Source organism: Typopeltis vanoorti, chromosome 6 (genome assembly GCF_054136105.1).
Source record: "Typopeltis vanoorti isolate ZY-2024b chromosome 6, IOZ_Tvanoo_1.0, whole genome shotgun sequence".
Taxonomy (NCBI): Eukaryota; Metazoa; Arthropoda; class Arachnida; order Uropygi; family Thelyphonidae; genus Typopeltis; species Typopeltis vanoorti.
The window spans coordinates 21,391,363-22,544,795 of record NC_143554.1 but is presented as its reverse complement, the minus strand read 5'-3'; the positions used below and the strand labels follow the sequence as shown (position 1 = coordinate 22,544,795).

General features: G+C 35.9%; 4 protein-coding genes and 1 non-coding gene across 10 annotated transcripts; 4 read left to right on the top strand and 1 right to left on the bottom strand.

Annotated features, from left to right (window-relative positions):
- Positions 1-60,788: 60,788 nt before the first annotated feature.
- On the top strand, positions 60,789-372,655 carry LOC150105334 (tyrosine decarboxylase-like). Its single transcript, XM_090393931.1, has 15 exons — positions 60,789-60,989; positions 124,044-124,157; positions 152,399-152,450; positions 182,342-182,412; positions 218,669-218,803; positions 227,062-227,172; positions 233,031-233,063; positions 256,781-256,942; positions 273,908-273,975; positions 286,823-286,893; positions 301,469-301,488; positions 312,687-312,785; positions 331,977-332,078; positions 359,251-359,436; positions 372,440-372,655. Exons 1-15 carry the CDS (start codon positions 60,789-60,791, stop codon positions 372,653-372,655), a joined length of 1,641 nt encoding a protein of 546 aa, XP_090250057.1.
- A 22,215-nt stretch (positions 372,656-394,870) lies between these two features.
- Positions 394,871-646,618, bottom strand: beta-PheRS (phenylalanine--tRNA ligase beta subunit). 4 transcript variants are annotated; one of them, XR_016548477.1, is made up of 18 exons: positions 646,411-646,618; positions 631,678-631,733; positions 611,368-611,465; positions 601,181-601,237; positions 600,997-601,066; positions 586,142-586,257; positions 562,241-562,391; positions 550,739-550,847; positions 530,909-531,041; positions 518,956-519,007; positions 510,760-510,821; positions 496,424-496,637; positions 490,724-490,804; positions 475,224-475,316; positions 460,001-460,121; positions 434,930-434,991; positions 410,479-410,640; positions 394,871-395,094 (listed from the first exon to the last, which is right to left on the bottom strand). XR_016548477.1 is itself a non-coding variant. In XM_090394711.1 (18 exons), exons 1-18 carry the CDS (start codon positions 646,466-646,468, stop codon positions 394,943-394,945), a joined length of 1,869 nt encoding a protein of 622 aa, XP_090250837.1. In that variant the 5' UTR covers positions 646,469-646,618; the 3' UTR covers positions 394,871-394,942. The 4 variants fall into 4 exon arrangements, 3 of the variants coding, with proteins under 3 accessions (XP_090250837.1, XP_090250838.1, XP_090250839.1); XM_090394711.1 differs by having other exon boundaries at positions 434,930-435,013; XM_090394712.1 differs by having other exon boundaries at positions 434,930-435,013; positions 631,681-631,733.
- A 272-nt stretch (positions 646,619-646,890) lies between these two features.
- On the top strand, positions 646,891-898,644 carry Rrp6 (exosome component Rrp6). Its single transcript, XM_090393930.1, has 21 exons — positions 646,891-647,040; positions 661,425-661,561; positions 686,841-686,952; positions 690,880-690,975; positions 704,734-704,924; positions 708,787-708,859; positions 710,395-710,505; positions 721,358-721,501; positions 731,570-731,760; positions 762,835-762,991; positions 777,548-777,696; positions 786,797-786,847; positions 807,209-807,320; positions 816,752-816,881; positions 833,814-833,908; positions 838,846-838,935; positions 857,488-857,577; positions 862,512-862,685; positions 868,102-868,279; positions 891,423-891,478; positions 898,426-898,644. Exons 1-21 carry the CDS (start codon positions 646,891-646,893, stop codon positions 898,525-898,527), a joined length of 2,589 nt encoding a protein of 862 aa, XP_090250056.1. The 3' UTR covers positions 898,528-898,644.
- Positions 898,645-906,101: 7,457 nt separating this feature from the next.
- Positions 906,102-906,168, top strand: LOC150105331 (small nucleolar RNA SNORD36). The gene has a single exon (XR_016548501.1). It is a non-coding gene; the product is annotated as a small nucleolar RNA SNORD36 (small nucleolar RNA).
- A 78,042-nt stretch (positions 906,169-984,210) lies between these two features.
- On the top strand, positions 984,211-1,148,617 carry LOC150105330 (ribosome biogenesis protein BRX1 homolog). 3 transcript variants are annotated; one of them, XR_016548475.1, is made up of 12 exons: positions 984,211-984,349; positions 995,895-996,006; positions 1,007,907-1,007,950; positions 1,009,678-1,009,745; positions 1,015,060-1,015,109; positions 1,020,851-1,020,924; positions 1,026,690-1,026,740; positions 1,032,169-1,032,304; positions 1,041,903-1,041,997; positions 1,133,271-1,133,344; positions 1,142,906-1,142,956; positions 1,148,533-1,148,617. XR_016548475.1 is itself a non-coding variant. In XM_090394709.1 (11 exons), exons 1-11 carry the CDS (start codon positions 984,329-984,331, stop codon positions 1,050,557-1,050,559), a joined length of 864 nt encoding a protein of 287 aa, XP_090250835.1. In that variant the 5' UTR covers positions 984,211-984,328; the 3' UTR covers positions 1,050,560-1,050,725. The 3 variants fall into 3 exon arrangements, 2 of the variants coding, with proteins under 2 accessions (XP_090250835.1, XP_090250836.1); XM_090394709.1 differs by lacking the exons at positions 1,133,271-1,133,344; positions 1,142,906-1,142,956; positions 1,148,533-1,148,617 and adding exons at positions 1,045,278-1,045,442; positions 1,050,512-1,050,725; XM_090394710.1 differs by lacking the exons at positions 1,133,271-1,133,344; positions 1,142,906-1,142,956; positions 1,148,533-1,148,617 and adding an exon at positions 1,050,512-1,050,725.
- Positions 1,148,618-1,153,433: the final 4,816 nt, after the last annotated feature.

Genomic DNA, 1,153,433 nt, shown 5'->3' with positions numbered 1-1,153,433 from the left:
AACACGGAACGAGCGCTCGTAATTTGGATTGAAGAATTAACTCAAAGAAGAATTCCTATAAGTGGTTATTTAATTAAACAAAAAGCTCTTCGTTTTATGAACAGATAAAGCAATTGGAGCCGTCTACTTCCGCTTCCCAGGCTGATAAAGAATTTTCGGCTAGCAAAGAATGGTAAACTGGGTTTTTAAAAAGGAATGCACTTCATCATGTGAAGATTACAGGCGAGGTTGCAGCAGATGAAGAAGCAGCCAAAAATTTTCTAGAGAAGTTAGCCAAAATTGTTGAAGATGGTGGATATTGTCCCGATCAAGTGTTTAATGCTTTCGAAACACGATTGTTTTGAAATAAAAACTTACAACGCAAAGTTTGAGAAAAAAAAAAGTATGAGGATTTAAGGAAAGCAAAGATCGAGTAACGTTGTTACTTTGTAGCAGTGCATCAGGAGATCGAATGTTGAAACCGCCTCCTAGTAAATGACCACTTACTCTAAAAGGCAAAGATCTAAAACAGCTGTGATACATTGGAAGGCTAATACAAAGGCCTGGGTAACAACTGCTGTATTTACTGAATGTTTCAATAATTGCTTTGTACCAGAAGTGGAAACATACATGAAGCAAAAAGCTCTGGATTTTAAAGTTTTATTAACTGTTGATAATGCACCAAGTCATTCGCATTTAGAACATCCAAATGTACAGGTCGTGTTTTTTCCACCCAATACAACAAGCATTATTCAGCCATTAGATCAAGGCATAATTGCTACTTTTAAAAAATATTACGTTAAGCACACTTTTCAATTTATATTGGATAAACTAGAAAATGAATCATTAATGAATGAAATGAATGAAAATGAATCATTAGTGACGTTTGGAAAAAATTTTCTATTTTGGACTGCTTAAATCATGGTTGCATCTGCTATCTCTGAAATAAGGCCACAAACTTTAAATGCTTGCTGGAAAGCAGCTTGGCCTGGATGTGTTGCAAACAGTGTAACCATTCAAACATCTACATTATCAGCTGAAATCATTACTTTGGCACATGAAACTGGTGGAGAAGGTTTTGATACATTTAGCCAGAACGATGTAGATGAACTGCTCGTGGATAATGCCTTAAGTGACGATGATATTATTGGATATCGATTAAACTTTGGATATCGTTGAAGACCCAGAAAACGATAGTGGAGCGGAAGAAAAACTTGTTCCCCCCTCACTGCAAATATAATTCGAGAAGGTCTTGAACTGTGCAATAAATTGGAAAATCATTTTCTTGTTAATGACACAGATTCTGAACGTGCCTTTAAATTCCAACGTGAGCTGAAGAACTGTATGTCTGGATATCGCGAGCTGTATAAAAAATTAGTGAAATCATCATCGCAAAGTTTAATCACTGATTACATTGTCAGAAGAAAAAAATCAGCACAGAACGAGGGTGAAGCTAATTAAATTCTGTTTGCGAAGAACCATTGCCTTTACTATACAGATCTGATGTGCTGACTATCTCTTCTGGTGATGAAAGTGATTTTGCACCAGTTCGCAAACGTTGCCGAATATTGTCTTATAGCGATGATAATTCTGACGACAAAAGGTTACTTTTCAATAAAATTAAATGAATAAAGCTTTAAAACAAACTTAGGCATTCTTATTTTCCTGAATTTTCATAAACTTTTTTTTATGCGATTTTAGGTTTATTTTAATTCATTGGTTCGGTTTTATGCGGTTTTAGAAAATTATGGAACGTATCCCTGATTTTTCAACGTAAGTTAGGTTTTTTGTGCGATTTTTTATATGTGGTTTTCTGTGGAACGTATCTACCGCATAAAAAGAGACCCGACTGTATCTGAAAACCCAGATCTGAGACCAAATATGGAACTTTTTCAATCCACTTAAGGCCTCCAGTAAAATGATGATCTCATACTAAGCCATGACATTCACTATCATCCTAAGATATTAACAAACATCCCTGGTCGCAGTAAGATTCGAACTTAGACCTATTGATTAGGAAATCGTAATAGTAATTGGTAGGTTGTATTCGAATTACTGATGCAGCTAAGGCTAGTGTGCAGCTAAGCCTTCAATTGCTTGTTTTTTTTCTTGCTGGATTTTCTCTTTTGCTGGCGAAGAACCCGATTTTCCGGAATGAAATCCTTGCCAACTCTATGAGACCGACTAACTCACCTTCAGACGAACAAACCTTAATAAGATTCTCGTGAAAGCACTGTTCATTTGGTTGACTAGACTGGATCGGATCGCTTTAACAGTTCATTATTACTGCTTGCAAGAATGAAGGTTAAGATGGCACAATTCTGTCTTATCAGTCACTTCGATTAGCGGAATAAATACTTTGCTAGCCTTATAGATCTTTGCAAGTCAAACCACAATGATTCTAAGTGAAAACGCGCAGGCAGACAGCGTTATGACATCCCTTCCGGTGGTGATGACGTCAGTGGGAGAGACCATAGAACACCATAAATTGAAATACAGAAACCACACCAGAAAGTATTCTTCCTTTTAATTCTATCCTTACTAATGCTACACGCTCTGTTACAAAGATTCTACGCACACGCATCAATACATAAATTACAATAGCCGTTACCAAAATTACTAAAAACTTGCTAACACCTTTTACAAAAACGAACATCTCAAAGCAGCATACTGGTACTTCTAACATTAGCCAGAAGAACAAACATCTTCCTACAAAGGTGCTATAAAAATGCTAATATCAACTACCCAAAACATAAAAAAAACTTTATTTGCATATTAGAACAATTAATTAAATATAAACGAATATTAAAGCAAACATATGCTAATATAACGAATAATATAACTACAACAGAGAAAGTATCGTATTTTCTCGTTTTGAGAAATCGCAATATAACCAGTATCATCACTTCCTGCAATATCATTCCTGTGACTATCACGTGATTTTGATGAAAACTAGATTATCGGAAGCAAGTAAGTTAGCTGTTAATAACATTTTTTTGTGCTTAATTATATACAGTGTACACCAATTAAGTACATCAATGTATATTTTATATGAGTAAAACATGTTAATGTACATGTAAGTCATTTAAATGAAGAGATATACTTTAAAAGATTAAAACGTAGCCGACCGCACGCTATATGGTTATGAGTTGGACAGCTATAGTATGTAATGTGGCTAAAGGAATGATTACAATCATTCCTTTAGCCATTTATTCGTTAGAACGAAGCAGCACTACATTCAGCATATTTTGAACTCGAAAACATTGGGCTTAGAGCTGTTTGGAATTTGTCCATGTTTTATTAGCCATTAATTCGGCACTCGCATCTCGACAACTGAACGCTGCACTTGCATTTCCTATTAGTAAAAAATACATTTTGTAGCCAACTATTTAGGATACGTTATTGTAATACAGTAGCTTATCTCAATTTACTTTTCATTTTTGAAAGCATTGTTTAAATTTCGCCTATTCAAAGATGAAGCGAATTTACTAACCGCGGATCTAATTAAGTCTGTGTTAAATGCAAGTTGATCATTATAGAGGCCTTAGCTGTAGGAAAAACCTGCGTGTTTTTAGGCAATTTCCTTATTTTCAGCTTTATTTTCGTGCCGTACAATAAAGGGGAGGCAAAAGTTAACGATTTTAAGGGGAGGAGTGGAACCACCCCCTAGTCATCTGTATGCTTTGTGCGACGTTATTCATAAGCTAATAGGGTAAGAGTTCGAAGCAATAATGGACTACGCCATCATACCGCGAATGTCTGTTCGTACGAAGTTAGTAAAACTCACACGCCTGCTTGTTCGTCGGATGATTTTGGGGTCGGATATTGAAAGCGGTAAGTTGGAAGGTCACTGGTGATTTATATGTAATCGTATGATCGATTTTTAGCAAAACTCTTTAGGTTAGTGTTTAATCAAATTAATTTCATTCGTAATTAAGATGGGTAAGATTTTAGTTTCTCAACAGTACGAGGCGACTGCCTGGAATCCGTCCGTCCTAATATTTATCGTTCCAGGATATGGCATAGTTCGCGTTTAATATAGTTTTCAGAGTAATTATTACATGACGTTATTTGCCCTAGTGCTTCCATTAAAGAGCTGAATTGTCTGCTGAGTTACCTCACTCTCTGTTTACAACATCGCCTGTGAGCTTTGCCTTTTTTTTCCCCCAATTTTTTTTTTTTTTTATCTTCTGTTCCTTCCGATTTTATTATAGCACGATACTCTTGTGCCGGTTTCATAGAAGACGGTAGGAAGTCGTTCATCTTTCTGGCCACTTGTCTTTGTGATTCCCGCCTACGTCCACCAGTTGTGCGCAACACATTCCCTCATATCGCTGAACGACAGAACCAATCAGAAAGAGGCCTGCAATAATTTTCCGTCTTTGCCATCGCTCTCGATTCCAAATAAAAAGGTGGCGGTCTTAAGAACGTGCATCTGACCACCCTTCTGGTACAAGTCATAGTCAGCTGTCATAGTTTTGCCAGCTCTTCACCACATACCGTATTTCGGAAGAGGTGAGTTTGCGTTTTATTCTTCCTGCTCTGTTAAACTCCATAATTCAACTGCTATACATCATCGACGTAAAATTCGCTCGTCTTAATTCGAATTATTTTTAACACAACCTCTGTAGTCGTAACAAAATACCGCGACTTAATAGAACTACGATGTAACTAATATAACTAAACTTTCCTTAGTTTTAATGGTGGTGTGGTCCACTTTTGTTTTCCAGATCATTTCTAACTTAAATACAAATTTTAGATGAACCTGCGATGTGGTGACCTGTAATAAATCAACTGCTGATGAAGGTTTTTCTAAGTGTACCCTTTTATAGTTCTCTAAAAGAGCAGGCTTCATTTTTGGATGCGTTTCCCGTAATCAAGTGTAGGATTAAATATCTTAATCCTTTTCTGCAAACTAGGGAATCTCTCTATTTCGTAAAAAAATACTTTTATTCAGATTCTGCGCTGTCATTTTCTAATGCTTGATAAAATTATAAGCTGCCGTACTCATTTAGTGTTCTAGTGCTTGTTAAAAGTGGAGAGGAATTCATTTTCAGATTTGCATCCTATGCACTCGTAACTAAATGGGCATTTTCTTTTTTATGTGGCAATATGAGGATCTTGCAAAAATGGTGAGGGGGTGGGGAATGCATGAGATCAAGACCTTAAGCTAATTTACTATGCATCCTTTTGGATCTTTAGAAGACAGCTAAGAATCAATCGTCATGAGCATTTTCGATAGCTTTTACTCCTTTTATTGCCATTGTTCTTCTGGTTTCTTGATTTTTCCTTCCGTAGATGTAATAACCGTGACTGTAAATCGCTTGATTGCTATTGTTTGATTAATCTTCTTTGTACAAATACTAGCAATTTAAATCTAATGAAGTATCAGAAAATGCAACTTTGACGGATTCGAAATCATCTTACCTCTACGCCATCAAATTTTATGGGATGGATAAATCCTAGTTAATTTCGGCTAGGATTTCAGCATTTATTTTAAGTATTCGTTTGAGATGTTTTTTTCCTTAAAAAATTAGCATTTTTTTTTTTTTTTTTTAAGGAAGACAATGTGTTCGTGTAATGAATTGTTGTCGTACGCGTGTACGACAACACATCTGTTTGGATGTTCGATCTCTAGTTTTGCATCTTTCCCCGAACAGGCGTCAAAGATGTTTTTGTAGCAGCCTATTTGATTGAGGTCATTAGGATCAAAACGTAAATGGTATCAGAGTAAAATTTCAGAATAAACGCCGTTTGGAAGTATTCTTTAATTACAAGAAATATTCCTTCGCTTATTTCTGCTTAATTTATCCGATGTTAAACACTTATTTTCGTCAGTTCAGTTTCGACATTTGTTAGTTCTCAGATTTTCTTTACCGCCTCGTTTCCAATCATTTTTTTTTTTCTAGCCAGTACACGAGCTTTTGCGTATTTTTCCGTCTACCCCTCCCTCCCCTCCAAATTGCCTTTTAGCTTATTGAGGTTCTTTAGTTGTGCCTTATTTTACTTATCGAGCTTTCTTTCGGGATCAAGTGACATTTCTTTTTCATCCCGTTAACTTCCATTCACGATGTTCGTTATCTGCTTGACACGCCAGTTTTTATTTTAAATGCCCTTTAGTTCGACGTTTTTTCATTATCATTATAAAATTCTTTTCTGAAAATGTTTTGCAAGATGTTTAAATACCTCCAGTAATACGCTACAACTTGTTTTCTATGTATTTGCTAAGTATTCTCCAAACCCTTCCTTGTTTCCAAGTCTCGCTATACTAAAAAAAAAAAAAAAAAAAAAAAAAAATCGACGAGAACGAAGGATCAAAGAGTTTCTCATGGGATTCTATTTTCCGTCTGTATAACAGCAATTTACTGTTGTACAGACTGTTATATTAAATGCACTAAGGAAAGTGAATCAGGTGGATGATGATGAATAGACCGTACCCTTTCTCGATGTAAAGGAACTGATAGCAAATTTATATTTTCACATGCTTGTTAAAGATTCAGGGAGATGCAAATACCAAAGTAACTACAATCCTGGAGCACCGTTTTGTCATTAAGTTTTCACTGCTTTATTAGTTCGTAACAAGTAACATGTCAAGCAAGCTTTCTTCATACCGTTTCAGTGACTCATTCCTTCCTAGCTATCTGCTAAGTTTTTTCCTCATTCTTCCTGTACAAATGTTGCTTCTATTCCAGCCTTTACCCTACTTAACAACTTAATCATTCACGAAGCTGGAGAGAGAAATGTGCATTCTCCCCCAGTTTCAACTCTAACTATGAATACTTATACGTGTTACTTCTAATGTCCATTTTTTATTTTATTTATTTTTTTGGATGATTAAATTTTTAACCTATCATTAATGTTCGATCCATATTTCGCTAAATATTTTTTGCGCTTAACAGAATCTTATTCAATATAAAATTTTAACCGTTTTTGGACTGTTTCTACAATGGCATTTTGATTTTTGATTAACAGTGAAACCTGGATATTTATAAGCAAGGAATATTATGAAACAGTATAAAAGATCTTCTCCAATGTTCAAATTTCTCAAGTTTACACACACGACTATTATTTTCAACTGTACTGTTACTATCGAAGTCGAAATGTAATTTACAATTATCCATCGCAATTCCAGGAAGAGTTAAAATTCTTTTGGACACTTTCCTATATGAATGCGGCAACCTTATAGTTTTCGTAAGAAGAAAAGCTTAATTTTCGGTTTCTGTGGTTTTTCACATTATCCTCCTCCTTATAGAAAGAAGAAAATAATCATTAGACATAACAATAATCCTCCAGAAAGACCGAACTCAAGAACATTAAGATCTTAATTAAGCGAGGCAGCTGGACTCGTATGTAGTCGGAAAATATTTTTGGACTCCGAGAACACAAATTAAAGGATCCACCCACTAGTGGCGTTCCACTGCAGATAGCTTTCGTTCAGACAACAAATTTATAGATTATTCACCACATGATGTTTTGTGTGTGGATTTACTTTGCTCATCTCAAGCATCAGTCTATGCAGGTGTCGCATACAGTGGCGGACTTTGGGGGCCCCTATTCCAACAATCTTTGGCGGCCTATCCATTTAACCAAAATTAACTCAAGTTTGGGTTAGTTGTGGCAGCTCATTTATCATTCTGTCGAAAAACTGTTTTTTTTAATCCTCTTTTAATAGAAAAAATTATTGGCAACAGACATTGAAGAACTTTATTATTTTATTTGATGCACTTGGATATACAAATTTTTATGTACAGTTATAATGAAAAAAGGTTTTGTATACATAACAAACATAAATAAAATATCTTAGGTATTACTTTTAGTAACGAACAAAAAAACGAAACAACAAATTCTCACAAATAATACTTATTCTTAAAAATAAAATAAAACATTCCAGGAGTTATATAATGTAAGTTTTTTTAATACATTAAAGAGACATTTAAAGAGTAACTCTAATGCATTTTTGCGCTGCAAATTCTTTTATTTGATCATCACATTGTAATTCTTTGGTTAAATCACCGTTTATGGAAAGAATTGATAAATAATTTAATCTTTCATTCGTCATTGTTGCCTTTCATTTGTTTTCTATATAGGACAACCTGGAGAAGGATCGCTTCGCCTCACAGCTGGTGATTGGCAAGGCCAAAAATTTTTTTAAGATTGTATAGCAATTCGGAAAAACATCGACAAGTTTCTTTTCATAAATTAGCTTGAATATATCACCGCATGAGTCATATGAGTCTGGCTTAGTCTGTAAGTAGGATTTTAACTGAATGCATTCATTGACTAAATGTTCGTCTTTATATCATCCGAATAATAATCAATAACATTACGTGCACTTTCCAAGTCAATATTTTCGATATTAATGTCTTGCAAATCCATTAAAAATTTGAATATTTTGCTACATTCCCTGTAGATGTGGCCGCTTCTGTTTAAATCCATAATCAACTTATCTAATGCAACGTATAGCGTATCCCGTTTAAATTTTTCTGCTTCATTTAGCGAAACTTTCTCTGTAGATTTTTCCGGAAATTTTGAAGTAATACGTCTCTTTTTTAAATCACTGTATTCGTTTTCCACACTAGTGCTTAATTTTTTGGCTGTCTCCTCGTATTCATTTAGTTTCTGATCTGATTGTTCTCGTAAGTTGCTCACGAACACTTCTAACGGCGTAATCAATTTCTCACCTTCACATATGTCTAAGCCTAGGGTCTGAACGTTTTTGTTAACTAAATTGAATCTCTAAAATTTCTTCCCAAAAAACAGTTTAAATCGCAGTTTCAAGTTTCGCCAAATCATTATATAATTTCTGTGCCTCTCTTCGAAAATCAAGTTTCTCATCTATATTGTCACTAAACGTTTTTAATAAGTTAATGATATCACCGTAACTGTTTTTTAAAGCTCTAACAGCATCATAGTGACAAGACCATCTAGTCTGGTTTAAACCTTTTATCGAAAATTTTAGTTTTGTTTCACGATTTAGAAGCACCCACCTATGGGTAGATGCCGAAAAGAAAACATATATTTCTTGCACTATTCCAAAAAAGTTCAATTTGAGTTGCAACTTTAATCGCTTCTCCAACTAGATTTAGGGAATGCGCAGCACACGGCACATAATCAGCGTATTTATTTATTTTTTGTTTGAGATGTGCTTGCACACCATTGTATCGGCAGGACATTTTGCCGCGCTGTCAAAAGACTGTCCTCTACAATTATCCAATGGCAGTTCATTTTTTTTCTAGAAATTCTTGTGAGGAATTGAATAAAGATAGGCCAATGTGACTACAAATTTTGATGAAAGATACACATCTTTCATACACTTTTCCCTCAAAACAATATCGTACTATAATAGCTAGTTGGTCGTATGTGACAAATCTTGTGTCGAGTCCATCACAATTGAGTAGTACTTTGCATCGTCACTATTTATTTCAGCTATGATTCTTTTTATTACTTGTTTTCCCATAATCTCTATTATTTGTTCATAAACTATTTTTGATAAGTACGAAGTGAAAGGCTTTGGTCGCAGTTCTCGCTGTTGGATATGTTTGCGCATGAATGGATCGAACTCTGCTAGTAATTCCAGAGCCCCCATAAAATTACCATTGTGCGGAGAGACAAATATTTCCTCGTGACATCTGAATGCTAAGCCTTCTTACACTTAAATATTTTACAACTGCAACAACACGTTTTAGGACATTGTGGTAATATTCCGTATCTTTGCTTAGTTGCGCCTGCAACTGTGTCAATAACAGACTTATTTTCTTTGTCTTAACCATACTAACAATGATTTCCTATGTTCATTAGAATTTACGTGACTTTCTAAACATGTCCTATATGTTTCCAGTCAGAGAATCCGGTTGTGTATTGAGAAGGGATTTCAGAGAAAAGTTTGTACGCTAGACAAACATTCCCCATACTGGTAGAATAGCACAACCGAGACCTTTCGGGTAATTGACCATTTTTAATATTTTTCGCAAAGAACTTATTTGAAAATGATCTATTTTGTTCTTTGTAATACCTTGTTAAAACTGCATATATATTTTTTGGATCTTTATTTTGGAAACAAGTCATTTCAGGTAAGAGACAGTGATTAATAAAATTATCATTTAGCTGTGTAGGCCACACACCTACGTCAACATATTTAGCAAGCAACTCTGCATTTTTTAAAGCCTCTTCTGCCTCTTTATCACTATCTTCTTGCAAAACAGCAACAGAGACTTCAAAGAGCTGGTTATCGTCTAGGTCTTATATATTTTTATCTGATACTGAATGTCCGTCAACGTCAACATTGTTTCTAGAGGTTCTCGTTTGTGATTTTAGTCCTAGTAATTCTTCGTTATTGTTATATACATTTTGTTGTTTTTTCTGTTTCTCTTCGGTTAAGTTATTCTCTCTTTCGCTTATTACTGCACCTATATCGTTTAGATTTTCATTTTTATTTTCCGATACAAAAAAAAAAATTTAATTTTTGGCAAATTTACTTCTTTCTTTTTCTCTATTTAATTGTATTTTTCGTTTTTCAGCTCTGCTTTTATATTTTCTACCAGACATTTTTTAGGTATTTAATCTGAAAAGAAATAAAAAAGCCTAAAAAAAATCCACCACCATATTAGGTTGTTTAACGTTTAATGCATATTTATTTAGTAAACTTTGCCGATACTTACCAGTGAAGAAACGAAACACCTGAACAGTACACTTCACTAAACAAATGACTATTTAATATTCAACTATACTGTACTATACACAACTACGCTAAGTTAACAAGCTTTGGATGAGCTAGACTTGCACTCCCATTCCGACGTTGCTATATTATTTGCATAATTGACAAAGTATATTTTGATACTACCGACAGAGGCGATAGAAGACAGAGCCGTATTTACTGTCATTTAAAACATTGATATTTAATTCAAATCCAATGTTGCAAATTAACGATTTTAACGTTATCTAGGTACGAAAAAATTGTATTTATTTTTTCTTAAATTTGTAATTTAAATTATTTTTATTTTTTTGACCGCGAAGGGGCCCTTTGATTGAACGGGACCCTGGGCTGAAGCCCATAAAGCCCATACCTAAGTTTGCCCCTGGTCGCATAGCTAATTCATGCAGGTAAAATATCAAATCCAGCAGTCTTATTAAAAATTGATTTTTTCAGATGTATATTAAAGTAAATTATTTTGCACTAGTTCACCTCAAGAACGTTTACGTGGAAACTCATCTTTCGTTAAATATTCCGATAACTGTAATCGTAATTCCCCCAACCCCATGTTATGACTTTTCAAATGGGAGGGAGGAATAGCAGGAATCGGTTTACTTAATTATCTCCATATAATTTGGAACGCTGATTAATTTAACCAAGCGCTTGCTAAGCTTTAGGATTACAATGAGATGGATTGCAATTTTTATCATAGCAGCTACTTCGTAATTTAATTCTTTCGTTTACTTATCCGAAAATGAAACTGGAGAAAAGTTGTACATGCTTAAAACAACGGGGAATTATCCTATATTATTAACTATTAAATCCAACTGTCATTCATAACCAACTTGTCAGCTATATTTGTTTCGACATGAACGGAAGTTCAGTTGAAATGCGGTTTTTTTTTGTTTTTGTTTCCTTCCTAGTTACGAAGAGAAGAAAACTATGAAACGAGCTTTATTCCATTTCTAAATTTCCTTCTTTCATAACGTGAACAACTTTTTTTGATTTTCGGAGGAAACACGGTTTCATCGAGTTAACGTTTAGTTGCACTTGCATTAAAGCATGACACTTTTCAGTGATTCACATGGGGATCAATTAACGACAGAATTCTTGTCAAGTATCCTACAGGAAACAACGCTTATACTGAACTCAAGCATTTTTCTGTGACGCATGCAGAGGCAATTGCCATTTTATAGTGGCGCAGGTCTTATAGCAGAAAAACATACATGTGACTAGAATCGGAGCCAGATTTTCACGTTTAGTGCTTGTTGGAAGAACCATGTTTCAATGCCTAATTTTCTTGTTCAGAAACAAGCATACAATTTATCGCCCTAACCATCCTTAAATCATAACTATGACACGTATACGCAACAGCTTAAGGTAGCCGATGTGTATACATTTCAGTAAGTAGAAGTTGGATATATCAACTATTCTTTCTTTCAAAGAACGCCGTAAAATGGATAACCTTTAGAAATATTTTAAAAAAAGTCTCAAACTTCAAATTTAATCCAACACTGCCGATTTTGAATATTGTAAAATACTTTATATACAAAACAAAAGTACTTTATGAAGAAAACAGTTTGGTTAAATTTAAATAAAGAAATCAACCCCCCCCCCACTCTTTGGTCTGCAGTTTCTGAATGTTTCTTTGCGATATTTAGCAAAAATAATTTGCTTTTGTATTTTGTATGCAACAAGAAGTTGCAAAAGATATGCAGTTTAAAAATGTTTACATCGTTATTTATGAGCACAAATGTTAAAGAAAGATTTCAAGTCGAAGTCGCATAATTATGAATTGTAGTTTCAGATGTGATTAACTATTTTCCCACTTAAAAGAACTTAAACCTTGATTGATTATCATACAAAAAAATATACAAAGTCAAGTCAAAGAGGAATTAAATCGCAGATATTACTCTTCAGCAACAATTAAGATGGTTTGGATACCTCCTGAGAATGCCCTCTGAGACTACCAAACATCGCCTTGAATGGAATCATTGGAGGAAGATGATCAACAGAGACAAAGAATTTGGCCCTAGTCACTGAAGGAAGTCCACAATTTATCCGTTTTAAGAAGGATGTCAGAAATAAAATAGCGACGATTTGTTCATAGGTTCAGCCCGTCATCTGACGGATCAGAAAGAGAAATTATGGATATAACTATCGTGTGTGAGTAATGGAGCGGTAATTAGATGGGAGATGAATTTCATTGCCTTGTGTGAGACCACCGTCCCGCTTACTTGGAGGCCTGAAGTGGCATGAAAAAGTTCCATGTTTGTTGTCTAGATCTGATTTTTTCCGTAATATGTAAAAACAAATAAAAATTATGAAAGTGATTAAAAATGGGGGAAAATTCTTACCTTATCCACGGTACAAGCTCTATAATCTTTCGTGGGCGGGAACCAAATTAAAAAAAAAAAAAACTTTAAAATAACTACTCGAAGTTTCCTTTTTATATTAAGATGATCAGAAATAATTATAAATTCCTGATCATATTTATATAATATAAAAACGCACAGAGGGTCTGAGCTACATAATGATTCTGTAGATTACTACTACTTTGGTCAACGGTCTTCCCTAGCCTGACTTCATGCGATGGACAGAAGAATAAAAAAAAATCCGTAGATAAAATTCCTTTTCATATATATATATATATATGAGTGCATACGTTGAAGTGTGTCAGTAGCTGTCGGTTGGAGCTAATTTTTTCTTTCTATCTGCATATGTGTAGTTTCCAAGTACTGATTGATATTTATATTTTTAAATCTATATGTACATATTCCGACCTTTACATCCACATTTGTATTTTTATATTTACACTATATAATTCACACTATCAGTAATTTGTTACATTACAACGGCTGGAAGTTTGATCTCATTGGCAAAATGAATTCTGTGTAATACTTTCGTTTGTCTGTTTTTATACTGGTCACTTGTCTCCAGAAGTAATGACGTGTTGTATTAGGGCCTCCGGATCGAGTCCACTAGTTGACAGTCTTCAAGTATGTGATCGACAGTCTGTTGAAGGTGCGGAAAACAAATGCATGATAGAATTCTGGGTATTTGCGTAGATAGTGTCTTAATTTTCCATGTTCCGTTAGTAACGTGGTTAAACCTGGAGAGATGGCGTGTATTTTCAGCTGGAGTCTGCTTCTGATACTTCCCAAGAATTCTTTTAGTGTTGATCCGTTTTTTAATGCTTTCCATTCTTCTTCTTCCCACAAGTCTAAGCTTCTGCAAGTGTTTTTAACAGCAGATTTCGAGTGTTTTTGGTAACTTGTTTCTATCCTTTTTTTTTAATAGCCACTTCTTTAGCCAGCTGATCCGTTCTCTCATTTCTTGCTACTCTAGAAAGTATTTTTAACTTGGGTATAATTCTGTTAAAGATACCAAGCAATTTTAAACCTGGTTTTACTCCATTTCCCAAGTGAGCAAACAGACAAAATGTCATTGTCTGTTTGATCCCACAGATAGTGCAAGACCGAGGCAACTCGTGATAAAGGTGGAGCAAGCTCTGATCACTAATCTTAATAAGTTGCCTCGGTCTTGCACTCTCTGTGGGATCAGCTAGTCTTGCATCAATTGCAGGCGCAAACTTGACATTTTGTCTGTTTGCTCACTTGGGAAATTCTTGCTACTCTAGTATACGCCTTCACCTAGCAGAACTTGCCCCCATCCCTCTTGAACATCGGTTCCCAACCGGTGGTACGCGTACCCCCGTGAGTACGTGCTGGGACGTTCAGGGGCACACGAAAAATAATCGGTAATGGCGGAAAAGCAAATGAAGTAAACTCTTTTGCATTAAGATAGGCACTGAACAAAAGTGTCAGTATTTAAAAACAGCTATTTTAAAAACAAAGGGTTCAATTTATAAAAATGGGTTTAAAAGGGGTACGCAAGTGGAAAAAAGTTGAGAACCACTGCTGTAGAGCGATTTCAAAACCAAATTTCTTGTCTATTCTATTAACGCTATATGGTTGTGCTGGTTTTTTATGCCGTCTATAGTGTTTCTACTCTCACTGTAAATTGTTGCTGTCTTTTGATGAGGTGTTGAATTCTGATTCCCTGAGATATGCAAGTGAATGAACTATAGCAAGTTTTGCTTGTTTGGAACAGAGGGATGCAGTCTAGAGCAGCGTTCTTGTATGATGGACTGCCTGTTATATGCAATGAAAAAAAAACAACCGACGTTCCCTTCGGTTTTGCTTCCGTTAGTGCATATATGGAAATCGTCACTTTCAGAGCCTTCCTTCTCGACATGTTTTCTTTGTCGGGTGAGGCCACCTACTGCAGTGAAGCTGACGTTCGTAGCAATTTGGACCCATGTTGGAATTTTAGTTATCTTCCCGTGACGTCATATATAAGAGAAAATTCTTCCATTTTCAGGCAGATCGGTGTTAGACCAACAATAATGCATGCTGCCTCGAAAGATATTGTCCTGTATACCATAATCATTCCTATTGCGCTATAAGGCGTTGAACTCTGTTTAGCTTTTGTTGGCTTTTCTTTTATTTTAGTGCATGTTTCCAGGCAGGTGCAGCATAAGATATCAATGGTGGTATAACTCCGGTGTGTGTGTCTTGGATAATAAAAAATGAAACTTTATAGCCCAATAATTCCAGAATGTCAAACATAAAGTAACCAAATTATTGGAGACAAAAACCGGTACGAATAGAGCCATAGATCAATACTACAATTCCTTTATAAACACCTCTTTATTTATTTTCTTAATATTCAGTTAAATGAACAGCTATATTTTATGTATACAGAAAGACTACTTAATTTAAGTATTCGACAGAAATTAGTTAAAATCCTTTCCGAAACGCTGCTTAAAGCAATACAATTTAAAAACCAGCTGTCTCATATTGGAGACTGAGAACGCTCCTGCTTTGAAAGATAGAGATAGACGACTACCATACCATATGTTAGTTTTATTTCGAGTCGTAAGGAAGACTTTAGCTAGTTTAAACGAGAAGTCATAATGTATTTAAATCTGTGAATCCTTCGAATTATGCTAGTAAAACTAGTCCCCGATTTTAAGTCAATCACATTCTTAAATTCCTATCTAAACCCCGTGCGGGGGGAAAAAAATCAATTTTATTTATTTAGCGTATGATGTACAGGTCTCAGAATAAAACATACAAATTACATAAAGCAGCATAAAAATAATTGTAAAAATCATATTAAAAGGGGTACACTAGGTTGAAATGATTAAACATCAAAATTAAGAATCAGGAGTCAGAGCTTAATCCTTAAATCCCGGATCCAATCCAGGGATTCTGGGGTCAGTTTAAAAAAGTTTTCTTTAGAACCCGAGAATGAGTAGATAGGGCACTTAAGCACAATGTGATTGATAGTCTGGATCCCTCTTCCGCATTCAAAGTTTGGAGTTTCGGACCAGTTCCATTTATGCAAGAGATGCTTACATCTCCCACGTTCTGTTCTGATCCGATTTAAAGTGGTCCATACATGTCTAGAGAGATTGAAGCCCTCCAGGCGAGATGTCGGATTTGAGATGGGTATTTGAAAATTGGAGGTATGTTGAAAACAATATTCTCCTCATGACTCGCATAGGTCGAAGTTCTGGTCGTTTATTTGTATTGCACTCCTCCAGGCAGGGTGCCTGGATTTCAGTCTTTGTGAAGTATGGAAGGAAATGTCTTGATGGATAGGCAAGGAACTGTTATCCATTATTTTTGTTCATAGTTGCTGAAGGCTTGGGTCCTGCGGAGCGAGGGAGGGGCTATATTACTAAGAGTTGGGAGCCAGTAGCCAGGAGTAGATCTTAAAGCTCTAGAGGTTATCCTCATGGTTTGATCTAGCTGGACATTGACTAAAGAAGCGTGTGCGTTGTTCAGCCACACAGGAGCACAATGCTCTGCTGTGAAATAGACCAAAGACAGTGCGGTAGTACGCAGTGTGTTGGCATCAGCACCCCAAGAAGTACTAACAAGTTTATGCATTATATTATTTCGAGTTTTTAATTTCCCTGCAATATTTTCTAGATGATATTTAAATGTCAAACTTCTGTCTAGGGTAACTCCTAGGTATTTTGGATGATTGTTAAATTTCACCTGTTTATTTCTGAAGTAAACGTTTGGGATATTGTTGACCTGGATGTTACTTAAATGAAAGGATGCTACTTCAGTTTTGTTCAGGTTAGGTTGTAATCGCCATCGTCTAAAGTATTTATCAAGTACAGCCAGATCTTCAGTTAAGGTGTTCTGAGCTTTTTGGAATGTTGAGTTGCAATGGCAATATCGTCAGCATACATGAATCTCCGTGATGCTGTCTCTGGGATATCACTAATATATAAGTTAAAGAGCAATGGGGAAAGAACTGACCCTTGAGATAGGCCGTTTTTAATCTTAAAGAATTTACTTTGGGATTCATTGAGAGATACTTATATCCATTTGTCTGCTAGTATTTGATTAATTAGGTTGGCTAGTTTTGGTGATGGGATAGTTTCTAGGAATTTTAAGATAAGAACCAACCTCTCTCCACACTGTGTCATAGGCAGCAGAGAGGTCCACGAATACTGCTATTGTTTTTCATAACCGTTCTCTATAAAGGTTGTCAAGGCCAGTACTTGATCGCAACAACTTCTGTTGGGTTTGAAGCCAGCCTGTTCCTGTGGAGTTCTGTTATGTATACCTGAAGAAATTCTGTTGTATGCCATTCTTTCGAGAAGTTTCAGGCAGATACTTAACAAGGCAATAGGACGGTAGTTGGAAGCAATTGTAGGGTCTTTGCCAGGTTTTAAGACAGCAATGATTTTTAGATCTTTTAAAAATTGATGGAAGTATGCCAGAGTCCAGTATATTATTGTACATAGTAGTAAGCCATTGAATAGTTTTTGGTCCACAGTTCTTAATGAATTTAGGGTAGATGTTATCGAGTCCAGCTGCCTTCCCAGTCCTCAATGAGTTAACTGCCTGGGTAAGTGAAAGCCTGAGATAGTGATGATGGTGGAAGATCTGTTTTGAGATTTTTTAGTTTTTGTTTCACCTCTCTTGTAGCTACTTTATCTTGAGGATATTTAATCATTGAGACTATATGCTTTGCAGTGTGTTTCAGATCTATGCCCGGCAGTTTACCAGAAGTCCTTGTATTGGGGTCAAGCTTTTTGGATGGAATGAGTAAAATTGTTCATTGTTTTAATCCATTTTATCTTTTCTAGCATTGTCAAGAGACTTCACTGGCTACTGTAGGTTATTATTAGTAGAGAATTCTTTATACAGTTTTTCACTGTCACTATTCCAGCTTGGGATATATTCTCTCCTAAAACCGCTTGGAATGGTTCGTTTGGCAGCACCAATAACAATGCCAACAAATCTACTGTAATTATTTACAGTGGGCTTTATGAATCTTATTACAGTGTCAACCTGTTTCTTAAAAGAGAATCCCAGTCAGCTTTGAGAAAGTTCCACCTAGGTTTTAATATTGTTCTTATGATTGGAATATTTAGGCCTACTTTATAGATTATAGGTCGCTATTTGGAAAACTGTCGAATACTTTCCTAGAGATGGGAATTTGGGATATAGTTGCAGTACAGAAGTACAAATCAGGGTTATATCCTCTTTCCCATCTAGGGAAGAGAAAGCTCAGGTTATCTTTGGCATCAAAGATTAGATAGAGGTTTTGATTTTCCATCCAGTTCTCTAGTAGGGTACCATTTAGGTCATCCTTTCTATAGCCCCAAAGGGAGTGATGATTATTAAAATCTCCCAGGATTATGCTTGGATGTTGTTGCTGGGACAGTACTTGATCAGGCCATTTAGCTAAGGGAGGCTTACACTCGTTGGTTATAGTATAACCAGATATTATAATAGATACACTATATATGTCCTTGCTGGTATTTGGTTCACAGATCTTATAATTAGAGATGACATTTTTTTATATATGTTGCCACACCATTTTTGGGATGTTTTATGCAGTTAATCATCATGTAACCATACATTTTCCCTCTCGTTAGTAGATCTAGATCGTCCTTTGTGTGAGTTTCCTGTACTACATCTATTTGATGGTAATTCAGGATCTTAGTAAGAACTTCGCATTTAGCCCTACTTATGCCTTCTATGTTTAACTGGCATATTTTTAAGAGTGAGCTGATAATCTTGATTCTCAAATCCTCGGTAGGTTTGTGTCGGTTATCTGAGAGCCAGCGTCCGTGAGTCCTGCTAGGAGAGTACGGAATTATATAGAGAGTATGGAATTGAATAATACAACAATGTATGTCTAGTTTTCTGAAATAAGATAAACTTGCTATGTGTGTATTTCTAAATTTTGCGGTTTGAAAATACGAACACATTCACTGTATTATGCAAACAGTAAATCGTAGTACAAAACGATCGGAAAGAGCATAACTTTTTTTTTAATCCACATGATTGATAGTTCTGCGCTTTGACGAGTGGAAAAAAATTATAAAAAAAATTGTTTCCAATAGTAAACTTGCGCTATCTACATCTCCGAATTATAAGATGACTATTTGGGAAACTACACTTTTCCCAATTAGGATTTAACTCCTTGCGGTTATCATAATGAATAATTATAAGAAATTTTTATGTAATTTTTTATAATAATTTAGCACGCGAGACATGTTCTGGTGTCAGCCTCCTGATATTCTAACAAGGCTTAAAATCTTTTTAGGAAGAGATTTTTGAATATAATTTGTGATTCGAATAACAGCGATACTTCAAAATGGATAAAAGTTGTCAATTGTATTTTCACAGTGAACATAATGTCTCGAAACAGCTGTTTAGGGAAAATTCCTTCCTCACTCACTCCCATTCTGCTACTGAAATGCTTCAGTATAAGTCTCAATAGCCTTTCAGAATTAGTGCGACACCTAAATAATTTCCGTAACCATTCAGTCTGAATGCAGTTTTTTTTTTTTTAATTCAGTTTTTAAACTGCAATTTAACTTTTGTTTCAACAGTGTTTAAACGTTACTCTCAGTTTCTAGCCTTGAGGAAAGATCGGTCTATAAGCTGAAAGCCTTCTCCTCTAAACTGTTTTTACTATGGGCATCTAGACGATCTTATGGAAGTAGGCAGATGCGAAAACCCAGATTTCCTCTCTAGGAAATCCGGGTCTTTATACCTCAAAACACAGTGGCCGCATAACGTGGCTTAGAAATGGCTTCATGACCATCTTCAGCTGCAATTATAATTAAAAAAAAAAAACTTGAACGACAGTTCTCACATCAGAAATGTATAGACGTATGAGAACTTATTTTAAATTACGAAAATCGTCAAAAAGTTATTCATGGTATGAATTGAATATTGTGAAAAATCGGAAGTGGAAGAAATCTTCTAAGTGGGAATTATGCTTTGTGGAATTGCGAGTTAATAGTTGAATTAAAAAAGCACAGCGATCTTTTATTAACAAATCACAAGATGGATACTTGCCTATCGTAAGACGTTGCTCCTATTTGCTATTGAATATTCAGGCTTGGTTAGCAAGAGTCGGTACTCTTAAACTTTTTTACGACCGACCGAGTTCGAATACCGCCGTCATGGCCTACTTTCTTGATTTCAGACACCCCTGTTTTGATAGGCACAAGAAGTCACACTGAAAAACAGCGTCATGACGCAGAACAGAATTTTCCAGGTTATGTAACCTTCGGTCCTACACAGCAACTTTCAAATTGACAAACTTTTTTGTGTTACTGGGATGAACTACGGCTAGGAAGCCAGTGTGTATTTCTGCATCTGGTTTCCGGCTCTAGGAAACTAGTTCAAAAGAGAATTTCGTCGCCATCAGCATGTGAGACAGATCCGTCAGTTGAAAAATCTTGAGTTTTTGTATCGTAGATAATTAGTGAACCGTTTTTTTTTTTTTTTTCCAAACCAAAAGGTATTGTAATACTAGATGAAATAAGAAGTCTCCGATTTTCATATACAGGGCAGCCCATAAGTCATGAAGGGGTTTAAAATAAGTTATTTTCATAACTAATAAAAAAAACTGTCTGTATTTCATTATAACAAAAAAAAATTAATAAATGAATTAAATGTTTAAACCCTTCGAGATTTATGGACCACTCTGTAAATTTGGTATCCGAAACTATCTTTTCCTCTTCACGAAATAGAACGATAAAGGCAAAATTCTCATGCTACGTCAGATACTATCTTACTATATAACATTGCCTTGCAATTACTTTTGCTCATTTAGAGAACACAAGTTCATTTTGCGTATCACAACGATGCTTCCGATCTGTATTTACTAAAATAATCCGTTTGTATAACGATGGAATTATCATTTGAGTAAACTATTCACTTTTTTTTTTTTGTCAACTGTGTGAAAATAGTCCCCCCCCCCAAACACAAAATTTTACAAGTTCTTCGAGCCCACTTTGGACTCGTCGAAGATGCAAACAGTGGTACTCGTTTATTACTGAGCTAATAAAATAGGAATATTGAAATAGAAATATTACGTTATATCCGATTCGCTTATACGATTACTTAAAGATGCACAACAGTTAACGCTTCTTGCACTGACCCTGGCGGCAGTGGCTTTAATATCAGTATATCGAGTGCAAACACCGTACTACGCACAGTTTTTACCATGGGAAAGCAGTCGTGCTAAATTAGATTAACACGGTCAAATGTGGTATCAAACTAAGCTTATTTGTGGATCATTTAGTTCTGCACTCAATTAATGTGAGCTTCGTATGATGTAATTAAAGGGTTGTCAGTATTCAAAACTCTTTAACCAATTTCAGAATCATAGCATATGCACAGTGTTCTCTATCCCTCCATAGTATACACTACTTAAAGACATTGCACAGAAACATTTTTAGTTATTATAATTTTGAAGTAGGACGCAAAGTATTGCCCCGATTGTAGGTGGCAAGGATGAGTCGTATGTGAATTTTCTTACAGATACGTTTTGTAATGGATTCCCGATTTATCATAACACTCCAACTCAAATTATTGGGTTTTGATAGAACATTTTTTGATATTTTAAAAAAACACACTTGCTCTGCCGTGAATTCACAAGATATGCATGTCAGTCCTAGACAGAAAATTCTTCAAGATGGTATTGAATATTTTTTATTGGGACGGGGGCGAGGAGGCTCTCTTCAAAACAAAATCTCATAACTCAAATGTCTCGGTTTTCAAAATTCGTGGGTTAACTAATAATCGCTTAGTGAGAAATTATTTTTATATTCATGTGAGACTTAATAGAAATTCATTTGTAATGATAAAGTTCGTACGAAACATAACGGTACATACGAGGTCGTATGTACCGTTATTCTACAAAAAATACATAGCGTCTACTTTCTGTAGTCGATACAATTAGTTACCGTAGCAGGCTGTTATTGTAACTGTTGCTTGACGTCGTGAATGCTCGCCGGAAGCATGTGACGTGCTGCCATCTAAGTGGCATTGTGAAAACTAAGATTGTGAAACGGGATTAATAATACGTCCATATGCGTCTTGCAATCAGTGTTGTACTTGTTTCTCAATCCCAGTAGTATTTAAGCCAAACCGTTATTTCAGTACTCAGACGTTTTCAATTTTACACTAGCACACGTTATTTTCCAGCATTTCAACGATATATTCAATTTCTGACGACGCAAAAATATTTGGTAATTTGTTACATTTTCTTATCTCCAAAAAATTCTGAGAAGTGAGTTCGCTGTTTATTCATTGTAACCTTTAAAATTGAATATTTAATCCCTTTTCTTCCAATTTTTTTTTGATTATAGAAATGAAAATGTCGAAAGTGCAGTGATTCACTGGTTTTTTGCTTTTTAAGTGATTTTTCTCCCCCTACGGCAGTCTCGTCTGCCTAAGATTAGAAACACTGTAGTATTGCAAGTGGGCTGAAGGAGTCGATAATTCGGGTACACCCTTGCAAACACAACTCAATATGGCAATCCGTAGGATTATGGTTTCACATTCAACTCAATATGGCTATCTGCAGGATATGGTTTCACATTGATAGACCGTTTACTGTCTGAGCTCATAAATATCCATATAGCAAAATTCAAACCACACGAATGAAAATCGGAGATACTGCCACCAGGCTACAAATATCTACACGCGTAGTCCATCTGTATATGCAAATTCACTGCTTTAAAGTCATGACAGGTACTCATTATGTTAATGAAAATTTAAAATTTTAGTTCAATTAAGCATAGTTAAGGGAATATGATAAATCGACTAGCCATGCATGTAGCGTTACATCATTGTAGATAGCCATTCCATAGTTAACTTCCTTAAACTTGGTTTAAATGTTTTATAGGGGAATAAATGATATTGAGTAGCCTCCGTCTGTTATTGATTTTTTCCGTTTCAGTGTAAACAGTAGTATACAACCGTAGGTGACTTTGTAGGCGTTGTCCACAAAGTATTCCTAGTGAGATTTTTTACAGGGTGGTTCACCATGGCTTCCCCCCCCCCCTATTTTATCCGCTCGGGACCGGCATATGGCTGGGATGTATTCATGACTGCAATTTATGCATGTTCATTGGGGTCGGTTTACCTGTTCTGGTGGGACGAAATCCCCCCCCCCATCTCCGTATTAGACCAGCTAACTCGCCTTTGGTCTAGAGACCTGATAAAGGTCCCTCACGTCTTGGACAGGAACCGAACCCAGGTCTTTCCGACCAAAGGGCTTCGTCTATGCTGACTGAGCCACGGAAACTTCTCCGTCTCTTGACTCATAGCTAATCAGCCATCAGAAAAATACCAAAGACATAAAATTGCATGAAAAAAAAAAGTTTAAACATAATTTCGGTAATAACACCAGGAAATAATCAATATAGGGATTTTGCCTCTCCCACACGAACTCAAGATCGTGCTGTAAAGCAATGCCACAACTCAGTTTATTCATTGCAATTACCATGTCTTATTTTGAAAGGCCAAGCGTCAGTTTTTATAGTAACAATTCCATAATTGCCGGCCGGCCTTTTGAGTGGATAACTTCGCGCTGGGTAACTTTGACCAATATAGTGGGACCAAACCTTTTGGAGATGTAGTTCGAATAAATGTGAGACATGTTTGCAAATTTCTTTTACTGATATGAAATTCTTATCTTAGGCCTGAAGTGGCTTGAGAAATTTTATTTAATTTATCAAGAGCTGGATGCTAGGATGTAACTGTTATTTACACTCTGTAGATAGTGGACAATAATCAATCTTTACAATTCACAGTTGTTAAAGTGTTGATTTCTTGTCTTTCAATTGATTCCTTAAACTTTTTGATCCGGTACTTGAAACATTTTTCCAACAAGTGGATTGGTTGGCGTGAGAGACGGCACCTACTGCTATTGCACTAATCAGTAAACAATTTCGGAGAGGAAGAGAGAACAATAATTAGTTGGTCTGTATTCGTTTTGCAATTCTACACACCTGTTTTTAATATAGAACTTAATAAGATGTATTCATACCATTAAATCAATGTAAGATATGAGTCGAGTACTTACTTCCTGGTCGCATTATCTACCGTCGAGGGTTGAATATGTTCAGCTACTCACTTAGCCTTATTGTAAACCTTTAAAAAAAAGTGTATGAATATACAGTATAAAAAGAATTTCGAACTTCGGTACGTTCCCGAAGCTAAATTTTGTTTGTTAGATCGGGCATACTCTTTGAGTGTAAAGATAGGACCACATTCTTCCTGGGAAGGTGTGGTGATGTCCCCCCCAAAAAAAGAAAAAGAAAAAAATAATCCATTACTTCTTTTAAATTGAAAAAGGAGGATAAATGTCAATACATTAAACTTTGGACAAATTTTTTTAGAAACTTTGGCCATATTTTTGAACTTTTTTTGTTTCTTGAATTCACATTCAACGAATTCATGAAATCCTCCGTTATAATTTTGCCTTTTTTTTTTTCTCGTCATTTCCTCCGTTTTTATTACGTGAGTTGATAGCAAACAAGCCCATTCCCTCTTAACGAATGGATCTTTTTGTGACCGGTGGTTGCTCCTGCCAATCCACCACGAGTTTTTTAATGTTCTATTTCTCTTCTCTTAAAATCACAAAAATCATTAATTATGGTTGAAATATTACCATCGTAGTTGTAATTACTTTTAGCGGCCTTTTAGGGGTACATTTACACTTGACATGATACGTTGGTTTGGAACAACCTGGATTTGATTCTCATCATAGTGAGAGGACCCTTACTTGACTGAAAAAAATATGTAAAGTTAGCCTTGCAACTTCCTTATAAAATTGGCATCAATCTGCAAAACTGCAAACCAGCCGAAGAACAAAGGCATGAACAGAAAAAATATGTTGGCGATGTAGTTTGCAGGCTTACGCAATCAACATATCCCGAGAGTAGGTTTCATGTATTAGTATCGTGTCAAATTTCCGGGTGTTAAAAAAAATTCATAAATCGGCGCTAAGCTCGGTAGAATTTACCAAGCCGAATCTTGCAACCTAAACAGCGAACTCATTCCTTTCCCCGCAAATGCGACCCTCCTTAGCGCAGGGAATAAGGACGTTGTCATTGATTAGTTTGATTACCAGTTTCATAGGAAATTCACTTGGTTTTCACTCCTGAAATTTTCATCCCACTGAACCACTCAGGAGGAATAGCAGACAAGCTTTAGTTGCTTCTGTCGTAATTCCAAACAGAGCAACTAGATTATAGGATTCTGCAAACTGGTTTCAAAGAATTCATGCAAATGACCAACACAATGCTTTTAATTATCGACTGTCGATAATTCAAAACCTCTGTAAAACGCTGGCTCAGAGATACAAACTCGCTGTTATGTCTTCAATTGCACCTCACTGGTGTTGTACGAATGAATTGTTATACCATGAGCAATATGAAGTATGAGGGAAAATCCGTAACACTGATTAGCCGAATGGCTACATTTCAGACTGATTCGGTCAACCATGGAAAAAAAACAAATTTATCACACAACAGTTCAATTTATATTGTTTTTATTATTTAGTAGAAAACTTCAGTTATCAGCATTCTGTTGCTTTCTCGTTAGTAATTTTGAATTTAAAAACAAGCTACATTTTCGCTACCTTTCTGAACGGCGTCTCTCATCACACCCAGGGAAGGAATGTAAATAGCAGCCTAAGATATGTGGATAATATCGACGATTAACTTACTTTGGCGACAGCCAGTCGCCAGGAAGACTGAGAATCCTTGCTGTGCTGAGTAAATTGCAGTTAATACTCTGTAATAAAATTCACTTGCTGTTGAACTATTTTGTAATCTGACCTGGGGGAGGGAGAGAAGTAGGTAAGAGTTATCTACTACTTGCCATTTCTGATCATGTAGATGTCTTTATCATCTGTTGATAACGTTAATCTTGTTCATAGGTACTCATAATCTAATGCAAGACATAACATGTTGCCACCGACTCTGTTTTCAAGATGTACTTCAGCAATAACATCGCCAAATTCGGTGTTCAAAATTTAAAACTTCTTCGATTTCACTGTTTTATAAAAATAGGGCAATTATATGCTTCGTACTTCTTTCTCCCACATGCATCAGAACATTTTTGAATGCAGATAACTTCAGCTGAAGTGTATATAAATATACTGAAATGGATAATTTTAATTGTAAAGCTTGACTTAGGAACTTAAGTCAAAACAATTACGTTTCACAATGAACCGAAACTACAGTTGAATCTTCAATGTTTCTTTAAACATGCCTCGATGTATCTTTCAGATTTCCTAGAGAAATGTTATCTGCTGATTTTAATCCTATGGCGCAATTCACCGTTACTAAATTGTCTTGCTTAGCCGCGACAACATTTATATTAACTACATAAAACCAGTATCGAAATAATATAGCAGTAGCTCAGTAGGTAAAAATCGCTTTGTTTACTACAAAAGCTGTGGGTTCGAACCCCGAAGTATGGACAACTCTGGATGAGCTTATATAACTTTTTGAGAAATTACTAGTTAATTCTGTTATGTAGGTTTATTGACCGTCACTTTCTTTTTTACCAGACTTCCATTCAACCGAGAGAGGTGCTGCAGCTTCACTGTTTCGATGCCTCGCAATGATCGCATTCTACACAAAGAAAAATCAATTCCTCACTTCCTTATTGGTGACGCGTAAATACAAATTTCCATGTTTGTCACCGCCTGATCCAATTTCTCAGTGATTTGTATATTAATCATTCAACCCTTCGACCAGAACTTGATTATCGCCGAAATCAAACAATCGAATCTGTGCATAATCCAAGCCGGCAAGTTTTAACCTCCAGGCCATGAGAGGGTGGAAGGGAATTTCTCTTTATAGAACCTTTTTTTTACTCATTCTAAAAATGCGTTCGATGAATAAAGTACCCAAAGGGAGTAGGTGAAAATTTTAGCCCAGTCTTTTTGAACACAGTGATAGTTCTTCATGCCTTTTACCGATGGTGAGGTAAATAGAAGCATTTCAGGAGACACTACGGCAGTCAACTGCGACATCTCATGACTGTAAACCCCTGAAGTCGTTCGTAGCGAACGCTCATTCATGTCAAGTAACTAGCTTGCCGGACAGCAGTTTACTGTATGACCTTCGATAAGACAAAAGATGGTAACCAGTCATCTGCACTTTTCGTTTCTAAATGAATGTTTAATGAAGTAAAATGTAATGAAGCAACTGCTTGCTTCTTTTGTTGACTTTTCGTTGACGGAATTTCTGTCATCTCTGCTAATACGCAAGGTCTGAAGGGTAAAAAGCCAAGGAGTTGTTATTAATCGGCGATTGCGTTACCAACTCTGCTGATATAATACAGGTTTTAACAATTCCAATATTTAAAACGAACAAAACTTGAAACTTTCGCATCGCACTTCTGTCCAAACCGCTATTATCATTCTGACTATGCATTACATCAACACTATCACTAATAATTTTTTTTTCTTCATCGTGTTAATTTCTCCTTCTCTCCCCCCCCCCCGTATGCAGATTTTGATATGCTTCAAAGAAATGTTTTCTATCCAATCCAGTACTTAATCAGGCTAAACGACAGCAGTTTTAATACCGAATTGTAACGTAAACATCGGTCAAATCTTTTGCTAAATGCAAAAATATCATATGTAATTTTTTACACTATTTATAAAAACACATTAGTTTTACACCTAATGACCACACACATTTCAGTGTGTGGTCATTAGGTCTACTCCTGAATAAACTACTCTCTGATCTTCCATCAGCCACCTAAAAAGTCATGTCAGCAGAACCCAGGGTTCCCTAGTGGTCACTCTTCAAAGTACTAATTTAGATCAGGTTTGCTTGGCTTCAGTAATCAGATGTGAACTGGTGCTTTCAAATTGATTTAACCGCAGACTTTTTTTTTTTAACTTGACACTTGTAATATCAACCCAAACCGACAAAAAAACAAAAATAAAATAAATAAATGATCCCCTTTCCCATCTCAGGCAATTTGATTTATTTAACGATGCTAATCTTAAGTACTGTACAGGATCCATACTCTGGAACTTGAACCATCCAGTCCTTCTTTCTTAACAATCTTTACCTTCCTGATTTTAAAACGCCCATCTGACTTTATCAACAAAGTAATATTCCATTTTACCACACAAATGTCCATTTAACAGTTTCTCGTTCAACAGTCTTTTCAGACATGTATCCAGAGTTTTTTCCCCAACGTATTCTTGATATATTGTTCTACTTTCTCCGTTATCCTATTGGAACACCGATCATTTTTACTACCTACCATCTCCATCGTTCTTCGCTAATGTTTTATACGATCTGTACTATCTCTCAGGTCAATAGTTTTTATTTCAGACATAACAATTACATTTTTTCATTTCACAACTTCTGATGTTCTGTTTGATTGACAAAGATCTTTTTGGTGCATCTCGAAATACCAAACGTTACTTTTTTCTTTTTTTTCCCCATTAAACAACCCTTTTACTTTGTACGTATTCCAAGTCGTTCATCTACCACGCCCTCGTTTAATCATTTGCCGTTCTGCCAACTGGGAGCATCATCAATTTCGTTCTATCTTGCGCATCATCCATATTTTGCTCCATGCCCTCCCCCACAGTCTAATTTATTTGCATTTAAAATCTCATCGTAACGTATTAGTGAATAACACTTCTGTGCTAGATATTAGCGAGAACCAGGGTGTAACTGTTCGGATGCAAATATTGTTGTAGTTTTAATTCATTTCAGCCGATATACCACGGTTTTAACCTTAATCGTCTCCTCCTCTCTCTTTCTCGTGATGCTCTCTGCCACTAGGTGTCGCGTATTTTGAAAGGTAAGATTCCATTTTCCAGCTTATTGAAGTTAGAATGCAATCCGTTTCCGGTAAATAAATTAGTAATTAAGGTGAGTAATTATCTCATTTTTAAATATGTAGATTTGTCTTTTGAAAGAGTTGAACGTCAATTTAAATTTTATTATTCATAAATATTTCCAAATGCCCGAAATGAAAATGCAGCGATTCGCGTGTTGGCTTCGCTTACATTTACTTAGGAAAAACACTTAAACTGCATTCTTTATTTAAAATTGCCGTTAATGTTCAACTTAACTGAATTAATCCAGCCGATTAATTTGAGCTCAATCGATAGCTAGCGCACTGCCAGTGTTATCTTGCCGCCATTGCTAATAGGTAACATCGAAAAACGAGCAGCGAACTTATTGTAAGAGATGTGTAGGAGATTTGTTTTATTGTTTAATTTTTTTATATTTAAATTTTATTGAATGTTTAAAATGCCATTTCTTTGTGGGCAGCAACTATTAATCTGCTTTTTAGAGAGAAAAGGATGAATATCAGTTGATATAATACAATGGACTCGTTCATCGGTTATGTTTTGTTTAATTTGATTTGTATTAAAAAAATGAACATAAATGGATGGAACACGTTCAAAGAATGAAAACGGAAAGATTAACTAAACAAGTCTTAAAAGTACAAGCCAATAGGAAAAAGAAAACCAGGACGTCCTCTTAAAAGATTCAACGATGACTTGTAAGGCCGGAACAGGCCACGCTAGTCCTAAATCCTTGATATGCATGATGATTCTCAATGCAACTTGCGCTTCTGACAAATGTCTGCAAATAATAAGTTGAAGCCTCCAAAAGTATTAAGTAAACTACATTTCTTGATTAGTTATTTTCCCCTTCAAAGTCAGAACAAAGTATAACTGAGGTTTTTTCTGATATGTCATTTTATTTTTTTTTATAGTTGATATCGTTTTGGGGTGTTTTAAATAATTGTATTTACTACTGAGATTTTTAATTCTACTTCGCTTAGAACATGAAAAATTGCCATCTTTTATTCTAAATATTCATTGTGTGTATTGGGAGTAAATGTTTTTAGTGTCATTTTATGGAAACTGGCGAGCTGCAATTGAACTGTGTCGTTCGGGTCATTGTAACGTAGGAATATTAGTACAGCACCGCGTCAGACTTTTTTGACGAATTAAAAAAAAACGTATAGAGAAGAACATGTCATATATATGACAATTATTATATAATTGTCATATTCATGAGCACTAAATATTTAGAAAAATGAACAGTCCAATAATTTGAAAATGTTATCTTTTGACTTCATTTGTATTGAGTAGGGTGTTATAATTAAAGTAATTATCCCGAAATGTCATCGGAAATTATATATTGAGGACAAAGCATATTGCATATGCAAATCATCTACTATTCCCCAATAATTCTGATCATAATGTTCTTCTCCTTCATGTAGTGCACATGAAATTCTCGATGGGGAAGAAATGAGTATTAAATTGACTTTTCCCTCATTTGTGGTAGTAGAAGCTCATGGCTACTCCCCATCACTACACTTGGTATTCTCGATTTAGCATTATATGAATGGCAAACTTATGTTTTGTGATGTAAAGTGATTATAGGTACTCGTATATACTTAATTTCATTTGAATGTTTTAATCAAATTTCAGGTTTTCCAACTGAATTTCATAAGTCAAACGTCATAATTAGCTTTCGTCAAAATATAAGCTTTCCGTTTCCTCAATGTAGCTAAAAGTAAGCTATCTTTAATTAGCTAAAATAGAAATAATTCTGGATCTAATATCCACTTTGCTTTATGTGATCATTATTTTTTTTTTCTACAATGCCTCTTTGATTTCTCAGAAAGGTCAAAGAATCTTGAGCAAGGTAGTTTTTCTGGGATCTGTTCCTAATGACATTTCTCGAATTCTTCCACTAACTTATGCTTAAGTTTCTATTCCTGTTCTACTGGCGTATCGCTATAGTTAGGAAATTAGTTCATACCTTCACTCTTTACTGGCAAGATACGACCTGTTACCGTCACCTCAATTCTTTCTTAAATAGAAAGCTGCCGCCTACTCAACTTCTGCACTACGGGCACATGACTTGATGACTGCTGCTGTTTTTCCTCGGATGTGATTCATTTTTAGACAAATTAAATCGAAAAGAATAAACATGTTCAGGTGACTTGTATTTTAAGATGTTTGATAAAAGGTTGAAGTGCGCCCTCCTCTCATGGTCTGTCTTGAAATTGAGTTCTATGAGGATAACTATCTGCCCATCATCCAGACTTCGCAGTAAATGCCAGCATACCTTAGCTTTGACGCTGACTGATCACACATTCAGTTAGTTTTGCTGACATGCATGTATTGTATTACTTATTTGACAGTCGTCTATTACGAAAATATTCCCAGTGCCTCTACAGTGCCAAATATTGATCTTCCAGATTGGACATTTTAACCCAGTTGAATCACAATTTCAATCAACCATGTTGTCTTTTTTTTTCTGTCTCCATGCCCTTAACTTCGATGATTTTCAAATCATATATGACATTCCTCTCCTTGAAATCTTTCTTTTTTTCTTAACAAGCCTCTAGAATCATCTACGTTATATTTTACTTTGGAAATTTAGCTTTTGTGTTTTTTATAATATGTGTTATTGTAATAGGCATTATATGCATCACTGATATAATGCACTTACTTCGTCCCGTGCATTTAATTTCAAATAGTCTAATCTTGTCTTTAGTGTCAGGTGTTATTTAATCTCCGAACGATTACTATTCCTTAGATACTAGCCTCGCTTGTGTAATTTAACTTTTTAAAGCATCTTAAATTGCATAAACGTAAATGATATGTTTCATTGGTAACATATCTCATGCTGCTTAATTCAAGATTCTCTACTGCTATTCTTGGCAAACTCTTTGCGTTTCCTGGTTAGTCAACATTATGAATATTAATCATTTTGCCGTTAGCATTACCCTAATACTCTAGAGTGACGTTTCCAACAAGAGAATTCGTTCATTGTATAATAATTCTGATTTTATTTGATTGTATTTTCGCTTATGCATGTATGCTTGTGCCGGTGCCAATTTGTACAAATATACCTTATTTCAAAATGAGAAAATACCATTTATTTGGAGAGACTTTAGATTTCAAGGATTCAGAATAGTTTGTTTACATTTTTGTTGAACTTAATTTTTCTTTTCGAGGTCACCTGAAGATAATTTGCTACAATTCAGTAAGAGTTGAGGTAGGGTGTGTATATTTTTTATTAGGTATCGTATAATAGTGTTATCGTGGTTCTTAGTTACAAACATCCTTCAGTACTTGCCATTTTGCAATAGTAAATCAAATAACTATTCTATTCCCAATTAATATTCCAAATATTGATTGGGTAGCAGTAAAATCTCATGAGAAGAATGAAACTGAATTTATTGACCTGTTGCGAGACTACTTCCTCAAGCAGCATGTGAGAAAAGAAAATAGAGGTCAAAGTGTTAGATTTGATTATAGTATCGGAGGGTGTTTCAGTTAAAGATGTAACTATTCTGCCTCCAGTTTGTCACAGTGATCATGCAGTACTCACTTGGGAAGTGCCTGAGTTTATGAATGTTCCATTCAGAAAAGGATACATCCTGAATTACAAAGCAGGAAATTATGACCAACTGAGTTCAATGGAATGGGATCGATTGCTAGATGGGAATGTCGACAGTGGGATGCATTTAAACAATACTTGAATGATATCATAGTGTTCGTTTACATTTTTGTTTGGAGAGACTTTAGATTTCAAGGATTCTGAATAGAGTTTGTTTTACATTTTTGTTGAACCTATCTATTCTTCGAACCCTGCTATCCTATTTATTCTTCGAATAAATAGGATAGGAGGGGTCGAAGAATAAATAGGATATGAGCCGAATATTCTTCGATACAATAGGATTCGAATATTCTTCGAATAAATAGGATAGGAGCCACATGGATGTGTCATCTTATTAAGGAAGATATTCGTAAGAAAAGAATGATGTGGAAGGGATACTGTGTGCATAAGGATGTGCATTATGAAAATTATAAGCTGCAGGCTAGAATAGTTAAGACTGTTGTATGGAAAGCAAAGTGTCTGAGTATGAAAAGAAACATTGCCTCTGCAAACTAAAAACAACCAAAAAGAATTCTGTTGATATTCTGCAAGTCAAGTAAAAGAATGAATAATTCTGCTGAATGCAGAAAGTGTGAGATGCAGAAGAGGTTGTTCAACGAATGAGTGCCCATTTTGCTAAAAGCTATCAGCCTGGTGTATGCAACATTGAGGTCACTGCTACCTCTTCACTGGATGAAGAAACTCAGGTGTATGAGGATGAAGTATTAGAGCTGTTACACAAACTGAATAATAATTCAGTAATAGGGACTGATGGGATGTCAGCACATGTGCTAAGAGTGTTCAGCTGAACTATTCCTTTGACCTTGCTGTTTAATGAGTGTCAGAATAAGGAAGATTCCGCAGGAATGTAACCATACATTCTTTACATACAAGTGTGGCGCAAAAATCGATGTATTCAGCTATCGACCAATCAGTATCACAGGAGTGGTGAAGATTTTTGAAAAATTGAATCTCTACTTTGCAATGAACCACATGGGTTTACTAAGGGAAGGTCACATTTCAGCAACTTGCTCACATTCTATAATAATTTTACCACTGAACTAGATAAAGGGAATGGATACACCAGGATACTTTTGGATTTTGCTAAAGCTTTTGACATCAAGGAAGACTATTGCATAAATTGGAGAAAATGGGTTTGGATTATAAAATCTTAGCGTGGATAAGAGGATGCTGACTGACAGATATCAAAAATTGGTATACAGGGGATGGGAGTCTGCAAGATTTAAGATGACTTTTGCATACCCAAGGATCAGTCCTTGGTCCACTGTTATTCAATCTGTATATTGATATTGGGAAGGATTTGACAGGCGAAATACAACTGATGATTTGCTGGTGATGCAAAGGTAGGTAGGGTAATCAGGATTGCTGCTGATCTGCAGTACTTGCAGAATGATTTGAATAGGCTGGAATTGTGGGCATGAGAAAATGGATGTTAGTTGCACTTTGGCATGATTAGATACTCAATGTCGTATTATACTGGTGGGATTATGCTAGAAGAAACTGATCGGGTTACTCATTTTAGAGTGCTGGTAGATAACAAGTTGAAGTTCAGAGGTCATGAGGGCAAAGATTGCAAATGAAACTCAAAGATAATCGCAATATTGAAACGAACTTTCACATGTAAAGATAAGGATATCATTTTTGACTCTTTACAAGGCATTCATAAGACCGCATTTGGATTATAGTGCGCAGGTGTAGTCTCCTGGTTTCCGTTGTGATTCTGATATAGTGGAGAGAGTTAAAATGATATCAGGATTGTGGAATACTGATTACGAATATAGAGTGAGAATTTGTAGATTGCAAACACTAGCAAAGAGGTGATATGATTGAGACTTATAAACTTCTGAAAGGGTCATACTGGATTTCAGTTGATGGAAGTTTTCATTTTATGGAGGTAGGGAAAGGACAAGAGGGAATCCTTGGAAGCTGGAGGGAGAAGAAGGTGATGGCCATATTTTTCTCTCATATGGTGATGCGTGATTGGAATGGATTGCCATTGGATGTTGTATGTGTGAAAGCAGTGTAAATGAATTCAAGAACAAGTATAATAGCTGGTGCGTGTAGTAGGTGGCCTCCCTCGATGAGTCCCAGACACCCTGGAGAAATTTTAATAATAAACGATCATTATTTATTCAAGAAATTGTGTAAATCTTTGAATGAATCCTTTTTTATTTTACTTCAATTAACCATATATAATTAAATGCATAGATATGAAAATAGTGCTGTAGGTAATATGAAAATTAATGCCCATACCAAGGTCTCATAAATTTCGTTTAGTCCTTGGATTTATTATTCTCATTTTATCTTCGCTTGTAACCTTGAACCACTTAAGTTCGCATTGCAGTACTGTTCACATTCCTGCTTTTTTGGTTCTAGCGAGTAGATAATTCCATATTCAATAATCGAGTATGCTTTTGGGAAAACATTCAGTAAACAAAAAAGTAGCTGATTGCTCATTCAGTACTAAAGTTCCTTGCTATTAGAAAACCGTTCCCACACTTTCAATCGCTTATTTAGTTAAAGTTAAAGACTGATTACTCTCTAACACAACCCACTATGCTTCTAAATATTATTCCCCAATTCAACTAAAATGAACTTGAAACAACATGATCAACATTCCTGTAGAATTAAGCTTTTCTCCGACTGACATTATCACATTCTCTGAACAATTCCATCTTCAGTGTTCAAGGATTAGTCTACAGTTATTAAAATTAAATGTCAACAAGTTTTTTCATTTTCATCTTTTGGCACAATTAGAGACGTACTGTTCAGTAATTTCTACTCTGCTTCTTTCATGATTACTTTTTCCTAAATTTGAACGTGCTCTGTTAGAATTCTTGAAGAAGAAACCTTTTCCACAGTTCCACGCTAATTTCCTGCTTATTAATCAATTTTCCCTTCCTAAACTAAAAAAGATGAAATCGCAAGCGAAGTAAGAATAGCGACGACGTTCACTTTCTTGCTTTTTTTCAAACATATAAACACCAAAAACAGAATTTGACGCATACATTAACTTTAAGACACTGATACCTGAAGACAGAGCAGACCTGGATCAATTTTCTCTCGTGCACTGAGGACAATTTCATCTGCCATATGAAAAATAGCATTGCTTGCTAGTTCAATCTCTCTCCGGAAATATAAAGGGGATGGGATACGTTTCATGATTCTGATTTATCCCCCGCACACACACACACATGCACTCAACTGCATTAAAAATGTATTCCAATCAGCTATCTTTCTGTTCATATTATTCTGGTATATATCTGCTTTCTAAACACAAGAAAACTGTGTTTAAAGGTTTTAATATATTATTAAATGCATAAATATAGTACAGTACTCTTTGCTTCTCAGTTCAACTGAAATGAACTTGAAACAGTGGTCACCATTCGGAATTTGCAAGTCTTGGCGTTATTCCATTGTTCGCAAAATTTTCACTTTAATGTTATCAGAAGGTTAAGTTTTCAGACAGGGTACTATGTTCGTTTGTGATTTACGCTGAGCTGGTTGGTCGACTGCATAGCCTCGTTGCTTGCCAACCGACTATTTGTGCGTCTTGTTTCAACTACCATCTGGGTGAATCGAAAAAGCACTTAAGGTTAAAGGCAAGATATCCACCTGCAGTGCTGTGGGTTTATAACCTTCTTTGGATAGGCTTATCATCCACAGTTTGGTGGATAGCAAGTTTTAGGTTCTTCAGTTCGTGTCTGTTACCTAGTATCATACGTACCTTGTAGAGCCACGAATGGGCTAGTTACCATTGTAGATCTGCACTGCGGCTAACTGGCTGCGAGTATAATTTCCACTGTGTGACGTTGTGTATATCTTTAAGTAGTGAATTTCATACATCGCTGAGATCACTCGGCTTGAACGTCAGCTTGCTAATATAAGGGTGCCTGGTTATTTAATCCGTGCACAATATTGGTGTCCTCTAGTACACAACTTTTTGTGGAGTAGAGGGATTCGCATAAAAAAGTATGCGAATTTATAAATGTTATAACGATGTCAGACAGCATTAACGGAAGAGATGGAACGATTTCTAAATTCCATTCCATGGTAAAGTCTGTCTGGGAAGAGGAAATTTGCGATATTCATAATAAAATATTATGATCACTCGTGTTCCCGTAGTTTTAACTGAAGCTTCTTAGTCCTCTAAGCGAAGAGTAATCATAACATAAAAAGAAATTTTGGTTTGCTTGAATTTGTTCGCAGAAATGGAAAAAGTTGTGCCGTAACCAGACAAAGAAAATAGAAATTATCCCATCGAGTTTGTTATTCGATCTTTGAAGTACACTTAAGAGAGGTAAATGTGTTAAAACAAAGCATTGTGTTGACGGTGAGATTTCATTACGAAAACTATTTTCTGTAAACTCATAATTTCGTGAAAAATCAGTTGTTTTCTCCAATATACAACAATAAAAAACAAAGAAATCGACCCCCCCGGTTTCGAAGTTGACTAATAAGATCATCATCATCATACGTATCAAGGATTTAGGCCTAGTATGGCCTGTTCCGGCCTTAGAAGTCATCGTTGAATCGTTTAAGAGGACGTCCTGGTTTTCTTTTTCCTAATGGCTTGTACTTTAAGGCTTGTTTTGGTAATCTTTCTGTTTTTATTCTTTGAACGTGTTCCATCCATTTACGTTTATATTTTTTAATTTTTTCAATTACTGGTTCTTGGTTTAATTCTTTCATAATATCTTTGTTTCTTTTGTGATCAAATAGGGTATACTTTGCAGTTTTTCTCATAGACTTCATTTCTGCTGTTGTTAATCCTTGTTTGTCTTTTTGTTTTATTGTCCAGATTTCGCTTCCATACATTAAGACCGGTAGGGCTAATGTATTGTATACTTTTAGCCTGGTTTGTTTTTGAACTAGGTTTGGTTTAAATATAGAGTTAATTACTCCTGTTAATTTTAAATATTTTGCAGTTTTTATGTTTATATCTTCTTCATTTTCATAAGTGATCATACATCCTAGGTAGTTAAATGAATTCACCTGTTCTAAGATCTTGTTATCTAATACTATTTTAGTTCTTGCTGGATCTTGTCCTTTAAAGGCCATAGTTTTTGATTTTTTCATACCATAATCTTTGGATATCTCATTTAGATTTAAAATAGCTTTCTGTAAGTTATCTTCAGAATTTGTAATTATTATTTGGTCGTCTGCAAAGAGGAGAGTGTTTAAGTTAACTGTAGGTGAAAGTTTAATTCCTTGATGTAAATTTTTACTCCATTTTATTATTTCATTTAAGTAGATATTAAAAAGAGTTGCTGAGAGGGGACATCCCTGTCGGACCCCTTGGTTTATCTCTCTTGTATATGATAGCTCGTGATTTAATCTTATTTGTATTTGATTATTTTCATATATACTTGTGACAGCTTTTAGGATATTATTTGGTATTTGTCTTTCTTTTAATATGTTAAATAATGTTTCTTTGTCAAATGCTTTTACAAAGTCAATAAATGCAATATGTGTTTCTAAATTATATTTAGAAACAAGACTAACAAGATGATAAACGGTATACGGGATACATGTTTGTCGATTATGACTGGTATGAATTTTGAGTTTTTTAAACATTTTATATTATCCGTGTTTTTATTGGTAAGCCTACTTTTTGTTGCGAAGCCAAAATAGTTAAAATGACAACTTGACTAACTAGAAAAAAATATACAGTTAATAATTATCATTTTGGGAAATGAAAATGAATTTATATATTAATAATATTTGGGAAATATATATATTTTAATGATAGTTCAGAAATTTCGTGTTTCATTTACTGTGGGTAATATTTCTAATGCTGTGGAATTGGGAACCCGTAATTTTTGGAATACTTTTCTCACCGATACGTTTTTGAGTTTGATGAGCAATTCTAGATATGACGGGAGCCTGAAGTCATACCTGTAAATACCGTTATGAGTCTCAAACTAATACACAATTGTGCCTCTGAGAAGCCAAACTGACAAATTCCATGAAATTTAAAAAAAAAAAAAAAAACATGCTATCAACATTGTCCTTTAAAATTTAACTTGAAATATACGAAAACAAAAATATTATATAGTGAATTATTTAAGATGTAGGGTTTCATTTGATGTAGTTATTTGGTTTTTGAAAAGTTAAGCGCTAACAATTTACTAAAATTCGAAAAATTTAGTGGAGTTGATCAGTTTGGATTATGAGAGGTGCAATTGTCGTGTTCACCGTAGCGAGGTGAAGGAAATTTTCCGTAACTTGTTCAGCAGTCAGTCATTAGGACCCTGCCTGATGCAGGAGATGACTCAACAGGTTTTTGCCTGGACGCAGTAGCAAAGCGCAAGATAGAATCGCTACCGTTAAAGAACAAACTAGAAAGTTTGTCTTTTAGTAACCAATCGTAATGAGGTGAGGAATTAAGTGCCAACAAATAACCAGACTAGCCGGAAATACTTGAGATTAGCAGAGAAGGAATGATGATCGAAATGGAATGGAGCAATGACTATCAGCACCAGTTTCTCGTTCAAGTATTATGTTGGAGTATATTCACCTACACAGGTTTAAGTGACCTAGACCTTTTCCTGGAACTCGCTTCACTTTTCACAAACTAACATTACCCCAATCTCAATAAATGTGGTTACATCAAGCTGCCTCTCATCTTGAAAAGTCATCCAAATAGGGCGGCTTTTTAGGATTTAGGTTTCTTTTCTTAATCAATCATACTGTATGTAGTTCACTTGTCTAAATGTTTTCTCTAATAATAATTAGGTAGTCTCCAGAAACTCCACTAGAAGTATAAATTGTGCCCATCTTTAAGAAAGTTGCACGATGTATAAATTTGAAGGGAATCAACCTGGTGTCATGGTTCTGCATTGTTATACTCAACAGGATAAAGGATTAGTTGACAAGCAAGTTGATGAGCAAAGTGGAATTCAGAAAGGGAAGACTCGACACAGAATAAATACTTTCGCCGAGGCAGATTACGAAGAAATACTTGATTTCAGAAACCTACGATCATTTTTTTATTTTTTACTTCAAAAAGCCTTGGTTCAATTCTGCAAATTTATGAAGGATTGAAAGAGTTTATGGAATTTATAACAAGCTCACTAGTGAGTGCTTTATATTAACACTGAGGATTGTATTAAAGACGATAAAGCATATAGCGAATGGTTTTACATAACGAGAGTAAGACAGGGAATCCCTTGTCACCTTTTCTGGTTAGTTATGTAATTGATTTTGTCAGGAACAAGACTGCAAGGGAAAGACTCGGTGATTTAGACTGGGCTAAGAATTTTAGATTAAGTGATCTGGATTTATGCTTATTACACTTTATTCATAATGTGGGAGAAATGAACCCCTTTTATTGATGTATTTGATTCTGGAAGTCAACTAGGTGTTTGATTATGAATATTGAGAAGACAAGGCAGTGAAAATTGGCGATAAAGATGAGTCTTCTCTATCTTAAAGGATGTGCTACTATAGTGCGTCTACTTAATTTACAATGGTAGCTGTCTAACTGATGAGGTGAGAAATGAAGAGGAGTAGATTAGGTTTGACTTCAGGCGTATTCAAAATTTACGGAAGGATCGGAAAGACATTGGAATATAAATAAAAACAGCTGATTTACAATAGTGGGGTTCTTTCTGTTTTGCGTTATGGAGCGGAGACATTAACATCGTGTAAGGGTGATAATCGGAGACTTCATGACTTTGATCGACAGTATTAAAGGAGTATTTGGAAGATAATTTGACTTCGTGATAATAAGACATTTCGGAGGAGTGGTCAGCCATCTCTCGGCACTGTTCTGCATAAGGAAGGACTACGATGGTTTCGACACGTTATCAGTACAGGACATTCGCTAGAGCAGTTTTCTCAAACTTCAGATATCCGTGTACCCTTTCTTAAATTTTCATTACCAAGTATCCCCTTATCAAAATAAAGTAAGAAATAAATAAAATAAAGTATATTTCATTGTAAATGTCTTTTATTTGAATTTAGATGTACATCTAAACAAATTTATTTTTAATAGAACAAAATTTATAAAGATACTATAAATTTTTACTTAATTAAAATAATTTATCATCAATGAGAGGAATGAAATTTGCTTATGGTGGGGTAAAATTTTAGCAAAATTTGACTATAGTTAATTTCAATTTCAAATGCTTGACATCTATAATGCGGTTCCTCTTCTTCCTCTTAATATCTAACAGGGCCGAAATTTCTACTTTGCACAGATATGAACTTGGAAATCGAAAAATGAATCCTTAGAGTTTTATCTGTTAATTCAGGAGATTCATTCTGTAGTTCTAGCCAAAATGCTGATACTGTACTATCGTTGTATTTATTTACCCTTTCGGATGGTTTCCTAAACCATCAGAAGCTATTTCTAAAAGTTGTTCCACTGGCGACAGATTCTTTGGCATAGATTTGTTGATATTGAAAGGGTATCTTATCCACCCATGGAGAATTTGACGCGTTTTCATCTCTTCATGAATTTCTCACAAGTTCAATTTGTTCATTTGAACTTGTGAGCAATTCATAAAGAAATGAAAACGCGTCAAATTCTGCATTACCAACCCGGTTTTGCCATAACTTCATCTTTGCCAATGTGGCGTTCATTTTATCTTGGACATGAAATATAGAAATTTCCTTGCCTTATAAAGACAAATGAAGATTTATTTAATATGGTAAATATATCTGCCAAGGTATGCTAATTGACTGAGCCATTTCCAATTATGTAGATATTTTTCAGTTCAATATTTTCATCAAGAAAATATTGAACTATCGTAGTTCATTCCGAAGTTCAAATAAACGAGTAAGGACTTTTCCATAAAAAAGCCAACCAACATCGGTATGGAAAAGTTGTGTATGATTACTTTCCATTTCTTCGCAAAGTTGAGAGAAAAGTCTGGCATTTATAGGACTGCCTTTAATATAATTTATTATTTTTTTACAGCCTCATCCAGAACTTTTCCTAGTTGCATATGGTGTCTGTAGACACCATATGTGTATGCAGCAGTGTATGTCGACTTTGCATTTGGTGCAACAGTTTGAATCCTTTGAAACAAGTCCTTTTTAGATCCGACCATGGATTTCGCTCTGTCCATGTTTATTCCAACACAACGTTTCCAATCAAGCGTGTTTTGATGCATAAATGAATCTGTATTTTTGAATATTTCTTCTTTTGTGTGTTCTGGCAAGGATTGGCAAAATACAAGGTCATGAAGTTTTTGTTTGATTTTTTTTTTTTTTTTTTCCCTACCTAACGAATGCTAGAAGATTTGTAATATCGGTGGATTCATCGACCTGCAACGCATAATAACAATGTTTGTTTTATATTTTCAGCCATTTCAGTGATTCTTCGATTAACTGTATGAAAGGCAAATCCAATCAAAAGACCTTTTTGCATTATCTCCGATCATAATTTCGGCTATTATTTTTTTGCTGCATGCTTAACCAAAGTTTACCAATTTTCCGCTGCACCACTTTTTGTTATTAATAGCGACACACGATGCGAAACTTCTAAAGCCTTCTTATTTTCACCTCCTGACACGATCGAAATCATTTTTTTTTAGATTCTTTAAAAATTTTTTTTTAGTTTATTTTGAAAAAATCTTACAGGTTTGCCTTGTATTCGTTATGTTTCGATTCAAAATGGCAATTTAAATTAGATGGTTTCATGCTTTAATTTTTTAAAGTTTCACCTCAAATGACACAACGGAATAGGTTCTTCATTTCCCGTCCAGGAAAATCCACATTTCAAGTAATTCATATCGTACTTAAGAAGTTTTTTCATCTTCTACCTGGTATCCGGAGAGCTCATCGAAAATGCAATTCATTGAAAAAACATTTCACCGAAAATTTTAACATTTTTCGAAAATTTTATGATAAAAGTGATCCATTTAGAACAAATACTGAACCGTGCAGAGTGAGAAAGCAATGCTACTTTAATAGGGAATAATTTTAGAACAATATGGTTTCTTACTGTTTTTCTTGTCCGATAACTGTTGCATGTCTGTTCATGGACTGATTTGCCTGTTTCCGGGAGCTCCATTATTATTGTTACTAGTAGTAATATTGCGATTTCAATACAGCAATTATTGTGGAATGAATTTTATTCATCCCAGAATAATTCGAATAGAATTATTATCGGATGAATAAAAGTTTCAAATAGCGAATCTGAATCAGATTCGCTATTTGAAACTTTTACAAGAAAATGTCGAACTGTTCCAGTTTTCCGTTCAGCTATATTCGGGCAACAAAGAAATCACGTGTTCAAATTATGTATTACATTAACTCTCTGACTTGGCGGAATTAGTGGAAGTTGTCGGTACAAGAAGCTGTCTCTGCACGGTTCACTTTTTGTTCTAAGTGGATCACTTTTATTATAACATTTTCGAAAAAAAGTTTCGAAATGATAGCAATTCCGCTTTGGTTGGATTAATTCAATGAAGTATCACAATTTGAGTAGAAGTAATATATAATGTATTGAGGAATATACATTTAAAATCATTTTTCTTAATGATTCCATGCGGTAATGAGGCATAGCTGAAAATTGCCAAATAACCCCAGAAGATCTTTCACGTACCCTCGGGGCAGTGGCGCACTCAGGATTTAATCTTGTGGGGGCCGATTTGAGAATACAGACTACACATTGCATACTACCTATGACTGAGCATCTGCAGTGATCGCTAATACATGATACGCGTGATCTACTCTGGGGCGGCTCGGGCAAACGAAGTAGCGCTCGGTCCTCCCGAGCACTACTTCGTTCGCCTTGGCTTCACCGCGGCCGTGATTCCCGAGAGCTATAAGGTATTCAACTTATGTGATCTCTAATGCATAAGTGGTATAGAAATAGAAGACACGACACAACATAAATAAATAAAAAAAATGAATTTTAATTAGGAAAAGAATTTTGGAAGTATTTTTTTTCTAGTGTTTTTTTCCTTTTTCTTTTTTGGGGGGAACAGAACCCCTTCCCCCCCGGTGCGCCACTGCTCAGGGATAAGCGTACCACATTTTGAGAAACACTGCGCTAGAGCAAGATAAGATTTAGCTATCCAGTAGTTGCTAGGAAATTCGACCCTTCTCCCTCCCACATGAGAGCGATCGACAACAGCTTAATAGAATTAGGACAGGCAACTGGCGTACGAAGTTGTTAAAAATTTGATCTCCGTTCCGTTAACCTGTTTGAAATGTGAAATAGCAAATCGTTCAAGGAAGGAAAGAGGATGAAAGTGTGGGAGGAAAAGAAGCCAGTATTATAAAGTACTGACTTCTTTTGACTTTAATGTACCTTTTTATAATGACTACCTGCGATAATGAATGTGTGCAAGACGGCAGTCTTGTTTACATGTAATGTGATGCACCGCTTAGAAGTCAACTGACACCATAGTGTAAGGAACAAACAGCCATGGCACCCACATTAGATGTAGAACCTCCTTTCGCTGCGATCACTGCAGCAATCCTACGCGGCATACTTTCTACAAGCGTACGATAGTGATTAATTGAAATTTTGGACCATTCTTCACGTAGGCATATAATTGAGATCCTGGACTGTTGCGTGACGGGTGTCCGTTCACCTCACACGACGCTCCAGTTCATCCCATAGAGGCTCTGTTGAGACTATTTAAGTGTGGTGACGTTAATGTCCACAAACCACGCAGTTACAGCAGCCTTATGATATGGTGGCATTGTCTAGCTGAACGAGACGATGGTCAGTTCCGTAGAAATTCCATAAGTAAGGAGCATTGCATTGTCCAGAATGTTCAGATACCTTTCGGAGTTTAGTGTTCATTGCACCACAACCAGAGGTTCGAGGTTAAGCTAAGGAAAAAAAAAAAAAAACATACCATCACACGGCCCCCGAATTTCATTGGGGTTACTGTGGTACGAGACGTTCACCGGGTATCTGCTCGGTAGAAGGTGTAGCGCGATTCGTCGCTCCACAATACAACTTTCCAAGCCTCCACGTCTCACTGTACACGTTCTATGTACCACTAAAGATGACGCTGTGTGTTTGGCTCGGGAAACGTGGGGCTTGCATATAAATAAAAACCCATGTTGTTGATACTCGGTTCTGAATGTCTTTGGGCAGATTCGTGTTCCAGTTGATGCCCGGAACACCATATTGAACGTGTCGTCCGACGAATGGCGGTTATCCTTCGTAGTACTCTACGGTCAGTTTCGGTGAGTGTGTTGAGTTGTCCACTGCCGGTAGCACTTGCAGTTGACTCCTTGTGCTTCCATCTCAGTATGGTATCACTGATTGTTGACATGGAATGGCCCAAGTTTTCAGCAATTTTCTGAACAGATAGGCATGCAACATGGCATCCTATCACAATTCCTATTTCAAACTCCGTCAATTCCCTTCTTGTTCTAGTGCTAAATGATACGCACTACTGCCTTCTTATTCTTCTCATATTTGCATTGCTATGTTCTGCTCAATTGTTTTAGTACCGGATAATATTACCTTCTTATTTTTGTCACCTGTGCTTTACTCTTGTTCGCCTGCCTTGCTTTCCCTGTATATGGTAACTTCAAATTATCGTGTGGATAGATTCTGTGCCGTTTATTTTCGAGCTGGCCTACCCTAACTGAAAGTGACTGGCGCCTGGGTGATCGGTCACGACTATATTTCACCTCCTCGGATACTGCATAATATCGGGGGATATACTGTTTTCTTGAACTTATCTTCCCCTGTTGTACCTCTTTCTATGTGTAGAAATTTCGATACCGAGCAATAAAATATTCTCACTATTATGGTGACAGCCAGGTTAATGTTGGCATCTCTATGGAAAACCTGGCTTTTTTTTTCTCTCTCTCTCTCTCTAGGACTTTCCATATATATGCAACTTAAACTCGTTTATTGTGAATATTCTAATTCTATCTGCCTTGCTTACAAGTTTGGGGAATTGCAGATGTAATACTTTTATCAGTGCTAGGAACTTGTTTCTCTCACAGAACTTCCAAAACTTGGCCCAAGGGACATGTGAAAAAGGCATGTTTCACGGTGTCTGAATTTTGGACATTCCTCAAAATAGAGGTAGTCTTAGCCATTGTATCCATCATCAAATTCTTGGGCAGATTTCCTTGAGCTATTCTCCATGCCAAATCTCTTCTGACAGGTAGAAAATCTATCGAATCATTCCGGTTTTGTGACAACATTTTATTAAAAAAAAGACTGTTTGTTTTTTAAAACTAAACAAATACTGAAAAACAAACCCGACAAGTTTCGTTAGTCGTCAGACTAAGATCTTCAGGGGTAAAGATAACTAACAGTTTAAAGCACGAACTATAAGAAATTACGAAAAAAAACAAGTTCATTTATTGGTATTATGAACATCAAAAAAGTTCGTTAAAAAACCGAATAACAGATCTATACAACCGATAATACGTGTTAGCTGGAAACAATGCTATTTGATGTCACGTTCTGTAGATAACTTTCACTCTGTCCGAGGTCTGAACTGGGTAAATTTTTAATAAACGCTCACCAAACTTGATTTAAAATGAAGCCCTCATTTTTGTTGCATTGTGTAAGCATTTTAATCATATTTGCTGCCTCTTTGAATTTTCTTGTGAAACAGTTTTTCTCAATGTAGGACATGTTTGTTCTGTCCCAGAATACATCATGACCAGTAGAAGCTGTGTGAAATTCCAAGCCAGACTTATTTTCTCTCCGTCTGGCCTACGTAGCAGATGCCACAGGAACAGTGAATATTGTAAACTCCTGGTTTTTTCATTGGGTGATGTGGAGGTTTCGGAGAATGAAGAGATTTTGATATTTTTTCAAGTGGCTTTCAAGTGGAAGATCGAACTTCTTAACCACAGAAACCTCCGCATGAAGGTAGAAATTCTGCTTTGATTTCCTTATTCTCTGCGGTATTAAAGAGTCGAAAGTCTTCTGTTTTCACAACGTATCTTTCTGTTTGTCTTTAGTTAGATTTGAGAATAGGATGGCGTTGTCTACTCCTGTGATTGTTCTTTGCGTACGAGATCAAAGATTGCTTCGTACCCTTCCCTCTTTGTGATTATATTTATGATGTTTGTGCTCGATTACTTAAGCAGGCTTAAGATTTGACGGATGTCACTACAATGACAGGTAGAAATTCTGCTTTGGTTTCCTTATTAAAGAGTCGAAAGTTATAACTAAGAAGTACTTGACTAGATATGCACCCAAGTGATCTAATTGTAGCAGTTTTCTGATTGCAAATTGTGCTGCTCATGATTTGAATCGGAGGACCAGCAGATCATAACTTTTTTTTTAGGTAACTATAGTTACTCTACCTCTTTAACTATGACTCCGAAATTATTTCGGCGGCTGTGGGCGTACAGCTGTTATTCTTCAGTTTCTGAGATACCTCTTATATTAGTTACATATTGGAGGACTGGAAAAATTAACGTTTTCATAACTAGTGTTTTTTGACGACGGGTTTAGTGGGGCAACAGTGCTTTCGCCATTAATGATTACTTCGGTCTTGTCCGTAACTCTATGATTAGCAAAAGAGAACGTATACAAAAGTACCTCGGAACCGGAAAGATTTAGTTAATGAGATTGCGGGGGTATCTCTTCAAACTTCCAATTCCCTACTTTTGCAGCTTGATTTTAGCAGGGTTGACGCCGAGTTACGCTAACTGTGGGAAAACTACTCTAAGATGGCTTGAAATATATTGATGGAATCGTTGTCTTCAAGGATCCCTAAGACTTTTTCAACAATCTACAAACATTTTCATCACCTTCCTGCTATTTATCTTCTATATTATCAATCGTCCTTAGTGGTTTGTTTAGCTCCTTATACGCCACTAAACTTTCCTAGGTTTTTCTCTGTAATAGAAGGTAAAGTTCCTGGAAAAGGAGGCAGGGGTAGACCATCAATGAGATGGATGGATGGTGTGTGTGTGGAGTGACTGATCTTCAGAGAGTTGAGGCTGCCAGAAGAGCAAACAACAGGACTACATGGCGAGGCCTAGTGTGGAACATCATCGAGCATTGGAGTGACCATACAGCATCTGTAGATGCCCAGTGAACACAGAGTTGCAGCGCATGTTTTTTACTTACTAGAAACTTGGATGCGCTCCCTTTTCTGTGAATACTGCCTGACTCCACCATGAAGTCCTGATTTTTTTATTCTTACAAACATCACCATTTCCTTTCTGGAGGAAAAAATCGATGTTTTCTTCAGTATGCAAATGAATTCAAGAGTTTTGTTTTTTTCAAACTCCATTGTTCTTTTATCTTGAATATATGTGGGTCTACACTTCACCTCTAAAAGCTACTACAATTTTATTTTAAACGCTTGTATTCATTTTTAGCCTGCTCAAAACTAAATTGGTGATACCTTCCTATTTCAAATCCACTATATACTCTTGTGTCCTGAAACAGCCTTAAGATGTTGCTATCAACAGTAACGTAGTCAAGTATTTTATTTCTTGTCAGCATGGAAACATATTTCTGTTGGAATACTATATTAATGGATAGTCCTCGTCCTGGACAGAAATCTAGCAGAAACTTCTATTATAACTTGTAGTTATTTATTCGGTCTTGCTCTACATATGTAATGTGTACTACTTCAAGTGCAGTAAGTTAGTATTTAATTGAGACGAACACGGATGATTGGCCCATCTTCTCACAAATTATATTATTCCTAAACGCGCGATTGTCTTATCGGTAGATCTGAACAAAGGGAAAAAAAAGGAATTATGACCGTACTATTAAATGCTAAAAATACCACTAAATGAGAATCATATAATTAAAAGAAAAACCAGTACATTTATCCGCAAAAATTCAAACTCAAAATAACTAGCATCCAAAACACAATTCAATTCGAAGTCTTATATTTTTCCGAAAGATATAGATGGACTGGAACCATTCACAATTCCCCCCCCCCCCAAAAAAAAAAATCGATGATAAACAAAACCAGATGCTGAACTGGTCCATCAAACAAATAACTGAAACTACTACTTACAAGTAGAATTATTGCAGATTGTCACAAAACATATTTAGCAAAGCCCTCTTGCAGAAAAAAAAATATGCCAGCTTTCTTTAATCTGCAAGAGACCTATTTAAAACTTGGTTAAGATATTACGTTGCCATATATCATTGCCATCTGTTTTTCTCATGAAATTGCAATCTTCGTGTACAACCATTCCAATAAGTCCAGCTCGAATTACTAAGACAGGTGGCATTCGCCTCTCAGGACCACTTATTATAGTTCTGTAATGCTATCTGGTACAAATATTCAAGGATGGCCTTTTATCCCGTGTGGTTGCCATCCCACACACACACTTGTAAAGGAAATGTGGCCTAAATACTTTAGAATACAAGGAAATCGACTGCAATGCTCATATTATTTCAGACAATAAATCCTGTTAGGGTTAGGCACCAAGAGATGGCAGCGCTTGTTTGCTGGTCGCTTCATCAGTAGCCGCCTATAATTAGTGATAGAGATGGGCCAGCTATTTCTGATTGGCTACCGGTGGAGATTAAACTGACCACTCAGTCTCCAAAAGCTAGATAGGGTATAAAGGCCTCGTCTACTCCCTATTAGGGAATAAAAGGCGTTAGCTGATTTATTTTTTATATCAGAAGATTGTGCTCATGCTTGAAGTATCGTTCATATCTGATGAGAGAGTATACATGCATTTTTGTTTCACTACAAACGCGTACAATGAAAGTTTGATATAATCTAATTAGTATTACTGTTTCACCAATCATGTACTAATGTTGCTTTTTACATTTACGTATATTTATTTACATAGTTTGCTTTTTCCTACAAACTTGTATACTAATTATCACATGGATGTGTGTGCTCTGCTGTGCTACAGTATGAATCTAAGGGATCAAATGATCTGTCCAAGATTCATGTGTTGTATATGTACTGACATATTTAACACCTGAAGTGACAACTTTCCATGTACCCGCCCGAGCATTTTATGTTTTGAGTTAACTTGTTCACCACTCCTCTTTTCACTTTACCGAAGAGTTAAAATGACATCTATAGAAGTCGTTTTATGTGATATTCACTCCTCCATGGGCAACACTCAGTCATACTTATCAGGATGGATGGAAAGTAGAGCAAACTGACAAACATATCTGTTAATTCTGCGAGAATTAAATCTGCTGTGGTTCCCTTATCAGTGGATAATGATGTATTATAATAGCCGCTACAACTGCATTGCCATAAACAGTATATTTATGCTTAGCCCTAAAATGTGGTGAAATTTAGTGTACAGCAGCCAAGAAGCCCAAAACAAAAACTTCGTATTATCTCCAAATATCCCTACTACACAAAACTAAATTTTTATTTCTGCCTTCAGAGGCTAAAAAAAAATCTCATGGATTTGACTCGCGTCTTTTATCAACAGCAAAGTTGGAAAATTAAGGGCATATATACCAAACGCCCTTGTTCGATCCTGCAACGGAATGGATACACGATTGCATATACTCTCAATAAGAGTTTTGTCAAAGCCTTGGAGGTATCATCTAACTCTCTCGAAGAACATCAAATTATTCTCTTCAAACAGTCTGAAAATTTACAAGCAGCCATACAAAAAAACTGTTTCGTAGCTTGAATTTTTACCAAATGATATAGGACCACGTGACCTCCATTATGAGATGGTCACGTTTGTCGCTATCTTCAATGAATCAAATTTCAACAGAATTTTCTGTAATCAGAAATTTCTACATTATTTTTGACTCTCACTGGCGAAAGTTTGTAAGGCTATAGTATATTAATACCGTGAAAGAAAGCGGATCGTAATTTCCCCCCATCCCTTTTTTTTCTTTTTTTTTAAGAGACAGGAAACTGCTTTAGAGACAAACATGAAACTTTAAGGCACTTAAGTAAAGCAGTATTCTATCATCGGTAATGTAAATGAATCAACTGCTGTATTCAAACCCTGCAACTTTATTGGCTGGAGAGTAGATAAGCTGACTACTCGGCCAACCAGATAATGACAGTTGTGGCCTTTCCAAAGCAAAGTAATGATCTTAAAGCAACAAATTGCCTTCTGATGATGATTAGCTGCCTGTGCAAGGTCTTGAAGTAAATGATTAACTAGACTCTCCAGGTGTCTGGATCTAGACAGGAGTAGCAGCATTTTCTACCAAAGATAATCTTCCCTAAGTAATAACTCGTTAATAGAATAACATGCCAACTATGTAATATCTCGTATATGGATTACTTGCTATCTTTTGTAATTCGTGCAATATTAGAGTTACAGCAATCGATTGATTCTTTCAAAACTAGGCGTTGTCTGACAGGTTGGCTCAGGTTTTCCTCACGGATGACTTTACATAGACTTTTGCCACCAAGAACTAACACGAGGACAAATGATTATCTCAGCTGCGACCAGGACAAATTATTTGGGACTTGTATTCGATAACTTTGCCAAATGTCAGTTACGTGATAGCATACTAAGCAGAGAACTTCCTTCGTATTCAGTCTGTCCTCCATCTCAGGGTGAGGTTTCTATATCGAAGCAAATGAATCACTTTCATTCCGACATTAGCAGGTTGTCTTTGCAATGTATAGTCAAAATTGCTTCCACACCACCCTATATGGACAAGTGTTTATAGAAAAAGTTGTCTAATACTCATCAGCCTGTCATATATGTCCCCTTTTTGGTTTGTGTATTAAAAATCTTGAAAAGATGTAGACAGTACCGCTTGGGTGCCACGAAACACCAACTTGGCTTCGCTTTTCTAACCAATCTAGAGATTCATTAAATGATAATTATCTCCCCCCCCCCAAGAGATATTAAAAATACATGCTGCATACAAGTCCCAAAAATACAGAGCAGAATACTCAAGTTCTTACAAACTCGCCGGTCCATACAATCTCGTCAAAATCAAGCTTTAGTAGTCTGCCGCTATATTACCTGGCAGCAAAATGTCTAATCAGATCCTATTAAATTGTAGCGAACTGCATGCAATAAAGCTTACACTAATATGAAATTTGGAACTATTCTAGAAGGCGCGTCTATACCGATACATTAAGTTTTTTTATTAAACTCTAGTATGCCCTCCACATGCAATGCTGCTCTCTCATCCAATATATATCACGTGAATGCCCACTCGGAGCCTCACTTATGTTTGGATCCAAATCTGTATTTGATCAACGAAAACCAAGTTGCAGCTATGTCCGCTCGTTCGTTAAAACAGTCTGTTTTCATTATACCAGATTATAAGACAAATCAATATATTTGTGGCACGCATCATGGTCTCTACCAGATTAATCCTGAAATTAAGGCAGCGGGCAGGGACCGCAAAGAGGAAGTTGTTCATGTTCTACACAATTCAGTCATCTTATCCGCATCGTCCCTATGATGTACTTTTACTTTTGTTCACCTCTTTTAGCAATCAGTTAGGGCAATATACTCAAAATTTGCGATGTCACTTGCATTAACCCACTTACCAGAGGTCACAAAACCTATAACACATCAGTGCCGTGTGTGGTTGGGAACGGGACATTGGTTAAGGAAAAAAATATATTGACATATTTCTTGCAAAAGACTTCCTGTGGAGTTTCATTTTATATGATTAGCAGGAAGCGGAGACATACTTTGTGCCGTCAATGAAAGTATCATTAAAACGTATGATTTGGAAACGGAGCTCCTATGAGAAAGTGACTGGAGGAAGGATCATCTCTTGAGTCGATTGCGCTCTTCCGTATACAAATCGAAAATTCTTAGGGAGGGGTTTGGTGCAGCGCCTTTGATGTAAGAACAATATTCTAAGGTCGATCGGATTTGAAATTTATAAAGTGTTGGGAGTTGATCAGGAAAGAAGTAACTTGTTATGAACGAAAAAAAAAATTAGATTCAATGCAAATGATAACATATACTAGGATAATCTAGATGTGAAAGTTGAACCAAGAAGTGGACATAATCTTAATAGAGATTAAATCTTGCTTATTACCTGAAGAAGTGCAGTCTTTCTTCCGAGTAGTAAAGGACCGTCTTGAAACATTTAATTTCACTAAATTATCTTTACCCCACTTGAGAAAGGTGAGGAAATCCAAAGGAGAGTAATATCCAACTATGCAACTATGAAGTTTTTAGCACAGGGGGAAGGATAGAATTATATACCTGGAGACGTCAATCCCTCATTCTTACTGTTACGATCTTATGGGCGTCTAGCGAAAGATAAAGGGAGGCATGCTGTGAGCAATAGTTGGTATAGTAGGAGGTGATTTGTCTTTTTCAGAGTTAAAAAGCCTGATTCAGATAGAATAGGATAGAATTATATACCTGGAGACGTCAATCCCTCATTCTTACTGTTACGATCTTATGGGCGTCTAGCGAAAGATAAAGGGAGGCATGCTGTGAGCAATAGTTGGTATAGTAGGAGGTGATTTGTCTTTTTCAGAGTTGAAAAGCCTGATTCAGAGATCAGGCAGATTTCTTGGAATGATGCATTGGGATGCCGAGTTCTGGAAACAAGGGCAGAAGTTATGCCTAATAGTCTTAACGGAGTAACCAGAAAGCTTAACTTCCATTTGAGCACGTAGTAAGCTCATTGTATTTGCTTCTTACGAAGTCTACTTTTTTTTTTTTTTTTCAGTTGTTTTGGGCTGTAATGTCTTCTGAGTAAGAAGCACTTTTTTTGATTTCAGCCATTGAATTTGTGCCGTGTTTTTATTTTGACTGCAATAACACTTCTTTAAGAGTATCTTGGCTTCGATAGAAATCAGATTTGCAGAGAAGTGGGAAAGGACTGTCCTACTAATTATTTCTATTATTTGGGTTTGGGTAGAGCATGTGTTGTGTGTGTGGTGGTGGTGGGGGGGGGGGAGCAGTGACCAGAACTATGGAAGAAAGAAGCTTGGAAATTTCAGAAATCATACCAACTGGCAATGTTCTTTCCTTACGGCACGAGACAGATTGGCTGCTAGGAGATCAATCTGTAGGAAACGAAATGTAGGTAATTTATTTGACACCTCCAGGGAGTCCAAAGACTCATCGAGGGAGAGTGTGCCAACAGCATCGAACGATTGTACTCCTTCCAACTACTAACCGCGCTCAAACTTACTTAACCGAGCCATTAGTAGCAGAGGCTCTAACAATTTTCATCGTTAATTGTCAAGAGGAGAGCTAATATAGGCTGTCACAGGTGAGGAAAAGTTGAAAGATTATCTGGTTCCCGGGATTTGCAGGTTAACAGCTTCAATTAATCTTAACATTAAGCAGATCATTCGACTTCCCTTCTAGTTTCATCCGTGAAGATAGAGAAGGAACTAATTTAAATTAGGAACATGATTATCCTACGAAGATTATGTTTGGATAATTACTGTATGAAATCGACTTTCAGGGAAAATCGTGTTATTCATGAAATCATAAGCTTCTGAATTAGGAGAGCATATAGGCAGCAAACGAAAGCTATGAAGCGAAGCAAGGAAATCTTAAGCAAGGAATTAGCGGGGATTCCAAGTTTAATAACCTTTTGGTTAGGAATGTCTGCTTGACGAAATAACATGTTCTTCTCCATGTTACGGATGGCTTCAGATGTGATGTAGGCGGAATAGCTACGCGAATTGTAGTCGCAGAAGATGCCAGCTGGGGTTTAGTTAGTAATAGCAGCTTGCTTTGGTTGCTTGTAAGCGGTAATGCATGTCACCAAATAGATGCACCGAACGTTGCTGGTAAAAGTTTCTGAATTGTATCAATATTTGGTGTTAATTTGACTTTTGGGGAGTGGTATATTTCTCTTTTGCAATTTTTTGTCGTATTTTGTGAGAGATTTCATAACATGATCTGTTCATGATTCAATTATTACTGAAAATTAGAGCAGGAATATTCTGCAAAGCTGAAAGACTTGTGCACTTAATGTCTACACAAGGAGTGCCCCAACTCCTTCCACCCACTACCTGATAAAGTAAGCAGCAGAATTATTTGGCAGCCGATCGCGAATATTTTCTGATTTATTATCACCAAGTTCGGTCTTGTATACTACCTGGCTGCCGGCTTGCTGTAACCGAGTTCACTTTGTACTCAAGTAGAGGAAGTGATTTTTTTCGATTATTTGGTCAATAACATTTAATAGTGTGATCATGCTCGTCAATACAATCATCTGCGCTTCATGGAGAGAGAGAGAGAGGGGGGGGGGAAGAAACGCCACGTTTACTGTAACCACTTCATGCGTCCAATAAGCAGGGCAGTGATGTTTCAGTGGGTGGTGAGAAATCCATGATCTAGAATTCTGGTTTAAATTTTCTCTAGCTCAAAGATATGCTTATACTTACATTACCCTCCGAGTCCGGAACACCAATCATATCCTCTCCATCCAAAAAACAGCGGCTTGTATCGCCTTCATTGACCGTCAGGATATGCTTATAAAACCGCAATACTCATCACGCATGAGAAAAGAGGCCATAACATTGAAAGATCGAGTTGACTTCACCGGGAGAGGCTGTGTGTTGTGCATCCAGCTCCGTTAGTTGCTCGTCAATGCATTTCATCTTCAGTTTTTAATTTTTTTTTTATAGCTTAGACTCTTTCCACCGATGTGCGGCAGACAGGTGGAATTTGTCCCCATTCCCCCTCCCCCCATCAAAGCAGCACTGAGTTCAGACGAATTGAAGCGGCGATTGAGGTCCAGCAGAGCAGCACGTACGACAGGTATTTGATGGGATTGAGTTCAAGATTTTGAACAGGCTAGGGGAATCGTTCAACACCCATCTCTTCATCTATTCCATAACAGCTGCTGCTTTGTGGCATGGGGCATTGTGGTCTTGATAGTAACACGGTTTCATTCCATAAAACTCCACAGTGTAGGCAGCACCAGAATATCAAGGTACTGAGCTGCCTTCAGGGAACCACGGACAACGACCAGTGGTCGCACTCCAAACCAGCTGAATGCGCACCCTACAACATTACTTCACCACCACCACCAAACTTTACTGTGGGTACAACACTGGTAACAAGCGTTCACCAGACTGCCTCCACACCCTGCCATCAGACTGGAAACAGGTGAACCTTGATTCATTGCTACAAAGTAATGTTTTCCACTGGTCAGTTGTCCAGTTCAAAAGGCACAAGGCCAGACTAGCCGCCTTGTTCGTTGTTGTGATCTTCGCTTGTGTGCTGCTGTTCTTCCGTGGAAATCCAGTAAATGGAGTTCTTTTCGTACAATATTAAAGTGCTCTCCATGGTGTTACCAGTGCTCTGGAACTCATCACGGATGGTCTGTGCCAATTGTAGCCGGTTTTTGCGTGCCAACCGTTTTAACACCCTCGTGTCCTGTCAGTCATTTTCCGCGGCCGCCTTGGGTGTTTTCCTGCGTTAGTGATGCCAGAACGTCTCCATTTGTTGATCACATCGCCAACCATTGAATTTGGATGCTCCAGTTGAACGGCACCGGCACGTATGAACATGCCACCAATGTGGCTGTCCACGATGACATCTCTCTAAGTCACTGAGTTCACGTCGTGTTTTCATACCACCTGCTACGATGAAAAACTGCTTGCTACTATCTGTACACCGGTTTTTTATGTTGTTAACGAACCTGGAATGTTCCATAACGTCAAATAAGGATGGCCGGGCAATTATTGGTAGATTGTGTATGTGTGTTGTGTTATTGGACTTTGTGCATTATGACCATAGTTGCTTATGTGTGATGAAATACATAACCAGATTTTAATACATGTATTCAAATCCTGCCTAGGATACGGAGAATTGTTTCATATATACACGCTTCGGTTTTTCAATTACTGAGTTAGCATTTCTCAGCGGTGACTTTAATTTTTGATTTCACTGCAACAAGCGAACCAGAGAAAATGCAATTACTGCAACCCAACTGAGATAAAACTGCCACCGAGTTATTAAATTATCCATGCTGTCAGTTTGGTGCGTCAATAATTGCAATAGATATACAATATGGATAGTTTAATAACTCGGTGGCACTTTTCTGCATGCTGTGGAATATCATGATTACAACTTTCCGTGATTATTTTTTAATTGAGCAAAACCTTGCTATATGATTTGAGTGTTGTGTGTTCTTCTGTTACAGTGATGAGAGCAGCTTAAGTAAAAATGTTTCGCCTCATTAGAACATAGAACTATTGAAACGATGTTTAATGATAATAGTACTCAGATCGCTACTGTGATCTTGAAGTACTGGAGATCAAAGTTGATGCCATACGAAGTGTTTTTATTTCTTTGGCCTCAGATTTAGTTGTTTCAAGTTAATGTATTACGAGTATCAAACACAAATGTTCTTTTATGTGCAGATTTCCTCGTGTTTTTTGGAGTTAAAACCAGCTTCCGGGAGGAAGTACGGTGTCGGTTAATTCTCTTAAATCCCTAAAAATGTTCTTTGCGGCTTAGATTTGATTTCAACTCTAGGTTTTTACAGCCAATGGGTATCGTTGATACAAACAGAGCTACGAAGGCTCAGATTGACCTTGTACAATTCACACCCAGAGCTCGTTGGAGAACGGATACGTTCTCCAAGTTCAGTGATGAAATGAACCCGTTCAAAAACAACTTGTGTTGCTGTTAATCACTGGAGACTGGAGAATTTATTGCTTACCTGCTTTTGAGGAAGTAACCCGATCGTTTGTAATATTTATTATCGAGACGCGGCTAAAAGGCTTTGAATATGGGTCTCAAATTGTATACACCCCTCTACAGAAGATTTTTTTTCCCTAATTGTTTTCAAATAAGTCGCCGATCTGAAATAGTCAAGCTACATATTTCACAGTACAGTTAACTGTTCAATACAGTTGAAAGAAACAGGACTGAGAAAGGAAATTTAGCCACGTTGACGAGATAACTTGCGCGCTCGAAAAACAACCCCTGCAGGTAAACGAATTTTCTTCATATTTGAGTTATAAGAAAAATTATAGGGCAGTTACATTTTGGCAAAACGCGTCCCTTTTTTAAGTGAAGATGAAAATACATTTTTATTGCACCGATGACGCACCTTGTGGAATTTCCCTTAGACGCTGGTGATTTTTAATGCTCTCGCGCGAGTTATTAATTTTCACTAGGTTCCAGTAATTTCGCGCTTCTGATAATCAACATCCTAACAGTATTTTTGCTAAAATATTGTTGGTATGCTCCCTCATTCATTGCCACCCTCCTACTCTCGGCGACTATGTATCTCCTATTAATTCAGTTACGCTGATGCAGCTTAATGAAATCTTGCATTCTTAATCTAGTTCTTCATCAAGAGTTTGCTTACCCTTCTGATCGAACTCGATGAAGTCTAGCCAAGGAATTCTTTGTCCTTGAATTCGCACGAAATCTTCGCTTGGTAGGTACATCTAACGAATTATGTAACTCTTAGTCCATCTACGTTACTAATACGGTACGTTATCAGCCTTCCTAAGGAGAGATTAAAATATTACTGGTACCTTTCTTTAATCATTTAAGTTTTTATTTAAGGAAGATCATCTTGGGTGTCTTTTAAATGACTCATATTACATCATTCATATTGTGTAATGGAGTTCTTTTCTTGTGATACGCTTCACTTTTCAAATTGTGGACGAGCTGTGAAGTGTAGCACAATTATTAAAATGAAGTTGAATTAAATGCTAATTTTCAAAATTTTATTCAGTTAAAATCTAGTTTTCTGATATTGCCTAGTTAAAAAAAAAAAAGCCTATGTTTATTAATACAATAGTTTATGTTCGATAATTATTTGTTAGATCAAAAGTGGAGATGCCTTCTCAGCGTAATGATTTACAGTAAATTAGAATAAGCAAATTGCACTCACTAAATGCTTTCGTAATTTGTCATAAGTAGCGCTAATGTCTGGAGCCGCAGTAGTACAAATACAGGAAAGATAGTCAGTAAATCCTCATGTTCGAATACTACAGAAAATAGATGATACTTAGCATTTATTTCTTGATTTAAAATGATTAAGAAATTGACAAACATTATTAATAATCAAAGATCAGCATTTTTTTTAAACAATGGCTGTTAAAAGCAGCCTTATGGGGCACCTGTTTAAAACAACATTGTCGTTTACGTAATGCCTGCGCTCACACTGACGAACGTGCTTAAATGTGGAAGCCTCTTTTATTTATATTTATTTCTTTTAAACCGGTACTTAATTTATCCTAATCTACTGCACCCTCGTTTTTTTGCTTGAAAATCTTTATAATAGCTGCAGAACAATTTGCATTCACTCTTCTCTGCAGTATGGGCAGTGCAGGTATGTAGGTAATCCATTACCACCCGACATACCAGGGCCACGGGTGACGAGATGAAAGGCGATATATATATATGTGTGTATATGACTTCGCGCGGTATAAACATCTCCCCGCTCTCCAGCATCGGATGATTTCGGGGTGACAGCATTCTTTGATTTTATAAAAGAGCTGCCCAGTGAATAGCTCTCAGGAACACGCTCAGAGCCCAGACCCTCTGACAAGCCTGACCGACCGTTAATTGAAAAGAGAGGCCCGTTCATAATGGTTTTAATTATATCGGTTGCCATGGTAATAGGTGTCAGTGGAAGACGCTAGATGACGAGCCTGATGTTGATCGGGGTATTGGTTCCCTAGGAACGCAGAACTGCGTGAAATGTTCCCAGCGGCAGCCTAAAGCCTGTATTTTCTCGCCTTTTCCCTTAGCTGTTATTTCCTCCCCCTGCCCCCATTACCACCGCCAACCACTTCGCTTGCCTTGTACATCGAAATTGTGTGCACCTTGAGATTTGGCATATGACAAATGAGTCTTTATATACACAGTACGCTTTGTCTGGATATGATTACTTTACCATAATAATCACAGGACTGTTTTAATTATTTCATTTTTTTTTTAGTAAGGTTGCTAGTAAGGTGGTCTTAGAATGTAAGACTACCGAAAAAATTTAGCGGCCATATCTTTATTTCATAATTTACTATATTTTATGTGAATCCACTTTCATTCACGAACTCTTTGAAAAACTAAACAGTCTATGAGTCGAGGCTTAAATAAGACAGGAAAGTCAAAAGGTTTTTGGACCAAATGAATCTATCTTTAAATAAGATGGCGGTGGTGTTACACCAGACGATGAAAAAATTATCGCATTCTCTTTTATTGACAATTCTGATAAATCTTCAAAGCTGGAAATAGTTTTTGCAAACATCTGTGTCCCAGCGCAATTGGAACCAATCTGTCTTTGGTGAAACAAGAATCGGGGAGCCGTTGCAGTATCCTTAAAACCAGTCTATGAGAAAATTTTAGGGGAATGGCACAACTCCCCGACTCTTAAGTTAGCTGATTTTCCGCAAATGCTTTTTATTATTTTTTATGAAGAATAACGCTATCATGCATGTAAAATGCATGATAGTGTTATATATAACATCCATGTAAAATCTATCATGATAACATCCATGTAAAATGTGAATCTTTTCTATACGATAACTGCTATTTATAAAGACCCTTTTCTTTGAGAAATATATAAATTAAAATAACTTGGCTTTCATTGCAGTTTTTTTGCAAAGGTGGATAATCGTGAAATTTTCCGCAATGATTGACTATTGTATCGTATTCTCTATCTTATCACCAGACCTTGAGCTTTTTATCAGTTCCAGATTTTCTAAGGAAAACATTTTAATAAGGGGGAAAAAAAAACGTATCCTACCCACTCAAGGTATTTAATATAGGATAGGCTTATATTCACATGGGTAATTTTTTTCCCAGGATAACTTGCAGATTTACTAGTTAGTTTTTATAAAAATCATGATTCAAGTGACTGACTTAACCGTGAATATTTTTCATTAGTGGAAAACAGTCTGTCAGCTTCGTTTGGTTGAAATCACGGACTTCTGGGAGGTATTAACATACCATCAATGTAGGCAATTGTAAGCATGAACATTCTCCTACGATTCTTTATACAAAGGAATTGAGTAGTAACGGATCAAGTTGGAATGTAATCCTAAGTGACAAGATTAGCTTCTGTCAAGAAGCTACAGTAATCTTGTGTGTGTGTACATCGTGAACGGCATGAGTCAGACGAATTGTGCCATCTGATGAAGATTCAGGCTTCATGGTACTTACTTCAACCGAATAATACGCCCCTCTGAAATAATGTGGACTTTGAAGACCCCCGAATCTCTCCCCCAGTCAAAAGGCTTGCCTTAAGTGCATAAGTTGAAGCAAAGAGGTGTGTGGGGGAGGGGGGGGAGTTACTCACTGTTAGGTGCCAAATAAAAAACTGTTTATCATGTAGCATTTTAAAAGTACTCATTCAAAACCCTTAATTTAGATTCCTTCGTTAACTTTTTTTACGTTTTTATTTCAGGAGTGAAGTGATCAAATTGGGGGACCAGTTCACTGGTTCCAGTCCCCTTTCAAGTTACATTTTGCAAGAAATTTCGTCTAGTTATGGACTTGTACGAATTTCGCAAGCGGGGTCGCGAGATGGTGGATTACATCGCAGACTATCTGGAAACAATCTCGCAGAGGCGTGTAACTCCGAACATAGAGCCAGGATACTTGCGTCATCTCCTTCCTTACGCTGCCCCAATGAAGGGAGAAGCCTGGGAAACGATCATGAAAGATGTGGAACGGTATATTATGCCAGGGGTAAGTAATAACTGAATTTTCTTTGCATTATTGCATTATATTAATTGCTGAAGTCAAATTGGAATGAATTTTTGAGTTAGGAAAATAGTGCCATTTAATTAAAGTGGCTTGATTTTTTTTTTCTCTTCAGAACATGGTTTTGGGGATATAATAACCCTTATCCTATCCATGAACATAAGTACCCAATCTTCATGCGTGAAGTTATCGTACAAGGAAGAATATGAGTAGTGAGGGCTGATGCATAATAGTTTGCGGTTATCATCTTTGTTTTCCAGACTTCTTTCAAACTTGAATAATACTTTTTTCCATCAATCATTGTTTGCATTCTCACGATGGATTATGAAAATAAGATTATTTTCATGTAGAAAAACAGTTCCACTAGGAATTTATGGCTTAACTGAATTGCCATTTTATCTTGAGTTAGCGTCTCATAGACGTATTATTTCCCCCCAAGAGCGCTTTGCATTTTAACTCCATTGTGCAGTTATGTCAGTAGTTTTTCAAGGGGACAAACGTTTCAGAAAAAGTCCAGAGAAGAGTGCCTAAGTAGCGTCATTGCTCTCGAATGTTGGGTATGAGGAAATATTGCCATCTGCAGAGCTTTGTTGATGCTAAGCGATATGATTGAGATCAAATTGGTAAGGAGCCTGATTAATACAGAAGAGACTATTTGATTTAAGTTGTATAAGCCTAGAGATAAGAGTGCAGCAGATTTTTTACTGAGGTGTGATGAAATGAGAGGAATCCTGAGAACCAACTATTGTCCCCCCCCCCCAAGTCTTTTGAACACTGAATTTTTAATCTCGGGAGTTTGGCTGTTTTCACCGTCATAAGTGGTGATGATCGCACATTACCAGAACGGAAAATTACCTTTTAAAATTATCTTCAAAAATTGTTGCAACTTATATAAAATCTTTTTTGCAGTATTAAATTACTCGGATTTTAAAATTTTTTTTAAATTAATGTAATATCAATGAATTTGACATTATGATTTAACTGTTATTGGAATTCTCGTTTTATTTTGAGTTAGCGTCTCATAGACGCGTAATTTTCTCCCGTGAACTCGTTTTATTCCTGCAAAACTAATTTAAAGCATTAATTTTATTATATTAATTTTGCACAACAAATGAATTTTCTACCTACAGAACATTAGTACACGTATTGGATGGAAAAATGCTTATCAGCATTCGAAAACCCAACGATAGTAGAGTGTAACTATTTTGAAATCCGATGACTGATTCGCCTTCAGTTGAAAGGACCTAATAAAATTTTCTGGCCTAATTGGAGTTTGAACTAATTTATTTCCCAGCCGAAGAACAAATATTGCAGTCGTTCCACGGCTGTGTTACGGAGGTTCCAAACAGAAAACTTCGATGACAGCTGGTAGATTTCTTTCTTTCTAAGGAGGCCTAAATACTTCTTTGGAGAACAAAGCTTTAGATAATGGTAGAGAACTTAATGTGAAATGAGGAATAGCGTACTTGAATCAGAAAACGAAAATGATGCAACCAAAGAAATAATAAAACTTAGAAATTCTATCTAGAATTGTTAAATGCAGACGGCGAGGACTAAATATACAACTGAATAGTTGCTTCATGTTGGTGGAGGGGGGGGGGGGGAGGATCCAAGCTACTTTTTGATCCGAACTGTTCAGAGAAAATCCAGCGTATTAAAAGATCATTAAAAAAAACTGATGTGATTCAGACCGTCCGGCATTCCTTGAAGTCTTGTAAACAATTTGTGCGAGATCGATGATGGCTGTAGATGCCTTAGCATCAGCCGCCATCATCGATCTCGCACAAATCTTAGCATCTGTCTGATGGATCCGGGCTTTTGTAAAGGGAAGCAGTTGGGGTTTGTGAAAATATTAAAATCTCAGATAATTGTTTCCATATTAATAAAGTGTGGCTGGAGAAAATTGAAATGCGAAGAATGGCGTTTGTTATTAGTTTTGGCATTAAAGTGAAATGGAATGAGGAGAGATTTTTAGCAGAAGAGAATCCAACCTTCATAGCTCATTTGCAAGACATTTCTCGATGTTTGCGCTTCGACTTGAAATAGCAGTATTCCAAATGATTTCGTCCAAGATGCGAGTAACTTTTGAAGGACTCGTAAACCACCGATGAGTTAGCCAGTCCATTAGGAGGTAGTACTTCACCCTCCCCCCCCCTCCCAGAAACTCGGTTTTTCCTAAACCGCACGGAATATGCGGGTATGTACACTCGCTCGCAAATCGCAGTAAACGTGCGCAGATGCCATATTTTTAGATGATAAGAGTCGAACGTGTAATTGAACATTGGAAGCAGAAAGGAAAATTAAGTTTCGAAAATGGGCTCAATCGAGGTTTAATTATTATTTTTTCCCCGGTTGTGGCGTGTCATTTCGGTAACTCAACATAATTATTTTATTAAAGTAATTTGAAATTAGTAAGAACACGGAGAGTGTATAGCAATGGGAACTATGCCATGCCATAGTATATCGTCGAAAATGTCTAAGGCTGTCTGTCATCTAGGCCAGTGTTTCTCAAACTTCAGATATCCACGTACCCTTTCTTAAATTTTCATTATTACCAAGTACCCCTAAATAATTAATTAAAAATAAATTAATTAATAAATTAATTTAAAATATTAATTAAAATTATATATATATATTTTATATGAATTTATATGTTCATGTAAACAAAAAAATGATTTATTTTTAAATTTTGGTTCTCTAGAGGTGTCAGACGACACACTCATCAATTTCATTTGATCCAGATGCAATATCAACGTTTTCTTGTTGCTTACAGTATTAAGAGAGCAATATTTGCTATATTGCTCTCTTTTGGGGGTTTTATAAATCCAATCTTTAACCAATGATCCATATGCAAGAATTTGAAAGCTAAAAAAAAATACTGTATTTACTCGAATATAATTAACTTTTTTCCCAAAATTAAAGCTAAAAAATCGTGTTGCGAGATACGTGCGGGAATTTTCTGAAACTAAAGTTTTCAGAAAAAAACCTGAAAATGGTGCGGCTTACTAAGAAGCTCCTACTCGCTATCACTACTTTTGGCATTGGGAACAGTTTCTTTGTGCGCATCGTCAAAGTCATCTACCCAAATAGTGTCATCTTCTTTTCCATTATTTCAAGCAAAAATTACCAGTAATATACAAGACTTGAGATACGAACAGCAGCGAGGTACTGCATATGATTGGTGCGGTATTAACAAAAGATCGCGCGAATCAAAGACAAATTATCATTTTAACAGTTGAGTTGAAATGCTAATTTAATTCCCTTCAACCGAATTCCATAATATCTGAAACATTTGCTATATATTTCTTAATTTTAACACGTTAACAACGGGGGGGGTGTCGAGCAAAACCATATGTTCCGCCGGCAACATATGGTTTTGCTTGGTCTATACAGCAGTTTCTGTTGGAGAGGGGATGTGATTTGTTAGTTAGTGCCGTTTTATCCCGGTTGTCTCTAATTGCACTGTTTGTTAAAAAAAAATATAAGACTCCTTTAATTATGCATAGCCGAAAATTGTCGCGTACCCCCGGGGGTACGCGTACCACACTTTGAGAAATACTGGTCTAGGCAGTGCGCTTCAGGTACACAAGGAAAATAATGTCAGCAAAATTCTTCATTTCTTAGAGGGCCTGGTAAAGTTAGCATTGATTTAGTGTGTTTAACAGTTTTTGGTCTGTCCTGATCTTAAAACTGCTCTCGAAAAGAAATGTGGATCTGCAGGTCCGACATAACTCAAAACGTAATTCGTACTACATATTGAAAGGAAAAAAAAAGAAAAGAAAAAACACCACGTTTGCTTTAACACTAGTTGGTTTTTCGTTACTTAATGGTCGACGAAATTTATCTGCTTCCTAGAGGCGTAAACACCATCTTCAATCGGTCTTCTGTTTGGTTTATTTCATCCTAATGGCTGATTGCTTTTGCTGGAGGATATATTAAAGACGACCAAGAGACTAGCAAATTTGGAAGGCAGATTTTGTTGTGGTAATCAGTCAAATTTTATTGATTGGTCATAGGCCACTTCGCAGTTTCCTAAGCATTCCTTTCTTGAGAAAATTTGACATAAACTGGGTTTTATATTGGCCAAAGGATTTTATTTGATACTAAGTAAGAAATACCAACAATTTTCGCGAACTTAGCTGTTTGGTTTCTTCAGGGTGAATAAAAGAGAATACAAAACAACTTAAACTGTGCATGAAGGATAGACTGCAAGGTTGATATGTCCATCCATCGCAAACCAACCAACACAGGTCGATACTTGCGCTTCACATCTTCGCACCACGTTTCTCAAAAACTAAGCATCGTACACGTGCTAAAAAATAGGGCATCTCGCATCACTACAGATGATAAAGATCTCAAAGATGAACTATCTCACATATCAAAAACCCTGATAGACAATGGTTATCCAAAAAAATTGATCCATAAGATACTTTTTTGCGTTTCCTCAGATTGTTGCTGTGGGGGGTCAAATACAATTATTTTTACAATACAATTGTTTTTTTACAATTGTATTTGTAAAAAAAAAAATACAATCGTAAATCCACCATCGCCATTCCTTATGCTGGGACAGTTTCTAAAAAGATTGCTACACTCCTCAAGCCACATGAAATACGAGTGACTTTTAAACCTTCAAAGACAATCCGCCATTTTTTAAGATCTCCGAAAGACAGTCGTGCCTTCTTGAAATATGCCAGTGTCTGTAACATCCCCTGTCATGTGGATTAAATTACATTGGTTAGATCTCAAGTAGTTTGGAAATTTGAAAAATGTATGCGATGTAAACAATAACAGAAGACGATTCTGGGTCAGCCCTTCATTTCTCGAGGACAAACCATACCATCGAATGGGACAAAGGCTCCATGCCCGATTTGGAGGAAGATTTCCGCTCCCGATACATAAAAGAAGCCATAACAGTCATCCGTTCTAAACACAACCTCAATAGAAACCAAGGATTAATTCTTTTTTAAATAACGAAACCTGTGGTGCGTTCATAATTAGAAGAAACACACACATAAACCACAGTGAAAATTATTTCATTGTAAATATTTCATCCTAAGTATCTTAGGACATCATCAGTACAGTATTTAAACAAAAATTAGGAATAACATACAGTTAGGGCGCATGATTACAATAGAATCTCATGAAAACGTGCATAACGTGCTAAAGTAGTACAAAAAAAAAAACAACGTTAATTATTTAACACAGTTTTGTATGATAATTTCCCATACTTTAGGAATAGTAAGAACGTCGTTGCGATTTAGGTTTGGTCTGTGTAGTAGGGCTTCAGAACTTTCTTTGTATAAACGTTCATCTTTAAATAAAGATCTATGTAAAAGTTTAGCCTTTTCCCAATGGATCCTATGGTTTGGATTTTCAATTCCGTGTTGAGAGAGGCCAGATTTCTGCGGTTTAAGAAGACGAATGTGGTCTTGATGTTCCGAGATGCGTTTCTGAACAGACCTACCTGTCTGTCCAAAGTAAGATAATTTGCATGAGCATGGAATCTCATAAACACCAGGTAACATCAAGGGTGAGAATTTGTCCTTAGGAGAAGGTAATAAGTTGTAAATTTGGTTGATAGGTTTGAAAGTAGTGGCAAAATTGTATTTCTTCATAATTTTAGAAGACGTTCTGAGATGCCTTTTTAACGTAAGGTATGGGAATCCTATGCACTTCTTCCTGTCTGGTTTGATGTATGCAGAAGTGACTGATGATTTTTTGAGTTGTTTTGGGATTATATCCATTTAGGATGGCTGTATTTTTGATAACTTCTAATTCCTGGTTTAAAGATTCTTCAGAGGAGCAGAATTTGTGTGCTCTGGCAACTAGTGATTTAATAATGCCAGATTTCTGAGATGGATGATGAGCAGAAGAATTGTGAATGTAGCGACCTGAGAATGTAGGCTTGCGAAAGACGGAAGTGGCGATGGAACCGTCTTCTTTTCTTTTGATGTGTAAATCCAAAAATTTGTTTCTAGAACACCTTGAGGAAAAAATATTCACTTTTGAACCCAAACCAAAAATTTGGCTAAGATATGTCGATGACGTATTTACGGTATGGAATCATCCCGAGCCTGAATTACAACTGTTTCTAGATAAAATTAACCTTCTTCATCATCGCATCAACTTTACGTTAGAAAAAGAATCTCCACAGGGTATCTCTTTTTTGGATTTACACATCAAAAGAAAAGAAGACGGTTCCATCGCCACATCCATCTCAGAAATCTGGCATTATTAAATCACTAGTTTCCAGAGCACACAAATTCTGCTCCTCTGAAGAATCTTTAAACCAGGAATTAGAAGTCATCAAAAATACAGCCATAGCCCTACTACACAGACGAAACTTAAACCGCAACGACGTTCTTACTATTCCTAAAGTATGGGAAATTATCGTACAAAACTGTGTTAAATAATTAACGTTTTTTGTTGTTGTTGTACTACTTTAGCACGTTATGCACGTTTTCATGAGATTCTATTGTAATCATGCGCTCTAACTGTATGTTATTCCTAATTTTTGTTTAAATACTGTACTGATGATGTCCTAAGATACTTAAAAGATGGCGTCTCGCATAGTAGTCTCGCATGACGGTTGTTGTTGTGAAGAATGTTTTTTGATATCAGTGGTGATTAGTGAGTTTTAGATATTGTGAATCTGCTTTGTTTACAGAATAAAAGGTAAGAATTTAACTTTTGATACAATTTTCTGGCCCTAGCCCGTTCTATACGCCATCATACCTTTCCGAAATATATCTTAATATTTCGTACACAAGAATGGAGAATGTAAACGATATCAAGGACGCCATTCAACAGCTAAACAAAGATATGTCACTTGACATTCTCAAATTCATCCTTAAGAAATTTGATACAGACTACCCTGGCTGCTTGAATCTCTTTACTCAAGTAAATGACACTGAAGATGATGATTTAGACATAGAAGAGGACATTACACCTGTTCTACCTACAAAGTCTCCCCGACAGCTCGATTGTTCTCATGAGGAACAATCTAATAAAAGACGAAGAACATCGGGAGGTGAACTGGAAGATAATGTATCAACTCAACAAAATCAGATCTCCCAAGACAGAAAAGAAAAGGTCCCTCCAGTTATCCTTCGAGACAAAAACAAATGGACCTCAGTCTCAAGATCCCTAGGAGATCATAATATCAATTTTTCCTGGGCAAGAAATACGGAAGAGGGTGTAAAGATCCACCCTACCACTGTCACCGATTATCGCTTGATGACCAAATTGTTTGACAACTCCAAACTGCCCTTCCACACCTTTGCGCTAGCAAGCGAGAAGAACTTAAAGGTAGTTCTAAGAGGAGTGGCTGAAGGCATCTCAACTGATGAGATTACAGCTGACCTCATCAATCAAGGACTGACTCCAACCAAAGTCACTAGAATGTTGAGATCAGATAAAACACCAATGCCACTGGTGTTGGTCGAAATCTCTAATACACAAAAAAGCATCTATGAATTAACGGACATCTGTAAGCTTAAAATCACAACCGAACCTCTAAGGAAGAAGGCATCGGCAGGGCAGTGCCACAGATGCCAGAGGTTCGGGCATGCCCAAAAACTGTGCAGAGCTGCATATAGATGCCTAAAATGCGGTGAGGGTCATCAAACCAACTCCTGCACCAAACCCAGGTCAACACCTGCCTGTTGTGCCAACTGTAGAGGACCACACCCCTCTAATTACAAGGGTTGCCTTTTCCATCCAAAAAACCGTGGATCATTAAGAAGTAACCACGCTCCTCCAAGAAATGACACAATGCACATCCAAGAAGTCCGCCCTCCAGAACATATTACCTCACATTCAACATCACAGGAAGGCACTAGACCATCAACCATGTCCAAATCATATGCAGAAGCGGTAAGAACCCAGACTTCTTCATCACAAGAGCGAACAAGCTCTAATCTCACTTCAGCTTTAACCTCGTCACTTGCAACAATGCTGCATGAATTCAGCAAAGCAAGCACCTCACCATCCTCCAGAAAAAGATTCTACCTAGAAACCCAATCCATACTAACAGCTCTCTATAATGTTTAAAAAATTTAAACCAAATTCTCTCATGATAACAGCATGGAATGCCAATGGCTTAACAAACAAAATTCTCGAGCTGCAAGAATTTGCAAAAAGATACAATCCAGACATAATCCTGATCAGTGAATCCCACCTCAGACCATCAAACAATCCAAAACTAAGAGGTTATATTTTATACAGGACAGACAGACTTAACTCTAGTGGAGGTGGAACAGCTATCTTTATCAAAAATTATTTAAGCCACAACTCGCTGACCAACCCCCAAACTCTAAACCTTGAGGTGACGGGTGTGGAGGTGCACACAAATAACGCTGGCAAACTCAAAATCTACGCAGCGTACAATCCTCCCAGTATTCCACTATTGACAGCAGACTTAGACTCCATCCTCGGCTCCACAGATTCCATAATCATAGCTGGAGACCTTAACTCTAAACATACGGCTTGGTTCAGTTCGTCAATCAACACCAAAGGACGTACCTTATACAACTACACATTACTCAACTCATCAATAGTAGCTGGACCCACTGACCCCACCCACTACAGCCCATCAGGAAGTTCTGATGTATTAGACATAGTTATCCTCAGAAACATCAAATATCAATACCAGCTGGAGACAGTAGAAGAGCTTAACTCAGATCATAATCCCATCCTACTCAGGTTAGGACTTCAAGACCAACTCTCTCCCCATCATTCTTTCATACCATGGGACAAGCTCTCTAAGGTTCTTCCAATCCACATCGGTCCTCCCCCTGTCATTCGTAAAAAAGAAGAAATAGATCAAGCTGTAAACAACTTAACTAGGCAAATCAACACAGCAATAGCATCAGTCACTCAAACCACTGTCTTCCACGCTTCCAAGATCCCAGAAGAGATAATGGACCTGATTAGAGCCAAAAACAAGGCCAGAAAGCGATATCACAACACCAGAGCCCCGCAGGACAAAGCAACCTTAAACACTTTGAACAGACAGGTTCGAGAAGCCCTCCAGGTCCACAGAAACTCCAAATGGGAAACCAAACTGAAAGAAATCAACCCAGAAGATAACTCCATGTGGAAGTTTGTAAAATCTCTTCGTACCAAAAGACAACCACTTCCCCCTTTAAAGACCAATCTTGGAGTTGCACACACAGATGAAGAAAAAGCAGAAGCCCTAATTGACAATCTGGAAAATCAATGCAGCCCATCTTATGCAAACTTAAATATCAATCTTATTTACAAAGTCCATCGTAAAGTTAGAAATGCACTAAGTCAGCTTAAGGATGATTCAGAAACCATCATCCCCACATCTCCAACAGAAATAATAAATATCATTTCCCATCTGAAGAATAAAAAGGCCCCCGGCCCTGACGGCATTACCAATAGAATAATAAAGCTACTCCCACGGAAAGCCATAATTCATCTAGTTAATATTACCAATTCCATCTTAAGATTCCAATACTTTCCCTCTGATTGGAAAGTCGCGGACATTATACCTCTGAAAAAACCTGGTCATAACCCACAACTTCCCCAAAGCTACAGGCCCATCAGTCTTCTTTCCTGTCTTGGCAAAGTGACAGAAAAGATCATCCTATCAAGACTGCAAACAGCAGTGGACCAACAGAAAATAATCCCAAATGAACAATTTGGGTTTCGCAAAGCTCACAACACGGTGCAACAAATTCACCGACTAACAGAACATATCACTCATGGTTTTAACTGGCACCTTCATACTGCTGCTGTATTTTTGGATGTTGCCAAGGCTTTTGATAAGGTCTGGCATCAAGGCCTTATCTTCAAACTAATTGAAAACAATATCCCAATTAAACTAGTGAAACTCATATATTCATATATCAATGAAAGATACATGCAAGTAAAACTCAACGGAATTGTTTCTTCAAGGCGCAGAATCCAGGCGGGAGTACCTCAAGGTTCTCTTCTGGCCCCAATACTTTTCACAACTTACATGGCAGATGTTCCTCTCAACCCAAAAACTACTACGGCTCTTTATGCCGACGATACCGCTATTCTGGCCAGATCGCTCAGCCCTCACCTAGCAATCACTAGACTCCAAGGAAGTATCAATGAGCTAGCAAACTGGTTCACCAACTGGAGAATTCAAGTAAACCCCCTCAAAAGCTCAGCCATGATGTTTTCAAGAAGAAAGATCTGCAACAAAGAAGACATCCTGCTCTCTGGTCAAAAGATCCCATGGCATTCAGAGACCAAATATCTTGGAGTATTGATGGATAAGAAACTCCTTTTCAACAAACACATCAATCTCGTTTGTTCCAAATCTTCCAAAGTCATAGCTCAGCTCTACCCATTGATCAACCGCAAGAGCAAATTGAACCTACATAATAAATTGCTTCTTTACCGGATGGTAATACGTCCAGTCATCACCTACGCCTCACCAGCATGGAGTCACACTTCAAGATCAAACATTTCAAAATTGCAGAGAATCCAAAATAAATGCCTTAGGATGATCCTGGATGCACCGTGGTTCGTCAGAAATTCACAGATTCACCGAGAAACCGGCATTCCATACATCTCCTCCCTTCTTCGTGATCTTGCAGAAAAATTCTTCGTGAAGTCAAGTTCACATTCAAACCCACTAATCGTGCAAGCTGTCAATTACAATGAGACTGATTACTACAAACACAAAAGACCGAAGGCTATTCTTCTCTCAACTGATCATAGCTAACACTACTGCCCTCAGAGGGCGAGCTTAATTGCTCACAAATCTCCCATTCCCAAATAACTCTCATTACAGATAAAGGGGAATATGAAAAGCACTTGTGCTTCACCCATCCTGTCAGTAACGTCAATGGTCAATGGTCCTAAGATACTTAGGATGAAATATTTACAATGAAATAATTTTCACTGTGGTTTATATGTGTGTTTCTTCTAATAAGGATTGATTCTAGCTGATATTTCGAAGACCCTCATGCACGCCCGAATTAAATTTCTGCTAATTACAGAACGTTTCCTGCTCAATTGTTGTTATGCAGGAAACGTTATGTAATTTGACATAATCGTACACCAAACGCATGGAGCGTGTATGAATGCGTTCTTCTGTATTTGTAAAAAAAAATAAAATTGTATTGGTTCATTCCTTCATGAAGTGTTTAAATCGTTATGTATCTTTTTTATTCACCCTGAAGAAGCCAAACAGCTAAGTTGGCGAAACTAGTTGGTGTTTCTTGCTTAGTACCGATTAAAATCCTTCGGCCAATATAAAACCCAGTTTATGTCAATTTTCTCACGTTTAGATGGTCGAAAATAACGTAGAATCATCATAAACATCCTTTTCATCCTTTTATGAACTCAGAAGGTTTAAGCCCACATTTGATATGGACTAAAGCTTTCGTTTCAGTTGTTTTGCTGTAGATATCGATTTCATACATTGTTTTGAATTAGCTGCTGAATCTTCATTTAGCCCACTTGCTTCGTGGTGGGCCTTCTGTATTTTTCAAAGCAATTCGATTTTAGAAACGTAGGCGTACAATAACCGAAGAGGTGTTTTTACTGCCTTGTGAAATCAGTTTTGGAATGTTTTCTGGTGTTTTAGAGAGTATTCCACATGGGTATGATCCGCGTAGACATCTAGAAACATTATTTACATTACTTCTTCCGACTCGTCATACGCCTCTTAGTCTTTATAATAAAACTAGCTGAAAAGCATATAAAGTATATTGCAAGAGATGAAGACAGTAAACTACCCATCGCTAGTTACTTTATATTGATTTATCAATGTATAAACCTGTTGATGTACTTTGTTTTTGGCATGTCAAGTTTATAGGACTTGTGACACTAAGATACTAGCTTTTTCTTTGAATGATAGTGTTCTTGGTCATATTCTCTCGCGAAGAGAAATCTCAACCATACTCCCAATTTAGGATTAGAAGGCAGTTCCCTTCTTGGATAGGTCTTCAGCTTTTCGTCCTTTGCAAAATTAGTTTTTGATGTGATCGATTTTTATAATAGGCATGGAGAATTCGTTGAGGCGGTTCAAGCAAACAGATCGGAAACTAAGGTTTCCAGTTTGTTCTGATAATTTCCCAAATCGGAAACTTGGGTTTGGATAATTGGCATGGATTTTAAAATTTTTTTTTTTATGTAACTTGATCATTACAGAAAGAATCACTTTGGTGACCCGCTTGAAATGGTTAGTGTTCTTAACACACACAGATTACTTAAGTTACCCATTATAATTGACTCAATGCATTCTAAGTAATGCTCAGAATTCCTTGGACCAGCTCAGAACAAGTTTTTGAGGTCAAAAGCAGTAGTTTGACCATGGAAAGGAAGAAAATCCTGAAGACGATTCTAAATTCCACAGAATGAGTTCTTCGGAAGAGCAAATTTGCACTAGACGGTCTGAGTTACCAAAAGGGAAGGCAATCTCTACATATCAAAGGTTAATACAGAATGAAATTTAGATTTATGGCGAACTGTGGTTGAGGCTGACATTTTTAAGTTTGATCAGAAATAGGTCTTAGATTTCTGTAAATGATAATGCATATGTTTATGCAGCCAATGTAGGTGGAGGTGGGAAAGAGTGTTGTTTGTGCTTATTTGTAGCTTTTCGATTAAGTTTTTTTTTTTAATTGCAGCGACAGTTTTTTATCATGTTCATAATTGATTTTGGTGAGTACTTCGAATAACATAGGGACATGCATTGGGTAGAAATGCTTCCGAGCATCCAACCATGTCAAGTACCCAAATCTCATTGCATTATGGCTACACGATCCGTTACATACTATTGCTATACAGGTAACCCTCGTATGATGCGGATGTTTGGTAACGCAGAAATGTCGCGTTATGCGAGACTCAGACACATAGAAGTAGTTATCTTCCGAAATCGTTTTTTTTTTTAAATTATATATATATATATATATAAAACAATGACATGCCCAAAAAAATATTTTTATTTAATCAGGTAATTCATTTAAGTTTAGAAAACATATATAAACTATGAAACAAATACACAGTATAAAATTAAAAATTTTATTTATAGGTAAACTTTATTGCACAAATATTTTAGGCAATATAAAATAAAGTGCATATTTTAATCGTAATCGCTGTCTTCAAAACTAACATTTCGTAGATGTTCTTTATTTATGAGTGGCCAGACGTCGTCATCACTTGAAATCTCTTGGACACTATTATTACTACCCAAGACCGTATGGAGTCAAAGATTCATCATTTATATAATTCTCATTGCATACTTCGGCTGGTTTAATTATCAAGAAGTCGGTAATAAAACCTTACTTACCACTATATTGCAATTTTTTTATTAAGTTCACAATACGGAGCTCAACAAATATCCAATTATCTTGTGAATTTTCTGGAGCGCTCCATTAAGGGATCATTATTCATAACATAACTTCCTAACTTTCTTGCTAAGTACAATCCATCTGCTAATTTATTTAAACTGAATTCTTTAACGGATTCATCACAATCAGAATGTTCGGAAGAACTTTCCTCATTTCGACGTCATCAATTAATTCTACCGGTTCCTCCTCATTTAAGTCTATTTTCCCATCAATTAATTTATTAATTTCGTTTGCAACCATATCGCAAAAGCTCTAAGTGGCCATTACTATAAAAATAAATTTTTTACAAAAGAAAAAAAAATAAACATTGTATGTAACTCATCAGAAAATAAAGTGCTCAGTTTGAGATTAACGCCCCTAAGATTTTTAATGCGCTTTCCTTTCAGAAAACAAAGACAATTTCAATTGACGTACATGTGTGCTGAAGGGTATTTTCCCCTAATATAAATTCTCTACTTATAACTACATGCGCGATACAGGCAGACGCAAATTTAACGAAGATAAAATTTGATTTTTAAGTTGCGCAGTGAAAAATTTATGAAAAGATAAAGGGTAACTAATTTGCAGATCCCGGTTTCGATTTATATTGCAACCGCGTTGAACAAGGGTTACTACAATTTGTCGACGGCGTTATATCGAAACCGCGTTCTATAAGTACGGCGTTATACGAGGGTTACCTGTATACAGGCCTGCGGAACCCCTCGAATGGAGGTTTGGGACTCCACAGTATAGTTTGTTTTGGCATGCAAAAACATATTGCACTCGAATTGCATACAAAATAGAGGAGTACAGATAGCAGAACTCTTGCTCTGAATACCAAATAACATTAGCCACTTTTACGCCTCCGATAAGCAAAGTGGTGGTCATGTTTCTGCTGGCACTAATCATATGCCATTAATACGTTTTTCATTCCCTCAACCAGGAAAGTGTTCCTTTTGGAAATTACTAGCGAAATTCTTCACTGCTTGTGCAACTGGGCTAATTCCATGAGCCAAAATAACATTGATATTAGCGCTGTTTTGTCCTTGACCTGTCCCACTCGTGGAGAGCTGTCGGTTGCAGAATATTTGACGAGAGGATAATTTATGAGAATTGTTTTGATTCAATAAACTTTAATTTTAAAATGTGATGTATTAGTATGATATTTAGCTTAATGTATTGTTACATCCAGCGAATAGTACGCTACATTCACGCATAGTGAAATTATCAATTGTTACAGTCGCACCTGCATACGCCTGATTAGGTTACTTAGGTTAGATTTTTTTTTTAACGAAACCCTGAGGGCAGTTGTATTAATTATAATAATCGTGTGTATCCATCTGGTCGAGTTTGTTTTCTTTCTATTCTTGATAGTGTAAGAATCAACTATATTCGCCCTTAACTACATTATCAAGAACTGCTGCCAGTGTTCTTGGGCGATGTTAGTAGCAGCAATAGTACTGCTGAAGAAAAACAAAAGGGCCAAGTTTTGCCCATTATCCAGAGCTGTACTAAAATTAGAAGGCTTGATGGCTATTTGAGCAGGAAGCAAACTTTATACATTGGTCATTTCAGAATCGGATTCACTGTGGATTCAATATTTTTGTTTCTCATTCAGATGATGGATAAGAAATTACAGACGGGAAAGCAGTTAGTTACGAACATTGAAATACTCTAAGAAAATACCAGCGTTTTGTGTATCTGGATTACATCAAGCTTCAGAGGTGATGACTCTGTCATTATTAGAATTCGGAGAGCGATATGTACAATGAATGAGTACAACAACAAAGCTTGATAAGGATAATATTTTGATCCAGAGCAGATGATAAAAAGACTTTTAATTTGTCATTGTGTAATTTTTGGTGAGGTCTAAAATTTGACGAATGCACATGTATCCCATGACTGAATGTATTATGCAAAGTGTTGAGTAATTCAAGTAGCCAGTTGTTGAGGCTGCCAATAAGAGGCCTCGTTTTAGATGACCGGAAGGGAAGGTGTTAAGGGTTCAAATATTTGAAGTGTATGTGGTATTTTTCTTTGCATGGATTTGTTTTCTGTCTTCTTGATTATATTTTTCATTTTGTTTTTGCAATTCTTGACCATTTTATTCAGTTTTTTTCCCTCTTCTCTCTCTTGAAGTTTCACTGTATTCTTTAATGGTGTCTTTCTTCTTAATCAAAATATATAATATCCAAACCCATGTAGCCACCGAAACTCATGAACATTTCTTCCACACGGCGACTACGTAGTTTACTATCCATGCTTGGATTCGGTAGTTGGCCGGTCTCATATGGATGTAGCCAGTGGTGTAGCTAGAGCCGTTGCCGCCCCTCTCAATACACACCAAAAATACTACAAAAAGTCAAATCGACGTATAGGGAAATAAATTAAAACACTGTTTATTTTTAAGTAAAATTTTAATTCCAAATTCAGAAATGTTATTTTTCTTAAGTTTTAGTTAGCAAAATCGTCGATTACATTGTCGAAGTCTATTTCATCACTCAATTACGGTTCTATAGACAGTATGGCAAAGTGCCGCTCGGGACGGACGCCCCCCACCCCCAAGCTACGCCACTGGATGTACCAGGACTTTACCTGCCATAAGACAAACCGGGCATGCGATTAAAACAATACACAGACCTCGTACCGTAAGTTACTACAGCAGTAATTTTAAACAAGCATCGGTAATCCCTGCTGCTTACCTCTATACTCAGAATTCTTCCTACTGTAGTCGGGCAGTGTGCTAGCAGGATTGCTTTCTAGCTGGTTGAGAAGCTTCCTCATTACCATCGGATTCTCTCTTGTCTGCTATTTAGCGGCTGGCCTGCAGTGTCTCATTTACGCCTCCACTGCGTATAAGCGAGAAGAGAGAAAAGAGATATTAATGGGTAAGCCAACATGTCAACAGTAGCTTCTGATCTCCTGAATAAGCAAGGTTTGGTGTCCAGGGGCATTTCTATAGGCGATTCCAAGTCATCGACAAACTAGAAACATAATTGGTACATAGGTTCTAGATAACCTTACAGAAGACGACTAAACAGTATATTTGTTAATTTCATGTGAGGGTTGGTCAACCTATAGTACGTTAGAATGGATAGGAAGTTGAGGGAAAAAAAAACTTGTCCGCGTTTGATTGGAAGACGTATTCTTTCGGAAACAAAGGGGAAGGGCAGCAGTAGAAGGAATGAACGTGGAGGGAAGAGAACTTTGCTTTGCGAGTTTGGAATTGAACTGCACAGGAGGTTAAGTAGCCGCTGCACACGTTTCAGTGAATTTAGTAAAGGTGGGTCATTGATGTTAGTTTGGATAAACCATGGAAGTATTTATCTAAAGAAAATGCCTGCATAGAAACTACTTTCTTATGAAAGTTAGTGCAGGGAAATTGTGAAAAGTATTTTTAGGGAGCTTTAGAGACTCCTTAATGCTCCCAAATGAACCTTAGGATACCGAGATCCCGGTCATTTTATCTTCCGGCGTATTCAAATACCAGTATTGATGCAAAATACCGGATTTCGGTACTAATTTAAAAAAAATATTTATTCATATGAAGATTATGAAATCAATGAAATGAATTTGCAACTGAGGGATTGTTATACGCAATACAAATGTAAATGTATAGTAAACTCCTTATTTAGTAGACATTTCCTTGCACACAAAAGAACCTAAATATTGCATAATTAATGAATGATTTCAGAATATGTTGTATTACAAAAATCTAAAAATATTTTTGTGAGGTGTTTTAGAATAGTGTGACAGCGAGTCATACACTATCAAAAATATCCGGACACCTCTTCGTAGTAGTAAATATGGCTATGTTATATAAGAACATGGCTCATAAAAGTAAAAAGGAAGCGCACGGTCTTGCAATCATCATAGACAGACAAATATTAACAGTAACATTGAATCGCTCGGGTGACTTTCGACGTGGCAGTATCATAGAATGCTACCTTTTGTAATCATTCATTTCTGGAAATTTCTACCCTGATCAACTCTAGGAACAACAGCACAATCGCGACCTGGTAACCCACATGAAATCGCATATTAAGGTCGCCGAAGTCCGTGGCGTGAAAAAAAAAAATCTCATGTTCTTGGTTGAAACGCCCACTACCGAGTTCCGAAATGGCTCTGCAAACAACACCAGCCACAACGGTCGTTCACAGGTGAAGAACGCAGATTTCTATGTCCGCGCTACTGCGGAGTGGCGTAAAGCTTGCCCCCATTGGACTCTGAAGCAGTGGAAACGCGTTCTCTGTACTGGTGAATCGTATTTCAGTATATCTGGTAGTCTGAAAGATGCCAGGAGAATGCTTCTTGCCCGAATCCGTTATTCCAACTGTCAAGTTAGGTGAAGAGATCTCATGGTCTGCGGCTGTTTTTCATGGTTCAGACTGGGAGAGTCATACACTTGTCTAGCCTGAACTTAATTGCAATAAGTTGAATACTGTTATAGTACTCGTATAGCAGCGAAAAGTGGACCGACGCTACATTAATTACTTCCATTATTAGTAAGGATGAGCAGGCAGCCGGATATTTTTGCTGAGTAGTGTATTTATTACCAAGATAAACATCAAATTGACTACATAAGTTTTAATGGTTATTGGCAATCCAAACAGCCAACAACCATTCAAAATGATACCGAATTAGAGAAATTATATTCGAAAAAAAAGGCAATAAAGTAGATGAAAAAGTTAAACTTAAATCGGAAGGTAAAAGATTTAGTGTTACTTTTGATGAGTGGATGTCAGTACCTAATAGACGATATTTATATATTCAGTATGTGGAAATTTTGTGGGTTGGCTCGTATGGTTATATGCCACCATAGAATTGCTTAGAACGGGGAGACGAAATAGGTGAATACGGTCTTGTCTTTTTAAAGACGTAATTTGCGTAACAACTGATGGTTCATCAGTTTACCAAATTTGGTAAACTAATCGATGCCGAACAGCAGCAATGTTCGGTCCATGGCATATACTTAGCAGTAATAGACATATTTTATAAATCAAGTAAATGAAGTAAAATTAACAATTTTGTAGAATCTGATGGAAAAATGATAATGAGGATGGTGTAATTAGAGAAGCCTTACATGTACTCTGTTCAAGAAGAGCATTTAGAATTTTTAGCAACTGACCAACCAGAAATCATGAATATATTGCAGCAGAATTTGGAGGGAAATGCCTTACAATTAGATTCTAAGACTGATTGAAAACGTTTACTGTCCTTAGGTGAAAGTTTTTGAGTTGAGATATTGTGTGCGGAAGCTTAATTTGATTTAGATTCAAGTATTAATTCCTGAGAGGATGAGTTTGTCTGCGATAATATACATGCCAGTGCCGATAAAGTTAGTCATGAATGCGTATCGCCACAAAGAAGCAAGTCTTGATTTTTAGAAACGCCATCAAATTTGAATGGAACTCGGCATTAAACTTTTGAAATAGCTGGAGAACTATTTCAAAACAATTTTGTGAACTTTGAGATAAACAGATTTATCACGTGTTCTACGTTATTTTGTAAGATGGTAGCGAATTAATTTCCATACTCAATGACTATGCTATAGTGAAAATTATACTTCATTAATAAAATGTTTCTCCTTCAGAAAATGAACAAATTCCACCACAGAAGACCGATATGAAGCAGTACATCAGTTTTTCGTAAATTCTCTTCAAAATAAGAAATTATCTGTGATGCGATACTGTCATTAAAAGAAATTGAGTCGGCAGGTAATTTGAAAGACTTAACTGTTCCTTCCCAAAATATTCAAAGTCCAGAAAATGTTAGTCTAAAACGGCCTGCCTTTACTCCCTTTGAAGAATAAAAGATGTTGGCGGATTTATTTTTATTTATTTATGAAATGAGATTCTTTTTTTGAAGATGAGGAAATCATGGTAGGAGGATATACCCGTTTATGATCATCTCAGTATAATGTAATCCTGAAAGAGCGTTTTCTATTGCTAATCACATATGTTACAAAACGTAAATCCAGTAGCTCTCTTCATTTGAATGTGTGTCGTGTGGATGCTAAAACATAACTGCAGTTTTCATTATCAATATGTGTATTTTTTGTTTCTAGAATAACCTTAAATAACAGTTTATTCTATATTCTGACAAGATATTCAAATATAATATTTTATCGTAATAAGTTTAATTTAAAACATGAATTTAAGTAAATTACTTATTACCTACTTTACTGCCCCTAATTTTCATCAAAATATTATTGAGAAATGGTTTTCTAATATTTTCAATATTAGAAAACAGTAATACAAGTAAGTTACTGTTTTCAAGAGAATGCACAAGAAAAACACGTTTTTAAAACTATCCTGATGGACTGCGTGATGCGCAACTTTGGCCGTAACTTCTACTTGACGGTGTGTATTTTCAGGAACAAACGGCTCTGAGTATTATAGCGGGTTATCATCCCTAACGGGAAGAGATTCTCTCTAGATTACTATGTGGTACTGCAGGTGTTTTTATCGCCCTGCAAAACGTCATCGGCTTTCGCTTAATGGATGCCTCAAGTTCCCATTTCCATGTTGAGTGATCTCAGATCAAGGTTTCCAGTTTTTCCTTCCTCAATGTAGTGTGCCTAATACGGACTCTTCATTCGAGTGGACAACAGTAACATTTCCTCAGGCAGACCGCTGGATAGTAGTTCACTGCGTTAGAAGTAAATGTTGAGTGAAAGACATGGCCTACTCATATAGCAGACCAAATGCACCCTTATTTTTGTGTAAACAATAGAAACACATTCGATGGAAAATGTCAAATTTCCAAAGACATGAGTTGTCAATGAGTCATTGTGCATTATTTTATTGTGCTATAATGCTATACCGCCAAAAGAAGGGAACCATTTTAAGTTGGATTCTAGTCCCTTTACACCGGTTTACAGTCCATCTTAAAGCTCACCGAAATTATTTCATTGCATCCCCCTTTATCCCATCTACTTCTGTCATTTGGAATAGTCTTCTCCGCTGTGCCTTCCTCAAATATTATAACCTTAATCTGTTCAAGCAAAATGTGAACAGACTCCTCCTTTCTTCTATTACTCTTGCCCACACACGACGCTAATGTGCTATAGGTCTAGTGACCTTTCGTGTGTGTGGATCAGATATATATATATATATATATATATATATATATATACACACACACACACACATACATAAAAAAAAAATAGTCGGTGATGGATGAACTTTTCTAAAGCTTCTTAAAGCTGGTTCCCTTACTTGATCTTTGGTGCAGACAAGTAGATATTTTTCCTTGAGTCACCCAGCTTTTAATCCCGCATCTAGAAGACTGTGTAGACCTCGCATTGCTTGACAGTGATCCAGTATTAGCTTAGGATAACGAGGTGGGAACAGTTGTCTTTATTGCCTTTTTGTTTCTAAAATCAACGGCTATGGGCTCTCGGTTTTCAGTTATGGCTAAGAGTGGATACGGGCTACCCTTCGGTTTTCAGAAATATGTTAGGGCGCAGAGTTCTGCCTGTTCCCTTTTGAAGACTAAAAGGATTTTGACTTGTAATTATTTCTCTAGTTCTATCACTGTTATTTTATTTTCAGTAAAATTATCACTTGAATGAAAGAAAACAAAACGCACCATTTCAAATACAGAAACCATCCATGAACTGCATTCTTCTCAGGAAAGAGCAGTGTGCATCGTATTACAAGACGCTGAAATAAATAATTCGATTTACAGTAAGCCCGCTGTATTGGTTATCTACATGTAGGCTTCAACTATTTCTTTTAAGTTTGCCAATATATTTTTCTTTAATATAATTTTAAAAATAAAAATCGAAATAACTCGTATCACGACAGCCGTCGTGTTAAGTTGCAAAGTTTGACATTTACGAATAGTCCTTTCTCTCTCAGGCACAAAATTTCTTGTGCATATGAATTTGAGATAAAAGATGGATACTATATTTTAAATGATGTAACAAAATTTTTAAGCACGTCGAGGTTTCAGTTTCGTTGTCAACCCAAATTATTCTTTGAGGAATTTTTAACAAGACTTCACTAATACCAATCCTTATATTATACTTGAATATGCAGAGAAAGTATTGCCATTAACCCCGACCACTTACTGAACGCGATGCTCTTTAAGATAGACGAATTTCGTCAATAATTTCTCCTAGAAACGGAAAAAGATTGCTTATTCCAATGCCCTGATCAGTCGTGCTCCCGATGGGAAACAAATGACTTTGTTAAAAACCCAACCATAATGGACGGTAGATTCTCAAACTTTCCTTGCAGTAAAAAAGAACACGTGACCATCCAAAATCATGATTTTATTACAAGAACTAACTGATCTGTTAGATGTATCTGTCAATATCAGTTACTTTCGGGACGATATAGACACGACGTTTATGATTTTTGCCTTTGTTTTCCAAGACAATCTCCCAAGTTAACATTTCTGAACGCATTGCCAAAATTTTTAATCAAATTTGACCTATACTTTCATCTGGTAAAAGCTAATTTTTTCTTTTAATCCATGCCAGTAGAAAATGCTCTTCCTCATTTACTTGATGAAAGTTGCCCTTTTTATTATATTTAGTCAGCTTTGTGTGGAAAGATGCTTTTTTTTTTTTTTTTTTTTATAAATACGGATCTGAATTTCAAGAGTAATATGAAAAAATGAACGAATGACTGTATCCCACAAATTTTGGAAAAATGCACTGTATCACATTGCCCTATGTTGCTGCATCATTTTCCTAACTTAGAAAATAATATGGATTTAATTTCTCTAATTTAATGTTTAAAATTGTTTCAGAACTCAAGTGAAACTTGTTTGCCATATTTCCTTTTTCAGATAATGATAGCAATCAAATAATATTCCACTTCTATTAGCTCAGTTAGCTGTGTGTTTTCCTGAGACCTATAATTTAGAGTTCCAAAGTCAAGTTTCCCATATCAATTACTGAAAATTCTTATCATCCTCTTCCTATATGTTTAACTGCTTGCTAGCGTAAGTAGTAACAATTTTTGAATCTCTAGGCGATATGGACTATTTTATATTTATCCGATTCGTCTAGCTTTTATGAATACTCTATAAATTCTTTTAAAAGTATTACTCTTTGAAATGCCCACTAATCACTAGTTTTGAACCCATACTAGTGATAAGTTAACGGGTGCTGACTATTACTTATTGGGAAAGGAAGGTTAGAGAATTCATTCAGGAAGCAGTTAAAACCGTTGTTTATTCATTCACAAAACAAGCATTCGGTAACTTAACTATTTCTTGAGCTGTTGTCACTTGCACACTATCCACATTCACTAGTTTTGTTTTGTATTTTTCAAAGCGTGAAAACAATCAATTTGCCGTTTTAATCATACACTGAGGAGAGAATTTAATCGGGTATTGCTTTAACATAGGATGTTTTAATAGATCGAACTTTCAACTATTAACTATATGTACATACATACAGTAAGACGCCGTTTGACGTTATCCCGATTAACGATGATTCGCTATAACGCGGTTCTACATGAAGCCTAAAAAAGCGCTTAAGTTACGCTGATTCAATTTTTCGCCGTATTTCTCTTGATTTGCAAATAATATAATTATTCCCGAACCAATCAGCGAAAGATTAAAACAAAGCAAAATTGATAAGACTGTAAACGATTTAAAAAAAAAAAAAAAGACAAATTTAAGTCTTGAGCAACCACAACGTCTAATGCAACGAAGGTAATCCTATCCAGAAGCAAGACTTTAGAGGAAATGGAGAAAGGTGTTTCCATTTGGATTGGTGATAAAACCGAACCGCAACATGCTATTGTCACATTATCATGGAAAAGGCCAGAAGTATTTTTAATCATATTCAAAAACAAAGATACGAGCGCAGACTTTGCAGCTAGCAGAGGTTGGTTCGCTAGATTAAAGAAAAGAAAAAAAAAGCAACCTCTACAACATTTGAATCACCGGAGAAGCGAAAAGTGCAGATATTGAAGCTGCTTCAGCCTTTCCATCAACTTGAAGAGCTATAATTGAAAGAGGAAATTATCCTCCCCAACTAATTTTTAATGTTGATGAAATGGGACTTCTGGAAGAGAATGCCAAAGTTCACATTTATATTGCGCGAACAAAAGTGAGCACCAGGATTCAAAGCTGCAAAAGACCGTTTAACCCTTCTTCTGGGTAACGCCAATGGCGATTTCAAATTAAAACCGTTGCTTGTGTATCATTCCAAAACACCAAGAGCCATAAAAAGAAAGGTAATATAAAAATAACTTAAAGTAAAACTTGTTTATTGTTGGTCGCATGTTCCCCTAACAGGGGATATGGACTATTTTATATTTATCCGATTCGTCTAACTTTTATGAATACTCTATAAATTCTTATAAAGGTATTACTCTTTGAAATGCCCACTAATCACTAGTTTTGAACCCATACTAGTGATAAGTTAACTGGGTGCTGCCTATTACTTATTGGGAAATGAAGGTTGGTCGCATGTACCCCTAACTCTGTTTACTATGTGTTAAAATGACTCCTTTTAACGCTGCTTCGTTCAGTCAGCGCTTTGTGTTTTAAGAACGCATCCTGAGCGTTAATCGAGGTATTACTGTATATATATATTTAATTCTTTCGTTTTTTTTTAATCCCATAAAGCTATCTTATTTTCTGCAGCACGACCCAAATGCATCCAGCGAAATAAACTTAGCACAACTGAAAGATTTATTATCGGAGTAAGCAGGAGTGAGTGGTTCATATGACAAAAGAACAGTTGACTCCTCCCTATGTACTTCGGATATTCAGTCGTCTGTTAGCATTTCAGTTGAGGTGGATATTTCAGGATGAAATAGAAACTGCTCGAGAGGCTTGCTGGGTAGGACCTTGACTATTTAGTAAACCTCCAAAGGTTTTATAAATATCAGCGGGAATTGATAATACCCGTCATTTGATTAAGTTTTACTCATTTTAAGTTAAGAAGGTAGTTTTTATTATTATTATTTCTGTTTAAGTCCTGGACTATTGTAATGCAATTTTCTGCCAATTTTTTAACATTATAGTGATCTAAAGATAATTATTTCAGTTGGTTTGTCTCAATCACATCCATCCTACTATTCACGATGTCTTACAAATTGTACTCCCTCAGTCTGCCTTCACTTTCCAGAAACCAATACCTTCATTTCATCTTCTCCGGAATATTTCCGATATCCTCATTCCCATGAAAAGCAGATGATCAAATCTGGACACAATAATTCATAGAGGCCTTATCAAAGCTTTATACATTACATGCAATGCAGAAATAAAGAGTAATATCTTTATTTCTGCATGTCGAGGTCCTCCGAATAATTACCATAATCCAATGTGATGATTTCATGATTTGTTAACCCTTAACTTCAGTCCTTGTCCACCATCATTTCCAGATCTCATGTCCTCTACCACCATCAACATCTTCCCTAAAGGTAGACTTCAAATCTCATCGATGGCTACCGAATTTCACAATCTTACGCTTTGCAACACTGAACTAACTGGTTGTTCCACTCATACAGTCTATTAAAATCTCCGTGTAAAGCCACATTTGACTCATCGTCGTTCTCCCCAATTTTGTATTATCTGCAAACATTTGCATATATCCAGTTAAACGAGTCCAAGTATAATTAAATAAAAGTTTAAAAATTAAATAGTCCTAAAACATACCCTATACACAACTTGCAGATGTTTATCTGACAGTCAGTAACATATCCAGCTCACTTATGGTATCCAGTCCCATCCGTTCCAGTTTAGTTAATAACTTGTGCGATAGAAGCCTTTTGCAGAATCTAAGTATATTACTGTGTACTTAGATTCTGCAAATTGTAGACGCATTTGTCACCTTGTTATAGTATATTAATACACTGGTAAAATATGACCTCTACTTAACATACTTAAGTGTAACCTTAGTTTCATCATCACTTTTGTTAAGTGGAGCAATTTTACCCCCCCCCCCCCAATACGGGCTTACTGTTGCAAGACTTGTTAAACAAGTACAGTCATCCCTCGCTTTACGGCGGGGTTCCGTCCATCCGGCAGGACGTAAGCCGATACAATAAATCAACAGTTATAGAGATCAGGGACTTAACAGTAATAAGTATACTGTACTGTTATTTTAATTATTAAACCTTATAAAACCATACTGTGCGTTACTGTCACTATAAAGCGGGAGAATAATCACCCGAATCTTCCTCCACAATCACATCTTCATTACCTTCCCTATGTGAAGGACCAGGCTGCTGTTCTTATGGTGTAACCTTTGTTTTTTGATGAAAATGTCCGATGTGCTTTGCTTATTACTCTTCTTTTCATCATAAATTTGTTTATAGCAAGCAAACGCAATGTACTTTTCTTTCTATTAATAAGTAGCGTTCGACATTAGGGTCCATGTCTTCAACCATTTTGAGAACATCGCTAATTACAGAGAACATTTCTGCAAGACCCTTCACTGTCAATTGTTTAACCACCTCTCCATGTTTTTTTCACCTTTTACCCCCGCCCCAATATGGGCTTTTTTTTTTTTACTCTCTCCCTTTTCTCGTTCTTGCTCTTCTGCAAGACGATGTTCCTCCAGTTCGACCAGTTCTTGGTCAACTCTTCAGGAACACTTTCTGTGAGATGAACTATGTCGTCATTCACTTCGAGATTCAGATTGTTTGCTAGGCCCACTGTTTCTTCACTCAGTTTACAAAGGTCTTCATTTTTGTTTTTCGACACTCCCAAAATCGTGCACAAACCTTTTTTAATGTCTTTCCATATGCCACTCATACATTGAAAGATCCGTTCGTCCCAAGCCACAGCAATATTTTTAATAGCATGATAAATATTGAATGCTTACCAGAATTGCATGAGTGTGGTCGTTTCCTTCAGTAGCAAAAATGGCTTGTGAAAAAGTTCTCCGTAAATAATATGCCTTAAATACTACAAGAATTCCCTGATCCATCGGTTGGATCAGTGAAGTAGTGTTTGGAGGGAGAAACATGACCGTTAACTTGGTGAAGATCACCTATATAAGACGGATGACCTGGAGAATTATCTAGAATTAACTGATTTGGTTTTGAGAGTTGATTAAGGCATCCGCGAACACTTTTTTTGAGTCATCCACGACTTCTTATATGTCTGCTAATGAACTGGAAGAGTATCCTTCCTAATGGATTCTCACTGTGCCATATCACAAATGGTTTCAGTTTATATCCAGCCACATTACCCCTAATAGAATCGTAACACGGTCTTTAAGAGCTTTTAATCCAGGCATAGATTTTAGCTTTTTGTGGATGAATTGTCCGTTCGGGCATTTTTTTTTTCCCGAAACAAGGTCTCATCCATATTAAATATTTATTGTAGCAAATAATTTTCTTCCGTAATAATTTTATCCACTTTCTCCACAAAATCTTTGGTAGCCTTCTCATCGGAACTTGCAGATTCACCATACATTTTCACATTATATAGTGCAAAACGCTGCTTGAATCTCATGAACCAACCGGAAGAAGCATTGAATTTGTAGTCCTAATCGGGTTCTGCTGTCTCCTTCAACATGTTGAAGAGACTTAGTGCCTTAGCGGTTATGGTCAATAGTGCTAAGAGGTATGCGCTTTTGGTTCAGGTCCTCTATGCATGATGGAAGTAGCTTTTCTAATCGCCGATATGACCTTGTCGTTGCTTCGTTTCAAGATCAATTGCTCGCCTCATTTTCTGTGATTCTTCACTAGATTTTTTAATTGGATGTATAGAGCCATGTTGCATAAAATATCGCGAAATATTCAACGATAAATACACAAATAACCTATTTTTCAAACACAAAATCAACAGAGGAACTGTTGAAGCCACGTACCAACTGCGAGAGAGAGGTTGCCGCTGAATGCATTGTTGCTAAATTAAAACCTTTTTACTTTACGCTCGCTTGCGTCTTGTTTTAAAGTATAATCGAAAGTGTTATTTATTCCATTATGGGATCACGGACGTATCTTCGAAAGGACCTATGTCGAGGGATAACTGTATACCAAAGCTGACATTAGTTCCCTGGAATATTCTCTTAAAGTGGTTCTCAAAACTGTGCGCCGCTGGGCTCCGGGGCGTTTTTGTTTTTTTTCCCCCAAACGGCTGCTAAGGTTTTAGGGCACAAGTACTTGGTGGTTTGATCCCAGCTACTTAATAAACGGAACTGTTACATATACCTCTTGCTCACCAGTAAGCCATCTTCTCCCACTCCATTTGTTTCTTGTGATTTCACACTGAACAGGAAACACCATGATGAATTTCTCAATGAATACTTCGGCTATGTCCTTTGTAGCAGTTACTAATTTGCCATTTTCATTCATTAATATCTGGAAATAATCATCATTTCTTCTATTTGCTGCATATCGAAACATCTGTAGGATTGTTTTCTTGGAATGAATTACTAATTTCTGTTGATGCACTTTTGCTGTCCTTATCAATGTTCGCCTTCCCGGCCTGCACATTATACCCCACGTGTAACTGATTTGTTATCATTATTAATCTTGTACTGCCTGTACGGTGCCTTCTTCCAGATTTCATGCTTTATCTCTTCATTCGCCCACAATACCCACTATATTCAGTCTTTTGACCTTGTAAATACATTCACACATCGATGCTTATAAATATTGGTTAGTTCTCAAGCAGCATGTCTCTTCCTCCAGCTTAACTCCTCATTCCACTATAACTATCAACTATATCCTAAGCTTTTCATAATTACCGGCCTTGTAGTTACAAATGCATACTTTCCTCACAGGAATATTCATATGGCCAGTCACCACCCAAACGATCAATTCATGATCATTCCCAACTGGCGGGATATGCGACATCCCACTCAGTCGCATACTTGGATGAAATGATTAGATGTAAATCCCTCGATTGATCTCTTTATACTGCCTAAGATAGTTCTCTCAAGAAATTAATTTTCCTTATTCTCAAATGCTATCTTCTTTCCATCTGTATTACAATAATCATGGTGATGCAGAAATTAATATTTATTCATTCCTTCATCACCATCCTCCACATTTTCTGACCTATAGCAACATCTAATCAAATCTTTCTTTCAACTTCCATCCCATTACTATCCTGCCTCAAAACCGCTGCCCTATATCCCTCTTGCACGTTCACCTTAAGCGGATATAATTCCCAGGCCGCCGTCATTATCAGCACTGACCTCCCGTATTGTCCTTTATATCCTCATGAAAAATATCTACTCTTCCATTTCTATTCTGGTCAGCATATTATTCCCATCCTACTATGTTTAACTTATTCCAACAAATTTTGGAAAAATAAATTCAATCGCTGAAATAATTTTCCCTCCCTTATTTCAGATACTTCTAGCATTCGTAAATAAACACAGCAATTTACTTTCAGTTTATAACCAGCCCTACTCATGCCACCTGCTAGTTATTTCATCACAATTTTTCATGCTCAACTGCATTTCACTACTTATCCCATTCATTCATTTCATTTCGTATGATGATTCAACGACCTTGAGTCCCTTTTACGGGGAGGTACAGCACCACCTCAATCCCCCTTATTTTTATACGGGCTCGGGACCTGCGTAGCTGACAGTTCAGACCTATGGCTGGAGGGGGTTGTTTTAAGTATTCCTGACTGTATCCGTGGGTCTTCACGGAGCCAGTTTGCCTGCTTGCGGGATGAAAATCCCCAGATAAACTGGGGAAAAAACCCCGCTGTCCAAGACCGGCTAACTTGGCAATGGCTGAGGAAGATCCTTAAGCTCCTCACGTCGTAAACGGGAATCGAACCTAGGACACTCCTTCGGGTGATCTGCATGCTTTAAGCATGCAGATCACCCGAAATACAGTAGAGAAGCCATTTAATGATCGAGATGGAGCGTCTCCTATCACTCTGGATTGATGATTATAACCAAAAAAAGGATACCTCTTAGTACAGAGAATATTCAGGCAAAAGCTATCAAGCCAGCAAAGGTTGGTCGATTGATAGAGCCTCTGCTACTAATGGCTCACGCAAAAGTTAAGTTTTGAGCGCGGTTAGTAGTTGGAAGGAGATCAATCGTTCGATGCTGTTGGCACACTCTCCCTCGATGAGTCTTTGGACTCCCTGGAGGTGCCAAATAATAATATTTTTACCTCATTGAAAGAGATCAAATTTCAAGAGGAATGTGAAAGCTGATATTAGTTATCAATCACGACAGGATCCCATCTTCCTTATAACATTGTTTCATGATGCTTATCACTTTTCAAACTTTTTTTTTGGTGAATGTTAAAAGCGCATGCGTATGCAAGAATTGCAAAGGATAATTGAGGAGGGTGCTTATGAGAATCAGCAAATATTCGACGTCGACGAAATTGGTCTCTTTTGGAAGTGTATGCCAACAAAAACTTGCCTAGCTAAGACTGAAGCATCTCAACCCTGATACAAAGTATCTAAATATCGTCTTACGCTTTTATTAGGAGGCAATGCAGAAGGCGACTTTAAACTTTAGCTTATGTTAGTTTATCATGCGTAAAATCCAAGATCTAACATTATTGAAGAAATCGGCACAATTTGGAAGAGAACTTGGATTTAATGAATGGATAATGAAGATGTGAGAAACTTGCTCGATTCCCATTCAGAACATTTAAGCGAGAATAATCTCCTTCAACTAGATGAACAGCGTACATATGAAGAAGATAAGGAGTACGGACAAGAAGAGTATGTTACGACTAAGAAGCTAACTACAAAAGAACTTGAGCTAGTTTTCAATCACATTGAGTATGCTAAGGAAATTTTGTTTGATGCTGATTCTAATATGGAACGAAGCTTCGAAATCTTGATAAAGCAATTGCAAATCGCATGACAAGATGAAAAAGTCGAGCACGATTCAAACATCTTTACTTAATTTTTTTGTAAAAAAAAGTAGCTTAATCAAATGTTTAGAAATTTAATGAAAACTTCAGTAACCCATTTTTATTTACTTGAATGATTTTATCCTCTAATATAGTTTATACTGTAATTTTTTTTCCATATTTACGCTAGCTGATGGATGAATATAATTAATGCTATTGTTTATTGCATTCGCTTAACGCGCATTAAATTTAATTATATTTAATTGTATTTAATTATATTAGATGGTCTCTTAAATTCTGTTATGTCGTCCATAATTTTCTTAAATATGGGCTTAAAGAATATGCTTGTCTTTTTTTTTTTTCTTGCAGGGATTTCTGCATATTTATTATTTTATTATGCGTTTATTTTTCCGCTGTGTATTTCTGTGTCTCATTGCTTTAATTTGATGTAGTATTTTTTTTACTTAAAAAAAATAATCTGTAATTTGATTCTATAATACGACTTACTGGATTTGTTTTAGAAGAGGTATCTGTATATGATATCCCTAAATTGTTTATAAATTTAATTATGATTTTTATGCATATATTCCTCATGTTCCCGGTCACAGCTTTACTTTATTTTATTTCATTATAAATCCATAAAATCCAGCTGTTAATTTTGAAATCATTTCAATTTCTGTTGCCAGTTTTATCTTAAATATCTAATTTCATTATTTTTTTCCCCTTCGTATATATTTGCAGTTTTCTTTTTTTTTTTCTGTTTGTATAACTGCGCATGTGCGCTCACTATGATGAAAATTTTTGAATTATTTACCATATGTTTCTGAGCTCCGTAGTCATCCCAGTGGTTTAGAATAAGAATGTTTGTATTTATTATTATTTTTTTTCATTGTCTCTGTTATGTTTTATATTTGACTTTATCTGTGTTCATGTTTACATTTTATTTATTCTTTCTAAATGGTTTTCTTTTGTATACCAAGATATTCACGTGTTTTACATTTTCTGCTTGGCCCAATGTTTCCTGTTTATTTTGTCCAGTCTCTTAAAGGAGATTTTTACTGCTTGTTTTAATATTTACCTAGCGTTTCGTCGATCTTTTCTGTATGTTTTATCTACATCAGACGTTTTGAAGTCTCGCTAACGAGAATCTTGGCATCCATATTGTCGATATTTGCTTTTGCTCCTTTATAGTCTTTTGGTTAATACATTCTCATTGTAACGAACTCACCTTTAAATTCATTTCCCTACTTTTCTTTCTTACTTTTTTTTCTTTCCTTTAGTTGTTGGAGGTTAATTTCCTATAAATAGACCTCCAATTTCTAGTACTGCAGATTTAGAACTAGCAACCATTTTCACATACTTTCACCTGTTCTATTTGATTATCAAATCATACTCTAGATCAGGGTTTCTCAAATTGTGTTCCGCTGAAGGTGAATAGATGTTCCGCGAGAAGTTCTGAAATTTGTCATTTTAGTTTTCTAAGCATTTTTCATGAATAAATATTTTATAGTAAAAAATATTCTGAGAAGAATAATATTCGTGAATATGTCGAAAAGCTCAGACTCAGAACACCTAATAACATCTGTGTATCGTTAATTTTCACACATCGAAACCTTTCAACCTTTGGGAGAGGGAATGCTGCTGTTTATGACGGGTCATAAAAATTGCCTGCAAGCCCATTACAACAATTGGTGTCATATCTTCTGTTCTCAAAACCGAAGGAAATGACATCTGTGTAGCAAATATCAGTGACCAAGCAGCATATTTTTAAACATGGAAGTATTCATGAATTATAGTTAATTTTCACACACTTTTCACACACTTCAACAATCTGGAAAGAGAATACCGCCGTTTATGACCGATCATAAAAATTGCCTGCAAGCCGATTACAACAATGGGCGGCGTGTTCTCAAAACTGAACAAAATAACATCTGCATTGCAAATATCAGTGACCAATCAGCAAGGAAGTATAAAGAAAAATTTTCCACTGAAATTGAAGATCAAGGTAGTATGTATCCGGTTCTCAAATCTGTTACTACTGAATACTTTCTTCGCAAGTTCGTATTGCAGTGTGTAAGTGTTTGTTCTGAAACCGGAATGCCTTGATTTTTTTTTAAAAGTAATAGGAATACAGAGTTAAAATCTGATATGAATAAGAGACAAGGCACTTTGTTTAATTTTGGCATTAAGAAATCTCTTATTGAAGGTGTTTGTGACAGAACAGATAGTGAGTCATCCACCTGAAGCGCCTACAAAGATCTCCAGGATGTACAAAAGGAGGGGAAAACTACCAGCACACAGGACAAAAAGTCTGCATTCACTCGTAAGTACTTATAATAATATTATAAATATATTTCGTGATCAGAATGGGATATGTAAATGAAAGTCAGCACAAATTAATTTAAATATTGTTTGCCTGAATAAACTACATGCTACAACATTTCATTAGTCCAGTGATTGATAACTAATTTAAATGTAATTTATATTTGTCAACATGCCACACCGTATGCATAAGTGTACTAATACTCTTTATGATTATGCCATAATTAATTATTAATACTTATGTTAATGTATGAACTTTAAAAAAAATTAGGAAAGGTATTTACGAGTAAATTTGTTGGGACCGGGCCCTCGGAAAAAAAAAAAAAAAATCAGCTAACGCTTTTTTATTCCCGTATATAGGGAGCAGGCGAGGCGACTTTAAAAAAAAAAAAATTCTTCTTACTCTTTTAACTAATTTTTATAATTAATATCTGATTTATTTCGAACTGTTTAATTTTTGTTATTGAACATTTTATCAAATCATTCTTATTACAATTGCTTTTACATTATTTGATACGGTTTAGTACTTTTCTTACAAGTATTGTTACAATGCATAGTTGCAGTCTTTTTTTTTTACTATTTTGCATTATTCATTTACTATTATATTATTCGACATTTCTTATTTATAATCTTATTGTTTTTCATACTAAAGTTACCTTTACAACACAATTCTATTTGTTTTTATTAATTATAGCTCTGACAAATATTGGAATTTGAATATTATTGAAAAAATACCCATGGAATCTTGTTTAAAGACAGGAACTTTAACATAAGTAGGAGCAAGAACTTCTGCTGATACATCTACTCGTATGATTGGAGAAGATATGGAATTGCAAACTGTGGTTTCTTCAAAAGCTAATATTAAAGAACACGTCATCTAAGAACAGACCAAAACGGACGTACCATGAAAGTTATTTAAATTATGGGTTTACGTGTCTTTGAAATACACATGCTCTTGATGTTTTATGTAATAAAATACTAGTAAACAGTTCTTTGGCTCCAGCTAAATTTCGTAGGCACTTCGAAACGAAACACACTGGTTACAAAAGAAAAGATAAATTTTTTTAAGAGACGACGTGACTCGCCAGAAAAATCTAAACTTCAAATGGCTACAATTGCTTCAACTGAAAATGCAACAGAGGCGTCTTTTCGCGTGAGTTACCGCATTGCACCACTTCATGGTGAAGCTCATACAATTGGTGAGACGCTCATTAAATCTTGTGTGAAAGACATTGTGTCATGCATGTTAAACGAACAGGTTGCTAAAAAAAAAAAAATAGATGCAGTACAATTATCAAATGATGCTGTTTCACACCGCATCAAATATCTTTCTGCGGACATAGAAATTTTTCTCACAATTGCTGTAAGTGTTGCTAGTTGTGAGAGGAGTTTTTCTAAATAAAATTTGATTAAGAATTACCTACATTACTATGAAGTAGACTTCGCCAATGTCATCGACGATTTTGCTAACAGAAAAACAAGAAAAATAACATTTTAGAATGTTGAAATTAAAGTTTTACTTAAAAAATAAACAGTGTTTTAATTTATTTCCCTATACGTCGTTTTGACTTTTTGTAATATTTCTGGTGTGTATTGAGAGGGGCGGCAAACTCAGGGACCGCCACCGGGGGCAACAGCTCTAGCTACGCCACTGGGGTACGCTTATGTCTTTGGGAATACGAGGCCCTTTTTATAAATTTTGATTACCGTGTTTTATATATTTCTGTCGCAGTTAAGTGCAAGTCTGTTCTATAATTAAGTTAAAAAAATAACTAACTAAAAAAATCAAGTTGTGGCACTTCAGTGTACAAACCTTGCGGTGCGAACTTTGAATGAAAAAAGTTTTTACATTAAAATAGTTCGAACAATGGCGTCCGAACTCTACTAATCCGAATCATTCGTGCCTTTAACCTCGGCGATGTTTCCTCACCCGTGCGTGCTTGCTTCTATGCATGTATAATCGTGTTTTTTTCACAAATTATGACGACCGTATAATGTTATACGTGGTGGATAATACTCTTACTTGTTGGAAAGTGTTGCTGGTTATTAAGAAATCTTGACTTACTAAAGGTTTTGGCAAGGCTGTTTAATTACTACCCAAAAGCATTACTGTGCACCCATTACAAACTTTTATCCTCTCCAGGATTTAGACCTGGCAGAAACTGCTGTGACCAGACCCTAGCTATGTAGAAACTGGATATTAAAAGGGTTTAAAAATGGGTACTGCCTTCATAGACTGAACATCAGCTTGTGATACCATATGGAAGAAAGGTTCAGTAGCCAACTCAAAAAACTCTAAAATTACTAGAACTAATGCTCTCCAATAGGAAAATAAAGGTTCATCTGAGTTCACAAAATCCCCAGAACATTTATCCTGTGAGATGGATTGCGACAAGGATCTACCCTCATCCCAGCTTTATTCAACCTATACACAAGCACCATTCCTCTAACATCTAGTCACAAGTTCATCTCTGCTGATGGCATGGCTCTCGCCACCCAAGACAGTACCTTTCAACGCCTTGAAGAAACACTGATCAAAGCTCACTACAAAATAACTATAAAAAATCTCCTAGTCCCAGGAAAACTTTTCTACTTTTCACCTAAATAACCACGAGGCTTATAGAAAACTAAATTTCTGCAACAGGACTCTAATCCATGTAAGTAACCCTTATTACCTTTTGTGTTACACTTGACCATAGTGTAAGTTACCGAAAACATCTCTCAAAAATTAAAGATATCTGCCAGGAACATTATCATCAGCAAGCTGACAGGGCACAACTTGGTGCTTTAATGCCTTGACTCTTTTAACAGCAGCCCTGGCTCTAGTTTCCCTTGTTGCAGAGTAATGTTCACCAGTTTAGAGCTAACATCACCACACGACTCTCTGGATACGCAGCTTGACAGTGAAAACCATCTTTAGTACCTTAAGATCTACTCCTCATGCATTGTTACCAGTTTTTTCCCACATCGTTCCTCCATGCTTCAGAAGACAAGCTACCATTAAAGAAATAGAGAAAATCAGAAATGACATGTACCTTCCTATACATCAAGATATCTCTCCAGATCTCCCATATGGTTAGTGGAAGTACTAGATGATGGTTCCCAGGACTGGTGGAGAAGACTCTGGAATTGCCAACAAGCACCTGATTACAGATCCAACTATCAAACTCATGATTCAATCTATTTCTACACTTCTGGAACTGCTGAAACAGATTTAGGACTGGACAAGGTGTGTTATATTCCCCACAGATGTAAAACATCTGTAGGGAATTTCAGTCATGCTTTTGTGTGTGGTGCTGACTGTTTCATATCATTGATGACCAAGACCTCAGGAATTTGCATTTACTCACAGATATTGCATTTACTTCCGTTGATTAGTTAACTGAATTCTGTCTGTATATAGTTTTTGAAAGTTTATTTTTAACTTGGTTAGACTATAATAAATTTAGTTTAATCCTTTATCCAAGTGTGAGAAACAAAGTTTGCACCTGAAATTATGTTGGAGGTTTAATGGATTTTTTTACAACACTCAAAAAGAATTAAATTAGAATTTAATGCTTCCTATATTTCGTCCTAGTCACTAGGACATCTACAGGGATTACATAAACAATTAATGTAACATGCACACAAAAACTTACAATACTAAGCCCAACCACGTGGGTGACACTAAAGTCCTATCTAGGTGGAGCGCCCTCTAAGGGCGGTAGTAGGTGGCCTGGAATGTAAGGTGGGACCTCTGGTGATGAGTGTTTCCCAAATCTTCGGAAGCTTAATGCAACCATATTTGTTAAGATTTGGTTGGTTTCTGAGAGCTGCTGCTGCTTCTAAGAAAAGTCTCTTTCTTGAATTTGCTGTGGTGGAGCATGGTGGTTTTCTTCCATGATACTCTGTGGGTGGTGTCCAAAACATGGTCAGCCAAGCCTGAATGGCTATAGTTGTGTTTAACGATGTACGACTTGTGTTCCTCCAGGCGGATGGATGCTGATCTGCCTGTCTGTCCAAAGTACGCAAGCTTACAGGAACAGGGTACTTTGTAAACTCCAGGCATAGAGAGAGGAGGGAGCTGATCTTTCGTAGAACGGATAAGGGTAGCAAGTTTGCGGTAGGGCTTATATGCTGTGTGTAGGTTATACTTTTTTAGTATCTTGGCTATTTTTTCCCGAGGTGCCTCGGATGTAGGGTATGATGGCATTTTTAAAATCTTGTTGACGAGAGGGACGGAGAATGGGGGAGGAATTGATTTTTTTTTTTTGCTCCTGTGTTCGCTGTAGCCATTGGAGAGGAAAGTTCTGTGTATGTGGTTAAGCTCAATAGTGAGGGCGGTTCCACTGGAACAAAGATTGTGGGCTCTCTTGGTAAGGGTTTTAATGATGCCATATTGTTGTGAGGGATGGTGGTGGGAGAGTTTGAATGTATCTGCCTGTGTGTGTGAGTTTTCTGTATACAGTGAAGGCAAGTGTATCATTAGGCAGGCGCGTGACTAGGGTGTCTAGGAAGGGTAAACAATTGTTCTTTTGCTTTTCCATAGTAAACTGGATTCTTGGATGTAGGCTATTGAGATGACAGAGGAAGGAGTCTAACGTGTCTGGGCCATGAGGCCAAATGGAGAACACATCATCTACATATCTTAGCCAGATAGAAGGTTTGAGTGGGGCTGAGTCTATGGCTCGTTTTTCAAAATCTTCCATATAGAAATTGGCAAGGGGGGGTGAGAGGGGTGAACCCATGGCGGTTCCTTCCATCTGCTTGTAGATTTTGTTATTCCAAGAGAAATACCTAGAGTTGATGGCAAAGGAAAAGAGATCTAAGATGTCAGAGGGGAAAACGTCTTCTAAGAGAAATAAAGTGTCAGTTAAGGGAAAATTGGTAAACAAAGAGGAGATATCAAAGCTTACTAATATGTCTATATTGTTCAAGGTTAAATTTTCTGTGAGGGCTTTAAAGTGGGTCGAGTTTTTTATATAGGAAGCCGAATTTCCGGTGAGGGGAGATAGAGTTGGCCAGCTGTTTAGACAGTCTGTAACAAGGTGCATTGGTGGCATCTGCTATAGGTCTAAGTGGGGAATTGGGTTTGTGGATTTTTGGTAAACCATATGGCCCAGACACGTTAGACTCCCTTCCTGAGTCATCTCAACAGCCTACATCCAAGAATCCAGTTTACTATGGAAAAGGAAAAGAACAATTGTTTACCCTTCCTAGACATCTTAGTTACACACCTGCCTAATGGTACACTTGCCTTCACTGTATACAGAAAACCCACACACACACACAGGCAGATACATTCACAAACTCTCCCACCACTACCCCTCTCAACAATATGGCATTATTAAAACTCTTACCAAGAGAGCCCACAATCTCTGTTCCAGTGGAACTGCCCTCACTACTGAGCTTAACAGTATCAAAAAAATAATCAGTTTCTCCCCCATTCCCTGTCCTTCTTGGCAACAAGAGTTTAAAAATGCCATCACCATACCCTGCACCCATGGCACATCCAAAAAAATAGCCAAGATTCTAAAAAAGTACAACCTACACACAACATATAAGCCCCACTGCAAACTTGCTACCCTTATCCGTTCTACTAAAGATCAGCTCCCTCCTCTCTCTCTGCCTGGAGTTTACAAAGTACCCTGTTTCTGTAAGCTGGCATACTTTGGACAGACAGGCAGATCAGCATCCATCCGCCTGGAGGAACACAAGTCTTACATCTGTAAACACAACTATGGTCAGTCAGGCTTGGCTGACCATGTCTTGGACACCACCCACAGGGTCTCTTGGAAGAAAACCACCATGCTCCACCACAGCAAATTCAAGAAAGAGAGATTATTCTTAGAAGCAGCAGCTCTCAGAAATCAACCAAATCTCAATAAATACGGTTGCATTAAGCTTCTGAAGATTTGGGAAACACTCGTCACCAGAGGTCCCACCTAACATTCCAGGCCACCTACAACTGCCCTTAGAGGGCACTCCACCTAGATAGGACTTTAGCGTCACCCACGTGGTTGGGCTTAGTATTGTATAATATTTGTGTTTGTTACATTAGTTGTTTTTGTAATCCCCGACGATGTCCTAGTGACTAGGACGAAATATAGGAAGTATTAAACCTCCCTTTCTGAGTGCTGAGTGCTCATGTTGGAGGCTTAATTCCATTAAGCCTCCAACATGAGATCCAGAGTAGTCAGTGTTTGGAACATGTTCTCCTCCTGCACCTCTAAACCTCGAACATGCCTTATCCCTCTAGTATTAAAATTTACTCCTCCAGGATGAAATACACCAATAAAGTGTTCATTGAACAATTCCACTATGTCCTCTGCATCAGTCACCCTATTCCTATTTTTATCCCACGATGTCATTCTTCCACAATCATTTCTCCTCCTACTGGCCACATAGCTAAAAAATTCCCTAGGAATTTTTTTTTTGTATCTTAGGGCCAATCTCTTCTCATATTCCAGTTTCGCCTTCTTTACCATACTAGTCGCTCTCCTGGCCTGTGTCTTATATTCTTCATGCATCTGCTCTTCACTTGTTTCTTTATATCTCTTCCATAGCCTCTTTTTCACATGCAGTTCCTGTTTAATATTGTTTGTCATCCACTTTACACCAAATACTTGGGGAATACAGCTTACTATTGCTGCTAACAAACATTTCTTCACAATTTCCCAAGCACTAATAATATCCTGGCCTTCCAATTCCTCCCTCCATGAAACTTCACCAAGTTGATGTCTAAGACTATTGTAATCACTTACTTCATGATTCCACATATATTCGCCTCTCTTTGATACTCCTGCATGTCTTCATCTTCCAAGTCAAAACCACATGGTCACTCTCTCCAACTGGTGGAAGAGATGTCATCTCACTTATTATCAGCTCTTCTGATGCTGTGACTAAATTCAAAACTCTTGAACCTCTTGTTCCCTCTATTACATGTTGTATAAGATATTTGTCCCTGAAGAATTCTAGAAATTCCAGTCCCTTATTTCTACATGCATCTTCCTCTCCCCAAGTTATACTGCTGTAGTTAAAATCTTCCGTAACAATCGTTCTTCTTGCACTTGCCAAGCTCAACTGTCTAAACATTTCCTGGTCCCCACCCTCTGTGCTCCTTAGTTTGTAACAACACCCCACTAATATATACATTAAACAACAATGCTCCCAGGACTGATCCTTCAAGCACACAACTGGTCACCCTAAATCTAGCAGATCCACACACCTCACATACTGCTTGAATCTATCTACCCCCAACAAACCAATAGTTTATATTTCGCTCTCATATTCTCCAGTTTATGCAACAGCCTTTCATGGTTTATTTTATCAAATTTCTTAGCAAAGTCCAGTAGTATTATAGTGTATTCATTCCCTTTATCCAACTCGGCCGTGACATTATTATAAAATGAGCAAATTGTTTGGATATAGCCTACCTTTAGTAAACCCAATGCTGTTTCTTATGAAGTGTAGCTTGTTTGTCTACCCATTTCTGTGAGTTCTGACCAACTTCTTTAAAGCTTTCAGTCACTCCAGTGATACTGATAGGTCGACAGTTAGATGCATCAGTCTTTGTACCCCCTTTGTGCAATAGAATTATCAAATTATTTTACATTCTTTCCATTCATGTGGAATCCTTCCTGAGACAAGACCTGAAATTATATAAACATGTCAAGAACTTAGTCAGTTCAGCTCTACCTACTCACTGATGAGACCTCAATAAAGGTTGAACCCGGTCTGGATAGTGACCTTCTCTCATAATGTAGAATAGTAATGCAGCTCCCAGGAGCTGGGTTTCACATTGAGTAAATACCAAGAACAGTGATCGGAGCTTGCTCCACCCTTACTATGAGTTGCCCCATGTTGCACCACCTTATGAACTATCCAGGTATTTGCTTACGCTTGGACTCGCTGAACTTTATATAGTTTCTATATTCGGCATGAAACTCTTTGAGTTTCTTATTCGGTTATGAAACAATATGGGATGTAATATCCCTTAACTTAAATAATTTCACGTCACCGAATTGAAGCCTTTGGCTCTTCATATAATTAGTAATGCTTTTAGCACATATGCTGATTTGCAGGTACAATGATTCTGATATCAGTTGTAATGTCTTGTCAATTTGAAATTGTTTCCATCTGGTGTGCAATATATACTTTCAACATGTTGGACCCATTTTGTTTCAGTAAATGGCAGACTGAAAAAATATTGCTGTGACCTACAAATTTTTATAAGAATTTCAAACATTGACTTAAAAGTTTTGAAGCTGGATAATGGCAAAATATAGACTGGGATGATGAGATAGCAAGTGGAAGTAAAGATAGAATTTCTCTAATTTTTGAGGGACGACTACCTCAGGCAGTATGTAATAGAGGGCACACACAAGGATTGAGGGTCTTGGATTTGATAATCTCATCAGAAGATGTTATTATAAATGAGGTGTCAAATCACCCTCCAGTTATTGAGAGTGACCATGAAGTGATTATCTGGGTGGTTTACAACAATGCAAGGACCTCTGTGAGAAGGTTATGAAAAGCTCAGGAGACAGCTTGCAGGTGTAGCATGGAATGAAGAGTTGATTGGAAAGGAGATCATTGCTTCTTGGGTATTATTCAAGAACTATCTAGTAAAAGCAATGACTAAATGTATGAGGGGTGTTCAAAAAAAAAGACCGAACTTTTTAAATAGCACACCAACTTGCACACTGTGGCTACTGAGTGCGCCTAGCAGCAAGTTTTGACAACAAACTGCCATTTGGTCTGTTCTGTTATCAGCATTAGTCATAGAGTTACATCCCTGAAGTGAGCACGTGCACAAGCCATTCATTAGATTAGTGACAAAGTGACACAATGACACCTTGAAGAACAAGGGGTGTGTGTGTGTGTGTGTGTGTGTGTGTGTGTGTGTGTGTGACACATTTTGCTGTAAAACTGGTAAACATTTTAGAGACATTTCAGTTACTTAACCAAGCATATGGGGAGGATTGTATGAGCCAAACGCAGTGCTATGAGTGGTTTAAGCATTTTAAAAAGGGCAGAGTGTCAGTCAGTGAAGATCCCAGGCCTGGCCGACCTTCCACATCAACAGATAACAACCATGGCGAGAGAGTTCATGCTGTGATACGTGGAAATAATCGTTTAACTGTCCGAGAAGTTTAAGCATAGGATCTTGCCATCAAATTTTTACTGAAAAACTTCAGATGCGTTATGTCGGTGCAAAATTAGTACTGCGTTTTGTTGACTTACAATCAGAAAGAGAACTGTGTTGAAATCAGTCAGGAACTGCTTGCCAATGCAAATGGTAATGAAAACTTTCTTAAGAACATAACAGGATGTAACTTGGGTTTTAGCTATAATGTTGAAACCAAGATGCAAGAGAACTGCATGCCATCAAATTAAGTGCATTCCAGGAAGCATTCCAACAATGGAAGAAACGTTCAGAACGATGTATTGCCAGTAGAGGGGATTGTTTTGAAGGGGAATAGTGCTTAAAATGTTGTAAAATGAGCAATAAAGTATTTGTAGCAAAAGTTTTGTTTTTTTTATTTAACACAGCTTCTATTCCAAGGGTCAGAAGAATAAGGTAGGTGTGAAACAGATGAAGAGATTTAGCATGTGATGGAGGAAAAAGGCATTATTGATGCCTTTTTCCATAATGCCTTATCAACATATAAAAGGAGTGGTAATCATCAATTCCATGAGGATTACTAAGAAAACAGGCAAGGAGGGAAAGTCAGCAGATAAGGGGTAGCAAAAGTGAAGTTTCAATAGCAGTTAACTAATGAAAAAGAATCCCAGGGAGTTCTTTTGATATGTAGTCAGCCAAAAAATGAACGCACACACTTAGGACTACCGAGCACGTCCCCTGGGTGACGAATAGGGGAAACACTGACTACTAACTGTTGGATTCAGGGCAGCTCTGCATACATTGAATAAAGAGCTGTCGACCAGTGGTTTTGGGACTGGCGATTCAATGTGAAAATATTGCCATTCACCAACCCACACTTGGCCAACATGGTGAATTTATGGCCTAGCCTTTCAAGATGAATCTGACAGAAATAAAATTGCCCTCATTCCCAGGAGGCCAGATTGTTACCACCTCTGGCATCAGGCAGTTAAACATGAAGACAGAGTCTACTAAGAATCCCCAGGTAACCAGATTATCATTATTATTCAGGCCTCCATGGAGTCAAAAGACTTGTCGTGGGAGGTCTTTCCTAAGAAACACAGTCTATCATATCACTCCTTAAATTCATTGACCGTTCTCGCTCTCACCACTCCATCAGGCAATGCATTCCATGGTTCAACCACCCTCCATGCAAAGAAACCACTCCTCACCCTCTTGCTCACAGATTCCTTTCGTAACTTCCATGGATGGCCTCTTGTCATCACTCCTTCCTGCTGTTCAACCAAGCGAAAGAACTCCCCAGTGTCAGCCCTGTAACCACCTTTCAACAGTTTAAAAGTCTCAATCATATCACTTCTCCTTCTATTTACTAAAATCTGCAGTCCACATTCCCTCAGCCAATCATCATAACTATCATTGTACAGTCCTGAAACCATCTTTGTCATCTGCCTTTGTACCCTTTCCACAGTTAATTTATCTCCTTCAAATCCTGGGGACCAAATCTGAGAACAATAGTCCAAGTGTGGTCTGATCAGGGTCTTATGCAACGGAATGATAACTGTTTTATCTCTGCAGGTCAGCATCCTTCTCATTATTGCAGCAATCCTCTGTGTTATCTTCACCACCTTTGCAATATGTCCCCTAAATTTCAGGTTTCTATCAATCATCAACCCCAGACCTCTTGCCACCCCTACTTCTTCCAGTTTTGCTCCTCCAATAGAGTATGCAGCATCCCATTGATGTGTCCCAAACTTCAAGACCTTATATTTTGCTGTATTAAACTGACATCCCCATTCATTTGCCAATCTATCTAGCTTATTCAAATCCTCTTGCAGGGCTGCGCATCTGCAGTATTACTAATAATCCTTCCCAGCTTCGCATCATCTGCAAACAACTGAATATCCTCTTGCAATCCACTGACAATATCATTGATATAAAGGTTAAACAATATAGGTCCCAGTACTGAGCCCTGTGGGACCCCACTTGTAACCCTCTGCTTCCTTGAAATAGCCCCACCATACACAACTCTCTGATACCTATCAGACAGTCAATCATGAATCCAGTTGACCAATCTGACATCCAGACCCCATGTGCTGCAACTTGAATATTAATGCTGCCATTGGAAACTAGACCTTAGAACATTAAACTGTAGGACTCTGAGCAGTGAAGCATGGCTAACTGAAGAGCTAAAGCGACTAAATTGGGACATTCTTGGACTGTTCGAAGTTAGACGTAATGGTGAAGAAATTCTTCAATTAAAAAATGGAGACATATTATAGAAGCCAAGATAAGGAAAGAATTGGTGGAGTTGAATTCTTGATTAACAAAAAACTGAAGAACAACATAATAGAATTTGACAGTATATCCAATCGAACAGCAAGTATTGTTGTTAAAATCTCGAAAAGATACTCTTAACATCATTCAAGTCTATGCACCAACAATAAGTCATACTGACGAAGAAATTAAAGCCTTTTCTCATGATGTATCCCAATTTTACAATAAAGGAAAACATCATTTCAGAATTGTAATGGGAGCCTTTAATGCTAGAATTGGTATTCAACATTCAGATGAAAGCTCAATGGGAAATTTTGGATATGGCATGAGAGATGACAGAGGAGCAAGGTTGATAGAATTTGCAGAAAAAGAAAACCTGTATATCATGAATTCCTTTTTCCAGAAAAAAAACACACAGAAAGTGGACATGGAAAAGTCCAAATGGAAAAACTAGTGAAACTGACTTTATCATCATCACTTCCTGGGCCTTTGTTTGGTTTGATTTGATATGTCACAGAGAGAAGTTCTGCTTCTTTTATGGTTGGGAACCATAATGTCTGTTTTGATTGTGGTCCAAGTGGAGGATCATGTTTTGTGATTAGAGGAATATTTCTATGCAGTTCCTGGATGGCATCTGCAAAGTATTGGTTAAAGTCATTTGTTAGTTGTTGGATAGATTTTTCATCAGAAGCGGTGGTATTGGGAGCACAATCTAATATCTCGTTGATCAGATGCCAGGTTTGTTTCATATTATTTTGTGCAGAGATTAATTTGTCTCTGTAGCAATTTCTTTTTGCATTTCTTATTTGTAAGGCGATTCCTTGTTATCTTATATTCGGTTTTTAAATCTGCATTATTTGGATATCACTTTAATTGTTTCCATAAAATATCCTTTATGGATTCGAGTGGTGTATTTCTCGGATTAAGTTTTGTTATCCAAGGAATAAGTTTTGTGATCCAAAAAAGATGTCAGTGAAATTAAAATTTTGACATATGTATTATATGCTTAGAAAGTAAGAATGTTGGAAAAAGAATGATTGTTATAAGAGATTTAACTAATGCTGTATAAATTGGGAAGAGGAAACTACATATAGTAGTAAAGGAATGGAATTTTTGGAATTAAGGGACATTATGTCTTAGGAAATGTAATAGAAGGAACATGAGGTTCAAGAATTTTGGATCTTCTCATAGCATCAGAAGATCTTATAACTGAGATGGCATTTCTGCCTCTTGTTGTTGGAGGGAGTCACCATGTGGTTCTGTCTTGGAAGATGAATATTCATACAGGAGTATCAGAGAGAAAGGAATATATGTGGAATTATAAGGCAGGTGATTATGATACTGTTCGAAATCAGCTTGGGGCAGTTCTGTAGATGGAGGAATTGGAAGGGCAAGATATCATCAGTGCTTGGGAACTGGTATAGGAATATTTATTAGCAGCAATGATAAGTTGTATACTCAGAGTGAAGAAAAGAACACAATTTGGTGTAAAGTGCATGACAATATCAAACAGGAACTGCAGGTGAAAAAGAGGTTATGGAAGGGAGAGAAAGATGGAGAGTAGATGCGTGAAAAATATAAAACAGACCAGGACAGTGACTAGTATGGTAAGGAAGGCAAAACTGGAATATGAGAAGAGATTGGCTCTGAGATCCAAAGAAAATCCTCACGAATTCTTTCATTATGTGACCGATAAGAGAAGGAATGATTGTGGAAGAATGACATTGTTGGATAAAAATGAGTAGCTTATGCAAAGAACATAGTGGAGTAGTTCAATGAACAATTTATTGGGGTCTTCATTATAGAGAAGAGAAGTCGGTTTTAATACTAGAAGGATGAGGAAGGTTCGAGATTTACATGTGCAAGAGGAGTGTTTCAAATACTGGGTACTCTGGATGTCAAAGCACTGGGACTGGATGGGATTTTGCCATGGGTTTTGAGAGAATGTGCTAAAGAACTGAGAGCTCCATTGATGTGGTTTTTCAATGAGTCCAGACTTAGGAAAGGTGTCAACGAGTGGAAGGAGGAGGATAAGATTGTGCTGTTGTATAAGGATGATAGTAGAATTGAAGTGTCGAACTAAAGACCAGTTTGTCTTTCATCAGGAGTTACGATTTTGGAGAAACGAATAATGAGGGATCATTTACAACATTGGGTAGATGAGAGTTGTGTTATCTGTGAGAGTCAGCATGGAATTGTTAAGGGGCACTCTTGTTTTAGTAATCTGATTACCTTTATTATTATTATTGTCATCCTAAGACCCCATGGAGTCAGACTCATCAAGGATTCCCCTTCTGTCATACACAAAGCTCATCATACTGCACCTTAAACACATTCAAATTCTCTGCAGACATGACACGCTCAGGCAATGCATTCCAATCACTCAATTTCTCCATGCAAAAAAAAAAAAAAAAAAGTATCTCCTTAGCACAATTGGAAGAATGATGGTATGTTGCACCCAATAATTGAAAAATGCATAAGTTTGATTCTCTTCATGATAACAGGAAAACTTTTTTCTCAATTGAAGGTGAGTTAGGTAATCTTATATGGATGTAGCATGTTTGGGGTTTTTATCCTACATGCAATTTACAGACAAAAATACTACTAGTGGTGGGCAGTAGATGCTGTTGATGTAGATAATGATGGTAGTGACAGTTTGCTGTAGTTGATGGATTAAGTTATGGAGATAGCTGTAGAGTAGGTGCCCTCCCTCAATGAGTCTTTGGATTCCGTTGACCTTGCTCACACTCCCTTATACAGTTTCCAGGGATGACCTTTTCTCTCCCAATCTCCCACCATTTTACGAAAAACCTTTTCAATGTTAATCCTATAACTCCTTACTAACTTGTACATCTATATCATATCACCTGTCTTTTTCCTAGACTGCAAAATGCATCATCTCAACCTTTCTTCATATTCAACATTCCAGAGCTCAAACTGTTTTGGTCAATCACCTGTGGACCCTCTCCTACATTGTTTTACTTTTGAAAACCACTAAACCGAAAACCGCTAACCACTTGGCCAGCCAGGCTGGCCGAATGGTTAGCGTATCCGCTCTCCAGCCAAAAGGCTGCGGATTCGAATCTCGCCGTGGGCATGGATATTTGTGTTGTCTGTGGAAATACTAGTGGCGGTGGTTGGCAATAGATGGCATTGGTGTAGTTGTGGTCAGTTGGTGGATTGAGTGGTAGAGCAAGTTCCCTCCCTCGAAGAGTCCTTGGACTCCCTGGAGGTGTCAAATAATAAAAAAAAATAATAAAATAATAAAAAACAAGATGTCCAAATCAGTGCACACAGCAGTCCATATGTTGCCTAATCAAGGTCTTGTACAATGGAACCAAAATTTCCTTACTTGTACAAGTCAGTGTCCTCCACATTACCAGAATTCATTGTGTTGTCCTCAGTTTTTTGGCATATGTCCTCTAAATTTTATATCCTTATCCACCATTATCCTGAAATGTCTTATTTTCTCCACCTACAACTATATATTCCCACCAACAGTAAATTCTACATACCATCATTGTTTTTAAAATAAAATTTGGAAAACAGATTTGGAAATGATTTTAAAATTTGTTTCCAAATTTTTAAACGTAACATTTTGCAACATTGAACTGTAATCTTCACTCTAGAGCCCATTCAGTCTATTCAAGTCTTTTTGTAAGGCCACATCTACCCTACTTTTCATAATTCTTCCCAACTTTGCATCATCTGCAAATAACTAAATATCCCCATTCAAATCCTCCCAAATATAATTAACATACAGGTTAAACACAGTGATCCTAAAACAGACCTTTAAAGCACTACTAGTACCTTTCCTCTTATTGAATATTGCTCCCCCATACACAGCTTGCTGATACCTATCATATCTGATCTCCAGTCCAAGGCACTAGTCTAATATGCAACCCCATCCACTTTAGTTTGACTATGAAGTTGTACTCTGTCAAAATATAATATACCATAAAATCTTTGCAAAATTTACCACTGTGTATCCATCTCCCATGTACAGTGTAGGTGTCACCTTATAAGTAATTACTAAAACATGACCTCCCTTTAACAAATGTGCTGTCCATCCTGTTGTCACCCAGTTCTAGATCCTGTTTCTCAATAGCTGCTCATCATTTTAACCACAATATCTTACACACAGATGGGCATACAATTTCATGTTAGAGTTCTGTCGCCTCCATTAAGAAGCGTTATTTTCCTTATTTTCCTTCCTCTCACTTTGGAACTTGACCCAGTTATAAGACTCATAATAAACTAATATGCCAAAGCAGTTGTCAACTCTCTGGCACATTCCTTCAATCATCTACTGCTCTCAAACTTTCCATGATATCACATTCATAAGGATGAAAGAACTTCATTAATTGCTCATTAAAGATCTCAACTATATTCTCTGTAGTAGTTGTCCTTTTTCTATTTTCACTTTCTTCAATTTCTGCCATCCTACCATAATCTTCTTGTGCTGGCTACACTTCAAAAGAATTCCCTGGGATATATTTTGGCTTTATTAGTTAAGTGCTACTCGTACTAAATGTTTGCCACCCTTATCAACTGAGTCACTCTCCTTGCCTGTTCTTTGTATTCCTCATGGAATTGATTATTGTCACTCCACTTACGTTGCCTCCATAAAGCCTTTTTTCTCTGTATTGCAAGTTGTCTTTTCATTCATTCATTTCATGCCTACCCTATTTAACCTTCTGACCTTAGGAATACATTTGGACATTGCTTGTACTAGATAGTTCTTGAATGTGACTCAGCATTGATCTCCTTTCACCCATCTTCTCATTCCATGCAACAGATACAAGCTGTCTAAGTTTCTCATAATCACCATCCTCACACTGGTGGCAACCACCCAGGTAATCATTTCATTGTCATTCTCACTAACTGGAGAGAAATTTGACACCTCATTTATAACATCTTCTGATTCAATGATCAAATCGAAGACCATGAATATTCGTGTCCCCTCTATTGCATACTGCCTGAGGTAGTTGTCCCACAAAAACTCATTGATTTGCCTTACTTCCAGTTGCTGTCTCCATCCCAATCTGTATTGCCATAATTAAAATCACTGATAACAATCACCCCTTTTCCCCATTTGCTTCACTAATTTTCTTACACATTTTCTGGTCACTACTCTCCACATTACCAGGTCTATAGTAACATCCAATGAAGTATTTTATTCTATTCACCTCTGTCTCTCACCATACTGCCTCAAAATCATTACCACTATTTTCCTGAATGGACATAACTCTTTATTTATCATCAGTAGCACTCCAACTTCCCTTTTCTTATCTTCACAAAATACGTCATACTCTTCATCTCTGTTCCTGTCAGGATGTCATCCTCATCTAACCATGCCTCACTTATTCTAACAATTTTTGGGATGAAGGAACTCGATCAATGCAACCATTTTATTTCCCTTGTTTCTGATACTTGTAGCATTCATATATAAATATAGAAGCCCATTCCCAGATCTATAACAAGTTTCACTGATACCACTTATTAGATGCGACTTCTCCATAATTTCCTCGACCCATTTCTTTTTCTCCTTCATCATCACAGAAACTTCTTTAAATCCAACTGTTTTCCCTACATCCTAGGTCATCTCCTCCCCTTTTTGTCTATGTATGCACAAATGTCCTCTTGTAGCATCAGCCCTTCTCATGCTGTGTTCCTCTATCCATTCTGAGTTTTCCTATTTCCCTGTTTTGTATTTGCACTCTCATTCTTTCCACTCATGCTAATAAAGTTGATAAGATTGGTCGATGAGGGTGTAAAAATAATCATGATTTACAATTATGAATCTTTTTACAATTGTTTATCCATGTTAGTGTATAGTAGTTTTGCTTTCATAACACATGATCGGCACTTGCGATGTGCCTGATATTGATATGTTAAAATGGAATGTAAAGCATTTTAAATTGATGTACTTACTAGATTCTGATAGTTGTAATGATTTCAGTCATCTTTATTGTAATTCAAAATTGTTAAGTGCTAATATTTGTTGTTCTTTGTAAAGATGTTCTCTTTTTCGCTAACAACTCCAATGTATCTGTAATTTGCATGAAGCTTGCATGCTCACTGAGGATTATTAATGGGTGTTAAAATGTGGTTATACTATAAATTAAAAATGCCAAGAAATTATATTCTTAGCTTCATCCTTTATTCAAGTTGTAAGCAAACAAATAGTGCATGTGAAGTACCTTTGCAACTGGACTACTTGTTTATAGAGGCCAATGACTTCACATCCATTGTCTGAGTATCCCATAATGCAGTACGCATCTTTACAGACATGTATAATACTATGCATTATAGGAAGGGCCACTACTCAGACCAGTTTCAGCCTTTATTGAGGTCTCATCAGTGGGATAGCTGATAGTGAGAGTGTTCAGCACTGTGGTAACAAGAAAAGAAGAAAAAAATGAAGTTTGAGAAATTCTTTGACCAGAGAATTTTGGTTTTTAGGAAGTTTTTAAGAATACATTATAGTTGGGATGATGATGATAATAATAATAGAAGAATTCAAAAATGAATCCTAGCTTTGTGAATCTTTAAACTTGAAGAGCTGTCAACAAGTGATTAGCAAATAAAAGAAGATATCTGAGTAGACGTTCTAATTCAACGTTCGAAAAATTATTATTACTATTATTACCACCCCAAGACCTCATGGAGTCGAAGACTCATCCGGGAGGTCCTTTTATCTCTCTCACACACACACACACACACACACACACAGCTCATCATACCGTGTTTTAAACACATTCAAACTCTTTGCAGACACCACATTCTCAGGCAAGGCATTCCAATCATTCACAACTCTGCACGAAAAAAACTTGCCTCTCACTCCCCTACTCACACTCTCTTTATACAGTTTCCAGAGATGATCTCTGGTTCTCCCCTGATCTCTCACTATTCTCTGTAAAAACGTCTCCAACATTGATCCTATAACAATCCGTTACCAACTTGTAGGTCTCTATCATATCTTCCCTCTTGCTCTCTGCCTCATTTCACCACAGCCATACCTAGGCAACATGCTATCTACCCTTCCTGTCACACTATTCTTTTATCCTTCTAAGCAGCCTCCTGATATCCATTCTGACACACTCTTTGTCCTCGCTCTTCATACTGATTAATACTATTAACTCTTTTGCTCGCTCCTGCCTCATATCCAATGCCTCAATCACTCTACTCATTTTAGCACCTGGAAAACATACCTTGTGTATCCTATCCTCTGGCACACCTTTAATAATGGAGTCGCCATGCAATGCACTCGCTCATCTTTTGTTAACTCATTCATGCCATCATTATTCATTTTAATAGTTTTTACCTGAATTTTCGTAATTTAATTCCGCACCTATTTCATTTCTTGTCTCATCAAATTCGACTTTCTCTCTATCATTCAATCTTTCTAACTCTCAACCCCCTTCTTTTCACTTTCACTCTCATTCATCCTTCTTTGTTTCCATACTTTCGGTCCAACATGCATCGAACTTTTGCTATCATTCATTCTTTTTTCGCTATCATTTATTTTTTTGATTTTTTTCACTTTCAATTTCTGCATCATGCCATTTCTAGTTTCATTCGTTCTCTCAATTTCATTTCCTTCCGCCACTCTCACCTCACTTTCATCCCTTTTTAACATCCATTATGGTTTTCAAATCGCTCTTTAACATTTTTTCGTTTCTTGCTTGCCATCCTTCTCTTTCAAACGTGCACTCATACTAACACTTTCTGTCATCAATTTCATATTTGCATTCATCAATTCCTCGTTCAGGTCGCACTTCGCACACACCCTCCTTCCATCCTCACCAAATATCCACAAATCATTTATGTAATTGAAAGAATACATACAACAGACCTCACACTTAATGAAACGACTGAAATCTAAATTAAAGTCATGGAATGACAATGGCATCACCATTTTTTGCAGGTTACTAAGTCTAATAATAACTATTTCGTAATTAAGTTTTGGCAAAAAAAATCCCCCCCATACTAAGAAAACTGGTAGCATGCAACGTTTACAGCCTCTCTTACTCAAATAGTTATGCATATATATTTAATTATTCCTAGAAAACCTATCCCAATCAGGAGCTCTTCTTATACATATCACTGCGCTTGACTCACGAATGCCCATTTTTAATGGAAGAATTCTAATGGAAAGTTTAATCTTTTGTCTAAAGGATACTGGATCTATTTATTATTCTGTTGGAAAAAGGGACTGAATTAATGAAAATCTGAAACTGTCAAATGACTTAATATGAAGAGCTCAATACTTTGATACCTTCATTTATGAAATAGTAAAAGAAATTTTTTTTTCTCCAATAAAAAAAATTGGTGATTTGTGCATCATATCGAACTGTGTGAAGTAAGATTTAATATATTCCAGTGAAACAGGAGGATGATTGAAAAAATAATGTATGCCAAATACACTTAGACTATTGTTCTCAGATTTGGTCCCCAGGATTTGAAGGGGATAAATTAACTGTGGAAAGGATACAAAGACAGATGACAAAGATGGTTTCAGGACTGTACAAGGATAGTTATGAGGATCGGCTGAGGGAATGTGGACTGCAGAGTTTGGTGGATAAAAGGAGAGGTGATATGATTGAGATTTTTGAACTGTTGAGAGGTGGTTACAGGATTGACACTGGGAAGTTCTTTTGCTTGGTTGAACAGTGGGAAGGAGTGATGACAAGAGGCCATCCCTGGAAGTTACGAAAGGAAATTGTGAGCAAGAGGGTGAGGAGTGGTTTCTTTGCGTGGAGGGTGGTTGAACCGTGGAATGCATTGCCTGATGGAGTGGTGAGAGCGAGAACGGTCAATGAGTTTAAGGAGTGGTATGATAGACTTTGTGTTTCTTAAGGGGGACCTCTCCCTCGATGAATCTTGACAGACTTTATGTTCTTAGGAAGGACCTCCCACCATGAGTCTCGACTCCATGGAGGCCTGAATAATAATAATAAAAAAATATTCCTAGGAAGTGAAATAGTAGTTCTGTATTTTCAGAAAGGCTTACCAAAGAAACCGACTCTAATGAGCACTTGTTTGTAGAAATTTGTTGCAAAAATAAAATGTTCAGTCTGATAGAATGATTAAGTATATGTTTAAACACCCAGTAATAGAATGAGTTAATGAGTGAATGATTTTTTTTTGCTTTTAAGGTAAAGAAATCTCTAGATTTATTTTAAGCCTTTGATCCATTCGATTTTGTAATTTTATTTAAAATATATAGCATTCGTTTAAATGTATATATTTTTTATTTGGTCTTGACTGAATAATTTTCCGGATTCTAAAAGAAATAGTTAAGTCATTGCACCAATTGGGTTGAACTCTTGTGCAATTATATAACATTCAGTATAGAAACCGATCTCTTCACAGAGATAACATAAATGGTGCAGTTGCCATGACATAATAAGGAAAAGGCAACTTTTTTTTGGATTTTACAGAGGCATTTGATAGGGTGTCTCATAAGTGTATATTAAAGTTACAGCACATAGATTTGGATGTCATATTAGTGAATTGTATTGGGGACTGAGTGTGATAGGTATCAGTTGTGTATGAGGGGGTGGAGGTGTATCAAGGAGGCAGAAGGTTACAAGTGGGGGCCCCACATGGCTCAGTACTGTGACCTGTATTGTTTAACATTTATATCTGTTACATTGTCAGTGGATTGCATAGGTGATATTAAATTGTTTGCAGATGTGCGAAACTGGTAAAGGTTATAGGTAATAGTGCAGATGTGGTAGTCTTTCAAGAGGATTTGAATAAAATGGACAAATGAATGGGGTCCAACATGGCTCAATAATGCAACCTGTAATGTATAACCTTTATATCAATGGTTGTCAGTGGATGGCAGAAGGAATATTCAGTTGTTTGCAGATGATGTGAAGTTGGAAGGGTTATTGGTAATAGGAGGGGAGACTGAAAAGTTCTGATAAACACTTCAAATAAAAATTATATTAAAGCAACTGATATAACCACAACAATGAATATATCTTAAAATCTTTTAACCCCAATGTTTCATCAAATTGAAATAATTTGTTCTTTTTCTATTAGGATATATAAGAAGACGTGTCAGAGGTTTTGAAGAAATTCAAAGAGACAGAGGTGTGGGCTGTCAAGTTTTTTGTGCTGCAAGAAAAGTCCACAACTAAAATGAACCCAACTTTGTGTGAGACTTTAGGGGACTATACACTAGCATATCCCATAGTTGCCAGATGGGTGACCAAGTTTAAGATTGAGACAACAGATGTCCCCAGGTCAGGAAGACCTTCTGCTGCGATCACACCTTAAACATAGATGCAGTGCATGCCATGATCCTTAATGATAGACAAATGCCAGCCTATAACATTGCAAAAACTATGGGGATATCCAGAGAATGAGTTGGGGTTATTATCCACCAACATCTGGACATGTAGCAGCTTTCAGTGAAGTGGGTCCTCAAATGTTTGAATGCCAACCAAAAAAGAGAATGTTTGTTGTCATCTCAAGGGATTTTAGGTCACTTTGAGAAATCAGGTACAAATTTTTTAGCTTGTAATGTGACTGTTGATGAAACATGGTTTCATCACTATGACTCAGAGAAAAAACAACAGTCATTGGAGTGGAGATACAAAGGGGGTCTCCATAGCCAAAGAAGTTCTGAACCCAGAAGTCAGCAGGAAAGGTTATTGCTATTGTCTTTTGTGATATAGATGGTGTAATCCTACCAAGTACCTCAAAAAAGATTAAATTGTTACAGAAACGGTCTATTCAACAGCTCTGAAGCAATTGAAGTAGGTACTAAACAAAAAATGCCACAGGAAACTGAGCAGAGGCATGTTGCTTTAGCAAGACAATGCACTTGTTCGTACTGCTCATGAAATCCAACAGACAATACACAACTTATGCTTTTAATGTCTGCCTCACTCACTGTATTCACCAGACCTAGCCCCACCTGACTATTTCCTATTCCATAATTTAAAGGAACAATTTATCACAGATGAAGTCATATCTGCAACTAGGGACTGGTTTGTGTAACAAGGGAAAGGCTTTTTTTTCTTCAAAGGATTGCAAATGATGTAGCGCCATCATAATGAGTGTATAACACTTCATGAGGGATATATAGAATGTGCATGTTACATGGTTCTACCTCAATTCCTTCATAGTTATTATCACAACTTTTCAGTGCACACACCCACCCTTACAGTGGAGATTTGGTAGCCCTTAAAGAGGAATTGAATAAACTGGACAAATGGGCAAACGATTAGGGGATGTCAGTTTAATTCAGCTAAATGTAAAGACTTGAAGCTTTGAATACATCCCTGGGAGGCTGCATACTCTGTTGGAGTAACTGTACTACAGGAAGTGGAGGAGGCAAAGGATCTGGGGGGCGATGATTGATTGAAACCCGAAATTCAAGGCACATATTGCAAATATTGTTTATTTTTTAACGGTATATATTAGAACACAGAAAAAGTGAATAATTAATTTATTAACTTATTGCTAATATTTCACTGGTGTTATAACCAGCATCTTCAGAGCACAAAAACACAGTTTGTCACACGAGACTATAACAACATGGTGTAATCAATGGACTAAAAAGCTCAGAGTTAATAGTAAGCTTTGATATCACCTCACTATTCACAAATGTACCACTAATAGAAACTCTCAATCAACTGAAGTCACACTTCCCCCCTGATATATTTGAACTATTCAAATTCACAATACATTATTATTATTCAGACTACATGCAGGATATTTCACATGGAAAGGGAAAATATACAAAAAAGGTCAACTTTTACATAGAACACCTGGAAAAACTAGCAATCAATACAGCCACTCTCAAACCAACACTTTGTCAACGCTATATTGATGATGTGCTTGCTATTTGGCCACATGGCCCAGAGACATTGAAAACATTCTTAGCATATTTAAATGGCCAACATCCAAAAATCCACTTTACAATGGAACTGGAAGCTAATAACTGTCTGCTCTTCCTAGATAGACTTATCACATGTCTTCCAGATGGTTCCCTATCATTTTCAGTTTTTAGAAAACCCACACATACAGGGAGATATTTTCACAAACAATCACACCATCACCCTTCTCAACAATATGGCATTTTAAAAACGCTAACCCACAGAACAAAAGCAATTTGTTCTGATGACAACACTCTTGCTGCTGAACTGGCTCACCTACGCCACACCTTCTTGGCCAATGGCTATAATCCCCATAAGATAAACAAAATACTAAACACTCCTAAGAAGCCCTTCCCACTATCCACCACAGAGAACTACAACAAAACAGTCACCATCCCATACATTAAAGGCACATCCGAAAAGATTTCAAGAATTCTTAATAAACATGAACTACGCACCACATTCAGACCATGGAGCAAATTAGCAGCCCTTATCTGCTCACCCAAGGACAGCATTCCCCCTTTATCATATCCAGGAGTCTACGAAGTACCCTGCTCATGTAATCAAGCCTACTACGGTCAAACAGGAGGAACAGTGAACATCTGCATCAACGAACACAAAACATACATCTGGCATTATCACTATGGCAAGTCGGGCCTAGCAGACCATATTCTGGATACCCCTGCACACAGGATCAACTGGAAGAACACAAAAGTACTGCACAGAAGCTCTTACAAGTTGGAGAGATTGTTCTTAGAGGCAATAGAAGCCCTGAAACACACTCCAAATCTCAACAAATATGGCTGTATAAATTTGCCTAAAATCTGGGAGACAGTCATCTTAAGAAAAAACTAGTACCGGTTTTTTCTTTTTTTCTCTCTTTAGGACTCTAGTCTTATGTTATAGCTGCATTTTTTTTTCCCCAGATAGAGGGTGCCAAAATCATGACTCTAGTCTTTGTGTTGCTGCTACAATTTTGTTTAACTAGTCCTTTGATTACACCATGTTGTTATAGTCTCACGTATTGTGACAAACTGTTTTTGTGCTCTGAACATGCTGGTTATAACACCAGCGAAATATTAGTAATAAGTTAATAAATTAATTATTCACTTATTTTTCTATGTTCTAATATATACCATTAAAAAATAAACATGTACGACGAACACAAGTCTGTCCACACGTTTATATTGCAAATATGGTGAAAGTAACCCAAACAATTGCTACAATACTGAAGACACTGACCAGAAGAGATAAGTTGTCGTTCCATTATATAAAGCCCTGATCATACTACATATGGGCTGTTGTACTCAAATTTGGTCCCAAGGATTTGAAAAGATATTATCAACCTTGGAAAGAGTGCAGAAGCAGGTAACAAAGATATCATGACTACAATTTTAATAATGAGGATAGACTGAAGGAATGGAGATTGCAAAGTTTGGTAAATAGGAGAGGTGATATGATTGCGATATTTAATCTGTTGAGAGGTAGTTATAGGGTTGCCAGTGGGGAGCTCTTACATTTGGAATGAGGGGAAGGAGCAAGGATAATGTCCCATCCCTGTAAGTTTCAAAAGTATGTTGTGTGCAATAGAGTGAGGACTGGTTTACTTGTAGAATGCATTGCCTGATAGTGTTTTGAGTATGAATGATGAATGAGTTTCAAGGAGGCATATGGTAGACTTGGCATTTTCTAGGATGGGTCTCTCAAGATGAGTCTTGTGAGTCCGTGGAACTCCTGAATCATAATATTTTCTTCACTGCATAACAATATTTTTAAAGCAATCTATAGTAAAATTTTTGTTTTTTGGAAACACTTTCTCACTAATACTTTTACCTTTTTATCATTTAAAAAATGTATTCCCAAATGTATTTAGTTCAGGAAATATCCAGAATTCCAATAAAGCCAAATCCAAACTAGGGAGGATCTTCCACAATGAAATCTTCTATCTCTGCATTGAAATGAATGTATTTATATGTGGCATGCAAGTCACTATTCTTTTTCATGAACATGATTTGTTTCAGATTTATTCATCCCTTTCACCTGTTCTAGTAAATGACACTTTTGTTGTTCCAGAAGACACTGTGCACTTTCCTCCAGAGGTTGGGTTTTAACTTTTTTGGCCCCTTGGTGAGGTAAGGTGGTGATGATATTCCATACATTAGAAAGAGTAAATTTTCACTCATATTCATAAGAATTAAGAATAATTGTTATTATTTAAAATATTTAGGCCAGAAATGAACAGGCCATCATCAGTACATCAGAATAATCACAAGATGAAGCTAGAAAAATGAATGTTTATCCTATTTACAGAGCTGAGCCACATGTTGGAATGTCATCATGGGTGGTAGCAAAATAAAATTAGATCTCAATTAAAGTTAAAATAAATTATTTGAAATAAAAAAATTAACAAAATTTAGATAAATAAAATGACTGAATGATGTAGCATATATTAAAAAAGAAAAAAAGCACACTATTGCTTGTCATTGCCATTTATGAGGATGACTCTCCCAGATCTTGGTAATGGATAGACAGTGATCCATATTTAATTTTGGACAGTGTAGAAGTGTTTCGACACTTTTAGTAACTGCTCAAACCTAAGCAGACAATGTGAAAAGTGAGTATTAGACTAGAGGATATCATGATCAATGTGGAGCAATGCTGAATAAAGCTAGACTTTTCAGGTTTATTGTTGTTGATATAAGATAGGTGTTCTTGTAATAGTTTTTTTGACTGATTATCCTGTTGCTCGTCCAAGGTATGAGAAAACACTCGTACTGAATCTGGTAAACATTTTGGGAATAAAGGCAGTTTCTTTCCTGGATGGTAACTAGGAGGGGATCTTGTTGATTGAGAAGAATGTAAGGAGTAAACTCTTTTCAGGATCTTTGCAGTTGCCTCAGAATCCTGCAATGCATGGGATAGGAACTTACTATACAGGTTGAGTTGTTGGGGTTAGGTTTGTTTGTGTCTAAGATGGATTTAAACTTCCTTGAGATGAAGCCATTCTGTAGTATGGTGCATTAGATGTTGCTCAGTTCAAAAATAATTAAAAATGTGAAACTTGTAAAACAGTGGTAGTTATCAGCAAACATGTACCAGCTATTTGACATGAATTGGGACTGAGGGAGAAACTATGCAACTGTTTTGCTGGACTACAGTAATAGTATATGGATCACCTGCTGCTGTTTGGTTTGCCATTTACAGTATTAACTGACAATGAAAAATACCATTGGAAGAGATCAAAGGTGAGGAGTAAGTAGTAAATCATGAGTTTTTTTTTTTTTTTTAGACCATTGCTCTTCATTAACTTGGCATTGTAGAAGTAGAAGTGGGACTGCAAGATTTTCATGCAAATGATACTCAGTATACTACAAGGCTTTGTCAACAACCACTTCAGTCCAAATTATGTACTTTGTCTTCCATGAATTCCTACTCAGTAAAAAAAACTGAGTAGGTATTTAGGAGAAAGAATGGTAGGAGTCAGAAATAGAACCATCAAGAATCATATTTTCACTAAATCAGTACAATGCTGAAGATTACACTGATTTTTGGTGATGGTTTGCTGCCTGAGTGGCAGCGTGCTGTTAGTGAATGAGTTTACTGGTAGTTGTGCGAGTCAAGGGCTTTGCCTCTGATGGGACAATCCTTTGCTGTAATGGACAGGGAGTGGAATGAGGGCAAGATTGTGCCACTTCATAAAGGAGGTGATCGACCTCAAGTATCAAACTATAAACCTATGTTTGTGTGTCAGGTGTTGTGGTTAAGTTGTTGGAGAAGCTTGTGAGAACTAGGATCTAGAGTTGGGTTGACTACAATGGTATTATCTTTGATGGACAGCATGGATTTGCTAAAAGGAGGTCATGTTTTAGTAATCTACTTATTACAATAAAGTGACTGCTTCCTTGGACAGAGAAGAAGGATACACAGTAATATACTTAGATTTCGCAAAAGCTTTTGATAGATTACCTCATGATAAATTGATAGTCAAACTAGAGCAGATGGGATTGGATATTAGATTAGTGCACTGAATTGGAGACTGGCTATCTGATAGGTATCAACAAGTTTTGTATGGGGGTGCAATTTCCAGGAAAAGGAAAGTCTCTAGTGGAGTGCCTCGGGGGTCTGTTTTGGGGCCATTAGTGTTTAACTTGTATATCAATGATATAGGTGAAGATTTCGATAGAGATATTCAGTTGTTTCCAGATGATGCAAAGTTGGGATGAACCATGAAGAGTAATGAAGATGTTGTGGCCTTACAAGAAGACTTGAATAAATTGAATGATTGGGCACGGAAATGGAGATGAGAGTTCAATGTTGCAAAATGTAAGGTTTTAAAATTTGGAAAACAAAGATGGGAAGCAGAATTTATGCTTGGTGAGGATATATTGTTGGAGGTGGAAGAAATAAGAGATCTGGGGGTGATAGTGGATAAGGATCTGAAATTTAGGGGGACATAGCCAAAATTGTGAAGACAACACAAAGGCTTCTGGGAATGATGCAGAGGACACTGACGTGTAGAAGTAGGGAGATTCTTGTTCCATTGTTTAAGGCTTTGATTAGACCACACATGGATTATTGTGCCCAGATTTGGTCACCGGGTTTTCAGAAGGATGAAGAGATGTTGGAAAGGGTTCAAAGGTGACTGATTAAGGTAGTTTCTGACCTCTGGAATGTTGAGTATGAGGAAAGATTGAAAAGATGTAATTTGCAGAGCTGGTGGACAGAGGAAGATGGGAGATATGATAAAGACCTACAAGTTGGTAAGGGATTGTTATAGGATCAATGGTGGAGAAGTTCTACAGAAAATAGTGGGAGATCGGGGGAGAACCAGAGGTCATCCTTGGAAACTGTATAAAGAGGATGTGAGTAGAGGAGTGAGAGGCAGGGTTTTTTTTTGTGCAGAGTTGTGAATGATTGGAATGCCTTGCCTGAGAGTGTGGTGTCTACAAGGAGTTTGAATGTGTTCAAGGCAAGGTATAATGAGCTGTGTGTGAGATAAAAGGATTCCCAGATGAGTCTTTGACTCCATGAGGTTTTGGGGTAATAATACATAACACATGATTGCAAGTCTTCTGTATTATTTTCATGACAGTTGGCTTTAAATTCATTTATCATCCATAGATACTTTGCTTTTTCTGCTTAAAATGTTCATATACAGTATAATGGGAGAGGATAGTAGAAGCTAAATGAGTAGCTCAACATCTCAGAAACCATTACCTTGCGAGATAAAGTACATCAGTGTCTTGGACTTACCATGATTGGTGTGATAAGAAAAAACTTCAATTGGACATGATACTGCAAACTAGTAGATTTAACAGTGTATGATTTAAACCATTGACTGTGAAGGGATGTGTGTGTGAATGCCAGACATTATCCTAAATGCAGTATAATGGCACATTTGATATTTTCCTTTCAAGCATGATACCAGTGAATAAAGTACTCAGTGGTTTGGTGAATGGTCTGCATCTGAGGAACAGTTTTGACAGAATGTAATGTGTCACAAAATGTCATTGAAAAATTGTTATGTGAATATAACTTAATGAATCAATCTTGTCACTTGATTTATCCTCCCCATTTCCAAAATTGATAAATGATGTCTCTCTACCACATTGTAAAGATGTGTGTCAGGATCTATTGAAAGCAAACCTCAGATGGCAAGAATTCATGTCTGCATAGTATAGGATACATTTCAATGTTATTCTGATCTCTGTCAATTTCCAGGCATTCTTAACTGTTTTGATTGATACTGATCGAACACACAATTTTATCTATATATTGGCTGGTGAGGTATTTCCACTCCTTCAGGATCTCTTGAAGGAACACTACATCGATATGATGCCTAACTCCCAATTTCACAAATGGGAAGTTGGGAATAATTGTAACTAAAATATATGCTTCTCACCAACCTTTACTGTGACTGTTTCTGCATATATGATACATCTGTTAATTTTTTTATGTAGCTCCCACCCAGTTGAGTCTCAATCATATCGTCCCTCTTTCTCCTGTTTGCTAGTGTCTGCAGTCTACATATTCTCAATCTGTCATCATAATCAGCATTCCACAATCCTGATACCATTTTTAATTTTCCTTTGCACTCTCTCCACTGTATCAGAATCGCAATGGAAATCAGAAAACCAGATCTGTGCACAATAGTCTGTGAGGATGTTTTGTTTCAGCATTGCAGTTATCTTTTGAGTTGTATTTACAATCTTTGCTACATGGCCCCTGCATTCAACTTCCTTTCTGCTAAAATTCCAAGATCACTAGCCTGATAATTTTTTTCTAGCATAATCCCACCAATATAATAAGACATTGGATATCTAATCATGCCAAAGTTCATTGTTGTCATTTATTGACATTGAACTGACATCCATTTTCCCATGCCTACTTTCCCATTCCCAGCCTATTCAAATCATTCTGCATATCAGTGGCATTCCTGATTATCCTACCTATCCTTGCATCATCAGCAGATAGCTGTATGTTGCTTGTCAAACCCTTCCCAATTTCATTAATGTGCATCAGTATCTTTATAAAAATTGTTAATTCCTTTTATTCCTCAGAGGGATTTGCAAGGCCATTTTAGCCATATCTAGCCATTGGAGACTGAGATGGCTATCTTTCTCCACCTGAGGTAGGTGGCCATAACTATCAACAATTTCAAATGGCATCTGGTGAAGAGTTCAGCATTCAACTGCCATTGTGCCATGCTCCCTAATGTATATTATCTGAAATAGTATGGTTCTACAGTAAATTTTCTTGAGTTGCAGGATTAAAAACCCAAGTTTCCAGGAGGAAAAACCCTACTTGTTCATGCTAGAGATAGACTAACTTCAAACCAGTTGGAGGAAAGGCTTAATGTTCTAGTCTGACTAGAACTGAGTTCAGAGTACTCTTTTTTTTTTTTGGGTGGCCTAGAATTATGGAAGCAAATGGAATTTCCACAGTGCTGTATATGTATCCCTCATTCAAGTAATCCAACACCTGACTCTTTGAGGTCAGATGTTAGTTGAATTTTCTGGAGAGAAAAGTGCCTATTCAGGGAATTTCAAATGGATTCTGGTTAATAATTACTTAGACACACCGCTTTTTATCTTGAGGTAAGCCATTTAAATGCTTCATAGAAATTTTTCCATTATTAAGTATTGGTTAATTCTTTACTTCCAATAAAAATAAACTACCATATTATAAGTGTGTTCTAAATACATGTTCAGACATGTTTCTTAGTTTGATTCTAGTGTGTGTTTTTTTTTTCTCAACTTTCCTATAATGGCAGTTCAATCATCCAAATTTATCTTTTTTTGTTTTCGTTTTGTTTTGTTTTTCAGGTTACTCATTGGCAACATCCACGTTTTCATGCTTATTTTCCTGCAGGTAATTCTTATCCTTCAATTCTAGCTGATATGTTGTCTGATGCAATAGGCTGTGTTGGATTCTCTTGGGTAATTATATTTAATTTGTTTCTTATGGTATAATAAGATTACTTTGCAATATGGTTAATCACACAGTATCTAGACATTCATTAGCAGCCTAGTACAGGCAGCCCTCAGTTTAAGACAGTTCAATTTACAGTGATTCACAATAACTCTGGATGCCAGTGCATGCTTTCTTACTGTAGTGTGGTCTGACTGAGAAACGACACTAGCAGGCATGCTAGAGTTTGAGTGTTTACCAAGCTACTACGACGTATATGTATCAAACCTAGTTTTACTGTTGAACTACCTAATTGTTCTATTTAATTTTTTTTACACACATACGTATTTAAATTGATAAAGTACGTAATTACATACCATGTCTGATAAAAGAAGTGCAGAAAAGTTAGCAGAACTTGGTGTTAAGAAGGTGCGGATATCAATCGCACTTGAAAAGAAGGAGGTGATTCGAAGAATGGAAGATGGGCAGACATGTGCTAATATCTGTAGAAGTATGAACTTACCTCCATCAACTGTTACTACAATTATGAAAAATGCAGAGAGAATAAAACAGTCTGTGCAACAATCTACGGCAGTACTAAATACAAAACATGTAAGTTATAGCAGAGGTAAACTTCATGAAAAATGGAAAAATTATCATTATGGGTGGATGACTTGAATCAGAAAAACATTCCTCTGATGCAGGCTATTATAACTGAGAAAGCAAAAACAATTTTGAAGGATCTTAAAAATACAGATGGAGGCGAAGAAACATTTTTAGGAAGCAAAGGTTGGTTCATGACATTTAAGTCTCAAAGAAAGTGCCATAGTGTCAAATTATGTGGTGAGGCAACAAGTGCAGATGTTGTAGCTGCTTTTCCTAAAGAATTTCAAGACTGTGCAGAACAAGGAAGTTATCCTCCTGATCTCCTTTTTAATGTTGATGAGACTGGGCTCTACTGGAAAAAATTGCCATCACACACCTTCATTTCCTGTGAAGAACATTCCGCTCCATATTTTAAAGCTGCAAAAGATACTTATGCTTTTGTTGGGTGCAACAAACTTCGGAACTTCAAAGCTTAAACCAATGTTGGTATACCATTCACAGACACCACGTGCCTTCAAGGGTCTAAAAGCCATGATGTCAGTCTATTGGAAATGGAACAAGAAAGCTTGGGTTATACAAGACATTTTTATAGATTGGTACACAAATTATTTTTGTCCCACTGTGCTTTGCTTCTGTAAAGAAAATGATCTGCCAGCCAAGGCATTGCTTCTCTTGAATAATGCCCCTGGATATCCTCAAAACCTTGCTGAAATAAGAACACCAGTGGATGTCAAGGTTGTTTACATGCCTCCAAACACAACATTGTTTTTGCAACTGATGGATCAGGGGATTATATCAATCTTCAAAGCCTATTACCTCCATATAATGTTTATGGAAATGGTAAGAGTCCTGGACACTTCAGGAAAAATTATTAAAGACTATTGGCAGTCATTCGATATTTTGAAGGGCATTAACAACATCAAGGCAGCTCAGAACGAAGTGTCAGCAAAGTGTTTAAAAGGAGCATGGCAAAACCTTCTTCCAGCATTTATGCACGACTTCGAGGAATTAGAGCAACAGGAGAATATTATTGAAGACGTTACCAAGCTTACGTGACAGGTGCGATTGGACAATATTACAGCTGAAGATGTGACAAAGTCTTAGAGAGCCATGATAAACCACTTTCCAATGAAGATTTAAAAGAATTAGCTGAACAATTAAGTCAACATCAAAAGGAGGAGAAGGAAAATGAAGGTCCTCTGAGAGATATAAAAACGGGCGATTTACAGCATATCCTTACAAGCATAGAGACATTGACTGATGTATTCTACAAAATGGACCAAGATTGGGAACGACATGCGAACGTAAAAAAAGGAGTGTAATCGCATCTATTCGACTTTACGCTGAACTCCTTAAAGAAAGAAAAAGAAAATCTAGGCAGTAACACTGGATACTTTTTCAAAAAAAAAAAAAAGTGCAGGTGATCCAAAACCAGGAACTTCAACATAGAAATATGTAATATCTTTTCGAAGTTTTATATTTTTGTATATAATTTTGTTTTGTTTTTATTAATAATTTTATTTTAACAAATTTGTATTATCAAAGATTTAAATATAATAATGTTACATGTACTTCATGGGTATATTTTTTGACTGCGTGGAACATAACTGTGTACCTCCCATTAAAATTGGGTTCATTTTATACCGATTTGGTTTACACCTGTTTTTTTTAGGGACTGAATTGAGGCATAAACTGAGGGCTGCTTGTATTTGAACTACCTGGTCACAAATGTAAGCTGAAGATATGAATTTCTGGTACAAGTAAAGAAAAGTGAAAATAAAAATTTTGAGCCTTTCACTGTATGACAGGCAAGCTAAGATAGCTATAGTTACAAATGAAAGAGTATGCAAGTTGTGCAGAAGAAATGGTGTAGAGTTTGCCGATGTGTCGAGAAGTGACTGGTGGATGGAAGGACTTATATAAGGTGGAGTGTTTGTATTTGAATTAATTTTGCATTAGGTGTCATAAAATATTCAGTAAGAGTTTGGAAGTGCAGTGTCAGTGAAACCATTTTTTTTTTTTTTTTTTTTTTTTTTTTTTTTTTTTTTTGGTAGGAAGGCCACAAATGAGTGTGGTCTTAGCCAACCTTGAGACTTGATTGATGGCAGATGATATAGGCATAGAACTTAAGGGATACAGTATTTTATCTGGTGTGTGAGAGAGACATGTTTCATCAGGATGAAACATGCTTGCTGCTATAGCCAGAGGGTATAAAGGATAAAGTAAGCAGCAATCATTGGAAAATTAGCACAATAAGTGCAGGTCAAGTATTTATGTGGGACTTCAAGTATGGGATGCAAATTAGGAGGAATGATCACAGTGAGGGAAGGCAATGGAATTAATACAGGTACTAAGAGATAACTACCCAGGACAACATCTGATAGAGAGGTCACTGTTAGTGTGGGAGGATCTGATCATAGTATACAATCTAACCAATGTAGCTACATGGCCTTAGCTTGGGGAAAGTAATCTTGACCTTGGAGATTGTCAGATATGTAGAATTTTCTTTTAATGAGGAGTATATGTGAAATTACCAAGCAGGTAATTATGACTTACTAAAGAGTCAGTGTGGAGAAGTGCCATGTCATATGAATTTGGAGAAGAGAGATATTAGCTGTGTATGAGAAATGGTTGAGGAGTATTTGAAGAAAGCAGAATCAAATATATACCCAAAGTCAGGAGCATAAATCAGAAAAAACTGATTTCTTCTCCTGTGAAACAACACACACATAATCATTCGCATCCACTCATGTGGCATTACAAGAAAGCCAGGTGGAATGATCTACATAACTACTATGGCACATTTCCTTGGATTGAATATTGCTTTGAGCATCTGACCCAAACCTATGTGCTGAATGTATCCCTGAAATAATTTGTATTGGCATGGAAACATTTGTCCTCCATGCTACCCTAATTTCCTGTCTCCTGTCTAAGCCTTGGTACTCCCACAGGTGTGCCAAAGCTGTACAAGCGAAGAAACCAGTTATCCGTCCACCTATACCAAAGCCCAGAATAGTTGCAACAAATCTCATGAACTGTACTCTCATTGCCCAGTGTGTCATTTTGCCAAAAAAGAGATCAATAGAATTTTGCTCAAATTGGATACCAAAAAGTCTCCTGGCTCTGACAACTGGAAGGAATGCCATCAGAGCCAGGAGACTTTTTGGTATCCAATTTGAGCAAAATTCTATTGATCTCTTTTTTGGCAAAATGACATGCTGAGCACTGAGTGTACGGTTCATGAGATGGTTGGGAGACATTTACCCAAATTAGTAGCACAAGACTGGAGAAGTGGGAAGCTAGGAAATGGACTTTTTCTGTGGATGGTGATGCACAAAGCCATCAGGATGCAGCAGTGGTGGGAGCACTGTTGAACAGAAGTTGACCAATGGCTTTGGGTCAACAGGATGCAGATTTCCTGCTTTTTTTATATTCTACCCTGCAGTATGAAAATTAGCTCATATTCAATCTATCCTTGAAAAGGGAGACAAATCAATACCCTCAAACTACTGTCCAATTTCTCTTACTCCAGTTTTTTCTAAAGTAATGGAAAGTGCTATCAACACCCAACTGATGCCATCTCAAAGACTCTCAGTAAATAAATGACCACCAGTATGGGTTCTGTCGCTGTCGGTCAACAGGTGATCTACTTATGTCACCCACATCTAGACAAATATCATGGAAGAGTTAGGTGAATCCCAAGTGGTTGCCCTTGATATCTCCAAGGCCTTCAACTGAATCTGGCACAAAGATCTGCTTTCTGACTGGATGCTCATTTCAGATAAAGGACAGTCACTTATCTTCTAAGTATACAAACAATGCTGTGGTTCCCACAAGGCTCAGCTCTCTCAGCCATCCAATTCCTTCTACATACAGTATGGTGCAAAAAAAGAAGTACTGAATAACTACGATATATGTTATGGAATAAATGTGTTTTATAATTGGTGTAATCTTGGTCAAATAAAGCATTAATAATGGTAGATTACATTCTCTAAATTGGCACATTATCTTTCAAGATAGGTTTTGTAGTGCATGCATAGATTCTGTCATCTTGGAGAACATGAGTTGGGACCTCTGCTGGACATATGTAACTTTATCCCTTAGTTCATCAAGATTTGAAGGTAGGCCATGGTGGAATATGCATTCCTTCAGCATACCCCCAAATGAAGGCATCAAGTGATGTGAGATCAGGAGAATGTTAAGGGTATGAAATTTCTGTGAACTTCTAAATGAGCCTCGCAGAGAAGTGTTCTGATAAATAGGCTATAGAACCACATGATATGTGACAGGTTGCTCAATCCTGTTGGAAAACCTATGCACAAAAATGGAATGTGTTTTGCACAACACATCCTGTAGAAATCCTGGATGAATGAATCCAACACATTCTTGATGTAGCATTCTCTATTCAAGGTCATGGTTACATTATCCTCTTCGGTGAAGTAGGCCCAGTTATGCCATGGTTGGAAACCACATACCATGTGGTGATCTTGCTGTCAAGTGGTTTCTCTTGGACAAATTCAGGTCTTATGAAATCTGTAGGTTTGTTTATTTACATGACTGCTTAGATGGAAATGCACTTTGTCTAGGAACCAGACATTTTGGAGGAAGGATAAATCTTCATAGACATTGACTAGCACACATGCACAGTATTCTAGTCATGCAACATAATCCGTTGCTCTTAAGCACTGACCCACCTGAATGATATACAGAAAGGCACCCAGCTGCTTAAAGATTTCCTGTAGTGACTGCCTCGGTATCCCAAATTTTATGCAATGATAGCACTATTGCTTGGGACGAGCTTACAGAAACGATGAACAAACTGCTCATAAATTGTCCTGGTTGGCCGAGTGGTCAGCATATCTGCTCTCCAGCCAAAAGACTGTGGCTTTGAATCATCCTGCCATGGGCATAGATGTTTGTGATTGTCTGTGAAAATACTAGTGGTGTTAGTCACATCTACACCATTGGCATCTAATGATGGTAATTGTGGTTTGTCATAGTTGGTGGAGACAGAGAATTATAGAGTAGGTGCCCTCCCTCGATGAGTCTTTGGACTCCTTGTGTTATTTAATAATAATAAACATGTTGTAGGCTTGGACCATTTGCTCTACCAACTCTGTATGAATGAGAATAATGCTCAACAATAAACGTCTTTTCTTCCAACGTCAATACCATTTCTTCAGCTAAATGTAATGGTATAGACTCAACACATGCCCTTCTATTAATGTGCATGAAGTCGAAAGGCATATCTCAAAGTGCATGTACTGAAGGGGATGTTGGAGTTCAGTTGTTTTTTTTGCACTGTATACCGAATAAATGACTTATTCCAGCAGACTACCAATCCAATCCGTAGATTTGCTGATGACAGTACATTGCATTCCTCCTTTTTCATTTGAAACGCCCATCAGTGCATAAATTATCACAATCTCCAGAGTCCTAACCACTATCAACTTAAATACAGATCTCCAAAACGTTCATCCATGGGGTTTGGATAATCTGGTCAATTTCAACACAAGCAAAACGCATTTGTCTTATATCACACAAAGCCCTTCTCTTTCAGCTTAGTTTTGACACTCAAATCCCATGCATGATGAGATTTATCTTATCATGTATGGGGATTTGATTCACCTGAAATCTCTCTTGGCACAAACATTTTACAAATATTTCCTTCTCCTGATTTGAAAAAATTAGGTTTACTTTTGCAGTCGAATAACTTTAACTCCTAACTTCATACGAATCACAAATCTATTTGACCATTGAATATTGCTCCCATATCCGAGGTGGTGCTCCAAGAGCTTCCTAAAAGTACTTGACTCTGTACATACAAGGGCAGTCAGACCGATCAATGATCCTCAACTCACTGATATTAGCATTAATAATATCCTGATTCTCTGTTGAATCAGTTACTGAACTGATTGGACAGATTCGATAACCAACACTCCCTCCCTCACAGTGTTATTAGGCACATCTCCAAAATCACAGAACAGATTTCTCCTCTTCCACTTGGTCAATTTCAATCCAAGAAAAAAACTATCTTATAGTAAGCATTCAGTTGGATGCTCTGTCTGGCATTTTAAATGTTTCCCATGGAATACAATCCACAGCTTTACAAGATGAATGTCAACAAGTTCCTTCTTTGCTATCCATGATACTAGCATTATTATTATTATAGGTTGACCAATCTCTCGTGGATGCATTCCCCATAAAAAAAAATTAAATAAATACAATTAATTAAACACATTTAATCACTCCTATATTTCATCTGGGTCATTGAAAAATTGCCAGGAAGACTATATTAAAATTACAAAAACACAAATTTGTACAGAACAAAGTTAAAACTGAAAGCCTAAAGTCCTCTGAGGGATGCCTTTTATGTGTGTTATTTTCTAGCCTTGGATGTGTTGGGTGAGAGGCCTAAGAATTAGTTTCCCAAATATTGGTAAGTTTAATGCAACTGTATTTATTAAGATTAGCAGATTTTTAAAAAAAAAAATTGCTGATTCTAAAACAAGTTTTTCAAATTTGCATTTTTTTCTGCTGAAGCATAGTAGTTTTCTCCCGCTTGATTTTACGTCTCCAAGGCATGGTGAGCAAGTCCATACTGACCATACTTATGGTAACATGTATTTTTTTTTTATGTTATTCTAGGTCGATGTTAGCAGGTTTCCCATTCTAGCCATAATGTGTTATATTGCAAAACAAGGAACATTGTAAACATCTGGAACACAGATGGTGAGAGATGAGGGGAGAGAAAGAGAGAGTGGTAGAGGATCCTTGGGAGATCAGAGGAGGGCAGCCAGCTTCAGATGAAGTTTGAATGCATTAAAGAGATTGTACCTTTCTAGAATTCTAGGGTTTTTTTTTTTTTTTTTTTCTTGAGGTGCCCAAGATATAAGAAACAATGGTAGCATTACTATAGTCTGCATATTGAGACAGATATGAGGAGGAAGGAGGAACAATTAATTTGTTGGTCTTTTTGGCATTGTACCTATTGGACAGGAGAGACTGGTGAATGGATAAGAGTTCAGCTGTAAGTTCAGCCTTGGAAGAACAGATTTGAGACTATTAAGGGTTTTGAGAACACCATATTATAGAGAAGTGAGGCAGGGGTGATGGGAAAGTTTAGTATATATCAACCTGTGTGGGTGGGTTTCCTGTAATCAGTCCAACCTATTATGTGGCTCTTGAAGAACAATCTTGAATAATAACCACCTTATGCCTGCTCATCAGTGTTTTCTTTAAGGCTTTAATAAGAAAAAGAAATTTTTTTTTTTCTTATTATGACTAGATATCTTTGTGCTGATAATTCTCAGTTTATGGTGAAGAAAACTTGAAAGCGTATTCTTAGCCATCCAGGGTACAATGTACTATAGGTTTGCAAATAACCTTTCGTGGGTGGAAGTGACAAAACACACACACACACACACACACACACACACACACACACACACACACACACACACACACACACACACACACACACACACACACACACACAGAGAGAGAGAGAGAGATTATTTAGGCATCCATGCATTCAGATTCGGTGCCTGTATGTTTAAAAATTACACATTTTTCATTATGTTCGGTGACAAACAAATCTAGCCTTGACATTATTTTCTAATCATACTTTCTCTCAACGTAGAGGGATAATCTTGTTCTTCAGCTGTGTATTTACAAATTTTCATCTATGGGATTCAGGAAACTTCCATGGTAAGCTATTTAATTATATAATATCCCTGTTTTTTTTTACTTATCAGCCAAGTACATTAATCCAATCTTCATTTCAATCTTTTCTTACAGGAAGAAACTGTCATCTTAGTTACCTGCTGATAGAAATCTCTCCTCCACTTCTGGTAATCAAATGCCTGGTGTTCAGATGAGATTATCAGTCTTATAGAGGGATTAATACTTTCATTATCTCTACTTGTCAGTGTGTTTTTCTGCATCTATGTAATACGATGTGCTGTCCCTTTCTGCAAAATTAGCTCCCTTAACTTCATTTCCTCATTAACCATTCCTGGTCTTAACGCTGCAGTGTTATCAATTTTATGCACATTTGGTCATCTTGTCATCTCCAAGTACATAATTTACACTTGCTGCCTTGAATTAGCAATAGTTATCCTTTGATCATGCTGGTGTGGTCTGTTCAGATCACCTTGTAGGAAGGAGGAGGGTATCTATCTTTTATTTACCTTTTCATACCACTATCAGCTGTTGACACTGGATATTCCTTCAAATCATCCTTGGTATGATTAATGTAAAATTTTACACAACAGGTCCAAATTGGTGTACAAAGCTCTATTATATAGGACTCCATAATACAACTGGTCATCTCCATAATTTAATTCCACATTATATACTCTTTATCTGTCTATCAGCAATCTTATGCATGTCATCAGCTTCATATTTATCTCTATTTCCTCTAATTTATGCAATTTTCTTAGTTTCCTGTGAAGTGCCTTTTGCAAATCCCAGAAATATCATGGTGTAACCATTCTCAATACTCAACTCATATCGTTTTCTATAATTATTTTTATTATGATGATGATGATTCAGGCCTCTATAGAGTCAAGACTCATTGTGGGAAGCGTATTCTGGAAAATACAGTACCATACCACTTGTTGAACTCATTGATCATTCGTGCTCCCCCCCCCCACTATCAGACAATGCATTCCACAGTTCAACCATCCTCCATTCAAAGAAACCACTCCTCATCCCCTTGCTCACAGCTTCCTTTCTCGTAACTTTCAGGGATGGCCCCCTTGTCTTCGCTCTTCCCTCTGCTCCACCAAGTGCAAGAACTTCCCTGCATCAACCATGTAACCACCTCTCACAAGTCTGCAGTACACTTTCCCTCAGTCTGTCTTCATAATGTACCATCTTTGTTTGTTACCTCTGCACCCTTCAAATCCTATGGACCAAATGTGAGAACAATAGTCTAAGTGTGGTCTGATTAGTACTTTATACAATGGAATTACAACTATTATCTCTGCAGGTTAGCATCGTTCTCAGTATTGCAGCAATCTTCTAGGTTACCTACAACACCTATGCAATATGTTCCCTGAATTTCAGGTTTCTATCAGTCATCAACCCCAAATTCTTTGCCTTCCCTATTTCCTCCAGTAAAGTTCCTCCAACAGAGTATGCAGCCTCCCATTGATGTATCTCAAACTTCAAGACTTTACATTGAGATAAGGTTTCGACCTCTACTTTTACCATGAGTTGCCTTGGTCTTGCACTATGTGCAGGGTCAGCTAGACTTGCAACACTTGCAGGCGCAAACTTGACTTGTTTGTCTGTTTGCTTACTTGGGAATTGGAGTAAAACCAGGTTTAAAATAGCTTGGTAATTTTAACGTGTGTGTGTGTGGCTGTGTGTGGCTGTCACTAGGTACGATAACAGTACTGCAATCATAATGAGTGTATATTGAATTTCTATACATATGTAAATGAGTGTTTAGTTTGTTCTGAGTTGCTTTTTTTTTCTTTTTATCCATGATAGATAGAAAAAACGCATTTGACTGAAAACTGTAGAACCAGATTGATAGTTTGGAGTACCTGTCATAAGCATTTGCAAAGAATCTGATGTGAGAAAGCAAACTGTCAGGTTGCAAAGCTGAAAATTAGTTCTAAAAAAATGTGGTTGTTAGAGCTCCAAATAACCCAAGAAAAATATGAAAATGCCACAAGAATATTTACAGGAGTTCCTACATATAGGAATGGTATTTGCAACAACCATCTTGCAGTGCTTAATGTATAAGAACTAAGTTGAAATCACTAGCAAAACATATGAAATAGTCTGATGGCAGTGATGAGTGACTTGGGTGATTTTTAATTGGGAAGGAATTATTTAACTTACTGAGAAACAATGTGTCCCAGTGGAGAAAATAGCCATTTGGATGAAAATTATCAACTGATAACATTTTGAAGTTTTTCATCTACATTATAGATTTGAGTTTTTTGCAAGTTGCAGAAAACACCCAATCCTTTAAGTAAATATTGTATGAGTATAGAAAGAGATATATATAGAGGTATGAGTATAGAAAATGAGACAATAGGTGTGCAAGAGGAGCAGGGAAACGAGGAGGCTCAGGGTGGACGGGTACACAGTGTGAGAAAGGTGGATGCCCCAAGAGGAGGTGAGAGCATGTGTAGGCAGGAAAGAAATGGGATGACCAGGGATCAAGACGAAACAGATGACATTGAAAAAGGTTCTAAAATGAAGAAGCAAAAAGGGTAATGGCCCCAGTCCAGCATGGAGAGATCACATCGAGTGAGTGGTATCAGTGGAACTAGCTGTAGATCCAGAAATGAGCTGTTGTGTTTGTATACCAATGCTAGAAGTATAAGAAACAAGGCGGATGAAATGGTTGCACTAATTGCATCTGTTCACCCAAATATTGTCGGAATAAGTGAGACATGGTTAGATGAGGACGACATCCTGACAGGAATAGAGATGGAAGGGTATGATATGTTTCGTGAGGATAGAAGGGGTAAAAAGGGAGGGGGGGAGTACTATTGATGATAGAGAAAGAGTTATGTCCATACAAGGTAGAGATGCAAGAGGGAAATAGGGCCAGTGGTTTTGAGGCAGTATGGTGTGAGATATAGGTGAATAGAATCAAATACTTGGTGGGATGTTGTTATAGACCTGGTAATGTGGATGGTGGTGATAGTGAAACGTATAGTCAAATAAGCCAAGCAAATAAGAAAAGGGCGATTTTAATTATGGCAATATAGACTGGAATGAAGAGAGAGCAACTGGAAGTAAAGAAAATGAGTTTCTTGAGTTTTTTAGGGATAACTACCTCAGACAGTATGTAACAGAGGGCAAACAAGGATTAAGGGTCTTGGATTTGGTCATCTCATCAGAGAATGTAACTGGTAATTAGTTTAAGGAATTAACAACGCATATAAAGTATATTAATTAAAGGTAACTTTCATGAATAACTTCTATATTTCGGCAACGTCACATTGCCATCTTCAGGAACAAAGATATGGTATGTGCACACAGGCACTAACAAAAGCAAATGAGGAAGAAAGCAAGAAACTAATATTGTTCCTAAAGTCCTAATGGTGCCCTCTGGCGGGCTAATTTGGTTGTCTTAGCAGTTGGGCTGAAGTTCTCATAATGTAAGTCTCCCAAATTTGGGGTAGTTTCATGCACCCAAATTTGTTGAGGTTAGGAACGTTTTAGAGCTGCTGAAGATTCCTTGAATAATCTTTCGTATTTAAACTTGCTGTGGTGTATTATTTTTGTTTTCTTCCAACGAATTCTATGGTGGGTATCTAAGGCATGGTCTGCCAGCCCAGAGCTGCTGTACTGGTGAAACCAGATGTAGTCTTGGTGTTCTGAAATCCTGATATTTGTTGTTCTGCCTGTTTGTCCAAAGTAGGATAATTTGCAGCTGCAAGGGACCTGGTATACACCAGGTAGGTCTAGGGTAAATGGTTGGTCTTTGGTAGAGCAGATAAGGGATGCCAACTTTTTATATGGTCTGTAACAGGAAGTAAGGTCATATTTTTTGAGGATATTGGTTATTTTCTCAGAGGTGCCCTGGATGTAGGGGATGGTGATAGATTTGGTGTAATCTTTCTTGTGGAGGGGGAGAGGGGGGGGTTGTGGTTTACTGGTTTTAGTATTTTTTGGATTTTTTTGGGGTTATAGCCATTGGCTAAGAAAGTGTTGAGGATGTGGTTTAGTTCAGTAGTTAGGGCCTTTTCATCTGAGCAGATTAATTTTGCCCTGTTATATAGTGTTTTTATAACCCCATATTGTTGTGAGGGGGGGGAATTGCTGGTGAATGTATCTGCCAGTATGGGTGGGTTTTCTGTAAACAGAGAAAACCAAAGATCCATCAAGCTGGCGAGTGATTAAAGTGTCTAGGAAGGGGAGGGTGTTGTTTTCCTCTATTTCTAAGGTGAACTGGACTCTGGGGTGTTGGTTGTTTAAGTGTATTAGGAAGGAGTGGAATGAGTCTGAGCCATGTGGCCAAATAGCAAACACATCATCCACGTAATGAAGCCAAATAGTGGGTTTTTGTGGGCGGAGTTTAAGGCTTTTTCTTCAAAGGTCTCCATAAAGAAATTGACCCAGGGTGAGGAAAGTGGTGAACCCATGGCTCTCCCCTCTATCTGTTTGTAGAACTTTCCTTGCCAAGTGAAATAGCCTGAGTTCATTGTGAAGTGAAAGAGGGCTGAGATATCGGGAGGAAACTTGGCTTGGATGAGCTCTAGGGTTTCTTTGAGTGGGACATTAGTGAATAGGGAGGAGACGTCAAAACTGACCATTATGTCAGTGTGTTGGAGCGAGAGGTTTTCTATACTGGCTTTAAAGTGGGCTGAGTTTTTTATGTGTGTGATGGTGTGTTTTCAGTATAGTGTGTGAGCGTTTTGGCTAATTTATATGTGGGGGAATCAATGGCATCCACTATATGGGACGTAATGGCACATTTTATGTATTTTTGGGAGTCCATATAATCGGGGGGGGGGGTCTAGAGTTATAAGGTTTTAGTTTGTTAGTGACTTCCACAGGCCAAGAAGTGACTTTCTTAAGGGGTCTGTGGAGAGTTCTAATCTGAGAGCTGGTAGGATTATATTCAATAGGGAGGTAAGTAGTACGGTCTAGTACTAAAGCATTAAGCTTACCTTTGTAGTCCTTTTGATTTAGCACCACAGTGGCGTTTCCCTTATCCGCTTTGGTGATTACTATTTTTTTGTTATTCTTCATTTCTTGTAGGGCTGCATATTCGTCTTTGGATAAGTTGGTTTTAGGAGGTTTGGCTTTAGTGAGAACACTGACTACATCCAGTCTGACGTTGTTGGCGATATGGTTAGGAAGGTTGCGAATTCCATGTTCTATTTGGATCATGATTTCCTCAGCAGGTATTCTTTTAGGAGCTAGGGCGAAATTGTACTATGTGCAAGTGCTGTGAGTGCTTCAGGCTTTAAAACTACCGACGAGAGGTTGACTACAGCGTTGAGTGGTGGCTGTGGTAAGGAAGTAGAATTCTTTATCAGGTTTTCGTATTTTTTCAAGTGCCGACTTCGTATTTTTTCGAATTCTTTTCTTGCCGATGCGCATGAGACGTCATGAAGTATCATCCAAAGATCATGGCCGAGTGTATTCGAAAGCTCTTCCTCTAGCACCCATAAGGTTTATTTTTGTCGGCAAGGAGAACACGCATCGCGGTAATTTGTTCTCTTAATAGGGCGAAGCTAGTGCGATTATAAATGCGCAGAGCTTTCTGTGAAGTAAAACGGTGCTTCAATTTAACACAATTAGGGATTACCTTGTTATCCCGGCAGTGTTTTAGGAACGTCGGACGATTTAGTTGTCTGGATATCTTCAACCACATTTTGCCATATTGACGGGCCTTTCGTGCGATGGAATCTCCGTGGATGATCATAATTCTAGTAGCAAGGCTTATACGTTGGTCATACATAACTGATAATTAGTTTATGGAATTAACAACACTATATAAAAACACTATATAACAGGGCAAAATTAATCTGCTCAGAGGAAAAGGCCCTAACTACTGCGCTAAACCACATCCTCAACACTTTCTTAGCCAATGGCTATAACCTCCAAAAAATACTAAGACGAGTAAACCACAACCCCCCCCTCTCCCCCTCCACAAGACAGATTACACCAAATCTATCACCATCCCCTACATCCAGGGCACCTCTGAGAAAATAACCAATATCCTCAAAAAATATGACCTTACTTCCTGTTACAGACCATATAAAAAGTTGGCATCCCTTATCCGCTCTACCAAAGACCAACCATTTACCCTAGACCTACCTGGTGTATATCAGGTCCCTTGCAGCTGCAAATTGTAATACTTTGGCCAAACAGGCAGAACAACAAATATCAGGATTTCAGAACAAGACTACATCCGGTTTCACCAGTACAGCCGCTCTGGGCTGGCAGACCATGCCTTAGATACCCACCATAGAATTCGTTGGAAGAAAACAAAAATAATACACCACAGCAAGTTTAAATAAGAAAGATTATTCAAGGAATCTTCAGCAGCTCTAAAAACGTTACTAACCTCAACAAATTTGGGTGCATGAAACTACCCCAAATTTGGGAGACTTACATTATGAGAACTTCAGCCCAACTGCCAAGACAACCAAATTAGCCTGCCAGAGGGCACCATTAGGACTTTAGGAACAATATTAGTTTCTTGCTTTCTTCCTCATTTGCTTTTGTTAGTGCCTGTGTGCACATACCATATCTTTGTTCCTGAAGATGGCAATGTGACGTTGCCGAAATATAGAAGTTATTCATTAAAGTTACCTTTAATTAATATACTTTATATTACTATTACTATTATTGAATGATATAATCACGTAATCACAAGAAAGATATTTATTTAACCAAATATTTCGGTCTGGAAATAGCAGACCATCGTCGGTGGTATTACAAGAACAGTTTAAAAAATATACAAGCTAGAATACTAACAATAGATCGTTGAAATTAGAACATGCCGCGTGATGTTATATCACTAAGTATGAAACGAAATATTTTGAAGTAGAAACATGATTGAATTTGCTATTAAAAAAAAAAAAAAAAAAAAAAAAAAATTAATGAGTAATCTTGATTAGGCTTTCCCAGATTTTTGATATAGATATGCAGTCATTACGATTCAGGTTGGGATGATGGAGCAAGGCCTCCACGCTTTCCTTGAACAAACGTTCGAACCTATAATGGGATCTATGTAAGAGGCGCGTTTTGGACCAAAGGATGCTGTGGTCAGTTTCAATCCCGTGTTGAGCCAAACCAGACTTTTCAGGTTTATTGTGAAGAATGGATGATTGATGTTCTTGGATTCTTTTTTCAAGAGAACGTCCAGTCTGTCCAAAGTAAGAGAGATCACAGTTGCAAGGAATTTGATATTTGGTTAAATAAATATCTTTCTTGTGATTACTTGATTATATCATTCAGTCTTATGTCGCAAGTATCCTTAAAACAACATATTACTATTATTACGGGCAACTCCAGGGAGTCATTAGACTCATCGAGGGAGGCCCCAAATCATATTCATCACAACTATCTGACATTCATACAGTATCTATCATACCTCGCCTTAAACTCGTTCACTGTCACAGCATCCACTACAGACTCAGGGAGCGCATTCCACTCATTCACTACTCTAAAAGTAAAGAACCCAGCTCTAACACCTTTACTAACCACACTTTTACCCAGTTTCCATGGATGTACCCTAGTCCTCCCACAACCAGCCCTGTTCTCAAAAATATCTTCTGAATTAATTTTATAGAAACCCTTCAGTAATTTGAATGTCTCAATCATATCTCCCCTCCTCCGCCTATCAACCAATTTTTGCAACCCACAAATCCTCAACCTGTTCTCATACGGTTCATTCCACAGACCTGCTATCATCTTGGTCACTCGCCTCAGGATCCTCTCCACCTCCTCCCCATCAAGAAGAAACCTAGGTGACCAAATCTGAGCACAGTAGTCTAGATGGGGTCTTATCAAGGCTCGATAGAGAGGAACAATAACCTGCTTGTCTCTGCTTGTCAACGTATTCTTCAGCAACCAAGTGATTTGGTGAGCTATTTTGGTCACTTTTGCAATGTGTCCCCTAAATTTCAATTCCTTATCCACCAACACTCCTAAATCTCGTGCCTCATCAATTTCCTGGAGCAGGGTTCCACCAATGCAGTAAACTGCCGCCAATCTTTTCATCCCAAAATGCATAACCTTACATTTTGCCACATTAAACTGACATCCATTCTCCTTAGCCCAGACCTCCAATCTATCCAAATCATCCTGCAAAATTTTGACGTCATCTGCATTCACTATTGCCCTACCCAACTTCGCATCATCCGCAAACAAATGTACTGTTCCTCTCAGATCATTTCCTATATCATTTATGAACAAATTAAACAGCAGTGGTCCAAGAACAGATCCTTGTGGCACACCACTAGTCACAGGCCGTCTTGTGGACTCTACTCCCGAGTAAACCACTCTATGATATCTCTCCGTCAACCACCCTCCTATCCATCTCACCAACCCTATGTCCATTCCCATATGCTGCAATTTACTGATTAGAATTCCATGTGGAATCCTGTCAAAGGCCTTGGCAAGGTCCAGTAGAATCACCGTAAACCCATTACCCTTATCCAGTTCAGCCGTCACTGTGTTATAATACGTGAGCAAGTTACTGAGGCATGACCTACCCTTCACAAAACCATGCTGTCCCCGATACAGTATCCCATTTTCTTCTATCCAATCTTGTATTTTCCTCTTGACTATTTTCTCTAAGACCTTGACAATGATTCCTGATATGCTAATCGGTCGGTAATTTACTACAGCAGTCTTGGAACCACCTTTATGCAGTGGAACTATTTTACCCTCTTTCCACCCGCTCGGGACTAACCCAGACCTGAGACTCAAATTAAACAAAATGGTCAAGGATACTGACAATTCTTTAGCTGCTTCTCGTACAACACGAGCTGGTATACCATCCAATCCCACAGATGTATTGACATTGAGGTTATGCAATAGACTACTCGCCTCCACTTCATTAACCACAATTCCCGTATAATCTACTGGTTTATTCGTTTCTGCAATGTCACCACCTGGATGATATACTTTTGCAAAGTGCTCACTCAGTAACTCAACTATCTCAACTGATTCAGTTACCTCCCTACCATCGGCATTCTTTAAAATCAATCTGCCATGTACATTTTTTCTTTTACTTGCTACATATCTAAAAAACTGTTTAGGATTCTCTTTAGCCTGCATGGCCAATGTTCTTTCGTAATCTTTTTTGCTTTTCTTACCACACTTGTCACCCTTCTGGCCTGCGCTTTATACCGTTCATGTGCCTGCCGGTCACCCTTCTCCTTAAATTCCTTCCATAGTTGTTTCTTTTTTTGCAACTCAAGCTTAATGGTGTTATTCATCCATTTAACCCCTACTTGATTTATTATTCGGACTCTAGGTATACAGTCAGCCATTGCTTCATGCAAGCACTTCTTAACTACCTCCCATGCACTATCAACTTCTAGTCCTTGCAGTTGTACATGCCATGGCACTGAACCAATCAAACTCCTAAGCTTGTCATACTTTCCCGCCCGATAATTCCACATGTACCCTGTCTTAATTGAAAATTCTACACCTTTAGCCACTTCCCAAGTTAAGACCCTATGATCACTCTCACCGATTGGTGGCAATGTGGTCATATTTGTTACAGCCAAATCCTCAGATGTAATTACTAGGTCAAGCACTCTCTGACCCCTAGTATTTTCCATTACATGCTGTCGCAGATAGTTATCCCTTAATAACCGCATAAAATCCAGTTCCTTCCTCCCGTGTGTCCTCTCCTCACTCCAATCAATGCGACCATAGTTGAAATCTCCCATAATAATCACCCTCCTTCCACCCATTTCTTCTATTTGTTTGTGCATACTGTCACCACCATCTTTTCCATCACCTGGTCTATAGCAGCACCCAATTGTATATTTAGTTCTGCTAGCCACAATCTCACACCAAATGGCCTCAAATGTGCTCTTTTCTCTATCCTGCAATTCAACTTCTATTCTCCTTGGCTGGAGCTCATCAGCTATCATCAACAATACTCCTCCCCCCATTTTATTCTCTCTGTCATTCCTGAACACACTATACCCATCACATTCAATCCCACTAGTTATATCATCTACAGTCAGCCATGTTTCACTAATACCTATAACCTGTGGTCTGGAAGTGCCAACCATGGCCAAAAACTCTTCCTTCTTGTTCCTAATACTCCTAGTATTAGTGTACATGAATTTAAGATCCCCATTAGCCCCTACCCCACCTTGATGCCTTATATTAACTATCCCACTCAGATTTGTTGTCCTTATTTGCTCTGGCATATTATGTTCATTCTTACATTCAACTGCCTCCCTAAGGACTGTATATCTACTCCCCCCCCCCCTTAACAAATCTAGTTTCCCTGAATTGGCACATCCACTACATTCAGCAACACTTTCTCAAGTCTTCTTACACCATAACCATTCAAATGCAAGCCATCCATCTTATATAGATCCTTTCGCCCATCAAACTCACTCCACACGTCCACAAATTCCACACCACTCGTCATACATAACCCACGCATAAAGTCATTTGCAATTATAGCCCTCCTTTTAAACATTTCACTGTCATACCGTGGCAAAAGACTAATCATTCTAATTCTCTCACTCTTTTCTTTTGCTACCTCAAACAATTCATTCAGGTCTTCTATCATTTCCATTTTATCTCCTTTCAAATCATTCGTACCTGCCACAACAATCATTTCTTTCACCCTTTCCTTTTGCTCTCTAATAGACGCAGTTACGTCCTTTATGGTCGCACCAGGTTGGTACGATTTTGTCAAATCCTCTACTAACACACCTCGTACTAACGAGTCTCCATACAGCACTCTATCCTTCATTTTGTTCATGTTCACATTCATACGTCTATTTTTCCTGTCATACCTTTTATTATTGCTTGGTTCATTCAGTCTACTTTTGTTCATGCACTCTAGCTGCTGTTTTGCTCTTTCTATCGCACTATTCAACAACGCGATCTCACTCAATGCATCTATCTCATCTTTTTTGTTCTCTGAGAAACCATTTATACTATCATTCACACTTTCTACATTCACACTCTCACAATTTTCATGTACAACCTTGCCGTTTCTTGTCATATCCCTATTTCTTTCATTTTGAAGGTTGACAAAAATATCACACTCACGATCCGAAATACACTTCAATTCCGCATTCTCCCTACATTTTCTACACACATTCAAACCTTTATCATCATCTAACCACACTCCGACCGCACTCCGCAAAGCGTACATTTCACAGCTAGTACACTGACTCATTTCTTTTATGTTACCGTTCTTTGATAACGATGGCGAACCTTCATTACTGGCCGCCATTTTCCTACGCACAGGTGCCATATTTATCTGTAACGTGTTTTGTCAAATTAAACGTTATAACACACCAAAAATAGACGCACTAAAATACGCAAGGCAAACAAAACAAAACTACACAATATTAAGTAATTTGTATCGATAACTGAAAATGATACTTATCTTATCTGGAGCTTGCACGAACACTACTCATTACGAATTCATCTAGCGGCGACTTCCGACATAGATTATGTTATAAAACACTTTAGTACACTAACCACGTTAATAAAGCTCTAATAATATACCAAAATTAAACACTTAAGTCCATTAAATTGAATCCAAAACACCAATAAATCAACATAAAACACAAATCTCTCAGGAGCTCTCCGATAGCACGACCGTTCACCAGCTAGCCTCGACACCAGTCCCAAAATTGTTAATTCCGTAAACTAATTACCAGTTATGTATGACCAACATATAAGACTTGCTACTAGCATCAGAGGATGTAATTATAAATGAGGTGTCAAATCATCCACCAATTGGTGAAAGTGACCATAAGGATTACCTGGGTGGTTGCCAGCAGTGCAAGGACCACTGTGAAAAAAAAGGTATATGTGGAACTACAAGGGGGGTGATTATGAAGAGCTCAGGAGACAGCTTGTGGGTGTAGCATGGAATAAGGAGTTAGCTGGAAAAGAGATCAATGCAGCTTAGAGGAATTTCAAAAACTATTTAGTAGATGCAATGTCTAAATGTATTCCAAGGGTGAGAAGGTTGAATAAAGTAGGTGTGAGATGGATGAATAAAGAGATTAAGCATGTAATACAGAGAAAAAGGGCATTGTGGAGGCAGCATAACAGAAGTGGAAGTAACCAATTTCATGAGGTCTACAAAGACAATGCAAGGAGGGTGACTTGGTTGGTGAGAGTAGCTAAATAGAGGTATGAACAGCAGTTAGCTAATGAAGCCAAAAAGAATCCTAGGGATTTCTTTCGATATGTAGCCAGCAAAAGAAAGAATGATTATGGAAGGATGACATTGATAGGAGGAAATGGTATAAAGACAGCTGTTGCAGAATGTTTGGTGGAGATACTAATGAGCAGCTCATAAAGATCTTTCAATCTTGTGAATGTGACTTCATGGAGAGATTGAGAGCAGTTGATGATGGGTATGAGAGACTGACTGTAAGTGAGAAAGAGTTGTTTGGGGAGTTGAGTAAACTAGATATAAGGCTCTGGGACTGAAGGAATGTGCCAGAGAGTTGACACCTGCCTTTACATATTTTTTTTAATGAGTCTTGCACTTGGTCAAGTTCCTAAAGAGTGGAAGGAGGGCAAGATTGTGCCACTTCATAAAGGAGGTGATCGAACTCAAGCATCAAACTATAGGCCTATCTCTGTGTCAGGTGTTGTGGTTAAGTTGTTGGAGAAGCTTGTGAGAACTAGGATCCAGAGTTGGGTTGACAACAATGGTATAATCTTTGATGGACAGCATGGATTTGCTAAAGGGAGGTCATTTTTTAGTAATCCACTTACTTATTACAATAAAGTGACTGCTTCCTTGGACAGAAGAGAAGAATACATAGTAATATACTTGGATTTCGCAAAAGCTTTTGATAGAGTACTTCAAGATAAGTTGACAGTCAAACTAGAGCAGATGGAGTTGGATATTAGATTAGTGCATTGGATTGGAGACTGGCTATCTGATAGGTATCAACGAGTTGTGTATGGGGGTGCGATATCCAGGAAAAGGAAAGTCACTAGTGGAGTGCCTCAGGGATCTGTTTTAGGGCCATTACTGTTTAACTTGTATATTAATGATATTGGCAAAGATTTGGATGGAGATATTCAGTTGTTTGCAGATGATGCAAAGTTGGGACAAACTATAAAGAGTAGTGAAGATGTTGTGGCCTTGCAAGAAGACTTGAATAAATTGAGTGATTGGGCAAGCAAATGGGATTGTGAGTTCAATGTTGCAAAATGTAAGGTTTTAATTATTAGATATATGAAGAGCCAAAGGCTTTAATTCGGCGACATATGACTTGTTTAAGTTAAGAGATTTTACATCCCATATCGTTTCTTAGCCGAATAAGAAACTCGGAGTTTCATGCCGAATATAGTAGAAACTATATAAAGTTCGGCGATTCCAAGCATAAGCAAATACCTTGATACTGCAGCAACTGACCCTAAAGGTAGTGCGAGCTGAGGCAACTCATGTTAAAGGTGGAGCAACCTCCGATCACTATTCTTGATATTTACCCATAATGTGAACTTAGCTCCTAGGAGCTGTATTACTGTTCAACATTATGAGAGACGATCACTACCCAGACCGGTTTCAACCTTTATTGAGGTCTCATCAGTGAGTAGGTAGACTAGACCTAGTTAATACCAAGTTTGTAGCGAACAGCACTTACAACCCTTCTATGAGTATTGCCGAGAGGTGTCCTAATAAATTATTAGATATATGAAGAGTCAAAGGCTTCAATTCGGCGACATATGACTTGTTTAAGTTAAGGGATTTTACATCCCATATCGTTTCTTAGCTGAATAAAAACTCAAAGATATCAAGAATAGTGATCGGAACTTGCTCCACCTTTGACATGAGGCAACTCATGTCAAAGGTGGAGTGGTAGGGTCAGTTGCTGCAGTATCCAGGTATTTGCTTACGCTTGGAATTGCCAAACTTTATATAGTTTCTACTATATTTGGCATGAAACTCTTTGAGTTTCTTATTCGGCTAAGAAACGATATGGGATGTAAAATCCCTTAACTTAAACAAGTCATATGTCGCCGAATTGAAGCCTTTGGCTCTTCATATATCTAATAATTTATTAGGACACCTCTCGGCAATAATCATCGAAGGGTTGTAAGTTCTGTTTGGTACAAACTTAGTATTAACTAGGTCTACCTACTTACTGATAAGACCTCAATAATGGTTGAAACCGGTCTGGGTAGTGACCTTCTCTCATAATGTTGAACAGTAATACAGATCCTATGAGCTAAGTTCACATTATGGGTAAATATCAAGAATAGTGATTGGAGCTTGCGCCACCTTTGACATGAGTTTCCTCAGCTTGCACTACTACCTTTAGGGTCAGTTGCTGCAGTATCCAGGTATTTGCTTACGCTTGGAATCGCCAAACTTTATATAGTTTCTACTATATTCGGCATGAAACTCTTTGAGTTTCTTATTCGGCTAAGAAACGGTAAGGTTTTAAAATTTGGAAAACAAAGATGAGATGCAGAATTTATGCTTGGTGAGAATATATTGTTGGAGGTAGAGGAAATAAGAGATCTAGGGGTGATAGTGGATAAGGATCTAAAATTTAGGGGACACATTGCTAAAATTGTGAAGACAACACAAAGACTTCTGGGAATGATGCGGAGGACACTGATGTGTAGAAGTAGGGAGATTCTTGTTACATTGTATAAGGCTTTGATTAGGCCACACATGGACTATTGTGCCCAGATTTGGTCACCGGGTTTTCAGAAGGATGAAGAGATGTTGGAAAGGGTCCAAAGGCAACTGACTAAGGTAGTTTCTGACCTCTGGAATGTGGAGTATGAGGAAAGATTGAGAAGATGTAATTGCATAGTCTGGTGGAGAGAAGGAAGAGGGGGAGATATGATAGAGACCTACAAGTTGGTAAGGGGTTGTTATAAGATCAATGGTGGAGAAGTTCTACAGAGAATAGTGGGAGATCAGGGGAAGAACCAGAGGTCATCCCTTGAAACTGTATAAAGAGGGTGTGAGTAGGGGAGTGAGAGGCAGGTTTTTTTTTCATGCAGAGTTGTGAATGATTGGAATGCCTTGCCCGAGAATGTGGTGTCTGCAAGGAGTTTGAGTGTGTTTAAGACACGGTATGATGAGATGTGTGTGTGTGATAAAAGGACCTCCCAGATGAGTCTTTGACTCCATGAGGTCTTGGGAAATAATAATAATAATATATTAATTCCTACAATAAAAATTAGATTTTGGTACCACTTTGATACTAACTTGTGGAAATGCTGATAGTTCACATCAATTAACTCTAAGATTGAGGGCAAGTTATGTTGCCTAAGAGGCCTGAAAGATTATATGAGTTGGCTATGCTTATAACTTAATGCATGGTTTATGTCTGAAAATTTTTGACTTTATGGAAAGGTGTTTGTATCCATATTACTAGAGGAAGTTTTTCTAACCCTTACTTTGAGTTTGCAAATATATCTCTGACTTTGGCATGTATGGTTTTCCCCTTCATGGAAACTCAAATTTTTGATCTTATGAGTCAAGAAAATACTTGGGAACCCACTGATAATAAATGCATGTTTATTATCAGTCATGGTTGAGGACCATGAAATTAATTATTACTATTATATGACATCTCCAATTAGTCCAAAGACTCATCGAGGGAGGGCACTTACTCTACACCTCTCCATCTCCACGACTCAATCCACTAACTACAGCAAACTGCAATTACTATCATAATCTACACCAATGCCATCTACTGCCCACCACCAATAATATTTTCACAGACAATCGCAAACGTCAATGCCCATGGTTGGATTTGAACTGGTGCTTTAACTTCTTGTGTCCACTACAGTGTGCTTATTTTTCTATCCTTGCAAACAACTTTGCCACATGCCTCCTTGCTGAGTCAATGTTTTCCTCAGAGTTTGCCACTGAGACTACACAGTTCGGTTCTTGTTTTCAATTTGTTTCATTTTTTTCTTCTATAATATTTGTATAGTTGAGTCTACAATTTACTTGTAAAAGCTACTAAACTTTAATTCTTTTTAAAACTTTCTTGCATACTGTTAATTTCAATCTGATATCCATTTTTATCCTGCTTAGTACTCAGTAATGATCATATCAGTTTCAAATACTCTGTACCCTCTTGTATCCTGAATGAGCATGAAGATGTCATTATCAAGAATGGTGTAGTCAACGAGGCTTTTCTTATTTCTTGTGTCTTCTCTCCATGTGAACTTGTGCACATCTTTATGTTGAAACAGGGTGTTAGTAATGGCTAGTCAGTGTCCTGAGCAGAAGTCCAGTAAATACTTACCATTATTATCAGCTCTTTCTCTAAATTTTCCTAAAATGTTGCTATTTGCCTAGTGGGATTTATTTCCTACTCTGCTGTTCAGATCTCCAATAAGGACTACTTTTTCCATTTTCTTTGTCAGCTGCCTTTTCTAATGACTCAGAAAATTCTTTCACTTCTTCCTCGTAAAGACCTTCTATGGGACTACAGACACAAATAAGTTTTATTGTCCATGTCTGCATTTTGAAGTTTGCCCATATAACTCTACTTGAAACTGCTTTCCAATCAAGGAGTTTATCATCATGTGTGGTGTTGATTGCTATTGCTTTCCTTGATCAGTATTGTGGGGAAATTACATCCTATATTTATTATTTAGCAAGATCTCAACTGTTTTGGTCTTTTTTGTCTCAGTAATGCCAAATATGTTCACATAGTACTTTTCCAGTTCTTCTGGAAACATTATTCCACTTCACAAGGGGGGGGGGGGGATAAAAACTAAGGCAACAAATTATAGGCCAATCTGAGTGTCTGGGGTTGTTAAGGTATTAGAGAAGTTGGTGAGGACTAAGATTCAGCAGTGGGTTGATAATAGCAGTATTTTTTATGATGGTCAGCATGGGCTTGTTATGGGTAAAGTCATGTTTCAGCAATATGCTCATGTATTACAACAAGGTAACAAACTTACTCGATAAAGGAGATGCACAAATGGTGGCATAGTTTGATTTTACAAAGGCCTTTAATAAATTGCCACATGACAAGTTGGTAGCTAAACTGAAACAGATGGGATTAGATAAGACTAGTGAGTTGGATAACTGATTCTGTTGAACAGGTATCAGCAGGTTGTATATGGAAGAATGGTATCTCAAAGGTCAATGTGATATCCATTATCATATCCAAAAACAGATAGAGATCTGTTTTTGGACCACTATTGTTTAATTTGTATGTTAGACATTGAGACTGGCTTAACTGGAGATTTACAGCTATTTGCCTATGTTGCAAATTTGGGAAGGACCGTGGGAAGTAGAGCAGATGTTGTGGCCTTGTAGGAGGATCTGAATAGACTGTGTAAGTAAATGATTGGAGTTATCAATTTAATGTTGCAAAGTGCTGCAAGATCTTGAAATTTTATTTCATTAGCCAAGGTTGGGATGCAGAGTATACAATTAATGGAGAAATTTTGAATAAGGTGGAGGAGATGAAAGATCTGGGAGTGATAGTGAACAGAGACTTGAAGTTTTAGGAGGCACATTGCTAATATTGTAAGAACATTCCAACAGATTATGACAATAATGAAGAGGACATTGCCATGCAGAGGACATTGCCATGCAGAGGCAAAGAGGTTATTGGTTTCTCTTTTCCATGACTGCTTGGAAAAGAGGAACCATTAACCTCAATTATACAGTTTGTATAATTGAGTTTACAGTCTACCTGTAAAAGTCACTCCACTTTATAAATCATGTGGATATTAAATCCAGCATTATTTCAAATCTGAATACAGAAACTACGAAAGTTTCATATGAAATTTGACGAGAGACCTTATGGGAATACACTTGCCAGCATTTACTAGTTGCCCTAGTGCAGACCTTATATTCGCCTCCTTATCAAAATGGATAAGGTTTCAAACTGGTTGGTTCTTCTCAGAGACCAGGTAGAAACCTTAAGAAAGGAAAAACTCTCATTCAGTACTAAGAAACTCGAAGTGTCGGAGAGGTGTATTTTTTGTAAGCAAACTTAGTACTGAATGAGAGTTTTCCTCTCTTCGGTTGGTGCCTAAAGTATTTAAAATAAAAAGCCAAAAGGCTTCATTTGGCGATTCAAGACTATATAAATCAAGTGGATATTGAGTCTAGCATTTCTCCACTTCTTCCTTAGAACCCTCTGTTGGGGGGGGGGGGCCTTACGCACAAATGTGTTTCATTGTCCATTTTGAAGTTTGACCACTTGACTATTTGAAACCCTTCTAGTCAAGAAGTTCTAGAACTTGCTATCATTACTTGATCCTTTCCTTGATTGTTATTGCCCAAATGTAACATCCTATACTTATTATTTAGCAAGATCTTGTCTGTTTTTGTCTTCTTTGTCTCGGGCATGCCAATTGATTTTCCACACTTGTTTTTATTTAACTGCATTGTTTTCTTGTGTTGTCTGTATTTTATTTAGGTTTCAAAAATCACAGCTTGTGATTTTTGAAATCTGAATTTCAAAATGGCAGGGTACTCAACATAACTTGCTGTCTCCACTATTTAATTCTCCATCTACACACAATAGCACTGATCTCAGTGTATGTGAAGGTATGAGTGATGGGAGAAAGAACTAATGTTGGAGATTTAAAGGATTAAAAACACTAATTCTTCATCTCATTCAAAGAGACATGTTTAGGGAGTACAATATGAACTTAATGATCACATATACAAATCAAGGAATTAGTTTATTTTTTTTTAATCCCATGTAGTATACAAGTATTACTCTTTCTCTCACACACATACACAAACACGTGGACAAAGGACTAGTCCTAACTAGATTCAATGCTCTGCAGATATCTGTTGGAAGCCTCAGTTGTTATCTGGTATCTGAGAATTTGTTATATTTTGGAAAGTTTTATGCATCTGCTATTTATTCAGATTAGGCTGATTTTTGAGGGCAGTTGCAGATTATAAATAAATATTTAACTTGGTGTGATGGAGCCTGGTTGTTTTTTGTAATTGAGTCTATGTGTGATTAAAACATAGTTATGATTGCTGATGTTTTTTATGTTCTTCTATGCAGATGGTGGCTAATCCTCCTGTCTGTCCATAGTAAGCTAACTTGCAGGAACAGTGAACTCCACACACACACACACCAGAAACTAAGAGCAGAAGGAATTGGTCCTTAGAGAAATTGATAAGGGTAGCCAGTTTCAAACAAGACATGAAGGTTAAAATCCTTCTGAAGAGGACATTCACTAGGGGAAAAAAGTCATAACTGTAGCCATTAGATTAAGTAGGTGTGGCATTCTGCAAGAGATTAGTCCTTTGTCCACATGTTTTGCTTAGCTATGTTTTTTTTTTAGTGTGTTGTACTCCCTGAAGATTACTGATTCAAATGAAATGTTTATTGGAAGAATGTGATCTTCATCCTTGTCTATTACTGTTTGACTCCATTAAGCTTTCCTCACATAGGCTGATTTGCCTATATGTGCGATGAAAAAAATCGGTTATCAGGGACGGTAAAAACTATCTCTGTAAATTGGCTAAACTCACCTTCAACTGAAAAAGCCCATATTATTTTAATAGAAATATATCTAGATATAACAGTGAAGCTAGTTGGGAGGTCTCAATTAGAATCCCATCTAAGATAAACTGTTAACTGCATGCTTCTTTGACTGAGAAACCAGTCAAAGAAGCATACAGTTAACAGACACATCTTGGCCTATAGTTTCTGCCTTAATTCTGTGTAGAATTCTATATACTGCATAACAATGAAGCAACTACTTGCTACAAACTGGAATTGACAGCATGTGTGAATGCAAGGAAACCCTGAAAGCTTAAGATCGTTTAAATAATTTATTGGTTCTTCACTATCAGTAAGTTCACATCATTGTAACTTTGATATGTTTTAAGGTTTGTAGTTTGCAGTAATTGGATATTAAGAATGTTACATCTGCTTTCAAAATGTATAGCATATTCTACCTCCCCCCCCCCACTCAAATTTTGAAGTTAGCTGTCTGAAAGTTTTGAATTATTTATTTTTAGGCTGCAGGTCCAGCATGTACAGAATTAGAAACAATAGTTTTGGATTGGCTAGGTAAGCAGGTTTTAACAAGTGCTCTTTGTGTATGATGATCTTGGTTGTTGTAAATGCATGTTGAAAATTTTCAATACATTGAGGTTTTAAATAGCAATTTGAAATACACACTCACAAGTATTAGTAAATCTCTTATCAGTTTTTCTGTTATTTCACATACAACTTGCTATACCTTCATGTGAGTACTGTTAGTGTTATTTAATTAACTGCTTTGATTAGTTTCTCACTTATTTTGAAATCGCCCTTAATTATCAGAAAATATGGATATTATGTAGCATCGATAGATGCTATATCCAAGAATAATTTGCATGCATGGAACTTAGCTGAGGATAATATACAGACAAGAATTGAAATCTAATGGAGTCTTGCAGGAATAAATATAATTGCTCTGTTAATTATAGAGGAATTACCGTATTTTTCTGTGTATAAGATAGTTTTTTCTAAAATTTTTAGACCAAAAATTGGGGGTCATCTTATTCATGGGGGGTAACCAGTTGAGAAACATTGCCATGGTGAAACTGCTGGTACCTTGTCTCTGCAAACAGGCTTCCACCAATCACTAGCCTTTTTTAACTCTGTTGATTGACATTATTAACTGCTGAGTCTGAATAAACCAATCAGAACTTTTGAAAGCATTCATATGTCTGCAACTCGTTGGCAGGCTAAGTTAATGCATTAACAATATTTTGAGCACTAGCCCATAAAAATGTCTGGAAAAAAAAAATGATTGTCATATTCTTCAAAATTCAAGTTAAAAGTCATCAATTACGCAAAAGAACATTCAAATAAAGAGACAGTTTGGACCTCCTCCCACTGAGTGCATGATTAGACAGTGGAGAAAATAGGAAAAACAACTACTTAAGTTGCCAAAAAAGAAGAGGGCCTTAAGAGGAAAACCAGCAGTCAAACTTGGAGCAGAAGCTTAAGACTTGGATTATGGAGCAGCGTCAGAGTGGGATATGTGTATCAACCAAGCATATTCAGTATGAGGCAAAAAGGCTTGCAAGAGAAATGAACATTGTTGATTTCACAGGAAAGGCAAAATGGTGCTTCAACTTCATGAGGAGAAAAGGGTTGCTCATGAGAACATGAACCAAGTTAGCCCAGAAAATGCCAACAGCTTATGAGGATAAAATTCAAGTTTTACTTATAAAAATCAGCTAACTTTTTTTATTCCCATATAGGGAGTAGGCGAGGCCATTTTAGCCCTATCTAACTTTTGGAGACTGAGTGGACAGTTCAATCTGCACTAATGCCCAATCAGAGATAGCTGGCTCAACGCTATCACTAAAGTGACGAGAGACTGCTCAGCAAGTGCCGCCATCTCGTGGTCCCTAACACAATATATTTAATGTCTGAAATAATGTGGGTTCTACGGTTGATTTTCTTGAGTTGACAGGACGAAAAATCTGAGTTTCCAAGAGAAAAAAATCCACTTATCCGTGCCAGAGATCGACTAACTCGGGAACTGGTCGAAAAAAGGCTAGAAAAATTTCCTCTATTCGCTGACTAGATCTAGATTTCAAAGCAAGTCTTCATGTGGTTGAGCACTGTGGTGTGCAAATGCCACATTTACTCCTATGTCATAAAACTTCAGAAAAAATATGCTTTTGAACCAAGTCATATTGCAAACATGGATGAGGTGCCTCTCAATTTTGATGTGCCTTCCAACAGAACTGTTAATGTGAAAGGGGTCAAAACAGTGGCAATCAAAACGAGTGGTCATGAAAAGACACACTATACTGCTGTCCTTTCATGCTGTGCAGATGGTACCAAACTGCCTCCTATGCTCATTTTTAAGAGGGAAAACATATCCTAACGAGAGCATAATACCTGGTGTTCTTGTCCAAGTTCATGAGAATGGCTGAATGAATGAAGAGATCATGGCTATTTGGTTTGTAAAGATTTGGTCCAGAAGACCTGGACCAAATCTTTGGGTTCTCAAAGAGGCCAGCTCTGCTCGTGTTTGATCAGTTCCGAGCACATTTAACAGAAAAGACAAAGGATTGCAGCAAATTTGTGAACACAGCTACTAGTTATTCCTGTTGGACTTACAGGTCAGCTACAGCCATTAGATATTTCTATCAGCAAGCTCTTCAAAGCTCTGATGAAAGAATGGAATAAATGGATGCAAAAAACAGGTAATAACTTGACACCAACAGGAAGAATGAAAAAACTAACCATTACTGAGGTATGCAAATGTGTCCTAAACTCATGGGATGGAGTCAAGCAAGAGGTGGTTGTGAAGTTCTTTAAGAAATGTGGAATCAGCAATGTCATGGATGGAACTGGGGATTATCTCATATATATAGACAGTGACTCAGAAGACATTAGTAATGCAGTAGAGGTTGAAGAAAGTGATGTCTGAAACTAATAGTGATGAAGAAAATGATATACCTGGAACTGAGAGTGATGCATAATTTCTTAGTATGCATCTTAAAAATATTACCTAATTACTAAATATACTTTGAATATTTAAAAAAATATCATCAAATGTGTTCTGTTTTATGTTTAAAATATTGATTTCTTAATTTAGGGTTTGAAAAAGTAGGGTTCGTCTTATACATGGGGTGTCTTATGCACGGAAAAATACGGTATATCTACTAGAGGTGAAATTAAAAGAAAGTGTAACAGCACTATGTTTGGATATAGAACTGCAAGCAAAAGATGAATAGTACATAAGAATTGTTTCTTTCAGATGTTTTAAATTGCACAAGATCTAATGTAAGTTAGAGAAAGGGATGAACAGCATAATTAAGTAGGAAAAATGAAAACATTGATATGTATGCTCAGCACCGGTGCCTAGTATTTTTCTTGTGTGCGCGATTAATGTTCAGCGCCTTTCCAAAAAAAGTTTTTTTGAATAAAGTGTGAATAAAACGAACAGGAAATGAAAAACAAATGAAAACTGCTTTACAGTATAATGTTACCTACGGATTAGTCCTGCTTATACAGATATTTTTTACGTGGAATCAACAATTAATCATAAGTTGATTTATGATACATCAAAAAATAAAGAATTATTATTTTAGGTATATTTTCGTAAATTTTAATCAAAAATTACAGTGATATAATCGGGTCCAGGATACAATTTCAGAATTTTTCTTCATTTCCGGGAAGATCTGAAGGGGCCTGAATGGAAGACGATGTACATTCATAATTATATGTACCATTCTATACCATTCATAGTTTGTTTAAACTCTTTATCTCATATTTTTTTTGACATCTTTTAGGTGCCTTTTCTTCTGCGGTGCCTGTGTATATTGCATTCGCACATGCCACCAACTGGGCATGTGTACGACAGTTGCATTTCTTCATATTTGTGAAGAGGACCAAATGCGGGCTAGCAATCTGACCAGCATGACTAATTGCATTAGGAAGCAAGGGATTCATTAGGCTAACTGACAATGGAATTCTTTTGATAGTGTACAAAGTTTCTGAGGAGAAAGAAAAAATATTAATAACTGGAAATAAATTGATGGTTATCCAGGGGATTGAGTGGTTCTGTGTATTGCTCCCAGAAATGTGTGAAGAGAAAGGAGTGCAGTTTGTTAATGTGTGAAATAAGTTTGAAGAAGAATACAAGTGTATAAGAGTGAACTGCATTTGAATGGTTTTGGTATGGGTCATTTGGAGAGACTGCTGCTGGAAGGAAGAGTAGTGAGTTCAGAGAATGAATCTGAGTAAGAAAAAAGCAAGAGAATGAGGAAGGAGAGATTGAAGTGGTGACACTAATAGTTTTGAAAGCATATGTGTGGTAGAGGTGGTCAAGACAGGATATTCAGTGGGGTGTTGCTACAGGCCAAGGAGTACAGAGGGTGGTGAGCAGGAGATGTTTAGGCAGGTGAGCTTGGCAAGTGCAAGAAGAATGAATGTTGTGTTACATTTTAACTACAGCAGCATAAGCTGAGAAGAGAATGGACCATCTAGAGTTCTTGGGGGACAAATGTCTTAGGCAACATGTAACAGAGGGAACAAGAGGTTCAAGAGTTTTGGATTTGGTCATAGCATCAGAACAGCTGATAATAACTGAGATTATATCCCCCCCCCCCAGTTGGAGAGTGACTATGTGGTTTTGACGTGGAAGATGAATAGACATGCAGGAGTATCAAAGAAAAGGGAACGAACATATGCGGAATTATAAGGTGGGTAATTATAATAGTTTTTCATATCAACTTCAGCAGTTCCATGGAGAGCGGAATTGGAAGGCCAGGATATCATTGGTGCTTGGAAAATTTTGAAGGAATATTTGTTAGCAGCAATAGTAAGCTGTATTCCACGAGTGAAGAAGACACAATTTGATGTAAAGTGGATGACAAAGAATATCAGATAGGAACTTCAGGTGAAAGAGATTATGGAAGAGATATAAGGAGACAAGTAAAGAGCAGATGCATGAAGAATATAAGACACACGCCAGGAGAGTGACTAGTATGGTAAGGAAGGCGAAACTGGAATATGAGAAGAGATTGGCACTAAGATCCAAAGAAAATCCTAGGAAATTTTTTAGCTATGTAGCCAGTAGGAGGAGGAGAAATAATTGTGGAAGAATGACACTGTGGGATAAAAATGGGAATAGAGTGACTGATAGAGAGGAGTTGTTCAATGAGCAGTTATTGGAGTATTTCATCCTGGAGAAAGTTTTAATACTAGAGGGAGAGGGCAGGTGCAAGAGGAGAGTGTGTTCCAAATACCAAGTACTCTGGATGTCAGTAAGGCAGTGGGACTGGATGATATTTCACCATGGGTTTTGAGAGAATGTACTAAAGAACTGACAGCTCTTTTCACCTGGCTTTTCAATGAAAGTCTGGCTATGGGAAAGTTACACAAGGAAGGTAAGATAGTTCTATTGCATAATGGTGGTAGAAGACTGGAAGGGTCTAATTATAGGCCAGTTTGTGTCATCAGTAGTTAAGGTTCTGCAGAAATTAGTGCAGGACTATATACAGCTTTGGGCAGATGAGTTCAATGTTATATGTGAGAATCAGCATGGATTTGTTAAGGGGCACTCTTGCTTAAGTAATATCATTGCCTTTTATAAAGTGACAAGAGCAGTTGATGAGGGAAAAGCATACACTGCCACTTTGGAAAATGGTAATTTTCCGAAATGATAAGCTGCCAAGTGATAAGCTGATATATAAGTTACAGCACATGGGTTTAGATGTTGGGTTAGTCAACTGGATTTAGGATTGGCTGTCTGATAGATATCAGAGAATTATGTATGGTGGGGCAATATCAAGGAAGCAGAAGGTTACAAGTGGGGTTCCACAGGGCTCAGTACTGGGACCTGTATTGTTTAACCTTTATATCAATGATATTGTCAATGGATTGCAAGGGGATATTCAGTTATTTGCAGATGATGTGAAGCTGGGAAGGGTTATTAGTACAGATGTGGCAGTCCTGTGAGAGTATTTGAATAAACTAGATAGATGGGCAAATGAATGGGGTTTTCGGTTTAATGCAGCAAAATGTACTGTCTTGAAGTTTGGGATACATTAATGAGAGACTGCATACTGGATTCGAGGAGCTGTACTGGAGGAAGTAGGGGAGACAAGATCTGGGGGTGATGATTGATAGAAAACTGAAATTCAATGGGAATATTGCAAAGCTGGTGAAGGTAACCCAGAGGATTGCTGCAATACTGAAAAGGACGCTGACTTGCAGAGACAGAAGAGTTATCGTTCTGTTGTATAAGACCCTGATCAGATCACACTTAGACTCTTGTTCTCAAATTTGGTTCCCAGGATTTGAAGGGAATAAATTAACTATGGAAGAGTGAAGAGGTGGATAACAAAGATGGTTTCAGGATTGTATAATGTTAATTATGAGGGTTGGCTGAGGGAATGTGGACTGCAGAGTTTGGTAGATAGGAGAGGTGATATGATCGAGACTTTTAAACTGTTGAGAGGCAGTTACAGGGTGGACAATGGGGAGTTCTTTCACTTGGTGGAGTAGCAGGAAGGAACAATGACAAGGGGGCCATCCGTGGAAGTTACGAAAGGAAGCTGTGAGCATAGATGGTGAAGAGTGGCTTCTATGCTTTGAGAGTGGTGGAACTATGGAATGTATTGCCTGATAGCTTGGTGAGAGCAAGAAAATGGTCAGTGAGTTCAAGGAGTGGTCTGATAGACTTTGTGTTTCCTAGGAAGGTCCTCCTGCGATGAGTCCCTTGATTCCATGGAGGCCTGAATAATAATAATTATAATGGAAAAAAGTGTGTAACCTGAGACTAAAGAATGAGAGAACAAGTGTGCAAGACAAACAGGGAAATGGGGAGACTCAGGATGGACAGGAACACAGTGTGAGAAAGGTTGATGCTCTAAGGGGATGTGAATGTGTGTAGACAAAAAGGGAAGGCGATGAACTGAGAAAACAGCTGGATTTGATGATTAAGGAGAAAAAGAAATAGCCCAAGGAAAGTATGAGAAAGTCACATCTAATAAGTGGTTACAAGGAAAGAGTTCCAGCAGCTGGATGGTTATTCTTATGTTTGTATGCAAGTGCTAGAAATATGAGAAACAACGAAAATTAAATGGTTGCGTTGATCGAGTTCCTTCATCCCAAAAATTGTTGGAAAAGTTAGACATGGTTAGATGAGGATGACTTTCTGACAGGAATAGAGGTTGAAGAGTGAGATTTATTTCATGAAGATGGAAAAAGGAAGTTGAAGTGCTAATCATGATAAGAGTTATGTTCACACAAGGTAGAGAGATTGAAGGGGAAATAGCAGTAGTGATTTTGAGGCAATATGGTGAGAGATGACAGAGGTGAATAGAATAAAATACTTCAGTGGATGTTACTATAGACCTGTAATGTGGAGAGTAGTAACTAGAAAATGTGTAATATAGATTGGGATGATGAGATAGCAACTGGAAATAAAGAAAATGAATGAGTTTTTATGGGACAACTCCTCATGCAGTATGTAACAGAGGATTAATGATCTTTTGATTTGATCATCTCATCATAGGATGTAAAAATGCAGTGTTCAAATTTCCTTCCAGTTGGTGAGAGTGACCATAAAGATAACCTGCATGGTTGCCAGCCATGTGAGGACTACTATAAGGAAAAGATATATGTAGAACTACAAGGCTGGTGATCATGAGAAGCTGAGGAGACAACTTGGAATGAGGAGTTGGGTGGGAAGGAGATCACTGCTGCTTGGATGTGATTTCCAAGAACTATCTAGTAGAAGCAATGTCTAAATGTATTCCAAAGGTCAGAAGGTTAAATATGGTAGGCATAAAATGGATGAATGAAGAGATTATGCTTGCAGTACAGAGAAAAAAAGGCATTATGGAGCAACATAAGTGGAGTAGTAATAATAAATTTCATGAGGAATACAAAGAACAGGCAAGGAGAATGAGTCAGTTGATAAGGGCAGCAAAAGATCAGCAGTTAGCCAATGAAACAGTTAAGATGTAGTTGATTTTTAATGAGCAGTTCATAAAGGTCTTTAATCTTTGTGAATATAACATAATGGAGAGTTTGAGCGCTGTGGATGAGGAGGATAGACTGGCTGTGAGTGAAGAAGAGGTACTTGGGGAATTAATCAAACTGGATGTCAATAAGGACTTGATCATATATCACCACTTGCTTTGAAGGAATATGCCAGGGAGTTGGCATCTACCTTGACATATTTCTTTAGTATGAATCTTATGTTGGGTCAAGTTCCAAAGGAGTGGAAGGAAGGCAAGATATCATGAAAGAAGGTGACAGAATTCAAGTATCAAATTATATGCAGATCTGTGTGTCAGGTTGACAACAATGGTATTATCTTTGATGGACAGCATGGATTTGTTAAATGGAGGTCATATTTTAGTAATCTACTTACTTAGAATAAGATATAAGAATAATGTGGGAGATGGATACACAGTAGTATACTTAGACTTTGCAAAAGCTTTTGATAAATTACTGCATGATAAGTGAATAATCAAACTAGAGCAGATGGGGTTGGATATTAGGAGCAAGGACAAGGGATCGTCCCTTGTCCTTACTCTCCCCCCCCCCCCATTCTGCTCTATGAAATTCTCCTTGGTGCTAATATGATAACCTTTCAATAGCTTAATTGTCTCAATCATGTTCCCCCCCCCCCCCCCCCACACACACTTTGTCTTAAATCCACAAAACTATGCAGTCTGCATGCCCTCAGTCTGTCCTCATAATCAACAGTCCTGATATCAATTTTGTTATCTGCACCCACTGCAAAGTTGCTTTATCACCTTTTAAATCCTGGTGACCACGTCTGACCATAGAAATCCAGATGTGGTCTGATTAAAGATTTATATTATATAAGACCAACTTATTTACCTTTTGCAGTCAATGTCCTCCTCAACATTGTAGCAATTCTTTGAGATGTTTTCACAGCTATTTCCTCAGAACTTCAAATCTCTATCCATATTCACTTGCTTCCTCCATCTCTTCTGATATAACTGACAAAGTGAGTAGCTCATCTGTGGATTCCAAATTTTAAATCCTTACATTTAGTTGCATTAAACTGACATCCCCATCCATTTGATGACCACCTTTCCAACCTATTCAAATCCTCTTCAAGCACCAAAACATAAGCTCTATTACTAATAACCCACCTTACCTTCACATCTACAAACAGCTGTACATCTCCTTATTACTCCTGTGACAATATCATTGACATAAAGATTGAACGGTAATAGTCCCAGCACTGAACTGTGTGGAACTCCACTTGTAACCTTCCTCCTCCCTGATGATTCTCCCCCATATACAACTCATCTATCAGAGACGGTTACAAATCCAGTCCACTAACCTGATATCCATACCCATGTTATGCAACTTAAAAATCATCTTGACATATGGCACCTTGTCAGATGCCTTGAAAAAAATAAATGAAAGTGTCTGCCTTATCCTCATTCATTGCTCTTGTTATTCTATTTTAAACAGTAAACCAGATTACTAAAACAAGTATGCCTTTTAACTAATTCATGCTGGCCTGCATAAATAATATTGCCCTCATCTACTCATAATGAGCTCTTACCAATTTCTTCACAATCTTAATAATTATAGAAGAAATACAAACAGACCTAGAGTTTGATATCCCCATTCTATCATTCTTATGCAATGGTACTATCTTACCAACGGGATAGGTTTCCAGGAACCTATCCCGTTGTGCAACACTTTCATTAAACACCAAACTAATGGCATAATCAGTTCCATGGCACATTCCCATAAAACAATTGTGGAATTCCATCTAGTCCACTTGCCTTATTAACATTTAGCGTGCTTAGTGTTAGGAATACATCCTCTTCATTCACTTCATCACTCATTATCCTTCTGGGAATATAGCTTGCTGTACGAAGATGAAACACTTTAATAAAGTGATCACTAAATAGCTCAACTTCCTCATCTACTCTGGTCATCCAGTTCCTGTCTCCATTCACCAAGGTAATCTGTAGGCTATCATTTTTCCTCCTACTCACTACACACGCAAAAAAACTCCTTAGGATTCTCCTTGTATTACAGCACTAGTGTCCTCTCATATTATAATTTTTCTCTCCTTACAATGCGAATCACTTTCCTAGCCTGAGCACTGTATTTCTCATTCAACTGTTCTTTACCTCTCTTTGTCCTCCATATCTCTTTCTTTTCCAATTCCCCATTTATTTCCATTGTCATCCATTTGACTCCAAATTGCTTTATCTTCTTCACTCAAGGTATATGATCTGCATTGCTGTCATCTTTTTCTTAAGTATCTCCCATGCACTACTGACTCCTGTTCCTTCAAATTCTTTCATCCATTGCACTGCTTCAAACTGGTTTCTAAGTCTGTGATAGTTGCCTACCTTACAATTCCACATAAATTCTTTTGTTTTGATACCTTCATTGGTGAGAGTGATAATGTAGACAGCTAATGAGAGTGAGCAAACAGACATCTCAGTCACAATCAGATCTTCTGATGCTATTACCAAATCCAAAACTCTCGATCCTCATGTTCCCTCCACTACATGCAACCCAAGACAGTTGTCCCTCAAGAAATCTGAAAATCCAGTTCCCTTTTTGCTGCATGCTGTCTCCTCAGCCAAGTTTATATTACTATAGTTGAAGTCTCCCATAATGAACACTTGCCAGACTAATTTGCCTATACATTCCCTGTTCATTGCCAATTATATTCCCTGATCTGTAACAACATCCCTTTAAATATCTCGTATAAACAGTCTCACAACGTGGACTTTCAAAGCCATTGGTGTTATCTCCACTGTGATTCTTCATCCTGAGAGGATGCCATTTATCTCTGATCACGAGTCATACTCAACCACCACATTTATCCTGTTGAAATATGGTGTATTCTTCAAATCCTATTTTTGTTAGAATGTCCTCAGTTAACCAAGTTTTACTGATACCTTTGGAGAGGCAGAGTCAATCAATGCCACAAACTCATTCCCTTTATTTCTAATGTTCCTACCATTTATATATAGAAAAACCAGTGCATTCATTCATATTCATATATCCATTTTACTTTCCTTATATATCTAAATTACTTTCCTTAGTTAAATGTTTAATTAAAACAATTAAAAGCAAAACATTTAATTAAAATTGTTTAATTAAAATTTAATACTCATGTATTTTATTTTTCTGCTGTCTTTCTGGAGACCAAATGAGACATAGAGTGAAAACATTTTGGTAGAGTGGTAGGAATTTATGAATTTCATATCATGAAAGGTAAACTACACGCTTTATATAGCATCATGACTGAATAGTTACATAACATGGAAATTATTCTAGAGACAAGTCAGTATTAAACTTGTTGAATAGAGATGGTTTACCTCTCCCATCCTGGTTACATGATCTTTGGATGATGTAACCAGGATGAGAGGTAAAACATGGAATGGTAAATCATGTATCTCGCAGCCTTGATCCAGGAATCAAAAATAAAACAGCTATTTGAGATGTCTATATTTAGCCTTTCCAATGTCAATTGAGGATTTTTATTTATTTATTTTTTTGCTGGGAACTGCAGTGTTTGCTGGATTTTGAAGTGAACTTCATATTAAGTCATTTATGGGATGGTGAATTTTTCCTTGAAATAATAAAGCTTGGATAATGTTAGTAAATGTTTTTGAGTGGAATGCCTGCATTCAAGCAAATATTCTAGCAGTTTGATCAATATTCTGGTAATTTGGTGAAAGCGGATGGAGTAATCAGTGGGAATTAAATGGATATCAGCTCAGATTTTACAATAATGTGCCATGGAACTGGCAATGCTTCTGACTAGGCTGTTCAATTTAAGTCTCAGTTCTGGTAGAATTCCAAGTGAGTGGAAAGAGGGCAAAATAATTCCCTTGCATAAGCGGGGGGGGGGGGGTTCTACGACAATAGTAGCAAATTATAGACCAATTAGTATCTCAGGCGTGGTGGTCGTGGTAAAAAGTACTGGAAAAATTGGTCAAAACAAGAATTCAAGAATGAGTGAATAAGAATGATACCATATTGAGGGGTAACACACCTTGTTAATGGTTAGTCATGCCATAGTAATTTACAAAATTTTATAATAGAGTAGCAGCCGAGTTGGATTTTGCAAAGGCATTTGACAGAATACCATGGGGAACCCTGTTATGCAAATTAAAACATGGATCTGACATACTGGTTATGTAGATAAGAGGATGATTGCTGGACAGAGATCAAAAAGTAAAAGATAAAAATGTGTGCTGCAAGGTTCAGTGCTTAGACCACTGTAGGTAGAGTAATAGTTAATCAAGGTCATGTGGAGAGCTTGCAGGATGATTTCAGGATGTTTTTTGTCAGTATGGACAAAAGATAATATGCATTTTCATGTGGAGAAATGTAAAGTTGAGCATTTTGTGATAAATAATTACAAGCTGTGAGCCACATTGATGGAACTGTACTCCAGGATATAGATGAAGCTAAAGATTTAGGGATGGTGGTAGACAGTAAAGTTTAGAGGACATGTTGTGCTAAGGTTGCTGCAGTAGCTCATGAGATTACAGGAATACCTTTCTTAATGTCAATTCGATATGTGTGATAATCAGTTAGTGTGATTGAGTGAACTGATATAATTTCCTACTTTATGCGAGTGATTAATTAGTTAACGTGACTTTTTTAAGTTACGCGATATTTTTTGTCGCCAATCTGCAGCAAGCGGGAAAAGCTGGAAGTCATTAAGAGACATGAAAGTAGCTCTAGTAATACAATGATTATGTGAGACCTGGGATACAGAGAGTCTGCAGTTTGGACTATATTAAATAAGAGTAAAGAATTATTGTGCTTCTACTGCTTCTTTAAGCATGCAGATCACCTGAAATAGAAGCCATTTACTGATCGAGATGGAGCGTCTTCTCTGGATTGAGGATTATAACCAAAAAAGAATACCTCTTAATACAGGGAATATTCAGGCAAAAGCCCTATATTTTTACCTCATTGAAAGAGACCAAATTTCAACAGGAATGTGAAAGCTTTACTACGAGTTTAGGATGGTTTGACCATTTTAAAAATCGAACTGAACTGCATAACGTAAGAAAAACTAGGGAATCTGCTAGTACTGATAAAGATTCTGCAGCCAAGTTTCGTTGAGAATGGCAAAGGATAATTCAAGAGGGTGATTATGATGATCGGTAAATATTCAACGTTGATGAAATTGGTCTCTTTTGGAAGTGCATGCCAACAAAAAAATAAAAATAAACTTTCCTAGCTAAAATTGAAGCATGTCAACCAGAATACAAAGTATTTAAAGATTGTCTTATGCTCTTATTAGGAGGCAATGCAGAAGGTGACTTTAAACTCGAGCCTATGTTAGTTTATCATGAGCAAGATCTAACATTATTGAAGAAATTGGCACAATTGGAAGAGAATTTGGATTTAATGAACTGGATAATAAAGATGTGAGAAACTTTCTCAATTCCCATTCAGAACAGTTAAGCGAGAATGATCTCTTTCAACTAGAAGAACTGCAAACAGCATGCATATGAAGAAGATAATGAGTGTGAAGAAGAAGAGAATGTTGTGACTAAGAAGCTAACTGCGAAAGAACTTGAGCTAGTTTTCAATCTCGTTGAGCATGCTAAGGAAATTTTGTTGGATGCTGATCCTGATATGGAATGAAGCTTCGAAGTCCGCTGAAAGCTTGATAAAGCATTCACCAACTATTGCAAATTGCATGACAAGATGAAAAAGTCTAGCACGATTCAAACATCTTTACTTAATTTTTTTTATAAAAAAAAGTATCTCAATCAAATGTTTAGGCATGAAATAAAAATTTAAGCAATTGATTTTTATTAAATTTGACTTTATCCTCTAATATAGCTTATACTGTAGTTTTTTTTTTCAAAAGTTATGCTAACTGATGAATAAATTAATATTATTCCTATTGTTTATTGCATTCGCTTAACGCGGTTTCACTTAACGCACATTAATTGATGGATTAATTAAGCGCATTGAGTGTGATTTGCCTGTACTTGGATATTGAAGTACACACTGACAAGTAGAGATAAGGAAGTTATTCCACTTTATAAGATCTTGATATATCCGCATATGGATTATTGTGCTTAGGTCTGATATCCTGGGTTTCTTGTGATGGAGGAAGTGGTGAAGATGGTGAGTGGTCTGTGGACTGTTCCATATGAGGATAGATTAAGAGTTTGTGAATTGCAGAAGTTGGTTGATAGGAGAAAAAGGAGGGATATGGTAGAAACATTTTAGTTCCTTGAAGGATTTTATAGGATAGACGCAGGTGAAATGTTTCAGTATTTGGCTTGAGGAGTCAGAACCAGAGGTCATCCCTGGAAGTTGAATAAAGGTGTGGTTAGTAGGGGTGTGAGGACCAGATTTTTTGCACAGAGAGTTGTGAATGAGTGGAGTGCTTTGTCTGTTAATGGATTCAAGGAAAGATACGATAGATTGTGTGTATAGTTTGCAGCAGTGGTGGCCTGTGAAGCTTTAAGTGGGGGGGGTGTTCTGCCTATACAAAATAATTTTTAAAAAAATTATTTTTTTCCTAATTAGTAACCAATTTATTAATAAATAAATCTGTAAATTTATTTATTAATAAATTGGTTACTGATTAGGAAAAAGATATTTTTAAAAATTATTTTGTATAGGCAGCACCCCTACTTAAAGCTTCATGGGCCACCCCTGGTTTGCAGTCTCCCACGATGTCTTTAGACTCCATGGAGGTGCCAGTATAATAATAATAATGCTAATCAGATTTCAGGATGAAAGAACAGATCATGTAGATCATTCTGTTGATTAAAACTGAAAATGGGTGGGTGAAGGATATTCCATGTAAAAGGATATATGGGATGGTTTTGGCTCAAGTTTGAAGGGAACTGAAATCTAAAATCTTTGGAAAGAGAGCAGGTTAATAAAAGCTAAAGGGCTTTGGCAGAATGGCAGCAATTATTTGGTGTTTGGCGAGTAGGGGACAACGAGCAATAGGCATTTTACTAATTCAAGATGCAGATAGTTATTAACATCTAACCTTCATAAAGGTCGAGACTCATTGTGAGAGGCTCATATGCTCCCATGCAAAAAGATCATCAAATTGTACCCTAAACCCATTAAGTTTCTGCACTAACCACACTCAGGCAATGCATCCCACAAAAAACCTGTTTCTCATTCATACCCTCTTTTACAGCTTCCAGGAATGCCCCCCCCATCTCCCTCTACTCTATGAAAAAATTTCTATATTAATCTGGTAAGAACCCTGTAACTTGTCTCCATCATATCCCTTCTCCTTTTCTATTCACAAGGTTCTGCAATTTGCATTCTTTCAATCTCATTATATCTGACATTTCATGACACTGACTTAGTGGCAAGTTTATGGAATGGAAATTGATGGAAAACAAGGTGACCAATTCTGCTCACAGTAGTCCATAGGTGGCCTTATATAAGAAAACTATAACCTCTTTGTTTTTGCACGTCAATATCTTCATAATTATCATAATCAATCCTTTGGAATGCTCATACAATTTTAGCATTGTGATCCCTAAACTTCATCTGTCCACTCCCAGATCTCTTCCACCTCCTTCAAAATTTCTCAATTAACTGTATATTCTGCATCCCAAACTTACCTATCAAATTTACCCATTTACAGTAAACCAACAGTTCTACTCAGTCTGTTGAAATTCTCCAGCACAGTCACGGCATCTGCTTTACTTCTCATAGTTCTTTCCAGTTTTGCATCATTGGCAAACAGCTGCACTTCTCTAGACCAGCCAGTCCCAATGCAAGTAAATGTACAAGTTAAACAGTAAATTCCAAAACGGTCCTTGTGGTGCTCTAGTAACTTTCCTCTTTTGGAATACCACTCCTCCACACACAACCTGCTGATACTTTTCTGATATCTAGTCAGCTATTCAGCTTATTAGTTTGCTATCTAATCTCATTTGTTTCAATTTAGTTCCCAGCTTGTCATGTGGCAGTCTGCCAAAGGCATTTGAAAATCCAAGTATATCACTGTATTATGCATCTTCTTTATTCAGGGAATTTGTCACGTTGTAATACATATGCAGATTACTAAAGCATGACCTTCCCATACTCATGCTGAGCATAATAAGGAATATTGCTATTATCAGCCCATTTCTGAATTGCAGTCCTCACCAACTTCTCTGATACCTTAACAACTCAAGACACATAGATTGATTTTTTTTAACCTCAGTCTTATCCTCCCATTTGTGAAGTGGACTAGTTTTTCACATCTTCCATTTCTTTGACTCTCCCTGTTGCAAGACTCTTGTTCAACAGGTGTGCCAAAGGTGCTGTCAATTCCCTAGAACAGGGGTTCTTAACCTGGTTATGGTTGTGGGCCATTCACAATTGGGAAGAGAATGGTGGGCACCAATGTTTTTTTTTTTTTCCTATGAAAATTTGTACTTCCTTATCATATCAAGTGATAACAATTAACAAAGTAATTAACTATGAAAGTGGGATAAATACATATGTAACATTTATTATATGACTAAATTAAACCATTGCACAATAAGCAAAAACATTTCTCTTTGCTCTGGATAAAGCAGTCTTCTTCCCAGTTGTTGAATTTATAGGTTTCATTATTTATTTGAATTACTCATTTTGAGGCAAAATTTTTTAAACAAGAGAAAATACATATGGTCGAAGTGTGCGGATTACCCCTCCCCCCTCAAGTGCATAGTTGCCAGTAGACTAAATACATAAAACATATGCACAAAATTGGCACTAGTAACACTCGCACTCAAAGACAGAAGAATTACAAAATGTTCGTAATATAAATGTTTAACGTTTTTTACAATTTCAATAAATATTATTATTAGGAGAAGATTTATATTTTACAGTTTTAATTTAATTTTTTTTCTTATTTAATAATTGATAGCAGGTGCATGCAAATAGCTCCATGGGTGCATTTGTGCCCACAGGCATAGGGTTGAGAACCACTGCCCCAGAGCATTCCTTCAAGACTTGATGTATTGTCAAGTCCTCCCTTATTAACATCAAGTCTGCCTAATTCCTTATCTCCTGCTCATTCCCCATCAGTCCCTGCTCCACCATATCCTCAACACTCCAACTTCTTATGATGTTGCCTTCATGAGGATGAAATATGCTGATAAATTGCTCATTGAATACTTATAGTATATCCTCAGTTACCAATCTTTGTGTCATCAACTAGCATCATTTTCCAGTCATTTTTTTTTTTCTGTTTGCCACATATTGAAAAAACTCAGTAGGATTTTTCTTTGCTTGATTGACTAATTTCTTCTCATACTGCACTTTTGCTGTCTTCAACTGAGTTACCTTCCTGGCTTGCTTTGTACTCTTGTGTTACCTCCATATGCCTTCTTCATCCATTTCATGCTTAATCTCTTCATTCATCCCTTTTGCTCTTACTTTATATAGTATTTTAACCTTTGGCATACACTCGAATATTGCTGCTGTTAAATAGCTCTTGAATAATGTGCAAACAGAATGTCTCAATTTCTCTTTACACGTTATAGCTTCTAGTTCTCTCTTAAGCTTTTCATAGTTGCTAGCCTTGTGTTTCCACATCCCTTCTTCACAGAAGTTATTTTTCTAGTGTTATAGCCATGAATGCTTGATTTTATAGCAATTCCATATGGAAATTGAGAGGGCAAGGAGAAAATGCATTGCAGTTTCATCTAGCTTTTGTATATTTTTCCCTTTCCATGATACCTTCTAATAGTACCTTCAACACTTTAGCCAATAGCTTCAATCCCTATAATATAAACAAAATATTGTGTTCCCCATCCCACCTGTAACTGACACACACATCATGACTATTAGACTATTTCCATCTCTTAATTCAGGGTATATCAGAGGATAAAGCCAAGTTCTCTGCACATGTAATCTCCATATCACTACTTATTAAGCCTTCTGAGGTTGCTTGTTGGAGAGTGGGCATCCACATATGGCTTTATGATGGGTAGGGGAGCTCTGATGTGTTGAATCAAACTCCTCTTTCTGAGAATAAAATTTCATGTTTTCAGGACTCAAGCCCCAACCACCTATAAAACTCACAGAAACATCAACAGAAAACCAAACTAAGAAACAGAAGGGCATCGTTGACCATTGGACTCAAGTATGGAGAATGAGAGATTTCCAAATTAGGGGCAGTGTCATGCAACCAAATTTGTTTGATGTGTTACCTAATGCAGAAACAGAATGAAGTAGATTGAAATGCTGCTTTTTGCATTCTCACTTGCATATTACTTGCTAATGCCAACAAAGCTGTTTGTGCACTAGAAGAGTACCTTGTAATGATGCTGAACACTGACTTTTGGATGATCCTTTCAGATATCCAACACTTCAGCAGCCAAAGAATTTTGCCTTCAAGCCAGAATCAGTTAGTGCACTTGCTTCTCACCATAGCTCTCACTTGCACCTAAAAGCAGTTTATTATTATTATTATTATTAAACAAGACCTCTGGAGTCAAAGACTCATCTGGGAGGTCCTTTTATCTCACACACACACACACACACATCTCATCATACCATGTCTTAAACACACTCAAACTCCTTGAAGACGCCACACTCTTAGGCAAGGCATTCCAATCATTCACAACTCTGCACGAAAAAAACCTGGATCTCGCTCCCCTACTCACACCCTCTTTGTACAGTTTCCAGGAATGACCTCTGGTTCTCCCCTGATCTCCCACTATTCTCTGTAGAACTTCTCAACCATTGATCTTATAACAACCCCTTACCAACTTGTAGGTCTCTATCATATCTCCCCTCCTCCTTCTCTCCACTAGACTCTGCAAATTACATCTTCTCAATCTTTCCTCATACTCGACATTCCAGAGGTCAGAAACTACCTTAATTAGTCTCCTTTGGACCCTTTCCAACATCTCTTCATCCTTCTGAAAACTTGGTGACCAAATCTGGGCACAATAGTTCGTGTGGCCTAATCAAAGCTTTATACAATGGAACAAGAACCTCCCTACTTCTACATGTCACTGTCCTCCGCATCATTCCTAGAAGTCTTTTTGTGTTGTCTTCACAATTTTGGCGATGTGTCTCCTAAATTTTAGATCCTTATCCACTATCACCCCCAGATCTCTCATTTCTTCCACTTCCAACAATATACTCTCACCAATCATAAATTCTGCATCCCATCTTTGTTTTCCAAATTTTAAAACCTTACTTTTTGCAACATTGAACTCGTATCCCCATCTGCTTGCCCAATCACTCAATCTATTCAAGTCCTCTTGCAAGGCCACAACATCTTCACTACTCTTTATGGTTCGTCCCAACTTTGCATCATCTACAAACAACTGAATATCTCCATCCAAACCCTCGCCAATATCATTAATATACAAGTTAGAGTAATGGCCCTAAAACAGACCCTCTGAGGCACTCCACGAGTGACTTTCCTTTTCCTGGATATCGCACCCCATCAGATAGCCAGTTTCCAATCCAATGCACCAATCTAATATCCAACCCCATCTGCTCTAGTTTGACTGTCAACTTATCATGAGGTACTCTATCAAAAGCTTTTGCAAAATCCAAGTATATTACTGTGTATCCTTCTCCTCTGTCCAAGGAAGCAGTCACTTTATTGTAATAAGTAAGTAGATTACTAAAACATGACCTCCCTTTAGCAAATCCATGTTGTCCATCAAAGATTATACCATTGTTGTCAACCCAACTCTGGATCCTAGTTCTCACAAGCTTCTCCAACAACTTAACCACAACACCTGACACAGAGATAGGCCTATAGTTTGATGCTCGAGTTCGATCACCTCCTTTATGAAGTGGCACAATCTTGCCCTCCTTTCACTCTTTAGGAACTTGACCAAGTGCAAGACTCTTATTAAATAATATGTCAAGGCAGGTGTCAACTCTTTGGCACATTCCTTCAGAATACGCAGTGATATATTATCAAGTCCCAGAGCCTTATATCTAGTTTACTCAACTCCGCAAACACCTCTTGCTCACTTACAGTCAGTCTCTCCTCCCCATCATCAACTGCTCTCAATCTCTCCATGAAGTCACATTCACGAGATTGAAAGATCTTTATGAACTGCTCATTAAGTATCTCCACCACACATTCTGCATCAGCTGTCTTTATACCATTTCCTCCAATCAATGTCATCCTTCCATAATGCTTCTTTCTTTTGCTGGCTACATATCGAAAGAATTCCCTAGGGTTCTTTTTGGCTTCATTAGCTAACTGCTGTTCATACCTCTCTTTAGCTACTCTCACCAACCAAGTCACACTCCTTGCCTGGTCTTTGTAGACCTCATGAAATTGGTTACTTCCACTTCTCTTATGCTGCCTCCCCAATGCCCTTTTTCTCTGTATCGCATGCTTAATCTCTATTCATCCATCTCACACCTACCTTATTTAATCTTCTCACCCGTGGTATACATTTAGACATTGCATCTACTAAATAGTTTTTGAAATTCCTCCAAGCTGCATTGATCTCTTTCCCAGCTAACTCCTCATTCCATGCTACACCTGCAAGCTGTCTGCTGAGCTCTTCATAATCACCCCCCCCCCCTTGTAGTTCCACATATACCCTTTTTTCACAGGGGTCCTTGCACTGCTGGCAAACACCCAGGTAATCACCTCATGGTCACTTTCACCAATTGGTGGATGATTTGACACCTCATTTATAATTACGTCCTCCGATGAGATGACCAAATCCAAGACCCTTAATCCTCGTGTGCCCTCTGTTACATACTGTCTGAGGTAGTTATCCCTCAAAAACTCGAGAAACTCATTTTCTTTACTTCCAGTTATCTCTTCATTCCAATCTATATTGCCATAATTAAAATCACCCATAATGATCACCCTTTTCTTATTTGCTTGGCTTATTTGACTATACATTTCACTATCACCACCATCCACATTACCAGGTCTATAACAACATCCCACCAAGTATTTGATTCTATTCATCTCTATCTCACACCATACTGCCTCAAAACTACTGGCCCTATTTCTCTCTTGCATCTCTATCTTGTATGGACATAACTCTTTCTCTATCATCAATAGCACTCCCCCTCCCTTTTTATCCCTTCTATCCTCACGAAACACATCATACCTTTCCATCTCTATTCCTGTCAGGATGTCGTCCTCATCTAACCATGTCTCACTTATTCCGACAATCTTTGGGTAAACAGATGCAATTAGTGCAACCATTTCATCTGCCTTGTTTCTTATACTTTTAGCATTGGTATACAAACACAACAGCTCATTTCTGGATCTACAGCTAGTTCCACTGATACCACTCACTCGATGCGATCTCTCCACGCTGGAATGGGGCCATTTCCCTTTCTGCCTCTTCATTCTAGAAGAGGCAGAAAGGGAAATGTTGCAATTCCAACTGTTTCCTCTTGATCCCTGGTCATCCCATTTCTTTCCTGCCTACACATGCTCTCACCTCCTCTTGGAGCATCCACCTTTCTCATGCTGTGTACTCCTGTCCACTCTTAGCCTCCCCGTTTCCCTGCTCCTCTTGCACACCCATTCTCTCATTTTCTATACATATACCACTCACTTCCCCATTCATTTCCATTTCTTCAATCTCTCCTGTCTTACTCTCCTACTCTTCCACATCACTCCGCTCTCGATCTGATTCATTTTCTCTATTCACTTCTCTTCCTTCCAGCAGCAGTCTCTCCAAGCGACTCGCACCATAACCACTCAAATGCATTCCATCGCTCCCATACAGCCCACTTCGTCCCTCAAACTCATTCCACACATTAACAAACTGTACTCCCATCTCCTCACACATTTCAGCCAGAATATCATTCATAATCCTTGCTCTCTGCCTCATTTCACCACAATCATAAATGGGCAACACACTGACTACCCTTCCTGTCACACTATTCTCTTTTATCTTTCCAAGCAGTCTCCTTGCATTCATTTTGACATGCTCTTTGTTCTCTCTCAAATCATTTGTACCAATTAATACAATTAACTCTTTTGCTCGCTCCCACCTCATATCCAATGCCTCAATCACTGTACTCATTTTACCTTCTGGAAAACATACCTTGTGCATTTTATTCTCTAGCACACCTTTAATAATGTAGTCGCCATACAACACCACTCGCTAACTCTTTCATGCCATCATGATTTATTTTAATAGTTTTGACCTGAATTTTCTCAATTTCATTCCGCATCCATTTCATATCTTGCCTCATCCAATCCAATTCACCTTCCAAATCTCGCGACACATTCTCTCTATCATTAAATCTTTCTAACTCTCGACCCCGTCTTCTCACTTTCCCTCTCATTCATCATTCTTTGTTTCCGTACTTTTGGTCCAACATACGTGCAACTTTCACTATCATTCATTCTTTTTTCGCTATCATTTATTCTTTCGATTTTTTTCACTTGCGATTTCTGCATCACACCATTTCTACTTTCATTCGTTTCTCTCAATTTCGTTTCTTTCTGCCTCGCTTTCGTCCCTTTTAACATCCGCTACGGTTTTCAAATCGCTCGTTTTCTTTTTTCCTGATTTTTTTAACATTTTTTCGCCTCTCTTTCAAACGTGCACTCGTGACACAATCGGTACTAACACTTTCTGTCATCAGTTTCATATTTGCATTCATCAGTTCCTTGTTCAGATCACACTTCGCACACACCCTTCTTCCATCTGCACTAAACATCCACAAATCATTTATGTAATCGAAGGAATACATATAACAGACCTTACACTTAACGAAACAACTGAAATCTAAATTAAAATCATGGTATGACAATGCTGCTGCCATTTTTTTTTCCTCTCTGCAGGTTACTAGGTCTAATAATAACGATTTTGTATTTTAGTTTAGGCAAGAAAAATCCCCCACACTAATAATACCGGTAGTGTACAACGTTTACAGCTGCTCTTACTCAAACAATTACGCATATATACTTAATTATTCCTAGTGAAACTTATCTGAATCAGGAGCTCTTCAAATCGCGTCCGCAGTGCTTGGCTCACTAGTGCCCTCGAAGTTCCTTCAGAAGAAATTGATTCAGATTCAATGTGGGATTCTTAGTCTATTTATTCATATTTCTAACAATATCAGACTGGATGTGGATGTTGTAAATGTAAAACAAGCAAAATCACTAAAGAGTAACCTCATCCATAAAATATGAAGCACTACAGGAAATGAAGAGAACAATGGAATGAGAATTACTAAATCAGATAAGGGGAATGCTACAATAGTTGTAACCCATGATCAGTACACTTTAAAATTCTTGCCTCTTTAAGTAAAGAGGCAGACTATGATCTTACCCAAAACATAGATCAGATCACTTCAGACCCCCTTCAAAAGGTTGCTTCCAGGCCTTTTGAAATTACCAATAAACTAAAGCCATGCAATTCTATATCTGTTTTTGTTCTCCTGGTCATATAGGCTATGAAACTCATAAACAGTATATGCCATTATGTCCAATTGCACACGGCATTGATTCACCCACATACAAATTAGCCAAAGTGCTTTGCCAAATATACTGGCAAAATCCCTTCACGCATGAACTGGCCCTCTTTAAAGCCAAAGTAGAAAACCTTGCACTCCAACACACTAACATAGTCAGTATTGATGTCTCTTCTGTGTTCATTAATGTCCCACTTGATACTTCGGACAATCTGAATATCCTCATGTATCTCAGCCCTGTTAAGTTCATGAAATTGGGCTAGCTTGTTCTCCAAGGAAAATTTGCAGATGGGACAGCTACAGGCCCTTTTTCTCCTCCCTTTCAATTTCATGGAGATTTTTGAAGAGAGAGCTTTAAAATCTGCCCCACACAGACCCACTGTTTTGCTATGCCTTTCCTGAATGCTCCTAACATATGTAATCAATCAAACTCCCAGGATCTAGTAGTTCACCATAAAAAAGAAAACAATTCTTTCCTTCCACAGAATTCCTAACATTCTGTTTATAACCCCCCCCCACACACACACACTGCTAGATATAGTCAGTCATCTCCCAAAGTATGGATTTATTAAAAGCATGGGGCTAAATTAATTAGTTCAGATAACAGTGCCATCAACATTTCACCTAAATAGTGCCCCTAGTGGGCTAAAATGGATGTTTTTGGCTGATGTATATGAAGGATTAGAGCTTTCCAAATTTTTGAATGGTTTCATGCAACTGAATTTGAGGTTGGGTAGTTTAAGGTAGAAGCAGATTCAAGGAATTTCTCATATTTACATTTGCTGCAGTGGAGTGGTGGCTTTCCAGTATATCCTGTGGCAGGTTGTCCAAAGCATGGTTAGCAAGTCCTGACTGGCTGTAGTGCTAGAAACTGATACTTATTATTATTACGTGACGCCTCCAATGATTCAAATGACTCATTGTTCTTATGTTAAGCAATTCTGATGTTGGCTGCCCTGCCATAGTAGGATAGTTTACAACTGCATGGATCTGGTAGGTCTAGGGACTGTGACTTGTCTTTGCTGAAGCAGATAAAAATGAATTTTTATTTTACAGGTTCTGTAAGTCGTTGTAAGGGTTTTATTATTATTAAAGATATGTATACAGATATATACATCTGTATACAAAACGGTAATAACTTTAGTGTAGTCTTTGTTCTGGAGGAGGGGAGGAGGTTGGAATTCAATATTTTTTGGATATAGTGGGAATTGTAGCCATTGGTTACAATTCCCACCATTTGTGATATTTCTCTGCCACATGTGCTTGATGTGGTAGTGGAGATTGTGAGAATAAAGACTTTAGGAGCAAATAACTGAAATCCTCTAAGGAAGACTATATAGCATACTCCTGAGCATGCCAAAGGTGGAGGGATGAAAAGGAGATACATTGCTTTATTTATTTATTTTTTTTTTTGTATCACCTGTCAGGAGGTGAAGAGACAGTATTCCACAAAATTAGCAACAATATGTGATAAAGCTAAAGTTTTAATAATGGAATACCGTGAGCAGACATATAAATACAAAATTAATAACGGAAAAACTTACGAAAAAAGATTATTTAATAGTATAATTTTTGTATGTGTGTCACAGGCATCTTCAATACATTTTAAGCTCAAATTAAACAATAACTGACAATTCCAAAAAGTGCCACCTAAGTAGCTAGTGTAAGATAACTAAAAAGGTCAATAAATTTCCTAAAAAAAAAAAACAAATAAACAAACAAATAAACAAATATACATATACATATATACAGGGTGTTCCGGATAAATTTGACATATTTATAATTAATTATATTTTTCCGTAAGTTACATGTATTAACACACACTTCTCTTCATTTAAAAGTTTGGACCCTTCTTCATTCATATACAAGATGTCAGAAAGGATGGATAGCTGGAACCCACCTGAATCATGGAAGAGAATAACTTGTATCATGATAATTCGTGCCCGCCATCAAAATAAGGATATTACGACTGCTGCCCAATGCTCCCTGAATACAGTAAAAACAATCAGGCATGAACTAGAGACTTGCAATGGTGACTACGAGGATGTAGCAAGAAGAAAGATCCCTAGCAGACGATCTGATTGCGTTCGTACAGCAGAATTCCTCGCAAATCTGCAGGAACAGGTGTTGAAGAACCCTGGCATTGGAATTCGGGCTTTGTTCGTGGAGTTGCTAACTGTAGTCAAGCCCTGGATAACAAGGGTAGCCAATGGTAGGCCGTATGTATGGCAGCAGGATTCGGCCCCTTGCCACACCTCTGGGAAAAGTCAAAAATGGTTGTCTGAAAATTTCTACGACTTCACCAGTCCAAATGTTTGGCCTCCAAACTCCCCAGACCTTAACCCCATGGATTATTTTGTATGGGGCGCAGTTGAAAAAGACACCAATCGCACTTCCAGTAATACAAAAGCCCAGTTAATGGATAAAATTAAAACAGTTTTTGCGGCCCTTCCCAGGGAGACTGTAGCATCAGCTTGTTCGAGGTTCCGAAGCAGAATTGAAGCTGTGATCGATGCTAATGGTGGTTATTTTGAGTAAATCTTGTTGATAGTATTGTAATTAACTCTGCCTGTAATGTTTTTTTGTCAATTCATTAAATTTAATAGATACAAAGAAGATTTTCTTTTTCCTTACGAAACTGTCAAATTTATCCCGAACACCCTGTATATATATAATACAATAAAAAGTTAGGAGAGATTAGCTGATTTATAAAGTACTATCTCCCATATAGGGGATAGACTTAAACCATCAAATCTGTTTAAGTTAGGAGAGTGAAGTAAAGTTTCATGTTTCTTTATAAAGCCATTCCATGAGGAACTGACTTTTGTGAAGGACTCTTGTCTTTTTCCAATGAACTCTGTCTAGTGATGATGGCATGTTATTATACAAGTCCAGACTGTTCAGGTTCAAGGTAATTGAATATAAGACTGGTGTTCTTCTAGCTGAATAGAGGCAGATCTTCCTGTTGGTCCAAAATAAGATAATCCACAAGAGCAAGGAATCTGGTAGACACCTGGATAATTAAGATGTGGAAGCTTGTTCTTAGGAGAAGTGAGAAAGGTGGAGACCTTTCTGAACTATCGAAAGGCAACAAAAATATTCAGTGGTTTTAAAACTTTTGCTATACATTCACTGATGCCTTGTACATAAGGGATAGGAATGCATGTTATTTCCTCTGTATTTGAAGAGAAAGACATATTAAAACCACTCAAAGCTCTTTTGATGAAGGAATTCTTATGTCCATTAGATAGAAAGGAAGAAGTAATATATTGCAGTTCTTTCTGTAATAGATCGTCTGAAGAACAAAAGGAGTGGGCCCGATGAACCAGTGTTTTAATAGTTCCTGCCTTTTGACTGGGATGGTGATGAGATTCAGCATGGATATAATGGCCTGTATGAGTCTTCTTTCTATAGACTGAGAAAGATCTAAAAAGGCTAACTGCTTATTTGATTCTACTTCTAGGGTAAACTGGATCCTTGGATGAAGTGCATTTAACTTAGTGAGAAACTGTTGAAGTTCATCAGAAGAGCCATTCCATATAGCAAAAACATCATCAACATATCTGAACCAATGAGTAGGTCTGGGAGAAATGTTGTCAAAGATAAGCTGCTCAAAATGTTCCACAAAGAAGTTGGAGATAGCAGGAGAAAGAGGATTACCCATTGCTGTTCCTTCAATTTGTTGATACAACTTATTTTTAAAGGAAAAATAACCAGGAAAAATAATCTGAGTTTTCAGATAAAGGAACATTTGTAAATAAAGAAACATCTAAACTGATCTAATCATGATATCTGAAACGTCCAAATGAAGATATGAAATTTTATTTTTGAAATCCGAAGTATTTTTTATATAAGTATCAGTTCTTCTAGTTGAAGAAGTGAGTAAATTTGTATTTGTAATAAAGCTTCTTACTCCAAGAATGGAACATTAAAGAAAGTGTCAGTCAAAACATTGAAATATTATGTCACTCCTGCCTCTTCAGACAATTACAATCCCTGAATGGTATGACTTCCTTGTTTATGTTCTTAGAGTGAATTAAAGAGAAAAATTGATAGGAATTCACTCCTGAGGAATATAGTCCTACTACTTACATTGTCTTAGAAGAAAGAAAAATGCAACGTACAATACAGAGGATCAAAGACATGCTTCAGATCATTTAATAGATGCCTGTTATCAGATAGCATGGATATCTCAACTAAGAGAGGTTATGTAAACCTATCATGTTTTAGTACTGTGAGTGAATTAAATGCCAATCTCAACCCCCCCCCCCCTAGTAGTGACCTCAGCTTCTTTCAGACTGGCCACTAATTAGTACATTGAGGTTCTTGCAGTTGTTGGCCTGGAGAGTAGAGAGACTATTCAGTTTTCCAACTAGTCTGTAAATGCCCATTCCACATTCTGTTTCAGTCTTTTATAGTATGATCTACATCTTTAAATGCATCTAAAGAAATGAAGAAAAGAGCTGAAATAATTCTGATTTTTAAATCAAAATCTTATTTCAAAAACAGATAAATGTCTATTATTTTATACTAATCGGGAAACCGTGTTGGCATGATTAAATTTCAGAGGGTAACGATTTCATAACCTTTGATTTGAGTTGCCTTAATTCTAAAGACAAAAGTGTCTGTACAGTAAACCTTAAATGCTACATATGAGTTTAGAAATCATTTTGCTGGTTAGATAGTTAGAATGATTCAAGAGTTTTTGATAACTGATGGTTTGGTTATTTGAAGGTCATATAATCGAGAGGTTATTGTATTTCTCTTTTCATTAATGCTTTTCATTACAGGTTTCAGTTGCCTTCCAACTTGTTACAACTTATTAGTTCTTAGTGACCAGGAAGTAATTCAGAATATGGAGAGAACTTAATGTCTGAAAGTAGTCATTCTGTAAGTGAATGAGCATACAAATGATGAGATCATATCTTAGGTGCTTCAAGTGAATCTCACATATGAAAGGCTGTAAGCCAGAACAAGAGGTCATCCCTGTAAGTTGGGTCAGAGTGTGGTTAATAAGGGGGTGTGAGGAATATTTTTTTGCTTGGAGTGTGATGAATGAATGCATCAGTTGTAAGTGACTTGTGGTGCCCATGAATTATTTCATTGAGTATAATTCATGCCACTGGCTTCGTATCCGTAGTTCGCTGTTATGTTTCATCAAATGGTTTTTTGCAAAGTCCAGCAGCATCATGGTGTAGCCATTTCTCTTATCTAATTTTGCTGTCACTCCTATAACATGTTAACTTATTAGGTCAGGACCCAACTTTTACAAAGCTGTGCTTATGCCCATTCCCTTCAGACTCCATGGAGGCTAGGAAGTAATTCTACATGGTTAAAGTAATACTATGTGGAAAAACAATGCCTAAAGCTAATAATTAACTAAATTTATGTACGTAATTTGATTAATAAACCAAAATTTTGCTACTTCATGGGCTCAGATATATTCAGCATATGCACATTAGTAGGAAGGCAAATGCAGACTTTGTAAATAAAAGCATGTCTGATGCCCTGTATGTATGCTGTGTTGATGCTTGCTGTTGGTCTAAAAATAGTCTTCCAGATTTTTAGTGTGATACAGCCATGTAGTGATGTGGGGATTCCAGAAATATTGCTTTAAATCTGTTTGTGTATGGGAGCAACATTTTCTTCCATTGGATCCTGTAATTCATATCCATGTTCAATGATATAGTCTGCTACTGTTGAATGACTGTAGTGTAGATCGATGTATTTTCTGTTATCTTCATGGCTATTGTCAAATCTTTTCATTTGTCTGAAGTATTTAAGCTTGCAACAGCAAGGAATACTATAGACCCTAGTAGGGTCCTGGTGGTGGTGGAGGGATGATTATGTGAGAGCTTAGGGTAGCTAATTTTTGGTAAGTCCCAAAGGTTGTTATACTTTTTAAGGAATCTGTACAATTTTTTCAGGTGTCCTAAATGTAGAGGATGGCAGTAGTTTTTTTTCTGTGATTTCCTCCAGTTGTTTCCCCATAGCTGTTTTGTTGCTATATATATATATATATATATATATATATAAGCTCTCAACTTATTCAAATAATGTCCCATCCTCTTTCTTCATTCTACATAATCATTTTTTTAAACATTATTCCCTCTACTGTATTCTCGAGTGAGTACAATCCTGAGCTTTTCAAGAAATACAAATTCTTTTATCTCTTCCAACTTTATTATTGTTATTATTACAGGACACCTTCAGGGAGTCCTTTGACTCATCGACGGAGGGCACCTACTATACAATTGTCTTCACCAACTACACCAGCACCATCTACTGGCCACCACTAGCATTTCCACAGACAGTCACAAACATCCGTGCCCATGGCGGGATTTGAACCTGCAGCCTTTTGGCTGGACAGTGGGTATGCTAACCACTCGACCAACCAGGCGTATAGCATTAACAAAATGTAAACAAGGTATAAAATAAAAAATCATATTGTAAGTGAAATTTTTTCAAGAAAGTTTTGCATAAAAATATTTTTCTAATAATAGTGACTGACGTCTTCATGGCATGAACAACTGACTGCCCATTGCAAATCGATCTTGGCTTTTACTGTCGATGGGATTAGCATGCCACCCTAAGAACAAATAGAATCAAATTCATTCTCAGGACTGATTTAGCAAATGGTTCCCACATACAGCTGTTGTTATATAGGTCGTGGGATTATTCATGTGCAGGGACTGATGAAAATCATCAGTTTTGTTGACATTTAAAGTTTCAAAGCACATTGTTTTTTTAATATATATTTGATTTAAGTTTATAAGGCAGAACACTGGAATAAGTTATTATGATATTTATCCCTCCTTGAGATGATCATTTCTCTTCTCATTGGTAATATGCATTCAGATTCTCCTTTGTTTTGAAAAACATTGTTTATGCATGGGTTTATGCATTTTGTACTTCTCTCATTATTTCTCTCTCAAATATTGGATGATTAATCAAAACTATTAATTTTAAATAATACTTAAAATATCATTAGTATTTAAATGAGAAACTAAGAAATTTTGAAAAGGAATCATTTATTTCATTTTCAGGTAAAATGATTGGACTTCCAGAAGATTTTTTGTGTCTTTCTGATAAAAGTAGAGGTGGTGGTGTTATTCAGGTGAGTTACTAACAAAAGTGAGTGCATTGATTATTCAAGCTGGTTTGCATTCTACTTAAAAAGTAAGAAGTGAAATTAAATATAGGCATTAATGAGGATGCAGAAGGTATGAGAGATGAACTGGAAAACTGTTTGTGAAAGAATTTGGGAGGATAGAAAGAAATGTTGAGCTTTGATCTACCTGGCCTGCCAGTTTTTTTTTTTTTTTTTTTTTGATCCATTGTTAATTCATGTATAAAAGATGGAGTTGCATTTGTTAAGCTGATATTAAACAATTTTAGCTTTGAGAAAATATAGGAGCAAAAAAAAAAAATTTAAGTTTTCCTCTAGAGCTGTATTTTTTGAAATTGTGGTAGGCATAACTGCAGGAGTGAAGAGTCTAAGGGGTACACAGCACTTTTATTTAAAATTTTGATTACTTTGTTTATATATTTTCATATTTTTGTCTCTGTTATTTCAGATAAGTCCAGGTCTGTTCTATAATAATTAATTTTTCAGTAACTCGAATATAAAGAAGATTAGAAACAAAATGTTGTCTCTTGGCATGTCTTCAATGATCTCCATTAGGGCAGCTGCATCTAATTAATTGGCACATTTGAGTTCTGCTGATGTGGTTTGAACTGTCTGCATTAAAAGTTTTAATTCAGATAGTTCAAACCATCATCATCAAATTCCTGCCATGTACCCTCAAGGGGTGTACAGGATATGATTAATGCTAAATGAAAAAAATTACATCATTACTAACTTCCTATCTACAATTTTCCTCCAAATCAGTCTATTACTTGTCAAGACTCCAACCATTAAGTTCATAATAGTTCAAACCATTAAGGCAGAATTCTTTGCAAAATTTAATTTGGCTCATTAAACTTTATTGATAAATTTCATAATTGTGGGTTTAATGTGTTTATTGGAGTCATATAGCTAAAAGGTATTAATAATTAAACTGTTTAATTATTGAATATTAATTAAATATTAAATAATTTTTCTGGAAATCATCTTGAAATTTAGCTAGAAATTGAACATTTTCTCTAAATGAGTGTAATATAGCTTTGCTGCACTATTTTACCTAAACAGTTGTAGTATTCAAGAGTTCATTGGAACTGAAAATAATGCATTAAATTAAAGCATTTAATTTCTCCCAGTGTAACCACAATCTCCAGAATCTATAATAAATGCCTTCATCTCAACTTTGCTAATGTTCTTGTCCTCAATTCAAACCAAGTTACATGTGCTACTACTTACAGGCCTCGAAACCTAATCTGTTATTTCTCATAGAACTTCAAACTAACTAGCAACCACAACTATCCAACAAGCCTATCCAAACTATGTTCTGTGCCTCATCCTTCTGTGAGAATGGCAATATATCTGCATTTGTCAGATGTGATAGTTCATGCCAGAGATGGCTAAACATGGCAAAATTCCTTTCTTATATATGCTGTAGTTCATAATTCATTGTTGCATTTGTTTGCTGTCTATTTTTTATTTTATTATTTTTTTTACCATTCTCATTCTGATAACCATACTAATCTTTTTTTGATTATGTCAAGATTAATCATAATTCAAGTTTGCTTCCCTTCTCTCATCACATTGCAGGTTAGGTACAGGATTTTCAGCGGGATGTACAGGATGTCACTGGGTTTTCAGAAGGATGAAGAGATGTTGGAAAGGGTCCAAAGGCGACTGACTAAGGTAGTTTCTGACCTCTGGAATGTCGAGTATGAGGAAAGATTGAGAAGATGTAATTTGCAGAGTCTGGTGGACAGGAGGAAGATGGGAGATATGATAGAGACATGATAGAGACCTACAAGTTGGTAAGGGGTTGTTATAAGATCAATGGTGGAGAAGTTCTACAGAGAATAGTGGGAGATCAGGGAAGAACCAGAGGTCATCCCTGGAAACTGTATAAAGAGGGTGTGAGTAGGAAAGTGAGAGGCAGGTTTTTTTCGTGTAGAGTTGTGAATGATTGGAATGCCTTGCCTGAGAGTGTGGCCTCTGCAAGGAGTTTGAGTGTGTTTAAGGCTCGGTATGATGAGATGTGTGTGTGTGTGATAAAAGTACCTCCCAGATGAGTCTTTAACTCAATAAGGTCTTGGGGTAATAATAATAATTTGAAGTACTTGCTGTTATTTACAATTTAACATAAATTGTCCAGTTACATAGCAGAATAGGTAATAGATTTTAGAGAAGCATTTGGCAAGATTCCACATAAAATTCTATTGCATAAATTAGAGCAAATTGGGATGGATATGAATCTGGTGAGTTGGATTAAAGGGTAGCTGATGAACAGATATGAGTGATTTATGGAGGAGTAGTCATAAGGCAAATGACCAGTGGTGTACCACAGGGCTCAGTACTTGGTCCTCGGTTTCATGATAAATAGAAAATGATTTCACAGGATATATTTAATGATATGAGAAATGTTCAGTTATTATTATTCAAGCCTCCATGGAGTCAAAAGACTCATCGAGGGAAGTCCTTCCTAGGAAACACAGTCTATCATACCACTCCTTAAATGCATTGACCATTCTCACTTTCACCATTCCATCAGGCAATGCATTTCATGGTTCAACCACTCTCCATGCAAAGAAACCACTCCTCACCCTCTTTCAGGTGAGGAGTGGTTTCTTTAAAGTTTTTTCAAGTTTTTTCCCTTTCATAACTTCAAGGGATGGCGCCTTGCCATGACTCTTTCCTGCTGTTCAACCAAGCAAAAGAATTCCCCAGTGTCAACCCTGGGGAATTCTTTCGCTTGGTTTATTCCTCCTCTCAACACTTTAAAAGTCTCAATCATATCACCCCTCCTTCTATCCATCAAACTCTGCAGTCCACTCTCCCTCAGCCGATCCTCACAACTAACATTGTACAGTCCTGACACCATCTTTGTTATCCACCTTTGTGCCGTTTCCACAGTTAATTTATCCCCTCCAAATCCTGGGGACCAAATCTGAGAACAATAGTCTAAGTGTGGTCTGATCAGAGTCTTATACAATGGAATGATAACCATTTTATCTCTGCAGGTCAGTGTCCTTCTCATTATTGCAGCAATCCTCTGCGTTACCTTCGCTACCTTTGCAATATGTCCCCTAAATTTAAGGTTTCTATCAATCATAAAACCCAGATCTCTTGTCTCTCCTACTTCGTGCAGTTTAACTCTGCCCATAGAGTATGCAGTGTCCCATCGATGTGTCCCAAACCTCAAGACCTTACATTTTGCTGCATTAAACTGAAACTCCCATTCATTTGCCCATCTATCTAGCTTATTCAAATCCTCTTGCAGGGCTACCACATCTGCACTATTACTAATAACCCTTTCCAGCTTCGCATCATCCACAAACAACCAAATATCCCCTTTGCAATCCACGGAAAATGTCATTGATATAAAGGTTAAACAATAGAGGTCTTAAGAGTTGTTTTTTGATTATGCTAAACTGGAAAGAGCAATGGTAAATGAAGGTGATACAGAGATCCTGCAGAAAGACTTAGACTAGCAGTCTAAGTTTGTCTTGGAGATTCATTTATACCATGTTAATTATATTCTTATTTTAATTCTTTACCCATTTAAACAAAGAATTCATGGGAAGTTTGTTCATGACTAGACTACTTGTATATAGAGGGGTTGACTTCATATCATTTGAAAGTATTCTATAATTGTGCAATCACCTGACCATATTTACACATGGAAACTCAAAACCTCCACAACGAATCTTCTTTGAACCAGCTGATAAGGAATATTGGATGATATCTGTATCTGCCAGTTAAATGTTGAGGGTATTAGTGCATTAAAATGTTAAACTTTCTAAATTTCTACGAGAAAAAAATGTCTATCTACTTCATTCAAGAATTACATAAAGAATTACGAAACTGAAGATTTAGTTAAATCTAGAGCAATAATCCCTGGCTACGACATTCTTGGGATTACTTAGTCATAGCTATGGCAACATAACATATGTCCGAAATGATATTGAGAATGCTGTGCTGATATCTTCTTCTACTGATGATGAAATCCATAAGATCGCCGTTAAAATAGCAGACATTACGATTGTGAATGTATATAAACCGCCTGCAACTGTTTGGCCAAATGCTGTTCTACAGACATACTCCCACTGAACGGTGTACTCTGGGGACTTCAAAAGTCATACTTCTTGGAAATACGATCAAAACGGGGAAATATTAGCTGAATGGGCAGATCGATACTGTCTTCACTTGGGTTTCAATGTCAAGGGAAAAGACACCTTTAAATCAAAAGTCTGGAATAAGGAATATAACCCAGATTTGACATTCGTCTCCATTGATAGTGAAAATCAACTTCTACAGACTTTCAGACGTATTCTTGAGGTTTTCCTAATAGCCAAATAGCCAGCACCATCCCATCTTTATGGAATTAGGAGCCCAAATTCCAGTGATAACATCATTTCCTAGACCATGATGGAATTTCCAAATAAAGCTGACTGGGAAAACTTCACTGCGGATCTAGACGCATGCCTTAGAAGAATTCTCCCAACTTACAAAAACTATACACGGTTCACTGGAGTAGTTATAGCGATGGCAAAAATACACATTCCTCAAGGCTACCGAAAATAATATGTGCCTGGATGGTCCAATGAAAGCGAATCCCTGTATCAGGAATTCCTTGAAAGTAAGGATCCTGAGATAGAACTGCTCCATAGTCTCAATGCTGCTCAGGGAAAAGTGGATTCAAATAACTGAAAACATAGATTTCAAACACTCTAGTAGAAAAGCCTGGTTGCTGCTTAAAACACCTGGTTCAAGCCCCTCTGTACCAAAGAAATCTCCTCTTGTCGATTCAAATCAGATAGCTGCTCATATTGTTTTGCTTTCTAGAGCTCTGATAGATAGATAAAGAGAGAGAGAGAGATCACAGCTGAACAGATAAAATGCGAACTAAAGGCTATGAAGTCTGTAACTCAAAAGAATCAACAATTCTCTTTTGTTATTATTATGTGACACCTCCAGGGGATCCAAAGACTCATTGAGGGAGAGTGTGCCAACACCATCGAATAATTGGACCGCGCTCAAACTAGCTTAACTTTTTGCAAGCCATTAGCAGGGTCTCTACCAATCGACCAACCTTTGCTTTGCCTTTTTCCCGTGAGAAAATATCCTCTGCATTTCAAACTATCAAAATGGGGAAGGCTCCTGGATTTGCCAATATTCATAATGAATTCCTGATGCACTGTGGACCTTATGCAAGATCGTGGCTGGCTAAGTTCTTTAACGATATACTTGAAAGTGGCTGCATTCCTAAAGAATTTAAAACGACAAAAATCATTGCTGTGTTAAAACCAGGTAAGCCAGCAGACAGAACTGAAAGCTATCGCCCCATAGGCCTTTTAAGTCCAACCTACAAATTGTTGAAGAGACTAATATTGAATAGGATCAGTGATAAAATTCTGGAACGTGTTCCAGTAGAGCAAAGAGGGTTCAGAAGAGATTTGCAGCTGCACAGATCAAGTTCTCAGCTTGACAAACCTACATTGAAGCAGGATTCCAAAGATGCCTGACGATTACTACAGTCTTTATTGACTTAACAGTAGCTTATAATACTGTTTGGAGGGAGGGACTCATAAGTTTAAGATCATTCCATGTAAAATATTGGGTCATCTCCTAAACAACTTACTGTGTGATCGATATTTCAGGGTAGTCACCAGAGGAAGCATCAGTAAACAGAGAGTGCTTAAGAATGGATTACCTGAGGGCTCGGTGCTCGCACCACTGCTCTTTAGCCTTTACATCGCAGATATTCCTGAAACAGCCAGCAGGAAGTTTGCTTATGCAGATGATCTAGCTTTGCCGATCAGCGACAAGTCTATGAAAAGAACTGAAGAAATATTGACAAATGATCTGTCAGCTTTATGGCAGTTCTATAAAAAATGGAGATTAACACCAAATTCTGGTAAAAATGAATGTTCTTGCTTTCACCTCAATAATAGACTTGTAAATCAAAAACCAGAGATATATGCTGATAGAACATTAATTTTGTTTAATCTGACACCTAAATATCTGGGAATAACTCTGGATAGAACTGTCATATAAACAGCATATGATTAATATCGCTACTAAAGTTCGCACCAGAAATGACATAGTTCAGAAGCTTCGTGGTACTATATGGAGCTCAAATGCCACAACTCTGCAGTGCATTGCCATGGGTTTAGTTTCCAGTGCAGCAGGGTATGGTGCTCCTGTCTCGCTCAATAGTTACCATGTTAATAAACTAGATGCTCAATTTAACTCCACTCTGCATTTAATAATGGGTTCCATTAGGAGTACACCCTTGCAATGGCTCGCCACTTTGAGCCATATTGCTACTCTGGAACTGCAACGACAGGAAGTCTTGCTTTGTGAATATAAAATAATTTTAAATAACCAAAACCTCCCAATACATGAATTTATTCCAGATGCTTTATCTAATAGACCAAAATCCAGAAGACCTGCCATAAACAACCGTCCGTAATCTTCTTAGTCAGAATGACAGTAGCGAGTAGGTGGGATGTATTGTGGTCTCAAGCAGTATCTCCTGAAGTTCGTAATTACATAAACATCTTCCAAAAACCATCTGGATTTGACCTGCCCAGGAATATATGGATGATGTGCAGGATTCGTACAGGCTATGGTATATGTGGAGACTTACTTTCAAAGTGGGGTAAGATACCAAATCCCTACTGTCCCTGTGGAGCTGAGACCCAAACTATTCACCATATAGTACAGGAATGTGAGTTGATGGCATATCCAGGTGACTTTAAGGATATCTTTGACCTATCCCCAGAATCGATCAACTGGATTAAAAACCTAAATGTCAAAATATGATTAATCTTCTGTCTGATGCTTGTCATAAATTTCATATTTGTATTTGCCTGAATGTAGATTTTTTGCTTTTTTAAAATTTATATTATCATATATGTATATCTTATCTATATTCATGTGTATTTTATTTTATCTTATCTTATGTGTACAAGCCATACGATAAATAAATGAATATTTTATTTATTTATTGGCTTTGCATGGCGACTCCATTATTAAAGGTGTGGTGGATGAGAGGATGCACAAGGTGTGTTTTCCAGGTGGTAAAATGAGTAGAGTGATGGAGGCATTGGATATGAGAAGGGAGCAAGCAAAGGAGTTGATGGTTTTATTAGGTACGAATGACTTGACAGAAGACAAAGAGCACGTCAGAACGGATATCAGGAGGCTGCTTAGACGGATAAAGAATGGTGTAACAGGAAGGGTAGTAAGCATGTTGCCTAGATATGACTGTGGTGAGATGAGACAGAAAGCAAGGATTATTAATGATATGTTGACTGAAATGTGAGAGCAGAGGGGAGTACAATTTGTTAATGTGTCGAATGAGTTTGAAGGACGAAGTGAACTGTATGGGAGTGATGAACTACATTTGAGTGGTTATGGTGTGAGTCGCCTTGGAGAGACTGTTGCTGGAAGGTAGAGAAGTGAGAACAGAGAATGAATCAGATCAAGTCGGAAGTGATGTGGAAGAGCAGGAGAGTACGACAGGAGAGATTGAAGAGGTGGTTATAAATGAGGAAGTAAGTGGCATGAGTATGGAAAATGAGAGAACGGGTGTGCAAGATGAACAGGGAAACGGGGAGGCTCAGAGTGGACAGGAGTACACAGCTTGAGAAAGGTGGATGCTCCAAGAGGATGTGAGACCATGTGTAGACAGGAAAGGAATGGGATGACCTGGGATCAAGAGGAAACAGTTGGAATTGAAGAGGGTTCTGAAATGAATAAGCAGAAAGGGAAATGGCCCTAGTCGAGCATGGAGAGATCACATCGATTGAGTGATATCAGTGGAAATAGCTGTAGAGCTAAGAATAAGTTGTTTCTTACATTTCTATCATTTGTATATAACACAAGGCAGATCAAAATGGTTGCACTAATTGAATCTGTTCACCCATAAATTGTTGGAATAAGAGAGACATGCTAAGATGAGGACAACATCCTGACAGGAATAGAGATGGAAGGGTATGATGTGTTTTGTGAGGAAAGAAGGGGTAAAAAGGGAGGGGAAGTGCTATTGATGATAGAGAAATAGTTAAGTCCATACAAAGTAGATATGCATGAAGGAAATAGTGCCATTAGTTTTGGTGTGAGATAGAGGTAAATGGAAAGAAATACTTGGATGTTGTTATAGACTAGGAAATGTGGATGGTGGTGTGTATGAAATGTATAATGAAATTAGCCAAGTAAATATGAAAAGGGTGATCATTATGGGCGATTTTAATTATGGTAATATAGACTGGAATGATGAGATAGCAACTGGAAGTAAAGAAAATGAGTCTCTTGAGTTTTTGAGGGATAACTACCTCAGAAATATACTTGGGCAGCAAGAGGATGGAAATCAATATTAGATTATTTTATCTTAAATGAAAAGACTCAAAGTTTTCATTAGATGTTAGAGTTCACAGAGGATATGAAATAAGCAATGACCACTTCCTCGTTAAAATAAAATTAAGATTACCACCTAAATGGTTACAAGTAACAAGAACAGAAAGAAAGTTTAAAACATTTGTTTATAAAACTAGACTATTAAATGACACAAATATACAATGGATATATGAACAAAGAATTAACCAATATCTAGATAAAATAAAACAAAATGAAGAAATAGAATGGCTTAATATAAAAACGATACTAAATGCAGCAGCAAATGAAAGCTTAGGAAAGACCAAAAAATTCAATTAAAGGAAAAAACTGAAGATATGGGATGATATAATCAAAATGAAAAAAAGAAGCCTATCATAAATGGTTAAGCAGTAAAAGATTAGAAGATGAAATAGAATATAAAAGAATAAGAGCCATAGGTAAAAGAGAAGTCGGAAAAAGACATACAGAATTGAGGTTGATGATTGATAGAAACCTGAAGTTTAGGGGACATATTGCAAAGGTAGCGAAGGTAACGCAGAGGATTGCTGCAATAATGAGAAGGACACTGACCTGCAGAGATAAAATGGTTATCATTCCATTGTATAAGACTCTGATCAGACCACACTTAGACTATTGTTCTCAGATTTGGTCCCCAGGATTTGGAGGGGATAAATTAACTGTGGAAACGGCACAAAGGTGGATAACAAAGATGGTGTCAGGACTGTACAATGTTAGTTGTGAGGATCGGCTGAGGGAGAGTGGACTGCAGAGTTTGATGGATAGAAGGAGGGGTGATATGATTGAGACTTTTAAACTGTTGAGCAGTGGTTACAGGGTCGACACAGGGGAGTTCTTTCGCTTGGTTGAACAGCGGGAAGGAGTGATGACAAGAGGCCATCCCTGGAAGTTAATCTCGAAAGGAAACTGAGCAAGAGGGTAAGGAGTGGTTTCTTTGCATAGAGGGTGGTTGATGCATTGCCTGATGGAGTGGTGGGAGCAAGAACGGTCATTGAGTTTAAAGAGTGGTATGATAGACTTTGTGTTTCTTAGGGGGGGGGACCTCCCCTCGATGAGTCTTGACAGACTTTATGTCCTTAGGAAGGACCTCCCACGACGAGTCTTTTGACTCCATGGAGGCCTGAATAATAATAATAAAAAAAAAATCATGGAACAAATTCGTTTCTAATTTAGAACATGATTTATATGAAATGAGACCCAATGTATATAAGGTTTTGAAACACTTAAATGCAGATACTAAAGAAGACATAAAATTAAACACTGAATTGAAATTAGAAGAATTTCTACACAGAATTGTGGACAGATAAATCTTTTAAAAAAAAAGACAACTGGCAAACATTTAATGAAAATAAAAAGGAAATAACTAAAGATGAATTAGAAACGAACCTGAGAGAAATAAGAAATGGAAAATCACCTGAAGAAGATTAGCTAGGTTCAGAACCATATAAATACACAAGAACAAGATTCAAAGAAAGATTCTTATTATTTTTAAATGAAATTTATGGAACTGGTACCCCCCTCCCCCCCAATAGAATGGAAAAATGCAATTGTGATTCCCATCTTTAAAGAAGGTAGTAGAGATGACCCTAAAAACTATAGAGGTATAAGTATACTAAATTCATGTTACAAAATATGTAGCAGAAGTTTAAATAGCAAACTAATGAAATATTCCAAAAACTTTGTTTTAGAAGTACAGAATGGATTTAGAAAAGGACGATCATGTATAGACTCGGCCTTTTGCCTAAAATTAATAATAGAGAAAAGAAGAAAGTACAATTTAGAAACACACATTGCATTTATTGACTTTGAAAAAGCATATGACAAGGTTAAAAAAAAAAAAAAAAGCATTTAATATAACACATTAAAAGAAAGACAAATACCAAATAATATCCTAAAAGCTATTATAAGTATATATGAAAATAATCAAATAGAAATAAGATATAGCTATAATATATGAGAGAAATAAACCAAGGGGTCTGATAGAGATCCCCTCTCAGCAAATCTTTTTAATATTTATCTAAATAAAATAATAATAAAATGGAATAAAAATTTCTATCAAGGTATTAAACTTTCTCCTACTGTGAACTTAAGCACTCTCCTTTTTGCCGACGACCAAATATTTACAAATTCTGAAGACAACTTACAGAAAGCTATTTTAGATCTTAATGAGATAGCCAAAGATTATGGTATGATAATATCAACAGAAAAATCAAAAACAACAGCCTTTAAAGGACATGATCCACCAAGAACTAAGATAGTAATAGATATCAATATCTTTAGAACAGGTGAATTCATTTAACTACCTAGAATGTATGATCACAAATGAAAATGAAAAATATATAAACAGAAAACGAAACATAACAGGTGTAATTAACCCTATATTTAAACCAAACCTAGCTCAAAAACAAACCAGACTAAAAGTATATAATACATTAGCCCTACCAGTCTTATTGCATGGAAGTGAAATCTGGACAATAAAACAAAAAGACAAAGATTAATATCAGCAGAAATTAAGTTTGAGGAAAACTGCAAAGTATACTCTATTTCATCACAAAAAAACGAAGAAATTGTGAAAGAATTAAGCCACGAATCAGTAATAGAAAAAATTGAAAAATATAAACATAAATGTTTGGAACATGTTCAAAAAATGAAAATAGAAAGATTATCAAAACAAGCCTTCAAGTACAAGCCATTAGGAAAAAGAAAACTAGGACATCCTCATAAACGATTCAATGATGACTTCTAAGGATGGAGCAGGCCATGCTATGCCTAAATCCTTGATAGCATTATGATGAACTACCTCAGACAGTATGTAACAGAGGGCACACAAGGATTGAGAGTCTTGGATTTGGTCATCTCATCAGAGGATAAAGTGTCAAATCACCCACCGATTGGTGAGAGTGACCATGAGGTGATTACCTGAGTGGTTGCTGGCATTGTAAGGACTTCTGTAAGAAAGAGTATATGTGGAATTACAAGGGGGTTGATTATGAAGAGCTCAGCAGACAGCTTGCAGGTGTAGCATGGAATGAGGAATTAGCTGGAAAAGAGATCAATGCAGCTTGGGGGATTTTCAGAAACTATCTAGTAGATGCAACGTCTAAATGTATTTCAAGGATAAGAAGGTTAGATAAGGTAGGTGTGAAATGGATGAATAAAGAGATAAAGCATGTGATACAGAGAAAAAGGGCATTGTGGAGGCCACATAAGAGAAGTGGAAGTAACCAATTTCATGAGGACTACAAAGATCAGGCAAGGAGGGTGACTTGGTTGGTGAGGGTAGCTAAAGATAGGTATGAACAGCAGTTAGCTAATGAAGCCAAAAAGAATCCTAAGGAGTTCTTTCGATATATAGCCAGCAAAAGAAAGAATGATTATGGAAGGATGACATTGATTGGAGAAAATGGTATAAAGACTGCAGTTGCAGAAGGTGTGGTGGAAATACTAAATGAGCACTTCATAAACGTCTTTCAATCTTGTGAATGTGAACTCATGGAGAGATTGAGAGCAGTTGGTGATGGGGAAGAGACTGACTGTAAGTGAGGAAGAGGTGTATGGGGATCTGAGTAAACTAGATCTAAATAATTAGCATAGGGATATGACAAGAAATGGCAAGGTTGTACATGAGAATTGTGAGAGTGTGAATATAGAAAGTGTGAATGATAGTATTAATGATTTCTCAGAGAATAAAAAAGATGAGATAGATGCATTGAGTGAGATCGCGTTGTTGAAAGGTGCGATAGAAAGGGCAAAACAGCAGCTAGAGTGCATGAACAAAAGTCGACTGAATGAACCAACCAATAATAAAAGGTATGACAGGAAAAATAGACGTATGAATGTGAACATGAACAAAATGAAGGATAGAGTGCTCTATGGAGACTCATTAGTACGAGGTGTGTTAGTAGAGGATTTGACAAAATCGTACCAACCTGGTGCGACCATAAAGGATGTAACTGAGTCTATTAAAGAGCAAAAGGAAAGGGTGAAAGAAATGATTGTTGTGGCAGGTAAGAATGATTTGAAAGGAGATAAAATGGAAATGATAGAAGACCTGAATGAATTGTTTGAGGTAGCAAAAGAAAAGAGAGAGAGAGAGAGATAGAATGATTAGTCTTTTGCCACGGTATGACAGTGAAATGTTTAAAAGGAGGGCCATAATTGCGAATGACTTTATGCGTGGGTTATGTATGACGAGTGGTGTGGAATTTGTGGACGTGTGGAGTGAGTTTGATGGGCGAAAGGATCTGTATAAGATGGATGGCTTGCATTTGAATGGTTACGGTGTAAGAAGACTTGAGAAAGTGTTGCTGAATGTAGTGGATGTGCCAATTCAGGGAAACTAGATTTGTTAAGGGGGGGGGGGAAGTAGATATACAGTCCTTAGGGAGGCAGTTGAATGTAAGAATGAACATAATATGCCAGAGCAAATAAGGACAACAAATCAGAGTGGGATAGTTAATATAAGGCATCAAGGTAGGGTTGGGGCTAATGGGGGTCTTAAATTCATGTACACTAATACTAGGAGTATTAGGAACAAGAAGGAAGAGTTTTTGGCCAAGGTTGGCACTTCCAGACCACAGGTTATTGGTATTAGTGAGACATGGCTGCCTGTAGATGATATAGCCAGTGGGATTGAATGTGATGGGTATAGTGTGTTCAGGAATGACAGAGAGAATAAAATGGGGGGAGGAGTATTGTTGATGATAGCTGATGAGCTTCAGCCAAGGAGAATAGAAGTTGAATTGCAGGATAGAGAAAAGAGCACATTTGAGGCCATTTGGTGTGAGATTGTGGATAGCAGAACTAAATATACAATTGGGTGCTGCTATAGACCAGGTGATGGAAAAGATGGTGGTGACAGTATGCACAAGCAAATAGAAGAAATGAGCGGAAGGAGGGTGATTATCATGGGAGATTTCAACTATGGTTGCATTGATTGGAGTGAGGAAAGGACACACGGAAGGAAGGAATTGGATTTTATGCGGTTATTAAGGGATAACTATTTGCGACAGCATGTAATAGAAAATACTAGGGGTCAGAGTGCTTGACCTAGTAATTACATCTGAGGATTTGGCTGTAACAAATATGACCATATTGCCACCAATTGGTGAGAGTGATCACAGGGTCTTGACTTGGGAGGTGGCTAAAGGTGTAGAATTTTCAATTAAGACAGGGTACATGTGGAATTATCGGGCTGAAAAGTATGACAAGCTTAGGAGTTTGATTGGTTCAGTGCCATGGCATGTACAACTGCAAGGACTAGAAGTTGATAGTGCATGGGAGGTAGTTAAGAAGTGCTTGCATGAAGCAATGGCTGACTGTAAACCTAGAGCCTGAATAATAAATCAAGTAGGGGTTAAATGGATCAATAACACCATTAAGCTTGAGCTGCAAAAAAAAAAAAACTATGGAGGGAATTTAAGGAGAAAAGTGACCGGCAGGCACATGAACGGTATAAAGCGCAGGACAGAAGGGTGACGAGTGTGGTAAGAAAAGCAAAAAAGGATTACGAAAGAACATTGGCCATACAGGCTAAAGAGAATCCTAAACAGTTTTTTAGATATGCAGCAAGTAAAAGGAAAAATGTACATGGCAGAATGATTTCAAAGAATGCCGATGGTAGGGAGGTAACTGAATCAGTTGAGATAGTTGAGTTACTGAGTGAGCACTTCGCAAGAATATATCATCCAGGTGGTGACATTGCAGAAACGAATAAACCAGTAGATTATACGGGAATTGTGGTGAATGAAGTGGAGGTGAGTAGTCTATTGCATAACCTCAATGTCAATACATCTGTGGGATTGGATGGTATACCAGCTCGTGTTGTACGAGAAGCAGCTAAAGAATTATCAGTACCCTTGACCATTTGTTTAATTTGAATCTCAGGTCTGGGTTAGTCCCGAGCAGGTGGAAAGAGGGGAAAATAGTTTCACTGCATAAAGGTGGTTCCAAGACTGCTGTTGTAAATTACCGACCGATTAGCATATCAGGAATCATTGTCAAGGTCTTAGAGAAATTAGTCAAGAAAAGAATACAGGATTGGATAGATGAAAATGGGATATTGTATGGGGGACAACATGGTTTTGTGAAGGGTAGATCATGCCTCAGTAACTTGCTCACGTTTTATAACACAGTGACGGCTAAACTGGATAGGGGTAATGGGTTTACAGTGATACTACTGTACCTTGCCAAGGCCTTGGATAGGTTACCACATGGAACCCTAATAAGTAAACTGGAGCAGATGGGGATAGATATAGGGTTGGTGAGATGGATAGGAGGGTGGTTGAAGGAGAGATACCAGAGAGTGGTTTATTCAGGAGTGGAGTCTAAAAGACGTCTTGTGACTAGTGGAGTGCCGCAGGGCTCTGTTCTTGGACCACTGCTTTTCAATTTGTTCATCAATGATATTGGAAAGGATTTGAGAGGAAGTGTTCACTTGCTTGCTGCTGATGCAAAGTTGGGTAGAGCAATTGTGAGTGCACAGGATGTCAAAATTTTACAGGATGATTTGGATAGTTTGGAGGACTGGACTCGGAAAAATGGATGTCAATATAATGTGGCAAAGTGTAAGGTTATGCACTTTGGGATGAAAAGAATAGCAGCAGTATATCGCATTGGTGGAACCGTACTCCAGGAGATTGAGGCCAGGGATTTGGGAGTGTTGGTGGATAGGGAGTTGAAGTTTAGGGGGCACATTGCAAAAGTGACTAAAACAGCTCACCAAATCACTTGGCTTCTGAAAAATACTTTAACATGCAGAGACAAACAAGTTGTTGTTCCTCTGTATCGATCCTTGATAAGACCCCATCTGGACTTCTGTGCCCAGTTATGGGCACCAGGGTTTCTTCGTGATGGGGAGGAAGTGGAGAGGGTCCAGAGACGAGTGACCAAGATGATAGCAGGTCTGTGGAATGAACCTTACGAGAATAGGTTGAGGATTTGTGGGTTGCAGAAATTGGACGATAGGCGAAGGAGGGGTGATATGATTGAAACATTCAAATTACTGAAAGGTTTTTATAAGATTGATCCAGAAGATATTTTTGAAAATATGACTGGTGGTGGGAGGACTAGGGGCCATGCATGGAAGCTGGGCAAGAGCGTGGTTGAGAAGGGTGTTAGAGCTAGGTTTTTTACTTGGAGAGTGGTAAATGAGTGGAATAAGCTTCCAGAGTCTGTTGTGGGTGCTATGACCGTGAATGAGTTCAAGGCAAGGTATGATAGATTCTGTGTGAATGTTGAATAGTTATTCTTGACATGATGTTAGGGCCTCCCTCGATGAGTCTGTCGACTCCTTGGAGTTTCCTGGAACAATAATAATAATAAGGCTGTGGGACTTGAAAATATATCACCACATATTCCGAAGGAATGTGCCAGTGAGTTGATGCTGGCCTTGACATATTTTTTTTAATAAGAGTCTTGCACTGGGTCAAGTTCCTAAGGAGTTGAAGGAGAGCAAGATTGTGCCACTTCGTAAAGGAGGTGATGGAACTCAAGCATCAAACTATAGGCCTATCTGTGTCAGGTGTTGTAGTTAAGTTGTTGGAGAAGCTTGTGAGAACTAGGATCCTGAATTGGGTTGACAACAATCATATTATCTTTAATGGACAGAATGGATTTGCTAAAAGGAGGTCATGTTTTAGTAATCTACTTACTTATTACAATAAGGTGACTGCTTCCACGGACAGAGGAGAAGGATACCACAGTAATATACTTAGATTTTGCTAAGGCTTTTGATAGATTACCGCATTATAAGTTGATAGTCAAACTAGAGCAGATGGGGTTGGTTATTAGATTTGTGCATTGGATTGGAGACTGGCCATCTGACAAGTGTCAACAAGTTGTGTATGTGGGAGCGATATCCAGGAAAAGGAAAGTTACTAGTGGTGTGCTTCAGTGGTCTGTTTTAGGTCCATTGATATTTAACTTGTATATTAATGATATTGGTGAAGATTTGTATGGAGATATTCAGTTGTTTGCAGATGATGCAATGTTGGGATGAACCATGAAGAGTAGAGAAGATGTTGTGGCCTTGCAAGAAGACGTGAATAAATTGAGTGATTGGGAATGATTGACTTCAATGTTACAAAATGTAAGGCAGTATTTTCCCAATGTTTTTTGGATCAGTCCCCACCTCCATGCCTCAAAGATTTTGATGTCCCACTCGCTGACAATGGTGAGTGTTTTGAGTATATCAGTGATGAGGTGGCGAATGCAACATCATTTTCTAATTGCCCCCCCCAAAATATTTAAATTGTACCCTGTGGGGCGTACTGCAGTATTTACAAAACTGCTGCATCATTTGTAATTCTCTGAGAAAAAAAAGTCTTTCCTTTGTTGCACAAATCAGTCCTCAGCTGCAGATATCATTCCACGATCTGTGGTAAATATTGTTTCTTTCAAGTGTTTCTTTAAATTTGGGAATAGGAAATAGGAAATGTTCTGGCAAATAAGGTGGGTGATGCAGACATTGAAAGTCTGCCTCACCTTCCTTACACAGCCATTCCATGGCAGTTAAGTTTCGTGAGTAGTGGGAGTAGGTGCATGTCCTGCAAAAGTAACACATCTCTGTTCAGTTTCCCATGGCATTTTTCCTTCAGTACCTCCATTTCTTTCAGAGCTGTTGAATAAATTGCTGCTGTAACAATTTTACCTTTTTTGAGGTACTTTGTAAGGATTACACCATCTATATCCCAAAAAGGCAATGGCAAGAACCTTTCCTGCTGACTTTTGGGTTTGGAATTTCGTTGGCCATGGAGAACCTTTGTGTCATTATTCCATTGGCTGTTGTTTGACCCAGAGACCAAACAACAGTCATTATTCCATTGACTGTTGTTTGGTCTCTGGGTCATTAAGTGATGAAGCCATGTTTCATGATCAGTCACAATACCAGCCAAATAAATTTGCTCACGATTTCTCAAAATGAGTCCAAATCCCTTGAAATGACATTGCAAGTTTTCTTTGATTGGCATTCCTACATGCTCCATTGCATGTAGCTTACAAATACTGATTAATATTTATATTTTTGTATCAATATTTATATTTTATATCAGTATTTGCATTTGCTGAGAACGTCTGCATGTCCAGATGTTGGTGGATAATGATCCCCAACTCGTTCCCTGGATATCCCCAGAGTGTCTTAGGAATGTTTTAGCTGGTATTCGTCCATCATCAAGGCATGCACTGCATCAATGTTTTTAGATGTGATTACTGTGGAAGATCTTCCTGATTTAGTAGCATCTGTTGTCTCAGTTTTCAACTTGGCCACCCATATGGCAAGGTTTTCTAAGTCTAATCACTAGCCTATCAATGGTATTATCACTAAGTACCAGTGGCGCACCCATGGAGGGGGGCCAAGGGGTCCTGGCCCATCCAAAAGAAAAAGGAAAAAACACTAGAAAATTTTCCAAAAATCTTTTCCTAATTAAAATTATTTTTTTTGTTTATATTGTGTAGTGTCTTCTATTTCTATACTACTTATGAATTAGCTGTCACATAAGGTGGAAATACCTTATAGCTGTCGGGAATCATGGCCACTGTTGAAAGCGAGGCGAACGAAGTATTTCTCCAGCGGACTGAGCACTACTTCTGCCCGAGCTGGGCCAAAAGAGATCATGGGTATCATGTATTATCAATGCAGATGCTCAGTCAGGTCATATGCAATGCGTACTGTGTATTCTCAAATCATATACTTAAGTCTCCCCCCCCCCCCCTAGATTAAATCCTGAGTGCGCCACTGCTAAGTACCATGGATTTACATTCCTTTTCGTGGGTTTGGCTTAAAAAAGCCCTGTGTCCTGGTTTCCAATGACCTGATCGCTGTTTTTCTGATTTAAACACCTGCTTTCATTGAATTGCAGGAATACTTCTAATTGGAATGAAGATGTATTCTCCATTCCAATTAGAAGTATTCCTGCAATTCAAAATCTTTGATCACTATCCAGTCATGTATTCTTCATTGCACTAGCCTGCACTAAAGCTCATAACAGCTGTTAAAATTTGAAAGGGTGAGGAGCAGCAAACTTGTTCAAAATGACTTTATGCATGTCAGTTCCTGGAATAGAAAACTACATACACTTGAATGAAAATAAATAATTTACTAGTTGCAATTATCTAAAAACTGACATTTTTGCTAGCTCAAGCTAGCATTATCAGAGTTAATTTAACAATGTGTATGTTTTGCGTTTTCCTCCCAATAGTAACTCTACCAAGAGGTAATTTATTCCTACATGCTCCATTGCATACAATGTTTATATTACATGTAGTTACAAATACTGATTAACATTTATATTTTTGTATCAATATTCATATTTATATTTTTATATATCCATATATTAACACCATATAATTCACACAATATGAGTAATTTATGTTAGATTACAAGCACTGGAAGTTGATGTTATTGGCAAATTTAATTCTGAGTAATACTTTTCGGTAAGTCTGTTTTGATACTGGCCACTTGTCTCTGGAACTGATAACATGTGGTATTAGGGGCATCTGGATGAGTCCAGTAGCTGACAGTCGTAGAGTATGTGATCAACAGTCTGCTGAAGGTGTGGACTACAAGTGCATGGTGGCGATTCCAAGTTATGGAATCTGTGTAAGTAGTGTCTTAGTTTTCCATGTCCTGTTAGTAGTGTGGTTAAACCTGGAGAAATGGCGTGTCTTTTCAGGCGAAGTCTGCTTCTGATGCTTAGCAAGAATTCTTTTGTTGTTGATCCATTTTTTTTATGTCTTCTATTCTTCTTCCCACAAGTCTAGGCTTTTCTCTTCTGCAAGTGTTTTTATAGCAGATTTTGAGTACTTTTGGTAACTTGTTTCTAGCCGTTCGTTTCTAGCTGCTTCTTTATCCAGCTGATCCGCTCTCTTGTTTCCTGCTACCCCATTATGTGTGTTCACCCAGCAGAACTTGATTTCCCATCCCTCTAGAGTGAGATTCCAAACCAGATTTTTTGTGTGTTCTATTAATGCTATATGGTTATTTTGGTTTCTTATGCCGTCTATAATGTTTTTAATATCACTGTAAATTGTTGCTGTCTTTTGATAGGTGTTGTTCTAATTCCCAGAGATATGTAAGTGACTGAACTATTGCAAGTTGTTCTGCTTGGTTGTTGGACCAGAGAGGATGCAGCCTAGAGCAGCGTTCTTGTATAATGGACTGTCTGTTGTATGCAATGAATGAACAACTGACATTCCCTTATAGTTTTGCTTCCGTTAGTGTATATTTGAAAATCATCACTTTCGGAGCTTTTCTTCTCCTTAATATATGTTCTCTTTGGTGGGTGAGGCCACTTATTGTAGTGAAGCGGGCGTTCATAGTAATTTGGATTGATGTTGTAACTTTCATTATATCTTCCAGAAGTGACGTCATATACAGGAGATAATTCTTGTATTTTCAGGCAGATTGGTGTCAGAGCTGCAGTAACGCAAGCTGCCTCGAAAGATATTGTCCCATTTCCTTTAATTATATGTATGGCTATAAGGCGTTGAACTCTGTTTAGTTTTTGTCTGTTTATCTTTGATTTTAGTGTGTTTTCAGGCAGGTGCAGCATAAGATATCAGTTTAGTATAGCACCGGTATATATTGTTTTCAACATTCATTGGCCTAATCCCCACTTAATCCTTGCCGACTTAGCTAGGAGGTTTACTACTTATAAGCTTTTTTTTTCGGCAACATATGAGATGTGCTTATTGAAGCTAAATTTTTAATCTGTTATCACTCCTAGGTATTTTAACTCACTGGCTACCTCGAGAACGTCTCCATTTCGGAAGACCGTTCCAGGTTGTTTTGATTTTTTGCATGAGATGTGAAGCACTCTAGACTTGGTGCTATTGAAGGTAACTTTTTTCCTGCATGCCCACTCTGCAATTTTAAAGAGTTCTTCGTTGGCCGTTACTTCTAACTCTAAGCTGTCATGTCCCCAAATCATTATCATCGCATCATCTATGACTTTTGTTTCAGTAGTGAAAGGAAGTCTTAAAAGTGAGTCATACTGGATGTTCCAGAAACCTGCCCCACAAAAGGAACCTTGCGGGCACCATCGTTTGACTTCTTTCGCTACAATTGTGGTTTTAATGTCACGGTTGCTCTTCTGTCTGTAAAATAATTTTTTGTAAGGTAGAGTAAGTTTTTTTGGGCATTTTAAATCTGATTATGGCTGGCCACCATGCAGCATCGAAGGCTCCTTGTACATTGAGTGAGATCAGTAGTAAGTCTGTTTTTTTTTTGGTGTAGACTGTCTTCTGTGACCTCTTTAACCTCTATAATTGTGTCTACTGTGCTGAACTGAGGTCTGAATGCATATTAAGGCCACTCACCAAGATGGTGAGTGGCCTTTGGAATGTTCCCTATGAGGATAGATTGAAGGTGTGTAGATTGCAGAAGTTGGTTGATAGGAGAAAGAGGGAATATGATAGAAACATTTAGTTGCTTAAAGGATTCTATAGGATAGATGCAGGGGGAAATATTTCCACATCCCCAGGAGGCCAGACTTGAGCACAGTTATCTGCATGTGGACGTATCAAGGTCTTATAAAGAGGAATAACAACTTAACTCTACTCCTTAATGTTCTTCAATAGCCAGTTAATCTTATAGGGCTACCTTTTAGCAACATGTCCTCTAAACATTAACTCTGTCTACCACCATCCCTAAATCTCTAGCTTAATCTATTTTCTGGAGTACAGTGTCATCAATGTGATCACAGCTTGTAATCTGTATATCCCAAAATGCATAACTTTACATTTCTCTGCATTGAACTGATAGCCATTATCATTTGCCCATACTGACAGCCTATTTAAATTATCCTGCAAGTTCTCCACATCTCCTTGATTAACTATTACTCTACCTAATTTTGCATCATCAACAAACTACTGAATATGTCCTTTCAGGTTATTTACTATATCATTTATGCACAAATTAAACAAGGTTTTAGCACTAAATCTTGTGGCTGCACACTGCTATTTACCTGTTTTTTCCCCAATTCTGCTCCTCCATATACCACTCTTTTTTTAATATCTGTCCAGAAGCCAACCTCTTACCATTTAACCAGTGTCATATCTACCCCAATTTCGTTTTAATTTGCTTAAGAGTTCCCTGTGGAATTCTGTCAACTTTACAAAATCCAGCAACATCATTGTGTACTCATTTCCTTTATCCAGCTCAGCTGTTACTCTATTATATAATAGTTAGTAAATTACTAAGGCATGATCTACCCTACATAACGCCATGTTGTACCTCAAACACTATCATATTCTTCTTATGTGATAACCCCAGGGAGTTCAAAGACTCAGCAAGGGAGGGCACCTACTCTACAACTGTCTCCACCAACTACAACAAACCGTAACTACCATTGTCATCTACACCAATGCTATCTACCGCCCATCATCACTATTAGTATTTCCACAGTCAACCGCAAACATCCATGCCCATGACAGGATTCGAACCTGCAGCCTTTTGTCTGGAGAGCGGATATGCTGACCACTTGGCCAACCAGGCCAGCAGCCCTAAAAAATTTTCTCATCATTATTTCCCTATGCTCAGCCTCCTGTATGAACCACATCAGAAAGAAGATGGCTGGACAAAGTATACAGAATATTCTTATCCACACATTCTTGAATTCTTTTTGATCATTTTTACTAGTACTTTTATCACCACACCTGAGATACTGATTGGTCTATAATGCTGTCTTAGAACCTCCATTATGCAAGGGAATTATTTTCACTCTTTCCACTCCCTTGGAACACTGCTAGACAGAAGAACACTACTAGAGCTGAAACTTAAATTATAGAGCCTAGTCAGAGGGCTTTGCCATTCCCTTGCACATTCTAGCTGATATCCCATTTAATCCCACAGCTGTATTTACATTGAGATTCTGCAATATCCTAATAACCTCCAATTCATCCACCTCTGTTCCCACATTAGGGCAACTCGTGTACAGAAGCTAATGACTTGACTTCACTTGCCTTAGTATCTCATAATGCAAAGCACATGTCCTTACCGGTATGTATAATGCTATGCATTATTGGAAGGGTCACTACACAGACCGGTTTCGACCTTTGAGGTCTCATCAGTGGGAGCCAGACCCAGAGGTGATACTAAGGTTCAAGTAATGCAGAAGTCATTTTCATATATGAGTTGCTGAAAGATTCACACCTTAGTATTAAAATTCCCTGGATTAGAGATAGTTGTTGGAAGTTTTTCCACTTGGTTATACTATAAATTAAAGATACGAAGAAATTATATACTTGGTTTAATCCTTTATCCAAGTGTAAGCTAACTTTGCGCCTAAAGTATTTTCAGGACTGGGGCAACTCGTATGTAGAAGCTAATAACTTCACGTCACTTGCCTTAGTATGTGCTTTGCATTATGGGATACTAAGGCAAATGATGTGAAGTTATTAGCTTCTATATACGAGTTGCCCCAGTCCTGAAAATACTTTAGGCGCAAAGTTAGCTTACACTTGGATAAAGGATTAAACCAAGTATATAATTTCTTCGTATCTTTAATTTATAATATAACCAAGTGAAAAAACTTCCAATACTTTGATAATACTACATGAAATATTCACATTATATAAATGCTTACTTTCTATTGACAGTGTGTTCTAAGTGTATTTTAATAAGGTGTGACACCTTTTGGCAATTCGTATGTGAAAAATATGACTTCTGCATTACTTCAACTTTAGTACCACCTGGGTCTGGCTACCACTGATGAGACCTCAATAAAAGTCGAAACCGATACTAAGGCAAGTGATGTGAAATCGTTAGCTTCTATATATGAGTTGCCCTAGTCCTGATTATATTTTAGGAGCAAACTTTGTTTACTTACACTTGGATAAAGGATTAAACCAAGTACGTCATTTCTTGGTATCTTTAATTTATAGTATAACCAAGTGGAAAAACTTCGAACAAGTACTGGTGAGATTGCACTAACCAATTCCAAAAACATCTCCCTCTTGTTCCCGATACTTCTGTCATTGTTATATAGAAACTGCATCATCCCTTTAGGCTCCCACCCACCTTTACTTCCTGAATTGAGTGCCTTATTCAATATTTTTGCTTAAGAGACTAGATTTCATACTTGGTCATTTGCACACTCACTCACTCACCCGATGGGGGCCTTTACACAAACTCATCTGCTTTCACGCTAATTAAGTTTTTCTGAATTTGTGCTTCAGCATGCTCAGTGAACAAAGCTCTTTCTAGATACTTAACACTGAAACCATTTAGATACATTCCATCAGCATTATACAAATCCTACTTTCAATCAAATACAGATCCCAGATTAATATATCCCACATTATTCTTTCAGCACAATCTACGTATCAACTGTTTGCCTCTATTCCTATCGTGGTAGGATACTTACAATGATCACCTTCTCACTCTTCAATTTTTCCTCTTCTAAGAACTCCTTTACATCCTTCCTCATAGAATACTTGTGGCCTCTCAAATCATTTGTTTGACTTATCTTTTTGCATCTGCAGCATGGCATGACTGATGTGATTATACATGATGGATTAGCAGAAATGTGTGAAGATAAAAGAGTATGCTTTCTTAATGTCTGGAAGGAGTTTGAAATACCAATTGAACTGTAAAAGAGAGGACTTTATTTGAATGGTTTTGCATGACTTATTTTTGCATGTTATTAACAACACCAACATTTTATCAACAAAGATGATTTATTAACACTTATATTTTGCTGATTTTCAACTCAGCATCATCAGAGCACAACACACTTGTAAATGATGATCACACAGGATTAGAAGGACACTCTTTCACATAGGATTAGATGGAGGAAAACGAATGTGTTATTTAGGATTATAGATCTGAAAGATTATTTTTTGAGTCAGCAATGGCTTTGAAGAATTCTCCCAACCTTAACAAATATGGTTGCAATAATTTGCCAAAAATTTGGGAGACAGTTATCCTAAGAAAAACTCCTGGATCGCTGCTGTTTTTTTTCTCGTTAGAGGGTGCCAAAAAATAGGACTTTAGATCTTTTGTCTTTTGCAATTATATTGTTTCACTCACTCACTGTCGCATTTACAAGTGTGTTGTGCTCTAATGATGCTGAGTTGAAAATCAGCGAAATATAAACGTTAAAAAAAACATCTTTGTTGATAAAAGTGTTTGTGGTGTTGTTAATACCGTGAAAAATAAGTCATGAATAACCATCAACACCTAAGCTTATCTGTTAGATTGAATGGTTTTGTTTTGAGACATTTGGAGAGACAGCTGCCAGAAGAGAGAGCAATAAGTGCAGAGAATGATTCTGAGCAAGTAATGTGAAAGAGCAGAAGATTAAGGAAGGAGAGATGTGAAATGGTGCTTTTGAATGGAGAAGTAAGTAGCATGAGTGTAGAGAATGAGAAAACTAGTGTGCAAGACAAGAAAAAAAAAAAAAGGAGGCCTAGCATCAAAAGGTTGATTCTCAAAGAGGAATGTATGTGTGCGCACAAGAAGACAATAGAATGGCTTAAGAATTAAGGAAGACGTTTGGATTTGAAGATTCTGGGATGGATAAGGAGAAAAAGAAGTGGCTTGAGGAAGATATGGAGAAGTCTCATCCAATAACTGATATCAGTGAAACTTGTTATAGATCCAGTAATGAGCTGTTATGTTTGTATACAAATATTAGAACTAATAGAAACAAGAAAAATGAAATCATTGCATTGATTGAGCTTGATCACCCAAAAATTGTTGGATAAGTGACACATGGTTGGATGAAGATAAAATCCTGACAGGAACAGAGATGGAAAGGTATATTTTTGTGCAGATTGAAAGGGTAGAAAGGGAGATGGAGTGCTATTGATGATAGGAAAAGAGTACACCATATTCTTGAGAGGGGGAGAGATAATACGAAAGTTAAGGAATGTATCTACCTGTGTGAGTGGGTTTCCTATATATACTGAAAAGGACACGTTACCATTAGGTAGATGGGTGACTAAGGTGTGTAGAAAGTCAACTGACTACCTAATGGTAAGCAGTCCTCTTCAGTATATAGGAAACCTACTGAAATATACTGAAAAGGACAGATTACTATTAGGTACACAGGTGACCAAGGTGTCTAGAAAGGGTTGCCCACCTTAATGGTAACCTGTACTTTTCAGTATATAGAAAACCCACTCACACAGGCAGATACATTGACTAACTTTCCATCATCACCCCCCCCCCCACCTCAACAATATGGTGTAATAAAAACACTAACCCATATTATCTGTTGCAAGAAAGATCTAATGAGACCTTTCTTGCAACAGAACTCAAATCATATACATCATACATTTTCTATCTAATGGTTAGTTCCCACATTATCAAAACAAATAATCATTCTTCCAATCCCCATGACCTTCTCTTCAGAATGATTATTTGTTTTGATAATGAATGACTCCATGAAGTCTTGGGGTATTAAGCTTTTATTATCATTATTATTATTACCCCAAGACTTCATGGAGTCAAAGACTCATCTGGGAGGTCCTTTTATCACACACATCTCATCATACCATGTCCTAAACACACTCAAACTCCTTACAGACATTAGGCAAGGAATTCCAATCATTCACAACTCTGCATGAAAAAAACCTGGATCTCACTCCCCTATTCACACCCTCTTTATACAGTTTCCAGGGATGACCTCTGGTTCTCCCCTGATCTCTCACTATTCTCTGTAGAACTTCTCAACCATTTATCCTATAATAACCCCTTACCAACTTGTAGGTATCTATCATATCTCCCCTCTTCAACCTGTCCACCAGACTCTGCAAATTACATCGTCTCAATCTTTCCTCATACTCGACATTCCAGAGGTCAGAACCTACCTTAGTCAGTCGCCTTTGGACCCTTTCCAACATCTCTTCATTCTTCTGAAAACCCGGTGACCAAATCTGAGCACAATAGTCCATGTGTGGCCTAATCAAAGCCTTATACAACGGAACAAGAATCTCCCTATTTCTACACGTCGGTGTCTTCCTCATCATTCCCAGAAGCCTTTGTGTTGTCTTCACAATTTTGGTGATGTGTCCTCTATATTATAGATCCTTATCCACTATCACCCCCAGATCTCTTATATCCTCCACTTCCAACAATATATTCTCACCAAGCATAAATTCTGCATCCCATCTTTGTTTTCCAAATTTTAAAACCTTACATTTTGCAACATTACACTTGCATCCCCATTTCCGTGACCAATCACTCAATTTATTCAAATCTTCTTGTAAGGCACCAACATCTTCACTATGCTGTATGGTTCGTCCCAACTTTGCATCATCTGCAAACAACTGAATATCTCCATCCAAATCTTCGCCAATATCATTAATATACAAGTTAAACAGTAATAGCCCTAAAACAGACCCCTGAGGCACTCCACTAGTGACTTTCCTTTTCCTGGATATCGCACCCTCATACACAACTTGTTGATACCTATCAGATAGCCAGTCTCCAATCCCACACACTAATCTAATATCCAACCCCCATCTGCTCTAGTTTGACTGTCAACTTAGCATGAGGTACTCTATCAAAAGCTTTTGCAAAATCCAAGTATATTACTGTGCATCTTTCTCCTCTGTCCAAGGAAGCAGTCACTTTATTGTAATAAGTAGATTACTAAAACATGACCACCCTTTAGCAAATCCATGCTGTCTATCAAAGATAATACCATTGTTTTTAACCCAACTCTGAATCTTAGTTCTCACAAGCTTCTCCAACAACTTAACCACAACACCTGACACACAGATAGGCCTATAGTTGGATGCTTGAGTTCGATCACCTCCTTTATGATGTGGCACAATCTTGCCCTCCTTCCACTCCTTAGGAACTTGACCGAGTGCAAGACTCGTATTAAAAAAATATGTCAAGACAGGTGTCAGCTCCCAGGCACATTCCTTCAGAATACGTGGTAATATATTATCAAGTCCCACAGCCTTATTTACATCTAGTTTACTCAACTCCCCAAACACCTCTTGCTCACTTGCAGTCAGTCTCTCATCCCCATCATCAACTGCTCTCAATCTCTCCATGAAGTCACATTCACAAGATTGAAAGATTTTTATGAACTGCTCATTAATTATCTCCACCACACATTCTGCAAAAGCTGTCTTTATACCATTTTCTCCAATCAATGTCATCCTTCCATAATCATTCTTTCTTTTGCTGGCTACATATCGAAAGAACTCCCTAGTATTCTTTTTGGCATCTTTAGCTAATTGCTGCTCATACTTCTCTTTAGCTACTCTAACCAACCAAGTCACCCTCCTTGCCTGGTCTTTGTATACCTCATGAAATTGGTTATTTCCACTTCTCTTATGCTGCCTCCACAATGCCCTTTTTCTCTGTATCGTATGCTTAATCTCTTTATTCATCCATCATCCATCTCACACCTATCTTATTTAATCTTCTCACCCTTGGAATATATTTAGACATTGCATCTACTAGATAGTTTTTGAAATTCCCCCAAGTGCATTGATCTCTTTTCCAGCTAACTCCTCATTCCACGTTACACCTGCAAGCTGTCTTAGCTCTTCATAATTCCCTCCTCCACTTGTAGTTCCACATATACTCTTTTCTCACAGAGGTCCTCGCATTGCTGGCAACCACCCAGGTAATCACCTTATGGTTACTCTCACCAATTGGTGGATGATTTGACACCTCATAATTACATTCTCTGATGAGATGACTTTTATTTGATGAGATGACCTTTGAACTTTTATTATGAGTCTTTTCCAACACTTAAGGCTTAACACACAAATAGGAAAAGAGTGATCTTTTATGGGTAATTATAATTATGGTAGTATAGATTGGGATGATGAAATTTCAATCAGAGGTAAAGGAAATGAAGTTCTTTTTCCATTCCTTTAGTGTTACATGGTGATCAGCATTCATTTTACACAAATTATGGACTCTATAACTGTGTTATGATTGTCTCTTCAGCATACTATGTGAAATGTAATTTAGCTTGTCACTGTGTGTGTGTGTGTGTGTGTGTGTGTGTGTATATATATATGCATGTTTGTGTGTGTATGTGTGTGTGTATATACAGGGTGTTCGGGATAAATTTGACATATTTATAATTAATTATATTTTTCCGTAAGTTACATGTATTAACACACACTTCTCTTCATTTAAAAGTTTGGACCCTTCTTCATTCATATACAAGATGTCAGAAAGGATGGATAGCTGGAACCCACCTGAATCATGGAAGAGAATAACTTGTATCATGATGATTCGTGCCCGCCATCAAAATAAGGATATTACGACTGCTGCCCAATGCTCCCTGAATACAGTAAAAACAATCAGGCATGAACTAGAGACTTGCAATGGTGACTACGAGGATGTAGCAAGAAGAAAGATCCCTAGCAGACGATCTGATTGCGTTCGTACAGCAGAATTCCTCGCAAATCTGCAGGAACAGGTGTTGAAGAACCCTGGCATTGGAATTCGGGCTTTGTTCGTGGAGTTGCTAACTGTAGTCAAGCCCTGGATAACAAGGGTAGCCAATGGTAGGCCGTATGTATGGCAGCAGGATTCGGCCCCTTGCCACACCTCTGGGAAAAGTCAAAAATGGTTGTCTGAAAATTTCTACGACTTCACCAGTCCAAATGTTTGGCCTCCAAACTCCCCAGACCTTAACCCCATGGATTATTTTGTATGGGGCGCAGTTGAAAAAGACACCAATCGCACTTCCAGTAATACAAAAGCCCAGTTAATGGATAAAATTAAAACAGTTTTTGCGGCCCTACCCAGGGAGACTGTAGCATCAGCTTGTTCGAGGTTCCGAAGCAGAATTGAAGCTGTGATCGATGCTAATGGTGGTTATTTTGAATAAATCTTGTTGATAGTATTGTAATTAACTCTGCCTGTAATGTTTTTTTGTCAATTCATTAAATTTAATAGATACAAAGAAGATTTTCTTTTTCCTTACGAAACTGTCAAATTTATCCCGAACACCCTGTATATATATATATATATATGTGTGTATATATATATATGTGTATGTACACACACACGTGTGTGTGTAATCCAGATGATGACCTTAATATGAAGGTCTAAACTTCTGGAAATTAAAATAATTATTTATAACACAGTTGTGGAGTTCATAATTTGTAGGCTTACCATACATCCTGATTTGACCGGGACCATCCCGGTTTGAAGGTATGGTCCCGGCCAGTTTGTCATTTTGTACTGGTTATTTGGTAAAAATTTAAAAGTGCAGAATATACACACAGTACAAAAAGTGCAGCCTCGGAAAATGGCGATTAGGCAACACGAATACCCCACTTTGACTCTGGCCTGTACGCTGCGTCGCAAGTCATTGTTGAGCATGCGCAATCTTAGTTAAGTTAAGATTGTGAGTTGGTGTTTCTATTCAGCGCATTTGTGATTTTTTTTACTTCATTAAATTAATTTAACCCCAAAATGCCAAAAAGGAACTGTTTATGAATGAATTATAAAAGGATTATCCATTTTTGAAAAACGTTTGTGGTCATATTGACAGTGAAATGTGAACAGTGCTCTTCAGAATTTTCTGTGGCTCATTGTGGGTGTTCAGACATTAAAAAAAATCACTTGACATGTCCAAAACATAAGGCTAGTCTAGTAGCGACAGGAACTTCCTCAAAGATAGTCATATTTTAAAGATGCCGATCCAAGTGACAAAGAATTTTTAATAGCTGCTAAAGAAGCAACTTTTGCATTTCATGTTGCTATTCACAATCTCAGCTTTAAGTCTGCCAATTGTTCATCTAAATTGATATCAAAGCTTTTTTGAAACAAAGTTTAGACTGGGTAGAACAAAATGTGAAGCTTTCATTGTTAATGTGATTGAGCCACTGTTGTTTCAGCAACTTTGTGAAGATTTAAACAAAACAAATTTTGTGACGATATCAATTGATTCTTCCAAAAGGAAAGAAATTAAAACCATGCCATGTGTTGTGCAATATTTTGCACCATTAGTAAAAGTTAAACTTTTAGACTTTAAATTAGTTCCCAGTGAAACTGCAAAAATACTGACAAACCATTTAATGTCGGTTATGAAAATTCATAACAAAAAAAATTTTTGGATTTCGTGGAGATAACTGCAATACCAATTTTGGGGGTATAAAACAGAGGAGTAAACAATATTTACAGTAGACTGAAGAAGGAACTAGGAAGAAATATTGTGGGCATTGGTTGCGGTGCTCACATCGTTCACAACTATCTTCAAACTGCAGTTGATGTTCTACCTATTGAAATAGAAGCTTTAGTAGTCAAAATTTATAAATATTTCCACATTTATATGATTAGTCACTCAACTAAAAGCGTTCTGTGAATTTATTATTATCCCAAGACCACACGGAGTCAAAGACTCATCTGGGAGTCCTTTTATCACGCACACAGCTCATCATACCTTGCCTTGAACACATTCAAACTCCTTGCAGACACCACACTCTCAAGCAAGGCCAATCACTCGCAAATCTGCACGAAAAAAACTTGCCTCTCACTCCCCTACTCATACCCTCTTTATACAATTTCTAGGGATGACCTCTGGTTCTCCCCTGATCTCTCACTATTCTCTGTAGAAACCTGTCTCTCACTCCCCTACTCACACCCTCTTTATACAATTTCCAGGGATGACCTTTGGTTCTCCCCTGATCTCTCACTATTCTCTGTAGAACTTCTCCACCATTGATCTTATAACAACCCCTTACCAACTTGTAGGTATCTATCATATCTCCCCTCTTCATCCTGTCCACCAGACTCTGCAAATTACATTGTCTCAATCTTTCCTCATATCGACATTTCAGAGGTCAGAAACTACCTTAGTCAGTTGTCTTTGGACCCTTTCCAACATCTCTTCATCCTTCTGAAAACCCGGTGACCGAATCTGGGCACAATAGTCTGTGTGGCCTAATCAAAGCCTTATACAACGGAACAAGAATCTCCCTACTTCTACACGTCAGTGTCCTCCTCATCATTCCCAGAAGCCTTTGCGTTTGTCTTCACAATTTTGGCAATGTGTCCCCTAAATTTTAGATCCTTATCCACTATCACCCCCAGATCTCTTATTTACTCTACCTCCAACAATATATTCTCACCAAGCATAAATTCTGCATCCCATCTTTGTTTTCCAAATTTTTAAACCTTACATTTTGCAACATTGCACTCGCATCCCCATTCGCTTGCCCAATTACTCAATTTATTCAAGTCTTCTTGCAAAGCCACAACACCTTCACTACTCTTTATGGTTCGTCCCAACTTTGCATCATCTGCAAACAACTGAATATCTCCATCCAAATCTTCGCCAATATCATTAATATAAAAGTTAAATAGTAATGGTGCTAAAACAGACCCCAGAGGCACTCCACTAGTGACTTTCCTTTTCCTGGATATCACACCCCCATACACAACTTGTTGATACCTATCAGATGGTCAGTCTCCAATCCCACACACTAATCTAATATCCAACCCCCATCGGCTCTGATTTGACTGTCAACTTATCATGAGGTACTCTATCAAAAGCTTTTGCGAAATCCAAGTATATTACTGTGTATCCTTCTCCTCTGTCTAAGGAAGCTTTATTGTAATAAGTAAGTAGATTACTAAAACATGACCTCCCTTTAGCAAATCTATGCTGTCCATCAAAGATAACACCATTGTTGTCAACCCAACTCTGATCCTAGTTCTCACAAGCTTCTCCAATAACTTAACCACAACACCTTATACACAGATAGGCCTATAGTTTGATGCTTGAGTTCAATAACCTCCTTTACGATGTGGCACAAATCTTGCCCTCCTTCCACTCCTTAGGAACTTGACCAAGTGCAAGACTCGTATTAAAAAAATATGTCAAGGCAGATGTCAACTCTCTGGCACATTCCTTCAGAATACGCAGTGATATATTATCAAGTCCAACAGCCTTATTTACATCTAGTTTACTCCCCAAACACCTCTTGCTCACTTACGGTCAGTCTCTCCTCCCTATCATGAACTGCTCTTAATCTCTCCATGAAGTCACATTCACAAGATTGAAAGGTTTTTATGAACTGCTCATTAACTATCTCCACCACAAATTCTGCAACAGCTATCTTTATACCATTTTCTCCAATCAATGTCAACCTTCCATAATCATTCATTCTTTTGCTGACTACATATCGAAAGAACTGCCTAGGATTCTTTTTGGCTTCATTAGCTAACTGCTGTTCATACCTCTCTTTAGCTACTCTTACCAGCCAAGTCACCCTCCTTGCATGGTCTTTTTTGATATAGAGTATAAAAGGTTCTTCAACATGGCAACACCCATTTTCTTGCACTAGTTCCAGCCATTGACAGAATACTTGAAATCTATGAGGGACTGAAATCATATTTTATTTCACAAGAACACTGTCCGGTGATAACAGTTCTTTGATAATGATTGGGGTGAAATGTATTTGTGGTTTGTGCATGGGCAACTCAAATTGTTTAACAAATCTATCTTGATTATGGAAAGTACAAAAGTGAGTGCAACAGATATTGTCATTGAACTTAGAAAATTAAAAACAAATCTTGAGGAAAGGCGTGATAATAAATTTATACCTCAAGAAGTAAAAAAGCTTTTTAGAATAACTGAAAATAATGGAAGTATTAATACAATACTACAAGAGTTTACAAAATTTTGTGACCAATGTCTTTCTTACATTGAGCTTTGGTAAAACAGTTTTGGTGGAGCAGAATCTTTTACTTGGATAAACAACAATGAATTAACTTGGTTGGAAATTGAAGCTTCAGGTGAAAAAAGTAACGAAACTCTTGCAAATAATGCAATAAACATGGATGAACTGTTTGAAGTGGTGATTGCTAAAGCTTTTTGGTTGGCAAACTATGACATTTTGAAAAATACAAATTGCAAAGAACTATTCAGTCATTTCAAAGAAAAGAACATTTCATTGCCCAGTCTTGTCCAAATTATAGAATACATTTTCAGCCTGCCAGGCACATCTTCACCTGTTGAAAGGATATTTTCAATAATGAATAACATATGGTCTGAAGAAAAAGGTAGAATAGCTGAATCAACAGTAAAAGCTGTATTGCACTGTAAACTTAATAATGAACTAAATTGTAGTGAAATTTTCGACGCGATTAAAAATAAAGAATTTTTAAAGAAAGTTCACGCTAGTGATAAATATTAATAACTTTTTAATAAGTTATGTTCAGTTAAGAGCAATTAAAAATTATTACTACGAAATGTTGTTTTTTGTTAACCACTCCGTTATTTAGCCTTTTCAATCATAAGTCCTTAGCATAGGAGGCAATTACTTTCTGTTTTGAGCAAACTTTCAAAAATGTCACGGTTTGATTTAAAAAAATAAAAAAAAAATTATGGTAAGTCTAATAATTTGTGTAAAATGAAAAATGAATTTCTCAAGTTTTTGATTGATATCTACCTCAGTCAGCATGTTAAACAAGGTACTTGAGGATAGAGGATCTTGAATTTGATCTTATCCAAGAATATTATTATAATGCAGATGTCAAATATCCCTCCAATTAGTAAATGATTATCAATCTGAGCAGTTGCCAACCATATGAGAATTTCTGTGAGGAAAATTGCATGTGTGAACTATAAGAGTGGTGATTATGAAATGGTCAGGAAATAGCTTGCAGCTGAAGCATCAAATGAGCAGTTGGGTGGAAAGGAGATCAATGCTGCTTGGGTGGTATATAACTACTATGTAGTAGAAATAATGTCCAAATGTTCTAACGTTAAATAAGGTAGGTGTGTGCATGTGAAATGGATGAATGAAGAGATGAAATGGATGAATGAAGAGATTAAGCATGCAATACAGAGAAAGAAATCATTATGGCGGAAATGTAAGATGAGTGGTAATAATCAATTTCATGAGGTATACAAAGAACAGGCAAAGAGGGTGACTTAGTTTGTAAGTAACAGTATGAGTAGCAGTTAGCTAACGAAGCAAAAAAAAAAAAAGAATCCTTAGGGGAGTTCTTTGGATATGTAGCCAGCAAAAGCAAAAAAAATTGTGGTGGGATGACAGACTAGAGAAAATGGTATAAGGACAATTGTTGCAGATATAGTGAATTGAATGTTTTCATGAGCAGTTCATAAAGGTCTTTCATTCTCCTGAATGTGACATGCAGAGTTTGAGAGCAGTTGATGATGAGGAGGAGAGACTAACTGTAAGCGAGCAAGATATATATGGGGAATTCAGCAAACTTAATGTTAATAAGGCTGTGAGACTTGATAATATATCACCACCTATTTTGAAGGGATGTGTGATGGAATTGACATCTACCTTGACATTGTTTAATATGAGTCTTACATGGGGTCAACTTGCAAAAAAATGGAAGGAAAGGAAGATTGTACTGCCTTGTACCATAAGTTAGTCTATCCATTACATTTCGGAATAACCTTACAGGAGATTTGGAGACCGTCGATATTAATCGAATTGAGTTGCCAATTAATCTACTTATTGTAATAAGTAATCTACTTACTTATTACAATAAGGTGATGGCTTCCTTGGACAGAGGAGGATACACAGTAATAATACTTAGATTTTGGAAGGGCTTTTGATAATTTACTGCATGATAAGTTGATAGTCAGACTAAAGTGGATGGGGTTGGATATTAAATTAATGCATTGGATTGGACAATGGCTATCTGATAGGTATCAGTGAGTTGTATATGAGGGAGCAATATCCTGGAAAAGGAAAGTTACTAGTAGCATACCTCAGGGGTCTGTATTAGGGCCATTACTGTTTAACTTGTATGTTAATGATATTGGCAAAGATTTGGATGGAGATATTCAGTTGTTTGCAGATGATGCAAAGTTGAGGTGAACAGTGAAGAGAAGAACAGATGTTGTGGCCTTACAAGAAGACTTGAATAAATTGAGTGATTCGGCACTGGAATGGGGATTGAGTTCAATGTTGAAAAATGTAAGGTTTTAAAATTTGGGAAGCAAAGATGGGATGTAGAATTTATGCTTCTTGAGGATATATTGTTGGAGGTGGAGGAAATAAGAGATCTGGGGGTGATTGTGGATAAGGATCTGAAATTTAGGGGACACATTGCCAAAATTTTGAAGACAACACAGACTTCTGGGAATGATGCAGAGGACATTTACTAGAGAGATTCTTGTTCCATTGTATGAGACTTTGATTAGGCCACACATGGACTATGTCCAGATTTTGTCACCTGGTTTTCAAAAGGATGAAGAAATGTTGGAAAGTGTTCAGAGGCGACTGACTAAGGTGGTTTCTGACTTCTGGAATGTGAAATAAGATGCAATATCCAGAGTCTACTGGATAGGAGGAAGAGGGGAGATATGATAAAAATCTACAAGTTAGTAAGGGGTTATTATAGGATGAACGTTGGAGAGATTCTACAGAAAACAGTGGGAGAACTAGAGATCATTTCTGGAAGCTGTATAAGGAGGGTGTGAGCAGTGGAGTGAGAAGCAGGATTTTTGCATTCTGAGTTGTGAATGGTTTGAATGCCTTGCCTGATAGTGTGGTGTCTGCAGAGAATTTGAGTGTGTTTAAGGTGGTATAATGAGATGTGTGTATGATAAAAGGACCTCTTAAATGAGTCTTTGACTTCTTGGGGTAATAATAATAATAAACTCGCAGTGCTTTGAAACATCTAATAATTTTGTGTTCACATTTGAAAAATGCAGTCTTAAATGGACTATATAACCTGAGCAAGAAAAATTCATATAATGGAATAGTTGAGAAAAAAATGTATTTTTTTCTCAGTCTCTTTCAGATTGAGAGAGACTGAGAATCCAAACATAGTCTTCATTATTTAAGGCAACTTTTTATTTGATAATTTAAAATTTTATATCCTCAAGAATGCATTCAATAGAAATTTAAATTGCAGGGTTCAGCAAGTGAATGCGTTCTTGTAAGTCTTTTGGCTGCTCGTCATACTACTATCAAAATGTTAAAGCAGCAGCATCCTTTTGTAGAAGAAGGTATTCTGCTTTCTAAGCTTATGGCCTATTGTTCAAAAGAGGTAAGTTAATCTTTGTGCCATCTCAAGTATATGATTAAATTTCATTTATGGACTTGTCTTTCTATTATACCAACTATTTGAGTATCAACTCTGAATTAATAAAAATGTGTAACAGGAGGAATATTTTTGATAAGTCCAGCATTTCAGTCATGCTCACACAGATGAAAAATCACATTTTCATGGGCTTTTGGAGGCATCTTAGTTGCCTGAATCTGCATATGTACATTATTTGATTAATTGTATGCTCTCGCAGATATCTAAGGAAAATGCTGATTGTGAGTCATAAAAGGGAGAGGGGGGGAAAAAAACCAACAAATACTAGGATGGTTAAGAATTATATTTTGCAGCTGTCTTCATCTCATACTACCAGGTTCGGTAAATAGTACTCCTCAATCTGCCTTTAAAGTTAGCATTATAGGGAGCAGAAATCACCTTGGTCATGCTTCTATGTTGCATATATTGCCTCAAAAACCAGGTAATAAAATGTGTATGTAGTTAGATGCAGTCTAAGACTTTGAATAGTAGCCTATTGGAATATTCCAGTGCCAGATGTGACATTGACTGATGGGAAAATAGAGGTAAAGGGATTGGATGTGCTTACAATATTGCTGAAACTTTATGCAAACGTGGCCATGGGACTATATTGCATATCAACCGACATATTACTATAATCTGCAAGGGAATAGGGATTTCCTCTGACCAAGCTGTTTATTTAAACCTCAGTTCTGGGAAGGTGCCAAGGGAGTGGCAAGAGGACAAAAAGTTGCACTGCATAATGGCAAATTATAGAACAAACTCAGAAGGGAGTAATGGTTTAAAGTATCAGAAGTTAATAAGACAAAATACAGGACTGGGTAGACAGGAATTTGATACTAGTTAGGTTGGTTTATGGTCTATTGGCACAAGGACAGCAAATTTCATAGGAAGCAACAGAGTTTTGTGAAGGATAGATAAACTGGCTTTCTTTTTCTAAAAAAGAAAAAAAAAATCACTGAGTTGGATAAATGATATTTATTTTCAGCAGTATTGATGAATGCAAAATGATAAAAAAATATTAACTTATTTGCTGATATTATATCCAGCATCTTCAGCGCACAAAAACAGTTTTTACAGTACACGAAATAAATTTGGTATAACAGTGGGACTAGTTTAAAAAAAAATTTAAATGGACAACACAAGGAACTAAAGTCCTAATTATGTGTCATTATGTTGGAAAAAGAGAAAAACAAATATTAGTTAGATCTTAAAATTACTGTTTCCCAGATTTTTCGCTAATTTGACAGCCATACTTGTTGAGGTTTGTAATATGTTTTAAAGCTTCTGTTGATTCTAAAAACAATCTCTCTGACTTATGACTTCCATTCAGCACTTTTGTTTTCTTCCAATTGATTCTGTATGAAGTGGTATCCAAAGCATGGTCAGCTAGACCCGACTTGTCATAACAATAGTACCAGACACATTTTACTGGACAAGTACCGGACAAGTCAACAGTTCTTCCTGTCTGTCGATAGTAAGCACAGTCACAAGAACAGGGCACTTCATAAACTCCAGGATGTGATAAGAAGAGAGTTTGTCCTTAGGTGAACAGATGAGTTGCCAATTTGACCTAAGGTTTAAATACATGTAGCTGATATTTATTGAGTACTCTAGATGTCTTTTCAGATGTGCCTTGAATGTATGGGATGGTAACAGTTTTGCTGCGATCTTGTGTGGTAGGCAATGGAGATTTTTGGGGAGCATTTAGTATTTATTTTTTTTATCCTATGGAGATTATAGCCATTGGCTAAGAAAGTGTGATATAGTGAGAGAGTTCAGCATTATTATTACCCCAAGACCTCATGAGTCAAAGACTCATCTGGGAGGTCCTTTTATCACACACACATCTCATCATACCGTGTCTTAAACACACTCAAACTCCTTGCAGACACCACACTCTCAGGCAAGGCATTCCAATCATTCACAACTCTGCACGAAAAACCCTGCCTCTCACTCCCCTACTCACACCCTCTTTATACAGTTTCCAGGGATGACCTCTGGTTCTCCCCTGATCTCCCACTATTCTCTGTAGAACTTCTCCACAATTGATCTTATAACAACCCCTTACCAACTTGTAGGTCTCCATCATATCTCTCCTTTTCTTCCTGTCCACCAGACTCTGCAAATTACATCTTCTCAATCTTTCCTCATAATCAACATTCCAGAGGTCAGAAACTACCCCAGTCAAAACCCGGTGACCGAATCTGGGCACAACAGTCCATGTATGGCCTAATCAAAGCCTTATACAACGGAACAAGAATCTCCCTACTTCTACATGTCAGTGTCCTTCTCATCATTCCCAGAAGCCTTTTTCTTGTCTTCACAATTTTGGCGATGTGTCCCCTAAATTTTAGATCCCTATCTACTATCACCCCCAGATCTCTTATTTCTTCTACCTCCAACAATATATTCTCACCAAGCAAAATTCTGCATCCCATCTTTGTTTTCCAAATTATAAAACCTTACATTTTGCAACAGTGAACTCGTATCCCCATTTCTATGCCCAATCACTCGATTTATTCAAGTCTTCTTGCAAGGCCATAACATCTTCACCACTCTTCATGGTTCGTCCCAACTTTCGTTCATCTGCATACAACTGAATATCTCCATCCAAATCTTCGCCAATATCATTAACATACAAGTTAAACAGTAATGGCCCTAAAAAAGACCCCTGAGGCACTCCACTAGTGACTTTCCTTTTCCTGGATATCGCACCCCGATACACAACTTGTTGATACCTATCATATAGCCAGTCTCCAATCCAATGCACTAATCTAATATCCAACCCATCTGCTCTAGTTTGACTATCAATTTATCATGAGGTACTCTATCAAAAGCTTTTGTGAAATCCAAGTACCAGTAGATTACTAAAACTTGACCTCCCTTTAGCAAATCCATGCTGTCCATCAAAGATTATACCATTGTTGTCAACCCAACTCTGGATCCTAGTTCTCACAAGCTTCTCCAACAACTTAATCACAACACCTGACACAGATAGGCCTATAGTTTGATGCTTGAGGTCGATCACCTCCTTTATGAAGTGACACAACGCTCCTTAGGAACTTGACCAAGTGCAAGACTCATATTAAAAAAATATGTCAAGGCAGGTGTCAACTCTCTGGCACATTCCTTCAGAATACGTGGTGATATATTATTAAGTACCACAGCCTTGTTTACATCTAGTTTACTGAACTCCCCAAACACCTCTTGCTCACTTAAAGTCAGTCTCTCCTCCTCCTCATGAACTACTCTCAATCTCTCCATGAAGTGACATTCACAAGATTGAAAGATCTTTATGAACTGCTCATTAAGTATCCCCACTGCACATATTGCAACAGCTGTCTTTATACCATTTTCTCCAATCAGTGTCATCCTTCCATAATTATTCTTTCTTTTGCTGGCTACATATTGAAAGAACTCCCTAGGATTCTTTTCGGCTTCATTAGCTGACTACTGTTCATAAATCTCTTTAGTTACTCTCACCAACCAAGTCACCCACCCTCCTTGGCTGGTGTTTGTAGACCTCATGAAATTGGTTATTTCCACTTCTTATGCTGCCTCCACAATGCCTTTTTTCTCTGTATCATATGTGTTTATTCATCCATCTCCACCTACCTTATTTAACTTTCTCACCCTTGGAATACATTTAGATATTGCATCTACTAGATAGTTTTTGAAAATCCCCCAAGTGCATTGATCTCTTTTCCAGCTAACTCCTCATTCCACGCTACACCCGCAAGCTGTCTCCTGAGCTCTTCATAAATCCCCCTCCCCTGTAGTTCCACATATACTCTTTTCTCACAGAGGTCCTCGCATTGCTGGCAACCACCCAGGTAATCACCTCTTGGTTTCTCTCACCAATTGGTGGATGATTTGACACCTCATTTATAATTACATCCTCTGATGAGATGGCCAAATCCAAGACTCTTAATCCTCGTGTGCTTTCTGTTACATACTGTCTGAGGTAGTTATCCCTCAAAAACTCGAAGCTCATTTTCTTTACTTCCAGTTGCTATCTCATCATTCCAGTCTATATTGCCATAATTAAAATCACCCATAATGATCACCCTTTTCTTATTTGCTTGGCTAATTTGACTATCAACAGCATTCCACCAAGTATTTGATTCTATTCACCTTTATCTCACACTATACTGCCTCAAAACCACTGGCACTATTTTTGTCTTGCATCTCTACTTTGTATGGATATAACTCTTTCTCTATCATCAATAGCACTCCCTCTCCCTTTTTACCCCTTCTATCCTCATGAAACACATCATACCCTTCCATCTCTATTCCTGTCAGGATGTCATCCTCTTCCAACCATGTCTCACTTATTCCGACAATCTTTGGGTGAACAGACGCAATTAGTGCAACCATTTCATCTGCCTTGTTTCTTATACTTCTAGCATTGGTATACAAACGCAACAGCTCATTTCTGGATCAACAGCTAGTTCCACTGATACCACTCACTTGATGTGATCTCTCCATGCTAGACTGGGGCCAGTTCCCTTTCTGCTTCTTCATTTTAGAACACTTTTCAATTCCAACTGTTTCCTCTTGATCCCTGGTCATCCCATTTCTTTCCTGCCTACACATGCTCTCACCTCCTATTGGAGCATCCACCTTTCTCACGCTGTGTATCCCTGTCCACACTGAGCCTCCCCGTTTCCCTGCTCCTCTTGCACATCCATTCTCTCATTTTCTATACTCATACCACTCACTTCTCCATTCATATCCACTTCTTCAATCTCTCCTGTCGTACTCTCCTGCTCTTCCACATCACTCTCCTCTCGATCTGATTCTCTCTCTCTATTCACTTCTCTACCTTCCAGCAGCAGTCTTTCCACATGACTCACACCATAACCACTCAAATGCAGTCCATTGCTCCCATACAGCTCACTTCGTCCCTCAAACTCATTGCACACATTAACAAACTACTCCCATCTCCTCGCACATTTCAGCTAGCATATCATTCATAATCCTTGCTCTCCGCCTCATTTCACCACAGTCATACCCAGGCAACATACTGACTACCCTTCCTGTCACACTATTCTCTTTTATCCTTCCAAGCAGCCTAAGAGCATTGTCATTGGAACAAATAGCGCTAGCTCTGTAAGTGAGTGTGTTTAGGATACCATACTGTTGAGCTGGATGATGGTGTGACTGCGAATACTCCATGTGTGTTTGTGTGTGTGTTTTCTATAAAGAGCAAAAGATAAGGAACCATCTCGAAGCCGTGTGATTAGCTTATTATAACCACCTTCCTTTATATTTTCACATACATTCCTTTTAGATTTCTTTTAGAAACTCTAGCATGTCTATTCATCTTCCAAGTTAAAACCACATAGTCACTCTCTCAAACTGGTGGACAGTGATGCCATCTCAGTTGCAATAAGATCTTCTGATGCAATGACCAAATCCAAAACTCTTGAATCTCATATTTCTTCTACTACATATCTAAGACATTTGTCCCTCAAGAATTCCAGAAATTCAGTTCCCTTACTACCTATACACTTTCCTGCTCCCAATTTATGCTGTAGTTAAAATCTCCTATAATGATCATTCTTTTTGCAATCACCAAGCTCAATTGCTTTAAACATTTTCTGCTTCTCACCTTCTATGCTCCCTGGCTTATAGCAACACCCCACTAAATGTCCTGTCTTTGCCCACCTTTATCTCACACCATTTGTCCTCAAAACTATTAGTGCCATTGTCCTCCAAATCCTCTACTTTGAGAGGACACAACTCCACTTATCATAAGCAGTTTTCCACCTTGAGTTTGTCCTTCCTATCTCATTGAAAAACTCTATACCATACCACTTTTATTCCTGTCAGTATATCATCTTCTATCAACCATATCTCAGAGTTCTCAATAATCTTTGGACATCCTGATGCAATCAGTGCCACCAGTTGATCTCCTGTATTCCAGATCCTCTTGGCATTAGTATAAAGAATCATAAACTCATTGTCACTGTTCCCTATACCCATCATTATTCCCTCCAGATCCCACTAGCTTCTGCATTACATGATGTATTTCCCCTTCTCCCAAGTGACTCTTCCCCGCAAGAGGTCATCCCCTGCTAACATCTACCCTAATAATTCTGGTTTCTGACTTGTCTGAAGAACAGCATTCTTTCCAGATGCCTACAACCTTCCTCATTCAAATGCAAGCTGTCCCTTTCTGATCTGCATTACTCTCCAAGTATCCATGTAATCCAAGCCTCTTTCTGCTATTCTGGTAACATAGCATTCATTAATGTTGCTTTCCTTCGTGGCTCTGAATGCACAACATACTATTCTTCTGTGCAATCTCAAACATGAACCTTGGATCTCTCACCACCCAATTAACACTGCCTCTCAGTCATCTGTGCCCTCCATCACGATCATCTCATCCACTCTTTCGCCTCACTTAATTGCCATAGTGCACTATCGTTCCTCCAGCCAAACACTCTGGTATTCTATCTTGCACAGTACATCGAAGCTCCACATACATCATACCTCTTACTACTGTTGATTCCTTTTTTGCTCATCTGCATCTAGTGGTGAGCTATAAGGGGCTCACGAGAGCCCTTTGTTACATTTTTCTCAAATTTGCGAGTCCCTTGTTCTTCTTGTTTAATAATCTTGTAGAACTAGAAAATATCACCGTGGAACGTATACATGCTACTATAATTGCTACTTTAAATTCATATGAATTTTCTGATAACTATATAAAAATCATTTCATTGCATTTCATTCTGATGGATCTGGTGTAATGTTAGGAAACAAATTGGGTGTTGCAATCAAACTTCTACAAAAATTTCCCAACATTGTGATTTAGCATTGCGCTCATCGTTTACACTTAGCATTAGATGATTCGATAAAACACATTAAAGAAATAAATCATTTTGAAATATTTATGGATAAATTATATGCTTTTTATTATCAATCAACAAAAATTCAACGAGAATTAAATACGATTGCAAAAGACCTTGGTATCGAAATTTTAAAGATCGGCCATGTGTTTGGACCACGATGGGTAGCTTGCAGTTTACGAACGGCTCTTGCTTTGTGGAGAAATTACCCAGCTTTATGCAAGCATTTTGCATTGAATGATAAATATAAGAGTGTTTTAAACAGACTTTTCAATTTGGAATTTTTAAAAGATCTAGCGTTAATGATTGATATCATATGGGAATTATTATATCTGTCAGAAGCTCTACAAAGTCGCAATATAAGTATTATAAGGGCTAAGTTAGGCCTTTTTTGCTCGACGATGTGAGCTCTTTGTTAAAATTTTCATGGCTCACCACTGCCTGCATCTCTCTCTCTTCCCTCTGATACTTTCTATTTGTTCTTCCACTTAACTTCCATCCTATCATCTCTCCATTCCTGGTTCATGCATTGTCTTGTCTTCCTCTCTTCTATTGGTTCTCCTATTCTCTCCCCCTTCTATTATTCCAATAACTCTTTCTCTCTCTCACTCCTACTCCTTTGCTTCACATTTGTCTCCTAATCTCTTTCATGTTTAACTCATTCATCATACATTCCAGTTCCTCTTTCAATGCATCTCTCTCTCTCTCTCTCTCTCTGCAAGCCACCTACTCTCTATCTCTCCCCTCTCTCTCATCACATTCATCCACCCAGTCTACATCATCCTGCAAAACTATACCACCTTTCAAACCTACTACTCATTTTATATTCCTCATGCCTTTACTCATTTTATATTCTCATTCACATGCTGCTAGTTTTCCACACCCTTTATCACACTGCTCATTTTTCTCAGTTGGTAATCATCTGTTTCTGACGTATCATGGCCAGCCGAGTGGTTAGCATATCCGCTCTCCAGCCCAAAGGCTGAAAGTTCGAACCTGCCATAGGCATGGATGTTTGGGATTGTCTGTGAAACTACTAGTGGTGATGGGCAGTAGATGGCATTGGTGTAGTTGGTGGATTTAAGTGGTGGAGATGGAGAGTTGTAGAGCAGGTGCCCTCCCTCGATGAGTCTTTGGGCTCCTTGGGGGTGCCACATAATAATAACAACAGTGCCAAAGTCTGTAATTTCTATAACATGAAGTTTATGCCATTAAAATTCTAATACAAGCGTTCCTGCTATAATTCTCATTTACTATGTGTTAAAGTGACTATGCTTATAATTATTATGTCTGAAATGAAGTACAATATTTTCATCCTAGCTCATTTGCATTCTTTTTACATATGAAATTTGTGATATGCATCTCTAGGCTCATTCTTGTGTTGAGAAGGCTGCTATGATTGGCTTTGTGAAGCTAAGGATTCTGGATACTGATGACAGATTTCAACTAAGAGGTACTACATTAGCTAAAGCCATGGAGGTAAGATTTCTTTAGAATCAACTTTACTTTTTTTTTTTTTTTTTTTTTTTTTTAAGTATTATAGAAAACAGTTGGTTAGGAAGTTTTCGGATGTATTTTTTTTTAATGCTGCCTTATAGGTATTTATTTCTTCTAGAGTAGTAATTTTAATTAAAAAAAAGAAAAAGATACTGCAACTAATATTGCATTAGTCAAATCAGTTAAATCCATTAAAGAAAATGTTTTGGAATCCATTAGGAATAAGCAGGTGGTCAATTATATAAAATTATCTTTAATTATTCTGTTTGATTGTCATTTGCACAGTTTTTTTCATTCTTCTATGGAACTTCTTTAAAAACAATGTTTAATGATATCCCAAATTGAAGCAGTGCTCCTGGTTCCATCTAGTAATTAAATGTTTGCAAATCTCATAGGATATCTAGTTGCTCATTGTAGAGTCGCTGTGTAAAAATTTCAGTAAGACCTTCATATTTCCATTGATCTACTCTGAATATAGTCAGTTTTTATTATTCTGGACCTCCATGAAATCAATTCATCATGGGAGGACCCACCTTAGATATCATACAACTCCTTACTCTCATTCACTGTCTTACTCTAACCATTCTCTTTAGCAAAGAATTCCACAGTCTCCATGCAAAAAAAGAACTTCTTGCTTTCTCACTTCATTCTACTACTTCCAGGGAATGGTCCCTTGTTCCTTCTACTACACAAAGAATCTACCAGTATCAATGGCCTCTTGACAGCTTAAATGTCTCAATTATATCCCCCCAAACATCCCTCCCTACACACCACATATTCTGTCCACCATAGACTGAGGACATGTAAACTGCAGAGTTTGCAAACCCTCTCCAAGGTTACTTCATCCTAATGACCAGATCTGAGCACAGTAATTCAGATGCATGTTCAAAACTTTATACAATGAAACAACCACCCTTTTATTTCTGCTGATCAGCATTCTTAATAATGTAGTAATCCTCTAGGTCAAGGGTGGACAACCTTTTTAAGTGTGCATGCAAAAATTGCCAAATCCTTTATGCAAAATTTTTATTCAATTATATCCCCCCAAACATCCCTCCCTACACACCACATATTCTGTCCACCATAGACTGAGGACATGTAAACTGCAGAGTTTGCAAACCCTCTCCAAGGTTACTTCATCCTAATGACCAGATCTGAGCACAGTAATTCAGATGCATGTTCAAAACTTTATACAATGAAACAACCACCCTTTTATTTCTGCTGATCAGCATTCTTAATAATGTAGTAATCCTCTAGGTCAAGGGTGGACAACCTTTTTAAGTGTGCATGCAAAAATTGCCAAATCCTTTATGCAAAATTTTATTACATGCCAACTGAAATTTTGGGAACGTAATGCTGGCCTGGTTGGCCGAGTAGTTAGCATATCTGCTCTCCCACCAAAAGGCTGTAGGTGTTCAAATCCAACTATGGGCATGGATGTTTGTGATTGTCTGTGAAAATACTAGTGGTGGTGGTGGTGGGTGGTAGATGGCATTGGTGTAGATGATGCTGGTAGTTGCAGTTAGTTTGTAGTTGATGGATTGATTGGTGGAGGCAGAGAGCATTTCTGCCCTCCCTCGATGAGTCTTTTTGACTCGCTGGAGGGATCACGTAATAATATTATTATTTGGTGTCTTAAGTATTGAGAGAACCTTTTTCAAATAATCAGAAATCACACGAGCGGTAAAATCAAAGAATATTGTAAGAGTGGTTATTTTAAGTCGTAAGATTGAATGAATGTAAAAATTAGTGACTGAATTTTTACTATAAAGTCCTTCTACACTGTTGATAGCCTGGATATTTTTTTATTTGCCTTTAAGCATAATTCTAGCTGCCGTATATAGCAACACAATTTAAAGATGCAATTTTTAACATCAGCAAAAGAGTAAACAATAATTCTGAATAATTCTTTTTCTATAAAGATCAGACATGAGTTTTTTCAATATATTACAGTGCACAATCTCATAATTGTTTTACTTGACTAAAGCATAATAAAAGTAAATAAAATTAAATATTCTTTTATTAATTCTTTAATCGGTTAAGAGTAATCCTAAATATTACAGATAAAATAAAATGTTATTTTACCCACATAATATATTAAGCAGAAGTTAATCTTTATCATTTTTTAACAGAAAACATCAAATCAAAACTAGAGAATGAAAAATAGTGGACATTTTATTTATTTAGCATCAATGAGATTTATGCTGCATCACTGATGACAGATAATTTATATTATTATTACCCCAAGACCTCATGGAGTCAAAGACTCATCTGGGAGTCCTTTTATCACACACAGTTCATCATACCGTGTCTTAAACACACTCAAACTCCTTGCAGACACCACATTCTCAGGCAAGGCATTCCAATTATTCGCAACTCTGCACGAAAAAAACCTGCCTCTCACTCCCCTACTCATGCCCTCTTTATACAGTTTCCAGGGATGACCTCTGGTTCTTCCCTGATCTCCCACTATTCTCTGTAGAACTTCTCCACCATTGATCTTATAACAACCTCTTACCAACTTGTAGGTCTCTATCATATCAAGTTTATATTTTGTAACCTTCAGATATATGCATGCACTGCTAGCTTCATCTGTATGGCTACTCCTATTATGACACTTAACAAAGTTCATCACTGAGAAAAATGATTCACAAGAATATGTAGTTGCAAAAATGGATAGTAATGCTGTTGCAAGACTTTCTAAGCATACAAAAGTTTCTGAAATAGTATTCCAAGTCCTTAGTACCTTGTTTTTTGCACTTCTCTCTGTTACTCCATCTCTACTCACTCCTTTTCAATATTTTCCAAGTCAACTCTGAGGTCAACAAATTTCTGTCTTCGAATTGAGCTACTTCGAAAATCAATCAACTGCATTTCAAAATCATCCATGTTTTTAACCACAAACATCTGCAAGTTTAATTCATCCAGTTTTATAGTGTCTGGAAACAATGAATTTTGCAGTCTCTTCTAATTCTCTGAACTTAACAAATCCTAGAGAGAACTGCTCAACAGTTGACACAATTACATTTAAAAATGTCTTTTGAAGACACTACATTTATGATCTGTTTTGTCATCCTTTTGGAAATCATTGCTGTATTTCTTTACATTTTGGAAAATATCAAAATCTCTCACTGTCTACATCCCTCTTAAAACTGATCAAACATAACATCAAGAGTCTTACCAGAACCCTGCAGTTTAGTTTAAGACATTTAAATGTTTGCAAAAATTCATGTGGCCAAATAGCAAGCACATCATCAACATAGCATAGCCAAAGTGTTGGTTTGAGAGTGGCTGTATTGATAGCTAGTTTTTCCTAGTGTTCTATGTAGAAGTTGGCTAAAGGGAGAGAAAGGGGGGGGGGAGCCCATAGCTGTCCCATCTCTTGTAGTCTCGCATACTGTAACAAACTTTTCTTGTGCTCTGAAGATGGTTATAACACCGCCTAAATATCAGCAATAAGTCAATAAATAAATATTTACTTATAATTCTGTGTTCTGATATATACCGTAAAAATTAAACACTTATCCACTCTAGTTTGACTATAAACTTATCATGCAGTAATCTATTAAAAGCCTTTGCAAAATCTGTGTATCCCTCTCCTGTGTCCAATGAGGCTGCCACTTTATTGTAAGTATGTATGTTACTGAAACATAATCTCCCTTTAGCAAATCCATGTTGTCCATCGATGATAATACCATTGTTGTCAACCCAATTCTGGATACTGGTTCTCATCAGCCTCTCCAACTGACACACACACACACACACACACACACACACACACACACACACACAGATAGGCCTAAAATTTGATGCTTGAGTTCTATCACCTCCATTATGAAGTGGCATGATCTTGTCCTCATTTCACTCATTTGGAACTCAACCAGTGCAAGACTCGTATTTAAAAAAATATGTCACAGCAGATGCCAACTCCCTGGCACATGCCTATATTTACTCCTGCCTTTTATACACCTTTTTACACTTGCTTTCATACATTATTTTTACTTACCTTTTATACATAGTTATCTATACTCAGCTTTTTACTTAACAAGTAATTTTTGCATTGTACAGTGATATCTTTCTGGTGCAGTATGACTAGTTGTTCTTGAGCCATAAAACATTAAAGAAATTGACATTCGAACAAACATCCTAGTTTAGAGATGCTATCCAATTGGTTCCCATAACTGTTTCCCAGAAGATTAATCACACTTTCAATTCGGAAGCAACGATGTTAGAATTCAAGAATTAAACTAAAACTTGAAATGCTATAATAGAGCATCAGATGTTAGGTAATGACTTGAGAAATGAAAGATGACATATATTTTGTAATAACCTATTAATGATAATAACATATCACTGCATTTGGTGAATACCTAAAAGTTCACATTTTTAGAAAATGTTAGTCAGATATAAATAATATTCTGTTCAGTAGATAGCCAGGCATTTCTCTTACTTGAAAAATGCATGAGGGATTTAATGGTCAGTCATCTTTACATAAATGTCTCTGAATGTAAAATGCAAAAGGTCCTATAGTCATAGAATATCAAAACATTGTTGTGCTAATTTGGATTTCTGATGTGGTTAGTTTTAGTTTCGAATGTGCTGTGAAGGATTCTCTTTTTCAGAGCTAGATATCCAAGAAAGACAGAACCACATAAAATTCGCAATAAAATTCTTTTATGGTGAATTTTATAATTATATTTGAATTGGTAGAATTGTATGGTGAATTTTATGGTATTTATTTTCAGAATTTTTGGCCAGATTTCTTAGCCATTTTCAATACAGTTCAAGGAGAGATAAGAACGACACTTAAATTTCTAGCATGTGACAATATATGCTATCAACTGTTGGACAATAACTCCGTCTAAAACTATTGTAATTGTTTTAATTTATTTCTTTGAACTCATTATAAGAAACAGAAATGAGGAGTGTTACTTAGGGGAGAGACTTCCCAAAATTTTCCCAATTTTGGGAAGTACCCCTTAAACTTTTCTCATTTTTTTTCAGTATTTTGATGTAAAAGAATTTTATGTTTGGCAGTGAAGGTGAGACATTTATTCAGGAGGTCATAATAACGTATCTGAACTAAGGCTAGAAATTTGATCATACAAAAATGCAAAGGCTAGGTAATTGTGGAGACTGCTCTTTATCCCAGATAACATCTTAGTCCTTTGCTGTAGATGTCATGTTACTTTTTCTGTTGTGATAGTCGTTCTTCCCCCCCCCCAACCTATTTGTGTTGAGTGCAGTAAAAGTTTAGTTATTACATATCTAACCCTCTCAATTTCAGGTGAGGGAATCCATTTTACAAATGAGTAATAAGTAGTTGGTGGTTCAATATTTGGAAGATGGAAAAATTCCAAATTGCTTCAGTATCAATTTCAGACTCAGATGATAGTTCAGTTAGAAAGGTTTGGATATTAGGAAGTCAGATGTAATGCTGTTAGTCGTAAAATTTGTTATTACATGTATAGGACATGTTGATTAACTGAATGAAAGATTTAAAAAAAAGAGGGAAGAGCAATATACATGCTTTTCTACATCATTATGTGTAAGCTATGGTGAGAGAGCCACTGCACTGCTTTTCCAATATCCTTTTTAATTCTGACTTCTATCTCTCACTTATCTGTATTATCCAAGCAGTGTCATTTTCATCACTTGTCAGATTATAATGTTGTTATTTTGCATTAATTATTATTAGCTAGTAGTTAAAATACATGAGCAATCTTAATAACCGAAGCAGATTTTGAGAAATGGAATCATTTTAATATTATAGTTGCAATTGTAAAGAATATGAAATTTAAATTTATGCTCTCAATTTTTTTTTATTTTTCCCCCTTCAGGAAGACAGATCAATGGGCCTAATCCCTTTCTTTGTAAGTAAATCACTTGCATGTTTTACTTTTGAGATAATTCATTTATAGCAAAGCATGGTAAAAACAAGCTGGAAAAAAGTAACTATTTAAATGGAATATGTATATTTTTCAGTGGAATTTTTTAACACCTCAAAGTTTTTATTAATCTTAAGATTAATGCAAAGTCGGCACTTTGATATTAGTAAATTTCAAACTATTAATATAGTGTAGATTAAACAGTTGAGAACTTTGCTAAACACTACTCTTGTAAATAAGTTGCAAGAATTTTTAAAGAGCTCTCGTTAATATTAATACTGTTGTTACATATCATTATAACATGGAGTCAATTATTACAGAAAGTCCTCAATATCAAATCAGCAAGGTAGTCAATTTTTTTTTTAACCCATGTCTCTCACTTCACTCTAAGTAGCAATCTACCAACTCAAACCTTCTTTATATGATTTCCATGGTTGGTCCTTTCTCTTTCTAATTTATGACAAATATCTTCTTGCATTTGGTTCGAATTGGGTTTGAATCCAGCTGTGGGCATGGATGTTTGTGATTGTCTGTGGAAATACCAGTGGTGGTCAGTGGTAGATGGCATTGGTGTAGTTGCAGTCAGTTGGTGATTGAATGGTGGAGACTGAGTTGTAGAGCAAGCGCTCTCCCTTGATAAGTTCTTGGTCTCCCTGGAGATGTCAAATAATAATAAAGTGATGCAAAAATTTTGACATTATATATGTCATAACACCTTCCCTCTCAGGCTTTGTAGATGGCATTCTTCCATCTATCTTCATACTCAATGTTCTAGAAAACTGACACTACCTTACTGTTCTTCTTTTGGATCTTGGCCAAATGTGTGCAAAGTAATCCTGCAACTTGTCAAGGGCTAATGGAAACTATAACTTTTTGGCATCTGTCAGTGACCACTTCATTGTTACAATCTTGCCATTCAGACATTGCTGCTTATAATTATTTCTTGACCATTGATCTTTGTTTGCTTACTTGGGAAATAGGATTAAAAACCAAGTTTATATAAAATTACTTGGTATCTTGAATACATAATATACCCAAGTTAAAAAAAACTTTCTACAACATTGATCTTTTCCTTGCCTATTCCTGCATTCAGTATTAGTGCTTTCAGCTATTTCTGAAGATTTACATAATCCTTTCTCTTCAAAACATTTTATTTTCTCATAAAAGGCAATAGGATTTGATGATATATCACCATGCATCTTAAGGGATTGTTCCAGGAAATTGCAGTAACATTGGCATGCCTGTTTAAAAATTCTTACAACAGCACAAGTTTAAAGGGAGGATAAAATTGTTCCACTGCATAAAGGTGGTGATAAGGCTGTAGCTTCAAATTATAGGCCAATCTGTATATTTGGAATTGTGGTGAAAGTTTGTGGATTGATTGGTGAGAAGTAGGATACAGAACTGGGTTGATAACAGTAGTAATATTCTCTGTGGTCATCAGCATGGGTTTGTTAAAGGGAGATCACGTTTTAATAACTTATGTATTATAACAAGCTGACAAATACCTTGGACAAGGAAGATGCATATACAGTGGTGTACTTGAATTTTGCAAAAGCTTTTGATAGACTGCCACATGACAAGCTATTCAATAAATTGAAACAGATGAGATTGGATAGGTATCAAAAAGTTATATATGGGGGGGGGTGCAGTATCCTGAAAGAGGAAGGTCGCTAGTGGTGTACTGCAGAGATCAGTTTTGGGACCATTGTTGTTCAATTTGTGTGTTAATGATATTGGGATGGGTTTAACTAGTGATATGCATCTGTTTGCATATGATGGAAAATTGGGGAGAGCAGTTCGGAATCAAGCAGATGTTATGGCCTTACAGGAGAGCTTCAATTGAAGGGGTAGGTAAGTGGAACTGTCAGTTCAATGTTTTGCAAAGTGTAAGGTTTTGAGATTTTGTAAGCAACAATGGGATGCAAAGTATACACTTGGTGGAAAAACTATAAAGAAAGTATGAGAGATATAGGAGTGATGATAGACAAAGACTTGTGCAATGTGGCCCCTGAATTTCAAGTTTTGAAGACATTGCATCAGATAATAGCAATGATGCAATGGACCCTGGCATGCAGAAATAGAGAGGTTGTGATGCCATTGTATAAGGCCTTGATCAGGTCTCATATGGACTGTTGTGCATAGATATGGTTGCTGGGTTTTCATGGTGACGAGGACATGTTGGAAAGGGTCCAGAGAAGATTCACAAAAGTGGTCAGTGGTCTTTGGAATGTGGAGTAGGGCAGATTGAGAGAATGTAAGTTGTAGAGCCTCATGTGGATGGGGGGTTATGATTGAGACATTAAACTAGTCAGGGGTTATCAGGTTGACATGGAAGAGATTTTTAATAGAATGGGAGGGAGAGGATAGAACAATAGGCCATTGCTGGAAACTGTGTAGGAGGGCGTGAGTAGAGGAGTGAGGAGGGGGTATTTTGCATGGAGATTGGTTGGTGAATGAAATGCATTGACTGAGTGTGTTGTAAATGTTGACACATTGAATCAGTTTAAGGCATGGTTGGATGAGCATTGTGTGCAATAGTGTGTACCTCCCATGATCAGTCTTTGACTCCATGGAGGTTAGATCTTAATAATAAGAAGAGTGAAAGATAACAGTATAGTGAGAAAGGTTGTCACTCTGTTGCCGAGATATGGCAATGTTGAGTTGAGACCAGTGTATAGAGATTCTGTTGTTAGAGGATAGGTTAATGAGAGGCCATAAGGTCTGCTACCTAGGAGGGAGAATGAGTAAGACGATTCATTTTAGACATAAGTAGGAGATCCGCTTTGGAGCAATACTTGCAGAATCCATTTTTATGATTGCTAAGTAACTCAGGTGAGTTTCAAAGTAGTGAAGTAGTTTGACCCATTTTTCTCCCCCATAATTTTCAAGAGTATCTTTATTAGAACAATTGAATTTTTTTTGGGGGGGGGACAAGGAATGTGCTGGTTGGAAGCTTGCTTTGAAACTAATGATGCTGGATAAGTGTGACATTTTGAATAGGTGATACAAGATGAAGCACAAGCTTTTTTTTTATATATCAGGACCAGGAGAATTAATAGTATCAAGGCTATTGAATGTTTTTCTGATGAGAGATGCAAGGAAGCATAAAATGGTTTTTGCCTTGGTTGTCGGTACAAAAGGCAGAAAAAAACTGATGTCAAGATGTTTTCCTTATATTTAGAGATACTGCTGTAACATGAGAAGGCGAGAGGTGGAAAAGTGGAAGCACAGAAACAGCTTCCTACAGCTGGACAAGGAACTGGAAGTACTCAACAGCCATTTAAGCAGAAGACAAGCTCAGTACATTTTACCTTTACAAAATCTGTTTTGGATTTTGTGTTGGGGGCTGTTATAGACTGCAGGGTTTGGATAAAAGTGATAGTTGGAGTGGAAGATAACGACACTCACTCCATGTCAAGAATCTCCCTCACAAATTGCAAAAAAATCAGAATTCCACATAAACAGAATTTCCAGATTGACTTTACCAAAATCCAGAGACTCAATTCTAACATCCAATGACATGCACAACCACCTACAAACAGTCAAATCGAATGTTATTCATCAATGAAAAATATCTGGTTTGAATGTCAGTAAGTACATTTCATAAAAAGGATATCAACAATATTTGGAGGAAGAGCTAGTTAATAATAGGTCCAAGGTGTTGGAGAATGATACCTGGGATTGCGATGGGTTGGGCTGGTTAACAGGTTCTTAAATCATTATTGACAGAAAACAGTTCGGCTTCACTTCCAGCTTGGTTTGCAAAGTTGAAGAAAGTAAGCCAGTCTGAATTGTAGAACATGAAAACAAGGAAGATAGTGACTGGCAGAGTGATTAGACTGAATTTGAATTATCACTGAAGTTGAATATATGTAAAGACATAGCCAAATAGATTCATTAACACATTTGCTGCCACGCTCCTCGGCCAAGCACTTTCACTTCTTCAAGGTCAGTACGAGTAATCTCATGGCTGGCAGTAAGCGTCATACGAGTATATTCGTAGTTGGCTTGTGAGGCTCATATACCAACTACGAGTGTACACACGTTTGCTGCTGTGCTCCACACACCAAGCATTTTCACTTCTTCAAGGTCAGTACGAGTAATCTCGTTGCTGGTGGTAATTGACATAAGAGTATATTCGTAGTTGACTTGTGAAGCTCATAATCAACTACAAGTATACTCATAGTTGGCAGCGAGCATGTTAAGTCATCAGATAGGAGAGTGGTTGAGGAAGTAAATGATAACAAAAGTGAGGTAAAGAAATCTTGAGCCAAATCAAATCATATGAAGGGGATCTCATGTCTCTAACAATCTTTCACATGAGAATATTACATCTGATAAATGTGTGATATTCTACCGACATCCAAACTAGATGTTTTTCAGTGATGGATAACATTAGGTTTGGCTGTCTATTTGTTGTGCATATCATGGATATCAGAATCAAGTCCTTGAATGTTTTTAAAGTCAATCTGGAAATTTTGTTTACATGGAATTTGATGTTTTTTTGCGATTTGTGAGGGAGATTATTTTTAACTGCAGTAACTAAAAGTTTTTTATGTCTATCATGGTAGTGAGTGAAACATTCAGTAGGATCAAAGGAATCAAGGTCACTACTCCTACATAGGAAATCTCTAAACTCCAAGCTGGGATTAGACAGTTTCTTTCCCCTACAAGCTGATATACTTGGACTCTCCCTCTCTAAGCACAACCTGACTATGTAAGTAGATTTGCCTGTCGATCAGAAGCCTCCCAAAGTTGTTGCCAACAGGTTTTATCTTATGTATTAGCTGGCCGGCAGAAACATCTCTATTGCTGTCTCATCATTTAGAGGAGGTGCCGTGTGGGGGGGAGCATGAACAGGAAGGCTTCCACCTGCACTGTATGTAGAATGAAAGGAAGGGGACAGAAAACTAGAAACCCTACTGCAGAGATGAAACATGGCAATGATCACCTCATGCCTCCAATAAGTAGGGTAGTGGTGATAGAAAGAGATTATTTGTTCACCATCACTCTTCCAATGTTAAAATGGAAGTATAAGGTAACATCTGTGGGAGAGGTCATTATGGAAAATAGATAAAAATTACTGGAATATCTTCTCATTCTTGGTAGTTTGATTTTGCATTAGTGTAAAAAAAAAAAAAAAAATGCTTTCCATCGTGCTTCACATAGTATGCATGATGCATTCAATTCGAGCCAGAGGACTTCTGCATCAAATTCACATATTCTTTTTGCCAACTGCATAAACACAGGAGTTCTGGGAATGAAATTTCAGAAAAATGGACAGATATTCAACTTGCATCTGTTTGATCTGGAAACTGGATGGATACACAATTGCTCACACAAAAAAATTGCAGATAGGTATCCATGGCATAGTCATCTTGACATGACTGACTGTAGTAATGGTAACTAATGTATTTGTGTTCTTCTAGGTGGATGTTGGCAGATCTTCCAGTTTGACCATAATAAGATAATCTTCAAGAAGGAATCTTGTAAACACCTGGGACAGAAGAGATTGGATCTTTAGGCGAGGATAAGGGCAGCCAACTTCAGATAAGGTTTTGAAAGCAGTGTAGAGATTATATTTCTTTATAGGTCTGGCTGTTTTCTCTGAGGTACCCTGGATATAGGAAATAGTAATAGCATTACCATAGTCTGTATATTGAGAGTGATGTGAAGAGATGGAACAATCAATTTGTTCATCTTTTTGTCATTATAACCGTTAGATATCAGGGTTTAGCAAATAAAGGGGAGTTCAGATGAAAGAGAATCTTGGGTAGAACAAATGTTGGAAGCTCTGCTAACAAGAATTATTCATAACACCAGGGAAAGTTCATGTATATTTACAGAATACCCACCAACAGAGTATCTAGAAAAGGCAGGCTGTTTTCTTTTTCTGTAATCAGCTGAATTCTGGTGTGCTGGCTGTTGGGAAAGAGGAAGGTGTGTAATGTATCTGAGCTATGTGGCTAAAGAGAGAACATTATCAGTATATCTCAGCCAGATAAAAGGTTTGAGAATGGCATCAATTGCATGTTTTCCAAAATGTTCCATATAGAAATTGGCTAGTGGGGAAGAGCCCATGGCGGTCCCTTCTGTCATTTATATATGGTATCTTTCCAAGAGAAGTAGACAGCATGAATGGCAAAAATGAAAAGATCAATGCTACCTTGGAGAGGGGAGGGGGAGCATTTTTGTCAGAAAGTGCCCCTCCCATCCTGGATAAGTTTTAAACCTAATAACCCTCTCTGTCCCATAGTTGATGCTACTGATTTCCAATCTTAAGTTAGTCAAACAGTGGGCTGAATCTTTAACTCTACTTACTGTTCTAATCATACGAGGGTGGTCTGTAAAGTTCTTGGCCTAACAATGAAAAATTGAATTTATAATTTCAAAATTATTTTTATTTTTCAACATAATCTCCCTTAAGACTAATACATTTATTCGAGCGATGCTCCAGCACCATTATCCCGTCCCTGTAGTGGTTCTCACTAAGATCTGCAAAATATCCCTCAACAGCTGCAATCACCTCTTGATTCGAAGAAAAACGCTGACCAGTGAGGAAGAGTTTTAGTTTCAGAAAGAGATGGAAGTCAGAGGGAGCCAAATCGGAGGAATAGGGTGTATGTTCCACCAATTCATAGTGATCAATGATTTCTGGTGTTGATACACTTTTTGGATGTCCTTGCATCTTTTCAGATCCCTTAATTTTCCCATTGCCAAAACACCTTTGTGGGCAGGTGCATTGTCCTGATGAAAGATGATTTTTTTTTTTTAAAACCGGGTCTTTTCTCACAATTTTTTTGTCTAGTCTGGTTAAAAGATTGGAATAATATTCCCCAGTCATTGTTTTACCCTTTTCAAGATAATTAATAAACAAAATGCCTTTAGTATCCCAAAACACCAATGTCATGACCTTCTCTGCTGATGGCCGACTTTGTCTTCTTTGATGCTGAACAACCGGCTTCTGTCCATTGTTTTGACTGCTATTTGGATTCTGGTGTGGAATGGTGAATCTAAGTCTCATCCATATTAATAAATTAATGCACAAAATCAATTTTATTCTTATTAAAATGCTTCATTTGAGATTTTCATGCGAGTGTGTTTTTGATCTGTGAGCAAGCGTAGCACCCATCTTGCACAAAGCTTTTTCATTTGCAATTCTTCATGCCAAATATATCCTACATGTTCTTTTGAAATACTGAATGCCTATAGTCTCAACAATTTCACTCACTTTGACTTGCCAGTCATCCAATACCATATCATACACTTGATCAATGATTTCTGGTGTTGTTACACTTTCTGGACGTCCTTCACGTGGATCATCTTCAAGGCTGGTACGGCCGCGGTTAAACTCGGCAGACCATTTCTTAATTGTTGAAAATGAAGGAGAAGAGTTCCCATAAACTTGTATGAATTTCGAATGAATTTCTTTTGCCGTTAAACCTTCTTTTACAAAGAATTTTATAACCGCACGATACTCTTTTTATCCATTTCAAAGGGATACATCAACCCTTTTGCTTCAGACAGCTGTATAAAACAAACTGCTTGATAGAATGACTTGCAATTTCACAGGGATGCTTATGACAGATGTACCAACTTAGGAAAAAAATTGAAGTGCCCATTTCTGGCACTTCAGTTTTTACTGAAAAAGCTCCCCCCCCCATATCATTGATCTTTTCAGTTGTACTATGCATGCTGGCTCCTTAGAAGGGTACCCAGCGGTTAAATTCAGCAGGAGCCCTCCGGGGCCCAGACCCGCAACTTTTTTGTTTTGTGATTTTTTTTTCCCTTTACTGTAATTATGCCTACATTATTGTGTTATTATTCAATAATTGTTGACAGTTTGGAATGTGTATATAAAATCAATATCAACAGCAGAATTTTGACAGACACATAGCGATATTTTGTCTTTTTTGGTTGGCAACACTGTCAGCAACAGTCAGTAACCAACAATAGAACAGAAGATTAGCAGTTGTTTATCAGAGCTCGCGATTGTGAGAAGCATAAAGAAAATAGTGTAATATTTTTGTGTATATGTAGGCCTACTATTTCAACTATGGATAAGTATAGTGGTACCTTCTTTAAATGGAAAAATAGCTCAGTGATAAAAATGACAGTGATAATACAAAACTAGTTTATAATGACAGTTTGTGTGTAGTTTCTGAAGAGAAAGAAGTCTGTAACGAATCAATAAGACAATTGTTCAATGTTTCTACAGTCTAAATAAGTTGAATTAGAAATTTACTAAGGAATTTGAGTTATTTATGTATTTCCTTTTTTTTCTTTAAACTTACTTGCTGACTTAGTGACTCATTTCGCTCCTTTACTCTCCAAAAAATCTAATCTTGTGTGCTGTCTTGTCCTTTATGTAACAAACATATTCTCTTTCTACCTTCTCTCTTGGGACTATTCTAGTGTTGAGGCTTACAGCTTACTAGGAACACTGATAATTATTATTAACGCCAAACTCCCATCAAGTCTAGACTGGTCGGGAGTTACACATGCTCTCATACAAAGCTAATCAAATTGTGCTTTAAACTCATTCAATGTCTGTCAGACAGTGCATTCCAGTCACAAACAACTGCATGCAAAGAACAGACTTTTTGACTCCACTGTTTACACTTTGTTTATACAGATTGTATAAGCAGGATGTAAACAGGGTGATGGCCTATGAAAAATTTCTTACACATTAATATAATCACAACTCCTTACCTACTTAACATCTCAATCTTATCCCTTCTCCTATTCAGAAAGATTTGCAAATTGAATCCTCCCCCTCCCCCCCCCCATATGTCTTCATATTCCAAAGACCCAGTTAACATCTTAGTCCTCTCTGGATACTTTTTAATATCCTCATCATCAAAAAAACCAGGGGAATAAATTTTGTGCACAGTAATCCATATGAGACCTGATCAAGGCCTTATAAAATGGAACCAGAACCTATTTATTTCTGCAAGTTGAAATCCTTTGCAACATTGCCATAATCTAATGTCATGTCTTCACAAATTATGCAGTGTGACCTGTGAACTTAAGATCCTTGTCCACCACCACTCTTAAGTCTATTGTATCCTCTACCTCCTTCAAAATTTCCCCACCATGTGTATCCTTTGCATTCTATTGCTGCCTACCAAATTTCATAACCTTGCACCTTTGCAACATTGAACTTGCCTGCTCATATAATTGATTCAAGTCCTCCTGCCAGGCTGAAAGATCTGCTTGATTTCTCATTATTCTCTCTAGTTTTGCAAAATTTACAAACAGTTTTTTATCTCTAGGTAAACCCATCCCATTATCATCAATATAAAAGTTCAAATAACAATGACTCCAAAACAGACCCTTATGGCATGCCACTAGTGACTTTCGCTCTTCCAGGATACTGCAACTCCCATACACTACTTGATATATCCATCGAAAATCCAGTCACCTATTGAACTTGCTAATCTGGCATCCAATTCCATCTGCTCCATTTTAGGTACCAACTTGTGTGGCTATTTATCAAATGCCTTTACATAATGAGTATGCTGTTGTATATGCATCTCCATTGTCCAATACATTGGTCACATAATCTTGACAGTTGGTAAAACATGACATTCCTTTAACAAATCCACATTGACAAAGAGAATGCTACTGTTACCAACTCGCGTCTGTATCCTAGCTCTCACCAACCTTTCCACCACCTTAATCACAACTTCAGATATACAGATCAGCTTATTATTTATAGCCTAATCACTGCCTTTGTAAATTGGAACAATTATATCTTCTCTTACACTTTCTTATATCACATAGGTTAATATGTCATCCAATCTCATTGCTACATCAATCATTCTTCCTTTACAATAGGAAGAATGAGAAGTATGTTAAGAAAGGCTAAATCAGATTGAGATAAAATTTGATAAGTAGGCCAAAGGAAATCCAAGAGAAGAGTTTTTTGCCATGTAAGAATTATTATGGAATGATGACTTTAATCAGTGCTAATGATAGGAAGGTAATTAGATGCAGAAGTAATTGAGTTGCTAAGTGATCACTTTGCAATAGTGTATCATCCATGTGGAAATTTTGCAGTTGATCTGGCAGACACAGATGTGAGAATTCAGTTCGATGAACTGGAGCTGCTCAGAAGATTGAAAAATATCAATTCAGCATTGGGATTGTATGACTTGTCAACTGCAAGTTGCAAGGATATGCAAGTTTCAAGAGGAGTAGAGGATAGGATACACTACCAGCAGCGCTTGGTATGCCACATAAAATCACAGAACAGGACTGCCAAGTGCTGAAACATCTAGCATGAAACACTCACCACCAATTTCTGAAATGCCTCTAAGCAACACCAGCATCACAACTTTTTTTCAGGAGTTGAAAAACATGGGGTTCCTAACCCAACAGTCACACACAAAAGCCTAACATCAGCAAGGGCAATGCTAAGTGTCTGGAGTGGTATAAAGCTGACAGAAATTGGACTCTGGAACAGTGTAATTGTGTTCTCTGGAGTGAAGAATCATTCTTCACCATCTGTCAGTCTGGTGGACGAGTCTGGGCTTGGCAGATGCCAGGGGAATGCTACCGACCCAAATGTGTTATACCAGCTGTGGAAGAATATCATGGTCCAGGCTTTTTTTTTTTTTTTCCCCCAGGCTGGGGAACCCAGTCTGAACATAAAGGATCATCATGCAGCAGCCTATAATGAGATTCTGAACAATCTGTGCTTTCAGCTTTATGGCAACAGTTCAATGAAGGTCATTTCCTATAGCAACATAAGTGCCTCAAGGCTTTGCATTAGGGCCACATACTCCTTAATTTCCATGTTAATAATTGCATAGGGAATGATTTAAGGCAGGGGGAGAGATTCAGCCATTTGCTGACTGTGCAAAACTGGGGTTGATGGTGATAAATATCCTGCAAAATCATTTAAATATATGAGCTATGTGGACAAAAGATAATGGTTGTCAATTCAGTGTTGCAAAATGTAAGGTTATGCACTTTGGGATGAGGATTACATAATATGTATCATATTGATGGTATGAAATTGAGGTTATTGAAATTGAGAAAATTGAGGCTAGTCTTTGGTGGTAATAAATTTTTGTACAGTGCTAGAAGTCAAAGAAACAAATTGTTTACTCATGGCATAACCAGATTTATACATTGGCTATGTATACATATAAGGCAATTTAAATTATTATTATATGGATATGCATCTCTATGACATCTTGGTTCTTCATGGTGGTGAACAGACGCGAAGTTCAGAAGACATGTTGCAAAAGTCGGAAAAATAGCTCTTTATTAGTTTTTTTTTTTTTCACTTGGTTATACTATAAATTAAAGATGCCAAGAAATTATATTCTTGATTTCATCCTGTTATTCAAGTGTTAACAAACAAGCATGTGAAGTTACTTCACAACTGGGCTAGTTGTATATAGAGGCTAATGACTTCGCATCAATTGCCTTAGTATCCCATAATGCAAACCACAACCTTATGGACATGTATAATGCTACACATTATGGGAAGGGCCAGTATCTAGACAGTCACAACATTTATTCAGGGCTCATCAGTGGGAGCCAGACCTAGAAGATGTACCAAGGTTGAAGTAATCCGGAAGTCATATTTCCCATATACAAGTAGTCCAAGTATAGGATGAAACCAAGAATATAATTTCTTGGCATCTTTAATTTATGGCAAAATAGCTCAATGGACTACTTGGATGTTGAAAAATAACTACAAGTAAAGATAGAAAGGTTATCTGTCTTGGCTGCATCTTGACTATTGTGCACAGTCTTGGTCACCTGGATTTCTTGGGGAATAGGTGGTGGAGAGGATTCAGAGTCAAGTGATCAATCATACCCCCCACTTCCTCCTATTGACGAGACTTTGTACAATCTATTCTTGTACTCCACATTCCAAAGACCACTGACCACCTTTGTGAATCTTCTCTGGACTCGCATATCCTCATCACCACAAAAAACTGCCAACCAAATATGTTCACGTTAATTCATATGAGCCCTGATCAAGGCCTTATATGATGGCATCATAACCTCTCTATTTGTGCATGTCAGGGGTCCTCTGCATCATTGCTGTTATCCTGTTCACAACTTGTTTTATGATAACTTATACCACCTTTACCACGAGTTTCCCCAGTCCTGAAAGTACTTCAGGCACAAACTTTGTTTGCTAACACTTGGATAAAGGATAAAACCCAATATATAATTAGTAGCATAGCTAAGTGAAAAAACTTCCATAAACTTATCTCTAATCCAGAGAATTTTAATAATAGGATGCGACACCCTTTGGCAACTCGTATAGGTAAATATGACTTCTCCATTACTTCCACCTTAGTTTTACCACCTCTGGATCTGGCTCCCACTGATCACACCTCAATAAAGGTTGAAACCGGTCTGGCTAGTGGCCCTTCCCTTAATGCATAGCATTATACATGTCTGCAAGGAGATGTGCTTTGCATTATGGGAGATACTAAGGCAAGTGATGAGAACTTATACCACCTTTACCACGCTTTGCCCCAGTCCTGAAAGTACTTCAGGCGCAAACTTTGTTTGCTAACACTTGAATAAAGGATAAAACCCAATATATAAATAGCAGCATAGCAATTGAAAACTTCCATAAGTTTTCATTATTTAGTATAGTTAATATAGTTTATACTTATAGTATCGCGTAAGTAAATTAGCTTACAATAGAGCATATAACATAGTATTTAACGTTTAATTGTAGTAGTATTTAGCATTTTGTTGTAGTAGTTCCTCGTCATTATTTGAATGACGGCAGCAGCTGCAGCTCCAATTAAAAATGGCATGTCACAAGTCCTCCCCCATTTATGGACTACACCCTCTGTCCAAAAAGAAACCGAACTTTTCAAAAATATTAGAAACTAGTGGCGCCACCTGTTGTATCTTTTTGTTGTCAAAAGTGGCAACCTTTATTAGTGTTGTGTCAACTGTTTATGACATTTGTGTCATTAGAAGCAGAGTTATAGTGCCAAGAGTGACAGTGTGTTTTGACTAATGGTGAAAATCAGTTTCAAACAGAGCTATGATTGAATTTTGTGTTTAACTTGGTAAACGTTTTACCAAAACGCATGAAATGCTTCAAAATGCATACGATGATGAATGCTTATCCCGTACTCAAATTTACGAGTGGTTTAAGCAATTTCAAAGTGGTTGTGAGACACTTGAGGACGACAAAAAGCCGGGCTGTCCAAAAACTGGACTGAGTGAAGTTAACATCCAAAAAGTACCGAAATCATCCGTGATATTGATTGATGAATTGGGGATTCCAAAATCAACTGTACATAACATTTTGACTGAGAGTTTGGGCCGTTGTATGAATTTGCAATTTGTTCCCCACAAGTTGACCAACGACCAAAAAATGTATCGAATTGAACACTGCAAGGACCTCATTAAAACCATCATAAGGACTCAAACTTCCTTGAAACGATCGTTACTGGTGATGAAACATGGTGATTTGAGTATGAGCCCAAATCAGTGCTGAGTGGAGACCAGAAGATTGGCATCTGAAAAAAACAGTCGCTTGGAGAAGTCAAAAGTGAAGACAATGCTGATTTGTTTCTACAATTCCAAGGGCATTATCCACAAAGAATTCGTTCCGCCTGGCCAAACAGTCAATGGTGAGTTTTATCTCAAAGTTTTAAAGTGATTGATAGCAAGAAGATTATCGAAGCTGAGCAAGAATATAGTGATTGAAATAAATGATTTGAATAATTATAATTAGCCTGTGTTTTATTTTCTATCCAAAGTTTGGTTTCTTTTTGGACAGAGGGTATATATTTTACGTAACATACTACAGGATTTTATGGCATGTGGTGCTTTTGGTATGTATGTATGTGTCCCAGCAGTTGGATATGTGGCAGGTGAGAGAGGGGGGGGGTGCATATATGTGCAAAATGTAGGCAATGGGAAGAACTTTGTGTTAGAATCTCAACCTAGAGAGACTTGTGATAGAAGGTGAAATATGCAACGAGCAAAATATGAATGAGAAAAGCGACTGGAGAGTGTCGAAGGCTTGAATAATTGTGAGGTTTTCAGAGATGGTCTTAATTGGGAGGATGAGTGGTAAGTAAGAGTGGCTAACTTGCAGAGAGAGATAGATGAACTGAAACAGGAGGTGGGATGTCTAAGGAATGAGATGAGAAGTATGAAAGATGAGATTAGACGAATGGTAGAGATGAATGCAAGGCAAATCAGAGTAGGGTGAGAGAAAGTTATGCAAATGATAGAAGAGGACAGAATAAGAACAGTAGAAGAGAGAGGTATGGGCATGATAGAAGAGGAGGAAATAAGAACAGAAGAGAGGGAATAATAGGAGAGGAGAGAATGAAAACAGTCAGAAAGAGAGAGGAAATTAGAAGAATGCGAGGGAGTGCTGGAACCAGAGATAGTGATGCCATTACAGCAGGTAAGTAGGGGAACACACAGAGAGAGAGAGAGAGAGAGATGCAGGTGAGCAATCAAGGAACAGAGTGGTAAGAGGTGTGATGTATGGAGACTCGATGATACATGGTGTGCAAGACAGGATGCCAGAGGAGTGTTTGCCTGGAGGACCGATAGAAAGCGTGGTTATGGCAATCAAGTAGGGTGAAAAGGTGGATGAGATGCTTGTGATGGTGGGCACGAATGACTTGGGAGGCAGTGTAAATCGGTGGCGAGAGATCTGAGATTCATGCTTGAAGTTGCAAAAGAAAACGCAGAGAGGAAAGATTGTGTGTGTGTATATTACCCAGGTATGATGATAAATGGCAAGCTTAGCAGAAGGAGCAGTAATAATGAATAGCATAATAGCCAGAATGTGTCAGAAGAGTGGATTGGAATATGTGGATGCTTGGAGAGAATTTGAGGATAGAAAGGAACTATGCGAGAGACCGCTTGCATTTGAATGAGGAAGGACTATTTATCTGGAAAGATTGCTGTTTTTCAGGTAACTCAGTGTTACCTGAAAGACATCAGGAAACACTGAGTCCAGTGGGGCCTGGAGGGGAAGATGATAGGTATAGAAGCAGTGACATTTTTATGCTTTATATTAGTGCCAGGAGTATCCGGAATAATGGAGATGAATTGGCGGTGCTGACAACATCAGCCTGGTCAAATATTATTGGGATCTCTGAGACATGTTTGATGGAAGATGATTTAATAGCAGGAATAGAAGTAGCAGGATAGGAAGGGAAAAGAAAATGCAGTGGTGGAGTACTGCTTATGATAAGTGATGACTTATGTCCTCTAAGAGTGCAGCCTTTGGAAGGCTGTGACACTAATAGTTTTAAAAGCATATGGTGTTGAGGTTCAGGTGGACAAAACAGGATATTTAGTGGGGGTATTGCTACAAGCCAAGCAGCACAGAGGGTGGGGAGCAGAAGATGTTTAGGCAGTTGAGCTTGGCAAGTACAAGTAGAATGATTGTTATGGGAAATTTTAACTACAGCAGTATAAGTTGGGAAGAAAAAATGCATGTAGTAATAAGGGAATGGAATTTCTAGAATTCTTGAGGGACAAATGTCTTAGGCAATATGTAATAGAGGGAACAAGAGGTTCAAGAGTTTTAAATTTGGTCATAGTGTCAGAAGAGCTGATAATAACTGGGATGACATCTCTCCCACCTGTTGGAGAGAGTGACCATGTGGTTTTGACTTGGAAAATGAATAAACATGCAGGAGTATCAAAGAGACAGGAATGCATGTGGAATTTTAAGGCAGGTGATTATAATAGTCTTAGAAATCAACTTGGGGGCATTTCCATGGATGGCAGAATTGGAAGGCCAAGATATCATTAGTGCTTGGGAAATTGTGAACAAATATTTGTTAGCAGCAATAGTAAGCTGTATTCCATGAGTGAAGAAGAGGACACAATTTGGTATAAAGTGGATGACAAATAATATCAAACAGCAACTGCAGGTTAAAAAGAGGTTATGGAAAGAGATATAAGGAGATGGATGAAGAGCAGATTCATGAAGAATATAAGACTTGAGCCAGGAGAGTGACTAGTATGGTGAGGAAGGCAAAACTGGAATATGACAAAAGATTGGCACTAAGATCAAAGAAAATCCTAGAGAATTTTTTAGCTATATGGCCAGTAGGAGGAGAAATGATTGTGGAAGAATGACATTGTGGGATAAAAATGGGAATAGAGTTACTGATGGAGAGGACATAGTGGAGTTGTTCAATGAACACTTTATTGGAGTATTTCATCCTGGAGAAGTAGGTTTTAATACTAGAAGGATAGGGCAGATTCGAGGTTTAGAGGTGCAAGAGGAGAATGTGTTCCATATACTGAATACTGTTGAAGTCAGTAAAACTGTGGGACTGGATGGTATTTCACCACAGGTTTTGAGAGAATGTGCTAAAGAATTGACAGCTCCATTGACCTGGCTTTTCAGTGAAAGTCTGGCTACAGGAAAGGTGCCCAAGAAATGGAAGGAAGGTAAGATAGTGGCATTGCACAAGGGCGGTAGCAGACTGGAAGTGTCTAATTATAGGCCAGTTTGTGTTTCATCAGTAGTTAAGATCTTGGAGAAATTAGTGAGCGATGATATACAGCATTGGGCAGATGAGGGTAATGTTATCATGAGAATCAACATAGATTTGTTAAAGAGTGCTCTTGCTTTAGTAATATGATTACCTTTTATAATAAAGTGACAAGAGCAGTTTATGAGGGAAAGGCATATAGTGCCATTTTTTTTTGGATTTTGCAAAGGCATTTGACAGGTTGCCACATAAGCTGATATTTAAGTTGCAGCACGGGTTTAGATATTGAGTTAGTCAACTGGATTCAGGATTGGCTGTCTGATAAGATATCAGAGAATTATGTATGGTTGGGCAATATCACGGAAGCAGAAAGTTACAAGCGGGGTTCCACAGGGCTCAGTTCTGAGACATGTATTGTTTAACCTTTATATCAATGACATTGTCAATAGATTGCAGGGGGATATTCAGTTTGCAGATGGTGTGAAGCCTGGATGGGTTATTAGTAATAGTGCAGATGTGACAGCCCTGCAAGAGGATTTGAATAAACTAGACAGATGGGAAAATAAATGGGGGTATCAGTTTAATGCAGCAAAATGTAAAGTCTTGAAGTTTGGGATAAATCGATGGGAGACTACATACTTGATTCAATGAGTTGTACTGGAGGAAGTAGGGGAGACGAGATCTGGGGGTGATGACTGATAGAAAATTGAAATTCAGGAAGCATATTGCAAAGGTAGTGAAGGTAACCCAGAGCATTGCTGCAATACTGAGAAGGATGCTGACCTGCCGAGATAAGAGTTATCATTCTGTTGTATAAGATCCTGATCAGTTCACACTTAGACTATTGTTCTCAAATTTGGTCTCCAGGAATTGAAGGGAATAAAATTACTGTGGAAAGTGTACAGAGGCAGATAACAAAGTTGGTTTCCGGTCTGTACATCGTTAATTATGAGGATCAGCTGAAGGAATGTGGACTGCAGAGTTTGGAGGATAGAAGAAGGAGATGTGATATGATTGAGACTTTTAAACTGTTGAAGGGCAGTTGCAGGGTTGACACTAGGGAGTTTTTTCACTTGGTTCAACTGCAGGAAGGAGCAATGACAACTGGCCATCCCTGTAAGTTACAAAAGGAAGCTGTGAGCAATCGAGTGAAGAGTGGTTTCTTTGTGTGGGAGGTGGTTGGAACTCTGGAATGCATTGCCTGTTAGAGTGGTGAGAGTAAGAATGTCAATGAGTGGTATGATAGACTTTGTTTCCTAAGAAGGACCTCGCGCGATGATTCTCTTGACTCCATGGAGGCCTGAATAATAATAAATCACACAGAAATCATTCCAAAATCATGCAGACACACTACTTCACCAAAAATAATCAGTACCGCCAATTATTACTCATAGCGTTTATCTTTTCCAGAGCTATTTCACTTTGCAAAGATTTGACTATTGGCCTTCTGTGTGCAGATAGTCTACTGTCTTTTTATCTCCTTGGTTCCAAGGAGGTGAAAAGACAGTATTAAATTAACCAGATGATAACTGGCCTATGAAATTCTGCAGATTGAGAGTACAAAATTTGATGAATAGACAGAGCAAAGGAAATTATCATAACAACATATGTCAATAAGGGGATCTTAACAGCATAGATAACAAAGATATTGCAACTTTTGACTGGTGACAATAGAACTCTGGGTCATCACCAGAAGCTGGCTAATAGTGTTTTTAGGATATAATAAATTTAGTTTAATCCTTTATTCAAGTGTGAGCAAACAAAGTTTGTGCCTGAAAGTATCTTCTGGGCTGGGGTCAGGTAGTACAACACCGGGAAACTCGTAGCAAAGGTGGACCAAGCTAACCAGTGTTTTTAGGAAGCACAAGAGGTCGTAGTTCTTCTCATAGTGTGTAGTGTTTGAAAGAAGTTATCATTGTCTTAAGCACATCATTCAGTGAATGTGTTCATGGGAAGATTATAGGTACTTCAGTAGTTCTAAAAGGAACTTACTTTCAGTCCTTGGAGTAGCATTTGTAATAATTAAGATAAATTGTTTATTATTTATCAGAATACCACTAAGTGCATTTTTAGTAACTAACTAGCTCTTTTCATTTTTATCCATTAGTGGCTGAAGATGAACTCCAGCTTCACACTAGCATACACTGCAGCTTGCAAAAGCTGCAAAAAACTATACAAATACAAATCTCATTTTGAAAGGGATAATTGTAATAACCTTTCCTCTTCCAATAGTAGTTATGCTTTCTGGCCCCTTCTGGGTGATGTTATGATGTAACATCACCGAACGAAAAGACTGATGGCTTTTCCTTGATGGTATCTGTTTTTAATTAACATTTTTGCTACAATTAACACTTATTACATATTTTAATTCTTCTACTTATCCAACATATACTACATAACATGGACAGAAGTGTATATTCAGCCCATATCAAAACATTGTGATATGCCACTCATTGACCCTTCACCACATTGTTCTCAGCTCAGTTTTCTCAAATCACGAAGGTTATGAACAGGTAACCAAGGTTCACCAACTAATAAGTGACCAGTAATAAAGATTTTGCCATTCTCAGTCCACAACAACTCTACTATCCATCACGATCCACCTTTGGATACATGCCATGGAAATATTTTCAGAAATTCATGTGGTTATTCTCAACATTTCTAGGACATTTGGTCAGGTTAAGAATAGAAGCCTGATCACTGAACTACCATCTAATGATTTCTCTTCTAGCCTCGGAAGTTGAATTTCCAGCTTACTCTCTGATTATTCACTGTGTTATGATAGATGATTGCCTTTCATCGTATTTCTCCATCAAAATAGCTGAATACTCTGTACTGTTGCTCATGCTCTTCTGCATCATGATGTCTTGCTGACCGCAAATCCTATCTATGGCATTTGCAAATGATGGCACTGAATTCCATTTTCCTGCATTTTATAAGCCATGTAATGCAGAATCAAAATTTCAAAATATTCCAAGCTCTTGCAATTCTCTTTATTGGGTCGAGAATAATGAGGATGATGCACAAGGTTTGTTTCCTTAGAGGTAAATGAATATTAATTGAGGTGCACCACTTTACCTCAGTCCTGAAGATATTTTCAGGTGCAAACTTTGTTTGCTTACACTTGGATAAAGGATTAAACTAAATTTATTATAGTCTAACCAAGTGCAAAATAAATTTCTAACATCTTTCTCTAAATCCAGAGTAATTCAATAATAAGGTGGTACACCTGTTGGCAACTCAGATAAGTAAATATGACTTCTCCTATTGCTTCTGCCTTTGTATCTCCATGTTTGGGTCTGCCTCCCACTGACGAGACCTCAATAAAAGTAGAAACGGTGTGTAGTGGCCCTTCCCTTAATGCATAGCAGTATATATGTTTGCAAGGAGATGTGCTTTGCATTATGGGAGATACTGAGACAAGGAGTGATGAGAGCTTGGTCCACCTTTGCTTGGAGTTGCCTGGTGTTGCACCACCTTACCTCACTCCTGAAGATATTTTCAGGTGCAAACTTTGTTTGGTTTCACTTGGATAAAGGATAAAACTAAATTTATTATAAACTTCCAAGTGATTGAGGCGTTGGATATGAGAAGTACACGAGTAAAAGAGTTGGTAGTTGTAATAGGGACAAATGACTGGGAACAAAAAAAACACACGTAAGATTGGATATCAGGAAGTTGTTGAGAAAGATAAAAGATAATAGTGTGATAGGATGGGTGGTTAGTGTGTTACCCAGGTATGACAGTGATGAACTAGTGAAGATTGTAATAATATGTTAGTGGAAATGTGCGAGGGAAAACAAATGCAGTTTGTTCATGTGTGGAATAAGTTTGATGGATGAATTGAACTGTAGAAAAGTGATGGACAGCATTTGAATGGTTTTGGGGCAAGTCATTTGGAGAGAGAGAGAGAGTACTGCTGGAAGATAGAGAAATGAGTACAGTGAATGAATCTGATCAAGGGGAAGTGATGTGGAAGAACAGGAGAGTAAAATAGGAGAGATTGAAAAGGTGATTATGAAGAGGTGAGCGGCATGAGTATAGAGAATGGGTGTGCAAGACAGACAGAGAAATGGGGAAGTTCAGGGTGGACAGGGGAACACAGTGTGAGAAAGGTTGATGCTCCAAGAGAATCTGAATGCATTGTAGACAAAGGAAGGGCATGGCTTGAGATCAAGAGGGAAAGAGTTGGATTTGAAGAAGGCTCTGTGATGAATAAAGAGAAAAAGGAATGTCTGGATTTAAGTATGGAGAAGTCATAAATCAGTGAAACTTGCTATAGATCTTGTATTGAGATGTTATCTTTGTATAAAATTACTAGAAGTGTTAGAAAGAATGCAAATTAAATGTTTGCATTAATTGAGTCTGTTCACCCAAGAATAGTTGAAATAAGTGAGGCATGGTTGGATGAGGATGACATACTGATAGAAATAGATGGATAGGTGTGATGTGTTTCGTGAAGATACAAAGGGTAAAAAGAAAAGGGGGAGTGCTATTGATGCTAAAGTTATGTTCATACAAGGAAATAGTACCAGTGATTTTGAGGTAGTATGGTGTGAGATGGAGGTTAATAGAATATAATACTTACTAGGATGTTGTAGACCTCATAATGTGGATGGGTAGTGACCATTTAGTGTATAATCAAATTAACCAACCAAATAAGAAAAGAGTGATCCTTATGGGCGATTTTAATTATGGCAATATAGACTGGGATGATGAGACAGCAACTGCAAGTAAAGTGAGTTTCTTGAGTTTTTTAAGGGACAACTACCTCAGGCAGTATACAACAGAGGAAACACAAGGATTCAGGGTCTTGAATTTGATAATCTCATCGGAGGAGGTTATTATAAATGAGGTGTCAAATCGCCCTCCAGTTGGTGAGAGTGACCATGAAGTGACTACCTGGGTGATTGCCAGTGTGACGACCTTTGTGAGGGAAGGTTATATATGGAACTACAAGGCTGGTGATTATGAGAAGCTCAGGAAACAGCTTACAAGTGTAGCATGAAAGGAAGAGTTGGCTGGAAAGGAGATCAGTGCAGCTTGGGGGATATTCAAGAACTGTCTAGTAGAATCACTGTGTAAATGTATTTCAAGGGTCAGAAGATTAAATAAGGTAGGTGTGAAGTGGATGAAGTGATTAACACCCTGACCGGCCATGACATCTATAGATGTCCAGTTAAATCTGGATATGATTCTGTAACTCATGTTGAATAACATGGATAAGAAGTGCAATTTGGTCTCACTATTTTATCCAGCTTGCCAGTAGGGAGGTTAAGCTTGCAAAAGGAAAAAAAGCATTATGGACTGAGCATAAGAGAAGTGGTAATAATCAATTCCATGAGGATTACAAAAAACAGGCAAGGATGTCGACTTTGTAAGGGTAGCAAAAGTGAGGTATGAGCAGCAGTTAGCTAATGAAGCCAGGAAGAATCTTAGGGGATTCTTTTGATATGTATCCAGAAAAACAAAAACTAAAAAAAAATTATGGAAGGATGACATTTATTGGAGAAAATGGTATAAGAACAGCTGCTGCAGAAGATATAGTTCAGATACTTAATGAGCAATTCATAAAGATCTTGGATTCTTGTGAATGTGACATCATGGAGAGTCTGAGAGCAGTTGATGAGGAGGAGAGACTGACTGCAAGTGAGCAAGAAGTATATGATGAATTGAGCAAACTTAATGTTGATAAGGCTGTGGGACTTGATAATATATCACCACATATTTTGAAGGAATGTGCTGGGGAGTTCCATCTGCCTTAACTTATTTAATGAGTCATAACGAGTGGAAGGAAGGCAATAATGTGCCATTTCATAAGGGAGGTGACAGAACTCGAGCATCAAATTATAGGCCTATCTGTGTGTCAATTGTTGTGGTTAAATTACTGCGAGGCTGGTGTGATCCAGGATCCAGAATTGGGTTGGCAACAGTGGTATTATCTTGGATGGACAGCATGGATTTGCTAAAGGGGGGGTCATGTTTTAGTAATCTACTTAATTATTACAATAAGGTGACAGCTTTATTGGATGAAGGAGGTGGATACACAGTAGCATACTTAAATTTTTCAAAGGCTTTTGATAAATTATTGCATGATAAGTTCAGAGTCAAACTAGAGTAGGTTTGGTTTGATATTAGACTAGTGCATGGGATCAGAGATTGGCTATCGATAGGTATCAGCAAGTCAGGTATGGGAGAGGAATATCCTGGAAGAGGATAGTACTAGTGGTGTGCCTTAGGGGTCTATTTTAGCACCATTGTTTAACCTGTTTATGTTCATGATATTGGTAAAGATTTGGACAGGGGATATTCAGTGTTTGCAGATGATGCAAAGTTAGGATGAACTATGAAAAGTAGAGAAGATGTTGTGGCTTTACAAATATACTTGAATAGATTGAGTGAATGGGCATGGAAATAGGGATGCCAGTTCAATGTTGCAAAATGTAAGGTTTTAAAATTTAGGAAACAAAGATTGGATGTAAAATTTACACTTGATGGGGATATATTGTTGGAGGTGGAAGCAAATAACAGATCTTGCGGTGATGGAGAATAAGGATCTAAAAGTTACTGAACAAATTGCCAAAATTGTGGAGTCAGCACAATGAACTCTGGGAATGATGCAGAGGACACTGATTTGTAGAAGGAGATTCTTGTTCCATTGTATAAGTCTCTGATTAAGCCACACATGGACTCTTGTGGACAGATTTGGTCATCTGGTTATCTTCTATCATTTGCTGGCTTAGAGGTGGAAGTCTATAACCCCCCCCCCCCCAAAACGCTCTGTTTTGCCTTGTCATTTCTATAGGTATTTTCTACTGAACTGTATCATTACTCCACTTCTAAGGATTAAAAACATGGCTACTTTCTGATCAGTATTCCTTTACTCCCAAATTCCCATGCTAAATCAATTTTTCTTTCTCTTTCATTCCATTCATCTCTATTCTTTGGAACATCTTCCCTTGTTCTGTTTTCTGCAAAGACTACAACCTTGCTGTTTCCAAAATACACATTAATACTTCCTCTTTGATTTGCTCACACAAGACACTTTGCTATGCTTTACAACCTTTTGTATGTGGGATTAATATAAAATAAAATGAAAACAAGAAATGTTTGTGAATAATTTTTGCTTTTGTAAATAAGAAGAATAACTTTTTGTTTAGTTTAATTATTAATACTTGCTTAAATGTATATAATCTAAAATTCAGTGTTGTATTTATGGAGGTGGCAGCAACCCTTGGAACAACATCTTGTTGTTCATTCGATCCACTATATGAGATTGGTCCTGTATGTCAAAAAGAAGGAGTATGGCTTCATGTGGATGCTGCATATGCAGGAAGTTCATTCATTTGTCCAGAATTTCAGGCTCTTATGAGAGGTATTGAGGTAAGTTATAAACATTTTTTTTTTTGTAATCTTAATGTAGACATTGTTTTTGATTAAAGTGATAAATTTCTTAGCACAACTTTTATACTTTTATTTATAAATCTTTTAGCATTGTTGTAATGCAGTGGTGGCTATGTTCTTGGGTTTGTAAACTGAAGATTGATTCTCATGGTAGTCTGAGAGCATTTGATTATTATTTTGACATTTCCATTGAGTTAGTAGACTCATCACAGGAGTCTACTGACTCAATGGAAACCCAAATCAACCATCATACACAAATCCTATCGTATCTCTCCTTGAATCCATTCTGCATCAGGGAACTCGCAACGAATTTTGGCAATCCATTCCACTCTCCACGAAAAAAATCTGGTCCTCGTACCCTTACTAACCACACTGTTACACAACTTCCACAGATGGCCCCTAGTTCTATTTGTCATATATTGAGAAATTTCACTTGAATTGATTTTATAAAACCCCTTTAATATTAAGTTTCTATCATGTCCCCTCTTTTCTGCCTATCAACTAAATATTATAACCATAAACCCTCAGCCTATCCTCATAGGTAGTATTCCACAGACCTGTCACCATCTTGGGCACTCTCATTTCATAAAGCTTTTTGCTCAACCTTTTAGAAAGATTTAAATAATAAACATCACTAGGTTGAGATATGAGAATATTTTTCAAACAAAAATATTTTCTTATCTCAACCTACTGATGTCAATGTATTTGACCAGCGATTGGTAGATGCCACTCTTCCTAGAGGTTTTTCCCCTTCCATTCCTCATTAATATGCTGTTTTTAATAAAATTGTATTAAAACTAAACTTTAGACCCAGGAGTTGCCAATGTCAATACTGAAACTTTTTTGGGGTGAAATGAACTGGGCTCAAATGCAGCACTGTAAGAACCTTACAAGGGATTATTAACGAAAGGTGAATTAGCCTATCTTGTATGGAAAAAGCACACTGTTTTGATTCTGCAAAATATTAAACAAATTGTCAAGACAGCCTTAAATCCAATTTTTTTTTTGTGCTATTAATTGGTTTATATAAGCCATATTACTTGATCATGATAGAATATTAAACCACATATCAGAGAAGATATAAAAATGTATTTTAAATCTGAAATCTCATTTCTGAACTGGAAACTTCATTCACAGTAAAGGATACTAAATGTAGCAGTATTGATAAAATAGAATGTTTTGTTTATTTATTTTTATTTTATTTTTTTAAAACACTTGGCATCCTTTTTTACTCAAGATGTTATCTTGCATTTTTTCATTTGCTTATGCTACACATATCTCAAATCTGTCCAGCACCTTGGAATATTGCTCTTGCATTTGGGGCGGCACACCAGATCGATGATGACTCACACACACAAACACTCACTCTCTTCAGCCACTGTCTTATAGATGGTCAATTTATTCATCATCTCTTCTACAGATATTTCTATTGGTGCTGTTCAGCAAAACTAACATCCATAATGCTCCCTTTTTCTGCTAAACCTATGGGAGTATGAGCAACATCTGTTGAATATCCTTTTACGGTTGAAATACTGACTCACCGAACCTGCTGCTCCATGTTTTATTTCATTTACATCAGTTCTGTTGTACAGCCTTCTTCCATGAAGTATTCCCCAAGATCACAACCTCCAGATCTTTGAGAAGAATATCAGCAGATTACATTGCTCTTGACCCCAGCCAACACAGCATTTATTAATATACTATAGGCCTTGTGGCCTCTTTTGTGTGGGAATGATGAGAAATGTGCAGGATAAGTTTATCATTAAATCAGGTGTATGACAGGGTTATATGATATTTATGTTATTTCTAATCTAATATCTTGAATGGCATTTGATAATACATATTATTACCTGATAGTAGGTATCATAAGTTAACACTTTTCATTATAAACAATCTTCTTTCAAATGTGCAGCTGTGGACAGGGAGTTAACATGTAGAGTGTAGAGGTTGTAAAAGTGAGCAAAATTGTTCAGTGAATTACCTGTTTATTGAAGAACATACAGAGATAAGGATGTAATTCCTTTTATATATATATATATATATATATATATATATATATATATATATATATATATAAATCAAATACTTTGATATGACTACATCTGGATTAATGCATACGTATCTGGTTGCATGAATTCCTTGCGGATGAAGAAGTGGTGGAGAGGATCCAGAGGAAAGTGATACAGGTGACAGATAACCAGAAGTATCCCTGTGTGGATGTAATTAATCAATCAACAAAAATTGGTTAAAATGTGGAAAAGAGGATATGATAGAAACAGTATTAAAAGGGTTCTGTAGGACTGATCAAGAACTTTTTAAGTACATAAGGGAGTGAGGGATAACCTTTGTAAAAGTGCACTTAGCAAGGTGGGAGGGGGGGGGGGGGGCAGTCCGCCAAAGGTGGCAACTTTGCGTTTAAGAAATTTTGTCATACTGTCTATAGAACAGCAACTAAGTGATGAAATAGACTTCCACAATGTCATTAACGCTTTTGCTAATAGGAAAGCAAGAAAAAAAAATTTAGAATGGTGGAATAAAAGTTTTATTATTTGACACCTTCAAGGAGTCCAAGGACTCATCGATGGAGGGCACCTGCTTTACAGCTCTGTCTTCACCAACTCAAACCACCAACTTCAAAAATAAACAGTGTTTTATTAATTTATTTCCCTGTATGTTGTTTTGACTTTTTGTAGTATTTTTGGTGTGTATTGAGAGGGGTGGCAAAAGCTCTAGCTACAGCACTGTAGCAAGGACATGAGGATTATTTGTTTGAAGAGTGGTAAATGAAAAATGTTGGCAAAGTGGATTATGAGTGACTTTGTTGATGGATGAGTTCAAGGAGAAGTATGATAGGTATCGTGCAAATGATGGTTAAAATAAGCAGACTCATAGAAATGCCCTGAAGATGTATTATTTCACAGGTCTTCAGAATTGTCAAATTTTACTTTGTCATAGTGTCAACCTTATAGTAAATGAAATTTGCATTTTTAGAATTACTTAATTAGCAAGATTTTAGCAGTTGCTCAGGCAACCTTGATTTCGATCTCCCTAACCTAATTAAACTATTGGAATAAAATATTAGAATAGATGGCTCTTAAGTCTTGTTTATGACTTTTTATTACTCTTTCACAAATGAATATTCAATATAAAATAAAATTATCCTTGAATAAAGGAATAAATATTTAATATAAAGCTATTGAATTTTATATATTTAAAACTGGAGAATACACAACCTATAGACCAAAAAATACTATTGGTGGTGTTTTATGGTAGTTGTGGTGTTGGAAGAAGGTAGGAGAGATAGTGAGTTGTGGCTAGTGGAGTAGTGTACCCCATATGATGAGTCCTTTCAGGTGTCATGTTATAAAATTTAAGATTAATATTAAATTCTTTAAATGTAATATTTTAAAAAATAGGATTTATGGACTAAAAACAGTCATCTACTTTGAAGTGATTACAACCATGTAAAGTAATGGGAAAAAAACAAACAAAAATAAACATCCTTTGGATTATTATCTGAACCACTTGGGATACTAATAGGCAAATGATACTCCTTTCCCTATCAACTCTGCCAGCTCATTTTGTGGAGTTTCCTCCCATAAAAGAGGATCTGGTATATCAAGCATTCACAGTGCAAAAGGATACCTTCCTAAGTAGGAAGAAATGCCAGCTTAGACCTACTAGGTGGTAGATGACTGTCACAATCCTTTGAAACATCACTACCCTGCTTATTATAGGCCTAAAATGTAAATGCGATATTCGGCCTTCCGAGCAAGGGTCCCAGTTTGTTCCCTTCTCTCGGTGCAGTGAGTGTGATCTTTCAACAGCACGTGGAATGTACTTAGAAACCCATAACTTCCATTTTGAGGATACAAACAGTGGTAGTATATTCTGGCTGCCATAGTGTTGAAAGGTTTGGCCTTCCTGTCAGCTGCTGCATAATCCTGCTGACAGGATTCAGAGTAGTGATGCAGGCATCACTGTTCAGGTTGTGTTAATGGCAAGGATACCCATTGTTGTCTGTATGAATATCATGTTCAAGTGTATCTCAGCTTACTGTATGTTGTTCCTAGACCAGATAGCCTACTCGTGATAGAAACCCATATTGCAGTTAAAATACAATTTACTTTCACTGTCAAAATTACATGCTGCATGATTCCTTTTGCAACAAAGATAGCACTGTAAGATCTTAACATTGCTTGCCAAAGAATGCCCAATTAAATTTTTTTGCTTTAGACCTCTTCTAGCTTAAGCATTTCCTTGCTTCATTCAGTAACATTCATCTGCTGTATTTCCACTCTAAATTCTGAAAATCACTTTGCCCTCTTCACCATCCTATCTGAATCTCTTTCTGCTATCAAGCTATCGTAAGAGTAAATTCATCTTGCTAGGTGACTTTGTCTCCAACTCCAAATGCTTCCTTTTTCTGACACAACTAACCAAGTTGTGCAAATTTTACATCTACCAGCCTGAATTCCTGATAATCCTGTTTCACTCCCAAAATAATTTTTTTTTTAACCGCTACTCCTCTTTCCAGGTGTATCATAGTCTCATCTCTTCTTAACATGTCAGATCACAATCTTGTGAAAATTTCCTCTTGCACAGATCTCCCTCTTTGCAACCACTTGAAACCTTGTGTTCTTTGGCACTACAAACATACCAAGTGATGACCTCCAAATGTCAATTTGGAGGTCAACCATCCAAAATGGGAAGCTGTGATTTCTAATCCCTTGTAAAGCCCATTGGATGCAATTTCTGCGTACCTAAACTCCTATCTCTCTCATTCAGATGTAACTGGTGTTACAGTACCTAAAGATAAAGCTTGACCTCCTAGCATCACTTTTCTCCAAAATCTTGCATTGATGACCAAGGCAAATAGTCTCTCACTAGACCAAATATTGAGCACCTTATACCTATTGTTTTTCAGCAAAAAGACAGAAGAATACTAAACAAAATATGTACTAAAGTCTCCTGATCTTAATGGCATCTCTGCAATTGAATTCAGACATACTCTGGGGCTAACATCTGTCCTGTATAGTTTTCTATACTCAACTGGTATATATGTATGCAGAGAAGCAAGAAAGTATACCTGCAATCTATTTCAAAAAAGCATGATAATCTGCCATCAGACTACTATTTGAATGCTATCACTCCTCTCTAAAATAATGGAGAAAGTCATAACAGCCAACTTTTCTCCACTTAGAGGCTTTTCTCCACCAGACACATCCTTCGGAAAGGGTTGCAGAAACATGTGCTATCACTCTTCACATTTCCATAGCTTTCATAGTGTTAGACATTGAGGCCTGCTCAATAAATTACCATTGCAGAGAAGCAAGAAAGTATACCTGCAATCTATTTCTAAAAAGCATGATCTGCCATCAGATTACTATTTGAATGCTATCACTCCTCTCTAAAATAATGGAGAAAGTCATAACAGCCAGCTTTTCTCCACCCGACACATCCTTCGGAAAGAGTTGCAGAAACATGCTATCACCCTTAACATTTCCATAGCTTTCATAGTGTTAGACATTGAGGCCTGCTCAGTAAATTACCATCCTTTGGTCTGTCTGCCACCCTTTGTAATTGAGTAGCCAGCTTCCTCACTTGTCATTGTGTGGTCATGGTGGATGAATCCCATCCTTCATGCTTCACCACCAAAGCAGGTGCCTCATTGTTTTTTTTATGTGGCTGTCACCTGTGAAGTGTTTTCGTAAACCTATAACACTTCGTATCATGATTGGACTAAGGATTTTTATTTTCTATTTTTATTGATTTTACATATTTTTTGTATTTATTTTTTTTACATAGTCTAGAAATTATACTCTAGAGACCAAACATGATACTTTTTCAAGTCACTTCAAGCCTTAAATAAGCATGGTGGTCTCATACCAGGCTATGCTAATCTCATTTATTGTTAATCTTATTCATTTGACAGACCATGTAATACTTAAGCATCCCAATCTTAAAGATCTTCGACTTATGCATTGAAGGATGGTATGGAGATCAATCACAACTGGTCTTGAATGCAGTTGTAAAAGGAATGAGCTTACCTACCCTTACCCTCAGTAATTTCGGGGGCGCTAGTGGGCCAAGTACTGCGGACGTGTTTTGAAGAGCTCCTGATTCAGATAAGTTTTTACTAGGAATAATTAAGCATATATGCGTAATTGTTTGAGTAAGAGTGGCTGTAAACGTTGTACGCTACCGGTATTATTAGTGTGGGTTTTTTTCCTTGTCTAAACTAAATTACGAAATCGTTATTATTAGACCTAGTAACCGGCAGAGAAAAAAAAAAAAAAAAAAATGGCGGCGGCATTGTCATTCCATGATTTGAATGTAGATTTCAGTCGTTTCGTTAAGTGCGAGGTCTGTTATATGTATTCCTTCGAATACATAAATGATTTGTGGATGTTTAGTGCGGATGGAAGAAGGGTGTGTGTGCGAAGTGTGACCTGAACGAAGAACTAATGAATGCGAATATGAAATTGATGACAGAAAGTGCTAGTACTGATTGTGTCGCGATTGCACGTTTGAAAGAAATGGATGGTGAGCAAGAGAAGCGAAAAAATGTTAAAAAATCAGGAAAAAAGAAAAAGAGCGATTTGACAACCGTAACGGATGTTAAAAGGGACGAAAGTGAGGTGGAAAGAAACGAAATTGAGAGAACGAATGAAAGTAGAACTTGCGTAATGCAGAAATCGCAAGGAAAAAAAATCGAAAGAATAAATGATGGCGAAAGTTCGACGCATGTTGGACCGAAAGTACTGAAACAAAGAAAGATGAATGACAGTAAAAGTGAGAAGAATGATAGCGAAAATTGGACGCATGTTAGTCCGAAAGTACAGAAACAAAGAAAGATAAACGAGAGTGAAAGTGAGAAGAATGATAGTGAAAGTTGGACGTATGTTGGACCGAAAGTACGGAAACAAAGAAGGATGAATGAGAGGGAATGTGAGAAGAGGGGGTCGAGAGTTAGAAAGATTTAATGATAGAGAGAATGTGTCGCAAGGTTCGGAAAGTGAATTAGATTGGATGAGGCAAGAAATGAAATGGATGCGGAATGAAATTAAGAGAATTCAGGTCAAAACTATTAAAATAAATCATGATGGCATGAAAGAGTTAACGAAAGATGAGCGAGTGGCGTTGTATGGCGACTCCATTATTAAAGGTGTGCTAGAGGATAAAATGCACAAGGTATGTTTTCCAGGCAGTAAAATAAGTAGAGTGATTGAGGCATTGGATATGAGGCGAGAGCGAGCAAAAGAGTTAATTGTATTAATTGGTACAAATGATTTGAGAGAGAACAAAGAGCATGTCAAAATGAATGTCAAGAGACTGCTTGGAAAGATAAAAGAAAATAGTGTGACAGGAAGGGTGGTCAGTGTGTTGCCTAGGTATGATTGTGGTGAAATGAGGCGGAGAGCAAGGATTATGAATGATATTCTGGCTGAAATGTGTGAGGAGATGGGTGTACAGTTTGTTAATGTGTGGAATGAGTTTGAGCGACGAAGTGAGCTGTATGGGAGCGATGGACTGCATTTGGGTGGTTATGGTGTGAGTCGCTTGGAGAGACTGCTGCTGGAAGGTAGAGAAGTGAATAGAGAAAATGAATCAGATCGAGAGGGGAGTGATGTGGAAGAGCAGGAGAGTAAGACGGGAGAGATTGAAGAAGTGGAAATGAATGGAGAGGTGAGTGGTATGAGTATAGAAAATGAGAGAATGGGTGTGCAAGAGGAGCAGGGAAATGGGGAGGCCCAGGGTGGACAGGGATACACAGCGTGAGAAAGGTGGATGCTCCAAGAGGAGGTGAGAGCATGTGTAGGCAGGAAAGTAATGGGATGACCAGGGATCAAGAGGAAACAGATGTTGTTGCAAAGGGTTCTAAAATGAAGAAGCAGAAAGAGAAATGGCCCCAGTCCAGCATGGAGAGAGCACATCGAGTGAATGGTATCAGTGGAACTAGCTGTAGATCCAGAAATGAGTTGTTGTGTTTGTATACCAATGCTAGAAGCATAAGAAACAAGGCGGATGAAATGGTTGCACTAATTGTGTCTGTGTACCCAGAGATTGTTGGAATAAGTGAGACATGGTTAGATGAGGACGACATCCTGACAGGAATAGAGATGAAAAGGTATGATGTGTTTCGTGAGGATAGAAGGGATAAAAAGGGAGGGGGAGTGCTATTGATGATAGAGAAAGAGTTATGTCAATACAAGGTAGAGATGCAAGAGGGAAATAGGGCCAGTGGTTTTGAGGCAGTATGGTGTGAGATAGAGGTGAATAGAATCAAATACTTAGTGGGATGTTGTTATAGACCTGGTAATGTGGATGGTGGTGATAGTGAAATGTATAGTCAAATAAGCCAAGCAAATAAGAAAAGGGTGATCATTATGGGTGATTTTAATTATGGCAATATACACTGGATTGAAGAGATAGCGACTGGAAGTAAAGAAAATGAGTTTCTTGAGTTTTTGAGGGATAACTACCTCAGACAGTATGTAACAGAGGGCACACGAGGATTAAGGGTCTTGGATTTGGTCATCTCATCGGAGGATGTAATTATAAATGAGGTGTCAAATCATCCACCAATTGGTGAAAGTGACCATGAGGTGATTACTTGGGTGGTTGCCAGCAGTGCAAGGACCCCCTGTGTGAGAAAAGGGTATATGTGGAACTACAAGGGGGGGCATGATTATGAAGAGCTCAGGAGACAGCTTGCAGTTGTGTGGAATGAGGAGTTAGCTGGAAAAGAGATCAATGCAGCTTGGGGGATTTTCAAAAACTATTTAGTAGATGCAATGTCTAAATGTATACCACGGGTGAGAAGGTTAAATAAGGTAGGTGTGAGATGGATGAATAAAGAGATTAAGCATGCAATACAGAAAAAAAAGGCATTGTGGAGACAGCATAAGAGAAGTGGAAGTAACCAATTTCATGAGGTCTACAAAGACCAGGCAAGGAGGGTGACTTGGTTGGTGAGAGTAGCTAAAGAGAGGTATGAACAGCAGTTAGCTAATGAAGCCAAAAAGAATCCTAAGGAGTTCTTTCGATATGTAGCCAGCAAAAGAAAGAATGATTATGGAAGGATGACATTGATTGGAGGAAATGGTATAAAGACAGCTGTTGCAGAATGTGTTGTGGAGATACTTAATGAGCAATTCATAAAGATCTTTCAATCTTGTGAATGTGACTTCATGGAGAGATTAAGAGCAGTTGATGATGGGGAGGAGAGACTGACTGTAAGTGAGCAAGAGGTGTTTGGGGAGTTGAGTAAACTAGATGTAAATAAGGCTGTGGGACTTGATAATATATCACCACGTATTCTGAAGGAGTGTGCCAGAGAGTTGACACCTGCCTTGACATATTTTTTTAATACGAGTCTTGCACTTGGTCAAGTTCCTAAAGAGTGGAAGGAGGGCAAGATTGTGCCACTTCATAAAGGAGGTGATCGAACTCAAGCATCAAACTATAGGCCTATCTGTGTGTCAGGTGTTGTGGTTAAGTTGTTGGAGAAGCTTGTGAGAACTAGGATCCAGAGTTGGGTTGACAACAATGGTATAATCTTTGATGGACAGCATGGATTTGCTAAAGGGAGGTCATGTTTTAGAAATCTACTTATTTATTACAATAAAGTGACTGCTTCCTTGGACAGAGGAGAAGGATACACAGTAATATACTTGGATTTCGCAAAGGCTTTTGATAGAGTACCTCATGATAAGTTGACAGTCAAACTAGAGCAGATGGGGTTGGATATTAGATTAGTGCATTGGATTGGAGACTGGCTATCTGATAGGTATCAACAAGTTGTGTATGGGGGTGCAATATCCAGGAGAAGGAAAGTCACTAGTGGAGTGCCTCAGGGGTCTGTTTTAGGGCCATTACTATTTAACTTATATATTAATGATATTGGTGAAGATTTGGATGGAGATATTCAGTTGTTTGCAGATGATGCAAAGTTGGGACGAACCATAAAGAGTAGTGAAGATGTTGTGGCCTTGCAAGAAGACTTGAATAAATTGAGTGATTGGGCAAGCAAATGGGGATGTGAGTTCAATGTTGCAAAATGTAAAGTTTTAAAATTTGGAAAACAAAGATGGGATGCAGAATTTATGCTTGGTGAGAATATATTGTTGGAAGTAGAGGAAATAAGATCTGGGGGTGATAGTGGATAAGGATCTAAAATTTAGGGGACACATCGCCAAAATTGTGAAGACAACACAAAGACTTCTGGGAATGATGCGGAGGACACTGACATGTAGAAGTAGGGAGATACTTGTTCCAATGTATAAGGCTTTGATTAGGCCACACTTGGACTATTGTACCCAGATTTGGTCACCGGGTTTTCAGAAGGATGAAGAGATGTTGGAAAGGGTCCAAAGGCGACTGACTAAGGTAGTTTCTGACCTCTGGAATGTTGAGTATGAGGAAAGATTGAAAAGGTGTAATTTGCAGAGTCTTGTGGAGAGAAGGAAGAGGGGAGATATGATAGAGACCTACAAGTTGGTAAGGGGTTGTTATAGGATCAATGGTGGAGAAGTTCTACAGAGAATAGTGGGAGATCAGGGGAGAACCAGAGGTCATCCCTGGAAACTGTATAAGGAGGGTGTGAGTAAGGGAGTGAGAGGCAGGTTTTTTTCGTGCAGAGTTGTGAGTGATTGGAATGCCTTGCCTGAGAGCGTGGTGTCTGCAAGTAGTTTGAATGTGTTTAAGACACGGTATGATGAGATGTGTGTGTAAGATAAAAGGACCTCCTAGATGAGTCTTTGACTCCATGAGGTCTTGTTTAATAATAATAATAATAATAATAATAATAATACACACATCACTAGACAAGATTAGATCTCTTGGAACATTTACCTCTAGTCAGACTCTGCTGCATAAGCATAGTACATTAGTAGCTTCCTCACCCTGTTAATCTTTCTTTTCTTTTTTTCTCAAGATTCTACTTGGAACATCACTGTGATCACCTTCTTTCTGTTAGACTCAACACCTCCATATGTCACTTTCTGTTACCTGTTAGTCAGCTACTCTCCCATCCATGCCACAATACTATTTTGTAGACTAATCTGAGTGTATGTAACAACCTCACATGGGAATCCTGTAAACAACCTTGGGAAAACTGTCTTGATGTATTCATTTCCCTTATCCCGCTGTGCTGTCACCGCTATAGAACATAAGTAGATTGTAAAAGCAAGATCTATCTTTAACAAAACCATGCTGTCCTCTGTATGTGATTATAGTGCTATCTATATCTTGGTCAACTATATGGAAGGCGCTAGAGTCGCCGGAGAATGGGGAATTTGAGCTGTCCTAAAAAAAGTGCTTTTTAATCGGTGAATAGTCTGTTTTTCTACGTTTTTGTAGTGCTACGTTGTTTTTTTGAATACGAGTGTCTGTCAGTGGTTGTTTTAAAAGTTAGTTGTTGACGCTGTATTGTGTATTTAGGTTACCAACAAGACGCGGTCGGAATCGGAAGTATAACAGTGGAAGACAAGATGAAGAAACATAAGTTTTTATTATTAGTTTTATTTTATTTATACTTAGTACATTTAAATGTTTTGTTTGTAATCATTTGTACTTTTACTTATATAGTTATACTCCCTTATACATATTTAGTTACGACACTATTTTGAATAATGGCGGCAGCGGCAGTGCCAATAGCAAATGGCGTATCACCAAGTCCTCCTCTCCCATTTAAGGACTCCATTTGACACGAGATCATACGGGATTTTGTAGCATGCTGGACTTGTGGAATGCATGCATCCCAGCAGTTGTACATGTGGCAGGTGAGAGAAGGGGGAATACGTATGTGCACAAAATGCAAGCAATGGAAGCAACTTGGTGAATGAGAGAATACTATAACTGATCTAGTTGAGACTATAACTGACCTCATTGAGTCAGAGATGGGAGATTCTCCACGTAGAGAGATTGAGTGGTATGACAGAGGGCGAGAGAAATATGAATAAAATAATGACAGTAGGGAGTATGGAAAGGTAGAATGATAGTGAAGTATTTGGAGATGGTCTGAATTGGTAGGATGAATGGCAAATGAGAGTGGCTGACTTGCAGAGTGAGATAGATGAGCTGAAAGAGCAGGTGGAATGTTTAGAATGAGATGAGAAGGGTGAAAGATGAGATTAGGCAAATGCAAGGGAATCAGAGTAGGAGTGAGAGAGAGTTATGGGAATGATAGAAGAGGAGAGAATAGGAACAGTAGAAGAGAGGGAGTTATGGGAATGGTAGAAGATGAGAGAATAGGAACAGTAGAAGAGGGGGGAATGAGAGATGTGGGAATGATTAGAAGATGAGAGAATAAGAACAGTGGAGGAGAGGGAATGAGAGAGGGTTATGGGAATGATGGAAGACGAGAGAATGGAAACAGTAGGAGAGAGGGAATGAGAGGAATGCAAGGGAGCACTGGAACCAGGGATAGAATGGTGTCAGGAAGGCAGGTAAGTAGGGGAACACAGAGAGAAAGTGTTAGAGGAGAGAGAGTGAGGGATGCATGTGAGCAATCAAGGAACAGAGTGGTTAGAGGTGTAATGTATGGGGACTCGATGATCCGTGGTGTTCAAGATAGGATGCGTGAGGAGTGTTTGCCTGGAGGAAAGATAGAAAGTATGGCTATGACAATTAAGAGGGGTGAAAGGGTGGATGAAATGATTGTGATGGTAGGAACAAATCACTTGACAGGTAATGTAAATTGGGTAGCGAGAGATATGAGATTCTTGCTTGAGGTTGTGGGAAAGAAGACAGAGAGGGGAAAGATTGTGTGTGTGTGTGTTGCCTAGGTATGATAGTGAAGAAGAGCTGAGCAGAAGAGTAGTAATATTAAATAACATAATAGCTAAAATGTGTCAGAAGAGAGAATTGGAATATGTGGATGCTTGGAGGGTGTTTGAGGACATAGAGGAATTGTATGCGAGAGACCACTTGCACTTGAGTGAAAATGGACGTAAGCACCTGGAGAGATTGCTGTTCTCAGCGAGTCGGTGCGTCCCAGGCCAGGGTGGATGGTAGCAGGGATGGGTACTTGGGAGAAGGGGGACGACATCAGGTAATGCTGTGCCCAGTGGAGTCTAGAGGGGATAATGATGGGTATAGAAACAATTGCATTTTTATGCTTTAAACCGATGCCAGGAGTATCTGGAATAAAGGAGAATTGATGTCGCTGATAGCATCAGCCTGGCCAAAGATTATTGGGATCACTGAGAGGTGGTTGACAGAAGAGGATATAATAACAGGAATAGAAGTAGCAGTGTAGCATTTTTTGGCAGGACAAGAAGGGAAAGTGGTGGTGGTAGAGTACTGCTTATGATGAGTGACGACTTATGTCCTCTAAGAGTGGAGGCTTTGGATGGCAGTGGTACTAATGATTTTGAAAGCATATGGCATGAGGTAGAGGTTGGCAGAACAAGATATTTAGTGGGGTATTGCTACAGACCAAGAACACAGAGGGTAGGGACCAGGAGATGTTTAGACAGTTGAGCTTTGCAAGTGCAAGAAGAATGATTGTCATGGGAGATTTTAACTACAGTAGTATAAATTGGGGAGAGGAAGATGTATGTAGCAATAAGGGAACGGAATTTCTAGAATTCTTAAGGGACAAATGTCATAGGCACCATATAATTGAGGGAACAAGAGGTTCAAGAGTTTTGGATTTGGTAAAACATCAGAAGAGTTGATAATAACTGAGATGACATCTCTCCCACCAGTTGGAGAGAGAGAGTGACCATGTGGTTTTGATTTGGATGATGAATAGACATGCAGGAGTATCAAAGAGACACTGGGACGTATGTGGAATTATAAGGCAGGTGATTATAATAGTCTTAGCCGTCAACTTGGGGAAGTTTCATGGAGGGAGGATTGGAGGGATGGGATATCATTAGTGCTTGGGAAATTGTGAAGGAATGTTTGTTAGCAGCAATAGTAAACTGTATTCCACGAGTGAAGAAGACACAATTTGGAGTAAAGTGGATGACAAACAATATTAAACAGGAACTGCATGTGACAGAGGCTATGGAAGAGATATAAGGAGACAGGTGAAGAGCAGATGCATGAAGAATATAAGACACAGGCCAGGAAAGTGACTAGTATGGTAAGGAAGACTAATATGAGAAGAGATTGGAATATGAGAAGAGATTGGTCCTAAGATCCAAAGAAAATCCTAGGGAATTTTTTTGCTATGTGGCCAGTAGGAGGAGGAAATGATCGTGGAAGATTGACATTGTGGGATAAAAATGGAAATAGAGTGATGATTCAGAGGACATAGTGGAATTGTTCAATGAACACTTTATTGGAGTATTTCACCCTGGTGGAGTAAATTTTAATACTAGAGGGATAGGGAAGGTTCGATGTTTAGAGGTGCAGGAGGAGAGTGTGTTCCAGATGCTGAGTACTCTGGATGTCAGTATAGCTGTGGGACTGGATAGTATTTCACCATGGATTTTGAGAGATTGTGCTAAAGAACTGATAGCTTCTTTGACCTGGCTTTTCAATGAAAGTCTGGCTACAGGAAAGGTGCCCAGGAAATGGAAGGAAGGTGAGATAGTGCTATTGCATAAGGGTGGTAGCAGACTGGAATTGTCTAATTATAGGCCAGTTTGTGTGTCATCAGTAGTTAAGATCTTGGAGAAATTAGTTAGGGACCATATACAGCATTGGGCAGATGAGGGTAATGTTATCTGTGAGAGTCGATATGGATTTGTGAAGGGGTGCTCTTGTTTTAGTAATATGCTAGCCTTTTATAATATGCCTTTTATTTGGCAGATGTGGTTACCCTGGAAGAGGATTTGAATATGCTAGACAGATGGATAAATGAATGGGGGTAACAGTTTAATGCAAGGTCTTGAGGTTTGGGACACATTGCTGGGATGCTGCATACTCTATTGGAGGAGCTATACTGGAGGAAGTAGGGGAGATGAGATCTAGAGTTGATGATTGATAGAAAGCTGAAATTTAGGGGATATATATTGCAAAGGTGGTGAAGGTAACACAGAGGATTGCTGCAATAATGAGAAGGATGCTGACCTGCAGAGATGAGAGTTATCATTCTGTTGTATAAGACCCTGATCAGATCAGATCACACTTAGACTATTGTTCTTAGATTTGATCTGCAGGATTTGAAGGTGGTAAATTAACTGTGAAAGGGGTACAAAGGCAGATAACAAAGATGGTTTCAAGACCGTACAATGTTAAGTTTTAAAAGAGGTAAACCGTGAGTAGACATGTCAGTACACAATAAATAACAGAAAAAACTCGCGTTTTTTCAGTTATTTATTGTGTACGTACAATGTTATGAGGATCGGCTGAGGGAATGTGGACTGCAGAGTTTGGCGGATAGAAGGAGAGGTGATATGATTGAGACTTTTGAGCTGATGAGAGGTGGTTACAGGGTTGACACGGGAGTTCTTTTGCTTGGTTGAACAGTGTGAAGAAGTGATGACAAGGGGGCCATCCCTGTAAGTTACAAAAGGAAACTGAGCCAAGAGGGTGAGGAGTAGTTTCTTTGAATGGAGGGTGGTTGAACCATATAATGCATTGCCTGATAGAGTGGTGAAAGTAAGAATGGTCAATGAGTTTAAGGGGTGGTATGATAGACTTTCTGTTTCCTAGGAAGGACTTCCCATGAAGAGTCTTTTGACTCCATGTAGGCCTGAAGAATAATAATATCTAGCTGTCCTTCAGTATTATTCCTAACTAGCCATTTGAAATATCTTGATGACGGTATCATATGTACTGATTTCTTTATAATATGTTGTATCCCTCCTAACTCGAAATTATCTTGCTCTTCCACTGATTAGGAATTATGCATATGTTGAGACTCAAGATGAACAGCAGGTCATGAGCATTGTTAACTCCACATTTTTTAGCACTCTTGCTGATATCTTATTCAGTCTCACTGTGGTGTTTGAAGCTTCAAGCTTTTAGTAGCTTCAGTAGTTGTAACTGAACTACATGTGCACCTTCATCTGGCCTCAATCAAATGACCTTGCTCTGAACATCTAAAGGCATTCAGAGCACTGGTGGATCAGCCTTGAAGATATATCTTATTAAATTGAACACTTCAATTGTAAGCACATGTCAACTATTTCCATTGTGTCCTACACTTCTATCATCTGAATTTACCAAAAAGATCCTTCTGTAAGCATCCCCCCCCTTTTTTTTTTACTGTTATTTGTTATATAGTGATAATATTCTTTGATTTCTCTTTGCCTATTTGGCTGAAATTTTTTATTTACATTTTTTCACATCAGCCAATCGCTCTTAGTATTCTTTATATTCCTCATCCTTGCTGTCTTGATACTGGATCCACAATATTCTTTTTATTCAGCAATTACTTGAAAGTATTATTCATCCACGTAACTACTATGCAGTTTCTTCTCTGGGGGATACAATCAGATTAGCTTCCTTCAGACACTTTCTGCCTACTTCACATGCACTTCCCATTCCTCTGTTCCATAGTTTCCCATGCTGAGGCTGCCTAATAAGTAAAACATTTGTCATAAATGCAAAATCTTGATGGAAGATGGCAAATTAAATATAGAAATATACAAGAGAATTAGCAAAGCTGGTATGGTAGGAATTCAACTGAAAAATTTATATGAAATAAGGCAAATGAATAAAAACAATAAATTAGCATAAACAAGATGATATTTAAGCAAATTTAAACTTTGACCTGAGAGTCAGGTTAGAAATAATATCTGTTCCAGCCTGAAGACCACAGGTGTTAGTTCTGAGAAAAATTAGTTAATTCAGGTTGCTTCATTTGGAATGTATGTTGAAGCTGTTTGTTGTATTAATATTTTTAAAATGTCAGTAATTCTGTAATGTCACTCAAGAAGTTGATAATGGGATCTTTCAGTAAGTGTGATTATATAAAATTAAAAATTAGTTTAGAATCTTATAAGTTGAAGTATTATAACCCTTCCTTTCTGCTTACAGTATGCATCTTCTTTCAATATGAACCCAAACAAGTGGATGTTAGTGAATTTTGACTGCTCTACTATGTGGTAAGTTAAATGTTTGTTTACAGCCATTGTGTTAGTGAATAAAGCTTTTTTTTTTTTTTAAAAAAGCCTTTTCTTTCTGTTTATCACATGTTCTTTGTATATGATAAGTCCCATTGCTATATTCCTAGTTTTGCAATATCTTAAGCACTTCCAACTCTACCTCTCTACCTGAATAATACATCCTCATAGAGTTGATTACCCAGTAATTCAAATGTATCTTCTGCTCATGTCACTTCCAGGCATCTGCCTTCATCAAAATTATCCTTGTAAGAGCAGTAATACTGAACAGCATAATAGCCAGAATGTGTCAGAAGAGAGGATTGGAATATGTGGATGCTTGGAGGGCATTTGAGGACAGAGGGGAACTATATGCGAGAGATTGCTTTCATTTGAATGAGGAAGGATGAGCATCTGGAGAGATTGCTGTTTTCTGAACGAGTCAGTGTGTCAATGCAAGGAAACTAGAATTCCCAGGGTTGGATGGTAGCAGGGGGTTGCCTCTTGTGGGAATGGGTGCTTGGGGGAAGGGGGACAACATCAGGTAACACTGAGTCTAGTGGGGTCAAGAGGGGACAATGATAGGAATAGAAACAGTGACATTTTTATGCTCTATACTAATGCCAGGAGTATCTGAAATAAATGAGATGTATTGGTGGTGCTGATAGCATCAGCCTGGCCAAAGATTATTGGCAGGGTACAGCATTTTTTGGCAGGATAAGAAAGGAAAACGTGGTGGTGACGTATGTCCTCTAAGTCACCACCTGGAGGCTTTGGAAGGCAGTGACATAATGGCTTTGAAAGCATATGGTGGGAGGTAGAAGTGGCTTTTTTGTTTTTTTAAAAAGCTACTTCTACCTCACATTTTATCCTGGAGAAGGTTTTAAAAAGGTGTTGCTATAAACCAGGGAGCACAGAGGGTGGGGAGTAGGAGATGTTTAGGCAGTTGAGCTTGGCAAGTGCAAGAAGAAGAATGATTGTTATGGGAGATTTTAACTACAGCAGTATAAGGTGGGAAGAGGAAAATGCATATAGTAATAAGGGGATGGAATTTCTAGAATTCTTGAGGGACAAAAGTTTTAGGCAACATGTAATACAGGAACAAGAGATTCAAAAGTTTTGGATTTGGTCATAGTGTTAGAAGAGCTGATAATAAGTGAGATGACATCTCTCCACCCAGTTGGAGAGTGACCATGTGGTTTTGACTTGGAAAATGAATAGACATGCAGGAGTATCAAAGAAAAAGGGAATATGTGGAATTATAAGGCAGGTGATTATAATAGTCTTAGGTATCAACTAGGGGCAGTTCCATGGAAGGCAGAATTGGAAGGCCAGGATATCATTAGAGCTTGGGAAATTGTGAAGAAAAATTTCTTAGCAGCAATAGTAAGCTGTATTCCACAAGTGATGAAGCGGACACAATTTGGTGTAAAGTGGATGACAAACAATATCAAACAGGAACTGCAGTTGAAAAAGAGATTATGGAAGAGATATAAGGAGAGAGGTGGAGGGCAGATACATGAAGAATATAAGACAGGCCAGAAGAGTGAGTATTGTAAGGCAGAACTGGAATATGAGAAGAGATTAGCACTAAGATCCAAAGAAAATCCTATGGAATTTTTAAGCTATGTTGCTAGTAGGATGAGAAATGACTAGGGAAGAATGACACTGCGGGATAAAAATGGGAATAGTGACTGATGCAGAGGACATAGTGGAGTTGTTCAATGAGCACTTTATTGGAATATTTCATCCTGGAGAAGGTTTTAATACTAGAGGGATAGGGCAGGTTTAGAGGTGCAAGAGGAGAGTGTGTTCCAAATACTGAGTACTTTGGATACCAGTAAAGCTGTGCAACTGGATGGTATTTCTCCACTGGTTTTGAGAGAATGTGCTGGGGAACTGACAGCTCCGTTAACCTGGCTCTTCAATAAAAGTCTGGCTGTGAGAAAGGTACCCAAGGAATGGAAGGAAGGTAAGATAGTGCTGCTGCACAAGGGTGGTAGCAGACTGTAAGTGTCTAATTATAGACCAGTTTGTGTGTCATTAGTAGTTAAGATCTTGGAGAAATTAGTGAGGGACTATATACAGTATTGGGCAGATGATGGTAATGTTATTTGTGAGAATCAACATGGATTTGTTTTTTAAGGGGGTGCTCTTGCTTTAGTAATATGATTGCCTTTTATAATAAAGTGACAAGAACAGTTGATGAAGGAAAAGCATATACTGCCATTTTTTTGGATTTTGCAAAGCTGTTTGACAGGGTGCCCTATTATAAGCCGATATTCAAGTTGCAACACATGGGTTTAGATGCCGGGTTAGTCAACTGGTTTCAGAATTGGATGTCTGATTAGGTATCAGAGAGTTGTGTATGGTGGGGCAATATCAAGGAGACAGAAGGTTACATGTGGTGTTCCACAGGGCTCAATACTGGGACCTGTATTGTTCAACCTTTATATCAATGACATTGTCAATGGATTGCAAGGGGATATTCAGTTGTGTGTGGATGATGTGCAGCTGGGAAGGGATATCAATAATAGTGCAGATGTGGCAGCCATGCAAGGGGATTTGAATAAACTAGACAGATGTGCAAATGAATGGGGTGTGGTTTAATGCAGCAAAATGTAAAGTCTTGAAGTTTGGGAACCATCGATAGGAGGATGCATACTCGATTGGAGGAGATATACTGAAGGAAGTAGGAGAGACAAGAGATCTGGATGTGATGATTGATAGAAGATTGAAATTCAGGAACATATCGCAAAGGTGGTGAAGGTAACCCAGAGGATTGCTATAATACTGAGAAGGATGCTTACCAGCAGAGATGAGAGTTATCATTCTGTTGTATAAGACCCTGATCAGACCACACTTAGACTATTTTTCTCAAATTTGGTGTCCAGGATTTGAAGGGGATAAATTTACTGTGGAAAAGGTACAGAGGCAGATGACAAAAATAGTTTCAGGTCTGTACAATGTTAATTATGATGATCAGCTGAGGAATGTGAACTGCATACATATAATTTATTATACCATCTCTTAAATACATTTCAAATTCTCTGCAGACACCATGCTCTCAGGCAATGCATTCCAATCACTCACAATTCTACATGCAAAATACCTGTTTTTCCTTGTTCACACCCTCCTTATACAGCTTCTAGGAATGACCTCTTGTTCTGCCACCATTTCATCAAAAACCTGTTAAACATTAATCTTATAACAACCTCCTGCAAACTTATGTCTCTATCATGTTACCCCTCTTATCCACTAGATTGCAATTTGCATCTTCTCAACATTTCTTTATAATCAAAACAGACTGGAAGGAACTTGTTCAGTTGTCTCTGAATCCTTTCCAATATCTCTATATCCTTTTTAAAACCAGGTGACCAGATCTGTGCTTAGTAGTCTATATGTGGCCTAATCAAGATGCAATAGAATCAGAACCACCTTGCTTTACAAGTTGGTGTCTTCTGCATCATTGCTGGAATTTGTTGTGTTGTCCTTGAAATTTTAGATCCTTATCCACCATCACCCCAAGAGCTATTTCCTCTACCTCCAACAGTATCCCTACCAAGAGTAAATCCCACATCCTATCTTTGTTTTCCAATTTTTAAAACCTCACGTTTTACTACATTGAACCAGTATCACCACTCCTATGCTTATTCACTGTCTGCTCAAGTTCTCTTGTAAGACAACATCTGTTCTTCTCATTCTTCCCAACTTTGCATCAACTGCAAACAACTGAATATCCTCATTCAAATCTTCCCCAATATTATTAATATACAGGTTATACAGCAGTGGCTTTAAAACATATCCCTGAAGCATAGCTCTAGTGACTTTCCTCCTCGAGGGATATTGCTTCCCAATTATTTTCACCACTATAATAAATTTAGTTTAATCCTTTATCCAAGTGTAAGCAAACAAAGTTTGCACCGTGAGTCTCTTCAGGACTGAGGCAACTTGTGGTAAAGATGGACCAAGCTCTCGTCACTCCTTGTCTTAGTATCTCCCATAATGCAAAGCACATCTCCTTGCAGACATGTATAATTATGCATTAAGGGAAGGGCCACTACCCAGACTAGTTTCGACCTTTATTGAGGTCTCATCAGTAAAGTCATATTTACCTATACAAGTTGCCAAAAGGTGTCTCACCTTATTATTAAATTACTCTGGATTTAGAGAAAGATGTTAGTTTAATCTTTTATCCAAGTGTAAGCAAACAAAGTTTGCACCTGAAGTATCTTCAGGTCTACTCCATTTCTTCCACCTTGGTATCACCACCCTGGGTCTGGCTCCCACTGATGAGACCTCAAAGGTCGAAGCCAGTCTGGGTAGTGGCCCTTCCTTGAATGCATAGTATTATACATATCCACAAGATGTGCTTTGCATTATGGGAGATACTAAGACAAGGAGTGATGAGAGCTTGGTCCATCTTTACCACAAGTTGCCTCAGTCCTGAAGAGACTTGCGGTGCAAACGTTTTTTGCTTACACTTGGATAAAGGATTAAACCAAATTTATTATAGTCTAACCAAGTGGCAAAAACTTCCAACGTATTTCCACCGTGTTTTTGAACGACTGGTCTCCTAACCCAAGAAGTGCAGTCTGATACTGTTTCCATCGAACACACTGACACATTATTTGTGCACTGCTCCAAGCTGTTCTCTATGCTTATCAATGGCTCTTTAGTTTCACACATACATTTAATGACTATTTTCTTAGAGAAAATAACGGACATTTCTGAAAAACTTTGTCAACACATTTTGATTAATATTGAAGCACAGATGTTTGAACAACATGATATCATTCAATGAAGCATTGTTCTATAGAAAAATCACACTAATATGCTTAAGTGCCTATTGTTTCACTTTATCAAAAATTTTATAGAAAATAACTAGACAAAAATGCACTGCCATCAGTTTTTTTTTGTTTTCTAATGTTTTAAATGCTAAGTAAGTATTGCTGCTCTTCTGCTGTTTACAGTGCAAAAATTAAGGAAGATTTCTCCATTTTGACATTACGTTTTTTAAAACAAAATTCTTCATTCAACTACTTGTTGGAAAAAAAACCTTTTCATTATTGGATGCAGTTGATTTAGAATACAGATATCAAGCATCCTAATCATCACACTCCTAATTGTGATGATTAGGATGAATTTTTTATATTTCAAATGTATGACTAGTATTGTCATTATTATTATTACCCCAAGACCTCGTGGAGTCGAAGACTCATATGGGAGATAATTTTATCACGCACACATCTCATCATACTGTGTCTTAAACACACTCAAACTCCTTACAGACGCCACTCTCTCATGCAAGGCATTCCAATCATTCACAACTCTGCACAAAAAAAACCTGCATCTAACTCCCCTACCCACACTCACTTTATACAGTTTTCAGGGATGACCTCTGGTTCTTCCCTGATCTCCCACTATTTTCTGTAGAACTTCTCCACCATTGATCCTATAACAACCCTTTACCAACTTGTAGGTCTCTGTCATATCTCCCCTCTTCCTCCTGTCCACCAGACTCTGCAAATTGCATCTTTTCAATCTTTCCTCATACTCGACATTCCAGACGTCAGAAACTACCTTAGTCAGTCGCCTTTGGACCCTTTCCAATATCTCTTCATCCTTCTGAAAACCTGGTGACCAAATCTGGGCACAATAGTCCATGTGTGGCCTAATCAAAGCCTTATACAATGAAACAACAATCTGCCTACTTCTACACGTCAGTGTCCTCCACATCATTCCCAGAAGCCTTTGTGTTATCTTCACAATTTTGGCGATGTGTCCCCTAAATTTTAGATCCTTATCACCCCCAGATCTCTTATTTCCTCTACCTCCAACAATATATTCTCACCAAGCATAAATTCTGCACCCCATCTTTGTTTTCCAAATTTTTAAACCTTACATTTTGCAACATTGAACTCGCATCCCCCATTTCTGTGCCCAATCACTCAATTTATTCAAGTCTTCTTTTAAGGCCACAACATCTTCACTACTCTTTATGGTTCGTCCCAACTTTGCATCATCTGCAAACAACTGAATATCTCCATCCAAATCTTCGCCGATATCATTAATATACAAATTAAACAGTAATGGCCTAAAACAGATCCCTGAGGCACTCCACTGGTGACTTTCCTTTTTCTGGATATCGCACCCCCATACACAACTTGTTGATACCTATCGGATAGCCAGTCTCCAATCCAATGCACTAACCTAATATCCAACACCATGTGCTCTAGTTTGACTGTCAAATTATCATGAGGTACTCTATCAAAAGCCTTTGTGAAATCAAAGAATGTTACTGTGTATCCTTCTCCTCTGTCCAAGGAAGCAGTCACTTTATTGTAATAAGTATGTAGATTACTAAAACATGACCTCCCTTTAGCAAATCCATGCTGTCCATAAAAGATAATACCATTGTTGTCAACCCAACTCTGGATCCTAGTTCTCACAAGCTTCTCCAACAACTTAACCACAACAGCTGACACACAGATAGGCCTATAGTTTGATGCTTGAGTTTGATCACATCCTTTATGAAGTGGCACATTCTTGCTCTCCTTCCACTCCTTAGGAACTTGATCAAGTGCAAGACTCGTATTAAAAAAATATGTCAAGGCAGTGGCACATTCCTTCAGAATACACAGTGATATATTATCAAGTCCCACAGCCTTATTTACATCTAGTTTACTCAACTCCCCAAACACCTCTTGCTCACTTACAGTCAGTCTCTCCTCCCCATCATCAACTGCTCTCGATCTCTCCATGAAGTCACATTCACAAGATTGAAAGATCTTTATGAACTGCTCATTAAGTATCTCCACCACACATTCTGCAACAGCTGTCTTTATACCATATCCTCCAATCAGTGTCATCCTTCCATAATCATTCTTTCTTTTGCTGGCTACATATTGAAAGAACTCCTTAGGATTCGTTTTGGCTTCATTAGCTAACTGCTGTTCATACTTCTCTTTAGCTACTCTCACCAACCAAGTCTCCCTCCTTGTCTGGTCTTTGTAGACCTCATGAAATTGGTTATTTCCACTTCTCTTATGCTGCCTCCACAATGCCCTTTTTCTCTGTATTGCATGCTTAATCTCTTTATTCATCCATTTCACACCTACCTTATTTAACCTTCTCACCCTTGGAATACATTTAGACATTGCATCTACTAGATAGTTTTTGAAAATCCCCCAAGCTGCATTGATCTCTTTTCCAGCTAACTCCTCATTCCACACAACTGCAAGCTGTCTCCTGAGCTCTTCATAATCATGCCCCCCCTTGTAGTTCCACATATACCCTTTTCTCACACGGGGGGTCCTCGCAGTGCTGGCAACCACCCAGGTAATCACCTCATGGTCACTTTCACCAATTGGTGGATGATTTGACACCTCATTGATAATTACATCTTCCAATGAGATGACCAAATCGAAGACCCTTAATCCTCGTGTGCCCTCTGTTACATACTGTCTGAGGTAGTTATCCCTTAAAAACTCAAACTCATTTTCTTTACACTTCCAGTTGCTATCTCATCATTCCAGTCTATATTGCCATAATTAAAATCATCCATAATGATCACCCTTTTCTTATTTGCTTGGCTAATTTGACTATACATTTCACTATCACCACCATCCACATTACCTGGTCTATAGCAACATCCCACCAAGTATTTGATTCCATTCACCTCTATCTCACACCACACTGCCTCAAAACCACTGGCACTATTTCCCTCTTGCATCTCTACTTTGTATGGACATAACTCTTTCTCTATCATCAATAGCACTCCCCCTCCCTTTTTACCCCGTCTATCCTCACGAAACACATTATACCCTTCCATCTCTATTCCTGTCAGGATGTCATCCTCTTCAAACCATGTCTCACTTATTCCGAAAATATACAACCTTGGAAGAAGGCTCAGAACAGAAGAGAGTGGAAGGAAATTTTTGCTATTAAGAGAAGAAACTGCTCAATTGCAGAATACTTAAGACCATCTTACCCCTCTTTCCACTCTCTTGGAACTGTGCCAGAGCTGAGACTTAAATTGAACAACTTTGTCAGAGGCAGGGCCAGTTCTCTTTGCACATTCACATATTACACCAGCTGATATGCCATCCAGTCTCGCTGCCATGTTCACGTTTCATATTTTTTAATATGCTGAATACACCTGTTCATCTACCTCAATGTTGATATGCATCTCTGTATCATCAGCAACTGTGAAATCATAACCTGGATGATACATCTTTGCAAAATAATCACAAAGCAACTCAACTATTTCTTTTAGTTCATTCACCTTTCTACCACGAGCATTGTTTAGTCATTCTACCATAGTTATTTTCCCTCTTACTTCCTACATAAGAATAATTTAAAAAAACTCTCTTGGGTTTACTTTGGCCTGTTTGGCCAATTCTCTCTCTCTCTCTCATAGTCTGATTTGGGCTTTCTTGCTTACCATATGAATCACCCTTCTTGCTTGCACTTTATGCTGCTCATGTGTATGTTGATCACTTTTTCCCTTTATATTTCCTCCACATTGTTTTTCTTTTTTTATAGCTCCTCTTGCTTTATATCCCTACTCAGAGGTAAATACATTTCATGTGCCAAACATTGTTTTGCTTCCTTGAGAAAAAGATTAAAATCAAGTATAAAATTTCTTGGTATCTTTAAAGTAGAGTTGAAGTGGGATGATGTAAAAAAAGAGAACTTGACTATTATTTATTATTATCATTGCTGTTCTTCTGAGAACAACCTGATCAGACTTTCATTTGAAGAACATGGAAGATCTTGAGTGATCTATTAAACAAAGGCAACTAACTTATAACTTTACCCCTTTCAGACTATTATCATTCTACTATAGACTAAACAAACACACGTAATAACCACAGTAATAAGTTTTAATAAGTAAATATCTCATCCTAAGTATCTTAGGCCATTGTCAGTACAGAGTTAATTCAAACAATACTAGGAATGACATAGTTAGGGTGCATGATTACAATGGAATCCCAACATGCAGTAGTATGTTCTAGAATTAAATTAAATATATCTGGAGGGGGGGGGGGAACAGATTATATTAAAATAAGATAACATATATAAAAATTATTTTACACAATTTTGTATGACAATTTCCCATACTTGAAGAATAGCAAGAATGTCATTACAGTTTAGATTTGGTCTGTGAAGTAGGGCTTCAGCATTTTCTTTATATAAAGAAACAATTAATAAAACTCAGGACATACCATGCTAGACTTCCTATAATATATGGTTTACCTAAGTTTCACAAGAATAACATTTCACTCAGAGCCGTCGTGGATTCTATTAGCAGCCCAACTTACAAATTATCAAGATTTTTATCTAACCTTCTCCATCCTCACATAGGCCACTCAGCCTCATCAATTAAAAATTCCACAGAGTTTCATTCTAAAATAAGACTTTCAACTGTTGTGAACTGACATGCTAATTAGCTTCGACATTGTCTCACTCTTCACTAATATTCCTCATAAGGAAACGGTAGACTTGTTAACACAAAAATTTCCATCTGATATTGTTGAATTATTCAAATTTATTACGTCCGGTTATTTCACTTGGAAAGAAAAAATTTGCAAGTGAAGTAACAGCAATGGGGTCTCCCTTATCACCAAACTTAGCAAACCGGTTTCTAGAATAACTTGAAGAAAAATTTTCACATTTAAACCAAAAACCAAAAATTTGGCTAAAATATGTCGATGACATCTTTTCTGTCTGGGATCATTCCGAACAAGAACTACACCTGTTTCTAGATAAAATAAACCTCCTTCATCCTCACATCAAATTTATGCTAGGAAAAAGAATCTCCACAGGGTATCTCCTTTCTGGATTTACACATCCAAACAAAAGATGGTTCCATCTCCACTTCTGTCTATTAAAAGCTGACATTTTCAGGTCGCTACATTCACAATTCTTATGCTCATCATCCATCTCAAAAATTTCGCATCATTAAATCATTAGTAACCAGAGCACACAAATTCTGCTCCTCTGAAGAATATCTAAACCAAGAATTGGAAATAATAAAAAATAGTCATACTAAATGGATACAATCTTAAAACAACTCAAAAAAATCATCAGCCACTTCCCCACATGTCAACCTAGACAAGAACAAGCCCATAGGATTCCTATACCTTATGTCAAAGGCATCTCTGAACGTCTTACAAAAATTATGAAGAAATACAAACTTACTACTACCTACAAACCAGTCAACCAGATCTATAACTTGTTACCTTCTTCTGAAGACAAACTCTCACCTCTGATGCTACCTGGTGTGTATGAGGTTCCATGCTCCTGTAAATTGTCTTACTATGTACGGACAGATAGATCTGTTCATAAAAGCATTCTGGAACATCAAGACCATATCAGTCTTATCAAACCGCAGAAATCTGGCCTCGCACAACATGGAGCTGAAAACCCAAACCATAGGATCCATTGGGAAAAGACCAAACTTTTACATAGATCTTTATATAAACATGAATGTTTATATAAAGTGCTGAAGCCTTACTTCACAGACCAAATCTAAACTGTATGATGTTCTTGCTATTCCTAAAGTATGGGAAATTGTCATACAAAATTGTGTAAAATAATTTATATATATATATATGTTATTTTAATGTAATCTTTTTTTCCCCCTCCAGATGTATTTTAATTTAATTCTATAACACACTACTGCATGCATATTGGGATTCCATTGTAATCATGCACCGTAACTATGTGTTATTCCTAGTATTGTTTGAATTAACTGTACTGACGATGTCCTAAGATACTTAGGACATCGTCAGTACAGTTTAAATATTTACTTATTACTGTGGTTATTATGTGTGTTTGTTTAGTCATGAATTCTCCACAGGTTTGATTGTACAATAAAATCCTACTATAGAGATACTGCCAATACTAAGCAGTGCATGAGGAACACAGACAATCTCAGACTTGCTGTCTGTTCAAGGTAGTATCAAGAGACACCTCACTTGATACAGTAATTATTTCCTTTCATTACAAAAATTAAAGTAAAAAAAGTATCATGTGAATAAAAGTTAATAAAAATTCATATTTCATGATACTTAGTCCACTCATTTTAAGCTGAAAAGGCATGGACCTTTTGCTCTGTGTGGCAGTTGATAAAAATGTGTAAGGCAGTCTGTCTGTTCAGATATTATAAAAGAACATGGCTGAAATTAAAAATGATTAGTTAGATCGACATCTACTTTCAATGAACTATTCTGTTGAAGAATAGTTAATTGGAATTAGCCGATGCTGTGACAGACAGCCCATATAGCAGCTAGACTGGAGCTGGCAGGATCTCACAAGAAACTTTACAAATATGATAAAATATTGTTTCCATGCACTTTAAAATAGACACATTTGAATGTCACTTCTTAGAGTGGATCATTTCACTAAAGATTATTTTTTGTACTTTGTCTTTGTTGGTTAGCACAATGTAAATAAAATATTCACTCAATAACAATACTGCTCTCAGAACTTTAAATGTATTGGAATTTCATGGTATTTTTCTGTAGTAGTAGTAATAGTCTGAGAACTTGTTTTGCAAATTAACTAATAAACTAATAAAGAAAATACTATGTCATGTAATTTGTATCATTAGCAAAAAGAAAAAAAATTCCACTGCTTGGAAAGAAGTCAATGGACATCCCCATAGTGCATTATGGCATGTAACGAGTCGTTTGTAGCTAGTTTAAATTGGAGGAATGCTCCCAAGTCAGTGCAATGGTGTCCAGGTGAAATATCTATGAGAAGGGAACTGATGGAGTTTGAAACAGTAGTGATGGGATGCCATATTGCATGCTTATCTATTTGGTAAATTGTTGCCAAATTGGACTACCCCAGGTCAAAAATTAGTGATACCATATTGAGATGGAAACACATGGAGTCAACTTCAAGTGCTACCTGCAGCCAAAGCCCCGCCACACTCACAAAATGTGACCATGGAGTGCTATGAATAATGATGTGTAAAAAAAAACGCTATTCACTGGCCGACATGTTGAATTCGGAGCTTGGGACATTGACTGGAACATGAATCTGCACAAAAACATTCAGAACTGAGGCTCACAACATGTGTTTCCATGGTAGGACCACAATTTGCAAGCCCCACATTACTCAAACCAACATGCAGCATCGTTCAGTGGAGCAAAAAGTGTACAGTGGGACAAATCATGCTACGCTCTCTGCCAAGCAGATGGATGGGCATGGATGTGGTGGACTCCCTGTGAATGTCTCTCATCAGAGTGCATAACTCCAACTATTGAAATCCAGAGATGACGGTATGGTAGTATGGTCCTGTTTTTCCTAGTTTGGCCTTGGACTTCTCTCTTTGTGAGGCCATGAACATTGAACTCGGAGAAGTATCTGAACATTCTGGATAATGTAATGTTTCCTACTTTGTAGCATTTCTATGGAACTGACCATTGTCTCTTTCAGCAAGACAGTCATAAGGCTGATGCTGTAACTGTGTGATTTGTCTGGCCTCCACAGAGCTCTGATATCAATCCTATTGAACATCTGTGGAATGAACTGAAGCATCAGGTGAGGTCAAGGGAAGTCCACCTCCACAACAGTCCAGGATCTTATTACATGCCTAGAGGAAGAATGATCCACAATTCTCATTGATCACTATCTTAAGCTTGTGGAAAGTATGCCCTGTAGGATTGCTGCAGTCATTGCAGCAAGTAGAGGTTTTTCTGTTAACTTCTTTACAGGAAGTGTATAATGCATAAGGTTAATTGGGATTGTTATATAATTTACACCTTTGTCGTTTAATTTTCATGAATGCTTTTAATAAAAGGTTTGAAAGAATTAAGAGTAATTATACTTCCAGGGTGAAAGATCGTTTCAAATTGACTCAGGCTCTTGTAGTAGATCCTTTGTATTTACAACACAGCTTTTCAGGTAAGGAATTCAAATTAAATTAAGTTTGTTAGGTATGTATTCCTGCAGAAAAGTTGTAAATGATGAACTGAATGTTTCAATTCAATATTGAACAGATTTCACCTGTTTATGAAAACAAATTCTGTCTTTGTACAGAACTGAAGATAAAAATACTCTTGAACACAGTTCATGCACTCCAACTTACAAAATACTAGACTAAAATCTCAGACTTATGAAACTTCCTATGAACCCATATTGTTTTTAATAGAATTTCATGTTATGATCAAATCTATCCTTCTCTCTGTTAACACTTGTCTGAATTGATGTTTAGAGAATTCATGACATTGTAGATTAACTCAATATTACTTTTTTGTTAGTGATTTTCAAGGGTGGGAAAAATTAAAAAAAAAAAACATATCTAGGTATTACTTGCAAAGTCCAAGAACATTGCTGGATATGATTTTCGCTTATCTAACATGCTCATTACCACATCATAAAATGTTTAGTAAAATGCTAAAACATGACCTCTTTACATATCCATGCTGACCATCATAATAAATACTATGTCCATCAAACTAATCTTGTATTCTATTCCTAACCAATCTCTCCAACATTTTGACCACAACTACAGTTATACAGATTGGTCTTTTGGAAATTTCCCAAGTTTTCAGTTCTTCTAAATATCTAAAGAAATTTAATACCTTCAAAATACGTTTGCGTCATTTATGAAAACATTCATCTAAATTATAGAGCTAACTGCAACTGAAAGAATTTTTTTTTTTTATTGACCAGAAGAAAAGTTTACTGAGAGCAGTTTTAACTTAAACATTTATTCCAAAATTTATATTTCTATGTAAATTTGCTACCTGTGAAAAATTAAGATTTTGTGGAAGATGAAATAGTATTTATATTGCAAATGCAATATAAATATTATTTATATTGGTCTCCAATTCCCACACACACACACACAAGCACCTATAGTTCTTAATTTTTGGAAATGCTGCTAAAATAAGAACGAATTCTACAGGGTTCAGTGTTCCAAAGCTAGTGGTGTATTACTAATACTGGTAGTCATTTAGTGGATGTCAAAACCACATGGTTACACTCTAGCCAGAACAGAGATGCCATCTCTGTTATAATCAAATCGTCTGATGTTATGAGCAAATCCAAAACTCTTGAACCTCATGTTCCTTCTACATGTTGCCTAAGACACTTTTCCCTCAAGAATTCTGGAAGTTCCATTCCCTTATTATATGCAGTTTCCTCTTCTCAATTTATACTGCTGTATTTAAAATATCCCATAACAATTATTCTTTTTGCATTTGCCAAGTTAACTGCCTAAACATCTGATGTTCATCCTCTAGGCACCCTGGCTTATAGTAACACTCCACTAAATATATCCTGTCCTGCCCATCTCTACCTCACACCATACCATATGATTTCAAAAGCATTAGTGTCATTGTCCTCCAAATCCACCACTCTTAGAGGACATAAGCAATACTCCACTACTGCATTTGCCCTTCCTATCCCATTGAAAAATGCTATACCCTACTACTTGTATTCCTGTCAGCATATCATCTTCCATCAACCATGTCTCGGAGATCCCAATAATCTTTGGACAGGCTGATGCAGTCAGTGCCACCAATTGATCTCCTTTATTCCGGATCCTCCTGGCATTAGTATAAAGAACCAAGGAATTGTCACTGTTTCTGTATCCTCATTATCACCTCCAGATGCTTAGATTCAGCATTATGTGATATATCCCCCCCCCCTTCTTCCAAGCTCTTATACCCACAAGAGAGCACCCTGATAATTTTAGTTTTTCTGCATTGACACACTGACTTGTCAAGAGAACAAGATTCTCTCTCCAGATGCTTACATTCTAACTCATTCAAATGCAAGCCATCTCTTGCATACAGTTCCTTTCTGCCCTCAAATGTCCTCCAAGTATCCACATAATCTAAGCCTCTCTATTGACACATACTGGCTATTTTATTATTCATTATTGATACTCTCCTCTGCAGCTCTGCATTATTGTACCTGGACAATACACTCACTATCTTCCCTCTGTCTTGTTCAGTAAAATGTAAATAATGAACCTCAGATCTCTTGCCACCTGAACCACACTGCCTCTCAACTTGTTCGTGCCCACCATCAAAACCATCTCATCCACCGTTTCACCTTGCTTAATTGCCATAGTCACATTAACTATCATTCCTTCAGACAAACACTTCTGGAATCCTATCTTGTACATCAAGGATCATCGCAGATTGTCATAGCAGTGATATAATATAGTCATTGCAACACTTGCAGTGTGTGTGTGCCCTTGGAACTTCAGTCCACTGTCTACCATCACTCATCATCATCATCATCAAATTCCTGCCATGTACCCTCAAGGGGTGTACAGGATATGACAGTACTACATGAAAAAATTACATCATTACTAACTTCCTATCTACAATTTTCCTCCAAATCAGTCTGTTACTTGTCAAGACTTCAACATTATCAGATCTTATATTTCTATCGTCTAAGGCACTTTGTACCGTATCAATCCACCTATATCTTGGTCTTCCTCTGGGTCGTTTTCCTGCCAACTTGGCAGAGAACACTTGTTTTGCTAATCTTTCCTCTCCCATTCTATTCAAGTGACCATACCACCTGAGATTAGCTCTGCTAACGCATTCCTGGATGCTGACAATGTCAAGTTCTTTCCTAATATCCTCATTTTTAATATGATATTGCCATTGATGCCATCTGTTCACGCCTCTAATCTTTCTCAGGACTCTCATATCTGCGGTCTCTAGTCTTTGGTCAAGTGTTTTACTTCTGACCCAGCTCTCAGATCCATAAGTTAAAATTGGTTTGAACACAGTCTTGTATACAGCTAATTTAGTGTTCCGACTAATTTCTTTCTTATTCCATATGAATTTATTCAATTGACTTCCTACGATACCAGCTTTGCTGATTCTGTTGTCTATTTCTATATTTAGTTTACCATCTTCAGTAAAAATTGTGCCTAAGTAGCTGAAATGTTTTACTTGTTCCACAGGTTCTCCATTCACAACACAGTTGACATTTTCAATAATTCTGCCTATTTTCATTGTCTTTGTCTTTTTATTGCTGACCTTCATACCATATCTATTACAACAGCTATTCAATTTAGTCAGAGAATCTTGCAGACTTGTAGCGGATTTATTTAGAAGTATAACATCATCCGCATAAAGCAAAGAGCTGACATTAACATCTCCAATTTTGATATCAGGTTTAATACCACATTCCTTCATAATGTGATCCATATAGATAATGAATAACAGAGGGGATAATGTACATCCTTGTCTCACACCAGATTTAACATTAAACCATCTTCCTGTACTTCCTTCAATTCTAACTGCTGACTCACAACTCAAATAAAGACTAAGTATTGCTTGATATAATGCCCCATTGACACCATATAACTGCAGCGTATTGAATAGCTTCTCTCTTGGCACCTTGTCATATGCCTTTTCCAAATCGACAAAACTTAAATACAGATCTTTGTTATATTCCCATGCTTTCTCGACTATTTGTCGTAAAGTGAAGATCTGATCCTGACAGCCTCTATTTGGTCTGAATCCAGCTTGTTCTTCACCAAGCTTTTCTTCCACAATTCTTCTCAACCGTTTCTCAAGTATACTTGCATAGATCTTGCCAGGAACACTCAGTAGGGAAATACCTCTGTAATTCTCACATTCAGTTTTATTTCCCTTTTTATATATGGGTACTATGAGAGCTGTACTCCAATCATCGGGAATTCGTCCCTCTGTCCAGGCTTTCTGAACTATGCAGTGCAGCCACTGTAGGACTCTTATACCACCATACTTCAGCATTTCTGGTCGAATATCATCTACTCCTGCTGCCTTTCCACATTTCAAGCCTTTGATGGCTTTTTCTACTTCAAGTATGGATATGTATTCCTGACTGCATGCCTGGTCAGTGTTTTTTATCACTGTGCTCTCATCACTGCTTGTTTCATTTAGCAGTTTTTCAAAGTAATTACTCCATACTTCAAGGATATCTTTTTCTCCTGTTTTCATTTCACCTTTATCATCTCTAATTCCTTTTACAGCACTCTTTCCTCCATTCCTAAGCTTCTTCAACAACCTCCAGAATATTTTGCCACCTTCTTGATATTTATTTTCTATATTTTTGCCAAAGTCCTCCCATGACTTTTGTTTAGCTAGTTTTACACACTGTTTAGCTTTCTTACATTTGTCTCTGTATTCTGTAAGAGTAAAAGCTGACTTATTTGCCAGGAACTTTTGATATGCTTTCTTCTTTTCCTTCACTGCCTCTTTAACTTCCTGTGTCCACCAGGGAGTTCTGATTTTTTTATCTTTGCACACAACCTCACCACATGCCTCTCTGGCAGAATCAATCAATGTTTCCTTCAGAGTTTGCCACTGAATCTCCAAGGTTTGATTCCTGTTCTCAAACTCTTTCATTTTCTTTTCAATAATATTTCTGTATTTTAGTCTACAGTTCACATCTGAGAGCTGCTCAACTTTTATTCGCTTTAAAACTTTCTTACATGTTATTCTTTTCAGTATGAAATTCAATTTTAACTTGCTCAAGACTAAATAGTGATCACTTCCAATTTCAAATCCTCTGTACACTCTGGTGTCCTGCACCAGGGAGAAAACATCACTATCAACAATAACATAGTCAATGAGACTTTTCTTATTCCTAGCCTCTTCTCTCCATGTGAATTTGTGCACATTTTTATGTTGGAACATGGTGTTAGTAATAACCAGTCCATGTCCTGAGCAGAAATCCAACAGATATTTGCCATTATTATTAGCTTTGCTCTTTTCTCCAAATTTTCCCAAAATATTTTTGTATGTCTCACAATCATTTCCTACTCTACTATTTAGATCCCCAACAAGGACCAACTTTTCCTTTTTCATTGTGTCAGTTGCTTTTTCTAAAGCCTCAAAAAATTCCTCCACTTCTACCTTAGTAGAACCTTCTGTGGGACCATAGGCACAAATAAGTCTCATTGTCCAGTTCCCCATTCTCATATTTGCCCACATTACTCTACTTGAGACTGACTGCCATTCAAGAAGATTAGCCTCGTATTTTGTGTTGAATACTATGGCTACTCCTTCTTTTCCTTGATTGTCATTGCCTGAATATAACATTTTGTATTTATTGCTCAGAAAGATCTCACCAGTTTTGGTCTTTTTTGTTTCAGTCACCCCTATTATGTCGATCTGGTACTTATCTAATTCCTCAGCTAGCTCCATTTCTTTGCCATTCAGGCTTCTTACGTTGATAGTACCGATCTTTAACTCTGGTGATGTTGAGTTGGGGTTTCTTTTCAGATTTGTTCCAGTAGCTGACTTTTCGCTGTTCGCCCTGGTTCCCTGGCGAAAACAACGGGGGCCTTGTTTAACCGGGCGACGCCCCAGCCGGCATGAAATTTTGTCATGTTGTACCATCATTTTTTATTTTGGTTTAACCAATAAGAATACAATTTGGTCGGCTAAATCCCAAATTGCCAGCCCATCCTCGTTCGTTCAGTATCAAAGTAGATACCCAACAGGGTGCACCACGAGAAGGTGAGGATTGGACATTAGGTCAGAAGCCCTGGTCGGTTCTCCGCATTCCTTTAAAGGCTATGTGGAGGTCTCCTCTCAGTTATACAGCTTTGACCCTTAAGCACCCCCTGACCCTTAAGCACCCCTCACTCTAAGATCCCTCACTCTAAGATCCCGCACCCCTCACTCTAAGATACCATCACTCTAAGATCCTAAATCTCATCCATTACCTGAAGTACAACTCCACTAATATGGTATGTAGCCTTATATCTCTGTATCCCAAAGTGTAACCTTGCATTTATTAATATTCAAACTGCAACCCGACTCATTTGTCCAAGCTAAAAGTCTATTCAAATCTTCCTGTAGAAAATTAATATCAGCACTACTCCTGATAATTCTGCCTAAATTTGCATTATCGGCAAACATTTCAAGATCTCCAGTTAATCCATATGAAATATCATTAACAAATAAGTTAAGTGAAAATGCCGAGCAGACCAAATTAGTGCAGAAATAAATTTCAACTTGCTCCATTACATTGCATCTTCTGTTTTGCCGGCGAAGGTTGGTCGATTGGTAGAGCCTCTGCTACTAATGGCTCAGTTAAGTATGTTTGAGCGCGGTTAGTAGTTGGAAGGGGACCAATCGTTCGATGCTGTCGGCACACTCTCCCTCGATGAGTCTTTGGACTCCCTGGAGGTGTCAAAATAATAATAATAATAATAATAATAATAATAAAACAGTAGAGTTCTAAGAACAGAACCCTGAGACATGCTACTGGCCACCTTTTTCTGAGATACTTCTCCATCATACTCAACTTGCTATTCAGAGAGTTTGTATCTTCTGCAAATCGTACATCAACTTATCACATGGTAATCTATCAAACACTTTTGCAGAGTCCAGGAATATCACTGTATGCTAGAAGAAACTGATCACGCTAGGAATCTTGGAAGTTTAGTAGACAGGCAGTAGAAGTTCAAGGGCAATATAAGAAAGATTGTAAATACATTTGAAGATAATTGTAATGCTGAAATGAATCTTGACATGTAAAGATAAAGAAGTAATCTTACATCCTTACAAGGCATTGATAAGCCTCACTTGGACTACTGCACACAGGCCCATGGTGATTCTGATCCAAAAGAGTGTTAAAAAATTATATTTGGATTGTTATTTGAGATACTTAAGCCATGAGGGGAGGTTCTTTCTTTCTTTACTATCTGAACTTAAATTGGAACGACTTCCCCCCCCCCTTCTCTCTCTTTCATATATGAGGGAAGTCTTACTTTAATATACATCAGTAATTTTTTAAATAGCTAATGAATTATCAATATTTTCTTAGTTATACCATTGTGTTATGTATAACATCACAGCTCTAACTTTTCAAATCAATTCATTGTTCTACTTTGAAATTAAATATTATCATAATTAATGATGACTTATAATATTCAGGATGAAATATTATTATTAAACAAGACCTCATGGAGTCAAAGACTCATCTAGGAGGTCCTTTTATCTCTCACACATCTCATCATACCACGTCTTAAACACATTCAAACTCCTTGCAGACACCACACTCTCAGGCAAGGCATTCCAATCACTCGCAACTCTGCACGAAAAAAACCTGCCTCTCACTCCCCTACTCACACCCTCTTTATACAGTTTCCAGGGATGACCTCTGGTTCTCCCCTGATCTCCCACTATTCTCTGTAGAACTTCTCCACCATTGATCCTATAACAACCCCTTACCAACTTGTAGGTCTCTATCATATCTCCCCTCTCCCTTCTCTCCACTAGACTCTGCAAATTACATCTTTTCAATCTTTCCTAATACTCGGCATTCCAGAGGTCAGAAACTACCTTAGTCAGTCGCCTTTGGACCATTTCCAACATCTCTTCATCCTTCTGAAAACCTGGTGACCAAATCTGGGCACAATAGTCCATGTGTGGCCTAATCAAAGCCTTATACAATGGAACAAGAATTTCCCTACTTCTACACGTCAGTGTCCTCCGCATCATTCCCAGAAGTCTTTGTGTTGTCTTCACAATTTTGGCGATGTGTCCCCTAAATTTTAGATCCTTATCCACTATCACCCCCAGATCTATTAATTCCTCTACATCCAAAAATATATTCTCACCAAGCAAAAATTCTGCATCCCATCTTTGTTTTCCAAATTTTAAAACCTTACATTTTGCAACATTGAACTCGCATCCCCATTCGCTTGCCCAATTACTCAATTTATTCAAGTCTTCTTGCAATGCCACAACATCTTCACTACTCTTTATAGTTCGTCCCAACTTTGCATCATCTGCAAACAACTGAATATCTCCATCCAAATCTTCGCCAATATCATTAATATACAAGTTAAATAGTAATGGCCCTAAAACAGATCCCTGAGGCACTCCACTAGTGACTTTCCTTTTCCTGGATATTGCACCCCATACACAACTTGTTGATACTTATCAGATAGCCAGTCTCCAATCCAATGCACTAATTTAATATTCAACCCCATCTGCTCTAGTTTGACTGTCAACTTATCATGAGGTACTCTATCAAAAGCTTTTGCGAAATCCAAGTATATTACTGTGTATCCTTCTCCTCTGTCCAAGGAAGCAGTCACTTTATTGTAATAAGTAAGTAGATTACTAAAACATGACCTCCCTTTAGCAAATCCATGCTGTCCATCAAAGATTATACCACTGTTGTCAACCCAACTCTGGATCCTAGTTCTCACAAGCTTCTCCAACAACTTAACCACAACAGCTGACACACAGATAGGCCTATAGTTTGATGCTTGAGTTCGATCACCTCCTTTATGAAGTGGCACAATCTTGCCCTCCTTCCACTCTTTAGGGACTTGACCGAGTGAAAGACTCGTATTAAAAAAATATGTCAAGGCAGGTGTCAACTCTCTGGCACATTCCTTCAGAATACGCGGTGATATATTATCAAGTCCCACAGCCTTATTTACATCTAGTTTACTCAACTCCCCAAACACCTCTTGCTCACTTACAGCCAGTCTCTCCTCCCCATCATCAACTGCTCTTAATCTCTCCATGAAGTCACATTCACAAGATTGAAAGATCTTTATGAACTGCTCATTAAGTATCTCCACCACACATTCTGCAACAGCTGTCTTTATACCATTTCCTCTAATCAATGTCATCGTTCCATAATCATTCTTTCTTTTGCTGGCTACATATCAAAAGAACTCCCTAGGATTCTTTTTAGCTTCATTAGCTAACTGCTGTTCATACCTCTCTTTAGCTACTCTCACCAACCAAGTCACCCTCCTTGCCTGGTCTTTGTAGACCTCATGAAATTGGTTACTTCCACTTCTCTTATGTGGCCTCCACAATGCCCTTTTTCTCTTTATTGCATGCTTAATCTCTTTATTCATCCATCTCACACCTACCTTATTTAACCTTCTGACCCTTGGAATACATTTAGACATTGCATCTACTAAATATTTTTTTGAAAATCTCCCAAGCTGCATTGATCTCTTTTCCAGCTAACTCCTCATTCCATGCTACACCTGCAAGCTGTCTCCTGAGCTCTTCATAATCACCCCCCTTTTAGTTCCACATATACCCTTTTTTCACAGGGGTCCTTGCACTGCTGGCAACCACCCAAGTAATCACCTCATGGTCACTTTCACCAATTGGTGGATGATTTGATACCTCATTGATAATTACATCCTCCGATGAGATGACCAAATCCAAGACCCTTAATCCTCTTGTGCCCTCTGGTACATACTGTCTGAGGTAGTTATCCCTCAAAAACTCAAGAAACTCATTTTCTTTACTTCCAGTTGCTATCTCTTCATTCCAGTCTATATTGCCATAATTAAAATCACCCATAATGATCACCCTTTTCTTATTTGCTTGGCTTATTTGACTATACATTTCACTATCACCACCATCCACATTACCAGGTCTATAACAACATCCCACCAAGTATTTGATTCTATTCACCTCTATCTCACACCATACTGCCTCAAAACCACTGGCCCCATTTCCCTCTTGCATCTCTACCTTGTATGGACATAACTCTTTCTCTATCATCAATAGCACTCCCCCTCCCTTTTTACCTCTTCTATCCTCACAAAACACATCATACCTTTCCATCTCTATTCCTATCAGGATGTCATCCTCATCTAACCATGTCTCACTTATTCCGACAATCTCTGGGTGCACAGACACAATTAGTGCAACCATTTCATCCGCCTTGTTTCTTATACTTCTAGCATTGGTATACAAACACAACTCATTTCTGGATCTGCAGCTAGTTCCACTAATACCACTCACTCGATGTGATCTCTCCGTGCTGGACTGGGGCCATTTCCCTTTCTGCTTCTTCATTTTAGAACCCTTTGCAATTCCATCTGTTTCCTTTTGATCCCTGATCATCCCATTACTTTCCTGCCTACACATGCTCTCACCTCCTCTTGGAGCATCCACCTTTCTCACGCTGTGTATCCCTGTCCACCCTGAGCCTCCCCGTTTCCCTGCTCCTCTTGCACACCCATTCTCTCATTTTCTATACTCATACCATTCACTTCCCCATTCATTTCCACTTCTTCAATCTCTCCTGTCTTACTCCCATGCTCTTCCACATCACTCCCCTCTCGATCTGATTCATTCTCTCTATTCACTTCTCCACTTTTCAGCAGCAGTCTCTCCATCTGACTCACACCATAACCAATCAAATGCAGTCCATCGCTCCCATACAGCTCACTTCATCCCTCAAACTCATTCCACACATTAACAAACTGTACTCCCATCTCCTCACACATTTCAGCCAGAATATCATTCATAATCCTTGCTCTCCGCATCATTTCACCACAATCATACCTAGGCAACACACTGACTACCCTTCCTGTCACACTATTCTCCTTTATCTTTCCAAGCAGTCTCCTGACATTCATTTTGACATGCTCTTTGTTCTCTCTCAAATCATTTGTACCAATTAATGCAATTAACTCTTTTGCTCGTTCCTGCCTCATATTCAATGCCTCAATCACTCTAATCATTTTACCACCTGGAAAACATACCTTGTGCATTTTATCCTCTAGCACACCTTTAATAATGGAGTCGCCATACAACGCCACTCGCTCATCTTTTGTTAACTCTTTCATGCCATCATGATTTATTTTAATAGTTTTGACCTGAATTCTCTTAATTTCATTCCACATCCATTTCATTTCTTGCTTCATCCAATCCAATTCACCTTCCAAACCTTGCGACACATTCTCTCTATCATTAAATCTTTCTAACTTTCTAACTCTCGACCCTCTCTTCTCACTTTCCCTCTGATTCATCCTTCTTTGTTTCCGTACTTTCGGTCCAACATACGTCCAACTTTCACTATCATTCTTCTCACTTTCACTCTCGCATATCTTTCTTTGTTTCCGTACTTTCGGACTAACATGCGTCCAACTTTCGCCATCAGTCATTCTTTTTTTGCTATCATTCATTCTTTCGATTTTTTTTACTTGCGATTTCTGCATCATGCCATTTCTACTTTCATTCGTTCTCTCAATTTCGTTTCTTTCCGCCTCACTTTCTTCCCTTTTAACATCCGTTACGGTTGTCAAATCGCTCTTTTTCTTTTATCCTGATTTTTTAACATTTTTTCGCCTGTCTTTCTCACAATCCTCTTTCAAACGTGCACTCGCGGCACAATCGGTGCTAGCACTTTCTGTCATCAACTTCATATTCGCATTCATCAATTCCTCGTTCAGGTCACATTTTGCACACGCCCTTCTTCCATCCGCACTAAACATCCACAAATTATTTATGTAATCGAAGGAATACATATAACAGACCTCACACTTAACGAAACGACTGAAATCGAAATTAAAATTATCAAATGACAATGATGCCGCCATTTTTTTTTTTTTCTCTGCAGGTTACTAGGGCTAATATTAACGATTTCATATTTAGTTTAAGCAAGAAAAAAAAACCCACACTAATAATATCGGTAGCGTACAACGTTTACAGCCGCTCATACTTAAACAATTACGCATATATACTTAATTATTCCTAGTAAAACTTATCTGAATCAGGAGCTCTTCAAAACACGTCCGTAGCGCTTCTCCCACTTGGATGGAGACATTCAGTTGTTTGCAAATGATGCAAAGTTGGGACGAACCATGAAGAGTAGAGATCTTGTGGCCTTACAAGAAGACTTGAATAAATTGAGTGATTGGGCACAGGAATGTGGATGTGAGTTCAATGTTGCAAAATGTAAGGTTTAAAAATTTGGGAAACAAAGATGGGATGCAGAATTTATGCTTAGCGAGGGTATGTTATCAGGGATGGAGGAAATAAGAGATCTGGGGGTAATAGTGGATAAGGATCTGAAATTTAGGGGAGACATAGCCAAAATTGTGAAGACAACACAAAGGCTTCTGGGAATGATGCTGAGGACAATGACTTGTATAAGTAGGGAGATTCTTGTTCCGTTCTATAAGGCTTTGATTAGGCCACACATGGACTCTTGTACCCAGATTTGGTCACATGGTTTTCAGAAGGATGAAAAGATATTAGAAAGGGTCCAGAGGGCGACTGACTAAGGTAGTTTCTAACCTCTGGAATGCTGAGTATGAGGAAAGATTTAGAAGATGCAATTTGCGGAGTCTGGTAGACAGGAGGAAGAGGAGAGATATAATAGACCTACAAGTTAGTAAGGGGTTGTTATTAGGATAAATGTTGGGAGAGGTTCTACAGAAAATAGTGGGAGACCAGGGAAGAACCAGAGGTCATCCCTGGAAACTGTATAAGGAGGGTGTGAATAGGGGAGTGTAAAGCAGGATTTTTTTCATGCAGAGTTGTGAATAATTGGAATGCCTTGCCTGAGAGTGTGGTGTCTGCAGAGAATTTGTGTGTTTAAAGCATGGTATGATTAGCTGTTTGTATGATAAAAGGCCTCCCAGATGATTCTTTGACTCCATGGGGTCTTGGGTAATAATAAAATAAACAGTTTAGTATATCTGATAGGATACTGCTATAATCCACGGAATGCAGAGAATAGTGATTGTGAGATGGTTAGGCAAATTAGTTGGCCATATAAAAAGGTGATCCTGATGGGAGACATTAATAACAGGAATATAGAATAGAACAAGGACAGTGAGTTTATGGAATTTTTGAGAGATAAGTATCTTAAGCAGCATGTGATTGAAGCAACTAGAGGCTTTAATGTTTTCGATTTCTGATAACTTCACAAGATGTAGTTAAAGATGTGTTGACATTGCTGCCGATTGGTGAGAGTGATCACGAGGTACTTCTTTGGGAAGTGATGAAACAACAAAAGGTTACTGACAATAATGGATACAAGTGGAAGTATAAAGCAGGTGATTATATAGGAAACTATATGTAGTCAGTTAGCATCAATACATTAGGTTGATGAGCTGAGCAGAAAAGATGTTGATAATACATGGAAACTCACAATGCAGTATCTGACAAAAGCAATGTATAACTGCATGCCATGGCTAAGTGAGTAAATAGAGTAGAGTAGTCATGGCAGCAGAATAACAGCTGCAAAAGGATATAGTGGAATTATTGAACAAGCACTTTATCAGCATATATCATACTGGTGTAAGTGATGCTGTGCAATATATAGAAGAGAGGCAAGGTTTATGAGAACTGGAAGTGGAGGTGTATCAGTTTTGGTTGGGTTAGATATTAATAAGGCTGTGGGAATAGATAACCACAGTAATTAACTTTAATTAAATGTAAATACAGATATTTCATACTGAAAATAACAGTACATCATCAGTGTGTAGAAACAAGCAAATCAAAGAAACAGGAATACAATTTACATACAATAGTCGTTTATCAATTAAAAACTGTTGCCACATGCTAGAAATTAATATTAACATATGATATTATTAAACTACAGTTTGTCTTTTGTAGATGGTAACAGATGAGAAATTTTTTTTTGTAGGAAAATATGTGGAAATAAAGTGATACTACTTCAAATCAAATTTTACCAATAGTTTCAGAGAAATACCAGAGATATAAGGGATTGGAACCCTGCTGTCTGTTGAAGAATTCTGAGGTGTTGGAGCATAGGAGGCAGTTATCTGCTGGATTTGATTAGGGTTGTAATCATTAAATTCCATTAAAGATTTGATAGAAGTTCTTGTTGTAAGCTTGAGGAACAGGAGCACACATCTGCTATGCACTGATGATGATGTACCATTATTTTCGGTACAAAATATCTGTACTTTCATTTCATTAAAGTTAATTACTGTGTAATTTGTTGTTTGAAGTTTTGAGAGCATATTGCTAGTGTTGCAAAGACTGCACATCATACTGCTGCTGCAGTGGAAAGTACTTTAACATGCAGGGATAAAGTGGTTGTGCCACTGTATTACGCACTGGTCAGGCCACACTTGGACTATTGTGCTCCAATCTGGTCACCTGGTTTTCATTGTAATGTGGAGACATTGGAGAGGGTCCAGAGGTGAGTGACTGAGACAATGTCAGGAGTTTAGAATGCTGGCTATGAGAAGAGTTGAAGAGATCTGAAATACAGAGTTTGGTAGATAGGAGGAAGAGAGGTGATATGATAGAAACATTTATGTTAGAGGATTTTATCAGATTAATCCAGAGGGAATTATAAAAGGAGTAAAGGGTGAGAGAGGAAGAACTAGAGGCCATCTCTTGAAGTTACATAAGAGTGTTGTGAAGATGGGTATGAGTAGATTTTTACATGGAGAATTTTCAGTGAGTGGAACATATTACCAGAATATGTTGTTAATGCAAGGAGTGTTATAGATTTTAAGGCTTAGTATGATAAAAATGTTGCCAGCTGAATGAACCTCCCACAATGAGTCTGACTCCATGGAGGGTGTAATAATAGTAATAATAATAATATATACATGAAGATAGGATACATTATTAGATATTCTATAAATAAATAGAAACATGTTTGGAATATAGGTTTGAGTATTATTAATTAATTGTATGTGTCAATATTTGATTTTTAAGTTTAAAACTTCTCTTAAATTTTTTTTCAGATAAATCTATTGATTACAGGGTAAGTCAATCTATGTTGCTTTCTGGATAAATTATTAGAATCTTCAATTCAATTAAAAGTATCCTGTCAGCTAAAGATAGTTCATTAATTTTCAGATAATATTTTGACTCTTGATTTCTACATATTGAATAAACATAAAATTAAACTCCATTATGGAATTATAATGCTGTGAAGACAAATTATGCCTACAAGACATATTTATTCCACATTCTTGATTGTTTTTGTACCCTTTAACAATGATCATAATATAACATAACATGGTGGCTCTCTTTCACACCATAGTGTAAAGCTGACCTGGTATGATTTTCTTTAATATTACTTGACATGCTCTCCTTTTTTGAATTAATGATCTCATTATCTAACCTATAAATGAATTATCTAACCTTCAATGAAGTACGCTTTAAAGCGTACTTCATTGAAGATTGCATGATTTTTTTACTGAATGTTATGAATTGTGTTACATTTCCCTTCAAGCTTGGATTCTCATATAAAGTGATTTTGAATACTTCATTGAATTCTTTAAATGTTTGTTAACAATGATCATAATATAATATAACATGGTGGCTCTCTTTCACACCAAAGTGTAAAGCTGACCTGGTATTATTTTCTTTAATATTACTTGAAATGCTCTCTTTTTTGTCTTCATGATCTCATTATCTAACCTATATAGTTTTCTGCATAATTACAATCCACATGAATGAATATGTATAAACTGTATAAGAAATCATTTAAATTTGCTCAGGACTCTGAATAATTCCTCGAAGTAAAAAAAAAATAAAACAAAATAAATATCACTTATTTCAGTAACCTCCATAGTCAATGCACCCATCATGGGAGGCCCACTATAGTATGTCTGCTTAAGATGATAAAATTTATTATTCCTATTCAATCTGCTTGTTGCAGGTCTTAAGTATGTGTCACAACTTATTGAACTCTAAACCTCTCCACTCTTTCTGATACTCTTCACACTACGCAACATTGGACATTGCTGGGAAACAATGTGTGTGCTAGCATACAAACATGGGAGGATGAAATGTGGACATAATGGGCAAGGACAATAATGGTAAGAGTTGAATTAATAAAATTTTATTCAGTGATATGGTGTGTGTGCAAACAATGCATACCTGAAATGCTGACTTGTGAATACATTTGGATAGTACTCCATAAAGTGGAAGATGAGTGGTTGGAAGTACCAACAATCATGGGTACAAATGAAATGGTTAAGAAGGATTCAACATAAAAGAGAGAAGATTTTCCGAGGTAACTTTTGAGGAGAAGAGCACGGAAGATAGATGATAGCCAGAATGGTGCAATGAAGTTTTTCAAATTGCAATGAGGAGTTCACTGGAAAGCAGATCAGTGCAGCTTGGGAGATATTCAAGAATTGTCTGGTAGAAGCAATGTCTAAAGGTATTTCAAGGATCTGAAGGTTAAATTAGTTAGGTCTAAAATGGATGAATAAAGAGATTAAGCCTACAATACAAAGGCATTATGGAGGCAGCAAAAGAGAAGTGGTAATAATCAGTTCATGAGAATTACAAAGAACAGACAAGGAAAGTGACTTGTTTAGTAAGGTTAGCAAAAATGAAGTATGGGCAGCAGTTAGCTTTTGATATGTAGCAAGCAAAAAAAAATGATTATGGAAGGATGGCGTTGATTGGAGAAAATGGTATAAAAACAACTGCTGCAGAGGCTATAGATCAGATATTTAATGAGTAGTTAAAGGTGTTCCATTCCTGTGAATGTAACATCATAGAGAGTTTGAGAGCAGTTCGTGATGAAAGACTGACTGTAAGTGCGAAAGAGATATATGGGGAATTGAGCAAATTTGATGTTAATAAGGCTGAGTACCTTGATAATATATTTTGTTATATATTATATTATTATGTATATAATATATATTAGATAATATATTATGGTGATAATATATTATTATCACCATATATTTTGAAGGAATGTGCCAGGGAGTTGGCATCTGCCTTGACATAATTGTTTAATAGGAGTCATGCACTGGGTCAGGTTTCAAAAGAGTGGAAGGAAGGCAAGATTGTCATGCTTCATACGGGAGATGATAAAAATCAAGCATCAAATTATAGGCTCATGTGTGTCAATAGTTGTGGTTAAAGTATTGAAGAGGCTGGTGAGAACTAGGATCCAGATTTGGTTTGACAATAATGGTATTACCTTTGATGGATAGCATGGATTTGCTAAAGGGAAGTCATGTTTTAGTAATCTACTTACTTAAAAGGAGAATTTTGCAAAGGCTTTTGATAATTATCACATGATAAGTTGATATTCAAACTAGAGCAGATGGCATTGGATTGGAGATTGGCTGTCTGATAGGTATCAGCAAGTTGTGTATGGGAGAGCAATAACCCGGAAGAGGAAAGTCACTAGGGGTGACTCAGGTCTGTTTTAGCTTCAGTGCTGTTTAATCCTGTATGTTAATGAATATTGGGGAGATTTAGATGGGGATATTCACTTGTTTGGAGATGATGCAATGTTGGGACAAACTATGAGGAGTAGAGCAGATGTAATGGCTGGGAGTGGGATGCCAGTTCAATGTTGTAAAATTTAAATTATAAGGACCTAAAATTTAGAGGACATTGCCAAAATTGTGAGGACAATACAATGAATTCTGGGAATGATGTGGCAGACACTGACTTGTAGTAAGATGATTCTTGTTCCATTGTGTAAGGCCCTGATTAGGCCACACATGGACTACTATGCACAGATTTGGTCACCTGGTTTTTAAAAGGATGAAGAGATTTTGGAAAGGGTCCAGAGGTGACTGACTATGGTAGTTTCTGATTTTCAGAATGTTGAAGATGAGGAAAGGTTGAGAAGATGCAATTTAGAGTTTAGTGGATAGGAGGATCAAGGCTGATATGATAGAGACAGACAATTTGGAAAGAGGTTGTTCTAGGATAAATGTTGAAAAAGTTTTTCGTAACATGGTTGGAGAATAAGCGGTCATCCCTGGAAGCTGTATAAGGAGGGTGTGAACAAGGGAATGAGAAGCAGGTTTTTTGCATGCATATGTGAATGATTAGAATACCTTGCCTGAGAGTATGGTGTCTGCAGAGAATTTGAACTTGGTTAAAGTTTGTTATGATGAGCTGTGTGTATTACAAAGGGACTTAAGTAAGGCACTACTGGTAATTAAGTTATTGCTGGCCTAACTCTTTGGGTCATTGGGACTTGAAAAAAGATCAAGTATAGTATCATCATTGCCCAATTGGTGTCTGATGCTTGTTTCATCATCTGTTGCCACTTCTTTCCGTCCACTGTCAGATGACTCAAATCCTGCAAACTCTTTCCATATTAGTCTTTCATATCATCTACCCAAGCATCATGGTTTTGATCTTTCTACTGTTATCCATTCTGCAGATATGTCCAAAAAACTTCAGTTTTCTTTGAATTAGTTTGTGCATTATATTTTCTTTCCAATTTACTTTGCGATGCAGTTCATTTGTTACATTTTGTACCCATCCAATTTGAAGAATCTGTCTATAACATGTTCTTTTGAAAGCCAATATTTGTCTCAGTTTTTGACCATTACCAATGACTCACAATCGTAGAGATCACTTGTGAATGTGCATGTTTCCAGCAGTCTCAGCTTTATGGGAAGGCTCACTGATTTACTCTTCCATATCTTGTCCATTGCCTGTAAATTTACTTCAGCTTTTGTTATCCAGGATCTTTCTTTCTTATAATCTAAATCATGAGTCATATTGCTTCTTAGGTATGTGAAGCTCCTAACCTCTTCCAACTCTTGTCCGTTGACCTTTAATTGCAGTTCCATCCTCTTTTCTCTAAATATATCTCTGAATGTTTTTGTTTTATCGATGTTCATTATTATTATTATTACGTGTAGCTCCATGGAGTCAGTAGACTCATCGCAGGAGTCTACTATCAAAACAATATCTATCATATCTGTTCTTGAATTCATTTACAAACTCGCAGCTGAACCAGGCCATGCATTCCACTCATTCACCACCCTCCAGGCTCGTTCTCACACTCTTGTTAACCACACTTTTCTTTAATTTCCAGGGATGACCTCTTGTTCTTCCATCACTATCACACAGCTGAAACATTTCACCTGCATCAATCTTATAAAACCCTTTTAGTAATTTAAATGTTTCTATCATATCCCCCTCTCCTCTGCCTATCAACCAACCTCTGCAATCCACAAGCTCTAAGTCTATCAATGTAGGGAGAATTTTTACATCATTTCTAACTTAGTCACTCTCCTCTGAGCCCTTTCCACAACCACCTCATCTGCAAGGAATCCAGGTGACCAGACCTGAGCATAATAATCCAAATGTGGAAGTATCAATGCTTTATAAAAAGGAATAATAAACTTTTTATCTCTGGATGTTAGTGTGTTTCTTAACTTGGACATTACTTGTCCAAGATTGCACAAGTAATCCTATGTGCAATCTTGGACACCTTAGCAATGTGTCCCATGAACTTCATCTCCCTATCTACCAACACCCCCAAGTCCCTAGCCTCATCAATCTCTTGGAGTAATGTTCCATCAATGTAGTACACAGCTGGTTATCTTTTAATCCCAAAATGGATAACTTTACACTTTTTCACATTGAACTGACATCCATTTCCTTTTGCCCATTTTACCAGCTTATTTAAATCATCCTGCAAACTCTCAACATCAGCTTGATTTTTTTTATTGCGCTACCCAACTTTGCATCATCAGCAAACATACTCTATGGGAGGAGTTATACTGGAGGAAGTAGGGAAGACAAGAGATCTGGGGTTGATGATTGATAGAAACCTGAAATTTAGGGGACATATTGCAAAGGTGGTGAAGGTAACACAAAGGATTGCTGCAATAATGAGAAGGACACTGACCTGCAGAGATAAGTTATCATTCCGTTGTATAAGACCCTGATCAGACCACACTTGACTATTGTTCTCAGATTTGGTCCCCAGGATTTGAAGGGGATAAATTAACTGTGGAAAGGGTACAAAGGCAGATAACAAAGATGGTTTCAGGACTGTACAATGATAGTTATGAGGATCGGCTGAGGGAATGTGGACTGCAGAGTTTAGTGGATAGAAGGAGAGGTGATATGATTGAAACTTTTAAACTGTTGAGCAGTGGTTACAGGGTTGACACTGGGGAGTTCTTTCGCTTGGTTGAACAGCGGGAAGGAGTGATGATGAGGCCATCCCTGGAAGTTATGAAAGGAAACTGTGAGCAGGGGGGGGGTGAGGAGTGGTTTCTTTGCATGGAGGGTGGTTGAATCATGGAATGCATTGCCTGATGGAGTGGTGAGAGCAAGAACGGTCGATGAGTTCAAGGAGTGGTATGATAGACTTTGTGTTTCATAGGAAGGACCTTCCCACGATGAATCTTTTGACTCCATCGAGGCCTGAATAATAATAATAATAAAATAAACTGAAAATCTCCTTTTAAGCCATTTCCAATATCATTTACATACAAATTAAACAATGGCCCAAGCACAGAGCCCTGAGACACACCACTAGTCACCTGCCTCGTTCTGGACTCTGCTCTTCCATACACTACCCTCTGGTGGTATCTCTCCCTGAGCCATTCTCCTATCCATATCACCAGTTTAGTATCCATCCCCATCTGCTCCAATTTGTGCAACAGTATTCCATGGGATATCCTGTCAAAAGCCTTAGCAAAATCCAGAAATACCACTGTGTAGCCATTTCCTTTGTCCAACTCATATGTCATTATATTATAAAAAGCTAATAAATTGCTACGGCAGGATCGACCTTTAACAAAACTATGTTGGCCCCTGTAGAGTATCATATTCTGATCCACCCATTCTTGAATTTTGTCTTTAACCAACTTTTCCAATACTTTTACTACCACTCCCGAGATGGCGATTGGTCTGTAATTAACTACCGCAGTTTTAGAGCCACCTTTATGCAAAGGGACTACTTTGCCTTCCTTCCACTTCCACTCCCTAGGAACCATACCAGAGTTCAAACTTAAGTTAAATAATTGCCTAACCTGTATTTCCGTATATTTCCCTTCTTAAGAGAGAAATCCACAAATTTTGCAACCTCCCAAGTCAATACCACACGATCCTTATTCATTCTCACCAATTGGAGGTAACGAGGACACCTTACTTATGCATATATCCTCTGAACCAATGACCAGGTCCAACACTCTCACCATGTGTCCCTTCAGTTATGTGCTATTTCAAGTAATTATCTTGTAGAAGATGTATGAATTCCATTTCCTTTTTGCCATGTGATATTTCCTCCTTCCAATTGATTTCACCATAATTAAAATCCCTCATAATAATCACTAACCCTGCACTAATTTGCTGATGCATGAATTCAATATCACCCCCTATACCCCCCTGGCCTATAGCAGCAACCAATTATATATTTGGTTGCATTGGTCACTATTTCACACCAGACTGCCTCAAATGTACACCCTCAAATCATTCACATGTCTATCATCTTGATATACTACTTTCTTTGGCTGCACCTCATCAGCTATCATCAACAGTACTCCTCCCCCCATTGTATCTTCTCTATCCTCCCTGAAAATACTGTACCCATCATATTCAATTCCAGTGATCACATCTGCTGGAATTGAATATGATGGGTACAGTATTCAATTCCAGTGATCACATCTGCTGACAGCCAAGTTTCACTAATGCCTACAACTTGTGGTGAGATTGCACTGACTAATGCCAGAATTTCTTCCCTGTTATTTCGAATGCTTTTTGTATTTGTATACAAAAATTGCAGATTCCCTTTAATTCTTGTACCAGCTTTAGAACTGAAATACATGTCACTAATTTCAGTAGTCTCATGCTGATTTTAATCCCCTCTATTCTGCAATTTATTCTGCGAATAAGGATCAACAATTATACAATCACTGCTTTAGTTTCTCCCTCTTACACTCAACCTTTTCAATTTTAGTTTCCCTGCCCAATTACTTCATCTTGTTCAGAAAACAGTAATTTCTTCAATCTCTTATGACCTTCCATGTTTAGTTGGAACCCATCTCATGCATACAGCTGTCTTTTGCCTTCAAACATACTCCAGACATCAACAAATTCCAGACCTCTTTTTTGTTTTGTTTTTTACACGTTCTTGCAATCATATCGTTCATTATCATCGTTCGTCTAATTAACTCATAATTGTCAAAACAAGGCAGCACACACACTATTCTCCCATTGACACTTTTCTTCTTCACGATATCTAACAATGTTCTTAAATCTTTTGCTACCCGATTTATACTACCACTCAGGTCATTTGTACCCACCATAACTATCATCTTTTCTTCATCATGCCCTCTTTATTGCTAAAGCCACTCTCTCTATTGTTCCACCAGACAAGCACTCTTCAGGCATACTGCTCTCCATACCCTTAATCATAGAATCACCATATATTTTACCACTCATAACTTCATTCAAATCCAAACAAGAGTCACTCACAGCCTCATTTTCTACACTATTCAGCATGACTCTCCCAGTTTCATTACTCAATGCTTTTTTACTTACTTCCTCAATCTCACAACATTTCATTTCTTCTCGACCCCTTGTGCTTTCATTCTGTTGACTCCCAATCACTCCCATACTATTTATTTCTTCATCAATCACCAAAGACTCTCCCATACTTAATCCTGTTCTAATTACGTCTGCTAGAGTAATCTCCATAGTCCTAATTTCTCTATTCAACCCATTTAACTCGGTTTTAATTTCCAGAATTCCCTTACTGAGTACTTTCAATTCCTTTTGCAAAAGATGGTCACTTTTCATTTTCCCGAACTCCTGCCAAAATTCATCTGCTACGGTCCCGACGTCTGCTTCCATGCCTAATCGCTCCAGCCTGTCTCGACACATACATCGCCGTTTTCATTCTTCTCATTTAACCAAACAGTCCATAGATCCTTTACATTCCTCAGCGCATACATATAACAGTTTCCGCAATGCATCCACTATGAAAAATCCAGCGCAGAGCAAGACTTTCATAGAGAAGTTCTGCGAGCCACTGACGTACATTTCTTGTTGGATGCCATCTTTAGTCGCTGAAGTAATGAAATAAACAGCAGCGAAAATATAATAAATACAACAGAATTCCAAACAACACTGAAGGACACTTGTATCCAACCAAAGCACAACTGCAGCACAATTTGAGACAAAAAGGCACACTATACTTCAATTTAAAAGCACGTTTTCCAGCACAACTCGATACGACGCCACGTTCACTAAGTGTGCTCCATTGCTGTCTGGGCAGGTCAAAGCCAGGGGCCTCTGTTGTGGGGTCTGCAATGAAGCGTCCAATTTTTGTTGAAGTAAGCCATTTCCTTCTTCAATTCAGTACTGTTCTTTGTAGCTCCTCTTCATCTTCTTCAATAATGACTGTCATCTGCAGATCACAAGTTGTTTATCTTAGTACCTTGAATTGAAATTCTCTATATATTATCCTTTATGACATTCATTGCTCTTTCTAAAAGCAGGATACAGATACTTGGGGATATTGGGTCTCTTTATCTCATGCCTCTTGTTGTCTGGAACTATCTTCCCATTTCTCCCAGCAGTCTCTGCATTGTTATTGATGTTCTACAACAGACATATCACGTTCTTATCCACTACATAAGATTAAAGTACAGTCCATGCTACTATCTGATTGATACCGTTAAATGCTTTCTGAAAGTCAACAAAACGGGTATAAACATTTTAATTTTACGTAGAGCTTTCTCCACAATTAATCATAATATTAGTATTTAGCGCACAGTACTTCTGACTCTTCTAAATCCTGCTTGCTCATCTTCTAGATTTTCTTCCATTAGTTTAGTTATTCTTTTGTTAATATTATCATAAGTACTTTACCCACATGACTTGTTAGAGCTATTATTCTGTAATTTTTGCAGTCCATTTTGCTTCCTTTTTTTGCAAATAGGTATTAGGATTGATCTTGTTCATTTGTTTGGTGTTTTTCTTTCCTTCCATGCCATGTTACATAACTGGTATAGTTTGTCTATTATCACCTTGCCACCATGTTCAACATCCCTCCAGTGATGTCATCATTCCCAGGGCTTCTATAGTTTTTCAGATTTTTTTTTGCATTTACAACCTCATCTCTTGGTATATATCTGTTTCTTCATCTGTGCTGGGTGGTGATATTTCCATCAGTTAACTTCTTTTGGACCTGAAGATCTCCCTGTGTCATATATAACTCTGAGCAATATCTTGTCCATCTCTCACCTATTTCTTCTGTGTTCATCAAGATTTGAACACTTCCATTATTTATGGCTCTCTGCTTTTCACTCCATTTTTTGTTGATGTTTCCGATCATCTTTTATACTAAGGATATTATTTCTGGGAAAACTCCCATGTTACTCCTCTTAACAAACTATTATATTTATGGCTATTTTGCCTGCTTCTGTTCAGGGACACTCCTAAACAGAAGCAGGCAAAATAGCCATAAATATAATAATCTTTTATACTTTTCTTGTTCTGTATTCACTGAAGTATTTATTGATATTGACCTCTAGCCATTTAAATTTCTCCCTCCTACCTGCTTTCTTTACTTCATTGCATTTTGCTCTGTACTGTTCTTCCATTTCCACAGAGATCTCTCCTAATCTTTGAAGTTCTTTTTGCTCAAATTATCTTTAATGTCTTCTGTGAGATCTACCTCTTTTTTTGGCTTTTTTTTTTATATCTGGGACTGTTTACTCCACTGCTTTCTTGATTGCAGACATCACTTTGTTGTTTCTGTCCTCCAGTTAATTTTCCGTAATGGATTTCAGTTCTTCCTTGAGCACTTTCCTGTAATTTCTTCGCTCAGTGTCTTTATTTCTCTCTGATTCTGAAACTTTCCCTTTACTTGTCACTTGAGTTTCAACTTGATATTGGCGATCGCTAAGCTACAATCTGATTACATGTCTGCTCCTTGAAATGTTCAATACAGCTGAACTGATGTGGCCCATCTCTTGTTTATGAATATTGTGCCTAGCTTGTTCTTAGTTCTTCCATCTGGTGACTGGCATGTTCTACTTCCTGCACTCTTTTTGCTGGACATGTGTATTATAATTTACCATATCATGCTTCAAGGCAAATTCAAGCATTTTTTCTCCTCTTCCTTTGCTTTCTCCATATCCATATTTGCACATTCTTCCCCATCTTTCATTGTTCTTTCCAATCTTTGCATTCCAATCTCCTCCAATAATATATTTTTTGGTACTAATTTCAAGGTTCTTTCAAGTTGCTATAGATTACCTGTATTTCTTCTTCAATACTTTTCAAAGTGGGTGAATTGACATGAATTGCTGTGATATTAAATGGTCTTGCTGAAAATCTTGCCATTATTATTCTGTCATTTACTGGTTTGTATCCTAATAATGCTTCTCTTCCTCTTTTACTTAGAAGAAATCCAACTCCTGCCTCATGTTTTATACTATTACCTGACCAGATGATTCTTCCACCTCTCATCTCCCCTGACCCTGTCCAGTGTATCTTCACTAATCCAAGGATGTCACACCAGTATTGCTCCATCTCCTTGCAAAGTAAGTCTAGTTTTCCTGGAACCCATAAAGTATGGACGTTCACTGTTCTTCCTGCTGATAGCTTGTCTCTTGCTAGTTTTAATTTTATTGCTTCTTTCAGTAGCTAACTTGTTGATCCAATCTTAATCATTCAGTTGGGTACGCAGACCTTGTTTATCTGGACGACATCTGAGCTGGCATGTTGTACTTTTCCTGTGCGCTTCCATATTGTACTAGATTTCAATCATTTTTGTTTTCACATTCAGCATATCGACACTCATCTAACCAACCTTAATGGTTCATTCAGCTGAAGCTGGAGGTGAACATGAGGAACAGACTGTTTGCAGCCATCCACTATGGATCAGATGCTTCTGTTGCCTGTTGGTCCACAGGAAGCATTTCCCTTTTACCACTCATATCTGAGAGGCATTCCCCTATACACCACCCAGGGTGCCCTCTAAGAGTTTCAGGCTCTCCCAAGGGAGCCTGAAAGTATAGTATACTTGAATAAATAGCAAAGTTATTGTATCTCCTGAAGTCTTTATAAATAAAGACTTCAGGAGAAGTCTTTATTTATATCATTGCAGCAAACAATTACCAACATTTATCATTGCAGCAAAGAATAATTGTAATTTTGAATTAGCAATGGTAATTGTAAGATTAATTTCAACATTATCAATAAATTTTTCAGCACTGGGGTATACCACTTAGCAGACGGTTTCGTTCTCTTAAACTGTGGTTTGTAATTCGGAACTATGGTATAGAAGGACTTCAGAGGTATATACGTGAGGTAGGTTTGTTTCGATTGAAACATTGAGCTGTAGGATTTTCAGACAATTAATATTAAAATATTTTTACAAATAGGTATATTAAGGAGTCTTGAGACTAATGTGCACCATTAAAGCTTTCAAACTTGCAGTTCAGTTCTTATTACAAGTGACATTTTTTAGTTCAAATGTTAGTAATTGATAAATTAAGCTGGAGAGATTTTTTCTTTAAGTTGTAATCCTGCACTGTCATGGGTCAACTGAGGAGTAATTATGTTAAGTATCTGTTAGTATGAACATGAAATGCTTAGTCAATTTAGGTTTAGCCCTCTAGTGAGTAAGCAGAGTAATGGCCTCAGTGGACAATGAATCTAGCCTAAAGGTCAAATCCAGAGCCAGTCAGTTGAAAAATGAATATGCTGTTCATTTGGCCATCTTAGGTGGTCATTAGTTATTAGTTGCTGTGTGTGTGTGTAGATACACATACACAATTAGTTGCTAATATCTGTAACTACTAGATTTAATAAACTAATATTAGTAATGCCATGTATTCTCTCCAGTTTAATGAATTCTTATTGCTCGAGTGACAGTCTTGACACTTTTAACACCTCACAAAACTACAATTGAAAAATGTTCAATAAAATGCATTGTTGCTATAACTTTGATCCATCTTATTACAAATAGTTTATTTCCTCTAAATGTTCTGTAACCAAGCTTGGTATTAGTAGACAGTACAGTTTTGAGGATGACATAGCATTTGGTTGGAAAGAGAAATACTTCAGGTTTGAATCCTTTCTAGGATACAGAGGATATTTCATAAGGACTTTTAAGTAATGGTGAGTTGGTTAACTAAAGAAGGTGAAAGAGTTTATTTACCTCTTGCAAACTAAAGTTTATCATCCCACAAAATAGATAATCCAGCCAAAGAACACATTAGTTATTAGATATACTGACTCAGCATTTAGCCAGTGTTGCCAAATCTATCTATGCAGAAGGTTGAACTGTTGACTGAAACAAGTGAGAATACTTTATTTCCCTCTGAACTACTTGTGTGAAATTAGGCATCCTGTTGTTAGAGTGGTATCCACTTACCATTGACTATTGCTGTATACTGATTAAATGCAGAGCATAATGCAAATAAACTAAAGATACCAAGAAATTATATACTTGGTTTAATCCTTTATTCAAGTGTAAGCAAACAAGTTAGCACCTGGACTATTTTCAGGACAGGAGCAACTTCTATAAAGAAGCTAATTTGTTGTTTCAAGGATACTTGCGACATAAGACTGAATGATATAATCACGTAATCACAAGAAAGATATTTATTTAACCAAATATTTCAGTCTGGAAATAGCAGACCATCGTCAGTGGTATTACAAGAACAGTTTTAAAAAAATACAAGCTAGAATACTAACAATAGATCGTTAAAATTAGAAAACTCCGTGTGATGTTATATATCACTAAGTATGAAACGGAATATTTTGAAGTAGAAACATGATTGAATTTGCTATAAAAAAATTAAAAAAAAAATTGATGAGTAATCTTGATTAGACTTTCCCAGATTTTTGATATAGATATACAGTCATTATGATTCAGCTTGGGGCAATGGAGCAAGGCCTCCACGCTTTCCTTGAACAAACGTTCGAACCTATAATGGTATCTATGTAAGAGGCGAGTCCTGAACCAAAAGATGCTGTGGTCAGTTTCAATCCCATGTTGAGCCAATCCAGACTTTTCAGGTTTGTTGTGAAGAATGGATGACTGATGTTCTTGGATTCTTTTTTCAAGTGAACGTCCAGTTTGTCCAAAATAAGAGAGATCACAGTTGCACGGAATTTGATAAACTCCAGGAAGAGATAAAGTTGAGTGTTTGTCTTTAGGAGAAGGAAAATGAGAAGACAATTTGTTAATAGGTGAATACGTAGTTGTTAAATCATATTTCTTTAAAATTCTTGCGATAGGTTCTGAAATACCAGAGATATAAGGAATAGGCACTCGATGTATTGAAACTTTGTTGTTTTGTGGAGGATTATAAGAATTGAGAAGACGTTGAGTATTTTTTTCAGAAAAGCCATTGAGTTTCATGTGTTGTTGGATAGTAGAAAGTTCTTTCTGTAGATAATCAAAAGTAGAACAATTAGTTTTGGCTCTTCTGATGAGGCATTTTATAATTCCTGTTTTTTGACATGGATGATGGGCTGATTCTTTAAGAATATAACGACCTGTGAATGTTGGTTTCCTGTATACCGTCGTTGTAAGAATATTTGAAGGTGATCGGATGAGGAGAACGTCTAAAAAAGATAACTGGTTGTTTTCTTCTAATTCCATAGTGAACTTTATGCAATGATGCAAAGAATTAATACTGTTTAAAAAGGAAGGTGAAGTGTTTTTGCTGTGAGGCCAAATAGTAAATATGTCATCTATATATCTTACCCAAAAAGATGGTCGAGGGAAAATAGATGCGAAGAGGACTTTATCTAAATGTTCTAAATAAAAGTTGGCTAAAGCCAGAGAAAGAGGACTTCCCATGGCCGTTCCTTCTACTTGGCTATAAAATTTATTTTGACATACGAAATATCCAGAATGTATTACGAAATCAAATAGTTTTATAATATCTTGAGGAAAGATGTCAGCAAGTAATTTTAAAGTTTCCTTGAGAGGTACATTGGTATACAAAGATTCTATATCAAAACTAACCATAAGATCTGTAGGTTGTAATGAGACATTTTTTTAATTTTTCTAAGAAATCTGAGGAGTTTTTTAAAAAAAGAATTAGTTGCCAATGTAAGATTTCAATAATTTAGCTAGATATTTGGCTATACGGTAAGTAGGAGAATCAATACAATCTACTATTGGACGAAGAGTATAGTCAATCTTATGGATTTTTGGGAGGCCACAAAATCTAGGAGGTCTTGCAAAATGAGTTTTAAGTCTTTCAATTGTGTCTTTATCCAAACTGATGACTTCATCAAGGAGAGAATTTAATTTCTTTAGTTGTTTGTTGGTTGGATTATAATCATTATTAAATTAAAATTAAATTTAAATTAAATTCTCTCCTTGGTGAAGTCATCAGTTTGGATAAAGACACAATTGAAAGACTTAAAACTCATTTTGCAAGACCTCCTAGATTTTATGGCCTCCCAAAAATCCATAAGATTGACTATCCTCTTCGTCCAATAGTAGATTGTATTGATTCCCCTACTTACCGTATAGCCAAATATCTAGCTAAATTATTGAAATCTTACATTGGCAACTAATTCTTTTTTAAAAAACTCCTCAGATTTCTTAGAAAAATTAAAAAAATGTCTCATTACAACCTACAGATCTTATGGTTAGTTTTGATATAGAATCTTAGCTAAATTATTGAAATCTTACATTGGCAACTTTAATTCTTTTTTTAAAAAACTCCTCAGATTTCTTAGAAAAATTAAAAAATGTCTCATTACAACCTACAGATCTTATGGTTAGTTTTAATATAGAATCTTTGGGACAAAGATTCTATATCAAACCTGAAAAATACCACAAACCTGAAAAGTCTGGATTGGCTCAACACGGGATTGAAACTGACCACAGCATCTTTTGGTCCAGGACTCGCCTCTTATATAGATCCTGTTATAGGTTCGAACGTTTGTTCATTAGCGTGGATGCCTTGCTCCAACCTGAATCGTAATGACTGTATATCTACATCAAAAATCTGGGAAAGTCTAATCAAGATTACTAATTAATTTTTTTTTTAATGGCAAATTCAATCATGTTTCTACTTCAAAATATTCCGTTTCATACTTAGTGATATAACATCATGCGCCGTGTTCTAATTTTAACGATCTATTGTTAGTATTCTAGCTTGTATTTTTTAAACTGTTCTTGTAATACCACTGCCGATGGTCTGCTATTTCCAGACTGAAATATTTGGTTAAATAAATATCTTTCTTGTGATTACGTGATTATATCATAAAGAAGCTAATGACTTCATATCACTTGCCTTAGTATCCCATAATGCAAAGCACATATCCTTACAGGTATGTATAATGTTATGCATTATGGGAAGAGTTGCTACCCAGACTGGTTTCGACCTTTGAGGTCTCACCACCCAAATAGCCAGACCCAAAGGTGATACTAAGGTTGAAGTAATGCAGAAGTCATATTTTCATGTAAGAGTAGCCAGAAGGTGTCGCACCTTATTATTAAAAATGTTCTGGATTAGAGAGTTGTTGGTAGTTTTTCCACTTGGTTATACTATAAATAAAAGATACCAAGAAGTTATATACTTGATTTAATCCTTTATCCAAGTATATAACTTCTTGGTATCTTTAATTTATAGTATAACCAAGTGGAAAAACTTCCAACAGAGCATAATCCAATTGCTTTAGTTATTGAGAAATAGATAGTGGCAATGATGGCTTGCCCTTCTGAGACCAAAATTAACATTACTGTGCTCTTGAAACACATGATCTTTTTCCTATCAAGATAGCAAAGATGCTTTTTTAAATAACGAAACCTGTGGTGTGTTCATAATTAGAAGAAACACACGTATAAACCACAGTGAAAATTATTTAATTGTAAATATTTCATCCTAAGTATCTTAGGACATCATCAGTACAGTATTTAAACAAAAATTAGGAATAACATACAGTTAGGGCGCATGATTACAAAAGAATCTCATGAAAACGTGCATAACGTGCTAAAGTAGTACAAAAAAAAAAAAAAAAACGTTAATTATTTAACACAGTTTTGTATGATAATTTCCCATACTTTAGGAATAGTAAGAACGTCGTTGCGGTTTAGGTTTGGTCTGTGTAGTAGGGCTTCAGAACTTTCTTTATATAAACGTTCATGTTTAAATATAGATCTATGTAAAAGTTTAGCCTTTTCCCAGTGGATCCTATGGTTTGGATTTTCAATTCCGTGTTGAGAGAGGCCAGATTTCTGCGGTTTAAGAAGACGAATGTGGTCTTGATGTTCCGAGATGCGTTTCTGAACAGACCTACCTGTCTGTCCAAAGTAAGATGATTTGCATGAGCATGGAATCTCATAAACACCAGGTAACATCAAGGGTGAGAATTTGTCCTTAGAAGGTAATAAGTTGTAAATTTGTTTGATAGGTTTGTAAGTAGTGGCAAAATTGTATTTCTTCATAATTTTAGAAAGACGTTCTGAGATGCCTTTAACGTAAGGTATGGGAATCCTTATGTTAACTGAGATGGATGATGAGCAGAAGAATTGTGAATCATCCCGAACCTGAATTACAACTGTTTCTAGATAAAATTAACCTTCTTCATCATCGCATCAACTTTACGTTAGAAAAAGAATCTCCACAGGGTATCTCTTTTTTGGATTTACACATCAAAAGAAAAGAAGACGGTTCCATCGCCACTTCCGTCTTTCACAAGCCTACATTCTCAGGTCGCTACATTCACAATTCTTCTGCTCATCATCCATCTCAGAAATCTGGCATTATTAAATCACTAGTTGCCAGAGCACACAAATTCTGCTCCTCTGAAGAATCTTTAAACCAGGAATTAGAAGTTATCAAAAATACAGCCATCTTAAATGGATGTAATCCCAAAACAACTCAAAAAATCATCAGTCACATCTGCATACATCAAACCAGACAGGAAGAAGTGCATAGGATTCCCATACCTTACATTAAAGGCATCTCAGAACGTCTTTCTAAAATTATGAAGAAATACAATACAATTATGAAGAAATACAAGGATGAAATATTTACAATTAAATAATTTTCACTGTGGTTTATACGTGTGTTTCTTCTGATTAATAGCAAAGATGCATAATTTTCCTTGGAGTGTTAAGTTGAACTTACATGCCATAGGTGCTCTGGTTGCATTGACTTTGACATGATACACTATCTTGGAATCAGTGAAAAAGGTGGGAAGAAATTGTTCTTTGAAAGTAATGTCACCGCCTCAACCGTTTGAACCAGTCATGTGCAGTAATCGTCACATGATTATTTTGTTGATGTTTTGAACTACTTCAAGTGCATCAAACTCACAACAATACAATAATAATTCAAGAACTGTTACAGAATAACTCTTGAATTAGATGATTTTAGCCACTCATTCTAAACAATAAAAAATTCAGAAGCATTAAATATATAATTATTTTGCTCTTAAGAAGTCTAATCTGGTATATCATCCTTCTGCCATGCTGTGACTGGAGAAAATCAGATTGTAGCAGTAGGTGGGAGTCAATGTACATTTAAGAAATTCAGTATTCTCTTTGTGTATACATGTTCTTTAGGCTCTGACCTCCATGCTGATGCTCTTTTTTTTCATCACAGTAGAACTGTATATCAGAAAAAAAAATCCATCACGAGGGTGAGGAAACAAATATTCTATATCTATTTCACCAACATTAAACCTGTAACCTATCAATAGATAATACACATTACATGTGTTGTTTTAAATAGAATCTGAATAGTGGCCTTACACTGCCATTTTCAAGTATGTTATCTTAACTACATTCTGCATGATTATTTCTGAATTCTTTCTACATTCCCTTCATTCCCTTCACAAAGACCTAACCTAGAATCTCTTCTGATTTGTTTTGGATCAGAATTTGTGCTTTGTTCTGATAACTAAGCTTATCTCTGTCTCTGAAACTTGATTATCTACAGTCCAATACCAAAATAGTGAAGTAACTTTCCTTGAGGAGTTCAATTTTCACAACTAAGATTTGCTTCTTTTCCTGTTCCTCTGAGAAATGCTGAGATTTCTTGAATGAAAACCTTCATTCCCTTCTACTCAAAAATTCACAACCACTATCTTAGCCTTAGTTTTCCAAAAAGTGCAAATGCGGTCCAGGAAGAGGAAAGGGGGGAGGGGGGAAGTATCAAAAGTGGCTCAAGATAAACTCTAGCTTTGCATTTATCCACACCATGGCTCTCAGCAGCAACCACAAAAAAAATCTAAGTTTGAAGGTTCCATGAAAATTCACCAAAAACAGTTAATCAAAAGACAGTTAACTGAACGACAATTCATTGTAAAAGCAATTAGCCTAATAAACAATTTAGTGAACAACAATTCATTGAAAAGGCAATTCATCGAATGACAGTGCATCACATGACAATTCGTCAAAAATGCAATTGATAAAAAAAAAAAAAAACAATTCGCCAATAATTTTTCGATGGATTCTTTCATAATTCATCAAAAGAGTAATTATTTTGCCAACTATTGTTATAGAATGTTACCCAAGATACAGACAACATATGTAACTGGCCATTGAAATGTAATAATTTTGTTGCATTTCAGAGCATTATTATGTTAGTGTAGATACCGCTTCATTGTATGTAGACAGTTATTTATCTCTATACAATAAAATTCATTCTACCTAATTTTTCACAATAGTCAAATTGAAATTAAAACCAAAAAAATTTAATATATATCTCAACTATAAAATTTCATTCAATTTCATCCAGCCAGAGCTGAATTATCTTTTTGAAAGTGCTTTATGAAAATGTTATATAATAAAAATAATCTAGTTGGAACTAAAACTGAACGGCGCAGGCCATTTCTTGTACAGACAACTTCCACTAAATCAGAGAGTTATTATAATATATAATTTCAATACATTGTTCCTTTGTAGCCCTGAAAAAAATTCATTCCATAAATAATTGCTGTACTGTTGTGACATAATATTATTAGTAATAATAATAATGGAGCTTCTGTAGTTTGGTAGGCATGAAGCCCTTTAATTAGAAAGACCTAGATGCAAATCCCATCTACGATGCAAATAATTTTTATCAGTCCTCTTCAACTGAAGGTGAGTTAGCAGGCCTAATATAGAGATGACAGGGTTTTTCCTCTGGGAAGCAGGCAAATCACTCCAATGAACATGGACATCTACAAACAATTTGGACAAGAAAGACAATAGGAAACCATGCTCTATAATTATTCTCTACCAAAGTTGCATTGCTATCTCACCAATCATTAGGTTGAGGGGAGAGGAGAATGAGGAGGAATAACATTACTCATGATTATTGTTACTACTACTAATGATAATAATAACAGTTAATAGTAGTAATAGGTGCTTTTAATTAGGAATGTAAGGATTCCATGCGATGTCCATGCATATCCATGTCGATATACTGTTGCCAGTGAACGAACCACCCAGATTGATCATTATTAATGCATTGCACTGCAATTTGCAAAATGCTGATATTCAGATGTAAAGGATAGAAAGATAAATTTGGTAAACATGCCATGATGATAATCCCTCGTGAATTTCATGAACACAATGTTTTGGGAACAATTGCGAAGTACTACAAAATAAAAGGTTGCTGTTTTTCACAATAATTTATTTTCCATATTAGTTTCCTATGGTATGTGCATATTGTCACCTTTAGGCTTGTTGAAACTATGCCCTATAGGATTGCTGCAATCATTGCAGTAAAAAGGGGGTCCTACATCTTAAGGTGGGCACCATGGCTGTTTGTTCCACTATTGTGTCTGTTGACCTCTCTCCAAGCACTGTATAAGTGAATAACATGCTAAGCTTCAACAGCACCATGAGTTAATCCAATATAAACTGCAATTATTTTGGATAAATACACTGCACATGCCTGATAATTCATTTTTCGGTGCACCGTTCATTCAATGATTTGTAGTTCGATTAACTGCTGATTGATAAATTGTTTTTTGAGGAACTGCCTTTTGATTAATTGTTTTTATTTATTTATTTTTTTTTGATAAATTGCTTTTTGGTAAATTGTCGTTCAATAAGCAACTAGAGACTTTGATGTTTTAGATTTGGTGATAACTTCACAAGATGTAGTTGTCAATGAGGTGTTGACATTGCTGCCAGTTGGTGAGAGTGATCATGAGGTACTTGTTTGGGAAGTGATGAAACAAGAAAAGGTCTGCCAAAAAAATGGGTACATATGGAAGTATAAAGCAGGTGAATATAGGAAGCTCTGTAGTCAGTTAGCATCAGTACATCGGATAGATGAGCTCAGCAGAAAAGATGTTGACAATGCATGGAAACTCATAAGGCAGTATCTGACAGTCAATGTATGACTGCCTACATTGGTGGAAATGGATGAACAGCGAAATCAATCAAGCTGTGCTGGAAAAGAAAATGTTATGGAGGAGGTACAAGACAGTGGTGATCAGATCCATGAAGAGTATAAGGTGCATGGTAAAGAAAGCAAAGGTGCAGTATGAGAGGAAATTGACTGATTAGGCTAACGTTAATTCGAGGGAATTTTTCTGCTATGTGGCAAGCAAGAGGAAGAATAATTATGGTAGGCTAACATTAGTGGATAGTCATGGTAGCAGATTAACAGCTGCAAAGGATATAATGGAATTATTGAATGAGCACTTTATCAATGTATTTCATACTAGTATAAATTATCTGGTACAATATATATAGAAGAGAGGCAAGTATTAGGAGAATTGGAAGTGAAAGAAACAGAGGTGTATCAGATGTTGGTAAACATACAGACTTGATAAAGGATGGTCTGCTATGAATCAGTTAAACAAAATATGGAAAAATAACAGCACTTCAAAAAGCATCAAACTAAAACTCACTCTATAAAACCATTATTATACCTACAGCAACATATGGAGCCAATATTTGTACTTTCCATCAGAAAGAAATACTGAAAACTAGGGCATTCGAAATGAAATGTGTTTAAGAAAAATAAGACTCACTGGTCAGAATACAAAACAAATGAGCAAGTCAAACATGAATTAAACTAGTGAAAATATCATAGCTATAATTCTTAAATGGTAATTAAGATGGACACCTCCAGAGTATGTTCTTTCAAAGATTACCAAATATAGTCTTGAATGGAATCATTGGAAGAAAACAAGTAAGAGGTATACCAAAAAGAACTTGGCTACAGTCTTTGAATGAAAGGTCACAATTATCAAGCTCCAGATGGCAAAGATTTGCATGTAGGGGACTCAACCCAGCATCTTACAGTTTATATCTGATTACAGCATGTAAACAGAATGGACAAGACCAAGATACCTCGACAGATTCTTCAATCCATCCCTAGAGGTAGGAGAAGACTGCCAGGAAGACCAGCCAAGAGAACTTGAGACACTATAACAAGCCACTAGTCCTATTACTGGACATGAGCACTATAAAAGCAAGCCAATTACTGAGGGCAAGACCCTTTGCAAAAGCATGCTGTTCCCCATAAATATCATTTCTCTCCACCCATTTATGAATTCAATCTTTTACCAACTTCTCCAATACCTTTGCAATTACTCTGGAGATACTGATTAATCTATAATTTGTTTAATTTGTCTTCTCTGTCTTGAGGACCCTTCATTCAACAGAATTGGTTTTCCCTTTTTACACTTCACTGGCACCTCCCCAGAGCTAAGAATTCAGTTAAATTAAACCTCGCATAGAAGTGATATTCTTGTTATAGAAGTGATATTTTTATCCAAGTTTGCAAATGAAGTATCTTCATGACTAAGCTACTTGTATATAGAGGTTAATGAATTTACATTAATTGCCAGTATTCCATAATGCCTTTGTTTCCTTGACTATAGCAAGGCTCTTGACTCTGTAGATCATGTGAAACTGTGGAATGTGTTAAGAACAATGGGAGTCCCAGAGCATTTCATTATCCTTCTGAGGAATCTTTATTATGAACAAGAAGCTACTGTCCAAACGGATCTTGGAGAAACTGAGTATTTCACAATAGGTAAAGGGGTACGACAAGGATGTATTTTATCTCTGTACCTGTTTAACTTGTACAGCGAATACATTTTAAGAATGGAAGGGCTGGAGGAATTTTCAATTGGAATTAAAATTTGTGGGAAAAATATTAATAATTTTGATGCATGCAGATGATACCACCTTTCTAGCAGAATGCATAGAAGATTTGGAGGAACTCATTATGAAAGTTAAAGAAGAAAGTGCTAAATATGGTCTTAAACTTAACCTCAAAAAGACAAAAGTTATGGCAACATGTGAACTTAATGATTTTGAAGTAGATGGGGAGAAAATGGAGGCAGTTAACAATTTTGTGCTCCTAGGATCTCAAATTGATAAAGATGGTTATTGTACTGAAGAAGTTAGAAGATTATTACTTGGAAAGAAAGCAATGACAAATTTAAGCAAGATCTTTAAAGATATTAGCCTCGCAACAAAAATCAGAATCGTGAAAGCAATGGTATTCCCTGTGGTACTGTATGCATGTGAAAGAAGGACAATAGATGCATTTGAATTATGGGTTTGGAGATTCTTACTAAGAATACCATGGACTACAAAGCAAACCAATAAATCAGTGATAGACAGAATAAAGCCAGATTGCTCCCTGGAAGCTATGATCATCAAGCAAAAATTGTCATACTTTGGACATATTATGCGAGGAAATGACAGTCTGAAGATGATGATGATGCTTGCTAAAGTTGATGGAAGCAGGAGAAGAGGAAGACCAAGAATTAGATGGGTGGATGGAGTTAAAGAAGCAACTGGAGTGCACTTGGAAATTCTGAAAGACATGGTCAAGGACAGATCTGAATGGAGAGTGTATGTTTGTGGGATCACTAGGAGTCGAAAATGATTCGATGGAACATAACATTCCATAATTCAAAATACGCATCCTTTTTTGTAGCCTGTATAAAGCTCTGCATTGTGGGAAGGGACCACTACTCTGACCAGTTTAGATCTTTATGGAGATCTCATCAGTGGCCCAGAAGAGACACTGTGATTGAAGTAACGCAGAATAAATATGTATGTATGCATGAAATATAAGCAGTGAGAGATATAAGTATCTTGATATCAGGACTTAGTGGCAGCAGAGATAGTCTCTGGAAATGGATGAAATTCAATTTGTGGATACCAGTAGTGTGCTTGGAGGGTGAAGAGAATATTAAAGACATACATATGGATTTAGCCTTGGGAAAGGGATTCTGCAACCCTTCCACTTCTTCCATTAGAAGGCTTCACTCCCAAAACCCAATGAAATATGGGAGTGACCATTTTGATGTCACACTCACATGTGATATCAAAATGATGTCACATGTGAATAAATAACTAGTGTAGCAGATGGAGATGGTTTATCTGATGGCCATTAATGTGAATTGAAAGTGTGATGTCTGGAGAGAGAGATAGAACTGCTGAGAAAGGAAATGGGAGAAATGAAGACTGAGTCAAGGAGGGTGAATGAAGATATTAGGAGGATGGAGCGGTTGACCAGTGTGAGAAGAACAAGAGTAGGTGTAAGAGGACAGCATGGGAGAGATGGGAAGATTAGAAATTGCAGAAAGGTGAGAGATTGTAGAAGCAAGGCATCAGAGTGGGAAAGAGGAAGGCAAGAAAATGGGAGAGAAGTGAAAGAGAGGAAATTGCAGGAAGTCAACATGTAGAAGCAAGGGATAGAGAGAGAGAGATTGTAAGCTGTAAGAGTTGAGGATGTCAGTGAGAGAAGGATGAATGAATCTGTTCGGAGTGTTATGTATGAAGATACATAACACTCCGCTCCCCAGCCAAAAGGCTGTGGGTTCGAATCCCGCCGTGGGCATGGATGTTTGTGATTGCTCGTGGAAATACCAGTGGTGGTGGTGGTTGGCGATAGATGGCAATGGTGTATTTGTGGTCAGTTGGTGGATTGTGAAGCAGTGGAGACAAAGTGTACAGTAGATGCCCTCCCTCAATGCGTCTTTGGACTCCCTGGAGGTGACAAATAATAATAATAATTACAAAGATTGGATGATTTGGAATGTGCAGAGTAGAGTGCCAGAGTAGTGCTTGCCTGGTAGAATGACAGAGTGTGACAGTGAAGAGTGGTGAAATGTAGGAGATGGTAGTAATAATCATACTACCTTGAGAGGTAGTGTGATTCATTTAGCATGAAATTTGAGGTTGATTTTAGAGATCAGTGATATTAAAGTGATCAGTGATTTTAAAGAGCAGCAATAATGAAATGGAAATTAGCAAGAATGTGTAAGAAAAGAGGTCTGGAATAAGTGGATGCATGAAGTATGTTTTGGGGATAGAAGCAAGTTGTATGCAAGAGATGGATTACATTTGAAATCAGAAGAGCACAGGCATTTCGAGAGATTGTTTTCTGGACACAAGCGAGTTTGTTGGCATAGAGAAACTAGACTTTCATAGGTGGAATGTAGGAGAAATGATCTCATTTGGGAATAGTGGCTTGAGAAATGAGAGAGTTGACTTTAATGGTGTCTTTCAGTTTTTTTACAATTATTTGTGTTACTCTCATCTTTGTTTATTTACCCTGAAGAAGCTACTCATCCCTTGTGGTGAATTGATGTTTCTATGTACGTTAATGAACAATTATTATAAGGGTATCTCCATGAAGTCAGAAGACTCGTCATGGGAGATTTGCACGAACCATTATTCACATAATACTTATATTTCTTCAACTCATTCACTACCAGAGCACTTGTAGCTATCTCTGGCAATCAATTCTACTCATTCACCATTCACAAGCAAAAATTCTACTCTGCTCTTAACACCCTTACTGACCACACTTTTACACAACTTCTTGGTGACCTTGTTTTCTCTCTCTCTCTCTCATGTATTGACATTGTTTTGGGTATATCTTATAGAACCTTTGTATAACTTTTAAGTTTGTCATATTGCCTCTTTTCCACCTATTAACTGGACTCTGCAACCAATCTTTAATCTGCTCTCATTGGGAGCATTCCACAGACCTATCACTTTTCTCTGGATCTTTCCACTACCTTATGATCTCCCAAGAAACCCAGTTGACTAAATCTGTGCACACTCAAGATGTGACCAATCGTAGCTTTTATAAAGAGGTATACTAATCTGGTCATCTTTACTTGTCAATGAGTTCAACATCCAAGTAATCCTTTGAAGCTATTTTGATAACTTTTTCAATATGCCCTCTTAACTTCAGCTCTTTTCACTATTGTCTCCACCCTCCACAAATGCCTAGCCTCAATTTCCTATAATTCGATACCATCGGTGTGATGCACAATATGCAACCTTTTCAACCAGAAGTGCATAATCTAATATTTTGCAACATTAAATTGACAATCATTATCCTTTGCCTACAATATCAATTCATTTAATCATCCTGCAGGATATCTACATTACTTTTATCAGTCCCAATTTTGCATCATCAGCAAACATATCGCCCTTCCCTTAAATCTTTCCCTATATCATTGATATAAAAAATTAAAGTGTACTGGCCCCAGTACAGAACCCCAAGGTATTCCACTAATCGCTCTCATTCTTCTAGATTCCACTCCACCATATACTACTCTCTGGTGTTTGTCTTTCAGCACCTTCCCCTCCCCCTCTCAATCCATGCCATTAGCTTCATATCCATTCCCATTTGCTCCAACTTTTGCAATAGTTTTTTTCATGAAGTTTTCTGTCAAATGCCTTTTCAAATGTCAGCTGTATCATGCCATAGTCATTTTCCTTATCTATATTGCTGTATTCAGATTGATGTTTTTCAATATGTTGAGCAAATCCAGTTCATCAGTCTCATTTCTCACATCAGCAAATGAAAAATCTTTTCATTTGCTGATGTGATGTGTTTGCAAAATGGATCACTTTGCAAAGTTGATCCACTTTGCAAAATGATTTATTAACAATTTCTTTTGCTTCTATTACTTGTCATTTGCATTGATTAAAGTTACCTTTCCATTATTCTTTCTCTTACTTGCTACAGAGCAAAAAAAATCTTTTGGATTTAAGTTAGCCTGCTAAGTTTCTTTTGTATTCTGGTAGATTGCCTTCCATATCATACCAGTTGCCTTTCTTGCCTGCATTCTATATTGCTCATGAGCATGCTGATCATCTTTTTCTTTATATTCCCTCTCAATGTGCAGGAGAACTGGTGGTGCATGTGATTTTTAATAGGAGGGAGATGTATAGAAAAAAAAATCTAAATGAAGAAAGCTGAGGCTACCAAGCATGATTCCTTGCATAGTTCATTTAAAAGATTTTGGAAATTTTGCAAGCATGATCCTTGTATGCTTCACTCATTTTTACCTCTACTTTATTCACAGGTAACATCAAGTTATGCAGCTAGTATTATATACCATACAAAGAAATCTGTTAAAAAAAAACAGTAATAAAAATATAAGGCTGTGACATAAGGTGACTGAATACATTCTCAAGGCATCAGAAGACAGCATATGGTGAATCAGAAAGCAGGGGGATGATGGTATTTTGCAGAACTCTTTATTTAGTCCACTACTATTTAATTTGTACTTCATTAGTGGGAATAATTTTGAAGGTTAATATCCAGTTATTTTTTGATAAAGTGAATTGAGTAGAGCAATGGCAAAGGATGATTTGAATAAATACGTGGTGAGATAATAGTTGTTATTTCAATGTGGCAAAATGTAAACATGTATCTCAGGCTTAAAATATAACAAGCTATTATATTGATGAAACAGATGACAAAAATTTGAGACCAGGGATTTGATGGCATTAGTAGATAGAAGTTGAAGCACAGAGTCCATGCTGCACAAATGGATAATGTATCACTTAAGATGATACATATACTGAAAAGAACCCAAGAAAGAAAAGCATGTTTTTATTGCTCTTTATAAGGCTTTGTTACCAAAGCTAGGCTACTGTAATCAGATTTATTCCTTAAGTTTCTTGGAGATTTTCTTGGATATCTTCATGGAGTCACTCATTACAGGAGTCCATTCTAACCATTGCACATGCAGTAATTTATTATACCTCTCATTGAACTCCATCAATGAAGTGCCAACGAAGAAATGTAGTTTACCCTCCAAGCAAGAAATCTAGTCCTAATACCATAGCTTATCACACTCTTGAACAATTCCTACAATTGCCTCCTTGTTTATTCCCATCCTGAAAAATGTTTTTTGTATCAATCTTATTAAATCCCTTTGAAAATTTATATTTCTGTCTTGTCTGGCCTTTGAAGCCTACAAAACTTCAGTCCATCCTCATAGTATTCCACAGTCCTGCCACAATCTTGGTCACTTGCCTCTTGATTCTCCATGACTTCATCTCCATGGAATCCAGCATTAGATCTACACATAGCTCAGATGTGATCATATTAAAGCTTCTTCTTTGAGTGCCATCTCCTATCGGAGGTCGGCGACCACCTTGGCAAATTTTGAGCGATTCTGAACAGTCTCTCAGAGTTCATACCAGTCCACTGTGATATCTGCCAGCCAAGATTTTCTTCATCTTCTCCATTTATCTTCCCTTTTATAATCAATTGAAGTATCTTATATTTTTCATTACGAAGTAGGTGACCAAGATATGCAGTTTTCCTTCTTTTTATGGTATTTAAAAGTTCACGTGATTTTCCCCATTTGTTCCAGTACTTCCTGATTGGACGTTTTTGCTGTCCATGGGATTTTTAACATTCGTCTGTATAACCACATCTCAAAGGCTTCAAGTCTTTATTGATGTTGTCTTCAAGGTCCAAGTTTCTGTGCCGTACAGCAGTACAGACCATGCATAGAATTTAACCATGCGTACTCTAAGTTCTAAGTTTAAACTGCGGTTACACAGTGTTGATTTCATCAAGAGAAAATTTTTTCTTGCCATTTCAATTCTAACTTTTATTTCCATTTCTGGATTGCAATCTTCATTTAACCAGCATCCGAGATATTTAAACTTTGCCACTCTTTCTATTTGTTTCCTATTTAAAGAAAGTGCTAAATTAAGAATTGGTTTCTTACTTATGACCATGAATTTAGTTTTGGTGATATTTAATTTTAATCCCATTTTTTCACTCTCTGCATTTATTAGTTCCAAAAGATTTTGAAGATCCTGAATATTGTCAGCCAGAAGAGCTGTATCATCGGCATATCGGATGTTACTGATGATTTCACCATTTACACTAATCCCTTCCTTTCTTCTTCCAAGACTTTTTGAAATATGGCTTCTGAGTAGATCTTAAAAAGAAGAGGTGACAGCACACATCCTTGCCTTACTCCTCGTTTGATGTTAATGGAGTCTGTAATAATGCCATCAACTTGAACAGATGCCTTTTGGTTCCAATATAAGTTTTCAATGATCCTGATGTCTTTACCATCTAATCCAATTCTTTTTAATAGTACAATCATTTTAGCATGTTGGACTTTGTCAAATGCTTTCTTGAAGTCAATGAAGCAAATGAATGTTACCTTGTTTTGGTCAATATTTTTGAAATAAGTTCTGAGAACAGAAAAGGGCCTCTCTTGTTCCCAAGCCGAATTGGGTATCACTGATAGTGTCTTCACATTTTCTGTATATTCTTTTTTGAATTATTTTCAGAAACATTTTGAGAATGTGACTCATTAGGCTGATCATTCTATAGTCATTACAAGTTTTCGCATTTACTTTTTAGGTAGCATGATAAAGGTCGACTGTAACCAGTCTTGAGGGATTATGCCTGTATCGTAGATCTTATTAAATGGCTTTACTAATATGTTAATGTTGTCACCTTCTAATAACTTTACTATTTCTGCTGGAACATATGGAAGGTCCTAGAATGCATGGACCTTCCATATGTTCATAAGTATTTTCTGGGTTCTCTGTTATCAGTAAAGAGTTTTTCTATATATTTCACCCATTCTTGTATTTTGTCATCCTTTTTGGATATAATTTCTCCCTTTTTGTTTCGAAGGATACAGAATTGTTTTTTCTTATATATACCTGAGGTCTCTTTCATCTTTTTGTGTCGATTAAAATTGTTATGTTTTTCATGTAGAATTTCTATTTCTTTACATTTTTCATTCATCCAGATTTCTTTTGCTTTTTTTGATCTTGTGTTTAATAATTTTCTGAACCTCTGTATATTTTGTTGGATTATGATTTTTATATGATCTGCGTTGATCCATGAGAGAGAGAATTTCATCAGTCATCTAATCTTTCTTTTTTACTGCTCTATTAGGACATAAGGTATTGGTACATTTCTCTATGAAGACAGATTTCAATTTGTCCCACGATTCATCAACCCTCATGTCATCATTCTTGATAAATGCTAGCTCTTGATTCAGATCTTGACTCAATTTGCTTCTTATCTCTGTGTTTTTTAATTTTCCCAAATCAAACCTTTTTTGTTGATGTTTCTTAAGCATAGCTTTCAGTCTAAGTTGTAACTCTGCCACCAGTAGGTTATGATCAGAAGCAATATCTGCACTAGGATAGGTTTTTGTACTCTTTTGTACTATTTCCTGTAGTTCATTTCCATCAATATAGTACATAGCTTGTGATCTCTGCATATCAAAGTGCATAACCATCTACTTACCTATGTTAATTTGGCAGACATTATCCCTTGCCATTTCGCCAGTCTATTTAAGTCTTCCTGCATCCTCATTGACTATCACTCATCCTCACTTTTCATCATATTTCAGCTAAATATTTCTCATTATTTCATTGTCGTTCCTATATCATTGATGTATTAAATTGAAACAACAGCTTGACCAAGTACTGAGTTCTGTGGTACACTAGTTACCTGACCTGTCTTCTTTGGATTCACTTTTCCCTGTATCTGACATCTTTGAAGGCTCTCCATCAGCTACCTTCTTATCCAAATTCACTAGTTTCATATCCATCCCCATTTGCTCCAATTTATTTAACAGAATTTCATTTGGAAACCTGTCAAATGCCTTTGCAAAGTTCAGCAGTGTCACTAATTATCCATTTCCTTAATCTAAATCATCTATCACTTTATTATAAAAGGTAAGCAGATTACAAGGCAAGACCTGCCCTTCACAAAAATCATTCACCCACTATGGAGTTTTATATACCTATTCAGCCAGCCTCAAGTTCTGTTTTGTCAACTTTCCAATACCTTAACTTCCACTCCTGAGATACTGGATGGCCTATAATTTGCCATGTGGAGTCCCCTTTGTGCAATGGGACTATTTTGCACTTTCCACTCTAAGGTTGAAGACGATCCTGAAGAAGATGATGGTTTCAGCTTTGTGAAATGCTTTCTATGAGGATAGAATGGAGTTTTGTGTGTTATAAAAATTAGTTGATAAGAGACAGCTGATATGGTAGAAACATGTCTTTTATGATTGAAAGCAAAAGGGGCTTACATTGGAATAATTTTCATAATGATAATAAAGTAAAATACTGTTGTCTTTGTGATACTTTAAAAGTTGTGTGAGGAGTGTTGAAATGTTTGACCATAATTATTATTTATTTATTTATTTTGTAACGTAGCTATATATCTACCATTCAGAATGTATTTATTGCAGTATTATGAAGATAGCAAAATGTTTCTTCCATTTTTCATTATTTATTAGCATGTTCGTTTGGCCAAGAAATTTGAGAATCTTGTCTGTAAAGATGATCGTTTCGAGGTGATGAATCAAGTTCACTTAGGATTAGTATGTTTTCGTCTGAAGGTATGTGTGTAACTTATAATACTGACTCTGTAATGTTTAAACTGAATAAATAACAAATATAACTGCCACATTATTAAAAAAATATATATTCAGCAGAAAATTGGAAAGTTCTAATGGAATCTAAATGTTTATGCTGGTACATATAGGAATGAAATCTCTTTTAAACAAATTCCTAAGTACTTGATCACAAATACAGGAATTCTTGAATTTTTGAGTACTTGGCCTTAGTTTATAATTTGATAGTAATCCTTGCCTTTATTCTGGTTGGTGGCAGGATGTTCAGAGATTATTCAATTTTAAAATTTTTTTCTTTTCTTTCAATGTACTTGTTTATATCTAGAGGTGGAAATTGTAGTCATTCAATTATGAATGAAAATCTAGTACCAAACAACATTGTAAAAGCTGTGCTTATACAGAGGTCAGATGTCACTTGTAGATGGGACCTAATAATTGTAAACATATTTAAGCTGTAATTATGAATGCTTTTCTCCACTGTAAAAGTCAGCATAGTTTCTCATAACTAATTTTTCAAGATTGAGTGAGACTGGATCCTCTGGATTCTTATTAATCACTTTTTTAATGCGATAATGATTGAGACATATAAGCTACTTAGGGGTGTTTATCAGTTTGACATGGAAGAGATTTTTCATAGAATGAGAAGGGGAGGGAGGGAGTAGAACAAGAGGCCATCACTGGAAACTGTATAAGGAGGGCATGATCTTTGCATGGAAAGTGGTTGGCGAGTGGAATGCATTGCCTATGTGTTGGGAATGTAAACATTGAATGTTTAAGGCACGGTTGGATGAGCATTGTGTGCATAGTGTGCACCTCTCCCAATGAGTCTGACTCTATGGAGGTCAGATATTAATAATAATAATTGCTTGCTAGATATTCTCATGTTTGTAATGCTAAAATACATGCTGATGAGTCCAAATTATTTTACTTAATATATTATTATTATCATCAACACCTGACCTCCATGGAGTCAGACTCATCATGGGAGGTAGTCACTATTGCATACAATGCTCATCCAACTGTGTCTTAAACTGATTCAATGTATCCACATCCACAACACACTCAGGCAATGCATTTCACTCACCAACCACCCTCCATGCAAAGAACCTACTTCTCTCTCCTTTGCTCACACTCTCCTTATACAGTTTCCAGCAATGGCCTCTTGTTCTACTCCCCCTCTCCCATTCTATGAAAAATCTCTTCCATGTTTACCTGATAACAACCCCTGACCATTTTATTTCTCAATCATATCCCCTCTTCCTCCTATTCACGAGGCTCTGCAACTTACATTCTCTCAATCTGTCCTTGTACTCCACATTCCAAAGACCACTGACTACCTTTGTGAATCTTCTCTGTACCCTTTCCAACATATCCTCATCACCATGAAAACCCAGAGACCAAATCTGTGCACAATAATCCATGAGGCTTGATCAAGGCCTTATACAATGGAATCATAACCTCTTTATTTCTGCATGTCAGGGTTCTCTGCATCATTGACATTATTCGATGCGATGTCTTCACAATTTGTGCAATGTGGCCCCTGAATTTCAGGTCCTTGTCCACGATCACTCCTAGATCTCTCAAATATAACCTCTATTTCTGTTAAAATTTCCCCACCAAGTGTATATTTTGCATCCCATCGTTGCTTACCAAATCTCAAAACTTGACACTTGGCAACATTGAACTGACAGTTCCACTTACCTGCCCATTCATGCAATCTATTCGAGTCCTCTTGTAAGGCATTAACATCAGCCTGACTATGCATTGCTCTCTCCAGTTTTGCATCATCTGCAAACAGCTGGATATCACTAGATAAACCCAACCCAATATCATTAACATACAAATTGAACAACAATGGCCCCAAAACTGACCCCTGTGGCACACCACTACTACTACTTCAGTTGACCTCCAACCAATACACAGTTTTGTAGATGGCATTGCACACATTGCACTTTTGATAAACCTTACTTTACACAACTCGCCTCAACTTACAGAACATCAACTACCACTGCCCTCAATTCTGATCTCCAAGCCATCCTCCAATGTGGTTTAGATAAACCTGTCAATTTCAGTGCTAGTAAAACCCAATTCTGTCTTATTTCTCCCAGAAAAGTATTTTCTCCCAGTATTAGCTTTGACCACTCTCAAATTTCCAGATAAGTTGAGATTTCTGTTGGAATTATCCTGACATCAAGCCTCTTCTGGCATAAACACATCAACCATTGCATCCTCAGCTGCTAAAAAACTAGGATTTCTCTTTTTTGCCCAAGATATTACTTTACCTCAGAACAGCTGTTAACCTTATACAAATCACAAATCCATTCAGCTATTGAATACTGCTCTTGCATTTGGAGTGAGGTCCCTAAGAGTTCCCTCAAAATGCTTGACTCAATACAGAGCAGAGCAATTAGATTGATTAATGGCCCATCTCTTACCAACTAACTCCTCCCACTTTCACACAGATTTGGTTTCTGCAATATGTGTATTCTATAAATATTTCCATGGCAAATGTTAATCTGAAATAGCATCAACTGTAGATGGATATCAAAAAAATTGTATATGGGGGTACAGTATCCCAAAAGAGGAAGTTCACTAGTGGTGTGCTAGTTGGGACCATTGTTGCTCAGTTTGTATATTATTGATATTGGGATGGGTTTAACTGGTGATATGCAGCTGTTTGCAGATGATGCAAAACTGGAGAGAGCAATGCAGTCAAGCAAATATAGCCTTACAGGAGGACTTGAATGGATTGTATGAATGAGTAGGTAAGTGAAAATGTTAGTTCAATGTTGCAAAGTGTAAGGTTTTGAAATTTGGTAAGCAGCAGTGGGATGCAAAGTGCATACTTGGTGGGGAAACTTTAAAGGAAGTAGAGATGAGAGATCTAGGAGTGATGATGGACAAGGACCTGAAATTTAGGGTCCAAGTTGCACAAGTTGTGAAGATTGAATAAGATGTAAAGAGGTTATGATGCCATTGTATGAGGCCTTGATCAGGTCTCATATAGATTGTTGTGCATAGATTTGGTCACGGGTTTTCATTGTGATTGACGAAGGTGGACAGAGTTCTTTGGAATGTGGGTGCGATTACAGATTGAGTGAATATAAATTGCAAAGCTTTCTGAATAGGAGGAGGGACAATATGATTAAGACATAACCTAGACATGGAAGAGATTTTTCATAAAATGAGAAAGTCAGGCTAGAAAGAGGCCATCCTTGGAAACTTTATAAAGAGGATATGAGCAGAGGAGTAAGGAGTAGGTTCTTTGCATGGAGAGTGGTTGGTGATGGAATGCTTTAGAATGTAGACACATTTGAATATGTTTAAGACAAAATTGGATGAGCTTTGTGTGATAGCATCTTCCACAATGAGTCTCTAACTCTATGGCAGTCAGATGTTAATAATTTCCATAACCTTATTAACATCTAACCCAAGCAACACTTGATACACCTGACTCTTTCACCTTTAATCCTTGCTTCCTTTCACATGTTGCACAGCATCATTCACACCACTATGACACACACTGATGAAGTGTTTATCATTTGCTATGGTTACTCTGCTACCATAACTATCCACTAGTGTCAACTTGCAATAATTATTTTTCCTCTTGTTTGCCACATAGCAAAAAAAAAAAAAAAAAAAAACCACCTTGAATTAGCTTTGATTTGACTGGCAAATCTGTTCCCATGTTCTACTTTTTCCTTATTAACCATGCTGAATTCATAATTAGCCCTGCTTACTTATGCTGTGTTGACTAGATCATAACTTTCGACCACCTAAATTGGAAACTAATGTGGTTTTCGTCAGTATCTTATCTAGTTAATAAGTCAACTTTGCCACAGTAACCAAGCTGCAGTACATATTGATAAGTAGCGCTCTTGAGTCAAGCTTGGTGGACGTTTGTAAGAAGAGCTCCAGATTGAGATAAGTTATTCTTGGAATAATTAAGTATATATGAGTGTTTGTTTGAGTAAGAGCTGCTATAAAAGTTGTGTGCTACCATTATTATTAGTGTGGGAGGTTTTATTTCGCTTAAACTTAATTATGAATTTGTTGTTATTATTAGACTTTAGAGGTGGTAACCAGCAGATTAAACATGGCGGAAGCTTTGTCATTCCATGACTTTAACTTGGACTTCAGTCATTTCGTTAAGTGTGAATGTGCTATATGTATTCTTTAGATTACATAAATTATTTGTGAATGTTTAGGGCAGATGGAAGGAGGGTGCGTGTGTGTGAGCGAAGTGTGACCTGAATGAGGAATTGATGAATGCTAACATGAAATTGATGACAGAAGTGTTAGCAGCAAGAATGTCACAGGGAAAATGAGTGCACAATGGAAAGAGAAGGATGGTGTGAAAGAGAAGTGAAAAAATGTTAAAAAATCAGTAAAAAAGAAAACGAGTGATCTGAAAACTGTAATGGATGTTAAAAAGGATGAAAGTGAGGCGAGAGTGGCAGAAGGGAATGAAATCGAGAGAACAAATGAAACTGGAAATGGTGTGACGCAGGAATCAAAAGTGGAAAAAATCAAAAGAATGAATGATAGCAAAAGTTGGATGTATGTTGGACCAGAAGTACGGAAACACAGAAGGATGAATGAGAGCGACAGTCAGAAGAGAGGGTTGAGAGATTGAATGATAGAGAGAAGGTGATGTGAGATTCGGAAGTTGAATTGGATTGGATGAGACAGGAGATGAAATGGATGCAGAATGAAATTAAGAAAATTCGGGTAAAAACTATTAAAACAGGTCTTGATGGCATGAAAGAGTTAACAAAAGATGAGCGAGTGGCGTTGTATCATCATCAGTTGCATCAGTCTTGGGACTGGTAGCTCAGCAGCAATTTTCTCCATTCTGCTCTGTCATTGGCTTTCTTCTTAACCTCCTGGTAACTCCTCAAACCCGTGCTGTCTTTGACTTGGTCAAGAAAGCTTTTCCTTGGTCTGCCTCTTCTTCTTTTCCCCTCTATTTTGCCTTCAGTTATTCTTTTCACAAGTCCATCGTGTCGAAGTATATGTCCAAACCACCTATCTTTCTCATTTTGATCGATTTAATTAGAGTTCTTGTTTCATTTATCTCTCTCAGGACTTGTTGGTTTGATTTTTTTTCTGTCCATTTTATTTTGTTCATGCAGCACCAGCACCACATTCCAAAGGCCTCCAATCTTCTTACATCTTCTCTGCCTGGAATCCAGGTTTCACATCCATACAGCACAATGCTCCATATCAGTGTCTTTACTAATTTTTTTTTTCAATTGTAAGTTGAGGTTTCCTGTTAAAATGCTTTTCATCTTAGAGAATTGGGCTTTTGCATTGTTTATTCTTGATCTTATGTCTTCTCTTGTTCTGCCATCTTCTGTTATTAGGCAACCTAAATATTTAAAGCTTTTCACTTGTTTTATTTGTTCCCTGCTGATGTCTATATGCCTGGATTTATTATTATCTGTGTTGATTTTCATTTTATATTTTTCAAGGTTATTATTTAGTAATTCTAGCATTGTTTTTAACGTTCATCTGTTTTCTGCTGTAAGGGCTGTGTCATCAGCAAATCTTATACACATAACTTGCTCACCATTTATCTTTATGCCACTATTTATTTTATCTTTAGTTTCCTGAATGGCCTTTTCAATATATAAATTAAATAAAAGTGATGAAAGTATACATCCTTGTCTTACTCCACTCCTTATATTTATTATTTTCTCCTTATCATTGATTTTAATCCGTCCATTTTGATTTTTGTAAATTTGATAAATTATTTTCCTCTCCCTCAAATCTATGCCGATATTAGTTAGACAATTTAGGAGAATTTGCTGATTTACTTTATCAAAGGCTTTATCTAAATCAAGGAAGCAAATGTAAGTATTTTGACTAAGGTCTAATCTTCTCTCTATTATTGTTCTTAAACAGAGTATTGCCTCTCTTGTTCCTTTTTCTTTCTGAATCCAAATTGGTCTTCATCCAATAGACAATCTATTTTTGAATAAATTCTATTTTGAATAATTTTTAGCAGAATTTTGCTAATATGTGGGATTAAAGCTATTGTTCTAAATTGGCTGCATTTGTTTGCATTATTCTTTATTGGTATTATGGTTTGATTTCATAAACTCCTTTGGTATTTCTCCTCTATCATAGATTTGGGCTATTAATTGATAGAGTAAGGTTTTTGTCTCATCACCTAGATTTTGTAGCAGTTCTATAGGAATATTGTCTACACCTGGACTTTTTCCCTTACTCATTTCGGACAATGCTTTATCAAATTCTTCTTGCATTATTGGAGGTCCTAGATTATCTTTATTTTGATTTTCTATGCTGATATCAACATCAAGTTCGTCGCTATTATAGAGATTTTCAAGATAATTCTTCCATTCCATTAATTTATTATTATTATTATTACGGGCAACTCCAAGGAGTTGACATACTCATCGATGGAGGCCCTAACATTGTGTCAAGAACAACTATTCGACATTCACACAGTATCTATCATACCTCACCTTGAACTTGTGCACGGTCATAGCACCCACAACAGACTCTGGCAGCTTATTCCACTCATTCACCACTCTCCAAGTAAAAAACCTAGCTCTAACACCCCTGCTAACTACATTCTTGCCCAACTTCCATGTATGGCCCCTAGTCCTCCCATCACCAGTCCTGTTATCAAAAATATCTTCTGGATTAATCTTATAGAAACCCTTCAGTAATTTGTATGTCTCAATCACATCACCCCTTTTCTGCCTATTGACCAATTTTTGCAACCCACAAATCTTCAACATGTTCTCATAAGGTTCATTCCACAGACCTTCTTTCATCTTGGTCACTCTTCTCTGGATCCTCTCCACCTCCTCCCCATCAAGAAGAAACCCTGGTGCCCATATCTGGGCACAGTAGTCTAGATGGGATCTTATCAAGGCTCAATACAGAGGAACAATAACTTGTTTGTCTCTGCTTGTTAAGGTATTTTTCAGAAGCCAAGTGATTTGATGAGCTGATTTAGCCACTTTTGCAATGTGCCCCCTAAACTTCAATTCCCTATCCACCAACACCCCTAAATCCCTGGCCTCATCAATCTCCTGGAGTACGGTTCCACCAATGTGATATACTGCTGCTAATCTTTTCACCCCAAAATGCATAACTTTACACTTTGCCACATTAAATTGACATCCATTTTCCCTAGCCCAGTCCTCCAAACTATCCAAATCATCCTGCAAAATGTTGACATCCTGTGCACTCACAATTGCTCTTGTTATATATCCTCAGATTCTATTAGTAATTTTCCATTTTCACCTTTGATGGCATTGTTTTTGCTGTTCTTATTAAATTTGAAAGTCAGTTTGTTAATTTCTTTATAGGTTTTCTCTATGTTTTCTTTTTTAAATAATTCATCTATGTTATTACTGTTCTTTCAGGTATTCTTTTTTGGCTTGTCTACATTTTCTTATAATCTGATTTTTAAGATATTTGTATTTGGCCACATCTTCTTTAACAGCATTTTTATATTTTCTTCTTTCATCCATAAGGCCAAGTATTTCATCTGTTATCCAATGTTTTCTTTTTTCTTTTTCAATAATTGATTTGATGAATTTGTAATTAACTCTTTAATCATATTCCATTGGTTTTCAATATTATTCTGACTATTTATGTTTTCTGGAATGTTATGATCAGTTGCCTCTTGGTATCCTCTCTTTACTTCTTTACTCTTTAATTTTTCAAGGTTCCATCTTATTGCTTTGAATCTTTGGATTTGTTCCTATGTTTAAGTTCTGTTTTCATTAAGATAAGGTTATGGTCACTACTAATGTCAGCACCTGGATAGCTTTTGCAATTTTTTATTTGGTTTCTGTATCTTTTCTTGACCAATATATAATCTATTTGATATCTATTTGAATCCCCAGGTGCTTTCCAGGTGTATCTTCTTCATTTTGGAACTTGAAATAGTGTATTTGCTATAACTGTTTTTTGTGTACAAAATTCTATTAATTGCTTTCCTCTTTCATTCCTACGTCCAAGACCAAATCTTCCTGAAACATTATCATTGCTCTCTTCTCCCACTATAGCATTCCAATCTACAATTATTATTGTATTGTCTCTGTCTTTAAAGCTGCCCCAGATTTCTTCTATTTCTTCATCGCTATATTGGCATGTAGACCATTATAATATTGAGGTTTACTGGTTCATTTTTAATGCTTATCGCCATGATTCTGTCACTATAATTAATTATTGTAGTGATTAACTTTCCAACTTTTTTATGAAGCATTATTGTAACACCTGACTCACCCTTCTTTTGTCCTGAATATATTATCCAGTCTTGTCTCACTAATGCCCAGAATGTCTGTTTCAAGTCTTTCCATTTCTTTTTTCACATTTTCTATTTTACCTGGTTCTATGGCATTGTATGGTGACTGCATTATTAAAGGTGTGCTGGATGATAGAATGCATAAGGTATGTTTTCCAGATGGTAAAATGAGTAGAGTGATTGAGGCATTGGATATGAGGAGGGAGCGAGCAAAAGAGTTGATGGTTTTAATAGGAACGAATGATTTGACAGAGGACAAAGAGCACGTCACAGTGGATATCAGGAGGCTGCTTAGAAGAGAATAGTGTGATAGGAAGGGTAGTGAGCATGATGCCTAGGTATGACTTTGGTGAGATGAGGCAGAGAGCAAGGATTATGAATGATATGCTGGCTGAAATGTGTGAGGAGATGAGAGTACAGTTTGTAATGTGTGGAATGAGTTTGAAGGAAGAAGTGAGCTGTATGGGAGTAGTGATGGATCGCATTTGAGTGGTTATGGTGTGAATCGCTTGGAGAGACTGCTGCTGGAAGGTAGAGAAGTGAGTAGAGAGAGAGAGAGAGAATGAATCAGATCAAGCAGGAAGTGATGTGGAAGAGCAGGAGAGATTGAAGAAGTGGATATGAATGGGGAAGTGAGTGGTATGAGTATAGAAAATGAGAGAATGGGTGTGCAAGAGGAGCAGGGAAACGGGGAGGCTCGGGTACACAGCGTGAGAAGGGTAGATGCTCGGAAAGGAGGTGAGAGCATGCGTAGACAGGAAAGGAATGGGATGACCTCAGATCGAGAGGAAACAGTTGGAATTGGGGAGGATTCTAGAATGAAAGAGAAATGGCCCCAGTCGAGCATGGAGAGATCACATCGAGTGAGTGGTATCGGTGGAACTAGCTGTATATCCAGAAATGAACTGTTGTACAAATGTTAGAAGTATAAGAAAAAAGGCAGATGAAATGGTTGCATTAATTGCGTCAGTTCACCCAGAGATTGTCGGAATAAGTGAGACATGGTTGGAAGAGGACGACATCCTGACAGGAATAGAAATGGAAGGGTATGATGTGTTTCGTGAGGATAGGAGTAGAAAGAGAGGGGGAGTGCTGTTGATGATAGAGAAAGAGTTATGTCCATACAAAGTACAGATGCAAGAGGGAAATAGTGCCAGTGATTTTGAAGAAGCATGGTGTGAGATAGAGGTGAATGAAATCAAATTCTTGGTTGGATGTTGTAATAGACCAGGTAATGTGGATGGTGGTGATAATGAAATGTATAATCAAATTAGCCAAGTAAATAAGAAGAGTGTGATCATTATGGGTGATTTTAATTATGGCAATATAGACTGGAATGATGAGATAGCAACTGGAAGTAAAGAAAATGAATTTCTTGAGTTTTTGAGGGATAATTATCTCAGACAGTATGTAACAGAGGGCAAACGAGGATTGAGGGTCTTGGATTTAGTCATCTCATGAGAAGATGTAATTACAAATGAGGTGTCAAATAATTCACCAATTGGTGAGAGTGACCATGAGATGATTACCTGGGTGGTTGCCAGCAGTGTGAGGACCTCTGTGAGGAAAGGGTATATGTGGAACTACAAGGAAGGTGATTATGAAGAGCTCAGGAGACAGCTTGCAGGTGTAGCATGGAATGAGGAGTTAGCTGGAAAAGAGATCAATGCAGCTTGTGGGATTTTCAAAAACTATCTAGTAGATGCAATGCCCAATTGCATTCCAAGAGTGAGAAGGTTAAATAAGGTAGATGTGAGATCGATGAATAAAGAGATTAAGTATGCGATACAGAGAAAAATGCATTGTGAAGACAGCATAAGAGAAGTGGAAATAACCAATTCCATGAAGTCTACAAAGACCAGGCAAGGAAGTTGACTTGGTTGGTGAGGGTATCTAAAGAGAGGTATGAACAGCAGTTAGCAAATGATGCCAAACAGAATCCTAAGGAGTTCTTTCAATATGTAGCCAAAAAAAGAAAGAATGATTATGGAAGGATGACATTGATTGGAGAAAATGGTATAAAGACAGCTGTTGCAGAATGTGTGGTGGAGATACTTAATGAGCAGTTCATAAAGGTATTTCAATCTTGTGAATGTGACTTCATGGAGAGATTGAGAGCAGTTGATGATGGGGAGGAAAGACTGACTGTAGGTGAGCAAGAGGTGTATGATGAGTTGAGTAAACTAGATGTTAATGAGGCTGTGGGACTTAATAACATATCATCATGTATTCTGAAGGAATGTGCTGGGAAATTGACAGATTTTTTTAATGAGTCTTGCACTCGGTCAAGTTCCTAAGGAGGGCAAGATTGTGGCACTTCATAAATGAGGTGATCGAACTCAAGCATGAAACTATAGGCCTATCTGTGTGACAGGTGTTGTGGTTAAGTTGTTGGAGAAGCTTGTGAGAACTAGAATCCAGAGTTGGGTTGACAATGGTATTATCTTTTATGGACAGCATGGATTTGCTAAAGGGAGGTCATGTTTTAGTAATCTACTTACTTATTACAATAAAGTGACTGCTTCCTTGGACAGAGAAGGATACACAGTAATATACTTGGATTTCCCAAAGACTTTTGATAGAGTACCTCATGATAAGTTGACAGTCAAACAAGAGCAGATGGGGTTGGATATTGGACTAGTGCATTGGATTGGAGACTGGCTTTCTGATAGATATCAACAAGTTGTGTATGGGGAAGTGATATCCAGGAAAAGGAAGGTGACTAGTGGAGTGCCTCAGGGGTCTGTTTTAGGGCCATTACTGTTTAACTTGTATATTAATGATATTGGTGAAGATTTGGATGGAGATATTCAGTTGTTTGCTGATGATGCAAAGTTGGGACGAACCATGAAGAGTAGTGAAAATATTGTGGCCTTACAAGAAGACTTGAATAAATTGAGTGATTGGGCAAGGAAATGGGGATATGAGTTCAATGTTGCTAAATGTAGAGTTTTAAAATTTGGAAAACAAAGATGGGATGCAGAATTTATACTTGGTGAGGATATATTGTTGGAGTGGAGGAAATTAGCGATCTGGGGGTGATGGTGGATAAGGATCTGAAATTTTGGCCATGTATCACCTAAATTTCAGATCCTTATCCACCATCCTTATATCCGCATCATTCTGGGAATGATGCAGAGGACACTGCCGTGTAGTTAGTAGAGAGATTCTTGTTCCGTTGTATAAGGCTTTTATTAGGCCACACATGGACTATTGTGCCCAGATTTGGTCACCTGGTTTTCAGAAGGATGAAGAGATGTTGGAAAGGGTCCAAAGGCGACTGACCAACGTAGTTTCTGACCTGGAATGTCGATTATGAGGAAAGATTGAGAAGCTGTAATTTGCAGAATCTGGTGGACAGGAGGAAGAGGTGAGATATGATAGAGATCTACAACTCTCTATCATATCTCAAGTTGAGGGTAAGGGGTTGTTATAGGATTAATGCTGGAAAAGTTCTACATAAAATAGTGGGAGATAGGGGAGAACTAGAGGTCATCCCTGGGAACTGTATAACGAGAGTGTGAGTAGAGGAGTGAGAGGCAGGTTTTTTTTGTGAAGAGTTGTGAATGATTGGAATGCCTTGCCTGAGAGTGTAGTGTCTGCAAGGTGTTTGAGTGTGTTTAAGACACAGGTATGATTAGCTGTATGTGTGATAAAAGGACCTCCCAGATGAGTCTTTGACTCCATGATGTGTTTAGGTAATAATAATAATAATATTTGGAAACTAATGTGGTTTTTGTCAGTATCTTATCTAGTTAATAAGTCAGCTTTGCCACAGTAACCAAGCTGCAGTAAATATTGATAACATCTTTTCAGCATATACTATCTCTTGGACTCTCATCAATCTCTGTGAAGAGAAGATCAAGAGATCTTTGGAGGCCTGGGATAGAGGCATGTTGATAAGCACCTCAAAAATCAGTAACATATGATATACTGCTGATGATATAGCACTAACAAATGGCATAGCTTTACAATATGGACTCAAGATTATCATCAATATAATAAAGCCAACAAGCTCATTTCTTTCTGCCAACGACTAACATTGGCAGAGAGAGTAAGTAATATGGAGGAAGTAAGAAGAAGACTGAGGTCAGCAAGATCTGGAAGAATATGAAAATATCTATTGATAAGAAGATCAGATTGATCAGATCCTGGTCTTTTTGGTTCCTTATTGAGAGATTGATTGAAACTGAGGTTGGAGGCTGCATTTAATCATAAATGAATAATATATGACCTGATATATTAGTCTTCATCTGTTTCTTTCATTCTATGAAGACTAATATATTAGGTCACAAGTCCTCATCCATGAGAAAATTGAATAAGCAAATTCAGTTTTAATAAAAAAAAATTTGGTTTTTAATAATCTTTTATCTGTGGGTTTAAACTCCTAATAGCAAAATAAATATTGTTTTGTATTAGTTTCATCACAATAATCAATCACTGAACATGCTATTGGATAGATTTACTTATTAACAGAGCACCTTGCCTCCTTTTCCAACTTTCTGGAAAACATGTTTCTGTAACTTTTTGTTTCAAGAATTGTTTTTCCTCCATATTCAGTTTGATAACCATATTCCTGTTATGTATGCCATTGAGCATAAACTAATAAAATAAAAACTTAACAGAAATAAAACTTGACAGGAACTCATCAACAGTGAAGATAGGCCAAAATATCTCAGAATGGTTTAAGATAGAAAATGGGGTTAGGCAGGGATGTATCCGATCTCCTGACCTATTCAACTTCTATAGTGAATTCATAATGAGAAAAGCTCTTAATGGATGGAAAGGTGGTATCTAAATTGCAGGTAAGAAGATAAACCTCAGGTATGCAGATGATATTGCTCTTATAGTAGCCAGTAACAAAAGAGAATTGATGTTACTTATCGGAAGAGTAGAATGGGAAAGCATTAAATATGGATTTAAAATTAACAGAAATAAGACCACGTATATGATCATAGGAAAAGAAAAAGCATCTACTCATATCATCAACTTAGAAAAAAGTAGAACCGTTCATATGTCTTGGAGCCCTGATAGATAATAAAGGCAGTTGTCATACTGAAATAAAAAGAATTGCCATGGGAAGAAATGATATGACACAACTAAAAAAAGATATGGAAAGAGAAATATTTCTAATTCTACCAAATATAAACTAGTGAATACCCTTGTTTTCTGATTTGTTTTCTAGGGTGCAGAATCATGGACACTTGGTAAGAGAGACAGTCACTTGACAGTTTTGAAATGAAGTAGGAATGTCTCATGGATAAATAAAAGAACCAATGTCAGTATTCTCAATCAGTTAAATATCAAAAAGAGATTTGAGTGACATAGTCAACAATATTTTGGTCATATAACACGAGATGGTGATAACATCGAGAAGGAAATCATGCAAAGAAAAGTAGGAGGTAAATGCAGGAAAGGAAGAACAAGATGGATAGATCAAATCCAAAGGAACTGAAGACTTTCCTTGGAAGAAGCAACTGTCCTGGCAAGAGATAGAACTAGATGGAGAAATGTTGTCAAGGTCATGAGTCCTCAGGCACGAAGAAATCAATGAAGATGACAAGAGAAATTAAAGAGGAATTGGGAATAAAAAAAAAATTATGGAAAACATATAAAAAGAAGTGGAGAATGGTTGCATGAGAAATGTAAGGTTCAGGCTAGAAAGTGACTATTATTGTAAAGAGAAAATTATAGTATGAGAGGAGACTAGCACTGCAATCCAAGGAGATTCCCAAGGAGATTTCTTGTTATGTAGCAAGCGGGAATAAAAATTGTGAATGGAATGCTTTGCTAGATGGAGATGAGACTTGGGTGACCAATGCATATAATATAGTTGAGCTATTTAATGATTGTGTATTTAGGCTTAGATGCTGGTTTACACTTGTAATAAAATTTAATGGAATAACTACTTCACAAAAAAATAATTAAATGGAAGGCTTAATCACTTCAATATTTTGTCTATCATGGAGACATCTTCAGGGATATAATATTCAAATTGTAATAATGCACATAAAAACACACAAACAAAAAGTAGAAGAAATGAAATTAAACTATATAAAGACTAAAGTCATATGAGGGGGTGGGGACCTTCTATGGGTGCTGCAGACTATTCTAAGTTGTTGGGCAGGAGGCCTAAGAATTAGTTTTCCATTTTATCAGGAGTATTTATTACTATTATTACTATTATTACGGGCAACTCCAGGGAGTCATTGGACTCATCGAGGGAGGCCCCAAATCATATTCATCACAACTACTTGACATTCATACAGTATCTATCATACCTCGCCTTAAACTCATTCACTGTCACAGCATCCACCACAGACTCAGGGAGCGCATTCCACTCATTCACTACTCTAAAAGTAAAGAACCCAGCTCTAACACCTTTACTAACCACACTTTTGCCCAGTTTCCATGGATGTCCCCTAGTCCTCCCACAACCAGCCCTGTACTCAAAAATATCTTCTGAATTAATTTTATAGAAACCCTTCAGTAATTTGAATGTCTCAATCATATCTCCCCTCCTCCGCCTATCAACCAATTTTTGCAACCCACAAATCCTCAACCTGTTCTCATATGGTTCATTCCACAGACCTGCTATCATCTTGGTCACTCGCCTCTGGATCCTCTCCACCTCCTCCCCATCAAGAAGAAACCTAGGTGACCAAATCTGAGCACAGTAGTCTAGATGGGGTCTTATCAAGGCTCGATACAGAGGAACCATAACCTGCTTGTCTCTGCTTGTCATCGTATTCTTCAGCAACCAAGTGATTTGATGAGCTGTTTTGGTCACTTTTGCAATGTGTCCCCTAAATTTCAATTCCTTATCTACCAACACTCCTAAATCTCGTGCCTCATCAATTTCCTGGAGCACGGTTCCACCAATGCAGTAAACTGCCGCCAATCTTTTCACCCCAAAATGCATAACCTTACATTTTGCCACATTAAACTGACATCCATTCTCCTTAGCCCAGACCTCCAATCTATCCAAATCATCCTGCAAAATTTTGACGTCATCTGCATTCACTATTGCCCTACCCAACTTCGCATCATCCGCAAACAAATGAACTGTTCCTCTCAGATCATTTCCTATATCATTTATGAACAAATTAAACAGCAGTGGTCCAAGAACAGATCCTTGTGGCACACCACTAGTCACAGGCCGTCTTGTGGACTCTACTCCCGAGTAAACCACTCTCTGATATCTCTCCGTCAACCACCCTCCTATCCATCTCACCAACCCTATGTCCATTCCCATATGCTGCAATTTACTGATTAGAATTCCATGTGGAATCCTGTCAAAGGCCTTGGCAAGGTCCAGTAGAATCACCGTAAACCCATTACCCTTATCCAGTTCAGCCGTCACTGTGTTATAATACGTGAGCAAGTTACTGAGGCATGACCTACCCTTCACAAAACCATGCTGTCCCCGATACAGTATCCCATTTTCTTCTATCCAATCTTGTATTTTCCTCTTGACTATTTTCTCTAAGACCTTGACAATGATTCCTGATATGCTAATCGGTCGGTAATTTACTACAGCAGTCTTGGAACCACCTTTATGCAGTGGAACTATTTTCCCCTCTTTCCACCCGCTCGGGACTAACCCAGATCGCTTTATTAGTGTTCCATTCTTGTACAGCAGGCTTTATTCCTAGAAGGGTAGGGACTGGTAGAGTGTTAGAAGTGAATGCAGAGGATGTATTCTGAATACTGAGAAAGGAATACTAAATATTCAGTAAGGCATGAGGAATTAGATTGAATTTCACCATGTATTTTGAGAAAATGTGCTGTGAAAACTAACTGTGCCACTAACTTGGATATTCGATGAATGTCTTGCAACAGGAAAGGTTCCTGAAGAAAATCATTATTACCATTTATGTTTTCCTGCAGAAAAACATTAATAAAAAAATGGTAATATTAAAATATCAAGTTAAAACACATTAATCATGACATTATATTTTAATAAACTATTGTTAAACAGAACTGATGATCCATTACTGTGGTTGCAAGAATGGTAAATCACATTGTCCATTTTGAGTGAAATAATAGGAATTTCTTTTGATGCCAGCTATTAGCATATACAGCAGAAATGTTTAAGAAGCTGGAAATATTTATGAAGAAAGCAGAAGTAGCCTTTTTCCAGGAAACACTGAAAATCCCAATTTCATCACTTGATATTTTTTTAATTAGGATCCAAATTTCTCAATGCTAACTTAAACCTTGGACTAATATTGCAGAAGTAATATAATTATTTTCAAATAAAGTATCAAATCTTCTGTTAATTTCTTCAAATTTTTCTTATTTAAAAAAAGAGTTTCTAATCTTTGTTATTAGATAGTATATTTTCAGTTAATATAACTGTTCTGGTAATTTCTTTGAAAGCTCCAATAAAGTTGGCAGTGGTTCCATTAAAGACCACCGATTTGAGTTTAGTGAATTTTAAATTGCACAGATGGTTAATGTTTTTTCTGTTTTTGTTGAAGCACAAAAAGTAGTTCCAATCTTGAACTAATTTTATATAGTTGACATTTCATTATTTGAATACTTTTTTTTTTTCAGTTTTGAACATGCAGTGGATGAATGGTTAAAATTTCCTATTTTTCTATGCACTATTAAATTTGATATCGATATGTGTATTAATAGTATGTTATTGCTAACTGCAGTGTGTAAATACAACATGGAAAGCTTACAATTCAGTATCATTACACCCCTTGACAACAACATGAATGTACTGAAATGTTTATATCAAGCATTTGTAATACAGTGGAAAACCTTCCTTCCTTCAATCTTATCACTTGTATAACTTGACTTCCAGGAAATGCCGACAGTTTAAAACTATATGATTATATTCAAATTTTGTGTTAAGCCCTGTAAACCTAATGAAACTTTTTTTTGTATCCTGGCAAGTCAGGTCCATATATCAAATGTAAGAGAAAGATATCTAGCATCTGCAACTATGATTTTAATAGTTACAACTAATAGGTGTTAAATATCTGGAATTATTTTTAATATAAAATATTTTTTCAGGCAAATTGTACTGTGGAGGATGTTTACTAATTTTGAAAGACTGAATATGGTGTGTTATTCGAAGCAATCATCACTTCAGTATTGGTGTAATGCAAAGATTTTGTGCATTTGTCATAATGTCATATAACATTTTGTAGATCTTACTTTAGATTCTAATTGTTTACTTGTTCTTATATTCCAGTTTGATATTTGTTTCACTGTTTTGTCTTACATATTTATGCTTGTTTTTTTATGATTAATCATAGATGCTGTATATGATTTTTTCCCCCTACACTACTCAGATGTTTGCTGTTTGCATATTTTAAAATTTGAATCTTCACATAAATTGTAAAATTTCCAAATATGGTAATCTATCATTTATTTGACCTTCAAAACAACTCTTCAGTTAACTGACTCTTACATCCCAATGAACTTGTCAATGAACAACCATTCCAGACACCCAACATACAATGCTTCCTATATCCTTTTGCCAGGATGAAATCAGAAAAATACTGTCTCAATTAGACACAAAAAAAGTCTCCTGATCCCGATGACATTCCCCCAATTGTTCTGAAAAATTGTGCTCCAGAACTGATCCCAATTACTGCTCTATCTCGCTTACCTCAGTCCTGTCAAAGGTAATGAAAAAAATCAACAATTCACACCTTCTACACTATCTTGAAGACATTCACCAAATAAATGACCGCCAGTATGGATTCCACCACTGCCGACCAATAGGAGATCTACTCACATAACGTCACCCATCTCTGGACAAATGCTATGGAGAGGTTTGGCGAATCTCAAGTGGTTGCACTAGATATCTCCAAAGTCTTTGACCGGGTCTGGCACAAAGGCCTACCAGGCAAACTACCATCATTCAGTCTGACCCAGGACTTCTGTAGGTGGATCGCTAGTTTTCCGTCTGGACGCACACTGTGTGTGATGGTGGATGGCTCCTATCCTTGCACCACTCAATTAATGCTGGGGTCCCACAAGGTTCTCCTCTCACCAACCCTGTTCCTGCTATACATCAATGACCTACTGCAATTGACCTCCAACCCAATACACAGTTTTGCAGATGACAGCACACTACACTCCTCGCTTGCATTTGATAAGCCTTACCATAAACAACTCGCCTCATCCTACATAACATCAACCACCACCACCACTCTCAACTCCGATCTCCAAGCCATCCTACAATGGGTTCAGATAACCTCATAAATTTCAATGCCAACAAAACCCAGTTCTGTACTACTTCCCATAAAAAAAAAGAACAACTTTTTCCCAGTATCCTTTTCGACGATGCCCAAATCTCCAGACAGCCTGAGATCTCGCTCTTTGGAATGACCCTTACATCAAACCTCTCCTGGCACAAACATATCACATATCTTAAACATTGCGTCCTCAGCCTCAAAAAAAACTAGGATTTCTCTTCCGCTCAAGATGTTGCTTCATCCCTGAACAGCTACTAACATTATACAAGTCACAAATCCACCCAACTATTGAATTGAATACTGCTCCCACACTTTTAGGTGGGGCCCCTAAAAGCTCTCTCAAAATGCTCGATTCAATACAAAGGAGGGCAATTAGACTTATCAATGATCCATCTCTTACCAACTCTCTCCCCCCACTTTCACACAGACGTTTGGTCTCTGCAGTAACTATATTCTACAAATATTTCCATGGGAAATGCTCATCTGAAATAACATCAACAATTCCCCCGCTCAGTACTAAGCTCATTGGAACACATGCAGCTGCTGCACAACATCCCTTCACAGTAAACCTAGAGACAAACAGAACAACTTTCTTTTCCTCTTCCTTCATCCCTGCAACTACTGCACTGTGGAACAGTCTCCCACCTGCTGTGTTTCCCAACGAATACAATTTAAAGCCATTCAAATCAAATGTAAACAAATTCCTCCTTTCCCAACCCATACACAGTACTAATGTACTATAGGTTGACCAATCAACCTCCTGTGTATGGGGCCCAACATTAAAAAAAAAAAAAAAAAAAAAAAAAGAATCAGTTATCTGACACTTCAATTATCAGAACGGCAAATTGCCTTCCTGAAGTGTTTGGATAAACAGTAATTACTATATTTTATAAACTTGTAAGTTTATAAATATAAACTAAACTAAAAACAAGACACTACTGAATAAAGCACTTATAGCAAATGTAACATTCCTTGGTATAGGTTTATGGAAGATAACTGGGAAACATTTTCACGATTCAGTGTATTTATCCCTATTACACATGTAACAGGGGTTTTTCTGCTTTGGGTGGCTGAATACCACAGCAGAACTGAATATTTGACATATCCAATCAACACTAAATTGTGATCTGAAGATAAAATAGAGGACAAACAGCATCACAGTATACCTTGAAAAGGACCTAGTGGCATATGTACAGGGCTCTGTATTAGGACCATTGCTATTCAGTTTGTGCATGAATGATATAGAAAATAATCTGAAGGAAATATCCTTGAATTACTGCCATAAGCTGATAGTAAATGTCTTGTCATCTTTTTGCTAGATTACAGTTGGAAAAGTCAGTTACAAATTATTAGAAATTTCATCTTCATAGAGTTTGACTAATCATGGAGTTTTTACACATAACATGACTTAAATTCCTTCACTGTCTCTGCACTCGCCACACAATATATTTCACTCGCCACTCCATGTCACATCTACTCTCTCCTATCCTCCTTGCTCAAAATCTTATGCAACTTCAAGGGATTGCCTCTTGTTCTCCCTCACCACATCCTATCTACTCACTCAGCAAATTGCACTCCTTTAATCTGTCTTCATACTGAACATTCCATACTCTGTGGAATTATTCCTTTCCAACATCTCTATCTTTTTGAAGACTAAATCCTTTCTTTTAAGCTTACACGGTGATCTGAATGCATTTTTGAAAATTATGGAGACAATTATATTAAACTAAAGTTTTTATTCAAACACGGTAGTTGTCTCCATAATTTTCAAAAATGCATAGGTGACTAAATCTGTGCATAGTAATCCATATGCAGTGTGATACAATAGAAACATGATATATTTACTTCTGCATGTCAGTGTCCTCTGCATCATTGCCATAATCTGGTGTGCTTCCCTCACAATTTTAACAAATTATTCCTATTCACCATCACTACCAGATTTTTCATCTTTTCCACAATCTCTGACTTCCTCACTAGTCTTTTACTTTGTATCCCAACTTCCTGAATATTCCCCCCCCCCTCCCTTCTCCAATGCATTTTGTCATCTTGCTATAATAAGTAGACTGCTAAAAGATTATCTTCCTTTAGCAAACCCATGCTGTACATAAAAGAATAGTGCTATTAACCAATTTTGAATCTTAGTCCTCTCAAACACTGACCACAACTCTGGATAAACAGATTGACATATAATTTGAAGCTCGGGTTTTATCACCACCCTTAGAAAGTAGAGTACAACAGTGCATTGCTTTGGTCTCATATTGGGAAGATTCTTATATTCATGGTATTTTTAGATCAAATCTTTGAGACCAAATCTTAGATCTGAAGTTGTTAATTAGAAGTTCCAAAGGAGTGAAAAGAGTTATACAGGTATGTCTAAGTTGTTAATTCTCTGGAGCATTCCCTCCAGGCACATGTTCTACCATCAAGTCCTATAGCCGTTTTGACATAAAGTTTACTCAATTCCTTATATACCTGCTATTCACTCACAATCAGTAGCTCATCCTCTGTTCTCATTGCTTTCATGTTCTGTGTGATGTTACATTTATGAGGATGAAATACCTCTGAATTAATCATTTAACATCTCAACTATATCCTCCTCAGTAGTTATCATTCTACTATTTTTACTAACCAATATCATCCTCCCAAAAATAATTCTTTCTTCTGTTGATCAAGTATTGAAAGAAATCTAAGATTTTTGCCTGATTATTTAACTTCTACTTATACTCCACTTCTTTGCTTCCCTTACCAAGCAAGTCACTCTCACCTGCTCTTTGTGCTTCTCATGCGACTGACTATTACCACTATTGTGCTGCCTTCTTCCAAAATTGTATCATTACCTCTTTATTCATTCATTTCACACCTACCTTACTTAATATCCTGACCTTTGGAATGCATTCTGACATTGCCTCTGCCAGATTCTGAGCAGGATCCCAAAATAGCATTGATTTTCTTTCCATCCAATTCCTCATTTCATGATATAGATGCAAGCTATATCATGTTTTATCATAATCTCTTTATCATGTTTGTCATAATCTCTTCCCTTGTAGTTTCACATATATCTCTTCCACAGAAATCCTAATGGCTGATCACTACTCAACTAATCACTTAATGGTTATTTTCATCAACTAGAGGAAGATCATGCTCTGTGATTATCAAATCCAAGACCCACAATCCCTGTGTACACCTTCTGTTACATACTGCCTGAAGTAGTTTTTTTTATCTCTCTCAAAAACTCAAGATTTTGTCCCCAAATGCTGTCTCTTCATTACCATAATTAAAATATCTCATAATGATGATGATCACCCTTCTCTTATTAGCCAGATCAATTTGCCTGTACGTTTCCTTCTTACTGTCCTTCATATTATCATACAACAACATCCAGCCAAACATTTCATGTTCACCTCTACTTGATAGCCGTGCTTCAAAACAACTGCTACCAGTTGCTCCTTGCATCTCTACCTTGGATGGATATAACTCTTCTGTTACCATAAACAACACTCCCCCCCCCACCTCTTCTACTCTGTCTTCATGAAAAACATATCCTTCCCTCTATATACCTCATCCAACCAGGTCTCACTTATTCCACCAATTTTGGGGTGAATGAATTCTATCAATGCAATTGTATGTTGGTGAAAAGAAACTTTCACAAAAGTTGGACTGGAGAAACTCAGTTTAATTTGCATTGTACTTCTTAAACTCATTCACTGATAAAGCATTTGTGCTTGAAACCCATTCCACTTCCCCACTCTCCATTAAAAAATAAATAAATAAAAAATGTAGTACTCATTTCCTTGCTGACTGCAGTGTTACACAGATACCAAGGATGACCCTTTATTCTCTTCCTTCTTGTCATATACTAAACTTTCTTCTGCATCCATTCAATAGAAGGGGGGGGGGGGGGCTGATAAGGCTGAGACTACAAATTGCAGGCCAGTCTGGGCTTGCAGTTATGGTGCTAAACAAGTTGCTGAGCAGCCTTTACCAAAGTGTTAGCTTCTAATGTGTCTGCATGTTTCTATTTGTAATTAGTGCAATCATTTATTAAGAAAATTAATTGCTTAATAGATTTTCCATTATGCACCACATTCTTCTCACAGAATTTCATTTTCCGTTGCAGTAACAGTTGTAGACACAGTCACAATGATGAACACTTGATGCAGTTACTGCATTGTAAGGCTCTTCTCCAGGACGAGCTATTTGGCATGAACTGCATCATGCTATTGCACCAATAGCATTGGGTGCACATGTACACACGCTACTCTCTCTCAAACTTCTTGCTTCATGTAATCTCAGACAAGTGTATAACGTGGGTTATAAAAGCATGTTTTCATCTGCTATATAGTGCTATTTGTTGAATATGCTACTTATGCAGAAAAGGGTTTGGTATTTTATATTTTAGTTCAAATATAACATATAAATGTGTTGCATTTTTGATTCTGAAAGCGTTAGCTGGGCTAACACAAGTCCTCTTTCCCTGTTGGTGAGGAATAAAATTCCGCATTCAACATAGATAATAGTAGTATTCTTTGATTGTCAACATTTTTTTAAAATTTACTAAGGAAAGGTCATGTTTTTGCAATCTTACATATTACAACAAAGTGACAAATTCACTGCATAAGAAAGATGCATATACAGGGGTGCCTTGCTTAACGACGGTAATCCGTTCCAGGATTACCATCATTAACCAAAACCATTATTATCTAAGGCGCGATTCCCCATAAGATTTAATTGAAAATAGATTAATTTGTTTCGGCTCCTCCCCACAACCATAGTACATATTAAAAATGCAGATAAAACTCATTTAAAAGGTCATAAAATATGGTAAATATCATTTATTTATTATACAGTATATGTATTTGCTACAAAAAAATTAACATTAATAAAATGAATTGTTCATGAAAACAGTTTTTAATTATCAATCTTCACCAGAAGGACAATTGGGCTCACTTCGGAGTTTTTGACAAATGGACCTGTAAAAAAAACATGTCTAGGGTTGTTTGCTTCTCTCTTTTTTAAAATGTTTCTGAAAAACTGCATGGACTTTTCATTAAATACATCTGCAGTTCTGATAACCTCAGATTTGTTTGGATTCCATTTCATAGCAACATTTTGAACTTCCTCTCACTTTGCCAAAACATTTTTGATTTCAGCAGTCGTAATTTGTTCTTTCTCTCCATCCTCATCTTCAAATGAAATTTCCATTTCCTTTTCTTCACATTGCTGCTTGAAAAGTTCTTTTAGCTTGTCAGTAGTAAATTCTCGGTCATGCATCTCCAATAATTCTTCAACATCTTCTTCCTCTACTTCAAGTTAAGATCATGAGCAGTTGCCACAATATCCTTAACCAATTTGTGTCCTTCATCTGAAGTTTCTTCATTACCAAAGGAAGGACACAGTTTCCTCCATGCTGCTTTGAGAAATTTCATTGATACTTCTTGCCAAGTCTTTACAATTAGCCTAATTGCTATGACAATGTTGAATTCTTCCTTCCAAAAATTTTCTTATGATTATGTTGGTAGCCTCACACATTTCAAAGCACCTGGTAAAAAGTGCCCTTGTGTAATGTTTTTTAAAATTTGTAATTATCAGCTGATCCATAGGTTGAATCAGAGATGTAGTCTTGGGAGGAAGAAAAATCACTTTGATAAAATCTAATTCCTCTGGCAGCTCTTCTTGTATGCCCTTTGGATGGCCAGGTGTGTTATCTAAGGTTAAAATGGCTTTTACAGGGAGATTGTTTTGCTCAAGATAGGCTTTGACAGGTGGTCCAAACACTTCGCGAATCCATTCTCTAAATTCTATTCTTGTGACCCAGGCTTTGCTGTTAGACTTCCACAAAACACCGAGATTGGATTTAGAGACACTGAACTTTTTGAATGCTTGGGGATTCTCTGAGTGGTAGATTAACATTGGTTTTACCGTGAAGTCTCCACTTGCATTTGCTGCTAAAAGCAATGTTAACCTATCATTCATTGGTTTATGCCCAGGAAGTGTTTTTTCTTCTTTTGTGATAAATGTCCTGTTGGGCATTTTCTTCCAAAATAACCCAGTCTCATCACAATTGAAGACTTGTTGAGGTGGGTATTCTCCTTCTATAATTTTTGTAAAGCTATTGACAAATTTATCTGCTGCTGCTTTGCCAGCACTAGCTGCCTCTCCGTGTCTAACCACACTATGAATTCCTGTTCTTTTGTTAAAGTTGTCAAACCAACCTCTGCTACCTTTTGAAATCATCATTATCTACTTCAGAACTTGATCCCGAAGTCTTCTTTTTCAAATCTTGATAAATTTGTTTAGCTTTCTGGCAGATTGCATTTTGAGATGTAGTATCGCCTGCCATTTCTCTTTCTTTGATCCAAATTAGGAATAGATTTTCCATTTGCTCAAAAAGAAGCACTCTAACATTCAACCTTGAAGTTCCCTTTGCAACCTTAGCTACCATAAGTTCTTCCTTAGCCAAATGGTTGATATTGTAGAATGACTGGTTTCATATATTCGAGCTAGCTGCATAACTTTCACACCTTCATGATGTTTTGCTATTATTTCTTTCTTCTGTTCAATAGAGAAAATTTTTCTGTTTTTTTTCCCCTCACTAGCTTTCTTTTTAGGACCCATTTTGTCACACGGTAAAAAAATTCACTCTATATAAAAAAAAAGATGTGCAAAATACGGTATTATTACAAATTGTACAACACTAAGACAAGGGATACAAAGAACATATCGTCACCTGAAAATAAAAGTAAAAGTTCAAAAAAAAAAAAAAACTTTTATTTCAAAAAGTTAACAGTTAAATTCGAAACCTGCAATTTTTGATTTAGTGTATTTTGCTTGTGACTATATTAGATACAGCACTTACCGTAACATACACTGATTAGCAGCTTATAGATGCAACGATTATTATACAGATGAGATTTGATTTTGCCTTTTGATGGCAAACGAACAGTGATACGCACCCACCGATTTATTGTCTATATGAACCAACACATAAAAACGTAAACTGCTGGCTATGATGGGTCAAACATATCTGAGCTTCACAGCTATGCCGTGTGGCTGTTCTCTATTCGACAATGTCTTCCCGTACGTGGCTGAGTGCAATCGGAAAATTCCAGTTTTTTAGATCGGATAGAGGTTCACATAATCGAGAGTCGTTAACCAAAGCCTGTGTCGTTAACCAAGAGATTTTTTTTTACAGCCACTCGTCGTTAACCAAGTACGTCGTTATCTGAGGCCGTTGTTAACCAAGGCACCACCGTATATAGTAATATGCTTGAATTTTTTAGAGGTCTTTGCTAGATTGCAACATGAGCTGGTAACAATAAAATGGATGAAATTGGATAAGTGACCAGTGAGTTCGATAGTTGACTGGCTGTTAGATAGGTATCAGTTGGCTGTGTATGGGCAGGCTGACTTAACTGGAGATATATGCAGCTGTTGGTAGATGATACAAAGGTGGGAAGAACAATGAAGAGCTGAGTAGCTGTTGTGACCCTATAAGAGGATCTCATTAGATTCTCTTCAATTCTAGTAAACCCATTTCTGTCTTATTTCCCACAAAAACTGAGAGGCAAGAGAATAGAGCTCTGTTTAATGTTGTAACATGTGAAGTCTTACAATTTGGTAGGCAAGGATGGAATGCAGAATATTCAATTAATGGAGAAATTTTGAAGAATGTTGAAGAGATGAGAGATCTGGGAGTGATGGTCGGCAAACATAAGTTTAGGGATCACATTGCTGTGGATTATGGCAATGATGGAGGCGTCACGTGCAGAAGCAGAGAGATAATGGTTTCCTTATGTAATGCGCCTTGATATCAGATAGAGAGTGAGCAATGAATTGAAGAGTAGGTTCTTTGCATGGAGAGTGGTTGATGAGAGCGGAATGCAGAAACTGAATGAGTCTAATTCTTTGAGTGGTGAATTGTGTGTGTATATATATCAGCTTCTAATGCATATAAATACATGGGGAGGGGATTGGGAAGGTTGCTAAGAGAGAGAGAGAGAGAGAGAGTGCAACATCTTGCAAAAATCAAAAGCAGACTTAAATTTATGACTTAACCATAGTTACATTTTCAACGTGTGTGTGGTGTCAATGGGATTTTGAAAATAGAAGCATGGTAATATTTACTGTTCAAATGACAAAGGCATGGCTTGGTGATGTTTTTGAATGATTTTTTTAATTTAATATTTATTAACTGTTGTTAATAAATATTATTAAATATTGATGTCAATAATAAAAAAAAAATCACCATTGATAACTATTATATTACTATCGCATCCATCCACCCCTCCCTTGCCTGTCAACAAATTTGTAATTAACACTCCTGTTAAGAAGTATTTCATAATCTTATCAATATTAGTCACTAATCTCTGAAATCTTCACATCTGTGTCTCCAAAATTGTGATAGATGCATTTCTTTCAGCTATTTCTTTATTTTCAGCCTTGGTTTCTTGGAGGTTACAGGGAGGAGCACTTCTCATTAATATTAGATGTTATCTATATAAAATAATACATTCTTTGTTGCTTAATCGTTAAATATCACAAATTTAATAAAGAAATTCCATTTTTACAGAATGGTGGTCTGCACTAATTATTCTGAAAATAACCACTTGTTTCTTCATTATGTATGTTATTTCATTGTCTTAATTAGGGTACAAACAGTCTTAATCAAAGGCTACTATCTCTTATCAATGCTTCGGGAAAACTTCACATGGTACCAGCTTCTCTTAATGACAGATATGTTATCAGATTTTGTGTTTGTGCACAGCATGCAACAGATGATGATATTACACATGCATGGGAAGTTATTTCACAGTTCACAACGGATCTCATAGATATTATTAAGATGGACAGCAACAAGGAAGCAGCTAAGGTAATATGAATTTTTGATAACTATTTCAGTTTAAGGAAATTTTGCGTTTTTTTAAAGAATGGCCATTCACATGAAATATTTCCACTCACAATAAGTTATGTATTATACATGGAAATTTCACAAACAAAAGGTTGAGACTCCTTCCCCCATAAAAAAAAAAAAGTTCTGATTGCAAAGATCTCGGTTTGAATCCCATCACAGTGCAAAGGACCTTTTTATAAGTGCTTTTCATCTGAGGGGGTGGCAGTTTAGCATGCAAAATAAACTGGTCTTAGAATACATACAACTAACACATAGCAGACTATTTCAGTAGGATTAAACACCCTACCAGTGTTAATTGAGTTTGTTATAATGTAAGTTGCTTAGTCATGACAGGTCATTAAGCCTAACATATAGGTGGAAGATGAAGAAGAACCTATAGCATGTCAGTATTTGATGAGCCAAGAGTTAAATAAGTCAGCAAACCATACTCCGCAGAGACTAAAATAGGTTTTTTCATATCATTTTAGGCTTCTAATTAGAAGTGCAGTAATGTTATATACCATCATCTTAGTTGGCATGTAATATTGCAAAAAACTTCGTCACCTAACAATTTGATTCTCTGTTATTCTGAGAGCCAAGTGCAAATTTGCCAAGGTGGTCAGACTCTGATAGGAGATGGCACTAGAAGTATTCTGAGTGCAATTCAGTAGTTAATAGAGATGCAGTGATCACAACTGATCCATATATTACTCTTTTATTCAGTATTTCTAACTTAAAATTGTTTAATGTAATTGCAATTTATTTACATTTTTAATTTTTTATTGTGAAAGATCATTTATGTATTGTTATAGAAAATGAAAAACTAAGTTATATTGCATCAAGTGTAAAGGTTATGGTCACAACTGCTTTATGCAGAAGTGGTTTTTTTGTTCAGTGTTGTTGAACGCATTCATTTAACTAGATGAAAACTGATGTGCTGATATTTTACTCTAAGATATTGTTTTAGTGCCAACATATTTGCCACGGTTGCACAGAGTCAGACATTAACTGTTCTCTCACTGACCCTCTTCCTTTTGTATATCAATGACCTACTTCAGTTGACCTCTAGTACACAGTTTTGCAGATGAACAGCACATTGCACTCCTCCCTTTCATTTGATAAACCTTACCCTACACAACTCACTTCAACCCACAGAACATCAACCACAACTTCCCTTAATTTGGACTTCCAAGCCATCCTCCAATGGGGCTCAGATAACCTTGTCAACTTCAATGCTAGTAAAACCCAGTTCTGTCTTATTTCCCACAAAAAAGAACCATTTTCCGAAATTACCTTGACATCGGGCCTCTCCTGGCATAAACACATCACAACCATTGCATCCTCAGCTTCCAAAAAACTAGGCTTCCTCTTTCGCTCAAGACGTTACTTCACCTCAAAACAGCTGTTAAACTTATACAAATCACAAATCCACCCAGCTATGGAATACTGTTCTCACATTTGGAGTAAGGCTCCTAAAAGCTCCCTCAAAATGCTTGACTCAATACAGAGATCAATTAGGCTGATAAATGATCCATCTCTTACCAACTCACTCCCCCCACTTTTCACATAGATGTTTAGTATCTGCAATTTGTGTATTCTATTAATATTTCCATGGAAAATATTCATCTGAAACAGCATCAATAATTCCCCCACTCTGTACTAAGTCCATTGGAACACATACAGCTGCCTCCCAACATCATTTCACAGTACACCTTGAAACCCATAGAACAAGTATCTTTTCCTCCTCCTCCTTCCCTGCTACTGCTATACTGTGGAACAGTCTTCCCTCTATTTCCAAAGGAATACAACATACAGGCTTTTAAATCGAATGTCAACAAGCTTCTCCTTTTCCATCCTACTACCCATATATGGTACTAAAGTACTACAGGTTGACCAGCCAACCTCTTGTATATGGGCCCAACATAAAATAAAAAAACTGATTTACTTATCTACTCCCAATCACATAACGGTAATCCATTCTGCTTATTCATCACTCTCCAAAAAAAAGTAGTTATCACATCCTTGATAATCATGTTCATACAACTTGCAAAGGGAGACCCATATAGCAATTTTTGCAACGCATCCACTGCAAAAAATCCAAGGAGGAGTTAGATTTCCATACCTTACAAGCCATTGTGTTTGTTGTTATTCTTAACATTTAACCTCCATGGAGTTGGACTCATCATGAGAGGTACACACTGAGCACACAATGCTAATCCAACCATGCTTTAAATAGATTCAATGTGTCTACATTCACAACACACTCAGGCAATGCATTCCACTCTCCATGCAAAAAACACCTGCTCCTCTGCTCACACCCTCCTTATACAGTTTCCAGCAATGGCTTCTTGTTCTATTCCCCCTCCTCTGAAAAATCTTTCTTGTCAACATAACTCCTGACCAGCTTATGTCTCAATCATATCCCTCCCCCTCTTTCTCCTATGCACGAAGCTGCAAACTTACATTCTCTCAATCTATCCTCATACTCCACATTCCAGAGACCACTAACCACCTTTGTGAATCTTCTCTGAACCCTTTCCAAAATATCTTCATTACCATGAAAAAAACATGGTGACCAAATATCTGTGCACATTATTTCAAGGCCTTATTATAACGTCTATTTCTGCATATCAGGGTCTTCCACATCAGTGCCAGTAACCAATATGACATCTTCACGTGTGCAATGTGGCCCCTGAATTTCCGATCCTCTTCCACCTTTACTTCCTTTAAAGTTTCCCCACCAAGTGTATACTTTGCATCCCATCAAAACCATACACTTTGCAACATAGAACTAAAAGTTCCTGATGAATGTTTTTTCGACCACTATATACTACATAAGATGTCATAAAAATTGGGTTTAAGTGATCTGAGATTTTGATACAAACTATTAGCCCACTAGCTTCGTCACATTAACAGGTGGCTTCTTCTGGGCCAGATAAATCTACACATAACAGCTTAAAAACAAAAACGAGCTGAAGTTAGGAATTAATACATAATTGAAAGATGAAAAAATATCAAATTCATAGGAACCATTACACAAACGTGTGGAGCATCGATGTTAGCACTTGGTCAGTCATTGTTAAGCAGGTGCATCCTATAATTGGCTGTGAAGTTGGACTCTGTGTTGAGAGATCTTATGAGTAATTTCCAGATATCACAAAGGATCATCTCTTGGTTTCTGTTCAGGGTGCCTTGTGAGTGGATAACTACTGTAGCTTCTTTTTATGTTGTAGGAGCTGTAGTCCTCTTCTGTGTATGGCATAGTACTTTTATCACATTCAATGTTGTGGTTAGTGTTGGAAAAACTTGTTTGTGTAACCGTTCCTATGAATTTGATATTTTTTCATCTTTCAATTATGTATTAATTCCTAACTTAAGCTCATTTTTGTTTTTAAGCTGTTATGTGTAGATTTATCTGGCCCAGAAAAAGCCACCAGTTAACGTGGCGAAACTAGTAGGCTAATGGTTTGTATCAAAATTTCCAACCTATTAAACCCAATATTTGACTTCTTATGAACAAAAAGTTCCATTTACCTGCCCATTCATGCAATCCTTTAAAGTCCTCTCATAAGGCCATAACATCCCAAGTTTTGCATCATCTGCAAACAGCTGCATATCACTAGATAAACCGATCCCAATATCATTAATATACAAATTGAACAACAGTGGTCCCAAAACTGAACCCTTTCGGTACACCACTAGTGGCCTTTCTCGTTAGGGATACTGTACCCCCATATACAAATTTCCTACTCGATGGGAAGTGACTAAGTTTATGAATATTCCACTTGGAAAAGGTTACATGCTGAACTACAAAGAAGTAAATTATGACCAACTGAAGAGTATACTGATTTCAGTGGAATGGGATCAGTTGCTGGATGGGAAGAATATTGACACTGCATGGGAAGCATTTAAACAATACTTAAATGATGCGATATCAGAGTGTGTCCTGAGAGTTCATAGGTAGTAGTCAAATGGATGCTTAATCTTATTAAGCAAGAGATTCGTAAGAGAAGGATGATGTGGAAGGAATACCGTGTGCATGAGGATGATGTCTGTTATAAAAATTATAAGTAGCAGGCTAGAATAGTCACGACTGTTGTACAGAAAGCAAAATTTGAGTATGAAAAGAAACTAAAAACAACCAAAAAGAATTCTTGATATGCTGCAAGTAAAAGAAAGAATGAATAAGAAAGAATAACTGTACTGAATGCGGATGGTGTGAGATGCAGAAGAGGTTGTTCAGCTAACGAATGCCAATTTTGCTAAAAGCTGTAAACACCTTTTAGCAAACATTTTTGTTTGCTAAAAGGTGTTTACAGCAAACAATACTGTAAGCAAGCAATGTTGCATACACCATTGAGTGAACTCAATGGTGTATGCAACATTGAGTTCACTGCTACCTCTTCAATGGATGAAGAAACTCAGGTGTATGAGGATGAGGTATTGGAACTGAAGAAGAATTCAGCAATAGGGACAGTTGCCATATAAGCATGTGTGCTAAAAGAGCGTTCAGCTGAACTGGCCATTCCTTTGACCATGCTGTTTAATAAGTCTCAGAACAGGGAAGATTCTGCAGGAATGGAAAGAATGTATGGTAATTCCATTGCACAAAGGTGGTGCAAAGACCGATGTATCCAAATGTTGACCTAGTATTTCAGGAGTGCTGGTGAAGATTTTGGAAAAATTAGTTATGGCTTGCATTCAAAAATGGGTTGACATTGAATCTCTACTTTGCAATGAGCAACATGGGTTTACTAAGGGAAGATCATGTTTTAGCGACTTGCTTACATTCTATGACAATGTTACCATTGAACTAGACAAGGGGAATGGATCCAGCATGATACTTTTGGATTTTGCTAAGGCTTTTGACAGACTGGTAGACTGTTGCATAAATTGGAGAACATGGGTTTGGATTATAGAATATTAGCATAGATTATAGGATGGCTGACAGATATCAAAAATTATATTATGGGAGATGCGAGTCTGCAAGATTTAAGGTAACAGTGGTGTACCACAAGGATCAGTGCTTGGTCCACTGTTATTTAATCTATATGTTAATGATATTGGTAAGGATTTGACAAGCGATATACAGCTATTTGCTGATGATGCAAAGATAAGCAGGGTAATCAGGAATGCTGCTGATATGCAGTACTTGCAGAATGATTTGAATAGGCTGGAATCGTGGGCATGGGAAAATGGATGTTAGTAAATGTAAAGTCATTCACTTTGGCATGATTAGATATCCAATGCCATATTATATTGGTGGGATTATGCTAGAAGAAATTGATCAGGCTTAGATATCTTGGAGTGTTAAGAAGTTGAAGTTCAGGGTATTTAGCAAAGATTTCAATGCAACTCAAAAGATAACTGCAATGCTGAAATGAACATTCACATGTAAAGATAAGGATGTCAATTTGCCTCTTTACAAGGCCTTGATAAGACCTCACTTGGACTATTGTGCACAGATCTGGTCTCCTGGTTTCTATTGTGTTCTAATATATGGGAGAGAGAGTGCAAAGGAAAGTGTTAAAAATGATATCAGGATTGTGGAATACTGATTATGAAGACAGGTTGAGAATTTGTAGACTGTAAACAGGAGAAAGAGGGGTGATATGATTGAGACTTAGAAACTTATGCCACAAAGAAAGTGCATGAGGACTAGATTTTTCTCTCATAGAGTGGTGTGTGATTGGAATGGACTGCCATTGGATGTTGAGAGTGAAAGCAGTGTGAATGAATTCAAGAATAAGTATGTGGCTTCCCTCAATGAGTCCCTGCCTCCCTGGAGGTCTCCCTTAATTATAATAATTACCCTTCCTTTGCTCACTAATCCAAGTTGTTTATACATTTCTTTATTACCACCCTCCAGATTGCTAGGTCCATAGCAACATCTAACTAAACGTCTCCTCTCAACCTCCACGTTATACCACACTGCCTCATAACCATTGTCTACCTTATATGAACTTAATATCTCTGCTACCATCAGCAGCACTCCCCTTCCCTTCTTGCCCTTTCTATCCTTGCGAAAAATACTTTATCTTTCCGTTTCTATTCCTGTTACGATATCATCTTCATTCAAACATTTTTAATTATTCTAATGATTTTGGGGCGAATAAACTCAATAACAAACAGTTTCATTTCCATTATTTCTGATACTTCTCGCATTTGTAAACAAACACAGCAGTTCATTTTTAGGTCTATAACCAGTCTTATCCAAGCCACTTGTTGGTTGTTATTTCCCCACGACACCTGCCCAATCACCATTTACCACAAGTATCTGCTCAGTCTCAACTTCCCCACCCACATCACAATATACTCCATGTTCATACACACATTCACTACCACTTTCAATATGCGCTCTCCCTATGCCATGGCTTCCTGTCCACCCTGTTCCCTCTTCATCTCTCACACTACTGCTGTTTCCACGGCCAAGCATTTCTATATTTTCAATACCACTGTCTTGATTTTTCCCTTCATCTCTTTCTTCTGATCTCTTGCATGCATCATGCACTGTACTTCCTTCCATCCAGCACACTCACTCCAAAACCATTCAAATGTAACCCATCCATGCCTGTATAATTTCATTCTTACCTCAAACACATGCCATACATCCACAAACTGTACTCCTCTTCACACAGCTCTGCCAGCATACCATTCATGATTTTGGCACTCTGTCGCAAGTCATCATCATACCTCAGCAACACACTGACAACCTTTCCAACTACACTGTTATCTTTCGCTCTTCTCAATAGCCTCCTGATATTTGTCCCCACAATTACAACTAACTCTTGCTTGTTTCTTCCTCATGTCCATTGCCTTAATTATCCTACTCAATCTCCTACCTGGATAGCAGACCTTCTGGACTCTTTCAGTAACTAGTCTCCTTATGGAGCCTCCATACACTGCTATCCTGTAATCACTTGTCACCTCTTTTTTTTTTCTTTCATTCTGTTTTCTTGCACACTTATTAGTTTCCATTAGATGTCTAACACCACTCCTCATATTACTGATTTCCAATAACTGTTTCATTAAATCTTGCATTCCAACAATTTCACTCTCTGTCACTCCCACAGTCTCGCTACCTCTTGTTCTGTCATACCCTACTTGCGTTTTCCCATTCATAATTTCTTTTGCTCCCACATCCTTGCATTCTTCACTTCCTCAGTTTTTCTAGCTTTCATTTCATTTCTGTTTCTTTCATGTACACTATCTTCTGTCTTTTCTGTCAGTTTCACATTCTTTGCCTCATGGTCTAATAATATATCACACAAGTCCATACTTTCTCGTGCTCACGCTCTCTCTCCCTCTCCACAAATACACCTCTTACACTCCACCTTAGTGTGAGAGGTGTATTTCAACTAATAAAGGATTAGTAGAAATCCTTTATTAGTTGAAAGGCAATTTCAACTAATAAATCATGCAGGCACACTTTTAGTTATCAAAAATAAATAATACAACCCCTAAAATTCATGAAATATGGCCAATTATTATTCAAACTAGCACTTATCTTTCTAGAGTTCTTTCTAACACTGTTATTTAAGAAAATAACATGTTCTTAAATCTGCTAGAAGTCCTCAAAAGTGATAAGTAGTCACATTGTTGCAGCCAATTTGTGCTTGCAAACAGCAATATATATATATATATATATATTAAAAAAAAAAAAGAAAATGTGCAGGGAAGTAGAAACTTGCATTTTTGATAGTGAACTTGCAGAACATGTGTAGTACGTTTCAGCTATTTATGCACCTTTTTTAGTGAAATGAATAAGTTGATCATTATATCAAACTGAGTTGATGCAGAAAAGTAAATTTGTGTGACAGTTGTTTCTTCAATGGTGCTGGCCAATATGTGGCTCAACCTTTTGTATATTTGTAGTTGATTTTGTGTGCTTCAGTTTTTCCCTTGACTTAGAATAATTTTTTTAATTAATTCAAAGTTATGCAACTGACACATTTAGGATTACTGGTAGAAGACTCAGATAATAAATGGAATACTAGTGTTGATAGAACGCCAGTTGAATAAATTTATATGGAATAAGAGAGAAAGCAGCAGAAAACACTAGTGGGTCATGTTCAAAAACAGTAGTCAACTGTAGAAAGTTTTACTACTGGATTATGAAGTACAGATGTTCCCCACTTATTTGTCAGGTTATGGACCAGAACACCAGTGAAAAGTGGAACCTAGCTTTTATTTAGCTTGCAAATGCATTTTGGCCACTGAAAAATGTAAATAATACATTATACATGGCACTTGCTAATGCATGCAAGATAAATAACATGCACTAGGTACAAAATTACAGTAAAATGAACAAAAGCTTACCTTTCGATATTTTGGTTCTTGCAAGCTGATTGAGAGAAGTGTGTGAAGGATCAACAAGAGAGTGAACCATGTGGTGAGTGTAAAGGATCATGGTTATATTTGAAAGGGGTGAAAAGGGAGACAGTGAAAGGTGGGTGCTACTGTATGTTATAAATAGCAAATTATATTCATTTTAATCCTTTACCTAAGTGTATGCAAAACAAAATTTGCATGTGAAGTATCTTCATAACATAATCTACTTGTATATAGAATACATCAATGGCCTCAATGTCCCATAATGCAAATTTATGTCCTTTAGGACATGTATTTGCCATGTGCTATGGGAAGGTTCACTACCCAGACCAGTTTCAATCTCTATTGAGGTCTCATCATTGGTAGTCAGACCCAGAAAAATACCAAGATTATATCAACGCAGAACTCATTTGTTATATACAAGTAGAAAAATGGTGTACCACCATCGTGGTTTGCATTATGCAATACTGTTGTTGCGTCGACTTTCTTCTCCGTTGTGTGTACTGGCTGTTGACCGACTCCACTTATGAACACAATATTTATTTTAGACTGTGCCACTCTGTGTTCATAATTAAGTGATTAATGTTGTAGAATGAGTCATCAGCAAGTATGATGTTACAATAATTTAACTCAGGCCAAAACTTTCTTTTTAAAATTATTCTTGTCTTACAACAGTCATGTTTGCCTAGCCTTTCATTATCTTCTCATTAATTAGGGTTCCCACTTAGATTCGAACTATTAAATGAGCGGTGCAATGAAATAAATCAGGCAATCACAAGATATAGATTAAATAAGAAACATTTAATACACTATCACAAGATGTTGAAAGTTTATTTTTCACTTGTCAGACTATAATAAATTTAGTTTAATCCTTTATCAAAGTGTGTGTGCAAACAAAGTTTGCACCTGAAAGTATCTTCAGGACTGGGGTAAAGTGGTACACCAACGGGCAACTCCTTGCAAAGGTGGAGCAAGCTACCAATACTTCTATCTCAGTATCTCCGATAATGTAAAACACATCTCCTTGCGGATATGTATAATGTTATGCATTAAGGGAAGGGCCCTTAATGCAGACTAGTTTCGACCTTTATTGAGGTCTCTTCAGTGGGAGCCAGGCCCAAGTGGAGATACCAAGGCAGAAGCAAATAGGAGGAGATGACCTTGTTAATGATTCTGCCTTGGTATCTCCACTTGGGCCTGGCTCCCACTGAAGAGACCTCAATAAAGGTCGAAACTAGTCTGGGTAGTGGCCCTTCCCTTAATGCATAACATTCTACATATCTGCAAGGAGATGTTTTGCATTATGGTAGATACTGAGATAGAAGTGTTGGTAGCTTGCTCCACCTTTGCAAGGAGTTGCCCGGTGCTGTACCACTTTACCCGAGTCCTGAAGATACTTTCAGGCGCAAACTTTGTTTGCACACACTTGGATAAAGGATTAAACTAAATTTATTATTACTATCACAAGAAATTACATTAATTGATCATATTTCAAATGAAAGTAATGTGATTATGAAATAAACAAGTTCACATTAAAACAATAACTTTACAGTAGAGCACTTGTAGCACGGTCATTTTCATATACATAGGCTTCTACCCCTCTTATTGAAAAAGGCTTTTAGTAAAATTCTTATGATTATTTATTCAAATGCTTTAAATATAGACTCTGCTTAGTCATTCACAAATTGCATGCACAAATCTTTAATCACACACCAAGAAATCTTAAAGTCCTATCATTCTTGAAAAGTCAATTTTAGCTTATATCACGTTCTCATAGAACAATGCTCACTTAATCACACTTTCAAACACGAATTGTCATCATAGCAATGCACTTTCCTTCTTTCTTTTGGTATATTCACGAAAGACTTAGAAAGGATTTTCTTACCGGGACAGTTGATTTACTTAGCTTATTATCACAGATCCTGAGAGATACTTCCTTGCTTGATTCTAGCTTTCTCCTTTTGGTCACACCAGTACGATAGAATCCTGGTTTATCGTAATGGCTCGACCGGTTCGAGAACACAAGGCTTTTTCCTCTATATTGACGATCCTTCAGGCTTTCTAGGCAATCCTTGCCTTTCCTTACGTCCTTTACTATTATTGAATGAGGAATTAGGAATCTGGATATGAACAAAAGCCTAAAAGTTAAGTGAAAAACCAGAGAGCTCCCCTGTTCCTTCAGCCCTGTTCTAACTCCCTGCAATCTTCTTTCTTCTTCCCGCCAAAAACCGGTTCACGTTGGCTTTGTTAACACAGCATAACAACTAGCGCCCAAAATGTACTACTCTGGCAGATTAAATTCAGAGTTACCATGCACAGTTTACATAATATATACATACTCTACAAGGAAATAGTACAGGATAAACAACTAAGAACTATTAGAATATATAATTATTTTATAACTATGGAATAAACAACAGTAAGTAATTAATTCACTATTTATCTGATGAGCAAACTTAGCTCAGGGAATGATAGATTATGTTAAATCCTGAATGAAGTATTAATAATTTATAATTCTCTTCATTCAGAATTTAACACTGTGACAATTGATGTGAAATCAAAAGCCTCTATATACATGTAGACTAGTCATAAAATGCTTCACATGGAAACTTTTAATTTGTGTAAGCAAAGGATTAAAACAAGATAATTTGTCATTTATAATGTACTTTATAACACAGCACTAAAGCTTTCTATAACTATTTGATCCAGAGTATTTGCTATATAGTAAAGTTATAGAGCATTTTTCTACTTGTATACAGGAAATGTAATTTCTGCAGTGATTTAATCTTGGTATCTTTCTGAATCTGGTTCTCACTGTTGAGACCTCAAAGGTCAAGACTGGTCTGGGTAGTGATCTGTCACATAATGCATAGCATACACATCCAAAAAGTGCATTGCATTCTAGGATGCTGAGGCATTTGAGTTAACAGCCTCTATATACAAGTACACTACTTGCAACATCCTGATAAATTGCTCATTATGTGTGTCATTGTTAAATCTTACCATTACCGCATAGCAGAAAAACTTCCTTAAATTTACATTGGCCCGATTAGCTAATCTCCCCCACACACACACTCATAATTCTTTCCAAGAATGATCTTAAATCCATCTAGTTGCATGATTATCATTTTTAAAATGTATATTACATTTAACTTTATACAAGTGGTGTATCATTATACTTGTATCAATATACCATATTATTACTATATTTTGGATCTGATCTAGTTATACTTTCCAGTCCAGAAAAATAACTCAACAAGACATTATATACCTGTTTGCATTGTTGAACAAATGCACATTAATTACTTTCAGGAGATTAAGCTGCATGTAAAGTTTACCCTTTGCATCTCATAATGTAAAGCCCACTTCTTTCAACTTGTACAAGTAGGTCGCAATTAGTGTTGATAATGAATCCCATGAAGTGATCATGCTATTTGAACTTATAAATATAGGTCGCAATTAGTGTTGATAATGAATCCCATGAAGTGATCATGCTATTTGAACTTATAAATATATGTGAAATATGGTAATTGATTCCAGCTTAACAGAAATGACAGTGAAACAGTTTGAACATAAGTTTTTATATATATATTATGAAATATTACAGTAAAGGATAAAAAGAATATACTTAATTTAAATTTTTTGTTAAAAATGGTTAGTGTAGTGATAGAGAGAGGGGAAAAAAAAATCAAAATATCATTCCTGAAGGTAAGCTTTCACTGACATAAACATTTTGTCTTTGAAATATTTTAGCAGCATAAACTGAACTGTTTTTACTTTCTTAGAAATGAAAGTTCTGGAAGGCATCCTTTTCCAGAATAAACTGGAAATATATTTTATACATTAAATATTTGTCGATCAGTGTATCTCCACCACTGGACGCCTCACCAGTAATTTTAACATTATGCAGCTGAACTCAATTTTTAAATCAAACCAACCAACCAACACACTGCATTACATGTTTCTTCTACTTCATAATTTTTTTTTTCACTCTCTTATAAACAAATTTAAAGCTTTTGTCTGAATGGCTGTTTTGCTAAAGGGAATACATTGCTGATTGCAATCCTGAATCCATATAGTTAAGATGCTCTATTTCTATCATTGTAACAGTTCTATTCCTTTCAGATGTTTGCAAACCACAAAAAAACTGATATAACATGCTTGAATGTCTTTCCATATAAATTTAAAAGAACAAATTTTTTTTTTCTTTGTTTTGATTACATGGTGCTTTAAAAATCATCTCTAATTAGCATCAAACTTGCAAGAATTAAATCAGGCCCACTGTCAAAGTTTTTTGAAATTTCTAGAGCTTTACTCTCATGCTGTCTCAAACTAGATTTGCAGTGACTAATAAAGTTAAATATTTATTTCAGAATAGTACATTTTAATTTGATAGCAAGATATACTTTCTAACTTTCTATAGCCTAAATGAAGTTAATAAAAATAACTTACTGATAAAAAAAAAAAAAAAAAAGGATTTGAAGCTGTTAGTGTAGAAGCCAAATAATCATCTATTAACAGTTCAGCTAAAAGCAGTCATAATTCCTTGTAGGAAGAAGAGGAGGAGGAAGAAGAGGAGGAAGAGGAGGAGGAGGAAGAAGAGGATAAAGAGAACAAAGAGAATGTTGAAGAAGTGGATGAGGTATTCCTCCTGGAACGCAAAAGGAATCATAGTCTCAAATATAAACGCAGCTTCTTTGTGCGGATGGTGTCAGATCCAAAACTTTACAATCCAAAAATCATTCGAGCTATGTCTTTTACTGGTAGCAGAAGACATACAAGTGATCCAGTATCTGATAGTGAAGTTGGTGTTATTACTCCAGTCCTCTAGTTTACCCAATACGATCATTAACAAGCATTGTGAACTGTAATATATTGTCTTCAAAATTTATTATTGTGTTAAATTGGGAATGTTAATACTACTTGAAATTTATTATCAAGTAGTGTTTCTTTGCAATAAGTTATTTATTCTTTTTGTCCAAATATTTTAATCTTCCAACAGAAATGATACCATTGAGTTGAATATATTGTTGTATAATAAAATAGTTAGCCATAAATGTATACAAAGTATAAGCGAAATCTGTTGGATCTGAGGCAGTTATATTTTTAAAGCACTGTAAAGTTGTAACTGAACTATACTGGTCATCAGAAAGGAACAAATATTATAAATCTCTTACTTAAATCGTAATGTTTTTGTAATCTGTGCAGTCAAAACTTTTTTTTTTCACTTCTGAAATGATGACCAAGTAAGTTAGATTATATTTTTTCTGCTTATTTCAAGGAACTAATTTTTCCACAACATTGCAATGTATAAATTATTTTAACTTTTATTTTATAAGCAAGCAGATTTTCATCTCTTGAAAATTTATGTACATAGTCATATTATTGCTCTTTGAGTTGTATTTTATTCTAGAAAATTATATTCTTGTTTATATGCATTTTTAGGTGTTTTTGTTTATTGTACTGGATAAGATTTTAAGTGCTTTCACCCTGTCAGTTACATCTTGATAGAAATAAATGCAATAAAGTTTCGATCAATACAATACAGCACTGGGCCCATATATATTGCATTTTTAAATGCAATCCACCATTTGTTATAATAATACAAAAGAAGGTTTATATGAATAATCATATTATTGTTATTCTTAAAATCACATTCCTTTCTTTGGGCAAATATAATATAATGGTTTGAAGTAAATACCCAAAGAACGGATCCTTTTTCACCTCTAATAATTATTCTGGAGTGGAATGATATTTTTTTGGTAAATATAATTAATTCTATCCTACTGAAACAACAGATGGTTAGGTTCTAGGATGTCTATCTTTGAAAATTTAATCAAGAGGAGCAAATAAATTTGCAGTAAATCATTCCAATTCAGAGCAAAAAATTTCACTCTCAGATTAATGCTCCATCTGAAAAATGCAGATATATATATATATATATATTTTAAAAATCTGACAACATGCACTACTTATTTATTCTCTATAAATAAGTTTTTTTTTTCCATTTTGTATTTCAGTAAATGTAAATTATCAGTATTTGTTTTCCTTGTTAACAGTAACAGATAAAACAAAAGACTGCATTTTTTTTTTCACTATCACAATTCTTAAATAATCCTGAACAGTCAATAAATAAATATAAATTATTAAATTGTATAGGTGTGTGTTTTGTTTTTCAGACAGAGCATGATTTCTTTCTAGTGAATTTTTTTGCTCCAACTCAGAAATATATCTTCAGAGAAACAAATCAATCGTTGCTATCCATATAGATAAAAAAAAAAAAAAAAAAAAAAAAAAAAATCATAACAAAAAAAAATCCTATCCAAGATTATTAATTTGTGCAGTTAGAAAAAAGGAAATTCAATTTGAATTGTTCCAAGAGGAACATTTTGTTTTCGTTCAAAACCATTTCAATCCCTAGTCTTGAAGGTCTGTCAAGTGCAGGCATTTAAAACTGTTTTAATATTGTTTGTCTTGGTTGCTTGATGTAATGTTTATAGGATTTTTGTTTCTAACTAACAATGTAGAAAACAATGTAAACAAAATTGTCAATTATATTAGAAACATGCTCATTCCTCAGATTCTCAAAGTGCTTTGAAAATGTGAGGCATGAGCACGTTAATACTCTGAACTTCAATGTTTTGTTTTACTGTTAAAATGGAATTGGTCCATGTTTAAGCCAATATTACAACAATTCTTTGAAATCATTTATTTTGATGCATTGCAATATTGCTTATCCAATAATTAATTAGAACCAAAATTTCTTTTACTTTATATATACCAGTATATAAAATAACTATTAATATATTCCCATTACATTAAATTAATGTAATTCATTAGTTTATAGATTGTTTCTAGGTTGATAATGAAATGGGTTTGAGGAATTTTTTGCTACTTGCATGCCAAGATTTCATCAACACATAACATGAAAACCAGTTAAGACTCAATAAATAACTTGGACCTCTTTAAAACTGGCCAGACTTAAAAGCACTGTAGTTCCAACCATAAATAGAAAGTTGCTGAGAAAGGAAATGGAAGACCTAATTGAGGTAAGGAGGGTGAATAGAGTAATTAAGACTTGGGAGGCTAATGGTGCAAAGCAAGTGAGTGTAGACAAGGTCTTGGGAAAGGAAAATCATAAAAGAAAGGAAGGCGAGATAAAGAGAAAATGACAGTACAGGATCAAGATAATACATGTGAAATTGCAAACAAATGACACATATTTCTTATTTTTAAATCGCTATCGTATAAAAAAATATCGCTCTACAGCTGCAATCACCTCTTGATTCAAAGAAAAATGCTGACCAGCGAGGAAGAGTTTGTTTTGGGAAGAGATAGAAGTCAGAGGGAGCCAAATCTGGGGAATAGGGTGAATGTTCCAACAATTCATAGTGCAGATCCCTTAATTTTCCCATTGCCAAAACATCTTTGTGGGCAGTGCATTGTTCTGATGAAAGATGATTTTTTTACTTCTGCAAACCAGGTCTTTTCTCACAAATTTTTTCATCTAGTCTAGTTAACAGACCGGAATAATATTCCCTGGTTATTGTTTTACCCTTTTCAAGATAATAAACAAAATGCCTTTAGCATCTCAAAACACCGATGCCATGACCTTGTTTTCTTTGGCTCTGAACAACCAGCTTCTGACTGCTGTTTGGATTCTGTGTGTAATGGTGAATCCAAGTCTCATCCATAGTAATAAATTGACACACAAAATCAGTTTTATTCTTGTTAAAACACTCCAAGCACTGTTCAGAGATTTTCATGCTAGTGCGTGTTTGATCAGTGCGGCACCCATCTTGCATAAAGCATTTGCAATTCTTCATGCAAAATATATCCTACACGTTCTTTTGAAATGCCTATAGTCTCATCAATTTCACACACTTTGACTCGCTGATCATCTAATACCATATCGTGCACTTGATCAATGATTTCTGGTGGTGTTACACTTTTTGGACGTACTTCACATGGATCATCTTCAAGGCTGGTAAGGCCATGTTTAAACTTGGCAGCTGATTTCTTAATTGACAATTAAGAAAGAAATATAGACCATAGATCACTATAGTGCTGCCATCTATAGCTGAGGCCAAGAACTTTTCAGACTGCCCTTGTATGTACTGCATAATACTTTGTGGATAAGAGGGTGGCTGCTGAAGAGATAAAAAAGTGATATATGGAAGAGAAGACTCCAGGAGAAAACAGGTGACTAGTGTGCTGCAAAGTTCAGTGCTAGGACCACTACTGTTTCATACATAAATGAAATATGAAAAAAACATTGTTTGCTGATTATGCAAAATTAACTGGAGTAATGGTTAAGATGTGGAGAACTTGCAGAATGATTTAATTAAGCTATCAATTTAATGTGGAGTAATGTCAAGTTATGCATTTGGGATAAATTGATTAGCTGTGTATGACATTGTATGTATGGTGGTAGAGAGAGTTGAAGTTTAGAGGACTTACTTTTATGGTAGCTCATAAGATTTCTTGATTATTGAATACACTAAAACGTATAGATAAGGAAGTTGTTCCTCTTTATCAGGCCTTGATATGTCCACTCCTGGATTACTGTACTCAAGTCTGGTCACCTGGGTTTCTTGGGATAAGGAAAGGGTGAAGAGAATTCAGATGCAAGCAACCAAAATGGTGAGTGTTCTGTGGAATGTTCCCTATGAGGATAAATTGAGAGGTGTGTGGGCTGTAGAAGTTGGTTGATAGAAGAAAAAAGAGGGGATATGACAGAAACATTTAAGTTACTTAAAGGGTTTTACAGGACTGATGCAGGGGAAATGTTTCAGCAGAACCTCTTGGTACAGAACAAGAGGTCATCACTGGTAGATGTGTAAAGATGAGGTTAGTAGAGTTGACTGAATGGAGTGAGTTGCCAGTGTCAGTTGTGAGCACTCTTGGATAATGCATTCAAGGAGAGGTATGGTAGACTATGCAGCTAGTTTAGGTCTCCTGTGATGAGTCTTTGGACTTTGTGGAGATACTTGTAAAATAATATTGCATGTCATATATAGAAATTAACAAAAGTTAATTTTTATATATATATATATATATATATATATATATAAAATGCACACCTAATGTATAACACGCACGCCTAACATTTTCATCACTCCTTTTGCTGTATAGATAACGCACATGCGCTAACTAGCGGTAGAGTTAGGAAGTACAGACAGAGGATGAATGAATTCTTTAAAAGCACATGCGTTGCTAATAGCAGTGATTGATTATTTTTTTAATTCAAAATTTTACAATTTTCACATTATTGGGGAGCACTGTGACATGACTTTTTGTGTGACCCAAAAGACAACTTGTGTGGGCTGCATAGTTCTCTTGTAACTAGTTGAAGTTACAAGAAAATTGTTGAAGAGAAATAATTTTCAAAGAAAGACTATTCCAAAAGTTGATTCCAAAGATATTATTGTTACTGCTAAAGTTTGGATAAATTCTGAGGCTATGAAATTTTGGTTGGAGAATGTGTGGCAAAAGAGAAAAATTGAATTTTTCAACTAAAAATCTTTGTTAGTGTTGGATTCGTGTAGGGCACACACGACAGCAGAAGTCGAAACAATTGTAAGTATTCCAAATTGGCTGTCGTTGAAGCTGAAGAAATACCAAACAAGATTTTTAACGCAATTGATTCTTCCAATATTGAGTCTGAAGAATTTTTTTGGATTTGAATAGTGTAATGTTCAATTTTACACTATTTAGTTTTGTTATTAAATTAAATTAGTTTTGTTATTAAAACATTACACTATTTAGTTTTGTTATTACATTTGATTTACCTCTCATACCTTTCAAATGTATACCGCGCATGTTCATTTTTAACGAATTTAGACATTTTTTTTTGTATAGATAATGCACGCGTTATCTATCGAAAAATACAATACGGTATATATATATATTTGTGCCTACAATGCAGAAAGTTTATTTTTCACTAGGTTAGACTATGATAAATTTAGTTTAATCCTTTATCCCAGTGAGAGCAAACAAAGTTTGCGCCTGAAAATATCTTCAGGACTGAAGAGTGTTGTACTATCTTACCTGGGTAAGTTGTTGGTAGCTTGCTCCACCTTTGCTAGAGTTGCCTGGTGTTGTACTACTTACCCAGGTAAGATAGTACAAAACTATATTCAGTCCTGAAGATATTTTCAGGCGCAAACTTTGTTTGCTCTCACTGGGATAAAGGATTAAACTAAATTTATTATTGTGCCTACAATGTTTATTCTTTCAGCCTGAGCACTATAGACTTTAAGCACAGCATATGCGCATCACATGATTAAGACTCAAATTTTATTAAGAAGCATATTTTCATTTTACATTAAAAATATCCTGAAAATATCTTCAGGACTGAATATAGTGTTGTACTATCTTACCTGGGTAAGTTGTTGGTAGCTTGCTCCACCTTTGCTAGAGTTGCCTGGTGTTGTACTACTTACCCAGGTAAGATAGTACAACACTATATTCAGTCCTGAAGATATTTTCAGGCGCAAACTTTGTTTGCTCTCACTGGGATAAAGGATTAAACTAAATTTATTATTGTGCTTACAATGTTTATTCTTTCAGCCTGAGCACTATAGACTTTAAGCACAGCATATGTGCATCACATGGTTAAGACTCAAATTTTATTAAGAAGCATATTTTCATTTTACATTTAAAAATTATCTTAACGTATCAAGTTCAGAAAGCATAAGCAGATAAAAATTAAATATACGAAAGAAATGAGAAGTTCGGGAATTTTTCAAAGCGGCAACAAACTCAGTAGCTGAATGCAGCAAACGTTCAAAAGTATTAAGGAGAGAAATACCTAAATCACAAAAACATTCAGGAAATAAATATGACATTAGTTTGCAGAGTGACGCTGGGAGAAGAAGAAAAAAAAATCGTGCTCAATTATTATTACGACCTCCATGGACTCATCAAGCGAGGGCACACGCACCACAACTCTGTCTCTATCACCAACTCCATCTATCGCCGACCGCCACTAGTATTTTCACAGACAATCGCAAACATCCATGGCAGGAGTCGAACCTGCAGCCTTTTGACTGGAGAGCAGATACGCTAACCACTTAGCCAGCAATTACGGTTGTGAAATATTTTTATCTTTGGTCTTCAACTGTTCCTTATTTTCTGTATGTATATATATATATATATATATATCTTTTGATGAAAATGAACTTTGAGCATAGCCTTGGTGATGAAGAATTCAAAGTTGACAAATTTGAATTAGCAAATGTGATTCATTTAAATGAAAATAATCAAAACATTTAATTTTGCCAAATGGCTAGCATATCCATCCACTCTCCAACCAACAAGCGATTTGAATCATACCCTAGGCACAGATGTTTATGATTTTCCTTAAGTGAATTTCAGTGAGAAGTATGAACACCACACTATTTATGGGAGGCCTGAAGGAGCTTAAAAGTTTTGTTTGGTCTCTAGAGCAGATATATCACACACAGTAATATGAACTTATTCTCCCTGTTACCATCCAGTACAGGACTAGTTTCTGTAGTACTGCTGGAGTGGAGATTGTGTTGGTTATTCTGGCCAACATACATGTACCAGCCAGTGAAATAGAAACCTTCATGCACATATATATGCAAAATACTTGGTCATGTATATCAGTACATGCTCTGTGCAATTATTTAAAGAATGCTGCCTGTCAGTAAGTGTCAACAGCATTGAACACAATGGGGAAAAACAAAGTATCTTTTGGAGAACATAATATAGTAAATCTGTTTACCAAGAACAAACTATTACAACTATTACAAGATCTCTTCCCAACATACACAGTGGATCATCTCTTTAAACACTGCATCAATAGCACATTTTTCAAATTCAAAGATGAATATTTTGCACAGAATGAAGGAGACTACCAATGGTCTCCTCTTTCTCTTGTTAGCAAACCTATTCATGGAATAGTTTGGAGAAAAAGTCTTTCAGTATCAATTAACATAACCGAAGATTTGGAGAAGACATTTTCATCATCTAGTCTGGTACTATTATCCAATTAGAAGATTACTTAACCTATCTCAACAATCTTCATCAAAGTCACCATTAAATTAGAGACAACCACTTGACTATTTTTTGATACACTAGTTGAGGTTTTTGAACAAAACACACTAGACTTCTCTGCAGTGGTGGCGGGTGAAAATTTTAAGTGGGGGTGCTGCATATACAATAAAATAAAAAACTTTTTTCCCCCCTAATCAGTAAAGATAATTTATCATCATCAAATTCATTCCTGCCATGTACCCTCAAAGGGTGTACAGGATATGATAGTACTACATGAAAAAAAATTACATCGTTACTAACTTCCTATCTACAATTTTCCTCCAAATCAGTCTGTTACCTGTCAAGACTCCAACATTATCAGATCTTATATTTCTATCGTCTAAGGCACTTTGTATCGTATCAACCCACCTATATCTTGGTCTTCCTCTGGGTCGTGGAAGACCAACTTGGCAGAGAACACTTGTTTTGCTAATCTTTCTTCGCCCATTCTGTTTAAGTGACCATACCACCTAAGATTAGCTCTGCTAACGCATTCCTGGATGTTGACAATGTCAAGTTCTTTCCTAATATCCTCGTTTTTAATATGATATTGCCATTGATGCAATCTGTTCACGCCTATAATCTTTCTCAGGACTCTCATATCTGCAGTCTCTAGTCAAGTGTTTTACTTCTGAACAGCTCTCAGATCCATAAGTTAAACCTGGTTTGAATACTGTCTTGTATACAGCTAATTTAGTGTTCCGACTAATTTCTCTTGTTCCATTTGAATTTATTCAATTCACTTCCCACCAGGCTAGCTTTCCTGATTCTGTTGTCTATTTCTATATTTAGTTTACCATCTTCAGTAAAAATCGAGCCTAAGTGGCTGAAATGTTTTACTTGTTCCACAGGTTCTCCATTCACAACACAGTTGATATTTTCAATGATTTTGCCTATTTTCATACCATATCTATTACAACAGTTATTCAATTTAGTCAGAGAATCTTGCAGACTTGTAGTGGATGTAGAAGTATGACATCATCCACATAAAGCAAAGAGCTGACATTAACATCTCCAATTTTGATATCATATTTAATGCCACTTTCCTTCATAAAGTGATCCATATAGATAATAACAGAGGGGATAATGTACATCCTTGTCTCACACCAGATTTAACATTAAACCATCTTCCTGTACTTCAATTCTAACTGCTGACTTACAACTCAAAGACTAAGTATTGCTTGATATAATGCCCCATTGACATCATATAACTTTAGCGTATTGAATAGCTTCTCTCTTGGCACCTTGTCATATGCCTTTTCCAAATCGACAAAACTTAAATACTGATCTCTGTTATATTCCCATGCTTTCTCGACTATTTGTCATAAAGTGAAGATCTGATCCTGACAGCCTCTATTTGGCCTGAATCCGGCTTGTTCTTCACCAAGCTTTTCTTCCACAATTCTTCTCAACCGTTTCTCAAGTATACTTTAATAGATCTTGCCAGGAACACTCAGTAGGGAAATACTTCTGTAATTCTCACATTCAGTTTTATATTTCCCATTTTATATATATGGATACTATGAGAGCTGTACTCCAATCATTGGGAATTCGTCCCTCTGTCCAGGCTTTCTGAACTATGCAGTGCAACCACTGTAAGATTCTTATACCACCATACTTCAGCATTTCTGGTTGAATATCATCTACTCCTGCCTTTCCACATTTCAAGCATGGATATGTGTTCCTGGCTGCATGCCTGGTCAGTGTTTTTTACCACTGTGCTGTCATCACTGTTTCATTTAGCAGTTTTTCAAAGTAATTACTCCATGCTTCAAGGATATCTTTTTCTCCTGTTTTCATGTCACCTGTATCATCTCTAACTCCTTTTACAGCACTCTTTCCTCCATTCCTAAGCTTCAACAACCTCCAGCATATTTTCCTGCCACCTTGATATTTATTTTCTATATTCTTGCCAGTTCTCCCATGACTTGTTGAGCAATTTTTACAGAGTTTAGCATTCTTACATTTGTCTCTGTATTCTCTAAGAGCACAAGCTGACTTATTTGACAGGAACTTTTGATATGCTTTCTTCTTTCCTTCACTGCCACTTTAACTTCCTGTGTCCACCAGGGAGTTCTGATTTTTTTTATCCTTGCAGACAACCTCACCACATGCCTCTGGCAGAATCAATCGGTGTTTTCTTCGGAGTTTGCCACTGAATCTCCAAGGTTTGATTCCTGTTCTCAAACTCTTCAATTTTTTCTTCAATAATCTTAGTGTATTTTAGTCTACAGTTCACATCTGAGAGCTGCTCAACTTTTATAACATGTAAGAGAGTTTAAAAATTAAACTTTCTTGCATGTTATTCTTTTCAATATGAAATTCAATTTTATCCTGCTCAAGACTAAATAGTGATCACATCCAATTTCAAATCCTCTGTACACTCTGGTGTCCTTCACCAAGGAGAAAACATGACTATCAACAATAACATAGTCAATGAGACTTTTCTTATTCCTTGCCTCTTCTCTCCATGTGAATTTGTGCACATTTTTATGTTGGAACATGGTGTTAGTAATAACCAGTCCATGTCCTGAGCAGAAATCCAACAGATATTTGCCATTATTATTAGCTTTGCTCTTTTCTCCAAATTTTCCCAAAATATTTTTGTATGTCTGACAATCATTTCCTACTCTGCTATTTAGATCCCCAACAAGGACCAACTTTTCCTTTTTCATTGTGTCAGTTGCTTCTGCTAAAGTCTCAAAAAATTCCTCCACTTCTACCTTAGTAGAACCTTCTGTGGGACCATAGGCACAAATAAGTCTCATTGTCCAGTTCCCCATTCTCATATTTGCCCACATTCAAGATTAGCCTCATATTTTGTGTTGAATACTATAGCTACTCCTTTTCCTTGATTGTCATTGCTTGAATATAACATTTTGTATTTATTGCTCAGAAAAATCTCACCAGTTTGTCTTTTTTGTTTCAGTCATCCCTATTATGTCTATCTGGTACTTATCTAATTCCTCAGCTAGCTCCATTTCTTTGCCATTCAGGCTTCTTATGTTGATAGTACCGATCTTTAACTCTGGTGATGTTGAGTTGGGGTTTGTTCCAGTAGCTAGCTTTTCGCTGTTCGCCCTGGTTCCCTGGCGAAAACAACGGGGGCCTTGTTTAACTGGGCGACGCCCCAGCCAGCATGAAATTTTATGATGTTGTACCATCATTCTTTATTTTGGTTTAACCAATGAGAATACATTATGGTTGGCTAAATCCCAAATTGCCAGCCCATCCTCATTCGTTCAGTATCCAAGTAGATACCCAAGAGGGTGCACCACGAGAACGTGAGGATTGGACATTAGGTCAGAAGCCCTGGTCAGTTCTCCACATTCCTTTAAAGGCTATGTGGAGGTCTCCTCTCAGTTATACAGCTTTGACCCTTAAGCACCCCGTAACAAATTTATTAATAAATATATTTACATATTAAAAATTGCTTTATTAAAAATATTTCATCCTCACCCCAAACAAGTTTTGTATCAATAGCAATGTCAAGTGCAAACGAATATCGACGTTAGATCGCTGTGCATTTGTTTCGTGTAATGATAATTGAAAAAATATTCTTTTCATATTTTCAACAGTGACACTTGTCATAATTCAGCCTTGTATCTATAAAAAATATTTTAACAAAATAAAATAAGATTTACAAAAAAAATAGTTCACCATGAACGTGCCAATAATAAACGTTTCATATCTCACAGAAATAACAAGCTCAAGCAACAGTGTATCTAATGACGTAACGTGCAACGACAAAGCAAACAAATAGTGGCATTAGATCGCAGTGTATTTGTTTCATGTAACGATAACTTGAAAAATATTTTCATATTTTCAACAGTGACACTTCATAATTCAGCCTTGTATCGATAATGTTATTTTAACAAAATAAAATAAGATTGACAAAAAATAGCTCACCACGCACCAATAATAAACGTTTCATATCTCACAGAAATAAGGCATGTAAACATACTATAAATACACTGCTGCTTGAGCAGTTACAGTTGGGAATGACGTAACTTCAATGACAAGCGCAAACTATCAGCGTTAGATCGCAGTGCATTTGTTTCATGATCTAAAGCGTTAATCGAACAATTCCAATTAACTATTCAATCAATGTCAAAACATAAGCTGTAACCTTTAATATGCTGTATTGCATATATGTATAATGTAAGCATTATTATTTATAAACAAATTTTAATTTTTTCCTTTGGGGTGTCGCAGTGCTTATGGCCGGGTCACCACTGCTTCTCAGTCTATAGTTCCTGAGTTCAGTCCTACCAAAAAATGGATAAAACAGAATATAAAAAAAAAAAGACACTTCAACCTCTAAAACAAAGCTTCTAGCAAATAAGTTGGCAGATGTCCTAAAAGAATATAGAGGAAAATGTAAGAGGTAAACAAAAGTCATGGGAAGATGTCAGTAAGTTACATAAGGAAATATGTTGCTACTCACGACAGGTAAATTGCAAACCTGTAGTACAGTACATTTTGTACTGGGGGAGGGGGGGAGAACTAAGAATTTATTTTTTATATTTTTATCAATTATATACACTTTTTTCTTAGTCCAAAAATTCTGCCCTAGAGACCAAACATGGAACTTTTTTCAAGCCACTTCATGCCTCCAATTAGTGTGGTTCGGTGGTCTTGCGCATCTATATAATTCATCTCCTACCTAAAGGCAATCGTAAACATTCGAGCCTGTCAGTTAAAGAGTGGTTATGCAGGGGCAACCAAGCCTGCAGGTGACAAAGAATACTGTCATAACTAAAAAATACACATTTTAGAGGGAAAGAGAGGAAAAACCAAACTTTAATGCAATTTAGTTGAATTATGAGAAAACCATTACAATTTTTAGGTATAATGAAGTTTATAATATTCCTTCAGTGACTCGATCAAGTATTGTCACTTAAGGATTTTGGGACCAGTCAGAAAATGATTTTTTGAGTTTTGACAGTAATCTATGGATATGAAATATTCTAAAAACCACTGGGAAAAGCTTAAAATGAAGGAAAGTACTATATAAAAGGAATCAAACAAAGATTACATGAAAACCAAAGATAATGGTATTCTAGATGGCTAGAGTAATTACTTTCAAAGACTTAAATGAAATGTTAATGAAACAGATTAACAAAACTAATAAAAAATATTGAAGAATGCAAACAAGAATACATATCAAGACTTGAAGTAGAGAAAAGCTATCAATAGCCTAACTAATGTGGAATAGCTGATATTTGACCAGAAATATTTGCATATTATTTGAGACTGCGAGGGAATAAAGGATTCATTGAGGAAGACTATACATCACCCAAACCAGCTGTCATACCTTTTCTTAAATTCACAGTAGACCACTTCAAGAGGTAAACTGTTCCTCTCACTGCTCTGAGAGAAAATTCTAGCTCTCACAACTGCAAACAAACTTAACTTCCACAAATGCCTCCATGTTCTCTCCACACTTTCCATATATATATATAATAAAATATTTCATCAGATAATATTCTATAACACCCAATCAGAAGTTTATAGACCAGGGGTCTCCAAACTACGGCCTGCAGGTTAGATGCAGCCCACGATATGATTTTATCCGCCCACCAATTGGACTAATTTTTCAATAAGAATCTGCAAAAAAATAAAATATTTCATCAGATAATATTCTATAACACCCAATCAGAAGTTTATAGACCAGGGGTCTCCAAACTATGGCCTGCAGGTTAGATGCAGCCCACGATATGATTTTATCCGCCCACCAATTGGACTAATTTTTCAATAAGAATCTGCAAAAAAAAAATAAAAAACGTGGGGTGTTGATAGATTTCAAATTGTGTTCAAAATATATTCCCGAATAGCAAAAAGTAACCGTAATCCAAGTTAGTCTTTCTGACTAAAAGGTCGGTTAAATGGACTAACGAAGAAAAAAAATTCAAAAGAATTCAAAACGAAATAAAAAAGTTACATCCGAATAAACTTTATCAACAAAAGAAATTTGTCGCACAAAATAAGAACACTTAAAAAAGTCGGTAAAAACACGGTTAAAATGAACTAACGAGCAAAAAACTAAATAAAAACAATGTTCTGATCTGTATTCATTGACAAAAAACTCGAAGTTATACGAAATTAAAAATAAGTTGCATATAAATTGGTGTATGTTCGGTTGAAAAACTAACGACTAGCAAAAATTTAAACATTGATTCCCGAACAGAAAAAAATGAATTTGGCTATTTCAAAAAAAAAGTATCAGTTCAGGTGTAGAAATTGTCCTGATAAGATTTTTTTTTTAAATAAATAAAAAAAAAATTATAATTATAAATTTATTCTCTTTTATTTATAGGGTTAAGATGGATGGGAAAAGAAAAGTTGATCATGAATGTCATGTGTTTAATGAAGAATGGGGCATAAAATACTTCTTCATGCAATCGAACTCAAAGGATAAAGCTGTGTCTCATTTGTAAAGAAAACTGTTGCTGTGTTGAAAGAATACAATATATACGCTACCACTCTGAAACAAAACACACTCTTCCCAAATGAAATATATCAAGTCAAAATACATCGCAAATTTATCTGATGAACATTTGAAATCGCTACTTGAAATTAACACTTCAAAATTTAAACCTGAGTTTAATAAGATTTTAAAAACACAAACAGTTACTTCATTCACATTAATGGTTTTATAATTTGTGATAAAGTTCATTGTCATTAATATACAATAATTTAATCTCACATACTCTGTAATCAATTTTTATCTACTTTCAATAAAACTTTAGTTCTAGAGTTTTTTCTTACTACGGACCATTGAACAGTGCTAAAGTACCCAATGTGGCCCTCACGGCAAAAAGTTTGGAGATCACTGATATAGACCTGTTAACCAGTCTGTAGTCCACATACTCTCGATCTACATGCTACAATCCTGAAACACTTCTTTGCACCCTTTCTACAACTTCCAGGTGTGGTCATATCAAGGCCTTGTAAAGAGGTAAAATGTTTTCTTAATCTTTACATGTCAGTATTCATTTCTACATCACAATTATTCTCCTAGTTGTATTTGCAATTTTTTCTGTGTGATCTTTGAACTTCAACATCCTATCCACCATACTGCCACCAGCCCTAGCCACATCAGTTTCTCGTAGCATCATCTTCTGCAGCTTTTTCCACTTAAGTAGGGTTGCTGATTGTGGTGAGTCTCCTCCACAACTTCCTGTCTTGGGCTGTAGCCACATCCAAGTTCATCCTCAAGTCCTCCTCCACCATCTCTTCTTTGGCTGTCTGCACTTCCTCCTCCTCTGCACATCCATCTGCATGACCTTTCTTCACACATACTCTTCCTCCCTCCTCATCACATGACCAAACAATCTCAACCTTACCTCCTGTATCTTGCTCCTAAGTTCGTAACTTTCACCGTTCCCCTTACATAGTCATTTCTCAGATGATCCTTTCTGGTCACACTGCACATCCACTTAAGCATTCTCATCTCTGCTACTCCATCCTACTGATGTTATTTTTCCTCAGGGCCACAGTTTTCATAGATGGTCTCACTACTGAACTGTAGATTTTGCCTTTTAGATTGATTGGCACCCTCTTATTGCATTGCACTCCGCTCCTCCATCCCACTTCCTTCTCAGCCTCACCATCCTCGTTCATTGTTGAACTTAAGTATCTAAAGTCTCTCACCTTCCTGATATTTCCTTCCAGATCTGTCTCCTGGCTGCCACCCACTTTGCAACACATATACTGTCTTACTTCTGCTCAGTCTCATACCTCTCTTCCAGTACTTTCCTCCAACTTTCCAGTTTAGCTGCCACTTCTCTTGATTCTGCACACAGCATGATGTCATCTGCATAACAACATAATCCAAGGCGTGTCCTCTCGCCTCCTCCGTCCCAATATCAAACAGGAACGGACTTAATGCTGACCCTTGATGCAAGCCAACTGTCACTAGAAAACTTTCTCTCTCCCAGGCAGGTTCGAACTCTTGTCTTCACATTTCTGTACATCTCCTGCACCAACCTGACATATTTCTCTGGTACCTTCTTCTCCCTCAGACACCTCTAGACTTCTTGCCTTGGCTCACTATCATACGCTTTCTCCAGATCAATATATACCAGATGTAGCTCCCGCTGCTTCTCTCGAAACTTTTGCATCATCTGTCGTCGATTGACCAGGCATGAAGCCAAATTGCTCCTTTGCAATCTCCACCTTCCTCAGTCTTCCATCAAGAACCCTCTCTAGGATTTTCATTGTGTGAGACATCACCTTTATTCCTCTGTAATTCTTAGTCTTGTGCAACCCCTTTACTCTTGTAGATGGGGACAAGTGTACTTTCCCTAGGAATTGACCTGCTGTGGGACCTGTTAAAACTTTTATTAACAGGTCCCACAGCAGGTCAATTCCCCTCTTCTCCCCAGTGCCTTGCATGCCTCCACTGGGATCCTGTCAGGGCCTACCAATTTTTCATTCTTCATCCTCTTTATGGCTTCCTTCACTTCCACTCTACTAACGTTCTGCACCATCTCCTCATAAGGCTCCCCATTTTCTCTTCGAGTTCTTGCATTTTCTTTGTTCAAAAGCCCTTCAAAGTATATTCTCCATCTGTTTCTTATATCCACATCCCTCCTTAACACCCTTCCTCCAGTCTTTGATCTGCTTTATTTCTACATTTTGCCAATCGATAAATCTTTCTCTGTCCTTCCTTTGTTTCTAATTGATCATAAAGGTCTTGATATGCCATGGCCTTCGCCTGTGCAACAACTCTCTTGGCTTCTCGCTTTTTCTGTCTTCTTCCACTCTTGACTCGTCCCACTTCTGCTTTGCCTTCCTCTTAGCCTTCACTGCTTCTTGTACATAATTATTCCACCACCAACCCACCTTCTGCTCTCTAATCTTTCCGGATGTTTCACCTAGCACCTCAATTGCCCATTTCTTGTAGCATAAACCTATTAATAATATAACATGGTGTTGGAAATCTCATCACAATAAAAGTGCATAACTTTATGCTTACTAACACTGAACTGACAACATTACCATTTGCTTAAATTTCCAGCTTATTCAAATCATTCTATAAGTGCTGCTAGATACCAATAGCATCTCTGATTGCCCTGGATATCTTTGCATCATCAGCAAACAATTGAACATTTCTATCCTTCCTAACATTAATGAACAACAACAATGTCAAATGACTTTTTGATAACTGCCTGTCAATCATCCACTTTATTTATATATATTCCAAACTCATATTCTTCATTTTATGAAACAGCATTTCTTGTGGTATTCTATCAAGTGCCTTAACAAAATCCAACAGCAGCATAGTTATAAAATATGTAAATTGCTAAAACAGGGGTTGCCAACTACACGTCCTTTTGGAGCCAAAATAATTCTGGTAAGACAGAAGAGCTGCAACCTTCGACCGATGCGATGGTACGGGAATGAGCGAGTGTGTGCATGGTGAGATGGGTGGTGGAGATGCAGAAGATATGCCTGCCCACCACAACACGTTAGTTACAGTTCCAGTGCTCATCTATTGGTATCATTCAACATGTGCGAGTCCATTTGACAGTGCTTGTTATTGTTAAACTCTTTATCAAGTGCTTAGAAATGTTGCATAAAAAAATGTAAATACGAAGAGGAACAAACAGAAGTTTTAGGCCAGAGGGGGAAAGAGCAGTTTCTTTTTGTGAAACGACAAAGTAAACCAATGTGTGTCATATGCCAAATAACACTTGTACAGTTCAAAGCCAGCAATCTCAAGTGTTATTATGAATCACAGTAATTTTAGTAAAGAATTTCCTCTTGGCTCTGATCTGAGGCGAACTAAGGTTTATATTTTGAAAGAGCAACTCCATGATCAGAGTAAATTGATGTCCATAGTTACTAATCAGCCTGGTTTTATTTTAGTGTTTAATACTGCACAGGCAAATAGCTACATTTGTCTGCTTTATATCTCATGACCAGGACATCAAGGAAGAGCTACTGGACTTAATAGCATGTAAGATACAGCATGTGGCTCTGACATCAAAGAAGCTCTCAATGTTGCACTCGCAAATGCTTCGGAATCGCATGAAAAAATCATCAGCATTGCAACCGATGATGCTCCAGCTATGAAAGATAAATCTAAAGGGCTCATGGGACTCCTTGAGAGTGATGAATTATATCCTGCTTTCTTACCTGTACATTGCGTTATTCACAGGGAACATCTATCTGTCAAGTGTTTTAAATTTGAACATGTAATGGAAGTAGTTCTAAGAATTGTCAATTTTATTTGTTCAAGTTCTAGAACATATTGCCAATTCAAAAGCTTTCTCAATGAGTTGAATTGTGATGAGATTCCTAATGGTTTTGCTTAGTAAGGTTGCTCTCAGTTAGCAATGTATTAAACAAGTTTTTTTCTGTTGTTAGGCTCAATTTCTTAGAAGGAGAAAATTTCCCCTCATCTTGAAGATACTCAGCATTTTTCACCGATGTTTTCCAGCATCCATCTGCAGATACTAAATGTTTCACTCCAAGAGAAAGAAAGACTAATTAACTGATCTCACACAGACACTGCTAAGCTTCCAAAGCAAACTGCAACTTTTCCAGAGAGACCTGAAAAATAAAACTTTCAATTGCTTTGTCCGAAGAAAATACTGACACATTCGCCAGGAGTGGAATTAGAAATGGGATCTTATGTTAGCAAATTAAATGATCTGGCCAAAGAACTCAACAATTGATTTCGCAACCTTCGAGAACTTAAGCCAACATTCACTTTTTTTGGAAAATCCTTTCCTCACAAAACAATTTCCTCAATTGCTTGAGCGTGGTTGTCCTATTTCAAAATTAACTGTGATGGATGTCGCAGCTGCAGAATTAGAGCTTTTGGAACTTCGACAGGACGAAGGACTGAAGCAAAGGGTATTTCATAATTGAGTTTTGGAAGCATGTTCTGGACCAATAGTATCCAATACTTAAGCAATGTACACAAAAACTTATCTCCATTTTTGGGACCATGTACTCCTGTGAAGTGCTATATTCAACTCATATTTATTAAATCTAAATGTAGATCTGTTTTAAATGATGAACATTTGAACAAGCTTGTAAGAACTGCTTTGATTAATTACATACCTAATTTTAAGGAGCTTACTAAGAAAATGAATACAAGGAAGATTTCTACTAGTAAATAAGTATATTGTTTCGACTTTAAAATTATTCTAATTGTTCAAAGTAAACTTCATTTCATGTGTTTTGAATTAAACTTATTTTATTGCAGTAATTTTTATTAACCCTGTTTCTTGCTCTCTTTTTTGTTGTCTTCTCTTTTTGCTTATTTTTTCTTGGTAGAGAGTGAAACAAGTGGATCTGAGCCAAGTTGTGACCTCCCTTTGGCAAACCTATGCTATTCCTTGCAGAGTATAGCTTGTCAACCCATTTCTGTATGTGACTTCTTACCAACTTCTCTAAAATGTTCACCAAAACTCCAGAGATACTGAAGTCAGTAGTTAATTTTTGCACTACCCTTGTACAACAGAACATTTGTACATTCTTTCTATCCCTGTGGTATCCTCCCTCAGCTAAGACTTGAGTTATACAAACATTTCAGAAGCCTAGTCAATTTGGCTAAACATTCCTTTCACATATGTGCTAATATTCCATCTGTCCCTATTACGTAACTCTTTTTCATGAATATGTAGTAGGTAGCACTGTGCACCATGCCACATACACCTGGTTGATATATCTTAGCGAAGTGAACACTCGTTAATTTTTCTGACATGAGTACTATGTGCCTTCAGTAAAATTATTCTTCCACATTCATTCTTTCTTTTACTTTTAGCATAATGATAAAATTCTTTTGGATTGGCTTAAGCCATCATAGCCAATTTCTTTTCAACTCCGATTTAGCTTTCTGAACAATGCTTTATGTATTTCATAACTCTTCTCACGATATTGATTCCATATCATCATCTTATGGATCTCTTGCTTAATAAGGTTGAACGCCCATTTCATTCCTGCCCTATTTGTTCTTCAAAGTCTAGGGATACATTCAGATACTGCCTTAATTAAGCACTTTATCAAAAATTACAATGGACTGCTAATATCTTTCCCATTCAGTAATTGATACTATAAAACCAAATATATTCTCCTGAGATGGTCATAATTTCCAGCTTTTTAGTTCAGCATGTAACTATATCGATATTCCAATTAGGACAACTACTTCCCATGACAGTATGGTATGATCAGTGACCAAATGGTGCCAAAATGGTCGCATTAACTGAGAAACCTGATTATATGATCAAATCTAACACTCTTTGACTTTGAGTTCTTTATTTAACATACTGCATGAGAAAGTTGTCTCATAACAGCTCAATAAATTCTTCATTTTTGTCAGATTTCTCTTCTAACCATTCAACAATGTTTAGATAATTTAAATCACTCATAATTGCACATTTAGTACATATCAGGATAATTTAGTGATGCATTTCTTCATTGCCAGCAATTGAATCACTAGGTCTGCAGCAGATACTTATCTGCCTGTCTGTCCAAAGTATGCCAGCTTACAAGAACCCAGTTTACTATGGAAAAGGAAAAGAACAACTGTTTACCCTTCCTAGACACCTAAGTCACACACCTGCCTTCACTGTATACAGAAAACCCACACACACAGGCAGATACATTCACAAACTCTCACACCACCACCCCTCTCAACAATATGGCATTATTAAAACTCTTACCAAGAAAGCCCACAATCTTTGTTCCAGTGGAACTGCCCTCACTACTGAGCTTAACTACATACACAACACTTTCCTCTCCAATGGCTACAGCGATCACAGTATCAAAAAAATAATTAGTTCCTCTCCCATTCCCGGTCCTTCTCGTCAACAAGAATTTAAAAATGCCATCACCATACCCTACATCCGTGGCACATCCGAAAAAATAGCCAAGATTCTAAAAAAGTACAACCTACACACAGCATATAAACACCACCACAAACTTGCTACCCTTATCCGTTCTACAAAAGATCAGCTCCCTCCTCTCTCCCTGCCTGGAGTTTACAAAGTACCCTGTTCCTGTAAGCTGGTGTACTTTGGACAGACAGGCAGATCAGCATCCATCCGCCTAGAGGAACACAAGTCTTACATCTGTAAACACAACTATGGTCATTCAGGCTTGGCTGACCATGTCTTGGACACCACCCACAGAGTATCATGGAAGAAAACCACCATGCTCCGTCACAGCAAATTCAAGAAAGAGAGACTATTCTTAGAAGCAGCAGCAGCTCTTAGAAATCAACCAAATCTTAATAAATACGGATGCATTAAGCTTCCGAAAATTTGGGAAACACTCATCACCAGAGATCCTACTTTATATTCCAGGCCACCTACAACCGCCCTTAGAAGGCACTCCACCTAGATAGGACTTTAGTGTCACCCACGTGGTTGGGCTTAGTATTGTATGATATTTGTGTTATGTTACATTAGTTATTTTTGTAATCCCCGTAGATGTCCTAGTGACTAGGACGAAATATAGGAAGTATTAAATTCTTTTTAATCCTTTCTGAGTGTTGTAAAAAATCCATTAAACCTCCAACATTAGGTGTTTGATGGTAGGAAAAAGACACAGAAGACCAAGATCTAGGTGAATTGATTCAGTCAAAGTGCCTTATAAAACTGAAATGTTAGATATACGTTATTTTCAAACGTTAGACAGTTCATATCTAATGTTTGAAAGGATGTTATAAAAAAGAAATCAAGAAAAGGCAATGAAAAGAAAATTGACAGGAGATTAGTAATAATGTAAACTTAATCATGTACTACTGTCATAGTAGCCTGTACACCCCTTGAGGATGCATATCAGAAACTGATGATGATTGCAGATGCAAGTTTTTATGTTCTTCAAGGCAGAGTATGTCCAAAGTGTACTAAATTATAGTCACAAGGAACTTTATACACTCCATGATGTGCAAAACATTAGAGCTGATTTATGAGAGAATGAAGGTTGCCAGCTGGGTGTATGTGTTGATTGCAGGAGGGATAGGGAGCATTCAGTATTTTATGTATTTTATAGCGTTTGTAGTTTGGCTAAAAAAAAGTAAAGTTGTGAAGTTATCCGAGTTCATTGAAGGTATTCTTGCTATATCATTTTTCAAATGATATAGCAAGGGCTATATCATTTGAAAAAACAGCTCTATTTCTGTGTGCGAATGTTTTGAGGATGCCATACTGCTAAGACGAGTGATGGTTTATAGATGTTGACTGTTTAAATGTATTAAAAATTTATCTGATGAGTCAAGGCCACATTGCACAGCATTTACTGCTTTATGTGCTTAGTTCTTTAGAAATTGGAAATACAAATTGGCTGTGTGTGTGTGTGGGGGGGGGGGGCTCTGTGCTATATGTGCTAGCTGATATATTTTTCCTTTCCATGAAATATAGCCAGGTCACTGATTTTAGGTCACTATTTTTTTTCTAGATTATAGTTAGGTTAGGTTGAAATAAATAATGGTTAGCACATATAAAAAAAATAATACACAATATATGTTCCCATAAAACATCTAGTTGTGAAATTTAGACTGATAATGCTAGTTAGCAAATGCATACAATACAACATACACAACTGTATCAAACACAGTTATTTAAAAAAAATTGAATTATACATGCTGCAACCTTTCCCTCACTCCACACAACAGCAAGATTGGAGTCTGTATGACTATAGTTTCGAAGAAAACAAAATTTTGACCTGCCAAACATGTTGAGCAAAAGTTGATATAAAGCTTGCACATGATAGCATTAAAAAGTTCCCATGTCAGAGAGATAACCATCAAATCTGGGATATGTTCTCAGGAACTTTTATCTCTGGGGATTCAATCTATGTAACTTTCTTGGTTTCCCTAGAAAGTTTCAGTATTACAACAACTACTAAGGAAATGGAAGAACAACTTTTGCAGTTTTTTTTAGTATGCAGCAATAAATCTGAAACGATTATTCCATAATGACAATTATGAAAGCTTAAATATAAAGTCTGGCCTAACAACTTTTTTTGTCACAATGATTTATTGAGTTTACTGTACAGCAATAAGTTTTGCAATAGTCTCTGTGAAAAAAAATCACAGAAATGGCTCAATATTTATCTCTAATGCTGCACAGGGTAGAGATAAATCAAAATTAATAACAACCTCAGGGTGAATAACTCCAAGTTTGCCAACTATCTGACCATTAGCACTAACATCAGCACAGCGCCCGGGAAAGAACATTGGATCTGAAAGAAAGGCAAGTATTTATAAGTTCATATGTAGTTCAATAAAAATAAAAAATAAATAAAAATCAATAACGAGGAAATTAAACAAGTAGATCATTACATATACTTAGGACAACAGATATCAATGGACCAAAATATCATGGATGAAATTAAAAGGTGCACAATGCTTGGATGGAAAACATTTGGAAAATTAAATTCAATATTCAAAAGCCAACTACCATTATGCCTGAAGAGAAACGTTTTTAACCAGTGTATTCTTTCTATACCGACATATGGCTTGAAACATGGACACTAAATGCAAAGAAAATTCAAAAATTAAGAACACCACAATTTAGTATGGAAAGAAGTATGCTTGGTATCACAATATTCGATCACAAAAGGAATATATGGATAAGAAATTAAACCAAAGTTTCTGACATCATAGGAAGAGTGAAACATCTGCAGTGGCAATGGGCTGGGCATATTGCCTCGAAGACAAGATCAATGATGGAAGTACTGGATTGGATTCCACAAGAGGAAAAACTACCACGACGCCGACCTAAATCATGGTGGATTGATGATGATATCAGATTTGCAGGAGTGACGTGGAAAAGGAGAGCCATGGACAGAGTTTTGGAGTAATCTTGGAAAGGCCTTCATCCAGCAGTGGATCGACAATGGCTGATGTAGTTCAATCATTATATATTTAACATAAATTATTCCATTTCAGATTATACATATAAATCAATGCACATATAAAACCCTGACTAGTTCTTTGAGGTATGGTGCTGGATAACTCAATCAAATCATGCTTATTCAGTTCAAATTATCAATAATCAATTTCTTAAATCATGCAGACATTCACACATACAATGATACAATTTACATTGAATAGCCAGTTCATTAGTATTTTCCCTATTATCCACAGAATCTGCCACTTTGTGAGATAGGGTTATTAGGTAGTATAAAGCAGATAGCAATAAATGAAGACTAACATGAGTGTTAATATTGTAACAACTCAAAGAAGGAATTCTAATGTTCATTATCACAAACTGTCTCAGAAACTACTATTGTACTGAAGGTATCCAGAAAATTCACCAAAAACAAATTATCAAAAACACAATTAATCAAACAACGGTTCATTGAAAAAGTAATTAATCGAAAACATAATTCATTGGAAAATCACAATTCACGAATTGCCATGTGATGAACTGTCATTTTATGAGTTCTTTATTCAATGAATTGCCTTTTTGATGAATTATCATTCAAAGTTGCCATTCGGTAAACTGTCTTTTTGATGAACAGTTTTCAATGAATTTTCATGGAGCCATACTGGAATGCTCATAAACTGCAGTCATTGCCATCATCATCAAATTCCTGAAAAGTAACCTCAAGGGATGTACAGGATATGATAGTACAACATGAAAAATTTACATCATTACTAACTTCCTATCTACAGTTTTCCTTCAAATCAATTTGTTATTACCTATCAAGACTCCAACATTATCAGATCTTATAATTCTGTCTTCTAAGGCCCTTTTTACTGTATTAATCCACCTATATGTCGTCTTCCTCTGGGTCTTTTTTTTTTTGCCAGCCTGTCAGAGAACACTTGTTTTGCTAATCTTTCCTCTCCCATTCTGTTGAAGTAACCATATCACCTGAGATTAGTTTTGCTAATACATTACTGGATGCTAACAATGTCAAGTTCTTTCCTAATAATATCCTCGTTTTTAATATGATATTGTCATTGATTCCATTTCTTTCTTTTAAGGTTACACAGTGATCAGCATTCACATTTACGAATTTAAGAACACAAAACAGAGATGATTATTTTACTAATTATTAATAAAATAACACGACGTTTCAACCCCTGTATTGAGGACATCATCAGAAGGATACATGTGTATAGGGAACGAAGCTACATGCTCTTGCACTATATACCGGTAAATTAAATCTACGCTGTTACTTAATCTTTTTCTTAACCTGACCTCTAGCGATAATTAAATAAAATAAAAAAAATAAATTAATTAAATAATAAATAAAAAACTACAATAAACTTTGCTAAAGTCCTCATGTACTAAGATTCTTCTGGATTTGTGCAGTTCAAGTTGCTATTGAATGTTAAGGAGAGAAGAAAAAAAAAAAAAAAAAAACACTTCAAGTCTTCCTGTAGTGGAATTTTTCTTAGGCTTGTTCTCGTTGCTATAAAGGTTGCAAATGGGTCAGCCACATTCTTGGAATGGTTAGGCCATCATTCTTGTTCAGATTTGGGTTATGTTTGAGCATTTCACATGTTTCTTTAAATTTCCTCTTGAACCAGGTTTTGGTGTGGTGTATGGACATGGTATTTTTCCAATAAATTCTGTGGTATGTTTGGAGTGCATGGTCAGAAAGGCCGGTTTTTCCAAAATGGAGGTATTTAATATGTCGTTTTTGTATTCGTCCTTCCTAATTGGGATGGTTCACCCCGTTTCCCCCTATGTATAGTAAGTTACATGCGCATTGTATTTTGTACATCTCTGGGGGGGGGGGGGGCTAGGTTGGGAAGAAGATCTTTGGAAGAACTGAGTAGGTGTCTTAATTTTGTCGGGAATTTAAAGGTGGTTTTGAGGTTGTATTTGTGCAGTGTTAGGTCTATTTTTTCAGAAATGCCTTTAACATAAGGTATGGCAATAGCATTCTTGTTAATAGTTTTTTATTGTATCCATTTTTCATAAATGTATGATTGATGATCTTGTATTCCTGGTTTTGAGCTCTGTGTTTAAGGGTGCTTATGACACCTAGTTTTTGTGTTGGGTGGTGATAAGAATTTTTGTGTATGTACTGAACTGTGTGTGTAGGTTTGCAGTAGACTGAGGAGGAGTTTGCCCACATACCCCGCTCCGGATATTTCGTGTGGCAAAAACAATTTTTACCTTCAAAAAAAGGGTACAGTCATGGGCTCATCACTTTCCCCCCCCAACAGCCAACTTTTATATGGAAGACTTTGAGCGATGAGCTCTAGGGTCAGTATGCCTAAAGCCCAAAATTTGGCTCCTATACGTCGACGATATTTTTGCCATTTGGCCCTACGGCCGTGAAACACTAAATATATTCCTTAGCCACCTGAACAAACAACACAAGCGTATGCAATTCACCATTGAAATAGAAAAAAACAACTCTCTTCCGTTCCTAGACACACTCGTTACACATCTTCCCTCAGGCTGTCTCTCCTTCTCACTATACTGGAAACCTACATACACAGGCCAGTACATACACAAAAATTCTTATCACCACCCAACACAAAAACTAGGTGTCATAAGCACCCTTAAACACAGAACTCAAACTATTTGTTCAAACGAACAAGCTCTAAACCAGGAATACAAGATCATCAACCATGCATTTATAAAAAATGAATACAATAAAAAAACTATTCACAAGATCCTCCACAGAGATACTAGTAAAAACAAAAAAGATTTCAAGAATGCTATTGCCATACCTTATGTTAGAGGCATTTCCAAAAAAATAGAACACTACACAAATACAACCTCAAAACCACCTTTAAACTCCCGACAAAATTAAGACACCAACTCAGTTCTTCCAATGATCCTCTTCCACACCTATGGTAGGTAACATCTGCAGAATACAATGCACATGTAACCTACCATACATAGGGGAAACAGGGCAAATCATCCCAATTAGGAAGGAACACAACACATTAAATACCTCCATTTTGGAAAAACCGGCCTTTCTGACCACGCACTCCAAACATACCACAGAATTGATTGGAAAAATACCAAGTTCCTACACTGCACCAAAGCCTGATTCGAGAGGAAATTTAAAGAAGCATGTGAAATACTCAAATCTGAACAAAAATGATGGCCTAACCATTCCAAGAATGTGGAGGACCCATTTGCAACCTTTATAGCAGCCAGAACAAGCCGAAGAAAAATCCCACTGCAAGAAAACTTGGTGAAGTGTTTTTTTTTTCCTCCTTAACATTCAATAGCAACCTGAACTGTACAAGTCCTGAAGAAAATCATAGTATAACAATCTGAACTGTACAAATCCAGAAGAATCTTAGTACATGAGGATTTAGCAGTTTATTGTAGTTTTTTATTTATTTTATTTATTTATTAATTTTATTATCGCTAGAGGTTAGGCTAAGAAGAAGATTAAGTAACAGCATAGATTTAATTTACTAGTATAGAGTGCAAGAGCATGTAGCTTGGTTCCCTATACACGTGTATCCTGATGATGATGACCTCAATACAGGGGTAGAAACATCAAGTGTTATTTTATTAATAATTAGTAAAATAATCATCTCAACACGTGTCCCTAAATTCGAAAATATGAATTGATTCCATCTGTTCATGTCCTTATCTTTCTCAGGACTCTCATATTTGTAGTTTCTAGTCATCATCATCAAATTCCTGACATTTACCCTCAAAGGATGTACAGAATATGATAGTACTACATGAAAAATTTACATCATTACTAACTTCCTATCTACAATTTTCCTCCAAATCAATCTGACAATAGGTTCAACATTGTCAGATCTTATATTTCTATCTTCTAAGGCACTTTTTATCATATCAATCCACCTATATCTTGGTTTTCCTCTGGGTCTTTCCCTGCCAACCTGTTGGAGAACACTTGTTTTGCTAATCTTTCCTCTCCCATTCTGTTTAAGTGACCACCTGAGATTAGCTCAGTTAACACATTACTGGATGATAACAATATCAAGTTCTTTCCTAATATCCTTGTTTTTAATATGATATTGCCATTGATGCATCTATTCACGCCCCTAATCTTTCTCAGGACTCTCATATCTGCGATCTCTAATCTTTGGTCAAGTGTTTTCCTTCTAACCTAGCTCTCAAATCCATAAATTAAAACAGGTTTGAACACTGTTTTGTATACAGCTAATTTAGTTTTGACTAATTTCTCTCTTATTCCATATAAATTTATTCAGTTGACTTTATACCATACCAGCTTAGCTAATTCTGTTGTTTATTTCCATATTTAATTTACCATCTTCACTAAAAATCGTGCCTAAGTAGCTCAAATGTTTTACTTGTTCTATAGTTTTTACATTCATAACGCAGTTGATATTTTCAATGCTTCTGCCAATTTTCATTGTCTTTGTCTTGTTATTGCTGACCTTCATACCATATCTATTACAACAGTTAATCAATTTGGTCAAGGAATCTTGCAGACTTGGAGTGGATTTATTTAGAAGTATAACATCATCCGCATAAAGCATAGAGCTGACATTAACATCTCCAATTTTGATATCAGATTTAATACCACTTTCCTTCATAATGTGATCCATATAGATAATAAATAACAGAGGGTATAATGTACATCCTTGTCTGACACTTAACATTAAACCATCTTCCTGTACTTCCTTCAATTCTAACTGCTGACTTACAACTCAAATAAAGACTAAGTATTGCTTAATATAATATCCCACTGACACCATACAACTGTAGTGTTTTGAATAGCTTCTCTCTTGGCACCTTATGATATGCTTTTTCTACAAAACTTAAATACAGATCTTTGTTATATTCCCATGATTTCTCAACTATTGGTCGTAAAGTGAAAATCTGATCTGGGCAGCCTCTATTTGGCCTGAATCCAGCTTGTTCTTCACCAAGCTTCTCTTCCACAATCCTTCTCAACCATTATTCAAGTATACTTGCATAAATCTTACCAGGAACTTGCAGTAGGGAAATACTTCTGTAATTCTCAGAATTCAGTTTTATTTTCCTTTTTTTATATATGGGTACTATGAGAGCTCTACTCCAATTATTTGGAATTCATTCCTGTGTCCAGGCCCTCAGGACCTGTGTGACAGCAACAGCCGAGCCTCAGTTAAAACTTCATAGGCTACAGCATTGCCAAGATACCAAGCAAATTTATAAACTTGGTTTTAATACCTAAGGTAAAAAAACTTTCTACATCTTTCTCTCATCCTCAGATTTTTATTTAATAAGGTCAAAGCACGTTGTAGCAACTTGTGTAGGTAAAATTTATAAGCTCTGCATTACTTCAATCTTTATAAGGTGCTTTGACCTTATTAAATAAAAATCTCAGGATGAGAGAAAGATGTAGAAAGTTTTTTACCTTGGGTATTAAAACCAAGTTTATAAATTTGCTTGGTATCTTGGCAATGCTGTAGCCCATGAAGTTTTAACTGAGGCTTGGCTGTCACTCAGGTCTTTGGGGAAGTAATGAATGCCAATGCTGTAGCCCATGAAGTTGGCTGAGGCATGGATGTTGCTGCTACCCCCCCCCCCCCAGATGAAATATGAGCGGTTCTGCTCGGTGGTGGGGGTGAGCCTGCCACAGGGTAGAGCCAAAGTTGAGAGTTCTTCTTGGTGATAGGGTGAGCCTGTTACAGAAGGGAACAACGCTTATGGCAATGCTGTAGCCCATGAAGTTTTAACTGAGGCTCGGTTGTTGCTGTCACCCAGGTCCTGGGGGGGGGGGGGGGGGAGTGTAAAAACTGAGGCATGGTGTTGCTGTTACCCCCCCAGGGACTGAGGAAACTCGTGGTAAAGGTGGAGTACGCTAAGAGGCTAAAAACTCTTCGCTTATGTTTTTGCATCAAACCAACATCCCTGAGGATTCCCCCCTATAGGTGTAATTGCCAACACTGTGAAAGGAATGAGTACAACATTTTTTCAGCAAAATAAATATTTTTTACCAGATTGCAATGATGCATGTGTTCAGTGTAAAACTTTAGTAGCTAATAAGCAACTGCGGTACTCCACCTTTACCACGAGTTGCCTCAGACCTGAAAATACTTCAGACGCAAACTTGACTTACCTGCTCGTTTGCTTACTTGGGAAAAAGGAATAAAACTATGTTTATATAAAATTGCTTGCAGTGCAGCCACTGTAAGACTTTTATACCTTCAATACTTGACCATTTCTGGTCAAATATCATCTAATCCAGCTGCCTTTTCACATTTCAAGCTTTTTCTAATTCAAGTATGGATATGTATTCATGATTGCATGGCTATTTAAGTGGTTTTTTACCACTGTGCTGTCACTGATTGTTTTGTTTAGCAATTTTTCAAAGTAATTACTCCATACATCAAGAATATCTTTTTCTTCAGTTTTCATGTTACCTTTATCATCTCTAATTCATTTTACAACACTCTTTGCTCTATTTCTGAGGTTTTTCGATAACTTCAGAATATCTTGCCACATCTTGATATTTATTTTCTATGTTCTTATCAAAGTCTCCATGACTTTTGTTTAGCTACTTTTACACAGTGTTTAGCTTTCTTACATTTGTCTCTGTATTCTCTAAGAGCACAAGCTGACTTACTTGTCAGGAACTTTTGATATGCTTTCTTCTTTTCCTTCACTGCTTGTTTAACTTCCTGTGTCCACTAAGGAGTCCTGATTTTTCTATCCTTGCAGACAACCTCACCACATGCCTCTCTGGCTGAATTAATCAGTGTTTTCTTCAGGGCTTGCCACTGAATGTCCAAGGTTTGGTTCCTGTTCTCAAACTATTTCATTTTTTCTTGAATGATATTTGTGTATTTTAGTCTACAGTTCACATCTGAGAGCTGCTCAACTTTTATTTGCTTTAAAACTTTCTTATATGTTCTTCTTTTCAATATGAAATTCAATTTTTCCTGCTCAAGACTAAATAGTGATCACTTCCAATTTCAAATCCTCTGTACACTAGTATTCTGTACCAGAGAGAAAACATCACTATCGACAATAACATAGTCAATGAGACTTTTCTTATTCCTCGCATCTTCTCTCCATGTGAATTTGTGCACATTTTTATGTTGGAACATGGTGTTAGTAATAACTAGTCCATGTCCTGAGCAAATCCAACAAGTATTTGCCATTATTATTGGCTTTGCTCTTTTCTCCAAATTTTCCCAAAATATTTTCAAATGTCTGACAATCATTTCATACTCTGCTGTTTGGATCTCCAATAAGGACCAACTTTTCATTTTTCATTGTGTCAGTTGCTTTCTCTAAAGTCTCAAAAAATGCCTCCAATTCTAGCTTAGCAGAATCTTAGGCATATATAAGTCTCATTGTCCAGTTCCCCACTCTGATATTTGCCCACATCACTGTACTTGAAATTTCCTACCTTTCAAGAAGATTAGCCTCATATTTAGTGTTGAATACTATGGCTATTCCTTCTTTTCTTTGTTTCTCATTGCCTGAATATAACATTTTGTATTTATTGCTCAGAAAGATCTTACCAGTTGGATTTAGATAAACTGCAGTTAGAGTGGAAAAAGGTGTTGCCTGATTTTGCCTAGCACATCAGTGGCATGTACAAGGTGTAGATGAGGAATGAGAAAGAAGAAATCTATTGATAATGATAATGTTATTTTTAACAACTGAATATATTGTACAAGGAAACACATAAAACGGGTTTTAATTGGTCAGAGATTTATACAGAGATAGAACCTACTAGTTTTGCCGAACTTGACTGTTGGTTTCATCTGGGCACACAAAAAAACAGCTTAAAATAGAACAGAAACAAGCTAAATTATCAGGTTAAACCATAACCAAATGCTAAATATTATCAAAATTCAAATGCATGGAGTGTGTATATTAGCAGTCATTGTACAGGTGCATTCTGTAATTGGCTGCAAAGTTGAAATCCGATGTGTTGAGTGATCTTATGAGTGTTTTCCAGATGTCACCAAGGATCATCCCTTGGTTAACGCTGCCTCTTGAATGGATCACTACTGAAGCTTCTTTGATGCTGCAAGTATGAAAATCTTCCAAGTAACGCATAGTACTTTTATCCCATTCAATGTTGTGATTGGTATTAGAAAAATGGAGAGCTAAACCGGAATTGTCTTCTCTGTTGTTGTTAATGTTCCCAATGTGTTCTTTTTGTCTTATCTCTAAACTTCTAGAAGTTTGTCCTATATAATTTAAACTGCAAGAGCAGGGAATGTTGTATATTCCAGGATGTTTATATAAAGCAATCTTGTCCTTAGGTGACCGTAACAAGTTGCAAACTGTCTTCATTGGTTTCAAGGACAATATGCGAGCAAAAGGAATGGAAGACCTGTAGTGAGATTCTTGGGTTTGCTGTTGGGAGGGGAGGGGTTGGAGAAAAGAATCTTTTTTATCAATTTTTTCAGATAACATTGTTAAAGTTTTGAAGATGAGATCTAATTCATCTTTTAAAAACCCAAGAATCTCACTACAGGTCTTCCATTTCCGTTCCTTTTGCTGGCACAGTTTCACAGAAAATTGCAAACCTGCTAAGACCTCATGAGATCCGAGTGGCCTTCAAACCAATGAAGAACAGTTATTATATGCCAGCAAAAGGAATGGAAGACCTGTAGTGAGATTCTTGGGTTTGCTGTTGGGAGGGGTTGAAGAAAAGAATCTTTTTTATCAATTTTTTCAGTTAACATTGTTAAAGTTTTGAAGATGAGATCTAATTCATCTTTTAAAACCCAAGAATCTCACTACAGGTCTTCCATTTCCATTCCTTTTGCTGGCACAGTTTCACAGAAAATTGCAAACCTGCTAAGACCTCATGAGATCCGAGTGGCCTTCAAACCAATGAAGAACAGTTATAAGGAGACATTATCATGAACAGACTTGATGGGGAAGTCAAATGTAAGGTACGTAGATTAGAACACCTTAAATACAAAAAGGCTAAACTTCTGAATCAACTTAATTTTTTAAAAAATGCAGAAACAACAACATTATTCCCAAGTTTTTACTTATGACAGAACTCACTCTAGAAGAGCTAAACAGATATATTTAAAAACGTCTTTAGCGTTATTACACAAAGACATGAGGAAGAGAAGAAGCAGGCTTCATGTGTTTGAAGTTGGACTGAAAATTTGAAAAGCGATGATAGGCTGATGCTGCTCTTGCTTCAACAGGCCCAACAAAAAGTGGAGGAATGATGTTTGCCAGTTCCCTGGAGCACTGACCAAAAAACTACCTGAAGAACAGAAACAGCTGAAAAGGCGAGCCTGTGTGGAAGGCATTAAATTAGATATCCCCAATGGTAGCCATTACTGCTATGCTTGAACATGGAAGTGGACTTGATGGTTTCAAGAAATAATTTTCAATTTGCTGACAACTTTGCCATTTTATGAGAAGACCCCACTGAACTGAACAATACAAGCAAATTGGTGGGACTTGATGTGAATTTTGCAAAAACAAAAATCACGACCAATAATTCAAAATTTCTTACCTTGCTGGATGGTATCGACATGCCAAGAGTACCTATGTGTGACAATAAAATTCAACAAATGACAAGATCCAGCAAGCATAAAATAATTCCTGGAGAATATGAAATGGATAACAGATCATTTGCCTATATTTCTTAAAAGGAAGCCAATGGATTCTGCATTATTTACATTGACATACAGTGCCCAAACTTAGTCCATGATTAAAAAAAAAAAAAAAAAAAACCAAGAGCAAAAACATGCCAAAGTGCAATGAATAGAAATATTTTGGAAATTAAAAGAGAACAGGTTAAAAAAAAAAAAATTAGACATTAGATGAATTCCAAGAGAGAGCAAGAAATCTAAAGGATGATAGAGGACATAATGGATGAGGTGGCAAGAAAAGATCATAGGACTAGCAGGAATCAACTGTATGAGAATGATCCATGAATGGAAAGTGAAAAAAATTGGAAGAGGCCTTTTCTCAGCCATGGGATGCAACCTGGCAGATAACAATACAGGACTTTTTTGGATTTATTTTAGCATTTCTAGTAGTCTGTAATTCAAACTTTACATACAATCTATAAGCAATAATAAAGCTAATGCAGCTCTAACATATTGTATTTAACTAGTTGCTGGCTGATTAAAATCTATACTCTTTTCGTTTTTTCCCACCCAGTATAATAGTTTTAGAGAACTTAATCATTCAACAGATAGATTGAGTTCTGTATGTTATAAAATTATTTCTCAAAGAACAAACAGACATTATGTTATACAAGATGTCCTTCAGTGTACATTTTGCATTAATATCACCTCCATTAATTCCTTTGATGCGTTATGAAATTCAAGGTCCTCTCTCTTTAGTCTCCTTCCTTCCTTTTACTTTTTAATGCCACTCCCACCCACCAAAAATTATAAATTGTGCATTAGTATAATGCAGCGTTTCTCAACCTTTTTGCTCTTGCGGAACCCTTGAAATAATATCCATGTTTGTACGGAACCCCTACATAATAATTATTATATATTATTGTTAGTATCTTTCTTTATTATTTATGAATTTAAAGATCATGAGGAAAACAAATCATAATTGCTATAATAACTTCATCGTTTATTTGTAATTTTCAAAATAATCAGATAAATCAAAGTAAAATGTCATATAAACAAAAATATGTGCCAAATAATTATTATTTTTGAAACAAATGTGAATAATAAAGTTTAATTTTCTAATGTGAAACCTGTGGTTGTCTTTTGGTACACAAATACTTAATTCGGGGTCGGATTTTAGATAAATGAACATGGATTTCATTTTCAACAGAAAGGAGACGATTTCTGTCTTTGCTCTTAATACTTGTCAAACAAGAAAAAGTTTGCATACACATGTAAGACGTTGAAAACTGCAGCAATATATTTATTGCTTTCCTATGAATAGTAGGATACTATTCTTTAACAGAAATCCAGAACTTGGTCAGTAAATCTCATCTTGAATGTACGATAAGATTGCAGCCCACAAAATTCTTCCTCTTCTCTTACTGTCAAGTTCTCAGGATGAGCATAAGATTCAAAGTATGGATCTCTCACCCAATCATACATTTGTGTTGGAAGGGACGGAAAACAATGTTCGATTTTTATCATCAGTTCTTCCAGGTGGGTTACAATAAGACTTGAAATTTGATGATATCCTTCTTTACTTTTAAGCCCCACCAGTAATTGATACATATCAAGATTCCCTTTTGCAACATGATTTTATCAAAGATTCAGCTTCTTTTAAATCCAAGAATCTTGTCATTTGAGGTTAATATATTTTCTCCAGGGCCCTGCAGTGACTTGTTCAGCATATTAATGTAATTAAAAATGTCAGCTAAATAGGCTAGCATCTGCACCCACTTTTGATCTTCAAAATACTTGGCAAAATCTTATCGTTTTTTTGAAAATATCTTTACAATTCATCTTTCAGCTCAAACACCCTACTTAGAAAGTAGAAGAAACTGGATTTCTGTATAGAGCAAAAGATTTATATGCTCTTTATCCAGGTTTTCACACAGATTTATTTTTAAACATTCTGGAGTGAACTGGCTTTTGTTTAATGAAGTTAACCATTTTTGTGGCATCATCAAAAACTTCTTTCAGTTCATCTCTAAGAGATTTTGATATCAACACTTCTCTGTGAATAAAACAGTGTATTGAGACAACATCAGCATTTTCTTCTTCTACATGAGAAACAAAACCTCTTATGGAGCCAACCATGGATGGAGCACCATCAGTACAGATGCCAATACAGTTCTTCCAAGAAATACCTTTTGTTTTCAGATATGAGGATAAAATATTGAATATATCTATTCCTCTGCTTGTCTTAGGTAATTCTTTACAACAGAGAAAGTTTTCTTGAATTTCACCCTCATTAACAAATCTTACAAAAGCTACAATGTAACAGTTATTGGTAAGATCTGATGACTCGTCAACTTGGATGGAAAAGCTGCTATTTTTCAGTTTATCACACAAAACCTCCTCGACGTCATTTGACATATCATAGATACGTCAACTTATCATACTATTTGAAAGTGGAATATTTTCAATTTCTCGTACTGCATTTTACCCACTATAATTTTACATGCTGGCATTATTAGGTTCTCACCAAATGTGTGACTTTTCCTTTTCTGTGCAATAATTTCTGCTACCAAATAACATGCTTCCTGAGCCTTTTCACTGACACTGAATTTATTCATAAAAACTTCACTCTGTTTCTTTCGAGATTTCAATAGCATTTTAAAATAATCAGCACTTTTATTTTCCATATCATTGTAATTTTTCGTGAAATGTCTTTTCAATTTTGCTGGAGCCATTGTTGTATTTGAAAGTTGTTTGCCACAGACAAGACACAGTGGAAGAGGACAATCTGGATCACCCGTCAATGTAAAGCCCATTGATAAGTAATTTTCATTGTAAAGACGAACCTTTTTTGTATTTGTGTTTTGAAATTCGGTATGTGATTCTAATTCTTCATCACTAGCCTCTTCAGAATTGTCTGGATTTTTTCTCTTCAAAAATTTCCACATTTTAACAGTTAGAAATTTCTATAAAATAAAAAATGTAAAAACGATGATAAATCAAAATTAGACTAATCAAACTGAAGCACAAAACATAAATAAAGGAAAACAAAAGAAATACATGGGAAATAGGGAGAGAGAGAGAAAAAACGGAACAACTCCAGTATATAGTGATCATTGTTTACATTGTGCAAAGCACTTATGTAACCTTATTCACCATTCAGAACAAACTATCGATATATCGAATTGAAAGTGGGAATATATTTTCATGTAGGTTAGCTAACAGTGGTTGCAGCGTAATTCAAATGAAATTGGTCTTGAAACAATAAAAATACATATACATGCAACACTATCATTAAAGGTATTAGTTTTTAAAAAAAATTGGTTAAATTAAAGGGCCAAGAAAATTAGTTTATAAAACAGATTCAGTTATGTAGAAAGTATTTTACCTTGGGTATAATAAATGTTAAAGATACCAAGCTATTTTAAACCTGGTTTTACTCCATTTCCTAAGTAAGCAAACAGACAAAAAAGTCAAGTTTGCGCCTGCATGTAATGCAAGTCTAGCTGACCCTGCAGGTAGTGCAAGACCAAGATAACTCATGGTAAAAATAGAATAAGCTCTGATCACTAATCTTAATATTTACCCATAATGCAAAGCACATCTCCTGGAGGAGATGTATGATGCTTTGTATTAAAGGCAAGGGGCCACTACCCAGACCGGTTTTGACCTTTATTGTGCTTTGCATTATGGGTAAATATTAAGATTAGTGATCAGAGCTTATTCTACTTTTACCATGAGTTATCTTGGTCTTGCACTACCTGCAGGGTCAGCTAGACTTGCATTACATGCAGGCACAAACTTGACTTTTTTGTCTGTTTGCTTACTTGGGAAATGGAGTAAAACCAGGTTTAAAATAGCTTGGTATCTTTAACATTTATTATACTTTCTACATTTATATCTCCTCCAGAGATTTTTATTTAATAAGGTTAAAACACCTTATGGTAACTTGTTCTGGTAAAATACTTATAAGCTCTGTATTACTAAAATCGTGATATTTCTAGCCTGGCTCCCACTGATGAGATCTCAATAAAGGTTGAAACCGGTCTGGGTAGTGGCCCCTTGCCTTTAATACAAAGCATCATACATCTCCTCCAAGAGATGTGCTTTGCATTATGGGTAAATATTAAGATTAGTGATCAGAGCTTATTCTACTTTTACCATGAGTTATCTTGGTCTTGCACTACCTGCAGGGTCAGCTAGACTTGCATTACATGCAGGTGCAAACTTGACTTTTTTGTCTGTTTGCTTACTTGGGAAATGGAGTAAAACCAGCTTTAAAATAGCTTGGTATCTTTAACAGATTCAGTTATGTTAGTAATATAATATTTAATAAATTAATACAAATATAATAGAAAAAGAATAATATTGCTGAAACTACTGCCTGCAACCTGAAATAAAGGAGTAACCTTCCCAAAAATTACGATCGTCGTAAAGTGGAGTTTAGCCGAGAAAACATACAAACTTTTCATATTAATGAGTGAATACGTACCTACATGCTAGAAAACACATATGATTGATAAGAGACTGACTGTGCTTCTTGCATTTCTTGCTTGCGCTGACTCATAAGTGACACTAGCTAGAGCTAGAACTATCTCTAGTTGCCGTATGATAAGTGGATCACGGACAGCATCGCCTTGCATCCTAGTGGGAGTTAATATACAACTAACGCGAACTCGAATTTATTCCTTTCCAGAGAACGTTTATTATTTTCTTCCACTGTTTAAGTTCATTTATTTGCCACTGCTATTCATTATTATTTCTTGCAGAACCCCGGTTGAGAAATGCTGGTATAATGGTTATTTAAGAGTTAAATAATCAGGAATTTTGCTCCTTTTTTAAAAGCAACAACAAAAATAATATCACAAAAAGATTTTTGTTAGCATTCAACGCCACAGTGAAATTCAAACTCATAACATGGAGGTTGTCAAGTGAACAGCCAATCATCATGTCAGATAAAGGTTTGGCAAAGGCATCCATTCTTAAGTTGTGTGAGATAATACAATTCATCAATAACATAACTATTAAAAACTGATTAGATTATTAAAATTCCTGATTAAATAAAAGCAATTTGAAACAACACTAGTTATCCCTTTTATCAATAACCTCTGATAATCATTTACCTTCAGTTGCTTGAATATAATAACCACAAGTTTCCTTTGTTTTGCTTGGAGAAATTTCTAACAGTTGCATAATCCTGTCGAGCATACCATGGACAACTTCAAATCCAGCATGTTTGTTATAATAGATAACACATAAATGTCTTTCATTGTGAACCCCAATATCTATAATAAAAAACTTTAGCTTATTAATACTTTCATGCAACATAAAATAACAGCATGAAGTGATATTAAATGAATATAATTTGTATAGGTATGAGTATTAAATTTTTTACTGTACTTCCTTTATAAAAAATGGCACAAAACATAATTCAGGGCAAAATATCACGTTTTCTTCAGATACTTAATCACTGTAAAATGTGCAAAAAATATTTAGAAATATGATTTTGAGCATGCTGAATTTGGACAAATGTGGGTCATATTTATAGACCTGATTTTTATTTTATGACAACCTGGGAAACATGGGATTATAATACAAGAGAAAAAATTTTCAAAACTAAATCTATACACCTTAAAATGCAACAATGCACAGAGCGTTGTAAATCAGCAATTAGAATTTAAGATTGCACAGGAAGATGGGTGGTACAATAATATACACCCCTGCTCATTAAGTTAGAGCAGGGGTGTATATTATAATCTATATGGGTCACAGTATTAAGCAAATTGATATTAAATCTGATATTCAAATAGGGATATAAGGCTTAGATCTTTATTCAACATAGATGTCATTATTCTCTTAAATAAATCTGCTACAAATCAATGGTATCATAACAATCCCAACATGTATCTTTTAATTTATAACTGAGCTGAATGTTTTTTTTTTAATTTAATATTTTAAAATAAAATTTACATAAAACAAATTACTTGTCAGAAAATAATAATATCATTATTATTTAAGACTGCTTTGGTCAAAGTGTTGTAAAATGCATCTGTAGAGCGATTGATTTTGTTTGATTGGAAAAGACCTGAGTTCAATTCTTGACAAGAGGAATTCTTTATAGAGGCTTTTCAAACATTTATCTTGAAGGTGAGTTAGCCAATCTCATGTGGAGGTAGTAGAGTTATTTCTCCTGGAAATTAGTTTTTTCATCCTGTATATAGACAAATCAGCCAAGAAGTAGTGGTGGTTGGCAGCAGATGGCATAGTGTGTTGATGGAGGATAAAGCAGGAAAGATGGTGAGTTGTGTTTAATGGCATAGTGTGCTCTCCCATGATTAGCCCTTAGACTCCTTGGGAGTGTCAAGTAATAATAGCAATAATAATAATAACAGCAAAGATGCAATCCAAATGTAAAGTAGCTAAAATTTTTTAAAAGCATTGCTCACTGTAATCTTTCAAACAGAAATGTTAAAGGTGAGTTAAAGAAAGATGCAATACACTGAATCTTTATATAGGAGATAAATTAGATAAATCGCTCCTAGAGGAAGAAAAGCAAGTAGAGGAAGATAAATATGGTCCACTCCTCTTAAAGTTAGAATTTGATAAGGCTCTTAAAGAACTGAAATAGTCTAAAGCACTAGGAATAGACCAAATCCCAGGAGAAATTTTAAAAGAACTAGGCCAACAAAGCAAAATATGAACTATATAAAATGATCAATCAAATGTACACAACTGGAGAAATCACAACAAATTTTCAGAAAAGCATTGTGTTAGTAATTATAAAAAAAAAGCCAGCACACAATGTTAAGATCACAATGTTAAGCCTATTATTCCACAGACATCGTCAAATTCCTGACATGTACCTTCAAGGAGTGTGCAGGATATTATAGTACTACATGAAACTTACATCACTTCTAACTTCCTATCTACAATTTTCCTCAAAATCAATCTGTTACCTGTCAAGATTCCAACATTATCAGATCTTATATTTTTATCTGTTAAGGAACTTTTTACCGTATCAATCCACCTGTGTCTTGGGCTTCCTCTGGGTCATTTTCCTGCCAACCTGGCAGAGAACACTTGTTTTGCTAATCTTTCCTCTCCCTTTCTGTTTAAGGGATCATACCACCTGACATTGGGTCTGCTAGCACATTCCTGGATGCTAACAATGTCAAGTTGTTTCCTAATATCCCCATTTTTAATATGATATTGCCACTGATGCCATCTGTTCACACCCTTAATCTTTCTCAGGACTCTCATATCTGTGGTCAAGTGTTTTAAACCCAGTTCTCAGATACTTAAGTTAAAATTGGTTTGAACATGGTCTTGTATACAGCTAATTTAATTTTGACTCATTTCTCTCTTATTCAGTATGAGGATGTCTGTAAGAAAAGGGTATACGTAGAACTACAAAGGGGGTGATTACGAAGAGCTCAGGAGACAGCTTGCAGGTGTAGCATGGAATGAGGAGTTAGCTGGAAAAGAGATCAATGCAGCTTGAGGAATTTTCAAAAATTATCTAGTAGATGCAATGTCTAATTGTATTCCAAGGGTTAGAAGGTTAAATAAGGTATGAATAAAGAGATTAAGCATGCGATACAGAGAAAAGGGCATTAAGGAGGCAGCATAAGAGAAGTGGAAATAACCAATTCCATGAGGACTACAAAGACCAGGCAAGGCAGGTGACTTGGTTGGTGAGGGTAGCTAAAGAGAGGTATGAACAGCAGTTAGCTAATGAAGCCAAAAAGAATCCTAAGGAGTTCTTTCGATATGTAGCCAGCAAAAGAAAGAATGATTTTGAAAGGATAACATTGATTGGAGAAAATGGTATAAAGACAGCTGCTGCAGAATGTGTGGTGGAGATACTTAATGAGCAGTTCATAAAGGTCTTTCAATCTTGCAAATGTGATTTCATGGAGAGATTGAGAACAGCTGATGACGGGGAAGAGAGACTGACTGTAAGTGAGCAAGAGGTGTATGGGGGAGTTGAGCAAACTAGATGTAAATAAGGCTGTGGGACTTGATAATATATCACCACATATTCTGAAGGAATGTGCCAGGGAGTTAATGCAGGCCTTGACATATTGTTTTAATACAAGTCTTGCACTGGGTCAAGTTCCTAAGCGGTGGAAGGAGGGCAAGATTGTGTTCTGTTACCTCCTTTATGAAGTACCACTTCATAAAGGAGGTAACAGAACTCAAGCATCAAACTACAGGCCTATCTGTGTCTCAGGTGTTGTAGTTAAGTTGTTGGAGAAGCTTGTGAGAACTAGGATTCCGAATTGGGTTAACAACAATGGCATTATCTTTCATGGACAGCATATATTTACTAAAGGGAGGTCATGTTTTAGTAATCTACTTACTTATTACAATAAAGTGACTGCTTCCATGGACAGAGGAAAAAGATACACAGCAATATACTTAGATTTTGCAAAGGCTTTTGATAGATTACCACATGATAAGTTGATAGTCAAACTGGAGTGGATGGAGTTGGATATTAGATTGGTGCATTGGAGATTGGAGACTGTATATCTGATAGGTATCAACAAGTTGTGTATGGGGGAGCGATATCCAGGAAAAGGAAAGTTACTAGTGATGTGCCTCAGGGGTCTGTTTTAGGGCCATTGCTGTTTAATTTGTATATTAATGATATTGGTGAAGATTTGGATGGAGATATTCAGTTGTTTGCTGATGATGCAAAGTTGGGACAAACCATGAAGAGTAGAGAAGATGTTATGGCCTTACAAGAAAACTTGAATAAACTGAGTGATTGGGAATGGGGGATGTGAGTTCAAAGTTGCAAAATGTAAGGTTTTAAAATTTGTAAAACAAAAATGGGATGCAGAATTTATGCTTGGTGAGGATATATTGTCGGAATTGGAGGAAATAAGAGATCTGGGGGTGATAGTGGATAAGGATCTGAAATTGAGGGGACACATAGCCAAAATTGTGAAGACAACACAAAGGCTTCTGGGAATGATGTGGAGGACACTGACTTGTAGAAGTAGTGAGATTCTTGTTCCATTGTATAAGGCTTTGATTAGGCCACACATGGACTATTTTGCCCAGATTTGGTCACCTGGTTTTCAGAAGGATGAAGTGATGTTGGAAAGGGTACAGAGGCGACTAAGTAAGGTAGTTTCTAACCTCTGGAATGTCGAGTATGAGGAAAGATTGAGAAGATGCAACATGCAGAGTCTGGTGGACAGGAGGAAGATGGGGAGATATGATAGAGACCTACAAGTTATTAAAGAGTTGTTATAGGATGAATGCTGAAGAGGTTCTACAGAAAATAGTGGGAGATCAGGGGAGAACCAGAGGTCATCCCTGGAAACTGTATAAAGAGGGTGTGAGAAGCAGGTTTTTTCATGCAGAGTTGTGAATGATTGGAATGCCTTGCCTGAGAATGTGATGTCTGCAAAGAATTTGAGAGTTTTAAAGCATAGTATGATGAGCTGTGTGTTGGATAAAAGGACCTCCTAGATGAGTCTTTGACTCCATAGGGTCTTGGGTAATAATAATAATAATTCCATCTAAATTCAGTTGATTTCCTACCATACCAGCTTTCTTGATTCTGTTGTCTATTTCCACATTTAATTTACCCTCTTCACTAAAAATCGTGCCTAAGTAGCTGAATTTACTTGTTTTACAAGAAAAATTTACTTGTTTTACAAGAAAAATTTACTTGTTCTTTAGGTTCTCCATTCACAATGCAGTGGAAATTTTCAATGCTTCTGCCTATTTTCATTGTCTTTGTCTTGTTATTGCTGATCTTCATACCACATATATTACAACAGTTATATTCAATTTAGTCAGGGAATCTTGCAAACTTGTAGCAGATTTATTCGGAAGTATAACATCATCCACATAAAGCAAACAAGTGTTCTATTTTTTTTTTTCAATATGGCAACAGATAATTCTTAAAAGTTTGGATTTTAAGACTGTGGAATATTGTACCACAATATAAAATGATGGTGCAATATTCCACAGTCTTAAAATCCAAACTGGAATTATCTATTGCCATATTGAAAAATACAAGAAAACTTGTCTGATGACCAAGTTTGCTTCAGAAGGAATACTAACTTCCCGAGTGATCATAGAAAAAGCACATAGAATGAACAACCCATACTCATAGCATGCATTGATATAGAAAATGCTTTTGACAACATTGACTGGAAGAACATTATATTCCATAATGTTCTTCCAGTCAATGTTGTCAAAACCTCAAAAATCTGAAGATAGATTACAATGACAGAAGACTAAATTTAGCAACATACTCCAATAAAGTGCTCATTGAACAACTCCACTATGTCCTCTGTATCAGTCACTCTGTTCCCATTTTTATCCCATAATTTCATTGTTCCACAATCATTTTTCCTCCTACTGGCCACATAGCTAAAAAATTTCCCTAGGATTTTCTTTGGATCTTAATGTCAATCTCTTCTCATATTCCAGTTTTGTCTTTCTCACCATACTAGTCACTCTCTGACCTGAGTTTTGTATTCTTCGTGCATCTGCTCTCCACACCTCTTCTTATATCTTTTCCATAATCTCTTTTTCACCTGCAGTTCCTGTTTGATATTGTTTGTCATCCACTTTACACCAAACTGTTTCGTTTCTTCACTCATAGAATACATCCTACTATTGCTGCTAACAAATATTCCTTCACCATTTCCTAAGCACTAATGATATCCTGCCCTTCCAATTCTGCCCTCCATTGAACTGCCTCAAGTTGATATCTAAGACTATTATAATCACCCACCTTATAACTTCACATATGTTCCCTTTTCTTTGATACTCCTGCATGTCTATTCACCCATATCTGGGAAGATATGTCATCTCAGTTATAATCAGCTCTTCTGATGCTATGAGCAAATCCAAAACTCTTGAATCTCTTGTTACCTCTATTACATGCTGCCTAAGACATTTGTCCCTGAAGAATTCTAGAAATTCCATTCCCTTATTACTATATGCATTTTCCTCTTCCCAGCTTATACTGTTGTAGTTAAAATCTCCCATAACAATCATTCTTCTTGTGCTTGCCAAGCTCAACTGCCTAAACATCTCTTGCTCCCCCACCCTCTGTACTCCTTGGCTTGTAGCAACACCGCACTAAATATCCTGTCTTGCCCACCACTGTCTTCCAAAGCCTCCACTCTGAGGACATGTCATCACTTATCATAAGCAGTACTCCACCACCATGTTTTTCCCTCCTATCCCGCTGAAAAATGACCCTGCTACTTCTTTTCCTGTTGTTATATCATCTTCCATCAACCACGTCTCGGTGATCCCAATAATCTTTGGCTAGGCTGATGCTATCAGCAACACCAATTCATCTCCTTTATTCCAGATACTCCTGGCATTAGTATAAAGCATAAAAATGTCACTGCTTCTATACTTATCATTATCCCCTCCAGACCCCACTGGACTCAGTGTTACCTGATGTCATTCCCCATTCCCACAAAAGGCCACCCCTGCTACCATCCACCCTGAGAACTCTAGTTTCACTGCATTGACAAACTGACTTGTTCAGAAACAGCAATCTCTCCAGATGTCTACATCCACCCTCATTCAAATGCAGGTCTCTCACATACAATTCCTTTCTATGCCCTCCAAGCATCCACATATTCCAATCTTCTCTTCTGACTGTTATGCTATTCATTATTACTGCTCTTCTGCTAAGCTCCTCATTAACATACCTGGGTAACACACACACACACACACACACACACACACACACACACACTATCTTCTCTGCATTTTCTTTTGTATAACCTCAAGTATGAATTTGTATGAATCTCAGATCTCTCGCCACTCGATTTACACTGCTTCTCGAGTCATTCATGCCCACAATCATTTCATCCACCATTTCATCCTGCTTAATTGCCATAGCCACACTTTCTATCATTCCTCTGGCAGCCTATCTTGCACACCACAGATCACTGAGTCTCCATACATCACACCTCTTACCATTCTGTTCCTTGATTGCTCACCTGCATCCCTCACTTCCTCTTTCCTCTAACCCTTTCTCTCAGTGTTCCCCTACTTATGCACTGTCCTGGCATCACTCTATCCCTGGTTCCAGCACTCCCTCACATTCTTCTCACTTCCTTTCTCTGACTGTTTCCATTCTCTCCTCTTCCTCTTTCTCATTCCCTCTCTTCTACTGTTTCTATTTTCTCTACTCTTCTACTGTTTCTATTTTCTCTCCTCTTTTATCATTCCCATACCGCTCTCTCACTCCTCCTCTGATTCGGCTTGCATTCATCTCTTCCATTCGCCTACTCTCATATCATTCCTGAGACATTCCACCTCTTTCAACTCATATCTCTCTCTCTGCAAGTTAGTCACTCTTACTCGCCATTCATCCTCCCAATCAAGACCATCTCCGAAAACTTCACAATCATTCAAGTCTTCTACACTCCCATCCCCCCCCACTCTAATTTTTTCATTCATTTTTCGCTCGTTATTCTCACCTATCACACTCCTTGTCTCTCGAGATTCTCCCACTCCTGATGTAACGAGGTCGAATATCGTAACATCTAACCCACTGAATTGCTCCCATTGTCTACATTTTATGCATATACGCACTCCTCCCTTCTCTGACCTGCACATATCCAACTGCTGGGACACATGCATGCCACAAAATCCTTTATTATGTTATGCAAAATAGTCTTTGAATGGAAAGGGAGGACTTGGTGACATGCCATTTGTAATTGGAGCCACTGCTCCAATTACAAACTGGAGTTGCAGCTCATTAACTAAGTGCAGAGCAACCACTACAACTAAACGCTAAATACTATGTTATACGCTCTACTATAAGCTAATTTACTTATGCTATACTACAAGTATAAACTATATTTAACTATGCTAAATAACAAAAACTTATCTTCTCTTCCACTGCAGATGCATCCGACTCTGACCATGCCTTCTCGGGAACCCAAAAATAACACATTATAACAACTAAAGTCCAAAAGCAGCACCACTAAAGAACACTTGTGTTACTGAGAAAATAAAAATGTAGACAATTCACTAGTCACACTATACACCATTTAAAAAACACTTTTTTTTACCACAGCTCAAATCTGTATTTAAGTTTTGTAGATCTGGAAAAGACATATGACAAGGTGTCAAGAGAGAAGCTACTCAATACACTACAGTTCTATGGTGTCAATGGGGGCATTGCATCAGGTAATACTTAGTCTTTATTTGAGTTGTAAGTCAGCATTAGAATTGAAGGAAGTACAGGAAGATGGTTTAATGTCAAATCTGGTGTGAGACAAGGATGTACATTATTCCCTCTGTTATTCATTATCTATATGGATCACATTATGAAGGAAAGTGGTATAAAACCTGATATCAAAATTGGAGATGTTAATGTCAGCTCTTTGCTTTATGCAGACGATGTTATACTTCTAAATAAATCCGCTTCAAGTTTGCAAGATTCCTTGACCAAATTGATTAACTGTTGTAATAGATATGGTATGAAGGTCAGCAATAACAAGACAAAGACAATGAAAATAGGCTGAATCATTAAAAATGTCTACTGCATTGTGGAGAACCTATAGAACAAATAAAACATTTAAGCTACTTAGGCATGATTTTTAGTGAAGATGGTAAATTAAATATGGAAATAGACAACAGAATCAACAAATCTGGTATGGTACTAAGTCAATTAAATAAATTCATATGGAATAAGAGAGAAATTAGTCAAAACACTGAATTAGCTGTATACAAGACAGTGTTCAAACCTGTTTTAACTTATGGATCTGAGAGCTGGGTCAGAAGTAAAACACTTGCCCAAAGACTAGAGACTGCAGATATGAGAGTCCTGAGAAAGATTAGGGGCAGGAACAAATGACATCACTGGCAATATCATATTAAAAATGAGGATATTAGGAAAGAATTTGACATTGTCAGCATCTAGGAATGCATTAACAGAGCTAATCTCAGGTATGGTCATTTAAACAGAATGGGCGAGGAAAGATTGGCAAAATAGGTGTTCTCTGCCAGGTTGGCAGAAAAATGACCCAGAGGAAGACCAAGATATAGGTGGATTGATATGGTAAAAAGTGCCTTAGACAACAGAAATGTAAGATCTAATAATGTTGGAGTCTTGACAAGTAACAGACTGATTTAGAGGAAAACTTTAGATAGGAAGTTAGTAATGATGTAAATTTTTCATGTAGGACTATCATATCCTGTACACCGCTTGAGAGTACATGGCAGGAATTTGATGATGATAAAAATGAAACTGATAGTTATAGGAAAACAAGCTAAAATAAGAAAGGGCATTAGACAAGGGTGTGGACTCTCACCATTACTGTTTTAATATTAAAATCGAAAAGGCTCTGAAGGAATTCAAAGGAAAATTCAATAGTGGAATAAAGATCACTGGCAGACTTTATAAAAAAAATAACATTTACAGATAACATAGCCTTAATTGAAGAAAATAAAAAACATCTACAAGAATCGCTGAGTTTTTCGACCAAAAAAACTAATGTAATAAAAAATAATTATTTAATAAAATCTACTAGTTTCGCCACTTAAGCTAGTGGCTTCATTGGGTTTGGGATGAACACAAATATACAACAAGCACTAAATATGAATCATTACATAACTAAAAACACCAAATGTGTGGGAACCGATACACTCCGTTACACTGTGCAAACATCTAGAAGTGCAGAAATAAGACAAAAGGAGCATATTGGAGACGTCAATAACAACAGAGAAGCCAGCTCAGGTCTGGAATTCCATTTCTCCCACACTCACCACAACATTAAATGGGACAAGAGCTCCAAGCCTTATATAGAAGACAACTTCAGTGCCTGCAACATCAAAGAGGCTATGATGGTAATCTACTCACAAGGCACTCTCACCAAGGAATGATTTTGTGTGACATTTAGAAATGGATTTATCAGATCTTTAAACACATCAGACTTTAATTTTTTTGCAAACAATGACTGACCATGTGCCGGCTTCCATGCTCCATGTGTTTCTGTTGTACTTGTATTCTTGTGTAATGGTTCCTACACATTCAATGTATTTGGTTATGTAGTGATTCATATTTAACACTTGTTGTATATTTGTGTGTTCATCCCAAACCCAGATGAAGCCACTAGCAGATTTTATTAAATAATTATTACAACCTATAAACCCAGTGTTAGTTATTTTTTTAACTACAAGAATCACTTGCAGAGATGAATAAACTCCTAAACAAATGATGCAAGATGAAAATCAATGAGAAAAAAACAAAAAGTAATGAAATGTACCAGGGATGGAGAGCAAATCATAAATGTCGCAACAGATGGGAAAACATTTGCAAATAAAAGGATTTACCTATCTAGGAAGCCTAATAACATCAGATGGAAGAAGTGGAAGAGATGTGAGAACAAGAATGGCACAAGCAAAAAAAAAGGCATTTAACAAGAAAGAATACTATTAACATCAAAGAGTATATTGTTAAAACTTTATTAAAAGCTTTGTCTGTAATGTGGTCCTCTACAGATCAGAGACATGGACTCCCCAAAAAAGAGACAAATCAAGACTTCCAGCATTCAAGATGTGGTGTTGGTACCAAATGCTGAAGATCACATGGACAGAAAAAGTTATGAAGTATTAAGAAAGGCAGAAGAAAAGAAAAAAAAAGAGTCATACTACATAAGTTAGAAAAAGGAGAAATAACATGATAGGACACCTATTAAGACCGGATTACAAATTTGATTGAAAAGGAAGATCCCATAGAGGGAGATCAAGAACAATATAGGAGTGACATCAAAAATGGATGAAGTTACCAAACAGTCAAACTAACAGCGCAAAACAGAAGACCACTATCAACAGCCATTGCTACCCACCAACCAATAGGTTGAGGAGAGAGGAGAAGAAGGGTGAGTTGCAATAAGAATGTAAATATTATTTAGCTTCTGCTCAATACTTTTGTAATTCATGTCATGTACCATGACTGTAAGATTTTCAATGTGTATCTGTAAATTCTAGATAGTGAACAAAAATTATGGACTTAAAAATTATGGACTTATATGAATAATAAGCAGGATTTAGAAGAGACATAAATACTGTGCACCAAATATTAATGTTAAGATTATTTGTGGAGAAAGTTTTATGTAAAATATAAAAATGTTTATACCTGTATTTATTATTATGTGACAGCTCCAGGGAGTCCAAGGACTCATCAAGGGAGGACACTGTCCTCTCCATCTCCCCCATTTAATCTGCTAACTAAACAATATGACAAAGATCTGTACTTAAGTTTTGTATATCTGGAAAAAGCATATGACAAGGAGCCCACAGCACAGAAAACTTTTCAAAACACTACAATTATATTTGCTGGCCTAGTTGGCCAAGTGAGACTGAAGAGTGCATATCCACTCTTCAGCCAAAAGGCTGCGAGTTCGAATCCAGCCATGGGTATGGATGTTTATGATTGTCTGTGAAAATACTAGGTGGTGGGCAGTAGATAGTGTTGATGTAGATGATGTGGTGGGCAGTAGATAGTGTTGATGTAGATGATGTGGTGGAGACGTAGAGTTGTAGAGTAGGTGCCCTCCCTCGATGAGCCCTTGAACTCCCTGGAGGTGTTATGTAATAATAATAATAACAACAATAATAATAATATGGGGTAAATGGAACATTATACATAGTCTATATTTAAGTTATTAGTCAGCAGTTAGAATTGAAGGAAATACAGGGAGATGGTTTGAAGTAAAATCAGGGATAAGGATGCACATTATCTCCACTCTTATTCATTATCTATATGGATCACATTATGAAAGAAAGTAGCATTAAGCTTGATATTAGATATCAAACTTTGCTCTTTACAAGTGATGTTTTACTCCTAAACACATCTAGTGCTAGTCTCCAGGATTCTCTAACAGGGGCAGCTCGTGCATAGGCACTACGGAACTGCAGCAGCCCAAATTTTCTCGATACATAAATATATTTATTAATTTATTTATATTTGCTTGTAATATTTAATTTTATCATCAACAATCCTATACAGTTCTCTTATTTTGTATAAAGAATAATAAAAATCCATTTGTAGCACTTAGGAGGGCGAAGGACACCAGCAGCACTGTGTTTACCACAGTGTCATATTGCTATGCACGCAAGCATATACACGTCATAGTGAGATGAGAGCTATTAGAGTAATGCAGCACTGTCCATCGTGCAGTTCCACTGTTGTTTATATGCAGTTTGCACCAGTAGTAGAGTGTTCGTAGTGCTTATTGTGTTTACTCCGTCTCTTTAAATATTTGGACATTTTTTTTTGGACAATGTCCAAAAATTGTAAATCCATTACTTTAATTACAATTAAAGGAATGGATTTTATTTTTAAGTAATTTTGAATTATACCAAACTGTATAATTTTATCGATAATAAACAATATTTTTTCATGTTTAATTTTTTAAAAAAATGTTTTACCATAATTTTGTTATTTTATCCAAACACTGTACTTACAGTGTGTATGTATATTTCGAAAGTTGCAGCACCCCCACGATTTCAAGCCACGAGCTGCCACTGTTCTCTACCTAAATCGAATAACAGCTGTAACAAATTTGCATGAAAATCAGCAATAAAAAGACCAAAACTATAAAAATAAGTAAAAACACTGAACACATCACAACTGCATTCTGAATAAAGAGCCTATAGAACAAGTAAAATATTTAGGCACTTTTTTTGGTGAAGATGACAAGTTAAATCTAGAAATAGACAACAGAATAAGCAAAAGCTGGCATGGTGGGCAGCCAGGTGAATAAATTTATATGGAATAAGGGGGAAAATAACCAAAAACACCAAACTAGCAGCATACAAGACAGTATTCAAACCAGTTTTAAGTAATGGATCTGAGAATTCGATTGGAAATAAAGCACTCATAGACTAGAGACCATGGATATGAGGGTTCTGAGAAAAACTAGGGGAGTGAATCAATGGCAGAATCACATTAAAAATGAAGATATTAAAAAGGAATTTGACATTGTTAGCATTTAAGAATGTTCAAGCAGAGCTAATCTAAGGTGGTATGGTTTTGACTTTCAGAAAGCATTTGAGAGTATAGATCAGAAAGTGGAATGGACTGTACTAGAATCTTATTCAGTGGACAGGAACCTGATATGTCTCTTGCAGAACATCAATGGCAATGCAGAGGCCACTGTGAGAAAGTGTGGAGAAATAGGAACATGGTTCTGGACAACAAGAGGCAAAAGAAATATCCACAAGCATCTTTATTTAGAAAAAGCAATGGATGTCATAAAGACTAATATAGAGAATTTCAATTCAAGGTACAAAAATAAAAAATTTGTGATTTGCAGATGACAGTCATTATTGAAGAAGGAAAGATATATGGGTTAATTATGAACATCGATAAAACAAAAATGATATTCAGAGAGAGAGAGAGAGAGAGAGGGAAAAAAAAGAGGATGAAAAAGCAAATAAAGATCAATGAAGAAGAGCTGAAGATTTTAGGAATTTATATATCTAGGGAGCAACATGCCACATGATTTAGACTGTAAAAAAGAGATAACATCTTGGATAACAAAAACTGAAGTAAATCTACAGGCGATGGACAAAATATGGAAAAGTAAATAAGTAAGCCTTCCCATAAAGCTGAGACAGCTGGAAACATGTATATTCACAAGTGCTGTCTATGATTGTGAGACATGGGTAATGGTCAAAGACTCTATAGAAGAATATTAGCTTTCAAAAGAACATGTTATAGAAAGATTCTACAAATGGAATGGGTGCAAAAGGTAAAAAATGAAGAACTGTATCATAAAGTAAACTGCAAAGAGAATTTAATGCAGAAAGTAATTCAATGGAAATTACAGTTTTTTGGACATATCTGCAGAATGGATAACAGTAGAAAGATTAAAACCTTTATGCTTGGTACAATAGATGATATAAACAGAAGAGGACAGCCTAGGCAAAAGATGGTAGAGAGTGATGATGAAAGAGTTTACAGGATTTGAGCCACCTGGCAAAGGACAAAGAGAAACGGTGAAACAAGCATCAGACACCAATGAGCATTGGACCATGGGCAATGATGATGATGATGACGAACAATAAAATGTGTAATTAATAGAATTCAAGATATCATTAATATAAGTAGAGCTAATCTAAGATGATATGGTCACTTAAACAGAATGGGAAATGGAAGATTAACAAAAATGTTTGATACAATATGGCAAAAAGAAACCCAGAGGAAGGTCAAAATATAACTGGACTGATATACTGATGACAGCTTGGTTGTAAAAGCAGTTAGCACATCCCACTCTGTAACCAACAGGCTGCATGTTTGAATTCCACCATGGACATGAATATTTCTGATTGTCTTCTGACAATCAGAAATATTCACCAGGTACTGAAATTCATCTGAGAGACGAATTTCAATACTTGATGTGAAACCATCACGCTGCTTAATTGAGGCCAAAATAGCTTGGAAAAACTCCACATTTGTTCTCTAGTGTTTTCCAATTATGTAAAAAAAATTTTTAAATATATAAAATTAATAAAAAAAAATCCTCAGTTTATGCACAGCACTAATGTACTACAGTGTGGTGGGGGCAGGGGGGGGGTTAGAAGACAAAAAAGTACAAAATGTAAAAAAAATATCATCAGACCTCCATGGAGTCAAGAGACTCATCACAGGCAGTCCTACTCTCTCACACACAGCTCATCATACCTTGACTTCAATGCATTTACTGTCTCTGGCCTCACCACACTTTCAGGCAATGCATTCCAATCGCCCACCACTTTCCAAAAAATCTACTCCTCATCCCCCCTCACCTAGTCACATCCTCTTTATACACCTTAAAGAAATGGCTTCTTGTTCTCCCTATGTCTCCAGACATTCTATAAAAAAAAAAAAAAACTCATCCACATTAATCTGGTAATTATCCCTTACCAACTTATATGTCTTGATCATGTCTCCCCCTTTTCTTCTATCCACTAGGCGGCGCTCTAATTTGCATTCTTTCAATCTGTCTTAATACTCCACATTCCAGAGACCAACTTAGTCATTTGTCTCTGAATCCTCTCCAACAAATCACCATCATTATGAAAACCAGATGGCCAAATCTGTGCACAAACTTCTGTGCACATGATCTGATCAAATATCTGTACACAGATATTTGATCAGATCATTGGCAGATCTTATACAATATATAAGACAAAGCCTTATACATTGTATAAGGTTTTGTCTGATCAAAGCTTTATACAATGGACCAGTGGCAGCCCATGAAGTTTTAAGTGAGGGTGCTGCCTGTACAAAATAATTTTTAAAAAAATTCTTTTTTTCCTAATCAGTAACCAATTTATTAATAAATTGGTTACTAATTAGGAAAAAATTAATGATTTTTTTAAAAATTTTGTATAGGCAGCACCCCACTTAAAACTTCACGGGCCGCTACTGCAATGGACTCATCCTTACTTCTATATGTTAGTGTCCGTTCATCACTGACATAATCTGCTGTGCTGTCCTCACAATTTTAGCAAAATTTCAAGTTCTTATCTACCATCTCCCCCAGCTATTTCATCTCCTCCACCTTCTGTAAGATATCCCCACCAATCTTGTACTCTGTATCCCATCTTTGCTTGCCAAATTTTAAAACCTTACACTTTGCTACATTGAACTGATATCTCCAAACACTTGCCCATTCACTGAGTCTATTCAAGCCCTCTTGCAGGGTAACAACATCTGTTCTACTCCTCATGCCTCTCCCCAATGTTACACCACCTGCAAACAACTATACATCACCAGTCAATCCCTTTCCAATGTCATTTACACACAAATTAAACAATGTCCCAAAACAGACTGCTGGGGCACACCCTTTTCCAATCCAATGCACTAATCTACATTCCAACCCCATGCAATTTAATTACCAGCTTGTCATGTGGCAATCTATCAAAGGCATTCACAAAATATAAATATATTACTGTGTATGCATTTCCCTTGTCCAGTGCATTTGAATAAGGGGGATGCAAACACATTTTGCTTACACCTTTTTCACTTTCCTTGCTTGTTTCTTGTACTCTTCGTGTAACTGATTATTGCTACTCATCCTGTGCTACCTCCAGAATGCCTTTTTCATCCAGATTGCATGCCTTACATCTTCAGTCATCCATTTTGCACCTACTTTATTTAATCTCCCAACCTTTGGAACACACTCAGTCACTGCCTCTGCTAGATAGTCCGAGTATTAACCAAGCAGCGTTGATTTCCTTCTTATCTAATTCCTCATTTCATGTTACAGCTGCAAACTGCCTTCTGAGTTTGTCATAATCATCTGCCTTATAGTTCCACGTACAACCCTTTCTCACAAGAGTTCTGATATGGCTGGCCACCACCTAAGTGATCACATCATGGCAAGTTTCACCAAATGGAGGAGGATTTGACCCCTCATTAACAATAATATATTCTCTGATGAGATAACCCAATCCAAGATCCTTGAGTCATCTTCTCTTATATACTGCCTGATAGTTGTCCCTCAAAAAGAAATTCATTCCCTATGGTTCCAGATGCTGTCGCTTCATTCCAATCTATACTACCATATTTATTTCAACAATTTTTAGTTAAATGAACTATACCAATGCCACAATTTCATTCTCCTTGTTTCAAACATTTCTTGCATTTATAAACATACACACTAGTTCATTTCTGTTTCTATAACAAGTCCCGATGACCCTACTTCTCAAATATGACTTCTCCATACCCCCACCCTCCAGCTGTTCCTCTTCTATCATCACTGATATTACACTTCTCCCCAGACCTAAGTGTTATCCCTACATCCTTGATCATCTTAATTCTTTCTTGCACAGTCACACATCCTCTCCTGAAACCATCATTTACACTTCTCACAGAGTGTCTCCTGTCCAACTTGATCTCCCTCATTTCTCTGTCCATCATATGTTCCTTCTCTCATTCCCTTCACTCATGTCACTCACTTCTCCATAAGTAAGATGATGCACTCATTTGTCACTTTTTCTTTCTTGTCTACTGTGCAAAAGCTATTTCGGCATCAACAGTTTTGTTTTTGTGTTATTTACCAATTTGTCTATGAATGAATTAAATAATTGGATAAATAAAACAGAGCTTCCATAGCTCAGTTGGTTTTAATGATGTTCTTTGGTTGGAAAGATCTAGGTTCAAAAATCAAGTCTAGAATGTGGAAAACCTTCATCAATTCTTTTCAAATAAAGGTGAGTTAGCCAGTCTCATACAAAGAGACCACAAACCAGGCAGAAGAACAGATGCAATTGACAGCCATAATATGTACTTTTATTTATTTATTTTTTATTTATAGTGTATGATGATATAACAGCCATGAGGCCTCTTTTACAGGGATGTATGGCACCATCTCAATTCCCCTGATTTTATCCAGACTCAGGACCAGCATAGTTGATGAGTCAGGCCTAAGGTTAGGCCTTAAGTATACCTGACTGTAATCCGTGTGTGTTCACGGGGCTGGTTTGCCTACTTGCAGGAGGAAAAACCCCAGATAAACTGGGAAGAAAAACCCTGCTGTCCATGCCCAAGACTGGATAACTTGGCTATGTCTGAGAAAGATCCTTAAGCTCTTTGCATCGTCAACAAAAATCGAACCCAGGACACTTCTTTCCCAGGCATAAGGTTGCGAAGTGCATAGCCACTCAGCTAACCGCATGGACATAATATGTACTATGCAGATAGTACTAACTACCCTATCAGAGCATTAATCAGGTTTCAAAGAAGCCAAGTTACTCAGCCATGAGAGGACATTAAGTTCAACATGCAAGGAAAAATGAAAACTAAGATGTGAAATAATGCTATTTAATAAAGCACACTGCAACAATGCTTTGTTTTTTTAATATGAAGATTTGACAAACTTCTAGAAAGTGATATCTTATTTTTAAAAAAAATAACACTTTCTAGATTATTTTTTAAATAATTTTATTTCAAAGTGACCAACATAAACACTTATACAATGATAAAATTTAAAGGAAGTTATTACTAAACTACTAGAAATGTTTATTTTATGATAAAGGTACCAGCATGTCATAGGGTCATGTGGAACACAATTTCATATTAAACAGATAAAGGGACTGAAATTCTTGTTGGAAGCAGAAATTAAAATAAAAGTCAAAAGTAAAGAATAAAAATAAGTCTTCTAAAAGAATGGCCATAATGATAATATTTGCTCTTAATGTATCAGCGAATATAATACATTCTCATGTTTTTATATGAGTGACTTGTTTCAGTTGAAAGTTGGTGCAAACTGCATGCTGCTATTTGATGCTTGCAGGGATCAAAAAAAAAAAAAAAAAAAAAAAACATATTCCATTGTGGGCTCAAGAAGTTAAAGAGGCAGTCATGTTAAACAGGAAAGTATATCATCCTAACAAATGAGTCAGCATGTACTCTGAGAGAATACAAAGAAAATTTAATAAAACAGAAAATAAATATCAGAAAGGTAGCAAAATGTTATGGAGGCTATTGAGAAAGCTTAGATATAGAGAAAACAGGACTGTAAAAGGAGTTAAACATGAGGTGACAGAAAAACTGAAGATAAAGATATCCTAGACATCTGGAGTTGTTATTCTGAAAGACTGTAAAATGAAGTAAACAAGGAATGATGGTTGAAAATATCCAAGAGGAATGCAATCAGGAGTATATATTGATACTCGAGATAGGAAAAATTACCAGAAATCTGAAAAATGTGAAAAAGGCTGCTGGAGTAAATGTTATTTGACCAAGAATGTTCAAGTGTGCAGAGCAATTTTAATTTATGGATCTGAGTAAAACATTCTGATCAAAGACTGAAAACCACAGATATAAAAGTTCTACGAAAATGAGAGGAGCAAAGAGGTAGCATTAATGGCAAAATCATGTAAAAAAATAAAGAATTAAGAAGGAACTTACTTTACTACACTGTTAGAATCCAGAAAAGTGTGTAATCTAAGACAGTAATATAATTTTTAAATAATGGCTCTCCACACATTACTTCTATTTATTTAGCTCAATATGTCATGAGCTTCATTTAAGGTAGAAGAACTGGTAAAAACATTTAAATTGTGAATACAAGAACAAGAACGAGTCATACAGCATGCATATAATAATCATGTGTCTCAGTCATAGCTGTACAATTAATTCATTAAAATAAATAAATAAAAATAATATAAACAATTAAAACAGGAATCTCTTCCCACAACTTAGAGATAAGCATACAGTCTGTCTAATTAAGATTAGGATGGCTGTGTGGGTTTCACATGATTCAAAAAATAGACAATCAAGCTTGAGCTTTCTGTGGTGTAGCATCTTGGTACAGTTAAGGTGAACGTGTCGAGTGCTGATGGCATGAGAAGCAAGGCCCCCAAACCTTCAGATTCCAAAAATCTTACATGATCATGGTGTTCTTTGATTCTAATAGTAGCAAAATGGCCAGTCTGTTCAAAGTAGCAAAGTTAGATGATAATGTATCTTTGATAGATGGTAAGAAAGATGACAACTTCTGGGCTGGTTTGAAGGTGGTATACAAATTATATTTGCAAAAGGTCCATGCTATTTGTTCAGATGTTCCTTAAAGGTAGGGTATGCTAATCCTTTTAACATCAGATTGCAATCTGGAAGAGGATATTAATTATCATCCCTCTTTAAATTGCAATCTAATGGTAAAAGGATCAGAGTACCCTACCTTAAAGGAACACCTGAACAAATAGTACCCTTTTCAAATATAATTTGTATATCACCTTCAAACTAGCCCAGAAGTTGTCATCTTTGTGCCACCTATCACTTCTATCTTTGTCTGGGGTTTATCAAATACCTTGTTCTTGTCATCATAGCTACTATGGACAGCTTGGTCATTTTGCTGCTATTAGAATCAAAGAACAACACGATTACATAAGACTTTTGGAATCTGAAGACTTCGGTTTTGCTTCTCATGCCATCAACATTAGACAAAGTTAACTGGAACTGTACCAAGATGCTACAGTACAGCAGTTTCAAATTTGATTGTCTATTTTTTGAATCGTGAGAAGCCCTATGCCACCATTCTAATCAGACAGACTGTATGCCTATTTTTGTTTTGGGAAGTAATTGCTGTTAATTATTTATAACTTATTCTTATTCATTTTATTTATTTTTTAAATCAATCAATTAATTATACATCTATACCATTTTCTCCTACTGTACAGCTGCAACTGAGACACTTGATATTATACAGATGCTGTATGACTTGTTCTTATATTCAGAATTTAAATGTTGTTACCAGTTCTTCTGCCTTTTCTCTGAAAGAAGCTCATGGCATACTGAGCAAACTATATAGGAATAATAAATTATATTTAGTTTTCTCTTTCATGTATGAAGTCATTATTTAAAAATTATATTATGTCTAAACTTCTAATAACCTAAGGAGTATGGTCGCTTAAATAGATTGAGAGAAGAAAGGTTGACAAAACAAGTTTTTTCTTTTTAAATACCTTAGAAGACCAAAATATAGGATCTAGAGATACTCTAGTAATGATAGATAACAGGCTAATTTAGAAGAACACACTGTCAATAGAAAGTAAGCATTTATATAATGTGAATATTTCATGTAGTATTATCATAGTATTGGAAGTTTTTTCACTTGGTTATATTATAAATTAAAGATACGAAGAAATTATATACTTGGTTTAATCCTTTATCCAAGTGTAAGCTAACTTTGCGCCTAAAGTATTTTCAGGACTGGGGCAACTCGTATATAGAAGCTAATAACTTCACATCATTTGCCTTAGCATCCCATAATGCAAAGCACATACTAAGGCAAGTGATGTGAAGTTAGCTTCTATATATGAGTTGCCCCAGTCCTGAAAATACTTCAGGTGCAAACTTTGTTTGCTTACACTTGGATAAAGGATTAAACCAAGTATATAATTTCTTGGTATCTTTAATTTATAGTATAACCAAGTGAAAAAACTTCCAACAACCTTCTCTAATCCAGAGTCATTTAATAATAAGGTGTGACACCTTTTGGCAACTCATATATGAAAATATGACTTCTGCTTTACTTCAACTTTAGTATCACTCTGGGTCTAGCTCTCACTGAAGAGACCTCAATAAAGGTCGAAACTGGTCTGTATAGTGGCCTTTCCCATAATGCAGGAGTAAAGGTTGTTTGCCTACACTTGGATAAAGGATTAAACCAAGTATATAATTTCTTGGTATCTTTAATTTATATCATAGTATTCTGTACATCCCTTGAGAGTACATATCAAGAATCTGAAGATGATGATGATTAATAATATGCAAGCATATTCTGGTAGATGCCTGGATGCTGGTCATTCATGTTGATGTTTAGTGGAATAAAACCAATGTCTAAAGCTAATAATTAATTAACTAAATGAATTTAGCTAATTAGATTACTAAGCCAATATCTTGCCTTTGTCACCAAAGTTTCATCATGGACATGGTGATCTACTGAACACATGCATGCAGTCACACTAGTAGAAAGGCAAACACAGGCTGATTTTAACAGTAAGCTCCTACAGCCCTAACTTGCATCCTTTAAGGATGCAGTGATGGACACTTGCTGTAGGAGCCTGCTGTAACAATCAGTCTGTGTTTATCTTCTTACTAGTGTGTCTGCATGCATGTGCTCAATATATCTCTTTGTGCACATGAAGAGGCCTTGGTAACACAGGAGAAATATTAGCTTGGTAATCTAATTAGTTACATAAATTTAGTTAAATAATCTGGTAAAGATCATATACATAAGAAATAGAAAATAATTAAAAATATCAAAGGTTGTTTAATTGTCTCATAAAACATGCACTAAATAACAGATACAACATTAAATTATAGAGATTGTGATATGCTTTGATATCTTTGCTGCAACCTAGCAGATACAGGGGTTTAAGTGAAAATTAAGCATATTCTCACTTAAACTCCTTCCATTCACACTGTAATTAGCTGAATTGTGAGCTGATTGAATAAATGAATACTGAATATTCAGTTTTCAATTCAACCGAAGCACCAAACAAACACTAAATACTCAAGAGAAGGTTCCAGATTTGATTTTATAAAAGACTTAATCAAGACTTTAATGTTTCTTCAATCAAAAGGCAAAAATAAAATTATGTTCCTTAAATTTAAAATGATGAAGATAATAATAATAATTTAATTTTACAAGAAACATTTATTGAGGAAAAAAAACACATGAAAATGAGAAAAAAATACTGCTCTTATTATTATTAACACCAGACCTCCATGGAGTCAACGACTCATCATGGGAGGTACACACTGTTACACACAAAGCATACCAAACTATGCTTTAAACTCATTTAATGCAACATTCCACTCACCAACCACTCTCCATGCAAAGAACCTGCTCCTTATGGTCCTGCCCACACCCTTCTTATACAGTTTCTAGGGATATCTCCATGTTCTACCCTCACCATTTCTATGAAAAATTTCTTCCACAATTACTTGGTAATAACTCTTTACCAACTTAAATGTCTCAATCATATCCCCTCTCTTTTTCCTATTCACAAGGTTTATTGCAAACTGCCTTCATATTCCACATCCCAAAGATAGCAGCATATTATTCATTTTTTTATCACTTGACATTTCCACATCAGTTTACCATCAGTGTTCTCTGGACCCTTTCCTCTGTACCATGAAAAACAGGGGACCAAACTTGTGCACAATAATCTGAATAAGGCCTTGTCAGGCCTCGTATGGATTATTGTGCAGAAATTTGGTCCAATGTTTTCATGGTGAAGAGGATATATTGGAAAAGGTCCAGAAGACTCAAGTGGTAACTGATCTTTGGGATTGGAATATGAACCAGAACATCTTTATTCTGCAGGTTAAGGTCCTCTGCTTCATTGCTATAATCTGATGACATAACTTGGGCAATGTAACCTATGAACCTCAGATCCTTGTCTCCTCAACTTCCTCTAAAATTTCCCCACTAAGTGTATACTAATGCTGCCTACCAAATTTCAGGACCTTACACATTGCAACAGTGAACTGACTATTTTCTTTATAATCTGATATTATAAAGAAATGATCCATTATTATTCTCAGTACAGAGAATAATTATGGATTTAATAATCAAAATGAAGTTACAATAAAGTGGTATGTAAAAAAAAAGCACCTCCCCCCAGGCTTCTGAAAAATAGAAAGAAAAGAAGTCTTTCACTGTATAATACATGGGGGTAGCTAGTGCTGAAAGAAATTTTCTTGCTATTTCACTATTTCAAGAATGCAAAATCATGTTATGAAAATTCATAACATGATTTTGCATTCTTGCTACCACATAATGGATCATCAGTTCTTTTCAACAATGGTTTATTAAAATATATTATCATCTCATCATTACTCTTCTTTTTGTTTCTTCTTCTCTCTCCCCCCCTTTCATCATGACTTTGTGACAGTCTCACCTTTTCTGATAGCAGAATATTATTAATTTCTTTATCACTTGATATTTCCAAATCAGATTTAGATTTCTCATTTACTGGAATGCTTTTAACATAATAAATTTTGTCTGACTTAATGAATGCTAGCTGAAATTTTGGATCTAATATTATAAAAATAATATTTATTTTCAAATAAAGTATCAAATGTTCTGTGAATTTCTTCGCAAAGAATTTTTTTTATTGCTCTGATTCTAAAAAAAAGTTATATTCATATTAACAATAAATGCACTTTCAGTCTTAATAACTGTTAGCACTTAAAGCAATATTAAACTCCAGTTTTGGAAAGGATCCAATAAATTTAGCAGTAGTTCCAATAAAAAAAACCATCAATTTGAGCTTAATGTATTTAAACAGTCAACTGCACAGATATTTCATGTTCTTTTTGCGCTTTGGAATATGCAAACAGCAAACTTACATTTTGCAAATTTTGAATCTTCACATAAATCGTAAAAATTTCAAATATTGCTTGTTTTACTATTCATAGCCAAACTATACTCTATCAGTATTTTAAGACAAATTTTAAGAATTCATAATATAAATTAAAATAAAGACATAGACAACACAGAATTAAGTGCCTATAGCAAATGTAATGAGCTTTAGCATGTAGCTGTGTAAAATAAGAGGAAGTTTTGTTGCTTTCCTTATGAGGCAGTAACAGGAAATTTTTCTGCTTTGGCTGGCTAAATAATGAATCCTTCTTCTGATTCAGCCAAACTGAATCTTTATAAAACACAACAAACTGGTCAAATACCAAAGCAAACCAAATATCCAGCATGTCCCTAATTATGCAAATAGAAGTAGTTTAAGTGAGAATTTGCATAATTTTAACAAGTTATTGTGCACTTATTATATTATATTAAGAGGAATATATATTAGATAAAAACTAGCTAAAAATAACCATATGGGTTCAGCAAAGCAAAGCAAAAAAGCAGGATGAGCAACATGCTTTCATTCTTTTTTAAAGTGATGCATTTTTGTATAAGCATTCCTAAATATCAAACATTTGATAAGCATATGTTTCTTACACATGGGGAGGGAGTACAAAAAAAAGAGAAGGGGCAAAAAAAAAAAAAAAGCCTAAACTATTCATATGCTACCCAGAACATTTTGTCCAAAAAAGTTTACCAGTGCCCCCACTTTTAGGTTTCTTCTTTTTCTTCTTCTTTTTCCTGCCTGCCGTAGTTCCACTGTTTACATGCAAGGTAAAATCTGCATAAGGTTAATTTTAATAAATATAAATAGGATAACAAAATACGCATATATAAAGTATTAAAATATATAAAAAAAAATAAAGAAAGAAAGAAACCTACTAACTGCTGTATATGGTTTGGAGCACAATGTCTCTTTGAGACAGGAAATATTGGAATCCATCCAACTATGTAGAATGCAATACCAAAAAATGAGAAGTTTCTTGCCATGGAATATACAAATTCCACTTCTCTGAACGAATGCAATAAGATCCTTTTGGAATATTCAAATAAAATATTTTAAAGCTGCTCTAGAGTTAATTTGAAGTTAACCCTAGCATAGAAAATGTGAACTTTCATTTATTAGTAACAGATCATAATGGTTAGGCTTGGTTAGCACCTAATAATTAGTAGATAATAGCAAAGGATTTATTTCAATAATCCTTTGCCATAACAGAATAAAATAAACAGAAATGGCTGCATAATCATCTAAATCCCTCAGGAACTATGTATTTGTAAGATGGTATTCCAGATGACTGGAGTAGAGCTCATACTACTCATGCACGTATAAAAAGGGAAATGAAATTGAACGTGAGAATATCCAAGAAATTTCCCTATTGAATGCTGCAGGCAAGATTTCTGCAAGAATGCTGGAGAAGAGGCTAAGAAAAACATGCGGAAAGAAAACATGGTGAAGAACAAGATAGGTTCAGGCCAAATAGAGCTTGTCAGGATCAGATTTTCATTTTTAGACAAATAGTTGAGAAATCAGGAGAACACACCTGTAGTTTAGTTTTGTAGATCTAGAAAAGGCATATGACAAGATGCCAAGAGAAAAGCAGTTCATAAGGTTATAAATATTTCAGTTATAAGTTAGCGGTCAGAATTGAAGTAGGTATGGGAAGATGGTGAGATGTAAAAACATGTGTGAGACAACAGAGCATGTCATCTTCACTGTTAATCATCATCTATATGGATCACATTATGAAAAAAAGTCAGAAACGATATCAGAATCTGTGAATCAAACTTAGCTCTTTATGAAGATGTTATATTCTTAAATAAATTCAGTACAATTATGCAGAATCCCTTAACTAAATAGAATAACTGCATAACAAATATGACATGCAAATCAACAATAAAAAGACATATGAAAATAGGCAGAAATATTGTTTTTATTTGTTTTATTTGTTCTATAATTTCTCCATTCATCCTGAATGGAGAAATCATAGAACAAATAAAACATTTCAACTATTTAGTGAAAATGACAAATTATACATGGAAAGAAAAAACAGAATTAGCAAAGTTTTTATGGTAGGGAGTTAACTAAATAAATGTATATTTACTGCTGGATTTTGATGAGCAATAATAACAAATGGAATATGACAGAAATAAAATAGTTAGTCAGAGACCAAGCTATGAGAGTTCTAAGAAAAATTAGTGGAGCAAACATGGCATCAGTGGTAAATCATATTAAAAATGAAATATCAGGAAGTAACTTGACAATTTTAGCATTCAGTAATGTGTGAGCAGAGATAAATCTTAGATAGTATGGTCAAATATGGTGCATTGATGCAAGAAGAGGTGCCTTAAAAAAACACAACATAATTTGGAGGAAAACTGTTGACAGGAGATTATCTCTGCTCACACATTCTTATGCCATATGTATAATGCACTATGTACCCTCAAGGATGTAGTAGTGTAATAGTATATTCCTTGAGGACACATGTCAGAAATTTGTTAATGATGATATTGCAACCATACTTGTTAAGATTAACAGACTGCTTCATTACTGATGCTGTATGATTATTTTCTTCCGTTTAATTCTCTGTGAATGTCTGCTAGTCTTGACATGCCATAATGTCAACAACATATATCTTGTGTTCTTCAGATGGATTGCTAGTTTGATATGTTGTTTATAAGTGTTGTGCAGATATATATATATATATATATATATATATATGAGTATTCTTAACTATCTTTTCAGGCATAACCAGACCAGATGGGGGAATAAATTAAATTAAACTAACCAAGAAATTATATTCTTGTCTAAGCCTTTATCCAAATGTAAGCAAACAAAGACTGTGTGTGTGAAGTAGATATATACACACAAATAGCTTCACAATTAAGCTATTTGTGTGTGTGTGTGTGTGTGTGTGTGTGTGTGTGTGTGTGTGTGTGTGTGTGTGTGTGTGTGTGTGTGTGTGTGTGTGTGTGTGTGTGTATAGAAGCTAATGACTTCACATTAAATGCCTTCTTAGTATTATCCCATAATGCAAAGCATATGTCTTTTTGGATATGTATAATGCCATGCAGTATGGGAAAGGCCACTATTCAGACCTTTAGTGGCATCTCAATAGTGGGAGCCAGAACCAGAAGAGATACCATGGTTGAAATAAGGCAGAAGTCATATATTTCCCATATACAAATAGTGAAAAGGTGTAACCCCACCTAATATTAAAATACTCTGAATTAGAGCTAGTTGTAGAATCTAGATCTAGCTCTTATTCAGAGTATTTTTCACTTGGTTAAAATTAAACTTGTCAAGAAATTATATTCTTGTTTAATCTTTTATCCAAGTTTGCATGTGAACTATCTTCATGACTAGGCTACTTGTATATAAAAGCTAATGATTTCAAGTTGACTGACTTAGTATCCCAAAGAATTCTATAAAATATAGGAGAATAGTTTCACTACAATCTTGTATTGTATAGCTTACAATGCAGGGTATGTATTATTTATTTAGAAGTATATTGTAGATAACTGCTTACAGTAGTAACAACATATGTTGTTGGAAAAATGGCATGGCCCTGTATGACAGGATGAAAGGACACCACACTGTTGGGCTGAGTGACAAAGTCACTGTTTAACACGAGAAAGTATTTTTATTGTGTGTTGGTTTCCTATAAATAAATAAATAAAAAATGACAGTGAATTGCTTGAAAAATGTGTGAATCCAGCAACAAACTGCAAATTAATACTGTTAACATGTAATGAATAACAGCTAACACCTTAGTCTGCAACATAGCTTACTATTCTACAAAGACATATCACATTAAACACTAATACTTCCTACCTGCATTAAAATAAAACAGACCAGCGCATAGAAAGCACACACTTAGAACTAGTATAGAAACAAACTGTACCACCTGCACAGAGCCCTCGAAAACAAATACTACTATTAATATGCTGTACAATAACTGTCTGAAAATTTAAATTCAGAAATAATGTCTGTTGTTACATCTGTGAATATAAAAAAAAAGTAAAAAGCTGCCATGTTATGAAATGACATCATACTAAGCTGTGTCATATGAAAAGTTTAGCAGGCCTAAACTCATCACGTAATGTGAGGCAGGATGGCCACAACTTATTACCACTAAACGAATATTTCCTCCGCGTGAAATTTACCTCTTGCAGTTGATAACAATGTCTGTGTGGATATAATCAACAATCTTACAAACTAACCCTTCTAAATGTTCACAAAAAGAAAGCTACACAATAACAAACAGATTATAATAAAGCAGATAAGACTGTAATGGTAGTGTGACAAGCATTAATTAGAGAGAATACACAAAAAATGTTTTAAAGATCATATCACAAGATTAGATAATGATTACACTAATTTCCAAAAGGAAAAGGTTTGTCAATTACTAAAAATTACCCAGAAAGATTTATAAAAGGTTGAATGGAAATGGAAAAAGCTAGCAAACCAGGTATATGATGTTTAGATGGCATGGTGAAAAAAGACTCAGAGGAAGGCTAAGTTTTAGGTGGATCAATGCAGTTAGTAGTGCCTTAAACCGAAACGTAACATCCACTTTCTTTTATATTTACGAATTTAGGGACACAAAACACATGTGTTGAAATTATTATTTTACTTATTATTAATAAAATAACACTTGACATTTCGACCCCTGTATTGAGGTCATCATCAGAAAGATACATGTGTATAGGAAATCAAACTACATGCTCTTGCACTCTATAAAGGTAAATTAAATCTACGCTGTTAATTAATCTTTTTCTTAGCCTGACCTCTAGTGATTAAAAAAATAAATAAATAAAATAAAATAAAATAAAAAATTAAATAAACAAATTAATTAAAAAAAAAAATAAATAAAATAAATAAAAAACTACAATAAACTCTGCTAAAGTCCTCCTGTACTAAGATTCTTCTGGATTTGTACAGTTCAGATTGCTATACTATGATTTTCTTCTGGACTTGTACAGTTCAATTTACTATTGAATGTTAAGGGGGGGGAACACTTTAGCAAGTCTTCTTGTATTGGGATTTTTCTTTGGCTTGTTCTGGTTGCTATAAAGGTTGCAAATGGGTCCTCCACATTCTTGGAATGGTTAGGCCATCATTTTTGTTCAGATTTGGATTATGTTTTAGCATTTCACATGCTTCTTTAAATTTCCTCTTGAACCAGGTTTTGGTGCAGTGTAGGAACTTGGTATTTTTCCAATCAATTCTGTGGTATATTTGGAGTGCGTGGTCAGAAAAGCCGGTTTTTCCAAAATGGAGGTATTTAATGTGTCGTTTGTTCGTCCTTCCTAATTAGGATGGTTCACCCTGTTTCCCCCTATGTATAGTAGGTTACATTGTGCATTGTATTCTGCACATGTAACATACCATAGTTGTGGAAGAGGATCTTTGGAAGAACTGGGTAAGTGTCTTAATTTTGTCGGAGGTTTAAAGATGGTTTTGATGTATTTGTGTTCTGTCTATTTTTTCGGAAATGCCTCTAACATAAGGTATGGCAATAGCATTCTTTAAATCTTTTTTGTTTTTACTAGTATCTCTGTGGAGAATCTTGTGAATAGTTTTTTTACTGTATTCATTTTTTATAAATGTATGGTTGATGATCTTGTATTCCTGGTTTAGAACTTGTTCATTTGAACAAATAGTTTGAGCTCAGTGTTTAAGGGTGCTTAGGAGCCCTAGTTTTTGTGTTGGGGGTGATAAGAATTTTTGTGTATGTACTGGCCTGTGTGTGTAGGTTTCCAGTATAGTGAGAAGGAGAGACAGCCTGAGGGAAGACGTGTGACGAATGTGTCTAGGAACGGAAGAGAGTTGTTTTTTTCTATTTCAATGGTGAACTGGATACGTTTGTTTTGTTTATTCAGGTGGCTAAGGAATGAATTTAGTGCTTCGCAGCCATGGGGCCAAATGGCAAAAATATCAACGTATCTGAGCCAAATTTTGGGCTTTAGACACACTGACTCTAGAGCTCGTTGCTCAAAGTCTTCCATATAAAAGTTAGCTATTGGGGAGGAAAGTGGTGAGCCCATGGCCATACCCTCTTTTTGAAGGTAAAAACTGTTTTGCCACACGAAATATCCGGAGCGGAGTACATGGGCAGTCTTCCTCTGAGTCTTTTTTCACCATGCCATCTAAACATCATATAACTGGTTTGCTAGCTTTTTCCATTTCCATTAAACCTTTCATCAATCTTTCTGGGTAATTTTTAGTAACATATGTAACAGAACATAACATATAATACTACTGGAGAACTGACAAATAACAGATTTAGAAGAATGCTATTGGTAGGAAGCTAGCACTAATAGAAGCTTTTGTATCATCATCAGTATCCTCCCTCTAACTGTAACTTCCTCCAGCATTTTCTCTCTTCAACTCTGAAACTTAACATGACAGTTCAAATAGATAGTATCACTACAGTTGAAAAACACTCTAAAAAAATCCCCCAAAAATTAAAAAAAAAAAAAACTCTAACCTTACAAAAAAAAAAAAAAAAACCCTCTTCTATATGCACTTCACCACATTTGGTGCATAAACACAAAGCTGAATGATGTGCATCATTACATACATTCATCCAAACCAGATCTGTTTTCGAGTGAACTCCAATTTACTGTCACAATAACTGTCCATACGATTCCTTACATCACAAGGATGGCACAGGTGTTTTTGTGCCATCCTAGAGGCTGAATCTCTGAACTTATAGGCTGTAAGATTTTCGTTGTTCCATTATGCATTATTATGACATCTCCAAGGATTCACTGTGAAACAGCATTCCATTCTAAACAACCCACTGTCTACACCACTTGATCCTCCATTTACACATAATGCTACTAACCATCATCATCTATTTTTTGTCTAAGAACTGCATATGTACTCTGGCTGATTTGCCTGTATGCAAGATGAAAAATCCAAGTTTCTGGATAAGACCCCAAATGAGGTTGGCTAATCAACTGAAAAAAAAAAAGAGCCAAAATGAAGATTCTTCTCATCAGGATGAGAACTGCACTCAGCTCTTTCCAATCAAAAGGTGCAATGGCATGTCATTCTTCCAACTGCACTACAGGTTACATCTGCTGTCACTACCACTCTTCTTATCCTATGAGTCACTCAGACCTCTTTGCCTTCTTATTCTTCAAACTTAATTTCTTGCAACCAAACTATCCTAACAACGAAATCATTTTCCTTGGTGACTTTTATGCTCACAATTCCGACTGGCTCCCTTTTTCCAATTCCGCTGTCAAAGATGGAAAAGAAGCTGAAGTGTTCACAGCACACACACACACAATGACCTAAAGGAATTGTTCATCTACCAAGCAGAATAATATCTGACAATCCTTTCCAATCAATGAACATTAGTAAATTATACTTGCCAAGAAATTATATTCTTTTCCTTCATGGTTACACGGTGATCAGAATTCATTATAAAAATTATGGAAACATCTACCATGTTACAGTAAAACTAATATAAACCAAATTGTAGACTAAAGTGTAGCTGGTTTCTTTGTATGTGTATACTCCAGATGATGACCTTAATGTGAATTTTGAAATGTCAAGTGATTATTTTGTTTTATATTAAACTGAAGTTTCACTCTAACATGGTAGTTGTTTCCATAATTTTTATAATGAAATTATATTCTTGTTTAATCCTTTATCCAAGTGTCACATGAAATATCCTCCAAACTAAGTTACTTGTACATAGAACTTGATGACTTCACAGCATACCATAATGCAAAGCACACTTCCCTTTCGGAAGTGTCCTCATATGAAAGAAGATACTTTATGTCTAAACTGTTTCCTTAGAACTGGATAAAGGATTAAACAAGAATATAATTTCTTGGCAAGTCGAATTTAACTTTCTAACCAACTAAAAAAAAAGTTTCTATAACTATCTCTGATCCAAAGTATTTTAATAATAACTGGATCCCACTGATGACATTTAATAATGTTCATGTTTGGGATTGCCTGGTCCCTTGGGAGTAAAACAACTGCTTGGTATCAGTATCCTGTCTTGTAGTTATTAAGGTCAGGAGTTTTGATGAGTTTAGTGATCATTTTAGGAGGTTACTCTAAACCTCACTAAGTGAGGTTTAGAGTAATCCTGGAGATCACTCAGAGTTTGCGGAGCATAGTACCCCCACACTTGAACAGTGCCTCAATAAAATTCAAATCTGGTCTGGAGAGTCACTATCCAGACCAGATATTATACACTTCCAAATATAATTTCTTGGAGAGTATGATTTATTATTATTGGGCACCTCAATAGAATCCAAAGACTTATTAAAGAAGACCCAAACTATTTACACAAGCTATCATACCTCTGCTTGAACCCATTAACAGACAAAGTGCTAACAAATGACTGTGACAACCCATTCCATTCATTCACAACTCTCCAAGCAAAAAATCTAGTCCTCATGCCCCTACTAACTAACTTTTATTCAACTTCCAAGGATAACCTCTTGTTCTTCCTCCTCTAACCAAATGCTGAAACATTTCCCCTGCATCAGTCCTGTAAAATCCTTTAAGTAACTTTCTATCACATGTTAGAAAGGGTGTGATAGAAACAATGTTTCTATCACACCCCTCTTTTTTTGCCTATCAACCAACTTCAGTAGCCCACACATCCTCAATTTATCCTCAAAGGGAACATTCCACAGAACACTCAACATTTTGGTTGCTTGCCTCTGAATCCTCTCCACTATGTCCCCATCCTCAAGAAACCCTGGTGAAAACCTTAGTGATGTGGAAGTATCAGGGCCTTATAAAAAAGAATAACAACTTCCTTATCTTTACTTGTTAGTGTGTTCTTCAATAGCCAAGTAATTTTATGAGCCTTAGCAATATTCTTCTAAACTTCAACTCTCTGTCTACCACCATCTTATATCCCTAGTTTCATCTATTTACTGGAAATGTAGTACACAGCTTGTAATATATTTATCTCAAATTGCATAATTTGAGATAAATATATCTCAAACTTTTGAATACACACTTGTGAATATAATTTCTTTTGGCAAGCATGATTTACTTTCTAATCAGTGAAAAAAAACTTTCTACATCCAACATTAGACCTTTTCTTAATCAGGTCTTTTCCAGGTACACTGCTGAGGACCTTTCCTCCAGTAATTCAGATCACAATGTCATCCAAGTTTCAACAATCTCCCTATCACTCATTCACAGCTCGGGCATCTTGAACAGGCAAGATCAGATCTCTCTTCTCAGACTAACACTTTTCCCTAACCTTGGCACAAACCTCACTTCTAAAGCATCCTTATTTTCCAAAAAATTTGCATCTCGCTTTTTTCACTCTTTTCTCTATCTTTGACAGAAAGAGTGAGAGATGTGAAATACAAATTAGAGGAGTTTTTCATACATTACCTAATGTGAGAACAGTATTCTAAGGTTGGGAGGATTTTGAATCTGTACAGAATTAAAAGTTGGACATATGAGAAGCAGTTGGGCTAAGTGACAATCCCTTCTCTCTTTGTTCATTTTAGAAATAATGGACTTTACAACAGTTTTATAAATAACTCTTATAATATCCTGATGTTTTGATCTTCATATCAAGATCATCATCTGGAACATATACAAATATACAGGACAAGCTAAGTTACATTACATACAGTAAGCTAGAGAAACAATGAATTGATCACAAGTTATTCTACTGGCATGACCTCTAGTGAAAAAAAAAATTATACACTATATTAAGCTAAATTCTATTTATGATAACACGAATAAACATTCTTTCTTACAGATAGTTTTCTTTCAGTAACAAGGATGTCCTATTTATAGCATTACAATTGTTATTTTTGATTTTTAGGATCCTGGATTTTCTACAGTCCTGTTTTTAGTTGCTCTTAGAGAGGAAGGTTCTGTGGGTCGAATATATGCCTTCCATATTTTTGGGATTTTTAGACCATCATTATTGTTCAGATTGGGATGGCTGGTAATAATCTCACAGGCTTCCTTAAATTTGCGTTCATACCATGTTTTGGTGTGATGTAGACAACTAGTGCTTTTCCAGTCAATTCTATGTAAGGTGTTCACAGGGCATGATCAGAAAAGCCAGCTTCACCATAATTATTATATTTAATGTGTCTTTCTCGTGGAAAGGCTTAGATGTGGTTATACATGCTTACTAAATAGCTTAAGGAAATTAATGTACAATAGAATATACATTAAATTAAATTTTAATACACTTCCAATATTTCGACAGCATCACGTTGCCATTTTCACAGGAACTTAGAAACAAGACACATGCACGCAAGCACAATACACAGTAAATGAGTACAAAGCAGGAAGTTATTCTTTCTCCTAAAAGTCCTGATGGTGTCCCCTAGCAGGCAATGTAGGTATTCTTGGCCGTTTGGGCTGAAGGTCTTCTGATGTAGGTTTCCCAAATTTGGGGCAGTCTCATGCAACCAAATTTGTTGAGGTTTGGATTGTTTCTTAGCGCTGAGGCTGATTCCATGAATAGCCTTTCGTATTTGAATTTACTACGGAATTTATTATCGTGGCTTTCTTCCACCGTATTCTATGACAGGTATCCAGAGCATGGTCTGCAAGACCAGAGGCTATTGGTGAAACCGGGTGTAGTCCTTGTGTTCTGAAATTCTGATATTAGCTGTCCTGCCTGTTTGACCAAAGTAAACAGTTTACAGCTGCAAGGGACCTGGTGTACACCAGGTAGGTCTAGGGGAGGAGGGTGGTCTTTAGTGGAGCGGATAAGGGATGCCAATTTTCTATATGGTCTGTAACAAGAAGTCAAATCATGGGTTTTTAGGATTTTTGTAATTTTTTCTGAGGTGCCTCGGATATAGGGAATGGTGATGGATTTAGAGTAATCCTTGTTGTGAAGGTGGGGGGGGGGGGGGGGGGTTCAATATTTTTTGGATTTTTTTGGGGGGGAGGGATAGCCATTGGCTGAGAAAGTGTTGAGAATGTGGTTTAGTTCTGTGGTTAGGGCATTGTCATTTGAACAGATAAGTTTAGCCCTGTTGTGTAGTGTCTTAATCACTCCATATTGTTGTGTGTGTGTGTGGGGGGGGGGGGGTTGGTGGAATGTATCTGCCTGTGTGGGTGGGTTTTCTATAAACTGAGGAAACCAAGGTTCCATCAGGCTGGCAGGTGACTAGCATGTCTAAGAAGGGAAGGCAATTGTTTTTTTCTTCTTCCAGGGTGAACTTGATTCTGAGGGTGTTGGTTGTTTAGGTTGTTTAAGTGTGTTAGGAAGGAGAGGAGTGCATCAGAGCCATGTAGCCAAATAGCGAACACATCATCAACATAGCGAAGTCATATGGTTGGTTTTTGTGGAGCAGAGTTTAAGGCTTTCTCTTCAAAAGTCTCCATAAAAAAGTTGGCCAAGGGTGGGTGAACCCAAGAGAGTGGTGAATCCATGGCTGTTCCCTCTATTTGTTTGTAGAATTTTCCTTGCCAAACAAAACAGCCTGAGTTCATTGCGAACTGAAATAGGGCTGTGATATCAGGAGGAAATTTAACTTGGATTAGCTCTAAGGATTCTTTGAGTGGGACATTTGTGAATAAGGAGGAGACATCAAAACTGACCATTAAGCCAGTGTGTTGAAGTGTAAGGTTTTCTATGCTGGCTTTGAAGTGGGCTGAGTTTTTTATGTGTGAAGGTGTGTTGCCAGTATAGTGTGTGTGAGAGATTTGGCCAAATGTTTAGCTAGTTTGTATATGGGGGAATCAATGCCATCCACTATGGGACGTAATGGCACATTTTCTTTATGTATTTTTGGGAGTCCATATATACAGGGAGTATGGAGTTAAACAGTTTTAATTTGTTAGTGATTTCTACAGGCCAAGAAGTGACCTTCTTAAGGAGCCTGTGGAGTTTTCTAATTTGTGAGTTGGTGGGACTGTACTCGATAGGGAGGTAAGTAGCCCAATTTAACAATAGAGCATTAAATTTACCTGTATAATCCGTTTGGTTAAGCAATACTATGGTGTTCACTTTATCCGCTTTGGTGATTATTATTTCCATGTTTTTCTTTATAACCTTCTTAAGAACTTTACCACAGGACAGCCAACAAACTTCCGAATGGAAAAGAAGATTTTGTTGATCAGAGATCATTTCATCGCACAATGATTTTAAGTCTTGTATTTTAAACACTGTTTATAATATAATTAATAATTTTAACAGACTGAGACAGGCCTTCATTAAGCTCAGGTACCATTTTTTAGAGACCAGGTTTTGACATTTTAGTGACAAAACCTGAATTTCTACCTGTAAGACAGGCAGCACTGTCAGTATAAACCCCAATACAATTTTTCCATTCAAGACCTCTCTTCAATGAAACCATTTAAAACTTTGAAAATTTCACTGCTGATAGTGTGCATAGACAATTCAGAAACACTTAAAATTCTTCCTTCATGTCACTTTCATCATGATCAATATATCGTACATACGAAAGTAAAATGCTGTTCTGAATATCTATAGATTTGTCCAGTTGTAATACAAACAATTTTGATTTTTTAATTTTTTCAATGAGTTGCGTTTCTGTATCTTCTGCCGTATCAGATATCCACCTTTCAAATGTATCAACAAGCAACAATCAAACAAGGTTTAATGAGTTCTTTGCCAATGGAATATGGTTTTTTATATTTAGTTATCTGTAATGATATTAAATAGGATGCTGTCAGAAGTGATTTGTCAGTGGTTGAAGCTTGGAAAATAATTTTCTTTTCTATTTTAAGTGCATCTCTTTTACACATAAAGAACTCAATGAGTTTGACTAGATTGGAATGTTTTGTGTTGCTGTCGGATAAGTCGCGATGACTTCATAGCTTCATTTCCCAGAACAGTAGCATAAATGACACATTGAGCTCATGGCAATTGGTTAGTGTCATGGCATTGTATGAAACCAAATTTTAAAAAGCTGTCCATGTACTTTTTGTACATGGACAGCTTTTTTAAAAAGCTGTCCATGTACAAGTGAACTTTGAATTCCTTATTGGGCATGTTGGTTTTTGGTGGTTTTGCTTTGGTCAGAACACAAGCCAGATCCAGTCTAATATCGTTGGTGACATGGTTTGGAAGGTGTCGTATCCTGCGTTCAATTTGTATCATAATGTTTTGGAGGTCGAGAACTCGACCTCCAAATCACAACTTCCTGCCAACACGGTAGTCAACCTTTCATCGATTAGTTTGAAACCTGAAGCACTTGACGCTCTCTCACATGGCCACAACTTCGCCATTATGCCCAGAAGAATACCTGCTGAAGACATTATGATACAAATTGAACGGGATACGACACCTTCCAAACCATGTCGCCAACGATATTAGACTGGATGTGGCTTGTGTTCTGATCAGAGCAAAACCACCAAAAACCAACATGCCTAATAAGGAATTCAAAGCTCTGCAAGAATTAAAGAAAAACGAGGAAATAATAATCACCAAAGCGGATAAAGTGAAAACCACAGTATTGCTTAACCAAACAGATTACACAGGTAAGCTTAATGCACTATTGTTAGATCGGGCTACTTACCTGCCTATCGAGTACAATCCCACCAACTCACAAATTAGAAAACTCCACAGGCTCCTTAAGAAGATCACTTCTTGCCCTGTAGAAGTCACTAACAAATTAAAACTGTTTTTTCCCTTGTCTATTTAGAGAAATACTCATAATCCCATTCCTTCTGGATGTATTGTACCATAATAGTATACCATAACAATAATAGAAAACAATGTCTTGGAAAGAGTCTCTTCATATACATACTTAGGTCATCTCATTGATCTAAACTGTGGGCTCCAAAAGGAAATAAATAGGAGAGTTCAACTTGCCTGGAGTGCATTCAGAAAATCGAAACGCATTTTTCAAAACAATGATGTCCTGTTACACCTGATATCTTGAGAATATAGAATTCTCAGCTATCATGGTGTAACATGAAGAATAAATAAAATAAATTAAAAACCCTGCATAAAAGATAATAGTTGAATTAATTAAAAGAAAAAAAAGATTCTTGCATCCAATAAAAAATATAAAATAAAAAAGTTTTGTTAAACTAACTAACAAAAGAAAGAATATATTAATATTGTGATATGATTTAAAAGAGAAAATTTAACTAAATAAGACAGAAAAGGATTAGTCATAAGAGATGGTATGTGAAAGGCTAGAGATTAAGTTATTAAGTAAGTTCGTAGAAAATTTTTGGAAAGGGGATTAAATTAGAGGCTAGCAAAGGAAAACAACAGACTATCGCTCAGGGACGATTCCTGGATTGAGACATCGTTACGGGCTCGCCGATCAAATGACGTTTGGCAGAAAAACGCCACCCTAATTGGTCGGTGAAGTAAAAACAAGTAGGGAGCGGAGAAAAGAAGTTAGAAAAAGTGCCGTTAGGAGAACAGGTATAAAAGGGTTGGAAACCCCCCAACCACGAGGCTTTTTTGGTTTTGATTTTGATTCTGTTCCAGGAGAGTCCTTCGCAAGCTCTTTCGTAGGGATTTCACGGTGATTTCCTGAATGGCGAAATAGGGGTTATATCTCCGGCGTCATAACATGGAAACGAAAGTGAGCGGAATTTCGGTTCCGTATTTCCTATGTGAGAAGCAAAGAATGCCATATAGTCAAGGAAAAGAAAGCATATTCTTTGTGTTTCGACTTCAGTGACAACTACGAAAAACGGAGAGTTGTAAAGAAATAGATGTCCACGTGGTGAGTTGCACAGCCGATATATAGATGATTCAAAGTGTATTCGAAGTTACGAGAAGTTAAGCCTGCGTAAGCCTAGTTCAATTCCAAAAGGAACGTAGGAGAAGTAGATTATCGGAGAGGTTATACCAAGCTAATCCAATCAGAAAAAGGTAAAGGCCCATATGAAAACCCCAAGAAAGAAAGGTAGTGTAAAATATATCTAATGTTAACTAAAATTTGTCTGTGATAAGTATCATTATTCTAATACGGAACTGTTGAAGTGACCAAGGAAAATTTATACTAGGACTTTAGTATCTGACAGAATATATTAAGAGTAAGCTGGCTAGTGTTAATGTTATGTGAAAAATTAAGTGTCCTGAGAATTTTGCATATCTATTGTAATGTATTGGAAAGTTAAAATGTCATAGTTGTGTATTAGTACAGTATATGGTTTAGTTAATCTACCTAAGTTTGAATAGTTAAATAGTGTGAATTAATCTTATTTGTCCATGTCAAATGAATTTACGTGTTGAATATGTATGGCAGCATAATCGTAATACTAGTTATGTGTTAGTACAGTAAATGGTTTAGATAATCTAGTTAAGTTTGAATAGTTAAATAGTGTGAATTAATCTTATTTGTCCATGTCAAGTGAATTTATGTGTTGAATTGTTATGGCGGCATGATTGTAATACCCATTATAGGATCATAGCCTAATTACTTGTAATAAGTTAATGTTAGTTTGTAAGTATTTAGTTTAGCATTAAATTGAGTAATCACAAAATATTGATTTGTACCGTGTTAAGGAATTTAATAAACCTTTGTTCAATGATAAAAGAGTTGTCTGAAATTGCCGTCCAATGCACCACTTGAAAAATTACGAACCTAATCACGCAGGAATTTAACGTTAAGAAACGAGATAAAGTGTCACGACTGCAACACTGTTTCACTTTCAGACATATTTGAGTTCTTTCTCCTTGTTTTTGTATATATCTCAAACTAAATATCCCAAAAGGCGCAGTATAAATACAAAAATTAGGGGTACTAAGGGGAGAAATAACTTAAGTATTAGTAAAAATTTTGGTGATATCTCGTGCGTAGATAATAGAAGAATATAGATAAGAGGAAAATACTAGATAGAATAAAGAATCGTAAATTGGGACACAACAGTCCCATCTGTTTAAGAAGGAAGACATCAAATATGGTTGTGAAACTTGGTCTCTAACAAAAGCATTATAGTTAACCAGTATAGTGTGTGAGAACTTTAGCCAAATGTTTAACTAGTTTGTATGTGGGGGAATCAATGCCATCCACTATGGGACGTAACGGCACATTTTCTTTATGTATTTTTGGGAGTCCATATATACGGGGGGTATGGAGTTAAACAGTTTTAATTTGTTAGTGGCTTCTACAGGCCAAGAAGTGATCTTCTTAAGGAGCCTGTAGTTTCTTCAGGCTTGATGTGGCAGTGAATTTGAGCTGTGCAGAAGAAAGTGATTTTTAATCGGTGAATAGTCCGCTTTTTTCCCCGTTTTTCTATGTTATTGAGTGCTAAATTGTTTCTCTGAATACAAGTGTACTTCAGTGGTTGTTTTTTGGAAATTAGTTGCTGTCACGATATAATATATTTTGGTACTGTCGGAATTGAACGCATAACGGTGGAAGACAAAACGAAGCTAAGTTACTGTATTTAGTTATGTTTCATTTTATTTAATTATATTTAGTACTTATATGTTCTGATGTTTGTACTTTTTTTTCCCTCTTATTTATTAATTGAATAATTATTAAAGATTATGCTACTCGGCAGTAAGGAATGATGGTGGATTCAGCAGCAGTCGCAAGTGGCGTAACGGCAAGTCCTCCGCCATTTAAGAACTCAATTATTAGCAATATCATAAGGGACTTTGTGGCATGCAGTACTTGCGGCATGTATGCGTCTCGGGAATTACATATGTGGCTTGTTAAAGAGAGTGGAGAGCGTATGTGCGCAAAATGGCAGCTGGAGGAAATAAGTACATTAGATATATCGATATCTGACTTTGTTGCTCCAGGAACAGGGAATGAATGTAGGAAGACAAGTAGTGTGATAGGAGAGAATGAGAAAATAATAGTTGATAGTGTGGAAGGTGTGAGTGACTGTGAAAGTTTAGGAGATGGTTTTGTTTGGGAGAGTGAATTTAGATTAAGAGTGACTGACCTGCAGAAGGAGATAGACGAGTTGAAAGAGGAGGTGGAATGTCTTGTGAATGAGAGCAGAAGAATGAAAGATAAGATTAGGAGAATGGAAGAGATAAATGCAAGGTGAATCAGAGTAGGAGAGAGAGAATTTAGGGAGTATGAGTGAGAGGTATGGGGGTGCTAGAAGAGGAGAGAATGGAAACAGTAGAAGAGAGGGAATGAGAGAGAGGTATGGGAATGCCAGCAGACGAGAGGATGGAAACAGTAGGAGAGACGGAATGAGAGAGAGAGATATGGAAGTGCTAGAAGAGGAGAGAATGGAAACAGTAGGAGAGATGGAATGAGAGAGAGGTATGGGAATGCTAGAAGACGAGAGGATGGAAACAGTAGTAGGAGAGACAGAATGAGAGAGGGATATGGAAGTGCTAGAATTGGAGAAAATGGAAACAGTAGGAGAGAGAGGGAATGAGAGAGGTGTATGGGAGTGCTAGAAGAAGAGAGAATAGAAACAGTAGAAGAGAGAGGTATGAGAATGAAAGAAGAGGAGAGAATGGAAACAATAGGAGTGAGGGAATGGTAAGAGGTATAATGTATGGCGACTCAATGATCCGTGGTGTTCAAGATAGGATGCGAGAGGAGTGTTTGCCAGGAGGAACAATAGAAAGGGTGGCTATGGCAATTAAGAGAGGTGAAAGGGTGGATGAGATGATTGTGATGGTAGGAACGAATGACTTGAGTGGTAATGTAAGTCGGGCAACGAGAGATATGAGATTTTTGTTTGAGACTATACGGAAGAAGACAGAGAGAGGAAAAATAGTGTGCGTGTTGCCTACGTATCATAATGATGAGCTGAGCAGAAGAGCGGTGTTATTGAATGGCATAATAGCGAGAATGTGTGACAAGAGAGGACTGGTATATGTGGATGCTTGGAGTGCGTTTGAGGAAAGAGAGGAATTGTATGCGAGAGACCATTTACATTTGAATGAGGAAGGATGTAGGCATCTGGAGAGATTGCTGTTCTGAACGAGTCAGTGTGTCCCAGGGAGGATGATAGCAGGGGTGGCCTCTTGTGGGAATGGATACTTGGGAGAAGGGAGACAATGTTAGGTAACACTGAGCCCAGTGGAGTCTAGAAGGGATAATGCTGGGTATAGAAACAATGGCATTTATATGCTTTATACTAATGCCAGGAGTATCCGGAATAAGGGAGAGGAATTGGTGGCGCAGATAGCATCAGCCTGGCCAAAAATTATTGCGATCACTGAGACGTGGTTGACAGAAGAGGATATAACAACAGGAATAGAAGTCGCTGGGTATAGCATTTTTCGTCAGGATAGGAGGGGAAAGCGTGGTGGTGGGGTACTGCTTATGATAAGTGATGACCTATGTCCTCTAAGAATGGAGAATTTGGAAGGAAGTGAGACAAATGATTTTGAGAGCGTATGGTGTGAGGTAGAGGTAGGCAAGACAGGATATTTAGTGGGATGTTGCTACAGACCCAGGAGCACAGAGGATGGGGACCAGGAGATGTTTAGACAGCTAAGTTTGGCAAGTGCAAGAAGAATCATTGTTATGGGAGATTTTAACTTCAGTAGTATAAAGTGGAGAGAGGAAGATGCATGTAGCAATAGGGGAATGGAATTTCTAGAATTCTTGAGGGACAAATGTCTTAGGCAACATGTAACAGAGGGAACAAGAGGTTCAAAAGTTTTGGATTTGGTTATAGCATCAGAAGAGTTGATAATAACTGAGTTGACGTCTCTCCCACCAGTTGGAGAGAGTGACCATATGGTGTTGACTTGGAAAATGAATAGACATGCAGGAGTATCAAAGAGACGGGAACTTATGTGGAATTATAAGGCAGGTGATTATAATAGTCTTAGACGTCAACTTCGGGAAGTTTCATGGAGGCAGGAATTGGAAGGCAGGGATATCACCAGTGCGTGGGAAATTGTGAAAGAATATTTGTTATCAGCAGTGGTAAGTTGTATACCACAAGTGAAGAAGAGGAAGCAATTTGGAGTAAAGTGGATGACAAACAATATTAAACAGGAATTGCATGCGAAAAAGAGGCTATGGAAGAGATATAAGGAGACAGGTGAAGAGATGCATGAGGAATATAAGACACAGGCCAGAAGAGTGACTAGTGTGGTAAGGAAAGCGAAACTGGAATATGAGAGGAGATTGGCCCTAAGATCCAAAGAAAATCCTAGGGAATTTTTTAGCTATGTGGCCAGTAGGAGGAGAAATGACTGTGGAAGAATGATACTGTGAGATAAAAATGGGAATAGAGTTACTGATGCAGAGGGCATAGTGGAATTGTTCAATGAACACTTTATTGGAGTATTTCATCCTAGAGGAGTCAGTTTTAATGCTAGAGGGATAGGACTGGTTCGAGGTCTGGAGGTACAGGTGGAGAGTGTGTTTCAGATACTGAGTACTCTGGATGTCAGTAAAGCTGTGGGACTGGATGGTATTTCACCACGAGTTTTGAGAGAATGTGCTAGGGAATTGACAGTGCCTTTAACATGGCTTTTCAATGAAAGTCTGGCTTTGGCAAAGATGCCCAGGGAATGGAAGGAAGGTAAGATAGTGCCATTGCATAAGGGTGGTAACAGACTGGAAGTGTCTAATTATAGGCCAGTCTGTGTGTCATCGGTAGTTGTTAAGATCTTGGAGAAAGTAGTGAGGGACCGTATACAGCATTGGGCAGATGAGGGTAATGTTATCTGTGAGAATCAACATGGATTTGTGAAAGGACGCTCTTGTTTTAGCAATATGCTAGCCTTGTATAATAAAGTTACAAGAACATTAGATGAGGGAAAGGCATATACAGCAATTTTCTTAGACTTGGCGAAGGCATTTGACGGGGTGCCACATGATAACCTGATATTTAAGTTGCAGCACATGGGTCTGGATGTCAGATTGGTCAACTGGATTCAGGATTGGCTGTCTGATAGGTAACAGAGAGTTGTGTATGGTGGAGCAGTTTCCAGGAGGCAGATGGTTACAAGTGGGGTCCCACAGGGCTCAGTACTAGCATCTATATTGTTTAACCTTTATATCAATGACATAGCCAGTGGATTGCAGGGGGATATTCAGTTGTTTGCAGATGATGCAAATTGTATCCTTGTTTAACCAGGCAACGCCCCAGCTGGGGCGTTGCCCGGTTAAACAAGCCCCACGTTGTTTTCGATAGGGAACCAGGGCAAACAGCGAAAAGTCAACTACTGGAACAAATCTGAAAACACACCCCAACTCAACATCACCAGAGTTAAAGATCGGTACTATCAACATAAGAAGCCTGAATGGCAAAGAAATGGAGCTAGCTTAGGAATTAGATAAGTACCAGATCGACATAACAGGAGTGACTGAAACAAAAAAGACAAAAACTGGTGAGATCTTTTTGAGCAATAAATACAAAATATTATATTCAGGCAATGACAATCAAGGAAAAGAAGAAGTAGAAATAATAATCAAAACTAAATACAAAACTAATCTTCTTGAACGGCAGGCAGTCTCAAGTAGAGTGATGTGGGCAAATATGAGAATGGGGAACTGGACAATGAGACTTATTTGTGTCTATGGTCCCACAGAAGGTTCCACTAAGGTACAAGTGGAGGAATTTTTTGAGGCTTTAGAAAAAGCAACTGACACAATGAAAAAGGAAAAGTTGGTCCTTGTTGGGGATTTAAATAGCAGAGTAGGAAATGATTGTGAGACTTACAGAAATATTTTGGGAAATGGAGAAAAGAGCAAAGCTAATAATAATGGCAAATATCTGTTGGATTTCTGCTCAGGACATGGACTGGTTATTACTAACATCATGTTCCAACATAAAAATGTGCAAAAATTCACATGGAGAGAAGAGGCAAGGAATAAAAAAAAGTCTCATTGACTATGTTATTGTTGATAGTGATGTCTTCTCCCTTGTGCAGGACACCAGAGTGTACAGAGGATTTGAAATTGGAAGCGTTCACTATTTAGTCTTGAGCAGGATAAAATTGAATTTCATGTTGAAAAGAAGAACATGTAAGAAAGTTTTAAAGCGAATAAAAGTTGAGCAGCTCTCAGATGTAAACTGTAGACTAAAATACACAAAGATTATTGAAGAAAAAATGAAAGAGTTTGAGAACAGGAATCAAATCTTGGAGATTCAGTGGCAAGCCTTCAAGAAAGCCATCATTCATTCAGCTAGAGAGGAATGCGGTGAAGTTGTCTGCAAGAATAGAAAAATTAGAACTCCATGGTGGACACAGGAAGTTAAAGAGGCAGTGAATGAAAAGAAGAAAGCATATCAAAAGTTCCTGGCAAATAAGTCAGCTTGTGCTCTTAGAAAAATACAGAGACAAATGTAAGAAATCTAAACACTGTGTAAAACTAGCTAAACAATAGTCATGGGAGGACTTTGGCAAGAATATAGAAAATAAATATCAAGAAGGTGGCAAAATATTCTGGAGGTTGTTGAAGAAGCTTAAGAATGGAGGAAAGAGTGCTGTAAAAGGAGTTAGAGATGATAAAGTTGATATGAAAACGGGAGAAAAAGATATCCTTGAAGTATGGAGTAATTACTTTGAAAAACTTCTAAATGAAACAAGCAGTGATGACAGCACAGTGGTAAAAAACACTGACCAGGCATGCAGTCAGGAATACATATCCATACTTGAAGTAGAAAAAGCCATCAAAGGCTTGAAATGTGGAAAGGCAGCAGGAGTAGATGATATTCGACCAGAAATGCTGAAGTATGGTGGTATAAGAGTCTTACAGTGGCTGCACTTCATAGTTCAGAAAGCCTGGACAGAGGGACGAATTCCCAATGATTGGAGTACAGCTCTCATAGTACTCATATATAAAAAGGGAAATAAAACTGAATGTGAGAATTACAGAGATATTTCCCTACTGAGTGTTCCTGCAAGATCTATGTAAGTATACTTGAGAAACAGTTGAGAAGAATTGTGGAAGAAAAGCTTACTGAAGAACAAGCTGGATTCAAGCCAAATAGAGGCTGTCAGGATCAGATCTTCACTTTACGACAAATAGTGGAGAAATCATGGGAATATAACAAAGATCTGTATTTAAGTTTTGTCGATTTGGAAAAGGCATATGACAAAATGCCAAGAGAAAGCTATTCAATACGCAACAGTTATATGGTGTCAATGGGGCATTATATCAAGCAATACTTACTCTGTATTTGAGTTGTAAGTCAGCAGTTAGAATTGAAGGAAGTACAGGAAGATGGTTTAATGTTAAATCTGGTGTGAGACAAGGATGTACATTATCTATATGGTTCACATTATGAAGGAAAGTGGTATTAATCATGATATCAAAATTGGAGAGGTTAATGTCAGCTCTTTGCTTTATGTGGATGATGTTATACTTCTAAATAAACCTGCTACAAGTCTGCAAGATTCTCTGACTAAATTTAATAACTGTTGTAATAGATATGGTATGAAGGTCAGCATTAAAAAGACAAAGACAATGAAAATTGGCAGAATCATTGAAAATGTCAACTGTGTTGTGAATGGAGAACCTGTGGAACAAGTAAAACATTTCAGCTACTTAGGCACGATTTTTAGTGAAGATGGTAAATTAAATATAGAAATAGACAACAGAATCAGCAAAGCTGGTATGGTGGGAAGTCAATTGAATAAATTCATATGGAATAAGAGAGAAATTAGTCAAAATACTGAATTAGTTGTATACAAGACAGTGTTCAAACCAGTTTTAACTTACGGATCTGAGAGCTGGTTCAGATGTAAAACACTTGACCAAAGACTAGAGACCGCAGATATGAGAGTCCTGAGAAAGATTAGAGGCGTGAACAGATGGATCAATGGCAATATCATATTAAAAATGACTATATTAGGAAAGAACTTGACATTGTCGGCATCCAGGAATGCGTTAGCAGAGCTAATCTCAGGTGGTATGGTCACTTAAACAGAATGGGCGAGGAAAGATTAGCAAAACAAGTGTTCTCTGCCAAGTTGGCAGGAAAACGACCCAGAGGAAGACCAAGATATAGGTGGATTGATACGGTACAAAGTGCCTCATATGATAGAAATATAAGATCTGATAATGTTGGAGTCTTGACAAGTAACAGACTGATTTGGAGGAAAATTGTAGATAGGAAGTTAGTAAGGATGTAATTTTTTTCATGTAGTACTATCATATCCTGTACACCCCTTGAGGGTACATGGTAGGAATTTGATGATGGTGATGAGATGGTGGTCTGAATTGCCAAGAGGAGAGAATGTCTTCAAGTATGTCTGGAAGGGGAACTAAAAAAGATTACGGGTATTGGGAGAGTGGAGGGGAAAGATTATCTGGCATTTGGGTAGGTAGCTGCACAATTTACATTAGACCATTGCTTACACCAAAGACTTCTGCATCATGTCTGGCTTAATCTGTAGTGTTGAAGAAATGGAGCCAGTTGGAATTGTGGGCATTCGGGTCAACTAGGATGACTTCGCTGTTTGGATAGCTGGATTGTAGATCATTGAGTTTCATGGAGAGGAAGGAGATCTTTGTGGTTTTCAGAGTTTGGAGACCTGTAAATATTACTAAGTGGTCAAGGAAACCTTTAGCCAGAGGAGGTCAAAAGCAGAGGATTCTAAATTTGAAATTCTCTGGCAGGCAATGTCAGAACGTACAAAGGCACAGGTCCTGCCTTCATGGCAAAATTAATCATGAAGAGTATAATTTATGCACTGAAAGTGAACTGCAGTTGATGAAGCTTTAATTTGGGTTTCTGGTTTGGATGTCTGCAAGTGGTGATGAATATCATTTATGTTGGAATTTATGCCATAGATGTTTGTGAAGTGGATATGGAAATTATGTTTTTTTTTTTTGGGTAGAGAACCTGGCAAGTTTGGAATATTGTGTTTGATTTGAATTGTTTTGATGAACTGGTGTTGAGAGAGATTTATTATGTTTGCAGCATAATAAATCTTCACATTGCCATCATTGTTTGTCTGTTAGAAATGTGTCAGGCTACTGAAATACCTTCTGATGTTAATTTAAACACACTCTTTTTTGCACACAACCAAGTGATACACAATTGCTGTTTCCAAACACAAACTCCATAAAACTAACTCAAAACTTAAGGAAATAGTAAGACTTGGAAATAATAATCTCGACTGAAAATAAAAAAAAACAGTGGCTTTTAAAAGTCAAGATCTAACTAGACCTTTAAAAAGCAATGTTTTTGATTGCTTATCAGCAATCAATACATAAAAAAATCTGGAACAAGTTAATTATTTTACTTATTTAGAATGCATGATTTCCTATGAAAAGGACAAATATGAAAATTTAAAAAATATCTAAAAATAATATGCATAATAAATTCTGTGCTTACCTGGTACAAAGATAGACTACATTAAATATTTATAACACATTGATTATACCAACATTATCTTATGAAAGTGAAATTTGCACAAAAAGCAGAGATTAACAACCGCTTAAATGAAATTTCAGAAAGAAACAGCAAACTAGATCATATTTGATCTTGAAAGAAATGAAAAAAACCAAAAACCAGCAACAGAGAGAATAAGGAAATATAAACACAGCTGGAAGGAGCATGTAAAAAGAATGAAAAATATAAAGCTTACCCAAAGGCTTACCATGGATTCTGAGGCAAAAATAAGCCTAAATTCTTGAAATGCATGATGATGATAAATGATGCTTTTAAGCTGAGTTGTCTTTACTAGAAACTCTGTTATATGTAATTATTTCAATAACCTTAATTCAATCTGTTGAAATATTAATTGTTGCACAGTATAATACTTTTCTTTGTGACATAAAGAAATTTATTTAGCTAATGGTTTGACCACCATTAACCATTTTGTAAATAAGCAGAGGACTGCCTATAGGAAGTGAAGAGTTCTAAGGGAGGTTAACAATGCGATTATCCAGACACAACAGAACTAAAAGAGCAGAAACCAGTGGATTTGTATGTAAAGTTCAGAGAAAGATTTCATTGTAACTGAAATATGGTAACAAAGTATCTCTGCAAAAAGGAACTTTTTACTGAAATAAATATTGTGCTTGAACAGAATTAACAGATTAATTAAATCGACAATACCAAATGAAAAGAGCTAATTCTGTTAACTGAAAACAAGTATTATGTTTCAATATTAAGAACATATGCAACTTTAAAAGGATATAAAATACAAGCAATTTTTCCAGGACAGATAAGTAACGCTGAAAATAAGTAGTATGAACTCTTTAAGATTGAGGAATTTATTAAAACTCAGTTTATGTGATAAGCTATGTTATAACATAAAACAGACTGTTCGTAGCCTACAAATTCAAGAAAGAACTTCAATGCTGAAAGAATACTTAAAATCAGTTCATACTACAACTAACTGGAAATAAGTGACCAAAACCAAGCATATCTCTGTATATTGATGTCCTGTAGTTCAGCTATCGGTCTTTATTCTACAGTGACAGTTTATAGAAGAAATTCCAGATAATTTCTTCTGCACAGAAACTCTCCTTATACTGATCTCTTTTCCCAATGAGAGAACACAGAATAAACTTTCAGCAGTTGCACAACATATTACCGTGATATTCACAGCAGGTTTAGCATTGCCCTTGAAAAATCAAAAGGGAACAGGGACAAAAGAAAGAATCCCAGTTCTGAAGAATAAACATGCATCTGTCACTTACTTATAGGCTTTAATAAACAAGGTGGTGATGTTTTGTTTGGCAATAAAGGTCATCTATTACTTAATAGGTACTTCCTTAAATCAAGAGGAATACTGCGTTCTTGCCATCTGGTAGAATGATGACACCATAAGAAAATAGTTTGATCATTTACCATGAGAAACAATATATTATACTTCATATGTACATTAGTCGCCCTCTGAATTAAATGTGTTAATAAAAATGTTTATTAAGTCAATTTTTTATGCATAACACTAACCTTTATTTATGTTATCTTTCAGAACAACATCTGAGATTTCAAAGAGTTTGAGAGGTAAAGGCATTTTTTTATTTGCACTGATAGTTTTTAACAGTCCTGATACTAAGCATGTCCTTGCTACCTAAAAACAGAAAAGAAAAAAAATCCTTAGTTCAAGAATCTACAGTAAAAATTTTTAATATAACATACTTCTGATAAAATTTTGCAAAAGCACTTTTAATCATTTTGAAATAATTACGTTGTACAATTTTTTGTTCTGTCTACTAAAGATCATGCTAATATGCATTTATAATTCTAAAAAAGCAATTTAAATTACACTCGTGGGAAGACTTTTGAAAGGATATGGAGGTTGAAAATCTTAGATTATAGAGGAATGACTAACACAAAAGGAATTCAATATTATTATTATTATTATTATTCAGGCTTCCATGGAGTAAAGACTCATCGTGGGAGGTCCTTCCTAGGAAATACAAAGTTTATCAAGACTCATCGCAAGAGGGTCCTCCTAGGATGAATAAAGAAAGGAATATTCATGACCTAGGTAACAGATGTTAGGACTGCAATGACATCTGCTGTTTCATCATTGGCGGAAGAATTCATATATCAACGGCAATGTGAAACAACTGGCAGGTGGAATACAGATCAATGGCTGACAGAGTGAGCCAAGTTAGCTGGCTATTGCAAACGAGGAAGAGATAGGGGCGTCACCACGTTATTATCCTCCATCCTACAGTCGACCATGGAGAAACGGAAATATTTTACAAGCTATGCTTTGGAAGTTGGAACCTCTGCAATGTCCCAAGTTGTAAATAATTACAGGGAAGAAGACACTGAAACTGTGATTAAAACAAGCACTGCAAGTGCACTCTATGATGATGTCAACTTAAATCCGAAAGGAAAGTTGGCATCTGATATTCCTCGTTTGAAAACAAGAAACAGAGTTTTGAAAATTGGAACATGAGAATATTATATAAACTAGGGAATTTTGACAACCTTATACAGGAAATAAAAAGACTTAAAGTTGATGTGATGGGAATTAGTGAAACAAGATGGATTTACATTTGTATATTCTGGTGGAGAGAAGCATGAATATGGAGTGGGTTTCATGATTAAGAAAGACATCTTTAAATGTGTAATGGGGCTGTGGCCCATTACACATTTAAACGAAAGAATACCATCTTTTTTTTTTTTTTTTTAAAATTTTGGTTTAACCAATAAGAATACAATTTGGTCAGCTAAATCCCAAATTGCCAAACGAAAGAATAATACTTATTAAATTAGCCGCAAAACCTTTTAATATCATAATTATCCAGGTTTATGCCCCTACGATGACTCACAATGATGAAGAAATAGAAGCTTTTTATAATAACTTACAAAAATCTATAGAATATGTAAAATCAAATAAGATACTCATAGTGATGGTTGGAGAAGGGGAAGAAAATCCAGTTGTTGGAAAATTTGGACTAAGCGACAGAAATGAAAGAGGTGAGAGATTGATACAATTCTGCATTCCATTCAAAACAACTTGCACATAATGAATACTTTCTTTCAACATCCAAAGCGCAGACTGTATACTTGGACAAACCCAGATAACTCTATAAGAAACCAAATAGATTTCATAATGATAAATAATACATAATTTATCACTATAAAAAATAATATAACCAACATAAAAACATACCCAGGTGCTGACTTGGTATGTTTTTGTGTCCACTTTAAAAATTAAACTAAAAAACATTTCTAAAAACAATCATACTGAAAGACTTGACTTCACAGCTCTGAATATACCTGATAACATAATGGTGTTTAACTCAGAAATTAGGAAGAAATTAGATCATGTAGGATATAAAACAGAAGACTCTGTTTTATATCCTACTTTTTTTTTCAATTTCTGTTTCAGACTCTGTTTTATATCCTACTTTTATTTCAATTTCCTCTGTTACTTTATAACAGAGGAAATCGAAAACAGGTGGTCAAATTTTAGAAGTGCAATATATAAGACAGCTAATGAGGTTATCCCAAAAATTAAATACAATAAGAAAAAACCCTGGATAACTGAATCAATACTAGAACTTATGAATGAAAGACGAAAAAAAGAAAAGTACACAACAGTACAGAACACTCAGTAAAATTATAAAAAATGAATGCAGGAAGGCTAAAGACAAGTGGCTAAATGAAAAATGTAAAGAAATAGAGGAACTGGACAAGAAACACAATAGTAAAGAAATGTATAAATCAATCCCAGCCCTGACAAATAAAAAGAAAAATTTCAACCATAATCCTTGTATAAAAGATCAAAATGGAAAAATGCTACTAGAGACACAAGATATCATAAAAAGATGGAAAGAATATGGAAAATAACTGTTTGACTCTGATCGCACAGACACACCATATATACAAAATATGGATGGTGAACATTACATATGAAGAAATAGAATATGCTCTAAGTCAAATGAAAACAGGTAAAACACCAGGCCCTGATCAGATTCCTATTGAATTGTTAAAGAAAGTAAATGAAAACCACTTAATGACCTAAATGTTATTTTTAATAACATCTATGATTCAGGATACATCCCTGATGATCTAAGGAAATCCATCTTTGTCACTATTCCCAATATTCCAAGAACTTTTGAATGTACAGAATATAGACTAATAAGTTTAACAAGCCATGTTACAAAATTACTACTGAGAATAATCCCAGAAAGAATAAAAGGCACTTTGTCAGCAGAATAGAAGACACTCAATCAGGTTTACAAAAAGACAAAGGTACAAGAGAAGGAATCTTCAATTTGAAAACATTATGTGAAAGAAGCCTTGACAACCAGAAAAGCATATATCTTTGTTTTATTGATTACACCAGAGCATTTGATTCAATAGATCACAAGAAATTAATACATATCCTACAGAATAATGGGTTAAAAGGAAAAGATCTACGTATAATTACAAATATATACTGGAATCAAATGGCCTCAATAAGATATAAAAATACATATTCTGGCAACTTTGAAATCAAAAAAGGAGTAAGGCAGGGATGTGTCTTATCACCCTTACCGTACAATATATATATATATATATATATATATATATATATATATAGTGAGCAAGTTTTTAAAAATATTTCAGAACTGAACGGTGTAAAATTCAGAGGTAGGAACTTCAACAACTTCAGGTATGCAGATGACACAGTTCTTATAGCTGAAACTGAAGATGATCTTCAAAACTTAATCACAGAAATTTACAGCAGAAGCTTAGATATGGAACTAATTATTAACCTAAAGAAAACAAAGTGCACGATTATTTCAAAAGAACCAATAAATAAGAAACTGAACATAACTGTTAACAAAAAGAAAATTGAACAGATTCAGTCTTTTATATATTTGGGACAAATGTTTACAGACAGAGGAAATTCCCTTAAAGAAATAAAAAGAAGAATAGAGATAGCAAGAAAAGCCTTTACTGATATGAAAACTGTTCTAACATCCAGAGACATTAATACAGACACAAGAAAAAGATTAATAAAATGCTATCTGGTCAAGCCTTCTCTACAACAGTGAAACTTGGACTCTAAATAAAGATGCAGAGAAAAAACTTAGAAGCTTTCGAAATGTGGACCATCAGAAGAATGTTGAAAATACCATGGATAGAGAAAACGAAAAATGAAGATGTTTTAAAGAAAGCAAAAACGAAAAGAAGATTAATGAAAATAATTAAAGAGTGAAAACTTAAATATTTTGGACATCTAACTAGACAAGAAGGCATTCAGAAATTAATATTAGAAGGGAAATTGGATGGTAAAAAAAAGGGAGAGGTAGACCCAGGAGAATGTGGTTCAAAGACATTAAGGACTGGACTGGCTTGAATTACCATAAATGTTCCAGAGCAGCAAAAGAAAGAAAAAGGTTCCGTGACATGGTTGCCAACCTCCTTCTAGGAGATGACACTTGAAGAAGAAGGAGGTAACAAAAACTGAATATATTCTGGATGTCTGTAGTAATCACTGTGAAAATGATTAAATAACATAAGAAGCAACAGAGCAGTAATGGTGAATATTCAGGAGGAATGTAGTCTCTTGGAGATAGAAAAAAAGCTGCCAGAAATAAATCTGAAATGTGGAAGATAGCTGAAGTAGTAGATACATGATCAGAAATGTTCAATTATGATGGTATAAACATTTCTGTAGTTACAGTACTTAATTCTGAAGGTCTGATAAGAAGAATAAGACAAGATAAATTGAATGTGAGAATTGCATACGAATTATAGGTGCATTCCAGTGAATACTTATGCAAGTATAATTGCATAAAACCATGTGATTTTATGCAATTATACTTGCATAAAATGTGGTTTAGCGCTCTTATGAACTTTCCAAAATGCTAGGCATGATATAAAAAGTAAGTCTCAAGACCCGCTTTTTACTTTAATACAAATAACAGTCAAGAAATCTTAGAAATATAATGCTCTTCCAAGAAGTCCTGGGACTCAATGATGAAAGGTCCTTAATACTCATTCCTAAATACTCAATATACCTCTCTCAGAACAAATTCATTGAAGTTGCACTCACAATACATTTAATGGTGGCCGATTCCACACACTCACTCCATGCCATAAGATGAATCTAAGGCCTCACTTTCTTCCTACCCACATCCTTAGCTAGCATCCAGGGATGACTCCCAAGTTTTACTTCCACCAGCCATAGGTTGCATAAGTTTCACTTCTGTATATACTGCAAGATCCCCTTACCAACTTATGTTTCTATCATATCTCCTTTCCTCTATCTATTCTTGAAACTTTGAAGAACACATTCCTGATATGCACAATTCCACCAATCATCATCTTGGTTACCAGCTGCTGGATCTTTTCAACTTGCTCCCCATCTCTTTAGAACTCAAGCAATCATATATGCACAATAGTCCAGATGCATTTTTATATAACGAAACCTGTGGTGAATTCATCACTAAAAACACACACATAAATAATACTCTGCCTGCTATGTCCTCAATCCAAATGCATGATCTTACACTTACAACATAAAACTAACCATGGCAATTTCCCGTTCATATAATACACTGCCTGCTATGTCCTCTACCCACGTGCATAATCTTACACTTGGCAACACAGAACTGACCATGATTATTTGCCCATATAACCAATCTGCTAAAATTAACTTAGAGATTCTATATTAGCTATGTTTCTTAACACTCTTCATAACTTAGAATCATAAGCCAATGAGTAGATATTACACTGAAGATACAAGTTAAACAACAATGATCAAATATAGAATCCTATGGCACACTGATCTACCTCCTTCTCCTCATAGACATGTTGCTACCTCACATCATTTTCTGATACCCATCAATCAGCTACTCTCCAATCTACATCACAAGTTTATTATGCAAAAACGATCCCTTTGAGTTTGTATAAAAACTCCCAATGTGAAATCCTGTCAAATGCCTTGGCAAAATTCAGAAGTCTCCTTCTATATCCATTCTCCTTAACCAATTCTGCTGTCACTGTATTATAGTACGTGAGCAGACTGCAAAAGCAAGTTTACCTTTAACAAACCATGCTATCTTCTATGGAGACCTAACTTTGGATGTGGTTTCTGACCAACATTTCCAATACCTTCATGACTACACCAGAGATATTCAGTTGTCTATAATTCAGAGCATCAGTCTTAGCTCCACCCTTGTATAATGGAGCTATCTTACTCTCCTTAAACTCATTAGAAATTTTGCATTTGCTCTGACTCAAGTTCAATAACCAGAGCACTGCTAACTCGGTTACATATTCTTTCAATGCCTGTGCTAATATCTCATGCAGTATTCAAGTCAAATTTTTGAAACAGCTTTAACACTTTCATCTCTCATCTTTATTCAGTTCCTTTCTGCCATCCTGGGATGCTAATGGATCTTCCCAGAATATATACCTTATTAAGGTAAACATTTAACATGTTTGTTCTTCTTTTTTCACTTGCAACATGGCAATAAAATTCTTTTGGGTTTCCCTTGGCATTAGAGATTTCTAATTTCTCTGCAAGTATTAGCAAAAACTCCCCCCACTCCTTTATCTTGTCTGTCTTTTCTGAATAAACTGAAACCATTACATTATACTCCTGTAACAATATCTTTTTCTGCTAGTCAAGTCTCACTAACTAATGCCTATAATTTTTGGTATCATTACAACTATTAATGCCAAGAACTCTGCACCTTTAATTTGGGTGTTTCTGGCATTATTGTATACACATGACAGCTGACTACTCAGCTGATGAGTGTTCAGAAGACTCTTAAAACATGACTAGTCCAAATGGAAGCTGGATATGAATTTTGAGCCACACCATATTTTCAAAGTTTTTGCTTTTCTTTGCTGATAAAACTAGTCTTGCATTTACTAGGACTATTTCTAATATTATAATTTTTTCTCTCTCACCATGTCATTACACTCACAGTTTCAACCACTTAATTCAATGCGTACACCCATGCTTTTTTGCAAGGCACTCAAACCCATCTAGATTCTTTGGTTATTCACATTCACTCTTTCACTGAACAATTTCTGCAAGAACCTCCTGATACCAAAACCATTCGAATGCAATTCATCATGTAAGTGACCTACTGAAGGGCTGTTGCTCCGCAACATACAACTCCTCACAATCAAGTCAATCCCACCTTCCTGAGGTGTAGCTTGTTTCTATAAATGGAGCTCTGGCACATCCGAGCATTGCTGCCACAAAAGCATACCTTCCCCATTTGGAGGAACAGCCAACTGAACTATACGGTTATATAGCAGATTGTTTTGCAGCAAAAAATTTGCTGCAAAACAATCCAGGAAAAAAAAAGAAAAAAAAAGACAGACATTAATAATCCCCAGAAAAAAGTTTACACATCCATTTCACAAACATTTGCAGCCTAATGTCAATGTAAATGATATGCAGACCCCCCCCCCCTACAGTCATCAAAAACAGACATTATTCCTAACAGAACCTTAGCTGGTGACCTCAACAATTACTGTGGACCTTCACTGCCCAAATTACACAGGAAAAATTCCTTCCACAGTAAGGCAGCACTTGCACATTCATCAGAACTGATATTATATCAGAGAATGCAAATCCTTGAATCCCCCTCCCCCAAAGTTTGATTTGCTCTGGCTCAAAATTTTCCTAACAACCCATGTTGCATTCATTTTCTGTGTCTACCATTCCCCAAATTCAGATAACCACTCTGGTCTCTTTGAGTATCTATCTCTAAAGCTTGAGTTTCTGCAGTCAAATATACCCATAGTGATATCATCTTCCTTGGAAACTTCAATGTTCACAACTCAAATTGCTTCCAGTTCCGATGATCAAACAGGCAGAGATACTGAGGTATTCACCATTAGCAACAACTTAGCACAGAGAGTCTTCTTACCAGAATACCAGACCACTCCCAGTATCTTGCAGACACCAATAACCTCTTCAGTACAAGCTCCCCTTCCAAATACACCATGGAATGGATGTCAGATCCTCTCTTGGTACATCAGACAATAACCTAATCCAAGTTTTATTTCTGCACTTTCAAACAACCTACAGCTAACCATTCTCAGTTTCGTGTCCTCTGGAATTACAGGGATGCTAAATGGGATGACCTCTGTGACTTCTACTCCTGACTACTGCTTCAGTTCTCCCAACCAAACACCGGCTCAGACCAAATACCAAAAATGATTATAACCAGAATGAATGCCTTCATCCATCACTCCACCCAAAATTTCCAACCAGTGTCCAAGCATTTATTCTCTAACAAGTGTTTCAAGGCAGTTGATGGGAAAAAAACTGCACATAATTATAAAACCATAAGACCAAAACTTCAGCATCACAACACTCAGTCTACATTGCAGCCCACAACAACTACCAAAATCATCAAAAAAATCTAAATCAAATTCTGAAATGGCCAAATATCACAAACTTGCTTCCTGTTCTAATGGCAGTTAAGCCTCCTGGTCCCTAGTAAAGGCCATCAGGCACAACTTCTGCCTGCCCACACTTTGACCACTCTCACATTCATATGGTACTATGATAATCAACCAAAGGCAAGACTGATCTATTGGAATCATTCTTCTCTTCTAATTCCTGCACTGATAACTATAACTAAGTACTCTCTCCTCCATTCCCATTCCACCATGAACTACTCATTTCATGCCATTGCCTGTTTTCCACTAGAAAGAAATCAGAAGAATCCCAAATAACTCTCTGGTCCTGATGGCATACTACCTATTGTGCTAAAAGCTTGTTTGCCAGAATTAATACTTATTCTACTCTATACTGCCTCTTCAATCTTCCCTATTAAACTGGCACCTACCCTCCCCTACAGTATGAGAACAAGCCCAAGCCTACAACCAGTCCATTCCAAACAAAACAGCCAACAAATTACTGTCCAGTTGCTTTCACTTCTTTTCTCTTAAAAACAATGGAGAAGGTCATCAACAGTTCAACTTCTAAACCGCCAGGGAATCTACCAGCTAATTGTCGATCAACAATATGGATTCTACCATTCTCAATTCATAGCTGAACTAGCATTACCACCCACCTTTGTATTCCATTGAAAGGTTTGGGAAAATCATGTGGCCACTCTCAGCATTTCTAAGACATTTGATCAGGTCTAGCATGGAGGTTTACCATTTGCTGAAAGTTGCAAAAGAGTGTTATAGACCATCAGTACTGTATATTCTGCAGTATTTCTACAGATTAGTATTTCTATTGTATATTCTACAGATGTTCCATAGTATTTTTATTTAATTAACCTAATGTAAACTTAAAGTTTCTCTTCTAATTACCTGTTTCTCTTATTAGTGCAAAATATACTGTGATAAAAGTACAAATTAACCATAATTTTTCATTTATTACAACTGCGCATTATTTATATATTATGTTTACATGTAATGTTAAATTTTAATGCAGCAAATTCACTTAATTGTTAGTTGGTCCATCTAAAATAAGAACTAATCCTTATTTATAACAATATAAATAAAGATTATATATATATATGTTTAAGTATAACTATAAATGTGAAATTTACAGTTTTTTAGTAAAGCACCATGAGAATAACAAATTATAGCAGCTTCTCTCATTTAATGACTGAAGTGGGAACCAGAAATGTTATGCATGCACCAGTGAAAAGAATATGGTAAGTAGCAGAGAGAGAGAGAGAGGGAGATGAAAGAATTTTTGGAACAAGATAGTGGAAAGTTCCATTAATACAGTCTTTCAAAAAGAAAGAAAAATTTTTAAAAGGAATGCGTCATGGATATTAAAAGTTCCATTAGAACAATGATGACTGTGCTTGTTTTTTCAAAGAATACATATCGAAGCATATTTTTAAATGTTTGCACATATTTCCTTGGAAATCCTTCATAACAAAAGAAGAAAAAGTTATGCATCTTGAAAAAGAACATGGAAAGAAAGAGTATTTTATAACTTTTCTAAGAGGCATTGAAGTATGACACTGGAGTATTTGAAACTGAGGATTTACTGTTCATTGGGTGATCACATTTTTACAGTTTAAACAGCATGTTACTTCAACTTTTTTCTGTAGAATTTTGTAAAATTAGCATTTGTGAACTCCCTTAATGATACAGAAAATATGACATGCAATTCAAACTGATTTCAGGCTGATTTTGGTTGGGAAGAATTCTCCCAACATTAACAAATATGGTTGCATTAATTTGCCAAAAATTTGGGAGACACTGTTATCCTAAGAGAAACTCCTGCATAGCTGTTTTTTTTTTTTTTTCGTTAGAGGGTGCCAAAAATAGGACTTTAGATCTTTTGTCCTTTGCAGTTATATGGTTTCACTCACTCACTGTTGTGTATACAAGTGTGTTGTGCTCTGATGATGCTGAGTTGAAAATCAGCAAAATATAAGTTAATAAAACATCTCTTTGATAAAATTGTGTGGTTTGTTAATACTGTGAAAAATAAGTCATGAAGCTGATTTCAAGTTTTTTACACACACACACACACACACATTTATTTGCTTTAGAAAATTTGCTTTGTGTAAATTATTTGAACTTCCAAGTCTGAACTTTCATATCTCTTATTATAAACAGGAATACTACAGTTATTAATATTTTCTGGGAAATGAACTGTTTTTGCCAAAGAGTTAAAGGTTGCTTTATTCAAATTTTATTGGAAGTGCAACTGAATTGAAGAAAGCGATTTTTAATAAGAGAAGAGAATTACCATAGCAATATACATACATCTAGGATCAAACTTATATGTTGGTAAAAATAAATAATACTGCACAATAGCAGCATATATAAGATAAAAATAAATAACATCTCATGTACAAGCAAGCTAATTTAAGTTAAGACATTCAACACTGTGCAGTGTTAGGTATGTGTTACACTCACCGCAAGAACTCGCTTTACCACATGCATGCTCTTTCTGCATCAGGTGGACACATTTTCACAAAGTTCATACAGCATGTTTCTTCAACTTTTTCTATAGAATTTCGTAAAATCAGCATTTGTGAACACTCTTTTAATGATACAGAAAATCTCTTATGCAATTCAAGCTGATTTAAAGTTTTACACGCACATACACACACACAGATGTTTACTTTCTTTACATAAATTTGCGTTCTTCATTATAAGTAGGCATTACACCATATTTTCTACAAATGAAAATCTGAAAGAGGATGTTAGGACAAATGTATTTAGTTGGTGCCACAATAAAACTGTTTTCTGTGCATGTATGCAGGATCTGTTTTTCATTCTAGTTGTCTCTAATTACACTAATCATCACTAAATATAGTACACAGACTGTAAATATCTCTGTGATGTATTTAGTAATGCAATAAAAATACCCGTTTTTCTGGTGTCTGCTGAAAAGATGCATTAAGTAAAACGAAAAGAACAGACATCTTGAGTAAACATTCATCTATTCCTGAATAAAAATGAATCCTATGTATTATATGAAGAAGTTTGCATCTGTTAATCTCATATAAAATACATAACATAAAAATGACGATTTCCAATGATGTCTGGAAATGAGATATGCATACATTACTATGTAAATAGTGAATAAAATAAAATTCCTAGAAAACAGAGCATAGAACAAGAATAATACATATAACAAGCACAATGAATTGTACAAGATGATTTGCTGCTCCATTTACCCACATGTATTCCTGTCACACCTAGATGAATCATCTGATCAACATTATTAGTTCATCAGATAATAATCTTCTCCAATGTATACAACTGCCATTCTTCTACCAATGTATACAACTTCTTTCTTCTTCTTTCTCTCTCTCTCTCTCCCATCATATATGTGGATAATGATGAGGCCGAATGAACTCTTTCCACTTCTTTCTGTTCCAAGAGAGTCAGAATAATTCTATCCATTCTGGTGTCGCTTGTTGTGATTTGATTTTCAGGTCTTCTTTTATTTTGTCTATCCATCTAATTATGAGCCACCCTTTGATTTATTTTATCCTCCATCATTATATACAAGGCTTTAGTTGGTAACCTTTGTTTCCATTCTGGTCACATGGCCAAACAATTGCAGTCTTCTTTCTTGGATTTAGTCTATTATTGTTATTTCTTGTTTTAGTTGTTTCATTATGTCTTTGTTTCTTAGTCTATCCAGCAGAGATACTCCAAGTAATCTTCTTAGCCAACCCATTTCAGTAGTTAATATTTTTTCTCTTGCTTCTTGGATATTCCAGCATTCACTTTTCCATAGCGAAATATTGGGAGGACCATAACATAAGCTTGTTTCATGTCACTCGACTTCCATTTTTATTTAGTTGTCCAAAAGTTTGGGATGCTTGACTGATCCATCTGTTTATATCTTTTGTAATTTCACCATTGTACTCAATTACTGCTCTGAGGTTGGTGAAGTTTTCTACTTTACTTGCTCTAGATTCTTACTATCAATTTCAATTTTCAGATTGGTGTTTCTTTTTCCTGTTTGTATAATTTTTGTTTTGTCTATATTTAGGTTTAATCCAAATTTTATACATTCTTCCTTTATTTTATCAGAAATTCATTGTAGATTTTCTTCCATGCATGCAAGTAATGCAATGTCATCTGCACATTTTAAATTTGTTATATTTTCCCCATATATTTTGATTCCAGTTTCTTCTTGGTTCAAGGCCTTATTGTTTGCTTCTTCCAGTGTAAGATTGAACAGGTTCAGTGACAGATTGCATCACTGTCTTACTCCACTCTCTGTGCGGAACCAGTTGGTTAAGGTGTCCTCCACTCGTACTGCACTTTCAGATTTCTCGTATAGATTCTTTATTATTCTTATAGTTTTTGTTGGTGATTCCAAATTCTTTCATGGTTTCCATAATTCTCTTCTATGGATTGAATCAAATGCCTGATTAAAGTCTATGAAATTTATATAGCAACTTTGGTTATACTCTAACTTCTTTTCTATTGTGCTTTATCCTGGTCTGAAATCTGCTTGTTCTTCTCCTAATTCTATTCTACTGTATATATAGCTTAATTTGTTTTTGGAGCACTCTAATAAAAACCTTACTTAGAATACTGAGGAAGCTAATGCCTCTGTAATTATTGCATTCTTTTTTTGTCTCCTTTTTTGTATATAGGAGTTATAATTGATTTGGTCCAATCAGTAGGTATTGTTTCAGTTTTGTAGATCCTTTCAAATAATGTTTTTAATGGTTCCAAAAGTTGGTCCTTTCCTTCTTTTAAAAATTCTGCATATATTTGATCAATACCAGGTGCTCTCCTAGTTTTAAGTTTATCTATGCTGTGTGCTATTATTTCTTTGGTAAAGATATTTGTTTCCTCTTCCATTTCAGTGGCTAAAATAATAATATCATGAGAGCTGTTTTTATTATATAAATCTCTAAAGTGTTCTTCCCATCTGGCCATTATTTTTGTTTTACTTTTAGTTGTCCCTCTTTGTTTTTGTTTATTATAATTTTTGTTGTCCATGTCTTACTAATTTGATCTATTTGTTTATATAATCCATGAAGCTTCTCTGCCATGGAAAATAGCTTCTTTGCCATTTTGCATTTTTCTTCTAACCAGTTTTCTAATTTCTCTGGTTAATCTATTATATTCATTTCTGTTACAGTTCTGTTTTAATTTCATGCTTTTCCTTTGATTGCTTAACCTTTTTACTTCATTCGAGATCCAATCCTTTTTACTTTCTCTTACTATGTAATCTACTGTATTTTCTACCAATTTTAATATTATTTGTTTTAATTTGCACCAGTGTTCTTCGATATTTATATTCTGTTTTGGTAGTTCTTTCAGGTTTTTATCTAGTTCTAGTAGATATTTTCTTAGCTGTTTATTATATTGGTTAGTTCTTTACATTTTACAAACAAATATCTTTTCGTCTCATGTTTTTTTTTTTTTTTTTTTAAATTACGCTTTTCATAAATGTCAATATGCATCTCCATATTTCATAGGATCACATGTAATTCATTCCACACAAGCAACTTATTGGACACACAAATATAATAACAAAATTGCAAATTGCACATATTCACAAGAATATTCTTGTGAATATGTGTATCTAATTATCTTTACTATATCACAAGTGTCATTAAAAACTCAAGTATGTGATCCTCTCTGAGTTTGTTATGGAGAGTTAACTGTATACAGCTCAGGCTAGATTAATAAGTCATGTTCCTCTCACTTCAGTAAAGCAGTGGTACTCCACCAGATGTCATATGATAAGACAACTATTACAGATTTTGCATATATGCAGGAGATCTACCTCAAGATGCATAAGATGTGTAAGAGGACTGTGACCAAGAAGTTTCTTCTCTTCTGTTCATACACAGCCTTAATCACATACAGTTCTGCAGCTGGTCAGTTAATTTGGCCTTTATTAACTGCATGTGGTCTGTATAGACGACTGACATACAGTGTGTGAAGAAAACTGAGCTGACTTATCAGCTTCATCTCTCTTGATTCAAATGTACCTGGGGATCTAGCAAAAACTATACATTTAGAACAAGTGTTGTCAACTGATAGAATAATTGTAAAACATGATAAAGTATTGGATATGGATTGCACAAGAGAGAATGCAGGGCTAGTAAAGAACTCAGTGCATGTGTATAAATCATACTTTTTTTATTTTATATATTGAAGCTATATATAATACAGTATGGTAGTACAGTTACTGCATTCAAGTGGACCTTGACTAAAGAAAATGTGGTGAGAAAAAATAGCAATGGATACTCAGATCTGACTATCAGTATACACCAGTAAGAAATTAGAGTACTCCAGTCTGTGCACAATAACAGTAGGTAGAATGATGATTAAGTAATGTCCTTAGCTGGAAAAGTGAGAGGCAGCATGGTAGAGTACAAAGCTACAGATCTTGGAGAAAATGGTCAATACCCAGCTAAAAAAAAAAAAAAAATCAATAATTTTTTTTCCAAACACACAATGCAGCTTTTATAGACACTGGTCAATGTTAGATTACTTAGTCCATTTTGAAACATCTGTCAGATATGCATGCATTAAAAACAGATCAAGTGATCTAAATTTGACCAATGTCTTGAATTTTCAGTTGAGATTCTTGAAAAATAAGTGTTGTACAGCCTCCTACAAGTCTTCAGCTTCAGCATGGCAGCTAAAGAAATTAAGATTATAATGTATTAATTGTGAAAATAAAGAACTACCTTAACAGTTATTTTCTTTGTATGTACTGAATATATTATTTATTACTCTTATGTCTTAATATGTATGAAAAATAGGTGTATTTTTTGATTAAATTAATCTTGCTCACTTGGGAATGCAACCTCCATTATTTCATGTTAGAAGCTTCCCTTTTTATGCATCTTCGATATGCGTAGCAATTCTCACAAATGCGTATAATGGAAGTTACCTGTACTAGCATGCAGTCATGTTATGCAAATTCTGATAACAGTTTCTTTCCATGATGTAAGGCAACTACTTACTGTTCACCACACATTAAGCTTAGTTTCTTAAAACTTTGGAGAAAGGGAAAATCTAGCTGACTACTTTGAGAATAATTTTTCAAGTATGAGAATGTAATTAAATGAACAAGTAAACCTTTGATTTCTTGAAACAAAAACTATTTATATAACATCTTGAAATACTACACATATTATATAGCAAAACTATGTATTGCACTGCCAAATGTAAATATTCACTAGAATATATTCTTAAAAAAAAAAAAAAAAAAAAAAAAAAAAAAAAAAAAAAAAAAAAACCCTCTTATGAATACAGAATATCAACTTACTTGGAACTCTGAAGTTTTTGGATTGGCAATATGGGCAGCATGTGCAAGCGCATCTGGTTTTCTCAATTTATCCGCAATATCGTCCCTTGAACACTAATATAAATAAACTGATATTATTATAGACACCTCTGCTATATTTTAGTTAAAACTAAGCTAATTTCAAATGTCTGGAAATTATTAATATCTAAACATAAATATCAGTTACTTACATCCATATAACTAGTAGAATGATTTGGGAATATTTCTATTATTAAAAGGAACTAGGTCAAAATACTTTTCTCAAAGTGTAACAAGTGTATAACACCTCATGAGAAATATGTAGACCCATGTAACTAACATATTATTCTACATATTTCTCATGAGGTGTTATTACACTTGTTACAACGGTGCTGCACAATTGCAATCTTCTGAGAAAAGTCTTTCTCTTGTTGCACAAACCAGTCCTCAGCTGCAGATATGACTTCACCATCTGTGGTAAATTTTCTTCCTTTGAAGTGTTTCTTTAAATTTGGAAATAGGAAATAGTTAGATGGGGCCAGGTCTGGCAAACAGGTGGGTAAGGAAGACATTGAAAGCTCAAGTTGTGTATTACTAGGTTTCATGAGAAGTGAGCAGGTGTGTTGTCTAGCAAAAGCAACATGCCTCTGCTCAGTTTCCTGCAGCGTTTTTATTATTATTACTACCCCCAAGACCTCATGGAGTCAAAAACTCATCTGCGAGGTCCTTTTTATCACACACACAGCTCATCATACCGTATCTTAAACACACTCAAACTCCTTGCAGACACCACACTCTCAGATAAGGCATTCCAATCATTTACAACTCTACACGAGAAAAACCTGCCTCACACTCCCCTACTCACACCCTCTTTATACAGTTTCCAGGGATGATCTCTGGTTCTCCCCTGATCTCCCACTATTTTCTGTAAAACTTCTCCAGCATTTATTCTATAACAACCCCTTACCAACTTGTAGGTCTCTATCATATCTCCCCTCTTCCTCCTGTCCACCGGACTCTGCAAATTACATCTTCTCAATCTTTCCTCATACTCGACATTCCAGAGGTCATAAACTACCTTAGTTAGTCGCCTTTGGACCCTTTCCAACATCTCTTCATCCTTCTGAAAACCAGGTGACCAAATCTGGACACAATAGTCCATGTGTAGCCTAATCAAAGCCTTATACAACAGAACAAGAATGTCTCTACTTCTACACGTCAGTGTCCTCCGCATCATTCCCAGAAGCCTTTGTGTTGTGTTCACAATTTTGGCTATGTGTCCCCTAAATTTTAGATCCTTATCTACTAGCACCCCCAGATCTCTTATTTCCTCCACCTCCAACAATATATCCTCACCAAGCATAAATTCTGCATCCCATCTTTGTTTTCCAAATTTTAAAACCTTTTCCTTCAATTTCTTCAGAGCTGTTGAATAAACTGCTGCTGTAACAATTTTACTTTTTTTGAGGTACTTGGTAAGGATTACACCATCCATATCTCAAAAGACAATGGCAAGAATCTTCCCTGCTGACTTTTGGGTTTAAAATTTCTTTGGCTGTGGAGAACCTTTGTGTCTGCACTATTAAACTGTTTTTTGGAGTTACATAACTGCTTAGCTAACTAATTTAGCATATTTAAATCACATATATAAAAGGAATGAGTGATTCCCATGCACTATTAGTACATAATTTATAAGAAAAATAACCACACACTTTGAAAGAAAAAACTGCATGTGTGAGAAAGTGTATTAAAAACAGACAGCAATTCATTAAATAAATATTCACAATGATAATTAATTGCTCATAATCAATTATATAATTGAAAAAGTAGTTTCAAGAATCAAAATATGAGCCAAAACATTTGCATCTGATTTCTCAAAATGACTCAAAATACCTCGAGGCGACAGCACGTTCTCTCTTTTGGTCAGCATTCAAACATTTGGGGACCCACTTCACTGAGAGCTTCTGCATGCTCAGATGTTGGTGGATAATGACTCCAACTTGTTCATGGGATATCCCCAAAAGTCTTTATGTTTTTGGCTGGTATTTGTCTATCATCACAGATCATGGCATGCACTGTATGCACTGGATGTTTTTAGGCATGATCACTGTGGAAGGTCTTCCTAACCTCAGGGCACCAGTTTTAAATATGGCCACTCATCTGGTAAGTGTTGGATGTGCATGAGCACAGTCCCTAAAGTCTTACATAAAGTTTGGCGAATCTCAGTTGAGGACTTTTTTTGCAAACTTGATGACAGCTCACATCTGTATGTCTTTGAATTTCTTCAAAACCTCTGACATTTCTTATATATTCTAAAAGAAAAAGAACAAATTATTACAATTTGATGAACATGGAGGTTAAAGAATTTTAAGATATGTTCTTTATTGCAATTATATCGGTTGCTTTAATATCATTGTTGTTCTAAGTGTTTATCAGAACTTTTCAGCCCTTCCCCATTCTACGAACACAGTCGTTGGCTGTTTGGATTATATTTTAAATTATACCACCCAATTAAATTAAGTGGGTATCAGGTGTGTAAACTGCATGATGTTCTTCAGTTGGTTTGAAGATGGTAGATAATAAAGAGATTTTGGAAGATAAAACCTTAACATCTCTATGAGAACAGCAAATCACCTTCAGTTGATAAGTTATTATAAATGTTCCTTCTCATTTTATGACAAATTAAATTCAAGTCTTTACAACATAAAGAGATCATTATTACTAAATGACTATACCTCCATGGTCAGCTGTTGAGAACTTACATAATGCATCACACACCAAAATCTGTTAAAATGTGAGCTGCAGCTACACCCACCATCATCTTAACAGATAAAGTTCAAACTTACTGAACTATCTTTCCTTTAATATAATTTATCTCTTCTATTTCTTGTTTGGAATGAATTTCTTCCAGAAATTCCATTCTTCTTTTGTGCATGCTAAATAATATAAATTTTTCTTACTATTCAATTAAGATAGATTCATATCTAGTTTCTACTCAGCATTACATCCATCCATAGTACAAGTTTTTCATATTCATCATTTAATGTGTGGCACTTACATGTTAAACTGTTTTTTGGAATTACATAACTGTTTAGCTAACTAATTTAGCATATTTAAATCTTTTAAAACTTTTCAATGAAGTTTTAAGCTACAACAATAGTATGGTAAAGAAACTACACATAACCTTTTTTTACACATTTTTACTACTTGTATATGGAAAATATATGACTTCTGCATTGATTCTATCTTAGTATCCTCCTTGGCCTGGTCTCCACTGATGAGACCCCAATAAAGGATGAAACTAATCCAGGTAGTGGCCCTTCTCATAATGCTTTTGCATTATGGGATATCAAGGCAATTGCTGTGAAGTCAACAGCTTCTACATACAAAGTAGCCCAGTTGTGGATCTACTTGACATGCAAACCATATATCATTTAGTCTACAGAACAAGTAAAAGATTTCAGCTATTTAGGCACAATTTTTAATGAAGATGGCAAGTTAAATATGGAAATAGACAATAGAATAAGCAAAGCTGGTATAGTGGATAGTCAGCTGAATAAAGTTATATGAAATAAGAGAGAAATTAGCCAAAACATCAAGCAGTATACAAGACTGTTCAAACCAGTTCTAGTTAAGGGTATAACAGTTGGGTTAGAAATAAAACACTGAAGATAAGATCAGAATCCACAAATATGAGAGTTCTGAGGAAAGTTATGAGAGTGAACAGATGGCATCAATGGCATAATCCTATTAAAAATGAAGAGATTAGAAAGGAACTTGACACTGTTAGCATTCAAGATGTCATCATCATCAGCCATTTTCTGTCCACTGCTGGATGACGCTTCGAACAAAGTCCTCTATTCATTCCTATCTTGAGCCTTTCTATGCCACTGAGTTTCTGCCATCTCTTAACCTCACTGTCCCATTATCTCTGTGGTCTTCCTATAGTTCTTTCCATCTCTAGAATACCATTCTGATATCAACTTGGTCCATTTTTTTGTGTTACTTCTTCCAATATTACCTGCCCATTGCCATTTGGATCTTTTAATAGCTGTTATAATGTCTCTAAACTTAGTCTGAGCTCTGACCCAAGTATTGTACTTTCCATCTAGAATACTAATACCGAGTAATGATCTTCCTATTTCCCTCTGAGTGATCCTCTACTTGTTGGTCAATTTTTTCGTCAAAGCCCATGTTTCATTTCCACATATCATGACTAGAAGTATACAACTATTGAATATTTTTCTTTTAAGGCAGATTAGGAGGTTTCTCTTGAATGCTTCATGGTGTTTTCCAAAGGCTATCCAACCAAGTTGAATTATATGCATCATTTCTTCTTTACAGTCACCCTCTGTGATCTTTTGTCCTAGGTGAACATAGGTGGTTACTATATCAATTTCCTGGTGTTCCATTTGTAAAGGCTTTTTGGTGATGTATTTATTATACATTATTTTTTCTTTGTTTATATTTAATCCTTTCTGTCTTAGGCATGATGTATAAATTTTACTTAACATAGTAACGACTGGTACACCACCTGCTTTCAGAACTTCTATTGGTAACCCATTTTCACCTGGTGGCTTTCCATTACTCATGCTACCCACTGCATATTGTTCTTCTTATTTTAAAACATCAACATCTTGGACAATATATTTTGTTGGTTAAAATATAATCTATTTCATTAAACACTTCTCCATTTGAATTTGGCCATGTCCATTTCTGATCGTTCTTTTTTTTTTTTTTTGAAGAAAGTGTTCATTACATAAAGACCTCAACTTTCAGCAAATTCTATCAATCTTTCTCCATTTTCATTCCTCTGACCTAGTCCATATTTTCCAATTGCTGCTAGATGTGCATCTCTCAAACCTCCTTTACCAATGAAGTCTCCCATCAAGATCATAAAGAATGTATCATTGTTATTTACCAGTTGGTCTAGTGTTTCATAAAATGCATCTATTTCTTCCTCTGTGTGGTCTGACTTGATGCATAAACTGGTATAATTCTTAATTTATAACATCTGTTTATTTTAAGGTAAAGTTCTGCAATCTTGTTTGTGATATATTTTATTTCTTGTATTTTATATTTCATGGAGCAGTTAATTAGAAAGCCAGTTCCTCCCTGGGATTGTGAATCTCACCATAACTATACAGTAAATGTCCATTCTTTAGATCAATACTATTTTCACAAAATCTCCGAGATTCACTCAATCCAGTGATGTCCCATTTTATCTTTTCTGCTTCCAATAATAATCCATATAATCTTGTTTATCCTAATAATGATCTACAGTTGGGTACACACATACCATTTTCTGTTATAAGTTCAATTAGATGTTATGTTCTTAGTTTACATATAGTGTTTCTCATCAAGAGCAGACCTCCCCAAAGAGTTTAAGTCTAGTTTGTCACATAACTGAGAGAAAAATATCATTTGTGCTTTTTATATACCCATTGTGGCATTGGGCTCTATGTCCTTTATACTTATTATCCATCACTTGAGAGGATTTTGGTCTAATCCTTCTTTGCTGAACAGGCTTCATGGAAGGACAACCTATTTAGGTAAGGCAGAGAGAAGAAGGGAAAGAAGGCAGACTCCCACTGCTATGAAAAAGAAAGTTCAGCAAGACAGGAAAGATACATCCCTAGCCCTCAAGTACTCTAATCACACTGAGGGAAAGGAGCAAGAAAAAGAGGAAAGAGCAGTCTACATACCATATAACAGATGTATATTATGTGAAGGAAGACTTGGTCCAGCATCAGGTACCTTTGGTTCACAACTCCTGTGTTCACTAGTAATGAGCCTAAGGTACAAGAATGTGTAAGCAGAGCAAATCTAAGGTGGTATATGGTTACTTAACAAAACAGATGTTTGATGCCAAAATTGCAGGAAAGAGACCCAGAGGTCCTGCATCAGGTACCTTTGGTTCACAACTCCTGTGTTCACTAGAAATGAGCCCAAGGTACAAGAATGTGTAAGCAGAGCTAATCTAAGGTGGTATATGGTCACTTAACAAAACAGATGTTTGATGCCAAAATGGCAGGAAAGAGACGCAGAGGAAGACAAAGGTCTAGGTGGATTGATTCAGTCAGAAGTACTTAGAAACATGAAATGTTAGATAAGACAATATTGAAGTGCTCACAAGTAATAGACTAATCTGGATGGAAAATTGTGGATAGGAGATTAATAATAATGCAAACTTAATAATGTAGTGCTGTCATAGTAGCCTGAAGACCCCCCCCCTTGAGGATACATATCAGGAAATTGATGATGATATTTAAGTATGTTGCTATCAGAGGGACGCCATACATCACTCTTATCACCAGCTATCATACATTTTCTTAAACTCCTTCACGCTAAATGCACTCACCACTTAAACAAGCAAAGTGTTCTATTCACCCATTCACTGCTTCATGAGAGAAAAATCTAACTTTCACCCATTCCTCAATCACACCCAAACTTCCCATTGTCCTCTCCCCACCTTCCATATAACAAAATATTTCATCAACCAATATCCTATAACATCCTTTCAGAAATTTACAGACTTGTATCATATCACCCCTTTTTCTCCTATCAACCAGTGTCTTGAGTCCACATACCCTTAATCTGCTCTCATAATCCACATTCCATGATCCCAATATCACCTGGATTGCACAAGAATATTTGTGCAATCCAGATGATATTGAATGTGTTTGTATCAAGGCCTTGTAAAGAAGCAAAATGACTTTGCATTCTTACATGCCAAAGTTTCTTCCAACATTGCAATTATCTTCTGAGCTGTATTTGAATTTTTGAATTGAACTATCACTGAATTGACAACCATTATCATTTGTCCACAGTTCCAGTCTATTCAAATTACTTTGCAAGTGTTGTATATCAGTAGCATCCCTGATTCCACTGCCTATCTTTGCATAATCAACAAACAATTGTCATACAAGGGTATTTGGCTATTTTCATCAGAGAATCATAGTAAAAAGTCAGCTGCTAGATCAACTTCAAACTTGCAATAACCAAGAAGAATGTGAAAGCAAGAAGGACTAAAGTATTACATGTGCTAATCATTTATGAGGCTTATTGTATACTCGTTTAATATTATAAAATTAAAATAAAAATAATAAAGAAAAATAAAGCTTTCTTCAAATGAAGAAAGGATGAGTGGGTTATGATACTGCACCATGTTGAAAGATGCAGGGTCTGTTTTACACATCCATCAGCTTTCATTCTTCCAGCCACTGTGATCAAAGGTCCAAGTACTTATCATGACTTCAGACCATATCTCTGCCACCATATTTCAAGTTGGAATGATGCACAGGATATTCCCCAAGGCTTATTTATATGATCAGAAAAATGTACACTGTGTTCTTTAAAACACTATAAGACTAGTCTGCTGAATGTCATGGCTGATGTTTGGTTTATATTTAGTTGCCCTTTCCACATTATCCTACAAACCTGAAACCATGTAGTTTCTCTAAACTCCTGTTGGATTATTTCCACATTGGAATGTCAAGATTTCTGCATCATCCCTTTGGTTGCAAACTGGCTGGAGAACACATGAACACAATTAACATACAAACATAATGCAGGTTGTCCAAAACAGTCAAATGTCTGAAAACATGGGGAAAATTTAATTCCCCATCCCATGTTTCCAACCTAGAAAGAAGGCTCATTATCCATACTTTGGCTAACTGGCTTTCTCAATTCACTATTCTAAATTTAAAGCCAGGGGACCCAAACATTAATAATAAAAAAAAAAAAAAGAAAAAAGGCAAAATATTCTGGAGGTTGTTGAAGAAGCTTAGGAATGGAGGAAAGAGTGCTGTAAAAGGAATTAGAGATGATAAAGGTGAAATGAAAACAGGAGAAAAAGATATCCTTGAAGTATGGAGTAATTACTTTGAAAAACTGCTAAATGAAACAAGTAGTGATGACAGCACAGTGATAAAAAACACTGACCAGGCATGCAGTCAGGAATACATATCCATACTTGAAGTAGAAAAAGCCATCAAAGGCTTGAAATGTGGAAAGGCAGCAGGAGTAGATGATATTCGACCAGAAATGCTGAAGTATGGTGGTATAAGAGTCTTACAGTGGCTGCACTGCATAGTTCAGAAAGCCTGGACAGAGGGACGAATTCCCGATGATTGGAGTAGAGCTCTCATAGTACCCATATATAAAAAGGGAAATAAAACTGAATGTGAGAATTACAGAGGTATTTCCCTACTGAGTGTTCCTGGCAAGATCTATGCAAGTATACTTGAGAAACGGTTGAGAAGAATTGTGGAAGAAAAGCTTACTGAAGAACAAGCTGGATTCAAGCCAAATAGAGGCTGTCAGGATCAGATCTTCACTTTACGACAAATAGTCGAGAAAGCATGGGAATATAACAAAGATCTGTATTTAAGTTTTGTCGATTTGGAAAAGGCATATGACAAGGTGCCAAGAGAGAAGCTATTCAATACGCTGCAGTTATATGGTGTCAATGGGGCATTATATCAAGCAATACTTAGTCTTTATTTGAGTTGTGAGTCAGCAGTTAGAATTGAAGGAAGTACAGGAAGATGGTTTAATGTTAAATCTGGTGTGAGACAAGGATGTACATTATCCCCTCTGTTATTCATTATCTATATGGATCACATTATGAAGGAATGTGGTATTAAACCTGATATCAAAATTGGAGATGTTAATGTCAGCTCTTTGCTTTATGCGGATGATGTTATACTTCTAAATAAATCCGCTACAAGTCTGCAAGATTCTCTGACTAAATTGAATAGCTGTTGTAATAGATATGGTATGAAGGTCAGCAATAAAAAGACAAAGACAATGAAAATAGGCAGAATCATTGAAAATGTCAACTGTGTTGTGAATGGAGAACCGGTGGAACAAGTAAAACATTTCAGCTACTTAGGCACAATTTTTACTGAAGATGGTAAACTAAATATAGAAATAGACAACAGAATCAGCAAAGCTGGTATCGTGGGAAGTCAATTGAATAAATTCATATGGAATAAGAAAGAAATTAGTCGGAACACTAAATTAGCTGTATACAAGACTGTGTTCAAACCAATTTTAACTTATGGATCTGAGAGCTGGGTCAGAAGTAAAACACTTGACCAAAGACTAGAGACCTCAGATATGAGAGTCCTGAGAAAGATTAGAGGCGTGAACAGATGGCATCAATGGCAATATCATATTAAAAATGAGGATATTAGGAAAGAACTTGACATTGTCAGCATCCAGGAATGCGTTAGCAGAGCTAATCTCAGATGGTATGGTCACTTAAATAGAATGGGAGAGGAAAGATTAGCAAAACAAGTGTTCTCTGCCAGGTTGGCAGGAAAACGACCCAGAGGAAGACCAAGATATAGGTGGATTGATACGGTACAAAGTGCCTTAGACGATAGAAATATAAGATCTGATAATGTTGGAGTCTTGACAAGTAACAGACTGATTTGGAGGAAAATTGTAGATAGGAAGTTAGTGATGATGTAATTTTTTCATGTAGTACTGTCATATCCTGTACACCCCTTGAGGGTACATGGCAGGAATTTGATGATGATGATGATGATGATGATGAAAAAAAAAGAAGTAAAATAAATAAAGTTTGAAAATGCAAATTATTATTTGAAAATGTAACCAATCTATTTTTAAAAATAAATTTTTTTCTCATGTTTCCAGACTTTTTGGATACCATATATTCTGGTATCATATCCTTAGCATAGCTTGCAATTCCAACCTACCTAGTCTTTTATTCCTTGTTTGTTTTGCGAGCTTTCTCAACATTGCTACTAGCTGATAATGTTTTCTAAGTGATTCTGGGAAAGCAGTTTTTTCTTTACTAATGGCATAAATCTATAGGCTATTGATCTTAGCATCTTTTGATAACTCTTCTGAAGTTCTTCTCCAAATACCACTGACATCTGTTTGTCTTACATATTGGTATAGCCCATATGTGATAACAGTCATAACATATGTTGACTCTCATTATAGCAGACATATAGGAATTGCAGAAAGACTTTATTATAAGTAAGATTCAACAGTATGTATGAGTATGAAGAAAGTGCTTATTTATTTATGTAGAGTTATTTAATTTAGTACATGAGTATCACTTGAATATACATATAAGTATACTTGCTTCACGATAAAACAGTTGACTCGATACCTAATTCAACATACAATGTTGCAGTACAAGGACATCTGTTGCACCATGAAACATGTGCTGTTGACTTTTGGTAGTATAAGTCAGGCTTGCTAACTTTCTCATACTGAAGACAAATTGTTTGCTATTGCACCATTAAAACTTACAAAAGCACCAACATGTGTGTGTGTGTGTGTGTATTTTTTTTTTTATTTTTATTTTTTAATGAACTGGAAACTATGCTGAAGTTTATCTAAAAAAATCAGAATTTCAGCACAACTGCAATTTATTACAAGGATTTACATTTAGAAAAAAGTGACGAAAGTCTGTCAACATAAAAACTTTTGTTTTAGAAGTGAAAAATTTGTCTGCCTTAAACTTGTGCATAAAGCAAGGAATGGTTTCTATTTTTAAATATCAGTTTTACGAGATTTTGCAACATGTGGACAACCACAACCATAAAGGTTATGTAAATTTTACAGTACAATTTGGGCTATTAACGAGCCGGTGACATGCAATATATAGCCTCTCCCATAAAGTTACACCCACCTCCTTGTTATATGGACTGTTTCCTCAAACAAATATGGCCCTGACAAGGTGAATATTGCCACCTTCAAAGCATACCTTTCCTAGTTGGAGAAAATGACAACTAGACCTATAGGTGGTAGATCACTCACTACCTTGCAAAACTGCCACTACTCTGCTTATTAGAGGCATGAAGTGATTTATTCTCTAGAGTAATGTCACAAGTTTCTGTACCCTCTCTTTCTTTTTACGTTCAATAAGCAGTAGTCTGGTTGGGCACAATTTCTACATTGTAATTATCTAAGTAGGAAGCCAGTAACTTCTCTATTTGAGATAATACATAGGATTGAACTGTTGGTAACACTTCAGGAGAGTTCCTGATCAGTTGCTGTTTCCTCTTACATATTGTTGAGCCAGGAGGAAGTGTAGTGGCTTGCAAGAAACAATGTCAAGACCATGCTTGGATTAGGATGAAATGAAGGAATTCTGTCTGTGTGACTTGTGCCCACTAGGCTTTTTCCCTTACTCCACTAACATGAAAGACAGCATAAAAAATCACAGTGCTAATGTAGCTAAAAACATCTCCTGTAATAAACAAAACAAAAAAACAAAAACAAAAATCAAAAACAGAACCTCTTCTTTTTATTTTGCTATCTTCTATCGAAGGTCAGCGACCATCTTGGCAAACAAACTGCACTCTTGTGCTAATCTGAGCAGTTGTGCACTGCTCTTTCCTGTCCACGTCTTGATGTTGTCAAACCATGATATCCTTTTTCTTCCTCTAGTTCCTTTGCCACCAATTCTTCCTATCAAAATAGTTTGTAGAAGTTGGTATTTGCTGTTTCTCATGATGTGGCCAAGATATGATGTTTTACGTTTCTTGATTATTTGTACAAGATGTTTAGCTTTGCCAATGGATTTTAAGACATCTTCATTGGTAATATTTTCTGTCCATGATATCTTTAGCATTCTTCTGTATAGCCACATCTCAAAGGCTTCGATTTTCTTGATGGTTGTCGCCTTCAATGTCCATGTTTCAACTCCATAGAGCAGAATAGACCACACGTAGCATTTCAGCATTCGGCATCTGACTTCCATGTTTAGGTCTTTATTGCAGAATAGTGTTCTCATTTTCATGAAGGACTGCCGTGCAACTTCAATCCTTGTCTTTATATCTATTTCTGGATCCCACCGTTCATTAAGCCAGCAACCAAGATATTTATATCTTGACACTTGATCAATATTTTTCCCATTGAGTGTCAGTTTCATTGATGAGGCTGGATGTTTGCTGATGATCATGTATTTTGTCTTGTTGATGTTTATATTTATTCCCATTCTTTGGCTTTCTATGTATACTCTGTCAATGAGTTTTTGGAGATCCATAATATTATCTGCAATTAGCACGGTGTCATCTGCATAAAAAAAAACAGAAAACAGAACCAAAAATCGCAAAAAAATAAAATCAAATTTTATCTCACAAAGAAAAAAATCCATGTCAAAAATTCCACATAGACTTTACCAATGTAAATGACATGCACCACTACTTACAAAAATCCAAACTTGATCTGTTATTTGTCACAACCTCATATGGCACCTTCTAAGACTACAGCTCACCTAAGTTTTCTACATAAAATTGTACCTTCTGTAAGAAGGCTGGAACATACACTTGTGTGAGCTCTGACATCCTATGTCAAAGATTATCTGATCTGAAATCCCCTTTATATGATCGCTGACTCAAGATTTCCTTGCTTTGTTTTGTTGCCTTCATTTGCTGCCTTTAGTACTCTCCTAATTCTAAATACTACAACTGACCTTTTTTGATTATCTATCTCTAAAAGTTGGTTAAATTTTAGTCTATTTACCTTATCAGTGGGATAATTTTCCTCTAAAATTTCACTGTCTATCAAAACCAAGCTGGGAGAGAAGAAATGTTTGCTGTTTGTAATAGGTCCAATACCTTGGACCTTTTTTTAACCACCTCCCTGCAATTACCCCAAACGTTAGCTTTCCTCTTGACAACTCTAATCATAACCATGTCCATGTTTCTTTCTCCACAGATTGTCCTTCTTCCAGCCAATCTCAGCCTTGTATCCTATGGCACTACAATGGTGCCAATTGGGTTGACCTTTAGGATTTCAATGTTTCTTGGTAAGATTTTTACTTCTGTTCTCCTGATCCAAGCACACATTCCACTCTAATGCATGAAATTATTCTTTTTGAGATAGGTGCTTTTATTTTCCATTCAGTCAAAATCCCTGAACTTTTTCCAAGCCCTAGTTCTCCACAAAAGTTCTCCAACATTTGTCATAGTTCAAGCAAAAAAAGTTCAGCATACATCTGATGGCTCGAGTCAAAAACTTCAGAATCTCACTAAGCTTAAACTACAGCCTATAACAACTGTAAAAACCTTGACAAATCTTAAGGGTAAAATGTACTAAGGTTGTCTCCTGCTCTAATGGCAGTAGATCCCTCTGGTCCCTCACCAAGGCTGTGAGGTGCTACTTCTGCCCCCCCCCCCCACACATCTTGATGGTACAATAATAACGTCTCCTAAAGATAAGTCAGAACTCTTAGCAAAGCCTCACCCCCCAAAAAAAAATCTTTTGCTAGTATAATATATCAAAAAAATATTCAAAAGCATCGAGGATTTAAGCCTTGTATTAAGAGCTTATGCTCCAGAACTAACATTCATCCTGTATTATCTGTATTAAATGTCCACTCATCAGGCATATGCTCAACAGCATGGAAGCAAGTTATATTCATCCTATTCCTTAAATAATGGAGATAAAGTCAGCTATCACACTATCATCCTATTGTCCTCATCTCAATGCTCTTAAAAGTGATGGGGAAGGTCACCAACAACACCCAGCTTCTTCACTACCTAGAGGGGCTACTGGTTAATTAGTGATCATCAATATGGATTCTGCCATTCTTGTTCTACAATAGACCTCACTAACCTTACCCACCTTTAGACAGAGGCCATGGAAAGATTTGGAAAACCTCATGTAGTCGCCCTCATTATTTCCAAAGCATTTGATTGAGTCTGGTATTGCAGCAGTCTTCCCAAGCTGCCATCTTATGGTCTCCATCCTATCCTTTATGAATGATTTGTCAGCTTCCTCTTATCTGATTTTTCCACCAATGTCAGAGTAACCCCCAAAACTCTGATTTTACTTACAGTCTTTCTACTATACATCAGTGATCTGCTCTCACTAATGTCCAATCCTATTTAGAGCTTTGCTGATGACAGTATACTCCATTCCATTTCAACCTTTGCAAAACCTTAAAAGCACTCAGATCATTCAAACTTCAAAATCTATTATGGACAATGCCTTGTACAACCATCTTCTAGCCATTTTCAAGTGAGGTGAAGACAATTTAGTAAATTTTGATTATTTCTCAGAAGAAAGACCATGCCTCACTGTATCTTACTTTTGATAACATTCTCAAAGTCAGTTTTCTTATACAGGGCTTATATCTACATCTACCCTATCCATAGTCTCTTCAACCTCCAAAAAGTTTCTTTTTTTTTTCTTGTTCTAAATGTTACTTCGCTTCTGCTCAACTCCTAACACTTTATAAATCCCAAATCAACCCAATCTTACAATATTGTTCTCACATTTGGGATGGCACAACAAAAACTTACCTCAGATATAATGATTGTATCAGGAAGAAAGCTATTTGCTTTAAACAGATTACTTCCATCTCTCTCTCTCTTACTGACTTCCCCCCAACCACTTTCCCACAGATGCTCTGTCTCCACATTATGCATCTTCTATAAGTATTTCCATTGATGCTGCTCCACTTTCCTTTATCCAAATATGAACATGAGCAGTGGCTGATCAACACCCATATGTTGTTCAAATTTGAACTCAAAACCAATACCTCTCATTCTCTTCTTTTATTCCACATTCCTCTGGAACAAAGGAATCAGTTTTTCTCAAGTATAAAATCCAACTCTTAACAGATTCCTGTACCTCTCTAATCACTTGCCCATACATGGCGCTATCATGTTATCGGTCATGAGACCTCTCGCATATGCAGTTGATATATAAATTTATCACCATGGCTTCCTTCAGTTTATTTTTCTAAAAGAAAGGATATTTTTGGCAGATTTGTGAACTAAGTGTTTGCAAGTACGTTTAATTGACATTAGGCAAATCTGTTTTAAATTATTTTTCATATCTCAATACTTGTTATGCTCTTATAAGGAATCAATAAAGTTTTTGCTATCATCTTCATAGATAAGTGACTTGTGTTTCCAGAAGGTTTTTAATTCATCTTCAAAGAGTAATATCAAAAAAAGAATCTACTTCACAGATTCTGCTAAGTGGAAAGCTTTATTGTGAAAGCTTATATAAAGTTTTATATGGAAAACTTTATACAAGCTTTCAATGTTTTATTCATAGTTGGATACACAAAGGCAAGTCAAGAAAAGCAGAAATAAAAACGTTTAATACCTGTGATAAGGCAGCCATTTTGGCAAAAAGAACTGAAGCAGCCTTAAGATAACTACTACTGGTTGATGTCTTTTATAATCAATGTTTTATTTCACAGCAGAACTTTGTACATCAGTTATTTCAAAACAAATCTATAAAGTTATTCAACTGTATAAAGTTCAAAATTGTAAAGCATAACATAAAGCCTTGCATGTGAAGAAATTAAGTTGGCCCTTAACTACAAAATATTCAATTTCAAGCCTTTTTTATTTTGTTATTTAATTTTTTAGAAACATATATGCATATTTGCAAGCTGTTTGAAGGCATATGATTATTATAAAGTGATGTTAATACATAATTACTACAAATATATTAATGCTAAAGCCAAATTCTGATAAAATCTGAATATTTACCAAAGCAAATGTTAATACTTCTGTAAATCCTGCATATGCAAGTTCTAATCGAAGCTGATCTGTCAGTTTATTGAGTGGTAACTGAAACAAAAATAAAACAAAGTAAAAAAAAATATATATAAGTAAGTTTAAGCTTCCAGTTATGTTCATTCATATATATATGGAAGGGAGGACTGAAAAGTTCTGACAAAAACCTAGAACAAAAATTATATTAAAGCAACTGATATAACCACAAGAAAGAACTTATCTCAAAACCCTTTAACCCTCATGTTTTATTAAAGTGGAATACTTTGTTGTTCTTCTTTTAAGATATATAAAAAGACATGTCAGACATGCCAATTGTTTGATAGTGATTATCACAAGTTTTCAGCACACCCTTGTATACGCACATGGAATTCAAAGCAACATGCCATAAACTAGCAGGTGAGCTAAAATAACTTGGATTAGATCTTATCTTGTCATGCTATTTTTCTCTTCATGAAAGAGATCCTTCATTTTCTCAACAATATTTCTAAAAGCAAACTGTAATTCTGCTAACCTCTTCCCCTTTTAATACCACCCCCTCTCACTCATCAAAATACAAACATCAGACAAGAATCAAGAGAACTTACAAGTTAAAATTGTAAGCACATTTCTTGATTTATAGCATACAGTGAATATAATATTTCTTATGGAAATCTATTCTGATACCTAACAAAAAAAAGGCTGAAATCCAAGAGAATTTTTTAATGATAATTCCACCTTTGTAATGATGAAACCTATTGTATATTAGTACCATGGATGAATTAAGGGTTAAATAATCAAGAATCCCTCCACAGTAGATGAACATATTTTTCTAGACAAATTCAAGATTTCACAGAATGCTAGTTTCAAACATGATGAAAATCATCTGTCACTTATAGGCTTTTACAAACATCCATCCGCTCATAGTGGGAAATGAACCTACATCCTTCAAACAAATTTAAAAACTGCAAACTTTACAGTCTATCTCTAACTAGATGCAAGACACTGACTACAAATGAACACACTTCAATTATAAGTAATGCACTGAAGTATCGAAATGAAATTTTATATTGGCTTTATTAGTTGACCAGATATTTGTAAAATATATAAGAATTGTCTACAAGTTTCACCAGCATTACTGTCTGGCTTCTTTAGAACATGTGTAACGGTACATGGAACTAACGTTTACTAGTAAAAAAGAAGAATGGAGTAACACAGTCAAATAAATTAAAACAGTGCTTAACATCATAAGCATGGGACGTGGTGTATTAGTCATTGTTTATTGAGCGCGTTATATAGTTTTTGGCAAAATGAAATTCTGGTAAGTTGAGCAAACTTATTAGGCTTTTCCAGATGTCTTTCAGAATCATTCCTTGATTTCTGTTTAGATTTTCTCCAGAGCAGAGTACAACGGCAGCTTTTTGAAGTTTCTACATCGAAAATCCTCTTCTATATAGGGCATGGAGCTTTTATCCCAATTGATGGTGTGGTTAGAGATCAAGAAGTGATGAAGTATCTGTTCTGTTGTTGTTCACATCTCCTACATGTTCTTTTATTCGAATCTCCAGGCTTCTCAATGTTTGCCCTATGTACAAATTTAAAAACTGTAAACTTTACAGTTTATCTCTAACTAGATGCAAGACACTGACTACAAATGAACACATCTGAATTATAAATAATGCACTGAAGTATTTTTTTTTTATCTCATAATTTTTAAGTGAATTTCACTTAATGGCAGGTTGTAATCTGTTGAGCCAAACATTCTGGCAGCATTTTATAAAATATGGATATTCATCCATGTTTTACACTCTATTAAAAATGAAGCATGTTGAGGTACCTTGCAACTAGTTACTTCATGTACTAGAATATGTGTTCTGCATTATGGAATAGCAAGGGCAACTTACAGTAAAGTTAACTGCATTGCACAAACTAGGTACAAATGCATGCAAATTTCACTCTACACTTGCTTCTTCTTCTTACTTTTTCACTCTTTTACCATGTGGTGTTGAGGGTTTTCTATTCATTAACCTGCAACCATACACAATGATAAGGTGGTTAGCCCTATGCCTACTGGTGTATCCTATGTCTGTAGAAGCGTTGAGTTCTCAAGGCCAGTTTGCTTGCTTGTGTGATGAAAAACTCTACAGTCCACATCCAAGACCAGCTAACTTGGCTATGTCTGAGAACGATCCTAAGCTCCTCACGTCAGCAAGGGAATCAAACCCAGGTCACTCCTTTCTAAGGCATATGGTTGCGAAGCGCATAGCCACTGGGCCAACCACACGGATTTTACTAGGGTAAAATAACAAGGCAATCAAGGATTAAAAGAAATTATGATAAATATCCACTACATGTTACAGCCAAGTAACAAAATATTTGCCTTAGAAAAGAAAAACTAGAAAGTAGGAAATAACTGGGTTTTTATTGGTCATAATGTTACAAGAAAAAATTAACCTACTACTACTACTGCTGCAACATCACTTTTTTGACCTCCTGTGGCTTAAAATTTCTTTGCCACATTTTGTTTCATTCATCTGCTGCCTCTACCACTATCCCAATTCTGAAAACCATTCTGACCTGTCTGATTTCCTATCGTCTATGCTCAATTTCAACCAGTCAAAATTTTCATACAATGAAGTAATCTTTCTTGGTGATTTCAATGTTCATAATTTTAATTGGTTCCCTTTTTCGAATTTCACTGACCAAGCTCATCAAGTTTCATTGCTGGTGGAACATTCTTCCATCAGCCATTCACAACTTCATGTGCTCTGGCATTACAAAAATGTCAAGTGGGAGGACTTATGTGATTTTTAATCCTTCTTTCCATGGTCAGACTACTGTCTGACCATGGAATACTTCAACCATACTCCCAACCCCTAGTCACATGATATTTATTTGCTATAGGCTCATCTGCCTGCCTTTCGTGTCTGGAAGCAATATATATAAAAAAAAGTTTCCATTATTCATACTGTAACAGTTTTTACAAGCTTAACTGGATAGTGCTTTAGTTTACAGTTGTTAATCTTAAGATTTATTATTTATTTATTTTATTTTCATTATTATTATTTTCTTTTGCTTATCCTGACAAAGCCACACATTATTTTAGTCGCAAAACTAGGAGGTTAATTTATTTCCTGTAACATTATGACCAATTTCCTACATTGAAGTTCATTAATCACAAGGCTACATAAGCTTGAAAAACTCTTATAAACATGAAAAACTTTAAAGTTATAATTTCATGCTGGGAGAACGCCATCTTTAAGCAGTACAAAGAAGACAACTGTCATACCAAATATATTCTTTCATTTTAGAAATTATGGACTTTACAACCGTGTTATAAATAACTATTATAATTTCCCAAAGTTTCTACCTTCATCTTAAGGTCATCATCTGGAGTATATACAAGGACAAGTTGAGTTATATTTCACACAGTAAGCTAAAGAAACAATGATTTGATCACCGGTTATTCTACTGGCATGATCTCTAGTGAAAAAATATATATACAGATAAAATTAAAATTAATTAATTATTTAGAAACTACATCAAAGCTAAATTCCATTTAAGATAACAAGAAAGAAACATTCTTTCTTATAGATAGTTTTCTTACAGTAACAATGATGTCCTATTTTTAACATTACAATTGCTATATTAGATTTAGGATTGTGGATTATCTACAGTTCTGTTTATAGGTAACTCTTAGGGAGAAAGGTTCCATGGGTAGAATATGTGCCTTCCCATATGCTTGGGATTTTTAGACCATCATTATTGTTCAGATTGCGATGGTTGATAAGACTCTTACAGGCTTCCTTAAATTTGCATTCATACCATGTTTTGGTGTGATGTAAACAACTGGTTCTTTTCCAGTCAATTCTATGTAAAGTCAATCCTATGTAAATTTAAGGAAGTCTGTGATTCTTATCAACCACCCCAATCTGAACAATAATGATGGTCTAAAAATCCCAAGCATATGGGAGGCATATATTCTACCCATGGAACCTTTCTCACTAAGATTTAACTATAAACAGGACTGTACATAATCCACAATCCTAAATCTAATATAACAATTGTAATGTTAAAAATAAGACATCATTGTTACTGTAAGAAAACTATCTATAAGAAAGACTGTTTCTCTCATGTTATCTTAAATAGAATTTAGCTTTGATGTAGTTTCTAAATAATTAATTTGTAATTTTATCTGTATATATATATATATATATATATATATATATATTTTTTTTTTTTTTTTTTTTCACTAGCAGTCATGCCAGTAGAATAACTGGCATGACCAGTTATTCTACTGGCAATGATGAAATCATTGTTTCTTTAGCTTACTGTGTGAAATGTGTAACTCAGCTTGTCCTTGTATATACTCCAGATGATGACCTTCATATGAAGGTCGAAACGTCGGGAAATTAAAATAGTTATTTATAACACAGTTGTAAAGTCCATAATTTCTAAAATGAATGCTGATCACTGTGCAACATTAAAATAAAATAAAATATATTCTTTGGCATGAGAATATATTCTTGTCACATCTTAGCCAATTTCAGGACTATATGTTTCAAAGGCTAATCCCCCCACCCCCCCCAGTTAATATTGATTCTGCACAAGGTTGCAATATGTATTACACTGCTGCCATTGGGGACATGAATTAAAGTAGAAGAGTAGTCCTACTGATATTTTTCTTGAAGAACTGAAGGTTGTAATTGTTGGAGAATACCTTCAGAGAAAGGCTATTCCAGAAAATAGAGACAGACGGAATGAAAGATGGGAGAGGCAGGGCAGGTTCAATGGGTTTGAAGTTGAACTTTAAAAACATGGATGCTCAACTGAGTGGGACAGCACCCAGTTCAGTGATCAGCCAGACCAATCTTTTCTGCCAGAGCATAAAGAATTTTTAAAAAGGTCCTTGATGAGATTTGTACAAGTAGCTCAAATCAGCAAAAAGTAGCATCTGGAAAAGGATGCTTAGTTCCTTAGAGGCTGAATAAGCAGCAGATGTGACATGATGTGTTTTACCAGAAAATGTGAGAATGGTAGTCCTTGAAAGAAAAATATATTATTCTGCTATATAATATGTGTATATATAAGAGTACCAGAAGCTGAACTGAGATCCTTTTTGTGGTAGGGGGGGATATTTTGGTAGCACTGAAGGTCAACTCCATCAAAGAATGACACGAAGGTGTGTGTGTGTGTGTGTGTGTGTGTGTGTGTGTGTGTGTGTAAGAAAACCTCACTGGTTGGGTAGTTAGGCTTCAGAGAGAAAATTTTAGAGAGACAATGATTTTAGAATAAAGCAATAAAAATAGCAGATGAATGTAACTGAAGGGAACAAGGAAGAGAAGGCCAAAAGTAGGGAATTCTAGATTTAGCATTCTGCCATAAGACATCAGATTACAAAAAAAAAAAAAAAAAAGCACAAGTGCTGCTCTTTGTGGCAGAAGGATTTATCTGGTAACATATATCATTTATATTTGTGTTTCTGGGATTTTTTATTTTTTTTTTTTAGAATACATTTTATTTCACTTGGCCATAAAACATAATGGGTATTTATTATCCTTTCTTCTAACAGTTTTTAATAAAGAAACCATGTTTTTTTCTTCTTGTACACTCTTCTAAAACATAAAATTAATTGATACTGAGCTACTATGTATGAAATCAGACAAACATTTTTTTCAAAAAGTTTAAGATCGTTACCTGTTCGGCAATGGTTACTGTTTTAGGAATAGTCAATGGAATATTATTATAACCATAAGCAATTGCTACATCTTCCATAATATCACAAGCATGAATAACATCATGTCTAGTTGGTGGAATCTCAACTTTTATTTTTGGAATCTTGCTCTTGTTAACAATCTCAGATTTTAAGCACATTTTTGTTAGAAGTGTCACAATCTGGTTAGGAGATATACTGAAAGAAAAACAGAAGATATATTTTATGTTTTTATTAATTATTTCAATGCAAACCAAATACTGAACTCAGTCATGAATTAAAAACATTAACTAGTTTTGTTATTAACTTCAGCACTATATTGATCTTCTCTCAATTATTATTATTATTACATCATACCTCCAGGGAGTCCAAAGACTCATCGAGGGAGGGCATCCACTCTACAACTCTTTGTCTCACTACTTCACCAACCTTCATCACCTAACACCAACGCCATCTACTGCCGACTACCACCAGTACTTTCACAGACAATCACAAACATCCATGCCCACGGAGGGATTCGAATCCGCAGCCTTTTGGCTGGAGAGCGGATATGCTAACCACCCAGCCTGGTTGGCCAAGTGGTTAGCATATCTGCTAATGTGTGGATGTAACAGTAGCCATTTGACATGGAAAATCCTTCAAGAATTGTTTATTTGAGGGATTGGTTATTTTAAGGTTTGATAACCACTCGGCCAACCAGGCCGGCCTGATTGGCCGAGAGGTTATCAAACCTTAAAATAACCAATCCCTCAAATAAACAATTCTTGAAGGATTTTCCATGTCAAATGGCTACTGTTACATAGCTATGTAAATAAGATTCAGTTAATCACATCAATAACTAACCAGCAAACAATTTCCCAATGTGCAACTGGATAGCTTAGATATTAATCGTAATTACTTTCAATTAAACTAAACACTATGTACACCTGAGAAAATAGGATCATTTTCTCCTGAGAAAATAGGATCACTTTCAATTAAACTAAACACTATGTACACCTGAGAAAATAGGATCATCAGCTTACTTGGGAAATGGAGTAAAACCAGGTTTTAAAAATTGCTTGGTATTCTTAACATTTATATATTTATATATATATAAAGATATATTTCAGAAAAATTTTAAAATGAATAAACATATATTACCTTAGAACCACCTTAAAAGTTTTATAAATTAATTCATCAGGATCAGCCTGATTAACAGAACTAGAAGAACATAGAGAATCCATCAGACTTCTACAGTAAACTAACTTCTACATAGTATAATATCAATAATAATATAATATCATAATATCAAGTTTGTTGAGACTGAACTTTGTTCAGTCTCGACAAACTTGATATTATGACCAATCATGTGGCAATGAAAAAAAAAAATTCATTTTTGAAGGAGTGAGAGAGAGACATAAATCCAACATTCTTCATAGAATTTGCTAAAACTACACAACTCTTCCAATTTAAACCATACTGATGTTACATAACCTATTAGTTATTGTTGCAATCAGTTCTAAATTAAACCTATTAAATGAATGACCCCAACTCTATGGCCTGAAAAGAAAACAGCTGATATTTTCAAAACCCATATACAATAGTCCATGTGTTCATACAAATTATTCAAGTTACCAATGTACACTTTTCTGTGTTTTTCAAAAATGTATTTAAGCCTAAGCAATGTTGCAAATCCCCTGCGAATACTTTTCATTTTGACTTTTCTTTTGAATATTACAATACCTTTGCTAACATTAACCGATGTGTATTGCTATGAAGAATTCCCTTCTTCAGTTTATTTAAATGATGAAAAATATCAATCTTTTAACTCTTACAAAGTTAAAGTTTTTCACTAAGAAAAGGAGTTGTAAATTGTAAGTTGTAATGCAAAGTGCAGCACTGAACTCTAATGGTATTTCTTTGTACATACAAAGAAATACCATTTCAACTTTGTACAAAATTCAGAATATCAAAAGCCATAGAAATAGCACAGATGAAGCTAAAAAAATTCAGATATCATCCTTCAATACCACATGAAACATGGGACGAATTGTCCCTATTATCACATTCTCATGCAACGCATACATGTTGGCATCATCATTAGCTATAATACTAATGTTTTAAAACTGCAATTGGCAGTCAATATAATGCTGATTAGCAGAAGTTGGTAGTTATTACTAATGTTTATTAAAGGATATTTCTGAGCAAAGACTGAGACACACACACTATAAAAGAGATAACCAATAATGAGAGCTGAAGATCCTCTATGTACAAGTAACTTAGTTGTGAAGATATTTCATGTGTAAACTTTGTTTGCTTACACTTGGATAAAGGATAAAACCAAGAATATAATTTCTTGACATCTTTAATTTAATTCAATAATGAGAGTGGTTGAGAGAGTGGATATTGTTTCCCTTCTCCAACCTAACAGGCTGTAGATTCAAATCTCATTGCAGTACAAATATTGCTGAAAAGTCTACAGGTAATAGGCTATTTTCATCACAAAGCATGAAACAATTTATCATCACCATCAAACTTATTGGAGACCTGAAATGGTACTTATTTGTTCTCTAGAACAGGAAAATTGATTTACAATACTCACTCATACCACAACACTAATTCACCCACTCACAATACTAACATACAATAGGTTTACAAACACTGACTGGAAGTCATGTAAAAAATAATTATGGTATTGCTTATTTATTCTTAAGTGTCACCATTAAGAAGATGCCTGGATCTATTGATAAAATGTAGATAATAGTTATATGAATTTATTCTTCATTATCTGTTACATTAATTGCAAAATTATTTTGGTGTTTCTAGAATACACATTAGAGATATTATCTTTCACAGTTCCAATAACAAATGACTTAAAAGGAAGTCTTACCGACCTGAATGTTATGTCCATCAAGACTAATGAGAAAGACAGTATAGGTAAGTCTCGTTATATGCAGGGCTGCATTCTGGAGGATCACTACATATTCAATTACTCATAAAATGGGAGGCTTATAACATGGGATAAATAAAGGTTGCATTTCCAAGCATGCAAGATTACAATCTTTCAAGATTAATTTAACCAAAAATGTTAAAATTGTTTAACCTGTTTCTCATACATATTAAGGCATAAAAGTAGTAAATAAAATATTCAGTACATATAAAACAAATAACTATTAATTCTTTCTTTTAAGGCTATACGGTGGTCAGCATTCATGGTTAAGACACAACACGTGTTAAAATAATTACTTTACTTAATATTAGGAAAGTAACATTTGACGTTTCAACCTCTATATTGAGGTCATCATCAGAAAAATACATATGTATACGAAGCAAGCTACATGCTACTGCACTTTACAAAGGCAAAATGAATCTAAATTGCTTATTAATGTTTTATCTAGCCTGACCTCTAGTGGGAAAAAAATTAATAATATTAAAAAATAATAATAATAAAATAAAATAAAGTTTAAAAAAATAAATATAAAAATAAATTAAAAACAGAACTACATTAAACATTTCTAAACATTTCATTAACTAAGTAACTATTAAAGTAGTGCTCTGCTTTCATGATTAATACAGCTTAACCATATCTTCTTTGTCAAGCATGCTGAAACTAAAAGCTTGTAGGAGGCTGAAGGCTATTTTTCAAGAATCTTTCAAAGGAAACTTGACTTGTAGTTTTCAACTTCTGATTGTAACCTCTCAGTATGTAGCTGCACGATATCTGCTACTTATCAATAACAGGTTATCTTACTTTTTCATTATTGTTATTTTTAGTAATGGCCGATTATGAATAAGTAAATAAATAAAAAGGAATGGATAACTTCTACTTTTATTATTTACTATATGTAAACATTTCCTAAATGTATAATGAAAATGCATTATTTCTTGTAATCAAAAACTGTTTAATTGTGATATATATTTGTAAAAATGCCTCACTATTAATTTTTGTTTTTTTATTTCTGTAATGTAACCTTGAGAGAAGAAAATATTGAACTTTCTGAAGACATTTTCATTCCATTAAAGAACGGTAGTCGTGTTTAAAACAATCAACTTTCATGTCATTGCCATGTTACTTGCTGGCAGTTAGTAGTGCACTTGCGCAAAGTTGGTACTTCGAGAGATAAAGTTGAATTAGAGACAGAATAATAGAACAGCTGTTACACTGATTAACAGAGATGACATTCGGAAAAGCTGAAAGTTTGGGGGAGAAATACAGTTTAAAGAAATTCTTAAGCTGAAAAGATGAACAAACAGTTATAACAAAATTCATGGATGAATTTCTTTTAAATGAAGCTGAGTTGTGGCATAGATAAAAGTGATATATAGTTTCTTCCAAAGCAACAGACAGTTCCTTCATACAATATGCAGCAAATGTATTCTAGTTAAGTGCTGTAAACTTGAAAAAGATGAATTCTTTTCGTGTTCAAGGATAAAGTTCCCCTTTTTCCTTGTGGAAACACAAAGAAAAAGGGGAACTTTAAATTATCTTTCTATTTCAAGGAAATAGAAAAGGAACAGATATTGCAGAGAAGATATGAAAGAAGAAATAGGTTCTTTCTTAAGAAAAGTTGCACACAAATTATCTTTTTTGCTTTCAAAGAAAAATGTATGAGCTAACTAGATTTTAATGGCTACTGTTCAGAGCAGAAGAAACTACACCTTATAAGTTTGTATATTCTCATCAAATCTTGAAGCGAAGACAAATCTTGTGTGGTGTTTATATTCTTTAACTTTGTTATTAAGTTTGTGGGCCTTTTTCTCTTTAGGAGGTAAGTTTTTATTCATAATGCAAATCTGTATATAGCACTTGTGAAACAAACATTTTAGACAAACTGTTAAAGCAATACCATAAATGTACACTAATATTAACTGTTTGTAATTAAAAATATTATTTCTGTATTTTCTTTATCTCTCACTCAGGTTAATTTATTATAATAATAATATCCCAGATCTGAATCCATGATATTAACTAAAAAGTTAATGATCCACTCAGGCATACTACTCTGGTATATGACAACAACCAGAGAGAAGAATGAAGTCAGCATCACTTTCTTCAATTCTAAAAGTATGCACTAAATTAATCAGCTTATAAAATTCTGATACTGTTTCAATCTGAGTTTGCACATACACCTTCCAGAGATTTGATCCAATCTCAAGCTTTTTAGAATATTCTACAACTAAATTTTCTTGAATTGCTCAAAAGTCTGAGCCTTCAGGAAGTGTGAAGAAAAGTCTTTGCTTTTCCATGAAACTTAGATTTTACAACAAGCATCAACAGATCATCTGACCATATTTTCCAATCTCTCTTATCTTTTCTGCAGTCTGAAAAAATATTCGAAACTCTCAATGCATTCAAACCTATTTAGGAGAATGTGCCTAAAAGAGTAATATGACAATGAAATTAGGTGACTCGTTATAGATGATAAAAGCAATATCAATTATTCATCATATTTTCTATGATTTCGATTCTCGTAGATCTCGTTTCTCTCGTTTCTATGATTTCATTTATAGCATGCAAGTGATTTGATGAAGAAAAGTGTCTGCTGAAATCTGCTTACTCATATAGCTCATTTGCCTTAGCCTGAAATCCTATTTTAAATTAAACTAATAAAAACTTGTAGTTAGGAGAAATCAGACTGATTAGTCTATAGTTATTTAGGTGATTTATAATTTTTCTGATGTAAAATAATTATTTTGTTGTAGGGTTTCACCAGTGTAAGTAACCACCACTAATTCCCTATTTTAAACTCTTTCATTAAGAATGTCATCCTGGTGTGGTTAAGATTAATATCTATTTCTGGAGCGGCTAATCACTGGGAACTTTAGCAGGTGAGAGGCATATCGCACTAAAATGTTGGTCAGAGATACACTATAGTTTCTTATAGAGATTATAGTAAACTGGAACTATAGTCAAGTTTTTTTTTTTTGTTATAGTGACTACATTTTGCAAAATGTAGTCACTAACAAAATCATTCTAGCAAAACCCACTTTGTATCTCATTCCTAAGTTTTGTTGATGACATCACTCTCCAATTCCTCCTTTTTTTTTTTTAAATTTCACAGACTTTACAGTGCTCATACAGCACACTGATTACTATCAATGGCTTAAAATCAAAGATGACATTTCACCTTCTTTTCCTTCATCTATGTTAATATCAAGATCGTCATGTAAAATCCCCCCCCCCCATTTAAACCTTCTGCTGACATATACAAATTACACTAAGAGCCTCCTCTACCTCCAACAAGAATAGATGCCTTTTTTCATTCCAGACATGACTTCTCACCTGTCCTTCTCCCAACACTGTATAAATCCCAAATCCATCTTAACTTAGAATACTGTTTTCATATATGGAGTGCATCAAAAACCTCTCTAAAATGCTGGGTGCCATTCAGAATAAAGCAATCCTGTTAAATGGTGATCTCTCTCTCTCAGACTCATTCCAGTCACAATCTCACAGATATATAATTTCTTTCTTATGCCTCTTCTACAGGTATTTTCAACGACAACTTTTTGCTGACCTGTCAGACACCATTCCTCCACCTTCCCTCAAGCCTATAAACATAGGAGCAACTCTAACATCTGTTCACACCCCAGCTCCAAACATTGAATCAACTTCTCATCCTCCTCTTCTGCACATAGTTTTCCCTAAGGACTGCATCTTTTAGTTGTTTAAAAACCATAACAGGCCCCTTCTTTTCTTTCTTTCTTCTTGACCACTTGTCCTGACACTTCACTACAGGTTCAGCAACCTCTCTTGTGTGGAAGCAGATTAAAAAAAAAATTATGGCTATTTCTCTGGTCTCTACACTGTACTGCTAACAATGCAGTTTTTAAGATTTTGTCTCAGAGTCCTTTTCATTTTTTTAGTTTGTTGATTTATCCCATGATAATAAGTGCTATTTTCCAAGGCATTCTTTATTAATGTGGAATTAACACACTGAGACTACTTTCTAATATTCCTCTTTACAAGCTGAGCAGGCTGTTGAGTCATATATATTCAAATTTATTTCTTGGTAAGTTATTCCTGTTCTTCTCTTTACAATTGGCTGCAAAGTGTATGTTGTATGTACATAAGCATCTATTCATAGATAAATTGTTTAGTTCCTTGTTGAGATTAGTTCTTGATTCATTATTCTGAATTATTTTGGGATCATGTATTTTCAAATTAAATCATTATTTGTTTTTGCTGAGGCTGGGTTTTATGTTAGAATGGTGTTTTAACTAATCTATGGTCTGTATTAATCTCCTGTTTACAGAAAATCATCACCGAATCATGATGCGCATGTTTCCATGCCATAATGATCCAAAGATTATATCTTATGAAAGCCAAATTCCTGTTAGTACTATATAAGTCCGAATGGTCGAAAAGTAGTCAAGTCCACAAGCAAACGTGAAGATGGACTGGGCTCATCACCAATGGGCAAGTAGACCTAATCCTCCCACATAAAGCCTTTTATTGATAAGTGCAATGAAATTCATTCCTATTCATCTATCTTCATATCAAGACAGGATCATTCTACTCAGGTTAACAACATTGTGTGTTCCACTGAAGTTTAAAAAGTTACCAAAATCATACTCCTACTAAAGAGAAATAATAATAATAATGTACAAATGAGTACAAAGATTTAAATAAAAATACTTGTAATTTTTCAACCTAAAATTTGTTAACACACAGTACAGCTAAGAGGAAAAAAAATTCAATGTCACAATAACCTAGTTTTATATCATGATCTAATTCAGGGTCTGTGATCTCGCAACACAATCAAAATTCCTATTTTGATAATTCTGCATAATGCACTTCACCCCTAGAAATGGTATTACAATGCTAATACTAAACTAACAGAAGATGCAATCTTTTATTAGTTCATTTTCCAAGGCTTTAATATGAGACAGTACTGATTTCAACCACTGGTTCTCTTAAGCAGTGAGTACGAATCTGTAATTTTTATCATCTTGCAATTCAGAAATTATATAACATGAACAAAATGTTAAATAATTAAAGCAAGAAAATGTATTAGTCAATTGTAAAATGCATTCTATTCCTATTAAGGCAATGGCCTTATACTGGAATAAAAAGCATTCATACAAAAATCTGTAGGATGCGTTTTTATTAAAGTACAATGCCACTGTCCTAATAATAATAACAAATACCACGTTCTTGCTCTGTTATATAACTGCACATTTACCATCTATTATTCCATGGAATAACAAAAACAATATAGTAGTTCCCCCCACCCCTATTCATAGTTTCAGTTACCCATGGTCAACCCCAGTCCAAAAATATTAAATGGAAAATTCCAGAAATAATCAATTCATAAGTTTAAAATCGTGCGCCATTCTAAGTAGTGTGATTAAATCATGCATGCATGGATGAATTAAAATCAGAAACCATAAATGCCTGCTGGAAGAACTTATGAAATCACGAATGATTTAAAGACTTCCCAGGGATCGATGGAGACATTAGGAAAATCATTCACTCGGCAAGACAAGTTGGTGGAGAAGGATTTGCTGACATGCTTGATGAAGAGGTTGAAGAACATGTTGAAGGCCATCGAGAAGTGTTAACAAATGAGGAATTGGAAGAACTTGTTGAGTCATCTACAGAGGAAGATAAAGAAGAAGAAAGAAACTGAAGAAGAATCAGCAATGCAGACAGTACCAAAATTTACCAAAGTGTTTCGAACTGCATGAACATTAACACATTCACTGCCAACTAAGAGTATACTCGTAGATGGTATATGAGCCTCACAAGCCAACTACGAATATACTCATATGTCGATTGCTGCTGGCTATGAAATAACCCATACTGACCTTGAAGAAGTGAAAGTGCTTGGGGTGAGGTAACAAACTATGCCCGAGGAGCATGGCAGCGAACGTGTTAAAGGACAAAATCATGGAATGTGATCCTTGGATGGACTGCAGCATTAAAGTCGCCCGTATGATCACCAAAGGATTACAACCTCTGCATCAACAGGTTGATGAGTTAAAAAGAAAGACACAACTTCCAATTACAATGTTCTTCAAAACGGTTTCGGCAAAAAAAACCTTCAACTATCAAGGATCTCCAACCATTAACTTCATTATGGCTCGATGATCCTCCTCCTGAAGTATCATCAGAAGGACATACCTATGATATATATATATATATATATGATAAAGTTTAATAGGCTGGTGCATAGGAAAAAAAGCATAGTATATACAGGTATCCCTCGATTAACGCGGTTAATTAATACCTCAATGTTACCGCGTATATCAAAATCACATTAATCAAATCTAATAATCAATGGTAAAAATTACAATTTGTCCATGATCGATTACTGTAGTAATAATTCGTTTTATATAGTACTCTTTTAGGAAAGACAAAAAATGAATGCAAAGTAAATATTTAATAAATACTTGTACCTACATTATTTACTGCACTTTTTTTATCAAAAGAAGTTATCAAGAGTCGTTTGAACAGTTTTAGTTTTTTGCTTATCGGCATAAATTCTACGATAACAAGCAAAATGACTCTCCCAACCTTGGCAAACAAGCAATAAAACAAAAAGAAAAAACACTGCAAATATAATACATGATGGTACAAATTAAGTGGATATTGAATTCAACATTACTGCATAGCCGAATATAGAAACTACAAGAGTTTCATGCCGAATATAAAGAAACTAAAAGTTTCAGCAGATGCAAGCATAAGCAACCTTATGGGAAACTTATAGTAAAGGCGGAGTAAGCTCCACATCACTTTCCTTAGTATTTTCCATAATGTAAAGCACATCTCCTAGATGATAAATAAGCCTTTGGCTCTCTATTTCAGTAATGCATGATGGTTTATTAATTTTCAGTTACAATCTAGAAATTATTGAACAAAGAATAAAAAAAAACAACTAAACCATACTATACTGACATCGGAGGTTGCGGTATTTCTCCGATACAATTTACTGTCTCAGATACCATTAACTGGGGTGCTTAAGGGTCAAAGCTGTATAACTGAGAAGAGACCTCCACATAGCCTTTAAAGGAATGCGGAGAACCGACCAGAGCTTCTGACCCTAATGTCCAATCCTCACCTTCTCGTGGTGCATCCTGTTGGGTATCTACCTGGATACTGAACGAACAAGGATGGGCTGGCAATTTGGGATTTAGCCGACCAAATTTTATACTTATTGGTTAAACCAAAATAAAAAATAATGGCACGACATGACAAAATTCATTCCGGCTGGGGCATCACCCGGTTAAACAATGCCCCTGTTGTTTTCGCCAGGGAAGCAGGGTGAACAGCGAAAAGTCAGCTACTGGAACAAATCTGAAAACAAACCACAACTCAACATCACCAGAGTTAAAGATCAGTACTATCAACATAAGAAGCCTGAATGGCAAAGAAATGGAGCTAGCTGAGGAATTAGATAAGTACCAGATCGACATAACAGGAGTGACTGAAACAAAAAAGACAAAAACTGGTGAGATCTTTCTGAGCAATAAATACAAAATGTTATATTCAGGCAATGACAATCAAGGAAAAGAAAGAGTAGCCATAGTATTCAACACAAAATATGAGGCTCATCTTCTTAAATGGCAGTCAGTCTCAAGTAGAGTAATGTGGGCAAATATGAGAATGGGGAACTGGACAATGAGACTTATTTGTGCCTATGGTCCCACAGAAGGTTCTACGAAGGTAGAAGTGGAGGAATTTTTTGAGGCTTTAGAAAAAGCAACTGACACAATGAAAAAGGAAAAGTTGGTCCTTGTTGGGGATCTGAATAGCAGAGTAGGAAATGATTGTCAGACATACAAAAATATTTTATGAAAATTTGGAGAAAAGAGTAAAGCTAATAATAATGACAAATATCTGTTGGATTTCTGCTCAGGACATGGACTGGTTATTACTAATACCATGTTTCAACATAAAAATGTGCACAAATTCACATTGAGAGAAGAGGCAAGGAATAAGAAAAGTCTCATTGACTATGTTATTGTTGATAGTGATGTTTTCTCCCTGGTGCAGGACACCAGAGTGTACAGAGGATTTGAAATTGGAAGTGATCAGTATTTAGTCTTGAGCAGGATAAAATTGAATTTCATATTGAAAAGAATAACATGTAAGAAAGTTTTAAAGCAAATAAAAGTTGAGCAGCTCTCAGATGTAAATGAAAGAGTTTGAGAACAGGAATCAAACCTTGGAGATTCAGTAGCAAACTCTGAAGAAAACATTTATTGATTCTGCCAGAGAGGCATGTGGTGAGGTTGTCGGCAAGGATAAAAAAAATTAGAACTTCCTGGTGGACACAGGAAGTTAAAGAGGCAGTGAAGGAAATGAAGAAAGCATATCAAAAGTTCCTGGCAAATAAGTCAGCTTGTGCTCTTAGAGAATACAGAGACAAATGCAAGAATACTAAACACTGTGTAAAACTAGCTAAACAAAAGTTATGGGAGGACTTTGGCAAGAATATAGAAAATAAATATCAAGAAGGTGGGAAAATATTCTGGAAGTTGTTGAAGAAGCTTAGGAATGGAGGAAAGAGTGCTGTAAAAGGAGTTAGAGATGATAAAGGTGACATGAAAATGGGAGAAAAAGATATTCTTGAAGTATGGAGTAATTACTTTGAAAAACTGCTAAATGAAACAAGCAGTGATGACAGCACAGTGGTAAAAAACACTGACCAGGCATGCAGTCAGGAATACATATGCATACTTGAAGTAGAAAAAGCCGTCAAAGGCTTGAAATGTGGAAAGGCAGCAGGAGTAGATGATATTCGACCAGAAATGCTGAAGTATGGTGGTATAAAAGCCTTACAGTGGCTGCACTGCATAGTTCAGAAAACCTGGAAAGAGGGACGAATTCCCGATGATTGGAGTAGACCTCTCATAGTACCCATATATAAAAAGGGAAATAAAACTGAATGTGAGAATTACAGAGGTATTTCCCTACTGAGTGTTCCTGGCAAGATCTATGCAAGTATACTTGAGAAAAGGTCGAGAAGAATTGTGGAAGAAAAGCTTGGTGAAGAACAAGCTGGATTCAGGGCAAATAGAGGCTGTCAGGATCAGATCTTCACTTTATGACAAATAGTCGAGAAAGCATGGGAAGATAACAGAGATTTGTATTTAAGTTTTGTCGATTTGGAAAAGGCATATGACAAGGTGCCAAGAGAGAGAAGCTATTCAATACGCTGCAGTTATATGGTGTCAATGGGGCATTATATCAAGCAATACGTAGTCTTTATTTGAGTTGTGAGTCAGCAGTTAGAATTGAAGGAAGTACAGGAAGATGGTTTAATGTTAAATCTGGTGTGAGACAAGGATGTACATTATCCCCTCTGTTATTCATTATCTATATGGATCACATTATGAAGGAAAGTGGTATTAAACATGATATCAAAATTGGAGATGTTAATGTCAGCTCTTTGCTTTATGCAGATGATGTTATACTTCTAAATAAATCTGCTACAAGTCTGCAAGATTCTCTGACTAAATTGAATAGCTGTTGTAATAGATATGGTATGAAGGTCAGCAATAAAAAGACAAAGACAATGAAAATAGGCAGAATCATTGAAAATGTCAACTGTGTTGTGAATGGAGAACCTGTGGAACAAGTGAAACATTTCAGCTACTTAGGCACAATTTTTACTGAAGATGGTAAATTAAATATAGAAATAGACAACAGAATCAGCAAAGTTGGTATGGTGGGAAGTCAATTGAATAAATTCATATGGAATAAGAGAGAAATTAGTCGGAACACTAAATTAGCTGCATACAAGACAGTGTTCAAACCAGTTTTAACTTATGGATCTGAGAACTGGTCAGAAGTAAAACACTTGACCAAAGACTAGAGACCGCAGATATGAGAGTCCTGAGAAAGATTATAGGTGTGAACAGATGGCATCGATGGCAATATCATATTAAAAATGAGGATATTAGGAAAGAACTTGACATTGTCAACATCCAAGAATGCATTAGCAGAGCTAATCTCAGGTGGTACGGTCACTTAAACAGAATGGGAGAGGAAAGATTAGCAAAACAAGTGTTCTCTGCCAGGTTGGCAGCAAAACGACCCAGAGGAAGACCAAGATATAGGTGGATTGATACGATACAAAGTGCCTTAGACGATAGAAATATAATATCTGATAATGTTGGAGTCTTGACAAGTAACAGACTGATTTGGAGGAAAATTGTAGATAGGAAGTTAGTAACAATGTAATTTTTTTTATTTAGTACTATCATATCCTGTACACCCCTTGAGGGTACATGGCAGGAATTTGATGATGATGACAATTTACTGTCAAATATCACAAACCTTTACATAACATGTGTTAAACCAAACTGATAGCAAAAAACAGTGCGGAATATTAGTCGTAACATATGAATGCACAGCTACTTATGACCTCCAAGCTATTCACTGAATTGTGTAAGAATATTATAATAATAATAATTAAACATTTTGCATGTATCTGTCAGATCGGTGGCTAGCTCCGCATGGTTAAAGGCACGTTAATCAAAACTCCTGCCGCGTATATCAAGGGATTGCCGCAATTAATTTCGGCACGTTAATCACATCCCGCATTAAGCAAAACCGCGTTAAGCAACGGATACCTGTACAGCGTTCGTTACTATCCACAGTTTCAGTCATCCACTGGGGATACCCTGCAGATGAGAGGGAGGATGGGACTATGTATGCATTGAGCATTAGTTCAGTGCATACATAGTCCATACATAGTTCACATGGTGATTATATGAACTCTTTTGAAATTGTGCAGCATGACTGCATTTCTTGGTTTAATGCACTCATAATATCAATAATTAATGTCATCTAATTATGATAAAATTTATTATTAAAAGCTGAATATATTCACAGAAGATCAAATGAAATATATTTTCCCTTTCATTGCCTGTTTACTAATTAACTTTTAAGTAGTAGTCTGTGATGCTGCAGCCCTATACTTTTGATCACATTAATATGCAACACATTAATAACAGTATATGCTGGACAAAATCTATGATCATTAACAGCAATATCATCAGAGATTGGTGTGTCTATAGTTTTAACACTAAAAGACATTCAAAACTCAAAATGTCTAATTACTAATACCCTGTATGGAATTAAAAAAAAAAGTTATGCATTAATTAAAAACTACCTTTATTTTCTGGATGTTAAGAGTATCAGTGGTTTTTAAACAAGAACTCCAAAGCTGAGAATATCTAAAAATGCTTCCTCTTGTTTATTGTGATAAAAATGCAGATAAGAAAGTACATCTATCTTATTAGCAAACAAACTACAACAGTTTGAAATAGAACAGTGATGATTAAGAAAAGGGATTGATTTCAAAATACATGCACAAAAAAAGCTTACTTAATTCCTGTTATCTTTCCAATGGAATCAGCTGAGATGACTTGATATCTATAAGACAGTTCCTATAAAACATATAATGTCCATTCTTAAGCTTCATTATTCTGAAATAATAAACATTAAATTGCGAAAACTGATAAAAGCTGGAATTTCTCTTTAATTTAATAAAAGTAATTAAGATTAAGATTCTGTTATGAATTAAAAAAATTAATTTACAGAAGAGGATCAATTATAAAACAAAGCCAGATAGCTAAGTAGAGGCTTCCACATAGAAATTTAAGGAATGAGGAGAACTAATCTTCATCTCTACAAAGTGCATGCTGTTAGCTGCCTCGGACAAAACAGTCAATCCATTCCTCATTGTTCAGTAACCATCTGGATAGGGAACAAATAAGAATGAGCTAGCAATTTCAGTCTGACTTAGCTGGCCAACCCAAGGCCCAGTGGGGGGAGGGTATGCCTTATCTTGGCCCTGGGGTCAAAAAAAGGGGGCTCAGTTGCCAAAGAAGGGAAGCCAAGAATTTCCTGGAATCTCAGAAAATGCTTGCATATATTGTGTGAAGACTGGCATTCACATTTTGTGTAAGCCTACATAGTTTTATATATCGTAATAGAAATAATGATCCATAATATCACGTTATGTAGTGCTGGAAAGGCAGAGGTATAATGAATAATATTATTTACTTTCATCATAGCATCAGTGTGATTTAATTCTTAATGAATAAGTGGAGTCATATTTACTCCACCACTTTTCCATTTTTCTATATTACAATGGCAACTACTTCAGTACAATTTTATGACAGAGTCTAATGTGGTATTGCCACATTTGGTACTAACGTACCAGATTTGATACAATTTTGACTACTAAAGTATGGAAATAGTCATAAAAAGATGGTAATAGTACCAAATCTGGGGTTAAAACTCTATTGAAAAAATGTAATCTGTTTTTTCAAGCTTCATTTATAATTCGACACACATATATGTATACATAGCTTACCTGGAAGAGTTTTATTGTATTTCTGGTACATTAAAATTTTTTTTTTGTGGCAACGCTAGTCTAATCGTATATTCATCAGTGTGCACTGGGCACTTGTCATGTATATGTGGGTTTTACTTAAATATTTCTCATTTTTTATATATAGGCCTAATATATATATATATATATATATATATATATATATATATATATATATATCCTAACATATATATGTTGAAATGTTTTTTTTTTACCTTGGGTGTAATATATGTTAAAGATACCAAGAAATTTTATACTTGGTTTTAATCCTTTTAACCCAAGTAAGCAAAAAGAAGTCATGTATATGAGATATACAGGGTGTTCGGGATAAATTTGACAGTTTCGTAAGGAAAAAGAAAATCTTCTTTGTATCTATTAAATTTAATGAATTGACAAAAAAACATTACAGGCAGAGTTAATTACAATACTATCAACAAGATTTACTCAAAATAACCACCATTAGCATCGATCACAGCTTCAATTCTGCTTCGGAACCTCGAACAAGCTGATGCTACAGTCTCCCTGGGAAGGGCCGCAAAAACTGTTTTAATTTTATCCATTAACTGGGCTTTTGTATTACTGGAAGTGCGATTGGTGTCTTTTTCAACTGCGCCCCATACAAAATAATCCATGGGGTTAAGGTCTGGGGAGTTTGGAGGCCAAACATTTCGACTGGTGAAGTCGTAGAAATTTTCAGACAACCATTTTTGACTTTTCCCAGAGGTGTGGCAAGGGGCCGAATCCTGCTGCCATACATACGGCCTACCATTGGCTACCCTTGTTATCCAGGGCTTGACTACAGTTAGCAACTCCACGAACAAAGCCCGAATTCCAATGCCAGGGTTCTTCAACACCTGTTCCTGCAGATTTGCGAGGAATTCTGCTGTACGAACGCAATCAGATCGTCTGCTAGGGATCTTTCTTCTTGCTACATCCTCGTAGTCACCATTGCAAGTCTCTAGTTCATGCCTGATTGTTTTTACTTTATTCAGGGAGCATTGGGCAGCAGTCGTAATATCCTTATTTTGATGGCGGGCACGAATCATCATGATACAAGTTATTCTCTTCCATGATTCAGGTGGGTTCCAGCTATCCATCCTTTCTGACATCTTGTATATGAATGAAGAAGGGTCCAAACTTTTAAATGAAGAGAAGTGTGTGTTAATACATGTAACTTACGGAAAAATATAATTAATTATAAATATGTCAAATTTATCCTGAACACCCTGTATATGACTTCTGCATTAGTTCAACCTTGGTATCTCTCCCGGGTCTGGCTCTCAACGAAGAGACCGCAATAAAGGTCGAAACTGGTCTGGGTAGTGGCCCTTCCCATTATGCATTGCATTATACATGCTTGAATGGGCATGTGCTTTGCATTATGGGATACCTACCAAGACAGGTGATATGAAGTCATTAGCCTCTATATCCAAGTAGCTCAGCCTTGAATATATTTCATGTGCAGAACTTTGTTTTGCTTACTTGGGAAAAGGATTAAACCTGAGTATGAAATTTCTTGTTATCTTTAACACGTTGACTGCCAACTACGAGGTAATTCGTAGTAGGCGATCTGGTCAAGAGAGACAACTACGAGTTATCTCGTAGTTGCTGGACTTGCCTTTTTTGTGCAGCTGCGAGTATATTCGTAGTATACAAGAGTAACTAAGGGTAGTTGGAATGTGGAAAGAAAACAAAAAAATCAAGGCTGGTGTACATGACAGAAAATTTATTCATACAGTTTTATTTATTTATTTGTATGGAGTTTCCTCCCTTTTTCTCCCCTGTTCCTATTGGGATGAGTTGAGCCCCCTCATGGGGTGGTTAAGTATTTATGGCTATATATCCATGTGTGTTCATGGGGCCGGTTTGCCTGCTTGTGGGATGAAAAACGCCAGATAAACTGGAAAAAAAAAACCTACTTCCTGTGGCCAAGACCAGCTAACTTGGCTATGGCTGAGGAAGATCCTCAAATTCCTCACATCTTCGACGGGAATCAAACCTGGGACACTCCTTCCCCAGTCATATGGTTGTGAAGTGCATAGCCACTAGGCTAACCACGAGAACATTCATACAGTGAAAATCAAATACAAAGTAATAGAACAATTTTATTTTTTTGTGATTTTTTTTTTTAAAACAACCTTCCACACAAAGTGATGGCTTCTCTTCACAGGCTGGACAATAATAACACGTTTCTCGTCGTTTTTTAGCTTGGTACAAATTCGACATGGCTTTGTCAGACGCAGTTTTTTTTCGGTAAGTGGGATACTTTCTAAATAATGAACTTCTTCCAATCTAACTTTCTTTGAAACTGGTAGAATCTCTTTTCCAATCAATGCTTCGACGAATGCTTCTCTAAATTTTATAAGTTTTATATTAGAATTAGTTACTTTATGAAAAATTTTGAACGCATTGTGTATATATATTTCTATAATATGTAATGCAATTTTTTTCAGCCATCTAATGGTCTTTCTTAGACAGCAATTGATCTGATCGGTCAATGCCGGACATTTCCTGATTATAATCTCGAATTATGTTTGGTTTCATCGAAAATTTACCATTGTGGTTGGACATCTCTACCATTTCAACAACATGCATGTTAGAAATACCAAGTACTTCTCGTTTGTCTTTCCATTTACATACTATAGCAGGACAATTTCACTGCCAAAAAAACTTCCCCTTTTCTCAATTTTCGATTTACCACCTCTATAGGATTTCCCTTTCTGTTATTACGTAGTGTTCCACACACATAAGTTTTTTGTACAGTCAATAATTTCATAGGAGTAAAAGAATTATAAAAATTATCCATATATAATATGTACCCCTTATTGAGATATTCCTCCAGTAAGTGCAAAACAACTTCAGTAGCGTGACCCAAATTATGGTCAGTTTCTTCAGATTTACCAGAGTAAATTTTTATTTTCATAACAAGACCATCGGACTCACACAGCTCATAAAGTTTGATTCCGTATTTGTGTTTTTTATTTTGTATACAATGGCGGAAACTTAATCTTCCATGCCACAGCATCATTGATTCGTCAATACAGATATTTTTATCTAGTGTAGTTTTGGTGCATAATATTATTAAAATAATTCAATATCAGTTTTACCTTGTATAGTCTGTCGGAAGATGATATTAAGTTATCAGCGAAGTGAAAATAATGCAATAAAAACTGGAATCTATTTCGACTCATGTGATCGCCATAACATTATATTATAAAGTTGGTTTCTACTCCAATAATGCTCTATTGTTGGAAAAGAACAAGGGCCCGTTTGTAATAAAAGTGCAATAAAAACTTTCATTTCTGTGATGTTGACATTCTTCCATTCTGATGCCCTGTGAGATTTTCTTACTCGTGGAAGTTTTGCAATTTCTTGTTCAGCATATAAATTAGTTTGTTTGACCAGTAATGCAAGAAACTCTTCTGAAAAAAATAAGTGCACCAATGTTTGTTCTGTAAAATCTGTTGTGTCCAATTTCAAACCAACATTCTCTTGGAAAATAAATGTTTCAGGATCTTGATGTATTTCGGTCCACATATTATCGTTCGTATTTGATGTCATTGCTTGGGAAGTATCAGGATTATCTTCAGCCTTGGGGACAACTTCATCTTTGCTGTCCTAACTTGAATCCTCAGAAGGTTCATAATCGCTACTGTCGTAACCATCCTCAGCAAAAATCTAGTCAAATTCTGACTCACTTAGAGGCGTGACCAGTCTTCGAAATGGAACCGTCCTTGAAAGCGTTATGCGATTAAATTTTGTGTGCATTTGCAAAAATCGGCATTGGACACTTTTAACATGATACGCGAAGCTTTCCACAATGAAGCAACGTCGAGGGCAAGTGTTTTTCACTGGCATAAAACTTTTAAGGAAGGAAGACAAAATGTGGAAGATCTTGAACATGAGGGAAGACCTTCAACATCCATCACAGAGACAATGATCAACACAGCAGTGATTATCATCAAGCACGTCAAAAGGAAGCGTCCATTGCTGAAGAAGGTGCTTCTTACTGCGCCACGATAATGCAAGGCCACATATTACTGGTTGTGTAGTGGACATTTTGCAGAAGAACAACACAGATATCCTACCACAATACAGTCCTAATCTCGCACCGTGCAATTTCTGGCTGTTTCCTCAGCTCAAGAAACCACAAAGAGACCGCCATTTCGAAAGCAACAAAGCATGTGTAAAAGCTGCGGAGGCGGTTTTGAAAGAACTCTCAAAAAATGGACTTTCACATGTGTTTAAGAAGTGTATGCAACGTTGGGACAAATGCATCGCGTCTCACGGTAGTTACTTCGAAAAAGACCATGTAAATGATGACGATTAAAAGTAATCTGTTTTCTGTATAAATATAGTCTTATTACTTATTGAACAGCCTACGTATATCCATTCCATATATATATAAAAAGATAAAATTTGAAACGCTTTTATGTCACGTGTTTTGTTACGATAAGCTGAAATTTGTCACATTTTTGTCTTATGTCACGTCTTCATTATTTTGAAACGTCCAACAATGTGTTTGTCTTCATGAGACAATTTTATCGTTTCAGGATTACAACAATCATTGTCGACCATTATAACAGTACGTGCTAGTATTCATTACTGAAATTAGCATAACGCGCATGTCATGACTGATTATATAGTAAATATTTTATATTCATTTCGTGATTTTGAATAATTAGAGTGAGGTTCATAAAGAACCGGCCTACCAGCCCGGAACTTGGGGGGGGGGGGGGGGGAATAGGCAGAGAGGCCCCCCCAGTGTGTGTGTGTGTGTGTGTGTGTGTGTATCCCTTAGTTTTGATGTCACAACTTTATTTTTGTTTTTCAGATAATATTTGCTATTACTTTGCCTAACAAACTGCTTGTAAAAAATTTTGAAGGACAATGATTTGTTATTTTGCCTTGCTCTTTTTATTGCATAACCAGTAACTAATATGTCAACTGTGCAAAGATTAACTTTATAACATTACTTATACTACTGCTATACACTAAAATATTATACACTAAATTATTAGTATATAATATTTTTTGTCTTATTGTCTTTTTTTCCATTTTTCAGATATAAAGGTATAAATTATAAATCACTCTCCAAAATGTACTCCCACAAAGGAGCCCAGAAAGGAAAGGAAAAGACAAGAAAGAACAAGATAAAAAAAAAAAAGAAGGGTGGTCGACAAATGCTCTTTCAATTTGGATTAAGTGCAGCTTCAAAAAATTTTTCCATTAAACTCACTTATATATTTGGAGCAAAAAGAAACTGTTGGAAACCTCATCCCAAAACAAGGAGCAGTTGATCTGGATAATGATGCACAGAATTTTAATGAAGAGGCACATGCAGAAAATGAAAATGGAAAGCAGAAAGAAACAGACATATAGATGCATGTGGAAGTGAATTTGGAAGATGAGAGGAGTAATCAACAATGTAGACCTTGACACTAGATATATCACAACCAAGTTTCCATCTCAAAACAAAAAGAAAACTATGTTAAGAATGGTCACATCCCTCTGCCTAAAGCATTCCCAAAAGATGCCTGCAATCAAGTTTGCAGAAAGCATACTGAAATTTCACAGCCCTAATGGAACTGTGCTTTGTGTAAAGTTCTCTAGATGCTTTATATTGCTTTCCATGTTGATTATTTTAGCACAAGACAGTCAAGACTAGTATTCTGCATCTAAGTTTGCACTGGTATCTGCTGAAGGCTGGGATTCTAATGGGAAGTGGCAGAAACTTTCCTACAGGATCCCAAAACATGAAAAAGTCACCTAGTCATCTAGCTTGGTGAGAACTAGAAAGGCACCTGCTGTATGGGACAGGAGTTGACATAATCTGAAAAGCATCAATTGAAACTGAGGCCATGAAATGGTACAACCTTTTAAAGCACATCATCGGTTTTGTACTCTTCTTGGGAGAAGATTGTCTGGTTCATGAACATGTTTCTGATGATGGGACCCCATCATCAGGAACATGATGGGATAGAACATGATGGGACCCCATCAATCAGGAACATATTTTAAGTGTAGAGGAGTCACAGAAAAGGAGTGAGCAGCTTCAAGTTCATTACCTGTCCCCCTAACTCACAAAATGAATTTATTGCAGAATGCTCAAATCTTGTGAAACAACACATTCTGCTTGAGAGACAATCTGCAAAGTACTTTGCAGTAATAGTAGATTACACATCAGATTTTCCCATAATGAACAAAAAACATTTATTTTGAGATATGTACTTTTAAAAGAAATGCAGTATGGGATTGAAGAAAACTTTTTAAGTTTGCAAATTGTAGCAACAAAAGAGGGGAAGAAATTGCTCAGTTAATAACTGATACATTGAAAGAATAAGCTATTCCTTTAAGTGATTGTAGAGCTCAAATAGAGCTTAATTTCCTTTTGTAAACAGTCCAGAAACACTATTGTAGAGACCAAACATGGAAGTTTTTCAAGCCACTTCAGGCCTCCAACAAGCAAGAATGGTTTCATATTAGGCAATGAAATTCATCTCCCACCTAAGGAAACTCACAAATATCCATGCCCAAGGCAGGATTTGAAAGATTTAGCCTGATGGTACATTAACCATTTGAGCAACCAGGAAGCTAATTGTTTTAAGCATGTTTAACAGCTGCATCAATTTACATACTAATGTCTAGAAAATAAGAAACTTATTTTCTTGAGTGTTGAGCAGGCGATACATGCAAGATTATTTATTTATTTTAGCATAAAGTTTGCTAAATAAGAAAAATTAAAATGCATCGTCGTTTGTAAAATTGTTGATCTTGTTTAGTTGATTTGATGGGCATTCAAATGGAAAAGGCTGATATGGAGAAAAAAAGAAAAAAAAGTGAAAGAATAAAACTTCAGCACTGGGTAAATGCAAAATGCATGTAACATAATTAAGATCCTCATAGAGTAATCCTTACTAGTTGATGAAGCTACAAAGAAGGGTAAAATTAACAGGAGTGTAACCTGATGATAAATATTTATCTTCTTTAGGGATGAACTGCCACTATTCCTAAAGAATAGGTGCTCAAAGGTCTTTCAGTTACCCACCTTACTGATTACTTCATTAACTGGCAACATCAATAAAGCACCCAAAGTATATAGTAAACATTGATACTGATTTGATGATGTAAAACTGCATAAAACTGTATTAATAACAAAGAAGTTAAAGAAATTTCTTACTTACAGGGTATATAGCTTTTGTGTTGTCAGGATGAATTACTTGCACAGGTTCAATTCTAAAAATATATAAATCAAAATCGGTATAAACTTTTTTACTTTCTATTTCAATAATAAAGATATTTTGTAACATATATCGAGTACCCCTACATAATTAAAATTATCATTAAAGAATGAGGTCAGAATTTAGGTGAAAAATACACATTACCAAATTATGCTTAATTCCCTTAACTCATTGGAGTAGAAAATATCTAATCAGTGTTCAAGATGTGATATGCCTATAAAAAAAACCAGGTGGTGGTGGTGTTGATGATTACTTTACTGTTAGTAATATATCTGTAATTTCTACTTCTTTGGAGTCAAAAAAGACTTGCTCACAAAAACACTTACCTCTACAAAACTATCTCACTATCCTGCACAACAGTATGAAGTAAAGTTATTATTTCAAACAGTACATTAGGGAATTATGTACTGACAAATTGGGTTAAATAGCAACTAACTTGATGGATAGATGAATAGTTAGTGGTAGTGAATATATTAGATCTTGTTACTTACTATAGAAATAGTTCACCAATGGACTAACAGATGCTAGTTAAATATCATATAAGATATTCAAATCTCCTTTGTTGCTTAAAACCATTCTTACATGTTACCATTAATTTATTTAAATATATATGATCATAGATGTTTTTTATCATTCATCTGGGGACTTAATTGTAATAACACAAGTGAACATCTTTACTTTCCAGCAATTAATTTAATCATTTTTACAAAGGCATTGTCAAGGAGCATAATTACAAAAATTATCCCTCTCAACTTCACTGTGATTACTTGAGGTAATTTGTTAAGCTCAACGCCTTATGGCTTCACACCTTTTGTCCAAACTCAAAATCACCTACATATCCTTCTCTGAGGCTTTGGACAATTTATGAAAAAGTTGGGTTCTTTGTGCATTTCATTCCTGTAGTGCCTGTATTCACTTAGGCTGTACTCCTACATGATGCTTTAGTGGTACGTGCAAACTACTGGAGAGTAATTAAATCTACTTAATTTTTTTAATGTTCATTTTATTACAATTGAGTTTCACGATGAATGTCATTTTAACTGATATTTTCATTTATTCAATATGCCAAAACTGATTTTAGACACAGAAGAAATGGCTAGACTATTCTCCGATCTCTCTCTCTCTCTCTCTCTCATCCATTAGCTTTCTGAAAATTCATCATCAACATCATCACCCATTCAAGGCAGAAGCTTGATTTTGTTCAGTTGATATATTTGTCTTCTGAATTCAGAGTTGAAGTCTGCTAGAGCAACAAGTACTATGGAATTAAAGTCACAAGAGAAAGAAAATAAATTTACCATTTCTATACACATTGGTGTCATTAATGAAGTTCACACTAAACTTTTCTAATCAACACATCACACAAACTCATACAAGAAAATCAATGTTTAGTAACACATTTTAATAATTATCAGAAAAGATAGCAATAAATATATGTCATAGAGTGAAATCAATGTACTCTTCTGACATATCTAAATCACTTGAAGATAACTTTGTAGACAAAAAAGATTTAGTTCTCATTTAGTGAATAACAGCCTCAATTTAACTATCAGATCTGTGAACAGTTCTATTCTCATTTTAGAAGTCATGCTGAACAATAATAAAAATTAGGAATAAGAAAAAAAAATTCATTGGAATAATTTTTAAACTAATCACATCTTTATGCACTGTGCCAAAGGTAAATTGCTACAAGTTTTTTTTCAGAGAAGTATATCTAGCAATTAGTTTTATTTCAGACTAACTTAACAGATATTTTGGGATAACTTCAGGTACATAAAGAACATGCTTTATGAAAGATGGGAAATTCTACAAAGACTAAAAATTCTGCTCAAGTCATTAGAAGAATAAAGATTCAATAAGAAAATATTGGACAGCTAGTACTTTGCATTCAATTTAACCATCTATAACACATTTTATTTGGGAATTTTGTGAATATCAGAAAAATAAAATAAGTAGTACTAAAATTGACAATAAATATTTCTGCATAGTTCAGAAGGCCTGGACAGAGGAACAAATTCCAGATGATTGGAGTAGATCTCTCATAGTACCCATATATAAAAAGGGAAATAAAACTGAATGCAAAAATTACAGAGGTATTTCTCTACTGAGTGTTCTTGATAAGATTTACACAAGTATATTCGAGAAACGGTTGAGGAGGATTGTGGAAAAAAAAGCTTGGTGAAGAACAAGCTGGATTCACGCGAAATAAAGACTATAAGGATCAGATTTTCACTGACAAATAGTTGAACAAATACTGGGACTATAACAAACATCTGTATTTAAGTTTTGTAGATCTAGAAAATTCATATGACAAGGTGCCAAGAGAAAAGCTATTCAAAATGCTACAGTTGTATGGTGTGAATGGGGCATTATATCAAGCAATACTTAGTCTTTATTTTTACTGTAAGTTGTAATTCAGCAGTTAGAATTGAAGGAAGTACAGGAAGATAGTTTAATGTTAAATCTGGTGTCAGACAAGTATGTACATTATCCCCTCTTTATTCATTATCTATATGGATCACATTATGAAAGTGGTATTAAACCTGATATCAAAATTGGAGATGTTAACCTCAGCTGTTTACTTTATGCAGATGATGTTATACTTCTAAATAAATTCAGTACAAGCCTGCAAGATTGCCTCACTAAATTGAATAACTGTTGTAATAGATATGGTATGAAGGTTAGCAATAACAAGCCAAAGAGAAGAAAATATCAACTGCATTGTGAATGGACAACCTATAGAACAAGTAAAACATTTCAACTACTTAGGCATGATTTTTAATGAAGATGGGAAATTAAATATGGAAATAGACAACAGAGTCAACAAAGCTGGTATGATAGGAAGTCAACTAAATAAATTTATATGGAATAAGAGGTAAATTAGACAAAACACTAAATTAGCTGCATACAATACAGCATTCAAACCAATTTTAACTTATGGATCTGAGAGCTGGGTTAGAAATAAAACACTTGACCAAAGATTAGAGACTCTAGATATGAGAGTTCTGAGAAAGATTAGGGGGTGTGAACAGATAGCATTAATGGCAATATCATATTAAAGATGAGGATATTAGGAAAGAACTTGACATTGTTAGCATACAGGAATGTGTTAGCAGAGCTAATCTCAGGTGGTATGGTCACTTAAACAGAATGGGAGAGGAAAGATTAGCAAAACAAGTGTTCTCTGCCAGGTTTGCAGCAAAAAGACCCAGAGGAAGACCAAGATATAGATCTTCTGTATTGGTGGATTGATTGAGAAAAAAGTGCCTTAGAAGACAGAAATATAAGATCTGATAATGTTGGAGTCTCGACAGGTAACAGATTGATTTCGAGGAAAATTGTAGATAGGAAGTTAGTGGTGATGTAAGTTTTTCATGTAGTACTATCATATCCTGTAAACCCATTGAGGGTGCATGTCAGGAATTTGATGATGATGAGATACTAGATAAGCAAAACAACTAGTATTTGAGAATACTTAGTGTAAGATGGTTAGCATAGCTGGTGCACATGCAATGCCAGACTGAAAAGGAAATAGACAAAGACTCTAGATGGTTAATTGAGTTAGTTCTGCTTTTGAAGACTACATTATATGATCTGAAAATAGCCTAATTTAGAACATTGTTGATAGTAATACTGTAAACTTAATTCCACATTACTATCATAGAATACACTCTCTTCAGGATAATGATACATCTTAAAAAAATTTCAGGACACGGATCAAAACAGTAATGATTTTTTTTTTTTAATTTTCTGTGATTTCCAATAGTGGATGTAAAATAAAATGGGACTTTTAGGTAGTTCATCACACAGCATCACACTGTTCACTATAGTATAGTTCTACTGTATCTACTTCCTTCTTCTTTCCTCAACCTTTGGTTAGTAGGTAGAATAGGCTGTTTTTAGTGCTCTTCTGTTTTGCGCTGTTAGTTTAAATGTTTGGTAGCTTCGTCCAATTTTGATGTCACACGTATTGGGTTCTTAGTCTTCCTCTACCAGGTCTTCCCTCCATCATGCCCTCAATCAAATTTGTAGTGCAGTCCGATTATCTTAATAGGTGTCCTATGATGTTATTTCTCCTTTTTTCTAATGTAGTAAGTCTCTTTTCTTTTTTTTTTTTAGTTCTGCTTTTCTTAATACTTCTTCATTTCGAACTATTTTGTCCATTCTACTGTATCACTAATCTTAATAAAATACAAACTTAACAAAATATAATAAATTTAGTTTAATCCTTTATCCAAGTGTAAGCAAAGAAGTTTGCTCCTTAAGTATCGTCAAGACTGAGGCAACTTGTGGTAAAGGTGGACCAAGCTCTCATCACTACTTGTCTTAGTATCTCCCATAATGCAAAACATATCTCCTTGTAGACATGTATAATGCTATGCATTAAGGGAAGAGCCACTACCCAGATCAGTTTAGACCTTTATTGAAATCTCGTCAGTGGGAGCCAGACCCAGAGGTAGTGATACTAAGGTGGAAGCAATGAAGAAGTCATATTTACCTATATGAGTTGCCAAAAGGTGTCTCACCTTATTATTAAATTACTCTGGATCTTCAGGACTGAGGCATGTATAATGCATAGCATTATATTATGTCTGCAAGGAGATGTGCTTTGCATTATGGAAGATACTAAGCCAAGTAGTGATGAGAGCTTGGTCCACCTTTACCATGAGTTGCCTCAGACCTGAACATACTTCAGGTGCAAACTTTGTTTGCTTACACTTGGATAAAGGATTAAACTAAATTGATTATAATCTAACCAAGTGCAAAATAAACTTCCAACATCTTTCTCTAAATCCAGAGTGATTTGATAATAAGGTGAGACACCTTTTGGCAACTCGTATAGTTAAATATATGACTTCTCCATTGCTTCCACCTTGATATCACCACCTCTGGGTCTGGCTCCCACTGACGAGACCTCAATAAAGGTCGAAACCAGTTTGGGTAGTGGCCCTTCCCTTAATGCATAGCATTAACTATGACCTCTCATGCATTATACTTTGCATTATGGGAAATACTAAGACAAGTAGTGATGAGAGCTTGGTCCACCTTTACCATGAGTTTCCTCAGTCCTGAAGATACTTCAGTTACAAACTTTGTTTGCTTACACTTGGATAAAGGATTAAACTAAATTTATTATAGTCTAACCAAGTGGGGAAAAACTTCCAACATTAATCAAAATATAATTACCCAAACCATCTCTCTCTCTGTCTAACTCACTCACACACACACACACACAAAATCAATAACAAAATCAAAATCCTCTTTGAATTCAGAATTTTTTTTTTTTTTTTCAAATATATGAAATTAAGATCACTGGTATAATCTCAACCTTATAACAAAACATTATAATCAACAGTTCCCAAGACAACTTTAGTCACTCAAATTTTGCTTCAAAACACAATGTTGTTATTATTATTACCCCAAGATCCCATGTAGTCAATGACTCATCTAGGAGGTCCTTTTATCATACACACAGCACATCATACTGTGCCTTAAACACACTTAAATTCTCTGAAGACACCACACTCTCGGGCAAGGCATTCCAATCATTCACCACTCTGCAAGCAAAAGACCTGCTTCTCACTCCCCTGCTCACACCCTCCTCATACAGCTTCCAGAGATGACCTTTAGTTCTCCACTGTTCTCCCACTGTTTTCTGTGGAACCTCTCCAACGTTGATCCTATAACAATCCCTTACTAACTTGTAGGTCTCTATCATATCTCCCCCTCTTCCTCCCACTAGAGTCTGTAAATTGCATCTTCTCAATCTTTCCTCATATTCAACATTCCAGGTCAGAAACTACCTTAGTCAGTCGCCTCTGGACCATTTTCAACATCTCTTCGTCCTTTTGAAAACAGTTGACCAAATCTGTGCACAATAGTCCATGTGTGGCTTAATCAGAGACTTATACAATGGAACAAGAATCTCCTTACTTCTACAAATCATTGTCCTCTGCATCATTCCCAGAATTCGTTGTGTTGACTTCACAATTTTGGCAATGTGTTCAGTAACTTTTAGATCCTTATTCTCCATCACCCCAAGATCTCGTATTTCCTCCAGATCCGACAATATATCTCCACCAAACATAAATTCTACATCCCATCTTTGTTTCCCAAATTTTAAAACCTTACATTTTGCAACATTGAACTCACATGCCCATTCACTCAATTTATTCAAGTCTTCTTGTAAGGCCACAACATCTTTTCTACTGTTCATAGTTTGTCCCAACGTTGAATCATCTGCAAAAAATTGAATATCTCCATCCAAATCTTCGCCAATATCATTAACATACAAGTTAAACAGTAATTGCCCTAAAACAGACCCCTGAGGTACACCACTAGTGACTTTCCTTTTTCTGAGATATTGCTCCCCCCATACACAACTTGCTGATACCTATCAGATAGCCAATCTCCGATCCAATGCACTAGTCTAATTCTGCTTTAGGTTAACTATTAACTTATCATGCGGTAATCTATCAAAAGCTTTTGCAAAATCTAAGTATATTACTGTGTATCCCTCTCTTCTGTCCAAGGAATCCACCACCTTATTATAATAAGTAAGTAGATTACTAAAACATAACTTCCCTTTAGCAAATCCATGCTGTCCATCAAAAATAATACCACTGTTGTGAACCCAATTCTGGATTCATAGTTCTCACAAGCTTCTCCTTTTGAAAACCAGGTGACCAAATAGGTCACCTGGTTTTCAAAAGGAGGCCTATCATAACCACAACACCTGTCAGGTGTTGTGGTTATGATAGGCCTATAATTGGATTTGATTATGAAATTATGATGAGATTATGAAACGGCACAATCTTGACCCCTATCACTCCTTTGGAACTTGACCCAGTGCAAGACTTATATTACAACAATATATCAAGGCAGATGTTAACTCCCTGGCACATTCCTTCAGAATACGTGGTGATATATTATCAAGCCTTATTAACATCAAGTTTGCTCAACTCCCCATGCATCTCTTGATCACTTAAAGTCAGTCTCTCTTCCTCACCATCAATGAATCGCTCCATGAAGCCACATTCACAAGAATGAAAGATCCTTATGAACTGCTTTCCACATTCACAAGAATGAAAGATCCTTATGAACTGCTCATTAAGTATCTCCACTATATCTTTTGCAACAGGTGTCCTTATACCATTTTCTCAAATCAATGTCATCCTTCCATAATCATTCTTTTTTTTTTTTTTTTTTTTTTGCTGGCTACATATTGAAAGAACTCCCTAGGATTCTTTTTGGCTTCATTTGCTAACTGCTGCTCATACCTCACTTATGCAACCCTTTAGCTTGATGACAACTCCCTAATTGCACTCAAAAGTTGTGCTTTGGAATTAATGGTCATCCTGCATTGTCTCTATGCTCTTTTTTATACTCAGATGGCATCTTATCCCACAATGTGGAAGTAAGAAGAAAAAAGGGAGATAACTGACGTTATCTCAATTTTTTTAAAATTTCCAACTGCTGTTTTCATTTCTACTTTCTAAAATAGGTGGCAGACAGATGATTTTGATCACCTGATGTGAGACCATTATGTTGCTTATTTTATAACCTTTCTTCTCTAGAGAATTAGATAAATCAAGAACACTGCTCTAGTGTTCATTAGAAGTTGGGCATTAGGTTTTCTTTCATAAATGTGGTTACCATAAAAAGAAATCATTCAAATGATTTAATTACTGCTTAATCTTTAATTCCATACCTATTTAGTTAACTAAATAATTCTCAAAGATGTTACGTAGATTAAGTTTAGTGTCAAGAATGCATATACAGTAGAATCCGCTTATTGTGATCACAGATAATATTATCATTCGGCTAATGATAACAATAGCCGAATGATAATATTATCATTCGGCTATTATTATCAAAATCAGTTGGTCCCAAACACACCATTCAAAATGAATTAAAAATAATCTATTATAATCAAAGTTTTGGTTTTTGTTATCAAAATCCTCGAGTATTTAGCCTTTTACATCTCAGAATTAAGAACTTTAAGGGTTAATCAGAAGAAAATTTGCCTTTTATGTTAATCTTCTTTTAATCTTATATCTTCCAGGTAGGTATCTTCTTATAATCTTAATCTTTCGTAAATCTTAAATCTTTCAGGCAAATACAGGTGGGTATAAGTACAGTACAATTGTCATTTTTCAAGTTTATATTCATGCTCTCTTTCAGTAAGTGAATTTGACTTTTAAGTTCTCATTAAAACAGCTCTTAGCATTATAGCAGAAGCAAGTAAAAAATGTAAAGATTTTTAACTTTTCAAGAAAAGCAGAGAATTTTGGGGGTGCTATGATAAGTTTCCCAAAATGAGTCAGCATAGTGCAGCCTGTATGTTTAAAAATTTGACAACCACTCTTGTGCAAGATCTTAAAAACAGATCAAACATTGAAATTTCAGCTCATACTAATGAGAACATGGATCAGAACTTGAGTATCCTTACCAGATCTGGTAAGGATACTGAAGTTGGATCATCATTAAAAATTTGGTTTAGTAATGTTTTTAAAAAGAATGCTTTGATTAATGGGACTTTGATGCATCAAAGAACAGAAGAACTTGCAAAAACAATAGGCAAAAAATTTTCACTGCAACTGATGGATAGTTTAACAGGTGGAAAAAGCAAGAGAATATTGTGTCAATAGAACACACACACACACACACATATATATTCATGGTGAAGAAAAAAAGTGGTGATTTTTTATCAGCTGATGTGTGGATTAAGACCGAATGGTCAAAAATTATTGCGGAATATTCTCCTGAGGATATTTATAATGCAGATGAAACAGGACTCTATTTTCGTGCAATGCCAAAGCACATTTATTTGTTTAAAAATGAAAGTACTAAAGGATCTAAATCTTCAAAAGAGCAAGTGACAGTTCTTTGTTGTGCTAATATGAAAGATGAAAAATGAGAGCTCCTAATGACTGGAAAATGTAAAAATCCACATTGTTTTAAAGGTCAGCTGTTCTAGTGCAAATGCTTGGATGACTAATGTCATTTTCAACAATTGGTTAGTTAAGTGGGATCTTAAATTAAAGTGAAAAATTGTTAAGCTAGTAGACAACTGCACTACAGAAACAATTTATTGTTAAAGAACGTCAAAGTAATCTTCTTGCCTTTGAACACTACATTGTTAATTCAACCATGTGACCAAGACATCATACAAGCTTTTAAAGCTTATTATCACAGGGAAGTTCAAGTGAGAATTATAGCTGAACTTGATTATATAAAAGACCAATCTGATGCAAGTGCAATTGCAAAAAAAGATTTCCCTTCTTTATGCATTGTGGTAGCAATGTCATGGAAGCAAGTCTCATAGAAGACTATTGAAAGCTGCTTCCAAAAAAGTGGATTTTTTAAAACAAACTCTGAAACTCCTTCTTCCGAAGAATTTGAATATCTTACAAATGAAATTCTTCATAAAACCCCAGACAGTAAGTCAAAAGAATTTGAAAATTGGTTAGATATTGATAACAACGTTGAAGTAGTGGCTACAATGACAGTGTCAGAAATATGTCAAAGTTGCTCCCGATGAGAACTTTAAACTAGTAAATGGAAGCGAACCTAATGCAAGTATAAAAGAACAAATTTCAGAAGCTCCTCCAACCAATGCCCAAATGCTCTATGAATACTTTGTCGCAGTGTGCAACATAGAGCAACAAACTTTGGAAGGCATTATGAGTATTAGCAATTATTCATGAACTACTATATTCAAACACACGACACACGTTAGATAACTTTTTAAAATAAATTTTTATTGTTGCTTATTAAAAAGTTGCTTATAACAATGTTCATGCTTATATTATGTTTTATATCCTTTGCTTAATGTTATAAGCTGGTTATTATTATCGAAAAGAGGCTATCTCAAAGTGATTACAATAAGCAGAGTCTACTGTGTGTGTGTGTGTGTGTGTAACAGATTTACCCGACTGAGAGACATATTTTTTAAAAAGATTAAATGACTAAATGCCAAGAGATAAAAGTAAAAAGTCTTATTTTTACTTTTACCTGAAGAAGTCTTCTATGAAGACGAAACTAGTCATGCAATCTACTTAATTAAATAGTATTTTTACTTTTATCTCTTGGTTTTCAGTCATTTAATCTTTTTAAAATACACACACACACACACACACACACACACACACACACACACACACACACACACACACATGTACATATAGACAAGACAACCCCAAAGGTTATATCTCCTTACCATACATCAGCTCGCTCTCCACAAAACTAAAAAGAATTTTACGAAAGTTCAACATAAAAACCTGCTTCTCTACTCTTCCTAAACTAAAATCGAGTTTAAGCAAATACAAACCAGCTCACAGCCATCTACAATTCCCAAGAGTGTACAAAATCACGTATGACTGCAGGAAACAATACTATGGTCAAACTGAAAAATCCATCCTCTGTCTGGGAGAACACCAGAGGGACACTGCCTACAAAAGAACTAGAGCAAGTGCCCTGTCAAGCCATGTACTGTTTTCAGTAAACACAAATGATGAAGGCCGTCAACATCAGATAAACTGGACAACAACGTCAAACCTTCATATATGCCGTGATGAGGTGGAGCGCCGCATAGTCAAGTCTAAGGAAATTGTTATGGACCCTCATCATATAAATAATAACCTTAGTTATAATCTATCAGACTCTTTCAGCTCTATTATCCGATATTGGCACACTCATGAAATCAGACGCACGAAGATGCCCAATAATATAACTTCAACATGGACTGCAGCTACAGTTCAAAGCTAACTGAATTTTATAACAGTCGTTTTTATAGTGATACAATGTTTCTTATAGTGTTTTTTATTTGCTTTCTATGTTCCCACGCCTGAAGAAGTTGGACAATCCGATGAAACATGTTGCGTTTTGAATAAATTTAATTGTTATTTCTAGTTCTCGGATCTAAGTCAGTGTATATATATATATATATATATATATATTTTTATGAAAAAAAAATTGAATGACTAGAACCGAGATTTAATTAATTAAACTATGTATGTTAACCGAGTCAATGATCATTCTGTCATATATATATATATATATATATATATATATATATATACATGAAAGAAAAAAGGTGGGGAATAAAAGAAGAAGAAAAAAAATGCAATATGCACTCTTGACACCCTAAAATGATGTGAACAGAACACAAACTTTCTCATTCAAATCCACATAAAGGAGAGGGGTATGTGTTTCTACCATCATGGTAAACATCTAAATAATAATTATCATAAGACTTATTTTTTTAGTCTATTTAATTATATTACACATAATTAAGCAAAGATAATAAACATTAATTAATTATTGTTGTAAAAAAATAATAGAACACGTACTTTTTTTTTTGTAGAAAAATGTATGCATACAATATACAAAACACTTAAATGCACAGTTCAATGTCAGTTCAGTAACAGAGGATGAGCTGTAGGCAATCACAGAAGAATCATGTACAGGATGAGCCACTAGTTGCACATGCTCTTAATTAACAGATTACTAGATTTTTCTCAAATGTTTCTAAGTGTAAACTTCAAGATGGCACAAATAAAATAAAAAATAGATCAATACTACATCACCTAAGTTCATTGTATGTTCAGTGTCCAATTCATGGACACTGAACATACAATCAAAGCACACTGTATATAATATGAGTCAAAATAGTTAATACAAAAGTATCCCAAAGTTTTAAAGGGTGTTTTACTGCTATTTTCTCCATTGTTTAAGAATAGTAATTAGTTGTTTCCATTTTAATACCTAACAACTGTAATGATACATCAAGCTCATGTTACTACATTCCTCCCCCCCCACTCCCATGCTCATCTGTATATGTTTAACAACTGCTTATTAACTATCGTAACTCTACTCATAAAAAGTTACTTACAAGTAAGGTGTATCACAGTATTCACTAAACATGCAGACTAATGTGTCCAAAACAACTTTGGCTTTGTGAAGATCTGTTGCTGTGCATTCAATGAATACGTTTCTGGTATTTAAAGTAATCTTACTATGATCTCCTAGAAGAAACAATAACACAAGATTATTTGTTAGACAATGATATAAAAGAAGAATATTTTGAATTCATAAATTATGATATACAGGGTGTTCGGGATAAATTTGACATATTTATAATTAATTATATTTTTCATTAAGTTACATCTATTAACACACACTTCTCTTCATTTAAAAGTTTGGACCCTTCTTCATTCACATACAAGATGTCAGAAAGGATGGATAGCTGGAACCCACCTGAATCATGGAAGAGAATAACTTGTATCATAATGATTCGTGCCCGCCATCAAAATAAGGATATTACGACTGCTGCCCAATGCTCCCTGAATAAAGTAAAAACAATCAGGCATGAACTAGAGACTTGCAATGGTGACTACGAGGATGTAGCAAGAAGAGAGATCCCTAGCAGACGATCTGATTGCGTTCGTACAGCAGAATTCCTCGCAAATCTGCAGGAACAGGTGTTGAAGAACCCTGGCATTGGAATTCGGGCTTTGTTCGTGGAGTTGCTAACTGTAGTCAAGCCCTGGATAACAAGGGTAGGCAATGGTAGGCCGTATGTATGGCAGCAGGATTCGGCCCCTTCCCACACCTCTGGGAAAAGTCAAAAATGGTTGTCTGAAAATTTCTACGACTTCACCAGTCCAAATGTTTGGCCTCCAAACTCCCCAGACCTTAACCCCATGGATTATTTTGTATGGGGCGCAGTTGAAAAAGACACCAATCGCACTTCCAGTAATACAAAAGCCCAGTTAATGGATAAAATTAAAACAGTTTTTGCGGCCCTTCCCAGGGAGACTGTAGCATCAGCTTGTTCGAGGTTCCGAAGCAGAATTGAAGCTGTGATCGATGCTAATGGTGGTTATTTTGAGTAAATCTTGTTGATAGTATTGTAATTAACTCTGCCTGTAATGTTTTTTTGTCAATTCATTAAATTTAATAGATACAAAGAAGATTTTCGTTTTCCTTACGAAACTGTCAAATTTATCCCGAACACCCTGTAGTTACTTTCCAAAGTTATTTATAAACTTTATGAACTTGTTATCAAAAGCAAAGTATTAGTCAATCTCAAAGTTTCAAACCACACACAACATACTGCCAATGTTTGAAAACAGATTATAATAATGTGTTCCTTAAAGAGAATAATATGAGATAAATTGGTATAATGCTTAGGTTTCTCCATTGCTATTCTGTCTTGTTGTTTCATGGGGGGGGGAGGTGAATTATGGTACTTCTATTATGACTCAAAGCATATGAAATGACTTGAATATTCTGGTTGTTAGTTTTATTTTTATATTGTGTAAAAAAAATTACTGTTTGCAAACTTTTTACAAAAATCCATGTCCACAGTGGGATTCGAACCCTCAACCTCTTCTGGCTGGAGAAAGGGGTGTGCTATCCACTCGGCCAAGCAGGTCAAGCATTGCATAAGAAAAAGATGCTTGCTCAAATAGCAATTAACAGTGGTTAAAATTTTGGCCAATTAAAAGGGTTGGCAATGTACAAAATACAGTCTCTTCCACATGGAAGAGACTGTCTCTACAAATGAGATTCAGATGAATGTCACAAGTGCATAACTGCCCTAGTTAGAAAAAAGCCTAACTAAATCTTTGGGTGGGAAATAAATTTCAGTGTCCAACAAAACACCAAAATTTTGCTTACTACAGACCTTAAAAATTAAGGCCATATTTGATTTACACAACAAGGTTAGAGGAGGGGGTGCTTAAAGGTCAAACCTGTATAACTGAGAGGAGACCTCCACAAAGCTTTTAAAGGAATGTGGAGAACCGACCATGGCTTCTGACCTAATGTCCAATCCTCACCTTCTTGTGGTACACCCTGTTGGGTATCTACCTGAATACTGAACGAATGAGGATGGGCTGGCAATTTGGGATTTAGCTGACCAAATTGTATTCTTATTGGTTAAATCAAAATAAAAAAAAACGATGGTACAACATGACAAAATTTAATGCCGGCTGGGGCATCGCCTGGTAAAACAAGACCTCCACTGTTGTTTTTGCCAGGGAACCAGGGTGAACAGCGAAAAGTCAGCTACTGGAACAAATCTGAAAGCACACCCCAACTGAACATCACCAGAGTTAAAGATCGGTACTATCAATATAAGAAGTTTGAATGGCAAAGAAATGGAGCTAGATGAGGAATTAGATAAGTACCAGATCGACATAACAGGGGTGACTGAAACAAAAAAGGCAAAAACTGGTAAGATCTTTCTGAGTAATAAATACGAAATGTTATATTCAGGCAATGACAATCAAGGAAAAGAAGGAGTAGACATAGTATTCAACACAAAATACGAGGCTCATCTTCTTGAATGGCAGGCAGTGTCAAGTAGAGTGATGTGGGCAAATATGAGAATGGGGAACTGGACAATGAGACTTATTTGTGCCTATGGTCCCACAGAAGGTTCTACTAAGGTTAGGTTAGGTTAGAAGTGGAGGAATTTTTTGATGCTTTAGAAAAAGCAACTGACACAATGAAAAAGGAAAAGTTGGTCCTTGTTGGGGATCTGAATAGCAGAGTAGGAAATGATTGTCAGACATACAAAAATGTTTTGAGAAAATTTGGAGAAAAGTGCAAAGCTAATAATAATGGCAAATATCTGTTGGATTTTTGCTCAGAACATGGACTGGTTATTACCAACACCATGTATTTTTATGTTCCAACATAAAAATATGCACAAATTCACATGGAGAGAAGAGGCAAGGAATAAGAAAAGTCTCATTGACTATGTTATTGTTGATAGTGATGTTTTCTCCATGGTGCAGGACACCACGGTGTACAGAGGATTTGAAATTGGAAGCAATCACTATTTAGTCTTGAGCAGGATAAAACTGAATTTCATATTGAAAAGAATGACATGTAAGAAAGTTTTAAAGCGAATAAAAGTTGAGCAGCTCTCAGATGTGAACTGTAGACTAAAATACACAAAGATTATTGAAGAAAAAATGAAAGAGTTTGAGAACAAGAACCAAACCTTGGAGAATCAGTGGCAAACCTTGAAGAAAATCCTGATTGTTTCAGCCAGAGAGGCATGTGGTGAGGTTGTCTGCAAGGATATAAAAATCAGAACTCCATATCGAACACAGGAAGTTAAAGAGGCAGTGAAGGAAAAGAATAACGCATATCAAAAGTTTCTGGCAAATAAGTCACCTTGTGTTCTTAGAGAATACAGAGACAAATGTAAGAAAGCAAAATACTGTGTAAAACTAGCTAAACAAAAGTCATGGGAGGACTTTGGCAAGAACATAGAAAATAAATATCAAGAAGGTGGCAAAATATTCTGGAGGTTGTTGAAGAAGCTTAGGAATGGAGGAAAGAGTGCTGTAAAAGGAATTAGAGATGATAAAGGTGAAATGAAAACAGGAGAAAAAGATATCCTTGAGGTATGGAGTAATTACTTCGAAAAATTGCTAAATGAAACAAGCAGCGATATCACAGTGGTAAAAAACACTCAACAGGCATACAGTCAGGAATAGATATATTTACTTGAAGTAGAAAAAGCCATCAAAGACTTGAAATGTGGAAAGGCAGCAGGAGTAGATGATATTCGACCAGAAATGCTGAAGTATGGTGGTATAAAAGTCTTACAGTGGCTGCACTGCATAGTTCAGAAGGCCTGGATAGAGGGACGAATTCCTGATGATTGGAGTAGAGCTCTAATAGTACCCATAGGTAAAAAGGGAAATAAAACTGAATGTGAGAATTACAGACATATTTCCCTACTGTGTGTTCTGGGCAAGATTTATGCCAGTATACTTGAGAAATGGTTGAGAAGAATTGTGGAAGAAAAGCTTGGTGAAGAACAAGCTGGATTCAGGCCAAATAGAGGTTGTCAGGATCAGATCTTCACTCTACGACAATTAGTTGAGAAAGCATGGGAACATAACAAAGATCTATATTTAAGTTTTGTGGATCTGGAAAAGGCATATGACAAGGTACCAAGAGAGAAGCTATTCAATACACTACAGTTATATGGTGTCAATGGGGCATTATATCATGCAATATTTAGTCTTTGAGTTGCAAGTCAGCAGGTAGAATTGAAGTACAGGAAGATGGTTTAATGTTAAATCTAGTGTGATACAAGGATGTACATTATCCTCTCTGTTATTCATTATCTGTATGTGTCACATTATGGAGGAAAGTGGTATTAAACATGATATCAGAATTGGAGATGTTAATGTCAGCTCTTTGCTTTATGTGGACGATGTCATACTTCTAAATAAATCCACTACAAGTTTGCAAGATTCCCTGACTAAATTGAATAACTGTTGTAATAGATATGGTATGAAGGTTAGCAATAAAAAGACAAAGATAATGAAAATAGGCAGAATCATTGAAAATGTCAACAATTCTACCTATTTGTTCAACGATGTGTTCTGAATGGGGAATGTGGAACAAGTAAATCATTTCAGCTACTTAGGCACGATTTTTAGTGAAGATGGTAAATTAAATATGGAAATAGACAACAGAATCAACAAAGCTGGTATTGTAGGAAGTCAAATGAATAAATTCATATGGAATAAGAGAGAAATTAGTCGGAACACTAAATTAGTTGTATAGAAGACAGTGTTCAAACAAGTTTTAACTTATGGATCTGAGAGCTGGGTCAGAAGTAAAACACTTGACTAGAGACTGCAGATATGAGAGTCCTGAGAAAGATTAGAGGCGTGAACAGATGGCATCAATGGAAATATCATATTAAAAATGAGGATATTAGGAAGGGACATTGTCAGTATCCAGGGATGTGTTAGCTGAGATAATCTCAGGTGATATGGTCACTTGAACAGAATGGGCAAGGAAAGATTAGCAAAACAAGTGTTCTCTGTCAGGTTGGAAGGAAAATGACCCAGAGGAAGACTAAGATATAGGTGGATTGATACAGTACAAAGTGCCTTGGACGATAGAACTATAAGATCTGATAATGATGTTGGAGTCTTGACGAGTAACAGACTGATTTGGAGGAAAATTGTAGATAGGAAGTTAGTAATGGTGTAAATTTTTCATGAAGTACTGTCATATCCTGTACACCCCTTGAGGGTACATGTAAGGAATTTGATGATGATGATGTTTAGAGGATTTATTTTTTATTTCCGAAATTGCCTGCAAAAATCCCTACTTCAAATGAGAAGATACACCTAAGTCAAAAATGAATGAAATAAAGGCAAAGTTTTCTGTTATGATAAAAAATTGAGTTAGTCAAGGCTAGATTTTTAAATAAAGTAGAGAAATATGGAGCTTCTGATCTAATGTTCAATTCTTGCTTTCTTGTGATGTACCCTATTAGTAGATATCTACCTGGATACTGACCAAATGAGGATGGACTGACAAGAATTTAGCTAATCAAACTGATTTTTATTGTCATAAACCAAAACAAAATAATGATACAACATGACAGAATTTCATGCTGGATGGGGCATCACTCCACTAAAGAATGCCCACACTGTTTTTTTTTTGTCAGTGAACAGTGAAAAGTCAGCTACTGAAACAAAACCCCACAAATGCCAAATCATCATCAGCATAAGAAACATCAAATGAAAGGAACTGCCAGAAGAACAACTGGAGAAGGCACTAGGTCCACATAACTGGTGTTACAGAAACAAACAAGGCAAAAAAAGTGAGATTATTTTAAATAACAAACAAGTTATCATATTCAGCCACTAATGATCACGAAACGGGAAGAGTGGCTATAGTATATTCAACACTAAATATTAAGATAATCTTCTTGAATGGTAGGCTATAATTGAATTGAATGAATATCAACTAGATGGATGTGAGTAAACATCAAAATGATGAATTGGACAATGAGATGTGTGCCTGGGATCCCATAGGCTTTATTACAGAAGTGGAGGAATTTTTTTGAGTTATTAGAGAAGGCAGCTGACATAAAGAAGAAGGAAAACTTGATCCTTCTAGGAAATTTATACAACAGCATAGGAAATGAATATCTAACTTATAGAAATGCTTAGGGAAAATATGGAGAAAAGAGCAAAGCTAGTAATAATGATAAGTACCTGCTAGAATTCTGTTTCAGGACTAATGATTACTAATAGCATGTTTCAACATAAAGATATGAACAAATTCACATTAGAAAGAAGATACTAAAAATAAGAAAAGTTTCACTGACCAGTTTATTGTTGATAGCAATATGTTCACTCTGATACAGAACATAAAAGTATACAGGAGATTTGAAATAGGAAGTAACCAAGTTTTGAACACGATGGAACTAATATCATATTGAAAAAAAAAATAGTTTTTTAAAAAATTAAAGTTGAGCAACTTTCAGAAGTGAACTGTAGATTCAAATATACAAATATTATTCAGGAAAATGTCAGAGTTTTAAGACAAAAATCAAACCTTGCAAAGTCATTATAAACTATAAAGAAAACATTTATTCAATCATGGAAGCATGGGGTGAAGTTGTTTGCAGTGATAGAAAAATCAAACTCCATACTGGACTGAGGAAGTTATAGAAAAGAAGAAAGCATATCGAAAGTTCCTAGCAAGAAAGCAAAACAAAGTTGTTGTTACTATCAAACTATGAAGTTTCTAATTCTGTAGGAGGAATATTCAGTTCTGCTGGTTTGGAACTATAGATGGATAATTTTAGTAACTTCAAAGTATTTCCATCAAAATCTCAAAAAAACAATATGTAACTTGAATCTTCATATATTATGGAGATTATATAAATTGTATATCATCATTTCTCCAAGTTTTTGCAATGTCTCCAATGAATTCTTGGAATTCATTGGAGACATTGCAAGAATTCCAATGGATGAAATTTCCTATCAACTCTGGGCATTTCAACTGGAAAGATAAACTCACAAACATAACTTAAGGAGCTACAATGGGTTCCCCATTATCTCCAAATTTGGCAAACTTTTACCTCAAACATATGAAAGAAAAAAACTTATTTTTTTAATTCAACCATCTCTTTGGCTATGCTATATGGTGACACATTTGACTTTGGAAAAGACAGACCAGGAGTTTCTATCCTTTCTACATAAAATTAATAATTTACACTAGAGAATAAAGTTTACTTTGGAAAAAATAATCATCAGGAGCAATATCATTTCTGGATATATTCATCAAAATTGAAACTAATGGCTCACCATCTACTTCAATCTACTGTAAAACAACTCTTTACAGAATCACATACATTTCACTGTATAGCTATACAGTGAAATGTATGTGATGATTCTGTAAAGAGTTGTTTTCAATCAAAAATTTCTGTTGTTCTTCAAAGCACACTAAAGATGTTTTATGATAAATAAAATGACCTATCTGCCATGTTTTTATTAATAAAGTTACTTATTGTGATTTATGTGTCAATTAACTTAATCAGTAGGTGTTTTTAAATGGCAAGTTGGATGTTTTCATGCCCCATTAAAACAAAACAGTATTTTAATTTCATAATTCAATGCAGTTAAAATGAATCCTGTTAAGTAAACAGGATTATCACAGTATCTGCACATTCTTTGATATTTGATGATGGTTTTATTTTCAACATTTGAACAACCAAGTAACAGCATCAGTTCACTTCTATCAGAAAGAGCAACCAGAAGACAGCTTATAGGAAAGATTGCCAACAAATCAAAATTCTGCTATTATAAATTTTGCATTTTGGTACATTTATTTCAATCTGATACCTCGCTTCTCTTTATATGTCAGGTTATCTAACTCTACTTCACAGAAACTTATTCTGCCATCTGCATGCAAGATTGGATAACTAAACTGTACCTGAAACATCCCTATAGGGTTCTTTGTACCCTATATGGGATTCAAAGGCCAAAGGGCATCACTGTTACTGACTGAGCGATGGAGGTTGATGATCTGATATTTAATATACTTAAATGGCAAAGCACAACAAAGTATCATTATCATAATTTTATGTGTACTCTCAAGGATGAATAGGAAACTATGATAATACTATGTCATTTTACTACAAAGTAGGCACACTAAGTTAGAAATCTAACACTGGTTTTGAAAATACTTTATCTTTGGAAGGTGAATATTTATTAATTTAATTTTATAAAAAAAAATCATTCGATGTCTTTTATTCTTAAACGGAAAATAGACAGAGTGCTTATCCCTGAATTCAGGAAATCAGTTGGCAGTTATTTTCCATACTCAATCATCCCTAGTAGTTAAGTTCATGTTTACAGATAAAATGTTGATGCATGTTACTGAGAGCTGCTTCCATCTAATGTGCTGTGCTTGGTCTTAACAAGTATTACTATGTGAAATCAAGATAGTTCTACTATGGATTTTTTTCTTTTCCTTCATGCTTGTCATCTACAAAAATCTTCAGATATGTCATCTACAAAAATTATGGAAATAACTACCATGTTAGAGTAAAACTTTAGTTTAATATAAACCAAAATAATCACTTGACGTTTTGATCTTCACATTACAGTCATCATCTGGAGTACACATATATACAAAGAAACAAGCTGCACTACAATCTACATAGTATAGTGAAGTTACATTAATTTGCTGACCTCTGGCAGGAAAAAAACCTTACTACATCAAGGCTAGAGTACTGTTATTATGTTATTTTTATAATTATTATATTATTATCATTATATAACTTCAGCATACCATGTAGATTGTAGTGCAGCTTGTTTCTTTGTATATATGTGTATACTCCAGATGATGACCTTCACGTGAAGGTCGAAACATCAAGTGATTATTTTGGTTTATATTAAACTGAAGTTTTACTCAAACACGGTTGTTGTTTCCATAATTTTTGAAGATGCACTATGGATTTTTCTGAGATGAGGAATTAAAAACTAAATGCCTGCCCTGAAGACTCAGGAATCAGCTGCAAAAAAAAAGTCTAGAATAGGGCTGGCAAATCTTTTTGAGAACATATGCCAAAATTCTGTTTGATTTACAAAAAAAAAAAAAAAAAAAAAAAAAAATTCTTGCATTCCATCAGTCACTGAGATGATTCTTCAAAGTTTAACTTAAGTCAACACAGAAATACTTTATATATTTTGACACATACAAATTTCTCCTGTTTGTTTTAATCATGCTGAAAAGGCAAAACACTTTCAGAAAGCACACACTTGAATTTCATTAAACATTTTAAAACAATCTATATAAAAATTATTATTAAAAAAAAATGAAAAAAAGTACACTCACAATAACATGTAAATTAACACTCAAATATAATCCCTCAAAAATATGTTGAAAACAACAGAAGTACACAAGGAGAACAGAACCAATAACTACCGGCCATTTGTGTTATTACCTAAATATAACATTTACTGCGCTACATCAACATGGTCCTATACAACATCCTGAGAATCCAAAAACTGTTTGGTAGCAGCAGTGTTGTCAGGTGCAAAAGAACTTGATCTCTTAGCATATGCAACACACTGCACTTTAACTTATGTGAATCCCACCCACCAAACACTATAGCCTACAGTACATTAGTATTAGTACTAGGGATAGTCGGATGGACTAAGGAGCAAATAATCCAGAAACCCTGCTCTAGAGAGACCAAACATGTCATTTCAGGTCTCCAATACACAAGTGATGGTTATATGCTAACCACAGCCAATCAAAGCAAAAGAGATTTAAAATAACACTATATGCTGCATGATAAAAAAGAAACCTTTTTATGTACATTGGGAGCATGCACACACCATGGATCTGCAAGTCCTGGTTTAGAAAATGTTTTTCTAATCAATGAACAGAATAATTTATGATTGCCTTTCATTTAATTTTTATATAAATTTATTAATTTGGATTAGATTATCTTATTTAAATCATCTTTATCCTCATTTTATTTTATTCTATTTTTTATATATTAAACACAAATCGATTAATACAGTGGAACACTGTGCCCTTCGATTGGAAAAGACCTGGGTTCGATTCTCGTCATAACAAGCAGATTCTTATAGATTTCAATTAAAGGTGAGTTAGCCGATCTCATATAGAGGCAGCAGGATTTTTTCCTCCCGGAAACTCAGGTTTTTCATCCCACATACAGACATGGGCTGTACATTTGATGAAAAACATCAGAACACATGCAATTTACAAACAAAAAAATACTGTTGTTGGTGATGATATCTAACAGATAAGCTTGGATGTTGACAGTTATTCATGACTTCATTAGTAAGATGTTTTACTAACTGCTTATATTTCGCTGAATTTCAAATCAGCATCATCAGAGCACAACACACTTGTACGTGCAACAGTGAGTAAGTGAAACAATACAATTGCAATGGACAAAAGATCTAGAGTCCTATTTTGGTGCTCATAATGTTGTAAAAAAAAAACATTACAGCTATGTGGGAGTTATTCTTAGGATGACAGTCTCCCAGATTTTTGGCAAATTAATGCAACCATATTTGTTCAGGTTAGGAGAATTCTTCAAACCATTGCTGACTCAAAAAATAATCTTTCAGAACTGAAACGACTTCTAAATAGCACATTCATTTCCTTCCATCTAATCCTGTGTGAAGGAGTGTCCAAAGGGTGGTCTGGCAGTCCTGAATAGCCATAGTTACTATTTCTCTACTATTACTATGGCAAGTCAGGACTGGCAGACCACGCTTCAGACACTCCTTCACACAGGATTAGATGGAAGAAAACGAATGTGCTGTTTAGGAGTCATTACAGATCTGAAAGATTATTTTTTGAGTCAGCAATGGATTTGAAGAATTCTCCAAACCTGAACAAATATGGTTGCATTAATTTGCCAAAAATTTGGGAGACTGTCATCCTAAGAGCAACTCCCACATAGCTGTAACGTTTTTTTTTTTACAACATCAGAGGGTGCCAAAATAGGATTCTAGATCTTTTGTCCATTGCAATGGCATATGTGTTGTGCTCTGATGATGCTGATTTGAAATTCAGTGAAATATAAGCAGTTAATAAAACATCTTTTGATTAAATTGTTTGGTGGTATTAATAATCGTTAAAAATATTCTTTTAACGATTATTAACGTTAAAACAATGACGGAACAGAGAAGTAATGTCTTGTGGGAGCAAACTTCCCAAAATGTTGATGACTTCCTCTGTTCCGTCATTGTTTAACATCAAATTTTTTCTTATGGAATAAAACCATATATCAACAATTGACTGGCCTTGCAATGGGTAGCCCCCTCTCTCCATCTTGTGCTGATCTCTTTATGGAGGATTTTGAAAGTAAAATCTTAACTCAAACAGACCCTAAACCCACAGTATGGTGGAGATACGTGGACGATATCTTTATCGTTTGGAACCACACAAAAGAGGACCTGTTCGACTTTCTTAACAAAATCAACTCTCTACACCACACAATCAAATTCACTCTAGAACTTGAAGAAGATAACCAATTATCATTTCTGGACACTTTAATTAAGAAGCTTCCGAATGATGTATCAACCTCTCAGTTTACCGCAAACCTACCAATACAGGATGTTATTTACATTTCACTTCCTCACACTACATTTCTCAGAAACTCAGAAATGTACACATGTTGAAGAACCGTGCCTCTCTCCTTACAACAGATCAACAAGACCTCCAGGAAGAACTATCCCTGATATCCACCAACCTTACCATGAATGGATTTCCTTGAAGACTCGTCCACAAGATACTTTTCTCTGAACCCCGACAAAGACAACAAGATGATGTATGTTATATTTCTACCATCGTCATTCTATACTTAGGGACAGTTTCCAATAAGATTGCTAGACTCCTTAGACCACATAAAATAAGAGTGGCCTTTAAACCCACAGAAACGATTAGACAATTCTTAAGATCTCCAAAATATAGCCATCCTTTCTCCAAATATGCTGGAGTTTATAACATACCATGCTCGTGCGGCTTGAATTACATTGGCCAAACTTCAAGGAGCCTTGAAATTAGGCAAAAAGAACACATAGGTGACGTCAATAATAACAGAGAAGAAAAATCAGGGTTAGCTTTTCATTTCTCAAGAACGAACCATACCATAGAGTGGGATAGAAGCACAATTCCTTACATGGAGGAGGACTTCCGCTCCCGAATTTTTAAGGAGGCCACAACAGTTGCCCGTTGTATACAAAACCTTAACAGGAACCAAGGACTAATCTTGCCTGTGATCTGGAAGACCCTTATCAGATCCTTCAACTTGCCAGAACTGAATTATAGTGCCAACTATAGAACGTTCCTAAATAACAACAAGTGATATCATCCACACTCTATGAATGTATTGTACGCTCTCTGTTCTTTGTTTAATATAATTGGAATCGGTTGATTATAGTTTGTAATAGTTTTTTACTTTTTAGTGCCGTACATCAGTTATGTACCCTGAAGATGTCAACAGACATAGTTGGTGAAACTAGTTGGTATAACTTAGTTGTTTATTATATGCACTTGATCAATATAATCCCAATAAAAGTCTTTCCAGAGCTTTTTGGTCAAGAAAATTAAACATTTTATTAACATTAATACTTGGATGTCGACTATTGAGATGTTCCAGAAAATACATTAGGGAATCATGTCCATGGCCACAAATGAGGAAAATGTCATCCACATAACGTTTCCAAACTTTAGGTGTTAAAGCAAAGGAAGATATAGCCTTGGCTTCAAATCCTCCAAGTAAATATTTGCAAGAACAGGGTATAAAGGATTACCCATCGCCAGACCATGATTTTGCTTGTATATAGTATCTTGGAATCTCAAGTAACCGGACTTGATGCAATGGGAAAGTAAGGCCAACATTTTTTTGGATAACTTGTCTTTGAGTAATGTTATGACTTCGTCCTGTTGGGATATTAGTGAACAAGGAAATTATGTCGAAGCTAGCTATAGTTTCATAACGTTAAGGTTTGCAAACAGGTATATTGTAGTTTGAAGTGATTATAAAATTTTATTCTATTTTAACCAATTTTACTTAGCTAAGTAATAAAAATAACTAGTACTCTTACTATTTAAATATAATTTATTCTTCTAAAGAATATGATTTTGTTGTCAATTTTAATAGCAATTTTACAGTCAGTCAACTAATTTTAATAGTTGCCATCATAAACACAGCAGACAACGATCATTCAGTTGTGGTGAAATAACCTTTGATGCTGGAATGACAGCAACAACATCAAAGCTCTCTGAAGCATGATAATGGCAACAGCAACATTTTTCTCATCATCTTAGCTGTGATACATTCTTGTGTTTTCAAATCTTCGAGTAACTCACCTTCATATTTAATGTCTTCATGGATACAAAAAAGAATTTTATACCAGCAATGATTTTAGAAAAGAAACAGAACATGATTTGTTGTGACAATATGTAGTTTTCATCCAAAGAGAATCATCCAGGACAGAGCATGCCTGGTTAACTTCTTTTAGACATGCTTCTTCATCTTGTAATTCTTCAGTTTATTTTTCTCACCCAGCTCCAGTGATTTTGGACTGTGATCTCTAAGGATCTCCAGTGATCTCTAAGGATTTTGAAAGGGTTGTGTGTGTGTGTGTGTGTACAGCAAAACAGTCACAGCATATAGTACTAAACAAATGAAATTTTTCGACATATTTCTCACAGTAATATGCAAATATATTATTATTATTTTTGTAAACTCAATAGAGTCAACAGACTCGCATTGGAAGTCCACTCAACCAGCAACATGTCTATCATAGTGAGCTTTGAAGTTATTTACACTACCTACATTCACAATGCACTCCAGGAATGCATTCCATTCACTAACATCTCTCCACATAAAAAATGTATTCCTCACACCCTTCTTCACCACATAAATTAAAGATATCAAGAAATTATATACGGGGTGCTTAAGGGTCAAAGCTGTATAACTGAGAGGAGACCTCCACATAGCCTTTAAAGGAATGCGGAGAACCGACCAGGGCTTCTGACCTAATGTCCAATCCTCACCTTCTCGTGGTGCACACTGTTGGGTATCTACTTTGATACTGAACGAACGAGGATGGGCTGGCAATTTGGGATTTAGCCGACCAAATTGTATTCTTATTGGTTAAACCAAAATAAAAAATGATGGTACAACATGACAAAATTTCATGCCGGCTGGAGCGTCGCCCGGTTAAACAAGGCCCCTGTTGTTTTCGCCAGGGAACCAGGGCGAACAGCAAAAAGTCAGCTACTGGAACAAATCTGAAAACAAACCCCAACTCAACATCACCAGAGTTAAAGATCGGTAGTATCAACGTAAGAAGCCTGAATGGCAAAGAAATGGAGCTAGCTGAGGAATTAGATAAGTACCAGATCGACATAATAGGGGTGACTGAAATAAAAAAGACCAAAACTGGTGAGATCTTTCTGAGCAATAAATACAAAATGTTATATTCAGGCAATGACAATCAAGGAAAAGAAGGAGTAGCCATAGTATTCAACACAAAATACGAGGCTAATCTTCTTGAATGGTAGTCAGTCTCAAGTAGAGTAATGTGGGCAAATATGAGAATGGGGAACTGGACAATGAGACTTATTTGTGCCTATGGTCCAACAGAAGGTTCTACTAAGGTTAGGTTAGGTTAGAAGTGGAGGAATTTTTTGAGGCTTTAGAAAAAGCAACTGACACAATGAAAAAGGAAAAGTTGGTCCTTGTTGGGGATATAAATAGTAGAGTAGGAAATGATTGTGAGACATACAAAAATATTTTGGGAAAATTTGGAGAAAAGAGCAAAGCTAATAATAATGGCAAATATCTGTTGGATTTCTGCTCAGGACATGGACTGGTTATTACTAACACCATGTTCCAACATAAAAATGTGCACAAATTCACATGGAGAGAAGAGGCTAGGAATAAGAAAAGTCTCATTGACTATGTTATTGTTGATAGTGATGTTTTCTCCCTGGTGCAGGACACCAGAGTGTACAGAGGATTTGAAATTGGAAGTGATCACTATTTAGTCTTGAGCAGGATAAAATTGAATTTCATATTGAAAAGAATAACATGTAAGAAAGTTTTAAAGCGAATAAAAGTTGAGCAGCTCTCAGATGTGAACTGTAGACTAAAATACAGAAATATTATTGAAAAGAAAATGAAAGAGTTTGAGAACAGGAATCAAACCTTGGAGATTCAGTGGCAAACTCTGAAGGAAACATTGATTGATTCTGCCAGAGAGGCATGTGGTGAGGTTGTGTGCAAGGATAAAAAAATCAGAACTCCCTGGTGGACACAGGAAGTTAAAGAGGCAGTGAAGGAAAAGAAGAAAGCATATCAAAAGTTCCTGGCAAATAAGTCAGCTTTTACTCTTACAGAATACAGAGACAAATGTAAGAAACCTAAACAGTGTGTAAAACTAGCTAAACAAAAGTCATGGGAGGACTTTGGCAAGAATATAGAAAATAAATATCAAGAAGGTGGCAAAATATTCTGGAGGTTGTTGAAGAAGCTTAGGAATGGAGGAAAGAGTGCTGTAAAAGGAATTAGAGATGATAAAGGTGAAATGAAAACAGGAGAAAAAGATATCCTTGAAGTATGGAGTAATTACTTTGAAAAACTGCTAAATGAAACAAGCAGGGATGACAGCACAGTGACAAAAAACACTGACCAGGCATGCAGTCAGGAATACATATCCATACTTGAAGTAGAAAAAGCCGTCAAAGGCTTGAAATGTGGAAAGGCAGCAGGAGTAGATGATATTCGACCAGAAATGCTGAAGTATGGTGGTATAAGAGTCTTACAGTGGCTGCACTGCATAGTTCAGAAAGCCTGGACAGAGGGACGAATTCCCGATGATTGGAGTAGAGCTCTCATAGTACCCATATATAAAAAGGGAAATAAAACTGAATGTGAGAATTACAGAGGTATTTCCCTACTGAGTGTTCCTGGCAAAATCTATGCAAGTATACCTGAGAAACGGTTGAGAAGAATTGTGGAAGAAAAGCTTGGTGAAGAACAAGCTGGATTCAGGCCAAATAGAGGCTGTCAGGATCAGATCTTCACTTTACGACAAATAATCGAGAAAGCATGGGAATATAACAAAGATCTGTATTTAAGTTTTGTCGATTTGGAAAAGGCATATGACAAGGTGCCAAGAGAGAAGCTATTCAATATGCTGCAGTTATATGGTGTCAATGGGGCATTATATCAAGCAATACGTAGTCTTTATTTGAGTTGTGAGTCAGCAGTTAGAATTGAAGGAAGTACAGGAAGATGGTTTAATGTTAAATCTGGTGTGAGACAAGGATGTACATTATCCCCTCTGTTATTCATTATCTATATGGATCACATTATGAAGGAATGTGGTATTAAACCTGATATCAAAATTGGAGATGTTAATGTCAGCTCTTTGCTTTATGCGGATGATGTTATACTTCTAAATAAATCCGCTACAAGTCTGCAAGATTCTCTGACTAAATTGAATAGCTGTTGTAATAGATATGGTATGAAGGTCAGCAATAAAAAGACAAAGACAATGAAAATAGGCAGAATCGTTGAAAATGTCAACTGTGTTGTGAATGGAGAACCTGTGGAACAAGTAAAACATTTCAGCTACTTAGGCACAATTTTTACTGAAGATGCTAAACTAAATATAGAAATAGACAACAGAATCAGCAAAGCTGGTATCGTGGGAAGTCAATTGAATAAATTCATATGGAATAAGAAAGAAATTAGTCGGAACACTAAATTAGCTGTATACAAGACTGTGTTCAAACCAATTTTAACTTATGGATCTGAGAGCTGGGTCAGAAGTAAAACACTTGACCAAAGACTAGAGACTGCAGATATGAGAATCCTGAGAAAGATTATAGGCGTGAACAGATGGCATCAATGGCAGTATCATATTAAAAACGAGGATATTAGGAAAGGACTTGACATTGTCAGCATCCAGGAATGCGTTAGCAGAGCTAATCTCAGGTGGTATGGTCACTTAAACAGAATGGGCGAGGAAAGATTAGCAAAACAAGTGTTCTCTGCCAGGTTGGCAGGAAAACGACCCAGAGGAAGACCAAGATATAGGTGGATTGATACGGTACAAAGTGCCTTAGACGATAGAAATATAAGATCTGATAATGTTGGAGTCTTGACGAGTAACAGACTGATTTGGAGGAAAATTGTAGATAGGAAGTTAGTAATGATGTAATTTTTTCATGTAGTACTGTCATATCCTGTACACCCCTTGAGGATACATGGCAGGAATTTGATGATGATGATGATGATGATGAGAAATTATATACTTGGTATAATCCTTGATCCAAGTGTAAGCAAACAAAGTTTGCGCCTGAAGTATCTTCGAGAAAGGGCAACTTGTGGTAAAGGTGATATGACTTTGCATCACTTGCCTTAGTATCCCACGAAAATAGTATCCCTTAGTATCCCATGTCCTGAAAATATTTCAGGTACAAACTTTGTTTGCTTACACTTGGATAAAGGATTAAACCAAGTATATAATTTCTTGGTATCTTTAATTTATAGTATAACCAAGCGAAAAACTTTCAACAACTATCTATTTCTAATTCGGATTATTATAATAATAATATGTGACACCTTTTGGCAACTTGTATGTGAAAATATGATATCTGCATTACTTCAACCATGGTATCACCTCTGGGTCTGGCTCCCACTGACAAGACCTCAATAAAGGTCGAAATCGGTCTGGGTAGTGCCCCTTCCCATAATGCATAGCATTATACATATCCGCAAGGAGATGTGCTTTGCATTATGGGATACTAAGGCAAGTGATTTCAAGGATTTGAAGGCAGATGGTCCAAGATTTTTTGTCCTTTTATAAGTTTGTCCAACGGAATACTCGTCCAGTCGGACATTTTTTCCAATCTCAATTTGTCCCATTGATGTCAACTGACTATTATTGTCACCTGTGTCAACTGACTAACCTACAACTATGCCAACTGACTAACCTAATCTAAGCTAATCTAACACGTGACGGTGGACCATGCATATTGTCTTGCGCCCTTCTCTTTTGTTTCAACTGACTAACCTAATATAAATTTAGTTTAATCCTTTATCCAAGTGTGAGTAAACAAAGTTTGCACCTGAAAATATCTTCAGGACTGGGGTAAGGTAGTACAACACCGAGCAACTCGCAGCAAAGGTGGAGCAAGCTAACATTACTCCTATCTCAGTATCTCCCATAATGCAAAACACATCTCCTTACGGATATGTATAATGTTATGCATTAAGGGAAGGGCCACTACCCAGACTAGTTTCGACCTTTATTGAGGTCTCTTCAGTGGGAGTAAGGCCCAAAGGTGGAGATACCAGGCAGAAGCAACGGCAGGTCATCTTTACCTATAGGAGTTGCCAAACGGTGTGCAACCTTTTTATTAAATTACTCTAAAAATAAACTATTAACTAACCTAACCTAATGTGTGAGGGTGGACCATACATATTGTCTTGTGCCCTTCTCTTTTGTGTCAACTGACTATTATTAATGATCACAAGTTACTTATAACTCCTTGCACTAATAATATTGGACAAAATGTTCTACTGGACGAGAAAAGTAATAGACGAAATGTAGGGATTGGATAAGATTTGCACTGGACGAAATGCCCCGAAAGCATGTGAAGTCATACCACCTTTACAACGAGTTGCTCTTGTCTGAAAATATTTCAGCCACAAATTTTGTTTGCAGCTGAAATATTTTCATGACATATAGTGAAATGGCCACTACATATCATTAAATATTTTCATGATATGTAGTGGCCTTTGCCCTTCCATATATTTTTTGATCATCTGCCTCAGAATAAATACTGCATCCGTAGTTCCTCTTTGAGGCATAAAACCAAACGGTTCTTTTACAATAGTAATTTCTTCTCTCAACTTTTCATCTATGATTCTTTCAAATAATTTCATCATATGAGACATAAGTTTAATTCTTCTATAATTACTACAGTCCTGTATTTATTTAGGTGCCACCACACTCATCTCCTAATGCTTCCAGACCTCTACCGGTATTTCATCTGGTCTAGCAGCCTTTCCACTCTTTATTTTGGCTATTGCTCTCACCACTCATCCTCTGTCAATTCCCTTAGTCATTCCTTCATTTGGTAGTTCTTCTTTCTCAGACAGCCTCCCCTTTTCCTCATTCATCAACTTCTCAATATTCCTTCCACCTGATCTGAATACATTATCTTATTATAATCACAATGTATTCAGATTATAATCTGCTTCACTTTGGAATTGTCTTTCATTGCTTTACTCCAAAATTTAGCTAACCTGTAAACCTCCTTCTGTCCTCCAGTCATTTCTAATTCATCATACAAATTTTTATATGCCTTTGCTTTTGCTTGCACCACTACTTTACTTGCTTCTTTCTTCCTTTCTCTCTAGTGTTCACGATTTTCATCCCTCTGGGAGACATCTCAAACTTTCTTTGCTGCTTTCTTCCTTTGTATCACTGCTTGTACATTTTCTTCCCACCACCAGATTTTCTTGTTTTTTCTTATCTTGCTTGCTGTTTCTCCCAGTATCTCCTTAATGATGAAAATAATTTATTTTCATCAAAATACAAAATATGCAGCTTCAATTTAAGTATTTTATTTGATTATTTCACACAGAATGACACAAGGTAATCAACTAGTTGAATTTCTAAAACCAAAAGACAGAGAGAAATAAAAACTTCATTGTATAAAAGTTTTGACTGCTTAACTAGACTCAAACAGCCTAACACATTCTTCAATAAGTAAATTTATTAAGAAATCATAAATAGCTATAAGCATGTATTTTTAAGAAATGCAGCTATGAAAAAATGGAATTTAAAAAATGACTTACCATTGATAATAGGAGGCATTGATAATACAACATCATTGCTATCATATATAACAGGATATAGTGGTTTGTCTTTTATTATATGCAAGTACTGCTTCAAATGACTGTCTTTCTAAGAATATTAAAAAGATTTTAAAATATTACTAAAGCTTTTTCCCTCAGTAAATGATTGAAATAAAAATGATTGAATCTATTACACCAAGTAATAAACTGAAAATTTCTGTTTGGTCTTTATGCAACGTAGGTAAGCCTCATTAATTTCAAATGCTAAGAAGAGCTAAAAATTGTCCTACTATCCACTGGCTTTACAATTAAAAATTGTATGTCTTGATACCCTAATAGCATTTTGTATTACACATGAGAATTTACTAAGTATAAAAAAAATTTTTTTGAAGTTTTCCACTTTGAGCTGGCATTAATGGCTTCTTTAATCAAGATCTCTTACTGGAACAGGTTGCAACTTATTGATGTTGTTATTTTCAGTTCCATCAGCAGAGTTGTCTTCAACTATGCAGGGTTCTGTTCTTGGACCACAGCTGTTTAATTTGTTCATTAATGATATAGGGAAGGATCTAAGAGGAACAGTTCATTTGTTCACTGATGATGCAAAGTTGGGTAGGGCAATAGTGAATGCAGAAGATGTCAAATTCTTTCAGGACGACTTGGATAGATTGGAGTTCTGGGCTAAGGAGAATGGATGTCAATTGAATGTGACAAAATGTAAAGTTATGCATTTTGGGGTGAAAAGATTAGCAGCAGTATACCATATTGGTGGAACTGTACTCCAGGAGATTGATGAGGCCAGGGACATGGGATAGTTGGTGGATAGGGAGATGAAGTTTAGGGGGCACATTGCAAAAGTGGCTAAATCAGCTCATCGACTCACTTGGTTGTTGAAAAATACTTTGACGAGCAGAGACAAGCAAGTTATTGTACCTCTGTACTGAGCCTTGATAAGATCTCATCTCGACTTGGTCACCTAGGTTTCTTCTTGATGGGGAGGAGGCGGAGGATCCAGAGGCGAGTGACCAAGATGATAGCAGGTCTATGGAATGAACCTTATGAGAACAAGTTGAAGATTTGTGGGTTGCAGAAGTTAGTTGACATGCAGAAAAGGGGTGATATGATTGAGACATTCAAATTGCTAAAGGGTTTCTATAGGATTAATTCAGAGGATATTTTTGAGATCAGGACTGGTGGTGGGAGAACTAGGGGACACCTATATGGAAGCTGGGCAAGAGTGTGGTTAGCAAGGGTGTTAGAGCTGGGTTCTTTACTTTTAGAGTGGTAAATGAGTGGAATAAGCTGCCAGAGTCTGTTGTGGGTGCTATGATGGTGAGTGAGTTCAAGGTATGATAGATACTGTGAGAATGTCGTATAATTGTGTGGACATGATGTTTATGGCCTCCCTCGATGGGTCTAAGGACTCCCTGGAGTGGCCCGTAATAATAATAATAATAACTACATACAGTCCATGTCTGGTGGTTTAGGAACTGCCAAAGTACTATCATGAAGTAGTGATCTCATAACTGATATAGACCGATGCAGTAAATATTCTTACATACCTAGATTTTTCAGAAATGTCATAGTGTTTCTCACACAGAAGTTGCAATTAGGCCAAGTGTGATTTTCCACCTTACATCCAAATGCTTTTTTAATCAGAGGAATGCTTCCTTCACAGATTTTAATGTCATTTCAGCATATGTATATAATAAAATGAAGCAGAACAACTGAAGTTGTATGAGGCAGCATGCAACACCAACTTCAAATTGTAATCAAAGTCATGCAGTCTGTAGTCCATGTGCAAAAACAAATGAGCAACTACAACAAAATGCACCCTAACAACACTAACTATGACTTAACCTTTCCAACAAATAGTGGTTTCTAACAAAACTGGTTATGAGAAATGAGAATGCAAATATTAAATCACATGGATGAAAAAAAAAAGTACTCGGCGATAAACATATATCTACTTGCACTTGCTCTTTGTAGCACTGAGATTACAGGACACAAATAGAGCCATCTCACTTGAAAGTGGAAAGTGCAAATGATGTATATGTAATGTAATCTTTGCACCTCATGACTAAGAGAGTAATACTACTGGCACTGACTGACTTCCACTAAACAAAAGACATTTACTTTGGCAAACAACTACAGGCAAGCAATAGATATGGATGGATATCAATGTCTTTTTTTCCTTACATAATTATGTTAAACTTATCGACATTTTACTCGTTATCATGGTTTTAGGTGAACCAGTCTGTTCCAGTCTCATGCCACTGCTTTCTTGCTCTTCCAATTCTTCTTTTTCTATTTATTTTATATCTATACAGTGATACACCGAAGTTACGCGGTACATGGGACCAACAAAAAGCGCATAAGTCGAATTCACGTAATTCGGGGTATAATTTTGCATGTAATTTATATATACAAACATACAATTGGGACCAAAGGTTTACAAAAACACGTATATTTTTTAAGAAATATACAGTAATCATAATTGTAGTTTTTTTGTACATAAAAAAAAAAGAAAGTTATTGCAATGTCGATGGTTTCATAAAATTTAATAGATTCGTCTAATGGCATAATGTCTTTTTCTTGTCAGGCAAAATTTCTTCATGGCAAGCCAGTGATTTTTTTTATTCCTTGCCTTGTGGCTACAATTCGTTCCTCGTTAGAATCTATGTCCTCCAAAATCTGTAAACCTTTCTTAATTAAAGTGAGACCTTCTGTTAATTTTGCAATTGTCATGTGCTTTTCTGGTAAAACTGGATCTGAGGTTTCGGTCTCTTCAGCAGCGCTTTGCTTACGCATCTATATGAGCACGTCGATTGTAAGCTCCTTGTTATGTGAGTCTAACAGCTCGCTGACATCTTCACTGTCGACTTCTAAATCTAACTGCCAGGCAAGGTTGACAACTTCTTCTATTGCTTCAGCAACTTGATCAGTTTCTGGCAACATTTCCGTTTTGCATTTAAAAAAGGATGGACAAAGTTTTTTTCAGACACCATTCAAGGTTTTTTGGGAAATTTCACCCCAAGAATCTCCAATAATCCTTACAGCATTTAAAACATTAAACTGTTTCCAAAACTCTTTAACAGACAGTTGCTCATTTTGCCTCATAGGTTCATTCAGACTTGCAAATGAACGGCGTGTTTAGTACGCTTTGAATGTTTTGATAACTGCTTGGTCCATCGTTTGAAGTAAGCTGATTGTATTTGGAGGCAAGAAAACAACTTTTACAAGTGGATCAAAATCAATTAAAGTTGCAGGAGGGTGACCAGGTGCATTATCAATGATGAGTGTAACTTTAAATGGAATTTTTTTAAACTGGCAATAACATTCAACTTCAGGTATGAAGTGGTGACCAAACCAGTCTTCAAAAATAGAAGCTTTCACCCAAGCTTTAGAATTTGACTTCCAAATCACTGGCAAGCCAGCTTTAGATTTTTTTTCAGAGCTCTTGGATTTTCAGAACAATAAATTAAGAGAGGTTTTAACTTGCAATCACCAGCCGCATTTCCACCAAGCATTACTGTCAATCGGTCTTTGGGAGCTTAAAGCCAGGAAACGTTTTTTCTTCACGTGCGATGAAAGTTCTCTTAGACATCTTTTTCCAGAACAAGCCAATCTCGTCTATATTAAATATGGTTTGACTGCTATAGCTACCTTCCTCGATGATAGCCTTAAGTGCTCAGGAAAAGCAGACGAAGCCTCTTTATCAGCACTTGCCGCCTCTCCACTCTCCGGGATGCTGTTCCAGTTACAGCGATTTTTAAATCGGTTGAACCAACCATTACTGGCCACGAAATTTTCTTCTTTGGCCGCTTCTCCAGCTTCTACTTTTAGCCTCTCAAAAATCAGCTTGGCTTGGCTGCATATTGTCGTTTGATCAACTGGACAATTTTTTACTTTTACTTGATTATCACACCATAATTTAAGCATCATTTTCATCTCACCAATAATTCCATGACGTTTAAGAATTATGCTTGAATTCAATGATTGGGCATTTTTCACAGCAACGAGAATTCTTTCTTTATCTTTCATGATTGTTCTTACTGTGGATTCCTGTAAATCGAACTTCTTTGATAGCTCACAAATTTTCATTCTGCCTTCAAAATCCTTAATAATGTTGAGTTTTGTTTCCAAAGTCAATGTGTTTCTTTTCTTGCTAGCTGTAGAAGAATCGGACTTGCTTCTTTTGGATGACATTATTATTTTTTATGTGATTTTTGTAGACTATAAAAATCGGGTATGAATGGAGACCGCTCGAAACACATCAGTGCTTGTTCACAGCATGTGCGATGCTGGCCGGCATGGAAAGATACAACTAGTGGTGAGGCGTGAAGGGAACACGTACATATAAGAAACCGTGTAACTCTGGATTCGTGTAAGTCGGGGTATTACTGTATAGTATTTTTGACAATTTGCTACTGTCCATCCAATTTAGATGTTCTAACCATTTTTATTTATATTTACTTATATAGTGGTTAATTGGTTTTATATTCATATATTTTGTAAAATTTCTTCCTTTGTTTTATGATCCTACTTGATATATTCTGCTGTTTTTCTGAGAAATTTCATCTCTGCAGTTTGAATTTGTTTTTCATTCTTTTTTTTATGGTTCATGTTTCACTTCCTTATAATAAAGTTGGTTTAGATAGGACATTATATAGATGATTCTGGTGTGCTTTTTGTACCAGGGAGGGCTCAAATATATTATTTATTATACTGTTTAATTTAACAAAATTTGATAGCTGAATGTCTATAGGAGTCAGATGAATAAATTTATATGACTAAGAGAGAAATTGGGCATGAACAGATGGCATCAGCGACAGAATCATATTAAAAGTTTATATATTAGTGTAAAAATAATCATAATTTAAAATTCTGAATATTTTTACAAATGTTTATGTTAGTACATTATTAGTTTTGGTTTCATAACACGAAATGTCGGCACTTGCGATGTGTCCGTTATTGATGTTATTTTGTCAAAATGAAATGTGAAGCATTTAAAAAAAATTTATGTATACCTACTGGATTTGGATAGTTGTGTTACTTTCAAAGAAATTTTATTGTGGTTTAAAATTATTAAGTGCTGTGTTTTGTAAAGACATTCTCGTAACACTAACGGAGATGATATGTCAGCCATTATACATAACTTCTTGCTTGCCACTTTCATGGAGTGCACATGCTTGCCGAGGAGTTTGATTGGTGATTGAGAGCTGACAAAGAGAGCGTTCAGTATTGAGGTGACAGAAACAACAAGAGAGCATTCGGTATCAAGGAACGGAGGATAAACAAGATAGAGCTAATGGAAGTTTAAGAACGCAGGCCGGCAAAATTTTGTTCTTAGGAAATTAAGTTTTTATGTAACAGTCAGAGGCATGTTAATAGAAGATTCCAAAAAAGGAATCACAGAACTGTGAGCCTTTAAAGTGAAGAAATTAAGACTGTAAATAAGTATTGGTAAATAAAAGAAAATATTGTAATTGACGTTCTATAGGAATGTTCGAGGAAACGCTGATTGAAAATTTCATCTGTTTTAAGGACACTGGATCTATCTGTTATTTCTACTGGAAAAGGAGATGAAATTTAGCAACTTAGATAAAGCAGTAGAAGAAACTTTTTTTGCTGGTACAAAATATAACAAAGCATGAGGTAAGAGTACCTATACTTCAGTGAATTCAGAATATTTTACTTCGGAGTCAGGAGGAGTAATGTGTGCTACATAAGGGTGATGAGAAAGGATTCTATGGAAAAAGACGTGATTAAGTATATGTTAAATAAACCAGTAATAGGATGAGTCAGAGAATGAGTGATCTCTAAAGTGTGAGTTTATTTTAAAAGGCCTTGGATCCAGTTAATTTTGTAGTTAGTTGCGTAATTTTATTTGAAGTGTATATATTGTTTTTGTTTTATTAAATGTGTATATTTGGTATTTTTTCTTGAGTCAGTGATTTTTCAGATTCTGAAATAAATAGTAAAAAGTCATCGCACCAATCAGAATTGAACCCTTGTGCATATAAATAAAAATACTCGGAAATTAGAAATAACTGTTATAGAGAAAATCTCATAACAAATGAGGATAGATAATTATCAAAGTAATTAAATAAAATCAAATATCTTTAAAACAAATTGGTGCAGCGAACAAAATTGATAATTATCAAAATAATGGCATAGCCGATATAATCAATCTTATCTAAACATTAGGAAGGAACATGACACTGTTAGCATTCAGGAATGAGTAAGCAGAGCTAATCTCAGGTGATATGGTCACTTAAACAGAATAGGAGAGGAAAGGTTAACACAATAGGCGTCATTCTCATAATGACGGGGGGGGGGGGAATCGAGAGAGAGACTAGATCTGAGTGGATGAATGCAGTAATAAGTGCTTTAGAAGACAAAAATTTAAGATCTGATGGTACTGGAGTCTTGACAAATAAGATTAAATTCAAGCAAAATTCTCAATAGGAAGTGAGCAATAATGTATTTATTTATTTTTCTAACTTTATACTGAAAACAGTGCTACATACTATGATTACACATGTAAGACCAGAAGAGGCCTAAGCCCCAACAATATCCTACACTATTCAGCTACATATGTGGGGATTTATTCTCTAATAAGTCCTCCATACTGCCAGTGCACTATGCAAGCCATGCAATGAGAGTAAAGAGTATCCTGAAATCAGCCTGAGAGATGGCAAAGCTTGGTAAGTGCATATAATGTTGTTGTTGTTGACATCATACACCTTTAAAGAATACAGCTGCAGAGATAAATTTTGTTCTTCCTGAAATAGCCATACCAAGTCTTGATTATCAACATAGCAGGCAACACTTTCTCGTGATGCAAGATGTGATTGGTAGCCCAGCACTCATACCTCATACACTGATAATCACTAACTCATCTCCTCTTTACCACAAGGTCAGGCTTCCTCAATCCAATGTTAGTCCTATAGTGGGATTGTACTGCTGTTATCCTACCTTTGTTTGTCGACTTATTCTCTATAATCCTCACTATTGCATTTTGTCTTCTGACAAATGTGTGCAATAACAACATTTATGTAGTGCTATCACAGTATCCTGTACATCCCTTGTGGACACATCAGGGATTTGATCATCTCTTCTAGGTGGGAAACTATCACAACGAACACATTACTTTCACAATCTCCCTGATACAAAATTAATAACGGAAAAAACTCACTTACAAAGATTATTTAATAGTATAATTTTTGCCTGTGTGTCACAGGCATCTTCAGTACATTAAGCTCAAATTAAACAATAACTGGCAATTCCAAAAAGCGGCACCTAAGTAGCTGGTGTAAGATAACTAAAAAGGTCTATAAATTTCCTAAAAAAAAATTTTTTTTTAATAGATAAATAAATTAAAAAAAAAATCAATACAATAAAAAGTTAGGAAAGATTAGCTGATTTGTAAAGTACTATCTCTCATAAAGGGGAGATAGATGTAAGCTGTCGGATCTGTTTAAGTTAGGAGAATGATCCGATGGCTTACGTGTATCCCCTTTATGGGAGATAGTACTTTACAAATCAGCTAATCTTTCCTAACTTTTTATTGTATTGATTTTTTTTTTTAATTTATTTATTTATTAAAAAAAAATTTTTTTTTTTAGGAAATTTATCGACCTTTTTAGTTATCTTACACCAGCTACTTAGGTGCCGCTTTTTGGAATTGTCAGTTATTGTTTAATTTGAGCTTAATATACTGAAGATGCCTGTGACACACAGGCGAAAATTATACTATTAAATAATCTTTGTACGTGAGATTTTTTTCCTTTATTAATTTTGTATTGATATGTCTACTCATGGTATACCTCTTTTAAAAATTAAACAATCTCCCTGGTAGAAAACTATTATCAAATGTCTAACATTACTGTTACAATGAAAAAACATAAAAAAGCACATTGATATCAGAAAAAGAAGAAGGCAAAAACTAAACTTCAAAATCAACTTTATTCTAAATAGCTATCTAAAATGTACCTTATACATGGAGAAATGATGTGTCATCACACAAAGATACGAGGACTGTCTTCACCTAATATTCATCTGTGACCACAGCACAGATGAATATATAATAATTTCATATTAATGCTGCAAGATATAGTATTAGAGTTGGGGTTAAAAAAGGTTCTTGCAGATACCTTAGAAGTCTGAAGTGATAACAGAACTGATATTTAGGTTTCTACATTCTGACTGTATATCAAAGTTGAGTTAAGTTCAGTTTATCTGCAGCAACAAAATCCTCTACCTACACCTTCACACTAGTCTAGATATAGTTATTACTACAACAAAACTGATATCAACAAAAGAAATAGTTTGTCATAGTAGAAAGTTTACTACAATGATTCTCCTTTATAACATGGTATTATTACTACAAAACTTTGCAAATTTCTGCAAGAAAATTTTCCAATAAAAGTTAGCAATAACGATAATGAGTCAATATGGTTGACTAAATGGCAATTGTATCCCACTCTCCGACCTGCAGACTGCAGGTTTAATTCTCACTGTTGGTATGGGTATTTGTGAATCTCTTTAGGTGGATGCCGAATTTCACCACCTGGTCTTCAAGAGGCCTGAAGTGGCTTGAAAAAAGTCCAATATTTGTTTTCTAGATCTAGCAGGTTTCTCAGCTATCTAAAAAATAATGTAAAAAATATAAATACATGAAATCAATAAAAATGGGGAGGGGAATCCTTGGCCCACCCATGGCAAATGTACTATAAGTTTACAAAGAGACCTTTAACAGGTGGGAACCAGAAGGGAAAAAAAAAAAAAAAACTATATCCTCAGCCAACAGACAAAACTAGCAGAATGGAACCACCAATCTAGGAGTCAACTGATGTGGGCAAGAATTCAGGTAGAGCATCAGAGAAAATTCTAGGTATCTATGTTACTATGCAACATGAAATAACAGATGGTTTTCACTGGCTGGGGGAATACTACCAATTTGCTTGCTAAGGATTGAAGTAGCTTTATGTTTGTATTTTACAGCCAAGTCCTGATTTACTTTTTTTTCCCTATATTTTTAGGTGCAATAAGAGTGACAACTTCAGTATTACTGACATCAAGAGAGAGAAATCAAACATTATATAACTTTTTATAACTTTAAAAGGTTATAACAATATAACCTTTTAAAGCTCATTTTTTGAAGAAATAAGCTTTAAAAGGTTATACTGCAGAAAAGCTACTGAACAATATGCCAAAGTTTATGTAATGCTTTAACACTTTCATTGCCAAGCTGAAAATTGGAATTTCGTGTGGTGGCCAAATTTTTTTTATTTTTTTATTTAGTTAGCGACGTCCACGCGCTAACGCGTGATCGGCCGTTTGGTGAGAACTCGCATCACGAATTATCGCTTGATTGGCAATGAACATGTTAAAAGTATTCTGGGCTGGGCACTGAATAATCTTGCCTCCACTATTCTCCTAAAAGTGCTAAGAGTGTACAGCATTGGCAGGTTGAGCAAGATTTGTCATAGGAAAAGGATAATATTCCAGACAAACAAATCCCTAAAAGCCTTTGAAATCTACTTCACAAATATACACAATCTTAGTTCTATCCATTTCTTTTAGGTTTGCACGGTGATCCGAAGGCATTTTTGGAAATTATGGAGACAACTACAGTGTTTGAATAAAAACTTTAGTTTACTATTACCAAAATTTTACAATTCGACGTTTCGACCTTTATGTCAAGGTCATCTTCTGGAGCGTACAAATATACACAAGAAACCAGCTATACTACAATCATGCTGGTTCGTTAAAGACACTGACTAATCGCTACCACAATTGTTGGCCTGACCTCTGGTGGAAAAAAAAAATTATACATCAACGCTAGAGTCATATAATTTGTGTTGTCTATTATATACATATATTAACATCATTCCAGCCAGTTTGAGTGGAATGGTTTCTAATACTAGCGGAATGGCTAAAGTCCTGACTTATGCTGAATCTTTCATATTAGGTTGGCTGAATGTGTGCCATCCAGATCCTTGGAATTTTCATACCATCTTTATTGTTAATATTTGGGTGGTTTATCAGGATTTCGCAGGATTCTTTAAATTTTCTTTCGTACCATGTTTTTGTGCGGTGTAAGGAGCAGGTGCTTTTCCAGTTGATTTGGTGTAAGGTGTTAAGTGCATGGTCTGAGAGGCCTGCTTCACCATAATGGTTATATTTAATGTGTCTAATGTGTTCTTTCTTGTGTATAGGGATTGTCCGTCCTGTTTCATCAATGTACGGTAAGTTACAGGTGCAGCGGATGCAATAGACTCCAGGATGTGCTAATGGGAGGAGAGGATCCTTAGAGGAGCTGAATATGGTTTTGAGTTTAGTGGGTGGTTTAAAGGTGGCATTGAGGTTATAATGTTGTAGGATTCTGTTGATTTTTTCTGATAACCCTTTAATGTATGGGATGGCTATGGTTTTATAACCATAGCCATCCCATAGTAAAACCATAAAAATCAACAATAAAGATGGTATGAAAATTCCAAGGATCTGGATGGCACACATTCAGCCAACCTAATATGAAAGATTCAGCATAAGTCAGGACTTTAGCCAATCCGCTAGTATTAGAAACCATTCCACTCAAACTGGCTGGAATGATGTTAATATATGTATATAATAGACAACACAAATAATAGGACTCTAGCGTTGATGTATAATTTTTTTTTCCCCACCAGAGGTCAGGCCAACAACTGTGGTAGCGATTAGTCAGTGTCTTTAACGAACCAGTATGAATGTAGTATAGCTTGTTTCTTGTGTATATTTGTACGCTCCAGAAGATGATCTTGACAAAGGTCGAAACGTCGAATTGTAAAATTTTAGTAATAGTAAACTAAAGTTTTTATTCAAACACGGTAGTTGTCTCCATAATTTCCAAAAATGCATTAGTTCTATCCAGTGATTCCCATTTCTAAGATGAAAAAAACACTTCTCACTTTTCCTAACACTTTTCTCTCAACTTCTTAAATCATCACTTGTCTTCCTTTTCTCATCTACATACACACTCTCTGACAATTTTTATTTCAAAAGAGACATTTGTGTATGTTTGCTATGATATCCCATGCCAGAGTATATACAACTTGGAATCTGTTGCTACTGTTATTAGCAAGGTATCTTCAAGGAAAGTGTCATCACAAGAGGGCCATGACCATTATTGCCATGCATCTATCATGTTCCTACTTAAAATCATTCATTGACAATGCATTTAACTCACTCTAGCAACATAATACATTCCATTTGTGTATCAGTCTTGAGGATCCATTCATTAATTACATTACAATTGTTATCCTGCAGTTCAGCTTTCGATTTGATCCAAGAGACATGATATGATGCTGAGCGCTACTTCTGATTTTGTCTGTTTTTTCTCTCCTAAAGCTGCATTCAATCACTCATCTAACTGGGTTCAAACCAAGGCAAGACCAAATGAAAATTAAAATCTAAAATGCTGTCACAGTAATTCAATAAAATTTTAAGTATACTTACAGAGTATATTTCCATCATTTCACAAGCATTATATTCCTTAGCTTGGTTAAGAGGCATGAAATTAATAGACAAAGGAGCTTTGGCTGTATATGTAAATGGTCCATGTAGAGAGTCTAAGTCATGTGTTCCAATAGCGACTAATGTCCGTTTTCTTAAATAAATAAATTCATAAAATAAATATTACTCTATAATATTTAATTAAATATTAGCATAACATAAGTATAACATAAACATAACAAAAGCCACAACTAAATTACATTAAGGACTGATTCTAACTAAAAACCATAAAATGATTTCTGTAAAAAATTTATTAAAAGTGTGTCACGTTACAGTCAAGAAAAGTAAATTAAAGAAGATTCTTCTTTATCAGCAAATGATCTAACAGAACCAGAAGATTCTTGATCTGCCTTGATCAAGCTCCCAATTTCTTTCTTCAAAAACTCTGTTCCAGCTTTTTTTTTTCTTATCTGGTCTCTCCACTTTTTTTTTTGTAAACCTCCTCTTGGCCTCTTCTTTTCAGTTTTCACTTCATACATTATTTATGGTATTCTTTCTAAACTCAGTTACTAGACATTTAATAGAGACATGCATTTTAGACATAGTACAATATTTTAAATAATGGCTTTGCACATGTAAGAGAAAACTAAACAGAATGTATTAGTGTATATCTTTCACTCAATATACCATGAGCTTCATTCAGTGAAGCTCATGGCAGAAGAATTAGCTACAATTCTCTTGCATGTGTGAAGCTGCTATTTAAAATATTATACTCTTTCTAAATTTATTCTTATTATATGTCCAAACTGCTTTAAGTAAGAGTCACAAGCATTTTTTCAACATTTTCTAGTTCCAAAACTTTCCTGATCTCCACAAGTATTTTCTTTTTAATTGTTTTAGCCATCACTGTATTCACGGCATTCATTTCCATTGCTTATATTTTTCTTATATCTCTTTTCTTTGTCCCCATGTCTCTGCAACATAAGACAAAATGGGTAAAACCTACATAACTTCTACGTTTTACATTAAAAGGTTATCAGAAAAAATCAACAGAATCCTACAACATTATAACCTCAATGCCCCCTTTAAACCACCCACTAAACTTAAAACCATATTCAACTCCTCTAAGGATCTTCTCCTCCCAGTAGCACATCCTGGAGTCTATTGCATCCGCTGCACCTGTAACTTACCGTACATTGGTGAAACGGGACGGACAATCCCTATACGCAAAAAAGAACACATTAGACACATTAAATATAACCATTATAGTGAAGCAGGCCTCTCAGACCATGCACTCAACACCTTACACCAAATCAACTGGAAAAGCACCTGCTCTTTACACCGCACAAAAACCTGGTACGAAAGGAAATTTAAGGAAGCCTGCGAAATCCTGATAAACCACCCAAATATCAACAACAAAGATGGCATGAAAATTCCAAGGATCTGGATGGCACACATTCAGCCTACCTAATATATAAGATCCAGCATGAGTCAGGACTCTAGCCAATCTTCAGCTAGTATTAGAAACCATTCCATACCAACTGGCTGGAATGTACATGATGTTAATATATGTATATAGATAGATACTTGTTGTTGTGCCCAATGTATTTCTACAACACAGATAACACTAATAACAGGATTCTAGCATTGATGTATAATTTTTTTTTTTTTTAAATTCACCAGAGGTCAGGCCAACAATTGTTGTAGCAGTTGGTCAGTGTCTTTAACAAACCAGTTTGGATTGTAGTATAGCTTGTTTTCTGTGTATAGTTGTATGCTCCAGAAGATGACCTTGACATAAAGGTCGAAACGTTGAATGTAGATTTTAGTTATATTAAACTAAAGTTTTTATTCAAACATGGTAGTTGTCTCCATAATTTTCAAAAATGCATTCGGATCACCCTGTAAGCTTAAAAGAAAGGGTACGTAACTTCTGTTAATCAAAAGCTTACACTTCAGTGGAACTCACTGCCACAAAGTAGACTACTTGAACCATTAAAAAAAAGCACACTAACAAACTGAAATCCTCCTCAATATCTCCTGATCTAAACTTCCATCGCTAGAACGTCCACTTCCCAAATATTTGCAGTTTTTACTACTCCTCAAGACTTGCTCATCTTCTTGCCAGTTTATTCTGTAGCTCTTCTATTGAATGTGTCCAAATCACCAATCTGCAAACACAGCTTTCTCATTTCTGGTCAATAACCACATCTAAGACACTATTTATCACCAAAATGAACAACCATGAATATAAGATACATCCTTGTCACAGTTGATTAAAAAAAAATTGTGATGATAAAGGCTTCAGAAAACATTGTACAGTAGAATCTTACTACAGCAAATCTACACATATATAAAATCAGTTTAACAAGTTGAAATTCTTATGGCTTGTTGTATCCATATTTTTAAAATAATTACAGCCAAAAATCGCATAAAAAAGTAAAACATTGTAATAAAAGAAATTACTAGTTTTGTACAGCGCTACTGTGTACTTCTTCAGATCGAGACAAAACACAAATATAAAGAGATATTTACAAAGTGATTTCTGAATTAAAAATTGTCTTTTTTAATTCATTCAACACTTGACAGATGTTGAATGTGGGATTGAGATAATATATGTGTGGTTCATTGTACAAGATATAAAATACCATGTCTGATAGTCTAATTAATTAATGTTTAGATCCTTCAAGTACACCACCCATAGTTCATTTAAGATTAGGCATTGGCTCCTTCTGGGCTTGCCTCCTTAAATTTATGTACATAATTCTTTCCTTCATGGTTACACAGCGATCACAATCCATCATAAAAGTTATGGAAACAATTACAATGTTACAATTACAAGTACCGATCTTTAACTCTGGTGATGTTGAGTTGGGGTGTGCTTTCAGATTTGTTCCAGTAGCTGACTTTTCGCTGTTCGCCCTGGTTCCCTGCAAAAACAACAGGGGCCTTGTCGGGCGACGCCCCAGCCGGCATGAAATTTTGTCATGTTGTGCCATCATTTTCTATATTGGTTTAAGCCAATAAGAATACGATTTGGTTGGCTAAATTCCAAATTGGCAGCCCATCCTTGTTCGTTCAGTATCCAGGTAGACACCCAACAGGGTGCACCACGAGACAGTGAGGACTGGACATTAGATCAGAAGCTCTGGTCGGTTCTCTGCATTCCTTTAAAGACTATGTGGAGGTCTCCTCTGTTATACAGCTTTGATCTTTAAGCAACCCCCCAATGTAACAAATGCCAAAAAGATTTTGTACACCCCTAGTCTTTTCATTGTTTTGGAGATCTTAACTTCATGAAGGCTTTTTTGTACAGATCGAAAGGCAACTTTAAAGTTAATGTTGTAGAATTGTTGCTAATTTGTCTATAACATCTCTGATGTAAGGTAAGGAAACAGTGTCTTTGTAGTAGCCTGGTTGTTTTCTTAGAGCGACGGTTTATTCAAGATGTAATTAATAGTTCTGATGTTGTAAGCTTTTTTTTAAGAATGTCTTTAATATAAGATATTTCTTTTATTATTATTATTATCATCAACTGATATCAGAATTGCTCTCTCTTTTAGAGTTCTGATGATGCTTGTTTTTGTGCCAAGTGCTGGTGGTGTAAGCTGGCATGCAGATACCATCCATTATTGAACTTTTTTTTTCTGCATACTTCAAAAGTAAGACTCCTATGATTTTCAACTGCAATGAGAATATTCAGGAAGGAAACTCTCATATTTCATTTTTTTTCTTTTTAGAGATATTATGAAAGCTCGCTCCTAATATTTTAGAATGTGATCTTCTGAATATGCCTTCTGAATCATGGCATGCAGACTTTAAAATTCTTATACCTTTATTTTTCTGGTTGAATATCATCTACTCCAGCTGTTTTTTCTTTTCACATTTCAGGTTTCTGTTATACTGCTCCTGATAAAATTTCTCTTGAATATTTTGTACTTATGTTCTGCTACCACTTGTTTCATTTAGAAATGTGTTTTTTTTTCTGTTTTGTAGGAGTTGTAGCCATTCAACTGGAGAGTATGGTGAAAATAGTTAAGCTCTGTGATGAGAGTTGCACCATTAGAACAAACTGTCTTAGTTCTATATATAAGTGTTTTCAGAATACTACTGTTGGGCTGAATGATGTGATTGTTTATGTAGGCATCTTCCTGTGTGTGTGTGTTGACATTCTATAAACAGAAAAAGATAGTGAAGCATCTGAAAGTTGAGTAGTAACTAATAGATCAAGAAAAGGCAAACAGCTATTAGATTCTTTTTCTACTGTGAAGTTAATTTTTTGGTGTTGGCTGTTTAGGTAAGTCACAAAAGAATCCAAAATGCCTTGCTCATGGGACTAAATGACAAACATATCAACAAAGCATAACTGCACTAAGGGTTTGTATGTAGCTGTGGTAAATATTTTGTTTTCAAAGTGTTGCACGAACAAGTTAGCTAAAGGGGGAACCCTGTGCAGCACCATTCTGTTTATGGATTTTTCCTTGTCATATAAAGTAACCTGTATACATAATAAATTTTAAAATAATTCAAAGATACTTGAGGGGAGGTTAGACTTTATTAAATCAAGAGTATCTGTTAGTGGTATATTAGTAAATAAGGAAATGACATCAAAATTTACCATTATGACCAAATTTAAGGATGTGATTTTTTTCAAGCAGTGATTTGAAATGGACAGAATTTTTTTTATAAAAGTAGAGAAGTTATCAGTAATTGAGACAAGCGACTTGATAATTGTTGAGCAAGTTTATAAGTAGGACTATCTATGCTATCAACTATGGGGTATAGGGGAATATTAGATTTGTGCATTTTAGGTGCTCCCTAAGTAGGGGGTGGTTTAACACGAACAGGTTTTATTTTGATGATGATTTCTTTGGACCAAGAAGTCATTTTTTTCAATAATTTATACACTGTTTTCTTTTGAGATATGAGGTGGGGAGAGGTTTCTTGATCTATGATTTGGTAAGTAGAATTATCACATAGGAGATCTTGCATATTTTGCTGTGATTCTCTTGATTCATGAAAACTGTAGCGTTCCCTTACCAGTTTTAATACTAACAATATTTTTATTCTTGTATAAATTTTTTTAAGTCCACTATTTCATTCTATGGCATATTGCTTTTAGGCAGCTTTGATTTTTTTAGGATGCTATGTCTAAATGAACATTATTGGCTATTGAAGGTAGAAGATTGTAGATGCCCTGTTCTATGTTCGTCTTAATTTCTAGCTATGGAACTTGTTTAGGTGTAATAGTAAAAGTTATGACCTCGGCTGGGAGCATTCACAGCTTCTTCTGTAAGCATCTGTGGTGATTAATTCACAATCATGATTTTGACAGTTGCAAATGGAAAGTAGTGCATTGGCATTAGTGCAGGATCTCAAATTTCTTTAGGTGCCTGCTTTTAACTTTCAGGGATACTTCAAGGATATCTATTTCTCCAGTTTTCATGTAACCTTTATCATCTCTAATTCCTTATACAGCGCTCTTTTCTCCATTTCTGAGCTTCTTCAACAAGTTCTAGAATATCTTGCCACCTTCTTGATATTTATTTTCAATGTTCTCACCAAAGTCTTCTCATGCCTTTTGTTTAGCTACTTTTACACACAGTGTTTAGCTTTCTTACATTTGTCTCTATATTTTCTAAGTGCACAAGCTGACTTATTTGTCAGGAACTTTTCATATGGTTTCTTCTTTTCCTTCACTGCCTACTCAACTTCCTGTGTCCACCATGGAATTCTGATTTTTCTATCTTTGCAGACAACCTCACCACATGCCTCTCAGGCTGAAGAAATCAGTATTTTCTTCAGGGCTTGCCACTGAATCTCCAAGGTTTGATTCCTGTTCTCAAACTCATTCATTTTTTCTTGAATAATCTTTCTGTATTTTAGTCTATAGTTCATATCTAAGAACTTTTATTTGCTTTAAAACTTTCTTACATGTTCTTCTTTTCAATATGAAATTCAATTTTATCCTGCTCAAGACTAAATGGTGATCATTTAGTCAATTTCAAATCCTCTGCACACTCTGGTGTCCTGCATGAGGGAGAAAAACATAAGTATCAACAATAACATAATCAATGAGAATTTTTATTTATTTATTTTTATTTTTTTTTTATTCCTTGCCTTTCTCTCCATGTGAATTTGTGCACATTTTTATGTTGGAGCATTCTGTTAGCAATAACCAGTCCATGTCCTGAGCAGAAATCCAACAGGTATTTGCCATTATTATTAGCTTCACTCTTTTCTCCATATTTTCCCAAAATATTTTTGTATGTTTGACAATCATTTCCTACTCTGCTATTTAGATCACCAACAAGTACCAACTTTTCCTTTTTCTTGTGTCAGTTGCTTTCTCTAAAGCCTCAAAAAATTCCTCCACTTCTACCTTAGTAGAACCTTCTGTGAGACCACAAATAAGTCTCATTGTCCAGTTCCCCATTCTGATATTTGCCCACATCACTCTACTTGATATTGCTTGCCATTCAAGAAGATTAGTCTTATATTTTGTGTTCAATACTATAGCTATACCTTCTTTTCCCTGATTGTCATTGCCTGAATATAACATTTTGTATTTATTGCTTAGAAAAATCTCACCAGATTTTGTCTTTTTTGTTTCAGTCACCCCTATTATGTTGATCTGGTACTTATCTAATTCCTCAGCTAGCTCCATTTCTTTGACATTGAGGCTTCTTACATTGATAGTACCGATCTTGAACTCTGGTGATGTTGGTTGGAGTGTGTTTTAGGATTTGTTCCAGTAGCTGACTTTTTGCTGTTTGCCTTGGTTCCCTGGTGAAAACAATGGAGGGCCTTGTTTAATCAGGTGATGCCCCCAGTCGGCATGAAATTCTGCCATGTTGTACCATCATTTTATATTTTGGTTTAAGCCACTAAGAATACAATTTGCTGGCTAAATCCCAAATTGCCAGCCCATCCTCGTTTGTTCAGTATCCAGATACCTAACAGGGTGCACCACGAGAAAGTGAGGATTGGACATTAGGTCAGAAGACCTGGTCAGTTTCCGCATTCCTTTAAAGGCTGTGTGGAGATCTCCTCTCAGTTATTACAGCTTTGTCCCTTAAGCACCCATTAGTGAATTCTTTTTTAGCCCAAACTTCAGTGATGTGATGTATGACAGCCCACAGTTTAGAATTAAAAAAATTAAAAGGTTCTTCATGTAGAATGTTGTTTATTTTTATAGCATTTTTTAACTTAGTAAGCTCTAAGTTAATTTGCAATTTAACTCACCTATCTGTATATACAATGTGCCTTGGCTGAATTAAGCTTTTCTTTGAATTTGAGAAAAGCATGAATTGTATGGCTATAATGGCAATGTTTGAGAAAGGATAATATGTTCAGTTGTCTGGCCAGTTTCAATTTCTACTTACTGAACTGTTGGTATATAATACCAATTCTATGGCTGATCATATATCTAACAGATAAGCTTAGGTATTGGACATTATGCGTAACTTATTTTGACATATTACAACACCAGACGAACTAAATTATAAGAACATGTTTAGAACTGGCTTACATTCCACTGGATTTCAAACCAGCATCTTCTGAACAAAACAATGTGTTTGCGGTTTAAAAGTGATAATGAGTAAGTGAAACAATTCAAATTGTAATGGACAAAAGATCTAAAGTCCTAATTTGCAGCCCACTAATGTTGTAAAAAAAGAAGTATTACAACTGTGTAGGAATTGATCTTAGAATAACAGCATCTGAAATATTTGGCAAATTAATGAAGCCAATACCTGTTGATGTTAGGAGAATGCTTCATAGCTACTGCTGATTCTAAAAATAATCTTTCTGACCTGCAACATCTAATTCTGTCTGAAAGGGATGTGCAAAGCATGGTCTTCCAGCCCTGACTTGCCATAATAATGGTAGTGAATGTATTTCTTATTTTAAGAAGAAATACAGTACAAAATGTACTGTGAGTTTATAAATAACCTTTCATGGGTAGAAGCAACATAAAAAGGCAGGAAAATCTGTTGAAATCTGCCTTGGAGAAATAAGATTTACATTTGTTACCATTATTGTGGTGAATCAGGACTGGCAGACCATGATTTGGATACCCCTTCACACAGGATTAGATGGAAGAAAACCACTGTGCTATATAGTATTCACTGCAGGTCAGAAAGATTATTTTTAGAATCAGCACTGGCTATGAAGCATTCTCCTAATATCAACAAGTATGGCTGCATTAATCTGCCAAACATCTCAGAGACTGTTATTCTAAGATTAATTCTTGTACAATTGTAATACTTCTCTTTTACAACATTAGAGGGTGCCAAATTAGGACTTTAGATCTTGTCTATTACACTTTGAAATGTTTCACTTACTTATTGTCGCATTTAAACTCTAACAAGTTGTTTTGCTGTGAAGATGATGGTCTGAAATGCAGCAAAATGTAAGCCAGTTAATATTTCTTTTATAATTTAGTTTGTCTAGTGTTGCAATAACTTATTTTGATGGTATTTCTATTGAGTAATTCTTCTGTTAGACCCCCCCCCCCCTTTCCACTGATGCCACTTACTTTCATGGTGTCTATCTTCAAATTGTACACAAGAAAAACCACATTTCTCCTATTCAAACATTGATGATACTGAAATCTTAACACGAAATCAAGTCTTCCTTCTTAATCTGAGAGACACCTCCAGCCTCTGCTGGCAATCTCATCCAAAGCCATCCCTGCCTCCAGAAAAATTAGTTGTCCTTTTCTGTCCAAGACATTATTTCTCATTTGTATAACCCTTAACATTATATAAATCTCACATCAGTACTATCCTAGAATGTTGTTCTCACATATGAGATAATGCATCAAGAACTTCTTTAAAAATGCTGGTGCTCATCAAAAAGAAGGCTATCCAGTTAACTAGTGAAGTGCTTTCACAGACTCCATCCACTTTCTCATAGATGTTCTCTTCTTGCTTTATGTCTTTTTTTTTTTTTTTTTTTTTACAGGTAATTTCATGGTCAATGTTCAGCTGAACTGGCTGCCACCATTATTCCATGCTCCCTTAAGCAAATAAATACAAGTCCAGCTCCAAACATAGTGAACTAACTTCTCATACTCTTTCATCCATCTACATTTCTGCTTTGGAAAGTTTTTTCCCACATGATTTTCATAGGGACTGTTATACTCATTTGTCTTAACCCCCCCCCACACACACACAACACTGATGTGCTATAAGTTTTGCAACCTTTCGTGAGTTTTTGAGATTATTCCAGTAGCTTTTATTCTGAACCAAGATAAGCTGTTTATTATATTTGAACATTTGACCAGTTTATATTCAGAGGAAATGCTACATGCTTACAGCAGCACAACTAAGACGAGTACAGTGGTGGCCAGTGAAAATTTTAAGTGGAGGTGCTGCATATACAAGATAAAAAAAAATAATAATTTTTTTTTCCCTAATCAGTAAACAATTTATTAATGAATAAATCTGCATATTAAAAAACTGCTTTATTAAAAATATTTCCCCCTCACCACGAACACATACCAATAATAAAAGTTTCGTATCTCACAGAAATAATGCGTGCATGCATACAATCTATGTGTAATGACACTGCTCAAACGAGCAGTGTCGGATTCACTTGTTACATCCAATAACAAGTGCAAGCGAATATCGGCAAGTCTAGCTGTAATTAGCTGAACGCGATAATTCTGACACTGCGTTAGATCGCAGTGCATTTGTTTAGTGTAACGATAATTTAGAAAATATAATTATTTTCATATTTTCAATAGTGACACTTGTCATAATTCAGCCCTATATCTATAATAAATAAATAATTATATGTTATTTTAACAGAATAAAATAATTGAGATAAAGGACCAAAAAGGCTTCACTTCGGCAATGCAAAATTATACAAATTAAGTGGATATTGAATCCAACATTATTTCAAAGCCGAATATATAGAAACTATAAAATTTTTGGTGGATCCAAGCGTAAGCCAACTTAGTTCTGGCTAGGGCAACTCATAGTAAAGGTGGAGTAAGTTCTGTTTACTATCCTTAGTATTCAGCGTCATACATGTCCGTAAGGAGATGTGCTTTACATTATGGAAAATATTAAGGATAGTGATCAGAACTTACTCCACCTTTAATACAAGTTGCCCTAGCCTGAACTAGGTTGGCTTACGCTTGGATCAGCTGAAACTTTTATAGTTTCTATATATTTGGCATGAAACTTTTAGAGTTTCTATATTCAGCTTTGAAATAATGTTGGATTCAATATCCACTTAATTTGCATATAAGATTTGCAAAAAATAGTTCACCCTCACCATGAACATGCACCAATAATAAAAGTTACATATCTCACAGAATAATGTGCACAAGCATACAATTTATATCAGCGACACTGCCCAAATGAACAGTGTCAGATTCACTAGTTACGTGCAATGCCAAGCGCAAACGAATATCGGCAAGTCTGACTGCAACTGGTCGAACGTGATAATTCCGACACTGCATTAGATCGCAGTAAATTTGTTTCGTAATCTAAAGCGTTAATCGAACAATTCCAATTATTAACTATTCAATCACTATCGAAACATAAGCTGTGACCTTTAACATGTTATATTGCATTTATATAATTTTGTAAGCATTGCTATTATTTATAAACACAAACGAAATTTAATTTTTTCATGTTTGCCTTGGGAGTGCTGCAGTATCGCAGTGCTTATGTACGGGCTGCCACTGAATGAGTATATAAACATGCTGAATTCCAACTTTGGATCTATGATGTTTCAGCACAGTAAAAACCCTGCCACCTTAGGAAACTTAAGTACAGGGTGTTCGGGATAAATTTGACATATTTATAATTAATTATATTTTTCCGTAAGTTACATGTATTAACACACACTTCTCTTCATTTAAAAGTTTGGACCCTCCTTCATTCATATACAAGATGTCAGAAAGGATGGATAGCTGGAACCCACCTGAATCATGGAAGAGAATAACTTGTATCATGATGATTCGTGCCCGCCATCAAAATAAGGATATTACGACTGCTGCCCAATGCTCCCTGAATACAGTAAAAACAATCAGGCATGAACTAGAGACTTGCAATGGTGACTACGAGGATGTAGCAAGAAGAAAGATCCCTAGCAGACGATCTGATTGCGTTCGTACAGCAGAATTCCTCGCAAATCTGCAGGAACAGGTGTTGAAGAACCCTGGCATTGGAATTCGGGCTTTGTTCGTGGAGTTGCTAACTGTAGTCAAGACCTGGATAACAAGGGTAGCCAATGGTAGGCCGTATGTATGGCAGCAGGATTCGGCCCCTTGCCACACCTCTGGGAAAAGTCAAAAATGGTTGTCTGAAAATTTCTACGACTTCACCAGTCCAAATGTTTGGCCTCCAAACTCCCCAGACCTTAACCCCATGGATTATTTTGTATGGGGCGCAGTTGAAAAAGACACCAATCGCACTTCCAGTAATACAAAAGCCCAGTTAATGGATAAAATTAAAACAGTTTTTGCGGCCCTTCCCAGGGAGACTGTAGCATCAGTTTGTTCGAGGTTCCGAAGCAGAATTGAAGCTGTGATCGATGCTAATGGTGGTTATTTTGAGTAAATCTTGTTGATAGTATTGTAATTAACTCTGCCTGTAATGTTTTTTTGTCAATTCATTAAATTTAATAGATATAAAGAAGATTTTCTTTTTCCTTACGAAACTGTCAAATTTATCCCGAACACCCTGTATGTCTAAAAAATACATATAAGCCTCAGTTATTACTATCTCAACAACACACCTTAATTATTCTGTGCTCCATTCGATATCGGAAAGAAACTTTGAGTGTTCTCAGTCTTGAGCGCAACTAATTAATAGCCTTGAAGGAAATACTGGGCATGCAGATCTTGTCAAAAATAGATGAGGGCACATATAGTCTTTCTTCCTATACTGATAATAATAACCCACCAGATATAGCAAATATCCTAAAAAATGCAAATTCAAAAATGGAATCTGCTCATCTGGAATTTGTTGAACTTAGGATATAATATCAGAACAAGAATGTCATTATCACCAAAACATATAAGGTGATGTTTCTTTCATCCTTGAGTATTTTAATTATTACTACTTTATAAAACAATTCAAAAACTTAAACCTTATAATTCCAGTTCCAACCCATTAAGATTTATGGAAAAAAAAGCTCCATTAAGGCCCATAGTAGACAGTTCTGCTTCTCCTTACATTAAAAAACTGATCAACATATAGTTACACTGGTATCCAAAACCTAAGGATAAAAACTATTTCTGAAAATTACAACCACATATTCTGACAAATTAACTTGTGGCAATTTGTACATCAGGAAAAATAAAGCGATCAGCTTGCAAACGAAATTAGGAGCACTAGAAACATGCATCTTTGGGTGTGCTGTAAGATCTGAAATGTGGGTAATAAATCAGGAATCACTAAAAAGAATTTTGGCATTTGAAAGAACTTGTTACAGGAAGATTCTAAGAAAAGGTTGGGTGCAGAAAATCACAAATGAAGAGTCTATCAGAGTTTAATGCAGAAAATTATACAATGGAAGCTGCAATTAATTGGACAAATCTGCAGAATGAGCAAGGATCAGAAAATAAAGACATTCATGTTTGCTATTATGGATGATGTAAACAGAAGAGGCAGACCATACAGAGAATGGATAGATGACATAAAGGACATGTGGAATGGGGTTACAGAAACTGAGACACTGCACACTAGACAATGCAAGGTGGAAGAAGATAGTGAAGGAAGCATCGGTAACCAACAGTCAGTGTGCTCATGGTTTGTGATGATGAATTTGTATAACTGACAATTTTTAGTAGAAAGTGGGTACACAATGAAATTTTCAAATCACATGCAAAGGGGATAAAGTGTTAGCACTCAACAGGATAAAAGCCAAAGGCTGTGATAAAGTGTTTTGAAGAAAGCTCTTTTTGTGAAGGAATAAAGTTGCAAAGTTGGATCTCATGTAATATCTCAATGGCATCATTTAGATGATTTCACACAGGGTAAAATTATTGGAAATCTTGAAGAAGCCATAGAATTACTGATATTGCCAGAGAGTTTGTAATTTCACACAGCATTGTATCCAGGCTCTGGGCAGCATTTAAAACCAACGGAATGTATTCCAGATGCTTGCTAAGAGATCACCCTCCCTCTGCCATGGAGCACGAAGACAGACTTTTGGTTATAATATCAAAAAGTAATCAACACCAAACAGCAGGTCAGCTTGCAAGTTAGCTCCATTCAAGCACACATATGCGGATATTTATCTCGACAAACTGTGGCAAGACGTATGTGACAAGTAGGCCTTTACACCTGAAGGTCTGTGGTCTGTGTCCCTTTATCCACAGCTCATCGTAGAGCACATTTTTAGTGGTGTTGTATTCATAAAAATTGGACAAGACACCAATGGGCTAATGTACTCTTTATAGATGAGAGTGTTTTAGTCTTTCCTCCAATTCTAGATGATCTGGAATGAAAGTGGTACTGCTTACCATCATGAGAACATTCTTGAAGGGATAAATAAGCAGTACTGGAGTCATGGTGTGTGGAAGCATTATGCTTTATGGATGCACTGAGCTACAAGTACTGTAAAAAGGGACTGTGACTGGTGAACGATATTGCAATGAAGTTTTTCAACATCATGTTTGATTGCTCTGTAGCGTTGTAGTGAAGAATTCATTTTTCTGGATGACAATGCCACATTGTACACAAGCAGTGGAGACACTTCTGGAGATTGAGGATATTAACTGAATTGAGTAGCCAGCACTCTCTCCAGATTTCAACCTCAATAGAACAAGTTGCAGACACAACAGGGAGATGCACTGCTGCTTAAAATTCCCCTTATTGCCAGAGAGTTCCAGAAAACAAACAAGGCCTTAGCATTGCTCTGAAGGAGAAGTGGGCCAGTTTACCTCAAGAATTCCTAAATCACTTAGTGCTAAGCATGGTACAATGTTGTTAGAGCTGCATCACAGTTCAGGGTGGACATATTCCATACTGAAATGTCTCTCCAAATAGTTTTCTGTAAGCACCGTACATTCATTTCCTATGTCCTTAAGAAATTTATAATTTATGCCAAAAACATATTGCAATTTGTACAAAATTTTGTAATGTTGGGTATTACACCAGTGTAGTACCCAACATTACAAGCTAATTCATTCCTAGCATGTGACTCATAAAGCACATAGAGCAAGAACTCACAAAGCAGGAAATTATTTCCTGTAAACATAATGTTAAAAACAATGTTAAAAATCATGCAGCCAGAACAAATGTTCTAGCTGCATGATTGCTAACTGAGAAAAAAAAAAACTCATAAATCTGGGAACTTATAAAGCAAAAATTCATATAATGGGAAATGCATATGCTTAGTAAAGTAATCTTTCAATTTTGGCCTAACACATCCCTTGTTTCAAAGTTTCAAATCTTGTCAGCCACACACTATCCTCAAAGATATACTGCTCTTCAGCACTGTTCCCTCTAAGCTGTATGTACACACAGCTTAGTAACATGCTTAATAACTGGGTGCATAAAACTTTTGCTTTCAGAATTTTTTTAACACAGTATAAAAATGAAGTATATCATAAATCATACTTGTCACTTATTTTATTTAGTAACTGCTCCAATGTCTCCACTCCAATATTATTCTAATCCATTCCAACTTAATACACTATAATTAGTTACTTTTAGCCTGACCGTGTGAGTGACTTAATGCTGACGCCAGCAAGTTACAGAGGCATATTTGTTTCGAGTGCCTACTGTCTAGACAGTACAGTCACCAAATTCATGAAAATAGTGATGGATTTTTGTAACTATGCAAATTTAAGAAATTAATTTATTGCTCATAATTTTACAGGGTATAATTACACAAGACAAAAAAAAAAGAGCAATATCAATCAGAAATATTTAGCAGTTTTAGTGCAATACACCCTCAAAATTGTCAAATTGTCAAAAAGCAAATAATGAACTGCAATATTTAAATATGAGTGCTAGACAGATGTATCAGAAAGGTAATGCCAACATCAAAGAACAACATAAGTTGTTCTTTGATGTTGCACTTAGTGAAATTAGATATGACAAGTATATCTAAATATTTGCTCTTAGAAAAATATTTAGTGTGAAATGCACTTTTAACAAAGATCTGGTCACCAATTTTAGAAATATCAAATTAGTAGTCCATGGCTTGTGATTTTCACTATTTGGAGCACATGCACACATTGAGTATGAGACTGGAAACTTACGTACAAAATGTTTTTCATGTGCATACAGGCAGGAAAAATAGACAGAATATTGCTCTTCCGATTATGGTGAGGTTGTCTGCAAGGATAGAAAAATCAGAAATTCATGGTGGTAACAGGAAGTTAAAGAGGCAGTGAAGAAAAAGAAGAAAGCATATCAAAACCAGGAACATGTTAACAGAACTAATCTCAGGTGGTATGGTCACTTAAACAGAATAGAAAAGGAAAGATTAGCAAAACAAGTGTTCTCTGTCATGTTGGCAGGAAAAAGACAAAGAGGAAAACCAAGATATAGGTGGATTGATACAGTAAAAAAGTGCCTTATTAGATAGAAATATAAGATCTGATAATGTTGGAGTGTTGACAGTAACAGATTAATTTGGAGGAAAATTGTAGATAGGAAGTTAGTAATGATGTAAGTTTTTCATATAGTACTATCCTGTACACCCAATGAGGGTACATATCAGGAATTTAATGATGATGCTATGCTATGTTGATAAATGTTCTTTTGGCCATATGGCATGTGCAGCATATTTTTAGTATATTACAATAGCAAAAATACAGGATCATTTTACCATTGAAAAAGCAAATGATGATGATCTGCAACCTGCTTTGCCAAATGGTTAGCATACTCACTCACTCTGACTGTGGACAGAGATGTTTCTGAATGTCTTTAGATGAGTGATAAATTTTATCACCTAGTATGAGACCAGTACCCTACTTATTGGAGGTCTGAAATGGCTTAAAAAATTTCCATGTTTGGCAGTAAAGAAGAGCTTATGGATTATGTAAAACATAAATTACACAAAATAATGCATTAAAAAAAATATCTTAGCTTATGCATAGCATTAATGTGCTATAGGTTGCAACCATTCATGAACGTAAGTCACACACACAAAAAAAGGAGTTGTTAATGTTTGAAATTATGGCCAAAGCATTATTTTTATTCTTCTCCCTTGACTTGTTTCTGCTGGATGAAAAAATCCAGGAAGTGAACCCCTGCCACTTCCATATGAGACCAGCTAACTCACCTTCAGATGCAAAGCCAATTTATAAAGATTCATTTATCACAGACAGGATTTAAATGATAAGTAGCACATGTTCTTAAAAGAAATGACATTCAAACTTACTTCAAGACTTACCAAAGATAGCAATTTAAATAAGTAAACAGATGCTATAAGCCTCCATAGCTCAGCTGGTATAGACGAAGCCCTTTGGGCAGAAAGAACTGGGTTCGATTCCTCTGCATGACGTGAAGAACCCTTTATCTGGTCTCTTCCAGGTAAAGGCAAGTCATCTGGTCTCATATGGAGTTGGAAGGTTTTCTTCTTAAAGTAACTCAGGTTTTACATACTTCAAAACACGTGGCTTAAGGGTCAAAGCTGTATAACTGAGAGCAGACCTCCACATAGTCTTTAAAGGAATGTGGAGACCCGATCAGGGCTTCTGACCTAGTATCCAATCATCATGTTCTTGTGGTGCACCCTGTTAGGTTATCTACCTGGATACTGAATGAACGAGGATGGGCTAGCAATTCCGGATTCAGCCGACCAAATTGCATTCTTATTGGCTTAAACCACAATAGTAAATGATGGTACAACATGATAGAATTTCATGCTGGCTGGAACGTCGCCCGGTTAAACAAGGACCTGTTGTTTTTGGCAGGGAACCAGGGCGAACAGCAAAAAGTCAGCTACTGGAACAAATCCTAAAACACACCCCAACTCAATATCACCAGAAAATTGAAGATAGGTACTATCAACATAAAGAAGCCTGAATTGCAAAGAAATGGAGCTAGTTGAGGAATTAGATAAGTACCAGATCGACATAATAGGGGTGACTGAAACAAAATATACCAAAACTGGTGCTATCTTTCTGAGCAGCAATAAATACAAAATGTTATATTCAGGCAATGACAATCAAGGAAAAGAAGGAGTAGCCATAGTATTCAACACTAAATAAGAGGCTAATCTCCTTAAATGGAAGGCAGTATCAAGTAGAGTGATGTTTGCAAATATCAGAATGGTGAACTGGACAATGAGACTTATTTGTGCCTATGGTCCCACAGAAGGTTCTCCTATGGTAGAAGTGGAGGAATTTTTAAAGGCTTTAGAGAAAGCAACTGACACAATGAAAAAGGAAAAGTTGGTCCTTGTTGGGGATCTAAATAGCAGAGTAGTAAGTGATTGTCAGACATACAAAAATATTTTGGGAAAATTTGGAGAAAAGAGCAAAGCTAATAATAATGGCAAATATCTGTTGGATTTCTGCTCAGGAAATGGATTGGTTATTACTAGTACCATGTTCCAACATAAAAATGTGCACAAATTCAGATGGAGAGAAGAGGCAAGGAATAAGAAAAGTCTCATTGACTATGTTATTGTTGATAGTGATGTTTTCTTCCTGGTGCAGGACACCAGAGTATACAGAGGATTTGAAATTGGAAGTGATCACCATATAGTCTTAAGCAGGATAAAACTGAATTTCATATTGAAAAGAAGAACATGTAAGAAAGTTTAAAAACGAATAAAAGTTGAGCAGCTCTCAGATGTGAACTGTAGACTAAAATATAAAAAACATGATTTAGGAAAAAATGAAAGAGTTTGAGAACAGGAATGAAACCTTGAAGATGCAGTGACAAGCTCTGAAGAAAACATTGATTGATTCTGCCAGAGAGGCATGTGGTGAGGTTATCTCCAAGGATAGAAAAATCAGAACTCCCTGGTGGACACAGGAAGTTAAAGAGGCAGTGAAGGAAAACAAGAAAGCATATCAAAAGTTCCTGGCAAATAAGTCAGCTTTTGCTCTTAGAGAATACAGAGACAAATGTAAGAAAGCTAAACAGGGTGTAAAACTAGCTAAACAAAAGTCATGGGAAGACTTTGGTAAGAACATAGAAAATAATTATCAAGAAAGTGGCAAGATATTCTGGAGGTTGTTGAAGAAACTCAGAAATGGAGGAAAGAGTGCTGTAAAGGAATGAGAGATGATAAAGGTGATATGAAAACTAGAGAAAAAGATATCCTTGAAGTATGGCGTAATTACTTCGAAAAATTGCTAAATGAAACTAGCATTGATGACAGCACAGTGATAAAAAACACTGACCAAGCATGTAATCAGGAATACATATCCATACTTGAAGTAGAAAAAGCCATCAAAATTCTGAAATGTGGAAAGGTAGCTGGAGTAGATGATATTAGACCAGAAATGCTCAAGTATGGAGATATAAAAGTTTTACAGTGGCTACATTGCATAGTTCAGACGGCCTGGACAGAAGGACGAATTCCAGATGATTGGAGTAGAGCTCTTATAGTACCCATATATAAAAAGGGAAATAAAACTGATTGTGAGAATTACAAAGGTATTTCTCTACTGAGTGTTCCTGGTAAGATTTATGCCAGTATACTTGAGAAATAGTTGAGAATGATTGTGGAAGAGAAGCTTGGTGAAGAACAAGCTGGATTCACACCAAATAGAGATTGTCAGGATCAGATATTCACTTTACAACAAATAGTTGAAAAAGTCATGGGAATATTACAAAGATATGTATTTATGTTTTGTATATCTGGAAAAAGCATATGACAAGGTGCGAAGAGAGAAGCTATTCAAAATACTATAGTTGTATGGTGTCAATGGGGCATTATATCAAGCAATACTTAGTCTTTACATGAGTTGCAAGTCAGTAGTTAGAATTGAAGGAAGTACAGGAAGATGGTTTAATGTTAAATCTAGTGTGATACAAGGATGTGCATTATCCCCTCTGTTATTCATTATCTGTATGGATCACATTATGGAGGAAAGTGGTATTAAACATGATATCAGAATTGGAGATGTTAATGTCAGCTCTTTGCTTTATGTGGACGATGTTATACTTCTAAATAAATCCACTACAAGTTTGCAAGATTCCCTGACTAAATTGAATAACTGTTGTAATAGATATGGTATGAAGGTTAGCAATAAAAAGACAAAGACAATGAAAATAATCAGAATCATTGAAAATGTCAACAATTCTACCTATTTGTTCAACGATGTGTTCTGAATGGGGAACCTGTGGAACAAGTAAAACATTTCAGCTACTTAGGCACGATTTTTACTGAAGATGGTAAATTAAATATGGAAATAGACAACAGAATACACAAAGCTGGTATTGTAGGAAGTCAATTGAATAAATTCATATGGAATAAGAAAGAAATTAGTTGGAACATTAAATTAGCTGTATACAAGACAGTGTTCAAACAAGTTTTAACTTATGGATCTGAGAGCTGGGTCAGAAGTAAAACACTTGACCAAAGACTAGAGACTGCAGATATGAGAGTCCTGAGAAAGATTAGAGGCGTGAACAGATGGCATCAATGGCAATATCATATTAAAAACAAGGATATTAGGAAGGGACATTGTCAGCATCCAGGGATGTGTTTGCAGAGATAATCTCAGGTGATATGGTCACTTGAACAGAATGGGCGAGGAAAGATTAGCAAAACAAATGTTCTCTGCCAGGTTGGCAGGAAAAAGACCCAGAGGAAGACCAAGATATAGGTGGATTAATGAGGTAAAAAGTGCCTTAGAAGATAGAAATATAAGATCTGACAATGTTGTAGCTTTGATAGGTAACAGATTGATTTGGCAGAAAATTGTAGGTCGGAAGTTAGTAATGATGTAAATTTTTCATGTAGTATTATCATATCCTGTACATCCCTTGAGGGTAAATGTCAGGAATTTGATGGTGATGATGAAAAAACGTGAGAACCGGTCCCGTGAATGCACATGGCTCCAGTCATAAATAGACTTAGGGCAAGGAAGGCAACGGGAAAACACCTTGCTTCATAATCATCTCCCTGGTATAGTAGTATACTGCTACCTCACCAGCCATAAGGCTGAAGGGAAAAATACAATACAAAACAGATACTAGAATAAGTCACCAGAAACCAACAGAATAAATTTACATGAAACAAGAAAAGTCAACCAACAGACCAAGCATACCAGACAGTTTTAACTTATGGATCTGAAACTTGGGTTAGAAATAACACAGTTGATTAAAGACCTGGATTCCAGCCTGATTGGTAAAGTGGTTAACGTATGTACTCTCTAACCAAGAAGCTTATACAATCTACCCATGGGCAGGCTGTATGTGAGCGTCATTAGATGGTAGATGAATTCCAAAGCCCAGTGTAAGGCCATTGCCTAAGCTAACTGGGGGTCCGAATAGACGTGAAAAAAAGTTCCATGTTTGGTCACTAGAGGTAGGTTTCTGGACAGGTAAAGAATGCAAAAAAATTATAAAAACTAATAAAAATAGAAAATAAAATCCTCCCCAACCCACAATACTAATGTACCATTAACTTTACAACCTTTTTTAAGTGGGAGTCACATTAAAAGTTGGGAATTCTGTTAAGCAGTGATCAAAGAATGATTCTTCTTCTTCTTTTGCAGCTTGCCCCACTTAAGCGGGGTCGCTGTTTGTGGTGAAACAACGACCTCGCAACCTCCTGTCTTGGGCTGTAACCATATCCAAGTTCTTCATACTCAAGTCCTCTTCCACCAGCTCCCTCCATCTCTTATTTGGCCTCCCACTCTTCCTCCTTCCTTGCGCATCCATCTGCATGACCTTTCTTCCCATATATTCGTCCTCCCTCCTCATCACATGACCAAACCATCTCAACCTTGCCTCCTGTATCTTCGCTCCTAAGTTCGTAACTTTCACTGTTCCCCTCACATGGTCATTTCTCAGACGATCCTTTCTGGTCACACTGCACCTCCACCTAAGCATTCTCATCTCCGCTACCTCCATCCTGCTGATGTTATTTTTCCTCAGGGCCATAGTTTCCATAGCATACATAATAGCTGGCCTCACTACTGTCCTGTAGAGTTTGTCTCTCAGATTGATCGGCACCCTCTTATCGCATAGCACTCCAGCCATCTCTCTCTAGTTCCTCCAACCCGCTTGTATCCTGCATCTCGCTTCTTTCCCAGCCCTTCCATCTTCTTCCACTGTTGAACCTAAGTATTCTCCAGATCAAGTCCCTCACCTTCCTGATGACATTTCCTTCCAGCTCCAGATCTGACTCCTGGCCGCCATCCACTTTGCAACACACATATACTCTGTCTTACTTCTGCTCAGTCTCATACCTCTCTCTCCCAGTACTTTCCTCCAACATTGTCCAAGGCGCGTCTTCTCTCGCCTCCTTCGTCACCACCTCCATCACAATATTAAACAGAAACGGACTTAATGCTGACCCTTGATGCAAGCCAACCGTCACTTGAAAACTTTCTGTCTGTCCCAGACAGGTCCGAACTCTTGTCTTCACATTTCTGTACATCTCCTGTACCAACCTGACATATTTCTCCGGTACCTTCTTCTCCAGACTTCACGCCTTGGCACTCTATCGCATGCTTTCTCCAGGTCAATAAACACCAGATGTAGCTCCCGTTGTTTCTCTCGAAACTTTTCCATCATCTGCCGTAACCCAAAGATAGCATCTGTCGTTGATAGACCAGGCATGAAGCCAAATTGTTCCTTTGCAATCTCCACCTCCTTCCTCAATCTACCATCAAGAACCCTTTCTAGGATTTTCATTGTGTGAGACATCAACTTTATTCCCTCTGTAATTCTTACAGTCTTGTGCATTCCCTTTACTCTTGTAGATGAGGACAAGAGTACTTCCCCTCCATTCCTTGGGTATATTTTCCTGTTGGCAAACTTTCATGAACAGGTCCCACAACACGTCAATTCCCTTTCCGCCCAGTGCCTTCCATGCCTCCACTGGAATCCTGTCAAGGCCACCGATTTTCCATTCTTCATCCTCTTCATGGCCACCTTCACTTCCACTCTACTCATGTTTTGCACCATCCCCTCAGAAGGCTGTCCATCGTCTATGTAAGTCCTCGCATTTTCCTTATTCAAAAGTCCCTTAAAGTATATTCTCCATCTGTTTCTTATGTCCACATCCCTCCATAATACTCTTCCTTCAGCGTCTTTGATCTGCCTCACATGTAAGATGTCCTTTGCTGCTTTATTTCTACATTTTGCTAGTTGGTAAATTTTTCTCTGTCCTTTCCTTGTTTCTAATTGATCACACAGATCTTGATATGCCATGGCTTTCGCCTGTGCCACAACTCTCTTGGCTTATTGCTTTCTCTCTCCGTACACCTCTCTGTCCTCTTCCACTCTTGACTCATCCCACTTCTGCTTTGCCTTCCTCTTAGCTGTCACTGCTTCTTATACATTATTATTCCACCACCAACCCTCCTTCTGCTCTCTAATCTTTCCAGATATCTCACCAAGAACCTCGATTGCGCAACTTAGAATTGCTTTTGAATTATGTTTCCACCAGTCTTGTACACTTTCTAATCCATACGAATTCCTCTCTAACACCCTCTCCCTAAAACGATTTCTCACATTCTTTTAAGCGAAACCACTTAATTGTCTTCATCTCCTGGCTTCCAGAGGTTCTTATCTTCGATCTTATTTTAACGTCTGCGCACAGCAGTCGGTGTTTCTGGGCCACTTGATCTGTTGGGATTACCTTACAATTTGTCACAACCGCAGGATGTTTTCTTCTAGTCAAAATGTAGTCAATTTGTAAACTGTTGTTACCACTTCCAAATGTTATCGAATGTTCTTCCCTCTTGTAGTAAAAACGAGTTCACAATTGCCAGCCAGATCAAACGCTACTGCAAAGTCCATAATCCTCTCTCCTTCCTGGTTCATCATTCCGACTCCATGGCCACCATGCACCCTTTCACAGTCTCTATTCTGTCTCCCTATGTGTCCGTTCAAGTCTCCTCCGACAATCACCATCTCGTTTTCTTCCAGTTCCCTCATTTCTTCATCTAACACATTCCAGAACTCATCTTTCTCCTCTACTGTACAGCCAACTTGCAGGACGTATACACATAAGAAGATCACTTGCTCTTCTCCAAGACCCAATTTCATTTGCATGATCCAGTCATTCCTTCTACCCACTTCCAGTACTTTGCCCTTCATTCTACTTCCGACACCATTTCTTCCCTCTTTATTTGCTCCAGAGTAGAATAATTTATATCCATCTCCCAGTTCCTTCGCCTTTCCCCCCTTCCACCTTGTCTCCTGTACACATAAAATGTCCAACTTCCTCTTCCTCATCATGTCTGCCACCTCTCTTCCCCTTCCAGTCATGCTTCTAACATTCAGTGTTCCCACTCGCAACATCCAATACTCTAATAGCATTGGGAGGGAAGGAGCAAGAAGAGGAGAAAGAAGCAAAGAAAGAAAGGGATGGACCAGTCTACAGATAAATATAACAGATGTATATTACATGAAGTAAGGCATGGTCCAGCATCAGGTACCTCAGGTTTGCCATGCCCGTACTCACTAGAGTGAGCCCTTGAGGGGCTTACTTTGATCAAAGAATGATCAAAGAAAGAAATCATATTCAAGACACAACACTGATAGTTTGGTAAAAAAAAAAGTATTGACAAAACCTCAAAACAAAGTTTTAATATATTTGAACTACACAATATCCTTGTACAAACCAGTACTTACTAACTGGTCACTGAGTGATTGGTTGGCAGAGATAACTGAATTGTGGTCAACTGGAAAATATGAACTCCGATATTAAGTAAATATACTACTGTATTTTCAAGCTGATAACATAAAGAGCAAGAAAAATTCTCTCATAATATTCTACTCTCACCTGCAGATATTTTGATGAAGTTTATCCTGAAGGTCTATGAAACTATTGTAGCGCTCTGTAGTAAAAGTGATATTCCTGAGAATAGCTGCAACTGCATAAGGTCTTACTTCTGCTGTCTTACATAAACAAATGATCAAGCTTACAATATATCAGTTATCAATATATTGTTAAGGAATACACTTAAAGCATAATATTAATTTATTATTCCGCAGAAAATTTTTAAGAAGTTTGCTTTATATGATATATGAAAATAACATGCAGTCTATAAAATTAATAAATATTAATTTCTTTTTTGTGAAAAACAAATGAAGAGAAAATGTAGTTGTTATATGGATTATAGAAAGTCAGTTACCAATTATCCAGCAGTGCTAACTAAAAAAGGACTAGTTATTGACTTCTCCAAAGGAGAAGTAGCTTTAACCAAATGTAAGTTTTTCTTTCTTTCTGTCTGTATCAGTGCACTAACACATAGAAGCTAGGGAGAACTCTCTCTCTCAATACTGAATACACTGTTTGGAAAGAAGTCAACGGACACCGTAGTGTGAAGAACAAACAGACATGGCACCCACCTTAATAAGAAGTAGGACCTCCTTTCACTCCTACAGAACATACTTCCACAAGCATACGATAGCAATCAATGGGAATTTTGGACCATTCTTCCTGTAGGCATGTAATGAGGTCCTGGACTGTTGTGGGGGCAGACATCCCTTGACGATCCAGTTCATCTCACAGATGTTCAATACGATTAAGATAATAGAGGCCAGTCAAGTGTGGTGAAATTCATGCTCTAAAACCATGCAGTTACAGTAGCAGCCTTATGACACAGTACATTTTCTTGATGAGAGAGACAATATTCAGTTCCATAGAAGTGCCACAAATTAGGAAGCATTGCATTGTCCAGAATGTTCAGATACCTTTCGAGTTCAATGTTCATGGCATGGCAAAAGGAGGTCCAAGGCCAAACCAGGACCATACCATCACACCGTGACATCCAAATTTCACAGTTGGGGTTATGCACTCTGGTAGAAAACGTTCACTGGGTATCTGCCACACCCATCCATCTGCTCAGTAGAGGGTGTAGCATGATTTGTCACTCCATAAACATAACTATCCAAGCTTCCACATCCCGTTGTACATGCTCTTTGCATCACTGAAGATGATGCTTGATGCTGGTTTGGGTAATGGGGAGGGGGGACTTGCATATTGCGATTCTACATGAAAACCAATGTTGTAAACCTTGGTTCTTATTGGTTTTGTGCAGAATCATGTTCCAGTTGATATCAGGAACTCCACATTCGATGTGTCAGCTGAAGAATGGCAGTTTTTACATATTATTCTTTGTAGCACCCTATGGTCATGTTTGGTGAGTGTTGTGGATCGTTCACTGTGAGTAGCACTTGCAGCTGACTCCGTGCACTTCCATCTCAGTATGGTATAACTGACTGTTGACCTAGGATGGCCCAATTTGTCCACAATTTGCAGGCCTATCTGTTTGTGGATAAAGAGATAGGCCTGCAATACATATCCTAACATAATGCCTCTTTCAAACTCTGTCATTTCCCTTCTCGTAACCATTTCACCCAGACAGAATAGCACTGACTTGGGGAGCATCATATTCCTTCAATTTATACTAGCAATAAACACGATTAGTTACATGGCACGATGCACCTTGCCCATGGGGGGGGGGAGTCTGTTGACTTCTTTCCAAGCAATGTACTTCACATACACTGAGATAACTAAAGATTCCTTTATTTTTTTTTTTTTCACAATAAATGGCACATAAGAAAACATTAAACTTAGGAAGAAGGTAAAATGATATTAAAAACAATAAATAAAATGCATTATAGAAATAAAGTAATCACTCAGCTTTTTGATACACTAAAGCATAAAAAAACAAAGTTAATATAGAAAATTAAAATACTTAATAAATCAGTTTAAAGCTGTTGTGTGTTATTCACTGTTAACGTTCATCAACAAGATGATAATCCAATACAATTAAGATTTCATCAGTAATATCACTAACATTGTTCCAAATTGGTCTTATTTATCAAAAGGCTGCTCAAGGAATGTAGAGAATTGAATAGGGCTTCTCTTTCTCAAGTAAGCCACCTTTTAATTGGAAAGAATTGGCTTCAAATCTTATCTAGAATATAAAGAACCTTTATGAGGTTTTTTTTTCAAATGAAGTTAAGTGGCCTCATAAGGTGGCAGGGCCATTACACCCAGAACAAAGTTTTTCATCCCACAAAACAGGCAAACTGGCCAGAAACACACAGGCAATTAACAAACATATTGGTTTCGTAACCTTAATTGAATCAGCCTTAATTCAAAACAACATCTAAGGTAAGGCCAGTCAGCACCATGTGTGAGCATGTGTTTAAGAAAAGGAGCATTAAAATGTGTTTCTTGAAGGGCTAGAAGTCGTTGCAATCATTGAAGGTAAGCCATGTAAGGAAGACTGCTCGGGAGAAAAGAAGATAGAGTGAAAGAGGTCTGTTCAGTTTTGAAGCAACTAAGACTGCAAAATGAGACCATATGAGACAAGCTAACATACCTTCAGCTGAACAGACTTCATAGTCTTTATGTCCTAAAAGTGACTGTGATGAATATCACAAACTTTCAACTGAAGAACAAACATTATGGCATTTTTCCAAATGTACTAAACAAACAATGTGCAATCGGGAGGAAGGCACAGATATCTGACTGGAAATGCTCAAATATGAAGGTAAAAAAAAATTACAAAATTTACACTATAATTCAGAAAGCCTAGTCAGAAAATCAAATTCCAAACGTAGTGTGCTCGCACTATACACATATATAAAAAGAAGTTTCCTAGTGATTGTTTTAATTAAGATTTATACAAGCATAACGAAGACAAACTATCAAAAAGCTATGGAAAAGAAACTTGGGAAAGAACATATTTAAGTTCTTTTTCCATAGTTTTTCTGATTTGATCTGATCCTGATGATCCCTGTTTGGCCTAAGAGCTTAGGCCAAATAGGGGGTCATCAGGATCAGATTTTTACTTAAGACAAACAATTGGGAAACCATGGACAATATAACAGGATCTGTATTTATTAGATATAGTTTCTAGGAAAATTCCCATGCTACTCCTCTTAAACACAATTATTATAATTACGACTATTATAGCCTATTTTCCGAAATTATTGCCATAAAATGCGATGAAAATTCAATCAACGTCCACTGCCCCTACCTAATTTCCAAATGTTGGACAATCCAGAACTTACAAATTAAGCCATGCCTCCGGCCATTTAGTGACAACAAATGCCCTTATTCGGCAGATTCAACTTGCAGTCTTGACATAGCCCTACACTCATTCTGAAAATGTTCCGATGATGGTCAATCGACCGAAACAGTCCGCACCCCGTTAACTCTCTCCCCTGCCCCAGTTTCCCCATAAGTAAACCATTCCCCCCCTTCAAAAAAATCACCCTTAAACACAATAATATATATATATATATATATATATATATATATATATATATATATATATATATATATATATATATATTAATACAAATTAATATATATAATATATCTATTATTAATACAAAACCTGGGTTTCCAAATTTATTTTTCCCACATCAAAACACCCTCCATGCTCCCCCCCCCCCTCTTGCCTTCTATACTCACCCATAATGCCCTAAAATATATATACCCTTTTTTTGAGTACTAAAAGCCAATGTATTTAAAATAAGGGACACTCCTAAACAAAAACAGGCTATAATAGCTGTAATTATAATATCTGTATTTATCTTTTATAAATCTGAAGAAGACATGATTAGAAGAAATGATTAGGCAAGAAAAAAGCTGTTCAATACACTACAATTATATAGTGTAAATGGGATGTTATACAGAGCCATACATAGTCTATGTTTAAGTAGTCATCATCATCATCTTCATCAATTTCCTCATATGTACCCTCAAGAGGTGTTCAGGTTACTATGAGAGCACTATATGATTAAGTTTACATTATTATTAATCTCCTATCAACAATTTACTTCCAGATTAGTCTATTACTTGTCAGCACTCCAATATTGTCATATCTAACATTTCATACTTCTAAGGCAATTCTGATTGAATCAATCCACCAAGATCTTGGTCTTCCTCAGGATCTCTTTCCTGCCATCAAACATTTGTTTTGCTACCTTTCCTCACTCATTTAAGTGACCATACTACCTTAGATTAGCTCTGCTGACACATTCTCAAATGTTAATAATGTCACATTCCTTTCTAATATCACTATTGTTAATATGACCACTGATGCCATAGTTCATTCCTCTAATTTTTTTTTTTTTTTTTTTTTCAGAACCCTCATATCTGTTGTCTAGTCTTTGATCAACTGTTTTATTTCTAAGCCAACTCTCGGTTTCATAACTTCCAACTGGTTAACACAGGTTTGTATACTACTAGTTTGGTGTTTTGGATAACTTCTTTATTATTCCATATTTATTTATTCAGATGGCTACCCACCATACCAGCTTTATGAATTCTGTTGTATATTTCCAAATTTAACTTGCCATCTTCACTAAAAACTGTCTAGATAGCTGAAATATTTTACTTGTTCTATACACTCTCTATTTAGAATGATGAAGTTTTCCTCGTGCCTATTTTCATAGTTTTGGTCATTTTATTGCTGATTTTTGCCAAATGATTCATGCCAAATTTCGCAGTTGTTATTCAATTTAGTTAGACAATCCGGGAGAGTTGCATTAGATGTGTTTAGGAGTACAATCATCTGCATAAAGCAAAGGGCTAAGTTTCACATCTCCAATTCTAATAACAAGCTTGATGCCACTTTCTTTCATAAAGTGATCCATATAAATGATGAATAAGAGTGGACATAACATGCATCCTTGTTTTACCCTTGATTTTACATCAAACCGTCTTCCTGTATTTCTTTCAATTCCAACTGCTGACTGACAACTGAAATATAGACTCTGTACTGCTTTGTATAATGTTCCGATAACCACATATAATTGTAGTAGTTTGAAAAGCTTTTCTGGGGACACATTGTTGTATGCCTTTTCCAGATGTACAAAACTTAAATACAGATCCTTTGCATATTCTCATCTCAACTATTTGTATTAAAGTGAAAATCTGATCCTGATAACCTCAAATTGGTGTGAACCCACCTTGTTCTTCTCCAAGTTCCTCTTCAGCAAAGGCTAATTTTTCTTAGCCTTTTCTTAAGTATGCTTGCATAAATGAACACTAGCAGAGAAACTGCTTTGTAATTCTAACATTCACCTTTATTCTCATTTTTATAGATGGTTACTATGACACCTATACTCTAATCATTGAGAATTTGACCTCCTGACCAGGCCTCCTGAATTATGCAGTATAGCCACCGCAAAATTTTTCTACATTCATATTTAAGCATTTCTTGAATGTCATGTACTTCAGCTGCCTTTCCACATTTCAAGTTTTTGACGGTTTTTTCTAGCTCAAGTATTGAAACGGAATTAGAGATGATACAGGTGACATGAAAGCTGGAGAAAAAAGATATCCTTGAAGTATGGAATAATTACTTCAAAAAATTGCTAAATGAAACCATCAGTGACAGCACAGTGGAAAAAACACTGATCAGGAATATATATCCATACTTGAAGTAGAAAAAGACACCAAAAGCCTGAAATGTGGAAAGGCAGCTGGAGTAGATGATATTCGACCAGAAATGCTCAAGTATGGAGACATAAAAGTCTTACAGTGGTTGCAATGCATAGTTCAGAAGGCCTGGACAGAAGGACGAATTCCAGATGATTGGAGTAGAGATCTCATAGTAACTATATAAAAAAAAGTGAAATAAAACTGAATGTGAGAATTACAGATATTTCTCTACTGAGTGAGAAGATTTATGGAAGTATACTTGAAAAACGGTTGAGAAGGATTGTGGAAGAGAAGCTTGGTGAAGAACGAGCTGGATTCAGGACAAATAGAGGCTGTCAGGATCAGTTATTCACTTTACGAAAAATAGTTGAGAAATCATGGGAATATAACAAAGATCTGTATTTAAGTTTTGTAGATCTGGAAAAAGCATATGACAAGGTGCCAAGAGAGAAGCTATTCAATACGCATTATATCAATGGGGCATTATATCAAGCAATACTTATATTTTTGGGTTGTAAGTCAGCAGTTAGAATTGAAGGAAGTATAGGAAGATGGTTTAATGTTAAATCTGGTGTGAGACAATGATGTACATTATCCCCTTTGTTATTCATTATCTATATGGATCACATTATGAAGGAAAGTCGTATTAAACATGATATCAAAATTGGAGATGTAAATGTCATCTCTTTGCTTTATGCGGACGATGTTATACTTCTAAATAAACCTGCTACACATCTGCAAGATTCTCTGACTGAATTGAATAACTGTTGTAATAGATATGATATGAAAGTGAGCAATAAAAAGACAAAGACAATGAAAATAGGCAGAATCGTTGAAAATGTCAACTGCGTTGTGAATAGAGAACCTGTGGAACAATTAAAACATTTCACTTACTTAGGCACGATTTTTAGTGAAAATGGTAAATTAAATATGGAAATAGACAACAGAATCAACAAAGCTGGTATGATAGGAAGTCAAAACACTAAATTAGCTGTATACAAGATGGTGTTCAAACCAATTTTAACTTATGGATCTGAGAGCTGTGTTAGAAGTAAAACACTTGACCAAAGACTAGAGACTGCAGATATGAGAGTCCTGAGAAAGATTTGGGGTGTGAACAGAAGGTATCAATGGCAATATGATATTAATAATGAACTTAACATTATTAGCATCCAGGAATGTATTAGCAGAGCTAATCTCAGGTGAATGAGAGAAGAAAGATTACTAAAACAAGTGTTATCTGCCAGGTGTGCAGGGAAAAAGATCCAGAGAAGACCAAGATTGATATGGTGGATTGATATGATAAAAAGTGCCTTAGAAGATAGAAATATAAGATCTGATAATGTTGGAGTTGACAGGTAACAGATTGATTTGGAGGAAAATTGTAGATAGGAAGTTAGTAGTGATGCAAATTTTTCATATAATACTACCATATCCTGTACATCCTTTGAGGGTACATGTCAGGAATTTGATGAAGTATTAATATGTCCCTCTTTGCATTCCTCTTGAAAAATTTCTAGTTGGTTCTGTTACTACTTGATTCATTTAACAGTCTTTCAAAGTAATTACTCCAGACATCTAGAATATCAATATCTTCAGGTTTATCATCTTTCATTCCTTTTACAGCATTTCTTTCTTCATCGATTTCTAAGTTTCTTCAATAGCCTCCAGAATAATTTGCCACCTTCCTGTTATTGATTTTCTTCGATCCTAGCCAAGTCTTCTCATGACTTTTGTTTAGTTACTTTTACACACAGCTTAATTCTCTTACATTTTTCTCTGTACTCTTTTGGGTATCTGCTGACTTATTTGCTAGGAAATTTATTTGAAAGCATGCCAGGGACTGCTAGTATGCTTTCTTCTTTTGCAGAACTGCCTCTAGCTTCTTATATCCACTATGGGGGTTCTTATTTTTCTATCCTTACATATAACTTCATCAAATATCTTCCCACCTCAATCAATCAATGTTTTCTGCAGTTTGCCACCGAGACTCCAAGGTTTGGTTCTTGTTTTCAAACTGTTTCATTTTCTCTTCAATAATGTTGGTATAGTTCAGTCTACAAGTAAAAGCTTCTCAACTTTAATTCTTTTTAAAACTTGTTTACATATTGTTCTTTTCAATGGCACATTCATTTTTATTCCACTCAGAACTAAGTAATGATCACTTCCAGTTTCAAATCCTCTGTACACTCTTGTATCTTGAACCAGTATGAAGATTATCACTATCAACAATGATGCAGTCAATGAGGCTTTTCTTATTTCTTGTCTTTTCTCCATATGAACTTGTGCACATAGTTATGTTGGAACATGGTGTTAGTAATGACTAGTCAGTGTCCTGAGCAGAAATCCAACAAATACTTACCATTATCATTAGCATTGCTGTTTTCTCCAAATTTTCCCAAAACATTCCTATATGCTAGTGGGATTCATTTCCTACTCCGCTGTTTAGATATCCAACAAGGACCACTTTTTTCATTTTCTTTATATCAGCTGCCTGTTTTAATGACTCGAAACCTCCCAATTATTTCTTAGAAGAATCTTCTGTGGGACCACAGGCACAAATAAGTTTCATTTTGCTACTCCTTCATTTCCTTTATCATTATTGCCTGAATATAACATTCTATACTTATCATTTAGTAAGATCTCACTTGTTTTTGTCTTCATCAATAATGCTAATTATGTCCATGTGGTACTTTTCCAATTCTTTTGTAAATTCGATTCCTTTTCGTCAATACTCCCTATATTGATGATTCCCTGAATTTATTCTTCTTCTTCTAGATGTTGAGCTGGAGATGGTTCCAGTAGATTACTTTTCACTGTTCACCCTGGTTTGCTGATGAAAAACAGCGGCAGCCTTGTTTAACCAGGCCCTTGCTGTTTATTAATTGATTTTTCATCAATTAATACATTATGTAACCCTGATGATGTTAGTCTAACAATATGTCTAATAAAACTAACCCTCGTTGATAAATATGTGATCTTTATACCAGAAATCAAATGAAATATACTGCTAGTCCTTAATTTATGATGGCGTTCTGTTTTGACGATCCCAACATAAGTTGCAGTCATGAGTCAGAAATTACTATACAATCCATAAGGACATGTAAACAATTAACATGCCTGCATGTGCTTAACTGCATTGGTCTGTTTTGTTATATTTTTAACTGATTTTACTCTTTGTTCATAGTGAAATAATACAATGTAAAAATTATACAGTATGGTGCAAAAAAAAAAAAAAAAAAAAAAGTACCGAATAACTACAATGATATATGCTATGGAGTAAATGGATTTATTAACAAAGAAATATATGTTTACACATGATGATATGTACATCCACAACCATCAGTGGAATCTTCGTTGAATAAAGCATTAACAATGATACATTACGTACTCAAAAATGGGCACCTTGTCTTTCAAGGCAGGTTTCATATTGCATGCAAAGGTTCTCCATCTTGGAGAACAAGGGTTGGGACATCTGCTGGACACATCGTGCAATTTTATCCCTTAGTTCATAAAGATTTGAAGGTGAGTCATGGTAGAATATCCATTTCTTCAACATACCCCCAAACAAAAGGCATCAAGTTATGCATTGCAAGATTAGGAAAATATGAAAAATATGGGGATTCTGTGAACCTTGAAATAAGCCTTCCTGAGAAGTGTTCTGATAAATAGGCTCTATAACCACGTGATGTGAGACATTGCTCCATCCTATTGGAATATGGTATGTTTTTTGCCTGACACATCCTATACAAATCCTGGGTGAATGGAACCAACATATTCTAGATGTAGCATTTGCTATTCAAGGTCATGGTTACATCACCCTCTTCAATGAAGTAAGGCCCAATTATGCCATGGCTGGAAATCACACACTATGCAGTGGCCTTTTTGCTGTGAAGAGGTTTCTCTTGGACAAATTCAGGTCTTGAAAAACTAAGAAACTTGTAGATTCATCTGTTTACAGGACCACTTAGATGAAAATGTACTTATGAATGAAAATATGCTCAACAATAAATGTCTTTTCTTCCAATGGCAACACCATTGCTACAGCTAAATGTAATGGTGTGTACTCTACACATGCTCTTCTATTAATGTGCATGTAGTCAAACGACATACCTCGTAGTGCATGTATTGAAGGGAATGTCAAAGTTCAGTATTGGTTTTTTTCCCGCCATACCGTACTATAAAATTACTATACTGCTGCAATAAATAATGAAACATGGATGCACAGTACTCCTGTGTGCTTAGTAAAATAATCAGCTAGAAAAACACATGGGGCCAATGTAATTGTTCAAAACTGCTGTTTCATTAATTGAACAATTTATAGGAGGGAGGCAGGCTAGCTCAACAACATATTCTTCAAATTCAGGAATTACAACAAAACATTCTGAGGATTTCACAGGATGCATAATTATGGAAGGTCTAGGCTCATCTTCAAGGGAGAGGTGATAGCAGTGGCGGGCTTTTTTAAAAATTTGTCCCTTACATTCCACTTAGTCTGCAGCATCTGCCTTTTCTTTTCCACATAAATTTCTTTGCAGCAAGCAACTGCAGCTTGCATCATTTTGCCCACTTTGCTAAATCACTCCATTGGGGTTCGATTTTCTAAAACAAATGAACTACTTTAGTAACAGAAACAAATGTCTCTGCCCATTTAATCACCATAAGCATTTTTTTTTGGTGGAGAGGGGGCTTGCATTTTTCTTCTCATATACTTCTGCAACTTCTTATGCTTCAGTAGTAAGCAGTACTATCTTGTTAGCAACCTCTTATAAGGCTTTCTCTTTCAACAGCTTCTTCAAACACTATTCACACACTCTGATGTAATCGGACTTCTTGCTGTATCTACATTCTTTGTGCAATGCAAGATATTCTATTATTTTCAAAAGCCTCCAAGAGTTTCTTTCCCTCAGTAGCAGCAATAGCCTGAGAAAAAGAATTTCTTAAATAATATTTCTTGAAGGTAGCAAATACCCTGTACCATTGCAGGAGTGAGATGGTATTCAGCAAACATGTTAATGGGATGGCAGCCATAAGTACAAGTTGTTCTAAGTCACATACAATGTAAGCTGTGGAATGGCTGATCATCATCAAATTCCTGCCATGTACCCTCAAGGGGTGTACAGGATATGATAGTACTACATGAAAAATTTACATCATTACTAATTTCCTATCTACAATTTTCCTCCAAATCAGTCTGTTATTTGTCAAGACATCAACATTACCAGATCTTATATTTCTATCATCTAAGGCACTTTGTACTGTATCAATCCATCTATATCTTGGTCTTCCTTTGGGTCATTTTTCTGCCAACCTGGCAGAGAACACTTGTTCTGCTAATCTTTCCTCACCAATTCTGTTTAAGCGACCATACCACCTGAGATTGGCTCTGCTAAAGCATTCCTGGATGCTGACAAAGTCAAGATCTTGCCTAATATCCTCATTTTTAATATAATATTGCCATTGATCCATCTGTTCACGCCTCTAATCTTTCTAAGGACTCTCATATCTGCGGTCTCTCGTCTCTGGTCAAGTGTTGTACTTCTGATCCAGCTCTCAGATCTATAAGTTAAAACTGGTTTGAACACTGTCTTGTATACAGCTAATTTAGTGTTCCGACTAATATCTCTCTTATTCTATATGAATTTATTCAACTGACTTCCTACCATACCAGCTTTGTTGATTCTGTTGTCTATTGCTATATTTAATTTACCATTTTCACTAAAAATCGTGCCTAAGTAAGCGAAATGTTTTACTTGTTCCACAGGTTCTCCATTCACAACGCAGTTGACATTTTCAACGATTCTGCCTATTTTCATTGTCTTTGTCTTTTTATTGCTCACTTTCATATCATATCTATTACAACAGTTATTCAATTTAGTCAGAGAATCTTGCAGACTTGTAGCGGGTTTATTTAGAAGTATAACATCGTCCGCATAAAGCAAAGAGCTGACATTTACATCTCCAATTTTGATATCATGTTTAATACGACTTTCCTTCATAATGTGATCCATATAGATAATGAATAACAAAGGGGATAATGTACATCCTTGTCTCACACTAGATTTAACATTAACCCATCTTCCTATACTTCCTTCAATTCTAACTGCTGACTTACAACTCAAATAAAGACTAAGTCTTTATTTGAGTTGTAAGTCAGCTTGATATAATGCCCCACTGACACGATACAACTATAGCGTTTTGAATAGCTTCTCTCGTCGCACCTTGTCATATGCTTTTCCCAGATCTACAAAACTTAAATACAGATATTTGTTATATTCCATGATTTCTCCACTATTTGTCGTAAAGTGAAGATCTGATCATGACAACCTCTATTTGACCTGAAACCTAATATCCTTCACCTTCACCAAGCTTCTCTTTCACAACTCTTCTCAACCGTTCCTCATGTATATTTGCATATATCTTACCAGGAACACTCAGTAGGGATATACCTCTGTAATTCACACATTCAGTTTTATTTCCCTTTTTATATATTGGTACTATGAGAGCTCTACTCCAATCATCGGGAATTCGTCCCTCTGTCCAGGCTTTCTGAACTATGCAGTGCAGCCACTGTAAGATTTTTATACTACCATACTTCAGTATTTCTGGTCGAATATCCTGCTGCCTTTTCACATTTCAAGCCTTTGATGGCTTTTTCTACTTCAAGTATGGATATGTATTCCTGACTGTATGCCTGTTGAGTGTTTTTTACCACTGTGCTATCGCTGCTTGTTTCATTTAGCAATTTTTCGAAGTAATTACTCCATACGTCAAGGATATCTTTTTCTCTAGTTTTCATGTCACCTTTATCATCTCTAACTCCATTTACAGCACTCTTTCCTCCATTCCTAAGCTTCAACAACCTCAAGAATATTTTGCCACCTTCTTGATATTTAATTTCTATGTTCTTGCAAAATTCCTCCCATGACTTTTGTTTAGCTAGTTTTACACACCGTTTAGTTTTCTTACATTTGTCTCTGTATTCACTAAAAGCACAAGTTGTCTTATTTGCCAGGAACTTTTAATATGCTTTCTTCTTTTCCTTCACTGCCTCTTTAACTTCTTGTGTCCACCGTGGAGTTCTAATTTTTCTATCATTGCAGACAACTTCACCACATGACTCTCTAGCTGAATCAATCAGGGTTTTCTTCAAGGCTTACAACTGAATCTCCAAGGTTTGATTCCTGTTCTCAAACTCTTTCATTTTTTCATCAATAATCTTTTTGTATTTTAGTCTACAGTTCGCATCTGAGAGCTGCTCAACTTTTATTTGCTTTAAAGTTTCTTACATGTTATTCTTTTCAATATGAAATTCAATTTTATCCTGCTCAAGACTAAATAGTGATCAATTCCAATTTCAAATCCTCTGTACGCTCTGGTGTCCTGCATCAGGGAGAAAACATCACTATCAACAATGACATAGTCAATGAGACTTTTCTTAATCCTTGCCTTTTCTTTCCATGTGAATTTGTGCACATTTTTATGTTGGAACATAACCAATCCATGTCCTCAGCAGAAATTTAACAGATATTTGCCATTATTATTAGCTTTGCTCTTTTCTCCAAATTTTCCCAAAAGATTTTTACATGTCTGACAATCATTTCCTACTCTGCTATTTAGATCCCCAACACTTAGTAGAACCTTCTGTGGGACCATAGGCACAAATAAGTCTCATTGTCCAGTTCCCCATTCTCATATTTGCCCACATTACTCTACTTGAGACTGCCTGCCATTCAAGAAGATTAGACTCGTATTTTGTGTTGAATACTATGGCTACTCCTTCTTTTACTTGATTGTCATTGCCTGAATATAACATTTTGTATTTATTGCTCAGAAAGATCTCACCAGTTTTTGTCTTTTTTGTTTGGGTCGCCCCTATTATGTCGATCTGGTACTTATCCAATTCCTCAGCTAGTTCCATTTCTTTGCCATTCAGGCTTCTTAGTACTGATCTTTAACTCTGGTAATGTTGAGTTGTGGTGTGTTTTCAGATTTGTTCCAGTAGCTGACTTTTCGCTGTTCACACTGGTTCCCTGGCGAAAACAACAGGGGCCTTGTTTAACCGGGCGACGCCCCAGCCGGCATGAAATTTTGTCATGTTGTACCATCATTTTGTATTTTGGTTTAACCAATAAGAATACAATTTGGTCGGCTAAATCCCAAATTTCCAGCCCATCCTCGTTCATTCAGTATCCAGATAGATACCAAACAGGGTGCACCACGAGAAGGTGAGGATTGGACATTAGGTCAGAAGCCCTGCTCTGTTCTCCGCATTCCTTTAAAGGCTATGTGGAGGTCTCTTCTTATACGGTTTTGACCATTAAGCACCCCGGAATGGCTTATTAAATTTCAAAATAAGACATTTCACCAAGAGTCTAATCTGTCTAAAGTTAATGATGTCTTTTATTGGGGGGGGGGGGGAGTGTAGAGAATTCCATGAAGTTGAAATGGAAGAGCACATGTTAGTCAGTAAAATATTCCTGGGGTAGGAATTTTTATTCTAGTTTATAAAGTCACTTCAGTTTCAATCATAATATATATACAGAAACTATTTAAAAGTTGTTCATGGCACATAAAAATTGCATTCAACTCTTACTAAAGGAAATTCATAACGATCAAAGAATACTCAGATATACGAATGGTCTGCTAGAGTGAATTTCCTGTGATAGTACTGAAGCTTTGGTCAGATGTTTTCAGCTGATTACAGTGAATGAGCACACAAGAACTGTATAGTAAGAATTGACATATTTACCTTACTTTCAATGGCTTAAGAGAATAACTATTCATAAAGAAAAATACTATTGTAAAATACAACTGTCAAGTATAGTATAAATCCAATTACAAATTTGTCATGATTCACACAGCTATGGAACACCAAATTATCTTTAAAATTTTAAAGGAAAAATCTGGTTACATGTGTTGTTTTGTTTACTTTTATTGCAAATAAGTTAAATATTGTTTTAATATTGTCTTTAAGAAATTATATCTCTGTTTCTCTATATTTATAAAATCTGAATTTCCAAACAACTATAACTTTTATGGCTTACAGTGAGGAAATGTATTCCATGAACATCTCAAAAATAATTTAGCTCATGATTCCTGGTTTAAATATAAGTAATCACAAGTAGTCATTAGAAAATGCTATAAATACCTGGATTCATATTCAAAACTATAATAAAATTATTTTACATGAATAGAAGAAAAAAATGCAAAACCATACTTACCTCAGGTGTAACTATTAGTTGCTGAATCTGTCCCTCAACATTATTAATTCTATACTGTGGAATTTCCATTCTAAAAAAAAAAAAGAGAATTAAGTTCAAATTATTAGTAATTTCATTCAAAAAAAAAAAAAAAAAAACCAGATAAAGCTTTTTGTGAAATTATAGAATTATTTAAACAACTTACTTTCCTAGAAAAATGAGTAATGATCTCACTAATCCTTCAGCACACAGAAGATCATATCTAAGAAATAAAGAATATGCAGAATAAACTTAATTAAGATAACTATGAATTAACAGCATAGCAACATGCATTAATATAGTGAAGAAAAATTCACGACTTTTAATGACAAGGAATAATTGTCTTCAGTCTTATGTAAACAACATCAATTTACAAATCAAAGTAAATCCGAAAGTGCAAGACTATCATCCTGACCTTTTCCAAGCCATTCAGGCTTTCATTAAGCAAGATCTGTTGCACTAATCCAAATGAGGGACTTAATTTTTTAACCCTCAGCCCACCCATAATGTTACTAATGTTATTAGTTATTTTACTTTTCAATGTGAGATTCACATAAAAATAGCTTTAAAATTTAAAGATAATTCTCAGATTTATTCCCAAATGGTATACAAAAATTAAACATCTCATTCCAAATTTTTACTGCAAAAATATTTTTACTGTTTCTTAGGTGAATTTATTATCTTTCTTTTCAAGTTTCCAACTAGCCTACTAATTTATCAATGTACTAGAGATGATGCTAAAGAGGTAACTATTTTTAAATATTTAGTCTTATATTTAGATAGTGTATTTGGCAAGTTTGAACATATTTTTAATTAAGTATGAGCAAGTTTAATGTTTATTTAACTATATATATATATATAGAGAGAGAGAGAGATATACATATATCATTAGCACATACTGAAGTTCTTTATTTATATGAAATCAGTTGGTGCATGTAAATGAAAAACTTCGATGGTTTTTTAACACCACAAGCACAAGTGTAACAAATTTCTGAATATTCTAATCCAAAATTTTGCTTAGCATAAATGAAGCATTTTTAACAACCAAGATGAAAAAGGCCAAGGAACAAAGGCATTTGAATAAGAAACACAAAATATTAAGCAAGAAATCAAATATTCTGATTATGACATCTCTGTGCAGTTGAAGATGGAAAGTTTTTCTGTTGATTTATACAGAGAATTATAGTCTCTCAGATCTCTGGAGGTTTTTTTTTAACATCCATATTTGTTTTAAGTTAGGAGCATTCTGTAAAGCATAGTATAGGCAAATTCCCAGAATAATTTGCCACTTCATTTTTGAAGTGGCAAATTACTTTTAAGATAACAGTTTCTCCATATAGCTATGCACAGGACACTTGGCACATGATTTGTTAATCCACTTTGTCCATACCGGTTTTTAATTTATGTGGATTTGTAGATACATCTGTTTCACTGAAGAATATCGTGAAGAAAAATTGCTTCCAAAGTGTAAGGTATTTTCACAGGAGATGGAAAGAACTAGGCGTGAATGTGTTTAAATCACGTGTACCTAAGACGAAGCCGATTATAACTTCCAAGCTAAAGGCAGCTAGAGTGCGATGCTGTAGGCAAAGACTGTTGTGGGGGAGGTACTTTTAGCAATAAAAGTATGTTTTGTGTGTCCTATGGTCATCAAGAGATACGTATTTAGCATCTTAAACAAACATTTCAAGCATTTGATAAAGAATGCATGAAATGTTCGACGAAATTTGCAACCTTTGTCATGATGTGGGTTTGTATGCCTGCAGTAGGTCCACATTGGCTGTGTATTGTGTATAAAAGAGTCAATTCCAAAGTCTACCAAGAAATTCTTGAGCACTTTATGTTACTGGCATCGAAAAATTTATGTGATAGTGATTTCCTTTTTCAGCAAGAATCAGCAATGTTACACGTCTTGTTACATTTCCAAGACCATTACTAGATGGCTGAAAGAAAGGCAAATCAATTTACTTCCTTGGCTGGCAAACTCACCATATTTAAAGCCCATTGAGAATTGGTGGGGAATTATGAAGAAATGTCTTCAAGAAGTTGCCCCAAGAGACAAAAATAAACTTGTTTCTAGTCTGTTGTTTATTATTTTAACGGTATAATAGAACACAGAAACTAAGTAAATAATTAATTTATTCACTTGATGCTGATATTTCGCTGGTATTATAACCAGCATCTTCAGAGCACAAAAACACTGTTTGTCACAATACGCGAGACTAAAACAACATGGTGTACATTAACAAAATTGTAGCAGCAACACAAAGACTAGAGTCCTGATTTTGGCGCCCTCTATCTGAAAAAAAAAAAAAAAAAAAAAAAAAAAAAAAAAAAAAAAAAACGCTATCATATATTGCTAGAGTCCTAGAAAAGTGCTAGTTTTTCCTTAATATGACTGTCTCCCAGATCTTCGGCAAATTAATACAGCCATATTTGTTTCTCAACAAATATGGTTGTATTAACTTGCCGAAGATCTGGGAGACAGTCATATTAAGGAAAAACTAGCACTTTTCTAGGACTCTAGCAATATATGATAGCGTTTTTTTTTTTTTTTTTTTTTTTTTTCAGATAGAGGGCGCCAAACTCAGGACTCTAGTCTTTGTGTTGCTGCTACAATTTTGTTAATGTACACCATGTTGTTTTAGTCTCGCGTATTGTGACAAACAGTGTTTTTGTGCTCTGAAGATGCTGGTTATAATACCAGCGAAATATCAGCATCAAGTGAATAAATTAATTATTTACTTAGTTTCTGTGTTCTATTATACCGTTAAAATAATAAACAACATGTTCGACGAACACATAAGTCTGTCCACACGTTTGTTTCTAGTCTGTAGACCATATGGGTATGTTTTGATTAAAAAAAAAAAAGACTGTGAACCGCTAGTAAATAATATGCCCAACCATTTATGAACAGTCATAAAAGCTAAGTGGGATGCGACGAAGTACTGATTATCATGTTGTTTCCTTTTGACTGTAATTTTTGTGCATTTATTTTCGCATTATTCTAATATTTTGAACCAAGTTAAAAATTATTCTAATTTTGTGAATGTTTTAATTTATATTAATATATAATTTATATTACATTTTAATGGGTTTACATAGTTATTTAATTTACGAAGTACATAGATTTAGATTATGCTAATCCATATTTGATGATAATTATTTTGTATGCAATAAATTAGAATTGCAAGTCATCAACACATTTTCTTTGATTATTCTAATTTTTTGATTTGGAGTTGTATACTCCAAGTACTAATAATGGGCAAACTTCATCACTGGTGGAGTGGATAAGGGAAGTTAGTTTTAATATTAGGATTGTATTTTTTTTTGTTGGATTTTTGGATTGTAGCTATTACTGGCAAGAAAAAAAAAAGTGGGGGGGGGGGGCAACCTGAGAGAGAGAGGTGGCGGACATGGACTTGAAGTTTAGGGATCACTTTGTCTCCATGAAAGTCTGGTGCTAATTTATTTATTTTAATGTTAACCCCTATATATGTGAATAGTCACAAAGCCGATAGAACATCAGCTCTGCATGTTCGCGTGCTACAAAATATAAATAAGATGTGAAGAACAAGACTGGATATCAAGATTAATAAGAAACTAGTCTGCCAAAATTGCATTATTTTGTAAAACTAGTGAGAATCCAAAAATAATGTTAATATATATAAACATTATATATATATAGTGATAAATGATGATCCTACTTTACTATTTCTGCCATGGTAGCATATATTTTACACAACAGATATACTACATTTCTTTTTTTTCTTAAAACAGTAATATATTGCTGTTAGTTTTCATGCATTTTGTTAACATTACCAAAATACACAGAAAAAACAAGAGGAAATAATATATTTATTTAATTATTTATTAAACTGCAACAGGCATTTTGTTATCATATGCTGTTCCTTTCAGTAGACATGTTGCATATGTGTGTAAGTTTCATGAAACAGCTACTGTAGTAATAATAACAGATTGAATAGTAGAAAACAGATAATCCTGTTTCTCAATCAAGTGGCATACAATGTCAATACCATGACTTCCAACAAATAGGAGATGATAGCAGTCATACTGAATGAACAAAAACAAACTTCTTCCCCCCCCCTCTTTTTTAAGAAGCAACATTTTTGGAGTCATGAGTCATATCACTTTTAAAAACAGGGATTTTCAGATTTTCACAAAACATGAGCATATGCTCCCTTAGAACCAGCCACTTATAAAAAAAATTGCATTGTATGATATATGACTTGTACTTAACAGATGACAGGGGAAAGGATGCTTTAACCATACTTTTTCTGAATATAAATTACTGTAACGTCATCAGGAATTTGAATAATGTAGTGAAATTATAGGATACTGAAAAGGTAATCGATTCTCAAGGGTAAAGAGAACAAATAAACTGTGGCACAACAAAAATAATATTTATTCTGCAAATTCTAGTTATGGCCATCTGAAACTAAAACTTAGTTTCTTATTAGAACTGATATCAGCAGCTAAAATGTTTTCTCCTGTTGCAAGTACAGAATAAATATATTAAAAATCCATACTTCTGTTTTTACTTCATCCAGTTCTAGCAGTCTAGATAACACATGGCTAATTATAATTAATATTTTAAGAAAAAATTACTATACAATTAAGAGAAGAGGAGAGGAATAGATTTTAGTGAAACCCAAGATATGAAATTCATTGACTGCTTAATATAAGCATTATTTTTTTGGGAAAGAAACGGTCATACCATTTCTTTCACAAAAAACAAAGAGCAGATTTAGTAAAAACAATAAAACATGTTACACAAGTAGTGGTATAACAACACATATCAGCAGATCAGTATGGACTAATTCAGAGCAATTAAATCAGGATCTCAGCATCATCTGAGAGAATTAATGGTGATCTCACACACACACACACACACACACACACACACACACACACACACACACACACACGAGGGTGGTCTGAAAAGTTCTTGGCCTTGACCATAGATGGCAACACTATCGGCAAGATTTTTTTTTTCTAAGTTGGTATATCTGTCATAAGCATCCATGTGAAATTGCAAGTCATTCTATCAAGTAGTTTGTTTTATACAGCTGTCTGAAGCCAAAGTGCTGTCTGCATCCCTTCAAATGGATAAAATTGAGTATTGTGTGGTTATAAAATTCTTTGTAAAAGAAGATTTAATGTGCCAAAAGAAATTCATTTGAAGTTCATAAAAGTTTAGGGGCACTCTTTTTCTTCATTTCTGACAATTAAGAAATGGGTTGCCAAGTTTAAACGTGGCCGTACCAGCCTTGAAGATGATACACGTGAAGGATGTCCAAAAAAGTGTAACATCACCAGAAATCATTGATCAAGTACACAATATGGTATTGGATGACTGGCGAGTCAAAGGTGCATGGAATTGCTGAGACTACAGGCATTTCAAAAGAATGTGCAGGATATATTTTGCATGAAGAATTGCAAATGAAAAAGCTTTGCACAAGATGGGTGCTGCATGGATCAAAAACACACTCGCATGAAAATCTCGAATGAGACTTGGATTCACCATTACACAGCAGAATCCAAACAGCAGTCAAAACAGTGGACAGAAGCCAGTTGTTTAGCTTCAAAGAAGGCAAAGTCAGTTCCATCAGCAGGAAAGGCCAAGGCATTGGTGTTTTGGGATGTTGAAGGCATTTTGTTTATTAATCATGTTGAAAAGGGTAAAACAGTAACCAGGGAATATTATTCACATCTTTTAACTAGACTAAATGAAAAAATTCGTGAGAAAAGACCCAGTTTGCAGAAGAAAAAAATCATCTTTCATCAGGAAAATGCACCTGCCCACAAAGGTGTTTTGGCAATGGGAAATTAGGGGATCTGCATGAATTGTTGGAACATCCACCCTATTCCCCACATTTGGCTCCCTCTGACTTCTATCTCTTCCCAAAACTAAAACTCTTCCTCGATGGTCAGGTTTTTCTTCGAATCAAGAGGTGATTGCAGCTGTAGAGGAGTATTTTGCAGATCTTACTGAGAACCACTACAAGGACAGGATAATGGGACTGGAGCATCGCCGGAATAAATGCATTAAGTATTAGTCTAATAAGGGAGATTATGCTGAAAAATAAAAATAATTTTGAAATTATAATTTCTTTTTTCATTGTTAGGCTGATAACTTTTCAGACCACCCTCTCTCTCTCACACACACACACACACACACACACACACACACACACACACACACACACACACACACACACACACACACAAAAGGAAGTAACAGAGCAGTAAGGGCATTCACATTTCAGCAGAAAACTTTTATTATTAGCAGAACATAATATACATGCAATATTATTGCTATCCTAAGATCCCATGGAGTCGAAGACTCATCTAAGAGGTCCCTTTGTCATATACACACACCTTAAAAGCATTCAAATTCTCTGTAGACACCACACTCTCAGGCAGCATTCCAATCATTCACAACTCTGCATGCAAAAAACTTGTTTCTCACTCCCTTCTTCACACCCTCCTTATACAGCTTCCAGGGGTGACCTCTTGTTCTTCCCTGATCTCCCACAATTTATGAAAAACCTCTTTAACATTGATCTTATAACAACCCTTTACAAACTTGTAAGCCTCTACCATATTACCGCTCTTCCTCATATCCACTAAACTGTAAATTGCATCTTCTCAACCTTTCTTCGTATTCAACATTCCAGAGCAGAAACTATCATGTCAGCTGCCTCTGGACTCTTTTCCAACATCTCTCCCTTTTGAAAATCAGGTGACCAAATCTGTGCACAGTAGCCCATGTGTCACCTAATCAAGGCCTAATCAATGGAACAAGAATCTCTTTACAAGTCAGTGTCCTCCATATCATTCCTAGCATTCATTGTTATCCTCACAATTTTGGCAATGTGTCCTCTAAATTTTAGATCCTTATCCACCATAAACCAAAGATCTCTTATTTCCTCCACCTCCAACAATACATCCCCACCAAGTGTAATTTCTACATTCCCATCTTTGTTTCCCAAATTTTAAAACCTTACATTTGGCAACATTGAACTGATATCCCAACCCATGTGCCCATTCACTCAATCTAGTCCAGTCTTCTTGTAAGGCCACAACATCTGCTCTACTCCTCATAGTTCATTCCAACTTTACATCACCTGCAAACAACTGCATATTCCCATCCAAATCTTCCTCAATATCATTAACATACAGGTTAAATGCAATGGCCCTAGAACAGACCCCCTGAGGCACAGTACAAGTGATTTTCCTTTTCTAGGATATTGCTCCCCCTTGCTGATAACTATCAGATGGCCAATCTCCGTTCCAATGCAGTAGTCTAATATTCAACCCCATCCACTCTAGTTTGAATATCAACTTATCATACAATAATCTATCAAAGCCTTTACAAAATCAAAGTAGATGCATTCATCTTCCTTGTCCAATGAAGCTGTCACCTTATTGTAATAAGTAAGAAGATTACTAAAACATGACCTCCCTTTAGCAAATACGTACTGTCAATCAAAGATTGACAGTATGTTAATGGTCCACACCCCGTTAACGCTCTCCCCTGCCCCAGTTTCCCCATAAGTAAACCTCCCCCCCCCTCCAATATGCACCCCTAAACACAAAAGTGTATATATATATACAGGGTGTTTGGGATAAATTTGACAGTTTCGTAAGGAAAAAGAAAATCTTCTTTGTATCTATTAAATTTAATGAATTGACAAAAAAACATTACAGGCAGAGTTAATTACAATACTATCAACAAGATTTACTCAAAATAACCACCATTAGCATCGATCAGAGCTTCAATTCTGCTTCGGAACCTCGAACAAGCTGATGCTACAGTCTCCCTGGGAAGGGCCGCAAAAACTGTTTTAATTTTATCCATTAACTGGGCTTTTGTATTACTGGAAGTGCGATTGGTGTCTTTTTCAACTGCGCCCCATACAAAATAATCCATGGGGTTAAGGTCTGGGGAGTTTGGAGGGCAAACATTTGGACTGGTGAAGTCGTAGAAATTTTCAGACAACCATTTTTGACTTTTCCCAGAGGTGTGGCAAGGGGCCGAATCCTGCTGCCATACATACGGCCTACCATTGGCTACCCTTGTTATCCAGGGCTTGACTACAGTTAGCAACTCCACGAACAAAGCCCGAATTCCAATGCCAGGGTTCTTCAACACCTGTTCCTGCAGATTTGCGAGGAATTCTGCTGTACGAACGCAATCAGATCATCTGCTAGGGATCTTTCTTCTTGCTACATTCTCGTAGTCACCATTGCAAGTCTCTAGTTCATGCCTGATTGTTTTTACTGTATTCAGGGAGCATTGGGCAGCAGTCGTAATATCCTTATTTTGATGGCGGGCACGAATCATCATGATACAAGTTATTCTCTTCCATGATTCAGGTGGGTTCCAGCTATCCATCCTTTCTGACATCTTGTATATGAATGAAGAAGGGTCCAAACTTTTAAATGAAGAGAAGTGTGTGTTAATACATGTAACTTACGGAAAAATATAATTAATTATAAATATGTCAAATTTATCCCGAACACCCTGTATATATATATATTTATACATATATATATTTATACATATATTATTAACACAAAACCCGGGTTTCCAAATTTATTTTTCCCACATCAAAACACCCCCCCCCCCTCGTTATAAACAACCTTCAGCAGGATCATGAAATTGGAAGACATCCTAGTATTCAAACAAGGTATGTACAAAATTTTTCCACCTCTTTTATTCTGCTATAATTGCTTCTCACCCATAATGCCCTAAAATATATATACCCTTTTTTGAGTATACTAAAAGCCAATGCATTTAAAATAAGGGACACTCCTAAACAAAAACAGGCTATAATAGCCGTAATTATAATAATAGTGTTTAAGAGGAGTAGCATGGGAATTTTCCCAGAAACTATACCCAATAGTATATTAGTTATGTAGATGGACTAAGAATTTTTTTCTACTTTCATTCAATTATTTCTTATATTTTTTATTTCTTTTTTACATAATCCAGAAACCCTGACTAGAGACCAAACATGGAACTTCTCAAGATACTTCAGGCCTCCATTTAGCAGAGAACTGGTCCCATGGCTGATGATATCCATCTTTGACCTAAAAAGCAATCCTGTTGCTGCCTGTCAGTTGGAGGGTAACTGACTCGGGTCAGTCGACCGAAATGGTCCACACCCCATTAATGCTCTCCCCTGCCCCAGTTTCCCCATAAGTAAACCCTTCCCCTTCTCTCCTCCCCACCCCCAATATGTGCCCCTAAACACAATAGTATATATATATATATATTATTAACACAAAACGCAGGTTTCCAAATTTATTTTTCCCATGTCAATCCCCCCCCCCACATCATAAACAACCTTCAGCAGGATCATGAAATTTGAAGACATCCTAGTATTCAAACAAGGTATGTACAAAATTTTTCCACTTCTTTTATTCTGCTATAATTGCCTTCTATACTTACCCATAATGCCCTAAAATAAATATACCCTTTTTTGAGTATTAAAAGCCAATGTATTTAAAATAAGGGACACTCCTAAACAAAAACAGGCTATAATAGCTGTAATTATAATAATAATGTTTAAGAGGAGTAGCATGGGAATTTTCCCAGAAACTATACCCAATAATATATTAGTTATGTAGATGGGCTAAGAATTTTTTTTCTACTTTTATTCAATTATTTCTTATATTTTTTATTTCTTTTTACATAATCCAGAAACCCTGACTAGAGACCAAACACGGAACTTCTCAAGATACTTCAGGCCTCCATTCAGCAGGGAACTGGTCCCATGGCTGATGAAATCCATCTATGACCTAAAAAGTAATCCTGTTGCAGCCTGTCAGTTGGAGAGTGAATGCACTAACCACCTGGACAACTACACCAACAACTGACCTATTATTTCTTGGCCATTCTGTATATGTGTATGTGTGTGTGTGCGCGCATCCCCTCTAGCCACACACACACACACACATTATTTTGACCACACATACAGAGACAGGAACCTAAGAAGATTTAGATCTAAAACATCTAAATCCTATTCTTATAAGGGAAATAGGTGCATTCCAGAATAAAAAGCATGAAAAATTCCATTAGACACACAAAGACCTATGAAAATATCCAACTTTTCATTTAATATATAAGGATACTAGTGACTTCAAAATCTTTCTAATTCAATAAAATATGCAGAATCATCACTTTAGGCTGGCGAGTAAAATAAAAGGCTGTATATTTTATAATCTTCAAATCTCAAATTGAAAATGTAAATAAGAGAATAGATTACTATTAATTTCCTAAAATAATAGTAGTACTAGATTTAATTACATATTAGCTATTACCTATTTGCAGGAATATCAATTTTATATATGACATCTTCATTTCCATTTTGTGATTTTTTTAGGCCTTGCTCTCTGAATATCATTTGTTGCTCTGTTGTCTACAAATAATATGTACAAAAGAAAAGCTGTTTAGATATTTATATATAAATGCACATATAAAAAGTTGCACTTGTTATAATATGCTATTTTTTAAGATGACTGATGAAGATATAAAAATTCAAAAAGAAACAGTCCTGTTTCCAGTTTTTCTGATTTCTGTAATTTTTTAAAAATTACTTATATATATTTTAATATTTATTCCAGGGGTGCTTAAGGGTCAAAACTGAATAACTGAGAGGAGACCTCCACATAGCCTTTAAAGGAATGTGGAGAACCGACCAGGGCTTCTGACCTAATGTTCAATCCTCATCTTCTCATGGTGCACCCTGTTGGCTATCTACCTGGATACTGAACGAACGGAGGATGGCTGACAATTTGGGATTTAGCCGACCAAATTGTATTCCTATTGGTTAAACCAAAATACAAAATGATGGTACAACATGACAAAATTTCATGCCAGCTGGGGTGTCGCCCGGTTAAACAAGGCCCCAGTTGATTTCACCAGGAAACAGGGCGAACATCGAAAATTCAGCTACTGGAACAAATCTGAAAACACACCACAACGCAACATTACCCGAGTTAAAGATCAGTACTATCAACACAAGAAGCCTGAATGGCAAAGAAATGGAGCTAGCTGAGGAATTAGATAAGTACCAGATCGACGTAATAGGGGTGACTGAAACAAAAAAGACAAAAACTGGCGAGATCTTCGAGCAATAAATACAAAATGTTATATTCAAGAATGACAATCAAGGAAAAGAAGGAGTAGCCATAGTATTCAACATAAAATATGAGACTTATCTTCTTGAATAGCAGGCAATCTCAAGTAGAGTAATGTGGACAAATATGAGAATGGTGAACTGGACAATGAGACTTATTTGTGCTGGTCCTACAGAAGGTTCAACTAAGGTAAAAGTGGAGGAATTTTTTGAGACTTTAGAAAAAGCAACTGACACAATGAAAAATTGGTCCGTGCTGGGGATCTAAATAGCAGAGTAGTAAGTAATTGTCAGACATACAAAAATATTTTGGGAAAATTTGGAGAAAAGAGCAAAGCTAATAATAATGGCAAATATCTGTTGGAATTCTGCTCAGGACATGGACTGGTTATTACTAGCACCATGTTCCAACATAAAAATGTGCACAAATTCACATGGAGAGAAGAGGCAAGGAATAAGAAAACTCTCATTGACTACGTTATTGTTGATAGTGATGTTTTCTCCCTGGTGAAGGACACCAGAGTGTACAGAGGATTTGAAATTGGAAGTGATCACTATTTAGTCTTAAGCAGAATAAAATTGAATTTCATATTGAAAAGAATGACACAAAGTTTTAAAGCGAATAAAAGTTGAGCAGCTCTCAGATGTCAACTGTAGACTAAAATACACAAAGGTTATTGAAGAAAAAATGAAAGAGTTTGAGAACAGGAACCAAACCTTGGAGATTCAGTGGCAAGCCTTGAAGAAAACCTTGGTTGATTGAGCTAGAGAGGTATGAGGTGAAGTTGTCTGCAAGGATAGAAAAATTAGAACTCCATCGTGTACACAGGAAGTTAAAGAGGCAGTGAATGAAAAGAAACAAGCATATCAAAAGTTCCTGGCAAATAAGTCAGCTTGTGCTCTTAGAAAATACAGAGAAAAATGTAAGAAAGCTAAACACTGTGTAAAACTAGCTAAACAAAAGTCATGGGAGGACTTTGACAAGAACATAGAAAATAAATATCAAGAATGTTGCAAAATATTCTGGAGGTTGTTGAAGAAGCTTAGGAATGGAGGAAAGAGTGCTGTAAAAGGAGTTAGAGATGATAAAGGTGACATGAAAACGGGAGAAAAAGATATTCTTGAAGTATGGAGTAATTACTTTGAAAAACGGCTAAATGAAACAAGCAGTGATGACACCACAGTGGTAAAAAATACTGACCAGGCATGCGGTCAGGAATACATATCTATACTTGAAGTAGAAAAAGCCATCAAAGGCTTGAAATGTGGAAAGGCAGAAGGAGTAGATGATATTCGACCAGAAATGCTGAAGTATGGTGGTATAAAAGTCTTACAGTGGCTGCACTGCATAGTTCAGAATGCCTGGACAGAGGGACGAATTCCTGATGATTGGAGTAGAGCTCTCATAGTACCCATATATAAAAAGCAAAATAAAACTGAATGTGAGAATTACAGAGGTATTTCCCTACTGAGTGTTCCTGGTAAGATATATGCAAGTATACTTGAGAAACGGTTGAGAAGAATTGTGGAAGAAAAGCTGGGCGAAGAACAAGCTGTATTCAGGTCAAAGAGAGGCTGTCAGGATCAGATCTTCACTTTATGACAAATAAAGGAGAAATCGTGGGAATATAACAAAGATCTGTATTTAAGTTTTGTCGATTTGGAAAAGGCATATGACAAGGTGCCAAGTGAGAAGCTATTCAATACGCTACATTTATATGGTGTCAATGGGGCATTATATCAAGGAATAGTCTTTATTTGAGTTGTAAGTCAGCAGTTAGAACTGAAGGAAGTACAGGAAGATGGTTTAATGTTAAATCTGGTGTAAGACAAGTATTATCGCCTCTGTTATTCATTATCTATATGGATCACATTATGAAGGAAAGTAGTATTAAACATGATATCAAAATTGGAGATGTTAATGTCAGCTCTTTGTTTATGCGGATGATGTTGTACTTCTAAATAAATCCGCTACAAGTCTGCATGAGTCCCTGACTAAATTGAATAACTGTTGTAATAGATATGGTATGAAGGCCAGCATTAAAAAGACACAGACAATGAAAATAGGCAGAATAATTGAAAATGTCAGCTGTGTTGTGAATGGAGAACCTGTGGAACAAGTAAAACATTTCAGCTACTTAGGCACGATTGTTAGTGAAGATGAAATTAAATATAGAAATAGACAACAGAATCAACAAAGCTGGTATGGTAAAATCAATTGAATAAATTCATATGGAATAAGAGAGATATTAGTCGGAACACTAATTTAGCTGTATATAAGACAGTGTTCAAACAAGTTTTAACTTATGGCTCTGAGAGCTGGGTCAGAAGTAAGACACTTGACCAAAGACTAGAGACCGCAGATATGAGAATCCTGAGATAGATTAGAGGCGTCAACAGATGGATCAATGGCAATATCATATTAAAAACGAGGCTATTAGGAAAGAACTTGACATTGTCAGCAACCAGGAATGCGTTAGCAGAGCTAATCTCAGGTGGTATGGTCACTTAAACAGAATGGGTGAGGAAAGATTAGCAAAACAAGTGTTCTCTGCCAGGTTGCCAGGAAAACGAACCAGAGGAAGATCAAGATATAGGTGGATTGATACGGATCAAGAAATAGGTGGATTGATATATTTCTATCACTTAGATGATAGAAATATAAGATCTGATAATGTTGGAGTCTTGACAAGTAACAGACTGATTTGGAGGAAAAGTTAGTAATGATGTAAATTTTTCGTGTAGTACTATCATATCCTGTACATCCCTTAATGGTACATACATGGCAGGAATTTGATGATGATGATGATGATATTTATTCCGCATTCTCATTCTATTTTATTTCGAATGAGAAATAAATGTTACTAAATATGTTTATATAAATGTTACTTGCATTCATAAATGTATGAATAAATGTTACTAAATGTGTTTATTAAAATTCACCCAATGTGACTCTTGCCTATATAAGTTTCCTTTTTGTTTCAGTAAATTCTTTTGCACTATTTCATCAACAGCTCAAAATCTTCCTGATTGGTGTACTAGTAAGAGTGGCAGCATTTGAATGGTGAGGTCTTGAGTGTGAAAGACGAAAAGGGCATTGTTGCAGCATTATCACCATTATCTGTTTACTATATGATTAGCTGCAGACTTCTGAGATGCGGGGGTGGAATTCAGCCCTGAATTCAGAGGGCGAAGTCTATGTTGAGCTAATCGTACCTAAATAAAAAAGTTAATTAACCAGCAGGTTAAATAAGTGGTGGAGGTGGTTCTCTTTAGCTGTTAACCTCAAATGACCATGATAATCTCACTTCAAAAATGCTACATAGTGAGCATTAATCACTATACTCGTGGCCATAGTTGGTGCATTTTTTATCTCCTAGAGATTACAATCATTTCACATACAATTTATCTCTCATTCTCGGAAAGTGTATATTAATTATTAATGGTGTATGATCATAATTTCTTTATTTTGTGAGAAATTCATCAAATAATATATATGTGTGTGTGTGTGTGTGTGTGTGTGTGTGTGTTTCACTTTTTCACTGGTAATGGCTTCTCTGAAGCCATTACCAGTGAAAAAGCACACAGAATTTACCAAAAAGCAAAACTATAACTTTTAGGAGAGAGAATTAACGATACCAAACGTAATTTAGTTCTTCTCTTTTCTCAAAATTATCCTTATAAAACCATTTAGTGACCTCCTTAGACTGCGTGTCATGGAATCACGTTCAAGAAATAAGTATACGTCGGGCATTAACATCTCAAAACTTAAACAAACATAAGCTTATCAGAAAGTTTAATTCGCTAAAGAGAACACAAGAACAGCCAACCCCTAATAATCTTCATGGAAGAAATAAAAATTAGTGATAAACCATTCATCATATGTTCTAAATCACAATGAAGAACAAATTCTTAAAAAAAGGTCTTAATTTTGTCCTTGCGCCCAAAACTATTCCCAAGGAAATGTTTTTAACTAAGATGGAGAAAGCTGCATCACTACTTCCTGCTGCAGACGCCAGTTTACTTCGCTTGGAAGCAATACTTGCGATTAATAATGCAAGACCTCCATCTGATAACATCTCCCTTTGCAAAAGGTTAGCAATAACAAGTCTTAAGAACAACAAAGACATCGTCATCATACAAGCTGACAAGGGCAACGCAACTGTAGTGCTAAATAAAACAGATTACCATGAAAAAATCTTGGCATTGTTAGAGACAGATACATACTTGGAAATTGAGAAAGATCCAACGAGGGAGATACATAACAAAACAAACAACCTCTTACATAAAGCCACAGAACTTGAATGAAACATACGCCTTGCCGCTCGCTCTTTACATCCACTCATCCCAAGGTTATATGGTCTCCCAAAGATCCACAAGGAAAACTACCCACTGAGACCAATAGTAGATAGTATTGACTCACCTACCTACAGCTTATCTAAGTTTCTGGCTTCATCTTTAAAATGTTTTACATGAAATTCTTCTTCATATATCAAAAACTCAACAGATTTCGTCTTGAAAATCAAAAATTTCAAACTCCAGATATCATGGTATCATGGTCCTTCAGATATCATGGTGAGCTTTGACGTGGTGGCTCTCTTTACAAACGTACCAATTCAAGAGGTTCTCGATATTTTAAAGAACAAAATTTCAAAAAAGATGTATTCCATGCTATCGCATTGCGTTCACTCCAGCTACTTTCAATATGAGAAGAAAATCTACAAACAAAATAAAGGATTGGCAATGGGAAGCCCCTTGTCTCCTATATTAGCTCACATCTTTTTTGACGATTTTGAACAAAAGGCAATCTCCTCAGATACTTTTAAACCAAAAATTTAGCTAAGATTTGTAGATAACATATTTCTTATCTGGGACCATGGCACTGATAACCTGCAGTCTTTTTTAAATCATTTAAACAACTTCCACCAAGATATTAAATTAACAATGGAGGTTGAAGAAAATGGATCTCTTCCCTTCCTGGACGTAAGACTTACTAAGTCATCTGATTCTATTAAAATATCAATCTTTAGAAAATCTACACACACACACACACAGATAGATACCTGCATGCGTCCTCACATCACTATCCTGCACAGAAGTGGGTATTATCTCTACTCCTAGCACATCGTGCTAGATCTATACTGTCAAATGATGAAGATCTAAAAAATGAACTACAACATCTACAAAGAACCTTCACAAGTAATGGCTACTCTTCGAAAACTATTAATAAGCATCTACACCACCGCCATCAAAACAACTCAGAAACACAAGACAATCCAAAAGGTTATATCTCCTTACCATATATCAGCTCGCTCTCCCCGAAACTAAGAAGAATTTTAAGAAAGTTCAACATAAAAACCTGTTTCTCCACACTTCCTAAACTAAGATCGATTTTAAACAAATACAAACAAGCTCACAACCATCTACAATTCCCAGGAGTGTACAAAATCACGTGTGACTGCGGGAAGCAATACTATGGCCAAACTGAAAAATCCATCCTCCTATGTCTAGAAGAACATCAGAGAGACATTGCCTACAAAAGAACTAGAGCAAGTGCCCTGTCAAGCCATGTACTGTTTTCAGTAAACACAAATGATGAAGGCCATCAACATGAGATAAACTGGACAACAACCTCAAACCGTCATATATGCCGTGATGAGGTGGAGCGATGCATAGTTGAGTCTAAGGAAATTGTTATGGACCCTCATCACATAAATAATAACCTCAGCTATAATCAACCGGACTCTTTTAGCTTTGCTATCCGATATTGGCACATGCGTGAAATCAGACACACACAGCTACTTAACAATAGAACTTCAACATGGACTGTAGCTACAGTTCAAAGCTAACTGATTTTGTAATAGTTGTTTTATAGTGATAAGATGTTTCTTATAGTGTTTACTTGCTTTCTATGTTCCCACGCCTGAAGAAGTCGGACAATCCGATGAAACATGAGGCGTTTTGAATAAATTTAATTGTTATTCTAGTCTCGGTTATAGTCAGTATATATAAATATGAATATATATGCATATATATATATACAATGGTACCTTGGTTTGCAAGCATAATTCGTTCCGGAAATGAGCTTGTAATCCAAAGCACTCATATATCAAAGCAAATTTCCCCATAAGAAATAATGGAAACTCAGATGATTCGTTCCAAAACTCAAAAATATTCATATAAAAACGATTAATACAAAATACATATACCTTATATATGTATACCTTTCGCGGAAATATGACATTGCATTGTCGTTAAACAGATTCATTGATCGTACTGCCACAGTCTTACTCGGGTGGTGCTTTTCTACAAAATTTCGCACTGTTTCCCACATTTTACACACCTTCCTAGAGTTCTTAGACTTCTTATAAAATCTTGCGATGGCGGCCACTTGCATACCTTATTCATGCTTCCTGATGATTTCCTTCTTAACTTCCAGCGTAATCATCTCCTTCTTCTTACTGCCTTCCTTTTTAACCCTTTTCTTCATTGGGGACATTGTCGAAGTACAGTTAATAAAGAACAGTCACTACATTTGGACACAAAATAAAAAATGCTTTACGCACACACGCATGGTCACAACACTAGCACAAATGTTGACTATACGAATAAGGTATGCTGACTGAGACCAAACATGCGAGACGATTACCCACAATCCCAAGCGACTTGTGATCACATGAAACTCAGCAGACAAAGCGTATAAGTAATACTGTACTTGTATTGCAAGACCTCGCTCGTTTATCAAGTTAAATTTATTAAAAATTTTTGCTCGTCTTGCAAAACACTCGCAATCCAAGGTACCACTGTGTGTGTGTGTGTGTGTGTGTGTGTGTGTGTGTGTGTGTGTGTGTGTGTGTGTGTGTGTGTGTGTGTGTGTGTGTGTGAGAAAAGTTTTTTACCTTGGGGAGAATATATATTAAGGATACCAAGTAATTTTATAAACTTGTTTTTTTTTACTCCTTCTCCCAAGTAAGCAAAACAGTTAAGTTTGTTCCTGAATGTAGTTCAAGTCTAAAGGTAGTGACTACAACACCAGAGCAACTCATTGTAAAGGTAGATAAAGCTCTGATCACTATTCTTAGTATTTCCCATAATGTAAAACACATCTCACTAAGAGTGTATACTGTTATACATTATGGGTGGGGGGGGGGTCACTACCCAGACCGGTTTCAACCTTTTTTGAGGTCTCCTCAGTGAGTAGCTAGACCCTGAAATACCAAGGTTTTTAGTAATATAGAGCCTTATCAACTTTACTTATACAAGTTGCTATAAGGTGCTTTTACTTTGAATAAGAAACTCTGGATGAGATAAAGATGTGAAAAGTTTTTTATCTTGGGGATAATATATATTAAGGATAACAAGTAATTTTATAAACTTGGTTTTTTATTCCTTCTCCTCCCAAGTAAGCAAAATCTTATGTTGTAAATAGGTAATCACAATATTAATCATAATTTTAATTAAAAAAAAAGGATTGATTTTTTTTTAATATGTAATCAAGTATGTATCACATGTAATCAAATGCACGTATTGTATGTATCATATGTAAACAAATGTATGCAATGTTGTATCGTATGTAAACAAATGTATGCAATGTTGTATCGTATGTAATCACATGTAAAAAAAAAATAATAAAAATAATTATTATTTGACACCTCCAGGGAGTGCAAAGTTACTCATCGAGGGAGGGCACCTGCTCTACAACTCTGTCTCCACCAACTGACCACAACTACACCAGCACCATCTACTACCGACCGCCACCACTGGTATTTCCACAATCACAAACATCCATGCCCACGGCAGGATTCGAACCTGCAGCCTTTTGGCTGGAGAGCAGATATGCTAACCACTCGGCCAGCCAGGCTGGCATGTCTATAAATTTTCTATACATAGAAAAATCTTTTTATACTTGCTTGTCATATGGTCAGCAAGTACAACTAAAGTTGATTTATCAAGATTTTAATATTCTATCTTCATAGTATTCCAATATAAAATCAAAATAGTTTCAGCCAGAATCCTACTAATGTGTAAAATCTAACTGCTGAAAAGATTATGGCCTTTTCTGCTACTTGCGTTTATCTTGCTCTTTTCAGCGATCTTAAGTAAACTCTGAGTCATCTTCATATGGATTAGAATTTCAACTGCTCCACAGTCATCATATCTGCTTGGTTTTCATGCTTGCAATTAGGATAATTTGCACAGATCTTCTCATTCAAGTTGTCAGACAATCAATGTAGTCTGTTTCCTTTTCAATAAAATATTTAATCTAGGATCTAAATATAATAATATGAATGCCTTATTCTCTAAAAGCTCTTTTTCTCTGATCTTCATAGCATCTGTGAGGGTGGTCTGAAATGTGAGGGTGCACTTGCAACTGACTGGCAACCCATTCCACTCATTCACAACTCTCTAAGCAAAAAATCTAGTCCTCACTTATCTACTAACCACACCTTTATTCAACTTCCAGGGATGGCTCCTTGTTCTGGTCCCTCTAACCAAGTGCTTAAACATTTCCTTGCATCTATCTATATGTAAAACCCTTTAAGCAACTTAAATGTTTCTATCATATCCCCTTTTTTTCTCATATCCACCAACTTCTCAAATCCACACACATTCAATTTATCATCATAGGTAACATTCCCCAGCCCACTCACCATCTTGGTTACTTACCTCTGAATCCTCTCCACTGCTTCCTCATCCCAAAGAAACCTAGCAAACCAGACTTGAGCACAGTAATCCAGATGTGGCATATCAAGGCCTTATACGACTTTTTATCTCTACTATGGCCCACTTTAGCAACCTTAGCAATATGTCCTCTAAAAATTCTCTGTCTATCACCACCTAAATCTCTAGTTTCATGTATTGCCTGGAATACAGTGGCATCGATGTGATACATGGTTTGTAATCTATTTATCCCAAAATGCATAACTTAGCATTTCTCGACATTAAACTAACACCCATTAACTTTTACCGACAGCCTATTTGAATTGTATTGCAAGCTCTTGCAATACAATTCAAATTTACTTGGTGGTGCTCAATGTATGCATGATATTCTGTTTGTTAAAAGTCCTGTGATAAGTTAATTGAAATGATTGGGAGTGACATGGAACTTTTTCACAATTCTTGAGAAAAGTTAAAAGAATTAAGATTAGCTTTGAAACCAGCTAAAAAAGGCTACCCTGCAGTTGCAAGCAGAATATTTAACAACCACTGATTTCTATAAAGTGTAGTTGCATTGCAAAGTGAAATGTTGAAAAATCAATCGATGTTGGCATGTAGCATTTTTCGAAGGTGGTCTGAAAAGTTCTCGACCTTAACCATAAATGGCAACGCTATTGGCAAGATTTTTTTTTTCTAAGTTGGTACATCTGTCATAAGCATCCATGTGAAATTGCAAGTCATTCTATCAAGTATTTTTTTTTATACAGCTGTGCGAAGCCAAAGTGTTGTCTGCATCCCTTGAAATGGATAAAATTGAGTGTCGTGCATTATAAAATTCTTTGTAAAAGAAGGTTTAACGCCAAAAGAAATTTATTTAAAGTTCACAAACATTTATAGGCACTCTTCTCCTTCGTTTTTGACAATTAAGAAATGAGCTGACAAGTTTAAACGTGGCCGTACTAGCCTTGAAGATGATCCATGTGAAAGATGTCCAAAAAAGTGTAACAACACCAGAAATCACTGATCAAGTGCACGATATGGGATTGGATGACTGGCAAGTCAAAGTGCATAAAATTGCTGAGACTATAGGCATTTCAAAAGAACGTGTAGGATACATTTTGCATGAAGAATTGCAAATGAAAAAGCTTTGCACAAGATGGGTGCTGCACGGATCAAAAACGCACTTGCATGAAAATCTCTGAACAGTGCTTGGAGTGTTTTAACAAAAATAAAACTTATTTTGTGCATTGATTTATTACTATGGATAAGACTTGGATTCACCAGTAAGACTTGGATTCACCAGTACACGCCAGAATCCAAACAGTGGACAGAAGCCGGTTGTTCAGCTCCAAAGAAGACAAGGTCTTGGCATCAGTGTTTTCGGATACTAAAGGCATTTTGTTTAGTAATTATCTTGAAAAGGATAAAACAATAACCGGGGAATATTATTCCGATCTTTTAACCAGACTAGACGAAAAAATTCGTGAGAAAAGACCCGATTTGCAGAAGAAAAAATCATCTTTCATCAGGACAATGCACCTGCCCACAAAGGTGCAATGGGAAAATTAAGGGATCTGCGCTATGAATTGTTGGAACATCCACCCTATTCCCCAGATTTGGCTCCTTCTGACTTCTATCTCTTCCCAAAACTAAAACTCTTCCTCACTGGTCATTGTTTTTCTTCGAATCAAGAGATGATTGCAGCTGTAGAGGGATATTTTGCAGATCTTACTGAGAAGCACTACAGGGATGGGATAATGGCACTGGAGCATCACTGGAATAAATGTATAAGTGTTAAGGGAGATTATGTGGAAAAATAAAATAATTTTGAAATTATAAATTCGTTTTTTCATTGTTAGGCCAAGAACTTTTCAGAACACCCATGTATTAACAGGTGCAACAAAAAGTGAAGAAACGATGCTGCCAGCTCAGTGGAGCAATGACCAATGAAGTACCTATAGAACAGACAGCGTAAACATTGCATCTGTGAGAAAGGTTGATGTGAATCTGTAAGAGAGGGATTACCTAGGAGCTGAATTGATCTCTTCTGGAGAGCATCAAGAATTTTTAAAGAAGTTTTAGGTGCTTTCCCCCCAAATAGGTGAAAGTATTCTAAGCATGAGCAGATTTGGGATTTGTATATAGTTAAGAGCTGGCTGGATGTAAAACTTCAATGAAAGGGAATGCTTAGATTTTTGGATGTTGAGGAAGCTATTGATGTAATGAGTTTGTGCCAGCAGAGACTGAACGTGAATGTTAGTCCAAGCAAAGAAATCTGATCTTGTGTGGTTATTTGTGTATTACTGAGCATAAGAGAATCTGGGCTGAGATTTCTTTTGCAAGAGAAGACTGGTATTAAATGTTACCAGATTATCCTCATCCTCTCTAAAGGATAATATACTTCAATGTTTAAGGCACTAGTTGTAGAATTTCTTGATACTTGGGATAACTGCACACTGCATGGTTTGTCAAATGAGTAGAATGGATAGTACTATTGTCTTCAAAGCAGCAGATAGGATTAGTGGTGAGTGAGAGTAGGTTGTTTATGTACATGAAAAAGAGGGTAGGTGACAGAGCTCTGAGATACTTCTGCATTGGTGGTGAAGCTTGAAGAGAGGAAGCCATTGACCATTATTACATGCAATGAATGACCAGAGATAGCAACCCAATTACAAAGAGTGGCAGGTAGACCAAAGGATTGCTGTTTGTTTAGCAGGCATCGAGACAGGATCAAAAGCTCTGGAAATGTCATGAGCTATAGCACGTGACATTCCAGTGATAATTACGTATTCAGTGGTGGGTGATGTAAACTAAAAGGTTAGCTGTGGATCTTGAATGGGAAGAATCAATAGTGGTGGTGGACCTCTAGGTAGTAAAGAAGTGGGACAATGATGACTTTCTCCATTATTTTGGAGACAATTGATGTGATAGCAACTGGTCAGTAGTTTGACAGTAGACTTCTATCTTACTTTTATGGAATAGGCTGGATATGCGATTACATCCACATGATGGGATAAGTACCATCTAAGAATAATAGATTGTAGAGGCGATATAAGGCAGTTTTTAACTCTGGAGAACAATGTTTGAGAACAGCTTGAGAGATGCTGTCAAGAGAAGGAGATTTTCAGTATCCAAGTTATTTAGTAATTTTCTGTATTTTTGGTGAGAAATTACAGGAGACATACAGTGCTCAGATTCCAGTATGGTAATAGGCAATTTCCCTTAGTCACCCATGCAAGAGTTTGAGGAAATGAACAATGATAAGAGGCCAGCTTTAACTTGGGGTGAAGTAACAGTGGTGCCATCAGGATGATAGAAAGGTGGAAGTGCAGGCATGTAGAAGTTGCATCCAACTGTAAGGGATTAGAGGGCACGACATCCAGTGGGGCAGGAGGCATGCTTTCTGCTGTGGGCCTTTATGAAATCAGATTTAGATCTGCTAATGAATGTTTTGTATTTTCTGCATGCTTTGGTATAGGCAAAGAATGAAGCTGGAGTTCTTGAAGAGAACCACCTGTGGTAAGTTACATTTTTTTTTCTTGAATGTTCTGATACACTTTGTTGAATCAAGGCTCGGAAAGTGGACAACGATTCTGGACAGAAAAGGGGAATGAAAGCCTCTGTGCTAATGAGGGTAATTTCTGCAACTTGCTTGGAGATTGGATGAGCTGAAGCATAGTCAGACTAAGAAAAGGAGAAGTAGAAGTTCCAGAGGTCATCCCATTTGGCACCTTTGTAGTGCCAGAGGAAATGAGATCAGAGTTGCTTGAAGAAAAGCATTCTTCAGGAGGAGAATGCGTAAGATTGTGATCTGAGTTGACCTGTATGGTGTATTTGGAGAGAGAAACTGGTTAAAAAGAGATCCTAGGTATTGGGTGCATGAAGAGAGTTATCAGGATTTCATGTAGGTATGCGAACAATTTGAGTTAGGTCAATTTGTATGACAAAGATTTCCACATTTAGAGAGATAGATTCCGGTATTGAGACGACATGTTTATTAAATACGAACAGCATACCTGAAAACCCGACAAGTTTTGTAAGTAAGTTGTATGGCTTGCATCATCAGGGGCATAGGTGTATAAAAAGTTAAACACAACTAATAAAGATTAAATTTAGTTGATTAGATGTTTCTAACTGTAACATTGAAAAAAATTTAAACATTCGTTACTGAATGTTTGTTGGAACATTATTATTTGTTGTCACGTTCTGTGCTTCATATGTGTTATGTCCACGATCTGAGGAAGTGAAATTTTTTATGAATGCCGACCACGCTTGGTGTAATATCAAACCTTCGTTTTTGTTGCACTGTGTAGGAATTCTAAGAATCTGGCCTACGTAACAAATGCCACAAGAACAATAGATTTTATAGATTACTGGTTTTTTTATGGGATGGTGTGAGGTTTCAGTGGATGTAGGAATCTTGATATGTTTTCTAAAGGGAAAAAAGTTACTTTTAAGTTGTACTTGTGAAGCAATGTTCCTAATCTGTCTGTGATATTTTTGATGTATGGTAGTGAGATTGCATTCTTGAAATCTTGTTTTTCTACTTTGGCTGTGGGAAATGTGTTCAGGATTTTCTTGAATGTTTTTGGGTCAAATCCATTATGTGTGAAGCTCTGTGTTCATCATCATCAACTTCCTGCCTTGTACCCTGAAGGAGTGTACAGGATATGATAGTCCTACATGAAAAATTTACATCATTACTAACTTCCTATCTACAATTTTCCTCCAAATCAGTCTGTTACTTGTCAAGACTCCAACTTTACCAGATCTTATATTTCAATCATCTGAGGAACTTTGTACCGTATCAATCCACCAATATCTTGGTCTTTCTCTGGGAAGTTTTCCGGCCAACTTGGCAGAGAACACTTGTTTTGCTAATCTTTCCTCGCCCATTCTGTTTAAACGACCATACCACCTGAGATTAGCTCTGCTAAAGCATTCCTGGATGCCGACAATGTCAAGTTCTTTCCTAATATTGTTGTTTTTAATATGATATTGCCATTGATCCATCAGTTCATGCCCCTAATCTTTCTCAGGACTCTCGTATCTGCAGTCTCTAGTCTTTGGTCACGTGTTTTACTTCTGACCCAGCTCTCAGATCCATAAGTTAAAACTGGTTTGAACACTGTCTTGTATACGGCTAATTTAGTGTTCCGACTAATATCTCTCTTATTCCATATGAATTTATTCAATTGACTTCCTACCATACCAACTTTGTTGATTCTGTTGTCTATTTCTATATTTAATTTACCATCTTCACTAAAAATCGTACCTAAGTAGCTGAAATGTTTTACTTGTTCCACAGGTTCTCCATTCACAACACAGTTGATATTTTCAATAATTCTGCCAATTTTCATTGTCTTTGTCTTTTTATTACTGATCTTCATACCACATCTATTACAACAGTTATTCAATTTAGTCAGGGAATCTTGCAGACTTGTAGCGGATTTTATTTGGAAGTATAACATCATCCGCATAAAACAAAGAGCTGACATTAACATCTCCAATTTTGATATCATGTTTAATAGCACTTTCCTAAATAATGTGATCCATATAGATAATGAATAACAGAGGGGATAATGTACATACTTGTCTCACACCAGATTTAACATTAAACCATCTTCCTGTACTTCCTTCAATTCTAACTGCTGACTTACAACTCAAATACAGACTAAGTATTGCTTGATATAATGACCGATTGACACCATATAATTGTAGCGTATTAAATAGCTTCTCTCTTGGCACCTTGTCATATGCATTTTTTCCAAATCGACAAAACTTAAATACAGATCTTTGTTATATTCCCATGATTTCTCCACTATTTATCGTAAAGTGAAGATCTGATCCTGACAGCCTCTATTTGATCTGAATCCAGTTTGTTCTTCACCAAGCTTTTCTTCCACAATTCTTCTCAACCGTTTCTCAAGTATACTTGCATATATCTTACCAGGAACACTCAGTAGGGATATACCTCTGTAATTCTCACATTGAGTTTTATTTCCCTTTTTATATATGGGTACTATGAGAGCTCTACTCCAATCATCGGGAATTCGTCCCTCTGTCCAGGCATTCTGAACTATGCAGTGCAGCCACTGTAAGACTTTTATACCACCATACTTGCATTTCTGGTTGAATATCATCTGCTCCTGCAGCCTTTACACATTTCAAGCCTATGATGGCTTTTTCTACTTCAAGTATGGATATGTATTCCTGACTGCATGCCTGGTCAGTGTTTTTTTTTTTACCACTCTGCTGTCATCACTGCTTGTTTCATTTAGCAGTTTTTCAAAGTAATTACTCCATACTTTAAGGATATCTTTTTCTCCCATTTTTCATGTTACCTTTATCATCTCTAACTCCTTTTACAGCACTCTTTCCTCCATTCCTAAGCTTCTTCAACAACCTCCAGAATATTTTGCCACCTTCTTGATATTTATTTTCTATATTCTTGCCAAAGTCCTCACATGACTTTTGTTTAGCTAGTTTTACACACTGTTTAGCTTTCTTACATTTGTCTCTGTATTCTGTAAGAGTAAAAGCTGACTTATTTGCCAGGAACTTTTGATATGCTTTCTTCTTTTCCTTCACCGCTTCTTTAACTTCCTGTGTCCACCATGGAGTTCTAATTTTTCTATCCTTGCAGACAACCTCACCACATGCCTCTCTGGCAGAATCAATCAATGTTTTCTTCAAGGCTTGCCACAGAATCTCCAAGGTTTGGTTCCTGTTCTCAAACCCTTTCATTTTTTCTTCAATAATCTTTGTCTATTTTAGTCTACAGTTCACATCTGATAGCTGCTCAACTTTTATTCGCTTTAAAACTTTCTTACGTGCCATTCTTTTCAATATTAAATTCAATTTTATCCTGCTGAAGACTAAATAGTGATCACTTCCAATTTCAAATCCTCTGTACACTCTGGTGTCACCAGGGAGAAAACATCACCATCAATAATAACATAGTCAATGAGACTTTTCTTATTCCTAGTCTCTTCTCTACATGTGAATTTGTGCACATTTTTTTTATGTTGGAACATGGTGTTAGTAATAACCAGTCCATGTCCTGAGCAGAAATTCAACAGGTATTTGCTATTATTATTATTATTAGCTTTGCTCTTTTCTCCAAATTCTCCCAAAACATTTTTGTATGTCTGACAATCACTTCCTACTCTGCTATTTAGATCCCCAACAGGGACCAACTTTTCCTTTTTCATTGTGTCAGTAGCTTTCTCTGAAGCCTCAAAAAATTCCTCTACTTCTACCATAGGAACCTTCTGTGGGACCATAGGCACAAATAAGTCTCATTGTCCAGTTACCCATTCTGATATTTGCCGAAATCACTCTACTTGACACTGCCTGCCATTCAAGAAGATGAGCCTTGTATTTTGTGTTGAATACAATGGCTACTCCTTCTTTTACTTGACTGTCATTGCCTGAATATAACATTTTGTATTTATTGCTCAGAAAGATCTCACCAGTTTTTGTCTTTTTTGTTTGGGTCGCCCCTATTATGTCGATCTGGTACTTATCCAATTCCTCAGCTAGTTCCATTTCTTTGCCATTCAGGCTTCTTAGTTGATCTTTAACTCTGGTAATGTTGAGTTGGGGTGTGTTTTCAGATTTGTTCCAGTAGCTGACTTTTCGCTGTTCGCACTGGTTCCCTGGCAAAAACAACAGGGGCCTTGTTTAACCGGGCGACGCCCCAGCCGGCATGAAATTTTGTCATGTTGTACCATCATTTTGTATTTTGGTTTAACCAATAAGAATACAATTTGGTCGGCTAAATCCCAAATTGCCAGCCCATCCTCGTTCATTCAGTATCCAGATAGATACCAAACAGGGTGCACCACGAGAAAGTGAGGATTGGACATTAGGTCAAAAGCCCTGGTCGGTTCTCTACATTCCTTTAAAGGCTATGGGGAAGTCTCCTCTCAGTTTTACAGCTTTGGCCCCAAAGCACCCCTGTGTTAAGTAGTGTAATTCCTAATTTCACTTTTTTTCCGTGCTGGATATCTTATATGCTCTGTCTTTCAAGGTTTTTATTATACGTATTTTTTGTGAGGGTGGTGGTGTGAGGCTGCATTAAGCAATCTTCTTGTAGTTGTCGATTTTCTGTAAATGGAAAAGGTAAAACTTTTTTCTTCTTCATTTTTTTCTATGAGGATATCCCGAAAAGGTAATTTTTTTCGCTCTTCTATTTCCAAAGTGAATTTTATATTTGGGTGTATTCTTTTAAGATATTCTTTAAAAACAATTAATTCATTTATCATTCCTGGCCAGATGACAAAAATGTCATCCACATACCTTAACCATCTCTTGGGTTTCTTTTGATAGTTTTTTATAGCATTAGTTTTCAAGATTTCAAGAATGCAATCTCACTACCATACATCAAAAATGCCACAGACAGATTAGCAACATTGCTCCGCAAGTACAATTTAAAAGTAGTTTTTCTCCCTTTAGAAAAAATATCACAATTCCTACATCCACCAAAACCTTCGCACTATCCCATAAAAAAACCAGGGGTCTATCAAATCTATTGTTCTTGTGGCATTTGTTACGTAAGCCAGACAGAAAGGTCAGAAGAAATCCATATGGCAGAACATAAAAAAGACGTCGAAAAAAGAAGAGAACACAAATCGGGCCTAGCTTTCCACACAACTTCCACTTGCCACAAAGTTCTTTGGGAAAAAACGATTATGTCATATATTAATAAAAACTGTTTCTCAAGGAAATTCAAAGAAGTGGCAAAAATGCTTAGAATTCCTACACAGTGCAACAAAAACCAAGGTTTGATATTACACCAAGTGTGGTCAGCATTCAAAAAAAATCTCACTTCCTCAGATCTCGGACATAAAACAGACGAAGTGCAGAATGTGACAACAAATAACAATGTTCCCACAAACATTCGATAATGAATGTTTCAATTTTTTTCAATGTTACAGAGTTAGAAACATCTAATGGACTAAATTTCTTTGTTAATTGTGTTCAACTTTTTATACACCAATGCCCCTGATGATGTAAGTCACACGACTTACAAAACATGTCAGGTTTTCGCGTATCCTGTTCGTATTTAATAAACATATGGTCTCAATACTGGAATCTATCTCTCGAATTACTGAACCACAGAAACCTTTGCACACATTTCCACATCTCATTCAGCTCGGTCAGTGGTGTTTGAAAGGGGAAGTTGGTTGGAATTACGGGCAAAGGTCACCTAGGAAGACGATCTCACTATTTGGATGACTGCAGATGGTTGAGTTTCATGGAGAGGGAATGTGATGTCTGAGTAGTTATTAGACATTGCAGAAAAATAAATGTAACAGATAAATATTAGTAAAGAGGACAAGGAAACCTTGACCCAGAGAAGGTTGAAAGAAGGGGATTCTAAATTAGCCACTCTCTGACATGCAATGTCTGATCTAACAAAAAGCACAGATATACCCTTGTTGCAAAAGGAATTGTGAAGTGTCATCTGGACATTGGAGGTGGGTAGTAGTGGATGTAGATGCTATTTGGGTTTTTGTCAAGAGTAGGTGGTCTGGTCTGGATGACTGTTAGTGAGTACTGCCATAGATGTTAGTGAAGTGGATGTGAAAGTGAGTTTTCAACGAGGAGATTCTAGCATGGTTTGTCTGTGGCGATTGGTTATAAATTGTTTAGTTTATAACCAATTTCTCTTATAAACTGTTTAGTTTATAAGAGAGATTCCTTCTTGTCGCAGTCATTGTTTATTAAGTTCATCAGATTGTTCACGGTTAAATGGAAGGACAGAGTGGGGACATGCAGTGAGAGGAGATACTCTTGCACCTGACATTCATACAGAGATAGTCTCCTTGCCATAAATATGGTTTACATCACATAACTGTAGAGTTTTAAAAGCTTTTTTCCTTGGCTCTCTGTTGGATGCATTTTGCAAATCTACAAACGTAAGCATAGATTCCATGATTCCTTAGCTGTTTGTCATAAACCGGAATTCTGATTCTCTCAAGAATCAGAATTCTGAAGTACACTTATCTGGAACACTCAATAGGGAAATTTCTTTATTATTCTTATATTTGGTTTTAATTCCTTTTCCAGAAATTCAATCTGATGACCAGACTCGAATTATGCAGTTCTCATTTAATTTCTCTCTAGCAGAAATGGTTCATATACTGTTTTCATCATTTCATTTCCTTCTTATTTCATACTCCCTAGTTTCTTATACTTTTGTAAATTAGTTTCTCCTTTTTTTTCTCTCATTGCATTATGTCTTTATTCCAGTTTTCCACCTGGAACCAGAGCTGTTATGAAACAGCTCTGGTTCCAAGTAACTAGATGTGATGCAATAACTCTATGAGTATCATTAAAGTGCAACGTGAATGCAATAACTCTGCTAATCTGGTTGTCCAGATGAATGTTATTTCTGCTCTTCTACCAAAAGACTGAAAGTTTGAATACCACTATGGTATTGTGAAAAACTTAAGTACTGATAATTTTCATTGTCCAATGTGATGACACAATTACCTAGTTTACTGGAAACCAAAAGAGAACTGAAAAATTTCCATATTTGATTTCCAAAAAAGATTTACAGATTATCTAATCCTTAATTCACTGTACCAATTTATTATATTTAATGCTATATTTATGGATGGGATTGACCTAAAAAACAGCTTTTAAATATGCTAAAAAACTAAAAGACTGAGGAAAATGAGCTAATTTACACAAATTTATATATTGTTTAAATGCCATTCATTTAAAAGAATGAAAATCAGCATGCATATTCTGAAATGAATTTTAAAAAAAAATTTAAATATTGCTGAAAAAAAAATTACATGTGTAACAGATATAAACATACCACCTCATCCAATTCAAGTCCAAACTGAAAACACAAATCACTGAATTCATCTTCCGCTATAATTATCAAAATGAAATTCGTATTAGTCATATACAAAATAAAATTAATAATGAAATATATAAAAATTATTCCAAATTGAACTAAATTTGTAATTTAATTTGAATAAAAGGGTAAAAAAGTAAGAGAATGAGTGGGAGAATAGTAAGAGCATGGAATGCATTGCTTGAGAAGGTGGTGAAAGTGCAAATGGTGAATAAGTTTAAGGAGTATATGATAAACTATGTATTTATTGGTGTTCACCTTCCACAATGAGTCTTGTGATTGCATGGAGGTCAAAAAATGTCTCATCACGTATAATATAACAATTCAGTTATCTCACAGTCAGGGCAGTGTCTTGCAGTTGTGCAGATTGTGCACTGCACAAGGGCGCTTGAAGATAGGGGGTGCCATTTCACCACAGGAAATAATAAAAAAAATATATAAATTTTCTTATTCTTGAATTATATCGTACTATATAAATTACACAATTACAATTAGATGCAATAAAAATGAAATTTTAAATCGGTCAAATTATTATGAATTCTTAATAATCTAACAACATTTTTAACTTAATACATCACCAGTTTTATTATAATTTGTTTAAAGTGAAACGTTATCAATATTACCACAGATTTTATTCCACAAAGCATCAACTCATCAAAAATTTTATAAATATTCTCGATTGTTATTATATTTTTAGTGGAAATTGTTAGTTTAAAACAGACCGTGAATTCATTCTTATGCTGTGCTTTGCCCAGTACCGTCGACAGGATGTAGCATAGAGGCAGCCTGCCTCATGGCGCTGCTTAATAAGGGTTCAGCCGTATTACGGCAACAAGATATTTTACAAATATACAGCGTAGTTTACCAAATAAAAAAGACACCATTTCCCATTGACAGTTAAATATGCTTATTATATTTTATTAATAAAAAAAATTAGTCATACATACTACAACTAAACATTTTAGAATCCACTTATTAGATAGTTAAGGAAACAACCCATAAAGTATCATACGATGTGAATTTCATAAACTTTTATAGTCTATATATATATATATATATTAAATTATATTATGCATAAATTCTCCTACTGAAATTGCGAGTCACTATCGCCCTGAATTTCACATTGGAGTGATAACTCATTCTCTGCAGTAAACAATACGCCATCCTCAACAGCCATTATACTGCAGAAACACAAAAACCAATTAGTTTTATCATGTCACTGGATAAGGTTCACAGACATTTGCAGACTGTGTAATTATTTCTCAACAAACAGTGCAATTACAGACAATTGGGAATATAAACACTAACGAATGAATCACATCTTCCCTCCAACAGAAATTGCTATATACACTCAAGCAAACCACATGTTGCAGGTGCAACATATGGTTTTGCTTGACACTACCCTCGTCATGAACATGTTAAAACTAAGAAATATATAGTGAATGCATTTCAGATATTATGGAAATCATTTAAGAGAATTAGCATTTCAATTCAATTGTCAACTTGTTTTGTTTGGGTCACACGATCTTTTGTTAATACCTCACCAATCATATGCACTTCTTAATTGTTGCTTTTTCTCTACTGGCCTACAATCGCACATCTTTCACTTCTCGTTAGTAATTTGTCAAGGATTGTTTATTACGCATCTCAAGTCTTAAATTACTGGTAATTTTTGCTTGATATAATGGGAAAGAAGTGGACTCTTTTGGGTAGATAACTTTGATTGCACACAAGGAAACTGCTCTCGAGGACAGAAGAAGTGATGGAGAATAGAAGCTTCTTGGTAAGTCATACCCATTTTCAGTTTTTTTTTCTGAAAACTTTAGTTTCCGAAAATCCCCGCATATATCTCGCAACACGATTTTTTAGATTTAATTTTGGGAAAAAAGTGCGAGTTATAGTCAAGTAAATGTAGTAATTTTTTAAGCTTTCAAATTGTTAAGTATGGATCATTCGTTAAAGACTGGATTTATAAAACGCACAAAAGAGAGCAATATAGCAGATATAGAAATAAGCAATTTCACTCCTCTCATTGATGATAAATTTATATTAAGTAAAAATGTATAGTATCTTTATAAATTTTGTTCTATTAAAAATAAATCATTTTTGTTTAAATGTACACCTAAATTCAAATAAAATAGACATTTACAATGAAATATATTTTTATTTATTATTATTATTCTGATAAGTGTATTTTGAAAAGGTACTTGGTAATAATGAAAATTAAAGAAGGGGTACACGGATATCTGAAGTTTCAGAAACACTGATCTATCCAAAAATATTTAGTCTGAAACATAGGCATATATTACGATGTTCGTTTTCTTAAATTTCGCTTCGAATTTCGATAGACGAAATAGCATCTATCCAAATATGCACTTACATTTTTTTCAGCGTCATTTCAATTTTGAATATGAAACATATTGAGTGTATTCTGTATTGAAGTGACCGATTTTAATTGTGTACTTATTTTTGGATTTTTGATAGACAAATAAAATTTTAAAGATAATAGTTTATAAATTATAAACATATTAATCAGCTGAGGGACCATAGCTAAAAATCCGGTATATATGCAGGGTAGACTATCGGCACGTCAGGCTGATGCAGCTTGAATTAAATTAATAAACATAGGTTATTTATGAGCTATAAAACTCTTTAGATGATCTAAGTTTGTTTACACATACTGTAATTGGCCCTTTCTTGATACTTTTTTGGTGTATTTTTGCATCATTTCAGTTTGTGCATTACAGTAACAGTGTTACTGTGCAGTTGCCTTTTGTTTTATAAAATATATTTATTGTTGTTTAGCAACTTTTTTGTGAATTTCAATTATTATTCACGTAAAGTAAATACATCTATTATATTTTTGCTAAGTTTGAAAATCAGTTAAATTGTTTCATTTTAATTAATTATCTTATTTTGAAAACAAAAGATTTTTGTTATTTTGGATAGACGTCTAGAAAATAAATAATTTTCAATAAGAGATTTATTTATATACTTGTTCTTGTTCTGGTTGGAAGACATTGGAGTCCTTTTACTAATTTTTTTAATAAATAATTTTAATATTCTAGAAATTTCTTAATTATTAAACAATTACCAGAATGTAAAAAATATTAAATAAATATCACTGAGAAATCAATAAGTGGCTAATATTTCTACATGTTAATTTTCAAAAAATACCTAAAATGTAAGCATATTTATTATTTAAAACATCTGAAAAATCAAATTCTGTAATTAAAAAAAAATAGTCTTGGGCCATTCACCTTAAAAATAATAGTCAGTTAAGAGGCTAAAAAATAAGTTGAAGGGAAAATTTCAGAAATTATTATTTATTTTGGTGGACAACTTTTAACGCTCTTCTTATTTTAAACTCCAACCAAGTGTGTTAACCCTTAGATATTGGAAAAAAACCAAAGAAGTTATCTAGTGCACAAAACAGAAAAATACAATTGCAGCGAGTACAACTGGAACATAAACTGGCTGGATCGCTGAATAAATTTTTAACTTCAGGACCACATAAAAAACGAAGAACAGAAAGTTCTGATGAAGAAAGTACTCCGTGTAGCTCTACTCCAGAAAAAGAGAGGACACAAGGTAACTATGAAGAAACAAATGTTACATGCAAAAATGAAACTGGACTGTCTACAGAAGTTGCAGCAGAAGAAATATTGGATTCCGATTCAGCGAAACACGAAATTTCAAATTTTACTTTAAATTTTAATGTTAATGATCCAGGTACTTGGCTGAATCATATAACTACCAAAGTTAGAGACTGTTTAGTTGAGCATTGCCAGCGTCAAGTAGTTAATAAAGAATTTCCCAAAGATGAATCTGGCTGCAAGTTTTCCAATTCATACTATTATCGAACTATAGCAAATGGAGAAAAATTTTTACGAAGTTATTTAGTTTATTCAGAATCACGAAATTCGGTTTTCTGTTATTATTGCAAAATTGGTAGTCAAAATTCCCAACTTACTAACGAATACGGTTGTAATGATTGCCAACATTTAAGTCATATACTAAAAATACATGAGACAAGTTCCGCACACGTTAAAAACCATTCAAACTACAGCGAACTTAAAATGTCGTTGATTAAGAAATGCACTATTGATTGACCACAACAAAGATTATACGAAACTGAGAAAAAATATTGGCAATCTGTTATAGAGTGGTTAATCTACATAATACAATATTTATGAAGACAGTGTATAGCTTTTAGAGGTTCTTCACAAAAACTTTTTGAAAATGATAACGGCAATTTTTTAAAGTTAGTAGAAACTGTCGCTAAATTTGATAATGGCAGAACACTTGCATTGCATCCAAACATCACAAAAAAGGAACATTACTCACTATTTAGGTGATAAAATACAAAATGAAATCATCTGTATAATTTCTGAAGCTATAAAACAAAAAAATTTTAGAAATGGTTAAAGAGGCGAAATATTATTCATTAATTCTTGACACTACTCAGGATATGTGCCACACAGAACAATTATCGATTGTTATTAGATTTGTTAATCAAAATAAAGATACAAATATAGCAGAAATTCATGAACATTTTTTGGGTTTTCGATGTGTAGAAAATATCGCTGGGCAAGGCCTATTTCAATTTATAAAAAACTATTGAATATTAACATTTCGGATTTAAGCGGCCAAGCTTATGATAACAGTTCAAATATGCAAGGCAAACATAATGGACTGCAGAAATAAATCCTTGAAATAAATTCAAGGGCTTTTTTCATTCCATGTGCTGCTCATTCATTAAATTTGGTAGTTACTGATGCAGCTAAGATATCCTGTGACACTTTAAATTTTCTGGGGGTAATAGAGGAATTATATAATTATTTTTGAATAGCTGTGATCTGTGAAGCGTTGGGCTATATTAAAAAAACATATTCATGTTTTAAATTTGAAACCACTTCTGCTACTAGGTGGGAAAGTAGAGTAGAAGCAATAAAGCCACTTAAAAATAATATCAAAGAAATTTATCAGGCTCTTTTTGATATTACAGAAGATGAAACTATCGATTCTAGAGTTCTAATTTCGAAGATTTATTCGTTTAAATTTATTTGCTCTGTTCATGTTTGGTACGAAATCTTAAGTCTTGTAAATGTTGCAAGCAAAATAATGCAGAATCAGACATTTGATATAGGAAAAATTACAGAAAATCTTGATTATGTTATACAAGAATTAAATACTTGCTGACAATATTTTGAAAATATTATTAGACCTGCAAAAGAAGTAGCAAGCAATCTGAATATTGATCCTATTTTTCCAGACATTCGCAAAAGAACAAGAACAAAAACGTTTGGTTATGAAAAATATCAGATGAGACAACGCATGATTCTAAACAAAATTTTAAAATCATTTTTTCTTTTCGATTTTAGACACAACAATAACTTCAGTCACGGAAAGATTCATACTCTTAAAACAACATAGTGAGGAGTTTAAAGTTATAAGAGACATTAGCAAATTAAAAGATTGGAGCGATGAAGATTTAATGAAACATTGTAAAGATTTGCACTTAAAACTGAGTGACAATCAAGATTCCGACAATCGCGATATCGATGGTATGACTTTATTTGAGGAATTAAAAACTTTGCAATGTTTTATTGAAAAAGAGTCGGCTCCTCAAGATGTTTTAAATTATATACAGGAAAATAAATTAACCAACACATTTCCGAATACTGTGATTGTGATGCGTATTTATTTAACATTGCCAATATCCGTAGCATCAGAGGAAAGAAGTTTTTCAAAACTGAAACTAAAAAAATTATTTGTGGTCAACAATGTCTGGAGAGCGTATAACAGATTTATCAATTATATCAATTGAAAATAATATTATGGATTCATTAGACATTAAAGATATTATTAAAAATTTTGTGGTGGCTAAAGCAAGATGGATAAATATGTAAAATAAATCTACATTTATACTAATTGTTATATAGTTAAAAGCATATCTCCAAATTATCTTTGTTATGTAATATTTCTTTTTATATTAAAATAAAAGTAATTTTTGTTTTAATAAACATTTTTGAAAATTTATTATTAAAAATTCCTTATTAATGAATTTCAGTGATTACAATGTTCTACTACTGTTAAATAAAATTTATTTTTATGTATGCGTATAAAGTGTTTTGTACTTTTAACAAAGTAAAATTTTTCACAAAACTTTTTCATGGAAACTTATTTTATGGGGACGCTGTAAAAGGTTTTGCACAAGGGTACCTCCTACCCACGGCATGGCACTGCTCAATCAAGATTCCGACAATTGCGATATTGATGGTATGACTTTATTTATCAGCATATCACACATCATCAGAATGTGATAACACATCGCCAGGGTACACTGTACTTTCAAACCTGCTTTCAAATTGTCATCTATCCTATTATCAACCTAAGACAATTAAGTAAATTACCTTATGTTAGCAAAATTTCTCTCCATCTGATTTAGTCAACAGGTCTATAGCTGCACACTACTGAACATGCACTTAAATGTCAAGCAAGGTATCATCTTAACATAATTCTGTCTCTCAAGGTGACACAGTGGTCAGCATTTATTGCTTAGAATGTATGAAGATAAAAACACGTTTGAGCAATTACTTTACTTATAAATGAAGAAAATAACACTCAAAATTTAAGCATTTATATCGAGGCCATCATCAGGAAAACATATATATAAACAAGACATAAGCTACATGACACTACACAAAGTAAGCTAAATCTATCTGCTTTGTTAATCATTTATACTAGCCTGATCTCTGGTGAAAGAAAAAAATAAAATAAAATAAAATAAAATATGGAAGACCCATCTGCAAGCCATATAACATGATGGTAAAACCCCAACAAAAGAAAACCCCAAGACAACAGGACTGTAAAGATGCATTTAATGTATTTATGCTGTAATTTAAAAAAAAGAAAAAAAAATTAATCAACTTTATGTTATTATACTTATTACGCATAAAAAAGTATTGATTGATTTTATTTTTATTTGATTGATTGTTTTATGTATTCTTTATTATTTTTATTTTTTTAATTTAATTTATTTTTTAATTTCACCAGAGGTCAGGCTATCATAAACAATTAACAAAGAAGTTAGATTTAGCTTACTTTTGCAGTGTCACATAGCTTGTGTGCAAGCGCATGTATGTGTGTGATCTTTGTATATATATATATATATATATATACACACACACACACACACACATACATACATACATCTTCAAGGCCCACCTTTCCTAATTGGGTTGTGGGGGCAACAGTAGCAAGAGGAACTTCCAATGGTCACGATCCTCTGCCACCAAGCTCAGGTGTTCTGGTGGGATTTCCAAAACGTGTCCACCCAAGGTCTTGGATATAATCTATCCAGTGAGGCCTTGGCCTTCCACGTGGCCTCCTACCCTCTGGCTCAGGCCTGCTGACGGAGCAGGCCCGAGCCAGAGGCATTCTGACCAGGTGCCCATACCAACGTAACTGTGATCTCTCAACACGGAGAAGCAGTGGTTGAGTATTGAGGGTTTCCTGAATTGCAGAGCGTCTGACTCTGTTGAGTCTTGTCAGCCCCGCAACCCCTAGAAGGAACCTCATTTCAGCTGCTTGGATTCGTGTCCGCATTCTTTCGGTCATTACCAACTCTCATGATCTTACCTATGGTATTGAAGACAGCCAGCTTTGCCTTCTGGCTTAACTCCCGCTTCAATACTACCAAACGGCCAAGCTCCCACAATATTGAGCTTGCTAAGCCAATTCGAGTATCTAGCTCTACATCCCATTTTCCATCATTCGTGAATATGGACCCAAGGTATTTAAACTTCTCCACCTGCCTCATTGGGACTCCACTTACATTTAGAGTGCACTGGGATGGTTGTCTTGAGACCACAAATGTTTCAGTTTTGGCCACACTGATCTTCATTCCGGCATCTGCACAAACAGCTACAAACCTATCCAGGGTCCGCTGGAGGGCATCTGTGGAAGAGCTAAGCAGAACTAGGTCATCTGCAAAAAGCAGACGTCCAATGCTACATCTTCCAATTCTGACACACTCACTGCCTCGGCTGTGCCTATCAATTCAGTCCATAAATATTATGAAAAGGAGGGGTGACAGAACACACCCTTGGCGGAGGCCAATGGAGACTGTGAAAGGTTCAGACTTTGTGCTGTTTACCCTGACGCAAAACTCTGTGCATTCATACAGGGACTTGATGGAGCTAATAGTTGGCCATCCACTCCATACTCCTGTACTACTTGCCAAAGCTTATCCAGAGGAACCTGGCCATATGCCTTCTCCACGTCCACAAACCATGTGTAGACATTCTTGGCATATTCCCAAGATTTCTCAAAGACTTGCCTTAAAGTGAAAATTTGGTCAGTTGTGCTTCTACCAGGACGAAAGCGACATTGTTCTTCCTGGAACTTTGACTCAACTATGCTCCTGCACCATCTTTCCAAGCACTTAGCATACACTTTCCCAGGCAGGCGGAGCAGAGAGATGCCACGATAGTTACTGCAATCCTTCTGGTCTCTCTTCTTAAAGACTGGTATTATTAAGCCTGTCTTCCATTGCTTTGGTGCTCGCCCAGATATTCAAGCAGCCTGACACACTCGAGTAGGCCAGAGAACACCGTCTCAATTTAAGGCTTTTAGCATTTCGGGGCCAAATTTCATCATCACCAGCAGCCTTGCCCAATTTTAGCGATTTTATTGCTAAATGGACCTCTTCTGCTGTGAGACTAGTCATTGCCCCGATCTGCACCTCTTGGATGTCCACAACTGCTGGGCCACCCAGGTTAAGAAGGCTCTCAAAGTATTCCTTCCATCTGTGGAGGATATCCTTCTCGGTTGTTAAAAATGCACCATCAGAGGCCTTAATTGCCCTTGTTGCGCACGATTTCCTCCCTTGAATATATGTATGTATGTATGTGTGTGTATATATATATATACACACACACACACACACACACACACATGTATATATATATGTGATCATAGGCTTTTTATATATGTGTTTTCCTAATGAGGACCTTGATAAAGAGGCAAAAACTTCTAGTGTTATTTTCTTAATTATAAGTAAAGTAACTGCTCTAATGTATGTTTTTGTCTCTATAAATTCTACACAACGAATTAATAACATAACAGCGTAAATCACACTTGCATTAAATATAATCATTTATCCCTTTCCTTGATAAATTCATAACTACTTGAGAGTTGCTAATGGAACAATACCATGGATTAGATTCCTTTCTGAAATATCTCAAACTACATAAGCAGAAATTAACAAACTGGTATATCTGAAAGAATGTTGTTATATGATAGGGAATGTAGAAAATACTGATTTTGAAATATTCAAGCAAATTGGTTGGGAATGTAAAAAGAAGGTGAGTCTAATGGGAGACTTTAATTACAGGAATATAGATTGGAAGGAGGATATACTGTATAGGAATAAAGAGAGTGAGTTTGTTGAATTTTCGAGGGATAAATATCTTAAGAAGAACTTGCCCAACTAGAAGTTTCAGTGTACTGGATTTGGTGATAACTTCACGAGATGTAGTTGTAACGAGGTATTAACACAGCTGCCAGTGGGTAAGAGTGATCATGAAATACTTGTTTGGGAAATACTGAAGAAAACAAAAAGGACAAAAAAAAAATATGTGGAATTATAAAGTGAGTGATTATGGGAAGCTCTGTAATCAACTAGCATCAATATATTGAGTAGATGAGATCGGCAGAAAAGATGTTGACAATAAATGAAAATTCATAAAGCAGTATCTCACATAAGCAATGTATAACTACATACCAAGAGTCAAGCAAATAAATAGAGTAAGAGTGAAATGGATAAACAGTGAAATTAAACAAATTAAACAAGCTGTGTTCGAAAGAAAATGTTATGAAGGAGGAGGAGGTACAAGACTGTGGTGATCAGATCTATGGGGAGTATAAAGTACAGGCTAAGAAGGTAATGAGCAATATAAAGAAATAAAAGGTGCAGTATGAGAGGAGATGACTAGTCAAGGCCAATAGATAATTCAAGGGAAGAATTCTTCTGCTATGAGGCAAAGCAAGAGGAATAATAATTATGGCAGTTGACACTGGTGGAAATTCGTGATAGCAGACCGACAACTGCAAAGGATATAGTGGAATTATTAAATGAGCATTACCTCAGTGTATATCATACTGGTGATATACACAGATGTAATATACTCTGACATAAACGATGCTGTTCAATATGTAAAGGGAGGCAAGTATTTGGAGAATTGGAAATGCAAAATTCAGATCTGTATCTGCTATTGATTGTATTAGATATTAATAAGGCTGTAGAAATGGTTGATATATCACCACATTTTTAAGGAATGTGCGAAAAACAGTTAACTATGCCCTTCACCTTGTTATTTAATGTAAGTTTTGCAGTGGGTAAAGTTCCTAAAGAGTGGAAAAAAGCCAAAATGGTACTACTCCAAAAGCATAATTCTAGGAGAGAAGTTTCCAATTATAGACCAGACTATATAATTGAAGTTGTAGCCAAAGCATTGGAAAGATTGGGTAGAAGCAGAATGCAGGATTAGTTTGATGGACTGGATTCTTTATGATGGTCAGCATGGATTGGTAAAGGGTAGATCTTGCTTTAGCAATGTACTTGCATATTATGATAAGGTAACAAGTGTGTTGGATAAAGGAAAATTATAAACAGTAACATTCTTGAACTTTGCAAAAAGCATTTGATAGATTACCTCATGATAAGTTGACATACAAGCTGCAGAGCATGGGAATGGATGATATATTAGTTGGATGGATTTAAGAGCAGCTCTGAATGATACCAGGAAGTTGTGTATGATGGTTTTGTAAGTTTTGCAGTGGGTAAAGTTCCTAAAGAGTGGAAAAAAGCCAAAATGGTACTACTCCAAAAGCATAATTCTAGGAGAGAAGTTTCCAATTATAGACCAGACTATATAATTGAAGTTGTAGCCAAAGCATTGGAAAGATTGGGTAGAAGCAGAATGCAGGATTAGTTTGATGGACTGGATTCTTTATGATGGTCAGCATGGATTGGTAAAGGGTAGATCTTGCTTTAGCAATGTACTTGCATATTATGATAAGGTAACAAGTGTGTTGGATAAAGGAAAATTATAAACAGTAACATTCTTGAACTTTGCAAAAAGCATTTGATAGATTACCTCATGATAAGTTGACATACAAGCTGCAGAGCATGGGAATGGATGATATATTAGTTGGATGGATTTAAGAGCAGCTCTGAATGATACCAGGAAGTTGTGTATGATGGAGCAGTTCTCAAAAAGGGAGGGTCACCAGGGAGTGTGTCCCAGGGTTCTATTATTGGGTCTCTGCTGTTTGTAAATGATATGTCATGTAGATTAACTGATGATGCAAAGTTGGGGAAAATTATAAACAGCACTGCCAATGTTAATTCCCTTCAGGAAGATATGAATAGACTTCGTTTATACAAATGAGTGGCATTGTAGTTTTTAGGCTGTATACTATGTTGCAGGAAGTGGATGCAATTCAAGATTTGAGAGATGGTTGCAGTAGACTGAAATTTAGAGGGGCATATTGCAAGTGTTGCAAAGACTGCACATTGTATTATCACTATGATAAGAAGTACACCAACATGTACGGATAAGGAGGTAGTTGTGTCATTGTATAAAAGCACTGGTTAGATCACACTTTGACTACTGTGCTCAGATTTGGTCATCTGGTTTTTGTTATCATGTGAAAACAGTGAGGGTCCAGAGACAAGCAACTAAAACAATGTCTGGGCTCTGTAATGTTGAGTATGGAGAGAAATTAAAGGACTGTGGATTACAAGTGTGGAGGATAGGCGGAAAAGAAGAAATATGATGGAAAAGTTTAAGTTACTCAGGGAATTTTATTGGATCAATTCAAAGGAGGATTATAAAAAGAGTTGAAGGTAAGAGGTGAAGAACCAGTCTTAGCCCTTGAAGTTGTATAAGAGTGTGAGAAGGATTTTTTTTACACGCAGAATTGTGGGTGAATGGAACACATTACTGGAATATGTTGTTAATGCAGAGTGTTAAAGATGTTAAGATTCAGTATGATGAATATGTTGTCAGTTGAATGAACCACCCATAGTAAGTCTGCTGACTGCATGGAAGATGATATATATATTTAGATATATATTTTTTTTACTTCCAAAATAAATTTACCCTTTGTAATAGCATAATTACATTTAATACAATAAGTGCCAAGAATATTCAGATATCTAAAACACGCAAGCAATAGCACGGCTCCAAGACCAAAAACTTAACAGAATGGCAATTACTCAATCAAGTCTATTAGTTTTGAATACTAACAAACAACTAACACTAGCATATTTGTTTGTTAGTTTTGAATACTAACAAACAAATATGTTAGTTTTATATCTGTAAGAGAATGGTTTCCAGATGGATGGATGTAGTAATTTTTATAATGAAAAAGATTTATAATGAAGGATAGTTTGCACTTGAATGGAATTAGGGTTAATTATCTTGAGAGCATGTTGATCAGAGTCAAAAAATGGTGGGATAGAAACTAAAATTTTCAGGAAACAAATAATCAACACAAGTGAAAGTACAAATCATCAAAGCGTTCATAATGGAGGAATGACCCAAAATACAGTACTTATATTTTTCATGTAAGACTAGAAATGATTCTAAATTAAGAATTGATCTCTTCTGGGTCTGGCTCCCACTGAGACCTCAATAAAAGTTAAAACCGGTCTGGGTTGTTGACCTTCCCATAATGAACTTCTGAAAGGATGTGTGCTTTGCATTATGGGATACTAAGGCAATTGATGTGAAGTCATCAGCTATAATATGTACCTTAGTCATGAAGATACTTCACGCACAAACTTTGTTTATACATCAACAAGGGATTAAAGAAAAATATAATTTCATGGCAAGTTTAATTTCATTTATAACCAATTCAAAAACTTTCTACAACAGTATTTACAAGATAGATATGAGAGACTTCTGATGGCTAAATAAAAGGAAGGGATAAGAGCCAGGGGAAGCGACATTTTTGAAAAATGTTCAAGGGAGTGATGAATAAGAGGATGAGAAGTTTTTTGAGAGTAATAGGTAAGTGAAATGCATTGCTTAAATGTGTCATGAATACTAAGAGTGTGAATAAGTTTCAGGTTCAGTATGATGGATACTGTTGCCAGCAGAGGAGACCTTCCATGTATGTGGACATAGATGTTTTTAATATTTGTATAATCTACATAAACATAAACATATATTGTATAATATCAACTGTATAATGGCATAAGCCTCTCCCTGCCTCAATAAGTCTGATTCCAGAAATCTCACTGTAATAATAAAAAAGAAGATTACATAATTAGCAAAGCCATATTCATGGAATCTGAAAACTCATCACAGGTAGTCCACACTATTCCTTTATTCACACAACAATATCTATCATGTATCATATAAAAGATTAAGCTGATGGAGAAATGCTGTTTCTCTATATCTATTTCTGAAAGTAGTGCGACTGAGCAGGAATTCAGAAATAGGTGAAATGCACTGCCAGAGGATGCAGAATATATATAATGCAGAAACTTATACTAGTATATGGGAAACTGTATAACAAATGGCAACACTCTTCCAGTCCAATCTTGATTATACACTCTGGTGAACATAATCCATGATCATCAAAAGCAGACGGGGAGTTTAGAGAGCGCACTGCAAAAGTAGCTAAAACAGCTCACTGGATCACTTGGTTACTGAGGAACACCCTAACAAGCAAATATTATTATCCCTCAGAGGTTATTATACTTCTTTACAAGACCTTGATAACTCCTTCTGGACTACTGTGCACAGATCTAGTTACCTGGGTATCTTGAGGATGAAGCAGATCTAGAAGCAAGTGACCATGATGGTGACAGGCAATAGTGCACTCAGGATTTAATCTTGGAGGAGGCGCAGATTGAGTAGACGATTTGAGAATATACACTATGCATGCATCTACAACGATTGCTAATTCATAAGTAGTATAGAAATAGAAGACACGGCAGAACATAAATTTTAAAAAAAAATGAATTTTAATTAGGAAAAGATTTTTGGAAAATTTTTCTAGTGTTTTTTTTTTCTTTTTCTTTTGGGGGCAGGGCCCCTTGCCCCTTCCCCCCACCACCACTCTGGGTGCACCACTTGTGACAGATCTATGGAATGCAGCTTATAAGGACATACTGAAGATCTGTGGGATACAGAAATTTGTTGATTGCATTTAGACATACATATTACTTAAATGTTTTTAAAAGAATTGATGTGGAAAAAATTTTTCAGACCATATCTCCTGGGGAGATGATCCTGAGCGAGCAAGAGTGCGAGGATTATAACATTATTATTAACATGACACCTCCAAGGAGTCAAAAGATTCATTGAGGGAGGGAACCTACTCTACAGCTTTCTGCCAACAGCATCATCTACACCATCTACTATCCACCAACCCTAGTATTTTCACACACAATCACAAACATCCATGTCAGGATTCGAATTCGCAGCCTTTTGGCTGGAAAGCAGATACGCCAACCACTCGTCCAATCAGGCAGGCGAATATTTGCTTGGAGAATCGTGAATGAGTTCACAGCGAATATAGATATTGCGTGAGTACTTGGAATGTTTAGGGTCTCCTTCGATGGGTCTACGGATTCCATGGAGTTACTCGTGTAATACTAATACTTACAATACGACTTGCCCAAACCACGATGGAGTAAATCACGTTTAACTGAAATTACTGGCATATCAAATTTCTAGAATACTACGTGATCTGATATTCAAGAAGCTCGTATTAAACAGCTAGGTTAAAATAAAACAATAACTGGGACACCACACGACATGTATTAGATAATAATTACTAGCACACATACGCTACACACAACTTCATTCAAAAGAAAAACGCACGTTGACTGCATGATGTAACTAAACTTGAGTTAACACATGTCACTTTATTATCGTATGTTTTTTTTACTTTTTTTAATATTGATATTCTGCTCTCGTACATCTCTGATATATCATTTCTATGAATTACGCAGCTTGTTGATAACCAAAGTATTTAGTGAATTTTATGCTTCAAAATAAATGATTTTAAATTATCCAAGTATCAGTTTTTATTTTATGATTTTTTTTTCTGAGAGGGCGCTACGCTTTTAAGCATTACAAGATCATGGCGTGTGTTGGTAATATCGAACCTCGGAAATTTAAAGAGGATACCAGTTCTGTCTGCGAAAAGCAGTGTATCAAGTCTGCAAATGATTGTAATCCAGTTACTGAAGAAATATTGCCGGGGTATTCAAACATTGGTTTGTATTCAAAGGTAAGTAGCATTTAATTAACTCATATTGTAACTTTAAATGAACAAAGCGATCCAGATTGGAATTCTGCTTCTTCTCTCTTCCATCATCTATGTCAGTGTTTCTCAACGTGGGGCGTACGCCCCACAGGGGGACAATTTGAATATTTTGGGGGCCAATTAGAAAATAATGTTGCATTCGTCACCTCATCACTGATATACTCAGAACACTCACCATTGTCGGCGAGGGGGGGTGATCATCAAAATCTTTGAAGTGTTGAGGTGGAACATGATCCAAAAAACGTTGGGAAATACTGATCTATGTAGATGAAGAGGCCGAATGAACTCTTTCCTCTTCTGTCTGTCTCTGGTGAGTGCGAACAATTCTGCCCAGTTTGGTGTCGCTTGTTTTGATTTGGTTTTCAGGTCCTCTTTTATTTTGTCTATCCAGCTAATTCTGGGCCACCCTTTGGATTAGAATTGCTATTTGATATCTCCATGGTGACCCAGCGCTCTTGATGGGAAGCCAGACTACTTTACAGCTCACCAACATTGTCAGCATGTGAGAATCGTTATGACTCGTGAGATTGGTGGATTTTGTCTTAGTGGCTCACGGAATGGCTCATAGCATAGGACCATATTTACATGATATGAAGTGAGGGGCAACAAGATACAGTATTCCTCAAAGGTGCTGTTTTCATACAGAGTAATCATTAGCAACAAAGATATCATTGTCAGTAGGGAAGGGGGGAAATGTTGCGGCTTAAGTTTCACACTCCCAAAGTTTGCATAATAATAATGATATATTACCTTTCTGGCCCTTGCTTTAGTAATATGATTGCCTTTTATAATAACGTGACAAGAGCGGTTGATGACAGAAAGGCATATCTGCCTCTTTTTTTTTTGCAAAATCCAGCAAAGGTTGATCGATTGGTAGAGCAGAGGCTCTACCAATCGATCAACCTTTAAGGGATCGACCGTTCGATGCTGTTGGCACAATCTCCCTTGATGAATCTTTGGACTCTCTCTGGAGGTGTCATATAATAATAATCCAAAAATCCTTTGACAAGGTGCAACATGTTAAGCTGATATTTAAATTGCAGCACATGGATTTAGCTGTGAGGTTAGTAAACTGGATTGGCTATCTGATAGATATCAGCGATTGTGTATGGTGGGGTAATATCAAGGAGGCAAAAGGTTACAAGTGGGGTCCCACAGGGCTCAGTACTAGGACCTGTATTGTTTAACCTTTATATCAATGCCATTGTCACTGGATTGTAAGGGGATATTCAGTTGTTTGCAGATGATGTGAAGCTGGGAAGGGTTATCAGTAATAGTGCAGATGTGGCAGCCTTGCAAGAGCTTTTAAATAAACTGGACAAATGAATGAGGGTAAGTTTAATGCAGCAAAATGTAAAGTCTTGAAGTTTGGGATACATCAGTGGAAGGCAGTATACTCTATTGGAGGAGCTGTACTGGAGGAAGTAGGGGAGACAAGAGATCTGGGGGTGATGATTGATAGAAACCTGAAATTCAAGGAAGAACATATTGCAAAGGTGGTGAAGGTAACCCAGAGGATTGCTGCAATACCACGAAGGACCTGCAGAGATAAGATTTGTCATTCCATTATATAAAGGCCCCAGACCACACTCGGACTATTGTTTTCAAATTTGGTCCCCAGGATTTGAAGGAGATAAATTGACTGTGGAAAAGGTACAGAGGCAGATAACAAAGATGGTTTCAGGACTATACAATGTTGGTTATGGGGATTAGCTGAGGAAATGTGAAACTGCAAAGTTTCGTAGATAGAAGGAGAGGTGATATGATTGAGACTTTTATACTGTTGAGAGGTAGTTACAGGATTGACACTGGGGAGTTCTTTCGCTTGGTGGAACAGGAGAAGGTACCGAGGATAAGGGGCCATCTCTGGAAGTTACAAAAATAATAACTAATACTAGTTCTCAGGTTTCCAAGTTTTGATATCCAATATTAATTCAAATTCGACATAATCCTTCAGAGATTAAAATAACTGGTTATCCTTGTCTGATATGTATCTGTTTCAGATTGCAATGTTAAAACTGGCTGGTTACTTTGCAGTACAACTGAGCACTTTCTAGAGATAAAATGATGCACGAGTATCCCATTCTATCTTATTGGTTGTATCTGATTACAACTAAATCAGTGGTAATTGACAAAATGGTCATTTCTAATGAGCAGCCTGCTCCAATAGATGTAATAAATAAGAGAAAAAATAATTAACTTTTTTGACATAAAATGCCATAGAATCAGCATAACATAAATAAAACTTATGATTTAACTGAACCCCCCCCCCCCCCCAAAAAAAAAACCCCTTCTGATTTCTTTACTCTTCTTAACTAAACATTTTCACCTATCACAAATGAGTATATGAGCTTTTTTTTCCAAACCCTCCATGTGCTAATAAAACACGTGGGGTTTTCATTAATATTCCTGTATTTTGCTATGATTGAATCACCATTGCCAGGCATAGTATTATAAACAGATCTAGTTCTGTAGTTAGCATCCTACAAAATTAAGTCATTCTTAGCATGAGGTGATGGGTGATTAAAGTCATCCAGATTTGGGATAGTTCATTACATCTATATGTGTTAATATTTTTATTGGGGCTTTTAATTTTTCAGGAAATGGCAACATACACTAGAATATTAATTAAAACTTTAATCAATACCTTCCTATATATTGGCAATGTTACATTGTCATCTTCAGGGATCACAAAACAATGATTCATTTTCCATTTAGTGTTCATTCATTGTTTAGTGTTTCCATTCATTTAGTGTTCATTAAAATGAACACTAAAAGAAAAGAACAAAACAATGATATTTGTATGTAGCCACTCACACTAAGCAAATGAGACTGAAGTCAGTCCTAAGGCACCCCCTAGTGGGCTAAATTTTGTTGTCCTGGCCATCATTCGACTGATGATCTTAGAATGTAAGTTTTCTAATTTTGGGGGCATTCTCATGCATCCAAATTTGTTGAGGTTTGGAAAGTTTTCCAAAGCTGAGGCTGATTCAACGAACTATCTTTCGTATTTGAACTTGCTGAGATGTAATAAAGTGTCCTTCTTCCAGTGTATTCTGTGGCGGATGTCCATTGCATGGTCAGTAAGACCTGAGCGGCTGTATTGGTGGAACTGGATGTAGTTCTTGTGTTCGGATATCCTAATATTGGCTGTCCTACCTGTTTGGCTGTAGCAGGAGAGTTAACAACTGCATGGGACCTCGTATATTCCAGGTATATCTAGGCAGAGTGGCTGGTCTTTGGTTGAGTGGATAAGAGATGCCATTTCTTGTGTGGTCTGTAATTAGTTGTGAGGTCATATTTTCTTAGAATTTTTGTTAGTTTTTCTGATGTATCCCAGATATATGAAATGGTGATAGATTTAGAGTAATCTGTTATGAAGGAGGAGGTGAGGGTTGTGGTTTACTGGTTTTAATATTTTTTGTATTTTGGGGGATTGTAGCTGTTGGCTAAGAAGGTGTTAAGGATGTGGTTAAGTTCAGTAGTTAGAGCATTGTTATCTAAACTGATTAGTTTTGCCCTGTTTATAAAGTTTTTATAATGTTATATTATTGGGAGGGGAGGGGGTAATTGGTGAATGTATCTACTTTTATGTGTAGCTTTTCTGTAAACAGAGAAAGCTAGGGATCCATCAGGCTGGCATTGTAATCAGAGTGTCTAGGAAAGGAAGACTGTCATTGTTCTTCTTTTCCGAGATAAACTGGATCCTGGGGTGTTGATTGTTTAAGTGTGCTGAGAAATTGTGGAGTGTAAAGAGGCCATGCAGCCAAATAATGAACACGTCATCCACATAGCATAGCCAAACAAGTGGGTTTATGTGGGGCAGAGTTTAAGGCTTTTTCTTTAAAGGTCTCCATAAATAAGTCGGCCAAGGGTGGAGAACCCATGGCTTTCCCCATGATCTGTTTGTAGTTTCCTTGCCAAACGAAATAGCCCGAGTTCATGGTGAACTAAAATAGGGCTGAGATATCAAGAGGAAATTGGCTTGGATGAGATCTAAGGTGTCTTTCAGTGTGACTTTGGTGAATAAGGAGGGGACATCAAAACTGACCATTATGTCAGTGTGTTGGAATGAGAGGCAGGGCCACATTTACCATTAGGCTCATGAGGTGCAAGCGGGAGCCTCACTCTCTATGGGGACCACATTTTAAAATCTTACTCCTCACAAAGAACAATTAAAAAAACAGCATAGTTATAGTTGCAAAATAAAATACTTATTTTTAAATATTACATTCATAATATAAAAACTAGAGACTGCTGACAAATTTGTGAGGCCTCCCACTTCCATTTGAAATGCATTGTTCTTTCCTTAGAATATAAAATTAACAGGAACTCCTGTATTCCATATAATTCATGTATGTAAGCTTACCATTTCTTTGCTGGACATATATACACATCCAGCAAACCTGAATAATATTCCGTCCACCTGTTGAAAGAACATGGATAAGAAGTGCAGTTTGACCATCATGTCCATTAGAAGGGGCAATAATCATTCACGCTGAAAAGAACACTTAACTAGATTACCTGGCGTACGTAGTGGCTACTTTCATTTGCCTGCAGCAAGAAACATGCTTGCCGTTGGCTTGGTAACCGGAATCTAAGTTACATCAGACTAAATACCTGTGAGTTATATTCATTTTTTGCTGCTTGTTTTTATCATATAATTATAATTTTTAATGTCAGTGCAAAATAAGAAATCCTTTCGTACTTTTGTCACTTCATATTGTATCACTTTGCTGGAATGAGAGGCAGGGCCACATTTACCATTAGGCTCATGAGGTGCAAGCGGGGGCCTCACTCTCTATGGGGACCACATTTTAAAATCTTACTCCTCACAAAGAACAATTAAAAAAACAGCATAGTTATAGTTGCAAAATAAAATACTTATTTTTAAATATTACATTCATAATATAAAAACTAGAGACTGCTGACAAATTTGTGAGGCCTCCCACTTCCATTTGAAATGCATTGTTCTTTCCTTAGAATATAAAATTAACAGGAACTCCTGTATTCCATATAATTCATGTATGTAAGCTTACCATTTCTTTGCTGGACATATATACACATCCTGCAAACCTGAATAATATTCCGTCCACCTGTTGAAAGAACATGGATAAGAAGTGCAGTTTGACCATCATGTCCATTAGAAGGGGCAATAATCATTCACGCTGAAAAGAACACTTAACTAGATTACCTGGCGTACGTAGTGGCTACTTTCAGTTGCCTGCAGCAAGAAACATAGTTGCTTGCCGTTGGCTTGGTAACCGGAATCTAAGTTACATCAGACTAAATACCTGTGAGTTATATTCATTTTTTGCTGCTTGTTTTTATCATATAATTATAATTTTTAATGTCAGTGCAAAATAAGAAATCCTTTCGTACTTTTGTCACTTCATATTGTATCACTTTGGAAGATCACTATCAATTTTTTTGCTAATTATTTTAATTGCCAATACATTTTAAAATTCTCCCAGAACTTGATTAAAGATAATTATTTTTGTCAAACAAATATTTTATAAATTCATGAAAATACGAATCTAAAAATGACAGCCTCCATCTGTTCCAAATTAAGTTTTCTTTTTTATTCATAATCTTAGTTCGAAGATTAGTTCACAGATTGCGTGAAGGTTCACACTTTTAAATTTTGCTTTATAGAGAATCATACGGAAATCTTGAATCATATAATTTATTGCATAATTTTTATAACGTAATCTGTAGGTTTTTGTATTTCAACTTTCTTGGCTTCCCCTTAAACACTCATTATGAATCGAAATAAACGGCAGTTATGAAGTCAACTGTTATGTACATATTTTCGGCTAATTTCGATATTATGTGGCAGTTTTGAAGTAGAGTTATTTTCCCTACAGTTCATCTTTCGAAACGTGTAGGTGCATGCATCAAAATGAAATTTTATTTCCAAAATTTTCATAACAGAATTAATTTGTCTTTAATGGTTAACACACACACAAAATACTGCTAGATAACAATTCGTTATTTTTCCAAAGTAATTGTACCAGAGAACTTTTAATATCAGGGGCAAATGCTGGTCTTGAAATTCACGCTTTCTCTTGTTATCATTCAGGGAATGAGAGGTGTGATTGAAGTGTCTGGTTAGCGGAATGATGAATTACTGACCATTTAAAACTATGTACTGTATTTAGCCATTTATGTACATTTAATCATACAAATACAACATTTATTTTACAAATCATATTCTATCTTTTTCATTTTATCTACTTGAATACAAATTCTACCCTACAGTTCTTCTTTATGAACTGGTCAATAACATCATCATAAAAAGTTGGTTGCAACTTAATTTTCCCAAGCAACACGCACACTTGTAAAGGCTGGCTGAAGCTCACTGGCCAGAGCTTCAGTGACTATGTATGGCCCATGTTTAAGCAACAGGGTGAGATGACGTGGAGAGAGCAGAAATGGCTATGCGAGCACATGAAATCAGTGCTGAAGCAAGGACCTGGATGCTCCCACATCCGAGCAAGCCAAGGTAGCTTGACTAGCATCGGCCTTCGACACACAACACAAAGCTCAATTATTGCCGCACAAGCTTAAAACGTCTTCTGTCTACAAAAATAAAAGTCTAAATGGAATGCTTATAAATGCATACATTTATTAACAAATAATGTTAGCAAGCATGGAGAATTCCCCACTGTTTAATATTCCGATACCCAAATTAAATTGTGATTATTATAAATTAGTAAATTTTGTATATTTTTTCATTTATATTATTTCCTGATAAGTATAAATCATTAAATTATGTAATATTGGGGAAATTAATGTTTAAAAAACAGTTTCATCCTACAAAAGTATCAGAATAAAATGTTTTGAACATCTGTAAAGCAATCAGAAAGGTGAAAAATATAATAATAAAATAATAATAAATTTCTATCTGTATTCTATAACCCTCTCTCTCTCTCTCTCCTACCCCCAAAAAAACACACAAATGATTATGTAATACATGTGCGCCTTTTAAATAATTCAAATCTTTTTTTTTTTTTTCGAAGATAGTTGTATCAAATTATTTATAATTTTTCGATAATAAAAATGAAACCGATCACAATAAATTAAGAAATCATTTTAGTATAACTGTTGTATCAGTCTGTAAAAGATATGTCATTATTCTGCACTACAACTAGACAATTTAGTGTGATTTCTGGGGAACTTTCTTTTCTGTCTTTCTCAATAGCAGTGAGAGTAATCTAAGTTTAGCTTTTCCTCCAGCTAAGAGGATTATTGTGGAGTATTTCGAAGGCATAGTAATATTTAGAATATAAAAAAATAAATAAATAAATAACAAAAAATAACACTATTGAAATTTCAGCAGGCCATTGAACAACTGATTTCAGATCGAAAAGAAATAGTTCATTATTAGAAGCTTCGACGGCACAACAGTATTATTGCTTTATTGTATTTTTTTTTTTTTTTTTTTTTTTTTTTTTTTTTTTTTTTGTCAAAACAGTAAACTGAAGTAACAGATTTTGAATACTGTGTCTGAAAGCTTTCAAATCAATAGAAATTTAAAGTAGTTATATAATTGAGTTCCAGGAGAGGAGAAGGGAGGTAGATGCAGTAGAAAATCTTCAAAATGACACAAATTTTGAATTATTTCGTATAAGATATCCTTCAAGTTATATTTTTATCATATCTACAGTGGTTACACTGGATATTATAGTAATGTGGATCCTTAAAAAAAAAAATCTGTTGCAGTTTTAAGCAAAAGACAAAGGCGAAGAGTCTCTGATAAAATACCATTGAATATAAATTTTTGATATTAAAAAGACTCGCAATCGGAAACCATGATAATGCAGTTTAGCATCATTTGTTGTTCACAAAAAAAATCGTTGCTAAAATTGAAATGTTACGAACCATATAACAGTATTTTGCAAGGAAAATGTCATATTTATTTCAATAAATGTTATTTAAAAAATATGAATATTTGACACAATATTTTTAATGAAACAAACATTTGAAAATTCACGAAAAAAAATTCTTCTATATTGTCAGTAAAGTGAAAGAACATAAAAAGTTGTCTTGTTCTTGACACTGATTTGAAGAATAAAAGGCAGCAAATTTACTATTACTAAATAGATTCATTGCAAAGGCTGATCTCTGGTCATTTCAGGATTGATTATTTTCTTACATGTGAAATTTGTTTTTATTTTTGGGAAAAGACAATAATTGTGCAGGAAAACAAAAACAAAAAAAAAATCGAATATCGTAGGACAGTAAAGGAAATTCCAAGTAACACAGTACATGTAGAGTCAAAGGTTGTTCCACCACAGTTAATCCGTTAACGGCTCTAAAATCGTCGTTCAGGGATTAACGGCAAAGGGGGTAATTGCATGATAAAAAGTAGAAATACAGATGAGGTTTTGATCCATTAAAATTGAATTGGCACCTATGCCGCGGAATCTTGTCCGGAAGCAGTGCAGTATTTTTGTTTTATTCAAAATGTACATAATTACTTTTCATCTTCAACAAGAAGATGGAGTATACACCTTAAACATTTAGAAAAAAAAAATTCTTTAACAGTTAAAAGATTGAGTGAAATGAGGTGGTCCACAAGAGCTGATGCTGTATTGCTTTGAAACCATGAATATAAACAAATTAAAAAAGAATTATTTGAAGTATCCATTTCTTCTCATGAAAAACCTATTTCTAAATTAGAGCTCATCATTGGCTGATCATTTTGACAATTCAGAAACAGCGATTTTAACAGTCGTGTGGGACAAAATTTTACAACGAATAAATGCTACTAGTAAATCTCTACAAGATCCTGATATGGATTTGTTTTTAGTTAATAATTTGTTACAGTCTTTAGTTGGTTTTATTTTACATATAAGAAATTGTTTTTGCTGCTTTAAATGAAGAAGTGAATTTATTACAGATGAGAAGGAAAGAGTGAAAAAAAAAAATGTCTTGCAAAATTTCACAATCTAACCATGAGATTACTCGTCTATTTCATGAGAAAGAAAATTTCATTGTTAATACTTTTAATGTCTTTGCGATAAGCTAATTTTGGAAATTAATGAAAGAGCAAAAAGCTATTTAGACAGATAGGTTTGGCATTTTTTTGAAGAAAGATATAGAAGACAAGTACAAGACTAGTATTAACAAAATTTCACAGTCTTATGGGGCTGATATTGATTCAGAAAAATTTATTAGTGAAGTTAAGCAATTTTTAATAATGATAAAGGAAGAAAATTTTTCAATTAAAATTTGTGCAAATTTATAAACGATGGATTAAAGTCTACTTTTCCGAACGTAGAAATAATTCTGAAAATATTTTTGAGGATTCCTATTTCAAATGCAAGTGCTGAACGCTCATTTTCAGTGTTGAAACGAATAAAAAATTTAAGAAGCAGTTTGCACCAAAATAAAACGTGATCTGTTTTTTTTTATGCATTGTATCAGATGTAATAGACTCAATTAATTATGATATCATTTTAGATATGCAGTGGTGCCTTGGTTAACAATGGTAATCCATTCCAGGATTACCGTCGTTATCCAAGGTGTGATTCCCCATAAGATTTAATTGAAAATCAAGATTAATTTGTTCTGGCTCCTCCCCACAACCATAGTACATATTAAAAATGCAGATAAAACTCATTTAAAATGTCATTAAAATATGGTAAATATCATTTATTTATTATACAGTATATGTATTTGCTACAAAAAAATTAACATTAATAAAATGAATTGTTCATGAAAACAGTTTTTAATTATCAGTCTTCACCAGAAGGACAATTGGGCTCACTTCGGAGTTTTTTGACAAATGGACCTGTAAAAAAAAACAGGTCTAGGGTTGTTTGCTTCTGTCTCTTTTTTAAAATGTTTCTGAAAAACTGCATGGACTTCTCATTAAATAGATCTGCAGTTCTGATAACCTCAGATTTGTTTAAATTCCATTTCATAGCAACATTTTGAACTTCCTCCCACTTTGCCAAAACATTTTTGATTTCAGCAGTCGTAATTTGTTCTTTCTCTCCATCTTCAGATGAAATTTCATTTCCTTTTCTTCGCATTGCTGCTTGAAAAGTTCTTTTAGCTCATCAGTAGTCAGTTCTCGGTCATGCATCTCCAATAATTCTTCAACATCTTCTTCCTCTACTTCCAAGTTAAGATCATGAGCAGTTGCCACAATATCCTTAACCAATTTGTGTCCTTCATCTGAAGTTTCTTCATTACCAAAGGAAGGACATAGTTTCCTCCATGCTGCTTTGAGAAATTTCATTGATACTTCTTGCCAAGTCTTTACAATTAGCCTAATTGCTATGACAATGTTGAATTCTACCTTCCAAAAATTTTCTTATGATTATGTTGGTAGCCTCGCACATTTCAAAGCACCTGGTAAAAAGTGCCCTTGTGTAATGTTTGTTAAAATTTGTAATTATCAGCTGATCCATAGGTTGAATCAGAGACGTAGTTTCTTGGGAGAAAGAAAAATCACCTTGATAAAATCTAATTCCTCTGGTAGCTCTTCTTGTATGCCCGTTGGATGGCCAGGTGTGTTATCTGAGGTTAAATTGGCTTTTACAGGGAGATTGTTTTGCTCAAGATAGGCTTTGACAGTTGGTCCAAACACTTCGCGAATCCATTCTCTAAATTCTATTCTTGTGACCCAGGCTTTGCTGTTAGACTTCCACAAAACACCGAGATTGGATTTAGAGACTTTGAACTTTTTGAATGCTTGGGGATTCTCTGAGTGGTAGATTAACATTGGTTTTACCTTGCAGTTTCCACTTGTATTTGCTGCTAAAAGCAATGTTAACCTATCATTCATTGGTTTATGCCCAGGAAGTGTTTTTCTTTCTTTTGTGATAAATATCCTGTTGGACATTTTCTTCCAAAATAACTCAGTCTCATCACAATTGAAGACTTGTTAAGGTAGGTATTCTCCTTCTTCTATAATTCTTGTGAAGCTATTGACAAAATTATCTGCTGCTGCTTTGTTAGCACTAGCTTCCTCTACATGTCTGACCACACTATGAATTCCTGTTCTTTTTTTAAAGTTGTCAAACTAACCTCTGCTACCTTTGAAATCATCAGCTACCCCAGAACTTGAGCCTGAAGTCTTCTTTTTCAAATCTTGATAAATCTGTTTAGCTTTCTGACAGATTGCATTTTGAGATGTAGTATCGCCTGCCATTTCTCTTTCTTTGATCCAAATTAGTAATAGATTTTCCATTTGCTCAAAAAGAAGCCCTCCAGCATTCAACCTTGAAGTTCCCTTAAGTTCTCTTTCTTAGCCAAAATGGTTGATATTGTAGAATGACTGGTTTCATATATTCGAGCTAGCTGCATAACTTTAACACCTTCATGATGTTTTGCTATTATTTCTTTCTTCTGTTCAATAGAGAAAATTTTTCTGTTTTTTTTTTTCCTCACTAGCTTTCTTTTTAGGACCCATTTTGTCACACGGTAAAAAAATTCACTCTATAAAAAAAAAAAAAAAAACGCAAAATACGGTATTATTACAAATTGTACAACACTAAGACAAGAGATACAAAGAACATATAGTCACCTGAAAATAAAAGTTCAAAAAAAAATTTTTTTGAAATAAAAGTTAACAGTTAAATTCGAAATCTGCAATTTTTCTTGCAAGTGACGATATTAGATACAGCATTTGCCGTAACATACACTGATTAGCAGCTTATAGATACAACGTTATTATATGGATGAGATTTGATTTTGCCTTTTGATGCTGAATGAACAGTGACGCGCACCCACCGATTTATTGTCTATATGAACCAGCACATAAAAAAATAAATGCTTAAATACTCATTTTCATCATAAAACGCATTTATAACCACAAATTTTAAAATAAAGCACTACAAGAAAAGAAACAATAAACGGAAAACGTAAACAGCTGGCTATGATGGGTCAAACATATCATCTGAGCTTCACAGATATGCCACGTGGCTGTTCTCTATTCGACAATGTCTTCCCATGCGTGGCTGGGTGTGATCGGAAAATTCCGGTTTTTTAGATCGGATAGAGGTTCATATAATCGAGAGTCATTAACCAAGAGATTTTTTTCTTACAGCCACTCGTCGTTAACCAAGTATGTTGTTATCGGAGGCCGTTGTTAATCAAGGCACCGCTGTATTTGCTAAAACCAAAGCCAGAAAAAAGAAAAAAAACTTTCAGTTATTTTTTTTTTAATTTAAATTTGAACTGATATATTTATATATATATATATATATATATATATATGTGTGTGTATTTTTTTTTTCTTTAAATGCAAATATATGTATACCAATGTTGTGTTATTTTTAGTTTATTAAAATGAGTTATTATGGAAATGTCGACTCTATTTTCAATTAACTAAAAAAAAAGCGTATGAATTTGATTAACTGAAGTAGACTTGTTCTTTTGGGCCTCATTATGATGTTGCGTCTAGGGCCTCAAAAAGTATAAATGCAGCCCTGTTGAGAGGTTTTCTATATTGGCTTTAAATTGGGCCGAGTTTTTTTGTGTGTGAAGTGTGTTGCCAGTATATTGTGTGAGCACTTTGGCTAAATGTTGGGCTAATTTGTACGTGGGTGAATCAATACCATCCGCAATGGGGTGTAATGGCACTTTTTGTTTATGAATTTTTCGTAATCCACATATCCATGGTGGGGGAGGGAGAGTCTAGAGTTGTGAGTTTTTAGTCTGCTTGTAACTTCCATAGGCCAAGAGGTAACCTTTTTAAAGAGCCTATGGGAGTGTTCTGTTTTGGCTGCTATTGGGATAATAGTCTATAGCAGCTTTTCCCAGATTTTTCCTACAACGGAACACCTTGGCTATTTTGTAATGTATTAATAATTAATTATGGCATAATCATAAAGAGTATTAGTACACTTATGTATACAGTGTGGCATGTTGACAAATATAAAATTAAATTTAAATCAGTTATCAATCACTGGACTAATGAAATCTTGTAGCATATTGTTGTTTCATCAGGCCAACATTATTAAACTAATTTGTGCTAATTTTCATCGACATATCCCATTATGATCACCAGAAATTTATAGTATTATTATAAGTACTTAGGAGTGAATGCAGGCTTTTTCTCCTCTGTGCTAGTAGTTTTCCTCTCCTTTTGTACATCCTGGAGATCGCTTTTGTAGGCTGGAGGTGGATGAATCACTATCTGTTGCATCACAAACACCTTCAATAAGAGATTTCTTAACACCAAAATTAAACAAAGTTCCTATATCTCTTATTCATATTAAAATTTAAATCTGTAGACCTATTACTTTTAAAAAATCATGGCACTACGGTTTCGAAACAAGCACCTTCACCCTACAATACGAACTTTCAAAGAAAGTATTCGATATTACTAGATTTGAGAACTGGATACAGACTATCTTGATCTTCAATTTCAGTGGAAAAATTTTCTTTATACATCTTTGCTGATTGGTCACTAACATTTGCAACGCAGATGTTATTTCGTTCAGTTTTGAGAACAGAGGATATGCTGCTCATTGTTGTAATCAGCTTACTGGCAATTTTTATGACTGGTCATAAACAGCAGTATTCCCTTTCCCGAATTACTTCCATGTTTAAAAGTACACAGCTTGGTCACTGACATCACGGAGCATTGGTGTTCCGCAGAACACAATTTGGGAAACCCTGGTCTAAAGGGTGGTAGGTAGAATGATCTGAAAGTAAAGAAACAAGCTTACCTATGTTGTCTATTTGGTTTAGAACTACAGTGGCATTTCCCTTATCTGCTTTAGTAATTATTACTTTTCTGTTGTTTGTCATTTCATTGCTTTGAATTCTTCTTTTGATAGTTTGCGTTTTTGTGGTTTCACATGGTAAGAACAATGGCTACATCTAGTCTGATATTGTTGGGAAGGTTGTAGATACCTCATTCTACCTGTATCATTTCTTCTGCAGGGATCTTTTTCTGTGCTATGGCGAAGTTGTAGCCACACGTGAGTGCTGATTGCTTCAAGGTAAGGGATACCGGTTTAATACCATGTTGAGAAGTAGTTGAAGTTTGGAAGTTGAGTTATTTTTTAAACTTTCAAATTTTTTAATGTGCCGACTTTGTATTCTTTGAAATTATTTTTCTGCTGAAGCATTAGAAACGTGGAAAAGGACTATCCAAAAGTTAACGTTCAGTGTAGCAGCAAGCTCTTCATTTAGCGCATGAATAGCCTAGTTGGTGTCAGCCAAGAGAACATGAATGGCAGCAGACTGCTCCAATCAGCAGTTTGATATTTTACAATAAAATACAATATTTATATACAATAACCTGCTTCAATGTAACAGTGTAGTTTTATTTAATCTGATTTGATGAAACGGTATGTGTCAAATTCATTTTTTCTCCTTAGGATGTGTTGCAGTCTGTACTTTTGGCAACAAAAGCATCTAATGAACTTCCATCAAGTGGTCATGAACATGACTATTATAGTAGCTTTAGAGGATTCCGACAACTTATGCAAATTGAAGGGAAACGAATTCTTTCACTGTAAGTTGTAATTTTTATTAACTTTAAATGTTTGTCTATTTATTTATTTTATTACTATTTTAATTTGGATGAATGCATATGTATCTTTAGCATTGCTGTTCTGCAAATTTACGGTTTTGCTGTTTAACCCTCTGTGTGATTCCCACTCGCAAAGGGTTCTATACTTCTAGCACGTAAGCAAAGGATGGATAATCCAGAAACCCTTCTTTAGAGAGCAACTGTAGAACTTTCTCAAGCCACTTCACACCTCCAGTAAGTAAGATGATAGTCTCATGCCAGGAAACAATTCATCTACTGCCTGTAGATTACAAAATATCCAGCCCACAATAAGATTCAAATGTACCAATTGTTGTTTAGAGAGCAGAGACTTGATTTGTAGTGCCACCCAGGTTAGCTGAAAGTACTCATAAAATGATGAAAGTTCTATTAAGAATGTTTCTTTTTATGTAAACAATCTGTTTTGTAAAGAAACATGAGAATGTGGAATGGATGAAACAGCAGATCAGAATGGCACCATAACTTTAAGCAGATTTCGTGTTTGTTATATATTTTATTTATTTTTTAATCTTTTTTTTTTGTATGTCAATGAGTATTGTGCTGCCATTTTATTCAGTCTTTGCTTCAGTCAGTTTTCTGACATTTATACTACATGCCCTGATCATTTTTGAATTTTAAACAGTCCATTGTTATATTCAGTATTAAACACAATTTCATGATTTTTGCAAAAATACACATTTAGTAACATAACAAGTGATGTAAGACTGTCATCCAAATTAATTTGGGATGAAGAAGCCCTACAGTAATATGAATTCAGATATTTAAATGGCTGACTACGTGTTGAACTCTACTTCATAGTTTCAATCAGACTTAATGACTAAACTGTGGGCATCACTGTTTGATCTATTGCTTCTGAGTAGTTTTATAGCAAATTTTTATTTACAGATTGACATTTTATCTTATCAAATAATCTGGTAGTGTTACATTTTTTTTTTTTAACTGACATTTTAGCCCTTCATGTCGGACACCTATTTGTGGGAGGGCGACCTCTAAGTCATGGTACTGACCCATTTTCATTCTTTCCCTTTTTCTATATTTAACGTCATGTATTCTTGTCATGTCTACTTTTCCTAAGTCTTTTTATATATATACAGTAAAACCCCGTTTTTACATTCCCACAATTTACTTTTTACTGCCATTTACATCATTTTCCGTTGGCCCCATGCCTATTCTTACGATGTATTGTTTTCCCACCATTAACAACTTGATGTGAACGTTATTTCCCGTGCTTTGTGTTTTTTTCTTGGGTGGCAATACTGATTTTCGAATCAATTGCTGCGGAAATCTGCGCATTTCTGTTCCCAGATGGCATTACTTACTTTCGGCTGTAGTTTCATTTCCGCAATCACGGTGACCTGCACGCTTGCCACAGTAATGTGGTGATGAGCGATACCATGATTTTTCAATCACAGTATGATTTGATATTGCAGAATTTCTGCTACGTAATTTAGCATGTGAAAGTTGCTTTAAAGTTGCGGTGGTGGGTTATCCATGTTAGTAACATGGGGAAAAAAGACAGAAAATGTATTTCGGTAGAAGAAAAGATGGCAATTCTGCGACGTGTAGATTGGCATTCTGGAACACGTGTGCATTTAGCAAAAGATCTTGGACTGTCCGTGTCCACTTTGAACACGATAGTAAAAAAACAGGTCAAGCACTGAACTCAATGCAAAGCAATCTGGTGCGATGTAAACAAAAAAAAAAAAAAAAAAAAAGCAAAAACAATCAACAAATAAAGATTATTTTAAATAGATAAATGTAAGTAATTGTAAATTCATTTATTTTGAGTTATTAAATTTTGCAATCAGCTATGTAGACTCGCATACTAGCAGTAAGTCATCTTTTAGACTTTTTTTTACATTTCCTGCTATTTACACTTTTTTCCATCAGTCCCCTGAAAAGTGTAAAAAAGGGGGTTTTACTGTATATACACACAATTCTATCTTCCAGACTATCATCATTGGGATGCAACCACCTGTCACTGTATTTTCTGTACAGTAGTTACCTGTAAGTAGCAGGAAAGTTGGATCTGGCAGTCTTTAATTTCATCCCTTGTTTCAGCTGGTGAGCTTACATGCAAGAATCAGTGGTGTTGCAATACGTCTCTTACCCTATTGCCCACATATATGGCCAAAGACTTGCTGTTGTGTCAGTACTGCATCTAAAGTAATCCCGTCATACCACTTCAGAACAGATTTCTTGCTTGGTGAATAGTGACCGTCCATGCATGGTTCCATGGCAAGGTTGTGATTTCTGGTGCAGAACCAAAAAAATTCCTGTGAGCATGCATCCTTCATTGTCAAATTTTCCAGAAGCCTCACAAAGCACCAACCAGGTATGTGATTTAAATAAATCATTTGATAACAGAAATAAGAAACAAGACTGAAAGCATACCCGAACTCAACATCATCAGAGTTAAAGATCGGTACTATCAATATAACAAGCCTGAATGGCAAAGAAATGGAGCTAGCTGAGGAATTAGATAAGTACCAGATCAACATAATTGGGGGGACTGAAACAAAAAAGCCAAAAACTGGTGAGATCTTTCTGAGCAATAAATACAAAATGTTATATTCAGGCAATGACAATCGAGGAAAAGAAGGAGTAGCCATAGTATTCAACACAAAATACGAGCCTAATCTTCTTGAATGGCAGGCAGTTTCAAGTAGAGTAATGTGAGCAAATATGAGAATAGGGAACTGGACAATGAGACTTATTTGTGCCTATGTCCCCACAGAAGGTTCTACTAAGGTAGAAGTGGAGGAATTTTTTAAGGCTTTAGAAAAAGCAACTGACACAATGAAAAAGGAAAAGTTGGTCCTTGTTGGGGATCTAAATAGTAGAGTAGGAAATGATTGTCAGACATACAAAAATATTTTGGGAAAATTTGGAGAAAAGAGCAAAGCTAATAATAATGGCAAATATCTGTTGGATTTCTGCTCAGGACAGAGATTGGTTATTAATAGTACCATGTTCCAACATAAAAATGTGCACAAATTCACATGGAGAGAATAGCCATCATCATCATCAAATTCCTGCCATGTACCCTCAAGGGGTGTACAGGATATGACAGTACTACATGAAAAAATTACATCATTACTAACTTCCTATCTATAATTTTCCTCCAAATCAGTCTGTTACTTGTCAAACTCTAATATTATCAGATCTTATATTTCTATCGTCTAAAGCACTTTGTACCCTATCAATCCACCTATATCTTGGTCTTCCTCTGGGTCGTTTTCCTGCCAACCTGGCAGAGAACACTTGTTTTGCTAGTCTTTCCTCTCCCATTCTATTTAAGTGACCATACCACCTGAGATTAGCTCTGCTAACGCATTCCTGGATGCTGACAATGTCAAGTTCTTTCCTAATATCCTCATTTTTAATATGATATTGCCATTGATGCCATCTGTTCATGCTTCTAATCTTTCTCAGGACTCTCATATCTGTGGTCTCTAGTCTTTGGTCAAGTGTTTTACTTCTGACCCAGCTCTCAGATCCATAAGTTAAAACTGGTTTGAACACTGTCTTGAACACTATACAGCTAATTTAGTGTTCCGACTAATTTCTCTCTTATTCCATATGAATTTATTCAATTGACTTTCCACAATACCAGCTTTGCTGATTCTGTTGTCTATTTCTTTATTTAATTTACCATCTTCAGTAAAAATCGTGCCTAAATAGCTGAAATGTTTTACTTGTTCCACAGGTTCTCCATTCACAACACAGTTGACATTTTCAATGATTCTGCCTATTTTCATTGTCTTTGTCTTTTTATTGCTGACCTTCATACCATATCTATTACAACAGCTATTCAATTTGGTCAGAGAATCTTGTAGACTTGTAGCGGATTTATTTAGAAGTATAACATCATCCGCATAAAGCAAAGAGCTGACATTAACATCTCCAATTTTGATATCAGGTTTAATACCACTTTCCTTCATAATGTGATCCATATAGATAATGAATAACAGAGGGGATAATGTACATCCTTGTCTCACACCAGATTTAACATTAAACCATCTTCTTGTACTTCCTTCAATTCTAACTGCTGACTTACACCTCAAATAAAGACTAAGTATTGCTTGATATAATGCCCCATTCACACCATATAACATCAGCGTATTCAATAGCTTCTCTCTTGGCACTTTGTCATATGCCTTTTCCAAATCGACAAAACTTAAATACAGATCTTTGTTATATTCCCATGCTTTCTCGACTATTTGTCGTAAAGTGAAGATCTGATCCTGACAGCCTCTATTTGGCCTGAATCCAGCTTGTTCTTTACCAAGCTTTTCTTCCACAATTCTTCTCAACCGTTTCTCAAGTATACTTGCATAGATCTTGCCAGGAACACTCAGTAGGGAAATACCTCTGTAATTCTCACATTCAGTTTTATTTCCCTTTTTATATATGGGTACTATGAGAGCTCTACTCCAATCATCAAGAATTCGTCCCTCTGTCCAGGCTTTCTGAATTATGCAGTGCAGCCACTGTAAGACTTTTATACCACCATACTTTTTTGGTCGAATATCATCTACTCCTGCTGCCTTTCCACATTTCAAGCTTTTGATGGCTTTTTCTACTTCAAGTATGGATATGTATTCCTGACTGCATGCCTGGTCAGTGTTTTTTATCACTATGCTGTCATCACTGCTTGTTTCATTTAACAGTTTTTCAAAGTAATTACTCCATACTTGAAGGATATCTTTTTCTCCTGTTTTCATGTCACCTTTATCATTTCTAACTCCTTTTACAGCACTCTTTCCTCCATTTCTAAGCTTCTTCAACAACCTCCAGAATATTTTGCCACCTTCTTGATATTTATTTTCTATATTCTTGCCAAAGTCCTCCCATGACTTTTGTTTAGCCAGTTTTACACACTGTTTAGCTTTCTTACATTTGTCTCTGTATTTTGTAAGAGTAAAAGCTGACTTATTTGCCAGGAACATTTGATATGCTTTCTTCTTTTCCTTCACCGCCTCTTTAACTTCCTGGGTCCACCAAGGACTTCTGAATTTTCTATCCTTGCACACAACCTCACCACATGCCTCTCTGGCAGAATCAATCAATGTTTTTTTCAGAGTTTGTCACTGAATCTCCAAGGTTTGATTCCTGTTCTCAAACTCTTTCATTTTCTTTTCAATAATCTTTGTGTATTTTAGTCTACAGTTCACATCTGAGAGCTGCTCAACTTTTATTCGCTTTAAAACTTTCTTACATGTTATTCTTTTCAATATTAAATTCAATTTTATCCTGCTCAAGACTAAATAGTGATCACTTCCAATTTCAAATCCTCTGTACACTCTGGTGTCCTGCACCAGGGAGAAAACATCACTATCAACAATAACATAGTCAATGAGACTTTTCTTATTCCTAGCCTCTTCTCTCCAGGTGAATTTGTGCACATTTTTATGTTGGAGCATGGTGTTAGTAATAACCTGTCCATGTCCTGAGCAGAAATCCAACAGATATTTGCCATTATTATTAGCTTTGCTCTTTTCTCCAAATTTTCCCAAAATATTTTTGTATGTCTCACAATCATTTCCTACTCTGCTATTTAGATCCCCAACAAGAACCAACTTTTCCTTTTTTCAGTTGCTTTTTCTAAAGCATCGAAAAATTCCTCCACTTCTACCTTAGTAGAACCTTCTGTGGGACCATAGGCACAAATAAGTCTCATTGTCCAGTTCCCCATTCTCATATTTGCCCACATTACTCTACTTGAGACTGACTGCCATTCAAGAAGATTAGCCTCGTATTTTGTGTTGAATACTATGGCTACTCCTTCTTTTCCTTGATTGTCATTGCCTGAATATAACATTTTGTATTTATTGCTCAGAAAGATCTCGCCAGTTTTGGTCTTTTTTGTTTCAGTCACCCCTATTATGTCGATCTGGTACTTATCTAATTCCTCAGCTAGCTCCATTTCTTTGCCATTCAGGCTTCTTATGTTGATAGTACCGATCTTTAACTCTGGTGATGTTGAGTTGGGGTTTGTTTTCAGATTTGTCCAGTAGCTGACTTTTCGCTGTTCACCCTGGTTCCCTGGCGAAAACAACAGGGGCCTTGTTTAACCAGGCGACGCCCCAGCCGGCATGAAATTTTGTCATGTTGTACCATCATTTTTTATTTTGGTTTAACCAATAATAATACAATTTGGTCAGCTAAATCCGAAATTGCTGAGAGAAAGAGAGAATAGCCAAGGAATAAGAAAAGTCTCATTGACTATGTTATTGTTGATAGTGATGTTTTCTTCCTGGTGCAGGACACCAGAGTGTATAGAGGATTTGAAATTGGAAGTGATCACTATTTAGTCTTGAGCAGGATAAAATTGAATTTCATATTGAAAAGAATAACATGTAAGAAAGTTTTAAAGCAAATAAAAGTTGAGCATCTCTCAGATGAGAACAGTAGACTAAAATACACAAAGATTATTGAAGAACAGGAACCAAAATTTGGGAATTCAGTTGCAAGATTTGAAGAAAACCCTGATTGATTCAGCTAAAGAAGCATGTTGTGAAGTTGTCTGCAAGGATAGAAAAATTAGAACTCCATGGTTGACACAGGAAGTTAAAGAGGTAGTGAAGAAAAAGAAGAAAGCATATGAAAAGTTCCTGGCAAATAAGTCAGCTTGTGCTCTTAGAGAATACGGAGACAAATGTAAGAAAGCTAAAGAGTGTGTAAAACTAGCTAAAGGAAAGTCATGGGAGGACTTTGGCAAGAACATAGAAAATAAATATCAAGAAGGTGGCAAAATATTCCTGCAGTTGTTGAAGAAACTTAGGAATGGAGGAAAGCGTGCTGTAAAAGGAGTTAGAGATGATAAAGGTAACATGAAAATGGGAGAAAAAGATATCTTTGAAGTATGGAATAATTACTTCGAAAAACTGCTAAATGAAACAAGCAGTGTTGACAGCACAGTGATAAAAAAAAAAAAAAAAAACACCAGGCATGCAGTCAGGAATACATATCCATACTTGAAGTAGAAAACGCCATCAAAAGTTTGAAATGTGGAAAGGCAGCAGGAGTAGATGATATTCGACCAGAAATGCTGGAAGTACAGGAAGATGGTTTAATGTTAAATCTGGTGTGAGACAAGGATGTATATTATCCCCTCTGTTATTCATTATCTATATGGATCACATTATGAAAGAAAGTGCTATTAAACATGATATCAAAATTGGAGATGTTAATGTCAGCTCTTTGCTTTATGCGGACAATGTTATACTTCTAAATAAATCCGCTACAAGTTTGCAAGATTCCCTGACTAAATTGAATAACTGTTGTATTAGATATGGTATGAAGGTCAGCAATAAAAAGACAAAGACAATGAAAATAGGCAGAATCATTGAAAATGTCAACTGTGTTGTGAATGGAGAACCTGTGGAACAAGTAAAACATTTCATCTACTTAGGTACGATTTTTAGGGAAGAAGGTAAATTAAATATGGAAATAGACAACAGAATCCACAAAGCTGGTATGGTAGGAAGTCAATTGAATAAATTCATTTGGAATAAGAGAGAAATTAGTCAGAACACTAAATTAGCTGTATACAAGACGGTGTTCAAACCAGTTTTAATTTGTGGATCTGAGAACTGGGTCAGAAGTAAAACACTTGACCAAAGACTAGAGACTGCAGATATGAGAGTCCTGAGAAAGATTAAAGGCATGATCAGATGGCATCAATCGCAACATCATATTAAAAACGAGGATATTAGGAAAGAACTTGACATTGTCAGCATCCAGGAATGCGTTAGCAGAGCTAATCTCAGGTAGTATGGTCACTTAAATAGAATTGGTGAGGAAAGGTTAGCAAAACAAATGTTCTCTGCCAGGTGTTGGCAGGAAAAATGATCTAGAGGAAGACCATGATATAGGTGGATTGATATGGTACAAAGTGCCTTAGATGATAGAAATATAAGATCTGATAATGTTGGAGTCTTGACAAGTAACAGACTGAATTGGAAGAAAATTGTAGATAGGAAGTTAGTAATGATGTAAATTTTTTCATGTAGTACTATCATATCCTATACACCCCTTGAGGGTACATGGCAGGAATTTGATGATGATTAAACAAGACATCAGACACACAAATGCACAGTGTGCTCATTAAGTAATGAGACAACAATTATTATATCAAAACAGAACTATATTTGGAATTGTTAATTATGCAAATTCAAAATAATCTTCCACCAACTCCACTCAATGTTTACATCTGTTGTACAGGTGTTCGAATGCACACTGGAAGTCGTGAACAGCGACCTCCTTCCGTGTCTGGGTCACATCACATTGGATGCCCTCAGTGTTGCCGAATCACTCCTCTTTCAAGCACACTTCATCTTTGGAAAGAGGAAATGTCCGCAGGAGCCAAATCTGATTAATACGGGGGGGGGGGATGTTCAATCACACTGATCAACTTTGAAGCCAGAAATTGTTTCAGAGACAGTGCATTGTCATGCAGTAGAAACCAGTGGTTGTGGAATAGTTCTTTCCTAACACATTGCATTACTCCTAGATAATGCTGGTCATTCACTGTGGTGCCCTCAGGAACAAGTTTGTGTTGTGTTATATTCCAACAGTCAAAAAAAAAAAAAAAACAATAACCATTATCAAATGATTTTTGCAACCTGACTTTCTTCTGCCAGGGAGAAGACATTCCAAGCCATTCTGTGCTCTGCCATTTCATTTCCGGATCAGACTGAAAATACCAACTTTCATCACTAGTGACGAATCTTTGCAACACATCTTTATTATCAACTGCATGGATGACATTTTATCAACATGCAATCTGGTGCTCTTTCTGCTCTCTCTCTGTCAACGTGTGCAGCACAAACCTCAATTCTTCATCTTGTGCAAATCTCTTTCTAAGATTAATCTGGCCATTTCCTTACCGACACCAAGCTGTACCTCGAGTAACCTAGCCTAGTAGTTATTCACCTGTCATGGGCAACAATTTCCCTAGCTTTCACCACATTTTCATTTTTCCATGAAGAAACTGGCCATTCACAACACAGATCATCCTCCAGGGTTTCCTTTCCCCCTCTTTAAATGTTGAAAACCAGTGGAACACCTGTGGTGTGCACAACTCAGTCATTGCTCTTAATTTTTCTTATCAACTGTATGTTCCACATTTACAGTAGTGAACAAATTAATCCGAACACTCACATTTTAAAGAAAAATTTTAATTTTTCAAGAAAATAAGTACAAAAATTAAACTAACTTTACTTAATAATTTATACAAGCTCCTTTGTTTCTAATAAGGTCATTCACTTAGGCATGGACTACCAATGCAGAACACATTTTTCTTATTTCTGCATCTCGAAACCATACTTTTATAATGGGTTGTATTAAGTTACCCTTTGTATCACAATTTAAGTTTCCACATCTCTTTTTCACTATGGCCCACAAATTTTCTACTGGGTTAATGTCAGGAGAGTTACCTGGTCACTGAAGCAATTGAATGTTGTGATTTTTGAAGAACTCTCTCACTTCTATTGAAGTGTGGCATGGAGCAAGATCCTGTTGGAAGATGCATTCTTTGTCTTTCTGGATCTGTGGGACCACTCTTTTCTCCAATATTTATGTATTGGTCAATTTTCATCATACCGTCAAAAGGCACAAGTGATCTATGATGACCATCATGTGCAAAACTACCCAGAACATCTTTTTAGTTGAGTGTTTAGAAACTTCTTGAATGTGGGCAGGAGAAGTCTTCTCAGCCACAGATTTGCAAATATAGGGTCCTTGCTCTCCTTGGACAAAGAAATGGCTCTCATCTTAGAATATAACTTTCTACCAACCATTGTACACTTTTGGGAGCCTCTTTTTCTGCATAGCCTTCATCAGCAGTTTTTTGTCTGTAGGCAATCCTCATTCCTTCCGACAATCTTCAACAGACTGTCATTTCAGAAACAATCGCACAGACTGTCTTGGTTTTTTTTAGCCTTTCCTAACTACTAAATGATCTTGAGTAATTGTAGTTTTTCTTTTCTGCCAGGAGAAAAGGTACTTGTCTCCCTAAGCCTCTTTAAAATCGCATTAACAGTACTCAAACCAATACCACACTGATTAGCAATTTGTCTTTGAGTCATGGAGATGTATGTACTGAAAAAAAGCACGTTTTTGTATTTCTTGGAGATGTATCCATTTTATAGCTACACTATGAATGACAACGTTTTTACACTATTAACAACACACACACCTCTATTAATTAACATCGTAGAGACTGTTGAAACACACAGCACTCAACCAAAATAATAAACCAAAAAAAAAATATTTATTGTGAACTAAACCAAAAACTTGACAAAAATTCAACTTGTTTGAATTAATTTGTTCACTGATGTCACTAGTATGAAACACAAGACATTTCACTGTGTAAACTTTCTAAATATATCTTATATACACAATCAAAGTTCTATTCTGTGAGAAGTTTTATACATCTCACCAAAAGATTTTTAATTCTCATCTCTACATTCTGAGCATCCAACATATTCAAATAAAAACCACAACCTAATAATGAAATAATGCTCTCACAAATTTGGGCATTGTTCAACCTGTAATCAGCATGATGTCTGAAATCATGCTTCTCCTGTCTGACCCTACACCAACACAACATGCTTGTGCATGTTCTCCTCAGATGAAATCCTATATGGAGAGGTAAAAAAAATCTAGTCACTCGTCTAAACAATATTTCTACAGTATTTATATTTATGTATTAGGGAGAAAAAAAAACTTGGGCATTTGATAGAACATTTCAATTCAAGAATTCATAATCATATATCATGCTCAAAATTTCTAGATGTTCTCTCTATAGCCCTATGCCTTGCTCTGCAAGGCCCTTCACTAGCTATTATTTACATTACATCCATCACACCTCTCCTCAAACTCATTCACTAACAGTATACTCATTCCACTCGTTTTCCATTCTCTGAGTAAAAAAAAACTTGGTCTTCACGGCCTATCCATGCTGAAACTTTAGTTGCAGGATTACAGATTTTCTCTTCACTCCTGCCGTTAATGAAATTTTATTTTTTATTAATCCTGTAAAATCTTCAGTCTTCTTCTTCTTTTTCTACTATGCGTTATTCCCACTTCCCATGCAGGGTCCGTGTGTTACTTTAGATGCGACTTCTTGTTAGTACTACTCCCAACCGACCCGTCGCCTGGCCTGCTGTTTGGGGGGGGGGTGTATATTTTTGACTGTAGAGGCATATGTTTATGGGGCCGGTTTGCCTGTTTGCGGGATGAAAAACGCCAGATAAACTGGCAGAAAAAACCCTACTGACCGCACCCAAGGCCGGCTAACTTGGCTATGCGTGAGGAAGATCCTCAAATTCCTCACGTCTACAACAGGAATCGAACCTGGGACACTCCTTCCCCAGGCGTATGGTTGCGAAGCGCAAAGCCACTAGGCTAACCACACGGTTCCTGTAAAATCTTCAATAACATATCTTTTTCTCATATACTGCATTTTTTTTTTAATATCAGTCAAGCAGTGAAAACCTGAAACCTACAAATATTTAATCTGCCCTCATGCAAAAAATTCTACAATGTGTTACCATCCTGGTTGCTTATTTCTGCATCTTCTTCACCAATTTCTCATTCTCAGCACTGTATGCACAGCTCTTAATCTTTTCACTCCAAAATGCATAACCTTACTTTTCACTACACTGAACTGACCATTATTATATTTTGTTCATGCTTTCCATTTAAATTGTCCTGCATTTCCTAACTATCGTCCTCTTCAGTTTTGCATCACCAAAAAATAAACAATGTCCTTCCCTCCAAAAAAATCAAGTAACATTTCTTGTGTAATTAATATACAAATTAAATAGCCCTAAATAGTACAAATCCTGCGGCTCACCATTGGTTATCTGCATTCTGCCAGATTCTTCTCTCCCCATCTATTACTTCGATGTCTCTATATTGGCCACCCTCTTATCTACATCATCAGTTTTATCTCCATCCCATTTGCTCCAAATTATCTAATAGTTTTCTGCGGTATTCTGTCAAATGCATTGTAAAAGTCTAGCAGTATCATAATGTAGCCATTTCTTTTGAATATGTGACTGAAAATATCAAAGATGAATTCGTGAGAATTAAGTTTTGTTTTTGCATTACATCTGACAATGCTTCATATCATTCCACACTCTCTCAGATTCCAAACAGCCATGTATACCAAATATGGAACACATGCATGTACGGTAAATGCATGATTTTCCACACATGTGTGAACCCCAATGTCCTATAAAGCTTCTGCTGAAGTACATATATATATATATTATAATAAAAGTAGATTAGCCATGAAGGAACTTCACATGCAAACATATGATTCATGAATTAACATCAATAATCCCATGATTTCTTGACTATATATAGTCAAGAAATCATGGGAACATTGATATTTCTTTCACTTATTTGGTTTCAGATTTGAATATAATATAAATATGGTGATTACAATATGCTTTAACTATATTTGCATTCATCATCATCATCAAATTCCTGACATGTACCCTCAAGGGATGTACAAGATAAGATAGTACTACATGAAAAATTTACATCGTTACTAAGTTCCTGTCTACTATTTTCCTCCAAATCAGTCTGTTACTTGTCAAGACACCAACATTATCATCATCATCATCAAACTCCTGCCATGTACCCTCAAGGGGGTGTACAGGATATGACAGTACTACATGAAAAACTACCATCATTACTAACTTCCTATCTACAATTTTCCTCAAATCAGTCTGTTACTTGTCAAGACTCCAACATTATCAGATCTTATATTTCTATCGTCTAAGGCACTTTGTACCGTATCAATCCACCTATATCTTGGTCTTCCTCTGGGTCGTTTTCCTGCCAACCTGGCAGAGAACACTTGTTTTGCTAATCTTTCCTCGCTATTCTGTTTAGGTGACCATACCACCTGAGATTAGCTCTGCTAATGCATTCCTGGATGCTGACAGTATCAAGTTCTTTCCTAATATCCTCGTTTTTAATATGATATTGCAATTGATGAAATCTGTTCATGCCTCTAATTTTTCTCAGGAGTCTCATATCTGCAGTCTCTAGTCTTTGGTCAAATGTTTTACTTCGGATCCAGCTCTCAGATCCATAAGTTAAAATTGGTTTGAACACAGTCTTGTATACAGCTAATTTAGTGTTCTGACTAATTTCTTTCTTATTCCATATGAATTTCTTCAATTGACTTCCCACGATACCAGCTTTGCTGATTCTGTTGTCTATTTCTATATTTAGTTTACCATCTTCAGTAAAAATTGTGTCTAAGTAGCTGAAATGTTTTACTTGTTCCACAGGTTCTCCATTCACAACACAGTTGACATTTTCAATGATTCTGTCTATTTTCATTGTCTTTTTCTTTTTATTGCTGACCTTCATACCATATCTATTACAATAGCTATTCAATTTAGTCAGAGAATCTTGCAGACTTGTAGCGGATTTATTTAGAAGTATAACATCATCCGCATAAAGCAAAGAGCTGACATTAACATCTCCAATTTTGATATCAGATTTAATACCACATTCCTTCATAATGTGATCCATATAGATAATGAATAACAGAGGGGATAATGTACATCCCTGTCTCACACCAGATTTAACATTAAACCATCTTCCTGTACTTCCTTCAATTCTAACTGCTGACTCACAACTCAAATAAAGACTAAGTATTGCTTGATATAATGCCCCATTGACACCATATAACTGCAGCGTATTGAATAGCTTCTCTCTTGGCACCTTGTCATATGCCTTTTCGAAATCGACAAAACTTAAATACAGATCTTTGTTATATTCCCATGCTTTCTCGACTATTTGTCGTAAAGTGAAGATCTGATCCTGACAGCCTCTATTTGGCCTGAATCCAGCTTGTTCTTTACCAAGCTTTTCTTCCACAATTCTTCTCAACCGTTTCTCAAGTATACTTGCATAGATCTTGCCAGGAACACTCAGTAGGGAAATACCTCTGTAATTCTCACATTCAGTTTTATTTCCCTTTTTATATATGGGTACTATGAGAGCTCTACTCCAATCATCGGGAATTCGTCCCTCTGTCCAGGCTTTCTGAACTATGCAGTGCAGCCACTGTAAGACTCTTATACCACCATACTTCAGCATTTCTGGTTGAATATCATCTACTCCTGCTGCCTTTCCACATTTCAAGCCTTTGATGGCTTTTTCTACTTCAAGTATGGATATGTATTCATGACTGCATGCCTGGTCAATGTTTTTTATCACTGTGCTGTCATCACTGCTTGTTTCATTTAGCAGTTTTTCAAAGTACTTACTCCATACTTCAAGGATATCTTTTTCTCCTGTTTTCATTTCATCTTTATCATCTCTAATTCCTTTTACAGCACTCTTTCCTCCATTCCTAAGCTTCTTCAACAACCTCCAGAATATTTTGCCACTTTCTTGATATTTATTTTCTATATTCTTGCCAAAGTCCTCCCATGACTTTTGTTTAGCTAGTTTTACGCACTGTTTAGCTTTCTTACATTTGTCTCTGTATTCTGTAAGAGTAAAAGCTGACTTATTTGCCAGGAACTTTTGATATGCTTTCTTCTTTTCCTTCACTGCCTCTTTAACTTCCTGTGTCCACCAGGGAGTTCTGATTTTTTTATCCTTGCACACAACCTCACCACATGCCTCTCTGGCAGAATCAATCAATGTTTTCTTCAGAGCTTGCCACTGAATCTCCAAGGTTTGATTCCTGTTCTCAAACTCTTTCATTTTCTTTTCAATAATATTTTTGTATTTTAGTCTACAGTTCACATCTGAGAGCTGCTCAAATTTTATTCGCTTTAAAACTTTCTTACATGTTATTCTTTTCAATATGAAATTCAATTTTATCCTGCTCATGACTAAATAGTGATCACTTACAATTTCAAATCCTCTGTACACTCTGGTGTCCTGCACCAGGGAGAAAACATCACTATCAACAATAACATAGTCAATGAGACTTTTCTTATTCCTAGCCTCTTCTCTCCATGTGAATTTGTGCACATTTTTATGTTGGAACATGGTGTTAGTAATAACCAGTCCAAGTCCTGAGCAGAAATCCAACAGATATTTGCCATTATTATTAGCTTTGCTCTTTTCTCCAAATTTTCTCAAAATATTTTTGTATGTCTCACAATCATTTCCTACTCTACTATTTAGATCCCCAACAAGGACCAACTTTTCCTTTTTCATTGTGTCAGTTGCTTTTTCTAAAGCCTCAAAAAATTTTTCCACTTATACCTTAGTAGAACCTTCTGTGGGGCCATAGGCACAAATAAGTCTCATTGTCCAGTTCCCCATTCTCATATTTGCCCACATTACTCTACTTGAGACTGACTGCCATTCAAGAAGATTAGCCTCGTATTTTGTGTTGAATACTATGGCTACTCCTTCTTTTCCTTGATTGTCATTGCCTGAATATAACATTTTGTATTTATTGCTCAGAAAGATCTCACCAGTTTTGGTCTTTTTTGTTTCAGTCACCCATATTATGTCGATCTGGTACTTATCTAATTCCTCAGCTAGCTCCATTTCTTTGCCATTCAGGCTTCTTACGTTGATAGTACCGATCTTTAACTCTGGTGATGTTGAGTTGGGGTTTGTTTTCAGATTTGTTCCACTAGCTGACTTTTCGCTGTTCGCACTGGTTCCCTGGCGAAAACAACGGGGGCCTTGTTTAACCGGGCGACGCCCCAGCCGGCATGAAATTTTGTCATGTTGTACCATCATTTTTTATTTTGGTTTAACCAATAAGAATACAATTTGGTCGGCTAAATCCCAAATTGCCAGCCCATCCTCGTTCGTTCAGTATCAAAGTAGATACACAACAGGGTGCACCATGAGAAGGTGAGGATTGGACATTAGGTCAGAAGCCCTGGTCGGTTCTCCGCATTCCTTTAAAGGCTATGTGGAGGTCTCCTCTCAATTATACAGCTTTGACCCTTAAGCACTATCAGATCTTATATTTCTATCATCTAAGGTACTTTGTACCGTATCAATCTACATATATCTTGGTCCTCCTCTGGGTCATTTTCCTGCCAACCTGGAAGAGAACATTCATTTTGCCAATCTTTCCTTGCCCATTCTGTTTAAGTGACCATACCACCTGAGATTAGCTCTGCTAATGCATTCCTGGATGCTGACAATGTCAAGTTCTTTCCTAATATCCTCGTTTTTAATATGATGTTGACATTGATGCCATCTGTTCACGCCTTAAATCTTTCTCAGGACTCTCATATGTGCATATCTGCCGTCTCTAGTCTTTGGTCAAGTGTTTTACTTCTGACCTAGCTCTCAGATCTATAAGTTAAAACTGGTTTGAACACTGTCGTGTATACAGCTAATTTAGTGTTCTGACTAATTTCTCTCTTATTCCATATGAATTTATTCAATATTGAATAAATTCCTACCATATAATCTTTGTTGATTCTGTTGTCTATTTCTATATTTAATTTACCATCTTCAGTAAAAATTGTGCCTAAATAGCTGAAATATTTTACTTGTTCCACAGGTTCTCCATTCACAACACAGTTGACATTTTCAATGATTCTGCCTATTTTCATTGTCTTTGTCTTTTTATTGCTGACCTTCATACCATATCTATTACAACAGCTATTCAATATAGTCAGAGAATCTTGCAGACTTGTAGCGGATTTATTTAGAAGTATAACATCATCTGCATAAAGCAAAGAGCTGACATTAACATCTCCAATTTTAATATCATGTTTAATACCACTTTCCTTCATAAAGTGATCCATATAGATAATGAATAACAGAGGGGATAATGTACATCCTTGTCTCACACCAGATTTAACATTAAACCATCTTCCTGTACTTCATTCAATTCTAAGTGCTGACTTTCAACTCAAATAAAGACTGAGTATTGTTGAAAGTTTATTTTTCACTTGGTTAGAGTATAATAAATTTAGTTTAATCCTTTATCCAAGTGTGAGCAAACAAAGTTTGCACCTGAAAGTATCTTCAGGACTGGGGTAAGGTGGTACACACCAGGGCAACTCGTTGCAAAGGTGGAGCAAGCTACCAATACTCCTGTCTCAGTATCTCCTATAATGCAAAACACATCTCCTTACGGATAGGTCTAATGTTCTGCATTAAGGGAAGGGCCACTACCCAGACTAGTTTCGACCTTTATTGTGGTCTCTTCAGTGGGAGCCAGGCAGAAGCATTCACAGGTCATCTCTACCTATAGGAGTTGCCAAATGGTGTGCCACCCATTTTTAATAAATTACTCTGGATTTAGAGAAAGATGTTGAAAGTTTATTTTTCACTTGGTTAGAGTATAATAAATTTAGTTTAATCCTTTATCCAAGTGTGAGCAAACAAAGTTTGCACCTGAAAGTGTCTTCAGGACTGGGGTAAGGTGGTACACACCAGGGCAACTCGTTGCAAAGGTGGAGCAAGTTACCAATACTCCTGTCTCAGTATCTCCTATAATGCAAAACACATCTCCTTACGGATATGTCTAATGTTCTGCATTAAGGGAAGGGCCACTACCCAGACTAGTTTCGACCTTTATTGAGGTCTCTTCAGTGGGAGCCAGGCCCAAGCTGAGATACCATGCAGAAGCATTCACAGGTGTAGGTAGAGATGACCTGTGAATGCTTCTGCATGGTATCTCAGCTTGGGCCTGGCTCCCACTGAAGAGACCTCAATAAAAGTCGAAACTAGTCTGGGTAGTGGCCCTTCCCTTAATGCAGAACATTAGACATATCCGTAAGGAGATGTGTTTTGCATTATAGGAGATACTGAGACAGGAGTATTGATAACTTGCTCCACCTTTGCAACGAGTTGCCCTGGTGTGTACCACCTTACCCCAGTCCTGAAGATACTTTCAGGTGCAAACATTTTTTCTCACACTTGGATAAAGGATTAAACTAAATTTATTAGACTGAGTATTGCTTGATATAATGCCCCTTTGACTGTAGTGTATTGAATAGCTTCTCTCTTGGCACCTTGTCATATGCCTTCTCCAGATTGACAAAACTTAAATACAGATCTTTGTTATATTCCCATGTTTTCTCAACTAATTGTCGTAAAGTGAAGATCTGATCCTGACAGCTTCTATTTGACCTGAATCCAGCTTGTTTTTCACCTAGCTTTTCTTCCACAATTCTTCTCAACAGTTTCTCAAGTATACGGGCATAAATCTTGCCCAGAACACACAGTAAGGAAATACCTCTGTAATTCTCACATTCAGTTTCATTTCCCTTTTTATATATGGGTACTATTAGAGCTCTACTCCAATCATCAGGAATTTATCCCTCTGTCCAGGCCTTCTGAACTATGCAGTGCAGCCACTGCAAGACTTTTATATCACCATACTTCTGCATTTCTGGTTGAATATGATCTACTCCTGCTGCCTTTCCACATTTCAAGCCTTTGACATGGCTTTTTCTACTTCAAGTATGTATATCTATTCCTGACTATATGCCTGATGATTGTTTTTTTACCGCTGTGCTATCACTGCTTGTTTCATTTAGCAATTTTTCAAAGTAATTACTTCATACTTCAAGGATATCTTTTTCTCCCGTTTTCATGTCACTTTATCATCTCTAACTCCTTTTACAGCACTCTTTCCTCCATTTCTGAGCTTCTTCAACAACCTCGAAAATTTGTCACCTTCTTGATATTTATTTTCTATGTTGTTGCCCAAGTCTTCCCATTACTTTTGTTTAGCTTTTTTACATTTCTCTCTCTATTCTCTAAGAGCACAAGCTGACGTATTTGCCTGGTACTTTTCATATGCTTTCTTCTTTTCCTTCACTGCTTCTTTAACTTCCTGTGTCCACCATGGAGTTGTGATCTTTCCATCCTTGCAAACAACCTCACCACATGCCTCTCTGGCTGAATCAGTCAGGGTTTTCTTCAAGGTTTGGTTCTTGTTCCCAAACGCTTTCCTTTTTTCTTCAATAATGTTTGTGTATTTTAGTCTACAGTTCACACCTGAGAGCTGCTCAACTTTTATTCGCTTTAAAACTTTCTTACATGTCATTCTTTTCAATATGAAATTCAATTTTATCCTGCTCAAGACTAAATAGTGGTCACTTCCAAATTCAAATCCTCTGTACATTCTGGTGTCCTGCACCAATAAGAAAACATCACTATCAACAATAGCATAGTCAATGAGACTCTTCTTATTCCTTGTCTCTTCTCTCCATGTGAATTTGTGCACATTTTTATGTTGGAACATGGTGTTAGTAATAACCAGTCCATGTCCTGAGCAGAAATCCAACAGATATTTGCCATTATTATTAGCTTTGCTCTTTTCTCCAAATTTTCCCAAAATATTTTGTCATCATCATCATCTTCCTTATACCCTCTTTTACCTTGCGGTGTCGAGGGTCCATTGATCACTGGACCTCACTCTGTTTACAGGATAAGGTGGTCAGCCTTATGCCACAGTGTATCCTATGGCCTGTAGTGTTGAGTTCTCAAGGCCAGTTTGCCTGCATTGCAGGATGAAAAACCCCAGAATAAAATGGGGAAAAACCCTGTTGTCCACGCCCAAGACTTGCTAACTTGGCTATGGCTGAGGAAGATCCTTCAGCTCCTCACGTCACCGACGGGAATCGAACCTAGGACACTCCTTCCCCAGGCATATGGTTGCGAAGGGCATAGCCACTAGGCTAACCGCGCGGACTTATCTCTAAGATGTCAAAATTCTACTCCATCTTGGATAACTGAAATTTTGGTATTTTTGGATTACTTTGGGAATACAGAAAAATCCTCTTATTTATTATCATATGTGGAGGCTTTTCCTTGTATTCTGGTGGTGCATGTGCCACTATTTTTTTAACTAGAGGACTTTTACGCAGCAGAACCAGTTTCAGTGTGTTTTCTGGAGAGGTCATAAAGATCACATACCTTGATTTGTTCTGATCAAAAGCAAACTAGATCACAAAATTCAGGGATGATGTACCTGGAAGAGGTGAGCAGCAGTCGTGTGTGTTACTGTATCTCTGGACACATTTTTCACTTTTACCTTCTCACTGTAGTTCTGATATCCTTCCTCTTCACCAGCTGACAGAGAATGTTCTTTCTTATCCTTTTACTTTTAACATGCTCAGGAGTATACTGGATTTCCTTATTCTTTATAATTGGTGCATGCAGGTGTTCTGCACTTGTAGTGTGTTTTCATGCTTTTTACTGTCATCCTAGTCCCAGATTGCAGAGCAATGACAGGGGGTCTAAGCATGGACATATTTCTGGCACTTGAAGCAACTCAAAGGATGTAGAGCCTGGCAAGAAGTCGAGATAGACTACTTTCATTGATAGAGATTTAGGGATGTTAAACTAAAGGATGATATTCCTGGTGTTGGTACAAGATTAACATCCTTACAGATTGTCATTTCGGGTTGTCACTCCTTGATTCAGAAAAAATCTCATCTGGACCTCCTCTTCGGTGGTCCAGATGAGGAGATTTGCTACACTTAATGTTTTATGAGAACTGGATATTCCCCAAGCATATGTTGCTCAAAGGAGTTAGTTGCTTGGAGCATTCCCGAGAAAAATGTTTAGAATGTCTCCTGAACAGATTTATTCACTGATTTTGGAAATCCTGATGAAGAGTTACATTTCCCCAAAGGACTTTCACCTGTTGAATATATGACTAAGTGTTGAATTTTTTTTCCCCCCTTACTTTTTATGTTCGATGATGTGTCTAATCTTAGTTAAGGCTTTCTTTTCTTTCATGAAGGATTTAGGGCTATCACAGATACCATAACTGAAATCCTTGGAACCCCCCCACCCCTTGTCCTAATACTATGGAGAAGAAGACATATTGTTATGCCACTAATCCTTGCAGGTGAGCTCACTCACCGAATGACTGGCAGATCATCCAGGCTGTTTACCTTGCCAAAGCAAGGGTTAAAGCAGTGCATGCATATTGCTGGGATCCGCCTTTTTTTTGGATGTCCACAGGTGACACTACAAAGCATTTATGTTGTAGGGCATTGGTGGTGGTCCATAGAACAGGAAACTAAAAAACACACAAAAGGAAGTAGACTGAAGAATATAGGAAGTCAAAAATACAGAAAAAGACAAAGAACGAAAAGGATGAGTACCATCAGTGTGGTGGTGGTGGGGTGGGGGGTCCTCTTGATCATTGTTACACCTGATATCCTGAGAATATAACATTCTCAGTTATCATGGTGTAACATGAAAAATAAATAACATAAATAAAAACCCCTGCATAAAAGGAATAATTTAATGAATAAAATATTCTTGCATCCAGTATAACTTGAGTAAAATGTAAAGGTCTATTGTTTAGTTAAAATAGCAAAAGAAAAGAATGTATTAACATGTATTATGACTAAACAAGGAATTTGTATTAAATAAGTGGCTATCTAAGAATTAATGTTGTAATGCGATTAAGAATGAAAGAGTTAAGTACATAAGTAGAAAAGAATGAGTCATGAAATACGCTATGTGAGAGGCTACAGATTAAGCATTAAGTAGAATTCTGAGAAAGGTATTTGAAAGGGGTTAAGATAGAGGCTAACAAGAGAAATAACGGAATACCGCTTAGGGCCTATACCCGGATAGAAACTTCGTTACGAGTTGCCGATCAAAATGACGTATGGCGGCAAAATGCTACCCAATTGGTAGACAGACAAAAAACAAGTAGGAGGCGGGAGAAAGAAGTAAGAAAGGGCGCCGTTAGGGAGGCAGCTATAAAAGGGTTGGTAACCCCCCCCCCTCGAGGCAGAGAAAAGGTAGGCTCTTTTGGATTTTTGGAGAAGACGTTTAGATAGTTAAGGAGGCTTGAGGCCTTTTTGCCTTTTGCCAGAGGAGAAGAAACGTTTGGATAGTCACGGTGGTTTTAGTTTGGTTTTCTAGTGGATTTCACGGTGTTCCTGGGTGGAGAGATATGGCTTATATCCTCATACCACAACAAGGAATCGAAGGTGAGCGGGAAAGCTATTCCCGTATTCCTATGTAGAAAGCGAAATATGCCATAGAGTCATAGGAAGCTGTGAAAATATCGATGTCCTCGTTTCGGATAGTACAGCCGACGGCGCAGATGTTTATATAGCCCTGAATTGCAAGAAGTTATGCATGCAAGTTCGTTCAGTGGAAGGTAAAGGCCCGTAAGTGAAGCTAAAGAAAGGTATTGTGAATTTTGTCTTATGTTAACTAGAAGTTGTTTGTGATAGGTACCACTGTCATAATACGGAACTGTTAAAGTGATTAGGGAGAAATTATAATAGGACTTCAGAATTTGATAGAGTGTGTTAAAAGTAAGTTAGCTAGTGTTGATAATTTGTGAATAATTAATTGTCCTAAGAATCTTGAGTGCCTACTATATTGTAAAAGGAAAGTTAATGACATAATTGTGTGTTAATGAAGTAAATGGTTTTGTTAATATTGAGTAATCAAGTAGCCTGAGGAATTTGAATGCCTAGTGTGATGTGTAAAGAATCGGAATTGTCATAAGTATGTGCTAGAGTAGTTAATGATTTTGTTAGTGCACTTGAAGTTGAATAATCTAATAGTGTGTGGTAATCTAATTTGTCCATGTTAAGTGAATTCATGTTTTGTATGAAATTTTGTGGCGGCATGATCGTAGTAACTTTTGTCGAATCATAGCCCAACTACTTGTATTAAGCTAATTTTAGTGTGTAAGTAATTTAGTTGAGTATTTTGATATGTACCATGTTTAGAGAAATAATAAACCTTTTGTTTAATGATAAAAAAGTTGTCTGGTATTGCCAATCCAATGCACCACTTAGAAACATTCGAGCCTAATCACGCAGAGAATTATTGTTAAGAAATGGGAAATCTAATGAATTGAGTTAAGTGTCACGACTGCAATAGTTACACTTTCAGATATTTGAGTTCCTTTTCTCTGTTTATGTATAAAATATCTTAAACTAAATATCCCAAAGGGTGCAGTTAAAATACAAATACTAGGGATACTACGGGGAACAATAACTCAGATATTAGTAGGAATTTTGGTGATGTCTTGAAAGTAGAAGTTAGAAGAATATAGACGAAAGCAATTTGTAAGACAAACAAAATCGTAAGATAGAGACATAACACCATGAACAGTAATCCACATGGAGGCAGTCATTAGTGCTCACTTAGTAAACATGACAGCAGGATACATCCCAATGATAGCAGTCTGGAGAAGAGTTAATTTAAAAAGGATATAGCAAAGGGAACACAGTAACAAAAGAATAGAAAAAGGCTAAGAATGAAAATTGCTACCACCACATCTTGAAGGTCATTTCCATCAGGAGCAGGTACCTCACATACAAGGGGGAACCATCAAGGTCCTCTCATCTTCGTCAAAGCAGAAATCAGAAATGAAACATTCAATAACTAAGCTCTCTCAGTGTTCGTGGGTTGCACAAAAAAAAAATAATAATAATAATAAAAGATGCAATACACGTGATTTTGATGATGATAGATAAAGACCCTGAGAAACAAAAATACAAGAAATATGAAAAGGAAAGTGTACTCCAAGTATAAGTGTCCCAAAAAAAGACAGAGGTAAGAGTATAAGAAGAGAAATTAAGACAGGACTGAGTTTAGAGCTTCAAGTTAAAAGCCTGTCAACTAGTATTCAAATTAACAAGAACTACAGAATCTCACTGAAGAATGGTTTCAGATCAGATTTTAAGGTTGTAAAAAGAGATATTCTAGATGATTGATTTGTATAAAGTTGGGGGGGGGGGGGGTGGGGGGGGGGGGGGGTGGGGGGGGGGGGGGGTGGGGGGGGGGGGGGGTGGGGGGGGGGGGGGGTGGGGGGGGGGGGGGGTGGGGGGGGGGGGGGGTGGGGGGGGGGGGGGGTGGGGGGGGGGGGGGGTGGGGGGGGGGGGGGGTGGGGGGGGGGGGGGGTGGGGGGGGGGGGGGGTGGGGGGGGGGGGGGGTGGGGGGGGGGGGGGGTGGGGGGGGGGGGGGGTGGGGGGGGGGGGGGGTGGGGGGGGGGGGGGGTGGGGGGGGGGGGGGGTGGGGGGGGGGGGGGGTGGGGGGGGGGGGGGGTGGGGGGGGGGGGGGGTGGGGGGGGGGGGGGGTGGGGGGGGGGGGGGGTGGGGGGGGGGGGGGGTGGGGGGGGGGGGGGGTGGGGGGGGGGGGGGGTGGGGGGGGGGGGGGGTGGGGGGGGGGGGGGGTGGGGGGGGGGGGGGGTGGGGGGGGGGGGGGGTGGGGGGGGGGGGGGGTGGGGATCCACTTCTACCTTATTAGAACCTTCTGTGGGGCCATAGGCACAAAAGTCTCGTTGTCCAGTTCCCCATTCTCATATTTGCTCACATTACTCTACTTGAAACTGCCTGCCATTCAAGAAGATTAGCTTATTTTGTGTTGAATACTATGGCTACCCCTTCTTTTCCTTGATTGTCATTGCTTGAATATAACATTTTATATTTATTGCTCAGAAAGATCTCAACAGTTTTTGTCTTTTTTGTTTCAGTCCTCTATTATGTCGATCTGATACTTATCTAATTCCTCAGCTAGCTCCATTTCTTTGCCATTCAGGCTTCTTATGTTGATAGTACCGATCTTTACTCTGATGATGTTGAGTTGGGGTGTGCTTTCATATTTGCATTAGATTTGCATTAACATTTGATAATTATTGAATTAACTCAAGTTTATATATAACAACTCCATTTTGATAACCACAAATTTATAATTATCAGTTGAATATGAAATAATTTTTCTATCAGATAATTTAAATATTTTTTAATATTAGAATTTTTTTTCCATAAAAATCTATAAGAACTCTTTAGGATGAAACGATTAAAAAAAATACCATAACGTGATTAAAACATTTTAATGCTTCCTTTCTTTGGATTTGATAATATAGTATAATATTTTGACTTTCAGATCTGTTAATGTTTCACAAAAGAATGAAAGCAGAGTACTATAAATCAAAAATTTGATCTTTACCAGTTTCTTATAAATAATTTTGACTATACGAAAATATTGTGCATTGTATTTATTCCACTCAGCGTGATGTATAAAGTGATGCAAAGCAAAAGATAATTCTCAAATTCTACAGTCATTTACTTGTTGGATAGACTTCTAATTTTGAATTAGAATGTTAAACATCCTTGCAGAGAAAATAAAACTCTGAATGCTTAACTCCTATAAATTAGAGTTCCTTGATGATTAGTTACTTGCTGTGCATTATCTTATGTTGTTTCACTGTTTTGTACAAGTGTTAATTCTTCCTTTTTAGTATGTCATCTTGCTTAAAGAAACAAGGGAGAAAAGGCAAATTTGAAGGTCTTGAACTTGATGACAAATTTGATTTGTTGATAGATGCCAATGATGCTGTATTAGAAAGTGCTGTAAGTAATCTTTTTCTATGTGTGGGCTGTAATTCCTGTCCAAAACTGGTAGGAAGCTAAAATATTTGCCCATGTTTTTGTTTCTGTGATTGGTTAGCATGGGTACCATAATCATAGTGACTTGTCTAGTCTTTTCTTGAATGTTTGTAGCTTTAAAAATTGATCATTTTGCTTTCAAAAAAAAACAAAAAGTATAAAGGTAAACTGTTATGCTATAGTACAATGTAACCACTGCCTTTTTATTAAAAATTTTGATTATTTAAAAACATTACATTTTTAAGTCATTTTTTTTTTTTAATTTAAGTTAAAGTGCATATTAACGATGCAGTTATAATGGGCTTTAAAGATTAATGAGCTGGTGGTATAGTTCTATTTTTACCTGCTAATATTTATATTTGTACCTTTTGACATTTATAGGATGTTTCAAAAATTCAAGTACCTCTATTCAGAGCAGTCTGGAGAGAGAATCAGTAGATGAAATACCCTCACACTTGGTACCCTAACTAGATCATGAGGAAGAGATTTTGACAATATAAAAAAAAGTTTTAAAAAAAATGACTGATGAGGGAAATGTGGCACTGTGAGTATGAAAAGATGATGAATTTTGCATACCACATGAGATGTGAGGTAGTATAAACGAAGAACCAAGACTGACTCTGTGGTCATTTGACTTGTGCATTGAGTCTCAGTTTGCCTGAATGTGCCTTACTTGTGAAGTATTTTTTTTGGGAATAGGGGAAAATACTGCATTAGCACTTTGTGAGTACAGATGTCTGAAGACTTTGTGGAAAGGCCCAATGATAACAAATGCAATAAGATGCATGAATTGAAGAGATAGGCAATTTGACAGTCCAACAAAGAAGAACGCATAAATATGAAATTCTGCAAGTGATTTAAGATGCCTCAAGTACAGTTGTTGAGTTCAAATGAGAGTTGATTTCAGTGCACGTTCCATAGCAAGACAACTAGATTTGCCATACACAACTGTGTGGAAAACTTAGTGTAAAATCACTCAAAATTGCTGCATCTGGGCTACAGAGAATACCCATGCATTTCTGTAAGTTCCCTTACATCCACTAAACCTCACAGTATGAAGGATTTACAACAAAATTTGTCATTGGCTGTTTTTTCTTTGAAGAAATCCATTGAGCAGGATCTCTGACTGCATGGTTATGGCTGCATTTTATTGAGACGTGTTGAGCAGTTTTATTGTCCTTCAACTACAGCAAAGAGGATGTCAGAACACAACAGTGTTCATGCAGGATGGAGTGTTTCCTCACACATGATGTGAACAAACTTGCAGCCTGTTCGTTGGATAGTCGATATGCTAACAACTTAGCCAACCAGGCCTGTAAAGATGCTTATGTTTTTGTTTTTATTTTTTTTATTTTTTCAGTGAAAAAACTATCTGGGGAGGGAAAATGCAAAGCCATTTGCTTTCATTAATAAATAATTCATTATTGAAATGAACCTGCAAAAATTTGGGTAGTCACCTATATTAATAAAAAGTAATGAGGGAAATTATATCTTCTAAAATCCATTTATGTACTGATGAAGTTTTTTTTATAGTGTTTAATAACGTGTCCTATCCAAACAATTGCAAAATAGGCACTTGTCATGGTGGCCCTGTGGTGACAGGATATGAATCAGGTGGAAGAGAGTCTGCTTTAATTTTACTCATAGCCAAAAATTTATGTACTTCCTTGATTTCAAATAATTCTTTCTTAGAATAACCTTCCCTCTTTATATTCAAGTGGTGGCTTGACATCAGTTTAGCTTCCTGTCTCTTTGTCATGCAGTAACTTTATATTCCATACATTATTAACCAATAATATATAAGGAATATAAATTTTGACATTTTGGTGCTGTATTAGGTATGCTGCATTTTATGTACTATATGGTATTATATATAGCCACTTATGATTCTCTTTTAACATGTTTGCGCTGGACAGTGTCTGTCTTATGTATGCTGCTTTCACATCAAGCAGTCGCATTTTCACAAAGCTTATATGGGATGTTAGTTGCTTTACTTTAAACTGATACATAAAACATCAATGTCATGATTTCTTTCTTAAGAAAGAAAGAAAGATCTTAACTTCACTTCTCTTTAGCTTTGGTAATAGACTTCCAGTATAAATTAGATTTCTCTTCTTTGCCTAACTTACACCTTTAGCTTTTCTTGCCATAAACATATCACATTTGTGATCTTGTCACTCACCAAAAAACTTTTTGTTCTTCTGCTTAGTACTCTACTTTCTTTCTTGTACAACTGCATGCCTTATGTAATCTTGTTAAGTTTGGGATACTGTTCTCACATGTGGATTTTTCCTTTGCTTTACTAATGTGCTGTAGATTCTGCAACCTCTGTATAGAATCACTGTATTAAAAAAAAAAAAAAGTGGGGAAGGCACAATAAAGAGGCTTTATAATCAGCTTTATTAGTTGTATGTTTGCTACATTTTCTACCACCACAATAGGAAAATATGGTGATCTCACTTACAGACAGACTACCAGAACACTCAATCAAAACCGATAGCATCACTGTTTTGCTCAGGGACAACAAACTAAACTACTTCTTCAGTCTCTTTTGGTTTGCTATGTTGAGAGTTAGCTATACTGAGATTACAAGTGAAAGATGCATAGGATGGCTTTTTTTAATAAAATCAGGTGTCATGCTTATCTCTCTTGTTAATAACCTATATGGTTGCATAGTTGAAGTTTATGTCAAGCCTAATGTTTAATATAGTATATCTCAATATTATCTGGATTCGTAATTCAGTGAGAAGTTACTTGGAATGATTTTATCATCCTCTTCAGTAAATCTGCTCTTTGACTCATTGAGTGAAATTAATTAGCTCCTGTAACAAATTTGGCTGGAAGCTTCCAAAGGAGGGGGGGTTTGAGTAAGAGGATGAGAAGTGATGTTTTGCATGGAGAATTCATTACCTAATAATAGGGTGGTGAATGTGCAAACAGGGAATGGATTTAAAGTGATGTGCACTTTGTATTTAAGATTAGCCACCTAGATGGACCTATGTGGAGCCTTCTGACTTCACATAGGTCCATAATAATGAAATAATCAATATTGGTATATTGGTATGGTATAATGAAATAATAAAGCTTGTTTGGCCGCCATATTAGCAGTGTCAGAAGAGTATTATAATTCATTTTGGCATGCAGAGCAAAGATCATTAAAGCTTTCATTTTTAGAAAAATTAGGAGGGAGAACTTTTGTCATTAGTTGCAGAATTTTATTGAAAATGGATATGAGAATCTGAAATTTTCAAGTATTGTAAGCAGATCTGAAGCTGAGAGTGTTAATTTCAAAACAGATCTATGTTACAATCATCACAGGAAAAAAAAAATACTTATCCTGAGAAAGATCAAGATAGAGATTGATTCTTAGATTTAATGGAACCTGTGACATAGTGATTGAGAGTGAGAGGCATGTTAGACTGTAATTAACTTTATTGAAAATTAGCAAGTACATTGGTGCAGAACAAACAAGCAATTGAGAGAGATAGAATAAAAGGCATTGTTTATTTGGTCTTCACTGATGTGCTGTTAGTTTCAGTACAAAAGATTTCTATGCTAAAAGTTCAGTAATGTTAATTATCATCTGCTTCACTCTATGGATTGATACAGGTAGAACATAAGAGAAATAGCCAAAAGCATTACAGACCCAATAAATAATAGTCAAGTTTAAAAGAATACTTTCTAGTTTCTTCTAGTAATAAATTTCATTGTGTTAAGATATTTTGTCATTGCTTGAATGTGCATTTTAGGAATCAATGGCATTTAAACAGCACTTTTTTAACAGACATGTTTTTTTACCCTGATCTATGTTGCTGTTATACAAATCATACTTAGTTATTTTATTTAAAATTATGCATTTTATTACTTATTCATTTATTATTCTTTATTTAGGGTCATTCCTTAGACGAAGCTGCAGGCTTAAAAACAACGGAAGAACTTGTTGTCACAACACTTACAAGACCCATTAATACTAGCTGGAACAGAAAGGTATGCATGCTTTGAGTAGTAATTACTCTGTCTTATTTTTCAACTTGAGAAATAAGTAATAAATTGTAGTATATTAAGCAAACTCCTTTATGATTATTGTTATTATTATTATACAGGTATTTCCATGAATCAGAAGACTAATGGGATATCTGTTATTCACATAATACCACATCATACCTCTCCATAAGCTCATTCACAGATAAAGCATTCACAACCACTCCCACCAACCCATATATGATCTCCTTATCCTTCCTTGTGTGTTTTTTCAATAACTATGTAATCTGATGCACTATTTCTGTCTACTTTTGGAATGCATGCCATTTGTTCCTATATCCCCTAAATTATAGCAGCAAGCAATTATATATTTTATCCTGTTGGCTTCTATCTTACCTCATGTAGCCTCAATCAAAAGGAAGGAATCAGAAGGACAAAATCATATTATGATTTTGTCCTTCTGGTGTATTTCTGCTCTCTTGACTTCGGTTCTTCTCTATCATTAATAAAGCTTCTCCTCCTGTTCCTTCTGTCCTCTCTGAAAACTAGATCATCCTCAGTCAACCAAGTCTCACCAATGTATATAACTTTGGGCCAAGTTGCTAGCCATTGCCAATACTCTTATTCCAAGTACTTGTGGAAGTTTATGTATACATTAGTATACATAAACTGCAATATGCTTTCATCCCACAACCTCTGCTACACTTTGTGAAGCAGAGGTTGTGGGATGCTACATGCAGCATTATGTGATACCTGTCTCACTTACTAACCTGTAGGTTACCTGGATCCCCGTTTGCCTTCATTTCTCCCCTCCCCCAAAAAATAAAATGAAATAAAATTCTAGTTTCCCTGACTCTGTAACTTCTGAACTCTCACTGAACAATACTTTCCCAAGATTCTTGATCCAAATCCATTCAAATGCAAGCCAACCACTTTATGCAAATCCTTTCTTCCATCAAACTCATTCCAAACTTTCAGACACCACCACCACACCATTCCTCCTGCACAGTCTATGCATTGATTTATTCATTATAATACCTCTATCATACTATAGCAACAACTGCCTTGCAGCTTTTACTTGTTCTTCTGACATATGGCACTTGTCACTTGCCAGATCATTCATGCCAGCCAAAATAAATACATCTTTCACCTTAACTCTCTGTTTGCTTATGTCATCACTAACATCCTTCATCTTGGCTTCAGGGAAATATGATTTTGTCACTCTCCTCAAGTAATCCTCTTATCGATGAATCACCAAAATTCGATCCTTATTCTTGCTCTTTCTCTCACCTTGCATCTCCCCCTTGTTTTGCTTAAGTGTTATACCATCTCCACTTGGCATTTCTCCAACCATTCAGTTGAGAACAAAAATTCAGAGATAAAATTCAGAACCAAATGCCAGAAACTGGCACCCAAGTTGGTTAGCCTTTAAATTAAAATCTTGGGTTAGGCATATTCATCTGTGATTTCTCCCTAGTCATCTGACATAAAAATAGACAAAATTTTATCTCTACCTGTTGAATATTGCATAATATGGGTGGTCTACACCACCTTGACAAAAATTTGGTATCTCCTAGAATGCTTTCTAAATATAAAAATCATTTGACTGAATAGCATAATTTCAGTAATACTCTTGAACATACAATACAACTATTCGATTGTTGTATGTTGTGTATTGTACAGTATTTGCATGTCATATTGCAGGTTTTCAAAGCCATGTTTTTTCCTAATTTTCCATAAAAGATATTTTAACTGATTAATTATAAAGATCAAAATTCTATTTCTGTTGCTGACATCTAGCAGGTATCAAAAAAAAAAAAAAGTTCTGTTGTAAGTAATTGAATAACCAACACATTGCATAATATGTTCCAAATATGCAGAGCAAAAATGCATCTGTAGAGTACATGTTCTGCCTGTTTCTGATAAATGACAGATGTCACAGATTGGATTTCTGATATTAGGGGATCATATGCAATTCTCCAAGCAAGACTCTTGCTCATAGGATATCCTTGAAACTTTAATAAATTATTAAACTGTTTGTACCCAACTGTGGAAGTTTGGCAGCAGATGTTAAAGATAGATCCTTATACCAAGTTCTGCTGTTATTAATGGAAAGAATGTCAGTAATAGAAGCTGTAAGTCATAGAGTTATGCATAAAATGCTGTAGCATTCAAGAACAGTCTCAGATCTTCAATCATCAGAATCATTTATTCCGAATAGCAGGAGATGAAAATCTTTGTAATATTGGAGAAAGACTAGACATGCATGATTGGTCTGCAGTATTTTGTACATTTTTTAACACTTTAGTTTAAATAGTAGAATTTTAATACTGGAAAGCCTTGAATCTTCTTAAATAGTTGTAGAAATTCCCTTTTTTGACCTTGTAGTATTTGGTGGATCAAAAAAAAATTGCTCAGGTTTACTATATAATTGTTTTTCTTCAGCTTCTGTTTATTATTTACAATGAAACAGGTAAGATTGATTTAAAGTGCTACGACATAAAGAAAATATGTCCCAATTTTTCAGTCTTATAAGGTTTCAATATTTTCATATTAGTTCTTGAACTCTTTATATCAGATAGGTGGAGAAGGGAATTCCAAATATAGTGAGAGGTTCCCTTTTGTGAGTTAGTCCAAAGGAATGCCTCTGAGATTCCACTTTCCAGAAACTTAATTTTGTCTCGTCAGCATTGGCAGTTAGTCAATTAATTTTTTAATTTTTCCAAAATACAAAAAAAAAAAGAAAAAAAAAAGAATATTGAATCATTATCCCTTACCTACTACAACATCCGCATATGTTAATACTTTCTTTTCCTTCATAGTTGTTATCTCTTGCACAGCATACAAATTGTCAACTTCATGCAAAAAAAAGATTCAAGAGCCAAAGCAAAGAACAAGGGACTATAAGGGAACCTTGACCAGATCTGATAGCAACCCATTGGCTTAAAAGCAAATAGTTGTATTGGCATATGCCTTTTACTTACCCCAGTTTGCTGGAAAATGTGGAACAGAAAGGGATGCCAGGCATTATCAAATGCTTAAGTGAGATCAACCAGGAGTATTGCCATTAGCTGTTTTTTCATATTAACTAGTAGGAAAGTAGTAGGCAGTATGTCTTGCTACAAATACACTTGGTATGTGGCATGTAGGGAGAGAAAAGAATTAGAGTATAACTAGAATGGGAAGAATAAAATCCCAGGCCTTCTGCTAAAGTTCTGTCCCTAGACTATTAGGTCCTGGGGATTTTCTTGTCTGACATTTTTCAGCTACTATAATTGCTTTGTCAAGCCCATCATGAATGTGAATAGGAAAGGCATTAACATTCCAAGAATTAGTTTCTCATAGTACTGTTGTCTTAAAGCAGATATTCATAGTGTCTTTGAAAGGAGTCAAGGATGCCATGTGTAGTGAACATGTCTTCATCATCCACACACATTTGGGTGATAGTACTTTCTTTGCAGAATTGGGTGAACTGTCTATCAAAGAATGTATCAACATAGAAATAGAACCTATCTGGTTCTATCTCTGTGTTGATGTTTCTGATGGTGTTGCTGCATTCTGTGCCATTGTGTTGGTTTGCTATGAACCAGCTTCATTTTTCACTTGGTCTTTTTCCTTTTGAGGAAAGTGTTTTCCTTTCCCCATTTAGTCATATTCTGTTTTACTCCTTTGAATTTCAACCATGTATCTCATTCCCAGATCACATTATTCCAGTTTGAACATAGAGTCTGGAGTATGGTGGAAAAGATCAGTTAGAGTTCTGGTGGAAGTTTCCATGATCTAACATGTTGATGTCAAGATGCCTAATCTGAAATATTCTATTCTTAAGAAAACGAGAGATAAATTTGATCTAAACAATCAGTACCTTGATTCACATAAGTATAAGAGTGGAAAACAGGTTTGTTAATCCTCTGTGCCTGCTAGTTGAGTATTGTTGAGACATATTTTTAACAATGTATATCCTATATCCTACTTTTCTGTTTCTGGGGTATCCTCCTATTTTTTTTCTCATGTGAAATTTCAATCTCCATCTACTATGAGGTACTGATGTATAAGTATGGTTGCAATTCCTGGAAGGATCTTCATTTAACTGTTACATTGAATGGAGCATATACATTTATAAACGTTTATGCATCCATACTACTTCCAATATGTATTGTCACAATCTGCCCTTCTGCATTTCTTTTGATGTTACAGAATCTTCCAAGGAGGGATAAGAATAAGAACCCCCCCCCCTAACTCTAGCCCTATTAGACTTTCCAACGCTCCAGTAAGACAGAAGCAGATATCTATCTGCTTCTGTCTTGGAGAAGTAACAACCTTATATTATCGTGTAGCATAAGTTTTCATATTTCTCGTTTAACTGAAACTATGGAATTCTTGTACATTGAAAGAAGCATTGCAGATGGGAGGCGATATGATTGGTGAAGTGTAACTAGTAAGCCTTTCACCTCTAGATTTCAAATGATCTGATAAGGTCCTCAGTTTGTGAAGGAGCAATTGTGTATCCTGTTTCTTGTAAATTCTTTTCCAGTTATTTTTCAGTTGCTTACCATTATTTCAATTTCATGGCTACTGTTCTTGATTTGGAACATTTTCTTTTCAAATAAGTGGTAATCATACTGAGAAAACTTTGTATCAGGAAACTTCATTTTTCTTTAACTCTACTCCCTCTCTTTCTCGTTATCATTATGAGATAGTTGTTCCTCCTAGTCTATAAACTCTTCTCAGCATCTTTACATTTTTCATCATTCTTCTTTTATATTTTGTCTGGATGCTAAGTTTTTTCAGATGGCTTGTTTGATTTTCTGTTATCTCTCTGATTTCTCCTTCTAAGGGTTTTGTTTATTGGCATTTGGTCTTCTGTCTGTTCATTTGGTATAATAAATTCATTATTAGTAATTTTAACTAATGTTGTTCTTCCATCTCTGTATCACAGGGAAAGTGGCTCCTCCTCTCCTGGAATTTCTGGCTTATTTCTGATTTATGTTGTTGCACACTTTTTTGTGATTTTACCAATTATAGTTTGTTTGAAATTACCCTCTTTGCTAGACTAAATTGGAAAATTTGGGAACTCTTCTTTATTTCCCTCCAACATATATGCTGTCCTAATAATCTCCACCAGTGTTCCCCCCCACTTTTGCTAAAAGAGTCGGGTGGGGCACTGGTAGAACCTAGAACAGTATATATGTTGGAAGTTCTAAGGTGGTATAATAGCCTGTCCCCTTAGAAATTTTAAAGGGACAGGCAGTAATGTGATGTTCAGAACTGTTACATTTTCAGCAAAGCTTTTGGGACACTGATTGGCAATATGCTGATCTGTACACAATTAAAACATTTAGCCTTGTGACAGTTACCACCTAAGTGAACTGCAACATGGGTACTGTCTCTGTATACCCCTAGATAGTTCACCATAACTCACGTTATGCCACTGTTGATAAAATTTGGTAGGCATCTTCATGTCCATTGTGAAGGTGACCCTACAAAAGTGGTTAGGATGCTCATTTGAGCCTCTCTTAGTTACTGACTTTATCCAATTTTGAGAATGTCTGGATAAGATATAAAGCCCTATAATAGTTTATTCATGGTTTCAACATCTTTAACTGCAATTAAATAACCTTCTCCACACGAATAAATCTTTCTAATCCCTGATATCTTTTAAAATCTCACCAGTTTTGCCTCTTCACAAAGAAAAGTTGGGCCTTGTTGGGGATCTAAATAGTAGAGTAGGAAATGATTGTGAGACATACAAAAATATTTTGGGAAATTTTGGAGAAAAGAGCAAAGCTAATAATAATGGCAAATATCTGTTGGATTTCTGCTCAGGACATGGACTGGTTATTACTAACACCATGTTCCAACATAAAAATGTGCACAAATTCACATGGAGAGAAGAGGCTAGGAATAAGAAAAGTCTCATTGACTATGTTATTGTTGATAGTGATGTTTTATCCCTGGTGCAGGACACCAGAGTGTACAGAGGATTTGAAATTGGAAGTGATCACTATTTAGTCTTGAGCAGGATAAAATTGAATTTCATATTGAAAAGAATAACATGTAAGAAAGTTTTAAAGCGAATAAAAGTTGAGCAGCTCTCAGATGTGAGCTGTAGACTAAAACACACAAAGATTATTGAAGAAAAAATGAAAAAGTTTGAGAACAGGAATCAAACCTTGGAGATTCAGTGGCAAACTCTTTCTGCCAGAGAGGCATGTGGTGAGGTTGTGTGCAAGGATAAAAAAATCAGAACTCCCTGGTGGACACAGGAAGTTAAAGAGGCAGTGAAGGAAAAAAAGAAAGCATATCAAAAGTTCCTGGCAAATAAGTCAGCTTTTACTCTTACAGAATACAGAGACAAATGTAAGAAAGCTAAACAGTGTGTAAAATTAGTTAAACAAAAGTCATGGGAGGACTTTGGCAAGAATATAGAAAATAAATATCAAGAAGGTGGCAAAATATTCTGGAGGTTGTTGAAGAAGCTTAGGAATGGAGGAAAGAGTGCTGTAAAAGGAATTAGAGATGATAAAGGTGAAATGAAAACAGGAGAAAAAGATATCCTTGAAGTATGGAGTAATTACGTTGAAAAACTGCTAAATGAAACAAGCAGTGATGACAGCACGGTGATAAAAAAACACTGACCAGGCATGCAGTCAGGAATACGTATCCATACTTGAAGTAGAAAAAGCCATCAAATGCTTGAAATGTGGAAAGGCAGCAGGAGTAGATGATATTCGACCAGAAATGCTGAAGTATGGTGGTATAAGAGTCTTACAGTGGCTGCACTGCATAGTTCAGAAAGCCTGGACAGAGGGACGAATTCCCGATGATTGGAGTAGAGCTCTCGTAGTACCCATATATAAAAAGGGAAATAAAACTGAATGTGAGAATTACAGAGGTATTTCCCTACTGAGTGTTCCTGGCAAGATCTATGCAAGTATACTTGAGAAACGGTTGAGAAGAATTGTGGAAGAAAAGCTTGGTGAAGAACAAGCTGGATTCAGGCCAAATAGAGGCTGTCAGGATCACATCTTCACTTTACGACAAATAGTCGAGAAAGCATGGGAATATAACAAAGATCTGTATTTAAGTTTTGTCGATTTGGAAAAGGCATATGACAAGGTGCCAAGAGAGAAGCTATTCAATACGCTGCAGTTATATGGTGTCAATGGGGCATTATATCAAGCAATACTTAGTCTTTATTTGAGTTGTGAGTAAGCAGTTAGAATTGAAGGAAGTACAGGAAGATGGTTTAATGTTAAATCTGGTGTGAGACAAGGATGTACATTATCCCCTCTGTTATTCATTATCTGTATTTATCACATTATGAAGGAAAGCGGTATTAAACATGATATCAAAATTGGAGATGTTAATGTCAGCTCTTTGCTTTATGCGGATGATGTTATACTTCTAAATAAATCCGCTACAAGTCTGCAAGATTCTCTGACTAAATTGAATAGCTGTTGTAATAGATATGGTATGAAGGTCAGCAATAAAAAGACAATGACAATGAAAATAGGCAGAATCATTGAAAATGTCAACTGTGTTGTGAATGGAGAACCTGTGGAACAAGTAAAACATTTCAGCTACTTAGGCACAATTTTTACTGAAGATGGTAAACTAAATATAGAAATAGACAACAGAATCAGGAAAGCTGGTATCGTGGGAAGTCAATTGAATAAATTCATATGGAATAAGAAAGAAATTAGTCGGAACACTAAATTAGCTGTATACATGACTGTGTTCAAACCAATTTTAACTTATGGATCTGAGAGCTGGGTCAGAAGTAAAACACTTGACCAAAGACTAGAGACCGCAGATATGAGAGGCCTGAGAAAGATTAGAGGCGTGAACAGATGGCATCAATGGCAATATCATATTAAAAATGAGGATATTAGGAAAGAACTTGACATTGTCAGCATCCAGGAATGCGTTAGCAGAGCTAATCTCAGATGGTATGGTCACTTAAATAGAATGGGAGAGGAAAGATTAGCAAAACAAGTGTTCTCTGCCAGGTTGGCAGGAAAACGACCCAGAGGAAGACCAAGATATAGGTGGATTGATACGGTACAAAGTGCCTTAGACGATAGAAATATAAGATCTGATAATGTTGGAGTCTTGACAAGTAACAGACTGATTTGGAGGAAAATTGTAGATAGGAAGTTAGTAATGATGTAATTTTTTCATGTAGTACTGTCATATCCTGTACACCCCTTGAGGGTGCATGGCAGGAATTTGATGACGGTGATGATGACATCCTGGAATTTCGATTTCTAGAGTTCACACACACCTGGAGGAATTAATACTAAATTCTGCATTCAGTTATAAGAAAAGCTTTTCACACCTATAACTGAAAGTTAAATAAACCTGTGATATTGAGGCATTTCTGCAACACCAGTAAATGCTGTATCGGAGGTACTGTAAAATTATGGTCATGATGTGGCCAAAAGAAATCCCATAATGCAAATATTAACTGCACTACCAGCTTACTTAAATAATCCTATGCTACTGGGAGGGGAAGGAGCCACCACTAGCAAAATAAAAAATAAATATATCAAAATAAAGAGCAAAAGAAAAAATAAACTGAATCTGTATTGTTAACTTCTGAGGTATCATCAGTTAGAGAAGATGTTTGATTAACTGATAACTGTTTTGGCATGTTTAAGTTGATTGGACCTGTGGTCTCTTATCTCCTTGTCAATTCTGCAAAGAAATTATTGTATTAGGAATGATTATTGAGTACTTGGCTCACCTATTGCAGGTAATGGTAGTAGGATATAAAAAAAAATGCAGAATAAAAAAATACGAACTTGTTTGGTGCAGTTTTTTTTTTTTAATTCTTGTTACAAGATATTAGTTTGTAGATCACAAGGGACTTGAGATATTACTGAGCCTTTGGCTCACCTGTGTATGGCTTCTCACGTGAGTTTTTTAAAAAAAAAAAAAAAAAAAACTTGCCTGTTAAATATGATTTGGGGATGTTTATGTTTTGTAGGGTCATCCTCACCGTAGTCTACTGCTTGGCTGATTATGAATTAGGGCAGATGGCTGCATTTGCAAAGAATTTTGTAGTCCTTTGGCATAGGAAAGTTTTGATCTCAATGATATCACCTTTGCATTAATTACTTGCTATCCCATAATACTTTAGTCACTACCCAAAACAATCCTTACCTTTTGGAGATCTTATCAGTGGGAGCCAAACTGAGGAAGAATATGTGTCACAAGTTTTTTTTTTTTTTCATTTGGTTAACACAGTAAATTATATTTACCAAGAAATAATATTCATGTTCAATCCTTTATTCAAGTATATGCAAACAAGGTTTGTGCATGAAGTATCTTCTCAACTAGGCTACTTGTATACAGACTGTTGACTTCACATCATTAGCCTCAATCTTTCTGTGTCTGGCTTCCACTGATGAGACATCAATAAAGGTAAAACAGGTTTAAATAGTGACCTTTCCCATAATTTATAACAATTTGCACTATTCCAAATAACAGAGGGGGGGGTATCCAGACTATTTACCAATAATTGTCTGGATACCCCTGTTATTTGAAGTTATGGAACATTCCAGGTTTGTTAACATTAAACTGGTATACAGATGGTAGGAAGCAGTATTTCATCATAGCAATTAAATACAGTGGTATGGCAACATGACGTGAACTCAGTGACTTAGAGAGGTGTCATCGAGTGCTGTCACATTGGTGGCATGTCCATACATGCCATTGCTGCTCAACTGGAGCATCCAAAATCAATGGTTGGTAATGTGATCAACAAATAGACATTCTGGCATCATTATTGTAGGAAAATGCCCATGGCATCCACCATAAATGACTAACAGGGACAGGAGGGTGTCAAAACGGGTGGCACGCAAAAACCAGCTACAATTGGCACAGACCGTCTGTGATGAGTTCCAGTAACACCTATGGTGAGCACTAATACTGTATGAAAAGAACTCCATTTAGGTCTGGAGCAAAGAATCAAGGTTTACCTGTTCCCAGTCTGATGGTAGGGTGTGGAGGCAGCCTGGTGAACACATTACCACAGTAAAGTTGGTGGTGGAGGAGTAATGGTGTAGGCTGCATTCAGCTGATTTGGAGTGCGACCACTGGTCATTGTCCATGGTTCCATGAAGACAGCTCAGTACCTTGATATTCTAGATGATCAGGTGTTGCCTAAACTCTGGAGTTTTTGTGGAATGGACTCGTGTTACTATCAAGACAACAATGCTCCATGTTACAATGTAGCTGTTATGGAATGGTATGATGAGATGGGTGTTAAACGACTGCCCTAGCCTGTGAAGAGTCCTGACTTCAATCCCATCGAACACCTGTGGGATGAATTGAAACAGCGATTGAGGTTCAGAGCAGCACATTGCTGAACTTAGTGCTGCTTTGATAGGGGTAATGGAGACAAATTCCACCTGATATCTGCTGCACATTTGTGGAAAGTCTCCCTCAAAGGGTGCAGGAGGTGATCAGAGCCAAAGGTGGACATAACCAATATTAGGGTTCACCTGCTGGTATCAGTTGTAAATTGCTAGTGTCCAGACAATTAATGGTAAATAGTGTCCATATCCAAAAGTAGCGATTTGCATTATTGAGGATACTTTGTTAATTTAAGTCTGCGACCTCCATATACGAATAACCTAGTCATTAAGATGCTTCATGCAAACTCTGCTTGCACTAGAATAAAAGATTAAACAAGAATATAATTTCTTGCCAAGTATAATTTACTTTATAACCAAGTAAAAAAATTGTCTACAGTAGTTGATCTTTTTTTTTTTTTAACTTAATGTTGTTCAGCATTATTGCCATACCACTGATTACTGCTAGTCACGTTCATGGGTGTTTTTTTTTTTTTTTTTTAAATATATTTTTATATAAAATAAGAATTTGTCAATAGGGACAGATGGAATATCAGAAGGAACGTTCATCTGAATTAGTTAGGGCTTTCACGTATTTGTATAACTTGAGTTCTCAGCTCAGAAACCATACTGCAGGAATGGAAGGGATGTATGATAGTTTCATTGTACAAGAGTGGTGCAAAAACTGATGTCTAATGACCTATCAGTATCTCTGGTTTTGTAGTGAAGATTTTAGAAAAGTTGGTAAGAATTTGCATACAGAAATGGATAGATGTACAAGCTATACTCTGCAAGGAGCAGCATGGGTTTACTAAAGGAAGGTCATGTTTTAGCAATTTGTTCATATTTTATAACAACGTTACGGCCGAGTTGGATAAAGGAAATGGATACACTGTGATATTGTTGGATTTTCTTAAGGCATTTGATAGGATACCACACGAAAGTCTGTTGCATAAACTGGGATTGGAATATAAACTCTTGACTTGGATCGGGAATGGTTGACAGACAGATATATAAAAGTGGTATACAGTTGATGTGAATCCGTCAGATTTAAGGTGACCAGTGGTGTGCTTCGAGGTTCAGTCCCTGGGCCATTATTGTTCACTCAATACATTAATGACATCAGACAGAGTCTAACATCACATGTGCAGTTGTTTGCTGATGATGCGAAGATAGACAAGGCAATCAATGATGCTACTGATATTCAGCAAAATTATATGAATAGACTGCAAATTTGGGCAAACGAAAATGGCTGTCAGTTTAATGTTAGCAAGTGGAAAGTTATGCACTTTGGCATGATAGATTTCCAGCAACATATTGTATTAGCAGGGTTATGCTACAAGGAACTGAGGAGGCAATGGATCTTGGCCTATTGGTGGATTGGAATTTGAAATTCAAAAGTCACATAGCAAAAGTTGTAAATACGACTCTGAGGATAATTGAGATGTTGAAGCAAACCTTGACATGTAAGGATAAGGAAGTCGTTTTGCCTCTTTATAAGGCTTTGATAAGACCACACCTGGATGATTGTATGCAGATTTGGTCTCTCTCTGGTTCCAAGGAGATAAAGAAGCTGTGGAAAGGGTGCAGAGAAGAGTTACAAAGATCATATCCGGATTACGGAATTTAGATTATGAGGCATTGTGAGTATGTGAATTACAGACTCTGATTAATAGGAGAAAGAGGGGTGATATGATAGCGGTCTATTAACTTTTGAATGGGTGTTATAGGATATCGGCTGATGAAAATTTTTGTTATAAGGAATGCCACCAGAATAAAACTATGCTATACAACGCTGTAAAGCTAGTTAATTTTATTAAGGCTAGACTGCTAAATAACGGGTTATTTTCAACTCTACGATGAAATGGACAGTGAATATATACAACTTTTGCTTCATTCTGAAATTTGCTGGCTTTCCAAGGACAAAGTACTAACAAGGTTATTTCAATTAAAGCACAAAGTTTTATTGTTTGTAAATGAACTTAATTCTGATTTTGCATCACTCCATGTTGACGAAGCATGGTTATCAACACTATCCTATTTCAGACATTTTTTCGAAAATAAGTGAACTAAATCTCTCCCTTCAGGGAAATTCTTTAACCATTATTCATGCCTATGACAAAATAAAGGCATTCGAGAAAAAACTGGTTTTATGGATTAGTTATGTAGAAGACAGTTTGCACCTTTTCCAACATTGGAGCCTTTTTAGTGGAAAATTATGTTTTTGTTGATTCTGAGTTTCTGGAAAGGGTTTGTGAACTCTTGAACAGAATTTTGAAACATATTTTCCAGATAACTTTTATAAGAAATTTCTATGGGTTCACGATCCGTTTCAGGCTTGCAGTCACGAGAATGACCTTTCGTTATCGAAAAAGGAAGAGTTAATTGAGCTTTCAAGTGACAGTGGGCTTAAAATGCAATTCCATGATCTTGGTTTGGCTCGATTCTGGATCTCGCCTTCATTGAGAAGTGAATTTCCCGAATTATCTGAAGAAGTATTGAAATCCGTCATGTAGTTTTCTACAACCTATCTTTGTGAGAAAGGATTTTCATCACTCCTTCAAATAAAAATAAAATATAGAAATCATCTTAGTGTGTGTGTGCCGGTCTTCGACTGAAGTTGACCAGTGTTGAGCCAGCTATCCAGCAACTCTGCAAGGACCGAGTCTCACTAAAAGTAAGTAGTAACATAATTTTATCATATTATTTCTTTGTTTAATAAAAATTAAAACTTTGTTCAATGATGATACACTTTTAATCGTTTACTTTCAACTTTATTGTTTCCATATGTATTCAAAACATGCTTTTAGATTTATTATGTTATAAATGGCACAGTTTTTCCCAAATGCTGGTAATCCCCACATAGGTTTTTTAAAAAAAAATTACGTAACTTGGTCCGTAGAATTATTTTAGGCATTTTACTGGTACTTGGGCTTAGAAAGGTTGATAAACTCTACTCTTTGGAAATGAGTGATTGTTTTGTTGCAGCAGCTGATAACAACAGCATGTGGCAGCACATTACTCATCATGGATATGTATCAAAACACAGCTTGTGAAAGACAACATTTGTTAACATGCCATATCTCTGACCAGTACTGAAGCAAATTTTGATGGAAGAAAATTGCTAATGGAAAACTAGTAAATTGTTAGACTGTCAGTATCTTGTTCTCTCCTGGAGGTATGCATCTGAAAAATGACAATTGTTCACCAGACTATTATAAACAAAATTATTGTAATTACTTTGCATTTAAAAATATCGGATAAAAACTGAATATGGTTTCCTTATCACTTGGGATTTTATTGAATTATCAGGTATCCTCTGGTAAATTTGATTTGATTATTTTTTTTTAATTAATAATCTGTCAGTACTTGAGTTCTGTATTAAGTATAATGTTTTTTACAGACATTTAACAGTTCTCAAAAAGATACAGTATCTTATCGGCTCTTAGCAGCAAAGAACATATTACGACCTCAGCAGAAATTCAAAGAAAAGATCGATAATAGCTATGAGCCCTTTGTTCCTCTCATTAAAGACAAACCAAATTCTTTTAAGCCACTTGCAATTCTTTTGGAAAAGACTGATGAAGGGGAGCAGTAAGTATATGCAATTGAGGATAATGTCATCTAGTAGCTATATGAAGATAATTGTATTAGATCTGTAGCTCTCTATTTATCAATATGTAGAAGTAGTAGTATGTTATGTAAAAAAGTAAAAAAAAAAATAATAATAAAATAATGTAAACTTTTTTGTTTCAAGTTTTAAATTGGTTTTGTAATGTTTCTTATTTGTATATAAATTAAGCTATAATCTGACTGCATCATTAATAAATGTCATATTAATTTGTAAACTTATATCTGTTATGTAATCTTTTAAAGAAATAAATTTTCTTAAGAGTGAGGTTGATTGAATATTCACTGCAATGTTCATTTTTTTCTCGATCTCTCATGTGGTTCTTGTGAGAATAAAATATTTCTGTTCTGTGGACAAGAGAAAATTTTATATTATAAACATTTTGAAAATATCATTTCATTTTCTTATGTACTATCAAGGAATTTCAGAATATTAATGATAGTCCACTCAGTATTTCATGATTAGTTTCTTTCATAATGATATATTCTTTGTTAGGGCTTATAATTTTATTAGCTCTAACATTTCATTCTTCCGATATTTTTTCTCAGTTCACATCGATCCTCAGGAGATACAAACTACTTGTAATAACACCCACACAAAGGCAACACAATAGTAAATGAAACACGTGGGTATTACCCTAGAGCCCTATCTGAGGGTAACCCTCTGTTGACAACTGTAGGAGGCCTTGGTTGTAAATTGGGACTTCATCTGAGAATTAATGTTTTTCCCATATTTTTTTGGCAAGGTTTTTGTACATGTAATCTGATTTCTGAGAGCAGCTTCAAATTCTAAAAACCATTCATTTTCCATGACTTATTTTTAACAGTATTAACAACACCAAACAAATGTTGTAATAAAAAAAATTATACAACTATGTGGGATTTGCTCCTAAGATAACAATCTCCCAAATTTTTGGCAAATTAATTGACAACCATATTTTACAGATCCAAAATAATCTTTTGGATCTGTAACGACTTCTAAATAGCACACTAGTTTTCTTCCATCTAATCCTGTGTGAACAGGTGTCCAAAGAGTGACTACACTGCAGACACCCCCTTCACACATAATTAAATGGAAAAAAAATTAATGTGCTATTTAGAAGTCATTACAGATCCAAAAGATTTTTTGAATCAGCCATGGCTATGAAGAATTCTCCTAATCTGAACAAATATGGTTCCATTAATTTGCCAAAAATTTGGGAGACTGTTATCTTAAGAGCAACTCCCACATAGCTGTCATTTTTTTTTTTTTTCCGACATTAGGACCTGAGGTCTTTTGTCTATTACAGTTTCATTTACTTACTGTTATATATACATGCTGTGAATACTGATTTGAAATTAAGCAAAATACAAGCAAGTTAATAGAACATCTTTTATAAAATAATTTGTTTGATGTTGTTAGTACCATTAAAGATGATTAGTCAAGAATAATCTTCAGCCACTAAGCTTCTCTGTTAGACTGATGAGTCTTTCTTTTCTAAATTTCCTGTGACAGAGCATGGTGGTTTTTTTTCAGTTGATCCTCTGAGTAGTATCCAATGCATTAAAAATAAGTAGTCATGAATATCTTCAGCCCCTAAGCTTATCTGTTAGACTGATGAGTCTTTCTTTTCTAAATTTCCTGTGACAGAGCATGGTGGTTTTTTCCCAGTTGATCCTCTGGGTAGTATCCAATGCATGGTCCACAAGACCAGACTGACGATAGTTGTGATTGCAGATGTATTGTTTGTGTTCATCTATGCAGATTGTAGCTGATCTACCTGTCTGTTCAAAGTATAGACACCAACTTGTAGGAACAGGAAACTTTATATACACCAGGAACTGAGAGAGGAGGGAGCTGGTTCTTAGTGGAATGGTTAAGGGTAGCTAGTTTCATTTGGGCCTTAAAAGCTATGCAGAAGTTGTGCTAGGTCCTAAAGGAAATATACTCTTTGCACATCTTCTAAACCTCACCTGAAACTAGCTACCCTTATCCGTTCGACTAAGAATTTAGCCTAAACACAACTTCTGCTCCAATTTTTTTTTCTACAATTTTTCTTAATCTCTTATCATGTATGCTTACATAAATCTTAATAGAGAAATTCTTCTGTAATTCTCACATGCAGTTTTATTCCTTTATATTTATAAATGGGAACTATGAGAGCTTTCGTCCAATCATCTGGAATTCGACCTTCCAACCAGGCTCTTTGAATTATACAGTGTAGCTACTGCAAAACTTTTATACCTGTATATTTTAGCATTTCTGGTCAAATATCCACTATCTTTCACTGTGTTCAGCTATCTTTCCACATTTCAGGTTTTTGATAGCTTTTTAACCTCAAGTATTGGTATGTACTTCTTTGGTTGGTTTTCTTCTTGAATATTTTCTACTACTACTGTTTTCTGTTACTGCTTGTTTCATTTAACAGTGTTTGAAAGTAATTACTCAAAACATCTAGAATATTCTTCTGTTTTCATGGTATCTTGATCATCTTCGATTCCTCTTACGGTACTCTTTCTCCCATTTCTAAGTTTTCAATAGCCTCCAGAACATTTTGTCATCTTCCTGATATTCATATTCTATATTCTTACTGAAGTCTTCCCATGAGAACATTGCTAATGGGAAGACTTCAGTACTTAAATTTTTCTGTATTCCTTTAAGGCATCTGTTGCTAATTTAGGAACTTTTGGTATGCTTTCATCTTTTCCAGGACTTCATCTGGATGACTTTCTGGATTTGCAGGATGACTTGCCTCCCGAGCTGAATAATGTGTTCTTTAGAGTTTGCCACTCAGGCACCAAGGTTTTCTTCTTGCTTTTGAACTGTTTCATTTTTTCCTGAATAAGTTTGTGTAGTTGAGTCTACAATTTACATGTAAAAGCTGCTCTTGTTCTTTTCAGTGTGATATCCATTTTTATCCTACTTTTAAACAAAGCGATGATCACTTCCTATTTCAAATTCTCTGTATACTCTTGTATCACAAACAAGCATGAAGATATCACTATCAAAAATTGCAGTCAGTGAGGCTTTCTTATTTCTTGGGTGTTTTCTTTTCTCTCCATATGAATTTGTGCACATTTTTATGTTGGGATGGTGTTAGTGATGACTAGCCCGTATCCTTAGCAGAAATCTAGCAGATACTTTATTGTTTCTCCAGATTTTCCCAATATGTTTTTGTCTGATCAGATTCATTTCCTATTCTGCTGTTTAGATCTCCAATAAAGATCACTTTATTTTTCAGCTGCCTTCTCTAATAATTCAAAATTTTTCCACTGCTTCCTTAGAAGAGCCTTCTATGGGACCTGTTACACCTAAGTTTCAGTCCATTTTTGAGTTTTGATGTTTGCCTACATAACTACTTGAAATTGCCTTATAATCAAGAAGTAGATTTTCATGTTTGAAGTTGAGTGCCTTTTTCTACTCCAAATTGCAAATCCATATTTTATAAAAGGAAATACAATATGAAGGTGAGGATTGGACATTAGGTCAGAAACCCCAGTTGATTCTCCACATTCCTTAAAGGTGATATGGATGTATCCTCCCAGTTTTGACCCTTAAGCAACTCAGAAAACTGTCAATGGGAAGTTATTGTGTAAACTTTATGTGGGGGTGATCTCGGGAATTTGATACTAGAAACTAATATTTTAGCATTGCCACATCAAATTGCATTCTTTAAGATCAGAACTTCCTCTACAGAGTAGTGAATGTCATTGCTCCAGTGCATTGATTTTTTTGTTCTTATAACTTTTTTTTTCCTGTTTCTTTTAAGATAAACCTTTCTATAAAATTATCTATAGTTTGTTATTGTAGTTAGAAAGTTAAGATATCTTTTACTTTCTTTTTCAGATATAGCCACCCTTATGAGGTTGAAATTGATATCTTTCATCCTGATGATCAGGTGGAGCCAGTTGAACCTCAGGTAATCATATTAATAGCATACATAAAAGCAGTTTGATAATACATTAATACTGCCAGAGTGATATTTTCAAAAATATTGTCTGTCTTTGTAAACCTAATATTGAAGCCAGATTCCAGTTTTTCATAATATATTACTGATATGAACCCTTGAAGGATATGCTGGATGCTATGAGAGTACCATTCAGTTAATTTGATGTTATCTTCCTTTGAACACAGTATGCTGCACTACCTTCCTCCTGCTGCAGATATTTCTCAGAATGACCATGATGACATGATATTGCAGTTACCATCCATCCTACTATTTATGGGGGATTTAAATGGACATAATATGGGTTGTGCTCACACACATAGGAGTAAAAAGTTGTTGAATGTGTGCTTGATAACATGTAGGGAGCAACACCTTCTTTCATGTGACATTTCACTGAAACATTCACTGCCATCAACTTAACTTCCTGCTCGCTCTTCTCTTTCCCACTGTTTAAGTTGGAAACTGGTGACAATCTATTTGGGAGTGATCACTTCCCCCTGATAACCACTTTCTGCATGGGCAACCATGTTCTCCATCGTGGATATTGTGGTGAAAAACTGAACAGCTGATTGATCCTTTTTTTTTTAGCAGAATCTGATTCTGCAGTGATCAGCTTCTATCCTATCGATGATATAATGACTTGTGCAGTAGTGTATCATACACGCTCCAACAATTGCAATTCCTAAAACATTGGTCGATTTGTCCATTTTCCTGAGCCATGGGGAATGATGATTGCACAGCATCCAAAGAAGCTTAGAAGAAAACTTGGGTATTTTCTGCACATAGCCCAACAAACCTAGCATGTTTCTCAGACATGCTTGAGTCTGAGCAAGACATATCTGTTTATAGAACCAAAAAGAACAAGAGCAGCTAACAGTAAAGTAGTCTGGGACGAAATCTGGAAAATGAAAGGCAGATACACCATCCACTGGCCTTGCCTTCCATCCTAGGACATAATAGTTGGCAACTCAACAGCAATTAACAACATGCTTAAGGAAATTTTTGCTAAAGCATCTACAGCATCTTCTTACCCCCCTCCCCAAGTTCCTTGCTGAAAGCAAAACATAAGAAATTTTGAAAAAAGCAAATTCTGTTTTCTTCAAACTGTACTAAAGAAATAATGAAAGATGCTTAGCTTTAATGTCGCCCAACTACTGTTGGATCAGACATTTGTTGATGTCTGGTTCAACAAGATGATGGCAACAGATGTTTATGGTTCTGTCATAAAGTTGCAATAGTTGATAATATCAACTATTGCAACTTTATGACAGAATTTTTCTGTGTTGGCATATTTCTGGATAACTGGCAAAAGGTAATTATTACCTTTCCTAAGGTAAGGAAGTATCCAACCGGTTGAGCCCATTCTAAGGAACGGATGAGAAGGATAGGATCATTTCCACTTGTTTCTATGAATATAATTGACATTTCCATATAAACTTAACAGTTAAGATAATTAATAATTATAAGGAAAAATTCCGTACTTGATGTACATTTTTAATTCATTGCAGATGCCAAAACAGTTAGAGGAAACAGAACTAGTTCTTATCAATCAGCCAAATGAATTGGAACAATTTGTTAATGTCCTGAAAAAGCAGAGTGAAATTGCCCTTGATTTAGAGGTAAGCTGTAAAACTTACTCAGACCTCTTCTGTGGTAATGTTTTGTAGCATATTAATTATAAAATTTTAGAATTGATTTGTCTAAATATATTAGCTTATTGACTAAAATTGAAAATGGAGGAAGAAAACTACATAGTTAAACTTTGTCACATTTGCCTACTGCTGAAGAACTGTGCATAATAAAGGACTTGTGAAATTTTGAAATTCTGATGAGTTATATTTGTCACCTACCTGGTGACACTATATGTGCATTCTGTTATGATAAAAAATTAAAAATGGAAAAAACTTGAATAATTATATAACCACAAAATTTTTGTTGTTTCATGACTTGTCAATGCAACTGAATGATTATAAAGAACAGAATAGCAGTTTAAAAAATTGTGCTACACAAAAAAAAAAAAAAAAAAAAAAAAAAAAAAAAAAAAAAAAAAAAATTGTAACCACAGTTGCAAGGTGTGTTTTTGGTATGGTCACTGTCAAAACTGAGAAATTAGACAGTCATTCTTATTTAAATTAGGCTGTGATTCATTAGCCTAATTTAAATAAGAATATCCATTATTTTTCCTAATTTTTGTTAATAATCTTCCTAAATGTTTTTCGCCATTGTAGTTAAGTGTGTTTCTGCTTTATATGAATAAATCTTCTAATGCCTTTTATTCTCCAAAAGGAGTAACTGAGTCCATTTAACTCCAACCGACTTTTGAAGACTGGAAAGTAGAAAACATCTGTTCTTACCCATCGCAGATAGCTGGCCTTGGTAACCCGAGGTCAGCTATCTGCAATGTTAATTCTTGAGTTGTGGGATTTTTAACCTAAGTTTATGTTTGAAGATCAAATAACTCTGGAATGAGTTAAAGAAAGGCTTAGAAAAAGCTTCTGTAGTAAGTTACTAGAATTGAAGTTAGAACAGTCTTTCGTCATGTGGTTTAGTGCTGTAGATGCAAAAGCCATTTCCTCAGGACTGTTTATATTGAAATTGAATTGAGATTGATAGGTTAAAGAAAACATGAGAATAAAGAACAGGGGGGAAAAAAAAAGAGTTAAGTAATTGTACAGTGTGTGTGTAAGCAAGGTTCATAGCCATACTGTACTACAATAAAAATATGAATTAGGCGATGCAGTCACTATAAACCCAAATGACCATATAGCAGGCCTGCACAACTTGATTGTCTTTGAGGGCCAAACCCAACTTGGACCACTTGACCAAGGGCCAGATCACTTTGGACCTTGAATCTTAGACTAGTCCACTGCAGCTAAACTTAAGTAAATTTGTTAGTAGGTCTACATTAAATACTAATTAATATGCATATTTAAATTTTTAGAGTTACAGTTAAAATTATAATGAAAATTATTTACAAACAGATATAATCAAAATATCTCAATAAAAACCACTTAAACATAAACAGAAAATTTACTAATAATTTCACCGAGAATATCACTTATTCTCAGTGAAATATCAGTGACTGAATGTCACAATGTGACACATTGCATTTCTTTGTTGCCACTATTTTATCAAAGTTTACTAATTTGGTGTCATGTTGGAAGTGGCCGTTCTTAATATGGCCTCTAAATTGATATCACTTAAAGATGAACGCTGTTTGGTTTTGTTCAAGTTCGTGACCGAAAATGTTTGTTCACAAGTATATGTACTCCCAAACATACAAAATACCTGGTAGGCAGTATACAACAAACTTTTAAATTTATCCTGATCCAGAATAGAATAAAACTCTTGTAAAGTATTCTCCCTATGCTTGACCCGATAGTTTTCAGAACACTGGTGATCAATAACTTCCATCTGGAGTTCGACAGGTAGATTTCCTGTTTCGATAGAAAATGGATCCTCAGTCACTTTTATGCAGACTTCATCTTCATTACTCAATGGCATTCTTTTCTGAAACTCCTCACTTAGAAGTGATATGTGCTTCTTATATTTTCCACCCACCATTGAATGATATTCTGATGGAATATTCTGTCAACAAGTTAAGAAATGTGACATATCCCCCTTAGCAAGTTGATTTTCAAACAAACTTAATTTCATTTTGAATACCTTTTATAAGAGACATTAACTGAAAAACAAACTTATTTTTTCCTTGAAGCTGTAGGTTAAGATCATTCAAGTGACCCAAAATGTCACAGAAGAAAAATAAATCTTGATTCCATTCTTCATCCATTATTTCTGGGAATTTTTCCATATCTTCTTGAGATTCCAAAAATTCATCTAGTTCATTTTTAGAGCAACAAAGCGTGACAAAACTGTACCAAGGCTCAACCAACGTACATCAGTGTGATATGGTAGATCCCTGTACTCGGCATCATTTTCTTCTAGAAACGCCTGAAACATTCTGTGTTTCAAACCCCGAGCTAGAATATAGTTGACCAGAGCAAATACTACTTGAATCACATGATCAAACTGCAAAACATTTGAACATAACACCTGCTGCTGAATTAGGTAGTGAAATTTTGTCAATGGTTTACTTGCATACTGTTCAACAAATGTTGCAGCTTTTTTCCAACATCTTTTCCACACATAGATGGGGAACCATCAGTACCAACTGCTACTAAATTCTTTAAATTTAAGGATAGTTTTTCGGTTACACACATCTTTACATTTTCTGCGATCTCCTTTCCTATTGTTCTTCCTTTCATTGAACACAAATCAGCAAGCTCCTCTGTCACCTCAAAATTCTTATTAACGTCTCTTACATATGTTAAAAGCTGTGAAGTATCTTTCATGTCAGTACTTTCATCCATAGCAAGCAAATAATAGACAAATTCACTAGCCGATTTTTGCAGGTTATCTTTAAGATCCTCGGCAATATTAGCCATCCTGCGCTTGAACAGTCATACAGGAAAAACTGATATTTTCAAAATTATTTTTCTTATCAGGACACAATTGGGAAACGACAATCATCAGACACTTTTTTATCAACTCTCCCTCAGTAAATTATTAGCCAGTGCAAACTATTTCTTGTGATATTTTTAAGTTTTTCTTTGTGGCAACTTCATTTGCAGATGTCACTTTTTTAAAGGCTTGTTGCTCACCGTTAAGGACACTTTCAATAACTTTGCTGCTTTTATTTGCTTTTCACTTGCATCCAACTTGCCAAGGTCAGGATGTTTCGATTCAAAATGACATCTCAGATTGTACTTTTTTGGCACAGCGATAGATTCCTGGCAAACAATGCACACTATTTTGTCCTTAAACAATGTAAAAAATATTTGTTTGTCCACCCAGGGTTAAATGCTCGATGTTCTGAATTTATTTTATGCTTTTTACTTAAGCTCATTGTGTCGAGATTGACAATATTAATTACAAAAAACTAATGATGAAAAACTCACAATAATGCAGGTTATGATAACAGTTATGTAATGTATTGCTCCAGCTACAATCAACCACTACACTGCCAAAGCCAGTCAAGGCACGGTCAACTTTGTGTAATACGATTCGTTCTCTTTCATAGACATCAAGTCGTTATCACGGAGATGTAACTTTGAATTTCCCCACAGCGACACTAGTGCTAACAAAACCTCGAAGCGATTGTAATAATTTGTTATTAAATACGACAGTGGAAATAACTTCAAATGCAATTTATTGTCGAGTTGAAAGAAACATGATTGTGACATAATCGCATGAACATAAACATGCAGAGTCTTAGTAAAAATTAAATTCAAATCGTCTAATTTCATATTCTCCCATATTATTAATTAATTTCAATCAGGCAGACGGGTCAAAATAAATAGCATTGCGGGCCGTATGTTGTGCAGGCCTACCATATAGGATTATTTTATGAGAGTACGCATAATACACAGCATATATCATAACAGTTCCATTCAACTCTTAGAATGTACATTTTTTTAAAATAAAATCATTTAGTCTCATGAAGTAGTCTCTTGATCTTGTTCTGAATTCATAATCTCAGGTTGCTGATTTTATTTCATTACACAGTTTATTGTGGCTGCTTTTTTTACTAAATGTTCAAAAGATTTATGAAAGAGTTCTTTGTTTGCCTTAGGAGACTACCAACAAGATTTTTGTCACAGTGTAAACTGTTCTGCATTATATAAATCTGGTTGGCCAAGTGATTAGCATATCTGCTCTCCAACCAACAGGCTGTAGGTTCCAATCCCACTATGGACATGGATATTTGTCATTTTCTTTAAGTGAGAAATGAATTTCATTACCAGTGTAAGGCTACCACCTTGCTTATTTGAAGGGCCTGAAGTGGCTTGAAAAAGTTCCACGTTTGGCTTTTATAGCTGTGTTGGTAGGTTATCTTAAAAATAAATGTTAAAAAAAAATTATATAAAAGAAAACCCTTAGTTTATCCACAGTATAATGTCTATAGGTTTATATACAACCATTCATCAGTAGAAGCAATGCACACAAGGCAAAACATTATGACCACCCAGCCTATTTCTGGGCATCCAGACTGTGCATGGTTGGTTGAACACAGTGATTGTTCTCATGGACATCACCATCCAAGCATTTCATGTGCTCTCCTGGTCACCTGATTCTCATGATTTGAATCCCGTTGAATATTGGTGGGATCATATGAAATGTAGCATCTGCAGGTTGGCACTAGCTCACTCAGTCACTGTCTTCTGGCACATTATTTTGTCTGGTTAGTCCAGAGCTCAGGACCATTTCATGAGCTAGTGAAGACAGTGCCAAGTGGAGTGGGAGTAATCTCTGATAAAGGAGATCCATCATGCCACATGGTAAGTGGCCGTAATATTTTTTTTCTCATGAGTGTGTGGGTGTGCACAGAAATTTTTACAGGTCATTTGTTTAAAAATATCATACAGTTATACAGATATATTCTACTTTAGAAGAATATCAAGAATTTCAAACAGGTCATTAGTGAAATATACAAATAAATCAGTAAAGGCTATAGCTCTATTATCTTTTCAATTCTTATCAAGGACTTCCTATTGTTATAGTAATCTCCATCCTCAGCTGTCAACTGATATCATATTGCAATGAAAACATTATCCATACATAGTATAAGCACTGTTGGTACCAGGTTATTTTGTGCCCTAGGCAAAGTTTACAAGTGCACCCCTTATTTCACAAACTAAAATGTTTCTAATTGACATTAAACAAAATAAAATCATCTTTCAGGTTAAATTAATAGGGTTTTTTTTCTTTTTTAATTAATTTGAAAATTCTCTGTTATAATTCATTTACAAAAAAAAAAAGTTATAAAATACCGAAATTTAATATTTTAAAATGTTAATGTTTAAAATATTTATCTTAACTGAATTTTAAATAGCGATAAGTTCATATCATTTAGGTAAGGAACAAAAAAAGAACCAAGAGTTAAATAGTAAAATAGTGTGATGTTTGGGGGATAAGGAAAAATAATCAATACCTAAATCATATATCACTATTTAATTTTGATATTTTAGAAAAGTATGAATAAAGCATAGCTTGAAATTTTGCGCCCTAGGAGGTTGCCTAGTTTGCCTAAATGGTAGCAGCTGCCCAGAGTAAGTATCTTAAATCTTTCTACTATGAATTACTAACTTTTTTTTTCCTTGTGTTCTAATGGTATACAAATCAAGCTCTCCTCGTGCTTTTAACATCTCGTATTCTTAATGTGCTTTTTCATTCTTTAATGGTTATTCTGTTCTTTTGAATCACTTGAGTTGACAGTGGCATGAAACACAATAATCAAAAATTTTGTATTATAATAAAATGTATAATTTGTATAAATTATATTAGATGATATAAGTTTTTTTTATTGAATATATATTGAGAGCATGTTCTGTGAATTATTACTTGAACATTACTAATGGTAGTTAGCAGCTAGTTGAATCTGTGTGATTTGAACTGATTTTAACTACAGCAAGTAGTTTTATTATTATGCAAAACTAGACTGCCCATGCAGTTAACCAACATAATAGACTATCCCAGTTAATTGTTTTGGTATTAATTCTAACCAACCAACTAGCCAACCACTGATAGAATTTGTAGGCAAGCAACATGCAAACAGCTACATAAATACTCTCTCTGAGAAAGAGAGATGGAAATAGTTACAAATAATATAAGAAGGAAGGAAGGAAATGGTAATTTTATAATACTAAGACTTACAGACTGTAATAATAAAGCAGTTTACTTAACAACTTCAGTGAAAGTGTTCATACCTCTATTCAGTAAAAAGAAATAATTACAATAAGTATATTGGAGTTTTGAAGATATATTATACTTTAAGTTTACAATTAATGTTTGGGAAACTAATAAATATAACCAAATTATTGAAAGTATGTTATCTGATCAAAATTATCCAATAATGATGGATATGGCTATACACATCACATGCTCATACAGGTATAAAAGGAAGCAGACAGTCTTGCAATCTTCATAGACAAGCATTAACAGCAAATTGGACCATACTGAAGAGCTCAGTGACTTGACGTGCAACAGCTCAGTTTGGGAAAATTTTACTCTGATCAAGTGCAAGTGAAGTTATTGTGAAGTGCGAATGCCTAGCAGCAACAGCACACTTGCAACACAGTTGGCCACATAAAATCACAAAGTGGGACTACCAAGTGCTGAAGCATATGGAACAAAAAAAAATAATTGAAACACTTTACCAAGTTCCCAAATACCTCTGCAAGCAACACCAGCACCAGAACTGTTCTTCAGGAGCTGAAGAACATCAGTTTCCATGGGTCTGCAGCTGTACATAAACCTAGCATCAAGGGCAATGCCTGGCATTCAGTAGCATAGTGTAAAGCTTGCTGACCTTAGACTCTGGAGCAGTAGAAATGTTTTCTCCGAATTGGTGAGTCATGCTTTACTACCTGGCAGTCCAACTGACAAGTCTGAGCAGATGCCAGGAGATGCTACCTGCCCAATATGTTGTGCCAACTGTGAAGTTTGGTGGAGAAGACATCATGGTTTGGGCTGGGCTGCTTCACTCCAGTGATGGGGAATCTTAATACTGTGTCCTGTTCCAGACAAACCTGTGCTTCCAACTTTTGACAGGAGTTCAGTGAAGATCCTTTCTGGTGTCAATAACAGTGCCTCCATTTGCACATTTGCAGAGCAAAATCTGTGCAGAAATGGTTTGATGAAATGGATGTTGAAGAACTGATTGCAAGCCAGGACCAAATTTCGCAAATATCAGTGACAAACCTAACTATGTTCTTCTGGAAGAATGGAAGGGAATTACTACAGCAACAAAACAAAATCTTGAATCTTCCCAGAAGATTCAAGCCTGTTATTGCAGTAAAGGATAGATCAACTCCATATTAATGTGATTCATATTAGAGTGAGAGTTGGAATCAGCAGGCACCTGGAGATTTTTGATCAGATAGCATACTGGTCATTAATGCTTTGATCCAATGGTTAATTAGGTTTCTTTAAAGCCAGTTTACCTGACCTTGAGCTTGAAGCAGTCGCGAATAAATGACAAAAAAGGGAACTCTCATACTGGTGGAGGTTCAGGTGAATACACATCTATGAGTGCAAAGTGGCTGTTTAATTCAGTGATTTCTAGGATTGTTCATTCAAAAAGATAAGTGCAAAAAGTGTTATTTTCCATAATTGAGCATGCCCAATCTCGTTATATTCTTTGAACAAGAAAGTTCATTAGGTTACCTTTTTCTGTTAACAGTCATGATTGTTTGTTACAGAATGATTGTGGTGGGAGTTGGATATTTAGTTTGTATTTGTGTTCAAGTTTGTGTTAAGTCAAGTTATTTCTCACTCTAATACACTTCTGAAAAGTCCTGACCAAAGTTCAATTCTATTCCTTTTGTCCCCACAAGTTCGCTGCATTGAGATTCAGTTGTGCTCATTTCTTTTAATTTTATCAGTTTGAGGTGAGTAATGCTGATGGCATGTGGGTATCTTAGATAATTTTTCATATAACAAACAGCAACTTAACATTATGGGTAACTTGTTTTTTGGATTGAAAAGTTTTAAAATATGCCATAATCTAAACAGCAAGTTATTAGTTCATCTTAAGATCTAAAAAATACTCTAGCATACTCCTATGGCATTTATGCAAATTTTAATGTTAACTTTTCGATTTTTGATAGAGGAAATAGGAGATAGAATGTGTCAGTAAAAGGTGGCATCACTTAAGACTGATCTATGGATAGCTTGGCAGTGTGATAAATAGTACTGTCTGGCAAAATTCATTTTAAATTCATTGATGAAATATGAACTACCTATTATTTGGTAATTATGATGCCTGTTTGATGTTTTATTATTTGCAGCATTGAAAATAACCATGCCAGGTATCATTTATGCATTCATGCAAATTCTTTAAGTAATTTTATTTTTATAGCAAAGGCTAAAATATAATACAACAAACTCAAATAACATAATAAATAAAAAAATCACATTGTAGTACTGTTTAGCACTGTAAATTAAAGTTGGTGATAATTATGTTCGGAACATAATTTCGGAACGAAATTAGTCGGAACACTAAATTAGCTGTATACAAGACTGTGTTCAAACCAATTTTAACTTATGGATCTGAGAGCTGGGTCAGAAGTAAAACACTTGACCAAAGACTAGAGACCGCAGATATGAGAGGCCTGAGAAAGATTAGAGGCATGAACAGATGGCATCAATGGCAATATCATATTAAAAATGAGGATATTAGGAAAGAACTTGACATTGTCAGCATCCAGGAATGCGTTAGCAGAGCTAATCTCAGATGGTATGGTCACTTAAATAGAATGGGAGAGGAAAGATTAGCAAAACAAGTGTTCTCTGCCAGGTTGGCAGGAAAACGACCCAGAGGAAGACCAAGATATAGGTGGATTGATACGGTACAAAGTGCCTTAGACGATAGAAATATAAGATCTGATAATGTTGGAGTCTTGACAAGTAACAGACTGATTTGGAGGAAAATTGTAGATAGGAAGTTAGTAATGATGTAATTTTTTCATGTAGTACTGTCATATCCTGTACACCCCTTGAGGGTACATGGCAGGAATTTGATGATGATGATAATTATGTTTTATGTAATGTCTTAAGCATGTTAAATTTAAGTGTTCATGTGTTAAATTTAAGTATACATTTTATTAGCAGTAAAATGTAAAATAATGTATCTTTAAATTTGCTATTTTTGCTGCAGTTGCTGTCTGCAAATAAACTTTATCTTTTTATCTCTAATATTAAAAACAAATTTATATAGCAGTTATTCAGTTTAGTTAAGGAATCTGTAGACTTGTACCAGATTTATTTAAGAGTGTGCCATTATCTGTATAAAGTAAAGACCCGAGTTGAATATCTCCAGTTTTGATTTGATATCAGCTCTGGTGCCATTTTCTTTCATAATGAATATATATATAGATGACAAATAAGAGTGAAGATGCTTGCACCCTTTCTCACACCTGATTTTACATCACACTTTCTGTACCTTGTTCAATATTAACCGTTGAATTGCAATTCAAATATGGACTGTACTGTTTGATATGATTGTCCTGTTTACACCTTATGTATCTATATGTAATCTAGGGTTTAAAACAGCTTTTCTTGTGAAACCTTGTCATATGCCTTTCCCAGGTCTACAAGAAAATCATATTTTAGTTATGTTTCTCATCTATTTATCTGAAAAAGTGAAAATCTAATCCTGAAAACCTGAATCTTGCATGTACTTTTCCAGGTTTCCATTCCACCATTTTTCTTAGCTTCTTCTCTAGTATGTTTGCATAAATCTTACCTAGAATACTCAGTAGGGAAATGCCTCTGTGATTTTCACATTCAGTTTCATTCTTTTTTATACAAGGTACTGTGAGAGCTCTTCCACTCATTTGGAATTTGATCTTCTGAATTATGTAGAGCACCCACTGTAAATTTTTTATGCCACCATCATTGAACATTCTGGTTGAATTTCATTAACTCTAGTTGCCTTTCCATATTTCTGTTGTTTTACTTTTTATACTTCAAGTATTAAAAGCAGCTATTCTCTTCCACTCTGACTTCTTAGGTCCTTCTATATGTGGCTACTGAAAAAATCCAGATTCCAAAAAATCCAAACTACCCAGAATCTCAGCTTTGTTCCTGTAGTGATATTTAAAATCTGAAAAGATAGATCTAAGTATTATCCTAGCTGTTCTTAATCTTCTTCTGATGTCTTCTGAACAGCAATTTTTCACATTAATAATGGATTCCAGATACTTATATTGCTGACTTCCTCAATTAAGGTATACTAATTTTTCAGGATGCTCTCTATTTAGACTTCATTCAAGAAAATCCTAATTTTTTTCTTACTAGGGTTGAGTTCAAGTTCTCTGTCAAGGATATATATCCTAATTCCTCCTTGTCATTATAGAGGAATACTATATCATTGACATATCTCAGGTTGCTGACCCATCTGCCACCTATCCTCTTTAGCTCATCCATTGCTACACATGTGATGTCTCCTCAGCATATATAATGAATGGGTGTGGAGAAAGCAGCTGTCTTTGCCTAACTCTGTTGGCTATCTGGAGCCAATCACTTAATGCAACACTTGCTCCCACTTTGGCTTTTTGCTCACCTTACAGATTAACTAACACTCTGATAACGTGTTGAAGAAAATGCTTTACTTCTTTACCGCACACAATTTTGCATGCTGAATATAATCAAAAGCTTTTGATTAGTCTGTGAAATACATTACCAAAGTCTAATCTCTGTATACTTTACAATAATATGCCTAAAAAAATGCTGCCTGTTCTTCAGGTATCTCAGGCTTGACTTTGGCCTCAATCCTATTTAGAATAACCTTTAGTAGAATCTTGCTTGCATGAGAGGTTAAACTAATAGTTCTTTAGTTCTTGCAATCTTTTGTATATCTCTGCTTGTGGAGTGAACATGTGCTAAAGCTAAATATCTTAATTGTTTCAGCATCATTCATATCGTACATTCCAAGGAATCACTTGCTTAATGCAGATTTCAACTAGAGAAAAAGACTACATTATTGATACTTTAGAGCTAAGAAATGATCTCCACATTTTAAATGAAGTATTTACTGATCCCAGAATTGTCAAAGTAAGTAAAATTTCAACTTTCTCTTTATCAGGAGAGTCATATAACATAAGTATATACTGTATTAAAAAATAATAAATTTTGACTTTATTTCTCTGGTGTATGTTTATCCATTGACTTATCCTATAAGTTTCCTACAACTTATGTACATCTTCAGGATAAAATATCAATTTGAAAAATGACTTGTATTAACGATGATTACTGACGTAACAACTGTCATACATAGAATTAACTTCAACTAGATGGTGAACTGCATCAAGATATCAGATGTCAGGATAATTTTTGCACTGTGTTGTATAACAGCTATTGTAGCCTGATTTACAGTTAAACAAATCTTTGATATACATCAGTCAGTTTGATTAAAATGAGATGGAGGTTTTGTTATACTGATTTAGATAATGTAGCATTTAAGTGACTTGTTTGAATCCACATATATAGCTGTTAAATTCAGTATGTCATTCCTGTGAGCTACCAAAATACCTGATAGTCCACTGTTTTTTTCCATCTTTGATGTGTTATTTCATACAGATTATTCTGTAGTTGTTACTCTTATGGATTCTTAATCGTAGTAGTTGATATAGTAAGTACCACTTATGTAAATGTAAAACATTTTGTATACTCCTGATCTCTTTAGAATGAGGTTTTTTCCCTGAGGGAGTGGGGTTGTCATAGCAACACGAGGATTTTTTAAAATAGTGTGAAGGAAACTTAAGTTGTACTGTTTAAGTACATCTATCTTATTAGTGAAATTTTGTTGGACAAGGAAATTTCACCTTAAGGAGGTGGTCTATTTCTTTAAACTCTGAATTAGATAGGAGTTCAATAATTGAATGTCAAAAACAGGAATTTTCTGATTGGCTGATATAAATTTTAAGAAATAATAATTATTTTTATTTGTTTTTATCACAAGAGGTCAGGCTATACAGGTTAATTAGTTTGATGTTATTTGCCTGCCTGGTTGGCCAAGTAGTTAGTATATTTGCTCTCTAATTAGCATGCTGTAGGTTCAAATCCCACCATAGGTAAGGGTGTTTGTGATTGTCTTTAGGTGGGAGATGAATATCATAGCCCAGTATGAGACCTTTGCCCTGCTTATTGTAGGCCTGAAAAAGTTCCATGTTTGGTCTCTGTATCACAGTTTCCAGACAATATAAAGGATAGATCAAGGAAATACAAAAAAATATATATATAAAAAAATTGATTTAAAAAAAAAAAATTGGAAATAATCCTTGGCTCACTCACAGCACTATAATAAAACGTGAGTTGCTTTAACATATTGTGTGTATGTGTGTGTATCTTCATGAAAATTATCTTAGTGTAAAGAGTAGAATTCCGTGCGGTTAGCCTAGTGGCTATGCGCTTCGCAACCATATATATGCCTGGGGAAGGAGTGTCGTAGGTACGATTCACGTTGGAGACGTGAGGAGCTGAAGAATCTTCCTCAGCCGTAGCCAAGTTAGCCGGGCTTGGGCGTGGACAGTAGGGTTTTTTCCCCAGTTTATCCTGGGGTTTTTCATCCTGCAAAGCAGGAAAACCAGCCTTGAGAATTCAACACTACGGACATAGGATACACTGGGGCATAGGGCTTGACCACCTTATCCTGTGAATAGTTTGAGGTCCGATGATTAATAAACCCTCGACATTGCAAGGTAAAAGTGAGAAAGGAAGATGAGATGAGAAGTGGTTTTATAATCTCTCAAGCAGTGGTTGAGTCATATATCTAATACATTATTAGCTTTTCACTTTTCTTCGTTTAAACTTCAACAAGGTTCAGATCTTACTGAACCTTGTTGGAGTTTAATTTTCCAACAAGGTTCAGTAGGAAGTGGAGGAATAATGGTTACCAATTCAATCTGTAGAATTGACATAGTACTGAAACTTTGCATATAAGAGATAGAGGTTGAAAGAAGTCCATAAGGGACGTATGATAGCTGAGCCGAATTGTTCCTCTCCGAACATAGAGCATAAAGAATTTTTAGTTAAGTTTTAGGTGCACAATGCCATTTTAAGGCTGGGTGGATTTGGGATGTATATAGTTTATAGCTAGATGGATGAAAAATAGCATCTTGAGCCAAAGAGTGCCTTAATTTTTAAATACTGAGGAAGCAATTCATGTGATATGTTTGTGCCAGAAGAGGCTAGAAGTAAATGTCAGTTAAGGAGAGAGATCTGATCCTGTCTGGTGAAGTGTGTATTACTGAGGAGAGGTGAGCTGAGATCTATTTTAAGGAAGGGCAGGACTGCATTTTGGTGTCATGGAAGGAGACTAGGCTATCCTTTGCCACTGAAGGATGATATGAGGGTTAGTTGGTATTAATTGGAAATTAATACCAACTAATATTAATACCAACCAAATATTAATATGAGGGTTAGAGGGATAGTTGGTACTAATTGGAAATCTTTATGCTTGGGATGGCTGAGAACTGCATAGTTTGGTGAAAGAGTAGGATGAATGGAGTGTAGTGGTGATTGAATGCTGGCTATTTAATTATAGGAGAAAGAGGGTAGGTGATAGTCCTGAGGCATTCGTGCATTGGTGGCAAAGCTTAGAGAGAGCCATCCACTATGACATGCAGTGAACAACCGTAAGCTGGCTACCCAATTATAGAGGATGGTTAGATAGGCCAAAGGTTGGCAAATTGTTTAGGATGCCATCAAAAGCTCTGAAAATATCGAGCAATGGCACTACTGAACCTTTGTATGGTACACGTTCAGTACTGGGTAAAGTAGGCTGAGGTCAGCCATGGACCTTGAATGGTATGGTGGAATGCAATACTGATGATTCCTAATTAACTGGTGAGCATCTAGATAGTAGAGTAGTCGACTATGGATGATATTCTCCATTATTTTGCAGAGGATTGGTGTTGTGATGCCCATTGGCTGGTAGTTTGACAGTATAGTAGACTTTTATCATCCTCTTTATGGAGTATGCTGGATATATAATTGCTTCAACACATTGGAAGTGGCAGCTAAGTATAAAAGATTGTGGAGACGATACCAAACAGGTGTGTTAGCTCTTGAGCACAATGTTTGGTACAATTGGAGAAATACCATCAGGTCAAGAAGACCTCTTGTGTCTAAGGTTAGTATTCTTCTGATGTCTTTTTGCCAACAAACCATAGCAGGCATATGGTGCTCATATTATGAGCACCAAGCAAATGAAGTAGGAGGCTACTTAAATTGGTCATATATGCAGGAGTTGTAGAAAAATACCTTGGGGTGGGAGTAACAGGGTGTGAGCCCTCACACCCCCATTACTCCCACCCATGATCCTATCCTCCTCCTTCCCCAAAAATTTCTATCTTTCACCTCCCTCCCAAAAAATTCTCTGCCCACCCCAATTTTTAAAAAAACCCGAGTTTTTAAAAGTTTGCATACCTCTTGTCTCATCAATAATTCTCCCATATCTCTATCCCCACATTTCTACCCCCCCCCCCTTTTCAGTCATACTTCAATAGCATGTGAATGTATATTGCCATACGCCGGATGTCACTGAATAAGGAGACAACTAGCAACATCCTACAAAGGTATGTCAGAATTATCTTTCCTATATATTTTTCATATATCTGTCTATAAAACATCAGTAATGCCCTAAAAATTGAGAAAAGGCCAATGACATTATAAAAAGGGATATTCCTAAACAAAATAGGCTAAAATGGCCATAAAAATAATATTTACTTAGAGGAGTAACATGGGAATTTTCCCAGAAATAATACCTGTAATTTATTTTTGTGTTTATACTGCAGATGTTAGTCAAGTCGGTTTGAAAGTGTATTTTTATTATTGGGTATTCTGCTGGCATATAATTAGTCTTATTTTGTTGATCATTTTTTGAGAGAGATTTGTTTTTGTCACTGTCAATGTTATAGGTTCATTTATGATTAATTGAAAGGATAGAGTGTTGGGGCTTAAGGGTCAAAGCTGTATAATTGAGAGGAGACCTCCACATAGCCTTTAAAGGAATGCGGAGAACCGACCAGGGCTTCTGACCTAATGTCCAATCCTCACCTTCTCATAGTGCACCCTGTTGGGTATCTACTTTGATACTGAACGAACGAGGATGTGCTGGCAATTTGGGATTTAGCCGACCAAATTGTATTCTTATTGGTTAAACCAAAATAAAAAATGATGGTACAACATGACAAAATTTCATTGCCCTGTTAAACAAGGCCCCGCCCCCGTTGTTTTTGCCAGGGAACCAGGGTGAACAGCGAAAATTCAGCTACTGGAACAAATCTGAAAACAAACCCCAACTCTACATCACCAGAGTTAAAGATCGGTACTATCAACGTAAGAAACCTGAATGGCAAAGAAATGGAGCTAGCTGAGGAATTAGATAAGTACCAGATCGACATAATAGGGGCAACTGAAATAAAAAAGACTAAACTGGTGAGATCTTTCTGAGCAATAAATACAAAATGTTATACTCAGGCAATGACAATCAAGGAAAAGAAGGAGTAGCCATTGTATTCAACACAAAATACGAGGCTAATCTTCTTGAATGGCAGTCAGTCTCAAGTAGAGTAATGTGGGCAAATATGAGAATGGGGAACTGGACAATGAGACTTATTTGTGCCTATGGTCCCACAGAAGAATCTACTAAAGTAGAAGTTGAGGAATTTTTTGAGGCTTTAGAAAAAGCAATTGACACAATGAAAAAGGAAAAGTTGGTCCTTGTTAGGGATCTAAATAGCAGTAGGAAATGATTGTGAGACATACAAAAATATTTTGGGAAAATTTAGAGAAAAGAGCAAAGCTAATAATAATGGCAAATATCTGTTGGATTTCTGCTCAGGACATGGACTGGTTATTACTAACACCATGTTCCAACATAAAAATGTGCACAAATTCACATGGAGAGAAGAGGCTAGGAATAAGAAAAGTCTCATTGACTATGTTATTGTTGATAGTGATGTTTTCTCCCTGGTGCAGGACACCAGAGTGTACAGAGGATTTGAAATTGGAAGTGATCACTATTTAGTCTTGAGCAGGATAAAATTGAATTTCATATTGAAAAGAATAACATGTAAGAAAGTTTTAAAGCGAATAAAAGTTGAGCAGCTCTCAGATGTGTACTATAGACTAAAATACAGAAAGATTATTGGGAAAAAAATGAAAGAGTTTGAGAACAGGAATCAAACCTTGGAGATTCAGTGGCAAGCTCTGAAGAAAACATTGATTGATTCTGCCAGAGAGGCATGTGGTGAGGTTGTCTGCGAGGATAAAAAAAATCAGAACTCCCTGGTGGACACAGGAAGTTAAAGTGAAGGAAAAGAAGAAAGCATATCAAATGTTCCTGTCAAATAAGTCAGCTTGTGCTCTTAGAGAATACAGAGACAAATGCAAGAATGCTAAACACTATGTAAAACTAGCTAAACAAAAGTCATGGGAGTACTTTGGCAAGAATATAGAAAATAAATATCAAGAAGGTGGCAAAATATTCTGGAGGTTGTTGAAGAAGCTTAGGAATGAAGGAAAGAGTGCTGTAAAAGGAGTTAGAGATGATAAAGGTAACATGAAAAATGGGAGAAAAAGATATCCTTGAAGTATGGAGTAATTACTTTGAAAAACTGCTAAATGAAACAAGCAGTGATGACAGCACAGTGGTAAAAAACACTGACCAGGCATGCAGTCAGGAATACATATCCATACTTGAAGTAGAAAAAGCCATCATAGGCTTGAACTGTGTAAAGGCAGCAGGAGCAGATGATATTCAACCAGAAATACTGAAGTATGGTGGTATAAGAGTCTTACAGTGTCTGCACTGCATATTGGACGAAATTCGTCCAATATGCAGTGCAGATTTTCGTCCCTGGACAGAGGGACGAATTCCCGATGATTGGAGTAGAGCACTCATAGTACCCATATATAAAAAGGGAAATAAAACTCAATGTGAGAATTACAGAGGTATATCCCTACTGAGTGTTCCTGGTAAGATATATGCAAGTATACTTGAGAAACGGTTGAGAAGAATTGTGGAAGAAAAGCTGGGTGAAGGACATGCTGGATTCAGCCCAAATAGAGGCTGTCAGGATCAGATCTTCACTTTACGACAAATTGTCGAGAAAGCATGGGAATATAACAAAGATCTGTATTTAAGTTTTGTCGATTTGGAAAAGGCATATGACAAGGTGCCAATAGAGAAGCTATTCAATACCCTACAGTTATATGGTGTCAATGGGGCATTATATCAAGCAATACTTAGTCTTTATTTGAGTTGTAAGTCAGCAGTTAGAATTGAAGGAAGTACAGGAAGATGGTTTAATGTTAAATCTGGTGTGAGACAAACATGTACATTATCCCCTCTGTTATTCATTATCTATATGGATCACATTATGAAGGAAAGTGGTATTAAACATGATATCAAAATTGGAGATGTTAATGTCAGCTCTTTTCTTTATGCGGATGATGTTGTACTTCTAAATAAATCCGCTACAAGTCTGCAAGATTCTCTGACTAAATTGAATAGCTGTTGTAATAGATATGGTATGAAGGTCAGCAATAAAAAGACAAAGATGATGAAAATAGGCAGAATCATTGAAAATGTCAACTGTGTTGTGAATGGAGAACCTGTGGAACAAGTAAAACATTTCAGCTATTTAGGCACGATTTTTACTGAAGATGGTAAATTAAATAAAGAAATAGACAACAGAATTAACAAATCTGGTATGGTGGGAAGTCAATTGAATAAATTCATATGGAATAAGAGAGAAATTAGTCGGAACACTAAATTAGCTGTATAGAAGACAGTGTTCAAACCAGTTTTAACTTATGGATCTGAGAGCTGGGTCAGAAGTAAAAACACTTGACCAAAGACTAGAGACTGCAGATATGAGAGTCCTGAGAAAGATTAGAGGTGTGAACAGATGGCATCAATGGCAATATCATATTAAAAATGAGGAGATTAGGAAAGAACTTGGCATTGTCAGCATCCAGGAATGCATTAGCAGAGCTAATCTCAGGTGGTATGGTTACTTAAATAGAATGGGAGAGAAAAGATTAGCAAAACAAGTGTTCTCTGCCAGGTTGACAGGAAAACGACCTAGAGGAAGACCAAGATATAGGTGGATTGATGTGGTACAAAGTGGCTTAGACGATAGAAATATAAGATCTGATAATGTTGGAGTCTTGACAAGTAACAGACTGATTTGGAGGAAAATTGTAGATAGGAAGTTAGTAATGATGTAGTTTTTTCATGTAGTACTGTCATATCCTGTACACCCCTTGAGGGTACATGGCAGGAATTTGATGATGATGAGTGTTGGAGTGAAGTGAGAGGAGATACTCTTGGACATGACACCCATACATACATACATAGAGAGAGAGAGAGAGAGTGACCAGTTTCCTTGCCATATTATGATTTTGACTGTGTCTCCCACATACCACTGTGAAAACTTACTCTCTGGTCATATGAAACAGGCAAAGCATGTGCCGCCAGCAGAATTATGTGCACCAGTTTACCAAGAAACCTATTTGACTCTTTAATGACATCTTCAGGCCCATGTACTATCTGCATGGAGAAGAGAAGGGGAACACTAACTGGAAACCACGCTTTGCATTCACCACTTCAGACCTCCAGTAGGCTGGGTAGTGGTATTTCATCAGGCAGTGAAAGTCATCTAGTTAGCATTTCTCTTACTAGGGAGGCATCCTTTTGCAGTGGGAATACTTACCAGGTTCACCAGAGCCTCTTTTGAAGTAACAGGCCACACCGTGGAAAGGCAGAGTTATCTGCATATGTGTATTTACAGCCAGTTGTTTCTGTTTAAAGATCATGACAACACTAGAAATCGTTTCATCAGAATAAGCTTTTTATTATAGTTACACAAGTTTTAAGAGACAGTAGTCTTCCATGCTGTATTGGTAGACTGCTATGAAATTGGCATAAATAGCAGCTGTTTTAAGTTAAGCTTGGAACTAACTACTGTGAGGGTGGATGTAATGAATTGGCTGCAGTAATTTCTTTCTATGCAGAAATCGGATAAAATGTGTGAGAATTTATGAAATGTCGAATTCTAACTAAAATGATCTTTCTCATAGTTTAAAGAATTTATGCTTGTGTGTTTTGTTTATGCTGATTCAATCTTTTGCTATTTTAATTTTATATATGCCGAACTCAAATTAATATACTTGAAACAGCAGAGAAAAATATGGTAACTATTGAGTGAGCTGAGCCACTCACTCATCATTCACCCCCATCCCATGTGATCTATTCAAAGTTCAGCTTTCCTATCTTCAGTCACTATTGAAACTGATGTCAAAGTACTGGTGTGTTTTGTTTTCATAAACTTTTCTACAAAAAATGTTATTTATTATATTGTTTTCCTTAATGAATTAAAATGTTTCTAATTTAATTATGTGTAATGTAATTAAATAACCCAGAAAATCATATGATTGCCATAATTTCTAGATTTTCTATAGTAGTGGAATGCTACTGTAGAAACACAGCATGTCAGCAGTGTTTGCAATTATATTTTGTTTTATATTCTGTAGCATTGTGAAAAGAGATTACAAAACAGTTTGTTTACCTTTTGGTCTTTACTTTCTATATGTACTCGAATGAGAAAAATCAGTTATGATATTTGATTACATGAATGGCTTAAGAATGTATATGTCATGTAAACAAAGTGCTTATTGTATATTCCAATCTTGTTATCTCATTTTCTGTTTCCTCTATTTACGAAGATTTAATTTAATGGAAATTGTAAAATCAGCTGCAAAAAAAAAATCCAAAACCTAAGCAACAGAACAAAAGCATAAACACAGCATGTCAGCAGTGTTTGCAGTTGTCTTTTGTTTTTTATTCTATAGCATTGTGAATAGAGATTACAAAACAGTTTGTTTACAATATTTAAATTAAGGGGATATTAAATCCCACATAGTTTTAAAACCAAATAAGAAACTCAAAGATTGGAATCAGAGAGTTTCTTGCCGAATATAGTAAACTATAAAGTATCGGCGACACTGGCATGAGCAAATGCAAGTGACCCTAGCACGTAGTGCAATATCGGAAGTCTCGCAGCAAAGTCGGTAAGTTCTGATCGCTATTCTTAGGTATTTTCCATAATGTAAAAACACATTTCGTAAGAAATGTATGCTGTTATTACATTATGGTAGGGAGCTCACTACCCAGACCGGTTTCGGCCTTTTTTGAGGCTTCATCAGTGAGTAGCTAGACCTAATACAGAAGTGTATAGCGAAAAGAACTTATGTACTCTGCAATGCGAGTATCCAAACAGGTGCCATTAAGTTAAGTATAAAGAGCTAATAAGCTTCATTTCGGCAATGAAAACAATATTTAAATTAAGGGGATATTAAATCCCACATAGTTTTAAAACCGAATAAGAAACTCAAAGATTAGAATCAGAGAGTTTCTTGCTGAATATAGTAAACTATAAAGTATCGGCGACACTGGCGTGGGCAAATGCAAGTGACCCTAGCACGTAGTGCAATACCGGAAGTCTCGCAGCAAAGTCGGTAAGTTCTGATCGCCATTCTTAGGTATTTTCCATAATGTAAAAACACATTTCCTAGGAAATGTATGCTGTTATTACATTATGGTAGGGAGGTCACTACCCAGACCGGTTTCAGCCTTTTTTGAGGCTTCATCAGTGATGACAGCACAGTGGTCTGACCTCTCATTACAATATGCAACTTCTTGTTCAAGTTTTAATTTCAATAATGACAGTTATTAATTTAGAAATCTCTCTTTGTGAATATCTTTTTTTCTATTTGTCTTTTAATCTGAAAAGGTGTGCGAGATGTATGAAACCTGAAATCAAAGTAATTTCTTGTTTAAAAAAAAAGTTGTACATGGTACTTGTAAGGTATAAAAACATGCATGTGTCAAGCCACAGAAATTGATTACTGGACAGTATTCAGAAAATAATGCATTTTTAGAGCCTTCTTGCTTGATAAAAAAATTCATCTAGCTCAGTGGTACACTGGTATATCAAGGATTTCTAACTCAAGCATTTCTGTTTTGTAGATTATAATTTGGAGGAGGGAAGAAATGGAAGATGATATTTTGACCATTTACTATGTACTTATGTATTGTTAACTTATTTCTAGGTAGCACATGGAGCTGACATGGACATCCTTTGGCTTCAGAGAGACTTTGGTTTATATGTTGTCAATTTATTTGATACAGGTCAGGCTGCCCGTGTTCTTAATTTTGCTCACTTTTCTTTGTCTTTTTTGATGAAACACTACTGCAAAATAGAGCCTAATAAACAATTCCAACTTGCAGACTGGAGAATCAGGTAACTGTTATATGCATTGTTCAAAGTTCTTTCAGATTAGTGTTATATTCAATAAAATGTTTGCAGTGTTATTTAATAGCTATAATCACTGATTAATAGTACTTCTTCTGACAGTTTAGTTATAAATTACCGTATATGACACTGAATTTCGTCCTTTAATTTCTTTACATTCAGAACTCATCGAAATTCTCTTGATTATTCCAACATAACTTCCATCATTTTCTTAATATTTTATGTCTGTATAGTTCTCAGAACCGAACTGAAATTTAGATCTACCAGAGAATGTGAAACTTATAAATTTGCACAATCGAAAAGAAGGTGTTGATCTGTATATATTGCAACATGCACCTTCATTTAGGTGCTGTCTCTAATCCACAGGTTGGTAACTATGGTTCTCCATTTATTTTTGTCCTGTGCATTTCTAAAGATCTGGGTGGCAGTATGTTTTATCAAGTGCTCCTTGTCCTTCATTTAAGGCAGATGATGTGAAGTTACTTCATGTGCAAACTTTGGCTTACACTTGGATAAAGGATGAAACCAAGAATATAATTTCTTGGCATCTTTAATTTACTTCATTGTCTTAGTCAGCCTTCTCATTTTCTTAGTTATAGTTTACGTATAGGTCACTCCTCTTAGCGTATATCCTGAGAATTGAATTTTTGTCTTCCTGATCTCTTTCAGTGAACTGTCTTAATTTTTTCAGTACTTGTTTAAAGCTTTTTTTTATTCATCTGATTTGCATCATTCTGCCTTAGTAACCTAGGTTTCTGTAGTGTTTATGAACACATTCATGCCAGTCATCAGACACTGTGTCATGGCAGACATGACAAATTTCTCGTCCCTCCAGTTTGTGTATCCAGTGGGCACATGACAAATTGTGTTACCTGTGCTTTCATACTATATAAGTAACTGATAATTAAGAAATATTCTTTGTTTGTTTGTATTTTTAAATTTCTAAAGCTGTAGGTAATTATTTGTCTGCATTAATCAGATACGAATCATTTCATTTATGTATGACTGACAAATATCAGATTTACAATTGTTAGATTACTATGACAGCACTACATGATTAAGTTTGCATTATTATTAATCTCCTGTTGAACAATTTTCATCCAACACATTAAAGGCTGCGAGTGAGACATATAGTATATCAATGTCATGTATGGGTAAGAAGGAAGGAGGAATGTTTGCTTTTTTTAATTTAATTTTATTTATATTTTTAAATAAATTTATTGCTGAAGGTTATATTCTTTAAAGGCAGAGTGGGAGAAGCTGTTCCACAGAACAGAAGTAGAAACAGATGGAATGTAAGAGAAGAGAACAGGCAGAAACTGAAAGTCTGTGGGAGAGGGATTGAAGTGGATCCATGAGAGAGAGGATCAATAATTAACTGGATTTTCCCAGTGCTACCCAAAAGATTGAATAGTATGAGCAATCTTAGAGAGGATTTTGTTGCACTACCCCATATATGTAAGTAATATTCCATGGTTGGGTGGATTTGAGATTTGTATATAGTTAGCAGCTGTAATAGTGTAAAATAGCATCTTGAGCAGAAGAGTATGCTATGTTTTTTGGTGTCTGTAGAAGCTATGGTTGAGATGTTTGTTCCAGAAAAGGCTGGAAGTGTAGTGCTCAGACCTTGGAGGGAAATCCAATTGTCTGTGAATATGAGGTTATTATTGAAGGTTAAGGGAAGAGAAGTGAACCCTTTCTTGCAAGAGACTGAGTTTTGGTAGCAGTGAAGTCTACAAGGTTGTCCTTGCCCCATTGAGATATAGCTAGGAGATCAGGACATTGGTCATGGTGGATTTTGAGGGTTCTAAAATGAAGAGGAATGCAGTGTGCTGTCATCTGTGAAGCTATGGATAGTATTTCAAGTCTATAAGAGCAGGTCAGAGTACAGAACCCTAAGGTCTTTCAGCATTGGTGGGAAAATCTGCTGAGAGGAAACTATCCAGCATTATTCATAGTGAGCAACCAGTGAGAAAGTTGGCAGTTCAGTTACAGAGGATGGAAGACAGACCATAGAATGGCAGTTTGCTAAGTAGGTCCTTATGTCAAATAGTAGAGTGAATAAATCCCTTCACACACAAACATCTGCAACCACCACCACTGCACAACAAAATAAAAGAAATTTTTTACTGTAGCAGAAAATATAGTAAATTACCTGAAAGATGTATTTCAAAATAATGGATGAAGGAAATTTGTTCTAAGAATTTTCAATGACCAAAAAGACTTCAGTTTTCCAAGAAAAGCCTAGTTATTTTTATGAAAAGAACAGCTGTGGTTTTTCTATATAATGTTTGATTAGTTTTGATGACTGGAAGGAAATTAAGAATGAAAATTATCCATTACATAAATAGTAATATTCATCACCAGTACAATTGCAAGTTCAATGAATTGATTGATAATTCAAATATACATGCACCAATTCTCCAAGCACTGTTTATTAAATTTAAAAAAAAAGAAAAACAAAGTTTTATAAAAGAAATATAGTTGAGTGGTTCTTCATATCAGCAGCATATGTGATTCTATATTCCTAGAGATAAGTGTTTGTCTGTGTGTGGGGAAGGGAATCACAATGATTACCTTTGTTTTCTGTTGGTGTTTTTATAAAATGTGGTGGTATAATCATAAAATAGAAATATCAGTACTCAGATGCACTTCCGTTGGTGCAGAACACAATGCATATATGTAATGCATAATATTTTTCAAAGCAGATGTTATATTAATTTAAAGATGTTTAAATTTCATGGTATAGAAAACATCTGAAAAGATAGAAAGGGGGACGGTAAATCCCTTTATGTTTTTTTGTAGCTGGGTACGAAACTCGGATCAAAATCCATACAGTTTCATGCCGAAAAAACTATCGGCAAGCCCAAGTGTAAATGATCACTTTGGTAGTACAACACCAGGGCAACTCCATGCAAAGGTGGAGCAAGCTCCGTCACTAACTTTAATATTCTTTCATGATGTAAAACCCAGCTCCTAAGAGATGTATATTGTTTTACATTATGAGAAGAGGTCACTACCCAGACCGGTTTCAACCTTTTTTGAGGTCTCATCAGTGAGTAGGTACACCTGGAATATCAAGGTTTTAAGTGAACACGAACTTAAATACCTCTACTATCGAATTACCAAAGTAGTGTACTCCTATATTTATTGTTAATTACTAATTTAATAAGCCGAAAGGCTATTTTACCGGCGAACATGTTAATAGAAAGGGGGATGGTAAATCCCTTTATGTTTTTATAGCCGGGTACGAAACTCGGATCGAAATCCATCGAAATTCTTTCGGCTTATTAAATTAGTAATTAACAATAAATATAGGAGTACACCACTTCGGAAATTCGATAGTAGAGGTATGTAAGTTCGTGTTCACTTAAAACCTTGATATTCCAGGTCTACCTACTCACTGATGAGACCTCAAAAAAGGTTGAAACCGGTCTGGGTAGTGACGTCTTGTCATAATGTAAAACAATATACATCTCTTAGGAGATGGGTTTTACATTATGAGAGAATATTAAAGTTAGTGACGGAGCTTACTCCACCTTTGCATGGAGTTGCCCTGGTCTTGTACTCCCCAAGTGATCATTTACACTTGGGCTCGCCGATAGTTTTTTCGGCATGAAACTCTGTGGATTTCGATCCAAGTTTCGTACCCGGCTATAAAAACATAAAAGGATTTACCATCCTCCTTTCTATTAACATGTTCGCCAGTAAAATAGCCTTTCGGCTTATTAAACATCTGAAAAGATGTTTTCTATACCATGAAGACAGTTTTTAATTATTAGTTATACACAAAACTTTTATGAGAATAATCTGAAACTCGGTTGCCATATATTGATGAATGAGTAAAAGTTTACCTGTCAGATACAGTTCATGCGAAACGCTACTCAGTGTGTATATGTTATGTGAAATAATCATATTCTTCTATTTATATTGCCTTTTTGGTTAGTAAGTATTTATTTTAAGTTAGAGACCATTTTAGGTTGGTTTCATTTCAAGTGATTGGACTTCCCACATATATAAATCTATCTACTTGTTCTATAAAAACTTAAACATAATTTTATAAAGTTATGTTTAGGTTTTTATTTATTTCTTTATCTGTGATTGTTACTGTTTTTTGTTTTCTGGGTAATTTTAGACCAAATGTATCACTGCTTTCAACTAGTTTGTTGAAAATTTTGTTGCTATGTTTTTAAGATCTTCCTTCTGAGTGATTAATACCGTTTCTTCTGCTTCTTTATGCTTATATTTTTCACACTTGCATTTATTGAAAAGATCTCATACTACAATGATAACACACATCTTTGTATATTACTGTCATCTATACATTGTTTACTTTGATTACACGTTAATTTCAGTGTCTTTTTTATGATTCCCATAAGTTTATTTTGAGCAAGTGTCAAATATCAGGTGTTGTCATCTATCCAATATTACCATAAGAAATAGTTTTGAGGCATTGCTAAATGTTCTTTGGTTAGGATTAGGACCGTTCATTAAATTTTTTTTTGTGATATTATTAGGATGATTACTAACTTTTCCCATTGTTTTAGGCACAGTACTTCAGACCTCTGTAACCCAGGAAGCCCTATTACTTACCAAGAATGGCAAGGCCACTGGAGTCGTCTTTGTTAAAAACAAAATAGAAATGGCCTCCTCCCTGAGTTCCTTAAACACCTTGACCAGCATAACATGGTGATGCTCCACCAATCACCTTCTTTCGATTCCCTGGAGGTTGTCCTGAACACAGATCTGGAGATTCTCGAAAAATATTTTGAGCAGTGGCACCTAAAGCCAAACCCCACTAAAACATTGTCCACCTTAACACCAAAGAGGCAAACTGCCAACTCAACCTAATTTTCTGTGGCAGCCCAGTCAAGTATGATCCTCACCCACAATACCTGGATAGAAATCTGACTTACAATAATCATATTTGTATAGTTTAAAAAAAAAAAAAAAAAAAAAATGAGAAACATCAACTCAAGACTTAGTGGAACTAGCTGGGATTGCAGAGCTGAGGCACTTGGGATCTCAGGCCTGGCCCTGGTTTGTTCTGCTGCAGAGTATTGCACACCAGTCTTGGAAAGAAGGGCTTACACAAACATCATTGATTCCCAGCTTAACATAACCATCCACAAGATTAGCAGGACCCTGAAATCCACCCTTCTGCAATGGTTACCAGCGCTTTCCAACATTGCCTTACCAAATATACGAAGAAGGCAGGCTTCAATAACAGAACTGGAGAAAATCGCAAATAACTTCCTACTGCCTCTCCACTCAACTATTATAAATCTCCCTAGAACCCAGCTGAAGTCAATCCATTTTGGGACATAACCAGAGCCTTTTCTTGCTCAGAAAAGGCTCTGGTTATGAGTAACTTTCAACCCATGACATGTGGAACCAACAATGAGCTGTGAACTTGCCAACAAATGGCCCTCTTGTGAAAGACCCCTGCAGCTACATCCTTCCTAGAAGGCTATGGACAACTGTTATAACAGAATCAAAATTAGGTCAGATGCAGCTGTCTCCTCCATAAATGGATATGGCAAATGGCCCTTACTGTGACTGCACACATATTCTACAGACTGTCAAACATATCATCCGTATCAGTGACTGCCCCTTTGTCATTTCCCCCACAATCTGCAGGATATACATGAAGTGTCAAAGGGGCTCTATAGGGTGACTTTCAACATTGGACATTGAACTATAGCCAAACTTTGTCATAAGAATAAATAAATATTTATTTATTTATTTATTCTTTTTATATATGCTTTTCACAACCTCCCAATTCAAGACTACAATATTACTCTCTGCTTAGAGACAATGTGGTCACCTTGGTAATGGACATGTCTTCTGATTCTGTGGCCAGATCCAACCCATACCCCAAGTCCTCTCAGTTACTATTCTGCTTCAAATAATTTATCCCTTAGTAGGTGTGTAAATTGTATTTCCTTCCTGCCAGGTAATCTTTGCTCTTTCTATGGGAATATCTATGGAGACAGATATTCCTGATGGGAATATCTGTCTCCATAGATATTCCCATCAGGTTGGTCATTTGGTAGAATCTCTGCTACTAATGGCTCACGCAAAATGTTAAGCAAGTTTGAGTGCAGTTAGTAGTTGGAGGGACAATCGTTCGATGCTGTTGGCACAGTGCTCCCTCAATGAGTCTTTGGACTCCCTGGAGGTGTTACATAATAATAATTACTTGACCTGCACTCGTGCTAATTTGTATATAATACTGTATATTAATTTAACATTTTTTTTTGTTAATTGAATGTTGCTTTTTATCTTATAAAGTTAACATTTCATTTGTAACTTAATCTGGACCTGATGTTTTATTTTTAACTTTTTGGTGCTTTTTCTTACTTCTTTAGTTAGAATTAAAGGGTTGCCTATTTCATTCTAATTTTTTTGGTGAATATAGGTCCTGATGTTCTGCGATAGGTAGGCCTCTTCAAGCAGTACATTCCCTTGCTTCAATTTTTTATAGATTTGAGTTTGTTCCTTTCTTATTGTATTTTGCAAAATCATCTGAACTAATCGTTCAGTTTTTTGGCATTTTACCATTTGGTCATATTTCCTTTGCCTTCTTACATTTCTGACATTGGCTTAATTTTATCATCATCATCATCATCATCAAATTCCTGCCATGTACCCTCAAGGGGTGTACAGGATATGACAGTACTACATGAAAAAACTACATCATTACTAACTTCCTATCTACAATTTTCCTCCAAATCAGTCTGTTACTTGTCAAGACTCCAACATTATCAGATCTTATATTTCTATCGTCTAAGCCACTTTGTACCACATCAATCCACCTATATCTTGGTCTTCCTCTAGGTCGTTTTCCTGCCAACCTGGCAGAGAACACTTGTTTTGCTAATCTTTCCTCTCCCATTCTATTTAAGTGACCATACCATCTGAGATTAGCTCTGCTAACGCATTCATGGATGCTGACAATGTCAAGTTCTTTCCTAATATCCTCATTTTTAATATGATATTGCCATTGATGCCATCTGTTCACGTCTCTAATCTTTCTCAGGACTCTCATATCTGCGGTCTTTGGTCAAGTGTTTTACTTCTGACCCAGCTCTCAGATCCATAAGTTAAAATTGGTTTGAACACTGTCTTGTATACAGCTAATTTAGTGTTCCTACTAATTTCTTTCTTATTCCATATGAATTTATTCAATTGACTTCCCACGATACCAGCTTTGCTGATTCTGTTGTCTATTTTTATATTTAGTTTACCATCTTCAGTAAAAATTGTGCCTAAGTAGCTGAAATGTTTTACTTGTTCCACAGGTTCTCCATTCACAACACAGTTGACATTTTCAATGATTCGGCCTATTTTCATTGTCTTTGTCTTTTTATTGCTGACCTTCATACCATATCTATTACAACAGCTATTCAATTCAGTCAGAGAATCTTGCAGACTTGTAGCGGATTTATTTAGAAGTATAACATCATCCGCATAAAGCAAAGAGCTGACATTAACATCTCCAATTTTGATATCAGGTTTAATACCACATTCCTTCATAATGTGATCCATATAGATAATGAATAACAGAGGGGATAATGTACATCCTTGTCTCACACCAGATTTAACTTTAAACCATCTTCCTGTACTTCCTTCAATTCTAACTGCTGACTCACAATTCAAATAAAGACTAAGTATTGCTTGATATAATGCCCCATTGACACCATATAACTGCAGCGTATTGAATAGCTTCTCTCTTGGCACCTTGTCATATGCCTTTTCCAAATCGACAAAACTTAAATACAGATCTTTGTTATATTCCCATGCTTTCTCGACTATTTGTCGTAAAGTGAAGATCTGATCCTGACAGCCTCTATTTGGCCTGAATCCAGCTTGTTCTTCACCAAGCTTTTCTTCCACAATTCTTCTCAACCGTTTCTCAAGTATACTTGCATAGATCTTGCCAGGAACACTCAGTAGGGAAATACCTCTGTAATTCTCACATTCAGTTTTATTTCCCTTTTTATATATGGGTACTATGAGAGCTCTACTCCAATCATCGGGAATTCGTCCCTCTGTCCACGCTTTCTGAACTATGCAGTGCAGCCACTGTAAGACTCTTATACCACCATACTTCAGCATTTCTGGTCGAATATCATCTACTCCTGCTGCCTTTCCACATTTCAAGCCTTTGATGGCTTTTTCGACTTCAAGTATGGATATGTATTCCTGACTGCATGCCTGGTCAATGTTTTTTATCACTGTGCTGTTATCACTGCTTGTTTCATTTAGCAGTTTTTCAAAGTAATTACTCCATACTTCAAGGATATCTTTTTCTCCTGTTTTCATTTCACCTTTATCATCTCTAATTCCTTTTACAGCACTCTTTCCTCCATTCCTAAGCTTCTTCAACAACCTCCAGAATATTTTGCCACCTTCTTGATATTTATTTTCTATATTCTTGCCAAAGTCCTCCCATGACTTTTGTTTAGCTAGTTTTACACACTGTTTAGCTTTCTTACATTTATCTCTGTATTCTGTAAGAGTAAAAGCTGACTTATTTGCCAGGAACTTTTGATATGCTTTCTTCTTTTCCTTCACTGCCTCTTTAACTTCCTGTGTCCACCAGGGAGTTCTGATTTTTTTATCCTTGCACACAACCTCACCACATGCCTCTCTGGCAGAATCGATCAATGTTTCCTTCAGAGTTTGCCACTGAATCTCCAAGGTTTGATTCCTGTTCTCAAACTCTTTCATTTTCTTTTCAATAATATTTCTGTATTTTAGTCTATAGTTCACATCTGAGAGCTGCTCAACTTTTATTCGCTTTAAAACTTTCTTACATGTTATTCTTTTCAATATGAAATTCAATTTTATCCTGCTCAAGACTAAATAGTGATCACTTCCAATTTCAAATCCTCTGTACACTCTGGTGTCCTGCACCAAGGAGAAAACATCACTATCAACAATAACATAGTCAATGAGACTTTTCTTATTCCTAGCCTCTTCTCTCCATGTGAATTTGTGCACATTTTTATGTTGGAACATGGTGTTAGTAATAACCAGTCCATGTCCTGAGCAGAAATCCAACAGATATTTGCCATTATTATTAGCTTTGCTCTTTTCTCCAAATTTTCCCAAAATATTTTTGTATGTCTCACAATCATTTCCTACTCTGCTATTTAGATCCCCAACCAGGACCAACTTTTCCTTTTTCATTGTGTCAGTTGCTTTTTCTAAAGCCTCAAAAAATTCCTCCACTTCTACCTTAGTAGAACCTTCTGTGGGACCATAGGCACAAATAAGTCTCATTGTCCAGTTCCCCATTCTCATATTTGCCCACATTACTCTACTTGAGACTGACTGCCATTCAAGAAGATTAGCCTCGTATTTTGTGTTGAATACTATGGCTACTCCTTCTTTTCCTTGATTGTCATTGCCTGAATATAACATTTTGTATTTATTGCTCAGAAAGATCTCACCAGTTTTGGTCTTTTTTGTTTCAGCACCCCTATTATGTCGATCTGGTACTTATCTAATTCCTCAGCTAGCTCCATTTCTTTGCCATTCAGGCTTCTTACATTGATAGTACCGATCTTTAACTCTGGTGATGTTGAGTTGGGGTTTGTTTTCAGATTTGTTCCAATAGCTGACGTTTCGCTGTTCGCCCTGGTTCCCTGGCGAAAACAACGCTTAATTTTATGCATGTAGTTATATTTGATTTTTTTTTTTTTTAATTAACTCCATAATTTCATTTCTTTCTTTTATTCTTGTGCTTCTTTTTTTTTTTTTTTCTTATTATTTTTTGCATGAACACCTCCATCAAGTCTTTATTTATTGTGGAAGACCCAGACCAATCACACAATATCTGCCTTATCTCTCCTTGAACTCTTTGATAACAAAGCATTCACAACTAATCATTGCAACCCATTCCACTCATTTGCCACTCTCCAAGCAAAGAATCCACTCCTTACTCCCTTGCAACTAACATATCTTAGTCAATTTCCAGGAATAATCAATTCTGTACTCTGTAGTCCACTGCTACATTTCCTGTGCATCAATCCTATAAAAACCCTTTTTAGTAACTTAAATTTCTATCACATCGCCTCTTTTCTACCTAGTAGCCAACTTTTGCCTCTTGATCCTTCCCTCTACTTCCTCATCCCCAAGAAATCCAGTAACCAGACCTGAGCACAATAATCCAGATCTGAACCTACCAAGGCCTTATAAAGAAGAATAGTAACTTATGTTTGCTTGTTAGTTTTCTTCAATAACCAGGTAATCCTATGAGATACCATGGCTACCTTAAGTCTTCTGAACTTCAGCATTCTGTCACACTCAAATCCCTAGCTTCATCAGTTTACTTGGGTATAGTTCCATTAGTGTGGTACACAGCTTTTAATCTTTTTTATCTCAAAATGCATAACTTACACTTTTTGTAAATGATGATGGGTACATTAAACTGGTACCAATCATCTTTTGCACATACTATTAGTATATTTTAAATTATCCTGTGAGCTTTCTACTTTGCTTTGATCATCACCAATTTTGCATCATTAGCAGACAACTGTATATTTTCCTTCAGATCATTTCTTGTTATCAATTATGTAAAAATTAAACAGTGATCTAAGCACAGAATAGCACACCACTAGTCACTTGCTTTCTCTTAGATTTTGTTTCACCTTGTACTACTTTCTAGTATCTCTCCATCAGCCATCCTCATATAGATCCCCATTTGTTCCAGTTTCTGTAACAGAGTTCCATTTGGTATCCTGCCGAAATACAGCAGTATCATTTCATAGCCATTCCCTTTATCCAAGTCACCTGTTACTCTAAATTACTAAGACATTTCTAACTCTTCATAAACCCATGCTTTCCTGAGTATCATATTCATCCATTCCTGACTTTTGTCCTTGACCAACTTTTCTAATATTTCTATCATTTCTGAGATTGAACTATAATTTGCTACTGCAGTCTTGGAGCCGCCTTTGTGGAAAGGAACTATTTTGTCACCTTCGAACTCCCTTCAGGCATATTATGAACACATGTTCGTAATATGTGAACACTTTTTAAGTTATCCTTCCATGGTAATTTTTTTTTTTTTTTACTTGGCACATATTGAAAGAAACTCTTTGGGATTTCCTTTGACCTTGTTAGCTAAATTTCTCTCATAATCTGATTTTGTCACTTTCTTGCCCTGAATGTTGTATAAGCTTGCTGGTTATCTTTTGGCTCTACTAACATATCTTAATCGGGTAGGATGATTTATCTGCCTGTAGATAAATCATCCTACCTGATTTATCTGCCTGACCTTGAGTATACAGTTTAATATTGCTGCATTCAAATACTCCCTGACTATCTCATGCATTGCTATCATTCTTCTCTTCCAGATTTTTATGCTATGATGTTTCTCCAAGCTGTGTCCTAAGCTTGTCATAATCACCTCCACTATAGTTCCACATATACCCCTTCTTAAATGAAAATTCCACTTTTCACAGCCTCCCAATTCAAAACCACATTATTACTCCCTGCTTAGAGACAATGTGGTCACCTTAGTTATGGACATGGCTTTTGATCCTGTGGCTTGATCGAAGATATACCTCAAGTCCTCTCAGCTGCATTCTGATTCAAATAATTTATCCCTTAGTAGGTGTGTAAATTCCATTTCCTTCCTGCCAGCTGATCTGTCTCTGTAGATGTTCCTGTCACCCAATAATAATTACTTGACCTGCACTCATTGTGTAATTTGCTGATCCATATTTTTCACATCATCCCTGGAAGCCTCTAGCCCAAAGCAACAATTGTATAGTTTGTTCTGTTGGCCTCAATCTCACACCAGATTGCCTCTAAGGAACTGCTTTCTCCTTACCTCTCTCTCTACTCTTCTTGGCTGCAAATTCATCAACCATCATCAGCAGTACCTTCCTATATTCTCTATCCTCTCTGAAAATACTAAACTCATTGCATTTTATCCTTGTAACTGCATCATTGAGTGTTATCCAGATCTCACTAATGCCTATAACTTTTAGCAGGGTTGCACTAACCAATGCCAGAAATTATTCTCTAATTCCATTAGTACACCTAAATTGTTGTTACTTGCCATCCAGTCATTTTCGACTCTTAGAGATCTTGTGAACAAAGGTTCTCCATCCCCTTATTTCCTTCAAATGATTCCAAGTTTTCATTATTATACATGATTGGCTGCCCTGATTTTCCAGTTTTGCCCTTTTTACTAAGAAGTTTTAAAATCAATTATTTGTTTCCTGTTTGTATTTATTATAAGTCTCTGTATCATTGCAGTTTAGTTGCACAATTTTGTTACTGCTTTTTATTACTTTCTTCAGCTTTACTTCTGTTGTGAATACTAATTCATTGTGGTCTGATTTAGTCAGCACTAGTATAAATTTCCTTTTATTTTATTTATTCTGTTTAATCAGTTTCTTTTGTTAATGATTATACATTAAGGAAAACATACTTATTAACCATGTTTAATTACCATATAAAATTGTTTTATAAAAAATGTTAAATTATGCATATGTGGTATTTACATATAATGTAATTTTTGGATTGAATGGATGAAAGATTTGCCAAATGAGGACTGGTTGTCATAAAGGCATCACTTCATGATTTAAATGGAAACCAGAATTATAACACTTGTGGATCCTTTGCAAAGGAAAAATGCAATAAATAAGATATCTGTTGCTAAAAGTGAGAATATATGGCAGTCTCTTTTTTATATTTTTAATGTAATTAAAAAAAAAAAGAAGAGTAGGATTTTAGGATTTTTTTTTGTTGCAACACTTATAACTCTGGCTGCTGACTTTTTTCTGTGGTTGTATAAAGTAACACTCATAACAGTCATTTATAGAATTTTGAATAGTTCTGTACTGAATTTTGTAACTGGAATTTGTGAGGACTATTTCAAATTGATCATTTCAGTTTCAGAAGGTGGGGAGGGAAACAACAGTATTTTTCTTATTTTTGTACGGGCACTTCCATGAAGTCTGAAGGCTCATCACGGGAGACCCCAAAATATCCACACAGTCTATCATACCTCTCTTTGAACCTATTAACAAAGCACTCACAACTGACTATGACAACCCATTCCACTCATTCACAATTCTCCAAGCAAAAAATCTAGTCCTCACACCCTTACTAACCATACCTTTATTCCATTTCTAGAGGTGGCCCCTTTAGCTGAGTGCTGAAATATTTCCTCTGCATCAATCCTATAAAACTCGTTAAACTACAAACTTAAATGTTTTTATCATGTCCTCTCTTTTTCTCCTATCCATCAACTTTTGCAATCTACACATCCTCATTGGGAATATTCCACAACCACTCGCCATCTTGGTCACTTGCCTCTGAATCTTCTCCTCTATCTTCTCATCCCCAAGAAACCTAGGAGACAAGACCTTGGCACAGTAATCCAGGTGTGGACGTATCAAGGCCATATAAAGAGGAATAACAACTTCCTTGTCTTACTTCTTAATATATTCTTCAATAGCCAAGTAATCTTATAGGCAACCTCATCATCATCAAATTCCTGCCATGTACCCTCAAGTGGTGTACAGGATATGATAGTACTACATGAAAAATTTACATCATTACTGACTTCCTATCTACATTTTCCTCCAAATCAGTCTGTTACTTGTCAAGACTTCAACATTATCAGATCTTATATTTCTATCATCTAAGGCAGTGGTCTCAAACTCAAATTGCATGTGGGCCGAATGCATGATGTGAAAGCAGCTGATGGGCCGGAATTTTTTTTTAACAAATTGAGAGTGAATATATATGTGTGTGTATGTATATATATATATATATATATATATATATATATATATATATATATATTGAACCGTACTTACCCCTAATGTATGGATACCACCCCTTTATAATTATGAAACCCTTTTATAACCTTTATAACTTGAGAATAAATAATGACAACCTATTCTCTTTCTTTTATGTATTAAATTTTTCTTAGACACATACTGAAAAAATACATATGTTTGTATGTAAATAATTATAAACTTCTTTATTTCTTACTGCAACTTGACACTTAATGGCATTTCGATTCTGATCAAGTTTGTAGCCTTGGAGAAAAATTACTAGAAATTATCTTCATCACGGATTGTAGATGCTCATCAGTCAGTCGGGTTCTTTTCTTAGTTTGAATTAATAATATTATATTATTAATGAAACTTATTAATTTTTTAAATTATTAATTTAACTGTTCACATGTACTCCCAAACAAAGCGATTATTCTTATTGGAAAAATTCGTAACTGAGGGTATTTATCTTTTGACAAGTACGAATAAAAGTTAATCAAATCTGTATCTTTGAATAAGATTTATATCACACTGTAAATTAATTAGCTCCATTTGTAGATTTTCTGGTGTGTTATTCACGTTCGTTTTTAATGGTAGTGAAAATAATGTAAAATTGGACTCCAAATCATTAAAATCTTTAAATCTTTCTTCAAATTGTTGTCCTAATAATGCTATTTTTCTTGCATATTTTTGAGATTTTTCATTTGAAATAATAGGTCAGGATTTAAGATGTAGGAAATGTATGAAATTTTTTGATTCCAGTTGTGTTTCTCATAATTGCAATTTAACTTTAAAAGCTTTAATACAAGCATACATGTCAGTGATAACTTTATTCTTTCTTTGCAGCTCTTTATTGAGAATATTTAAATGGTCAGTTAAGTCAACAAGAAATGCTAAATCTATTATCCATGTATCATTACGTAGCTCGTCGATGGTTTTATTTTTTGTGTTATGAAAATTTTGATTTCATTTATTAAATCAGAAAACCGTTTTAATACAGCTCCTCGACTTAACCACCTCATCTCGGTATAATAAATCATTTCTCCGTACTCGCTTTCAATTTCTTCAAGCAATGCAACAAATTCTTGATGATTCAGAGCTCGTCCACGGATCAAGTTTACTGTTTTAGTTACTGTTTCCATAACATTATCCATCTGCAAACTTTTGGCACAAAGTGCTTCTTGATGAATAATGCAATGTTTATTGCAAAATTTATTCTGAAATTTTTCTTCTTTCACTATATTTCTTAATTTTACTGCTACTCTATTTTCTTTACCAACCATAGCAGCTGCACCATCACTTGCAAATCCAACCATTTTATCCCAACTTAATTTATATTTATCTATTACAGTTTTTATTTCAGAAAAAATATCCTGTGCACCAGTTTTTCCTTTCATAGGAATTATTTCCAATAATTCCTGAATTACTTCAAAATCATCAGTAATACCTCGTACGAAAACGGCAAGTTGTGCTATATATGTGATGTCAGTACTCTCATCAACTGCTATTGAGAATGCTGCAAAATCTATACTTTTTCCTTTTAACTGACATTGTAAATCACTAGAGATTTCATTAATACATTCTGCTACCGTGTTGGCTGACAAACTAATATTTTTAAATAATTGTTTGAAAAAAGTTCAGCAGACTTAATCAAACAATCTTTAAGGAATTCGCCATCAGTAAATGGTTTTGATCGTTTTGCAATGATGTGCATGAGAGCAAAACTTGCATGAACTGTTGCTTCACTGGATTTATTTGCTTCAGTAAAAAAAATTTTTTGTCGTTGTAAGCCAGATTTCAGAAACTGTAACTTTTCTTCCCTCAATTTGCCTTCCAAGATTTCAAATTTTTCTTCATGATTCGTTTCATAATGGCAACGTAAATTGTATTCTTTTGGAAATGATATTCCCTTATTACAAATAAAACATACAATTTTATTGCACACAACACCACAAAAGTACATAATTTCCCATTTATCTTGAAAAACGCGTCCTTCTTCATCCACTTTTCTTTTACTCTTTGTTAAAGACATGCTTGCAGTTTAATCTCTTAATTAAAATCACTATTATAATTTTATTTATAACTTTAATTCAACAAGATGAATTTTCGTATGAAAGCAACACTCAAAAGTTATGCACAATTCTAAACGATAGGTATTGATATAATGTAGATCTAACAACAATCACAAATAAACAGGTTTTATAAGCTCTACGTTAGTTTGTCTCCATCTATATTGCAATATGAACTGCTCAGCTGTGCATCGGAAACACCAAAATACTGAAGCACCAAACTAAATTTACTGATTGTAAATTGTAGATATAGACTGAGCTTATGCACACATAAGCTCATTCCATATCTCTAGGTCTCTAAAACTATAAGCACCATATTGACAACAAATACATAATCAAAATGTATTCATGGGCTGTGTAAAATTGCTTCGGGGGCCGGATGCGGCCTGTGAGTTTGAGACCACTGATCTAAGGCACTTTGTACCATATCAATCCACCTATATCTGGGTCTTTTCCTGCCAAACTGGTGAAGAACACTTGTTTTGCTAATCTTTCCTCTCCCATTCTGTTTAAGTGACCATACCAATTGAAATTTGCTTTGCTAACACAATGCTGGATGACAACAATGTCAAGTTCTTTTCTAATATCCTTGTTTTAATATGATATTGCCATTGATGCCATCTATTCACACCTATAATCTTCCTCAGGACTCTCATATCTGTGGTCTCTAGTCTTTGGTCAAGTGTTTTATTTCTAACCCAGCTCTCACATCCGTAAGTTAAAACAGGTTTGAACATTGTCTTGTATATAGCTAATTTAGTTTTTTGACTAATTTCTCTCTTATTCTATGAATAAAATTAGTCAAAATTCCTACCATGCCAGCTTTGTTGATTCTGTTGTCTATTTCCATATTTAATTTACCATCTTCACTAAAAATCGTGCCTAAGTAGGTGAAATGTTTTACTTTTTCCACGCATTCTCCGTTGACAATGCAGTTGACATTTTCAACAATTCTGCTTATTTTTATTGTCTTTGTTTTTTTATTGCTGTCCTTCATACCATATCTATTACAACAGTTATTCAATTTAGTCAGGGAATCTTGCAGATTTGTAGCAGATTTATTTAGAAGTATAACGTCGTCTGCATAAAGCAAACAGCTGACATTAACATTTCCAATTTTGATATCAGATTTAATACAGATTTAATCAGATTTAATACACTTTCCTTCATAATGTGATCCATATAGATAATGAATAACAGAGGGGATAATATACATCCTTGTCTCATACCAGATTTGACATTAAACCATCTATAGGCAACCTTAGCAACCACAACACCTAAATCTCCAGCTTTATCTATTTCGTAGAGTACACAGCTTGTAATCTGTTTATCCCAAATGCATGACTTTACATGTCTCCACATTAAATTAACACCCATTATCTTTTGCCCATACTGTATAAATTATTATACAGCATGTGAATTGCCCCTGCAAACTCTCCACATTGTCTTGATTAACTATTACTCTACCTGATTTCACATCATCAGCAAACAGTAGAAGTGGTCCCAGCACTGAACCTTGAGGCACACCACTAGTCACCTGTTTTTGCCATGATTCTGTCCCTCTATAAACCACTTTTTGATATCTGTCCAGCAGCCACCTTCTTATCCACATAAACGGTGTCATATCCATCCCTGTTTGTTCTAATTTGCGTAACAGAGTTCCATGTGGTATTCGGCCAAATGTCTATAATTCTACTGTTGCCTTAGAATATCCCTTATGCAAGGGAATTCTTTTGCTATCTTTTCACTCCCTTGAACTCTACCAGAGCTGAGAGTTAAATTAAACAGCCTAGTTAGAGGTATTGCCAGTTCCATTGCACATTCTCGCAAAACCTTGACTGATATCCCATTTAATCCCAAAGCTGTATTTAGATTGAGATTCTGCAATATCCTAAGAACCTCCAATTAATCCACCTCTGTTCCCACGTTAGTGTCTGTCACATAGGTTAAAGCAGTAATCTTACTAGGATGATATTCACTTCCAAAGTGGCCGCTCAGTAACTCAACTATTTCCTCTACTTCTATCTCCTTGTGACCATCAACACTCATTAACATTAATTTTCCATAGTCATTCTTTCTCTTACTTGCCACATAATAAAAGAACTCTTTGGAATTTCCTTTGGCCTTCTGGGCTGGATTAACTATGGCAGCCTTCTGCAGAACTGCTTTATTGTTAAAAATGTTAAAAAAAAAAAAAAAAGTAGTCAAAAGTATTGAAGAGAAATATAATCAGGAGTACTTCATTAATATCAATACTTAGATAAATAAACCATCAAAAACTGGAAATGTGGAAAGGGAGAGAATGTACAAAATAGAATTGCCAGATATTATTATGATTATTACATGATACCTCAAAGGAGGACACACTTCTCCCTCCCCTCCATTTCCACCACTTAATCTACCACCTACATTGAACATAACTACTGTCATGTAAATTGTGTGTTCTCCTTATCAGTTTGTCGGTATGCTCAAGTTATAAAAGTTTTACAGTAGTTGTACTCCATAATGCAGAAAGCATAGTCAGAGGATCGAATTTCAGATAATTGAAGTCGAGTTCTTGTAACAACTATCTTAAAATGAGAAATAAAATTGAATGTGAAAATTAGATGAATTTGTTTACTGAGCGTTGTGATATGTATGAAGCATGTTTGAGAAGAGACCAAGAAAAATTGTGAATGAGAAACTTAACAAAGCACAAACCTGGTTCAGGCCAAATAGGCGATTTTGAGAATAAATTTTAATTTCTAAGCAGATAGTTGAGAAATCATGTGAATATAATAAGTATTTGTATTTCTAGTTTTGTAGATCTAGAAAAAGTATATGAGAAGGTGCCCAGAATAAAACTGTTCATAACACTACAGTTATATGATATAAATGGGACATTGTATTGAGTATTACACAGTTGGTATTTGAGTTACAAGTCAGCACTCAAAACTTGAAAGAGTTACGGGAAGAAGATGTGGGTGCACCTGCTAGCTTAATCGTTATTCATCTATATATTTTGATTTACTTTATGCTGATCATTATTTTACACAGATAATGTTATGTAGGTGTTTCAGATTACAGTATCCCTGTTCATAGCAATCTGTAGAGCAAACCAGAACAATAGAGCAATTGCTCTACAGATTGCTCTGTAGAGCAATACCCTCACATTTGGTGTGTATTTTGTCCTAAACCAGATCATTGGGAGGAGATTTTGACAATAAAAAAATGAATTCCAATAATTAATGAATGATAGGTGAAATATGTCACTGGTAGCAAGAAATGATGAATTTTGCATATCATGTAAGCCATAAGGCAGTATAAATAAAGGAGTTGTGAGACATGACTACAGTTGTTCGACTTGTAAGATGTGTAAGACTTGAATGTGCCTTGCATGCAAAGTGTTTGTATGGGAATAGGGAAAATACTTCGGCAGCACTTCACAAGTACAGGCACCTAAAGACTTTACAAAATGCCACAGTGAGTCCATATGAAGTGTGATGCATGGTTTATCAGTTTGGAGAGACAGGCAGTTTGACAATCCATCCAGGAAGAAGGCATAAATCTGAAATTCTGCATAAAACTGAAGATGTTTCGATTGGAGTTGTTGAGCAGTCAAATAGGAATGCTGTAGGTTCATGCAGTAGTAAGACAATAAAATTCAGTGATATAAAATTACATAAAATGGATACTAAATCCAACATTATTTCAAACGAATGTCTGTAAACTTTCATAATTTCTACAAATATTCAGCTTTGAAATAATGTTGGATCTAGTATCCACCTTTGCTTATGTAATTTTACATTTCCGAAATGTAGCCTTTTTGGCTCTTTCTTTTAGTAATTACTTTTACACACCAACCAAGAGTTCACTTACAAAAAAAATACATTTCTCTGACATTTCAATTTCCATATTACTAAACGAGAGTTTTTGCTCTTTTAAGGTTTCTGCCTGATCTCCGAAGAGAATCAACTAGTTCAAAACAGCTATCAGGCTAGTGAAACCTTTATCAAATGCACTAATGAAAGGTGAGTATATGGACACTTGGGCAGTGCCCATCTCTTTCAAGTAGTGCAAGCTAAGGCATCTCGGGAATGCCAAGGATTGTATTCTCATAAGCTCTCAGGTCAACTTGCGAAACTTTCATAGTTTCTACAAACATTTTGCTTTGAAATAATGTTGAATCTAGTATTCACTTTGCTTATGTAGTAAGACAATTAGATGTGTCAATACACAACAGTATAGAGAACCTAGTGTAAAGCATTGCAGTGCTACCCATATGAACTCAGCCACAGCCAAGAGTTGCAAACAGAAGATGCCAGCTTCCGAGAATCATTTGCATTGGCATTTCTTGCACACATTGAGTTGGACAACGATTGACCTTGCAGCATCCTTGGGAGTGATGAAGTGAATATTTATGTTTATAGAAGAGTAAATATTCAAAACTGCCACATGTGGTTACAGAGAATCCTTGTACATTTCAATAAGTTCCCTTACATTTGCTAAAGGTCACAGTATGGATAGCGTTTACAGACAAGTTAGTTATCAAGCTGTTTTTCTTCAAAGGAATCCACTGAACTAGACTGGTGACCTACATAGTCATGGCTGTGTGTTATCAGGATATGTTGATCAGTTTCATCATCCCACAACTGTAGCAAGGAGGGTGCCTCAACACAGCAGTGTTGATGCAAGGTGGAGCAATTCCCGCATAGGACATGAAGGTCAACAATTACTGCATTTCACATAGGGTAGAGTAATTAGTCACTCATTTTCAATGAAATGGCCACTATCAGACCTCAACTCCTGTGACATTTGACTTTTTGACTTTTGATCTTATCCTGAAATAATGTTGATAAGACTTATTATTAATAGGAAGTTGGTTATATATGAAAAGTTTTACTGCCATAGTATGTATATCAGGAATTTGATTATGATGAATTATGATGGGGAGGGAGTTTCCTGTATGGTTTTGTTGTACAATAACGTTACATCATAAATTTAATGCAGTGCTTGGAATAGTTGCCTAGCTCCTTTGCATTTTGTAATTCCTTTATGTTAAATAAGTGTCTCCAACAAAAAGTGGTAAATACTCTATAATGTTTTCACTTAGGAAGAGGACCACGAAACCTTTTTTTTCTTCCCCTTTCTTATATTCTCAGGGTATTTATACCTTCTGCAATAGACATCCACTATAGTAAATGCTTGGATAACAAAGAAAAAGTTTCATACAGCACAAAATTTACTGCAATTAATTTGTAGGAAAAAGTGTTTTGATTATAGTTTAGTTCTACCTTAAGCTATCATCTTCAGTGAGGAATAACTTTCATTCCACCTCAATAAGTTTTTAGCTGGTATCTTTAAAATTTGATTGCACCCATGAACCTTCATCAGGATTATGCATTGCATGGTATTACAGCGTACCGGCTGGAGCGTCACCCAGTTAAACAAGGCTCCTGTTAGACTATTACACTTTTTTTATAATCTTTGTCAAGTAGCTTTATTTTATCCTCCTACATGTTTCACCAATCTTTTTCTATTGGCATCCTCAGGGAATACAAACTAGTAAGCTAAAATGAAGATTACAGACTAGGTTATAACTGATAGTTCTCAATCACTATTTAGTGATCTTTTCCATTGTTTGTTTATGATGATATAGTATGTAGTTCTTTATATTACCATCTGGGAATGTCCATCTATATTTATTATTAGGGCGTTGATAGAACAATGTGTTTGTAATCATTAGATCGTTTGCTTTACAGAAGTGGAGTAATTGTTCTCCTCTGTCGTTAAGCTCTTCGTATCCAAATTTCCCCATCACATCTTTTTTGTCTGCTGTGAACTGTCCTATTTTAGCATTAAAATCTCCCATCACTATCATGAGTTCTCTATTTTTGGGATTATCTATTTTCTGTTGTAGTTCTTCATAGAAATTTTCTATTTTTCCTCCTATGGTTACTGTCTGGTGCATATATTTGGATTATTTTAATTGTTTGACCTTTTTCTTTTGCTTGAAATTTGGCTATTATTATTCTAGGAGACACTGGGTTTATTTCAATTACTGAGTGTGTAAGCTTCTTTTCAATTAGTAATGCAACTCCTTCTCTGTGTATGTCATCTTTTCTTCCTGAGAAGTACAGTCTTCTTTCTGGTAAATCCATGAATCCGTCTCCACACCAATGTGCCTCTGATAAACCTAAAATTTTCCATTTCAGTCTTTTTAAAATTTCCTGGACTAATTGCAATTTTCCAGGTTGGTATAGTGATCTTATGTTGAGGGTGGCTACATGTTTCACATCCTTGGCTGACCACATAGCTGATTTCTCACCTATGTGGTCTTTGAGTAGGCGCGTCAGTTGTCCCGTACGCAGTAGCACTATCTCAGTTTGTAGACTTTCTCCTGCTCATGAAAGTTACTGGCATAATAATGTAGCCAGCTTGCCATGCCTCTGCAACATCCTTTGGTCCATGGCTATTTATTCTTTATTCAGAGCAACCCGTTTAGGTTTCCCCCATCCACCACCCAGGTGACGCGCTTGGTAGGAGTGTGGTCTCCCCCAAGGTAAGAACATAGAAAATAAATATCAAGAAGGTAGCAAGATATTCTGGAGGTTGTTGAAGCTCAGAAATGGAGGAAAGAGTGCTGTAAAAAGAATTAGAGATGACAAAGGTGACATGAAAACTGGAGAAAAAGATATCCTTGAAGTATGGAGTGATTACTTCAAAAAATTGCTAAATGAAACAATCAGTGACAGCACAGTGGTGAAAAAACACTCAAAAGGCATGCAATCAGGAATACATATGCATACTTGAAGTAGAAAAAGTCATCAAAAGTCTGAAATGTGGAAAATCAGCTGGAGTAGATGGTATTTGAACAGAAATGCTCAAATATGGAAATATAAAAGTCTTATAGTATCTGTACTGCATAGTTCAGAGGGACAAATTCCAGATGATTGGAGTAAAGCTCCCATAGTATCCATATATAAAAAGGAAAATAAAACTGAATGTGAGAATTACAGAGGTATTTCTCTACTGAGTGTTCCTGGTAAGATTAATGCCAGTATACTTGAGAAACGGTTGAGAAGGATTGTGGAAGAGAAGCTTGGTGAAGAACAAGCTGGATTCAGGCCAAATAGAGGCTGTGAGGATCAGATTTTCACTTTACGACAAATAGTTGAGAAATCATGGGAATATAACAAAGATCTGCATTTAAATTTTGTAGATCTGGAAAAAGTATGACAAGGTGCCAAGAGAGAAGCTATTCGAAATGCTACAATTGTATGGTGTCAGTGGGGCATTATATCAAGCAACACTTAGTCTTTATTTGAGTTGTAAGTCAGCAGTTAGAACTGAAGGAAGTACAGGAAGATGGTTTAATGTTAAATCTGGTGTCAGACAAGATCTATATGGATCACATTATGAATTAAAGTGGTATTAAATCTGATATGAGAATTGGAGATGTTAATGGCAGCTCTCTGCTTTATGTGGATGATGTTATACTTCTAAATAAATATGCTTCAAGTCTGCAAGATTCCCTGACTAAATTGAATGACTGTTGTAATAGATATGGTATGAAGGTCAGCAATAACAAGACAAAGATGGTGAAAATTGGCAGAAGCATTGAAAATATCAACTGCATTTGTGAGTGGAGAACCTATAGAACAAGTAAAACATTTCAGCTACTTAGACACGATTTTTAGTGAAGGTGGTAAATTAAATATGGAAATAGACAACAGGATCAAGAATGCTGGTAAGGTAGGAAGTCAACTGAATATGGAATAAGAGAGAAATTTGTCAAAACACTAAATTAGCTGTATACAAGACTGTTCAGACCAGTTTTAACTTACGGATCTGAGAGCTGAGTTAGAAGTAAAACACTTGACTAAAGACTAGAGACTGTAGATATGAGAGTACTGAGAAAGATTATGGTTGTGAACAGATGGCATCATTGACTGTATCATATTTAAAAAAAAAAGGATATTAGGAAAGAACTTGGCATCGTTAGCATCCAGGAATGTGTTAGCCGAGCTAATTTTAGGTGGTATGGGCCCTTGAACAGAATGGGAGAGGAAAGATTGGCAAAACAAGTGTTCTCTGCCAGGATGGCAGGAAAAAGACCCAGAGGAAGACCAAGATATCGGTAGATTGATGCAGTAAAAAGTGCCTTAGAAGATAGAAATATAAGATCTGACAATGTTGGAGCCTTGACAGATAATAGATTGATTTGGTGGAAAATTGTAGAATAGGAAGTTAGCAATGATGTAATTTTTTCATGTACTATCATATCCTGTACACCCCTTGAGGGTACATTTCAGTAATTTGATGATGATGATATATAAGAGCTATCCTTCCATTTATATTTAAAATATATATACAGGGTGTTCGGGATAAATTTGACAGTTTCGTAAGGAAAAAGAAAATCTTCTTTGTATCTATTAAATTTAATGAATTGACAAAAAAAACATTACAGGCAGAGTTAATTACAATACTATCAACAAGATTTACTCAAAATAACCACCATTAGCATCGATCACAGCTTCAATTCTGCTTCGGAACCTCGAACAAGCTGATGCTACAGTCTCCCTGGGAAGGGCCGCAAAAACTGTTTTAATTTTATCCATTAACTGGGCTTTTGTATTACTGGAAGTGCGATTGGTGTCTTTTTCAACTGCGCCCCATACAAAATAATCCATGGGGTTAAGGTCTGGGGAGTTTGGAGGCCAAACATTTGGACTGGTGAAGTCGTAGAAATTTTCAGACAACCATTTTTGACTTTTCCCAGAGGTGTGGCAAGGGGCCGAATCCTGCTGCCATACATACGGCCTACCATTGGCTACCCTTGTTATCCAGGGCTTGACTACAGTTAGCAACTCCACGAACAAAGCCCGAATTCCAATGCCAGGGTTCTTCAACACCTGTTCCTGCAGATTTGCGAGGAATTCTGCTGTACGAACGCAATCAGATCGTCTGCTAGGGATCTTTCTTCTTGCTCCATCCTCGTAGTCACCATTGCAAGTCTCTAGTTCATGCCTGATTGTTTTTACTGTATTCAGGGAGCATTGGGCAGCAGTCGTAATATCCTTATTTTGATGGCGGGCACGAATCATCATGATACAAGTTATTCTCTTCCATGATTCAGGTGGGTTCCAGCTATCCATCCTTTCTGACATCTTGTATATGAATGAAGAAGGGTCCAAACTTTTAAATGAAGAGAAGTGTGTGTTAATACATGTAACTTACGGAAAAATATAATTAATTATAAATATGTCAAATTTATCCCGAACACCCTGTATATATATATATATATATATATATATATATATTGGGTTTATTTGGCCATAATAATATAAAAATGAAAATAGACTGGTTTCACCACAGATACGTGTGGCTTATTCTAGGTTTGGATGAACAAAAATACAATAATCTTTTCATATTTAAGTATTTCTGTAAAAATAAATTTTGAATACGAACTCAGCAACAAATTCATTTCAACTATTAGTTTGTGTGATCTATATAGCAGGCATTATCAGTCTTTGTTATATGCTTAATTATTGACAGATGTGTTTATCTGCGACATCATTGACAACAAATTATTCTTTATTTTCTTGTACTGAATCAACTAAAAATGCTCTTTTGGTATTTCATTATGAATATCAAACTGAAAGTCTCTTCAAATAAGCTTTCTTTTCTTGGAAATTAAGAGGAGAATATGGGTTCCTTTTACGTAGTAGACAAATTGGTTATAGAAATGGAATCAGAGACTTATAGATTTATCTGAAAGAAGTTTCTTTCAAAATGTTGAATGACCATCAGAAGATAAATGTGGCAGAAGGCTTCTTATTATTGTTTTAATAGGATAAGCATTAGCATAGTTAGGAAAGAGTGAACTCCTTTCAGGTTTTAGTGAGTTTGTTTTTCATCACCCTTTGTTTGTTCCAGTCGGTAGATGAATTTGAAGGTAGAACTTCAAGACAGAAACTATGTTTTCTTCTAATACTGTATTCAGAAAGAATGGAGATCTGATTTTATTAGAAATCAGATCTCCTTTCTTTTATACTCTCACCTGCACCAAAGAAAAGTTGTGCCTAAATAAATAAAATGTTTTATTTATTTTATTTTTTGTTTTCTACACTGAGAAATAAAATGCTTTCCTGTCCCTACTTTTTATTGCTAATTTTCATGCCAAATTTGTTACAGCAATTATTCAGTTCTTTTGTAAGTATAACATCATCCTCGTGAAGTAAAGAGCTCAGTGGAATATATCTGATTTTGATATCAGGTCTAATACCACTTTGCTTCATGATATGATCAGTATAAATGATGAATAACTATAGGATAGCATGCACCTATGTCTTATAGGCTGCTTTTACATCAGACCATCTTTAATTTTAACAGCCAACTTACAATTTAAGTAGAGTTAACTCTCACTTAAGCAAATACTGTTATAAAAACTATTGAAAATTCCTAATGAGAATGATGCTATAATGAAGTAAATTCACAGTAGCAAACTGTGCACTATAACAAACAATTCGTGTGGTCCCAAGCATTTTGATATAGTGGGAGTCATCTCTATAGGTTATATATCACTCTCTGTATATGTTATGTCCTATTTATGCCACATGAATGTAGTTTTGACAGCTCTTCCCTTGGCACCTGAATTATATGTACTCAATTATACTTGAGTACATATTATTTTCACTTTAAGACAAACAGTTTAGAAATCTTGAGATTTCTAAACTGTTTGTCTTAAAGTTTCTTTCTCCAGATTTCTTGTACACAATTTTTCTTAACTTCTTTTCATATGCTTGATAAATCTTAACTGGAACACTTAGTAGGGATAATTCTCACATTGTTATATTTCTCTTTTTATAGATGAGTACTATGAGAGCACTACTCCATTAATCTGAACTTTGACTTTCCACTTTTAGGCCTTTTGAATTATGTAGCAGGGAACTTCAAAATTTTTATACCTCCAATTGAGCATTTCTGGACCTTAGAATATTTTTTTTTGTGTTTGTTTGTTCTGCCTGTACGTAGATTTCCAGCTGCAATTGTATTGTCCGTGTGCTTTATATTCTGTTGTTTTGAACTCTGTGTATGGTTTTCTTTTATAGTTTGGATAATTTGACCTGTACACATTGAAATACAGTAAAACTCCGAAGTCACATGGTAGGTGGGAGCAACAAAAAGAGCGCAAGTCGAATTCGCGTAACTCAGTGTATGATTTTGCATGTAATTTATATTTACAAACATACAAAATATTAGTTAATTGGGACCAAAGGTTTACAAAAACACTTATATTTTTTAAGAAATACTGTATAATCATAATTGTAGTTTTTTGTACATAAAAAAAGAAAGTTATTTCGATGTCGGTGGTTTCATAAAATCTAATAGATTCGTCTGACGACATAATGTCTTTTTCTTATCACACAAAATTTCTTCATAGCAAGCCAATGATTTTTTTTTTTCTTTGCCTTGTGGCTACAATTCGTTCCTCGTTAGAATCTATGTCCTCCAAAATCTGTAACCTTTCTCAATTAAGCTGAGACCGTCTGTTAATTTTGCATTTGTCATGTGCTTTTCTGGTAGAACTGGATCTGAGGTTTCGGTCTCTTCAGTAGCACTTTGCTCACGCATCTCTATGAACTCATCGATTGTGAGCACCTTGTTATATGAGTCTAACAGCTCGCTGACATCTTCACTGTCGCCTTCTAAATCTAATTGCCTAGCAAGGTTGACAACTTCTTCTATTGCCTCAGCAACTTGATCAGTTTCTGGCAACATTTCCGTTTCACATTTAAAAAAGGATGGACAAAGTTTTTTCCAGACACCATTCAAGGTTTTTTGGGAAATTTCACCCCAAGAATCTCCAATAATCCTTACAGCATTTAAAACATTAAACTGTTTCCAAAACTCTTTAACAGACAGTTGCTCATTTTGCCTCATAGGTTCATTCAGATTTGCAAATGAACGCCGTGTTTAGTACGCTTTGAATGTTTTGATAACTGCTTGGTCCATCGGTTGAAGTAAGCTGATTGTATTTGGAGGCAAGAAAACAACTTTTACACGTGGATCAAAATCAATTAAAGTTGCAGGAGGGTGACCAGGTGCATTATCAATGATGAGCATAACTTTAAATGGAATTTTTTTAAACTGGTAATAACATTCAACTTCAGGTATGAAGTGGTGACCAAGCCAGCCTTCAAAAATAGAAGCTGTCACCCAAGCTTTAGAATTTGACACTTCCAAATCACTGGCAAGCCAGTTTTAGATTTTTTTTTTTTAGAGCTCTTGGATTTTTGGAGCAATAAATTAAGAGGTTTTAACTTGCAATCATTTGCAAGCATTTCCACCAAAGCATTACTGTCAATCGGTCTTTGGAAGCTTAAAGCCAGGAAACGTTTTTTCTTCACGTGCGATGAAAGTTCTCTTAGGCATCTTTTTCCAGCACAAGCCGGTCTTGTCGACATTAAATATGGTTTGACTGCTATAGCTACGTTCCTCGATGATAGCTTTATGTGTCTCAGGAAAATAAGATGTAGCCTCTTTATCAGTGCTTGCCTCCTCTCTGCGATGCTGTGCCAGTTACAGCGATTTTTAAATCAATTGAACTAACCATTACTGGCCACGAAATTTTCTTCTTTGGCCACTTCTCCAGCTTCTACTTTTAGCCTCTCAAAAATCAGCTTGGCTTGGCTACATATTGTCGTTTGATCAACTGGACAATTTTTTACTCTCAATTGATTATCACACCATAATTTAAGCATCATTTCCATCTCACCAATAATCCCATGACATTTACGAATTATGCTTGAATTTAATGATTGGGCATTTTTCACAGCAGCGAGAATTCTTTCTTTATCTTTTATGATTGTTCTTACTGTGGATTCCTGTAGATCAAACTTCCTTGCTAACTCACAAATTTTCATTCTGCGTTCAAAATCCTTAATAATCTTGAGTTTTGTTTCCAAAGTCAATGTGTTTCTTTTCTTGCAAGCTGAAGAATCAGACTTGCTTCTTTTGGATGACATTATTATTTTTTATGTGATAAAATTTTTATCCAAAACATAACATCAAACAATTGCAAGGTTTGTAGACTATAAAAATCATGTATGAATGGAGACTGCGTGAAACACATCAGTGCTTCTTCACAGCATGTGCGACACTGGCGAATGCGGCCGGCACCGGAAAGATACGACTAGTGGTGAGGCATGAAGTGGGACGGGAATACACACACATAAGAAACCACATAACTCCGGATTCACGTAAGTCGGAGTATTACTGTATTAACTTGTGTGGATTAAAATATTAACATTATTCTTGTATATGTCATGATTTCGGTTCAAAGGTAGGCTGCTGTTACTTACCAACTAAGGAGGAAAGGTGCATATACCCATATATCTTTGCACATGTAGTTACTTATTGTGGTGTTCCTTCAATAATTAAAAAAAAAAAAAAAAAAGAGGGTCTCTTGTATCCAAATGCCTGGAAAAGAAATCAGTTCATATATCATCTGTGATAAAAAAAAAATTAAAAAAAAACTCTCATCAGATCTCACTTTAAAGGAGAAATGGGTTAACTGTTCAAGTCAGTGGCACGAGTTTTTTCTCTTTTAATTGAGTTTTTTTATTCTGCCTTTAAAAGGCAAATTGCTTTGTGAATATACACACACATATTTGACAAATGTAACAGTTTGGAAATAGGACTGACCATCTTCTGTTAAGATCAGGTTCCTTATAACTCCATAAATGTGATTTGAATACTTCAAAATAGCCTTGAAATATTTATAATATTCCCTGAATGTCTCGTAGATATGAAGAGGATGATATCTGCATGTAACAATGTAATTTGATGCATTGACATATAAATATAAATGTTGTCAGGCATCTTTTCGGAAATAATAGTCAAATAGTGTGTATAGAAAGATAGTGTAAATGGAAAGGTAGTTGTCAGCCATTTGGTACTGTTAATAGCATTAAAAAAAATGCTTCTGTGTTTCAGACAAAAATGCCTGATGATGATGCTTAGAGGTAATACTGCTGAAGATCTTAAACAGAAACTGATTTCCTGATTTAGCATTCCAAAACACTATATGAATAAGAATTTGACACATATCAGTGACTTGGCAGTCACTCTACTGTGTTAAAAAAAATTCCAGACACAGGTCTTTCTTCTTATCGTGGGTGATGAATAACTACTATCTATGATGCCCTCTAGTTTCTCTTCAAATTTGTTTTTTTTAGGGGGGAGGTATTTTTTTTCCTCTAATTTCATTAGAAAATCCATTTCATTATTACTTTTTTTGTTCCTTTATTAGAAAAAAATGTAATCAGGAATGCTGCTGATAATCAATCTTTGCAGAATGATTTGAATAAGCTGGAATTGTGGGCATGGTAAAATGGGTGTCAGTTCAATGTCAGTAAATGTAAAGTCATTCACTTCAGCATGATTAGATATCCAATGTCATATTATATTGATGGGATTAGACTAGAAGAAACTGATGAGGCTAGGGAGTGTTAATAGATAGCTGAAGTTTAGGGGGCCATGTGGCAAAGATTGCAAATACAACTCAAAAGATAATTGCAATGCTGAAAGAACGTTCACATGTAAAGATAAGGATGTTATTTTTCCTCTTTACATGGCCTTGATAAGAGTCTGGCCTCATGGTTTCTGTTGTGATTCTGATATATTGGAGAGAGTACAAAGGATAGTGTTAAAAATGATATCAGGATTGTGGAATACTGATTATGAAGACAGATTGAGAATTTGTAGACTGCAGACACTAGCAAACAGGAGAAAGAGGGAGTGATATGATTGAGACTTACAAACTTCTGAAAGGGTCATACAAGATTTCAATTTATGGAGGGTGGGGAAAGGACGAGAAGGCATCCTTGGAAGCTGAGAATGAAGGCTGCCAAGAAGGGTGTGAGGGCTGGATTTTTCTCTCAAAGGGTGGTGTGTGATTGGAATGGATTGCCATTGGATATTGCGAGTGCATGTGGTGCGAATAAATTCAAGAATAAGTATGATAGCTGGTATGTGTAGTATGTGGCCTCCCTCGATGAGTCTCTGATTCCCTGGAGGTCTCTCTTAATAATAACAATAACAGTTGTTTTATTCATTTTCAAGAAATATATATTCAAATGTAGCACATGCATGCTAACATAATCGATTTTTATTTATATATATATTTTTTTTCATAGACCCTTACCACAAGAGATGATACGGTATGCTAGAGAAGATACACATTACTTACTCTTCATATACGACTGCATGAAAAATGATTTACTTAACCAAGGAAATGCTCAGAAGAATCTTTTCATGTCTGTGTATCAAAGGAGTAAATTGATTTGCCTTAAGGTATGTTTATATCTTCTTTCTTTATATCCGCTTTCTTCTTGCAGTGACTTCACTACAAAATGCTAATATGGTTGTGCCTTATAATACATCTCATTCTGCATTCACGGCTTAGGCAGAGGGTCTCCAACAAAAGTCAGTGATACAAATTCAAATATAGCTCATGCATGTTAACATAATCGATTTTTATTTATATATATTTTTTATTATTATTTTTTCATAGACCCTTACCACGAGAGAGAGATGATACAGTATGCTAGAGAAGATACACATTACTTACTCTCCATATATGACTGCACGAAAATTGCAGTTTGTGGAGTGGTGGAGACAGAGTTGTAGATATTTTATTACAGAGATGGATAGGTATAAAATTAATATCCTGGGAATTACAGAGACCAGAGGGAATGGAGAAGGTCACTTCAAAAGACAGGATGGTAAGCTAGTTGTTTACTCAGGTGGTGACTCAAAGCATCATGGGGTAGCTGTGATACTGAAGACAGCTCAGGAAAGAAGCCTTCTTGGTTATAACCCTCTTAATAATAGGATTCTATTAGACTTCAGACTCAGCCTACCAGTGTATCAATCATTGTAATTTATGCATCCCACACGGATAGGCCTGAAGGAGAGAGTGAGGAATTCTGTGAAAACTGAGACTGTTTTGGACTGCCTACCAAGGAGAGACATACTTTACATCTTAGGGGATTTAAATGCAAAAGTGGGGAAGAGCAAGAGAGTTAGGCCAGAGTGTGGCATGTGTCTTGGTGAATGTAACACCTGTGGTGAAAGACTGTTGGAATTTGCCCATGCTAACATATTAGTTATTACCAATACCTGCTTCCAGAAATGCCCACGACAAACCTATACTTGGATATCTTGCATTGATTGGCAAGGCACCAGATTGATTACATCCTGGCTCTCCAGCAGTGGAAGACAGGCATCTCTGATGTGCATACTTGTCCTGGAGCAGATTGTGATACAGACCATCAGCTAGTAAGAGCCAAAGTAAGACTAAGACTCCAAAATCTTCCAAGTCTGGCACATCCCACTAGATTGGACGTTTAGAGTAATTCCTAGGAGATTCACAGAAGAAACATCAACTCCGTTGGATGATTTATTTAAGACCAATGAGGAGAACTCACCAAAAATGTTTTGGGAAGGAGTCAATATGATAATACAGGATACAGCCAAGAAGTATGTAGGCCCAATAAGAAGACTAAGAGACCCATGGATATCAGATTCAACACGGGAACTAATCAAAAGAGGGTGGTTGGAAAAACAGAGACACAGACACTGAAGAATATAAGAGATTACATAGAGAAGTCAGAAGAGCCATCAAGCAGGACAAGGAAAAGTTCTATACTAATAAATTAGAAGAGATAGAGTTCCAGATGAGGAGGCACAGTTATAAAAGGATGTTTTATTTAGTTCATGACCTAAAGCATAAGTTTAAACCCAAATTGAATGTCATCAAAGACAGGAATGGAGCATTACTAACAGAAGAATTTGAAATTAAAAACAGATGGAAAGAATACTGTGAGGAACTGTACAATAGAGTTGATTAAAAAAAAAAAAAAGTGGAGCCCTCTCACCAAGAAAATTCCAATTTGGAACCTCCTACACTTAGGCATGAAGTTGAAAGAGCAGTTAAGCAGCTTAACAGCAATAAGGCTCTGGGTGCAGATGGAATACCTGCAGAGTTACTTAAGGCCACAGGGGATGGCAGTGATAAGAGTGTTTCATAGATTGATTACAAAGATATGGGCGACATGATCATGGCTTAGAGACTGGAAGAAAGTTTTCATACTACATAAAAAGGGAGATATGAAGGCTTGCATATCTCCCTTTTTATGTAGTAGTATGAAAACTTTCTTCCAGTCTCTAAGCCATGTTCTCTAAAGTTCTACTGTAGAATTATTAGTTTAATATCTCATGCAAGCAAAATTTTATTGAAGATCATGCTAAATGGGATTGAGGCAGGCCTGAGGAACAAGCAGGTTTTAAGAAAGGTAAGGGCACCAGAGATCAGATCTTTTGCCTTAGACAGACCATAGAAAAATATAAACAATTCACTCACTCTGGTAATCTGTTTCTTAGACTACTCTAAAGCTTTTGTTTTCAGCTTGTGGAACTGTGAGAAGTAATGAAAAGAATGGGTTTTCCTCAACACAATATCAGGTTGATAGCCAACTTGTACAGGGAGCATGAAGCCATGGTAAGAACAGGTTTTGGATTGACTGATTTGCTTCAGGTTGGGAAAGGAGTTAGGCAAGGATGTTTACTTTCTCCTCACTTGTTTAGTATATACTGAGGACATCATGCATGAAGCATTTGATAAGCTCAAGATAGGAATTAGGATAGGTGGTAAGTTGATCAGTAATCTGAGGTATGCTGATAATACCATACTCCTCTGTAATGACAAGGAAGAACTGGGACAAATTCTTGATAAAGTTAACAAGATCATTAATAACAGAGGATTTCAACTCGATCCTAGCAAGATAAAGATTATGGTTCTCAAAGGAAATACAAAGGAAGCTCTTGAGGAGCAAGTGTACCTTAATGCAGAAAGAATTGAAGTCAGCAAGTTTGAGTACCTGGGATCCATTATTAATGTGAAGAATTGCTGTTCAGAAGAATATTAGGAATGGCTAAAAACAACAGTCAGAGACTTGTCTAAAATCTGGAAGGATGGATCTATCTCCATGGGAACAAAGTTGAGGATTTTGGGTGCAGTTGTTTTTCTAACAGTGACTTATGGATGTGAGATGTGGAACATAAAGAATTCAGATAAGAAAATAATAGCTCCTTTTTAAGATGTGGTTTTACAGAAGACTGTTGAGGATATCATATACCGATGAAAGGCATACAAATGAATCGGTATTAGAAAAGAATAGTAGAACTTTAAGGATTTTGACAGAAGAAAGTTAAAATAATTTGTACACATTGAAAGGAAAGGATGGACGAAGGACTTCTCACAACAAAGAGGAAGGGGTAGATCATCACTGACATTGATGGTGTGTGTGTGTGTGTGTGTGTGTGTGTGTGTGTGTGTGTGTGTGTGTGTGTGTGTGTGTGTGTGTGTGTGTGTAGTGACTGATCTTCAGAAAGTTGAAGCCTCCAGAAAAGCATACAACAGGGCTACATGGAGAGGCCTGGTGTGGCACATCACTGAGCATTGGGGTGACCATACGGGATATATGGATGCCCAGTGAGCATATGAATGGATGTTTATATATCTTAAATATTATTTTCACTTTAAGACAAACAGTTTAGAAATCTTGAGATTTCTGAACTGTCTTAAATATATCTCATCATCAAATTCCTGCAATGTACACCTCAAAGGGTGTACAGGATATGATAGTACTATATGAAAAATTTATATCATTACTAACTTCTATCTACAATTTTATTCCAAATCAGTCACTTTCCTGTCAAGACTTCAACATTATCAGATCTTATGTTTCCATCATATAAGGCACCTCTTACTGTATCAATCCACCTAAATCTTGGTCTTCCTCTGAGTCTTTTTCCTGCCAATCAAAACAGAGAACACCTGTTTTGCCAATCTGTTCTCACCCATTCTGTTTCAGTGACCTGAAATTAGCTCTGTTAATGCATTCCTGGATGCTGACAATCTCAAGCTCTATCCTCATTTTTAATATACTGTTGCTATTGATGCCATCTGTTTTCATGCCCTTAATCTTTCTCAGGACTCTCATATCTAGAATCTCTAGTATTTGATCAAGTGTTTTACTACTGACCCAGCTCTCAGATCCATAAGTTAAATTTGGTTTGAACACTATCTTGAATACAGCTAATTTAGTGTTTTGGCTAATTTCTCTCTTATTCCATATTTAATTTACCATCTTCACTTAAAATCATGCCTAAGTAGTTGAAATGTTTTACTTGTTCTATAGGTTCTCATTCACAATGCAGTTGATAATTTCAGTGCTTCTGCCTATTTTCATTATCTGTCTTTTTAACACTTTCATTGCCAAGCTGAAAATTGGAATTTCGTGTGGTGGCCAAATTTTTTTTACTTTTTTATTTAGTTAGCGACGTCAACGCGATAACGCATGATCGGCCGTTTGGTAAGAACTCGCATCACATGATCGCGCAATATCGTTCATTGCCAAGCTGAAAATTGGAATTTCATGTGGTGGCCAATTTTTTTTTATTTTTTTATTTAGTTAGCGACGTCAATGCGTGATCGGCCGTTTGGTGAGAACTCGCATCGCGTGATTGGCAATGAACATGTTAATGCTGACCTTCTTACCATACCTATTACAACACTTATTCACTTTATTCAGGGAATCTTGTAGACATGTAGCAGATTTATTTAGAAGTATAACATCATCTGCATAACGCAAAAAGCTGAGATTAACATCTCCAATTTTGATATCAGGTTTAATACCACTTTCCTTTATAATCATCATCATCATCATCAAATTCCTGCCATGTACCCTCAAGGGGTGTACCTTTATAATGTGATCCATATAGATAATGAATTACAGTGGGGATAATGTACATTCTTGTCTGACACCAAATTTAACATTAAACCAACTTCCTGTACTTTCTTCCATTCTAACTGCTGACTTACAACTCAAATAAAGACTAAGTATTGCTTGATATAATGTCCCATTGACACCATATAACTGTAGTGTTTTCGATAGCTTCTCTCTTGGCACCTTGTGATATGCCTTTTCCAGACCTACAAAACTTAAGTGCAGATCTTTGTTGTATTCCCATGATTTCTCAACTATTTGTTGTAAAGTGAAGATCTAATCCTCACAGCCTCTATTTGCCCTAAATCCAGCTTGTTCTTCACCAAGATTTTTTTCCACAACCGTTTCTCAAGTATACTTGTGTAAATCTTACCAGGAACACTCAGTAGAGAAATACCTCTGTAATTCTCGCATTCAGTTTTATTTCCCTTTTTATATATGGGTACTATGAGAGCTCTACTCCAATCATCTGGAATTTGTCTCTCTGTCCAGTTATTCTGAACTATGCAGCCACTAATAAATTTAGTTTAATCCTTTATCCAAGTGTGAGCAAACAAAGTTTGCACCTGAAAGTATCTTCAGGACTGGGGTAAAGTGGTACAACACCTGGGCAACTTGTTGCAAAGGTGGAGCAAGCTACCAACCCTCCTGTCTCAGTATCTCCTATAATGCAAAACACATCTCCTTGCAGATATGTCTAATGTTATGCATTAAGGGAAGGGCCACTACCCAGACTAGTTTCAACCTTTATTGAGGTCGAATGGGAGTTCATGCCTTTCATCACTGGCCTCTTTAGATTTAAAAAAAGTTGTGCTGAGAGTCAGCTTGATAGTGAGAGAGGAGGAGAAAGGTAGAGTGGATAGTAGTAGATAGTTAAAAGAGCCTCGGTCGATCTACTTGGCCTGACTTAAATGTCAGCACCAAGCAGATCTCCGACATTATCTCCCTCCATCCGTTCTTTTCAGCTTTCCTCGGTCAGTCACCTCTTCAGATGGCCGCCCGAGGAAAGCGGGGGAAAAACAAATGAAAGAAGCAACACATGAAAAAGGAAACTGGTAAATAACGTTAAAACGTACATATAACAATTTGTAAGACAGAACCAAAGAAATAAGAAACTAGGTGAATTTCAGAATTTCAAACTGAATGACCAGAAGAGCCTGGCCTGAGTGATGCAGCTCACAAGGAGCTGCACTGCCTCGATGTAGGCCTTCGCAGCCCAGGTTCTCAGGGTACCCCCTCCTGTGGAATAGCCAAATACCTTTTCATAACAAAAATTCTAATCTGAAATGGAAAGAGAAAAGGTTTTTTTTTTTTTTTTTTTTTTTCCCCCGAGTCTGGTCGCTCAGTACGATGAATCTACTGACTTGTCTGCCTGTTAAGCAAGGCTTACATCCTCCTGCTTTCTGTTGTTGTGGGTTTTGAGGATGTGATCTGCTAACTTTTCTCCGCGGGAGTAGTTTAACATTCCTAGGCCTCTGTACAATGCTGCTCCTGCATCATCCTTTGCATAAATAAATTCTTCGATTTGTTCTGAAGTGATTTCGTCTATGTCTTCAACAAACATATCGTTCCACTCTGCGCTTACCACTTTAGGCCCGTTTTTCCCTGTGAGGATAAGCAGGATATCCCCGAATGCTTCTATACCATTTCGTAAAGCCTTCTCTTCCTCGGGGAAGTCTTTTAGTAGATGTAGTATTGTCGCATTGGCTTTTGCATAAGGGTACTTTGTGGGTTCTGCTATTACCTTTCCAGGTTCAGCTATGCCCGGACTCCCTGGTTTTGGTTTTTTTACATTCCCTTCTTCAGGGCTGCCTGGCCTTTTTTGTGTGGTTTCTTCACTATGAATTTCCATTTCTACTGTTTCTTCTTCTGTTATTTCTTCAACTACCATGATAGGACCTTCCTGCTGGTGCTTCTGTTTATTTTCTGTGGTGGTGGTGGTTTGGTCGTTGGCTGGCTCCTCATGCTTCGTGTCTTTCCTGGCTGCTTCTACAAATTTGTCTGTCGGTTTCTCTGTTACTTCATTTTGCGATGTGGCGGTGTGATTCTTTGTTGCTGCCCTTTCATGTGCAGCCTCCAGGGTTGGGAAGTCGTTCTGCTCCATGCCACTGATATTGTTTTCCGGTGTTGCAGTGTTGGGCGTAATAGTAGCTCCCACTCTTTCTGCATGGTTTCTACTTGGACAGGTGTCCACTTTATGGTCTGTGTTACCACATTTTAAGCTGGCCGACTGGCAATTCTGCAATGTATGGCCCGCTGTCAGGCAGTTCCTGCATTTCATTTTCGGGCACTGAGCCCCGAGATGCGTGAGGGCACCGCACTTAAAACACTGTCGCTTTACGCCAGGGTAGCTGACCATTACCTTGGCCGATCCTATCTTGACGAAATTCGGAATTTCTGCCTTCATCATGATGGAAAAGGTGACTTCACCTGACTTCCACTGAGGGAAGTCAGCGTCCGTGCCAATTTTTATATCACGCACAGCTCCCCATTTCGAGAAGACTTTAGTTATGATATCAGTGTCTTCTTCGAGATATTCTAGTGGGAAGCGATCTATTCTTACACTTTTGGAAAGACTTCCTACCACAAAAGGATGAAAAACTTTTCCCTGGCACTCGACTCCTGTCAGTAATTTTTCTCTAGTTGCAACGTTAGTACATACAACTTGAAACCTTCCCCCCCCCCCCGTAAGGGGTAAAGCCAGAAATGTTGTCTGCCTTAACATAGTTAATTATAGTCGTCGCAAACGTCCGCATCTCAATATTAGCATCAATTTCGAACCCGAGGGTTCTTACCCTCAGTAAAACCGAAGACATTACTTAAACAAAGAAAGGAAGAAGACTTTCCAAGGATAGTCTATTCCTTTCCTATAAAGTAGCAGAATGCCGTGTATAGGCCTTAAAAAAAAAAAAACCACAAAAAAGAACAAAGGAATCTTACCAAGGCACGACTTCAATCGGAGCTCTCATTTCGGTTCTCCTAAACTGTTGCTGGAATCCGCTGGAACAGGTTTGAAGAAGGACTGGAACATGGAGCTTTCTCTCAGGGCCGCTGCAAACAGGTCTCTTTAGTGGGAGCCAGGCCCAAGTTGAGATACCAGGCAGAAGCTTTAGCAGGTCATCTCTACCTATAGGAGTTGCCAAATTGTGTGCCACCCTTTTTTAATAAATTACTCTGGATTTAGAGAAAGATGTTGAAAATTTATTTTTCACTTGGTTAGAGTATAATAAATTTAGTTTAATCCTTTATCCAAGTGTGAGCAAACAAACTTTGCGCCTGAAAGTATCTTCAGGACTGGGGTAAAATGGTACAACACCAGGGCAACTCGTTGCAAAGGTGGAGCAAGTTACCAACACTCCTGTCTCAGTATCTCCTATAATGCAAAACACATCTCCTTGTGGATATGTCTAATGTTATGCATTAAGGGAAGGGCCACTACCCAGACTAGTTTCAACCTTTATTGAGTAAATCCAGAGTAATTTATTAAAAAAGGGTGGCACACCATTTGGCAACTCCTATAGGTAGAGATGACCTGCTAAAGCTTCTGCCTGGTATCTCAACTTGGGCCTGGCTCCCACTGAAGAGACCTCAATAAAGGTTGAAACTAGTCTGGGTAGTGGCCCTTCCCTTAATGCATAACATTAGACATATCCGCAAGGAGATGTGTTTTGCATTATAGGAGATACTGAGACAGGAGTGTTGGTATCTTGCTCCACCTTTGCAACGAGTTGCCCTGGTGTTGTACCACTTTACCCCAGTCCTGAAGATGCTTTCAGGCAAAAACTTTGTTTGCTCACACTTGGATAAAGGATTAAACTAAATTTATTATACTCTAACCAAGTGAAAAATAAATTTTCAATATGCAGCCGCTGTAAGACTTTTATACCTCCATACTTGGGCACTTCTGGTCGAATAACATCTACTCCAGCTGCCTTTCCGCATTTCGTGCCTTTGATGGCTTTTTCTACTTCAAATATGGATATGTATTCCTGATTGCATGCCTTTTGAGTGTGTTTTTTTTTTTACCACTGTGCTGTTACTGATAGTTTCATTTAGCGATTTTTTCGAAGTAACTACTCCCTACTTGAAGGATATCTTTTTCTCCATTTTTCATGTTACCTTTATCATCTCTAATTCCTTTTATAGCACTCTTTCTTCCATTTCTGAGCTTCAACAACCTCCAGAATATCTCGCCACCTTCTTGATATTTATTTCTTACCAAAGTCCTCCCATGACTTTTGTTTAGCTAGTTTTACACAGTTATTTATTTATTCATATGGCATGAATATCGAAACATGCAGTACAATACACTTTAATAACATACAAAATTAAAAAATCAAAAGTCGTTTTAAAAACCAATAAAATTAAAAGGTTATATCCATATTGGTCAGATAGTTCATAGCTGCGGGTGTAGCACTTAAAAAGTCCAATTTGTCTCCTGAATATGCTCTGAGATAACAGTGAGTCACAATATGGTTCACAGTTTGTCTCTGAGCTCCACAATCACAATGCAGGGATGGTCATTTACCCCATTTAAAAAGCATGTCTGCACATACACCATGACCAGTTCGTATTCTGTTAAGCTGAGTCCAGGATTTTCGTGGGAGGTGTGAGCAAGCATCAAAACTTTCTTGTAATTCATTGAGAGAAAATTTTGTGATGTCATCTGTATGGCTCTCCCACTGTTCTTGCCACTTTTGCTTCAAATCAAAATTAGAATGTAGTAGTAGTAGTTGGGCTAATTGTAGTGGTGGATGTCTTGATCTCAATCGTCGTACACTTAAGTCTGGGAGATCTAAATGTATTAGTAGGGCTGTGTTCTTCAAGATTTTCTTATACTCCTGTAAGAGAGCCTTAGTCCTGCACAGATTCAGTGGAACAATGTTATTAAGAGCTGGAAGCCAGTGTGTGGGCGTTGATTTAATTGTGCCAGAAATCAGTCTCATTGTATTATTTAGTTGGCTATCAACAAGTTTAACATGTGTGCTAATTAGCCACACTGGTGAGCAATATTCGGCAACAGAGAAAACTAGACCAAGAGCAGTAATCCGCAGATTATCGGCTGTTGCTTCCCATGTCGTGCCTATTAGTTTTTGTATTATGTTGTTACGGGTTCTTAACTTAGCAGAAACGTTTGTTAGGTGTTGCTTGTAAGAGAGCGTGCGGTCCAGGGTAACGCCCAAGTACTTTGGAAACTTATTGTGTCTTAGTAAACATCCTTCAAAGAAGATGTGTAAAATGACATCTGCCATGTGATTATTAAGGTGAAAGCTTGATACTTCTGCTTTGTCTGGATTGAGCTTGAGCCTCCATTTTTTATAATATTCACCTATAGTTTTCAGATCTTTTGTAAGTACATCTTCAGCCTGACTCATGTTTTTGTGTCGAATGGCAATTACAGTGTCATCAGCATAACAGAACTTGCGTGAGATGGTAGCAGGCAGGTCATATGTGTATAGGTTATAAAGTAAGGGTGCCAATACTGACCCTTGTGGAAGACCATTATTAAGTTTTTGTTGTCGGGACATTTTATTTTCTAATATAACTTGAAAGAAACGTTCAGTGAGCGTGGAGGAAATTAAGTGTGCAGTCCGTTTACATGGGACAATGCTAAGAAATTTGTATATAAGACCTTCACGCCATACTGTATCATAGGCTGCTGTTAGGTCCAAGAAGACAGCTGATGTTTTATCTTGCTTCTGAAATCCAGCTTCTATGTATGATGTTAAAGTGAGCAATTGATCACAGCAACCACGTTTTTCTCTAAAACCAGCTTGCTCAATCGGGACATGCTGCATAATTGGTGTGGACAATCTGTTGTACAGAAGGTGCTCTAACATTTTATAGGTGCAATTCAATAAAGCAAAGGCCTGTAACTTTTTGCCTCCTGGGGTGGTTTTCCAGGTTTAAGAATAGCAACTATTTTATTGTGTTTAGCTTTCTTACATTTGTCTCTCTATTTTCTAAGAGCACAAACTGACTTATTTGCCAGGAACATTTGATATGCTTTCTTCTTTTCTTTCACTACCTGTGTAACTTTCTGTGCCCACCATGGAGTTCTGATTTTTCTTTCCTTGGAGACAACCTCACCACATACCTCTCTGGCTGAATCCATGAGTGTTTTCTTTAGTGCTTGCCACTGAATCTCCAAGGTTTGGTTCCTGGTCTCAATCTCTTTCATTTTTTCTTGAATAATATGTTAGTCTACAGTTCACACCTGGGAGCTGCTCAACTTTTATTCGCTTTGAAACTTTCATACATGTTATTCTCTTCAATATGAAATTCAATTTTATCCTGCTCAAGACTAAATGGTGATCACTTCCAATTTCAAATCCTCTGTACACTGTGGTGTCCTGCACCAGGGAGAAAACACCACTATCAACAATAACATAGTCAATGAGATTATGTTGGAGGTTTAATGGATTTTTTACAACACTCAAAAAGAATTAAAATAGAATTTAATGCTTCCTATATTTCGTCCTAGTCACTAGGACATCTACGGGGATTACAAAGACAATTAATGTAACATGCACACAAAAACTTACAATACTAAGCCCAACCACGTGGGTGACAATAAAGTCCTATCTAGGTGGAGCGCCCTCTAAGGGCAGTCGTAGGTGGCCTGGAATGTAAGGTGGGACCTCTGGTGATGACTGTTTCCCAAATCTTCGGAAGCTTAATGCAACCGTATTTGTTAAGATTTGGTTGGTTTTTGAGAGCTGCTGCTGCTTCTAAGAAAAGTCTCTCTTTCTTGAATTTGCTGTGGTGGAGCATGGTGGTTTTCTTCCATGATACTCTGTGGGTAGTGTCCAAAACATGGTCAGCCAAGCCTGAATGGCCATAGTTGTGTTTAACGATGTACGACTTTGTACGGTTGCATTAAGCTTCCGAAGATTTGGGAAACAGTCATCACCAGAGGTCCCACCTTACATTCCAGGCCACCTACAACTGCCCTTAGAGGGCGCTCCACCTAGATAGGACTTTATTGTCACCCACGTGGTTGGGCTTAGTATTGTAAGTTTTTGTGTGCATGTTACATTAATTGTCTTTGTAATCCCCGTAGATGTCCTAGTGACTAGGACGAAATATAGGAAGCATTAAATTCTATTTTAATTCTTTTTGAGTGTTGTAAAAAATCCATTAAACCTCCAACATAATGTCCTCACAGCACTTAAGCCTCTACACAAGAATAGTCAATGAGACTTTTCTTATTCCTTGCCTCTTTCTCTCCATGTGAATTTGTGTAAATTTTTATGTTGGAACATTATGTTAGTAATAACCAGTCCATGTTCTGAGCAGAAATCCAAGAGGCATTTGCCATTATTATTAGCTTTGCTCTTTTCTCCAAATTTTCCAAAAATATTTTTGCATGTGTGACAATCATTTCCTAGTCTGCTATTTAGATTCCCAACAGGACCAACTTTTCCTTTTTCATTGTGTCAGTTGCTTTCTCTAAAGCCTCAAAAAATTTCCCCACTTCTACCTTAATAGAACCTTCTGTGGGACCATAGGCACAAAGAAGTCTCATTATCCAGTTTGCCATTCTAATATTTGCCCATATCACTCTACTTGAGACTGCCTACCATTCAAGAAAATTGTCCTCGTATGTAGTCTTGAATACTATGGCTACTCTTTCTTTTCTTTGATTGTCATTGCCTGAATATAATTTTTGTATTTATTGCTCAGAAAGATCTCACCAGTTTTTGTATTTTTTTTTGTTTCAGTCACCCCTATTATGTCGCTCTGGTACTTATCTAATTCCTCAGCTAGCTCCATTTCTTTGCAATTCAGGCTCTTATGTTGGGGTGTGTTTTAAGTTTTGTTTGTTAAATATACATTAAATACACAAATTGCAAAAGTAAAATTTTCTCTCACCATTGTGATGTTCAATTATTGAATTTGATATTTGACTATCAAAATTGAATAATATACATTATGAATTATTGCTTAATTCCTTATAGATAAGACATTTTTATCACTTGTATAAAGAACTTGTACTCTGCATGACTGTATAGTTTAATTTCAGTGGAAGATTATTATTTTTTAATTATTTTGTTGCATTACTCCATCGCACTTGAGTGTGATGTAATTCATACTCACAGTTGTGAGTATAAGTTAAACCATCGTTTAATTTAATGTTTATTTCTCTTTCATTTGTTTTCTGTTGCTTTGAATGCTTTTTTTTTGTTTTCACTGCTTGTTTGGTAATTACAGTTTAATCACATGATTTTCAAAAAGATGAAGATGTATTAGAAGAGGTTCAGATATTATTCTCCAACTTCTACCCACCAATTCTGATGGTGGGTAGAAGTTGGAGAGGAGATATGATTGAGACATAAGCTGTTAGGGGGTTATTACCAGATTAATGTGTGAGAGGTTTTGCAGAGACTGGATGAAGATAGGGAGAAAACAAGGGATCCGTGGAAGTTATATAAGGATAGTGTTAGCAAGGAGGTGAGGAGCATGTTTTTTGCATGGAGAGTGGCAAGTGATTGGAATTGCCGAGACAGTGAACATATTTAAGATGCGGTATGATAAACATACAGTCAAAAGGCTCATCACTTCTCGTGATGAGTCTTTTGACTCTATGGAGGTTTAATGATAATAATAGTCATGACAAAATAACCTTGATACTAGGTCACAATTTGTCTTATTGTTATTTAATGGAGAAAACACACATCTAGAGCTAATAACTAGCTAAATTTATTTATCTTATAAATTATCACGCTAGGATTTTGCGTGATGAAAGGCATCTTCGTGGGCACAAAGAATTCTATGCGACTAAATACATAAACAGAGTATGAAAAGTAGAAACCTACAGTCCTTAGTGGTGCACTCTATGGATACACTGAAGGAAACATCTAATATCTAATTCCAGTGAAGAATGTCATCAGCAATATAGATTCCACCACTCGTTATGCAGTAGATCTCCTCACTAGCCTTGCCCACCTTTGAACACAGGCCATGGGAACTAGGAACTAGGACCATACTATTACACTGCCACTTCCGAATTTCATAATTGGGGTCACGCACTCGGGTAAGAGATGTTCACTGGGCATCTGCCATACCTACACCCCATACATCTGCTCAGTACCGGGTATAGCGTTATTCATTACTCGTTACTCCATAACACAGCTTTCCAAGCTTCCGCATCCTACTGTACACACTCTTTGCACCACTGATGATGATGCCACATGTTGGTTCAGGTAACATGGGGTTAGTTTATTGCAGTCCTACCATGGAATTCCATGTTGTGAGCCTCGGTTGTTCCGAATGTTTTTGTGCAGATTTGTGTGTTCCAGTCAATGCCTGGAACACTGCATGCGATGTTTCAGCTGATGAATCATGGTTTTTACATATTACCCTTTGTAGCATCCTACAGTCATGTTTGGTGAGTAAGTCATCCTCTGCAGGTAGCAGGTGCAATTGACTTACTGCACTTCCATCTGAATGTGGTATCACTATTTTTGACCTCGAATGGCTCAATTTATCAAGAGTTTGTCAAATAGCTAGGCCCACAACATGGCATTCCATCACAATGCCTCCTTCAAACTCCATTAGTTCCCTTCTCGTAGCCATTTCACCCAGACACAATTGCACTGATTTGGGAGCATCATATTCCTCCAGTTCATTCTGGCTACAAACACGTGACTCATTACATGTCACAATGCACCTTGCCCACAGGTGGGTCTATTAACATCTTTCCAAGCAGTAAATCTCTCATGTATGGGTGCACTGTGTGAAAAAATGAAGTCAATACATGTTAGTAAAATTAACAGTACAAATATGAATAACATGTGACTGCTAAGGTTTTTTGCCTGCCTGACTGTGCATAATAATTACTAGTGATGATGACTGATCTGATAATGAATGATAGTGAATGTGTAGCATTGGCAGAAGGATTATTTTTTGGTCTGGTAGTGATTTCAAAAAGTGACTTTAATATGGTAATAGTACTGTTTATTGACTAAGATTACTTTTTGTGTGTTTATATGAGATTTACTTATGCCATGAAATAACTGTTTTTTTTTTTTCTTGTTTTTTTTCCCCTTTACAGAGATATCAGAAGCAGATTTTTAAAGATGACGACTATTTGGAACTATACCGTAAAAGGAAAAAAGTTTTTAATTCTCGTCAGTTATATGCTTTAAAGGAACTTTTTGCATGGAGGGATAAAATAGCTCGAGAACAGGATGAAAGTATTGGGTTAGCTGAAGTGCTGTTGGAAATTTTTTACTTTTCTTTAAGACAATAAATAAAGAATACTGTAAATAAAAATAATTTTTGAACTTTCTAATTGCAGCAGTTATAGCCTGTATATATTTGAGAGTTGTAATGGCTTAAGTGCCATGCATACATTCTTGTTATCTGCAGTGTTTGTGATAACCTTCATCTCTCCCCAACATAATTATTTGTCTAGGCATCCTGTCCCATCTCCATTTGATGGTACAGCATTGAAGCAGTTTCCACAGCCTGGCTTCCCAGAATAGTACAAAAGACCAAACTTGTTGGTAATACTTTGGTAGTCCTCCTGACTTCCATTCCTATTTATGTGCCGTCTCCTATCTAGAAGTTCTAGTAGCAAGGCTTATACGTTGGTCATACAATTCTGTAAACTAATTACCTCCTATCTAGAAGGTTGACTACCATGATGTGACTCATGGTTAACTACAGGCATAATGAGATATGGTGAGGACCCTGTCTCTTCCACATATTGTCATAAGTGTTAATGGTCATAGATCCAAGTGTGTTCACGGGGCCGGTTTGCCTATTTTGAGGAATGAAAAACTGAGTTTCCAGGTGAAAAAATCCTCTATCTGTCTGTGAGACCAGCTAACTCATCTTTAGTAAAAAGAGACCACATAAAGGTTCCTTATGTCATAGATGGGAATTAACCAGGTCTTTCCAACCAGAGGGCTTCATCTATACTGATTGAGCTAAAGATGTCCTCCTGACTAGATGACTGATAATCCTGCTGCTTGCTTACTTTGTTAGGTTACTTCTAAATGGAGTGAAAAGCATAGTGACTTGCAGGGAGCACTATCAAAGCTATACTTGCATTCAAGCCTGAGCTCAGTGTTAGAGTTTGGTTCAGCCTCCGTGTCCCTACTCAGTAAATTTTCCCATTATTCCACTACTATGAAGAATGGTATAAAATTTAGTGTTACTGCAATTAAAAAGAATAAATCTCCTGCAAAAACAAAAAAATCGGTCTCCTAAAGATAAATCAGACCTCTTGGCATGTATCAGTCTTCTGCTCCAATTCTTGTTTAGACAACTGAGCCATATCTCCTCCTCCTACAAACTCTCCAACCACTAACAGTATACCTACTCTGATCTCTCACCAGACATCAGAAACCTAGATATTAAGGTGTGAATACTTTTCAAGCCATATTCATCTAGTATCTATCGAGCATCATGAAAATAAGCTGTTATCCAGCTAGTTTTTTTTTTTTTTTTTTGGAGGGATAGTAAAATAAGTGGGCAGTCAGGCTATCAGAACTTGCACCCTTTCGTATTAAATTGTATTGCCCTTTCTTTGTCTTTGAGATTCTGTTCTTAGTTTTTGAGTTTTTTTTCCCCTTTATATTTAATGTCTGTTTCTCATCCATATGTAATATGAAGAATGAACTGGTTAAAAGCTTCCTTTTTAGGCATAATGCTAATTGGCTTTTTTCAATGTAGACTACAGTTGTCTTCCAGCCAAGCAACTTTCATCTTGTAACTTCTTGCATGGTGTTTTGATCCAATTATATCCATTGAGTTTTTTCCCCCTTTATATTTAATGTCTGTTTCTCATTCATATATCATATGTGAAGTATGAACTAGTTAAAAGCTTCCTTTTTAGGCATAGTGCTAATTGTCTTTTTCACTTATAGACTGCAGTTGTCCACCTGATTTCCAGCCAAGCAATTTTCATCTTGTAACTTTTTGCATGTGTTTTGATCCATTTATATCAATTGTCCTAAGCAGATGTAGTAATCCATTGTTCAAGTCCATCATCATTGATTTTTATTATTATTTTATTTTTCTGGTTATACCTTGCTGCTGAACATATATTTTATCTTCTTGAGGTCATCTTTAAGCCAGCTGTTTTGCTAACAGTTTCTGGCTCATAGGATAAAAGTCTGTAGTTCATCTGGACTTGAAATAACAATAACTATGTATTCAGAAACCATAAATGCCTCTCAATTTATCTTTGGACCTTTTTCATCCCAGCTAAGAAATTGGAATATTTCTTCTAAACATGCTGTGAATAGTTTTGGGAACACTGCATCACTTATACTTATATTTCCACATTGGAGAAGTTTAAATCCATTAAAATTAATTGTTGCTCTCAAGAAGAATGTCTATAGCACTCTTTTACTCGTTTATGTCCTGCATGCAAAAGTGGGAGAAGGAGGAAGGTAATGCATGCGTATTCCTGTTAGCTGTTTACTCAAGGAAAAGGCACACCTCTTTGCATCAGTTTCTTTCTCCAACTCCTGCCTGGATGACCAAAGCAAATCACCTCCTGTACTAGCACGAACTGCCAACTGCATGCCTCCTCTGAACTTTTGCCAATAGGACATCAGGAAAACCTTTGTTAATCTTGATACTAATGAGACTCCTGGTCTAGGTGGTATTCCTCCACTTCTGCTCAAGACATGTGCTCCAGAATTGACACCCATCCTGTATTGCCTATATAAACTATCATATTCTACTGGCATCTACACAATAGCATGGAAGCAACCCTATATCCAGCCAGTACCCTCAAAGGGAGACAAAAGTTAGTCATCATACTCATCAACCTGTTCCTCTCACATCAGTACTTTCAAAAGTGATGGAGGATAAGATTATCAACAACCTGCTTCTTCATTACCTGGAGACATAACAGTTAATTAGCAATCACCAATATGGATTCTGCCATTCTCATTCTACCAGAAGCTGATTTCACCCACCTTTGGCACAGGCCATGGAAGAATTTGGAGAAACTAGTGTTCTCTTGATATTTCCAAGGCATTTGATTGTGTCTATCACCCAGGCCTCCTGGACAAGATACCATCTTATGGCCTCCCCCCCCACCATTCTATTTAAGTCACTTTACCACTTAGATTAGCTCTGCTTACACATTCTTGAATGCAAACCGTCAAGTTCTTTCCTAATGTCTTCATTTTCAATATGATTCTTCGATTGATACCATCTGTTCACTTGCCTAAGTTTTCTCAGAACCCTCATATCTGTGGAAGGATTTGGAGAAACTCTTGTTATCATGCTTGATATTTCCAAGGCATTTGATTGTGTCTATCACCCAGCTTCCTGAACAAGCTACCATCTTATGGCCTTCCTCCTACACTGTGATTAGATTGCCAGCTTCCTTAATAGTCATTCGTTGTGTGTTATGGTGGATAGCTTCCTCTCATCAGATTTACCCATCGGTGCAGGGGTGTCCCAGTGTTCTCTGCTCTCACTTATCCTTTTCCTCCTTTATATCAATGACCTCCTTTCTCTGATTTCAAATCATATTCACAGCTTTACCGATGACAATGCTCTTCATTTCCCTTCCTCATTCAATAAACTCTGCAGTATTCTGTTAGATGCACCAAGATCTTCTAATACCTTTTAATGACTTAAACATTAAAATCCTCAAATGGGATGAAGAGAACTTGGTAAAAAAAAAACTCAACCTGCCTTTATTACCCACAAAAAAAATCCTAACTGATCCCCTCTAACTTTTCACAAGTTTCCAGGGTCCTTTCACGATCATCTTTCTCTTCTTGGCTTGACTGTCACATCCAGTTTATCCTGCCACAAACATATTACTTACATAGCCTTCTTAGCCTCTAAAAAAAAAGCTTGATGTTCTCTTCTGTTCTAAACAGTACTTCTATTCCTCTCAACTCCTAACACATAAGTCTGAGATCACATCAACTTTGGAGTACTGTTCCCACATTTGGGGTGGAGCACCCAAGACTTCCCTAAGAATTCTTGATGATATTCAGAAGAAGGCAATCTGCTTAATATTTGACTCTGACCTCACAGACTCCCTTCAGTCATATTTATAGGTTCTCTGTTTCAGTGCTATGCCTTTTATATTGGTACTTTCACGGGCATTGTTCCTCTGAATTGGCTGCTACCATTCCTCTGCTTTCTTCTAACCATCTAAGAACTAGAGCAGCAACTGACCAATACCATACACTGTCCAACTTCGAACACACTGAACTAACTTCTCATCAGCTGCCTTCATTCCATCTACTTCTATTCTTCAGAACAATCTCCTCCATACTTTTTTTCTTGCTGAGAACAATCTCTGACTCTTTAAGAAACATCGACAGGCTACATATTCTCCTGAATCACTTGCCCACACATGGCACTGTAGTGTTACAGGTCTTGTGACCTTTCACATGTGGGGGCCATCATTAAAAATAAAACTTGCTGTTATCAAAGGTGTTTTTTGTTTTTTTTTTAGACATGAAGGCATCTCTTCATTTTATAGAATTAATGTCCATCCTACACATACCAGCCACTGAATTAGAAACTTTTGTTTAATACCATGCTGGACCTCCTTTAGTCTGAATTACTGTACATGTGCAGTTTGGCATAGATTCCGCAAGATGTTCGATTGCATCTACAACATACCAGGTGTTTGCCAGACAGTCCATTTTAACTCGCTCAGATTTGACAGATGACTTTCCTTCTGGATCTGTTTTTCTAATATGTCCCACACATTCTCAGTAGGGTTCAGATCTGGGTATTGTGGTAGCCAGTAAAGATGGTGGAAGTTGCTGTCATGCTGCTCACTGAACCACTGTGGAATAATTGTGTGATGGAGAGTAATATTATTGTGCATGAAACATCCATCACCTTCTGGATAAAATGTCATCATTGTAGGATGGACTCGATCGGCAACAATGTTCAGATATTGGGTGTACCTTGGGATACCCAAGGTACACCCAACCTTCCAGCAGTATCAAGGGATCCATTCCATACCATGCCACCACCTCTAGAACCTTGAGTTGTGTTTACAAGGCAAGCTGAGTTCATTGCTTCATGGGACTTCCACCAAACTCTATGCCTGCTTTTGGTGCAGAACAAGGTATACCGTGATCTGCTGTTTTCAAAATCATGGTTCTATCCAGTTGCCTAGAACACATGGCGATGCACATGTCCAACTATTTTCCACATGCGCTGCATAAGTGATGTTTACGTACATCTCTGTAAAGATTTCTAATTCAGTGGCTAGTATGTGTATGTAGTCCAGCATGTTGTATTGCATCTGTCCTGCAATATGGAAACATACATATATTCATTCTGAAAAAATGGAATGTATTGAATATAGGCGTGGATAAGCTTATGTGTTCGTCAGACATGTTGTAATAGATTTAATGGTATTGATATGAACACAGATGGATAAAAAAATAACTATTTATTAGCTTTTAAGTTAATAAATAGTTATTTTTTTGCCTGGTATTATATCCAGCATCTTCAGAGCACACAACATAAAGTTTGTTACAAATGCAAGACAACCACAATCCGGTGTAACAGTGGGGCTAGTATAAGTAATTGCAGCATGCAACACAAGACTAAAGTCCTAATAGGGTGCCATCTAGGTTAAAAAAAATAAATAAATAAATAAAAAAGTTCAAAGTTTTGAAATAGTAGTCCAAATAATAGTCTTAGAAAGTTTGAAAAAAATAAAATAAAAGTAATAAATATTAATTTGGTCTTAGGATTACTGTCTTCCAAATCTTTGGTAGATTTATACAGCCATACTTGTTAAGGTTTGGAGTATGTTTTAAGGCTTCTGTTGATTCCAGGACCAACCTCTCTGACTTGTAGAAGCTTCTGTGCATTACTTTTGTTTTTTTTTTCAATTGATCCTATGTGCAAGGGTATCCAAAGCATGGTCTGCCAGACCCAACTTGCCATAGCGAAAGCATCAGATATATTTTTTGTGTTCACTGAGGCGGATGTCCACAGTTCTTCCTGTCTGTCTGTAGTAGGCTTGATGGCAAGAACAGGGTACTTCATAGACTCCTGGATGTGATAAAGGAGTGCATTTGTCCTTAGGTGAAAGGATGAGAGTTGCTAATTTTACATAAGGTTTAAATACTGTGAGTAGTTGGTGTTTGCTAAGCACCCTAGATATCTTTTCAGATGTGCCTTTAATGTATGGGATGGTGATAGTTTTGTTGTAGTCTTCTGTGGTAGGTAAAGGGGATTTCTCGGTAGCATTTAGTATGTTATTTATCTTATGGGGATTATAACTATTGGTTAAGAAGGTGTGACGTAGGTGAGAAAGTTCAGCAGTGAGAGCAATGTCATTGGAACAGATTGCTCTAGCTCTGTGGGTTAGTGTTTTTAAGATACCATATTGTTGAGAAGGGTGATGGTGTGATTGTTTGTATAAGTATCTCCCTGTATGTGTGGGTTTTCTATAAACCAAAAATGATAAGGAACCTTCTGGAAGACGTGTGATCAGTGTGTCCAGGAATGGCAGGCTGTCATTGTCTTCTAGTTCCATTGTAAAGTGGATTTTAGGGTGCTGGCTATTTAGATGCACTAAAAATGTATTCAATGTGTCTGGGCCATGTGGCCAAATAGCAAACACATCATCAACATAGCATAATTAGAGACTAGGTTTGAGAGTGGCTGTGTTGATAGCTAGTTTTTCCAGATGTTCTATGTAGAAGTTGGCTAATGGGGGGGGGGCAAACCCATAGCTGTCCCATATAATTGTTTGTATATTTTCCCTTTCCATGTAAAATAACCTGCCTGTACTGTGAATTTAAATAGCTGAAATATATCTGGGAGAAATTGTGAATTTAGTAAGTTAAGTGTCAATCAGTGGTACATTAGTGATTAATGAGCTGATATCAAAACTCACCATTAGGTCTGAACTATTTAAAGTATAGTTTTCTAAAATACTTTTTAAGTAGGTAGAATTTTTAACAAAAAAGGGAGAATTGTTTGTGTAAGTGGTTAGTAATTATGCTAAATGTTTAGCTAGTTTATATGTAGGACTGTTTATACTATCTACAATAGGATGCAAAGGTGTACCTTGTTTGTGTATTTTAGGAGCACCATATATTCTGGGTGTTTTAATGTGCAAAGGTTTGAGTTTTTTGACAATTTCTTTTGACCAGGAAGTGACTTTGTTCAGTAACTTGCACACCTTATTCTTTTGTGAGTGGTGGGATCTCGATCTATGATTTGATATGTAAACTGGTCTTGGAGCAGTGCATGCATTTTGCTTTCATATTCTGTTGTATCCATTACTACAGTGGCATTTCCTTTGTCTGATTTGGTTATTGTAATGTGGTTATTATTGCGTCATTCTTTTAGAGCTATTATTTCTTTATGCGGGATATTTTTGGGAGGCTTACAATGGATTAGGATATTGGCCATGTCTAACCTAATGTTATTGGCTATAGCTGGAGACAAGTGGTAAATAATGGTTTCCGTTGAACGTGGGATTTACCACTTGCCTCCAGCTTACTAAAATACCATCTTATGTTCTGCTTCCTACACTGATATCCAAAACCTAAGAATGAACACTCTTTCTGAAGATTACACTGCAAATTCAGATGAATCAGCTTGTGACAATGTGTACAACTTACAATTTCAAAGTAAAAAGTGGATACACATTCAGATTTTTGAATCATGAGCAAAGGGATCACATGGTAGTACTTGATAGGATACAAGGCAGAAGGCTGTGCTAGGTGAATTTTGTTTGAAGGAAGCTCTTTTCGTGAAGATATAATGTTGCAAACTTGGATGTCTTGTAATGTTTCAAAGATGTCATCTAGATGATTTCATGCAGGGAAGAATTATTGGAAACTTTAAGGCTACAGAATAACTGATATTCCCAGAGAGTTTGGAATCTCACCTAGCATAAATTAAAGATACCAAGAAATTATATTATATACTTGGTTTAATTCTTTATCCAAGTGTAAGCAAACAAAGTTTGCACCTGAAGTATTTTCAGGACTAGGGCAACCCTTGGTAAGGGTGGTATGACTTCACATCACTTGCCTTAGTATCCCATAATGCAAAGCACATCTCCTTGCAGACATGTATAATGCTATGCATTATGGGAAGGGTCACTGCCCAGACCAGTTTCGACCTTTAATGATTGAGGTCTTATCAGTGGGAGCAAGACCCAGAGGTGATACCAAGGTTGAAGTAATGCAGAAGTCATATTTTTATATATGAGTTGCCAAAAGGTGTCACACCTTATAATTATAATACTCTGGATTAGAGATAGTCGTTGAAAGTTTTCCACTTGGTTATACCATAAATTAAAGATACCAAGAAATTATATACTTGGTTTAATCCTTTATCCAAGTGTAAGCAAACAAAAAGTTGGCTCCTGAAGTATTTTCAGGATTGGGGCAACTCATGATAAAGGTGGTATGACTTCATATCACTTACCTTAATATCCCATAATGCAGAACATAGCTCTTTACCACGAGTTGTCCCGGTCCTGAAAATACTTCAGGTGCAAACTTTGTTTACTTACACTTGGATAAAGGATTAAACCAAGTATATAATTTCTTGGTATCTTTAATTTATAGCATAACCAAGTGGAAAAACTTTCAACAATCTCACATACCATTGTATCCAGACTCGGGGCAGTATTTCAAACCAATGGAATGTGTTCCAGATTTTTGGCTATAACAGCAAAATGTATTCAATGCACCATGTCAGGTAAGCTTGCAAGTCGGCTCCATTCAAGCACAGGTATGTGGATATCTCAACAAACTGTGCAAGACGTCCTCAACAGGTAGACCCATATGACTGAAGGCCTGTAGTCTGCATCCCTTTTTTCACAGCCTATCGTAAAGCACATTTTCAGTGGTGTTGTTTATAAAATATTGGAAAAGACACCAGTAGGATAATGTACTCTTTACAGATGAGTCATTTTAGATTTTCCTTCGATTCTAGGCAATGTAGCGTGAAAGTGCTACTGCTTATCATCATGAAAATGTTCTTCAAAAGGATAGGATACAGCAGTGCTGGCATCATTGTGTGACACATCAGACCAACCTCTTTTCCATTCCATGTACTTATGTTACTTTGGAAATAACCTCTTTCATGCTGACTTCCCAGTGAATATACCCTCCTGTTTAAGAAATCTCAACAAGTGCCTTCTTTTTTTTTTTTTTTTTTTTTGGTCAATTGCCTACATGCAGATGCCAACTAATGTGCTGTGTGTGAACAGTTGATATTAAAATTGAGATGGGATTCAGTAAAATGCCAGTTTTCTCAGATAATGATTTGTTACTAAATTTAATAAATTTAATATATAATTTTGAAATTTCAGGTACGTGCTACCGAGTCATATGTTGCTGCAGATTTCTGAGGTGTTGCCAAGGTAAGCTTTAGCATAAAAAACATAAAATGCTTGATTATATGTATAATTTATTTTATGTGATTCATTTTTATATAGCCCAAATGCTATGCTTGTTTTATTACCCACATCTTGCTCTTCTCTGGCAGATAGCTGGTCAGTAATTGGCAGAATCAAATGTCTCGAACATTTACATCATGAAGCAAGAAATAAGGTGGGTGGGGAACTCATTTGCTCAGAAGGTGTAGCCAAAACAGTTGCTTGATATTATGTGTTCTTATTCAATTTACTTTGTCTTCCATGTAATATTTATCCTTGACCCTGTCAAGGATAAATATTACATGGAAGACAAAATAAATTGAATAAGGATAAATATTACATGGAGAATATTACAATGATTTTCCTTCCAAAGTTTGTACCCTATTCTTATAATGGGCACTTGCATTAGAGGGCTGTCAAGCCGGTTGCAGTATTTTGTCAGTAACTACTGTACCGTAAACAATCACAGGTGTTTATTGACCCTGCATAAGGGATAGCCAATTCCCCCCCCAGAGACCACTTTACAGGGATAAGAAGCATGACATGTCATCAGCAAAGGACATTGTTGATACTTTTTTAAAATCAGAAAACTTCAATCATCAGAAGAATTCTCCTGTAGGTGAGGCATTTCTCTCTACAGCTAGAAATTGATAATACTAATAGAAATGACATGTTGATAAGTAATGGTGGGACCTAAATGCAAAAATAAATGCAGGTACAGTAAAATGAAGGAAATTTTTGGAATTGATGAAAGAAATGAAATAGGCAATTGGATCTTTGAATTTTGCAAGACAAGGAATGGCAATTACTAATACTGTTGTTCATAAACATTCACAAATACACCTGGATCTCATGTGATAGTAAAAATAAAAGCTGCATCAATTATATCTTAGTAATTGTAAAAAAAAAAAAAAGTGAAACATCATTCCAGAAATGCATCTTGGGAAAGAATTGTTTAAAATATAAAAACTTGAAATAAATAGGTGTAGATTCTGGTCATAAAATTCTTTGGATAGGCAATTACAAAGAATTCCCATCCAAAAAAAATATTGTATTCGGGAATATGCAAATTATAGATCAATAACCTTATTAAGTCATAGCTTTTGAAAATCCAAAAGAATTTTGGGTGGAAGGGAAAAAATGTAATACTAATGCAACAAAACAAGTATTGCAAAAAAAAAAAGCCCAATAATAAGTAACTGGCTTACTCCTTAAGTAAAGACCTGCAGAATCAAAATAAAATTTGAAGAAAGAAAAAATACTTGAAACATTCCTGAATTAAAACTGTAAACAGTTAAACAATCTCATCTAAATATCGAGAAGCAAAATCCAATTGAATAAATCAAAAAGTAGATATGACAAAATGCATTATCTCTCATAATAAAAATATTTCATCTGACCATAGATTTTTTTGAACAAAGGTTCGTTTTTTTTTTTTTTTAAACAAATCTAGCACTAACATATTAGCTTTTGCAAATATAATGAAAATCAGTTAGATAAAAATGAGTTGACTTGCAAAATATTAAGGATGAAAGTGAATGCTCCTGATTAGACAAATGAAAACTTAATAAAACTGAGTGAAGATGAAACATTGATATGGACACATAGGGAAGAAACAGCAAAGTATTGATTAGTTTAGTTTTTCAACTAAATCTGAAGAAATACTCTGGCAGATTACTTAATGACTTGAAATTACAAAGAATTCCCATTCAAAAAGAAATATTGTATTCAGGAATATGCAAATTATAGACCAATAACCTCATTAAGCCATACATTATAAATTATAAGAATTATACAAAGAAGAATAAAAGCAACCTATGAGCAACATTTAAAACAGATGGGATGGGGAAAGGCACAATCGATGCAGTATTCACTTCGTTATCTAAACTGATAGTGGGTATAAATCTTTATTGCTTCTTTATAGACTTTAAGCAAGCCATTGACTCAGTAAGTAGGGGAGGGGTTTAAATATTAAAACAAAACAGAAAAAATCTATTCAATATCAAATCTAGTATTCAATTCAATATAAAAAGTGCTCCATGTGGTTACTGTATCTGCTTGCCAGTTTCAGAGGCTTGGATTTCATTCCCACCATGAGCATGGAGATTTGTGATTAGATGAGATTAATTTCACTGCCCAATGTTGAGAGACCACTGCTATGCTTTTCAGATGCCCAAAGTGGCTTGAAAAAAGTTCCATGTTTGATCTCTAGAGCAGCATTTCCAGATTGTGCGAAAATAAATGAAAAATACAATTATATCAAAACAAGAAAAATCTAGCCCATACAGAGTAAATTAGTATCATGGATGGTTTACCTTTCATGAATTGGTGGTTGACTTTTGATAAATTTCAACGTATCAAAAGTTAAAACATGAAATACCATTTGAGAGAAGGCATCGTGCAGTGATATCTTCTCTCAACATACTTAACCTATGCCTGGAAGAACTGGTATGTGTCCATTGTGGAAAAAGTGATATCTTTAAATGGACAAACATTTTGAATCTCGATTTGATATAGTATTATTTACAGATAAGAAAAGCAGTCACTTTTCTTATCTGTAACTTCAGAAACTATAAGGTATAGAGTAGAAAAACTCCATAAAAACATCAAGATCTGTGGAATTCAGATAAGTTTTAGCAAAAACAGGGTGTCTGAGTAATTAGAAAAAATTAATTAATAGTATGTTAATGACAAATGAAATTACAAAGAAACTAATAAACACAAAATAAATATGAGGTGGCCTGCTGTTATAAACTTACAACTGCCTGAAAAAATACACTTCTCTTCAAAGACGTTAAAATCATACTATATAGTCCTGTGGTATACTTTCTGGCTAATATTTATGGCACAGGGAAAAAAAAAAAAAAATATTAAAAAGCTTTTAAAATGGGTGTTTGAAGAAAATAAATAGCAATAAACTTTAACTTTGTCAAGGATTTGTCCTAGTCCTTCCTTGTCATTACAAAGGAGTACCTATCAATTACCTTAAATTAATTAGAAGAAACACATGTATAAACCACAGTGAAAATTATTTAATTGTAAATATTTCATCCTAAGTATCTTAGAACATCATCAGTACAATATTTAAACAAAATTAGGAATAACATACAGTTGGGGCGCATGATTACCATAGAATCTCATGAAAACATGCTAAAGTAGTACCAAAAAAAAAAAAAAAAAATGTTAATTATTTAACACAATTTTGTATGATAATTTCCCATACTTTAGGAATAGTAAGAACGTCGTTGCGGTTTAGGTTTGGTCTGTGTAGTAGGGCTTCAGAACTTTCTTTGTATAAACGTTCATGTTTAAATAAGGATCTATGTAAAAGTTTAGCCTTTTCCCAATGGATCCTATGGTTTGGATTTTCAATTCCGTGTTGAGAGAGGCCAGATTTCTTCCTGTCTGGTTTGATGTATGCAGAAGTGACTGATGATTTTTTGAGTTGTTTTAGGATTATATCCATTTAGGATGGCTGTATTTTTGATAACTTCTAATTCCTGGTTTAAAGATTCTTCAGAGGAGCAGAATTTGTGTGCTCTGGAAACTAGTAGTATTAATATACTACTTTAGCACGTTTTCGTGAGATTCTATTATAATCATGTGCCCTAACTGTATGTTATTCCTAATTTTGTTTAAATACTGTACTGATGATGTCCTAAGATACTTAGGATGAAATATTTACAATTAAATAATTTCCACTGTGGTTTATACGTGTGTTTCTTCTAATTATGAATGCACCACAGGTTTCGTTATTTAAAAAAAAAAAAAAAAAAACCTTAAATTGCTGCTCCATCTCCCACCTATTCTAATTCTTATCTTAAGCTCATCCAAAGCTACATGCACAGTGTCCTTAGCATAAATACTCAACAGACAATGAGAAAGTAGGCATCATTACCTAACTCCCCTGCCTATCTAAAGCCAATTATTTACTAAATAAAATAAATAAAACACACTTTAGTATCATTCGAAATTTACTATACAGAATTAATAAAAATAATACACACACACATTGAAATGACTATATACAGATTATTGCAAAAAAATTCATTGGCCAGTTATATTTCTCAGATATGGATTCAATTTCCTCATGTGTACCCTCAAGGGATGTTCAGGCTATATGACGACACTACATGATTATTTACATTATTATTAACCTCCTATCCACAATTTTCCTCCAGATCAGTCTGACTGAATCAATCCATCTAGATTCTGGTCTTCCTCTAGGTCTCTTTCCTGCCATCTTAGCATTAAACTCCTGTTTTTCTAATCTTTCCTCTCCCATTCTATTTAAGTGGCCATACCACCTTAGATTAGCTCTGCTTACATATTCTTGAATGCAAACAATGTCAAGTTCTTCCTAATGTCTTCATTTTTAATATGATTCTTCCGTTGATACCATCTGTTCACTCTGTTAATTTTTTTCAGAACTCTCACTGTGGTGGTTGTCTTTGATCAAGTGCTTTATTTCTAACCCAATTCAAAAATCCATAACTTATAACTGATTCAAATGTTGTCTTGTATACTGCTAGTTTGGTGTTTTGGCTAATTTTTCTTTTATTCCATATAAATTTATTCAGCTGGCTACCCATCATACTAGCTTTGCTTATTCTGTTGTCTATTGCCATATTTAACTTGCCATCTTCACTAAAAAACTGTGCCAAAATAGCTGAAATATTTTACTTCCTCTGTAGGCTGTTTATTAAGAATTCAGTTAATGTGTTCTTTTTATTGCTGATTTTCATGCTAATTTTGTTACAGCTGGTATTCAATTTAGTTAGAAAATCTTGGAGACTTGCACTAGATGTTTATGAGTACAACATCATCTACATAAAGCAAATAGCTTAGTTTTACATTTCCAATTCTATTATCCGTCCTAATGCCACTTTCTTTCATAATTTGATGTCCATATAGACGATGAATAAGAGATATCTTGGTCTTACCCCTGATTTCACATCAAACCATCATCCTGTATTTCCTTCTATTCTAACTGGTGACTTACAATTTAAATATAGACTACACATTGCTCTGTATAATGTTCCATTTATCCATATAATTATACTGTTTTGAAAAGCTTTTCTCTGGGCACCTTGTTCATATGCCTTTTCCAGATCTACAAAATTTAAGTACAGATCCTTGTCATATTCCCATGATTTCTCAACCATTTGTCAAAAAGTGAAGTCTGGTTTTGACAACCTCCATTTAACCTGAACCCAGCTTGTTCTTCTCCAAGTTTCTCTTCTACAATCTTTCTCAACCTCTTTTCAAGTATGCTTGCTTACCTGGAACACTTAGTAGAGAAATTCCTGTAATTCTCACCTTCAGCTTTATTTCCTTTTTTTTTATACATGAAAAACTATGAGAGCTCTACTTCAATCATTCAACCTTTTGAATGAACTGTATTCCAAGAATTCAACTTTCTGACAAAGTCCTCTGAATTATTGTGTAGCCACTGCAAAACTTTTATATCTTCATACTTAGCATTTCTGGTCAAATATCATCTATTCCAGTTGCTTTTCTGCATTCCTCTTAAAAATTTTCTAGTATTTTGTCACTGCTTGTTTCATTTAACAGTCTTTCAAAGTAATTACTCCAGTCATCCAGTATATCCTTATCTTCAGTTTTCATGTCACCTTTATCATTTTTGATTCCTTTTACAAATTACTTCTTTTTCCATTTCTAAGCTTTTTCAATAGCCTCTAATATATTGCCACTTTCCCTCTATTTATTTTCTATATTCTTACCAAAGGGGTGCTTAAGGGTCAAAGCTGTATAACTGAGAGGAGACCTCCACATAGCCTTTAAAGGAATGCGGAGAACCGACCAGGGCTTCTGACCTAATGTCCAATCCTCACCTTCTCGTGGTGCACCGTGTTGGGTATCTACTTGGATACTGAACAGACGAGGAAGGACTGGCAATTTGGGATTTAGCCGACCAAATTGTATTCTTATTGGTTAAACTAAAATATAGAATGATGGTACAACATGACAAAATTTCATGCCGGCTGGGGCGTCGCCCGGTTAAACAAGGCCCCGTTGTTTTCGCCAGGGAACCAGGGCGAACAGCGAAAACTCAGCTACTGGAACAAATCTGAAAATAAACCCCAACTCAACATCACCAGAGTTAAAGATCAGTACTATCAACGTAAGAAGCCTGAATGGCAAAGAAATGGAGCTAGCTAGCTGAGGAGTTAGATAAGTACCAGATCGACATAACAGGCGTGACTGAAACAAAAAAGACCAAAACTGGTGAGATCTTTCTGAGCAATAAATACAAAATGTTATATTCAGGCAATGACAATCAAGGAAAAGAAGGAGTAGCCATAGTATTCAACACAAAATACGAGGCTAATCTTCTTGAATGGCAGTCAGTCTCAAGTAGAGTAATGTGGGCAAATATGAGAATGGGGAACTGGACAATGAGACTTATTTGTGCCTATGGTCCCACAGAAGGTTCTACTAAGGTAGAAGTGGAGGAATTCTTTGAAGCTTAAGAAAAAGCAACTGACACAATGAAAAATGAAAAGTTGGTCCTTGTTGGGGATCTAAATAGCACAGTAGGAAATGATTGTGAGACATACAAAAATATTTTGGGAAAATTTGGAGAAAAGAGCAAAGCTAATAATAATGGCAAATATCTGTTGGATTTCTGCTCAGGACATGGACTGGTTATTACTAACACCATGTTCCAACATAGAAATGTGCACAAATTCACATGGAGAGAAGAGGCTAGGAATAAGAAAAGTCTCATTGACTATGTTATTGTTGATAGTGATGTTTTCTCCCTGGTGCAGGACACCAGAGTGTACACAGGATTTGAAATTGGAAGTGATCACTATATAGTCTTGAGCAGGATAAAATTGAATTTCATATCGAAAAGAATAACATGTAAGAAAGTTTTAAAGCGAATAAAAGTTGAGCAGCTCTCAGATGTGAGCTGTAGACTAAAACACACAAAGATTATTGAAGAAAAAATGAAAGAGTTTGAGAACAGGAATCAAACCTTGGAGATTCAGTGGCAAACTCTGAAGAAAACATTGATTGATTCTGCCAGAGAGGCATGTGGTGAGGTTGTCTGTAAGGATAAAAAAAATCAGAACTCCCTGGTGGACACAGGAAGTTAAAGAGGCAGTGAAGGAAAAGAAGAAAGCATACCAAAAGTTCCTGTCAAATAAGTCAGCTTGTGCTCTTAAAGAATATAGAGACAAATGCAAGAATGCTAAACACTGTGTAAAACAAGCTAAACAAAAGTCATGGGAGGACTTTGGCAAGAATATAGAAAATAAATATCAAGAAGGTGGCAAAATATAATAGAGGTTGTTGAAGAAGCGTAAGAATGGAGGAAAGAGTGCTATAAAAGGAATTAGAGATGATAAAGGTGACATGAAAACTGGAGAAAAAGATATCCTTGAAGTATGGAGTAATTACTTTGAAAAACTGTTAAATGAAACAAGCAGTGATGACAGCACAGTGGTAAAAAAACACTGACCAGGCATGCAGTAAGGAATACATATCCATACTTGAAATAGAAAAAGCCATCAAAGACTTGAAATGTGGAAAGGCAGCAGGAGTAGATGATATTCGACCAGAAATACTGAAGTATGGTGGTATAAGAGTCTTACAGTGGCTGCACTGCATAGTTCAGAAAGCTGGACAGAGGGACGAATTCCCGATGATTGGAGTAGAGCTCTCATAGTACCCATATATAAAAAGGGAAATAAAACTGCATGTGAGAATTACAGAGGTATTTCCCTACTGAGTGTTCCTGGCAAGATCTATGCAAGTATACTTGAGAAACGGTTGAGAAGAATTGTGGAAGAAAAGCTTGGTGAAGAACAAGCTGGATTCAGGCCAAATAGAGGCTGTCAGGATCGGATCTTTACTTTACGACAAATAGTCGAGAAAGCATGGAATATAACAAAGATCTGTATTTAAGTTTTGTCGATCTGGAAAAGGCATATGACAAGGTGCCAAGAGAGAAGCTATTCAATACGCTGCAGTTATATGGTGTCAATGGGGCATTATATCAAGCAATACTTAGTCTTTATTTGAGTTGTAAGTCAGCACTTAGAATTGAATGAAGTACAGGAAGATGGTTTAATGTTAAATCTGGTGTGAGACAAGGATGTACATTATCCCCTCTGTTATTCATTATCTATATGGATCACTTTATGAAGGAAAGTGGTATTAAACATGATATCAAAATTGGAGATGTTAATGTCAGCTCTTTGCTTTATGCAGATGATGTTATACTTCTAAATAAATCCGCTACAAGTCTGCAAGATTCTCTGACTATATTGAATAGCTGTTGTAATAGATATGGTATGAAGGTCAGCAATAAAAAGACAAAGACAATGAAAATAGGCAGAATCATTGAAAATGTCAACTGTGTTGTGAATGGAGAACCTGTGGAACAAGTAAAATATTTCAGCTATTTAGGCACAATTTTTACTGAAGATGGTAAATTAAATATAGAAATAGACAACAGAATCAGCAAAGCTGGTATGGTGGGAAGTCAATTGAATAAATTCATATGGAATAAGAGAGAAATTAGTCGGAACACTAAATTAGCTGTATACAGGACAGTGTTCAAACCAGTTTTAACTTATGGATCTGAGAGCTGGGTCAGAAGTAAAACACTTGACCAAAGACTAGAGACAGCAGATATGAGAGTCCTGAGAAAGATTGTAGGCGTGAACAGATGGCATCAATGGCAGTATCATATTAAAAACGAGGATATTAGGAAAGAACTTGACATTGTCAGCATCCAGGAATGCGTTAACAGAGCTAATCTCAGGTGGTATGGTCACTTAAACAGAATGGGCGAGGAAAGATTAGCAAAACAAGTGTTCTCTGCCAGGTTGGCAGCAAAACGACCCAGAGGAAGACCAAGATATAGGTGGATTGATACGGTACAAAGTGCTTTAGGTGATAGAAATATAAGATCTGTTGATGATGTTGGAGTGTTGACAAGTAACAAACTGATTTGGAGGAAAATTGTAGATAGGAAATTAATAATGATGTAATATTTTTCATGTAGCACTATCATATCCTGTACACCCCTTGAGGGTACATGGCAGGAATTTGATGATGATGATGATGATGATCTTTAGTTTTCATGTCACTGTTATCACCTCTTTCTTTTACAGTACTGGTTCCTGTATTTGTAAGCTTCTCATTAGTCTTCAGAATATTTCGCAACCTTCCTGATATTTGTCTGCTATATCCTTACTAGTCCACCCATGATGTGATTAGCTGCTTTTATACATTGCTTTAGTTTCTTACATTTTTCTATGTATTCTCTCAGCACATACTAGCTTATTTGCTAGAAACTTTCAATACACTTTCTTTTTTTTTCTAAGATTGCCTTTTTAACTCCTGAGTTCACAGTTGAGTTATGATTATTCTATCCTTGCAGACGTCACCATGTGCATCTCTGGCTGAATCAGTTTTTGTCAACGCCTCCAGGGAGTCTCCAAAGTTTGGTTCTTGTTCTCAAACATTTTCTTCTGTCTTTCTTGGATAATATTTTTATATCTAAGTATACTCTTTACCTCTGAAAGCTGCTTAACTTTGTTTCTTTACAAAACTTCAGTACACACTTTTCAGGAAGATATTCAGTCTCATCCAACTCAAACTAAATGGTGTTCAGTGCCTGTTTCAAATTTCCTCTATACTGTTGTTGTTGTGAATTATCATCAGTCACTAAAAATGATAACCTAATCAGATAAAAATTTTCTTATTTCTCTTCTCTTCTATTTGTGTGAACTGGTATCTTTATCGTGAAACACGTAAAGTCTAGTTCATCACCTCAATAGAAATCCAGCATGTACTTATCGTTATTGTCATCTTTGTTCTTTTCTCCAAATTTTCACAAACCATTTCTGCATGTCTGGTTATTCATTTCCTGCTGCCATGTAGTTCTCTGAATAGTACCAATGTTGTTTTTATCAGTTGTCTTATATACTGATTCAAGATGTTCCTCCATTTCTTCCTTAATAGTACATCGTGGGACCATATGCACAAATTAGTTGCATTGTCCAGTTTTGATTTTCGATGTTTACCCACATCACTCAGCTTGAAATTGCATGCCATTCAAGATCATCATCCTCTTGTTTAATGTTGAATACTATAGATACTGCTTTCTTTTCCTGATCCTTTATGCCTGAATATAACATATTGAGAAGTTGCAGGCATAGACTTCTGTGGCTAATTGGTTTAAAAGATATATTTCAGTGATTACACCACTTTTTTTTTTTTATTATTATTATTATTACTATTCAGTTATATAAAACACTGAAATAATAGTTCATGACAAGTTTTGTAAATCGTAGGATCTTCAGGGGGTAAATAGTATAACTTAAAGTTTAAACAAGAAAATTAATAAATACAAATCATAACCGTCTGGCTATTCATAAAACTCAAATAACAGAATGCAGATATATAACATTATTGACGTTGAACAATACCGGACGATGTCACATGTTCTTGTTCATACAGTCCAAGCTCAGATTGAGGTAGATTTTTTATTAGAGCTGATCACACTTGATGGAGAATTAAACCTTGATTTTTATTGCATTGGGTTGGGTTTTTTTAGCATATTAGCAGCTTCTTTAAATTTTCTTGTATAACTGTTGTTTTTCTATGTATGACATCGTTTTTTGCCAGAGTACATCGTGTCCATTGGAAGTGGTATGGAAAGCAAGACCCGATTTTTTGTTCTCTTTTGTATTGTATTTTGTAATGTAATGAAGACTAAAATACTTAACACAAATCCTTTAACAGAATGGATATGAAACAAAAACCATCAAGAGAATCCTTAAAATGCTTCCAGCTAACAACACACTAAAACAGGATTACAAAAATGCAATCACACTTCCTTATATCAAAAATGTTACAGACAAGCTAGCCAAATTAATGAACAAACACAACATAAAAGTAGCCTTCTTTCCTTTGGAAAAAATCTGAAGATTTCTACATCCACCAAAACCACCTCATCATTATCTTAAAAAGCCAGGAGTCTATAAAATCCATTGCTCTTGTGGGATTTGCTACGTAGGACAGACAGGAAGATCTGGAGAAATACGCATGGCTGAACACCAAAAAGACGTACAATACAAAAGAGAACAAAAAATGGGTCTTACTTTCCAACGGGTTTTGCTTATATATCTCCACTTCCACTGGACACGATGTACTCTGGCAAAAAACGATGTCATACATAGAAAACAACAGTTATATAAGAAAATTTAAAGAAGCTGCTGATATACTAAAAAACCCAACCCAATGCAATAAAAATCAAGGTTTAATTCTCCATCAAGTGTGGTCAGCTCGAATAAAAAAATCTACCTCAATCTGAGCTCGGACTGTATGAACGAGAACAAGAACACGTGACATCGCCAGTATTGTTCAACATCAATAATGTTATATATCTGCATTCTGTTATTAGCCAGATGGTTATGATTTGTATTTATTAATTCTCTTGTTTCAACTTTAAGTTATACTTTCCCCCCCCCCAAGATGTAAATCCTATGATTTCCAAAACTTGTCGGGAACTATTATTTCAGTGTTTTATATAACTGAATAATTAAAAAAAAAAAAAAAAAATGGTGTAATCACTGAAATATATATATTGAGAAGTATTTTGCCTCTTTTTGTCTTTGTTTCAGAAACATTAGTTATGTCTGCCTGATATTTCTCTAATTCTTTTGCCAGTTCCACTTTTTTTCTGTTGATACTTCTTATGCTGATGATGTCTGTCATGAATTCTGCCAGTGGGAGTTTCTTCCAGTAAGTGACTGTTTGATGTTCACTCGGGTTCCTTGATTAAAATAACTAGATCATCTTCTTTAACTGAGCAGTGTCCCAGCTGAGATGAAAGTTCATGTTGTACCATCATTCCTATTTTGGTTCAAGCCAATAAGACCAAGTTGGTTGACTGAATACCAGATTCCCAGCTCATCATTGTTTGTTCAGTATCCAGGTAGATACCTTCTAACAGACTACACCATGAGAACGTGAGATTAGCCATTAGGGCAGAAGCCTGGGATGATTGTTTTTCTGCATTCCTTAAAATACTTCGCTTAACCCTGATGCTGTTATAATCCTAAATAAATCTTCATGACAAAATCAGCAATAAGAAGACAAAAACCATGAAAATAGGCAGGAACATAAAAAAAAAAAACATCAACTGCATCCTGAATGGGAGAACTTACAGCAGAAGTAACACATTTTGCTATTTAGGCACAATTTTGAGTTAAGGTGGAAAATTAAATATCAAAATAGACAACAGAATTAGCAAAGCTGGGCACATGGAGAACTGTCTGAATAACTTTATATGGAATAAAAGAGAAATAAATGAGCAAAAACGTGAACTAGCCTCACACAAGACAGTGTTCCAAATTTTTATCTTAAAGATCAAAGAATTAGGTTAAAAATAAAGTACTGGATCAAAGGCAAATTAGAAACCACAGCTGTAAGAGTTCTACAAAAAATTAAGATGGTGAACAGATGGCATCATTGCCAGAATCGTATTAAAAATGAAGATATCAGGAAGCAACTTTGCATTGCTAGCATATAACAATTGACAATATTGTAATTCTGGCGGATAAGACTAAGTTGAAGGAAAAGTGTTGATACGAAGTTAGTAATAATGTAAACTTTTCACGTAGTATTATTAATTACTATAGTAATATAGTAATGTCATTGTTTAATTACTATAGTAATTAAACATTGACAATCAGGGAAAAGGAGTATTCAACACTAAATACAAGGCTAATCCTTAAATGGCAGGCAGTATCAAGTAGAGTGATGTTAGCAAATATCAGAATGGTGAACTGGACAATGAGACTTATTTGTGCCTATGGTCCCACATAAGGTTCTAATAAGATAGAAGAGGAAGAATTTTTTGAAGCTTTAGAAAAAGCAACTGACACAATGAAAAATGAAAAGTTGGTCTTTGTTGGGGATCTAAATAGCAGAGTAGGAAATGATTGTCAGGCATACAAAAATATTTTGGAAAAATTTGGAGAAAAGAGCAAAGCTAATAATAATGGCAAATACCTGTTGGATTTCTAATCAGGACGTGGACTGGTTACTAACACAATGTTCCAACATAAAAATGTGCACAAATTCACATGGAGAGATGATGCAAGGAATAAGAAAAGTATCATTGAATATGTAATTGTTGATAGTGATGTTTTCTCAGTGGTGCAGGACACTGTATACAGAGGATTTGAAAGTGATCACCATTTAGTCTTGAGCAGAATAAAATTGAATTTCATATTGAAAAGAAGAACTGTAAGAAAGTTTTAAAGCGAATAAAAGTTGAGCAGCTCTCAGATGTGAACTGTAGACTAAAATACTGGAGATTCAGTGGCAAGCTTTGAAGAAAACATTGATTGATTCAGTCAGAGAGGCATGTGGTAAGGTTGCTGCAAGGGTTGAAAAATCAGACGTCCATGATGGACAAAGGAAGTTAAAGGGTCAGTGAAGGAAAATAACAAAGCATATCGAAAGTTCCTGGCAAATAAGTCAGCTAGTGCTCTTAGAAAAAAACTGTAAGAAAGCTATACACTGTGCAAAACTAGCTAAACAAGTCATAGGAAGAACATAGAAAATAAATATCAGGAAGTTTGCAAAATATTTTGGAGGTTGTCAGAAATGGAGGAAAGAGTGCTATAAATGAAAAGACGTGGGAGTAAAAAAAAAGTCGAGAGCATAGGGATAAAATGAAAATTAAGCTGCAAAATAAGAAACAACAAAGCATGGAAACAGGGTCAAGAAGTAATGGAAAACATAAAACATCAATTGATGAGTGAGTTATAACTTTGAGTTTTCCCAGAGTAAAAATTAAGGATATAAAGGATGCAATTCAAAAACAGAAAAGTAAATGAGATCGTATTTGCAGTAAGTACTAACAACTTAACTAGCAATAAGTTCAGTGTGAGAGAGGACATAAAAGGGTTGTTGGAAGAGACCAGAGTGAAGAGTGAGAAAGTGAAAATTGTCAGCATTTTACCTCGATATAATAAAAATGAATTAAGAAGAAGGGCTATGATGGCAAACGATTCGATGCGTAGGCTGTGTGGAGTGAGTTTGAGGGAAGATTGCATTTGTATAAGAGGGATGGCACCCAAATGCATTTGGTATCAGGAGTCGAGAAAAACTAATAACTGGTATCAGGCATAACAGAGAGTCAGAGAAACTAAATTATGGAGGGAAGAATGGTGAGAATGTGAGTGTTAGAGCAACAATAAATGACAGGAATGGGCTTTGTTATGGAAATGTGATGAGGAGAGAACAATTTCGACTTTGTGTTTGTCTGCTTCAGACCCATCAAACGTGTGTAAAGATATCTACATGTATAAGGCACTAGAGAAGAATAGACATCTGCAAGTTGTCCAACTGTGTCATGAAGACTGTGGACAAGAGTATACAAAAGAACATGCAGGTAGATTATTATGTCTGTACATGAATGCTAGGAGTATCATAAACAAAGGGGTAGAGTTTGTTGCCTTAGTCAATATGTTGGGCCCTCAGATTGTAGGCATTAGTGAGACCTGGCTATCAGAATCAGACATACTAACTGATATCGAGTATAAAAGTACACTATTTTTAGGAAGGATATGAGAGGAGGGGTTTGCTGCTAATGATATCGGATGACATGAATCCAATTAGAGTTGAGATATACGATTGTAGTACTACTACTAACAGTGTTTCATGTGGCAGTGAGTTTGAAGTCATCTGGTGTGAGGTGGAATCTAACAAGATCAATTGCATAGTAGGGTATTGTTACAGACCTCGTGGATCAGTTGCTAGTAACGAAGAAATGCATCACTAAATAGACAAGATGAATGCAAAAAAGAGCAATCATAATGGGAGACTTTAATTATCCAAATATTGATTGGGTAGCAGTAGAAACTCATGAGAAGAATGAAAATGCATTTATTGAGCTGTTGAGGGACAACTTCCTCAAGCAGCATGTGACAGAAGGAACTTGAGATCAAAGAGTGTTAGATTTGATTATAGTGTCAGAGGGCGTTTCAGTTAAAGATGTAACTATTCTGCCTCCGATTGGTGACAGTGATCATGCTGCACTCACTTGGGAAGTTCCATTCAGAAAAGGTTACATGCTGAACTACAAAGCAGGAAATTATGACCAACTGAGCTTAGTATACTGAGGAGTATACTAAGTTCAGTGGAATGAGATCAGTTGATAGATGGGAAGAATATCGACAGGGGGAAGATTTAAACAATACTTAAATGATGCGATATCAGAGTGTGCCTCTAGAGTTCAAAGAATAAATAGGGTAGGAGTCCTTCTGTCCCTTCTATCCTAGAAGCTGGGATCGCTTCTTTGAGGAAAGCTCCTCTCAAGCCCCAACAAAGACTGTTTCTCCTTTCCCACTATCTCCTACCTCGCTTTTACTACAAGTTGGTGCTTGGTAGGACATATATCTTGGTACTGTCCTAAATGGACAGGGCTATCCGTTCAGCCATGAGATCATGGCTGAACGGATAGCCACCTGACACTCCTATTTCCATGCAAGGGTGAAGGATGGTGGGCTTGGGGTTCCATCACTTAGATGGCTGATCCCACGCCTGCGGCTGTCAAGAATTGCGCATTCAGAACTATTTTCTTCCCCCATCTGCAGAGAGGCTTTCTATAGCCCATTAATACAAGAAGACTTTAGGTGGGCTAAAGGCTGGTCCCATTCTCAAGGTACTTTAATCGAGTCAGCACCCGCAGAACACAAGAGATGGGCATCTCTGTGCACTGTTCTGTAGATTGGTGCTCCTTTAAAAGAGTCATATCTGGTGCCTCCCCAGCATGATTGGGTAAGGGATTTCACCAGACTCCTCCCTGGGTTTGAGTATATTGACCTTATCAGGACGAGAATCAATGCCCTGCCTACTCGAGCCCGCACAGCTCGATGGGGTAGTGACGACTCCAACTGTAGGGCTGGCTGCCACTACAGTGAGACATTGTCTCATATAGCCCAGTGTTGTTTCCACATCCATGGGGTCTGCATGAGGAGGTATGATGCCATGGTCTCCATTCTGAACAACCGCTTTAAGAACAAAGGTTGGGAGACTGCGGTGGGACCACATTATAGGACTTCCGCGGGTTTGCGTAAGCAAGACTTGGTGATTAAAATAGGTGGTGACGTTTGGGTAGTTGATGCCCAGGTGGTGGGAACAGGGTACCAACTAGCCTATAGCCATAATAATAAAGTAAATTATTATAAAAATAACCAAGATCTAGTTAGTAAGATACGGGAGGAGCAGAGCATGGGGCAACTCAGAGGTTTACCAGCACCACCATCTCTTTACATGCCGTATGGAATGCAGATAGTTATAAGGACTTAAAACAGCTTGGGCATATGCAGAAGGATATAAAAGTTCTTTCCTTGAGGGCCCTACAGGGCACACTGGTGGCATGCGTTGCCACCAGAGAATGACTACAATGATAACTAGAACAGGCATAGGGTAAAACACTTGTAAAGGCATAGGGCTATATCAAGTCTGGACGTGATGTAAGGGTAGTACTGTCCATAACCAGTACAAAAATTTTAAATAAATAAATAACCAGTGGTGTACAACAAGGATTAGTGCTTGGTCCACTGTTATTCAATCTGTACATTAATGATATTGTGAAACAATTTGACAAGTGACATACAGCTATTGCTGATGATGCAAAGATAGGTAGGGTAATCAGAAATGCTACTGATATGCAGTACTTGCAGAATAATTGAATAGACTGGAATTTTGGCCCAGGGAAAATGGATGTCAGTAAATGTAAAGTCATGCACTTCGGCATCATTAAATATCCAATGTCGTATTATATTGGTGGGATAATGTTTGAAGATATTGATGCTGGGGATCTTGGAGTGTTAGTAGATTGGAAGATGAAGTTCAGGGGCCATGTAACAAAGATTGCAAATACAACTCAAAAGATAATTGCAGTGCTGAAATTAATGTTCACATGTAAAGATAAGGATGTCATTTTGCCTCTTCACAAGGCATTCGTAAGATCTCACTTGGACTATTGTGTGCAGGTCTGGTCTCCTTGTTTCTGTTGTTATTCTGATACAGTGGAGAGATAGTGCAAATGAGAGTATTAGAAATGATGTCAAGATGTAGAATACTGATTATGAAGACAGTTTGAGAATTTGTAGACTGCAGACACTAGCAAACAGGAGAAAGAAGGGTGATATGTTTGAGACTTACAAACTTCTGAATGGGTCATACAGGATTTCAGTTGATAGAATTTTTCAATTTATGGAGGGTCTCCACTCTCCATAAAAGGACAAGAGGGCATCATTGGAACCTGGAGAGAGAAGGGAGTGAGGGCTATATTTTTCTGTCATAAGGTGATGCACGATTGGAATGGATTGCCATTTGATGTTGTGTCTGAAAGCAGTGTGAATGACTTCAAGAATAAGCATGATAGCTGGTGCGTGTAATTGGTTGCCTCCCTCGATGAGTCCCTGACTTCCAGGGGGTTTCTCTTAATAATAATAAAAGGAATTAAAAGATGATAACGGTGCTATGAAAACTGGTCAAAAAGATGTTATTGATATATATTATTACTTCAAAAAATTGCTAAATGAAACAGCAAAATCCTGCAGTTGGTTCATGACAATCTTACTTGTTGATGTTCTTATTGTTACAATTAACATTGCCAATTTAATTATAAAAATGTGGATCAAATGAATGGAAGTCAATAAATTTTGTTTTTCTATTTATTTTTACCTAAATTTTACACTTAAGCCTGAGAAGTCAAGAAAACACTTTACTGTTATGAACAGTAAAGTGTTTTCATTATATCAGATCTTATATTTCTTGTCTTCTAAGGTATTTTACTACATTATTCTTCTGGGTCTTTATTTTTCAAATTTTCACATTACGTTTTACATTAGTAATTTTCAAATTTTTATGTTATTTTTATGTTATCAGTCAAGACTCCATTATATCAGATCTTATGTTTCTTGTCTTCTAAGGTATTTTACTACATTATTCTCCTGGGTCTTTATTTTTCAAATTTTTATGTTATTTTTTTTTTACTGATGTATGTTTCAGGAAAAAACATTCTACACAAAAGTACACATTACATTTGCTGCATTTCCATGCTGTCTGTTTACATCTTTTCATGGCATATTCACGTCCTTTATCAGCTTTTTTATTTTCGAATATTTCTATTTTCGTAATAAAACACTGTTGTCCCAAGGAAAAATTGTCTTTTTCTAGTGTGGCAGTCAATGTGTTAAACAGAATTGGAGAAGAAAGATTAGCAAACCAGGTGTTCTCTGCCAAGTTGCCAGGAAAAAAAAGACCCAGGGGAGCACAAAGATATAGGTGGTACATGGTAGCTTGATACAGTGAAAATGCCTTAGAAGACAGAAATATAAAATCTTGACAGATAACAGATTGATTCGGAAGAAAATTGCTGATAGGAAGTTAGTAATTATATAAGTTTTTCATGTAGTACTATCTTAATATCCTGTACACATCCCTTGAGGGTACATGTCAGGAATTTGATGATGATGACTCTTATTGTATCCTGTACACTCCTTGACAGTACATATCAGGAAGTTGACGATGCTAAATTGGCAACACTATTCAGAACTGTTGTCCAAAAACTTTTAGAAATCACATAAGCTACCCACAACATATCTTCTGGGGAAAAAAAGCTGTTGCTATATCTCAAGAAGTTTAGTCTAAACCAGATATAATCTCTGTATATAAATCTGCTCAGTAAACCAACATTGCCCATGGATGGGTTTTTATTTTCAATACTGCATGTATTGCTTGCATTCAACATTTATTTCGAATAAAAATAGATTTCTTTCTACAGTATGAGTTGCCTGTAGTTTCCATTATTCCCACATGTGATGAAATATTATTAATGAATAACCTTGAAAAAGTTGTCCCACTCTTAAGCACAGTTAAAACCCACAATATGGTATTGGTACATTCATTCATTACATCCCACTCATAATAAAACACATAATCTTCAAAGATTAGAGATTATTATCTTTTAATGACAAAAACCTAGCATATTAATTGTAAATATTGTTTGTTTGTTTTTCTTTTTGAGGAACACTCATTTATTTGGAGCAATCTTTCTTAAATAAGTATAATTTTGCTTGCTAGTTGGCCAAGCGGTTATTATATCAAATCTCTAACCAGTGAGCTGTGGATTCGAATCTTACTCTGGGCATAGATATTTGTGATTGTCTTTGAATTTCCTCACCCAGTGTTGAGAACATTGCATGGCTTATTTGGGGCCTGAAGTTACTTGAAAAAGTTTAATGTTTAGTATAGAGAGCAGGGTTTATGGATTATGAAAAATAGATGCATAAAAATATCTAAAAAATGAATAAAAGAATAAAAACTCCCTTAGAATATTGTAACTGTATTATGTACTGTACTGTACTATGGCACTATAAGTTTACAACTTTCTTGGGTGGAAGTTAACATAAAAAATAATAATAATAATAAATGTAAGGATGAATTGCATGAACAGTCATATTGCTGAACAGAAAATAGTAGCAGTGATTATCATACCTCTGATAATCAAACATAGAAAATATGCATCTGACTAGATGCATTTGGTCTGTGGATGGCTAGCTAGCTAATATTTAATTACCTATGTCTAATCCTTAAATTTGCAATTTCAATACTGAATATTTTGTTTGTTTACTTTTTCTGGCACTGTAAAATATTTATAACAATGACGTTTTGTCAAAACTTGATTTTGAAACATTATTAAATTGGCAGTCCTACTTGTTCACTCTTGAACAAGTAGGAGTGTCTTCCAGACAACTAGTGAACAGTTTTGAAATGACTGATTAGGTCACTTTGTGAGCTGCCTTTCTCTATTTAGACTGGCTATAACTAGAGCTTCCCAGTTGTTTATGTTGATGTTATATTTCTTCAAATTTGAAGTTATCCTTGAAGCACTTCTTTGGGCTGCTTTAAATTCCAAGAAGGATGTTTTGGCAGGTGAACATTATTCATCAGCATCAGTAATCAACATTACTACATCTAGTAATGTTGCTGATGAATAATCATTGCTGAGTTCTTTTACAGTTAGCCTCATCAAAATACTGATATCTAGTGCACTTGCTTTTCCCCAAAATCTTGAGATTCTTCAAAGACTGCACCAGTATTTTTCAAGTGCCTGTAGCATGTGGTCCAAATTTTGCAACCTTACAGCAAAGTTGACAGCAGTCATATAAGCCAAATTATTATCGAACTATGTATGTTACTAAATTTTTTCATATTTGGAGACATGATGCCTCAGTAACTGCACTATCAGATAATAAAATTTCTTGTTTTTAGAGAGCAGCAAGGTATCTTAGCATGCTGTAATCCTGTTCCTCCTCTTGTTCGTCAGCAGTTGAATGAGCTTCACATGATCATTCTCAAAGCACGAGATGCTGATTTTGTAATGGTATGATCATTTTTGAATCTTTAAAATAACATTTATTAAGAATTTAATATTAGTAAGATTTTTTTCCCACTCTTTAACTTTTGAAAGGTGTACAGTTTTCTTTTGAAAAAATAACTTTTTAATTTTATTGGATTTTTTAAATCAATAGGATATGTTTTCTCCTAACATGCTTAGATAATATCGTATGATAGTAATTAAAACTTATGCATACTGGTATCAGAAGGTAAAAAGTATTAATTCCTTAATTGATAAATCATTTTATCATGCTATATATTAGTAGCTGTTGCAACCTGAAATGAAAGATGAACATTAGCATCATTTAAGTTTGGATTGTAGTCACATTGTCCAACATATGAATGCTGCTACAATCTTATAACTAAACATGCTTTCTTCTTCCCAAAAACTATAAGAATTGCCTCTCTCTCTCTCACACACACACACACACACACACACACACACACACAAGAAAAATGGAATGACATATGTATGAATTTCATCATCAAATACCTAACATATACCCTCAGTTAGTGTATAGGATATTTTGATAGTAATACATGAAATAGTTTCATCATTGCCTTGATGATGTTATCAGTATTGACTGATAACAGATTAATCTGTTATCAGTCAAGACTCCTTTATATCAGATCTTATGTTTCTTGTCTTCTAAGGTATTTTACTACATTATTCTTCTGGGTCTTTATTTCTGGCCATGAAAGCTCTTTCCTGCTAATTTTCTCACTTCCATTCCACTTGAGTGACATACCACCTGCTAACACATTCCTGAATACCAACAATGTTAAGTTCTTTCCTAATGTGCTCATTTTTAATGTTATACCGACACTGATGCTATCTATTCACTTCCCTAATTTTTTTCAAACATTTCTTGATCAAGTTTTATTTAAAGTCACAATTGGCTTGAACACTGTCATATATACAGCTAGTTTAGTGTTTTGACTAATTTCTCTCTTAATCCATATAAATTTATTCACTTGACTTCATACCACACCAATTTTGCTAATACTGTTGTTTATTTCCATCTTCAATTTGTCATCTTCACTAAAAATTATGCCTAAATATCTGAAATGTTGTTCTATAAGTTCTCCATTCAGATATCGTTGATGTGGTCAGTTTGTCTGACTATTTCATTGTCTTTATTTCTTTATTAGTGATTTTCATTCCAACAGGAAGTTAAAGAAGCAGTAGAGGAAAAGAAGAACGCATATGAAAAGTTCCCGCAAATAAGTCAGCATGTGCTCTTAGAGAATACAGAGACAAATATAAGAAAGCTAAATACTGTGTAAAACTAGCTAAACAAAAGTCATGGGAAGACTTAGGTAAGAACATAGAAAATAAATATCAAGAAGATGGCAAGATATTCTGGAGGTTGTTGAAGAAGCTTAGAAATGGAGGAAAGAGTGCTGTAAATTAAAGATAAACGTGACATGAAAACGGGAGAAAAAGATATCCTTGAAGTATGGAGTAATTACTTCGAAAAATTGCTAAATGAAACAAGCAGTGATGACAGCATAGTGGTAAAAAACACTGACCAGGCATGTAGTCAGTAATACATATCTATACTTGAAGTAGAAAAAGCCATTAAAGGCTTGAAATGTGGAAAGGCAGCAGGAGTAGATGATATTCGACCAGAAATGCTGAAGTATGGAGGTATCAAAGTCTTACAGTGGCTGCACTGCATGGTTCAGAAAGCCTGGACAGAGGGACAAATTCCCGATGGTTGGAGTAGAGCTCTCATAGTACCCATATATAAAAAGGGAAATAAAACTGATTATGAGAATTACAGAGTGTTCCTTGTAAGATTTATACCAGTATACTTGAGAAACGGATGAGAAAGATTGTGGAAGAAAAGCTTAGTGAGGAACAAGCTGGATTCAGGCCAAATAGAGGCTGTGAGGATCAGATCATCACTTTACGACAAATAGTCGAGAAAGCATGGGAACATAACAAAGATCTGTATTTAAGTTTTGTCGATTTGGAAAAGGCATATGACAAGGTGCCAAGAGAGAAGCTATTCAATACGCTTCAGTTATATGGTGTCAATGGGGCATTATATCAAGCAATACTTAGTCTTTATTTGAGTTGTAAGTCAGCAGTTAGAATTGAAGGAACTACAGGAAGATGGTTTAATGTTAAATCTGGTGTGAGACAAGGGTATACATTATCCCCTCTGTTATTCATTATTTATATGGATCACATTATGAAGGAAAGTGGTATTAAACATGAAATTAGAATTGGAGATGTTAATGTCAGCTCTTTGCTTTATGCAGACGATGTTATACTTCTAAATAAATCCGCTACAAGTCTGCAAGATTCCCTGACTAAATTGAGTAACTGTTGTAATAGATATGGCATGAAGGTCAGCAATAAAAAGACAACGAAAATAGGCAGAATTGTTGAAAATGTCAACTGTGAATGCAGAACCTGTGGAACAAGTAAAACATTTCAGCTACTTAGGCACAATTTTTAATGAAGATGGTAAATTAAATATTGAAATAGACAACAGAATCAACAGAGCAGGTAGGAAGTCGATTGAATAAATTCATTTGGAATAAGAGAGAAATTAGTCGGAACACTAAATTAGCTGTTTTAACTTATGGTTCTGAGAGCTGGGTCAGAAGTAAAACAGTTGACCAAAGACTAGAGATAGCAGATATGAGAGTCCTGAGAAAGATTAGAGGCGTGAACAGATGGCAGCAAATACAATATCATATTAAAAATGAGGATATTAGGAAAGAACTTGACATTGTCAGCATTCAGGAATGCATTAGCAGAGCTAATCTCAGGTGGTATGGTCACTTAAAGAGAATGGGCGAGGAAAGATTAGAAAAACAAGTGTTCTCTGCCAGGTTGACAGGAAAACGACCCAGAGGAAGGCCAAGATATAGGTGGATTGATACTGTACAAAGTGCCTTAGATGATAGAAATATAAGATATGATAATGTTGGCGCCTTGACAAGTAACAGACTGATTTGGAGGAAAATTGTAGATAGGAAGTTAGTAATGATGTAAATTTTTCATGTAGTACTATCATATCCTGTACATCCTTTGAGTGTACAAGGCATGAATTTGATGATGATGGTTTAGTCCAGGATTCCTGCAGACCAGTACTTAATTTATTTAGAATTATAATATCTACATAAAGTAAAGAGCAGAGATTGACATCTCCAATTTTAATATCAGGCTTAATAAGACTTTCCTTCTTAATATGATCCTTGTCTGACACCTGATTTAACATCAAACTGTGTTCCTGTAACTCTTTCAATAGTGAATCATGCTGATTCGCGTTGGAAGAGTATACAGGGGATTTGAAGTAGAAAGTGATCACCATTTTGTTTTGAACCAGATAAAACATGAATAGAAAGTTCAAAAATGAATTGAAGGTGAGCAGCATTCAGAGGTGACCTTTAGACTCAGATATTCAGATATTATTTGATAAAAATTGTAAAAGTTTATAAACAATAACCAAACCTTGGGGATGCAGTGATCTGAAGAAATATTGATTGATCCAATAAGGCATGTGGGGAAGTTGCTTGTAAGGATAGAAAAATCTGAATTTACCAATCAAAGACTTATGGAAATTAGAGGCATTCTTAAAAAAAGATGAAGAAAATCTTGTGTATTTCAAAGTTATTTTGAGTGAATAACTGAACTATAACTAACCATCTATTCACAATATAATTTTTTTTAAATAACTAAATGCAGCATTGAAAGGGCAAGATACAAAGAAACTTACCTCCTTCTCAAATAGGTAGTTAGGTTTTCTGGTCCATTTCCAAGGTTAGTGAGCATAACTTTATCATGTTTGTGCTTTCATCTTTACTCCCTCCCTTCTGTTTCTTGCATCCAAGTGGTTTCATTATAACATAACCCAACTATAAGAGTGACCTCTCACCAGTATTCTTTTACAAGTGTTATTCTAGATAGCATGACAAACCACTTCCCACTATTCTAACAACATCTCATTACATGCTTCTTCCAATCATTAGACATCAGAAGAATTTTAAAGTTCTTATGGTTTACATGAAGTCCCTATCTCCTCGTTTGTGTTTACTTGGTAACCAAGCAAAACACTTTTTATGAATAGAGTTAATAGGTAATTGTAAAGCTTGCTTAATTGGTCATTATTGTAGTTTACTTGTGATATAGACTTCCAGATTGTATCCTTGATATAAGTAAACACTTATTGTTTGTTGGTAATAGTAAAAAGAATTACTGTTATATGCTAGATTGGCAGAAGAAAGGTTTACAGGTTTGATGCTCGTCATCGTAAGAGGTTATGCCTTTTCAGCCAATTTTGAAATTAAGAGGCTGCGTGACTATTTTTAGTTGGGGCAAGTAAGGTTATTCTCACAAAGCAACTGTTGTTTAATCCTACAACTCAGTGAATTGATTATAGAACACATAAGTATGTAACAAATGCTAGCTACAATTAGAAACATTGTCTTTCTTTCGTCTAGTAGGCTACAGAAATGCACTGAACTGGAGCTGTGGTAAAAGGCAAAGACCTTTGCCTGGAAAAAAAATATGAGATGTACTATCTACTTGTAATAGTGCTACCTACTCATTTTGTGGAATGAAAGGCATTAAGGGATTTATTTACTTTATTCCTGATAATTATTCCCTTAAGATTCATAGGCAAATGGGATGCACTTGGAGAGGCTGCTTGACTATCATGCTAGGGGTGGTGGAGAATCTGCTAATATCCCTTATTGATGACCTTGTTTAGAGAAAGGTTGGGAGTAGTAAACCATAATAAAGAAGAAAATTCTAAGAAATGACTTTGCTTTGTCATCATTTGTAGAACCATTAACATTTCCCAGTCAGAATGACTGCTTCCCAGATTTGAGGCAGTTTCATACAACCAAATTTATCGAGGTTTCAGGTAGTTTCTTAAGGCTTAGGCAGATTTCTTTAAAAAGTCTTTCATATTTGCATTTGCTTCTATAGAGTGTAAACTTGTTGTTTATTTGTAATTTCTGCAGACCATGAAGTAACCTTTTTAACTAGTTACAGACTATATAAAAAATTGGCATCCCTTATTCACTCCCACAAAGACCAACTACAGACCTGCTAGGTTCCTTGCAGTTGGAAGCTATGCTATTGTGGCCAAACAGACATGACAGCAAACATAAGAATCACTGAAAACAAACTACATTCAGTTCCACTACTACAGCCATCCCTTGGATACCCACCACAAGATGCAATGGAAGAACACCACTTTACTCCAAAGAAGCAAATTCAAATATGAAAGACTTCCAGGAATCTTCTTCAGCCTTAAGTAACTACCTGAACTTCAATAAATTTGTTTGTATGAAGGCTGTCTGAAATCTGGAAAGCACTCATTCTGAGGACTTTGACCCAAAAGCTACAAACTCTCATTACAGCTCACTAAGGGTGCTATTTAGAACTTTAGCATTACCTTTTTTTTTTTTTTTTTTTTTGCTTTAGTCATACTTACCCTGATGATGACAATTTGACTTTACCAAAATACTGGAAATATTAATTAATTTTTTTCTAATCATCTCATATTTTCTTAAGTAATACCATTATGGATAACCAGCATATGAGCCTTTCCACCAACGTAATCATTTCAGTATGCTTTTTGTTTTTAGTTTCATACCAAAAAAGCTTCGCATTTGATAATAAACAGCAAGAGGAACAAAAATCAAAGTTAGTTAATAAAATCTTAAAGAAATAGAGAAAAGATTCTGTAGGGGAAAAAAAAAATTAAAAGGAATCCCTTTTAATTTTTATTGTGTGGTGATTTCTCATTTCACTGCAGGTTCAAATCACAAGATATGCTGCTAGTACAAAGCTATACTGGCAGCATATCTTGGAAATTTCATATTTTGCAAAGCAAACATAAAACTCCAATAAAAAACCTGTCTTCTAGTTTTACCCTCTCCTCTCTCATATGTTGCTTTCTGCTTGAGCATTGTTTAATTGATAAGGAGTAGCCATAGTATTCAACACTAAATATCAGGCTAATCTTCTTGAGGTTAAAGTTTTTGTGATATTTTGACTACCATTATCTTCTCTTATTGGAAGGTGTGTACAACATATATAGAAACATTTCCAGTATGATGTATAAGATTTTCTTTTCCTTTTTTTTTTAATACTTGATACATTTATTTTACATTTGTATTCTATTTCTTCGATGGTAATCTATTTTTCTTTGAATACTTTTTTACATTTTTCATATTCATTTTATGTTAATTGTTGTCTCCTGCGCATTCTATTTTCTTCCATATTTTGAATGCTTAATGGATACTTTCTATGAGCAAGCTGTGTACCCTCTCCCCATGAGCATAATAGTATAGTGCAGAGGAAATGTGATTGAGATGATATTACCAGCATGCTGCATTCATGCATGTCTCTGCATGATGAAGTATACATATATGGTTGAAGAGGTTCATCATCAAATTTCTGCCATGTACCCTCAAGGGGTGTATAGGATATAATAGTACTACATGAAAAATTTACATCATTACTAACTTCTGATATACTATTTTCCTCCAAATCAGTCTGTTACTTGTAAAGGCGCCAACATTATCAGATCTTATATTTCTATCGTCTAAGGCACTTTGTACAGTATCAATCCACCTATATCTTGGCCTTCCTCTGGGTCGTTTTCCTGCCAACCTGACAGAGAATGTTTTTCTAATCTTTCCTCTCCCATTCTCTTTAAGTGACCATACCACCTGAGATTAGCTCTGCTAATGCATTCCTGAATGCTGACAATGTCAAGTTACCCTCATTTTTAATGTGATACTATCATTGATACCATCTGTTCACGCCCCTAATCTTTCTCAGGACTCTCATATCTGCTGTCTCTAGTCTTTGGTCAAGTGTTTTACTTCTGACCCAGCTCTCAGATCCATAAGTTAAAACTGGTTTGAACACTGTCTTGTATACAGCTAATTTAGTGTTCCGACTTATTTTTCTCTTATTACATATGAATTTATTCAATTGACTTCCTACCATACCGGCTCTGTTGATTCTGTTGTCTATTTCAATATTTAATTTACCATCTTCACTAAAAATTGTGCCTAAGTAGCTGAAATGTTTTACTTGTTCCACAGGTTCTGAATTCACAATGCAGTTAACATTTTCAACAATTCTGCCTATTTTCATTGTCTTTTGTCTTTTTATTGCTGACCTTCATACCATATCTATTACAACAGTTATTCAATTTAGTCAGGGAATTTTGCAGACTTGTAGCGGATATATTTAGAAGTATAACATCATCCGCATAGAGCAAAGAGCTGACATTAACATCTCCAATTTTGATATCATGTTTAATATGACTTTCCTTCATAATGTAATCCATATAGATAATGAATAGCAGAGGAGGATAATGTATATCCTTGTCTCACACCAGATTTAACATTAAACCATCTTCCTGTACTTCCTTCAATTCTAACTGCTGACTTACAACTCAAATAAAGACTAAGTATTGCTTGATATAATGTCCCATTAACACCATATAAACTGTAGCGTTTGGAATAGCTTCTCTCTTGGCACCTGATCATATGCTTTTTCCAGATCGACAAAACTTTAATACAGATCTTTGTTATATTCCCATGCTTTCTCGACGATTTGTAGTAAAGTGAAGATCTGATCCTGACGGCCTCTATTTTGCCTGAATCCAGCTTATTCTTCACCAAGCTTCTCTTCCACAATCCTTCTCAACCGTTACTCAAATATACTTGCATATACCGGGTAAATAAGAGCACAAGCTGCTTATTTACCAGGTACTTTTGATATGTTTTCTTATTTTCATTCACTGCCTCTTTAACTTCCTGTGTCCACCAGGGAGTTCTGATTTTTCTATCCTTGCAGACATCCTCACCACATGCCTCTCTGGCAGAATCAATCAATGTTTTCTTCAGAGCTTGCCAATGAATCTCCAAAGTTTGATTCCTGTTCTCAAACTGTTTCATTTTTTCTTGAATAATGTTTGTATATTTTAGTTTACAGTTCACATCTGAGAGCTGCTCAACTTTTATTCGTTTTAAAACTTCCTTACATGTTCTTCTTTTCGATATGAAATTCGATTTTATCCTGCTTAACACTAAATTGGGATCAAATTCAAATTCTCTGTACAGAGAATTTGAATTTGATCCCAATTTAGATCCAAATTTTGATCCAAATTCTCTGTACACTCTAGTGTCCTGCATCAGAGAGAAAACATCACTATCAACAATAATATAACCAATGAGTCTTTTCTTATTCCTTGCCTCTTCTCTCCATGTGAATTTGTGCACATTTCTATGTTGGAACATGGTGTTAGTAATAACCAGTCCGTGTCCTGAGCAGAAATCTAACAGGTATTTGCCATTATTATTAGCTTTGCTCTTTTCTCCAAATTTTCCCAAAATATTTTTGTATGTCTGACAATCATTTCCTACTCTGTTATTTAGATCCCTAACAAGGACCAATTTTTCATTGTGTCAGTTGCTTTTTCTAAAGCCTCAGAAAAATTCCTCCACTTCTACCTTAGTAGAACCTTCTGTGGGACCATAGACACAAATAAGTCTTATTGTCCAGTTCCCTATTCTGATATTTGCCCACATCACTCTACTTGAAATTGCCTGCCATTCAAGAAGATAAACCTCATATTTTGTGTTGAATACTATGGCTACTCCTTCTTTTCCTTGATTGTTATTGCCTGAATATAACATTTTGTATTTATTGCTCAGAAAGAGCTCACCAGTTTTGGTCTTTATTTTTGTTTCAGTCACCTCTATTATGTCGATCTGGTACTTATCTTATTCCTCGGCTAGCTCCATTTCTTTGCCATTCAGGCTTTTGTGTTGATAGTACCGATCTTAAATTTTGGTGATATTGAGTTGGTTTGTGTTTTAGGATTTGTTCCAGTAGCTGACTTTTCGCTGTTCGCCCTGGTTCCCTGGTGAAAACAACGGGGGCCTTGTTTAACCGGGCGACGTCCCAGCCGGCATGAAATTTTGTCATGCTGTACCATCATTTTTATTTTGGTTTAACCAATAAGAATACAGTTTGTTTGGCTAAATCCCAAATTGCCAGCCCATCCTCATTCGTTCAGTATCCGGGTAGATACCTAACAGGGTGCGCCATGAGAAGGTGAGGATTGGACATTAAGTCAGATGCCTTGGTCGATTCTCCACATTCCATTAAAGGCTATGTGGAGGTCTCCTCTCAGTTATACAGCTTTGACCCTTAAACACCTCCCTGTTGAAGAGGGAGGTGTATAAACATAAAACCTGTTGAAGAGGTTTTATGTTTATATATGAAAAAAAAAATTACAAATGTTAGGACACATAACAGATCCATGTTACATAAAATATTAGAAATGTTTGATATCTTCTACTTTTATATAATGCTGTGTGACTGGACATTAATATTTATTTTATTATTTTTTTTACATCCAGCCTGAAGGTCCTGAGCTGTATATTCAGATGTCAGATGCAGTAACAAATATTGACCTAGATAGTGTTCTGAATTGTCCCCATGATATATCTCTTCAGCAAGAAGCTGCTATCAATTTCCCAACACTGTTAGGTAAAACATTTGTACATCAGAAGATTTTTATTATGTCTAAATTAAAGCTGTCATTGACTAGTTATGTATAGTCACCTCTCACTATAGCAAAATTTCTGTTAGAATTATATCAGTCACCATAGCAAATTACAAATAAAAGTACCACCTAAAGCTCTGTGGTGCTATTCTAAGGAAATTCTCTGTGATAAACTTCCTAAAACTCTGTTTATTCCTTTGGCCTCGACTACTTTGGTAGCATGATAGCTGAGTGAATTACTTGACATAACATCAATGTTGTGAAAGTTCATAAAAGATAGGTAACTTTTATTGTAAACATTATCTGACCTGATTATTATTATGTCTAAATAAAAAAAAAGAATCTGTGTTGTTTGGTTTATAACTGGACTATGAAATAGACATTGACTAATTACTGCTCATGTTCTTATAGTATTAGATTGCAGTTCAGTAGAACAAAACACGTGTAAGTCCCAGTAGAATAGGCAGAAACTGATTGTTTTAGGTAGTCAGTGTAAATCAGCAAGAGATGGATCATTAGTTAACCAAATTGCCCTCTTCTGAATAGCGTCCAGAATTTTCAAGTGATTTTTGATGCTTTTTTCCAAATATGAGAATAGTATCTGAGACTGAATGGCATCTCAGTACTGAACTCATGTCAGTACTGAGATGCCAAGTGTACCATCTTTAGAATATGGATTTCTAGTAGTGAGGAATGGTCATTTATATGACAAGATATAAAAGACAACATGTGGTATATTATTTATATAGATTCTTTTTCAGAGCAAAACATTAGCTTTCAGTGTTCCTTCATTACATTTACCTGCCATGCACTCAACTTTTTCTCACTGCAAGGTGATGAAGGTCTTACGTTAGTAGATTGGCTCTTGTTAATAGTTGCTAAAGATCATCCTGCTGCTCATGTAATCTTCTTCAGATGTCAGAACAACGTATCTTGGAAGTTGGATTTTTTATCTTTGGATACATATTTGAATTGTGTTCAGAGAGCAAAGTGGGTGTTTACTACTTTCTGCTGCTACCAAACTAAGAAATAGATTTCACTTGGCTTGCCACCTAGTGGCATGCATTATCATACACCACATGAGATGAAACACTTACAGTGGATGAAAAAGATAATCCATAAAAACCCAGTTGAGCAGTTGGCTGACCTTATCACTTTCTTTTTTTATTGGGTAAGCATGCCCATTGACTAAAAGAAGTACCAAAAAGGTGATGTGATAGGTGTGATAACTCTGGAGTACAACTTTTTAGTTCAGCAGGAGGGATACTGTTATTAATGTTGAAGGTATTTTATTCTGGTTGTCACTGCAGGAGTTGGAAGAGAAGAAAGTTTACCCTTATCTTTGGTATGATTACAGGCAGTTTTATGTCTATAGTGCTTGATAAATTATGCAAAACTACTTGCCATGCAAAAAACAGTCACCTTCCCAAGATTCCCCCCGCCTCAGTAGAGTTCTCTACACGTAACCATTAGTTGCACATTTGGCCATCTACCTTTACATATTAAATCACTACTAGACAGGAAACTAGAAACTTAGTTGAAAAAAAAGTCAGGAGACAGAGAATCAAGATTTGAGGAAGAAGAATGTAAACTGAACTTGGGAATAAAGGTATCCATACCACTAAGGATTGTATCAATGATCCATTTTGGGTAAATGTCAAATGCATTCATAACTTGATTCATATAACTTGAAACAGATCCAGAAACAAAGCATAGAATCGGAATCCTTGTCCCACTTAGCATTCTTATAATGTGAGACATTGCAAAGATGAGAGTGGCTATGTGAATGTTGCACCTTTGAAGAAGAAATTAATACCAGATTGCAATTTGAATTGCCTTGATGATAAACAACATCCACAGTATTATCATCATAATCAAATTCCTGATATGTACCTTCAGGGAGTGTACAGAATATGGATACAGCATCCATAGCATGCTTGGGATAATTTGATGTTTTGAGTCTTAAGTTCAATAGTGTTTTGGAAGATGGGCTAATCTGTTATTAACATAAACAGTTTGTGCAAGACAGTCGGTGATAGCTTGAGATTTGACATCTCCACCTGCTGAATCAGCTCAGTCTGAAAAGAGACCATGTGGAGTTGTGAACTTTAAAATTTATGAGAAAGATGGCTTTGCTATTATAATAGTTGGTTTAAAGAAAGAAAATAATGTTTAGAATTATTTGTCTTATTAGGGGAACAATGACAAAGAAATGAATACGATGGTATAAGATAGACTTTTAGCCAAAAAAAGATCAAAAGGAGATGATGATGAGGCTGACACCACAGTCATACAACTAACATAGATACAAAGTGAAATATGGTTGATATATTTCATCCACATGGACATTTGAGTGGTTAAGATCCCAAGAGTGTAATTGGGGAGGGAAAATGAAATATAGAATTTCTATAGAAAAAATAGGTGTGCTTTTGTCAAATTGGATACTGAACATGGAATGGATATCACTGATATATGAATAGTTTATTATAGTCCGAAGTTCGCTGCTGTGAATTTCTGACTGCCCACTAATTATATATTGGGTTTTAACCTTTAATCCAAGTGTAAGCAAACAAAGTTTGCGCCTGAAGTACTTTCAGGACGGGGCAACTCGTGGTATAAGTTCTCATCACTTGCCTTAGTATCTCCCATAATGCAAAGCACATCTCCTTGCAGACATGTATAATGCTATGCATTAAGGGAAGGGCCACTACCCAGACCAGTTTCGACCTTTATTGAGGTGCTGTTTAAGCAAAGACCTCTCTAAAAATTAGGCGGTCCCCCAGACCACTCCCTACTAGTGACCGAAAAAGGACCGTCCAACTCAGTGACAGGCTCACCCCACCACCAAGCATCGCCATAATCTCAGCGATGTGGCCCCGCTCAGGGATAGGCAAAAACCTATCCCCCCAAGCAGAGCCTCTCACATTTCAGGGAAAGCAACTGCTTTTTTGCAAAAGCACATCAGTGGGAGCTAGACCCAAAGGTGGTGATACTAAGGTGGAATAATGGAGAAGTCATATTTACCTATACGAGTTGCCAAAGGGTGCCACACACCCTGTTATTAAAATTCTCTGGATTAGAGATAAGTTTAAGGAAGTTTTTTCACTTGGCTATGCTACTAATTATATATTGGATTTTATCCTTTATACAAGTGTAAGCAATATATAATTAGTAGCATAGCAAATGAAAAAAACTTACTTAAATTTATCTCTAATCCAGAGAATTTTAATAATAGGGTGTGACACCCTTTGGCAACTCGTATAGGTAAATATGACTTCTCCATTACTTCCACCTTAGTATCACCACCTCTGGGTCTGGCTCCCACTGATGAGACCTCAATAAAGATCAAAGCCGATGTCTGGGTAGTGGCCCTTCCCTTAATGCATAGCATTATACATGTTTACAAGGAGATGAGAATTTATACCATCTTCACCATGAGTTTCCCCAGTCCTGAAAGTACTTCAGGTGCAAACTTTATTTGCTTACACTTGGATAAATGATAAAACTCAGTATATAATTAGCATAGCCAAGAGAAAAAACTACCTTAAACTTATCTCTAATCCAGAGAATTATTGTGTGTGACACCCTTTGCCAACTCGTATAGGTAAATGTGACTTCTCCATTACTTCCACATTAGTATCACCACCTCTGGATCTGGCTCCCACTGATGTGCGTTTGCACAGAAGTGGTTGTTTCCCTGAGATGTGAGAAGCTCTACTTTGGGGTAGATTTTTGCCTGTCTCTGAGTAGGGCCACCGCTGAGATTATGGCTCTGCTCGGCGGTAGGTTTTCGCGTTTTTCTGTGTGGAGCCACCACTGAATTGGACGGGTCTTCTCTCACTCGTAGGGAGTTGTCTGGGGCACCACCTAATTTTTAGAGAGGTCTTTACTTAAACAGCACCTCAATAAAGTTCGAAACCAGTCTAGGTGGTGGCCCTTCTCTTAATGCATAGCATTATACGTGTCTGCAAGTGATGAGAATTTATACCACCTTTATCTCGAGTTGCCCCAGTCCTGACAGCTTTAGGCAAAAACTTTGTTTGCTTACACTTGGATAAAGGATAAACCCAATATATAATTAGTAGCATAGCTAAGTGAAAAAACTTCTTCTGACTGCCCACACATACACATTCCATTCACATTCAAAAGAAATAGCAGGAAACAGTAAATTGGCTCAGAACAGTATTTGTGTTTTGCAGGAACTTTACATAAAGAAAAGATTTCATGGGAAACAGAAACATCGATGACAGAACACAAAGAATAGGTAGATTTATTTAGCATATGGCTCACACGTGAAAAGTTACATTACATTACTCCTTAATATATATTGACATAGTAATAGACATATGTATAATAATAAGACATAATACAGTCATAAAAGAGAGAATCAAGAATAGGCTACAACTGAATGTCTAGGTTGATTATCCAGTCAAGTGCACTTGGTGTAGCATGGATGAAGTCTGACAGGTTTCCACTGTAAGTACATTTGACACATTCTGCTGTAATATGATTAATTGTCTGGTGGGGTGATCCACAGTCACACTAGGGTGATGCAATCATGCCCATTTGTAAAGGTGGTCTGGACATCTGCCATGGTTGGTGCGGATTCGGTTAAGGACAGACCAAGTTTTCCGAGGTAGGTCAAAACTCGAAGATATCTGTGTTGAGTCCACTAATTCGGGGAAGATCCCTGTTGAAGTGTTACACCAAGACTCTTTCCACTTCTCCATCATGTTGAAACTTGTCTCTGCAAGATTTTTTGCTGTTAAGATTGGAGGGTGCCTTGACTTCAGCCTGTTTATTTCTAGGAATGGGATGTCTTCATGGATTGGAAGATTTTGGATTTCCATGATTTTGCTGTATTCGTGTAGAAGAAAGTTGGATCTGTGGATGTGTGGAGGCAGGATGTTGCTTAGCACTGGGAGTCAGTAGGTTGAGATTGATTTTACAGTTCCAGAAGAAATAAGGTGCATAGTGGTGTTAAGCTGGGCATCAACCAAATACACATGGGTGCTGTTCAGCCATACGGGTGAGCAGTATTCAGTTGTAGAGTAAACGAGGCCAGTAAACGAGCAGTGCAGCGAAGCAGTGTTGCTGAGGCACCCAAAGTTGTTCCACATAGTTTTTGCAGTATATTGTTTCTTGTTTTTAGTTTGGATGCTGTGTTAATGAGATGTGGTTTAAAAGATAGTGTTTTATCCAGAGTGGCACCCAGATATTTCATGAATCTGTTGTAGCATAGCAGTTTGTGGTTGAAGTAGACCATGGGTTCTTTGTTAGCCTGGTTATTGTTCAGATGAAAGCATGAAACTTCTGTTTTGCTAGGATTTGGGCATAATCTCCATTTGCTGAAGTATTCATCTAGGACTGCAAGGTTGTTTATTAGTGTATCGTCCATTGTAGTAAAATTAGTGTGTCTGGTGGCTAGAGCAATGTCATCAGCTTAGCAAAACTTCTTGGAGGCTGTATTAGGCAAATCTGCGATGTTTAAGTTAAAAAGAAGGGGGAGCCAGAACTGACCCTTGTGGGTCCATTATCCAGTGTTCTTTGTTTACTTTTGTTCTCGTCCATACACACTTGAATAGGTAGAATAAGTAGAAACATACACAAAACAACATGAAAAGTACAAATCTGACTGATAACATATAAGAAAGATTAGAAGACTATGAAATCATAAAAATTAACATTCAAATTTTGAAATGCTACATTAGATTAATATCACTTTCCTGAAAATTTCATGATAAACTAAATATATGCAGTATGTACGATTAAAAATAATAATAACCTGAAAAGTTCAACAGTCAACTTTATAATTGGTCATCTCCAGTTACTTAGAGTGAGGGAACAAAAGTAATTTAGCAAAGTTGGTGTGAACAAGTTAGCTTCCTAATTGGACAGAGATCTAATAATGGACAGCTGTCATAAATTGATGCTTTTCATTTTAATGGTACAGTCTGCATGTGTGTAATTATGAAGATTTCAGGTAAGTAACATTAATTTAAGCTAATGTAACATTATGAAATTTAAACATTAATTCTGCATTTCATTTTTATAATTTCACACATTTCTAGATCTTAATGATACGTCTTCCATTGTTTATATTTGTTGTTTTCTGTTCTGGTTTTCCTGCAATTTCTTTTTATGGTTCCTTGAACTACATCAATGTTGTTCTCTCATCATCATCCAATTTTCTGCCATTTCTTTTGTATACTGATTGTGATATAATTTGCTAAGAAATTTGGTCTCCTATCCTGAAATTTTTACCATTTACTGTTTTCAATGATGAACATAAAATAACATTAATTCTGTGAAAGTTAGGCTGAGACTCTTCCATAGTTGGTTATAATGCATCATTTCTTTATAGACATTAGCTGCACATTAATTCCTGATTAATGCACCTAATGTCTGTTGTTTACCTTAGTCTTGCACTTTTTCTTGTCTTTGAAACTGTTTGGCTAATCTTTCCTTTTCCATTCTGTTTAAATGATCATATCCACCTTAGATCTAGTCTTCTCACACATCCTTGAATGCTAATGATGTCAAGCTGCTCTCCAGTATTTGCATTTTTAATTCATGGCATTTCTTTACTCTCCTAATTTTCCTTATGTATCTCTGTTCTTTGACTGCTTTATTTTCACGTCAACTTTCAGATCCATAAGTGTTAAAAGTGATGTAAATACTGTCTTGTATTATACTGCTAATTCAGTGTTTTGACTAATTTCTGTCTTAGTCTTTTTAAATTTATTCAGCTAGCTTCCTTAGTCTTCATCTTCTATTGCTTATTTCCATATTTAATTTGAAATACATACTTAATAAAAATTGTTAAATAGATGAAGTGTTTTCTTTCTTCTCTGTTATCCATTGAAAATTCCTCTATTTTCATAGCTTATTACTGTAGTTATTCAGTTTAACTAAAAATAGGCATGAAAAACATAGTGAATTTATTTCAGAGTATAACACCACCTGCATATTGAAAAAAACTTGCTGAGTTTAATATCTTGATTTTGGTATTGGTTCCATTCCACTTTGTGATGTGATCCATGCAGATGTTTACAAATAACAGTGTCAGTAGTGTGTGCTATTTTATATGTGAATGAATATCTCTCATTAGAGCAGACACCACTGTAGCCAACTCATTCCAACCAATTCCTGACAAGTCCCAACCAGAGTCACATAGGAACAATGCTATGCTGAATGAAATTAACTATATCAAACTATCCACTGTAACAAACTGTTCTTGTGGTCTTTACATGTTTGCTTTAGTGAATGATGACTGTATATATTACTGTTCTATTACTGCTTTATCTCATTTAATAATTTTTTTCACTATAATAGCTGAACACCTAAAATATCCTATTCTTAAAAATGAAAAAATAAAAAACTACTTTTTTTTTTTTTTGTTTTTTCATTCTAAGCTATTTTCATTCAAGGAAAAGAAGGAGTAGCCATAGTATTCAACACAAAATACGAGACTAATCTTCTTGAATGGCAGTCAGTCTCAAGTAGAGTAATGTGGGCAAATATGAGAATGGGGAACTGGAGAATGAGACTTATTTGTGCCTATGGTCCCACAAAAGGTTCTACTAAGGTAGAAGTGGTGGAGTTTTTTGAGGCTTTAGAAAAAGCAACAGACACAATGAAAAAGGAAAAGTTGGTCCTTGTTGGGGATCTAAATAGCAGAGTAGGAAATGATTGTGAGACATACAAAAATATTTTGGGAAAATTTGGAGAAAAGAGCAAAGCTAATAATAATGGCAAATATCTGTTGGATTTCTGCTCAGGACATGGCTTGGTTATTACTAACACCATGTTCCTACATAAAAATGTCCACAAATTCACATGGAGAGAAGAGACTAGGAATAAGAAAAGTCTCATTGACTATGTTATTGTTGATAGTGATGTTTTCTCCCTGGTGCAGGACACCAGGGTATACAGAGGATTTGAAATTGGAAGTGATCACTATTTAGTCTTGATCAGGATAAAATTGAATTTAATATTGAAAAGAATAACATGTAAGAAAGTTTTAAAGCGAATAAAAGTTGAGCAGCTCTCAGATGTGAACTGTTGACTAAAATACACAAAGATTATTGAAGAAAAAATGAATGAGTTTGAGAACAGGAATCAAACCTTGGAGATTCAGTGGCAAACTCTGAAGAAAACATTGATTGATTCTGCCAGAGAGGCATGTGGTGAGGTTGTCTGTAAGGATAAAAAAATCAGAACTCCCTGGTGGAGGCAGTGAAGGAAAAGAAGAAAGCATACCAAAAGTTCCTGTCAAATAAGTCAGCTTGTGCTCTTAGAGAATATAGAGACAAATGCAAGAATGCTAAACACTGTGTAAAACTAGCTAAACAAAAGTCATGGGAGGACTTTGGCAAGAATATAGAAAATAAATATCAAGAAGGTGGCAAAATATTCTGGAGGTTGTTGAAGAAGCTTAAGAATGGAGGAAAGAGTGCTATAAAAGGAATTAGAGATGATAAAGGTGACATGAAAACGGGAGAAAAAGATATCCTTGAAGTATGGAGTAATTACTTTGAAAAACTGCTAAATGAAACAAGCAGTGGTAAAAAAACACTGACCAGGCTTGCAGTCAGGAATATATATCCATACTTGAAGTAGAAAAAGCCATCAAAGGCTTGAAATGTGGAAAGGCAGCAGGAGTAGATGATATTCGACCAGAAATGCTGAAGTATGGAGGTATCAAAGTCTTACAGTGGCTGCACTGCATGGTTCAGAAAGCCTGGACAGAGGGACAAATTCCCGATGGTTGGAGTAGAGCTCTCATAGTACCCATATATAAAAAGGGAAATAAAACTGCATGTGAGAATTACAGAGGTATTTCCCTACTGAGTGTTCCTGGCAAGATCTATGCCAGTATACTTGAGAAACGGTTGAGAAGAATTGTGGAAGAAAAGCTTGGTGAAGAACAAGCTGGATTCAGGCCAAATAGAGGCTGTCAGGATCAGATCTTCACTTTATGACAAATAGTCGAGAAAGCATGGGAATATAACAAAGATCTGTATTTAAGTTTTGTCGATTTGGAAAAGGCATATGACAAGGTGCCAAGAGAGAAGCTATTCAATACGCTGCAGTTATATGGTGTCAATGGAGCATTATATCAAGTAATACTTAGTCTTTATTTGAGTTGTAAGTCAGCAGTTAGAATTGAAGGAAGTACAGGAAGATGATTTAATGCTAAATCTTGTGTGAGACAAGGATGTACATTATCCCCTGTGTTATTCATTATCTATATTTATCACATTATGAAGGAAAGTGGTATTAAACATGATATCAAAATTGGAGATGTTAATGTCAGCTCTTTGCTTTATGCAGACGATGTTATACTTCTAAATAAATCTGCTATAAGTCTGCAGTATTCTCTGACTAAATTGAATAGCTGTTGTAATAGATATGGTATGAAGGTCAGCAATAAAAAGACAAAGACAATGAAAATAGGCAGAATCATTGAAAATGTCGACTGTGTTGTGAATGGAGAACCTATGGAACAAGTAAAACATTTCAGCTATTTAGGCACGATTTTTACTGAAGATGGTAAATTAAATATAGAAATAGACAACAGAATCAGCAAAGCTGGTATGGTGGGAATTCAATTGAATAAATTCATATGGAATGAGAGAGAAATTAGTCGGAACACTAAATTAGCTGTATACAAGACAGTGTTCAAACCAGTTTTAACTTATGGATCTGAGAGCTGGGTCAGAAGTAAAACACTTGACCAAAGACTAGAGACAGCAGATATGAGAGTCCTGAGAAAGATTATAGGCATGAACAGATGGCATCAATGGCAATATCATATTAAAAACGAGGATATTAGGAAAGAACTTGACATTGTCAGCATCCAGGAATGTGTTAGCAGAGCTAATCTCAGGTGGTATGGTCACTTAAACAGAATGGGCAAGGAAAGATTAGCAAAACAAATGTTCTCTGCCAGGTTTGCAGCAAAACGACCCAGAGGAAGACCAAGATATAGGTGGATTGATATGGTACAAAGTGCTTTAGACGATAGAAATATAAGATCTGATAATGTTGGGGTCTTGACAAGTAACAGACTGATTTGGAGGAAAATTGTAGATAGGAAATTAATAATGATGTAATTTTTTTTTCATGTAGTACTATCATATCCTGTACACCCCTTGAGGGTACATGGCAGGAATTTGATGATGATGATGGAGCTATTTTCATAGCCTTGAAAATATTTTGCTGCCTTCATCATTTTTATATTTGCTTTCTATCTTTTTTGTCCCCATTCTTTCCATTATGCTGTTAAAGTTTTCTTACATTTTGCTTAGGCACATGCTGACTGATCTGGAAATTTTTGTGTGGTTTCTTCTTTTCCAGGAGTGTCTCTTTTTTGTTCATGATCATGCAATGAATTTTTGCATGATTGTGATCATGCAAATGAATGAATGTTAATGACTGGCATGATCACCAAATTCATCAACATTTTCCTCCGGTTTTGCCATTGTCTCTAAACTTTTCAGAGTAGCATCTTTAGACATCCTATTTATAGTTTTGCTAATGAATGACAGTACTCTTCGCTCCTCTTTGTCATTCACGAACCTTGTAATGTTCTGATGACCCACATATTCAAGATTTTCTGGCCAGTGCCTTAAACATCAATCTTTTACCCCTTCTCAAGTGGGGGTGATGATAATTTCATAACTTTTAATCTGCCAAAACACATCCCTGCCTTATTTCCTTGAAAAAGACTCTCACTCTTTCATACTTCTGATAACATTCCACTCACCAGTCAAGATCAGTTTCTCTTCTTGGCTGACTTTTTCTTCTAGTCTAGTCCATCCTTGTAAACACATCACATTCATAGCCACTTAACCCTCCAAAAAACGTAGTATTGATTTTTGTTCTTGACATTACTTCTCTTCTTTTGAACTCCTAACAATTTATAAATCTGAAATCCACCCAATCTTAGAATATTATTCTTACATTTCGATAGTGCACTAGACAACTACCTCAGCATTCTTGATTATATCCAGAAAAGAGCTGTTTGTGTGATAAATGACTCCTTCCAATCACCTTCCTGTAGAAGCTTTATTTATGCATTGTGTTTTCTGTTGCTGTTTTTTTTTATCAACCTTACACAATCAGTTTCAGTAATAGAGGAAAAGAATCTGTTAATTTGTTTCTTGAAGAGTTTGAATGGGAAGTGTATTTGTTGATGACATAAAGGACAACCTTTATGATAACCTAAAAGACAGTTATATGAAATGAAGGAAGAGGATGAAAAGTTTGTTTGGAGTTGATCAACATATGAATGCTGACCAGCAGCTGGTGGGGTTAATACATGCTTAGAGAGAAGTAGAAAAGTTGTGGTGGCTAGTTTGGCTGAGCAACTTCTATGTGAAAGTGAGAGGATGGAGTCAATGAGAGAAGGGTCATCCATTAAGGAAATGGCTCTCTTCTGGGTGTAATCTAGCATTCTGAGAGAAGATTTTTTGGGACACCATCTCAGGTATGATAACAGTGTTCTATGTTTGGGCTGATTTCGATTGCAGACATATAAACTCTTAGGAGTTGAGCAGGAGAAAAGTAATATTTAGAACAAAAAAATACCAAACCAGATGTTGAAAGTTAGCCCAAGAAAAGAAAACTAAGATTGGTTGGTGAGCAGAATATTATCGAATGTGAAAGAGAGTGAGACGTGGTTTTTATTCCAGGAAGTAAAGTAAGACTGTGTTTTGGCGGCAATAAAATTTACCCCATTTCACTGCACTTGAGAATGGCTAAAAGATGATATTCAAAGAGACATGCTGAAACATGGAGGTATGAAAGTTATACAGTGGCTACATTTCATAGTTCAGATGGCTTAGTCACAGGACTGAATTTCAGGATGATTGGAGTGGAGCTGTCATAGTACCCATCTATAAAAAGGGAAATTAAACAGTGGAAGAATTACAAAGCTATTTCCTTATTGAATATTCTCAGTAAGATTTATGCAAGCATACTTGAAAAAAGACTAAGAAAAATTGTGGAAGGGAAACTTGGAGAAGGATAAGCTGAGTTTAGACCAAAAAGATAATTATTTTGTTCAGGTATGGGGGGGTGGGAGTGGAGCATGCAGGAGTTTGTCTATTTTCTGAGTTGTAGTCAGTGAATAAAGTATCACAAAATAACAATTCTGTGGTAAGGCCATCATTAGAATGAATATCTCTGTGTAAGTGTACAGCATTCTCAAAATACTTGCATGCATAAGAGCCCATTTGTTCTAATGACCTTACCAGACTTTATCACAGAACTGTTATCCTTGCAACAATTTAGCCAGTGGCTACAATCTTTATAAAACAGAAAAAATTCTGACTCAGTTCAAAACAATATCATTCCCATCCTTACTCATAATCTTATTCATAATCTCCCACACATTCAGCTAGCATTCCCGGAGCATATAGACTTCTTTGTGCTTGCAACTTGTCCTATTTTGGACAGACAAGTAGATTTGTGATCATCTGCATAGGATGTCAAGACTAGCAGATTACTCTCTGGACAACGGTGCAGCATAGAAGTCACGACAATTCTGAGATACTATTTTTAGATTCAGCATCTGCCCCGAAACCCCCTCCTCCCCTTCCCAACCTTAATAAGTATAAATATGGCTGCATTCATTTGCCTGAAATCTGAGAGACATTCATTCTAAGACCACATTTTGCTTGACCTCTTAACTTTATCTGGCTCCTAGAGGGCACCTTCATATGATATTTAATTATTTTCCTTTAAATATGAATTGTTTCTGCTACACTCAAACTGAGCACTACATATCTTAACATGGTGATAATTTGTGCTCTGAAGATGCTAGTTTTGAAATCCAGCAAAATATTAGTAATTGAATAAATTATTTACTTCTTTCTTCTGGTGTTGATACCATAAAGAACTGTGAATGATCACACATACTTAAACCTATCATTACGTGTACTGTGGAACCCTATGAATTCCTGCCCTTTCTTGTTTTTCTGCCATACTTTCAGTTCATTGCTTTGACATAAATTTTCACTGATTTTCACAAAAATACTTTTGTCATTGTCAGCACACTCATGTTGATATCATTACTAATATCATCATAAGTAATGTAATACTATTTTGCATCATGAATGTTATTTTTTCTTTTTACAATAACTGCATAATCACTTTGACTAGTTCATTAACTTCTTGTTGAAAAAAATTGGTATTGTTATTTCATCAGTGCATGTGGGTCTGATGCTTGTTTCATCATTCTTTGTCCATTGCCAGGTGATTCAGACTTTTCCTACATGACTCCTTAAACAATTATACAAGTTTTTGTAGTCCATTTTGTTTTTTGAATAGCAATAGATCTTGTCCATTCTTTTGGTGCTTTCCCATTGTTACTTGCCAGTTAATCATTGCTATACACTCTAGCTAACATTTAGCAAGAGAGTGGAGCTAACACTGTGAGCTGAAAATGACTAATCCAAATAATATCTCAAGAAAAGTTGCTGGTTGACCAATTCCAGCTGAGATATCATGTAATGATTACACCTCAAAGAAGAACATTACTTTCCATTTGTTAGTTGAAATGATGAGAGTATCATTTTAAAATAGTTAATAAATCACTGTTTTAGAGAAAATTAACTGAAATTTTTTTTTTTTGTTCTGTAAGTTCTCCAATGAGAATTATTGTTTGAATTGGTTTGAACATTGCTAGTTTAGCATTTTGGCTAATTTCTCTCTTATTTCATTAAATTAATTCATCTGGCTCCCCACCATACTGGCTTTACATTTTTCTATTATATGTTTCCAAATTTAGTTTGCCATCTTCACAAAAAAAAATTGTGCTGAATTATTTTTTTGTTCTATTGACTCGTCATTGAGAATATATTATTGTTTTGTCCATTTTTATAGTTTTTTTTTTCCTTTTTATTGCTGATTTTCATATGGAATTTTACAGTGATTATTCAGTTATACATAAAGATATTGGAGAACAAACACAGGAATACAAATATAGACTGAAAAGGGGAAACCAAAACAAGAAATAGAAAAATTGTATGATTTTCAAAATACAATAGACAAAATAAATAAAATAGAATATGTAATAATAATTGGGGATTTAAATGCAAGAATTGGCAATGTGGCTCTTCCTGGTATATGTCAAAGATTTAATGAAGACATAATCAATGAAAACGGAACTAGTCCATTGTGGTTTTCTATGAATAAGTAGCTCTTTTTTTATCATAAAATACAACATAAAATAACTTTGGATAATACATGAGGGCAAAAATCTGTAATTGAATACATTTTAACTAATAGAGAAATCATGCAAGAAAAAATTGACTTAAGAGTTTAACATCAGTTAGACTCTTAATATAGGAAGATATAGGAAGCATGGGTGCTTCCTATATCTTAGATATAGGAAGCACCCATAAGTTAATTCTTGGGAGAATGAAACTATCAAAGAATGAAACAAAACAAAATACACAGAGAAGAACAAAATACAGGATAGAATTACTTCATTATGAAAGTATGAGATACCTATAACCATAAAAGATTGTTAAACTGGAAACATTATAATCATCATCATAGTTTATTCACAATGTGATACAATGTGAAAAGGGAAAAGAGATTTATATTAAAAATTAAATATTGCAAATTATGGTCTTCCAAGTCTCTTTATCTTGAGCTAACTGGTAGATGTCAGATGGAGTTTTACAGTTCAGCCTACTGATGGTTTCACATATGTATTGCCAAAATTGTTTTGCATGGTCTTCCTCTACTGTGATTGCCATCTTCTGGTTTGTACAAGATGAGGCATTCCAAAAAGAGTGAGACTTCAGGAAGTCTGAGTTGTAGTTTTTTGACTATATTGACAAGTGGTTCTTGCTTAGCCAGATTTAGCACAGCAGAGTTAGTGACACAGTCCATCCAAGGATCAGTCTGAGACATGTAATTCCAAAGGAGTTAATTAGATCTGTAGTTTTTTTGGTTCTTATTGTCCAGGTTTGAGAACATTACAAGAAAATAGATCTACTGGTTGCATGGTATAGTCTTAATTTTGTCTTTAATGATATTAATGATGATTTCCAGATGGGGCAGAGTTCGTTATGGAAGACTAGAGCCAGCATTTATGTTTTCTAATATTTTCTGTGTTGCTGATGTACGATCCAAGATATTGAAAGTCCTTTACTCTTTCTAAGGGTTTATTGTTGATATGAAGAATAAAGTTTTTTTCACAACCTATTAAGAATACTTTGGACTTTTGGATGTTGATCTGCAGACAAATAAGTTTAACCTGTGCCTCTAGTAGACTGAGATGTTTTTGTGTATTTGTTGGTTCTGTATCAATAAGTACAACATCGTCAGCCAAGATAAGATCAGTTATACGCATGGCATGGGTGGTGATGTTAAACCTAAGATCTTCTGTGTTGGTGGTCCAGAAGATGTAGTCCAAGCATACTAAAATCAAATCAGGTGCTAGTACATCACCTTTCAGGACTCCTGTTGTCACCAGAAAGGATTCAGATATTTCTGTTTTAAAGATTACTGTAGCATTGTAATCTTTATAAGGTGCTGAGATTGCTAGAGTTTTGAGGGTAGACCATAGAAGCTGAGTATTTTAAACATTGCTTCTGTATTAATGGAGTCAAAGACTTTTTTGAAGTCTATAAAGGTTAAAATGAGTTGCAAGTTTTTATCACGTGAACCTTCTATGATTCTTCTGATGCAATGTATCTGCTCTACTGTATATCGTTTTTTTAGAAATCCAGCTTGGTTTTTTCTTAAAAGTGGTGTTAGGTTCTATTCTATTGAGTATCATCCTATTGTAGATTTTAACTGTGGTTGATAGCAAAGTAATACCTCCGTAGTTATCCATTCTATTGAGATTGCCCTTTTTAGGTATAGGGACAATAAGGCCTCGTTTCCATTGTAGGTATTATTTCAGTGTTTAAAGCTTGATTCATTGTGGCAAGGTGATTGGAATATGTATTATAGTTAGCATTTTTGAAAGCTTCTGCTCTGATTCCATCAATCCCTGAGAACTTTCCTGCTTTGATTTGATCTATTGCTATTTTTAGTTTTCCTTTTCAGTGAAGTCTTCACAATTTATTGGTAGAGCAGTGGTTAGATGCAGGTCCATTAGCTGACTTGAATGTTATAGAAGAAAAATGACAGCATTTAAAGACATTGTACATTTGAAGCAGCAAAAGAAACATTAGGAGAAAAAACAATTAGTACTAAAGCTAATAAAAAATGGGTGGTTTAAAGAAGAAAAAGTTTAGTGAAAGAAAAGAAATCGCATTTTGCAGATCATTACAAAACAAAGCAAGTAAGTACCTTGATTTATGAAGAATATAAAACTATACGAAATAAAGTAAATAGTGAGATAAGGAAAATTAAACAGCAATGTTGAAATAACTACTCCAAAGAATTAAAACATGATTTTATGTCGCCTAAAGAAAAAATCTGGAGAATAATATAAACTCAAACAAAAGAACTAAATGAAAATATAAAACTCGCATTTAGATTGGATAAATGGAAGAATTATTTTCAAAATCTATGTACAGAAAAGCACAAAGATAATATAATCAACAATAATAATGTTTATAGAGATGATAGAGTAACTTCTGAAATAACAGAAAGATATTGAACAAACTCTTAAAGAACTTGAAGAGAACTTAAAGAAAGATCCTAAAGAATAGAATCTATGGGGATTGATAAGATACAGAATGAACTATTAACTGGAAAAGCTAATTTACCTTCTGGATTTCTATCACTACAGTATGTTTTTATTGCATCACATATAATTTTTGGAATTTTTTTTAATGTTTTTTAATATATATATAGATATTCATTGTTAGTTATTTTATACCATTAAATAAGCTTGCTAATTTCAAAACCTTCCTCTGAAATGACCTCATTTTTATATATAGATGACCTTGAAGATCATTCAGTTGTAGATACTACTAAAAATAACTATTCTGTATCACTAGAAAAGAATCCAGTTCTTCCTATAGGCATTAGTGATGTAAGTAATGCATAGTTTTTATATAATCATTATTACCCAAGTAACTTCTTTGCTTGTATAGTAATTTCTGAAGAGGTAGTCACACACAACATATAATGCATAATGTTATTTTTTTGAGAATTTAACTTTCTCTTGCATTTGGCTTATGTGTTTAATTTTTTCTGAGCAATATGTATGATTAGCTATAGTGAGCATAATTACATGGAAATCTGCATTTTTCAGCATGGCAAGGATACTAAATTTTGATGCAAATTATTATTATTATACAGATACCTCCATGGAATCTTAAGACTCATTGTGGGGAGACCCAATCTATCCACCCAATCTGTCATACCTCTCCTTGAACGCATTAATAGAAAGCACTCACAGCTGACTGGCAGCCCATTCCACTCATTCACAACTCTCTAAGCAAAAAATCTAGTCCTCACACCTTTATTCAACTTCTGGGAATTGATCCCTTGTTCTGGTCATCTCTAGCCAAGCGTTGAAACATTTCCAATGCATCAATCCTATAAAACGTTTAAGCAACTTAAATGTTTCTATTATATCCTCTCTTTTCTCCTATCAACCAACTTCTGCAATCCAAACACCCTTAATCTATCCTCACAGGGGAAAATTCTACAGGTCACTCACCTCTCAATCCTCTCCACCACTTCCTCATCCACAAGAAACACAGTGGACAAAACTTGAGCACAGTAATCCAGATGTGGGCATATCAAGACCTTAAAAAGAGGAATAACCACCTCCTTATCTCTACATATTAATGTGTTCTTCGATATCCAAGTAATCTTATGGGCAATATGTCCTCTAGATTTTAATTCACTGTCTCCCACCACCCCTAAATCTGTAGCTTCATCTATTTCCTGGAGTACAGTGCCATCAATGTGATACACAGCTTGTAATGTATTTATCCCAAAATGCAAAACTTTACATTTCTCCACATTAAACTGATATCTGTTATCTTTTGCCATACTGACATCATCAAATTCCTGACATGTACCCTTAAGGGGTGTACAGGATATGATAGTACTACATGAAAAATTTACATCATTACAAACTTTCTGTCTACAATTTACCTCCAAATCAATCTGTTACCTGTCAAGACTCCAACATTATCAGATCTTATATTTCTATCTTCTAAGGCATTTTATACTGTATCAATCCACCTATATCTTGGTCTGGGTCTTTTTCCTGCCAACCTGGAAGAGAACACTTGTTTTGCTAATCTTTCCTCTCCCATTCTGTTCAAGTGACCATACCACCTGAGATTAACTCTGCTAACCCATTCCTGGATGCTAACAATATCAAATTCTTTCCTAATATCCTTGTTTTTAATATGATATTGCCATTGATGCCATCTGTTTATGCCCTTAATCTTTTTCAGAATCTCATATCTCTGGTCAAGTGTTTTACTTCAGATTCATAAGTTAAAATTAGTTTGAACACTGTCTTGAAATATAGCTAATTTAGTGTTTTGACTAATTTCTCCATCTTATTCCATATAAATTTATTCAGTTGACTTCCTACCATGTTGGCTTTTTGATTCTGTTGTCTACTTCCATATTTAATTTACCATCTTCACTAAAAATTGTGCGTAAGTAGCTGAAATGTTTTACTTGTTCTATAGGTTCTCCATTCACAATGCAGTTTATATTTTCATTGCTTCTGCCTATTTTCATTGTCTTTGTCTTTTTAATGCTAACCTTCATACCATCTGACAGCCTATTTAAATCATCCTGCTAGCTCTCCATATCTCCTTGATTAACTGCTACACTACCTAATTTTGCATCATCAGCAAAGTGCTGAATGTTTCCTGTCAGGTTATTCGTATATCATTTATGTACAAATTAAACAGCAATGGTCCCAGCAAACTTGCCCCAGAATGGTCCCAGAAACAACTTGCAGCACACCGCTAGTCGCCTTCTTTTAGCTCGATTCTATCCCTCCATATACCACTTTTTGATATCTGTCCAGTAGCCACCCTCTTATTTGTTCCATCTCCATTTTTGTTCTAATTTGCATAACAGAATTCCATGTGGTATTCAGTCAAATCTCTTTGCAAAATCATCAATTTCCTTTATCCAACTCAGCTGTTACTCTATTATAAAAAAGTTAGTAAATTACTCATGACTAACCCTTTACATGTGGACCCTCATACAGTGTCATATTTTTATCTACCCATTCTTGAATTCTCCTTTTTTACCAATTTTTCTAGTACTTTTACCGCTATGCCTGACATACTGATTGGTCTATAATTTGCTATTGTAGTCATAAAACCTTCTTTATGCAAAGCAATTATTTTGCCCTCCTTCCACTCCTTGGAACTCTACCAGAGCTGAGACTTAAAGATCCTAGTCAGTGGCATTGCCAGTTCCCTTCAAAATCCTATCTGATATCCCATCTAGTTCCACAGCTGTGCTTATATTGAGATTCTGCAATATCCTAAGATCCTCCAATTCGTCCTCGTCCATCTCTATTCCCACATTAGTGTCTGTCACACAAGCAGTAATCTCATTAGGATGATATACGTTTCCAAAGTGGTCACTCAGCAACTCAACTGTTTTATCTGCTTCTGTCTCCTCGTGACCATCAGCACTCATTAACATTAATCTTCCATAGTCATTCTTTCTCTTGCCACATAATGAAAGAACTCTTTAGGATTTCCTTTGGCTTGCTTGGATCGATTCTTCTCATAATCTGATTTTGCCTTCTTTGCCATGTTGATCACCTTTCTTGCTTTAGCCTTGTACTGTTCGTGAGTTTGCTGGTCACATTTCTCTTTATATACCCTTAACAGCATTTTCTTCTTCAGCTCATGCTTAATGATATGATTTGCGATACAAATGCAATCTTTATTTCTGCAAAAAGCTTCTTGCTTCACTTTCCTTTGATAATACTGATATGTCTTCTTTATGCTGACTTACACTGCTAATTGTTATTATTACAAAACGTGTTGTCTCCATAGCCTCTTCAATCTTCTGAAAAAACTAGGCATCCTAGATATAATTATAGTAATATGATCCTTCTCCCTCCTACTCTACATGAAGAGGAATTCAAGTAGAGATGTTGTTTTAGAGATACTTACACCTAAATACAAGAACATGTAATTGAAACAAAAAATAAATAAACTTTTTTTTGCCAAATATTTCAACTTAGGAATAACGGGTCATCTTCATTGGCACATGCTAGTATGAACATGGATTGAATGCATGCTGGTAACATTAGTAATAAAAAAGGCATAGCATTAATAATGGATTATTTAAAAAGTAATATGAGCCCTCGTGGTATAAAGACATAAAATACATGCAAGATACAGTAATTGATATCTAGATGGAAGAGATACCTATTGATGGTTGATAATGATGAGACTTCCTTATATTTTTTGGTAAGGAGAGGAAATCGTTCAGATTTAAATTAAGATGTAGTTGGGCTCAGCATCTTAATTTAAATTATATGTGCATGATGAGATTAAATAAATCTCATCATGCACAAGACCATATTTATTATTAATGATTCATGATCGGTGTTCCTATAATCTTATCTCCACAGAATGTCTGGTTTTTCCAAAGTAGGAAAGGTAGTATCACAGGGAATTTGATAAATGCCAGGAAGGAGAGAGAAGATTGAGGATTTTTGAAATTGGTTCAGAGATACCTGTAATATGCTTGAAATTGTTCTCAGATTGATTTGGCAAATAAAAGTTTTCCTTTGTTATATATTCTTGCAAGCAGCAGTGGTATGTGATAGGGATGCCCTTTTCAGTCCACAGTTTAACAGTCATTGAGTACTCCTTGTATATAGACAGCATGTGATGTCCTCCTCCTAGCCATTCACCAAAGTAAACTATGAACAGACTAAAAAAAAAACTCTCAGAGGGTAAAAAATCTATCAAACTAAAAATCGTTTCCTTTAATTTTAAGAACATTTGCAGCATAAATATAATTTATGTAAATTACCATTTACAGAGACATTCAAACTTAATGTTTCTAATAGAACCTTAAACATATATCTCAGAAACTGCTATACAGCTTGACTGTCTAAAATTTGCCCTGAATTTTCCATATCATTATGCAACCTTCTGCTACTACAGTAGCTGCACTTCTGCCTTTAGCAAACAATCTCCTATGCCAGGAAATGCTAAATCTAGAATCCTCTGTTTCTGTCCTCCCTCTCTGATTTGAATTTATCTTGTCCCAAGATGACATTAAACCTGATGTCAAAATTGAGGATATCAAACTTAGTTCTTTTTATGCAGATAATATATTCTGGAATAAATCCAATAAAAATTCTCAATTTTTAGTCCCTGTTTGGTCTAAATTTTGTTTGTCCATTTTAATTTTGACTTGTTAAAAACCAACATGTCAACATTTTACCCTCCCCCCATCTGGCTCTACCTCTTATCTGTTGATGCTTCTTATGTAAGTAGTACCTGTTTCTGGTTTTGTTAAGGTTGAGGTTATTTCGATAGCTGAATTTTTGTGGTAATTCTCTGGCAAAAAAAACTGCATTGGAACCTGCTTACTAGCTAATATCCCAGCTTGGGTGATTTTCTTAGTGATCAAAAATGGCACTTTATAAACCACTTCAGTAATCACTTGCAAAATAGATTATTATATTATACTGTCATAATGATATGGAATTTCTGTATTTCAAGTAGATGTATCATCTACTCCAGCATGTAAATAGATGGGTTAAGTTCCAAATTGTTATATGATCCATGTTCATTTAACTTCCAAGTGATTATTACCTTAAACAGTACACACCTTGGAAAATTTATGATTGCAATTGTCAGAAGTCCCAGCCACATCTTCAAGCTTTGTGAAAGTCTCTGGTTATCTCGCCGTAAAATATATTTTATAAAATATTTGATGCATAATATAAATTTTATATGTTCAATATTCACTATGCTGAACGAACAATTTTTAATCTCTTTTCAGGATTCCAAAGAAATACCTTGTGAACAGAGTACTAATCTCCTTAACAAGGTTTTTGATGTTCTAACAACGTTTATAAGCCCATATGAAAGGGTAGGTGTTTTCATGTAATTATGTTTATTTTCTGTCTAGCTCTCTCTCTCTCTCTTTTTATCACATATTCACTTGCACACACTAAATGGAATGGAAATGTAATAGTATTTTTCATTCATTATAAGAAATACTATCACATTTCCATTCCAAGGTGTGTGTGTGTGTGTGTGTGTGTGTGTGTGTGTGTGTGTGTGTGTGTGTGTGTGTGTGTGTGTGTGTGTGTGTGTGTGTGTGTGTGTGTGTGTGTCACATATGCTGAGGGTGTTGGATGTATGTAATGGGTCACCAACAGCATTAAGTATCTTTGAGATGATATTATGCCAGACATCAGACATGCATAGCGTAGGCATCATAAAAACCGTCAGACTGCTATAGTGTCTAGAATGTGTGAAGAATGCTTTACCAACCAGAAAACATCCAGTCAGAGGATACTGACTGGTTCAGAGGTTTGGTTATGACTACATATAAAGCATTTGAGAGCTTTGAGGATAGTACATTGTCTCTTAGTTGCATTCGTTCATTCATTCTCTGGCTGATTTGCTTGTCTTTTGCTAGATGGAAAAAAAAAAAACAGATGTCTGGGAGGAAAAGCCCACATGAAGTTATTCATATCCTAGCTGGGATTCAAACTGAACTTTCCAACAGTGGGGAAATGTCTCTTAGTCCTGGTTTCAGAATTGCTCTGTCTGTCTCCCTGTTCATACCTGGAGAGAGAGTTTTTTGATGTGAAAGGTTTGCAGAGTTGGAAGTTTATATCTAAGACTAGCCACAGTTGATATCAAGTGGCAGTAAATTATGACACATGTACAAAGTAGCATATCAGAATTCACAATGCTTCGGAGCCTGTTATTGATAAGGTATAGCAGAAGACAACTTCACTAAGTTTCTCTCCTCTCTGCTGAAAACAAGCAACAGTGAATGCAGGAACATTGACTGACCATTCAGTGTGTTAAACCTTTTTTAGGTAGTAAATGATATGCCTTGATTGTTCTTGATTGCTGTAAGATTACCTCCCTGCTAGTTTGTCCTACTGTGAAATCCATGCATTACTGGGGAAACTTAGTGACTCAATTAACTTGTTCATGGAATCTACAAAATTTGTGAGAAGGGGTCCCACAAAAAACTTGTTTGGGAAGAGAGGATATGGTCACATTTACTAATCAAGAACAAAATTACTAATTTACCTAACCTCTAGTCCAGTGCTTCCCAATCTTTTTGGCATTATGGCACACTGAAGAATCATTAGATGTACCAATTCTTGCAAACTTTTTTTAGAGTTTTAAGTGTCATGTGTTGATTAGATGCATGAATTACTGTTTGTCACATATCTCATGGCACACTGGTTGGGAAGCACTGCTCTAGGCCACTTGTAGTATTGATGTGCTGTAAATCTCTAATTTCACAATCATAAAACTGTCATGAAAAGTCAATTTAATGGGATTATCTGCTCTTGTTGAAACTAAAGGAAGGTCTTTTCATGTGCCAAACTTGAGAGCAGCATAAGAATTTAGCTAATGAAAGTGAAATGGTGTGCATCAATTGTTCTTGAAAGGAGTGGGGAAGGAATAATAAATAGAAAAAGGCATTTTGCTAAGTGAAAAGAAATATGAGTCTGCATACTCTTATAGTCTAAATATGAGATGAGCAATAAATTAGTAATAGATGAATCAAAAAGAACTAGCAACCTTCTCAGTAAACATCAGTTGAGTATGGCTAAAGGAGCTATCAGGAGTGAATTAACAGTGCAAGAGATAAGATGGATTCCTTTAAAGGCATGTAACTTTTATCAGGTAAGCAAAAAAGTTTGTGCAGTTTTCAGTAGAGTTGACCACAGTGACTTGTTTTATTCTGTAGTGGTTTGCAGAATGCAATTTTATATGTGCATCATAAGGCACAGATACACATCAGTCAATTGGAGCACTCTAACTTTGTGTGTACTCTTTTTCTGTGATTTTTGAACCCTTTTAAAATGTCAGTTGAACATGGTGTAATTCGGGCTTGTTTACTTTACTAATTTAAACTCGGTTTGAAGGCTTCAGAAGCATCCGATGAGATATGTGTGCCAGTTTGAAAAAGATACATTAGCAGAATATACTTTGCAGAAATGGTTTTAAAAATTTGTTTCTGGTGATGAATCATTGAAGATGCACCATGTTCAGGAAGACCCTCCATTATTGGTGATGAAGAATTATGTGTGACTGTTGAAAATATTTCTACATTAACATGTTAGAAACTTTCACAAACATTTAACTTGAGTGATGAAACAATTCGTTTATACTTGCATAAACTGGAAAAATCATGAAAGCTAAGCAAATGAGTCCCACATGCATTATCAGATGGTAATAAACTTCAAAGGCTATCAATTCATTCTTCACTTCTTTCATGTCATAAAAATGATCTGTTTTTGGATTACTTGCTCACTTGTGATGAAAAACAGATCTTTTACTCTAACAGGAAGTGAACTTTTCATTGGTTGTCACCAAACGATCCAGTACACACACTTCAAAGGCACTGCTTCATCCCCCAGAAGACTATGCTGTGTGTGTGTGTTAACTGAAGCCAGTATTGTCCACTACGAATTTCTTACTGTATGTCAAACAATTGCGGCTGAGATCTACTCGATGCAACTCAAGCATGTGATGAATGCATTGCTTCAGAAACAGCCAGGACTAGTTAATCAGAAGAAAGTGCTTTTCTTACAGTGCAATGCAAAACTTACCTGTGAGAAGATTTGTGCTTTATGATGCGAGATACTCCCTTATCCTCCATATTCTCCTGACATTTCTCCAAGTGATTATCACTTTTTTTTTTTTTTTCACCTAAACAATCACATGTGAAATAGACAATTCCATAATAAAACAGAAATTGAAGTTTAGATCGCTAGTTTTATTACTTCTAAAGACAAAACATTTTATAAAAGCTGAATTTGCAAACTTGTATCTCATTGGGAAAGAGTCATAGATTGTAAAGGTGCTTATTTTAATGAATAAAACATTTTGTGAAAATTTTATTATGAAAAACCACACAAACTTTTTTTGGTTACCTGATAGAAATCCATATTGATAGTCAACAGAACTGGTAGAATTCTCTAAATATGTATTTCAAGTAACATAAAACATTTGGGGGGGGGATAGTAATTCAAAATTCAACATAATTTAACTATTAAATCTTTCTAAGAATTGACATGAATCCTCATGAACACCACCTCACTCCTGCAGCCCATAGATTAGGGTGTTTATTCCTGCCTTTAAGACATTATTTAAGAAATGCTTTGATTCAGGCTGTTACTGAGAATGAGAACACCCTCAGAGATTTTTGGAAGTAATCCTAAAAAAATTCATAATCATTCAAAATATATGAATGTATACATTCACATTATTCACAAAACCTTACAAGAGGTTTGGTGACAATAAAATACTAATGCTGGCTCAAGAGTTGGATTTAGAAATTAACATTGAAGATGTAGAGCAGTTAGTAGATGATGTGGAAGAAGCTTGCAAATGAAGAGCTGATAGTTTATAGCACAAACTCTCAAAGGAAAAATAAGGGAAAAAAGCAGAACATGAAAAAAGCCATTACTCCCCTGAAAAAAAAAAAAATTTTACACTAAAAAATTGATAAAGGCATTTGACTGTTAATAAGGCAGTTGAGGCATTCTGCATCTATGCAAACTGACCACAAATCTGTGCTCAGTTTGCATAGATGCGGATATTTTTAAAAAAGTCTACTCCTGTTGTTACTATATCTCCTAAAGATGAACTTGGACCTTCCACAAATTATGTATCTGGTGCACAATGCTTGTTACAATTTCTGCATGAATATTTTAAATTATTAAATACTGTCAATTGCACCATTGGTAAAGTTTTAACTTTTATTATTAGTAAAAAGTTTAATTTATTAAATTCTAGCCATATTTTACCTTTTGTAAAAATTGGCTGCAAGTGGTATCAGATTTCTATACTAAAATCTAAGCATGCAAATAAAATTCAATCTAACTTCAATATACAAAAACGAAAAACAGTTTAATAATAATAAAAAATCAACTAAATCACATCTTATCTGGTTTTGGTGCCCAAAAATATACCAGCTAAAAATAACATTGTCTGTTAACTGCATCTGAACGACCTGTCTTGCAAGAAACAGTTTCTTTATTTCTTCAGTGGAAACAGATCTCCTTAACACCAGTTTATCTTGGAAATAATTGCATTTCCTATTCTTGGAGATACAAAAGTTCTGCCTTGACAATGAAATTTTGAAATTCAGAAGAAAAAAAAATGACTTCTAGAAAAATTGCACATAAATGTTGCTTCTTTCTTCTTCAAGATTCACAACTTTTTTTTCCTCTCCCTATCTTTGTAACATGACAGATAAATAATACTATATAAAGCAATTAATCTAGCAGTTCTCATAATGTAAATGCATTAACAACCAAAAATGGTCACTTGCAACAGAATTCTGTAGAATAGAACATCTGTATACTGATGATCTACACCTGAATTTAAAAGAATTGTTGATGACCTCGCAGCAACAGCTTTGAAGAATTGCTCTTGCTCCATGTGTTTCCAGATAATTATTTCGCCGTGAGCATACAGAAGCACTACTGTTTCATCATTTATTACATCCCAGTATTGCTCATCTAACAGTAATTTTGTGTTATAATTTGTAGATTGTATTATTTCGCTATAAAAAAAATAGAGTAAAATTATTTAAAAATAAACAAAACAGACCTAAACATTTTAACAGTCCATCATGTTAACATATCGTTACGGTTAGTATAGTGATTTCGAACTTATTACTGGATTATTGGAACAGAACCCAGTCATAAGTTTAAGGGCTGATGGTATAAACAAAATAATATTAATTAGTAAACAGTTAAATTAGTAAAAATGAGTTGTAGCGTAGACATTAATATATCTCCTTAATACAATGAAGTGTCATATCATAGCCAGAGTTAGATTACACCATAGTCATTAAGGACATATTGGACTTTTAGGCAAGAGTATGTATGTGTTGACTTGTGGGTGTTTTTTGGCAATTTTCTTCTGAAGATCAAACTCCACAAGTGCGATAAGTTACCCAAAGGCAAATTCAATCTCCATCTTGGTGCCTGTTCCCTTGATTTTTGAGTGCAGAGGGCTATAATTTCTTTAAAGAGCATTGCCTGCTTTTTTTTTTTTTTTTTTTTTTTTTTCCTGGTGGGGGGGGGGTGAAACTATCGTTGAATTCCTGTCATGTACTCTCTGGCGATATACAGCATATGATGATAGTACTGTGTGTTTAAATTTCCATCATTACTTGTTTCCTGTTAAGTTTTCCTCCAAATTATGTTGAAGAAAAACTTAACAGAAAATGAGTTTCTTGTTCAGTTTTCTAAGGCATGGTTAAATGCAATGTCTGTTTAGTTCTTTGTCATCCTCTGTTTTTCATTTTTGATGATTTCAGTTCTAATAGACTACAATAGCAAGTATTATATTGTGATGCATGTATTATATTGTAATTTCAAAGTGGCCCTGTTAGGCATACTCTCCACACTGTTATTATTCAACTAGGAAGTCAGCACCTCCTCCATTCAAGTATACAAGAATAAAGGTTTCCATAGGTGGCTGGCCATGGGGAGCACTTGAAAGATAATCTCTCTCTCTTTCTCACTCACTCCTCAAATTGCTTTCCTGTTGAGACTTGTTCTGCATTGTCTTTTCTAGGAAGTATTTATTTCTCTGTATATCTATATTTTTGTGGATGCTGCTCCACCTAACTTAACACCACCACCACTCCTCCATTTTCTTCTAATGATATACAAATATTGCCAGCTGCTGTCAACATCCATATATATTCATTTGCAGACTCACCATACTAACCCTGAATTCTCTTTCTTCATTCTGCACATGCCTCTGTTCTTTGGAATACTATTCTCTGTACCATCTTTCTCAATGAATGTAACTGACAACTCCTCCAGCAGAGGGAGAGAGGGTACTAATGAGCTCATCTCTCTAATCACTCACCCATACATGGCACTATCGTATTATAGATGTTGTGACTTATCATGTGTGGTCTTGATATTCAAATATATGTATATATAAAATAGTAGTACTGATTTGTTCCTTTCTTCTTTTTCTGTGTTTTCATTGTGGCTTTTCAAATAGACAACTTTATCATTTTAAGAAAAGGCTGTAAATTGCTTTAATTTGTTCGTCTATGTGAAGAATACAATATTTCTTTGTTGTTCATCTCCAACTATAGATGGAAAGCCCACTCACATCGACAGATTAGTATGCTAGTTACCATAATTGCCATCTAGCACACAAATTGAATATAGCCAAGAACTTGGTCAGTGCAGCTAGTCTGGTTTTGTACCTCAGAGAATATTCCAAAAACAGACATGAACATCTAGAAAATATCTTTTTCTACTAATAGATATAATAGAAATACTACCAGAAAAATTATTTAAGATTCCAGAAGTCTTCTTAAACATTAATTACAGTGGCACAGAATGCTGAAAAGTTTAAATGTACTATATATAGATTTAACAGATATGTTCTTCTGTCCTCATAAGACAATTACTTTTCCCATAATTCCAGCCAAGCTGCTCCAACCATGAAATATAGTGAAATTTGGGTCATCTCAATTATGGCTTTAATTTCAGCAGCAAAGTTACTTGTTTGGTGTACATTGTGCTAGCATCTCCACCTTACATCTTTAGATGGCTGATGATTTTCAGTGACTGGTGTGAGGACCATCATGTTGTCAATTAGAAGTCTGAAGTAGCTTGAAAAAAATACTGTATTTCATTTCTAAAGACAAGTTTCTGGATTATTTAATCCTCAACACTGCCTTTGTTGCTAGGGGAGCAAGCATGATTGGTTTAAGATTTGTTGGATAGGACAAAAATAAGTCAAAATTGTTTGAAGTTTAAAAATACACAACTTTTAGTGCATTTTTTATTGTGCAAAAGTACTAAATAATTAATAGGGTTCTTGAATAATGTGAATGGATTTCCAACATTATGATTGTTCTCACCTCATTGAAATATCAACAATTGGAAATTCAACTCTGAAAATTTTTGAAATGCATTATGTAAACAGTTTTAAGAGATCCAAAATCTGATGGTTTTGGATCCTTTAAAACTATTTGGTCTCTTTTTTGTGATGGGTATGTTTCAGTGAAGTCATTTTCATTGATTGTTTTGGTCCTGTGTTTAAGACTTCATTATTTTTATCTTTATAATTCCATTTTATTGCAGATCAATTTGAAATGATGCTGTATGTGTGTAATCCCATCCCCCATAATTATAGCTATGAGTTTGTGAAAATAATGTCACTATATAAGATGGCTGTAATGAAATAAACTTTTCTTGTCTGCAACTATTTTATTACTCATTTTTCCTTCTGCTCTCATTAAATATTGTCTATTTCTCAGTTTGGTCTCTTCCTTTTTCAGTGTTGTATATTGAGATGCCTCACAATAGTTTACAATAGTAAACTATTGCATGCCTTCCGTGGATGAGTTTTGTCTGTTTGGAGGTCTCTGATGATGAGTATGATAATGATATGCTTCATGCCACATTTTTCACAATAGTTTACTCTACCATGAGATGTCCATAATGATATGCATTACTTTATCTTCAGTTTTTCATGAGTTGGGAATTCGAAACAAGCAATGTTCTGATAGAATAAACAGTGATAGAAAACACTTATCGTAATCAAATTTCTGACATGTGCCCTTTTATACTCTTTTAAGGGCACATATCAGAAATTTGATTCTGCTATTTATTTATTCATGTGGGATTCTCCCCTGTTCTTCAACCATCCCTTAGGACTGGTTGAGTCCTCCTAATGAGGGATTAAGTATGTATTTTATGATTAGAACCGTGTTTTCACTGGCTGATTTGCCTGTTCTGAGGGATGAAAAACCTGAGTTTCTTGGTGAAAAACCATCTACCTCCATAAGAGATCAGCTAACTCGGCTTTAGTCGAAAGAGACCAGATAAAGGTTCCTCACATCATAGATGGAGATTGAACCCAGGTCTTTCCAACCAAAGGGCTTCATCTATACTGACTGAACTATGGAGGTTCTTACAAGATGCTGTGATAGTACTACATGATTAAGTTTACATCATTGCTAAATTCCTATTAGTAATTTTCCTGAAGTAAACTTATTTGTCAAGACTCCAACATTGTTAAATTTTTATGTTTTGGTCTTCTAGGGTAATTCTAACTGCATCAGTCCATCTAAATCTAGATTTTCTTTTGCAGCTAGCCATCAGTATCTATCTAATGTGACAAGTAACATACCCTCCCCACTTTTTAAATTTTTTAAGGAATAGAATTCCCTTTAGCTACCTCTTCTACATTGATTCTAAAAACACTGACGTATGAGGTATGAAATTTTTCTAGCTGTTCATTAACCTCTATTACTTTTAAGATGTGAGGATTTGGATCAGTGATCCATTATTTCCAAACTTCCTGTGATTTCTACTTCCATTGTCAGAATCATTGATACATTACTGAAAGGGTATTTCTAGGATTTGAACTGCCTCTTCCAATGAGATCATCCTCGACCCCTACAAAAGATGAGACAGAATCCACAGTTTTGAATGTTTATCTTTTTGGGATATTGATCCTCAGTACAGAACCGATGCCACATCTTGCAGTTTGGAAGAAGACTGCAATCCATTGGAAGTGTGGTGATTCACTGCCTATATGAAACTAAACGAGGGATCCTATGATCCTAGAGATATCTTGAATTACAATTAGCAGTGGCTCTACAGTACTGTAGAGCTGAACTGAGAGAAAAATTCTGATATATTTCTTTTTTAAGACTTGTAAGATAAGATTTTTAGAAGTTGTGCCTCACTAGATATCCTCAATTCCCTAAATAGCCTTGGATTAGTGTGAATATTCTCCAAGATGTTGAGCATTGCTTCATCAATGAAATCTAGAACCATTGATACTGAGGATTATCTTGGTAGGTAGAAGTCATGTTTTGCTCATATTGAAGTAAAAAAAAAGAAAGTTTCACCATATTATTTCTATAATGTGGATTTGAGATAGTTATGGCTAACTTTTTTTCCCCCTCTGATTTGGAATGTATATTATGCCTGACAAAAAAAAATTAAAATAATAATAATAATAATAATAATTTGATTGTATACCTGAAGTATTATGATGTACATAAGAATTGAGATACTTCTCTGCAACTCCACTTCAACTCTAGCTTCTACTGAAACTTCTCTGAAGATTAAAAAAAAAAAAAAAAGTGTCCCTGCTTCATGCAACTTGATGTGAAATCATCTGCTATCCATAAGTAGCTCAGTCTTGAAAATATCTCATACTCGAGCCTTTGTTTGTTTATGCTATTTTAAAATACGGATGAAAACAAGGATATAATTTATAGGTAAACATATACTTTGTCATATATAACATGAAGCTATCAGCCATTCTTATGACAGACTTGCAGTTATACTCATAAGATCAAAGCTTCATTGAAAGGTTCATTTTTCATCATTTCAGAAGTGGATATATGAATGAGATTAAGTTGATAGTATGAGTACTAATTTAAGTCTCATCATTATGTCCACCTCTGACTTATTCCTTTTGCTTTTTAATTTTCCATTTAAACAAGTTCTCCCTATTTTCTATGAGTAATGTTCACAAAAAAAAAAAAAAAAAAAAAAAATCGTAATAGTCATTTAAAGATGGTGAAATTGATTTTGATTGCACTGGGAAAAAGCTTACATCATCGTCATCATGCATATCAAGGATTTTGGTCTAGCGTGGCCTGATCCAGCCTTAGAAGTCATTGTTTAAGAGGACGTCGTGGTATTCTATTTCCTAATGGCTTGTACTTTAAGGCTTGTTTTTGTAATCTTTTTATTTTCATTCTTTGAATGTGTCCCATCCATTTATGTTTATTTTTTTAAATTTTTTCTATTACTGATTCTTGGTTTAATTCTTTCATAATTTCTTCGTTTCTTTTGTGATCAAATAGAGTACACTTTGCATTTTTTCTCATAGACTTCATTTCTGCTGTTATTAATCTTCATTTGTCTTTTTGTTTTATTGTCCAGATTTCACTTCCATACAATAAGACTGGTAGGGCTAATGTATTGTATACTTTTTAGTCTGGTTTGTTTTTGAACTAGGTTTGGTTTAAATATAGAGTTAATTACACCTGTTATTTTTAAATATTTTGCAATTTTTACATTTATATCTTTTTCATATGTTATCTATTACTATCTTAGTTCTTGCTGGATTTTGTCCTTTAAAGGCCATAGTTTTTGATTTTTCTGATGATATTATCATACCATAATCTTTGGCTATCTCATTTAGATCTAAAATAGCTTTCTGTAAGTTACCTTCAGAATTTGTAATTATTATTTGGTTATCGGCAAAAAGGAGAGTGTTTAAGTTCACAGTAGGAGAAAGCTTAATACCTTGATGGAAATATTTATTCTATTTTATTATTATTTCATTTAGGTAAATATTAAAAAGAGTTGCTGAGAAGGGACATCTCTGTCGAACCCCTTGGTTTGACAGAGATGTCCCTTCTCTTGTATATGATAGCTCATGATTTAATCTTATTTGTATTTGATTATTTTCATATATATACTTATGATAGCTTTTAGGATATTATTTGGTATTTCTCTTTCTTTTAATGTGTTAAATAAAATGCTTCTTTTAACTTTGTCAAATGCTTTTTCAAAGTCAATAAATGCAATATGTGTTTCTACATTATATTCTCTTCTTTTCTCTATTATTAATTTTAGGCAAACGGCCGTGTCTATACATGATCGTCCTTTTCTAAATCCATTCTGTACTTCTAAAATAAAGTTTTTGGAATATTTCATTAGTTTGCTATTTAAAATTCTGCTATATATTTTGTAACAGGAATTTAGTATACTTATAACTCTTTAGTTTTTAGGGTCATCTCTACTACCTTTTTTAAAGATAGGAATCACAATTGCTTTTTTCCATTCTATTGAGGGATTACCAGTTGAATAAATTTTATTTAAAAATAATAGGAATCCTTCTTTGAATTTTGTTCCTGCACATTTATATCTTTCTGAACCTAGCTTATCTTCTCCAGGTGATTTTCCATTTCTTGTTTCTTTCAGGCTGATTTCTAATTCTTCTTTAATTATTTCATTTTCATTAAATGTTTGCCAGTTGTCTTTTTAAAAATATTTATCTGTCCACAATTCTGTGTAGAAAATTAGAAATTCTAATTTCAATTCAGTTTAATTTTATGTTTTCTTTAGTATCTGCATTTAAATGTTTCAAAATCTTATATACATTGGGTCTTATTTTATATAAATCATGTTCTAAATTAGAAACAAATTTGTTCCATGATTTTCTGTCTTTTTCTGACTTCTCTTTTAGCTATGGCTCTTATTCTTTTATATTCTATTTCATCTTTTAATCTTTTACTGCTTAACCATTTATGATAGACTTCTTTTTTCATTTTGATTATTTCTTTGATTGTATCGTCCCATATCTTCAGTTTTTTCCTTTTATTGAATTTTTTGATCTTTCCTAAGCCTACATTTGCTGCTGCATTTAGTATCGTTTTTATATTAAGCCATTCTATTTCTTCATTTTGTTTTATTTTATCTAGATATTGGTTAATTCTTTGTTCATATAGCCATTGTATATTTGTGTCATTTAATATCTAGTTTTATAAACAAATGTTTTAAATTTTCTTTCTGTTCTTGTTACTTGTAGCCATTTAGGTGGTAATCTTAATTTTATTTTAATGAGGAAGTGGTCACTGCTTATTTCATATCCTCAGTGAACTCTAACATCTAAAGAAAACTTTGTCTTTTCATTTAAGATAAATCTAATATTGATTTCCATCCTCTTGCTGCCCAAGTATATTTATGTATGTCTTTATGTTTGTAGAAAGAATTCATTATTTTTAGGTTATTATAAACTACAAAGTCAATCAATTTCTTACCATTCCTGTTTAGAGTGTATTCTCCATATATTCTTATATTATTATTAATTTTCGTGTTTCCAATTCTTGCATTTAAGTCTCTTGCTAAAATTACATGATCATTTTTATTTATTTTATTATATATATTTTGTAGCTGATTATAAAATTCAGTATTATCCTGTTTTCTTCCTTCTTCTTTGGCATATAAACCAATTATTGTTAAATAACCTCTATCTGTTTTTATTCTAGTTTCTATTATTCTTTTGTTCCATAATTTATAATGTTTTAACTGTTTTGAAAGGGAGTTATGAATCTAAATCATTATTCCTGCTTGTGCTCTTTGGTCTCTGTCAACTCCACTGTATATCACATTAAAATTTTCAGTTCTCATAGTTCATTTTAATTTATTTTTTGTTTCAGTGATTACTGCTATTTTAAAATTTCTTGCATTTAATATTTGGTCTAATTCTATTTCTTTATATGCTATTCCTCTTACATTCCAGTTTGCTGTATGTATTATATTTTGTCGTTTCCATTTTCATTTTACCTTTTCCTGGGTCGTTTTCCATAGATTCAGTCTAATTACCTTTTTCTGTCAGCTTAAAAGTAGAATTATGTTCTCCATGTCAGGTGACTAGCCTGATGATGGAATAATTCAGTGGTTGGGCTGCTACCTTAAGGCTTCTGAACTAGCCTTCTTCCAAATTTAAACCCATAGGAGGAATAGGGTATATTGAAGGAGAAAAAGTAGATTATAGTATGAGGAGACATAGTTGTAAGGCCAGAAATGGAAGGGCCTCATGCTCCTCGAGTACTCTAATAGCATAAAATAAGAAGAGTTGGAGAGCCTGTGTAGCTCAGTGGATGTGGCGTTTGCACACCACCGCGCTAGGCCGCACGAAGGAAGTCTTGGTTTTGAGTCTAGTCGGCGACTAGAGGAAATTTTTCTAAGCCTTTTTTCGACCGGTTCCCGAGTTAGTCGATCTCTGGCACGGGCAAGCAGGTTTTTCGTCCTGTAAACTCAAGAAAATCGACCGTAGAACCCACATTATTTCAGACATTAAATACATTGTGTTAGGGTTAGAGACCACGAGATGGCGGCACATTTGAGCCGTCTCTCTTCACTGCGTACCGCTTAATTAGTGATAGCCTTGGGCCATCTGTCTCTGATTGGGTACCAGTGGAGATTGAACTGCCCACTCAGTCTCCAAAAGTTAGATAGGGCTAAATGGCCTCGCCTACTCCCGTATATACGGGAATAAAAAGGCGTTAGCTGTTTTTTTTTTTTTTTTTTTTTTTTTTAAAGAAGAGTTGGCTGATAAGGCCTTATAGGAAAGATTAAAGTGAGTGGATCTTCCTCAAAATAGAGGAAGAGGATAGATCCAGCTATGGGTCCATGGGAGTGCCACTTCGCTTACAATCAAGATGATTGTCCTGTTGATCCGTAAGCTTACGAATACATTTTAATCAGAAAGGCTTAATGAAAATGAGACTGTAGAAACAATGGTTTAATGACAGACTTAAAGGAAGAAAATTTTTAAATTTAACAAGTTGTCACAAGCCATTTCATACAGATAAAAATCAGAAGCAAATGTATTACTCATACCACTTTAAATTTTCATTCTCTGTGGATTTCTCCTTTAGCTTAAAATTTCCGTGTTTTTTTTCTTGGGAAAAAGTACAGAAAATGTATATAATTTTCAAACATTTTCTGCCCTCACACACAGCATTTATATGCTTTGACCTTGCTTATAAGGTTGTGTGTGTGTGTGTGGAGGTGATATTTAAAAGGGGAGGGGTAATATATTCCTTACTAATGCAGTTGGTTTTGTCTTTGGTCCAACCTCACTTCCAACTCTTGCATTCAATGGTTGGACTTTTCTTTGAGTGGCAAAGTAATACATGCTTGTGCTTTTTTACTTTTCCTTCAATTCTTGTATTTGTGATTTTAGTAAACAGCATTCTGTAACTCATAACATTCAATGTATCCAAAGAAATCAGAAAAATCTCCAATCTAGATGCCAAAAAAAAAGAATTCCCCTGATGACATTTCTCTCACATGAAGGTCTGTTTTTGATTCAGATGACTCCAGTATCTTTTATTCTAGTCTTTTCCATTGGTATTTATCCAGTAACTTGGAAAGTAGTGTATATCCAACCTTATCTTAAGAATTGTAACAAATGCCAAATATTTACTATCAAACTCTGGCCTATTCTACTTTCATCCATTTCCGTTGTAATGGAGAAATCATTTAACAGTCAACTTCTTTGCTACCTTGAAACCTCTCAAATAATAAATACTTTTCAGTATGAATTCTGGTACTATTTATCACCATGTGAGATACCTTCTGATTTCACCCATCTTATGCTTTGTCTCTGCTATAGCCTATATATAGCAGTGTTATAATGTCGTTCTAGTTAATATTTATTTAATATGACTTAACTATTTCTTGAATAATTTGTCCTATCTCAGCAGCGCCTATATTGTGTCTGTCTTTGTCTTACTATTATATACTTCAGCCCCTTAGATTATCACATGTGCAAGTCTGATCTACAAAGGGATTGTCTCAAGGTTAAGCCAGCTCCTTGGTAACAAAGCTTCTGAAGTTAACTTCTCTTAAGGTTCTGGGAAAATTTATTTGTTCTGCTGCACCACCCAGAACCCTTAGATTGGAAAAATTTCTCAGTCAAGAAGTGAACCTTCAGATATGCACATGGTTAATCTAATCTAATCTATTTCCATACTAAGTTATCAATTATCAATACCTTATATAATCAACCATGTTTGTAGTCGTGGTCTTAATTAACAATTATCTCCTGCTCAGATCCGAATAATTTATGAGTGGTGCATCGGATTCTTAGACACAGGCAAGCAAATTAATAAGAGCAAAAGGTTTATTTAACATAATGATCATCATACAGAATAAAGAACTTTCAATTATCACTGTACTACTAGATTACAAAGTAAAATTAATCAATATACATCACACAGTAATTAATACTACAAAAACATTATGTTCAAAGATTCAAAGCTCGCATTCTTAGATTATAAAACCAATAATGACTTTTAGGTGTTAATCAAGCTGTCTGGATTAGACATCTGTACAGCTCTTAAACATAGCTAGCAATCAACACAAGTACAATTATAATACATAGCATATATTGCTCACCAACTACAATTAAAATATCACAGTTCTGTTTTAATTTTAGATAGTCTCAAAACTTTATGAAGGTCTATGATTCTTAAGTTACAATTACCTTCCTCTCACACATTACTTGATTAAAGGTTTACTATACCGAACTCGAGGATTCCTCATGCTTGTTCTTTTGATTCTTGGATTCCTTCCAGACATTTTCTTCCTTCTATGTTAAGGCTAAAATTCCTGTCAGCTTAGGTTGGTCCTCATGGAGTCTGCATACCGATCATCTATGCCTAGAATATTCTTAGTGCGAAGTGATTCCGCATCCATAAGGCAAGCTACCTGGCCACTATCTTTTCCAGTAGTTGCCCTCAAGAATCCTCTGTTCTCTCTTGGTGGCAGAAGTCTGACACCTCCAACCTGCCACCGAGAGAGAACAGAGACTCCAGACAAAAAGCAAAAAAGTCCATTGGGGGGGTCCAGCCCTTTTATATCAACCCCTACTGGGACTCCTTGTAACCCTTAATTTTCACCCGACACGTTATTCCTTTGCACTCGTGGGTCTTGCCTTTTCGTAGCGTCTTCCCCGAAAACTTAGGTCGCCACGTGCCGTATGCGCACGTGACTGCTTGAGGCAACTTACTAATCCGGTGTCTAGCCCTCGTACTTTGACCTTATAATCTCAGTTGGTTATATGCAATTTACACAGTAATTCTTTTATATCGATTCTAACGGAAAATATGTATATAACAAATTCATTGTCTAACATACAATTTAGTAGGTATTTTACAAGGGAATATTCACAAGTTTTACACTAATTACAGTATCCAATATTTGTCAGGTTATATACAACTTATACTAAAATACAAGCATATCCTTTTCAAGGGTTTTAACTTGTCAAATTATGAATGAAACATTCCTTAGTGAATTGTATTCATTCACAATTTAACAGCAATATATATAGACATAAAACTTGTGGTGATATCTGTGCTGAAATTTTTCAACTAATGTTGTGTACCATGCAATGTTCTTTCACTGGCTCTTACTTCTGCAGTGACCTTTGACTGCAAATCTAATCCAGAATATGACAGCATACTACACTCCTCTTTCCCACAAAACTTACACTTCACAAATAGACGATACTTTTAGAATGTCTACTTCTACAACCTGAAATTTTGATCTCTAAACCATTCAGTGATATTCTGAGCCAAAATCACCCATGTCTTATTTCTCACCTTTATAAGAATTTTTCACTTTTGGCCAGTCTCATATAAACAGGCAAGAGAACCAGTTATCAGATTGCTTTAATTCCAGTATTAGAACAAACAATTTATTCATATTAAGCTGTAACTTTAATTAGTGTTTTAAAAGATTCAGTTCCAAACAAAGGTGAATTTGATGTTGATTTACTTCTGTTCTAACTTGGGATTTCTTACATCCATCTATAATTTTGTTGGCCATCTTCAGATGCCTTATTGTCACTCTGCTCCTTAGTGATGTGAAATACAAGTCCTTGCTACATGGCCTGATGTATGCTTTTCAGGAGGCTTCAACTCCCTGAAGACCAGTCCCTCCAGTCACACCATTGATGCATCTCATTGAGGGTCTACCACTTAATCTTTTTCCAGGAACTTTACCTCTATCTGTTTTGAGAACTCTTTCTTCCATTATTTCTGTGTGTCCAAAGTATTTCAGCTTTATTCTGTCAATACCCTTAAGGAGTCTTAAAGTTCTACTGATTCTTTCTAGCACTCATCCATTTGTCTACCTTAAGATTCTTAAGTCGCCTGTAACAGCTGCATCCAGAATCCTCAGCTTTGTTCCTGTAGTGATAGACAAGACCAGATTTTAGACAAGTCTGTTGTTTTAGCCATTCCTAATGTTCTGATGTTTTCTGGAGAGCATTTCTTCACATTAATGATGGATCCCAGGTACTCAAATTGCTGACTTCTTGAATTATTTCTCCATTAAGGTACACTTGTTTTTCAAGCGTTTCCCTGTCTCCTTTGAGAATTATGATCTTTGTCTTGCTATTGTTTAGCTTAAGTCCTCTGTTCTTGCTGATCTCATTAACTCTGTCAAGGATTTGTACTAGTTTTTCCTTCTTTACAAAGGAGGAAAAACTAGTACAAGATATACTGTACTATCAATATATCTCAAATTGCTGACCCATCTCACACCTATCCTAATTCCTGTCTTAATCTAATCCAGTGCTACATGCATGATGTCCAAAGCATAGATACTAAACAGGTGAGGAGAAAGTAGGCATCTTTGTCCAGCTCCCCTGATCAACCTGCTAATGTGTTAAGGAAAACCCATTATTTTCATTACCTCCAATAATTTCACAATCTGAACATAGTTAAAAAGCTTTGTGAAATAACACTACCAAAGGGAGTCTAAACTTATCATGATCTAAGGCAAAGGATCAAATCTCTGGTACCCTGGGATTTCCTGAAGCCTGCTTGTTCCTCAAGCATTCTGCCTTGACTTTGTCCTTAATACTGTTCAGAATGATCATTAAGAAAATCTTGTTTGCATGAGAGATTAAACTAATAGTTCCATAATTTCTTTAGGTGATTAAAATATCAAGTAGTCAAGAATACTTCAGGTCTTTCGATTAAATGGATCAAGACAAGTTTTTGAAGAAGAGGTATTGGCTACTCAGTTACACTTGACACTCTGGCTGTAGCAAACACCATTAAACAAATAACACTGTATGCTGGATGAAAAACCTAAGGTTCAAGGAAAGAAAAAAACTTTGCTCTCTGCATATGAGATCTGCTAACTCACCACCTTCACTCGAAAAAGCGCATATAAAGATTCCTCTCAGATGACAATCAAACTAGAGTTTTTTTCAATTGAAGGGTGCAATGTTTTGTAGCTCTTCCAACTTTGCTATGGAGATACTAAATAATCAATGATCTATGAGTCTTATATTTCTAAGGCTGTTTTAATAGAAGTAATAATAAAAATATTTGTCATTTTGCCCGTATTTACTAAATTATGACTCTTTGTTGCAATGTAGACATGGAATATTAAAGCAAAAGTATTGAAACAGGTACAAGTTTGAAAAATTCTGCTGGAATTGCGATCCCTCTTATAACACTGATCTGTGGTGTGTTGTTGTGCTAAGAGGTATGGCCTAACTGGAACTGCTTCTAATAAGTGATCGTTGTGATTATGAATGCTATGAATTAGAAAATTTGTATTCATTTAGTTTTCCATATGTGCTACCATTAATAATACCAGGAGAAAAACTCATTTATCACTGTTATGAATGAGTTTTTCTCATTCATAACAGTGATGAATGGTTAATAATCTAGTCTTGCATTTTAAAATACTTTATCCAAAAGTGTTTTAAAATCCATTTGAACATGAACTTGTATTTTTGCAGCATTGGATTATTAGAGTATTATCTTAACTAATGTCAAATAAAATATATTATAAATCTGTAATAATCGTTTGTTTGTTTGTTTTTTTAGTTCAAATTAGTTGCACCATTTGAGAAAGCCTTAAAATTAGAGAAGGATGGTGAAATGGAATCAAATTCTGACAGTTCTAGGGTAAAAAGAGTAAGTCAAGAGACAAGAAATACATATATATTAATTTACTTTTTCTTGTGAAATATATGTAAAATATTTTAATATGTTGGTGTTAACGACTTTACTTATTTACTGAATTATGATAATAAACATTTCTTTCTTGCATTTGCAAGAAATAAGTAAGGAAATGCACATAATCTCTTCCATACTCCATCTTTCCATAATGATGGAAAGAAGAGCAGAAGACAGAATAATTCCATTTTATACCTGATTTTTATTTTGCGACAAAAATAAGATTAAGAAAAATTTATCCATTGTCTGTTATTATTTCCAACATCTATATACAAGTAGCCCAGTCATGAAGATTTCTTGGCATCTTTAATAAAATATTTATAGTATAACCAAGTGAAAAAAGCTTTCAATATCATGTAACAAAATACTTCCTAAATATTCATTCTGGAACCATTCCAGATTTTGGGAATTGGTTTCATTTGATATATTAATACTGTAGTAAAGGCTATGGCCAGATGACTAACTAAAAAATTTGCAAACCTACTGATGTTTTTTTGCTAGCTTTGACTTTTGTGTGTGAATTCCAGTGACAAAAGGCTGTAAGCCTGTGATATATTAATATTACAAGCTTATAGCCTATAATACGAAGATATCATGATTTGCTATCTTTGACTTTTGGATGATTCCCACCCACATAAAGAGTGTAAAGCTGTGGTATGTCAGTATTAGTACTGTAGGTGGACTGAAGGATAGATGAATCAGAAATCATGCTTTACACACCAGGCATGAACTTTTTCAAATGACCTCGTGACCTTAATAAGAAGGATGTTTCTCACACCATGCAGAGAAAATGGTCTGCCATCTAAAGGCATTGAAAAAAAAAACATCCATACCCACAATGGGATTTGAACCCACAGCTTACTAGTTGGAGGGCACATATGCTAGTCAGCATAGTTCAGTCTTAGTTGTGAAATTAATCAATAGACTGATTTCGAAAGTAAGACTGAATTTTGCGACATAAATGGTCCCATCAAAGCCAAAATTTCAGACAATTCAATAAATTCAGGTAGCAGGGTTTTTTCCTCCCAGAAACTCTGGTTTTTCATCCTGCATACAGACAAAAATACTAGCTGTGGTGGTTGTGGGCAGTAGATGGTATTGATGTAGGTGATTGGTAGTAGAGGTTCGGTGTAGTAGTGGAGACGGAGTGTTGTATAGCAGGTGTCCTCCTGCGACGGTCTTCAGACTCTTTGGAGGTGTCACGAATAATAATAATAAAAATTCTGATAATATCCTAAATATGTAATTCATCTGGTTTCTCAGTTCAGGATAATTAATATCAATTCATCTTGCTAATTAAAATGTGCCTATTAATTGCATAAGGATATTTGAGTACATGGTATAAAGATATTTGAGTAAAATCCATCTGGCCAGAGTTCTGGAATAATTTGTATGGATGCGCACAAATTGAATCAAATAGTGACTTTTACTTTTCACAAAACATACCTAGAAACAAATTTGCTATATAACCATGTCTTAACTTGCAGAGTATTCAATGACATACTAAGTTTTTAAGTTGTTGTCACTGATGAAAGATTATATGCAAATTCATAGTACATTTTGTACTGTGGGGTGGGCTTAGAATTTTTTTTATCAATTTTATATATACAGGTATCCCTTGCTTAACGCACCAAAATTAATTGCGGCAATCCCTTGATATATGCGCCAAGAGTTTTGATTAATGCGCCTCTAACCCTGTGGAGCTCTCAGCTGATCTGATAGATACATGCAAAATGTTTAATATAAATATTTTTACATAATTCAGTGTATAGCTTGGAGGTTATGAGTAGTGCATTCAAATGTTACGAGTGATATTCTGCACTGTTTGCTGTCAGTTTGGTTTAACACATGTTATGTAAAGGTTTGTGATATTTGACAGTAAATTGTATCTGAGAGATGCCACGACCTCCGATGTCAGTATAGTATGGTTTAGTTGTTGTTGTTTTTATTCTTTGTCAATAATTTCTAGATTGTAACTGAAAATAAATAAACCATCATGTATTACTGAAATAGAGAGCCAAAGGCTTATTTATCATACATGGTGCCAAGAGAGAAGCTTTTCAATACGCTACAGTTATATGGTGTCAATGGGGCATTATATCAAGCAATAGTTAGTCTTCATTTGAGTTGTAAGTCAGCAGTTAGAATTGAAGGAAGTACAGGAAGATGGTTTAATGTTAAATCTGGTGTGAGACAAGGATGTACATTATCCTCTCTGTTATTCATTATCTATATGGATCACATTATGAAGGAAAGTGGTATTAAACATGATATCAAAATTGGAGATGTTAATGTCAGCTCTTTGCTTTATGCAGATGATGTTATACTTCTAAATAAATCTGCTACAAGTCTGCAGTATTCTCTGACTAAATTGAATAACTGTTGTAATAGATATGAGATGAAGGTCAGCAATAAAAAGACAAAGACAATGAAAATAGGCAGAATCATTAATAATGTCAACTGTGTTGTGAATGGAGAACCTGTGGAACAAGTAAACCATTTCAGCTACTTAGGCACGATTTTTAGTGAAGATGGTAAATTAAATATAAAAATAGACTACAGAATCAGCAAAGATGGTATGGTGGGAAGTCATTTGAATAAATTCATATGTAATAAGAGAGAAATTAGTCGGAACACTTAATTAACTCTATACAAGACAATGTTCAAACCAGTTTTAACTTATGGATCTGAGAACTGAGTCAGAAGTAAAACACTTAACCAAAGACTAGAGACTGCAGATATGAGAGTCCTAAGAAAGATTATAGGCATGAACAGATGGCATCAATTGCAATATCATATTTAAAACGAATATATTAGGAAAGAACTTGACATTGTCAACATCCAGGAATGCATTAGCAGAGCTAATCTCAGGTGGTATGGTCACTTAAACAGAATGGGAGAGGAAAGATTAGCAAAGCAAGTGTTCTCTGCCAGGTTGACAGCAAAACGACCCAGAGGAAGACCAAGATATAGGTGGATTGATACGGTGTAAAGTGCCTTAGACGATAGAAATATAAGATCTGATAATGTTGGAGTCTTGACAAGTAACAGACTGATTTGGAGAAAAATTATAGATAAGAACTTAGTAATGTAATTTTTTTCATGTAGTACTGTCATATCCTGTACACCCCTTGATGGTAATTAGGTTACGGAATTAACAACGCATATAAAGTATATTAATTAAAGGTAATTCAGTTCACAATGAGCTCAGGCTATTTCGTTTGGCAAGGAAAGTTCTACAAAGATAGAGGGGACAGCCATGGGTTCACTACTTTCCCCACTCTTGGCCAATTTCTTTATGGAGACATTTGAAGAGAAAGCCTTAAACTCCGCCCCACAAAAACCCACTTCGTTATGTGGATGATGTGTTTGCTATTTGGCCACATGGCTCAGACACACTCCACTCCTTCCTAGCACACTTAAACAACCAACACCCCAGAGTCCAGTTCACCTTAGAAAAAGAGGAAAACAACACCCTCCCCTTCCTAGACACTTTAATCACCCGCCAGCTTGATGGATCTTTGGTTTTCTCTGTTTACAGAAAACTCACCCACACTGGCAGATACATTCACCAGCAATCCCCCCCACCCTCACAACAATATGGGGTGATAAAAACACTATATAACAGGGCAAAATTAATCTGCTCAGATGACAAGGCCCTGACTATTGAACTAAACCACATCCTCAGCACTTTCTTAGCCAATGGCTATAACCCCAAAAAAATCCAAAAAATACTAAAACCAGTAAACCACAACCCCCTCCCCCCCTCCACAATAAAGATTACACCAAGTCTATCACCATCCCCTACATCCAGGGCACCTCTGAGAAAATAACTAATATCCTCAGAAAATATGACCTTACTTCCTGTTACAGACCATATAAAAAGTTGGCATCCCTTATCCGCTCTACCAAAGACCAACCACTTCCCCTAGACCTACCTGGTGTATACCAGGTCCCTTGCAGCTGCAAATTGTCCTACTTTGGCCAAACAGGCAGAACAACAAATATCAGGATTTCAGAACACCAAGACTACATCCGGTTTCACCAATACAGCCGCTCTGGGCTGGCAGACCATGTCTTGGATACCCACCATAAAATTCGTTGGAAGAAAACAAAAATAATTCATCGCAGCAAGTTTAAATACGAAAGCTTATTCAAAGAATCTTCAGCAGCTCTAAAAAACGTTCCTAACCTCAACAAATTTGGGAGACTTTCATTATGAGAATTTCGGCCCAACTGCCAAGACTACCAAATTAGCCCGCAAGAGGGCACCATTAGGACTTTAGGAACAATATTAGTTTCTTGCTTTCTTCCTCATTTGCTTTGTATTAGTTCCTGAGTGCACATACCATATCTTTATGTTCCTGAAGATGGCAATGTGACATTGCCGAAATATAGAAGTTATTCATTAAAGTTACCTTTAATTAATATACTTTATATGCGTTGTTAATTCTGTAAACTAATTACCAGTTATGTCTAACCAACGTATAAGTCTTGCTACTAGAACCCTTGAGGGTACATGGCAGGAATTTGATGATGATGATGATTAATTATTTCATTGTGCTGTTTTCACTCCATTAAACTTGAAGATCAAACTTTTATCATTTATTTGTTTCTAATAAATATACTGAAATAGCATTTTGCTTTTCATGAAATTTTAGTTAATAGGTAAGGGATTACATAATTTTTGAGGAATGGGGATAAAAATGGAGAAAACATTTATGGATCAATTCTAACATGGCCTAGCTTGCATGATGATTTTTTTAACCCCTGCTAAGTGCTGTTGTTACCTCTTTACTTTATAGTTGCATTATGGAAAGCTGTTTTTTTAAAGAGTTTCACTTGATACTAAAGAGCATGTTCAGTTTCTCTTAACATTATTTTATCTTTAGATATATAATCATTTTAAGAGACTGGCTGCTGCAGCAGAAGGTGGCTCTCCAACATGTGATTATTCTCCAGAAGTAAGTTACAACAGGAATGATAGTGAAAACACATCAGCTTGTGCTACAGAAAATAACATCAGTGCAGTGATTTCAGAAGAAGACACTCCTATACGTCGTAAGGTAATATACCCTGTTAACTTTTCAAGAATGGCTCCTTCACTCCATGTGTTTTAGATAAATTGCAAATTATTATCCTGTTTTACATCATAAATGTTTTGATTTATCTCACTAATTTATACATAATTTATCTCACTTATTTTGATAACTACAAAAAACACCATAATTAGAGAAATTTCTGTGCTTATGTATTCACTGATAATATCAAATCTTCATTTTTAATGATTCCATCTCTAACACCATCTGTTCATGCTTCTAATTTTTCTTATGACTGATATTTCTAGCTTCATAGTATGAGTTTTGAATACTGTAAAATATATTAGCCCTTCAACTGATATGTAGACTTTTGTAGTTTCGTATATACGAAGGTAGTCTGAAAAGTTCTCGGCCTAACAATGAAAAAACAGATTTATAATTTCAAAATTATTTTTATTTTTCAACATAATCTCCCTTAAGACTAATATATTTATACCAGCGATGCTTCAGTGCCATTATCCCATCCCTGTAGTGGTTCTCAGTAAGAGAATCTGCAAAATACCTCTCTACAGCTTCAATCACTTCTTGATTCGAAGAAAAACCCTGACCAGCAAGGAAGAGTTTTAGTTTTGGGAAGAGAGAGAAGTCAGAGGGAGCCAAATCTGGGGTATAGGGTGGATGTTCCAACAATTCATAGTGTAGATTCCTTAATTTTTCCATTGCCAAAACATCTTTGTGGGCAGGTGCATTGTCCTGATGAAAGATGATTTTTTTTCTTCTGCAAACCAGGTCTTTTCTCATGAATTTTTTTCATCTAGTCTGGTTAAAAGTTCAGAATAATATTCCTCGGTTATTGTTTTACCCTTTTCAACATGATTAATAAACAAAATCCCTTTAGCATGCCAAAACACCGACCTATGACCTTTCCTGCTGATGGAACCAACTTTGCCTTCTTTGATGCTGAACAACCGGCTTCTATCCACTGTTTTGACTGCTGTTTGGATTCTGGTGTGTAATGGTGAATCCAAGTCTCATCCATAGGAATAAATTAATGCACAAAATCAGTTTTCTTGTTAAAACACTTCAAGCAGTGTTCAGAGATTTTCATGCAAGTGAGTTATTGATCTGCTGTGAGCAAGCGTGCACCCATCTTGCACAAATCTTTTTCATTTGCAATTCTTCATGCAAAATATATCCTACACATTCTTTAAATGCTTATAGTCTCAGCAATTTCATGATTTCTGGTGTTGTTACACTTTTTAGTTGTACTTCACATGGATCATCTTTAAGGCTGGTACAGCCACGTTTAAACTCAGTAGCCCATTTTTGTTGAAAACGAAGGAGAAGAGCGCCCATAAACTTTTATGAACTTCAAATTTATATATTATATAATAAATTTATATAATAAATTTTGTTGTTTACCCTTCTTTTACAAAGAATTTTATAACTGCACAATATTCAATTTTATCCATTTCAAGGGATACAGACAACACTTTTGCTTCAGTCAGCTGTATAAAACAAATTACTTGATAGAATGACTAGCAATTTCACATGGATGTTTTAACAGATGTACAAACTTACAAAAAAAAAAAAATCTTGCCGATAATGTTGCCATCTATGGTCGAGGCCGAGAACGTTTCAGATGAACTCGTACAGTTCAATGTATGTACAAGATTTCTTCCTGCTTCAAAGTATGCAATTAGTAACAACATTCACAAAATCATTCCTCTACAAAATTTGTATAGAAAAAGATATGTGCTATTTATTGCTTTTAATTATTCAGTATTCGCAATAAAATTTGTAATAATTCTCTTGCTGATTGATACAACATTTCTCTATTTTGTAAAGGAGTTCCATCAACCTTTCCTTGGCAAACAATTATGGTATGCAAGAGTTAGCTGAAATCAATGAATCTCTCACCAAGAATCATTCAGATCATTTGTGTTCTTTAAAAGATTACATGAAAAATAGATTTTCAGGTTTATATTCTTGTGAAATGAAGCTATGGATATATAACTTCCAGTTGGATGAGATGGCGGGTGTGCTAGTGATGAAATTCAACAACTCATAGAATTGAAATTTAACAAATAATACAAATATAAATTTTGAAAAATTCAAATGACTGAGTTGTGGAGATCAAAAACAACTAAATTTCTTTATCCAACAATGTGGTCTGAAATGGCCAACATACTTTGCTTGCCGTTGTCTTATATGGTTGAAAGTGGTTTTAGTTCAGTAAATGAAATATTAACATAAAAAAGAAGCAGAATGTCTCCTCTTGAACACATATCCCTGTGTTCAAGAGGAGACATTAGAATTAAACTTACTAACATCATGCCGAACACTGAAATTTAGCTAATGATTGAATGTAGAATTAAAACACAAATATAATTTACTTGATTACCAAGTGAAAAAAAATTTCAACAACTCTAAATTGTACATATTTGGTCTGATGTATTAAAATAAAGAACTTTTATTATTAAAAGACCAGAAGATAAATGATAAAATATACAAAGAGCCAACAAGTTTCACTAGCCACTGTCTAGCATTTTCAAGGCTGAACTGGTGTGAAAACAAATGCATTAAGTTACATTTCAAACATACACTTTAGTAACTGTTAGGCCGTTACATTTGATCATTCTGTTTGAAGGTGTGCATGTGTTCGAAAGCTTCAGTCGGATTCCGGTACACGACCACATGTTGTGTAGTTTTTTGCATATTGTAATTCTGTCGAGCTGAGAGAGATGATGAGATTTTTCCATATGTCTTTAAGAATAATACCCTGATTTCTATTTAAAGTATTGCTTGTGCGTAGTACCACAGCTGCTTCTTTTAAAGTTCTGTATCTGTAGTCATTCTTGATGTAAGGCATAGAACTGTTTTTCCAATCTATAACATGATTTGATGTTGAGAAATGATGAGCTAAACCAGATGTGATGATTCTATTATGATTGACATCCCCCACATGTTCCTTCTGTCTTATTTCAAAACTTGAAGAAAGGTACCTCATCTTTAGGTGATCTTAAGATTTGTCTGATCATGGTAGTTGGTTTAAAAACCACTCTGATGTTATGAGCTTTTAACATTCTCGCCAATTTTGTGGAAACTGAATCAATATATGGAATGACAGCTGTGGACACATACTGGGATGCCGTAACACGTTGGTGGTGGTTGTCTTTAAATAGCCATTTGTTTAAAATGTTAGAAGGGTATCCATTAAGAGATAGTGTTAGCTATTAGTGACAGTTCTCTCTGCACATCTGTTTCTTTTGAAATAGACTTTAAGGCTCTATTACGGAGCATGTGAATGATCCTGTGTTTTTGTGATCTATGATGGTTGGACGAATAATGTAGATATCTACCAGTATCTGTGGGTTTCTTGTAAATGGAGAGAAGATAACAATTTCCAACTAGTGAAACTTGTTGGCTCTTTGTATATTTTATCATTTATCTTCTGGTCTTTTAATAATAAAAGTTCTTTATTTCAACAACTCTGTCTGATCCAGAGTATTTTAGAAATATGATGATACTATTTTGCTACTTGAGTGTGGAAAAGATATGAATTCTATATCGATTTAACTTCAGTATCTTCCTGGGTGTAACTTCTGCTGAGGAGGTCTCAATAAAAGTCAACTGGCTTGAGTAGTGATCCTTCTCATAATGCATAGTAATATGCACGTCCAAAATGAAGTGTGCTTTGCATTATGTGATACTAAGGCAGTTGATGTGAAGTTAACATTTGTTATATACAAGTAACCAATTGTGAAAATATCTGCACACAGTTTGTTTACAGTTTGTACACTGGTGCCAAACACTCCAGGATCATTCAGTTTGCAGACTATAGGCGTAATCCAGTCATACTATACCTTTAGGTTCCAAACCACCATTGTACAGCAAATCATTTCCTTTTTATTATTATTTTATTTTATTTTATTTTTTTGCACTTGTAGATGGATGTAATGGTTTAATAACATTTTTAAGCAATTATATAGATGCATAACTGACATAGCATTTATTTACGTCAGTTACGCTAACAAAAAAATTTACATTAATTTTCCAAACAAAAATGTTAAACATTGCAGGATCAATCATCTTTTCATTTCTCTGTATACTTTTTTTTATATAAAATAGGCAAATTAGTCTGTGCTTTGCATCTAATGTAATAGGAATTTATGACACTGGAAGCAACATTACACTTAGAATGTACACTTTGATTTTTATTTGCCATTATTACCAATAATAAAATGATAGTTATAAAATAGTTTATAATTCACAGCAAAATACCGATACACAGAACAGTGACGTCATAAACAAAAGGAGTCAAAAAAATCTGTGCATTGGTTGATTCACAGTAGCATCATGTCACTAAAATCTGTCATGAGCAAATGTGGCTTTGTATAAGTGGTCATTGGTTTATAGTTGAAAATCTTCATATGAGCGGATTGTTGTAAGGCAAGGCCTTACTTTCATAGGTCTAGATTGTATCAAGTCTAAAACATAAGACATTTGTGTATCAGAACATCAGACTTTCTTATTCAAGTTCCTTGATATGCAAGATAGAGTAGTAAGGATGGCTAATGAAACATGAGCATATTATAGATGATGAAATTGTTTTTTTATCCATTTCTTTCTCTGACAAATCTGCAAAAGAATCGCATAAGTCATTCAGATATTATACTGCATAGAAATCATATCACTGATAGCAGTAAAGCAGCACTTTATATATTCAAGCAAGGTAATGAATATTGTAAACACTGGACTTGTGGGTAAAGAAATATCATAAACAGTCCCCTGAGAAAATATTAGGGAAGGGTATAGAATTGCTTTCAACTTCTGGCATGAGGCAAAAAAAAAAAAATACCTTCAATAAACATGACCATCCTCATCCTTTTTCTCACTGTGACTTGACTTCATGTCTACATAATCAAACATTAGGTTTACTATAGATTTAAGACAATGATATTCCACAGTGTTTTTAATGTAGTTTGCTGTGGAAATTAAGGTTTATTCCAAACACTTAGAGCAAGTTTTATTTAATGGCGTTCTTTCATTTATATTTTTTTAAATATTTTTATAATTAAAAAAAAAAACATAAATGGATGGAACACATTCAAAGAATGAAAACAGAAAGATTACCAAAACCAGCCTTAAAGTACAAGCCATTAGGAAAAAGAAAACCAGGACGTCCTCTTAAACGATTCAACGATGACTTCTAAGGCCAGAACAGGCCATGCTAGGCCCTAAATCTTTGATATGCATGATGATGATAATTTTTTTTTTTGAGTTCACTCTTTAGTTTTGTTTCCTGTCCTTAAAGCACAGTTTTAAAAATGCATTTATATTTTTCTTCTAGAATAATTATAAATTATGTTTATAAACATAGCTGCTTTTTTTTATTTAATCTTATGTTGCTCAAAAGAATATTGTTTAATCATTTGCACAGAAGCAAGTAAAAAGGAATAAAAAAAAGTTATCCCAAGATGTGTCACCACTTTTAGCAGAGAATGATATGGAACCACCAACCAAAAGACCTAGTCTTGAAAAACAACTAGAAAGTACCATAACAGAAAGTGCTTTCAAACCTTTTGATTACAGTCACAGTGACTTCAGCAGTTTTAAAGGTATTTTGAACATTCAATATTTGTTAATAGCATTAAACTTCTTTTATAGAAAGATATAGTAGTACTCTTACGATAGTCTGTATTTATATCATTTACGTCGGTAATTTACTTTTTCATCTGCGTACTAATTGTTTGATTCTCCTTAATACAAAATATTTGAATACAGTCAGCTTTCTGCAGCATGGTATTTATACATCAATGTTTCAACTGTTCATGAGAATTTTGTTTTGTTAATTGACATAATAGCACAGAAAAAAATATTTATAGTGGAAGGTTTGCTATACTGAATTTCCCATAGAACAGCACGATGCTATTGAACTTTGAAGAAGACATATTGTTTATAATGAATTAATATTCTACAGCAGTGTTTGTAGTATTAAGGCATGACTGTGGTATAGTAGTGTACTAATTACCTATCAAAAATTTTAAGATTGTTAACTACTAAGAATGCATACTATCCCATATTTTTATAATGGAGGATTATATTTCTAGGAACTTGTACTAATAATAAGCAAGTAATTGGAATACTGAGGTTAGTTATATTCTTAATATTATCTCAGCCATCTCACTTTTGTATCAGATGTCATTATCATGGGGATAGGAATTGTTCTACTGTGTTGGCCCAATGAATGAATTTGCCATAATGTGAATAATAATTTGGTCATTAAAATGGGAGGCTCAAAACTATTTTAATGTTTGCAGTTCTTCCAGTAAATTCTCATTACAGCAAATTCATAAGTCCACAAAAATAGTTATAGTGGATAACTATTTTTGTTATGTTTTTTTTTTTTTTTTTCGTTTTGTTTTGCTATAATGAATTTCTTTTAGCATATCATTCTCCTTTTCTCTCTCTCTCTCTCTCTCTCTGTGCAGTTTTTTTTGATCAGAACGTAAGTTTGTTATAGTGAGTGGCTACTTCATTACGTTTGCTATAGCGAGGGTGAACAGTAATAAAATAATTGTGTGGTGTCAGGATTTTCCTTTAGTATAACTGATAGGTATCTGAATGTGTGTGACTAGATTGTTGATTTAGGTATTTTGATATTCATTTCAAGTTGTAGCTTGAAATGAATATCAAATTGGCAGTATCATAAATATGATTGGATAATGGGAGTATGGAGTGTGTGATCCAAAAAGTGAAGCATAAGTCTTTAAGTACTACAAATATGAAACCAGTTACACTAGTAAAATACAAGAGAGGATAACTTGGGCTTACTAGTGTGTGTGTACACTATAATTGTATGTCAGTACAGGTAATTCCTGACTTTTCAAGTTAATTCATTCCTAGCACAAACTCATAAAGTGGGAATTTATTTCCCATAGACTTAATGTTAAAAACAAATTGCATTCCCCTGTGAAATTTGATCATAGTAATGTCAAATAAAGGTCAACAAAACGATAGTTTATGTTCAAATGATGTCTTATTGATTCAAAGAAATTAAAACATAGCCTTTAAAATCATCATCAAATTCCTGAATGTACCTTCAAGGGGTGTACAGGATATGTTAGTACTACATGAAAAATTTACATCATACTGATAGTAAAGAATATTTATTTTTCATCAAATGCATGCGCGTTGATGGTTTTATCTTTCTTTTGTGTTTCTTTTTATTAACATCACTCTCTACTGTGGTTAATTTCTTTTGGCTTACTGTACGGTATTAATAAGATGGATAAATGTGAAACAAGATAAGACAGCAAAAATGATGAGCAACAAAAACCACTCTTTATAACATCAACATAGTAATGGTTTGAGGTTATGTAAGATGTGAGATGCTCTTCCATGCCTAAATGCACTGTATAGCTATACGTGTGGTTTGAAATGCCATATTTATATTTGGTATTCATTTACAATTAACATCCATATTTTCAATTTTTTGTTGATGCATGATATTTGAAGAAAATAACTCGTAAAGTGGGAATTGCCTGGATATTTAAAAAAAAAAAAAAAAAACAGATTCAGAACAACACATGGGGCAATTCAAAATCCTCTCATATTCTCTAAATAGGATCAAAACAGTCTTTAAGATGAGCATTTTTAAAATTTAATTATAAATGAGCATTTTATGTGAGAACTGATGTGCATATTCTTATTGTGAGACATTTTTAGCATAATGAAATAAACTCAATAGAATTGAAGATAGCTACTGTCAATCTAAAAAAAATCTCAGTGGAGAAGAAATGGAGCTTGCAGAAGAATAAAGAAAAACAAAAGAGGACTTGCACAGACAAATTATTTCCATATTCAAATGTCTGTAGCCATTAATAACACTATTGAAATATTTGTTTTGCTAGCATCAACACTTACACACACTGAAATGATACATGGGCAAAAGAAAAATCATTCCAAGCATTAAAAATATGACTGTTGCTCTTCTTGTGAAACTAATAAAATTTTAATAGAAATTAAAATTTTATTAAACTTGGCTTGGGATTTGTTTTGAAAGACTGCAGAAACGTCAAGAGATGAGTCAAACTGAGAAGAGAAAAAAGATTGTGTGAATAAATGAGAGAAAGGGGACAAGGAGATATTTATTATGGTGATTATATGATAAGAGGAGTACTTCAAGAAAGCATGACAAAATCTTATTTTCTCAGTTCCAGAATTATTATTAGTGATGCTGTCAGAATGCAGAAGGACAACGTGAAATAATTGATGTTTTGGATAACACCAATGACCTGAGAGGCAAGAAGCCTCTCAGGATCATCAACGTCCCAACCATGTCACTAAACCATAGAAACATCAATAGAAAATCAAAACAAGTAGAACATCACAAGCTGCAATTAATACATCACTTTTTCTTGGTAGGAGGATGTGAAAGTTATTGGCAAAAGTGAAAAAGAAGAGCAGCAGGGTGAAGTATTTAAGTCTTGAGGAAGGCAATGGTAGAAAATTAAACAATATCCAGTAATTGAATTAAAATTTGAATTGAGGAAGGCGATGGTAGAAAATTAAACAATATCCAGTAAGCAAAGGCTGATGTAGATACAGGAGATTAGAACCTTTGTCTTGCTGAACAAAAGAATTATTGATGACACAAATGAAAATAATTTGATGTGTGAAATTTGGAGTTAGAAAAGGCTGAGAAATGTTTAAAAAAACTTAAACAGCAGAAAAAAATAAGAGTAGAAGAATAAAAGACAAGATGCAGAAATTTATTATTCATGACATCTTGCTACGATGTCAGTGAATAATAAAGTAAGTTGATAAGGGGGGGGGGAAATATATGATTATGGTGATTCTGCTTATAGATAGTCACGATTTTGAGCTTTCTGGGAACAAAAATTAAGGATGTGATGAATGCAATTGTGAAGCAGAAAGGCAAAGTAAACGAGGATAGCGCTGATAGGAACAAATGATTTTAAGTAGTGGTGTTGGATTCTGATTATATAGAGATTGGAGTAATTATTATTTGTTTCAGAATCCAACATGATCTTCCATCACATAGGCTAGACTTGTAAATATTATTTAATGTAATTAACTTGTTTATAATTTAATATTCATATAACTGCTTTAATTTTATCTAATATTTAATAAATTAATCAAAGATATATGTATTAATAATGAAAAGACTGTATTAAATATTATTAAGCTATTTTATTTATTACTATGTTAATATTATAAGACTTTGTATTTGATAATTTAACTGCGCATTAATTGAAATGTAAATATTCTCTATTTATTCCTGTTTGTAGAAGTTTAACGTTATGCAATAGCTCAATTTTATTATATTTTGTTTGTTGTCACGGAGACGTATGTAATTGAGCGAGCACGTTTTGGAACACCACGTGAGGAGAAGGTTTATTGAAAAGAGTTTTAGAAAGAAATCACAAGAATAATTTAGGCGGGAAGAATGGATATAAAAAGGGAAGAACGCTGAAAATATAGAGAGATTAGATAGATTAAGAGAGAGAGAAAGGAGAGGATTGGCATTAGGTTGGAATCGGAGCATTCAGCATTCGGGAATCACAGTGCAATAGTAGCGAGTCGGCAAGTCACTCAAGCAGCTAAATAAAGTCTACTAGTTGAGAGATGGCTAGCTAATAAATTGTAGAATAACAATTATAGCTACGGAAGACAGCTGAGTGACTACTAAATAGACTAGCGATATTTGAGCTGAGATTCAATTTCAGGGCCGACCTTTCAAGGACATACAGAACCTTGAAGCAAAGTACAGAGTTATTAGCGAATAGTAGAGGCTGTAAAGTTGAAGTTTACCGTTAGCTGTGCTTAGAAATATATTGCCTAAAGAATTAAATGAATGCAGGAATGAACAGCTGTGCATATATAAAACCTCAAGTTAAGGAATTATTGTGTATTGCCTTAATTCATAAGAGATCAGTAGTATTTCATGCAAGAATGTTTGTTTATGTGTATAGTGACCGATGATTAATTCAGTTATTGCTTAGAAGATTTATTTAATGAGTGCCGTATAATGTTTAAAGTGTTTACAGTTATAAAAAGTGTTTACGTATAAGTAGAAGAAGAAAAAAAGATTTTCGGTAAGATTATTCCAACCATTAATATTTCTATACAGAGAAGTGTGTGAGTTTCATCCTAGAATTTCCTTATATTAACAGTAACTATTGGTGAGAATTAATTGAAGTGTAAAATTAAAAGTGTTTCTTTGTGAAGAAGTGTGTTACTGCAATTTTTATTGTATTTGGAACTTAAGGAACTGCAAGAAGACTGTACTAGAGATAACAGATTTACCATTGTCTGAGTTTGTATGATTGTACTTATCAGAGAAGTTAAAATGTTTGTGATATCTTAATTACTGATTTAAAATTAAGTGTAAAATTTGTGATTTTAAAATTAAATGTTTGTTTTTGTTAATTAAAAGTTGCATTTTGCCTGAATCTCTTTTACTGCACCGTTCATAAAATATTCGAACCAAAGCGGGTGAATTAAGTAAGTCAAATATACTCGGCCTATATATATATATATTAATAACATATTAAGGAGAAATAGTTGAGGATTGATTTTTCTTCAATTCTTGAACTAATTCAGATATAGAGTGGCGCAGTCAATAAATATAAATTTTTCTATATTTGTATTAGAAATCGACTAGCAACTATTTTTTGTTTAAGAACATCGTAGTGACTAACAAGTCGGATCCAAAGTATAGATTGAGACGAAGTAGGTTCCAACAGTGGTAAATAGTAGTGTGAGAGAGTATTTTTTTTTTTTTTTATTTTTATATGAAAGGATTGCTGAAAGTGAAAATTATTAGTCTGTTACTCAGATGTGATAATATACTGAGTTAAGAAAGAGGGCTATGATTGCAAATGATTTTATGTGCAGGCTGTGTAGACAAAATGGATATGGTGATTTGTATGGAATGAGTCGGATGATGAAACAGTTTCAGAGAAACAATCATCATGGGAGGAATGGTGAGGAAGTGCAGTTTAGGTATGCAGACATGATAATGTTATAAATGTTGATAAGCAGAATTACGAATCTAGTAGTAAAGGGGTAGGCATGTTTTTGGTTTTTTCAGTGGGGGGGGAAGAAACTTGCCCAACTGGGCCAAGAAGACTGCAAATCCAGGAGGTATTTTGATCTGTTATGTCTCTATACACATATGCCAGGAGCATCAAGAATAAAGAGATTGAATTGGTAGCAATGCTGTACCCTAAGATTGTTTGCATCAGTGAAACCTGGCTCTCAGTCAGATGTAGGAGATGCCACATGAAAGACTATTGCATAAATTTGAAGGATATGAGATTGTAATATTATTATGTGGCACCTCCAGGGAGTCCAAGGACTCATCGAGGGAGGGCACACTGCTTCACTAAATACATCTCTTCCTCTCCACTACTACTTAATTCTCCAACTAGGACACTACTACCATCAATGCCATTTATCGTCCATCATCACCAACAACAGTATTTTTTGTCTATAAATTGTATGTGTCCTGAAGCAGATTTGTCTGTACGCAGGATGAAAAACCCGAGTTTCTGGGAGAAAAACCCTGCTACCACTGTATGAGATCAGCTAACTCACCTTCAACTGAAAAAGCCCATATAAGGATTCCTCTCGTCACAACAAGAATTGAACCCAGGTCTTTTTCGATCTTCCACTATTCTTCCAATTGCGCTGTGGTGGCTAATATAAACTATTGACTTTGAATAAGCAGATGACTCGTGAACGGTTATCATAAAGTGGCATGTGGGAAGCGGGATGAATCTGCCAAATTTGTGGCCAGTGGTATTTCCCAGGAATCAGTCATTAGTCCATTGTTGTTCATTCTATACATTAATGATAGTGGGAAGAGCCTGACAAGTGATTTTTGGTTGTTTGCTAATGGTGCAAAGATATGTAGGGGCCATCAGAAATACTACTGATATATAACACTTACAGCATGATTTTAATATACTGGAACTGCAGGTTAATAATGTTACACCTGATATCTTAAGAATGTAGAATTCTCAGCTATCATGGTGTAACATGAAGAATAAATAAATTAAAAACCCTGCAAAAATATATATATATATATAATAATAGATGAATTATTTAAAAGAAAAAGAAAGATTCTTGCATCCAATAAAATATATAAAAAATAAAGGTGTTTGTTAAACTAACTAACAAAAGAAAGAATATATTAATATTGTGATATGATTTAAAAGAGAAATTTTAACTAAATAAGACAGAAAAGGATTAGCATAAGAGATGGTATGTGAGAGGCTAGAGATTAAAATATTAAGTGAATTCGTAGAAAAAGTTTGGAAAGGGGATTAAGTTAGAGGCTAGCGGAAGAAAAACAACAGACTATCGCAGACAGGGCCGATTTCCGGATTGAGACATCGTTTGGCTCGCTGACCAAAGGACGTTTGGCAGAAAAACACCACCCTAATTGGTCGGTGAAGTAAAATCAAGAAGGGGGCGGAGAAAATAAATTAAAAAAGGTGCCGTTAAGAGAGCAGGTATAAAAGGGTTGGAAACCCCCACCACCACCACCACAGGGCTTTTTTGGTTTTTGTTTTGGTTCTGTTCTCTACGAGCTCCGTGGCATAGGTTTCACGCGGTTTTCCTGAGTGGAAATTGGAGTTATATCTCCGTCGTCACAACATGGAAACAAAAGTGAGCGGGATTTTGATTCCAGATTTCCTATGTAAGAAGCGAAGAATGCCATAGAGTCAAAGAAAAGGAAACATATTCTTTGTGTTTACATCAGTGACAACCACGAGAAAGGGAAAGCTGTAAAGATATCGATATCCACGTCGCGAGTTGCACAGCCGTCATATAGATGATTCAAAGTGTGTCCTGAATTACGAAAGTTTAAGACCGTGTAAGCATAGTTCAATTCCAAAGAGAACGTAGGAGTAGCAGATTATCGGAGAGGTTATACCAAGCTAGTTCAATCAGAAAAAGGTAAAGGCCCATATGGAAAATTCAAGAAAGAAAGGTACTGTAAATTATATCTAATGTTAACTAAAATTTGTCTGTAATAGGTATCATTATTCTGATACGGAACTGTTGAAGTGACCAAGGAAAAATTATACTAGGACTTTAGTATCTGACAGAATATATTAAAAGTAAGCTGGCTAGTGTTAATGTTATATGAATAATTAAGTGTCCTGAGAATTTTGCATGTCTATTATATTGTATAAGAAAGTTTAAATGTCATAGTTATGTGTTAGTGCAGTAAAAGGTTTAGTTAATCTACTTAAGTTTGAATAGTTAAATAGTGTGAATTAATCTTATATGTCCATGTCACATGAAGTTATGTGTTGAATTGTTATGGCGGCATGATCGTAATGCCCATTATAGGATCATAGCCTAATTACTTGTAATAAGTTAATGTTAGTTTGTAAGTATTTAGTTTAGCATTGAATTGAGAAATAACAAAAATTGAATTGTACCATGTTAAAGAATTTTATAAACCTTTTGTCCAATGATAAAACAGTTGTCTGAAATTGCTGTCCAATGCACCACTTGAAAAATTACGAACATAATCACCCGGGAAATTAATGTGTAAAGAAACGAGATAAAGTGTCACGACTGCAACATTGTTTCACTTTCAGACATATTTGAGTTCTTTCTCCTTGTTTTTGTATATAATATCTCAAACTAAATATCCCAAAAGGCACAGTATAAATACAAATATTAGGGGTACTAAGGGGAGAAATAACTTAGATATTAGTTTAAGTTTTGGTGATATGGATAATAGTAAAACATAGATAAGCGGAAATTATTAGATAGAATAAAAATCGTAAAATGGGACACAACAATAATAGCATATTAGAAATGTTTATTTGTTGATATTGTTCCACAAAAAAAGAACCAGATAGGATAGAATAATTTATTGACTACTCTGTTAGTTTCATTAAATTTCTTGTTTCACGTCATCAAGAGGAATATGTGAATAAGCTAATAAAAAATGGTTATAACAGGTAATGTACACCATGAAATCCCTCCATTATATTGTTTGGATTATGCTTGGAGAAATTCATGAGGGCTAGGAATCTTAGGATTATGGTGGATAAGAAGTTGAAGGTCAAAGATTGCACATCTAAAATTGCAAATTAACTCAGGATAATTGCAGCAATGAAAACTAACACTGATGTGTAAGGATATGGAGGTCATTTTGCCTCTTTACAAGATCTTGACATGGCTGCACTTGTACCACTGTGTACAGGTTTAGTCTCCTAAGTTCGGATGGGAAGCTGTGGAAAGATGCAGTGGAGAGTTATAAAGATGAAACAGGTATTATGAAATGGAGATTATGAGGTCAGATTGAGAATATGTGGACCTGCAGACACTGGTAAAGTCCTATAAACTTCTGAAAAGGTATTATAGTATGTTGATTGAAATTTTTTTGGTATATTGAAGGTGAGAGGAAGAACAAGTAGTCATCCATGGAAATTTGCATATGGTTAAGAAAAGGGGTGAGAGCTAGATTTTTTTTCTCACAGAGCAATGAGCTGAATGGTTTGCCTCTTGAGTGGGTGAGTTTGCATCCATTTGTGGCTCTTTGGAAGGTGGGGAACTCTAGCCAAAATAAACTTCTCCTGAGAATGAACACTTCATCCTTTTGTTTATTAGGGACCCTCAACAAGTCCCAACCATGTCACTAAACCATAGAAACACCATTAGAAAATCAGAAGCTGCAATTAATACACCACTTATTCTTGATAATATTCAACAGGGAAATATTCTCCTGGAAAAATCTTACCCTTCATCTGGAAGGGTCTTCAGGTGGAAGATGAATTTCATCGCCCCAGTGTGAGACCATCTTACTGCTTATTGGAGGCGTTAAATGGCTTGATAAAGTTCCATGTTTGGTCTCTAGAGCAGAGTTTCCAGACCAGATAAAAAACAAAAATAGAAAAGAAAAAAAAATTCTTAATTCACCAAGATATGAACTATAGGTTTACAAACAATCTTTCATGAGTGAGAGCCACATAAAAAAAAAAATAATAATAATAAAAATACTGCCTGTTTACCTCCTGATAAGTGACACATTCCTCTGGTTTTTTTTTTTTTTTTTTTTTGATCTCCTATTCGTCCTTCAATCTTTTGCATGCTTAGGAGTAAGCTGGATGGTCTCCTTCATAATTAGAGCATTTTTGTGTTTTTGCTCTTGCATTCTTTTCATGGTCTTTACTGCTTTCAGGCACAGATGGCAGAGCTACAACAGGCAGTTTGAGAATTACCATACTTCTAACATTTAAAACAGCACAGTGGTCATTCTCAAACTGCCTTTTGTGGCTCTGCCATCTGAGCATGATAACCCTCATGTAATATGATAGTCAAGAAAGATAGCTGTAGATTTTGAGAGCAAAAGACAGTTTGTGCGCATGTGCACTTTTGCCACAGGCATGGTCTTCATCCTGACTGGGCTTTCACACACACACACAAAGGAAAATTTTGCTTAATACAATTAATTAATCCATCAATTAATGCATGCTAAGCAAAATTGTGTTAAGTCATCATCATCAAATTCCTGCCATGTACCCTCAAGAGGTGTACAGGATATGATAGTACTACACGAAAAATTTACATATTTACTAACTTCCTATCTACAATTTTCCTCCAAATCAGTCTGTTATTTGTCAAGACTCCAACATTATTAGATCTTATATTTCTATCATCTAAAGCACTTTGTACCGTATCAATCCACCTATATCTTGGTCTTCCTCTGGGTCATTTTTCCTGCCAACCTGGCAGAGAACACTTGTTTTGCTAATCTTTCTTCGTCCATTCTGTTTAAGTGACCATACCACCTGAGATTAGCTCTGTTAATGCATTCCTGGATGCTGACAATGTCAAGTTCTTTCCTAATATCCTCATTTTTAATATGATATTGCCATTGATGCCATCTGTTCACGCCTCTAATCTTTCTCAGGACTCTCATATCTGCAGTCTCTAGTCAGGCAAGTGTTTTACTTCTGACCCAGCTCTCAGATCCATAAGTTAAAACTGTTTTGAACACTGTCCAGTACACAGTTAATTTAGTGCGCCAACTAATTTCTCTCTTATTACATATGAATTTATTCAATTGACTTCCCACCATACCATCTCTGCTGATTCTGTAGTCTATTTTTATATTTAATTTACCATCTTCACTAAACATCGTGCCTAAGTAGCTGAAATGGTTTACTTCTGACCTAGCTCTCAGATCCATAAGTTAAAACTGGTTTGAACACTGTCCAGTACACAGTTAATTTAGTGTGCCAACTAATTTCTCTCTTATTACATATGAATTTATTCAATTGACTTCCCACCATACCATCTCTGTCTAATTCTGTAGTCTATTTTTATATTTAATTTACCATCTTCACTAAACATCGTGCCTAAGTAGCTGAAATGGTTTACTTGTTATACAGGTTCTCCATTCACAACACAGTTAACATTTTCAATGATTCTACCTATTTTAATTGTCTTTGTCTTTCTATTGCTGACTTTCATACCATATCTATTACAACAGTTATTCAATTTAGTCAGAGAATCTTGCAGACTAGTAGCGGATTTATTTAGAAGTATAACATCATCCGCATAAAGCAAAGAGCTGATATTAACATCTCTAATTTTGATATCATGTTTAATACCACTTTCCTTCATAATGTGATCCATAAAGATAATGAATAGCAGAGGGGATAATGTACATCCTTGTCTCACACCAGAATTAATATTAAACCATCTTCCTGTATTTCCTTCAGTTCTAACTGATGACTTGCAACTCAAACAAAGACTAAGTATTGCTTGATATAATGCCCCATTGACACCATATAACTAGCGTATTGAATAGCTTCTCTATTGGCACCTTGTCATATGTCATATGCCTTTTCCAAATCGACAAAACTTAAATACAGATCTTTGTTATATTCCCATGCTTTCTCGACTATTTGTCGTAAAGTGAAGATCTGATTCTGACAGCCTCTATTTGGCCTGAATCCAGCTTGTTTTTCACCAAGCTTTTCTGCCACAATTCTTCTCAACCGTTACTCAAATATACTTGCATAAATCTTGCCAGGAACACTCAGTAGGGAAATACCTCTGTAATTCTCACATTCAGTTTTATTTCCCTTTTTATATATGGGTACTATGAGAGGTCTACTCCAATCATCGGGAATTCGTCCCTCTGTCTAGGCTTTCTGAACTATGCAGTGCAGCCACTGTAAGACTTTTATACCACCATACTTCAGCATTTCTGATCGAATATCATCTACTCCTGCTGCCTTTCCACATTTCAAGCCTTTAATGGCTTTTTCTACTTCAAGTATGGATATGTATTACTGATTGCATGCCTGGTCAGTGTTTTTTACCACTGTGCTGTCATCACTGCTTGTTTCATTTAGCAGTTTTTCAAAGTATAATAAATTTAGTTTAATCCTTTATCCAAGTGTGAGCAAACAAAGTTTGCTCACACTTGGATAAAGGATTAAACTAAATTTATTATACTCTAACCAAGTGAAAAACTTTCAACGTTTTTCAAAGTAATTACTCCATACTTCAAGAATATCTTTTTCTCCCATTTTCATGTCACCTTTATCATCTCTAACTCCTTTTACAGAACTTTTTCCTCCATTCTTAAGCTTCTTCAACAATCTCCAGAATATTTTGCCACCTTCTTGATATTATTTTCTTGCCATATATTATGTTCTTGCCAAAGTACTCCCATGACTTTTGTTTAGCTAGTTTTACACAGTGTTTAGCATTCTTACATTTGTCTCTGTATTCTCTAAGAGCACAAGCTGACTTATTTGCCAGGAACTTTTGATATGTTTTCTTCTTTTCCTTCACTGCCTCGTTAACTTCCTGTGTCTACCATGGAGTTCTGATTTTTCTATCCTTGCAGAAAACTTAACCACATGCCTCTCTAGCTGAATTAGTCAGGGCTTTCTTCAAGGCTTGCCACTGTTGGATCCTAATTCTTCTCAGTCTATACTTTCGATCCGATATATAGTTATTACGATGTTCTTAACTAGTTGATAGGTTGCTAGTGGATTTCTAATTCAAATATAAAGAAAATTTATATTTAAAGACTGCGCCATTTTATATCTGAATTAGTTCAAGAAAATGAAGAAAAACCAACTCTCAACTATCTCTCCTTAATATGTTGTTATTATATATACTGGCCGAGAATATTTAACTTACTTAATTTACCCACTTTGGTTCGATTATTTTATGAATGGTGCAGTAGAAGAGATTCAGGCAAAATACATCTTTTGATTAACAAAAACAAACATTTAATATTAAAATCACAAATTTTACACTTAAGATCAAATCAATAAGTAAGATATAAACATTTTAGCTCTCATAAAATTCATTTAACTACTTGGAAAAGCTCAAAGTCACAAAGTTCCTCAGTAACCGATTTCACAAATATCTCACAGTTTCTTATGTTTCAAATACAATAAAAATTCAGTAACACTTCTTCTGAAGCAAACACTTCTAAATCTACACTTCAGCTAATCTCTGCAATAGTTACTGTTAATATAAGGAAATTCTAGGATGAAATTCACACATATCTCTGTATAGGAATATTAATGGTTGGCATATTCTTACCGATAATCTTCTTTCTTCATCTACTTGTACGCAAACACTTTTTATAACTGTAAACACTTTTAACAATAAACAGCACTCATTAAAATAAATTTTCTAAGCATTAACTGAATTAATTCATGGTCACAATACACATAATCAGACGTTCTTGCATGAAGCACTACTGATCACTCATGAATTTAAAGTAACACAATAATTCCTTAACTTTAGATTTTATATGCACAGTTGTTCATTCATCTGGCATTCAATTAACTCTTTAGGCACTATAATTCTAAACACAGCTAACGGTAAACTTCAACTTTACAACCTCTGCTATTCTCTCGTTACTCCGTGCTATGCTTAAAAGATTCAGTGTGTCCTTGAAAGGTCGGCCCTGAAATTAAATCTCAACTCTAGTATCGCTATTCATTCAGTAGTCACTCAGCTGTCTTCCGTAGCTATAATTGTTATTCTAAAACTTATTAGCTAACCGCTTCTCGACTAGTAGACTTAAATAAGCTGCTTGAGTAACTAGCCGACTCTCTAATATCGCACTCTGATTCCCCAAATGCCGAATACTCTGATTCCAACCGAATGCCAATTCTCTCTCTCTAATCTATCCCCATTTTCAGCGTTCTACCCTTTTTTTATATCCATTCTTCCCGCCTAAATTATTCTCGTGATTTCTTTCTAAAACTCTTTTCAATAAACCTTCTACTCACGTGGTGTTCCAAAACGTGCTCGCTCAATTACATACTTCTCCATGACAACAAACAAAATATAATAAAATTGAGCTATTGCATAACGTTAAACTTCTACAAACAGGAATAAATAGAGAATATTTACATTTCAATTAATGCGCAGTTAAATTATCAAATACAAAGTCTTATAATATTAACACAGTAATAAATAAAATAGCTTAATAATATTTAATACAGTCTTTTCATTATTAATACATATATCTTTGATTAATTTATTAAATATTAGACAAAATTAAGATAGTTATATGAATATTAAATTGTAAAATAAGTTGTTTACATTAAATAATATTTACAAGTCTATCCTTTGTGATAGAAGATCATGTTGTATTCTGAAGCAAATAATAATTATTCCAATCTCTATATATTCAGAATCCAAGACCACCGAATCTCCAAGGTTTGATTCCTGTTCGCAAACTCTTTCATTTTTTCCTCAATAATCTTTGTGTATTTTAGTCTAGTTCACATCTGAGAGCGGCTCAACTTTTATTCACTTTAAAACTTTCTTACAAATTATTCTTTTCAATATGAAATTCAATTTTATCCTGCTCAAGACTAAATAGTGATCACTTCCAATTTCAAATCCTCTGTACACTCTGGTTCTGCACCAGGGAGAAAACATCACTATCAACAATAACATAGTCAATGAAACTTTTCTTATTCCTTGCCTCTTCTCTCCATGTGAATTTGTGCACATTTTTATGTTGGAACATGGTGTTAGTAATAACCAGTCCATGTCCTGAGCAGAAATCCAACAGATATTTGCTATTATTATTAGCTTTGCTCTTTTCTCCAAATTTTCCCAAAATATTTTTGTATGTCTCACAATCATTTCATACTCTGCTATTTAGATCCCCAACAAGGACCAACTTTTCCTTTTTCATTGTGTCAGTTGCTTTCTCTAAAACATCAAAAAATTCCTCCACTTCTACCTTAGTAGAACCTTCTGTGGGACCATAGGCACAAATAAGTCTCATTGTCCAGTTCCGCATTCTCATATTTGCCGACATTACTCTACTTGAGACTGACTGCCATTCAAGAAGATAAGCCTCATATTTTGTGTTGAATACTATGGCTACTCCTTCTTTTCCTTGATTGTCATTGCCTGAATATAACATTTTGTATTTATTGCTCAGAAAGATCTCACCAGTTTGTCTTTTTTGTTTCAGTCACCCCTATTATGTCAATTTGGTACGTATCTAATTCCTCAGCTAGCTCCATTTCTTTGCCATTCAGGCTTCTTATGTTGATAGTACTGATCTTTAAATCTGGTGATGTTGAGTTGGGGTGTGTTTTCAGATTTGTTCCAGTAGCTGACTTTTCTCTGTTCGCCCTAGTTCCCTGCTGAAAACAACGAGGGCCTTGTTTAACCGGGCGGGCAGTGCCCCAGCCAGCATGAAATTTTGTCATGTTGTACCATCATTTTTTATTTTGGTTTAACCAATAAGAATACAATTTGGTCGGCTAAATCCCAAATTGCCAGCCTATCCTCGTTCGTTCAGTATCCAAGTAGATACCCAACCGGGTGCACCACAAAGAAGGTGAGGATTGGACGTTAGGTCAGAAGCCCTGGTCGGTACTCCGCATTCCTTTAAAGGCTCTTGTGGAAGTCTCCTCTCAGTTATACAGCTTTGACCCATCAGTTAGCATACATTTGGGGGGGGGGGGGGATTACAGTATAAGCTATATTAGAGGATAAAATCAAAGTTAATAAAAATCAATTGCTTAAAATTTTATTTAATGTCTAAACATTTGATTGCGCTACTGTTTGTTTACAAAAAAATTAAGTAAAGATGTTTGAATCGTGCTCGACTTTTTCATCTTGTCATGCAATTTCTGATAGCTGACGATCACTTTATCAAGATTTCAGAGGGGCTTCGAAGCTTTGTTCCATATCAGGATCAGCATCAAACAAAATTTCCTTATCATGTTCAATGTGATTGAAAACCAGCACAAGTTTTTTGCAGTTATCTTCTTAGCTGTACCGTTCTCTTCTTGTTAGCACTCCTTATCTTCTTAAATGCATGCTATTGTTCTAGTTGAATGAGATCATTCTCGCTTAACTGTTCTGAATGAGAATCGATCAAGTTTCTCACATCTTTATTATCCAGCTCATTAAATTCAAGTTCTTTACCAGTTGTGCTGATTTCTTCAATAATGTTAGATAAATTTAGAAGCCTGAATGGCAAAGAAATGGAGCTAGCTGAGCAATTAAATCAGTACCGGATCGACATAATAGGGGTGACTGAAACAAAAAAGACAAAAACCTGTGAGATCTCTCTGAGCAATAAATACAAAATGTTATATTCAGAAAATGACAATCAAGGAAAAGAAGGAGTAGCCATAGTATTCAACATAAAATATGAGGCTAATCTTCTTGAATGGCAGTAGTCTCAAGCAGAGGTGATGTAGGCAAATATCAGAATGGGAAATTGGATAATGAGACTTATTTGTGCCTATGGTCCCACAGAAGGTTCTACTAAGGTAGAAGTGGAGGAATTTTTTGATGCTTTAGAGAAAGCAACTGACACAATGAAAAAGGAAAAGTTGTTCCTTGTTGGGGATCTAAATAGCAGAGTAGGATGTGATTGTCAGACATACAAAAATATTTTGGGAAAATTTGGAGAAAAGATCAAAGCTAATAATAATGGCAAATGCCTGTTGGATTTCTGCTCAGGACATGGACTGGTTATTACTAACACCATGTTCCAACATAAAAATGTGCACAAATTCACATGGAGAGAAGAGGCAAGGAATAAGAAAAGTTTCATTGACTATGTTATTGTTGATAGTGATGTTTTCTACCTGGTGCAGGACACCAGAGTGTACAGAGGATTTGAAATTGGAAGTGATCACTATTTAGTCTTGAGCAGGATAAAATTGAATTTCATATTGAAAAGAATAACATGTAAGAAAGTCTTAAAGCGAATAAACGTTGAGCAGCTCTCAGATGTGAGCTGTAGACTAAAACACACAAAGATTATTGAAGAAAAAATGAAAGAGTTTGAGAACAGGAATCAAACCTTGGAGATTCAGTGGCATGCCTTGAAAAAAACACTGATTGATTCAGCCAGAGAGGCATGTGGTGAGGTTGTCTGCAAGGAGAATAAAATCAGAACTCCATGGTGGACACAGGAAGTTAAAGAGGCCATGAAGGAAAAGAAGAAAGCATATCAAAAGTACCTGGCAAATAAGCAGCTTGTGCTCTTAAAGAATACAGAGACAAATGTAAGAAAGCTAAACAAAAGTCATGGGAGGACTTTGGCAAGAACATATAAAATAAATATCAAGAAGGTGGTAAGATATTCTTGAGGTTGTTGAACAAGCTTAGAAATGGAGGAAAGAGTACTGTAAAAGGAGTTAGAGATGATAAAGCTGACATGAAAACAGGAGAAAAAGATAAATTCGAAGTATGTAGTAATTACTTCAAAAATTGCTAAATGAAACAAGCAGTGATAGCACAGTGATAAAAAAAACGCTCAATAGCCATACAGTCAGGAATACATATCCATACTTGAAGTAGAAAAGGCCATTAAAGGCTTGAAATGTGGAAAGGCAACAGGAGTAGATGATATTCGATCAGAAATGCTGAAGTATGGTGGTATAAAAGTCTTACAGTGGTTGCACTGCATAGTTCAAAAAGCCTTAGACAGAGGGACGAATTCCCGATGATTGGAGTTGAGCTCTCATAGTACCCATATATAAAAATGGAAATAAAACTAAATGTGAGAATTACAGAGGTATTTCCCTACTGAGTGTTCCTTGCAAGATTTATGCAAGTATACTTGAGAAACAGTTGAGAAGAATTGTGGAAGAAAAGCTTGGTGAAGAACAAGCTGGATTAAGGCCAAATAGAGGCTGTCAGGATCAGATCTTCACTTTACGACAAATAGTCGAGAAAGCATGGGAATATAACAAAGATCTGTATTTAAGTTTTGTCGATTTGGAAAAGGCATATGACAAGGTGCCAATAGAGAAGCTATTCAATACCCTACAGTTATATGGTGTCAATGGGGAATTATATTAAGCAATCGTTAGTCTTTATTTGAGTTGTAAGTCAGCCGTTAGAATTGAAGGAAGTACGGAAAGATGGTTTAATGTTAAATCTGGTGTGAGACAAGGATGTACATTATTCCCTCTGCTATTCATTATCTTTATGGATCACATTATGAAGGAAAGTGGTATTAAACATGATATCAAAATTGGAGATGTTAATGTCAGCACTTTGCTTTATGCAGACGATGTTATATTTCTAAATAAATCTGCTACAAGTCTGCAAGATTCCCTGACTAAATTGAATAACTGTTGTAATAGATATGGTATGAAGGCCAGCAATAAAAATACAAAGACAATGAAAATAGTCAACTGCGTTGTGAATGGAGAACCTGTGGAACAAGTAAAACATTTCACTTATTTAAGCACGATTTTTAGAGAAGATGGTAAATTAAATATGGAAATAGACAACAGAATCAATAAAGCTGATATGGTAGGAAGTCAGTTGAATAAATTCATATGGAATAAGAGAGAAATTAGTTGGAACACTAAATTAGCTGTATACAAGACAGTGCTCAAACCAGTTTTAACTTATGGATTTGAGAGCTGGGTCAGAAGTAAAACACTTGACCAAAGACTAGAGACTGCAGATATGAGAGTCCTGAGCAAGATTAGAGGCGTGAACAGATGGCATAAATGGCAACATCATATTAAAAACGAGGATATTAGGAAAGAACTTGACATTGCCAGCATCCAGGAATGCGTTAGCAGAGCTAATCTCAGGTGGTATGGTCACTTAAAAGAATGGGTGATGAAAGATTAGCAAAACAAATGTTCTCTGCCAAGTTGGCAGGGAAAATGACCCAGAGGAAGACCAAGATATAGGTGGATTGATACGGTACAAAGTGCCTTAGATGATAGAAATATAAGATCTAATAATGTTGGAGTCTTGACAAATAACAGAGTGATTTGGAGGAAAATTGTAGATAGGAAATTAATAATGATGTAATTTTTTTTTCATGTAGTACTATCATATCCTGTACACCCCTTGAGGGTACATGGCAGTAATTTGATGATGGTGATGACTAATTTCTCTCTAATTCTGTATCTTTTCCTTCTTCTTAACCTTTTGGTTCTGTCCACTGCTGGATGAAGGTCTCCCCCATGATTTTCCAGATCACTTGATTTTTCTGCCTCTCCCATCCATCTCGCTCCTGTAATTTGTTCCACTTCATCCCTCCACCTTCTTCTCGTTCATCACATGGAAAGAAGTATGCTAAAAATAACATTAAGAGATAGGAAGGCAAATATCTGGATAAGATCTCAAACAGGTGTCATGGATATTGTAAAATACATTAAACAGGCTAATTGGAGATGGGCTGTCCATATTACCAACTGCAGCGATGGAAGATTGACTAGAAAAACAAAAGAGTGGAGAACAATGAATGGATCAAGACAAAGAGGACTTAGGATTTATCCCGTATAAATTTATTAAATTGACTTCATACCATACCAGCTTTGTTGGTTCTGTTGTCTATTTCCATATTTACCATCTTCACTAAAAATCGTGCCTAAGTAGCTGAGATGTTTTACTTGTTCTATAGGTTGTCCATTCACAATGTAATTGAAATTTTCAGTGCTTCTGCCTGTTTTCGTTGTCTTTGTCTTGTTATTGCTGCACTTCATACTAAATCTATTACAATAGTTATTCAATTTAGTCAGGGAATTTTGCATAATAATAATATAGGAAGATATGGAGACCATACTCTAAACAGGAATGGTAGAGGATGGAAATTAGATTATTTTATCTTAAATTAAAAGACATCAAAGTTCTCTTTAGATGTTAGAGTTCACAGAGGATATGAAATAAGTAGTGACCACTTTGTCGTTAAAATAAAATTAATATTACCACCTAAATGGCTACAAATAACAAGAACAGAAAGAAATAGAACTTTGTTCATATCGCCAACAATGGCGATATGAACAAAGAATTAACCAATATTTAGATAAAAACAAAATGAAGAAATAGAAATAAAATGGCTTAATATAAAAACGATACTAAATGCAGCAGCAAATGAAAGCTTAGGAAAGACAAAAAAAAATTCAATAAAAGAAAAAAAACTGAAGATATGGGATGATACAATCAAAGAAATAATTAAAATGAAAAAAGAAGTCTATCATAAATAAGATTTAAAACACTTAAATACAGATATTAAAGAAAACATAAAATTAAACACCGAATTGAAATTAGAAGAATTTCTAAATTTCTATACAGAACTGTGGAAAGATAAATATTTTAAAAAAGATAACTGGCAAACATTTAATGAAAATGAAAAGGAAATAACTAAAGAAGAATTAGAAATCAGCCTGCAAGAAACGACTTTGAAAAAGCATTTGACAAAGTTAAAAGAAGCATTTTATATAACATATTAAAAGAAAGACAAATACCAAATAATATCCTAAAAGCTATCATATACAAGAGAGATAAACCAAGGAGTTCAATAGGGATGTCCCCTCTCAGCAATTCTTTTTTAATATTTACCTAAATGGAATAAAAATTTCCATCAAGGTATTAAACTTATTCCTATTGTGAACTTAAACACTCTCCTTTTTGCCGATTACCAAATAATAATTTCAAATTCTGAAGATAACTTACACAAAACTATTTTAAATCTAAACGAGATAGCCAGAGATTATGGTATGATAATATCAACAGAAAAATCAAAAACTACAGCCTTTAAAGGATAAGATTCAGTAAGAACTACATATGAAAAAGATATAAACCTAAAAATTAGGAAATATTTAAAAATAACAGGTGTAATTAACTCTATATTTAAACCAAACCTAGTTCAAAAACAAACCAGATTAAAAGTATACAATACATTAGTCCTACCAGTCCTATTGTATGGAAGTGAAATCTGGACAATAAAACAAAAAGACAAACAAAGATTAATAACAGTTTAAATGAAGTTTATGAGAAAAACTGCAAAGTATACCCTATTTGATCACAAAAGAAATGAAGAAATTATGAAAGAATTAAACCAGGAATCAATAATAGAAAAAAATAAACATAAATGGATGGAACATGTTCAAAGAATGAAAACAGAAAGATTACCAAAACAAGCCTTAAAGTACGAGCCATTAGGAAAAAGAAAACCAGAACGTCCTCTAAAAAGTTTCAACGATGACTTCTGAGGCTGGAACAGGCTACTCTAGGCCTAAATCCTTGATAGGCATGGTGCTGATGATGATGTTCCTGCAGACTTGTAGAAAGTTTATTTAGAAGTATAACATCATCCGCATAAAACGAAGAGCCGACATTAACATCCCCAATTTTGATATCAGGTTTAATATGACTTTCATTCATAATGTGATTCATATAGATAATGAATAACAGAGGAGATAATGTACATCCTTGTCTAACACCAGAATTAACATTCACCCATCTTCCTGTACTTCTTTCAATTCTAATTGCTGACTTTCAACTCAAATAAAGAATTTTATTCTCTCTTGGCTCCTTGTCATATGCCTTTTCTAGATCTACAAAACTTAAATACAGATCTTTGTTATATTTCCATGATTTCTCAACTATTTGTTGTAAAGTGAAGATCTGATCCTGACAGCCTCTGTTTGGCCTGAATACAGCTTGTTTTTCACCAAGATTTTTTTCCACAATCCTCCACAACCGTTTCTGAAGTATACTTGCGTAAATCTTCCTAGGAACATGCAGTAGAGAAATACCTCTGTAATTCTCACATTCAGTTTTGTTTCCCTTTTTATATATGAGTACTATGAGAGCTCTACTCCAATCATCTGGAATTTGTCCCTCTACATTATGCAAAGCAGCCACTGTAAAACTTTTATACCTCCATATTTGTGCATTTCTATTCAAATATCATCTACTCCAGCTGCCTTTCCGCATTTCAGACTTTTGATGGCTTTTTCTACTTCAAGTATGGATATGTATTCCTGATTGCATGCCTGGTCAGTGTTTTTTATAACTGTACTGTCATCACTGCTAATTTCATTCAACAATTTTTTGAGGTAATTACTCCATACTTCAAGAATATCTTTTTTCCAGTTTTCATATCCCCTTTATCATCTCTAATTTCTTTTATAGTACTCTTTCCAGCATTTCTTTGCTTCTTCAATAACCTCCAGAATATCTTTCCACCTTCTTGATATTTATTTTCCATGTTCTTACCAAAGTCTTCCCATGACTTTTGTTTAGCCTTCTTACATTTGTCTCTGTATTCTCTAAGAGAAAAAGCTGACTTATTTGCCAGTAATGTTTGATGTATGCTTACTTCTTTTCCTTCACTGCCTCTTTAATTTCCGATGTCCACCACGGAGTTCTGATTTTTCTATCCTTGCAGACAACCTCCTATTGCCTTAAACTATAAGATAAAATGATGGTACATGACAATAAAATCTTTTAGTTTGTAAATAAAACTCTTACAAGACCTAATTGTTAGGTAGACAAGATAGCTCAGATGCCAGTAGTGAATAGCATTTACATTGCTCCTTTTAAACTTACAAAACAGTGTATTCATTTCCAATCTCATTTAGAAATATTATCCTCAGAAAATTGAAGTATAATGATTAGTTTTGTCTTACATTTTTTTAACCAATGTACCACTAAGAAATAGTCTTTTTTTTTTTTAACAACATAATTCCAATTTCTCATCCACCTTCTCCATAGATATGTCCAGTAGTATTGCATCCTTAAAACACAGAGGACAAAAACTCTTTTTGTTAAATGTGGATATCTGTGCCAGATATTCTTTAGCCACTGGCTATAACCCTCAGAAACATATGAAAGGGAGCCCTCTCTACCCTTTCCCTAACAAGATCATAGTAAAATTATTCCCATCCCAAATATCCTGATATTTCTGAAATGGTATCCAAGGTTACATAAATATAATGTTCATTTGTAAATCCCTTTTGAAGTACTATCCCTTGGATCAACTCCATCCTTTGATACCTAGTGGTATATAATGTACAATGTTTCTACAAGGTGCTCTTTTTTCAACAGGCAGAAAGAAATATTAGCATCTGGCATGTGCATGTCATTAGCATCTTTCACGTGGCAGAAAATAGACATTTCCACACAGAAACCATTACAAATCTGGGAATGTTATCTTTGTATTCAACAGCGACAATGATGTGCATCTAATTTCAAGTTCATTTTACAAATATTAGAATTGTTTCACTGTATATGTGGCTGTATTGCCTGTGTGTTTCCAAACAAGTGCTTTGTACTATGATGTATATTTGAATCTAGTGATATATTAACAATAGTAAATTAATTACTACATGGTGTCGTGTCATCTGGTTGTGAGTTGATATACTAAGAGAGTTTTATGTTTCAATAATTCCAAGAAACAATATTTATTTTTAGGAGGAAGCAAAGAACATAAAAAAATCTTCAATCCAGATGAACACCATAACTATAAAGTAAGTATTGTATGATATATCAATGTATTCTTGAATTATTCTTTTATAAAACAGTCATAAATAACATTTATTTTTGTTTCAGATCATTAAAGCAAAAATTACATTAAAGTCTTTAGCAATTAATCACTATTATCAGTGTCTGGTTTATACTTGCAAAAGGGAAGAGATAGATATATATGATACTTTGGATGGTGCTATACAGTTAAACTAACATAATTACTAGCTTCCTGTTAACAGTTAAAGAAACATTTATAGGAAACTTGATTAGAGAAAGAGAGAACGGATCATTCCTGGAATTAAGAGTGTGGTTAACAAGTTGTCTGAGGTCCTTAACATGGTGAAGGAATTTAATAGATTGCCTGAGTCTATTGTGAATGCTTTGTCACTGAATATGTTCATAGTTGAAGCATGGTTGATATTCTATGAATATCTAGTGTGTGTGTGTGTGTGTGTGTGTGTGTGTGTGTGTGTGTGTGTGTGTGTGTGCGTGCTTCCCACAGTGAATGTTGGTGCTCCATGGAGATGCACATGTAAGGAAACTCATACAAGAATAATTCAGCTGATGTTATTAATAGCTTCAGTTCCTCTTTTAATTGAATTTTTTTTAATCCAAGTTACAAACAACTAATTTAATAATTGAGTTCTACTTAAAATTGATTACATTGAGGAAAATTAGACCTGCAAACTTTTTTTTTGTTAAATTCGAAACTTAGTTTATATACACAGAGTGATAAAAATTAAAGTATCCCTGTTTAAGGCTGTGTGAAGTGCTACCCAGTGATCCAAATGAAATACATTATGCATCATGTGAAAGTGATATCTGAGTATGGTGTACCGAATGTAGATATAATACATTTTCTGTATGTGTGTAAGAAGGAGAAAAGCAACACAAGCATAAATTGCACATTTTTATTCACTTCCATTATACATTCACAGGCTGTGCTGCCCTTCCCAGTATGCCACAAATTGCATTATGTGCACAATGTGTTCAATGGTAGCACGCAATTGGTTGGGACTGATGTTGCACTCGTGCTGTATTATGCTGTCTTTCAGTGCTGACAAGTTTATTAGGGTGATCCCAATAAACCCTGTCCTAGCTTGTTTATCATATTGTGATAGCTCTTAGCAGTAACTGAGCAGGTTGCAGGACCTCACTGGTGAATGTCCTTAAAGAAGAATGTTCCAATGATTAACAAAACTTAAACCTGCACCAGACAGTAACCTTGGGTGAATTCAAAGGAATTTGTTAATTGCATGTCGATTTTGTGTAGCCCATAACTGGCAATTGTGGGTATTCACAGCGCCATTCACTTGAAAGTGAGCCTCAACTCCCCACAAAATCACCCACAGCCGTGCAACATCCAACTCCATTCAAGCAAGGAATGTTAAAGCAAGTGTCAGCCGACTTTCAAAGTCCTGCAGGTGCATTTCCTATGTGAGTGTGATCTTGAATGGGTAGAAATGCAGATTCTTCCATAGAATTTTCCAGACAGTTGTGTAAGGCACAACCATGTGCCTTGATACAGTACGTACACTGCAGGAACCAACATTGTTACTCGTAGCCTGCTCCACAATGGTAGTAGCAGTTTCATTCACTTGTTGTAAACTGATACATTGCAAACTCTGTTGGGTCGAACTCCCAACAATCCCATTTCTTCAAAATGACTAATCATTCGTCGCAGAGCACATGAAGATAGTGAGCCTTGTTGACATTTGTTCGAGCTACAAAATTCGTGGATTTCAGCAACTGTTGCAATTGTTTTAGTAGTACAGTTTCAATAAGCAAAGTTATGTTACATAAAGAAATGCAACTGTATGTATATATATTATGTACAGCGTGGTCTAGCAATAATAAAGCAGTCAGAGAATCCACATTTAAGAAAAAAATTTTATTAGCAGAACATATGTAAGAGGTTTATGTGCAGAACATGTTTAATAATATCATTTAATAACATCAAACAAAAATCAGTTAATAATTAAAATAATAGTACAGTAGAATGTAGAGTAGATAACTTCGACAGTAAAATGGACATTAATGTTGGAATTAATATTGAATGTGCAGCTTGGAAACACAAGAACGAAATAGACCTAAATGAGGAAATAGTGCACTTGCATGTTATCCTTCATAAGAAGCATGAAATTGAAGAGTTGCAAAAGTGTCAAGAGAATAGCAGGACTGAGAAGAAAATAACCAGGCAGCCCAAGTTAACAAGAAAAACAAGGTAAAGAGAAAATTATGTACTCTGTGATCAGATGAGTACTTAACAAAAATATAACAAAATCATGTTTCCCTGGTGCAAAAATTAATGATATTAATCATGCCATCTGGATTTCAGGTGCAGACTTGTTGTTTACACTTGGATAAAGGATTAAACCAAGTATATAATTTCTTGGTATATTTAATTTATAGTATAAACAAGTAGAAAAACTATCAACAACTATCTCTAATCCGGAGTATTTTAATGATAAGGTGTGACACCTTTTGGCAACTGGTATATGAAAATATGACTTCTTCATTACTTCAACCTTAGTATCACGGAATTCAGTCGACCATGAGATATGGTGATTCTAACGAAGTGATTCTAATGAAGTTCTAACTTAGGCTCGGTTATTGCTGTTACCCTCCTGCCGTGATCAGAGCTTTAATAGCTCAATAACACTTTATCCCTACACTGTCCTCTACAGATAACGGGGAAGAGGAAAAGCATTCTTGCTTCACCCCTTTAAGCCAGTCCTTATAAGGACTTAGTATCACCTCTGGTTCTCACTGATGAGATAAAGGTCAAAATAAAGTCACTACCCAGACCAGTTTCGACCTCAATAAAGGTAGAAACCGGTCTGTGTAGTGATCTTCCATAATCGATGTCTTAAGCACTAATCTCTCACCATCCTGGAATGGGTTAAAACAACTTAGTAAATTTCAATGCCATAAAAAAGTCAGCCTTGTCTTATTACCAGCAAGAGTGATTCTACTTCATTCCCTTTTACTTTCAGTAATCTTCCCATTTCCTTTCATTAATTTGCCTTCTTTACTGTTACAAATTGCCTGAATACTGAATTATTTGATCTCTTTCACAGGACTCATTCCTGAGAATGCAGCTAATGTTCTGTATATTTCTTTTTTATTGCTGACTTAACTGTCACTTTGCAACTATGCATAAGCTATTTATTCTGTATAAGTTCCATTTATGTTATACAGCTTTAGTATTTTAAAAAGCTGATGCCCAAGATTTGAATACCTTAATTCAACAGTTCTTAAAACAGTTAAAAAGCATCAACTCCATTGGTTTGGTCACATTGAGCGAATGGAACTGAACAGACTTTCTCTCCTGGTATTTGAAAGTAGAAGACCCAGGGGAAGACCAAGATTAACATTCCATAAAGTCTTTAGAGCATATGAAAGAACTTGCTTTAAAAAGAGAACGGCGGAAAGCTCTTATCTGCGTGGAACTCGCAACCTTGTTGAGGGTGGAAGAGAAGACGAATACTACTACGTTTTCTCAATACATCTGACTACTCTTCTGTAATTGGCCCTTCAGCTTTTTAAGTTTCTCGGGTAATCATCATTATCGAATTCCTGACATGTATCCTCAAGGGATGTACAGGATATTATGATACTACTACATTAAAACTTACATCATTACTAACTTCCTATCAACACTTTTCCTCCAAATCAATCTGTTATCTGTCAGGACTCCAATATTATCAGATCTTATATTTCTGTCTTCTAAGGCACTTTTTACTGTAACAATCCACCTATATCTTGTTCTTCTCTGGGTCTTTTTTCCTTCCAATTTGGCAGAGAACACTTGTTTTGCTAATATTTACTCTCCCCTTCTTTTAAGTGACCATACCACCTGAGACTAGCCTGTTAACACATTCCTGGATGCTAGCAATGTCATGTTCTTTCCTAATATCCTCATTTTTAATATGATATTGCCATTGATGCCATCTGTTCACACCCCTAATAATCTTTCTCAGGACTCTCATATCTGTGGTCTCTAGTGTTGGGTCAAGTGTTTTATTTCTAACCCAACTCTCAGATCCATAAGTTAAAATTGGTTTGAACACTGTCTTGTATACAGCTGATTTTGTGTTTTGACAGTTTCTCAGGTATGCTTATATAAATCTTATATAAGACTTGATCTCTCTTAACCCCTGCAGTGGTTTTGATTCGAAGAAAAATGCTGACCAGCGAGGAAGAGATAGAAGTCAGAGGGAGCCAAATCTGAGGAATAGGGTGGATGTTCCAACAATTCATAGTGTAGATCCCTTAATTTTCCCATTGCCAAAACATCTTTGTGGGCAGGTGCATTGTCCTGATGAAAGATGATTTTTTTCTTTTGCAAACCGGGTCTTTTCTCATGAATTTTTTTGTCTAGTCTAGTTAAAAGATCAGAATAATATTCTCCAGTTATTGTTTTACCCTTTTCAAGATAATTAATAAATAAAATGCCTTTAGCATCCCAAAACATTGATCTCATGACCTTTCCTGCTGATGGAATCGATTTTGTCTTCTTTGGCACTGAAAACTGGCTTCTGTTAACTGTTTTGTCTGCTGTTTGGATTCTGGTGTGCAATCGTGAATACAAGTCTCATCCATAGTAATAAATCGACACAAAAAATCAGTTTTATTCTTGTTAAAATGCTCCAAGCACTGTTCATAGATTTTCATGCAAGTGCATTTTTGATCTGCTGTGAGCAAGCGTAGCACCCATCTTGCACAAATCTTTTTCATTTGCAATTCTTCATGCAAAATTTATCCTACACGTTCTTTTGAAATGCTATAGTCTCAGCAATTTCATGCACTTTGACTCACCTTTCATCCAATACCATATCGTGCACTTGATGAATGATTTCTGGTGTTGTTACACTTTTTGGACGTCCTTCACATGCATCATTTTCAAAGCTGGTACAGCCATGTTTAAACTCAGCAGCCCATTTTTTAATTGTTGAAAACGAAGGAGAAGAGTGCCCATAAACTTTTTTGAACTTCGAACGAATTTCTTTTGTCATTAACCTTTCTTTTACAAAAAAATTTATAACCACATGATACTCAATTTTGTCTGTATCCATTTCAAGGGATCCAGACAACACTTTTGCTTCAGATAGCAGTATAAAACAAACTACTTGATAGAATGACTTGCAATTTCTCATGGATGCATATGACAGATGTACCAACTTAGAAAAAAAAAAAAAATCTTGTCGTTAATCCATTTATGGTTGAGGCCGAGAACATTTCAGACCACCCTCGTAAATGACATCTCTTTCATCATTTGAGATTTGATCTTTGACCAAGCCTTCTAAATTAATGCCCTCATGGATTTTCCACATGTTATATTCCATGTAAGGTCTTCTTCCAGTTATGTGGCTTCATTCCTTAAGCAACATAGATGCAAATCACTAGGTGCAAATAAGTACTATGCCATATAAACACATTCCCAGTTTTCCTAACGTGATACGAATGACAGGGATTTCTTTTGTGATATGACTACTATTAATGTCAGTAAAGAAAGAATTGAAGCACTCTGTTCAAAATTCTTTCCCCATTCATTGAAACAATGCATTTTCACATACAGTGTGCTGCCGTATTTTGCAAAACACCCTTGTATGCATATGTATATTTATATGTAAAATAAATCCACTACACCTTTTTGATTTTCCAGAGAAAGCATAGAAATATTTTAGGCATCACTTTTTGGGATTAAGCAGTTGTTTTATACCAGTAGTCAGTTTAATGCCAATGATTTTAAAGACTATGGGATGAAATTATGACCAAAATCCACATCCATCTTATGTCCTTTCACCAGGACTGGTATTTTTCTTAACTGCAGCTCTTAGTTCTTAAAATCCGTTTCCTGAACTGGACACCCTACTCACCTCCTTTAAAGATTGACTAACTTTAGTTAATCTGGCTGAAAAAAGCTCTAGAAGAACTCTAATTTTCAACTAGAAGAACAGAGTTCTTCTACTTGAAAATTAGAATCAAACTTTTTGGGTTTTTTTTAAGTCTAACATTATGGAATTCGAACTTTAGCTATAGTGAACAAATACAGAGGTGCTACTTAGGCGCCTCTGTATTTGTTCTTATTTTTTATATATATTTTTATTCATCAGGACGCATCAGTTTTAGTTATACTAGACACTTTAAAACAGTTAAAGGGGATGAAAAATTTTGGTCCTCTTTGGAGATAGTCACTTCTGCTCATAGTTGTTGTTGAAACATTGAAAATCCTCTATCTTGGTTTATTTTAAGTATAATTTTGATTAGTAATTTTATCTCTGTTATATCAATTCACTTAAAGAGAATGAGTGTTTCCTTAACAATTACCTATCTACCAGAAGAATGCTTTCTGATAGATAACTTGGCTTTGATATTTTGAGCAAAGAGAAGACTGTTAGTTTAAGATTCATTTAATTTGAGTTTTTTTAATTGAAAATAAGTTAGCAAGCCTCTTCACGGAGGTGGCAGAAATTTCTTTTCCCAAACATTTGAGGTTTTATTCACTCAAAACAAAGAGGCAATAACCTAAAATTAACTGACAATGTTCTTGTTGCCTTAGTTGCTTTTACCATAATTTTAACTGAACTGATTGTGTGAGTTCAAATCATTTTGTAACATAGGTAGCTGTCTTCAGGTGGTAGACTATTATCATTGCTCTTGTGGGGGGGGGGGGGATAATAGCAGCCAATGAAAGTAGTCTACCACCTGTAGACTGTTACCTTGCTTATTGGAGGCTTGAAATGACTTGAAAAAGTACTGCAGTTAGTCATTATAGTAGGGTTGGTGGATTATCTATCCCTCAGTCCAACCATAAAAAAATACAATAAATAAATAAAAATCTGAGATTGCTAAAGGTAAATGATAATATTTTTTTGTTGATGATAGAAATAGTTTGCTTGGGAGGATTTTTCTGATATTCTTTGTTTTTTACTGGCTATTTTAGGTGTTTAGCCACAAGAAAAAGAGAAAAGAATCAAAAAGCATGTCATATAAGAAATCCCATAAGTCTCCAGATTCAGATAAGCATAACTGGCCTAAAAGATAATCATTCGCAGATGTAATTTAAAAAAATGTGCCATGTAGATATATATTGCTATTTAAAGATGCTCATTTATTAATACGTTGTAAATAGTATTCCTTTAATTAAAAAAAACAAAAAGTTTCGATTGTATGCTTCTTATTTCACATATAATTATCTTACTGGCAAATTTCACTGTACTAATATTTTTATAATTTGTTTGATTAAACTAAATAATAACTAAAACCTAATTCGGTTTGGTTATCCATCACTATTTAGATAGTTCATCTGTCCAGAATCAGCAAAAGTGCACGGAAAATGCAGTCAGTATAAATTTTTTACTTGGGAAATTATGTTGTGCTTTCATCATGAATAGTTGTTGATTCTTTTATATAGTTCCTTGGATTTAAGAACTTATAGGGTCAAAACTGTATAACTGAGAGGAGACTTCCACATCACCTTTAAAGGAATGCAGAGAACCCACCAGGGCTTCTGACGTAATGTCTAATCCTTACCTTCTCATGGTGCATTAAGTATCTACCTGGATACTGAACGAATGAGGATGGGCTAGAAATTTGGGATTTAGCTGACCAAATTGTATTCTTATTGGCTTAAACCAAAATATAAAATTATGGTACAACATGACAGAATTTCATGCTGGCTGAGGACATCAGCAGGTTAAACAAGGTCCTATAATATTTTGTAATTTATAGTTTATGATTTTACCAAAGTTCTGTATGTGTTTCCCCTCTTACTTCGTAATTTTCGTGGTTGTTTGAGCTTGTACAAAATGCCTATATGCTCTAATCTCTGACTCGCGTATAACACTATTATTTAACATTAGTCCTTTCATAATCTACTTGGCTTTCTCCCCTCCTCTCCCAATGCCGTAAAGTTTGCTCTCATATGTGCTAGTATTGTAGACTGAGGAAAAGCCTCTGGCTGGGACCAAATCCTTAATCTACATTGTTATAATTCAAATGTATTAATCCTTAAAATTTTATTTTTGTTAATGACTGTGCCATTAAGAATCATGTAAAAGAATTTTCTATCTTTCCTTTACATACAAGAGAATACTTGAGCTAAGCACGTATAATAAACCCTTAAGTCAATTTTATCTCAAGCAACTCCAGATTACTCAGTCGTGGCTGTTACTTTACTTAGGTCACACATGTATGATTTGTTTTTTATGACAGTGTGCATTGGCTAACGAAGATCAGGCATGCTGTTAACAAAACCAAACATGTTTATTCTAACTAAGACAATAAATGGACAAAGGAATTAGGACATCACATGCCTGATTCTCCACGCATTCATTAAAACAATTCACTTAAAGAATTAGACAAAGAAATTATTCACCTTCAACTTATTAAACACATGGATGGATTTTAGCACAGCATTAGTAACCAAATATGGGTAGGATAAATAGTGGGGGATGGGATATCCCTGCAGATGTTCCCCCAGGGAAATTCCAAACGTTCCATACTCATGACATCACGATTCCTTATAGGGGAGGCACTATGAACTAAATAGGGGTGGGGTAAATGGTGGCGGATGTGCTGTGATTGGTTGGACACTTTAAACCATATAGGGGTAGGGTAATTGGGGAGATGTGTCATGGGTGTGTGTTGTTATCAGATGTAGATAAGTGACATAATGTGTTAGGTGTAAATAAGTGAGGTCATTGAGTTGAAGTGGAAAAGGAAGTTATAGTAGTGGGAAGATGTGCCTTCCTGTGTGTCGTGGGTGGCACGTTTGTGTGAGTGTTTTGTTTGTTTTCAGTGGTGGCTTATGGGTAATGGTTTTAGTATGGAATTCTGGATGATGTTTAGAGTATAGAATGTTTGGAATTTCCGTGTTGGGTGAGCATCCGTTGTTGACGTCACATTTTGTCTTTGGTTCGCGTGTGAAATTGTAGGTAATGGTTTTAGTATGGAATTCTGGGATGTAGTTGTTTGTCATTGACATGAAATGAGCCTTTTGTTTGTGTGTGACATTATGGGTAATGATTAGAGATTAGAATTCTGGAAGGATATTTGGTCAAGCGTTGGGGTCTTTGGCTTGATTGTGGAACTATGGGAAAATATTTGTCGATATACCAGTAGACATTTTCTAAAATAATTAGTTACTGGATATCACTGGTGTCCTCCTCACCCCCCTCAAACACACGCATTTTTTTTTTCTTTCCTGTTCACATTTTCTAAAATAATTAAATTTTCTTGTCAATAGACATTTTAGTTAGACATTTTCTAAAATAATTAATTACAGGCTATAAGTGGTGTTCTTCACCCCTGCCCCCTCAAACACACACACACATCTTTTTTTTTTTTTTCTTTCATGTTCACATTTCTAAAACTAATTAAATGTTACCTTTATACAAGTTCTAAGCAGAATAAATATTCTTAAATATGGAGAACACCTCAACGATAACTTAATTGTTCATTTAAGTTTACAAATATGCATTTATTTGACTGAAATATTATTTACAAGTATATTCACAATGAAAATTAAAATGTAATTACCTACAAATATTTCACAAGATTTCTCTTTTACTATATTCCTGAAGAAAAAAAAATTTCAAAGAGTTTTGGGTTCGCTCTTTTTTTTTTTTGGCCTGAAAGAACGAATTGCAGTAAATAAACTGCAGTAAATAAACTGAAAAGCTCGAATATTGTTCCATAGAGTTCTGTCCAATGTGACATCATTGAGTTGAAGTGGAAATGGGACGTTATTGTTGTGGGCATGTGTGACTTCCTGTGTGTAGGATTCTGGGTAATGGTTAGAGTATGGAATTCTGACAAGTGAGATGAGTTTTTTTTTTTGTGTGTTTTGTTTTTCTTTGCATGTGGAATTATGGTTTTTTTTTTTTCGTTCCTGGCATTAATTTCACAATAATGATATTTTTTTTAACTCATTTATTATGTTAGGTATTTTTTCCAACACAAAATAATTATTTATTCTTTATAAATAATTTTCAACTTAATTCCTTTGTTACAACTTCCAAAAATTATACTTTAGACTCCCATATTTTTCTTTTGCTTTAGTAAATGTTCCGAAAGGAAATGAGACAAGGATTGGAAGTAAAGTCACCGCAATCCTCTTCTGTTAATTTTTCAAACTGTGTTGTAACAGATTGCACTAAGACTTGGTAATTTGCACTCGTTTTTTTTTTTTTTTTTTTTTTCCGCATTCATAACTAAACAGAAGCATTATGTCTTGTATACAAGCAGTATTCACGTCTACAGTAATCTATTATACACATTCAAACTGATGTTCGGCTTTCTGACCTCTTCAAAGACATTATACCATTAGTTAAACAGAATCAACATCTATTGTCAGTACACACAATCTACGCTATTAACATAAAGCAATCTACCTACAAGCTCACTATTTCATTGTACAGTCCTGAATCCAAAAGGGTTAAGGGTGAGCTCCGCTAGCTCTTTTCTTTTTCTTGTTCAGCGGCTGTGATCGGACACTGTCCGGCGGTTGTCCTCTTGCAAATTCCTTCCTTGTAACTTTAATGCATTTTTTTGCCAATGTTAGGAACTTTGTCTGCTGCTAGAAATCAGCATGCACGTGGATCGGTACATTTGCCGAAGAATTTCACGGAAGGATATCTTGTAATACTGCCAGCGAACTCCCCATGATCTCCAGAACTACTGCTCGTGGGACCGCAACTCCTTGAAAAGCTTGCCACAGGAACAAAGAAATAAGAAAGAGCCTTTTGAGCCTCAATCTCCACCTTTTATATCATATCCAAAAAAAATTTCCCGGATTTACTGGAAGCATCCTTATCACACACGCTTATGTTAGGTTTTGGGGGCAAAACATAATCCGGTGACCTTTGAGACTGCTGTTGACCTTCAGTTTACTAGCCTAATCCTGTCTGATCTTTTTAGTTACAATTACTTATGGTTCTACATTCAGTTATTCTTACATTATATTAAAAAATTTAATACATTAAACAGGCTACATACATTTCTAATTATATGTATTTTAATAGCCCAAGTGAAAAACATTTCTATCTTTCACCACGAGATTTTACAGTACCCGTTGTTTTTGCCACAAAACCAGGACAAAACAAAGACAATGAAAATAGGCAGATGATTGAAAATATCAACTGCATTGTGAATGGGGAGCCTATAGAACAAGTAAAACATTTCAGCTACTTAGGCACGATTTTTAGTGAAGATGGTAAATTAAATGTGGAAATAGACAACAGAATCAATAAAGCTGATATGGTAGGAAGTCAACTAAATAACTTTTTATGGAATAAGAGAGAAATTAGTCAAAACACTAAATTAGCTATATACAAGACAGTTCAAACCAATTTTAACTATGGATCTGAGAGCTAATGTTGAAGTCTTGACAGGTAACAGATTGATTTGGAGGAAAATTGTAGAAATTGTAGATTTGATGATGATGGGGGGGGGGTCCTCCTTTACTCCTGTATTTTTAAAGGTGATGCCTTACATGCTGAAACCAAAAGTTCATCAATTGTAATCAGTATACCTATAACTAGTTGGGTTAGATTTGAATCTCTGGAGACCAGTTTTAAAAAATGCCAGCAACATATCTGTTTATAAAAGAGCAGACAGAACAGATCAATGAAAAGAAATATGATAGTGGGAAATATTTGAAGATGAACTGTGTCTGAAAGATAAATATTTATTACATTTGCTAACAACCTTTATTCTATAGTTGATGTCAAATTAAAATGAATTGTAATGGAACTCCACAGGAAATATATGTTGTCAGTTATCAAACAATAAAGTTATATTGCAGTGACAAACTAAAACAACCTGTGGAGGTTTTTTTTAATTAGTTTCAGGTAATCATCCTTCCAAAACATATTAAGATGCACAAATTAAGTTTGTCCATGTGAAGGTCGTTCTTGTAAATTGCAAACACCTTATCTCCTAAAATACGGCGTATAATCTCAAAGGATAAAGTAGCAAAATTAGCAATTGTAATATAATAATCACTCAATTACCCAACCTTCAAATAACTAAATCCTTAAGAAACCACTCCTTAATGTGTTAGCATGTCAGCTGATTTTTAGTAAAGTACCATGTAAACTTGAACCTATAGTTAACTAAACTCCCCAATCATCTGACCAGTAAATTGACTTCCATCATCCTAAAGATATCAAGAACATCTGAAATGATAGCCAAGTTACTAAATGAGCAAGCTCAATCTTCCTTAGGGAATTCCCAATCACAGTTCAATCTATCTTTTCACCAATCGAATGGTAGAGATGCCAAGAGGAATCAACAGATTCAAATCTGCTTTTGAAAGGACAAATGCTGAAAACACTTCCTGTTAATGACAGTTGAGTTTTTGGTTCCTCTGCTTAGATTGATACAGCTTTTGCATTGTTTCAACATTTCTCTCTCTCACACACATCTAGGTGATATTACTGCAACATTACCCAAAGAAAAAGCTGACCTGCTAGCATTAGATTCAACTCCTGTATGGATGGCCAATATAAAGTTGGAAGTTTATTTTGCACTTGGTTAGCCTATAATAAATTTAGTTTAATCCTTGATCCAAGTGTAAGCAAACAAAGTTTGCACCTGAAAATATCTTCAGGACTGGGGCAAGGTGGTGCAACTCGTAGCAAAGGTGGACCAAGCTCTCATCACTCCTTGTCTCAGTATTTCCCACAATGCAAAGCACATCTCATTGTGGACATATATGATGCTATGCATTAAGGGAAGGGCCACTACCCAGACAGGTTTCGACCTTTATTGAGGTCTCGTCAGTGGGAGGCAGACCCAGAATTGTTGATACTAAGGCAGAAGCAATGGAGAGGTCATATTTACCTATATGAATTGCCAACAGGTGTATCACCTTATTAATCAATTACTCTGGATTTAGAGAAGGATGTTGGAAGTTTATTTTGCACTTGGTTAGACTATAATAAATTTAGTTTAATTCTTTATCCAAGTGTAAGCAAACAAAGTTTGCACCTGAAAATATCTTCAGGACTGGGGCACTTGGATAAAGGATTAAACTAAATTTATTATAGTCTAACCAAGTATAAAATAAACTTCAACATATTTCTCTAAATCCAGAGTAATTGATTAATAAGGTGGTACACCTGTTGGCAACTCATATAGGTAAATATGACCCCTCCGTTGCTTCTGCCTTAGTATCACCACTTCCGAGTCTGCCTCCCACTGATGAGACCTCAATAAAGGTCGAAACTGGTCTGGGTAGTGGCCCTTCCCTTAATGCATAGCATCATACATGTCCACAAGGAGATGTAGGAAATACTGAGACAAGGAGTGATGAGAGCTTGGTCCACCTTGTCCCAGTGCTGAAGATATGTTCAGGCGCAAACTTTGTTTGCTTGCACTTGAATAAAGGATTAAACTAAATTTATTATGGCCAATGTAAAGCACCTTTCATTTTACCAAGAAATGCTCACTGCATGCCTCTTCTAGTCTTTTGTCAGATAAAATCAAAAGGATCCTCAATGGTTTTGATATGAAGTCATTTGGTGATGATATCTCATCTGTCGTGCTAAAGACATGTGCACCAGATACAACACTATCCTACACCCTTTTCAATCTTACCTATTCAACTGGCATCTACCTAATAACATGGAAGCAAGATTAATATTCTATCCATTCTGGCAATAGAATAAGTGATAATCATCCAGCAAACTATGATCGAACTTTTGTTCTCAAAAATCTTGGGGTCTATCAGCCATTCAGTAATCACAAGTATGTCTTTTGCCATTTTTGATCCAAAGCTGCTCTCATCCACCTCTGGACAAAAGCCATGGAATAGTTTGGATCAAATGTTCTAGACATTTCTAGCACATTTAATCAGGTCTGGGATGGATGCCTCCTCAACAAACTAAACTTTATGGTCTGTTCTGGGCATAAGTTTCTCAGCTTCCTTTCTGATCATAACAAATCTTGTAGTGCAGAATCAATAGAAGCTTTAAAATCTTCCATAACCTATGAATTCCTTCTTGCCATCCTTCCTTGTTGAGAGGATAACCTTCTGCACTTTAATACTACCAAACACAATTCTTTTCTTGTCTGTTGGAAGAAAAAATTGTCCCCTCACTTCCTTATTCTTTGTAACATAGATCTCCAAACAGCATATTTCTCTTTTTGAACTGGCTTATACTTCTGACACAAATATATTCCACCCATAGCTTCTTTAGCTTCCAAATAAAGTTGGTATACTTTTCCACCCAAGTCACTACTCGCTTATATTAATCCCATACCTGCCCAACTCAAAATACTATGTTTAGTAATGCCCCTAAAACCTCCCTGAGAATGACTGATGCTATCTAGAAGAGGAGGGGCCAGTTGATGACACTTTCTCTCACACTACTTTCTGACACACTTTCTGTTTGTCTTATAGGTGAGTATTTCCATGGAAAATGTTCTGCAGAACAGGTCGCCATCATTCCTTCACTTTCTTCCTTACTGTAAGAAAAACAAGCAATTGCCAATCAACATCCATTTACTATTCAGCTTTAAACTTACTAAACCAACCTCTCCATCTTTCTGCATGGTTAGAAAGAGCCTCTCTCACTGTCTTCTCCAAATACATGAACCTCTATAGTTCAGTTGATATCAGTGATGCCCTTAAATTGAAAAGACCTTGATCTTGTTAATAAGAGCTTTTCAACTGAATATGCTGAGAGTTAGGCATTCTCTTAAGAAGATGGTAAAATTTTTCCTCACGGAAGCTGTATTTTTGGATCCTGCAAACCAGAAAAGTGCACACAACTGATTGTATGAATACAAAGTATCTCTTTAAATTGATATAACATTTGGACAGTATTAATAGAAATAACATGAATATAAAGCATAAATTATTTGATATTTCTTTAATATGGCTGGGATGGTTAATAGACGTAATACACAGACCTCATAGCTTTGGCTGTATTTCTAAATAAACATCATCAAAGACTACTACCTTCAGCTGTTCTAGAAACACATCAGCAGATTACTTCTTCTTTTCACTTGACATTGAGCACTATATCTTGTGTGGGTATGATATAAAATATAAACACCCTCTGTCCAGAAAGAAACCAAACTTTTCGAAAATCGAAGAAACTAGTGCTGTCACCTGTTGTATCTTTTTGTTGTCAAAAGCAGCAACCTTCATTAGTGTTGTGTCAACTGTTTATGACATTCTTTCATTAGAAGCCGAGTTATAGTGCCAAGAGTGACAGTGTGTTTGGACGAAAATGGTCAGAAAATGAATTTCAAACAGAGAGGTGGGATTTACTTTTGTGTTAAACTTGGTAAAAGTTTTACTGAAACGCATCAAATGCTTCAAAAAGCATACGGTGAAGAATGCTTATCCTCTACTCAAGTTTACGAGTGGTTTAAGTGATTTCAAAGTGGTCGTGAGACGCTTGAGGACACGACGAAAAGCCAGGTGTCCAAAAACTAAGCGAAGTCAACATCCAAAAAGTGCGTGATTTCATCAAAGAAAACCCGAAATTGTTCGTGAGATTGATTGAAGATGAATTGGGGATTCCAAATTCAATTCAATTTTGACCGAGAGTTTGGGCCTTCGTAAATTGAATTCGCGATTTGTTCCCCACAAGTTGACCGACGACCAAAAAATGTATCAAATTGAACACTGCAAAGACCTCATTAAAACTGCTCGTAAGGACTCAAACTTCCTTGAAACGATCGTTACTGGTGATGAAACGTGATGTTTTGAGTATGAGCCCAAAACAAAGCTCCAGAGTGCTGAGTGGATATCACCAGAAGAGGGGCATCCGAAAGAAAGTCACTTGGAGAAGTCAAAAGTAAAGACAATGCTGATTTGTTTCTACGATTCCAGGGGCATTATCCACAAAAAATTCTTTCCACCTGGCCAAATAGTCAAAGTTTTAAAGCAATTGATAGCGAGAATTCGTCGCGTACGGCACGAATATCATGATGTAGGCAGCTGGTCACTTTTGTACAATAATGCACCATTTCATCGTTTGAACATTGTGAGACAGTTTTTGAGCAAAAACAAAGTTTGTGTGTTGGATCACTCGCTGTATTCACCTAATTTAGCACCCTGTGACTTCTTTCTCTTCCCCGACTTCATTTGCCGATAAAAGGAAAGCGATATGACACCACTGAAAAACGTTCACGCAGCAGTAACCACGACCCTCAACAGTATCCCAAAAACCGATATGTAAAACTCATTTAACAAATTAATTGACCATGCAAAACGCTGTATCGAAGCTGAGGGAGAATATATTGATTGAAATAAATGACTTGAATAATTATAATTGGCCTGTGTTTTATTTTCTATCAAAAGTTCGGTTTCTTTTTGGATAGAGGGTGTATATATATAATCTTGCATCACTTTAAAACAAGCAACCCTTATCTGTTCTCAACATAATGGGTATTAGTTCAATGTGGAGAAATATAAAGTTATGCATTTTGGGATAAACATATCACAAGTTGTATATCACATTGATGGCATTGTACTCCACAAAATAGAGAAAGCTATTGAAGAACACACTAACAAGTAGAGATAAGGTTATTATTCATCTTCATAAGGCCTTCACTCATCTACATCTGGATTACCGTGCTCAAGTCTGGTCTTGTTAAAATAGAAAAGTTCTGCAGGAACAACAAATCCGAAAAAAAAACTCTGGGATGTACTGGTGGAATTTTATTTTTAATGGAAGGAAGGATAAAAAATGTTTGATTGTCAGATATATTTTTATTCTGCAAAGAAAATAACTATGGAGACTCATGTTACATAGCTTTTAATATGCTGTAATTCTTGTCTGAGAATCCTCAGTAGAGGAAGTCAAATGTGATACTCTGCTTTAATTAGGATTCCCAGTAGAAAGTTAGAAATGAAATTTTTTTAAAGTGCGAGTCTTCAATAAAATGGATTATATGATGATCTTCAACTAATTTAAACAGGCAGGATGGAAAAAGCAGTACATTAAAACTAGCAGTTTTAAAAGCATATGCTGAAGATCTTGAAGGAAATTATTATGATAACAGATCATAAAACAGTATGGTCTTATTTAAATTGACAAGTTTTGCTGTCATTTATCTGGCTGTTTCATCAGGATGAGTATGTACTGTATCTAGAAAACAACAGATCTACAAACACTTAGAGTAAACAGTTATGTTTTTAAAATACACAAAATACTTAAGAGGAAATATTATTCTCCCTCCACTCCTAGAATGTGTAGGAAGATCACTGCATATGGGTAGTGCTAAGGCAGTAACTGCATTTCTGGAATGGTGAATAAGGTTTTAAATGTTGGTTATGATTGGGATTATTAAATGATTTTTTGCAGGTGCAGTCATAAAGTTCGCCAGTTTAATTATACTTTATGATTGTGTGATAAATGTATTGGATAAGTGAGATTTGTGTACTGTGATTATTCCTAGATTTTGCAAAAGCATTTCACAGATTATTTCACAGAACAATTATCCCAAGATGATATCTTGGGATATCATCTTGGGATAATTCCAAAATAATAAATTCCAAAATAAATGCATACATACTTAGCTGGAACTGTCACATATCAAAACATAATGTGCATTGTATTCAAGGTCTGCATGTGCAAAAACGAGATTATTATTAACCCACAGTCAAAAAATTATTAACATGCAGTCAAAAGACTCATTGCAGGAGGTACACATAAGGTCTGCATTCACCGTACTGTAAGGCAATGCATTTCACTCTCCATGCAGAGGATCTGCCACCTATGCCCCTACTCGCATTCCTTATACAGTTTCCAGGTATGCCCCCCCCGTTCTATCTCCTTTTCCCAATATATGAAAAATATTTTCCATATTAACCTTACAATAATCTCCTTACCAACTTAAATGGCTCAATGATATCTCCTCTCTTCCTCCTATTCACAAGGCTTTGCAAATTTCATTCTCTCAATCTATCCTCATATCCCACATCATTAAAACCATTTACCATCTTAGTCAGACTTCTCTGGACCTTGTGTGATATATCCTCTTCACCATGAAAACCAGGGGACAAATCTACACACAATAATCCATATGATCATAGCTTTATACAATGGAACCATAACCTCTTTATTTCAGCATGTTAAGGTCCACTGCATCATTGCCATAATCTGATGTGATGACTTCACATCTTGTACAGTAACCTCTCAAACTTCAGATCCTTGTCCACCACCACTCTAAAATCTTTCTTGTCTCATCAACCTCCTCCAAAATTTATCCATGTATACTTTGTATCCTATTGCTACCTACCAAATATCAGAACTGTACACTTTGCAACATTCAACTGACAGTTCCATATTGTTGCCCACTCATACAATCTATTCAAGTCCTCCTGTAAAGGCACAAGTATATGCTTGATTCCTCATCACTCTCTCCAGTATTACAGCTGTATATCTCCAGTTACACTCATTCCAATATCATTAATCATCTTCTATAATACATAAGCAAGCTGTAAAACACGATCTCCCTTTAACCAACCATTGCTGACAAGGACAAAGAATACCACTGTTATGAAGCCACTTTTGTATCCTATCTGTCACCAATTTCTCCAATACCTTAACTACAACTCCAGATATACAGATCGGCTTATAATTTGTTGCCTTAGCTTTGTCACCACCTTTGTGAAGTGGAACAAATTTGCTTTCCTTCCACTTCTTTGGGACTTGTGCATTTCAAGACTTGTTTAACAGGTAGGCCAAGGCTGATGCTAACTCCTTGGACATTCCCTTATATCAAGTCATATTACCTTATTGACATCTACCTTACTTACCATATTTACTTGAATATCATTCACCCTCATGTATATCTCGCACCCTTGATTTTACTTTATGAAGAAAAGAAATTAAAAAGTTTTGCATGTACCTTGCACAAAAATGTTGAGGCCCTCCTTTGGCTATTTATAATGGTGACATTTATGAGATGAGATTTATAAACAATGACCACATTTAGTATAAGATGTTGCTTTGGTTTTATATTGCATTGAGTAGGTGTGCATAACATTTCTGAATTTTCTGATATTGCAGCCATGGTTTGTGCATGGCATTTCTATTTTCTGTCAAAATATAGAATGGTCATTATTGATTAGGTGATAGACTCATCTGAATTTGTGTTTTTTTCTTTGCCATTTCATTGACTTCTTCTGGCATGCAGATCTCTATCTTAGGTTTGTCCAGCATAACATATGTTGCAACGTTGCATGAATAGTGGAATTTATAAATAGTTTGTTTCTTATGTAGTGGATCAGGTGATTTAAGAAAAGATAAACATTTTCAGACATTGCATATGGGATGAAAGCTGTTTTTATTCCATACTACTGAAGTATTTCATCCATTGATGGTTATGGAGGGGGTTATCACACCTTTGTATTCTTGCTGGATATGAGGTATGCAAGATTTTGTTTATCTTGTACTTATATCCATTTTGAGACTGTGTATATTATTATTATTATTATTATTATGAGCAACTCCAAGAGTCCTCAGACACAACAAGGGAGGCCCTAAACATAATGTCAAGAACTATTCATCATTCACACACTATCTATCATACTTTGCTTTGAACTCATTCACAGTCATGGCACTCACAACATACTCTGGCAGCTTATTCCACCCATTCACCACTCTCCAAGTAAAAAACCTAGTTCTAAAACCTTTGCTAACTACATTCTTGCTCAGTTTCCATGGATGGCCCCTAGTTCTCCCACCACCAGACCTGTTCTGAAAAATTTACTCTGAATTAATCTTGTAAAAGCCCCTCAGTAATTAGAATGTCTCAATCATATCACCCCTTTTTGGACTATCAACCAATTTCTGTAATCCACAGATCTTCAACCTGTTCTCGTAAGGTTCATTCCATAGACCAGCTACCATCTTCGTCACTCGTCTCTGGATCCTGGCACCCAGATTTGGGCACAGTAGTCAAGAGGAACAACAACCTGCTTGTCAAAGTATTCTTCATTTTTATATGACGAAACCTGTGGTGAATTCATCACTAAAAACACACGTAATAACCACCGTAATGACTATTTAATTCATAAATATTTCATTCCAAGTATCTTGGGACATCATCAGTACAGTAGTTCAAACAATACTAGGAATAACATAGTTAGGGAGTATGATTACAATGGAATCTCAATATGCATGCAATAACATGTTATAGAAGTAAATTAAATATAACTGAAAAAAAAAATAATAAAATAAAATAATATATATATATATATATAAAGATTATTTTACACAATTTTGTATGACAATTTCCCATACTTTAGGAATAGTAAGAATATCGTTGCAGTTTAAATTTGGTCTGTGTAGTAGGGCTTCAGCACTTTCTTTATATAAACGTTCATATTTATATAAAGATCTGTGTAAAAGTTTCGACTCATCCCAATGGATCCTATGGTTTGGATTTTCAACTCAGTGTTGGGAGAGACCAGATTTCTGCGGTTTGAAAAGACGAATGTGGTCTTGATGTTCCGAGATGCGTTTCTGAACAGACCTACCTGTCTGACCAAAGTAAGACGATTTGCAGGAGCATGGGATCTCATAATGCCAGGTAACATCAGAGAATCTTCAGAATCCTCTGAAGATTCTCTAAACCAAGAATTAGAAATAATCAAAAATACAGCTATACTAAATGGATATAATCTTAAAACAACTCAAAAAAAATCATGTCACCTTCCCACACATCAACCCAGACAAGAAGAAGTCCATAAGATTCCCATACCTTACGTCAAAGGCATCTCTGAACGTCTTTCAAAAATTATGAAGAAACACAATTTTGCCACTACTTACACACCTATCAGCCAAATCTATAACTTGTTACCTTCTCCTAAGGACAAACTCTCACCTCTGATGTTACCTGGCGTTTATGAGATTCAATGCTCACAATCCACCAATTGACCACAGCTACACCAACACCATCTACCGCCAATGTCCATGCCCATGGCAGGATTCGAACCCGCAGCCTCTTGACTGGAGAGCAGACACTCTAACCACTTGGCCAGCCAGGCTGGGCGAGTGGTTTTAGTCAAGTATTCTTCAGTAACTAAGTGATCTGATGAGCTGATTTAGCCACTTTTGCTATGTGCCCCCTAAACTTCGACTCCCTATCCACCAACACTCCCAAATCTCTGGCTTCACCAATTTCCTGGAGTACAGTTCCACCAATGTGGTATACTGCTGCTAATCTTTTCATCCCAAAATGCATAACCTTACACTTTGCCACATTAAACTGACATCTATTCTCCTTAGCCCAGTCTGCCAATCTATTCAAATCATCCTGCAAAATTTTGACATCATCTGTATTCACTATTGCTCTACCCAACTTTGCATCATCAGCAAATAAATGAACAGTTCCTCTCAGATCCTTTCCTATATCATTAATGAACAAATTAAATAGCAGTGGACCAAGAACAGAACCCTGTGGCACAGCACTAGTCACAGGTCTTCTTTTGGACTCTACTCCTGAATAAACTACTCTCTGATATCTCTCCATCAACCACTGTCCTATCCATCTCACCAACCCTATATCCATCCCCATGTGCTGCAGTTTACTGATTAGAATTCCATGTGGTATCCTGTCAAAGGCCAGCAGTATTACTGAAACCCATTATCCTTATCCAGTTCAGCCATCACTGTATTATGAAATGTGAGCAAGTTACTGAGGCATGATCTACCCTTCACAAAACCATGCTGCCCCCGCACAGTATCTCATTTCCATCTATCCAATCCTGTATTTTGCTATTGACTAATTTCTCCAATACCTTGACAAAGACTCCTGATATGCTGGTTAGTCAGTAATTTGCAACAGCAGTCTTGGAGCCTCAATTTTTTGCGATGGAACTATTTTCCCCTCTTTTCATCCTCCTCAGGACTAACCAAGAGCTGAAACTTAAATTAAACAATATGGTCAAGGCACTGACAATTCCTTTGCTGCTTCATGTAAGACTTGGGCTGATATATCATCCATTCCCACAGATTTATTCACATTAAGGATAATATGCTATTCACCTCTATTTCATTCACCTCAGTTCCTGATAAGCCATTGGTTCCCTCATTCCTATAATATCACCTCCTGGATGATATACTCTTGCAATACTCTTGCAAAGTGTTGACTTAATAATTCTACTATTTCAAATGATTCAGTTACCTCCCTACCATTGGCATTCATTAAAATCATTCTGACATATACATTGTTTCTTTTACTTGCAGCACATCGAGAGAACTGTTCGAGATGCTCTCTAGCCTGCGTTGCTAATTTCCTTTCATAATCTGCTCTTGCCTTTCTTACTACACTAGTAACCCTTCTGGTCTGTGCTTTGAATACTGTTTCGTGTGCCTGCAGCTCACCTTCTTAAATTCCCTCCACAATTGTTCTTTTTTTGCAGCTCAAGCTTAATGGTGTTATTCATCCATTTAACTTCCACTTCCCATGCTCTATCAACATCCAGCGCTTGCAATTTTACATGCCATGGCACTGATCCAAGCAATCTGTTAAGCTTGTCATACTTACCAGCCCAGTACTTCCTCATATACCCTGTCTTAATTGAAAATTCCACACCTTTATCCACTTCCCAGGAGGTGACCTTATGATCACTCTCACCAACTGGTGGCAACGTGGTCATATTCTTAATAGTCAAATTCTCAGATGCATTTACTAGATCGAGCACTCTCGAACCCCTAGTATATTCCATTACATGCTATCTCAGGTAGTTATTCCTTAGTAACTGCATAAAATCCATTTCCTTCCTCCCATGTGTCCTCTCCTCCTTCCAATCAGTGTTATCATAGTTGAAATCCCTCATAATAATTACCTATCCTCCAGTCATTGAGTCCATTTACCTATGCATACTATCTCCATCACCTGGTCTATAGCAGCACCCAACTGTATATTTTGTTCTGCTGGCCTCAATCTCACACCAGATAGCCTCAAATGTGCTATTTTCACCATCGTGCAGATGAACTTCTATTCTCTTTGGCTGCAGTTCATCGGCTATCATCAATAACACTCCTCCCACCATTGTTTTCTCTCTGTCTTTCCTGAACACACTATACCCTTCATAATCTACCCATTAACTATATCATCTTCTGTTAGCCATGTCTTCTCACTAATGCCAACAACCTGTGACCTGTGACCAGGAAGAGCCAACCAAGGCCAAAAATTCCTCCTCCTCCTTGTTCCTAATACTCCTGGCATTAGTGTACATAAAGTGTAAAAGCCCCTAGTCCCACCTCTATCTTGACTTCTTATACTAACCATCCCATTCTGGTATGTTATCCTTTGTACTACTCAAGCATATTATACACATTCTTACACTCAACTGCCTAACTGATGTCTGCATATCCACTCAACAGCTCCCCCTCCCTCCCAAAAAAAGCTCTAGTTTTCCTGATTCTGCACATCCACTTTCATTTCATTCAGCAACAGTTTTTCCAGTCTCCAAACACCAAATCTATTCAGATGCAAACCATCCTTCTTGTATAAGTCCTTTTGCCCATCAAACTCACTCCACACATCCACAAACTCTACACCACTCCTTCTCCTCCTCCTGCATAACTTATGCATAGAGTCATTTGCAATTATGTCCCTCTCTCCTTCTCAACTCTACTCTTTCATACTGCAGTAACAGACTCACTATCTTATGGAGAAAGGAATTAAACTGGAGGAGTTGATCGAACTCAAGACTTTTCACATGTGAAGCAAACACTCTACCACTGAGCTACACTCCCAATGTATAGTTAAATACGTTATAGTTAAGGTATTTAAGTTCTTGATTCCTCTTCTGTATGTTGATAAAGTTGTATGCTCTGTCCCTTAGTTTTAATTATTCTTGTCTTTTCAAGGGATAGTAGTGAGATATTTCAGTGAAATTTGTGTGTGAGAGAGTATAGTTTATGTATATGATTCTCTGGTTAAATGATTCCATAAATAAATTCGCTAGAAGCAGAAATAGAGGTGTGCAGGTTGAGCCCATAGCAAGACCCTCTCTTTGCTCAAAATAATTTTCTTAAAACTAGAAGAAAGTATATTCTGTGCAGCAGTGGCGTAGCTAGGGGGGGGGTGGGGGGCGGTCTGCCTAGGGCGGCACTTTTCACATGAGACAATTTTATTTTTCGATGATTCTTCTATTTATGTTAACTTAGTAATTTTATTACTTAATAATTAGTTTTCAACAACTATACTTACAACTAAAATAAACATAAACATAGTGTTTTAATTTCTCTCCCTACGTCGTTTTGACTTTTGGTAATATTTTTGGTGTGTATTGAGAGGGGGCGGCAAAAGCTCTAGCTACGCCACTGCTGTGCAGTTTTTGAAAAGTTGGATGGAGTCAGGTTAACAGTGATTCTGGAGCACTTCTAGAGTTTCTTATCAGAGGACATTTATTTTTTTCTTATTGTTACAGCAACCTCCATGGAGTCAGTAGTCTAAATGTGGGAAGCCCATTCAACCAGCAACATGTCTTATCATATTGAACCTTGAAATCATTTACACTCTCTGCATTCACAGTGTAATTGTGCAGTGCATTTCACTCACTAACAACTTTATCCATGTATAAAATCTACTCCTTACCACATGTTTATAAATGTTCCAGGGATGGCCTCTCGTTCTTTTCTTCTCATCTTAACGTATACTCTTTTATATACTCATTCTACGCCATTAATCTGATAAAATCACTTAATCAACTTGAAGGTTTCTATCACATCACTTCTTTTCTTCCTATCCATCACGCTCTGTAATATACATTCCCTAAAGTGCTGTGCATGACCAACACTTCAGTCATTTGTCTTTGGATCCTCCCTAGTGTTTCCACATCACAATGAAAACTAGGAGACCATATTCGAGCACAGTAGTCCATGTGTGGGCTTAACTTTAGTCCACTGGCTACCATCGACCTACAATCGTGAATCTCATTCACTTCCAGAAGCATGGCTCTACCAGTACAGTTTGTTGTGTCATATCTCTGCACCCCAAATTTTAATATAAAAATGAAACCCCACTCATCTCTCCATACTAAAAGTCTGTTCATATCTTCCTGTAGAGAATTAACATTAGCAATGCACCTGATAATTATACCTAACTTTTCATCATGAGCAAACATTTGCAAGATTCCTATCAATCCATATGAAATATTAACAAATAAATTAAACAATAAGGGCCCAAGAACAAAGCCCCAGGATGCTTAAGACTCAAAGCTGTATAACTAAGAGGAGACTTCCACGTAACCTTTAAAGGAATGTGGAGAACCGACCAGGGTTTCTCACCTAATGTCCAGTCCTCTCTTTCTCATGGTGCACCCTGTTAGATATCTACCTGGATACTAAACAAAAGAGGATGGGCTAGCAATTTGGGATTGAATTAATGAATCAGCTAATGCCTTTTATTCCCTAATAGGGAGTAGGTGAGGCCTTTATACCCTATCTAGCTGTTTGGAGACTGAGTGGGCAGTTCAATCTTCACAAGCAGCCAGTCAAAGATAGCTGGCCAATGTCTATCACTAATTATAGGCAGCTACTGATGAAGAGACCAGTAAACAAGTGCTGCCATCAAGAGAGATCACACACACACACACCCTAAGATCACACACCCTAACAGATATGTTATTCTCTGAAATAATGTGGGTACTACGGTCAATTTTCTGGAGTTTACAGGACGAAAAACCCGAGTTTCCGGTAGGAAAAACCCGCTTACCCATGCCAGAGATCAACTAACTCGTGAACTGGCCGAAGATAGACTTATAAAAAATTCTTCCAATCAGCGACTAGACTTGAACCTAGGTCTAGCTTCAAGCGGCCTAAGTGCAGAGGATGCAAGTGCCACTTCCGTTGAGCTACACAGGCCTTCCAATTTGGGATTTAGCCGACCAAATTGTATTCTTATTGCCTTAAACCACAACATAAAATGATGGCACAACATGGCAGAATTTCATGTCGGCAGGGGGTGTTGTTGCCCAGTTTAACAAGGCCTCAGTTGTTTTCCCCAGGGAACCAGGGTGAGCAGCAAAAAGTTAGCTACTGGAACAAATCCTAAAATACACACCAACCCAACATCACCAGAATTCAAGATCAGTACTGTTAACATAAGAAGCCTGAATGGCAAAGAATTGGAGCTAGCTCAGGAATTGGATAAGTACCAGATCGACATAATAGGGGATCCTTTGAAACAAAAAATACAAAAACTGGTGAGATCTTTCTGAGCAATAAATACAAAATGTTATATTCAAGCAATGACAATCAAGGAAAAGAAGGAGTAGCCATAGTATTCAACACTAAATATGAGGCTGATCTTGAATGGGGGAACTGGACAATGAGACTTATTTATGCCTATGGTCCCACAGAAAGTTTTACTAAGGTAGAAGTGGAGGAATTTTTTTAGGCTTTAGAGATAGCAACTAACACAATGAAAAATGAAAAGTTGTTCCTTGTTAGGGATCTAAATAGCAGAGTAGGAAATGATTGTCACATATACAAAAATATTTTAGGAAAATTTGAACAAAAGAGCAAAGCTAATAATAATGGCAAATACTTGTTGGATTTCTGCTCAGGACATGGACTGGTTATTCCTATCACAATGTTCCAACATAAAAATGTGAATGAATTCACATGGAGAGAAAGAGGTAAGGAATAAGAAAAGTCTCACTGACTATGTTATTGTTGATAGTGATGCTTTCTCTCTCGTGCAGGACACTAGAGTGTACAGAGGGTTTGAAATTGGAAGTGATCACTATTTAGTCTTGAGCAGGATAAAATTGAATTTCATATTGAAAAGAATAGCATGCAAGAAAAGTTTTAAAATGAATAAAGGTTGGCAGCTCTCAGATGTGAACGAACTGTAGACTAAAATACACAAACATTATTGAAAAAAAAATGAAAGAATTTGAGAACGGGAACCAAACCTTCAAGATTCAGTGGCAAGCCCTGAAAAAAACATTGATTGATTCAGACAGAGAAGCATGTGGTGAAGTTGTCTGCAAGGATGTCTAGAAAAATCAGAACTCCATGGTGGACACAGGAAGTTAAAGAGGCAGTGAAGGAAAAGAAGAAAGCATATCAAAAGTTCCTGGCAAATAAGTCGGCTTGTGCTCTTAGAGAATACAGAGACAAATGTAAGAAAACTAAACACTGTAAAACTAGCTAAACAAAAGTCATGGGAGGACTTTGGCAAGAACATAGAAAATAAATATCAAGAAGGTGGCAAGATATTCTGGAGGTTGTTGAAGAAGCTCAGAAATTTAGGAAAGAGTGCTGTAAAAGGAATTACAGATGATAAAAGTGATATGAAAACTGGAGAAAAAGATCTTAATGTATGGAGTAATTACTTCAAAAAATTGTTAAATGAAATAATCAGTGACAGCACAGTGCTAAAAAAACACTCAAAAGTACATATCCATACTTGAAGTAGAAAAAGCCATCAAAAGCCTGAAATGTGGAAAGGCATAGTTCAGAAGGGCTGGACAGAGGGACAAATTCCAGACAATTGGAGTAGAGTTCTTATAGTACCCATATACAAAAAGGGAAATAAAACTAAATGTGAGAATTACAGAGGTATTTCATTACTGAGTGTTTCTTGTAAGATTTATACAAGTATACTTGAATAACAGTTGAGAAGTATTGTAGAAGGGCAGCTTGGTGAAGAACGAGGCTGAATTCAGGCCAAATAGAGGCTGTCAGGTTCAGATTTTCACTTTACAACAAATAGTTGAGAAATCATGAGAATATAAGAAAGATCTCTATTTAAGTTTTGTAGATCTGGAAAAGGCATGTGATGATGTGCCAAGAGAGAAGCTATTCAAAACGTTACAGTTGTATGGTGTCAATGGGGAATAATATAAAGCAGGGTTTCCCAAACTGTGTTTTGCAAGAATTTCTCCTGGAATTTGTCATTTTAGTTTTCTAAGCATTTTTAATGAATAAATATTTTATAGTGGAAATATTCTGAGGAGAATAATATTCATGAATATGTTGAAAAGCTCACACCCAGAACACCTAACAACATCTGTGTATCGTTAATTTACACACATCGAAACCTTTCAACATTTGGGAAAGGGAATACCACTGTTTATGACCGGTCATAAAAATTGACTACAAGCCAATTATAACAATGGGCACCGTATCCTCTGTTCTCAAAACTGAAGGAAATGACATCTGTGTAGCAAATGTCAGTGACCAAGTGGCATATTTTTAAACATGGAAATATTCATGAATTATCATTAATTTTCAAACATCGAAATCTTTTAAAAATCGGGAAAGAGAATTCTGCTATTTATGACCGATCATAAAAATTCCCTGCAAGCCGATTACAACAATGGGCGGATACCCTCTGTTCTCAAATCTGAAAGAAATAACATCTGTGTTACAAATGTTAGTGACCAATCAAGAAGGAAGTATAAAGAAAATTTTTCCACTAAAATTGAAGATCAAGGTAGTCTGTATCTGGTTCTCAAATCTAGTAATACTGAATACTTTCTTCCAAGTTCTTACTGTAGGGTGAAAGTTTCGATAGCGTAGTGCCATGATTTTTTAAAAGTAATAAGCCTGCAGATTTAAATTTTAATATGAATAAGAGACAAGGGACTTTGATTAATTTTGGTATTAAGAAGCCTCTTAATGAAGGTGTTTGTGATGCAACAGATAGTGAGTCATCCACCCCCAGCCTACAAAGCAATCACCAGGATGTACAAAAAGGAGGGGAAAACTACCAGCACACAGGAGAAAAAGTCTGAATTCAATCATAAGTACTTATAATATTATAAATTTTTGGTGATCAGAATGGGATATGTCAATGAAAATCAGCACAAATTAATTTAATGATGTTTATTTTTAATTAATTAATAATTAATAATCAATTATTAATTAATAATAAAAATCAGCTAAATTAACAATTAATTAATCTATCACAAAATAACCAAGGTGTTCCATGAACATTTCAGGACTTGTGAAGTGTTCCGTTGTAGGAAAAGTTTGGGAAACACTGATAAAAAGCAATACTTAAGTCTTTATTTGATTTGTAAGTCAGCATTTAGAATTGAAAAAAACTACAGTCAGATAGTTTAATGTTAAATCTGGTTTCAGAAGGATGTACATTATCCCCTCTGTTCATTATCTATATAAATCAAATTATGAAGGAAAGTGGTATTAAATCTGATATCAAAATTGGAGATGTTAATGTCAGCTCTTTGCTTTATGTGGATGATGCTAAACTTCTAAATAAATCTGCTCCAAGATTCCCTGACCAAACTGAATAACTCTTGCAATAGATATGGTATGAAGGTCAGCAATAACAAGTCAAAGACAATGAAAATGGGCAGAAGCATTAAAAATATATCAACTGCATTGTGAATGGAGAACCTATAGAACAAATGAAACATTTCAGTTACTTAGGCACGACTTTTAATGAAGATGATAAATTAAATATAGAAATAGAAAACAGAATCAACAAAGCTTGTATGGTATGGAAGTCAAATAAATAAATTTATATGGAATAAGAGAGAAATTTGTCAAAACACTAAATTAGCTGTATACAAGAAAGTGTTTAAACCAGGGGCACACCCAGGCGGGGAGACCAAGGATCCCTGCCCCCCCCCTCCAAAGAAAAACAAAAAAAACCACTAGAAAATTTTCCAAAAATCTTTTCCTAATTAAAATTTATTTTTTTGTTTATGTTGTGTTTTGTCTTCCATTTGTATACTACTTATGAATTAGCTATCATTGCACATGTTCGTCAGTCATAGCTCGTATGCGATGCATAGTGTGGATTCTCAAATCGTCTACTCAACTTGGCCCCCCCCCCCCCCAAGATTAATTCCTGAGTGCGCAACTGGTTTAAACCAATTTTAACTTATGGATTTGAAAGCTGGCTTAGAAATAAAACAATTGGACAAAGACTAGAGACTACAGATATGAAAATTGAGAAAGATTAGAGGCGTGAACAGATGACATCACTGTCATATTAAAAACAAGGATATTAGGAAAGAATTTGACATTGTTAGCACCCAGGAATGGGTTAGCAGAGCTAATCTCAAGTGGTATGGTCACTCAAACAGAATGAGAGAGGAAAGATTAGCAAAACAAGTGTTCTATGCCAGGTTGGCAGGAAAAAGACCCAGAGGAAGACCAAAATATAGGTGGATTGATATGGTAAAAAGTGCCTTAAAAGATAAAAATATAAGATTTGATAATGTTGGAGTCTTGACAGGTAACAGATTGATTTGGAGGAAAATTGTAGATAGGAAGTTAGTAATGATGTAAGTTTTTCATGTAGTATTATCATATCCTGTATAACCCTTGAGGGTACATGTCAGGAATTTGATGATGATGAGGAACAAAGCCTGAGACTTGTCACTGATCGCTTTCCTTTCCTGAGACACTGCTCTCCTTCATTATAAATTAAAGATGCCAAGAAATTATATTCTTGGTTTAATCCTTATCCAAGTGTAAGTAAACAAAGTTTGCATACTTAGTATCCCATAATCACTCCTTCCCACAGCGGGAAGGAGTGATGACAAGAGGCCATCCCTGGAAGTTATGAAAGGAAACTGTGAGTGGGAGGGTGAGGAGTGGTTTCTTTGCATGGAAGGTGGCTGAACCATGGAATGCATTGCCTGATATGGAGTGGTGAGAGCGAGAATGGTCAATGAGTTTAAGGAGTTGTATGATAGACTTTGTGTTTCTTAGGGGGGACCTCCCCTCGATGAGTCTTGATAGACTTTGTGTTTCTTAGGAAGAACCGCCCACGATGAGTCTTTTGACTCCATGGAGGCCTATATAATAATAATAATAATAATAATGCAATGCATATGTAGAATGTTTTCCATTATGGGAAGGGCCACTACCCAGACCGGTTTCGACCTTTATTGAGGTCTCATCAGTGGGAGCCAGATCAAGAAGTGATATCAAGGTTGAAGTAATGCAGCAGTCATATATCCATATACAAGTAGTCAAAAGGTGTCACACCTTATTACTAAAATACTCTGGATTAGAGATAGATATTGAAAGTTTTTCAACCTAATCTAGCTTAGCCTTTCTAGGCACTTTGTTCACCTGCCTACCTAATGGTAACCTGTCGTTTTCAGTACATAGGAAACCCACTTACATAGGCAGATACATTCACAAACATTTCCATTATTCCTTCCCTCTCAATAATTGGCGTAATAAAAATACTAACCCATAGAACTTATAACCTTTGTGTTAATGAGACCTCTCTTGCAACAAAACTCAATCATATACACAACTCTTTTCTATCTAATGGTTGCAGTTCCCACATTATCAAAAAAAAAAAAAAAAAATCATTCCTCCAATCCATGATCTTCTCTTCAGTAAGATTTCAGAAATGCTAACACCGTGTCTGAGGCACATCGGAAAAAAATATCCAGAATCTTACAGAAATTACAATCTTTGCACCACTTTCAAACCCCACATAAAACTAGCAACTCTTATCCACTCCACTAAGGACAAATTACCCCTGCTCTCAGTTCCAAGTGTGTGTGTGTGTGTGTGTGTGTAGTTCTTTGTTCCTTCAAGTTTGCCGCCTGTGGTCAGACGGGAAGATCAGCTACACCTGAATTAAAAAAAAAACATTACAAAATACATCTACGGTCTTGACTATGGTCAATCTGGCGGATCCAGCTCACAGAATCATTCAGAAAAAGACCATCGTGTTCCATCACAGTAAATTCAGAAGAAAAAGACTATGTTTAGAATCTGCTGCAGCTCTTAAAAATCTGCCTAATTTAAATAAATATGGTTGCATAAAACTTCCAAAAATATGGGAAACAGTAATACTTTGAGATCCCAGTTTACATCCCAGGCTGCCAACAGATGTCCATAGAGGACGCCACACCTAGTTAGGACTCTAGTCTTTTATCCAAGTGTTTTAGTTAGCTTTGTGTGTATGTGTGTGTGTGTGTGTGTGTGTGTGTGTTACAAGTGTCATTTTGTATTCCCTGACAATGTCTCTGTAACCGAGATGAAATATTGGAAGCATTAAATACTACTTTTAATCATTTCCTAGTGCCATTTCACTCCGTTAAACTTTTATCATGAGAGGCTATACATCACTCATGCCAGCTGTTGTACCTTCCCTTAAATTCATTTCCATTAGATGCACCTACTACCTCTAAATTATTCCATTCACTCACTGCTTTGTGAGAGAGAAACCTAGCTCATACTTCTTTCTTGACTGTGAAGATACTTAACTTCTATGAAACAAGATAAAGAGGAAGGCAAGTTATTACAATGTGCAAAAATGCATATCCAAATAGAAGCAGACATTTTGAGCAATTAGAAAAGCCTTATTGATATAAAATAAATAATTCCTCTAATTCCTTTTATTCTCTAAAGGAAATAGGTGAAGCTATTTTGGCTTTAACTTTTTGAAGGCAGATGGACAACCAGTCTCCATCCTTCAGTCATTTGCTGACAGTGTACTCAAGCTATCAATGAATCAAGGTTTTTCTGGAGAGAGTTTACACACAAGGACTGTGTGTGTGTGTGTGTGTGTGTGTGTGTGTGTGTGTGTGTGTGTGTGTGTGTGTGTGTGTGTGTGTGTGTGTGTGTGTGTGTGTGTGTGTGAGAGAGAGAGAGAGAGAGAGAACTCCCACATCTCTTGTGGTGTTAGGTTATATTGCCTGTCAAGTAACTTGGCTTAAAACCTAATTGCTGCTGTCTATTCCTATCCATGTACTGTGTCTTTCCTGTGATCAATTTGTCTGTTCTTGCACGATGGACAAACCCCTAACTTGTCAGTTTTTATCCTGCAAGACAAACTAAAAGTTGAAATACCTTTACAGCTGCAAATATATATTTAAAATTACATTTTATATCAGTAACATGGCAAAACATCATCCCATATGCCAACTTCCAAGGATGTGCCATCACTGTCTTGATCTTTAATAACTGGTAGAGAGTAACAGAACACCACCCACCAATTTTGTCATTTTAAATTAGCATGATAAAAATGAATTAATCACATTATTAAATTATTAACTTCGGTGAAGACTGAAAATGGAACCAGGGATTGTGGTAAGAAAGAATGATAAAGTGGAAGTTTCTATGTTTAGCCAAGAAAAAGGCAATTAATGACTGTTGCTTGCGAGAAATATTTCTGAGATATTTTTCGTATTCAGAAAGATATGAAAAGCATCTGAATTATCATCCTGTGCATGAGCGATAGATAATAGAGGCACGAGCTTGTAGTGTTAAAGGGTAATGTAGTATGACTCTCCACACAATTGTACATTCAAATTAAATGTCATTTGGAGTCCTAAGATTACAGTTTGATTGTAGGAGTCAATGGACTATTCTGCTTAGTGGTTTGGAAAACTGGTTGGGTTTGAACCTGCTGTTGTAGGACCAAATAAGGATTTCATACTTAAATTTGTGTCTATTAAAGTCCATTTATTTAATTCAATGATTCTTCATCTCATATATTCATCTTTAGTCATCTGTCATTTCTGACTAATGCTAACTGATGTTTAATACAACTTGGCTGAATTCTATCCATCCAATTCTTGTCTGTCCAAGACAGGTTGAGTCCCTTAATTAGGAGTTGTAGGCAATTTAATATAGCTAGCTTGCCATCCCTTTGCTGCATTAAATTAAGGGTAAATATTTTAATGTCTGCAGGTATGTATGTGTTCATTAGATCAGTTTCCGAGAGGAAAACCATTCCTCCTCTATATGTGAGTAGCTAATTCACCTTGAGTTGAAAAGTTCTGAAGGTTCTTCGAATCCATTTCTTTCCAACCAAAAGGCATCATCTAAACCGACTGAACTAGGCAAGCTCCCATTGCTTAATTCAGTGAAAAAAATTATGTTGATATTAACAAACTGTCTTTAGAAAACATCCATTCGTGCTGCCATCTATGAGAACATAATGAAACTAATTATTAATACTGCCATCTCCACAAAGTACATATCATTATTATTATTCCTGCCACCACCAAGGAGTCCGAAGACTTATCGTGGGAGGACACCTACAACTGTCTCAACCAGGGCCGTAAAAGTGGGGCCCCTGAAAGTTAGTAACAATTATGGAAATTTTAAATGGAAGAATATCTTGTTAATTAATTAATTAAACCAAATATGAAAAATATTTATGCACATAAATAAATAAGTATGGTCTTTAGCATCAATTTAAGTAAAGGGAAAAAATTAGTTAAAAAATAAATGTGTTTTTATGTACATGATATATTATTTTATTATGTAAGTACACATTATCATATAAATACGCCAGAACAATGATTTATTTAATAATAATAAATAATTATATAAAAATATAAAAAAAAATTAAAATTTTTACTATAAAGAATGAAATATATGTATAACAACTTATAAGATTTAAAAGAAATCTTAATACATTAAATTTTATTTAACCTAATGCGCTTATCAATAAAATCATTTATAACACTATCAAAATTCAAATTTTTTTGCAATTTCATGCTCTATAGATATTATTACCAGGAACGACAAACGTTCTTGAGACATGGAAGATCGCAAATAGGTTTTTATTAATTTTAATTTGAAAAATGACCTTTCTGCTGATGCGACCGTAAGTGGACTGGTCAATAATATTTTAAGTGTCGTAGTAATATTTGGATAAATATCCGACAAATTATTTGCAATTATGAATTTTAACATATTAATGGGTGCATCTTCTGGAACAATATTTCTAAAAATAATTAATTCATTGTAAAATTCAGATTCATCAATATCTGTATTTAATTTTTGATACAGCTGTTTGCAGCAAAATTTTAATTCATTTTCTGTCATTTTTCTTATTAATTTCATATCATAAAGAAATCCAAATGATTTTTCGTGAATTTCATACAATTCAAATCGTTTTTTGACAGATTGTAGAGCAGTATCTAAAGTTACAAAAAAGAAATTTATCCTAAAATTATCTTTGTTATCACCTGTGTGTGATCATCGGGCGTTTCATAATCAAAAAATACTTTTCTTCGACGTACTCGACTTTCTTTAAATTTAATTTCTATTTCTAATAGATTTGACAGTTCTTTAGCAATCTCAAAACAGCTATCAAATCCTGATATTCTCTGTACTGCATTAACTCTTTAATATGCTTAGTTGCTACGTCTATGGGAATTTTTGCATTTTGTAATAATTGACTTGCTAAATTAACTTTTGACAAAAGCTCATACCAAATTACAAGGCTTAGTATAAACTCAAATGAATCTATTTGTTCATATATTAAAACCACTTCTACTTTGATAGTATTATCTGATGCAGTTTTAGATAATTCTTTAAGTGCTTTAAAAATTCTGGAATTTGAAAACATATACAGCTCTAACTGATTCTATTCTATATTCCCAGCTTGTATCATATAATGGTTTTGGAGTTAATTGTTTAACAAATTTCTTTAATATGTCCCAAAGTGAAGTTGAGGCAGCAAATAATGTATATATTTTTTGTATAACATTAAAAAAATGTATTGCTATAATTGATGATTTTGCGACATCCTCTAAAATCAAATTTAAATTATGACAGGCTCAAGGAGTATAAAATGCCTTTTCGTTTTCAATTAAAATATAAGCACGGACTCCTTTATATACTCCTTTCATATTCGCTCCGTTATCATACCCTTGTCCTCTACAATTTGACAATTAATTTATTCAAAAGTGATTTTATTTTTTCATACATACCTTTACCAATAGTGTCATTAGTTGTTAAAAACATCAAAAAGTGTTCATGAATTTCAATATCTGCTTCAAATATATGTAAAAATCTAAAAATTACTGAGATTTGCTCCTGATGTCTAACATCGGGAATACAATCGAGAATTATTGAATAGTACTTTGCCTGTCGTATCATATTTACAATATTTTGTTGAATTTTGGTTCCCATATCAACAATTAATTCATTTTGCACAATGGGTGATAGATACAAAATTTGTTTCTTACCAATGTTCCCACTAATTTTTTGCTGTGAGTGTGCGCAGAAATTTGCGCGTGTGCAAAATTTGTCTTCTTTTGAAACGTATGCGCGCACCCATACGAGTCACCATACTGATCATTTAAGCAAAAAAGTTAAAACATTTTAGTTCACTCTTTCCCTTCTGGTGTCAATGGGCATCAGCCAGGTCACCGCAACCCCACTGTGTTCCCACACGCGCAGTAGCCTCCCCCAGTAAACAGTCGGAAATCACGATTCACAAGCCTTGGGCAGGACTCGATCAGGGGACTTCGCGCATGCGAGGCCAACACGATACCGACTGTACTAGATAGGATTCTAAGTATATGTGTTATTACCATCACCAACTAAGTTGTGTGACATCAATCACAGAGCTAGCATAAATATTTTATATGTATTTAATATTGATCTGATTTTATAGATTGTTTAGGTGGAACATCTTTAATTAATCGATTTTAATTTCATCTTGAAAATCTAGTGTGCACATAATTTTTGCTTTGTGCGCTAGTTGTAAAACATGTATGCGTGCGCACATGCGTACAGCTTAGAGGGAACATTGTTTCTTACCTATAATTTTTTTTCCCGAACATCGCATTAAAGGATCTTTTAAAAGTGGATCAAATTCTGTAATTAATTCTATGATTCCAAAAAAATTACCATTATGGGCTGTGTACAAAGTATCAAAATTACCTCTAAAAGCTAAATTATGTTCGGATAAATAAAGAATTACTGCTACTATTCGTCTTAAAACATTTCTAACAGTTCTGTTTCAAATTTTATGACATTTTGATTTGCGTGATTGTATTGTGATTTTTAATTTTCATTCCATTTGTGTCCATGAATACATGCATTTCATGTGCACTGGATTTCATTCGTGCGACTTTAATCTTTGACTTACATGTCACCAGTCAGAAAATCTATTATTAGATAAAAAAAATTATCATCAGAAGAAAATAATTTGCAACAAACACAGAAAATAGAGTTGGAAGAGTTGGAATATACAAGCCATCTTCTGTTTTGCTTATCTCCGTTTGCAATTGTCCTAACATAGTGAGCTGTGGAAAAACACCTCTTGTTGTCATATTTTGGAAAATCATTTTCAGTCGGAGGAGACCGTGGACCACGTTGTACAATTTGTGTTAGTGTTGCGTTGTTCATAATTTTGGGCCACGTTGCTGGATCATCAATAGTAAATAGTTCACCTTCCTCTGGTGTCTCAGTTTTAGGATCTTCAATACTCATTGTTTGACCAAACGCGTCATGTTCTCCGTTTCTTTTGAGTATTTCAGAACTCTCATTATTAATTAATGTTGAAGCCGAAGAACTGTTTGTAGTTATTTCAGAACTCTCATTATTAATTAATGTTGAAGCCGAAGAACTGTTTGTAGTTATTTCAGAATTCCCATTATCAACTGATATATCTGAAAAAAAGATATGAGTTCAACTTCATAAATTTAAACAGCGAATTTATTTGACGTTCCTCAACCGCTTCTTTTTCTTGTTTTCGCTTTCGTTTTTCATGCCCACTTGGGTATTTTCTTCCATAATAATCTCTCTCTCAAGACTAGTCATACTCTAGAATTAAATACGATAGATTTAATTATAAAATACGTTAATAAATTAAAACAAAATTACTTACCTGATAAATAAAATATATCTAAAATAGATAATATTAGAAAATAAATAAATCTAATATAGATTGAAAACTGCTATTGAAGAAAAATTCTGATGTCAGATAACCTAAAACCAGTTTACAAAATATATTTTTTAAGATGTTTTGCAAGTAATGTCACATAAAAAACTCACCATGACAGTACATGTATATACTTACTTGTTCATAAAATCATAAACTAAAATCAAAAAAATCCTTAAAATTATTAAAAGCGCCTGTTTTAAAATGCATTTTCCCCTATTTAACACCATGTTGTACGATATTGTTAACACTATGTTGTACGATATTGTTATATATCTTAGAGTAGTTTCAAACACAACCGCTCTAGCGCTACGATCTTAAAATCTATTCCATATGCATGCCAATTAATGTTTATTCTAATGTTATTTCATCGAACAATAGAGCCAGACCGGCGGTCTGGCTCTGGCCATGAGATACTGGGCGAGCAGTAACGCGGTGCAGTGCCAACGAAAGAACGACGCGCCGTTATCAGTTTAATTTGAATGTATTTTCATGAAAAATTTGGTGTTTATTTTACCAAGAAAATACATAAAAACTGTGCGGTGGCGCGGGGTTCTGTGCCACCGCACAGTTCACACGCCCAGGATTACGGCTCTGGTCTCAACCATTACACCGAACCTCTACTACGAAAAGTCTCCATCAACGCCATTTACCGCCCACCTCCACCACCACCACCACAACTGGTATTCTATGACTTTTAATTGAATGTGTTCTGAAGGGCCGATTTGTCTGTATGCGGAAGATGAAAAACCCGAGTTTCCGGGAGAAAAAACCCTGCTAACTCACCTTCGATTGAAAATCGTCCAGATAAAAATTCTTCCCGTCGCGACGAGAATCGAACTTAGGCCTATTCCAATCGTAGGGCGCAATGTACCGTCGTTCTTCCAATTGCGCTACGGAGGCAGGACGCTCCGGTCATATGTTCAATGTGTGCGACGCACACTATCCAGACCGGTTTCGACCTTTACTAAGGTCTCATCTTGGTATTTCTAGCCTTGCTCCCACTGATGAGACCTCAATAAAGGTCAAAACCGGTCTGGGTAGTGGCCCCTTGCCTTTACTACAAAGCATCATGCATCTCCTCTAGGAGATGTGCTTTGCATTAAGGGTAAATATTAAGATTAGTGAACAGATCTTAATCTACTTTTACCATGCGTTTCCTTGGCCTTGCACTACGTGCAGGGTCAGCTAGAATTGCAACACTTGCAGGCGCAAACTTGGCTTGGTATATCTCCTGCTGAGATTTTTATTTAATAAATTTAAAACACCTTATGGTAACTTGTTCTGGTAAAATACTTATAAGCGCTGTATTACTAAAATCTTGTTATTTCTAGCCTGGTTCCCACTGATGAGACCTCGATAGGGGTTAGAACTGGTGGGGGACTGGCTTTTAGAGGCTCTGCTTGGGAATAGGTTTTTGCCTGTCTCTGAGTAGGGCCACGGTTGTAGCTGGTGGTGGTGGTGGGGTGAGCTTGCCACTGGGTAGAGCCAATGCTAATGCTGAGAAGTTCTCGGTGACGGGGTGAGCCTGTCACTGAGTGGAACAACTCTGAGTTGGACGGTCTTTCAGCCACTATGGAGTGGTCTAGGGATCGTCCTAATTTTTAGAGAGGTCTTTACTTAAATACACCTCAATAAGGGTCAAAACCGGTTGGGGGCTATTATCAGTTTGCTCTCTTAAGGTTTTTGCCTTAAGGGAGCAATTTGAGTCTCCGGTGAAAGTGTTTTCCAGCACGGCCATTTGAGGGGCTTTGTCGGTGAATGCTTTTCTTTGGAATATGAGCGGTTCTGATAGATGGTGGTGGTGGTTGAAACCCCATCACTGAGTGGAGCCAACGCTGAGATGGATGGTCTTTTACCCACAATTGAGCGGTCTAGGGATCGTCCGAATTTTTAGAGACGGCTTTACTTATTCATACGGTCGAAACCGGTCTGGGTAGTGACCCCTTGCCTTTAATACAAAGCATCATACATCTCCTCTAAGAGATGATCTTTGCATTAAGGGTAAATATTACGATTAGTGATCAGAGCTTGTTCTACTTTTACCATGAGTTACCTTGGTCTTGCACTACGTGGAGGGTCAGCTAGACTAGCAACACTAGCAGGCGCAAACTTGACTTGTTTGACTGTTTCTTACTTGGGAAATGGAGTAAAACCAGGTTTAAAATGGCTTGGTATCTTTAACATATATATATATATATATATATATCATCATCATCATCATCACCATCAAATTCCTGCCATGTACCCTCAAGGGGTGTACAGGATACAACACTACTACATGAAAAAAATTACATCATTACTAACTTCCTATCTACAAATTTCCTCCAAATCAGTCTGTTATTTGTCAAGACGCCAACATTATCAGATCTTATATTTCTATCGTCTAAGGCACTTTGTACTGTATCAATCCACCTATATCTCGGTCTTCCTCTGGGTCGTTTTGCTGCCAACCGGGCAGAGAACACTTGTTTTGCTAATCTTTCCTCGTCCATTCTCTTTAAGTGACCATACCACCTGAGATTAGCTCTGCTAACGCATTCCTGGATGTTGACAATGTCAAGTTCTTTCCTAATATCCTCTTTTTTAATATGATATTGCCATTGATGCCATCTGTTCACGCCTATAATCTTTCTCAGGACTCTCATATCTGCAGTCACTAGTCTTTGGTCAAGTGTTTTACTTCTGACACATCTCTCAGATTCATAAGTTAAAACTGGTTTGAACATCGTCTTGTATACAGCTAATTTAGTGTTCCGACTAATTTTTCTCTTATTCCATATGAATTTATTCAGTTGACTTCCTAACATACCAGCTTTGCTGATTCTGTTGTCTATTTCTATATTTAATGTACCATCTTCAGTAAAAATCGTGCCTAAGTAGCTGAAATGTTTCACTTGTTCCACAAGTTCACCATTCACAACACAGTTGACATTTTCAATGATTCTGCCTATTTTCATTGTCTTTGTCTTTTTATTGCTGACCTTCATACCATATCTATTACAACAGCGATTCAATTTAGTCAGAGAATCTTGCAGACTTGCAGCGGATTTATTTAGAAGTATAACATCATCCGCATAAAGCAAAGAGCTGACATTAACATCTCCAATTTTGATATCATGTTTAATACCACTTTCCTTCATAATGTGATCCATATAGATAATGAATAGCAGAGGGGATAATGTACATCCTTGTCTCACACCAGATTTAATATTAACCACCTTACCGGCCGTTATGGATCAAATACGCATCCGCATACGCTTCGTATCCATCATATATTTTATTGTTATAACAATGGTATTACAATTTTAATAAGCACTTCGCATCCATGATAAAGTGAACGTCTATAGACGTCTTGGCCGGTAGCGTGGTTAAACCATCTTCCTGTACTTCCTTCAATTCTACCTGCTGACTTACAACTCAAATAAAGACTACGTATTGTTTGATATAATGCCCCATTGACACCATATAACTGTAGCATATTGAATAGCTTCTCTCTTGGCACCTTGTCATATGCCTTTTCCAAATCGACAAAACTTAAATACAGATCTCTGTTATATTCCTATGCTTTCTCAACTATTTGTCGTAAAGTGAAAATCTGATCCTGTTAGCCTCTATTTGGCCTGAATCCAGCTTGTTCTTCACCAAGCTTTTCTTCCACAATTCTTCTCAACCGTTTCTCAAGTATACTTGCATAGATCTTGCCAGGAACACTCAGTAGGGTAATGCCTCTGTAATTCTCGCATTCAGTTTTATTTCCCTTTTTATATATGGGTATTATGAGAGCTCTCCTCCAATCATTCGGAATTCGTCCCTCTCTCCAGGCTATCTGAACTGTGCAGAGCAGCCACTGTAAGACCCTTGTACAACCATACTTCAGCATTTCTGGTTGAATATCATGTACTCCTGCTGCCTTTCCACATTTCAAACCATTAAAGGCTTGAAATGTGGAAAGGCAGCAGGAGTAAATGGATATGTATTCCTGACTGCATGCCTGGTCAGTGTTTTTTACCACTGCGCTGTCATCACAGCTTGTTTCATTTAGCAGTTTTTCAAAGTAATTACTCCATACTTCAAGGATATCTTTTACTCCCATTTTCATGTCACCTTTATCATCTCTAACTCCTTTTACTGTACTCTTTCCTCCATTCCTAAGCTTCCTCAACAACCTCCAGAATATTTTGCCACCTTCTTGATATTTATTTTCTATATTCTTGCCAAAGTCCTCCCATGACTTTTGTTTAGCTAGTTTTACACAGTTTTAGCAGTCTTGCATTTGTCTCTGTATTCTATAAGAGAACAAGCTGACTTATTTGACAGGAACTTTTGATATACTTTCTTCTTTTCCTTCACTGCCCCTTTAACTTCCTGTGTCCACCAGGGAGTTCTGATTTTTTTATCCTTGCAGATAACCTCACCACATGCCTCTCTGGCAGAATCAATCAATGTTTCCTTCAGAGTTTGCCACTGAATCTCCAAAGTTTGATTCTTGTTCTCAAACTCTGTCATTTTTTCTTCAATAATCTTTATGTATTTCAGTCTACAGTTTACATTAGAGAGCTGCTCAACTTTTATTCGCTTTAAAACTTTCTTACATGTTATTCTTTTCAATATGAAATTCAATTTTATCCTGCTCAAGACTAAATAGTGATCACTTCCAATTTCAAACCCTCTGTACACTCTAGTGTCCTGCACCAGGGAGAAAACATCACTCTCAACAATAACATAGTCAATGAGACTTTTCTTATCCTTGCCTCTTCTCTCCATGTGAATTTGTGCACATTTTTATGTTGGAACATGGTGTTAGTAATAACCAGTCCTTGTCCTGAGCAGAAATCCAACAGATATTTGCCATTATTATTAGCTTTGCTCTTTTCTCCAAATTTTCCCAAAATATTTTTGTATGTCTCACAATCGTTTCCTACTCTACTATTTAGATCCCCAACAAGGACCAACTTTTCCTTTTTCATTGTGTCAGTTGCTTTTTCTAAAGCCTCAAAAAATTCCTCCACCTCTACCTTAGTAGAACCTTCTGTGGGACCATAGGCACAAATAAGTCCCATTGTCCAGTACCTCATTCTCATATTTGCCCACATTGCTCTACTTGAGACTGACTGCCATTCAAGAAGATTATCCTTGTATTTTGTGTTGAATACAATGGCTACGCCTTCTTTTCCTTGATTGTCATTGCCTGAATATAACATTTTGTATTTATTGCTCAGAAAGATCTCACCAGTTTTGGTCTTTTTTGTTACAGTCACCCCTATTATGTCGATTTTGTACTTATCTAATTCCTCAGCTAGCTCCATTTCTTTGCCATTCAGGCTTCTTATGTTGATAGTACTGATCTTTAACTCTGGTGATGTTGAGTTGGGGTTTGTTTTCAGATTTGTTCCAGTAGCTGACTTTTCGCTGTTCGCCCTGGTTCCCCGGCGAAAACAACGGGGGCCTTGTTTAACCGGGCGACGCCCCAGCCGGCATGAAGTTTTGTCATGTCGTACCATCATTTTTTATTTTGGTTTAACCAATAAGAATATATTATGGTCGGCTAAATCCCAAATTTCCAGCCCATCCTCGTTCGTTCAGTTTCCAAGTAGATACCCAAGAGGGTGCACCATGAGAAGGTGAGGATTGGACATTAGGTCAGAACCCCTGGTCGGTTCTCCGCATTCCTTTAAAGGCTATGTGGAGGTCTCCTCTCAGTTATACAGCTTTGACCCTTAAGCACCCCTTAATGGTCAAACCATATAGCAAACCCGTGATTTAACGGACTAATAGAGGCTAAAGGGTGTCCATTAAATCGTGAAATTTTTAAATAATAATATCTGTAACATTATATCGCAATTTTAGCAATATTAGCACTGTAATAACAAAAAAATTGTTTTACCCACACTTTTAGATAAGTTAATGTTCGATGTTGAGGCGCTTGGTTTAGATAATCCTGTTTTGAAAAACTCTCAAGTTTTTTTGTGGGTTTGTTTTTTTTATACATATATAATTAACTCACTAATTACAGTGCGATTGGTGTGATCAGTCCAAATCGTTCGCCGAACATGTTTTATGAGCAGTCACTCATTTATGTCGGCTAAATTATTGGTGTTTTTCCACTATAGTAATTTAGAGAAAGAAATAGGTCAATATACGATGGCCAATTCGCCAAAATAATAACAGGGAATTAATAACAAAAAACAACCTGTTAATTTAATAATAATCTTGGTTAGAAGCATTTTAAAATTAACAGGGTATTAATTGTTGGAAGTTTTTCCACTTAGTTAGACTATAATAATTTTAGTTTTATTCTTTATCTAAGTGTAAGCAAACAAAATTTGAGCCTGAAGTATCTTCAGGACTGAGGCAACACGTGGTAAAGGAGAACGAAGCTCTCGTCACTCTTTGTCTTAGTATCTCCCATAATGCAAAGCACATCTCCTTGTGGACATGTATAATATTATGCATTAAGGGGAGGGCCACTGCCCAGATCGGTTTCGACCTTTATTGAGCTCTCGTCAGCGGGAGGCAGACCCAGAGGTGGTTATACCAAGGTTGAAGCAATTTAGAAGTCATATTTACCTATACGAGTTGCCAAAAGGTGTCTCACCTTATTATTAAATTACTCTGGATTTCGAGAAAAACGTTGGAAGTTTTTTCCCAGTTGGTTAAAAAAAATCAGCTAACGCCTTTTTATTCCCGTATATAGGGAGTATGTGAGGCCATTTTAGCCCTATCCGCGCTTGGTTAGACTATAATAAATTTAGTTTAATCCTTTATCCAAGTGTAAGCAAACAAAGTTTGCTCCTAAAGTATCTTCAGGGCTAAGGCAACTCGTGGTAAAGGTGGGCCAAGCTCTTATCACTCCTTGTCTTAGTATCTCAGTTCTGAAGATACTTCAGGCACAAGTTTTGTTTGTTTACACTTGGATAAAGGATTAAACTAAATTTATTATAGTCTAACCAAGTGCAAAATAAACTTCCAACATCTTTCTCTAAATCCAGAGTGATTTAATAATAAAGTGAGACACCTTTTGGCAACTCGTATAGGTAAATATATCTGACTTCTCCATTGCTTCCACTTTGATATCACCACCTTTGGATCTGACTCCCAATGATGAGACCTCAATAAAGGTAGAAACCGATCTGGGTAATGGCCCTTCCCTTATTGCATAGCATTATACATGTCCGCAAGGAGATGTGCTTTGCATTAAGGGAAATACTAAGAAAAAGTGATCAGAACTTACTCCACCTTTACCACGAGTTACCTCAGACCTGAAAATACTTCAGGCACAAACTTGACTTACCTGTCAGTTTGCTTACTTGGGAAAAATGATTAAAACCAAGTTTATAGTATACCCAAGGTAAAAAACTTTCTAATATATATATATATATATATATTAGAAAGTTTTTTACCTTGGGTTTTTGTACTGCGTTTTTTCCCAGCACAAGTACGTCGTATTAAATGCTTCGTCAGCCTCTAAAAAAACTTGGCAGCATTTGCAACTGAAGACGCTTCTTTTCACTAACTCAGCTACTGATCCGATACAACTCTCAGATATATCCAACATTTGTATTTGTATCGCTAGCAGCTTGAACAATGCATTTAAAAAAAGGAAGCCGATTTCAGGGGCTGTTGAAGGTCAAGGAAAACGACTTCATGTGTTCGAGTTATATCACGCTGCAGAAAATCAAGTTTCAGAGATTTAAATAAACAGTTCGAAGTTTTTATCAGAATTTGGAGAGAGATAAAGATAGCAAACGAATGCAACAAAATGTAGCAATGAAAGACTACAGCAGATTACTATAAAGACGAGAATCCAAGTTCGGTATTTTCTCGCACAGCACGTCTGATGTACTGCAGAAAGAATAATGTAAAATGCAGTTTCCATTGCTGAAGTTAACGGTGGTTGTTGACGTCCTGTTACAAATACGTTTAAACGCATATAATTGGTATGATGTTACTTAAAACGTCCATAGCATTATTTGGATTTATGGAGGAGGCAACTAAGGCTGTGATGCCAGTGTATTATGTCTGTTAATTGTGTATTCTACTGAAAAAACGATTCTCCAGAAAGAAAGAAAGAAAGAAATTTCCGTTCCCCACCATATTGACTGATTAACTCACTAATAGCTGCCCATCTATGGAGTCCAAGGATTCATCAGGATGCCCACGCTTACACTTCACCATATTGCATCATTTCTGCTGTACACTTTAATTCTGTACCAGTTCAGCTAACTTGCACTACACGTCTGTTAATTCCGATTTGCCTCTTTGAAGGACAAAAAGCTCTCACATCTCCGTATCAGACTGGTTAACTCATCTTCAAATGAAAAGCCTACAAGATTTCTCTCGTAAAAGAGAACTGGAGTAATGGGGATTTTTATCGATTTCTAAAAAGTGCTTTAAAGTGGAGGGTAAAAAGTAATTACACCATTAATCATGTTGTACAAGTATTCACTTATTCCTGTTTATTCATTTAAAGATATATTAGTTATATATGATACACATCTGTATTCAGGATACAACCGAAACGTTTTAAAGATGACTGACTTCTTACGTTTTTCTGAGATAGCATTTGAAATCGGTGGATCTCGAGTGCTTAAGCGCTCTCTCTCTCTCTCTCTCTCTCTCTCTCTCTCTCTCTCTCACACACACACACACACACACACACACACACACACACACACACACACACACATACTGAACGCAATAGTTTTATTTATTTTGATAATTAACAGCGAATGCAATGAATTTCATTCGAAATTACATTTGAATTTCACCCAAAATATTTCGCCAACACATTGTAGAGACACCACTAACATGTAAGGCTTATAGCAGACTTTCTCACCCTGGAATGTGAAAAAAGAAAAATTTCATTCAGCCAGCGTATGGTATGAAAATTCTGAATTATTCGCTATGGTTTGCTCTGCGCTCAAACTGTTCATTATGATAAGAAATCTAGTGAAAGATAACTGAACAACATACTCAGGAAAACAAAGCAGTCACACAGATAAATCTAAAAACAATGCTACATAAGGGTGGAGGTGAATTTCATTCTCTAATGCGAGACAATCTCCCCGCTCATTGGAGACCTGAAGTGGCTTGAAAATAAGTAAAAATTCAAATTACATATATATATAATAAATAAAAATGGGAAAAATCCTTAGCCCACCCACGATAAGAATGTACTATAGGTTTACATTACAAAGAAATATTTCATATGTGGGATTTACATAAAAAAAGTTTTACTTAATAAGTAAAATGCTATTTTAAAAATACTTTTAAGTCATACAGTTCATTCTAAACACAATGCTACGTAAGGGTAGGAGGTGAATTTAAACTTATTTTAAAACTTTCATTTCCACGTAGAAAGTCTAGAAATCTAGATATTGTATAGACGAGGAGTTGATATATTCATTCATATACTTTTAAATGATTAACACGAATTTAATAAATGCATCTGTAGGACAATATAATTGTATGTCGTATTTTCTTCTTCTGCCTCTTTCCACCCGCTGCTGGATCCAGGCTGCTTTCCAGTTGTTTTTCTCTTTAGTTCACCGCCTCATGTGAAGCCTTTGTAGATCATCCTTCCATCTTATTCTTTGGCGATCTTTCCTTCTGTTGGTCCTTCATCTGCTAATCTGGTTGGTCCATCTTCATTTCACGTGCATTACAATACTTCACAATCTTCTCTACCTTCAGTCATCTAATTCCTTAATTTCTATTTTTTTTTTTTTTTTTTTTAATGTGGGGCATATTTCTCTCCAAGGCTCTTTGGGCCACACGCAATCTGTCGTCCTGTTTTTCAGTCGTTGCCTCTATCTCACTCCCTAGGTAAACACTGGAATAACACATTAAATAGCTTTCTTTTTAAACATACAGGTACATCTCCTAACAGATACTCTTTACAGACACTTTACTTCATAGTTGCCCTTGACATTTCAAAAGTATTTGACCGGGGGTTTAGCACAGAGGCCTGTTTAACAAACTGCCATCCTATGGTTTGTCTTATACACTCTGTAACTGGATCACCAACTTTCCCAGTAGTCGCTCGCTACGTGTTATTGTGGACAGTTTCCTCTCCTCAGATTTCCTCACCAGTGCAGGGGTACTCTCAGGATACTCCTATTCTTTCACTCACTCTCTTCATCTTGTATATAACCTGTTCTTACTTGTAAGAAAGAGTTCGCATCACTTCCCCTCCTTCAGTAATACTGAGATATTCAAACACGATCAGATTTCTCTTCTTGGGTTAATCTTTCCCCTCCGATTTTTCCTCGCCCAACCACATTTCAACTGCAACTTCTACAGCCTCAAAAAACTTGGCGCACTTTTTCGCACAAAACATTACTTCACACCTCCACAGCTGATAACTCGATACTAATCCCAAATTCGCTCAGTCGTGGAATACTCCTCCCATATTTTTGGGTGAAGCACCAAATTCCTCTCTAAGATTGCTCGATTCTATCCAGAAGAGGGCAATATGGCTAAAATAATCCCTCTCGCACAGACGTTCAGTTTCTGCCTTATGCCTCTTCTACAGATACTTTCATAGTCAGTGCTCTGCTGAATTGGCCACTATTGTTCCTCCACTTTCCCCAAAAATCATTAACAAGAGCCACTGCTAACCAACACACTTTTACAGTCAATCTTGAAATTCATCGAACCAACTTCGCTGCATTCTCTTTCATTCCATCTACTTCTGTCCTTTGGAACATCCCTCCTCCCACTCCACTTTCCCCATAGATGACAACTCTCAGCTGTTCAAGCAAAATGTGAACAGATTCCTTCTGTTCCTCTTGTCCACACACGACACTAATGTACTATAGGTCTTGTGGCCTATCGTGTGTGTGGATCAAACAGATATTTATTTTTTAAAAAAAAATTGCTTCCTTGTTTGATTTTTCTATTTATTTCCTTTTATCTTGTGTATTCCTTAAAACTAACTAAATGTCCGAGATAAACATGGTAAATAATTTCAATAGGATTATTTGCTAATTTTAATCATGTTAATTTTACCCCTCCCCCCCTTTTTTTTGCTAACTGAACAAAGTTACCTGCAAAACCTAAATGATTTAGATCTCTTGTTGTGCTGATGTTTGTTTGTTTGGTTTTTCGTGATAAATTTCTAAAGCAACAAACAGTAAACGGACATGATTTTCCTCCATGTTTAGTGATCGTAGCAGAAAATAATTTGGATGAAATTGGATCTTCTTGCCTCGCTCTTCTCTCAATGTCGAATTCCTTTCTCTCATGTTCTAACTTTATACACACTCTTGAGTTTTGATATGCAGTCTCTAATATATTTAGTTGGAATGACCTGATGTTATAAATCATGTATTATCTTCTATTGTGATTCACGTGTCTGTATCCACCTCATCTAAATTTAGTGAAAAATGTGTATTTGTCTCTGCCTTAGTATAGGTCCCTATAAAATCATTGCGCATTTTTGTTATTTTTCTCTACATATTGTATTATTCCTTGCTTATTTTTCAGTTTCCATGATTTTTTTTTTGAATTGTTCTTCGATTATATTTTCTGATGCTTATGATATCGCATTTCTTCAAATTCCATATTGTCTCTGTGCTACTCCTGTATCTCATCTTCCTTAATTCTTCTTTCTCTGTTTATTTTATTTAATTTTTTAAATTTTATGAAAGATGTGTGTTTAACTCTATCCAAGTTAAAAACTACACGACTCAAACAATTAAAATTTGATGTTAATACAGGAAACAAAGAAAGCATTAAACGTTGCTTATCAACAATTCAATGCTTTGTTACATCATTTGCATATTTCAAGTACCTGTTTATGTTCCAGTTTTCTCATTCACTCTACTAAGAGATTCAAAGCTATCACAAAGCGTTTTTATATTGCTAATAGAAAGCTGATATACTGATTTTATACTGTGCCTTTTACTCATATTTCTGCTTGATATTGTGCTTTTTATTGGTATCTGACTTTTATTTGATCTGACCTAACTTTTATTGAATAGGACCAGATGATGAAGCGGATGGCCTGTGTTCAATGTAAGTAACTTTTAAAACTGCTATATTTAAATAGATATTAAACTTCCGTTATCTTTAAATTCAAAAGCATATTTAGGCTTAATTATTAGAATAAGTAGGTTAAATGACAGTAGTATTTTCCAAGCAGAAACGTAGCTTTGTGGCAACGATTCTGATTCCACAATACTGCATTGCCAGAAGAAAGATCGTTATATGTTTGATTTTTACTGGATTTATATGTTCATACTGGAACTTTTTTAGCCGGTTTCCGTGTTAGTGAAGCTTTCGTGCAGAACTCGAGTTTTCAACTCGTATCTCAGAAAAACCGACTATTTGAGGTACTCTAATTCTGATATATTGAAAATCGTTGATAACTAACCTGTCGTTGACGGCTAATTAACCGAACTTCTTCTGGAGATGCATTTAAATGCTTACTGTTTTGTCAGATAATATGATTACTAACGTAATATATAATTACAATATTATCTAATCATGTATTATTGTCCTCGACATTCAAAACATTCTAAGCAGATAGTTGTGCCATAAGCGTTGAATTTTGAATTAAAAAAGAACGCCTATTCTTCAGTCATTCGTTCTTCAAATAACGAGACCATAAGAAGAGCGTATACGTGAATGGTATGGCCAGTGGCGCACTCAGGATTTAATTTTGGCCGGGGGGGGGGGTTGAGTAGACGATTTGAGAATACACACTACGCATCGCATACAACCAATGACTGAGATGCAATGATCGCTAATTCATAACTAGTATAGAAGTAGAAGACACGACACAACATAAATAAAAAAAAATGAATTTTAATTAGGAAAAGATTTTCGGAAAATTTTCTATTGTTTTTTTCCTTTTTCTTTTTTTTTGGGGGGGGGGAGCTCCCCTTGGGCCCCTGGGTGCGCCACTGGGTATGGCTATCAATTTTTAAAAGGAAAGGAGAAATAAGACATTCAATTTACTGTTAGATTATCAAAGTTTTCTTTCTCTTCTTCTTTTACAGTAAAAAAAAGAAAAAAGGGCCGTGCAAATAATGAAATACTTTTACACATATGTCTAATAAATCCCAATTTAAATAAAACATACGGAAATGGCAAGTCTAGACACTACACGCAGTGTCTATAGTTGTAAAATACTCTGGATTTTCATCCCGGAAAACAAGCAAACTGGCCAAAAGGGCGCACACAATAAACAAATAAAATATCCCAATCGGAGCCTTAGCCGCTTCAACTAATTTAAAGCAAGCCAGGCTGGAAAGCATGTATCATCCCCCTCCATTTACCTCCCTTGCTATTACATAGTTCGCTTCAGGTCTCACGAGATACCGGTGGAATGCAAATATATCTTTACAAAGATCAACATCATGCAATTAAATTATAAATGACATAAGGCTGCGCATCATAACATTTTCAATTAATCAATCTCAGCACGTTTATACTTATGCAAATTAATAATATTCAGTCTCTTGATGTCACTTTTTTTCAGAAAAAAATCAGCTGTTTATTTCATATAATATTTATTTCTGGTCTTTCCGCGTTACAGCCTATTTGTTCTGTATATGAACAAATGATGTGCGTCATGCAAATTCGAACGCCGCGGTTAGACATTGTGAAAATTTAAAAATTGCTGTGCTGACGAAACATTTTGTTATCTAAAATAATTGATGAGGAAAATGTCAGATAAAAAATCAGCTGCTTATTTCCTATAATATTTATTTCTGGTCTTTCCGCGTTACAGCCTATTTCTTATGTATATGAACAAATGATGTACATTACGCAATGTAAAATATTATAACTAAGATAAAAAGCCAAACGGCTATTTTATTTAAACTCTTAGATCAGGGATCGCCAAAGTCATTTGCCCGTCGACCCCTTCAAGCGTTTCTTGACTTTTTATCGACTCCCCCTATATTTTACTATTACGTAATTATAATAGGACAAGCAAAAAAAAAAAGACGCTTATGTGAATTTTTAGATTGTTTATTTTATAGTTACAGTGTTTAAAAAAAAAAATCAGCTAACGCCTTTTTATTCCCGTATATACGGGAGTAGGCGAGGCCATTTTAGCCCTATCTAACTTTTGGAGACTGAGTGGGCAGTTCAATCTCCACTGGTACCCAATCAGAGACAGATGGCCCAAGGCTATCAGCGGTGTGCAGTGAAGAGAGACGGCTCAAATGTGCCGCCATCTCGTGGTCTCTAACCCTAACACAATATATTTAATGTCTGAAATAATGTGGGTTCTACGGTCGATTTTCTTGAGTTTACAGGACGAAAAACCCGAGTTTCCGGGAGGAAAAACCTGCTTGCCCGTGCCAGAGATCGACTAACTCGGGAACCGGTCGAAAAAAGGCTTAGAAAAATTTCCTCTAGTCGCCGACTAGACTCGAAACCAAGACTTCTTTCGTGCGGCCTAGCGCGATGGTGTGCAAACGCCACATCCACATTTTACACAGGCCCCTACAGTGTTTATTATTATTATTATTATTATTATTATTATTATTATTATTATTATTATTATTATTATTATTATTTTAACGGTGTCTCCATGGAGTCAAAAGACTCATCGCGGGAGACCCGACATTGACACACTAACCATTATTTACACAATACCTGTCATACCTCTCCTTAAATTCATTCACAGTTGAAGCATTCACAACCAGTTCTGGCAAAGCATTCCACCCATTCACAACCCTCCAAGTAAAGAATCTAGTCCTAACACCCTTGTTAACCACACTCTTACACAATCTCCAGGGATGACCCCTCGTTCTCTCACATCCTGCATTGGTCTTAAGAATATCATCAGTATCAATCCTGTAAAATCCCTTTAACAATTTAAATACCTCTATCATATCTCCTCTCCTACGTCTATCAGCTAGTTTTTGGAGCCCACAGATCATCAATCTATCCTCATAGGGAACATCCCACAGACCTGCAACAATCTTTGTAACCCTCCTCTGAATCCTTTCTACCACTTCCGCATCACCAAGAAATCCTGGCGACCAGATCTGTGCACAATAGTCCAAATGCGGCCTTATTAATGCCTTATAGAGTGGAATAATAACTTCCCTATCCCTGCTTGTTAGTGTGTTCCTCAACAACCATGTAATTTGATGTGATGTTTTGGCAATCTTAGCAATATGCCCTTTAAACTTAAGTTCTCTGTCCACAATAACTCCCAAGTCTCTTATCTCATCAACTTCCTGCAGTTCAGTTCCGTTAATATAGTAAACAGCATGCGATTTCATCCTCCCGAAGTGCATCACCTTACACTTAGCCACGTTGAACTGACAGCCATTTATCTCAGTCCATAGCGTCAGCCTATTTAAGTCATCCTGTAAAATATCCACATCATTTGAATTGATTATCGCTCTTCCCAATTTTGCATCATCAGCAAACAAGTGGATATTTCCATTCAAGGTATTTCCAATATCATTGATGTACAAATTAAACAATAGAGGACCAAGAACTGAGCCCTGAGGTACACCACTAGTCACTTGCCTTTTCCTGGACTCAGCTCCTCCGTAAACCACTCTTTGATATCTGTCCGCCAGCCATCCTTTAATCCAAATCACCATCTTCGGATCCAAACCCATTTGCTCTAATTTATGTAACAGAGTTCCATGTGGAATCCTGTCAAAAGCCTTTGCAAAGTCAAGCAGTATCACTGAGTAAGGATTTCCTTTATCCAACTCCACTGTTACTTTATTATAGAACGTAAGCAAATTACTTAGGCAAGACCTACCTTTCACAAAACCATGTTGCCCCTTATAAAGTATCATATTGCTGTCCACCCAGTCCTGAATTCTAATTTTAACTAATTTCTCCAAAATCTTAACCACCACTCCAGATATATTGATTGGTCTATAATTTGTAACATCAGTCTTAGAGCCTCCCTTGTGCAATGGAACTATTTTCCCCTCTTTCCACTCTATTGGCACTTTACCAGAACTGAGGCTTAAATTAAACATCCTGGTCAGAGGAGTTGCTAATTCTCTTGCACATTCTCGTAACACATGGGCCGATATGCCATCTAACCCAATGGCAGTGTTAGCATTAAGGTTCTTTAATATATTAAGCACCTCAATTTCATCTATCTCTATACTCTCATCTGTCAATGGCACATCTGACACTGCACTATCACTACGAAGATGGTACACTTTTGCGAAATGATCACTAAGCAACTCAACTATTTGATTAGCTTCAGTAATTTCTTTACCATCAACACTTTTTAAAGTAATCTTTCCATGGATATTCTTCCTTTTACTAGCCACATAGCGAAAGAACTCTTTAGGGTTTCTTTTGGATTCATCAGCTAGTTTCCTCTCATAATTAGCTTTGGCTTTCCTTACCATACAGGTTACTCTCTTTGCCTGTACCTTATATTGCTCATTGGAACGCTCATCACCTTTTTCTTTATGTCTTCCACAACCTTTTCTTTATCTGCAACTCTTGTTTAATAGTATTAGTCATCCATTTTATTCCTACTTGATTTCTCCTTCTGACTCTGGGAATACAGTCTGATACAGCTTTCTTCAAATACTCCTTGAGAATCTCCCACGCACCATCAACATCTCTCCCCTTGAATTTCTCATGCCATAATGCAGCTGAAAGCTGACTTCTCAGCTTGCCATAATCACCAGCCTTGTAATTCCACATATACCCATTCTTATTAGAATATTCAGTACGTCTTTCAATCTCCCAGGTCAAGACCACATGATCGCTTTCCCCAAGTGGAGACATTGTAACTAAATTACTTATTGATATGTTCTCCGATGTTATGACCAGATCTAACACTCTAGAATCTCTTGTCCCTTCCATCACATGCTGTCTCAGGTAATTATCTCTTAACAAATGTATAAACTCCATTTCCGTTATTGTATGTATAATATAGTATATATTATTATATTACTATTACTACTACTATTACTATCACTGGTATTACTAGTGATATTAATAAATTACTGGTATTAATATCACTGGTGTTACTACCAGCGCTGCTCAACTCTTCAACATAGAGAAGTTTAGTTCGCGAATGAATAACGATTGAATTATAATATGTATGTTGATGAATTTTAGAACATTAACGCTCACTTGTATATCGATGCGCAAAAATGAGACTGGGATCGAATACTTTAAGTATCAGTAAATAAGAACCACGCACGTGTTGCAATCTCGCTCCCACTGCGCCGGCCGGTAGGAACCACAACATCCGTTTATTGGTAAATACGTTTATTGGCCTCAGTAACTATTTTCATGACCTTACTCCATCTTACAGGTCTTATTCATGGACCTGTAAGATGGAGGTACTGATCCCACGATTCACTCTTAATTGCGTTGTCATTACCTCCATGTCATTACCTTCATGGAGGTAATCCAAGTTAACCGAATTAAATATTACCCATACAATGATGTCTTATATTTTTCTGTCGACCCCTAACAATGTCATATCGACCCCTTTGGCGACCACTGTCTTAGATCGTAGTTTTCCATCTCAGAGTTTCGCATAGTGGCTTTAAAATAATAAGGGATTTTTATCCCCTTCATTTAATTAACTTCGCCAGAAAAATTAGCTGTTTGGCTTTTTATCTTAGTTATAATATATTGGCACAACTTTCTGGCATTCGTATATTGAAGGTATGTAAGTTCTTTTCACTTAAACTTTCCGCATGACGGGAGGCGAGAAGCCGTGTGCAGTGATCTTGGGTGCGTAATGGCGGTTGCCAAGTGTTTATATATGTGATCAGTGATTTAAATAGTTGTTATGAATAATTCAGAGTATTGATTCAGATTTTTGATATAAGCGGAAAGCGAAGGTAATCAAGTAGCTGATGATTGTGTTGTTAATTAGTGATTGCGGTCTCGCGATAGTCCTTTAGTGTGTTATATTTTGTGTTTATACTCTATACGGAAATCCTTGAGATCCAGCTCAGGTAAGCATATAAGCATATATTTGAATATTTCAAACATGACCAGTTTAAGTCCCGATGACTTTATCCAATCGTTGGATAAGCTCGACCTCCTCAAAAAACTGTTGAAGAAATTTGAGGTAGAGTGGCCAGGGTTTCTAAACCTATATTCAGCGACAGACGACTCCACAGAAGGGGACAACTCAACATCAGGGGAAGAAGGGAAAATGAACCTGATAATCTCTGCTCCCACTCCAAAACATGATACAGAAACCCATGCACGGAAAAAACGTAAAACAGCGGAGACTCAGATAAACGAGGGGATGGAAGAAGATGCCCCAACACTGACCTCCCCACGCCCAACAACGAAAAAGTTCCCCCAATTGTTCTACTGGAAAAAGAACGTTGGACGGCCCTTAGGCCTATTATGCAAAACCACCAAATTGCCTATTCTTGGGCAAAAAACGTAGACGACGGAGTTAAAATCCAGCCTACCACAGTAAGCGACTCCAGACTCCTCACAAAAACCATGGACGAGTCAAATATTAAATATCATACTTACTCACTGAAGTCGGAGAAAAAACTAAAAGTTGTACTCAGGGGAGTAACAGAAAACATCTGCACAGATGAAATTACTGAAGACCTCTGCCTCCACGATCTCCCATCTCTCAAAGTTAGCAGAATGCTATGGGCTGACAAGAGTCTAATGCCCCTAGTACTCATTGAGATACCTAACACACACAAGAATATATACAACTTAACAACGATTTGTGGCCTGAAAATCACAACAGAACCACTAAGAAAAAGCGCCTCGTCAGGCCAGTGCTACAGATGTCAGAAGTACGGACATGCACAGAAACTCTGCAGAGCAGACTACAAATGCCTCAAATGTGGGAAAAACCACCCCACAGCAACCTGCTCAAAACCCAGGACCTCACCAGCCAAATGCGCGAACTGCGGGGGCCCCCACCCGGCAATCTACAGAAGCTGCAGTCACTACCCTAAGAATAAAACAGACAACAAACGGAAACAGATCTCTGAACCCTGCCCACAGGCCCCTGAGTTGACTGCTCCCCAGTTGCCTGACACGCAACAAAAGACAACAAAATACCAGCTCTCACAAGTGGAAAATACCAACAGTCTGGAAAGCCACCGTCGAAGCAGGACATATGCCAAAGTTGCCCGCTCATCCAAATATATCCAGCAGGACCAAATTCTTCCAAACATGACAGCAGTCATCACAGCCTCATTGGCAAACATGCTTCAAGACTTCAGTAAGTCAAACCCTTCATCAAACTCCACAAAAAGATTTCTAAAATAAACCCAAACCATATTATCAATGCTTGTTCATGAATAAAACTAGATTAATGCCAGACTCACTACAGATCGCCGCTTGGAACGCCAATGGCCTAAAAAACAAGACTCTGGAACTTCAAGAATTCTCTCACAGATACAACCCTGACGTCATCCTAATTAATGAAACTCATCTAAGACCTGCAGACAATCCAAAACTGAGAGGCTACACACTATACAGAAACGACCGACTGGACTACAGAGGTGGTGGTACAGCCATATTTATCAGGAACTGCATCAGGCACAATGGAATACTCACCCTCCCAACCTCCAACCTAGAACTCACCGGTGTCGAAGTCCACACAAATTCAACTGGAAGACTTAAAATCTACGCCGCCTACAACTCCCCTGCTAAGACCCTGCTATTTTCTGACTTGGATGCTGTACTAGGCACAAATGAATCCATCATCGTCGCTGGGGACTTAAACTCCAAACATCCCTCCTGGAACAGCAGAACCACAAATAAAAATGGCCGTATCCTCTTCAGCTACACAGGATTAAACAACGCTGTCGTAACAGGACCCAGTGAACCAGCCCACCACAGCCCAACTGGCACAGCCGACATCCTAGACATCGCCATTCTACACAACATCAAATATCAGCACAGCATTCAAGCACTGAACGAATTATCATCAGACCACAACCCAATCCTACTTCACTTAGGGAACAAAGATCAGTCACCTCCCCCCCCAAACCTCCATCATCTGGGAGAAACTCAAGAAAGTGCTACCAGAACACATTGGTCCGGTTCCCCATATAAAAGCCAAGGAAGAAATAGACACGGCAATAAAGAACCTCACCAATCAAATCAATAAAGCCATAACAGCAGCCACAGTATCCACGATTACCCACAAACAAAATCGTCTCCCGGAAGAAATCATGGACTTAATAAGAGAAAAAAACAGACAAAGAAAAAGATATCACAACAATCGTGCTCCCCAGGACAAAACAGCCCTCAACAGATTAAACAAATCTGTCTGAGAAGCTCTTCAGAACCGCAGGAACCAACAATGAGACAATAAGCTCACCTCCATCTCCACAGCAGATCATTCTATATGGAAATTCCTAAACAACCTCAGGATCAAGCGCAAATCCCTCCCCCCCTCTTCAAGCAGAACAGCACCTTGCATACACAGATGCTGACAAAGCCGAAGCCATAGCAAGAAACCTAGAGAAACAATGCAGTCCTGCATATGATAACCTAAACATCAGCCATGTATACAAGATCCATTGTAAAGTCAGGTTCACAGTAAATCGTCCCGATGTCAATCCAAGTCCTATAATGCCTACCTCACCTACCGAAATAATCGGCATCATCAACCATCTCAAGATCAAAAAAGCCCCAGTTCCGGATGGCATCACTAACCAAGTCATCAAGGCATTACCACGCAAAGCCATAGCACATCTGGCAAACATCATAAACTCCATCCTCAAATGGCAGCACTTCCCCCAGTCATGGAAAATAGCTGACATCAGCCCAATTCACAAACCAGTTAAAGACCCACACCTACCTGAAAATTACCATCCCATCAGCCCGCTATCCAATTTAGGGAAAATAGCTGAGAAAATCATCCTCATCAGACTCCAAGATCATGTCAATCAATTAAATATCATTCCAGAAGAGCAATTCTGCTTCCGTCAAAATCACAGCACCACCCATCAAATCCATAGACTGGTAGAATACATCACCACAGGATTCAAATGGAATCAACACACTGGAGCTGTCTTCCTAGACATCTCAAAGGCCTTCGATAAGATCTGGCACCAAGGCCTCCTCTACAAACTTATCATTGCTAATCTTCCACTAAACATGATACACCTGATCAAATCATACCTCTCCAACAGGAGGATGCAAGTCAAAATCAATGAAACAGTCTCAACCCAACGGAAAATCCTCGCTGGAGTTCCTCAAGGATCACTGCTAGCCCCGATCCTGTTCAACATCTATATGGCAAACATCCCTCAAAATCCTCTCACATCTACCATCGCCATTTATTCTGATGACACGGCTATTCTAGCCAGATCTCGTCAACCACTTCTCGTCACGAAAAAACTACAAGACACCATCCTGAATCTAGAAAAATGGTTTAAAGACTGGCGACTACAATTAAACCCCCAGAAAAGTACAACGATACTCTTCACAAGAAGACGAGCATCCCCCAAAGGAGACATCACCCTGTTCAACTCTAAAATTCCCTGGAAAACTGAAGCAAAATACCTAGGAATACTTCTCGATAAGCGATTATGCTTCAACAGCCACATCAAGAGCATATGCGCCAAAGCTTCAAAAGTTATCGCCCAGCTATACCCCTTGATCAACAGACACAGCAAAATAAGCTCAACAAATAAAATACTACTGTACAAGACAGTGATCCGTCCCACAGTCATATACGCCTCCCCAGCCTGGAGCCATACCTCCAAGACAAACATCCTCAAGCTACAAAGACTACAGAACAAATGCCTGCGAATGATTCTGGACGCCCCGTGGTTCATCAGGAACGCCCAGATCCATCGGGACATAAATATCCCCTATATATCTCAACTACTACGCTCCCTAGCAGAAAAATTCTTTATGAAGACATCTATCCATCCAAACCAACTGATACAACAAGCCGGAAACTATGACGGTAATGACTACTGGAAACATAAAAGACCGAAAGCCATCCTAACACCCAACGACGAATAACCACTTCTGCCCACTCAGGGCGAGCTAAAATAGCTCACAAATCTCTCCCATCACTGCTCTCGAAACAGACAACAGGGAATATGAAAAGCGTCCAGCTTCAACCTCATCGCCAGTCCTGCGTCCTACTTTCCGCATAAATAAGTGACTGAAGTAAGATGGCGGCTCGCGTGTTAGTGTTTCGTGTCGTGTATTTTTGATGGTGAATTGTGAATTTGACTGATATGTTTTTAGAGAAAGATGCTTATTCATTAATAATATCAGTTAATTACTTGCTGCCATAAACAGGCACTTTATTTTCTATACTGGTTTATCCAGTAAGTCTGTTGAATTTACAAGGGCGATACGCTAGGCCTACTGCCGCTAGTATCGCCATTGTTGTATTTTATATCGCCACATCTTATTGCTGGTAGACACCTTAGTGTGTGTCTACGGGATTTGCTAGTGGACCCTCAAAAGTCCACAGGATTATCTTTATCTTTACCTGCTCGGAACACTTGAGCAATCTCTACTCTTTCTCCATCCGTGACTTATTTCCGAATATTATCATGGCAAAACTTCTAAATGAGGCCAAATTCGAGGAAGTTTACTTTGAATTCCTCAGACTGGGAAAGCTGCTGAGTGATAATTGGCCAGGAAAAGTCAAGCTCTTTGACACATTTCCTCCCACAGCAGTCACAGAGGATAATATGGTTGACATGAGTGAAGAGCCCATAACTCAGACGCAATCAGATTTAGCACACTCCCTGAGTATGGAAGATGCTACATCCCAAGACAGCAGACATCGTACCTTGGAAATTGATATAGAGTTCCAATTGCTGAAAAAGAAGAGGAAAATCTCCACCAATGTGGAAGAACCCAAAACATCAGGGATAGAAGCACACAATGGTCCTAAAGAAAAGATACCACCAGTCATATTAAGGGATAAAGAAAAATGGATCCCTATCTCATCAGCCCTAAGAGAGCAAAACATCTCATTCTCATGGGCTAAAAACACAGATGAGGGAGTTAAAATACAACCCTCTACAGTCTCGGATTACAGACAGATGACCAGATTTCTGGACAAATCTAGCGTCCCATACCACACCTTCACTTTACCTAGTGAAAAGAACCTGAAAGTTGTTCTACGTGGGATAGCTGAAGGTATCACTCCTGAAGATGTGTCCACTGATCTCTCCAGACGGGGCCTGTCCCCAGTTAAAGTGAGCAGAATGCTCAGAGCAGATAAAAAGCCAATGCCTTTGGTGCTGGTGGAAATAACACACAAAAGCAGATCTATGAACTGACTGTAGTATGCGGTCTCAAAATTACAACTGAGCCTCTAAGGAAAAGAGCATCTGCAGGTCAGTGTCATAGATGCCAAAGATTTGGACATGCCCAAAAATTATGTAAGGCAGCCTACAGGTGCTTAAAGTGTGGCGAGGGACACCAGACCATCTCTTGCACCAAACCTCGCACAACTCCAGCATGCTGTGCAAACTGCAGAGGACCTCATCCCGTAAACTACAAAGGTTGCCTATCCAATCCAAAAAACCGAGGACCAACAAAAATCAATCTTGTTCCGCCATGTAAAGACGTTTTAAGCAACCAAACAAATCGTCTTCCAGTCCGAAACACTTTGCCTTCTTCCTCGCAAGAAGGAACAACCATGACCAAAACATATGCTGAGGCTGCAAGAACTAAGCCTTCTACATCTCTCGAGCTAGAAAGATCCAACCTAACATCCGTTTTAACAGCCTCACTTGCCACTATACTGCAAGAATTCAGCAAGACATGCCCCTCAACATCTTCCAGAAATAGATTCCTGCAAAGCACTCAAAACATTATAACAGCCATCTGTCATGAATAATAAATTCAAACCAAAAGCTCTTAAGATAATAGCATGGAATGCGAATGGATTGATGAACAAGATTTTGGAACTACAAGAACTTTCAACTCGTCTCAGTGCTGATATCATCTTGATTGGTGAAACACCGAAGACCAGCTAATAACCCAAAAATCCGTGGATACGCTATGTACAGAAACGACAGAATTGGCACAAGAGGTGGAGGCACAGCCATATATATAAAGAGTTATTTGAATCATTACACAATAGACAAGCCCAAAACAGTAAACCTGGAGGTGACTGGTGTGGAGGTACATACCTTCAATGCTGGGAGTCTCAAGATCTATGCTGCATATAACCCTCCAAGCAATCCTCTGCTGACAACAGATCTAGACTCCGTACTTGGTCCAAATGACTCCATAATAATAGCAGGAGACTTCAACTCAAAACACATCTTGGTACAGCTCATCTACTAACACCAAAGGCCACACACTTTTCAACTATGCAATGCTCAACTCTGTTGTAGTCGCCGGCCCTACTGAGCCCACCCATTTCAGCCCTTCGGGTGGCTCGGATGTGCTGGACATTGTCATTTTTAAAAATTTAAGATACCAATTCAAATTGGAATCAGTCAACGAATTATCTTCTGACCACAGTCCCATAGTGCTCAATCTAGGTTCATCAGATCAATTCTCTCCTCTGCACACATTCATACCATGGGACAAGTTAGCCAAGGTTCTTCCCGATCATATTGGTCCAGTACCCAATATCAGTAAAAAAGGAAGAGATTGACACAGCAATAAATAACTTAACCATACAAATTCAGAAAGCAATTGAATCAGTCAGACAATCAACTGTCTTCAACCCAACAAACCGTATCCCTGAAGAAATCATGGACCTAATCAGAGCAAAAAATAGAGCCAGGAAGAGATACCACAATACCAGAGCCCCACAAGATAAAAATTATTGAACAATCTAAACAGGCAGGTCCGAGAAGCTCTTCAAAAACACAGAAACCATCAATGGGAAACCAAATTGGCTAACATCAATACTGAAGATCATTCTGTATGGAAATTCTTAAGAGCAATCCGCACCAAAAAGCAACTCATACCCCTTATCCAAACCAAGAAAGGGACAGTTCACAAAGATGAAGAGAAAGCCGAAGCACCAGTAGATAACCTAGAATCTCAGTGCAACCCATCGTATACTAATTTAATCAACCTTATGTACAAGATTCATCGTCATGTTAGGTCAACCTTAAGACAGAACATTGTCAACTCAGAACATATCACTCCTACAAATCCAACAGAAATGGTAAATATCATCTCCCATCTAAACAATAGAAAAGCTCCAGGACCGGATGGCATAACTAACAGAATAGTAAAACTACTTCCAAGAAAGGCCATAGTCCATCTCGTCAACATTACAAATGCTATCTTTAGATTCCAGCATTTCCCTTCTACATGGAAAACAGCCACAATCATACCACTGAAGAAGCCAGGAAAAAATGCTCACCTTCCTGAAAGCTACAGACCCATAAGCCTATTATCCAGCCTCGGAAAGGTAACGGAGAAAGTGATCCTCTCAAGATTCCAAGCAGAAACAGATAAGTTAGGAATTTTGCCTAACGAACAGTTCGGCTTACGTAGGGCCCATAGTACAGCCCAACAAGTGCACCGGCTGGTAGAAATCATTACTAAAGGTTTCAAATAGAAACTCAATACAGCTGCCATCTTCATTGACACAGAGAAGGCGTTTGATAAAGTATGGCATCAAGGTCTTCTCTACAAACTGATAAAATTTAATTTCCCAGTCAGACTAATAAAGGTAATACATTCTTATCTGAAAGACAGATACATGCAGGTCAGGGTTAGGCGAAACGGTTTCGACCAGACGCAGGATCTCGGCAGGCGTCCCTCAAGGATCTCTTCTGGCACCTCTACTATTTTCAATCTATGTAGCAGACATCCCTCTGAACCCAAGAACATCATTCACTGCATTATATGCTGATGATACTGCACTGATGTCAAGTTCACTGAGCCCAAAACTGGCAACTAAAAGACTACAAAATAGCATACACTTTAGAAAAGTGGATGGCAGACTGGAGGATCCAAGTTAACCCCCAGAAAAGCTCAGCCATACTGTTTACTAGAAAGAAAATCCATACCATGGAGGATATTTATTTATTGGGAGTAAAGATTCCATGGCAGACTGAAGTTAAATATCTTGGAGTGATTCTTGATAGTAAACTCCTATTCAGCAAACATATTAGTTACATTTCCTCAAAGACATCCAACGTCTTAGCACAGCTCTACCCTATGATCAACAGACAAAGTAAACTGGATATGCAAACAAAATTAACAATTTACAAGATGGTAATTAGACTGGTTATCACTTACGCATCCCCGGCTTGGAGCCACACCGCAAATTCTAACATTCTGAAACTTCAGAGATTACAGAATAAGTGCCTGAGGATGATTCTGGATGCCCCCTGGTTCGTAAGAAACACCCAGATCCATAGAGAAGTTAATATCCCTTATATCTCTTCCTTTCTCATAAATCTATCTGAGAAGTTCTTTACCAAGACAAGTAACCATCCAAACCCGTTAATCAAGGAAACCTCGGAATATAATGAAGAAGAAATCTACAAATTTAAAAGACCAAAATCTATTTTAAGTTCAGCTGAACACAACTAACTTCACTGCCTTCAATGGGCGAGCATATAGCTCACAAACACTCCATTCAAAGTTCTTCCATTACAAGACAAAGGGGAATATGAAAAGCAATTTTGCTTCACCCATCTAGCCAGAAATGTTAATGTAGTGTTACTTTCTGCATAATATTATTATTATTATTATTATTAATATAATAATAATAATATATAATAATAAAATATATATAATACATTAATTATATATAAATAAATAAATTAATTAATTAATTAATTAATTAAATAATAAATTATATATAATATATATAATAAAATATAATAATATTAATATAATAATAATATTATTATTATGCGGAAAGACCAGAAATAAGTATTATAGGAAATAAACAGCTGATTTTTTTATCTGACATTTTTAAAAGTTATATGAGACAAATGAGTTACAAAAATATAAGGAACTTTTAGTTTATTTAAGTGCTGATGACCAATAAGTATGGCTGTGAAAATGCAGTCGTGTAACTGAGAGTTAAAATCGGTTTGTAATCGATAAACAGTTATTTGGATTTACGATCGAAGTAACTAAGGCTAAGAAGCTAGTGTATTCTGTCTGTTTGTTAATTACATGTGTTCTGGTCGATTTGTCTGTTTAGCAGATGAAAAACCCTGTTTCCTCTATATGAGACCGACTAATCTTCATTCAGTACAACCGATAAACAATATATAGTAGATATAACATATAATATATTAACTTCGGAATAATAATGAGTAATGGTAGAAAACAACCAAATTATTCCATTTATTGCATGTAACTTGCTGTATGTATCATTCAAAATGGCATGAACTGTTACTGTACAAATGATTAAAGAAGTATTAAATAAAAAAAAGGAGGGGGGTTTGAATTCACACTTTGGTAACAGTTGATGCTATGTTTATGTTCAAACTCAAACATCAGTAGAATTTATTCAGTCTATGAAATAAGTTTTTAACTCCATTGGTAATGATGGCAGCCTTTAGTCGGAAAGACCAGGGATGAAATCAGGTCTAGGGATGAGATGCAAATAATCTTTATAAGAGCTTAGCTAACTGAACTGAAATTGAATAAGACAGTCTCATAATGATGTGATTGGGTTTCTTTTCTACAGCCTGCCCCCTCCCCTCATCTATATAAACATAAACAGGCAAACTTAACAGAAAAATACAAGCGATTAAACATAATACAAATATTCTTCTGGTAGGTTTGACTGTTTAGCTAATGAAAGCGGGAAGTAAGAGAAAATTCACATCCATGTGAGAGTTTCTCATGACTTCTACCCCTCACCATACTTTTACGTGGCTTTAAATGACTTCAGACCATGCATTATTATTATTACGTTCTCCACGTAGTTGGCAGAATGTGATAATTATAATATGCAAATAATATTTTAAATGAATTCAAAGTGTTTTAAATTATTCACAAAATCTTCTCTATAATTCTCCTATATTAATGTGATAAAATCCGGTCTTATTTTAAACATTTTCTTACCACCTCTTTTCTGCTCAATCCACTAAACTCTATGGTTTAAATTTCCTTAGCCTCCCTCTTCCAACATTTCAGTGTCTCGACATCACCTTAATCATATTCATGCTCATCCACAGTTACAAAGAAGTTGTCTGGCTCATTTGATATTGTTCTTTTACTTACATGATTGATGTATTTTTTCTTGTAATATGATCATACAAAAATCCTCAAGGTTAAATAATTAAGATTTTCTTTTCTGCATAATAACATGATTTTTTCTGTCATTGTTAGCAGCAAGTGAATTATATGATTTTGAACAATCTCATAATATTTTGAGCAGAAACAGTCATCAGGTATTGTATGGTAACCATATTTTTTAAAAGATCCTCAAGGTAAGCCCATTTTTCTTTATATGGACTTGAATAAAGAACAATAATAATGATGATAACTGAAAGAAGACTTAGGTTGGATCTTTCTGATTTTTAAAAAAAAAAATTTAATTTAAAATTAAAATATAAATTAACCTTTCTAAACTTAGTGTTTATAAAGAGAGAACTCTTTAAGATTTATAACAGGATAGTAACAGCAAGTCCTAAATTCTGAAAGACATGGCCAAACTGATTAAAATTTCCACTTTTGCTAATCTGTTTCATGTTATATATATGAATCTTCCCATTCAATTTGCATGCTTCTATATAGATAAAAAAAAAAAAAAAATTAGAATTTTTTTTGCAAGCATTTGTAAACTTTAAAATGCATATGGGAATTTTTTCCTCCGTTATGCATATTTTAAAGTGTTTCAAAATATGTTCAAAAATTCCCAGCATCACCCATGTCTCTTTTGCATCTAAAAAGGGAAGTACCCGGTCCATTGGATTATGTTCAGTTCATGCTTGTTTCAAGTCAGTTAGCCATGTAAGTGATTGAATCTAGGATAGTGATAGCTGCTGCAACATTGCTCATTAAAATAAATTCAAACGCATTATTTCTTCTTGTAGGTACCAGGCGAAGGGAGAGACGAGAAGGACGAGCAGTCGGATGGAGAACCTTCCAGGATCGAATAGAACCAACGATGGCATCATCACCATCCCTCAGCTCCTCGCGGGACCGGAGAGTCACCTTCTTCGACAAAGTCATCGTTCGAGACTACTGGTAAGTGTAATTAGATATTTATTTAAGAAAGTTTTCAGATTGAGATTAATATAAATAATATCTGAGTAATTATAATAAATGTGGCGTATGTAACACTCTCAAGCTGAAAATTATTTACTGTCATTAATGTTTGTTAAACATTAATGTTAACATTAATGACAGTTGTTAAAACATTTAGCTTTAATTGCTACTAATACATATCAAAGATAATGCAAGAAATGAAAAATGTTTGTATATTTTGGAAGAATCACTCATGCCACTAAGAGAATGGCAATTTTATTTATTTTTAATCTAATAAATAAAATGAGGATATGTACATACTGTATTTGAATGCAATGAAATGTCACTTTTATTAGAACTCCTCTTGCTTATTGACAATTGCTGTAGCTCAGGGTTAGAATCTACAGTGTTTGTTCCATATGATAGTTAGTGTTGATTATATTCCCAACCACTCGACCAGGACTAAAGCAGTCATTTTTTTTTCTTTTGATTTCTTTGTATTGACACCGTATCCTGAACTAGAATTTTCTTTTTTTTGGAGATGGTTTATAGTAGACGACGAGGTACATTTGTATATATAATGACAAGAAATTACATTCTTGTTTAATCTTCAATCAAAGTGAATAATGTTTACATGTGAAGTATCTTCATTACTAAGCTACTTGTATTATAAATGTATACACATCAGTAGGAGCATCATAGGATACTGAGGTTCATGCATGTGCAGTAAACTATGACTTATGCTGTTCGGAATCTGAGAATGGAATGACATTGAAGCATTGTCAGATGTAATGCAAAAGCAAAACCAAATTCACAAGAGTTCATCTTTGATATTTGCAGTCACATACTGAAAGGAAACAGCTACATTATGATACTGCTAGACTTTTAAAAGGCATCTGACAGATACTGCAGGAAACTCTATTAGGTTGTTCCGTGCAACTCCAAGGAGTCGACAGGCTCATCGAGGGAGGCCCTAACATCGTGTCAAGAACAACTATTCGACATATACACAGTATCTATTATACCTTGCCTTGAACTCATTCATGGTCGTAGCACCCACAACAGACTCTGGAAGCTTATTCCACTCATTCACCACTCTCCAAGTAAAAAACCTAGCTCTAACACCCATCAACCACGCTCTAGCCCAGCTTCCATGCATGGGCCCCTAGTCCTCCCACCACCAGTCATATTTTCAAAAATATCTTCTGGATCAATCTTATAGAAACCCTTCAGTAATTTGAATGTCTCAATCATATAACCCCTCCTTTGCCTATCGTCCAATCTCTGCAACCCACAAATCTTCAACCTATTCTCATAAGGTTCATTCCACAGACCTGCTATCATCTTGGTCACAGACCTGCTATCATCTCTGGATCCTCTCCACTTCCTCCCCATCACGAAGAAACCCTGGTGCCCATAACTGGGCACAGTAGTCCAGATGGGGTCTTATCAAGGCTCGATACAGAGGAACAACAACTTGTTTGTCTCTGCATTAAAGTATTTTTCAGAAGCCAAGTGATTTGATGAGCTGATTTAGTCACTTTTGCAATGTGCCCCCTAAACTTCAATTCCCTATCCACCAACACTCCCAAATCCCTGGCCTCATCAATCTCCTGGAGCACGGTTCCACCAATGCGATATACTGCTGCTATTCTTTTCACCCCAAAGTGCATAACCTTACACTTTGCCACATTAAATTGGCATCCATTTTTCCTAGCCCAGTCCTCCATCATCATCATCATCTTCTTCTTTATACCCTCTTTTACCTTGGTGTCAAGGGTCCATTGATCATCGGACCTCAATCCGTTTACAGGATAAGGTAGTCAGCCTTATGCTCTGGTATATCCTATGGCCTGTAGTGTTAAGTTCTCAAGGCCAGTTTGCCTGCTTTGCAGGATGAAAAACCCCAGAATAAACTGAGGAAAAAACCCTGCTGTCCACGCCGAAGACTGGCTAAGTTGGCTATGGCTGAGGAAGATCCTTCAGCTCCTCACATCACTGATGGGAATCGAACCTAGGACACTCCTTCCCCAGGCATATGGTTGCGAAGTGCATAGCCACTAGGCTAACCGCGCGGACCCCAGTCCTCCAAACTATACAAATCATCCTGTAAAAATTTGACATCTTGTGCACTCACAATTGCTCTACCCAACTTTGCATCATCAGCAAACAAGTGAACACTTCCTCTCAATTCCTTTCCTATATCATTGATGAACAAATTGAACAGCAGTGGTCCAAGAACAGAGCCCTGCGGCACACCACTAGTCACAAGCCGTCTTTTAGACTCCACTCCTGAATAAACCTCTCTCTGGTATCTCTCCTTCAACTACCCTCCTATCCATCTCATCAACCCTATATCTATCTCCATCTGCTCCAGTTTACTGATTAGGGTTCCATGTGGTATCCTATCAAAGGCCTTGGCAAAGTCCAGTAGTATCACTGTAAACCCATTACCCCTATCCAGTTCAGCCGTCACTGTGTTATAAAACGTGAGCAAGTTACTGAAGCATGATCTACCCTTCACAAAACCATGTTGTCCCCCATACAATATCCCATTTTCATCTATCCAATCCTGTATTCTTTTCTTGACTAATTTCTCTAAGACTTTGACAATGATTCCTGATATGCTAATCGGTCGGTAATTTACAACAGCAGTCTTGGAACCACCTTTATGCAGTGGAACTATTTTCCCCTCTTTCCACCCGCTCGGGACTAACCCAGACCCGAGACTCAAATTAAACAAAATGGTCAAGGGTACTGACAGTTCTTTAGCTGCTTCTCGTACAACACGAGCTGATATACCATCCAATCCCACAGATGTATTGACATTGAGGTTATGCAATAGACTACTCACCTCCACTTCATTAACCACAATTCCCGTATAATCAACTGGTTTATTTGTTTCTGCAATGTCACCACCTGGATGATATACACTTGCAAAGTGCTCACTCAGTAACTCAACTATATCAACTGATTCAGTTACCTCCCTACCATCGGCATTCTTTAAAATCATTCTGCCATGTACATTTTTCCTTTTACTTGCTACATATCTAAAAAACTGTTTAGGATTCTCTTTAGCCTGCATGGCCAATGTTCTTTCGTAATCCTTTTTTGCTTTTCTTACCACACTCGTTACCCTTCTGGCCTGCGCTTTATACTGTTCATGTGCCTGCGGTCACCTTTCTCTTTAAATTCCCTCCATAGTTGTTTCTTTTTTTGCAGCTCAAGCTTAATGGTGTTATTCATCCATTTAACCCCTACTTGATTAATTATTCGGACTCTAGGTATACAGTCAGCCATTGCTTCATGCAAACACTTCTTAACTAGATGGGAGAATAATCCAGGAGAATCCAGGAGAATGCTGGTGATCAGCTGTGAGCCACAGGGCTTGTACTATTTAGGGCTATTTAATTTGTATATTAATGACTCAGGAAATGTTACATGATTTTTTTTCAAGGGAAGGACATCCAGTTGTTTGTTGATGATGTTAAACTGCAGAAGGCAATAGTTAATAAATGTGATGTAGATATCCTGCAGGACAACTTAAATGGAAAACATGGGCAAAGGATAATAACTGTCAGTTTAGTGAATAGTAACATTATGCATTTTGGAGTGAAAAGATTACTAGCTGTACATACATTGATGGGAATATACTACAAGAAACAGATGAGGCTAGAGACCGGAAAATGATGGTGGACATGGAATTTCAGTTTAGAGGCCAAAATAATGCAAAAGAATTCTTTGTATGTTGAAATATATGCACATAAGTTGGGATAAGGAGACTATTCTTTCCTCTTTGTAATATTTGGATGCAACCACAATGGACAACAGTGGATTTGTTGAAGATGAGTGGCAGATGGGATCTAGAGGCAATGACCAAGTGGTCACAGGTCTGTGAAATGCTCTCTGTGAGGTTTATTTGAAGGTTTATTGACTGCAAAATTTGGTTGATAAGTGGAGAGGAAAAAAAAGAATATTATAAGCACACTTTTTTTTTTATTCGTGTCGGGTTCTCCCCCATTCCTTGACTGCCCCTTAGGACTGGCTGAGCCCTCCTAATGAGGGATTAAGCACTATGTCCTATGACTGTAGCCCATGTGTGTTCACAGGGGTAGTTTTCCTGAGTACGGGATGAAAATCCCCAGATAAATTGGGGAGAAGGGGGAAACAGCTGTCCACTTCCAAGACCAGCTAACTTGGCTATGGCTGGAAAGATCCTTAAGCTCCTCACGTCATCAACAGGAATGGAACCTAGGACACTCCTTCCCCAGGCATATGGTTGCGAAGCGCATGGCCACTAGGCTAACTGCACGAACATAGGCAAACTGAAATTACTTAAGTGGTTTTAGAGGACTGATATTCCAGCATCAGCGATAATAAAATATCAGTCCTCTAAATGCATCGTTAATACCTAAATATCAATGAAGAGGTCATCCCGAGAAGTTTATAAGAGTGTGCTTAGCAATAGATGGGACCAAATTTATTGGAGAATGGTGAATGGGTGTTTTAAGTTGCTAGAGGCACTCATGAGCATACTGTAAGTAAATGAGTATTGTGTGAATACGTGTGTAGAGGCTAAAGTGCTGTGAGGACATCATGTTGGAGGCTTAATGGATTTTTTACAACACTCACAAAGAATTAAAATAGAATTTAATACTTCCTATATTTCGTCCTAGTCACTAGGACATCTACAGGAATTACAAAAACAATTAATGTAACATATACACAAATAACAAACAATACTAAGCCCAACCACGTGGGTGACACTAAAGTCCTATCTAGGTAGAGCGCCCTCTAAGGGCAGTAGTAGGTGGCCTGGAATGTAAGGTGGGAACTCTGGTGATAAGTGTTTCCCAAATCTTCGGAAGCTTAATGCAACCGTATTTATTGAAAAAAAAAACTCATTGGAAAAAAAATGCCAGGCAGCAAATACCTTCTCTGCTCTCAGACTTCAAGATGGCAGCATCACAGAGGATCCAAGTAAAATCACTTCTAAAATCCTACAATACTACAAGAATGCATATAGCTCCAAGAAACATCCCATCATGCCATTCACGAAATACTGAAAGAAACAAAAAAAATCTCTGCAACAGATCAGAACCACTTAGGAAACAAAATCACTCTAAATGAAATGAAAACTGCATGCACATCCTTGCCAAAGAACAAATCTCCCGGCCTTGATGGTCTCATGTCAGAGTTTTTCCAAGTCTTTTGGAATCAGCTAGGACCACTTCTCCTCAAAACACTGCAAGAAGACTACATTAATAGGAGCCCACAATCCGTCACGACATCAGTAGCGCGATTAATACCAAAGAAGGGAGACCACACGGATATCCGAAACTGGCGTCCAATCTCCCTAATTAACACTGATTGCAAAATCATTTCCAAAGTTATAGCAAACCGAATAAATCCAACACTGCCTGAAGTTATTGGCCAATATCAAACGTACTCTGTCCCAGGAAGATCAATACATGAAAACCTCCATTTAATAAGAGATCTTATCCACATCGCAAACAGCCAACAGGAAAACCTAGCACTCATCAGGGTTGATCAGGAGAAGGCTTTCGATAGGGTAGAGCACGAGTACCTTTATGAAGTTCTAAAGGCATTTGGCTATGGTCCGCTCATCTTTGAAACAGTGCAATTGCTATACAGAGATGCACACTTCTTTTTAAAAATCAACAACAGGCTCACTCGCACTTTGTCATACTCTCGAGGGATTAAGCAAGGAAATCCTCTCTCTCTCTCTCTCTCTGGAGAATTATACACACTGGCCATAGAACCCTTCTTAAAAAGCATACACGACACCATTATCTCCAAACGAACCAGCATAACAGAGCCACATCAATAAATAGCCGTTTTAGCACATGCCGATGACGTCACTGTAATAGTATGAAATGAAGAAGAAATGACAGTAACCGAGGAAGCACACAGACTACATGCACAAGCCTCAGGGGCCAAATTAAATTCTGCAAAAACTACTGACTTATGGTCAGGCAGATGGAAGGATAGAAATGATTCCACGATCGAATGTACTTGGTCAAGCGAAGGACAAAGATACTTAGGTGTGCACCTTGGCAACACCAAAATACAGGGTGATTATAAAATAACGTCAAGTGTTCGGAGCCCTCTAGCGAGTAATGTATTGGACGAAATACACCAATATTCGGTAGACGTACATAGTGGAACATGTGGGATTCGATTTAACGAAAAAAAATAGTACCAAAAGTCGCCAACAGGGGAAATTTTGGGCCTGTTTACCGAGTAAAATGCATTAATTTGCATAATCGCGTTTCTTGTGAGCGATCATGCAATAAAATGAAAGCCTGTGAGATGTAAATAGTCCTTTGTTACCAATCTTCTAATGTATATTTTCACAAGTTAAATATAAATTTTAAAATCTCTCTCTCTCTCTCTCTCTCTCTCTCTCTCTCTCTCTCTCTCTCTCTCTCTCTCTCTATATATATATATATATATATATATATATATATATATATATATATATATATATATATATATATATATATATATATATATATATATATATATAGAGAGAGAGAGAGAGAGAGAGAGAGAGAGAGAGAGAGAGAGAGAGAGAAGTAAGCAAACAGACTAAAAGTCAAAAGTCTGGAAGGAATTGATTCACCTACATATAAACTTTCAAAATATTTAGCAAAGTACCTCAAGTGTTTCTCCAATAAATCTTCATCTTTCATCAAAAACACCACAGATTTTGTTTCTCATATTAAAGATATTCCCATCGATGATAATGATATTCTAGCTAGTTTCGACATTATATCTTTATTTACTAACGTTCCTACGGACGAGGTACTTACATTACTACAGGATAAATTATCCAAAAAAATGTTCACTTTATTAAAGCATTGCATTCATTCTGGTTACTTCAGATATAAGGACTCCATTTACCAACAAAAACAAGGCCTGGCAATGGGCAACCCTTTGTCCCCAGTGCTAGCTAACATCTTCCTTGAAGACTTTGAAAAGAAAGCCATATCTTCCTTCTCATTTAAACCAAAAGTTTGGAAAAGATATGTTGATGATATATTCATTATTTGGAATCACGGGCACACAGCTCTCACAGATTTTCTTCGTCATCTAAACATCCAACATCCTAATATAAAATTTACTGCTGATATAGAAAATAATAACTCTTTACCTTTTTTGGATGTTATGCTTACACGATACTCTGAAAGATTAAAAATCTCTATGTACAGAAAACCTACGCATACCAATAGATATCTACATAATCTTTCTCATCATTTTCCACCACAAAAACTTGGAATTATATCTACCTTAGGACACAGAGCACGTTCTCTCTTAAATGAACAAGATGAACTACAAAAAGAAATGAATCACCTCACTCTTATTTTTAAACAAAATGGATGCTCTGAAAAAACAATTAAGAAACTTCTTCTGAACCCTCCTAAGCAGTGCACAACAGAGACTATTAATTTTAAAGGTAGCATCTCAATTCCATACATTAGCACAGTCTCTAAGAAAATAGCTAAAGTCCTTAAAAAATATAATATCAGGACCTTCTTCACCACACTTCCAAAAATACGACGCTCTCTAATCAGCCATCCAAAACCTGCCCATCACAACCTAAAATATCCAGGTGTATATAAATTGTGGTGTGATTGCAATATCCCATACTTTGGTCAAACTAACAAATCTATTGAACAACGCATAGAAGAGCATAAGAGAGACATCTCAAACAAAAGATCTCATGCAACTGCGTTATCCAGTCATGTTCTTTTTTCAAATAATCCTAATGATGACCAACAAAGCCACTCTGTATGCTGGAATAGATCAGAAAATATTTTTCGCTGTGAAGATGAGTTTGAAAGAAAAATCGTAGAATCAAGGGAAATCCTACTGAACCCGGTCCACTTAAATAATAATTTAAGTTATAACATCCCAGATAGCCATGCTGCAGTTATTCAATATTGGCGTTCACGTGAACTTGCACGCACAATTGCAACAAACAATGGCACGCAAGTTGGAACAACTTGAAAAATACAAGGTTTTTATGTATCGATTATGTGAGGCAATTTGTACCTGTAATTTCGAGTTTGTTTAAATATTTCAATGTTTATTAGTATTCCTTTCCTTTATAAATACCTGAAGATGGCTGCTATATGCCGAAACTAGTAGTATTTATCATTAAAATCTTTATATGTTATCTCGGTCTTGGAGTCATTAAATCTATTTTTTGAAATATGTATATGTATATATATATATATATAAAAGAAGCGCCCACAACTGCAGAAATAACCGGTAAAGATAAAACAGAGAGCCGAGGATCAAATCATCACAACAGTAACCTCAGCAGAAGGAAAGAAGGAACACAACCAAAAAGAAATTACAGAGGACACAAAAGAAACGGAGGAAGAAACAACGAAAGAAAGCGAAACGGAAGAAATGGGAATTAGCAAAGAAGTCACACAAAAACGCGCAGGAAACCCAGAGGAGGGCAATACTGAAAAGCTAGGAAATGTTTACTAAGAGATGCCAAGAAACCAAGAGAAGATACAGCAAAACCCCAAAACTTTATAAAAGTTTTCGCAACGGAAGCGCAATATTAAGAAGGTTTAGAGGACCGATAGGAACTGCAGAAAAACTGTTTACGCTAGTGAGCAAAACAGAAGAACCGAACTCTCTCAAGAATCTTGCTCGTAACATTTGTATGCATTGGCACAATCTATTCATCCCTAACATAAGCACTGTTGTGCCTGACGGAATAAGGGGAAAAATAGACCTCAACGAGGAGGAGTTAGCACAGCTATGCGACACCTTCACTGTGCTGACAGAATCAGATCTGGAAGAAGAATATCCCTGGATTCTGCTAAACTTTGCCAAAAGGCTTGCTAAACCTGGGAAAAAATAATCCTTTATCTCTCCTCTCTAACATTAATTAATTCACACAGGAGGTGTTGGTCTGATAGAACACGAGCTGCGAAGGCCTACATCGAGGCGGTGCAACTCCCTGTGAGCTGCATCACTCGGGGTAGGTTCTTCCTCCATCTCTAAGTCCTTTTTGCTCCTATTCAACAGATTCACGTTCATGATTGTTTTCTTTTTTCCAGGTCAAATTCTGCTACTTTGTTAAGTTCTCTCAGTTTGTTACATGTTTCGTTTTTAGGATTTTTCCTTTTTTTTCTAAAAGTGAAAAATCAACGACCGTTATAGAAGCACCCCTGGAGGGTCAACAGCTAAAAGAGGTCAGCTGAGGCCTTTTGCTCTACTCTAAAACTATAACACCTCTAAGTTTTTATCTTCCTCTCTTACTATCCGCTGAATCTCAGCACCTGTCATACTCTATAGGGCGATGATGAGATATGTTGAACTCACAAAATAATATAGAGTAGATATATATATATATACATGGGTGGTCTGAAAAGTTCTCGGCCTCGACCATAAATATAAACGGCAACACTATTGGCAAGATTTTATTTTCCTAAGTTGGTACATCTGTCATAAACATTTATGTGAAATTGCAAGTCATTCTATCAAGTAGTTTTTTTTATATAGCTGTAGGAAGCAAAGGTGTTGTCTGTATCCCTTGAAATAGATAAAACTGAGAATCATGCGGTTATAAAATTCTTTGTACAAGAAAGTTTAACGCTGAAAGAAATTTATCCGAAGTTCATAAATGTTTACGAGAACTTTTTCCTTCATTTTCGACAATTAAGAAATGGGCTGCCGGATTAAACGTGACCGTACCATCCTTGACGACGATCCACGTGAAGGACATCCAAAAAGTCTAGCAACACAAGAAATCATTGATGAAGTGCACGATATGCTATTGGATGACCAGCGAGTCAAAGCCCGTGAAATTGCTGAGCCTATAGGCATTTCAAAAGGAGACATGTAGGATATATTTTGCATGAAGAATTGCAAATGAAAAATCTTTTCGCAAGATGGGTGACGCGCAGATCAAAAATGTGCACGAAAATCTCTTGGAGCGTTTTCACAAGATAAAACTGATTTTGTGCGTCGATTAATTACTAAAGATGAGACTTGGATTCATCAGTAGACACCAAAATCCAAACAGCAGTCAAAACTGTGAACAGAAGCCGGTTGTTCAGCCAAAGAAGAAAAGATCATGGCATCTGTGTTTTGGGATGCTAAATGCAATTTCTTTGTTATCCTGAAAAGGGTAAAACAATGACCGGAGAATATTATTCCGATCTTTAACCAGACTAGACGAAAAAAACTCGTGAGAAAAGACCTGGTTTGCAGAAGAAAAAATCATCTTTCATCAGGACAATGCATCTGCCACAAAGGCGTTTTGGCAATGGGAAAGTTAAGGGATCTACACTATGAGTTGTTGGAAAACCCTATTCCCCACATTTGGCTCCCTCTGACTTCTGCCTCTTTCCAAAACTAAAAACCTAACTCGCCGGTCAGCGTTTTTCTTTGAATCAAGAATTAATTGCAGCTGTAGAGGGGTATTTTGCAGATCTTACTGAGAATCATTGCAGGGTCGGGTTAATGGCGCTGGAGCATCACAGGAATAAATGTATTAGTCTTAAGGGAGATTATTATGAAAAATAAAAATAATTTTGAAATTATAAATTCGTTCTTTATTTTCATTTTTAGGCCGAGAACTTTTCAAACCACCTACGCGTATGTATGTATGTATATATATACAGGGTGTTCGGGATAAATTTGACATATTTATAATTAATTATATTTTTCCGTAAGTTACATGTATTAACACACACTTCTCTTCATTGAAAAGTTTGGACCCTTCTTCATTCATATACAAGATGTCAGAAAGGATGGATAGCTGGAACCCACCTGAATCATGGAAGAGAATAACTTGTATCATGATGATTCGTGCCCGCCATCAAAATAAGGATATTACGACTGCTGCCCAATGCTCCCTGAATACAGTAAAAACAATCAGGCATGAACTAGAGACTTGCAATGGTGACTACGAGGATGTAGCAAGAAGAAAGATCCCTAGCAGACGATCTGATTGCGTTCGTACAGCAGAATTCCTCGCAAATCTGCAGGAACAGGTGTTGAAGAACCCTGGCATTGGAATTCGGGCTTTGTTCGTGGAGTTGCTAACTGTAGTCAAGCCCTGGATAACAAGGGTAGCCAATGGTAGGCCGTATGTATGGCAGCAGGATTCGGCCCCTTGCCACACCTCTGGGAAAAGTCAAAAATGGTTGTCTGAAAATTTCTACGACTTCACCAGTCCAAATGTTTGGCCTCCAAACTCCCCAGACCTTAACCCCATGGATTATTTTGTATGCGGCGCAGTTGAAAAAGACACCAATCGCACTTCCAGTAATACAAAAGCCCAGTTAATGGATAAAATTAAAACAGTTTTTGCGGCCCTTCCCAGGGAGACTGTAGCATCAGCTTGTTCGAGGTTCCGAAGCAGAATTGAAGCTGTGATCGATGCTAATGGTGGTTATTTTGAGTAAATCTTGTTGATAGTATTGTAATTAACTCTGCCTGTAATATTTTTTTGTCAATTCATTAAATTTAATAGATACAAAGAAGATTTTCTTTTTCCTTACGAAACTGTCAAATTTATCCCGAACACCCTGTATATATATATATATATATATATATATATATATATATATATATATATATATATATATATATATATATATATATATATATATATATATATATATATATATATATATATATATAATCCATTTCAGATGATAACTGGATCGACAGCACTTTTGAATCTGAATATCTGAATAAGTAAAAGTAAATTTATGTCTGGATAGCTGTATTTCAGTATTCCACAAGATATTTAAAGATATTTCGGGCTCTGCTTATTAGGTTACTCATAGCTCTGAAATAATACTGTCGTGCATTCAAAGAAATATTTTCTAAAATCGGCTGGAATACTGTAATAATTAAATTTGAAGTAGTCGAATTAAATATGGCCAGCTGTGTGGCAGTGATCATGAAGATTATTGGAGCTGTTGCCTGTTAAAAGAAGATTAGCACGATCATATCCCATTAGCTAAAGTTCTTGTTTATGAGTACGGCAAAGTAATAGTCCCTGGAATTAGTATACCATGTCGGTTAATCACGTGCTCTAGCCACTTCAGTTTGCTTTGAGGAAGAAGTTTTCAAGAAATGAAGCGCTGTCTCCTTCGAATGAGACTAGCTAATTCACCTTTAAAAGAAAAGTCCCTGTAAATGCATCTTGCGTTTTGGACAGTTACAGAAAAGTCATCGAAAGACAAGTTCCATGACTTTTCGATGACAGGTTCGAAAAATAATACTTTGGAAAACAATCAGCTGAAAATGGTAATTAAGCGGTGGAAGGAAACAATCAGAAAACGTCGAAGAACTGCGAAAGGATATTCATTGAAGTACACCTAGTATTATTTCGAGAAAATATTACTGTGAAATATCGTTTCAACGCTGTTGCCTGTTAAAGCCCGCTGGTATTTCTCAATAGACTGGATCCTTAATTATGCCGCTGTATTTTTTTTTTTTTTTAGTTTGGTTGGAATTAGCCATCAAAACAAATAAGGTTGTGAATCCAGTATAGCATGCTTCTTAATTATCGGCCAGCTTGCCTATTTTGAAAGATGAAAAACTCGATCTGCGACGAAATAAAACTCTACCAGTACTGACTGAGAAAATTCTTCTATCGTACTGCGGCCCACAGTACCAAGCCCGTGGGGATATTTTGTCGGTTTCCAACCTTTGATGAAGGGGATAACCAGACAAGCTGAAAAGCACTTGGTCGAAAAGGAAAGAAAATTTGAGATTACGTCACTCTCCAATTAGTACATAAACACAAATTTGCATATGTTACATAAGAATATTATTCACATGTATATAATTTGTTCCATAATTGATATCACAAACTGTAAATGAAAACATAGTCAAGAAGGAATGTGCAGTTAGGATAAAAGTAAGTGGACTCTATATGTACTGGATGATCAAAATTAAATTATTCCTGTTTAAGACCTTGTGGAGCACTATCCAGTGATCCAAATGCTGCGAAACTTTGCAAGAATACATTGTGTACCGCGCGGAAGCGATATCTGGAAGGGAAAAAAAAGGTAGTTCAAAATTCACCACCAGGAGCGTTTTAAACATCAAATGCATGGCAACTGAATATCACGCAACTCGGCATGTGCCAGGAGGGTTTATATAGATGAAAAAATTTTTTCCCTTTATTTTGGTTGTTAATACCGTCCACAGGGATGACACTGACCTTGCCTCGATGTCCTTTGTTCGATTGTTCGAGACTGTACTACCTAAACAACTGCAATGCTGTTGCTGCACTCTGCGAATTTCCAGAACAAATATTGACGAGACCCATGTGATCTTCATGTGCTCTTCAACGAATGATTAGTCATTCTGAAGATCGTCGAGATCTTCAGAATGACTAATTACAATGATGACAATAATCTTCAAGATCGTTGAGAGTTAGATCTGGCGGAGGTCGCAAACCAATCAGTTCCCAACAAGTGAATGAAGTTACGCCTGCCAAAGTCGAGTAGGCCGTGAATAACAGAGTTGATTCCTGCAGTGCACATGCTGTATCAAGGCACATAGATGTGCCTTGCACAACTGTCTTGAAAATTCAACAGAAGATTCTGCATGTTTATCCATTCAAGATCACCCTGACACAGGAGTTGCTCACGCAAGACCAAAAGTCAAGTGACATTCACTTTAACATTCCTTGCTCTAGTGGAGTTGGAAGTTGGGTGGCCATGGATGATTTCATGGGGAGATGAAGCTCACTTGCACCTGAACAGAGCTCTCAGTGTACTGGTTACACAGAACCCACATGCATTCCAACAAATTCCTTTGCATTCATTCGAAGCTACTATCTGGAGCGAGTTAAGAGCTTCGTTTATCGTTAGACCATTCTTTTTTGAAGACATTCACCAGTCGGGTCCAGTGACCGTCTCAGTTACTGCCGAGAGGTATCGGGATATGATAATCAATCTATTCTGCCACAGCTACAGAGCGTCTGTAGAAGAATTCAGTCATTTTCATGCAAGAGGGAGGCCCCTCCATACATCAGTCGATCTGTACAGAAGGTTCTTCAAGAGCATTTCACTGAAGCCAGAGTGATCACCAGTGCATTTTCAACTACATGGCCGCCTCGTTCACCAGATCTGATATCCTGTGATTTCTGTTTCTGGAGATTTCTCAAAGACAGGGTTTATTGGGATCATCTTGATAACTTGCCAGTGCTGGAAGACAGCATAACGCAGTATATGATCAAGTGATCAACATATGTACCGTGTGATCAACATATGGCATAACGGGAAGGGCGGCACATTGAACAGTAAATCCTATGAAGGCATAATGGCAATGAATATAAATGTGGTATTTATGTTTGTCGCTTTGATCATTGTTACAAACAAAGAAAAATTACTACTTTAGGAACATCAGTGAATTGAAACTTTTTTTTTTCTCTCTTCTCAGATATCGCTTTCGCATGATGCACAAATATTCCGTTCGAATCACAGGGGTGCTCCACAAGAATTTAAACAGGGATGTTTTAATTTTGATCACCCTGTATTTAAGGGCACAGAATTTAAAAATGAAACCCTCTTTCACAATATCGGTGATTATTATTTGTTACAGGGATGCAATAAATAAATAAGTACCGTAAATAAACATTTTTAGTGAAGATAGCAAATTAAATTGGGAAACAAATAAAAGAAGCAAAATTAGTATAGTTGTTAGCCAGATGAATAACTTCATATGAAATAAGAGATACATTGGCCAAAACACTAAACTAGTAGTATACAAAAGAGTATTAAAACCAGTTTTAAGTTATGGATCCGAAAGTTGGGTTAGAAATAAAGCACTTGATCAAAGACCGTGGACCACGCCATGGGAGTTATAACAACGATTATGGGGGAAGAACAAAGCACCCGATTTCTTTCAATGTTGCCAGCTATTGAGAGGATATCCACCAAATTTATGAATGGTTAAATTCTTAAGAATATCGCCAAGTGCTGATAAAAAATAAGCAATAAATGTGGAGAAATATTATTATTATGACACCTTCAGGGAGTCCAAAGCCTCACTGAGGGTGGTCACCTACTCTACAGATTTCTGTCTTCACCACTAAACCTACGAACAACATCACCGTTACTACAGACCACCACCACTAGTATTTTCGCAGACAATCACAAATATCCATGCATATGGCAGGATTCGAAACCACAATCTTTTGCCTCGATTATTTTGTTAAACAGCTATATCTGTTTAACAAAATAATCTTGGCTATGGAATGGCTAAAATAAATATACTTTGTAACTTTGTGGCGCCTCCGGGGGTAGAGCCTCAGTCGGTATAGACGTAGCCCGTTGGTAAGAAAGACATGGGTTCGATTTCCGTCTATGGCGTAATGAACCTTTATCTGGTCTCTTTCAACTAAAGGTAAGCTAGTCGGTCACATCCGGTGGGTAGAGGGTTTTTGCACTCGGAATCTTGGGGTTTTCGTCCCACAGAACAGGTAAAACCGGCCCGTGAACACACACGGATTTACAATCATAAAATACATACTTAGGTGACAGGGTTTGTTATCCTGCAAAACTTTCAAACAGCCAGAGAACATAAAGCAACTGATAGAAAATAGAAAACTATGCCCTGTTGTAGCGTCATTCTATGAAGCCAGAATACTTGCCTAAGATAGGCAACTGGGTCTATCATTACAATTTTTACGTGACACCTCCAAGAGTCTAAGGCTTCATCGTGAGTAGGTGTGGGCAAATTATTCCACTAAACACGACTAACCGTCTCTCCTATTTAATCCTCCAATTACACATTCTACTTCGCCATCCACAATAGCACTTTTTTTCTATAAAGTGTGATGTTCTCATGGCCGATTTGCTTGTATGAGGGACAGTGGCGGCCGGTGAAAATTTAAAGTGGGTGGTGCTGCATATACAAAAAACTTTTTCCCCCCTGATCAGTAAAGAATTTATTAATGAATAAACTTACATATTAAAAACTGCTTTATTAAAAACATTTCTTTCTCACCACGAACAAACACCAATAATCAAAGTTTTGTATCAATAGTAATGACAAGCGCAAATTAATATCAGCGTTAGATTGCAGTGCATTTGTTTCGTGTAATGATAGCTGAAAAAACATAACTATTTCAATTATATCAAGGCCTTATATAATCTTTGTAACTCTTCTTTGCACCTTTCCTCAGCTCCCTTATCTCCTACGAAACCAGGAGACTAAATGTGCGCACAATAATTCAGGTGTGGGCTTATCAAAGCATTATAAAGAGGCAAAATGACTTCCTTACAGCAGAAATTATTTAAAAAAAAAAAAATCAGCTAACGTCTATTTGTTCCCGTAAAAGGAGTAGGCGGGGCCGTTTACCCTATCTAACTTTTGGAGACTGAGTGGGCAGTTCAATCTCCACTGGTAGCTAATCAGATTTTTTTATAATAGTTTATTTTTTCTAAACTTTTATTGCATAATACCACATTGATTTATTATTATATTTTAATTGACTTTTGGATTATTATTATTTTATTATTATTATTATTTATTTATTTATTTATTTTAATGAGTAGATGTCACTCCTTTAGTCCTAATGTTTTGAAAATCGGTAGGCAGTGGATCTTCAGCTTTCATCGTTACGTTATATTTGATACCTACTTGATAATTACAAATTATAATTAGTATTTATTTATATACAATCCCTGTGCAGTTTACTGTCGAGTAGCAGATAAAAATCCGAATTCTTTTTTCGAGAGAAAGGCGTAAAGAAGATTAACCTTATAATTTTATTTTTTATATATAAAAGTAGGAAAATATGGATCAAATCTTCTAAACACTACGTAATCATTTATAACGCTCAGGTACCATCATTTAGCAAAAGTGGAAATTGGTCCGGGCCCCTCGAAGTTACCGTCAGACTTCCTGTCCCTTTTCTCAGCCCAGCTTCAACATCTCTGCTCCACCTGGACACAGGCGGGTTGGGAGTGGGACACCTGGGTGCAGTTCAAATCCACCATCAAGAACAGAATGATTGAATGGAGCTAAGAACGTGCCAACCTTCACAGATCTCGGCTCCGAGATCTCTACAAAGAAAGGAGCTGGTTCATAGCCAGCCAGCACCAAGGAACACCATGTGGTAACATCATCCGGGAAATTAACGGCGAAATAAATGCCGAAAAGCAAAGGCAAGCGGAGGAAAGGAACTTTAAAATAAGAACACATCTGCGCTCGGAAGACAAGCCGTCGGCCGCCTTTTATAACAGGCGCTTCACAAAGTTCAGAGCAGAGAGAACCATCCTGTCCATCACGAAAGGCAGCAGCATCTTCAACAACACTTGCAGCATGTCAGAAGTGTTGTTGCAGAAGTCCATAGAGGCACTGTTGTCTGAGTATAGTTGACTGTAGCGCCTATACTCAGACAACAGTGCCTCTACGGACTTCTCTTCCTGGACCATTCCAACACTCCCTGCACACATCCAAGCAGGGTTGGATTCCACCTTCACGGCGGCCGAAATAACAACAGCCTTTAAGCATTGCCGAGCCAAGAAAGCGCCTGATCCAGATGGACTGGGGGCAGAGTTCTATCGTGAGGCATGGGACTTCATCCTCCCAGTTCTACTGGTACTTTTTAACAATTTCTTCACCACGGGAAACGTGCCAGGCGAGTTTGCGGAGTGCGATACGGTATATATCCCCAATGCCAATAGGGACCTATCCCTAATCAAGAACTGGCGGCCAATTAGTCTCACCAACATAGACTACAAGATCCTGGCCAGAGTCTTCAACAACAGATTCAAAGTGGGGATGCAATACATCATCAACAGCACCACCACAGGAAACCCTTTTGTGACTTCTACCATGGTGTGGACAATGCAGAGCATGCTTTCTATCAATGCCCAGTCTCCCATAACTTCTGGAGGAGGCTGAGAAACGTGCTCTGCATTTCGCTCCTAAGCAGGACCAAATCATCTTCCTGCAGTTCTCACAACCAATAAACAACAGGCAGAAGTTATTGATCTTCGTGATCAATGAAATCAAGTACCACATCTGGAAGGTGAGGAAAAAACATGCAAACAACATCATTCCTCCCAGCTGGATAGACATCTCCCGGATCGTGTTATATCGCTTCTACGGATCATGTCCACGTTTCCTGATGGTCGAAAAGAGACTCTAGGTGAGCAGAAATTCAAGAACACCTGATGCTCTCCTCCTCTCCTGTGTGCCTTAAGGGATGGCAGTATTCAAGTTTGCACTCCTTTTGCTGTAAACATCTATAATGGAGTGCATCATAGCTCTGGTCCATCTATTCGAGGTTCTCGTGGTAGGTCCTACATGGAGGATAATTTGGATGCGAACCCGGTCAGGGAAGGCCAACTCCATGCGGTAGACCCAAAATGGGTTGATCACCTGGGCGTCGATTACCCCCTTGGTCTTGGTCGTACAGCAGACCTGTGAGGTCAGTGGTGAAAGAGTTAAACATCTGAGAGCTCTGAGCTTGTTAGATGAGAATTATTAGCTGAGGCCTATTTTCTTAATCTTTCACCTCTCCACCTGCCCATCCCATCACATTCCATACCTCTCCTGTTCCTCTACCTCTACCCCCCTCCTCCACTGTAACTGCCTCTCCCTACTTTCCCTTCACTTGAGGAGCAATCTGACCCCTTTTTTCTATAAACCAATGATGAATTTCCTTTACTCTTCACCGACTGAGTTCTGGCGTTGTGTGTTGCATACTCTCAGGTTTGCTTTTTCGTGCAGCGCATCAGGACTTCCCTGCTCTACCAGTGGTTGCCTTTTTTTGTATTTAGTCACTAATATTGTGACTAAATATTAACATTGTTTGTTTTTCTTATACTAACTTCACTAACCTGCTGGTAGCGCTTTTAAAGCGCTACGGGATTTTTTTAGTCTTACGACTCTTTATTTTTTTTCTTTTAGTTCAGATGCAGAGACCAGTCATGATCGACTGATCCCCGTCCCTCCCAGTTCATGGTTGGAGGACCCCAGAGTCCTCACAGCAGTCCTTAAAGAGCTTGTAGGAGTCAATAATATCTTCTCCTTCACCACCTACGGAGGTGGACGATTCCTGTTCGTTGTTAAAAATGCAGACAAGAGATAAACTACAGTGTTTCCCGGTTCAAGGAAAGCAGGTGACCCCAACCATTGTGGGATCATAGGTTCGTCAACTCAGAATCAAACGCTTCCCTATGGAATACCTTGAGTCGGAGACGACGTGCTCACCCAGCAATTCAGCAAGTGGGGGAAAGTTAGCAACATCAAGAAGAGCGTCTCCAAAGAGGACCCCGCTTGGTAATCCGGTGAAGTTACCTTCACGATGAATATGGGACAGCCTGTGCACAATCTAGTCAACATCAGCACGTCGCGTGTGATGGTGAATTATCCCGGGGTTCAGAGGCAGTGCATCGATTGAACATCACTCCCCAGATGTTCAATCGATGTGGCTCGATTGAACATCTGGGGAGTGATTGCCCCCGAGCCAAGTGCTTCAACTGTGTCGGCGTCGGGCACATCTCTAGCCAATGCCCACATCCCTGCCGTAAGTGGTCCAGTACGGAGCAGAAAGTAACATCATGTCCTCTGCGTACCTCTGCAGAGCGCGCAAGGGGGGGGCATTGAAGCTCTTTCCCCGCAACCTACTCGAGACGCTGGGCAATTTCCAGAACAACCCCCCAACAACGGAGAGAAAGCATTCACCCAAACCATTCTGGGAAAAATAAAGAAGCGTCCAACTGCAACAACAGCAGCAGAAGAAGAAACTGACTCCCCCCACCAACAACATCAGCTGAAGAAACAGTCTCCCCCTCTAATTCCACCGTTCCAATTCCATCGAACGAAGAACAAGATACAGCCGAGGTTACAGACGAAGCCAAGGATAGCGTTTCACCAACTGTCCACACCCCCTCAACAACACCAGAGGAAGCTTCGTCTATTGACACTTCACAGACCTCCCCGGCAGTAGTCAGCACCCCCCTGTAGAAGAGAAGAAGACAGGGGCCCAACATCTTCTATTCCCTAAAGAACCTTTTAAGAAGAGGAAGGATACGGCTTCACCAAAAATAGACAAAAAACATCGAAGCCGCTCCAGGAGAAGTACGGACTCAACGACATCCGAGCCCGAAATGGAAGTGGAATATCCTTTCGACGTCAAGAAAGCATAAATGCAAAGATATGAAAATTTACGGGCTCCCAGTTCAAATTTTTTTACTACAATATTGAAAATAACAAAATAGTAAGCTTGAAAATCAAGAACATTAGCCACGAGTTCGAGATCCTATCGAACTCGGGGCAGAACTGGAAGCCGGTCTGCAGGGAGCTGGATATACTACCTCACCCCTACAAATAGATTCGATGATCCAGTATGTGAAGCATCTAAGGACCAAGGACCTAGACCCTGCTAAATAATATAAAATATCATAATGCCACCACCCCAATTCTATGTTGCCTCTCTTAACATCAGAGGACTCTGTTCACCACCTAAACAAGAGGAGGTGTGGAAGCCTATGCTAGCCTATAACATCCGGCTCTTGTTCTTGCAAGAAACCCATTTGTTCAACTACAGGGATATGCAGGAACTGAGCCATAAATACCCCGTATTATCATTATGGAGCTTCAGCAACAGAAACAGCGCCCGGGGTCAGGGTACTTATTCTACTTCCAGACAGGCAATCGGCTGCATTATATAACAGGCGTTACGTCAACGTCCGGCAGGAGCGAAACATTACTACCTTCACTGAAGGCGGGTGTAATTACACCACTACACCGACATCATGGACGACTTCTGGGGGTAATACAGTCCAGTCTATCAAGACAACAGTTTCCCCAAGATTACTCCTGTTGGAACATTGACCCCCCCTTACCTACGCATATCCAAGCAGGGTTGGATGCACCGATCACAGCGGCGGAAATAACATCAACCTTCAATCAGGGCCGTAGAAAGAAAGCGGCTAGATAAGATGGATTAAGCACAGAACTCTATCGAGAAGCCTGGGACTACATCCTACCCATTCATGTGGCAGTCTACAACAACTTCCTTACCACCGGAAACATGCCGCGGGAATTTCTGGAATGCCATACCATCTTCATCCCGAAGACCAACAGGGACCCTTCCAACATCAAGAACTGGTGCCCATCAGTTTGTCGAACTTTGTAAGATCCACGTCCGTGTTCTCAACAACAGACTGAAAATCGGTATAAGGTACGTCATCAAAAGTACACAAGTGTATGGTGTTCACTCTCATCCTCATCAGAGAACTGCTACGTCTGGTTAACATCAAAAACTACTCCACGGCATTGTTGACTATAGATCTCAACCGAGCGTTTGACAGCGTCCGGCACCCTTTCTCTTTAACATCTTGTAGAAAGTCGGGATCAGCAACTCCTTAACATCATCAGAGGAGGAGGACACAACAACAGCTCCACTCCCCCCCCCTCATTAACGGACACCTATCTGACCCCATTACCTTCCAGAAAGGGATCAAACAAGGGTGTCCCCTTAGTCCGCTGCTCTTTGCACTAGTCCTTGAACTGTTCTTGAGGGCTGTCAACAACTCTTATGCGGTTAGAGGAATTCCACTTCCTCTCACCACGGATGATTCCAAGGTAATCGCCTACGCGAATGAGGTGGCGGCACTCTTAGGGACAATGACGCCATACTAAACTTCTATAACATCCTAGAGAAGTTTAAAGTGTCGGGGTTAACATCAAACCCCGACAAAACTAAGATTAAGATGTATGGAGACTGGAACCTGAACAACATCCCTGCAGGTCTCGTACCTACTGCCGACCTCCTCCCCATCTTGGGGTTCTCGTTTGAAGAACAGCCCCTGCTTAACATAGGACATCTCGACAACAACACCGTCGAGAAACTCAAGGACTGGAAAAATGGACAGCTGTCACTCTCCTCCAGGGACTCTGTCATCAAGACCATCATATGCCCTATGCTTCAGCACATCCTGAATATCACCAACATCAGCGAGTATCAAGAAATCCGATTTTACAGGAAGCGTCTGAAGTTCTTCTGGGGCAATCTATGCCAGGAAGTTGAAATGAAGATCCTTCAACTTCCGGAGAAAGTGGGGGATTAGCCTCCCCTACCTCAACATCCGATACCTAAGCAATACCGTTTTCCATCTAAACAGGATACTGCAGACTGAAGCTATCCTGTACGGTATTTCCTGGGTTTCAAGCTTCCCCTTTTTTGGGATTCCAGTCTACCAGGTTCCCAAGGCCGACATTCTTCCAGAAGATTACAACAGACTGAGCCAACTCATGCAACAACTCCGCTCGTCGGGTGTGAACACCGCCAGGATCCGGAACAGCTACACCTGGTACGGACATTTCTTTAACATCCTCCGTACCGAGATCCGCTTCGGCCACCTCTGAGAACATCGAGGCTGCCCTTCGAGAAAGGACCTGGCATGGAGGATTGCCTATGGACACCTTCCAGTCAACATCAACATCTATCGGTTCCACAACACCTGGAACCTCTCTTGTGACTTCTGTGGGAGCTTGCACACCGTGGAGCACGCCTTGTATCGGTGTCCCATTTCAGTTTTCATCTGTAGGAGGCTAAGCGACGTGCTCCGTATCCCTTTCCTGCTGCAGGGCAAGTCATCTTCCTGGAGTTTTTTCCCCCAGCTAACAATCAGCAAACGTTAGTGGTATTTATAATTAAAACTTAAATACCACATCTGTAAGTTAAGAAAGAAATTTTCTAACTCTGCTAATCCTCCTAAACTGTTGGGTCTCTCTCGGGTCGTTCTCTACATGTTCTACTGTTCCTTGAGGAGATTTCTATATCTCGATAAAGAGACTTTGGGTGACACCAAATTTAAGAACAAGTGGTGTTCACCTCCAATCCTGTGCAATGTCAGAAATAACACCATCAAGTTCTGCCTGCTGCTGCTTTAAGATCTCCATCTGAAGCAGCAGCTCCACTTCCAGCTATTTCCTCGGTCTCTCCGTCCCCCATGAGTTTTGTTTTGTTCCCTGATCTCCCACGGAGGTAGTCCGGACGAAGAACCCAGGCAGTGCAGGCCTACTCGAGGCGGGCTGCACTGAAAGGGCTGGTCACCATCCTTTCGATCTTGTAAGCCAGGCAGCCGCAAGGGGAGAACAGTTATCATCTGATGGCGTGGAGCTAGAAGGATGTGTAAAATGAGCTGATGCCCATTTTTTTCTTCTTCCCTGCTCCCCATCCCCCCCCCTTCCTATCCTATTTCCCTTCATCTCCTTTTCCCCTCTCCCATCCCCCCCACCTTAACCTTTCTGTTACTTCCCTTCCCTTCTTTCCCTTCTCTAAAGGGACACTCTGACCCCGCCATTTTTCAATAGGCTGATGATGAGATTCCTTTACTTTCTCCCCACGTTGTGTTGTTTCATTGTTTCTTTCTGTGTGAGAGATTTAGTGGGTTTTAGGAGAGTTGCTAATTTTTTGTTCGTGGTGAATACTAGCTCGTAGTCCGTATGTTTGAAAATGTATTTGTAGGCTTTGTATGTGTTTTAGATGTATGGCAATTTGATCACCATATGTCTAAGGAAGTCTGTTTTGGTTGTATTGTTGTTAAGACGGGTTTTTGCCGTACTGTTCGCGTAATTTATTAGATGTGTGGGATACTTGCGATTTTTAAAAACCTGTGTTAATTACTTTAATTCCGTGTTAAGATAATTACTGTTGGTCGAGAATTTGTAAGCATTGATAAATTGTGATAGGATGGCTGATTTGTTTAACGGAATATGAATGGTATGAACTGAAATGAAGGTAGTTTCCGATATGTGTGGGTTTGGGGAATATCTTCGTGGCTATTTTGTTGTTGGTTCTGATTAATGTCAGGTTTATGAAATTGATGGATTTGTTGTTCTGTTTCCATGGTGAATTTTAGTCTCTTGCTATAATTGTTGAGGGATGTTTGTAAAGCGGTGATGTGTGAGGGTTTACCAATGCATAGAATATCGTCTATATATCTGCCATAAAAGGTGATGACGGGCGGGGGTGGAAGGGGGAGCAGGAGTGATTCTATGTGTGCCAGGAATAATTCTGCTAGTTTTCCACTGGTGTTTTGGCCCATAGGGAGACAAAAAATTTGAATATATATGGAGTTGTTGAATTTAAAGATTTTGGCGGATATTGTGAGTTTGATCAAGTTAATGATGTCATCTGGTGTTAATTTTGTGTGTGTAGTCCTCTGTGAGACTGTGTACGATGTATAGTGTTCTGGGGACATTCACGTTAGTGTATAATGAAGTTGCATCCAGTGAGATGAGGATTTCATCTTAGGATGGAGTAATGTTATTTATTTTCTGGAATAGGGCGTCTGTATTTTTAATCATACAGTTTAATAGTTTCATAGTGGTTGTACATGTTTGTGGAAATATTTATTGTTATTAATACAACGCCTTGTTATTATTATTTTATCATTTGATTTTAATTGTTGATATGGGAAAAAACAGAAAGCAAGTTACTCAGTTGGAATGTGTGGAAAAAGTTGATGAAGTTCCATCCGTCCGAATGTCTGATTAATTACCGCCAAAACAAGGTGATTATATGGTTTCTCTATTTACACATGCTTTAGAATGGTTTAACTGTCTGAACGATTTTTGTTCTTTTTCTATGAAGATTTAGAATCACCAAGAATTACCTCGCTTTGGATTTATACCTAAATACAAAGCAAGGTAAAACCTAAAAGCTGAAATCTTCCACCCTGGAAACTTATCTGGTTCTTTCCATAAAACAAACCACCATTGATCACGGGCATACTCATGCTTTTAACTGGTTCCATGCAGAAAACAAATGGTTTATCAACCAGAGTAATAGCAATTGAGAGATTGCAGTTAGTAGCATCAGAAAGGAAGCTGTCTCCATATCTTCTTAGCAGTGATTTATTAAACATTTTTTATTTTTATTATTAGACTCCTCCATGGAGTCCAAAGACTCATCAAGGGAGAGTGTGCTAACAGCATCGAACGATCGGATCCCTTCAAAATACTAACTTCGCTCAAACTTACTTAACTGAGCCATTAGTAGTAGAGGCTGTACCAATCGACCAACCTTTGCAGGCAAATGGTCGATTAAAAAAAGTTTGGTCAACCTTTGCCGGCAACATTGAACATTAAATCAGCCAAATGGTTTAATATCCAATTTGACTTGTTTGTGTTTTCTGTTGGTGCATGACGGTGGAATATTTTGTGTGGGTGCCGTAATTGTCTTTTGATTAATGAGCAGTTATTAGATAACTGTATTTCACAAAATAAAATTTATATTTTATATTAAAATATTATTTTGTCTCATAGCTAATATATTTTATATTTTTGATCAAAAACTAGTGTGAAGTTTTCTGTGGTTTTGGTCATTATTAATTAACAATACCTGTACTAATTCAGTGTGATTTTCTGCCAAATTTTTTTTTTTGGAGTGAAAGACATCAGAGGAGAAATTTCATATCAAGCATACTAATATGTGAACTCTTACAACAGAAGAGTCTCATTATGAAGGATCTACTCCACTTGCAAATTATCTATCAATGATTTTAAAATTGAATCATACTCTTAATTTTCACAAGGTTTCCAAACAATGAATTTTTGCTCTCTTATTCACCATTCCTTTGGACAACTTTGTTAAATTCTGAATGAAAGTGAATTTATTTCATTCAGATTTAACTAGTAACAACATTCCAGGAGCTAATATTTGTGTATCAGAAAAATATGAAGGATTGTAAACTACCAACAACATTCATTGGTTTTGTATCTTTCTCTATATATTGTATTATAGTCATTTATTGTGTAAGTTTCCAGAAGTAAAAATATTGGGAACTTTGTATTAATGTATAAATGGTTGCATATGGAGCAAGAAAAATAATCCGATTAAGAAGTAAAGACTTGAGGTAATCGCGTACGCCGGAGAAAAATTGCGCCCTTGGTTTCCTGTGAAGAACGCCTGGGAAGACAGCGGCGCTAGTGCAAGGAAGAAGTGAAGTGGCAGGCCCAAAGGAGAAGAAACGTGACGGAGAGAGGTAAACATCACGCCGGAGATATATAGAGCGTGGTCGCGCCAACACGTGGCTTTATTCTTTTCTTCGAGCGACCAGGAAGGTGCGGACATGCCTGCAAGGAGCCAATCGGTCAGTAAATGATATAAGTGAATTTGTAATGCATGATTAATAGATTTCAAATTAAGAAAAAGTTCTAAGCAAGTAACTATAGTGTCTGTAATAATATATCAGAATTGCATAATAAATGTATTCTTTTGTCATTCTAAAAGCTTGCCTGATTTTTAGTCTGTTTACACCGCTCATAATGTTCGAACCACTGCGGGAGTGTTAAATAATAAGAATGGCTACTGCTGCAATTGGAAATTAAGTATTAAATGTCCGGAGAAACTAGTAAGATTATTAAGGAGTTTAATAGTAGTGTACACTGTATGTTAATTCTGCCAGTGAATTATTTTCCTGTCTAGAATATAGGATGAAGCAGCATAATATAAATTTTTCCTAAATTCGAAAAAAGGATTAACGCCAGAGCTTATACAGAAAATTGGCGCTACCTTGAGTCAATCTCTTTGTCTTGCAGATTTTGTACACTCATCATCGGATTAATCAACTGCCTTGTATTAATAGTGAGACTGCATATTATTAAGGTAAATAGATACATATACCACATAAGGGCAGGAAACGAGATCTGATTGAAGTTTCTTGATAAAGAAGTTTATTAAGGGATAATAATACAATAAATCCCCACGTATTATTATTATTATTATTATTATTATTACAAGAACCAATCATTTTTACAACTTCCAGGAATAGCCCCTACCCTTTTCCTTCCCCCTGTTCTCCCATTTGAAATAGTATCCATATCTATCTGGTAATAACCTCTCAACAGCTTAAACATCTCAATTATGTCACTTTTCTATTTTCAATTTATTAAACTTTGCAGATTGCATGTCTTCAATCTGTTCGCATAGCTATTATTTCAATCCCAAGTGAACTTTTGTCACCTGCATTTCCAGTCACTTCATCCTCTCCTTGAACCAGAGTGCAGTGCCCAGATGTGGCCTGAAAGAGCCTTATATGCTGGAACTACTACCAATTCAGTATCTTTAACAATTCAGTTAACTGAATTGTGTTCATTATCTTTGCACTATGTCCCTTGCATTTCAAATAGATATCTATAATCACCCCAAGATCCATAGTACTTCCATTTCCTTTAGTATAGTTCCACAAATAGAGATGTGAATTTTAAAGTTCAAACCTTATATTTAGCATCATTAACCTTTGTTCCCCAGTCATTTGCCTACCTTAGCTGAACAGTAATGGGCTTAGCATCGAACCCTATGATATCTCACTGATAAATTTCCTTTTTTCTGATTCCCTTGTATTCTTTTGATATTGTCAGACACCAATTCTCAATCCACTTGACTAATCTGATATCTAAGCCTTTATGTAACTCAAGTAACTGAGACAACTTGTCAAAATGCCTTTGAAAAATCCTGCAATATCACAGTATACATTTTCTGCATCAATTACTTTGTTATTAAAAACAAACAGATTATTAAAACAAGTGTCTCCTGACCTTTCCATGCCCAGTACTGTATATAAGTTATTATCAGTTTCCATGAAATACAGAACAAGTTTAATAGTCAAGCTAATAAATAATAAAATAAAATTAGCAATCACAAATTACATTAACCAATCAGAAAATTTCTATTTTTGACATCGTCATTAGACCCTGATAATTAGTCCTGCCACTTTATATTAATATATTCATTCACAGCTCAGAGTCCTGTTAATTATTTGCTTGACTTATAGTAATATTTATTCTAGAATCTAGAATTCTAGTCTTTAGATATAGGTTAGACAAAGAATTATCAAGACTCTAAGCTGTGAATTCATTAATATAAAGTGGCTGGACTAATTATGAGGGGGTGGTTGACTTGTGTCCAAAATAGGAAATTTTTTGATTAGTTGATGTTGTTTGATTAATTTTTAAAATTTTTATATACGTTTTTATTTTTAAAAGCAAAGTGGTGACAGTATGCACAAGCAAATAGAAGAAATGGGTGGAAGGAGGGTGATTATTATGGGAGATTTCAACTATGGTCGCATTGATTGGAATGAGGAGAGGACACACGGGAGGAAGGAACTGGATTTTATGCGGTTATTAAGGGATAACTATCTGCGACAGCATGTAATGGAAAATACTAGGGTTCACAGAGTGCTTGACCTAGTAATTACATCTGAGGATTTGGCTGTAACAAATATGACCACATTGCCACCAATTGGTGAGAGTGATCATAGGGTCTTTACTTGGGAGGTGGCTAAAGGTGTAGAATTTTCAATTAAGACAGGGTACATGTGGAATTATCGGGCTGGAAAGTATGACATGCTTAGGAGTTTGATTGGTTCAGTGCCATGGCATGTACAACTGCGAGGACTAGAAGTTGATAGTGCATGGGAGATAGTTAAGAAGTGCTTGCATGAAGCAATGGCTGACTGTATACCTAGAGTCCGAATAATAAATCAAGTAGGGGTTAAATGGATGAATAACGCCATTAAGCTTGAGTTGCAAAAAAAGAAACAACTATGGAGGGAATTTAAGGAGAAGGGTGACCGGCAGGCACATGAACGGTATAAAGCGCAGGCCAGAAGGGTGACGAGTGTGATAAGAAAAGCAAAAAAGGATTACGAAAGAACATTGGCCATGCAGGCTAAAGAGAATCCTAAACAGTTTTTTAGATATGTAGCAAGTAAAAGGAAAAATGTACATGGCAGATTGATTTTAAAGAATGCTGATGGTAGGGAGGTAACGGAATCAGCTGAGATAGTTGAGTTACTGAGTGAGCACTTTGCAAAAGTATATCATCCAGGTGGTGACATTGCAGAAATGAATAAACCAGTAGATTATACAGGAATTGTGGTTAATGAAGTGGAGGTGAGTAGTCTATTGCATAACCTCAATGTCAATACATCTGTGGGATTGGATGGTATACCAGCTCGTGTTGTACGAGAAGCAGCTGAAGAATTGTCAGTACCCTTGACCATTTTGTTTAATTTGAGTCTCGGGTCTGGGTTGGTCCCGAGCGGGTGGAAAGAGGGGAAAATAGTTCCACTGCATAAAGGTGGTTCCAAGACTGCTGTTGTAAATTACCGACCGATTAGCATATCAGGAATCATTGTCAAGGTCTTAGAGAAATTAGTCAAGAAAAGAATACAGGATTGGATAGATGAAAATGGGATATTGTATGGGGGACAACATGGTTTTGTGAAGGGTAGCTCATGCCTCAGTAACTTGCTCACGTTTTATAACACAGTGACGGCTGAACTGGATAGGGGTAATGGGTTTACAGTGATACTACTGGACCTTGCCAAGGCCTTTGATAGGATACCACATGGAACCCTAATCAGTAAACTGGAGCAGATGGGTATAGATATAGGGTTGGTGAGATGGATAAGAGGGTGGTTGAAGGAGAGATATCAAAGAGTGGTTTATTCAGGAGTGGAGTCTAAAAGACGTCTTGTGACTAGTGGAGTGCCACAGGGCTCTGTTCTTGGACCACTGCTTTTCAATTTGTTCATCAATGATATTGGAAAGGATCTGAGAGGAAGTGTTCACTTGTTTGCTGATGATGCAAAGTTGGGTAGAGCAATTGTGAGTGCACAAGATGTCAAAATTTTACAGGATGATTTGGATAGTTTGGAGAACTGGGCTAGGAAAAATGGATGTGAATTTAATGTGGCAAAGTGTAAGGTTATGCACTTTGGGGTTAAAAGAATAGCAGCAGTATATCGCATTGGTGGAATCATACTCCAGGAGATTGATGAGGCCAGGGATTTGGGAGTTTGGTGGATAGGGAGTTGAAGTTTAGGGGGCACGTTGCAAAAGTAACTAAAACAGCTCACCAAATCACTTGGCTTCTGAAAAATACTTTAACATGCAGAGACAAACAAGTTGTTGTTCCTCTGTATCGAGCCTTGATAAGACCCCATCTGGACTTCTGTGCCCAGATATGCGCACCAGGGTTTCTTCGTGATGGGGAGGAAGTGGAGAGGGTCCAGAGACGAGTGACCAAGATGATAGCAGGTCTGTGGAATGAACCTTATGAGAATAGGTTGAAGATTTGTGGGTTGCAGAAATTGGACGATAGGCGAACGAGGGGTGATATGATTGAGACATTCAAATTACTGAAGGGTTTTTATAAGATTGATCCAGAAGATATTTTTGAAAATATGACTGGTGGTGGGAGGACTAGGGGCCATGCATGGAAGCTGGGCAAGAGCGTGGTTGACAAGGGTGTTAGAGCTAGGTTCTTTACTTGGAGAGTGGTAAATGAGTGGAATAAGCTTCCAGAGTCTGTTGTGGGTGCTACGACCGTGAATGAGTTCAAGGCAAGGTATGATAGATACTGTGTGAATGTTGAATAGTTGTTCTTGACATGATGTTAGGGCCTCCCCTCGATGAGTCTGTCGACTCCTTGGAGTTTCCCGGAAGAATAATAATAATAATAAAATAAAAAGTAGGATTAGGCAGGTTAATTAGTATAGAATATTATGTAGCTTACAGTAGCACAGTGCTAGTTGCTTTAATATAATATAATGTATGAGGGACATCCACCAAGTAAGTTCTGATGGGCTGTCAGAAACAAAAAATATACCTACAAAAAAAAAAAACTTTGAAATTAAAGTAGACATCTTTCACTACTTATTCTACATAATTTCTGCCATTGTTCAGGGCACTTATGATGCGGCACCAAGAGTTTTATACCTTCATCGTAAAAGGTTGCTGTCTGAGACACAAACCACGTATTGACTACTTCTTTGACCCTATTGTCTTGAAACTGCTGGCCGACAGAAAGATTTCAGATGTTTGAACAGGTGGAAGTCACTTGGCATGAGGTCAGGACTATGTGGGGGAATGATCGAATTATTCCTAGCCAAAGATGGCAAGAAGTTGCGTTGAATCACTCATTGCATGTTCTCCTTAAACATCAATAATTTGCTGATGAATTTCAGCTGTTTTAATGTTCCTCAAAAAACTGATAACTGACCTAATTTTACTTGCAGCAGGCGATTCAATTTTCTTAGACATTATAAACGCACACTAAGAAGCATACACGCTGCAAGAATTTCTGAAAATGGCACATCGCCTTGCCTTCAGAAAGTCTTGTTTATAAATATTTGTGCTGCAGAGCTGTGATCACAACATGCATGCACACCATTGCGATCACAGCTCTGCAGCGAAACTATTTATAAACAAGACTTTCTGAACCTCCCTTGTATAATATATATATATATTCTGAAGACAACCTTACCTTAATGTATAGGTTGAAATCTAACATGTGAATGTTATTATAGTTTCTTTTATATGGTGGTGATTCCATAAATTGATACTGTTCACTGTTCAGTTATACTGAAAGAAAGGAAACATAATTGAATGGTTTGTGTAATCTTCAGATTCTTATTAGCATCAAAAGTAACCACACAAGATTCCAGACTTTGTCTGACATATAGGTGAAGAGTCCTTATAAATACACCTTCAGAAATATCACTTAATCTAATGATTACAAAAAAAAATATTTTTTTCCCCTGCATGTGAATTGTAAAAGGTGTGTATTGATGTGTAATAATATATTATAGAAAAATTTGAAGCCAGATTTAAATTATATGCAATAATTTGTAAGGTCTGGAATGTCTGTGCAAGTAATATTCCAGCTGCACCTAACATTAAACAAATATCCAGTATGATCAAGTAGTAATAAACAGCCATTTTTCCACTGCTTGCCAACCAATTACCAGTCTTCCATGATCAGAACTTGTTTATTTCACTGTCATTTATCCAAGTACACTGCAGCTGAGTTTAGTAAAGAAATTATGTAAACAAATGCTTCTTTCAATTTTTATCTATGCATCTCATATAATGGACCGTTATTTTTTATTTTTTTTTTTAATATGAAATATCTGTAGAAAACATCTAGAAGACTCACTAGTGGAGTCTCTGACTTCCTCTATTAATTTTTGTTTTAACTATCAAAAGAACCACTATTAGGTGTTTAGGCAGTAAATGGTTTACTGAATTTTGATTTATAATCCTGTCCTGTCAGGTGTCTTCTCCCTCCAGGAGATTGACTACCATGTGTCTCCACCATGTCCTATTCTGTGCCTCTGCTGCATTCCTCATGTGAGAGAGGCCCAGTCTTCTATATTTTTCATCCATCCCAGTCTGTCTTCCTCTCCTTCCCTCAACAGTTCTTTAAGAGAAGTGTCCTTTGTAGGCAGTTATGTCTCAGAATATGTCCAAAATATCTGACTTTTCTCTTTTTAATTTCTTTCACCAGGCTCCTGTTTCCACATACCATCTCTAGTACCGCCTTCATTTGTCTTTCTTTCCATGATATTCTCATAATTCTTCGCAGCATCCACATTTCAAAGGCCTCCAGTTTTTTCACTCGGATTGGAGTGTCCATGTCTCTACTCCATATAATAATGTAGACCATATGTAGCATTTGGAGATTTTTAGTCTTGTTTTCAGATTTAATTCTCTAGATGTTAGATTTTTCATACTGTTGAAAGTTGACCTTGTAATTTCAATCCTGTTTCTAATTTCATCTTCTGTCCTGCCATTCTCTGTGATCAAGTCTCTGAGGTATGTGTATTTTTGCACCTGTTCTAATTTATTTCCTTTTATATTGATGCATATTTTTGGTATTTTCTCTTGAAATTATCATGATTTTTGTCTTTTTTAAAGTTGAAACTGAGGCCATATTCTTTGTTATACATCAGGGTTTTTGAGATCATATTTGTTTTCAGCTAGAACTGTGTGTCATCTGCATATCTTCGGTTATTACTATTTCTGCCCCTGACAGAGATTCCTTTCTGGTTACTAATTTTATTAAATATTTCTTCTGTGTACAGGTTAAAGAGAATTGGAGAAAAGACAGCCTTGTCTCTACCTTTCTGAACTGGGAATTCTTCTGAGATCTCTACACTTATTCTCAGAGATGCAGTCTGTTCCCAGTAAAGATTAGTTTATAGCCTAATGTCTTTTCCATCCATTCCAATTTTTGAAAGGATTTCAATTATATTGTAATAGGTTTCACCTTATGATTTCAATTAATTTTTCATGTTGGACATTGTCAAATGCCTTTTTTGTAATCTATGAAGCAGAGGTACACATCCTTTTGTTTTTCTAGATATCTTTTTTATGATGGTTCTGATGTTGAAAATGCCTTCTCTTGTACCTATATTTTCCTTGAAGCTACTTTGTGTATCATTTATTTCTATGTTTATTTTCCTTTTCTTTCAAGAATAACGTATAGAACTTGTGATACTTAACTGTGGCTGATTGTCCTGAACTCTTCACGTCTTGTAGCTTTTTTTGGGGAGGGGAATTGGAACAAAAATTGAGTGATTAATATCTTTGGGTAGAAATCCAGTCTTGTATATTTTATTGCACAAATTTGTTAGAAATTTCAGTCCTTCATCTGCCAAGATGTTATCTATTCCTGTAGCTTTGTGGTTTTTAGTTTTCTGAAGGAATTTTTAACTTCACAGAGTAAAATAGATGGTACTTATAAATCAGTCTTCAGGAATATCATTTCTTTGTTCATATAATTTCCTTGTGTATTCAATCCATCTTTCCATGATTTCTTTTTTATCCATTAGAACAGTGTTTCTCTAAGTGTGGTACCCGAAAGGTCGTTAGGGGTACGTGGCAATTTTTGGCTATGCATAATTAAAGGAATCATATTTTTCAATAAACAGTGCAATTAGAGACAACTGGGATAAAACTGCACTAACTAATGAATCACATCTCCTCTCCAACAAACTACTATATAGACCAAGCAAAACCATATGTTGCCAGTGGAACATGTGATTTAACATCCCCGGTTGTTAATGTGTTAAAACTAAGAAATATATAGTGAACGTGTTTCAGATATGGAATTCGGTTGAAGGGAATTAGCATTTCAACTCAACTGATGAAATGCTAGTCTTTGGTTCGTGCGATCTTTTCTTAATACTACACCAATCATATGCAGTTCTTCGCTGCTCTATGCATCTCAAGTCTTGTAAATTACTTGTAATTTTTGCTTGAAATAATGGGAAAGAAGATGATGTTATTTGGGTAGATGACTTTGATGATGCACACAAAGAAACTGTTCTCTATGGTAAGTCGCACCATTTTCAGTTTTTTTCCGAAAATTCCTGCACGTATCTCGCAACACGATATTTAGGTTTAATTTTGGGAAAAAAGTTGGTTATGTTAGAGTAAATAAGTTTTTTTAGCTTTCAAATTCTTGTGTATGGATCATTGTTTAAAAATTGGATTTATAAAAGCCCCAAAACAAAGCAATATAGCAAATGAAACTAGCTGTAAGCAACAAGAAAACGCTGATATTGCATCTGGATCAAATGAAATTGGGTGTCTTACATCTTTAGAGAACCAAAATTTAAAAATAAATTCATTTTTTCATTTACATGAACATATAAATTCAAATAAAATATTTAATTTTAATTTATTTTTAATTAATTAGGAGTACTTTTTAATAATTAAGATTTAAGAATGGGTATGCGGATATCTGAAGTTTGAGAAACACTGCATTAGAATATGGTCTCTTGAGTCTCTAATGACACTTGCATGGTTTGCTGTATTTGTCCTGCTTGTCATTTCTCTGATCTTTTCATGCATTTCTCTGCTTCTGTGTTTTCTATATCTATACATTTATATTTAATCCAGTCCTCTTTGGCTTTCCTGCATTCTTATTTATTTATTCAGGTTTGTTCTTTTAACGTTTTGCTTTGTTCCATCAATGTCTGTATTTTTTCATTCATCCAAGGTTTATTCCTTTTTAATTGTGGGAGTGTATTTTTAATAGGCTGTATTAAAAATGCACTTTAGCTTTGTCAAACATTTTAGAATATACCTGTCTTTGTAAAGCAGTTAGAGGTGTGTTTTTTCCATAGGCCATTTTTTTGCTGAGTCTGTATTACAGTATTTTTTGAGAAAGAAAATTGAATATCTCATGAAACTTAAATTTTTTTTTCCACTTCAAAAAGATCTTGGAAACATTAGTCTAGCATTTCTGTAACCAGTTTCACGATAATTTTATGTTAGAGAATGCAACTTTATCTTTGTAGCATGGCAACCTGAATTCTTTGAGCTATTTGTCTTGTCTTGAAAGCCCATCTTGATAGTTTTTAGTTGATGATATAAAGGAACGCTTTTCACCAGTGTTTTTGATATTTTCAGAGTGTAATAGTTAAGGGTGGATTATAAGCAGAGTAGATTTTCAGTCTGTCAACCGAGCTGTTGAACACCTCCATGCCTGTGATCTAAAGATTAGTGTTTGGAGGGTTATTCACAGAATTGTGCTTGATGTAATTTTTAATGACGATGGCAGTGCCACCTCTCTAGACCAGTCTGTCATTCCTGTACAGACGGTAAACCCTAATTTTAGGGTTATCTGAGGGTCTTAGATGTGATTCACTGTTTAATAGAACATCTGGTTAGCGAAGTCTTGAAGTTCCAGAATTTTGCTTCTTAGGTCATTTGCATTCCATGCAAAGAAGCTGGAATAAGTTTGTTTCTACTCGTCAATTAACACTGAGGATGGCCTGTGTTTCATGGAGAAATCTTTTAGTGGAGGTTGCTAAAGGGTTTGACAAGCTGAAATCTTCTAGCATATTGACTAGAGAGGCTGTAATAACCGCTGTTAGGTTTGTATGTGCTGATTTGTTTGTATGGGTGACGTCAACATAACTTCTTGTTTTGCTTTTGGCTCACTCTATCTTTGGAGGTCTTTGGCTGTGGTGCAAGGGCCTCTGGTCTGGCTGCAGATTCCATCAGTTTATTTTTTAGGGTAGTTGGCAGGATGGGGGCCACTGCAGTTGGCACATTTAGCAGGGGTTGTTTTTGGCTTTGGTTGCTATCCCTGCATTTCAAACATTTAAATTCAGCTTTCCATAATTTCTGGGCATGACCAAAACCACCTATGGCACTACCCAGAAGATGGCCTTTTTTTTTTCTGAGTGGCTCAGGTGTGACAATGAGCCTGCAGATTGTTTTCAAATTGTAGATATTTTTATATATGTTATGGATCTCTATGAGGACTAATGGCATGGGAGATTTGTTGGATCTGTACATTCTGCTGACCTTAATTGGAGGTAGATCCTGTAAATTAAGACTATCTTCTGTATCAATGTCTTAATAAATGCCATGGAGGACCACTTTTAAATTTTTCTCTGAGCTGAGCGAAAAGGTATGATATTGTATACCTCTATTGTCCATTTCTTTTGTTAGTCACCTGTAGTCTATCACTGTTGGATATCTTTATTCCTTCGACATTTTTGGCCTTTACATAGCCAATGTGTAGGATGGACATTGTTGATCTTAAAGCTGCCCATCTCTGCTTCTCTCTTAATATAATCAGAGGCACCTTTTCTTTGGGAGTAGCAGTTGAGTCAGAAACTTGATTGTGTTGTTCTGTTATGTTGTCTTTGAGTGGTTCATCTGTTCTCTGCTTTTTGTGTATGTGGACCTCTTGAAAGTCAGAAGCAGTGGGGTTTGCCGATTCTGACTGATCTTCCATAATCTCACTGTCAACGTCTATGGCACTTGCTGGGGGAAATGTATTAAAGTTTCATTGTTCCTGGCCAATTTTTGTTGTAGTTCTCCCAGTCTGATAAATTCCCGGTATACTTCTTCAAATGTTATCTCGTTAGACTGCTGTTTCATATCTGTTATTGTGGATCTATAAAAAAAAAACAAAAAAACTTACCATGCAGTTGTAGCCTTACCGGCACTTTTGCAGAACTCTGAACTGATTTGGTAATAGCACTGTTTCAAAAATGCATGATCTTCAAGACGCATAATAAATGCGAACACCATAAGCATCCCAAAAAAAACATCCAATCAATGTAATTGTAATCTACCCACTTTTTTCCCAATTCATTTTTTGAGAATTCAGCACCATCGATATGAATCCAGACTAACATCTCAGGATAAAATATCATTAATGTGATCTGGTGTCCCTGATTCATCTTTGCAAGATAAAAGCTTTTTCATTATACATATTCAAGAATATAATTACACTAAGCTAATTCATGTTGCAAATCATAAAAATAAACTTATGCTACTATATAACTCCAACACCATTTTTAACCTAAGGGTTTTCATGGAAAATTAATTACAGTTGGCAATTTAAAGAAATGAAAATTTCTTACATAATGTTTTATTATCTTGATTTTTACAAGAATGGTGATAAATTAAAATTGCCAGTTTCCCTTCCAGTGCAGTGAGTTATCTGAGATTTGGCACTTCGTTTTGAAAGGGGGGTATTGGTTGTTTGGTATAAATAAATGGTAGGATGGGAGAAGATAAAGATGTTCAGATTGATAATATTGTACATCAGGATGATTTTCAGACCTTGCTAATGTTTCATAGGTGTTTGATCTAGTAATTGATAAAATAGGAAATAATAGATATTGGAACAAGAATTCCATAATATGGATTTTTTTCATAATAGGTCAGATCTCATGTAACTCATAGTTTATACACAATCTACATACTTATTTCATTTGAGCATTCATGTATTAGTGATTTTTGTTTCATATTTTGTTATTTTAGCAAACCTTTTTGATACTTTATTTAAAGGAATATTTCTGTTTAATGTTACAGAGTAAGTGGACTAACAAGCAAAGAGTGCTAGTATTTTCTTCTCGTGGTATCACTTTCCGTCAAAGACATCTAATGTTAAACCTGAGGATGCTACTTCCACGTTCCAAACCAGGTATCTTGACTTTTTATATTCATCTTTAAGAATTCTCGGATTCTTTTTAAGTTTAAATAATACATTAACTTGTCAAGTGTCGGCATTGATAAATTGTTATTTTAAATTATATTCGAGGACTTTTAGTTCCATTATGATTTGGGCACCATCCTCTTGCTGCTTAGCCTGTTCTGTTTTGATTCTGTTTTTGTACAGAACAGAATTCTGTTTTGTAGAATTTTTATCCTGATTTCATTCAGCTTTTCTAGGATGGAGTTTTCTTTGTTTTTTATTCCTCACAATATTCTTGTCTGTAATCATTACAACATAGCAAAGTACATGATCGAGCATGGTAACGGTGCCACTTGTTTATTTTATGGAAAATGACTTTCATTTCTGAATTCCACAGAAGCAACTGTATTTACACACATATATACACTGTGTGTATATTGGTATGTATATGCATGCTAAGTTATAGTGAGTAATTTTAAGTTCAAGATCAGTTCATATTAGTTTAAATGATAGAGTAATCTCCTATTTATGACCTTCAGAACAGTGATCCCAACAAATTTCAAACCTTAAGTCATCTTACCCCTGAAAATTGCACTTGCTGAGATGTAGCACTACTTCTGTGTAGTCCTATGGCAAGTAGGTGAGTGAATTTCTGGAGCCCTCCTAAGTGCTATGATAGAATCAAATGCCTATCTCTTCAGCCAGTTTCCCTTCCAGTGCATTATACTATGAAACAACAAAGTGCAGTAAAAGTTTAATTTTTATTACCTTCACCATAACGACTATCACTCATTATAAGTGTGATAAGCTTCAACATGAAATGGAATCTAATGGAAAAAACCAACAAACAAAATGTTGGTAAAGAAAAATAAAAAATACAGAAATAGTATATTTTAGAAATAAAGGTAATTTTTAAAAAATCGCTTATTTTTTTTTTTTTTTAAATGATCTTTTAATAGATGTATCAGGATGCATTCAGCTTTGTATCAATCATGAATAATGATGAGAAAGAGAAGTTTTCTGATTTTGATACTGCAAAAGACTTCATACAGATCTTTTATAAACTTTTCTAGATTCATTAACATGTTATTTTTATGTGCAAGGAAGGCGGAAGCGTGGGTGGCCAAAGAGATGGAGGGAGCTGGTAGAAGAGGACTTGAAGATGAAGAACTTGGATGTGGTGACAGCCCAAGGCAGGAAGGTGTGGAGGAGACTCATAACAAACAGTGACCCCACTTAAGTGGGAGAAGCTGCAGAAGAAGATTAAGATGTTATTTTTTAATAGATATGATTATTGTTTCGTGCATTGCCAAAGCTCCTGGCTTTCAAAAATGGACTGCTTTTAATTGCACAAAACTTCCTTTGCCAAGTATATATAAAGTCCCTCCCTGTCATACAGGAACACAAGTACTTGCAGATGGAACATTTATTCCAGGAATTAGTACTCATTTGGTACTACAAATATGAACATGTATTCATATTTGAATACATATGCAAATATATACATTCACATGAATGTTTAGGAATTCCCCTGTTAGAATAAATAACAGCAAGCACTGACATCACTCACGAATGTAAGTGCTTACTGTTATCATTGCTCTAAATGGTTAAATTCAATTCCTGATTACTTATCACACTTTCATCATCAAATTCCTGCTTTGTACCCTCAAGGGGTATACAGGATATGATAGTACTACATGAAAAATTTACATCATTACTAACTTCCTATCTACAATTTTCCTCCAAATCAGTCTGTTACTCCTCAAGACTCCAATATTATCAGATCTTGTATTTCTATCGTCTAAGGCACTTTGTACTGTATCAATCCACCTATATCTTGGTCTTCCTGTGGGTCATTTTCCTGGCAGAGAACACTTGTTTTGCTAATCTTTCCTCGCCCATTCTGTTTAAGTGATCATACCACCTGAGATCATCATCATCATCATCATCATCAAATTCCTGCTTTGTACCCTCAAGGGGTATACAGGATATGATAGTACTACATGAAAAATTTACATCATTACTAACTTCCTATCTACAATTTTCCTCCAAATCAGTCTGTTACTTGTCAAGACTCCAACATTATCAGATCTTATATTTCTATCGTCTAAGGCACTTTGTACCGTATCAATCCACCTATATCTTGGTCTTCCTCTGGGTCGTTTTCCTGCCAACCTGGCAGAGAACACTTGTTTTGCTAATCTTTCCTCTCCCATTCTATTTAAGTGACCATACCATCTGAGATTAGCTCTGCTAACGCATTCCTGGATGCTGACAATGTCAAGTTCTTTCCTAATATCCTCATTTTTAATATGATATTGCCATTGATGCCATCTGTTCACGCCTCTAATCTTTCTCAGGACTCTCATATCTGCGGTCTCTTGTCTTTGGTCAAGTGTTTTACTTCTGACCCAGCTCTCAGATCCATAAGTTAAAATTGGTTTGAACACAGTCTTGTATACAGCTAATTTAGTGTTCCGACTAAATTAAGTCTTCTGATTTTGATGCTACAGAAGACTTCAGAGATCTTCTATAAACTTATTCTAGATTTAGTAACATGCTATTCTTTAGTAGATATGAATTATTGCTTAGTGCATTGCCAAAGCTCTTGTCTCTCAAAAATGGACTGCTTTTAATTGTATAAAACTTCCTTTGCCAAGTATGTATAAAGTCCCTCCCTGTCATACAGGAACACAAAAGTACTTGCAGATGGAACATTTATTCCAGGAAGTGGTACTCATTTGGTGCTACAACTATGAATGTGTGTGTCGGAATTCCCCTGTTAGAATGTAAACAACAAAGAGCACTGACATCAATCACCAATGTAAGTGCTTACTGTTGTCATTGCTCTAAATCATAGGTACACAAATTTTTTCGGGCCACCACCGACTTTGCAAGACAAATTTTGTAGCACCCCATTATATAAATTATATAAAATTGGTTTTATTTTTATACAAATCAATTAGAAAAGTGGTTTTATATATTTTATATATCTTTTAAAATGAAATATAACATATATTTGCTACTGTAAACATGATATATCACACACATATATACATGCTCTATTTTCTCATTCAGATCATTTCTATCTGACATGGTAAATTTTCAAATGATTAAATAATTGAAATAGAAAATTGATTTAAAAAAATTGATCATGTAAGATTGGCATAAAATGAATTAAAACGCAGTATTTAAATTTTAAATGATTATCTAATCGCAAAATCACGAATAATTAATTTTTAAATATATATTATTAATTTCTTCTATAGAGTCACTGATCGCCTGAACACTCCCAAATGCTTCTGATCCCACTATGCCCCCCCCCCCGAAGGCTTCAGCCCCCACTGGGGCAGTACTGCCCACTTTGGGAACCTATGCTCTAAATGATTAAATTCAATTTCTGACCACTTATAATCACATTTCATAATATAATAAAATGTTAGAAACATTCTTACATTAAAATTATCCATGTAAGGATCTTTTTTAATTATAAGGTTGGTGCAATGACTGTCTAAATATCAACCTATTAGTATCTCTGGAGTAAGTCTAGAAATTCTAGAGAAGTCTGTAAGAACTTGCATACAGAAATGGATGGATAAACAAAATATATTTTGCAAGGAACAGCATGTATTTATGAATGGGGAGGTCATGTCTGAGCAATTTGCTTATTTTATGTTATGGCTGAGTTGGATAAAGAGAATTGATACGCTTGGGTATTGTTGGACTTTGCTAACACATTCAATAGGATACGACATGAAAGGCTGTTGCATAAACTAGGTAACATGGGATTGGAACATAAACTATTGGCTTGGATTAGTGGATGTCTGATGGACAGGTATTAGAAAGTGGTTTATAGAGGATATGAATTGCTAGATTTAAGGTGAACAGTGCTGTGTTCCAGGGATCAATCCTTGGATGATTGTTTAATCTATACATCAAAGATATTTGAAAGAGACCAACATGAGATCGTCATTTGCTGATGATGCAAAGATAGGCAAACAGTAATGCTACAGCATTGTGAGGATGATTTTAATAGGCTGAAAGTGTGGGTAAACAATAATGGCCTTCAATTCACTGTTAGTAAGTGTAAAGTTATGTACTTTGTTGCAATGAAATATCCAGCATCATTATATCATCATCATCATCATCATCATCAAATTCCTGCCATGTACCCTCAAGGGGTGTACAGGATATGACAGTACTCCATGAAAAAATTACATCATTACTAACTTTCTACAATTTTCCTCCAAATCAGTCTGTTACTTGTCAAGACTCCAACATTATCAGATCTTATATTTCTATCGTCTAAGGCACTTTGTACTGTATCAATCCACCTATATCTTGGTCTTCCTCTGGGTTGTTTTCCTGCCAACCTGGCAGAGAACACTTGTTTTGATAATCTTTCCTCTCCCATTCTATTTAAGTGACCATACCATCTGAGATTAGCTCTGCTAACGCATTCCTGGATGCTAACAATGTCAAGTTCTTTCCTAATATCCTCATTTTTAATATGATATTGCCATTGATGCCATCTGTTCACGCCTCTAATCTTTCTCAGGACTCTCATATCTGCGGTCTCTAGTCGTTGGTCAAGTGTTTTACTTCTGACCCAGCTCTCAGATCCATAAGTTAAAATTGGTTTGAACACAGTCTTGTATACAGCTAATTTAGTGTTCCGACTAATTTCTTTCTTATTCCATATGAATTTATTCAATTGACTTCCCACGATACCAGCTTTGCTGATTCTGTTGTCTATTTCTATATTTAGTTTACCATCTTCAGTAAAAATTGTGCCTAAGTAGCTGAAATGTTTTACTTGTTCCACAGGTTCTCCATTCACAACACAGTTGACATTTTCAATGATTCTGCCTATTTTCATTGTCTTTGTCTTTTTATTGCTGACCTTCATACCATATCTATTACAACAGCTATTCAATTTAGTCAGAGAATCTTGCAGACTTGTAGCGGATTTATTTAGAAGTATAACATCATCCGTATAAAGCAAAGAGCTGACATTAACATCTCCAATTTTGATGTCAGGTTTAATACCACATTCCTTCATAATGTGATCCATATAGATAATGAATAACAGAGGGGATAATGTACATCCTTGTCTCACACCAGATTTAACATTAAACCATCTTCCTGTACTTCCTTCAATTCTAACTGCTGACTCACAATTCAAATAAAGACTAAGTATTGCTTGATGTAATGCCCCATTGACACCATATAACTGCAGCGTATTGAATAGCTTCTCTCTTGGCACCTTGTCATATGCCTTTTCCAAATCGACAAAACTTAAATACAGATCTTTGTTATATTCCCATGCTTTCTCGACTATTTGTCATAAAGTGAAGATCTAATCCTGACAGCCTCTATTTGGCCTGAATCCAGCTTGTTCTTCACCAAGCTTTTCTTCCACAATTCTTCTCAACCGTTTCTCAAGTATACTTGCATAGATCTTGCCAGGAACACTCAGTAGGGAAATACCTCTGTAATTCTCACATTCAGTTTTATTTCCCTTTTTATATATGGGTACTATGAGAGCTCTACTCCAATCATTGGGAATTCGTCCCTCTGTCCAGGCTTTCTGAACTATGCAGTGCAGCCACTGTAAGACTCTTATACCACCATACTTCAGCATTTCTGGTCGAATATCATCTACTCCTGCTGCCTTTCCACATTTCAAGCCTTTGATGGCTTTTTCTACATCAAGTATGGATATGCATTCCTGATTGCATGCCTGGTGTTTTTTATCACTGTGCTGTCATCACTGCTTGTTTCATTTAGCAGTTTTTCAAAGTATTTACTCCATACTTCAAGGATATCTTTTTCTCCCATTTTCATGTCAGCTTTATCATCTCTAACTTCTTTTACAGCACTCTTTCCTCCATTCCTAAGCTTCTTCAACAACCTCCAGAATATTTTGCCACCTTCTTGATATTTATTTTCTATATTCTTGCCAAAGTCCTCCCATGACTTTTGTTTAGCTAGTTTTACACACTGTTTAGCTTTCTTACATTTGTCTCTGTATTCTGTAAGAGTAAAAGCTGACTTATTTGCCAGGAACTTTTGATATGCTTTCTTCTTTTCCTTCACTGCCTCTTTAACTTCCCTGTGTCCACCAGGGAGTTCTGATTTTTTTTATCCTTGCACACAACCTCACCACGTGCCTCTCTGGCAGAATCAATCAATGTTTCCTTCAGAGTTTGCCACTGAATCTCCAAGGTTTGATTCCTGTTCTCAAACTCTTTCATTTTCTTTTCAATAATATTTCTGTATTTTAGTCTACAGTTCACATCTGAGAGCTGCTCAACTTTTATTCGCTTTAAAACTTTCTTACATGTTATTCTTTTCAATATGAAATTCAATTTTATCCTGCTCAAGACTAAATAGTGATCACTTCCAATTTCAAATCCTCTGTACACTCTGGTGTCCTGCACCAGGGAGAAAACATCACTATCAACAATAACATAGTCAATAGACTTTTCTTATTCCTAGCCTCTTCTCTCCATGTGAATTTGTGCACATTTTTATGTTGGAACATGGTGTTAGTAATAACCAGTCCATGTCCTGAGCAGAAATCCAACAGATATTTGCCATTATTATTAGCTTTGCTCTTTTCTCCAAATTTTCCCAAAATATTTTTGTATGTCTCACAATCGTTTCCTACTCTACTATTTAGATCCCCAACAAGGACCAACTTTTCCTTTTTCGTTGTGTCAGTTGCTTTTTCTAAAGCCTCAAAAAATTCCTCCACTTCTACCTTAGTAGAACCTTCTGTGGGACCATAGGCACAAATAAGTCTCATTGTCCAGTTCCCCATTCTCATATTTGCCCACATTACTCTACTTGAGACTGGCTGCCATTCAAGAAGATTAGCCTCGTATTTTGTGTTGAATACTATGGCTACTCCTTTTCCTTGATTGTCATTGCCTGAATATAACATTTTGTATTTATTGCTCAGAAAGATCTCACCAGTTTTGGTCTTTTTTGTTTCAGTCACCCGTATTATTATGTCGATCTGGTACTTATCTAATTCCTCAGCTAGCTCCATTTCTTTGCCATTCAGGCTTCTTACATTGATAGTACCGATCTTTAACTCTGGTGATGTTGAGTTGGGGTTTGTTTTCAGATTTGTTCCAGTAGCTGACTTTTCGCTGTTCGCCCTGGTTCCCTGGCGAAAACAACGGGGGCCTTGTTTAACCGGGCGAAGCCCCAGCCGGCATGAAATTTTGTCATGTTGTACCATCATTTTTTATTTTGGTTTAACCAATAAGATTACAATTTGGTCGGCTAAATCCCAAATTGCCAGCCCATCCTCGTTCGTTCAGTATCAAAGTAGATACCCAACAGGGTGCACCACGAGAAGGTGAGGATTGGACATTAGGTCAGAAGCCCTGGTCGGTTCTCCGCATTCCTTTAAAGGCTATGTGGAGGTCTCCTCTCAGTTATACAGCTTTGACCCTTAAGCACCCCATTTTCAATATGAAAATGGGGTGCTTAAGAATTTTAAAACAATAATAACATAAATTACTACTATTTTTTAAGTGTTTAATGTTAATGTAGTCTATTAATTGAAAGTCTTAAATTCTAGGAAAAAGTTCATTAGTTATATTTGAACTAATTGCTCTTGCTAAATAAAGTTAAACTTTTGAACACTCCTTATTTTGTGTTAATTTTTTTTATGAAAAAGTGTTTAGATACATTAGTTTTTAACATTTAAAAGTTGTCAATTTATTATAATAGCAGGCACAAAAAGAAAATTTTCATGGTTTTCAATAAACCATTTGATTTAATACACAAAGTATACATGCAAATGCTAACAAGAGATACTGCACCCAGATACACTTATGAATTTATATTGTTTTATGGCGAGAAATGCATTTATCATATGTTAAAACTCGCACAACAAACCGTATATTGGAATTTTGCACACAAAGAAAAAAATGCTCTCATCTATAAATTACTGAGAATATTAAAACAAGTAAGCCATTAAAGGGATGATTGCTCAAACCCAAATGGAGTTTTTTGGCCTTTTATTTGCATACTGCCATAGCCTAAGTTTTGCATTATAGGAAGGATACTAATGATACCTGAAGCATCATTAGCATTTTTCTGTTAGTAGTAAAATTCATACTCTGAAGAATTTTTCAGATTGGAAACACATTTTATTATAATAACAAAAAACTGCTAATTACAAATACAGTTCAGTTATAATTTCATTAATTATAATTATTGAAGGTTATATTAATAAGTTTTTATTTGGATATTTTAAAGGCAAAACTTGGTATTTATTATGTGGTGTTTATTTTTTAATTAGATGTGAAATAGAAAACAAAGATTTAGCATTGGGAATGCATTTATAGTAAACATTCAGTCTATAAATATACAAATTAAATTCTTATCATAGATTAAGCATCTCTTTGCATGTTCTGATTTCAGTGATTTTTCCATCTTGTAGCTGGTCTTTCTCTTTCCCTTTTGGTTTATATTTATCTACTTATTTTAGTAACCAATATCTTTCCATCTTAATTAGATGCTCTTTTCATTTCTTTCTATGTTTCTTGATCTTTTCATTTGCATAGTAAATACCTACCTCTTTTCTGTTGTCTTCATTTTTTATATGGTCTAATTTCTGCATACTTCAGGTGCTCTTAAAAATCTATAATGTAAACTTTATTTCTTATGACATGTTTTCTTATTGTTTTAATAATTTACTTTTCATGTTTTAATAACTTGGAGAATTTCCTGTTAAGGTCTCTTTTCATATTTCTTTTTGTGGTTTAAAATTTCTTTAGATAGTTTCTTTTGTTTTCTGCAGATTTAATTCCTTCCTTCCTTTCCTCCCATTATCTCCAGTATTTATTAATTTTTGAATAATTGATAATTTTATTTGTCCTCATGAATATTAATCTTATTTTGTTTTAAGATTCCCTTTATTTTTATCCACATTTAGCACTTAATTACATCAAGTTTTCTTTTAATTGATAACTTGATTTTAGTAAATTATGGGCACTAGTCTCTTTAAATTTAAATCTTCATCTTGGATTCAGTTTGGATTGTTTTCATTTCATTAAAATCTTCTGGTAAGATTCTCAAGCATGTCATTTCTATTAAGTATAAGTATTAAGATTTCAACCTTTATTGAAGTCTCTTCAGTGGGAGCCAGACCCAGAGATGATACCAAGGTAGTCTAACCAAGTGGGGAGAAAAACATCCTTCTCTAATCCAGAGTAATTTAATTTAATAAGGTGACACATTTTGGCAACTGGCATGGAAATATGAATTCTCTATTGCTTTAGTATCACCTCTGGGCCTGGCTCCCACTGAAGAGACCTCCAATAAGGGTCAAAACCAGTCTGTAAGGAGATGTGCTTTGCATTATGGGATACTAAGAAAAATGATAAGAACTTCGTCAACCTTTGCCATGAGTTGCCGTAGTTCTGAAGATACTTTTAGTAGCTTCATAAGATTATATGGATAGAGAATTTCTTCTTGACTTAATATATTCTTTTTTGTACCAGGACAAATATTTTCATTTTATTTAAAAGTAATATAAACTATATTTGTATTATGTGCACTGTTTGCTTACACTTGGATAAAGGATAAAAAAAAATAATTTATAGTCTAACCAAGGTGGGAAAAAACTTCCAAAATCTCTAGAGCACTTAGATCATATTCATAGTTGACTTTTATTTTATTTCACTTCCTTTGGATCTGCTGAATTGAGAATTTACATTTAACTCTAGGTACAACTGAGAGATATCAATAACAGAAGATGTTTGTTATCCAAGCTATTAATGATTCTTCTTGGACTTTCTTCCAAAAGTCCAGGAAAGATATTCAATGAGCCCCCTTTTCAGCCTTGGTTGAAGTAATTTGCTTTTGTTGTCTGTACTACAGTTTGACGAAAGGATCTTATCATGTGGTCAACTTTATCTTTCCTACTTCTCTCTTACCATTAAGATAAGAGAGGTGGAAAGCCAGATTAGGCACTGGTGTTACACCTACAAGAATGTAGCTTAATATTACTTAAAAACTTAACGTATGCAGGTTATAATGACATTTAAATGCTAAAAATTAAAGCATGGTTGTTCATAGTGACTATGCCTTTGGATAGTTATTATAAACACTAGGAACAATTTTTTTTGTTCGTAGTGAAGTTTTGTTTCAGTTCAACTAGAAATCATAAATTCATGTGACTGAGTCTTCATAAAGACATGATTGTAATAAAAGTTAATGAAATCATTCTCTCTTTCTGTGTGTATGATCATAAAAATCATATGGACACAGAAGAAATAAGGATTGCAATATGTTTGTCTTTCATCTTCCCCAAAGGATGCATTTTCACTCAATGCATCTTACATGTGTAAGACCTGGAATTTAACATAACATATGGTTTAGAAGTTGTAATGGCCTAGAGATAAGATTCTTTTCCATTTGACATCAAGAACAGGTGTGCAAGACATTATCAGGTACATCATTCATTCAAAATTGAGATGGACTAGACACTTGATTTTACACAATATTGTCTAAATTATAAATAGAAAAATCATAACTTATTTTATATTACAACACCAAACAACTAAATTATAAAAGTGTTTATTAACTGGCTAATATTTTGATGGATTTCAAAAAACCAGCATTTTCAGGGGAAAATGTGAAACAATTCAAATTTTAACACACAAATGTCCTAATTTAGCATCCTCTAATGTTGTATAAAAGAATTAGAGTAGGAGCAGCCTACTTAACTAATTCTGGGAGAATGCTTCATATAACTTTCACTGATTACTCCTTGTTTTCTTCATTCTTGCCATGTACTGGAAAAGTCTTAAGTGTTAATCTTATAAAACTTCTTTAACTTAAATGCTGCTGTCATTGTCCCTTCTTTTCATCTATCAGCTAATACTCTTATAGGGTATTAGCTGATAGATGATAGAACATTCTACTGACCTTCTTTTTCACAGCTCTGGATCTTCTCAGTGACTTCATTACCATGGAATCTGGGAGTCTAGATGTGTCCTTATTAAAGCATTATATAGGAGAACAATAACCTCTATCCCTGTTTGTGTTTTTTAACAACCACTTAATCTGATGTGATGTTTTGGCATACTTTTGCAGTATGCCCTATTAAAGCTTCATCTCCTTGTTCACAATCATGCCCAAGTTCCTAGCTTCATCAATTTCCTGCTGTTCAGTTCCATCAATATAGTACATAGCTTCTGATCTCTTCTCGAAGTGCATCACCTTACACTTGGCTACATTCAATGCTCAGCCACTTATCATTGCCCATACTGCTAGTCTAAGTCTTCCTGCAGGATATTCTGCATCTTCATTTACTATTCCTCTTCTCAGTTGAGCATCATCAGCAAACAACTGAATATTTCTTGTCAAATCATTTCCTATATCCATTGATATATAAAATATAACATGTTTTTCCTTGAAGATGCAGGTTTGAAATTCAATGAAATATTAGCCAGTTAATAAACATAATTTAGTTTAGAGTTTGGTTTGTTACTATATCGTTAAAGTGATGAATAACATCCTACACCTAATCCTGTTAATTAGATATAAATAGAATGGAGTGAAGACCTACGGATGATAGTAGGCAAAGGGGAAGGAAGGGATAGCAAAATGAAATTATAGGATTGCTGAAAAAAGTTGAAAGCAGAATGAAATGGAGGAAATTAGGGAAGACATTATTCCAGTAATGGATTGATCTAATTTGAACAAGTAGTACTAGCAGCTGTTTTGAGTTTTATGCAAGTTAAAATATCTTTCAAAAACTAGATAGCATTCAGAAAGTGTTTAAGCTTCAAAAGGGCCCTATTTTTTAAAAATTTTATTATTCTCTAACCGTTAATTTATTGCTCACATGTTTATGTTGGTTATATTTTCATTTTTAGAATGCAAAATGGAAAAGAAGGATTCACTATTTGCAATAAATGAAGTAAGTATAAAAAATTTTAATTTATAGGCAAATTGATTGTTTTATATATGAACATTATCCACAAACAATTCCTTCTGCCGGATCAGATGGTCAATGGAGAGTTTTTATCTCAAGTTTTGAAGCAATTAATAGCAAATTCATCACGTACCAGCATGAATATCGTGATGCAGGCAGCTGGTCACTTTTGCACGATAAGGCACCATCTTATCTTTCGAACTTTGAGACAGTTTTTGAACAAAAACCAAGTTTGTGTTGGATCACTCGCCGTATTCACCTGATTTAGCACCCTGACTTCACGAATTTTATTGACCATACCAAACATTGTATTGAAGCTGAGAGAGAATATATTGATTGAAAAAAATTATTTGAATAATTATAATTGGCCTGTTTTATTTTCTATCAAAAGTTCAGTTTCTTTTTAGACAGAGGGTGTATATATAGGCACTTCCACTGGGTCCATAGACTGATCTTGAGAGGTCCATTTTAAAAATCATTGATCAATAATTGTCAATATCTGTCATATTTTGCCTTAAAATCATCTCCAGATGAAGCATACAACTGACTGTCAATCTATGCCTCTCATTCACCACTGTTGGGCTTAATTTAAGCTGTACACTTTTTTGTTATAAGTGGTAGATCCAAGTTTATTTTATGGTCTTGGCTTTAGGTAAAATATATAAAGGTTGGTTGGCATTCCCAATTTTGAGGATCCAACCAAATGCTCACATTGCAGGTTAACAGTAAAACTTTTAATACATTAAAGAAATACACAAGAGAAACTTAAGAGCAGTACAGAAACTAGATTAAAATTTAAGCATATAATTAGAATGTTGAATGTTAATACAAAATTTCATCAAAAATTTAATATTAAAGTTAAACATTCTGAAAGCATAGTTTTTCTGAACTCATTAAAAAAAATCGCATTTGTTGTGAGCAATAAGTAATGGATGGACAGGAAAGATGTTAACCTTGTGTAGTTCCTTCCATTATAAAAGCTCAAGTTCAGGGATCTATATTGCTTAGCTTAGCATTCATTACTGAGAAAATTGTGAGAATCCTTTCCTTTTATGTTACATGGTGATCAGCATCCATTTCAGTAAAATTATGGGGACTACAGCTTGTTAGAATAATTACTTTTGTTTCCTGACATGACCTTCATATTAAGGTCATCTGGAGTATACATGTGTATATTCCTAACACAGTTGTAGTCTCCAGAATTTGACTGAAATGACAATATTGTAGGTTGACAAGAATAAAGATTAATCAGAATCTGAGCAGCTTTTCCTGGTCTTAGTTTGGGTAAGATAAGAGCAATCATTTTGCTGTTATATTGTGCTGAAGGAATAAGAATGAGCAACAGACTTTTTAGAAAATCAAACTTCTGCTGAATCTCACTTTGGTGTTAAAAGTTATTTAGTCTCCTTTGATCTGAGATGTGGAAAATGTAGCTGGCTGTGTCTCAATCTCTATTGCTGCACCAGCAGAATTAATAAGGAACCTGACAGTTTTGCGCTGAGCTTAATGTAGGGTTCATGATTCAGAATTATATCAAGCTTAAATGAGTTAATATTTTAAATTGAGGACATGGTACTTGTTCAAATTTAAATTTGTAAGAAAAGTTAGGAGATTTAGTTTAGTGCTTTAGAATTTCTCAAAATGATTGAGATTTCATTAGTAATTGTTAAAAATATACTAGATTCATCTTTTTAAACTTTCTTTCTTTAAAGATTTGTGAAATGAAGAATTGTAATGAGTCGATATATTTTGAAAACAGAAAGCAAGATCTCTATATGTGGTAAGATCATTATTTTAGAATGATACTTAACAATTTAATTTTAATGACTTTAACCTCAAGTGTACATACATTTTCTAAATGTTTTGAAAATGCATGAAAAAGACTACTTTTAAATATACATAAGCACAGCAGCTGCCATATCAGTTTGAAAGCACATCTTATCACTGAAGTTAAGCAAACCTGAGCCCAGTTAGTACTTAGGCAGGTGCTGTCATGACAATTTCTGTTAATTTGAAGGATTTTTATAAGGTTATTTGTATAAGGATGGCTTACATCTGTCTTGAGAATGTGTTCGTTGACTCTTCAGAAGTACAAAGTCAGAAACTAGAATTCTTGGGGGGGGGATGCAGGTAAATGTTGGGCCAGGCAACTTAGAGGTTAATAAGTGAAGAGTACTCGTATAATGCAAAATATTACGCCACAGTTTAACTTCAGTGGGCTAAGTCGGTGCTTCCCAAATTGGGGGCTGTGAAATAATGAAAAAAAAATTAAATTTTTTAAGACTAAGACTTTTTTATCTTAAAAGAAACTTGTTTAATTTTTATTTCTTTTGTTATTTTTTATATTTTAATAGAAAAAATCACACATTGGTGTGGGTTCACAAATTTTGCTTCCTGCATATTTTGGCACTTAATGAATATTAGTACATATATGCTTATTTATAAGTTTCATTTCAAAGCAGAAATCTAAAAATTGCAGTTTCAAATATTTTACCTGATAATGACTTTCTGTGTAGCAGTACTGAAACATGCCCATTACATTAAATTGTTATTAAACTTCTGTTTTTAATTTTTTATTACTAATCATTTTAAGTTTCATGTGCTTGTCCCCAAATGTACAATATCTATCTATATAAAAATGAGATAATGTGCCATGTCAAATGCATATGTAAGATGCTAAAAATGTAATATTTGATTTTTGCAATATTTGCTGTGTATGTTTTGTATCGAAATATAAATGCAATAAATATTATGTATATTAAGCTTTTTTTGGGGGGGGCAGGGGGGCTGTGAAATATTTTAATTTTCCCAAAGGGGACCCTGACATTCCGAAGTTTAGGAAGCACTGGGCTAAGTAACACAAGATGTCAAGGAGGTTGTGGTATGAAGGGAGGTACTGCAGTTTGTGTATGTGGGTGGTATGAAATGTTCTTGGCCTAACAGTGAAAAAACAAATTTATAATTTAAATTATTTTGGTTTTTCAACATAATCTCTCTTAAGACTAATACATTTATTCCAGTGCTTATCCTGTCATTGTTGTGGTTCTCAGTAAGATCTGCAAAATACCCCTCTATAGCTACATCTTGATTCAAAGAAAAATGCTGACTATCAAGGAAGAGCGAAGTCAGAGGGAGCTAAATCTGGGGAATATGGTGACTGTTCTAACAATTCATAGTGCAGATCCCTTAATTGTCCCATTGTACCAGGTGCATTGTCCTGATAAAAGATCTTTTTCTTCTGCAAACTGAGTCTTATCTCAAGAATTTTTTTGTCTGATCTGGTTAAAAGATCAGAATAATATTCCCTGGTTTTATTGTTTTACCCTTTTCAAGATAATTAATAAACAAAATGCCTTTGGCATCCCAAAACAGTGATGTCATGATCTTTCCTGCTGATAGGCTATGTTCTTTTAGCACCAAACAACTAGCTTCTGTCCAATGTCTGGAACAAACTAGTTGTTCAGCATTGGACTGCTGTTTGGATTCTGGTGTGTAATGATGTGCTTTATTGAATCCAAGTCTCATCCATAATAATAAATATATGCACAAAATCAGTTTTATTCTTAAAACATTAAGAGCGCTGTTCAGAGATTTTCATGCAAGTGAATTTTTATCTTTGCAGCACTCATCTTGTGCAAAGCTTTTTCATTTGCAATTCTTCATGCAAAATATATCCTAAGTTTTCTTTTTCAAATGGTTATAGGCTCAGCAATTTCACACACTTTGATTCGCTGGTTATCTAATACCATATCGTGCACTTGATCAATGATTTCTGGTGTTACACTTTTTTGATGTCCATGTGGATCATCTTCAAGGCTGGTATGGCCAAATTTAAACTTGTCAGCCCATTTCTTAATTGCGAAATGAAGAAGAGTGCCCTTAAATTTGTATGAACTGTGAATGAATTTCTGTTGGTGTTAAACCTTCTTTTATAAAGAATTTTATAATTTCATGATACTAAATTTTTTTAATTTCAATGGATACAGATAACACTTTGGCTTCTGACAGCTGTATATATAAAGAAAATCTTCTTGATAGACTTGCAATTTCTCATGGTTGCTTATGACAGACCTACCAACTTAGGGAAAAAACTTGCCGATAGTGTTGCCATTTATGATCCAAGAACCTGGTTGCTGTAGAACACTAACAAGCAAGGATAGAGATTTTCATAGTCTTTTTGTTCTTGATTTTTTAAATGTTTGTTGATTTGAATCTTTGTAAATGGAGGAAATATGAAATGAGTTCTTCCTATACCATGTTTCTGATAATGTGCTTTTTAAATTTCCCAACTAAAAATAAAATAAAGATTGTAAACTTGTAGCATGTTACCTTTTTTGATATGAATTTAAAACTCCATTCAGACCACCCACACATTAATGCCAGAAGGATTGAGCAATTGGGTTTGAAATAAGGTTGAGGAGTTTTTGGAATTGGTTAGCACAACTTAGCCAAGAGTTACAGGCATTATTGAGACAGTTGACTGAGAATGATATTGTCATAGGAACAGAAAATGGAAGGATATAGTGTATGCAGAGAGGTAAAACAGAAGGAACAAGATGTGGGGAAGTGTTTTGCTAATGATAGCAGATGAATTAAAGCCAAAAAGAGAAGAATTACATCATGGGGAGAAGAGTGCAGTTTAATTATGATTAATTAAACTGATTAATCATATTAAACCAAGATTAATTATATAATTGGTTGTTGCTATAATCCATGGGATATAAGGAATGCTGATAACATACTCGCAAATTAGCATGATGAGTAAAAGTTGAGTAATTATGGGGGAATTCTACTATGAGGACAGATCAGGAGGAGTAATGGTCACAGCCAGGGAAGAAAATTGAATTTATACAGCTGCTAAAAGATAATTATCTGAAGCAACATATAATGGAGGGGGACATCAGATTCAAAAGTACTGGATCTGAGCATTGCATCAGAATTTAAACACTAACCACTCTAGCTATGCTTCCTCTGCTTGAAGAAAGTGGTCATATAGTCTTTACCTGGGGAAACTGCCAAACATGCAGAATTTTCTATTAACAGGGATTTATGTGGAGTTAAAAAGCAGGTGATTATGACAAGCTGAGGAATTAGCTTTCAGCAAAGCCCTGGCATAAAGGAGTGGTGGATGGATAAATTGGTGAAAGACAGAATTCAGGACTAGGTGGATAAGAATATGATACTGTGTCAGGGACAGTGTGGGTCTTGCCTTTAGTAATTTGCTTCCTTTTTTATAATCTAGTAAAATGGAGTTGGATAAGGGAATATTGCTAGATTTTGCTAAAGCATCTGATGATTCCACATAGAATTTTATTGCAATTGCATAAATTTAGAAAATTGGAATGGATATGAATTATGGTGATTTGGATTTAGAGGGTGGCTAATGGACAGATATCAAAGAATAGTTTATGGAGGAGTATGAGAAGGCAAGTGAGCAGTGATGTATCACAGGGCTCAAGTACTTGGTCCTCTCTAGTTTAATTTGAATATCAGTGATATAGGGAAATGATATGACAGGAAATATTAAATTTTTGCTGTTGGTGCTAAACTAGGAAAAGTAATGGTAAATGAAGGTGATGCAGAAATCCTGCAAGAAGATTTAAACAAACTATATCAGTATGGGCAAAGTTAATGGCTGCCAGTTTAATGTGGCCAAGTGTCAGGTGATGCATTTTGGAATTAGATCAGCAGCCATTTACTATATTAATGGAACTGAACTGCAGGAAACTGAGGCTGGGGACTTGTGTGTGTAATTGTAGATATTTTTGAAGTTTAGTGGGCATATTACAAAGGTAGCCAAAACAGCGCATCAGATTATATGATGGTTGCTGTAGAACACTAACAAGCAAGGATAGAGATTTTCATAGTCTTTTTGTTTTTGATTTTTTAAATGTTTGTTGATTTGATCTTTGTAAATGGAGGAAATATGAAATGAGTTCTTCCTATACCATGTTTCTGATAATGTGCTTTTTAAATTTCCCAACTAAAAATAAAATAAAGATTGTAAACTTGTAGCATGTTACCTTTTTTGATATGAACTTAAAACTCCATTTAAGCAAAGTAAAATTGTTTACTAAGCAATTTATTGTGCAGTTTATTAAGCTGATATTTCACTAAATTCAAAACTGCATCATTGGAGCACAGGCACTTGTCACAGAACACAAGTCGCTACACTTGGGTTTCTAGCAAAAACACTAAAAGGGTAGGCTAATCAGCAGCGATGTGCTCTCATCTCAAGAACTTTGGGAAATTTAATAAAGCTCTGGAGACTTATTATAAGATCACTTCTAGCCCATAGACTGCCTAGATACAGCTCTATGCCAGCAAAGAAAATCACAATGAAGTGTTGATTATTGCATTTAGTGATGTTTTTTTTATGAACCCTGGGCAATGGCAACTGATATCAACTAAATATCTGGATGCAAGAATCCTTTTTTGTTGGTCAGAATTAAAAACTTGTCTCGCATCTATTTTTTACATATTCTTTTGGAATGTAAAACAAAGTTTCAGGAACTAATTCTACAAAATGAATTGCATACTTTACCCAGTTATTAAAAAGTAAAAATTAACTCTTGCTACTACTAAAGTTTGTAAATATTTTTCATATTTACGATGCATGAGTTTTTACTGGTTTTGTTGAAAGAGTAATATTCAACGTAATCCCGTTTCATCAGAAATGGGTAATTGTTATTTCTGAAGAGTGAAAAATGCTGAAAATTCAACGTTTTGAATGTTAGTTTGTTGATGAGAAATTTCATAACACAGAGGGGGAATCAAGAGGGCAGTTGAGAATGAATGCTGTCAAAGGAATGAGCTAGATTTGTTTCTAATGTGATTGGAAGGGCTTGCCATTAGAGTGGTAAGTTCAAATAGTGTGAATTCAAGAAAAGGTATGGCAGATGATGTGGATGATATGTGGTCTCTCTCAATGACCTGTAACTCCCTTGGAGGTCTTTAGTATAATAAAGCATGTTCTTGAAATATTTTTCTAATAATCATGTTATGACATGTGAAGCAAGTGAGAAACTTAAATTTTGACTTTTCGCAATAATGATAAATAGAATTATTCTTAGTATTTTTATTTTATTTTGCAGGATTTCTAATGTACCCCAGGGACCATCAGTGAAATTTCTTGTACAGAATGGTGAGTGGATGTCTTTATAGCATAACTGAATATATATATATACTACTCAAGTCCTTGATCTTCCCAAGAACAAATTATCAAAACTTTTTGCTTTACTCTCTCATTGCATAAAGTCAGGATACTTCAAATATGACAAGATCTGCTTACAAAACTCGGGTCTGGCCATGGGCAACCCACTGTCTCTGATTCGCACAGATATATTTCTCAAAGATTTTGAGAAATATAGTGGGACTCAGCATTTCTTTTTGTCAGTACAGTTTTAAAATTATTATTCCACAGATAGGCTGCTAGTTAGTGTAGTGGATAGAACACGGAATCCTCTGAGAGGTTCTAAGTTCTATCCAGTAGTATATGGGAAGCACCACTGAGGCCAAATTTTTAGAGTAGCAAATTTGTGTATGTAAAGCTCCAAATAATTCACCACTGCATTTTTCATGTTGTCTTTCAATTTAACTGTCACAAGAACCACAAAAAAGTGACAAAGCATTGCAAACATACCAAATTCACTTCACAAAAGTATGTGGTCTTACTTTTAGTGTATGTTAAGAAATGAACCTTAGTGATGTTAAGAAATGAACCTTAGTGATGTTAAGAAATGAAATAGGTATGCTTTGGCACACTTTTCTCACAAGGAACTTTCATTTTTCTCAGTTTTGAAAGTATTCAGTCAACAGCTTTTTGTCTCAGTATTTAATGTTTTAGTTGTAAATGCTTAATTTTCCTCCTTTCAGCCAGTTTTAATTCATTTGTTGTCTTTCTTCTTGTGCCACCAACCATTCTGAACTAATTCATTTTCTTTGCTTAAGAAATGAACTACAGAAAAGTTTCAGCATAAGTCCCATAGAGCCAATGTTAGTTTAATCTCAGTATTACAAACAGTAAAAGTTGAAACCTTCATGATAGCAAACTGCATTTCATAGCAAAAGACTCACTAAATGAAGATAATTGGGTGAAATTGCAGTGATGACAGAACACGAAGGAAAATTGTGGGAAATAAAAGCGATTACGTGAAACAAAAGAGAAAAAATTATATGAATCAGAAGAAAAGAAATGGCAGGAAATTGTGCATTGGCAGCCATATGCTTTATTAGCAATCATATGTAAATCACATAAAATAGCATGAAAAAAGTACAAATGCACTATAATGGGAGACAACTAGAAGTGTGTGAAAGAATGAAAATCCACCCCTCAGACTGACTCGTGTAGACTAATGTTCATTGCTTGTGTCTGCTTTCTCTTTTGTAATTGAAGGTGACCAATTATAAATTTGACTGGCTACCTATTGAAGTTATCAGTTTAATTTTAACAGTATAGACTCATCCCGTAGCATCCTCTAGAAAGAGGGTTGCAGTACTCTCCTTCCACATCTTCTGTTCCCTTCAACTTTTCCTTGTAATATAGTTCTTGTCAGGTGTCCCAAAGAACCTCTCAGATGTCCTGCAAATCTGGTCTTTCTTTGCATAATATTCTTGAGCAGTGTTCTTTCTATCCCAACTATTCTTAACTTTTTGATTTGATGTTCTCTCTCTGTATAGCTAATCTTTTCCATCTTTCTAACTCCACATTTCCAATGCATTAATTCTTTCCATATCTCTTTCTGAGTGTCCATAACTTGCAATACTCCAAACTATTTTAATATTCTTGTTTATTAAAATTCTCTTCATTTCCATAAATACAGATTTAGCTTTACCTATTTTATTTCTAATGTCCAACTCTCAAGTTCCTCTCTCTGAGATCCAGCTACTTAAATATTGAAATCTTTCCTACACATCTTATCTTTACATTATCTCTTATTTTTCTGCCCATTATTGTTATCTTGGTCTTTGTGTTAATCCTTAGTCCATATTCTTTACAGGAGTTTTGAATTCTTTGAACAATATTTTGTAATCCATTTTCATTTTCTGCCATCACCACTATATCATCTGCATATCTTAAGTTATTAATGGTTCTTCCATTTACTTTTATTCCTGCTACATCCTCAAATACCTGTCTAAGCATCTGTTCACTATAAAGGTTAAACAATAATGGTGATAACTTGTATCCTTGTCTAACTCCTCTGTCTCTCTCTCCACCAGGAACTCTATTGTTTCCTCTCCATTTACACATACTGACACTGTTTGTGTCCAGTATAATCTCTTTAAAATTTCCAAGTCATGAGTCAATAATTTCTAGAATGTCAGAAAGCCTTTTATGTTTCTGTATCAAAGATCTGTATCTTTTCAAAGTTCTAGAAATCCCCAAAACAACTTTCCACCACGGTTTTTAGTGTTTTCTTCCCAATAATTCTTAGACAAGTTATAGCTTTTCTGGTTCCTCTGTTGGTTTGTGGAATCCAAACTGTTTCTCATTAATTTCTTTTCTATTTTACTCTTAATTCTCTCCAAAATGATTTGGAGAGAACTAAGAGTAAATACAGTGTTTCAAAAGGGTGTGTACTACTTTGCAGGAGAACAGAGAATAACTTGGAAGACACACAAATGCTGAGTGAGTGTCATAATGTAGTGAAATCAATTTTTGGTCACATAACTTTATTACCAAACGACAACACTAGACAACTGATATGTTATACCATTGGAAAATGGAGACTTTCAATGATGTGTTTTTGGTTTGAGAAAACTAAGTCTGCAACAGAAGTTCAGAGGAATTTCTCCATGCAATAAGACATAGAACCTCCTAATAGGTGCTTGATGTACATGTGGCACAAGAATTTTGTGGAATCAGACTGTTCTGTGTGTCACCCAAGGTCAGTGGGAATGGTGCATGTTGCTGTTGTGGAAGATGTTTGGGAAAGTTTCCGGAGATGCTCTGGAAAGTCAACTAGGTGGGCATCTTGTTAAATTGGAATTTCCACATGTGACTATATGTGGCATGTTTTACAACAGCATCTACATTTAAGAATGGAGGAAAGAGTGCTATAAAAGAAATTAGAGATGATAAAGGTGGCATGAAAACGGGAGAAAAAGATCCTTGAAGTATGGAGTAATTACTTTGAAAAACTGCTAAGTGAAACAAACAGTGATGACAGCACAGTGGTAAAAAAACACTGACCAGGCATACAGTCAGGAATACATATCCATACTTGAAGTAGAAAAAGCCATCAAAGGCTTGAAATGTGGAAAGGCAGCAGGAGTAGATGATATTCGACCAGAAATGCTGAAGTATGGTGGTATAAGAGTCTTACAGTGGCTGCACGGCATAGTTCAGAAAGCCTGGACAGGGGGACGAATTATCGATGATTGAAGTAGAGCTCTCATAGTACCCATATATAAAAAGGGAAATAAAACTGCATGTGAGAATTATAGAGGTATTTCCCTACTGAGTGTTCCTGGCAAGATCTATGCAAGTATACTTGAGAAATGGTTGAGAAGAATTGTGGAAGAAAAGCTTGGTGAAGAACAAGCTGGATTTAGGCCAAATAGAGGCTGTCAGGATCAGATCTTCACTTTACGACAAATAGTCGAGAAAACATGGGAATATGACAAATCTATATTTAAGTTTTGTCAATCCGGAAAAGGCATATGACAAGGTGCCAAGAGAGAAGCTATTCAATACGCTGCAGTTATATGGTGTCAATGGGACATTATATCAAGCAATACTTATTCTTTATTTGAGTTGTAAGTCAGCAGTTAGAATTGAAGGAAGTGCAGGAAGATGGTTTAATGTTAAATCTGGTGCGAGACAAGGATGTACATTATCCCCTCTGTTATTCATTATCTATATGGATCGCATTATGAAGGAAAGTGGTATTAAACATGATATCGAAATTGGAGATGTTAATGTCAGCTCTTTGCGGATGATGTTATACTTCTAAATATATCCGCTACAAGTCTTCAAGATTCTCTGACTAAATTGAATAGCTGTTGTAATAGATATGGTATGAAGGTCAGCAATAAAAAGACAAAGACAATGAAAATAGGCAGAATCATTGAAAATGTCAACTGTGTTGTGAATGGAGAACCTGTGGAACAAGTAAAACATTTCAGCTATTTAGGCACGATTTTTACTGAAGATGGTAAATTAAATATAGAAATAGACAACAGAATCAGCAAAGCTGGTATGGTGGGAAGTTAATTGAATAAATTCATATGGAATAAGAGAGAAATTAGTCGGAACACTAAATTAGCTGTATACAACAGTGTTCAAACCAGTTTTAACTTATGGATCTGAGAGCTGGGTCAGAAGTAAAACACTAGACCAAAGACTAGAGACTTCAGATATGAGAGTCCTGAGAAAGATTATAGGCATGAACAGGTGGCATCAATGGCAGTATCGTATTAAAAACGAGGATATTAGGAAAGAACTTGACATTGTCAGCATCCAGGAATGCGTTAGCAGAGCTAATCTCAGGTGGTATGGTCACTTAAACAGAATGGGCGAGGAAAGATTAGCAAAACAAGTGTTCTCTGCCAGGTTGGCAGGAAAATGACCGAGAGAAAGACCAAGATATAGGTGGATTGATACGGTACAAAATGCTTTAGACAATAGAAATATAAGAGCTGATAATATTGTAGTGTTGACAAGTAACAGACTGATTTGGAGGAAAATTGTAGATAGGAAATTAATAATGATGTAATTTTTTTCATGTAGTACTATCATATCCTGTACACCCCTTGAGGGTACATGGCAGGAATTTGATGATGATCTACATTTAAGGTCTATTTACCCTTGTACAACATTTGAAGATAAGACGATATACCAAGATTTCCCTACTGAAATGATCAGTAGCATTGTAGAACATGTTCATGACACCCCCAAAGGCTCAAGTTTTTCATACCATAAGAAATATGAACTATTCTTTTTTTTTTTTCTGGAATTACTGGTGGTGTGTTTATCTGGACATCCAAAAGGATACCTAATACCACAATTAGACAACAATGCCCACGACGGTTGCTTACATTTCCAGCAAGACGGTGTATCTCATTAAATGACAGATGCAAGGTCATACCTCAACACCCTATTTTAGAGGCAGTGGAATTGGTAGCAGGGTGTATGTAGCATGGCTACTGCACTCCCTGGAACTTGCACCATTAGATTTTTTTCTTTTGGGGCTTTGAAAAAGATGGTGTTTGTGCCACCACTACCAGCCAGTTTGGATGTTCTCTGTTCCAGACTTATTGCTACCATTGAAGTTACACAAGATATGCTCTGCTGTATGTGGCAGGAACTTGATTACAGAAGGGACATCTGCAGAATTACTGGAGGCAGTCATATCAAACTTTAACTGTCTGTGTTGAAACTTCAAGCATTACACTACATTTGGACAGTAATAAAAAATTGCTCAACTATTGCTTTTTAAATTTTGTCCTCCAAAGTTGTATACCTCCTTTGAAATACCCTGTATGTATTATTATTTGACACCTCCAGGGAGCAAAGACTCATTGAGGGAGAGTGTGCCAACAGCATCAAACGATTGGTCCCCTTCCAGTATGTGTGTGTGTGTGTGTATATATATGTGTGTATATATATTTAAAGATGCCAAGAATTTATCTTTTTCCAAGCATAAGCAAACAAAGTTTATGCATGAAGTAACTTCATAACTAGGATACTTGTGGATATGTGTATATATAGTTTTGGGAAGCATGTCTCTTATGTGTAATGTTAGTTAGATTGAATTTTTTGAAATATTAATTTTCTCTAATCTTGAAATTTTATTCTAAAAAAAAGTAAATTGATTCCTTCAGAATTGACTTCTGATGAATTACAAAATCAAACAAAGATTAAAATATAACTCTTTTTCTTAGTACATACAATGGAAGAGCTGAAACTTACAGGAAATTGCTTGAAAGGATCTCGGCCTTTGTTATCATTTGATAAAGTAAGTTGGCTGAGTGATATAATTTTGATATGGTAGTAAATAAAAGTGAAATTTTTTTATAATTAACTAGTTTTATTTGAAGTATATTTAATTTCTGCTTTATATATGTATTGCTAGCCTAGTTGCTTCACCTACATGGAGGCATTGAGGAAGGCTAAATTTTTGTCTATTTTCTGGCTGGTTTGCCTGTCTTTGAGTAGGAGGGAAAAAATGTTATATTACTTCCATGAGAGACTGGCATTACTCATATACGAATTCTTCATATCATGCCAGGAATCAAACCCAGATCATTTCTAACTCAAAGATTAATGTTATATTATTCTTCCAGTTGATAAATTATTTTGATAATCAGCAGTTGATTGTTCATAAATGCAATGGTTTTCTACTTTCTTTTATTGCCTACTTCATTTCCAACAGTTTATAACACAACTGTATATAATTTGTAACTCATTGTGTGTGTGTGTGTGTGTGTGTGTGTGTGTGTGTGTGTGTGTGTGTGTGTGTGTGTGTGTGTGTGTGTGTGTGTGTGTGTGTACAGGTATCCCTTGCTTAATGTGAATTTGATTATCGCGATGAAATTAATTGCAGCAAACCCTTGATATACGGGGCAAGAGTTTTGATTAACACTGATTTAAACTTTCCACGCAAGTTCATGCTCATGCCATGAGGCCAAATTCTCTTAATCTGTGTGAGAATGAAAGTTTTTATTTTTCCAACCAAATACATCATTATTACATCTATGGACATGAGAGTCATTGCAACTTTCAAAGCCTATTTTCTTAAAAAGACATTCTCAAAGGCAGTTGAAACAACAACAGATGAAAATCACTCCACAAGATTGGGAAAATCGCACCACGAGGCTGAGTACCAGCCAGTCACTTCGCTGCTAGCATTAAGAGTGGGTGCATTACAAGCTCCAGTTCTGTTGTACGTATTTACAAATTCCATTCTTTGTAATTGATCATCTTGAAGAATAAGAGCAATCCCACAACCGGGTCATTAAGTGAAAAAAGAAGGCAATTACCTTAGATAAAAAAAACTTGATATAATTAAGATTTAAACGTGGTGAAAGTAAAAGTAACATCGGATGCGAATTTGGTTTTAACGAGTCTACAATACAGATTATTTTATCCAAAGCTGAGCATTGCAAGCAAGGTAAAGTGGCATCTACATCTGCAAGAGTGTAATGCACATATAACTGGAGTGCTATAATGGTTGAAATGGAAGATCTGTTGATTATTTGGCTGGAAGACTGCAATCAAAAGAGAATTCCAATTAGTGCCTATGATATCATGGCCAAAGCTCTAAGCCTGTTTTCAAGACTAAATATAAAGACAATTCAAAATTTGTAGCTAGCAAAGGCTGGCTTGAAAATTTTAGATCTAGACCATGGACTAAAGAATGTGAAAATAACAGGTGAAGCTGCAAGTGCCAATGAAGATGCTGCATCCACATTTCCTGCTGAGCTGCAGAAAATTATCTTAGAAAATGATTATGATTACTGCCAAATGTTCATTGTAGATGAAACTGGACTCTATTGGGAAAAAATGCCATCTAGAACCACTGCAGTCTGGCTATAAAGTATCAAATAGGGGGAATGCTAATGGAGATGTTAAATTGAAGCTGCTGCTTGTCTATCGAACTCGGAACCCAAGGGCTTTAAAAGGATGTAACAGGAAATCTTTACCTGTAATTTGGTGGGTGAATCAGAAGGCTTGGGTTAAGAGATTTGAGAGATTATAAAATTATGTTTAGCACAAGCTGTCTTATAGTATTAAGTAGCCTTAGTATTACATTATCCCAAGAATATGACTATTTGAAGATTGGTTTAAGTCTGATTTTTGCCCAGCAATTGAAACTTATTGCAAAAGAAATGACTTAGCATTCAAAGCTCTTTTGTCTTTTAGACAACACACCTGATCATCCAAATTCTCTTAATGATCTGTGTCAGAATGTGAAAGTTTCATTTTTTTCCTCCAAATATGACAGATTGCTACAACCCATGGACATGGGTATCATTGCAACTTTCAAAGCCTATTGTCTTAAAAAGACATTCCCAAAGGCCGTAGAAACAACGGGGGAAAATGAGAATACGCTCCACGAATTTTGGAAAAAATTAACATTAAACACGCAGTTGAGAAAATTCGTGACTCGGAGCAAGTGTCTTCTAGTTGCATGAAAGCTGTTTGGGAAAACCTTCTGCCAGAATGTGCTAATGACTTCGGATGTTTTCAAAATCCTGTGAACAACTTGGACATAGAAATCGTTGCAATTGGTGAAGACCTCTGTGTTGATGCAGATGTTAATGAATTTTTGGATTCAAAAGATTTCAGTGACAACGATCTTCTTGTAATTGAACAATGCACATATGAAGACAGAAATAAACAAATGTAATGTGAAGATGAGGTTCCAAAGGAAATAGCAGTCAAAGAACTGGATGGAATATTTCGCAGTTTAGAATCGCTTAAGTAGCAAGTTATGGATACAATGTTAATCAGAGATTGCTTGTTTGCTGAGGTCTGGAGAGTCATTTTGCTTGTTATCATACAATTTATGCCGATAAGAAAAAAAGCTAATACTGTTCAAATGACTTTATAATTTTTGATTATAAAGTCATTTGAACAGTATTTATAACTGTTTTTTTTATAACATAATTTATAACTTTTGATTATAAAAAATTGCAGTAACTAATGTAGGTACAAGTATTTATTAAATATTTACTTTGCATTCATTTTTATCTTTCCTAAAAGAGTACCATATAAAACAAACTATCAGTACAGTAATCTATCGGGGACAAATTGTACTTTTTACCATTGATTATTAGATTTGATTAATGCTATTTTGATATACACAGTAACATTGAGGGATTAATTAACCTCATTAAAAAGGGATACCTATAGAAATAAGCAGCAGTAAATATTCTTCTGTTTTTTAATAAATGTATGTATATATTTTCAGTGGTAATATGCTACTTGACAATTAGGTGCATTGTTAAGAGGATAAGAAAGTATCTTCATGCCCTCAAGTACTTTTTTCCCCTCCCTCAAAAAAAAAAAAAAAAAAAAAAGCTGATTAGATTTATGGTCTTTTGTTTCATAAGTATTGATAATTTAATTTGGGGGGGGGGCATTATGCCCACTCTTAATAGAAGATTATTAAAAACAGAACAAAGAAATTTAGAGATTAGTAAGAGATCATAAGTGACTAACAATCAGAATTTCAGGAAAATCAATAGCCTTGCCTAATCTGTGTTATTTTTTCTAATCTTCTTCCACTGCAGTCTTAATCCTCATTTTCTTGATGGAATACTAAGCTGAACTACTGATTAGTATTTATTTCCAATTAGTAAGGGTTTAATAGGAATTTATGTTAAAATATTGAAAAACTAAAGTGTAGCAGAATGCTGCTTAATTACAAAAAATGAGACATTGTGTCAACATAAATAAAATACTTAAATAAAAATGTTTCACTGAATTGTTATATAGGGTGCCCATAAAATAACTTCTCTTCTTTGGAGGCATCCGTAGCTAAAACCGATAAATGGAATGAGACCAAATTTTATATTGAGACTTTTGAAGGCATGGGGAAATGATTTCTGCCAAAAAAAAAGATTTGGCACCAATTGTGGGAAGTGATTACTATTAATTTTTTTCCCTTCAAAACTGAAGTGTAAGATTAATTTCTGTGTTCAGATTCACAGTCCATTACTATCATTCTTGGGATAATGTAATACTAAGGCTACTTAATACTGTAAGATAGCTTCTGCTAAACATAATTTTATAATCTCTCAAATCTCCTAAAAGTTGTGAAGGTTCATTGTTTAGACATTGTACCTGCTTGATATAAAATAATAGATTTTCATCTGAAACTGAAATCTTTTATCTGTTTCAGTGAAAAAGTGCTTCTTTAAAAGGCTTCAGTTTTTTTGTTGTTAAAAATAGTATTAATCTATGACAACAGTTTGCTGTAATTAATAAAATTTTTATACTGAAAAAGGTATCTCAGTATTAATTCAAGGACTATTACATCAACCAGAAGGGGAAGAGAATTAGGAATGTTGATTCGATGTATAAAGTGTTTATTTTGAAATTTATTTTGAAAATTGCCTCTGTTTTCTGCCAGGAAAGCGCATTAAAATTCATAAGTGAGTTGATCTCAAGCTGAGCACTTTATTTTCTGGTGAGTTACACACAACATGTAATGCTTTTTTATGTAAAAATTTTATTTTTATAGTAATGGCCACTTAGAAGGCTTTGTGATATGGTTGAAAAAAAATGAAATTAATGAATTAAGTGATTGGGAAATAGATTTAAATGAGGAAGAAGTGGTACAATTAATAGATGACGGCAAACCAAATAGTGGGGCAAGTTCTGGCAAAGATTCTGATTGTGATGAATCCTTGAAAGAATTCAGTTTACAGAAATCAGAAGGATTGGACTTGGCAAGAAAGTTGAAACAGTTTGCTGTAATTGAAAAATCTATCTCAATATAGAAAGTTATTTTATGGATAATCCCTCAATGGAGCACTCCAGAAAATTCACTAGACAATTGGATGTTTGTTAGCTCCATATTATGAACTTAAGAAAAAATTGCAGCATAGTGGTAAGTAAGATCCCATTACTGACTTCTTACAAATGATCTCAAATAGATTTCAAGTGATGACAACTTCTGGCCACTCATAAATAAAGAACATTAAGAAATTTTACTTAAGTATAAAGAGCTAATAAGCTTCATTTCGGCAATGAAAACATTACTTAAATTAAGGGGATATTAAATCCCATATAGTTTTAAAACCGAATAAGAAACTCCAAGATTGGAATCAGAATTTCTTGCCGAATATAGTAAACTATAAAGTATCGGCAACACTAGCGTTAGCCAATGCAAGTGATCCTAATACGTAGTACAATACCGGACGACTCGTTGCGAAGGTGGGGGAAGTTCAGATCGCTATTCTTACGAGTTTTCCAAACAGGTGCAACCATTAAGTTACTTAAGTATAAAGAGCTAAAAAACTTCATTTCGTTCGCAGAGTATATAAGTTCTTTTCGCTATACACTTTGAGTAGCCTCAAAAAAAGCTGAAACCGGTCTGGGTAGTGACCTCCTTCCATAATGTAATAACAGCATACATTTCCTAGGAAATGTGTTTTTATATTATGGAAAATACCTAAGAATAGCGATCTGAACTTCCCCCACCTTTGCAACGAGTCATCCGGTATTGTACTACGTACTAGGATCACTTGCATTGGCTAACGCTAGTGTTGCCGATACTTTATAGTTTACTATATTCGGCAAGAAACTCTCAGAGTCCAATCTTATTCGGTTTTAAAACTATATGGGATTTAATATCCCCTTAATTTAAGTAACATCTAAGAAATGTTTGTTTTGAAGCCGGTGATTATGATTAAATTATGCACTATTTTATTTTGCCTAAAATATTTATGCATTATGTGCAATGAAGTTTGTAATTTTTATAAGTTTATACTATGTATTTGTTTCATAGTTTGTCATTTCTTAACTTAAATGAATTAACTTGAATATAAAAATTTTTTTGTTGGATATATCTTCTTTTATATAATTAAAAAAACAATTTTGGAACATAACCCTACTTTTTCTGTGATGAGTATCGTATAACATGATTTCTATGGAACCTAACATCCACATTATCTGTACTATCAGACTACAGAATATGTATAAATATTATAGTTGTACTTTTCTTTATTTTTTTTTATTTCACAAATGATTTTCATTTTTTTTATTTAATAGGCGTTTGATAAATATCCACATTATGCCCTTTTAAAAGAATTATTTATCCAGGTAAGTAAGCATGTATCATTTTTGCATAATTTTTGTCAAAAAAAAAAAAAAAATTGTAGATAATACTAATTGCTGCAAATGTATTTGCACAAAAGGTTAATTGCATTATTTAAGAACTGTTTTCTGTAATTTCCCAAGTGAAAACAATTATTCCCAACAAACCTTAATTCATTAGTAGTATCAGTTAAAGATGAACCATTTGGCTTCATATGGAGGTGGAAGATGATTCATATGCTTTTTTGCAAAGCATACAAATTGGCCAGAAGAACATTCAATAATTTACAGACAAAATACACTTGCCTTCATAGTAGTTACCTTGGCAATAATCCAAACAACCACAGATTTAGCAATAAAGAGTGACTGATTGAATATAAAAATGCATGCATGTGTCAGGTGCATGAAATTGTAATTTGTATCTTCATTTGAGAACTGAAAATGCAATTTACATTTTTATTTGTTAATGATTATTTAAGATTGGCAAGTTTGTTTCTTTCTTCTTAATTTTTGTACATCATTACAAAGCACTGTGAATGTAAATGAATTAGAGCTACAGCGATATTGAGATGATTGCAATAAATTCACTCATGTCAGTTGTGTTAGTTACATTAAAAATCCTGTCAGCTGCACAAAGTATGTTTATATAAAATATTGTACCAATTTGTTTATCTCTTTAGAGACTGTGTTTAGTGATTGGTGAAATGACTTCTAATGCTATTGCTTTTAGAATCTAGGATATAACTGATTTGAGACCAAATAAAAAAAATATATATTTAATGAAACTAAATAAAATGATATAGATGGTAATTGAATTCATGACTACAAAGCTATTTGGATCCAAGGCCTAAATTAAAAACTATACTTTGAGATTTTCTTTATTTTTAGAAGATAAATTCATTATATTATTGGTTTATAACATTTTGATTTTCACAACAAATTCCTAAAATGTTTACCAGAATCAGTTCTTTATCAGGCTTTTTTCCCAAAATATAAAACTTCATTTCCATATGACAATTCATTCATCCCACAGTTTTTCAACATTCTTACTTGAGAGAATTTTTTTTTCTATTTCATAAACACTGTATCAAAGTAGACAGTTTCATTAAAGTCACTTTATAGTTTCTGATTTCATCCCTAGTGAAATATGAAACCGTAAAGCAGAAAACAATTGCTATTGGCGGTGTCTCAAGAACACAGGTGTCCTTGAGACAGAAGACAAAACTTTCCATTTTGCTATTTCTTTGAATATTGGAATAGAATGTCTACTTAATCTCTTTTTATTTGCTATTCAATTGTTCAGTCTGAGGATTCACCTTGCTAAGATTCCCTTTTCAGAATCGCCTATTAATATATTCATCATCAAATTCCTGATATGTACCCTCATGGGGTGTACAGGATAATTATGGTAGTACTACTTGAAAAAGTTACACTATTACTAACTTCTGAATAATTTTCCTCTGAATTAACTTGTTATTTGTCAAGAATCAATCAGATCTTATTTCTGTGTTTTAAGCTGCTTTATACTGTATCAATCCATCTACATCTTGATCTTCCTCTGGGTCTTTTCCTATCAACCTGAAAAAGAATGCTTCTTTTATTAAGAGAGACCTTTAGGGAGTTAGGACTCGATGAGGAAGATCACATACCACAGCAGCTTGTTCTTAAATTTATTCACATTGCTTGCACACTCAACATCAAATGGCAATCCATTCCAGTCTGAACCACTTTGAAAGAAAAATCTAGCCCCTCTCCTCCTTTTTAGTGCCATTCATCCTCATCTTCCAAGGATGTCCTTGCATCCTTTTCCCCATCCTCCATAAAATGAAAAATTTCATACTCTGATGAAATCCTGTATGATCCTTTCAGAAGTTTAAGTTTCAGTCATGTCATCTCTTTCTCCTGTTTGTTGTGTCAGCAGTTTTCTTCATAATCCTGATACCATTTATAACTCTCTCCACTACTGGTTTCCATTGTGATCGGAATCACAATGGAGACCAGACAGAGTTTTATTTGCTTTAAAACTTCCTTGTATGTGCTTCTTAATATGAAATTCAATTTTATCCTGCTCAAGACTAAATGGTGATCACTTCCAATTTCAAATCCTCTGTACATTCTGTCCTGCACCAGGGAGAAAACATCAACAATAACATAGTCAATGACACTTTTCTTATTCCTTGCCTCTTCTTCTCTCCATGTGAATTTGTGAATACTTTTATTTTGGAACATTGTGTTAGTAATAACCAGTCCATGTCCTGAGCAGAAATCCACCAGGTATTTAAGGTTATTATTAGCTTTGCTCTTTTTTCCAAAATATTTTTGTATGTCTGACAATCATTTCTTACTCTGCTATTTAGATCCCCCAACAATGACCAACTGTTCCTTTTTCATTGTGTCAGCGCCTTTCTCTAAAGCCCTGAAAAATTCCTCCACTTCTACCTTAGCCAAACCTTCTGTGGGACCATAGGCACAAATAAGTCCCATTGTCCAGTTCGCCATTCTGATATTTGCCTACATCACTACTTGATATTGTTACATGCCATTCAGGAAGATTACTCATATTTTGTGTTCAATACTATACCTACACCTTTTCCCTGATTTGTCATTGCTTGAATATAACATTTTGTATTTATTGCTCAGAAAACTCCCATCAGATATTGTCTTTTTGTTTTGGTCACCCCTATTATGGTGATATGGTACTTATCTAATTCTTCATCTAGCTCCATTTCTTCCCCATTCAAGTTGATAGTACCGATCCTGAACTATGAGTTGGAGTGTCTTTTAGGATTGACATCAGATTTAGTACCACTTTCCATCATAATGTAATCCATATAGAAAATGAATAACAGTGAAATAATGTACATACTTGTTGCATACCTGATTTTAGTTCAAACCATCTTTTTATACCTCCTTCAATTATAAATGATTTGCATTTTAAAGTGAGAATGTATTGCTCGATATAATGCCCCATTTACACTTACCATAGCGTTTTAAAGAGCTTTTCTCTTGGCACCTTGTCATATGCCTTTTCCAGATCAACAAAATGTAAATATAAATCCTTGTTATATTGTCTTAAAGTGAAATTCTGATCCTGACAACCTATTTCTTTGCCTGAATCCAGCTTGTTAGCTATTTCTCAAGCATACTTGCATTCTGGATTGTGCAGCTTCTGTAAAACTTTTATGCATCAATATTTGAAGGTCGAAGCTGCTTTTCCACGTTTCAGATTTTTGACTTTTCTACTTCAAGCATATGTATTCCTGTTGTGAGTTTTCTACCATCATGCTGACACTGGTTGTTTCATTTAGCAGTCTTTCCAAGTAATTACTCCAGACATCTAGAATATCGTTACCTTCAGTGTTCATATCACCTTTATCATCTGATTCCTTTTATAGTTATTTTCCTCCATTTCTAAGCCTTTTCAATAGCCTCTAGAATAATGTGTCACCTTCCTGATTTTTATTTTATATATTCTTACACTCTTTCCATGATTTTTGTCGAGCTAGTTTTAGAGTGCTTCAAACTTACATTTTTCTCTGTATGCTCTAAGAGCACAACCGACTTACTTGCTAGGAACTTTTTATGCTTTCTTCTTTTCCTTAACTTCCTGACTCCACCATAAGAGTTGTGATTTTTCTGTCGTTACAGACAGTCAACTACAATATCTTCTTCAGGATTTGCCCCTTAATCTCCAAGGTTTGGTTCTTGTTTTTGAATTCTTTCATTTTTTTTTTTAAATGATGTTTGCATATTTGATTCTACAGTTCACTTCTGAAAGCTACTCAACCTTGATTTGTTTTAAAACTTTCTCACACTCTTCCTTTTAATATGAGATTCGGTTTTATTCTGCTCAAAACTAAATTAAAAGTTAATATATTTAAATGACAGTTCAAATATATGAACTTTTAATTTAGTTTTTGAAAACTTCCCAAAACAAAATTTTCTGTTTTGGGAATTTTCCATTCCCATTCCATTTGGGAATCTTTGGGAAGTTCCATTCTCTCCCATCTTGTTTCCTCCTTTTACCCAGGTACTGAACTCTGTCAGTTGCTCAACTCATTTGTGCATATGTGCACTTTTCTAGTAAGCTGCAAGCAAGAAGTCAGTAATGGCTGACATATTGTCATTACTGAAAAAGAGAATATCTTTACAATGAAGAATAGATATCACAGTATGCTTAACAAATATCACAATAAAGAACATTAAAATTATTAACATCATCAGACATCTGTAAGTAAAATGAATCTCACATACTTGAATTTTTTTTAAACTTAAATTTGCTGATTATATGTGATTATGAAATCAGAATTAATAAAATTAACTAATGTAGAGAAATTATTATAAAAATTCATAATTATAAATTATGACTTTTTAAACTTTCAAAAAGTCCTAAGTAGAGCACTGTTATCATTTCCTTGCTTAATTATAGCAAGCCTTCTATAATAAATACTACTTTGATCTCTTTAGGCATTTACTGTACTGAAAGTTCCTTGTATTATAAGAATCAGTAACTCCTGTAACTGATTTACTTTTAAATTATCCATTCTCTGAATTATTGATAACATGGTTGTCTCTGTATGAAATCATATTCTGATTTGGAATATTGTCTTTAAATTTTGAAAACTAACAGACATTAAGTAATTCACACTGCTGCTTTTCAGAGCACCAGCATAAAGTTGAGTTTGTTTATTTATTTTAAATTCTCTCTTAGAATTGTCTCGCTGATAATACTAAGTGTGCAAATTATCTAATTTTAACTCTCTGGCTACAGTTCACGAATTTTAACATATCTGAATAAGGAAAATTTTCTTATGGTATTTTCATAGTATGAATGGTTATAAATGCCTTGCTTTAGCCATCTCTTTCCTGTTCTATTTAAAGTCAGTTGCTTTTGTTGTCATTGAAACAATACTTGTCAGAAATTTATTATTCTGATGTTATACAACCTTTGTATTACCAGGCATAGTTCTAATTGCAGACCTCATGAAAAATTTAACATTAATTGGTTCTGAATAACAGTAAACTCATGTTTAAGACAGTGCTATGGAACACATTACTCTTCACTATGGCTACCAGCAAGTCAATCAGTATGCATTTAATATGTAGCTGTTACTAGTGTAAGCTGAAGCATATCTTAGTATATAACACTTGCTCACTGCAGATATCTCCAAATGAAATTTCACAATTGCACATTCTTTTAAATGTTAACAGGATTTTTGTGATGGCTATTCTTATGAAGGTTTTTAGTATTTATGACGTGTACAAGTAGCTAGCTTAAAAAATTAAATGAAGTAATGTAATTTTTGCAAAAAAAAAAAAAAAGTAATTTACACTGCATTGACAAAGCATCTCTGTTTAAACTGATTGTTTCTGTTATCAATAAGAAACAGTGGCAATAACATGTTCTAAAATGCTGTTTTATTTCCATTGGCAGGTATTTAGTACACCAAACCAGCATCCAAAAAGCCAACCTTTCACTGATCATGTTTTAACTTTTACTGTTATGGATAACAGAATATGGTTCAGAAATTATCAGATTGTTGAAGAGGATGGATCTCTTGCTGAAATTGGTAAGTCAGAGCTTGAAATCAATGAAAGAATGAAAATGTTTAGTCCAAAGGAAGGCAGATTTAAATATGGAAAAGCATTATATTTTTTTAAGAAATCAAATATTTTTATTTACTACAGAAATTTTATATTTGTTTCATACAGCAAAATTAAATGGGAAAAAAAAATTCTTCACACTCCTAGAACTTCTTGTTAAATGACAAAAATACTTAGGTATACATATTGAATTGTCTTAAAACCTCTCTTCTTGATTAAGAAGATTAGCATAACAAAAGAACAGTGTAACAGATTTTCCTAATCATTTTAGCAGATTTTTTTTAATAGTTTGTTGGGTAATGTCAGTTGATAAATATTAGTAGGTAATCTTGCAAAAAAGTTAGCCATCAACTTGCTAGGAAGAGGCAAACTGACTAAACTTGAGTTCTCCCTAGTCTGTTTTGCTTCTTTTCATTTTCTGATCAACGTCTTGATTAGAATTTTATTAGCTTTATTTTATTAACTTTAGAATATAATATTCTAAAGTTAATTTTTGGAAATAATAGACATTTCATGTTACTTAACTTGATCCATTATCTATATAAATTTTGTTCAAATAATTTGTTTTGATAATCTTTTATTTTCCATTCATTTAGGACCATCTTAAAATAAAGTCCATTTATTTTCTGATATCTTTGTAATAGGGGTGTTTAAGGGTCAAAGCTGTATAACTGAGAGGAGACCTCCACATGGCCTTTAAAGGAATGCAGAGAACTGACCAGGGCTTCTGACATAAAGTCCAATCCTCACCTTCTCGTGGTGCACCCCGTTGGGTATCACCTTGGATACTGATCGAATGAGGATGGGCTGGCACTTTGGGATTTAGTCGACCAAATTATATTCTTATTGGTTAAACCAAAATAAAAAATGATGGTACAACATGACAACTTCATGCTGGCTGGGGCATCGCCCGGTTAAACAAGGCCCCCATTGTTTTTGCCAGGACAAACAGCAAAAAGTAAGCTACTGGAACAAATCTGAGAAAGCACACTCCAACTCAAAATCAGAGTTAAAGATCGGTACTATCAACATAAGCCCGAATGGCAAAGAAATGGAGCTAGCTGAGGAATTAGATAAGTACCAGATTACTATAATGGGGTGACTGAAACAAAAAAGACAAACTAGTGATCTTTCTGAACAATAAATACAAAATGTTATATTCAGGAAATGACAATCAAGGAAAAGGAGGTATTCAACACAAAATAAGAGACTAATCTCCTTGAATGGCAGGCAGTCTCAAGTAGTGATGTGGGCAAATATCAGAATGGAGAATTGGACAATGAGACTTATTTGTGCCTATGGTCCCACAGAAACTTCTAAGGTAGAAGTGGAGGAATTTTTTGAGGCTTTAGAAAAGGCAACTGACACGATGAAAAAGGAAACATTGGTCCTTTTGGAATCTAAATAGCAGAGTAGGAAATGATTGTGAGACATACAAAAATATTTTGCAAAAATTTGGAGGAAAGAGCAAGGCTAATAATAATGGCAAATATCTGGATTTCTGCTCAGGACATGGACTGGTTATTACTAACACCATGTTCCAACATAAAAATGTGAACAAATTCACATGGAGAGAAGAGGCAAGGAATAAGTCTCATTGACAATGTTTTCCCACTGGTGTAGGACACAGTGTACGGAGGATTTGAAATTAGAAGTGATTCACCATTTAGTCTCGAGCAGTATAAAATTGAATTTCATTTTGAAAAGAACATGAAAGTTTTAAAGCGAATAAAAGTTGAGCAGCTCTCAGATGTAGACTAAAATACACAAACATTATTCAAAAAAAAGTTTGAGAACAGGAACCAGACCTTAGAGATTCATTAGCAAGCCTTGAAGAAAACCCTGATTGATTCAGCCAGAGAGGCATGTGGTGAGGTTGTCTGCAAGGATAGAAAAATCAGAACTCCCTGGTGGACACAGGAAGTTAAAGAGGCAGTGAAGGAGAAGAAGAAAGCATATTAAAAGTTCCTGGCAAATAAGTCAGCTTGTGCTCTTAGATAATACAGAGACAAATGTAAGAAAGCTAAACACTGTAAAACTAGCTAAACAAAAGTCACAAGAAGACTTTGGTAAGAACATAGAAAATAAATATCAAGAAGGTGGCAAAATATTCTGGAGGTTGTTGAAGAAGCTTAAGAATGGAGGAAAGAGTGCTGTAAAAGGAATTAGAGATGATAAAGGTGACATGAAAACGGGAGAAAAAGGTATCCTTGAGGAAAAGAAAGGATATAAGTTCCTGGCAAATAAGTCGAACTCCATGGTGCTCTGCTCTTAGAGAATAGAGACAAATGTAAGAAAGCTAAACAAGTCATGAGAAGACTTTGGTAAGATATCAAGGTGGCATATTCTGGCTGTTGAAAAAGCTCAGAAATGGAGGAAAGATGCAATCTGAATGCACACCCATACTTTAAGTAGAAAATGCCATCAAAACCCTGATATGTAGGAAGTCAGTGGTAGTAGATGATATTCAATCACGATTGGGGCAGAGTTTCATAGTTTCCATATATAAAAAGGGAAATGAAACTGAATGTGAGAATTAAAGAGATTTCTCTACTGAGTGTTCATGATAAGATATGCAAGTAATGAGAAACTGGCAAGAAGGATTGTGGAAGAGAAGCTTGGTAAAGAACAAGCTAGATTCAGGACAATAGAGGCTGTATGGATTCAGATTTTCACTTTACAACAGATAGTTGAGAAATCATGAGAATATAACAAAAAACTGTATATTTAAGTTTTGTATATCTTGAAGAGGCACGACAAGGGCCAAGAGAAAAGCTATTCAATATGCTACAGTGATTTGGTGTCAATGTCAATGGTATCAAGCAATACTTAGTCTTTATTTCAGTTGTAAGTCAGCAGTTAGAATTGAAGAAAGGTGGTTTAATGTTAAATCTGTTAACAGACAAGAATGTACTTTATCTCTGTCTGTTATTCATAAACAAGAGAAAAGCTATTCAATATGCTACAGTGATTTGGTGTCAATGTCAATGGTATCAAGCAATACTTAGTCTTTATTTCAGTTGTAAGTCAGCAGTTAGAATTGAAGAAAGGTGGTTTAATGTTAAATCTGTTAACAGACAAGAATGTACTTTATCTCTGTCTGTTATTCATAAACAATATGGATCGCATCATGAATGATCCATGTAGATAATGTGGATGTCCAATCCTCTCCTTCTCGTGGTTCACCCTGTTGGGTATCTACCAGGATACTGAACAACGAGGATGGTCTGGCAATTTGAGGTTTAGCGACTAAACTGTATTGTTATTGGCTTAAACCAAAAATACAAAATGATAAAAACATGAAATTAAACTAGGCCCCCCCCCCCCCCCCCTCACACACACACCCGTTGTTTTCGACAAGGAACAAGGGCGAAAAGTGAAGTCAGCTACTGGAACAAATCTGAAAGCACACCCCAACTCAACATCAGTTAAAGATTGGTACTATCAAGATAAGAATCCTGAATGGCAAAGAAATGGAGCTAGCTGAAAAATTAGATAAGTACCAGATTGACATAATAGTGGTGACTGAAACAGAAGACAAAACTGGTGATCTGAGCAATAAACACAATGTTATATTCAGGTAATGATAATCAAGGAAAGGAGTAGCCATAGTATTCAACACAAAATACGAGACTAATCTCCTTGAATGGCAGGCAGTCTCAAGTAGAGTGATGTGGACAAATATCAGAATGGTCAACTGGACAATGAGACTTATTTGTGCCTATGGTCCCACAGAAGGTTCTACTAGGGTAGAAGTAGAGGAATTTGAGGATTTAGAGAAAGCAACTGACACAATGAAAAAGTAAAAGTTGATCCTTGTTGGGATCTAAATAGTATGAAATGATTTGTCAGACATATAAAAATATTTTGGGAAAATTTTGGAGAAAAAAGCAAGGGTAATAATAATGGAATATCTGGATTTCTGCTCAGGACATGGTTATTACTAACACCATGTTCCAACATAAAAATGTGCACAAATTCACATGGAAGAGAAGAGGCAAGGAATAAGAAGTTGCATCAACTATGTTATTGTTGATAGTGATGTTTTCTCCCTGGTGCAGGACAATGTACAGAGGATGAGAAATTGGAAGTGATCATTATTTAGTCTTGAGCAGGATAAAATTGAATTTCATATTGAAAAGAATGACATGTAAGAAAGTTTTAAAACAAATAAAAGTAGAGATGCTGTCAGATGTGAACTGTAGACTAAAATACGCAAACATTTATTCCAGAAAATATGAAAGCATTTGAGAACAGGAATGAAACCTTGGAGATTCAGTGGCAAGACTTGAAGAAAACCCTAATCCAGAGACGCACATGCGGTGAGGTTGTCTGCAAGGATCATAAAATCAGAACTCCATGTGGACACAAGAAGTTAAAGAGGCAGTGAAAGAAAAGAAGAAAGCTTATCAAAATTCCAAAAGGAATGTTGTTTGTCTGTTCAGTTGTCGGTTGTCTCTGCTGCTCACCAAATTACTAGATATGCATCGTGATGCTGCCCTCAGATTACCTAAGGTTGGACAGCAGTGCATTAGGATTGCAATAAGTAAATGTGAATGCCATTTACACTAATTTATTATTTAGTTTAGTAGAATTTTCAGCTTATGTTTCATGGCCATTTTCAATGGAGTAGAAAGATGAACATAAAAACAAATACAGATTAAATTGAAAGCATGTGATACTATGTTCTTTCAACTGCAGAAGGATAACTCAATCTACCTTATTACATTTGAAGGAATGAAATAAATAAAATTTCACATTTAAATAATGAGAATTTTTATGAAACTCATGAATGATGAAATTTAATTTTGGGATGTCATCCAAAATACTAAAGTTTAAGGCAGTTTTTTAAAAGGCAAAATTGGAAATGTGTTCTTTGCAGCTTTCTTTATGTAATCTTTCCAGAAAAAAAAGTTTTGTTTAGAACTTTAGTATTATTCCACCAAATGGTCTGCTTAGTAGAGAAGGCATGACTAGCCAAACCAGATTCTTTAAGACGGATTTATGCAAAATGACCACTCTTTTAAATCATAACACAAGCTGCAACAGCAAGGGATTCTGTAAACTCCAGGATAAGAGGAAGATATTTCTCTTTTGGAGAGAGAGAGAAGGAAAGTACAGTAAACCCTTGCCGAGCATGGATTTGCAGAACGCGATTTTGCACATACGTGTTATCTTAATTGTTTCCATTTAATTTGTCCAATGCTAGAATTTCTTTCATACGTGGTACGCTGCAGAGCATCGGCCCGCAACCCTGCTTGGTGCTGCCTGATAGCTGAGTGACCCAGAGAGAGTTGCAATCATTTCACTCACGTTAGCAGAGCTGTAATCACATTTATCAGTGTTTATCTTCTCCTTTTGTATTTCTTTTAATTTCAAAAATTCAATATGACATCACGCTGCAGAGCATCGGCCCGCAACCCTGCTTGGTGCTGCCTGATAGCTGAGTGACCCAGAGAGAGTTGCAATCATTTCACTCACGTTAGCAGAGCTGTAATCACATTTATCAGTGTTTATCTTCTCCTTTTGTATTTCTTTTAATTTCAAAAATTCAATATGACATCTAAGACGAAGAATGAGGACGATAAAGCAGCAAAAAAAGACGCAAAGTTTTGACATTATCTGAGAAAATTGAAATTTTTAGGTAAGTTGAAAATTCGTTTACAGCTAGTTCTCTTGCAAGAGCCAGCTATAAACGAATAGAGCATAAGAACAATATGGGAGAATGAAGAAAAGCTTCAGTCTAGTGTCAAAGCTTCAGGCGATACTTTGGCAAAGGTTGCTCAAGTTTCAAGAAGAATTCTGCAATTGGAAAAGATAGAAAAAATATTAGCTTGGAATGGCAATCAAGTAAATGAAAAAAAGCTCAGTTGTGGATGGTGTTGCTATTCGAAACAAAGCTTTAGATGTGTTTTATTTCTTTTTTAAATAAAGATGGCTACAGTCATCAGAAGAAATAGACTTTCAAGCAAGCAAAGGTTGGCTTGAAAACTTTAAGTGTCTTTAATTTGCACAATGTAAAGGTTCAGGGAGAAGCTGGCTCTGCAGATAAAGAAGCAGCAGAGAAATTCAAACCCCAATTTTTGAAATTCATTGAAGAGGGAGGTTACATTCTGCAACAAGTTTTCAATGCGGATGAGACTGGCCTATTTTATAAGCAAATGGGACAACGAACCTACATCACAAAGACACAAGGTTGTCCCAGGTTTTAAAGCTTTTAAGGATACTCACTTTGCTTTTTTGTGCAAATGCATCAGGAGACTTCAAGTGCAAGCCTCTGCTCATTTATTGATCTAAAACACCTCTTGCATTACAGGGAAAAAACTTTGATCAATTGCTTGTTGTGTGGAAGTGGAATAGAAAAGTTTGGGTAACAAAGCCCTCTTTAATAACTGGTTTGAAAATTCATTCGTTAAAGAAGTCAAACATTACTTGGAACAAAACCTGTGCTTTAAAGTTCTAATTCTCGATAATGCTCCAGGACACGATGCTGAAACCCTCACAACATTGCATTCTTCCCACCTAACGCCACTTCCTTAATCCAACAAAGAGATCATAAAAACATGCAAAGCCTATTATGTCAGGCATATTTACATCTCTGCAAATAAAGCACAACATGCTAATGGCATTTTGGAAGCGATTCAACATAAGCCATCTGATTTTTCCACTGGAGATTGACCCAAATGAAGGAAGAGGACACTTTATGAAAGGCATTGAAAAACTCTGTGCTCCTTACTACAAAACAAGTTGTTTAGTCATTGTCCAAGCAAAAATCACTAGCTTTTTAAAAAAATAATTGTATCATGTACCTACTTATTAAGCAGTAATAAAAATCCTTTCAATTAACATTTGTTTCATTTTTCCCTTTTAATTACAACAATATTTAGGTTAGTTTAAATTATACATACATACTTTCTTTATTTGAACTATACCTAACACATTTTTTTCCATAGAAAGTTAACTTTGCAGAATGCAATTTTGCTGTGAGTACGATGTATTAATGATGTAAACCCCCACGTTCGGCAAGGATTTACTGTACTTAGTTTTTGAGCTGTCCGCGCGGTTAGCCTAGTGGCATATGCGCTTTGCAACCATATGCCTGGGGAAGGAGTGTCCTAGGTTCGATTCCTGTCGGTGACGTGAGGAGCTGAAGGATCTTCCTCAGCCATAGCCAAGTTAGCCAGTCTTGGGCGTGGACAGCAGGGTTTTTTCCTCAGTTTATTCTGGGGTTTTTCATCCCGCAAAGCAGGCAAACTGGCCTTGAGAACTTAACACTACAGGCCATAGGATATACCGGGGCATAGGGCTGACCACCTTATCCTGTAAACGGATTGAGGTCCGATGATCAATGGACCCTCGACACCGCAAAGTAAAAGAGGGTATAAAGAAGATGAGCTGAGAAGAAAAACTTGTAGGTCAGTCTGGCAAATTTTTCAGATCCTCTAATTTGAGATCTTACAGTCCTGCTTTTTTGCATTTTAGCACCAAATGATCATCCTTTACATTTTTCAGTTTTTGAACTGCTAATTATTGTATAAGCTACATATTACTCTGCATAAGGCTTCATCTACATCATACAGATTTAGCATTTTGTAGAAATTTTTCTGTTAGTATTTTATATGCTGTTTTGAGATAATTATTATTACATATCCCTTTTATGTTAATCAGTGGCCAGTTACAGCCAAGCAACTTGGCTTTCAACCATAGGTTCTAAGTGGGGCTATAGTGGGGTCAGAAGCATTTGGTGGCAGTCTAGTGGGTCGGTGGCTCTTTATAGGAGAAATTGATATATATTTAAAAATTATTTTCCTAATTTTGCAATTAGGTAATCATTTAAATATTGCATTTTAATTCACCTTATGCCTGTCTTACACGATCAATTTTCTATTTCAATTATTTAATCATTTGAAAATTTACCATGTCAGATAGAAATATTTCTCATTGAGAAAATAGAACATGTATATGTGTGTGTATAATAGGTTATGTTTACAGTAGCAAATATATTCATTATGTTTCATTTCAATATATAAAGACACTTTTCTAATTGATTTGTACAAAAATAAATCCAATTTTATATGATTTAATATTAAGAGTAAAAATAATAATGGCAAAGAAATAAAATTGTAAATTTTAGTTAGCCTAGTTAGTACTAACTTATATTGCTAACTAGAGGGAAAAAACAGCCAATATTATGCAAAATACTGTTTTCTGTGGTTATGTTTTGTAGGTTTGTTTATATCTTGTGTAATTATTTTATTTATTAATTTTAATTATTCAGACAATGTCGTGATCAGATGAACAAAATGCACTTGCGTGCAAAATAAAAAAAAAATTGATCGTGCCATACAGTCTATCCATGCAGCAGATGAGTCTTAACTAGTAGTATGTCAGTCAACTATTACGTAGGTAATTCAATCAATTCAGCATGTTTTGACAGGAATATGGGTGCTTGCAGTGACTTGTTCAAAGCACGAGTATGGTGGTATCGCAAACAAGTCTTTGCATGCAAGTCGATTCGGGCTAGATTTCAAATCTATAAATACCAGTGGTTTAGGAATAAGCTTCATTATTTTTTGCTTTGCCAACAATCATCAGTTGAAAGTGTGATAAGTGCAGTCATACAAAGTGCAAATTAAATCTTTTACTTTGTGAATATTTTTGGAAATTTTATTACTTCATTATGTCTGAATATAAGAAGAAATGTCAACAGTATAGTATCAAGTATTTGAAATATGGTTTTATTCAGTCTCAAATATTTGATACAGTTTTATTCAACTGTTATAATGGGGCATTACAAAATTTGTCTTGCAAAGTGGGTGGTAGCCCGAAACATTTGGCAACCAATATATATAAACCTAAATATATAAACCAATATTGCTTATGATAAGGTGGTTAATCCTATCTACATTATGGCTGCTTGGAATACTTTACTACATAAAGGAGAAGGGCAGGAGCATTGAACAATTGGATGGTGGTGACAAGACTTAAAAAAATTTGAGGTGTTAGCATTCTCTAACATCTTTCTACTAGAAGATGCATTGTTTCTGCACTCTATCAGTAAGAATGTTTTTAGGCATGGGATAGTTGTGATTAGGCTGAGGTGCCTAATTTATAGAATTGCATAGTTTGTGAGCTACTGTATTTCTGTTATTTTATTTTGAATCTATGCAGTTAGCCTAGTGGCTGTGTGCTTTACAACCATATGCCTGGGGAAGGAGTGTCCTAGGTTTGATTTCCCATCGGTAACGTGAGGAGCTGAAGGATCTTCCTCAGCCATAGCCAAGTTAGCCGGTCTTGGGCATGGACAGTAGGTTTTTTTCTCAAGTTTATCCTGGGAATTTCATCCTGCAAACCGGTCTTGAACTCAACACTAGTAAACGCCGTGGCATAGGGCTGACCACCTTAAACTGTTCACAGGATAAGGTCCAATGATTAACAAAATCCCTGACACCACAAGGTGAAAGAGGGTAAAAGGAAGATGATGGTATTTTATATGAAATTAAGACATTTGCATTTGATATTTCAGTTTTTCTAAATGTTAATCACTAAACTACTTTCTATTAGGACCAAGGTTTATTCTTAATCCTGTGAAGATATTTCAGGGTAGCTTTGGAGGACCTGTTCTCTATAGTAATCCACATTACATACCTCCTACTTTAGTAAGTACCACTTTAATATATTTCAGTACTGCCTTTAATTAAATGCATTTAATTCATTCCTTGCTTAAGAAATAGTCTCACTGGAATTGCAGAAAATTTGGATTTTGTCATGTGATTAAAAAATATTTCACTGAAATATGCAACTTATTGCATATACATGGTAATAGTAATATGCAAAAGCTGTACTGAATCTAAAATTCCTTTGTAGAATTACAAATTTATTTTCAATCTTAAGAATTAGTTTTGTCTTAGGTTATTAGTACTTTTGCTCAAAATATTTTTTAATAGACTTCATCTCTTCCCTTCAGTTACTTGTAATATGAGTGATTGCATAACAGATTGATATACATGCAGTGAAAGTTTGCTCTATATAAGTTTTCCATAACTAATCGATGGCCCAAACAGAAATACAGCAGATATTTAACTTTGCTTTGCTTTGCTCTTTTCTGCAAATATTTCTGCATGCCTGACAATCATTTCCTACTCTGCTATTTAGATTGCCATCAAGGATCAACTTTTCCTTTTTCATTTGTCAGTTGCTTTCTGTAAAGTCTCAAATTCTTCCACCTTAGTAGAATCTTCTATGTTGTCCAGTTCCCCATTCTGATATTTGCCCACACCACTCTACTTGATATTGCCTGTCATTCAAGATTAGCCTTGTATTTAGTGTTGAATCTATAGCTACTCCTTTTCCCTGACTGTTATTGACTGAATATAGCATTTTGTATTTCTTGCTTAGAAAGATCTCGCCAGTTTTTTGTCGTTTGTTTGTCACCCCTATTATATTGACCTGGTACTCATCTCATTTTTCTGCTGGTTCCATTTCTTTGGCATTCAGTTCAAGTTTCTTATGTTGACAGCATACCAATCTTGAACTGTGATGTTTATTTGGAATGTGTTTCAGGATTTATACCAGTAGCTGACTTTTCGTTGTTCACCCTAGTTCCCTGGCAAAAAGCAATGGGGACCCTTGTTCAACTGGTCAGCACCCCAATAAGAATACAATTTGGTCTACTAAATCCCAAATTGCCAGCCCATCCTCGTTTGTTCAGTATCCAGATAGATGTCTAACAGAGTGAACCACAAGGTGAGGATTGGACGTTAGGTCAGAAGCCTTGGTTCTCTGCATTCCTTTAAAGGCTATGTGGGGAGGTCTGTTATACAGCTTTGATAATTTAAGGTTTTAATTTTAAAGTTAATTGTGTGATGCTTGCTTGAATATCTATCAATGTTTATATTAACAGTGACACTTCTTTTATTGCTTATTGTGATAAGGAAAAGTAAAGGGAAGAAGCTCTGATCGCAAAACTGCACATTGTACATGATATTTGTTCATTGCAAAATTTTATGGAAAGAGTTGAGTCAAGGAAAAAAATAGCTCACCAATTTGCAAAAAAATTTAATTTATAAAGGCAACAACCCAATTCTTATCTTGTAGCAATCTTTTTTTTTTGGGGGGGGGGGGTTGTCTTCTCTTTTAAATTTAGTTTTAACATTGAGGTTTAAATTACATGCCAAATTGGGCAGGAGTCCAGCTACTGTTCTGTTCATTTAATCAGATAACTTCTTACATATTGTTAATATTGATGTAGATGAAAAACAATATAATCCTTGGATTTGGATAGAATTAGCCTGAAATATACTCAAAATTAACTTAAGGATACTCACTTTGCTTTTTTGTGCAAATGCATCAGGAGACTTCAAGTGCAAGCCTCTGCTCATTTATTGATCTAAAACACCTCTTGCATTACAGGGAAAAAACTTTGATCAATTGCCTGTTGTGTGGAAGTGGAATAGAAAAGTTTGGGTAACAAAGCCCTCTTTAATAACTGGTTTGAAAATTCATTCGTTAAAGAAGTCAAACATTACTTGGAACAAAACCTGTGCTTTAAAGTTCTAATTCTCGATAATGCTCCAGGACACGATGCTGAAACCCTCACAACATTGCATTCTTCCCACCTAACGCCACTTCCTTAATGTCATTAGCTTGCTTTTCTACAGTGTTTGTTTAGGAATAACAAAAAACATGACCTGAATAATTTTTGTTCTTCTCCTTATTTGTAGCCAGTTTTAATATGTTGTATGCAGTACTGAGTACGTACAGCAAAGTGAATAGACATCTTTCATTTAACTTTTTTGCATTGATTCATAGTTAATCATTCAGTATTATTGGTAGCTTAATGAAATGATAACTTTTTCTTGTTATGAACATTTTAGTAGTGTTCTAATAGAGTACTTTTAAACCTGTGGCTCAAGTCCATTTTAGGACTTGCAAAACATTTTCATAACATGCAAAAATGCAATTCATCTGTGTCTTTTTGATATACCATAAAATCTTCCTGGGTAGTAAGTTGATTTCATTAGTATTGGTTTTTTAGACATAGATTAGAAAATTATTTTCATTATAATCCATTTATATTAAAAAGTTAAATCTGAAGTTTTTACTCATTCAAGAGTAAACATTTGTGTTTATCTCAAAACTGTTACAAAGTGCAACATAAAACTGTTAAAGTGATTATTTCTGATTTTTAGATTTGAATCCTTCCTTCATGGGAAATTTTTTCCCCTTAAAATGACTTGTCTAGTACCAGTCCAAATTGCACTGAAGTCATAATGCTAATAGGACTAGTACAGTTTGTACTCTGGTATTCCACATCGTTGATGCTTAGGAAAAAATTCTAGGTGAAATAAATCATTTCATAAAGTTGGCATTATTTATGCATTAAATGCATTCTGTTTTTTTATTTTCCTCTCACCCAACCTAACCTTACTTGTTGTTCTCTTCAGATTTTCTGACCTGTGTGATGGAGTGTTTAATATGTTAACTAGCATTCTTTTCAACTATCCAGATTGCAGTTTGAATTGTGCATGGGCATAAAGGTTGGCAATTGTTTTTAGATGGGACATCTGGTATGAGAGCACCATTCTACTTACTGGAGGGGCTGAAGTGATTTGAAAAAGTTCAATGTTTGGTTTAGAGAGCAGTTTCTGGACTAAGTAAAAAAAAATAATAAATAAATGATAAAATTCCTTAACACCTGTCCCTTTTATAGATAAACGGTTTACAACCTTTCTTGGGTAGGAGACATTGAAGGGGAAAAATTAAGTGAACATACAATTATAAAAAAGGTAGTCAGGCTATGTTCTGATATAGAACTTAACATTTGTAGTATATTCTACATTTATTGAAAGCATATATTAGTTATCTTAAACATTTCACTTTATATTTTAATATTATCATATTGATAGAATAATTATTTTTCTTTTTTTAAATTAAAAGTATAGAAGAATTGAGAAGCTGCAGGCATCACAACGCCACAAAGAACGTACTGAAGCCAAAAAGTCGTTGGAGTCTAGTCATCCCCAACAATCATATAAATTAGATTCATTGGATGAAATATTCAAAATTTCCATAAAAAGAAAAAAATCTACAAAAACCTCTCAGGTTTGGAAGCAAAATTCTTGAAATTGGGCTTGTATATTTCTGTCTTGTAATAAAATATGTGAATATGAAATTTGATACTTCATTGTGTGTCAAGTATTGCAAATAAAACCAAATTTCCTACTAGATTAATAGTTTGCATAAACTTGCACACTAAATGCAAAGGAAATTCAAAAATTAAGAACACAATTTAGTATGGAAACAGTATGACCCTTCCTGTAATGCACAGATTCTTACATACCTGTAAGACAAGTGATGTGAAGTCATAAGTTGCTATACGAGTTGCCCTAGTCCTGAAAATAGTTCAGGTGCAAACTTGTTTGCTTACACTTGGATAAAGGATGCTAAAGAACTAATTGTCTTAGTTGACACTATTGATCTGAGAGATGAAGTATTCTATAAAGAAGGACGTAGTACAGAACATAGACTGGATAACAATATTAATGCCTGAATTGATATTGTGTGGAGTTGTTGGATGAAGCAAAAAATGAATAAGAAGGTAAAGATTGCAAGTTTCCTGTCATACTACGATAGAGGCAAATGGAAGAAGTTGCTGATAACAAATGATGTAGTCTGTTAGACCTATGGCTTGTGTGTGTGGTAGAAAGGAGGATTTATATATTGATAGGCTGCATATAAACTTTTGGTGTTATATGTCTGGAGAGCTCTTTGTTCACATAAAGAGCAAATTCAGGAAAACTTAAGCAATTAGGGTGGCTGTAGATGAATGTGTGTGTGTGAAGACAGCCACGAAGCAAGTGAGTGCAAGAATGACCAGGTGCAGAATTAGTCTCAAGCAAAAATATTAAATAAGGTCAAATCAAGAAGTAAAGATGGTTGAGGGTTTAAAGGGTTGCTGCAGTTTCTGTATACTAATGTCCAGAACTATTAGGAACAAGAGGGAAGAGTTCTTTGCATTAGTGCAACCTTGCCAAAAGCTATAGCATTAGTAAAAGTTGGCTAACAGAGAAGGTGTAGTTACAGGGACAGAGTGTGAAGGGTTTAGTATTTTCAGGGAAGATAGAGTACGGGGGTGGATACTGTTGATAGCATATGAATTACAGCCAAAAGAATAGGAGATAGTAGGAGGGTGGCTGTTCATTTGAAACAGTTCGGTGTTAAATCAGGCCTAATAAGTCGCAATACAGTTGATTGCTGGATTCTAGGAATAATCTGGAAGACATGCATCAGCAAATTAGTATGAGTGCAAGTCAAAAAGGAGATATAATAGGAAGAGAGATCACATGACAGGAAGGAAGGAAATGGAATTTATACACCTTCTGAGAAATAATTACTTGAATCAGCATGTGATTTAGGGGACTCAAGTTTCAAGAGTATTGGACATGATCATAGGATAAGAAGAGCTGTCCTTAACAGAGGTGGCCACATCTCCAATTGGTGAAAGTGACCATGCAGTCTTGACTTGAGATGATAAAAATGAAGATTCTGTCAAGAAGGGGTATATGTGGAACTACAAGGCAGGTGATTATGACAAGTTTAGGAGGAAGCTGTGCTGTGGCATAAAACCCTGCAGGGGGGAAGGATTTTACTGGTGCTTGGAAGATAGTTAAGGTGCATCTAGGGAAAGCTGTATTAAATTGTATACCTAAGGAGATGGATGAATAATATCATTGAGCATAAGCTTCAGAAAAAGAAAATGCTGTCCTTGACATCAGTGATCTTCTCTTTCTGACTTCAAATTCTATACATGAATTTGCTGATAGTACTCTTCATTCTTCCTCATTTGAGAAACTCTGCAGTATTCAGTGTCTTAAGCACTAATCACATCCTGGAATGGGTTAAAACAACTTAAATTTCAATGCCATAAAAAAAAGCCAGCCTTGTCTTATTACCTCCGATAGTGATTCTATTTCACTTCCTTATAGTTTCAGTAATCTTCCTGTTTCCTTTCGTTAATTTGCCATTTTTATTGTTACAAATTTCCCGAATACTGAATTGTTTGATCTCTTTTGCAGGACTTGTTCCTGAGAATGCAGTTCATGTATATTTCCTTTTTTGTTGCTGACTTCACTGTCAATTTATAACGTATGCATAAGCTTTTACTCTGTACAAGTTTCCATTTATGTTATACAGATTTAAGATTTTAAAAAGCTGATGGCAAAGATTTGAATACCTTAACTAACTTGATGCTTTTTAACTGTTAAAAAGCATAAACTACATTGGTATGGTCACATTGAGCAAATGGAACTGACTTCCTCCTGGTATTTGAAAGTACAAGACCCAGAGGAGGACCAAGATTAACATTCCATAAAGTCCTTAGAACTATATTGGACTTCCAATGCTTTTGGCATATGAAATAAGTTTCTTTTAAACAGAACTAGAAGGCTCTCATTTGCGTGGAACTCTCAACCCTGTTGAGGATGGAAGAGAAGATCAATACTTCTACAGTTTTCTCAACTGTTTGTCGCAGCATGAAAATCTGGTCTTCCCTATTTGGCCTACATCCTGTGTTCTGGTTGCAGGAGGGATTAGGGTGTGCATTCATTATTTTATCTATTTTATATGGGCTGTAGCTTTTGGCTAATGTTGTAAAGATGCCTAAGTTCTGTTTAAAGGGCTGTGTCAACTGAACAAATTGTCCTAGCTTAATAAGCATTTAAGGGATGCCATACTTTTGGCAAGGGTGGTGGTGTGATTGTTTATATAAGTATCTCTTCTGTAATTGGCCCTTCAGTTTTTTATTTCTCAGGTAATCATCAAATTCCTGCCATGTATCCTCAAGGGGTGTACAGGATATTATGACATAATCTTTCTCAGGACTCGTATCTGTGGTCTCTAGTGTTGGGTCAAGTGTTATTTCTAATCCAACTCTCAGATAATTTAAAATTGGTTTGAACACTGTCTTGTATACAGCTGATTTTGTTTTGACAATTTCTCAGGTATGCTTATTTTAATGAAAAAGGAAATTTCAAAATGAATTTTATTTTTCAACATAATCTCCCTTGAGACTAATGCATTTATTCCATCGATGCTCCAGCACCATTATGGCGTCCCTGCAGTGATTCTCAGTAAGATCTCCAAAATTCCCCTTTACAGCCGTAAGCACCTTGATTCGGAGAAAAACTGAGCGAGGATTGGAACAGACTTTGGCACTGGACAACTGGCTTCTGTCAACTGTTTGGATGCTGGTGTGTAATGGTGAATCCAAGTCTCATCCACAGCAAAAAATCAACTCAAAAAATCAGTTTTATTCTTGTTAAAATGCTCCAAGCACTGTTCAGAGATTTTCATGCAAGTGCATTTTTGATCTGCTGTGAGCAAGCACAGCACCCATCTTACACAAATCTTTTTCATTTGCAGTTCTTCATGCAAAATATCCTTCACATTTTTTTTGAAATGCCTATAGTCTCAGCAATTTCATGCACTTTGATTGCCAGTCATCCAATACCATATTGTGCACTTGATCAATGATTTCTGGTGTTACTTTTTGGATGGTCTTCACATGCATCATCTTCAAGGCTGGTACGGTTTTTAATTGTTGAAAATGAAGATTTTATCCATTTCAAGGAACAGACAACACTTTTTTGCTTCAGACAGCTGTATAAAACAAACTGCTGGATAGAATGACTTGCAATTTCACATGGATGCTTGTGACAGATGTACCAACTTAGAAAAAAAAATGTTGCCGTCTGTGGTTGAGGATGAGAAGTTTCAGCCACCCTCGTTAATGACATCTTTCATCTGAGATTTGATCTTTGACCAAGCCTTCTAAATTAATGTCCTCATAGATTCTGCAAATGTTATATTCTATGTGAGGTCTTCCAGTTATGTGGCTTCATTCCTTAAGCAACATAGATGGAAATCACTAGGTACAAATAAGTATTATGCCATATCAGCTCATTCCCAGTTGTTCTAACATGCTCCAAATGACAGGTATTTCATGTTAATGTCAGGAAAGAAAGAATTGAAGCACTTTGTTCATAACTCTTTCCTTATTCATTGAAACAATGCATTTTCACATGCATGTGAAAATGCATTGTTTCAATGCCATATTTTGCAAAACACCATTGCTGTGGAATGAAAGTGTGACCAAAATCAACATATGTCCTTTCACCAGGACTGGCATTTTTCTTAGTTGTAACATTTACTTCTTAAAATCCAAAGTTTCCTGAACTGGACACCCTACTCATCTCCTTTAAAGATTGACTAACTTTAGTTATACTCATAATTGTTGATGAAACACTAAAAATCCTCTATTATTTTCTTTGTGTTTATTTTAAGTATAACTTTGATTAGTAATTTTATCTGTTATATCAATTCACTTAAAGAGAATAAATGTTTGCTTAACAATTACCTATCTACCAGAAGAATACTTTCTGATAACTTGGCTTTGATATTTTGAGCAAAGAAAAGACTGTTAGTTTAAGATTGATTTAATTAGTTTTTTAATTGAAAATAAGTTAGCAAGCCTCTTTAAGGAGGTGGCAGAAGTTCCTTTTCCCAAAAATTTGAGATTTTATTCACTGAAAATAAAGAGGTGATAACCAAAAAATTAACTTGCAATGTTGTTGCCTTAGGTGCTTTTACCATAATTTCAACTGAACTGATGGTGTGAGTTCAGATCATTTTGCAACATAGGTAGCTTGTCTTTAGGTGATAGACTATTATCATTGCTTTTGGAGGGGGGGGGGGGGTAATAGCAGCCAATATAAGTCTACCACCTGTAGACTGTTACCTTACTTATTGGAGGCTTGAAATGAATTGAAAAAGTACTGCAGTTGGTCACTATAGTAGGGTTGGTGGATTATCTATCCTTGTCCAGTGTTTCTCAACCTTTTTTTTTTTTTTTTTTTTTTTTATCCTGTTCTGCCTCACCCACCTTGCCTACAATGGTGAGTGTTTTGAGTATATCAGTGGTGTGGTGATGAATGCAACATCACTTTCTGATTGCCCTCTGTGGGGCATATGCCCCACGTTGAGAAACACTGCCTTAGTTCAACCGCATTAATAAAATAAATAAAAAATCTCAGTTTGCTAAAGGTAAATAATTTTTTTTGGTTGATGATAGACATAGTTTACTCATATTCTTTGTTTTTTGCTGACTGTTTTAGGTTTTTAGCAACAAGAAAAAGAGAAAAGAATCAAAGCCTGTTGTATAAGAAATCCGATAAGTCTACAGATTCAGATGATCATAACTGTCCTAAAAGATAATCATTCACAGATGTAATTTAAAAAAATGTGCCATGTACATATCTTGCTATTTAAAGATGCTAATTTATTAATATGTTGTAAATAGTATTCCTTTAATTAAAAAAAAAGTTTCGATTGTATGCTTCTTATTTCACATATAATTATCTTACTGTCAAATTTCACTCTACTGATATTTTTATAATTTGTTTGATTAAACTAAATGATAACTAAAACCTAATTTGGTTTGGTTATACATGACTACTTAGTTCATCTGTCTGGATTCAGCAAAAGTGAAAGGAAAATGCAGTCAGTATACTTTTTTACTTGGGGAATTATGTTTTGCTTTCATCACGAATAGTTGATCCCGTTATATAGTTCCTTGGATTTAAGAATAGAGGGGGGGGGGACTTAAGGGTATAACTGATACCTCCACATCACCTTTAAAGGAATGCAGAGAATCAACCAGGGCTTCTGGCCTAATGTCCAATCCTCACCTTCTCATGGTGCACCTTGTTAGGTATCTACCTGGGTGCTGATTGAACAAAGATGGTAATTTGGGATTTAGCTGGCGAAATTGTATTGTCATCAAATTCCTGACATGTACCTTCAAGGGGGTGTATGCACGATATGATAGTACATGAAAAATTTACATCATTACTAATTTCCTATCTACAATTTTTAATTAATCAATATATTAAAAACTAACTTGTTTTTAATATATTGCAATTGATGCCATTCGTTCACGCCTCTAATCTTTCTCAGGACTCATCTGCGGTCTCTAGTCTTTGGTCAAGTGTTTTACTTCTGACCCAGCTCTCAGATCCATAAGTTAAAATTGGTTTGAACACAGTCTTGTATACAGCTAATTTAGTGTTCCGACTAATTTCTTTCTTATTCCATATGAATTTATTCAGTTGACTTCCCACCATACCAGCTTTGCTGATTCTGTTGTCTATTTCTATATTTAGTTTACCATCTTCAGTAAAAATTGTGCCTAAGTAGCTGAAATGTTTTACTTGTTCCACAGGTTCTCCATTCACAACACAGTTGAGATTTTCAATGCTTCTGCCTATTTTCATTGTCTGTTTTTTTATTGCTGACCTTCATACCATATCTATTACAACAGCTATTCAATTTAGTCAGAGACTCTTGCAAACTTGTAGTGGATTTACTTAGGAGTATAACATCGTCTGCAAAAAGCTGACATTAACATCGCCAATTCTGATATCAAGTTTAATACCACTTTCCTTCATAATGTGATCCATATAGTTAATGAATAACAGAGGGGATAATGTACATCCTTGTCTCACACCAGATTTAACATTAAACCATCTTACATATATCTTACATAAACATTTGCATATATCTTCCCAGGAACACTCAGTTGAGAAATGCCTCTAATTCTCACATTCAGTTTTATTTCCCTATATATATATATCACTTCTGAGAGCTGTTTAACTTTTATTTGCTTTAAATCTTTCTTACATGTTATTCTTTTCAATATGAAATTCAATTTTATCCTGCTCAAGACCAAATAGTGATCACTTCCAATTTCAAATTCTCTGTACACTCTGGTGTCCTGCACCAGTGAGAAAACATCACTATCAACAATAACATAGTCAATGAGACTTTTATTATTATTCCTTGCCTCTTCTCTCCTTGTGAATTTGTGCACATTTTTATGTTGGAACATGGTGTTAGTAATAACCAGTCCATGTCCTGAGCAGAAATCCAACAGATATTTGCTATTATTATTAGCTTTGCTCTTTTCTCCAAATTTTCCCAAAATATTTTTGTATGTCTCACAATCATTTCCTACTCTGCTATTTAGATCCCCAACAAGGACCAACTTTTCCTTTTTCATTTTCAGTTGCTTTTTCTAAAGCCTCAAAAAATTCCTCCACTTCTAGCTTAGTAGAAGAACCTTCTGTGGGACCATAGGCACAAATAAGTCTCATTGTCCAGTTCCCCATTCTCATATTTGCCCACATTACTCTACTTGAGACTGGCTGCCATTCAAGAAGATTAGCCTCGTATTTTGTGTTGAATACTATGGCTACTCCTTTTCCTTGATTGTCATTGCCTGAATATAACATTTTGTATTTATTGCTCAGAAAGATCTCGCCAGGTTTTGTCTTTTTGTTTCAGTCACCCCTAATTAAGTCGATCTGGTACTTATCTAATTCCTGAGCTAGCTCCATTTCTTTGCCATTCAGGCTTTTTATGTTGATAGTACCGATCTTTAACTCTGATATTGAGTTGGTTTGTTTTCAGATTTGTTCCAGTAGCTGACTTTTTGCTGGTTCCCTGGTGAAAACAGCGGGGGCCTTGTTTAACTGAGCGACGCCCCACCCGGCATGAAATTTTGTCATGTTGTACCATCATTTTTTATTTTGATTTAACCAATAAGAATACAACTTGGTCGGCTAAATCCCAAATTGCCAGCCCATCCTCGTTCGTTCAGTATCCAAATAGATACCCAACAGGGTGCATCACGAGAAGGTGAGGATTGGATATCAGGTCAGAAGCCCTGGTCGGTTCTCTGCATTCCTTTAAAGGCTATGTGGAAGTCTCCTCTCAGTTGTACAGCTTTGACCCTTAAGCACCCCTGGATGCAAAGTGCTTATTAAAATTGTAATACTATTGATATTACATTGAAATATATGATGGATATGAATCATAATGATGCATATTTGATCCATAATGGCTGGTAAGGTGGTTAAATAAACAAGGTCCTGTATTATTTCATAATTTGTAGTTTATGAAATTAACTTTTTTCCGTTTCCCTCCTTCATAATTTTTGTTGCTTGAGCTTGTACAAAATGCCTATCATCTTCCTTATTCCTTATATATATACCCTCTTTTACCTTGCGGTGTCGAGGGTCCATTGATCATCGAACCTCTCACCGTTTACAGGATAAGGTGGTCAGCCTTATGCCCCGGTGTATCCTATGGCCTGTAGTGTTGAGTTCTCGAGGCCAGTTTGCTTATTATACTTTGCAGGATGAAAAACCCCAGAATAAACTGGGGAAAAAACCCTGCTGTCCACACCCAAGACTGGCTAACTTGGCAATGGCTGAGGAAGATCTTCCAGCTCCTCACGTCACTGACGGGAATCGAACCTAGGACACTCCTTCCCAGGCATATGGTTGCGAAGCGCATAGCCACTAGGCTAGCTGCACGGACCAAAATGCCTATATATATATATATATGTATGTGCGCTGATCTAACTCATAACACTGTTATTAAACTTTAGTCCTTTTGTAATCTGCTTAGCTTTCCCTCCCTCTTTCAGTGCCATAAAGTATGCTCTCACATCTACTAGTATCTTAGACGGAAAAGCTTCTGGCTTGGACAAAATCCCTAATCTAGGTTGCTATAATTCAAATGTATTAATCCTTAAAAATTAATTTTTGTTAACTACTGCCATTAATGACTATGTAAAAGAATTTTCTCTCTCCTTTATTTATGTACAAGAGAATACTTTACTCAGCACGTATATATAATAACCCTTAAATCAATTTTGTCTGAAACTCCGAATTACTTGGTCGCGGCTGTTACTTAGGTCACACAAGTAATATTTGTTTTTGAGACTGCATTGATCAGGTAAGCTATTAACAAAATCGAATGTTTATTCTTGTACAATAAATGTACAAAGGAATTAAGACATACAGGGTGTTCGGGATAAATTTGACAGTTTCGTAAGGAAAAAGAAAATCTTTGTATCTATTAAATTAAATTTTATGAATTGACAAAAAAACATTACAGGCAGAGTTGATTACAATACTATCAACAAGATTTACTCAAAATAACCACCATTAGCATCGATCACAGCTTCAATTCTGCTTCGGAACCTCGAACAAGCTGATGCTACAGTCTCCCTGGGAAGGGCCGCAAAAACTGTTTTAATTTTATCCATTAACTGGGCTTTTGTATTACTGGAAGTGCGATTGGTGTCTTTTTCAACTGCGCCCCATACAAAATAATCCATGGGGTTAAGGTCTGGGGAGTTTGGAGGCCAAACATTTGGACTGGTGAAGTCATAGAAATTTTCAGACAACCATTTTTGACTTTTCCCAGAGGTGTGGCAAGGGGCCGAATCCTGCTGCCATACATACGGCCTACCATTGGCTACCCTTGTTATTGTTATCCAGGGCTTGACTACAGTTAGCAACTCCACGAACAAAGCCCGAATTCCAATGCCAGGGTTCTTCAACACCTGTTCCTGCAGATTTGCGAGGAATTCTGCTGTACGAACGCAATCAGATCGTCTGCTAGGGATCTTTCTTCTTGCTACATCCTCGTAGTCACCATTGCAAGTCTCTAGTTCATGCCTGATGATGATGATTGTTTTTACTGTATTCAGGGAGCATTGGGCAGCAGTCGTAATATCCTTATTTTGATGGCGGGCACGAATCATCATGATACAAGTTATTCTCTTCCATGATTCAGGTGGGTTCCAGCTATCCATCCTTTCTGACATCTTGTATATGAATGAAGAAGGGTCCAAACTTTTAAATGAAGAGAAGTGTGTGTTAATACATGTAACTTACGGAAAAATATAATTAATTATAAATATGTCAAATTTATCCCGAACACCCTGTATATGCCTGATTCTCCACACATTCATTAAAACAATTTACTTAAAGCATTAGAAATTATTCACACTCAACTTATTAAACACATGGATGGATTTTAGTAGTGCACTTAACCTTATTCTTATTGCAATTAATATAAGGAAAAATTACACTATATTCTAAGCATTGAATGTAACACAAGCATTCATGTCTACAGTATTCTGTAGACTTGAATGCTCTAGTCTTGAATCCAAAAGGGTTAAGGGTGAACTCTGCTGGCTCCTTACTTTTTCTTGTGCAATGGCTGTGATCAGGCACTATCTCGCAATTGTCCTCTAGCAAATTCCTTCCTTGTAACTTTCATGTATAACTTTAATGTAAATGTATATTTTTTTGTCTGTGTTAGGAACTTCATCAGCTGCTACAAATCAGTACATTCACAGAAGGATAACTTGTAATGCTGCCAGCGAACTCCCGATGATCTCCAGCACTGAGACTCCTCAATCTCCACCTCTTATATCAAATCCAAAAAAAAATTACTGGAAGCACCCTTATTACCCACACTTTGTTTTGGCAGCAAAACTCACATAATCTGGTAACCTTCAGTTTACAGTTTATCAGCCTAATCCTCTCAGCTTTTCAGCTACAATTGCTTGTGGTTCTACATTCAGTTATTCTTACATTATATTACAATATTTAATTTAATAAATTAAACAGGGTACATGCATTTTAATGGCTCATGTAAAATCGAAATCGATATTGGTGAAAAATTATATTTTTCACCACAAGATTTTACAGTCCCTGTTTTTGCTAAGGAACAGGACAGGACAAAACAAAGAATGAAAAGAGGCAGAGGCATTGAAAATATTAATTGCATTGTGAACAGGGAGCCTACAGATCAAGTAAAACATTTCAACTACTTAGACATAATTTTTATTGAAGATTGAAGATGGTAAATTAAATGTGGAAATAGACAACAATCAGTAAAGCTGAGAAATTAGTCAAAACACTAAATAAATTAGCTTTATCCAAGACTGTGTTCAAACCAATTTTAACTTAAACTTATGGATCTAAGAGCTAAGGAAGTCTTGACAGATAACAGATTGATTTGGAAAATTTTAGATAGGAAGTTAGTAATGATGCAAGTTTTTCATGCAGTACTATCATATATCCAGTACATCCCTTGAGGGTACATATCAGAAATTTGATGGGGGGGGACCCTCCTTTACTCCTGTATGTATTTTTTTAAGGTGAGATGCCTAACATGCTGAAACTGAAAGTTCATAAATTGTAATCACTATATACCTGGAACGAGTTGGATTAGATTTGAATCTCTGGAGACCAGTTTTTAAAAAATGCTAGCAAGATATATGTTTACAACATGTTTTTAAAGAGGAGACATAGAACAGATCAATGAAAAGAAATATGTTAGGGGAAAATATATATTTGAAGAGGAACTGTGTCTGAAAGATTAATAATATCTATTGTATTTACTAATGGCCCTAATTATGTGACCAGTAAATTGACTTCCATCATCCTAAAGATATCAAGAACATCTGAAATGATTGCCAAGTTACTAAAGGAGTAAGCTCAATTCATGTTGGAGATTTAATGGAATATTATCAGCAGTGAGAAAGGATTAAAACTAATATAATAAAACTAATTTTAATACAATACTTCCAGTATTTTGTCTCTGTCAGAGATTACAAAAACGAAACGAAACTAGTCCTATCTATATATCTATGTGGTGTGCCTTTTATCTATGGGCATTTGGTGGCCTAGGATGTAAAGAGGAATCTCTAATCTAATAATACTAATTGTTTCCCAAATTTTGGGAAGTTTAATGCAACTATATATGTGTGTGTGTATATATATAATTTGTTTCAATTAGGTTGATGCCTGAGTGCAGATTCAAAAAAAGTTTCTTTTTTTAATTTAATTTAATATGGTAGGTTATTTTTTGCAAGAGATCCTATGTGTTGTATCCAAAACATGGTCATCAGTCCAGATTGACCATAATCATGATTGCAGACAGATGTATGACTTGTGTTCTTCCAACCCGATGGATGCTGGTCTGTCTGAGGTAAGCCAGTTTACAAGCACAAGGTACTCTATATATGTATATATATATATATATCAGGTACAGAGATGAGGGAGCTGGTCTTTGTATATCCAATAAAAAAAAAAAAATGGCCAGATCATTGAAGTTAATTTTAACATTAACAAATCTTTTCACATACTTTCAGACGAAATAAAGCATCCTTAGTCGAGGTCTAAATTTCATTCCTTTCCCAAAAGAAACGCTCCTTACCAAAACAAAAAAAAAAATAGAAAAAGCTACTTCATTCTTCACAAGATTATCAATAATGCAAAACCACCTGCAGACAACATCTTTGACAGAACCCAAAGCAATTAAGAGTTTAAAAAATAATTATCATTCCAGCAGATAAAGGCAATGCAACAGTTATCCTCAACTCTTAAGATTACCAAAATAGGATGCTTGAATTACTACAAAGTGATACCTACTAGAGTTGGATCACTCAAGAACTTCAAAGTCGTACCAACTTATTAAAAACAACCACTGAATTATCTCGAAACTTTTGCTTGACTCTATGCTCTTATTCTGTGCATATCCATAAGGAAAACAACCCACTACGTCCCATTGTGGAAAGTATCGATTCTCCAATATACAAATTTGCAAAATACCTCAAGTTTTTCAAGCAAGTCCTTTATCAATAACACAACGGACTTTGTTTTGTACATAGATTAAAGATGTGACAGTTAATGAAGATGAAATCATGGCTAGCTTTGACATAATTTCTTTGTTCACTATTGTCCCAACAGCCTAAGTCCATACATTACTCAAAGACAAGTTATCCAAAAAAAAAAAAAATGTTGGCCTTACTCAAGTCCAGTTACTTCAGATTCCAAGATAAGATACTATATATGTATATATATAGTATCTTATATATATATATATATATATATATACACGCCAGACCCTGATTGTGTTTGTATATACAAACACAATCAGGGTCTGGCGACAGGGTAATCTTTTATCCCCCTGTTCTTGCAAATGCAAATAATCATGGAGAATTTTGAAGCGAAGGCTATCTCTTCCTTTACTTTAACATTTAAAGCTTGGAAATGCTATGTGTATGACATTTTCTTCATTTGGAGCCATGGATATGATTCCCTTATGGATTTCCTTGAACATCTCAATGGTCGACATCCATGTATAAAGTTCATGGCCAAGCTTGAAACAGATAATTCCCTGCCTTTTCTAGATGTTCTGGTAAACTTAAAATTTCCATGTATGTATATGTATAGAAAGCCTACACATACCAACAGATATCTTCATAGTCAGTCCCATCACTTCCTTCCCTAAAAACTTGGAATAATTTCTACGTTGGGACATAGAGCTCATCTCTTCTTGATAACCCAAATGAACTACAAAAAGAAATCAACTACTTTCAAACTTAATGGATATTCTAAAAGAATTATTGAAAAAGTCCTTAATCTTCTCAGTCATCACACAGAAGAAATAAATACATTCAAAGGCAATAAATCTATTCCTTACATAAGTTCAGTTTCACAAAAGTTAGCCAGGATTCTAAGAAGGTACAACATCAGAACTTTGTTCACTCCACTTCCAAAAATCTGCTCCTTAATAAGCCACTCAAAACGTTGTCATCTTAAATATATCCTGAGATTGCAATATTCCTTATTTTGGCCAGACGGACAAATCTATTGGATATGGAGGAACACATGAGGGACATTGCTTACAAGAGACGGCGAGCCAGTGCCTTATCAAGCCATATCCTTTTCTCGGCTGATCCTAATGATGAAAACTCAAGTCACACATTCTGTGGGGAAAGATTTACCAACATCTTTCATTGCCATGATGAGTTGGAGAGAAAAATCGTAGTCTAGGGAAATCGTCCTCAACCCTGAACATCTAAATAACTTGAGCTACAACCTGCCAGATAGTCATTCAGCAGTAATCAGGTACTGGGGTTCACGTGATGCAACAAGCACACACTCTCCCAACAATGCAACAAAAGAAAGAACAGATTTAAATAAAACTTCAATCATGCTAATTATGTATAGAGACACTCTATGTTGTTCATAGTTTTTTAAGCTTTAGTGTTTTTTCTTTTTTGTGTCACCTGATGAAGGCTGTTTTAAGCTGAAATTAGTCGTGTTTTACCATTAAACCTTTTTTTTTTTTACCTAACTCTGTTTAAGTCATTCAACTCTATTTTACAATATGTATTTCAACAGAGTCGATGAATCTTCATGTATCATGTGTGTGTGTGTGTATATATATATATATATATAGTTTTTGTTCCTTCAAGTTAGCCTACTATGGACAGACTGGAAGATCAGTTTGCCTGAATTTTAAAAAAAAAAAAAAATACATCTACGGTCTTGACTGTGGTCAACCTGGCATTGCTAATCAGACTCCAGATCCAGTTCACAGAATCAGTTGGAAAACGATCATCATGCTTCATCACAGTAAATTCAGAAGAGAAAGACATATTAGAATCTGCTGCAGCTCTTAAAAATCTGCCTAATTTAAATATAATTTAAATAAATATGGTTGCATAAAACTTCCAAAAATATGGGAAACAGTAATACTTTAAGATCCCAGGTGTCCATAGAGGATGCCATACCTAGTTAGGATTCTAGTCTTTTATCCAAGTGTTTTAGTTAGCTTTGTGTGTGTGTGTGTTACAAGTGTCATTTTGTATTCCCTGACAACATCTCTGTAACTGAGATGAAATATTGAAAGCATTAAATACCACTTTTAATCATTTCCTAGTGCCATTTCACTCTGTTAAACTTTTATCATGAGAGGCTATACATCACTCATGCCAGTTGTTGTACCTTCCCTTAAATTCATTTCCATTAGATGCACTTACTACCTCTAAAGGCAAATTATTCCATTCACTCACTGCTTTGTAAGAGAAAAACCTAGCTCATACTCCTTTCTTGACTGTGAAGATACTTAACTTCTATGAAACAAGATAAAGAGGAAGGCAAATTATTACAGTGTGCAAAAATGCACATCCAAATAGAAGCAGACATTTTGAGCAACCATTAGAAAAGCCTTATTGATATAAAATAAATAAATCCTGTAATTCCTTTTATTCTCTAAAGGAAATAGGTGAAGCTATTTTGGCTTTAACTTTTTGAAGGCAGATGGACAACCAGTCTCCATCCTTCAGCCATTTGCTGACAGTGTACTCAAGCTATCAACGAATCAAGGTTTTTCTGGAGATCATTTACACACAAGGACTGTGTGTGTGTGTGAACTCCCACATACCCACTCTCTTGTGGTGTTAGGTTATATTGCCTGTCAAGTAACTTGGCTTAAAACCTAATTGCTGCTGTCTATTCCTATCCATGTACCGTGTCTTTCCTGTGATCAATTCGTCTGTTCTTGCATGATGGACAAAACCTTAACTTCTCAGTTTTTATCCTGCAAGACAAACTAAAAGTTGAAATACCTTTATAGCTGCAAATATATATTTAAAATTACATTTTATATCAGTAACATGGCAAAACATCATCCCATATGCCAACTTGCAAGGATGTGCCATCACTGTCTTGATCTTTAATAACTGGTAGAGAGTAACAGAACACCACCCACCAATTTGTAATTTTAAATTAGCATGATAGAAATGAAATAATCACATTGTCCGTGCGGTTAGCCTAGTGGCTTTGTACATCGCAAACATATGCCTGGGGAAAGAGTGTCCTAGGTTCGATTCCCATCGCCGACGTGAGGAGCTTAAGGAACTTCCTCAGCCATAGCCAAGTTAGCCAGTCTTGGGCATGGACAGCAGGGTTTTTTCCCCGGTTTATTCTGGAGTTTTTCATTATGCAAGCAGGTAAACCGGCCCTTTGAACACACAGATCTACAGCCGTAAATACTTAACCCCCCATGAGGGGACTCAACTTGCCCCAATAGGGACGGGGAAGAAAAGGGAGGGAACTCCATACAAATAAATAAATAAATAGATGACATTATTAAATGCTTAACTTCAGTGAAGACAACATGGAACCAGGGACTGTGGTAACAAAGAATGATAAAGTGGAAGTTTCTATGTTTAGCCAAGAAAAAGGCAATTAATGACTGTTGCTTTCGAGAAATATTTCCGAGATATTTTTCGCATTCAGAAAATATGAAAAGCACCTGAATTTTCCTGTGCATGAGTGATAGCTAATAGAGGTACGAGCTTATAGTTTAAAGAGTAATGTAGTCGATGACTTTCCAGGCATTTGTATATTCAAATTAAATGCCGTCTATTTGGGTCCTAAGATTATAATTTGATGGTAATGGTTAACTGACTGTTCTGCTTAGTGATTTGGAGAACTGGATGGGTTTGAATCTGCTGTTGTAGGACCAAATAAGGATTTCATACTTGAATTTGTGTCTATGAACGTCCATTTAATTCAATGATTATTCATTTCATATATATGGTCTTAGCCATCAGTAATTTCTGATTAATGCTAACTAATGTTTAATACAACATGGCTGAATTCTGTCCATCCAAGACAGGGTGGGTCCATTAATTAGGAGTTGTAGGCGATTTAATATAGCTAGCTTGCCGTCCTTTTGCTGCATTCAACTAACAGTAAATATTTTAATGTCTGCAAGTATGTGTGTGTTCATTGGACCAGGTTTCCATGAGGAAACCATCCCTCCTCTGTATGTAAGTAGCTAATTCACCTTCAATTGAAACGCTCTGATGAAAGTTCTTCACACTGAATTCGAATCCGTTTCTTTCTAACCAAACGGCATAATCTAAACCGTCTGAACTAGGCAAGCTCCCATTGCTTAATTCACTGAAAAAAATTATGTCGAAATTAACAAACTGTCTTTAGAAAACATCCATTTGTGTTGCCATCTATGAGAACATAATGAAACTAATTATTAATACTCATCTCTAGAAACGACAAACGTAATTCTCTGTTAATTGTGGGTTCTCTGGCCAATATGCCTGTTTAGCATAGTAGTATAAATAGATCAAACTAGATCTATTTATAGTACTATGCCTGGCAATGGTGATTCAATAATATCAAAATACAGGAATATTAATGAAAACCCACCTCCATCGCACTCCTCGTACCTTCCTCGGAAACTCCAGAACTAGGTGACCAACAAAACAGGAAAAAGCCTCGAGTTGGCATCACCAACTCGATGTTCTCCTTTCTACGTCATGTTTTTTTATCTCGGCACCTAATTTTTCGTTAAGGCTCTATTTAAAGCCATAGTTTTTCTTGCACCCTGTGCCGTCACTCCTAGCGTATTCCGCGGGAAACTTACGCGCGCGCAATAAATAGAAGGTACGCCAACTTGCCACCATTTTAGATCGAGGGTCGCCCAGAGTCTCATTCGTTCGAGCTCTTGATTTTTTCGACTTCATAGCGAAATGGCGGGTTATTCTGCTCCAAATTGTACAAACCGGCATTCTAAAGGATTTAGCCAGCAATAACTTATAAAAAGTGTAAACAAAAATTCGTACTCGTAGTGAATTTTTATATTAAAGGAAAGAATTTTTTTTTAAAAATGTACTTATATATGCTTTCCCCCCCCCTCCCTATTTTATGCATAAGATCCACATTCTACCATGCAGCCGTTCAAAACCAGATCCAACGGAACAGGATGACATCCTTATTCCCGAAGTGTCCTATGTCTGTATATTGCGTGAGTTATTATAGCCGGTTAAATGTCTTTTCTGGGAGGAAAGACTTTCCACCTCCGTATGAGATCAGCTAACTCATCTTCAGATGAAAATCGCTATTAAAGATTCCTTGCGTTCTAAACGGGATTCTAATCCAGGTCTTTCCAATCAAATCGTATCGTCGAAACTACCTATATTATACAGTAAACAAACCCCACTGCAACGATCGTTGAACCTAATGTCAGATTAAATGCCTTCCAATAAGTTTATACCATACATTTAATAAAAACTGACATTAGAAATTCGTTTCACGTGTTAAAAATGCTCATTACGAGTATTAATCAATCACTCCGCGTCCGATAAACATACTTTCATCGATGAATAAAGTGCATCTATACATATGAGGATTTGAGAACACTACTAACGATTAAAGTTCATCAGCAGTTCTTTCTTAGAAATGACACGGGTTCCAAACAGTCCTTTTAGAACTTGAAGGTACACGAGTAATCACCGAGGACGTGTTCCAAGGACCACGTCCTACTACTCGAAGCATATTTCGAAGTTGGTAAACATCGCGTTCATATACCACACTAGATCTTGCTTCTGGCTGACGTCGGTGCAAGTCAATAAATAAATGCCATTTAGGAACAAAAGTGGTTGACAAATCGTAGTTAGTATTCCTCAATAACAGCGCTCGTTGCCATTCTTACCACTGTGAACGAAGTGAATGTTGACGCACTCCTATTTTGAAAACTTATTCGGCATCTTTTCAGTAAAAACATACGGTTAAACAGTATCAGTCGAAAAGCAAATGGCAGAACACAGTTTACAAGCTCTTCGAATTTGACCGTGATGTGTATATCATCAGGCAGTGCTGGAGATGCTAGCGCTCAAATTGTGAAATGAAATGAAATGACTGTTTCATATTGTTATAATGTGTGTGTGCGTGCAGTGCCGATCCGAGAGTATCCGGTGTCCCCTAGCCAAAGAAAATTTAGGCGCTCATATATTGTCTCTCTCTATATATATATATTTTGTCATACTCACACAAGTCTTAGCGCCCCTAGGCAATTTCGTAGATTTGCCTAATGATAAAACCGGCCATGTGTGTGTGTGCATTAAAATCACTCGAGTAATCAACCCATAAAGTATCACAGATTTCTTGTATAAATACAGCACACATTACGTGGTAGAAAATATTAACAGATCCGTGGGTCGGTAGTCTTCAACCAAATATGCAATGAATGCTTGTAAGAGCAGTTAATAAATTACATTTCAGAAGCTAATCATAATTCCTGGAACGAAAAAGAAAAACTGGAAATATTTGGGATGGGTAGGACAAATAGTAACATTGTTTCTGAATGGTAAAAACAACCCACTAATTAAAGCTGTTTATAGCAAACTAACAATAATAAAGAAATGAACGCATAGCAGAAGTAATCCCAGCTAAACTGTGTTGCTATTTAATTTGGAATAAGTTACTTTCACTTCCCAGCATGCCCCCCCCCCAACAAGGGTAGGGCTGACAGGGCTCTGGCCTGGGGGCCCCGTCTTATTGGGTCGGCCAGTTAAGTGAGACTAACAAAAGACAAAAAGAAACGTTATAAAATAAGAATGAATATGTACTAAGAAGGACTACTAGATTTTGCAATCGTTTCCAAAACATTATCCATCTTTTCAGACTTATGGTTACGCTTCCAGGGGCGCGCCAATAGTGTTCGGCGCCTGTGTGCAAAACTTTAGTTGGCGCCCCCTATCCCCCTTCGAATAAAAAAAAAAATCACTTTAAAAAAATATTTTTTTTTTTCAATTATTTCCTCCTCTTTGGCGCTTTTACTATCCTAACGTCTGTGTGAGTCGCACACATTACACATATGGCCGGCGTGCCCCTGCACACTTCTGAACTTCCCATTTGAAAGGATTTACTTTAGTTTTCGTTTTTCGTTCGCCCGTCTCGCTTTCTATGCACGCCGTCGTTTCAATGCCGACGCTGCCCCGATGTTAATGACACACTACCCTACCGGTGCGTATGCTACGAATGATGAGAGAATTTTATTCATAAAAGAGAAAGCTTTATTTGATAGTTTTAGCTGGCTAAGTTGAACTCAAGAAACTGAAAATTTTCTACAAATTTTTTTATTTGAGAAGAATTTGTCTTATTCGAATTAAAATTTTGGTAGTTAGTAAGTAAAAGAAAATATAAAGCTTTTTTAGTTATGATTTTTTTGTATGAAACAAACTTTTTTTTTTTCCAGATCATACAAATTTTAGATATTAAAAATATTTAAATAAATAAGATGTTCTAGTTAAAATAAATAAAATCCCATTGTCTGATTCAAAGTACAAACATAACTCCGGAGCTCAGAAGAGGAAACTTAAATCCGAGAGAGAGAATCGAAAGCATCACGAGGTCGTCAATTCATAACCAAATTTTTAAAACCTGAAAATGAAAAGGACATAGTTCCCAGTACTGATCATAGTGAAGGTGGTGATAATGTTTGTGATATTGAAATCCAAACAGAATTTCCGTGTCAAATCGAAACTCATAAAGCAGTCGAAAGTCAAGCGACTGTTACACGTGAACCTCTTGCAACGGAAGAAAAGGACGCAAGTGAAAAATCTGATATAAAATATGATGACCCTAGTATTTCGCTTAGAGTAATCTCAAGCAACATCCAGCAAGAGACAGTACGAACTATCAGGTTTCAAGAATTCCAAAAGATTTATAAGGAATTGCCAAGAGTTCTTTAATGATATGAAATTTCAAGGTTTTTTGCTCCATGAAAGAACAAAAGAACATTTTCCAAGAGAAAGGTTAACGTTGTGTGTATCGAAAGAAAATCTTTGTCTACCATGTCGTATTTTTTGCGACTCTAATAACAAAAACTTAAGCAGTTTAGCCCAAGAAGTATTTTCGTCTAGAAATAAGCATTGGATAAAGTTGTATGGTACATAGCCTCTTCACCAAAATAGAGCCGAACACAGAAAACAATATCTGGCTTGGAAATCCCTTTTGCAGTCATTGAAAGGACATATAATCGATAAAAACTTACAACTACAAATTCAATATGAAACAAATAAGCAGAGAGCACTTCTGCAATGGATTGTAGATGTAACGTTATTTTTATCATCCAGAGGTTTAGCATTTCAAGGAGAGAACACGGAGATTGGAGATGTGTTGAGATTTTAACAAAGGGCTCGCATCGTCGAGCATTTAAAAAAAATAAATAAATAAATAAGCCTAGTAGTAGGGTAGGCACTAGTGACAAGATCAAGATCAAGATAAGATAAGGAATCGTGACGTGATTGGTTGATGACGTCATTGTGTGTGACGTCATGGGTCTGGAATGTTTGGAATTTCCCTGTGGGCATATGTGTCACTGGCTTCAGTTGTTGTGTTTTGTTTCGCGTATGGGATTATGGGTGATGGTAGAGATAAGGATTCGTGTTGTGATTGGTGGTGCACTAGTGACAAGATGAAGATCAAGATAAGAAAAGGAATCGTGTCGTGGGTGTGTGTTGTTTTCAGAAGTAGATAAGTGACGTCATTTGTTATTTGTAAATAAGTGACTTTGTTGTTTTGAATGGAAAAGGGAGATATATTAGAGATAAGGAATCGTGTCGTGATTGGTGGGACACTTTAAACAAGATCAAGATAAGATAAGGAATCGTGACGTGGATGTTTGTTATTATAGAGTTTGGAATTTGGCTGGGGCCCTCGTCTGTCAGGGACATCACGTGGTTTGTTAGTTAGTTGTAAATAAGTGACGTTGTTTTGAATGGAAAGGATGATATTAGTGGATAAGAAATCGTGTCGTGATTGGGGGACATTTTAAACTAGATCAAGATAATCGTGATGTGAATATTTGTTGTTAGTTGTAAATAAGTGACGTTATTGTTTTGAATGGGAAGGATGATTTTAGTGGTTAAGTAATCGTGTCGTGATTGGTGGGACACTTCTGACAAGATCAAGATAAGATTAGGATTTGCGACGTGAATGTTTGTTGTTATTGAGTTTGGAATGATAATTTAATTTAACTATATTCTATGTCACACAAACATACAGTTTTTTTTCTTCTATAGATGGTTGTACTAATTTTCCAATACATTTTGGATATTTCTTTCATGTTAAAGTGTGGGAATTCTTAGAGAAAGTCGTGATGGCTCTCGTGTTTCGAGTTTTTCTGAATAATTAATTATATACTTAAAAAACCTGTCCTTAAACACACACACATATATACATATTAGATATAAAAAATCGCTAATGTATCCATGTTGATACTCTAATATATACCCTATGATTATTCTTATGGGAAAAAAAAACTATTCAGTATTAGAATTACGCTTACCAAAAACATACGAGCAGTTGTTATGTTTAAGTTAAAAGAGTACTTACAGCTTTCCAGATGACTCTTCTAAATACGAATATTCCAAAATAGTTGAATTTTATATCCACAACACAACACAAAACCAACAAAGAATGAAATTTCTGTAAATACTGTAACCTGAACTAGTTACTTCGTCCTTTAGATTACGGACCGTAGATGCTGAGGTTTCGTCATTTGCAATATCCCCCAGCGAGCGCTTTTCTTCAAAGGGGATGACATGAGTCACATCCGTAAATTGGGGTATTGTTCAAAAGGTAGCATTTCCTCAAGTTTGGATATTTCTCAAATACTTACATATGACTAAGGGATTAGTATTCACATGTTTGAATGAAAATTATTCATTCTTCGTTACCGTCGGAATTCATTGGTGTAGTCAATTAATGCTTACATTTAATGTTAATTTAGATTACTATCCGATTGGTTCTCTGTATTAATTCTTTCCCATTGTTGCCCAAGCTCGGTGGGAAAGTCTATGCGCCGTTTTGTTTAGGTTAAGTGTTATTTCCGGTTTCGAATTCCGATTGTTGTTAGAGTATGGAATTATGACAAGTGAAATTATTATTTTTTTTTCTTCAAATTGATTGGTTATTTTCTGTATTTTACTTTTAAAGGTCATATTCTAACAGAATAACTGAGCAAAATTAATATATATCTATCTATATATATATATATATATATATATATATATATATATATATATATATATATAAAGTGTATGTGAATTTATTTTCCAACACTGTATATTTCTCATTAAGTCTTATCTTAAATATATCTCACTTATCCGCTCGCTGTTTGTTGTACGTAAGTGAGAAATCATGTGTTTTGGTTCGAACTCTTGGTTTCCGTTGGGAAATTACCAATATAACTATTAATTTTACCTTCGATTCCTTGTGCTTTTAACCAATTTCTGTAAGTGGAATTTATTTATTTTATTTATTTTTTCTTTAGCATTAGTAAATTTTAAGTAACTGATATGAGACAAACAAGGTTTTGAACTCTCTGCAGTTTTTCTACAGCAATCTTTTTAAGAGTTTTTGTAACGTGTCGTTGGTTTTAAATATCTAATGGCTCTGTAAAATAACCAAACTCTAACAGTATTGTGACTTTTCAGGTGAAATCTTCACCACTAAAATTCTAGCTATTAATTTAATACCCGATTATTTCTTTTGCTTCCAAGATTTAACAGGAGGTTCTTGAAATATTTGAGGGCTTGCATGAACAAATAAGACTTTTAATTCAATGAATCAAAAAAAAATTCTCTGGTTACTTTGTGGCATGAAATTACACAAGGGAAAAAAAAAAAAGTTATTTTCCTTCTTAAATTTGTATAACACATCTATGACACCAATTTGTTCATTTAAATTTACACATTTTATTTGAACGAAATATTATTTACAAATTGTATTTACTGAATCTAACAATACAGAAAATAAATAAATTGAAAAATTCATCAAAGGTTCTTCCATGCTTGTGGAATTGCCATCGTATGGTTTTGACAATGTGACTCTCATCTGAAATTTAATTTTCATTTGGTGTTTGTTGGGAATTTATTACTGTAGTAAAATTAAGGGTTGCATATTTATATTTTCGAATCCAATACGTATACTTCAGAGAATTATTAAAAGCACAGAATCTTTCGTTATGTTTCCAAAAGCATTTAAAAGTACACGTTATGTTTTCACGTTTTGGGCATCCAATTTCATTTAAATCAAGAACAGGCCTCCCTATTAACTTCGTTAATGTTTTTGATTTTTCTCTTCCTTTGGCAAGTAATATATGATATTTGCATGTTGATTCTATCATCCAATCTCTTAACTTGTCCAAAGCTAGTGAACCAATTTCCCACTTCAGCTGATGGTTATATTTTATTAACCTAGAATTCTGTTTTTTAACTCTTTCAGGTAATTCTTTCCAACTACAAGGTGATTTTGTCACTGCATATCTTACACTAATTCCTTCAGAAATACAAATTTCTTTAGGAAATAAATTTGAACTCTTATTCAAAAAAATTGTACATTGATTATCCCAATGATAACTGAAAATTCGTATTTTTCACCCACTGTCGATTTTTCATAATCGTTTTTCTTCTTCTTCGATTACTTCATATGGCACCACAAATAAATCGTTATTTATTATTATTTCACTGATTATTAGCTCTGATTGTATACTTTATGGTAACTTTCGTTTACAAAATTCTAAACAATTAGAACTTTTCACAAAGAAATTTTCGAAGAATTTGTGGCTCACCCATTATTTTTACATTACCAAACACAAATCACAAAACAACAGCCGCAGTGGATGAACGATTACCTTAAGTCCAAAGTCACTCGACTCTATGGTATTTTCTTATAGTACTGTTTACACTTACCATTCCCTACCCTGACCGTTCCTTCAAAAATGAACCTTTTGCACAGATGACTCAACGACATGTTTTCACATGCTGTTGGATATACTGTTGGTGTGTTTTTATCTTACTTTGTGTAGGGAAAGGTAAAATTTGTATATATGTTATCTGTAGAGTACAAACATTTTCTCTATGCCAAACTTTAAAGAAGAGTTAAAGTCACGTTTTGTTGGTTTAATTAGGTGCTTCTCTTTTTTTTTTTTTTCTCTCTCTCTCTCTCTCTGTAAAATAACCAAATTCTAACAGTTCGGATTTTCGATTATGTGAACGATTTGCTTTCAGATAACTCAAATAATGTCAATAGGTAGCATTAGACAGTTTCTAAAATAATCAATATATGGATATTCGTTTTCAACACTTTTTTTTTCCTGTCCTGGCATTAATTTCACAGTTGTGATTTTTTTAAATAATTAAACAGAATTGCATTAAGATATAAAGTTGTGGATTTAAATATCAAGATCTAATCAGAATAACTGAGTAAAAATTCACTGTGGAAAAACACAACAAAAACACACATCTTGTTCATTTAAGTTTACAAATGCACTTTTATTTTGCTGAAATACTATTTACAAGTATATTCACTGAGAAAAATTCGAAATATGTAATTACCTAAAAATATTTCACAATATTTAGTTTAGACTCTTAACATTTTCCAAAGAGTTCAATGAATAAAATTTTTGTTACTCACTGTTTCTTGGTTACATTACATCAAAATAGCTGGTCACGAAAAAGAATTTTTAAATCAGATACCATGGTAACCACATTTCCATACGTTTGATATTGTGTCAGTCTGGAAATGACACCATGCCTCCCTAAACATTCTGTGTATTCTTTTGTCAGCAAATATACACAAACAGTTTTTGTAAAATGTTCGTAAATGTCCCAAAATAAAGAATCTTTATCGAATTGGATAAAATCTTGAAAGTCTAATTTTACCATTGATGAATTTAAATGATTAGCGATAATTTTTCCCATTATACGAACAGATGGTAATTCAGTTTCCAAAAATAGTAAATGATTATCAATATTGTACATTTTTGGTGAAAATCTCTCAGCTTCTTTACAACTAATAGAAAAAAACCTTACTTCCATCAGCTCCTGTATCATCAAGTATTAGTTCCCCATCTTGGCATTTCAGAATAGCACTCACCGAGGTCCATTTCGTAGTCAACTCTTCTTTGCAAGTAGCCGAGGATATCAGACCACTTCCTGCGTAATTTTTCCCAAGTGGTCCTGGATAAATACATCAAAATGTACGTGTCTTCTAAAATAATAATCGGTTTCCATCCTTTTAGAGCTAGGTGAAGTGAAAAGTTTTGTCTCGTGCTATTTTCCTGAAGAAAGAAAATTTCAATGACTTGTGGCTCACCCATTATTTTACTTTACTTTCGTGGATACCAATCACCACAACACAATACGATAACTTCACAGGATGAACGAATTGTCGTAACTGCAAAGAAACTTGACTCGTTTATTTTTCCTTATAGTACTGTTTACCTGACCCTTAACCCTGACCATTCCTTCCAAAATGAAACTTTTGCACAGATGATTCACGGACATGTTTCTACATGGTGTTGGATAAACCATGACGACAATGGCGGATGTGTGTCACCCTGGGAAAATTCCAAGACATCTTATCTCAAAAACATCACCCACAATTCTATAGCCAAACAAAACATGACAGCAATGTCGTTATGTGTTTGGATATTTCTTGGGAACATATGTCTCTCATTCTGTGATATCACAGAGGGTGACAGATGTCTTCCCTGCAATGCTCCCCCACCTAACCCTATCACCCTAGTCTCTCACCATCCCCTCTCCTCCAAAAGATGTCTGCTCAGCCTAGTGGAGATGAGTGAGCTCATCGTTTGCAGATATCTTTTAGTGATGTCACCTCCAATTGATACTGATAACTTTTTTGGGAAAAAAAATTTAAAAAACGCATTTTTTATGATAACTTTTTTGGAAAAAAATAAAAAAACGCGTTTTTTTATTTTTTTTTCCAAAATTAAAGGTAAAATTAATAGTTATATTGGTAATCTCCCAACGGAAACCAAGAGTTCGAACCAAAACACACGATTTCTCACTTACGTACAACAAACAGCGAGCAGATAATTGAGATATATTTAAGATAAGACTTAATGAGAATTTTCAGTGTTGGAAAATAAATTCACATACACTTTATATATATATATATATATATATATATATATATATATATATATATATATATATATATATATATATATATATATATATATATATATATATATATATATATATATATATATAGATATAGATATAGATATATATTAATTTTGCTCAGTTATTCTGTTAGAATATGACCTTTAAAAGTAAAATACAGAAAATAACCAATCAATTTGAAGAAAAAAAAATGATAATTTCAATTGTCATAATTCCATACTCTAACAACAATCGGAATTCAAAACCAGAAATAACACTTAACCTAAACAAAACGGCGCATAGACTTTCCCACCGAGCTTGGGCAATAGTGGGAAAGAATTAATACAGAGAACCAATCGGATAGTAATCTAAATTAACATTAAATGTAAGCATTAATTTACTACACCAATGAATTCCGACGGTAACGAAGAATGAATAATTTTCATTCAAACATGTGGATACTAATCCCTTAGTCATATGTAAGTATTTGAGAAATATCCAAACTTGAGGAAATGCTACCTTTTGAACAATACCCCAATTTACGGATGTGACTCATGTCATCCCCTTTGAAGAAAAGCGCTCGCTGGGGGATATTGCAAATGACGAAACCTCAGCATCTACGGTCCGTAATCTAAAGGACGAAGTAACTAGTTCAGGTTACAGTATTTACAGAAATTTCATTCTTTGTTGGTTTTGTGTTGTGTTGTGGATATAAAATTCAACTATTTTGGAATATTCGTATTTAGAAGAGTCATCTGGAAAGCTGTAAGTACTCTTTTAACTTAAACATAACAACTGCTCGTATGTTTTTGGTAAGCGTAATTCTAATACTGAATAGTTTTTTTTTCCCATAAGAATAATCATAGGGTATATATTAGAGTATCAACATGGATACATTAGCGATTTTTTATATCTAATATGTATATATGTGTGTGTGTTTAAGGACAGGTTTTTTAAGTATATAATTAATTATTCAGAAAAACTCGAAACACGAGAGCCATCACGACTTTCTCTAAGAATTCCCACACTTTAACATGAAAGAAATACCCAAAATGTATTGGAAAATTAGTACAACCATCTATAGAAGAAAAAAAACTGTATGTTTGTGTGACATAGAATATAGTTAAATTAAATTATCATTCCAAACTCAATAACAACAAACATTCACGTCGCGAATCTTAATCTTATCTTGATCTTGTCAGAAGTGTCCCACCAATCACGACACGATTACTAAACCACTAAAATCATCCTTCCCATTCAAAACAATAACGTCACTTATTTACAACTAACAACAAATATTCACATCACGATTATCTTGATCTAGTTTAAAATGTCCCCCAATCACGACACGATTTCTTATCCACCCTTTCCATTCAAAACAACGTCACTTATTTACAACTAACTAACAAACCACGTGATGTCCCTGACAGACGAGGGCCCCAGCCAAATTCCAAACTCTATAATAACAAACATCCACGTCACGATTCCTTATCTTATCTTGATCTTGTTTAAAGTGTCCCACCAATCACGACACGATTCCTTATCTCTAATATATCTCCCTTTTCCATTCAAAACAACAAAGTCACTTATTTACAAATAACAAATGACGTCACTTATCTACTTCTGAAAACAACACACACCCACGACACGATTCCTTTTCTTATCTTGATCTTCATCTTGTCACTAGTGCACCACCAATCACAACACGAATCCTTATCTCTACCATCACCCATAATCCCATACGCGAAACAAAACACAACAACTGAAGCCAGTGACACATATGCCCACAGGGAAATTCCAAACATTCCAGACCCATGACGTCACACACAATGACGTCATCAACCAATCACGTCACGATTCCTTATCTTATCTTGATCTTGATCTTGTCACTAGTGCCTACCCTACTACTAAGCCTTATTTCACACAAAAACGTTTATTAATACAGCTTGTGTACAAATGCCAATCAAAAAGTATGAAAGGACAACCTATAAAGGCTATCATTTTTAAACTAATATTTCATTATCTAAACATGAAATATTTGCACACAATCAACTGTGTTAATTTATCTTACATAAAAAAAAAACATTCTCCTACTATCAAAATATAATAAGAATAAAATCTTTTATAATCGCACATATGAAATAGTCCCCATTTTTTATAAACAAAATAAATTTCTTTTGTTTGCGATAGAAGTTTTCATTACAAACAAAATATCATCAAAGCACAATATTGAAGTATGTTATATTTCTCTTTGTTTTTATACTTCAAGTGATAATCAGCGGAACCAATCAAGGATCATTATTTTATAGTCCTATTTATTTATATGCGGTTGCCAAAAGTGAATTCTTATTTGTAAAATAGTAGTAACAGTAACTATAATATTTTATTTAATAAAATCACTTTGGTAGGGTACCGTATGAGTTTGTCGCTTAATATATTTCAAAAAATTATGTTTTTTTTTTTTTGAAAAAATAAAAAAGTAAAAGAGAAGAACAAGAGGCTCGCAAATTTGAGAAAGTTTTTTAACAAAGGGCTCTTTCGAGCCGCTTATAGCTCACCACTGGATATAGCCAAGAACGACTTAATCTCCTAGCAATTTTGTGCATCGAAAATGATTTGGCTAAGCTTCTGTGTTATCATTTAAACTAATTGATCCTAAACCCTGCAGAGCAATGTGTCGTCCTTAACCTGAGCGACAGGTAGTGGGCCTGCTCAAAAATTCTGGCCTGGGGGGGCCGGCTTCAGGATGTGGGGTCTGGTTCCCAGATACTTGATTTTATACGTTATAAGCACCCGACGCTGCGTCACACTCAATGAATTTTAAGGATTTTGTAACGTGTTAATAAAATATGTGAAACTGGTTTTGTAGTGTAGCTGCTAGATTAACTAGCAGAGACGCGATTATAGTTTTTAAATTATATATGTTACCGGCAAAACGTGAAATTAGGCATTCTATAGAATGCCGAAAGTCGAACATCAAAGTATGAAACACTTAGATTTGCATACATTTCATAGGCATTCTATAGAATGCCAAAAGGCAAATCGGCAAAGTATAAAATACTCCCGCCAGTGACGTTTAATGTCGCAAGGGGAGTCACGTGACTTTAGGTTAGGTTAGTAGGTGTTAGGTTAGGTTAGGTTAAATTGTATCTGGAAATACTGGCCAAAAAAATGAAAATGGATTCCCATAAAAATTTTTCTATTGCAGCTTTGGGGACCATGCGTGAGTTCCTATCCCAGACGGCGGCAAGAGGCGGGGTTACTTGCGCAATCTGCTGTCGTTTGTTATGAGTGTAACAGACGATGGTTTTTACCGACTTGGAACTGCTGAAAGAATTTTTAACCAAGTCTATGCCAGATCACAATTCAATTTATGTTCCAAGGACTAACTGAGAGTTGGAGATGTTTCTGACCAGGAAATCGCTCTCCGGTCAACTGCTTCCTCTCAGTCCACAGTTAGCGGCCAAGGGTTCTTGAGGTGTACTTACAAGACCAAGTGCCGAAATTAGAAGTGCTTTTGTATACAAAAGGCAGTTTGTAGCAACAAGTAGTTCAGCACTGGTCTTTTTCTCTTTTTGTAGAAAAATCCTGTATTTTATATTTTGTACTTCTTACATTTTCACATGCATCTTTTCCATAAAAGCCTTTTTCATACTTTGCCGAAATAGTATTTGTCATTCTATATAATGCCTAGGTATTCTATACAATGCCTAGGGAAAGTATGTTAAAAAAAAAAAAAAAAAAGACATTTCATACTTTGCCTATAAACGTCACACATTCTATATAATGCCTGCTTTTCACACTTTGTCGGTAATATATATACAAGAACAGCAACAGTCTCCCAAAACCGCTCATCCATCACCCAGTAGTGACACTCTGGGCAACCGTGCAGGTTGCCATACAGCTCAAATAACCACCACCTCGACAACACAGAAAGGAAATCAACCTGAAACCAGGACCAAAATATATGCAGAGGCCGCACGATCCAAGAATACTTCCTCCAATGAATTCACAAGCTCCAACCTTACATCAGTTCTAACTGCCTCACTAGCTACCATGCTTCAGGAATTTAGCAAAACAAATCCTACACCATCCTCCATTAAGAAATTCCTTTAAGGTACCCATTCCATTCTGACATGGAATGGGTACCTTGAATCATCTCTCAATCATGAACAATAGGAAATATAAGCCCAACTCCCTCACCATAACTGCATGGAATGCAAATGGAGTGAGCAATAAAATCCTTGAACTATAAGAGTTCACTCACAGATACACTCCTGATATGATTCTAATAAACGAAACACATCTCAGGCTAGCTAATAACCCTAAATTATGGAACTATGCAATGTACAAAACAGACAGACTAACTACCAGTACAGGAGGCACAGCCATATTCCTTAAATATTACATAAGCCACAATGTCCTGACCAATCCGCAAACCAAGAACTTAGAGATAACAGGCATTGAAGTTTATAGAAACAATGCTGGCAGTATCAAAATCTATGCTATATACACCCCACCCAGCAATCCATTACTGTTATCTGACTTGGACTCCATTCTCGGCTGCAGAGACTCCATCATCATGGCTGGAGATTTTAATGCCAAGCATACAGCTTGGTATAGCTCCACAATCAATGGCAAAGGCCCTAAACCATTACTCAATGCAAAATTCTATTGTTATAGCCGGATCAACAGAGTCCACTCATCAGTCCAAATGGAAGCTCAGACATACTGGACATTGCAATTCTCAGAAACATCAGATACCAATACCAACTGGAAATGCTAAACGAATTATCATCTGATCACAACCCCATTCTGCTGAAGCTCGGTACACAAGAACAATTCTCTCCTCTGCACTCCTTTATATCTTGGGAAAAGCTCTCCAAAACTCTCTGACTGTAATGGCCCAGCACCTATTATCCACAACAAAGAGGAGATAGATATGGCCATCAACAACCTCACTAACCAAATTAAAAAAGCACTAACTTCAGTTATACAAACCACAGATTTTTACTCCAGTGGTCGAATCCCTGATGAAATTATGGATCTGATCAGACTGAAAAACAGGAAGAGGTACCATAACATAAAAGCCCCGCAAGATAATACAACTCTGAATAACCTAAATAGACAAGTCTGGGAAGTTCTACAAAAGCATCGAAATCAACAATGGGAAACCTAAGTGAACAATCTAAACCCAGAGGATAACTCCATCTGGAAATTCCTGAGAACCTTCCGCACTAAAAGGCAACTCATATCCCCAATCCAGACCAAGAAAGGAGCAGTTCACTATGACCAAGAAAAAGCAGAAGCTGTGGTTGACAATTTGGAAACTTATTGCAATCCCTCTTACGAGAATTTAAAACATTAATCTAATCTACACGATTCACCGCAGAGTCAAGCAGATCATAACACAACAAGAGAACACAGAACCCATCACATCCCACATCTCTGGAAGAAGTTGTGAATATCATAACCCATTTGAATAGCAAGAAGGCTCCATGTTTAGATGGAATCACAAACAGAACAATCAAACTACTCCCCAGAAAAGCCATTGTGCATCTAGTCATATAATCAACGCTATCCTCAGATTTAAATATTTTAACACGAAAAATGGCTGACATCACACCAATCAAAAAGATTGGAAAAAACCCTCAACTCCTTGAAAGCTACAGACATCTATCGGTCTACTGTCCAGCCTGAGTAAGGTTGCTGCAGAAAAAGTCATCCTTACAAGGCTTCAATCAACAGATAAACTAGGCATTATTCCTAATGAGCAGTTCAGATTCAGAAAAAAACCATAGCACATGTAAGCAATGGATTTCTTTGCTTACTGCATTAAGTAATTATAGTATTTACATATTTTATTTTATATAAAAAAATTTAATAAATAGATGATCGAAATGATACTTCAGCAAGTCTGTAATTAGACAACAAGAGTTAGGAAATGGCTGCATACAAAAAAATTTGTAAGAAACATTGACAACTGAACATAGAGCTGAATTTTCATATTTGTTTTTGTAGCTGTTATATTCATTCCTAATGAAGTTTCTGGAAGAACTATTATGTATTTATTAAATAAATTACATATTTGCATACAATGTTTTTTCCTATACATATATACCTATAATAAGTTGATTTTATAAATTAGATACAGTAAAAAATTAACTACAATAATTAATAATAATAAAAAAAAGAAAGTATGCTGTAACAAAAATTGTGTGAATGTGAATGGAATCTTAGCAATCTCAGCATACGTTTTTTTTTAATTTTATTTATGAAAGCGAGAAAACTATAACATTTTAACTTAAAAATAAGCACTTCCTGCATTTCTTTGGCATATTCGAATTGCCAGCATCGCTACTCTTGCGCTTTGGGGACATTTTAAGTAAAATAAGAGATGCTTGAACACAAATATTGCGAAACCGCGATAGTCGATCTCATAACCGAGACGGCTACTAAGAAACTAACGAGCATATACAGTACAGCGTGGATATTCTGGACAAAGGGATGATTCGAGTCCCGGGAGGGATGGGGCGAAATTTCACCAGGCTAATCAAAACGGCGAGCAATTTATAACTTAAGAATTATTTCTGGAATTTTCCATTTAATAATAATTTCGGATCTGGGTTCACCACGGGTGACTGAAACCGTGAATAAGGGTAGACTACTGTATTTAAATATTAAATGAAGTATTGACGTATTTCATTTCGCTGCAGTAAACCATGTTTAGTTTCATAATTACATTTTACACGTCTGTTTTCTCTGAATGTCACATGTTGCCTTAACAACGGGCAAATCTTTGCGTTTCGAAATGACGTGTTATTTGCCTTTAGCTGAAGAAAAAAAAAACTTGGTTTCTAATCACCACTCCAATCGCAAGAAACCTTTACACGGGTTTGTCAACGATTGAAGGTTAGTTTGCTAATCTCATTCAAAGGTGAAGTGTTTTTCAACCACAAAATCGGTCGAAGAATATGAAAGATATAATAAACTTATTTTATTAAGGGGGCAATAAACAGGCATCGAAAATACAGCCAACCAACCAACCAAATTGACAAGCAGTGTTTAAAACACATCTGAATTTAGTACTAAATCTAGGTACTGTGAAGACAGCTATATGGATAGTTAACACAACATTCACTTTTTTTGCTCAGCATTTGGGCATTCTACCTGCTGAATAGTTTATAGAGTACTCTGTGTAAATCCCATTTAAGCCATACTGTAACATATGAACAGATTTTTCACTTGGCAACTCATCATGTGCCATTTCTAAATTTTAAAAACTTAATACAGATACGTTATATACCCTACAACCTACACCAGCCAGTTCACAGCCTAGTGTCCTACTACAAGGGTACCAACTGGGACGACCTCCGTGACTTCTATTCCTCCTTCCCATGGTCCGACTACTGCTTCAGGTCTTCTGATCCAAACGCCTGCTCAGATTGAATAACAGAAATTATCATCACAGAAATAAAGGCTTTCATCCCCTATTCTACTCCGAATTCTCACCTACCATCCAAGCCATGCTTCTCAAAAAAGCGTGGCAATGCAATGCTGTAAAAGAAAAAAAAACTCTGTTTACCACAATTGACTCGAGACCAAAATTCCAGCTGTCCTCTCTGCCTACTGCAGCCCTCAATAACTGCTAAAGAATCATCAAAAAAAGTCCAAGTCAGCCTTTGAAAGGGATAAATGTTGAAAAGTCGCCTCCAGTATAAATGGCAGGCACTCCTTCAGGTCCCTTGCCAAGACCATTGGGTGCAACTCTTGCCAACCAAGGTTTTCACCACTTTCGCATCCAGGCGGTGCTTTGAGTCACCTTACCAAAAGATAAGGCAACTTACTTGCATCACTCTTCTCTTCCAATTCCTGTATTGATGACCTGGGTGAATTTCCCTCCACTCCACAAAGAACTCCCCCTTTATGTCTCACAGTCTTCCGACAAAAAGAAATCCAAAGAATCCTGAAATCAAACAAGGCATCTGGTCCTAATTGCATCCCACCTATTGTGTTAAAAAATTGTGCCCGAGAACTTACACCTATCTTGTTTCATCTCTTCAATATATCCTATTCAACTGGCATCTACCCGACAACATGAAAAAAAAAACGTCCATATCTAGCCCATCCCAAACAAAGGTGATTAAGTAAACTATCGAACTACCGTATAATGGCGCTCACTTCTATTCTCTCAAAAATTATGAAGATCATCAACAACCAACTCTTGAAACACCTAGAGACATACGAACTAATCAGTAACCAGCAGTATGGCTTCTGCCACTTCGGACAACAACTGATTCTCTTGCTTTCCCCACCCACCTGTGGACTCAGGCTATGGAGAAATTTAGAGAAACTCACTTGGTTACCCTCGACATCTCAAAGGCATTCGATCGGGTTTGGCACAAAGACCTACTCACCAAACTGCCATCCTATGGTCTGCCTTCTTTGCTCTGCAACTGGACGTCCAACTTTCTCACTCGTCGCTCAGTACGAGTCATGATGGATGGCCTACTTTCCTCAGTTTTCCCCACCAATGCAGGAGTGTCCCAGGATTCTGTTCTTTCACCCACTCTCTTCCTCTTGTATATAAACGACCTATTCTCAGACTAAAGAAAGTGTTAATTCCAAAATATAAAAACTCAGCGGCTCCCAGTTTAATTTGTGCAACTGCGAAATTAAAGGTAATAAAATAGTCAGCTTTAAAATCGTAAACACCCAGCACGAGTTCGAGGTTCTCTCGAACTCGCGTACAAAACAGGAAGCCGGCCTGCAGGACACAGGATATTCTACCCCCCCCCCACAGATTGACGATCTTACAAAATTCGTCAGGAAACTAGGTATCAAAGACTTAGGGCCGGATTTAATTAACTAAAACACCGTAATGCCGCCGCCCCCTTCTGTGTTGCCGCTCTCAACATCAGAGGGCTCCGTTCACCACTAAAACACGAGGAGCTATAGGAGCTAGCTTACAACATCTGGCTCTTGTTCCTGCAAGAAACACGCTTCTTTCATTACAAAGATATGCAGGAACTGAGCCAGAAGTACCCCGTACTATCATATTGGAGTTTCGGCACCAGTAACAGCGCAGGGGGTCTGGGTACTTATGCTAGCCCCTCTCCTCGGAGCCTTCATAATATCCAGAGGGACACAGAAGGGAGAGTCCTTGCCGTCGACTGGAAGGACCGGGGCTGTATCACTAGATACATTAACATCTACGCCAGGGCAAGTGCAACATCAAGACCAGCATTCTTCTAGTCGCTCCACACCTACTTATACGGCGCCCATCACGTCATCTTGATAGGGGACACTTCAACTGCGTGGCGGACCCGGCCTATGATAAAGTACGGGGGGCAACCCGAACACTGGTAAAGCTGGCTACAGAGATTTGGAAATTCACCTCAGAAATCTAAAGTTGACAGACATCTGTTGGGCTCACAACCGCTACTGTCGGGATTATACTTGGAGAGGTCAAGGCATCGGCACACGGCTCGAAGGGTTTTACTTGTCAACTTCCCTTGTCTCCAGCGCCGAGACTATAAGGCACGTTCCACTTAATTCTATCATCTTGGACCACAAATTAGTCGTGCTAAGTCATCATCCATTAGAAGCTGTAGATGTTGGTCTGGGCGCCCCTGGAAGTTACACCTGACTTTCAGTCCCTGTTCTCGGCCAAGCTTAACCAACTGTGCACCACCTGGAGCACCGCTGACTGGGACATCTGGGCACGACTAAAACTTACCATCAAGGAAAACACGATAAAATGGGGCCAAGAACGTGCCTTCCAGAGAAGTGCTCGGCTCCGTGACCTCTACAAGGAGAGAAGCTGGTTCGTTGCCAGCCAACGCTAAGGCTTTCCATGTCACAACGCCATCCGTGACATTAATCTCGACATTGCAATGGAGTAACAGAAGCAGGTGGAACAAAGGAACAGTAAGAATCGCCTCCACCTCCGCTCGGAAGACAGGCAATCGGCCACGTTTTACAACAGGCGTTACGTCAACTTCCGGCAGAAGCGAACTATTACATCCCTCACTGAAGGCGGGTGTAACTACATCACAACCCCCGACATCATGAACACCTTCTTTTGGTACTACACCAACCTCTTTCAGGAGTAGTGACCCCCAGAATTACTCCTGTTGGAATATTTACCCATTCTCTGTGCACATCAAAGCAGGGTTGGATGCACGGATTACATTGGCCGAAATAACATCAGCCTTCAAGCAATGCCGAACAAAGAAAGTGCCTGGGCCAGAAGGACTAAGCACAGAACTCTACAGAGAGGGCTGGAATCACATCCTCTTCATTCTCGTGGCGATCTTGAACATCTTCCTCACTACAGAAAACATGCCACGGGAATATCTGGAATGCATTGCCGTCTTCATCCCGAAGACCAACAGGAACCCTTCCAACATCAAAAACTGGTGCCCCATCAGTCTGTCGAACACGGACTATAAGATCCTGGCCTATGTTCTCAACGACAGGCTGAAAATTGGGATGGGATACATCATCAAAAGCACGCAAGCGTATGGCGTTCCTGGCCGATCGATGGAGTTCAATCTCATCTTCATCAGAGAACTGCTACGTCTGGTTTCTATCAAGAAATATTCAATGGCATTGACCTTCAATTGAGCGTTCGACAGCGTCCGCCACTTCTCCCTTTTCGACATCTTGCAGAAAGTCAGGGTCAGCAATGGACTATTAAAGATCATTAAAGGAGGCGACAACAACAACAGCTCCACTCGTCTCTTCATCAACGGACACCTATCTGACCCCATTAACATCCAGAAAGGGGTCAAAGAAGGGTGTCCCCTTAGTCCGCTGCTCTTCGCACTAGCCCTTGAGACGTTCTTACGGGATATCAACAGCTCTCGTGCGTTTAGAGGAATTCCACTTCCTCTCACCACGGATGCTTCCAAGGTAATCGCTTATGCAGATGACGTGGTGGGCACTCTTAGTCACAACGATTCCATGCGGAACTTCTACAACATCTTAGAGAAATTTAAAGTGTCGGGGCTAACATCGAATCCCGACAAAACTAAGATCAAGATGTATTGAGTCTGGGACCTGAATAATATCCCTACAGATCTCGTACTTACTGCCGACCCCTTCGCCATCTTGGGATACCTTTTGCTGAACAGCCCGTGCTCAACATCGAATATCTCGTCAACAATATCGTCGAGAAGCTCAAGGAATGGAAAAATGGAGAGCTGGCACTCTCCTCCAGGGCCTCTGACAACAAGATCAGGATATGCGGTGCGTTTCAGCACATCCTGAATATCACCAACATCAGCGAGGATCAAGAAATCCGACTTTACAGGAAGCGTCTAAAGTTCTTTTGGGGAAATCTAGGCCGGGAAGTTGAAATGAAGATCCTTTAACTTCCGGAGAAAGTGGGGGGATTAGCCTCCCCTACCTCAACATCCGATACCTAAGCAATACCGCTTTCCATCTAAACAGGATACTGCAGACTGAACATCCCTGAAGCTATCCTGTACGGTATTTCCTGGGTTTCAAGCTTCCCCTTTTTTGGGATTCCAGTCTACCAGGGTCCCAAGGCGGACATTCTTCCAGAAGATTACAACAGACTGTGCCAACTCATGCAACAACACCGCTCGTCGGGTGTGAACACCGCCAGGATCCGGAACAGCTACACCTGGTACAGACATTTCTTTGACATCCTCCGTACCGAGATCCTCTTCGGCCACCTCTGAGAACATCGAGGCTACCCTTCGAGAAAGGACCTGGCATGGAGGATTGCCTACGGACACCATCCAGTCAACATCAACATCTGTCGGTTCCACAACACTTGGAACCTCTCTTGTGACTTCTGTGGGAGCTTGCACACCGTGGAGCACGCCTTCTATCGGTATCCCATTTCTATCTTCATCTGGAGGAGGCTAAGCGACGTTCTCCGTATCTCCTACCTGCTGCAGGGCAAGTCATCTTCCTGGAGTTTTTCCCCCAGCTAATAACCAGCAGAAGTTAGTGGTATTTATAATTAAAACTTAAATACCACATCTGTAAGTTAAGAAAGAAATTTTCTAACTCTACTAATCCTGCTAAACTGTTGGGTCTCTCTCGGGTCGTTCTTTACATGTTCTACTGTTCCTTGAGGAGGTTTCTATATCTTTATAAAGAGACTTTCGGTGATACTAAATTTAAGAACAAGTAGTGTTCACCTCCAATCCTGTGCAATGTCAGAAATAACACCATGAATTTCTGCCTGCTGCTGCTTTAAGATCTCCATCTGCAGCAGCAGCTCCACTTCCAGCTATTTCCTCGGTCTCTCTGTCCCCCATGAGTTTTGTTTTGTTCCCTGATCTCCCACGGAGGTAGTCCGGACGAAGAACCCAGGCAGTGCAGGCCTACTCGAGGCGGGCTGCACTGAAAGGGCTGGTCACCATCCTTTCGATCTTGTGAGACAGGCAGCCGCAAGGGGAGAACAGTTATCATCTGATGGCGTGGAGCTAGCAGGATGTGTAAAATGAGCTGAGGCCTATTTTTCTCATCTTCCCTGCTCTCCACCCCCCCTTCCTATCCTATTTCCCTTCATCTCCTTTTCCCTTCTCCCATCCCCCCACCTTAACCTTTCTGTTACTTCCCTTCCCTTCTTTCTCTTCTCTAAAAGGACACTCTGACACCGCCATTTTTCAATAGGCTGATGATGAAATTCCTTTACTTTCTCGCCACGTTGTGTTGTTCGATTATTTATTTCTGTGTGAGAGATTTAGTGGGTTTTAGGAGAGTTGCTAATTTATTGTTCTTGGTGAATACCAGCTCGTAGTCCGTATGTTTGAAAATGTATTTGTAGGCTTTGTATGTGTTTTAGATGTATGGCAATTTGATGACCATATGTCTAAGGAAGTCTGTTTCGGTTGCATTGTTGTTAAGACGGGTTTTTGCCGTACTGTTCGCGTAATTTATTAGATATGGGATACATGCGATTTTTAAAAATCTGTTTTAATTACTTTAATTCCGTGTTAAGATAATTACTGTTGGTCGAGAATTTGTAAACATTGATAAATTGTGATAGGATGACTGATTTTTTTAACGGAATATGGATGGTATGAACTGAAATGGAGGTAGTTTCCGATATGTGTGGGTTTGGGGAATATCTTCGTGGCTATTTTGTTGTTGGTTCTGATTAATGTCAGGTTTATGAAATTGATGGATTTGTTCTGTTCTGTTTCCATGGTGAATTTTAGTCTGTTGCTATAATTGTTGAGGGATGTTTGTAAAGCGGTGATGTGTGAGGGTTTATCAATGCATAGAATATCGTCTACATATCTGCCATAAAAGGTGATTCCGGTCGGGGGTGGAGGGGGGAGTAGGGGTGATTCTATGTGTGCCAGGAATAATTCTGCTAGTTTTCCACTGGTGTTTTGGCCCATAAGGAGACCAAAAATTTGAATATATATGGAGTTGTTGAATTTAAAGATTTTGGCAGATATTGTGAGTTTGATCAAGTTAATGATGTCATTTGGTGTTAATTTTGTGCGTGTAGGGTGTGGTCCTCTGTGAGACTGTGTACGATGTGTATTGTTCTGGGGACATTCACGTTAGTGTATAATGAAGTTGCATCCAGTGAGATGAGGATGTCATCTCGGGATGGAGTAATGTTATTTATTTTCTGGAATAGGGCGTCTGTATTTTTAATCATACAGTTTCATAGTTTCATAGTGGTTGTACGTGTTTGTGGAAATATTTATTGTTATTAATACAGCGCCTTGTTATTATTATTTTATCATTTTATTTTAATTGTTGATATTGGAAAAAAGAGAAAGCAAGTAACTTAGTTGGAATGTGTGGAAAAAGTTGATGAAGTTCCATCCGTCCGAATGTCTGATTAATTACTGCCAAAAAAAATGTGATTATATGGTTTCTCTATTTACACATGCTTTAGAATTGTTTAACTGTCTGAACGATTTTTGTTCTTTTTCTATGAATATTTAGAATCACCAAGAATAACTTGCTTTGTATTTATACCTAAATACAAAGCAAGGCAAACCCTAAAAGCTGAAACCTTCCACCCTGGAAACTTATCTGGTTCTTTCCATAAAACAAACCACCATTGATCACGGGCATAGTCATGCTTTTAACTGGTTCCATGCAGAAAACAAATGGTTTATCAACCATAGTAATAGCAATCGAGAGATTGCAGTCAGTAGCATCAGAAATGAAGCTGTCTCCATATCTTCGTAGCAGTGATTTAGTGATTTATGAAACATTTTTTATTTTTATTATTAGACACCTCCAGGGAGTCCAAAGACTCATCAAGGGAGAGTGTGCTAGCAGCATCGAACGATTTTATCCCTTCCAAATACTAACTTCGCTCAAACTTACTTAACTGAGCCATTAGTAGTAGAGGCTCTACCAATCGACCAACCTTTGGCGGCAAAGGTCGGTCAATTAAAAAAAGGTTGGTCAACCTTTACCGGCAACATTGAACATTAAATCAGCCAAATGGTTTAATATCCATTTGATTTGTTTGTGTTTTCTGTTGGTGCATGACGGTGGAATATTTTGGGTGGGTGCCGTAATTGTCTTTTGTTTAATGCGCAGTTATTAGATAACTGTGTATTTCACAAAATAAAATTTATATTTTAATATAAAATATTATTTTGTCTCATAGCTAATATATTTTATATTTTTGGTCAAAAACTAGTGTGAGGTTTTCTGTGGTTTTGGTCATTATTAATTAACAATACCTGTACTAATTCAGTGTGATTTTCTGCCAAATTCTTTTTTGGAGTGAAAGATATCAGAGGAGAAATTTCATATCAAGTATACTAATATGTGAACTCTTACAACAGAAGAGTCTCATTATGAAGGATCTACTCCACTTGCAAATTATCTATCAATGATTTTAAAATTGATTCATACTCTTAATTTTCACAAGGTTTCCAAACAATGAATTTTTGCTCTCTCATTCACCATTCCTTTGGACAACTTTGTTAAATTCTGAATAAAAGTGAATTTATTTCATTCAGATTTAACTAGTAACAACATTCCCGGAGCTAATATTTGTGTATCAGAAAAATATGAAGGATTGTAAACTACCAACAACATTCATTGCTTATGTATCTTTCTCTATATATTGTATTATAGTCATTTATTGTGTAAGTTTCCAGAAGTAAAAATATTGGGAACTTTGTATTAATGTATAAATGGTTGCGTATGGAGTAAGAAAAATAATCCGATTAAGAAGTAAAGACTTGAGGCAATCGCGTACGCCGGAGAAAAATTGCGCCAGTGGTTTCCTGTGAAGAACGCCTGGGAAGACAGCGGCGTTAGTGCAAGGAAGAAGTGAAGTGGCAGGCGCAAAGGAGAAGAAACGTGACGTAAGAGGTAAACATCGCGCCGGAGATATATAGAGCGTGGTAGCGCTAGCACGTGGTTTTATTCTTTTCTTCGAGCGGTTGTCAAGTTTGGCAGGAGTGTGCGGACATGCCTGCAAGGAGCCAATCGGTCAGTAAATGATAAATGGTGAATTTGTAATGCATGATTAATAGATTTCAAATTAAGAAAAAGTTCTAAGCAAGTAACTATAAAGTGTCTGTAATAATATACCAGAATTGTTTAATAAATGTGTTTTTTTGTCAATCTAAAAGCTTGCCTGATTTTAGTCTGTTTGGACCGCTCATAATGTTCGAACCACTGCGGGAGTGGTAAATAATAATCATGGCTACGACTGCAATTGAAAATTAAGTATTAACTGACCGTGAGAAATTAGTAAGATTATTAAGGAGTTTAATAGTAGTGTACACTGGAAGAACAACGGTACATTGAGCCCTGCGATTGGAATAGGCCTAAGTTCGATTCTCGTCGCGACGGGGGGAATCTTTGTCTGGACGATTTCAATCGAAGGTGAGTTAGCCGATCTCATACGGAGGTAGCAGGGTTTTTTCTCCCGGAAACTCGAGTTTTTCATCCCGCATACAGACAAATCGGCCCTTCAGAACACACACAAATTACAGACAAAAAATACTAGTTGTGGTAGTGGGTATAGGTGGGCGGTAGATGGCGTTGATGGAGATGATTCGTAGTGAAGGTTCGGTGTAGTGGTTGAGGCAGTTGTAGGTGTCCTCCCGCGATGAGTCTTCGGACTTCTTGGAAGTGTCACGAATAATAATAATAATAATAATAAATTCTGACAATGAATTATTTTCCTGTCTAGAATTTAGGATGAAGCAGCATAATATAAATTTTTCCTAAATTCGAAAAAAGGGTCGCCAGAACCTATACAAAAAAATTGGCGCTACCTTGAGGCAATCCCTTTGTCTTGCAGATCTTGTACCCTCATCATCGGATTAATCAACTGCCTTGTATTAATAGTGAGACTGCATATTATTAAGGTAAATAGATACATATACCACATAAGGCAGGAAACGAGATCTGATTGAAGTTTCTTGATAAAGAAGTTTATTAAGGGATAATAATACAATAAATCTCCACATATTATTATTATTATTATTATTACAAGAACCAATGATTTTTACAACTTCCAGGGATAGCCCCTACTCTTTTCCTTCCCCTTGTTCTCCCATTTGAAATAGTATCCATATCTATCTGGTAATAACCTCTCAACAGCTTAAACATCTCAATTATGTCACTTTTTTATTTTCAATCTATTAAACTTTGCAGATTGCATGTCTTCAATCTGTTCGCATAGCTATTATTTCAATCCCAAGAGAACTTTTGTCACCTGCCTTTTGCACTTCCTTTTCAGTCACTTCATCCTCTCCTTGAACCAGAGTGCAGTGCCCAGATGTGGCCTGAAAGAGCCTTATACACTGGAACTACTACCAATTCAGTGTCTTTAACAATTCAGTTAACTGAATTGTGTTCATTATCTTTGCAGTATGTCCCTTGCATTTTAAATAGATATCCGTAATCACCCCAAAGACCCATAGTACTTCCATTTCCTTTAGTATAGTTCCACAAATAGAGATGTGAATTTCAAAGTTCAAACCTTATATTTAGCATCATTAAACCTTCTTTCCCTAGTCATTTGCCTATCTTAGCTGAACAGTAATGGGCTTAGCATCGAACCCTATGATATCGCACTGATAAATTTCCTTTTTTCTGATTCCCTTGTATTCTTTTGATATTGTCAGACACCCAATTCTCAATCCACTTGACTAATCTGATATCTAAACCTTTATGCAACTCAAGTAACTGAGACAACCTGTCAAAATGCCTTTGCAAAATCCTGTAATATCACAGTATACATTTTCTGCATCAGTTACTTTGTTATTAAAAACAGATTATTAAAACAAGTGTCTCCTGACCTTTCCATGCCCAGTACTGTATATAAGCTATTATCAGTTTCCACGAAATACAGAACAAGTTTAATAGTCAAGCTAATAAAATAAAATTAGCAATCACAAATTACATTAACCAAACAGAAAATTTCTATTTTTGACATCGTCATTAGACCCTGATAATTAGTCCTGCCACTTTATATTAATATATTCATTCACAGCTCAGAGTCCTGTTAATTATTTGCTTGACTTATAGTAATATTTATTCTAGAATCTAGAATTCTAGTCTTTAGATATAGGTTAGACAAAGAATTAACAAGACTCTAAGCTGTGAATTCATTAATATAAAGTGGCAGAACTAATTATGCAGGTGGGTTGACTTGTGTCCAAAATAGGAAATTTTTTGATTAGTTGATGTTCTTTTACTTTTTAAAATTTTTATATACTTTTCTATTTTTAAAAGCAAAGTAGGATTAGGCAGGTTAATTAGTATAGAATATTATGTAGCTTAAAGTAGCACAGTGCTAGTTGCTTTAATATAATATAATGTATGAGGGACATCCATTAAGTAAGTTCTGATGGGCTGTCAGAAACAAAAAAATATACTTACAAAAAAAAAAAAAAACTTTGAAATTAAAGTAGACATCTTTCACTACTTTTCTACATAATTTCTGCCATTGTTCAGGGCACTTATAATGGGGCACCAAGAGTTTTATACCTTCATCGTAAAAGGTTGCTGTATGTGACACAAACCACATATTGACTGCTTCTTTGACCCTGTTCTTGTCTTGAAACTGCTGGCCAACAGAAAGATTTCAGATGTTTGAACAGGTGGAAGTCACTTGGCATGAGGTCAGGACTATGTGGGGAATGATGGAATTGTTCCCAGCCAAAGATGACAAGAAGTTGCGTTGAATCACTCATTGCATGTTCTCCTTAAACATCAATAATTTGCCGATGAATTTCAGCTGTTTTAACATTCCTCAAAAAACCGCTGCATGACCTAATTTTACATGCAGCGGGCGATTCAGTTTTCTTAGACATTATAAACGCACACTAAGAAGCATACACACTGCAAGAATTTCTGAAAATGGCACAACGCCTTGCCTTCAGAAAGTCTTGTTTATAAATATTTGTGCTGCAGAGCTGTGATCACAACATGCATGCACACCATTGCGATCACAGCTCTGCAGCGAAACTATTTATAAACAAGACTTTCTGAACCTCCCTTGTATAATATACGTATATATTCTGAAGACAACCTTACCTTAATGTATAGGTTGAAATCTAACATGTGAATGTTATTATAGTTTCTTTTATATGGTGGTGATTCCATAAATTGATGCTGTTCACTGTTCAATTATACTGAAAGAAAGGAAACATAATTGAATGGTTTGTGTAATCTTCAGATTCTTATTAGCATCAAAAGTAACCACACAAGATTCCAGGCTTTGTCTGACATATAGGTGAAGTCCTTATAAATACACCTTCAGAAATATCACTTAATCTAATGATTACAAAAAAAATCTTTTTTTTTCCCCTGCATGTGAATTGTAAAAGGTGTGTATTGATGTGTAATAATATATTATAGAAAAATTTGAAGCTAGATTTAAATTATATGCAATAATTTGTAAGGTCTGGAATGTCTGTGCAAGTAATATTCCAGCTGCACCTAACATTAAACAAATATCCAGTATGATCAAGTAGTAATAAACAGCCATTTTTCCACTGCTTGCCAACCAATTACCAGTCTTCCATGACCAGAACTTGTTTATTTCGCTGTCATTTATCCAAGTACTCTGCAGCTGAGTTTAATAAAGAAATTATGTAAACAAATGCTTCTTTCAATTTTTATCTATAAGTTTTAAATGAGGTAAACCGTGAGTAGACATATTGGTACACAATAAATAACGGAAAAAACTCGCGTAGAAAGATTATTTATTAGTATAATTTTTGCCTGTGTGTCACAGGCATCCTCAGTACATTAAGCTCAAAATTAAACGCTGACTGACAATTGCAAAAAGCGCCACCTAAGTAGCTGGTGTAAGATAACTAAAAAGGTCAATAACTTTCCTAAAAAAAAAAAAAAAAATTAATACAATAAAAAGTTAGGAAAGATTAGCTGATTTGTAAAGTACTATCTCCCATAAAGGGGACAGACGTAAGCCGTCAGATCTGTTTAAGTTAGGAGAATGAAGTAGAGTTTCACATGTTTCTTTATAAAGGCGTTCCACGAGAAACTGACTTTTGTGAAGAACTGTGTCTAGTGAAGATGGCATGTTCAGAAAGTCCAGACTTCTCAGGTTTAAAGTATTCAATATAAGATTGGTGTTCTTCTAGCTGAATAGAGGCAGATCTTCCCGTTTGTCCGAAATAAGATAATCCACGAGAGCACGGAATCTGGTAGACACCTGGATGATTAAGATGTGGAAGCTTGTCCTTAGGAGAAGTGAGAAAGGTGGAGATTTTTCTAAGCTGATAAGGGGAAGGCTATAGTGATTCAAGATAGGAAGGAATATGAGAGAAAAATGTCTCTTTTACTTCGACTATTCAACTTATAGGCCTCTTGCATCGGATCCTAGACCGGAGTCAATTGAAGAGACTTAATTCTCTTATAATGTATCTACATGGAATGAAGATCAAAAGAAAAAACTTAAAACCTTCTTCGGTCGTCCACCTAGATTGTATGGTCCTCCGAAAGTTCATAAACCTGGCATTCCGTTGAGACCAGTCGTAGATTGTATAGGGTGCCCCACTTACAAAATCTCAAAATTTTTATCTAATTTACTCTCCTCTTCAACTAGAAGAACTGATACTTATATAAAAAATACTTTGGATTTCAAAAATAAAATTTCAGATCTTCATTTGGACGTTTCTGATATCATGATCAGTTTAGATGTTGTTTCTTTATTTACAAATGTGCCTCTTTCGGAATGTATTGAATTACTACAACAGGAATTTCCTTCGGATATTGCAAACGTATTTGATTTTGTAATAAATTCTGGTTATTTTTCCTTTAAAAATAAGTTGTATCAACAAATTGAAGGAATAGCAATGGGTAATTCTCCTGCTATCTCCAATTTCTTTATGGAACATTTTGAACAACATATCTTTGACAATATTTCTCCCAGACCTACGCATTGGTTCAGATATGTCGATGACATTTTTGCTGTATGGAATGGCTCTTCTGATGAACTTCAACAATTTCTCACTAAGTTAAACGCATTTCATCCTAGGATCAAGTTTACCCTAGAAATAGAATCAAATAAGCAGTTAGCCTTTTTAGATCTTCTAATTCTTCGCCAACCAGATGGTAACCTACATTTCTCAGTTTATAGAAAGAAGACTTATACAGGCCATTATATCCATGCGGAATCTCATCACCATCCCAGTCAAAAGCCAGGAACTATTAAAACACTGGTTCATCGGGCCAACTCCTTTTGTTCTACAGACGATCTTTTACAGAAAGAACTACAATACATAACTTCTTCCTTTCTATCTAATGGTTATAAGAATTGCTTCATTGAAAGAACTTTGAGTAGTTTTAATGTCTTCCTCTTCAAACACAGAGGAAATAACGCGCATTACTATCCCTAATGTACAAGACATCAGTGAACGTATAGCAAAAGTTTTAAAACCACTGAATATTTTTGTTGCCTTTCGACCGTTTAGAAAAATCTCCACCTTTCTCACTTCTCCTAAAGACAAGCTTCCAGATTTTAATCATCCAGGTGTCTACCAGATTCCGTGCTCTTGTGGATTATCTTATTTCGACAAACGGGAAGATCTGCCTCTATTCGGCTAGAAGAACACCAATCTTATATTGAATACTTTAAACCTGAAAAGTCTGGACTTTCTGAACATGCCATCTTCACTAGACACAGAGTTCATTGGAGAAAGACGAGAGTTTTTCACAAAAGTCAGTTTCTCATGGAACGCCTTTATAAAGAAACATGTGAAACTCTACTTCATTCTCCTAACTTAAACAGATCCGACGGCTTACGTCTGTCCCCTTTATGGGAGATAGTACTTAACAAATCAGCTAATCTTTCCTAACTTTTTATTGTATTAATTTTTTTTTTTTAAGGAAAGTTATTGACCTTTTTAGTTATCTTACAACAGCTACTTAGGTGGCGCTTTTTGCAATTGTCAGTTAGTGTTTAATTTTGAGCTTAATGTACTGAGGATGCCTGTGACACACAGGCGAAAATTATACTAATAAATAATCTTTCTACGTGAGTTTTTTCCGTTATTTATTATGTACCAATTTTTATCTATGCATCTCATATAATGGACCGTTATTTATTTATTTTTTTTGATATGAAATATCTGTAGAAACATCTAGAAGATTCACTAGTGGAGTCTCTGACTTCCTCTATTAATTTTTGTTTTAACTATCAAAAGAACCACTATTAGGTGTTTAGGCAGTAAATGGTTTATTGAATTTTGATTTATAATCCTGTCCTGTCAGGTGTCTTCTCCCTCCTGGAGATTGACTACCATGTGTCTCCACCATGTCCTATTCTGTGCCTCTGCTGCATTCCTCATGTGAGAGAGGTCCAGTCTTCTATATTTTTCTTCCACCCCAGTCTGTCTTCCTCTCTTTCCCTCAACAGTTCCTTAAGAGAAGTGTCCTTTGTAGGCAGTTATGTCTCAGAATATGTCCAAAATATCTGACTTTTCTCTTTTTAATTTCTTTCACCAGGCTCCTGTTTCCACATACCATCTCTAGTACCTCCTTCATTTGTCTTTCTTTCCATGATATTCTCATAATTCTTCGCAGCATCCACATTTCAAAGGCCTCCAGGTTTTTCACTCGGATTGGAATGTCCATGTCTCTACTCCATATAATAATGTAGACCATATGTAGCATTTGGAGATTCTTAGTCTTGTTTTCAGATTTAATTCTCTAGATGTTATATTTTTCATACTGTTGAAATTTGACCTTATAATTTCAATCCTGTTTTTAATTTCATCTTCTGTCCTGCCATTCTCTGTGATCAAGTGTCCAAGGTATATGTATTTTTGCACCTGTTCTAATTTATTTCCTTTTATATTGATGCATATTTTTGGTATTTTCTCTTTAAATTATCATGATTTTTGTCTTTTTTAAAGTTGAAACTGAGGCCATACTCTTCACTATACTTGAAGGTTTTTGAGATCATTTGTTTTCAGCTAGAAGAACCGTGTCATCTGCATATCTTAGGTTATTAATATTTCTGCCCCTCCAGTGATTCCTTTCAGGTTACTAATTTTATTAAATATTTCTTCTGTGTACAGGTTAAAGAGAATTGGAGAAAAGACACAGCCTTGTCTCGTACCTTTCTGAACTGGGAATTCTTCTGAGATCTCTACACTTATTCTCAGAGATGCAGTCTGTTCCCAGTAAAGATTAGTTTATAGCCTGTCTTTTTCCATCCATGCCAATTTTTGAAAGGATTTCAATTAATTTTTCATGTTGGACATTGTCGAATGCCTTTTTGTAATCTATGAAGCAGAGGTACACATCCTTTTGTTTTTCTAGATATCTTTCTATGATGGTTCTGATGTTGAAAATGCCTTCTCTTGTACCTACATTTTCCTTGAAGCCACTTTGTGTATCATTTATTTCTGTTTATTTTCCTTTTCTTTCAAGAATAATGTTTAGGACTTGTGATACTTGACTGAGGCTGATTGTCCTGAACTCTTAACATCTTGTATCCTTTTTTTGGGGGGGGGGAATTGGAACAAAAATTGAGTGATTAATATCTTTGGATAGAAATCCAGTCTCATATTATATTGCACAGTTTTGTTTAGAATTTTCAGTCCTTCATTGAGAGCCCTCAACCATTCTGCCAAGATGTTCCTGCAGCTTTGTGGTTTTAGTTTTCTGATGGCATTTTCAACTTAGAGTAAAATAGATGGTCCTTCTGAATCAGTCTGTTCAGGAATATCATTTCTTTGTTGTTCATATAATTTCCTTGTGTATTCAATCCATCTTTCCATGATTCCTTTTTTATCCATTAGAACAGTGTTTCTCAAAGTGTGGTACCCGAAAGGTCGTTAGGGGGTACGTGGCAATTTTTGGCCATGCATAATTAAAGGAGTCATATTTTTCAACAAGCAGTGCAATTAGAGATAACTGGGATAAAATGGCACTAACTAATGAATTGCATCCCCTCTCCAACAGAAATTGCTAAATACACCAAGCAAAACCATATGTTGCCAGTGGAACATATGATTTTGCTAACACCCCCGTCGTTAACGTGTTAAAACTAAGAAATATATAGTGAATGTGTTTCAAATATGGAATTCGGTTGAAGGGAATTAGCATTTCAACTCAACTGATTTGCTAATTTGTCTTTGGTTCGTGCAATCTTTTCTTAATACTTCACCTTATGATTAAGCAGTTCCTCGCTGCTCTACGCATCTCAAGTCTTGTAAATAACTTGTAATTTTTGCTTGAAATAATGGGAAAGAAGATGACGCTATTTGGGTAGATGACTTTGATGATGCACACAAAAAACTGTTTTCGATGGTCGCACCATTTTCAGTTTTTTTCCAAAAATTCCTGCACATATCTCGCAACACGATTTTTTTAAGTTTAATTTTGGGAAAAAAGTTAGTTATATTCGAGTAAATGCAGTATTTTTTTTAGCTTTCAAATTCTTGCGTATGGATCATTGTTTAAAGATTGGATTTATAAAAGCCCCATAAGAAAGCAATATAGCAAATAAAAGTAGCTGTAAACAAGAAAATCCTGATATTGCATCTGTATCAAATGAAATTGAGTGGCTTCTTACATCTCTAGAGAACCAATATTTAAAAATAAATCATTTTTTGTTTATATGAACATATAAATTCAAATAAAATATTTAATTTTAATTATTTTAAATTAATTTATTAATTTTAATTAATTATTATGTATTTTTAATTAATGTATTTATTTTTTTAAATTAATTAATTAGGGGTACTTGGAAATAATGAAAATTTGAGAAGGGGTATGTGGATATCTGAAGTTTGAGAAACACTGCATTAGAATATGGTCTCTTGAGTCTCTAATGGCACTTGCATGGTTTGCTGTATTTGTCCTGCTTGTCATTTCTCTGATCTTTTCATGCATTTCTCTGTTTCTGTGTTTTCTATATCTATATGTATATATTCAATCCATTCCACTTTGGCTTTCCTGCATCTTTTTTATTTATTTATTCAGGTTTGTTCTTTTAACTTTTTTCTTTGTTCCATCAATATCTGTATTTTTTCATTCATCCAAGGTTTATTCCTTTTTTTAATTGTGGGAGTGTATTTTTAATAGGCTGTATTAAAAATGCACTTTAGCTTTATCAAACATTTTAGAATATACCTGTCTTTGTAAAGCAGTTAGAGGTATGTTTTTCCCCTAGGCCATTTTTGCTGAGTCTGTATTACAGTATTTTTTGAGAAAATTGAATATCTCATGAAACTTAATTTTTTCCACTTCAAAAAGGTCTTGAAAACATCTAGCATTTCTGTAACCAGTTTCACAATAATTTTATGTTACAGATATGCAACTTTATCTTTGTAGCATGGCTACCTGAATTATTTGAGCTATTTGTCTTAAGCCCATCTTGATAGTTTTTAATTGAAGATATAAAGGAACTCTTTTCACCAGTGTTTTTGATATTTTCTGGTCCCTTACTCTTTTGCCTTCAGTTTTGCTCTTCATAAATAAAATGTGCATAGTTTGCATTTCCTTTAATTTATTGTGCTTAATCACTGGCAAATTTTTATAAGTGATCCACAAAAATAATTCAAGAGGCGAAACCAATAATAAAGCTTATGAAATCAACAGAAAATGGTGAGCACCATCAATTGACATTTGTCTTTAGGGGTGAAGCAAGATACTTTTCATATTCCCCACTATATGTTGCAGATTACAGTGAGGGTAAAATTTGAGCACTTTGCTCGTCCTGATTGGGCATGGACATTATGCATCGCTACAGGAAGTTAAAATGGTTTTTGGTCTTCTGTATTTGAAAATGTCTGCATTGTATGCTGCAGCTTGCTGAACTAAATCATTGATGTATAGATGTCTTTAGGAAAAACTTAGATGCTAATAATTGGAGGAAAGAGAAAATATAGGGAATATTTGTATCTCTATGAAGTTGATTGTTTCTAACGTACCATGGGGCGTTCTGAAGCACTTTCTGTACGAGTATTTTGATAATGTTAGTATTTGAGGTGTGGCTCTAGGCTGGAGAGGCTTAGGTGATGATAGGACAAATCGTCATCTAGTATGGCTGCAATTTGATTGTCATTTAGCTCTCTATTTCTGTTAATTAGCGGATAGATCTGAGCGATGGCTTTAGATGCCATTCTTCACATGGACTTGATGTGTTAGTTGAAAGTTAGCCTTTTGTTGAATTACACCTAGGTATTTTGTTATTCTTCCAGGGAATTTTAGTAGTGAATAGTAATATGTAATATATCTCCTGCTGGAGATATTGGCCTTTTCGAAAAAGAATGGCTGAGCTTTTTTGGGGTTGCCTTCCAATCTCCATTTGGAGAACTCGCCCTCCAACTTTAGGTTTCCTTGACATTTTCTGGTAATGAAATGTGGTTGGAGAGATCAGGTTAGTATTGCTGTATCATCTGCATACAGAGCCATGATGGAAGACATTGGATTGTGCAGGATGTCTGACATATATATAGAAAACTGCAATGGAGCTATTAGGATCCCTGCAGCACTCCAGTGAAGGTATGGCACTGGGATGAGGTAGAACCATTCTTCTATTCTGAAGATATGAACAGATTAGACAATCATTTTTAGTGAGATACCGGCTGAGATAAGTGTGTGTAGGATTCCGAAATGCCAAATTTTGTCCTGCTTTGAATAGGTCCAGAAAAACTGCTCCTGTGCACTGGTGCCAGTTATAGGTGGTGGTGATATATTCCACAATTCTGTGGATTTGCTGGGTAATATTATAGTATTGCCAAAAACCAAACTGCTCTTTAGGGAGGATGTTTAGATCGCTTACTGAGGTTTGGAGTCGAGAGGATGACCTTCTGCAACCTTACCCAGGTTGGAGATGAGGCTAATTGGACGATAATTTTGCAGTAGGTTGGATTTTATATATAAGCCTGGCTTATGTATAAGGATTACATCAGCCAGTTTCCAGGTGGAAGGAAAATAGTGTAATGTTAAGATTGCATTTATTATATTATAATGGTCAGGTGCTCTACAGCTTGATCACCCTGTTTGAAATGCCATCTGGTCCAGGATGTTATTTTGTTCTTTAAATTTTTAATATTATATATTTCACCAGGTGATATGGGTGCAATGTGGTCAGTATTAGTATCAGGAAGTTTGAGTGAGTGTCTGACCTGTCTGTGAATATTGTACATATGATTGAAGTCTAGATTTTCATATAGAGGTTTGCACTGCTCTTCTAAATTTCTTGCCATGGCCTTCACCTTGTCTGCATCAGTGTACAAGGCCTTGGTCAGAGTATTGGAAGAAGAGATTTGCCTTTGTTTTTGATATTAGTAATCCCCAGACAGTGATCAGTAGATGAAATAGAGGCTAGCTTTTCTTTCCATAGATGGTCTATGTGAGCCTTGAGTGCATCTCTGACAACCCCAGCAAGTCTGTTTAGATTTGTTTATCATGTGGTGCATGAGTGTTACAAAATCTTTTTCTAGCTCTGTTTTTTTTCCCTGATCAAGTTCATAATGTTTTCAGGCAAACGACCAGGTTTGTGGTCAGATTTGTAGAAGGTGGATGCTGTTATGGCAGAGCTAATTAGTTGGCTGAGGCTTGTAACTGCAGATTCTGTCTTTTGTACATATGTGATGGACAGGGCCAATACTATCCCTGAGCACCTCCGACAATCTTTCCCACGATATATAGGAGTGGGGGGGGAGGATACAGGTATAGGGATCTGAACTCCAAGCACCCTGCATTTAATGCAGGATGCTTGGAGTTCAGATCCCTGGCTATGATGGTGGGTGGTTCTCTGGCACATAAGATGGTGTTTAGGTCAGAGTGTAATAGTTTTTAAGGGTGGATTGTAAGCAGAGTAGATTTTCAGTTTGCCAACTGAGCTGTTGAACACCTCCATGCCTGTGATCTCAAGATTAGTGTTTGGAGGGTTATTCACAGAATTGTGCTTGATGTAATTTTTAATGATGATGGCAGTGCCACCTCTGTAGACCAATCTGTCATTCCTGTACAGATAGTAAACCCTAATTTTAGGTTATCTGAGGGTTTTAGATGTGATTCACTGTTTAATAGAACATCTGGTTAGTGAAGTCTTGAAGTTCCAGAATTTTGTTTCTTAGGTCATTTGCATTCCATGCAAAGAAGCTGGAATAAGTTTGTTTCTACTCGTCAATTAGCACTGTGAGGATGGCCTGTGTTTCATGGAGAAATCTTTTAGTGGAGGTTGCTGAAGGGTTTGACAAGCTGAAATATTCTAGCATATTGACTAGAGAGGCTGTAATAACCACTGTTAGGTTTGTAGGTGCTGAGTTGTTTGTATGGGTGACGTCAGCATAACTTCTTGTTTGCTTTTGGCTCACTCTATCTTTGGCTGTGGTGCAGGGGCCTCTTAATGTTCTTGTACTAGAGGAAGAGGACTGATTGGCAGATTCCATCAGTGTATTTTTTGGGTGCTGAATGCATCCCTTGTAGTTGGCACATTTAGCAGGGGTTGTTTTTGGCTTTGTGCAGTTTATATTGGTTGGGTGGCTATCCCTGCATTTCAAACATTTAAATTCAGCTTTCCATAATTTCTGGGCATGACCAAACTTTTGACACCTATGGCACTGCCCAGAAGATGCCCTTTTTCTGAGTGGCTCAGGTGTGACAATGAGCCTGCAGATTGTTTTCAAATTGTAGATATTTTTATGTGTTATGGATCTCTATGAGGACTAATGGCATGGGAGATTTGTTGGATCTGTACATTCTGCTGACCTTAACTGGAGGTAGATCCTGTAAATTAAGATCAGCAACTATATCTTCTGTATCAATGTCTTAACAGACACCACGGAGGACCACTTAAATTTTTCTCAGCGCTGAGTGATAAGGTATGATATTGTATACCTCTATTGTCCATTTCTTTTGTTAGTCACCTGTGGTCTTGGATATATCTTCATTCCTTCATCGACATTTTTGGCCTTTACAGTGTAGGATGGACATTGTTGATCTTAAAGCTGCCCATCGCTGCTTCTCTCTTAATATAATCGGAGGCACCTTTTCTTTGGGAGTAGCAGTTGAGTCAGAAACTTGACTGTGTTCCGTTATGTTGTCTTTGAGTGGTTCGTCTGTTGTTCTCCGCTTTTTGTGTACGCAGACCTCTTGAAAGTCAGAAGCAGTGGGGTTTGCCAATTCTGACTGATCTTTCATAATCTCGCCGTCAATGTCTGACACTTACTGGGGGAAATGTATCATAAAGTTCCACCATTCCTGACCAATTTTGCAGAATTCTGAACCGATTTGGTAATAGCATTGTTTCAAAAATGCATGATTTAAGACACATAATAAATGCAAACACCATAAGCGTCCAAAAAAAACATTAACTTATGCTACTATATACCTCCAACACCATTTTTAACCTAAGGGTTAAAAATGGTGTTGGGAGGATTCATGGAAAATTGGCAGTTTAAAGAAATGAAATTTCTTATAACATTTTATTACCTTAATTTTTTTTAAGGGTATCTAATTTTTACAAGAATGGTGATGACTTGCAAGTTATGCAAAATGAAATGTTTGAAAAAGCAAGGTAACAGAGTGAGAGATAGTGTGGTGGCCTGTTGTCAGATTGAAATTATTTCATATTTGTGAAACACTAGCCAGCTATCTGAGTAAACTAATGAGTTTCATATAAACTAACCTAAAAGGAATTAACTTATTAATTACATAAGATATTGTTTCCTAGTTGAAATGAACTGTTATATTTATTTGAGGCTGCACCTGTGATCAGATTTTAAAGATCATTCTTTTAAAATGGAAAAATGTATCAATGAGATATTTTATATGCATTGAGAACAAAGCTGAAAATGCATTCGCCACTTATCTCTGATAACTTGCCCAATGCAAGTAGGCAAGTGAATTTCTGGAGCCCTCCTAAGTGCTATGATAGAATCAAATGCCTATCTCTTCAGCCAGTTTTCCTTCCAGTGCATTATACTATAAAACAACAGAGTGCAGCAAGTTTAATTTTTATTACCTTCACCACAACATCTATCACTCTTAATATAAGTGTGATAAGCTTCAACGTGAAATGGAATCTAATGGAAAAAACCAAAAAACAATGTTGGTAAGTAAAGAAAAATAGTGTTTATTAAAAATAAAAATAAAAATACGAAGATAGTATATTTTTGAAATAAAGATTATTTTTAAAAAATCGCTTTTTTTTTAAAATGATCTTCTAATAGATGTATCAGGATGCATGTTAAGCTTTGTATCAAACAATCATGAATAAATGTGAAGACTTCTGATTTTGATGCTGCAGAAGACTTCATAGAGATCTTCTATAAACTTATTCTAGATTCAGTAACATGTTATTCTTTAGTAGATATGAATTATTGCTTAGTGCATTGCCAAAACTCCTGGCTCTCAAAAATGGACTGCTTTTAATTGCACCAAACTTCCTTTGCCAAGTGTATATATAAAGTTCCTTCCTATCATACAGGAACACAAGTGCTTGCAGATGGAACATTTATTCCAGGAATTGATGCTACAAATATGAACATGTATTCATATTTGAAAGTTTAGGAATTCCCCTGTTTAGAATGTAAACAACGGTGAGCACTGACATCACTCACGAATGTAAGTGCTTACTGTTGTCATTGCTCTAAATGATTAAATTCAATTCCTGATTACTTATCACACTTCCATCATCAAATTCCTGCCATGTACCCTCAAGGGGTGTACAGGATATGCTAGTACTACATGAAAAATTTACATCATAACTAACTTCCTATCTACAATTTTCCTCCAAATCAGTCTGTTACTTCTCAAGACTCCAATTTTATCAGATCTTATATTTCTATTGTCTAAGGCACTTTATACTGTATCAATCCACCTATATCTTGGTCTTCCTCAGGGTCGTTTTCCTGCCAACCTGGCAGAGAACACTTGTTTTGCTAATCTTTCAGTGACCATACCACCTGAGATTAGTTCTACTAATGCATTCCTGGATGCTGACAATGTCAAGTTCTTTCCTAATATCCTTGTTTTTAATATATTGCCATTGATGCTATCTGTTCAGGTCTTTGGTCAAGTGTTTTACTTCTGACCCAGCTCTCAATCCATAAGTTAAGTTAATTGGTTTGAACGCTATCTTGTATATAACTAATTTAGTGTTTTGGCTAATTTCTCTTCTTCCATATGAATTTATTCAATTGACTTCCTACCATACCTGCTTTGTTGATTCTGTTGTCTATTTCTATATTTAATTTACCATCTTCACTAAAGTGTGCCTAAGTAGCTGAAATGTTTTACTTGTTCCACATGTTCTCCATTCAAAACAGTTGACATTGTGTTTGTATTTTTATTGCTGACCTTCATACCATATCTATTGCAACAGTTATTCAATTTAGTCAGGGAATCTTGCAAACTTGTATGAGATTTATTTAGAAGTATAACATTGTCCACATAAAGCAAAGAGCTGACATTAATATCTCCAATTCTGATATGTTTAATACTACTTTCCTTCATAATGTGATCCATATGGATAATGAATAACAGAGGGGATAATGTACATCTTTGTCTGACACCAGATTTAACATTAAACCATCTTCTTGTACTTCCTTCAATTCTAACTGCTGGCTTACAACTCAAATATAGACTAAGTATTGCTTGATATAATGCCCCATTGACACCATATAACTGTAGCATATTGAATAGCTTCTCTCTTGGCACCTTGTCATATGCCTTTTCCAAATCGACAACTTAAATAATACAGATTATTGTTATATTCCCATGATTTCTCCACTATTTGTCATAAACTGAAGATCTGTTCCTGACAGCCTCTATTTGACCTGAATCCAGCTTGTTCTTCACCAAGCTTTTCTTCCACAGTTCTTCTCAATTGTTTCTCAAGTATACTTGCAAAAATCTTACCAGGAACACTCAGTAGGGAAATACCTCTGTAATTCTCATTCAGTTTTATTTCCCTTTTTTTTATATGGGTACTATGAGAGCTCTACTCCAATCATCAGGATTTGTCCCTCTGTCCAGGCATCTGAATTATGCAGTGCAGCCACTATAAGACTCTTATACCACCATACTTGAAGAATGATGATGATAATCTTTTCAGAGAATTTATCACCATTTGTCAGCAGTCTCATGTAATCATTCCTACCACCTTTGTTAGTAACAACCATATCCAGGTTGAAGTTGTCATATTTTACATATAGTGTATAAAGAAGGAAGGTAAATCTTTCATTGCCAATAGTTCTAAACAAAAGGAATGAACCCTCACTAATTCTGTTAAGCCCCCAATCTCTGGGAAAACAAAAACACATTAGTTTTAGTAGCTTCATAAGATTATATAGAGAATTTCTTTTCTACTTAATATATTCTTTTTTTTTTTTTTGTACCATGACAAATACTTTCATTGATGTAAAACTGATGTAAACTATTCTATACATTAATATGCTAAAATAAACATTGATTTTGTGCATTAAAATATTTGAAATTTCATATCGAATAAGAGAGAAATTAGTCGGAACACTAAATTGTCCGTATACAAGACAGTGTTCAAACCAGTTTTAACTTATGGATCTGCGAGCTCGGTCAGAAGTAAAACACTTGACTAAAGACCGCAGATATGAGTCCTGAGAAAGATTAGAGGCGTGAATTGAAGATGGCATCAATGGCAATATCATATTGAAAATGAGGATATTAGGAAAGAACTTGATATTGTCAGCAACCAGGAATGCGTTAGCAGAGCTAATCTGAGGTGGTATGGTCACTTAAATAGAATGGGTGAGGAAAGATTAGCAAAACAAATGTTCTTTGGCAGGAAAATGACCCAGAGGAATAACAAGATATAGGTGGATTGATAGGTACAAAGTGCCTTAGACGATAGAAATATAAGATTGATAATGTTGGAGTGTTGAAGTAACAGACTGATTTGAAGGAAAATTGTAGATAGGAAGTTAGTAATGTAAATTTTTCATGTAGTACTATCATATCCTGTACACCCCTTGAGGGTACATGTCAGGAATTTGAAATTACTATAATACAGAAGAGACAAGAAGGAATATGACATGGGAAATGTACGTTTTAAAACAATAATAAAAAAAAAATTAATAGTTATTTATTGTTAAGTGTTTAATGTTAATGTAGTCTATTAATTGAAAGTCTTGGAAATTCTAGGAAAAAGAAAGTTCATTAGTTATGTTTGAACTAATTGCTCTTGCTAAATAAAGTTAATACCTTTTGAACACTGCTTATTGTATTTGTGTTAATTTTTTTATGAAAAGTGTTTAGATACATTAGTTTTTAACATTTAAACAAGTAAGCCATTGAAGGGATGATTGCTCAAACCCAAATGGAGTTTTTTGACCTTTTATTAGCATACTGCTATAGCTTAAGTTTTTCATTATAGGAAGGATACTAATGATGCCTCAAGCATCATTAGTATTTTCCTGTGAGTAGTAAAATTCATATTACTTAGAAAAATTTTTCAGATTGGAAACACATTTTAAAATAATTAAAAAAAAAAAAAAACTGCTAATTTATACCATGACAAATACTTTCATTGGTATAAAACTGATGTAAACTGTTCTATACATTAATATGCTAAAATAAACATTGATTTTGTAACATGACAAATATTTTCATTAATTTAAAACTAATGTAAACTATGTTTACATTATGTGCACTGTTTGCTTACACTTGGATAAAAAATAATTTATATTCTAACCAAGGTGGGAAAAAAACTTCCAAACTCTCTAGGGCGCTTAGATCATATTCATAGTTGACTTTTATCTCGCTTCCTTTGGATCTGCTGAATTGAGAATTTACATTTAACTCTAGGTACAACTGAGAGATCATATCAATAACAGAATATGTTTAGGTTATCTAAGCTATTAATGATTCTTCTTATACTTTCTTCCAAAAGTCCAGGAAAGACATTCAATGAACCCTTTTCAGCTTAGTTGAAATGATTTGCTTTTGTTGTCTATACTACAGTTTGACAAAAAAAATCCTATGTGGTCAACTTTATCTTTTCCACTTCTCTCATACCATTAAGATACGAGAGAGGTGGAAAGGCAGATTTAGCACTCGTGTTACACCAGAAGATGTGATTATTTGAGTAGGAGGCAAATTTTCCTCATTTAGTCTAAAGATTCGAGAATGTAGCTTAATATTACTTAAAATCTTTAACTTAATGTATGCAGGTTACAATGACATTTAAATTCTAAAAATTAAAGTATGGTTGTTTATAGTGACTATGCCTTTTGGATAGTTATTATAAACACTAGGAATAAAAAAAACTTTTTGTTCAACTAGAAATCATAAATTCATGTGACTGAGTCTTCATAAAGACCTGATTATAATACAAGTTAATGAAATCATGCTCTTTCTGTGTGTGATCATAAAAATCATATGGACACGGAAGAAATAAGGATTGCAATATGTCTCTTTCATTCTCCCCAAAGCCATCATTTTCAAAGGATGCATTTTCACTCAATGCATCTTACATGTGTAAGACCTGGAATTTAACATAACACATGGTTTAGAAGTTCTAATGGCCTAGAGAAGATTCTTTCCCATTTGACATCAAGAATAGGTGTGCAAGACATTATCAGGTACATCATTCATTCAAAATTGAGATGGACTAGACACTTGATTTAACACAATATTGTGTAAATTATAAATAGAATAATCATAACTTATTTTAATTATATTACAACACCGAACTAAATTATAAAAGTGTTTATTAACTGGCTAATATTTTGCTGGATTTCAAACCAGCATTTTCAGGGGAAAATGTGCAACAATGAATAAGTGAAACAATTCGAATTGTAACGGACAAAAGATTAAGTCCTAATTTGGCATCCTCTAATATTGTATAAAAGAAGTGAGTAGGAGCAGTCTACTCAACTGTAATTCTGGGAGAATGCTTCATAGCAATTGCTGATAGACTGTTTATGCCTGCCTGGGAGAACATAAAAGATACATCCGCTACCTTTATTATGGCTGCAAGTAAGCACTGGAAGACCATACTTTGGAAACCCCATCAAAGGATTAGATGGAAGAAAACCCATGTGCTATATGGAAGTTGTTAGAAGGTGCCAAAATTAGGACTTTAGATTTTTTGTCTGTTTCAATTTGAAGCATTTCACTTGCTCATTGACGCCTGTAAAATTATTATTATACAGGTATCTCCATTGAGTCAGAAAACTCATCATGAGAGATCCACTTATTCACACACTAGACATCATTCACACAATACCCATCATACTTCTCCTTAAACTCATCCACTGAAGCACCCACAACCTCCTCTTGCAACCCATTCACCACCCTCCAAGCAAAAAACCTAGTCCTAACTCATGCTAACCACACTGTTATACAACTTTCACCAATTATCCCTTGTTTTCTTCATTCTTGCCATGTACCAGAAAAGCCTTAAGTGTTAATCTTATAAAACTTCTTTAATAACTTAAATGCTGCTGTCATGTCACTTTTCATCTATCAGCTAATACTCTTATATGGAGCATTCTACAGACCTGCCACAATCTTTTCAATCACTGCCTCTGGATCTTCTCCATGACTTCTTGATTACCATGGAATCTGGGAGTCCAGAAATGCTCACAATAGTCCAAATGTGTCCTTATTAAAGCATTATATAGGAGAACAGTAACCTTTCTATCCCTGCTTGTTAGTGTTTTTTAACAACCACATAATCTGATGTGATGTTTTGGTTACTTTTGCAGTATGTCCTATTAAACCTTCATCTCCTTGTTCACAATCACACCCAAGTTCCTAGTCTCATCAATTTCCTGCTGTTCAGTTCCATCAATATAGTAAACAGCTTCTGATCTCTTCTCAAAGTGCATCACCTTACACTTGGCTACATTCAATGCTCAGCCACTTAACATTGCCCATACTGCTAGTTTAAGTCTTCCTGCAGGATATTCTACATCTTTATTTACTATTCCTCTTCTCAGTTGAGCATCATCAGCAAATAACTGAATATTTCCTATATCATTGATATACAAAATGTAAGTTGTTTTGCCTTCATGATGCAGGTTTGAAATTCAATGAAATATTAGCCAGTTAATAAACATAATTTAGTTTTGTTTGTTGCTATGATATCGTTAAAATTAAAGTTATAACATCCTACACCCAATCCTGTTAATTAGATATAAATAGAATGGAGTGAAGACCTACAAATGATAGTAGGCAAAGGGGAAGACCAGAGAAGGGATAGCAAAATGAAATTATTAGGATTGCTGAAATGCAATGGTGTCTGAAAAAAGTTGAAAGCAGAATGAAATGGAGGAAATTATGAATCCATTATTCCAGTACTGGATTGATCTAATTTGAACAAGTAGTAGCAGCTGTTTTGAGTTTTATGCAAGTTAAAATATTATCTTTCAAAAACTAGGTAGCATTCAGAATGTTTTTAATTAAGCTTCAAAAGGGCTCTATTTTGTAAAAATTTTATTATTCTAAAAGTTTATTACTCATGTTTATTTATGTTGGTTATATTTTGATTTTTAGAATGCAAAATGGAAAAGAAGGATTCACTATTTGCAATAAATGAAGCAAGTATAAAAATTGTTAATTTATAGGCAAATTGATTGTTTTATATATGAACTGCAGTGACATGAAATTATTCTAATTATTTTTGTTTTAATTAAGAAAAAGTTTCAATTTGTTATGTTTAGTATTTTTTTGATTTGCTGCTATTTATTCTTAGAGTGAATGTACTCTTTAGAATCCTTAAATCTTAGATCTTCATTTATAATTCTGATTATTCTTATTATGTGATGCCTCCAAGGACTCATTGAGGGCACTCTACTCTACAAAACCTCACATGGCACATCACTACCTCCATGAGTATATAATGCCATGTACTATCACTAGTATTTTTTTTGTCTGTAAATTGCATGTCTTCAAGGCTAATTTCTGTTTACAGGATGAACTTGTTTCTGGAAGAAGAAACCTTGCCACCTCTGTATAAGATTGTCTAACTCAACTTCAATTGAAAAAAACCCATATAAAGATAACTCTAATCAAAATGAGAATCAGACTTAGGCCTTTTCCAATCAGAGGGCATAATGTGCTGTCATTCTTCCAATTGTGCTATGAAGTCACTTAATAATGATGTGGTTGATTCGCTTTCTCTTTTTCTCTTTCTTTCTTTTTCTCTCTTTTTCTTTCTCTCTTTCTTTCTTTCTCAAGAGACTGATATCTGATAGGTAAATGACTTCTCCATTGCTTCCACCTTCATATCACCACCTCTGGATCTGGCTCCCACTGACGAGACCTCAAAGGTCAAAACTGATCTGGGTAGTGGGCCTTCCCTTAATGCATAGCAGTATACTTCTCTGCAAGGAGATGTGCTTTGCATTATGGGAGATATTGAGATAAGAAGTGATGAGAGCTTGGTCCACCCTTGATCAGAGTTGCCTGGTGTTGCACTACCTTACCCTAGTCCTGGAGATATTTTCAGGTGCAAGATTTGTTTGCATACACTTGGATAAAGGATTAAACTAAATTTATATCTTTTAATGATATGGTGACCATGCTATGGAGATGAACTGTTCTTTCCATTTGAGAGCATAGGTGGAGGTGAATAAAATCAGTCAATTAAAGATTTATGAAAGACTTTAATCAGTTCAAAAGAACAGAAAGGAGTCATAATTATCTAATATAAGGATTGTTATAAAAAAAAATTGTAGAAATAAAATGATCTGACTGCTATGGGCAATTTATCTCCTGCATTAACAGACTACTTTTCCCCTAGGCTAACTGCAGGGAAAAGTTATAAAAAAAAATCCATCTAAATATTTTAATTTAGAAAGTTTTCAGTAATGACAGACTGGATATGTTTATTAGTAGTATGATGCACATAATGCTTTTTTTCCACATGTCTGTTTCATATACTCATAAAACTCTACATCTACTTTATATCTAATGATTTAGGAAGGCATGCACATCTTGCAGTACTAGTTGCTGCTAAATGACAAGATGTTTCCACTGCTGACAACCACATCTTTCATAACCCAAATCATTTAAATATATTTAAATATCTTTACATAGTGCTTAGTTTCTGAACTTATATAGTTTATCATGACATAATTTATGTCACCTGCAGTCTCATAATTTCTCAGAATCGCTATGAATTGAAATACACAGTTATGAAACAAATTATATATTGTTTTAGCCTTTTGCGTAGCATGCAGTCAATGTTGCATTATAATTATTTTTGAACCAGCTAAACACGGAAAATAGTGAGAGGCATATTGTTAATTCTCTTGTGAACACTGAAAATAAAGTGTAATTAGAAATAACTGTAGTTTGAAAAGTTAGCTAATTCTCAACTCAAAAAATTAGTTGAATGACTGTAACAGCTGCACTTTTTTAAAATAAAACTTGCTCCCTCCCCACCAAGAAAGAAAAATCAAAGTAGAAAGATGATTATGTTAATATTCAGGGAAAAATTCAGGGAAACTAGATTTGTTAGGAGGGGGGGGAGTAGAGATACAGTCCTTATGGAAGCAGTTGAATGTAAGAATGAATATAATATGCCAGAGCAAATAAGGACAACAAATCTGAGTGGGATAGTTAATATAACGCATCAAGGTAGGGTTGGGGCTAATGGGGGTCTTAAATTCATGTACACTAATACTAGGAGTATTAGGAACAAGAAGGAAGAGTTTTTGGCCATGGTTGGCACTTCCAGACCACAGGTTATAGGTATTAGTGAAACATGGCTGACTGTAGATGATATAACTAGTGGGATTGAATGTGATGGGTATAGTGTGTTCAGGAATGACAGAGAGAATAAAACGGGGGGAGGAGTTTTGTTGATGATAGCTGATGAACTCCAGCCAAGGAGAATAGAAGTCGAATTGCAGGATAGAGAAAAGAGCACATTTGAGGCCATTTGGTGTGAGATTGTGGCTAGCAGAACTAAATATACAATTGGGTGCTGCTATAGACCAGGTGATGGAAAAGATGGTGGTGACAGTATGCACAAGCAAATAGAAGAAATGGGTGGAAGAAGGGTGATTATTATGGGAGATTTCAACTATGGTCGCATTGATTGGAGTGAGGAGAGGACACACGGGAGGAAGGAACTGGATTTTATGCGGTTATTAAGGGATAACTATCTGCAACAGCATGTAATGGAAAATACTAGGGGTCAGAGAGTGCTTGACCTAGTAATTACATCTGAGAATTTGGCTGTAACAAATATGACCACATTGCCACCAATCGGTGAGAGTGATCATAGGGTCTTAACTTGGGAGGTGGCTAAAGGTGTAGAATTTTCAATTAAGACAGGGTACATGTGGAATTATCGGGCTGGAAAGTATGACAAGCTTAGGAGTTTGATTGGTTCAGTGCCATGGCATGTACAACTGCAAGGACTAGAAGTTGATAGTGCATGGGAGGTAGTTAAGAAGTGCTTGCATGAAGCAATGGCTGACTGTATACCTAGAGTCCGAATAATAAATCAAGTAGGGGTTAAATGGATGAATAACACCATAATTAAGGAGAAGGGTGACTGGCAGGTACATGAACGGTATAAAGCGCAGGCCAGAAGGGTGACGAGTGTGGTAAGAAAAGCAAAAAAGGATTACGAAAGAACATTGGCCATGCAGGCTAAAGAGAATCCTAAACAGTTTTTTAGATATGTAGCAAGTAAAAGGAAAAATGTACATGGCAGATTGATTTTAAAGAATGCCGATGGTAGGGAGGTAACTGAATCAGTTGAGATAGTTGAGTTACTGAGTGAGCACTTTGCAAAAGTATATCATCCAGGTGGTGACATTGCAGAAACGAATAAACCAGTAGATTATACGGGAATTGTGGTTAATGAAGTGGAGGTGAGTAGTCTATTGCATAACCTCAATGTCAATACATCTGTGGGATTGGATGGTATACCAGCTCGTGTTGTACGAGAAGCAGCTAAAGAATTGTCAGTACCCTTGACCATTTTGTTTAATTTGAGTCTCGGGTCTGGGTTAGTCCCGAGCGGGTGGAAAGAGGGGAAAATAGTTCCACTGCATAAAGGTGGTTCCAAGACTGCTGTTGTAAATTACCGACCGATTAGCATATCAGGAATCATTGTCAAGGTCTTAGAGAAAATAGTCAAGAGGAAAATACAAGATTGGATAGAAGAAAATGGGATACTGTATCGGGGACAGCATGGTTTTGTGAAGGGTAGGTCATGCCTCAGTAACTTGCTCACGTATTATAACACAGTGACGGCTGAACTGGATAAGGGTAATGGGTTTACGGTGATTCTACTGGACTTTGACAGGATTCCACATGGAATTCTAATCAGTAAATTGCAGCATATGGGAATGGACATAGGGTTGTTGAGATGGATAGGAGGGTGGCTGACGGAGAGATATCAGAGAGTGGTTTACTCGCGAGTAGAGTCCACAAGACGGCCTGTGACTAGTGGTGTGCCACAAGGATCTGTTCTTGGACCACTGCTGTTTAATTTGTTCATAAATGATATAGGAAATGATCTGAGAGGAACAGTTCATTTGTTTGCGGATGATGCGAAGTTGGGTAGGGCAATAGTGAATGCAGATGACATCAAAATTTTGCAGGATGATTTGGATAGATTGGAGGTCTGGGCTAAGGAGAATGGATGTCAGTTTAATGTGGCAAAATGTAAGGTTATGCATTTTGGGGTGAAAAGATTGGCGGCAGTTTACTGCATTGGTGGAACCGTGCTCCAGGAAATTGATGAGGCACGAGATTTAGGAGTGTTGGTAGATAAGGAATTGAAATTTAGGGGACACATTGCAAAAGTGACCAAAACAGCTCATCAAATCACTTGGTTGCTGAAGAATACGTTGACAAGCAGGTTATTGTTCCTCTGTATCGAGCCTTGATAAGACCCCATCTAAACTACTGTGCTCAGATTTGGTCACCTAGGTTTCTTCTTGATGGGGAGGAGGTGGAGAGGATCCAGAGGCAAGTGACCAAGATGATAGCAGGTCTGTGGAATGAACCGTATGAAAACAGGTTGAGGATTTGTGGGTTGCAAAAATTGGTTGATAGGCGGAGGAGGGGAGATATGATTGAGACATTCAAATTACTGAAGGGTTTCTATAAAATTAATTCAGAAGATATTTTTGAGAACAGGGCTGGTTGTGGGAGGACTAGGGGACATCCATGGAAACTGGGCAAAAGTGTGGTTAGTAAAGGTGTTAGAGCTGGGTTCCTTACTTTTAGAGTAGTGAATGAGTGGAATGCGCTCCCTGAGTCTGTGGTGGATGCTGTGACAGTGAATGAGTTTAAGGCGAGGTATGATAGATACTGTATGAATGTCAAATAGTTGTGATGAATATGATTTGGGGCCTCCCTCGATGAGTCTAATGACTCCCTGAAGTTGCCCGTAATAATAGTAATAATAATCTTTCAAACTTTTGATAATTTGAGATAATTTATTAATAATTTGATACTGTGATTATTATAAATTAGAAATTGTGGTCTTTGGGGAGATTAGACAGAATATGGACAAGAATTTTGTATTAGCTTGCAAAAGAAATAACAGCATTTTTGTTTAGAATTAATCAAATGGAGGAAAAATTAAAAAATTCATATACTGAACTATTGCTTGGGGACTCTTTAATGTGTCTTCTGTGAAGTGTCTCTTTTGTTTATCAATATTGGTGAGTAATCTGAGCTTATAGCTTTTTTTTTTTAAGGATGACAGCTATGAATAGCTACAGTAATGCTCAGGACTTTTTATGAGGGGTGGATGGGAAGTAATACTCAAAACTAATATTATAAGAGATTTTATCTAGGGGAAATAAGAGGTATTCAAAAAAAAAGATTGTACTTTTTAAATAGCATGCCAACTGGCACAGAGAGCACACTGTGGCCACTGAGTGCACCAAGCAGCAGGTTTTGACAACAAACTGCCATTTATCTTGTTCTGCTGTGAGCATTAATTGTTGTAACATCCATTGAAGCGCGCATGTGCACAAGCTGTTCGTCGGATTAGTGACAACGAAAGCACCTGAAGAACGTGTGAAATTTTGCTGCAAACCTAGTAAAAATTTTAGAGACATTTAAATTGTTTAACCAAGCATATGGTGAAGACTATATAAGCAGAGTTCAGTGCTGTGAGTGGATTAAGCCTTTTAAAAAAGGGCAGAACATCTGTCGGTGAAGATCTTATGCCTGGATGACCTTCCACATCGGCTGACAACTCTGTTGAGAGAGTTCATGCTGTGATTCATGGAAATTCTCATTTAACTGTATGCGAAGTTGCTGACGAAGTGGGCATCAGCATAGGATCTTGTCATCAAATTTTGACTGAAAAACTTTAGATATTACTTCAATACAAAATTTATGCTGCATTTGTTGACTGAAGATCAGAAAGAGAACAGTGTTGAACAGTCAATTTTTTTTTACTTTTTTTGAACACGTCTTGTATAATAGGAAGAAAACCTATCTCTAAATTTAGAATAATATGAGCAGTTGGCTATTTCCTAAAACAACTTTTGCCTGACCTAGAAGGAAAAAGAAGGTAGCAGCTGGAAATAGTTCAAAAAAAAAAAGTAAAGAGAATAGTTCAGTTTTAACAGATACAATATTATTCTATTCATTTTTTCAAAATGGCACAATGAAAAATTTTGATTACTGAAATGTGAAATACTCCTTATGAACATTCAAACCTGTAGGAAATTAGAAAAAAATTAATTATTATTAATTTCCTAGCTTGGAGAGAGAAAATGTTATTGGAATCCTTCAAAATTGAACACATCTGCATATGAGAGATACTTCAGATTTTTTCACCATATATATTTACACCGGTAAAAAAATAAATATTATAATTGAAAAAATTTAGCCTTTACAAAAAAAAATATTTTTTTTTTGAAGTTCTGAAATATTGCTGAATTTATAATCTAAGTTATATAAAAATGTATATACATTTTAAATATAAATCTTTATAATTTTATGAAATAGAAATTTATATAAAATTACTGAAATATTAAATTTAGATATTTAAAAAAGGTCACAAAAGCAGAAAGCCAGTAATATAATTCACTATTTCGTGTTGAAATATTGAAAGACAACTTCTGGAAATTCCAAGTGAAGCAGTTGTCTGGTATCCTCAAAGGTCATTTCTATTATGGTGAACTTTTCAGTAGTGCTAGCAGTAAGTTTTTAATGGTGAAGCAGTGTAATTACATAATGTAAGAAGGAGGAAGCTGCTTGTGTTTTTATCCTTAAATATTTGTAAGATGGTTCTTGTATTTGATCCACTTCAGGCAACAAGGAGTTTAAAGGGATTGCTTTTGAGTGGGTAGAATGACTTCTTTGTAAATTTTTAATTTACATACTTTCTTTAGATCATTTCACAAACTTTTTCTCTTCTACTAGCACCAAGGAAATTACCTCCTGTCTACTTATCTGGTGTTTATCTTGTACCTTGTTCCCTATCTTATTTTGAAAAAAAATGGCTGTTCTGAGATTTGAATTCAAGCATCAAGTACTTAGAAGCTGATAAATGTGATACTAGTCATAGTTTGTGAGAATCAGATTAAGATATTCTACACAAGTAAGGCTGGCCTGTTTTGCCAAATGAGTAGTATACTGATTCTTCAACCAACAGAATGTCAATTAGAATTTCACCCTGGGCACAGATGTTGGATTGTCCTATTTATTTTGTGTGGAAAGGATAGCTGTAATCCTGTGACTTCTTCTACCAGCAGATCCTTACTCCCAGAACTCAATGAGATATGGGAGCGACATTATGGTATCTGATCAGATGTGAAAAAAGTCAATTTGGATTTGACTTAATCTTTTTTTGTAAAGACACAAAACACTACCTCACTGTCCAAGAATTGTTCAGACTATATAAGAGTTTTAGGAAGTGATAACTATAAACCTTTTTTTTTTTATAATATAAATAATTCTGATATTAGATAATGACTGCTCATTGGTTCTTTAAAACTAACAATAGGATGTTTTCATTTTCATACAGTTATGACAGAATTGAGCAGTGAAAGTGAAGTAAGGCACATGTATGTGGCTCATGACTTTTAAGTGTGGTTTTTCTTACTTTTTATTATGCTCTTTCTTTACTGTTATACTCTTATAACAAGTGATTACAAACAGAACTTTTCTACATATGTGTTAAACTGTTGTTCATTTTCCTAGTACAGAATAGTTGGTTTTAGTGGATGGTTTGCAATAGTGAATTTTTTATCATAGCCCTTGTACCTACTTATTTTACGTGAAATAAGTAGTTTGCTGTAGTGAGATTTCACAGTATAAACAGTTATAAAAAATAAATTATTAATAAAATATGAAGTTACCAGAATATTTCACTGGTTGGAAAACCAGTGAAATATTAATATGCTTGATTATAATTTTTAAAAAATTATAGAAAATTTTGTCAACCATTAACACTATTTCCCTGATCTATGCTGCCGGGAAAAAAAACTCTTGCTACATCAAAGCTAGAGTCATGTGATTTGTTAGAAATCACTGACAGATAAATTAAGTTACAGATTACTTGCAGATAAATTAGAACAAAACTATATTGGTGGTGGCCAATAAGACCTAAAATTCTTGCTTGGAGGACTGAATGTTTGCCATCAATATTCTTGGAATGTTTATGCAATAGTTGTTATTTAAATTAATATGGTTGATCAAAATTTCACAGGCTTCCCTAAATTTTCATTCATACCAAGATTTTGTACGATGTAAAGATTTCGTCAGTTTGATATAAGGTATCAACAGCATTGAAAAATTTCACATAATCTTTTTACTTATTATGATTGTTTCTTTCTTTATTTTTAACAGTATTTATATATACTGCATGAATAATTCATTAATGAGGAATACTTTTATCTTTAACCTTCCCTCCATATAGCTTTCAAGGAATGCGGAGAACCGACCAGGGCTTCTGACCTAATGTCCAATCCTCACCTTCTCGTGGTGCACCCTGTTGAGTATCTACTTGGATACTGAACGAACGAGGATGGGCTGACAATTTGGGATTTAGCCGACCAAATTATTGGTTAAACCAAAATAAAAAATGATGGTACAACATGACAATTTCATGTCGTTTAAACAAGGTCCCCGTTGTTTTTGCCAGGGAACCGCGAAAAGTCAGCTACTGCAACAAATCTGAAAACGCACCCCCCAACTCAAAATCACCAGAGTTAAAGATCAGTACTATCAACATAAGAAGCATGAATGGCAAAGAAATGGAGCTAGCTGAGGAATTAGATAAGTACCAGGTCGACATAATAGGGGTGATTGAAACAAAAAAAAAGATAAAAACTGGTGATCTTTCTGAGCATTAAATACAAAATGTTATATTCAGGCAATGACAATCAAGGAAAAGGAGTAGCCGTAGTATTCAACACAAAATAGGAGGCTAATCTTCTTGAATGGCAGGCAGTCTCAAGTAGAGTAATGTGGGCAAATATGAGAATGGGGAACTGGACAATGAGACTTATTTGTGCCTATGGTACCACAGAAGGTTTTTACTAAGGTAGAAGTGGAGGAATTTTTTGAGGCTTTAGAAAAAAGCAACTGACACAATGAAGAAGGAAAAGTTGATCCTTGTTGGGGATCTAAATAGCAGAGTAGGAAATGATTGTGAGAAATACAAAAATATTTTGGGAAAATTTGGAGAAAAGAGCAAAGCTAATAATAATGGCAAATATCTGTTGGATTTCTGGTCAAGACATGGACTGATTATTACTAACACCATGTTCCAACATAAAAATGTGCACAAATTCACATGGGGATAAGAGGCAAGGAATAAGAAAAATCTCATTGACTATGTTATTGTTGATAGCGATGTTTTCTCCCTGGTGCAGGACACCAGAGTGTACAGAGGATTTGAAATTAGAAGTGATCACTATTTAGTCTTGAGCACGATAAAATTAAATTTCATATTGAAAAGAATGACATGTAAGAAAGTTTTAAAGCAAATAAAAGTTGAGCAGCTCTCAGATGTGAACTGTAGACTAAAATACACAAATATTATTCAAGAAAAAATGAGTTTGAGAACAGGAACCAAACATTGGAGATTCAGTGGCAAACCTAGAAGAAAACCTTGATTCAGCCAGAGAGGCATGTGGTGAGGTTGTCTGCAAGGATAGAAAAATTAGAACTCCATGGTGGACACAGTAAGTTAAAGAAGCAGTGAAGGAAAAGAAGAAAGCATATCAAAAGTTCCTGGCAAATAAGTCAGCTTGTACTCTTAGCGAATACAGAGACAAATGGAAGAATGCTAAACACTGTGTAAAACTAGCTAAACAAAAGTCATGGGAGGACTTTGGCAAGAATATAGAAAATAAATATCAAGAAGGTGGCAAAATATTCTGGAGGTTGTTGAAGAAGCTTAGGAATGGAGGAAAGAGTGCTGTAAAAGGAGTTAGAGATGATAAAGGTGACATGAAAATGGGAGAAAAAGATATCCTTGAAGTATGGAGTAATTACTTTGAAAACTTTCTAAATGAAACACGCAGTGATAGCACTGTGGTAAAAAAACACTAAGGCATTCAGTCAGGAATACATATCCATACTTGAAATAGAAAAAGCCATCAAAGGATTAAAATGTGGAAAGGTAGCAGGAGTAGATGATATTCAACCAGAAATGCTGAAGTATGGTGGTATAAGAGTCTTACATTGGCTGCGCTGCATAGTTCAGAAAGCCTGGACAAAGGGACAAATTCCTGATGATTGGAGTAGAGCTTTCATAGTACCCATATATAAAAAGGGAAATAAAACTGAATGTGAGAATTACAGAGGTATTTCCCTACTGAGTATTCCTGGCAAGATCTATGCAAGTATACTTGAGAAATGGTTGAGAAGAATTGTGGAAGAAAAGCTTGGTGAAGAACAAGCTGGATTTGGGCCAAATAGAGGCTGTCAGGATCATATCTTCACTTTACGACAAATAGTTGAAAGCATGGGAATATAACAAAGATCTGTATTTAAGTTTTGTCGATTGGGAAACGTATGACAAGGTGCCAAGGGAGAAGCTATTCAGCATGCTAGTTATATGGTGTCAATGGGGCATTATATCAAGCAATACTTAGTCTTTATGAGTTGTAAGTCAGCAGTTAGAATTGAAGTACAGGAAGATGGTTTAATGTTAAATCTGGTGTGAGACAAAGATGTACATTATCTCCTCTGTTATTCATTATCTATATGGATCACATTATGAAGGAAAGTGGTATTAAACATGATATCAAAATTGGAGATATTAATGTCAGTTCTTTGCTATATGCACACGATGTTATTATTCTAAATAAATCTGCTACAAGTCTGCAGGATTCTCTGACTAAATTGAGTAACTGTTGTAATAGATATGGTATGAAGGTCAGCAATAAAAAGACAATGAAAATAGGCAGAATCATTGAAAATGTCAACTTTGTTGTGAATGGAGAACCTGCGGAACATGTAAAACATTTCAGCTACTTGGGCAAGCTTTTTACTGAAGATGGTAAATTAAATATAGAAATAGACAAAAAGCTAGTATGGTAGGAAGTCAATCGAATAAATTCATATGGAATAAGAGAAATTCATCAGAACACTAAATTAGCTATATACAAGACAGTGCTCAAACCAGTTTTAACTTATGGATCTGAGAGCTGTTAAGAAGTAAAACACTTGACCAAAGACTAGAGACTGCAGATATGAGAGTCTTGAGAAAGATTATAGGTGTGAGCAGATGGCATCAATGGCAATGCCATATTAAAAACGAGGATATTAATTAGTAAAGAACTTGACATTATCAGCATCCAGGAATGCGTTAGCAGAGCTAATTTCAGGTCGTATGGTCACTTAAACAGAATGGGCGAAGAAAGATTAGCAAAAAAAGTGTTTTTTGGCAGGAAAAAGACCCAGAGGAAGACCACGATATAGGTGGATTGATACAGTACAAAGTGCCTTAGACAATAGAAATATAAGATCTGATAATGTTGGAGTCTTGACAAATAACAGATTGATTTGGAGGATAATTGTAGATAGGAAGTTAGTAATGATGTAAATTTTTTTTCATGTAGTACTATCATATTTTCTACACCTCCTTGAGGGTAGATGGCAGGAATTTGATATTAGTATTATCAGAACTGCCATGTGCCAAAGTGATAACATAATAAAGGAGACTTTAAATGTAGTCAAATGGAATATATAAGCTTTACCACCAGACTGTTAATTGCAGTTGCTAGTTTACTGAGAGTTGTGTATAAAAAAAAAAAAAAGTCATTTTCTTGTTATCTCCATCAGAGTTCACAACTTTTTCTTTATGTATGAAAGACTACTGTGGAAAAGAAATGACCATTAAAACTGATCATATGTATACTCTTGAACAGCTGTACAATCATTACTGTTAATAACTTATATTTCTCTTTCTGTATGAAAGCCTTTATAAAATATCAGGTTCAAAAGTTTCTCTAACATCTGTTATCCTAGTCACTGTTTTCAACATATCACTTGACAACTTTTGCCTGTTTTTCTTCGTATATGAAAGGATTTGAATAGTTTTCCATTATCATATCCAACTTTCCTTTCCTATATTTCTTTTATTTGGAAGAAAATTGTCAATAGGAAATTATTGCTGATGTGAACTTTCTTGTAATACTATCTATAACTAAATACTATATTCTGTATGTCACTTGAGAGTACATAGTAGGAATTTGAAGATGATTCCTTACTATCAGATAAAACCTTTCAAGAATTGTTATTATACACACACACATCCTGTATCCAAAAAGAAACCGAACTTTTCGAAAATAGTGGTGCCACCTGTTGTATCTTTTTGTTGTCAAAAGCAGCAACCTTCATTAGTGTTGAGTCAACTGTTTATGACATCTGTTTCATTAAAAGCTGAGTTATAGTGCCAAGAGTGAGTGTTTTGATGAATGGTCAAAGAGTTTCAAACAGCTGCGATTCACTTTTGTGTTAAACTTGATAAAAGTTTTACCGAAATGCTTCAAAAAGCATATGGTGATGAATGCTTATCCTGTACAACAACAAAGCCGAGCTGTCCAAAAACTGGACTGAGTGAAGTTAACATCCAAAACGTACGTGATTTCATCAGTCAGAACACTAAATTAGCCCAAAATCGTCCATGAGATTGATTGAAGATAAATTGGAAATTCCATAATCAACTGAGCACAACATTTTGACTGAGTCAAAAATAAGGACAAAGCTGATTTGTGTCTACGATTCCAAGGGCATTATCCACAAAGAATTTGTTCTGCCTGGCCAAACAGTCAGTGGTGAGTTTATCTCAAAGTTTTGAAGCGATTGATAGCAAGAACTCATCACGTACAGCATGAATATTGTGATGCAGGCAGCTGGTCACTTTTGCACGATAATGCACCATCTCATTGTTCGAACATTGTGAAACAGCTTTGGAGCAAAAACCAAGTTTGTGTGTTGTATCACTTTCCTTATTCACCTGATTTTAGCAACCTGTGACTTCGTTCTCTTCCCCGACTTCATTTGCCGATGAAAGCGATACGACACCATTGAAAACGTTCAAGCGGCATTAACCATGACCCTCAACAGTATCCTAATAACCGATATAAAAAAATTCATTTAACAAATTAATTGCCAAATGCTGTATCGAAGCTGAGGGAGAGTATATTGATTGAAATAAATGATTTCGATAATTATAATTGACCTGTGTTTTATTTTCTATCAAAAGTTCAGTTTCATTTTGGACAGAGGGTGTATATACAGGCACTTCCCCTGAGTTCATAGACTGATCTTGAGGCATCAAAAATCAACAATTGTCAATATCTGTCATATTTTGCCTTGAAATCATCTCCTGTCAAAGCATACACACAACTGACTCTGTCAATCTATTCCACTCGTTCACCACTGTTGGGCTTAACTTATTAAAGCTCTACATTTCTTTGTTATAAGTGGTAGTTTCAAGCTTAGTTTCAGTCATAGATTTAGGTAAAATATGCAAAGATTGGGTTTGCAAATTGTAAGAAGCCTGAATGACAAAGAAATGGAGCTAGCTGAGGAATTAGATAAGTACCAGATCGACATAATCGGGGTGACTGAAACAAAAAAAGACCAAAACTAGTGAGATCTTTCTGAGCAATAAATACAAAATGTTATATTCAGGCAATGACAATCAAGGAAAAGGAGTAGCCGTAGTATTCAACACAAAATAGGAGGCTAATCTTCTTGAATGGCAGGCAGTCTCAAGTAGAGTAATGTGGACAAATATGAGAATGGGGAACTGGACAATGAGACATATTTGTGCCTATGGTCCCACAGAAGGTTCTACTAAGGTAGAAGTGGAGGAATTTTTTGAGGCTTTAGAAAAAGCCACTGACACAATGAAAAATGAAAAGTTGGTCCTTGTTGGAGATCTAAATAGCAGAGTAGGAAATGATTGTGAGACATACAAAAATATTTTGGGAAAATTTGGAGAAAAGAGCAAAGCTAATAATAATGGCAAATATCTGTTGGATTTCTGCTCAGGACATGGACTGGTTATTACTAACACCATGTTCCAACATAAAAATGTGCACAAATTCACATGGAGAGAAGAGGCAAGGAATAAGAAAAGTCTCATTGACTATGTTATTGTTGATAGTGATGTTTTCTCCCTGGTGCAGGACACCAGAGTGTACAGAGGATTTGAAATTGGAAGTGATCACTGTCTAGTCTTGAGCAAGATAAAGTTGAATTTCATATTGAAAAGAATGACATGTAAGAAAGTTTTAAAGCGAATAAAAGTTGAGCAGCTCTCAGAGTGAACTGTAGACTAAAATACACAAAGATTATTGATGAAAAAATGAAAGAGTTTCAGAACAGGAATCAAACCTTGGAGATTCAGTGGCAAACTGTGAAGAAAACATTGATTCTGCCAGAGAGGCATGTGGTGAGGTTGTCTGTAAGGGAAAAAAAATCAGAACTTCCTGGTGGACACAGGAAGTTAAAGAGGCAGTGAAGGAAAAGAAGAAAGCATATCAAAAGTTCCTGTCGAATAAGTCAGCTTGTGCTCTTAGAGAATATAGAGACAAATGCAAGAATGCTAAACACTGTGTAAAACTAGCTAAATAAAAGTCATGGGAGGACTTTGGCAAGAATATAGAAAATAAATATCAAGAAGGTGGCAAAATATTCTGGAGGTTGTTGAAGAAGCTTAGGAATGGAGGAAAGTGTGCTGTAAAAGGAGTTAGAGATGATAAAGGTGACATGAAAACGGGAGAAAAAGATATCCTTGAAGTATGGAGTAATTACTTTGAAAAACTTCTAAATGAAACAAGCAGTGATGACAGCACAGTGGTAAAAAACACTGACCAGGCATGCAGTCAGGAATACATATCCATACTTGAAGTAGAAAAAGCCATCAAAGGCTTGAAATGTGGAAAGGCAGCAGGAGTAGATGATATTCGACCAGAAATGCTGAAGTATGGTGGTATAAGAGTCTTACAGTGGCTCCACTGCATAGTTCAGAAGGCATGGACAGAGGGACGAATTCCCGATGATTGGAGTAGAGCTCTCATAGTACCCATATATAAAAAGGGAAATAAAACTGCATGTGAGAATTACAGAGGTATTTCCCTACTGAGTGTTTCTAGCAACATCTACGCAAGTGTACTTGAGAAATGGTTGAGAAGAATTGTGGAAGAAAAGCTTGGTGAAGAACAAGCTGGATTCAGGCCAAACAGAGGCTGTCAGGATCAGATCTTCACTTTACGACAAATAGTCGAGAAAGCATGGGAATATAACAAAGATCTGTATTTAAGTTTTGTCGATTTGGAAAAGGCATATGACAAGGTGCCAAGAGAGAAGCTATTCAATACATTGCAGTTATATGGTGTCAATGGGCATTATATCAAGCAATACTTAGTCTTTATTTGAGTTGTAAGTCAGCAGTTAGAATTGAAGGAAGTACAGGAAGATGGTTTAATGTGAAATCTGGTGTGAGACAAGGATGTACATTATCCCCTGTGTTATTCATTATCTATATGGATCACATTATGAAGGAAAGTGGTATTAAACATGATATCAAAATTGGAGTTGTTAATGTCAGCTCTTTGCTTTATGCGGATGATGTTATACTTCTAAATAAATCCGCTACAAGTCTGCAAGATTCTCTGACTAAATTGAATAGCTGTTGTAATAGATATGGTATGAAGGTCAGCAATAAAAAGACAAAGACAATGAAAATAGGCAGAATCATTGAAAATGTCAACTGTGTTGTGAATGGAGAATCTGTGGAACAAGTAAAACATTTCAGCTATTTAGGCACGATTTTTACTGAAGATGGTAAATTAAATATAGAAATAGACAACAGAATCAGCAAAGCTGGTATGGTGGGATGTCAATTGAATAAATTCATATGGAATAAGAGAGAAATTAGTCAGAACACTAAATTAGCTGTATACAAGACAGTGTTCAAATTATATACATGAACAGATGGCATCAATATGAATATCATATTAAAAACGATTATATTAGGAAAGAACTTGACATTGTCAGCATCCAAGAATGCGTTAGCAGAGCTAATCTCAGGTGGTATGGTCATTAAACAGAATGGGCAAGGAAAGATTAGCAAAACAAGTGTTCTCTGCCAGGTTGGCAGCAAAACGATCCAGAGGAAGACCAAGATATAGGTGGATTGATACGGTACAAAGTGCCTTAGACGATAGAAGAAATATAAGATCCGATAATGTTGGAGTCTTGACAAGTAACAGACTGATTTGGAGGAAAATTGTAGATAGGAAATTAATAATGATGTAAATGATGAAAATTGAATATCAGTGATATAGGGAAAAGACAGTTTAACAGGCATCATTTGGGGGATGGAGTACAAAAGAATTGGTTACAGTAATCAAAATATAAACACAAGAATGAGTCAAACAGCATGAATTCTTCAACAGGTCTCATTCTTAGCTGAGTGAACAGTAGAAAACCCTTAAAATTCCAGGGAACCAAGTAATTCAAAATTTATTTTTTAAAAAATTATGAACAGTTTAGGGTGTTGAAGCAGTATTTTGCACATTTCAAGGAATAGGTGATGGAATTTAAATCTGTAGCAGAAAATCTTTGTTTGATCCCACTGAATTCTGTTTGGTATCAATGGCATGAAGAACAAGACCTTAAACTTCTGATTCTAGAAATCTTATGCAGTCTTTGTTGGTGTCCTTGGATTCTAAACGTATCACAATGGACGGTCTGTCCAAAGTAGCAAAGTTGATAAGATACTTGACAAACACCAACTAATGATAGTGGTGGCACTACATTCTTAGTAGATGGTAGAAAGAAGATAACTTTTGTGCTAGTTTGAAAGTAGTATGGATGAAGGACAATGATGATTATCATCCTTCAGCTTCAGTTTTCTATAAAGCTGAAGGATGTTTCCATAAAGTCTAATAGCAAATCTTATATTATTACTACAGAATTACTTATTTTGCTAATTTTTTTTTTTTTTTTTTTGGTTAGGGGAATTGGGGGGCTTTTCTGTAGTAATGAACTACAGAAAAGTCTCAACCTAAGTCCCATGTTATTTATATCAGTAGCTGATGCTGAGAACTAAATGCATAATCAATCCCAGTGGACCTCAGTTAATTAGCTACAGATATAAATAACATGGAACTTAGGTTGAGACTTTTCTGTAGTTCATTGCAACAGAAGCTCCCCCCCCCTGAAAAAAAAATCTTATTTAGCTAAATTTTGTTACTGGACTTTTTATAGAAGCATCCATTTATTTTAATTGACTCAAAATATTCAGTTATTGAATCTCGATGATATACAGTTATCAGCTAGTTATAGTTTTGGGAAAGTACTGCTGCTTGGAGTACAACATTGTATCTTTAAATTAGGAAATGATAAAGTTCCTTAACTTGTCATGTCTTTGGATCTAAAAGAAAAGTTGTAGATTAGTCTTTTGATAGTAGCTTGGAAGCTTAAAATATTGATGGACTGATGTTTAGATCCAAAGACATGACAGAGGAAGACCAAGATATAGGTGGATTGATACAGTAAAAAGTTCTTAAGACCAAAATATAAGATTTGATAATATTGGATTCTTGACAGGTAACAGATTAATTTGGAGGAAAATTGCAGATAGGAAGTTAGTAATGATGTAAGTTTTTCATGCCGTACTATCATATCCTGTACATCCCTTGAGGGTACATGGCAGGAATTTGATGGTTAAACTTCATTGAAGTGCAGTTATCTGTAGCAACCAAATTCTTTGCTTATATTTTCACATTGGTGGGCTGATCAGTAGTTTTGGATATATACTCCTTGGCCATTGGCATTAAACTGTTGGACTAGTTCACTCCTAGAAAGAATGAACTAATTTTCACTCTTAAGGAGTTGAAGTGTGGCATCCACATTCCTTAGGTAAAGGCCAAACCTCTTTGGGAGTTTGGCATGACTAGGTGATAGATCATTTCATTGTCTGGTGAATTGCCAGACAGTGAAACTCCATTTTTTTTCTTTCTTTCAGTATGCAACATGAGTGTTGGACATTATAGTGGGCCTCAGCATTTCTTCTTTTTGTTAGTACAACTTGAAAATGATTATTCCATAGATTGGTTGCTAGTTAATGTAGTGGATAGAACATGGAATCCTCTGAGAGGCCTCCAGGTTCTATCCAGTAGTATATGGGAAGCACCACTGAGGGCAAATTTATGTATGCAAAGCTCCAAATAATTCACCACTGCATTTTCCATGATGTCTCTTTCAATTTGTGGTTCTTGTGACAGTTAATGTCACAAGAACCACAAAAAGTGACAAGCATCACAAACATACCAAATTCACTTTACAAAAGTATGTGGTCTTATTTTGCTTTTAACCTTAGTGATGTCAATGTTCAGAAATGAAGTAGGTATGCTTTGGCATACTTTTCTTACAAGGAACCTTCATTTTTCTCAGTTTTCAAAGTATTCAGTCATAAGCTTTTTTGTCTCAGTATTTAATGTTTTAGTTGTAAATGCTTAATTTTCCTCCTTTCGGCCAGTTTTAATTTATTTGTCTTTCTTGCCACCAACCATTCTGAACTTATTGATTTTCGTTGCTTAAATCTTAATTTAAATACCCTGGACACAACTATAATGAACACACTATGACAAAATGATGTAGTCTGTAATGAACTACAGAAAAGTTTTAGCATAAGTCCCATAGAACCAATGTTATTTTAAGCTCAGTATTACAAACAGTAAAAGTTAACCTTCATGATAGCAAAAGACTTTCACTAAATGAAGATAATCAGGAGTAATTGCACAGTGATGACAGAGCACAAAGGGAAATTGCAGGAAATAAAAGAAACAAAAGCAATTATGTGCAACAAAAAGAAAAAAATTATGTGAATCTGAAGAAAAGAAATGTCAGGAAATTGTACATTGGCAGCCATGTGCTTTATTAGGAATCATACATTAATCACATAAAATAGCATGAAAAAAGTACAAATCCTCCATAATAGGAAAAAACTAGAAATGTATAAAAGAATTAAAATCCACCCCTCAGACTGACTTATGCAGACTGTTCTAACTTATGTTCATCACTTTTGTCTGCTTCCTCTTTTGTAATTGGAGGTGACCAATTATAAAGTTGACTGGCTGCCTGTTGGAGTTATTCCATTTCTTCTCTTCCTTTCAACTTTTCCTTATAATATAGTTCTTGTCAGGTGTCCCAAAGAACCTCTCAGAAGATGTCCTGCAAATCTGGGCTTTGTTTTGCATAATATTCTTGAGCAGTGTTCTTTCTATCCCAACAATTCTTAAAACTTCTGGATTTGATATTCTCTCTGTATATCTAATCTTTTTCATCTTTCTATAACACCACATTTCCAATGCATTAATTCTTTCCATATCTCTGAGTGTCCATGACTCACTTCCATAACTTGCAATACTCCAAACTGTTGCTTTAACTATTCCAACTCTAACACCTGTTTTAATATGCTTGTTTATTGAAATTGTCTTCATTTCCATAAATGCTGATTTAGCTTAACCTATTCTATTTCTAATGTCCAACTCTGAAGTTCCTTTCTCAGAGATCCAGCTACCTAAATATTGAAATCTTTCCTTCCCATCTTATCTTTACATTATCTCCTATTTTTCTGCTCATTATCTTTTGTCTTCTTTGTGTTAATCCTTAGTCCACACTCTTTACAGAAGTTTTCAATTTTTTGTAATCCATTCTCACTTTTTGCCATCGCCACTACATCATCCGCATATCTTAAGTTATTAATGATTCTTCCATTTATTTTTATTCCTTCTACAGCCTCAAGTACCTCTCTAAGCATCTGTTTACTATAAAGGTTAAACAATGGGTGATAACTTCCATCCTTGTCTAACTCTCTCTCTCCACCAGGATCTCCTGTTTCCACTCCATTTATACATACTGATGTTTCTGTTCAATATAATCTCTTTAAAATTTCCAAGTCATAAGAGTCTATCAATATTTTCTAGAATGTCAAAGCCTTTTTATGTTTCACTATCTTTGATACAGTGAAACATAAAAAGGCCTTTTCAAAGTGTAGAAATCCCCAAAACAACTTTCCACCATGGTTTAGTGTTTTCTCCCCAATAATTCTTAGATAAGTTATTGCCTCTCTAGTTTCTCTGTTGGTTCAGAATCCAAACTGTTCCTCATTCATTTCTTTTTCTATTTTATTCTTAATTCTCTCCAAAATGATTTGTGCCAAAATTTTTGCTGTGTGAGTTATAAGACTTGTTGTTCTAAAATTGTGACAGTCTAAAACTCCTGTCTTTTTTGGAATGGGGATAAAAATTGATCCTCTACACTTCTGGTAATTCTCATCCCTCATAAATTCTGTTAATAATTTGCTATAACACTTCCATGCCTTTTTCACCTATATTCCTTAAGTTCTATCTGTATACCATCTATTCAAGGGTATTTTTCTTCTTTCATCTTTTGAATTGCTAGATTCAATTCCTCCATGATGTACAGCCTCTGCTCACTATGCTCTTTCATTTGATTTTCTCATCTTCCTGTCTTCATCAAGTTTACCTACATATTCTTCCCATCTCTGCAGTATCTTCTCTTTTTCTATCAGAGTTTCACATCTTTCATTCTTGACTGCTCCAGTCCTTTGCATCTTTCTCCTTCCTGTCACCATTATAATGTTTTTATAAACACCTTTTTTATGTCATTTCTTTCTGCTGTATCTACTTATTTCATCTAACCACTCATCCTTTTTCCTTAAGTCTTTATATTGCTTTTTTTCCCTCTCTTTTACTATTAACTTTCTTCTTTGTGTTATTTTCCTCAAAATATTTTCCATCATCCATGGTTTCTTTCTTTTCTCTTTCCTCTTCTTTCTTGGCTAAATGTAATTCTGTAGCATTATGCTTTCCTTCAGAATCTTCCATTTTTCACTTATGTCATTACTTGTATTTCTCTCATTCATTTCTTCCTTTACTTTCTTTGTGAATTTATTTGCCTTGGTATTTTCAGCTGCTCTGTTCCAGAATTTTTTTTAGATTAATTTTCATCTTAGTTCATAACAGTATATGATCTGTATTACAGTCTGCTCTTGGATATGTTGTCACATCTTTATTACAAAAATTTCAGGTGAGTGACATTTATTAAAGCCAGCCTAACAGTTTGAAATTTAAATATACAGCAATCCTTTGATTAATGTGCCTTCCGTCATTAGTGCGCCTCTAAAATTCAATTAGTGCCCCTATATACATCTTAAATGTTACAGATTTTAAATTTTCTGTCTACATTTTTATGGCTAACTATTTTAAAAAAATCACTCACCAGTATGAATTACTTTAGTTACTGATTTAAACCATTTTACAAAGTTATTTTTAATAGCATACATTATTACAGTATTTCCATGTACACAATGTTCCAAATTTACTGCCAACATTTATGTTGTCTGCTAATTATGTAGCATTTTGATGATCATATCTAGTGTCTTCTCCTTTGCAATTGTTTTCCTTACTTTTTTATTTTAAAATATTTTCCCAACCTTTCATCATGGGTGAAAGAATTAGTGAGCACAGTTGAAGTGTGAAAATGTTTTGGTAAGTAATCTCATTGGAAGAAAAACTTGAAATAATTAAGAAAAATGAACAAGTCGGGTCCAGAGCAAAGATAGTACAAAAACACATAATGGGCGAATCAGCTATAAGAGCAATTTTAAGCTAAGTTGCTGAATACAAAGAGAAAGGTAAGGCTGCTTAAAGTTCATCATACATGCACTCTAAATCAAAGTATTATAATGATTGAATTAGACTTCTTTCTATATGGATCGAAGATTGTAACAAAAAAAACAGATCCTGCTAAGCATTGACCTTATTAAATCAAAAGCATTCAGTCCCTTTGCAACAATGAAAGAATGGGCTATCAATGATGGAAAAGAATTCCATGCTAGTGCTGGGTGGTTTGAGAGTTTCAAAAAGAAATAGTACATGTTCTAATCACAGGCGAAGCTGCTAGTGCAGATAAGGAAGTGGCTGCAAATTATCCAGAGATTTTGAAGAAATTGTGGAAGAAGGGGGACTATTGTGACCAACAAATATTAGGGCCAATGAAACCAGCCTTTTTGGAAGCAAATACCTTCCAAGACTTTTCTGGCCAAATCAGAGAAATTTCAGGCTGGTTATTAAGTCGAATGAATTACTGCTAGCAATATGCGAACCATTTTGAAGCACATTCTTCCACATTGTGCAAATGATTTTAGAGGCTTTTCAAATGAATCTATGTTAATTAAATCTCATTCTGAGAAATTGAGTGATTCCAACCTGCTAAATTTAGATGCACAACAGTAAGATCCTGAAGAATATAAAGAAAATTTAATCATTGATAAACCCAAAGAGATTTCACAGAAACACTTTGAAAATATGTTCTTCCAATCAATTTTTAAGCAGCAATGCTTAGAGGCTGCCCCTGATGAAGACAGAAGCAGTAAATTAACAGAAGAGACAACAGGGCTACACTGTCAGTAGTATGAAAAAAAGAAACGATGCCTGCCAGACTAAGTTTGCTCAATTCTTTGTTAACAAATAGAATAATAAATTTATATTCTGAATGTTTTATTGCCTTTCAGGTTTATGGTTTTCCTTTAACTAGGCCCTGAGATATACCCTAATTCTTCTATAAAAAAATAAATTTGAGGAAAGAATTGTACTTTTTCCCATAGGTTATTATATTTCATTAGTGCATTTTCAATTAATGCACCTGTTTTAAAGAATCCATTAGGTGCATTAATCGAGGGATTGCTGTAATTTCTAGATTTTCATTGTTTTAATTTCATAACTCTTGTGTTCCTTAAGTTTACCATTATTATTATTTGCTGTACTATTTTCACATTGTCTTTTGTGCTTAATGTATGGTTCTGCCAATCCTTTGTGTTCTGTTGTCAGCACATGATTTCTTTTATTTCTTGTGCTCTACTTATGATTTCTTTTGTTTTCCTTCTTGCCATTTCCTTTGTTTCCTGGGAATGGAGTGGGGAATCTGTAATTTTACCCTCTATTCACTATAGTGAACCTTGGGCTCTAACAAACTACATCTCTTTCTGAGGACTCAACCACCATAACAAATGAATATTGTATTATAAACAAAATATTATAATTTTGTTTTAATATTTAATCTGAGTGTGAGCAACCAAAAGTTTGTACACAAAGTATCTTCACAACCAGGCTACTTGTACTTGGAGTCAGATTACTTCATATCAAATATTGCCTTAGTATGCCATAATGTTTTCTTCTGTATGCCATAAGAAAACTTGTTTTCTTATGGTATACTAGGGCAATGGATTCAAAGAATATAATTTTTTGTCTATTATAACATACTAGATAACTAAACAAAACAAACTTTCTATCTCAGATTCTAATTTTCTTGTTTTTTTTTCTACAGTCAAGCAAAATCAACTTTATCAGATTTTTTTGATTTATGACTTCAGCTATTTTCACTTTTCAACTAAATTTAAATCCTGTCCTGAAGACGGTATGATAGAATATAATTTGTTTTGGCCATTAAAATTTTAATTGCTTTTACACCAACTAGATTAGTGCTATGTGAATTGTGTTTTTGTTATACAAAGATAATGAGAAGCTGGTTTGAAATCCAACATTAACTTAATAAATAATCGTAAATATTTATCCTTATTGTCTTAATAATATGAAATATTAAAATGGATAGGATTTATTTATTTTAATCAATTAAATAGTTGCGTGTTATTTATGTATTACACACACACACACACACACACACACACACGGTGTTTCAAAAGGGTGCGTACAACTTTGCAGGAGAACAGAGAATAACTTGGAAGACATACACATGCTGAGTGAGTCATAATGTAGCGAAATCAATTTTTGATCGCAACTTTATTACCGAACAACACTAGATGGCCTGATACATCACACCATTGGAAAATGGCGAGTTTCGATGATACAAAATGAGCATGTTGTGCGTGTTGGTTTGAGAAAACAAAGTCTACAACACAAGTTCAGAGGAATTTCTGCATGCAATAAGACAAAGAATCTCCTAGTAGGTGCATGATATACACGTGGCACAAGAATTTTGTTCAAACAGGCTGTTCTGTGTATCATCAGAGGTCAATGGGAACAGCGCATGATGCTGTTCGGGAAAGTCAACCAGATGGGCATCTTGTTAAATTGGAATTCCACACGTGACTGTGTGGCATGTTTTAAGACTGCATCTACATTTAAGGTCTACAAATTTACCCTTGTACAACATTTGAAGATAAATGATAAAAAGAGAAATCAGGATTTCTGTACGGAAATGATCAGTAGGATAGCACAAAATGAGGACTTTTTGGACATGATAATTTTTCAGTGATGAGTGCACTTTTCATGTAAGTTAGCAGTAAATACAACTGCAGAATTTGGATAAGCAAACATCCACATAGCATTGTAGAACATGTTCGCAATGTTCACATTTTTTTGTACCATAAGAAGTATGAACTATTCTTTTTTTGGAGTTAATGGTGGTGTGTTTATCTGGACATCCAAAAGGATACCTAATACCACAATTAGATAACAATGACCACGATGGTCACTTAAATTTCCAGCAAAATGGTGCATCTCCTCATCAAATGACAGGTGCAAGTTCATACATTAACACCATTTTCTAGCCAGAGGAATTGGTAGCAGGGTGCATGTAGCATGGCTACCGTGTTCCCCAGAACCTACACCATAACTAGTGTAACTTCAGCAATGCTACCATTGCCAAAGTTACACTAGATATACTCTGCTGTGTGTGGCAGAAACTTGATTACAGAAGGGGCATCTCCAGAATTACTGGAGACAGTCATATTGAACTTTAACTGTCCGTGTTGAAACTTCAAGCATTACACTACATTTGAACAGTAATAAAAAAAAAAATTGCTCAACTATTGCTTTTTACATCCTATTGTCATCCAAAGTTGTATACCTCTTTTGAAATTCCCTGTATGCTATTTTAAACCTGGTTTTACTTCATTTCCCAAGTAGCAAACAGACAAAGTCAAGTTTGCGCCTGCAAGTGTTGCAAGTCTAACTGACCTCACATGTAGTGCAAGACCAAGGCAACTCATGGTAAAAGTAGAATAAGCTCTGATCTCTAATCTTAATATTTACCCTTAATGCAAAGCACATTTCCTGGAGGAGATATATGATGCTTTGTAAAGGCAAGGGGCCATCTTTAAAATTTATTATACCCAAGGTAAAATACTTTCTATATATATATATTTAAAGATGCCAAGAAATTATCTTTTCCAAGTGTAAGCAAACAAAGTTTGTGTACGAACTAACTTCATAACTGGGATACTAGTGGATATGTGTATATATAGTTTTGGGAAGCATGCCTCTGATCATTTCTGATTATGTTTAATGTTAGTTAGATTGAATTTTTTGAAATATTAATTTTGTCTAATCTTGAAATTTTATTCTAAAAAAAGTAAATTATTTCCTTCAGAATCATACCATTCATAATTAGCTTCTGATGAATTACAAAATCAAACAAAGATTACAATATAATTTTTTTCTTAGTACATACAGTGGAAGAGCTGAAACTTACAGGAAATTGCTTGAAAGGATCTCGGCCTTTGTTATCATTTGATAAAGTAAGTTGGCTGAATGATATAATTTTGATATGGTAGTAAAAAAAAGTAGTGAAACAATTTTTGAGCAATTAACTAGTTTTTTTATTTGGAGTATATTTAATTTCTGTTTTATATGTATATATGCTAGCCTAATTAATTTATTATTGCTTCACCTCCATGGAGTCATTGAAGAAGGCTGTAAATTTTTGTCTATTGTATTTTCTGGCTGGTTTGAGGTTTGCCTGTGTTTGAGTAGGATAGAAAAAAAAGTTGTATTACCTCCATGAGACTGGCTTACTCATGTACAATATACAAATTCTTCATATCATGTCAGGAATCAAACCCAGATCATTTCCAACTCAAAGGTTAATGTTGTATCATTCTTCCAGTTGATAAATTATTTTGATAATCAGTAGTTGATTGTTCAAAAATGCAATGGTTTTCTACTTTCTTTTATTGTGTACTTCATTTCCAACAGTTACTGTATATAATTTGTAATTCATTGTGTGTATATATATACAGGTAGTCCTCTACTTACGACAAGGTTACATTCCAATGTCTCTGTCGTAAGTCGGACTTTTATTAATTCTTGATTTCTGTTATATTTTCATAAATTAGGTTTCTATTTAACTTAAAACAGTTAAAAATGTATAAACTTAAACCTTTATTTATTAGCACATATAAATACAAATTAAGAAAGAAATTTAAGAAAAAAATACACAAACACATCAAAAACACCATTTTTGATATGTTTTTTTTCTTAAAAATTTTGGCAGTTTCAAAAATCAGAACTAGCAGCTTCTCCCTTTATTCGTATATTATGTAAGTTAAATCTGCTTTTGAATCGATAAAAACCAACCTTTACTAGAGTTAAACGTATGCTCGTTGTATTTATCTTCTTGTTTCCTTAAATTGTCAAATAAGCTACATGCTTTTGTTTGAATCGTAAACAAACTGAGAGGAATATTCTTGTTGATTTGATCATCTATCCATATCATTAAAAGCTTCTCCATTTCGTGAATTGGCCCTTCTCTTTATTTCGTTGAAACTGTTAATTTCATATTAACTGCCCCTTTAGCTGCCTCCATTATTCTTTCTTTTATGATTGTTGAAACAGTTGAATGTGATTGTTTTCTTCTCGTGCTATTTCACTGCCTTTCTTTCCTTTGGCATGTTTTAATCACCTTCATTTTAACATCTAAACTTAAATCTTTCATTGCCTTCTTTTTTATGTTGGAATTTTCATCAGTAGTATTACTTCTCTTACTGGACATGATAGGGTTAAGAGATACAAAAATTTCAATGAGAGAAATAAACACTTTGACTGCTGATTACCAACTAATCTGCCAAAGGCTGTGATTAGTTAGAAGTGGGTGAAACAATAGCAGCAGCTATTGCATATTGGTGATAGGCTTTGCTTGTTGACTAATGATGACGCTGCAATGCGTATACAAAAGTAATGTGATGTATGTATATGCTGGCTGCAAAGTTAAATTAGAGAATTTTTAATAATTTTTGGCTGTTGTAAGTTGAGGACAACCTGTGTGTGTATACACACACCTGGTCATCGACTTATGACCGACTTCCGTTCTGGCTGACAGGTTGTAAGTCGATCTGGTCATATGTCGGCCATATATTTATTAACAGTATTCTTTAACCTTTGTAATCTTTTTATCATCTTTATAATTTATTTTTATAATCTTTTTTAAATTTATAATCATAATCTCGCTTTTTCTTCTGACATTCTCTGTGCTTCCAATTCAATCAACTCTTCATCCGAAAGTTCTTTTATTTCACAATCTAGCAACCCTTCTATATCTTCTATTTCACATTCTAATTTAAGACTTTTTGCAAGTTTAACTATTTTTTTTCTGTAATCACTTCCGGTTCCTCTCCTTTTTCCAATCCTTCAAATGTATTCGCATAACATTTTAGACACTTTTTCCAAATTCCCAACATACAATTCTTTGTTACACATTCCCATGCGGTAGAAATATTCTTGATACACAGAAAAATGTACTGCTTGCAAAATTCTTGCAAAGATAAATCGTCATCAGAATCTATCGCTTCGATGGCTTGTACAAATGTTGTTCTGAGGTAGTGAGCCTTGAATGCTGAAATAGCATCCTGATCCATGGGTTGAATGAGAGCGATTGTGTTAGGTGGCATAAAAACCACTAACTTCATGTTGAAGGTTGTACAGATGAAGAGGGTGGCCAGGGGCATTGTCCATAATCAATATGTTGAAAGGGATACCTCTCTGCACAATATCCACAAGCCTGGGGAATAAAGCAGTTCATAAACCAGTCTTAGAATAGTGCTCAAGTCATCCAAGCTGTACGGTTAGAACAGTAATAAACGAGCAGTGTGTGCTTGTTGATGTGCTTAAATGCATGAGGGTTTTCTGAACGATAAATGAGAAAAGACTTCAGCTTAAAACCCACAGCATTCCCACCAAGCAACAAAGTCAACTGATCCTTAAAAGCTTTGAATCCTGGAATCTTCTTGCTGTATGTACATAAGATTAGGCATGCGTTTCCATTGCAGGCTGGTTTTATCTATGTTAAATATTTGTTCTGGCAGATAACCTTCTTTGATTAAAGAGTTGAAACTATCAACGAATTTTTGGGCTTCATCTGCACTTCTTGCTTCTCCTGTGACATGTACATTATGCAAAGCAAATCTTTTTTTAAAATGCTTAAACCACCCAGCACTAGCCTGAAAATCTGCGTAATCGCCTCCGGTGCATGATTTTAAACTCTGAAACAGACTTCTAGCCTTCACTTGCACTGTGCAAAGACTCCTGGGTGAATTTTTCTGTATTAAATCTTCCATACACATAAACAACAATTTCTCCATTTCATGGATGGGTCCTGTTGTTTAGTTAAAATTGTAGACTTCATAGGTGTGGAACCTTTCAGAGCTTCCCGAATTCTTTTTGTCCTTAGTATTGTCGATACCGTGGAGTGTGATAGCTTCAAGTCACATGCTATCGTATTCATTTTCTTTCAGCCTTCATACTTCTGGATAACTTTCATTTTACACTCTAAATCAATAGTTTTCCTTGACTTCTAAGTTGGCATATCTGTAGATGAAGGCATTTTCCTTTTACTAGACATTTTATGGGTAGTATTTCAGTAGAATTTTAATTAATACACCACACACACACACTCAGTCACTTTCAAGCATTTGTTGCATGTGAGAGATAGTTATCATACACTGGTTATCATACAATAACTATCGTATCCCATAGTTATCGTTCATGCAGCTGCCTGATTTATTATTTATTCGTTTTTTTTGTGGTCATAAGTTGATGACCAAGTGTATATGTATATATATTTTTTTCCATTGGGAATATATGATACTTGACAATTAGCCACAGGGTGCTTAAGGGTCAAAGCGGTATAACTGAGAGGAGACTTCCACATAGCCACACGTTCATTGCCAAGCTGAAAATTGGAATTTTGTGTGGTGGCCAAATTTTAAAAATTTTTTTATTTAGTTTTTATTGTACTCAAAATAAGTTAATAATAAAAGCATATAAATAATATATTTATGTACACTGTTTTTATGGCCACTATACTATTCCGCTTAGAAACTTGATAGCGACGTCCACGCGATAACGTGTGATTGGCCGTTTGGTGAGAACTCACATCACGCGATATCGTCTGATTGGCAATAAACGTGTTAAAGGAATGCGGAAAACCGACCAGGGCTTCTGACCTAATGTCCAATCTTCACCTTCTTGTGGTACACCCTATTGGGTATCTACCTGGATAGTGAACGAACAAGGATGGGCTGCCAATTTGGAGTTTAGCCGACCAAATTGTATTCTTATTGGCTTAAACCAATATAGAAAATGATGTTACAACATTACAAAATTTCATGCTGGCTGGGGTGTTGCCCAGTTAAACAAGGCCCCTGTTGTTTTTGCCAGGGAACTAGGGCGAACTGCGGAAAGTCGGCTACAGGAACAAATCTGAAAGCGCACCCAACTCAACAAGTTGGTCCTTGTTGGGGATCTAAATAGCAGAGTAGGAAATGACCGTCAGACATACAAAAATATATTCGGAAAATTTGGAGAAAAGAGCAAAGCTAATAATAATGGCAAATATCTGTTGGATTTCTGCTCAGGACATTGACTGGTTATTACTAACACCATGTGCCAACATAAAAATGTGCACAAATTCACATGGAGAGAAAAGGCAAGGAATAAGAAAAGTCTCTGACTATGTTATTGTTTGATAGTGATGTTTTCTCCCTGGTGCAGGACACTAGATTGTACAGAGGATCAGTCTTGAGCAGGATAAAATTGAATTTAATATTGAAAAGAATAACATGTAAGAAAGTTTTAAAGCGAATAAAAGTTGAGCAGCTCTCAGATGTGAACTGTGGACTCAAATACACAAATATTATTGAAGAAAAAATGAAAGAGTTTGAGAACAGGAACCAAACCTTGGAGATTCAGTGGCAAGCCTTGAAGAAAACCCTGATTGATTCAGCCAGAGAGGCACATGGTGAGGTTGTCTGCAAGGATAGAAAAATCATAACTCTATGGTGGAGTCAGGAAATTAAAGAGGTAGTGAAGGAAAAGAAGAAAGCATATAAAAAGTTCCTGGCAAATAAGTCAGCTTTTGCTCTTAGAGAATACAGAGACAAATGTAAAAAAAAGCGAAATGCTGTAAAACTAGCTAAACAAAAGTCATGGGAGAACTTTGGCAAGAATATAGAAAATAAATATCAAGAAGGTGTCAAGATATTCTGGAGGATGTTGAAGAAGTTTAGAAATGGAGGAAAGAGTGCTAAAAGGAGTTAGAGATGATAAAGGTTACATGAAAACAGGAGAAAAAGATATCCTTGTAATTACTTCGAAAAATTGTTAAATGAAACAAGCAGTGATAGCACTGTGGTTTAAAAAAAAAAAACTCAACAGGCATTCAGTCAGGAATACATATCCATACTTGAAGTAGAAAAAAGCCATCAAAGGTTTGAAATGTGGAAAGGCAGCAGGAGTAGATATTTGACCAGAAATGCTGAAGTATGGTGGATAAAAGTCTTACAGTGGCTGCACTGCATAGTTTATAAAGCCTGGGCAGAGGGAGAATACCCGATGATTGGAGTAGAGCACTATTAGTACCCATATAAAAAGGGAAATAAAACTGAATGTGAGAATTACAGAGGTATTTCCCTACTGAGTGTTCCTGGAAAGATCTATGCAAGTATACTTGAGAAATGGCTGAAAAGAATTGTGAAGAAAAGCTTAGTAAAGAAAACAAACTGGATTCAGGTCAAATAGAGGTTGTCAGGATCAGATCTTCACTTTACAACAAATAGCTGAGAAAGCATGGGAACATAACAAAGATCGGCATTTAAGTTTTGTCGATCTGGAAAAGGCATATGACAAGGTGCCAAGAGAAGCTATTCAATATGCTAGTTATATGGTGTCAATGAGGCATTATATCAAGCAATACTTAGTCTTTATTTGAGTTGTAAGTTGGCAGTTAGAATTGAAGGAAGTACAGGAAGACGGTTTAATGTTAAATCTGGTGTGAGACAAGGATGTACATTATCCTCTGTTATTCAGTATCGATATAGATCACATTATGAAGGAAAGTGGTATTAAACATATCAGAATTGAAGATATTAATGTCAGCTCTTTGCTTTATGTGGACAATGTTATACTTCTAAATAAATCTGATACAAGTTTGCAAGATTCCCTGACCATATTGAATAACTGTTGTAATAGATATGGTATGAAGGTCAGCATTAAAATGACAAAGACAATAAAAATAGCTAGAATTGTTGAAAATGTCAGCTTGAACAGGGAACCTGTGGAACAAGTGAAACATTTTAGCTACTTAGGCATGATTTTTACTGAAGGTGGTAAATTAAATATGGAATTTGATAGCAGAATCAACAAAGCTGGTATGGTATGAAGTCAATTGAATAAATTCATATGGAAGAAGAGAGAAATTAGTCGGAACACTAAATTAGTTGTATACAAGACTGTGTTCAAACAAGTTTTAATTTGCAGATCTGAGAGTTGGGTCAGAAGTAAAACACTTGACTAGAGACAGCAGATATGAGAGGTGTGAACACATGACATCAATCGCAATATCATATTAAAAACAAGGATATTAGGAAAGAACTTGGCATTGTCAGCATCCAGGAATGCGTTAGCAGAGCTAATCTCAGGTGGTATGGTCACTTAAACAGAATTGGCGAGGAAAGATTAGCAAAACAAGTATTCTCTGCTAGGTTGGCAGGAAAATGACCCAGAGGAAGACCAAGGTATAGGTGGATTGATATGATACAAAGTGCCTTAGACAATATAAATATAATCTGATAATGTTGGAGTATTGACAAGCAGCAGACTGATTTGGAGGAAAATTGTAGATAGGAAGTTAATAATGATGTAAATTTTTCATGTAGTATTATCATATCCTATACACTCCTTGAGGGTACATGTCAGATATTTGATGACAATTAGACACATTGTTAAGAGGATAAAGTATCTTCACAACCTCAAGTACTTGTTTTTTTTCCAGTTTCTCCTCCCTTAAAAAAGGCTGATTGGATTAATGGTCTTTTTGTTTCATAAGTATTGATAATGTTTTTTTTTTTGGGGGGGGGGGGCATTATGCCCACTCTTAATAGAAGATTAAATTTCTTTGTTCTGTTTTTAATAGAGATACTAATAAGAGGTCATAAGTGAGTAACAATATTAGAATTTTGGGAAAATCAATAGCCTTTGCGTAATCTGTTATTGTTTCTAATCTTCTTTCACTGCAGTCTTAATCCTTATTTTCTTGATAGAATTATTTAATTGAACTATGTTGTGAATGTAATACAGTGGTACCTTGGATTGCAAGTAACTTGGTCTGTGAGTGTTTCGTAAGACGAGCAAGAATGTTTAATGAATTTTAACTTGATAAACAAGCGACATCTTGTAATGAGAGTACTGTATTACCTATACGCTTTGTCTGCCAAGCGTCACGTGATCACAAGCCACTTGGGATTGTGGGTAATTGTCTCGCATGCACGTTTCAGCCGGCATAACTCATTCGTGCTAGCATTGTGACCACATGTGCGCATAAAGCATTTTTTTATTTTGTGTCCAAATGCGGTGACTGTTCTTCATTAACTATACTACAACAATGACCCCAATAAAGAAAAGGGTTGAAAAGGAAGACGGTAAGAAGATAATTACGGTGGAAGTTAAGAAGGAAATCATCGGGAAGCACGAACAAGGTATGCAAGTGGCTGCCGTCACAAGATTTTATAAGAAGTCCACGTCTAAGAAGTCTAGGGAGGTGTGTAAAATGTGGGAAACAGTGCAAAATTTTGTAGAAAAGCACCACATGAGTAAGGCTGAGGCAGTGCGAGCGATGAATCTGTTTAATGACAATGCAATGTCATATTTCCCTGAAATCCTCAAAAGGAGGCAAAATCAAGTGTCATTGGATAGGTTCCTTGTTAAAGTTGCACAAAAAGAAAGTCAACAGATAGCAGTGATTCCATTAGTGACAATGAAAGTCGTCCTGCCCAATACAATTACTGTAATTTGTAATGTAATTAATAAATTGGATTACTTTATGTATTTTGTATTAATCATTTTTATGAATATTTTTGAGTTTTGGAACAAATCATCTGAGTTTCTATTACTTATGGGGAAATTTGCTTTGATATACGAGTGCTTTGGATTAAGAGCACGTTTCTGGAACGGATTATGCTCGCAAACCAAGATACCACTGTACTTAAGCTATAATAGCATCACAGAAACTTTTAAAATTTAGATGTAGTTTGACCTTAGCATTCAGCTTGAGAAATATAAATCTTTTTGCCCCACTTACTGTCTAATGTTATCTAAATGTCTGTATTAATTATCCTCTTAAACTTCTTTGTGAAATGAATTGGATATACTAAGCTGAAGCCACCAATTAGAGAGGTTTAATGGGAATTTATGTTAAAATATTGAAAAACTGGAGTGTGTAACAGAATGCTGCTTAATGACAAAAAATGAGACATTCTATGTCAACATAAGTAAAATACTTGAATAAAAATGTTTCAGTGAATTATGTTATACAGGGTGGCCATAAAATAACTTTCCTTCTTTAGAGGCATCTGTAGCTAAAACCAATAAATGGAATGAGACCAAATTTTATATTGAGACTTTTGAAGGCATGGGAGATGATTTCTGCAAAAAAAAAAAAAAAAAATTAGTACCAAAAGTTGCTGATTTTGGGAAGTGATTACTTTTAAACCTGTTTCAATGAAAAGTGCTTCTTTAAAAGGCTTCAGTTTTTTTGTTGTTAAAAGAAAAGTAGTATTAATCTATGACAACTATATACAAATTAAGAAAATGTCTATTCAGTAGTGACTTACTGAAACAGTTTGCTGTAATTAATAAAATCAAATTCATGGACTATTGCATCAACCAGAAAGGGAAGAGAATTAGGAATGTTGATTCGATGTATAAAGTGTTAATTTTGAAAATTGTCTGTTTTCTGCCAGGAAAGTACATTAAAAATCATAAGTGAGTTAATCTCAAGCTGAGCACTTTATTTTCTGGTGAGTTACATACAATATGTAATACTTTTTTATGTAAAAATTCCATTTTTATAGTAATGGCCACTTAGAGGGCTTTTGCAATATGGTTAAAAAAAAAATTAGTGAATTAAGTGATTGGGAAATAGATTTAAATGAGGAGGAAATGGTACAATTAATAGATGATGGCAAACCAAATAGCAGCGAAAGTTCTGGCGAAGATTGTGATGAATCCTTTAAAGAATTCAGTTTACAGAAATTAGCAGAAGAATTGGACTTGGCAAGAAAGTTGAAAGTTTGCTGTAATTAATAAAATAGTTATACTGAAAAAGGTATCTCAATATAGAAAGTTATTTTATGGATAATGATCCTTCAATGGACTGCTCTGGAAAATTCACCAGACAATTGGATGTTTGTTTAGCTCCATATTATGAACTTAATAAAAAAAAAATTGTAGCATAGTGATAAGTAAGATCTTATTACTGACTTCTTGATAATTAAGCCCCAGCCAAAGTGTGCAATGAAAATTATACAAATGATGTCCAAGAGATTTCAAGTGATGACAGCATCTGGCCACTCTTAAATAAAGAACATCTAAGAAATCTTTGTTTTAAAGACAGTGATTATGATTAAATTATGCATTTTATTTTATTTTGCCTAAAATACTTATGCATTATGTGCAATGAAGTTTACATACAATTTGTAATTTTTATAAGTTTATACTATGTATTTGTTTCATAGTTTGTTTTCTTAACTTAAATGAATTATCTGAATTAAATAAAAATATTTTTTTGTTGGACATGTCATTGTTTATATAATTAAAAAAAAAAAAAAAACGATTTTGGAACATAACCCTACTTTTTCAATGTGATCTGAGTCTTGCATAACGTGATTTCTATGGAACCTAACATCCGAATTATACAAAGCTTACCTGTACTATCACACTACACAATATATATAAATATTATAATTGTAAATTTTTTTTTTTTACTTAATTTTATTTCCCAAATGATTTTCATTTTTTTTATTTAACAGGTATTTGATAAATATCCACATTATGCCCTTTTAAAAGAATTATTTATCCAGGTAAGCATGTATCATATTTTTGCATACTTTTTGTTAAAAAAATGTTTAATACTAGTTGCTGTGAATGTATTTGCACAAAAGGTTAAGTGCATTTTTTAAGAACTGACTTCTGTTTTCCATGATTTCCAAAGTGAAAACAATTATTCCCAACAAACCTTAATTCTTCATTAGCAGTATCAGCTGAAGATGAACCAGTTGGCTTCATATGGAGGTGAAAGATGATTCATATGCTTCGTTTGCAAAGCATACAAATTGGCCAGAAGAACATACAATAATTTACAGACAAAATACACTTGCACAAAATACACAATCCAAACAACCACAGATTTAGCAATAAAGAGTGACTGAACACAAATGTATGCATATTTCAGGTGCATGAAATTGTAATTTGTATCTTCATTTGAGAACTGAAAATGCAATTTACATTTTTATTTGTTAATGATTATTTAACAGATTCGCAAGTTTGCTTCTTTCTTCCTCTTAATTTCGGTACATCATTACAAAGCATTGTGAATGTAATGAATTAGAGCTACAGTGATATTGAGATGATTGCAATAAATTTACTCATGTCAGTTGTGCCAGTTATGTTAAAAATTCTGTCATTTGCACCAAGTATGTTATGTAAAACATTGTGCCAGTTTATCTCTTTAGAGACTGTTTTTACACAGCATTTAGCCTGATTGGTACAATGACTTCTAATGCTTTTACTTTTAGAATCCAGGAAATAACTGACTTGAGACCAAATAAAAAAAAAAAAAAATATATATATATATTTAATGAAACTAAATAAAATGATATACATGGTAATTAAATTCATGACTACAAAGCTATTTGGATCCAAGGCCTAAATTAACTATACTTCGAGATTTCCTTTATTTTCAGAGGATAAATTCATTCTGTTATTGGTTTATATAACATGTACTTAATCGGTCTACTAGACTGATCATTTTGATTTTCACAACAAATTCCTAAAATAAATGTTCACTGGAATCAGGTCTTTATCAGGCTTTTTTCCCAAAATATAAAACTTCTTAATTTCCATATGACAATTCATTCATCCCACTGTTACACTGATTTTCAACATTCTTACTTCAGAGAAAAACAGTTTTTTTTTTTTTCTTCTACTTCATAAACACCATATCAAAGTAGATGGTTTCATTAGTCACTTTAGTTTCTGATTTCACTAATTTCATCCTTAGTGAAATGTGAAAATTGTAAAGCGGAAAATAATTGATATTGAAGGTGTATCAAGAACACTGGTGTCCTTCAGAAGACGAAACTTTCCATTTTGCTATTTCTTTGAACATTGAAATAGAACGTTCAAAGAAATATCTCCTTTTATTTGCTATTCACTTGTTCAGTCTCACTTTTCCGGTCCGAGGATTCACCTTGCTAAGATTCCCTTTTCAGAATCGTCTATTAATATATTCATCAAATTCCTAATATTTACCCTCATGGGATGTACAGGATAATTCTGATAGTACTACTTGAAAATGTTACACTATTACTAACTTCTGATCAATAATTTTCCTCTGAATTAACTTCTTATCCATAAAGAATCAATTATTATGAGATATTATATTTTGTTTTAAGGTCCTTTTTACTGTATCAATCCATCTACATCTTGATCTTCCTCTGAGTCTTTTTATCCCATCAACCTGTCAAAGAACACTTCTTTTATTATTATTAAGAGAGACCTTTAGGGAGTCAGGGACTCATTGAGGGAGGTCACATACCACACACACCAGCTTGTTCTTAAATTTATTCACACTGCTTGCACACTCAACATGCAATGGCAATCCATTCCAGTCTGCACCACTATGAGAGAAAAATCTAGCCCCTCACCTCCTTTTTAGTGCCATATGATCCTTTCAGAAGTCTCAGTCATATCATCTCTTTCTCCTGTTTGCTAGTGTCTGTAGTTTGTCTTCATAATCCTGATACCATTTATAACTCTCCAGTGCACTCTCTCCACTACTGGTTTCCATCGTGATTCTAATCACAATGGAGACCAGACCAACTTTTATTCTCTTTAAAACTTTCTTGCATGTTCTTCTTTTCAATATGAAATTTAATTATATCCTGCTCAAGACTAAATGGTGATCATTTCAAATCCTCTGTACATTCTGGTGTCCTGCACCAGAGAGAAAACATCACTATCAACAATAACAGTCAATGAGACTTTTCTTATTCTTTGCCTCTTCTCTCTATGTGAATTTGTGCACATTTTTATGTTGGAACATGGTGTTAGCAATAACTAGTCCATGTCCTGAGCAGAAATCCAACAGGTATTTGCAATTATTAGCTTTGCTCTTTTCTCCAAATTTTCCCAAAATATTTTTGCATGTCTGACAATCATTTCCTGTCTGGTATTTAGATCCCCAACAAGGACCAACTCTTCCTTTTTCATTGTCAGCTGCTTTCTCTAAAGCCTCAAAATTCCTCCACTTCTACCTTAGCCAAACCTTCTGTGGGACCATAGGCACAAATAAGTCTCATTGTCCAGTTTGCCATTCTGATATTTGTTCCACATCACTTTACTTGATATTGTTGCTTGCCATTCAAGAAGATTAGCCTCATATTTTGTGTTCCTTGAATATAACATTTTTTGTATTTATTGCTCAGAAAAATCTCACCAGATATTGTCTTTTTTGTTTCAGTCTCACCCCTATTATGGTGATATGGTACTTATCTAATTCATCTAGCTCCATTTCTTTCCCATTTAGCTTATGTTGATAGTACCGATCTTGAACTGTGAGTTGGAGTGTCTTTTATGATTGACATCAGATTTAATACCACTTTCCATCATAATATGATCCATATAGAGAATGAATAACATTGAAATAATGTACATGCTTGATGCATACCTGATTTTACTTCAAACCATCTTTTTGTACCTCCTTCAATTCTAATTGAGTTATATTTTAAATTGAGAATGTATTGCTCAATATAATGCCTCATTTACACTATAACTGTAGCAATTTAAAGTTTTTTCTCTTGGCACCTTGTCATATGCCTTCTCCAGATCAACAAAACTTAAATACAAATCCTTGTTATATTCCCTAGATTTTAACTATTTGTCCTATATCAGAAGTGAAATTCTGATCCTGACAACCTATACTTTGCCTAAATCCAGCTTGTTCTTCACCACTCTTCTCTCCCACAGAGAAGAGTGGTGCTATTTCTATTAGCTATTTCTCAAGTATGCTTGCATAAATCTTACCAGCAACACTCAGTAGGGAAATACCTTTAATTCTCACATTCAGTTTTATTTCCCTTTTGATAGATAGGTACTATAGGAGCTATACTCCAGTCCTCTGAAATTCATGCCTCTGACCAGGCATTCTGAATTGTGCAGCTTCTGTAAAACTTTCATGCATCCATATTTGAAGGTTGAAGCTCCACATTTCAGGTTTTTGACTTTTTCTACTTCAAGCATGATATGTATTCCTGTTACGCATTTTCTACCATCATGCTGACACTGGACACTGCTTGTTTCATTTAGCAGTCTTTCAAAGTAATTATTTCAGACATCTAGAATATCGTTATCTTCAGTGTTTATATCACCTCTATCATCTGATTCCTTTTACAGTATTTTTTCTCCATTTCTAAGCATTTTCAATAGCCTCTAGAATATTGTGCCACCTTCCTGATTTTTATTTTCTATATTCTTACCAAAGTCTTTCCATAATTTTTGTTGAGCTAGTTTTAGAGTGCTTCAGTCTTGCATTTTTCTCTGTATTCTCTAAGAGCATGACTTACTTACTTGCTTGGAACTTTTTATATGCTTTCTTCTTTTCCTTCACTTCCTCTTTAATTTTCTGACTCCACCATAGAGTTCTGATTTTTCTGTTGTTACAGACAGCCAACTACAATGTTTTCTTCAAGATTTGCCCTGAATCTCCAAGGTTTGGTTCTTGTTTTTGAATTCTTTCATTTTTATTAAAAATGATGTTTGCATATTTGGTTCTACAGTTCACCTCTGATAGCTACTCAACCTTGATTTGTTTTAAAACTTTTTCACACTCTTCCTTTCAATATGAAATTCAGTTTTATCATGCTCAAAACTAAACTAAAACTATTAATATATTTCAATTGTCAACGTTTTTGAAAATTTCCTAAAACAAGATTTTCTTCTGTTTTTTCTAAGTTCCCTTCTCTCCCATCTTGTTTCCTCCTGTTACCCAGGTACTGAACTGTCAGTTACTCATCAACTCATTGGTGTGTATGTGCACTTTTCCAGTAAGGAGCAAGCAAGAAGTCAGTAATGGCTGACATTGTCATTACTGAAAAGAGAATATCTTTACAATGAAGAATAGATATCACAGTATGCTTAACAAATATGATTACAATACAGAACATTGAAATTATTACCACCATCAGACATCTGTAAAATAAATCTCACATGACTTTTTTTTTTTTAAACATCAATCTCTCATCGGACACATTAATTAATAAATATTAATTAATAAAATTAATTAATATAGAAAAATAATTATAAAAGAATTCATCATTATAAATTATGACTTTTTAAACTTTCAAAAAGTCCTAGGTAGACCACTGTTATCATTTCCTTGCTTATTTATAGCAAGCCTCCTATAATAAATACTAATTTGATCTCCTTAGGCATTTGCTGTACTGAAAGTTCAATGTATTACAAGAATCAGTAACTCTTGTAACTGATTTACTTTTAAATTATCTGTTCTCTGAATTATTGATAACATTGTCTTTACATTTTGAAAATTAACAGATATTAAGTAATTCACACTGCTGCTTTTCAGAGCACCAGCATAAAGTTGGCAGTTTTTTATTGTTTATTTATTTTAAATTCTCTTTCTCTCAAAACTGTCTCACTGATAATACTAAGTGGATACATTATCAAATTTTAACTCTCTGGCTACTGTTCACGAATTTCAACATATATCTGAATAAGGAAAATTTTCTTATAGTATTTTCATAGTATGAATGGTTATAAATGCCTTGCTCTATCCATCTCTTTCCAGTTCTATTTAAAGTTGCCCACTTTGAAGTTGCTTTGGTTGTCATTGAAACAATACTTGTCAGAAATTCATTGTTCTGATGTTATACAGCTTTTGTATTACCAGGCATAGTTCTAATTGCAGACCTCATGCAAAATTTAACATTTATTTGTTCTGAATAACACTAAACTCATGTTTAAGACAGTGTTAGGGAATACATTACTCTTCACTATGGTACCAGCAAGTGAATCAGTATGTATTTAATATGTAGCTCTTTCTAGTGTAAGCTGAAGCATATCTTAGTATATAACACCTGCTCACTTCAGTATGCCTCTAAATAAAATCTCAATGCTTTACAATCTCACCTCATTTTCTTTTAAATGTTAACAGGATTTTTGTGATGGCTGTTCTTATAAAGATTTTTAGTAATTACAAGTATTTAAGACATTTACAGGTAGCTGGCTTAAAAAATTAAATGAAGTAATGTAATTTTGCAAAAAAAAAAAAGTTATTTACACTGCATTGACAAACAAAACATATCTGTTTAACCTGTTCTGTTATCAATAAGAAACAGTGCTATTTTATTTCCATTGGCAGGTATTTAGTACACCAAACCAGCATCCAAAAAGCCACCCTTTCACTGATCATGTTTTCACTTTTACTGTTATGAATAAGAGAATATGGTTCAGAAATTATCAGATAGTTGAAGAGGATGGATCTCCTGCAGAAATTGGTAAGTCAGAGCTTGAAATTGATGAAAGAATGAAAATCTGTAGTCCAAAGGATGGCTTTCCATATTTAAGTAAATATGGAAAGCCATTATACATTTTGTAAGAATTCTAGTTCACAACAAGACTCGCAACTTGACCAAGATGCCATTTAAAAAGGAAACAAAAGTTACCTGAAATAAGAAATGTAGCATGAATGAACATCACATTTTGAGAAGTAATTGTATTTCAAATTATCAGTTAAATAGTAGATTGCATGTTGTTGGAATCAAGAATGGATTCTGCACTGTAGATAGCATAAATTTAATCAAATATTTTTATTTACTACAGAGGTTTTATATTTTGGTTTCATACAGCAAAATTAAATAGGAAAAAAAAATTCTTCATACTCCTAGAACTTGTTAAATGACAAAAATACCTAGGTATTGCATATTGAAGAATTGTCTTAAAACCTTCTTGATTAAGAAGATTAGTATAACAAAATGAACAGTGTAACGTATTTTTTTAATAGTTCGTTGGATGATGTCAGTTGATAAATATTAGTAGGTAATCTTGCAAAAAAGTTAGCCATCAACTTGCTAGGAAGAGGCAAAGTGACTATACTTGAGTTCTCCCTAGTCTGTTTGCTTCTTCACATTTTCATTTTCTGATCAACAACTTCTTGATTAGAATTTTATCAGCTAAAATATAATACTCTAAAGTTAATTTTTGGAAATAATAGACATTTCATTTTACTTGTTATCTTGATCCTGATAACAATATCATTATCAGTTTTGTTCCAAAAATTTGTTTTGCTAATCTTTTATTTTCCATTCATTTGAGACCATACCATTTTAGAATAAAGTCCATTTCTTTTCTGATATCTTTGTAATATGGCTATGCTATTGATCAACACATTGAGCTGTCCAGCCAAAGTATAAAATAATGGACAGGCGGCTGGATCTAAGGATCAGACCGTCTCAAGTATTTTATGAAGTGTTTTATTTCTGACCTAACTTTTAGTTCCATACATTAAAATTCGGTTTGAACACAATTTTATATACTGGTAGTTTAGTGTTTTGGGTACTTTTGATCTTATTCTATATAAATTTATTCAACCAACTCCCTTTCTGTGTTCGCTTACTTTTATCTATTTCCAAATTTAATTTGCTGTCTCTTCACTAAAAATTGTGCATAACTAACAATTGTTTTACTTGTTCTAGAGTCTTCCACTGAAAATATGGTTGTTTTCCATTTTCCTGCTTGTTATACCAGTTTTGTCACATCATCAAATTCCTGATATATATATACCATCAAGGGATGTGCAGAATATGATAGTACTACTTGAAAAATTACATCATTACTAACATCTTATGTACAATTTTCCTCCAAATGAGTTTCTTACCTATCAAGAGTCCAACATTATAAGATCTTATATTTTTATCTTCTAAGGCACTTTTTACTTTATCAATCCATCTAATATCTTGGTCTTCCTCTGGGTCTTTTTCTTGCCATCCTGCAGAGAACACTTATTTTGCTAATCTTTCCTCTCCCATTCTGTTTAAGTGACCATACCACCTGAGATTAGCTCTGCTAATGCATTCCTGGATGCTGACAATGTTAAGTTCTTATCTAATATCCTCATTTTTAATATTATTTTGCCATTGATTCCATCTGTTTATGCCCCTAATCCTTCTGAAGACTCTCATAGCTGTGGTCTAGTCTTGCTCAAGTGTTTTACTTCTGACTCAGATCCACAAGTTAAAATTGGCTTGAATACTCTCATCTATACAGCTAATTTAATGTTTTGATTAATTTTTCTCTTATCAAATCCTCCCATCCCAAGGGGGTATACAGGATATGATTATACTACATGAAAAATTGAGTTACTTCCTATCTACAATTTTCCTCCAAATCAGTGTTACTTGTCAAGACTCTAACATCAGATCTTATTTATATCCGTCTAAGGCAGTTTGTACCATATCAATCCACCTATATCTTGGTCTTCCTCTCAGTCATTTTCCTGGCAGAGAACGCTTGTTTTGCTAATCTTTCCTCGTCCATTTTGTTTAAGTGACCATACCACCTGAGATTAGCTCTGTTAAAGCATTCCTGGATGCTGAAAAGGTCTTTCCTAATATCCTCATTTTTAATATGATATTGTGATTGATGCCATGTGTTCATGCCCTTCTCAGGACTCTCTAGTCTTTGGTCAAGTGTGTTTACTTCTGACCCAGCCCTCAGATCCAAAAGTTAAAACTGGTTTGAACACTGTCTTGTATACAGCTGATTTAGTGTTCAGACTAATTCCTCTTATTCCATATGAATTTATTCAATTGACTTCCTACCATACCAGCTTTGTTGATTCTGTTGTCTATTTCCATATTTAATTTACCATCTTCACTAAAAATCGTGCCTAAGTAGCTGAAATGTTTTACTTGTTCCACAGGTTCTCCGTTCACAAAGCAGTTGACATTTTCAGTGATTCTGCCTATTTTCATTGTCTTTGTCTTTTTATTGTTGACCTTCATACCATATCTATTACAGCAGTTATCAGGTTTAACGCCACTTTCTTTCATAATGTGATCCATATAATGAATAACAGAGGGGATAATGTACATTCTTGTCTCACACCAGATTTAACATCAAACCATCTTCGTGTACTTCATTTCTAAATGCTGACTCACAACTCAAATAAAGACTAAGTGTTGCCTGATATAATGCCACATTGACACCATATAACTGCAGCATATTGAATAGTTTCTCTCTTGGCACGTTGTCATATGCCTTTTCCAGATCAGCAAAACTTAAATACAGATCTTTGTTATATTCCCATGCTTTCTCAACTATTTGTCGTAAAGTTAAGATCTGATCCTGACAGCATCTATTTGGCCTAAATCCAGCTTGTTCTTCACCAAGCTTTTCTTCCACAATTCTTCTGAACCGTTTCTCAAGTACACTCAGTAGTGAAATGCCTCTAATTCTCACATTCAGTTTTATTTCCCTTTTAAATATGGGTACTATGAGAGCTCTACTCCAAACATTGGGAATTCGTCCCTCTGTCCAGGCTTTCTGAATTATGCAGTGCAGCCACTGTAAGACTTTTATTCAACCATACTTCAACATTTCTGGTTGAATATCATCTACTCCTGCTGCCTTTCCACATTTCAAGCCTTTGATGGCTTTTTCCACTTCAAGTATGGATATGCATTCCTGACTGTATGCCTGCCGAGTGTTTTTTTTACAACTGCGCTATCACTGCTTGTTTCATTTAGCAATTTTTCGAAGTAATTACTCCATACTTCAAGGATATCTTTTTCTCCTGTTTTCATGTAACATTTATCATCTCTAACTCCTTTTACAGCACTCTTTCCTGTATTTCTAAGCTTCTTCAACACCCTCCAGAATATCTTACCATGTATTTTGTGTTGAATGCTATGGCTACTCCTTCTTTTCCTTGATTGTCATTGCCTGAAATACAAATATTTTGTATTTATTGCTCAGAAAGAACTTGCCAGTTTTTGTTTTTTGTTTGTCACCCCTTTTATGTCGATCTGGTACTTTCTAAGTACCAGAGCTAGCTCCATTTCTTTGTCATTCATGCTTCTTATGTTGATAGTACTGATCTTTAACTCTGATGTTGAATTGGGATATGTTTTCAGATTTGTTCCAGTAGCTGACTTTTTGCTGTTTGCACTGGTTCCCTGCCGTTGGGGGTCTTGTTTAACCGGACAGTAGGCATGAAATTTTGTCATGTTGTACCATCATTTTGTATTTTGGTTTAAGCCAAAAAGAATAGTTTGGTCGTCTAAACCCCAAATTGGCAGCCCATTCTTGTTTGCTCAGTATCCTGGTATATACCGAAAAGGGTGCACTACGAGAAGGTGAAGATTGGACATTAGGTCAGAAGCCCTGGTTGGTTCTTCACATTCCTTTAAAGACTATGGAGGTCTCCTCTCAGTTATACAGCTTTGATCCTTAAGCACCTGTTCTCTCTTATTCCGTATAAATATTCAGTTGACATCCTACCATACCACCTTTTGATTCTATTGTCTATTTCCATATTTAATTTACCATCTTCATTAAAAATTGCCTAAATAGCCAAAATGTTTCAATTGTTCTATAGATTCTCCATTCACAATAAACTTGATATATTCAATGCTTCTGCCTATTTTCATTGTCTTTGTCTTTTTAATGTTGACCTTCATACCATATCTATTACAGCAGTTATTCATTTCTGCCAGGGAATAGTAGCAGTTTTATTTGGAAATATAACATCATCCACATAAAGCAAACAGCTGAGATTAACATTTCGAATTTTGATATCAGGTTTAATATCACTTTCATTCATGTGATCCATATAGATAATGAATGGCAGAGGTGGATCAAGTACATCCTTGTCTAACAACAGATTTAACATTAAACCACCTTCCTGTACTTCAATTGTAACTGCTGACTGACAACTCAAAGACTAAGTATTTGTCTTTGAGTTGTCAGTACCATATAACTGTAATGTTTTGAATAGCTTCTCTCTTGGCCCTTGTCATATGCCTTTTCCAGATATACAAAACTTAAATACAGATCTTTGTTATATTCCCATGCTTTCTCAACTATTTGTTGTAAAGTGAAAATCTGATCCTTACAGCCTCTATTTCACCTGTATCCAGCTTGTTCTTTACCAAGCTTCTTTCACAATCCTTCTTGCCCATTTCTCAAGTATACTTGCATATATCTTACCATGAACATTCAGTAGAGAAATACCTCTGTAATTCTCACATTCAGTTTTATTTC

Bases quoted from the DNA above. Each gene is read 5' to 3' on its own strand.
- LOC150105334 (XM_090393931.1), top strand. From the start codon at position 60,789: ATGGACTTGTACGAATTTCGCAAGCGGGGTCGCGAGATGGTGGATTAC. The intron at 60,990-124,043 runs GTAAGTAATAAC...TTTGTTTTTCAG, and splicing joins AACGGTATATTATGCCAGGG to GTTACTCATTGGCAACATCC. The intron at 301,489-312,686 runs GTAAGTCAATCT...TAAATTTTTCAG, and splicing joins ATAAATCTATTGATTACAGG to CACTGGGGTATACCACTTAG.
- beta-PheRS (XM_090394711.1), bottom strand. From the start codon at position 646,468: ATGCCAGTAATTTCAGTTAAACGTGATTTACTCCATCGTGGTTTGGGC. The intron at 510,822-518,955 runs GTAAGTAAGAAA...TATGTTTTATAG, and splicing joins ACACAAAAGCTATATACCCT to GAACTGTCTTATAGATATCA. The intron at 496,638-510,759 runs GTAAGCTTTTTT...TTTTTCTTTCAG, and splicing joins GGAAAGATAACAGGAATTAA to TATATCTCCTAACCAGATTG.
- Rrp6 (XM_090393930.1), top strand. From the start codon at position 646,891: ATGGCGTGTGTTGGTAATATCGAACCTCGGAAATTTAAAGAGGATACC. The intron at 708,860-710,394 runs GTAATCATATTA...AATTCATTGCAG, and splicing joins TGGAGCCAGTTGAACCTCAG to ATGCCAAAACAGTTAGAGGA. The intron at 816,882-833,813 runs GTAAAACATTTG...TTTTATATATAG, and splicing joins CAATTTCCCAACACTGTTAG to ATGACCTTGAAGATCATTCA.
- LOC150105330 (XM_090394709.1), top strand. From the start codon at position 984,329: ATGCCTGCAAGGAGCCAATCG. The intron at 1,015,110-1,020,850 runs GTGAGTGGATGT...TCTTTTTCTTAG, and splicing joins GAAATTTCTTGTACAGAATG to TACATACAATGGAAGAGCTG. The intron at 1,020,925-1,026,689 runs GTAAGTTGGCTG...TTTATTTAATAG, and splicing joins CTTTGTTATCATTTGATAAA to GCGTTTGATAAATATCCACA.